General features: G+C 45.9%; 10 protein-coding genes, 1 long non-coding RNA gene, 46 other non-coding genes and 1 pseudogene across 61 annotated transcripts; 48 read left to right on the top strand and 10 right to left on the bottom strand.

Annotated features, from left to right (window-relative positions):
* Nucleotides 1-196,093: 196,093 nt before the first annotated feature.
* TRNAT-AGU (transfer RNA threonine (anticodon AGU)) lies at nt 196,094-196,167 on the bottom strand. Its single transcript has one exon. It is a non-coding gene; the product is annotated as a tRNA-Thr (tRNA).
* Nucleotides 196,168-209,125: 12,958 nt separating this feature from the next.
* TRNAT-AGU (transfer RNA threonine (anticodon AGU)) lies at nt 209,126-209,199 on the bottom strand. The gene has a single exon. It is a non-coding gene; the product is annotated as a tRNA-Thr (tRNA).
* A 9,771-nt stretch (nt 209,200-218,970) lies between these two features.
* On the bottom strand, nt 218,971-219,044 carry TRNAT-AGU (transfer RNA threonine (anticodon AGU)). The gene has a single exon. It is a non-coding gene; the product is annotated as a tRNA-Thr (tRNA).
* An 11,763-nt stretch (nt 219,045-230,807) lies between these two features.
* TRNAT-AGU (transfer RNA threonine (anticodon AGU)) lies at nt 230,808-230,881 on the bottom strand. Its single transcript has one exon. It is a non-coding gene; the product is annotated as a tRNA-Thr (tRNA).
* A 24,645-nt stretch (nt 230,882-255,526) lies between these two features.
* On the bottom strand, nt 255,527-255,600 carry TRNAT-AGU (transfer RNA threonine (anticodon AGU)). Its single transcript has one exon. It is a non-coding gene; the product is annotated as a tRNA-Thr (tRNA).
* A 16,166-nt stretch (nt 255,601-271,766) lies between these two features.
* On the top strand, nt 271,767-271,840 carry TRNAT-AGU (transfer RNA threonine (anticodon AGU)). Its single transcript has one exon. It is a non-coding gene; the product is annotated as a tRNA-Thr (tRNA).
* Nucleotides 271,841-291,967: 20,127 nt separating this feature from the next.
* Nucleotides 291,968-292,041, top strand: TRNAT-AGU (transfer RNA threonine (anticodon AGU)). Its single transcript has one exon. It is a non-coding gene; the product is annotated as a tRNA-Thr (tRNA).
* Nucleotides 292,042-297,102: 5,061 nt separating this feature from the next.
* Nucleotides 297,103-297,176, top strand: TRNAT-AGU (transfer RNA threonine (anticodon AGU)). Its single transcript has one exon. It is a non-coding gene; the product is annotated as a tRNA-Thr (tRNA).
* A 2,346-nt stretch (nt 297,177-299,522) lies between these two features.
* Nucleotides 299,523-299,596, top strand: TRNAT-AGU (transfer RNA threonine (anticodon AGU)). The gene has a single exon. It is a non-coding gene; the product is annotated as a tRNA-Thr (tRNA).
* A 65,269-nt stretch (nt 299,597-364,865) lies between these two features.
* Nucleotides 364,866-584,630, bottom strand: LOC135900540 (uncharacterized). The gene is made up of 4 exons (XR_010563901.2): nt 584,289-584,630; nt 373,520-373,619; nt 371,632-371,758; nt 364,866-365,121 (listed from the first exon to the last, which is right to left on the bottom strand). It is a non-coding gene; the product is annotated as an uncharacterized lncRNA (long non-coding RNA).
* TRNAT-AGU (transfer RNA threonine (anticodon AGU)) lies at nt 373,133-373,206 on the top strand. The gene has a single exon. It is a non-coding gene; the product is annotated as a tRNA-Thr (tRNA).
* Nucleotides 378,214-378,287, top strand: TRNAT-AGU (transfer RNA threonine (anticodon AGU)). The gene has a single exon. It is a non-coding gene; the product is annotated as a tRNA-Thr (tRNA).
* On the top strand, nt 430,960-490,230 carry LOC135900539 (uncharacterized). Of its 3 annotated transcripts, none has more exons than XM_065430016.2 (6): nt 430,960-431,169; nt 443,289-443,428; nt 465,702-465,853; nt 479,549-479,616; nt 481,385-481,468; nt 489,963-490,230. In XM_065430016.2, exons 2-6 carry the CDS (start codon nt 443,333-443,335, stop codon nt 490,091-490,093), a joined length of 531 nt encoding a protein of 176 aa, XP_065286088.1. In that variant the 5' UTR covers nt 430,960-431,169; nt 443,289-443,332; the 3' UTR covers nt 490,094-490,230. The 3 variants fall into 3 exon arrangements, with proteins under 3 accessions (XP_065286088.1, XP_065286090.1, XP_065286089.1); XM_065430018.2 differs by having other exon boundaries at nt 430,964-431,169; nt 443,379-443,428; XM_065430017.2 differs by lacking the exon at nt 443,289-443,428 and having other exon boundaries at nt 430,967-431,169.
* LOC135900476 (uncharacterized) lies at nt 472,710-477,244 on the top strand (annotated as a pseudogene).
* TRNAT-AGU (transfer RNA threonine (anticodon AGU)) lies at nt 514,957-515,030 on the top strand. The gene has a single exon. It is a non-coding gene; the product is annotated as a tRNA-Thr (tRNA).
* On the top strand, nt 515,095-515,168 carry TRNAT-AGU (transfer RNA threonine (anticodon AGU)). The gene has a single exon. It is a non-coding gene; the product is annotated as a tRNA-Thr (tRNA).
* An 892-nt stretch (nt 584,631-585,522) lies between the features above and the next one.
* On the top strand, nt 585,523-603,827 carry LOC139060427 (uncharacterized). Its single transcript, XM_070539560.1, has 5 exons — nt 585,523-585,655; nt 587,835-587,986; nt 592,962-593,029; nt 594,807-594,890; nt 603,647-603,827. The coding sequence occupies exons 2-5, from the start codon at nt 587,868-587,870 to the stop codon at nt 603,775-603,777; spliced, it is 402 nt and encodes a 133-aa protein (XP_070395661.1). The 5' UTR covers nt 585,523-585,655; nt 587,835-587,867; the 3' UTR covers nt 603,778-603,827.
* A 6,863-nt stretch (nt 603,828-610,690) lies between these two features.
* On the bottom strand, nt 610,691-834,132 carry LOC135900500 (uncharacterized). The gene is made up of 3 exons (XM_065429979.2): nt 833,671-834,132; nt 623,465-624,154; nt 610,691-612,063 (listed from the first exon to the last, which is right to left on the bottom strand). The coding sequence occupies exons 1-3, from the start codon at nt 833,860-833,862 to the stop codon at nt 611,860-611,862; spliced, it is 1,086 nt and encodes a 361-aa protein (XP_065286051.2). The 5' UTR covers nt 833,863-834,132; the 3' UTR covers nt 610,691-611,859.
* On the top strand, nt 631,287-631,360 carry TRNAT-AGU (transfer RNA threonine (anticodon AGU)). Its single transcript has one exon. It is a non-coding gene; the product is annotated as a tRNA-Thr (tRNA).
* On the bottom strand, nt 641,361-641,434 carry TRNAT-AGU (transfer RNA threonine (anticodon AGU)). Its single transcript has one exon. It is a non-coding gene; the product is annotated as a tRNA-Thr (tRNA).
* Nucleotides 655,768-655,841, top strand: TRNAT-AGU (transfer RNA threonine (anticodon AGU)). The gene has a single exon. It is a non-coding gene; the product is annotated as a tRNA-Thr (tRNA).
* On the top strand, nt 662,005-662,078 carry TRNAT-AGU (transfer RNA threonine (anticodon AGU)). Its single transcript has one exon. It is a non-coding gene; the product is annotated as a tRNA-Thr (tRNA).
* On the top strand, nt 662,425-662,498 carry TRNAT-AGU (transfer RNA threonine (anticodon AGU)). The gene has a single exon. It is a non-coding gene; the product is annotated as a tRNA-Thr (tRNA).
* On the top strand, nt 667,689-667,762 carry TRNAT-AGU (transfer RNA threonine (anticodon AGU)). Its single transcript has one exon. It is a non-coding gene; the product is annotated as a tRNA-Thr (tRNA).
* On the top strand, nt 672,802-672,875 carry TRNAT-AGU (transfer RNA threonine (anticodon AGU)). The gene has a single exon. It is a non-coding gene; the product is annotated as a tRNA-Thr (tRNA).
* TRNAT-AGU (transfer RNA threonine (anticodon AGU)) lies at nt 672,960-673,033 on the top strand. The gene has a single exon. It is a non-coding gene; the product is annotated as a tRNA-Thr (tRNA).
* Nucleotides 673,118-673,191, top strand: TRNAT-AGU (transfer RNA threonine (anticodon AGU)). The gene has a single exon. It is a non-coding gene; the product is annotated as a tRNA-Thr (tRNA).
* On the top strand, nt 673,276-673,349 carry TRNAT-AGU (transfer RNA threonine (anticodon AGU)). Its single transcript has one exon. It is a non-coding gene; the product is annotated as a tRNA-Thr (tRNA).
* On the top strand, nt 678,309-678,382 carry TRNAT-AGU (transfer RNA threonine (anticodon AGU)). The gene has a single exon. It is a non-coding gene; the product is annotated as a tRNA-Thr (tRNA).
* On the top strand, nt 678,467-678,540 carry TRNAT-AGU (transfer RNA threonine (anticodon AGU)). Its single transcript has one exon. It is a non-coding gene; the product is annotated as a tRNA-Thr (tRNA).
* On the top strand, nt 682,224-682,297 carry TRNAT-AGU (transfer RNA threonine (anticodon AGU)). Its single transcript has one exon. It is a non-coding gene; the product is annotated as a tRNA-Thr (tRNA).
* Nucleotides 682,382-682,455, top strand: TRNAT-AGU (transfer RNA threonine (anticodon AGU)). The gene has a single exon. It is a non-coding gene; the product is annotated as a tRNA-Thr (tRNA).
* TRNAT-AGU (transfer RNA threonine (anticodon AGU)) lies at nt 682,540-682,613 on the top strand. Its single transcript has one exon. It is a non-coding gene; the product is annotated as a tRNA-Thr (tRNA).
* TRNAT-AGU (transfer RNA threonine (anticodon AGU)) lies at nt 682,698-682,771 on the top strand. Its single transcript has one exon. It is a non-coding gene; the product is annotated as a tRNA-Thr (tRNA).
* TRNAT-AGU (transfer RNA threonine (anticodon AGU)) lies at nt 687,816-687,889 on the top strand. The gene has a single exon. It is a non-coding gene; the product is annotated as a tRNA-Thr (tRNA).
* On the top strand, nt 687,974-688,047 carry TRNAT-AGU (transfer RNA threonine (anticodon AGU)). Its single transcript has one exon. It is a non-coding gene; the product is annotated as a tRNA-Thr (tRNA).
* On the top strand, nt 688,403-692,567 carry LOC139060426 (uncharacterized). Its single transcript, XM_070539559.1, has 2 exons — nt 688,403-689,410; nt 692,312-692,567. The coding sequence occupies exon 1, from the start codon at nt 688,449-688,451 to the stop codon at nt 689,388-689,390; it is 942 nt and encodes a 313-aa protein (XP_070395660.1). The 5' UTR covers nt 688,403-688,448; the 3' UTR covers nt 689,391-689,410; nt 692,312-692,567.
* TRNAT-AGU (transfer RNA threonine (anticodon AGU)) lies at nt 693,707-693,780 on the top strand. The gene has a single exon. It is a non-coding gene; the product is annotated as a tRNA-Thr (tRNA).
* Nucleotides 693,865-693,938, top strand: TRNAT-AGU (transfer RNA threonine (anticodon AGU)). The gene has a single exon. It is a non-coding gene; the product is annotated as a tRNA-Thr (tRNA).
* Nucleotides 694,023-694,096, top strand: TRNAT-AGU (transfer RNA threonine (anticodon AGU)). The gene has a single exon. It is a non-coding gene; the product is annotated as a tRNA-Thr (tRNA).
* TRNAT-AGU (transfer RNA threonine (anticodon AGU)) lies at nt 694,181-694,254 on the top strand. Its single transcript has one exon. It is a non-coding gene; the product is annotated as a tRNA-Thr (tRNA).
* On the top strand, nt 694,339-694,412 carry TRNAT-AGU (transfer RNA threonine (anticodon AGU)). Its single transcript has one exon. It is a non-coding gene; the product is annotated as a tRNA-Thr (tRNA).
* On the top strand, nt 694,497-694,570 carry TRNAT-AGU (transfer RNA threonine (anticodon AGU)). The gene has a single exon. It is a non-coding gene; the product is annotated as a tRNA-Thr (tRNA).
* Nucleotides 694,655-694,728, top strand: TRNAT-AGU (transfer RNA threonine (anticodon AGU)). Its single transcript has one exon. It is a non-coding gene; the product is annotated as a tRNA-Thr (tRNA).
* Nucleotides 694,813-694,886, top strand: TRNAT-AGU (transfer RNA threonine (anticodon AGU)). Its single transcript has one exon. It is a non-coding gene; the product is annotated as a tRNA-Thr (tRNA).
* On the top strand, nt 694,971-695,044 carry TRNAT-AGU (transfer RNA threonine (anticodon AGU)). Its single transcript has one exon. It is a non-coding gene; the product is annotated as a tRNA-Thr (tRNA).
* On the top strand, nt 695,129-695,202 carry TRNAT-AGU (transfer RNA threonine (anticodon AGU)). Its single transcript has one exon. It is a non-coding gene; the product is annotated as a tRNA-Thr (tRNA).
* Nucleotides 695,287-695,360, top strand: TRNAT-AGU (transfer RNA threonine (anticodon AGU)). The gene has a single exon. It is a non-coding gene; the product is annotated as a tRNA-Thr (tRNA).
* Nucleotides 695,445-695,518, top strand: TRNAT-AGU (transfer RNA threonine (anticodon AGU)). Its single transcript has one exon. It is a non-coding gene; the product is annotated as a tRNA-Thr (tRNA).
* Nucleotides 695,603-695,676, top strand: TRNAT-AGU (transfer RNA threonine (anticodon AGU)). The gene has a single exon. It is a non-coding gene; the product is annotated as a tRNA-Thr (tRNA).
* On the top strand, nt 703,883-703,956 carry TRNAT-AGU (transfer RNA threonine (anticodon AGU)). The gene has a single exon. It is a non-coding gene; the product is annotated as a tRNA-Thr (tRNA).
* On the top strand, nt 709,050-709,120 carry TRNAT-AGU (transfer RNA threonine (anticodon AGU)). The gene has a single exon. It is a non-coding gene; the product is annotated as a tRNA-Thr (tRNA).
* LOC135900541 (uncharacterized) lies at nt 715,774-763,747 on the top strand. Its single transcript, XM_065430019.2, has 5 exons — nt 715,774-715,922; nt 739,489-739,640; nt 742,632-742,699; nt 756,619-756,702; nt 763,459-763,747. The coding sequence occupies exons 1-5, from the start codon at nt 715,806-715,808 to the stop codon at nt 763,587-763,589; spliced, it is 552 nt and encodes a 183-aa protein (XP_065286091.1). The 5' UTR covers nt 715,774-715,805; the 3' UTR covers nt 763,590-763,747.
* LOC135900501 (piwi-like protein 1) lies at nt 786,212-855,244 on the top strand. Its single transcript, XM_065429981.2, has 7 exons — nt 786,212-786,843; nt 796,786-797,421; nt 815,613-815,825; nt 825,443-825,583; nt 839,237-839,809; nt 848,055-848,438; nt 853,570-855,244. The coding sequence occupies exons 1-7, from the start codon at nt 786,625-786,627 to the stop codon at nt 854,023-854,025; spliced, it is 2,622 nt and encodes an 873-aa protein (XP_065286053.1). The 5' UTR covers nt 786,212-786,624; the 3' UTR covers nt 854,026-855,244.
* Nucleotides 855,245-889,448: 34,204 nt separating this feature from the next.
* LOC135900542 (uncharacterized) lies at nt 889,449-930,021 on the bottom strand. Of its 2 annotated transcripts, none has more exons than XM_065430022.2 (4): nt 929,844-930,021; nt 910,810-910,924; nt 906,805-907,686; nt 889,449-890,285 (listed from the first exon to the last, which is right to left on the bottom strand). In XM_065430022.2, the coding sequence occupies exons 1-4, from the start codon at nt 929,861-929,863 to the stop codon at nt 889,668-889,670; spliced, it is 1,635 nt and encodes a 544-aa protein (XP_065286094.1). In that variant the 5' UTR covers nt 929,864-930,021; the 3' UTR covers nt 889,449-889,667. The 2 variants fall into 2 exon arrangements, with proteins under 2 accessions (XP_065286094.1, XP_065286092.1); XM_065430020.1 differs by lacking the exon at nt 929,844-930,021 and adding an exon at nt 927,383-927,792.
* A 22,760-nt stretch (nt 930,022-952,781) lies between these two features.
* Nucleotides 952,782-1,006,456, top strand: LOC135900502 (pancreatic triacylglycerol lipase-like). Of its 2 annotated transcripts, XM_065429982.2 has the most exons (11): nt 952,782-953,814; nt 971,567-971,756; nt 976,646-976,862; nt 977,699-977,927; nt 979,401-979,625; nt 981,434-981,670; nt 984,307-984,421; nt 989,151-989,327; nt 992,107-992,445; nt 995,868-995,982; nt 1,003,961-1,006,456. In XM_065429982.2, exons 1-9 carry the CDS (start codon nt 953,451-953,453, stop codon nt 992,378-992,380), a joined length of 2,028 nt encoding a protein of 675 aa, XP_065286054.1. In that variant the 5' UTR covers nt 952,782-953,450; the 3' UTR covers nt 992,381-992,445; nt 995,868-995,982; nt 1,003,961-1,006,456. The 2 variants fall into 2 exon arrangements, with proteins under 2 accessions (XP_065286054.1, XP_065286055.1); XM_065429983.2 differs by lacking the exon at nt 995,868-995,982.
* A 28,203-nt stretch (nt 1,006,457-1,034,659) lies between these two features.
* On the bottom strand, nt 1,034,660-1,035,643 carry LOC135900519 (arylamine N-acetyltransferase-like). The gene has a single exon (XM_065430002.1). It carries the CDS (start codon nt 1,035,641-1,035,643, stop codon nt 1,034,660-1,034,662), a length of 984 nt encoding a protein of 327 aa, XP_065286074.1.
* A 49,582-nt stretch (nt 1,035,644-1,085,225) lies between these two features.
* LOC135900520 (arylamine N-acetyltransferase-like) lies at nt 1,085,226-1,086,209 on the top strand. The gene has a single exon (XM_065430003.1). It carries the CDS (start codon nt 1,085,226-1,085,228, stop codon nt 1,086,207-1,086,209), a length of 984 nt encoding a protein of 327 aa, XP_065286075.1.
* The last annotated feature ends 67,224 nt before the right edge of the window (nt 1,086,210-1,153,433 follow it).

Genomic DNA, 1,153,433 nt, shown 5'->3' with positions numbered 1-1,153,433 from the left:
TGCTAGTGTCTTCTGCGAGAAGTTCCTATCGCGTTTTATATGCCCGTACGTAACCGCAGAAAAACATTTCCCTGGAGATATATGGTGTGGTTCTCATTGAAGTTTCTCCTGAGTGGCGTTGCCTTGGTGCCCATACAGTTTGTGGTATGATTCTCAAAGCGTTTGTTCGGCGTTTGTTGCCAGTGAAAGTTGTGGCCGGGCTCGCCCCTTCAGCGGGCGGGTAAAATTGGTGTGAGGGCTCAGCGTACTCTTCACCTTCCTAATCTCCACATACATCATCATCGCCCATTTGTACTGTAGTAGTTGGCAGGGATAAAAATGTTGCCTGCGGCCTAACCTTTGTGTTATATAATAATAAGCAGAGGTTGCTCGACTAGAGAAGCAATAAAAGAAAACAAAACTGCACATGAGTAATGCCCTCCCGGTTACGTACGTAGCCGTTTATTATGTTTGTTTTCTAAACGGGCACGAAAGCTGCCATATTTGCTCTTTTTATTCAAATGATAAAGGTTCTTCCGAAACAAAGGGGTCCCGCTTGTCTGCATACAACTATAACGCCTAAGATTATGGTAGCGCTCAACTAAGGTTCATTACTAGGTTAGACAAAATTGATTCACTGCTTGGAATTACTGAGCAAGAGTAAATTAATGACATCGTAAAATAACCAAAGAGGATTACGATTTCGCGATACAATGTGGCATCGCACCGATCGCCGCACAGAATGACAGAGCCGCGACGTGCGGCGCTAGATAAAGACCGGCCACACATTTCCGGCTTGCCTGCAGCAGCATCTTATGCAGCCGTATCATTTACCGAGAAACGCTTTCGGCAAACATTGTGTGCGAATGTGCGATTTATATCATTCTTTTTTTTTTGTTTCTCCAGAACAGCCAGCGCCACCGCAAGCGTCTGCTCACATCCACGGGGGCATGGACATGAGCACAACCTGGTGGTGCTTCAAGCTGACTTCCTCCACTTTGCTCCTTGCGCTCTCTTCGCTGCGGGCTCTTCTGCTTTTCTCCGTACTATTTCGCCGTACCCTCCTCTTTTTAGACTTTTGCACGCACAAAGACAGGACGTCGAACGAAGACGGGACAAGCAACATGCGCAACATCTCCCTTCTTCGTTCGACGTCCCGTTTTTGTGCGCGCAAAAGTCGAATAAGAACCGTGTACAACCAACTTGCCCTGAACGTAACGCTTTTGTACCCTCCTCCTTGGCTTTCCACCTCGTGCTTTCACCATAGCTTCCTCTCCCGCTTTCCTCCTCGCTCTCTCTTCGCTATCTCCTTCTTTCATTCCCCGTGGCACTCCGCGTTGTTGAGGTTACGCTGGCGCCACCTCCAAACGAACACTTTCCCACATTTATGCAGGCTACACAAAATGTACCAAGACAAATGCAGCAACAAATGCCAGTTTTACAAAGCAACACCGACATTGGAATACATAACATTTCAGTGCGCGTTACGACCGGGCGCTGCCGGCTCGGCGGGCCTGGTCAAGGGTTGCCAGTAAGCTTCCCACTTCCACTTCCGTGAGTAGCGCTTCCCACGACCAGTTACGGAGAGTGTATTCTAGCAGCGGCGAGGTGGGAAGCCAACTGGCAACCCTTGACCAGGCCCCGCGAGCCGTTGTACCCAGTCGGGCCCTGGAAGAGGGACTACACCTGCCGTAACCAAACAACCTCTACTACAATCATCGTTTACTTTCCCTCTCTTTCTCCCTTTTTCGGTTATGCCGACGAGGCACGCCGACGCTCAACAGAAACGGTAGCCTGAAAGCTGCGCTCTAGAAAAAGTTACAGGGGCATTTCACACCGCGAAAGCGCGTTACGCGCCAGTGTATGAATGCTGTAGCGCATAGGAAAGTGTCGTCCTTCAATGCGTATATAGGCATAGGGTGTACGCATCACAAGTCTTTCAAGATACAGCTCGCGTGGCCGCGTTGCTTTGGTGGCATTGCTTTGCCGCGCCCCCCAGCGCGCTCCTTCGTACTCTCTTCGGCGCGCGATTGTCTTTTCACCTTCAGGCGCCTTCCTCCTTGGGCGCTCGCTTCCTTCGCGGCTTCAAAGCAACTTTTGCTGGCTTCCGCGGTGGGCCGCTTATGTTTGGGCTCAAAATGGAGCTGGGCAGGCCATGTAAAGCTTAGAGCAGATAAACTGTAGCCCATTACAGTTCTAAAAAGGGCCAATGGAAGGGAAGGGCAGTCAAGAATAACAGCGATTAAAATGAGGTGAAGAAATTAGGAAATTTGCAGGCGCAAGTTCGCCTCAGCTGGCATAATACAGAGGTAATTAGAGATCGCTGGGAGAGGCCTTCGTCTTGCAGTGTACACAAAAATAGCGTTGTGATTATGAAGAGAAAATCGACTAAGGCGAAGGTCAAGCGCTAGCCCCATGCCCTTCTTTGTTCTCGTCAGCACCATTGATCTGCTCCATAAAATATAATGCTTACACTTGTCTTGCTTTCAACCAGGTTACAAGGTATCTGTGCGTTTTTGGACGCATGTGCTATATCAAGTACGGGCATCTCTACGACGTGGTACGTGTTCTAAAACGCTGCTGCATGAACGCAACTACTACGCTACAACACTACCTACGCAATATGGGCGCTGCCATATTGCGTAGGTAGTGGCACCATCTATGAGTACTTGGCATGCAGGCTTGGGCGAAAGCTTCGTGTTATATACGAAGAATATGCCCGGCGGCAATTTCTGGTGGGTACTTTCGCGGTCGCGGCGCGGTCTATTGAATATGGCGTGGTGTCTTTTAGGGGGCAACAGTTCTGTGAGGCCTACTGATGGGATTTAATTCCGCATGGCTACAGTTTCTGCTGGTTTTGAAGCGGACGGGGCGGCCTACCAAGCTTCCGCGCGTGTTTGAGCTTGCGAATGGCCTCGGACATGGGTTGTGTATTGCTAAAAATGCATTTGATGAATGTGACCTCGCTGCAATTCGAAGATGTGGTTTAGCAGCAATGAGTAGTTAACAAACTAGCGCATCGATTATAATGGCGTGCGTATAACTCTACTGCGGAATACGGTTCTGCTGTTCACTTTGATAAGTGCGAAAACTGTTAACTGCCCGGCTACTTCGTTTCTTGGGCGTGATTTCCGCTCACGAATGAAGCAGTTTGGTTAGTAATAATACAGTTCAGTATGCATCACACACGAGTGGTTGAGGGGTTGGCTGCGATCTGCGCGAGCGTCCGAACCAGCGGTATATTTTGGATTCATTGTAAGCCCTAACATGCGGCTTGACCATGCCTGGTGTTATTGCGGTGTTAGTAAGTAATCTGCCTTTTTTTTTCTGCGCAAACGTTGGCTATAACATCAACCGATATGCTACTCCAGAGAGAAATATAAAACGTATTTATTGAAAAGTCCCTGCTGGTTTAGAAAAGGGAACGGAGTGGCCGGTAGGCTCATCCGGAGAAGCTCCTCTTTTCGCCACACATAGGACAGGCCTTGAACCATAGCGGCGTCCTCCAGCAGCCGGACAGCTCAGAGCTGCATTCGCTGAACAGTATAGCCTCCTACTGCTCAGGGTTTTGATTTCACCATTGTGGTTTATGCTATGTCTGACCTTGTTTGGATTTGATGGACAACATATAATGCGATGGAGATCTACACGTGGTGTGAATGTCTTACACAATGAGTATGCTTATTGGTATATTCGATGCATGAGTAGTGGTGTTGGGAAAGGTGCTTGTTCGTAGAAGCCTCCATGCTGCTCTGTGTTTGTTTATTGATTTGACCGGAGAAGGGTATCTATAGTGAACGTTTTGATAGTGTTCCGGGATTCCTGCGTAAGTAGTCCTTCCTTCATATTGGGAAGCTGTTATTTCTAGATCTGGCGGCCATAGTTGTTCTTGGGTCACTTCGTGGATTTGTTGTCCCGAGAGAAATTTGCGACGCAAGTGACTCTGCTGGTAGATACTTGCTCGGGCAGTGTCGTGCGCACCATCAGCCGTGCATGGCCTGGCATCCAGATTAGTGGAGCAGATCTTTTGCGGCTAGGATTTGTTGCGATGAGAATTTCGTACGTTTGAGGTGATATAAGTGCCTTGGCGAAAATAATTAAGGCTGCTTTTGAATCAGTGAAAATGAAAAATGCAGCGGTCGATGAGTACACTAAAGCTATTGCCGCCATTTCTCCTTCTTCTCGTTGTGTGGTACGTATGGGGCTAGGTGCTGTGATATCCATTTTCCTAGCCACAACTTCCGGGGCCATGGCTGGTAGTGACGGATACATTGCAACTTCAACATAGACCACATGTTTAGATTCTTTGAGAACTTTGTTTAGTCCTTCAGTTCTTGCTTTCGGTCGCTCTCCGTTATGGCTTTGGTGCATGTTCTTGGGGATGGGGCGGATTATGAAGGTGTTCCGGGTGTCCGGGGGAATCATTATTCAAAAGACTAGCGCAAAATAGCAGGGACAAAGACAGAGAAGACAACAGGACGAGCGCTAATTAGCGCTCGTCCTGCCGTCTTCTCTGTCTTTGTCCCAGCTATTTTGCGCTAGTCTTTTGAATAATGATTACACACCAACTAGCCCAGCTTTCTGCCTTGTCCGGGGGAATATCTATATTTTCTTCATTTAGCGTCTGGTATTGCATCGCCAATTTCTTTTATATTGTGCTTCCTGTCTGCGTGTGTGCTAGGTGTTCATAATATAATGTTCTCTGTGCTTCTATAATTACGCCAAATGTATTATGTAATCCTAGACCTCATAGCTTTTCGTATGCTGTACTTGGTGGAAGTGCAGGCAATCCAGAACTTCCCCTCACCAACCTCCCTCCGAACGGGGCGCGAATTTATGGGAATCAGAAAATTTCAGAGGTGCTTCATGACATCATGTGCCCGAGTTATCCAGCCAATTACCGACCTGATAGGTCGCGACTCCGAAAAATCGCCTACCATCAACTGGTCTTCAGAGAATGCATCCCGGAGGACAAAAATTGGAGGATGCTTAAGCTTCGCCTTCAAGAGTTTAACGCGACAGCGTTCCCGTCGACCCGCCAAGGGGCGTAAGACAATGCGGTATGGCGCAGCGATCACTTACGAGGTGCCTCGCATCGGACTTTGCACCCACCAATCACGCGGTGAGCGTAGAGCAACGCAGCGTTCCACGCGGCACCGAAACGTGCGCCTCAGGAAGCGGAACGAACCAAAGAACTCAGTGTCTCAGATGGGGAAACGATGTACGCCAGCCAAACGTCATGACCGGCATGGGCGAAGAGAGATAGACAGATAGTGATCTAAAGAAAGAAAGGACGCTTGATTCTGCAACCCGTGGGGGAGCACGGCGAAGCGTCGTCAGGGGATAGGGAGTCCGAGCCGCGACGCGCGTCGCACCCATCCCCGCACTGCCCCAAGGCGCGCGTGGCGCGCCATCTGTAGGGGCAGCCTTTAGTTTAATTACCTTTAGTTCCACTTCAAATATTAATCACTGTCTTGCTTGAATTTTTTCTAACACACCAACTCAAGGACATGTCAGTATTTAAAGGAGCCCTGGAGGGTTGCTGCTGGAAACTTCACACGACCCTTTTTACAAGGCTACACCCGGTGAGTCTTGAATGTGCCATTACAATGCTAAGCTAAGCTTTAAAACAGTTTAGGGACGAATGTATTGTTGAAAGAAAGCTGCAATACACGTCAAATCAGCGCCACGAATACACTGCAGGCAACACGTTCGATATCCGGACGCAATGGCGCAATTATTATATCGGCTGAGTGCTAATACGATCACGTACTTAGATTTACATGCACATTAAAGGGATATTAATAATAATATCTGGGGTTTTACGTGCCAAAACCACTTTCTGATTATGAGGCACGCCGTAGTGGAGGACTCCGGAAATTTTGACCACCTGGGGTTCTTTAACGTGCACCTAAATCTAAGCACACGGGTGTTTTCGCATTTCGCCCCCATCGAAATGCGGCCGCCGTGGCCGGGATTCGATCCCGCGACCTCGTGCTCAGCAGCCCAACACCATAGCAACTGAGCAACCACGGCGGGTTTAAAGGGATATTAAAAAGGAACACATGAAGATTAGTAATTATAAAGCGCACATTCATAAATCTATTTTCGTCATTTACCGGTAAAAAGTTAACCATTAAACGAGAACTTCAAGGCCAAATTCTCATTGTGTTTAGTGCCGAGAGCCCAGCGGTGGTGCGTTCATTGTGGGTTACCCGATTTTAAGTACTGTTTTGTGTATTTCGGCCATTATGGCTTAGTAAAAAGTTGTTAGAACGTGTTAATACCTTTCCTTTTTACAGCGAATTTGGATATGGCTAAGGTTCCATCCATTTTTGTTGCTGGTGAACAAAAACTATCATCATCAATGGCTCATGCCCCCGTAAGCATTCATGCTCCCGTAAGCAAGCAAAAGATGCAATAGCTCATAGTCCCGTAATGCAGAGGCTACAAGCACTCAGCAAAGTAAGGCGAATAGTGCTTAAATGATTTTTATTCACACATAACAACCTACAGAATAGCATGTCCACAACTGTGATCATCAATGGCTAATATCCTCGTAAGGAAGCAAAAGAAAAAAAAAGCAATGACTCATAGTACCGTAAGGTTCATGGCTACGCAGTTGGCGTGAATTAGCTGCGATGACAGTACCCCTGTTATCGTTGTCCGTGATTTCGACGTGGCTGTGCGGTTACCGAAAAGGGAGCAGTTTACGCATTCCGTATATCCCTTGTGACATATCCAGGCAAGACATCGCAAGACACCTTGCGATGCCACACCGATACTTCCCAACTGATACCCCGCGGCGTACGTGCTTCGATTTGACATTCTCAAAGAGTGTGATTGCAATTGAGAGTGAAATAACGACCACGATAAAGATAATAAATGAGTGTGCGTACCTTTCATCACAATGACCATCCATAACGACAATAAATTACTTCGTACTTTTGTTCAAAAATATGTGTCACCTCCCTGTCCTGTGGCAAACAGCTTCTCTTGTCAACCACCAACGCGCAGTCGAATGGCTCATGATTTCTTAATATATAAGCCCTATAAAGTCCTTCCTCACTGACAACAGGTTAACTATAGACAATCTCAGAAGTCGCTTACAGATCTGTGGAAGCAGCAGGACTCCTCAGCAAATAGAAAGACCGAATACCCTTCGAGATGTGTTCCTCCGCGACGGGCTGTCTGCCCCCAGCCACATAAATTCGCCGTATGCAATGTGCATGCGCAAAGGAACATGTCAGCTATTGCTGTAACATAAACTGTGAAGGGAAACTAAAACCCTAATCCCACCAATTACCAGAGAGCAATTCCCGGAATTATATTCCGTAGGGCAAAGATATTACCTGCGTAGGGGCGCTATAGCGGAAAGCCATTCCATACTTTTCTATTCTCATTCTGCATTGAGCACTCCGCGATTGGTGAAAAACATTTTGGACCACCCCCACTTCGCCTATCTGCCTATCTGTCACGCGACGTCACGAATACCGCGAAAGCTACCCATCTAAAATGAAGTGTACACACTGATTTCGCTTTATAGGACCCAACAAAACAAAAAATTGTTATTTCTCATTTGATGCCTTATCGCCATTAGCCCTCGGCTATTTGTCAAAAGTTTTCGGGCTGCACCCGCTTCACCTGGCTGTCCTGCAACGTCACCAAACGGCGAAAACTCCCCTCGTCACTGTGACGCTTACGCGTTAACAATGGATTAATATATGCCGAACAAACCTGATCTTTTTTTTTTCCGAATAGCCACAGGCTGCCCCGTTCGGCAAGGAATAAAAGTTGGCTGCCGCCGATCGCTCAGCCAGTGGCTAGCCGCACCTGCCGGAAAGCATGGGTTTATTTGCATATAATAAAGCATTCTGTGTGGATCATGTAACATTTCCGAGAACTTTCGGCACGTTTAGGACCCCGCTCTGCCAACTATTGCTTGCGGAGGACCTTAACCTTTCGTTGCACGGCACCGCGATTTTCTGCCCGCCACCGCAAGCTATGGAAGGCAAAGCGGACTACACACCGATGCCGGCACCACTCTTTTCATCCGGTTATCTATTTTCAGGGCACTGGCTCGTCCTCAACGAAACCCTCTCCACTTGAGCGTGCTCCTCGCCTCCTGGCAGGCAATGTTATTCATTGAAAGCAAAAAAAAAGTGACCTCCTATAAACTAGGACAGCATTTGATTGGGTTTTTTCAGACAACTCTGCGGGTCACCACCCGATGGTTGCGTCAGCGGTTACGCAAATTGGACGTCAGGAGATTGGAATTAAAACATATTGGAATCGCTTTACGTTATAAGGCCCTAGGCGTTGTACTTTCGACAGAGCTGCGAACGACTGCCGTCAAAAATTAATGGCGCCATGGGGAGCTGGTGCGGGAACCCTCCATCGAAACCTCCCATGAGCCCGTATCAAGTTCTTGCATATTTTCTTTTTTGCACCAAACCTCCTGTCGCAGTAAAATTGACTTTTATGCTGCTGAAAACTAGGTAATTATTATAGGTGAAACACATTTCTTTTTTCGTTACTGTCGCTTTCACCCGTTGTGTAATTTCTCGGTGTTAAGCCGCACAATTCAAATGCATACGACTTGCCACTGGCGTTAGCTACTTGGGAGTATGTGGTAGATAAAGAGATTTTACTCAAACTGAGGTCTCATCGCTGAAAATCTGTGTAGAATTTTCAGAGATCATATATTTGTCTCTTCTTCTTTTCTTTTCCGAAAAATCCATAGCAGCCTGACGCAAAGGGAAGGGGGAGGAAGGGTTGCAGGTTTTATAGTTTGTTACAAAGCAGATCACTTCGCCTCTGACACTCGGCGACCGCCTTAGATATCTCGTTAGGAGACCATAAATAGTTGTTGAAGGCCGGAATACAATACAAAAAAAAATTCACTCGACATTTTCTGAAAGTAACATTATCTACCTTTTACGAAAACATTCATTTGCTACCATAAGTAGAATGTGTAGTTCATTTTTGGCTGATCGCATCACATTCAAATCCAAGCTGGAGTGAATAATGTGAAATTCGGGGCGGGGAGGGGAGGTAATGTGCTTTTGTAAAAATAGTCGACATGTCCCTTTTATCTGCTGCCGAAATTCTGGTTGAGTGGGCTAGGATACGCGTGAGAAGACACGCGGCCCCAGCCAATCAGCACTTTAGTACCAGACGAAATGAACATGTCCACCCCGTGGACAGTTACAAATTAACCCGGACCACTTATCAACCGCTTGCTGCGGTGGTTTCGATTGTGCATGTGCGTCTGTGCAAGTGTTATGTGTGTGCGTTCACGCGCGCGTTAGCGTGCCTGATATGCCCATTAGCGGGAAACCGACATAATTGATATCGGTTATTTACATGCTATGTTGCAGGAGTTATTGGAATTTTCCGTCGCTGATAATGATTTGATGACCATAGCCCTCATCGTAAGTATAACCAATTTATCCAAGCTCGCTCGCATCATTCTACTTTTTTGTTTCTTTTTAGGCTGTGCACTGGGAACACATCTGGTCTTCACAAAACTTTAAACTTCACTACTTTATTTCAAGGCACTATCCCGTCTTGTGAAAGCTAAATAATTAAGATGAACAATATGAATGAACGAATTGGCCAGTTATTCAGATGATGCCTCATTAGCCGAAGTAGAGAAGAAGGCGGAAGATGTTTTCGATTATGTTTTGGATTTCTTTTTGTTGAACGCAAGTGTATGAAAGCTTTTGAAATCAAGGACTACGTACGGGTGCACTACCCTATTCGAGAGTCTACGTTGATATTTAATTGATTCAAATTTACCGGATTAAGCACACAAACTATCTATTCACAGCTTCAGTCTATTCATCTAACAATTATTATCTATTCAGCCGATAGACTTTTTTGCGTTCCGTGCAGGCAGAGCAGAACAGCTTCAAAACGAGAAGTGGTACAGTGTCAGCATGGGTCGAAGAAGGAGCCAAACCGTTTATTGGATCTTTTGTCGTACTTCGCGTAAATAAGCTGAAGTCAACGCTTCTAACTTGAAGTGTATCACGTCAAATATACCATCCGAAACTGGCACGGTGGCAGTGTCAAAACAAAAACTATGTTAACAGATCCAACGTTTCTGATCCTGCGATCACACCGGGAGTTTGGGAATTCCAGCATTGTGAAGAGACATGATTGGGTAATATGGAAGACCATTTGAACCCGTCCAATATAACATAGCACAAGATAACAATGTGGTGATAACTTGTCAATAATGTTGCTATCTCGCCAACGTATGGTTAAGGATCACCTCAAAGAGCAAGGTAGGGTGACAATAACTGCAACTGCATAAAGGTGACTGTCGCGCGGTTTTATGTCGCAGCGACTTGCGAACTCTGGTAGCATAGGAATGTGTGGCATTCTGTTGTAGGTGATGAAGGAACTGAGACACGGCGAGCATTTCCGTTAGACGGCTGCAGAGCTGCTCACTAAGGCGTTCGTGTTGTGCTGACATTCGGTAGATGGTCTCCGACTTGCAGCTAATGGTCATAGAGGATCGTAAGAAAGTCTTGACAAGAATGAAAGGCTGTGGTCCTTGAACAGCTCATGAGGTTTACCATGAACGTACACGACCATATGAACATCGGCGAAGATGCTGCAGGAGAAGGTTGGTTGGACTGCGGCAAAGCGCAGCTTGTCCCATAATATTAACGATGACAGGCAACTTGTTTTCTACGGAGTCGTCGTCAGTAAAAGACCAAGCAGGCTAACCGCGCTGGGGTAGAAAAATTGAGAAGTCGCGATAGTAAAGGTGAAGCTTGAAGGTATCCGACAGACAGCAGGAGGTTCCTTTTGCGGCGTTAGTAGGTGTCACAAGCAGCCAATAAGCGACTAACCGTGCGGTGCACTCCAGACGAGAACTGACGCCGTGCGCGGAGGCAGCTAATTGTCTGAGATTTCCTTGCCCGTCGTGAAGTTTCTTAAGAAGGACACAGTGCATATTTAGAGAAACGAAGAGCAGAAACCATGGGCCTTCACGGCTTATGAAGCCGTGTGCGGTGCTGTCACACATGACGAACATCCGGGGGATGGCACCGGCGACGCCACAGTGTGCTGTCGGCGAGTAACGCGCAACATGGCAGCTACGATGCACAGCGGTTGGCGTGGCAATAAAAGCAAAGATGATCCAGATTTCGCACCCATTGCAAGTGAAAGTCAAAATCGTCGACATCGAGAAATAGCGGATATTGTGAATACCCCTCAGGCACAGAAGATAACTTCCCCGTCAATTAGGAATTTATATCTAATTTCCTCATCGTAAGTCCAAAGAAGCCAGCCAAACTACAAGTTAAAAGAAAGTATTCTAAAGAAGGCAGTATCGCCGGTGGCCCATTCTTCAACACAGGTTTTTTAAGGGGGCTACAGCGCGACTCCGTTCTAGTCTTGACTTCAAGTAAATTGTCGCTACCAAGCGGTCATGCCGAGAAACCGCCGATCCGAGTTCAAGTTTGAAGTGAAAGAGGGTGTGCTATCACGGCTATCACGGCATGCGCTGAATGCATCGTAATTCTAAAATGCACAAGCCCGAAAATGAAAAAAAGACGGATGTGCAAAGACTTGTGTAATATTATGCGAGTCATCGCGGTGGAAATCTGCAATGTATTATTTCATCGTTTCTGCAAAGAAGGATACGACACTTCACTCGGGTCGACTTCTTAATTCCTGACGAGCAGACCATTGCTTTCTTTTTGTTTATACTAAATATCTTGCTCGCGATTCAAATCACGTGGTGATGGATGGTAGTCACGTACGCTTAAGGTTCCTTTGGTTTCGCTTCGCTCATAGTTTTCCACCCCAGTATTAATGTTACTAATGCTTTAGGTGGCAGGAATATACTCGCTGGTGTACTTTTGTTTTCAGGCATGGCGGCAGGAATGATAACAGCTTCGGAAGGTCTGATGTCGAGCATTACACATGTTTTACCACAAAGCGACACATCGTTTTCATAGCATGCTTTAGCTTAGTGCGACAAGCAGAGAATGCCGTTTTTTCATTCAACGGGGTGATTGTCAGTTTATTTGCTCGTAACAACGCCCCTTCCAGCTTTCGGGCGTTCGACTTGCGTATAACGCCGCTAGTTTGCTTTCCGACGCTGTGTACAAAGGTCAATTCCATTACAACTGGTTCAATTCATGTACAAGTCATGCGCTTACACTAATACAACGGACTTTAGCAAAAAATCATCGCTACATTTTGTAAACCTGTTGGAAGAAACTCAACTTGATCCGATTGGTTGTCTCACTTTTCACGTTTCAATGGATCGGAGATTTCTACCGGTGGCAGGTGTCTGCTGCGTTCCGAATCCCGGGCCCTACCGTGAGCACTGCCTATTGCGAACACAAACAAGCACCAGTCGTTGGACGCAGAAGACCTTATCACACGTGTTAGCTAGCATGAAAAGAAGTTGCACCCTTACTCCCAAGCGGAACTCTCATTTGTTTTTCTAGCAAGACACACTGACCAAGTAACTTTACAGGTTATAGCTTCGGTCTGTTAGTGAAGAATATCCGTATGTAGATTCTCAACCCACGATAGACGTTACTGCCTATATATTTTGAGTTGCTTCATGAGAAACACTGCAGCACGAGTCGCAATGTGGCATCGCCTATGAATGTAAAAGACAGCGATGCATCCTACCCATAGCAGTGAAATCAACTTCGCGAACAAGTGTGTGCACCTTTAGGAGGCCCGCTACGCCCAAATACTTCCTGGTTTCCACCTGGGGCTCGCTTGAAAGGCTCTTTGCCTTTAATAGAAATCTGATGCGGCTCGCTGGGCAGGTTGGACGTCTGCGCCCCAGCGCACTTATTTGCGCGATTTCCTCGCTCAAATAAATCCTTGAGACTCATAAGTATGAGGTGATCGGCCACGAGGACCCCTTCGGCTTCTAGGAAACAAGAATCGACGCCACAAAAGAGACACGTGACTACAGCACCCTGCGAAAGAACTGCCGTGAATCCATGAACATGAATGTCGTAGCCATCTTTGTTGATTTGCACTTTGTTGCCAGCTCAACTAGCGGACCCTCGGTTTGCAAATATTTTAGGCTTCAGGTGACTTAACTAGGTCCTATTACTTAGCTTAATCCTGAAATATTGATTTTACAATAAACGTGGTTAAAACCAGAAGGAAAGCTTAATTTAAGAAATTCAAGATAATTTCCTCTAAAACATCCCGTTAGAAGTGGCGGTATAATAATATTAGTCTCAACTAAAATGTGTCATAAGGCTGAAATTTCATTGACAACTGCTGCTCCACCGTGCAAAATTCCATCTATAAAAACAAACGTACCTAGAGGCAACCTCCTTGGCATTTTAGCTGCATACTTCCCTTCTGGTGTGTAGGACAGCCGCGCCCCTGATAGCGCAATATTCCCTTGCACATACTACTTTAGCGCTTATATTCTGTAGCTAATGTCTAACTGCATCCTCTTGTTAAATTGTTGATAGTGCTAATAAAAGTTATCACTTCCCAATATTTCTAGGAGTCACACGCTCTATGATGTCAAAAAGGGAAAATTAAAAATAGTGCTTACCAACTGTTCTTGTGTTTCTGTCTTATGACTGTGGTGTGCAATAATCATTCACCTTATGGTCCGCTTTGGAATACTTTCGCAAGAAATCTGAGTTTATAGTTAAATTTATTGAAAGTAGTTCGTACAGCCCTTCGTGAATTTCTGAATGCAATCGATAACACAGGGAATGAATGCAGCCTGAAAAAATCAGCCTGATCAATTGAACGAAAATTGAAGCGATTATAACTTTTATGGCGGTATATTTAAATGGACACATGCTACGCCAAAAATAGAATACAAGTGCAAGTACGCTGCTTTCTTGTCAAAATCCATTGTAGTAGAAAAGAGGTTCTGCGACCATGCAGCATTAAGGCGAAAAAATTCACAACGAACTCTCAAAGAGACGAGACAAGCAAAGGGGCTATGTACCGTAACTATTAAGTGCCAACTAGTCCCAACCGAAGTTTTATGGAATGTAATTTTGATTCTGGGGCGCTATAACGTAAAACTATTCCAAACTTTTCTATTCCAATTCTGCTATCAGCCCTCCACGATTGGTCAAAAACGTTTTTCGACCACCCCCCCCCCTTCACCTGTCTGTCCCGCTACTTCACGAAAACCGGGATAGCTGCCCATCTGATATGATGTGTACAGACTGATTATGCATGATTTGACAGAAAAAAAGAAAAACACTTATTTCTGATTCGAACCCTTGTCGCCATTAGCCCTCGGCTATTGGTAAAAAGTTTTCGGGCTGCACCCACTTCACCTGCCTGTCACGCGACGTCACAAAACTGCACAAACTCAGCGCGTCAGAATGACGTGTACGCGACAAAGATGCATTAATATGCCGAACAAAACTGCATTTTCTTCGGAATAGCCGCACGCTGCACCGTTCCGAAAGGAATAAAAGATGGCTGCCACCGATCGCTGAGACGCTGGCTACTCGCACCTGCCAGAGAGCACGGGTGTATTCGCGTATAATAAAACTTCTTGCGTGGCCGTGTAACGTTTTCGAGTACTTTCAGCACGTTTACCACCTCAATCTGCCTACACTTCATTTCTGAGGATCAGTTTTAGTTTCATTCCTAAGCTTCCGTTGCATGCCGCCGCGATTTTCGACCAGCCACCACAAGCTAAGTAAGGAAAAGCCGACCAATCGCAGACGCCGGCACCACCCTCTTCCTCTGGTTATCGATGTTCAGTGCACTGGCTCTGCCCCAGCGGATCCCTCTCCACTTGAGCGTTCTCCTCACCTCTTGTCAGCCAATTAGATACGGTAAGCCGCTCAGCGTAGGCAATGTTATTCATTTTTCAAGCAAACAAAAGTGTCCTCCTATGGACGAGGAGAGCGTTTGATTGGTCTGTACAGACAACCCTGTGGGTGACCACCCGGTGCTTGCGTCGGTGGTTACGCAAATTTGACGTCAGGAGATTGGAATAGAAACATATTTGAATAGTTTTACGTTATAGTGCCCCTGGTTTTAACTTTGGACTAAGTGACGGAATGATTCGAAGAAATTGCGGAGAGATGCGGGGTTGAAGCGGTGCCTTAGTCCTGACGAAAACGCTGCTATAACGCAAGAGGGATGTTATTGTTAATTAGAAGGGATTACTCTCTCGACGTTGTAAACTGAAAGATCTTTAAACTCAACCAGGGGCGCTATAACGTAAAACTATTCCAAACTTTTCTATTCCAATTCTGCTATCAGCCCTCCGCGATTGGTCAAAAACTTTTTTCGACCACCCCCCATTTCACCTGTCTGTCACGCGACGTTACAAAAACCGCAATACCTCCCCATCTGATATGATGTGTGCACACTGATTATGCATGATTTGACAGAAAAATGAAAAACAGTTATTTCTGATTCGACCCCTTTTCGCCATTAGCCCTCGGCTATTGGTAAAAAGTTTTCGAGCTGCACCCAGTTCACCTACCTGTCACGCGACGTCACAAAACCGCTCGAACTCACCGCGTCAATGTGACGTGTACGCGACAAAGATGCATTAATATGCCGAACAAAACTGAATTTTTTTCGGAATAGCCGCAGGCTGCCCCGTTCCGAAAGGAATAAAAGATAGCTGCCGCCGATCGCTGAGACGCTGGCTATTCGCACCTGCCGGAGAGCATGGGTGTATTTCTGTATAATAAAACTTCTTGCGTGACCGTGTAACGTTTTTAAGCACTTTCGACACGTTTACTATTTCATTCTGCCAACTCTTCTTTTCTGAGGGTCAATTTTAGCTTCATTGTTAAGCTTCCGTTGCATGCCGCCGCGATTTTCGACCAGCCACCACAAGCTAAGTAAGGGAAAGCCGACCAATCGCAAACGCCGGCACCACCCTCTTCATCCGGTTATCGGTTTTCAGTGCACTGGCTCTGCCCTAGTGAATCCCTCTCCACTTGAGCGTTCTCCTCGCCTCTTGTCAGCCAATTAGATACAACAAGCCGCTCAGTGTAGGCAATGTTATTCGTTTTTCAAGCAAACAAGAGGTACCTCCTATGAACGAGGAGAGCGTTTGATTGGTCTGTTCAGACAACCCTATGAGTGACCACCCGGTGCTTGCGTCGGTGGTTACGCAAATTTGGCGTCAGGAAATTGGAATAGAAACATATTGGAATAGTTTTACGTTATAGGGCCCCAGCCTTCGGAATTATAAGTTTTTGGAAATTCTGCCCATTGTGTTACATGCGGGCAATGCGGTGCAGTTCTGCAGATCGCAGAAGGAGCAATGTTCAAAATAGCAGGATATGCCCGACCTGCCCACTTGTGTGTTGTCTGTAAAAATATGATGCGCCAGTTCTCTGGAGGGTACCTCGCTTCCCGTCGGAGAAGCAAGAAAAGACGCATAAACACTTTAACGTCAGGTGCGCTGCCTGCATCGCCAGCGTTCACGTTCAGTGACCGACTCCCATTACATAAGCGCCAAAAAAAACAAACAAAAGAAAGGAACACTGACACACAGACAATCGCTGGTTTTTTTAATAAGTTGAATATAAAGGCTGCTTCGCGCATGCGCGTTCAGAGACGAAGACCGCGTACCACCACAACACCCCACAAAGTACATCTTCTTTCTGAGAAAAGGTCACCTTACGAAATATATAACACAATTGACGCATCAATAATGCATTCACTGTCCTTTCTCTCTATATGGAAGGCTTCCAATAGCTCTCGTGCGGTCCTGGGCTTTCCCCCTTCCTATTATCTTCGCCACTCTCAAAGTGTGGCGAACACTTCTTGCAGGAACTGCAGTGCTGTACTAAGCGCATGTCTTCGCTGTTCTGTAAATTTCGTTGGTGCTCCCTCAGCCGATCATTAAGGCATCTGCCTGTTTGGTCTACATAGGCTTTTCCGCAAGACAGTGGTATCTCGTATACCACTCTGATTGACACCGCACATATGGCCTGGTATGCTTTTTTCCACCTCGACCCTTGTGGATTCCTTGCCAGAGATACGAGAGCATAGATATCCAATCTCCGGAGCGGAATAAAACGAGCTGTACCTAACCTGCCCGCAACCTTCTTCAGGTTGTGGGAAATTTTGTATAGGCAGGGTACCACTTTGTGTCGCAGGCTTCTTTCCTTTTCCCTCGTTTTCAGGCCCGTAGTGCGCTTTTTAAATTTTTTCAGGAGGGTCTCGGCAACAGCCGTCACAACCAATTGAGGGTAACCATAAGCTAAAATTTTTTTTCAATTGATGATTAAAGCTGGTTTGCATTTCATATTGATTTCTCCAGTGCTGCGAATGTCCGTGTCTGTCTGTGTTCGTTTCGTTTCTGTGTGTTTTTTGGCACTGCTGTCATGCCTGCAATAAGGTGCCAACTCGCCCAAGAACTCGTTTCAGATGGCTTTATTGCTGCTAGTAGTAGTACCGCGTCGTAAACAAAGAGGATGTGCAGGATGCAGGCCAGCACAAAAGAATGACTTTGTCTTTTCTTTATCGGGCTTGTACCATGGTGTAGTTGGTACAAATAGTCAAGCCGCATCACCCTCTCTCCAGAGCGAGCGTCATCACGCTACTCATCATGTGGTAGTCGTTTGACTTGATAAAGAGCTTATCGGTGTGTGTGTGTGAGAACATTTATTGTAATGAGGTCCGGAGGCTCGGCTTCTTAAGACAAGGCGGGCCGCTCCCACGTTGGCACTGTCAGGCCAAGCCTTTCAGCGACATCATGGGCCCTCAGGACGGCCCTTAGTTGGTCCTGAAACAATGGGCTTTGAATACTTTTCTCTCACTGTGTCCATTCTTCAACGAGGTTGGAGAGAGTCGCGGGACACCAAGCCAGCATATGTCTGATTCTGATGAAGCCATTACAATCGTTGCAGTCTATCTTAATCTCCCTCTCTGGATATATTTTATTAATGGTGTATGGTGTTGGATATGTACCTGTTTGCAATAAGCGCAATGAGACTGCCTGAGCCCTGTTCAGTTTTGAATGTGGCAATGGGAATCGCCTGCGTCCTAAATAGTAGTGTTTGGTAATGTCATTGTATGTTATTATATGCCCACATTATTAATAAAGACAACGCTTCATGCGCACCCCGCGCACTACCTCAAGCACCTGTTGACGGCATTTGCACCAGCATGAACTGTCACCCACGACCTCGTAATTCACGTCGCTAATACCGTGAAGTACACTGTATGGTCCGAATTATCGGCGTAGAAGTTTCTGAAAGGCCTCGGCGCCGTGCCGGATAGCAAACACAGATCTTTTGCCGGTTGAATAAGCGACGAATTGGTGGAGAAGATTGTATGGTCAGATGTGTTCTTGCTGTGCAAGTATTCTGGCGCGCACGATCTGTTGTGCGTCCTCGGCGTGCTCAGTGAGTTCTGTGGCGTCTGCGTCTGAATCACTGCAGTCATGAAGCAGCATAGCATCAAGCATCTTAGTGACTTCTTGACCATGGAATCAAACCAAACAGCGTCATTTTGGTCATTTTCTGGCGTGCCATATTATACGCGAATATGACGTACGCAACATTTTCCCCAGTTGATATGCCCCACATTGACGTACATGCAAAGCAGGTCAGCGACAATCTTGTAGAGGCGCTCTCTGAGCACATTCGTTTGTAGGTGATAGGATATCGTCTTTCATTTCGTTTGTTGGTCATAGGATGTCGTCTTCCTATGCACTGTCCCACTGAGCGTGACCACAATGCGCAAAAGCTGAGCTGTGAATGTGATTCGTTTTTTTTTCAGTTATGACGACCGCCAGAGCACCGTGTCTTAGGACAATGTTCTCGATAAAGTATCGTGTCGCTTCAGCTGCAGAGCGGCTCGGAATCGCCTTGGTTTTCACGTATCGGGGGACACAGTCCGTCGTGACTATAATCCATCTGTTGAAGCTGTTAGACATTGCAAAGGGGCCAAGAAGGTCTATTGTAATTTGAGCAAATGGCGTTTTCGGTACTGCAACGGGCTGCAATAGCCCAGCGGGTTTAGTCAGTGGTACTTTGCGTCACTGGCACTCAAGGAATGTTCTAACGTAATGTTTCACCTCTGCTGCGAGCCTTGGCCAGTAGTAGCTTTCTTTGATTCGTGCCAATGTTCGCAAGTAACCGAAATGGCCCGAGGTGTCTTCATCATGGAAGGCTTGCATGATTTCGTGGAAGAGATTTTGGGGAAGTACTTGCAGATAGCTCTTCGCTGTTCAAGAGAAGTTCTTCCTGTAGAGAATTCCATTACGCAAACAGAATGAAGGTAGACACCTTGAAAATAATCTAGGGCACATTCCTAGGTTGCCATTTCAAGAATTTTATGAGTGAGCTGAGCTCCCGGTAGCCTTCCTGTTGCCGAGAGATCGCGGCCGCATCCGCAACTCTTAAAAAATAACCTGGGTACTCCTGCTCGTCTGCGCTCGGCGGTTCAATCGGTCGTCTCGAGAGGCGCTCAGCATCTAAGTGCTCCTTTCCGATTTGTAGAATATTGTTATGTCCTATTCTTGAAGCCGTAGCCTCCAGCTTCCAAACGTCGAGAAGGATCTTTCATATTGGTCAACCAGCAAAGGGAATGGTGATCGCTTACGACTTGAAAAGCGCCACCGTGAAAGTACGGGGGAACCTTCGTGACTGTTTATACGACAGCAACACATTCCTCCTCCATCGTTGAGTAGTTGCACTTTGCGTGTGACAATGTTCTGCTCGCATAAGCAACTACTTTCTCGGCACAGTCTTGCCACTGAACGAGAACAGCGCCAAGGCCCATGTTGCTTGCAACTGTGTGGATTGGTATCGATGCATCCGCGTCAAAGTTAGCGAGCACATGCGAAGTTTGTAGACGCTTCCGTAACTCGTTGAATGCCGCTTATGGCTCCTGTACCCTTACAAACGCAATGTCTTCTCATGTGAGACGGATGATTGGAGAGGCGAGGTGCGCAAAATCCGCGATAAATTGCCGGTAACAGGCGAAGAGACCCAGGAAGGGTCTGACTGACTTCTGATCCGCAACCCATGGGAACTATGCGACGGCCGCAATTTTATACGGGCGAGACCTAACACCGCCTTAACTAACGAGATGACCCAGGAACTGACGTCTTGACTGGTAACATGACCTAGGAACCGAAGTTCTCCAAACCAAAAGTCACATTTTTCTGGTTTCAGTGTAAGCCCCTCGGACCATATGGCTTGAAGAACTGGAAGCAGCCGTTTTAGATGTTCTTCAATAGTAGCATAAAAACCATCACGTCGTCGAGGTGCACCAGGCAAGTTTTCCACTTTAGATCACATAGGACAGTATTCATGGGATTTTGAAACGTGGCTGCGCCAAGCATAAATCGAAAGACAGAACCTTAAATTGGTAAAGTCCATCACGCGTCACAAAAGCACTCTTCTTTCGATCGCGCAAATCTATTTCCATTTGCCAGTATTCACTTCTAAGGTCCATAGAGGAGAAGTAAAGCGAATGCCGTAGCCTCTCTAAAGAGTCATCGATCCGGTGCAACTGATAACCATCTTTCTCTGTAACGTGATTGAACTTGTGATAATCAGTGGAGAACCTCAACGTACCATCTTTGTTTTCTACAAGCACTACAGTTCATTCCCAAAGGCTCTTTGATGTCTGGGTTACATCATACTGTAGCATCTTCTCAACTTGCTGCTGTACTGCCTCACGGTCTTTCCGAGCCACACGACACAGGTTCTGTCAAATGTGTCTTGCTCTGTCCTGCCTGATGGTGTGGTGGTTTGTCAGCAACGTTTTCCCTACTCGCGACGTAGAGGAGAAGCAGTCGTTAAACTGCTCTAGCAGTTCCATAAGATGGTGCGTTATGTTGGCGTTAAGCCCGGACAAACGTCAACAGCGAGTGTACATGACGTTGTACGAGCCTTGGCTTCTCCTTGCATGGCAAAACAGTCCTGAGCGGGGTAGATTTCATCTAAGTATGAGACAGTAGTGCCTTTATTGATGTGCTGACGTTCGTTTGTGAAACTTGTCACGAGCACCTCCGAACGCCTGTCGACTAAGCTGATGATGCCACGAGCGATGGCGACACCTTCGCGGAATAGAAGGACAGTTGCAGGTTCCGCTATGGCGTCTTCTTTATACTGGGTGCCGCAAGCGACGGCAACAAGTCTGCATGATAGTGGCGGAAGACACACACGTCTTCGTCACTCTCACGGAGAGCTCTGCAATGGGGTTCTGTCCCATGGGTCAAGCATTTATTAGGGAAAATGTTACCATGCGGTCGCTTATGTTGACAACGGCGCTGTATTCTCTTAAGAAGTACATTTCAAATATGAGTCATTGGCAGCATTCCGGTAGAATCGCGAATGTGGCGATAGAACCTGCGTTACTCATGGTGAGTTTTGCAGCACACATATCAGTAGGTATCATTATCCGGCCTCCAGCATTTCGAATGTAAGGGCGCGTTAATTCCATTCTGACTTTCTTGAATCTGTCCCCCTGCTGCTCGCTCATTATGTAAAGGTAAGCGCCGGTGTAGACTAAGGCCGTCACTTTGTACCCTTCTATCGTTACAGCGAGGCCGGCAGTCACAGTTTTGTCGGCGTCTTCCTTTTCCGGCAACAGTGGGAGAATTTTGGTAACTTGAGAACGTTCCCCGAAGAGGTCGCTGCTTTGAGTTTCCCTCGCATGCACTAGGAGACCAACCTCTGGCGACGTCAGGAAAATGTCGGCTGTTCGGCGAGCAAAGGCGTGCTGGAGATGCAGAGCGCAACCATACATTAGAAGGGCTCAATTGCTGGCCAGCTTGGCTGTCGTCGATGTAGGCACGACTTTAATAAAACAGGCGGCGCGAAGCGACATTTCGACTTCCCAGGTAGCCAGCTTGACAATGAGGACAAAAACAATAAATATGCCTTGGCTCTCCAGAACTGAAACACAGTGGTCGCCGATCTGCAGTGCGCCATATATCGATCGGTTTTGCGTAGCTGGGGTCAGCTTACAGGACTCTGTGGCTCCAGGTTATGACGCGAGGCCGTTGATGGTAGTGTGGTACCGATAAGGCAGACAAGGGACACTACAGAGCCTCTGCATAGCTGTATACGTTCGGCTGATATGGTAGCTGCGAAGGCAATGGACGAGTAACCACACCTGCGTAGCTGTAGGAGTTCGGCTGGTATGACAACTCGAGACATGGCTCTGAAGAGAGAAACATCTGTCGGAGTTTCTAGAGCACCACTCCAGTGACGGAGGCAACTGTAAACTCCTGCGGACGTGGCGCCTGTGCACATGGTGCGTGCCTAGCGCTCTCCTTGAGAATTTCCTCGAGCACAGTCTGTCGGATAAGCCGGCGAAAGCAGGCCTCATCGGCCGTGGCGACTGCTGCGGCTCCTGTCGGTGACCTAGCGACCAAACGACCGTACTGCTGGTACCGCTGTTGCTGCGCCCACTCGCCATGGCCGTGCCTCCTTAATAAGCTCGTCCACAGTTGTTGGCGGATTGCGCACAACGTCAGCGAACACGTGCTCTTGGACATCCCACATGAGATAACTCAGCTTCTTTGCATCGGACATGTTGAGACCTGTGCAGCGAAAGAAACACGCCATATCTTAGGCAAATATGGCGGCACCTTCATTTGGCTGTTGGATACGTGACTTAAGCAGGCATTGCGTGTTTTCACGTGAATTTGTGTTCCCGACTGTATTGAGTAACCAACGGGAAAACTCGTCGCACGTCGTCAAACATCCTCCTCTGATTTGAAACCACATCCTTGCACGGCCTTAAAGGTGGAAACAGACGCTGAAAAGCTTCTGGTCTAGCCGCCATTGATTATATCTAGTTACCCGTACACACTGCTCAAGCCAGTCTTCCGCATCTTCGTGCGCGACACCGGAAAAGTGGTAGGGAATCCGAAAGTGTTCGAACGTTAGCAGTGTTGAGCTGCTTGAAAGTGCCATTTCTTGAGTGGGGGTGGCCGTTTACAGAGCTGATTCTTGTGAGAGACCAATTCCTGGGCTCAAGCTTTGCAAGTGGCGGCCCGTGCGGTGTACAGGCGTGTCGACTCGTGATGTGTTGTGGGCCTGGATGCAGGGCTGTTCGAAGGAGTACCAATCATGAGAAAATGGTACCCAGCACCTCCACCAGTGTCGCAGGTAACCAAGCACGGGGGTTTTATTGCAGCGAGTAGCAGTAGCGCGTCATGCTCGAAAAGAGCCTGCCGGATGCGGACCAGCACAAAAGAACGTCTCCGTATTTTCTTTATCGCACTCATACTCTCGAGTTGCCCGGTCGTCGTCTTTGTAGTCGCCATGATGTAGCTGGCACAAATAGGAGAGGGACGCGGCAATATAAGAAACACAAGGAGGTGAGGCTGGTTCACCAATGTGTAACTCGGTCCCTCGGCTCCGGTTTGGGAGAATTCACGGGAGGAATGCCGCTAGAGGACGCTATACTCGGGAACAAACTTCTGCAGCAATGAAGGGAAGGGTGGAGCTTGTGCACATGTTTTACCTCGTCAACTTATGCGGCACAGTTCTACGGCCCTTTCAATTTCTTGGAACAGATTCAGAATCAGTGCAGCTACCACGTGCGACGAGTACGCATTTGGCCAAACAAGGGAGCGAAAAGCAGAGAAAAATTAGGCAAATATTACAGAGTATTGCATTTTGGCTTAATCTTCTGCTCTGAATAAGACGTTCGTTCTCTTTTTTTCCGCATAGACTAACGCAGATGAGGATTTAAAATGTTTTTGATCAGAGCTTTTTATTTCTTGCTGCATGCTTTGCTCCTTGAAATTCCCTTCATTGCCAATTAGAGTTGTCCACGTGTACTGCCGAGGCAAAAAAGCCTCTGTTGGCAGTGAGGCTTGCTTCCTGGCAGCATAGAGGCGTGACATTTCAGTTTTACCTATCTCCTGTAATAACGAACGAAGTTGAAAAAATGTCCTGCGGTAAAACGATCGCCATATGTCACTTTATAGGTTCAGCTTGGTAGCCGAAATTTTCGCTTTCGCCTGATAAAGGGCCCTCTAAGCGAGCATGAGCTAGCCAAATAACGTGTCTTCATGCACCTTCCGCATCGTCCACTGAGTGTAGCAACCGACTTCATTGACAGCTGCTCATTGGCGTAATCCACACTCCGTCCGTGCATACATTGCTTTGTAGCCAGCATTTATTTTGAAGGCATCTCCATGGCTGGCTGCCCTTGCATATGCTTGAAGGTTCCATTTACCTCGCTTCTCACAAGGGCCTTCGATGCTTTCGCCCGTTAATTACTGTATAATTACTAATGCTTTACCCTATCAACACTGACTGCATTAGGAATAAATAAAGGTGTCGCCGTGCACTGTGCTTTAAATATATGAGTGGCAAGCAATTCGAACTACCGCCCGCTAATTTGCTAAATTCATCACCCCACCTAGTCTTCGGCCGTCCCCGACTGCGCTTCTCTTGGCAACCATTCTGTAACCATAACGGTCCGCCGGTTATTTAACCTGCGCGTTGCATGACGTTCCTAGCTCCATTTTTTTTCTTTTAATGTCAATTAGAATATCAGCTATAGCCGTTTGCTCTCTGATCGAAACCGTTCTCTTTGTGTCTCTTAACGTTATGCCTAGCATTCTTGGTTCTATCCCTCTTTGCGTGGTCCTTGACTTGTTTTCAAGCTCCTCTGTCAGTCTCCAAGTTTCCGCTCCATATGTCAGCACCGGTAAAATGCGCTCATTGCACACCTTCCTTTTCAATGATAATGGTAAGCTTCCAGTCAGGAACTGACAATGTCTGCCGTATGCACTCAATCCCATTTTTATCCTTCTGTGAATTTCTTAATTAGGGTTCTTTGCGATTCCCTGTGATCAGGGTTACCTGTGATTCCCTATGATCAGAGTTCCCTGTGATAATCACGCGCCCCATGATTAATTAACGCAGGTAAACGTACTTCTTCACAGACTTCAGAGACTACCTGGTGATCCTGAAGTGATGTTCTCTTGGACGGCTATTGATCGTCATCTTTGTCTTCTGCATATTAATAAAGGGCCCTTCAACCCCACTCTGACGCTCTCTCTATTAACTTGACATGGACACTATTATTAACTTGACATGGACACTAACTATTAACGTGGACACTAAAGCGAAACGACAAATCAGTCTAGACTAATTCAGCTTTGTTTGAGAACCCTGCAGACACTGCAGTCATGTAAAAAAAATAGTTTGATTATTAGATAAGGGATGAAGGTCGAAGTATCAGTATTCGAATTTCGCACCGAAACCCCAGCGCCGGTACGTCAGCGTGACGTCAGGGATTACGAAGTATGTTTTCGCGTTTCGGCCGCGTTGGCTGAATAAAGGTTGCCTAAACTTGCCATGTTTATCATTTGCTTCCTTTAGAACACAATGTAGTGAATCTGTACCACTATATATAATTTGCAGGCCCTAGCAGATGCCATCAAAATACAAGACGTCACAGCCCCCAGGTGCGGGAACTTAAGTAGGCGTCGCCACCCGTATTTCATTCTTACGCTTTTTCTGGCTTACCAAACGTCGTATCGTTGTGAGAGTGGCGTTTTTGGTGTTGTACAACGGTAATTTACTGATGCAGAAGAAATCATTTTTCACTTTAGTGTCCCTTTAAGGACCTCAATCATTTCTTGTAGCTAGTCTGCAGTGTTACTGAATAGAAGAATGTCATCTGCAAACCGAAGGTTGCTAAGATATTCGCAGTCGAGTCTTTCTCCTAAGCCTTCCTAGTTTAATAGCTTCAATACATCTTCCAAGCATCCAGTGAATGGCATAGGAGAGATTGTGTCTCCTTTTTGGAGCCTTTTCTTTATTGGTGTCTTCCTACTTTTCTAGTGTAGAATTAAAGTAGCTGTTGAACTTACAGATACCTTCCAAGATATTTAAGTAAGAAGTCTGTACTCCTTGATTACGTAATACCTCTATGGCTGCTGGAACATCTACTGAATCAAGTGCCTTTTCCTAATCTATGAACGCCTTAATGACAGACTGATTGCACTCTGCGTGTTTCTCGATTACTTGATTAATGACAAGGATGTGATCAATTGTAGAATATCCCTACCTGAAGCCAGCCTGTTCTCTTGGGTGACTGAATTCCAGTGTTGCCCTTGTTCTGTTGGAAATTATCTTGGTGAATATTTTATCTAACACTGGGAGCAAGCTAATAAGCCTATTATTTTTTCATTGTTTATCTTCCGCATTTTTGTGGATGAGTATAATATTTGCATTGTTCCCATTTTTTGGAACCCTTGAAGTCGACAGACAATTCGTATAGAGAGCCGCCAGTTTTGCAAGCATTATGTCTCCTCCATCTTTGAATAAATCGACTGTCATTCCTTCTTCTCCTGTCACTTTTCCCCGATTCAAGGCTTGCAAGGCCTTCCTGACCTCATTGTTAGGTATAGGTGGAGTCGCTGCGACCTGTTCATTAGTGTTTCGAATGGAGGTACCACGGCTCCTCAGGTCAGTATACTCTTATTCCGCTTATTTTGCAGTACCTTCGAGATTGCTCATGATATTAACCTGCTTATCTTTCAGTGCATACCTCTTGGTTTGTCCTATGCCAAGCTTCCTCCTCACTTATTTCAGGCTGCGTCTATTTTTTATGGCTTCTTCAGCCTTTCGCACGTTATATTTACACGTTACAATATCCCTTATTTTGGCCTTGTTGATCAGTTTTGACAGTTCCGGAAATCCTATCTAATCTCTTGAGTTCGCCATTCTCATTCATTGTCATTTCTTTAGTATGTCATTTGTCAGTTGGGAGAGCTCGCGCCTGCTTGCCTTGGTGCCTTGCCTCCCACTTCAATTGCTGCCTCTTAAGCCAGCCTAGTTACGGTTTCATTCATTACCCAATGTCATCTTCATCTCGGTTCCAAGCCAGTATATTTGTTTCCAAGTACCAGCCTGAATTTCTCTGCTTTTACCCTGACTGCCTCAAGGTTGGCCTGTTTCTTCTTGACCAATGTGACTCTTTCTCTGTTGAAATTGAAGAGAATCCTAGCCCTGACTAAGCTATGATCACTGCACGTTTACCCTACCTAACACTTTTACATCTTGTATTATGCTGGAATCAGCAGAAAGCATGAAATAATTTCCATTTATTGTTTCACCAATAGGGCTTTTGCAGGTCCACTTTCTGTTGCTACGCTTCCTGAAAAAGGTGTTACTTATTCGCAGCTCATTCTTTCATGCGAATTCTGCCAGCATCTCACTTGTAGCATTCCTAGAATCGACGCCGTACTTCCGAATTGCTTGTTAGTCAGCCTGCATTTTCTCCACTTTTGTATTGAAGCCACCCATTACGACAGTACACTGTCTTTGCCCATTTCTGATCGCTAATTCGACACCTTCATAGAACTGATCTGCTTCATCATCATCGTGACTGGACGTTCGTGCATAGACTTGTACAACCTTTAATCTGTACCTCTTATTAAGTTTGAGTACCACTTCTGCTGCCCTCTTATTATAGCTGTGTTATCCATCAATGTTGTCCGCTATGTCCTTATGGATTAGGAATCCTACCCCGTATTGCTTCTTATCTGGGAGACCTCTATAGCTGAGGACATGGCCGTTAGTCAGCACTGTGTAAGCCTCACCAGTTCTTCTAATCTCACTAAGGCCGATAATATCCTAACAATGTCTGACAGTTTCTCAAAGAGTACAGCTAAGCTAGCCCCATTCGAAAGAGTTCGGGTCTTAAAGGTCGCCAGGGTCAGTTGCCACTGGCGGCCTGTGCGGGTCCAAATATTTTTTGCAAACTCTGCTGCATTACAGGTCTGACCGCCGCCTTGGTGAGGTGCTCACCAGCCGCTGGGATCTGAGGGTCATGGGTTAATTGTAGGAATCATAAGGGAGGTAGTGGCCGAATACTGCACCAGGGAGACCCATTCCTGTTCTGGTGAGGGAGTGTCTTTGTTGAAGCTTAGTAGGCCTTCTAAATTTGGTTGTACCTGGACTAGTAAAGCTCTACTCACTCTCGGCATCTTTTGCCAGTTTCAGGTGCCACTCCAAACCTGGAGATGTAGTGCACTGGAGGAGGTAAAATCCGAGCTCACCATCCTCAGAATAAAACAAAACGGAAAGAAGAATGAAAAAACTTTTTCATATGAGGATTCGAACTTCCGACTAGTGCAACCGAGCATCGCCATAGTTCAGTCAGATAATCCTGTAGGCGTCGAGGCTACGTTATTACGGAAAATTCGAGCCCAGAGGGCCTTATATGCCGAAGAGATCCACTGATTTATCCGCCATAGGTTGCACGATATATTGCCAATTCTCAGCGGTCCTAACATGGTGGCTCCGGAGATCTCACGTACGCATGCGGCCATGAACGCCTTTTAGGGTATAATCATTTATAATGCACAATGATAATTATTTGTGATGCGCAGTGTATGCTACTCAGTGCAGACAGTGCGCCCTCTGCTATAGATACGGTACCTTTTAAGCTGTGTATGGGTTGTTCAGTATTTACTGTACTCTGACGAAAACGTTTAGTAATTAAGTCTTCCCAAAGTCCATCTTCTCTTTCCTGCGCGTCTATATATATACATATATATATATATATATATATATATATATATATATATATATATATATATATATATATATATATGTATATATATATATATATATATAAACGAAAAATGCCGGCGTTGGTTGCCTCCGGACAGTTCTCGTCCCGTTTTCTTGGTTGCTAACGCTCGCGAGCCAAACTCATCGCTGCAATATTTTCCCTGAAATGTAGTTCCTGCTTTGCCATATGCGATTCAAATAGGCCTGAACACTTCTACTTCTATCTAGATGTTTCGTTTTCTTTCCAGAACTGCACGTCTACTTTCGACTACCCACGTAACGTCGAAGTCTGGTTCGCTGTTCTTCGCTGGCTCCGGGAGTCGTACTTATAAAGTTATAACGCTTGGATGTGAGACAAGCGGCGTTTATTAAATGCCTGGATGTAGCTCAATTAAAGCACGTACTATGGCGCATCCACACGGACATTTCATTTCTGAATTACAACTATACATCACTGAAAAAAAAAACAAGACATCAAGATGCATTTTATAGAGATGTGTCACTGTCTAAATGACCCAAATTCAAGCAAAGCCCATTAGCCTGCTGCAATTTCCTTGCTACTCTATGACGACAGGTTTTTGCACACAGACTGGGGGACGAAAGTAGGTGAGAAGAGAAACACAAGCTCACAATTTCAAGAGAATTTTATTAGCGCGCTGGATGAAGTCAGTATAATGACACAATCTGACAACCCACCGTGGTTGCTCAGTGGCTATGGTGTTAGGCTACTGAGCAGGAGGTCGCGGGATCGAATGCCGGCCACGGCGGCCGCATTTCGATGGAGGTGAAAACACCCGTGTACTTAGATTTAGGTGCACATTAAAGAACCCCAGGTAGTCGAAATTTCCGGAGTCCCCCACTAAGGCGTGCCTCATAATCAGGAAGTGGTTTTGGCACGGAAAACCTTAATTTTAAAAATACTATCATACACATGCCGTTATATTACCCTGAATGCGAAGAAGAAAAATTCTGAAAAAAAAGAAACTTGTCGAGAGTAAGTGAAACTAACAAGCTTGGCTGAAATGAAAAACTATTTATGCTCAGCAGGAGGGAATAGCAAAGGCCAGTTATAGACATAGCCACCATAACAGATGTCTTTTTTCTTTCAACCTTATTAAACCACCGCTTAGGCAGTGGATCAACAGACAAAAAGAAAACTGCACGTTCGCCTGAAAGGTGAAGCATCGATTACGATAGCAAATTATCAGGCAAGTATAATAGGTAACGACAGTATTTTTGTTGGCCCTATAAACTTGGAAACATTCGCTAGCCACCATCTTCCGCTGACCCTTGTACGCTTTCACTCGCACATACAGAATGCAATGTGCGGTGAGGATGTTATCGCCTTAGGATTTAATATGCAACATCACGGCGATGGCGATGGCAGGAATGGGCCTGGAGCGTCCACGTAATTGCTATCGCAATAATATTTTCTGGGGCCTCAATTTCCTCCTTTGTCGCCTGGGTGGAAAGTTTACTCTCAGATATGTCATGATACAGAATTTTATCTTGCTTGAACTGGATTTTTTCAAGGTGCAATAGTATCGCTGCTTTAAAGAAAATGAATACCGTTGTGCGCCGAAAGCAAGCCATTATGTAAGTGATAGCGATAGCGAGCCGTCCAGACAGTGCACTTCTAGACCAGGGGTCTCCAAACTTCCTCGCGAGAAGGCAGTATCGGAAGCCAATGCCGGTGTCAAAGGATGCACAATGTAGGATGAAATTGAGATATGGCAAAATAAATTAAGAAACATCGGTAACGGTACTTTCCGCAGAGTAATATTGTTGTTCTAGATATTGAACACGCATTTTTTTTCAAGGAGAATAAAATTTTATTTGCATTTACTAATTTATTTATTAAACGCATAACCATTTATGCCTTCCTAAGGAGAAAACCGTCAGTCCATCCGTCTTTCAAGTAAGGAGAATTGCTACAAAGAAATTATTGTATCAAATGGAACGTATTGGAAAATTAAAAAAAAAATCACGAGCCATTCCTCTCTGTGAACGTGGATGACCAGCGAAGCGTTTTAGCGCAGGGAACACAGGAAACACAGAACGAACGCGTTTATTGTCCTAATCGGTGGTGATCATGGCGATAGGTAGGCGCACACATTCCCGTGTCACTTTGCTCCTATCACCTCGTTCGTGTGACCGCGAAAGGTTGACACATAGCAGTAAGTGTTGATAAGACTCGGACCGAGTCCGCTTAGGTTGATGATAAGTGACAAGGGTTGTTAAAGGTAGAATCCAGTCCGATAAAGTTGATAGCAAGCGATGACGGTTAGTGGGGGTTTACACTGGCTGGATGAAGTGGCACAGCATTGATAATGACACCATGTTGCGGGGATCAGCAAGTAGCACAGTATTTACGCATACTTGGACAACTTGGGAGCTATGAAAAGAGGGAGGCACCTGGGACGATCAGGTAACAGCAGATTTGTTGAAGGATGGTGGGCACATTGTTCTAGAAGAACTGGCCACCCTGTATACGCAATGCCTCCCGACCTCAAGTGTACCACAATCTTGGAAGAACGCCAACATATTTCTAATACATAAGATAGGGGAAGCCAAAGACTCGAAAAATTATAAGCCGCTCAGCTAACTGTCCGTTGCCTACAAAGTATTTACTAGGGCAATCGCAAATAGAATCAGGAACACCTAAGACTTCTGTCAACCAAGGCACCAGGCAGGATTTCGTAATGGCTACTCAACAATATGCCATATTCACACTATCCATCAGGTGATAGAGAAATGTGCGGAACATAACCAACCCTTATATATAGCTTTCATTGATTACGAGAAAGCGTTGATTCAGTCGAAACCTCAGCAGTCATGGAGGCATTACGAAATCAGGGTGTAGGCGAGCCAGTATGTAAAAATACTGAAATATATATATAGCGGCTCCACAGTCACCGTAGCCCTCAATAAAGAAAGCAACAAAATCCCAATAAAGAAAAGCGTCACGCAGGGAGACACGATCTCTCATATGCTATTCAGAGCGTGCTTACAGGAAATATTCAGATACCCGGATTGGGAAGAATTGTGGATAAGAGTTAATGGAGAATATCTTTGTAACTTGCGATTCGCTGATGACATTGCCTTGCTTAGTAGCTCAGGAGACCAATTGCAATGCATGCTCACTGACCTGGAGAGGCAAAGCAGAAGGGTGGGTCAAAAATTTATCTGCAGGAAACTAAAGTAATATTTAGCAGTCTCGGAAGCGAACAGCAGTTTCTGATAGGTAGAGAGGCACTGGAAGTGGTAAAGGAATACATCTACTTAGGACAGCTAGTGACCGCAGATCCGGAGCATGAGTCTGAAATATTCAAAAGAAAATGAATGGGCTGGGGTGTGTTTCGTAGGCATCAGCAGGTTGCCATTAACCCTCTAAAGAAAAGTGTAAAACAGCTGTTTCTTACCAGTATTCATGAACGGGGCAGAATCCTGGAGGCTTACGAAAAGGGTTCTGCTTAAATTGAGGACGACGAAACGAGCTATGGAAACAAGAATGATAGGTGTAACGTTAAGCGATAAGAAGAGAGCAGGTTGGGTGAGGGAACAAGCGCGAGTTATTGACATTTTAGATGAATTCAAGAAAAAGAAATGGGCATGGGCAGGAGTTGTAATGAGGAGGGAAGATAATCGATGGTTATTAAGGGTTATGGACTGGATTCCAAAAGAAGGGAAGCGTAGCAGGGGGCGGCAGGAAGTTTGGTGGGCGGATGAGATTAAGAAGTTTGCAGGAACAACATGGTCACAATTGGCATATGACCGCGTTAGCTGGGGAAGTGTGGGAGAGGCCTTTGCCTTGCAGTGGGCGTAGCCAGGCCCACTGCAGGGCAACGGCAGCGGCAGTGACAGTGCGGCAGGGCAGCGGCAGCGGCCGCTGCCGCTGCTGCCGCTGCTGCTGCCGCCGCCGCCGCCGCTGCTGCCGCTGCCGCTGCCGCTGCTGCTGCTGCTGCTGCTGATAATGATGATGATGCAACTCCCGGAGAAGTTTCTGTGTGATTTTTTTTATGTAGCTTCAAACGCCATGGAATTGTAGAGGGGAGTAGTTTGCATAACATAACCAGGAAGAATAGCAGAATGAAACACAGTATTTTATACAAGATCAGCGGGAAATCACAAAATATAAAAGAAATATCGAACAAATTGCAGACATCGCAACACACACTAACAGAAGAGAGAGAGAAAAGAAAAGGGGTAGTGGTTTGAATGCATCAAATGATCCCGCAGCATTATCACAGTAAAGATGAGGAGACATAATGTGATACCCTAACCAGGACTGTCTTTTGGAGCAACTATAATAAAAAAAGAAATAAAGAACCAAAATAAAACTGATCACAAATAGAGACAATCGATGCAATCAGTACCGTTAACCTTCTACCATGACGTCCAGAAAAGGTACAAGATAACTATTTAATTTCAAATTCATATATAATGGAAACTACATAACTATTTATCCTAAAATAGGGATCTGTTGATAAATTCTCTTCAAATAATGGCAAATATTGGTGGACAATAACAAGAAAGCTTTTCCACGTTTTCCCATTGCACGCCGGTATTTCTCTTGTTCAGGGATACTGTCTGCTACAACCATATATCTACAAGACGTTGAGACGGTCTGCGAAGTGCGACTGGACTTTGCAAAGCACCCTTTAGTTTGGTATGTGTCGTTACCGAAACTCTGGCATTTCTACAGACTCTTGCTCACATTTCCGTATAATGCTATGCATGACCCAACAAATCTAAGGCACTTGTTGTAGCACTGCCAACAACAAAATAGCAAAACATGTAGGACAGAAAGGAGGCGTGTTTTCTGGTCTTCATCTACGTTCAGTGTATTGCGATACATCATAATAGGTAATGTACAAAATGTAAGGGGAGCAAGGTAGCTCTTATACATTGCATGTATTTTGCAGAATGTTTCTCACCCGTGTTCTCAAGAACTATAAAGGATTGCCCATTCATATTATTATTGTTTGCACAGAATTATGCGCTGGCATCACTGAACTAAAATTTTAGTACTAAGAGCTACTAAGTGCTTTTTGGAAATTTTTTTCTTAGGTTACTAAGGATTTAGTCATTGTTTCTGTATGCAATGATCATGAACAATTATTGTTTCTTGCCAAATGCTATTAGTCTAGCTTAGTGGACCCCAACGCTTCCGGGCTTACCACTCAGTCAAATGTTCTTAGACCTTCCCTTTCTTGAACAATGTGGTATATAGAAAACAAACATTTGTTACAAAGCTGCAAGTAAACTAGCATATATTGACACATTTATATAGTATCCACAAGGATTGAAGTCATCAACGCAGTAAGAGTTCCTTTTTCGCATTAGGCTCCTTAATTTTCGGGCCTCCTGGGTTATCATCTCTCAAGTAAATACGACAATTGCCAATCTCCCTGTGTCACTGCACTGCATGCCGACCTAGACTGAGGCCCAGTGGCATGAGGCGCGCGAATGGCCACTTGAGGCCCTTCACGCGTATTCGCGGCTTCTTTAACCTTCGAAAAGGCCCTTTTATGTAGCCCGTATTGAGCAGCACAAAACTATATCCGGAGCTTTTTCTGTTTCTCTGCAATTCTCTTATTGACACGTTTCATATAATAAAAATATTTGAGAAGTTGATTAGACAATTCAGACTAATTACGCAATTAGGCGGAATGCAAAACATAATCTGGGCTCTTCAAAGCGCCAGGCAGACAGACAGACACACATACAGACAGGCAGACAAATAACTTTATTTAGAAGGTCCTGAGGAGCTTTGCACTAGGGCAGAGCTGCGGGCCACTCCCACGTAGGGAGTGGTACGCCGAGCCTAACCGCCACATCGTGGACTCTCTGGACAGCCCAAAGTTGACTTAAAAGTTGTTAGCTCTGAAGCGACGATAAACAAAATTACGTTGGTTTTGTCCAGCCACGTGCCATTTGCATATTTTTGCAATTTTGGTGCATGATAGTTGCCGGTACCTGTATAGCCACCTTGTGTAGCTGTGACACCAAACACATCCGAACCAGAGCCTTTGCGAAGATCGTAGGGACCTTTCAGTATTTACAGACAACGGAGTCCTGGTACATGGGCCGTCTTTTCCGAGTAGAGACCACCTTTACACAGCCTGCAATCAATTCTCAGACGTGGAGCTCAGGAACAGCTAACATACAAAATCTTCAAACTTCATCCCGACGCCAAAGAGAAATGGCATGAAATTATTTTCGAGTGGCTACCTGCTCATTTCGGGAATAGTGGAAATGATCAAGCAGACAAAGCTGCCCGAGAGTCGTATTAAGGACAACGCATCGTTCCCATTCCTCTTTACAGGACAGACGCTGCAAGGCAGCTTAGTCAACTGGCACGCAAGATCAATTTAACGGAGTTGAACACCCTAAATATAAGGCACACCAGGTTGTACGAAATCGAACCTTCTCTACAACTCCGACCAACACGCAGGCTTCACCAACGTGAGGCATCACTTCTATACCGGCTGTGGTTGGGAATGGCTTTCACGAACGCCTCGTCTAGTTTAATTGGAATGACCAACTGTGATGCATGCGACGTCTGCGGCATGGAAGAGAACCTCTAACATTTATTGTGCCATTGTCATCGATTTCAGTTGGAAAGACAAACATTATCTATCGCATTGCGACGATTGGGCGATCGCCGTTGTCTGTGCAGGTGCTACTTGAAGGCCGTCCCTATTGGTCGTCGGCCCACAAAGCTATGAACGCACCTTTTTTCTTTCTTGAGGGCGACGGGCTTATGTGAATGTCTGTGACTCGTTCAGGCCTTCCACGTGCATTGGCGAGGTCACCGCGGTTTTTTCCGCCTCCCCTACCTCTATCTATCTTATCTTTTTATTCCATCTTTTCCGTCCCACAGAGTAGATTAGATAACCAGACACATTTCTGTATAAATCCCTGCCTTCTCTCTTTATTTCCTCCTCCTCCTTGTTCTCGTCCTTCTACTCTTAAAAAAATTATTGGGTTTTACGTACCAAAACTGTTTTAGTGGAGGACGTAGTGGATGAGTCCGGAAATTTCGGAGAATCTTCCTCAGCCGCACGACAAACATACTAGGCGCGAATGACAGGAGCACACCCAGCGCACATTCTTCACACCGACACGAAAGCAAATGCAAACGGCATGGGTCTAACCAGCGCCGCACCAGCGACGAACCCTCGCAGATTTGATCCTTTCCAACTGAAACAGTTGAAACGTGCACACAAACATATAGCACACTGCACATGACAGCTACAAGTCATATGAAACGAAGTGACGGCGCAGGTATCACCGGCAGGCGCGAAAACCTCACGGAGGGGATTCAAGACAAGGAGTCCCTCTTGACCAAAGTCATATCGTTGAAGTCATGACCGGATGACGGCTCCCTAAGAATAACATAACCGCATATAGAAGGCCGTGCTTTTGCTGGCTGCATTCGGGAGAAGATGTTGAAAATCTGGTTGCGGTGGTGGTTACAGCATATTTCTTGAACATCATGGCTGGATTTCTGGGTGGCCCCTGTTAGGGGTGACTTCTTCGGCCCAACTGGCGATTTTCAGTTGCTACCCGAGCTCTGCAGCCGTCCTAACTAAGGCCTCCCAGGGGAGTTTAGAGGGGCCTGGTATGAGCGTGTTTGGGGGACGTGAATCTCTACATTCCCAGAGGATGTGGTCTTGGGCGCTATAACGTAAAACTATTCCAAACTTTTCTATTCCAATTCTGCTATCAGCCCTCCGCGATTGGTCAAAAACTTTTTTCGACCACCCCCCATTTCACCTGTCTGTCACGCGACGTTACAAAAACCGCAATACCTCCCCATCTGATATGATGTGTGCACACTGATTATGCATGATTTGACAGAAAAAAAGAAAAACAGTTATTTCTGATTCGACCCCTTTTCGCCACTAGCCCTCGGCTATTGGTAAAAAGTTTTCGGGCTGCACCCACTTCACCTGCCTGTCAGGCGACGTCACAAAACCGCACGAACTCACCGCGTCAAAGTGACGTGTACGCGATAAAGATGCATTAATATGCCGAACAAAACTGAATTTTTTTCGGAATAGCCGCAGGCTGCCCCGTTCTGAAAGGAATAAAAGATAGCTACCGCCGATCGCTGAGACGCTGGCTACTCGCACCTGCCGGGGAGCATGGGTGTATTTGCGTATAATAAAACTTCTTGCGTGACCTTGTAACGTTTGTAAGCACTTTCAGCACGTTTACTACCTCATTCTGCCAACCCTTCTTTGCTGAGGGTCAATTTTAGCGTCATTCTTAAGCTTCCGTTGCATGCCGCCGCGATTTTCGACCAGCCACCACAAGCTAAGTAAGGGAAAGCCGACCAATCGCAGACGCCGGCACCACCCTCTTCATCCGGTTATCGGTTTTCAGTGAACTGGCTCTGCCCTAGTGAATCCCTCTCCACTTGAGCGTTCTCCTCGCCTCTTGTCAGCCAATTAGATACAACAAGCCGCTCAGTGTAGGCAATGTTATTCGTTTTTAAAGCAAACAAAAGGGACCTCCTATGAACGAGGAGAGCGTTTGATTGGTCTGTTCAGACAACCCTATGGGTGACCACCCGGTGCTTGCGTCGGTGGTTACGCAAATTTGACGTCAGGAAATTGGAATAGAAACATATTGGAATAGTTTTACGTTAGAGGGCCCCTTGTGTTGCCAATTTGTTCAGGTTACAATTTCGACATATGGGGTTAAATTCCCCATTGGTGATAATCGCTAGTCTATGTAGGCTGAGAAAAGAGTCTGTCTGAAGGTGGCGAAGGACGGTGTCCTGCGCTCTGGTAAGGTTCCGATGACTCACTCGAGAAGTGCACCTCATTTCTTTATACAAGCTTCTGATTTCGTTATATGTGGGTACCGCCGCACCCGGAGAATACGAGTCGGAGTGGCGCGCTTGCCAGCTTATTAGCGCTTGGCCGATGCGGTGCGCCTGCTCTTTCGCAGTATTTTCGGAGTGGGCGCCGACCCATGCTAGATTGATGTGAGGCCGCTTGTGGAAAATTGTAGTGATAATTGTTTAAGATTTGATGTGTAGTTTTGTTAACAGTGCCTTTACTATAATTGAAGATCGTGCTGTCTGAATCACTCATGATTGTATGAACGAGATAATTCGTGAGGGCTAGAGCGATCGCAGTCTCGTTTGCCTCGAGGGCGGTGAAAGTCTCGAACGTGGCCGCGTTTAAAAGGCGGTCGGTCTCGGTCACTATGCTCACAACGTATTTTCGGTTACGCTATGCCGGCCACATTCACATATGCCCGAGTGGTTGTCCTTATACGTATCCCGCAACTGCTTTGCCTTGGCAGTACGACGACTGTCGTACCTTCCAGGGAGCATGTCTTTAGGGATGGGTTTAATTATCAGTTCTCGCGTTGCTATTTACGGCAAGGGGGTTCGTCCCACGGAGGCGATTGTGGCATATAAGCTCAGCTTGTACAGAATGTACCTGCCTTCCAGTGTACCTGACAGAGAGAAACTTTCCACCGTTTTTTACGCCTCAACCAGTTCTTCTGCAGTGTTATGCATTCCTAATCTCAATACTTTGTCCGAATTCGTATAATTGAGTAGCCTCAACGCTGTTTTGTATGCTAGATGGATTAAGGCGTTAAAGTTGTCCCTATCCGCTCACCTTAGTTGGCAGTAAGGGAGGAAGTGCAGTATGCGGCTGATCAGAAAGGCCTGAATGAGCCGACATAGGACCCCATTTTTCGTTCCTGTGGCCTTGATGCAATTCTTTTTATTAATCCGCACACATGTCGGATCACGCATTGTAGCCCAGCTATAGCCTGTGCGTTGCGGGTGTTATCTCGTGTGAGCCTGCCAAGCAACCGCATGATTAGCACAGGAGGGACTGCACCAAATTCTAGCGCAACCCCTATTGTTGGTGCCTGCGATTCGCTCTCTGTTTTAGCTGCCCTGCTATTCATTATTAGTACTTCTGATTTCTGGGAAGAACATGTTAGCCCGTTTACTTTAACGCAGTCTTATATCGTGCCCGTGAGTGTTTGCAGTGCCTCTGACATTTCGCCATCAGAGCTAGTGTTGCGCTGATTGTTACGTCGTCTGCATATACTGAATAGCTAATGGGGAGTATGGCGTCTAGGAGGAGTGGCAGGTTTCTCATCGTAATTTCAAAAAAAAGAAAAGTGAGAGAACCGTTCTTTGCGGGGTCCCTCGTGCTCAGAAGGTGAAGTGCTTGCTCTTGAGTTCGCGCAGATGAATTTCTGCAATTATCCTCCTGACGAAGTTTGATGTATTTACAAACTGCGTTTCCCCAAGTTCATCTGTTTCAGATTAGTCAGGAGTGAACGATGCGTAACACCGCCAAAAGCCTTGCTTATGTCCAGTCCTAATATGGTCCGCGTGGCTCTGATAGGGCCTGGATGCAGGATTTCGTGCTGCAATTGCCACTTTATGTCGCGTGTGGAATTTTTGGGCCTAAAACTCCTCATCGTGTAAGGCAATAGCCCCTCTTGTCTTCGCGTTGTCACTTAGTCTTTTCATTATAACATGCCCCACGTCTTTTCCTAGGGCAGAAGTCAAGAATATTGGTCTTAGGTTTCCTAAGCCAAGCGTATTGCCCGATTTGTTCGTAAAAATGACTTTTGCATGTTTTCAGCTGGGAATGATGGTGCCAGCTTTCGAATAAGTCTTGAAGAACTTTGTAAATTCTGTGATTGAATGGTCATCTAGGTTTCTGAGCATCTTTTTTGTGACCCCGTCTTTACCGGCCACAGCTGTCTTCTTTATGGTATTTGGAAGAGGCAGAACTTCCGCCTCCTCAATGTCTTTATCGAGGCCTTCATTTTCTTGCCCTGTACAAGCATTTGAGATCGGGAAGTCTTTCTCGACGTTGAATTAAGAATTTTCAGTTCAACAATGAGGGTGTCGTCGTCCTCGCGGGAGGAATAATTCTTTGCATATTTCGCGGCCATGCACACCTGGTTTTATTAGGTTCGATTAAGTGTATAAGCATGAACCATCATGTTCTTATTGCCCAACTGTCCGTTCATTCAATCGCAAAGCTGATGCCAGCGTTCCTGAGTCAGGAACTGAGAGTACTGTTCAATTTCCCTTTCTAATTAAACGCGCTTTTTGCGTAGGCTTTTTATGGTTTTGGGACGATAATCGGTTTTCTGTGCTCTTCTGTGCTTCTCATAAGTGAAGTGATGCACACCTTGTTTCGAGTCTCGAGTCCGGAGTGGGGCTGTCACCTTCCATTTCAGTCTGTATGGTTGAATTGTAAGCGCCTTGAAGTATGGTATCGACCCATACTTCGAGGTAAGTGATCGGTGAGGGAGTTCGATGATCGCGACCGTCCCAAAAAGCGCCTCACCTGCTTTGCAGGATAGTAAGTTTACGTTGCTGTAGCCCTTTAGAAAGGCCGTGATAGCAAGAATGCAGTGATCAGTTCCGGCGTTCATTTCAGTATTGTCCTATGCTGTTCTTGCGATGTTCTCGTCGAAGGCTTCGTCGGGCGGCGCATTTCGACTCGCACTGTTTCAGTGCGCGTGGGGCGCTCCGGGTCATATATAAGGGTGAAACCATATACTTGTGCTGTTTCCCAGATCTCGTTGCCTTTATTTTCACCCTTCGCGTGGCGCCAGGCTGTATGGCGGGCGTTAAGATCACCCAGCACTACGTGTGGTGCTTTATCGGCGTGCTTGTAGGCTTTCATAATCAGTGTGGATGCGGATGTAATTTTGTCTTTAGGGAGCTTGTAGTAATTTATAACGAAATGAGGTTGATGGGCCCCCTTTATTAGGTAGAATATCAATGAATGCCTGTGCCACATCCTGACATTCCACATATATTTGAACGGCTGTCAGATTTTTATATACAGAAAGCGACGTGGCCGGACAGCGGCCGCATCGAAGAATTTTCGTGCAGGTTGCATAACCTCTTAATGTGGTTGTAATACCAACCTCTTGGAGTTCCAGGAGGTCGGGTTTTTCTTGCCCATCTTCAATTGTGAATTCAAGGGCTCGACGTCTTTGTTTGAACCCCCTGCAGTTCCACTGCGATATAATTATAGGTGTTCTGGCCATCATTAACGTCTATAAGGATTCAGCCTCGCCAATATTACGCAGTGCGATCTCATTCGTCCCCCGGCTGGATGTCCAGAATCTACCTTTGGCGTCGAAAGTTCAAATGAGTCATTGTACCCCGAAAGGTGCGAGTGATTTGCGAACGGCTTACGCGTCATGTATAGGCATTTTGGGAGGCTAATGAATGCAATGTCGTCCTAAGGATAACAATGCTTTCAGTCTGTTGCTTAATTTGATTGGTTAAACTGCTTATGGCATTTGAAATTTGTTTGATTGCGGTTTCTAGCGGATATACGCGCAGATCTATCCCTTCCGATTTACCTTTCTTATCACTTGTCGATTCTGTTAGGGCAACTCCTTACCGGTTTGCGCTTACAGTTGCCTCACTTTCCATATTTTCTGCCTAACTCGGAGCATAAAGCACCGGTCTGCTTTCACTGAGATTTTGTGAGTTACTCAATTTGGTTGCAATGATTTTGATTTGGTGATTTTTGTCATTAGCAGCAGCCAATTGTTGTCTATTTATATTTTATCTGCTCCGCTAGGTCCTTCGCCTGCTGGTCTTGTTGTTGCCGTTGTAGCTTGCTTTGCTGGTGCCTTGTGGAGTTGTCGTCTTCTCGGGCAGCCTCGATGGTCTTGGAGCCAGAACGTTCTTCTCCTGTCTGCGTCGCTGTCCGTCGGTTTCGTGATTGCTGCTCGAGCGGTGTCCCCAACGAGGTGGTCATATGCAATGTTGTTGGGTAGAAGGGATTGAGTTAACCCCTGCTCCAGGCTGCGTGAATGGCACGTTAGTGCTGCTGGTAGTTGTTGCCTTCGGAGGTGGACTCCTCCTTCCCTCTGCCATGCAGAGGAGGGACTCACCGGAGCGGGCTCGAAGGACGCCTTGGGTTCGCCCTCTTGAGCGGGAACGCCTCGTCTCTCCAGCTGTCTTGGTATGGCCTTTTGATGTTGTTCTCTCGGTCTGTGTTTGTTGTATGAAGCGTTATTTGCAGTTTCGACTGCCCATTGGGTGCTGCCCGTGACAAACGCCGCTGAGCGGAATGCAAGTCGGTTTCTCTCCTTCCGATGGAGGTGCGTGCTCTTCTCCGCACCTTCGGCATCTGGGGATTGCTGGTCGGGGTTCATTACGCAGGTCGGAGCGACGGCCTAATTTGCGACAATTGAAGCAAGCTTCCGGCCTCTCCCTGAAGGGGTGCAATTTAAGGGTGAAACACCGATAACGTATAGAGGGTGGTAAGTCTCTGCCGGTGACGGTGATCCCACAGCGATTTCAAAAACCTTGTCTTCTTGCATTCACAAAAGATAATTGTGGGATCCTTCTCGATATTTCATCTGTAGCGGCTTGGCCTGCGTCGTTAGTAAAGTCTATTTATACCAGTCCCCGTATGAAGTTGTCCGGAGCCGGTACGTACGCCGATACGCTCATGATGATGTTACGCTCTTCGCAGCATAAAAATTCAAGAGTCCGTTAGCCGTACACCCTTGTTCTATCGGGTGTATTAATGATTAGGGCGTTTTTCACCGGGTGGCACCATTACCTAATCGGCTTGCTCGGTTTGCGCCTGGCCGACTTTGTTTGTCACGCAGATCAATTCCAGGAGCTCGATAAATCCATTGTTGGTCAGATTTGCGGCACACTTGGGTCGCAACACAATTTTATAGTCATCCTCGGGAAGTCGAGGCATAGCCTTGCGTCGCGGGAGCTGCGGTAGGCATGGCTTGGTGTTGTAGGGATCTAAAGTCTCGGCAATGCAGTCAGCTCAGTGAGATCAGTTTTCTAGCGAGCGAAGCGCTTTTGGAGGTCTAACGGGCTGGCCGGGCACTTCGGTTGTGGCCACCTACCATTGCTTTCTTAGCTCTCTTATGGTATTTTACGCACTTTCCAGTGGTTATCTACCTATCGAGCTATCCATCCATCTGTCTATTTATCTCTATGTCTACCAAGGCCCAAGTTTTATCTGTTTTCCTTCCTATCTGGGTCACTGGGTAACCAGGGGTGCTATGCAGGATGCGTCGAGTTTGGCGAAACTCGGGATCTTCACGAGCTCTGGCGACACCCCAAGATGAAAGCACGAATCTTACCGAGACACAGTTTATCTTTAGACAAGCCTCCAGTTTCATTGGTTTATCAAGGTGCACTCTGGCTGGCTATCATTCCTTGAGCGTTGCCTTCTGGGCGGTCGACAAACTGGGGCTCACGTGATCATACCGTCGGTGCATGGTCGTGCCTTCTTTCACTTGTTTGTCGTTCCACCGAGTGCATTACATGCAGAAGCAAGTTGTAAAACAAATGCATTTAGTACAATATTATTAGTTACTTTAACGTGGTTTAGAAGCATTTTGAAGCTTACGAGATGTGCACTGAATGCGTCTTAGACTAATTTGTTATTTAGTACGTTTCGCATTATACCACGAGGGAACGCTGTAGTGGCGTCATCACATCCATTCAACGGGCAAGCATGGCGGCTAAGCATCAGAGAGGCCCAGTGTAAACAAACCCGTACAACGAGCTTGCAGTGCGCAACGTACTGATCAGGCTCGACGATGGCCACTATTTCTTGGATAGTTCTGTTCCTCCGTGGGCAATCTTCCCGTGCACCCGGTAAGACTGCCAATAGCTTCGGCGATTTTACAGATCACAACGCGCACCTACTGTTCACGGCGAAGTGCTGAAGAAACAACTTGTCCGGTGCTGCTTCTGCGAGTGTGCCGAGTTCCTCCACTCTGCGTGACTGCGAGCGTCACGAACATTACATAGTGTGGGCAAAAGGCAGACATCCTATATAGCGACGATGCGACAAGGAGGTGGTACCGACGATGGATCTCGCTACCAACACAGTGAAGGAGACATCGACAAACTGCAGGTAAGTATATTTCTACTGTTTCATATTTAGCATAATAAGAGTGCACGGATTAAATCACTTTCGTAGTAACGAACTGAATGTCTAGCAGTTTAAAGAAGGCAGTGAGAACCAATGAGTGTTCGTGCTTTTACATACAAGTGGGTCCGCGAAAATATGGAAAAGATGAAGGTAACCTTCACTAACGTGGTGAGATAACAGAAATTCATGAGTGACATTGGGCCAGCAAAATTTATGGAAGAGTATCTTTATCCAAGTGAAATATCAATAGCAAGTACTGATATAAAGCAGGAAACTTATACAAAAATTTCATGGGTTGAACAGCACATGGAAGTCATTACCGAATCGTGATCGCCACGTGACCGATATCCTTGAAAAAAGTCTAGAATCATTGCATTCTACCTTTTAGCAATATGGGACATAGACCTGGAGGTTAACAAAGAAACTTGAGATGTCAAGGACTGTGCAGAAAGCGAAGTAACAAAAATTGTAGGAGGTAGCAATAAGGCAGGAAGACAGTGGCGTAGTACACCATGGCAACTGATATGCTAGTTGAGATTAAGAAAAAAGAAAGGAATCGGCAGGCAGGCCATGCACGTATTCGATCACTTGTTGCCAATTCATATCAGGTGATTACATAAGCATGACAGAATGGATGTCAAGGAGAGAGAACTACAGCTGAGGATGGTAGAAAATTGCGTAATGGGACAAAAATATGATGTCTGTAGGCATAGGATGCAATCAGCTCGTATATGACGGGATTGTAGGGTGAGGCATTTGTTTTGCAGCGAACAAAAATAGGTTTGTGGTGCTGACAGTGGAGACTCGTGAAGGTGCGGTGCCACCTCAGCTGCTGGCGCACTAATCAACATGACAATTGGCTCTGAAAAAGAAAACCCCAGTTATAAAAAATAAAGCAACGTTGTCCCAACGCATTGTTTTATTATGCATACTACACTAGAGGCTTCCACAGTTAAGGGCACTTAGCACTAATAGTGCAACGAGCATTTTTCTTTGTGAATAATGGTTTGTATGCGGCTGATTCATTCCAATACACTTTTTTGCAGCAAAACATTCTGCTGCTGGAGGCACTCAACTGCCTGGTGGCAGTAGGCGAGCGCCAGGCACGTGCTCTTGAGAGTGTGGCAGAGGTCCAGAGGGCTGCTCTGCAACAGTAGTATCGCTGCCCTCACTGCTCTCCTGTTGAGCCCACAGAAGGCACCTTATAAAGGAGCTTTCAGTTTAATATTTTGTTTATTATTCAAGAACATGAATAAAATTATTACAGTAAACATTCTACTGTGCATATTAGGAGACTTGTAACATGCACTTGGTGTCCCTTCAAAATAGGCAGAAACGTAAGACAACCTGTGCCACTCTTGGACCATGTAAATAAAAAATACACTAATGCAGCATACACGTCATCGTGCTGTTTGTTCTTTCTATGTGCAAGAATACAGTGCGTGTTGATTAGCCACAAGATGAATGGTGTGTGTAATTCACAATGAAGACAGGAAACAGCAGGAGCTTAATAATGCTATCACCTATAGACTGTGCATACGACTGCAACACTCCCCGATTCAAATGTGCCATTACATGCACGTTCGATACCACATATTCTTTAACATTGTCTTATATTTGCATGTACCATATTTCACACATCTTAAGCCCTTGCATAGCACACTTCTGATGTATCCATTTCATACGCCAAGTAATTGTACACTTTGTCCTTTTGTGTTGTATGAAAAGCAGCAGCCTTTACAGTCCTATAAAACTTCAGAAGACAGGAGACGCCCCACCCAGATGACCAAAGGGCAGCAGCCGATTGCTTACACGTCTAAAGAAATAGTCCCTCTCCAACGAGCAGGTATTAGTCTGTCCGGCGGCACGATGTCAGTCTAGAGTGCGTGCCCATTGGTGCAGGCTTGTGTTCACCTGCCTTAAAGTGCAGATTCCGCAGCCTCCTGAAGTTGTATCCGACTATAGAAACACATAATGCCTTGCACCAGTTGCATAGACTTCTGCAACTTGATAGCACACAATGATCAGGAGCAGAAATCTATAAAGGCATCCAAGCAAAGCTGGCTGGCCACACTTCCATTATGAGGGGCTGGAAAAGGTCTCGCCAAATATTCCCATGACATCCTTGAAAAAGAGGTGGTGTTTGGCACTTCTTTAGAATCAAAAACAGATTACACTGAATGTTGTGTAGCACGTCAAAACAAATCGAGCTTGGTTATTTGCACAGCATGTAATGGGAGGTTGTGCTTCACATAGGAAACAAACTGCTCTGTCGAGTACAATTTTGAGGCCGGTATGGCACCTATTATGTCAACAGTGCCTATATACGAATTACACTTTTCACAGGCCATTGATTTCACCATTATTTTTGTATGATGGTTCTTTAAATCAGTGGTTGTATTACATGAGCAGGTGGATTTGAAAGCAAAGCTTTGTTAGGAAACCTTCCGACTTCCATAATTGTGTGGCAAGGCACTGGCATGATGTCGAATAGCTCACACTTTCTCGGTCCTGCACCAAAAAAGCCCAATGCTCTAATTGAAGTTGGATCGCACAACAATTCAACGGCACACAAAGAAGTGTAACACACACAGCAAAGCATTCTGCTGTGTGTATTTCTCTTTGTTTCCGGTCAAATTGCTGTGCGATAAAACTTCAAGCTTCGATACCAATACACCGTCTTCAACCTCACCAATTCTCTAGTTATTAGGCGACAATGGTGCACATCTTTGAAATTTCGCAACACAAATTAGCTCTCCAAAAAATCACAAATGTTAAATTTTGCAGCACAGCTGTATGTATGCACGTGCCATATTCTTTACCACTAAACTCACAGGAATCAAAGAGGCAAGCATTAACCAGCCTTGCTGCTGCCGTTACTATTATCATCATGACACCAATGGAAAGGCAGTGCCACGTTTCAGTAAAGCAAGTGCTGGAGGGAAAGGGGTGACAGCGAGGGCTTACAATAAAAATAACTGTTACGAGACATGTTCAATGCCAATATATGCTGCATGTCACTCAGCCTACTTTGGCATTGCGGCAAGCGTTTACTCGTTTGGGCATAGACACGTTTTGTGTAATCATTGCACTAAAGCTGTACAAATGGTCTATTTGCTCTGCAATTTTTATTTTTAACATGGTGGGTTAAAGACCCACTTTTCATTGGCATCTGCACCACATTTCTGCTGATATGTAATTTTGCCTTGGTGGTTCATGACATCTTCACGTAGAGAGAGTTCTGCAGAGTATCAGATGTGCATTGTTCTACTGGTTAAAAATTAGAGCCCCATTATGAGACGAAAATATACAATTTATCCATCCAGAATAACACTGCCCCCCCCCCCCCCAAAAAAAAGAAGATGCACTGAACCTCTGGCACATGCATCGACAGTGAACAGAGCAAACAATCTGAAGTATTTGCTTCATGCAAGCCAACACACTAAGATCCTCAATGCATTTTCATTTCACCACAAATGCATAGGCACAACCGGCTTGGCGCAACATCCACATCTCGCGCTGCAACAAATTGTGCAATGCCTCGCTGTTTCATAGTGCGGCCGATAGATTACGCATGACCAAAATTCAGCATTGTGCATACTTAGTAACTTCACCAATGAAGAACCCCAAGTTCTTTATGAGATTAGGATTCATAGGTTACTTCACACAATTTGTGATATCCATTTATCTATTTATACTTAAATAACCTCTTTCCCAAGAAAGCCATTTGCCATTTGGAAGGCACCCTGACAGACAATTAGAACAATCGGCAAAAAGTGATCAACCAGCGAAAAAGTCTGTTAATCACAGTAACGCTGACATTGAAGGCGCCTTAATTCCTACGTACGTTCCGTCGACACACCCAATTACGTTCGTAATGTTCCCACGAAGTAGGAAGCATTCTTTTATATATGCCCGCTCCGCCGCAGTATTCTGGAAAGCTAGCCACAGCTTACGCACTGCCGCATCGATAAGCGCGTCAGACACATCTCTGACACAGTTGCTAACAGTAGTTTGATGGCGTCCAATGTAACGCCCGGCGCCGACACTTCCCTGAAAGCTCCCAGTCCCGTAGAAACGGAGGGCACAGATGACTTGCTCTACGACGGTGAGCGAATGAAGCCCGCCACGCTGTCTCCGCAGACGAGAGTCTTCGCCTAGCTCGTCACACAGCCAGCACAGTGATGTCTTCGACAGGCGAAAATGACGCTGAAACTCCCCGTCGGTCATGCAGGTGAACGGGTCCGGACGGTCATACTGACGCTTGCTGCCGCTGGATGCAATGAAACAGGTGGCTGCTGCCGCCGCCATGTTCCCGAGTTGAACTCGGAGGTGGTTTCGCGATGTACGAGTTTAGCACGAGTTCGCCTGTCAATCAAAACCAGAGGTCACGCCCCGCGCGAGGCATGTAACTATTGCGCGCACACCCACTACAGTTGGGCCACGCCCAACTAATATTCCGGCAACAGCGACGCGGCGTCGAGCTGAGAGGCATCAACAATCTTGACCGCCGACACAAAACACGCACAACGCACTGTGAACGGTGATGTACTGAGCACCACTATCAAAAAGAAAGCGCTGACTGTCGCTGGCTTATGCATACTTCTCGGGCTGAGATGGCCGCACAACACGGTTTCATTGCCTGCATTGTGGCGCGTAGCGCACAGTAAATAATTATCGGCACGTCACTGTAGCTGCTTGTAAGGCGTCGATGCGTCGAGGGGGACGACGATGCTGAGGAGTGCGTATTGCAGCAGTCGTTTGAGATGGCTGCTCTGTCATCGGTGATGAAACGGAGCCACAGCGTCGTAAACACGATCAGCGTCCGAGAATCGCTCGCTCTTCTAGACCCACTGCCATGGCATTTCTTCATCACAAGCACTGCGCACTCAACAGTTCCAACACCTCTCTCCGTTCGAAATCTGATTTCATAACTGCACACAAGAGCCCTCACCTGCCAAAATGCGAGTGCTGCGGTGTCGTTACGATATCCATCTGCGATCGCTGCTGGCTCCAGTAGAGGTAATCCGCAAGCACCTTCGACTGCACAACACACTCATATACTGCGCACATGCGCTCAGAGGCGCCTTCACTGGGCAAGCGATGACAAGCGATGAATTCTGTCGCTGGGGCAGCACGCACTTTTCGCAATGTATAGCAGAGGCTTCGCGCACAAAGATAAGCAGGTACATTTTCACCGAACTGCGTCACTACGCACTCTAAAATAACATACCGCCATTTGGCAGCGACAGCTGTTGTGTCGTATTTCGTTGGTAAAGCGGAGGCCTTAATTGCCTAGTGAAGCGCCTGCGATGAACAGCTGTACCGCGGCGCTGCGTTTCTATTCCCCTAATAGAGAAAGAGTGGCCATGACCCTTCATGGATGAAGACCGACTTTATTGCGAATAGCACTGCAGCGCCCCTAGGCGACTTATCACCGTATGAACGCCCTCGTGCGTGCGACCCGCTTCTAAGCTTTCGCCTCCCTGTCGCCACTCGCGGCAAGAAGTGCAAAATTTAATAGTTTGCTCGATCTCCGTTTGTCATCACAAATTTCTAGCGTTGAAAACGAAAAACAGATACCTAAAGAAATAAAAATGTTTGTTATTTTTTGTATTTTAACGTATTCGTTTGAGTGAAAGTGTAGGGGCAAGAATGCGCCGCTTGTACCCTGTCCGCATTCGATGCAGAATAGAAAGACAGTGCCGAAAGATGAGGCACGCCCTTGACGCGCCCGGGAAAGGCGTGGCAAGCGGTTCACGGCAAGTGTGCAGACAGACAGCGGGGCAGTCACGGTATCGCTAAGTTGCGATAATCCGTTGATAACAATACGCGGCGCTGGCGCGTTTCGTTTTGCAGCCTTCTGCGTTTGAAACGTGGAAGCAGCGTGCCGCGCAGGGTGCGCTCACGTTGTCATACGCGGCTTTTTGTCTACATAATTTTTTGCCTGCACCTTCGGCGCGTTCCGCGCTATCGCCGTTCACTGAGTGCCGTCGAGCCAACTCGGGTAAAACTCGGGTGAACGAGAAACTCGGCGCATCCTGCATAGCACCCCAGTAGGCTAATGGACAGCCTATCGGCCTGTTGTGCTGAGATAAAATGGATCGAAACAAACCATCGGAGCGAATTACCTGACTGAGTATGGGGCACTGTGTACATACGTTCCGCACCTCAACGCACTTCTTTCACGCCGATGTGGGTAACTCTATATGCGGTGCTTGGTAGATACCACTATTGGAAAAAACTCTTTGACGCCCTCTTGGAGTACTGTGTATGGGTCACATGATCTCTGCTCATCTCCAATGAATCTCTTTGATAACAACCTGGGTTACTGCGTATCTGCCAGTAGTTGTGTGCCTCTCTTCAGTGGGTATCCTTGACGCCAACTTGGAGTAGTGCTTATGTGCCAATCTGTCTGTACTTGTCTGCAATTAATCTCTTTGATGCAACTTGCTTCACTGGGTATCTGTGACAAGCTGTGTGCCGCACTCCAATGAAGCTGTTTGCCGCCATCTTCAGTAACAAGGAGTGTTCCATTTCTGGCCAACATCAGAGACAGCCTACATAGAAACCTAATGAGACAGCGGAGGCAACTTCGAGACCAAGTAGTGCAACGCTTTCCAAGCCGTCTTAAAGACGTATGACAGACGCAACTGCGGCGCGACGCCACCTCGGGACGACAAGAAAAGTTGCCAAAACCATACAATATTTCTGTATTTCAAGAATTTGCACTTGCCACCCTGTGAACAACAAGATGTGACTTACATTAAGGGAATAAGAAAGCCTTACTACGATTTCCTGGGCCCGAACTACCTTCCTGTCGAGTGTGCAAGCCTTCCGCTCAGCCACAATCTTGTTTGGAAAGGAAAGTAGCCTATATCCTTTTTGACTTCGATGCTGCCCTCGAGAAGCTGCCTACATTGACGTCTTCGTGGGAGCTGGAATGAGACTTAAGATGGCCGCTGTCCGCTTAGCCGTCCACTTTGCCATCAACGACTAGTATTGGAACATAGCCTAGGTATATGGCCCTGGCAATATGCCACTCTACAATGAGAAAGACCCGTTAGGTTTATCCGACGTTGCACGGAATCAAAGCCACGTCACAAGGGTTACTAAAAGAACAGCAACCCGACGCTTCAGTACGCTTAGCCACACATGCATTGAGTATGTACTGCTTTTTAACGAGCGCCTTTTACGCCAATGCTTTATCGAGGTGTGCCATAAATGCCGTGTGTACATGGCGCGTTTCAAAGAACCTCTCGCCAACATTGGACGCTCAGTATCTACCACTGAGTGTGCGGCAAACGAAAGAAAAATTCAGAGCATTCGCACGCACCGGCGTGCCATGGATTTCGATAACCATGCGCAGGTTTCGTGGCGGAGGCACTTGAAAGCATCGAGTGCTATTAGCGAAGTGCGAAATAGTAGTCCCGCTGCACTAAACATCTCATAGGTAACTAGTTTCGGCGGTGGCAATAACTTGTGTCGCAATATAGGCTCAGTGCCAAACGCATTACCGTCGCCAGTCATCGTGAGATGGCTGTATTGCACACCGCCAGTCATCGGGAGTTTCACAGAAGGTACAAAGTTTATGTGCAACAGCCCAGAGGGAACATAGTACGGTTGAAAGAAGAGACATAGAATGAGAAAAGGCAACGCCCTGATGAAATTCCCTAATTGTAACTACTCTTCACTCGTGGCAGCTTCCATACTGTGTGGGACAATGACGTGAGAAGGGAAAGGCGCCATCAGAAAGCATGCTTCAACTGCGGTCTTTTCAGTAAAAGAAACGCTACTACTAGACGTAGCAACAGTCGCGAACAAACTGCAAACATTTTACTTAAATCTATGATACGGCATGTTCCAGCTAATTCTCAAAAATAAACACTGTGGCAGTTTGTACAAGCTCAGAACTGTCACAGGACGTGCAGGCGCATAGCCATACGAAATCACCACTGCGTCAAGACGACAACACGCAAGAGGCTGTCCAACATATCCACATTCAGGCATGATGACGCGATGCACCCGTAAGAGGGAGAGATGGTCAGTGCTAAATTTCGCACAGGCTACGAAACAACAATGCCTCCAGCAATCACGTCTCACCTTGTGTTCTGCGTGCTACGTTGACAAACACGAGTTGTGCACGCAAAATGGCTCTTAATATCACATTACAACTTTCGTTGGCAGTCAACAACCCTTCGCAGTATCGTGAACGAACGCAAACTGTACAGAAAGCTTCGCCTACATCGATTCCCACAGTGTGCTGGACGTGCATAATTTTTTCCTCTGCTTCAGAATAAAGAATCAAGCAAAAGTGCCAAGTAATTGCCCTATCACAAGTCAAACGTAATGTAAATTCTCAGTAATGACATTCCTTGAATCAAAGCGCAAAATAGTACGTAGGACAACAGAAGGGAACGAAGACACAGTGCAGAGCTGAATTTGTTGAGCCTAATGTCATTATCACCGCGTACTGTCATGGTGAAAAATAATTTAATATTGAAGCTATCTCAACGACGGTAGTACAAGACATAAAAACGGGTGAAAATCGTAATTACCTGCCTGCCTGCTAATTATACCTGTATACCTGCCTAATTATTATTATTTTGGATTTATCCTAAATGAACAGAAATCGAGTCATTCCGAAAATTAGGTAGGCAACATAGCAGAGCACCTGTTAGACGAGTTGGCCACGACTGCTCAGGAGGCATGAAAACCGCGAATATGCATGTGGTCGCCGCTCTCATGTACAGTCGACCAAAAAAGTTTACGGACCAAGAGATCTGACAAAAAGCTGAATATCTCCTCACCCTCAAAACGCGGCTTGTTAGTCCCATTTCCAGTCTTTAGTGGTAGGTGCGAACAACATTGTGATGCACGGTTTTATAGGCTGATTTGAGAGGCTGCTCGTATCTTTAGCATTTTCTCAGATCCCGTGGTCCGTAAACTTTTTTGGTCGACTGTACATGAAGGTCAGCCACCGCAACCGGCAAAGACGCTGCGTCCGTGGCCGGTAGGAACAACATCAAATACGGCGTAAACTATGGCCGAAGCCAACGGCGGACATCTAGTCAGATGGATCAAGAAAAGCTTTCTGTAAATATGCATTTTTGATGCGTCTTAACGTCAGTAATGTAATAATTATGTCATAGAAGCGACAGAATAGTAAAAATGCCTTGTAACACCATGAAGAATGCCTGCACAATTTGTGAAATTTAATAGCAGGTTGGTGGGGTCGAGGACACACTTTCGTTCCGGAAAAAAATTGCGAATATATTTTGTGAACTCATTAGGTTGCAAATGTCGTTTTGAACTCGTGCGATTGCACTTTTCCTTGTGACCACAAGGGAATTACATTGTGGGCGAATGTCCTTAATTGGAAATTACATCATATTTCTCGTTGCAAAAGGAGTACAACTAACTTCGGTGAGTTCAATCAATTTTTTCAGGTCTTACATCGTGATGCGCTCTGTAAAGAAAGGATAATGGAAAATAAGAACACTGTCAGGTGCAGGCGTATCTAAGAAAATATTAACTGCAAATTTTACCATCATCCACACGAAAGGTTAGTCGAATCGCCGGTGAGGCCCGCTAACTGTGAGGGAGGTAAAGCAGCAGTTACACTTAGAATTGTTTTGCTTAATCTCACCAAAGTGTCCTTTCGCCGAAAGACACCATTTAGTATTGACAATTAGGCACCATGCGTTCTCAACTGCAAAACTGGTTGCACATAAGGTATCGTCATGAAAAGCGAGAGATCAAGAAAAAATCTCGGTATATTTGTGCAATGTCGTCAAGCTCACTAAGGGATGACAAATTGTGTCAATCATGCAAACGGCTTTAATGTGAACCTTTCATTATCACAAAAAGTACGCAGGATATCCAGCCGTAAATCCAGGACACGTAAAAGACAATGACACATGACTACGATAGGAAGGAGAGATATGGTTCTGCGGGAATGCCATTGGCGTACTTCATTTGTATATTCAGCCAAATATAACTTCAAAAAATGCTTTAGTAGCGCCAATACACAGGTGTGAATTCTAGAGTATTCGGCAGCTAAATTCCATAGGCGTAAACTGTATGTGATTACAATTCTCATTAATTGCCAAACAAAAATTGCTATACTGGGTTATGTTAACGGAGCGCCATAAATTAAGGAAACTTTCTCCTATGTCATATGCCAGCGTTCTGAACCTTCCGGACATGTCAAATACAGCTTCTGCATACATTTAATGGTGTCTGATTGGGCCTGTGGAGCAGGATGCTAAATATATACCCTACGATTGCTCTGCAACGTGACGCCAGACTAATTTTCAACGACCTCAAAGTAGAGAATACACTGAATAAATTTCGATTAAACCTTAATCTTTGAAGTAGTTGTTTAAAGGCATTACATCTTTCAGCGAAACTACAATGCTCGAAAAACAAAGTCATGAAAGTGATTATCATATCTCTAGCAGTTCTTGCTTCCTCAGTATTTCTACCGTGTCTGTATGGTACAGTGAAATAGAGGTATGAAGAATATGTATATATCGATATATATATTCCCAGGTGGGTGAATGTGAGCCAAGTGAGCGTAAATTTTACCGAGTACTAGGCACGGCAATCTTTCAATATCTGTCAGCGCTCATTTTGTGCTCATGTTGATGCACAATTGCTTCACAAGAAATGTACGAGTAAAAAATCGCATGCCTTAAAGCTGGTAATACAAACCCTAACGGCAAGTGACTGCGATGCTGCGCACAGCTGTACCAATCTGAGCAAGCATGATCGTGTCTAACTGAAGTTGATCTGCGCGTTTTCCATCTCGCCGATTAGCGCCGCAGCTGGTATAGCGCTTCGGACACCATTCAATAAATATGCCCCACGCGAGCTACATTTTCGCCATTATTTCTTCGTACCTACGCAAAATCTTCAGTGCCCATTCAGGATGTCTAGCAAAGCCTGCAGTTATATTCTTCTCCTTTTTGTAGCACTGGTCGCTGGACAACGAAATGGAGGGCGCACCATGCACACCGAGAAATTTGACGCTTGTGAAATCAAAAAGAGTAAGTGTTAGTTGTGCCCTAATTGAACGAGGCGCCAATGCATTTGCTATCCTCAAAATGTGCTTTGCTAAAATGCTTCGCCGAAAACGTATGGCTTCATCAGGCTTTGTCCTGCTGGATAACTTACATCTTCCACAATTTCGTAATTATATTTTTCTAGGTAATCAGTACATTATATTTATTGCCGTACCTAAATTTATATTTATCACAAAGCAATAGAATTGACAAACACCATACCAAGCTAAACAGCCTCTGAACCACTCTGATCTAGAAGGCCCTCGAGCATTGTCTCTGCTGCCTTCGCTTCCATCACCGTGGTTGCTCTCTCATCCTCGACACGTACTTCTCTATAACACACGTGGACACAAGATAAGTACTTAATATCAGACGACTAAGAGCCGGCCTGTTACGGCATAACTTCAAAAAAGCCTGGTATTTGTGCTCTCATGAAATCTGGAGTTTTGTGAAATTTTAGCCTGTTCAGCGGAATTTTGTTTTTTCGTGTTGTGACTGGTGATTTTTTATACTCACATGTCAAAAAGATTTGACGACTTTGCAGCGACTTTCAACTTAGTTGCTCCAAAAATGGCTTTCTAAAGCACACTGTAATAATCGATAACTACAATTAAGTGACTGAAATCGGAGGTATCGTGTTTGGTCTTTGTGACCTCAATTAAGCAATGTAGTTTTCATTAGAGAGAGACCATACGCTGCGGTTCTTTTCAGCGTTGAAAATGGACACCACAGTGATTCAGTTAGTTGCCTAATTAGCTGCTGCAGTCGAAATAATACTGAAATGTTATTTTGAATTCGTTTTATATGGATATATATCTATATCACTTATTTATACAGAACATATCTCTGTATGAGGATTTTACTATGGTGGGGCTCCTGTGTCGCACTTCCTTATGATCACTCTTCGCCATTTGGCGGCGGACCCTAGGCCTGACGTCTGAAATGCATGGCGCACTGATGCGTGCGAACACCGAAAATCGCAACATACGCGGCAGGCCGCACTCCTCTCTCGCGCTTTTTTTTTCAAGCACGGTGCGCCACCTCGTGGCGCTGCCGAGAAATCTACAAGAGGCACGCGACACCGGATGCCTAGCGTACTGCTGCATGCAAACTCAGGATTTTTCCTGCGCTCTCCGAACACTCAATGGCTTATACACTGTTAACCAAGCTGACGAGACGTTTATTTAAAGGGTCCCCGAAACGATTCGGACACATTTTCTATACGCGTAGGGTAAACTAAAGTTACTCATTCGCACCACAATTTGTGTGAAGCGTCTCCTATTAAGACAGCTACGAACGATTACAAGTTCCCCTCCTCCGTAGTCATGCATTTTCTCAACTCGTTCGCCGAGGGATAAGGGCTAAACTCCGCCTTCACTGGTTCTGCACTATAATGACACGTCGGGTCGTCGACTTCCGATTCTTTAGGAGCGGGCGCACGAAGCCTCTCAAACCTCTCCGCCAGTTGCTTGGCAGTCGACCCCAAGCGAGAGCTATCGAAAAAGCGTGCGTTGCGAGCAATCTGTCGCAGCGCCGAACGTGTCCGGTATTCCACTAACCACAGGCGAGCTGGGCGTTTCGACCATGGCTGGAGGCATAACTCAATCTGATGAAGGAACTTCAGCGTACACGCATGATGGGCGACCTCATCGGTCTGCACCTCCCAGCCAGCCGTAGGCGCAGAGCTTAACCAGCCAAACATAGCGCTAATATTGTTCTAAGCGAGCGTAAAAGATTTTAAACATTTGCGATAAGAGAGTGTTGATTCTTACACTCCTGTGAAAAATTTACACCAGCAGCAAAGAATAATACATGTCGTTACTGCTACGGTGTGTGCTTGAGCTCAGTGCACAAGGTGGCAGCACCGTGCAGACCATTCACATTTGCGCTTCTGCTCATCCTGTGAAACGGCACAGTCAAACGTCCAGGCCCTGTCTCCTCGCTTGCGTTTACCCAAATAGGGGACTGGCGAAACCCTATTGCGTTAGTAATCCTCCGATGTAAAGTGACAGCGACATACGCGCAAATGCCGGCGCCGATCGGATAGCGGCACTCCGATGCGCTGCAGCCAGTCCGATCATCTGCTGCCTCGTAGAGGGACACGATGTCGCAGCTTAATATATTGCCAGTCGCTATGTTTGTAGCTCACAGCGCAAATAAGTCGAATCATGGTGCTCGCAGACTGAGACCGACTCTGACCGGGGAGCTCTCGTCAAAATGCAAGCCCGTTGTAATACAAGCAGATGGCGCTTGCTGTGTGCCGGAAGTGCTTAAGCGTAGTCAGAAATTGTTCTTGCGCATTCTCTTTCTTTTACTGCCTTTTTTATAGAACCAAATTACCTAGAGCTTCCAACTATTACCAACAACATTTGTTCACCATGAAGTTTGAAAAATTATTAATGTCGCGCCGTGAGCAGCCGTTCGGATAGATCGCCCTGCTAACGTCATTAAGTTATATGATGCCAAATGTGTAGGGGCGTCTTAAAATTCAGCCGAGCGATGTGCTGCGATCGGCAACGACGTACATTTCTAAAACGTTATAATAAAGTACACACTTTACGCGGAGCACTTATGTGCATCAATTAATGATGAGAAGGACCTACTCTAACGACTAGGCACGTTTCTACAAAATCATCAAAATCGTTTCAGGGTCCCTTTGAGAGCGGCAAATACCCAGCGCACATCTGGCGCAATATGCCATAGCATAAGGCTGCTGCATTTCTGGAAGCCGTGTGAAGTGGGTTTGATTCTGCCCAGCACAGGGTCAATTTTAAATGTTTTTTGGCGATCAATTTGGTTAGGACACATCGCTTAATTGGCTGGTCAAAATGCACGAGGTCTTCGCTCCCACCATTTCTACTGCAAAGGATGCGCCACCCAGCGGCACCACCGTAATGGTCTCTCTCGGGGCGCGTTCGATTCCGCCAAATATGGAATAAATAAAAAGCATCTTTTTTTTACTATTGTCACATTCCGTGGCACACTTACCTTGTTGTCGAAGTTGGCATCGAATATATTCATTGAATAGCACCCATCGGTACAAGTTGTTTTCAAGGAAGCTTATCGAAGAGACGCACAGGCTCAGCGGCACGTACACAGTACTCGAAGTCCCTTTCAAATAGATTTATCGCAGAACTGCACATACCCAGGGCCACATACCCAGTCCCCCATCCCCAGTGACTCATGTCGGCGTCAACTAGGTCTATCAAAAGGAGGCACATAGGTACACAGTGCCACGTACTCATGTGCCTAATTGGTTCGACGGCTGGTTTCGAACCCTGTGGCTGAAGCACAGCACCCCAGAACGCTACCTATTCTGCCAAGGAGTACCGACGATCCCGGTTTGCGGGACAATGGTAAGAGACGTTAGTACACATATACAGTGAGCCCTCGGAGAGTGCGTCAAGTACCCTGAGAATAATAGTCACACTAATATATATTTGTACGTCATGCTGTGTTTCACGCTTATGGCTGGGTGGTCCCCGACGACCCTGGCAGTGATAGTAGTCATGCTGGTGAAATTGAGAGAGCAGTGAAGGCGCGCTGCGAAGCGGGAATTCATATGTTACGTGCGACTCAGTGACACGGGACAAACGTAGACGAAGAAAGACGGCCACTTTGCCATTATGGACTCTGTATCAGCCGCTGTAATCCTGTTTCGATGGAAGTGGAGGCCGCGGTTCCAGAGAGCACAACGCCTTGTCTTTTGTAGAACCTAGGTGCCTAACGAAAGGAAGTCTGCACTTCTCCTCCTCCTGTGTTCATCGAGTAACCCTGTAGGCATTATGAAACCGAGTGCGCATGGCTATGTGGACCATGTGTTCAACAGAACAACAGTTTAACATCTCTACTGCAAAGAATTGAAATAAAAACCGATCAAACAATGCCCTAGCAATGTCTAACTAGCTAACTAGCTAACTAGGTGCAAGAAAATGGCTAAATTGGTCCCAGACTGCATGAGTTCGCATGATATTCAATTGTTTCCACAGCCAAACTGTCTGCAATTTCTTTTTTTAGAAGTTGAGAGGTGCTTTTCCTAATCTCCTTAAAAATATGATTATGAGGATTAATGTCTTGCCCGTACACAGTGTTCTACGAACAACGTCTCATTGATTGGTTGTGGAATAGCTAGTGAACGTGTGGTTTTTTAATCCTGCCCCCAAGCAAGACACATGAGCATTTTTACGAAGCCGCCGATAGCGGATTACGGGTGCGTTTTGCGGGAATCAACGCATTCACTTCGTTCTCATGGCCGGAGTGCCATAGCTGCACTGTCACTACGGCAGCCATAAATTTTGTTTTGCATGATCCACAGTGAACTTGGATAGCCCACACCAGCGTTCAAAGCTTGTGGACTCCGGACAAAGCCTAAGTTTTAGCTTGAAACATAGTGGGTCTGTTATGAAATAAAATTTTGTTTGTATGCATTCAAATGCAGTGACCTTTAAAATGCACCTTAGCGTAGTATTACAGTGCTAGCAGCGGATATCCATTCGACGTAAACTTTGTGAAAGGAGTAGAGCGCCCTCCTGCGATTTCTCTTAATTAAGCCAGTCGAGCCAAATTTGAGGCATTTTAGCTGTGCTAAGTGCTAACTCGCACACAATATTTATTGGCCTAAATTCGCTACATATGCTTAGAATGTGGTACCGGAGTAATTTTGACGCAGGCGGAAGGCTGGTAGCATTCTAGTACACGTTTTAGCAGCCCCTAATTAACGCCCAAGGCCACGGCACGAGCACCAGGCATTGGGCGGCAGCTATGGGCCCCTGTGGCGATAGTCACTTACTTTCTTCGCTTTCTAATTTGCTTACTGTCTTCTCCTTTTTCGCCAGGCGTAAGGACAACCGCTCAAGGCACCGTCCTCGCTACGAAATGGGTTGCAAAGTGCGCACACTTGTTCCTCAGTGCCAATTATGACGTCAAGCACCTGCAGAGGGTATAAAATATCTCTCGTGACCCATCCTACGAAAAGTAAAACTGTGATGGACCCGAATGTCGCGCAGAGCTATAGAGCAAGCCGGTGCGGCTTTCTAAGACAGGAGCCTTCAGAGCTCAGAAAAAATTTGTCCTGGTGAGGAATGGGGTTTTTTGTTAGCTTTGTGCTACCTTCGGGCGGATGACAATTTCTTTACTTCATAATGCTTGCTCCACTTTGCGGAATTTCGCCGAATTTATTTTCCAATCACTCTTGCGACAAACTTTTCATAGTCCTGAATTTTTATTAGAGGCATAAAATGGTCGACAGTATTGTGCTAGCCGCACAAAAGGTTATCAAACACGTGATAGCAAAAGACTGCACTTGATTGTAAACGAGACACCAGAAGACTGCAGCTGAATTTTGTTTCCTGCTTTCTTTTTTTCTGTTGGTTCATTTTTTTTTCAGCGGGCCTCGCAGTCCCAGGTTTACCCTTATGAAAATGACTGTTGAAATGTTGTTGGCATATTGTTGACGAACTGTTGACTCAATAGCCTTTCAACAATACCTCAACAATTATTGAAACCACAGAGCACTAATTCAACAGTAAAGTTGTTGGGCAGTTCACAACAAAAAAGTCGTTGACTAAATTCTGTTGGTATAGTGTTGAATAGTATTGAGTATTATTGAGCCATTGTTGAGTAGTTTTCAACAATAAAGTCGTTGACTAAATTCTCTTGATATATTGTTGAATAGTATTGAGTATTATTGAGCCATTGTTGAGTAGTTTCCAACAATAAAGTCGTTGACTATATTCTGTTGATATATTGTTGAATAGTATTGAGTATTATTGAGCTAATGTTGAGTAGTTTTCAACAATAAAGTCGTTGACTAAATTCTCTTGACGTATTGTTGAAAAGTATTGAGTATTGAACCATTGTTGAGTAGTTTCCAACAATAAAGTCGTTGACTAAATGCTGTTAACTTATTGTTGAATAACACTGAGTCACGAGCAATATTGAGTTTCGAAGTACATGTGAAAAACACACGCACATATGTATGTGTGCGTCTTTTGCACATATATGTTGCTTTACTGATCACTTGATCACCATTGCATATATACAGGGTGTTGTTTCACGTTACTTGAACCATAGACGTATATACACGGGTTTCAGCTAACTTTACTCAGAGTTTAAAAATATGGCGATGCACCATAAGACGATGCGACCAAATGCATGTTGCTCACTCTTGTACGTGTCACGCTATTCTTGTATTTTTCCTAAGTAGCTAACTAGTCAAGAAAATTAGCCATTCTGAATGAACAAAGTTAGGCGAAAAATTCCAATTAGAAAGTTCTAGAGCACTTTGCAAAACGTCCGATTAGGCAATTTCTAACTTTCTATCTATTAAGTGTTAGTGTTTTTCAGCTTACTGCGGATGCCCGAGAAATACAAAAAATATCACCTGACATAGCCCCGCTTGCGCGCGTGCGTGCAGCGCTCCCAAACGAGCATACCATCGAGCAGGGTGTGTTGCCGCTTAAAAGGCGACAGGGCAGTGACGAAGGCGTTGGCTGTGGTATTGATCGCCAGCGACGTGCTTCCCTCGCTGCGGTTCATGATGGCGATAAGCAGACGGGTGTTCACACCGGTTAAATGGTATGTTTTCGTTTGTGCGCAGAAGGCTTAGGAGCCGTGCAATCACGACTCGCAGGCGGGCATGTCACGTGGTGCTTTTTGTATTTTGCGAGCATCCGCAGTAAGCTGGAAAACACTAATACTTAACAGATAAAAAGACAGAAACTGTTTATTCGGACGTGTTGCCAACTGCTCTGCAACTTTCTAATTGTAATTTCTTCGCAACTTCCTTGCTTCAGAAGTTGGTTAATTATCCTTGACTAATTAGCCAATTAAGCAATATATAGAAATAGCGCGACACGCTACATACCAAAGGGAGCAACATGCATTTAGTCGCGTTGTCATAGAGGGCATAGAGTTTACACTCGGCCTAAAGTTAGCAGAAACACCCAGCATATATATATATATATATATATATATATATATATATATATATATATATATATATATATATATATATATATATATATATATGTGTATATATATAGTTTGAGAAGACAAACGTCGCTACAAGCAGTGATAAACAACCGATGATTGGACGCATCCTGCATTTCTATCGGCGTCCATTATAAGGGGCCAGTGCCCTGGCTGAGTGTTAGGAAACGGCATTGCATGCCTCCATGTTAAATATGGTCAAGGTGGCGGGGAACGTTAACAAAATTCAAGTCTGGGGTTTGACGGGCCAAAACCACGCTTTGATTATGAGCCGCACCGTAGTAAGCAACTCCATATTTATTTTGACTATCTGGGGTCCTTTAACCTGCACCAAATTTGGTGCAGGTTAAACGCACAGTATACGCGGGCGTTTTTGCATTTCAGCCCCATCGAAATGCAGCCGCCGCCGCCGGCATTAGATTCCAAGCACTCGGGTTAGTAGCGCAACACCTCAGAAGCTATGCCACCACGGCGGGTGCGGCGGAGAAAGGAGTGAACATCGTTTTTACAGAGTAATTTAGCTTAGATGTTACCCGTTAGCGCGCTACAGAACGAAACGAAAAGCTTGGCGGATATGTACAACATGGTGCTCATATTTCACATGGAGGCCAAATTCTTCTCTGTGACCTAGACGGGGTGCTGGCGAATGTGTTGGGAATCTGCTCGGCCACCAAGCACAACCTGCGCTGCTATACGTTCTCGGTGACAACTCGCACAGCGCAGAAGCACACGCACAAATGTTTAAAGAATGGGATGACAGACCGCCTGCAGTTTGCCATGACGTCGAAATAAGAAGCACAAACAGCGACGTTTCTGTACTTTTGTGGTCAATAGTTCAGTTCGCATGGTTGCGGCACGCATTACTTTTTTTTTTTAAATACAAACGACGAAAACTGTGCGCGGAAACATTAGCACGGCGTTTGCGACGTTTGAATTTGGCGCCTTTTCCCGCGCATGCCATTAGCTCCGGCCGGTGCACTGCGTTACTGCGCCAAAGAAAGTAGTTCATCAAAGAAGTGAAGCAAAGAACTTTTATACACTTCCAAAGCGCTACAATTTTTCTGTAATAACATGACATCACAGAATTTGTTATCAAATGGTACAATTTATGATAATATAAGCGTGTATTTGTATGAGTGTACATGTATGATTGCGCGTTTGCGCTGTTGAGGCTTGTAGCATTCCGGCGTGATCGTGCATGGCGGTTGTGTGAAAACTTCCTGCGTTTTCTGCGTTCTTTGTGTGCTTCGCTGTGACATCTTTGGAATGTTCCTGCGTGTTGCTCGCTTTTTATGGGCTTGTTGCCTCGAAGATCGCCATGATCGCCTCCGACTCAGCGACATCAAAGGTGAGTTAGTGTTTCGAATTCCCCTTGTTCGTCCGCGCCGCAGGCGCGGACGAAGGGGAATTTCAGCGCCTGTGCGTGTTTTCCGTGCGCCTCTTTTCTAATTTTCATTCCTAGCACTATCCTTCCGTTGCCAGAATTGGTTGTACCGCACTAGATTCGTGGTATATAACATGGAGCTTTGTCCTGGTTTAACTTTACACTCCGCTTGTGGTGACGTAAGGCAGCTATGTGGTGCCAGTTAAAACAGGGCATGTTGTACATACGCCATGATTTCTGATACGGTATTCGAGCACCGATTGAGTTAGCCTTATTAATGAGCGCAAAACAATGCGACGTGAAACCATCCGATCTGTACTGTAATCGGAAGATATTTCGTTTGCGCCACGCTAGTCAAGACGTGGGAGCGAGCTTGTAGCGGCGTGGGGCGGTGGGATCGGCGAAAGTGTATTCTGTTGCGCTGAATTCCCTTCAGGAACGAGTGACTAGGCTGCTATCTGACACGCCGTGCGGCCGATGTTCGCGCGATCGGAAAACACAGAGGAGGCTGTCGCGCAATAATAATAAAGAATTTGAAGGGTGTACATGTGATTCTATGCGATACGTGAGATACAATAGAGGGGGATGCCACAGAGTGCTGCGAAATCATCGAGTTATACGCCTTGCTAACCGCGTGTGTTTTGTTTTCCACCAGTTCGCGCGCATTCAACTTTCTTTTTTCATCTTCGTTCGACGCCATCGAGTGCTTCGCCCCAAACGGCTTCGCGTAGGCGCTCTTAGCATTCACGGAAAGGCAGATTTCATGTCACTCCAGGTCCTACAACATTCAAAATAACGTAATTTCGTGAAATTGCAGCTTTTCGCACTTCAGTAAGTGATTGATTTAACAAAATTTTAAAATCAGTAGAGGAACGAGATACCTGGCATATCTGCTTTGTCGTCCCACTGGGTTTCGAGGCGGCATGTATACGTTATCGGCAGCATAAACATCAATAATTAGCATTGTTTCTTGTGACCATAGAAGTAGCTAGTTATGTCGAAAAGCTATTTTTGCTTTGAATCCGAGCACTAAATAGTGAACAGATTGAAAGGGGAGCGCATAGTTGTGAACTAAATGACAGCGCTTTGCCACAAGCTTGGAATAATGCATTGTCGAAAGAGCAGTTCTGTGAAATTCTTTCTTTGAGAGTAAGCAAAACTTCAGTAGCATCAGGTAGACGGGGAGTAAAAGAATGCAACACTGTGGTTTTATATGAAGGAGCATCCTTTAATATGTGGCCAAAACAGTTCAGTAGATGCATGGAAATAATTTTTAAAATAATAGACGAATGTGAAATAAATTATTTGACAAGCTCACACTGCCATTGGCAAGAGCGGCCACACTTTAGTGTATTCAATGACTAGTCATTTGTATCCGTCTATTTATGTCAGCCTAATGGTCCATGTAGCTCTTTTGATTGTTGATTTTGCTGCATTGTGGCTTCACATTTTAATACTGACATCTTTTTTCAGATTCAAAATGAGCTGAGAGACACCCAAGCTGGAATGCTAAAGGTGAATTCTTTGGCCATCCATTCTGTAACGTCACCATGATCAAATACACTGATGCCGTGAAAATGTATTGCAGGAAGCAGAAAAAACAACATTGCTGATGCAACTGCAAGGCATGTGCTCCAGTGATCAATTGGTGCAGAGTGCCTTCATTAGGAGACATGGTGCCTTTAAGCACTCAGCTGAAAGACTGCAACTGCACCGGGACTGGGAGTGAATTTCAGTGTCACTTGTGAACATATTAAAGATAGAACGTGCCTTCTTCAGGGTATATGCCTGATATGGGAGGGGTGTTCAGAAACAGTGTGGACATTAGTGGTCTACGTGAGTGCACATATTCCTAGTTTTACCTATGTCATGCAGCAGTGCACTGCTAGAGGTATCAAACCAGAGCAGCAGCACCCTTTGAGAAAGTTGGCTGAAGAACGAGCAGTGATCAAAGCTTTCTGCATTTCAAGGGCCAAATTCCAGAAAGATTGATGCCGAGCTGGACGGTGTGAAGTGCCGGTCACCACATACTGTAGCCAGCATGGCGTGAATCTCCTTGGCATTATGCCTCGTTAGGATACAGAAATTGCATCACTGCTCATAAAAAAAAAATTGGAAATTGGGAGGTTGAGGGGAAGTGGCAGGGCTCCCCTCTGGAGTAGCCAGTGCATGCCTATTGCTATACTGATAATCCTACCTTAATGAGAACCTGTGATGCATGTTAACCTATTACGCAGCTAAGTGCGTTCCTTGTTTTGTATTAAGGGACACTAATGACACCTTAAATGAATTTAAAATAAAGCATCGTTTTAAATATCTACTGTAAATTTCTTGGTAATTGCTTGATTATTAGAGAAAATAAAGCTCAGCGTTCAATTTTCTGAGTATCGCCCCAAAATCTTCGTGCTGACATCTCATTGTCACATCGTGGATTTCAAGTATTTTTACAAATTTGGGTCGTATTGTTTCAGTAAAAGTTCCTGACGGTTCTTATTTGAAGTTTTTGGAATACAATGAAGAACATCTTTATTTGTAAAAAAAAATTGCTGCACCTGAACAGACATCAAAATCCATGACGTCACAGCAAGCGGGTGTGGTAACATCAAGGCAGCACTGCCGCCAATCTTTCCTCTTGCTGCTTTTACAATTTACTCACCCTCTTGTCATGGTACGAGTGAATCTCTTGAATTGTAGGAAGGTCATTTACAGATACATCTAAAATAATTTTTCTCTTTAGTGCTTTCTTGCCATAGTTGCTTAGGGGTGTTGGCACAGCGCTGCTAAGCACGAGGTCACATGATCAAACAACCGCATTTTGATGGAGGTGAAATACAAAACTGCCCATGTACCTTGCAGCCTGATTTGGTAAAAATTAATCCAGAGTTCCCCACTATGGCGTGCTTAAAGCCTGTTTCACATGCAAGCGAAAATGCTTGCAAATCCTGCCGCCGCGCCACAGAAATCAGTTTCAACGGTGGGAGCGGCAAGGTTCGGGCAAGTTGGAATTTCATCGCAGCGGCAGAGCGGCAGCACTGCTTCCGAACGACCCACCTCGACACGTGACCAGCGGAGGATTAGTGCTGGAAAGCCTGCGCATAGGATGATGTTTATTTACTTGGTACACGTGGTACAGGCAACATGCCAAGAGAGCTTTTCAACAAATCGTTAAATTGCTAAGCGCAGGATATGTATTTATAAAATAAAAATTTGAGAGGCAGAGACAAAGCTATGTTTATGTTGGTAGTCGCAAACTACCGAAACTGGCTGAAAGTCCTGTGTTTTATGCCAGCAACATTGCTATTCGCAGCAGCGGAAAATGCGCGGCGGCAATGATGAAACGAAACTTTGCGATAAGCTTTGCAGCGCCGTGTCGCTGTTCGCTCCATTCGCTGAATCGCTTGCATGTGAAACAAGCTTAAACATCAGATTGTCGTTTTGGCACTTAAAACGCCAAAATTTAATTAATTTAATTTTACTTTAGTGCTCCTTTAAGCGGTAGAATTCATGATCTCTGCAAAAACTCATGCTCAAAGTATTTTCCGTAAAGATTAAATAAACAGTAGATATAAGTGTCTATTTATATTTTGAATTCTGTGATACGTGATGACTATTAGTGGTACGAGACAGAATTGTAATACAATGTGTGACGGCACGATGATGCACATCGAGGAAATGACCGAGTCTCCCTAGAGGTCCTTGACATGGACATCAACTGACTGTCCACAAACTTCTGAGTTCACTCCGTGATCTTGTGCAGCCTGTGCTTTGCGAGTAGATTAATTTAATTGAGGTTTAATTTAATTTACTGTCCTTGCGGCTTATGTACATTTCATACAGTGGAGTGGAATCTCGCATTACTTCTGGAGCACAGCAAGCGAACGTGATGTGTAGTGGTAATCTTAGTAATGATCGACAATCATGTCCCACTTCGAGCTCCTAATGCTGCTTGCCAACACAAGCAGCAGCATCTGCTCAAGATAGCGTGAAAGAGATTCATTGAAAAGTGGCATATGCCCAGGGTCACATACCCAGTCACCCAAGCTGTTCCAACGGTTGGTATTGAACTCTTCCCTCAACATAGCAGCCCAATCTCCCCATTAGACCATGGCTACATATTCACACAAATGGATGGGACAATCGAGACAAACATCTGAAAATATGAAGTATCCCAAGAATGGTAATCACAATAAATAGTACTAGATGTGCATTAGCGCAAGCTCTTGGGCCAGTTGGTGCATGATGACCTTGAAAAAGGGGGGTACCAGCAAAACAAAGGACGCGCACACATGGAAAAGGCGTCAGACAGGGACGAACGCTGGTCCGTCCCAATGTCCGTCCATGTCTAATGCCGTTTCCTTGTGTGCGTGTCATTTGTGTTTCGCTGGTGCTCCCCTTTTTCAAGTACTAGATGTTTGGATGCTTTGGTTTATTTTTCTTGTTTGTGCTGGATTGTTTTTCTGAAACATGGGGCATCCAGACAGCATCAGAAGCTTGTAAGAAGTCAATTTTAGCATTTTAGATTTGCAACAGGTACTTTTGTAATTGATTTGCAGTAGGGCTGTTGTGTGAATGTACTTGAAAGGCTTAAAACTGTTTTGCTAACATTTACTTAAACATGCAGGTAAACATACGCTGTAAGAGTGCACATTGAGAAGGTTATCCTGGCCCAGCTTACTATGGCCTGCCATGGTGGACCAGGAAAGTTTGCAAGGGCCTTGCTTCACCATGTGTTCACAGAGGAGGAGCTCATGGGCCATTTGGGCTTTGGAAATAACACCAAGGGGCAACAGAGGCTCTTGACCCCATCAGGGTCAGTGCTGTTATAGGCAAGTACCATATACCCTTTCCGTTTGCATTTTTACATTCACATTTCTTTTCTAAATTTATGAACTTGCCATTGGCATAACAAACGACTTTCATGTAGCCTGTGTGTGCAGTTGTGTGCTACAATAGCCTACCATTTGGAATGACTGTTCATATGATCGTGAGTGCCTAATGCCGCCATACTCAAATGCTTCCAAATTTAAAAGCTGCCTTCACTGCCGAAAGTTTTTAGCATCTCCACCAAATAAAATGAGCTGCATTTGTGCATTAGCAGTGCTACTTGGCTGTCATTGCAAGGAATAGTTGTCTGTGAAGCACGCTCCAAATCTGTTGGCATGGAGGACATGGTTAAGTAGTCTGAAAGTGTTAATACACGAATTGCGGAGAAGCTATGCTCAAGTGTGGTTACTGCTCAGCTCGAGCAGGAGCACGTTCACCAAATTGCAGAAATCAAAACAAAACAGCTCTCCATGTTCTGAGATGTGAAACAGTAGTTTCACCAATTTTAACAGACCACATCAAATCAAAGTTGCTCCTATCTTGAAGCAGGTCCATGTGATCCGAGACAGCAACCTTTCAGCGGAGGGAACCTGAGTGTTGTGGCAATTTTCTTTTGGTAGTTTCAATCAAAGAAACAACAGGGACCGAGTTGCCAGCTTCACAGTCAACAGTACTATGTTTAGTGGATGCTAACCTATGACTCGTATTTATTAACATGCACTGTATCACTTTGTATTCTAAGATAAGAAAAAAATATTTATGTGGCTTTTCCTCATATACTTCAATAAATGGAGAATAGGCTCTTGGGGCCTAATGTATAAAGCTTCTTACAGACCATCGGACATGTCCACTACTCCCATTCTGAAATTGTTAGAATTGTTTCCTGCTTCCTTACTTCACCTACCTGTTAACATGGTTATGAACCATTGCCAAGTAGATTATGGGCTTAAATTTATCAAAAAGATGAATGGGCTTTTCTGTCGCTCTTGTTTAGCCCGTTGAGGATCACATTTTGGGGAGAAATATGCCTCTAATTTAGGAGTTATATATCTTTTGTAGTGTGCACATACTCAAAACTTTCGACTTGAATAGTGTCCTATTCAATTTAGTCTTTGAATGGTCACTATTTGTAAATGTGAGTATTATTCTAATATTTCGAAACACCAATAAAACATGAGATTTGAGCCAAAGTACGGTAAATTTTCACCTCCAATAACATAGTATAGACGTAAAACGTAAGAACTTGTAAGAATAGCAGACCAGGCTACGTTACTAAAGTAGCTGTACTTTAGAGGCTGTACAGCAATCATTCATGCTTACTGAAGAGTCCTGTGCATGTGAAGAAACTTTTTGCTGCTCCATTTGTGCCTTTAATAAACAGCTCTTCATAACATAACAATGACAGGAACTTGCTAATTTTAAGAATACTAGTATGTGAACCACATCTTACAATAATTGTGATATCAGCTGTTCATTATTCAGAAGTTATCCAATATTTGATTTGCTTCTGGCATTATTCGGTTCAGTCTCAAAAATCACTTTTCGCGCATCCTTAATATTGTTATTGCAGATTTAAGTTCTTCAGGGCGACTTTCCGAGAAAATAAACTGGTAAATAATTTTTTAAAATAACAATAAAGTGGAAATACCATTTCAGTATTTGCAGTTTTACATGTTTTATTGTTTTATGCAGGATAAAGCAGCATAATTTTTTCTGTAATGAAACTTACGGAAACTTGTGGCAGCACTCCCAAATTAGTGCAATGACAGACACCAAGGAGCTAAGTGAAAAATCAGTTTGGGAGAAACCCAAGGAGCGACAGCACTATAAGAATATTTTCTAGAAGTCTCAGAAGGTTGCAGCACCTCCAGTGGGAGGCTAGGCAACACTTTGTTCTGAAAAGGCAAATTTTTTCAGAACGTTCCATCACAGTGACAGATGTATGGCAGTGAACCCTAAAAGGGTTAAAGAAGTCAGTCCTATGGCATATGGCTCTTAAAAGACAGCATTTCTTCGGATCTGTCACATTCTGCATGTGTCATGCTAAGCAGTTTGGCGCACAACTACACGGAATCCTCATTGTAACAGTAATTCAGTCGTTGAGGAAGAAAACATACTTCGCTGTAAGCAGTGTCTTCTTTAATGTGGAAAGTCCTAAGTCATTGTAAGGCGAGAAGTACGTTCCGATTGCATGTGAACTCAGGAAACCTAACATCAAATGAAGCTACACTCAATTATAGTGACATGACACTATTGTATTTAAAGCATGGAAAAGCACAGTGAAGTGCTGCACATTTTAATTATGAAATTTACAAGAAATAATTTTAGTTGTCAGTTCAGGTTTATTTATGAACGACATGAATTTTTTTCACCATTTTGTTTATCAGCAAGCAAAGTTCACATCTTTGACATTGAAGATATTCATAAAGTTATATTGCTACAGTGTTTTGTTCCTCTTTGCCCTTTCCTGCATTTGACACTTAGTGGAGTCCTGTGCCACACTAAATAAATTTAAATGGTCATGCTGTAAAGCTGTACCCATGGAAAATTGGAATAAAGCAACACAAATACATAAATCAATTTCATTGTAACAAGGGCATATTGCATGCCATTCTCTTGCATGTGGAAGTTGCTTTTTAAAACTTATTCTGGCTTGTTTTTGCAGGCTTCACGTGTCGCAAATTTCCTGGTACCAACATGCCCTATGTAAAGAACTCTGGCCTCGCTTCTCGCATGGGACCCTGCCCCTGAAGCAACTGCCCCTGCCCCTGAAGCAACTGCCCCTGCCCCTTCACCTCTGAAGAGCCCAAGTTGGACAGCTCAAACCAAAACACAAGTGTTGTGCTTTTGTAACTCTCGACATTTTTATGTTTTATGTTAGTCTCCTGAAGGGCCCAATTTGGATTTCTCAAATGAGCATACAAATGTTGTGCCTTCCTATGCCTTGACATTTTTATGTTAATTTTATTTATGTTAATTATGCTAGTCTCCTGAGAAGCCCACATTGGATTGCTCAATCCAGAATACAAGTGCTGTGCTTTGTTATAGTTCACTACATTTTTATGTTAGTTTTTGATATGGTTCCAGTAAGGATAGTGTTTCCTTATTAATATATTTTTTAAGTAGCTTAAGTCATTTCATGCCAAACCACCCAACAATTTTCTCAAGAACTGTTCCACTATGGCAAACCATTTCAAGTTTGCTTGATTTTGAGTAGGTACAACGAGAAAATTTTTGAGAAAATTTGCTTTCATACATACTCTTAAGTAATTCCAGGGCAACCAACCAGCGTTTTTTTGGCCATCACAGACATAGTTGAAGCTCCGAACTCTTGCTCCCCATTTATTTTCCTTCACAAAAATTTTTTTGAATTTTGGCAAAAATTTATTGTTCTTGCCCAGCTAAGCTAGAAGCCACTGATACACGTTTCTTCTGAAAGGGAAATTGTATGATCCAGATATTCAAGTGGTGTTCATGTCAAGAGACTGAAGTGGTGTGACTGCCAAAATTTGCAGTTTGAATTTTCTTCTAACGTAGGGAAATACAGAAGGCACAAAATGAATATAAAATCAGACTGCTTGACTTGGGATAGCAGCAAAATATTTCAAGCCTTGGAGGTTCAGTTGATCAGCTAAAAAAACTGTAACGTTGAAATTTTTTGCAAGCTTCGTGTTGAAGGTAAAAAATTAGCTTTGGTGGTTGGCACAAAAGTATGTCACCCATCATTACACAGCCGTACATGTCTGCTATGCATGTGACATGAAACAAAACGTGATTATTCTTTAAGTGCGATAAGGTATTTTTTATAATGTTCCTTTGTGGATCACACATACAGCATAAATATAGCATAAATATATGAAGCCATGTCATCTAGCAAGGAAAGGTTGTTAATATATTACCCACAAGAACTACTCAACAAACTGACTTGCCTTTTTTATCATTACGAAGGCAGGTGACGTCAAGCGCTGCTGCTGCAGTCTCAGCTCGTATTTTTTTAACATGAACGCAAAAAGTGGTCGCCAATGGTGTCTGACCACATCAGACTGAACATGGCACATATGACTTTTATAGATGAGCATGTTCCAGCTCTGAAACAGTGGTAGCAAACAACACCACAAGAATTTGTTCATACTCATGTAGGTTTTCAGTCTTAATTATGAAGGTGTTTTCTACTTGCATCATCATTGGGCTTCAGGGAGCAGGGCACAAAGTGTCCTGCTCCCTCTATGTTGCATTGCAATGCGACATGCCCTTTAGGATGCTTTGTATGAACAATATCAGTGCTCTTTATAGATTTACTGTCTACATAATAGCTGATATTTCTTTTTCTAAACTGCATGAAACATATCTTTTAGCACTGCAGGATTCCCTCACATATTTATTACGTACGAGGTCTGTTAGAAAAGTATTCGACCTTTTTTTGCGAACACCTGATGAATATGAAACAAGCGCGTTTTCATCAGCCGCCCTTGAACCTTTGTGTGCATGCATGAATTTTTTCCCACCTGCCAATAGCGTGAATTGCTGGGACGCAGCGTTTGAATGAGGTAGTACGGTGCTCTCGTCGGTTTTTTATCGCAAGGAAAATGGCAGAGCGACTGGAGCAGTGCTACTGCATCAAATTTTGACAGAAACTGGGCGACAGCCAAGTGGAAACCATCTGGAAGATTCAGAGTGCTTTCGGTGACTGTGCTATGAGCAGCACACAGATTATGGAGTGGTACAACCAGTTTACAGACGGCCACACATCGGTGGAGAGCGAGCCACGCTCCAGTCGGCCATCAACATGCCGAAATGACCAGGTCATTGCCGAAGTGAACCCCGTGGTGATGCGGGACCGTCATGTAACTATCCAAGAAATTGCGGAAGAGGTGGGCATCAGCACATTTTATCCACATTCCATTATCACCGAAGATTTGGCCATGAAGAGAGTTGCGCCAAAATTCGTTCACAAGCTGCTCATGGTGGAGCAAAAGCAACTTTGTGTCGCGCAGACATGCTGGATTCCACAAACAGTGACCCCAACTTCATGAACACCATAATCACTTGTGACAAGTCTTGGGTGTATGTTTACGACCTGGAAACCAAATCCCAGTCGTTACAGTGGAAGCATTCCACGTCACCAACCAAAGACTGCTAAGTGTGCAGCAACGTCAAAGTGTTGCTGACTGCTTTCTTTGACTCCCGCAGTGTGGTACACCACGGATACACACCACAGGGTCAAACAATCACTAAAGACTACTACAGGGATGTCCTCCATGGCCTATGTGATGCTGTATGGAGCAAGATACCGAAGTTGTCAACAGGAAATTGGCACATCCTTCAAGACAATGTTTTTCTCGCACTTGATTCAGACTTTTTTGGCGAAAAACCAGACTCCTGTAGTTCGACAGGCTCCTTGCTCTCCTGATATGGCGGCCTGCAACTTCTGGCCGTTTCCCAAAATCAAGGGGCCATTGAAACAAGCATGATTTCAGACAAGAGAAGACATTATGGCTGCAACGACAGCTGAGCTAAAGTCCATTTGGAAAGAAGCCTTCTCGGAATGCTTCTAGCAACGGCAGCACCGCTGGGAGAAGTGGCTGGATTCCCAAGGAGACTACTTTGAGGGTGATTAGGTTTCCAACACTTCAGTTATGCCAGTTTTTTTTTCTTCAGCCAAAGGTCGGATACTCTTCTAACAGACCTCGTATTGATATTTTATGTGCAATGGCTGTATGGTTTACTTGGCCCACACCAAACACAAGCCTCGTTGCATTAGAGCATGTGTCCCTTAGCAATAAAATGCAGACCCTAACACCGCTTATCTCATCTGTGCATACGAAGCCAGCTTTGTCGTCTGCATTCCCGGCCAGCAAGCTGTGCGCACATCAGAAAAAAGTCGGTGCTGACAAAATTTCAAAAAGGAATTTCTCGCTTTTAAAAATGACTTTTTTAACTTCACACATGCATAGCAGACATGTAGAGCTATCCAATAATGTATCACATTTTTTCGCCAACTACGAAAGCTGTTTTTTCCTTGAACATGAAGCTTCTTGCAAAAGATTAGAATTTTTTTTTTTACAGGCGATCAGCTGAACCTTCAGAGCTTCATATATTTTTCTGCTATACTATGTCACTTGGGCTACCATTCTGTATTTAATTTCTGTCCTGTGAATTTTTTCTTACGAAAAAAAAACTAACGGATTGCAATTTGACTCATTTTTGCCGGTGCCAAAAGCAATTGAAGTATGCAAATATTTGAAAAATTGGCTATTTTGGCAGTTGCATCACTTCACCATATTTCCACGCACACCATTTGAAGGCCTCGATCAATACAATGTGCATTTGAAAAAAAAGTATTTGAAGCATTTGAAAAAAAAATGAAAAGCTAGAGGACATTTGATGCCTCTAGCTCAGCTGAACAGGAAAACTAAACTGTCACCTAAAATGCTACAAAATATCTGGCAGAAATAAATAAAAGTGGGTAACAAGCTTTGAACTCTAGTAAACATATGGCAATGTTTCAGATTTATGTGCGGTGTGAAAAAAATGCTTGTCGATTCGGCATGGAATTGCATACCTGCAAGTGCATCTGTGCCATTTCCAGAGTTCAGTAAGAACGGCATTTTACATAACTTTGTAAAAATGGTTTATTGCTATCTAAAATACATGAGTAAAATTAATAGGTATAAGTCGGCTTAAATTTAATATGCAACAAAACATCTCCAGTAATGGCAATGATGTGCCTTTCATGTTTGCATAAAACCATATCTTCTGAATTCTTTCGTTATTTTTTGTGGCAGCGAATAAAATTGAAATGGAACTCGCACAAGGAGTAACTTTGCTGTATTCCAGCACATCACTAATAGCTGTCTTTGTTTCATATGAAAATCTGAAGCACTCAATATGAATAAGTCGCTTGATATGGATTTACCTGCGCAGCAATGTTATCATGGCAGAAAACAGAACTGGATCATGCAACAGCAATGCGGCATAATAAACTGCTCCCATAGGCATCACTTATTGTGATTGCCATGTTTCAAAAGTATGTAAGGTTTACTGAAATTGGCACACACCATTCAACCAACAAATAAGGATTGTACAGTGATCCTTTTTCAGTTTTACAGATATTTAAGTTGTCTGCCAGGTAGCATAATTATTGTTCTTGAGCTGGATTATTCAGAGGTGGACATTACTAGCACAAGAAATGGAAACATTAAACTGATTGTCATAAATTTATTAATTCACTTATAACATCACAGCACATATTTCTGTTTGCAAATTGTAGCCATTGAGTTTGCAAGACATTCACTTGAAATTCATTTCCAGGATGACACCAGTTTCGATATTTTTCCATAAATGTGAGAGAAATACAAGGGCATTCCGGTTACTTTTGTACTTCGATGCATAGCAGTGCATTTCTACAGCCAGTTTGATGGCATGTGTCTCGTTACTAGTGTCATTCTGGAAATTCATTCTAAGTGCATACACCTTGTAAAATTACCGGCTACAATTCGTAAAAACTTCATTAGGAACTGAGTTTTTGTTAATCAGCTGACTATGGTGTCTTGTTTCTCATGCAAGTAATGTTTGGCACTCTGTATCTAGAATTATGTTAGCTGCAACAGTCAGTCTTCAATAAGTTCCATGAAACTTAAAGATAACCACCCTGCATATCAGGTCTCAGTTGAGTGCTGTGGGCACAAGCAAATTGTGCCATGGTTATAGTACCACTGGCTACCTAATAGAGAAAGCAAGTACCTTTTTTGAGTGTTCTTATTTACAGTCATGTCAGTCTGCTTGTACATTTATTTATTTAGGCATTTATTTTTTAAAATTTATTTCTTTTGGGAAATGTGTTTTACTTGAGAGCCACACTGACTACATCTTCAGTATTCAATTTTGTTATGGTGTCAAGCTGCAGGAAGTTTGTACTGTGCGATAGTTTTTAAGAAGTTTCTGATCTCAAACTACAAAGGGTTGTACATTTACAGAGATGTTTGGTTACAAATAAACAGTTCACCTAGAAAAATGGTTTTTGTCTGCATCAGTTCAGCACTCTTGATTTTTCGGAGGACCATTCACTCTGACAATTGAAAAAAGTGGCATAACAGTACTGCTAGCAGTTTTACAATATGGTTTATTACAGGCAATCTAGGAGCATGCTTTTGAGCCCAGGGTGACAGAGGTCTGCGGTACAAAATGCCTGTATTTAAATTTTATCCTTATCCTCTCACAGCAGACATGCCACCGTGACATCAAAGGTAATTATATGCAACATAGCTCAGCAGTATTTTAAGGTAAGTGCAGGTTTAGACTGCTAAATACCCAGTGGGGCATAAAGGGCTTTCAACGTAATTTGTGTTGATGTTCAACAGATCTGCAACAATGCTTCCATGGGCTTTCAATATTGACGAACTACACATTTCAACAATACCTCCATGGGCTTTCAATTTTGAGGCTCAACACATTTGCAACAATGCTTCAATGGGCTGTCAACATTGACAAACAACAGATTTCAACAATACCTCAATGGGCTTTCAATTTTGAGCTTCAACAATGCTTCAATGGGCTTTCAACATTGACAAACTACACATTTCAACAATACCTCAATGGGCTTTCAACATTGACAAACAACACATCTTCAACACTGCTTCAATGGGCTTTCAAGAGTGAAATACACCATAGTTTCAACGATATGCCAACGATCTTTCAAATTGAGAGGCCACAATGATGTTTCGACAAAATGTCGCGGGCCAATTATCAACACTTGTCAACAATTTCCTCAATGATGTTTCAACAATTCGCCAATGATCTTTCAAGGTCATTTGTTGACGTTGACCAATGATATTTCAATAACCTTTCAACAATTTTTTTTGTAAGGGTATCGTTAGCTCAGCGGCAAAGACGTTGGCTGGGCCGACCAGCGTAGAGAATCTCGACAAAGGCGAGGCAAACTTGAACAAAAAGTTGGTATTTAAACACTCTGTTTGGCAGGAAATAGCAGAAAGCCCTAGAAATCTGCTTGAGTGCAAAAGGCGCTTTCGATTGTCTGCGCTTCAGTTATAGTGCCTGTTCCTAAACGCGATGTCGCATCTTGAATAAGTTATTTCAATTTACCAAGAATGTGTACTCATACAGAATAAAAGAAAGTATGCGGAGATGCAGAGTCGGGCTGGTAAAATTGCGCATTACCCAGTGCGGAGCGATACACGCTTGCTGCAGCGATTGATCAAAGCATGTGCATATATTCCGCAATATTCCTGGCCGACGCCTACGCCGTTGCGCCAATATCTCTCCTTCAACCAAATTCTTAAATTTTGTCTCGCTGTCTCATAGCTAGTGCAGTTATTCTTAATGGGGCACGGGCGTGCGTTGTACCTGAAACGCATAAACAAACCACAAAATCCATCTCATGCTGACTGTCGACATTAATCCCATTGAAGCAGCGTAGCGACATGCTGTATTGCCACTGCCCAAAGGTGTCATGAGGTGTGTATGAAGCCAGGCTCCTTTGTCGCGCACTGATGACGACGACGACGAAATTCATTCGCTGCCTTGTTACACGGGACAGTTACAGATAATCAATGAGCCTGCTTGAATTATTCGGCTTTACTATATATACCGCTGTCTAGCTTTTTGGCTATGTGATGTTGATGTAGCCTTCCGTATCTAAAACCTCTATCACTATATTTTACCGTTACCGACGCTTTCAATGACACCGGTTCTGTGAATCTCTTCTTTGGTCTTTTTGGTCGCGTCTGCTGACACGTTTATTCTGCATTCCTATTCGAATTCGAACGCTTTTAAAAGATGTATGCTCGCTACGGGTCTGACTGCGTGAACAGTCGGACATTCCATTGCGATTGTATGCTTGGTACGGGTCTGACTGCGTGAACAGTCTGACATTCCATTACGATTGTTCGAGTCGTTCCAGAACTACTTTCTTTTTTTTTTCTAGCACACACAGGCGTCATGTTGCGGCGCGTGTTTGCTCTTTGCGTGCTTTTGTCCTAAGGCATCCCAACTCGGGCATCAAACAGCCGTTTGCGGTGTTATGCAAACTCTCCCTCCCGCTTTATTTATTGTTGTTCTAAAACTCCATTCACCTTTCTTAGCGTCTTTGTTGCTCTCACTTTTTTTTCAGAATCGTGGTTCTCTATTTCTCCCTTCAATTACCTTCAATGGGTTGCCAGCTTGCCTAATATTTTCCACCCTTCCTTGTCCGCACCCTTGAGCGATATATGATTCTCCGGTTTAGCCGGCAATTTCTTACATTTATGTGCCTTACTCTTTCTTCGAAATAGATTTTGCTCTGGCCTTTTCCGAGTTCTAAAGAAATCCTACTTATGTCACGTTTGGCTGCCCCATTTGAAGTTTTCTTCTGGGGCAAGAAAGCCAATCTTTTATAGTCCTCTGATTATCTCCAACCCAGACAACATTTCTTATTTTAAAAATAAAGCACAAAACTACATTTCTGAACGTTACCGCTCACACCATTACACTTTTTCCAAGTTCATCGCATGACCTATTATATACTGTACCTCGAAATACTCTATGTGTCATTATTGGCGCATTATTCTTCTCTTTTATTGTTATATCTTGGTTGACGCGTGAGTAGACATTTTCTTGGCTTATCTACAGACCAATGCATCTATATTGCTTAACTATGGGTAGGACTCCCTGCTGAACTGATACCCTGTTATTACTCGTCTCTTCAATGTAGATAACATTTCTAGATTTCTCTGTGCTGAACATCAGGCCTATATTTGTCGCTGCACTGCCACTTATATTAGAAAGACTCGGTAAACCCCTTCAATTGTCTGCTGGTATCCCTATGCCATCCGCGTACATTGGCCAGGAGACCTTCTGTTCATCCTTTCGCCCATTACGGATTTATTATAGACCAAACCTAATTGACTGCTTTCCAATTCTATTTCTCTGCCCTTAACATAAAGCGTGAAAATCAATGGCGACAGAGGAATTCCTTGTTGAGGGCGGGGTGATCTTCCCGGAACATCAATGCATTTCTGGCCTTCACATACAGTTCGTGCTCACAATGCCCAACAGAATTTTTACGTCTTTATCTACCTTTCTCAAGTGATCCACCAATGCCTCGTCTATGTCTTCGTGCTTAAGAATAACCCATAGTAATTCCGCCTGTAAGTTGCCGTAAGCTACCTAAGTATCCATAAATGCCATCTTGAAAAGTCTATGCTGAGCTATGGGAATATCTAAGCTCAGCGTTAATTACACAGATATTGTCATGTCGTAGTGACGGAGAAGAACGTCACAGTGTCACAACTGTTAGTGACATATTAACACTTAGTTGGGCCAGCCTATGCCCAGCAACACAATTAACACTCGAGCACAACGATAACGGCGAGGAAAGACGGCGATCGTCGAAAATCTTATCGGAGCGTCAAGCGCATCGTCTTTTATGCGTGACTGATCGAACGTTCCAGCGTAATCGCTTGCTCCCGAGTGCCTTCCAGAAAGTACTAAGCTATCCGTATTAGCACACGATGTGATTACACAGAGTTCGGCGGGAGTATACAACACCGAAGGACTCGCAAATAACATTTGAGTATCTTCTAACCGATGCAGGAGCGTCTTGCGCTGAGCGATAACATTAAGCTCAGACGGAGGAAATGCAGTCTCGGAAAAATGATCAACAAGTACAAATGCCAACACTGTTATCTAAGCGCCTGCTTTCCCATGGTCGCAACCACTTGTGTAGTTCTCCAAGTATTTTTCTACACCCACTGTGACCACTCTAGTTTTATGTCTTCTGTACTTCTGAAGCGAGTAGAGGGGTGGGGAGAGGCACGAACACGTGCATACATGTCTAAGACTGCGTAAATATTCATTCCTGTCAGTCTATGGAAACCATAGGGCTTTTGCTATCGTAAAGCATCCAAAATGTATGTTATGCTTGTGACAATTTTAAGCAACTGGCATCAAGATCTTGTGTAACGCGAGCATTCACCCCAGAATGACAGCTGTACTGCTGTGCAGTGCGACACCTGTAGGGTACATTCTTTCGTGCGACCTGATGTTCCGAAACCAGATACAGAGGTCTGGAAGGTACGACCAGAAAATAAATTCACTAATGCGGATGCCTGATATTCTTCATAGCACCTTGCGGTAGTAGCAACTAATCGGGACAATCTAAAGATGAAGCTTCATTTTAAAGCCTACTCTTGTTTTCCTCCTTCAGCAAGGTGATTGCAGAAAACGTAAATGCGTGGTTAAGCAATCTCTAAGATTATTTTATTAAAACCCATTTTGATTGAAGGAAAACTTCGATAACTTTTTTGGGCTTTACAAATCGCCATAAAATTTCTAGTCGGTGTTGTTTTAACCTCATCGATCGTCAAGGCCAAAATGTATGTGCAAAAAATAAATTTTAAAGTTTATCATATCAGCTTTTACCTGCTGCGGTAGATTCGTAGCTATTGCGTTGTGCTTATGAGCTGGCGTCCTGGATCCGATCCTGGGCAAGACGGCCGCATTTCGATAGCATCTAAATGAAAGCCCGCTGGTATACTAAGATGGGGGTCCCAGTTACTGAACATGGGGAAGCAAAAGTTATTCTGTAGTCCTCATAATGAGATTAGGATTTTGGCACGCAGAACTCGAGATATTTTCGTGTTTAAAAAGCGAAGCTTTTTTACGAACCTCGCAGAGTTGCCTCGCAGAGTTTTCATGACTGTTGGTCCTCATTCTCCCTTCTCTAGCCGAAAAGGCCAACCAGTCACAGTATAGGACACGCGCCACATCACCGCTGGCTTCGTTGCAGCACCACCAGATGGCGCTCGCCTTCGCGCCTCCACGGCAGTGGCGGTGGCATTATTAGCCTCTCTACCGTGCTTTATTCAAGCCTTCTGTGTCACCTTCAGCTTGGCCTCGTTAGTGTTCACTGTATATCATATCGGCCGCTAATAAAGACGTCGTTTTGTGTTCTCTTCCCTGTCTTCGTCTTTATTAGCGGGCAGCATGATATGCAAAAACTCGTATTTCTGCACTTTATGCATCTACACAAAGCTTCTCTCTCTCTCTCTCTCTCTCTCTCTCTCTATATATATATATATATATATATATATATATATATATATATATATATATATATATATATTTATATTGTAAGCATTTATGCGGACTTCATCTTCATCTGTACAAAGTCATCATCACTCATCGGCTCGTGTTCGTTTTTGCGTCGGCGCCATTTTTCCTTCTTGGAATAAAGCGTCGTCTCAACAGTGCTATTTCAAGTGGTGGAGGCGCTTTAAGATCCCTTCGACCTCAATCCACTTCAATATCTCTCCTGGAGCTACGTTCGGGACGCCGCTTACGCCAAGAGGCCGCCATGTCGCAAGACCAGACCGCAGCATCCACCATCTCGGTTCAAGTGCCAGCCACCCCCAATCCCAGCCCTGCCAACAACCGGTATCGCGACCCTGAAATCTTCTCTGGCTTGCCTGGTGAGGACGTTGAAGACTGGCTTGACAACTACGATCGTGTCAGCGAATGCAACAACTGGAACGAGACATCGCGGTTAAAGAACATGCCATTTTACGTCTCTCAAGTAGCCAGGAGACTCATGAGAATCATGAGAGAGACTTCCGTGATTGGTCGTCTTTCAGGGAGCAGCTACGGCGGATTTTCGGCACGCCCACGGTTCGTTCGGAAGTTGCGAAAAAGAGGCTGTCTGAGCGCGTTCAGCATTATGGCGAATCGTATACCTCGTACACTGAGGACATCCTCGCGCTTTGCCGCCGTGTCGATAGTGCCATGCCAGAACCTGATCGCGTGCGACACCTTCTTAAGGGTATCGGATCTACTGCCTTCAACGCACTCGCCGCTCAAAACCCTTAGACGGTGTCGGACGTCTTCTCCGTCTGTCAGCACCTCGACGCCCTGCAGTCAATCCGCTTGCAACCGGACTTTTCCGACAACCCCCTGGCAAACAGTATTGAGCTCCGGTCTATCATTCGAGCCATAATTCGTGAGGAATTGCAAGCGCATGGCTCAACCCCTTGCAGCAGCGCTCACGTCCAACCTGCTTCTACTGACCTGCGCGGTATTATTAAGGAGGAATTGGCCTCCCTGCAGAACGCCCAGCATACCAACGCTTCTCCTTGCCCACAACCGGCTTCTTACGCCCAGATTGCTGCAATGCCAGCCGCGCCGTCTCCAATTACACCGTTTGAGCCTGTTCACGATCACCTGGCACCTTTAGTCACCCGAGCTCCGAACCCGCCTTACTACTCTGCCTGGCGTTCGTCGAGGCCTATCTGCTACTACTGCGGCTTTCGAGGACATATCTCCCGGTTTTGCCGACGCCGCCAGCAGGACGAACGTCGTGGTTACGCGGCCTTTGAACGCGATGAGCCACCTCCTCGCGTTTACCGCGCTTATGACGATAATCCTCCCGTTCGCCGATCTCCATCTCCGGCCGACTTCTCCAACACCGCACTCAACACACGTGCCTCGAGACGCCGCTCCCCATCGCCGCTCCGACGTTCTGCTTCGCCACTTCGACCTGTCTCCCAACTCCATGTCCAGCGACCGGAAAACTAAGCAGTGCAGTTTTTGGAGGGAAAACTGCATCACCGCGAAGTGCTCCAAGTCCTCCTGAACGTCCTTCGAACATGTTATTGGTGTCTGTGGAGGGTGTGCCTTTGTTAGCTCTGATTGACACGGGAGCTACTATATCTGTTATGCGTGCCGACCTGTGCTCTCGTCTGCGGAAAGTGAAGACGCCTTATACTGGACCATCCCTGATTGGGGCTAATGGAGCAATCATTCGACCATCAGCCCAATGTACAGCACGCGTCTTCATTGATGGTATCTGTCATCACATTAAGTTCGCGATTTTATTCCCGTGCGCTCATGAACTAATTTTAGGTTGGGACTTTCTCTCGTCAGCGTCCGCTTTAATCTCTTGCCGTCAACGTGTAGTCCATATGAGCGAGACAGTTCATTGCGGCGGGAGTACCGATGAGCCACGACTGCATTTTTTCACTGCTGCCGATTCTGTACTGCCTCCCGGCCACGAGGAAGTCATAAGTCTCTCTTCTACGGACATCACCAATGGCGACGTGTTCATCACTCCTTACGGTTGCTGTCTTGCCCGTGGGATTGTCTTCGCTTCCTGCATGGTGCGGTTCAAAGAAAGCTCTGCATTAATCATCGCTTTAAATGCGACCACTGAGACAATCCTCCTACCTCAAGGCTCCGCCGTGACCTGTTATGTGGATACCCAACCAGTCTCCCTGCTTCCTCTTGCCGCCTCGCCAGCTCTTCCTCAACAGGACAAATCTGCTTCATCTGCCCTTACTTCCGTGATAAGCCCTGACCTTACTGCTGCTCAACATGAAGCGTTGCTAAAATTGCTTACGAAGCACCAGGCCTCCTTCGATATGGATACTTCGTCCCTCGGACAGACGTCCGTTGCCTTCCATCGTATCGACACCGATGGCCAGACTATTGTACGCCGTCGTCCCTACCGAGTCTCTTTGGCCGAACGCAAAAGCATCGAGGAGAACGTCACCGATATGCTGAAAAGAAACGTCATACGTCCCTCCGCCAGTGCTTGGTCATCACCCGTCGTTTTGGTGCAGAAGAAGGATGGATCGGTACGCTTTTGTGTTGACTACCGTGCGCTAAACAAGATCACCCGTAAGGATGTATATCCGATGCCCCGTCAAACCTCGCCGGTGAACTATCGCGTTACACCTGTTGAGGCCCCAACCGACCGACGCTGTCGCGGAACAGAGATCGTGCACGTTTCTCGCCTGAAGCCCTTTCATATCCGTTCCACTGTCTAATGTGCGGCCAGGCTGTCCGCTTCCGTCCACGGGGGAAATTAGTGTAAGCATTTATGCGGACTTCATCTTCATCTGTACAAAGTCATCATCAATCATCGGTTCGTGTTCGTTTTTGCGTCGGCGCCATTTTTCCTTCTTGGAATAAAGCGTCGTCTCAACCGTGCTATTTCAATATATATATATATATATATATATATATATATATATATATATATATATATATATATATATATATATATATATATTCCAACTGCATTTGATCTGCCGCATATTTATTAGATATACTCCCAACTCGCAGCCGTCAAGGAATCGATTATATGTCCCGGCTACACTAGGCTCGTTGCCATCAGCTCCTACTGAAGTTATCCGTTAAAGAAAGCTCACTTTAGGTGAGTGTTTCGAGCTTGGAAAAAAAAAACCGCCAGGGGGCCGAGGAGCACAGTCATACCGCACATGGGCTCCTGCTTTTCTCGCTTTTTAATTTGGTAACCTCGGATTCCTGAAGTTGCAAGGCATCGTTTGACACCAGCCACGACGCAGTGAGTAGACCTTTACTCGAATAATCGAACCCTGAACATTCTGTGACCGTGCGCTCCAAGATAACCCTAACGCCGCGGCACCCGTGGCACAAACGGGAGACCAGCGGCTCGCGCTTGCAGGCCCGCGGTGCACGAGCCCAGCGCTCTCGCAGTAAAAGTGAATAACGCAGAACCAGCATCTGAGGCGAAGCGCGCCCGCTTTTCTGGAAACAGATGGCGAACGCTTTACAAGACCTGACAATGGCGCGAATGGAGGTGACCGCGGCTAACTCCGACACCACACCACAGTGAACATACGACGCGAACAGCGGCTAAACGACGGGTGAAGCCCACGTCGAGTGAACAGAAGACAATAAATCTGCCGAGGAAAGAGCCACAGAAGTCCTGAAACCAGACCCCAAACCTTAAGCACAAGCTCTGCCGCAGCGTCAACGCATGCTGAGGATACCCTTCCCTACTGATGACTTCAAAATCGTCTTCCGCCCTCAAGCAGGACTGGACCTCTCGAAGCACACACTCATCGCAGTGACACATGCCATCGGAAGATACAGCGGTTTGGTCCAGCAAGACTTTCACGATGACGTCCGTGTACAAGTGCAGAAACTGGAGAACGTGATCATCGCGAGCACGGCAAGTACGGAACGAGCTTCCAAATTGCAGCACATCAACACCATACAACTCGGCGGAACCGTCTATCAAGTAAATCCCCACATTCGACACCGAGACGATGTGTGCCGCGGAGTTGTATGCGGCCTCGAACCGGGTACAAGTCCCGCGGAGATTGCTGCCGGCCTTCGATTGGACTCAAGATACACGGTCCTCGGCGCGTGAATGCTAGGATCTTCAACAGCCGCGGTTATCACCTTCGACGGACAGCACGTCCCTTATTACGTAATGTACTAGAGCAGTGACTACAGATGCAAGCCCTACCGAAAATCCGTCCAATACTGCAGAACCTGCGGCGCCATCGGACACCGACAGGATATCTGTCCTCAGCCGAGAGCCAACTTCTGCTACACATGCGGGCGCGATGGAGTCACGGAAGAACATGATTGTCACCCGAAGTGCAAGATTTGCGGCGGAGACCACGAAACGGCAGGCAAGGAATGTAAGAAGAAGCTCCGTAACAACCCGCCTCCCTACCAAGTAAGGAGACAACAGCTTGTCAACGCTCGCGCCCGAGAGAATCAATGGAGCTCGAGCGCCGAAGACTTCCCCGCACTGGTTACCACCTCGGACAGCTCACGGGGGCCCTCGCCTCGACAAAAATCTGGCCGGAGACGCTCTCGCTCCATCCAAAAATCGGGCTCTGCATCCCGTTCTCGGTCACGGTCTCGGTCACGGTCTCGCTCCGTTAGGCGAATCACTTACGTCGCCGCGGCGAACGGAAGCAGCGCTTCAAATTCCTCACGCAACCTGAGCACTTCGGGCGAGACAGCGACGATACGGACTCTCGAAGATAAAGTACAGGATCTACAGAGGACGATACACCAAGAACCGGTAGCCGAGTGCAACACGCCAGAACTCGAGGAAAAAGTAGCGAAGAGAGTAGAAGAAAGCATACTAAAACAGGTAGAAGATAGAATAATGAAGCGGGTAGACGAACGGCTGCAAGCACATGAAGCGAAGATTCTTGACCTTGTTGAACGACGCCTTCAAGTCTTTGAGGAAACCCTCACTACAAAACGTTTCGCATCAGCAGACAGAACCATACAGACAGTGGTAACTAAAATCATGGAAAAGGTAGAGCCACTAACCCGCACGGTCACCACACTCGACGCCAAACTAGATGGCTTCATGGCACAACAACACAACTTCATGACATATGCTTACAAGAATTTCGTGACCCATGAACATCTGGCGGAGCAGTTAGGAACCAAGCGCAAAGGACAAAAGACAGCACGAGTGGAATCCGTGGAGGATTCTACCTCGGCAACACCAAACCACCTACTCCAGGTGGAGGACAATCACCAACATGGCGGCTTCCAAACGTAGACATACCGAGCCGCTTCCCACCCTCCGCATTTGGCACTGGAATTGCAGATCCTATAGACCCCGCTCGGCCAACCTGTAAGAATGTCTCAAAGCAAACAGTCCGGACATAATTGCGCTACAGGAAACCATCACCAAGAAAATAAAGCTTCCCGGCTACAACACTATGGCAGAGACTGCCCGCACCGCAATTCTTGCCAAGAAGACACTAACCGCACAGCCTCACGAAATTGAAGACACTGAAATTGAACACACCATAGTGGAGGTGTTGCCGACCCGCAAGAATCAACAGAGCCTATACCTGGTCAATCTTTACAGCCCACCGCGGGGGCAGCTACTCCACTACGACCACTTCGTCCGGGACCTTCGCAAGAACGTTAATGGCAACCGGCTTGTTGTGGTAGGGGACTTTAACGCCCCACACGCGGCCTGGGGCTACCCCAATACCACCAAGAAAGGGGCATGGGTTCACGATGCCGCACAGCAGCACGGGCTTACGTTATGGAACTACCTGCTCCAACCCACCCGAGTGGGCAACAGCGTGTCGAGGGACACCAATCCTGATCTCACGTTCACTCGAGACGTGCGAAAGGCCACGTGGACCCGACTCCCGGACACGCTAGGCAGCGATCACCACATAATTCAAATCGAGGTTGAACAATCCCACCGTGCGCCCAAGACAGGAAAGGCACGACTCACCGACTGGAACGCGTATAGGAATGAGCTTGACAACGATTCGGACATCGAAAACATTGAAACTTGGCTGAACGGTATCGTAGGGGCGGCTGATGACCACACCAGGACGATTCAACTAGACGAGGACAATCCGGCGGTTGATAATCACCTGCTGCACTTATGGGAGGCTCGGCGATCGCTCCTGAAACGTTGGCGACGCCAAAAGCTCAACCACAAGCTCCAGCGCCGAATTTCCCTATTAAGCATGCAGGCACAGGAGCACGCTGAACAGCTAGTGAGTCAGAACTGCCGATCCTTCTGCGACCAACTTAAAGGGACCCTCAGCACAAAGGAGACTTGGCAGATACTTCGACCCTGGTCGACGACACCCACGCCAAAACCCGACAAAGGCATACGATTCACCGACTATTCCACAACTATGGCGGCCCAGAGGATCAGCTACTCCAAGAACTTCAGACGAAGCTATACGGCTCAGCTGATCTATCTATCTATCTATCTATCTATCTATCTATCTATCTATCTATCTATCTATCTATCTATCTATCTATCTATCTATCTATCTATCTATCTATCTATCTATCTATCTATCTATCTATCTATCTATCTATCTATCTATCTATCTATCTATCTATCTATCTATCTATCTATCTATCTATCTATCTATCTATCTATCTATCTATCTATCTGTGTACTTGCGCTGAGCCAGTGGCATTAGTTTTCTTACAGCTTCAGCAACTAACTTTAAGCTCGAGACCACGATGCCGTCTGGTTCGTTCCAACGCCGTCCTTTAAGCTTCGTTAACTGACCATTCTCATCGAATCGTCCTCACGCCTTCTACGCAGGTCCAGTGGCACAAATTGTCTAATAGCTTGCGCAGCTGAATATGTGCTTGTGGCCGTCATGACGTCTTGGTCGTTGCGTTGTCGTCATTCCCGGTTTGTCTTCTGACATTCGTCATATCATCGTCGTCAGGCTACCCTCGTTGCGATAGCGTTGTCACACCATCGTCGTCATACACTCTTCACGAACTCTGTCATACCACCTCTTCGTAAGAACGCCGTAGCCCTTTCACCTTCGTCACTAACGCTTCGTCTCATTACTCCTCATGCAACTGTCGCCATGCCTTCCACGCCGTCCGATTGACCCAAGTTCATTTATAGCTTGGGCCACTAGGCATGTAGTCGTGGCCGTAATGCCATCCTTGCCATTCCGTGGTCTTCATTCTAGGTTTGTCATCCGACTCTTGTGATGCCATCGTAGTCGGGCTCGTGATCAAGCAGTCTTCATGCATTCGTTGTGATGCCTTCGTCGTGAGGACGGCTTGGTCCTTTCATCATAGTCACTAAGCTTGCGTCTTCTGACACGTTATAGCATCATCGTCATGCCTTGTACATCACCCTAGCTACCCAAACTAATTAATAGCATGGGTCGTAAATACGTGATCATGATGCCTTCGTTGTAGTGGTCTTGTCCTCGCCCCAGGTTTGTGATCTCACTGTCATCATCTCGCCGTCATTACGCCATCGCCGTCATGCATCATGCAGTCTTGTTGTATTCGTTGTCATACCGTCACCACTCCAGCTTCATCGTCATGCCAGCGTCGCCATACCGACTTCGCAATACAGTCGTAGTGACGCACTCGCTGTCATGCAGATTTGTCATACCATTGCCAGGCCATTAACGTCAGTGCGCCGTCATCATACCGTCTAAGCCATGCATTCATTGCCATATGTTCGTCGTGATACTGTCGTTTTCAATCTATTGTCATCCTAACTTCGTCATCCCAAAGATCTTGTCCTAACATGTTACGACGTTACGTCACGCTGTCCTTTAATAAGCGTTTTTCCATAATCAAAGGTAATCACACTGTCATCATGCCGTAATAGTCATAACGCCTTTGTCTTTCCTTCTTCGTGATTATGTCATAACCTTGTTGTCATCATTCAGTCATGATTGTGCCGGTCTTGTCTTACCATCGTCGTCATTGTGTTGTCATCGGACAGTTGCTGTCATGCATCCGTTGTCATAGTCACATTGTAATAATATCTCGATGATGCCATCGTCATTGTAGATTTGTCATGCGGTTGACGTCATGCCGTTGTCACCATGGTATCGTCTTCCCACACTCGTCGTTATCTATCATCAAGCCATCTTCGTCGCGCTACTGCCATTTTACCGTTTTCGTAATTTCAGAATGTCCACGCCAGCGTCTTCACAACGCATCTGTCATTCCATCGATGTAATTTATTTTTCGTCATTCCATCGTCGTCACGGCGTTGTCCTTGTCATCCTCAGAGGTGACATGGCAAATGCATGCTGTAGCATTATGGGCTGATACAGGAGACGTTGTACGCCACATGAAGCCTAAGCAATGGAAATCTCGGAATGACCACTAAAGATTTTAAATAAACGTCACTTCATCAATACGGTATGTCGCTACATTGCTTGAATGACAATCCATTTCCGTCGACAGTCATCGTGATATTGGTTCTGCTGTAATTTATTATACGCAAACATAGATTCGCCTTCTGTGGAATTGGCCAAATGATGTTTGTCGCCGCGAAGGGAGCGAGTGTCTGAGGAGGAAAGTGCGCTGAGGTGAGAAGAGAATCGCCGCGTTCGGGGCCTTTACGCTTGTGCTTGGACATCGCGGCGCTCGCTGTACATGTTCACGGCATCTCTTTGAATCTGTAGCAATATGCGCTTTCCCTGTGGAACACCAGGCGTCGCACCGTCGAGATAAATGTAGCTTCCGCGACCGCATTTGTGCGAAAGTGCAGAACACGGTCGCGGACGTTACATTTATCACGACGGTGCGACGCTTCGACGCACCGGGCTCGCTGTGCATGTTCAGAGCGTCCATACGCCATCGCGTAAGCCACGTTAACGAAGTTAAACGTCCTTGTAACGTTGAATTTCCGCCTCAACGTTTACAAAAAAAGCAGGACATACTAACACACAGTTTACGACAAATCCACATTGTGCTGATGTGAAATGGAAAACCTCTTATTATTAAGTTTGTGTGCTACTATACACCGTAGAAGCAGAAACACGCCATATGACAGTTACCTAGCAAGTTAGCCTACAGGCGTGGGGAATTTTTTCCTGCATAAGTTCAGCGTGAATAGGATAGAAATAGTCATTGGCAATTTAGCGGTTAATGAGAGAGAAATGTGTCAGCATCACACCACATCTCTTTCACGCTCCAGATGCAGGATTTAAACCGCGTTCACTACCTGCCGAAGTGTTCAGGCGCTCCCTGGAGACAATTCCTAGCTCTTCGAGGAGGAAAGTGCAACGGCCGTTGGTTCATGGACACCACTGTCAGTTGAGCTATGTAGATGCTCACATACAGATATGCACGTTCTTCTAAGCTCTCCCATCCCTTCTATACCTCTACCGCATGACCATACCTTCTATACCTCTACCGCACACTTACCACACATGTACATTTTCCCACTTTGATACTTCTAATGCAAACGGATTAAAAAAAGCAGCCAGTTTCTCTTAAGAAAATCACATGTGCGTGTCTGCCTTGTTCATTAGTGCCTACTCTGGCCTTCTCTAAATAAAATCAACAGTGCGACCAGCAAGTCGCCAGCGCCCTTCTCGTCCGATCCTGTAATTGAAGCGGATCCCGCCTCATTCGAAGCCACCACATCTTCTCATTTTCCTGTTTACTTCGACAACCTCGAAACCTTTCTCTCAACAGATTTTCCATATCGCCTCATTAGCAGCCACTGTGGCACTTTGTACGTTACTGTCACGTACAGGCGCCTCCGGCACCGTGTACACTCCGATATGCACCGGAGGCGACAGCTCACGCAAGTCGTCAACCGCCTCCGCCATGGGCTGGGCTAGTCCTTTCCCTTTCTTGTTTAGGACATCATTTAGCCCACCTGCTACTAAGACAAGTTAGCGCATGTGGGCATTTTCCGCGAGCTTTGCTTTTGCTCGCTCCATGACACAGACCACTGCCCTCCCTGGAAATGTCCCTACCACCACTCTTTTATTGCCTTTCACTCTCTGCACAATGGCTTCTGAGGCCCTAGTCAGATTTGAGTTGCCGGTGATTAACCCCATTTCACTCTCCGCTACTGCCGGGGCCTCACCCTGCTTGCCTTTGTTATCCTTTCCCGCGTGATTCGGACTTCACAAGAGGAATTGACCCGTGCGTTCCTATTTTTTTTTGTTTGTGGCGCTCTTTCCAGCTACCCCCTCCCCACGTTCCACGCATTCCACGTGCTTTGCTGACACTTCCTATCCTGTCACGTCAGGAGACTGTGTTCCAGTGTCCCGACCATTCTTGTTCAGAATGGCGACCCTGTTCAGCTTTTCCTCGGCTATTTGAGGTACTTTTTCCACCACCTTTCCTGCATCACGCTCCATATTTAGCTCATTTTTGAGCTCTTCAATCTGTCTGACAAGCTCATCCTGGAAAGCCTCCATTTTCTCCAGCTTAGCATAAACATCACAGTGTCTGCCGATTGACTCGATTCCCTTTCTATTCTCATCCGTCCCTTCGCCTGCCTTGAGGTACCTCCCGTACACTGCATGCTTTCCCGCCTCCCTTGCCATGTGTTGCACTTAGCTTTTTCTAATACAGATACCGAAGCTTTCAGAGCACGTGTCTTCTAGCAAAGGCCGATACGCACAAAATCTAAAAACTGCTGCTAGGAAATTATCTCCATTGTTTCCGAAGCCATAAATGCCTCAAAGAATTAAGGTATGACACGGGTTCACACGTGTTCAACCACGCGGCCACGCTCTCACTTTCCTACCAAAGTAATATTCCCGATACCAAAGCACACATAGTGAAACCACTAGTAGCTATTATTCTTGCCAGTTCCAAGCTACTGCTGAAAGGATAGAAAGACTTAACGTCCCACCCAGTAGCACTCGATGAAGCACGTGGCGCGAAACGGCGCTGTGGCTATCCTGCAAAAGCAAATATGCACGAAACAAACTCGAGAAAAATAGGAAAAAAAGAGAACTACTCAATTATTATTTTAAAACCAAACATCAATTAATCAAGAACAGAAGCAAGCTCAAAGCATGCACAATCAACTTATAATTTCGTCGCGTCCACGGAGCCCTGGAAAAGCCCGTCCATCCGCCACAAAATCTGTCAGAGCAGTCGGTTGTGTGGTATTGAGCGCCATCTGGTGGTGCTTCAAAGTGGCTTACTCCGCTTTGGTCCTCGCGCTCTCTTCTCTATTGCAGTCTTCTGTATTTCTCCACACCTTTTCGCCATGCCCTCCTCCTCCGCTTTCCTTCTCATGCTTTCACTGTAGCTTCCATTTGCGCTCTCTTGGCTATCGTCATCTTGCATTCCCCGCTGCCCTCAGTTTTCGCCCCGTTACTCTGACGAGGCACGGCGACGCTCAAGGCAGGAACGGGCGCATAAGAGCTACGCTCTAAAAACGTTACAGGGGCATTTCACTTCGTGAGCGCGGGTGACGCGCCAGCGTATTGGCGCTATCGCACATGCGAAGGTATCTTTCTGCAGTGCGCATAGTCGCCTAGGCTATCCGCCTCATAGATCGCTTTCAAGACAGATGTCTCGCGGCCGCGTCGCTTTGGTGGAATTGGTTTACCGCGTGCTCAGCGCGCTCCCTACTTCCCCGGCGCGCGATTCTGTTCTCCACCTCCACGCGCCTTCGTTCTCGGGAGCTCGCTTCCTTCGGGGCTTCAAACTAACTTTCACCTACATCCCTATTGGTCACTTGCGTTTGGGCGTAAAATGGAGCTGTGCAGCCGATGTAATGCGCGGCGCAGGTCACCGGCAGCACATTAGAGTACTACAATAGCTGCCAAGGGAAGCGTAGTCAAGCACAACAAAGATTAAAGTAGGGTGATCGGATAGGCAAATTTTCACTTGCAAGTTCTCATGAGCTATCAGAAGACAAGGGTAATCGCAGATCGCGGGGAGAGGCCTTTGTCCTGCAGGTTACATAAAAATAGATTATTATTATTATTATTATTATTATTATTATTATTATTATTATTATTATTATTATTATTATTATTATTATTATTATAAGAAAACGGACGAAGGCGAAGGGCGAGCGCTGGCGCCATGCCCTTCCTTATTCTCGCCCGCATCATTGATCTGCTCTATACAATAAAGTACTGACACTCCGCTTGCTTTCAACCAGGTGACAAGGTATTTGTGTGTTTTTGTGCGGATGTGCTATTCCAAGTGCCAGCACCTCTACGACGTGGTACGTGTTTCAAAACACTACTGCTTGAACGCCTGTACATCTATACGTATGTTTTTTTTGTTTTTCTTTGGCGGGGGGGGGGGTGTTCTGCCATATATCGTAGGCAGTGGTGCCATGTTTGAGCACTCGGCGGATAGGCTCTGGCGAACGCTTCCTCCTGAATGCCAAGAATATGCTCGGCAGCAATTCCCGGTTGGTGTTCTGGCGGTCGCGACGCGGTCTATAGAATACGGCATGGCTTCTTCTATGGGGGAAACGGTTCTGTGAGGCGTACTGATGGGATTCAAGTCAGCATGTCTTGACTTTTTGCTGACTAAGCAGACGGGGCGCCCAGACCATATGTGCGCACGTGCTTTAGCTTACAATTGGCCTCGGACATCTGTTGTGGATCACTAAAAATGTATTTCATGAATGTGACATCACCTCGACGCCCTCATTCTAATTCTGGCATGTGGTTTAGCAATGATAAGTAGTTAAGAAACTCACGCAACGACTATAAAAGCGTGCAGCATAGCATTCTACTACGGAATGCGGTTCAGCTGTTCACTATTACAAGCGTTCAAATTGCTAGCTGTAGATACATTGTCTGACTACCTCGTTGGTTCGACGTCATTTCCGCTTACAAATAAAACAGTTTGGATTAATCTCAGCAAACTGTTCAGTGTGCATCACACTTGTCAAATCGTTGAGCAGTCGGCTGCGGTCTGCGCGAACGTCTGAAACAATGGTATATGCTGGGTTCATTATAGGCCCGAGCATGCCGCGTGACCATTTGTGGTGTTACTGCTGTGTTAGTAATTTGACTTTCTTTTCTGCGGGAAACGGTGGCAATAAAATCGTTTCATTTCATTTCATTTTATTTCCTTAAAGACGCCGTAGTAGGGGTATTACATAATGGGTGGGAATACAATATGTAAAAACAAGTGTGAAAATGCATTCAATTCTTTAAATAAAATGGTGACACATATTGAAGAAATTGTGAAGGGTAGGTGATGGCAGCGATTTGATAAGGAAGGCCATTACAGTCTTTAGATGCTCGGTAGAAAAATAAGGCTGAAAATCTATTTGTGCGTGAATATGGTTGTGCTACCTGCTGGGCTTTCCCGCGGGTCATGACGCCAATGCGTCGTGACTGGCGCGTTGGGGGAACAATGCATGGTGGTCGAGTGAGCGTCGAATAGTAGAACCTGTGGAAGAGGGAAAGGGTGGCAATGCGGCGATGAAGGGGTTGAAGCGATAAGGAAGATTCTTATTTAAAGATGATATGCTGACGTTGTAAGACTACGTGGAATGAACATACCTGGTGGCTGGATTTCGAACTGCCTCGAGGGCATTGGCGAGATATGCTTGATGCGGATTCCAGATGGCAGGTGCGAATTCGAGTGGCCTTCTTACCAATGATCAATAGGCTAACATTTTTACATGCAATGGAGCGAGGCGAAGGTGACGTCTTAGAAATCCCAATGTTTTGTTAGTCGATGAGATAACATTGGTAACATGCGCATTCCAGGTTAGATCATTAGTCAAGGGGATAGCTAGGTATTTGTAGGATTCCACTGATTCCACGCTGACGTCACCAATCCGACAAGAAATGCGAAGGGGTTGATGACGATGGGTAAACGAGACAAGTTTGCATTTATTAGAGTTGAGTGTCATCAGTCAAGCATCACACCATTATTGTACCCGGATAAGGTTCGATTAAAAGTTATTTGGTCAGTGATGGTATGGACTGCGCGGTAAATAACGCAGTTATCGGCAAACATACGGATATGGCAGGACACATGCAAGGGTTAGTCGTTCATGTAAATTAACAAAAAAAGGGGGCCAAGGACGGACCCCTGTAGTACGCCTGATGTGACGAACGTAATGTTCGAAGCGTGGTTTATGAATGAGACATACTGTGAGCGGATGGTTAAAAATTGCTGAAGTGATTTTAGGATATCAGGATGCAAATGCAAACGAGAAAGTTTTAGTAACAGGCGTTGATGAGCGATTTTGTCAAATGCTTTTGCGCCATTCAAAAATACGGCGTCTGTATTGTATTTTACAGTCAAGGTTGTCAAGGTTACAGTCAACGTCATGAAGATATAGTGCAAGCTGGGTTTCGCAAGAACGGCCTCTGCGGAACCCGTGCTGTGAAGGATAAAAGAAGTTGTTAGCGACTGGAAAGTTCATAATATGAGAGTAGATTACGTGATCTATGACCTTGCAGGGAACACTTGTCAATGAGATGGGGTGGTTACTTCAGGGAGAATTTTTCTTGCCCGATTTGTAGACTGGCGTAACCTTCCCCATCTACTCCTCGGGCATTGTGCCTGTGGAAAGCTTGGTAGCTTGAAAAGCACGTAAATCGGCCGATATGTTGCTCTAAAGAACGAGAGATAAAAACATCTTTATTGAAAAGTCGCTGGTGGGTTCGAAAGGGGAATGGAGAGGCCACAAGACTAGTCCCGCAAAGCTCCCCTTTCCGTCAAACACACGCCAGGCCTTAAGCCGTACCGGCGTCCTCCGCCAGCCGGAGAGCCCATAGCTGGTCTTCTGGGAATTAGCTGTTTAGTATAGCCCCCCCCCCCCCAGTCCTCTGGGGTTTTTATTTCAGCATCGTGGTTTATACTGTGTCTGATATTGTTTGGAGGTGATAGGCATTCCAATATAATGTGATGAAGATATACACGTAATGTATTCCATGTCTTACATTGTTACGAGTATGCTTCTGGGTGCATTGGGTGTATGCCTAATGGTCTAGCGAACATGCGTGTTTGTGAAATCCTTCATGTAGTTACTTGGAGTTTGTTTTATGATGTCAGGAGGAGGGTATACATTATAGCGATCATTTCGATAGTATTCCAGGATTTCTCCGTAAGTAGTCATTTGTTCCTATTGGGAAGCTGTTATTTCTTGATCTAGTTTTCGTTCTGTGGGCCATAGTTCTGTTCGGGTCTCTTGCGGGTTTTGTTGTCCAGAGAGAGTTGGGCGACACAAGTGCCTCTACAGGTTGATACTTGATCGGGAAGTGTCGTGCGCAGCGCTGTTCCCAATTACCCCTGCGTGGCTTGGCGTCCAAACCAGTCGAGAAGTTCTTCGGTGGGTAGGATATGTTCCCATGAGAATCCGGTGTGCTTGAGATGATATAAGCCACGTGGTGGAATTAGGATTGCTTTGGAGTTGATGACAATGCCTAATGCAGTGCTTAATGCATATTATAAAGTTGTTGTAGCCTCTTCTCCTCCTACTGGGTATTTGGTACGTATGGGGCTAGTTGTGATATTCATGTTTGTACCCGTGTTTGGCCATGACTGGTTGTGACAGTTACTTTGCAGCATCAACCTAGGCCACATGTTCAGCATCTTTGAGCACTTTGTTCAGTCTTTGAGCTCTTGCTTTCCGTCGCTTTGTGTTATGGTTTGGGTGCATGCTCCGTGGTGTGGGGGGTGGGGGGATTACGAAGGTGTTCCTGATGTCCGGTGGAATATCTCTTTCTTTCTTCAATTTGCGTCTGCTATTGCATTGCCTAATTGTTTAGGATTGTCCTTCCTGTGTACGTGTGTGTTAGGCGTTGGTAATGCAATGTTCTGTGTGCTTCTGTAATTACGTTAAGTGTATTATGTAATCCTAGACGTAATAGTTTTTCGTTTGCTCTGCTTGGAAAAATGGCTTGGAATGAAGCACTATACGCTATACTGGAGATGATACAAAGTCCTAGCAGTGTAATGAATTACTATCTTTGATTCCCGTGTGTCTGGTAGCATCCCCAAGGGGTGTACGGTAGCGCGAATAGAAGACGGGACAAGCAAAGATAGGCAGGGACACGCAGGACAGCAGTTCTCGAATGAGCCGGCCCACTTGTGCCTTCAATGTCTTTAAGCATTGGATAGTTGTGGTGTTCTTTCGGTCACTTTGTAAGTACAATCCCAGCACCCTTAGGCATGAGACTTGGGGTACGCGTATACATTTTGTTTCCAAGGCAATTCTTTGTTGCTAGGAGGCTTGCAATTTTCTTCAAGATACCGTTATCAATGAGAGCACAAACTTTGCCGGGGGACATCCGAGTCCTCTCGGCTCTACGTATGCCGTTACTGTATTTACTGCTTCCTGTATCGTCTCCTGAATTTCGCCATTGCTGCTATCTGTCCTCCATAGCGTTGTGTCATTCGAATATAAACTGTGCTGTAATATTGGGATATTCTCGAGGCTGCTCGGGAACCTAATGAGTGCGATGCTGAATAACATGGGTGACCACCCGGATCCCTGAGGCGTGTCTTTTTCACCCATATTCACGGTGTTCTACTTGAGTCCTTCGATATTCAGGTTAGCAGTTCTGCCGGCAAAAATCCGCTTTATGTTGGTCTGTCACTGCCCCAATTTAATCAGAAACTTCTGGCAGTATTCCAATACAGCTTACGTAATCAATTGCTTTCTTCAAATTCAGTCCTAGTATGGCTCGCATATCCTGCTTAGGAGCTTGATGCGGATCTATGACTTCATGGTAGAGTTGCAGCAATATGTCTCGCGTTGAGAGTTACGCACTAAATCCTATCAATGTATGTGGCAGTTGCTCATTCTTTTTAGTGTTTGTAGTAAGTCTCCTGAGTATCATGTATTCCATGGTTTTTTCGAAGACATGATGTCAAAGAAATCGGGCGAGTAGGATCAAAAGTAGTGGTATCCACCGCTTTGGAATAAATATAACCTTTTCATGGTTCCTGTTCTGTATTAGCTGCCCAGATTCACATATTCCTTTATGGATTTCAGTAGGATTTTAACGTTTCATCGTCTACATTTCTAAGGATTCGATTTGTGAGGCGGTCTCCTCCAGGGGCAGAATTGGTTTTAAGTACATGTACCGCCTCTTGTAGTTCTTCCATTGTTAACGGACTACCCATGAAACCGTTATCCATTCCTTTGTATTGTGGTTTTGCTGCAGATGTGTGACCTTCTATGTATTTCTTTAACGTAATCGAGTACCAGATCATTAGTTTTTGTGCACTGGTGTAGTAGTTTCTGTGTTTTTTTTCTTGTGTTGTCTTCGTGGTGCTTTCATCTAAGTGCCTTAGAATGCTCCAGGTTGTCGGTACATTTGGCTGCCTCTGCATTTCATTACGGACAATTTGTTATTGCTGATTTATTAATTCTTGTGCATATTGTTCTCTCTCTTGGTGTAGTAGCGCCATTTCCTTCGCCATTTCCGCCTATCCGTTCTGAAGCCCGTACAACGCTTCAAGCGCATATAGACGTTAATTACCTACTTGTTGTAGACCGGATTCTTTAGGCACATCTGTGGTAGCTTTTTGTTCATCGTTGAATACCTCTTTCGTCCCTCTTCTTCCGATCCGTCTGTGGACGTCCATTTTGCTCGGGTTGCTCTAAGTGCGTCCCAGTTTGTGATTGATAAAGGACGCCCTTCTTGTCTTTGCCATGGACCCCCTTCGATGTAAGTTTCGGTGAAGAAATGGTCGCTTCTGAGATGCCTTTCTGTGTTTACCCGTCTACCTTTGTCAATGCGCTTGGCTAGCGTGAGGTGTCGTGTCCCTTGAAACACTATTTTGTGTGCGTGCAGGATGATTGGATTCTGTAAGCAATGACCAAAGAAGTTGGATGTCCCCGTATAGTTGGCGTCAGCATCCTTTCTGTGTATCATGTGGGTAAACCCAGGCAAGCGCCGGTGCACTGAAATCACCCACCACTAGCAAGGGTTCTCTGTGGGAGAGTCAATCCCCTGCCGCCGAACCTTTTCGAAGGCGGTGTTGTTCCCTGGGGCTGCTAGATATTTAGAATAAACAAACTGGATTTGCATCTACTCGCGCTTGAAATAATTTCAAGAATTAGGTCTGGTGGGCTATCCGGAAAAGGGTCATGCTGAATGACCGGGATGTTTCTTCTAAACAGTGTGGTGAGCCATGGCTGTTAATTTGCATTGCATTCCCGAGAGTTAAAAGCGGCATATCCCGCTGGTTTTGCTTCCATCATAGGCTTTTCAAGAGCAATGACATTGGTGAAACCTGAGTTGTAGTTGTTTGCAAGCTTTGTTGTAGAATCCCACGTTTGCTATTGTACCCATGACAATTCTATTGCCAGACAGGGTACCTAACTAACTTCTTATTATTGGATGCCACCGGCATTGTTATACTTATTGTCATCCGCCAGGTTCAGGCAGGCCATAACGCTGACGTAGCTCATTTTTGGTTCCCTAACCTTATCTTCTTGTTCTTCTATATCTGTCATTCGCTTTTCTAGCCTCTTCATTGTCTTGAGTACTAATGTCGCTGATCCGGAATGTTCTTATTCATGTTCTGATGCAAGCGTTTGGGTTACATTTACAATGGCAGATTCTATGGTTCTCGAAATCATTTCCTGCACTTGCTGCAGTGTTGAGGGAGTGTTCTTTATTGTTTCTTTTTCTTGATGTGCTCGAAGTTTCCGATTCACTTGATCACTTCTGCGTTTCAATTCTGTTATTTCTGAGCGTAGGGCTTTGAGCTCTTGCACAATTGCCTTCAACGTTGCGTTTTCTCCCGTATTATCTATTTTGGGGGTTTGTGCTAAGATTGGTGTTGTGTGTTTTGTGTGAGAGTGGGAGGCCGTAGTTGCCCACCTTACTTGGGGAAATCCTATACTGGCTTGTTATGCGTTTGCGTCGCTCCGTGTTTTTGGGTAGTGCCGCTCGTCCTGTTCCTGGAGGTAATTCTAGACTGGTTGCGTGCTTTGGAGCAGCTCCGGAAGGATCGCCTGGATGGCATAACTGCAGGGTCAGGATTTCCTCGAGGTGCCGGACTTCTTTGTGCTGTTTCTGATTGGGTCGGTTTCTCGGTCGGCGTTGGTGCTTGTCTCCACTGGGTGTAGAATCGAGGAGCGTGGTAGCCTTTGGTGCAGCATTTATCCTTGGTGGCATGTCCCAGTCCACAGCGTGTGCATTGTGGCTTGCCATTATGATCCTTATCGGCTTATTTCTTCTAGCTTGTGTTGCATTGGTTGCAGGCTAGATCTGGACACATGTCAGAACGATGTCCCACCACCCCGGTCAGGGTGCAGAATTCGGCTTTATTTTTGCGTATGTAGTACTTCTATTCAGCCGCTCTGTAGTATTGGAATGGCACTTTCTTCCTGTCAAAAATGAGGAGCGCGGAATTCATCATGCCCATTGTTCGTGCTTGAAGTATGTAGTGGTTTCTTTTGTTCACTAAGCTGTTCGTGACATACGCTTCAGGGTCGAAGCTTGGTACTCTTGAGAAGCGTACGTGATTCATGTTCCGCAAGAGAATAAAAACTGATGTTTTCATTTGGTCTTGTTTATCTTGTCCTCTACGACGCAATCACCCTGTATAGCGAGATCGTTTCTGCACAAGTATCCACGGCATTTTTTTAATTGGAACCCTCTATGATATAACTGCTTTACAGCGCAAGGTAAATAGATAAATAAAAACGAAAAAGCAGGCAATGGCGAAGAATAAACCATATATATATATATATTGCGGTGGTTTACCAACCGCAGGGATAGGTACATTGAGCCACGCCATCGAACTCATAAAGGAAGGTAACGTAAGCATACGATAGAGAGTTTAAGTCTGCTAGACTTTATATGCGCGAGAATAATACTGGTTGTTCACGCAAGTATTTTGTAAGGATTGGTGCTTACATGTTTCGGGTTTAGATATGGCTGGCGGTGCACGGGAACTCTTATGTTTTAGTGCCAGCGCAGAGCTATGAGAGAGTGAGGTCCTTCAATTCACGCTGGCAATTTGCGGAAGCCGATGCTCTTTGCCGAGTGGAAACCTATACAGCCACAATAGTTAACAACACTTGCGCAAACACCCATGGACGATGCACGTTACATGTTTACGCCACCTATAGAAACTTCCGCATTCTGTAGTTTACTGCTGCACAGATAGGCTACACAGTGGTTCACCGACTACTTCGTATGAACTGAGATGTAAAGTTCTTGCATAAATTGAACACAAAGTCACTCCGGCTGACACTAGCCAGACGGGAGGCAAAACTAGCGGCTCTTCGATTCCTCCTCGCCTTATAATTTGTCTATAGAAAGCATAGACTTTCGGTTACACTGCACCCTATCACGCTGTATATATATATATATATATATATATATATATATATATATATATATATATATATATATATATATATATATATATATATATATGTGTGTGTGTGTGTGTGTGTGTGGAGCGGATGGGTCTCCGGCAAAAGCTACGTAGAACATAACCTTAGTATTGGTGACAATAAACTCCTGACGTGATAGCCCACGCCAACTGTATAATCTAATATTTAACTACATAGGCAGTTATAGAAATCGCCTAACTTTCATTTCACAACTTCAGTCTATACAGAAAATATAGGCAATTTCTTTATATAGTTAGGTATATGTATGTGATACGTGCTGTTACAGCACCTGCGGTATATGCGGGTTATATTGTCACACTTTCCTTCTACCGCTTAAGTTGCTCGCACATTGTCTTGCATTCTTGACAATGTTGTTCCTTGGAATTTTGTGGGTGACAGCCGACAAACAGATATCATGAAACCCAACGCTGACATCGCATAACTTTTATTGCTTCTCAGATTAAATATTATTACCGCAAAACAATACCAGAAACTTGAAAATTATATTTTTTTTTTGGCGCGGCTATGCATTACATGCAGGAATGGCCGGCGCAACAGGCTGCGCTCCTACCAGAAAGCTCGCTGTTGTGCGTAGTGTTCGCCACGAGAGTTTAGCGGTAAACATTATGGTGACATAAGCTACAGTTGCAGGGACGCGTGAGAAGCAGTCAGGGACCTGTCAGTGCTATCGCGTTCCACTCTGAAAAGAAAGGCTTTAGAGTCCTCCATATGTTTATTTTTTGCAAGAAAACCTTTCTAGTGAATATACTGGGAACACCAATGCTTTATGCCACAAAAATAGGATGTGTATTTTTCGAGGTCCGCACCGCTGACAGCATTTCTTCGAGATCGGCAAATTTCACGTATTGCGTGGCATCAATTTTGAAATAACAATGTGATGTTAATTAGGTCAAGATGTTAATGAAAAAGTAGTTTTTGAATATAAGCGCTCCTAAGTTATACATTTCATTGTAACCACCATAAATACTGTGATGCCTTTTCTTTTATTTTTCATTTAAATAAATGCTGGATACATGGTATATATAAAGAATAAGTTTGATAGATAGGGGCCAGCAGCAAAGGTGCTAGTCGCCGAGCGTCAGTGCAGGCCACTCGCAGAAGTGTTATCCTAAACGTGCGTCGCTTCAACACAGCGATGCATGTCTCCAAAATTTGCGCAAGTGAACCTCACGGCGTTTGCATACAAATGGGTTCTTACAATATGTGCGTTTTAATGCAAGTATTCTTTGGCGAGTACCATAGCAAAACCTGGCGATCACGCGAGAGTGGTAATGCAAATGCGTAATTTGCAAAATTTGCAATGTTTATGTATTTAGTTGTTACAACTTTGGAAGAATTTGAGATTTCTTCTTTGACCTCTGAATCCTTCGTCAGTACCAATGGGCCTTTGTCACCCACTCCTCCGTACTCGACGCCTGCGGACGATATTTCTAAGATGATCGCCCCTGACCTTCCTCCCGAGCAAACAACAGCTCTTCGTCACATCCTGTCACCTTTTCGGGACATCGTTGATATGGACGACCATCCACTTGGCCAGACATCTGCTGTCACGCATCGCATCAACGCCGGTGACACCAGCCCCATTCATAGGCGGCCATATTGTGTCTCCGCCACAGAAAGGGCCATCATACAGAAAGAAGTAGACAGGATGATGGACAAGGACATCATTGAAGCTTCCAGTAGCCCGTGGGCATCACCGGTTGTCTTAGTAAATAAAAAAGACAACTCGCGGCGCTTCTGCGTTGACTACCGTCACCTAAACAGGGTAACAACGAAGGATGTTTATCCCCTGCCGCGGATTGATGATGCTCTTGACTGCCTTCACGGATCCCAATAGTTTTCATCAATTGACCTCCGCTCCGACTATTGGCAGATTAGCGTCGACGAGATGGACCGCGATAAAACCGCCTTCGTCACACCGGACAGTCTGTACCAATTTAAAGTCATGCCGTTTGGATTATGCAATGCGCCAGCTGCATTCGAGCGCATGATGGACTCCCTTTTGCGCGGCTTGAAGTGGTCTACATGCCTCTGTTACCTCGACGATGTGATTGTGTTTTCGCCGAACTTTGAGAGCCACCTGCAGCGCCTCACAACCTTACTCTCCGTGTTTCGCAGGGCTGGCCTTGAGCTAAACTACTCCAAGTGCCATATCGGTCGCCGTGAAATTGACATGCTCGGCCATCTCGTAGACGCTGCCGGAATCCAACCTGATACACAGAAAGTTCACGCCGTGCGACATTTTCCTGTACCTTGTTCAAGAAACGATGTCCGTAGTTTTCTGTGCTTATGCTCTTATTTCCGGCGATTTGTGAAAAATTTTGCCGACCTCGCTCACCCTATCACTGACCTTCTTAAGAAAGACGTCTCTTTCTCTTGGGGGCCACTGCAGGAGAAAGCCTTTTCTACCCTGGTTGAGCGGCTTACAACTACCCCAATTCTGTCACATTTTGACCCTTCTGCGCCCACTGAAGTACGAACTGACGCGAGTGGTCATGGCATCGGTGCTGTCCTCGCTCAGCGTCATCAGGGCCAAGACCGCGTCATCGCTTACGCTAGCCACCTTCTTTCCGTGCCCGAGCGAAATTACTCCATCACTGAGAAAGAATATCTGGCGCTCGTATGGGCGGTCGCGAAATTCCGGCCGTACCTTTTCGGTCGGAGCTTCTGCGTCGTAACCGATCATAACGCCCTCTGCTGGCTCTCCTCTTTGAAGAACCCAACTGGACGACTTGCACGTTGGGCATTGCGTCTACAAGAATATACATTTTCTATTATGTATAAGTCAGGACGCCTGCATAAAGACGCTGACTGCCTGTCCCGCAATCCCGTGGATCAACCGGACGATACTGATGCAGACTCGGACATCAGTGTTCTATCCATCTCCGGCTTCCTCCATATTGGCGACGAGCAGCGCAAAGGTCCTGTTAATCGAACACCTATGGAACGCCTAAGCTCCTCGCCCAATGACCCGTCCCTCCGGATGTTCACCTTGCACGATGGAACTTTATACCGTCGTAGCGTTCATCCTGATGGCCCGGAGATCCTCCTAGTCGTTCCCAAGCATCTCCGACTAGCCGTGCTCCAGCAACTTCACGACGCTCCTACTGCTGGACATCTGGGCATCACTCGTACATACGACCGCCTGCGGCGCTGCTTCTTCTGGCCCGGTATTTATCGCTCTGTGCGCCGTTATGTCGCTTCTTGCGACTTGGGTCAGCGCCGGAAGACGCCTGCTACGCCTCCCGCTGGTTTGCTTCAACCAACTGATATACCCACAGAGCCTTTCTTTCGTGTGGGCCTAGACCTCCTTGGCCCCTTTCCAATTTCCATCAAAGGTAACAAATGGATCGCTGTAGCAACAGATTATGCCACGAGATATGCCATCGCACGAGCGCTACCAACCAGCTGCGCTACAGATGTCACCGACTTCTTACTATACGACGTCATCCTGCAACACGGAGCCCCTCGCCAGCTGCTGACGGATCGCGGCCGCTACTTTTTATCGAAGGTCGTCGATGACCTGCTCCGCTCCTGCTGTACAGAACACCAGATTGCTACCGCGTACCACCCTCAAACGAACGGCCTTACCAAGCGACTCAACCACACGCTAACTGAAATGCTGGCCATGTACATTTCCGACGATCACCTTGACTGGGACGTCGCTTTACCATACATCACATTCGCATAAAACTCATCCCGTCACGACACTGCCGAATTTTCACCATTTTACCTTTTGTATGGCCGCGACCGCAGCTTGCCCTTTGATACGTTGCTACTTTCCGCATTACAATCACCCAGCACTGGTTACGCTCGCGATGCCATTGACTTAGCCGCCCAGGTCCGAGATGTCGCCCGTCATCACCTCACAGTCTCGCAAGCTTCTCAAAAGCGACGCTATGACCTTCGGCACCGAGACTACCATTTTTCACCTGGTTCCCTTGTCCTTCTCTAGACGCCTTCACGTCGCGTCGGCTTGTCGTAAAGACTACTTTTCCGAGATGCTGGTCCGTACCAGATCTTACGCCAACTGTCCGACGTGACATACGAGATCGCCCCAGTCAATCAGCCTTCAGTGCATCGCAAAGTCACCAGCGATGTTGTTCACGTCGCCAGGCTTAAGCCCTATGTCCCCCCATTAAGTGAGGCTCTATAACGTGCACCGGCACGGAGCTGCTCCACCGGGAGGGTGATGTTAGGGTGGAGGGAACGAAGTTGAATTGGACTAGACGAAAACGAAATCTGGCAGTTGCCTGAACGCCATATACGCCAGTTGTAAACATACGTTATTTTACACTCGTGGGCCTGCTTTCTTCCTGCAACAATATTGTAAATTCAGAGCATTTATAAGCGACGAATAGCCAATGACTCCGTTTGATATCACGTGTGCACACTGATTATGCATGATTTGACCGAATAAACGGAAAATAGTTATCTCTGATTAGACGCCTTTTCACTATTACCCCCGTCGAGTGGTCAAATATTTCGGCACTGAACCCACTTCAGCGACCTGTCGCGCGACTTCACAAAACAGCAGGAACTTACCGCGTCAAAGTGACGTGTACGCGTTAAAGATGCATTAATATGCCGAACAAAACTGAATTTTCTTCTGAATAGCCGCAGGCTGCCCCGTTCCGAAAGGAATAAAAGAAGGCTGCCGCCGATCACTCAGGCGCTGGCTACTCGCACCTGCCGGAGAGCAAGGGTTTGTTTGATATTATAATGAAACTTTTTGCTTGGCCATATGTAACGTTTTTGAGCACTTTCGGCACATTTACAACCTCGCTCTGCCAACTTTTCTTTGCTCAGGATTCGTTTTAGCATCGGATCCGTTTTAGCGTTATTCTTTGGCTTCCGTTCCATGCCACCACGATTTTCGACCAGCCACCGCAAGCTAAGTAAGGGAAAGCGCAGCAGTCGCAGACGCCGGCACAACCTCTTCATCAGGTTATCGACTTTCAGTGTAGTGGCTCGGCCCCATCGAATCTCTCTCCACTTGAGTGCACTCCCCGCCTTTTGTCAGCCAGTGACATAAGACAAGCTGCTCAGTGTAAGCAATGTTATTCGTTTTTGAAGCAAACAAAGGTGATCTCTGAACGAGGAAAGCGTTTGAGTGGTCTGTTCCGACAACACTGCGGCTGACCGCCCGATGCTGGCGTCGGCGGTTACGCTAATTTGACGTCAGTAGAGTGGAATAAAAACATATTGGAATAGTTTTACGTCACAGGGCACCAGATAACTTATTTTTCGTCAGTCTTTGCCAGCGAAGTTTATGCAATATCATCAGCACTTAAAACTTTCACCGAGAAGCAGAATAATGCTGTCATTTGTACCGTATTATTGAGCGCCCTCAGAGCTCTGAATTTAAACTCTGTGTGTGAACCGCTCCTTGGTGATATCCTAAACATGGTAGTTTATAAGAAATATGGGAGAACCATACGATTCTGTTGGATCGGAGGCCGTGTTGGGATACCAGGGGATAAAACAGCAGATATATGCGCATCCATGGCAGCGCACAAAGCCATAACTCACACTACGCTTCTATACAAAGACTGTATCCGAGCGATTTGCAAGGCCCAGGCATAAAAGTGGCAACAAGAATGGGACTGTTGCGTCACTATCAAGTTACATGTAACTAAACCCCTGCTTAGGGAGTCTAAGTCTGCCGCTCATAAGCAGCGGTTCTAGCAGGCGATCTTATATCGGCTTCGAATGGGGCACACACATCTTGCACACAATTTTCCACTCCGAAATAAAACCCCGCCAGCTTGCGCGAAGGGCCATGAACCTCTTACAGCAACACTCGCATATTGCGTACACAGACGGACACTTTTACAGAATCTGTATAACTTGCAGATAAACACACATACCACCACACTATTGGGAGATGATGCCCTAGTTCCGTTCATTGACTTTTCCAAATTTTAGGGCGAAGCCAGTTTTCACATAGACTATTACCGTAGGGCAGCTCTCGTTGCCTTAACATTTGATTTATTCATATCCTGAGGCAGCATAGCGTTAGTCGTTTTGGCGGCACTAAACCCGAATGAACTAAAAACCACTAGAGAGATTACCCTTAGGGATACTTAGAGGTCTATACAAAATGCATGGGGAAGCTTATTGTAGGGGTGATACAAATGAAATTTGGGAGTAGGCCAATTTAACATTGAGGGTGGGCCAAGCTGAAATTTGGGGTGGGGGGTGTTCCAAAATGAAGTTTTGTGGTGGGTCAACTTGATATTTGGTGGTCAGCAAACTCAAGTTTGGTGGTGGGCCAACTGGAAATTAGGTAATTGCCAATTAATATTTGTAGGTGAGCCAACACAAACTTATGTTTGAGCCGATTAAAAATTAGCGGTGGGTCAACTTGAAATTTGGGGGTGGGTCACCTTGAAATTTGGGGTTGGGTCAACTTGAAATTTGGAAGTCAGCCAACTTAAACTTGGGGGTGGATCAATTTATATTGGGGGGTGGGCCAACATGAAATTTAGCCGTAGGGCAACGGAAAGTTTGGGATATGCTCACGCATACTTGGACACGGCAGTAAAGTTCTTTCATACTTTTTCTCTCAAAATCTCATAAAAATGATTTTGCGGCTTCTCCTCTCCTCTTCTTAAAGAAATTCTGCAGAGAGATCACGTTTTATATTCCGCATCATTTATTATAACATTTTGCACAGTTGATTTGTTTGTAATAACGAACATTTTTTTTATTTTTAGGAAAGTAAACCCCTTCCAAGACGACGCTAGTATAAACTTGTTTCTCAGCCTGGCGGACGCTGCGGAAAGTAGTCGTTCTGGTATAATTGTCGCATGTTCCAAAGACATGGGAAACTTGCGGCAACCGTCCTGGAACGGCTTCTTTCGAGCCACCCATAGGTGGCGAAACAAGTTTATGCTAGCATTGACTTGGCTCCGGGTACATCCGCGATTCTCTGGCTGAAAACTAGGCAAAAAATGGCTGTGGCTTAGCTAAGGTTAAGCCCAGGATGCGAAGCATACTAGCCTTTATTTTAACGCGACAGCGTTAAGGAGCTCGTGTCGCAGAAAAGCCGGTGTCGTCGGCGTCGGCTCAGGCGTGCGGCGCTTGCTCAGGCGCACATTTCGTTGTCGCGCCGAACGCTGCGTTGCTCGACGCTCACCGCGTCCGATCAAAGCCACCTAGAAAATGTCTAGCAGAGGCAAGCGCAGCTGCTTATATACCGCCGCGACGCTGCGAGCGACGGCGCGAGTTGGAGCCCCGTTTCTCCTCTGTCGTGACGTCACGGTGTCACGTGGTATGGCATGGGGTCAAAGGTCATTGAAGGCAACACCGCCGCGCCTGAGGAGCTGGGTTGTGCTCTCGTAATATGCTTCGCATAATAACGTTTCTAACTTTTGTAATGAACAAACCGGAAGATCAGATTCCATCGTTCTGCAAACTGTCAATGAACGGAGACCAACGGTAAAAGCAAAACAGTTTTTTTGCTATGATTGTAAGAGAAAAGCGTATGTTCCTGTATGAACAGATCCTGATCGGCTAACAGTAACCCCACACGCCTTCCAAGGGTAGCATGATAACCTGTAAGTGTGTTTCCGGCGACAGCCGCAGCATACAACGAGTTTAATACTTGAACAGCAAGCACCGCATCACTCACGAGGCTCACGGGTGCCGATCACTGACGCCCCCATCCTCCTCCAGCGCTGTAACTCACTATGACCACATTGCTGATACATTTACTTCATATCCTCTGCTAAGAGACGGAGAACGAGTTTCCGACATCTGCAGCTTGAAGCAGTCTTCTCGCTCCTTACTGTCATACGTGTGGTTTCAGAGAGCCCGACAGAACTGCACTTTCAAGACTGAAATGACCAAAACGTGGTTTGCGAGTATCTCGGCGTCATTTACTGATGCTGTGCACGCACTGAGAAACTAGTGCGGACAACCGTTGATTCTGTGAAGGCTCATTTCAGTACAATCCAATCCTGTTTGTGGGCATAATGCGCAAAGATTTGTAGGATGCTTAAGCTGCGCCTCTAAGAGTGGAAGGCGATGGTATCCAAAGACCCCTGACTGCTTGTCACGCTTCGCGGCCACTGCAGCTTATGCTACCATAATGTTTACCGCGCTACAGCCGCGGCGAACCCCGTGCACGAAAGAGCTTTCGAATAGAAACGCGGCCTCATGCGTGGGCCGCGGATGCGCGGAGCCGAGCACCCTCGGGATGTTGTTCCAAGGAACCGGGCGCGCCGCTCTGTGAATGGTAGAAACGTTGGTAGAGGGGTTTGTGTCTGAGTTTTTCCATAACAGAATTATGTTTCCTCGTTTAATAAAATTACAGTCTGACACTATCATGTCTGTAGGTTGCGTGTATATAGTAATTTCTAATACTTTCTGTGTAGTGTGTAAGTTGTTTTTCTAACGCATTTTGCTTCGAGGTATTCAATTGGTTTAGTAACGCATCTGCGCTATACGGAGGGCCTGCGTGGTTCGGTATGCGTAGTTCGGTATATTTTCTCGTTCGCAAGGTGGTCGGCGGCGGATGCCGATGCCGGGTTTTCTGCGACACGGGGTCCTTAACGCTACCGCTATAAAAAAACGCGACCACAACTCCGGGGGACATTGGTGGAAGCAATGTCTTACGTTCGTTTGTTTCAGCGAGTGTACCGCTTTACTGAGCTTTTTGGTGCCTCTATCGTCGGACTGCCGCCTCTTTAAGCGCAGTAATATCCTCGGTGCGCTACTTAGTGCCCGTGCCCATCCTGCAGGGTAAACGGTCGTACATTACACAAGCCGTTAGGCTGGATGCACTGAATTCGGCAATCTTTACATGCCCCGTGATCTGCGGCAAGGTGAACCTATCGACTGGCGAATCCAAGGCAAGTACTTGCTCACGTTGTCATTCTTCTTGGTCTATTTCTCACATGTCGCAATAATAAGTGATTTATAAATCTTCAAGTCGTCGCGGATTCTCCGCTTAGGTCGCTTTGAATCAAACAAGCCATAACAGGAGTCTTTATCTCTTATCTATATGCATGGGAAAGGAGAAATCATTTTTCTCCCCAACCACTGCACCAAATTTGATGAGTTTTGTTGCCTTGGAAAGAAAAAGGTTCAATTATAATGACTCTACTGCCAATTTTCAATTTAGGTCGTAAATCTTTTAAGAAATGTTAATGAAAATATGAAATTTTCAGAAAACGAAACTATCATGCTTGCAACTCTGTAACTGAGCAAGGAATAGTGATATCACAAGTCTAAAAATTGCGCGTAATAGAAGACCTGAAGTGCCCAAAATAAATGTATTATGCATGGCTTTCATATAAACGACCAATTTGTGAATACAACTTTCGCAAGAGCCCTGTAAACAATGTAACAAGTCCGCGTAAGCTATAGATTGACCGATGAAATTTGCTCTAATGAATCAAGTTTACAGAACTGCGATACCTTCTATGGGTGCAGGGCTACGGATTTGTATACTTGCTGCTAAAATTTTTCTTCAACCTTACCAATTATTGAAAATTCCATTAGAAATTGTGACCATAAAGCGAAATTCCCCTTTCTAGGTGTCACCAAATTGTGGCTTTTTTATTTCACATGCAACAAATTTTATTAAAATCGGCCCAGTGGTAATCTTCGAAAAGCGTTTCTGCGTTTTACATGTATTTGAACAGCTGGTATCGCAGTTGGTACAGAGCTAAAGCTTCTAATATTCGTACCAACGCGTTTTGTACTTATATCTCAGCGTTGCATTGTTGACGGCAGGTACAGTGCTCAACAATTGCAAGGCGATATTCTGACCGCACGGTGGCCGGCACTTTTTCGCCATTGGAGGACACTGGGTCGTCGCTTGGGGAATGTATTATGCCTGAATTTGTCACAAACGCTCTCTTTCAATGCCAAAGTATTGTGTGTTACATGAGCCAAAACATCTGGCGTTATACGCAATGAGTGGCTTGAAAAAATCACCTTCAACATCATGTATATCTCTATGTAAACATTAATGTTGGAAGAAATTTGGGTAACCTAACTTAAGGTGGAAAAAATGAATTAAGCTGAAGTGAAGGGGTGAATGAAGGGGAATTACGGTGGATGGAGGTATATTAAAGTATCCTAAGGTGTAATAAAGTAGAATAAATTGGGTTATAAAAAAGTAATGTGGATTAAGATGCTATAACGTGGATTAAGGTAGACTAAGATGGATTAGGGTAAATTAACGTGGACTACAGTACATTGAGATGGAATCACGTGGATTAAAGTAGATTAGGGTAGACTAAGGGTGATTAAGGTATATTAAAGTAGGCTAGGTGGATAAAGTTAGATCAACGTGGATTAGGGTGGCTTTCGCATTCAAACCCTTTAAGGATTTAGAGACTCAAATTTTGTCGTATACCACACTGCGCATGCTCAGTGTCCGCTCAGCGGTGGCGCCATAACCACCAGCAGTCTTATGCTCAAGGTATCGCATTTATATCGCTGAGCACTGCACATTGGGTGAAAAAAATAGTCCACTGCTCCGGGCTCCAAAAATCACGATTTGTTTCCGTTGCGGTGGTAAGCTGTAGCTTTTTCCGGAGTCCAAAGTAGTCCTACTTGCTGTTGCTTCATAGCCTCGCTATGTAAATGCATGTAAAATTACAGTTCGCTATTGTGTCAACTTACTTGAGTTGCATTTTGAACATTTTAAACAGAAGAAAGTAATCCTAGCGTTATAAAAGCGTGAGTAATGATATGTCACTATACCCTCAGTCTTTGAGCATGGTATCACTGTTTGAAGCCTATAAACAATGTTTTTAGCTAAATGGGTGGGCAGTAGACTTTACTCTTTTAGTCAAATGAAAAAAAAAATATTCACATCCAACATGCTGCAGTAATTCATTGTAGACAGAAGTATGCAATGTTAACGGTTTGTGCTCGGTAGGTCTGCACACTACTCAGGTGTTGTATATCACTGGCCAGTGCCTTGAATGTGTTCAGCACTAACTGCTGTTTGCTTGTCTGGGCCAGTATAATTTATGCGAATGGCGATCCGAGATACGCAGCTGGGTATATAGACAAAGCTGCGGAAATGAAACTGTTGACCCGACCATAGGTGCATGTGTCATTTACAGATTCTGGAACTCCATTTTGGCCTACACATTGACCTCGCGCCTGTTGATGACGTTCTGGATTAACCAGAGTAACGGGGCTGTCAGCAGACAGCGAACCACTGTAAGGCGAGTCATCAATTTCAGTGGTGATCAGCTGCAATGTGTATTAACATAAGCAATTTTGCTGGCGGCTGTGGTTTCTGTGAGCTTTCATTTTACCTGTTCATGGCTTCTATTCCATCTGGAGCAGTGGTGCTAAAAGACAGGCACGGGTAGATTGCACGGCAATCTTCGCATGTATTTATTTTCGATGATGCCTTTTTCATAATCTTTAAGAAAAATGGAACATCATTAGGCTGTTCGATTAGGCTGTTGGACACTTGGTAGTCCAGGAAAGGTAAAAAAAAAAAACGAAAGACGGGTGGTGTCACCGCTTCAAGTTCCCGCATCATCCCGCCGGGATGTAAACGATTTGACTGCATCTGCTAGCGCCTAGAAAATTATTTAGCAGTAAATATTCACGGCATTGTGTTCTACAAAAGCCATAGACATAATTTGTTAAGTTTGGGGAATTGTTACTAGCCCATCACCGCCAGAATGCGAGAAATAACATTGAAATTTGTGACTACTCACTGACGTACAGGCGCGTTGGTCTCGGCGCGAAATTCAAAAAATGAAACTTGGACCTTCATTTTTTCTTCTTATAATCAGAATATCATTCCGACATTACCGGAAACAGGGTTTTTAAACAATACTTTATTATTCTAGACGGATTTATTCTTACACTGTAGTGTCCCTTTACCGAGTTGCGGGATGTCCCAATTGAAGCGCCTTTGTTCCACTTTCAAAGTTTTGGCGCATATTATAAATAGTGTTTTCTTTACTTTCGTACAATGCTACTACAAGGTCAACAGTGCATTTTGCTAAGCTCTCATTGTTATTGATATCGTGGTAATTTCAAGAGAGTCTCAATTTGTTACCTCAAATTATGACCACTTGTTTAGCAGTAATTAACCCCGCAAACACAAAATTCCTTTCTACATGGCGGCAAAAGGGAACATGAATTTGAAGTAGTACATTCAATTTATACATACAATGAAGCGTTTTTATTAAATACTATAATGCACAATTTTTTGTAATTGCTTTCCTTAACTATGTACAGCTAAAGTACAGCTAAAAAGCTGATCCGGCATGTAAAGGTGCTATTTTGGCACCACAATAAATTTCCCGCGCTTATGTACTTGAATGTGTCAGTGTGAGTGTATCAAAAAGACATGCTTTGCTATGTGAGATTTAGAAAACAACGTAAAGATATAGCTGAATCGAAGGTAAAATTAGAACTATTTGGTTGAAGCTGTTCTTTAGGGTGTAGTTAGCAAGAAAAGACAACAAAGTTGTGGAATTGGCCTACCCGTCTCTGATTATTCAAGCTAACAAAAACTGGCATTTTCAACAGAGATCTCCGCTGTGACAACTCCGAAGAACATTTCCTTAAATGCGATGGCACAAACAGATGTGTTAACTATATGTGTATGAGGCCATAAGTTTATGAAGATTGGTATGAATGGAATCTGTTCTAAACAAAGCTGAAAGTTCTCAAATGGCTTCAATCACGGAAACAAGTTTGCAGCTATACAAACGTGCAGTACGTATTTTTTCGTGTGAACTTAGGTCCAACTGAGTTTGGGCAGTTATTTTTCATGCACTACTGTTGCACTTGATGTGAGGAGCACTTTTTTTCTATATTGCAAAAACGATCTTGCTTGCATTAGGCAGGTTATTGAAATAGTACGGGGTTGTGGTAAGCATATGTAGCCCAAAATGTTTTCAGTTAAGGCTACATCACTACAATATACTTGCTTGCTTCAGCATAGGAACCCCTTTATATTGCGGTGCCACCAAGGCATAAATATACTTCATGATCAGTAAGCCTTCTTTTTTCCTAATGCAGGACAAGAGGGTTCCGATTAGTTCAAAAGCTCAATGATGTTTATGTTATTAAGTAATGTCCACCTATTCGAATAAAGATGGTGATGGTGTAGAATTGGGGGGGGGGGGAGTGCTATCTGCTACGGCCAATTTTAAAACATTTCCGAAAGTGCTCACTGTCACACCCTGTATATTATATCACAATAAAGTGTACTGTAATCCCTTGCATTAGTGTGATCAATTGTACACTACAGTTTAGTGCTGTGATACCTTGTGAATGAGGTTTGCATTTTATGAGTGTCCTAGTATGGCGTGAAACAAAGCTTATTCACATTTTTCTTGCAAATCGTAACCTATGTCTCATTCAGATACTTCACAACTTATTTACGCCTTGAATTTTTTGTATAATGCGGTGCCTATTTTTCATTGCCTTGAGTGAAGCAGATAACATAAATAGCTATATCTTATAAAAGATATCGTTATGGTGGAAAAAGGGACAAGGCCGTCGATGGTAAAGACGACGAAGTGGCAACAGCCGCTCGGGATTCTCGGCTGCTGTTTATGTGTGCCTCGTAAATACATCTTGTAAATAGTTTTATACCCATCACATTTGGTCGACGTACTGGGTAGGTCGGTGACGGCGAGTGGTGAAGCAGGGGCGGACGTGGCTGGAGACGTTGAGGCGAGGGTGAGGGAGCATAGCGGGGTGTCGAGGTAATGGCGTCGTAAGCGTCATAGAAGCGACGGAGTGAGGAACTTCAGGGGGAACTTTAATTCCGGAAGGAGTTTCGAAGAGGGGACGTCCAACGGCTCCAGCAGCGATGGGAAGCGTGACCAATTCGGCCGCAGCTGAAAGAGATCGGCCTGTCGTCAGGTGTACGACAATCCGACGGATTCCTGGTAGCGTACCTGTGGTCCACCTCACAGCGTAACGGACGCTGTGAGGTGGACTGCGATAGGACCGAGGCATAGGAATAGGGCGGGTGTCAGAGCGACTCAATGAGCAAGTGCTGAGAAGACCCATATTAGCTATTTCCTGGTGAACCAGGGACTGGATGAGCAATATTATCTCCGCGGTGTTGTTCCACGACGTATGTTGAGGCGAGGCAGGAAACGCTGCTTCGAGTTCACAGCGTACAATTCGGGTCACGTTTTCGCTTTGTGGTGGAGAGCTAGATTGGTCGGTGGGGTCGGTACAGGAAGAGGTCGCTGCAGTATTTGGAAGCCGTGTAAACTTATTCTATATACGGTGACTCTTCGCCTGCTTGAAGCGGCGGCATTCCTTGAAGTTATGAAATTATGGGGTTTTACGTGCCAAAACCACTTTATGATTATGAGGCACGCCGTAGTGGAGGACTCCGGAAATTTCCACCACCTAGGGTTTTTTAACGTGCCCCTAAATCTAAGCACACGGGAGTTTTCGCATTTAGCCCCCATCGAAATGCGGCCGCCGTGGCCAGGATTCCATCCCGCGACCTCGTGTTCAGCAGCCCAACACCATAGCCACTGAGCAACCAGGGCGGGTGCGGCGGCATTCCTTTACGAGGAATACTCTTGCAGCCGAAAAGCCGATTGTCCTTAAAAATCCCACATGGAGGCTTCGACGATGGGCTTTGCGGCTACAAGAGCATTCCTATTCAGTGGTGTATAGATCTGGTGGCCTACACAAGGACGCCGGCTGCTTGTCCCGGTACCATGTACACACGCCCGCCAACGCCGATATCGACGCTTCCGCAAGCGTTTTTTTTTCTTCATTTCCCAGCTTTTGGACATGGCCAACGAGCCACGCCATGACACTATTTTCAGGATCCTCACTGACCGAATGGAATTAGCTCCTACTGATCCATCCGTGGTTCGTTCTCAACGACGAGATATTGTACCGACACCGATTTCATCCTGATGGTCCTCCCCTTCTCCTTGTCGTTCCTCAACTCCTCCGCTCAACCGTGCTTCAAGAGCTTCATGACGCCCCAACTGCCCTACACCTAGGGTTTGCTCGCACTCACGACCGCGTGCGCCGCCGCTTCTTCTGACCCGGCCTCGCACGCTCCGTACGGCGCTATGTAGCTGCTTGCAAGCCCTGTCAACATCGCAAAAAACCAGCAACGCTTTTTGCCGGTGACTTTCAGCCGATCGACATTCCACGGGAGCCGTTCTTTCGCATGGGTTTGGATCTCCCTGACCCTTCCCCCGAATCTAGCTCCAGCAACAGGTGGATCGCTATTGCTCCTCATTACGCGACGTGCTATGCCATCCCTCGGGTACTTGCCATGAGCTGTGCAACCAGCTTCGCCGATTTCCTGCTCCAGGGATATCATTTTAATACATGACGCCCCACGACAGCTCCTTATTGACCGCGGCCGCACTTTCCTCTCCCTAGTCATCGCAGATATCCTACGCTCATGTTCTACCAAGCACAAAATGGCCACCTACTATCATTCCCAAACCAATGGGCTTACTGAGCGACTTAATCGAACCATTACTGACATGCTATCGAAATACGCTTCACCCGACCACAAGGACTGGGATGTGGCGCTGCTGTACGTCACGTTCGCCTATTATTCATCACGCCACGATACTGCTGGGTATTCCCCCTTTCACTTACTCTTCGGTCGTGACCCAGTATTACCATTGGACGCTTCACTTCCCTTGATACAGGATCCGAGGACCGAGTATGCCCGCAACGCCATCGCCCACGCTCACCATGCGCGCCAGCTTCCCCGTACTCGTCTGTTGGCATCGCAGGAATCTCAGCGGCATGCTTACAATCGCTGCCATCGTGACATATATTTCACCAGGCTCTCTGGTGCTACTATGGTCCCCTTACCGCCGAGTGGGGCTCTCCGAGAAACTCCTTCCGTGCTACGCCACCAAAGGCCCTTATCGTGGTTTCCGTCAAGTGACCAATGTCACGAGATAATCCCCGTGACCTCCGGCATGCCACCCGGTTCCACATCACCTGAAGTCGTACAGGACTCTCAGCTTAAGCCGTACTAGGCCCTTACCGAAGGCCCCGTCTGAAGCACCGGTATGGTGGTTTTTGTGCCGGGGGTCGTTTTACGGTGGAAAAGAAGACAGGTCATCGATGGTAAAGACGACGATGTGGCAACAGCCTCTCGGGATTCTCCGCTGCTGTTTATATGTGCCTCGTAAATACATCTCATTAATAGTTGTATACCAGTGACAATATCATTGGGTCCTGACGAGTAAAAATATAATATTTTCGGTTTATAAATGTGTATATATCGCACATGACCCTGATGCACACAGCGTATGCAGGGTGGTTTTTTTTTTAGCTGCAGCCAATTTTTCTAAAGATTGCCTTGGCAGACAGCACCATTCTAGCCCTTATCTAAATTACTCAATGGAGCGGCCATTGCTTGTACAAGAAAGCAAAATATTCAAATAAATATTTCACGTAAGTACGCTAATTATTTTTAATTGATTAATTTAGGCCTAATGTTTCCATTATAGCAGCTGAGTTAGCATGTTGTGCTTACTTGGAACGAATTCTTTGGACAGCACCAATTTTGAGATACTGATTTTCAAATTGTCCGTCGAAATGCTTTGTGTTTCATCTAAACTCGTGCTTCAATGCACAAAAGAGCAGTTTATTTGAAAAAGTAATTCGAACGCGAATGCATTTCATCGGACACCTTGAAAATGAAAATCTGGGAACTGGTGCTGTGCTGAAAGACTGTTCCAAATAATTGTATACGGCGTGTGAACTCACTGGCAATAATTCGTAGATATAAATATGTGGCATGAATTATTATTTAAAAATGCAATTAATGTATTGCGTTAAATATTCAACTAAACATTTGTATACGCGTACATGTAATGGCCGCCTCATCGAGTAATATACATTAAGGATGAGAATTGCGCTATCTGCCATACGCAATCTGAAGACGCTTGGTGTAGCTGACATAAACAAATACTGTGTGCATATATATATATATATATATATATATATATATTATGATACATCACATGAACCCAACAAGCAGAAACACAAAGGACAACACAGGGGAAATTAATTGTACTTAGTATTTGTATTAGGGACATGATAAATTCATGCAAATGAAAGTGGATGAAATACTAACATGCCACAGATGGGGAACGATCCCACGGCTTCGCATTACGCCTGGAACGCTCTACCAGTTAGGCTACCACGGAGCCCTTTTTCGCATGCACTGTCAAGAGTATTTATGGCCTAATACAGGAACTAACCCGGGAGTGTTAGCCAGAGCCACCATTCGCCGACCTACCTTGGCGGCGGATGTGGAACATCCTTTCTGCCACGGCGTCAGGAGTACGTGACGCCTGCAGCATATATATATATATACATATATATATATATATATATATATATATATATATATATATATATATATATATATATATATATATATATATATAGTCCCATATTAAGAAGGCCACATCGCCATCATAAGGGCATTATTTGTACGTAATAATTGCAATAAAGAAATGCTAATTTAATGGAACCCAAAGTTCATGAACAAGCAACTGTCCGCAGGGAAGGCAAGAACCCAGATTTTCGCATTGAGCTACGTTGTCGCTGTTTTCCCATCCGTTTTCTGAGATATTTAAGCTTATCTGCTAGAACTAAACCGGGGACTGCTAGCCAGCGCCACCATTCACAGCCTTGACGAAGGATGTGGGACATCCTTTCTGCCGCACGCGTCCCGTGTACGTGATCTCATTGGGTAAAGGCAACATGGGTAATAAACCCACACATGCTACCTTGAGGTATCAATAATGCTGGATTCGTGGTCTCGCTACGCAATGAACGAGAACAAACACAACCGAGAGCACAATTTTTATTAGTAATTTAATAAGAGGCCAACAATGAAAGATACCAAAGAAAGCATGGGGGAAATCACTTATACTTATTAATCGCATTAAGGGAATGATAAAACTTGGAAATAAAGTTGATGAAAGAAGTTGTGGAAATTTACGTGCCAATACCACGATTTTATGGTGAGGCACGCCATAGTTGGGGACTTCGGAGCAATTTGGACCTCCTTTGGTTCTTTAACGTGCGCCTAAATCTTAAGTGCACAGCTCTAAGCGCACAATAGAACGAAATGAAAAGTTTCGCCGATATATCTAGGACAGGGCGCTCATATTTTACATGGACGCAAAATTCTTTTTTGTGACATAGATGTGGTTCTTGCCAATGTGCTAGTAATCAGCTTGGCCGCGAAGCACGATCTGGGCTGCTATACCTTTCCGGTGACAAATCATATAGTGCAGAAGCACAAAAAGAAATCTTTAAAGAATGAGATGACAGACGGTCTGCAGTTTACAATGATGTCAAACTAACAAGCATTAACAGCGACAAATCGGTAAGTTTCTGGTCAATGGTTCATTTCACGTGGTGGCATGCATTGCTTATTTTTTTAATCCACACGATGAAAAGTGTGCGCGCACACATGGCCCGGCATTTGCGACGTTTGAATTTTGCGCCATTACGTGCGCACTCCATTAGCTCCGGCCGGTGCACTGATATACAGCGATAAAGAAAGTAGTTCATGAAAGAAGCCAAGCAGCAAACTTCCATAAACTCTAAAATCGCAGCACTTGTTGAACAACAACATTATATTACAAAATGTTTCATTAAATATTACAGTTCATGATGATATAAGCGTGTATTTGTTTGCGTGTACTTTTATGATTGTGCGCTTCCGCTGTTGACGCTTCGGCGCATTGCGGGACTTATTGCACGCGGTTTGCTTGACAGCTTCCCGCTTTTTCTGCGTTCTTTGTGTGCATCGCTGTGACTCCTTTGGAACATTCCTGCGTGTTGCTCGCTTTTTACGGGTTTGTTGCCTCGAAGATCAGCATAATAGCACTCAGCGACATCAAAGGCGAGTGAGTATTTCTAATTCCCCTTGTTCGTCCATTGTGACGCGGTCAACAACATCGCGGAAATACGAACAGCGCCTATGCGTGTCGTCCGCACGACTCTTTTCTAGTTTTCAATTCTAGTACTACTATCCTTCTGTTGCGAGCATTGGTTGTAGAGCAGTATATTTGTAGTATCGAACATGGAGTTTTGTGCTGGTTTAACTTCACACCCGATTTGTGGTGACGTAAGGCAGCTATGCGGTGCCAGCTAAAATAGGGCATGTTGTACGCCACGATTTCTGGCATGGTGTTCGAGCACCCATTGAGTTAACCTTATTAATGAGCTCAAAATAATACTACGTGAAACTATCTCAACTGTACTGCAATGGAAGATAATTCGTTTGCGCCACGCCGTGTCTAGTACATGGCGTGTGAGCGGGATTGTAGCAACGAGGGGTAGTGGGATTGGTGAAAATATATTCTGCTGCGCTCTTCGCTTCAGGATTGAGTGACCCCGCGTCGCTGCAAAGCTACTGAGACGCCGCACGGCCGACGTTTGCCCGATCAGGAAACATATAGGAGGCTATGGCCCGATAATATTAATGAATTTCAAGTATGTACATGCAATCCTCTGTGATAGGTGAGATAAAATAAGGGTGGCGCTACCGAATGCTGCGAAATCGAGTTATGCACCTTGACAACCACGTGTTTTGTTTTCCACCAGTTTGCGCGCATTCAACTTTCTTTTTAATGCTCTCCGTTCGACGCTCCGTTCGAGTGCTTCGCGCAAACGGCTTCGCGTAGCGCTCTTTACATTTACGAAAAAGGCAGATTCCATGAAACTCTACACTCTAAGAACAGTTTACACCCTTTGGAGTGCCTCTTCTGATAACGCGCGTGCCGTTCGTCACTGGAAAGTTCCGGGCTTGCAGCGATAAAGAAAGGAAACGTATCAAGGCAGATGACGATTATTTTTGTGTGGCAGAAGGGGCAAGCCAAAGGGTGTAAACTGTTCTTGAGTGTAGGTCCTTGTTTACTGGGTTCGAACATTCAAAATAATGTAATAGAGCGATATTTCACTTTTTGGCACTTTCGTAACTGTTGATTTAACAAAGTTTGAAAATCAGTAAAGCAACGAGGTCCCTGGGCATATCTGCCGTGTCGTCCCACAGTGTTTCCAGGTGGCATGTATACATCATCGGCAACGTAAATGTCAGTAATTAACACGGTTTCTTGTGACCATAGAAGTAGTTAGCTATGCCAAAAAGCTATTTTTGCTTCGAATTTGTGCACTCTATAGAGAACAGATTGAAAGGGGACCACACCTTTGTGAACTGAATGAGGCTTTGCCACAACCTTGGAACAATGCTTTCTCGGTGAAATAGATCTGTGAAATACTTTCTTTGAGAGTAAGAAAACTTCAGTAGCATGGGGTAGACGGGCATCAAAAAAATGCAACACTGATGTATAGAGGAGCTGGCTTTATGACGTGGCCATAACACTTAAGCATATGAGCAGAATTAATTTTTAATTACCGAAAGAAATTAGAAATAAATTATTTCACCAGCTCACACTGCCATTGGCAAGAGCAGCCACGCTTTAGTGTTCTCAATAAGTCATTTATATCCGCCAACTTAGGTAGACATAAGCGTCCTCGTAGCTCTTTTGGTTGTTGCTTTTGGTGCATCGTGACTTCGCGTTTTACCGACATCTTTCTTCAGATTCAAAATGAGCAGGCATACGCCCCAGCCGGAACGCGAAAAGTGAATTCTTTGGCCCATCATTCTGTAGTGTCATTATGATCAAAGGCAGAGGTGTCGGGAAAATGTATTGCGGGGAGCAGAAAAAAAAACATTGCTGATGTAACTACAAGCATTTCGTCCATGTTGAATTGGTGCACAGTGCTGTCAGTAGCAGACATGATGCCTTTAAGCACTCAGATGAAAGATTTTGAAACTGCACTGGGACTGGAAATGAATTTCAATCTCACTTGTGAACATAATAAACGTAGAATTTGCTTTCTTCAGGGTATATGCCTGATATAAGAGGCGCGTTCGGAAACTTGGTGTGCACATTATTGGTCTACATGAGCGCACGTCTTTCTAGTTTTACTGGAATAAATGGATTATGACCTATGGCATACATCAGTGCTCTGCTAGGGGAATCAAACAAAAACAGCACCAATCATTGAGAAAGTTGGCTGAGGAACAAGCAGTGATCCAGGCTTTCTGTATTTTAAGGGCCAAATTCCAACAGATTGATGCCGAGTTCGACGGTGTGCAGTGCTGGTCACCACAAACTGTAGCCAGCGCGGCATGAATCTCCATGTCATTGTGTCCCTTTAAGATGCAGAAGCCCCATCACTGCTCATGAACAATTGGAAATCGGGAGGTTGAGAGGAGGTGGCAGGGCTCCCATCTGGAGCAAGCAGTGCACGCTCTCTGCTACACTGGCAATCCTACCTTAATGAGAAACAGTGATGCATGTTACCCAATTACGCTGCCAAGTGCATTCCTTTGTTGTTTTAAGGGGACACTAATGACACCCTAAATCAATTGAAAATAAACCGTTGATTTAAATATCTATATTTGTAAATGTTTTGGTAGTTGTTTGACTATTAGAGAAAATAATGCTCGAAGTTCAATTTTCTGAGTATCGTCAAAACATTTTCGTGCTGACACATTGTCCCGTTGTGGATTTCAAGTATTTTTGATATTTGGATCGTTTTGTTTCAGTAAAGGTTCCTGATGCTTGTTAATTTGGGTTTTTGGCTTTTTGAAAACACAATAAAGAGAACCTTTATTTGTAAAAAATAGCTACACCTGAGCAGACACCATCAAAATCCATGACGTCACAGCAAGCTGGTGTGGCTACTTCAAGGCAGCAGTGCCAGCAATCTTTCCTCTTGCGCCTTTAAGAGTTTAATCAGCCTCCTGTCACTGTACGAAGGAATCTCTTGAATTGTAAGAAGGTCATTTTCAGATCTGAAATTATTTTTCTCTTTAGTACTTCCTTGGTCTGGTTGCTTAGTGGCGTTGGCACAGCGCCGCTAAGCACGATGTCACAGGATCAAACATCCGCATTTTGATGGAGGTGAAATGCAAAACTACCCTTGTACCATGCAACCTGAGATGATGAAAATTAATCCGGAGTTTCCCACTATGGTGTGCCTCTAAATCAGAATGCCTTTTGACATGTAAAGACTCTGAATTTAATTATTTAATTTTTCGTTAGTGCTCCTTTAAGCTGTAGCATTCATTACCTCTGCAGAAACTTATGCTCAAAGTATTCTCCATAAAGATTTATAAACAGTAGAGATAAGTGTCTATTTCTATTTTAATTACTAGTGATACATGATGACTATTCTTAGGACAGTGGTGCTAACGAGACTGACAGAATTGTGATACAGTGTGCGAGGGCATGGTGACACACGTCGAAGAAAGAACCGAGTCTCCCTCCACGTCCTTCACGTGGACATCAACTGGCTGTCCACAAACTTCTAAATTCAGTCCATGATCTTGTGCAGCCTGTGCTTTGCGAATCAATAAATTTAATTGATGAGGTCTTGGCTGGCACACACTGTCTTTGTGGCCTATGTACATTTCATACAGCACGGTAGAATCTCGCATATTACTTCTGGAGCACAGCAAACGAATCTTGTGTGTAGTGGTAATCTCAGTATGGACCGACAGACCATGTCTCTCTTCGAGTTCCGAATGCTCCTTGCCAACACAAGCAGCAGCAGGCGCCCACGATGGCGTGCAAGAGATTCATTGAAGAGTGGCACATGCCCAGAGTCCCAAAACCATTGACGCGAGCTGGTCCGACAGTTGTGAACCCGCTTTCCTCAACTTTCCCATTGACCCAAATGAGTGGGAAAATAGAGACGCACACGCGAAAATATGAAGTAACCTAAGGAAGCTAATCGCAATACTTTGGTTTACGTCTCATTTTTCTTTTTTGTGCTGGATAAATTCTTCTTCTTTTAAGACGCATGGCATTCAGACAGCATAAGAAGCTAGTAAGAAGTCATGTAATTGTAGCATTATAGATCTGCAACAGGCACTATTGTTACAATTTATTTGCCGTATGGTTCTTGCATAAAATTTTTTTCTTGCGAGGCTTCAAAATGCTTCGCTAACAGGCAGGTTCACATAGGTTGGAGGACTGCGTATTGAGAAGGTTATCCTGACACAGCTTACCATGGCCTGCCATGGTGGGCCAGCAAAATTTGCGAAAAGCCATGCTTCACCATATGGTAACAGAGGAGGAGCTCATGGGCCATTCACTCTTTCGAACTAACACCAAAGGGCAAGAGATTCTATTCAGCCCGCCAGGGTCAACGCTGTTACAGGCAACTACCATACACCCTTCCAGTTGCATTTTTACATTCGCATTTTGTATCTTAAAATAGCAATTTGCCATTGGCAGGACAAATGACTTTCAAGTAGCCCGTGCATGCAGTTGTGTGCTACAATTGCCTGCCTAGTTGAATGACTATTCAGTGCCTAAGTGCCTAATGCGGCCATACCAGATGTTTCTAAAGTTTAAAAGCTGCATTCACTGCCAGAAGTTTCTCATGGCTCCACCAGATGGAATGCGCTACATTTGCGCATTAGCAATGCTTCTTGGCTGTCATTGTAATGAATAGTTGTCTGTGAAGCATGCTCCAAATCGAGTGACGCGGAGGACATTTTTGAGTAGGCTGAAAGTATTATTCTAATACACAAATTGCGGAGAAGCTACGTTCAATTGTGGTTACTGCTCAACTAGAGAAGTACGTTCACCAAATTTCAGCAATCATAACGGCTTTCCAGGTTCTTTAATGCGCAACAGTGGCTTCACAAATTTTAACGAACCATGTTGAATTAAATTTGCTCCTATCGTGGAGAAGGACCATGGGATGCCAGACAGCAGTCTTTTAGCACAAGGAACATAGGTTGCGCATTCTTCTGCGGTTGTTTCAATCAAACAAACAACAGGGACAGTGTTGTCAGCATCACTGTCAACAATACTATGTTTAATGGGTGGGTATTGATTCTAAACACCTTACCTATTTTTTACGTACCATTCGTTACTTTGTATTCTAAGATATGAAAAAAATAGTTATGCGGCTTTTCCCCTTTTGTTCAAATAACTTTAGCAGCACTGAACAGGCCCTTGGTGACTACTGTCTAAAGCTTCTTACAGACCATTCAACATGTACACTACTCCCATTCTGAAATTGTTAGAATTGGCTCGTGCTTCGTTACTTAACTTGCCTAGTTGCAGGGTTATGAGCCTTGCCAAGTTGCCCATAGCCTTAATTTTATAAAAAAATAATGGACTTTCCCGTCACATTTGTTTAGCCCGTTGAGGATCACATTTTGGGGAAAAATATGTCTCCTCAATTTAGGAATACTCGGAACTTTCTAATCACCAATTGAATGGGCATTTTTCTATTCGGTCTTTCAGTTGTCACTGTTTCTAAATGCGAATATTACTGAATATTTCTAAACACCAATGAAATGTAAAATTTGAGTCAAAGTAGGGTAAATTTTAACTTCCAAGAACATAGTACAGGCATAAAATGTTACGACTAGTACAAATAGCAGACCAGGTTATGTTACATAAGCAGCTTTACGCTCCACTTAAGTCATTCATGCTTACTTACGAGTCCTGTGCATGTGGATGAACTTATTGCTGCTCCATTTGTGCTTTTAATAAACAGCTCTTCATAACATAATATGCAATGATACAAACTTCCTAACTTTAAGAATGCTAGTATGCGAACATCATTTTACAATAATGGTGATATCAGCAGTTCATTATTCAGAAGCTATCCAGTATTCGATTCGCTTCTGGCATTGTTCTGTTCGGTCTCAAAAATCACTATTCGCACATGCCTAATATTCTATTGCAGATTTAGGTTTTTCAGAGTGACAGCATAGCGACAAAACGTTATGTATTTCCAGTTTTACATAATATATTTTTCGATGAGGATAACGTGGTTTAATTTTTTGGGGTAAGGAAACTTACAAAAACTTGTTTGATAGAAAACTAGGTGAAGTTCCAACACTCCTTAACTACAGCAATGACAACCACCAAGGAGCTAAGTGAAAAATCACTTTTGGAGAAACCCAAGCAGCGGCAGCACAAAAAGAATATTTTCTAGAAGTCTCAGAAGATTGCAGCACCCCCAGTGTGAGGCTAGGCAACGCTTGTTCTGATAAGGCGCATCTTTTTTCCAGTATGTTCCGTCGCAGCCACAGATATACGGCAGTGATACCTCAAAGGTTACGAAAATCAGTCCACTGGCGTATGTGTCTTAGAAGACTGAGCATTTCTTCCTGTCTGTCACATTCTCCATGTGTAATTCTAATCAGCTTGGTGCGCAGCTCCAGGAAACCGTCGTTATAACAATCGTTGAGGAAGAAAACACACCTTGCTATAAGCGGTTTTTTCTTTAAAGTAGAGAGTCCTAAGCCATTGTAACACGATAAGTGTGTTCCAGTTGCTTGTGAACTTGTGAAACCTAATTTCAAATGAAGCCACAATTAATTCTAGTGACATGAGCGGATTGTATTTAGAGCATAGAAAAGCATAGTGAAGTGCTGCACATTTTTAATACGAAAGTTACAAGAAATAATTTTAGTTGTCAGTAGTTTGTTTCTTCATGAATACCATGAAGATTTTTTTTCACCATTTTGTTTCTGAGCAAGCAAAATTCACATCTTTGACATTGAGAATATTCATAAAGTTTTTTCGCTACAGTGTGTTGTTCGTCTTTGCCCTTTTCTGCAATGGACACTTAGTGGAGTCCTGTGCCATTGTGAATGAATTGAAATGTTCATGTTGTAAAGCTGTACCAGCGGAAAGTTGGAATAAACAAGACAAATACATCAATTTCGCTATAACGAGGGCATATTGTATGCCACATTCTTGCATGTGGAAGCTGTTTAAAACTTATTCTGGATTTTTCTTGTTTTTGCAGGCTTCACATGTCGCAAACTTTTGGTATTGACATGCTCTATGTAAAGAACCCTCTGGCCTCGCTTGTCGCATGAGACCAAAAGCCTCTGAAGAGTCCAAGTTGGACCGCTCAAACCAAAACACAAGTGTTGTGCTTCCATAACTCTCGATATTTTGATGTTCGTTTGTGTTTCTCAGTCTCTCAAGAGCCCAATAAGGTTTTCTCAAGTGAGCGTACAAATGCTGTGCCTTTGTATGCCTTGATATTTTTATGTTAATTTCGTTCATGTTAATTATGGTAGTCTCCTGATAAGCCCCTGTTGGATGGCTCAATCCAGCATACGATTGTGGTGCTACATTTCCCTATGTTTTTGTTAGTTTTCGATATAGTTCCAGCCAGGATAGTGTTTTTTTAGTATTATATTTTTAAGTATCTTCAGCCATTTTATGCCAAACCAACCTCTTTTGTCAGGAATTGTTCCTTTATGGCAAACCATTTCAAGTTTGCTTGATATTCAAAAGTAAGTGCCATGAGCACATTTTTTAAAAAAAATTTGCTTTCATACATACACCTAAGTCATTCCAGGCTAATCAGCCAGCGTTTTTGACCATCACAGGTATAGTTCAAAAAATGTCGGTATGTTTCTTGAAGCTTCGAACCCTTTCTCCCCATTTTTCTTCGCAAGAATTTTTTTTTATAATTTCTGAAAAAAAATTTATTGTTTTTGCCCAGCTAAGTTAGAAGGCACTGATACACGTTTCTTTTGAAGGAGAAATGGTACGATCTGCATATCCAGATCATATCTTGTCAAGAGATTGAAGTGGTGTGACGGCCAGAATTGCAATGTTTGCATTTTTTTTTCAACATAGGGAAATACAGATGGCACAAAATACATATTGACTCGCGGCCTGGTTTACTTGGGATAGCTGCAAACTATTTGAAGCCTTGGAGGTTCAGTTGATCGCATAAAAGAAACTGTAAAATTCAAATGTCTCGCAAAATGCTTCGTGTTAAAGGTGAAAAAAAAATTTGCTTTGGTGGCCGGCGGAAAAGTATATGTGAGCCATCATTACATAGCCCTACATGTCTGTTATGCATGTCACAAGTTACGAAAAGGTGGTATTCTTTAAGTGCGATAACCTATGTTTTGCAATGATCGCTTCTGAATCACGTATACAGCATAAGTATATGAAGCCTTATGATCTGGCAAGGCAATAATGAAGTTAGCCAGAAAAGCTAGTCAATAAACTGTGACTGCCCTTTTTTATCAGTACGAAGGTAGATGATGTCAAGCGTCGCAGTCTCAACTCATATTGTTTTAACATGAATGCGAAAAGTGGTCGCCAAGTACATCTGACCACGTCAGATTGAACATGGCGTCTGTGACTTTTATAGATGAGCATGTTCCGGCTCTCAAACAGTGGTAACACACAACACCACGAGAATTTGTTCGCACTCGTGTAAGCTTTTAGTTTTTCTACTTGTTTCTTAGTTCTACTTGTATCATCACTGGGTTGCAGGGATCAGGACACTTTGCGCTTTGCTTCTTCTAAGTCGCATTGCATTGCATTGCGACATGTCCTTTGAAATGCTTTGCATGAACAACATCAGTACTTTTTCTGGATTTACTGGCTAAGTAATAGCAAATATTTCTCTTTGTAAAGAGCATTGAACGTATCCTTTAGCACTGCAGGAATCCCTCATGATTGAACTTGTATTGATATTTTATGTGTAATGGCTGTATGGCTTACCCGGCCCACATTAAGCACAAGACTCACTGCATTAGGGCGTGCGTCTCCTCGGAATAAAACCAGACCTTAACACCGATTCCCCGTCATCTGTGTTGCAGAAAAAGCCAGTTTTTTCTTGTGCCATCCCTGGCGGCAAGCTTGTGCACACATCGAAGAAAAGCCAGTCCTACTAAACTTTAAAAAGCAATTTTTCGCATTCAGAGATAATACTTTTTTAATTTCACATATGCATAGCAGACATGTAAGCGATCTAATAATGTGTCACATACATTTTTTGGCCAACCACCAAAGCTGTTTTTACCTGGAACATGAAGCTTCTTGCAAAAGATTAAAATTTTAGTTTCTTTGCAGGCGATGGGCTGAACCTTCAGAGCTTGAGTTATTTTAGGCTATTCTATGTCATCTGGGCTGCCATTCTCTATTTAATTTCTGTCTTCTGATCTTTTTCATTACGAAAAAAAAAGTTATGCACTGCGATTTCACTCACTTTTGTCTGTGCCAAAAGCACTCGAAGTATTCAAATACTTGGAAAATTTGCTATTTTGGCAGTCACATCACTTCACTGAATTTCCATGCACATCATTTGAAGGCCTCGATCCATACAATGCGCATTGGAAAAAAACTGTTGATTGATGACCTCGAGCTCAGCTGAGCAACAAAAATAAGCTGTTAACAAAATGCTATAAATGTTTTGGCGAAAATAAAAAGTGGGGAAAGAGATTTTATTCCAGAGAATATGTGGCAATGTTTTCAGCTATATCTGTGGTGTTCAAAAAACGTTGACCTATACGACATCTAATGACACACCTGCAAGTGCATATGTGCCGTTTTCTATTCAGTAAAAGCTGCATTCTACAGAACTTCGCAAAGATGATTTAATTTTCTATCTAAAATACATGAGTAAGAATTATTTGGTATAAATTGGCTTAAATTTAAAGTTCAACAAATTATTTCCGGTTGTGGCAATAGTGTGCCTTTCATGTTTGCACGAAACCAGATTTTTTTGTGAATGCTTTCGTTATTTTTTGGCACTGAATAAAACTGAAATAGAACTCACAGGAGGAATAATTTTTAGTCCACCGGAAAGTCATTATTAGCTGTTTTTTTTTCAACGAGAAATCTGAAGTAGTCAGTATGAATAAGTCATTGATATGGAATGACCGGCGCAGAGAGGTTATCATGGCAGAAAACACAGCTGTATCATGCAATAAACATTGCAGCATAATAAACTCCTTCCATGTCATGACTTCTTGCGACTGCCATTTATCAAAAGTGGATACTCTTTACTGAAATTGGCACACACCATTTTTTTAAGTTTGCCTGTGTCAGGTAGCATAATTCTCCTTGACCTGGATTATTCAGAGGTTGGCATTACTAGCACAAGACATGGAAACATGCTCAACTGATTCTCACAAATTACTAATTCAGTTATAGCATTACGGCACATATTGCAGTGTACAAGTTGTAGCCAGTTGGTTTGAAAGACGTATTCATTTGAAATTAATTTCCATGATGACACCAATTTCGAGATTTGCCATAAATATTAGACGAAATACATGGGCATTCCAGTTGCTTTTGTGCTTCAATGCATAACAGTGCGTTTTTAATAAAAAAGTAAGTGGAACAGTGCACCTCTACGGCCAGTTTGATGGCAGGTTTCTCGTCACTGGTGTCATCCAGAAACTTTATTCTGAGTGCATACACCTTTCAAAATTACCAGTCACAATTCGTAAAAGTATAATTAGGAAGTCAGCTTTTGTTAATTATCTGAATATTGTTCTTGATTTCTCATGCAATAGTGTCTGGCACTCTGTATGTTGAATTATGTTAGCTGGAACAACCAGTCTTTAATAATGTCCATAAAACCTAAAGATAACCAGCCTGCATATCAGTGCCTCAGTGACTGCTGTAGGCAGAAGCGAATTGTGCCATGGTTATAATACTACTGAACTGGCTACCTAATAAAGCAAGCAAGTACCTTTTTTGAGTGCTCTTATTTACTGTCATGCCAGTGTGCTTGTACATGTATGTATTTATTTTTATTTATTTATTTACTTATTTATATAATAATTATTTATTTATTTTTTAAGGAGATATTTCTTCCGGGAAATCTGATTTCCTTCAAGGCCACCCACACTACATTTGTCAGTATTCAATTTTGTTATGTTGTCAATCTGCAGGAAGTTTTTACTTTGCAATGGTTTTTAAAAAAATATCATGTTCTCAAACTACAAATTATTGTATATTGTCACGTAGAGTGACGTATGAAGAACACAGTAGCAATACTGTGAAAGACAAAACAAACTTTTATTGGGCGTACCTGTGCCCACAAAAACAGGCTGCACTTAAAGAACGGCGACAACGGCGTACACCATCGGCGATCGTCAAAAGCTGATCAGCGGGTCAAGCGGATCGGCTTTTATAGATCAGTCGTCGAATGTTCCAGAGTAATCGCTGGGACCGCATGCCTTCCACAAAGTTCTACGCCATTCGCGTAGCGCATACATGCAATAAGATTGCACAAGGTTCGGCGACAGACAGCGGATGGAACCATCGATAACATTCCAGAAACTTCCGATATATATGCAGGTGTGTCCTGCGCAGAGCAATAACATTTCTTAGACGTTAAAAGCGTCACCTGTAAAAGATAAACGAGCTCACGTGTCAATATTTACACCGATATTTGGTTACAAATGAACACTTCAGCTAGAAAAGCCTTTGTTGTCTGCATCAGTTTCGCCCTCTTGATTTCGTGAAAGACCATTCACTTTGACAATTGAAAAACTGGCATAACAGTACTGCTAGGAGCTTCACAATATTGTTTATTACGAGCAATCTAGGTGCATTATTTTGAGCCTAAGGTGACGAATGCCCGCAATACAGAAGTGCCCGTATTTAAATTTGCCCATATCCTTCCATAGCAAACATCAACGTAATATCAAAAATAATTATATGCAACACAACAAAGCTCAAAATACTTTGGGTGTGGTTTTAAACACTGCTATGTATACACTGGGGGCATAAAGGGTTTTCACCATAATTTGAGTGTTGACGTTCACTACAGCTCCAACAATTATTCACTGTAGTTCCAATGTTGAGACAACACTTCTGCAACACTGCTTCAATTGGCTTTCAATATTGACAAACAATATATATCAATAATACTTCAATGTGCTTTCAATTTCGAGACTCAATACATTTTCAGCAATGCTTCAAAGTGCTTTCAACATTCAACTACATCATAGTTTCAAAAATACACCAATGATTTTTCAAATTGAAAGGCCGCAATGATGTTTCGATAAAACGCCATGGGCCAATTATCAACACTTGTCAACAACTTCCTCAATATAGTTTCAACATTTCCCCAATGTGATTTCAATGCCATTTCGTGACGTCGAAGAATGACATTTCAACAACCCTAAACAATTTGTGTAGGAGAGTCAGCTTTTTAGCTCAAAAGCTTTCGAGAGTTGACAGACGCCTGTTTAGTTTGTGGGCTCTTAATTTGTCGTCTAAGTTTTCACGCTCTAAAGTTCTAGCGTGGAGCTGCTCACGTTTGTTGTATTACGTCGAACTGATTCATTGCCAACACTAAGTCGTCGTTCCGTGCCATTTACCATAATGTGGAAAGTATTGTACAGCATTTCGTCGTGGCAAATGGGGTCATGCTGTGAAAAGATAACGGTGCAAGCCCGCAAGCCCACGGTAAATTATATTTGACATGAACAGGAAGGAGCCAAAGCTTTCTTTCGCATTATCGCTCAGGCTATGTTCGTCGCACTCTAATTATATTGCGCCATCCTTTAAGTTTTCTTTTACTACAAGCGTGCTGTACCCCAATTTAGCATTACACTTAGTGGCCTTATTTTGGCTTCAGCAATAATTTCGGTGCGCACCTTAGTCCTCTGTCATTGTATCGTCTTGTAAACGAGTGCATTTGTGGATGACCCAAGTATTTCTTTCGCAACAGTCATCGCCCACAAGACGCCATCACCTAAAAGTTTATGTAGCATCTATCAGACCCACTGAAGCTGCTTACTTAAACGGTTCAATGTGAGCACCAAAACAAACATGCAATTTTACACGAACAAGGGCGTTCTGTTGGCACCTGAGTTTTATTTCAAGCGGATTGATAGAAATAAAGACAGTCGTTGTTGCCACGCAGGATATTTTGAATGCATATCGGATGCTAGGCTCACCAATCGAATTAAACAGCCTTCTACTGTACGATCCATTTATGCAACAACATTTTAAACACAACAAAAATATTGAAAGTATTGTAAGATTATTAAGGATTGCGTGTATTTATAGTGGATTGAATCATTTACATGCTGTTTATGGCAGTTTCTCGGTTGCTGCTTGCCTTTGTGTTTGTTTCAAGGTTAAAAAACACTATTATTATATTAATATTATAGAGAAGAGGACAATGATGAAGATGCACATTGGAAGCACAATAATCATGCTTGTTTTTACGCCTCTTCTCTACTAATACGTTAGCGAGACATTATCAAATTAATTATGGCATGTACCGGTACAAATATCAACCACTGTGTCTTTTGAATTCTCTCCAACACATCAACTCAAGAGCATGTCAGCATTTAAAGAAGCCCTGGGGCAGTGCTGCATGAAGCTTCACAATACCCTTTTTACAAGACTACACCCGGTGAGTCCTGCTTTATTGTGCCGTTACAATGCTACGTTGAGGTTTAAGGCGGGTAAGGGCCGAAGTTAGTATTGAAGGAAAACAGACATGTGTTATATAAATGTCAGGAACACTCAGAAGGTTACGGCTCCGATTTACTGACGCAGTTGTACCATTGCTTTGCAGGTCGAATGAAGATAAGCTCAAGTACTTAGACATACGTGCGCGTTAAATTAACAGTAAAGAGGCACAGGCACACTGAAAGATGAACACTGATATCGCGCACTTTCATAACTCCATGTTCTATTTGTTATTTAGCCGTGAGAGGTTGATCAATAAACAGAAACTTGAAGGTGAAAGTTGCATTTCATTTCTTGCCGACAACCTTGCGGCGGTAGGTAGGTTCAGTGAGGCGTCACCGATATCAAATACTTTTTGGTTATTTCAGCCATTGTGGATCAATAAAAATTTTAGAACGTGTTAAGTCAGTCTTTCTTTACGTATACGTTATAAAGTCCTTCTTCACTGATAAGCTAACTATACTGAACATCGCAAGTCGTTTGCTGCTCTGCGGAAACTGCAGGACTCCTTAGCCAATAGAAAGACCGAATGTCCATCGAGATGTGTGCATCCACAACCAGTCGTCTGCTCCTCGTCACCGTAATTCGCCGTATACAACGTGCATGAGCATGTGATGAGGAATATACCATGAAACATATTGCCATAACATATCCTGTATAAAGGGAAAAAAAACGACGCCCATGACCATATCCCGTAGCGCAAGCCCTATGTGTAGGTCCCGTTCCTTCAGCAGTGCTGCAATATATATGTGAGATACAGTATAAGTCCAAGAAGTTAAGGAAATCCATGACGTCAAAGGTTGCTGGTGCGAGAGCTTGATGGCTGGCGTCACCGCCTCCCCCTCCGCCCTAACTCCATATTTCGTTCTTGCATCTTTTATTACCTCTCGCAGTACATCCGCTCGCGGTAAAATTGACTTTTGTGGTGCCACTGAAGTGTAATTAAATAATACAGCTGAAACAGTTTTTTTTCTCCTTAGTTTTATTTCACCCATTGTGAAATTTCCTGAATGTTAAGCCCCACAGTTTAATTGCTTACGACTTGCCACTGATTGAAGCTACTTGGCAGTCCGCACTAGACAAATCAACGAAATCTTCAATATCGCTTAAATCTGAGTAGAATTTCATGGCGCATGCCTATTTGTCTTTTCTTGTTTTTTGCTTACAGTACTATAGCACCATGAAGCAAGCAGGAGGGTGCAGGCGGGGGGGGGGGGGGTCTGCAGCTTTTCTTCTTGGTCACAGAGGAGAACACTTCGCCTCGGAAAATCCGTGGCCGCGTTACATGTTGTCTCGTTAAGGGACCATAAAGAGTTATTTAAGGCCAGAAGAGAATAAAAAAAAATTCACTCCATATTTTAAGAAAGCAAATGTTAGCAACTTTTTTTACTGTTCGTTTGCTGCCATACCTTGAATTTGTACTTCCTTTTTTACTGGTCGCATCAAATTCAAGACCACGCTGGAGTACTCATTGTGAAGTCCCTAAGGAACAGGATGTGGAGGGGGTAATCTGTACATTTCCATCTAGTGGACATGTCCCTTTCGTCTGCTGCTGGAGTTGTGTTTGTCTGGCTTGGGATACGCGTGAGGAGACAGGCGGCCCAGCCAATCAGCACCAGCCGAAATGAACATGTCCACCAGGTGGACAGTTACACATTAACCCGCATACCCCCCCCACCCTACTTGCTGCGGTGGTTGCAATTATTAGTATGCGTGCGTGCAAGTGTTGTGTAAGTGTGCGCTCGCTTTCGTGTTAGCGTGCCTGATATGCCAATTGGCGGGAAACCCACGCGAATGATATCTGTAATTTCAATGCTACTTTGCAGGAGTTATTGGAATTTGATGTGACTTGGAATGATTTGAGGACCACAGCTGTCATTGTAAGTATAACCTTCTAGCCAGCATCACTTGCATCGTCCCCACTTTTTATTTTATTTTTTAGGCTCTGCACTATGACCGCATTCTAATTCGACAAAACTCTAAACTTCACTACCTTGTTTCAAGTCACTATCCCGTCCTGTAAAAGCCCAATAGCCAAGATGAACACAATGAATGAACGAATTGTGCAGTTATTGAGAGGCGGCCTAAGTAGCCTAAGTAGAGAAGAAGGTTTGATTAAATTTAAAATTTTTATTTGTTGAAAGCAATGGTATCGAGGCTTTTCAAATCAAAGGCTACAAGCGCACTATGCTGTTGGAACTATACCTTGATATCTAACGGATCGCTCGTCTAACGGATTAAGTTTACAAATTATCTATTCACAACCTATATTGGTCTCTACATTATTACATTATCTATTCATCTGCGGTCAAGATGTCCAACAAAAAATTCGCCAGCCTGGCCGGATGAACTTTCTCTTGTTCCGCACTCTGACCATGTCTTTCATCATTCGGCATGTAGAAACGAGGATTCTGGATTCATTTTGAGCACCTACGGTTCTAATAAATACGCCTTGATTTCACCGTATGCGGGCGTTCTCGCATTTTGTCCCCATCGAAATAACGCCGCCGCAGTCGGGGTGGCATCCTCGACCTCGGGCTTAGGAGCGCAACACTACAGCCCCTAAGCAATGACGGCTGGTAGTTTTATAGCAGAGAAAATAAATTTGCGACGTCTGTTGTCTTGCTAATGCAGCATTTCGATAGGGGCGAAATGCAAAAAACGTCCATGTCTTGTGCGTTGGAGCCACGTTAAAGGTCCCTTAATGGTCCAAATTATTCCGTAATCCCCAGGTACGGCATGCCTCATAATCAAATGGCGGTTTTGCCGCGTAACACCCCAGTAAAGCAGTATTGAATTGTCTTCCTAACGCTGTCGTTTATGAACCAAAATTTTAAAATGTATAACAGACAGCAATTGGCGAGCACCGTGCTACGCGAGACGCAGTCACAGCGCGAGAAAACGCGCGAAAACGAAGCTGTTCTACAGTCGGAGCACAGCACATGAATAAGGTGAGTCCCTCCACTTGCGTCATAGGAGCGCCGTTCGCAGCGCAGCCATCTGTAGCGCACGAGGATAACAAAGTTTGACAAAGAATAATCTTTGATTTGGTAAAGCATAAATTGAGTTGGCGCTAGAGGTGTCTCAAAACATATTTCTTTTTTATTTGAATATACTGCAGGCCTTTCCCGGCCCGTGCAGGAGTGGTACAGAAACGTAATGATCAAAAAGAATACTCACGGTGAAATGTCAATACACTGAGGGCGATTAACGAAAAAGTCACTGTTATTGCAACACGCAATATCGTTAGTTAGCTTATTCCACTGGGAAGTGGCCGACGGAAAAAGGGAATCTTTGTGAACATTAACACGACTTGGGGGAAGATAGATTGTTTCGGAATGATTTAGCCTGGTTAAGTGTTTTGGAGGATCATGCAGGTAATGAGAACGTGTTATCTCTAAACCACCATGGTATAATTGATGGATGAATTTTAGTCGTGAAATTGCCCCTCTCTGCTAGAGGGATTTTAGGCTTGCCCATGTGAGCAGGCCTGAGATACTGGACTGCCTTTTGTAGTCTGAATATACAAACCTAATTGCTAATTTTTGTATGCGTTCAAATTTATTTACAAGGCATTGTTTATGAGGGCTCCAGATTAAATCAGCGTATGATAGGCATGGTCTTCTTAATGTTTTGTACGCATTTAGTTTGAGGTGTGGTAGTGCTGCGCGCAGTTTCCCTTATATAAAGGATAGTTTGCTTACGGCTTTTTGACATATGGTCGAGATATGAGGCTCCCAGTTAGGGTTAGGCGGAAGTTTAATACCTAGGTATTTTACATGGTCGCTTTTGTTGATTATTGCGCTTCCGATCGTATATGTAAAGTTAAGCGGGATTTTCTTATTTGTGAAAGAAATTTAATCTGTTTTTGATGTGTTCAGTTTCATGCCTCAAGTGTTGCACCAAAGTAAATTGTTTGCAGTGAATTGTGAAGTTCTATCTGGTCGTCTGAGTTGTGTACGACTGTGTATACGACGCAGTCATCAGCGAACAGGCGCATCTGAATTGATTTCTTAACGCAAAACTGGATATCGTTAGCGTACATCAAGAACAAGAGTGGTGCCAGAACTGATCCGTCAGGCACTCCGGAGTAGACATCGAGTGGTTCCGAAAGATGATTATCGATTGCAACTCTCTGCTTACAATAGGTTAGAAAACTGTTTATCCAGGATGTTATATTATTACTAATGCCAAAAGCCGATAATTTTGAGAGCAAATCCTGGTGTGGAACTGCGTCAAAAGCTTTAGAATAGTCTCAAATAACTGCACCTATTTGGCCATCATTATTAAGTACGTTAGCTATGTCATGAGTTAATTCAGCTAGTTGGGTTATTGTTGACAGGCTTGATCTGAAACCGTGTTGTCGTTTATATAGGAGTCTCTTTGTTTCTAGGTGAGCTATTTTGGCCTTAAATATTACGTGTTCCATTATTTTGCAGCATGAGCTTGTTGATGCCACTGGGCGGTAGTTATTCAAATCTAATTTCGAGCCCGATTTATGTAATGGAATTATTGCAGCCTTGCGCCAATCGTCTCGTAACACTGACGTTTGAAGAGAAAGAGTGCATATTTTAAATAGATACTTTGATGTCCAGCTTGCTTTTCGACTTAAGAATGAGTTGGAAATCTGATCGGGGCTGGTAGATAAAAAGTTCAAGCTTATGCAATAGAGACCGTATGCCCTCTTCACTTACAGCTAATGCTTCCATTTATATTTCGACATCGTAAGGAGTTAAAGCTGCACTTGTAGCATGTTTTGTAAAAACTGTCTGAAAGAGGTAATTCATCTCATTGGCACTGTATTCCGCATCCTGAACAACATGATTTGATATTTTGATTTGAGTTGTTTTTTCTCCTTCATCTGCAAATATCGCCACAATTTTCGAGGGTCGTGCGCCTTAAACGAAGGCAACGTAGTGTCAAAGAAACTGGCTTTTGATTCCGATATTTTTTTGTTTTAGTGTACCGATCAGGTCATCTAATGTGCACTAAGTTCCCTTTTCCCACCATCGTTTTTTTTATTTTCAGTTGCGTTATTTCACGTGCTATTCACGGGTATTCTCGGTGAATGCTTTTCTTTATATTTGGAATGAAAGTGTCTTCGCAATACTTAACAATATTTCTAAAAGGCGTCTAGAGTTCTACATTTGTTAGTTCACTGAAAGTATGAAACTGGCATTCTAGGAAACCTAGTACAGTAGGATCATTTGCGCGTGTGTAATCCTTAAAGTAAGTGGGTTGTGTTTTTTTTTGTATTTTCGCATGGTTAAAATTGGACAGGTTGGAATAAGCGCTTTATGGTCTGAGATGCCATTCTCGATAGACACTGAAGATTCTTCTAATGTACTACTTGTAAGAACTAAGTCAAGTAAAGATGATGATGTTGAACTGATAAGGGTCTTATCAGTTACCATTTGGTTCAGTGAAAACGCAAATGCCACATCTAGCAGTGATTCTGAACTTGGCAAATCACAGCCGTCAAGTGAGCGGTTGCTCGTCTATTCTAGGAAGGTCGAAATTCCCGGGCAATAATAAGTTCTGATCTAGAATTAGTATATTTTAAAGATAATAATGATTCTGATCGATGAAGTCAAGTGCTGCATGGATGGATGGATTGATGGATGGATGGATGGATGGATGGATGGATGGATGGATGGATGGATGGATGGATGGATGGATGGATGGATGGATGGATGGATGGATGGATGGATGGATGGATGGATGTTATGAGCATCCCTTTTGGAACCGGGGGTGGGTCGCGCCACTAAGCTTTTGCAATTATGCTGCCTAATGTCCTACCTAGGTTAAACAATTAAAAAAGAAAAAAAACACTATAAACTACCCCATCCAAATTTTCTGATACCCTATTTCGAACTGTGCTTTTGTGCGTTCTCCGTTTTTTATTGTTTCTCTACTTTTCTTCCACCAATCCTCCAATCGCCTCTTACTAATGCCTATTGCAGACATGTTTCCTTTTCCAATGCTCTCGCTTAACCCAACTTCGTCAAAGAGGCCAGTGGCACCTAAATCGACCGCTGGGTAGACGTCTTCACATTCTAATAAAACATGCTTTATAATCTCCCTGGCTTTACCGCAGCAAGGGCATGCTTCTTCTTCCGCCTCATATCTCGCTTTATAGGGGCGTGTTCTAAGGCATCACGATCTCGCTTCGAAAAGTAATCAGCTTCCCTTTGAGTTATCATAAATTGTTTCTTTCCTTGTTTCGTTTTTTGCTCTTAAGTAGGTACTCAAGGCAGGTTTCTTGTCCATTGCTGCCACCCATGAAGTTATTTCAGCCTCTCTGACTTTCCGCTTGACCTTCATTGTTGCTGTGTTGCCCACCCTACAGGCCGCATACTTGCTGGTAAGCTTCCTTGTTCTTTTCCTCCACTGTGAGTCAACGTTTTTTCCTGTACAGATACCTGAACACTCTCCCAGCCCAAATACTTTCTTCCAAATTCCTCAGCCGTTCTTCATACTCAATTTTACTGCGAGCTTCCCTCACTTCGAAACCAGCCCAGCCCATATCACCCTGCACAGCTTCCTTTGTAGTCTACCGGTTAGAGCCCAATGCGAGGCGACCCACTGGCCTTTGGTTCCCGTCGAGTCCTGATTGTACCCCTGATTTAAAGCAAACAACCGCATTTCCAAAAGTAATTCCTGGAACCTTTACACCTTTCCACGTACCTCGGAGGACATCGTACCTATTGTATCCCCATAGCGCTCACTGCTTCATTATGGCTGCATTTCTCTTCCCCTTCACAGTTATTGTTTTTTCCTGTGTTTCCATATATCTATTGGCTTCGGTTATCCATATACCTAGATATTTATATTGTGTTACCCGAGGTATTTCTTGGCCTTGTATCTCCACTGTCTTTTCACTGTTTTCATTGAATGCCATAACACCTGATTGTCTAACACTAAATTTCAAACCTAAATTGTTGCCTTCCTGCCCACAGATCTTAGCCAGACGTTGCAAATCACTTTGCTTGTTAGCTAGCAACACAATGTCGTCCGCATGAAATAAACCTGCGAGCTGCTGCTTTATTACTGTACCCGCCAGTTTGTATGAGAGATTAAACCCGATATTACTTCCTTCTAGCGCCCTTTCCATCCTCACCATGTACATCATAAACAGCAGCGGCGATAAAGGGCACCCCTGCCTGAGTCCCTTGTTGATATGAACTTTCTCCTCGCTCCTCATCCCGTCTCATTCAACGCAAACGGTATTTTCTAGGTAAACCTCACCTAAGCAATCATCACCCAAGCCTTCCCCTTCTAGAATATCCCCCAAAATATTGTGGTATACGTTGTCATAGGCTTCTATAATCTCTAAAGAGGCCACATATAACGGTCTTAATTTGAGTAGAACCCTTTTCGTAACCTGGAGGCTTACGAAAAAGGTTCTACTCAAATTAAGGACGACGCAACGAGCTATGGAAAGAATGATAGGTGTAACTTTAAAGGATAAGAAAAGAGCAGATTGGGTGAGGGAACAAACGCGAGTTAATGACATCTTAGTGGAAATCAAGAAAAAGAAATGGGCATGGGCAGGACATGTAATGAGGAGGGAAGATAACCGATGGTCATTAAGGGTTACGGACTGGATTCCAAGGGAAGGGAAGCGTAGCAGGGGGCGGCAGAAAGTTAGGTGGGCGGATGAGATTAAGAAGTTTGCAGGGACGGCATGGCCAAAATTAGGACATGACCGGGGTAGTTGGAGAAGTATAGGAGAGGCCTTTGCCCTGCAGTAGACGTAACCAGGCTGATGATGATGATGATGATAACGGTCTCCTCTCCACATTTGATATTTCAATACACTGAGTAAGAACAAATAAGCTATCATCTAAATGCCTACCTCTTCTGAAGCCATTCTGAAGTTCTTCCAAAATACCATTACTATCTGCCCATGCTTGAAGCTTTAATTTGATTGCCTGCATTGCTACTCTGTATATTACCGATGTAAGGGTCAACGGTCTATACAAGTGAAGTCTATCTTTATTCCCCTTACATTTCTAAATTAAACTCATTCTACTTTGTCGCCAACTGTCTGGTATTTGTCTATCTTTTAAAGTTTTTTTCCACTCCTTTCACCAGAGCTTCTTTACTTTTTGGTCCTAGTTCATTAATCAGCCAACGGGAACCTCGTCTAGCACCGTGGCTGTGCGCTTAGGAATTTTCTCTTCCGCTTTCATCCAGTGGAAAGTTGTCAGCACGAGCTCCTTTTCCACCTGGGTCTCTTTCATGCTCTTTTTAGAGCGCAGCTCTTTGGCGTCCGTTCCTGGGTTTCGCGTCGTCGTCGGCGTTGTCGTCGGCCTCGTAACCAGCTCCGCCCCCCTTTCATCCCCCCAGCGCTAGCAGCGACCGACTGATACCGCTGGATGCCGCTGACGCCGCTAGAGAGTCACGATAACGTAACTGCATAGAACACCGTCGCCGCCATGCAGAAAGAGGAGGAAAGGGTCCCCCCCCCCCTGTTCTTGTGTGGCGGATAGGGTGCTCTTCAGTTGCCGACGCGCCGGTTATTTCACGTAGGCCCCGGCACATCGACGAATACGTGACCACCTTCCCACGGCTAGACCTGGTTCTTAGCGCTGTGGAAGCGAGGGTATCATATTGTTTGTGTCGGCATCAGCGGCGTTGTCCCTGAAACCAACTCCGCAGCTGGGGTTGACTCACTATCGGCGTCAGCGGCATCAGTCAGTCGCTGCTATCTCTTCCCTCCTCCCTTTATCGTGTTGTCCGCTTGCTGCGCGCGCTTCTGCCCCCATCGTTTGCCGCTGGGTGTACACGCCGCCCCCCTCCCCCCTCTTCCTGCGAGTCTCCGGTTGTCAAAGCGCCGGCTCGAACTTAATTCCTTTCTTCGCTCCTCCTCCAATGCAACCCCTGTGCGGTGGCAATCAGAGAGCCAGATCGATGGCGGCGGATCTGTATATGTGCACCGCCCGAGCCGAAATTGCCGCTGCCGTTCGCCCTGTGCGGTGGCAATCAGAGAGCCAGATCGGTGGCGGCGGATCTGTATATGTGCACCGCCTGAGCCGAAATTGCCGCTGCCGTTCGCCACTGCGAAATTATCTGCCAGTTCTTTCTGAGCCATGAGCGAGACGACCGATGGAAGTCCTCCGTCTGCTGCTGCTGCTGCTGCTGCTAAACGAGCTGCCAGAGCAGAGGCCCAGCGCCGTCGCCGTCAGAATCCAGAGGTGCGTGCCGCCGAAGCAGAAGCTTACCGTCGCCGCCGTCGAGATGATCCAGGAGTACGCGTCGCCAAAGCAGAGCTATCGAAAAGGTGAAACAGCTTATTTGCCGCGCTCAAATTTCGCATTAGGAAGTAACGTAATCGTCAGTAATTTTTTTTCTTTTTTTTCGTCAAATACAACCTCGTCAATGGCTTGGAAAGGTTCGGCTGTTATTCTTCGGATGTAATTTATTGCCGCTTCTCCTTCCAGTCTGTTTTCATCTTCGTCTAGGATATCTTGTTGTACTGTTGTTAACTTCCTGCCTAATAGTTCTATGCAGTTCCAAAGTATTCTGGGTGCGGCCGTCTTTTTCTCACTTATTTCAGACAACCAACGTTCACTTTCACCTTTTCATTTTGCTTGCACCAATACCTGAACCATATACTTTCTCTCCCAGTATATGTCCCGTTTACTGGTCACATCATGTTGCGGCTACTGCACCTCCTTTGCCTGCTTGTGCTCTCGAGATGCTTTCTGTCGTTCGGCGATCGCTTCTCGTAACTCCCTGTTCCACCAGCTTTTCGGTTTCTTTCTTCCTTTTCAATGAACATGTTGTTTCTCTTTCCCTATTTCTGTCGCTATTACTCTTAGAAGCTCACCATATTCCCCCTCTTGGCCATTTGTCAAGTTCTTCCTCGACTCTAGTGACTATATTTGCTATTTGTTCAGCGTTCAAGTTTGGACCGGCCATTTTGCGCTCCTTGCTCTCTTTCCCTGCTACATATCGCATCTTCAAAATGATGCGTCTATGGTCACTCCCTATGCTGCTATGCCCTTCCTCATCAATGACCATTCCTCTCAACTTATCATGAATTCCTTCTGTCATCAGACAGTAATCAATGGTCGATTGCCGGTTTCCCACTTCCCACGTGATCTGCGCTTCACACTTAGGCCCCGTTTACACGATAACGAGGTTATGTTGCTCACAAACGTCGAACATTGACTTCCCGTTGCTCTCAGCATAGCCATCTAAATCCTGTATGTCTGCATTCAACACACCTAATAGGACAATTTCAGCACTGTTCCCGAAACCCTTAATGTAAGCGCTTATGCATTCCACTCACTCTTTATTCTTCTCTGTGCAATTATTTCCGGTCCACAAATACGTAACGCCCAGCCAAGCTTTTCTCCCACTCATTGTACCTGATAACTAAATATGCTCTTGATATATTGCATTTAGTCTTTTTCATTTGGCTCCCTGATGGATGAGCATTCCGACTCCCCTCCCTTTCTTTCCGACTTGGTTCTGTTGCACCCTTCCCGAACATAATTCTCAATACCTCGCAGCTCTTCTGAGTCCCTAACCTGCGTTTCTGTAACCGCATACACCCATATCTGTTCTCAGTATAACTGATCTTCAATCTCTGCCCACTTTTCCTTTCTTCTGCCGCTCTCCATGTTTATGTAGCCTATTGCATGACGAGCTCTCTTTCTTGCTGTCCTCCTTTTTCTGTTATCGACGGCGGTGCTCTTCTGAGGTTCCCCTAGGGGACCTTCTTCATTACTATCTACTCTGGCCTCCTGAGCGCCCGCGGGCCCCCTAAAACAGCAACAGCACGACCCCCAAGTCGCCAGCCCACTTCTCGTGCCAGCCTGTAATTGAAGTGGATCCCGTCTCATTTTAAACTACCACAACTTCTCACTTCCCTGTTTACTTCGACAACCTGGAATCCTTTCTCTCGGCTCATTTTCCATATTGCCTCATTAGCAGCCACTACGGCTCTTTGTAAGGGACTGTCACGTACAGGCACCTCCAGCACCGTGCACACCACGATCTGCACCTTAGGGTCGTCCACCCCCTTCGCCAAGTGCTGCGCTAGTCCAATACCTTTCCTGTTTAGTACGTCATTTAGCCTACAAACTACTATGACAAGGTTGCGTACGTGGGCATTTTCTGCGAGCTTTTCTTTTGCTCGCTCCATGACAGGACTCAGTGTCCGCCCTGGAAATGTCTCTACCGCCGCTCTTTTGTCGCCTTTCACCCTCTCCACAATTGCTTTTGAGCACGATTTGAGTCTGCACCTATAATTACCCTTTCACTCTCTCCTACCTCGCCCTGCTTCCCTTTGTACTTATCCGCGTGATTCCGACTCGACAAGTGGCATTGTCCCCTGGGCTCCTGCTTTTTCCGCGTGGCAACCTCAAGGTAGGTGTCGCTCTTTCCAGCTAACCCTTCATCACGCAGCATACATTCCATGTACTTCGCTGACATTCCCTCACCTGTCGCGTCGGGGGTCTGCGCTCCATTGTCACGCACATTCTTGTTCACATTGGCGGCCCTGTGCAGCTTTTCCTCGGCTGCTTCAAGTCTCTTTTCAACTACCTTTCGTGCATCACACTCCCTGTTTAGCTAATTTTTTAGCTCTTGCACCTGTTTGAGAATCTCTTCCTGGAAAGCCTTCATTTTCTGCAGCCTAGTACCGGCATCACATTGTGTGTCGGTTGATTCGATTCCCTCTCCATTCTCTTGCGTCTCCTCACCTGCCTTGAGGGACCCCCCGCGCACTGCTTGCCTTCCCGTCATTCTCGCCATGTACTGCACGGCTTTTTGCAAATACTACGATTCTATTATAATGCTACTGCTGATGCAAGTACTATAATACTATATCAATGCAAAGCGCGTGCCTTTTAGTAAAAACTGATACGCACAGGATCCAAATCCTCAAAATTTCGCAAAGCAACTTTCACCACTGTTTGAAAACCAATCAATGCCGCGGAGACCGAAGGTATGACACGCTCTCACACGCGCTCACCCACGCGGCCACGTTCTCACTTTCCTACCAAAACACGCACACTAAAACCACTAATAGCTATTTGTCTTGCTGCTACTAAGCTACCATTTAATGCCTACAAACACTCAACGTCCCACCCGGCTACACGCGTTGGAGCACGTGGCATGAAAGGACACTCTAATCATCCTGCAAAACCAAATGCACACGAGGCACACCCGCGAACCCGAAATACGAGAGACAACAAAAAATGGAAAGACAAAGAAAACCACCCAATTACTATTTAGAGGCAAAAAATCTGCAAATAACACAGAAGCAAGCTCAAAGCATGCACAAAAACTTTTGATTTCGTCACTGCTATGGAACCCCGAAAAGCCCATCCATTCGCCAGAAAATCCAAACTGGCATGTGGGGGCCGATAAACGCCCCCTACAGTTATGTTTTTGTTACGTTGTTTTGCATTCCCAAACTTTCATGGTCCAGAATGTCATCAAGTTCTCAGGACTTTATATTATTTTTATAGCTATCGCGACACCGCCGCTTGGTGATCCTCTGCCCTTACGGAACAGTTTGCTTGAAGGAGGAACAACTTCGGAATCACGTACACCAGGGTTAAGCCACGTTTCTGTTATTACTAAAATGTGAGGTTGATAAGACAGGAATCTGTTCTCTAATTGATCAAACTTATTTACCACACTTCGTGAATTTAGGGAAAGGACTCGTAGAGTTTTGATGTTGAGCTGTCATTTTGAAACTTTCTTGTTTTTAGAGGGTTTCAGCGAAGTCAAAGTGGAGAGGGACTGTTTTGAAAGACTTGCTTTCTGCGGTAATTCAGTCCTAATATTCTTCACTGGGTCCCAAGTATACATTTTCTCATCGATTCTCAGTTTGTCGAATGTTAGCCTAACTTTCGCTCCGTTTGCCCTTTCATTTACCGCTGAATGCCACATGTGTGTAGGCATTTCCCTTACTCTCTTGGAAAAATGTTTGGAAACAGTTAATGGTATGCCTTTCAGTTTGTAGCAGCAAGATAAGATTTTTGTTTTTTCGGCGCAGTCAAACCGTCTAGGGATGATCGGGCGGTCTCGGTTACTTGTGCGGGTACCTATGTTGTGAATTCTTTCCAGTGTTTTCACTTCAATGCCTGGCATTTCTTCTAAAATGTTTTCTCTTACTATCTTTTCGAGTGAAACTATATCTTGGCCAGGGTTTTCCGTTACGCCGTAAATAATCAAGTTGTTCCGTCGACTTATATCTTCTAAATCGTAAAATTTCGATGTAAGGTTTTCGATTTCATTTTTCGCGGTATCATACCTATTTTCACATTCGGCCAACTTCTCTTCGCAATGCTTCAGTCGTTCCATGTCGTTTTCAATTGCGCCAAGGCTAGTTTCCATGTTATCAACTGTTCGCTGAACCTTTTTCAAGTTAGTCACTAGTTCTTTTAACGTTTTGTTGGTTTTAGATTGTTCTTTCAGAATTTGTTTCAGAAGAACGATTATCCGATTCCGAGCCTGAGGTCGGACCGGAGTTAAGCTCGACATCGCCCGATGTTAGTAGCAATAGCTTAAATACATTATAGCACTCAACAATCAATACAGCGAGAAAGTGTGGACCTGGGAGGACGACGACGAAGTTTCCCTGCTAAGGTGGCTGCTCACCGCTCCTGTGAAAAATCTCGCCTTCCGCGTAAATACGTTCCATACATCAAGAGATTGGACCCCAAGACATCTGAGGACGCCCCGGACGCTCATGCGCAGTCTGGTTTTCTGACATTCAGCGAATGTCACTCCATCGGCCCTGCAGCTGAATTGTACACCGGGACTAGGCCTAGTGCCTCCGGTGACGCGCTGGCGGCGGTAGATTCACCGGCGGCGCTCGTCACGACGGCGTTACCGGCCGCACAATTGACACCTGAGCCTGGATCCCAGCTCCTGGTTCCTGCTCCAAGTCCTTCGGCTACAGCCCACCCATCGCCTTCCCAAAATGCACATCAGACCGTGAGTGATCTGCCCACAGGGCGGAGCCCCGCGATGGCTTCCCAGACACCGATCGGGAATGGGGCTCCAGTTGTTGTGCATGACGAACCGAGTACCCCTATGGACTTGTCTTCTGCGCTACCATCTGTGGCGTCGGCACCCCGTGGTTCTCACAAGCGTCCTTCGGAGCAATCTGTGCCAGATTCGTGTTCGGCCAACAGCGGCTCCCAAGGCAAGCGTTCCTGTCTAACGACTGACCACCCAGTTGTGTCGACACCGGGCTCGGCTTGCTATAAAGCAACCATTAAGGCTCTGGCCCCAACAAGCCTCACGGAGATTCCGAACAGGATTATTCAGGCGAACCTAGACGCTTGTCTTGGCACCACAGGCTTCCGCGGCTTCGCGGCCCGGAAGAAGTCAAATACCATCGCTGTGTGGCTCCCGACATTGGCTGCTGTCGAGCGTTTGCAAACGCTTCAACGTCTCTCGATAACGAGCGAGGTCACCATGCCGGTCCAGGTGTACCTGGTAGAGGGCTCGGATCTACAGCGCTGTGTCGTTTACAACGTTGACGTTGGCGAGGACCAGACTGCTCTCCAGCGTGAGCTCTACTGTCCTACTCACCGTGTCATTCAGGCGCGTTACATGGGAAAGGGGCGCTCTTGCATCGTCACCTTGCAGGGCCCACCAACTCCTCCAGCCCGCCTGTACTACTATGGCTGCATTCTACGACCTCGCCCATATAAACCCAGTGTCGTCTATTGTTACAACTGTTTCCGACCGGGCCACATGCGCCGATCCTGTCCATTTACAGCGCCAGATGAAGCTGTATCAGCTGGCGCAGTGTCCTATCGCTGTGGACTCTGCAAGACCGACGACCACGAGATCACTTCTCCGACTTGTCCCACAAAGCAAAAGGCCACTCAGAAGGTTCGTCGCGGGATCCCTAAGCAATGGCCTCAGCATGCTGCAACACAACCAGTGCCGACATCAAACAGGTTTGCGGCGCTCCAGTGGGATGACGACGACTGGCCAGAGCTTTCCGAGCCCGACCCGCCTGCACCCAATTCCCAACAGACTTACAGTGACAAAGTTCGCAGAGACCGCCGTCGCCCGCTGGTTATACAGAAGCAGAGCGGGCCGGAACATCCGCGTGATGATATGGCAGCAGTTGACAATCAAATTGCCCGCCTTTTAGCGGAGGTATCCAAGCTCCGACAGCACCGTGAGCTACTTGCGCGTCGGCGACGTTCAGTGGATTCTCACACCAATACAAGTATCGATTCCGCTGCATCATCGTCTCTGTCACGCCCTGCTGTATCGGTCGCAGAGTCTACCAGATCTCCAGCTCCGTTGCCGGATAACTCTACAACATCCCTTTTGCGGTTCATGGTCAGCCAGTTATCCAACCTGACATCTGTGATTTTGCAACGCCTGGACTCGTAATCAAATGGCGGGCACAGGTGTTTGTGGCGTGCTTCAGTGGAACTGTAGAGGGCTCTCCACAAAAGTGGGGGAGCTTAAATCCCGTCTACGTATGAACAAGCTGCAGGTGTGGGCCCTGTTACTACAGGAGACCAACGCCTTGCCTGCCATTCCGGGCTTCAGTGGATACGTGTCTCCTTCGATGAGTGACCGTCGCGTGCACACAGCTGCCCCTCCAGGAAAGGCGGCAGTGTATGTTGATACGCGCTATCCTCAGGTCTGCCTTTCTCTTGAAAACTGGTGTAACTCATATCAGGAGGTAGTGGCAGTAGCTGTGAAGTTACCCAAAACAACTGTTGTGGTAGTGTCATACTACATAAGACCAGCCGGTGGCTCTGCTTCAAGAATTAATCTGGGCTGGTTAGTGAATGTCCGTCGCCAATACCCAGCGTGTCCTATTTTAGTTGGTGGTGATTTCAACGCCCCTCACCCAGATTGGGGGTACCCTACTTCTAGCCCTCGAGGTAGGCGTGTGCGGGACGCCTTCGCGGATGCGTTTTTTGTATTACTGAACCATCCCGATTCAGCAACGCGAGCTGTGCCTCAAGCTCGACGTACAGCATACGCACCGGATCTTACGTGGTGGTCGGGTCCCGGCACTCCTACTTGGCACCTGGAGCCCGACTGCTGGGGTAGTGACCACCACCCTATCATCATCGGCCTTCATCCGTCGCAGGCCCGCCGATTGCGCCGCAAGTGTTCTGTGGTCAATTGGGACAAATTTCGCGCCGTTCTCCAAGACACCTCTGTGGACTCGTCATCACTACTTGTTAACCGCATACAAAGCGCGCTCAATGAAGCCACAACCATCAGCTGGGTAGACGTCAATCGACCGGCACCGGATATCGGCCTGCTCAACTTGTGGGCTGCTCGCAGACAAGCTGAGCTGGCAGCATCCCGAGACCCCACTTCTGCACAAGCACGTACAAGACTGAATTTCCTTACTGCTAAAGCCCGCAGATATGAACGCGACCTCTCGCGGAGGCACTGGCATACGTGGTGTGAACGGTTTTCATCCAAGACATCGAATGCTTCTCTCTGGCGAACCTTCCGCGCCATGGAACACGGTGGTAGCCGTCCAGACGCGGCAGCCACAGCCTGCTTCGCTGCTGGTTGTCGCCGGATGATTTCGCCAGAGAAGCAGCCCGGAGGTTCTTCCCGCAGTACGACGTGTTGCCTCAAACAGCCACTGGTGCTTCCTTGGCAGGCCTTCCGACACATATCGACAGGTTACCATCTACGGCAGACTCCGAGGGGATTGCAAGCTCTTTCACCATGCCTGAGTTGCTTGCAGCGATCGATGGTACCAGTCGCAAGACAGCACCAGGTCCAGACTCTATTACTTATGAGGCCTACAAGAACCTGAGCTCCGCTGTGCTGCCTCAACTCCTCGACATCATTAACAAGGTATGGCTAGATGGCGTTGTCCCTCCAGGCTGGAAGTCAGCTATTGTGATCCCGATTCCGAAACCAAGCAAGCCGCCGACTGACCTTGGCAGCTTCCGACCCATTTCCCTAACGTCAACGTTGTGCAAGCTTGCTGAGAAAATGCTTGCCACACGAATGTCGTGGTGGCTAGAGCACCACGGTTTCTACCACCCTGCTCAAATTGGCTTCCGTCCATCCATAGGTACTGAAGATGGCCTGGCTGTCTTGGCATCCTCGGTTTTATCGTCAACTCGTAGCCACAGTGTCCGTACTGTCCTCGCTATGGACGTCGAAAAGGCGTATGATAACATCAGTCATGCTGCCATCTTGGCTTCAATTGACATGCTGCATTTTCCCCCCAGAGTACGGAATTTTGTCAAATCCTTCCTTGAAGACCGACATTTTGCAATTCGCCTCAGTGGTGACGCCGTCGGCTCATTTGTCCCTCTTCGTGGCGTACCCCAGGGATCTGTATTATCACCCACATTATTCAATATTGCTTTCATCCCGCTTGCATGGCGCTTACACGATGTACCCGACATAAAGTTCTTGTTGTACCCTGATGACATCACGGTATGGAGCACTCATCACGACCTGCTGACTCAAGCCGCTGCCCTTCAATCAGCTTTAGATATCACGGCGACTTACGCTTCTTCGGTCGGCCTTAGGCTTTCCGTCAGCAAATCTGCTTACATATCAGTCGCCAATCGCTGGGGCCGGCGTAAACTCTCTGCAACACCCATTCGTCTTCATCTATCCGGAACCCCTCTTCAACAATGTTCCACTATAAAAATTCTGGGTCTGACGGTACACGAGTCGGGAACCGGAACTGCTTGGCTCTCCAGCGCTAAAAAGCAGGCAATTCAAACGTTGGGTCTGATTAGGCGCATTGCTCCTAAAATGGGCGGCGCCAGCTCATATGTTGCTCGACAATTGGTAAAGGCGGTAGTGCAACCACGCCTTATTTATCAAGCCCAATTCCAGCATTTGACGAGGGCACAATGGGATCGCCTTGAGGCTGTTAATCGCGAGGCAATGAGGGTCATCACTTGCCTTCCCCGAATCACCCCGATCGTGGCTCTCCAAGAAAATGCGCAGCTCAACACACTAGATGAGCTGGTGCAGCAGCGGCGTGATGCTCGCAGGCTTAAGGCCAGCCTTTCACACGCAATGAGTGCTCTCAGGGCTTACGCTTTCTCGAACTCGCTTCTACCACCACCATCGCCAGTTCTTCCTCCCTGGAGTTTTGTACAGCTGAGTGACAACAAGCCAACTGATATACATCGCCCGACATCAACTCACGCGGCGGCATCGCTTCCTGACCGAATTGTAGATCAAGATGCCCACCTGCCTCTTGGCTCCATCGTCCTTTACGTTGATGCAAGCATTAAGGGCTGTGAAACAACAACTGCAATTTATTGCCCATGCGCACTTGCCCTTAATAAGACGACCCGGTTTCAAGTCCAAGAACCTCCTTCCTCCTTTTGTGCTGAGCTCCTTGCTGTCCGAGAAGCGTTGTGCTCTGTGGCCGCTTTCCCTTGGTCCCCACGGCCCGCATCGTCATCCGCACTGATGCTCTCCAGGCGACGCGGCTTCTGCGACGCGTCAGTCGCAGCCCTGACATATGCCAACAGATCCATCTTCTGGCGTCACGCATCCCGCAGTCAATATCTGTCGAGTGGATCCCACGCGACCTTCTAAGCTTCCAAAGCCGTGCCGATTCTGCGACCCGTCTAACGACTTCTCCATCGTCACCGCCTCAACTCTTTCACCTAGATGATGCCACCCTCCTTTTAACAAGAAAGGAGCACCTCCGGCGCCGCACACGTGCTCTCATACCTCCGTGTGCGGTAAACCTTCCCCGCGGTCTTACCCGTGCAGAGGAGGTTGCGCTTCGGAGGATCCGAGTCGGGGTTGCCCTTACTCCTGCCGTGACTAGGAAGTGGCCGCACTTTCGCCCGCTATATCCTCGTCCTGAGTGCCCACTATGCAAGTCGCCAAACGTTGAAGCCGACATCCACCACCTGCTGTGGGTTTGCCCTGCTCTGAAACCGACGAGGCTCCGGCACCTCGCAGCAGCGGGACTCTCGCCGCATAATCTAAGTCATTATACTGCTTGGACGCAGGGACCGCATTATCGATCCCTCTTGGACTTCATTAGGTCAGCAAATCTATTTTCATTCATTTAATCATCCTTGTTCACCCCCATCCCATACCCTTGTATGCCCTGAGGCATTTATCCTCGTATTAAAAAAAAAAAGTGTGGACCTGGAAGCACCGCCAGCGTTACATCGTTGTCCCATAAAGTGGGTGCGGAGTAGTTGTAACTGACCTGCAGAAGGAAAAGATCAGGAATAAACATGGTTGTCTGGTCGGGGCCATCGAGTCAACTGAAGCGGCTGGGGTCAAGGGTCGGGTTTATATACTGCCGAGTGCTTGATAAGGTTGACGGGACCGCATCGGTGACGTGGTCGCTGCGTAGTTGAAGGGCGTCGATCGTGATCGGAGTTTGCGCAGATTTGTTGTCCTATGTTCTGTCATCCGAACCCACTGGCATTGTTCCTTTTGCGTACCTATGTATGGCCCATCCAGTGGTGAAGCCGCTTGGCCATAGCGCAATCAGCACAATGAAAAAAAAAGAGCAGGAATGAGCATGGTCATCTGGTAAGTGCCACCAAGTCCACATAAACAATATGTCTTAAAATAGCACTTAGAAATAAGCAAGTTGCATGGCACTAGTAAATTCCTGTACTTTACAGTTAACAAGAAATTAGAATAATAGCAATAGTGAAAGGTCAAGTGCAGCTAAAATATGCAAGAAATTACAATAGGCTTGAGGAAAAGGAAAATTACTCATTTCGAATTTTAACCCGCGTGCTTGTTCCTACAGAGCGAACTAATGTCAATTGGCTGCGATGTTTGGGTGAAACCAATACCTTCTTTTCATGGCCACACCACCAGCATGTGAGAATAGATGTTCAGACGCTATATATTTCCTCGAATCGACAAGGCCTTCATCGCTATGTCAAACACATGCTCCGAGCCGGCGCAAATGCTGTGCGACGCCTTTAATGGACTGGGACTGACTGAAACGCTGGGACTGAAACGACGATCACCGACTGGGTTTCTGTAGTATCCCATGAATTGCAAGGACATTTCAAGCCTCCGGCTACAGGCGGCGTGGTGACGTGCGGAGGAAGAGAGAGGAGGCGCTCTGCTCGTCATCACTCGGGATTCGAAAAAACTGTCGACAGTCGATCTAACACAGCCACGCAATCACAGAACAAGAAGTAACATAGAACAGTAAAACCTGAGGTGTTCGGTTGTACGATGTCTGGTGATCGAACTCCATAGATTCTAAAATGCGATCTTGCACGACGTTTCGTAAGTGTGTTTTTACTTTCCGCTCAACAGCTTGGCTAAAGTTAGCAGGGACACCTATCATATGAAAAAACAAAAGAACAAATGTCATACTCTTCAAGAATTTTAAATATTATAGTTCCAAATACATCTGACGTTTTTGTACAAACCTATAAAACTTCTTCCGTGTATCTTTTTTCTCTTCGTCCAGATTCTGCAGTATCACTTCCTGGTTGTTTCGTAGCAGTGTTCTGTAAATTCTCCAATGAAGCATAGGACCACTTGTTAGTGCACCAATAGTTAAAATAAAGAGTATTTCGGTTTAAACTTCTGATAAGGTCGATGATAACGGTTTTTGAAAAGGCATTCGAGAACAATGTGGATGTATAAGAGAACCACCACATGGGACTTGAGGGCCTGCTAGAACTATTACTGGAAGTCGTACGAGCTATGTACTACATAATTATTGATGCAAAGAGAGCCGGCATAAGAAATTCAAAATGCACTTAGTTATGCTTACGTTGATGATTGCGAAAGCACTGCGGCCACGTCAGCAAGATCACAGTGACCTCCGGTGGCTCCACCGGTGTAGTCATGTAACTCTAGCGGCCATGTAACCAAACGGGCAGCAACGTCGTCGATGGTGATCGTGACAAGATGCGCATAACGCAAGGTCGTGGCTTCGTGTGCCTTGATTTACTCTTGTTTAATTACCTCTGCCTTAATAAACACCAAAGGTCGTGAGTTCGAGTGCAATTATTATCTATATCTTAATTACTTGTGCCATAATTACCTTGGCCTTCAGTGAGACAATAGCTCGTGAGTTAGAGTCTTAATAAACTCTATCCTAATTAAATCTGCCTGAACTACCTTACATTAATTAAGACCAAAGGTCGTGAGTTAGACACCCACCAAACATCGCGGGTTAGAGTGCCTTAAAGAAATACCTTAATTAACTGTAACCGAATTAATTCCGCCTTCAATAACACCAAATGCCGTGGGTTCGAGTGCCTTAATTATCTATATCCCAATTCGTTGTGCGGGTTAGAGTGCTTTATTCATCTTTATATTATTACCAGTGACGAAATTAATTTCGCATTCAGTAACACCAAAGGTCATGGGTTCAACCCCCCCCACCCCCCACCCCCCAGTGGTCAAGGCTTCGACTCCCACCAAAGGTCACGGATTTAGGAGTGCCCTAATAAGCTATATTTTAATTAACAGTGTCTTAAAAATCTTCGCTTTCATTACCACCAAAGCTCATGAGTTCGACATTAACTAGCAATTGCTGGTTAGAGTGCCTCAATTATATTTGTCTTAATTAACTGTACCTGAAACAACTTCCCATTCAATAACACCAAAGCTCGTGGGTTCAACCCCCACCAGTGGTCGTGGCTTTGATTGCCACCAGAGTTCACGAGCTCGAATGCCTGAATTACCTCTATTATAATTACCTCTACGTTAATGAACACCAAATGTACGTCCCACTCCCACCAAGGAATGCAGGTCTGAGTGACACAATTACTTTGTCTTAATTAACTGTACCTGAATATAACTTCCCCTTCAATAACACGAAAGGTGGTGTGTTCAACCCCCACTACTGGCTGTCGCTTCGGTTCCCACTGAGGTATTGGTGTCGAGTGTCTCAATTGACTAAATTCTAATTAACAGTTTCTCAGTTACATGTAATTAATATTTTTTCTGATCGCATGCTTTATAGACCAATGCACTCACCTTCTTATCAAGCGTTGCTTAATATTGCACTGAACGCTGTTATGCACTGGTGCAACAAATGCGGAATGGGGCTTAATAAACAAAAAACGGTTTGTATGCGTCTGACAAGAAAACGCTACTGAAGCCTCTCTACTCCCTCAATAAGAGACGTATTTCTAATGTTCTATCTTACAAATACTTCGTTGTTATTATTACTTCCGTCTTAGTTGGACTGACCAAATTAGTTATATCACGTCGTCTGCGAAACGAAGCCTAGGCCTCTTGAGGCATAACTTAAAAGAGCACCAAGCAGCGTCATGAAATTGGCATATATATCTCTCATCAAGCCGAAATATAGTATGCCGAAATAGTTCAGAGACTATTCAGAACTGGAAAAAGCGCAGGGATGTGCAGCGCTTTTTATTCACAACAAATATCGAAATACTGACTCACCATCTGCACTAATGGTAGCTAACACTAATCAGACCCTCCACATAGGGCTTAAGATTCCTCGATTAGACTTTCTTCATCCACTGCTCCATAGGAAATTTGGAATCTCCCCAGACCCTTGCGTCATGGACTCAGTTACAGCAAAAACGCACCACGGACATAAATACACCTTAGCCCCTTACTTTCCACGGACAAATCAATATGAATATTCAGATTTCCCGCGAACAATCGCGGAAGGTACTTCATCACCAGAAGAACTGTTTGAAAATTGAAACTTCAGAAGTGCTATTGCCAACGTTGTATATTCGTCTCTTGTTCATGTTCTCCATGCTCTGTTCATCTGCTGTTAGTGATCATCCCTGTGTCTTATTGATTTGCGCCACTGTTTCTTGGCGTTCTCAACATTGTATGCTTTAGTTTTGCCCTTCCTGCTTGCGCCACAAGAGGTCTGCAGTACCATGTGACAAATTTAAAATAATAAATAAAGTTTCCATTATAGACTTGCATAGCAATACCAGTGATATCCGACGGCCGACTTTCGAAGCCTCACGTGTTCTGAGAAAGTGGCTAATGCCGTAATGTATCGAATAACCTTTTCGTAAATATACCGAGCATTTCAGAAACCTGTTTTACGCAATGCCTTGCTTCTCCGGCACCAGGTGCAAGCTGTTTTCGAGCTCCAAACAGTGGGCTGCCCTTCGGCACGACTTGGCCTTATGCTTTCGGCCAGCGGCCTCTCGCAGACCTACAGCAGCTTCTGTGCAGTTGTACTGGACAACCCTTGCGTGGAAACTACTACCTGTCAAAAGTGGGGCTGTTAGATCGAGGCGGGACTGTTAGGTTTTTACACAAAGTGAGTGCTTCAGCAAGAGGTTTCTTTTTTTAAGAAGTGCAGTATTTTTATCTGTGTTCAACTTTCATCTAATGCATCAACATGCCTGCCTGCCAAAGAAAAGCCTTTGCATAGGCTCGTGCATGCATGCTGTTCTTAGCAACCTACGCTTAGCCACTTAGATGGGAATATGTCAAAACGCCTAACGAGATCAAATATGCTAAAACATTTTACTTTACTTAGTCATATTGATTCCCAATGGAAAATAGAATTCGGTTCCCTGACGTACAGTTTGTAGTAACTGACAACCTGGCCTGTTCCTCACACAGTCAATGAGTCAACAAACATGTTCCCCCATTTCATTCAGCTCATTCCAAGTTACTGAAGAGTTGCGTAATATACCTCTGTTTTAAAAAAGCAGCAAAGAAATAATGCACACTTTTAGTGAATCCAAGCACAGAGCAGCAAGCCACGCCTCTCAAAGAGATCGGATGTCCTATCCATGTGACAGTAGCGGAAGCTCTTCTCAAGCAGGCAAGCTCAGAATAAACTCCCTCTGCAACAAAAATAGCCGCCCGGCTGAGAAAAAAATTGCTCTGAATTACACCAGGTGTTACAGAGCCTGATGAAGATAAGGCGCCAAGCAAATCTATGGATGACCTCTTAAGCCACAAAGTCCCTTTGAAAAAAGACAAATCAGATAAACACTAGAAAGCCCGTTCGTCATAAGAAGCAAAAGCTTTGAGCTTATCGCATGCACAATCAGGGAAGACAATCGAATTCCGCTGTTGGATACTACGGTTTTACGTGACAAAACAGCGATTTGATTATGACGCATGCTATAGTGGGAACTCCGGATGAATTTTGACCCCAGGGGGATCTTTAATGTGTCCCCAATGCACGGGGCATGAGCGTTCTTGCATTGCACCCCCCATCCAAATGCAGGCGCCGTGGCCGGGATTTGATCCTGCGATATCGTGCTTAGCAGCGCAACACCATAGCCGCTAAGCCACGAAGCTGGGTTGGATTCAGCTATTCTGTGGTGAATACTACGTACGTTAGGTCACCACACGCATTAATGAAAGCTTAAGGGAACACATAAACCAATCGACAAATGTGTCAGGTGACAATCTTCTAGCATTTAATTCACTGCAAGACATGTGCATACAACCCCCATTTAGGAGATACAATTATTGTAGACAGGAGTAATGCTGACACTGAGTTAACCCACTGAAACCGAGATCACCTCCCCCCCCTCCGGCCGCTCAGCAATGCCTCGTCACCCTTTATTCTCATAACCCGCTGAAAAACGTAATTATTTGCGCATGTCTTGACAGGTAACTACATCTGCAAGGTAATAGTCATGTTTTTTTTATTTCTGTTGTTAAAATTCCCTTCAGGCATCTCGCTGTATAAGGTAGAGGTACCGAAATCGTTCTGCAAGTGGTCTTGTTTAGGTATATGTAAAGCCAGTCCCGAAATGAAATTTTGCTGTTAAAAGTCAGCGCTTGGGTCTTGTTCGTTTCTTTTCGTGTTCTTGTTTTGGCTGGCTTGCAATTCTGGCACCATCAACCCACAATCCCACCTCGCCATCCATCTAAACATACCTAAGAATTTTGGATATTCTCGCTTCAGCGTTGTGTCGAACTTCACCGGAATTCACCAGCGTAACTCACTGGTTAGCATTCAGAAAAACAATATTCCATGAGATCAGCCGAATTCAAGTGACATCAAGTTACCAACGTCGTGAGGTTACTCTTCGCTTAAAACGTGCCGATTTTTACGGTTGGTGGTAAGATCCATGCGGCGTTAAGCCAGCGTCTTAGTGCTGACCAAAACGCTTCTATAGCGAATCCTCGTACTTCCTATGGTATTAGAAGAAAGTATGCCCTCAACGTTTTAAACTGAAAGTTCTTGAAATTCGGGCAGTTTTCTGAACTAGGACTTTTTCGAAATTTCGCCCATTGTGTTACATCGGATCAAGGCGGTGAAGTTTTGCAGATCGCCGAAGGAGCATTGTTCGGTGTTACTTCGCTTTGAGCTTCTGGCGTTGAACGTCGCTGTTCCTTGAGCGCAGGAAACAGTCTGTGTTGTCTACAATTCTAAGCACTCGTCGCTTTGTGCATACAAGCGCAAATGCTTCAACCACTACCTAACGTATTCCTTTTGTTTTCGAATATATATGATCAAAGTAAGGAAAGCTTTCGGGGTCCTGCGGTTAAGAAATCTGGCTGCCAACCGAAGCGTTATAATCCCGATTTCTACCCAGGTACATTTTTTGTGTTGGAAAGAGTTATTTTGTGATCACCTTCAGAGCGACAGGAAAGCAGAAAAGCCATAGCTGAGACACGCTTGCGATGCACTCGCTGTTAGAGTTACACATAACCCGTCTGCTTCCACCAATTGAACCCTCTGTATGCTTCTCATTCGCACTGGCAACTTGTTCTGCGGCTTTCTTCTCTTCTTATCAACTGCTTCTTGAATTGTGCGTTTCATTACAATACCTTTTGTTTTCTGGCTCTGTGATTGCAGACATAGCCTATCATCGTTGGACTGAATGGTTCGTTTGGTATACATTCTTTTGTAGCTCTCGTTTGAGCCATTTCCGTCAGTTAGAATACATAATTAGAGAAGCAAACTCTGTGTGCCTTTAGATACACGTTAACCGCATGTTACAGCCCATTTCATTGGGATGAGTGGCAGAGTGCAGAGGCAATGTAGTTGAAAGTACAAGATACTGCTATCGGAACGTCACCATGAGAAACTATAAACTTGGGTGAACTCCACTTCTCAAGGTGATACTGGTGCCACTAAGCCACCCTAATAAAACTAAAGGCAGCGGCATTATTCTATCTTTCCGCAGTTTTGCAGATAAATGATAAATTCTCGATTTTCCATGAGTTTTCATGCATCATACGAGATGTGGCGTCAGCCCAGTATTGCACCTCTGCGGCATGGGCCCACGCTCACCTTTTTACAGTGAAGCTGTATATATATACCGTCCAAGGAAATTGTCCGAGTATTGTGTGTGAAACTACGTTGCGCAGGTGCTTTGCAGGGTACCTCGCTTACTGTATGAGAAGGAAAGAAATACGCATATACACTTCAACATCGGGCGGACTGCCTGCAACGTCATTGATTACGTTCCGTGACCGCGTAAATTTTCCATTGCATAACTTGAAAATCCTCCACTGGAAGTGTGCCTTGCAGATGAAAGTGACTATTAGAAGAAAAGAGGAGGCGGAGTTGGTTCACTTACGTGTGACTCGGAGCAACGGTTCCGGTGAGAGAGTATGCAGGGTAGGAATGTCGCCAGAGGACGCTATACTCGGGAACAAGCTTCACTGAAAGCTGGTCCTCGACAGCACCAGCCCTCCATCCGTGCATGCATTTGGTAGCCAGCGTTTCTCTTCTAGGATAATACGCGGCTGGTTGCCCTTGTATATTCCTGAAGATTTCTACATCCTTGCTCTCAAGACGGGCTTGCATGCTATTGTCCGGTAATTGTCCGCTACTGCTATACCATAGCAATACTGATTGCATTATAAATAAATTAGTGTCGGCGTACAGTATACTTTTTGCAAGAAAAATCTGCGGCTAGCTATAAAAAATCATCCACGCCTGTTTAATAAGTTACCGCACCTCAACGTCACAAGATATATACACGCGTACATGTTCATCTCTTCCGGGTGACCGCTTGTCACCTGCGTAACAAATTTTATCGCACAGCGCAGGACACGCCTGCATGTATCGAACGTTTCTGGAATGTTATCTATGGTGCCATCCACTATCTGTCACCGACTCTTGTGTAATCTGATTACGTGTATGCGCCATGCGAATAGTGTACAACTTTGTGGAATACATGCGGGGCCCAGTGATTATTCTGGAACATTCGATGAATGACGTATAAAAGCCGACGGGCTTGACCCGCTGATCAGATTTTCGACGATCGCCGAGTGTGTTAGCCACTATCGTTGTTTTTTTTTTAGTGTAGCCTGCTTTTGAGGGCACAAGTTCGCCCGATTAACGAAACTAGCGTTTCGTTAATCACACTGTTGCTGCCTTATTTACCGTCACTACTACGTGACATCTGGAGGAGGTGCTTTATGTTCATGTACGGATGCCCCCGAAAAGCCTTAATCCAAGCCCGGGCTGCAAAGACAACACCAACGTCATCCCTGAACATCGAGCAAGCTGCCGGCTACAGCAGCTGCCGTCGGAACAAGGACTACTGCCGGAGACGACCAAGAAGACAGCATCAAGTAGAGTCGCAGCGGGCCCAATAGTTCTACAGCAGCCCAGGGAGCCACCGACGTTCCGCGGTTCCACGCTTGGCAATCCGGAAAGCTGGCTGGTGACGTATGAGACGGTCACTACGTTTAACAGCTGGAAGAGCGACGAGAAGCGGCGACAGGTCTATTTTGCAATGGAAGGTGTGGCCAGGACGTGGTTACAAAATCTAGAAGCCACCATGATGACGTAGGACCTGTTCTTTATCGGCTTCCTGCAAGCATTCACAAGCGTCGTGCGTAAATATCGCTCCCAAGCGCTACTGGAAACCCGAGTACAGCTTCCCAATGAGACCAAAGCGATCTTCACGGAGGATATGGCTGGCCCGTCTTTTCCGGCACGCCAACCCGGAAATGTCGCAGGAGAAAAAAGTCCGCTTCCTGATCTGGGGCGTCAAACAAGAACTTTTCGTCGGACTGCTTCGCAACCCACCGAAGACCGTAGCTGACTTTTCTGCAGAGGCATCAACGATCGAGAAAACTCTGGAAATGCGCAACGGGCAGTATAACCGCGAGGTGCTCACGCCGAAGTGCGCCATCGAAGAACTGCGTTACGACGACCTTCAAGAGACCATCAGAGTCATTGTGCATGAAGAACTGTGCATGGTCTTGCCTTCGTCGCAGCCTCATGTGGCCTCGATCGCCGACATCGTGAAAGATGAGGTTCAGCGACCGCTTAGAGTTCCTGAGGTGCAACATCAATTACCGCAGCCCCAGCCAGAAGCGATGACCTACGCCGCCATCACACGCCCTGAAGATCCCCTTCCGCGACCGCACCAGCGCCCCGTAACGCCATATTTCCGTAGTCCGCCACCGCCAGCACACCCACCCTTCGCCCAGCGCACCTACGCGAGGAAGACAGACATTTGGCAAGCCCCCAACCACCGCCTGCTCTGCTATCACTGCGAAGAAGCCGACCATGTGTACCGTCGAAGCCCATACCGCACTTGGGACTGCGAAGGTTCGCTGTCAACGCGCCGCGTCCACAGCTTGGGAAGTGCCCATGTCACATCATGGGTTACCTAGCCATCAGTTAGTGGAACTCTCGACGACCGTCCCGTTCGCCGTCACCAGGCCACTACCCGCCACGGCAACAACGGCCATACACTGGCCCAGCCTTGGGCCGGTCTCCAAGCCCATATCCGGAAAACTAAAAGCAGCAATCGATGGAGGCACGGTTGCCGTTCGTGGAACTTACGAAGATCCGCCGCCGACGACAAAGACACCGAAGAGACCATCTCGACGGCATAACAACGACGACACACCACCGTTCCGACGAAGCCTGGAACCAAAGATTACGCCGATGAGAAAGGACCTGACGACGCCACTTTCTAGCCACAGGTGAACGCGATGCAACCGTGATCCGACGCCAAGACCTAACAGTAACGCAAGACAAGGAACCACCGACCTCGACGTGCTTCTCGACGGCCACGCAGTCACCGCCTTAGTACACGCAGGAGCCGATTACTCCGTCATGAGTGGACCCATCGTTACCCAGTTGAAGAAAGTTAAGAATGCATGGGAAGGCACTCAAATTCGGACAGCCGGCGGACATCTCATAATGCTGACTGGAATCCTCCCTGCAAGAATCACCGTTCATGAATGGACTTACCCTACCCCTTTCGTTATTCTCGATGTAATTCTCGAAATAGCCTTCCGGGACTAACACGGCGAAGTCATCGACCTGAAGTCGAAATCGATAACGCTGTCGAAAGATAAAGCGTTACCGCCGGAGAGCTTGTGTAGTCACCATGCCTTGAAGATGCTCGAAGATCAAGTGAGCATCACACCGCGCTCCAGCATTATTATTTTCGGAGGCACTGAAACACCTGCTGATGTAGAAGGCGTCATCGAGGGTGACCACGTCTACTACTCGACCGTGAAATTTGTGTCGCAAGAAGGATGGCTGGACTGCATGGAGAAAAAGCGAAGGTGTTGCTGACAAACTTCAGCCAGGAAATCAAGCACGTCAACAAAGGCACGACAACCGCGTACATCGAGGAAATTCTGGAAACCAGCATTGTGTTTGTCCTCTCGTATTCTGTCGCATCTGCCCTGACGACCATAATAGGCGAACCAGACTTCGGCATAAATCCAAGTCTTCCCATGAGTAAGCAGCCACAGATCAGAAGTATTCTGCGAAGGTACAGTGTTTTTCGACGTCATCGATGTTTCCACACACACGAGTTGCGAAGCATCGCATAACTGAAGAGTGCGCTCGACCACTCCGCCAGAGCCCTTACCGAGTTTCTGCGCGAGAATGTGACGCTATTAGGCAACAGGTCGACGAAATGCTGCACGACATCATGCTGCCATCGAAACGCACGTGGGCATCTCCTGTAGTCTTCATGAAGGAACAGGCTGCAACCCTACGTTTCTGCGACGATTATCGTCGACTGAACAATATCACTAAGAAGGGCGTATACACCATGCGCCCTTCTTAGTGATATTGTTCAGTCGACGATAATCGGGCGTATACACCATGCGTTTACAGGAGGTATTCAGAGACCTGGATTGGGAAGAAATGGGGATAAAAGTTAATGGAGAATACCTTAGTAACTTGCGATTCGCTGATGATATTGCCTTGCTTAGTAACTCAGGGGACCAACTGCAATGCATGCTCACTGACCTGGAGAGGCAAAGCAGAAGAGTGGGTCTAAAAATTAATCTGCAGAAAACTAAAGTAATGTTTAACAGTCTCGGAAGAGAACAGCAGATTACAATAGGCAGCGAGGCACTGGAAGTCGTAAAGGAATACATCTACTTAGGGCAGGTAGTGACTGCGGATCCGGATCATGAGACAGAAATAATCAGAAGAATAAGAATGGGCTGGGGTGCGTTTGGCGGGCATTCTCAGATCATGAACAGCAGGTTGCCATTACCCCTCAAGAGAAAAGTGTATAATAGCTGTGTCTTACCAGTACTCACCTACGGGGCAGAAATCTGGAGGCTTACGAAAAGGGTTCTACTCAAATTGAGGACGACGCAACGAGCTATGGAAAGAAGAATGATAGGTGTAACGTTAAGGGATAAGAAAAGAGCAGATTGGGTGAGGGAACAAACGCGAGTTAATGACATCTTAGTTGAAATCAAGAAAAAGAAATGGGCATGGGCAGGACATGTAATGAGGAGGGAAGATAACCGATGGTCATTAAGGGTTACGGACTGGATTCCAAGGGAAGGGAAGCGTAGCAGGGGACGGCAGAAAGTTAGGTGGGCGGATGAGATTAAGAAGTTTGCAGGAACGACATGGCCACAATTAGTACATGACCGGGGTTGTTGGAGAAATATGGGAGAGGCCTTTGCCCTGCAGTGGGCGCAACCAGGCTGATGATGATGATGATACACCATGCTACTGATAGACGACGCATTGGTCGGCTCTGCAATGCTAAATACTCATCAATGGACCTCAAGTATGGCTACTGGCAAATAGAAGTCGACTAGAGATATCGCAGTAAAACCGCCTTCTTCACGCCAGACGGCCTCTACGAGTTCACGGTCATGCCATTCAGACTGTGCTCTGCGCCTGCAACGCTCCAGCACGTCATGGACACGGTAATAGCAGGATTGACGTGGTTCATTTCGATGACGTCGTCGTCTTCATCAAAAAGTTTGACGATCACCATAGGCGACTTTCAACAGTAGTAGAGGCCATCAAGTCATCAGGAATTGCTCTGAAGCCGGAAAAGTGACACTTCGCTTACACTGAGCTTCCTTTTCTAAGGCCACCGGCAGAAGACAGCTGCCATCGCAAAGTTCCCGCAGCCCGTCGACAAGGAGGCAATGCGTAGATTCCTTGTCATGTGTGGCTACTATAGGCGCTTTGTCAAGGACTTTTCACGCATCGCGGAACCCCTAACACATTTTACCAAATGTAATGTTGATTTTAAGTGGGAAACGCCGCTGGCCGAGACATTTCAAGAACTCAAACGACAAGCAGTCGCCGCCGGTACTTGCACACTCCGAGGAAGACGGCGATACCAATATCCCCACTGACACCAGTACCCTAGGCCTCGGTTCCGTTCCAGTTTAGAGAAAACACGAACTTAAACGGGTGATATGCTAGCCGGTCGCTGTCAGAAGCGGAATGCAGTTATTCTACGACTAAAAAGCAATGTCTCGCCATAATTTGGGCTACAGCGAAATTCCGTCCTTACCTATATGGCAGGCCATTCGAAGTCGTCAGCGACCGTCACGCGTTGTGTTGGCTAGCTACCGTAAGGACCCTTCAGGACGGCTGGCGCGGTGGATTCCTAGACTGCCACAATATGACATCACGGTAATCGTGAACTCCGGACGAAAACACTCTGACAACGACTGTCTATCAAGCGCCCCCATTGATTCCCCGCCGCAAGACGACGAGGACGACGACGCCTTCCTTGTAATTATCATTGCAGAAAGCTTCACTAATCGCCAATGAGCAGACCCGGAGCTAAAAGCTCTCGTTGAGTATTTTGAAGGGAAAACCAACGTTGTCCCTAGGCCGTTTAGGCGGGGATTGCCCTCGATCACGCTACAAAACAACCTGCTCGCGAAGAAGAACTTCTCACCAGTCCATGTCAACTACGTTGTTATTCCGTCAGTGCTACGCCCTACACGACGATCCAACCGCTGGGCACCTCGGATTCTCTCGGACGCTGTCGAGGATCTAGGAAAGGTATTACTGGCCGCGTCTGACCACAGACGTCGCCGTTACGCTAAGAAATGCCGAGACTGTCAGCGACGCAAGACACGACTGACACAGCCAGCAGGATCACTACAGCCGATCGAGCCTCCTCGCCGACCATTTCAGCAGATTGGGATGGATTTTTCGGGATCGTTTCCGACGTCAACATCCGGAAATAAATCTATCGTCGTGGAGACAGACTATTTCACTCGCCTCGCTGAAACAAAAGCTCTACCGATAGGCAGCGCAGCCAAAACGGCGAAATTTTTGGTCGATAACATCCTGCTGCTACATGGCGCCGCAGAAGTGCTCATCACCGACAGAGGAAAGGTCTTTACAGCAGAGCTCACCCAAGCCCTTCTGTAGTGCAGCCAGTCAAGCCACAGGAGCACAACTGCCTACCATCCGCAGACGAATGGTCTCACGGAGCACCGGAACAAGACCCTCAACGAGGTGCTAGTAATGTACGTCGACGGTGAGCACAAGACGTGGGACACGGTCCTGCCATATATGACCTTTGCTTACAACACAGCGGTGCAAGAAACAAGGGAAACCACGCAGTTCAAGCTGGTGTACGGCAGGAACCCGATGACGACTCTCGACGCCATGCTGCCGCACATCCCCGACGAAGAGAATCTTGATGTCGCTGCCTATCTCCAGCGCACCGAAGAAGCCCGACAGCTCACCTGTCTACGAATGAAGAACCAGAAGGGTACCGACAGCCGGCACTAGAACATCCAACGACGCTACGTTGAGTACCAGCCCAGTGACCGTGTTTTGGTTTCGACCCCGATACGCTGACGAGGACTCAGTGAGAAACTTTTGCGACACTACTTCGGATCCTACAAGATCGTCAGACGTATTGGCTAACTGGACTATGAGGTCATTCCTGACGGCATTTCGCATTCACAGCGGAGCCGCGCACAATCTGAAGTGGTCCACGTTGTACGTCTTAAGCCCTTTTACGCATGCTGACGAACATCCTTAATTTTTTTCTCTTTCATACGGGTGTTTTTGTTTATTACTTTGGTTTGTTTGCAGCATCGAGTCGATGCTTCTTAAGAGGGGAGTATGGACACATGTACTTGTTTATATTTTCCGGGGGACCGCTTGTCACCGCCTAAGAAATGTTACCGCACAGCGAAGGACGCGCCTGCATGTCTCGGAAGTTTCTGGAATGTTATCGATGGTTCCATCCGCTGTCTGTCTCCGAATCATGTGTAATCTAATTGCATGTATGCGCAACGCGAATAATGTAGAACTTTGTGGAAGACACGCGGGTCCCAGCGATAACTCTGGAACCTTCGACGACTGATGTATGAAAACTGACGCGCTTTACCAGTTGAGCACATTTTCGACGATCGCCGAGTGTGGCCGCCGCTATCATTGTTCTTGGAGTGTAGCCTGCTTTTGAGCAGGGGCGTAGCCAGGGGGGGGATCTTATGGGGCTTCAGCCCCCCCCCCCAGAAATTTTTTCGTGCTGTGACGCATCGCCAAACAAAACAGCCCACGGTGCCGGAAATCTTTCTGGATTTTCTCTAGAATATATTTTTTGCAGCCGAAAAGACATTTCGTCGCGAAGATTGTGAACTCTGGCTGGATTTCGTGGCAACGCCCATGCACATACGGCAAACATCCCCATCCGAGCACAAAGTTTCAAGGGCGCTTTGATGGTGAGCGCGCTCGTCGCGGCATCTCGCAGACGCCGCCGAATCTAAGCTTTAGAGGTATAGAGATCACATAAAGTTTTGATGCTAAATGTGCATTGACATTTCCAAAGTCATGCTTTACATTTTCAATTCCGGTTCTTTGTTGGTTTAATTTTCTTATTACCATTTGATGCCAAAAACTGATGTTTCGGAAGTCGTACATCGGACCATACAATGAGACAAGCCAAATCAATACACTATCAGACAAGTTGGCACAGCAAAGAGCGAAGTCGGATGAGACGAATCGTTGTGATGGTTCATATTTGCCCTCGTGTCACAGAAAACAATATCAACATCTTTTTCACCTGTGCCAAAACATCAATGTCAAGACACTAAAGCCAGCAAAGGTAACTGCGTTCTTATTTATTTTCTCTACTTTGAATTTTATTCGCGAGGAGACATTGAGCCTCTCCATTTTTTTATTCTCGCTACCCGTGGGCTACAAGAGCCAGCCCCAGGCCATGCGTTTTTCCCGTGTTCCCCTGACAACCACGCCGCGCACTGCACTGCGCGTTCGTTTTTATCTGGCCGAGCGGATATTGGCCTCGGAGAGTTTTGGACGATTTCTGGCTAGCAGACGAGAAAAAGAAGCAATGGTCACTCGTCGTCACCACTGTGGGGACTCGACAGATTGCAACGCATTCGCTTGAAGGCATCACGGTCATTTCAATGTTATCACTACGTCTATGAAAAATCTTATCTCGCCAATGTAGGATAATGAGCAGCATGCATATGGTTCTCTGTGGACCAAGCGCCTCACGTTTTCTTGGATATTCCTTAGGATAGTCCTTAGATATTCCTACATTAGGTTCCCCAAGTACGCGTTCGATTGTGGCCGAGATGCTGTCCTCTCCGTTTCTTCATTGCGGTGCCCCCCCACACGCACAAAAAGATATTGTCATGGTGCAGTGAACTGTCGCATGCTGAAAGTTCGATTTTGTTACTACTTTTACGAAAAGTAATGGGCCATGGGACTCTTCCCTTGACGGATACTCTTAATATAATATTGCGATAGCAGTTAGGTGGACACTCAAGGCGCATTCCTGTCGTTTCCGTCATGCTACCCATGACTTCTAAAAGCGATAACATCTTCAGCGCGCGCCGCATGCTCTATGTGCGAGTGAAAGCGTAGAGGCGGGGGGACGGGGGAGCCGACGTTGGTGGGTCAGTCTTGTGTGCGCAACGGAGAAAAGTGGGAAGGAAGCACGCCGCCTTCCGTCGCGCGCCATGGATCGGGGCAGTGGAGGGAGGGAGAAAGGAAGGGGGGGTGCGGGCATTAGGATTCTGCAATCTGTTAATCTGTGAGTGCGCAACATGTTTATTTGCCTTGTTTGACGTAATATGCAGGGCGTTTTAACTAACTTTAGCCAGAGTTTAAAAATATGCCGATGCACTCGAAGACGACGCGACCAAATGCATGTTGCTCACTTTTGTATGCATTGTGTAGCTATTTTTGCATTTTGTTTAATTAGACAATTAGTCAAGATTCATTAGATAACTTCTGAAGCAACGAAGCTAGGAAAGAAAAGCCCAATTGGAAAGCTTTAGAGTGGTTTGCCAAACGTCCGAGTGAACAGTTGTGTCTTTCTATCTATAAAGTATTATTGTTTTTCAGCTCATTTTTGCGGACTCCCGCGAAATACAAAAAACACTACGTGACATGTCCGCTTGCATGTCGTGATTGCGCTGCTCCCAAGCTTTTCGCGCACATACAGCCATAGGGGCACTAGGTGCCACTTAAAAAGCGACAGAGCAGCGGCGCAAGCGTTGGCTGTTCGATTTAATCTTGCAACAGCTTTCTCCTGCGCTGTGTAAAACGACTGACGGACGTGGTTATAGTGGTAGGTGGTTATTCCAGACAGCGATAAACAGACTATCGTGCTTCGGCTGCTAAAGCGCGAGCAATTTCGTGGTGCTTTTTTCCAACGAGGAAAAAGCAAACATGATCTTTGCCCTAGTAGCTGCAGGCAGACAGAGACGGCCGGGTGCAAGAAAAATTTCGAAGCAGGCACCCGGGTACGCGAGTGAACCCGAAGACAATATATAACACCTACGAGTCGCTGAAACAAACAAGCAGCTTCACATGAAAGGGGTAGAGAGCTTCAGTCATAAATAGTGAAGGTCACTCCAGCATTTTGTCTTTCATGGCGGCTAATCCACACGCTAGCACGCACAGCGTGAGCGCACAGCTCGGTGTGTCCCACTCAAGTGCCTGAATGGTTTTGAAAACAGCTGGACTGCGCCCTTATCACCTGCAGTTGCATCAATGCCTGCAGTCAAGGGATCTTCTAAAGAGACTCGACTTTGGCAAGCAGATTTTGATTCTGGAGGAGCAGAATTCTGACTTTCTCACCAAGGTATGCGGACTGACGAGATGAACTTTTCCTGAAATTGCCAAGCAAATATCCACAGCGCCCACTATACAAGTCAGCAAAATCCCCACTGGCTAGGAAGGTCCCGCCACCAATATCAGTGGTCTTTTACCGTATAGTGTGGAATACATAACAGCACAGTCATTGGCCCAGTCTTTTTAACAACACTGTCACCGGCAAGAGGTATGTCAGTTCCTCAAAGGGCAGGTAGAAGACTTCCGCTGCAACATGCCACTAGCCCAGCTTTACGCAATGTGGTTTCAGCACGACGGGGCCTCAGCCCACAGCTGCAGCCAAGCATGCGTAAGCCTTGATGTTACCTTCCCAGGGCAATGGAAAGGGAGAAATGGGCCTATGCTGGGGCCGGCAATGTCACTCGACCTCAACCGTCTTGACTTTTTCTTCTGCGACTATACGAAAGATCATGTATACACGACAAAAATGACGACTCCAGAAGCATTACAGGAGAAGATAATTGAATTCGGCCTCAGAATTTCACCGACAGAGTTCAAGGCAGCGACAGCAAGCGTTATCAGAAGGTCCCAGTGTTGTATCGCTGCCGAAGGTGACCTCTTCGAGTTCTTGCTGTGAAAACGCATGAAAACTAAACATAAATTCAGTGGAAGACTGCGTCTGGTCATTAATTTTACTCTTATTCCACCATTTTCAGCCTTCTGAAAACTGAGTTATATTATTTAGGGATGTTCAATTTGCTTACAACTATCAGGAAATGACGGTCCTGTTGCTTCCGGCAGCACAAGCGATAACCGCTGCATCTGCTTATCGCTATAACGAATATTTGCGAGGGGAGCACATCGCTGGCGTAAACGGCACAGCCGATGCCTACGTGGTTGCACTGTCGCTTTTGAAGTGGTAGCGCGCCTATGGCTGATTGTGCGCGGAACGTTGGGGAGCAGTGCAATCACGACGCGCAAGCGGGCGTGTCACTAGTTTTCTAGTTCGCGCGAATCATCAGTCAGCTGAAATAAACTAATACCTAATATATATATATATATATATATATATATATATATATATATAGAAGGACAGAAACTGTTTATTCGGACGCTTTGCAAACCGCTCTGCAATTTTCTAAATGGATTTTTTTCTAACTTCGTCACTTCAGAAGTTGGTTTATTAACCTTAAGATCTAATTAGGCAAAATACAAAATACGGCGTGACACACTACGTACAAAAGTGACCAACGTGCACTTGGTCGCGTCGTCTTAGAGTGCATCGGCACATTTTTAAACACTGGCTAAAATTAGCTGAAACACTGTGTATAAAGTAACGTTTGCTTAGATGCGTAGCTTTATTCGTTACATATTCGTATATTTAAATATCTTGTTACGAGGTTTTGTTGACTGAACTTTATTTCCAGCAACCCTTTCTTGCTTTTTATCAATCTTTCTCTTCGCATTGTATATTCTATGGTGCTTCGAATTTCTAATGTATATTTTGCAGAACTGCTGCTTTTTATCTCTGATCTCTATTGCGACTACGAAATCGGTTCAATTACAATAGGCAACCGGTGACAGCTGCTCCTGCGCAGTACATTGGACCGAAGGACAGCGTCACTGAGATTTTTCCCTGGCCGTTGCATATGTACAAAAATGTAAACAAGGCTTTCGAATGACAAAGTATCATTAAAATATTTCTCCTGAACTTGTTTATTTCACAGCCTTTATTTACATCTATGATATCAGCGGCATGCACTGCTTTGCTGGCTTCGCACTGATATAGTTCTAAAGTTCGTGTGGTATTTTCTTTCTTAATAAATAGATAAACAACAAGGAAGCATTGCTATCAGTTATTTTTGGCACAATTTTTAGGACATAGGCATACATGCTTTTATGAAAAAATAGCTATTTTACTTGTATTCACAGTGCGTGGCGTTCAAGAATTTGTTTGCAGCATCTTTGGCAATGGCAATGCAATTATTTTTCATGTATTTGATCCCTCGACAAATTCTGTGAGGACGTCAAGCTCCAACATGAGCCCCTTCCCCCCCCCCCCCTCCTGAACGAAATTTCTGGTTACGCCGCTGCTTTTGAGGGCACAAGTTCGCCCAATAAAACGCTGGTTTCGTTAATCGAACTTTTGCTGCCTTCTTCAACGTCACTACTACGTGACAATACTTATTCGCCAATTATCCACATGCGCTACATCCTGCAGATATCATTACGGCTAGGACTCTGTTTACTGTTGATTTCTATTCTCCTTCGCTTTTCTTGGTTGCTAATGTTCTCGACCCAACCTCATCGCCAAGTCATTTTCAGGGGAAATGTGTTGCTGCTTCTATATCTGCGATAAACATGTCCCTGAACACTTCGATATTTATGTAAATGTTTCGTTTTCTTTGCAGAACTGCACGTCTACTCTTGACTACCCACGTAACGTCGAAGTCTGGTTCGCCCTTCTTCGTTGGGTCCGGGAGTCGTACCTGTAAAATGATTTCTCTGCGACGTGAGACAAGCGGCATGCATTGAATGCATCGACGTTGCTCAATGAAATGCTGTACCTATCCGCGTCAACCAGTATATTACCTTTCTGAATTGCAGCTGTACATCAATGCAAATAAATCAAGAGGTCAAGCTGCATTTTATCAAGATGTGTCGCTATCTAAATGCCCCACACTCAGGCAAACCCCATAAGCATCTTCCTACCCCTCAACGACAGGTTTTTGCGCACAGAATGGGGGACAAAGGTAGGTAAGGAGACATAGACAAGCGCACACTTCCAAGAAAATTTTTATAGCAAGCTGAATGAAATCTATGCAAAGACATCTTATGACACACATCCCGATAAGTCACCTAGAGTGAGAAGGGGGAAGAAATACCGAAAAAAAGAAGGTCGAGCGTACATGAAACTGAGATGCCTGGCGCGCAATGCTTATGCTCAGCCCCACGGGCCAGGGAAGGCCAGTTATAAACCCGGCCCCGCAACAGATATTCTCTTTTTTGTTTCAACATCATTAAAGCATCTCTTAGACAGTGGATCAACTGACCAAAAAAAGCATTTGCGCCCGAAAGTCGAAGCACCGATTTCGACAGCAAATTATTAGGATTATATGCGAAGTAAGAACAGTAGTGTTATCGACTGTATACACTTGTAAACATTCGCTTATTAACTAAATTAACAAGCATGGTGTCAGGCGCGGACAAATCAAACATGAACACTGGATGACCGCGCAAGCTCACTGTCAAACCGCTGGAGTGAGGAAGCGTGGCAGCAGCAGTGAGCGAATTGACCATCGTGCTGCCTCTCACTTCAACACGAACTAGGCGCTATGTGAAACACAGCGCGCTCAAAACTGCCAGCACTCGGTCTCTCTATCTCCATCGCAGATCCCTGTCATGATAGGCCCTTTGTCATGATAGGACGCTTTGTAGCCGCCGGAGTTTAACGCCCTCCTCCCTCCATTCGTCCCGGTGCCTTGCGCGCGACGAAAGAGGGTGCGCTTCCTACCCGCCTTTCGTACTTGTCCGCACTACATTCAGCTACCATCATCAGCTGACCATTGCACGCTTTCACTCGCGCATACGAGGAGGAGAAGGGAAAGAGATAAGAAGAAGGCAGGGAGGTTAACCAGAATCCCGTCCGGTTGGCCACCCTACACGTGGGGAATGGGAAAGGGGGGAAACAAAGATAACAGGGAGAGAGAGGAGGGAAGGAAAGAAGGAAATTGCAGTGAGTTCGCTGACGTGTGTGGCCTTACAGAAATTGCATTAATAGCCACAAATCGTCGCACAAGCCCGTCGTCCTTAAGAAGCACAAAAGCGCCTTCACCGCTTCATGGGCCGACGGGCGATGGGGGCGGTGTTCCAGCAGCAACTGCACAGAAAGCGGCCGATTGTCCAGTTTTTGAAAAGCTTTGACAAGTTCTTGTCTCTCGGGGGTGTATCGTGGACAATGACACAGCAGGTGGTCGATGTTTTCTTCCGTGCCAGAGACCTCGCATGCTCCACTGTCAGTCACTCCAATTAATGTAGAGTATGCCTTTGTGAAGGCAACTCCTAACCAAAGGCGACAGAGAAGCGTAGCTTCACGTCGAGGAAGTCCGAGTGGAGGCCGAAGTTGCAGGGAAGGGTTTAGTCGATGCAATCGTGTAAGTCGTATGTTTGGCGAGTTGCACTCGGTCAGTGTGAGACTGCGTGCCAGGTTTCGAAGCTGCCTAGCGGCGTCTGTCCTCGAAAGCGGAATTGGAACGCTCTGCTCTTCATGATACGCTGTACGAGCAGCGTTATCGGCGGAATCATTGCCACTGATTCCACAATGGCCAGGTACCCATTGAAAAACGACCTCGTGACCTTTTTGTTGGACATGATGGTAAAGTTTCGCGATTTCGTATGTCAGTTGGTCATGGCATCCATGTCGGAGAACTGACTGCGTGTACTGTAATGCGGGTTTTGAATCACAGAACACAGCCCATTTTCTAGCTCGTTCAGATTCAATGAATTCCAGTGCTCGACGGAGCGCCGTTAGTTCTGACGCCGTTGAGGTCGTGACATGCGATGTCTTGAAGCGCAGTGTCATTCGTCGCGGTGGTACCACCAAGGCACCACCGGAACAGCACGACGTAGTCGATCCATCGGTATAGATGTGCACGTGATTGCTGTACTTTTCATGCAAATGAAGTAAGGTCAACTGTTTTAGAGCAGAGGCCGGTAGATCTGTCTTATTCTGTAGTCCTGGATTCATTAGATGTACTTGTGGATGGCTCAAACACCATGGAGGAAACGCTGGCTTGGCCGCAGGTGCGTACCCTGAAGTAAACGACGCACGATGCGCACTGACAATGCCGCTAATAGTCGAGCAGGGCCTTGCAGCAGTGAGGCTCGCCAGGTGGTGGGAAGGGGTCCTAGCATAATGTCTGATATGCATACGCATTGTCTCAACGATAATGTGCGTCGTGATTGGGTAATCCTGCGCGAAGGCAATGGTTTCAGCCGTTGATGCACTGCGTGGTAAGCCAAGACATATCTTAAGGGCTTGAGCTTGAATACTCTGTATCGTACGCAAGTTAGACTTGCAGGTGTTGGGTATTGCAGGCAGGCTGTATCGCAGGAATCCAGCGAACAACGCCATGTACAGCTGTAACATAACGTGCACAGATACTCCCCAACTTTTTCCTGCAAGGAACCTGAACAGGTGACAGATAGCAGTCAGCCGCTTTTTCACGTAATTGACGTGCGGAGTCCAAGACAGGTCTCTGTCGATTACGACTCCCAGGAATCTGTTGCTTCTGCTGTATGGTATAAGTTGTCCGTTAATAGATACGCCGTAACCAGACATTGGCTTCCTCGTGAATGCCACGATAGCACACTTTCCGCATGAAATTTCAAGTCCTTGTTCACGAAGGTAGCAAGATGTCATTGTGGCAGCCTTCTGAAGACGAGCGCGAAACTGAAGTCGTGTCACACTTGATGTCCAAATGCAGATGTCGTCCGCATAGATGGAAAGTCGTACGGTGCTTGGCAGGTTGTCAACTAATGCACAGAGGGTGAGATTGAAACGAGTCGGGCTAAGCACTCCGCCTAAGCACTCCGAGGCTACCGTAATGCTCGGATGTCGGGCCATTTTCTGTGTCTACATAGAATGGTCTCCTCTGTAAGTAGCTGCACACCCACATATACATCTTACCACCAAATCCGACGGCTTCTAACGTGCTAAGAATGGCTTCATGGGTGACATTATCATACGCCCCTTTAACGTCTAGAAAAAGGGCAGCAGATAGTCGCTTACAGGCCTTCTGGTGTTGCACAAATGTTATCAAGTCAACAACGTTGTCTGTTGACGAACGGCCACATCTGAATCCGGCCATAGCATCTGGGTAGATTTGATAGTATTCTAAGTACCATTCCAGACGTGTTAAAATCATTATTTCCATTGTTTTTCCGACACAGCTGGCAAGTGCTATCGGACGGTATGAGGAATGTCCAAAGGCGACTTGGCAGCTTTCAGAAGTGGAATGAGGCGAGTTGACTTCCATTCTTGCGGAACCGTACTCGTCTGCCAGGAGTCGTTGTACAGCAGCAAGAGTGCCTTCCGAGCTTGGTCTCCTAGCTCACACATGGCACGGTTTGTGATGCCGTCAGGTCCTGGCGCTGAAGAACGCCTGCACAAAGCCAGCGCAGCATCTAGTTCTTCCATAGAAAAAGGGCATTCCATGCAAGGATTGCGTGAGAACGGTGGGTGGTCGAGCGTTCCTGTACCCGTTGTATCGGAATTTGCTTCGCCAGCAAACTTTCTGCAGAAAGATTCAGCGACATCAATATCTCTACATTGTAGATGGAGGGCCAGAGATTTAAACGGGTGGCGCTGACCAAAGGTTGTGCGAAGGCCACAAAAAGTCCTTCATATAAGCGACAAAGGTTTTCGCGGACCCAGGGACTCGCAAAAGGATACCCATTGTCGCGAAGCCAGCTTGTTCATGTGACGCTGTATTTTCTTTTGTGTTCCTCTAGCCAATTTCAAATCATAATTCGACTTCGTGCGTCTATATCTTCGCTCCGCACGACGGTGAATTGCTCGAAGTCTCGCTAGTTCGATGTCGAAATTGGTGCGGGAAGAACTCTTCGAAAGCAAATGCGTGGTTGTTTGTATGGCATCCTTTATCGCGCCCTGTAGATAATAGGAGCTGCCGTCACGACAACAGTCTTCCATTATTATTTTGTATTTAGGCCAATCGGTGCACTGGACGGTTCTGGAGGACTTGGAGCTAGTCAAACCTTCGATCTTCAAGTAGGTTGGGATGTGGTCGCTACCCCGCGTTGCTAAATCCGAAAACCAGTGCACTCTTCTCGAAAGCGAACGTGAAACGAAGGTAAGGTCCAAGCAGCTACTATACGCTGATCCACGCAGATAAGTAGGGCTTCCATCGGTTGACAGGCAAAATTCCAGTTCATAGGCAAAGGACACCAACGTTCTGCCTCTAGAGTTCACTTTGGAGCTTCCCCATAGGTAATGGTGGGCGTTAAAGGCACCAGTGAGCACGCATGGCTGTGGAGTCGATGTCAAAATTCCCCGTAAGCGCTCACAATCTAGACGGCTTGTTGGAGATAAGTAAGCTCCAAGAATTGTGAACGTGAGCTTTTTCTTCTTCACTGTTAAGCAAACGTATTGATTTGCTTCGTCAGGAGGCACTGTGTGATGTACATAAGTCAAGTCACGGCGTATAAACACAACGACCTTGCTGCACTCTCCGTGGGCAGAGGACATAAAGCACTCATACCCGGACAGTCTGATGGGAGCTGACAGGTTGGGCTCGCAAATCACGATAATGGGGAATTGGTGCGCAAATGCAAACTGTCTGAAGTCGGACGTGCGTGACTTAAGCCCTCTGGCGTTCCACTGAAAGACAGATGCATTCTTGACCTCCTCTTGAAACGATGGCAATTTTAGGGCCGTGGTTTTACCCTAGAGCCGCAAGCACCGGACTCAAGGTGTCCAGCACGTGCAGTGCGCTCTGTGCCGATGGGGTTTTCATGCTGCTCAGTAGAAAGCGCATGGCGTCCATAAGTCTTCAGCATCACCATGACTTGGCGATCCTCAGTCGTCGTCGCATCCTCAGTTCGTGAGGTCATTGAGGGCGGCGCAATTTGATGCGACTCCGATGCAGGTTGTGCTCGTGGAAGTGTTGGCCACTCTTCAGGAGGTGCGAGTCTTGCTCCTTTCTTCGTTTTCGCAGTGTCTGTCTTTGCGGAAGTCGGCGTTGTTATCGTAGCCGCTTTGCCGGAAGATGATGTTGTATATCTTTCAGTAGATGTTACTCTTCGTGATGCTCTTCGATGGCGATGTCGTCGTCGTCTGAGAGTAGCGGCAGCCTCTCTGTGTTTTGAATGGTCCCGTACCATACGTTTGGGCACTGCTCGCTCGTTCCTCACCCACGGGCAATCATTGCATGAGGCCTTATGAGTACCATGGCAGTTAGGGCACTTCAACAGACACCTTCTACACTTCTACACTTCTACAGACACCTTTTACGTGTCCCATCTTGCAGCATTTGTAGCACTGCAGGGGCTTCGGTACATATGGGCGGACTGGGTGGCGGACGTGCCAACTTTGACGTGTGAGGGAAGGCTGTCTCCCTCAAACCACAGCTTCAGGCAACCAAGTCTTGTGATGTGCGTGATAAGAGTGCCTTCTGTAGTTGGCTTTATTAATATAGGTAAGTGGTCGGTTGGTACAGAAATATCAACATCATAAATGACGCCGATAGTCCCATTGCAGCCAGTAGGTATTACGGATCGCACCTGTACTTTGTCGATCTCTTTTACGTGCCGTAGGCTTTGCAGTGCACTACGGTGTAGAACATCTACTGCTAGGACATTCTTCCGTGAGTTTATTCTCACGTCCTTTATCTCGTTTGGCGCGTTTTTATCTCAAGAAACGCAGAAAGGACGTGCCTGTTTAGGAGTGGCAGATTGGACACTGGGTCCACAGGCATGAAGAGCACGGTGTACGGTCAGCGCTGTGGTGTTGTCTTCACGGTGGAGAAACTTGGCGACAATGACCTCCGTAGCAGTCTTCTTTTTGTGGTTCGGCTCATGACAAGTGTGAAATCGTCGTCGGATGAGTCGACGCTGTCCGAGTACAACTCGGTTGCCTCGCTGTCCGTGTCACTTGACCCATTTCCACGTTTCCTGGACGCGACACCACGTAATGGCTTGATTCCAGGAAGGTCTTCGAGGGCTGCTTCATCCATTGCCGCAACAAGGGAGCGGCAGCTCCAAGAGTTTGGAAATAAACAAAGCGAGACAAAGGTACAAGCTTTCTATGAGGCAGTTTGCGGTGATGATGTTCTCTCTCTTGGACTTAATACGTACCGTCACGGTGATGGCAACGGATGTAATGCGTCTGATGGGTCCATGTAACTGCTATCGCAATAATATATTCGATGGCCTGAATTATCTTCTTTGTGCTCTGGATCGAAAGTTTATTATCAGATGTATGCATTGTTCATGTCTTTTGACCGCATTTTGTCGTTCTGGAACTGAATTGCTTCGAGATACAATAGCATCGTGGATTTACATGAGCAGAAAAATTGACAGAACAGGTCAAGAAATAAATACCATTGTTGCGCATATTTGTGAGCCGAAAGGAAGCCAATTTGTATGTGATGATGATAGCGACACGCCGAGACGGTGCTCGCCGAGACCAGGGGTCTCTAATCTTTTTCGCAAGTGGGCCGTGTTTATTTATTTAGTTCGTGTGTCTTCAGGGCCAGGGACATTAAAGAGGGGAGCGGTTACATCAAATACAGAAAAAAAGATACAGTGCAGCAAAATGGTTAATAGTACAGAAATAGATGGCTCTCGGTTATACAATGTTATCTGAGTGTTCATGGAGCTGGTAATTAACATGAAATACGGTGCACGCAGTGCAGTAATACAGTGTTCCTGTAACACAAAAACAGTGACACAAATTGGTAGTACAAAAACATGAATGCAATGCTCCTGTTTATACAATGCTATCTAATACTGCCATGAAGTGCTGATGGTGAACAATAGTAGCGGTTGAGGCGGGCAGGCGATTCCACTCAGCAGATGTACGCGGAAGGAATGAATGAGACATGACATTGGTTTGGCATGATGAAATTCCAACTTTGTTCTTTTGATCTAACCTTGATGAAATCTATTGAGGAGGGGAGATAAGTTCATCACGAAGGGAAGGATGATGAAATATCTTATGGAAAAGTTAAAGCCTAAGGCCTTTACGGCGAGAGGCTAAAGGTTGCAAATCAAGGTTTAATTTCATTACGGAAGTGCTGGCAGTTCGTTTATGATTAGAAAAAGCAGAACGAGCAGAGTGATTTTGTACCATTTCTAATGAGTGAATTAGGTTTTCCTGAAAGTGGTCCCAAACTGCTCCGGCGTACTCAAGCTTTGAGCGGACTAGTGACTTGTATAGCATTAATTTTTGGAAACACGGTGCCTTAGTTAAATTGTATTTTTTGTATCCCAGCATGCGGTTAGTGTTTTTAATTACGTAAGAAGCGTGCACGGACCGCGAGAGGTTTCTAGTAATATGGATGCCAAGATATTTGTAGGATGAAACAGGGTCTAAGGGGAGATTATTAATCCAGTAAGAAGGAAGCTGGTTAGAAGTTATGGGCACACGCATAAATTAGCATTTTTTAATATTTAATTCCATTGACCATGATTGGCACCCAGTAAAAATAAAGTTAAGGTCGGATTGAAGACCAGTATCGAAGGCCAGCTAAGAAATATAATCAACGGTACTTTGCGCTGAATAATATTTTTCTTCTAATTATTCACCGCGCTTTTTTCAAACTAATTTATATATCTATTTATTCAATAATTTATTTATTAGATGCGTAAAAATATCTATGCCTTCCTAACGAGAAGACCCGTCCGTCTGTCACGTAAGGCGAATCGCTATAAAGTAGTTAACGCATAAAATAGAAAACAATTCGAAATTAAAAAATCTTGAGCCATTCCACTCTAGGAAGGTAAATTACAAGCGAAGCTGTTTAGCACACGAAACAGAGGTGACACAAACTTTTGAACGAGTGTAAGAACACGTTTATTCTCTTGATCGGTTGCCATCATGACAATATGTACGCACACACATTCTCGTGCCACGTCTGTTCTATGCCTACCCAAACAGAAATTCGTCCATCGCCTAAGACAACGAATCGCTCATACCCCCTTATACAATCGCTCGTAAGCAAGTAAACAAAAATTACTGGCTACCTGAGAGTCTACCTATCTCGAAAATGGTGCCTATTTATAACTAATCTACTGAAAATGCATATCCAAGTCATGAGATCTAATAAGTTTATGGATAGAAAGAAGATATTTTGGATAAATTCGGGCGCTGAGTTTCTGCACACACAGATTTGTTGAGGGACACTAAAAATCCACGGAACGCTAGTCGTAAACAGCTTCGCTGTTAAAACTTGGGCGGTTGTCGATGAGCAATCGATGAGGTCATATAGATGATAAGGAGTGATCAGAGATTAGATGGGTCTCATCACAGTGTATAATGGTTCAGCAGGGATGGATAGGGTGCTAAAGAGGAAGAAGAGGTCATAATGGTTGCATAGATTGTGATAAGTTTAATAAGCACCAGTAAGGAGGTATGAGGGTCGGATAAAGTACGATATGGTTGAGAACGACCGATAAGAGTCTATAAGGTTCGTATCGCGCAAGATAAGATTCATAAGAAAGGTAAGGGCTGATAAATGCCAGATTACTGCATTATGGTTGATACCGAGCAGTAAATGTTGATAAGACACGGACAGAGTCCGACAAGGTACATGATAAACGATAAGAGTTGGTAAATGTAGAATCCTGTCCGATAAGGTTGATAACGAGGGTTGACGAAGGTTTACACTGGCCGGATGAAGTGTCAGAACATTCATAATGACACCGAGCTGCATGGAGATGAGCAAGTAGCACAATGGTTATGCATACTTAAAGAACTCCCAGAGGAGTTCCTGTGTAATTTTTTTCGATATACCTTCAAACGCTGGGGGCATTGTAGAGGGAAGTGGGTTACATAACTTAACCAGGAATAACAGCGGAATGAAACATGGTATGTTATTCAACATCTGCAGCAAATCTTAAAATACAAAAGAAATATCAAACAAACTGCAGACATCAGAATACACAATAAAAGAAGAGAGAGAACAGAAAAGGGAGAGAGGTTAGCATGCATCAAATGATCCTGCAACATTATCACAGAGAATCTGTGGAGATGTAATGTAATACCCTAAGCAAGACAGCCGTTAGGTGTAACTAAAATAAATAAAAAAATTAAGAACCACAATAAAACTGATCACAAATAGAGACAAATGATACAATTACTTCTTTTGATCCTGTGGCATAACGCCCACAAATGGTGCAGAGTAATTATGTAGTCTAAAAGTAAGATATAATCAAAACTACATAACAATTCATCCTAAAATAGGCATCTGTTGGTAAACCAATTTCATATGCGAGCAAACACTGGTGGACAATAGCAGGTAAGCTTTTCCACGTTTCCCCGTAGCATGCCGTTATTTCTCTTGTTCAGGGACACTGTCTGCGCCAAACAGATATCTCCAAGACGTTGAGACAGTCTGCGAAGTGCAACTGTTCTTTACAAAGGACCCTTTGTTTTGATGTGTGTGGCTAACGAAAATCTGGTATTTCTATGGACCCTTGTTCACATTTCCGCATAGTGGCATATTTCGGCAGTGAATTCTAGGCCACTTGTACCACTGTCAACAATAATATAGCGCAATACGCAAGACAGAAATCACGCGGATTGCTGGTCCTGATCTACGTAGGGTGCACTGCAGTACATTAGCCTTGTCGAAATGGCGAGGTTTAAGGGGAGCAAGGTAGCCTCTATGCAGCAAGTGCATTTTGCACAATGTTTCGGACCCGTTTTTTCAGGTACCATAAAGGATCGCCCAATTATCTTGTTATTGTAGTGTGCAAAATTATACAGTGCTGTTACTGAACTAGAATTTTAATAGTATGCTCTATGAAGCGCTTTTCGTAATTGTATTTATGAGGGTACCAGAGCTTTAGTCATTGTTTCTGTATGCAATAATTAGAAACAATTATATTTGTTGCCAAATGCTCTCAATCTAGCTCAGCAGACTCCAGCTTGTCCGGGCTTGCCACTCAGTAAAACATTCTTAAGCCTTGCCCTTTATGTAATAATGCGGCATATCAAAAAATGTATTTGTTATAAACCTGCAAGTAAAGTAGCATTGACCGGCACATTTTTTTAGGATCCACCAGGATTGTAGTCGTCACCGCAGGTATAGTTCTTTTTTGGCGCCAATCTCCTTGACTTTCGGGCCTCCTTGGTCATCAGCTTTAAAATAAATAAGACGATGGCCAATCTGCCTGAGCAACTGCACTGCATGCCGGCCTAGACGGAGGTGCAGTGGCATGAGTCGTGGGACTGGCCACTCGAGGCACATTGCGCGTATTCGCGGCTTCTTTAACGCTCGGAAAAACCCTTCTTATGTAGCCCGTATTGAGCAACACAAAGCTGTATGGAGAGCTTTGTCTGTTGATCTACAATTTTCTTATTGACGCTCTTCAGCTAATTAAGATATTTAGAAGTTCATTGAATAACTAAGACTAATTATGTAATTACATGGAATACAAAACATAATCTGAGCATCTCAAAGCGATGATGAAGTAAGTTACCTTTGTTCTGTCCAGCTACGTGTCACTTGCATATTTTGAATCTTAGGCATGATAGCTGGGACAACCTCTATAACCACCTTGTTGAGCTGTGCCACTAAGCCCATCCAACCCACAGTCCCTCCGGCGCTCGTAGGACCCTTTCTATATTTACAGGCAATGAGAGACGAATTGAAATCGCACATGTGCCAATGCCCGCATGCGAGATCACAGAAACGAGGCGCACACGCATTATGCGCGAGGTCGGAAAGGAGATTTAATATATCTACGCAGGCTTCAATTTCACGAGTAAGAATTATGATGGTGGCTGGCAACAACATACTATACATGACATGTGCTATCACAATGGCACCAATTGTAACGCATACAGATCTCCACCTAATAAAGCGGAAGGAGCTTATCTTTGCTAATATTTTGTTAGCATCTGACTACTCTTCTTCCCGCGTCTCTACGAGGCTAGGAGCGAACTTCAGCTGCTAAATGACGTTAAACAGGGACACCTGCAAAGTGGCAGAAAGATAACGCTTGCATTTACTCATTATCGCCTGAAAAATCTGAAATGTCTATAAATTTTAAAGTTTACTCCTTATTTGCTGCTTGTAAAAAATAGGCAACTTGTTCCCGATCGACTTCATTGTCGAACATGTCGGTGGCAAGAAATGTTGCCAATGATCGTATTTTTTATGCGGAACAATTTCTGCGGTACATCCGAGCGTTCTAAGCGGTGGCAAGTCGGTTCTTAAGGGACTAAGAATAAGCTACAATACATTGAACTTCATTTTGAGAGTGTGCGAACTCCTATCTGAGTGCGCTGAATGTTCTGGTAAAGTGCATAAATAACTGTACCAGCGATACTGAATGTGTTCTGATTCAAGCGCTAGCACCATTTCGATGTGCGAGTGCATATATTATATCTAAATCTTTGTAAGTAAACAAATATTTTGCGCAATTTGTTTTATTATTTAGATTTTACGTGATTGCGGGTGTAAGGTTGAGCGCAATAGAAGTATTTAGAAGGCAAATGTCTTGCAAATATCTCCCTGCTTGCCTTTTTACATGAGTCACGCAACTAAGTGGCAAAGCTCGCGTGATGGCATACCACGTAGCGTCGTTGGTTGCAACCACAACCTTGTTTTTCCTGAGGTATACGAATTGAATGGGCCGAGCAGGTCAAGACCAACGTGGTGGAATTGTTTAATGGGTATGTCAATTGGCTGCAGAAGGCCTGGAGGCGACGCCTAAAACCATCTACGTTGCGGGCAAAGGGGACAAAGCAACCAATTCCCGATGATCCCTGCCGTAAAAACACTTTTCCTTCGCCTCAGTGACAATGAAGGTTTAACATCGGGTTGTAAGTTGACATGGTGATGCTGCATCCTGAATTTTCGTGTCAATTCACGGTACTTGAAGGGCATTTGGCTCGTGTTTTTCGTCATCTGTGAAAAAAAAATGGTTTAGATCAAAATACTGAAAATTTTCATAAAATGTAATGATAATGATACGCTTAAACCACTTCCACCAAGTTTCGCGTTCATCTATCAATATATCTGGGATAAATGTGCTATTTACTAGTTCCTCTGGTAATATTCAAGAGGGTACAGAAGCAATGTACCCAGTTGGCTCCCAAGCGACTGAGGATGAAACAGTGTACTAAACAAAGCATCAAATTAGTGACCCTTTTCATGCAAGCGCATGTGAAGGTCGAGATCCGAACATTTCTGGCAAAGTTGTATAATTCTATAAAACTTGGTCTGTGTCTCTCTCTTCTCTTGTTCCTCTGTGTTGCCCTGGTCTTTTCGTACTTGTATTGTCCGACTTACGCAGGTAAGTATCGTGTATATGGGGGCGAAATGCGAAAACACCCGTGTACTTGGATTTTTGTGCACGTTAAAGAACCTCACGTAGTCAAAATTTGCGGAGTCCTCCACTACGGCGTGCCTCATAATCATAAAGCAGTTTTGGCACGTAAAACCCCATAATTTTATTTTTAATTAGTTAAGTATCGAATAAGATTATTTTTGCACTAAGGCTATTCAATATAATAAATACTTACATTTTCAACATTTAATATGTTAGTTAATTTGGGTTTAATGGCGCAAAGGCGACTAAGGCCATGCTGCGCCAGCCACAAGATATTAAGAAATCAAATGTTGAAGCCTCGATAGCTGCGTTACCTTAGATTCTGTGCAAAAAAAACGTTTTCTTCTAAAAAGCTCAACAAGTTAGGGAGGGGCACTAGCTGTTCATCTCCGAGTATTAAGGCGTGGTGTAAATGTATGTGTAAGTCGTAGAGATTGTGTAAAAGCTTCCGTCTCTGTGTATCAGTGTTTGGACATGTCATAATAATGTGCATTACTGTGAGTGGCTCATGGCACTTCTCGCAAATTGGCAGGTTTTCGTTTTGAAGTAGAAAATTGTGTGTAAGGTGTGTATGCCCTATTCGAAGTCGACATAGGATCACCTCATGAAGCGTTGGTGGTGACTGCACGACTTCCACTCACCAAGCAGGGGTATTATTGTGTGTAACTTGCTATTTATGCAAGAGTCCCATTCTAGTTGCCACACTGTTGTCAGCGCCTTTTGAATCGCTCGGATACTTTCTTTTTATAGAAGTATTGTTTGCGTTATGACTTTGTGTGCTGCCATGAACGCGCATCCATCTGATGCTTCATTTCCTGGTATCCCAACATGGCTTGGGACCCAGCAGAATCGTAAGGTTCTTCCGTGTTCATTATAGGCCAACATGTTTAGGATATCGCCAAGTAGGAGTTTAGACGCGGAGTTCAGGTTTAGAGGTCTGAGTGCGCTTTACGAATCGGTATATATGATAGCATTCATCTGCTTGTCGCTGGTAATTTTTTAACTACCGTCCGTATCTCTAAAACTTCGGCGGTAAACACAGAAGAAACATTATTTATCCGAATGCTGTTTCGCCACTTTTTCATTGTTATTCCGAAACCTACGTATTCTTGTGTTTTGGAGCCATCAGTGTAAAATTCCGTGTAATTTTCGTATTTTTCTTGAATAGCTCGGAACTCTTGTATTATGTGTTGTGCCATGGGGGCAATCTTGGTGACCTTTTAGCAACCTGCAGGACCTCATGAGGGACTTCATAAGTGTGACAGTATTCTTCGTGTCTTGAAATCAGTGGCCGAATCATGTTCAGTTTGTTTGTATAGTGTATCCGTGATTTGCACTGTGTTACGATGCTGTAGCATATATGTTGTGGTGATGACTGAATTCCCAGTATGTAGGGAAGTGTGAGCAATGCTCTGCGGTGCTGCAAGGACGGCTCATTGCAATCAACGTGTAAACTTTGGGCAGGTGACGTTCTGTAGGCACCGCTCGCACGTCGTAGGCCAAGATTGTGAACTGGATCAAGTCGCTTTATGTAGGACTGCCTAGCTGCACCATAAACTGCACTACCGTAGTCGAGGATGCTACGCACAAGAGGCCGGTATATACGTGAGACATGTTCGGTCAGATCCCCAGTGCTTGTGCAATAAAAACTTGAGGATATTTAGTGCTTTATTTGCTTTTATTTTAATTGCGTTAACGTGGGCAAGGAAATTCAGTTTTGGGCCAAAAGTTACCGCTAAAAATTTTAGTCTTCTTGACCGGCAGCGTTGTACAATACAATGTGAGCACTGGAGTGCCATGTAACCCTCGCTTCTGGGAAAAGAGAACATTAACAGTTTTTTGTGTTGAAAAACGGAAACCATTTTCGTCAGCCCATTGTGTGAGATTATTGATAGTTATTTGTATTTGTCTTTCGCGGGTGGGTAGATTTGAAGTGCGGCAAGCAACTTGCAAGTCGTCGACATATAATGAGTGCATAACAGAGGATGGGACGACCTTATTACAGAATTCGTTTTGACTATGAAACGTGTCGTGCTTAAAAGGCAACCTTGTGGGACGCCATTTTCTTGTGTAAATGTGCGTGAAAATATTGTGCCGAGTCATACTTGAAATCTTCTATTTGACTTGGAATCACATAGACAATGTAGCATTCTGCCGCGAATCCCCAGGTCAGCCAGGTCCCTCAAGATTCCATATCGCCATGTCGTATCATACGCCTTTTCTAAATAGAAGAATACCGTGAGACAGTATTGTTTGTGTAGAAACGCGTCACGTATTTCCTGTTCTAGTCGTCCAAAATGGTCAGTGGTGGAGCAGCCCTTTTTATATCCGCACTGGTGCCTGTCTATTAGGCTTCTTGTTTCAAGGGTGAATGTGAGTCTGATGTTTATGATGCTCTCATAGGATTTGGCTAGACAGCTTGTTAATGCAATGGGCCTGTAGCTGCGAGGGGATGCTGCGGGTTTACCAGATTTTAAAAAAAGCCACTACTATCGCATTTTTCCAATCTGTGGGCATTACGCTAGACTCCCATATCTTATCGAAAAGATGCTTGAGATAGGTGTGCCAGCATTGTGTAGTGAACACGGTCAAGACCTGTTGCCGTTTTTTTTACCGGCACAGAGAACTCCGTTCAATTCATGTATAGTGAGGGGGCTATTATACATTTCAGCTGAAGCCCTAGTGGGGGGCAGTCTCTGTTTCTCCACCGATTCTTTATATTTTAAGAAGGAATTTGAATAGTATGCTGAGCTAGACTTGTTATAGAAGTGTTCACCTAATGAGTTGGCCTGGTCCTGTAGTGTTGTTTGTGTGCCTGGACATGTAAGTAGTGGTATTGTGTAAGATGAGTACCGTCCTCTAAATTTCCTCACCTGGTCCCACTTTCCTTTCGATGTGACGGTACTATTAATTGAAGATATATACTTTTGCCATGATGATTTTTCAGCTTGTCTTCTAATGAATCGTGCTTTGCCTTTGGCTTGTTTGAAGTTTAAGAGGTTGCAATAGCTGGGGTACCTCTATAGGATTCCCCAGACATTATTTTGTTCTTTTTTAGTGTTGGTACACTCGGTCGTCCACCACGGGTTTAGATTTTTGCTTACAATACCCGATGACTGCGGTATCACCTTTTCTGCCGCTGAGATTATTACCTCAGTGAATTTTTTGTTAAGTTCATGAACGCTTAGGTCTGGCGAAAAGACATCTTCCAGTTTCGAATTTTCCGTAAAGAACGGCCAGTTAGCGAGCTTTAGTTTCCATTGGCGTGGCCTTGTGTTTAACGTTGGTGGTGATGATAGGAGCTTAGTGACTGCTGGTAAGTTATCACTACCATATGACGTCTCGAGGGCCTCCCACTTAAGATTATTAAAAAGAGATGGTGAGCAGAAAGCTAAATCTGAACAACTAAAACTGCGGGAAGTTGGTGAAAAGTACGTCGGGGCACCTGAATTTAAAAGGCAGATATCATTCGATAAGATAAAATTTTCAACCAGCTGTCCTCTTTGGTCAGTTTTGACGCTGCCCCAAAGAGTACAATGAGCAATAAAATGCCCTACTAAAACAAATTGTCCCGGTAAGTGATCTTTTAAATTTTCTAATTGTTTAGTAGTGAAGTGGGTGTGAGGTGGAATATAAAGTAAGCAAATGGTGATGGTTTTGTAAGACAGAATGGTGACAGCTACGGCCTCTAAAGATGTATTCAATTGGACGTTCGGGTAGGAGTGCCACCCTGCACGACTATAGCCACTCCGCCTGGCAAACGGCTGGAACATTCACGGGCCCTTCGGACAACGGTGAAACCTTTGAAATTTTGACTGTTTTTTGGACCGAGATTTGTTTCTGTAAGACATACAGCAACTGGTGAAAAGATGTTGATGATGTCTTTATAGTCACTTAGATTGTGTGTGAGACCTCCACAATTCCAATGGATAATAAAAGCCATATTGAATTTGAAAAGTAACAATGGGCACTACGGCAATAAATAAAGGTGAGAAGGCAGGTGACATGGATTTAAAAAAGCGTGTACAAATCAGCGATAACCTTCAGGTTATCGCTTTCTCATTTTGAGTGGTTATTGGGATTTTGTCCCTCTTACCGCGCTCGAGAGAGCGGTTGTCCTTTGGTGTCAATGGCACCGCGCTTTCGCGTCGACCTCCATCGCTCTCTCTGAGGTGGTTGAGGATCGAGAGTTGGGCGCCCAGACACGTGTCTCGGGCCTTGGGGTTCGCTTGATCTTAGGGGCCCTGCGGGACTGGTGTCTGCAGGGCGCTTGAAGAGGATAGAGCATGGTCGGCTGCTTCCATCACGGGGGCGGGAGGGGTCACTGCGGGACCACTGCGCGTAGGCTCGGAGGACTCCTGAGACCTCTCTGACGCTGCCCCCATCTGTGTCACATCTGCGTAACTTCTTCGCGGAAGGTGCGATAGCAGCTTTCTGGCTTCATAGAACGAGATTTTTTCTTTGGCAGTTAGAGCAATTACTTATTTTTTCGTTTTTCGTGGAAGGGCAGGACCGCGAATAAGCTGGATGATCACGCTTGCAGAGAACACAAAGTGGGTAACAAGTGCAATTGTCAGTTTGGTGATCGTGGAAACTGAATTTAGCACAAGTTGTTCGTCCTCGATATGCATGCGACGCATGCCCAAACCTCTGGCTTTTGAAACATCGTCTGGGGTTTGGGATATATGGTCTAACATTTACCTTTACATAGCCTGCATCCAGTGAGGTAGGCATAACACTTGTTCCGAAAGTGAGTATAACATGTTCTGTGGGGATTTCTTGGTCGTTCCTACGGATGACAATTCCTTGGTCTTTAGTAACATTTTGTTCCTGGAAACCTTCCAGTACTTCTTCGTCGCTCAAGCCAATAAAGTCTTCCTGTGATATAACAGCCCTGCTTGTATTAAGTGTTCTGTGCGGTGAAATTGTCACTGTTGCGTTACCAATACTGGTAAATTCTGTGAGCTTTTGCGCTTGTTCTTTGTCATTTAGTTCTAGGAGGAGGTCCCCAATAGACATTTTTGAGGCTTTGTATGAAGATATGATTTTTCTTTTAGGCACTTGAGCACAAGGAATGGAGAGAGCTTTCTCACTGGTACGTTGTTTTCGCTGTGCAGTACATAGAACTTGGGAAATGATTGAGCATTGCTCCGAAAAGAGAACTGGAACGTTGCTTCGGTGCGGCATCTTTTCAGACGCCGATCATAGAGAAAGGAGGATTGCGCTGCCATGAGAAAAATGTGTGTGTTCGGCAACAGCGCCGACCGCCCACCACGGAGCCCAACGTGGGGATGCGGCAGAGCTTGTGTACAAGTCTGCACCCCATCAAATAGGAATATGAAGCCTTTTGGCAGCAGCGGTTGCGGTTGCGGTTGCGAACAAGCCGCTATTCTACTCCTACTTTTGCCACAGGGCAGTATATGCGGAACAATCTACGAGCTGAAGCAAGCAAAGAGCATCACCTCTGCACGCTCACTGCCCAGCTCACCCCTTCATCACGACAGTGATTAGTCGTTTGCGTCCACTGCATGGCGTCTGCCCTCTACCGACCTAGTTCAATTATGTAAACAACCATCGTTGGCGATGTCTGTCACTTTTGGCGGCGCTCCGTGGCAGGGACGAAAGCATAAGTTGTTTCCGTATGCTTTGAGCTTGCTTCTGTTATTGATTTGCAGATTTTTTAGCCCTTCAGTAGTAATTGACTACATTTCTTTCCTTTTTCTTTTTTTCTTTTTTCATTTTTCTTGCGCGTAGGTGTGTTTCGTGCATTGGTTTTGCAAGATAGAGCATCATATCGCGCCACGTGTAGTTAAGCATAGGTAGCGCTGTCTCTCACTTATGGCAGCAGCTGTTGCCTTAGCTAGCAATTCGCTAATCCACTGCTACTTTTGCGACAGGTTCATATTTCTTTTTTTTTTCTTCCCAACCATATTGTTCTCTGTGTATACCGCTGCCGCTGCTGCCAAATCGTGTGCCGACCAATCTTGAGTTGTCAAAATAAATGGACACTTTATGCGCTGAGGTTGCTGCGATGCATGAGTCTGGACATGTTCAGTGATCTGAGCAGCATGGCGACCTCGCTAGTGAAAACAAAGCTCTGAAGGTATCCTGAAAGTATCCACTCATCTGAAAGAATCCACTTGTCACGCAGGGTTCCTGAACTGGAAGAGTATTCCCGACTGAATAACCTACAAATAAAAGGTGTCCTCGCAACGACAGGTGAAAGCTGTCTTGCGGTTGTTCAGTCTATGGATGATGCTATAGGATACAAAATCGCTGCTGATCATGTCGATACCGCACATCGTGCACCAGTGAAATAAGCAAGAAATATTATTGCATGTTCCTGCACCGGAGGAAGAAAACTGAGTTAGTGAAAACGGCACGCAAGGCTCGTTTGACCACTGTGGCCCTTGGGTATTCAAAAAACGATCAGAAGCCCTTATGTGTAAGCGATCATATCACGCAAGAAAGGAAACCGCTGTTCGCACAACTTGAACTGAAAAAGGCAAGGGGTTGAAAACATCTATGAAGAGACCTTGCGTATTCAAGGCCAGAAGCACAGATAACAGCCGCACCTACCGTATCTGTTGTGTCTGTGATCTTGCTGTTTTCACCTAGCTTACTAGTGTCGATGTTTGGGCTGTGTGTCTTAAAGTTCCGTAAAAAAGTTTTATTCCCGGGATCTTAAAAAAAAATAGTAGCCCATGTAATAACTTAGACAGCTTCATTGCATTTCTTTCTGTAAATTATAGCAACGTATTTTTTATCTGTCTGTCCGAGACGTGGTTGCCGCCTGACGATATCAATTTGTATGCGCTACCTGAGTACAATGCAACATACTGCTATCGTGCTATGCTACGTGGAGGCGGAGCTGCCATATTTATTAAATCGTCGTTGCCATAAGAACGCCGCAACAAGCTTTACGTTTGTAGTTTCCTCTGCGAGTCTATATGGTTGGAATATTAGCAGAGGGTTTTTTTTTCTTTCAGTTGACAGCCGGAACACAGTGCATTTATTGTTCACCATCATCGTCATACTCGGAGTTTCCTCTACGCTTTGAAAAGTTGTTGCAAACTGCTACGAATGAAACCAGCAATGTCTTTATCTGCGGAGACATCGACATAAGCATTACGACCCTAATTTCATGGTGTGGTTATCTTTGGTCTTTTTTAGCTATGGCCTTGCGTCTTTAATTACCACTCCAACTGGATGTGAAATGGCACCAGCTAAAAGTTAATTTATCACATATTGAGCAAGTTTACCACAGATAACACACCAGGAGTCATCGAGCAGAGCATAACAGACCACTACCCTATATTCCTGACTTTACGTGGAGAAACTTCTAGATCTACTTGAAACAATTTAAAGTATATTTTCACTCTCAAAAGTTTATTTCTATGATACAATCAGCTGACTGTACCGCCGCACTATACATCTACGTTAATCCTGCGCTGAAAATTCTTATAAATTGTTTCTGGTGGACGTTACGCACTGCAATCATGAATGCACGACTACATTTATCTTAACTCGCTCTTTAGTTCCCCTAGAAAACCTTGGGTCTTGAGCGCGCTATTTCAATGAATTTTGAAGACGAAATGGCTCCACACAAACGTAACTTGTGAGCCATTTACCTGTGAACCTAAACCTCGTTTCAAGAAATGGCTCTTTAGTTCCCCTAGAAAACCTTGGGCCTTGAGCGCACTATTTCAATGAATTTTGAAGAAGAAACGGCTCCACACAAACGTAACTTGTGAGCCATTTACCTGTGAACCTAAAGCTCGTTTCAAGAAATATTTAGCACACTTGCATCCGCGCTTAAGTGTGCAGAACGAGATTACATTCGGAAGAACATTCTGAATAATGTCAATAATACGAGGCGCAGCTCGTAGAATATCAAAGAATTTTTAAATAGTAAATGTCATGAGCACTTACCAAAAATAAGAATGGAGATACCAACATACTGCCACCCAACTGATATCGCGAAGACCTTCAGTTAATGTTTCAGTGGTACTTGCAACTCTCAAGCAGAGCCCCAATTATAGACATTGCGCCGTCATCGTCATTCTTTTTACTTTGGACCCATTAGTGCAGATGAAATTTTTCATGTTACACCTACGCTTAGGACTACAGATCCTGACCCAGACTCTGGTCACGCATCTCGTACCAAGTTAGTTTCTAAAAAACTGTCTCCCATTATACTAGACATTTTATTAAAATGTTAATGTAGGAGCATTTCCTAATTGCCTGAAAGTTAGTAGCATAACAGCTGTTTACCAAAAAAGCGATCGTGAACTTGTCTATAACTAGAGACCTATTTGTATTCTTTCATTTTTCAGTGAACTAATTGAACGACTTGTCCATTCACGTTCAGGAATATAGCGACCCAAGCTTTATCTTCTATTATCTAAACAGTTGGCTCTCAGCCAGGTTATTAAACCAAGCTTGCGCTTCTAACCTTCACAAATAAAATCAAGAAGGCAATCGACCAAGACTTGCTAGTTGAAAGTGTATTTATAGATTTAACAGGAGCTTCTAAAGCCATTCATCACCAAACTCTCATACATAACCCTGAATGTTACGGCATAAGTGGCCCACCACTTCAGTTTATCTCTAACTATCTAACCAATCATACTCAAGTTGCTCAGATTGACGCCAAACTCTCCCCTGCTAAGAATATAAATCAAGGTGTTCCTCGAGGCTTGATCCTTGGCCTGCTGCTTTTTCTACCATTTATTATTGAGCTACCTAAAGTTGTGGCCACAACCGACTGGATCTTGTGTTCAGATGGCACGAATGCTTTCACTTAGGCTAATAATGTCGACGAGCTACAGCGAAAGCTTAATGCTGGTTTGCATAACATAAATTCTTCGTGTTGAAAGAACATGTTGAACATATGTCCGCTAAAACAGCTTTTATGGTTTTTCATTCCTCCCCAACACTAACTTCAAAATCCACATTTATGTTTATTCGCAACAGGTTAATAACTACCCACCATGGTCGCTTAGTGGCTATAGTGTTGGGCTGCTAAGCACGAGGTCGCGGGATCGAATCGCGGCCACGGCAGCCGCATTTCCATGGGGGCGAAATGCGTAAACACCCATTTAGTTAGATTTAGGTGCACGTCAAAGAGCCCCAGGTGGTCGAAATTTCCGGAGTCTCCCACTGCGGCGTGCCTCATAATCAGAAAATGGTTTTGGCACGTAAAACCACATAACCAAAAAAAACCTAATAGCCATATGCGATAGCCCAAAGTTTCTTGTCATAGCTTTAGACGGGCGCCTGAAATTCTATTTTCATTCGCAATCGCTTGTCCGTAAATTTTCTTTTGGAATACGCGCCATAATCAAAACACGCTCATATATTGAGCTGCATATTCTCTATTCCCTTTATCACGCAAACATTCGGAGCCATTCACCTTATTGCGTATCAGCCTTGCGCAGCGAACAATTCATATACCTCAGCCAAAGTCAAAGCCTGCAAAATCAGGCACTTCGTCTCATGACTTTCAGCCATTTCGTATCCAAAACAACGCCAGTTTATTGCAATTTATACATTCATCCTCTTCATCAGGTCTCTGAGTACAAGTTACCAATTGTGATAAATTGCGATTAATTGTGGCCGTCTTTTCCTTTTTTTTCTCTTTTTCCTTTTTTCTGTTTGTGTGCGTACGGCAGCTGGTTGAACATCTGAATACATGCCTTACAGTCTGTATATAGTATCTTGTATTGTATCCGTAGGACACTGTAGTGCATGTGCATATTTCTTTTGTATCTGGCTGTCTTGTATGAACGTATATGTAACATCCCTCCCTGTTATGACCCTCAACTGACGGTTGACAGTATTTCTAAATAAATAAATAAGTTATTTGCCAATATTGTACATATATATCACTTTGTCGTTCAATTTTTTTGTAAATTTTAACATTACTTGGTTCTCTAAACTCTATAATCGCCTTTTACCTCAAGTACACACGAACAATTGTAACTTCACTACCAAATTGGCGGGAATAAAACTGCGGATTTTCGTTCTACATAAAATTAAATCATCACACATGGAGCATGTATTCAAGAACCAAGCTAAGAAATAGTGATGCACCAACTCTCGCCATCCTAACAACTGACTTTTGTGACTGTAATAATAATAATAATAATAATAATAATTGACGCCTTTTGTTATTATATTACGCTAATGTCATTGTATATTTAACAGACATTGCGTGTTTATTGCAGAAGTTTCTTTGCCATTTTGTCTTACTAAACATCTTTAAATTGTGTTGTTTTTAGCACTTCACTTTCTCAAATGCATGTAAGGGTAACGTAACCACTGCTCGGTGTACATCTCGTTCTTTTTTTTCATTTCATTATTGTATTAGAGTCTCCCTGAAAGTTTTAGCCTTGCCCCTCTCTGTGTAGTACTTATTTTGTATACACTGGTATGTGAAAATGTCATCGTTGATGAATAAACTTCAAACTTCAAGTCGTTTCTGCATCGTCAAAAAGCACCTGAAGTAATGTGTTGAGGAGCCGCTGGAAAGCATTACTGAAAATCATATGAGGGCAATGCTGCGAAATACATTCTGTAAAGGGTGCAGCCATAAAGAAAAGGGTTTTGCGCACTGAGGATGCCGAAAGTGGTATGGAGCTAATCAGGGATGGTAACGGCGCTATACCTCGGCACACCACGCACCCCGGTTGGCGCACACCTCTCCATCAAGGGTGGTCTTGTAGAGGCTCGAGGAAAGAATTGAAGACAACCACCTGTGCAATCGGAAAGCTTTCATTACGCTTGCCACTAACCATTGGACGAGGCTTCCTAGCTAACGGTAACATGACCGAGGTTTTCCTCGAAGAGAATAAGATGTAAGGTGAAGGGAGGCTTCCTACTGACAAGCTGAGGTAATTGTGGCCGTGGCGACTACCACAGCCGAAACATGACTGACTAGGCACTTAAGGGAAAACTGGAGCGGTGGTGCAGCCTTTCGCATCCACCCCTTGGTGGGTACCAAAGATGTCGGGTGATTTCAATGGGAATTCGCCTGAGTCGACCGGTGGCACCGATAGCGCTTGCACGCCCGTGCGTAACCCGCGTTGAGGAGGTTTCCACCTTTCCACCAACGTGCTTAGTGAGCAACCCGGCGTTCGCCGCGCGCGAGGCCACCGTGGAACATCGATTTGCACCGTCAAAAGCCGTACAACATAAAACATAGTACCTTCCAGAGGCTGACAACGCGGTGCAAACCTTCTTTTGAGTCACCATTGAAACCCTCTCTCTGATGCAAAAAGCAAAGGGAGATATTTACGTCACCGTACGAATTTGAAGTCCTCACTATTCACAACCATGTTATCAGCGGAGAAAAAAAAGACGTCGTCTGAACAAAAAGTACGGTTAGGCACCGGTGAGATTCGAACTCACGATCTCCTGCTTACTAGACAGGCGCTTTAACCAACTAAGCCACGGCGCATGCACTTTTAGGAATTTGAATCCCGGATCACAAGACCAGCGATATCCGACGACCTAGTTTCAGCGGCGCGCATGTGCTTGCCGTAACCCACCATCTCGACTCAGTATGAGCATCACGTATGAGTACACGGAGTGCTTTAGAAACCCGTTTTACGCATATGATATCCTGTCTTCCTGCACTTACGCCAGCTGCAACATGTCTGTGGGCTCCGCGCAGCCGGCCAGCCTTCGCTACGACTTCTCCCATCCACCCTCGCCGAACTGATGTCGCATACCCGCCGTACGTTTTGTGGAGTTGTCTGTGAACTGCGCTCGTCAAGGCAATGCTACCTGTCTAAAGAGTGGGGCTCCAGAAAAGCCGCCAACTTGACCATCGTCTCGGGATCTGTCATGTGCCCTTGCTGTTAAGGGAGCCCCGTTTCCTGTCAACCAATAGTAGTGGCTCGCATAAATGCATCTGCCTCAGACACACTACTTGTAACGGCTTTTACACATGACTTGAAACACTTCATTCCATGGCCGAGGTTGAAAGGCATCACTGCGAATGTTCTGTAGAGCAATAAAGATTAATAAGAAACATCAAAGTAAGCGGATATCGTGAAGTAAACATGACGTGGTAACTCGGTCGTCTGAATTAACTATTCAAATATTATCATCGGAGCGAAATGGTCAATCAGAAAACTGCAGCCCATCATAAAAACTTCCCCGATCCAGCTTACTGCTTCATCATACGTGCCGCATAAAAAAATTTTACCAAGAGGCAAGCAAGGCCCAAAAAACACAACAAAGTCTACTAGTCGCACTGCACTTTTCGCTTGCTTCCCTGGCCTTCTTACAACCTTGAAAAAAACTTTCATGCCACACTACAGAACAACTGACAGATAGATCGGTAATTTTTCATAGAGGACTACAATTTTCGGATTGAGCATTATGTAAATGTAACATTTAAGAAGTGAATACATGTTGATAATTATTATGTAATTGCGCGAAACACAAAAAATATAGTCGAACTTGCACCAAGCAAGCGCAATCAACAGTAAGTTGGTTGTGTCCAGCTATGTGGCATTCGTATATTTGTTTCAAATTTTGATACAATTTAGAGGCCACACGCTTTCAATATGTACACGTGCGTGCGCGCGCGCGCGCGTGTTTCCGTGTATGTGTGTGTGTGTGCGTGTGTGTGTGTGTGTGTGCGTGCGTGCGTGCGTGCGTGTGTGTGTGTGTGTGTGTGTTTGTGTGTGTGTGTGTGTCGTGTATTTATCCTTTCGAAGATATTCAATAAAACTTCAAATGTGCAGGTGCACATAAAGGAAAGGCCCACAGACATTTAATTGGACGTTTCCTCGGGGACCAACGTTTATCTAGAGAGATTGCAAGCACCCAGAGTTCAAGCTTGGGAACTCTAAAATGGAACAAATATAAAGGGAGTCGAAAGCATGTGTAAATACACGTCCTTGCGTAAGCAACAAACATAGTTTATGTAGCTTGCAAGTAAGTGTATGCTCATTCATTCGGGAAAGCAATAAAATGCTTGGAACATACGTAATCACAATGAATGCGAACACGAGCACATACAGTCCCACCTACATAAACAAAAAAAGAGGCAAGAAAAACATGGAAAACTCAATGGCGGCAGCTTGTGGAATGCCAGGAGGAAGGGATCACACGCTAGCATTGAAGGGGGGCAGGCGCCAGGAAGATGTTTCTCTGTTTTTACTATTTAATGCAAGTAGATTTACTTGTATATTTTCTAGGTCAAATGCAGCTATGGACTTCGACCTCTGTTCTATTGTTTCTTCTTACTCGCCGTAGGGGTTCAGGGGGCATGGTGCTGGGCGGATGAACATGAGGTCGCAGCATCGAATCGCGGCCACGGCGGTCACATTTAGATGGGGGTGAAAACACCCGTGTACTTATATTTAGGTGCACGTTAAAGAACCCCAGGTGGTCGGAATTTCCGGAGTCCTCCACTACGGCGTGCCTCATAATCAGAAAGTGGTTTTGGCCCATTAAACCCAATAATATATATATTGTTTCTTTTCTTTCCAGACTTGCACCTCCAATTTTTCTGCCCACGCGACATAGATATCTGATTGGCCTTTCTTCGCTGGATCCGTGAGGCGTGCCTGTGATATGTATCGTCTTTGGCGAGAGATGAGGAGAACTTAATGAATTATACGATCGCGTTGTGTGATATTTATTACAGATGCTAGGGCACGCACATCTTTAATTTTTTTTCTCTGAAATGGTCGGGTAAGTGAACGCAAATAATAGAAGAGATAAATATATGGCGCATTTTTCTTCCCAAATGTCGCGCAAGCAGAAGCAGCGTGTCGAGTTGCTGCAAGTCTGTCGTTATATCTCATTTTGGGAGCGTCATCGTCATAGAAATAAACCCCTTCCACGCATAGTAGTCTCGTGAGTTCCCGCAAGCAATAATCAACTAAATTCTGGGTTCTTACGTGCAAAAATTACGACCTGGGTTATGAGGCATGGCGTAGTGGGTGATTCCGGATTATTTTTCACCACCTGGTGTTGCTTGACATCCAGACAATGCACGTTACACGACCGCTTTCGCATTTTGGCCGCATTAAAATGCGACCGCCGCGGGCGGTATTTGACGCTGCGCCTTTGTGCTTATTTACCCACACAACGCCCCAGCCACAAAGCCACGGTGGCGGTGGAATTCCACAAGCAGAAACAGCACACGAAAAATGAATGTAAAAAATAGAAACTTTTGTTTGGCGTACATTTGTCCAGAAAACAAAAAAATATAATTGTATAAGTGAAAACAATAGAATCACCGTGCCAAGTATTACAAGCGGATTCACTGCGCTACCTTTGCATACATGAACTTGCAGTCGTGATCATAAGTTTAGGGACCATGGCACCAGCGAAAAATTTTAAGTTCTTCCAGCGCAGCCATACAACCTCTAAGTGTCTCACTGCATTGCATTGGTCAAACAGGGGTGCTAGAAAGGCTGTTTTGTTTGATTTTAGTTTGCATTCCTAGGCTGGGGAAGCAAAAAAAAAGGTAATGGCAGTGGTCTCCAGAATTTTGCTGGCGACTGTATGCTCCCTTGTTGCCGCCGGTGCTTGTGCAGGTTCCAACCTGCACTATAACGGTCGCGCCATACTTAGAATGAACTTCTGAGAGATGGAACTTCCTTTCAATGTGGCGGCGATGTTAAATAAGTTTATGGTGCAGCTAAACGCATCGCGCATGATAAAGACAACGTTGATGATGTAGTCTCAGAGGAACCAATCGTGGGCTGATAGTGAATATGCTGCTGGGCAAGATTATGAAATAAATTAAACAATAGAACGCAAGTGTTGTGCTGTAGACGACATCATAAATGATCCTCCCTGGCTAGAAAAGAAAACGACGGAAAGAAAGACGGGAAAATTTCCGGCGACGCTGAATTTTTAAGGAGCTGAACTATAAATTTAATTGATAATATTTGAAGCGCACACTGTAAAATGTTATCAACACATATTGATTTCGAGAATTCTACGAAATGTTTAATCAAGGCTATACTACCCCATATTCATTTACCTTCGCTTGTGGATTTCCTGTGGATAGTCCACTGGGCAAACCGTGCATCTTCTGCACGGGACAACGTGGTGAATGTGAGCTGATTGAAAACTTCGACAAGATATCTTGATGTTTCCCTCGAGAAGTACAGTAACAGCGAGAAATACTGGGTGAGCTAAAGCGAAGAAACGAAGAAAACAATTATGGGGTTTTACGCGGCGAAACTACGCTCTGATTATGAGGCACGCCGTAGTGGGGGGACTCCGGAATAATTTGGACAACCTGCGGTTTTTAACGTGCTCCCAGATATAAGTACACAGGTGTTTTCGCATTTTGCCCCAGCCCAGCCAATATGCCGCCGCTTTGGCAGAATTCGATCCTGCGACCTCGTGCTTAGCAGCCCAACAGCTTAAAAAATATACCAATAGAAAGGTAGTCACTTGTCTATTTTTTGCAAGGGCGACAGTTCCCAATATATTTTTGATCACCGAGTTATATTACGTCACGCAAGTGTTGTATTGTTCCAGAACAAACGTGCAAAGGCTGTACAGAGGCTTCGTGGTTTTCATCTGGGGCTCAACATCGGAAAGCTGTAACCAAACAAATCTTTTGTTCTACAGCTGGTAAACCAATCTTTCTTTCTTATTATGCGATGTACAGTGCACAGCGATTGAAACGCCACACTTAGACAACATGGTGGCCGGCGCTTTTTGCACTACCGGTGAACGCTGGGTGATTGCTGAGGAGGCGCAGTGCAGTTACGATGCATCCAAAATATTATCGCTGACGTGTGACACAATAATGCATAGTCTCTGCTACCAAATATATTCTTTATAATATGGACTTCGTGATTAAACGTAATTGTTTTAAACCCTATACCAGAATGTCTTTTAGAAGCGTGCCTTGCTAGGTTTTGTTTCCCGCAACGAAGATGCTAAGTAGGCCTCCAGTATGTCTCAGTGCTGGTTAGTAAGTCAATCATGTGTACTCCCTCTAGTACTCTTTCGGGAAATGACATAACGCACACTGCAGAGTCAAGACAATTGCCGTAAGTCCACATGGCTCATGGCCCTAACAAGCTCTGGTAGATCTTTTGAAGTGCTCTCGAGAAGAAAAAAGACTGCACGAGTCTACTGTTCCTTGGTTTATTCCGATTAACGTGAGATAACTTCAGCCTCGACTGAATTTAAATAAACGCATTTGAGTGTCATATATTGCGTAAGAACTAACATATTGTGTCAATCTGGGCTTATACGAAATTATTGGGTATGGCATTTGTGCTGCGCACATAATTTTGTATTTTGCATCTAGTGAACTTGATAGGCTTCGTTCTTTTCAAGATAAAAACAGTTATTTGTACTCGAGTTCGCAATATTTATTGTGTTTAGTTCCGCCTACTCCACAAAATTTCTCATTCAGTTAGCGACAGTATTAAAATTCACTGCTAAATTTTACTTAAATTTAACATACTGAAACAAATTTATGTTTGTTTTGTGCGTCTTTTGAGTCTCCGACAGCTCTTCTATGCACGGGCCAGTGTTGGTCTAAGCTAAAATATTACAATCATGCTTGTTGCTAACTGCACCGCACATTTTGCTAGTGCTTGCATAGAAATTAGTGTGCATGATTCTTAACACATTTTTATGCAACAATACCTTGTTTCGTTCCTTTCGCCAGAGGTAGATATCATGCGAAGTGTCTATCTAAATTCATTCGTAGTGAGGCTAATCCCCCAATGGTGTATGCATTTAAACCGCAATATCCCTATATTTCGCGTAGGTATATCTGTTTCTTCTTTATCGTTATATAGTATACTGTATAACTTATATAAAAGAAAATAGAGTTGCGGAGAACTCCCTAAAGAGGGAGTCCTTATATGTTCAGAGATACCTCTATTTCCCTGAAGAAAATGCTCATTTTCAAAGCTTAATTCAATTCCCTTTTGCAGCGAAACTGTAAAGAACAATCACGCAAGGTTAGTTGTGCTGCGAAGGCCGGCGTGCGATGACGTGGTCCATTTCAATGTCAGTACAGAGCAAGGTGCATCAGCGCCAATAATTTAAGTTGATTTGGACTATAACTATTGATCAATAAAAATAAAACATTCTAGCGTATATTTCATTCTACGAGACCAACCACAACTTCTTTGTGTACTTTTTTTATTCACTAACCCGCTACTGCCGCCGTCTTTCAGCGGCTACACATTGCAGGTTACCTACGAGCTATGAAGGCTCCGGTGGGAAAAGTTGACGGCGTCACGGTGCCGCACATTCTGCGTGGAAACCGTTACGATAAAAACAGCTAGCCACGACCTTGCCCGAACGGAGCAGCTGCTCCTGCGTACTTCAGCGAATACTTGCCATCGCTAGCCCAGAAAACGGCTGCTTCGCGATCTCTTATCAAGCAGGACGCTGTACTTGACTGGACACAAAATCATGACGGAGAGTGGAGAGCCATATACAAATCACTAGAAGAAAAGCCACTACTTAATGTTTTTGATCAAACTAATAAAGGTATTTCTATTACTAATGTTATTTCACTTACTCACGCAAGCAAACATAAATGATGTCAGATGCCTCCCGGAGTGATACCGGATCCGTTCTCCTGTAGAGTTACGAGGATGGCTGGACCAGCGGTTTACGCGTCCATAGCTCTAACAGATACAGATCAACGGTATTCTCAGATAGAAAATGAGGCTCTTGCCCTAGTATTTGGCTGTGAGAAGTTCTCCCTGTTCAGTTATGCTCGTCCGTTGCTACTAGAAGGCGGACACAGTCCTCTCATTCAGATTGTCAAGCAAGCTATTGCCGATATGCAGCCCAGGTTGCGACGTTTTTTGAAGAATTCTGAAGTACGACTACAACCTGCTGTTTGTTCCCGGAAAACACATGGCACTGGCGGACATGCTGTCGAGATCACCGGGCACTGGTGACATCACTGCGGTGGACACCGGCGACGTCGTAGTTCATGCCGTCAGCGTCGTGGCAGCACTCGTGAGTGAAAAGACGATGGCCCGTCTAGCACGGGAGACCACGTGAGATCCACACCTCGAGGTTGTCCCGCAGCACAGTACGGAAGAAAAGCCCGTCACAGGCCAGCTGAAACCCGTGGCTTCTGAGATTGTGGCAAATAACCCAATGTTATTCAACTGCACATAGGTTGTGGTTCTCGAAAGCCTGCAACCAGAAGCTTTAAAACGTGTGCATGACGGTCATCTTGGTACAGCTAAATGCAAATGAAGAGCAAGACAGCTGATATACAGGCCAGGTCTCGACTGTGATATTGAAACTCTGAGCCGAAAATGTGCACTTTGTAAAAACCGTGCATATAGCCTGCCGTCAGAACGAATACGGATCGGTCCAACCCCGACTCTCACATGGTTCCGCATTGGAGTCGATATATTCCTGTACGCAATCCCAGACTGCTACTACCAGCAGGGCCAAAGTTCTATTATGCTCGGACGGCAGAGGACAAGCTCCTACGGCGAAACCCCAAACACTTGCTGAGAATGAAAGTGTACTTCCACGGTGAAACATCAGAGGTTGAATCAAGTGACAACTTCGATGATGGTGCAAGCACATCATCTGAAGCACACCTGTCGTCCACAAATGTACTACTGCCTGCGATAGCATCGATGCCACCGTTGCCAATATCAAGAAGATCCCAGAGGAAAGTTTGGCCACCCGCACGCTTGGGCTGCACGGAAAACTTTGAACAATTAAGCCAGTGACAGCGATAATTTTTCAAGTGAACTATTCATTGAGGAGCGGAATGTATCATATCTGCTTCTGCGCTCATTTATCTTTGCTTCCGAGCGCAAACGTACCCGACGTTTCCTTTCATGATAACCTTCCCTGCCAATGGTGCTTTTCCTTTCACACTAACCCTTTCGCCGAATGTGGCATTATATACGATGCCATAAACGATTGCTGGCATTTGTTCCCTCGACAGGAACTGGTGTCTGTCACTATGTCCGGCCACATCGCTGATATATAGATGAGGAAACATTATTCAATCAAATAACAGACCTCCATTTCCCAAAATATATAATAAAATGGTTTAATGAGTTGCTAATCGACCGAAAATTTTATGTTCTCTCACAGGATGTTCATCAAATAGACGTCGAGAGTCGTGTTAGGTGCCCCCAGAAGACGCGACGTCACCTGTATTATTTACTATATTACTAAGCTCTATTCGTTGTCATAATGGCCTATACATATCTGTATATGAAGCTGACATCGCGTTTTTGCATCAGACAGTGGCATCCACTCTTCATGTAGTCGGTTGCAAACATCGCTGCAAGCCACAGAAACCTGGTTACAATATATTCGCCTCCCCCTTAACATCCTAAAATGGTCAATTATAGTTTTTTTCATTAACCAATCCAATGCGTATAAATCACACCTACCGCCTGCAAAAAACACCTCAGGTGGACTCGATAAATTACCACGGCCTAATGTAGGGCAACCGGCTTAATTGGAGCAAACACATTTAACATATAAATAAAAAAGGAGTGCCAGCGGTTGGAATGCTAAGAAAGCTTTGCAACAGTCCATCGCGGATGTGGAGACACTCTCTTGTGTTGATTTATATAATGTACGGGATTTCGTATATTTCGTACAATTTCGTTGCATGTATTTCGGAATTGGTATGTGTTCTATTTTCAGGTGTGCCGGAATAGAAATTACATCCCCTTGTTCTTCTGCAACCAGAAGCTTCATGCCTATCCCATGGTTTACCAAAGATCGTTGTCAACAATGTATTACTACCGTCTCTGTTGTGCACATTTGGTTTATGACCCATCAAAACGTTCCTAAATATATATGAGTTCCCTATAAAAGTACAAATCATTTTCATTTCTCAGCCAGCAATAATATTTTCGATCTTCCTGGCCTCAGTCCCCCACTGCTGAGGTCGTGTTCGTTCAGGCAATTGTTGGTCCTTCAGATGTACGATTATGTGAGATCCTTCTTATTGCCAGTGAGACATAATCTCCAGATTGTTGCAGATAGTATATACCCAAACATAGCAAAACATCTTTCTTACTATATAATAAATGGGCTACTAAAGAATCACTTCTTGGAGCTAAACATAAATGCTGTCGTAACAATAGATGCATTGCAAACAAAAGAAAGATCCGCAATTGGAATTTTTTCTTTTACTTTAGACCAGTCCAGCGCTTTAGGACTTCCCGACTTCATACCAGTATTTATAGCTGAGTTTCTGGCAGTTACATTGGCCCTACGAGAAGGGAACTGATCAGTCTCAGACATTGTAATAATAAGGGATTCTCTATCTTTATGTACAGCTCTTAATAGAAATAGTGGCTCACATATTTCACGTCCATTTCATTGTTTATTACATTCTCACTTAACACTAATTAGAGGGGTACAGGTTCCTCGTCATGAAGGAATAGCTATCAGTGAATTAGCCGTCAGTTTGGCGGGCTGTCATTAGTGGTCGGATTCTCCCGATCCTAACTGCATCTGCGTTCATAACTGCTGCTACATTCAGAAGACAGGCAATCATGCAAGATTCTTCGAACATACCATTAAAAATTTTAACTGATTACCAACACCTCTTGTTTCGTTGGAACGGAACCATCTGCCGTAATAGAAAGGTTGAATTCCTGTTTACGAACATTCGATGCCGAATACCTGCACTAACCTAAAAATTATTCATCAAGACTTTCGTTCCCTTTTTGCGCTGAGTATATGGATCAGTGAGGGAGGCAATTCGATCTATTAGTCGTGTATGAAAAATTAGAATTAGCAAAATTTACTTGTGGCGCTATATGGGGTTAGTGAATCTTCGTGCTGGTTACTTCCACTTAGTGATGTTATCAGCATTTCGCAAGGTTATGGACTGAGGAATACCATGCTGTGCTTAACATAGAACAGAAAGTGTAGACTGTAAATTTTGCGTGGTCAGTGCAATGATTTCGTTTCGCCAAAATTGATAAAAAAAAGTCGGAGAGTCAGTCTGTTGATGTCATACGTGCTATAAATCTAGAATACTTTCGTTGTACCACTTTTAGTGCTTGCATGTTGCGTTTAGTACAAGTGTTACAAACAATGAACGCGTATTCGAGCTTCGAACTAATAATGAACATACAGCCTAAAATGTTTTGTGGTGCAGATTCGTGTTCTAATTGTGCCTCAGAAGGCCCGATTACCCGAACGCGGACATACAAATGTTAGAAGTTTCTGTTTAAGCTGGGTCTATTATTGTACCACCTAAGACGATGATGTTGATGAGGTTATTGGCATCCCTTTCAAGACATGGCGGGGACCATAAGTCTCCGAGCCTACTTGTTTATAAAAGGCTACCGGGCAATTTGCCGATCGGATATAGACCTTATCTTTTGCGTTTAAATCATCTGTCTGAATATTTTACCATTACACTTGCACCGACTCTGGTTCTATAAACATCTTACTGCATTTTTCCATCAATACTCTAATTGTCTCTTACTTATCACGAGCACTGACCATTTAGTCTTTCAGCTTTGTTTGAATGTCAATGCTACTTGAGGGGGGGACCTCCCTACAGGTCTTGCTGTTTGAATACTATGACATTAAGATCTGCAAAGAAGTTTTCAACTTTTTTGCACCACACGCATGCATCTTCATATGGCACAGTTTTCCCGGTATGTTATGGTGCGCAGGCGACCATCTAGGATGCAAAATAGCCAGTAACTGCCCGTTGCCTAATCACACATACTTTACCTCATCAGTTCTTGCCGTTTTTGTGAATTTCAGTGCAATTTTTTTTATTTCAATCCCTTGCATCCGAGTTAGAGTCCTGCTTTCTCCCTATTTTTCTAATGCCTCCCGGAAGTCTATTCACACTTTCAATTGCTCTGTGCTTGGCTGCCATCTTTCTTGACATCTTCCATTATCATTCCACGCTTTTGAGGTAGCGGTACTTTCGCACTTCATCCAGCCATTTCTTTTCATCCGAGTTGCTTACTCACTTCACGAAACTACTCTTTCTCTGCGCTTCACTCACTCGAAAAAAAAAACGGAACCCATGTCACTTTGCATTGTCTCAGTTATGGTTTGTTCGTGGGCACCTTATGCCATTCTCCTGCCCGGACAAAATTTCGAATTTATAGCCTACAATTGCACTTCCGAAAGTTTACACTTTCACCATTATGTTTTTTTCCCAAATTCTACTTTTCCATTGGCATTTCTACTCGGTAACGGTACTCGGTAGGTAATGCCCCTTTAGGCATTACCTCCCATTTTTCAAAGTTGGCAGCATATGTATGCTGCGAACTCTTCTATTGAGCAAAACTATATCAGCCAGACGTGTTCTTCATTAAAACGCAAGCAGTGATCTCAAAAATAGCTGATTTGAACGTGTTCATCAATTATGTAGTTAGTGAGTCAAATTGCCTTGGAGACTGAAATTGCTACATGTCCTGCATTTTCTTCCTTTCTTTCTTTCTATTTTTCTTTCTATTTCTTGCTCTTCAATTCCAGTAATTTTTCGTTGATATAGGTATGTTCGCGTTTGTATGCCTGCCACTTAGTGCAATGATTTTTCTGTATTTAAAGCTACGTGCTCACCGCGTGCGTTTTTGTGATGATATTTGTAATTGTGTATGTAGTTCTTGTATTGACTACTTTGGCGAGGTGTTCTGTGTGATTACATAGGGTGAATAATTATATTGCTAGTTTCATCCTTTGTTATGTTTTTTGAAGAACACTTCTCTTAGGTTTAAGTAATTGTAGTTACCCTTTACCCAATGCCTCCCTAAATGCCTGTAAGATATGAAAAATTTTATGAATAAACAGGAACAAATAAATCCATGTGAACAGTGGCTGAGATCGATGAAAGACAAGGTCTTCTTGGACGCATAAACGCGCCATAGGGTCTGTTGTTAAGACCACACCACAATTAGGATCGACGCAACTTTCTACGCTTCACTAGCTCCGGAATCGACAAATATTTCTATTTAGAGACGTCAAACTTCTGATATCGGATTTACGCAAGTGCTTTTAGAACGAACGCATTTGAGTGTAGTATGAGCCTTCTTCAGCAATTAATGCGCAAAAATTTATTACTGCTCCCTCCATAGCTCTACATAAATAGGTCGGTATTCTTTGTTCTATGCATAATGATTTTGCTCTTTTGCCTTACTTGCACTAGTAGGCATCAAATCGTTGTATTTTGTCGAAGATGACCAGAAAGGCCAAGTTGGCCTGAAATCTTGAGAAAAGGCATTCTTTCCAGAAAATATTTCAATAGATGTGTCATTATCGTAAACCAAACATAAATATACGCCTACAATGCCCCCTCATATAATCTAAAAAATTTTTTGAAGAGTGGACGTTTAAAATGTACCAAATTGTGCCACAGGCTTGAGGTGTTAACAGAGGTGCTGCCTCCACTTGTTTGAGGTGGAGACAGCAACAAATAAATTAATGTCAACAGTGGCTAAGATTGATGAAAGATAAGGTCTTCTTGCACGCATAAGTGCTCCATAAGCTCTGTTGATTAGACTACATCACAATTAGGATCGACACACATTTCTATGCTTCACGAGCTCCGGAATCGGCAAATATTTCTATTTTGAGAAGTCAAACTTCCGGTACCGGTTTTAAGCAAGCACTCTTAGAACGAACGCATTTTAGTTTGGTTTGACCCTTTTTCTGCAATTTATGCGCAAAAATTTATTACTGCTTCCTCAAGAAGTCTACACAAATAGGTCGGTATTTTTTTGTTCCGCGCACCATTTTGATGCCGTTTTGCCTTACTTGCACTAGTAGGCATGAAATCGCTGTATTTTCACGAACATGATCAGAAAGTGGCAGCCACATAGCCAGAATATATGGACCCCAAGTTAGTTTGAAGGTTTAAGAAATGACATTCTTTCCAGAATATATTTAAATAGATGTGTCATTACCTCAAATCAAATATAAATATGCGCCTACGATGCCCCTCGTCTAATCGAAACAATCTTTTGAAGAGTGGACGTATAAAATGTACCCAATTGTGCCACAGGAATGAGGTGTTAACAGTGATGCTGCCTCCACTTGTTCGTGCATCCGGCTCATGGCATTTCCCTTCTTAAGAAGTAGTGCTTTCTAATTACCCGTAAAGGGTAAGAAAGCCTTTTGTGGTAGATAACATAGGAGTTCTCCATTAAGCGTGGACATAAAACTGATATATTTATCAAACCAGACCATGCTTTTGGGGAACGGTGCTCTAGGAAGCTGCAGCTTCCTTTTTTTTTCTTTGAAAACAGTGGCTTTCTTCTCAGCGTTAAAAACGCCATTGTTAATTCCGGTCACACTGACATTGTAAAAAATAAAGTGAATTTACCTGGTGGCCTAAAGGAATGCAGGTGCAAGTATAATGTTGCGCAGAAGGTAAACGCGCACGTGCTCACGATCAAAAATAAAAGGTCCGCACAGGAAGGCACCGGTGAGATTCGAACTCACGATCTCCTGTTTACTAGACAGGCGCTTTAACCAACTAAGCCACGGCGCCAACTTTTTTTTTCTTTATTACATGGAAAAGAAAACTGAAGGTGTATTACAAAGTGGACACAACCACGGGTAGAGGAAGAACTCGCTACGACGATCAAGTTTCGGTGCCTGGCATAATTGAGTAAGTGTCTATTGGCGTAACCCCCAGCTAGGCTTGTATGGGCATCACGTAGCAATACGGAGTGCCAGAAAACCCGTTTGGGGCTTGTATGTTGTCATGCCATGCCGACCATAACACGAGTACTTTTTCATAGAAGAAGGAGAAGATCTGTTGATTATCTAAATCCACATGTATTTTCTTAATGAGACAGCCGTTAATTGCTTTTAAATTTGATTTCCCCCGTATCTTCCATCGTTCTGTCCATCCGTCTGTACATGTTGTTCCGCTGACAAATGCAGTCGTCATCGACGACGCCCGTTGAAGGGATTCCTCAGTGTCAGGCCACCTTGTCATGTTTGTGTGTGCTGGCACGTGCGGGTGTGCGGGTGCGTGTTTGGCCGTTTGGCTGTGCATGTCAATACACAAACACACACACATACAGGCGCACACGTATATATATATATATATATATATATATATATATATATATATATATATATATATATATATATATATATATATATATATATACGTGTATGTATGTGCGCGCGTGTCTAGCTTTTCGACTTGTTTGAACCGCCATGCTTGGCACAGACAAATTTTAGTTTTAATGACTTATCTGACTACGTTTTCTGACTGTCACCAACCATACGCACATGTCCTGCAACTGTAATGCTTCAGTAGTTGTCTGAACCAGCCTGCACGAAACGCTTCGAGGAGCGCAATTCTTTAAATCGGGCTCACCACTTCGTAAGTCATAAAACAAACAACTGTTTGTAGAGAGGTGCTTTAACCAAAAGAACCCACAAGTTTTGGTTTCCTTAGTATATGATTCGGTAACACTTGATCAAAAAATCCTCATCCTCAGGTAATTACTGCCATAAATGTCAGCTGCAGTGTTACAAAATATACTGTTTATACTATATCATTCGTGCGTTAAGGTACTCGTATAAAACCGTAAACCGGTATGTCTATTAAAAAAAATCCCGAAGACAATCCTTTGTTTTGTTTTACTTCACGCAACGGAGATGCAGAAGTAAATCTCCGATATATATCAGTCCTGGTTGGTAAGTCAATCATGTGTACTCCCTCGGGTAGCAGCTATTAACATAACACACCCCGCACTGTCAACACAAATGGTTTCAGTCCGCATGACCCACCGCCAAAAGAACCGCTGATAGAACATTTGAAGTGCTATCTAAAATAAAAAAGTAGCGTTTTCGCCCAAAACGCGAAGCCTTCACTGCGACTCGAAATTAGTAGACAGCTATAAGAAAGGAGTAAAGTAATGTTACCGGTCGTATCAAGTTGGAAAATTCGCCTACTTACTGAATTAACAGACATAGCGTAAGCGCACACTAGCAAACATGAACAGAACACTTTTGATGAGCGCGGACACTTGTGGCCAAGACGCTGCTGTGAGCAAGAGTGGCAGCGAGCAAAGTAACCTTCGTACGGTGTATTGCTTCAACGCAAGAACGGCGAGAACACAGCGAGCACAATGGTAGGATCCGTCTGCAGATCGCTTTCATGTTACGGCGCGCGCGACTGTGCGGAGCGGCGAAAACTACGTATGCAAGGTGCAAGCGGGATCCCCCCTCCCCTCCCTCCCGCACTCCCTACCCGCTTTCTTCCCTATATGACTCGAGAGATCAACACGCGATCGTGTTCCCCTTGCGCCCGGTCACGAAATGTATACAGTCGCTGCGGCAGCCCAACGATCCCTTGCCTTCCTCCCATCTGCCCACAAATGTTCGCGCGATGGAAGACGGCGTGTTTGCTATCAGCTTCCTTTCTTCGTGCGTGCCAGATTGAGCCGCCAACATCGGCTTCCTTCGCATGATTTCACTGATACATAACTACACCATGCGACGCGTGACGACGGTATTATCGCCCTTGCATTTTATACAAAATATAACGGTGATGGCGTCGGCAAAACCGTGGCCGGAGTGTCCATATAGTTGATCTCGCCATAACGAAAACTGGACGAGTCAACTGTTCCTTGGTTGCTTTCAGGCCACATGAGAAAACTTGATCCAGAAGCGCATTCAAATAAACGCACTTGAGTGGCATATATTTTATTGGAATGTAAGCATACCATAAAACATTACGTGTGGTTTTCATGTTGCATACTGCTTCTAGTGGGCGTACAACGTATTTTCTATCTAGTGAACTTCGTAATTTTTGTCCTTTATATTATGAAAACAGTTATTAAATAACCGTTTTCAGTTCGAGTACGAATTTTGTACTCGAACTTTCAATATATATTGTCAACTTCGCCTACACTGCTTTCTGATTAAATAAGGACGGTTTTATGATTCACTCGTAAATTTTAATTCGAGTGTCACATACTCAAACACATTCATGTTGGTCGTGCGTGCTATACTCTCCGCCAGCTGCTCTATTCACGTGCCCACGTTGTTTTTAACTAAAGTATTATGACCATGGCCGTTATTAATTGAAATATGCACATAATGATATTGCTTCCCTAGAAACTACTTGATAATTTGCATTTACAGCATACTGAAAAGCTTTTTTCCCAACAATACTTTCTTTTGTTTATTTCGTCAGTTTAGGTACCGTGTGAAGTGTCTAAATGCATCCGCAGGCACGCCACTTGTGCAACAATGCACACAGTTGTACCGCAAATCGTTTTATTTTCGTATACGTATATGTGTTCCTTCGTAATCGTTTAACAGTATATGATCTGTAGTAGAAACAATTTTTTACTGAATTTCCTGCAGGAAAAGTCCTCATAGGCACAAGGACACCTGCCCTTCATTAAAGGAAGTTATCATTTTACAGCGAAGTTCGATACTTTTTTATTCATTTTACGTTATCTTATTTTATTTTATTTTTTCAACGACACCATTGAGGAAGGTCGTGCAAGGATTTTTGTGTTGCAAAGGCCGGCGTGCGATGACGTGATCGTGTTGAAATGTCAATGCAACGCAACGTGTGTCGGAGCCCAGAGTTGAAGAAGCTTTGAAACGTAATTATCGATCAATAAAAATAAAAGAGGTCTAACGCATATCTCATTCTAATACACCATGCATTACTTGTTTGCATGTTTTGTTTTTCACCAGCCATCTGAATTTCTGTTTCTGACATCGCGCTTCAACCTCTCCATGTTCGAGGTCATCTACGAGTTTGTAAGTCTGCACTGGCAAAAGGTAACGACGTCGCGTGGCGGCGTTGCCAATGGCGGAGCCATCACTGTCAGAGCTAGGTACGGCCTTGCTAGAACGCAGAAAATGCTCTGAGTAGTAGCATCCAGTATGTTGTGCTTGGTGTCTGTTTCTTGGCTTCTTATCTATCGAGCAATAAATGTCGGTCTGCTCGATTCCCTTTCTTCTATTTAATTATAGTACGAGTTTCTCGAGTCAGGCAACATTTATACCTTCAGGTAGCATGTGTGGGTTTATTGACCAGTTGCCGTCACCGAAATAGCAAATCTACTCGTAACGCCAGCGGTTGAAAGGATGTTCCACATCCGCCGCAGAGGTTTGTGAATGGTGGCGCTTGCGGACATATCCAGGGTTAGTGCGTCGGTTGTTCGTTTCGTGAATCCCGATTAATCAATAATGGTTTCTCCGGGTCGGCATGTCGTTCATTCATCGAATATAATGGGTGAACATGCCCAAGTTCACTGTTGTGGTAACTGCGCCGCCGATAAAGGTACGCTGAGGTCCGTCTGCCGACACGGCTGCCTTGAGTTCGTTGTAGCTGATGTCTGCGATTGCACATCGCTTTTTGTATTCCTTTTACACATTCACTAAACATTTCACATATTCAAGAAGCCTTCGAGCGCAGCGTTACACGTGTGATTTGCCAAAGCGGTGCATTTGTTTACATCTACAGCTTCAGATCGCTGTTAGCTTCGGTTAGTGTAGAAACGGCGCATCGCTGATGTGAAATAATCTCAAAACGTAGCAAAACAGACGAGTAAGCATGAGCGGCCGAGTCCCTTAAACAACTGCAGCTGGGATCCTGACACATATATATTACGGGCTGTTACTACTGATGCTCGCTTTTGTTTCACTTCATCATACTTACAGTTCGCGCGTAGCATAAGGTATTAAAAGAGACAACTGTGCTCGGCATAAGTCCCCACTTATATACCGTGCAGTTCTCTCGCGAAAAGGCGGATGCCATCGCTGACACCGCCGACAACTTAGTGAGTTTATGCTGCTGTATCGAATGCACTGTCTCTTCTTCCCTATTTGACGCAGAGATAAACAATGCTTCTTTGGAATTAAGAAATGGGAGCATAACAACACACACACACAATTTACGGGAATGCAACCGGCAGCGTTCGGGAACGGTGACAAAAGTACAGGATGTTGGCACAGCGCTGTGTTGCCGCTTGCCGCTTACTGTGTACGTGCCGTGCGCAATGAAGAGTAGTTATCAAATCTCTATAGGGCCGCAACCTAACTATAAGAGCGGTTTCCTTACGAAAGTAACTGCTTATTTCTTAAGTACAGCTCCATCGGTATAGCGGGTGCATGAACTCGACGAGGTCAGGCCTAACCCGAACTTCGCTAAATAGGATCAGCATAGACTAAACTTCACGCGCACGGCTCGAGAGTACTGAAGCTCGTGCATTTCGGCTTCGAAGGCATGTAGACAAATTTTGAGCGCGAATAATTACATGTACATGTGAATGAGCTGCAGCTATCGCGTTGTCGCTTCGACGGCTGATCACGTAGGGTTCATTCAAGCTATCACGCTCGGCACGCTGATTTTGTCGGTGCTGTCGACACGAAAGCCCGTCGCGCTATATGACAACTCGCACCGATGAATTGCGTCGTTGTCGGCCTATTACGATCAAATGGTCTCACTGACACAGTGCTGACTAGTCGGCCAATCGTCGGCGTCAGCGTCTTGTCGGTGTCGTATCGACCCAATGTTAGCACGCCTCAAAACAGTACGTGAAGTAAGGCACGCGCTGCCACCACCTACAACAGTGGGCAGACGCTGCGAGGAGGCTGCGTCAGCAACGTGTTTTTGAAGTGTCGCCCAAGTGTAACGCATGGGTTTATTAATAAATTTGGCAACCTTCAATGCAAGGCGTGGTTCACGGTGCAGTTCGGACCAAGCCCTGGCCCTTTTCTGTTTCAAAGTGGAGCTGCAGTCTTACGCACGTTTTCGGCACCGCACCGACGTCGAGCTACCAGAAGAGTTTCAACGCGGTACATGGCACGAGCGTTTTCAACAGCGTGCGTCCAAGCTCTTCTTTTTTTCCGAGTTTCCCCCGATATCTGGCCGCGCGGCCACGCGCGCGTCCCTTCCAAAACGTTTCGCGGCTAAACCGCCAGAGCAGGGCGCATGCGCCATCGCGCCGTGTAAGGTGGATAAGGTGTAAGGTGATAAGGTGTAAGAGGTGGATCGGTACATGACCGGGGTAGTTGGAGAAGTATGGGAGAGGCCTTTGCCCTGCAGTGTGCTTAACCAGGCTGACGATGATGACGAGGATTCTCCTCAGGCAGTCATCTCTGGCCTCAAACAGCAAGTAACCGCCCTCTGCCTTATCACACATATTTTACCTCCTCAATTCTTCATTCCCGTCCTTGTGCATTTTACTAGTAATTTTTTTTTTGTCTCCATCCTTTGCATCCAATTCACAGCCTCCATTTCTCTAACCTTTTCTAATGTCCTCTGGTTGTCTATTCACATATTCAATTGACTTGTGTTTGGTTTGCCAATTTTCTTGACGTCTTAAATTCTCCATCGATGCTTTTCAGATAGAGGTAATTGTGCGTTTTATCGGGCCATTTCTTTTCGTCCGAGTTTCTTAGTCATTCCTCGAAAATACTCTGACTCTGCGCTTCTCTGACTTCAAAAACAAAAAAAAGAACGCGAACCATGTCATCTTGCACTGCCTCATTTATGGTTTAATCGTGGGCATCTTATACCCATTTTCCTGCCCGGACAAAATGTTTGATTTCTAGCACACCATTGCACGTTTGAAAGTTCACTCTTCCACCATTACATTTTTCCTAATTCCAATTTTTATAGGTATTTGTACTCGGTAACCACTGTTAGATAACTGTGATGAAAGCATCTAAAGGAAAACTGAAGTGATGCTCTTTTTTAGTTACTTTCATAAAAAAAGCTTCTTTTGGCATTAACTCACGTTTTTCAAGCTTGGCAGCATATGTATGCTGCGAACTGTAGTATTGAGCAAAACTTCACAAAGAGCACCTCTAATTTCATGAAACTGCAAGCAGTCATCGGCAAAATGTGTAACCTTAAGCTGTCCATCAATTACCTCGATAATTAGTGACTCAAAATAGCTTGGTGACTGAAATTGTTACCTGTCTTGCTTTTTCTTTCTTTCTTTCTTGTTTGCTCTTCCCTTGTAGTAATTTGCCAGTGCATATAGATAACGAGCAATAAAAACAGCGCTAAACGACGGGACGAGTGAAGGGACACAGACAACGGCGCTGACTAACAACCAAAGTGTGTTTATTCCGTCAGTCAGCATATATATGCTCCGCCGCTATCTGAAACCACAGAATCTACAGGATAGGGCATGCGCAGGGGGAATGCAATTAATGTGATAAGAAGGCAATCTCCTTTGGAAGGAGAGAAATGGACGGGAGGCTTACACATGCATCACCACTAACGTGAATGTGGAAGGCTTCGGATATAAGGCGTGCGCGGTCATCACGATATTTTGACAGATAGGTTACACCTTCGAAGGATGGCTTGCAGCCGCATTCATTGCAATGTAGTGACAACTGACCACATTTTGCCTACTGACAACTGACTATCTTTTGGCAGGCGTCAGGTTGCTGTTTACTGCCAAAAATAAGTTAGGTAGCCTGTGCCACCAATTCAATAGGGTAAGCAATAACAACAAGAAAAGTTGTAAAAAACAGCACAGACAGAGGTTTGTTGCTGACTGTTGTGACTGTGTGGTTTACAAGATCCCTCTTTCATGCAAGCGTTTTTATATCGGCCAAACGGGGCGTTGCATCAATGACCGCATGCGCGAGCACTTCAACAAATTTCAGAAACGGGCAAAAGACAGTCAGTTGTCACTACATTGCAATGAATGCGGCTGCAAGCCATCCTTCGAAGGTGTAACCTATCTGTCAAAATATCGTGGTGACCGCGCACGCCTTATATCCGAAGCCTTCCACATTCACGTTAGTGGTGATGCATGTGTAAGCCTCCCGTCCATTTCTCTCCTTCCAAAGGAGATTGCCTTCTTATCACATTAATTGCATTCCCCCTGCGCATGCCCCATCCTGTAGATTCTGTGGTTTCAGATAGCGGCGGAGCATATATATGCTGACTGACGGAATAAACACACTTTGGTTGTTAGTCAGCGCCGTTGTCTGTGTCCCTTCACTCGTCCCGTCGTTTAGCGCTGTTTTTATTGCTCGTAATCATGAACCAACCAGCCCAAATGCGTACTCTTTTGCATATAGATATTTTCGCGTGTGTATGCCTTCGCCATGGTGCAATCATCTTCGTGTACTGTTTACCACCATATACCCTCACGTACTTCTTTGTGATATCAGTTGTAATTGTAATTTTACTTTCTGCTTTGGCTACTTTGGGAAGCTGTTCCATGTCATTGCATTGGGCGAATAAAGATATTGCTAGATTGATCCTTTTTTATATGTTTTGTTCACACTTCTTTAAGGCCTACGTAATTGTTGTTCCTCCTTAACCAAGGCTTTCCTATGTGCATGTAAGGTATTATTAAAAGCTTACTTAATAAAGCCAAAGTGAACAAATAAATCCAAGTTACCAGTGGTTGAGGTCGATGAAAGACAAGGTCTTCTTGGAGGCCATAATGTACCATGTGGTCTGTTCTTTAGACTGCGTCATCATTAGGATCGTCTCGAATGTTTGCGCTTTACTAACTCTGGAATCTGCCAAAATTTCAAATTTTTGAAGGCAAACTTCCGATACCACTTTTAGGCACGCGCTGTTAGAAAGTACGCGATTGAGTTAAGTTTGGACCTTTTTGTGCATTTAGGGAAACATTTTGGGATCTATAACAATAAAACTATTCCAATATGTTTTTACTCCAATCACTTGACATCAAATGTGCATAGCCACCGACGCAAGCATCTGGCGTTGACCCACTGGGTTGGCTGAACAGACCAATCAAACGCTCTCCCGTTTTTGGAGCTTAGTTTTGTTTTGTATTAACAACCAATAGCAATGCCTACGCCGAGCGGCTTGTCTTATCTAATTGGCTGACAAGACGCGAGGAGCACGTTCAAGTGAAGAGGCATTCGGTCGGGCCGAGCCTGGGCACTCCAGTGCCAGTCAGCAAGGGCCAGTGCAATCGATGACCGGATGAAGAGGGTGGTGCCTGCGTCTGCGATTGGTCCGCTTTCTCTTACTTAGCTTGCGGTGGCTGGTAGAAAATGGTTGCGCCATGCAACGGAAGATTAAGAATGACGCTAAAACGGGTCCTCAGCAAAGGAGAGTTTGCAGAGCGAGGTCGTAAACGTGCCAAAAGTGCTAGAAGATATTACAAGGCCACGCAACAAGCTTTATTGTATGCAAATAAACCAATGCTCTAAGACATGTGCGAGTTGCCCGTGCATTAGCGATAGGCAGCAGCCCTAAATTATTCCTTTCGGAACGGGGCAGCCTACGGCGATTCAGAGAAAATTTCAGTTATGTTCGGCATATTTATGCATCTTGAACGCGTACACGTAACCTTGACGTGGTGCGTTCTCGCGCTTTTATGATGTCGCGTGACACGCTGGTGAAGTGGCTGTCGCCCGATAACTATCACCAATAGACAAGGGCTAAAGGCGAAAAGGCTTCGAGTAATAAATAACGATTTTTCTTTTGTTCTTTCCAATCATGTATAATACGTATGTTTACATCATATCAGATGGGGAGCTATCGCGGTTATTGCGACGTCGTGTGACAGTTTTACGTTATAGCGCCCTTTATTTCTAATTATTCCATAGCTTTATACAAATTGGTCTGAATTTTTTCCGAGCATGAATTTTACACCGTTTGTCTTACTTGCAGTAGTAGGCATCAAATCGTCCTATTTCGACAAACATGATCAGAAAGTGGCTGTCAGATGCCCAGATTCTATGGAACCCATGTTGATTATTTTTTTTAAAAAGAGATCTCTCCAAAAAAACAAATAAATAGATGAGTTATTATCGTAAAAGAAATATAAGTGTGGGCCTAGAACGCTTCCTCACCTAATCGAAACAATCTTATTAAGAGTGGACGTTTAAACTATAGCCAAATTGTGCCACAGGCATGAAGTGGTAGCGGTGCTTGTGCCTCAACTTTCTTGTGTATCTGCCTCATTGTCTTTCCCTTCATAAGAGGTAGTGCTTTCCAATAGCCTGTAAAAGATAAGGTAGTCTTCCATGGGGAACAACATCGGAGTGCTTCATAAGGTGCGGAAATCAAGCTGGCATATTTACAACGCCAGACAGACCACGCCTTTGGGGAGCGGTATTTTAGGAAGCTGCAGCTTTGCTTTTTTCTTTCTTCTAGAACAGTGGTTTTTGTTTCAGTGTCAGAAAGGCCATTGTTAATGCCGGTGACCCTCCCATTGCAAAAAATAAAGCCAATTTGTCTGGCGGCCTTAAGGACTGCATGTGCAAGTAGAATGTTGTGCAGAAAGTGAATGGGCACGACAAAAAACCAAAGCCAGGCACAACAAGGCACCGGTGAGATTCGAACTCACGATCTCCTGTTTACTAGACAGGCGCTTTAACCAACTAAGCCACGGCGCCGACGATTTCCTGCGGTGCCCCAGTTTTGGTGCATGGAATAATTGAGCACGTGCCTACTGGCGCAATCCTCCAGCTAGCCTAGTATGAGCGTCACGTAGCAATGCGGAGGGCTCAGGAAACCCGTTTGGCGCATACTTATTGTCATGCGATGCCGAGCATAACATGGGCACCTTTTTTTTTTCAGGGAAGTGGGCATTGATCCGTACCTTCAATCCAGGTAACATCCGTCTTTTTTAAATTCGACAGCCGTTAACGCTCCAAATCCAATTTGCAGTAGGTGACTGCGGAATATTTTTCACCACATGGTGTTGCTTGACGTCCAGACAATGCACTTTACACGACCGCTTTCGCATTTTGGCCGCATTAAAATGCGACTGCCGCGGGTGGTATTTGACGCCGCGACTTTGTGCTTAGTTACCCGCACAACGCCACAGCCACAAAGCCACGATGGCGGTGGAATTCCACAAGCAGAAACAGCAGACGAAAAATGAATGTAAAAACTAGAGACCTGGGTTTGGCGTACATTTGTCCTGAAAACAAAGCAATGTAATTGTATAAGTGAAAACGGTATAGTCACCAAGCCAAATATTAAAGGGGGATTCACTGCGCCACTTATGCATACATGAACTTGCAGTCGTGACCATAAGTTTAGGGACCATGGCACCATCAAAAAATTTTAACTTCTTCCAGCGCAGCCATACAGCCTCTAAGTGTCTCACTGCGTTGCATTGGTAAAACAGGGGTGTTTATAGGCTGTATTGTTTGATTTTGGTCTGCATCCCTAGGCTGCCGAAGCAAAAAAAATAAAAAGTAATCGCAGTTGTCTCCAGAATTTTGCTGGCGACTATATGTTCCCTTGTTGCCGCCGGTGCTTGCGCAGGTTCCAAATTGCACTATAACACTCGCGCCATACTTAGAATCCACTTATGAGAGATGCAACTTCCTTTCAACATGGCGGCGATGTTAAATATGGTTATGGTGCAGCTAAACGCATTACGCATGACAGAAACAACATTAATGATGTACACTCAGAGGAACCAATCGTCGGCTGATAGTGAATATGCTGCTGAGCAAGATTATGAATTAAATTGAACAATAGAACCTAAACCTTGTGCTGTAGAGGACATCATAAATGAACCTGTCTGGCTAGAAAAACAAACGACCACATGAAAGACGCGATAATTTCCGGCAACATTGAATATTTTATGCAGCTCAACTTTCATTGATTATATTTCAAGCGCACACTGTAAAACGTTATCTACATGTATTGATTTCTAAATTTCTAAGAAATCTTTAATTAGGGCTAAACTATCCCATATTCATTTACCTTCGTCTGTGGTTCTCCTGTGGATCGTCCACTGTGGAAACCGTAAATCTTCTGAACTGGACAACATGGTGAACGTGAGCTGATTGAAAACATCGACAAAATATCCTAATGTTTCCCTCGACAAGTACAATAACAGCGAGAAATACTGGAGTTGTCAAAGAGAAGAAACGAAGAAAACTATTATTGGGTTTTACGAGCCAAAACCACGGTCAGATTATGAGGCACGCCATAGCGGTGGACTCCGGAATAGTTTCGATTACCTGTGGTTTTTAACCTGCACCCAAATATAAGTACACAGGTGTTTTCGCATTTCGCCCCAATCGATATGCGGCCGCTTTGGCCGAATTCGATCCCGCAACCTGGTGCTTAGCAGCCCAACACATTAAGAAAATAGACCAATTGAAAATAGGTACTTGCTTATTTTTTGCAAGGGCGACAGTTCACAATGTATTTATTTTTCACCGAGGTATATTACGTCACGCAAGTGTTGTGTTGTTCCAGAGCAAACGTGCAAAGGCTGCACAGAGGCTTCGTGGTTTTTATCTGGGTTTCAACATGGGAAAGCTGTAGCCTAACAAATTGGTTCAGAAGAATCAGGGACCGGGGTGTGGGCTTGGCACATCTTTTGTTCTACAACTGGTAAACAGATTTTTCTTTCTTGTTTTGCGATGTACAATGCACAGGAATTGAAACGCGATACTTAGACGTTACGGTGGCCGGCACTTTTTGGGCTACCAGTGAACGCTGGGTGATCGCTAAGGAGGCCCAATGCCGTTACGATGTATCCAAAAGATTATCGCTGTCGTGTGACACAAAAATGCATAGCATCAGTGTCACCAGTGCGCACCGTCGAGGCAAGAAAGTGTCAGCCGCCATGTTGTCCAATTATCGTGTTGCAGTCGCTGACCACTGTACGTGGTCCTTTTCTGCGCACTGCATGCCAGCTGAGGTTGAGTGCCGTATTGACGGCACATGTTACAACAGAGGGCATGACCGGAAAGCTTCGTGGATATTTTAAGGAAGCGGTCCATAGCGTAAGCTTTCTTTCTGTTCGTTTTTCACGTAATGGTCCTCGTGAAGTGAAAAAAAAAACAGTGCGTAGAGATGTCTGTGCCATGGTTTTACCAATTCCACTATACACAGCCTCGTACAGTGATTGTTAGCTTTACTTGTACGTACCAGTATTTACGCATGTTTGTATTGCCCCAGACCTCTTGTCTAATGCCTTCGTGCCTTCAATGTGATAATAAATGAAATACAGATTGGAGCGCCAAGACATTATGCTCTTAAACTGGTAGAACGCATGTAGGTGCAACCTAGAGTAAATATCCTTACTTAAGCTTCAAACAGGAACACTCTCCAAATGGAGTTTCATGACAGCACGGGGTTGCTTCGTACAACGGGGATCGCACGGCGTCATCTGCAGACAGCCCGAAACCATAGATCACCTTTTTCAACGCTTCTGGGAGGGCGTATACGTCTGGGATGTCTTAAGGCGAGCACTGAAGAAAGAGTAACTGGTGGAACGCCAAAGGATCAGGTATCCGGCAATTAAACGTGACTATAGGGCTTCCTATGACTTGTGTTTATGGCGGCCTCGTTTGGCAGCGTATACATGGGAGCCAGACAGAACGCCCGCGCCTATTTACTTCAAAGAAGGAACTCACAATTTATTGAATTACAGAAAATGTAAGAGCGTGTACCGGATTGGTTTTGTCGAGGTTTTATCATCTGACAGTCATGAAGACATTTTATTGACAACGTCGTTCTGTACGGATGGACGGCTTCATTGTGCGTTTTTTTTTTCTTCTGATGGTTGACGTTTGTGATATGTAAGAGTATGGAAATTTGTATTTTCTGGGCGATGTCCAAGACAGGCAATAAATTCTGAAAAATCGCCGCTATGAGTTCGAATCCCAACGGTGACTGCTTTCAAGGTTCTTTTCTCTGCATCTACACTTTATTGCCCTGCAGGTGCACTATCGACGGTGCTTGGGCATCGCGATTCCTGCAAAGCCATAATACTTACAACGAAAGGCCGAGGCTGTTTTGGACTTTCAAATTTTCATTATGTCACGAAAGCTATTTTGGCGGTGGCTTTCAGGTGTGTCACTGCATTCTACTGTAGAATCAAATTGTTGCTGTGCTGCCAAATATATTATTTATAATATTTACTTCATGATTAAACGTAATTGTTTAAAACCCTAGATCAGAATGTCTTTTGGAAACATAACTTGCTAGGTTTTGTTTCCCACAACAAGGATGCGGAAGTACACCTACGGTATATGTCAGTGCTGGTTAGTAAGTAATTCATGTGTACTCCCTCTGATACTCTTTCGGGAGAAGACATGACGCACACTACAGAGTCAAGATAATTGGCTTCAGTCCGCATGCCTCATCGCCATAGACAGCTCTGGTAGATCTTTTGAAGTGCTCTCGAGAAGAAAAAAGACTGCACGAGTCCGCTGTTCCTTGGTTTATTCCGAGTAACGTGAGATAACTTCAGCTTCAACTGAATTTAAATAAACGCATTTGAGTCTCATATATTGCGCAAGAAGTAATATGTTGTGTCAATCTGAGCATATACGAAATAATTGGGTATGGCATTTGCGCTGCGTGCATCATTTTCTACTTTGCATCTAGTGAACTTGATACGCTTCGTTCGTTCCAAAATAAAACAGTTAATTGTACTCAAGCTCGCAATATTTATTGTGTTTCGTTCCACCAACTCCACTAAATTTCTCATTCAGTTAGTAACAGTTTTATATTTGACTGCTAAATTTTACTTAAATTTAACATACTGAAACAATTTCATGTTTGTCTTGTGTATCCTGTGTGTCTCCGACGGCTGTTCTATGCACGTGCCAGCGTTGGTATAAACTAAAATATTACAATCATGCTAATTACCAACTGAAAGACACATTTAGTTATTGCTTGCCTAGAAATTAGTGTGCACGATTCTTAACACATTTTTATGCAACAATACCTTCTTTCGTTCCTTTCGCCAGAGGTAGATATCATGCGAAGTGTCTATCTAAATTCATTTGTAGTGAGGCTAATTCCCCAACGGTGTATGTATAGAAACCGCAATATCCCTATATTTCGCGTAGGCATATCTGTTTCTTCTTTATCGTTATATAGTATACTGTAGAATTTATATAAAAGAAAATAGAGTTGCGGAGAAGTCCATAAAGAGGGAGTCCGTATATGTACAGAGATACCTTTGCGAAAACACCCGTGTACTTAGATTTAGGTGCACGGCAAAGATCCCCAGGTGGTTTAAATTTCTGGAGTCCTCAACTATGGCGTGCCTCATAACCAGAAAGTGGTTTTGGCACGTAAAAACCCCATATTTAAAAAAAAATAAAGATACTCTTCTTTCTTTGAAGAAAATACTCATTTTCAATGCTAAATTCAGTGCCTTTTGCAGCGAAATTGTTCAGAAGAATCACGCAAGGTTACTTGTGCTGCGAAGGCTGGCATGCGATGACGTGGTCCATGTCAAATGCAGTGCAAAGCAAAATGCATCAGCGCCTAGATTTTAAGTTGCTTTGGGCTATATTTATTCATCAATAAAAATAAAACATTCTAGGGTATATTTCAATCTAAGACACCACCCACTACTTCTTTCTGTACTTTTATTTTATTCACTAACCCACAACTTATTGTTCCTACCGCCGTCTTTCAGCGGCTACACGTTGCAGGTTCTCTACGACCTATCAAGGCCCCGGTAGAAAAAGTTGACGGTGTCACGGCGCAGCACATTCCGCGTGGAAACCGCTACGATGAAAACCGCTAGCCACGACCTTGATCGAACGGAGCAGCTGCTGCTGCGTACTTCAGCAAATACTTGCCATCGCTAGCCCAGAAAACGGCTGCTTCACGATCTCTTATCAAGCGGGACACAGTATTTGACTGGACACACAATCATGACGGAGAGTGGAGAGGTATATGCAAATCGCTCGAAGAAAAACCACTACTTAGAGTTTTTCATCCAACTAATAAAGTTATTTCACTCACTAAAGTTATTTCACTCACTCACACAAGCAAACAAAAGTGACGTCAGATGTTTCCCAAAGCGGTACTGTATCCGCCCTTCTGCAGAGTTACGAGGATGGTTGGACCAGGGGTTTACGCGTCCATAGCTCGGGCAGATACAGAGCAACGATATTCGCAGATAGAAAAAGAGGCTCTTGCCCTAGTATTTGGCTGTGAGAAGTTTTCCCTCTTCATTTATGGTAGTCCGCTGCTACTTGAAAGCGACCACAGTTCTCTCATTCATATCTTCAGGCAAGCTATTGCCGATATGCAGCCCAGGTTGCAGCGTTTTTTGAAGAATTCTGGACTACGACTGCAGCCTGCTGTTTGTTCCCGGAAAACACATGCCGCTGGCGGACATGCTGCCGAGATCACCGGGCACTGGTGACATCACTGCGGTGGACACCGGCGACGTCGTAGTTCATGCCGTCAGCGTCGTGGCAGCACTCGTGAGCGAAAAGACGATGGCCCGTCTAGCACGGGAGACCGCGTCGGATCCATACCTCAAGGTTGTCCCGCAGGACAGTACGGAACAAAAACCCGTCACAGGCCATCTGAGACCCGTGGCTTCTTAGAGTTCGGAAATTACCTGAATATTATTCAACGGGACTAAGGTTGTGGTTCTCGCAAGCATGCAGCCAGAAATCTTAAAATGCGTGCGCTACGGTGATCTCGGCACAGCTAAATGCACATAAAGATCAAGACTGCTGGTATACTGGCCAGGTCTCGACTGTGATAACGAAACTCTGATCCGAAAATGTGCACGTTGTAAAAACCATGCATATAGCCTGCCGTCACAACGACTATGGATGCCTCCAACACCGCCTCTCACATGGTTCCGAATTGGAGTCATTATATTATAGTACGCGATTCCAGACTGCTAATACCAGCAGGTCCAAAGTTCTAATATGCTTAGACGGCAGACGATAAGGTCCTACGTCGAAACACCGAACACACGCTGAGAATGAAAGTGTAATTCCACTGCGAAATAAACGTCGGAGGATGAATCGAGTGACAACTTCGATGATGATGCAAGCACATCGTCTGAAGGACACCTGTCTTCAACAAATGTACCACTGCCTGCGATAGCATCAACGCCACCGTTACCGACATTAAGAAGATCCCAGAAGCAAGTTAGGCCACCCGCAAGTTAGGCCACCCGCACTCTTGGGCTGCACGGGAAACTTTGAACAATTCAGCAAGTGACAGCGAGAATTTTTCAAGTGAACCATTCATTGAGGAGGAGAATGTATCATATCTGCTTGTGCGCGCATTTATCTTTGCTTCCGAGCACAAACGTGCCAAAGGTTTCCTTTTGTGATAACTTTCCCTTGCAGTGGTACTTTTTCATTCACACTAGCGCTCTGGCCCAATGTGGCGTTATATATGATGCAATAAACGATTGCTTGCATTCGTTCCCTCGACACGAACTGGTGCCCGTTACTATTTCCGGCCACATCACTGTGACATAGATTACAAAATTTTATTGAATTGAATAACAGACCTTCATTTCCCAAAATATATAATTAAATGGTTTAATGAGCTTCCAACCTACTGAAAATAATGTGTTATCTCAAAGGATGTTCACCAAATAGACGTCGACAGTCGCGTTTGGTGCCACCACAAGACGCCACGTCGCGTTTATTATTTACTGTGTTACTAAGCTCTATTCCTTGTCATAATGGCATATACACATCTGTATATGAAGATGACATCGCGTTTTTGCGTCAGACAATGGAATCCACTCTTTATGCAGTCGGTTGCGAAAATCGCTGCAAGCCATAGAAGCCTGGTTACAAAATATTCGCCTCTGCCTTAACTTCTTAAGATGGTCAATTATAGTTATTCCGTTAACGAATCCAATGCGTATAAATCGTACCTACCGCCTGCAGAAAATACCTCACGTGGACTCGATAAAATACCTGTGCATAATGTAGGGCAACCGGCTTAATTGACACACACACATTTAACATATGAATAAAAAAGGAGTGCGAGCGTTTGGAATGGTACGAACGCTTTGCAACAGTCCATCGGGGATGTGGAGAGACTCTCTTCTGATGATTTATACAATGTACGTACAGCCAATTTGGGAATTTGTATGTGTTCTAATTTGAGGGGTTCAGGCATAGAAATTACATCGCATTGTTCTTCTAGAATCAGAACCTTTATGCCCGTGCCATGGATTACCAAAGATCATTGCCAACAATGTCTTATTACCATCTCTTTTTGTGCACATTTGAGTTATTACCCAACGAAACGTTCCTAAATATATATGAGTTCCTTATAAAGGTACAAATCATTTTCATTTCTCAGCCTGCAATATTTTTCAATTTTCCTGGCCTCGGTCAAACACTGCTGAGGTCGTGTTCGTTCAGGCAATTGTTGGTTCTTCAGATGTACGATTACGTGAGATCCCTCTTATTGCCAGTGAGACATAATCTCCAGATTGTTGTTGACAGTATATACCCAAACAAAGCAGGACATCTCTCTTACAGTATGATAAATGGGCTATTACAGAATCTCTTTTTTGAGCTAAAAATAACGCTGTCGCAGCGATAGATGCATTGCAAACAAAAGAAAAATCCCCAATTTGAATTTTCTCTTCCACTTGAGACCGCTCCTTGTCATTAGGACTTCCCGACTTCATACCAACCTTTATAGCTGATTTTCTGGCGGTTACATTGGCTCTACGAAAAGCGAACTCAGCAGTCTCGGAAGTTGTAATAATAACGGATTTGCTATCTTTATTTGCAGCTCTCAATGCAAATAGTGGCTCACATATTTCACGTGCATTTCATGGTTTAATACATTCTCGCCTAACACTAATTAGATTAATAGGGGTCCCTCTTTATGAAGGGTTAGCTATGAATGAATTAGCAGTCAGTTTGGCGAGCTGCCATTAGTGGTCCGACTTTCCCTATCCTAACTGTATCCGCTTCCATAACTGCTGGTAGGTTCAGAAGACGGGCAATCATGCAAGATTCTTTGAACCTATAATTGAAAACTTAACTGGTTACCAAAACCTCTTATTTCGTTGGAACAGAAACTTCTGCCGTAGTAGAAAAGTTGAATTCCTGTTGACGAACATTCGATGCCGAATACATGCACTAACTTAAAATTTATCCTCAAGACTTTCGTTCCCTTTTTGCGCTGAGTATACGGATCACGGAGGTAGGCAATTCCATTTATCTGTCATGCGTATGAGAAATAAGAATTAGCAAAATTTACATGTGGCGCTATATGGAGTTAGTGAATCTTGTTGCCGGTTCCGTGCAATTAGTGATGTTATGAGCATTTCACAAGGTTATTGACTGAGGAACAACATACTGTACTTAACAAAGAACAGAAATTGTAGACTGTAAATTTTGCGTGGTCAGTACAATGATTTCGTTTCGCTAAAATTCATAAAAAAGTCGGAGAGTCAGTCTGAGGATGTCATAAGTGCTATAAATCTAGCATACTTTCGCTGTACCATTTTTTGTGCTTGCATGTTGCAATTTGTACAAGTTTCATAAACAATAAACGTGTATTCGAGCTTCTTGGGATGGGAAAAAGAAGCTCGAATACACTAATAATTAACGTACAACCTAAAAATTTTTAGTTGTGCAGATTCATGTTTTATTTGTGCCTCAGAAGGCGCGCTTAACCAAACGCGGACGTGCAAATGTTAGAAGTTTGTGCTCCAGCTGAGTCGGTTATTGTACCACCTAAGACGATGATATTCATTAGGTTAATTGGCATCCCCTTTATAACGGGGCGGGGACCAATGGTCTCCGTGCCTACTTGGTTAAAAGTGGCTCTCGGGCGATTTGCCTATCGGATGTAGACCTCATGTTTTGCATTTAAATCATCTGTCAGAATATTTTACCATTACACTTGCACCGACTCTGGTTCTATAAACCTCTCCCCTGCACCTTTTTCCGCCAATACTCTAATTGTCTCTTAATTATCACGAGCACTGACCAGTTAATCCTCCAGCTTTGTTTGAATGTCAATGCTACTCGAGGGTGGGCCCTTCCTACGGGTCTTGCGGGGTGATTATCTTGACATTAGGATCACCAGAGAACTTTTCAACTTTTTTTCCACCACACGCATGCATCGTCCAATGGCACAGTCTTCCCGGTATGCTATGGTCGGCAGGTGGCCATCTCGGATCTAAAATAGCCAGTAACTGCCTGTTGCCTTATCACACATACTTTACCTCTTCAGTTCTTGCCTTGCCTTTTTCCCTTGCATCTTTTTTAGAGTCTTGCTTCCTCCCACTTTTTCTAATGTCTCCCGGAAGTCTATTCACACTTTCAATTGCTCTGTGCTTGGCTGCCATTTTTCTTGACATCTTCCATTACCATTCCACGCTTTCGAGGTAGCGGTACTTTCGCACTTTATCCGACCATTTCTTTTCATCCGAGTTCGTTACTCACTCCACGAAACTACTCTGTCTCTGCGCTTCACTTACTTGAAAAAAAAAACTGGAACATACGTCGCCTTGCATTCGCTAATTTATGGTTTGTTCCTGCGCATCTTATGCCATTCTCCTGCCCGGAAAAAAATTCTGATTTATAGCACACAATTGCACTTCAGAAAGTTTACACTTGCACCATATTTTTTTCGAAATCCCCCTTTTTCATTGGCATTTGTACTCGGTAACATCTGTTAGAAAGCTAAGATAAAAGGCTCTAGGAACAAGCTAAAATGGTTCTCTTTTTATTTGCTTTCATAAAATCGCTTTTTTTGGCATTACCTCCCGTTTTCCAATATTGACACCATATGTATGCTGCGTACTCTAGTATTGAGACAAACTTGATCAGCCATACGTATTCTTTATTAAAACGTAAGCAGTGGTCTGCAAAATGTCTGATCTGAACCTCTTCATCACTTACCTAGATAATGAGTAAAATTACCTTGGAGACTCAAATTGTTACATGTCCTGCATTTTCTTTCTTTCTTTCTTTCTTTCTTTCTTTCTTTCCTTCTTTCTTTCTTTCTTTCTTTCTTTCTTCCTTTCTTAATTTCTTTCTTTCTTTCTTTTTTTCTTTCTTTCGATTTATTGCTCTTCAATTCCAGTAATTTTCCGTTGATATAGATATGTTCGCGTTTGTATGCCTTCGGCTTGGTGCAATGATTTTTGTGTGCTTTTTAAATCTCTGTGCCCTCCACAGTGCGGCTCTGCGATAATAAATTTAATTATATATGTACTTTTTGTACTGAATACTTTGGGGAGGTGTTCTATGCAATTACATATGGTGAATAATGATATTGCTAGTTTGATCCTTTGTTATGTTTTTTTGAAGAACACTTCCCTTAGGGTTAAGTAAATGTAGTTACCCTTACTCAATGCCTTCCTAAATGCATGTAAGGAATAATAAAATTTTATAAGTCAACAGCAACAAATAAATTAATGTCAACAGTGGCTAAGATTGATGAAAGATAAGGTCGTCTTGCACGCATAAGTGCGCCATAAGGTCTGTTGGTTAGACTACACCACAATTAGGATCGCCGCACATTTCTACGCTTCACTAGCTCAGCAACCGGCAAATATTTCTATTTTGAGAAGTTAAACTTCCGGTACCGGTTTTAGGCAAGCACTCTTAGAACGAACGCATTTTAGTTTTGTTTGATCCTTTTTTCGCAAGTCATGCGCAAAAATTTATTACTGCTTCCTTTAAAAGTCTACACAAATAGGTCGGTATTTTTTTGTTCCGCGCATCATTTTTATGCCGTTTTGCCTTACTTGCACTAGTAGGCAAGAAATCGCTGTATTTTGACGAACATGATCAGAAAGTGGCAGCCACATAGCCAGATTGTATGGACCCCAAGTTGGTCTGAAGTTTAAAGACATGGCATTGTTTCCAGAAAATATTTATATAGATGTGTCATTACCGCAAATCAAATTTAAATATGCGCCTACAATGCCGCCTCGTCTAATCGAAACAATCGTTTGGAGAGTGGACGTTTAAAATTTAGCCAATTGTGCCACAGGCATGAGGTTTTAACAGTGGTGCTGCCTCTACTTGTTCGTGCATCCGACCCTTGGCATTTCCCTTCTTAAGACAAAGTGATTTCCGTATCCTGTAAAAGGTAAGAAAGCCTTCTATTGGAGACAACATAGGAGTGCTCCATTAGGCGGGGAAATAAAACTCATATATTTATCAAACCAGACAGACCATGCCTTTGGGGAGCGGGGCTGTAGGAAGCTGGAGCTTCCTTTTTTCTTTCTTTCAAGACAGTGGTTTTCTTTCCAGTGTGAAAAACGCCATTGTTAATCCCGGTCACACTGACAGTGTAAAAAATAAAGCGAATTTATCTGGCGGCCCAAAGGAATGCAGGAGCAAGTAGAATGTTGCGCAGAATGTAAATACGCACGTGCTCACGATAAAAAATAACAAGTTCGCACAGGAAGGCACCGGTGAGATTCGAACTCACGATCTCCTGTTTACTAGACAGGCGCTTTAACCAACTAAGCCACGGCGCCGACGGCTGCAGCAGGAGGATGAAGTCGCTTCGATGACCAAGTTTCGATGCCTGGCATAATTGAGTAAGTACCTATGGGCGAAATCCCCAAGCAGAGCTAGTATGAGCATCACGTAGCGATGCGGAGTGCCAGAAAACCCGTTTGGGGCTTATATGTTGTCATGCCATGCCGACCATAACACGAGTACTTTTTTCAAGGAAAAAGGAATCGATCTGTTGATTATCTAAATCCACATATAATTTCTTAATGAGACAGCCATTAATTGCTTTTAAATTTGATTTATCCAGTATCTTCCGTCCTTCCGTCCATATGTCTGTACATGTTGTTCCGCTGACAAATGTAGTCGTCATCGACGACTCCTAGTGAAGGAATTTCTCAGTGTCAGGCCACCTTGTCATGCTTGTGTGCGCTGGCACGTGCGGGTGTGCGTGCGCGTGTTTGGCCGTTTGGCTGTGCATGTCAATACACAAACACACACACATACAGGCACACACGTATATATATATATATATATATATATATATATATATATATATATATATATATATATATGTGTGTGTGTGTGTGTGTGTGCGCGCATGCTTGTGTGTGTGTGTGTGTGTGTGTGTGTGTGTGTGTGTGTGTGTGTGTGTGTGTGTGTGTGTGTATGCTTGCGCGCACGCGTGTCTAGCTTTGCGACTTTTTTGAACCACCCTGATTCCTCAAACTGAACCCTTTAACAAGCTCTCCAGGAGCAGACAAGATTCGATTTTAATCGCTTACATAACTACGTTTTCATATTCTCACCTACCATATGCACATGGCGTGCAACTCTATTTCTTTAGCGGGTGTCTGAAGCAACGGGTGCGAAACGCTTCGCGGACCGTAATTCTTTAAATTGGGCTCTCGATATCGCAAGTCCAAAAACGGTCAACTCTTTGCTAGCCAGATGCTTTAACCGAAACAACCCACAAGTTTTCGTTTGCTTAGCATGCGATTCGGTAACACCTGAGCAAAGAATCCTCATCATCAGGTAATTACTGCCAAAATAATAGGCTGCTGTGTTACAAAATATGCCATTTATACTATATCATTCGTGCGTTAAGGTACTTGAATAAAACCGTAGACTAGTATGTCTACTAAAACATACTGAAGACAATCCTTTCTTCGGTTTTACTTCTCGCAACGGAGATGCAGGAGCACATCTGCCATATATATCAGTCCTGGTTGGTAAATCAATCTTGTGTACTCGCTCGGGTAGCAGCTATTAACATGACACACCCCGCACTGTCAACACAAACGGTTTCATTCCGCATGACCCACCGCCAAAAGAAGCGCTGATAGAACATTCGAAGTGCTATCTAGAATAAAAAAGTAGCATTTTCGCCCAAAACGCGAAGCATTCACTGCGACACCAAATTAGTAGACAGCTATAAAAAATGAGTAAAGTAATGTTATCGGTCGTATCAAGTTGAAACATTCGCGTACTTACTGAATTGACAGACATAGCGTAAGCGCACACAAGCAAACATGAACAGAACACTTTTGATGAGCGCGGACACTTGTGGCCAAGACGCTGCTGTCAGCAAGGGCGACAGCGAGCAAAGTAACCTTCGTACGGTGTATTGCTTCAACGCAAGAACGGCGAGAACACAGCGAGCACAATGGTATGATCCGTCAACGGATCGCTTTCATGTTGCGGCGCGCGCGACTGCATGGAGCGGCGAAAACTATGTATGCAAGGTCCAAGCGTGATCCCCCCTACCCTCCCTACCGCAATCCCTACCCGCTTTCTTCCCTATATGACACGAGAGATTAACCCGTGATCACGTTCTCCTCGTGCCCGGTCACGAAATGTACAGTTGCTGCGGGAGCACAACGACCCGCTGCCTTCCTCCCATCCGGCCACAACCTTTCCCGCGGTGGAAGGCGGCGTGTTTGCTATCAGCTTCCTTTCTTCGTGCGTGCCAGATTGAGCCGCCAACATCGGCTTCCCTCACGTGATTTCACTCATACCTACAGCATGCGACGCGTGGCGCCGGTGTCATCACTGTGATGTTATTGGGCCGGATCACTCCAGAAAAGGGAGAAGCAGCACGCCAAAGCAAAAACACACATCAGACATGTATTTACATACATAACACGGATAATGGCACACACGCGTCACAATGTCCCAAAATGCCTCATAGGCGACATGCACTATATGTATCGGTGGATTACGATCGGCCTACAGTTCCGGCGGCAGCTTGTGTCGCCGTGTCTTAGACCTCGTTGAACCGATGCCGGCCAGCGGGGTCGGACAACAGTGTAGGACGGCCGGGTCGGACAGCTGGGTCGGACGGCCGGGACGGTCGGCTGGGTCGGACAGCCGGGTTGGACGGCCGGGTCGGACAGCTGGGTCGGACGGCCGGGACGGTCGGCCGGGTCGGATGGCCGGGTTGGACGGCCGGGTCGGACCGCCTCGCGGCGCTCAGGTAGCCAGCCGCAGTCACCGGGTCGCGTCCACAGCTGGCGGGGTAGCCCTGTGGCCGCTCACCCGAACGCTCGAGTGCCCTGGTTCCGGACCGCCAGCCCTCCTGGACCAGTGCCCAGCGGAAGAGCGGGGCGAGGTAGCCTCCCAGCGGGCGACAGTGTTGCTTCAGGTGTGGCGTATTGGCGCGGTCGGCGATAGCTCCTATGGGCCAGACGCCCAGCGAGGAAGCTGCTTTTCGTCGACCGACGAACCTCGCGGACTGCTCACGCCACGGTCCACGGGCCACCCTCTCGCGCCACGCTTTTTGAGGCGCCACTGCCGGCGCTCCCAAATTGGTGTCGATGATGATGATGGTCCTCTTCGCCACCGCACGGCGCACTGTCTTCATATGTTTAGGCTTCGCACTCCCGCGTACCATATATTATGACAATCACCCTTACGTTTTATGCAAAATATCACGGCGATGGCGTCGGCAAAACCGTGGCCGGAGTGTCGATATATTTGATCTCGCGATAACGAAAACTGGACGAGTGAACTGTTCCTTGGTTGCTTTCAGGCCACATGACAAAACTTGATCCAGAAGCGCATTCAAATAAACGCACTTGAGAGGCATATATTGCACATTGAATAATATTGTGTTGGAATGTAAACATACATTCAAAGATTACGTGTGGTGTTTATGCTGCCTACTGCTTCTAGGGGGCGTATAACGTATTTTCTATATAGTGAACTTCGTATTCTTTGTCCTTTATAGTATGAAAACAGTGATTTGTACTCGAACTTTCAATATTTATTGTCAACTTCGCCTACACTGCTTTCTGTATAAATGAGGACGGTTTTATAATTCACTCGTAAATTTTAATTCGAGTGTCACATACTCAAACACATTCATGTTTGTCGTGTGTGCTGTACTCCCCGCCAGCTGCTTTATTCACGTGCCCGCGCTGTTTTTAACTTAAGTATTATGACAATGGCCGTTATCATTTGAAATATGCACATAATGCTATTGCTTCCATAGGTAAAATACTTTATAATTTGCATTTACAGCATAGTGAAAAGTTTTTTTTTGCAACAATACTTTCTTTTGTTTGTTTCGTCAGGGTAGGTAGCGTGTGAAGTGTCTAAATGCATCCGCATGCACGCCACTTGTGCAACAATGCACACAGTTGTACCGCAAATCACTTTATTTTCGTATACGTATATGTGTTCCTTCGTCATCGTTTAACAGTATATGATCTGTAGTAGAAACAATATTTTGGTGAATTTCCTGCAGGAGAAGTCCTCATAGGCACAACGATACCTGCCTTTTATTAAAGGAAATTATCATTTTGCAGCGAAATTCAATATTTTTTCATTCATTTTACGTTTTCTTGTTTTATTATATTTTTTCAACGACACCATTGAGGATGTTCGTGCAAGGATTTTAGTGCTGCGAAGGCCACCGTGCGATGACGTGATCATGTTGAAATGTCAATGCAACGCAACGTGTGTCGGAGCCCAGAATTGAAGTAACTTTGAAAGGTAATTATCGATCAATAAAAATAAAAGAGACCTAGCGTATATCTCATTCTAATACACCATGCACAACTTGTTTGCATGTTTTGGTTTTCGCCCGCCATCTCAATTTCTGTTTCTGACATCGCGCTTCAACCTCTCCATGTTCGAGGTCATCTTCGAGTTTGTAAGTCTGCACTGGCAAAAGATAACGATGTCGCGTTGCGGTGTTGCCAATGACGGAGCCATCACTGTGCGAGCCAGGTACGGCCTTGCTCGAACGCAGATTGCTCTACAATGCTGGATTCCGAATAAATCATGAGAAATTGCAATTAGGACTTACAGCCGTCTCGTATCTGCGTTACTACATCTCCGAGAAAGAATTTAGGTATCTCTCTGAAACGATACCAACCGTTACAAACTTCCCAACACAAGCGTACATTAAACAGCTACACGTGTTCTTGAGCAGCGCGCCTTACTTGCGGCAGTTTCTCGCTAAGTTCGCATAAACAGTTGTTCCCTTTCTGACCTGCTCCAGAAAGAAGCGTGGTTAAAAGTGGGACAATCGCAGTAATGCGCATTGCAGTTGCCGAAACATCATGTCACCGAGTGCCTTGCACTGAGCAACTTCAGTGAACAGTTAACCACAGGGGTGCCCACAGATATTAGCCAGGTTGGGCTCGGAGCAGTGCTAGTGCAGCGGAACCCACATGGCCAGATGGGGCTGTACATGTCATCGTCTGAGCCATCGTCACTACTACGGCACTACCAAAACGTCACTACCCCGCCAACGAGCTAGAATGCTTTGTCGTTGTATGAAGTGTTGATGAGCTATTTAGACACCATTCATTTTTCGTTGCAAGTTTACGCTTGTAATACGTAATGCAGCAATTTCATGGGTGTTCCCCAAGCAACACCTGAAGCATAGATTCGCGTGCTGGATAATACGACTATAAGTGTCTGACTGCAGCGTCGGACGTCAACCAGGTAGTTTGGACCAAGTGGCTAACATATTGTCGCTAAACACTACTGGGGAATACTCGTCTGGTGCGAAGGAAGCCGGCTTATTTTTTTTTACATACGAGCACATTACCGACTTACAAAGCAGACACACTGATGTAGCGTATCATAGCTTCATTTGCCCACTCGCAATACAGCAGCGAATTGATAAGCGCGCCTCTAACTCTCTGTCCACGTGAATGGAAGAATAACATGCCACATGAAGAATGCCTTCCAGTCAACTCTGCTTCGCTTTGGCCTGGCCTGGCCTGGTCGAAGAGCTGATGCATGTCTTTCGCATTTACGGCAATGTAGCCACAGATTTTTTTCCAGCTTTATTTCCAACTCCAAGGCCACATCCTTCAAAGTGTCGTCGAAGGATTTGTGATCAAAGCAACCTTTTTTGAGTATTTAACACGTCTTATGACAGAAGAGCCCCCTATGCCGCTGGCCAAGATCCGCCTTCGGAGAAAAATATTGCTCCCCACATTCTCGGCATATACACGGACCGAGATCTGGTTTCGAAAGGAAGGGCGTCACCTTACGAACACTACCGATGCAAGGAACGGGAATGCGTCGGTTTTCTGCTGGCCACAGGGCTATCTTTTGAATGAAGGGGTATTTGAGCTTCGGCCAAATACTGAACGTATAGACTGATAATTTTGGTTCTGCATAGTGGGGTTTCACTTGTGCCTCGGAAGGCACGCTTAACGAAAGGCGGACGTGCAAATATTAGAAATTTGAGTTGTGCCTAAGGGTGTTCATTGTTGTGCCACCTATAACTGTGACAATGATGTTTTTAGGCATGTCCTTTAAAACGGGACGGTAATAAATAGTATCCTAGCCCACTTGGCTACAACAGGCTCTCATCCCGTTTGCCTGTCAGATATAGACCTCATCTTTTGTACTTAAATCTTCGGTCAATATATTTTACCATTACACTTGCAATGACTCTGCTTCTATCTGTCTCGCCTTTGCTTTTTTTCCCACAAATACTGTAATCGTATCTTAATTATCTCGAACACTGAGAAGTTAATCATTCAGCTTTCTTTCAATCTCAATGTTACTACACGGTGGGCCCTCCATACGGGTCTCGCTGTGTGAATATCTTGATATTCCATTACGATCTGCCGAATAGTTTCCAACTTTTTTGCACCACACGCATGCCTCATCCTATGCCACATAGTCGTTACGGTGTGTTATTTTACGAAGCATTCTCAGTAATTCTCCTCCTAAGAGAGCTGATATAAGGAAGTATAATATGTATGGAATTGAACATACTCTCAGGAACGGAGGAAGCCTACAAGCAGTGAAGAAGAAACTGGGAATAGGCATGAATCAGATGTATGCATCATGAGGCAGAGCCGGCAGTATCATTACTAATATGGATGAGATAATTCAAGTGACTGAGGAGTTCTATAGAGATTTGTACAGCACCAGTGGCACTCACGACGATAATGAAAGAGAGAATAGTCTAGAGGAACTTGAAATCCCACAAATAACGCCGGAAGAAGTGAAGAAAGCCTTGGGTGCTATGCAAAGGGGGAAGGCAGCTGGGGAAGATCAGGTAACAGCAGATTTATTAAAGAATGGTGGGCAGATTGTTCTAGAAAAACTGGCCATCCTCTACGCGCAATGCCTTATGACTTCGAGCGTACCGGAATCTTGGGAGAACGCAAACATAATCCTAATCCATAAGAAAGGGGATGCCACAGACTCGAAACATTACAGACCGATCAGGTTCCTGTCCATGGCCTACAAAATATTTACTAAGGTAATCGCAAATAGAATCAGGAACACCTTAGACTTCTGTCAACCAAAGGACCAGGCAGGATTCCGTAAAGGCTACTCAACAATAGACCATATTGTCACGAGGTAGTGACGGTGAAGAAAGAACACAGTAGCAGTACTGTGAAAGACAAAACTAGCTTTTATTGGGCGAACCTGTGCCCACAAAACAGGCTACACTTAAAGCACAACGATAGCGGCGAACACAGTCGGCGATCGTCGAAAATCTGATCAGCGGGTCAAGCGCGTCGGCTTTTATAGGGCAGTCGTCGAATGTTGCAGACTAATCGTTCGGACCCACGTGCCTTCCACAAAGTTCTACACCATTCGCGTTACGCGATGAAATCAGATAACACAAGGTTCGGCGACAACAGACAGCCGGGTAGAAGCATCGATAACTTTCCAGAAACATCGGATACAATCAGGCGCGTCCCTCGCTGTGCGATTACAGTTGTTAAGCGGCGAAACGTGGTCGCCCGATAAAGATAAGTACACGTGTCAATACCCCCCTCTTAAAAAGCATCGACCCGATGCTACATACAAGAGAAATAAAAACACCCGTAGCAAAGAAAACAACCACAAAAAAGAAGGAATTTCGTCAGCGTCCGTAAAAGGGTTTAAGGCGCACCACGTGGACCACTTCAGATCGTGCGCAGCGCCGCTGTGAATGCGACATGCCGTCTGGCACGACCTCATAGTCCAGAGCGCCAATGCGTCGGATGACCTTGTGGGGTCCGAAATAGCGTCGGAGTAGTTTCTCACTGAGTCCTCGTCGGCGTATCGGTGTCCAAACCCAAACACGGTCGCCGGGCTGGTACTCAACAAAGCGTCGTCGGAGGTTGTAGTGTCCGCTGTCGGTCCTCTGTTGGTTCTTGATCCGTAGGCGGGCGAGCTGTCGGGCTTCTTCGGCGCGCTGGAGATAGCTAGCGACGTCAACATTCTCTTCGTCAGTGACGTGGGGCAGCATGGCGTCGAGCGTCGTCGTCGGGTTCCTGCCGTAAACCAGCCTAAACGCCGTGATCTGTGTTGTTTCTTGCACCGCCGGGTTGTAAGCGAATGTTACGTACAGCAGGACGGCATCCCAGGTCTTGTGTTCGACGTCGACGTACATCGCTAGCATGTCGGCGAGGGTCTTATTCAGCCGCTCCGTAAGACCATTCGTCTGCGGGTGGTAGGCCGTGGTCCTCCTGTGCCTTGTCTGACTGTATTTCAGAATGGCTTGGGTGAGCTCCACTGTAAAGGCCGTTCCTCTGTCGGTGATGAGGACTTCTGGGGCGCCATGTCGAAGCAGGATGTTTTCGACAAAAAATTTCGCCACTTCGGCTGCGCTACCTTTCGGCAGTGCTTTAGTTTCAGCGAAGCGGGTGAGGTAATCTGTCGCCACGACGATCCACTTATTTCCGGTTGTTGACGTCGGAAAGGGTCCCAGCAAGTCCATCCCGATTTGCTGGAATGGTCGGCAAGGAGGCTTGATTGGCTGTAGTAATCCGGCTGGCCTTGTCGGTGGTGTCTTGCGTCGGTGAGAGTCTCGGCATGTTCTGACATAACGGGCGACGTCGGCGGTCAGGCGCGGCCAATAATACTTTTCTTGTATCCTCGATAGTGTCCGGGAAAATCTGAGGTGTCCAGCGGTCGGATCGTCATGTAGGGCGTGCAATACATGTGGACAAAGTCCTGGCGGGACAACAAGAAGGTAGTTGGCACGGACTGGTGAAAAGTTCTTCACGAGGAGATTGTTTTGAAGCGTGAAGGAAGATAATCCGCGCTTAAATGCCCTGGGGACAACCTCGGTGTGCCCTTCCAAATATTCCACCAGGCCTTTTAGCTCCGGGTCTGCCAGTTGCTGTTCATCGAAGTCTTCCGCGCTTATCATGCCAAGGGAGGCGTCGTCATCTTCGTCATCTTGCGGCGGCGGGTCAGTGGGGGCGCGTGATAGGCAATCGGCTTCGGAATGTTTTCGTCCGGACTTGTAGGTTACAGTGATGTCGTATTCTTGTAGTCTGAGGCTCCACCGCGCCAGTCGTCCTGAAGGATCCTTTATACTCGCTAGCCAACACAACGCGTGATGGTCACTGACGACTTTGAATGGCCTGCCATAAAGATAAGGGCGAAATGTAGCTGTAGCCCAAACGATGGCGAGGCATTCCTTTTCGGTCGTAGAATAGTTGCCTTCCGCTTTTGACAGCGACCGGCTATCGTAAGATATCACCTGTTCGACTCCGTTTTTCCTCTGGACTAGAACGGCACCGAGGCCTAGGCTACTGGCGTCAGTATGGATTTCTGTGTCGGCGTACTCGTCGAAGTGCGCAAGTACCGGCGGCGACTGCATGCGTCGTTTCAGTTCTTCAAATGCGTCGGCCTGCGGCGTTTCCCACTTGAACTCAACATCCCATTTATTTAGACGTGTCAACGCCTCGGCGATGCGGGAAAAGTCCTTGACAAAGCGCCTGTAGTAGGCACACATGCCAAGGAATCTACGCACTGCCTTCTTGTCGGTGGGCTGCGGGAACATTGCGATGGCAGCTGTTTTCTGGGGGTCGGGGCGTACTCCGGATTTACTGATGACGTGGCCTAGGAACAGAAGCTCGTCGTAAGCGAAGCGGCATTTTTCTGGCTTCAGAGTGAGCCCTGATGACTTCATGGCCTCTAGTACTGAGGCAAGCCGCCTAAGGTGATTGTCGAAATCTCCGGTGAATACAACGACGTCATCCAGCTAAACGAGACAGGTCTGCCATTTCAATCCCGCTAAAACCGTGTCCATCACGCGCTGGAACGTTGCAGGCGCCGAGCACAGTCCAAATGGCATAACCTTGAACTCGTAGAGGCCGTCTGGGGTGATGAAGGCGGTCTTTTCGCGATCTCTTTCGTCGACTTCTATTTGCCAATAGCCAGACTTGAGGTCCGTCGAGGAGAAGTACTTAGCGTTGCAGAGCCGATCCAATGCGTCGTCTATTCGTGGAAGGGGGTATACGTCCTTCTTCGTGATCTTGTTCAGACGACGATAATCGACGCAGAAACGTAGGGTTCCGTCCTTTTTCTTCGCCAGGACAACAGGGGAAGCCCACGGGCTTTTCGACGGCTGGATGATGTCGTCGCGCAGCATTTCGTCGACTTGTTCTCTTATAGCTTCGCGTTCTCACGGCGAAACTCGGTAAGGGCTTTGGCGGAGTGGTCGCGCGTACTCCTCGGTGATTATGCGATGCTTGGCGACTGGTGTTTGTCGAATCCTCGATGTCGTCGAAAAGCAGCCTTTGTATCGTCGGAGCAGACTTCTGAGCTGCTGTTGCTTAATCACTGGGAGACTTGGATTAATGTCGTAGTCTGGTTTGGGAACCATGGTCGTCGGGGTAGATGCGGCGGAATCCGAGAGGACAAACGCATTACTGGTTTCCACAATTTCCTCGATGTACACGATCGTCGTGCCCTTGTTGATGTGCTTGAACTCCTGGCTGAAGTTTGTCAGCAACACTTCAGTTTTCCCTCCATGCAGTCGAGCGATCCCTCTTGCGACGCAAATTTCACGGTCTAGCAGGAGACGTTGGTCGCCTTCGATGACACCTTCTAAGTCAGCGGGTATTTCGGTGCCGACCGAAATAACAATGCTGGAGCGGGGCGGGATGCTCACTTGGTCTTCGAGCACACTCAAGGCATGGTGACTACGAGGGCTCTCCGGCGGTATCGCTTTATCTTCCGACAGCGTTATTGACTTCGACTTCAGGTCGATGACTGCGCCGTGTTGGTTCAGGAAGTCCATACCAAGAATGACGTCTCGAGAACACTGTTGGAGGATAACGAAGGTGGCAGGGTAAGTCCGGTCATGAATGGTTATCCTTGCCGTGCAGATTCCAGTCGGCGTAATCAGGTGTCCTCCAGTGGTGCGAATTTGAGGGCCTTCCCATGCAGTCTTAACCTTCTTCAACTGGGCGGCGATGTGTCCACTCATGACGGAGTAATCAGCCCCTGTGTCCACTAAGGCGGTAACTGCGTGGCCGTCGAGAAGCAAATCGAGGTCGGTGGTTCTTTGTCTGGCGTTGCAGTTAGGTCTTGGCGTCGGATCACGGCTGCGTCGTGTTGAAGTGAAGCTGGAACGTCGCGTCGTCAAGTCGACTTTCGTCGGTGTAGTCTTGGCTTCCTGACTTCGTCGGGACGGCGGCGTGTCGTTATTATGTCGTCGAGATGGTCTCTTCATCGTCTTCGTCGGCGGTGGAGGATCTTCGTCAGTTCGACGAACAGCAACCGCACTTCCATCGGTTGCTGCTTTTAGTTTTCTGGATATGGGCTCGCAGAGCGGCCCCGGGCTGGGCCGGTGTATGGTCGGCGCTGCGGTGACAGGTAGCGGCCTGGTGACGGCGAATGGGACGGTCGTCGAGCGCTCCACTGAGTGGCGGCGAGGTAGTCGGCGATATCGCGAGTTCGTTCACCAAGCTGTGGTTGCGGCGCATTAACGGCGAACCCTCGCAGTCCCATTTCCCGGTATGGGCATCGGCGGTAGACGTGACCAGCTTCTCCGCAGTGGTAGCAGAGTGGGCGGTGGTCAGGAGCACGCCAAATGTCCGTCTTCCTCGCGTAGCGGCGCTGGGCGATGGGCGGGCGTGCTGGCGGCGGCGGTGGTGGACGACGGAATTGTGGCGTTAAAGGTCCCTGGCGCGGTCGTGCAGGGGGGCCTTGGCGGCGGGCGATGGCGGCGTAGGTTATCGCTTCGGGCTGAGGCTGCGGTGATTCTGGTTGCATCTCGGGAACTCCAAAGGATCGCTCAAGCTCATCTTTGACGATTTCGGCGATTGAGGCTAGTTGAAGCTGCGACCTAGGGCACATCTTCTGCAACTCTTCCCGTACGACCGCTCTGATAGTCTCGCACAGATCGTCGGTGACCAGCGATTGAATTCCTGCATAATTTGTAGAGTTCGTGCTGCGGTTGAATTGCCGGTTCCGCATTTCGAGTGTCTTCTCAATGCCGGTGGCCTCGCGAAGGAACTCTGCTACAGTCGCCGGTGGGCTTCGTACCATTGCGCCGAAAAGTTCTTCCTTCACACCACGCATGAGTAGGCGAACTTTCTTTTCCTCGGCCATATCCGGGTCGGCATGGCGGAACGGACGGGCCATTTCTTCCGTAAAGATGGCAACGTTCTCGTTTGGTAGCTGCACTCGGGCGTCCAGCATAGCTTCGGCCCTTTCCTTGCGCATGACACTTGTAAAGGTGCGCAGGAAGCCGCTACGGAACAGGTCCCACGTAGTCAAGGTCGACTCCCTGTTCTCAAACCACGTTCTGGCGGTGTCTTCTAAGGCGAAGTAGACATGCCGCAGCTTGTCGTCGGAGTCCCAGTTGCTGAATGTCGCGATTCGCTCGTAGGTCTCCAGCCAGGATTCCGGGTCTTCAGTCGCTGCTCCATGGAAGGTCGGTGGGTCCCGGGGTAGTTGTAGGATAACGGGGGACGCTGGGGCAGCCATTGAGGTTGTCTTGATCACAATCTTCTTTGTCGCCTCAGGTAGAAGTCCGTGCTCTGGGGGCAGTCCTTGCAGTCTGCGGCTAGCACGCTGGTCTTGGGCGGTGTAGGTTTTGTCCTCGGGCTTCGGGCTTGGATCGCGGCTTTGCGGGGGCGTTGGGTACATGAACGCACTAGCACCTCCACCAGATGTCACGTGGTAGTGACGGTGAAGAAAGAACACAGTATCAGTACTGTGAAAGACAAAACTAGCTTTTATTGGGCGAACCTTTGCCCACAAAACAGGCTACACTTAAAGCACAACGATAGCGGCGAACACAGTCGGCGATCGTCGAATATCTGATCAGCAGGTCAAGCGCATCGGCTTTTATAGAGCAGTCGTCAAATGTTCCAGACTAATCGTTCGGACCCGCGTGCCTTCCACAAAGTTCTACACCATTCGCGTTACGCGATGAAATCAGATAACACAAGGTTCGGCGACAACAGACAGCCGGGTAGAAGCATCGATAACTTTCCAGAAACATCGGACACATTCAGGCGCGTCCCTCGCTGTGCGATTACAATTGTTAAGCGGCGAAACGTGGTCGCCCGATAAAGATAAGTACACGTGTCAATATTCACACTACCGACCAGGTTATAGAGAAATGTGCGGAATATAACCAAACCTTATATTTAGCTTCCGTTCATTGCGAGAAAGCGTTTGATTCAGTCGAAACCTCAGCAGTCATGGAGGCATTACGCAATCAGGGTGTAGTTGAACCCTATGTAAATATACTAAAATACATCTACAGCGGCTTCACAGCCACCGTAGTCCTCCATAAAGAAAGCAAGAAAATCCCAATAAAGAAAGGCGTCAGGCAGGGAGATAAGATCTCCGCAATGCTATTCACAACGTGTTCACAGGAGGTATTCAGAGACCTGGTTTGGAAGAATTGGGGATAAAAGGTAATGGAGAATACCTTCTTAACTTGAGATTCGCTGATGATATTGCCTTGCTTAGTAACTCAGGGGACCTATTGCAGTGCAGACTCACTGACCTGGAGAGGCAAAGCTGAAGGGTGGGTCTAAAAATTAATCTGCAGAAAACTAAAGTAATATTTAAGAGTCTCGGAAGGGAATAGCAGTTTACGATAGGTAGCGAGGCGCTGGAAGTGGTAAGGGAGTACATCACAGGTAGTGACCGCAGATCCGGATCATGAGAGTGAAATAATCAGAAGAATAAGAGTGGTCTGGGGTGCGTTTGGCACGCATTGTCTCATCATGAACAGCAGGTTCCCATTATCCCTCAACAGAAAAGTGTATAACAGTTGTGTCTTACCAGGAGCGCTATAACGTAAAACTATTCCAAATTCCACGATTGGTCAAAAACTTTTTCTGACCACCCCCACTTCACCTGTCTGTATCGCGACGTCACGAAACCCGCGATACCTCCCCATCTGATATGATGTGTACACACTGATTATGCATGATTTGACAGAAAAAAGAAAAACAGTTATTTCTGATTCGACCCCTTTCCGTCATTAGCCCTCGGCTATTGGTAAAAAGTTTTCGGGCTGCACCTAATTCCCCTGCCTGTCACGCGACGTCAAAAAACCACAAGAACTCACCGCGTGAAAGTGACGTGTACGCGAAAAAGATGCATTAATATGCCGAACAAAACTGAATTTTCTTCCGAATAGCCACAGGCTGCCCCGTACCAAAAGGATTAGAAGAGGGCTGCCGCCGATCGCTCAGACGCTGGCTACTCGCACCAGCCGGAGAGCATGGGTGTATTTGCGTATAATAAAACTTCTTGCGTGGCCGTGTAACGTTTTCAAACACTTTCGGCACGTTTACCCCCTCATTCTGCCAACTCTTCTTTGCTGAGGGTCCGTTTTAGCGTCATTCTCGAGCTTCCGTTGCATGCCGCCGCGATTTTCGACCAGCCACCGCAAGCTAAGTAAGGGAAAGCCGACCAATCGTAGACGTCGGCACCACCCTCTTCATCCGGTTATCGACTTGCAGTGCAGTGGCTCGGCCCCATCGAATTCCTCTCCAATTGAGCGTTCTCCTCGCCTCTTCTCAGCCAATGAGATATGACAAGCCGACCAGCGTAGGCAATGCTATTCGTTTTTCAAGCAAACAAAAGTGACTTCCTGTGATCGAGGAGGGCGTTTTATTGGTGTGTTCAGACAACCCTGCGGGTGACCGCCCGGTGCTTGCGTTGATGGTTGCGCAAATTTGGCGTCAGGAGATTGGAATAGAAACACAATGGAATAGTTTTACGTTATACGGCCCCAGTACTCACGCACGGGACAGAAACCTGGCGGCTTACAAAAAAGGGGTCTACTTAAATTGTGGATGACGCAACGGGATATGGAAAGAATAATGATGAGTGTAACGTTAAGGGATAAGAAAAGAGCAGATTGGGTGGGGGAAACAATGCTAGTTAATGTTATGTTAGTAGAAATCAAGAAAAATAAATGGGCATTGGTAGGACATGTATTGAGGAGGGAAGACAACCGATGGTTATTAATGGTTACGGACTGGATTCCAAGGGAAGGGAAGCGTAGCAGGGCACGGCCGAAAGTAAGGTGGGTGAAGGAGATGAAGAAGTTTGCAGGGACAACATGGCCACAACCCCCCTCTTTCGTGTTCCTGTGCTGCCCTCTGACGCACGCCGCTGGAAACATTTTGGAAGGGTGTCGGAGATTTCGCCACTGTACCTGCACCCATGTTGAGCGTGCATTGGTTGTTCGTTTCGTGAATCGCGTACAATCAATAATGGTTTCTCCGGGTCAGCACGTCGTTCACTCTCATCGAGTATAATGGATGAACATGCCCAAGTTCACTGTTGTCGTAACAGCGCCGGCGATAAAGGCACGCTGAGGTCCGTCTGCCGACACGGCTGCCTTGAGTTCGTTGTAGCTGATGTCTGCGATTGCACATCGCTTTTTGTATTCCTTTTACACATTCACTAAACATTTAGCATATTCAAGAAGCCTTCGAGTGCAGCCTTACACGTGTGATTTGCGAAAGCGGTGCATTTGTTTACATCTACAGCTTCAGATGGCTGTTAGCTTCGGTTAGTGTAGAAACGGCGCATCGCTGATGTGAAATAATCTCAAAACGTAGCAAAACAGACGAGTCAGCAAGAGCGGCCAAGTCCCTTAAACAACTGCAGCTGGGTTCCTGACACATATATATTACGGGCTGTTACTACTGATTCTCGCTTTTGTTTCACTTCATCATACTTACAGTTTGCGCGTAGCATAAGGTATTACAAGAGACAACTGTGCTCGGCATAAGTCCCCACTTATATACCGTGCAGTTCTCTCGCGAAGAGGCGGATGCCATCGATCACACTGTTGACAACTGAGCCAGTTTATGCTGCTGTATCGAATGCACTGTCTCCTCTACCCTATTTGACGCAGAGGTAAACAATGCTTCTTTGGAATTAAGAAATGTCAGCATAACAACACACACACACAATTTACGGGAATGCAACCGGCAGCGTTTGGGAACGGTGAGAAAAGTACAAGATGTTGGCACAGCGCTGTGTCGCCGCTTGCCGCTTACTGTGTACGTGCCGTGCGAAATGAAGAGTAGTTATCAAATCACTATAGGGCCGCAACCTAATTATCAGAGCGGTTTCTTTACGAAAGAAACTGTTTATTTCTTAAGTCCAGCTCCATCGGTATAGCGGGTGCACGAACTTGACGGGGTCAGACCTAACCGAAACTTCGCTAAATAGGATCAACATAGACTAAACTTCACGCGCACGGCTCGAGAGGACTGAAACTCGTGCATTTCAGCTTCGAAGGCATGTCTACAAATTTTGAGCGCGAATAATTACATGTATAAGTGAATGAGCTGCAGTTATCGCGTTGTCGCTTCGACGGCTGATCATGTAGGGTTCAATCAAGCTATCATGGTCGGCATGCTGATTTTGTAGGTGCTGTCGACACGGAAGCCCGTCGCGCTTTATCACAAGTCGCACCCATCGGTTGCGTCGTTGTCGGCCTATTATGATCAAATGGTCTCACTGACACAGTGCTGACTAGTCGGCCAATCGTCGGCGTCAGCATCTTGTCGGTCTCGTATCGACCCAATGTTAGCACGCCTTAAAATAGTACGTGAAGTAAGGCACGCGCTGCCACCACCTACAAGAGTGGGCCGACGCTGCACGAAGACTGCGTCCACAACGTGTTTCCGAAGTGTCGCCCAAGTGTAACGCACGGGTTTATTGATAAATTTGACAGCCGTCAGGGCAAGGCGTGGTTCAGGGTGCAGTTCGGACCAAGCCCTGGCCCTTTTCTGTTTCAAAGTGGAGCTGCAGTCTTACGCACGTTTTCGGCACCGCACCGACGTCGAGCTACCCGAGCAGAGTTTCAACGCGGTACATGGCACGAGTGTTTGCAACAGCGTGCGTCCAAGCTCTTTCTTTTTTCCGGTGTTCCCCAGATATCTGGCAGTGCGGCCGCGCGCGCGTCCCTTCCAAAACGTTTCGCGACTAAACCGCTAGAGCAGGGCGCATGCCCCATCGCGCCGTGAAAGAGGCGGAATAATATATGGCCGGGGCAGTTGGAGAAGTATGGGAGAGACCTTTGGGCCCGGCAGAGGTCGTAACCAGGCTGACGATGATGACGATGATTCTCCTCAGGCAGTCATCTCTGGCCTCAAATACCAAGTAACCGCCCTTAGCCTTATCACACATATTTTACCTCCTCTGTTCTCCATTCCCATTCTTGTGCACTTTAGTGGTAATTATTTTGGCTCCATCCTTTGCATCCAATTTACAGGCTCCGTTTCTCTTACCTTTTCTAATGTCTTCCGGTTGTCTATTCCAACTTTCTATTGACTTTGTTTGGTTGGCCAATTTTTTTGACGTCTTAAATTCTCGGTCAATGCTTTTTAGGTAGAGGTACTTGTGCGTTTTATCGGGCCATTTCTTTTCATCCGAGTTTCTTAGTCATTCCTCGAAAATACTCTGACTCTGCGCTTCTCTGACTTCGAAAAAAAAACTCGAACCATGTCACCTTGCACTGCCCCATATATGGTTTCATCGTGGGCGCCTTATACCCATTTTCCTGCCCGGGACAACATGTTTGATTTCTAGCACACCATTGTACGTTTGAAAGTTCACTCTTCCACCATTACATTTTTCCTAATTCCACTTTTTTATAGGTATTTGTACTCGGTAACCTTTGTTAGATAACTGTGATGAAAGGCTCTAAGGGAAAACTGAAATGATGCCCATTTTTATTTACTTTCACAAAAAAAAGCTTCTTTTGGCAATAACTCACATTTTTCAAACTTGGCAGCATATGTATGCTGCCAACTCTTGTATTGAGCAAAAATTCACAAAGAGCACCTCTAATTTCATTAAACTGCAAGCAGTCATCGGCAAAATGTGTAACCTTAACCTGTCCATCAATTACCTCGATAGTTAGTGAGTCAAATTAGTTTGGTGACTCAAATTGTCACTTTCTTGCTTTTTCTTTCTTTTTTTTCTTTTTTGCTCTTCCGTTGTAGTAATTTGCCAGTGCATATAGATGTTTTCGCGTTTGTATGCCTTCGCCATGGTGCCATCATCTTCGTGTACTGTTTGACAGTATGTACCCTCGCGTACTTCTTTCTGATATCAGTTGTAATTGTATTTTTACTTTCTGCATTGACTACTTTAGGAAGCTGTTCCATGTCATTGCATTTGGCGAATAAAGATATTTCTAGATCGATTCTTTTTTATATGTCTTCTTCACACGTCTTTAAGGCCTACGTAATTGTTGTTACCCCTTAACCAATGCTTTCCTAAGTGCATGTATGGTATTAATAAATGCCTAATAAATCTAAAGTGAGCAAATGAATCCAAGTTAACAGTGGTTGAGGTCGATGAAAGACAAGGTCTTCTTGGAGGCCATGATGTACCATGTGGTCTGTTGTTTAGACTGCACCGTCATTAGGATCGTCTAGAGTTTTTGCACTTTTCTAGCTCCGGGATCTGCCAATATTTCTAATTTTTGAAGGCTACTACCGATACCAGTTTTAGGCACGCGCTGTTAGAAAGTACGCGCTTGAGTTAAGTTTCGACCTTTTTGTGCATTTAAGCAAACAATGTGGGATCTATGACGATAAAACTATTGCAATATGTTTTTATTCCAATCTCCTAACGTCAAATGGCCGTAACCGCCGATTCAAGCATCTGGCGGGGACCTTCCGGGTTGTCTGACCAGACCAATCAAACGTTCTCCCGTTTTTGGAGCTCAGTTTTGTTTTGTTTTAAAAACAAATAGCAATGCCTATGCTGAGCGGCTTCTCTTATCTAATTAGCTGCCAAGACCCGAGGAGCACGGTCAAGTCAAGAGGCATTCGATGGGGCCGAGCCAGTGCACTCCAGTGCCAGGGCCAGCAGCCAGTCCTCCAGTGCCAGTCAGCCAGCGCCAGTGCAATCGATGACCGGGTGAAGAGGGTGGTGCCTGCGTCTGCGATTTGTCCGCTTTCACTTACTTAGCTTGCGGTGGCTGGTGGAAAATTGTTGCGGCATGCAACGGAAGGATAAGAATGACGCTAAAACGAGTCCTCAGCAAAGAAGAGTTCGCAGAGCGAGGTCGCCAACGTGCCGAAATTGCTTGAAAATGTTACAAGGCCACGCAACAAGCTTTATTGCATGCCAATAAACCCATGCTGTCAGACAGGTGCGAGTAACCTGTCCATTAGCGATAGGCGGCAGCCATCATCTGTTCCTTTCGGAACGGGGCAGCCTGCAGTGGTTCAGAGAAAATTTCCGTTATGGTCGGCGTATTTATGCATCTTTACCGCGTACACGTTGTTTTCGCGTGTTGCATTCTTGCGCTTTTATGACGCCACGAGACACGCTGGTGAAGTGCCTGTCGCCCGAAAACTTCACCAATAGACGAGGGCTTATGGCGAAAAGGCTTCGAGTCTTAAATAACGATTTTCCTTTTGTTTTTTCCAATCATGTAGGTATAATACGTATATTCACGTTATATCATATGGGGAGCTATCGCAGTTATTGTGAGATCACGTGACACACAGGCGAACTGGTGGCGGTCAAAAAAAATTTTCACCAGTCGCGGAAAGGGAAAACGAAAGGGAAGCTGAAAGACTGTACAGGCCAGGACGGGAAGACTGGAGACAGCGGTCGGAATATCGGACAAAGGACGGATCTGGACTAGAAGATTTCCCCAAGCTCCAGGCAAGGGAAAGGGGCCGCTCGACGTCGAATAGAACCAGATCGAGATCGCGGTCCAGATCGAGATCCAGACCCAAGACCAGTAATACCGAATCTACCAGAGCACAGGGGGGAGGAAGATCGCAGAGCCCAAAAGGAAAGAGCAACGTCAACGACGCCGCAGGACCCTTACAGGTGAGCTGGGCGGACGCGGCTTCCGGGGCGCGTGCGGAGGCAGAGGCTGCTTTTCGAAATAGAGTTAAGACGCTAGAGAAAGAATTGGCGCAAATCAGGCAGAGCAATGTTGCGTTCATGGATGAAATTAAAAAACTCAGGCAAGAGAACGACCGTTTGAGGAGCGGGAAAGTGCCACGCAACGAGGAAAGCTCGCGAGTTATAAGGGAGGAAGAAGAGACAGCAATGGAGGAGGATGTAGCCCTCACCGCCATTAAACGTAAGACCGAGAACGCTCCGATTGAAACCGGAGTAAAGAAACCCAAGCCAGCCACGACGCTCCAAGGAAGACAGGAGGAATTTGAACAGAAAATCGAAACCAGCATCAAACAGAACGAAACAAAATTTGAAACTAAACTAGAACAACTGGAAGTGAGGCTTGAGGCGAAGATAGAGGCAAAGATGGAGGCGCTAGGAAAGGCGATACTACAGCAAGTGCAACAAATGATGGCTGACTTCGAAGCCAAACTAGCAATATGGGGACCGCAAACAAGTAGGGGGGGACCGGTTAAGACGGCCATTAAGCCGTACACTAGGCCCCCCGTACCCGCCGAGGGATTGGAGAACCTGTAACGCCGCCATGGACAGACGAACTAGATACACGATTTGGCAATGGAATTGTAGAGGATACGATCGAAAACGATACATTTTGCAACAACACCTTAAAGACAAAGAAAACCCGGATATTATAATGATGCAGGAAACAAATGGGCTGGCAAAATTGTCGGGTTACAAGTCCTTTGGTAGAGCCGAAGGGGAGACGAAGGCGCTAACGACGTTGGTAAAGCGAAATCACTCGGTCGTTCAACACGACACGGAAGTTAAGTCAATCGATCACATTCTATTAGAACTCATACCCATGCGGAAAACGAAGGACAGCCTCTTTGTATTAAATATTTATAGCAGTCCAAAGTGCAGACACCATAAATTTCGATCGCTCTTTAAAAAAACACTAGCCATAGCGGACAACCGAGCGGTAGTGATCGGAGGCGATTTTAACGCCCAACACGCGGCGTGGGGTTACAAAATCGAAACTCAAAAAGGCAGGAACCTATGGCTAGACGCGCAGCAGGAAGGTCTGACCCTCGTGACCGACCCATCTGTTCCCACGAGAATAGGTACCAGCGTTTGCGCGGATACTACGCCAGATCTAACATTCACCAAGAACATACGGGACGCGCAGTGGACAAATACGCAACACGACTTTGGGAGCGACCACAATATACTAGAAATAACGGTAAGGGCAGGGCCGCGCAAGACAAAGGGTAGACCACTTAAGATTGTCGACTGGGACAAATTCAGGAAAATAAGGGAGGAGGCCGACGACACGACACAAGGTATCGAGGAATGGACCGAAAAACTAAAGGGAGATGTGGCGGCAGCTACGAAAATGGTCCCGCCGGAGGCGCATCTAGAGAACGTAGACAGTAAGCTTTTACACATGTGGGAAGCTAAGGAAGGGTTGCAACGGAGATGGAAAAAACAAAAACACAACCGGACGCTTCGTAGAAAGATAGCCAAATTGAACATGGACATAGAAAAGTACGCCCAGCAGCTATGCAAACAACAGTGGGAGGAAAAATGCAACAACATGGACAGTCAGATAGGAATGGCAAAAACGTGGAACATCCTTCGATATTTGTTAGACCCGGACGGGACAAAGTCGGCACATAGGCAAAATATAAATCGGCTAATACAAACGTACCGAGGGACAGAGCAGGACTTCCTCAAGGAAATCGAGAAAAGATACATCTCGCAAGTGCTGCCCGTCGTACACCCTGACTACACAGGGCAGGTAAATGACGAATTAGACAGCAAAATCGGCGAGTCAGAGGTCAGGGCAGCCCTGCAGAAACTCAATACCAAGTCGGCACCCGGACTAGACGGTGTAACGAATAAAACGCTAAGGAACTTGGACGATGAGTCTATAGCTAAGTTAACCGAATATATTAACGAATGCTGGGAGGCAGGGCAGATTCCGCAGCAATGGAAGACGGCACAAATCGTGTTAATACCTAAACCGGGCAAGCGACTGCAAATGGAGAACTTGAGACCCATATCTCTCACTTCTTGCGTGGGGAAACTCATGGAACACGTGGTCCTAGCTAGGATGACCACCTACCTCGAAGACTGCGACGCGCTCCCGCCCACGATGATAGGATTCAGGAGAAACCTCTCAGCGCAGGACGCTCTGTTACAACTAAAACATCAGATCATAGACGATTCGGGCAGATCGACAAAGGCAATTCTCGGGTTGGACCTAAAAAAGGCCTTCGATAACGTAACACATGCAACGATACTGGATAGAGTAGGCGAACTAGGACTGGGAAAACGCACGTACGATTATGTACGCAATTTTCTAACGGGCAGAAAGGCAAAGATCACGATAGCGGACCTAGTTTCGGAGGATATCGAGATAGGCAGCGCAGGTACGCCACAGGGCTCGGTCTTATCACCGATGCTATTCAATCTGGCGCTTATCGGGCTGCCAGCCAAGCTACAAGAAATCGAGGGTCTAAATCATACCTTATACGCAGACGATATTACCCTATGGGTGAGAAACGGAAGTGACGGGCAGATAGAACAAACGCTTCAAACAGCGGTCGAAACAATCGAAAAATATCTAGAGGGGACAGGGCTAACATGCTCGGCAGAGAAATCGGAGCTGTTACTGTACAGACCGACTCGCAGAGGTCGCAAACCAGGCAACTACAGGGAAGAGCTCACTCATAGAGAGGAGATACAGTTAAAGACGGCCGATGGGAAACCCATACCCAAGGTCGATAGGATAAGGGTATTGGGGCTCCTCATTGAAGCCAAGGGCAACAACGGAGAAACCCTCAGAAGACTGGAGGGAACTGTAGCGCAAATCATGAGGCTAATCAGAAGGATAACAAATAAACATAGCGGGATGAAAGAGGAAAACACCATCAGGTTAATACAGGCCTTCGTAATAAGTAGAATAGTGTACGTAGCGCCGTACTTAAAATGGCAGGTCGCGGAAAAGATCAAACTAGAATGCCTCATTCAGGAAATTATACAAACTAGCCATAGGATTACCGATCAGCACCAGCACGGACAAGTTGCTGCAATTAGGCCTACACAACACTATAGACGAGCTCATTGAAGCGCAATGTACGGCACAATATGAACGCCTCTCTAAGACTAGAGCAGGCAGACACATCCTAGAGAGATTAGACATAGGTTACCACACACAGCATGGTGTCAAGGTGGACATCCCGAGAGATACAAAGGAAAGATTGGTAATACCTCCCTTACCAAAGAACATGCACCCAGAACACAATGAGGACAGAAGAAAGAACAGAGCGATGCAAATACAGAAGAAATTCGGCAGCGACAAGGACGCAGTGTTCGTAGACGCGGCTCGATACAGTCGCAGACGGGGATTTACGGCAGCCGTAATCGATAGGGATAAACGGTGCAAGACATGCGCGACGATACGCACCACAAGTAACGAGATAGCTGAAGAAGTAGCCATAGCGCTCGCAGCAGCTCAGACTAACGCAACCGTGATAGTCAGCGACTCTCAGACGGCAATAAGAAACTTTGCCAACGGCCGAATCTCCCCGGAGGCACTACGAATTCTTCTTGCAGGAGGGCAAAATTACAAAAGAAAGATATATATCACCTGGACACCCGCTCACACCCTCGCGGAGGACGGCAACAACGAGGCGGCACATGACGCGGCTCGAGGGCTTACGGACCGAGCCGCAGTCGCAAGTGTCGCCCCGACACCCTCCGGACGTGACGGTGCGGTAAATGAGTGGGAGTGGGAGGACAGAATGACAACATATAATGACATTACGAAACATTATAGGTTACAGAGGTGCATATTCCCGCGACCTCACGCAAAATTGACAACAAAGCAGTCTGTCGCATGGCGGCAGTTACAAACTAGGACGTACCCGAATCCTGCGCTCTCGCACATCATATATCCGGATGTATATCCTACGGACAAATGCAGAACATGTGAATCCAGAGCCACTCTGGAGCATATATTATGGGAATGCCGAGGGCTAAATAGCAATAAAGAAAACGCGGTCTCTAGCAGCAGCCTTCGCACGCGCTGGGAAGCCGCGCTGCTCAGCCCCGCCCTCGAAGATCAATTATGGGCCGTCCAGCGGGCCGAGGATGCCGCCAGGACCCAAGAACTCCTGGCCGTCACCTAGGCGGGCCCTTTGGCCCTCCCCACCAACTCGCAGGGCAAACAATAAAGTTCTTTCCTCCTCCTCCAATCGCGGAGGGCAGATTGAAGAATTCGAATAGCTAAGTTTGGAATAGTTTTACGTTATAGCGCCCTCTCTTTCTGCTTCTTCCATAGCTTTGCACAAGATGGTCTGAATTTTTGGTCTGAGCATGCGTTTTACACCGTTTGTCTTACTTGCACTAGCAGGCATCAAATCATCCTATTTCAACGAACATGATCAGAAAGTGGCTGCCACATGCCCAGACTATATGGAATCCAAGCTGATTTAACTTTTTTTAGCAAAGATGTTGTCTCCCAAAAATAAATAAATAGATGAGTCATTATGGTAAATGAAATATAAGCGTGCGCCTATAACGCTTCCTCACTTAATCGAAACAATCTTATGAAGAGTGGATGCTTAAAATATAGCCAAATTGTGCCACAGGCATGAAGTGGTAGCGGTGCTTCTGCCTCTACTTTCTTGTGCATTTGTCTCATTGTGTTTCCTTTCATAAAATGTAGTGCTTTCCGATTGCTTGTAGAACCTAAGGTATCCTTCTATGGGAGACAACATGGGAGTGCTTTATTAGGCGCCGAAATCAAACTGACATATTCACAACGCCAGACAGACCATGCCTTTGGGGAGCGGTGTTCTAGGAAGCTGCAGCTCTCTTTTTTCTTTCTTTCAAAACAGTGGTTTTAGTTTCCGTGTCAAAGACGCCATTGTTAATCTCGGTGACCTCCCATCGTAAAAAGTAAAGCGAATTTATCTTGCCGCCTATAGGAATGCAGGTGCAAGTGGAATGCTGTGCAGAAAGCAAATGCGCACGACGAAATATAAAAGGTAGGCACAGCAAGGCACCGGTGAGATTCGAACTCACGATCTCCTGTTTACTAGACAGGCGCTTTAACCAACTAAGCCACGGCGCCGACGGTTCGCTACGATGCCCCAGTTTCGGTGACTGGCATAATATGAGTAAGTGCCTATTGGCGTAATCCCCCAAGTAGCCTAGTATGAGCGTCACGTAACAATGCGGAGCGCTCAGAAAACCCGTTTGGTGCATATTTATTGTCATGCAATGCGGAGCATAACACGGGAACCTTTTCTTCGAAGAAGGAGGCATCGATTCCTACCGGGACTCCAGATATTTTTTTTAATCTGACAGCTGTTAAATGCTCCAAATTTGATTTGCCTTTTATCCTTTATCTTTCTGTCCATGCGTCTGTACATGTCATTCCGGTGACAAATCTAGTTGTAATCGACGACTCCTATTGAAGATTTTCGTCAATGTCAGGCCACGTCTCCTGTTAGTGAGCGCGCGCACGTGCGTGTGTGCGCGCTTGTGTTTGTTCGTTTATCTGTGCGTGTATATATATACACACACACACACACATATATATATATATATATGTATGTATGTATATATATATATATATATATATATATATATATATATATATATATATATATATATATATATATACATATATATATATATATATGTGTGTGTGTGTGTGTGTGTGTGTGTGTGCCCTGCGTGCCTCTGCGTGGGCGCGCGTAGCTATTTGTGCGTGTCTGTGTGTGAATCTGTTGCTTTTCGTCTTGTTTGAACCGCCATGCTTCCTCAAACTGAACACTTTACCAAGCTATCAAGGCGCGGACAACTTTCGGTTCCAATCACTTTCCTAATTACGTTTTCAGATTGCGAGGAATCATATGCACACCGCGTGCAACTGTACTGCTTTAGTGGTTGCCTGAACAAGGCAGCGGGAAACGCTTCGAGGAGCGTAATTCTTTTAATCGGGCTCACCATTTTGCAAGTCCTAATATGATCAACTGTTTGCTAGATCGATGCTTTATACGAAAGAACCCGAATGTCTTCCTTTGCCCGCTTTACGATTACATAACACATAAGGAACGGATGATCATCATGAGGCAGTTACTGCCGAATCAAGGTGTTGCTGTGTTACCAAATATATTATTTATAGTATACAATTCCAGCGTTACGGTAGTTGTGTAAAACGGTAGACTTTATGTCTATCGGAATCATACGAAAGACAAGGCTTGGTTCCGTTTTGTCTCCTGCAACGAAGATGCAGGAATACATGTCCGGTATATGTCAGTGTTTGTTCGTAATTCAATCATGTGTACTCCCTCTGGGAACAGTTACTTACATAACGCACACTGCACAGTCAACACAATTGGTTCCAGTCCACATGATTCACCGGCATAAAAAGCGGTGGTAGAACATTTGAAGTGCTATCTAGAATAAAAAGTTGCAGTCTGTCCCAAAACGCGAAGCATCGATTTCAATAGCAGCGAGAGAGAGAGAGAGAGAGAAAGGCAAAGGAAAGACAGGGAGGTTAACCAGAGATTATCTCCGGTTGGCTACCCTGTACAGGGGGAGGGGAAAGGGGATGCAATAGGTGAGAAAGAAAGAAGGATAAAGAAAAGGAAAAAAAAACCTAAGCACACACACGCACGTACACACGAACTATTTCTATGGGCACTGTCACGCAACCCGCAAAGGCATTCCTAGTCTTACGCAGTGTCACCGTACAGTCCTGTGCCACACAGTGTACTGTAACAATTTGTCAGAAAGTCCCGTGTCTTTCAAGTATCGCAGCAGCGCCTTCATAGCGGATCGCGCTGATGTTCGCGTAGGCCAGGTTCCAAGTATCTTGTTTACTGTCATTGGGCGCTTGTCCAGTTTGCCTAAGGTGGCTGAGAGGACAGTTCTTTGTGGGTTAAAACGAGAGCACTGACAAAGAAGATGCTCAATCGTTTTGTTGCACCCGCAAAAGTCACACAGTGGGCTGTTGGCCATTCCGATAAGGAAAGAGTAGGCATTTGAAAATGCTACTCCAAGCCATAGACGGATAAGAAGGGTGCAGTCCCGTCGTGGAAGCTCCGGCAGAATATGGAGCTGTAAATTAGGGTCCAGAGTATGGAGGCGTGCACTTGTGAAATTGGGTGAATTCCACTGGGCTAATGTCAGGTCACGCGCAAGTGCGGCAAGTTTTTTCGCTGAGTCGGCTCTCGAAAGAGGAATGGCAACGCAGTTGACGCCGTCATGGGCAGATCGGGCAGCTGCGTCTGCTCGATCATTGCCATGTATGCCACAGTGACTAGGCAACCACTGATATATTATATCGTGTCCTTCGTCAACTAGTCGATGGTGGACTTCTCTGATCTCTGCGGCGAGCTGCTCATGTGATCCATGGCGCAGTGCTGAGAGTACACTCTGTAGGGCTGCCTTGGAATCACAGAAGATTGACCATGTGTGGGATGGTTCCTCCTTAATAAATTGAAGAGCCGCACGCAGGGCTACCAGTTCAGCAGCTGTCGTTGATGATACATGTGACGTCTTTAGCTGTATCTTGACGGATCTTCTTGGTATCACCACAGCGGCAGCTGCGCTTGCAGATGTGACTGAACCGTCGATGTAAACGTGTACGCGGCCACTGTGCACCTCATGTAAAAGTTCTAACGTGGCCTGCCTAAGGGCAAACGATGGCATGTTGGCTTTCTTCATGATTCCTGGGATGGTGAGGCGTATGTCAGGTCTGTGCAGGCACCATAAAGGTAAGGATGGTCTTGCTGCAGGCATGTAGTTCGATGGCAATGAGGTACGATTGGCATCAAATAAACGACTGAAAGTTGTGTGTGGCCTTGATTTCAATAGCAAATTAGTAGACAGCTATAGGAGGTGAGGACAGTTCTATTACAGGCCCTATTAAGTTGGAAACACTCGATTTATAAATGACGTAACAAGCATGGCGTGAACGCACGCAAGCAAACATGAACACAACACACTTCATTAGTGTGGACACTGGCTATCAAAATACTATAGTGAGCAAACGCGGTAGCAGCCGCGAGCAAAGTGACCTTCGTGCGGTCTACCACTTCAAAGGCAGAGTGGTGAGAACAAAGCGCACACAAAGGTCGTCTACATATCATTTCATGATATAGCGCGCGCAACCGCGCGCGACTTTGAATTGTAATTATCGGTCAATAAAAAATAATAGTTGCCTAGCGTATATATCAGCAGAATAGACCAAGCACAACTTGTCCAGGTATTTTGTCTTTTTTTTAGCCAGGTATCTGAAATTTGTGTTTCTGACGTCGCGTTTCACCGGCTCCATGTTCGAGGTTATCTACGAGTTTGTATGGCTGCGGTTGCAAAAAAAAAAATAATGTCGTTGTGTTGTAGCGCTGCCAATTGTGGAGCCGTCACTATGAGAGCCGGGTGCGGCCTTGCTCGAACGCTAGAAACTGCTCCATGAACTAATTACCCTTATGATGTCCTTGGTGTCTTGACCCGCCGTGGTTGCTCAGTGGCTACGGTGTTAGGCTGCTGAGCACGAGGTCGCGGGATCGAATCCCGGCCACGGCGGCCGCATTTTCGATGGGGGCGAAATGCGAAAACACCCGTGTACTTAGATTTAGGTGCACGTTAAAGAGCCCCAGGTGGTCGAAATTTCCGGAGTCCTCCACTACGGCGTGCCTCATAATCAGAAAGTGGTTTTGGCACGTAAAACCCCATAATTTAATTTTTTTTGGTGTCTTTAATTCATGGCTTCTTATGTCATGATTATTAAACATTAGACTACATGATTCCCTTTCTTCTCGCTCATTACATTACGAGGTTTTCGAATCAGGCAACATTTATGCCTTTGTGGGATTATGGACCACTTGCCATCACCGAAATAGATAATTTGCTCCTGACGCCTGCGGTACAAACGATGTTCCACATCCACCGCATGGCATTGTGGATGGTGGTGCTTGCGAACACATCCAATATTAGTTCTAGTAGCGGGACATAAATACTTGAAAAAGTGGATGGGAAAACAGCGCCACGGTATCTCATTTCAAAACAGCGTCGCACGCTTAATGCGAAGACGTAGGTTCGTATCAAACCTACGGCCAATTGTTTTTCCGTCAACTGTCGATCGTCTACATTGTTTATTATTGGTTTTATTCAATCAGTAAGTAGAAGTTCTTTAAGCTATGTTGTTCTTGGTGTATATTCGGCAATATTTTTATATCAGTAATTATTATCAGGCCCCTCGGCAATATTTTTATATCAGTAATTATTATCAGGCCCCTCATTTCCTTTTCCTTTGGCTCATATATAAATATACATATATAATCTAAGCTCTCCCATGCTCTCTCTATATGTATTGTACATAATTGTGAAGGAAGGCACCGAAGGCCAGACCATGACAACCGCTTCATTCTGCCCTTCGGTTTTCCCCTCTTTTGTCATTGCCCCGTTTTACCGAGTGTATGCTTCTCCGTCAACAGACTCTGCCTCATTTTGGTTTTAAAATCCACGCACAGCAATGTCAGCATGTGTCCTGTTCTTGAGACGGGACAGGTGGGTGGAATATGTTTTTTTCTTCTCCCATCCACGCTTCGCTGGTTATCCACAATTCGAAAAAGTCGAGTGTTCTCTCACAGGCGCTTTCTGATCATAAAAGAACCCTGAAATTCTCACTTTAGTTTCCTGCCCTGCAGCCCGCTATGCCGGTGAAACCATAGCTGATTTCCTATCTGCTACTGTGGTGCGGGACGAGGCCGATGGTCGTAATGATGCTTTTAAACGTTTTTGCTTACGCAGCAGCCTTGCGAGCGTTTTTACTAATATTACGGTCTGCCGTTTGTCATACGACAAGGTGTCCATATCTGATGGGGCCCAAATTTATCACACCATCAGGAAAGTGGACTATGGATCATTTCCTACGGCAATGTCCCCGATTAGCTCTGTAGTCTTCCCTCAGTTAGTAGTAGCCAGGAGTTGTTCTTCCCAGATTTGTACCGGCTTAATATTTCTGCAATAGTACGCCAAAGAAGCTTGAATTGTCTCGATAGTTTTCACCGTTGGACTGTCAGCTTGCCGATGGCACCTAACGGATAGGGTGTTCAGCTCTTGCTTACCGGAGGCAAGTGTGGAGTTCCGAGCACCAAAAATTATTATTTCGCTTGGAAGACGATGCCACAGTTCCAATCGGTCTGAAAACCTATTGAGGCCGTGCCAGAGAAGAAGGCATAGCCACTACCTCCACATATTTGGATATGTAGTCAACAGCAATGAGGATGTAGCGATTGCCAGCTGTTGTCGTTGGTAGGATACCAACATCATCATCATCATCTTCATCATCATCAGCTTGGTTACGCCCACTGCAGGGCAAAGGCCTCTCCCATACTTCTCCAACAACCCCGGTCATGTACTAATTGTGGCCATGCCGTCCCTGCAAACTTCTTTATCTCATCCGCCCACCTAACTTTCTGCCGCCCCCTGCTACGCTTCCCTTCCCTTGGGATCCAGTCCGTAACCCTTAATGACCATCGGTTATCCTCCCTCCTGATTACATGTCCTGCCCATGCCCATTTATTTTTCTTTGTTTCAACTAAGATGTCATTAACTCGCGTTTGTTCCCTCACCCAATCTGCTCTTTTCTTATCCCTTAACATTACACCTATCATTCTTCTTTCCATAGCTCCTTGCGTCGTCCTCAATTTGAGTAGAACCCTTTTCGTAAGCCTCCAGGTTTCTGCCCCGTAGGTGAGTACTGGTAAGACGCAGCTATTATACACTTTCCTCTTGAGGGATAATGGCAACCTGCTGTTCATGATCTGAGAATGCCTGCCAAACGCACCCCAGCCCATTCTTATTCTTCTGATTATTTCTGGCTCATTATCCGCATCTGCCGTCACTACCTGCCCTAAGTAGATGTATTCCCTTACGACTTCCAGTGCCTCGCTGCCTATTGTAAATTGCTGTTCTCTTCCGAGACTGTTAACATTACTTTCGTTTTCTGCAGATTAATTTTTAAACCCACTCTTCTGCTTTGCCTCTCCAGGTCAGTGAGCATGCATTGCAAATGGTCCCCTGAGTTACTAAGCAAGGCAATATCATCAGCGAATCGCAAGTTACTAAGGTATTCTCCATTAACTTTTATCCCCAATTCTTCCCAATCCAGGTCTCTGAATACCTCCTGTAAACACGCGGGGAATGGCATTGGAGAGATCGTATCTCCCTGTCTGACGCCTTTCTTTATTGGAATTTTGTTGCTTTCTTTATGGAGGACTATGGTGGCTGTGGAGCCGCTATAGATATCTTTCAGTATTTTTACATACGGCTCGTCTACACCCTGATTCCGTAATGCCTCCATGACTGCTGAGGTTTCGACAGAATCAAACGCTTTCTCGTAATCAATGAAAGCCATATATAAGGGTTGGTTATATTCCACCCATTTCTCTATCACCTGATTGATAGTGTGAATATGATCTATTGTTGAGTAGCCTTTACGGAATCCTGCCTGGTCCTTTGCTTGACAGAAGTCTAAGGTGTTCCTGATTCTATTTCCGATTACCTTAGTGAATAGTTTGTAGGCAACGGACAGTAAGCTGATCGGTCTATAATTTTTCAAGTCTTTGGCGTCCCCTTTCTTATGGATTAGGATAATGTCAGCGTTCTTCAACGATTCCGGTACGCTCGAGGTCATGAGGCATTGCGCATACAGGGTGGCCAGCTTCTCTAGAACGATCTGCCCACCATCCTTCAACAAATCTGCTGTTACCTGATCCTCCCCTGCTGCCTTCCCCCTTTGCATATCTCCTAAGGCTTTCTTTACTTCTTCCGGAGTTACCTTTGGGATTTCGAATTCCTCTAGACTAATTTCTCTTCCATTATCGTCGTGGGTGCCACTGGTACTGTATAAATCTCTATAGAACTCCTCAGCCACTCTAACTATCTCATCCATTTTAGTTATGATATTGCCGGCTTTGTCTCTTAACGCATACATCTGATTCTTGCCAATTCCTAGTTTTTTCTTCACTGTTTTTAGGCTTCCTCCGTTCCTGAGAGCATGTTCAATTCTATCCATATTATACTTCCTGATGTCAGCTGTCTTACGCTTGTTGGTTAACTTCGAAAGTTCTGCCAGTTCTATTCTAGCTGCAGGGTTAGAGGCTTTCATACATTGGCGTTTCTTGATCAGATCTTTCGTCTCCTGTGATCGTTTACTAGTATCCTGCCTAATGGAGTTGCCACCGACTTCCATTGCACACTCCTTAATGATGCCCACAAGATTGTCGTTCATTGCTTCAACACTAACTTCCTCTTCCCTCGTTAAAGCCGAGTACCTGTTCAGTAGCTTGATCTGGAATTCCTCTATTTTCCCTTTTACCACTAACTCAGGGATTGCCTTCGTATGTACCAGTTTCTTCCGTTCCCTTCTCAGGTCTAGGCTAATTCGAGTTCTTACCATCCTGTGGTCACTGCAGCGCACCTTGCCGAGCACGTCCACATCTTGTACGATGCCAGGGTTAGCGCAGAGTATGAAGTCTATTTCATTTCTAGTCTCGCCGTTCGGGCTCCTCCACGTCCATTTTCGGCTATCCCGCTTGCGGAAGAAGGTATTCATTATCCTCATATTATTCTGTGCCGCAAACTCCACTAATAACTCTCCCCTGTTATTCCTAGTGCCTATGCCATATTCCCCCACTGCTTTGTCTCCAGCCTGCTTCTTGCCTACCTTGGCACTAAAGTCGCCCATTAGTATAGTGTATTTGGTTTTCACTCTACCCATCACCGATTCCACGTCTTCATAGAAGCTTTCGACTTCCTGGTCATCATGACTGGATGTAGGGGCGTAGACCTGTACAATCTTCATTTTGTACCTCTTAGGTTCACAACAAGACCTGCCACCCTCTCGTTAATGCTATAGAATTCCTGTATGTTACCAGCTATATTCTTATTAATCAGGAATCCGACTCCTAGTTCCCTTCTCTCCGGTAAGCCCCGGTAGCACAGGACGTGCCCGCTTTTTAGCACTATATATGCTTCTTTTGGCCTCCTAACTTCACTAAGCCCTATTATATCCCATTTACTGCCCTCTAATTCCTCCAATAGCACTGCGAGACTCGCTTCACTAGATAACGTTCTAGCTTTAAACGGTTGCCAGGTTGATATTCCAATGGCGGCCTGTCCGGAACCAGTGATTCTTAGCACCCTCTGCTGCGTCGCAGGTCTGACCGCTGCCGTGGTCAGTTGCTGCGCAGCTGCTGGGGACTGAGGGCCGGGGTTTGATTGTTGTGTTCATATAGGAGGTTGTGGCCAAGTACTGCACCAGGGTGGCCAATCCTGCTCTGGTGAGGGAGTGCGTTACTGGTTCTGGTCACCGGGATCAGGCCACACTCCAGGCCTGTTTGTGCAATTTTATCAACACGGGGATTTTTTTTTAATCTGGTGGAAAATTGCCGGTACCGTGATTCGAACCACGGACCTCTTGCACGCGAGGCGGGTGTTCTACCTCTACGCCACCGCTGCATTCAATGGATACCAACATGGTCAAAGATAGTAGCACCTCGTGCTACTATCTTTCACACAGTTGATATCGACCATGGATACCAACATGGTCGATATCAACTGTGTGAAAGATAGTAGCACGAGGTGGAATCGGTTTGAGTCGGCAAGGCTGGCTGCCTGGAAGCCGCTTGTGCCACTGGCGTATTTCGCTGCTGGCGACACAATAGCAAAAGTTCTTACCCATATTGGGTAACCAGAAGCGCGTCTATACTTTTCACGCTGTAAGCAGTGTAACATACCAACTTAAAGATCATCCTTGTCTTGTTCACTTGAATGATATGTTAGTTGTGAGCAAAAACGAAGATCGTCTGAACCTAAAAAAGTTCTTGGAAGATTCTACAAAGCAGTATTCCGACTAAACTGTGAGAAATAGAAATTTGGACCTACAGTCGTCTCGTATCTACGTTGCACCATCTTCAAAGAAGCGGTTAGGTCTCTCACTGAAAGGATACCAACCGTTACGAACTTCCCCACACAAACGTACATTAAATAGCTACACGCGTTCTTGGGCAGCGCGCCTTTACCTGCGACAGCTTCTTGCTAATTTCGCGTAAACAGTTGTTCCCTTTCTGACCTGCTCAAGAAATGAGCGCGCTTTAATTTGGACAATCGCAGGAATGTGCACTGCAATTGCCGAAGCATCAGGTGACCGAGTGCCGTGTACTGAGCAACTTCAGTGAAGACTGAACCACAGAGGTGCCCACAGATGTTGGCCAGGTTCGGCTCGGAGAAGAAATCATGCACGCGCGACCCACATGATGCAGGACATGTTGTCGGCTATGCCATCTCCTAAAACTCCCAGCTGCTAAAATATCACTACCATGCCAACAAACAAGAATGCTTAGCCCTTGTACGAGCTATTGATGGGCAATTTAGACACCATGCAGTTTTCGTTGACAGTTTACGCTTGTAATAGATAACGCAGCAATTTCATGGGTGTTTCCCAAGCAACACCTGAAGCATAGACTCGCGTGCTGGATAATACGACTCGAAGAGTGTGAGTGCACCGTCAGATGTAGACCAGGTAGTTTGGACAAAGTGGCTAACATATTGTCGCTAAATACTACTGGGGAATACTTGTCAGGTATGAAGGAAGCCTGCACATTTTTTTTTCATAGCAATACGTTACGGACGTCCAAAGCAAAGGCACTAATGTAGCGTATCGTAGCTTCACTAGCCCACTCGCAATACAGCTGCGAATTTGTGAAGCGTGACTCCAACTGTCTAACCTCGCCATTGGAAGAATAAGATGCCACATGAAGAACGCCTTCCAGTCAACTCTGCTTTCCTTAAGCCTGGTCTTCTTCACACCATACGCGGAAATATAAAGGCTGGCAACGCTAATTTCAGCCAGGCTGTTCAAAGAAAAATGGTTTAAAAACGGGGTGCAATTTAATATTTTATGACCTACGGTGTTCTATCGACCATCCTCTAATGGTCGAACACCGTAGCTGTTATAAATATATCTTCCACGGTGTTCTTCCATTTCTCCCTCTCTCTCTCTCTCTATATATATATATATATATATATATATATATATATATATATATATATATATATATATATATATATATATATATAGTCATATAATGAGAAGCCAACAACACTGACACCAAGTACAACATGTTGTACTTGGTGTCTTGTTGTTGGCTTCTCATTATATGACTAATAAATATCGGGTCCCTCGGTTAACCCCCTTTCCTCTCGTTTATATATATATATATATATATATATATATATATATATATATATATATATATCCAGAGTCTAGATAGACTCTGGATAGACTCTGGATGTCTCCCCGGAAATCCGCAGGGAAGCGTGCTCTCGGACTGCTACTTTTCCTAGTATATATTAAGGACATTACAGCATGCATAGACGATAGTGTTAGTATTAAATTGTTCGCGGACGACTGCCTACCTTACAAAGAGATTAAAGATAGCAATGATGAAGTGATCCTGAATAAAAGTCTTACTGCGATTTCTGACTGGTGCGACACCTGGGAAATGAAACTTAATGAAGAAAAAACTGTTTTAATGCGCATTACCAACAAAAAACACCCTCTTACATATCAATACACTATTAATCAATCCGCCCGCGCTAGCCTGCAATCGTTGTCGTCGTCTTCGTACTGCTCGCCTCTTCGTCATCGGTAATACTATTCCGTAGCACTACCCCCGGCGGCAAAAGCGCCGTCCCGGAGCGACTAAAGGCCGGACTGGGAAACAGTGTAGTAGGCCTTGAGCCTACTGACGTGCACGACATCACTAGGTGCCACAGTAGATGACGAGGTTGAGCTCGCAGGGGCTATTTCGTACGTCACAGGCGTCACCTGGCGCAGCACGCGGTAGGGCCCTGTGTATCGCGAAAGGAGCTTCTCTGAAAGTCCGACGTGACGGGAGGGCGACCAGAGGAGCACGAGCGCACCAGGCGAAAACTGTACGTCACGGTGGCGGGCGTTGTACTGACGCTGCTGAGTGGTTTGCGAGTCCGTCAGTCGAGCACGGGCAAGCTGGCGTGCATGGTCGGCGAGAGCGATGGCGTCGCGCGCATACTCGCTTGTTAAGATCGTAGCAGGAGGAAGTGCCGTGTCAAGGGGCAAGGTCGGTTCGCTACCGTAGAGCAGATAAAAGGGAGAAAATCCGGTGGTGTCGTGCCGGGAAGAATTATAAGCGAATGTGACGTAAGGAAGGGCAATGTCCCAGTCGCGGTGGTCCTTGGAAACGTACTTTGACAGCATATCGGTAAGAGTACGGTTTAACCGCTCTGTCAGGCCATTGGTTTGAGGATGGTATGAGGTAGTCAGCTTGTGTTGAGTGGAGCAGGAACGTACAATGTCGGCGATAACTTTCGAGAGGAAGTTACGACCACGGTCAGTGAGCAGCTGTCGCGGGGCGCCATGAAGTAAGATAATGTCACGCAAGAGAAAGTCCGCGACGTCAGTGGCGCAACTGGTAGGGAGAGCCCGCGTGATAGCGTATCGGGTGGCGTAATCAGTTGCGACGGCTACCCATTTGTTCCCAGAGGATGACGTGGGAAAGGGACCGAGGAGGTCTAATCCAACACGAAAGAACGGTTCCACAGGGACAGTGATCGGCTGGAGATGACCGGCAGGTAGCACCTGAGGTGTTTTCCGACGCTGGCAGGTATCGCAGGCAGCAACATACTGTCGGACGGAGCGAGCGAGACCAGGCCAATAGAAGCGGCGGCGGACGCGGTCGTACGTGCGGGTTACGCCAAGATGTCCTGCAGTAGGTGCGTCATGCATCTCAAAGAGCCCAGTCTGTCGTAGATGTTTTGGCACGACAAGAAGAAGATCAGGTCCGTCAGGAAGGAAGTTCCTTCGGTACAGAATGCCGCCATGGAGGACATATCGGCGAACGGATGCGTCGGTAGGTGTAGAGCGCAGACGCTCGATGAGTACTCGCAGCGATAGGTCTCGGGACTGCTCATCGGCGATGTTAGCGAAAGCAGACACAGAGAAAATGCCGTCGGCGGTACTACTGTCGGCGTCGTCAGGCTCGTCTACCGGGTAGCGAGACAGGCAGTCAGCGTCCTTGTGTAGTAGGCCAGATTTGTAGGTGACAGAGAACGAATATTCTTGGAGGCGTAAGGCCCAGCGACCAAGTCTACGTGAAGGGTCTTTCAATGAGCATAACCAACAAAGCGCGTGATGGTCTGTGATAACGGAAAAGGGTCGGCCATATAAGTATGGGCGGAACTTCGCAACCGCCCAAACTAGGGCCAGACACTCACGCTCAGTGATGGAATAGTTGCGCTCCGCGGGTGAGAGGAGCCTGCTGGCGTAAGCGATAACACGGTCGTTGCCGTGCTGGCGTTGTGCCAGTACTGCGCCAATTCCGTGACCGCTGGCATCAGTACGAACTTCGGTAGGCGCAGAAGGATCGAAATGGGCCAGAACGGGAGGCGTTGTGAGAACGTCGATTAGATGCGAGAATGCAGAGGCCTCGTTATCGCCCCACTGGAAAGGAGCGTCTTTTTTCAAAAGCTCGGTTAGTGGTCGTGCGATGGCCGCGAAATTTTTCAAGAAACGGCGGAAATAGGAACAAATGCCGATGAAGCTGCGCACATCCTTGACACACTTCGGAACAGGAAAGTGCGTAACAGCATGGATCTTGCCTGGGTCCGGTTGCACTCCGTTCGCGTCAACGAGATGCCCAAGGACGGTAATCTGGCGACGGCCGAATTGGCACTTCGATGCGTTCAGTTGCAGACCGGCGCGACGAAAAACGTCCAGGACTGCCGAGAGGCGCTCGAGGTGCGTAGCGAACGTTGGGGAGAATACTATGACGTCGTCCAAGTAGCACAGGCATATGGACCATTTGAAACCGTGAAGAAGAGAGTCCATCATGCGTTCAAAAGTGGCAGGAGCGTTACATAGACCAAACGGCATCACTTTGAATTGATAAAGACCGTCCGGAGTTACAAAAGCAGTCTTCTCACGGTCGAGATCGTCCACAGCAATCTGCCACTAGCCGGAGCGGAGGTCAATAGAAGAGAAGTAGCGAGCACCATGGAGGCAGTCAAGGGCGTCATCGATCCGAGGGAGGGGATACACGTCCTTTTTGGTAACCCTGTTAAGGTGCCGATAATCCACGGAAAAGCGCCATGAGCCATCCTTCTTTTTTACCAGTACAACCGGTGACGCCCATGGACTACATGACGGTTCTATGATGTTATTGGCAAGCATTTTGCTAACTTCAGCGTGAATAACTTGACGCTCAACCGGTGACACTCGATACGGGCGGCGATGAATAGGAGGGGCATCGCCGGTATTAATGCGATGTTTAACAGTTGTAGTTTGGGCCAAAGGACGATCGTGAAAGTCAAAAATATCATTGTAGGAAAACAGAACGCGGTAGAGCTCACGAGCGTGCTCGGACGGCATGTCGGTCGCAATCATTTTCTGTAAGTCGGCGATGGTGCAAGTTGTCGACTGAGATGGTAGAGGAGGATCGGCTGAATGGCTGTCTACCTCAATAGATGCTATTGAGTGATCTTCGAATGAGCAAAGCTGGGCCAGAGACATCCCGTGTGGCAGCACTTGTGTCGTCAAGCCAAAATTGACCACGGGCAGGCAGACGCAATTAGCGGTAATAGATAAAACGGTATGAGGTACCGTGATCCCGTGTGTAAGGAGGACGTCTTGTATAGGAGCCGCGATATAGTGACCGTCGGGCACTGGTGGGGATGACACGAGGGCAACGTAAGTCAGTGCCGTAGGTGGCAAGCGAACAAACTCGACGGAACTGAGGCGACTGGGGTGTGGTTCAGCGGGATCCAGAACAGGCAGGTCAAGGCGGAGAGTACTGGCGGAACAATCAATTAGAGCAGAATGTGCGGAGAGGAAGTCTAAGCCGAGGATGATGTCATGGGGACAGTGGGCGATGACCGTGAATAGCACGACTGTTGAGCGATCGGCGAAGGAGACGCGGGCGGCACACATACCAATTACGGGGGCTGTTCCGCCATCGGCGACACGGACAACAAGCGTCGAGGGGGGCGTGATTATTTTTTGCAGGCGTGTACGAAAGTCCGCGCTCATTACCGACAAATGCGCCCCAGTGTCTATAAGAGCAGATACAGGAACACCGTCGACTTGCACGTCAAGAAGGTTCAGATGAGTGGGCAACGTCAGTGGAGTATTTGGCGGCGTAGGGAGCAATGCAGCGTCACCTCGAGGCGCTGCATCATTCAGTTTTCCGGCTGGGAGCGGCGTCCGAAGGGAGTCGGCGAAAAGGAGCGACGGGGCTGGGGAGAGCGAGATTGTCGTCCTTGGGGCGAAGGTGAACGAGAATAGGGGCGGTTCGGCGCAGGAGAGTCAGTGGCGGCATTATCAGAGCGTGCGGCATAAGGACGAGAAGGGCCACCCGAGGGGCGAGAATAGGCAGTATAAGCAGACCGGGTCGGGGAAGTCCAGCGACTGCGACAGTGCCGAGAAATGTGCCCGATGCGACGGCAGTGAAAACAAATGGGCTTGTCGTCAGCAGTGCGCCATTCAGCTGGGTTGCGGAAACGTGGTGGGTAAGACGATGCGGGACGGGGCGGAATCGAAGAAGCCGGATGGGTATCAGGGTGATGGGCCGAGCAGATGGTGTGAAGGCCCATGTTTTCGAACTCCTGGCGGACAACTGCCTGGATCAGGGAAACCGTGACTGCCGGTGCGTTTGTGGGGCTGGAGTCGAAGGCAGCCGGATAGGCGGCCTCAATCTCACGCCGAACGATCTTGGTAATATCGCCGGTGTTGTTGGGACGAGGAGCGTCGGCACAGGAAGAAGTCGCTGGGGTGTTGGGCAAACGGGCAAACTGCTGATCGATACGTCTGCTTTTAGCGAGTTCCAGGCGGCGGCACTCTTTGATAACAGCATCCACCGTCGCGACGTTGTTGAACACGAGCAAGTTGAAGGCGTCATCGGCAATGCCTTTGAGGATCTGGGATACCTTGTCTGACTCAGGCATGTGTGCATCAACTTTGCGGCACAGAGCCAGGACGTCCTGAATGTACGTGACATAGGGCTCTGTTGACGTCTGCACACGGCCGGAAAGCGCCTTCTGCGCGGCAAGTTCGTGACCGTAGGGGTTGCCGAACAAGTCTCGGAGCTTTTGCTTGAACGAATCCCAACTGGTGAGCTCCTCTTCGTGCGTCCGAAACCAAACTCGAGGTGTGCCACCGAGGTAAAAGACTACGTTGGCGAGCATGATAGTAGAGTCCCACCGGTTATTGCGGCTGACGTGTTCGTACAGGCTGATCCAGTCGTCGACGTCGTCCCCATCTTTGCCCGAGAATACGCCAGGATCACGAGGAGCAGGGAGAGAGATGTAGGTCGTCGAAGTGGCAGGAGGGGTCGGAGGCGGCTGAGTCGAATTGTCATCGCCGGGAGCCATGAAGCTAGGCTCGACGTACCGTCCACTGCGAAGCTCCGTGACGAGGTACAGGGAACGTCCACCTCCACCAGATATGTTACGTAAGAAGACGTAAATGAAAAGCTATATACAAGTATATTTACAACGTAATACGCCGCACTTGGCCAAGAGGCAACAGCCCGCGCTAGCCTGCAATCGTTGTCGTCGTCTTCGTACCGCTCGCCTCTTCGTCATCGGTAATACTATTCCGTAGCAATATATATATATATATATATATATATATATATATATATATATATATATATATATATATATATATATATATATATTAGCTTAAAAACGCCACCAACGTTAGCTGGGGCACACGTTATATACAGGGGATCCTAGCTAATTTCAGCTAGCGTATAAAAAAATGGGAACGCCACGTAGCTGTAAAGAACCAACGTAATGCTGTATGCCGCCACTTAGGGATGCTTAAATTATTTTTTTGAGTATCCCCAAGTGATTTCTGAGTATTTTTTTGAGCGAAATGACATTTATGGAAGGACGGACCAAAAATGGAAGTTACAAGGCAAATTTAATTTTAAAGTATTCAACGGCTGTCGGATACAAAACATTGTCTGGATTCCAGCTACGGATCGATGCCTCCTTCCTTGAAGAAAAGGTGCCGGTGTTATGCTCGGCATTGCATGACAATATATATGCACCAAACTGGTTTTCTGAGTGCTCCACATTGCTACGTGACGCTCATACTAGGCTAGTTGGGGGATTACGCCAATAATCACTTACTGAATCATGCCAGTCACTGAAACAGGGGCATCGCAGCGAATCGTTGGCGCCGTGGCTTAGTTGGTTAAAGCGCCTGTCTAGTAAACAGGAGATCGTGAGTTCGAATCTCACCGGTGCCTAGCTGTGCCTACCTTTTATGTTTTGTCATGCGCATTTGCTTTCTGCACAGCATTCTACTTGCACCTTCATTCCTATAGGCCGCTAGATAAATTCGCTGTATTTTTTACAATGGGAGTGTCACCGAGATTAACAATGGCGTTTGTGACACTGAAAAGAAAACCACTGTTTCGAAGGAAAGAAAAAAGGAAGCTGCAGCTTTCTAGAGCCGCGCTCCCCGAAGGCATGGTCTGTCTGGCGTTGAAAGCATATCAGTTTGATTTCCGCAGCCAATGAAGCACTGCCATGTTGTCTCCCATAGAAGGCTACCTTAGCTTTTGCAGACTATTGCAATCACTAGATTTTATCAAGGGAAAGACAATGAGACAGATACACAAGTGGAGGCAAAAGCACTGCTACAACTTCATGCCTGTAGCAGAATTTGGCTGCATTTTAAACGTCCTCTATTCATATGATTGTTTCGATTAGGCCAGGAAGCGTTCTAGGCGCTCATTTCTATTTCATCTGTGATAATGGCACATCTCTTTAATTATTTCTTGGAGTCAACGGCTTCGCTAGCCTAGACCATATGCTCTGGCGTTGCACCTCGGTGCGAGGCACGGAGCAAATCAATGAGGAGCAGTGGCTCTCCGCTTTCAAGAACCCCGATGCCGGGGCCCCACTGTGAGCTGTCCTGGGCGTGCACGATGTGGCGGTCGGCCATGGCCTGACTGCCCCAACGTGGCAGCGGCCCGCAGCGCGCTCAGTCGCGTACCTCAGGACTTTCAATATAGTTTTGCGTTCATCCGTCCATTGGAGACAAGGTCTCTGCTTAAAATTTCAGATCAACATGGAGCCCATAGAATATGTGTATCTGGCTGCCACTTTCTGAGCATGTTCGTCAAAATACAGCGATTTGATGCCTACTAGTGCTAGTAAGGCAAAATGGCGTCAAAATCATGCTCAGACCAAAAATATGGACCTTTTTGTATAAAGGTATGGACAAAACAGTAATAAATGTTTGCACCTAAATTGCGCAAAAAACACTCAAACTATGCTCATGTGCGTATACGTACTCATATACTCATATTTATTTATTTATTTATTTATTTATTTATTTATTTATTTATTTATTTATTTATTTATTTATTCATACTGTCGATCTTATCAGGGATCATAACAGGAAGGGCATACATAGATATCTTGCAGTGTAACAATAATAATTAGCGCAGTATTATGATTACACGTAATAGACATGCAATTAGCAGAGGCAGATAATGTAGTAGGCCGAGAAGTAACGTTATACACTGTAATAATGTTACGAAAAAAAGAGGTAATCAAAAGGTAGAAAACTCACAAAGGTGAACAAAATGGTAGGCGTAAATTACACAATAACACAGAGCCTTCAATTTAAGAGTAACAGGGTGTAATGAGGTAGTCTCTCAAATACCTGTGGTGGTAAGCACTAATTACAACAGGAAAAGAAGTAAACAATTTGCAAAAATAAACAATAGTACTCAGTAATGGCAAGAAATACAAGTTATAAAAGTGAGGTATACACAAGATGGTAGGAATCCATAAGATACGTTTAAAGTGTCGTTAAAGAAATTGTGATTCTGTACATAATCTAACGAAATAAGATGGCACAAAAATGAATGATGACATAGTTACGTCATAATTGTGAAGCACGCAATTGATTTTCGGCTAATGACAAAAAAGTAGTTAACGATGGGCTGTTTGTAATACTAGGGTCCAGCTTATTCCATTCACGTGTCATTAACGGGAAAAACGAATGTTTATGGCTTTCCGTATGAATTGGGTGTTCGTTTAATGATAGTGAATGTTTATTTAGGGTGAGTCGTGTTTGTGCTAAAGATAAGTATTTGGATGTGTATATTTTCAATTCATTATGAATACGTTGATACACAATTTTCAATCGTGCAAGCTTGGCTCGTTTTTGTAAGGTCAGTATACCGGCCTGATTTAGCAATTCTGTGGGTGAGTCTGTTAACCTATGTTTGTTGTAAATATATCTTAGTGCCTTCCTTTGAATTGCTCCTAGTTTGTTAATGAGTTCTTTGGTGAAAGGAAACCGAACAACGTTAGCATACTCTAATACAGATCTGACAAATGTGTTATAGGCTAGTAGTTTTGTGTTTGGGGGAGCTAGTCTAGACGTCTGTTCAAGAAAAACAATTTTTTTTCTGCGGTCAAGGTAAGGTTGTTAACATGGCGCTCCCATCACGTGTTAATGTTAAGTTAAGGTACTTGTACTCCTTCACTTTGTTAAGTGTGGCGTTATTATGCGAAGCATACTAGCCGCACAACCACGCTCTTCCTTGCTCCGCCGCGTGCGGCCGCGTAGCTACCATATGACATCATAACAGCTGCGAAAGCGGAGGCTCAGTTCGTGAGCTCGCCTGCGGTCGCACAGATGGTACTGCGGCCTAACTCCCGCTCCTCCCGCTAGGGCACTCACGTCACAACAGCTGCAAGCCGGACTCAACTCTTGCAAGATAGGCTGGGTGGGAATCGAACCAGGGTCTCCGGAGTGTGAGATGGAGACGCTACCACTGAGCCACGAGTTTTTTTTTCTTTTTTTTTCTTTATTTCCAAGGTGACAACACAAAACAGAGAAACCAACACAAAAATGTTAAAAGCGCCAACCAGTAGCTTGTTGACGCGACATTGCTAAAAACGTTTTAATGACACTAGGTCATTGAGTACAGGATACCATGTTGGCTGTTCGTCCTGGGACTGGTACACATCTCGGATATAGGCAATGCTTTCAATGAAGTTTTCTCTTACCGATCTTACAATAGGATCTGCATGTCTGACAGCCATTCTTGTTTTCCACATGCTATGCATGCTTAATACCATGAACATGTCATAGGGCACACCCCCATCATTGTTAACCGCAAGAAAGTTAATTCCATATGGTGTGAGGGGCAAATCTTTTTTCAGCGTTCTCTGGAGGACGTCCCAATGAAAAAATTGAATCTAAACAGTCTAGGAATATATGTGTTACTGTTTCTGGCTTGCAGCATAAAATGCAATCAACTGACCAGCGAAGAAAAAAGACTGAGCCACGAGTACGATGCTTCAAAGCGGTACAAAAGCACCTCTAGTGAATGCGGTGTTGCCTTAGAAACGAGCTGTTTCTAAGACTCAGGCGTGCGTCGCTTCCTCAGGCGCACATTTCGTTGCCGCGCCGAATGCTGCGTTGCTCGACGCTCACCGCATCCAATGCGGGGCACGTAGTCGCTGCGCCGTAGCCCATTGTCTTACACCTCTTGGCGGGTCGACGGGAACGCTGTCGCGTTCCACTCTTGAAGGCGAAGCAGAGTAACGCATGAGTTGTTTCTTCATCTAGCCGAACCAAGTATAGCCAAGCAACAGCAGTTCACCAGGCTAAACAGTGGTTCAACAACTAAAATAAAGGCTAGTATGCTTCGCATCCTGGGCTTAACTTTAGCTAAGCGACAGCCATTTTTTATAGTGCAGTTAAACTCTGATGCGAGCTTTTTTCTAGTAATTGATAAAATAGCTCATTTTTTAACATTTAAAGTCATTTGCTTTTCGTTAAACCATTTGTACACAACCGACAAAGCGTCGTTAAAGGCCACATGGTCATTATGAGAATTGATTACCTGATACAGAATACAATCGTCAGCAAAAAGTCTAACGTTGATTGGAATATTAGAAGGCAGATCATTAATGTATATGAGAAATAAAACTGGAGCCAGAACATTTCCTTGAGGAACTCCGGATCTTACGCTAGATTTCATGGAATATTTCTGGTTAACTTCTACAAACTGAGTGCGGTTAGTAAGGGAGTCTTTGATCCAGTTCAGAATAGGGCACTTTCCCAAGGTAAGTTCGAGTTTGTAAATTAATTTCTTACGTGTTATCCGATCGAAAGCTTTTGAAAGATCTAGAAAGGTTAGATCGATTTATTTCTGTTGGTCAATACTTAACGATACGTCGTGGACAAGCTCAATTAGTTGTGTGACTGTGGAAAATCCTTTGCGAAAACCATGCTGACAATCTGTTAGTATTTCTTCCTGTTCAAGGTGTTTGGTTAGGTGGGTTAAGATAATGTGCTCTTGTAGTTTACAAACAGTGCATGTTAGTGAGATTGGTGTGTAGTTAGCGGGTTCTATGTTACTTCCCGATTTATGAATTGGTTTCAGTTTAGCTGTTTTCTAATTCTTAGGGGTGGTACCTGAGGAGATTGATTTGTTAAAAATTATTAATAAGTACTTCGCCATCCACTCAGTGTATCTGCGAAGGAATGCATTTGCAATATTATCAGGTCCTGGTGACTTCTTTGGGTCTAAGTTAAGCGGTAGCTTCAGTATGCCTGTTTCGGTTAGTGTGAGTGGCTCTAGTGGCTTATTTCTAGAGAAGCTTGCTTGTGGAAGTGTGCCGTTGTCCTCAGTGAAAACGGAGCAGAAGTAGTCGTTAAGCAAGTTAGCAGAGTTCCTTTTATCTTCATTTGAGGCTTCGTTGCCGTTATGATTCTTTTGGTTAATGTAGCTCCAGAACATTGTGGGAGCAGTTTTCAAAAAGTTTGTGAGTGCATTAGTAAAGTAGAACTGTTTGGCTGTCTTAATTTTTGATTTCATAAGTTGGATAGCTGCGCTGAGATTTTCGTGCGTAAATTTTAATGGGTTGGTTTTCAGAAATTTTTGCATTCGGCTTACTTTATGTTTCGCATGGATATCGTCACGCGTTATCCATGGATTACGCCTAGTAAGTTTCCTTTTTCTAGTTGGTGTGTAATTGGCTATACAATCAGATATAATGACACTAAATGCGAGCCACAATGTATCGAAGTCTGTATTGCTGTTATGGGAAAGTTGTAAAAACGAGTGGTATTCATTATTCAGGTAATCAAGTATACTAGCGTCGTTAGCTTTACTATAGTCGGGGAAAGCGATGATTTGCTGAGAGGTAACGCTGTCATGAAGGGGAATAGCGCAATAGGTAATTTTGTGATCCGAAATACCATCTAGTAAGCTTTATCTTCTTTCGTCATTTATGAAGTGATTGCTGAGGAATATTAGATCTAGCATGGAACAGTTGGATCCCTGTACACGTGTAGGTTCAGTTACAATTTGTATAAGCTTGAACGATAACATATAGTCAAGTAAAACATCCGCACAGGGTGAATGATGCTGCATTGTTTGCCAATTCACTTCAGGAACGTTAGACTCACCTGCAATTAATAATCTGGACCCTGATGCGTATTGCTCAGTATATTCACGCAATGGGCGTATATTGTGGAGGCCGGAAGGACTGCGATAGAAGCAGCCTGCAACAACAGTACAAGATGCGAAGCGCAGTTTACAAAAGATAGTCTCCAACACCCGCAACATCCAGTAACAATCAAAACGAGATTTCTTTCTTTACTAGAATGGCCGCGCCATGGCCTCGTGTTGTCTGGTCTTTCCGGATGATAGCGAAGTTGTCCGGGGCTATCTCAACATTTTTAATATCAGCTGTTAGGCAGATTTCTGTTGGTGTTAGAAAGTCAGGTTCATATGCAAGAATCAAGGCTTAAGTGAATCCGTTTTTTTTATATGCTACGAGCATTTATGTTCAAGAAGGATAAGTAGGATGTCATGTTCGGCGTGAACGTAGGTTTCGAGGGCCGTGTTGCTAGTTTTTTGGATTAGGATTGACGGAACCTGGTTTCAAAGGAGCTATATTATTATTTTCTTCATCCCAGTACAACATATCGCCGTTGATTTGTAGTTTGTCATAAATTAAATTAATATTATCACCGGGTTCTTTCCTTGGTTTGGCCGAATTCCATAACTTCCTTCTTAAATCTCGTACGCGAGGCGATAAATATTCGGAGATCAAAAAACTTGACCCCTTTAGCTTGAAAATGTTTCTCAAGATTTTAGTTATGTCTCTAAAGTCGAGTAGTTTAAAAATAAATGGTCTTGTTTTAGTGGTATCCGGCCTGCCTAATCTATGGATGCGTTCGATACTTGCAGCTTCGAGCTTCAGAACGTTTTTCACAATTTCTTCATGTACTGTAAGCTGTAATGTGTCTTCATTTTCCTTGTCCTCTTCTGGCACACCATACACAATTAGATTGGATCGTCTGGAGCGGTTTTTAAGGTCGTCTAGTCTTAGCTCCAGCGTTGAAACGACTTTCTCTAGATTAGTTAACTCCGCCGCGCAAGACGAAATCTTTTTGTCTAGGGTTGTAAGTTGCAGTAGTTTCTTGTCTATTGCGGTTAAACGCTGTTCCTTATTTCTTTTAAATCCTTCGGGATTTGGTGTAGTTGCAGCGAAATTTCGGGTGTATCAGGAGCCGGGTTTGTTTCTACATCTCCAGCTTGTAGCAATTATTTGCCGAGATCCACTATGTCAAAGAGTAGTTAGCACCGCAGCCCAGTGCACGGCAGCCCAACTAAACAAAGCTCCTTCGAATGCATGCAATCTTTAAAGTGCTTTCTTACCTGCACAATGAATACAAAAGAGTTATCCATGTGCCCCTGCGGCCAGCAGTCGTGCCCTATGGCCGGCGGAAATGCGTCGCCCCTTCTTATAGCACGAAGCGATTGATGCGCCGCCAACATCGAGTTGAACCCTGAACTGGCGCTCGGAGTGGTCGAAGAAGGATGTCGATAGTGCGGGCTGTTGCTGTGCAATGCCAGCGGGACTGGCTCGGTGGTGTAGCGGTCCGGAAGCGGATGCGCAGCCTGCGTGTTGTCCATCTGTAGGCTTGGATTAGCGGCAGGGTTGCGGCTATCTGCACGATGAACACAAAAGGGTTATCCATGTGCCCCTGCGGCCAGCTGCCGTGCACTGACTGATACTCATAAGCTACCTAATAGGAGTTACTAATTACAAATACGTGTAAAAATGAAATCTTGACCAAATGTAATGGTGCAACCGGAAACTTTCGGAACTGAAATTCCGTGCTGGATATTAGAAATTTGGTCCGGGTGAGAGAATGGGAAGAAGCTGCGCACGATGAAACCATAAATGAGGCATTACAAGCTGACAATGGTTGCATTTCTTTTCTTTCTTCTTTGAAGTCAAGAAACGCAATGTCAGAGTAGTTTCGAAGAATGACTAATGAGCGCGGATGAAAAGAAATGGCTGGAAGAAGTGCGAAAGTATCTCTACCTCAAAAGCTTGGACCGAGAATGACAGAAGTCGTGAAAGTTAACAATGAAGCATAGGAAAACTGAAAGTGTGAATAGGCCACCGGGAAACATTAGAATAAGTGAGAGAAACACAGACGGCAAATTGGAAGCAAACCAAGAAGACCAGCTCGCTGCTGCTCATGCGCTTTCTCACACCAGCGCTTTTGCAGCGAGTGTCCGCGCTCATCAAGTGTGTTATGTTGACGGTTGCTTGTTTGCGCTTACACCACGTTTATTATTTGCGTTAGTGTACGAATGTTTCGATGTTTACAAGGCCGATAATAGTATTTTCCTTTCTTCCTATAGTGGTCTACTAATACGCTATCGCAGTCGATGCTTCGAGTTTTGGGCGAAACCGCGACTTTTTATTTTAGATAGTGGTTATACTGTTCTGCCAGCGCTGTTTACGGTGGTAGGTCTAGCGGACTTGAACCGTGCATCATGTAAATAGCTGCTACCCGAGGGACCATACAAGATTGTCTTACCCAGCGGCAGAGGTATATACCTGAGATGTACTTCGTCGTCGTTGCGGGAAGCAAAACGGTACAAACATTGTCTTTGGTATGAGTTTCATAGGCACACTGGCATACAGTCTTATAGAAATACCTTAAGGCATGAATAATATATTTTAAATAACATATTTGGTAACACAGCCACGCTTTGATTCGGCAGTAATGGCCTGATGATGAAGATGACTCTTTGCTTACATGGTATTGAATCGCATACTAAGCAAACGAAAACATGCGGGTTGTTTCAGTTCAAGCATCTGTCTACAAAAAGTTCATTGCTTTAGTACTTGCAAAATGTTTAGCCCGATTTGAAAAATAACGCTGCCCGCAGCGTTTTACGTAGGCTGCTTCAGACAACCACTAAAGCCCTATGGTTGCAGGACATGTGCGTATGATTTGTGACAATCTGATAACGTAGTCAGATAAGCGATTACCACAGAAACTTGTCTGTGCCTTGACAGCTGGGTAAAGTGTTAGGTTTGGGGAAGCATGTTGGTTCAAAGACGGCGAAAAGTTCGTAGGTCGGTTGGTCGGTCGTCCGGTCGGTCGGTCGGTCGGTCGGTCGATCGGTCGGTCGGTCGGTCGGTCGGTCGGTCGGTCGGTCGGTCGGTCGGTCGGTCGGTCGGTCGGTCGGTCGGTCGGTCGGTCGGTCGGTCGGTCGGTCGGTCGGTCGGTCGGTCGGTCGGTCGGTCGGTTGGTTTTGGTTTAATGGCACAAATGCAACTAATCCCATGCTACGCCAGTTACAGGACAAAATGAAACGCAACCTTAGAGCAGGTAAACCTGCATTACATAATACTTGGTGTAAATAACCAGTTTTTTCTAAAAAGTCGAACAGGTTAGTAAACGGCACTAGGGCGTCATCTGCCAGTAATAGCGCAGGGTGTAATGGTATATGAAAATATTCAGGTTGTTTCAGAACCTTCATCTCTGTGTGCCGTTGTGTGGACATGTTATTAGGATTTGTGTTACTGTAGGAGGTTCATGGCATTTTTCGCATGTTGGCAGGATTTCTTTTTGAAGGAGGAAATTGTGCGTCAGATGTGCGTGTCCAATTCGAAGTCGACACAAGGTCACATCGTAAAACAGTTGCTGGTGACTGCATGATGTACACTCGCCAATTACAAGTTTAGGAGGATGTACCTTGTTGCTTAAGCAATGTTCCCAATCGGGTTGCCATCTGTATGTCACGGCCTTCTCAATCGCATTGATACTGTCTTTATTTAAAAGTGCTGTGTTTTTAATGTTGTTGTATGCTGCCATTATTGCGCCTCTACCCGCTGCTTCGTTACCCCGTATACCAACATGGCTTGGTACCCAAAAAAACCTAATTCATCTGCCATATTTGTTTGACGATAATGCGTTTAATATATCCCCTAACAGTGGTTCACATTAAGATTTCATGTGTAGAGCCTTGAGTACACGTAATGAATCTGCGTATATGACAATGAATGTTTTCAAGTTTGTCAGTGATAGTCATTTGAACTACCGTCCACATGCCGTATACTTCAGCTGTGTAGACAGAGGCAAACTGAGGGAGTCTAATATTTGTTTCCCAATTTTCTTTTAAAGCCCCCACACCCACGTGTTTTTTTTTTTGTTTTAGAGCTATCACTGTAACAGTCCATGTAATTTTTATACTTGTCATGAATAGCGCGGAGTTCTTGTATAATGTGTTCACGTGGTGTGTCTCTTTTCTTTAAACGTGCTGTTGTCCTGCCACATGATGGTGTGAAATGACACCATGGGGACAAACGTTCTGGCTTCCTGGCAACCTGGAGGACTTCCCGAGGAATGTCATAAACCAGACATTATTCCCCGTATCGCAGGATAAGCAGCCTGATCATGTTTGGTTAATTTGCATAATGTAAGCGTGAGCTGCACTGTGTGACGATGTTGTAGCATATTTGTTGTGGTAAGGAGTGGATTCTGAATATGTAAGAAAAAGTTAGTAGCACTCTACGCTGCTGTAAAGGACGCTCATTACGGTCGACGTATAAACTCTGGACAGGTGATCTTCTGTAAGCGCCACTTGCCAGTCGTAGGCCGAGCTTATGAACTGAATCAAGTCGACTGATGTAGGACTGTCTTGAGGAACCATATATGATAGCACCATAGCCTAATAAGCTACATACTGAAGTGCGGTAGATGTGCAGCAGGCATTTACGGTCAGAGCTCCAGCGTTTCCGGGAGAGGATTTTGAGGATCTTAAGTACATTGTTCGCTTTCATTTTAATACTATTTACGTGCGCGAGAAAGTTCAACCTATTATAAAGCAGAACACCAAGAAACGTTTGTTCTTGTTTTACCGGTAGATTGCCTTCCTGTTGCTTAAGCATGGGATGTGGTTGTAGGCCTCTTTTCATGTAAAGACAACACTAATGGGGTTTTCACTTGAGAAGTGAAAGCGTTTTTCAGATGCCCACTGCGTTAAATTGTTTAATGTAATTTGAATTTGCCGTTTGCACGTTGCCATGGTGGATGCACGACACGCAATTTGTAAGTCATCTACATATAATGAATGCATTACGGAGGATGCAATTACATTATTGACCGAATTTCTTTTCACCAGAAACAATGTTGTGCTTAATACGCAGCCCTGATGCACACCGTTTTCCTCAATAAATACGCGGGACCGCACCGTTCCTATACGCCTTGCAATGTTCGGTCGGACATGAAATCGGCTAGACGTATAAGCATTCTACCGCGTATACCTAAATCCGCTAAGTCCCTTAAAATACCAAGCCTCCATGTTGTGTCACATGCCTTTTTGAGATCATAGAAAACCGTGAAAGCATGGTGGTCCAAACAAGATGAAAAGTAAAACACACACACACACAGACACACACACACACATATATATATATATATATATATATATATAGATAGATAGATAGATAGATAGATAGATAGATAGATAGATAGATAGATAGATAGATAGATAGATAGATAGATAGATAGATAGATAGATAGATAGATAGATAGATAGATAGATAGATAGATAGATAGATAGATAGATAGATAGATATACGAATACGGAACTAGCAGCAGCGGTGGCGTAGAGGTCTAACACCCGCCTCGCGTGCCAGCGGTCCGTGGTTCGAATCCGGGTGCCACGCAATTTTCCACCCGACAAAAAAAACAACCTGCGTGTTAATAAAATTGCGCAAACAGGCCAAGAGTGTGGCCTGACCCCGGTGACCAGAACCGGTAACGCACGCCCTCACCAGTGCAGTATTGGCCACCCTGGTGCAGTACTTGGCCACAACCTCCTATATGAACGCAACAATCAAACCCCGGCCCTCACTCCCCAGCAGCTACGAAGCAACTGACCACGGCGGCGGTCAGACCTGCGACGTGACGGAAGAATCCCTGGCTCCGGACAGGCCGCCATTGGAATATGAACCTGGCAACGTTTAACACTAGACCCAGACGGTAAATTCTGTTTGCTCCCGAAGCTTACACGGAGCAAAACATCATTGCTACACAGGATTCGGCTCGGCGTTGCTTTCACCCGTCGCTACGCACACCTCATCGGCCAATCGAACAACCCTGATTGTGTACACTGCCAGATGCCCGAAACACTGCAACACGTACTGTGCGATTGCTCAGCATATATGCTGGAGCGAAGGACGTTCGACAGTTTCCTAGCCAGCGTTGGCAGACAACTACTGTCGGAGGAAGCTATCCTCAGCCCATGGCCTGACGCTGCAATTTCAGTGCGTGCAACAAAAGTATTGTTGAAGTTCCTGCAGGACACCAAGCTCGACGAGCGGCTCTAGCGAGGCAACTGTCTCATGTACATAAGCACTCACCACTTCTCTTATCATCATCACCCATCCCAATACTTTCACTCCCCTTCCCTCTTCCCCAGTGCAGAGTAGCAGACTAGAGCGCACTAGTTCAGGGCGACCTCTCTGTCATTCCTATCAATAAATTCTATTCATTCATATATTCATATATAGAACGTTATCTAGTGAGGCGAGTCTAGCAGTGCGATTGGAGGGATTAGAGAGCAGTAAATGGGATATAATAGGGCTCAGAGAAATTAGAAGGCCAAAAGAAGCATATACAGTGCTAAAAAGCGGCGCGTCCTGCGCTACCGGGGCTTAGCGGAGAGACGAGAACTAGGAGTCGGATTCCTGAATAATAAGAATATACCTGGTAACATACAGGAAATCTTTAGCATTAACGAGAGGGTGCCAAGTCTTGTGAAACTTAATAAGAGGTACAAAACGAAGGTTGTACTGGTCTACATCCAGTCATGATGACCAGGCCGTCGAACGCTTCTGTGAAGACGTGGAATCGGCGAGGGGTAGAGTGAAAACGAAATACACTATAGTGATGAGCGAATTCAATGCCAAGGTAGGCAAGAAGCAGGCTGGAGACAAGGCAGTAGGGGAAAACGGCATAGGCACTAGGAATAGCAGGGGAGAGTTATTAGTACAGTTGGCGGAACAGAATAATATGCAGATAATGAATACCTTCTTCCGCAAGCGGGATAGCGGAAAGTGGACGTGGAGGAGCCCGAACGGCGAGGCTAGAAATGAAATAGACCTCATACTCTGCGCTAACCCTGGCATCATACAAGATGTGGATGCGCTCAGCAAGGTGCAATGCAGTGACCATAGGGTGGTAAGAATTCGAATTAGCCTAGACCTGAGGAGTAAACGGAAGAAACTGGTACATAAGGAGCCGATCAATAAGTTAGCGGTAAGAGGGAAAATCGAGGAATTCCAGATCAAGCTACAGAACAGGTATTCGGCTCTAACTCAGGAAGAGGACCTTAGTGTTGAAGCAATGAACGACACTCTTGTGGGCATCATTAAGGAGTGTGCAATAGAAGTCGGTGGTAACTCCGTTAGATAGGATACCAGTAACCTATCGCAGGAGCCGAAAGACCTGATCAAGAAACGCCGAAGTATGAAAGCCTCTAACCCTACAGCTAAAATAAAACTGGCACAACGTTCGAAGTTAATCAACAAGCGTAAGCCAGCTGACATAAGGAAGTATAATATGGATAGAAGTAAACATGCTCTCAGCAACGGAGCAAGCCTGAAAGCAGTGAAGAAGAAACTAGGAATAGGCAAGAATCAGATATATGCGTTAAGAGACAAAGCCGGCATTATCATTACTAATATGGATGAGATTGTTCAAGTGGCCGAGGAGTTCTATAGAGATTTATACAGTACCAGTGGCGACCACGACGATAATGGAAGAGAAAATACTTTCGAGGAATTCGAAATCTCACAAGTAACGCCGGAAGAAGTGAAGAAAGCCTTGGGAGCTATGCAAAGGGCGAAGGCAGCTGGGGAGGATCGGGTAACAGGAGATTTGTTGAAGGATGGTGGGCAGATCGATCTAGAGAAACTGGCCACCCTGTATACGCAATGACTCATGAATTCGAGCGTACAGGAATCTTGGAAAAACGCTAACATAATCCTAATCCATAAGAAAGGGGACGCCAAAGACTTGAAAAATTATAGGCCGATCAGCTTATTGTCCGTTGCGTACAAACTATTTACTATGGTAATCGCAAATAGAATAAGGAACACCTTAGACTTCCGTCAACCAAAGGACCAGGCAGGATTCCCTAAAGGCTACTCAACAATAGACCATATTCACACTATCAATCAGGTGATAGAGAAATGTGCGGAATATAACCAACTCTTATATACAGCTTTCATTGATTACGAGAAAGCGTTTGATTCAGTCGAAACCTCAGGAGTCATGGCGGCATTGCGGGATCAGGGTGTAGACGAGTCGTATGTAGACGGAATCAGGGTGTAGACGAGCCGTATTCACAGCGAGTTTACAGGAGGTATTCAGAGATCTGTATTGGGAATAATTGGGGATAAGAGGTAATGGGGAATACCTTAGTAACTTGCGATTCGCTGATGATATGCCTCGCTTAGTAACGCAGGGGACCAACTGCAATGCATGCTCACTGACCTGGAGAGGCATAGCCGAAGGGTGGGTCTAAAAGTTATTCCGCAGAAAACTAAAGTAATATTTAACAGTCTCGGAAGGGAACAGCAGTTTACGATAGGTAGTGATGCACTGGAAGTGGTAAGGGGATGCATCTACTTAGGACAGGTAGTTACTGCGGATCCGGATCATGAGAGTGAAATAATCAGAAGAGTAAGAATGGGCTTGGGTGCGTTTGGCAGGCATTCTCAGATCTTGAACAGCAAGTTGCTATTATCCCTGAAGAGAAAAGTATATAACAGCTGTGTCTCACCAGTACTGACGTACGCTGCAGAAACCTGGAGGCTTATGAAAAGGGTTCTACTTAAATTGAGGATGACGCAACGAGCTATGGAAAGAAAAATGGTAGGTGTAGCGTAAAGGGATAAAAAAAGAGCAGATTAGGTGAGGGAACAAACGCGAGTTATTGATATCTTAAACTGAAGAAAAAGAAATGGCCATGGGCAGGACATGTAATGAGAAGGGAAGATAACCAATGGTCATTAAGGGTTATGGACTGGATTCCAAGGGAAGGGAAGCGTAGCAGAGGGTGGCAGAAAGTTAGGTGGGCGCATGAGATTAAGAAGTTTGCAGGGACAACATGGCCACAATTAGTACATGACCGGGGTAGTTGGAGAAGTATGGGCGAGGCCTTTGCCCTGCAGTGGGCGAAACCAGGCTGATGATAACGATGATGATGATGATGATGCTATACGGATTCACACGCACAGACATCGACCAAACACGCACACCCACCCTCACCGGCGCGCACACACACACCTGACGAGCTGGCCTGATATTGACGAAACCCTTCAAGAGGACTCGTCGAAAACGACTACTTTTGTCAGCGGAATGACATTTATGGACGGACGCACAGAAAGAAGCAAGATACAAGGCAAATAGAACTTTAAACCACTAACGGCTGTCGGAATAAAAAGACATCTGTATTCCAGGTAGGGCTCGATGCCTACTTCCTTCAAAAAAAAAAGGTGCCCGTGTTATGCTCGGCATTTCATGACAATACCGATTCACCAAACGGGTTTTATGAGCACTCCGCATTGCTACGTGACGCTCATACTAGGCTAGTTGGGGGATTACGCCAAAAGGCACTTGCTCAGTTATGCCAGTCATCGAAACTGAGACATCGGAGCGATTTTTTGTCATGGGAATGCACAGTTTGTGGAAAACGCGAATGGTGGACCGAAACGCCGAAACGGTTGTACCTACAAGTGCAAATTTCATCCAAATGACACTACACCTAAAGCAGGTTTATGATGGACTCGGTGTGCAACCGCACTGGTACCCTATTTTGGTGAGGTGCTTATCCTTGACACCCTTCTAAAGTGACACGAACGTTTCTACTCACAGCATGAACGCTGCCTTTTCTGTGTGTGACTTTCATTGTGCCCTCCATTCTCTGACTATGCAGAACTTGTGAACGTCTGGTTGAATGCAACTATAATAAACACCGTGGCTTAGTTTGTTAAAGCGCCTGTCTAGTAAACAGAAGATCGTGAGTTCGAATCTTACCGGTGCCTTGGTGAGCCTACCTTTTTGTTTTTTGTCGTGCGCATTTACTTTCTGCAAAACATTCTACTTGCACCTGCATTCCTATAGACAGCCAGATAACTTCCCTTTTCTTTTTACAATGTGAATATCACCGGGATTAACAATGGCGTTTTTGACACTTAAAACAAAACCACTGTTTTGAAAGAAAGAAAAAAAGGAAGCTGCAGCTTCCTAGAGCCTCGCTACCCGAAGGCATGGCCTGTCTGGCGTTGTAAATGATATATGAGTTTGATTTCCGCGCCTAATAAAGCACTCCCATGTTGTCTCCAATAGAAGGCTTCATTTGCTCTTACAGGCAATGGGAAAGCACTACGTTATATCAAAGGAAAGACAATGCGACAGATACACAAGATAGTAGAGGGAGAAGCACCCCTACCACTTCACGCCTGTAGCACAATTTGGCTGCATTTTAAGCGTCCACTATTCATAGGATTGTTTCGATTATACCAGGAAGCGTTCCAGGCGCTCATTTCTATTTGATCTGCGATAATGACACATCATTTAACGTCAACGGAGTCAAGCGCTTCGCTAGCCTAGACCATATGCTCTGGGGTTGCCCCTCGGTGCGAGGCACGGAGCAAATCCATGAGGACCAGTGGCTCTCCGCTATCAAGAACCCCGATGCCGGGGCGCCACTGTGAGCTGTCCAGGGGGCCCACGATGCGGTGGTCGGGCGTGGCCTGACTGTCCCAACGTGGCAGCGGCCCGCAGCGCGCTCAGTCGCGTACCTAGGGACTTTCATTACCGTTCTGCCTCCTTCCATCCGTTGGAAACAAGGTCTCTGCTTAAAATTTCAGATCAACTTGGAGCCCAAAGAATATGTGTATCTGGCTGCCTCTTTCTGATCATGTTCGTCAAAATACAGCAATTTGGTGCCTACTAGTGCAAGTAAGGCAGAAGGGCGTCAAAATCATGCTCGGAGCAAAAATTATGAAACTATTTGTGTAAAGCTAAATATTAGGGGATTTTACGAGCCCAAACACCTTTGTGATTACGAGGCACGCTATAGGGGAAGACTCCGGAAATTTCGACCACCTGGGGTTCTTTATTGTGCACCTGAATCTAAGTACACGGGTGTTTTTCGAAATTGGACCCCATCAAAATGCGGCCGCCGTGGCCGGGATTCGGTCCCGCGACTTTGTGCTCAGCAGCCTAACACCATAGCCATTGAGCAACCACAGCGGGTATTTGCGTAAAGCTATGGACGAAGCTGTAATATATTTTTGCGCATAAATTGCGCAATAAGGCTCAAACTATACGCATATGTGTTTCTTCTGAGAGCGCGTGAATAAAAGTGGCGTCGGAAGTTTGACTTTTCAAAACATATATATTTGGTTATCTTGGAGCTAGAAAAACGTAAAATGGGGGTGGATTCTGATGGTGGCGAAGTGGAAACAACAAGACCACATGGCCCACTAATGCGTCCAAGAAGACCTTGTTTTTCATCAATCTCGCCCAGTGTTGACTTAGATTTATTTGCTCCTTTTTATTTTGGTAAGTTTTTAATAACACCTTACATGCATTTAGGAAGGCATTGGGTAAGGGGGAACTACAATTACCTAAACCTAAAAGAAGTGTTATTCAAAAACATACAAAAAAGGATCGATCAAGGAATATCATTGTTCACCCAATGTAATCACACCGAACACCTCTCTAAGGTAGTCAATACAAAAACTAGATATAAATTTAAACTAATATCGGAAAGAAGTACATGAGGGCACGTACTTGTAGATATAACACAAACATACTTGCGCTAAGGCGAAGGCATAGAAAACCGAACATATCTATATCCACTGAAGATAAGAGCAATGGGATAGCACCAAAATTAAGGAAGACAGATAGAAAGAAAGCAAGACAGGTAACAATTATCAGTCAGTAGGCAATTTGACTGACTAAGTATCTGGGTAATTGATGAACAGGTTGAGATCGTACATTTTTCATATAACTGCTTGCTGTTTAACTGAATTACACGTCTGGTTGATCAAGTTTTGCTGAATACTAAAGTTCTCAGCATACATATGATGCCAAGTTGGGAAAATGGGAGGTAAAGCAAAAAAGATTTTTATGAGTAACTAGAAATAGAACCATTTCAGTTTTCCTCTAGAGCCTTTCCTTAAAACTACCTAACAGAGGTTACCGAGTGCATATACGTATAAGAAAAGGAATTTTGACAAAATGTAATGCTGAAAACGCAAACTTTCGAAAGTGAAATTTTGTGCCGGAAATCAGAATTTTGGTCCGGACAGCAGAAGGGGCATAAGGTGCCCACGATAACACGATAAATGACGCATTACAAGGTGACATTGGTTGCTTTTCTTTTCTTTCTTTTTTGAAATCAAGGAAGCGCAATGTCGGAGTACTTTCGATGAATGATAAATTCACACGGATGAAAAGAAATGGCTGGATAAAGTGCGAAAGTACCTCTACCTCGAAAGCGTGGACAGAGAATGGAGGATGTCAAGAAAGTTAACAACCAAGCACAGGGCAGTTGAAAGTGTGAATAGGCCACCAGAAAACATTAGAATATGTGAGAGAAACAGAGACGGTAAATTGGATGCAAGCCAAGAAGACCAGCTCGCTGCTGCTACCGCGTTTTCTCACACCAGCGTCTTGACAGCGAGTGTGCGTGCTCATCAAGTGTGTTGTGTTCCTGTATGCTTGTGTGCGGTTACACCATGCTTGTAAATTCCGTTAGTATGCGAATGTTTCCAACTTTATACGGCCGATAAAAGTACTATCTTTACTTCCTATAGATGTCTACTAATACGCTATGGCAGTCGATGAAGCGCGTTTTGGGCAAAACCATGACTTTTTATTTTAGATTGCGGTTCAACTCTTCTAGCAGCGCTGTTTACGGTGATGGGTCATGCGGACAGGAACTGTTTGTGTTGACTGTATGGTGTGCGTTATGTAAATAGCTGCTACCCGAGGGATTACACAAGATTGACTTACCAACCGTAAGTCGATCACATACTTATCACATACTAAGCAAACGAAAGCTTCCGGGTTGTTTCAGTCAAAGCATCTGTCTAAAAACAGTTCCTTATTTGAGGACTTGCGAAATGGTTAGGCCGATTTAAAGAATTACGCTGCTATAATCGTTTCACGTAGGCTGCTTCAGACAACCACTAACGCATTACAGTTGCAGGCGTTGTGCGCATGATTGAGGAAAACTCTTGCTTGGGCTAGATGGTTCGTGCTTCAATGTGTAAAGAGCAAGGTGCAAATATCAGGACTGAAGAAGAACGCAAGTGACAGGACAGGCGCAACTCGATCGACACTGGCAAGCTGAGAGGGCGATAAAATTGACGCACAAAATTGAGACCCGTGTTTCAACGAAGCTTTCGCACCGATCCTTGCATTTTGTGCGTCAACTTTTTCACCGTGTCAACTTGCCAGTCTCGAGTGGTGCCGGTCCTGTTGTTTGAATTCTTCTATCCTGATCTTTGCATCCTGCTGTTGACACATTCACGCGTATGACTAGTGAAAACCTGAAAACTTAGTCGGGTAAGCGAATACAACAGTAGCCTGTCTGCGCCTTGAGAGCTGAGTAAAGTGTTCGGTTTGAGGAAGCATAGTGGTTCAAACAAGGCGAAAAAGAAAACACACACAAACAACGCACTGTCATATGTAAGAGGCACGGTGCACAGAAATAAAAAGAAGAGGACGATGTGCGCCGACTGGAAAGAATAGCACGAGCCCTCGAGCCGTGTGAACGAGGTGCGATCGGAGGAGAAGTGGCGCCAAGCTGGGATTGTCGACGTGGCTCTGGGCCAAGAAGTTTGGAGCGCCAGCTTCGTACTGGTGACGGGAGCCATGGAGATTCGGACAGGCCCGTGACGCTGGCGACCCAGGGTGTGGCCGTCAACCCCGGTGACGTTCGAGCGAGGCTCTCTGTACCTGCAGCAGCGCTCCACGGCAGAGCCGGGCACGCCAGGAATTGAATCTCTCTTCTTCGGCAGACCAGCATGGACGACTGTCCCCGGGGCTTCTCGACGGCATTCGGAGTAGTAGCGGCGGAGTCCTGTGTTAGGCCCAGCCAGGTAGGCCTGAGTGTACGTCACCGACATAGCTCGGGACACCGGCATCCGAGACGGAGGAGCTGGCTGGCCGATACCAAAGATACAAAACTTGCGGAGTCGGCGGGAGGACTGACAGTGACCAAGAGCCGACGCCCATCGGACTTGGAGTGACGTGCGACAACGGGAAGTTGTAAGAGCGTTCCTTTTTGCAAACGTGTATCCATAGGCCAGGGTTGCCGGACTTTCGCGAGAAACGGGCTAAGGTCGCACATAGGTGAAGATAAAGACATTGTTTTGGCTAAGCATGTGTGGATGTTTATTTTTGTCAGTTGAGTTTTGAGTTCCATTTTGAGTGTGTTTTATTTTGGGTTTCTCATGAGTAAAGTCTGTTTGCTGTGCGCGCCTGCGTCTCCCGACTCCATGTCTCTCATCATCCACATGGTGCCGAGATCAGTGTGATACACACACGCACCCACACACACACACATATATATGTTTATATATATATATATATATATATGAGCTTGACGAGGTCGCCTAACACTGACGAGACCTTTAAATAGGGGTCGTCGATAACGACTCCATTTTTCAGCGAAATTACATTTATTGACAGACGGACGAAAAGAAGCAAGATACCAGGCAAATAGAATTTTGAAGCATTTAACGCCTGTCGGATAAAAAAAAAACATTATCTGGATTCCCGGTGTGGATCGATCGATGCCGGCCTCCTTGAAGAAAAGGTGCCGGTGTTATGCTCCGCATTGCATGACAATATATATGCACCAAACGGGTTTTCCGAGCGCTCCACATTGCTACGTGACGCGCATACTAGGCTAGTGGAGGGATTATGCCAATAGGAACTTACACAAATTATGCCAGTCACTGAAACAGGGGCATCGCAGCGAATCGTTGGCGCCGTGGCTTAGTTGGTTAAAGCGCCTGTCTAGTAAACAGGAGATCGTGAGTTCGAATCTCACCGGTTCCTTGCTGTGCCTACCTTGTATATTTTGTCGTAGCATTTGCTTTCTGCACAGCATTGTACTTGCACCTGCATTCTTATAGGCCGCAAGGTCAATTCGCTTTATTTTTTTGCAATGTGAGTGTCACCGTGAATAACAATGACGTTTTTCACACCGAAAAGAAAACCACTGTTTTGAAAGAAACATGGAAACAAAGCTGCAGCTTCCCGAAATTCCGCTTCCCGAAGGCATGGTCTGTCTGGCGTTGAAAGCATATCAGTTTATTTCCGCGCCTAATGAAGCGCTTCCATGTTTTCTCCCATAGAAGGCTACTTTAGCTTTTACAGACTTTTGGAAATCACTAGGTTTTATGAAGGGAAAGACAATGAGAAAGATGCATAAGAAAGCACCGGAAGCAGCACCGCTATTCCGTCGTGTTTGTAGGACAAGTGCATTTTAAACGCCCCCTCTTCGTAGGATTGTTTCGATTAAGCCAGGAAGTGTTCTAGGCGCACGTTTCTATTTTATCAGCGATAATGAAAGATATATTTAGATATTTCTTGGAGGCAATGGCTTCGCTAGCCTACACCATATACTCTGGCCTTGCACCTCGTTGCGAAGCACGGAACAAATCAATGAGGACAAGTGGCTCTTCGCTATCAAGAGCCCCGATGACGGGGTGCCATTGTGAGCTATCCAGGGGGCGCACGATGCTGTGGTCGGGCATGGCCTGACAGTGCCAACGTGGCAGCGGCCCGCAGTGCGCTGTGTCGCGTACCTCAGGACTTTCATGAAGTTTTGCGTCCATCCATCTATTGGAGACAACGTCCTTTCTTAATATTTCAGATCATCTTGGCGTCTATAGCATCTGGATATCTGGCTGCCAATTGCTGATCATGCTTGTCAAAATACAGCAATTTGATGCCTAATAGTGCAAGTAAGGCAGAAGGGCTTCAAAATTGTGCTCAGAGCAAAAATATGGACCTGTTTGTGTAAAGCTATGGACAAAACAGAAATAAATATTTGCGCATAAATTGCGCAAAAACGCTCAAACTTTACTCATATGCGTATACGTACTGATATACTCATATACTAATAAGCTACCTAACAGTGGTTACTAAGTACAAATACGTATAAAAAATGAATTTTGACAAAATGTAATGGTGCAACCGCATTCTTTCGGAACTGAAATTGCGTGCTGTAAATCAGAAATTTGGTCCGGGTGAGTGAATGGGAAGGAGGTGCCCACGATGAAACCATAAATGAGGCATAACAAGGTGACATGGGTTGGGTTTATTTCGTTTCTTTTTTGAAGTCACAGAAGCGCAATGTCAGAGTAGTTTTGAAGTATGACTAAAGAACACGGATGAAGAGAAATCGCTGGATGAAGTGCGAAAGTAGGTCTACCTCGAAAGCGCGGGCAGAGAATGGAAGATGTCAAGAAAGTTAACAACAAAGCACAGGGCAATCGAAAGTTTGAATAGGCCGCCAGAAAACATTAGAATAAGTGAGGGAAACAGAGCAGACAAATTGGATGCAAGCCAAGAAGACCAGCTCGATGCTGCTACCACGCTTTCTCCCACCAGCGTTTCCACAGCTAGTGTCCGCGCTCATCAAGTGTGTTATGTTCCTGTATACTTGTGTGCGGTTACACCACGCAGGATTATTCCGTAAGTATGCGAATGCTTCCATCTTTATATGGCCGACAATAGTATTATCCTTACTTCCTATGGCTGTCTATGAATATGCTCTCGCAGTCGATGCTCCGCGTTTTGGAAGAAACCGCGACTTTTTATTTTAGATAGCGGATCAACTGTTCTGACAGCGATCTTTACGGCCGTGGGTCATGCGGACTAGAACAGCTTGTGCTGACTGTGTGGTGTGCGTTACCTAAATAGCTGCTACCCAAGGCAGTACAAAAGATTGTCTTACCAACCACCACTAATATATACCGGAGATGTACTTCACCTTTGTTGTAGGAAACAAAACGGAACAAAGCATTGCCTTTGGTATGCTTTTACTATACATACTGGTAAGCAGTCCTATACAACTACCTTAAGGCACGGGTAATATATTACAAACACCGTATTAGGTACAATAGCCACACTTTGATTCGGCAGTAGTCGCCTGATGATGAAGATGTCTCTTTCTTACGTGTTATTGAATCGCATACTAAGCAAACGTAAACTTGCGGGTTTTTTTCAGTTAAAGCCTCTGTCTGCAAACAGTTCATTGTTTTAGGTCGGTCGGTTGGTCGGTCGGTCGGTCGGTCGGTCGGTCGGTCGGTCGGTCGGTCGGTCGGTCGGTCGGTCGGTCGGTAGGTCGGTCGGTCGGTCGGTCGGTCGGTCGGTCGGTCGGTCGGTCGGTCGGTCAGTCGGTCGGTCAGTCGGTTGGTCGGTCGGTTGGTCGGTCGGTTGGTCGGTCGGTCGGTCGGTCGGTCGGTCGGTCGGTCGGTCGGTCGGTCGGTCGGTCGGTCGGTCGGTCGGTTGGTCGGTCGGTCGGTCGGTCGGTCGGCTTAATGGCACAAATGCAACAAAGACAGTGCTGCGCCAGTCACAAAACAAAATGAAACGCAACGTTAGAGCAGGCAAACCTGCATTACATAAGAGTTGGTGTAAATAACTAGTTTTTTTTCTAAAACGTCGAACAGGATAGTAAATGGCGCTAGTGGGTCATCTGCCAGTAATAGCGCAGGGTGTGATGGTATATGTAAATTATACAGGTTGTTTAAAATCTTCGTCTCTGTGTGTCGTTGTGTGGACATGTTATTAGGATGCGTATGACTGTAGGTGGCTCATGGCATTGTTCACAAGTTGGCAGGTTTTCTTTTCGATGGAGGAAATTGTGCGTAAGATGTGTGTGTCCAATTCGAAGTCGACACAAGAGCACCTCGTAGAAACGTTGCTGGTGACTGCATGATTTCCACTCGCCAATTACAGGTTTAAGAAGATGTACCTTGTTGCTGAAGCAATGGTCCCAATCGTGTTGCCATTTTGACGTGAACGCCTTCCGAATCGCATTGATATTGTCTTTATTTAAAAGTGCTGTATTTTTAATGTTTTTGTATGCATCTATTAATGCGCCTCTATCCGCCGCTTCTTTACGCCGTATCCCAACATGGCTTGGTACCCAAAAAAACTAATTGGCCTGCCGTATTTGTTTGACGATAATGCGTTTAAGATATCCCCTAACAGTGGTTCGCATTGGGATTTCATGTGTATAGCCTTAAGTAGGCTTAATGAATCTGTGTATATGACAATGTTTTCAAGTTTGTCACCGCTAGTTATTTGAACTACCGTCCATATGGCGTATACTTCGGCTGTGCAGACAGAGGCATGCTGAGGCAGTCGAATACTTGTTTCCCAATTTTCTGTTAAGGCCCCCACACATACCTGTTTTTTTTCGTTTTAGAGCAGACAGTATAACAGTCCATGTAATTTCTATACTTGTCTTGAAGAGCGCGGAGTTCTTATATAATGTGTTCACGTGGTGTGTCTCTTTTCTTTAAATGTGTTGTTGTCATGTCACATGACGGTGTGAAATGACACCATGGGGGCAAACCTTTTGGCTTTCTGGCAACCTGGAAGACTTTCGGAGGAATGTGATAATCCCGACAGTATTCGTCGTATCGCAGGATAAGCAGCCTAATCATGTTTGGTTTATTTCCATTATGTAAGCGTGAGCTGCACTGTATGACGATGTTGTAGCATATGTGTTGTGGTAAGGAGCGGAGTTTGAGTATGTAGGAAAGAGTTAGTAGGACTCTCCGCTGTTGTAATCGGACGCTCATTGCAGTCGACGTATAAACGCTGGACAAGTGATGTTCTATAAACACCACTTGCCAGTCGTAGGCGGAGGTCATGAACTGAATCAAGTCGACTGATGTAAGACTGTCTTGCGGAACCATATATGAGCGCCACAGCCTAATATGCGACATACTAATGTGCGGTAGATGTGCAGCAGGCATTTATGGTCAGAGCCCCAGCGTTTCCGGGAGAGGATTTTAAGGATGTTAAGTGCATTCTTAGCTTTCGTTTTAGTACTATTTATGTGTGCGAGAAAGTTCAACTTTTTACCAAGCAGTACAGCAAGAAACTTCTTTTACTGATAGTGTGGCTTCCTATTGCTTAAGGATGGGACCTGACTGTAGGCTTCTTATTCGTATAAAGACAACCCTAATGTTTGTTTGTTTGTTTTTTTTCACTTGAGAAGCGAAAGCCATTTTCAGATCCCCACTGCTTTAGTTTGTTTAATGTAATGTGAATTTCCCGTTCGCAGGGTGCCATGTTCGATGCACGCCACGCAATTTGTAGATCATCCACATGTTATGAATGCATTATGGAGGATGGAATTACATCATTGATCGAGTTCATTTTCAATACAAACAATGTTGTGCTTAATACGCATACATAAGACACACCGTTTTCCTGAATAAATACGCGGGACCATACCGTTACTGAACGCCTTGGCCTGTTCGGTCGGACATGAAATCGGCTAGAAATTTACGCATTGTACCGCGGATTCCTAAATCCGCTAAGTCCCATAAAATACCAAACCTTAATGTTTTGTCACACGCCTTTTCTAGATAAATAAAGGTAAGCAAGATGAAAAGTAACACATACACACACACTCTCTCACCCACACACACACACACGCACAAATATATATACAGGAATTCACACGTACACCCACCCCTGCGCGGCACACGAACCTGACCAGGTGGCCTGACATTGTCGAAACTATTCAATAGGTGTCAGCCATGACTACATTTCTCAGCGGAATGACATTTATGGACGGACGGACAGAAAAAAGGAAGATACAAGGCAAATAGAATTTTAAAGCATATAACGGCTGTCGCATTAAGAAACATTATCTGAATTCCAGGCAGGGATCGATGCCTACTTCCTTGAAGAAAAGGTGCCGGTGTGATGGTCGGCATTGCATGACAATATACATGTACCAAACGGGTTTTCTGAGTGCTCCACAGCGCTACGTGACGCTCATACAAGGCCAGTTGGGGGATTACGCCAATAATCTCTTACTCAATTATGCCAGTCACTGAAACAGGGGCATCGCTGCGAATCGTCGGCGCCGTGGCTTAGTTGGTTAAAGCGCCTGTCTAGTAAACAGGAGATCGTGAGTTCGAATCTCACCGGTGCCTTACTGTGCCTACCTTTTATATTTTGTCATGCGCATTTGCTTTCTGCACAGCATTTTACTTGCGCCTGCATTCCTGTAGGCCGCAAGATAAATTCGCTTTATTTTTCACAATGTGAATGTGACCGGGATTACCAATGGCGGTTTTGGCACTGAAAACAAACCACTCTTTTGAAAGAAAGAAAAGAGTGGAAGCTGCAGCTTGCTTGAGCGGCACTCCGCAAAGTCATGATCTGTCTGGCGTTGTAAATATGTCAGTTTCATTTCCGCGCCTAATGAAGCAATACCATGTTGTCTCCTATAGAAGGCTACTTTAGGTTTTACAGGCTATTGGAAATCAATAGGTTTTATGAAGGGAATGACAATGAGACAGATACACAAGAAAGTAGAGGCAGCAGCATCGCTATTACCTCGTACCTGTGGCACAATTCAGTTACATATTAAACGTTCACTCTTCATAAGGGTGTTTCGAATAGGCCAGGAAGCGTTCTAGGCGCACATTTCTATTGGATCTGCGATAGTGACACATCTATTTAGGTACTTCTTCGAGACAGCAACTTTGCTAGCCTAGACCATATGCTCTGGCGCTGCACCTCGGTGCGAGGCACGGAACAAATCAATGAGGACCAGTGGTTTTCCGCTATGAAGAGCCCCGATGCTGGGGCGCAATTATGGGCTGTCCAGGGGGCCAACGATGCGGCGCTCGGGCATGGCCTGACTGTGCCAACGTGGCAGCGGTACGCAGCGCGCTGGGCCATTGCGTCCGAAGACCCAGAAGACCTTGTCTTCCATCAATCTCACCTACTGTCAACTTGGATTGACTTGTTCCTTCTTAATTTTTTAAAGTTTTTATTAATACCTTACTTGCATTTAGGAAGGCATTGGGTAAGGGGAACTACAATTATCTAAACCTAAAAGAAGTGTTATTCAAAACATAGAAAAAGGATCGAACAAGCAATATCATTATTCACCCAATGTAATCACACCGAACACTTCTCCAAGGTAGTCAATACAAAAACTAGATAAACAATTAAAACTAATATCGGAAGGAAATATGTGAGGGCACGTACTTGTATATATTATGCAATGATACTTCCACTAAGGCGAAGGTATATAAAAGTGAACTTATCTATATAAACTGAAGAGAACTGTAATGGAAGAGCAAACGAAGTAAGAAAGAAAGATAGAAAGAAAGCAGGACAGGTAAGAATTACCAGTCGCTAGATAATTTGACTCACTAACTATCTGGGTAATTGATGAACAGGTTCATATGATAAATTTCGGAGATGACTGCTTGCTGTTTAAAGAAATTTCACGTCTGGTTGATCAAGTTTTGCTGAATACTAAAGTTCTAAGCATACATATGCTGCCAAGTTCGGAAAATGGGAGGTAAAGCCAAAAATATTTTTTTTATGAAAGTAACTTGAAAGAGAACCATTTTAGTTTTACCCTAGAGCTTTTCCTTAAAGCTACCTGACAGAGGTTACCGAGCACAAATACGTTTAAAAAAGGAATTTTTACAAAATGGAATGGTGCAAACGCAAACTTTCGGAAGTGAAATTGTGCGCTGGAAATGGGAAATTTCGCACGGGCAATAGAATGGCCATAAGGTTCCCAAGATGAAACGATAAATGAGGCAGTGCAAGGTGATATGGGTGGCGTTTTTTTTAATCATTGAAGCACAGAACTAGAGAAGTTTTGAGGAATGTCTAATGAGCACGGATGAAAAGAAATGGCCGGATGAAGTGCGAAAGCACGTCTACCTCAAAAGCGTGGACAGAGAATGGATGGTGTCAAGAAAGTTGGCAACCAAGCACACGACAACTGAAAAGTCGGATGGACAATCGGCAGACATTAGAATAAGTGAGAGAATCAGAAGGACTGTAAGTTAGATCGAAGGCAAGGAAACAAGGAATTGCACTGAAATTCACAGAAGACGTCAAAAATAAATGAGGAGGAAAAGTATGGGTGATATTACAAAGGGTAAGTTACTTGCTATTTGAGGCTCGAGATGGGTGTCTGAGGACTATAACACACCGGAATGTCTGTGTGCCATAGTATGAGGCATGCGTGTGGTGCAAAAAAGTTGGAAACTTCACTGCAGATCGTAATGTCAAGGCATTTACCCAGCGAGACACGTAGGGAGGGTCCACCCGCGAGTAGCATTGACATTCAAAGAAAGCTGAAGGATTTTAATAAGACAACGTCATTCCATAGTAGCCGACGGCAACGCATGTGTATAGTACTGTATATTGTTGAATTTTTGTATTCATTCCTGTTTTGTTTTGTCTTTTTGCATCTCTTTTAAGGAATTTTTGTTATGTCGAGGACTGGGAATAAACAAAAAAGAGGCGCCGTGGCTTAGTTGGTTAAAGCGCCTGTCTAGTAAACAGGAGATCGTGAGTTCGAATCTCACCGGTGCCTCAATTCGTTTCTTTCGCCATTTTTCATCGTTCAAATTATATAATACCGGCGATTGCATTGAACGCGCAAAACGCCACTCTTCGACGGCGCCGTGGCTTAGTTGGTTCCCATCAGACGTGTGGAATTAGGGGCCGATCCATTCAAACCAACATGCATATCGCCCGTACTCTCCTTCAATACTGTTACGGTTCTACTGAGCAGCTTGCAATGCTCCAGGTAGACCTTGCTGAAGCTTTTGATCGTGTCAGTCACTCCTATTTATTTACACTTCTGGAGCATGCCAATGTTGGCTCCGTTGTGCTTAAAGGCGTTAAGCTTTGCTATACGTGTTGTACTAGTCGTTTAGATAATAATGGCCAACTCTCTAAACCCGTTTTCATTTTCTCTTCGGTAAAACAAGGATGCCCTATGTCCTCATTACTATTCGCCCTTTATGTGGAACCGCTATGCTTAAGCGTAATTCAGTCGAGTTTCATCCATGGCTTCAATATACTGGGTAATGAAGTAAATGTCTTAGCTTATGCAGATGATTTAGCGTTCTTCTGCACGGATAAGTCCAGTGTTGATTAGGTAGTACCAAAAATAGAGGAATTTGGCAGCGTATCAGGAGCACAAATGAACTCCGCAAAAAGCTTAGGCTTATGGTTTGATTCATGGTGCTATACACCAGAACAGTTTGCAGGCGTTAATTGGACCGGTGTCCCGCCAAAGTATCTCGGCGTGCCACTAGACGCATATAAATTAAGCGCACACTATTGGAAAGAACAAGTTTCGGCCCTGCAAAGTTACGCCCAGACATTCGTTCCACACCGAATTTCTATTTTTGGGAAAGCCGAGGCCTGCAATAAGTTCTTGGCAACAAAAATTTACTATGTATTGCAAGTTACACATTGTGCCAGGCTCTGCATCCAACGCTTTCACCGAATCTTTGCAACCTTCGTATGGTCTTCAAATTTTGAGCCCATGAGGCGAGACAATATTTTCAGGCCCGTTAGTGAAGATGGGCTGGGTTTAGTACATCTTTATGTGCGGCAAATGGTGACTCGTTTCTTTTTTCACGATACATCGCATCCTATACTTCGGTCATTCATGCAAGTCACACTTGTTAATGTGTTACCCGACTTCATCGTTTCTTCGAATTTTTCTTCGCATTTATGCTTGTGGGGGTTCATGCAAGAAGTGTACTTGGCGGTTCGTTTCCCGACAGTTCGGTTTTCCACTGAATACTTGTACTCTGTGTTGCGTAAAACGTTATACAAAGATCTATTGTCCATGCGTTTTCCGCCTCTATTTTAGCGATCACTGTACATTCAATGACCAGGTCACGATGTTCTAAAGCGAGTTCGTAAAATGTATATATCCCCTTGCTGCAAAACATTCTGTTATAAACTTCATAGTGAGGCCATACCGGTTAAAACATGGCTACAGAAAAAGGGTATCTTTGTCTCTTCTGTTAACTGGCGCCTTTGTGACGTGCCAGAGACGATTGAACATGGTTTTATTAGCTGCACCAACGCCATACTGTTTTGGAATGTCCTCCAACGGACATGATAAAAAGACTTTCACATCAGCGCTCATACATTGCGATACCTGCCGCCGACCACTGATAATAGTGCAGCTTTCGGTATGTTTTTTCTCGTCGGAATGCACAGTTTGTGGAAAACGCGAATGATGGACTGAAACGCCGAAACGGCTGTACCTGCAAAAGTGAATTTTATCGAAATGACCCTAACCTAAAGCAGGTTTATGATCGACTTGATACGGAGTCGGACTGGTACCCCATTTTGTTGAGGTGCCTATTCTTACCACCATTCTAAAGTGAAACCACATTTTGACCCACAGTATGAACGATGCCTTTTCTCTGAGTGACTATCATTGTGCTCTCCATTCTCCGACTATGCACAACTGGTGAATATCGGGTTGTTGCTACGGTAGTAAATACCATGAAAGAAAAAAAAGTGGCTTAGTTGGTTAAAGCACCTGTCTAGTAAGCAGGAGATGGTGAGTTCGAATCTCACCGGTGCCTCAATTCGTTTCTCTAGCCATTTTTTATGGTCCAAGGGAAAATACCGGCGATTGCGTTGACCGCGCAAGAGACCACTCTTCGACGGCGCCGTGGCTTAGTTTCCACTTCCGGCCACCGCAGTGAACGGTCGCGGAATGTCTTGCTCCCCCGGAGAGCTTACAGCGGCCCTTGGCCGCGGTTCCCGGTCAACGGAAAAGCCTTATCCGGACTACCAGATGGTTCTACCACCACTTTCTTCAGGTGCTAGTGTTTCGAACACTATTTTTATCCACGGCAAAGTGAAAGCATGGCCTTAGCGTGTTGAGCACTTCAGAGACGCGCTTTCAAGACTGATGCTGCTGTCGGAAGTGGTGGCCCTCAGGGCTTATCAGATGAATCATGTGTGGGCCGTAACTTTTTCGAACGAGGCCACAAAAATAAGATACTTGACGCTGAAGCATTTCTTGTTAAAGAACATCGATGCGTTGTCATTGACCCGTGCAATCAGGGTGTCAGGCTCAAGCTCTTTTGGTTGCTGCACGGTGTCCCTGATGAAGACTTTCGAACAGCATTGGCACCGTTTGGGAGAGTGACCGAAGTGACGAGGGAGAAGTGGAAAGTACAAGGCTGCAACGGCAAAGGAACCACGACGCGGTCTGTGGCCCTGAAACTCAAGCCCGGAATGACAGCGGACGACCTACCACATCAGCTTCGGGTCGCGGAAGACCTGGCTCTCGTCATCGTCCCGGGAGAGCACCCCTCTGCCTCCGGTGCCGTGGCACCGGACACATTAAACGAGAGTGCCGGGTTCCACGCTGTGGGCTGTGTCGTCGCTTCGGCCACGACGCGACCCAGTGCGTGAGAACGTACGCCAACGTTGCTGGTCCAGGCAGGAGTGAAGACACATTGGAGCTCCTCATGGATCAAAACGATGCCGAGGAGGCCGCTGAGAAAGCAGCTGAAGGGGCGGATGCTCAGTCTACATCTCTGGAAATGAAGACCGAGAAGGTGAACTCGGAGGGGACTGATAAGGGCAACATGCCTGATTCTGCGCCTCCACCCGCCGAGGTTCAAGTCAAGGAAAGTGGTGTTGAAGCGAAGAGTGCGTCTTCAGCTATCCAAGCAACCCGAACCACCGCGGTTGACGAGACAGTCAGCATTTCCGAGAGCATGAACATGACTTCCGACGCTAAGGGTTCCGGAAAGTGGTTGCGCGACGATGTTGAGGACCACAGCCGAGACACCGACGGCGCAGGTACCGAAAGACCGTCACAGAAAACCCAGACAGGATGACGGTCGACGTTGAAGGTCAAACCCAACGTGCCGCCAGACAGACGGCTGCCACACGGGCCACCTCCGCCTTAGCGGAGGTAGTGTCCCGGAAAGAACTTCCAAAACACGATCTTTGATCGGGAATGGGCCTGCGACTACGTGGGTTGGCAGTGGTCAGCTCGAAAGGGAGGGCCATGTTCAGCGAGCATCACTGCATATCAGATTCCGTATGCCTCCTAAGAAAAATTGTGTAGGGGTGTGCGATAAATATAACTAAAACAATGGCAGACACCATTAACCTCACCAGTCCGCTTCGTTTGGCGACATTAAACGTCAGAGGGTTATCGCAGAGGCGAAGACAGTGTCAGATAAGTAGCATGTTGCTTGAAAATGACATTGACTTGATGGTTGTCCAAGAAACAAAAATTGAATCTGAAGAAAAAACGGCTCGATTAGTTGAAATTTTCAGAAATAAGTACAATGTATGCGTTTGCCACGCGAGTGGTACTTCTGGGGGCTGCCTTTTCTTTATTAGAATAGCATTGGGATAACAGAGCAACAAGGTACTTCATGTGAGGGGGGTCCTTTGCTTATTTGTGATTTTTCTTTTTCTGGATTGCTGTGGTGGGCGGTTTGTGTATACACCCCTAATAATGCTCGAGAACGTGAATTATTTTTTTCTTTATCTGGGGTCTTTCTTGCGGTGTGAAAGACAGGTTCTAATGCTTGGCGACTTCAATTGTGTGTGCCGGCCGATAGATATCGATCGAAAAAGCAACCTAGCCAAGATAGAAGTGCCGCACTTCTGCATGAAATTTTGTGTTATATTTATCTTGAGGATGTTGGGAGTGTTCTTGTTTCTTGCGGTCATGTGCAATATACGCATTTTCAAGGAGACAGCCACCCAAGGTTAGACCGCATCTATGTTCCTGTTCACTTAGTTCCGCTACTTTTTGAGTATGGTGTAGAATGTATCAGTTTCAGTGATCATTGTTTGGTAATGGTTACATTAGGTGTGAAAAAAAAAACAGAAATGTTATTTACACCTATGGAAACTTAACGACAACCTTTTGCAAGATGAAGCACTTTTTAAAAGAATAAAAGAGAAATTAGACGCTGTTCTCATTCAGGATGCAAAAAATGTTGTAGAAGCTTGGGAGATGTTCAAAGCCGAAGCGAAAACAATTTCTTTAGAGAGAGCCTGCGTGTTGGGGCAGAAACAAAAGCAAGAAGAAAAGCAACTGAAATGCACGTTAGCATACCTGTTGAACATGGAAAGCGGCACGGCTGCTATATTTGCACATGATATCAAAGAACTTAAAGCGAAACTTGAAGTGATTGATGAAGAGAGATATCGTGGCGCGGTTTTAAGAGCACATGCTGAACGAGTATGGCTAGGGGAAACGCCCGCCAAGCGAGCTTTAAGCGAAGAGAAGAGGTACGCTATGACCAAAGAAGTAAAAGAAATCGTTTATCAAGGTCAGCTAACAAATGACGGGGAAATGATAGAACGCGCTTTCGTTGGCTACTATAGCACGCTGCTAAGCAAGAGGACAAGCGATATCTCTGCGTTTAAGAGTGAATATTTACCTCTGATGCCGAAAATTGATGGCGAACTTAAGGATGCCCTTGAGAGGCCGATTTCTGCAGCAGAAATTGAAAAGGCTATAGATGGTATTAGTGCAAGGAAATCGCCTGGACCGGACGGACTTGGGGCAGCGATATATAAAATTTTCAAGGTTGAAATGGCTGAGGCTCTGCGCCGCGTCATAACCAAGTGTTACGAAGAAAACTAGACACCTCCTTCTTTCCGACAGACACATGTAGTACTGATACCTAAATAAACAGACCACATCAAACTTCAATCCGTAGAGGCCTACCGGCCAATAAGCTTAGCAAATATTGATTATAAAGTATTTATGAAGGTGCTCGCCCATCGCCTTCAGAGTGTAGTGAAATCCCTATTAGGTACACATCAGACATGCGGTATAAAATGCAGGACTATATTCACAAATATACATATAGCGCGAAGCATACTTGAATGTTGCGATGCGATGGGAGATCATGTAACCATGCTACAACTAGATTTTGGCACAGCTTTTGACAGGGTGTTGCACAAAATCCTGTTTATGCTTCTTGCTTATGTTGATGTCGGATCATTCATTTTGGACGGGGTGAAAATGATGTATCATGGTTTTACCACAAGCCTAATTATTAACAACAAACTGAGCAGGCAATTTGCAGTAATGTCTAGCATAAAGCAAGGCTGTACGACCTCGGACTTGCTCTTTGCACTTTATTTAGAACCTTTCTGTTTAAAGTTACTACATAGCCTTAATATTCGCGGGTACACATTCCTTGGGAGAGAAATAAAAGTTTTAGCTGATGCCGACGACATAGAAGTGTTCCGTCGTGATAAACAGAGCATTGCAGAAGCTGTGAGAGAAGCCCAAGCTTTTTGCAATGCTTGCGGTAGTGCCATAAGTCGGTCAAAATGTTTAGGGTTTTGGCACGGGAATAGGCCAGATGCACCAGAAGTCTTTTGCAAAATGCAGGGGAGTGTATTAGCCGATACTTATCTTGGGGTTCCGCTCAGAGCCTACCGTGAGCCAATCGAATACTAGACGAGCGAGAGAGACAGAATGAAAGAGCAAACTAACAAATGGGGGGGGCCACAACTTTTCGATGTTTGCTAGGGCTAAAGTATGTAATATCTTTTTAGTAGCTAAAGGGTTCTACGTCCTGCAGGTGCTATGCATGAGCCGATCTTCAATTAAAAAAATACACAGAGTATTTGCAGAGTTTATTTGGGGTTCGGTGTAGGAACGCACGAGCAGAAGTAATTTCTTTCACACGTTGCGCAATGGCGGACTGGGTTTAACGCATTTCTTTTTCAAGCAACTTGTGTCGAGATTTGTTTTCTCTCGCGACTAAAGAGATGGGTTTGCCCGATTTTGTTGTATCGTCACACGAAATCAAACCGATGGCACTAAAGGGCTATCTGCGTGAAGTTTCTATGGCGATACGGCTTCTAAACGTTCGTTTTTCAAAAGACTACTTGGTTGCAGTGTCACGAAAACAATTATATAAGTATCTTGTCGAAATGTCTGTACCTACACCAGTGTATCATTCTATGTATTACTTAGGGCCTGAACGAGATGTTTTGAAACGAGTCAATAATAGGCCTGTACGATCTAACGCAAAATAATTCTTTTTCAAACTGCATACCGGCACACTGCCTGTAAGCGATGGCTAAGTAGCAAGGGCTTGTTTGTCCCATGGTCAGGCAACTGTCTTAAATGTAACAAGGAAGAAACTGTCGAACATATTTTTCTTGACTGCCACGATGCCCGCTTTCTTAGGGACATCCTGCACAGAACTTTAAAAAAAAAGCCTTCTATCACTGCGTTCGGAATAAGGTTTTTCCCATGCGCTGAACCTGACGGTGTGCCGGTAAAAATGTTGATGCTATTGTGTATGCAAAGTGTGTGGCGAACTCGTATGGCTGTACGAAATGCTGACGTTCATGCGAGGTCAGCAATGTATTATCTTATTGAGAGTGTTAATTATACAAGCGAAGTGTTGAAACTGCTAAGTGATCCACCAAATTGGCTTTCGGTGTTGGACAGTTTGGCATCGATGGAGCCATTTTAACATGACACGTCAGTCTTGCTAATGAATAGACGTTTTAACACTCGTTTTTATTTGACAATATCTGTATGTACTTGCCAAGCCGGTAATAAAGGAAAAAAAAGCGCCGTGGCTTAGTTCGTTAAAACGCCGGTATAGTAAACAGGAGATCGTGAGTTCGAATCTCACCGGTGCCTGAAATCGTTTCTTTTGCCATTTTTTATGGTTCATACCAGCAGCTTCATACCTGTTACAAAGAAATAGACAAACAAACGGAACCCATTATGTATCCGCCAGAACATCCACCTTAAGCAAAGGATCAGTCGCGAAAGACAGAGAAAGAAAAGGAAACGTCACAAAACGTCAAGCATGTCAATGATGCTTTGAAACAGGATAGCAGAAGCCAAAAATAAATATCACGCAGAAACTTTAACAAACATCATGAAATCATCCCCGCAACATTTTTGGCGCTACTTATCGGGAAGAAATAGCCAATCTTGCAGCGCAACTGTAAACAATGTGCTTGTGACTGACTCCGCGGTGATTATCGTCATGCTTTATTTCATATTTTCAGTCAGTTTTTACACATTCAGATCAAGTTGATTCATTGTCCCTTCCTAGATATCGTTACCATTGCGCAATAATGCCATACATAACAGTAATTCTCATTCATTCTCAGTATCCGGACACACAGAGGCCACAAATTTTGTCAATTTCTGCCTTAACTTTAACCTTTCCCAGCTAGTAACTGAACCAACTCGGATTTTGCAGCAAACTGCTAACGTCCTCGATCTCATACTAACCGACCACCCTGACAGCCCTTCATCCATTTCTTATTTGCCTGAGATCAGTGATCACAAAGTCATCCATGCCACTTTTTCGTTCAATTTGTTGACACTGGATACCTTTAAGAAAACAATATGTCTATAAGACAAAGGAAATTATGGAGCTATAACTGAAGCTATGAATACATTCTTTCCTGTATTCGAATCAACTTTTCAAGACCGCACCGTTAACAGCAATTGGACGCGCTTGAAAACAAACTAAGGGGTCTTGCAAATAAATTTATTCCTAAAGTCACCTTTCGTTCTTATCAGCAAAAACCATGGTTCACAAAGGCCTTAAAACGCCTAGAAAACAAAAAAACGTCTGTATCGCGGCGCCAAATTGAGAGGACGCCCATGCGCATGGGATAAATATTATGAAGCCGAGCAGAGCTACGTCGACGCACTGCGTCACGCTAAACACTCCTTTTATCACAATAATCTACAACCTATTAATAAATAACACGAGGCAATATCGGAGAGTTATAAATGATAGCGAAACGCGCACTATTAAGATAACTAACGAATCGAACGAAATTATTAATGATTACGATTGCGCCGACGTGTTTAATTCGGCCTTTGCTTCTGTGTTCACAAACGAATCTAATGAGCCTCCCGTTTCGTCATCGCTTAGTATAAACTCGTCAATGCCAGTCATTGCTTTCAATGCGGACGGTACTTCCGCAATCATTCACAAAATCAAATGTTCTTAATCTTCCGGCATAGACGAGATTAAACCAAAAATTTAAGAAAAATGCTAAGCTTTTTTCTGCAGCATATTTGTATTTGATATTTGCCCAGTCTCTTTCCTCAGGTTTCATTCCAGATGACTGGAAAATTGGAAAGGTCGTTTCGTTCTAGTCCACAAATCAGGTGACAGAAACTCGCCTCTTAAATACCGCCCCATCTCCCTAACAAGCGTCCCCTGCAAAATCGTGGAACATGTCATCTACTCTCTTATCATGAATTTTCTTGACTTCAATCAATTTTTCCATCCCGCCCAGCACGGATTCCGCAAAGGTTTCACCTGTGAAACACAGCTGGCCATGTTCCTGCACGATGTTCACACTAACCTTGAGAGTAACATACAGACTGAGGCAATTTTCCTGGATTTCTCTAAGGCCTTTGATAATCTTCCTCATCAACGTCTAATATTGAAACTTACAAGACTTAATTTGCATCCTGATGTTTTGAATTGGATCATTCAATTTCTTAGCAACCGCTCCCAATCTGTCATTATATATAATCACCTATCTAACCCTGTGCCAGTAACATCAGGCGTCCCTCAAGGATCGGTTCTTGGCTCTCTATTATCTTTAATATATATTAATGGCTTACCTTGCCATGTGTCCTGTTAATATACGAATATTCGCCGATGATTGTGTCATTTACCGCACAGTACGTCACACCTGCAATCAAACAGCCCGGCAGAAAGACCTCGCCAACATACTAACATGGTGTGGCGATTGGTTATGGAAACTTAATGTACAAAAATGTAAAGATATGTCTTTCACTCGTAGCAGTAATCCCCTGGTATTTCCCTACGAAATTAGAAGCATGCCTCTCGAACAAGCAGAGTCCTATAAATAGCTAGGTGTCACTGTAGGCAATGATCTGTCTTGGCATAAACATATTTCTAACATCATATCATCTGCTAATAAAACACCAGGTTTTTTTTTAAAACGTAATCTCCGCCAGGCACCTTAAAACGTAAAACTGCTTACCTACAAGTCCCTCGTTCGGGCAAAACTTGAATATGCATCTGCCATCTGGAGCCCGCACCAAACATATCTTATCACCTCACTTGAATCTGTTTAGAACCGTGCTACTAGGTTCATTCACTCACAATATTCCTATGATGTCAATATTTCCGCACTTAAAACACAATCCGGACTAACACTACTATCTAAACGCCGACGCATTGTACTCTTGAGCTCTATCACAAGTTCGTTTTCAGTACCCTTCGTCATGCGCCATACATAGTTCCTGCGGCACCCATCTCTCACCGCACCTGTCATCCGCAGCAAGTCGCACGTCCGCGCGCCCCAACCACTCATTTTTCCGCCTCGTTCATTCCTCGAGCAGCTAAAGACTGGAATGGCCTTCCTGCTGACATTGTTACCATCCTTTGCCTGTCTTCATTCCTACAGCGTGCGATTGACCACTTTGAATATAACTAATGATGTGTACCAAATGTGGAGCTTAGGTTAAACCCACCCCTTATGTAACACCCCCTCCCGGGCTTTTTAAGGACAATAAACTGAACTGAACTGAACGGAACCTGCAGAGGAATTCTGTCTCTTATTTTAAACATGGATGAAAAAGAATTTGTTGGCCCGGATAAAATACCGAACGCATTTTTACGATAGCATGCGAAAACGGTAGCACCCACTACGTGGAAATAATATTTACTGCATCAGTCACTCAAATGCAACTTCCGGACGATTGGCTAATGAAAAGACTAATCCCAATACATAAAACAGGCGACAAGCAACAACTTGAAAATTATCGTCCCATATCATCTTTGACCTGTGTTTGCTGCAAGCTACTCGACCATATTATCTCGCAATCCATATACACTTATCTTGAACAAAAAAAAAACCTTTGTTTTTTCAAATCAACACGGGTTTAGGCAAGGCATTTCTACCACCAGGCAGGTAATGAAAACCATCAACGACTCTTCTAGCGCAGTTAACAACAAAAAATAACTTGACTCGATTTGTTTAGGCTTCTCTAAAGCCTTTGACAAAGTCTTGCACTCTCTATTAATCAGTAAGTTGGCAAAAAAGGAAATTATTTGCAGTTTGGTTCAATCTATCCACGCATATCTGCCCGGTAGAACGCAGTATATGGAAGAGAATTGCATAAAATCGACCACCCTACCGGTGAGCTCAGGCGTATCGTAGGTGTCTGTTTTAGGTCCTGGTTTATTTTTGGGATACATTATTGATATCACTTCCGTTATTAGTGAAAACATCACGATATGTTTGTACGCAGACGATTGTCTGATCAAAAATCAAAATTGATGATCAAAAATCGCTGAGTGACGCACTTGCTAACATTGAAATGCGGTGCGAAAAGTGGAAAATGAATATAAATGAACAAAAGACCGTTGTATTCGGGGTATCTAACGAACTAAAGAATGCCCTAGATCACAAATACTTTGTGAACTCCCGAAAACCCACTACAGCTGATACACTCAAATACCTAGGCATAACTGTTACTATGAACCTAAGCTGGAAACCGCATATCATGCACACATACCACGAGTCCTGCAGAAAAAGAACTTTGGTTTCTGCGCAGGAAGTTGAAGCTTGCGCCTCAATTGTGTCAAACTAACCGCGCTTGATGCCTATGTGAGGCCAGCGTTAGAGTACGCAAGCATCATATAGACCCTTTCCATGTGGGTCTTATCAACAAACTCGAAAAGGTATGAAGAAGGGTTGCATGGTTTATTTTGATCAAGTATTCCTCCGCAGACTCGGTAAAAGAGATATTAAACCTGCTTCTACCACCTCTACCCCAGCGACGCCTAATGCCAAGGTTAAAATTCCTTTCTTGCTTTCTAAACAACATTTTAACTTTCATATTGCAGATTACTCAGCTCCCAAAAAAAAGCACATTCTCAAGAAAAAGCGTTGCTGAAATGTGCGTCTTGCCACCAATACATATAGACGCATAGCACATTCGTTCCTCTCTCGAACTATAAGAGACTGGAATGCCCTGCCATCATCAGTTGTGCAATGCACCTCAGCTGAAACCTTCGAACACTGCATAATGACGTCATTACAAGCCTGAAAATTCGTTGGCTTCCATTACATATATATATATATATATATATATATATATATATATATATATATATATATATATATATATATATATATATATATCCGTTCGTGACAGGGCTTCAGGCCCTGCCACGAACGGCGAAATTCACAGTTGAAAGCAAGCGCTGACAGCAGCAGTCGACTAGTTCGACGCTCTGAAGCCAGCCAACAAAACGATAAATTTCGAATGCAAGCCATATATTTTGATGTACAGTGTTTCCGGCACATGTAAAGCTCTCGCAGAGATATTTCACTTCATAGCCACATACATTCAGCGGCACACGTGCGCAAATAAAAAAAAACATTCAAGGGCATATGACCGCCAGCACACACTTTGTCCCTGGTGCGCCTTCCGCCTTCATTGCCAAATAACTAAGGGTTAACATAGGAGCGCAAAACTATTTTCTGCTCATCATCGTCGCGCCAACAGCACAGAAGTACTCTAAAGTCTCATCGACGCATAAAAATCCTTCGATTGGATGCATCGCGGTGTGGGGAAGGATGAAGCCACGCCAACCACTTACACTATCTGCGTATGAATGAGACGGCCGGAGCAAAACCTCCCACACAGCGCAATCTCGGGGACAATGCCATGAGCATCAATGTCTTCGCTGCTTCTAGGAAGCGACAAACTGAAAACTGTCAAATGCTACCTTCTTTCTTCGCTACAGACTACAAGAATGGAGTTTGAATCTGTCGAAAACAATGTGAATTGGCACTGTTTTCAACTCCACAGATCACATGCAAAAGCTCTTTCACTACTTGAACTGTAGTAAACCCGTGAAGCAAAAGCAAAACTAAGCGACTCTGTTCTTGTCAAAGTATACGCCTGTAGAAGTTACGCATGACTTCCGCCGACGCAAGGATTTTCACTAATTGATAATAATAATATTTGGAGTTTTACGTGCCAAAACCACTTTCTGATTATGAGGCACGCCGTAGTGGAGGACTCCGGAAATTTTGACCACCTGGGGTTCTTTAACGTGCACCTAAATCTAAGCACACGGGTGTTTTTCGCATTTCGACCCATCGAAATGCGGCCGCCGTGGCCGGAATTCGATCCCGCGACCTCGTGCTCAGCAGCCCAACACCATAGCCACTGAGCAACCACGGCGGGTATTCACTAATTGACTCTGTATCTAGATGTGCATGAAATTTTCCCCATATCTGTCTCATTTCTTCGTAAACTACAGATTACCCCTCAAAACGCTTCCGCTTATAGCCTCGGCTGCTTTCCAATGTCTCCTTATCGAAAAAAGTCATGGCTGAAATTTTGGCGACGGCTTCAACGCGAGACGTTTGCACGAGTGGTACGCACCGTCCTTAGAAATAAGACACCCGGCACCAAACCACGCGGCAGACAATAGCGTTAATGGCAACACAACGCACAACTTTCGTGCTGCACCTCCAACATCATTGCAACTCCCTCCCACTCCACCCGCTACGCCAGCTTGACGAAAGCCCCTCTAGTGTTAGCCGATTCAGCCCAAAGTAAACGAGCACCGGCATGCAAGTAGCCGCTGCTCAGTCTAGACTTCACAGCGCAACAGCGCGACACGCTTCCATCCCCCCTGGCTGTTTTTCGAGTGCATCTCGTTTTCCTCTTTAAACAGCGTTCATTCCTAAATAATAAACGAATAAACAAAAACGTTATCAGAAGCGCAACACAGTTTCATCGACTCAACACGTGCTACTTCTCACGCATGCATCGAAACAATGCCGGTACACGCGGTTGCACGCATTGGTATTGTGTAGTGGAAGACCTCCTATGCATTGTACACGAAGCCCACATCAAAAAAAAAAATTACGGGGCTCAAGTACACAGATGCACATACTCATACATGACGCAATGCTGCGTCACGTGTAATTTAGTTCGTGGTGTTCTCGAGTTCTGCACAAGTGAATTGTTATTAACTGGCCCATACGACATCTGCAATTGATAGAAGTTAGTGAAGGAGTGTTGTGAACACGCGTACCGAATTGCATTTCGCAATAAAAATGTTTATTCTCTCTCTCTCGCATGTCAAATGAAAGAGCGAGCGCACAGTCATCGGAAACAGACCGCATGGCGGAAGATCTACGTGCTTGTTATTGCTCCGGTACTTGTGTATTTCGATTTTAACAGTTATTGATGCAGCTGAGAATAGCGCAGAGGTGTACCTTTTCCACTTGAGTAACCTAGAGCCACATTAATCACGCAAGTAACCTGTCGCCGTGCACAACGCGGTTCATCGCACCACAGCATACTCAACACGAGGTCAGGAGCACTATATTTCAAATCGCTTCGGCGCAAACAGAACTGTAAATTTATTTCCTTCAACAGGATTTCTCAGCTGGGCTCGTTCGCTCGGTGCAAACGACATCAGCGGTAGGCTAGGGCTGATTATGCAGACTAAGGACTTCGGAAGCATGCTTTCATTCGTTTCGATCACAACAAAACAAGCAACAAGCACAGGAGAAGCGAAAATCATGATTAGGCACGTCGTTTTCGAAGAAGATCGCATTGAGACCGGCCGAACGATAGTCGGCAAGTTGAATTTTCGCGCGTCGTTCGAACTCGGAACGAATTATTCTCGGACATCATGGCAGCACCCACGCTCGTCTGTCGTGTCGTTGTCAAATTGCGTTTGTCGCTTTACTTACGTCAAACCGAAGTACGTTTGAGGGACGTTATGGTGCGCGTCCCTTCAAAAATAGGCACGTTTATTGGAAGTACGTAACAAGCCTGCGTACGCTGAAAGGCTGCAGGAGAGACGTGGGCATGCGCAGAGCAAAAGGCATCTATTTCATGAATGCGTGCGTAAGCCCGTAACAATATGCGCCGTGCATAACGCATGGCTTGCTGCGCGACGCTCTCGTGAGACTTCAAACAAACGAGAGTGCATGATGGCAAAAATGGTGTCCGATGCAATCAGCAACAGCAGACTCCGTGCAAATCACGTCTTTACTTTGAAAGACGATATTACCATGCTAGAGGAGGTTCAAACAAGCAGCTTCACTTCTATGCATGTGGCCATTAACATGACGTCCGCGATCGCCCGGTGCACCGATCACAGAGGCCCCACATTTAGAAAACTTAGGATGCTTCTGACGTTTGGTGGCGCTGAGAAACATCCAAAAACGCTAACACTTGATATATGACCTGTTCAGTTTAGGAAAATGTATTGCGGCACGTTAAACTAATAGTGCTGTGACGCGCTTCCTGCCCAGCGTACCCAACGCAGCAGCGTACGCATATTGTGGATTATGCGTACGAATGCACTGCGTACGCCCAACTAAAAGTGTCTAACGTGTTTACGGCTCCCAAAATCGCATCTGGCCCATTCAACCAGCAAAACCGCATTTTAATGCAGAGGAAGCCAACCTATGGGACGTGAATTTGAATACCACTTATCAATATTTCTTTGCGTTCGTAAGCATTACGTGTGTGAGACTCGCCAAATAACATGCGTTACCACAGCGCAGGTAAACCGCTGAAACTAAACAACGTACGGCACATACGCAGTGAAGACAACGCCATTTCTCTGCGTACGTAATGCATTTACGCTTGGTTGCAAATACTATTCGAGAGCTTTCTACTGTCGCTCGCCTCGCGTGTCCGGAGATCTCGGAACATCGATGGCGTCGGTGTCATTGCATCAACGGCCATCATAAGCATAGCAACCTGATATGTCGTTGCGGCCTTGGATTGGTAGACGCCGGCGACGTGTCGCATGATAGTATAGCGTGGTTAGAAGTGCGCGTCACAGCACGCCTTGACGCGTCACCCTGTTCGCGACCAACGCTTTTGACGCGTAGGTGCGCGCTTACGCGTGCGGACGCATGCTGGTGGTTGGGTTTTTACCCGTCTGCCGCAATTCGGCCATCAGTGCTATCGGCCACGCACCTATGCGGTGCACCGGACAGCAGCAGAGGCAATGGGAAAGTTGAAGAGGCAAGACAACTTTGCTTTAAAAAACTAAGAGAATATTTATCGGGAATGATGGCTCGAGGCCTCTTCAGGAAATAGAAAGGGCAGCGGTAAGGGGCTATGTGCCTCTTTCGCTGCCCAAGGGGCTCTACGAAAACGCCGGTGAACGCAAATCCCACCTAGCATGTGTTACTGTTCCGTGTAGAACAATAACTTGATGAATTGAATAAACTTGTTCGGATTGTGACTCTGAATACCCGGTCATCCGTTAATGAATGCGTTAATTGTATGCGCCCAGCTATGCTGTGCTGCAGTGAAAATTTCGGAGCGCTTTGTGCATCGTAAAATTTGTGGCATGCACTGTAGATCCCAAGACAATGAAGACGACGGGTCGACTGCACAGCTGATACACGGTAGGATAAACACATTACAACATGTTCGCTAATCAAGCACCTTGGCCTCCCGACACAATATGGCCAAAAGCGCAACCATGGGGCAACAAATTAAGAGACCGGACGACGCTAAGGGTACTGTATTGGCACAGCGCCCCTGTTGCGCATTTCCTTAACAAATAGTTTTAGCGTTTCTGTAATTGCGTTACCGTCTGCAGCATACCGGGTACCAGCAAGATTTATTGTTGCCCACTTTTAAAGGGGCGGTGAACAACAGTCCCTCCGATGAGTGTAATGCATGAAACCAAGTGGCGTGGATGGTCAGATCAAGAAAGGACAGCGATGAATCCGCGCGCAAGTGTGAATGCCATGCTAGGCAAAAAAAGGCGACGTTGAAGAACTTCAAGCAAGAGAACACTTTTCGTCTCACCATGTACGGCACTTGGTTTCACGCAGTACATTCATGACACAATTTGTGATGCAAGTTCATTTTCAAAGTTTTCGAATGAATTCTTCCGGCAGAACCCCAATGTATCCAATCAAAGACAAAGCCACTGATTCAGGAAAACACACAATACAGGTAATGTAACCTGGATGAAAAAGTTAATAATGAACACCTAATAAACCACCCATCACAAGTATCACGCAAAAACAATTCTGGGAGTTCTCGAAATATGTGTGAGCATTGTGCCACACGCTTATTTCCATGCAGCCCGGTGTCATCATGAATTCCAGCAAAACCTTTTGTTGGGCTAGTTGGTGCACTACTGAAGTACTATAGCGCCAAACAGACGACAGAGGAAGAAGAAACACGCGCTCGTCCGTGTCTCTTCTTCCTGTGTCGTTTGTTTGGCGATAGTACTTCAGTCATCATCAATGTTATGAAACTTCATCCGATCACTATATACGACAGCGCTGCGGTGACACGAACTGCTGCGGACGACGGCGCAAGCTGCATCGACGACAAAAGCATGAAACAGCAGGGGGCAACGCCAGGCGCACTAATGACGTTCCGAGCATTATAAGCCCTTATGGATCTTTCGCACCTTATCCATCTGAGTCGAACCATTATGAAAAGAGGGCATGATCGGAGATCGTTGTTCGGAACGCATGTTCAGTTTGCGTTCAGTTTCGCCTCATGTGATTGACCTATGACCGCATCGAGTCGGCGCGGCACAGTACATTGCTATCAGGAACATGCGGTTTCGTCAAAGGTTCATCTGTGATTCACGGTGGGTGAGGCAATGAAGCAGGCCTGGTTCTCACCAAGGCAATGGTGGTGCTAAGTGACGGGTTGCTGATAAGTGGCCGGTCGAGCGACGGGTTGGAGATGATGGACACGCAGTTGTGCCCAGCTGCCGCGGGAGATGCAGCTGCCGCAGCGGGAACATTCGGGAGAAGGATGCAGGAGACCGGGATGTTCTGGTACACGAACTAGGGCGCGTTGCCTGACCCCTCAAGCTCTGCCAACGGGCACAGACGTCCACAGGCCACGGGTAGAAAAGCGCGGTGTGAAAAATTCATGACGCGCTGGAACAGGTTGGCAGGATTCCCAGTCACGTGAAGCCATGATGACCCGGGTCCGGAACATGAGCCACCACATCATCATCTCGAGTTCTGGTGGCCGACTTCTACTCGTGGTTTACCTGCGACTCTCCTTCCAACACCGCACTTCGCTTTTTCGTCTGCTCTGGCCCTTGTGTCTTTCCAGGTGTGGTGATCTTCGGAGCTCCGTGTATTCCTATGACGGGTTCTCGGGAGCTTTGTGTTTGGAATGTGCTTCATTTTTCCTTTACTTGTTACTTGCGTTACGTGTTTTCATGCTTGACGCTCTTCGATGACACTTTCCTTTGCTTAGCACGGGATTCACGTCTGCACGCACTTTTTCAGGTCGTCATTTTATCTCACCATCAACAGAAATTGGTTTAGCACACTATACTCCTCTCAGCCACCTAGCCGGCTTGAGTTACTGAAGTATGCTATACATACTTTTCATTCTAACAATTTGTATACGTCCCATAAATCTTTAATTCAAGTTCCTCAAAACTTATCGATGTACTTTGTACAACTACCTATGCGTGTAAGGAATCCTGCCATATCAATGACTTCCCTGCTTTTTTACACGAATACCCTAAGCGTCTCTCGCTTATCGCTAATGGTGAACGGATGATGCTTTTATTCAATTTAAATCCAAGCACTTCGAGAAGGTGTACGTTGCTTACGTGTCGCACTGGGTGAATCTCCGCATGCCGTTAGGATGTGCTCAGTAGTCTCCGGATATTTGCTGCAGCGTACACATACGTCATCTTATTGCAAATGTTTACTCCAGTAGGATTTTGTCCTTAGTGAATCAGCTGGAGCAGCAGCGGCAGAAGAAGCATTTTCACCGGTTGCGTCGGCCATTCCTCAAAAAGATAACGCGAACAAGGGAACGCCTGTCTAATGCGAGGCCCATTCTCTATTGGCGACAGCGCCACATGCAAAGTAGCGCATGCGCAGCGTGTCCAAAACAGGCCAGTGCTTTGTTTCTGCGCTGGAAGCATGCATGGTGGTGCCGGCACTGCGCTTTCCTACCCACCCTTCTCCCCCTACCTTGTTACGCGTCCCGCCTTCTGGTTACATTGCGCCCTCCTCTCCGCTTTGCTCCTTGCGTCCTTCATCCTCCCGCTCCGCGTTCGCTTTCCTTTTTTGCTGTGCTCGTTCGCTCGTTTACGCTGACGCCGAGGCTGATGCTCGTCGCAGGAAAGGGCGCCTAAGAGCTGCGCTCTAAACATTTCTATGCCAAATTCTGATCTCAGGCTTCTCTGTTGCTGCTGGATCTGTTTGAGTCATAACTGCGCTTTCTTTTGTACCGGAGTTATACCTAATGACATCTCCTATGTAGCGTCGCGCATCGTCTCTTTAGAAGATTTTACCATCTTCATCCCTTATAACCATATGGAATATTTAGTTGGAGCTCCGAGTGCTCTCACATAGTTCCAGAATCTTAGCAGTAAGCTTTTGTCTCTTTTGCGAATGTTATGCGCCTAACGTTCATTTGTGTGTTTATTTTTCGCTTGCACGAGCTTACTCGCCGCCAGTTTCATTTTTCGGTATGTGTGCAATCTAAGAACACATCATCTTCGCTTAATCCGAACTTTGATGATCCCTGGACGCTTGCTTACGCTCTTCTATAGCTTGAAATATTTCCTTGTGCCACTGCAGACGTCGTTTTCACTTTTCCAATCCATTTCTATTTTCTTTTTTTTTTGCCGTCTGTCCTATATCCCGACGCACAACGTTCACCAGTTCCTTAAAGGGAAGCTGAAGAGTCTGTCGAATTCAATAAGACGTTCATATACGGATGCGGGAACCTTATAAACCATGTAGGTAAAATTTGGGGGTTTTTTTTCAATTAGGAGCGACGTAATCGTCGGTTGAAATTGCGCTGTAGCTCCGCCCCCCTTTGAGTGAGCGAGGGGAGCGGAGACCGGAAACCGCGGTGTTGTGACGTCAACTCTGCTTCGTTCCTTCGCAGCGTCCGCGACCGTGCCTGACCGCGCTTGTTTCTGCGTGCGTGCCATCGTAATCTGCTTCGATCGACCCTGCATTCCTTTTTTGGTGCGTCTGCGTGTATGTAGAGTGGTATTCAACGTGCGTGGTAGTCAACGTGAGTGGTAATCAACGTTAGTGGTAGTCAACGTGAGTGGTAGTCAACAGATGAAGGTCACTACACGTACTGCATGAACCGGGAAGCTTTTCACGCGTTTAAACCGTCTTTGTAGATTGCCGACAGCTTTGGACAGCGCACAAATGCCGATGATCGCATCCCCGCTTACGTTCCACGAGGAGGCATGCAGGAACACAACACGACAGTTGTTTGACCGGAAACTAGCTCACTAGATCGGCGAAAGATCGGCGAGATCACTAGATCGCTTTGCAAAAAACATACTCACCAAAGGGCATTTCCAACACGAGGAGATCCCAAGACTTTGCTTTCGTTCGCGTCGAAAGCACTGCTCGCACCAGCATCGTTTGCTTCTTCGAGAGGCCGGCGCTTCGCAATCGGCTCGTACATGTATGGAGTAACGCCGAACTCCTCAGAAAAACACAGTCTCTCTAAATTTTCCATTACCGTCTCAGAAAAACAGCACCAAACTACCTGGCACCGCGCTTCATGTGTAGCGGCAGCGGTCGGCAGCGGCAGAGTTGACGTCATGAGGCGCACCGGCCAATCACAGGCGGAAAGGAGACGCGCGAGCTGGGCGTGTCCGCTGCTGCACTTTTCGTCGAAATAAAATATATTTGCGTTTTCTTTCGCTCAATTTCGATACGATATTCGAATTCGGAGGGTTGAAAACCATTATGTACAGATGTTCACTCATTTTTTCTGGAAAACCTTTCAGCTTCCCTTTAAATGCTCAGACTGTTTGATGAAATGCCTCCATTTTCTTATATATGTCTCTGGCAGTCTCTGTTATTTGTTTTCCATTCACTTTTTAATTCAGATGCTATTGGGTCATGCTTTGCGTTGGTAGGTCTCCAAACAATTAAGGCTAAACGGTTAGGATCGCCCCTAGGCTATCATTTCCATGTTCAGCTATTATCATTTGGTCTAGTCGTATGTAGAGAGTGTTTGGGACTAAGCCGTAATCGGTACATTGCTATCTATTCTATCATTGCAAAGTTACCTGTCCATGATACCTATTCTCGGTGTTAACTACTTTAAGGTTCTCTTCATCGCACACAACCAACACTAAAGAACCATTTGGATCAGCATACCCATCTAAATGCTTCATGTGCGCATTCCTATCTCCCTCTAATATGACCTCACTCGACTTCCTGACCTCATTATTAAAGCTTTAAATACACCTGATGAATTCTTCATTTTCATCTCTGCTAAGACTGCCTACCCTCAGGTAAAAGTAAGGATTCATGGTTGTTCTTCCTGCCTGTCGAGGGTAGAGGTAATACTTGCCAACTTGAGCATCCGAGGCACACCACCGGAGATGGTCTACGCAAGTGAAGCTTGCTGCCGCTAAGGATAGCGGCGGTAGGTTCGCTGGATGCTTCAGATGAATGCAAGCAAGCAGGCACAGGAGAAGCTCGCAGACAATTTGTACTTGTAGCTTTTTTACAATACGTCACACATAGGAATGAAAGATAGAACTACAACACCTACAATGCGACCCTGTATCGGCAGTGCGTATGGTGCATAGCACCTCAAGATGAGTCAAGAACGCCTGGCCGGGGTAACAGGTCCAAGTTTTCGATTCTTTGGTGCCCCGGCCGAAATACTTGGTTTTCGTGTTGGTCCGTCCGCCCACTAGTCACGAATCCTTTACAAGGATCTTCTTGTCAGTGGTCCTCCAGCTCTTCAAGCATTCAGCCTCGTTTTATTTTACCACGGTTGAAGGAATTTGCTCATCTTCTTAATAACAACAAAAACATGCAACAAGGGAGAGGGTTACGAACGCAAAGCAATCGTACGCCACGCAAACCAACAGAGCCCGACGCTATAAGCGCAAAAAAGCACTAGTAAGCATGAAGCACCAGCTATCCAAGGCGGCAGGGTCATTGACATAGGCTGTGTCGCGCCGTGCCACGCTAGTACCTGCGTACAACCTTCGGACAAAGCTATGGCGTAATAATTGCGCGCCATACGTCAACGAAAGCTATCAATGCGGCGTTTTGGAGTCGCATGCACTTGTCGAGTAAACATTCACTCAGAAAAGGGTTCCGACACCAGTGACAATGGGCACGGTTCGCGCAGTGAATAATGCCTGCGGCGTTAAGGTGTTGTGTGCCGACGAGATACCCGATTCACGTACGTGAGGAGCACGTTGTGGCCACGGAAATCGTAGCTGTCGACGAGCGCACCAGGTGGACGAGGCGAAGCGCCAATTGCTACTCTTGAGGTCGGCTTGGTGCACTAATGGGTGCGAATCGCGTCGTCATCCACGCCGCGAGTTAGCGCCAGTGCCAGCCGGTTCGCAGGTACATCTGGTTAAGTCCGATCCACACGACGGACCAAGTCTGCGGGCCGCTCGGTCACGTGATGCAACGTCGCGGCCCGCCGTGACCCGGTCCGGCGCAGAGCACATCCACACGGCGGACCGCCATAGCAGATGGTAGAGCAGACCAACCAGCTACACTCTCGGCCAGGCTGTTATGATTGTTATCATTCCGGCTCGAGTCCCACAAAGCCGGAAACTGCTCAACGAGGTATACAAAATCAAAAAAACCTCCTCGTAACTCCAAGAGGACAGGGTGTTTAAAAAATATATGTTCTGCACGCACGTGTAGGCGGAACGGCGGACATGAAAGGACTGGCTTGACTGGCTTTTGCTGAGGCGAAAACTAGATTGGATTTGGCTGAAGACACTCCGTTGCCGGACAACATTCGTTGGCTAGGCCAAAATCGCTGCGGTTTGCATGCGGTCCGTCGCCAAAACGGAAGCGGGAAAAGCCTCGGCGATTTGTTGGACCGCGAGGGCCGCGGTCTTGCGCGGGCCAACGGTGGTACGCACGAACTGGTCACGTCCTATCACGTGATGCGCGGACCGTGGTCCAAAAGAGCAATTTGGCCCGTCGTGTGGATCGGCCTTTACCGGCAATCGCCTTCGTCCCGTTATGCACCCCGCGCAAACGCGTCGCCGAAAGAGCTTCGCGAACGCACACTAGGATGACAAGTTTCGCTGACGCGTCACGAATTGCTGGCTCTGATCACCACCACGCGTGTCGTGTGTAATTGGCCAGTGCCATGAGCCGCAAACCTGTCTCATCTCGGTGTCGTCACCGCGACAGGCATGCGCCTCAGGCAACCATTTATTCTATTGTTTTTCATCCGTTAAGCAAGGGTAGTCGGCCACATATATACCACAAGCCAACTCTTCCTACTTTTTTTGCAGCCGTTCCCTTCGACAGGACCAGAAGTGAAGGAAACTCTGAACTCAAGCTTCTCAAGCTAACATTAACGAAATAAATGTCGCTTCATTAGCGGCATGCTTACAGTAAGCTCCTCGAAGCCACGCCTTTATGCCTTCCTATATGCAGCAGATGTATAAATTCTGCATATATATATATATATATATATATATATATATATATATATATATATATATATATATATATATATATTGCCCTTTGCCACTTCATGCCTCGCCTGATTAGCATGCCTACGCTTCATGCATCTGCTTCATATCTCGCGGATGCGTTTCGGTCAAGGTGCACACGCCAATAGCTAAATCATTCAGCTGCGTTCATATTTGCACTTATTTTCCTACTTGGTAACATCCTGCATGTTTACGTCACAAATTTTACCGTGTCTGTTCTTATCCTTAGGGCGCGTTTTCTTACTCCTTGTGGTCTAAATAGGCTCACGGCGTGTGTGCCCCTAGAGTTAATACCTGATCTTCCTCCCTGAGTACCTGGCCTCACCCAAAATTGTCACTGCCCGTGCCGCCAATCGACGGCCAACAGTTGTTTCTACACTATCACTAAAATGCATCCCGTCGCGGACAAGCGCTTTCGTGGCCTGCTCGGTGCACTTCTGGGTTGATGTCACTGACCGAAAAATTCATTGTTTAGCTAGCGTCGACATTTTCCTGTTTGCTGCGAGCACTGCCCTTCAGTTGCATACATCTGCCTTTCAACATATGGCACCGTTCAAACTGCAATTTGCACTTCCTTTTAAACATACAGAGTTCTATAACCCCTTTAGGTATTTGCTTCGGGATCCCTGTTCGCCTTCCTTGCAGTACATCGTTCGCTCTGCCTGTTATCACCACTAGATGCCTCTCCTCCTTTGTTCCACATATGTGTCACTTGGCGTTCGCCATCACTTCCTTAATCGGTTGCCCCGGAAGTGAGCTAATATTGACTCGCTCACATGCACCTACCTTCTGTATTATCACCGGTTTGACTTAACGCATGCTTGGGGAGCTATACAGTAATACTATTCCAAACTTTTCTATTTCAAGTTTGCAATCAGCCCACTGCGATTGGTCAAAAACTTTTTTGGACCCCCCCCCCTTCCCCTGCCTGTCACGCGGCGTCACGAAAACCACGATAGCTCCCCATGGGATATGATGTGTACACACTGATTATACATGATTTGACAGAACAAAACAAAAATAGTTATTTCTGATTCGATGCCTTTTTGACATTAGCCCTCGATTATTGGCCAAAAGTTTTCGGGCTGCACTCACATCACCTGCCTCTCAAGCTACGTCACAAAACCGCAAAACTTGCCACGTCAATGGGACGCGTACGCGTTAAACATGCATTAATATGTCGAACAAAACTGAATTTTCTTCTGAATAGCCGCAGGCTGCCCCGTACCGAAAAGAATAAAAGATGGCTGCCGCCGATCGCTTCGGCACTGGCTACTCGCCCCTGCCGGAGAGCATGGGTTTACTTGCGCGTAAAAAAAATTTTTTGAGTGGCCGTGTAACGTTTTCGAGAACTTTCGGCACGTTTGCGACCTCGTTCTGCCATCTCTTCTGAGCTGAGGATCCGTTTTAGCATCATTCTTAAGTTTCCGCTGCATGCCGCCGCGATTGTCGACGAGCCACTTTAAGCATATTAAGAGAAAGCAGACCAATCGCAGACGCCTTCCCACCCTCTTCATCCGGTTATCGGTATTCAGTGCAGTGGCTCAGCCCCATCGAATCCCTCTCAACTTGAGCATGCTCCTTGCCTCTTGTGAGCCAATGAGATAAGACAAGTAGCTCAATGCAGGCAATGTTATTCGTTTCTTCAAGGAAACAAAGGTGACCTCCTATGAACGGGGAGAGCATTTGATTGGTTTGTTCATACAACCCTGCGGGCGACCGCCAGATGCTAGAGTCGGTGGTTACGCAAATTTTACGTCACGAGATTGGAATAGAAACATATTGCAATAGTTTTACGCTACACGGCCCTTCAACTTCCAACAGACCAACTAGACGCTTTTCCTGCTGGCGCAGAAAGCTGCTCCTGGTCCGCTATGCCCTTCCCCTGTCTCATGCTCCTCTTTCCTTCCTTCCCTGCCGGGGCCAGCAAGTCGGCGGTAGACCCTTCGTTATCATCACAGCCACTGCTTTACCAGTCCGCCACCATTACCATTCCGCCACTGCTTTCCAACGTGGTAGTTTCGCCTTCTTTGCCTGCTCGGGCTTCAGAGCCAGCCCTTTTCACCGTACTTGCATCGAAGCGTTCACCATTGTTTTGCGGCATAGCTGCCTTGACCTTCATTTCCACGTTGGCTAGCTTATTTTCTACCACTTTCCTCTGCTTCTGTTTGTTCTTGAGGTCCTTCTGTAGATTTCGAACCCGCTCAGTTACCTCATCCTTACGATGCTCTAGACGGTCTAATCGCTACCTTAGCACACGCAGCCTACAGATTAAGAGGGCCCCGTTTGCTTCGCGTTCTGTCTCAGACCGCGTTTGTCCCAATGCGTTGTAACGCTCACACTCAGACGAACGCACGCGTGGGTTCCTCCTGGGATCGACCGCCATCTTGTAGCAACAAGGCGTAGTCAAAAAATATTCCCGCTTCTAGAAAAAGAAATGTGTTTATTCGTTACCTAGTTATATTTACCCAAAATGATCAAGAAACTGAAAGGTATGAAAAATATTATATATAAATTGCTCAGGTAAACGAGCACATCTAACAACCAAATGAGCAATAAATCAAGTAAGCTTACCGCTTTGGCGCGGCGCCTGCTGCACAGAGAAGGCACCTACAAACGGCACGACTGTTCCCTTCGCAGTCACTCGAGTCGCTGCCAGCACCAACAATGCTGGTAGCAACATTCTGTGACGCGGAGTTTAACCGGAGGACAGATAAATCAAATAGTGCCGTAACTAACCGGAACCTACCTATTTGGATCTGCAAAGTACTGGTGGCAACATAATCGCTAACATGCTATCCTTCGTGATTTCCTTCGCCGAGAACACACACGCAGCTCAAGAGCTGTAAGGTAGAGTAGAATGAAGACATAAGAGGATAGTTCTGAGAAATTAAAGAAGAAGGGTCGGCATGACTTGACTCATCGAAACGAGCAGGAGAAGACAGAACTTGGGTCGCCAACTGAGGGCTCAGGTCTGGTGGTATGACGGAGTATCGGGTGGTTTTATCGAGTTTTGTGCTTCCTTATGTGTTCTCCCTTTAGTATTGCCTAATTCAGCCTTGGCTGATGTACAAGAACTCCCCGCCGAGGGGTTTTTATCCTTCGACGACGTTTCTTCCCACTCATGAGACACCTTCACATTTCTTCCTACGCAGTTGTGCCACCAGTATCCCCGCGGCACTTGTTCCTTCGGATGGAGGCTCTATCAGATTACTTAACCTTTAATTTATCCAACAGGCTCTTCATGTTGCTACTTCATCTTACCAGAACTTCTCGGACGTAACGAAGTTTGGCCGCGGCAGCATTGTTTGTAGGTCGCCCGACATAACATCTGTTGGGAATTTACGCATGAGCACATATTTCACAGCTACTCGAGTTAGTGCATTTATCCCTACTCCCTTCGACGCGCTGACTCGGGTCTACCGAACATCGCATATGGCTGATACTTCCTGCTCGTCAGAGATGTAGGTATGGCGCCAGCTATTCGGAGCAGAGCGACTTCTGCCGCGTATGCTCCAATGTCGCAATTGTTGGCAAGTTGGCCATAATATTGGTGAGTGCAAATCAAACCAACGGTGCATCACATGCGCGGAAAGTCCCACTTCAAGGGATTGTAATTCCCAAAACTAGTGAGGTTGCCTTTGTGATGTAAACTTTCTGGCTGATTACTTGAATTGTTCTGTGCGGGCCCAAGAAGTGCAGGTATACGAAGATATGGACAAAAGACGTTGCTCCACAAGAGAAGCAATAAGCATTGTAGAGGAAGGATAACTTCTCGATGCTGAAGTTGCAGCTAAGGCAAATAGAGAACCATTGTTATCTCCTACTACAGCCATAGGAAATACTGTTCAAAAGGTAGTAGCCAGGGCAACAGATGTTGGTGAACCTAGGTGAAAGCATCGCACAAGCTATTTCTTTGCAAATAAATACGGTTTTTCAAGCTACTCGTCTATGCTCTGGAGCAAATCAGCTCATAGGATCGCTACAATGGTGTAGTGATGAAAAGAGGTACACCACTATCTCTGGAGATGGTACAACGTCTAATAGTTCCCCACCCGCTCATTCTGCTCCTTACAATCAGACTGCGCTAGATTCAGAAATCAATGACGTAGAAAATAATGCTCAGGCTCAAATAAAGGAGCTATGTAGACTGTCAGTTAGGATTGTTCCTCATTTCCCTATACGAAATCTAAGAAATTCGAGTCGAAGTTTTAAAAAAGAAATGTGTGAAAAAATTCCCATTCGACTGCAGCCCGTATTCATCATAGGATTGTCGAAGGTGCGTCAGTGGAACTGCCGCTCAATGTTATAAGCTTCTGCAGATCGGTTGTTTCTTACTTACAAACTGAATTCATATAATAATTCGGCCTCATACAGCGACATTTTCGCCATCCGTGATCGATCCCTGGGCCCGACTAAGATTGTCATCCACCGCATCAACACTGGTGACTCTTTGTTCCTTCACCGTCGGCCTTACCGTGTCCACATCGGATCACGAAGTCATTCACAAAGTAGCCAAAATGCTTTCGAAGGACATTGTCGAACCGTCATCTAGTCCTAGGTCCTTCCCCGTAGTCTTAGTAAATGAGAAAGACGGCTCCCGGCTTTTCTGCATTCATAATCGGCTCGTCAGCAAAATCACCAAGGACGTGTACCCTTTTCACCGCGTTGACTACGCACTCGACTGCCTCCGTGGTGGCACTTCCTTTCATCTCTAGACCTTCCCGCAGCCTACTGGCAAATTGCTGTAGACGATATGGATCACGAGAAGACCTCCATCGTCATCCCTTACGGTATTTACTAATTCAAAGCCATGCTTACGGTGTCTGCAACGCGCCAGCTACCTTTGACATAACGATGGACACGCTGCTTCAAGGATTTAAATGGTTGACGTGTTTATGTTACCTAGTCGACATGATGATCTTCTACCCTGTTGTATATGCTGCCATCTAGTGAAAACGGGAAGACATAGTAGCCCGTGACTGCGCGTGGTCGGCGATCTGGCAGCGCATGCTCCTCTTCTTCTTAATATAGAAAACGTCTGAGGGACCACTACACGTGTGCGTATGTGACTCCTCGTCTGGCTGTCATGCTCTTCTTTCCTGGCTACAACATGGTGTCAGAAGAACAGGTTCTGCCACCCTATATCGGCTCTTAGTCCTTCTCCGTCCGAAGTACGATGCCAGTGATGAAACGCCGGTGAGCTGCTCCTTATAGGCACTTCTCAGTAGTCAAGCTCAGGTACGCGAAGTGCCGTTTCTGCGTTACAAAGTGATCGCTGAAGGAGTTCAACCGATGTCCAAACAGGTTGAGGCAATAACGAGTGCGCCAGAACCAACAAACAAGTTGGAGCTACAAGTATGTGGGTTAATTAGCCTCTCACTGCGCCCTATTCTCCAAGCACAACAAACAACACAAGCATGCACAAGCACTGCCAAAGTCAGCGTGTGTTAATTAGTTTACCTTTCTCTGTGTCATATTCGCCAATCACGACAAACGAGACAAGCATGACGCAAAATGAACGCGTCGTATTCAGTCAACCACTCACTGCGTCCAATACTCCAGGTGCGACAAAAGACACAAGCATGACGCATGCAATGGCATAGCGAAAGTGTGTTAATAAGTTAACAATTCACAGCGTCCTATTTCCAAGCATGACAAACGACACAAGCATGACACAAACACGGGCAAAGTGAACGTGCGTTATTTAGTTAACCTCGCACTGCCCCTACTCTCCCGGATGGCAAACAGGTCAACCGAGTCGAGTTTATTTTGCGTAGGCATTGTGGTTTCACTGCCAGGTTGCACAGAAAAGGATACGCTAGCCGTACGAATCGAAAACAAATCATGAACCCTTCCACTATGTGAAGGTGGTTGACCAGCGAAGCTATTTAGCACACGACACGGAGGTGTCGTGTGCTAAATTTTTAATGATGATTTGTGCTAATGCTAATACGAAATATTTTGATCCTTTTTGTGCTAAATTTTTTAACAAAGGTACGAACTCATTTATTGTTCTGATCGGTGGTCATCGTGACGAAAGGTACACACACTAATGTTTTGCACTGATCCGTGCTCATCATTTTACTCGCAACTGCAATCACATATTTTGATAATTTGAAATCGATGCACGTGTGCCGCTCGGTGGTCAGTTGTGCCGGACCGGTGGGACATCGTCTGCAACACGGGACGCATAAACCGCTCCCTTTTTGGTAGCGACGCATCCACATTGAAATCACCGACAACGACAACAGGGGTAGTGTCATCGCAGCTAATTCACGCAAAGTGAATAGCCATGATCCTTACGGGACTATGTGTCATTGCATATATTGCTTGCCTACGGGGATATGGGCCATAGCTCACGGGGGTATGAGCCACTGATGATGACAGTTTTCGACATTCTGTTCTGTATGTTATATGCTAGACTAGAAAGATTTAAGCTCTATTCGCTTCACTTTGCTGGGTGCTCATAGCCTCTGGCTTACGGGCTGTGAGCCAATGCATTTTTGCTTACTTACGGGAGCATGAATGCTTATGGGGGTATGAGGAATTGATGATGAAAGTTTTTCTTCATGGAGAAGAAAAACGCATGGAATTTTAGCCATATACAGCTTCGCTGTAGAAAAATTTGCCACTAATTTAGGTTCAGTGGACAATTCGAGCAGGAAAGCCTCCATGAAGCAAAGAAAAACAAACGCAACCGAGAAAAGTGACTGACTGGTTCCCTTGACACTCATTTCCGAATACAAAAACATTCATTACACCCTCTGAACCGGTCGCTATAACTATAAAAAATGTTTCTTTCTCTCTTCCAAGTGACGTCGGAGGTTTATTTGCTGTTCCTCTCTCCTGAGTGTAAAACAGCATCTACAATTTTTTAATCGTCATGAATAGCAATACAAATTGACGTGGTCGGATATTGCTTGGGGATATAAAATCTCAGGTTGGACGGCAGCCGGGACATACGGTGCTCTTCAACTGAACATAATGCACTCCCTTTTGGCCCCCGTCGCCATTGGCATCGAGCTTCTTTTTCTGATCATCGCTGCGGAAGGTTCCCGGGGACCAAACAAGCTCCAGCGAGACGTCCCGGATGCCTTCAAGGTGAGCAGATTTATTCTATACTGGGTGTTTCATGAAATGTGCCCGAACGTTCTTTACAAACAAGCGAAATGAGATTATTACTTCCTACCTTCAGCATTAGTTTTCCTGTGGCGGCGAACACCTTAATATGAGTAGAGAACTTAATTAAGGCAGTAATTGTAAAAATCAAAATGATTACCTTTTTGAGCAGAGGATGCAGATGGCGGGTCTAATGGGAGGATTGAAATCATTCCTGCGGAGAGCCCATAGCTGCTTGAAGCTTTCCAGAAAGCGGCTTTGCGGAGTCATCAAATTCGTCCAATTTGAGCGGTGAAACCGAACCACCGAAGAGTGCAATTGCCGCACAAGACCGGAATGACGGCATTAGAGAGTTAGAGCTGAGCGAGTTTACAGGTCAGCGGGCCCAGACGGCAGTGGAGCGCCACACGAAGGGAGGAGTTTAACTCAACGATCCCTCATTCGGTCTGGCGGAGCGCTTTTGTGCGCAACATGTCGAACAAGGTTGGAGTTACCGTCAAAAAGATCAGTACGGTTGCTTCATTTGTTCACTCGTAAATCTTTATTGGCAACAAGGATCAAAAGGTCCCTAAGCGGCCAGGAGCCCACAGGCATTGGTGGCCTCCTCAGCCCACTGGACGGCCCGGTGTTGTTAGCCCGAGTCCGAGCTGAGCAGAGCAGCCTCCCAATCCTCGGTATTTAAAATTGCAAGCCCTCGTGGCGGGCGGCTGGCCGGGCAGGCACATATGATAGAACTAATGTCCGGTTGTCAGTCACCGCAGCCGGTGCATATTTTAGAGTATTCGCCAGGGTAAATTGTGGAATAAACTTTTAAGTTGGTGAAGGTGCCCGTTTTCAATCTCCGCCAAGTGCCCTCTTCCCCCTTAGAGAGAGACTTGTCGCCTGTAGGGCATAGTTTCCTTCTAAAGCGTTAGTGGGTGGTGCTCTCCTGGAAAAAGACCATCCGACCCTTCACCGATGCCAGGTCATCGTGGCCAATAGCGCGGTTGGTAAAATCTTGCGCAGTGATGTGGGTCGCTTCGTTACCGGGCAATGAGGAATGCGCCGGCGCCCAGATAATCATGACGGTAGGCAGATATGAGTTTTGTGGCAGGATGTTATATGCTTCGTGGCAGGTACGCTCTTTAGAGCAATTACGAACACCTGACTTCGAGTCATTTATTATAATCCTGCATTTGGCAGAAGCGATGGCCAGCCAGACGGCTGCCTCCTCCGCAAACTCACTGCGGTCGTTTAAGGTTCTCGATCACGGCCATCCACTTGAAATCGTTACCAAACGCCCTCGTTGCTGAAACCTGCAGGGGAGCCAGCGCCACGTTTGAAGAGGACGCCCTACGACATGCCGCTATTCGGGCTGGTGGTCACCACGCTTGGTTCGCAAAAACGCTGGTCCGCTGCAGGCGCTCCGCTAGGGAAAGGATAGCAGCGAGCGAGTGGCCCGTTCCGTAAACACGCTGGCAGCCCCAGCGTACCGCACTTGGGTACTGGCGTCCACTCGCCCGGAGAGCCCACTGGCTCGGAAACGCGCTGGGCTACAACTCTCTACTGTTTCCCTCATATATCTCGGCGGGGATGGGCGAGCGTCGTTATGAAGCGCCAATTTACGTCTCTCTGTGGGAAGGCTTTCACGGCAGCATGCTCGATTGACGCGGGAGTTGCGAGTCATTGTAAGCATTTTCATTATGATTACAATGCAGTACTATCTGCACATGAGCGTTAAGTAACACAAATTTGCATAGAAGAAAATTGAACGAAACACTACACCACTATTGGTTCGAATACTGTGGACGGCTACTTATTACAGTAGATCCAAAGCATAACTTAGGTTAAGAAAAGCATTACTAAGCCCATTGTTTTGCTTGTAACTAAAATGTTGATTTCTGTAGCAGCCATTCCCGTAGGAGAAGTGCAGTTACATTGTACTAATTAAGGCTTACTAAATCAAACCGACGAAATGCTTTGTGTTATCGTCGGTCTATGACCTGCTGTTGTCAGCGCTGTTCTTGTTACCACTGCGTTAAGTTACACGAGGAAAATAATGCAAATGAAATGCAGTAAATTTTGCCAAAATGTCCCTAATCCCTTGCTCAACGACCATATACTTGGCACTTTGGGATATTTTGTCCTGAATATTTAGCACTTGCGTATTCAGTGAGGCAGCACATAAATCTGCTTCTTATTTATTTCATCATCAATGGTTACTGGTGCATGAGCGTAACTTAAGGGCTTACAAATATGGTGCAACACCATGCTGCACGAAAGAAAAAGAATGCTTACAGTAACTGCTAAAACTGCTTTCATTCCACACAAATTGATATTTGTGCACGATGCTGCACTTCTCGCACACAACTTAAAACCAGAGTATTGGCAAGTGTAGTATTTCTGTGCTTCAGTTCATCAAGACCAGCGGGCTGGCATACCTCATCCTTTACACACCGGCATAGGAAGAAATCCAGCGGGAAAAAATTTGGCGACCTGGCTGGCCAAGCAGTTGGGGCTATCCTATCTGATCCACTGGTTAAGGAAGTTGTTCAAAAGAAATGAAGCGGCACTTTTAGTTGCATGCAGTGAGGCTCCGCCTTTTTCAAATCACATCTTCACGCGCGTGTTCAGAGACATTTCCCAAATTCTCATAAGACACAGTTTAGTACGAGCTCAATATAATTTCTCGGCTGTCAGTATTCCCTCGGTTAAGGACCAACTATGCGGCCATCAAAAATACGACACCAAGGGCCCTACAACGTAATACAATTCCAATATTTTTTATCTCAATCTTCTGACGTCAAATTTGAGTAACCGTGGACGCAAGCATCGAGCTGTCCACCGCAGGGTTGTCTCAACTGACCATTCAAACGGTGTCCTTGTTCAAAGCAGTTCACTTTTGTTTGCTTGAAAAACAAATAACATTGCCTACACTGAGCGGCTTGTCTTATCTAACTGGCTCAGAAGAGGCGAGAACCACGCTCAAGTGGAGAAGGATTCTATGGGGCCAGCCACTGCACTGAAAATCGATAACCGGATGAAGCGGGTGGTTGCGACGTCTGCGATTTGTCAGCTTTCTCTTACATGGCTTGCGGTGGCTCGTCGACAACCGCGGCAGCATGGAACGGAAGCTTGAGAATTACGCTAAAACGGATCTTCAGCGAAAAATAGTTGGCAGAACGAGGACATAAATGTGCCGAAACTGCTTGAAAACATTACACGGCCACGCAAGAAGCTTTATTACACGCAAATCAACCCATACTCTGCGGCAGGTGCGAGTAGCCAGTGCCTGAGCGATTGGCGGCAGCCATCTTTTATTCCTTTCGCAACAGGGCAGCCTGCGACTATTGAGAAGAAAATTTTGTTTTGTTCGACATATTAATGCGTCTTCAACGCGTTCACGCCTCCTTGACGCGGTGAGTTTTTGCGGTTTGGTGATGTCGCGTGACAGGCAGGTGAAGTAGGTGCAGCCGGAAAACTCTTGGCCATTCGCCGAGGGCTAAGAGCGAAAAGGCGTGGAATCAAAAATAACAATGTTTCTTTTGTCCGGTTGAATCATGCATAATCAATATGTTCACGTCATGTGATATGGGGAACTATCGCGGTTTCCATGACGTCACGGGACAAAGAGGTGAAATTCGGTTGGTCCAAAAAACATTTTGACCAATCGCGGGGGACTGATTGCAGAAATGGATTGGAAAGGTTTGGAATGGCTTTACGTTATTGCGCCCCAAAAGTTTCCTGACTACCGCACCTGAAGTTTCTGCACAAGTAGCCAGTGGCGATTCCTATCACAACAGTAATGGGCCTCATGCAAGCTAATGTTCCCATTTTGCCAGAATTTTGTTTCGTCTGTCCAGAGAACATTGATCAGTAACTCGGTGTTTCCGTCGCCCTAAATGCTGCACCAGTTGCAAAAGTCCCGACACCGCCGGGTATCGTGTTTGGACTCGTATTGATTCTGCGAAATAGAGAATGGGTGATAGCTGTGGCTTAAATGGTGTCCTCCAAGGTTTTGACTCGGTCACTCCGGTTGCTTGTGCCGTTTCCGGGACGCTGGTCGCAGGCTTTAATGAGATGAAGGCGAGGAGGCCACCGTCGCACTCTTTAATAACTTCACTGCAATCTTTCTTTCTATCTGGATGTACGCTGACAGATCCGGTTGAATAGAAACGCGTGTGTACTGGTGAATGTCTTGTGCGATGGCACGTGACTGTTTGGACGTCGAGCAAAGTACAAGCTTGCAGCTAAGTGCGTCTCAGCTTGGGCTTGTGCAAAAGCTGGGAACGTGTCGACGCATTCAGTCGTGCAATATACGCCATGCGTCGCCACTGCCATCCTCTAAATAAGGCAGAAGTGTACCAACGATTGATGTTTCATCATTCTTCTGCGTTAGTTAACCTTCGCGTGCCAAGTGTGTTTTATCACTGCAAGTGCAGCCCGCACATCCACGAAGCAAAATAGATCGATGGTTGGTAACGAAATCGACGCATCCCCACCGGGCAATTGGAGGGAAACAGCTTCGTCATTCTGGGCGTCTCGGAAGATAGTGGCACTTGCGCTCTTCGGTACTCCAGTTTCGGTTCCGCTTCTGAAATTCGTCGGGTTTCATGGCTACTAAATAATTACCTGCGGCCGATTTTAAGATATCTTAATGCATCTACGGGCTCTTCGCAGGAAGTAGTTTGTCTAATTTAACATGTCTGTCTGTCTCCTCTGCTGAAACCCGCATTTATCTAAGTTTTTATAACTACAGCAGTAATTAATGTGAACTTATTTTAAGGGCAGATGGTACTGAAAAAAAATAATATAATTATTTGCAGCAGAGGGTTGAAAATTGAGCCAGTGGGAGAGTTCTTCAAGCAGATTTCGAATATGTCAATAATTATTGTTAAAATGAAATCATGAGATCATACGGGCCGAAAGCAATATCTGATTAGGCAGCACGCCTTAGTGAGGGGATCCTGACTAGTTTTCAGCACCTGCGGATCTTTAACGTGCCCCTTAATCTAACCACACAGGTGTTTTCGCGTTTCTCCGCGATCGAAATGCGGCCGCCGTGGCTCGTATATGACCAAACGAATTCGTGCCTACAGCAGCGCAACACCAAAACAGCGAAGCAACCACGGCGGCTATTAGTTTTTGTCAAGCTGCTACATTTCTTCAGTTATGTCCTATCCTACGGCAAAATATCGCGATCCTTGCGGGCACTTTCTTGTGCACTAAATTTAAAAAAAAGCATCGCCCTTTATGTTATTTACCTCTTTGTAGACTGCAAAGTATCGATATCTATCCAAACAACATGTATATTTGGCGAACTATGCAAAAGAAGATTAGCACTCCTCAACCTATTTCTTTCACAATCCCATGAAAATAACTTTGTGCACTATAATTACCTTATACAAACGAAATTTGCCATAGCTACTCTTCAAAATATTCGGAATGCTAATATCAACTTGAAGTATCAATGTGTCCAGGCAGTAGTTGCGAGAAAGTACAAGAATATATTCCATGGAATAGTGAGAAAAGTCAGTTAAAATGTCCTAATTATTTTTTGTACGTTAAATAATGTATTATTCATTTTATTTTACATTTAGCAGCGCCAAAACCCACACAAACAAGGAAGAGCACAGGACCAGCTCTGACTGCCTAGATGCTTGTTAAAGCTTGCACAAATAAATACTATTCGCAACGGGTTGAAAGAGGGAAAGGAAGAAAGGAATGTCGAGTTATCGTCAATAAACTCTTGCTGCGCATGCGTCACAAACGCAAAACTATACAAATGTAAAATACATGATATGAACATAATCTGCAACGATTAACTTTTAAGAAATTTAAGTTCCTTATAGCAAAGAAGTATAAAATGGGTGATTACGCAGGTGATTTCTAATTGACAAATTGAAAAGGCCCAAAGGTTTCCCTGGACATCTGATCGCTGTACCTTGTTAGCCCACATTTGTCTTCTAGGTCGGGTGAACAGCCACATTTTGCAAAATGAACAGTTAGATTACTACCAGTCTTAATTTTGACACTGCTCATGCTCACGTTAACGTTCATTAAGGCAGCGTCCCGTTTGCCCTATGTAAGTACAGCTGCAAGAGGTAAGAGTGTCATGAGCTATATTGGTTTTGCAATGCACAGACTTGGCGCAATATCGCTTACTACAGAGTGCAGGCGTTTGCCGGCAATCGTCGTCCAAAAAAGGAAACAATTGGCATCCATCCGAGCTGCAGCACGAATCTACAAAGGAAACTCATACGGGTTTCTCAGAAACAAAGCCTTGCCGTTGATGAGTAATTCGTCGTGGTCCTGAGTCAAGAGGAATTTTTCATTTTCATGTACTGTTTTCTACCTTGCGAGCATGCGCAGAACTGGTATGCCATATCGTTAACTTTCTTGTACAACCTAACGTACTTGTTAGGTGCGGAAAACACCGCCTTAACACCGGCTCGGCCCATCCGGCGGCAATCTTGGTGATCATATTTGTGCAGTTTTGTCATTGTCAAAGTGATTACGCTAATAGACGTGTTCACTGATTCGCGAGGCAGACGGCCTATCTAAAGCATAATACCCTGAAAAAAGAAAGAAGCATATCGTTAGAAATTAGCGAAGTACCTGTGCGTCTACGTGTATTCTTGTATTTTTTTTTCTGTACGGTCTACTATAATAATGCAAGATGCCATAACAAGCCCGCACTTCACCGTTACTTGACGTCACAGTTGGCCAAGACTTTGCACTTTAAGAAAACTATTGCAACTTGGGGTCGAGGATGAGAGACAGGCTCTTGGAGCAGAGAACATGGGACGAAAAGCGTTATGCTTTAAATAATTTTGGTGCGTCCAGTATTTCGGCAAGCGCGGAGGGTTTGCCAGTTGATCGGCGGCGCATACGTAACCGGCCACGTTGATGGCGCCAGCTGGTGGTGCGAAGCTCAACACCATCAAAACAGAGCCAATTACTATTGGCGGCGAGGAGTTACGGAGTCCCCATCTATCGGAAACGCCTCCCTTGCTTAGTATGAAGGATCACACGGCGAGCTCCTCATAGGTTCTGCTTACGGCGTTCAATAAAAACACCACGCGGCAGCCCTCCTGGACATTTATGAAAGTACTCACAAATCGATGGACGTTTTTGACTGTCGATATAATATTCTTGGGCAAACCAAAAGCACAGAATCGTTCCACACGCTATCCCTTTATCGAATACGTACAGTGAATGCCACTGCGCGCGGTCGCCGCGATGGAGTCTCCCGAACCGGCTTCTTGCGTGAAAGGTAGGCAAACGCTGAGAGTAAACTATGTTAAATATATTCTTATAGTGGGTTGTCTGTAAAACTAAATCAATCATAACAGAGTGAAGCCTCAATGCAGCGATCGCACGGGTTCGCAGCGCCCGACTGCGAGTCTGCATGCATGTTCGCGCACAATGTTTTGCTTTCGCTGTGAGCGCGTTTTCGCACCGTGCGTGCGTTTAGGCCGCCGTGGACGCTATCAACACTGTTTAAAATAATGTCGTTATAGGGACTTCGACGCGTATATACGGCGACTGTGATGTGCCGTTGCGACGATTCAATCTTTTTTTGTCTCCTAAATTCATGGACTTTTCAATATTATTTCTCAAGTTGCGTCACACTGTATGTTTATCGCTCTTCTCAGCGCGCGATTTCCCTCTGCTTCTTTTTCGTAAGCCAGTCCATTAGTTCATAACACAAACATGACCATATGCCATGCCTTTCTTTATTCTGCGCCTTACAGCTCCCTTTCCGTTCCAGTGAACTTGCCAGTATCTAGCATCAACAAGTTCATAGACCAAACCACCATGACGTCAGCCGGGCAGCGGGCGCGGGCGAACGTCTGAGTGTGCGTTTTCTGCTACTCACCGAACATCGCAGGACCGGCGCCATATGAGAAATCTTCCTCGCGGCTGTGCTTGCTGCATAACCGAGTTGCAGCCGATGGCTGTCTGCCGGTTCTAAATTTCGCGAACCAAGCTTCACGCAGCTCGTTATACTGCGGCTACATATGAATGAGGCTGACACCGGGCTCCGTTCCGTAAGTCCGGCACTTCGGCACCGAGCAGTAGCCTACCATGCTGCACGCCTCCAAAGGCAGGCACTACCTATTATAGTACTTTCAAATGTTCTCAACCACACACCCGAGGCGGTAAAGCCTTACCAATTAATGAGAACCACAATGCAGCTGATACTTTAAATTTTCGTTTTCAGCTCAGTTCGGTGCTGCCGAAGCATCCGACGCGGCCGCTGTGTCAACGTGATCGCTCATTGCACGTCACGCCGACGGTGGCGCCAGCTTTTCCAGTCGTGGAGCTCGCCCCCAATATACCTCTTAACTACTGGTGTAAATTTCCGACAGCAGCGTAATCGTCTTCACAATTACGCCACTGCCGAAAATTTGCACCAGCCGTCAAGCAGAGCAAAGTAGGTTACTGTAATTTTAGCTCTGTGTTTGTCTGGTTGAGCTCTACTCCACCAGATGGCTACACCGCTCTGTCCATACGCCCCCGACCGTACGCCTAAACCACCCCCGTTTGCCGGAATAGCGGTAAATGTCTGTATTCTGAACAGGAATAGCAGGTAATAGAGAGTTTTAGCTTCTCCGCTAATCCAATAAACGCAGGCGGACAAGGTGGTTGGGCCGTTGGGGTGGAGGTGTAAACGGGAGCAGAGTAGTGTTCCGGTATATGATCCCGCAGGGAGCAGAGTTGCTCAGAGACCCGCCGTTGTGTTCCAGCTCTGCAGTGAAGCAACTCCTCGCGCGCGCAGGATCAAGGCAAATGGCCCGCGGTGTTCCATTTGCTTTTTTGTCTGCTGGTCGCGAGCTACATGCGGCAATTGTTCGCAAGCGCTGAGCATGATGACACTTTTTAATGCAGACTACGCTCGAACGATTAGCGTAGCCGGAGTGGTGCCAACCCCCGGAATTACTAAAAAGATTAAATTAAGGTGTTTAACGTGCCAAAACCACTTTCTGATTATGAGGCACGCCGTAGGGGAGGACTCCGGACATTTCGACCACCTGGGGTTCTTTAACGTGCACCTAAATCTAAGTACACGGGTGTTTTCGCATTTCGCCCCCATCGAAATGCTGCCGCCATGGCCGGGATTCGATCCCGCAACCTCGCGCTCAGCAGCCCAACACCATAGCCACTGAGCTACCACGGCGAGTCCCGGAATTACTAGTTTGTATGTTTATAAATTTTTGTTTGTATGTCGTATAGTATATTTCCCGCGCTCAAGACTGCTAACGAATGCTATGAATGTATTGGTCTTCAGTGCATGAACACCTTGATTTCGCTTGTGTACCACCCGCCATCTGGATCCACGTGTATGTTTTTAGAATTTGCTGAAAAACGATTAGAACTCAGCATTGAACTTAAACTCGAAACAATATTAGTGAACGATATTAATATAGATGCTTGACCAGACAACCTAGAATATACGCATTTTCAGGAAACTTTTGAATCATATGGGCGTTCAAATGTCATCAACGTGCCTAAACGCATTACACCGACAAGCCAGACAACACTTGACCTCTGTATGACGAGTCTTTCTGCTTAATATGTAAGAGCAGGAGTCCTGATGTGTGATCTTAGTGATCACTTCCCTATATACTGTCTGCTACCTCATAAACAGCCATCGAATATATGCCCTGAAAGCTTAAAAAGAATTTGTCAAGAGCTACTCTTCGTTTCGGCGTCAGTTTGTTAAAATAGACTGTGGTTCTTCAAAACATCTTTACATTAAACTACGTGTCCCGCAAGGTTCGATATTAGGCCCGTTACTTTTCCTCTTATATGTGAATGACATTGCGGAACTACAAAGAACACCCACAATAACCATGTTTGCAGATGACCCTAGCTTATTCTTTACAAGTACAACACTGCATGACATTGAACATTCGGCCAGTCTGTATTTAAATGATTTATCCACATGGTTGCAACAAAACAAACTTCAGTTGAATGCAGTAAAGACAAAGTACATGATATTTAAGCCAATCAATAAGCATAAAAATGATTAACTTGCAGTACATAGGGCATAACTTAGAACAAGTAAGAGTGCAAAAGTTCCTTGGGGTATGCTTTAGTGAAGAGTTGTCTTGGACCCCTCATGTCAATCATCGGCTCTCCGAACTCGTGAAGTCTGTTGGATGTATTAGAAAAATAGCTCCTCTTCTACCTCTTTGGCTAAAGCAATCACTATATTACTCCCTCCTCTATTCTAAACTTTTGTATGGCATTCTGGTATGGGGGACAACGACAAAAGGGAACTACGATAGGCTACAACTGCTGCAAAAACGTGTCCTCCGGATTTCTGTGAACCACACCGGCCCTATTTGTTTGTTGCCGACGCAACCACTTTTTCCTAGATTTGATGTTTTACCTGTAAATAATGTCTATTTATGGATACCGGCACAGCGATTTATAAACCGAAACTCCACAGTATTTACACACCTGTATTGGCGCAATATGATATCCGTAACCCCAAACGCAGAAGTAAGAATGTCAGAACAAATTCTGGAAAACAAGATCTGGAATATCAGGTAATAGACATGTTAAATAACTGTGCTTCTACTATGGACTTCTGCCTACCCAGAAAAGCGTTCAAACGTGAACTGCGGTCAGTCTTGTTTTGCGTCGATTTTGTTTTCCGTTGAAATTGTTATGTTACATTGATAAATGTAAACTTCAAATTCAGTTGTTGACTTTCTTTTAAGTATTTTTGTGATATGAGTCAGTCTTCAATGTGATTTTTAAAATAAACTGTCCATAGTGCTTAAGAATACCCCTATTGTATCGCGTGTGTGATGTATGTATGGTGTAGGCTACGTGTACTACGTAGCCTACACCATACGTGTACATACACCATACGTGTATACGTGTACTATTTGTAACGCCGCTTCTCTTTTGTTACCAGCTGTCTGCTGTACTGCTGTAGACTCCTCCTTTTGTTACGGGGGCAGAGACCTCGTCAGGCAATCATGCCTTTAGTCTCTGCCACCCGTAGGATGATGTGATTGTCCTACAAATAAAAACTGACTGACTGACTGACTTCTCAATGTAAAGAAATGCCATATTTTTGAAAAAATATTATACATATATTTACGACACTTTAATCCAAATAACGAGCTGAACAGCCCACTCACTCAAAGATAACTTTGCGGCTCGGGAGGTACAGTTGGCGATATCTTTTTTTCCGCAGACAATGGAAGCCTTTGACCACCCAATTGCGCTCATGGACGCCAACAACGACAGTATCTTGGAGTGCCTCTCTGCGCGCAGAGTAGATATTGATCCGAGGACAAAAACTGCTACATACATTTGGTCACTGGCCGGAGATGACGGGAAAGGGAGGTACGTAATACCAGGTTCCTTAAACACTTTACTAGCCAAGAAACTTTCGCGTAACTGTTTGGGAGCGGTTGACTTTACGCCTAAAGCGGGCGCTGGTTGGAGGGCAGTCTATCCGGACAGATGCCGCTGCAGCTAGCGCCGCGGCAGACGAAATTTCAACTGATGTTGAGCTCGAATAGAGCAAGAGGAAGCCAGGCGCCTCAAAGAGTAACGGAAGTGTTACGTTAAGTGCCCCTGGTCATATGCCATGTGCACGGATTCACCCGTCCTCGTGAAAATTCATTGCTGGTAGACGCAACTTTAAGTGGTTTCCACAGTTCTGAGAAAAATCGGTCCCATTTTCCGCTTAGTAAAGCAGGGGGCGCCTTAAGTACTCGTTTAATGAAGGGTACATACAATTTTAATAATAAGATTCTGCGATGAAAAACAAAGAAGAAACACAGAGAAAATAAACAACCGATTATACAATTCCTTGGTTGCAGTTCTGTAGTTTGGCCAAACTAACCGTTACTTGGGCATGTGGGGGAAAGAGCTTTAATTATTCCTTAACCCTTCAGAAAGCACGCACTTGCTCGCCCCTTTGCGTCAGAAAAGCTGCAGTCCCATCCCGCCTATCTCTTTATTCTTTTTCCGAGGGATCATGAGAACGCCTTCGTGCAAATAGGTTTTCAGATGTGACGCCGAAACACGCTTCTAGAGCTCACTGTCTCGACGTGTGATATGAACGCCAGAAATGTTCATGGTTATTTACAAGAAGTTGGAACCTCTTTTAGCATTTTAGAAAGGAAGGTATTTCTAATTCCAACGCCTAGCGTGCCTGAATAGTGGGCGCCTGTGTAAGGGTCTCATTGATGTACTATTACCAACGCCGGTGTACAAGGCTCTTAACTGTGAAAGTCTAGCGCACCATGTTTATAATAAAAGTAGAAACGACGAAAAACGGAGGCGTACAAAAGCACAGTTCGCAATGGGGGATCCGAAAATTTAGTTGTGGGAGTTCATAGTGTTTATTTTCTCTCTCTTTATTGTTTAACCAGGGTAGGACATTAAGTGGTATGATAGCAAGAGCTTGGTGGCGCAACCCACCGCCCCGTTCCAAAGGGGATGCTCATAACATCCATCCATCCATCCATCCATCCACCATCTGTTCACTTCTTTACGTTTCCTCGGTTACTGCTTTTCAAAGGCTAACGAATGTTAAGCGTTCTTCGACGAAGCACGACGTGCCTGCCTGTATCAGAAGCGACTCGAATGTAATCGATAGTTCTATATGTTTGCTGCAGTCACCAAGTATGTTTGTAATGTGATTGTATGTGCGACGTTAATGGTGTACTGCTTTCTGGAAGCCACGCGTGCACCAGCGACTAAACTGCAGGGAGTCTTCGACGAGCCATGTGTAAAAGCCGAAGCGCTTGACCCAGGAATCAGATTTTCGACCATCACATACTCTGCGCGCCGATGTTCTTGTGCTTGAGTTTTACTTGTTTCGCTGGGCAAAAGTTCACCCAATAAATTTGTAACTCCTAATTTCGACAAGAGAGAGAGAGAATAAACTTGATGCAAAAAAAGCACACGTGCGTATGTGACTGCAATGGGTGGATATGTGTTTGAAGTTTCCTATATATTACGGCTTCCTCGTGAAAGCCTTCTGCGTTACAGGATGTGCGTGCAGGTTGACAGTATCACAGTTTCGACAATGTGTCGTTCTTCGCGGTTACTACCACGTGACAATATAAATCATACTACAAAGACAGTTCTTTCCGAACAATGAGCGGCGCAACCGGTGGAAATGCTTTGTGTGCAGCAGAGACTCAGCCACGCCGCCGTGAGGACCCTATGCTTCCCAACCAAATTTTTTGCCATAATATGTTGCAAATTCGAAACACAAAAGCTAGCACGCCGAAACTCCCATTAGCGTGTATCATAATATTCGGTGGATTATTATTCTTTTTGGCTTCTTCGTTCAAATTTCCCACTGCTGGTGCTGCCCCTTCTCTCTGGCACGGTGCTTCGCAAGGCAGTTGAGAGCAAGTAATAACGAGCACAAAAGAAATTCCTTAGATTATTCAACAAGAACCTACTCAAATAGCGATTGCGTAGCAAACATCCGCTATGGCCACAACAACATAATGTCTTATAGTTGAAGCGCAGAATTTTTAGGCAAAGACGAAATACACAAACTCAAACGAACGTGCGCTAATTTCCAGCCGACCCTAAACGCCAGACACTTCGAGCAAATGAATGGAATAACGCAAAGAAAATGAGAATCGAACGAATCAACTTGTGCAGATAACGCATGTGGAAATTATGCCCTATGAAACTAAGAGTTACTTATTGCCAACCAGCCCGATCGAAGCTTTGCTCATATAAAGCTATCAGGCGACGAAGCCAAGAGAACCTTAAGGGTTATTAATTGTTGGATTTTTTCGATACCTTGAAGCGACAAAGGAAAGCGAAATGAAAGTGGACGAATACAACTGCCGCAGGTGACAGCCGAGCCGAGATGTCCCGCACCATTAATGCGCTGCTCTGGCATTGAGCAATCGCTGCAACTCTCCGCTCTTTTGATCTCACTCTCTCTCCTCGCGTCCACTTGCTTAGGATGTTTGTGTGTGAGCACAAAGGTTAGAAGCCCTGGTAGTTTTAGCGAGCACCACTCTAGGCGAAGTCAACACATACGTTACTATATCAGACTCAGTGATCGAGGCACTCATGCAGGAGCTCCCAATGATACACAGAGCCCACACAGACAACATTCACAGAAACCTGTGTATGATCGACCCAAAGGTTTTTCCCCACAGGTTACGCGCAGCAAACCCGTATTGCTACGAAAGGTTCGGCTGGTCGTTGCTTCCACCCCCGCTACGCACAGCTCATCGGTCACTATACTCGAAAAAACCTGATTGTGACCGCTTTCGGACGCCTGAAACGACCGAATACGCTATAAATGATTTTCCAGCATAAATGCTGGAAAGACGCACACTGGATAATTCCCTAGCCAACTCTGGGAAGCAACCACCGTCGGATGATACTATTTTTCGCCCCATGGCCGAATACTGCAACTGCAATGCGTAAAGGAAAGAGCTGTTTAAGCTCCTGTGTGACAAAAAAAAACAAAAAACTAGACGAGCGGCTCTAGTAGGACCACCGTCTAATGTACATAGGCACTCAACACGTCTTTTATCATCAACAATCATCCCAATACTTTCACTCCCCTTCCCTCTTCCCCAGTTTAGAGTAGCCGGCTAGAGCACACAAGCTCTTTTCAACCTGTGTCTTGCCTGTCAATAAGATATCCCTCTAGGAGCAGACAAAACTGGCCAGCGACCCCTCGTATATATGTTACCTGAATGTATTAACGCTGCCATCGTTAAGGCTATCGCTCAGGTCTCTGTGATGATTTCACGTAGAGCCTGTACAAGTAATTATTCATTCATTCACTCATTCATTCCATTCATTCATTCATTCATTGAGTGTTTTAGACGCTCCCGAAGGGGTAATACCTAAGGGCTGGGTTTTCACTGAAGAGGGATGACTGTCACAATTATTCAATGTAAAAGATTATTTGTTAGGTTTTGCATGAACCTTGATGGGAAACTGATAATAGCAATGTTGAAGGAAAGGTGTTTAAAGTCTGGCTGTGATGGCGAAATAAAGCTCATAATGGCTTAGTATGATCCCGTAGGTGAGTAACTTCTAGTGCATGGTCAGTGAAATTAGATATATGAGCTGCATGGATAATGTGAGGCGCGCGATGAAGTGGAGAGCAAACGCACTTTTGAAAGAGAGACACAGTTCCAACGCGCCGACCAAAAGAGAAAAGTTATAATTCAAACTTGGATTTCATGGATGAAACGTCATAGGAATCTGACGAAATAATGATTTCACCAAAATTTCTAGCCTTTGGGTAATTGGTACTTCTTAATTCCGCCATAGGACACGGCTTCTTTTTTCTTCTCTTCTTTCCTTCTTTCATTCTTTTCTCTCTTTTTTTGGAGGGGGGGGGGGTGAGCTCGGGACGAGATGAGGCAGGAGCCTACAATGAATTCAATAATTTAAGACTACCGTAAACAAAAAGACGCGAAAGAATATGCCTGTATACTTTCGAGAATTGGATAACGAAGAGCACTCAGTGAGCAGAAGTTAACTGAGCTGGAAATTGAGAATAAAGTTGAGTCCTTTCACTAAATGTTACAGCATATATTTACGAAAGAAGTGGTACCCTGACAGCTAGCAAATATACTTCAACTGGAGGATTTTACCGAAAACATTTAATCTAAACCTTGCGAGTTGACGGTACATCAATGGAAAATACTTTCCTGAAACGATTTACTACGATTTTCCTCATCCCTCATTTAACCTCTAAGGACTCCAATTCTGGTATTACATTAAAACAGAGCTCTTGAAAAAAAATTAAGAGGAATATTTCTTTTTGAACAAAAAAATATTGCGCCGGTAAAAATGTGGAGCAATACACACGCAAACACCAGCAACATCACCATTCCCACCATCGCTTTCCATAGTAATACATTTAAAAATTGTGGAAGCATAATGAAGTAGACAGAATACTGCGTAATATTATTAGCGAGCTTATTTGTGTAATTACGCCGTAATAGGTAAAAATTTTGTTTTTAGACACATTACCACAATTGTTTGTTGAAGTACGGGTAATGGCGGATCTCTCGCAATATGTATACTTCACAATTTCAACCATTCGACTAATCAACCTTTTTTTGCTGCGCTTGTCGCTATAGGCCGCAGAGATTCAGTGTTTCTGGAGTTCCCAGAGATTCTCAATGCTCACTTGATGGCTGAAGCTTCGCACGCTACCGTTATAGAAGACATCAGTTGTGCGGGCTGTCTAAGGAGCCACGTGGCAACTACGGAAAATGGAGGCACATTTGACATTCGAAAATAAAGCGGGAATTTCCAAATCGGAGCTCTGTACTTTGTTTCAAGCTTCATTGTCTGCCGGGCAATAACGATATTTCTTTGCCTTTACAGAAAGAAAGTGCCTTTTTACCACATGCCTGGTGATTCACCGGACGTTACTCTATACACCGTCGGATCAAGTAAGCGCAGCCGCAATAATTACATTTGGTTTTATATGCATACTGTAAGCAAAACTTGAACAAATGAGGGAAACAGTAGAGCAGATGGCACGTGAAAGGTCTCTCAACAAAGTATGAACAGCGCAACGTGGCTATCTCAGGCAAACGATAGATTGCCATTGCAGCGGTGTTCCTCAAATCTTTAGAGCATAAATGTGGCGAGGATTAAGCGTGACGCAAAGAACACGGCCGATCTTCAGCAGTGGAATCAAGCAATGCGTAATAACCAATGTGGATGCAGCAGAAGAGCCAGCTTTTGCAGGCAGTATAATTTAGTAAAAAAAATATATCTGCTTAAGTATATCCGATGCTCTCCACAGGTGCGAGGAGTCTGCCAATGAAGGACATTCCATATTTTGCTAATTCCTGAAGGTATAGTCAGTTGCCTAAACAAACAATCCTTGTAATCTAGTCTCTTTCACACAGACAATTACCGACTCGAATGAACTTCATCACGAAGCCGTCAGCCAATACACGCTGTAATCCTTCGTGAGCCAGTCCTGTGCAAGTTACTGAAACAAATAGCCGATTACAAATACAATTTTTTTCCTTAGTATGCAAGTTGTTACCGTAGATTATTGCTCCATAAAAGTAAGCGGCGAACTATTAAAAAGTAATGGATTACTTTTTCATTACTTTCCTGCCTACATTTACTAACATTGCACAATTATGGTAAGTATAGCCGAGCACCTCAATAAGAACACCACCTCTTTAACGAAAGATTAATTCTGTTCCAATTGTATTGTGGACTGTGCCTTGCTCGACCTTTACAGCAAAGTGACCTGTATACCAGACTATTTCGGAGGCCCCAAGAACTTTATAATAAAGGTGTCCGTTCGGCTGCGTAGAGCCAGCGGATCTGGGGCTTCCAGTCCGTCTTCTCGAATACTTCACGGGTTAAGATGCTGGAAAATTCACTATGGCTCCAAAAGGCCAAGTTGCCATCAAGGTGATGAAAGATGACTAAATTATAAGACTTTATCCCTGTGTTATCAACACTGTCACCAGTGTTAATCGGTAGTAGCATAATTAAGATCATATTAAAAAGCTCGAGGACACCTAAGGACTGCTTATGATCGTAAGGTGCGAATGCGAAACTTTACTGTCCATTTGATCGCTGCTGAACAGTCGTTCGAGTTATGAACTCCTCGCTGGCAAGCGACCGCGTTGAGACGCTTGGCCAGTAAGAGACGCGGCTTCTGAGCGTGGCGTCGCAGGCTCTAAACTCACTTCAGCCAAAGCCACTCCTTTCGAATTTATTTTGTTTTGAATATATCTGCATTAATTTCTCTACAACGATTACCGAGACGCAGTCAGAACGCATGCGAGGGCTTGCGTGGACCAGGAACGCGCGGATAGTACAGGCTTGCGAGAGGGAAGGTGACGTGGTGTTGCCTTCCCCTCACGCACCACATGGCACGCTACTTGGGCAGTCCGCTCTGCTCCGTCGAGGCGAGCACATGACGTCGCGTCACAGCCAATGGAAATTGAGGTGCCGTTTTTCGCTAGTCCGGAAGACCGATGCCGGCCCTCACACTCAGTGGGCCGTTTGATGCTTTCGCGTCGTTAAATTCATAGCATTGGTGCACCACATGCATCCGCCTAATCAACAAGTGCGGCTATTCTGACATGTATCGCTGCAACAATCCATGAGACACTTCCTATGGCGGTGCAGAAATTAGAGAAGATTTAACGTGACTACCTTATATGTGATTTTCAGAAAACAGTCCCGTTGAATCTGGTCGCATCCTCTACACGGACTACAAGAATTGCGGTATTGCAGAATTTTCTCACTTCGGAGACCGTAAGTACAATGCATTTTTTTGGCTGTGCTTGTATAAAAAAATATTTTTTCATAATATTAGAAGTTCTTACGAACACCTCCCGCATTTAGACATCACAGCTCTATTTATTGTATCCGGTCATTTATTCTTATTTTTTAAGCCAAAAATCCGTATTTTTTACTTGTCATATTCCATTTTACCGGCTCCTGTTCTGAGGTGAAGCAGAAGTTCGCACGGTGCGGGCGGTGAAAGGAGAAGGGGCGGAGTCGCATGGTTCAATGTCCCCAGCTGTGCGATGGCGTCATACTCCCACAGAAGCAAACGTTTAGGCGGCTGTGTATAGTGCGTGGAAGTCTAAACGTGTCTCTCTGACAAGCACGTTAGTGATGATTCGTCACGAAGATCACCCATCAAACTTTTATCTAGCATTGTCGAAGATGATCAACACACTTAAAAGTGAATAATGCTCTAAATCGGTCTGTATCTTCAGCTCTTATACAATAACGGTGTAATTCAATCTATAACCCATACGCTTACAGTCTTAAAGGCTGTAAGGGCGGGAATTAAAGACAGATATACACTTTTATTGTGTAAAGGTGTGAGTTACAGACTGAGTTACACCAGTGTTGAATTTTAAGGGTGTAGATGATATTACGGGGTGCTTCCCATGAAAGATGTGAAAATGAACTTAATACAGCTACGCTGTCTTTGATGTGTCGATTTTGCTCGGACTAGCAGGTATATGCGAAAGATTTTCGCTTTTATTTTTGTAGACTGCGCCAGAAAACTGGCGATTCACACTTTTTACCCCTCTAATGAAGGTTGCTCGCTCGCTAGGAACGTTAACTGCTACAAACTCCACACAAAAGTCTACGGCATAATGTGCATTCTGTTTCTTCAGCTACCCTGTCTCAGTACGAGGTCGCGGGACCGAATCGCGACCACGGCGGCCGCATTTCGGTGGAGGCTAAATGTGAAAACACACATGTACTTAGATTTAAGTGCCCGGTAAGGAACCCCAGGTGGTCGAAATTTCCGGAGTCCTCTACCACGGCGTGCCTCATAATCAGAAAGTGGTTTGGGCACATAAAACTCCATAATTTAATATTTTAATTTTTACCTAGGCGTCACTGCCTCGCCTTTCGGTTGAAACTATACTTTTCGATGATTGCGAAGTTACTGTCGATACCTCTACCAAAAGGTGAGGAACCATAGCAAAGGCCCCGTCGTGCATGTTTACGAGCTCAGACCCTGCTATCAACGTGCTTCTTACACGCCTCAGAATGAACTAGCCGGGTAACGTTGTAAAAAATGGCGTGGTAAATCCTTTCCATATGTCGTTTATGTACAAAAAAAATGAATTTGATTGGCTTCGTGCCAAAGAGAGAAAAAGAAAGAAATGAAAGCATGAGCGTTTTACATTTTTCAGTTAAATCAACTGCCACACACAGTGGCGTAGGCAGAGTCGAGAGTGTCTCAGGAATGCAAACTTTCTTCCCATTCCCCCCTCCCTTGCGGCTCCTCCTCACAGATCAAAATTATTAGCGTGGCGGGCTGTTAGAGCCGAGAGACACTAAGATAATTAAGTGGAAATTTGGGGTATTCGGTGAGTGATCATCATACCTTGTGGTGAAGCAGCGCACTGACACGGACACATTGAAGACAAACAGGAAAGACGACACTCGCTGCGGCGAGTGTCGTCTTTTCCTTTTTGTCTTCACTGTGTCCGTGTCAGTGCGCTGCTTAACCAGCAAGATATGATGAACACTAAGACATGATTAAAAGGGAAACGCCAAACGTCAAAGTTAGTCGGGGGCCAGTGGCGCTCTCAAATAGGAGTGGGAGGGAATGAGCACAATCCCTCCCATACCCCTACGCTCCAAAGATCTTCGGCCCCGCGGGAAAAACAAAGGACCATTGGCAGGGCGTCGACAGAAGCGGATGCAGTAAAAAGGGAACACAATAGGTGAAAATTTGCAGTGAGGAAATGAGCGAAAAATGAACTTTATCTGAAGAGCCGACGACGATGGTCGTCCTCATGTGTGCCGCTTCAGTTCAAGACACCATGGTCCCTCGCCGCCCGCCGCGCTCTGTCCACAAGTCGAAATTGGTCCTCAGAGTACGAGCTGGTCAGCTGGTCATCCCACTTCTTCGCAATAGGGGTTGGGGGATAAATGGCAGGGTCATGCTGTGCGCACACTGGCATACCATATGGTCTACCATATGGTATGAGGGTGCATGGCGCTGAGCATTTCGTGCAGGCGTAGTCATCGCATAGTAGATACATCATGTAGGAGAGTATGCTGTGCAGAAAGTTCTTTCCATGTAGCCTTCTTCATATTACAGCGTCCACTCTCGTTAGCTTGGTGTGCGGTAGAGGAGGATGCCTTCTCCTGCCGAGTCTGTAATGCGCAACGGTTGATTGTGTCCTCTGAGCCCACCTTCGTCAGAGTCTTCCGTGACGTGGCACAGCGCCCTGGCGGGCTAGCCCCAAGAGTATTCATGGGCTGTCTTGCATGCCGTCGTGTTCCCCAAGAAAAACTCATGGCCCAGAGTCAAGGCTATGTATATGTCCGAGAGGTCCTTGGTCTATTTAAATGCGTCTGAAGCAGGAGCACTTATCCTTTCAAGTCCGTACTGCCTACACGCCGCTTGCGGGTCCGTTATCACCATTACTTGTTTCTTCCCCATCGCGGCTCCCACCGGGAATACGATCGCGTCTCCTCGGCCGAGTCCGCGGCCCGGGTGGCAACCGACGCGGCCGCGAGTTGTTGTCCTCTCATGTTCGTCGCACTGACTGCGCGCGCTTTCATCCCTCTGTACTTCGTGGCATGCCCGTAGCAGAAATACTCGTCATGTCCGTACGCCTTTCTGAGCATCTTTATTCTCGCCGTTCTTCTTCCCTTATGATGCTCGCGATGCATGTAGGGTGGCAGTGCCGGGACTTTACAGTCGTTTCGTAGCTGCAGTGAAATCCTTTCCCGCCTTTCCCGCCTTCTCCATGGTAGCATATACTTCTCAAGATCTCTTGTCGTCTTCCTAAGCTTTAGTCTCTCGAGTTCACTCATTCTCAGGCCATCCGCCAGCTCTTGCCAAGTGTTGTGGAAAACCAAGCTTAGTAGGTTTCCAGCCAACGCCATCTGAGGTAGCGCCAACGACATCTTGTACGCCTTTCCTATCAGAGCATCCAGCTTGCCAAGGCCACTGTTTTAGAGCGCAACTCTTAGGTGCCCGTCGCTGCAAGGGGCTTCGGCGTAGCCGAACGAACGAGCGCAGCAAAGGATGAAGGCGAAGGTGGAGCGCAGCGACAGATGAAGACGCAATAGCAAAGAGAACGCGAGGAGGGTGTACCCGTACCATGAGGTGGAAAGCGGAGGAGGAGGGTATGGCGAAAGCGTGTGAAGAAAAGCGTAGTGCCGCGCAAGACGAGCTCACCGGCTCCTCTTCCTCTTCACAACCACATACACACACTCTCTTTGCGGCAACGTTGCCTACGAGATGGCGCCAGAGTAGCCGCGTCGTCTGGGAGGTCCATCTGCGGCAGCTGCTATCGCGCCACACTCGCTCCGCTTCAGGCGTGCCGCACGAGACAGATTGTCTGCGCCAGTCAATATATCTCGAAATGAAGACACATATACAGCTGTGCTCAAATTTCGGAATAGGGAGTGTAGTACTCGTCGATGAAATTATCGAGCCCCAGGTAAAGCGTGGTGTACGTTTCAAAACTCTTGACCAGGGCGTCCACTATCCTAAGCCTATCCTGCTCCTTACAGCCGTGTCGCTGGTTCGCAAGCCACTTTATGATTTGGAGGACCCGCGTGGCGGTCTTCTTGAGTTGGTTGATTGTAGCCATTCCCGCCGCCATCCTTCTACAGGATGAGCCCCAGGGAGTGCTGAGCAGTATCGAAGATAGATGTATCTTAGATAGTGTCTGGAATACTCTTTGGGTATCTTGTATCTGTACCACTATACGTACGGTAAAATGTGTATCAGTGGGCCCTATAACGTAAAACTATTACAATCTGCTGTCGTCAAATTTCCGCAACAGCCGACGCAAGCACAGGGGGATCACCCGCGGGGTTTTCCGAACCGAACAGTCAAACGCTCTTCTCGCTCATAGGAGGAAACATTTGTTTGCTTGGAAAACAACTAACACTGCCTACACTGAGCGGCTTGTCTTATCTAATTAGCAGGCAACAGGCGAGGAACACGCTCAATTGGAGAGGGATTCGATGGGGCCGAGTCACTGCACTGAAAATCAATAACCGGATGAAGAGGGTGGTGCCAGTGCCTACGATTGGTCCGCTTTCCCTTGCTTAGCTTGGGGTGGCTGGTCGAAAATCGCGGCGGCATGCGTCGAAAGCTTATGAATGGCGCTAAAACGGTTCCTCAGCAAACAAGAGCTGGCAGAGCGAGGTCGTAAACGTGCCGAATCTGCTCGAAAACGTTACACGGCCACGCAATATGTTTTATTATGCGCAAATAAGCCCTTGCTCTTCGGCAAGTGCGATGTAGCCAGTACATGAGCGATCGGCAGCAGTCATCTTTGTTTCATTTCGGAACTGGGCAATCTGCGGTAATTCAGGAGAAAATTCAGTTTTGTTCGGCATATTATTGCATCTTTAATGCGCACACGTCACTTTGACGCAGTGAGTTATTGCGGTTTTCCGACGTCGCGTGACAGGCAGGTGAAATGGGTGCAGCCCGAAAACTTTCCACCAATAGCCGAGAAGGCGTCGAATCAGAAAAAGTTATCATGTTTTCTTCGGTAAAATCATGCATAATCAATGTGTACACGTGATATCAGACGGAGAGCTAAAGCGGATTTCATCACGTCGCGTAACCGACAGCTGAAGTGCGGGTGGTCCAAAAGAGTTTTCGACCAATGGCGGTGGGGTGATTGCAGAATGGGAATACAAAAAGTTGGGAATAGTTTTTACGTTATTGCGCCCAGTGGCTGTATTTCCGATACATGAACGAATGCATCGTGTATATGGTACTGCCCATCGCAACGCCACCGTGCAAAACTGTAAACGTTGGCTGAACTACACTTCTGAAGATGATGGTCTTGCCACGAAGCCCCCTGAATAAAACTAAAGGCAGCGACACTCTTTATTCTTTCCGCCAGAACCCTCCAGCGAGGGCACGCGTCAAGGTCTGCGCGTCCCTATTGGTGGAGTAGAGACGCGTGGTCGCGCTCAACAGTGGCGTTTCTCTAAAACTCCACAGTGGTATTTGCGTCATCGTGCAGAGGCTTCTTATTGACATTGTTTTAATTAGATGGAGACCCGCTAGTCGGTGATTGCACGACCGGAACCCATTCTTTCCTAAACGCGTCCCTATCCATGATCTTGGCTTGGCCCGTCCTCAGGGATCCTCTGCTGTTGTATCATTGTGTGAAGAATGCGGTGATCACTCCATGAGGTTTCGTCCAACCTCTTACACTGGACCTGCTGTTTGCCGATGGAAAGAATGAGGTCGGGGCTGGTGTATCTAGAAGTACTGTTTTCCACTCTGATGGGGAGTTACGGTTCGTTCCACAATGTCAAGCAGTTTTGTTGAGCCACGGCAGGAATATTGTTGCCTTCTTGTAGGTGACATGATTACTCCAGGTGACGTGTGGTGCGTTGAAGTCTTCCCACACGATTACTTTATTTCCTTTAGTGATCTTCTTGACGGCCTTGAGGAGTCTATGCAAGAGATTCACTGTTGAGAAGGCAGAATGTGCGCGTATAGTATGAAGAGAGGCAGGGGTGTGTTCATTCTCGGTAATGCTTCTACGAGGGTGTGTTTCTTTCTGTGATTCATATAGTGATGTTTCGCTGTGTGCTCTTTCTTCGTGAGAGTCGCTGTCCATATCCCTTCGACTTAGTGGGTCCCATAGCCACGGAGTAGGAGTTCGTGGGTTTCTGATTCCTGTGGGGCGGTGACGTTCTGTTGATGAATGTAGGTGAATTGTAGAATATTCCACTTTTTATGATGCATCGATTGACAATGCCATTGCCACATTTTGAGCATTGAGTCGCTTCTCTTCTTACTTTCAATTTTGTGGCATAGATGTCGTTCCTACGTTGCTCTGATTCGGTTTGTGCTTCATTCTTAGTTAGTCTCGTTCTTATTGAAGGGTGAGGAGGCGCCCATCATTCGCATCACCCTTGGTGGTTAAGCTATCGGTCGCGTTGGTGAGGGCGTCGATATTCTCGCCTTCCTTGAGGATCGTCGCGCTTAACTTTCCGAAATTCTCCGTCATCGATTTCGTCCTGTGGGTAACATTTTGCTCCAAAAACTATTACAGCTGCTAAAGCCTTTATGCAGTTTTCTGATGGATCATCCGCCTAAGTTTCTGCTCGATTATTTGGATTATGCATTCCGCGAGGCCTGAAGGTACCGAGTTCAGCGTGGATTGCTGCAGCCACTTCTAGCAGTCTGCCAGACGTTGTCCTCGCGTTGCTGGTTTGCTGCCGGTTTCATTTTCGCGTTTTCCTGGTCATTCTTATTGCTGCTCTCTGGCTTCTCGCTTTCCTTTATTTGGCTCCCATTCTTGTTTTCTTCTAGGGTTTCTGCTTGGTTGCTTGCTTCTATGGGTATTCTGGGGTCAGCGTCTTCTCGCTGCATTCGTCGCAGAACATGCTCGGTTCGTTCGGCGCTCTTTTCACGCTCATCCTGCTCGTTCTCCGATTCAATACCATATCGCCTCACTGAGTGTTCTCTATCTACTTTCGCGCGGGAATTCTTGTTTAAGCCAAAGTTGGTCGATCCTCCATCAGACCAGTCAAGTCAAGATGATGCCAGTCCGCGCTCGTCGTTAGGCATAGCACTTCGCACAACGAGTCGAACTTTCAATAGCGAAACAGTTGTTGAAAAATTAGCCTGCCGTTGAGATGTTAGCATACTCGTGTTCCACTTCTCAAGTTCAACGACACCATTCTGGGGAACATTGTACGTAATAACTATTCGGTAATAACTCTGCACATACTTTGGAGGCCACGTGAGGCACTTCCGTGTCCTTTGGTCACCTGGTGGCGAGCCTGAGCAAAGAGATATAAAATATATTTAAAGAAAAAATGTTTTCGACATTTATAGCATTTAGAATAGCAAGTATTAGTGTAATTTTTTCGGACATATCGAAATCCCCAAGGGGAACATCAGGAGTGCATACCTGCCTGAGGGCATTAAGAATGCGCAGATAAAAGCGCCTCTTTCTAGATGCTCAAGCCGGCGGCCAATTGCGGCCGAGTGAGCTTTTCGAAATTTGCGGTGTGTACCTTTGCTGATGAAACAATGTGGAATCGTTTCTGAAGCGAACACTTAGCTTCGCGCGCTTTGCCCCTCGCCTCTGGTGCGTAGGCCGATATCTCATTTAAAAACAATGAGATGCAGGAGATGCATAGTGACAGTTGTGCGCCGATTACGGAAGAAACAGAAAGAAATTATTGGATGAAGTCAGAAAGAAACTTAAATTCTGGTGCTTTGCATGCAAAATAAATATTTCATTGTGAGGCCCGCCGTAGTGCGGGACTCCGGAATAATTTTGACCATCTGGGGCTCTTTAATGTGCATCCATTGCCCGCGGCATGGCAGCTTTTGCGTTTCCTCCCCTTCGAAATGCAGCCACCGCGACCGTGATTTAAGAGTGTGGGTGGACGGGGGGGGGGGGGGGGGGAATGTTTAGTCTGTTTTTATGTACATAGGGTGTGTTTATGCGGATCGGGACGACATGGCCACAGTTACTACATGACCGGGGTAGTTGGAGAAGCATGGGAGAGGCCTTTGCCCTGCAGTGGGCGGAACCAGGATGATGATAATGATGACGACGATGATGATGATTGGACACTCACCGATTTTGTGTCGGTGCAAGCGCAGGCTCTCGAGCATCCGATTCGCGTGACGCGTTCACCCCCAAACGACTATTACAGCTCTCGGACACGCACTTTCTGGATTACTAGAGGTTTGGAGCCTTTGCAGGTTTGAATGCCATCACGAAGCGCTCGGGAAGGACAATCGTCCTCTCCTTCACTGCCCTCTACCTCTATAAAGGCTGCGGGAAAAGAGGATTGCTGTCGCTTTCCACGGCGGCCAACTCCATCTTTGTAGACTAGGCACCTATGACAAATCGGCTTTTGCATACACACTTCTCTTAGCGCTATACAAGCGATCGTTAGCGGCTCTCTTCTTTAATTCATTACGCAGTGAAACAATAATGTGTACATGAATATTCTCACTGGAACATATATATATATATATATGCCTTCAAGCGCTTAATTAATAAATCATATAACCTTGTTCAGCTACTCGCCTAGATTGACGATAACTGGCGGTGGTTTCTATACATTTTTTATTCGCTTGCAGAATGCACACTTTGGGTCCCATATGAGGCGCGAGACTCCATTCCCACAGCCTGTCGGGAACAATATTCTGACATATGTGGTGAAGCTGTCTCAGTTAACGACATCAAAGCATGCGAGGATGCCTACGACTAGGCTCAGGTGCACCGTGGCCGAAGCGACGACGGACAGACGCGACATAGCGACTCTTCAACGGCCGAATGCTACAGATACTCGTGTGAGACACGTACAACGTTCCGCACTCCCAAACGCCCAGTTGCAGCAAGGTTTCACCATGTTAATAAACAAAATTTTCATGGAGATCACGTGTTTTGCTGATTTATCTCGATTTGCTCAGTTATTGATTCACACAAATCCCTGCGAAAAAGAAAACTCTGTGGCTGTTCAAAGTTTGTCAGGAACGTGGTGTAATAGAAAGAGGTGCTGCATTTGCAGTGGTGGACATTCAATAGTGATGTATCTTTTATAGCGTCCCATAGGATATTTTGTGTGTCAAGTTTCCCTGCACAACATTCACAGGCCTTCAGCGCCATCTTGGAAAAGATCCGGAAACTGGTGGGCAACCCTCAGAATAATTACTCGCAATCTGAAGCATTTTTTTCGGCGCGTCAAATCCCAGAATTCTTTAAAGGACGGTTACGTTTGCACACGGCAACAGTCACGTGATGTCCGCAACGACATCAGACCTTCAGATCAGCGGCGTGAGCAGAGCATGTGAAACAGGCCCGTTTGATAAATCGCTGCGTCAGTTGGTCTTTACTGAGTGCGGTCTGAATGTTTGAATTTTCCCCTCACTGCACCTACACGACTCGAAAGGGGAATGAAAACGTGGCATATTTTCGCCTGACTGTGACTCTAGTCCCCCTTATCAAATCGACACATTATTGCAGTAATCGGTGCGGCACTAAAATTTTTACAGCGAGGCTGTCTATGGGTACGAATCAGGATATCTTGTTGGCGTAACGTTGACAGAAAACTGCCATCACCAATCGCTTGTGCCTTCAAACGCATGGCTTTACCTCGGTAAGGCAGAGGCTACAAGCAATCAGAGAATTGAAACGAATAGTAAATAAATTCCTTGGAAATACGCATACAACATAAGGAACAGCATATGTTTCAATAAAGAACAAGCTCAAAACAAGCATCTGAACCACGTAATTGATGACAAAGTGCTCCTGTGGTTACATGCAATGCGAAGCACGTAGCGCTTCCCGCATACATTGCTCGGTAAAGATCACTCTACCCGCCGCGGTTGGTCAGTGGCTATGATGTTGGGCTGCTGAGCCCGAGGTCGCGGGATCAAATCCCGGCCACGGCTGCCGCGTTTCGGTGGAGGCGAAATGCGAAAACACCTGTGTACTTAGATTTAGGTGCACGTGAAAGAACCCCTGGTGGTCTCAATCCCCGGAGTCCTCCACTACGGCGTGTCTCATAATCAGCAAGTGGTTTCGGCATGAAAAACGCGGTAATTTAATTTTTATAGATTGCTGTTCCGGAAGCTGCCGCGTCGACGGCAGCTTGCAATGGGAGGTGTGACGTGCCAAGCTTTTCGCATATGGAATAACCAGCCTATGAACTAATTTCAAGGTTGTTGAAGTACCGCTATGGGCGGCTACGTGCTTTCAAAGTTGCCATTACGCAGATTACTACCATTACTCTAGAATACCATTAGTGATTTAATCTAAAGCCATATAGCATTGCGTACCCACCTCAGCAGTTTTCCTGGTGGATTTCAACTGCTTCCCTGGACATCCGCTTTCACAGGACCAGGATGACGAGTCAGCTTTTTTTAACTATATTATTATCGTGGCGTAAAACGCTCATCTTTTCAGGGTGTGATCTGACGCGTTGTCCTAGATATCTATTACGTGTTTACGTTGTAGGAAGACTGATAATCCTTTTTATTAATGTGTCATTCTTTCTGGCGCTCAACGAACAAAGTGCTGAAGCATGTTACACTCTCTGTAAAACATGATGGCGAAAGCATGCTTCGTAATGCATTAAGTTATTCAATCGGGGACCACATTTTTGCAAGACATAACGAGCCGCAGTGTGAAGCACGCGTGAGGCGGTTGTAGGTCAACCTCAACGACACATGCGGGCACTTAATGCACTACCTCAGGATGGAGCATGCTAATCGCACGTAACTGTTACAAATGTGTAACACAAGCACAACACAATTTCATTGCGCCCTTTCAGCAGTGGAAAACAGCACTCGTGGTCGAAGGCCTTGCTCCCGTGATTTCTTTTTGCTCCCGCCTCTTCACAACCCGCACCTCGTTTCTCGCTTGGTAAGACTCTTGGGCCGTAGCGTACTTCCGAGGCATACCGCGCAATCGGCTATGTCACTGGCCAGCGTCTTCCATCACCGGCTGTCTCGCTTCGCAGTTGACTGTTGCCACAACCGCCCTTCCGCCACTGCATGACGACAGCGACGCAACACAATTCGCGAGCGCCGTCCTTTCCCTATCCACACGCCACTCGCAAGCTGGAGGTCAGGTGGATTTTTGTGCCACATTTTACACTTGACGTGCTTTCGTCATGGCCATCGCGCAACGAATCACGTAAGGCTTCCGCCTTAAAATGTTTTAGAAGCGCCATTTTACCTGATCTCGGCTGAGTTAATCACCCCAGACATACTCTGCGAGCAGGACGACAGTTCATATAAAGTCACAAAAGGATCGACAGAGCGCGTCGCTAGTCTGCTCCTCGATTGATCACTGTTATAGGGACGTTTCCACTGCCGTTGACAAATTTCTATTTGTTTCAAGTTTGTAAACATGCAGCCGACATCGTCGACAGATGCGTTCGTAATACCCGAGAAGAAACTGCAGGTCATACGATAGCATGGTTCCCGGCCCACATGGACGAAGCAACTAACCGAGCGGGTTGCAACCATAACGAGCGGGCCAACTGCCTGGAGCATGAATTCACCAACCGCGCCCGAGCTAGCGGTCCGGCTCTCCCGCAGGATTGCCCCTTAACAGATAAACTTACAACCTTTCACGAAATTGCGTCACATTACAGACGCAGCAGAAGGAAATTCTCTCCCCCCCCCCCCCTCCCCAGCCCGAAACTGAACAGGGCTCAGGCCCTGTTCAGTTTCACTTTCAGGCTTTTAAAGACGAGATCCTACATCACCCCGAGAGCGCTTAGTTGGATAGACCCGAACGTCCCGCACTCGTACTCCATATGCGATCACGCGTGCGGCTCCTTCGACCACATGCTCTGGCTGTGCCCGTACAACGCGGGCTCCAACTTTCATAACAAGTCCAAGTGGGACACCTTGCTGAAGAGCTCGGATTTCACAAACCAACTACAGGCTGTTCCGGCAGAGGGCCCGCGACGTCGCGGAGAGTCACCACCTCTTTGTCCCGTCCTGGGCAGAGCCACCATCTTGATCGGGGAGCCTTCGGTTCCCCCCAATCGAGTTCCTCAGGACACTCTAATAAAGTTCTTGTCACTGCCGGTTTCAAGACTGTTTCCGTGCTAAATATTTCCTTCACTAGGTTATTTTCAGTTCCCCTCAGTACTCTCCGCGAGCCATCCGACTGGTGGCCAATCCCTAGCCCAAAAATACGATCACACTGGTCACACAACGCCTTAGATAAACACCTATGGCCCATACATGCACAAAAAATAACAATTCTAAAGAAAAGAGCTTCTCCCAAATATAAGAGGCAAACGCACCATGCCCCCTCCGAGGTCCACCCAGGGGTGCGATTTTGCAGGAATTCTATTACTTTTTATGTCTTTTGCCGCCATCAGCCCACTGCCATTGGCCCAAAAAGAACGCGCCGCGCCCATTGTGCCTGTCAGTCAGGTGACGTCAGGAACCCGCAAAAACTCGAAACATCAAAGTGACCTTTACACACTCATTACGCAGAATATAAGGTATACATTTTTGGCGCGGCCAGAAGCAGGGTCGTTAGGCATAATAAATGGTGCCTCCTCTCATGGATAAGGCGGTGGCTTCTCGCATCGCCGACGGGGACACGCTGAGCCAGACGACGTGTGTGCCAGGCCAGATGAGCGTTTCCCGCGGCATTTTCCACTCTCTAAGGAAACGGTGGGGAAGCTGCCGGGGGAACTAAAGTTTACACCCCATGAGCGCGATTTTGTGCGCGGCAGCGACGAGCGACGGCTTCGAGCGACGGATCGGGCCGTCGCCTAAACAGATCGCTCAGTCTTGTCGCGCGATCACTCAGTTCTGCAAATCTAGAATTCGTTGCTCGTCGCCCAGAAGTGCTATGAGTGACTAGCCAATAGCGCGAAGCCGAGACTGGATGTACATAACTCAAGAACTTCCGATTGTCGCACGGAACGAACATATGATTGAATTTTCATACATGCAAGACTTTCAGAAATATTTATGCTGCTTTTTATAGTCAGACAAATCAACTTAAGTTAATAAAGCACGCGTCACGCTAGTTTCGGCGTCTACATTGCTGCCCTCATACCGGCAACACTGGGGCGACGTCGCTCGAAGTCATCGCTAGCATGGGGTACGGCTTGTAGGCGACGAGCAAACGCGACCACCATCTCTATCGCGTCGCTTGTCGCTGTCGCGCGCAAGATCGCTTGCATGGGGTTTATACTTAATAGCGGAGCGAGGGACGGGACTGTCGGTGCGGCTGTAGGTGGCGTGTTAGCTGCGCTTCTTCGCCACCGGGAACTTCCAAGCGTCCGTTGGGAGCGAGGAGACGATCTGTGCGTTGAAGTCGACCGTCAGCGAATGTATGCAACATGTGGCGAGGCTGTCGTAAACGGAAGGGCCGGCAATAAGTGGTTCCATTTTGCGAAGACAGCCGACGAAAGCGCAGCCGTGAAGGAGGGTTTCCTTCGGCGCGCTGCTTTTCCTGGCGTCATCAGATGCGTGGACGACAGTTTCATTGCTATTTTGCAACGAAGGGTCAGCGCAGGGCCGCATTTGTGGGCCGCAAGGGATACTACGCCCTCAAGTGCACGTTCGTAGATATAGGTCATGTTTTCCAGTGCCGTTTCTCTCTCTCTCTCTCTCTCTTTTGTCGCTTACGTTGCACATGTCAAGGGAGACTTTCTCCGTTCACATTTTCCTCATATTTGCGACACGGACATAAGGATTCTGGCCGTGAATCCTATGCGACCGGGGTCGGACCACGAGTCATTTGTTTAGCGGACGAGATCACTTCGCCGACGGTTTCAAGTGGAGCACAACGCCACTACTAGGGAATACCTGTTCGGTGAGACTACATTTTTCGACGCAGTCACGCTTCAGTAGCGAATAGAACGCAATGTCCGCCCCTATGCAAACTTTCGACTGAGTTGGAAACACATGACTAATTACCTGCCTGGAGTAGGAAAAATAAACCAATTAGTGTTCCCATAGACAATGTTATAAATTTCAACTAAGTTGCAAGCATGATAGGAAGTGCTTGCCAGGAGCAGAATGAAGCAATACGTATGTTAGTGCTATTATTCAACCCAGTGCCTGCAAGAAGTAGAAGAAATGAGCGAACATTAGTGCTACTACAGAGTCATTGGTAGTACCATTTATTGTTTATTTCTTCAGCTTCTGACTGGCACTGAGTAGTGCGCTTGTAATTTGGTTAGTGGTATGTTTCGGGGCGGACATGCCCAACTCATGCTTTTATTTGGACTCACAAAAGTAACCTCTAGAGTCTTCAACCTCTGAACTCTACAAGTGTTGAATGATTCTAGAGCTTTGCTCAGTCACTACCTTGCCTCTCGTCAGAGAAGTACTCAATGCACTTTCATCTTCCATCTTCATGCACGTGACAGCGGCTGCCCCATGGAGCCGTGGCAGCTGACACTGGGACCTGGCCCTCCTCCAATGCAATAGCCGAGGGAAGTACAACACAGCACATGCGGTCAGGCGTTCCGTGGTGCAGAGGTGTATTGAGCTCTTAAATAGCCGTTTCTGCTGTCTCCAGCAGTACCGCGCCCCTTTTCTATGAGCCGGAACTTGCGGCCAGCATTGTCGCATCAGGTGCTGTGTTTCGCAATCTTTGGCTTACTGTACGCGACACAGAATATGAGGATGAAACTGATGACTACAGCAGGAGCAGCAGTAGTAGCAGACATGCCAATAATGGCGACCCCATTCCACACGTTCTGTCCCTAAACAAGAGGTCTCGAATTAATTAATTGAGAGTGCGGGCTGTCCAAAACACAGTTATTGGTATGTTCGACATAACCGGTACTCAACATATGCGTTACTTAAGCAATGTGCGGCGGCAGTTGCGACGTCAACAGCAGCGTGAGCACTGCTAGGTGCGTACAAGCTGTTGTGGTGACAGCAAGATGTGGTGGTCAAAGAGATGCCAAACAATTTCATGCTGGTAAATTGCTGGCAGAATATTTTCCCTACTCAATTGCAGTTGATGTCTAGCTAATGAAAATTATTTATGATTTGTCGACGAATGTAAAATTGTTTATTGAAGAGTTCTGTAGAGTTTATGTTTATGGTAAGTAAAACAAAATATTTAGTAACAACATTTAAGATGGAAAGATTAAAATTAAATTCTGTGGTTTTTAAAAGGGCACTTGCCATGATTTCTTTGCTGCTCCCCTCTTCATCTAGATGCCCTGTGTGCCATGAATGTAGCTTGCAGTTTTCTTTTGTAGCTTTTTTTCTTAATGGTGTTCCTGACAGTTCTCTAGCCCCCTTGTGCAATGAAGGACATAAGAGTTTGTCCCCTCCCTTTCTTCTCAGGCAGGGAAGCACGCAGAAGCAAAAATGCACTGCGCACATCAGACCTTCTGCTCCGTCGAACGTGCTGTCGTATGTGCACCTCCTAGGTCGTCCACCACTTTGTCTTAATACAACCGCAACGTTTCCTCCGAGTAATGAAAATGCTATCAACTGATCATCCAACATGTCAAACGCTGTGGTTCCCCTTAAGTGTATTCGTGCATGAGCAGTTCATAGGTATGAACAAACAGCCCTGACTTGTATATAGCAGAACTGAGTAACCGAAATATTGCACAATTAAATTTTTGCCGTGCGTGGGCCAGCACTGCAAATGTAGTAGTGATGCGTATATACAAGCATTAAACAAAACTGCGGCTTTCTTTATTATTTAAATTTTCAACATACAGCTCTTTTTTAAAGTAAAACATGTTTATCTACATATCATGTGCAAGAGCCTCTACATTAAAGAAGTGTGAGAATTATCAGGAGTGCTGCAATAGTAGAGACATGCTACGTATTACAGAGACATGTCACATCAACCATCGCATCACCTTCTGCGCTCATCAAAAAAGTATCACAAATTAATGCACCATAAGATATCACAGGTTGCCGTACGGACTGTTTAAGAAAACTTGTGTACTCCGCAGTTACACGGAAATAGCATCCGGTGTAAATCATAACACAATCTGTGCAAGTTCATAGATCATGACGCTGCAACAGAATAATATTTATTATAGTCTAAAGTACAGGTACTTCACTTCATGTGAAAGGAACAAGTCGTTGTGGAGTTACACACTTAGAGAAAAAAAAAGCCATAATATCATACTTCGATGTTAATAAAGCGAATCTGCTTCATAAATGTTGCCAACGAACTGCACTGCAAGGGCTACACGTTCACTCGAGCCTGCACTCAAACAACAGTGAATGGAAACGAATATTATGGCAATGCGGGAGGTGCACAGGGAACGACAGTAGACGTTCAAGCTCAGTAATGCCGGGATAAGAAATTGTATAAAAGTGCAAACATATATATATATATATATATATATATATATATATATATATATATATATATATATATATATATATATATATATATATATATATATATATATATATATATATTCGGACATTTCTTGCTTATGCTCCTACATTTCATTTGTGTATATATATATATATATATATATATATATATATGTACAATACAAATGAAATGTAAGGGCATAAGCAAGGAATGTTCGTAAATTCTATTCTGAGTGTGTTCATAGGTTGCTTGCGATGTTTTATAAAGCTCAGAATGCCTCCACCCCTCAGCAAGTGATTGTCCCTATTTGATGACACAAGACCACTTTGAAAAACAATTACAGTGCCGCATCGTGTTCATGACGTGCCAATAATAATAATATTTGGGGTTTTACGTGCCAAAACCACTCTCTTGATTATGAGGCACGCCGTAGTGGAGGGCTCCGGAAATTTTGACCACCTGGGGTTCTTTAACGTGCACCTAAATCTAAGCACACGGGTGTTTTCGCATTTCGCCCCCATCGAAATGCGGCCGCCGTGGCCGGGATTCGATCCCGCGACCTCGTGCTCAGCAGCCCAACACCATAGCCACTGAGCAACCACGGCGGGTATGACGTGCCAACAAGCAAGTGCCTGGAAATTTCAGTGTCACAGTCAGAATGACCAAACCACCAGGATTTCTGGTACATGTGCAAGTGAGCCTGAAGGCGCGGACAATCCCATTGCTGAAGTATCAATTCAAGCACAAACTCATGCTGCATCTCCTGTGCTATTTGTGGTTGCATTAAAGCGTGACGTAAGCAATTATTTGTTGTAAGTCAGCAAGAATCGGGCTTCGTATCATCGTTACTACATCAGCAAATTTGTTAAAGTAAATAAAAAGAAAAAACGTGACATCAAATTCCTTGCTTATGCTTCTTTACTTCTCACGGGAGAACTGACATGGGCGAGGGGCCTGGCTGGCGCCATAAACAAGTGCAGCCAGCAGCTGCTGAAGCAGGCGTTGGTTGGTATCGTGCGACCGGCGCTCCAGTTCGAGGCGCTGCGGCTCGACTTCCCGCAAACCCCACACACCTTGAACCAGCTGCTCCCTTAGTTCCTTAGTTGGGTCAGGCTCTCCATGTGCGCCTCGTGGTGCTGTATGCAGAAAAAGAAAAACATGTAAAGTTAATTTATTTACAGAAGCTCAGTAACAAGACCTTGGAATGTTATTTAATCGTCCACATTTGCAGGCTTTCGATTTTCTGCAATAGTAAGTACTGTCACGCTGTATTGAGACACCAAAAATATATTTCCGACCAATCAAATCTGTGCCGTGACATTTTGTCTTCCTTTCTAAACTTGGAAATTTCAGCCAGTCCGCAACGCAGCAACAACGCTTTAGGCAAATATTTGTCTAAGCTTGAAGCCCGCATGAAATGCTCACTTCGATTTTGGTCCTTCATGGTTTACTTTTTTATACCGTTTACGTAAAGAAAGTAAAGTCGCTGCTCACATTCACCGCTTTAACAGCTTCTTGTCGGAGCGTTACCGTCAGCGCAGGGACACTTGACCGAGGAAGGGTTACCGTCGCTGCGATCACTTTGGCCAAGCTTCTGCCGTGGCGGTGACCTATTGAAAGTGGCTAAGTGCCTTGTCGGTTCTCGAGCCACTACGCTCCAAATTTTTGTTTTCGGGCGTTATGAATATTTCTTGTTGGCCCTTCTTAACAAAAAGGATCACACATCGTCAAACAAAGGCAGCAAAATTAAAACAACGCATTCCCTACACGAGCAATATTTACTCACATCACTCTTGTATTTCACGGCTCCCGGAAGAAGCGTCTGAAATTCTGCGCCGAAGAAATTACGCTGTTGTGGATCGCAGTTTCATGCGCTGCAATACAAACTAGCATTCACGCTGGGGGACCAGCTGATCGGTTTTGCAGAGGTTGCCATTTTTCCTGCGCTCAACGACATGGGTTGGATGAAGATTCGACAAATATGTGGCTGTGGCTTCAAAAATGTGAGCACTTCAGTTTGCTTTTTTTAAGGTGCGGCAGCGTTTGCGTTGGGAGGTTGTAAAACAATTTTTTTTTTACGCAGAAGGGATGTCACCTTATAATAAATGTCCTTTTACAAAATAAGTTTCTTTTACAGCCCCAGAAAAGGATAACACGAAAGAAATATCTGGCCAAAGAAGGCAGCTTTTGATTGGACTATCCAAAAAACGTGGTGCATACGCACCGACCATTTCGAAAAGCGTTGACGTCATGCGATAATGCATTGGCATGAAAAAAGGCATTTCTACAAAATTTAACCCCAGAATACTAAACGGAACCGAGCGCAGAACCCGTCTACTCGGCACAATAAACTACAAGCTGTATTTCTCCTAGTGATCCATTCAACTCGAGTCAAACTTCAAAAATATGCTATTGTGCCGCAGCTGAACAAAATCAAAGTAATGTTGTTTGCTGCCACTTGGAATTACTCAGATATTTCTTTCCTTTCGCCTACTTACGTAATTAGTTCTAATTATATTAGCAACATCTCGAACATTATAATCACTTCAATAGAGTCCAATAGAACATTGCAGAGCAGCATGAAAAACTCCCGGTACAGCTCTCCGCTCCTGAATATGTGCTACATAAAAAAAGCTTTTCCAAGCTTGAAAGCAGCCCGTAAATAGGCGAAAATTTTGCGTGAGACTGGCTGCTCGAGACACAAGGGCAACCTCAGCCCCCCCTCCCCCTTTTTTTTCCACGTGTACGCTTTAGCGGAGTGTCGCTAAACTTTTTCGTGTGCCAGTCTGAAAATGCCACAAACGGCAAAGCACACTGGTTTAGCGTGACTAAATTTGCCTGTCTGATAACGGTATATTGCATAGGCGTCCTCAACAATGACGGTTGGTATACGACAGTGAAACGCAGCAATTGCCATACAAGATTTCTACTGAAAGCCGCGTAGTAAACTTAAGTCAAAATACAACACTGAGGGTTCCGATTGCAAACTTTAGGGTGAGAAGCTCTCCACGAAGATTGTCAACAGTCTTGTCTTGTGCCTTCCGGCGTTGGACACTGCTGTTCGAACGCGACGCTTATTTTTTTAGAGCGCAGCTCTTTGGCGTCCGTTCCTGGGTTTCGCGTCGGCGTTGTCGTCGGCCTCGTAACCAGCTCCGCCCCCCTTTCATCCCCCCAGCGCTAGCAGCGACCGACTGATACCGCTGGATGCCGCTGACGCCGCTAGAGATTCAAGATAACGTGAGTGCATAGAACACCGTCGCCGCCATGCAGAAAGAGGACGAAAGGGACCCCCCCCCCCCCCCCTGTTCTTGTGTGGCGGATAGGGGTTGAGTCACTATCGGCGTCAGCGGCATCAGTCAGTCGCTGCTATCTCTTCCCGCCTCCCTTTATCGTGTTGTCCGCTTGCTGCGCGCGCTTCTGCCCCCATCGTTTGCCGCTGGGTGTACACGCCGCCCCCCTCCCCCCTCTTCCTGCGAGTCTCGGGTTGTGGGAGAATGCGGGAGAACATCCCGTTCCTCTCGCTCGTAACGCGTCCCACGGCTGTGACAACCTCGCGAGGCACTTGTATAGATCTCGTCTTTGAGAATCAAGCATTGGTGTACCAAGTCGAACATATATCAGCCTATTTCTCCGACCACAAAGCTTCCTTCATGACTGTCAAGAACTGTTAGTGGAGTCTTTGTTAAAGGAATACGTGTGAAAAATAAAAAAAAAATTCTGTGATAGCGCATACATGTGTTGCTCGATTTCTTTGCCTCAATCTATCGAAAAGGTGAAACAGCTTATTTGCTGCGCTCAAATTTCGCATTAGGAAGTAACGTAATCGTCGGTAATTTTTTTTTTCAAACTTTTCATTCGTGACCGTTTTTGCCGCCCAGAAACGCTGCCAGAAACGTACTGCTGCACATTTCTAAAAGTAAATTGTTGCGAATACAAGGTACACGAGAGGCGCTCAGGGCAAAAAGCAAAAGCGCTCTAGAGAGGAGTGCTGCTGCCGCAATCGCGACACGTCGTATTCTTTTAGTCGGACCCTCGGGAGCTGCTTTCATGACGCCGGGCTCCGTTTTTGTTTTTTTCCAAGTGCATGTGTCAACGCAATGTTATTTAGCGTCGATAGGAGACGCTCGCGGTTGGGAGCAATGCCATGGCTGCTGGATCCCATTACAGCCCGTCTGAAGGCTGTTTCACATGACGCGATGGGGACGAAAAAGAAAATTTCTGCCGCGCACATCGCAGAGCTATTTTCGCTGGCAGCTTTCACATGCGTTTGCGGCAGCGCGATTTCCGTTGCAGCGATGCGCAAGGTGCCCCCTGCTCATGCCCCCTGCCCCCTGCTCATGCCCCCGATGCCCCTGCTCACGAAGTATCCACGCCAGCATCGTTAAATAAAAACAACATGCAAACTACTCAAATATTCAAATTTCCCTGTTTTTATTCGATAATAGAATAGGTACGCCATTTTTTAACGTTTAAAAGCATTGAGACTTTACGACAGCTTGCAGGAACGGTGAGTGACGCGCTGCTCAACACCGCAAGTATGAGCGTGCGGCTCTGCCGCGTCGGTGGGGTGGTTCCGGTTAGTACACTCTAGATCCGCTGTTACTATGGAAGCAACAACTTTTTTTTTCGGAATGAGTATTTGCTTTTGCAGAAAAACAAGCTACGATTGCGTGTGCATGTACGAGCAGCTGGCGCAATTTGTACCGATGACGAGGTTGACGACGTTGGCGATAAGTGGGTACGTGCCTTATGTGGAAGCGGTGTCCTTTTCCCGACCTGGATAGCGTGCAGCTTCTCCTTTTAAACGAATTGTGTAAGCGGAAGGAAAAAAAATCTTTATGAAGCTTCTAAGCCACAAACGCTGGTGTGTACGCCCTAAACATAGCTAAATCTAGCACGCGACATTGCTCTACACGGCTACCAACGCGCGGTAAAACAGGAAACCGCCATAATTTGACAGCGCTTTGTTCCGTCACACACATTGCCCCTCCCACATCGCGCCATTCACTGCGACTGAGCGACGGCGCGACCAACTTGTTGGAATCCAGTCGCGGAGGGCACACAACGTCGCGGTGGTCGCTGAGCGGCTGCGCGACGGAATCCGCTGTGTTGCTGACTGAAAATTGCGCCATGTCAAACAGCCTTGATGCGGCAGGCCGTATATGTATATATACATATATATACGTCTATGTATATATGTATAGACACATTGAGAGGGGAAACAACGACATTGCTGGGAACATGGTGCTAACATCGGGTCTCAACTTTGTCGTACAAGCTCTGCTGCTCTCATCCGCCGGATCGTTCCTTTCAAGCGCCACCAGTGCCATTTCACGCAGCAAAAGTTTCAACTAAGGCTATCCGAATATACAGGGGGTCCCACGTTATTTGAGCCAAACATTACGAATACGCAAATGCCACCTAGCTGGACAAAATCAAGCTACTGTTTTTTGCCGTCACTTAGAGATACTGAGATTTTTTTCAGTATGTCTAATTAGATAACTAGTCTTAATTATGCAACTTCTCAAATATCACATTACATGAAAACTGTCAATGAGAAAATTGTAGAGCAACATGAAAAAGCTGCCGTGACAGCTTTCTATTGCCCGATACGATCAAGATGAACTTGTATTCGAAGCATGAAAGAAGCCCGCGAACGCACACATGTTGCCGCGCGACTGGCTACTCGACTCACCTTGCGTGTATTCCCGGGCTTCTTTCACGCTCGGAAAAACACCTTTATCTCACGCTCAATGTAGTCAATGTTACTCGCTCTGAATGTAAAATTAAGTGACCCCGGAGAGCGTTTGATTAGACTTTTCAAACAACGCCACCGTTTATCCCCTGATGCTTGCGTCGGCGACTGCGTAAGTTCGACGTCAGGAGACTGGAATAAAAACATACTGGAATAGTTTTATGTTATAAGGCCCCACATTGCGCGCATTGTTGAACGCTCCGTTACCCACAGAAAAAGGCTAATGACCAATTTGTATGTCATGACCCACAGTTTGAGAAACACTGCACCACTCAATAGTTCGTAATTGTCTCGCATTTCGCCACAACACGAAGTCGAAGTGTTAGTGTACATTGTTAATTAAACCCTGTTTACATTCATCTGCAGCAAGCATGCCTGTGGTGAATAGTACTCGTAGAACTAGGGTCATTCTTTAGCTTTTTAATACACCACTCTCTCTGCGGCGCCATATTGCTCCATGTGTCACATTGGGCCTTACCTCCTCGCTGGTCAGAAACCGCACCTTATTATCCTCTTTGCCTCAGAAACAAAGCACCAGGGGAGCAGCCGCATTACACTCACTCTTACTATCACGTGTTCTAATGCACCTTGGCGCTGCTGAAAGGTAAGTTCCTCTATACAGACTGCGTCACAGAATTCTGCACCCCATTAGGTCAATGAGTCGTCATATCTGAATATTTTGCTACACCACAGGCCCTCCCATCAACCAGCCTCCTCCGTTCGCGTCCCTTATGTAAGTGAGAGTGCTGACAGTAGAAAAAGTATCGGACATCATATTTTGTCGAACTGTGTACTTCTGAGTATTAGCAATCCGTCAGAAAAGTCATAACCGAGAAAAGGTTGATAGTAACAAGAAAATGTAATTGATAAGAACTTATCTCCCTTTAAACAGCATGAAAACCTACGAGTAGCATAGATTAAATATTGGCTAGCCATGAATATCGGGCCGCAAAGCGCTAGCTCATTCAAAAATAAGCGACAGAAAGCATTTTTAGCATCGGAATAGAAATAAGGGATTCTGGTGAAATTGCCCTTGAACTAGAGCAAGGACATTAGAAGACGCCAAGAACGCAGGATCGCGTAAATAATTTTATTGGCATAAAGAACCGCTGAAAAACTAATGAATATTGCGACGTAAGATTCAGTTGGCTGCAACTTGTCGCTGTCGTCAGTGTGTGTCGTGTACTTTGCGTGATGTCGCTTTTTTGCTCTACGAAAGAAATATACAGCTGTCGCTCACTACTACCTGAAGGTCTCTTCTCTGCCGTCACTCGCGGTAAAATCTCTAAACGCCGACGCCAAGGCACCCCGATGCACGACAACGTAAGAAAAGACGGCCCACTTCCCTTCATATTTTCACCTGCACTTATGCTCTAACCCTTAAAACACCAGCGTCATTCTCTCGTACTTTCTGCGTATTCCTGTTTAAGATACACTGGCCATTTTCACGCTTATAGGGGAATCAGTTATCAGATGAGCTTTCTTCGTTATTGTACTTCAATTCGCTGCTCGTCGCTTCTACGTAGCTCAAATCTCCTCGCTCAATAAAAAATGATCAATGCCCACTCTGGTTCCATTGTGACCGTTGTTCCTGTTGCCTTTCACAGTAAAACGACTTTTGTTCACTTCTTCCTGCAGGCTCGGCTGCTACTGTTGCTAACTTATTCCTTTCAGCACTGCTCATATTTTTGATTTCAGCTCAGTGAATTCTTAGTTTCCCTGTCATCCTCCGCTCCTCACTAAATGTGCGCCACGGTGTTTTTCTATTCATTGCACTCGTTTTGAAACTAGGCTGCTTTTGTTGTGATCTTAGTCGCTTATCCCTAGGCGGCTTCTATGTCTGTTGACGACTTGTTCACCTCTCGCTTGGCTTGTGTATTCGAGCACTTACTCAGAGTCGGCGTTCCCATTCCAGGAGGCTGATCAAGATTTTTCACCACGTGCCCCGTCACACACACTCACTTGAACATAGAAAGTGATCGAAGTTGCATAATCGGCAAGGCAGCCGCAGCCAGCACCTGCAGAGTTGAAGAAAATGTGGACAAGAAAACTTTGTGGTAAGAACACCTGCTAAAAAGGTTGCTCTCTGAGTGACAATACGAAGTTGCGGAGACAGTACAAATGCGAAAATGTGATGCATAAAAAAGCCAGCACCGAACACCAACAAAAAAAGACCTGACAGGCAATAAATTTAGTGACTGAAGGAGCCCTCATGCAATCGTCTGTATAGCCTTCGTTTAGATTTCAAGACCTGTTTTGATCTGTATAAGCATGCGCTAGTTTGCCCAAGGATTATTGCTTTGTAAAGCTGTTGCAAAATCACCACACATATCTTGTTACACCAGATCAACTTCATGACGTCTGCATATATAATTTCTTGTGGCACCATTGCCTTCAGCTTTTAATTTAAATCCCAGATATTGTCGATGTCATTATTGTTCAGAATCTGTCCAATATTATCAACTCGTCACTTAATTACCTTTGGAAACTAGTGCAGTGGCGCACCATTAGATTTTGCCGCTATTTCATGTCCTTCACCTCGGCGTACAACACCCCTTATTGAGAATAAATGTATTGCTGTAACTGAAGCAGCAGACATTTCTAATAAATAATTTTCTGTTTAATAGAATGAGTACTACTCGTAATTTCAGCTTCCGCACTGCTCTTCCGAGTTTGGTGCCTGGTTCACGAGTGAAACGTAGGCAGGTAATATGAATTTTGCACTAACTAGTCGAAGCACGTCGCACATTGTCTATAATGAGGACGACCATCGTTTATCTACACACCAGCAAATACTTGTGGGATAAAGCATTATCGCAAGGGCGGCTAAAAGGGCATGTTGGTGATGTTGCATCTTTGGCTATAGCAACGTGACGATCCACATAAAAAGTGAAGAAGGTAGCAGGAAAGAGCACTGTGAGCTCTTTCGTACATTTTTTTTTCACTTTTAATCGTCGCGCTCCTAACGAAAGTACAACACCTTGTTACCGGAGTTAGGGCAATATACATTTGAACGAATGCGACAAAATCTCGATTTTGCTCAATTTGTGCGTCCTTCAAGTCCTTGGTTTTATCTCGTTGATCGAGCAGGTTAAGCAAAATATAAGCGATAATGTAACGGTAAGTTTTACTTTAACAAAAAGCCAGTAACTGGCCTGCCACAATGCTCTCCCTCTGACGCCACCTTTTGTATAAGCATTCGTATAGCCTGCTGGCAGCTACGGCTTTTTATCTATAGGCACTTTTTTAAAACTTCAAGCCACCCGTGAGATCCGGTATTGCGACCTGCAAGGAGCCGCCGTCGTCGTGAGCTGAAAGCCAATGAGACGAATAAATTGGGTCGATCGGCTGTCTACGAGCCTACAATGAGACGCAGTCACACTTCCTCCGCCGGCGCCGTGGCTTAGTTGGTTAAAGCGCCTGTCTAGTAATCAGGAGATCGTGAGTTCGAATCTCACCGGTGCCTCAACTCATTTCTTTTGCCGTTTTTCTGTGGTTCACAGGACTATACCGCCGATTGCGTTGAACGCGCAAAAGAGGGCACTTCGATGGCGCCGTGGCTTCGAAATGCGCTCTTTTGCACGTTCAACTCAATCGCCGTTATTGTCCTGTGAACCTGAGAAAACGGCAAAAGGAATGAATCAAGGCACCGGTGAGATTCCGAATGGTCGCTTTTTCATGTTCTCCACTTCAAAGGATTTATCGGCCCCTGGCCGAGGTGCTGCTTAGGCTTCAGCCAGCAGCAATGACTACCGTGCTGTGCTACCCCTTCTTCCTACCGGTAAGCTGGTTGTCGACTCCGTTTTCCTCCATGATGACTTAAGTGGTCGACCGTACAGAGCCCAAGACTTCAGAGACGCCCTTCGGAACGTTATTGACCTGAAGGAAATAAGTTCCAGCGGTCAATTTCAGATGTAGCACCTGTGGATGGTGACGTGAAAATCATCAATTGCAAAATCAAAGCAAGCCACGTGTGGATAATTATCCGTAAAAGGTTGACGATGCGTCGTTATTGACCCCGAGCGCACGGAAGTAAAAATGAAGCTTTTATGTCTTCCTGAGCGTTTGGAAGACGATTAAGTTCGAGATGGCCTCAAGGCTTACGGAAAAGTGAAGTCCATATCAGCAGAAAGCTGGAGAGTATCGGAAATGGAGCAAATGCGTACCCTAAATTGTGACGTGGCGTTGACTCTTGGCGATGGAGTCGGCGTGGGCGACGCTCCACATCGGCTAAACGTTTGTGGAGTGCAGAGCCTTGTATTGATTCCAGGCTGGCCCCCACTTTGTCTCCGCTGTAACAAGCTTGAACCCATTCGTCGAAACTGCAGAACCCCACGTCGTGAAGCCTGCCGACGCTTTGGCCACACAGATGAAGAATGTGTTGTGACATGCGCCGACAAGTTCCGACACAGGACAAGGCCTTCGGAAGAAAGCTTGCAGGAACACATAAGTGATGTTACTGAGGTTCTCGATGCAACGGCAGACGTTCCCTCTTCCGCGGATACCAGCTGTGCCAGTAACGCCCCTCTACATGTTAAAGATAATGACATCGCAGAACTGCCCGTGGAAAAGGAAAGTAGCGAAGAGAAACAAGCGCCCTCTACCACGCAGCCAGTTGCCTCCCTGCCAGCGAATGAGGCAGCCGCTGATGACTCATCTGCTACACCGAAGCATCTCAGCACGTGCGCTATGCTCGCAGAGGACAGACGAAGTAGCGCGTATACGTCAATTCCGAAGCGCCGTGCGACTAACAGACCCGAATCAAGCACGGACAGCGAGACGACCAGCACCACAAGAAAAGCACGTCGCCGCAAAACATCGAAACACGCAGGAAAGAACCGACGATCACGGTCCAGAAGGCCTGGTGGGGGTTCGGAGGGAGCCTCACCATTGCCCTCTAGGACCGATCACATAGATCATTAGGTCCAAATAGTTGGTAGTCACCATGGCCCTGTCCCAGCAACTTCTTTTCGCAACCTTGAACGTACGAAGCCTTAGGTCTTTGCAGAAACAGGCACAGCTTCGGCGGCTTTTGTCTAGGAAGCGCCTCGGCTTCGTCACCGTGCAGGAGACGAAGATTGAGAATGATGACGAGAGAGAAAGGGCTTGATGACCTTTTCTGTCTGAGTATAATGTTTGCGTTTCACACGCTCTTGGTTGATCCGCGGGCTGTTTCCTGTTTCTGAAAAAGAGCCTACTTTGTTCAGCCTTTAGTTACCATGTCGACACTGAAGGTCGATATATATGTTGTGATATCGTGTAGCAGGGTGTGCCATGGCGAGTAGTCAAGGTCTATGCATTTAATGACACTGCAAAACGAACTCCTTTATTTGATACTGTGTCTAGTCTATTGGACTGTGATCGCTGCATTGTTTAATGGGAGATTTCAATTGTGTATGTGATCTGAACGATCGATGCGGCATTAACATTCAGTGGGACAGGAGTGGTGAACTTTTATCTAACAATAGAAAATGCAGGGCTCGTTGATATAGGAGCGTCGGTACAGGGAACTCGCTCTTATACAAGAATTGAAGCTCATTCCTACGCCCGCCTTGATCGGATTTATGTTTCTTCATCACTCCTCTCTCGAAGACTATCCTGTAATACTATCCTAGTTTCATTCTCTGATCATTGTATGGTTATTGCAAACATCGGTGAAAAATCTGTAACTAATTTCTGACCACAGTGGGCACTCTGGAAGCTTAACTCGGAGCTCCTAAACGAGCAGGAATTTATTATTCGCGTTCGCATGGCCCTAACCAATTCTCTTCCTACTGACTTGCCATTATTTCCTACATGGGAACTCTTGAAACAAGAGGTACGTACAGTGGCTATAGAAATTGGCTCGCTGAAATCATTCTATAGAAAGAATGAAGAAAAATGCTTCTTAAGAGCCTATGTAGCCTTTATGAGGTTGAATGCGAAATGCCAGGCATTTACATTGTTGACATAGAAAACATTAAATGTGAGTTACAAAAGTATGAGGCACTGCGTTACAGAGGTGCTCGAATTCGATTTTGAAATAGGCGTGCTCTGCAGTCTGAACAGCCAACACGTCAAGCTTTACTTGATGAGTGACGTCACGGTATTTCCAAAGTAATTCCGGAAATATACTCCGAAGGTAGTCTTCTCACATATACTAATGACATAATTTCTCAGTTCGAAACTTTCTACACTATGTTTTTTAGTGCCCCTCCGGACGATCACGATGCAAAAGTTTTAGAGAGTTTCGTATCTTTTGTAAAATGGTTACAGGATGATGACTGTGCAGTCATGAGTGGTAGCCTTACGATTCAACAAATTGAGCTAGCTATTGATTAGCTGCCTTTGTCGAAAACACTCGGCCCCGATGCACTTTCAAGGGAATTTTACAAAGCTTTCAAATCAGTTATCAGCCCCATTTTATTCGATATTTTTATTACAAGTTTAGAGGTTGACGCCTTTCCGCAGTCTTTTTGCAAAACCCACACAGTTTTAATTCCCAAAAGTTCAGATAAAGAGAAACTGCGTTCTGTTGAAGGCTACCGACCAATCACATTGTCAAACGTGGATTACAAAATTTTTCCGAACGTTCTATCTAATAGATTGGAATTAGCGATGTCAATTCTAATTGATTCTCATAAGACGTGTGGAATCAGGGGCCGATCAATTGAAACCAACACACATTTCGCCGTACACTTCTTCAATACTGTTATGGTTCCACTGAGTAGCTTGCAATGCTCCAGGTAGACCTTGCTAAAGCTTTTCATCGTGTCAGTCACTCCTATTTATTTGCTCTTCTGGAGCATGTCAATGTTGGCTCCATTGTGCTTAAAGGCGTTAGGCTTTGCTACACCTGTTGCACTACTCGTTTAGTTATTAATGGCCAACTCTCCGAACCCATTTATATTTGCTCATCAGTAAAACAAGGATGCCCGATGTCCCCACTACTAGTCGCGCTTTACCTGGAACCGCTATGCTTAAGCGTAATTCTGTCGACTCACATCCATGACTTTAATATACTGGGTAATGAAGTAAACGTCTTAGCTTATGCAGACGATCTAGCGTTCTTCTGCACGGATAAGCCCAGTGTTGAAAAGGTAGTATCGATAATAGAAGAATATGGCAGCGTATCAGGAGCACGATTGAACTCCTCAAAAAGTTTAGGCTTATGGTTTGGCTCATGGTGCTATACACCAGAACAGTTTGCAGGCGTTCAATGGACTGATGTCCCGCCAAAGTATCTTGGCGTGCCGCTAGACGCACATAAATTAAGCGCACACTATTGGAAAGAACGGGTTTCAGCCCTGCAAAGTTACGCCCAGACATTCGTTCCACAACGACTTTCTATTTTTGGGAAAGCCGCAGCCTGCAATAAGCTCTTGGCAACAAAACTTTTCTATGTATTGCAAGTTATTCATTGTGCTAGGCTATACATCCAACGCTTTCACCGTATCTTTGCAACTTTCGTATGGTCTTCAACTTTTGAGCCCATGAGGCGAGAGAATATTTTGAGGCCTGCTAGTGAAGGTGGCCTGGGCTTAGTACATCTTTATGTGCGGCAAATAATGTCTCGTTTCTTCTTTTTTCGCGATACTTCTTATCCTATAATTCGGTCATACAAGCAAATCGCACTTGTTAATGCGTTACCTGATTTAATTGTCTCTTCAAATTTTTCTTCGCGCTAATGCTTGTGGGGGTTCATGCAAGAAGTTTACGTGGCGGTTCGTTTCCCGACAGTTCATTTTTCCACTGAATACTTGTATTCTGTGTCGCGCTAAACATTGCACAAAGACTTACTGTCCATGCTGTTTCCACCTCCACTATACCAGTCAATATACAGTAAACGGCCAGGCCACGCTGTACTAAAGCGAGTTCGCAAAATGTATTGATCTCCTTGCTGCAAAACATTCTTTTATATAGTTCGTAGTGAAACCATGCCGGTTAAAACGTGGCTACAAAAAAAGCGTGTCTTTGTCTCTTCTGTTAACTGTCGTCTTTGTGATGTACCAGAGACAATTGAACATTGTTTTATTAGCTGCACTGACGCCATCCTATTTTTAGATGTACTCCAACGGACTTCAAAGAAAGACTTTGAGATTAACGCTCATACTGTGCGATACCTGCTGCCACCCTCTGCTAATAGTGCACCTTTCGATATGTTTTTTGTCATGGCAATGCACAGTTTGTGGAAAACGCGAATGATTGACGAAACGCCAAAACGGTGGTACCTACAAGGATACATTTTATCCAAATGACCCTACACCTAAAACATGTTTATGATGGACTCGGCGTACAACCGGACTGGTACCCTATTTTGGTGAGGTGCTTATCCTTGCCACCCTTCTAAAGTGAAACGAACGTTTCTACTCACAGTAGGAACGCTGCCTTTTCTGTGTGTGACTTTCATTGTGCCCTCCATTCTCCGACGACGCAGAACTGGTGAACGCCTGGTTGAATGCTACTCCAATAAATACCAAGAAGGAAAAAAAATGGCGCCGTGGCTTAGTTGGTTAAACCGCCTGTCTAGTAAACAAGAGATCGTGAGTTCGAATCTCACCGGTGCCTTGATTAATTTCTTTTGTCTATGGTTCACCGGACAATACCGGCGATTGCGTTGAACGCTCAAAAAAGCGAACATCCATGGCGCCGTGGCTTAGTTGATTCCACTTCCGCCTACCACAGCCGATGGTCTCGGAATGTGTGCGCCGTAGGGGCGGTTCATGCGGCCCAGCTGGGCCGTGGTATCAGGCTTACGGAAACGTCCTTACAGGATTATCAGCTTGTTTTGCCGCATCTGTCATCAGGTATGACCGTGTGTAATACCGTGTTTTTGCACGCTGATTTGAAGGCCAGGCTCTATCGAGTCTAACATTTTCGCGATGCGCTTGACCATCATAAGCTGTTGCCGGAGGTGGTGGCCCTCCGGGCCTATCAGATGAACCATGTCTGGGCTATAACATTCAAGGACGAAGGCGAAAGAAAGAAGCTGCTGTCGGCGAAGGCCTTTAGTGTGAAGCAACACCGCCGCGTCGCCATTGACCCCTGTAACCAGGATATCAGAATGAAGCTGTTCTGGCTGCTTCACACGACCCCTGGCGAGGACGTCAGAGCAGCATTGGCGCCATTCGGTACGGTGGCCGAAATTTCCTGGGAGCGGTGGCGAGTACGAGGGTGCGGCGACAAAGGTTCTCCCACGCGGCTGGTATGTCTACGGTTGAAGGCTGGCATGACCATGGAAGACATCCCGCATCAGCTAGGAGTATCAGATGACCATGCACTTGTGATCGTGCCAGGCAGCGCTCCACTCTGCCTCCGATGCCTCGGCACCGGCCATATACGGCGTGAGTGCCGTGTGCCACGCTGTGGGCTCTGTTGTCGTTTCGGCCACGACGAGACCGAGTGCGTGAGACGCTACCCTAACGCGACCGGGTCTGTCCCGAGCGACGTATTAGACGAGCACTTGGATCAAGCGCATGCGGAAGAGACTGCTGGAGCAGGCGGAGACCACGGGGCACACAAGAGAAGCCAGTGGTCATGGCAAGCGTCAAGTGCCAGCCAAGCAAGGGCATTAGCGAGGCCGAGGCCAAGAATGAAGTGCAAGGTGAACCGTCTGCAGAAAATTCTACGGTGTGTGAAAGTGGGGGTGACGCGGCGGCTACCGAGCGCGTTCTGGGACAGGGCAACTCTGGCGCTGCCTTCATCAAAGAATCGTGCCAGAAAATGGACCAGGCCAGAGCTGTTTCAAAGAGACCTCACGAAATCCCCGATCAAGATGGCAGGCTTGAGGAAGACGACGCTGTCAGCAGCGAAGGGCCCCCCACGAAGGCTTCCTCTTTCCTGTGGTCTACGCTCAAGCCCAAGCCGAACGTTCCGCTTGAGAGGAGTCCGACGTGAGAAGTTCCACCTGAGGGGCGGCAGACGCCGACCAATCCACCAGACGGGCGACAGACGCCGACTGTCCCACCGGATAAGCGGACAACACCGGCAGTTCCCCCGCGGTAGCGGGGTGCTGTTCGGCAGAACGCTTACCAGGGATTAGATGCAGTGGAACCTTTCAAGTGAATGATGAGTAGCGAAGTGGAAAACGTCATGGCTTCGCCGTATGAGACGGAGCTTATGATAGTGCAGAATTTTTTTTGTAAAATTTCACGGACTTTGATTTCAGAAATGTATTATAGTTTGTGCTTGCTTTTTTGTTTCAATGGCCGATAATCATGGATTAACAATACGTATTGGCACGCTTAACGTACGCGGGTTAACGGCTAGATGCGATAAGCACAATTAGACGCCTGATGCTGGAAAACGACATATACATTCTTGCTGTTCAAGAAACCAAAATTGAAAGCGAAGAGAAAACGGACAAAATGGGTCAGGTTTTTAAATCGCGTTACAACATTTGTGGTTGCCATGGAGAAGGTAAGGCCGGTGACTGTCTTTTTTTTGAGTAATTCAACAGGTATTCTTGCGCAAAGTGTGATTTCCGCCCAAGACGGGCGATCGGTCCTATATGATTTCTTTTTGAATGATGTTGATTGGCGAATCATCTGTGTGTACGCTCCAAACAAAATTGGTGAAATTAAAATATTTCTTTAACTATGTTGAGTCACACCTGGCGTGTGAAAGCAATGTTGTTCGTCTTGGAGACTTCGATTCTGTTTGCATGTCCAAAGATAGGGTGCCCTGTAACATAATACGCGACGCAAGTGCGTATCAACTCTGCGCAATCGTGGCAGAATATGATTGAGTAGACGTTGGAAGTATTTTAGGCGGCAACAGTGTTCTCTTTACTCATTTTTAAGGGCAGAGTTACGCTCGACTTGATCGTTTGTACGTATCAACAAACCTTGCGCGAACGGTCAATAGTTACGCAGTAAAGCACGTGAGCTTCAGTGACCACAGCCTGGTAATGTGTACATTGAGCATGAAGCATAGAGGGTCTAACTTTAACTGGGAACTGTGTAAAATGAACGAAACCATCTTAAGTGATGAATGGTTTGTAAAAACTGTAAAAGTAAACACTTCCGTAATGCAAATATATGCTAATACATCAAACTGGGCTGAGCTGTGGGAGCAGTTGAAAATTGAAGTGAAAATGAGCGTGATCGAGAGGGCTTGTGTGATACGTCATAAACTAAACAAAGAGAGAAAGAACTGCAAAGCATGCTCGATTACTTTCCAAACGCGGAGTGCACAATACCGGGATTGTTTTCGAAACATATTAGAGAAATTAAACGCGAACTTGAAAGGGAGGACGCTGAAATATATCCAGGAGCTGGGATAAGAGAACGAGTCGAGAGACTGTGGCTGGGAGAGGCGCAAACTTAGCGTGCGCTCATTCACGAAAAGGGTCATGCCTCCAAGAACATAATAAAGAAATTTGTTTTAGCAACACAATTTCAAGAGACCCTGAAGTAAATGAAAAAGCTTTCGTTGAACGCTACCGAGCGTTGCTCGGTAGGCAGGTGTCCGTAACAGACGAGTTTGTAAACACCTTTCCAACGCTCCTGCCAAAATTACAAGATGAAATAAAAAAGGGACTCGGAGACCAATCTCTGCGAAAGAAATTAAAGAAGCCATAGAAGACTTGGGTAAAGCAAAGGCGCCTGGACCAGACGCCCTAGGATCAGCTTTATATAAAACTTTGAAGGCAGAAATAAGTGAGATACTGCTTTGTATAATATCAGAAGCTCATGAAACTAAGCACTTGCCTTTATCATTCAGGAAAAGTCATGTCGTGCTTATACCGAAAGCCACCGATACGGTAAAGCTGAAATTTGTCACTGGATGCAGGTCCATAAGTCTCACTAATGTGGATTATAAAATCTACATGAAGGGGTTAGCAAAAAGGCTGAAGTCTGTCATTAAGTCCATAGTAGGCGCCCACCAAACATGCGGTATCAAAAAGAGAGCAATATTTTCGAATATTCCCGTCGCTAGAAGCATATTGGGATGGTGTGACGCAAACCTCGAATGTGCATTGAGTATTGAGTTGGCCTACAGCACACTAGTAGGATATTGTGTAATTCACGCCGTGCTGTTATCGCTTGCGATTCAGCTTCGATTGTGTTTTAGCCCCTTTTATCCCACCTGACTGGTATTTCATTATTTTAAGAGGAGCTTTGGGTCCAATATGCGGCCGAATCCGATTTTGTTCGGCGCGCCAGAATGCTAGCAACATCTTTCGCTGCTTCTAAAGCTTTGTCCTTGTTATAGTTTCTGTAGTTGGTCATCAGGTACCGCATATACCATCTATAACTGACTAGTGGATACTGCGCTCGTGAGTCGTAAATCCCCTTGGCATCAAATATCCTGTTACGCCAGGAAGCCCCTATATTTGGCTGTTTGGGACTAGTGCTGGTCTCCGCGCTGCGCGGCTTCGAACTTGGCAGACGCCGAGTTTGTGCGTGTGCCATGTGTACGCGCGGAGTTTCGGAAGCGCTCGCATGGCTTTTACGATTTGTGTCTTGTTCGTACACTTCGTGCAACAGAGCATCCGCTGTTCTTCGTCCTTGTGCAACAAATTTTCCAAGCGTACGTCAAACGGAGGAACCTCTTAGGCATTTAGGGAAGACGGTTCATTAAATAGGTTCATGGGTAAAAATACATAGCACTTGCTGCTGAGAGTTCATTTAATATCGCCATGTAATGCCACCGAGAGCTCTCCACATGCCAGTTACGAGCTCTGTCGTTAGTGCGCTGGTTTTTGGCTTGGAGAGCGTGCTCTGCCTTCTCTCGCCGATCGGTGCTGGCACAGGTGGCAACCAACTGTCTCAGAAATTCTTCCCGTGTAGATAGCGCCACTTCATGATCCACGTACCATGTCCTCGCTGACTTTGCTAACGCGAAGTACACGTTGCGAAGCTTCCTTGCCGTGTCCCAGCCATTGAAATCTGCTACTCGCTCGAAGTGTTCGCACCAGTCTTCCACATCTTCGAACGTGTCACCGTGGAGGGGCTCGGGCGTGCGTGGTGGGTGCACGATGAGCTAAGACGATGCCACCGGGCTGGTCATGGTTGCACCGTCGCTGGCAACTCTTGCCTGCACTCCTGCTGCAACAGGCAATCCGAACTGCCACTGCCTCCTCAGAGGCAGCGGCTTGTGCGCTGGTGTACTGCAGTCAGTTCTCTGGATTGCAATCGCTGAGCATCGGTGCTTCGTTTTCCTATGAACTGGGGACTCAAAATCATACCCCGCACCTCCACCGGAAATGTAGCACTCTTCAAAGAAGCACACTAAACCAACTGGTTCATTGTGGGTGACAGGCACGTACCCAGGATTTTTTTTCGGGGGGGGGGGGGGGCCCACCACCTCCATCATCATCATCATCATCATCATCATCATCATGTTTTACGTGCACTGCAGGACGAAGGCCTCTCCCTGCGATCTCCATTTACCCCTGTCCTGCGCCAACCGATTCCAACTAGCGCCCGTGATTTTCCTGATTTCATTGGTCCACTTAATGTTTTGTCGTCCTCGATTGCGCTTTCCTTCTCCGACGCATTACATGACCTGCCCAGCTACATTTTTTCCTCTTGATGTCATTAGAATATCGTCTATTCCCGTTCGCTCTCTGATCCAAACCGCTTTCTTTCTCTCTCTTAACGTTATGTCTAGCAATCTTCGTTCGATCGCTCTTTGTGCGGTCCTTAACTTGTTCTCAAGTCTCTGCCCCATACGTCAGCACTGGCAAAATGCACTGATTGCACACCTTACTTTTCAATAATAATGGTACGCTTCCAGTCAGGAGCTGGCAATGTCTGCCGTATGCGATCCCAACTATTTTTATTCTTCTGTGAATTTCCTTCTCATGATCAGGGTTCCCTGTGATTAATAGACCTAGTTAAACGTACTCCTTCACAGTCTCTAGTGGCCGACTGGCGATCCTGATCTCTTGTTCCTTTTCCCGGCTATTTATCATTATCTTCATCTTCTGCATATTAATATTCAACCCCACTCTTACACTCTCTCTGTTAAGGTCTCCAATCATATGTTGTAACTCGTCTGCATTGTTGTTGAATGGAACAACGTCATCGGCAAACCGAAGGTTGCTGAGATATTTGCCGTCGATCTTTACTCCTAAGCCTTCCCAGTTTAATAGCTTGAATTCTTCTAAGCACGCAGTGAATAGCTTTGGAGAAATTGTGTCTTCCTATCTGACCCCTTTCTCTATAGGTATGTCCCTGCTTTTCTTATGTAGAATTAAGGTAGCTGTAGAACCTCTGTAGATATTCTTACGCGAAGTACGAGTCAGTAAGACGAGAAACTATATACAGATTATATTTACAACAGCGGTTGCAGCGCAGACCGGTTAGATTCACAGCGCGAGCCCAGTTCGTTCTTCCTCCTCTTTTCTGGAGTGATGGCGCCCACGTACCTCATTCAAACAAACAAATCCCACACGCATGTAGCAATATTTTTCAAGCTTTTTACGTAAGCGTTTTGTAGTCCTTGATTACGTAGTGCTTCTATGACTACTGGTATCTCTACTGAATCAAATGCATTTTCGTTATCTATATAAGCCACATACAGAGGCTTATTGTATTCTGCAGATTTCGCAATAATCTGATTGATGACATGGATGTGATCCATTGTAAGGTATCTCTTCCTGAAGCAAGCCTGTTCCCTTGGTTGACAAAATCCAGTGCTGCCCTTATTTTATTGGAGATTATTTCGGTAAATATTTTATATAATACTGGGAGCAAGCTAATGGTCCTATAATTTTTCGATTCTTTGACGTCTCCTTTTTTGTGAATTAGTATAATGTCTGCATTCTTCCAGTTTTCTGGGACCCTCGCAGTCGATAGACACTTCGTATAAAGAGCCGCCAGTTTTCCAAACATTATGTCTCCTCCATCTTTGAATAAATCGACTGTTATCAGTGGCGTAGCAACAGGGGGGGCAGGGGGGCCGTGGGCCCCGGGTGCAAGGGGCCAATGAGGGGGTGGGGGGGGGCGGGTGTCATATACGTCTTAAGACACCCTTCTTACTGCCGGCTACACCCCGGGAGGGGGGGGGGGGTGACAGAAGACTTACGGGCCCCAGGTGCCAGACGACCTAGCTACGCCACTGACTGTTATTCCACCTTCTCCTCTCGCTCTTCATCGTTTCATGTCTTGCAGGGCCCTTCTGACCTCATCGCTTGTTATAGGAGAGTTTCTGTATCCTGTTCATTACTGTTTCTAAGTAAGGTATCGTGACTCCTCCGGGTAGTGTATACAGGTAAGCTTAGAATTTTTCCGCTGCTTTTACTATATCTTCGAGATTGCTTATGATATTATCCTTCTTATATTTTAGTGAATACATCATGGTTTGTCCTATGCCAGGCTTCTTATTTACTGATTTCAGGCTGCGTTCATTTTTTATGGGTTCTTCAGTCTTTCTCATGTTATAGTTTCGAATATGAGTTATTTTCGCCTTGTGGATCAGTTTTGACAGTTCCGCAAATTGCGTAACGCTGTGCGGCCGCCAGTCCCATACAACTGCGTAGAGCGCAGGACTCTGCAATTCTGGACGTACTGCGCTCACCGCGAAAGGTTACAAAAACACCCACATAAGCACAGCAGAGAAGTGGCTACGTGAGGCGGTTCGACCGATAACTGTAGAAGCGTCATTCAAAACAAGTAATTGCTCTCCACTTCCGGCGGCGTTTTCTCTACTTACTTTTTAAATAAAAAGTTGTTGATCCATAAATATTCTCACAAACAACGGTTAACTTTTTTATTATTCGCTTTTGCTTGCAGTTTGGTTGTTGCCTTGGTTCTCTCCCTTAGTAGATCGCTTAATTTCTCAACTCCTTGCGATTTTGGTTTCCAGTTGCCAATTTTGCACGAAAAGTGCTATACAATTAGGGAAAAACAGACAAGGTGACGGGCGACAGTCATCTTGCTTAAGGGTTTAAGGTTTATTGCAGGGTTTCATGATAAACGCTCTTTCACATTATTTTATTTCCCGCCTTATCTAACCCATATCACGTGTATATGGTTCCGGGCATCTGCCAGCGTCGCGGCGAGCCGTAATTCAAGGAAATAATGAAGCAAAGGCAAAAGTTAAACGCAATTGGCGTTTTCTCCAGCCGCAACTCGTTCCATGAGAGTACAGGCCAGCTGAGTAACAGTCGCATCCCTCTCCTGGTCCCAGGGTCAGCCTAAACAAAGAAGGTTGAACTAACAAAAGCAACAGCTATGCGCGTGACGGTTGAATAGATGGTGACAACTGAACGCATCTCGAGTTAATCGCGTGTGTGCGGAATCTATGAGAAAACATTCCTTCACATTACAAGAGATGCCGATAACTACCGCCATCTAAAAGGAGTGAAAAAGGCAGCATAATGCTGACCGATGAAGAGATGCCAAGTCTCAACATTGATCTGGCGGCGTTTCAGGAATGTGAGAGGAGTGGTGGCGTGGGTGGGGAGGGGGGGGGGGGTGTATACCACATGATTTCGGGGGGGGGGCCGGGCCCCCCTGGGCCCCCCCCTGGGTACGTGCCTGGTGGGTGAACTTGTGCACGGAGACTCAAGCCTAAAGCACTTTCATGCCATTTGAAACCTGAGTTGGCAGAAGCCTATCAAAAGTGTGCCGCGTCTCCACACCGATGACACTTGCACGCGCCCCGAAGACCAGGAGCCATGCCATGACTTCTCATTGGACGGGGGCGCTGATGTGTGCGCTTGCACGAGAGACACGCGCTGTCTCGCCATCCGGGAGTCGTTGTTGGCGCTCTTCCAATGGCGATGCGATGTTTAATCGCTAGGGTCATTAGCAATGAGGCGCTTGGAAGTATACTTCACGAGAGTGCTCGTAACTGGCCTTAGGAGGGCTGTCTGCGGCACTATGGTTATTTGCACAGCAATTTTAGCCTTGTATTGCAGAATGTATTCGTGTATAATTAATTTCATATATTGGTCCCTACCTGGAAGTCTTAGTTGAACATGTGATTACAAGGCGGCAGTGTGCCAATTAATGTAGCACTATTGGACTAACTCCTGGTAACTTAGCGTGGTGTCTTGAATGGTAGTAAGCAGATGACAGGTAGCATAAAATCCACTGGCATCAACCAGGAACGTACCCAGGGGGGGGCCCCGGGGGGGCCCGGGCCCCCCCCCCCGAAATCATGTGGCATACACCCCCCCCCCCTCCCCACCCACGCCACCACTCCTCTCACATTCCTGAAGCGGCGCCAGATCAATGTTGAGACTTGGCATCTCTTCATCGGTCAGCATTATGCTGCCTTTTTCACTCCTTTTAGATGGCGGTAGTTATCGGCATCTCTTGTAATGTGAAGGAATGTTTTCTCATAGATTCCGCACACACGCGATTAACTCGAGATGCGTTCAGTTGTCACCATCTATTCAACCGTCACGCGCATAGCTGTTGCTTTTGTTAGTTCAACCTTCTTTGTTTAGGCTGACCCTGGGACCAGGAGAGGGATGCGACTGTTACTCAGCTGGCCTGTACTCTCATGGAACGAGTTGCGGCTGGAGAAAACGCCAATTGCGTTTAACGTTTGCCTTTGCTTCATTATTTCCTTGAATTACGGCTCGCCGCGACGCTGGCAGATGCCCGGAACCGTTAGATAAGGTGGGAAATAAAATAATGTGAAAGAGCGTCCATCATGAAACCCTGCAATAACCCTTAAACCCTTAAGCAAGATGACTGTCGCCCGTTACCTTGTCTGTTTTTCCCTAATTGTATAGCACTTTTCGTGCAAAATTGGCAACTGGAAACCAAAGTCGCAAGGAGTTGAGAAATTAAGCGATCTACTAAGGGAGAGAACCAAGGGAACAACCAAACTGCAAGCAAAAGCGAATAATAAAAAAGTTAACCGTTGTTTATGAGAATATTTATGGATCAACATCTTTTTATTTAAAAAGTAAGTAGAGAAAACGCCGCCGGAAGTGGAGAGCAATTACATGTTTTGAATGACGCTTCTACAGTTATCGGTCGAACCGCCTCACGTAGCCACTTCTCTGCTGTGCTTATGTGGGTGTTTTTCTAACCTTTCGCGGTGAGCGCAGTACGTCCAGAATTGCAGAGTCCTGCGCTCTACGCAGTTGTATGGGACTGGCGGCCGCACAGCGTTACGCAATTTGCGGAACTGTCAAAACTGATCCACAAGGCAAAAATAACTCATATTCGAAACTATAACATGAGAAAGACTGAAGAAGCCATAAAAAATGAACGCAGCCTGAAATCAGTAAATAAGAAGCCTCGCATAGGACAAACCATGATGTATTCACTAAAATATAAGAAGGATAATATCATAAGCAATCTCGAAGATATAGTAAAAGCAGCGGAAAAATTCTAAGCTTACCTGTATACACTACCCGGAGGAGTCACGATACCTTACTTAGAAACAGTAATGAACAGGATACAGAAACTCTCCTATAACTAGCGATGAGGTCAGAAGGGCCCTGCAAGACATGAAACGATGAAGAGCGTGAGGAGAATGTGGAATAACAGTCAGTGGCGTAGCTAGGTCGTCTGGCACCTGGGGCCCGTAAGTCTTCTGTCACCCCCCCCCCCTCCCGGGGTGTAGCCGGCAGTAAGAAGGGTGTCTTAAGACGTATATGACACCCGCCCCCCCCACCCCCTCATTGGCCCCTTGCACCCGGGGCCCACGGCCCCCCTGCCCCCCCTGTTGCTACGCCACTGATAACAGTCGATTTAATCAAAGAAGGAGGAGACATAATGTTTGGAAAACTGGCGGCTCTTTATACGAAGTGTCTATCGACTGCGAGGGTCCCAGAAAACTGGAAGAATGCAGACATTATACTAATTCACAAAAAAGGAGACGTCAAAGAATTGAAAAATTATAGGACCATTAGCTTGCTCCCAGTATTATATAAAATATTTACCGAAATAATCTCCAATAAAATAAGGGCAGCACTGGATTTTGTCAACCAAGGGAACAGGCTTGCTTCAGGAAGAGATACCTTACAATGGATCACATCCATGTCATCAATCAGATTATTGCAAAATCTGCAGAATACAATAAGCCTCTGTGTGTGGCTTATATAGATAACGAAAATGCATTTGATTCAGTAGAGATACCAGTAGTCATAGAAGCACTACGTAATCAAGGACTACAAAACGCTTACGTAAAAAGCTTGAAAAATATTGCTACATGCGTGTGGGATTTGTTTGTTTGAATGAGGTACGTGGGCGCCATCACTCCAGAAAAGAGGAGGAAGAACGAACTGGGCTCGCGCTGTGAATCTAACCGGTCTGCGCTGCAACCGCTGTTGTAAATATAATCTGTATATAGTTTCTCGTCTTACTGACTCGTCCTTCGCGTAAGAATATCTACAGAGGTTCTAGAGCTACCTTAATTCTACATAAGAAAAGCAGGGACATACCTATAGAGAAAGGGGTCAGATAGGAAGACACAATTTCTCCAAAGCTATTCACTGCGTGCTTAGAAGAATTCAAGCTATTAAACTGGGAAGGCTTAGGAGTAAAGATCGACGGCAAATATCTCAGCAACCTTCGGTTTGCCGATGACGTTGTTCCATTCAACAACAATGCAGACGAGTTACAACATATGATTGGAGACCTTAACAGAGAGAGTGTAAGAGTGGGGTTGAATATTAATATGCAGAAGATGAAGATAATGATAAATAGCCGGGAAAAGGAACAAGAGATCAGGATCGCCAGTCGGCCACTAGAGACTGTGAAGGAGTACGTTTACCTAGGTCTATTAATCACAGGGAACCCTGATCATGAGAAGTAAATTCACAGAAGAATAAAAATAGTTTGGATCGCATACGGCAGACATTGCCAGCTCCTGACTGGAAGCGTACCATTATTATTGAAAAGTAAGGTGTGCAATCAGTGCATTTTGCCAGTGCTGACGTATGGGGCAGAGACTTGAGAACAAGTTAAGGACCGCGCAAAGAGCGATCGAACGAAGATTGCTAGACATAACGTTAAGAGAGAGAAAGAAAGCGGTTTGGATCAAAGAGCGAACGGGTATAGACGATATTCTAATGACATCAAGAGGAAAAAATGTAGCTGGGCAGGTCATGTAATGCGTCGGAGAAGGAAAGCGCAATCGAGGACGACAAAACACTAAGTGGACCAATGAAATCAGGAAAATCACGGGCGCTAGTTGGAATCGGTTGGCACAGGACAGGGGTAAATGGAGATCGCAGGGAGAGGCCTTCGTCCTGCAGTGCACGTAAAACATGATGATGATGATGATGATGTTGATGGAGGTGGTGGGCCCCCCCCCGAAAAAAAATCCTGGGTACGTGCCTGGCATCAACACAGTGTCCCCTGGTAAAAGGGCGGGAGAATATGTGGATACACATCGAGGCATCTTCCCTCATCTGCTTTAAGGACGCCCTCCAAATCGTTTAAGAAATGCAGGCAATCAGATTGCTAGCACAGGAAAGGCGAGTGAGCGCAATTTAGATTGTCATTACATAGTTAAAATGCTTACTACACTTAATACGGAACCTACGTATGTGCCCAATTCATTGAATGTTCATTGTTATGATCTGGATACAGTGTTGTAGTTGCATATTTTGTGCTCATGCCACGCACATAAGTCAAATTTAGCATATCTTTCACATTGTAGCTTTAGCGTGCTGCTATATGTTTCATTAGAAGCTGCAAATATTTGAGTGTGATTCAAATACGATGACAATATTTCACAAGGACTATTCTTATTCGTATTCATAGTGGAACTATTCGGTATTTTAGAATATCAGAAAATTACCACACTATCCGCAACAAGGTAGCGTTAAAGTGTTGCTGCTGTGTTTGTCGGCTAAAGAAAGTATTGCGAAACGCGAGAAACGAAACAAGAATATTTTTGGGCAATGCAGAAACGAAATGGCCAATGCAAGCCTTGCTTTCGCATTTGCGCCGGAAGCCTACATAACAAAGTTTCATTTGTGCTTGTATTCTGGCATGCGGTGTTTTCGCTGGCCTACTTACGTGGCTGCTTTATTTTTTATGCAGAAACCATATGCGTTTTCCTCTTTTTTTCAACAAACATGTAGTTGTCGCTTTTGAAAAGCAAATAATATACCAGACTTTTTTCTCGGAGTGTGTTTCCAACTTGGCTCTAAAATCTCGTGGGAGGATAATTTCTACAGCTTCTCAATGACGAATTGGCAACCTTGTTTGGTACAGCGATAAATAAGGCTAGTTGGTACAAATTCATTATCGGGTTGCGCTGAGTTTTGTCACTACGAGGACGAGGGCAACACAATCATACCACTTCGAAAAATGGGATCGCACGTACACTTCTAACGTGCCAACGACAACTGTCTTGCCAGTTAACGACTGGACTTTGAGATGATCTCCGCGTGAGTCATAATGATTAGCATGGGTGCGCAAGCACGCATGCGCTTGTTTTTTTTTTTTGCGCGAATGACGCAGGGATGAAAGGGGCAAATTTATCACATCTCATTAACCGTTTTGCATCAGCTGCGATTCACATATATTTTTCGATGTGCCCTGTATCTCCAAATTTATTTACTTCGTCTGTTAATTAAATGTGGTAGCGGTTCGCATTAAGCGTCATGCCTGCCACTCCTCGATTAGTCAAACAGTACTTAGTAAAAAAAATCATTACAAGGCAAACAAACAAAACTGATAAAGAGACAGACACAGTGCCTAACATGTTCAAGAATTCTGGTCATTCTCCTTCGGAACTTCCCGGCAATGCACAAGTGTAACTCAGTGGGAAAATAATTGATATATTCAAACCTCATTGATATAGCGTTTTCCGATGACTTAAAGCAAATAGTTCAGCACCGCAGGCACAGCGGAATCTGTCCTATATTAAATATTTCTCGACGAGCGCCTCAATAACTATGAAATAACAGTTGACAAGGGAATATCGCACCACGAATTAGTATTCGTTCAAATAAATCACGGCACTCTGCGTACTTAACTTGAACAACACGCCGTACATGTGCCTAATTTCTCGATAACTGATGACACTAGTATTATTGATTATCTCTCATAATGCTTAGATCATTTCAGCACTGAGTCTGACGACAAGGTCATGGGAGGTCAATTTAAAGCTATTTTTTTTTCTAATATAGTGACAGCTTCATACCTGCTATAAAGAAACACACAAACAAACGGAACCCATAATATATCCGCGACAACTTCCACCTTAGGCAAAGTATCAGTTGCGAAAGACAGAGAAAGAAAAGGAACCGTCACAAAACGTCAAGCATGTCAATGATGCTTTGAAACAGGATAGCAGAAGCCAAAGATAAATATCACGCAGAAACTGTAACAAACTTCATGAAATCATCCCCGCAACATTTTTGGCGCTACCTAAAGGGAAGTAATAGCAAATCTTGCAGCGCCACCGTAAACAATGCCCTTGTGACTGACCCCGCGGTGATTATCGCCATGCTTTATTTCATATTTTCAGTCAGTTTTTACCCATTCAGATCAAGTTGATTTATGGTCCCTTCCTCGATATCATTACCATTGCGCAATATTGTCCTACATAGCAGTAATTCTCAATCATTCTCGGTATCCGGCACACAGAGGCCAAAAATTTTGTCGATTTCTGCCTTAACTTTAACCTTTCCCAGCTAGTAACTGAACCAACCCCAGATTTTGCAGCAGACTGCTAACGTCCTCGATCTCATACTAACCGGCCACCCTGACAGCCTTTAATCCATTTCTTATTTGCCTGGGATCAGTGATAACAAACTCATCCATGCCACTTTTTCGTTCATTTTGTTGACACGGGATACCTTTAAGAAAACAATATGTCTATACGACAAATGCAATTGCGGAGCTATAACTGAAGCTATGGATACATTCTTTCCTGTATTCGAATCAACTTTTCAAAACCATTCCGTTAACAGCAATTGGACGCGCTTCAAAAACAAACTAAGTGGTCTTGCAAATAAATTTATTCCTAAAGTCACCTTTCGTTCTTATCAGCGTAAACAATGGTTCACAAAGGGATTAAAACGCCTAGAAAACAAAAAAATTGGAGGCTTATCAAGGTCAAGCCCAGTAGATGCGAAGCATGTTAAAGCGTTTGGAGGTATGTTGACCGCATACACGCCCGGCGCAAAGACGCTGGCGCGGTTGCGGGCACAGAGACTGACGCGACGGCGGGTGCGCGCGGCTTCATCCCTCGCGTGACGTCACATATCACGTGATTCAGCGATGGTGGCGACGCGGCGGCGCGAACCGAAGCGTGGAGGCCTCCGCCGGGCGACGTCCGACGGCGCGATATGAGGCCCCATCTGCAGCCGGTGTGACGTCATCACGTGACGTCATGTCACGTGACCTACTTGAAGGTCAATGGTGGCCACCGCCGGGAGGCGACCGACGGCGCGATATGAGGCCCCATCTGCAGCCTGTGTGACGTAATCACGTGACGTCATGTCTCGTGATCCCACTTCAGGGTCAATGGTGGCCACCGCCGGGCGTAGAGCGAAGGCCCGAAACCTACGTTAATATGCTTCGCATAAAAACGTCTGTATCGCGCCGCCAAACATAGAGGACGGCCATGCGCATGGGATAAATATTATGAAGCTGAACAGAGCTATGTCGACGCACTGCGTCACGCTAAACACTCCTTTTATCACAATAATCTACCAAACCTATTAATCAATAACGCGAGGCAATTTTGGAGAGTTATAAATGATGGCGAAATGCGCACTAATAAGATAACTAACGAATCGAATGAAATTATTAATGATTTCCGTTGCGCCGAAGTGTTTCATTGGGCCTTTGCTTCTGTGTTCACAAACGAATCTAATGAGCCTCCCGTTTCGTCATCGCTTAGTATAAGCTCGTCAATGCCAGCCATTGCTTTCGATGCAGACGGTATTTCTGCGATCATTCACAAAATCAAATGTTCATCAGCTCCCGGTAGACGAGATTAACCCAAAAATTAAAAAAAAACACTAAGCTTATTTCTGCAGCATTTTTGTCTTTGATATTTGCCCAGTCTCTTTCTTCAGGTTTCATTCCAAATGACTGGAAAATTGGAAAGGTCGTTCCAGTCCACAAATCAGGTAACAGAAACTCGCCTCTTAACTACCGCCCCATCTCCCTAACAAGCGTCTCCTGCAATGGAGGTTCCGGCCCATGGGGGGAAGAAGAAGAAGCTCGAGGCGTGCAGACGTGCTTTGCATAGGCTCCATGATTCCAAAGTTTCCAAGCGCCCAAAATCACCTGGTACCACTGGGATCAGCGAAATATTTGTCAACATCAAGGGGATTCAACGGAACCGAACTTCGGTGAGCCCCACTTTTAAGACCAACGAGAGCCGTATTCGTTCGGCCACGCCGACGGTAGGGTTAGCCCTAACACCGAACGCTGGCGCGCGGGAGCTCGGTGACCCGCAAGCAGCCACCGTGTCTACGGTTAGCTGTGGGGACGACCCAGCCCGGAACGCTACGATCGCGGGGAACCCAGGCACCATTGCCCACCAACCTACCAATACCGAAACCATGGAAGTTGTATCCGAGAGTCACCCGAGACCCCTGCCTGACGAGGCCTTGCCCGGGCCATCTCCCGTCCTCTCGGGGCAGCTCCACAATCAAGAATCCCAGTGGCAAACGGTCGTTTCCCTTCATCGGAAACGCCGCCTGCAAAAACAACAATCCACTGGTGAGCAAGATCCAGTCGGGCAAAGCACGCCATCGAAAACCACACCGTTAGGGCTAGCTCTAACCCAGGAGCCAGCCGGCGCCGCGAACGCCACGTCGCGAGCTACCTGTGAAGAGCGCGGAGCCAGAACACCTATTTCTGAAGATGCGGCTGCAAGGAGCAGGCCTCACCGACGCGCGCCTCCACTCCCGCGCACTGACATGAAGATCATTATACGCCCTGCCCCGGGCCTCATCGTTCGAAAACTACAGAGCCACCAAGTGGCCAAGGCGATCGTGCAAGCCACCGGAGGTGCGCCGACCAGCAAGGGGGACGACTTCATCGTCCGCCTGCGACACGGCTCGAACATCATCATCGTGAGCACACCTCACGAGGCCACGGCGGCCACCCTCATGCAAATTATAAGCCTCACCTTTCACGGACGATCACACCCTGTGAAGGTGTATCTATCAACACCCGAGGGCCTGCTCAAAGGTGTCGTACACGACATCGACGCAGGCACCGGCGAAGAAGAGCTTATGGCGAATCTTCGGGTCCGCACACATGGAGTCCGCACCGTGCGGGCCCGTATGCTCGGAAACTCCCATACAGCCCTACTCCACTTCGAGGGACCACAGGTGCCTAGATTTGTGTACTACTATGGAGGGGAGATGCCCTGCCGAGACTACCAGCCGACAAGGCAGTTCTGCTCCATCTGTAGAATCACCGGACACCGACCAGACGTCTGCCCCAACCCAACGGTTCGTGCGTGCAACGTTTGTAACTACATTAACCCAGACGCCGGACACACTTGTGTTCCGAAGTGCGCCCTGTGCGGAGGGGCCCATCTCACCGCCGCAACAGAGTGCAACAACAAGCTCAAACGCATTCCACCCAGATGGAAGCCTGCCTCCACCACCACATCCAAAACCCAACGACAGCCCCGCCCGGTCATTCACTCGACCAAGGCGGCTGACCTTCGCCCGCGATGGTTCAGCTCCGAGTGGGAAGGCTCCGACTTCGACTACTCGGAGTCTCCGAGCATCTACGGATCCCGGTCCGGTTCCAACCCGAGGTCCAGGTCCGGCTCCTGCTCTCGCCCAGGGTCTCACTTTCGGTCGCCCAGACGGCGATCTCGGTCGACGCCCAAGCAAGGACAGCAGGCAGCACCAGCCATCGTGGTACTCAAAGACAAGGGGCCCCAGCAACACCACCGAAAGGCCAAGGAAGCCTCAGTCAAGGGGACTACCACCAAAGAACATAAGGTAAGCTGGGCAGCAGTAGCCTCCCCCTCGTATAAAAAACCACAGACGCCACCATCGGTTAAATTGGAACAGGAACTCGCCACCATGCGCGCACAGATACAGACACTCACACAAGAAAACAGACAACTCAAACAAAGAGTGACACAGCCCACACAAATACCACAAGCGGCGGCTCCACACAAGGACATCATTGACCTACAAACCCATGTCGATGCCATCCGCACCCAGATGCAAGCCTTTATGGACGCTACACGCGCCCAGTTGGAACAAATAAAACAGACTGCAATACAACGGACAGATGCAGCAATAAAACATATGGAAGCCACTGTAGACAGCAAGCTTAAGAACCAGCTTCACTCCATAAAACTACGAAAGACACCACGACAGAACCTTTACAAGGCCACGCCTGTAACAGCACCAAACCAAATCGCAACATCACCGACCACAACGTCCAACAATGCCTAGACCATACAGGCAAGTCAAAGAAAACTTAGAAATTTGGCAGTGGGACGGCCGTGGGTACCGCAGGAAGAAAGGGCTGCTGACACAATTGATCGCTCATTCCTCAAAACCACCAGGGGTCATTGCCCTACAAGAGCCGGGTACCCGACCAACACTACATGGCTACGACGAATACCACACAAGTCAAGACGACAAGTGGAAGGTAGCCACACTAGTAGACACAAACATCACAACCATACCACACAAACCCATAGACGACGTGGACGTACTACATGTACTTCTCGAAATAATATACAAAGGCAACCAGAAACAGAGCGCCTTCGTACTCAAAATTTATTGCCCCCCTAGCCAAAGGCGGGCAAACATAGGAAAACTCTTTGGGAACACCCTCCGCCTCGCTAAAGACAGTCCCCTGGTAATCATGGGCGACTTCAACGCTCAGAACACCCTGTGGGGGTACCAGAGGCAGGATTGGAAGGGTCTCCAGCTACAAACACTAATTTAACAGTGTCACCTCACACTCATCACAGACCCGAACATACTGACGAGGGAAGGGAACAGCGTAACACGCGACACCACTCCCGACCTCGCCTTCATCACTCAAACCACTCGAGCCGAATGGCTCAACACACTCGAAAACCTAGGCAGCGATCACTTCATATTAAACATAACACTACAGACTGGACGCCTACGCAGGCAGATCGGCACAGCTAAACTCACTGACTGGCGAAAAATCAGGGAAGCCCAAGAACAGGACGCCGACACAATCACGAATCTTAAAGATTGGTGCGACAACATCCGTCGACATAAACAACGCCACACAAAGGAAATCGAACGGAAGAGACCCCAGAGGTGGATCCCCACTTACTACACCTGTGGGATGCGAAACGGGGCCTTACCCGCCGCTGGAAAAAACAGAAACATAACAGGAAACTGAAGACGCGAATAGCACAAATAACAACGGAAGCAGAGGAATATGCCATGCAACTCGCTTCCGCGAACTAGTATAGATTCTGTGACTCCTTAGGTGGCACGCTGGACACGGCCAAGACGTGGCACATCCTCAAAGCCATCCTGGACCCTACCAAAACCAAAGGAGAAGGACACAGGGCTCTGGAACGGTTACTACACACCTACCCAGGCAGCAACAAGACCTCATCGATGCCATCAAGACCAAGTGCTATGGAGATCCCACTCCCACAGAACCATGTAGAACACCCTACACAGGACAACCCAACCCGCTAATGGACGAACCTATCGCCGAAAATGAAATGAGAGCCGTCATCGCAGCCACCACCCGTAACACAGCGGCGGGTACGGACCAGATCACAAATTCGATGATCAGAAACCTGAGCGACAAGTCTATCTCCGTGCTCACGGCCTTTCTCAACAAACACTGGGAACAAGGTACGGTACCGGCTATGTGGAAACACGCACGAATAATCATGATCCCCAAACCGGGCAAGAAATTGGCAATTGAAAACCTCAGACCCATATCGCTCACGTCCTGCCTCGGCAAGGTATCCCAAAAAATTATAAACACGACACTACAGAGACACTTGGAAGATAACAAACACCTGCCGGACACCATGTTCGGTTTCCGCGCAGGCCTGTCCACACAAGATGTGCTACTCCAAATCAAGGAAGAAGTCCTCAGCAACGTTTCCCGCTGCGGTGAACACGTCCTCCTTGCAATCGACATCAATGGGGCTTTCGACAACGTCAGCCACCAAGGAATCCTGGAAGGGCTGGCCAACAGCAAGTGCGGCGAGCGAACGTATAAATATGTTCAGAGCTTCCTGAGCCACCACACGGAGGAGCTGAAGATGGGAGAGATCCAGACCCCAGTGTACCACCCTCCCAACAAGGGAACACCACAAGGTGCTGTCATCTCTCCCACGCTGTTCAACGTCGCCATGATCGGCCTCGCAAGCAAACTGCAGGACGTAGCAGGTCTGCGGCACGCAATCTACGCAGACGATATAACACTCTGGACAACAACAGGGTACCTCGCTGGAAAAGAAGAACGCCTGCAAACTGCAGCAAATTTAATCCAAGAATACGTCAGCCAACGGGGACTACAATGCTCGCCCAAAAAAATCTGAGCTCCTACGAGTCTGGCGAGGCCGGGGTAACCACGCAGTCCACAGACCCAACAAGAAGACTCGAGGTACGCCTCAACGGAGGCCTCATACCAGAGAAGCCATTGCTGAGGGTGCTGGGCATGTGGTTGCAGTGCAACCAGCGCGCTACACACACCCTTACACTCCTCAAAACCAGTGTCAAGGCGATATCACGCATGATCTCCCGCGTAACATCCAAGAACAGAGGAATGAAGGAAAGGGACACCCTCCGATTGGTCAGTAGTCTGGTGGTGAGCAGACTCACATACAGCCTGCCTTACTACCACCTCACACAGTCCGAGACGAAGCAGGCCGACACACTTTTGAGGATGGCGTTCAAGACCGCTCTCCGCCTGCCGATGAGTACATCGACTGAAAAATTGTTGGCGCTAGGGTTGCACAACACCCTCAGCGAACTGACAGAAGCGCATTACGTCTCGCAACAACAGAGACTAGCGCGGACTCACACGGGCCGGCAGGTCCTACAAACCTTGGGGTTCCCAGCAATAACGACACGAACCCAAGAAACCTGCTTAATACCTCGTCACGTCCAGGACAGGTTTCACGTTGCCCCGATACCACGCAACATGGACCCTAACCTACACTCCGGCAGGAGGAGAGCAAGGGCCCAGTACATGGAGAAAGCGTTCAGGTTCAATACCACGGCCCGTTTTACGGACGCCGCCATGTATGGGACGAACAACAAGGGCGCAGTGGCAGTGGCATGCGACCACCGAGGCCACGTTACCTCCGCTGCATCGACCCGCCCCTGCACGATCACGGAAGCCGAAGAGATGGCCATCGCGTTAGCTATCCGCGAGGGCCTACACGCAAACAAACCACTGACGATCCTCACGGATTCCCAGCAGGCCTGCCGCAACTTCCTACAGGGAAGAATTGGAAGACCTGCTGCACAAATCCTAGCCCGAATACTTAAGGAGGACCCTGAGGACTTCACCACCCAAACCATCATCTGGATACCGGGCCACACTGGCATCACGGGCAACCTGCAGGCCGACAGAGCAGCTCGAGGATTCGTACATAACCGAGCACTCATCACGCCGGCTGCAGAACACCCGGACCCTGTCGACCTCGAGTATTCAGCCATCGTTAACTACCACAGAGGGCGTCGCTTGCGATATCCACCACCCCATCGAAATCTAAAGACAGAAGATGCCGCTGCCTGGCGTAGGCTCCAGACAGGCACTTACACGAACCTACACATATTACATCGGATACACCCCACAGCCTACAGGGACGAATGCCCATGGTGTGGGGCCACGCCAACCCTATACCACATTACGTGGGAGTGCACACTACAAAACATAGAACACCTAGACACGAACACCACGAGGGAGCAATGGGAGGCACTGCTGTCCAGCTCGGCCCTCGACGACCAGCTCAAGCTGATAAAGAGAGCTGAGAAGATGGCAAGAGCCAGCGGAGCCCTGGACTAAGGGCCCCGACCATTAGCGGTTTTCTGATTATTCTTTTTATAAAGTTTATCTATCTATCTATCCTGCAATGGAACATCATCATGGAATCATGGAACATGTCATCTACTCTCTTATCATGAATATTCTTGACTTGAATCAATTTTTCCATCCCGCCCAGCACGGATTCCGCAAAGGTTTCTCCTCTGAAACACAGCGGGCCATTTTCCTGCGCGAGGTTCACACTAACCTTGACAGTAACATACACACTGACGCAATTTTCCAGGATTTCTCTAAGGCCTTTGATAACGTTCCTCATCAACGTCTAATATTGAAACTTACAAGACTTCATTTGCATCCTGATGTTTTGAATTGCATCATTCAATTTCTTAGCAACCGCTCCCAGTCTGTCATTATATATAATCACCTATCTAACCCTGTGTCAGTAACATCAGGCGTCCTTCAAGGATTGGTTCTTGCCTCTCTATTATCTTTAATATATATTATTGGCTTACCTTCCAATCTGTCCTGTTATTATACGAATATTCACCGATGATTGTGTCATTTATCGCACAGTACGTAACGCCTGCAATCAAACAGCCCGGCAGAAAGACCTCGCCAACATACTAGCGTGGTGTGACGATTGGTTAATGAAACTTATTGTACAAAAATGTAAAGTTATGTCTTTCACTAGTAGCAGTAATCCTCTGGTATTTCACTACCAAATTAGAAGCATGCCTCTCGAACTAGCAGAGTGCTATAAATACCTAGGTGTCACTGCATGCAATAATCTGTCATGGCATAAACATATTTCTAACATCATATCATCTGCTAAAAAAACACTACGTTTTTTTAAAGCGTAATCTCCGCCAGGCACCTCAAAACGTAAAACTGCTTGCCCACAAGTCCTTGTTCGGGCAAGAATATGCATCTGCCATCTGTAGCCCGCACCTAACATATCCCCTCACTTGAATGTGTTCAGAACCGCGCTACTAGGTTCATTCACTCACAATATTCATATAATGTCTGTATTTCCGCACTTAAAACACAATCCGGACTAACACTACTATATAATCGCCGACGCATTGCTACTCTTGAGCTCTATGACAAATTTGTTTTCAGCACCCTTCGTCACGCGCCATACATAGTTCCTGTGGCACGCATCTCTCACTGCACCCGTCATCCGCAGCAAGTCGCACGCCCGCGTGCCCCAACCACTCATTTTTCCGCCTCGTTCATTCCTCGAGCAGCTAAAGACTGGAACGGCCTTCCTGCTGACATTGTTAGCATCACTTGTCTGTCTTCATTCCTACAGCGTGTGATTGATCACTTTGAATATAACTAATGAAGCGTACCAAATGTGGAACTTAGGTTAAACCCACCCATTATGTAATACCCCCTATGGTGGTCTTTAAGGACAATAAACTGAACTGAACTGATCGGAACCTGGGAAGCAATTTTGTCTCTTATTTCAAACATGGATGAAAAAAAGTTTGTTGACCCGGATGAAATACTGAACGCATGTTTACGATGACATGCGAAAAGGGTAGCACCCACTGCGTGGAAATAATATTTACTGCATCAATCACTCAAATGCAACTGCCGGACCATTGGCTAATGAGAAGATAAATTAATTAATTTATTTATTTATGTATTTGTACATACTGCAGCCCCTATATGGGGCTATTGCAGGAGTGGGTTAGACAAAAAAGAAGTCATACAAAAAACCAAGTAAACAATAACATTAAATATTCACAAGAAATAAGGCAGATGACACAAATGAAACTCAACATAGCCGCAACACTGAAAATCAGTACAAAAACTGGAATGAGTAAATACACTGTAACAACAAGAAAATACATAAAATCAGGTGTGGTTAATTTTTAACAGGAAATTGTTTAATGGCAGTGACCTAATTGTACCGGGAATTAGGTTCCAGAATTCAATAGTACGTGGGAAAAAGCTGTATTTCAATTTATTAGATCCAGCAAAGTAAGGCTTAATATTAAGGTTATGGTGACTCCAACTTGACCGAGGAATGTCTGAAGGAATATACATGGGATGTGAGACACCATAAGAAAAATTGGCGATGCCATGCAGAAACTTCAATGACTCAATGTGACGGCGTATGCATAAAGGGGTTAGGTTCAAAAAAGATAAGGCACGATAAGGCACGAGTTTTATTATGTATTCAATCCGAATACATAAAACAGGCCACAAGCAGCAACATGAAAATTATTGTCCCATATGTTTGACCTGTGTTTGCTGCAAGCTACTAAACCTTATTATCTCACAATCCATATACACTTATCTAGAACAAAAAAAATACTTTTTTTTAAATCAACACGGGTTTAGGCAACGAATTTCTACCACTACGCAGCTAATAGAAACCATCAACTAGTTTTCTAGCACAGTTAACGACAAAAAACTACTTGACTCGATTTGTTTAGGCTTCTCTAAAGCCTTTGACAGAGTCTTGCACTCTCTATTAATAAGTAAGTTGGCACAAAAGGAAATTAATTGCAGTTTGGTTGAATCTATCCACGCACATCTGTCCGGTAGAACGCAGTATATGGAAGAGAATTGCATAAAATCGACCACCCTACCTGTGTGCTCAGGCATACCGTAGATGTGCGTTTGAGGTCCTGTTTTATTTTTGGCATACATTATTGATATCACTTCCGTTATTAATGAAAACATCACGATACGTTTGTATGCAGATGATTGTCTACTTACCGGGAAATTATTGACGTCCATAATCAAAAATCGCTGAGTGACGCTCTTGCTACCATTGAAATGTGGTGCGAAAAGTGGAAAATGAATATAAATGAACAAAAGACAGTTGTTTTCGGGGTATCTAACAAACTAAAGAATGCCCTAGATCACAAATACTTTGTGAACTCCCGAAAACTCACTACAGCTGATACACTCAAATACCTAGGCATGACCGTTACAAAAAACCTAAGCTTGAAAACGCATATCATGCACAAATACCACGAGTCCTGCCGAAAAAAAACTGGTTTCTGCGCAGGAAGGTGAAGCTTGCGGCTCAATTGTGTCAAACTAACCGCGCTTGTTGCCAATGTGAGGCCACAGTTAGAGTACGGAAGCATCATATGGACCCTTTCCATGTGGGTCTTATCAACAAACTCGAAAGGGTACGAAGAAGGGCTGCATGGCATATTTTGACCAAGTGTTCCTCTACAGACTCGGTAACAGAGATATTAAACCTGCTTCTACCAGTTCTATCACAGCGGCGCCTAGTGCCAAGCTTAAAATTTTTCTCTTGCTTTATAAACAACATTGTAACATTCATATTGCAGATTACTTAGCTCCCCAAAAAAAGCAAATTCACAAGAAAACGTGTAACTCAAATGTTCGTTGGGCCACCAATACATATAGACGCATAGCGTATTCGCTCCTACCTCTAACTATAGGAGACTGGAATGCCCTGCAATCAACAGTTATGCAATACACCTAAGCTGAAACCTTCGAAAACTGCATAAAGACAGCATTACAGGCACGAAAATTTCTTTGCTGCGACTATATATATATATACACATATATATATATATATATATATATATATATATATATATATATATATATATATATATATATATACATGTGTGTGTGTGTATGTTGCCTTCTGATCTAATAAAAATCGGGCCGCTCGGTTCATCCCTTCTCATTTATATATATGTATTATCAACTAGTACATATACCACATATCGTCTGCTTCAGTAATGTGAGTGTTTTTCGTGACTAATAAGAGCGATTGCCAAAGTGTTAATGTAAAAATTATTAGTTTATCTGTTTTCTATCAATGTCACGTTATTGATGTAATTTCGCAATTATTTGCTGGAGTGTTATACTACGGTACAAATTCCGTCTGTTTTCTATGGCTGACACTTCGATGATGTGATTCGCTGTTGCAATACTCAGTTTGTATTTTAACCTAGTTTAAATTATGACTTTTACCCGCTTTCTCCGAAAGACACTCAATTGATGTAATTTACTTTTATAACACCCAGCTTCTATGCTTGACAAATTAGTATTGTTGTAATGCCCGATTTTATATTTGAGATGCCTTAATTCCCTCTCTGCAAGGCTCTTACGGCTAACATTATGCAGGAAGAAGCATATTCACAGGAAGAATCGGAAGACCAGCGGGAGGCTCTGCTGATGACGCAAGACCCTGACAACGAGCCACAGTTTGTGAACAGGGCTCGAGCGTTGGCAGCGAGTCATGGCTATATGAACTGAGGAAGCCACCCACCTTTGGGCTCAAGAAGCCTCGTCTAGCAATAAAGTTTATTTATCTCTCTCTTCAGCTCTTACAGGAGCATGTTTAATAAAGAGATATTTGTTTAGCTACACAATCTCAAAGACGGGCTTCAAGCTACTCATTCGCTTTAGACACCAAAAATAAATTATTTAAGAGTTAATTAAAATGGCTGCATGAATTGTGCACACAACTGCTCACCTTGCTCCGTATCTGGCGGTTACCATCTGAACACTCGAATGATAACAATAATGTCACGAAGGTTTACATATGACCATTTCATAAAATTTTGTACCGTCAAAAATCGGGCCTGCGTATTGATGGCGCAAGTAGGCTTCAACAGGTGCGAATGCTTGGACAGGTTTTCATGACGCAATTCAAGTTGATGAACTTAAAAGCCACGCGCCCCACCGTGCACATTTGCTTTACAATGTGTTGTCCTAAATTATACAAGAAACACGTCAAGGAAACGGTACATTACAAAGCGGGTACGGGAACATTGTCTGATCTCCCGATTTGATTTATCAGCGTTCGTGGCCTCAGGTTTTGGGGTTTGGTTTAATGGCGTCATAAAATATGAAAGCAGCACATACATAGTGGCCAAAGCCTGTTGACTAGTTCGGCCACTGGTAGGGCGTAACAAGATTAGATAGATAGATAGATAGATAGATAGATAGATAGATAGATAGATAGATAGATAGATAGATAGATAGATAGATAGATAGATAGATAGATAGATAGATAGATAGATAGATAGATAGATAGATAGATAGATAGATAGATAGATAGATAGACAGACAGACAGACAGACAGACAGACAGACAGACAGACAGACAGACAGACAGACAGACAGACAGACAGACAGACAGACAGACAGACAGACAGATAGATAGATAGATAGATAGATAGATAGATAGATAGATAGATAGATAGATAGATAGATAGATAGATAGATAGATAGATAGATAGATAGATAGATAGATAGATAGATAGATAGATAGATAGATAGATAGATAGATAGATAGATAGATAGATAGAAGTGTAGGCAAATAATGCTATTTACCCTACAACGAGATTACTCAACACTACTATCTCCGCCGTAGAACCTACTTTGTTCCTCATCCGCAGCTCAATATAGTTCAAGCATTAATGCTCCGTCTACTACAAACGAATAAATATCCCAATCCGTCGCTCTTACATAAAATCTATGCGGGTACTTACACCAATGCTACCTGCCACAATTGTGGAGAAATAGCCACGTTATACCACATGCTCCGGTGGTGTGCCCGGCCACGCTCTATCATCGATAACAGCTCGCCCAGATGGGAGGCGGTTCTCCGCATCCCTCTTCTGGCTGACCAACTCTGGGCTGTCGAGCAGGCCCACGATGCGGCCGATAGGCTCGACCTTCCGGTTCCCACGTGGGAGCGGCCCGCTTCGTGAAGACTCACGATGTGCAGGACTGCCTTAAAGTTTTGCCATACCATACCATATCATACCATACCCTAATGCCAACTGTCTGAGTGAAAGCATTCGATGAGTTTTTTTCGCTAATGCGCAACAGATGTGGCATTGCGGAGCCAATTAGATTTAGGTAAGGACGGAAAATATCAAAATTTTAGGATGATGGCTTGGCTGGAAATAGATTCGTCATTTAAGGTGAACTTTAATAATTCCTTCAGTTTTACCAGCTAAAACCACAATATAGTCAGAGGCACATCGTAGTAGGGGTTCCCTATAATTTTGACCTCCTTCGAGACCTTGTAAGCAGTCTATGCGTCGGATCGAAATAGTGACAACCCGAGGGAAGCTTCTGTGTCTTCAATGCTGCTGTGGTTTAAAAATTGGGTTGCCCAGTCGACCAAAGCGATATATTGCTTCATTATATTGAGGAGGGCTTGGACCACCGGACACTAATTCCGGCTCCAGTAGATGTTTTAAAACCTCTGAAAGAGTTATGCATGCACTCGTCATTTCAGACGGTGGATGATGATGCAAGTAAAATTAGTCGAGTGACGTTAGAGCCAGCTCTGAAGTCACTCATCACGGAAAAAGAAGGCAAAGTTATTTAACATTGAGTTATTTCTGGCACTTCGAATTCTTAATTTCATTCTGGCACTTCAGAGTTACTTCTGGCACTTCAAGTCGAATAACTGAGCTTATGTGGAAGTTCAACTCACAACCTTTGTTGTTAAGGAGAAGGTAATTAGGACACAAATAATATTAAGTTAATTAAGGCACTCCAACCTCCGACATTTGATGGGAGTCGTACCCTCGAGCTTTAGAGGGAGTCGAACGAATGACCTTTGGTGTTATATTCAAGACACAATTAATTAAGGTAGCGTCAGATAGGGCACTCTAGCCCACGACCTTTGGTGGGATGAAACAAGTAATAAGAAGTTACAAGGCATTCGAAGAAGAATGCCAAGTAATTTAAATAATGTCTCTTCAGCGCACAAACTTTCGCCTTCAACCTGTTTGACTTATTCTAAAGTGACTGTCAATTTTTTTTTAGCCTTGCATGCTTTGCAGTGATTCAGCAAGTGATATGCCTATTGTCGCATTTTTACGCCTTCCCTGTAGTATAGCGTCTCGAGGGGTAGGTGTGCCGATTGAGCGTAGTTCACCACTCCTCCGCGTCATGAGGGAAAAGTGGCCCTAAAATTAGTAGAACAGTTCTCCTGCGCTCGTCGTCGTCCGAACGCAGAAAGGAATGCGTGTACGCAAGGAAGACAGAGTGTATTTAAAGATATCGCTGCCGCTGATTTCAGCCATGATGGGAGCTTCAAGTACAATATTGTAAAGCGCATACAATGATGTATGGGTAATTGTGCTATTCTCAGAAATCATGAAGTGCCCGAACTATTTTGTAGCTTCCATTCAGAACCTAGCATTAAAGCTTTAGAAGTATCGAACGATTGCGGAATTATTTTGAAGTTTGAGCTTGTGAACTAGTGAGTGGTGTTTTTCGTAGATTTGTGCTTCCTATCGTTTTGAACAAATCAATTGTGAAGTTCACCGTCTAGAAGCAAAGAGGCTAGCTATGAGAGACGCGTCAAACGTTTTGCACCTCCTGAGAGTCGTTAACGCGGAGCTAAATCTACGCACACAATGTTTTGTATTCTGAATCAATCACAGCGCGGCCGCTACGAGAGATAAGGAAATCCAAGGCCTTATCATCAGCAACACAATGATCCCCACAAAACCATCCCTCGGGTAAGAACTCCGTTTGGAGCAAGAATTCTACACTTGGTGCCTAATTTATAGCTCCCGTGTAATTAGGTCTTGTTGTCGTCCGACTTTCCCAAAGCTTAGCACTGTATCCTTACAACCGCTTAAGTTCTAGCTGGCAATAATTCCTATATTTCCAGACCAACCGAACTGTAGAGCAATGGGGTGCAGCCATCGACTCCTTCTACAGAAATTTACACGCTTCCAAACGAACATTATTGAGCGTGATGTTAAAGAAGTCAGTTTCGCCCGAAAGGCAAATCATTGATTGCGATAGAAAATTAGCAGACAGCTATACGAAGTAAGGATAGTACTTTTATCGGCCGCATGAACTTGTACACAATCGCTTGCTAACTAAATTAACAAGGATGGTGTTCGCGTGAGCAGCAGACATGAACACATCCCACTGGATGACCCAGCACATGCACTGTCACAACGCTGGCGTGAGGAAACGCGGCAGCAGCAGCGAGCGAAGTGACCTTCGGGCTATGTATCGCTTCAACGCAAAGTGAGCGCCGAGAACACACAGCACGTACAACTGTACGAGCCGCCGACACACCTAGACTCTGCCCCCAACGCAGATCGTTCTCAGAGATACCGGGGCGCGGCCACCACATGCGCAGTTGCAGCCAGAGTAGAGCGCTGCCCTTCCTCCTCCCCGCTACACCGGGTCCCTATAACGTAAACCTATTCCAATATGTTTTTATTCGAGGAATCTCCTGGCATGAAATTTGAGTAGCCGCCGACACAAACATCCGGCGGTCACCCTCAGGGTTGTTTCAACAGACCAATCAAACGCTCTCCTCGTTCACAGGAGCTCACTTTGTTTGCTAGAAAAACGAACAACATTGCCTACACTGAGCGGCTTGTCTTATCTAATTAGCTGACAAGCGGCGAGGAGCACGCTCAAGTGGAAAGGGATTCGATGGGGCCGAGCCACTGCACAAAAAATTGATAATTTATGAAGAGGATGATGCGGCGTCTGCGATCGGTCCGCTTTCCCTTACTTAGCTTGCAATGGCTGGTCGAAAATTGCTGCGGCATCCAACAGAAGCTTAACGATAACGCTAAAGTGGATCCTCAGCAAGGAAGAGTTTCTAAACGAGGTCGTAAACGTGCCGAAAGTGCTGGAAAACATTAAATGGCCACTCAAAAAATGTTTATTATACGCAAATAAACCCATGCTCTCCGGCAGGTGCGAGTAGCCAGTGCCTCAGTGATCGAAGACAGCCATCTTTTATTCCTTTCAGAACGGAGCAGCCAGTGGCTATTCAGAAGAAAATTTAATTTTGTTCGGCTTATTAATGTATCTTTAAAGGGAAGCTGAAATGTTTTCCAGAAAAAATGAGCGAACATCTGTACATAATGGTTTTGAACCCTCCGAATTCGAATTTCGTATCGAAATTGAGCGAAAGAAAGCACTAATATATTTTATTTCGACGAAACGTGCAGCAGCGGACACGCCCAGCTGGCGCGTCTCGTTTCCGCCTGTGATTGGTCGGACGCCTCGTAACCTCAATTCTAGTAACCGACCGCTGCCGCTACACATAAAGCGTGGAGCCAGGTAGTTTGGTTCTGTTTTTCTGAGACGGTAATGGAAAATTTAGAGAGACTGCATTTTTCTTTTTGTGAGGAGTCCGGCGTTACTCCCTACATGCACGAGCCGATTGCGAAGAGCCGGCCTCTCGAAGAAGCAAACGATGCTGGTGCGAGAAGTGCTTTCGACGCGAACGAAAGCAAAGTCTTGGGATCTCCTCGTGTTGGAAATGCCCTTTGGTGAGTATGTTTTTTGCAAAGCGGGTGATCTCGCCGATGTTTCGCCGATCTAGTGAGCACGTTTCCGGTCAAACAACTGTAGTGTTGTGTTCCTGCATGCCTCCTCGTGGAACGTAAGCGGGGAGGCGGTCGTCGGCATTTTTGCGCTGTCCAAAGCTGTCGGCAATCTACAAAGACGGGTTAAACGCGTGAAAAGCTTCCCGGTTCATGCAGTACGTGTAGCAACCTTCATCTGTTGACAACCACGTTGACTACCACTCACGTTGATTACCACTCACGTTGACTACCACGCACATTGACTACCACTCTACATGCACGTAGACGCACCACCAAAGGAATGCAGGGTTGATCGAAGCAGATTACGATGGCATGCACGCAGAAAAAAGCGTGGTTAGGCACGGTCGCGGACGCTGCGAAGGAACGAAACACTAGAGTTGACGTCACAACACCGCGGTTTCCGGTCTCCGCTCGCATCGTCAGCGTCAGCAGCAGCGCGCGGCATTCGACGGGGGGCGGAGCTACAGCGCAATTTCAACCTACGATTACGTCGCTCCTAATTGAAAAAAGAACCCCAAATTTTACCTACATGAATTATAAGGTTCATGCATCCGTATATGAGCGTCTTATTGAATTCGACAGACTCTTCAGCTTCCTTGTAACTAGTATACGTCACTTTCACGCTGTGAGTTATTGCGGTTTTGCGACGTCGCGTGACAGGCACGTGAAGTGGGTGCAGCCCAAAAACTTTTTACCAATAACCGAGGGCTAATGGCAAAAACGCATCGAATAAGAAATGATAATTTCTCTTTTGTTCGGTCAAATCATAATCAGTCTGTACACGTAATATCAGATGGGGAGCTGTCGCGGTTTTCATGGCGTGGCGTGACATACAGGTGAAGTGGGGGAGGTCCGAAAAAGTTTTTGACCAATGGTGGAGGACTGATTGCAGAATTGGAATAGAAAATTTTGGAATAGTTTTACGTTATAGCGCCATTGGTTTCTGCCAGTAAATGGGGTTCAGAGATTTCAGAATCAAATAGCAAGGTCACTCCATTGCAGTTGCGGACTTAACCTGATGAATCATCACTATGACGACTGCGCCAAACTAATGATAATGATAACAAATTCTGGGGCGCACGTTCGAAATATACAACATGATTAAGACGCGCGCCATAGTGGGGGACTCCGGGTTAATTTCGAACACCTAAGTTTCCTTAACATGCACCTAAGTCTAAGAAACACGAGCGAATGCAACATGTTTCCATGGGTGTTTCATGCAGCGTCTCGCTTCAGGCCCTGTCACGAATGGCGAAATGCACAGTTGAAAGCAAGCGCTGACAAGCAGCAGTCGACTAGTTCGAAGCTCTGAAACCAGCCAACAAAACGATAAACTTTGAATACAAGCCATATATTTTGATGTACAGTGTTTCCGGCACATGTCGAGCTCTTGCAGAGATATTTCACTTCATAACCACATGCATTAGGCGGCAGACGGCTGCAAATGAAAAAAAAAACATGTAAGGGTATATGACCGCCAGCACACACTTTGTCCCTCGTGTACCTTCCGCCCTCATTGCCATATCACTAAGGGTTATTATAAGAGCGCATAACTATTTCTGTTCACCTCATCACCATCGCCCCAACAGCACCAAAGTGCTCTAAAGTCTCCTCCACACATGAAAATACTTCGATTGAATGCATCGCGGTGCGGGGAGGGATGAGGTCACGCCAACCACTGAACTTACACTCTCTGCGTACGAATGAGACGGCGGGAGCAAAACCTTCCAGCCAGTGCAATCTCGGAGACCATGCCATGTGCATCAATGTCTTCGCTGCTTATAGAAAGCGACAAACAGGAAACTGTCAAATGCTACCTTTTTTCTTCGCTAGACTACAAGGATGGAGTTCGAATCTGTAAAAGAATGTGGATTGGCACTGTTTTCAACTCCACAGATCACATGCCATTGCTTTCTCACTACTTGAACTGCAGTAACTCCGTGAAGCAAACGCAAAATTACATGACTCTGTTCTTGTCAAAGTAACGCCTGTAGAAGCTACGCACGACTTACGCCGACGCAAGGATTTTCACTAATTGACTCTGTATTGAGACGTGCGTGAAATTTTCCCCATATCTGCCTCATTTGTTCGTAAATTACAGATTACCGTTCAAAACGTTTCCGCTTATAGCCTCGGCTGCTTTACAATGTCTTCTTATAGAAAAAAGCCATGGCTGAAATTTTGGCGGCGGCTTCAACGCGAGACGCTTGCACAATAGGTACGCACCATTCTTAGAATTAAAAGATACCCTGCGTGAAACTACGCGGCAGACAATAGCGTTAATGGCATCACAACGCTCAACTTTCGTGCTGCACCTTAAAGCTCATTGCAACTCCCTCCCGCTCCACCCCCTATGCCAGCTTGACGAAAGCCCCAGTAATGTTAGCCGAATCAGCCAAAAGTAATCGCAGCACCGGCATGCAAGTAGGCGCTGCTCAGTCTAGACTTCACAGCGCAACAGCGCGACACGCTTCCATCCCCCCTGGCTGTTTTTCGAGTGCTTCTCGTTTTCCTCTTTAAACGGCGTTCATTCCTAAATAATAAACGAATAAACAAAAATAAGTAATCAGAAGCCCAGCACAGTTTCATCAACTCAACACGTGCTACTTCTCACGCATGCATCGAAACAATGCTGGAACACGTGGTTGCAAGCATTGGTATTGTGTAGTGGAAGACCTCCTATGCATAGTACACGAAGCCCACATCACCAAAAAAGAAATTTTTTTACAGTGCTCAAGTACACAGATGCACAGACTCATACATGAAGCAACGCTGCGTGACGTGTAATTTAGTTCGTGGTGTTCTCGAGTTCTGCACAAGCGATTTGTTATTAACTGACCCATACGACATCTGCACTTGATAGAAGTTAGTGAAGGAGTACGGTGAACCCTCATACTGAATTGCATTTCGCATGTCAAATCGAGGAGCGAGCGAACTGTTGTCGGAAACGGACCACATGGCGGAAGATCTACGTGCTTGTCATTGCTCCGCTGCTTGTGTATATCGATTTAATAGTTATGCATGCAGCTGAAAACAGCACTGAGGTGTCCCTTTTCCACTTGAGTAACCTAGCGCCACATAATTCACGCAAATAACCTGTCGTCGTGCACAACGCGGTTCATCGCACCACACCACACTCAACACGAGGTCAGGAGCACTATATTTCAAATCGCTTCGGCGCAAACAGAGCAGTAAATTTATTTCCTTCAAGAGGATTGCTCAGCTGGGCTCGTTCGCTCGGTATTCACGAAGTCAGTGAACGCGCTAAGTCAACGCTTAATACAAATGACATCGGCGGTAGGCTAGTGCTGATTATGCAGACTTAGGACTTCGGAAGCATGCTTTCATACTTTTCGAGCACAATAAAACAAGCAACAAGCATAGGAGCAGCGGAAATCAAGATTACGCACGTCGTTTTATAAGACGTTCCCATTGAGACCGGCCGAACAATAGTCGGCAAGTTGAATTTGTGGCCGTCGTTCGAACTCGGTACGAATTATTCTCGGACATCATGACACCATCTACGCTCTTCTGCCGTGTCGTTGTCAACCTAGTATGACATCAGTGTCATGAAGGAACACAGGACAGATTTCAAATAGCGTTTGTCGCTTTACTTACGTAAAACCGAAGTGCCTTTTAGGGACGTTACGGTGCGCGTCCCTTCAAGAATAGGCACGTTTATTGGATGTACGTAACAAGCCTGCGTATGCTGAAAGGCTGCGGCAGAGACGTGGGCATGCGCAGAGCGAAACGAATCTGTTCCATGAATGCCTGCGTAAGCTCGTAACAATATGCTCCATGCATAACGCAAGGCTTGCTGCGCGACGCTTTCGTGAGACCTCGAACAAACGACAGTGCATGATGGCGGAAATGGCGTCCGATGCGAACAGCAACAGCAAACTCCGTGCAAATCACGTCTACCTTACTTCGATAGACGATGTTACCATGCCAGAGGAGGTTCAAACAAGCAGCTTGGCTTCTATACATGTAGCCATTAGCATGGCGTCCGCGATCGTCCGGTGCGCCGATCGCAGAGGCCCCACATTTAGACAACATAGTATGCTTCTGGCTTTTGCTGGCGCTGAGAAACATCCAAAAACGCTTACACCTTATATATGACATGTCCAGTTTAGGGAATGGTTTTGCGGCACGTTAAACTAATAGTGTTGTGAAGCGCTTCCTTTCAAGCGTACCCAACGCAGCAGCGTACGTATGTTGTGGATTATACCTAAGAATGCACTGCGTACGCCCAACTAAAAGTATCTAAACTTAGTGTAACGTACTCGAACGCAAACCTCAAAAATATGAAGTGTCCAAAATTTGACGTCTATGACGTGTTTATGGATCCCAAAATCGCATCCGGCCCATTCAACCAGCAAAACCTCATTTAAACCCAGAGGGCGGCAGCCTATGGGACGTGAATTTGAATACCACTTATCAATATTTCTTTCCGTTTGTAAGCATTACGCTCGCTCTACACGCCAAATAACATGCGTTACCTCAGCGCCAGTAAACCGCAGAAACTAAACAACGTACGGAACATACGCAATGAAGACAACGCTATTTCTCTGCGTCTGTTGTGCGTTTACATTTGGTTGCAAATGCTATTCTAGAATTCTCTATTGTCGCTCGCCTCTTGTATCCGGAGAACTCGGACCATCGATGGTGTCGGTGTCATTGCATCAACGGCCGTCATAAGCATAGCAACCAGAGATGTCGTTGCGGCCTTTGATTGGTTGACGTCGGCGACGCGTCGCATGATAGTATAGCGTGGTTAGAAGTGCGCGTCACAGCGCGCCTCGACGCATCACCCTGTTCGCGACCAACGCTTTTGACGCGTAGGCGCGCGCTTACACGTGTGGAAGCGTGTTAGTGGTTGGGGTTTTACCCGTCTGTCGCACTTCGGCCATCAGTGCTCTCGGCCACGCACATATGCGGTGCGCCTGACAGCATGCAGCGGCTATGGGAAAGTTGAAGAGGCAAGAAAACTTTGCTTTAAAAAACTAAGAGAATATTTATCGGGAATGACGGCTCGAGGCCTCTTGAGGAAATAGAAAGGGCAGCGGTAAGGGGCTATGTGCCTCTTTCGCTGCCCAAGGGGCTCTACGAAAACGCCGGTGAACGCAAACCACACCTGGCATGTGTTACTGTTCCGCTTAGAGCAATAACTTGATGAACTGAATAAATTTGTGCGGATTGCGATTCTTAATACCCGATCATCCGTTAATGAATGCGTGGCCCACATTGTGTGCGCCGAGCTGAGCTGTGCTGCAGTGAAAATTTCAGAGAACTTTGTGCATCGTAAAATTTGTGGCATGCACTGTAGATTTCAAGACAAGGAAGATGACGGGTCGACTACACAGCTGATACACGGTAGGCCAAACATATTACAATATATTCGCTAACCGAGCTTCTTTGCCTGACGACACAATATGGCCAAAAGCGCAACCATGGGGTAACAAATTAAGAGACCGGATGACGATAAGTGTACTGTATTGGCACAGCGCCTCTGTTGCACATTTCCTTAACAGATAGTTTTAGCGTTTCTTTAATTACGTTACCGTCTGCAGCATACCGGGCACCAGCAAGATTTATTGTTGCCCCCTTTTAAAATGGCGGTGAACCATAGTCACTCTGATGAGTGTAGGGAATGAAACCAAGTGACGTGGAAGGTCAGATCAAGAAAGGATAGCAAAGAATCCGCGCGCAAGTGTGAATGCCGTGCTAGGCGAAACAAGGCGACGTTCAAGAACTTCAAGCAAGAGAATACTTTTCGTCCCACCATCTACGGCACTTTGTTGCGCTCAGTACATTCATACCACAATTTGTGATGCAAGTTCATTTTTAAGTTTTCGAACGGGTTCATGCGGCAGAACCCCAATGTATCCAATCAAAGACAAAGCTGCTGATTCAGGAAAACACACAATACAGTTAATGTAACCTGGATGAAAAAGTTATTAATGAACACCTAATGAAACACCCATCAAGCCTGTCACGTCCAAACTATTCTGGTAGTTGTCGAAATATGTGTAAGCATTGTGCCACTTGCTTATTTCCATGCAGCTCGGTGTCATCAAGAATGATATGAAACTTGATCCGACCAGTATAAACGACAACGCTGCGGTGACAGGAACTGCTGAGGACGACGGCGCAAGCTGCATCGACGCCAAAGCATGATACAGCAGGGGGAACGCCAGGCGCACTAATGACGTTCCGAGCATTATAAGCCGTTATGAGTCTTTCGCACCTTATCCATCTGAGTCGAACCATTATTAACAAAGGGCATGATCGGAAATCATTGTTCTAAACGCACGCTCAGTTTGCGTCCAGTTTCGCCTCATGTGATTGACCTATGACCGCGTCGAGTCGGCGCGGCACAGAACATTGCTATCAGGATCATGCGGTTTCGTCAAAGGTTCATCTGTGATTGACGGCGGGTGAGGGATTGAAATAGACGTGGTTCTCACCAAGGCAATGGTGGTGCTAAGTGACGGGTTGCTGATAAGCGGCTGGTCCAGCGACGGGTCGGAGATGATTGACGCGCACTTGTGCCCAGCCGCCGCAGGAGATGCAGGTGCCGCAGCGGGAACCTGCAGGAGAAGGATGCAGGAGACCGGGACTTCCTGGCCAGGCAGCTGTACACGAATTGCGGCGCATTGCCTGACCCCTCAAGCTCTGCCAACGGGCACAGGCGTCCACAGGTCACGGATGGAAGTGCGCGGTGTGGAAAATTTATGAAGCGTAGGAGCAGGTTGGCAGGATCCCCAGTCAGGTGAAGCCGTGATGGCCCGGGTCCGGAACACGAGTCACCACATCATCATCTCGCATTCTGGTGGCCGACGTCTTCTCGTGGTTTTCCTGCAACTCTCCTTCCAACACGGGATTTCGCTTTTTCGTCTGCTCTGGCACCTTCTGTCTTTCCAGGAGTGGTGATCTTCGGAGCTCCGTGTATTCCTATCACGGGTTCTTGGGAGCTTCATTTTTCCTTTACTTGTTACTTGCGTTACGTGTTTCCATGCTTGACGCTCTTCGACGTCACTTTCTTTTGCTTAGCACGGGATTCACGTCGGCGCGCAGTCCTTCAGGTCTACATTTCGTCTCACGATCAACAGCAATTGGTTTAGCCCACTATACTCGTCACAGTCACCTAGCCGGCTAGAGTTACTGAAGTATGCTATGTATATATTCTTTCTAACAGTTTTGTATACATCCCTTCAATCTTTCATTCAAATTTTTCAAAACTTATCGATCTACTTTGTACAACTACCTATGCGTGTAAGGAATGCTGTCATATCAATCTCTTCCTTGCTTTTTACACGAATGCCCTAAACGTCTCTCACTTATCTCTAATGCTGAACGGATGATGTTTTATTCATTTTGAATCCAAGGCCTTCGGGAAGGTGTACGTTGTCTACGTGCCACACTTACCTGACTACATCCCCAAGATGACAGCCCACGAAGTCCGCGTGGCGATCTACGCCGATGACATTGCACTGTTCGCGTGCGGGCCCACGGACCTCGGCTTCCAAGTGCGAGAAACCCTGCAGTCGGCGATCAACGCCGTCGATGAATATCTCGCCAGCATAGGGCTCCAGCTCTCGGCGTCAAAAACTGAGGCGTTGTTAGTACACCCCCGTTCTCGTGCGCGCTTCGAAATGCCTTGTCTCACGCTGCGCGGAAGCCCCCTCCCGTGGCAGAGAAAAGTGCGCTATCTCGGACTTGACATCGACTGCCGGGACAACTTTAACGCCACCGTCTCCCAGCTCTGCAAGAATTCTAAGAAGGTGGCTGGCGCCGCACGCTCCCTGCTCGCCCGTGGTCGTGGTTGGTACACCGCAATTTGCGCTTCGAGTTTACAACTCTGTCGCAACAACGCGAGCACTCTATGCGCTTCCCCTCACGAACCCCAGAGCCACCAACTGCAACGCCATCGACATGGAGCACCGGACCGTAATTCGCCAACTTTACGGGCTTCCTCGCAACTCGCAAGTAGGAGCAACTGTCGCCGAAGCGGGAGACAGGCCGCCCTCACTTCGCGCACGGAAGCAAGCGATGAACCACATCGAGTGCCTTCAACGTTCGCCACAGGGACAACGCCTCGTTTGTCGCCTCCCCACCCTCGAGGGCTCGGGCATGGGCCAGCGGGCCACCGAGTTCAGCGCACTCGTCGCGTCGACGCCGCAACTCCTACCTCTGCCGATATCGCCGGACGCCTCCGCGCTACTCGATGTAAACACCACGGTGCCAGACGTCAAGTCCAAGCGTCAAACAGCTGTTTGTGCTATGCAGCAGGAAACGGCCGCACTGCTACACGAGCGCCTAGGGGGCCGGCTGCTCGCTTACACCGACGGCTCCGTGGCGAGTGATGGTTCTGGTGCTGCAGCGCGCACGGCGCCGGATATTTGCGCTACACGGCAGTGCCGCCTTCGTGCTGTGTGGTCGTTGACGGTGGCCGAGCTTGCTGCGATCGACCTAGCAGCTGATCTCCTGCTTCAACAGCGCAGTGTTGTTTCTGCCGCGATCCTTTCGGACTCGCGCGCGGCACTGTGCATGCTGGTGAAGAATTACCTTGGACCTCCGTTGGTGCAGCGCGTCGGCACAAAGCTCCGCCATCTCGTCAGCCAGGGCTGCGATTTGGCATTGCAATGGGTTCCAGCGCACATCGGCCTGCAAGGGAACGAAGCCGCGGACGCTCTCGCAAAGAAGGCTCACTCCCTGCGCTTCCCCCTCGCTACCTCGGTCGGCGGCTTCGACGTGGCCAAAGCAACCATTCTGCGAACGCTCCGTGCGCAGCACCCGGACCAGCGCATCGCCGCGGGTGCGTTACTTCGACTGCTCCCCCGCGTGGGCTTCTCCCGGGCGGAGCGCTCTTTCCTGCTTCGCCTGTGCGTCGGCTGCTACAGGACGGCTGCTAGAACGCACAGGCTGGAGGGAATTGGCGACCCCGCGTGCAGCAACTGCGCCGATTTGGAGACGCTCGATCACTTGCTACTTCGCTGCCCTGCCTTCGATGTGGAGCGCACGGACTTATGTACAGTCTATCGGCGACTGGGACTGACTTACGATACGGCGACCGCACTGCTATTCCCTGCAGCCCACTCGTCCATCGTGAAGCACGCTCTTTCGGCACTGCTAGACTACTGCAGTGCGACGCACTTGAGAGCGCGGCTCTGAGCCCCGCTCTCACATATTTTCCCCCTTGCCACGTTAGTCCTGTCTTTCTCTCCTTCATCTTTTTTTTCCCATTCGCCCTTCCCCGTGCAGTGCTGTTTAGGTGTCCTCCTGTGAGAACCAGTTACGGCGCTGCACTCATCTCTTCCGTTTCCTTTCCAAAAATCACTTCACACAAACGTGCCACACTGGGTGAATCTCCGCATTCCGTTAGAAAGTGCTCAGTAGTCCCCGGATTTTCGCTGCAGCTTATACATACTTCATCTTATTGCAAATGTTTACTCCGGTAGCATTTTGTCCTTAGTGAACCAGCTCTAGCAGCAGTGGCAGACGAAGCATTTCCACCGATTGCGCCAGCCATTCCTCAAAAAGATAGCGTGAACAAGGCAACGCCTGTCTCATGCGAGGCCCATTCTCTATTGGCGAAAGCGCCGCATGCGAAGTAGCGCATGCGTAGTGTGTCCGAAACACGCCAGCGCTTTGTTTCTGCGCTGGAAGCTTGCCTGGTGGCGCCGGCACTCCGCTTTCCTTCCCATCCTTTTCCCCCTACCTTCTTACGCGTTCCGCCTTCAGGTTGCACTGCGCCCTCCTCTCCGTTGTGCTCCTTGCGTCCTTCATCCTCCCGATCCGCGTTCGCTTTCCTGTTTTGCTGTGCTCGTTCCCTCCGTTACGCAGACGCCGAGGCCAACGCTCGGCGCAGGAACGGGCGCCTGACAGCTGCACTCGAAAAATTTCTACGCCAAATTCTGATCTCAGGCTTCTCTGTTGCTGCTGGATCTATTTGAGTCATAACTACGGCTTCTTTAGCTCCGGAGTTATCCCTAATGACATCTCTTATGTAGCGTAGCACGTCGTCTCGTTAGAAGATGTTACCATCTTCATCTCTTATACCCATTTAAGCTGTAGCGGCAGCAGCATCGGCGTCGCACGAGAGATGACGTAGATGCTCGCGTCTACACGAGGCTCGAGCGGCTGTGGTGGCGACGACCATGGACCAGACCGATACTACGAGAGCTCAAGGCCAGAACCCTTCCGAGGAACGCGGTGAGCCCTCCTATTCCGCCATCGCTGTCCGCCTCCCACGGTACTGGGACCAGCACCCTTCTGCATGGTTTCTTCAGGCCGAAGCGCAATTTCAAGTCGCTGGTATCCGCTCTCAAGCATCGAAATTCCATTACGCCGTCTCAGCGCGCTCGCCGGCCGCCATTGACGAGGTAGCAGATTTGTTGAACTCCCCATCGTCTACCGCCGGCTATGACGATCTCAAGGCAGTACTGCTACAGCGCACAGCAGCTTCACAGCGTTCTTGCATCCAGCAGCTTCTGTCCGCTGAAGAACTCGGCGACCGACGCCCTAGTCAACTTCTTCACCGAGTGAGCCAGCTGCTCGGAAAAAACGCGAGATCCATCGTCGACACGCTGTTGCGCGAATTGTTTTTGCAATGACTCCCGGCTATCGTGCAGATGGTCCTGGCAACAGCCTCTGCCATGGACCTTACCGGACTTGCCGCTTTGGCCGACAAAGTCATGGAAGTAGCCACCCAAACCATCGCTGCCACGTCACCGTCTCCGAGTGACAATACAACCACTCTGCAAACTCTTCCCTCCTCTTCCGCAGCACGATCTCCGCTCGCCTCCTTGTGTGAGCGCTTGGAACGTATCATCTGTGGAGCGGAACATCGCCGCACGTCTCGTCGTCCACACAGCCATAGTTCCGTCATGCTAAACCTTGGACTTCGACGAGCACTCCGCTGGATTTTCCTGGTTGCAGACGTCCGTCATGCAGTCATTGAAGCAGGCTTCTTGCATAACTACGGACTCCTTGTGGACATCCAACAACGCCGTCTCATCGACTCCATGACCCAGCTATCCGTTCCCGGCGTCCCATCATCAGGCACATAGTCCATAGCGCCTACCTCTGCCATGTTGGACGAACCTTTCGCCACGCTTCTACGCGAGTTTCCTACTCTGACGCGCCTGCCGGACTGGACGCAATCGGTGCAACATGACCTGTGCCATCACATCGTCACCTCCGGCCCACCGGTCTATTTCCGACCCCGGCGATTGTTCCCGGAGAAACTCAAGATCGCTCGCGCGGATTTCGAACACATGCTGCAACGTGGCTTCATCCGCCCTTCCTCCAGTAACCGGGCATCACCACTTCACATGGTGCCTAAGAAGATGGGAGACTGGCGCCCATGCGGTGATTACAGGGCACTAAACAACGTGACAGTTCCTGATCGCTACCCTCTCCCGAACATTCAGGACTTCAGGGTAGCGTTGCACGGTGCGACGATCTTTTCTAAGATCGATCTCGTTCGCACCTACCATCAACTACCGGTCACGAAAGAAGACATTCCCAAGACCACCATCAGAACACCCTTCGGACTTTTCGAATTTCTCCGCATGCCTTTCGGTTTACGGAACGCGGGCCAATCCTTTCAACGTTTCATCGATTCCGTCAGCCGAGGTTTGCCTTTCGTTTTTGCATACAATGACGACCTCCTCGTCGCATGCTCTTCGGCAGAAGAACATCTTCACCACTTGCGGTTGCTGTTGTCACGCCTTGCCTATAAAGAAATTGTCATCAACGCCGCAGAGAGTGAATTCGGTCAACCCGAACTCCAGTTCCTTGGTCATATCGTCGACGCTAACGGCATTCGACATCTGCCGTCCAAGAATCGCATCATCGAAAACCTTACCCGACCGACCACACTCACCAAGCTTCGCCAATTTCTCGGATTTATCAATGTCTACCGCCGATTCATTCCCAAGTGGGCACGTCTTATGGCTCCGCTAGACGCTCTCCTGGTAAACAAACGCAAACAAGTGCTTCAGTGGACTGAAAAGGCCACCGACGCTTTCTCAAGGGTCAAGTCTGCCCTCGCCGACGCCACGCTGCTTAGACACCAAAAGCCAGACGCACCTACTGCCATCTTGAACGGCGCTTCAAACGCCACCATTGGTGCCGTTCTGCAGCAATTCATTGACAATGCGTGGCATCCCCTCGCCTTTTTCTCCAAGAAACTGATGCCTGCGCAGTCCCGCTACAGCGTGTTCGGCCGTGAATTACTCGCTGTTTACCTGGCTATCAAGCATTTTCGCCATTTCCTCGAAGGCCATGCATTCACTGTCTTGACTCACCACAAGCGCCTTGTGTACGCAACGAATCGTTTGGCGTCCTGTTACTCGCCCCGCGAGGTTCGACACCTTTCCTACATCTCCGAGTTTACAACAACGTTCCGCCACATCAAGGGCACCGACAACGTTCCAGCCGACGTTCTGATTCGTGTCGATGTCGTTTCCACGTTGACATCGGAACCTTTCATCATCGAGGCCGACTTACTCGCCAGTCAACAGCGTGACGACACTGAACTTCGTACACTCCGGAATTCGTCAACGTCCCTGAAATTGGAAGACGTCGTTGGGACCCCAGATGGTACGTCCGTCGTCTGCGACACTTCTAACGACACACCTAGACCATACCTTCCGGCATCCGTTCGCAGACGTGTATTCGAAACCGTGCACAACCTGTCACACCCTGGCATACGCGCGACACAGAAGCTTCTTTCCAGTCGTTTCGTTTTGCCTCGGCCAAACGCGCAAGTTCGCGATTGGGTTCGCTGCTGTTTGTCGTGTCAACGTTCGACGATCCAACGTCACCCCATTCCGCCTGCAAAGTGTTTTCTTCAACCAGATGCTCGTTTTGACACCGTACACCTGGACCTCGACGGCCCTCTCCCGCCTTCGAAAGGGTACTGCTACATACTTACATGCATCGACCATTATACCACGTGGCCAGAAGCTACACCTATATCTGACATCTCAGCGCTCACTGTTGCAGCAGCTTTCGTGTCTACGTGGATCGCAAGGTTTGGCTGCCCATCCACAATTATCACAGATCGTGGTCAGCAGTTTGACTCAGCACTCTTCAACGAGCTACTCAAACTACTCGGAACGACACGTTTTCGCACAACTGCCTACCACCCACAGTCCAATGGACTAGTTGAACGTTTTCACCTGCAGCTCAAGGCCTCCCTTATGGCACATGAATTGCCAGAGAAGTGGGTCCTGCATTTGCCCCTCGTCTTACATGGCATCAGAGCCGCACTCAAGAGCGACCTAGGTTGCTCCTGTGCTGAGCAAGTTTACGGCACTCACCTACGCCTTCCATGCGATTTCTTTGTCGCCACCCCCAAAGCGCCTATGCCATCACCTGCCGAATACGTTGCCGAACGGCAAGCCTACTTGAGCCAGATACGCCCCGTGCCTACACATTCACAAGAAGCAAGGTCCCCGTACGTCTCTCCCGCACTCACCTCTGCTACCCACGTTCTCGTGCGTAACTGTGCCGTGCGGAAGCCTTTGCAACCACACTACTCTGGACCATATTGTGTTCTAGAGCGTCGTCCGACGTCTTTTGTTGTGAACGTCAACGGCCGATCAGACACGATTGCCCTGGAACGTCTCAAACCCGTCTACATCGAAGCACCCGTGCCATCAGATCCACAAATATGCGAGGCCACCCTGCTGCATCCTTCGCCGGCGCCTGCGCCCGTGACACCCGATACCATCGCCAAGACACGCCGTGTCACGTGGACATTCCACCGTTCGTCGAACTTTCCTCATCTATAGGGGGGGGGGGGGGGGGGGAGGGGCCCTCTGTAGCGGCAGCAGCATCGGCGTCGCACGAGAGATGACGTAGACGCTCGCGTCTACACGAGCCTCGAGCGGCTCGCACGCCCCGGCACGGGATGGCGTTCCGAAGGAGATCATTAAAAAGAATGCTACGCTAAGCGATCGAGCATCGGTTCTTCCTCTCCTTCGAGAGCCCGATACTTTAGCGGTCTACGTGGTCGCTTGTCGCCACAAGACTTTTAACGCGACAGCGTTAAGGAGCTCGTGTCGCAGAAAAGCCGGTGTCGTCGGCGTCGGCGTCGTCGGCGTTGGCCATGAGCGATAAATCCCAGCAGGCACTTCATGAATAAAAACAACTTGCAAGATGGGTTGGGTGGGAATCGAACCAGGGTCTCCGGAGTGTGAGGCGGAGGCGCTACCATTCAGCCACGAGTTTTTTTTTCTTTATTACCGGCCACTCAGCCACGAGTTCGATGCTTCAAAGCGGTACAAAAGCGTCTCTAGTGAATGCGGTGTTGCCTTAGAAACTATCTGTTTCTAAGGCTCAGGCGTGCGTCGCTTGCTCAGGCGCACATTTCGTTGCCGCGGCGAACGTGGCGCTGCTCGACGCTCACCGCGTCCGATGCGGGGCGCGTAGTTGCTGCGCCGTAGCCCACTGCCTCACACCCCTTGGCGGGTCGACGGGAACGCTGTCGCGTTCCACTCTTGAAGGCGAAGCTTAAGCGTCCTCCAATTTTTTAGTTGGAGCTCCGAGTGCTCTTACATAGTTCCAGAATCTTTCTAGTGGGCCTTTGTCTCTTTTGCCAATGTTATGCGCCTAACGTTCACTTGTGTGTTTATTTTTCGCTTGCACAAGCTTACTCGCCGCCAGTTTCATTTTTCGGTATGTGTTGCAAACTAAGAACACCACATCTTCCCTTAATCCGACCTTCGATGATCCCTGGACGCCTGCTCACGCTCTTCTATAGCTTGAATTATTTCCTTGTTCCACTCCAGACGGCGTTTTCGCTTCTCCAATCCAATTCATTTTTTTTGCCGTGTATGTCTTATATCCCGACGCATACCGTTCACCAGTTTCTTACATGACCAGACTGTCTGATGAAATGCCTCCATTTTCTTATATATGCCTTTGGTGGTCTCTGTCATTTGTTTTCCGTTCACTTTTTAACTCAGATGCTATTGGGTCATGTTTCGCGTTGGTAGCTCTCCAAACTATTAAGGCTAAACGGTTAGGATCGCCCCTAGGCTATCATTTTCATGTTCGTCTATTATCATTTTGTCCAGTCGTATGTAGAGTGTTTCGGACTAAGGCGCAATCAATACATGACTGTCTATTTGGGCATTGCCAAGTTACCTGTCCATGATACCTATTCTCGGTGTTAACTACTATAAAGTTCTCGTCATTGCACACACCCAGCACTAAAGAACCATTTTGATCAGCACACCCATCTAAATCTTTCATGTGCGCATTTAACTCCCGCTAATATGACCTGGCTCGATATCCTTACCTCATTATTATAGATTTAAATGCACCTGATGAATTCTTTATTTTCATCTCTGCTAAGACTGCCTGTCCACAGGTAAGAGTAAGGATCCACGGTTGTTCTTCCTCTCTGTAGAGGACAGTGGTAATACTTGCCAACTTGGGCATCCGAGGCACACTACCAAAGATGGCCTACGCAAGTGAAGATTGCTGCCGCTAAGGATAGCGCCGGTAGGTTCGCTGAATGCTTCAGGTGAATGCAAGCAAGCAGGCACAGGAGAAGCTGCCAGACAATTTGTATTTGTAACTTTTTTACAATAGTTCACAGGTAGGAATGCACGATAGAACTGTAACACCTACAGGGTGACCCTATATCATCATCATAATCATCGTCATCATCATAATCATCGTCATCCTGGTTACGCCCAATGCAGGGCAAATGCCTCTCCCATACTTCTGTATGGCCCTGACCCTTCTGTATGACCCTGTATCGGCAATGCCTATTTTGCATAGCACCACAAGCTGAGTCAATGACGCCTGGCCGGGGCAACAGGTCCTAATTTTCGATTCTTTGGTGCCCCGACCGAAACACTTGGTTTTCGATTTGGTCCGTCCGCCCACTAGTCTCGAATCCTTTACAAGGATCTTCTTGTGAGTAGTCCTCCAGCTATTCAATCATTCAGCCTCATCTTTATTCTAGTATGGTTAAAGGTGTTTGATCAGCTTCTTAATAACAACATAACCATGCAACGAGGGAGAGGGTTACGAATGCGAAGCAATCATACACGGCGCAAACCAACAGAGCCCGACACTATAAGCGCAATAAAGCACTAATAAGCAGTAAGCACCAACGAACTAAGCCGGCCGGGTCATTGACATAGGCTGTGTCGCGCCATGCCACGCTGGTACCTGCGTACAACCTTCGGACAAAGCTGTGGCGTAATAATTACGCGCCATACGTCAACGAAAGTTATCAATGTGGCGTTTTGGGGTCGCATACAGTTGTCGAGCAAACAATCGCACAGAAAAGGGTTCCGACACCAGTGACAATGGGCACGGTTTGCGCAGTGAATAATGCCTGCGGCGTTAACGTGTTGCGTGCCGACGAGATAACCGATTCGCGTACGTGAGGAGCACACGGTGGCCACGGACATTGTAGCTGTCATCGAGCGCACCAGGTGGACGAGAAAAAGCACCAATTGTTACTCTTCTTGAGGTCGGCTTTGTGCACTGATGGGTGCGAATCGCGTCGTCATCCACCCCGCGAGTTTGCGCCAGTGCCAGCCGGCTCGCAGGTACGTCTGCTTACCAGCAGTCGCCTTTGCCCGTTACGCACCACGCGGAAACGCGTCGCCGAAAGAGCTTCGCGTACGTGCACTACGATGACAAGTTTCGTTGACGCGTCACGAATTACTGGCTCTGATCGCCACCACGCGTGTCGGGTGTACTTGGCCAGTGCCATGAGGCGCGCCTGTCTCATATCGGTGTCGTCACCGCGACACCCATGCGCCTCAGACAAGCATTTATTCCATTGTTTTTCACTCGTTAAGCAAAGGTCGTCGGCCACGTACCGCAAGCCACCTCTTTCCACTTTTTTTGCAGCTGATCCCTTCGACCAGACAAGAAGTGAGGGAAACGCTGAACTCAAACTTCTCAAGCTAACATTAACGAAATAAATGTGGCTTTATTAGCGGCAGGCTTGAGTAAGCTCCTCTAAGTCACGTCTTTGTGCCTTCTCATATGCAGCAGATTTATAAATTCTGCTTATATATATATTTTGCCCTTTGCCACTTCATGCCTCACCTGATTAGCATGCCTACACTTCCGGCATCTGCTTCATATCTCGTAGATGCGTTTTGGTCAAGGCGTACACGCCACTAGCTAAATCATTCAGCTACGTTCATATTTGCATTTTTTCTGCTTGTACCACACTGCATGTTTATGTACCAAATTTTACCGTCTCTGTTCTATTCCTTAGGGCGCGTTTTCTTACTCCTTGTGGTCTAAATAGACCCACGGCGTGCGTGCCCCTAGAGTTATTACCTAATCTTCGTTCCTGCGTACCTGGCCCCACCCAAAATAGTCACTGCCCGTGCCGTGAATCGACGGCCAACACGTGTTTCTACCCTATCACTAATATGCATCCTGTCGCGGACAAGTGCATTCGTGGCCTGCTCGGTGCACTTCTCGGTGGATGTCACTGACCGAAAAATTCATTGCTTAGCTAGCGTCGACATTTTCCTGTTTGCTGCGAGCACTGCCCTTCAGTTCCATACATCTGCCTTTCAACCTATGGCACCATTCAAACTGCGATTTGCACTTCCTTAGAAACATTCAGAGTTCTCTAACCCCTTTAGGTATTTGCTTCGTGATCCCTGTTCGCCTACCTTGCAGTGCGTCATTCACTCGGCCTGTTATCACCACTAGATGCCTCTCCTCCTTTGTTCCACAGATGTGTTACTTGGCTTTCGCTATCACTTCCTTAATAGGTTGCCCCGGAAGTGAGCTAATATTGACTCGCTCGCATGCACCTACCTTCTGTATTATCACCAGCTTGACTTAACGCATGCTTGGGACGCTATAACGTAAAACTATTAAAACTTTTCTATTCCAAGTTTGCAATCAGCCCACTGCGATTAGTCAAAAACATTTTTGGACCACCCCCCTTCACCTGTCTGCCACGCGGCGTCACGGAAACCACAATAGCTCCCCATCGGATATGATGTGTACACACTGATTATGCATAATTTGACCGAACAAAACAAAAATACTTATTTCTGATTCGACGCCTTTTTGCCATTAGCCCTCGACTATTGGTCAAAAGTATTCGGGCTGCACTCACTTCAACTGCCTCTCAAGCTACGTCCAAAACCGCAAAAGCTTACTACGTCAATGTGACGCGTACGCGTTAAACATGCATTAATATGCCGAACAAAACTGAATTTCTTCTGAATAGCCGCAGGCTGCCCCGTTCCGAAAAGAATAAAAGATGCCTGCCGCCGATCTCTTAGGCACTGGCTGCTCACCCCTGCCGGAGAGCATGGGTTTACTTGCGTGTAATAAAATTTTTGCGCCACCATGTAACGTTTTTGAGAACTTTCGGCACGTTTACTACCTCGTTCTGCCAACTCTTCTGTACTGAGGATCGGTTTTAGCGTCATTATTAGGTTTCCGTTGCATGTCGCCGTGATTGTCGATGAGCCACCGCAAGCATATTAAGAGAAAGCAGACCAATTGCAGACGATTGCACCACCCTCTTCATCCGGTTATCGATATTCAGTGCAGTGGTTCGGCCCCATCGAATCCCTGTCCACTTGAGCATGCTCCTCGCCTCTTGTGAGCCAATTAAATAAGAAAAGCAGCTCAGTGCAGGCAATGTTATTCGTTTTTCAAGAAAGCAAAAGTGACCTCTTATGAACGGGGAAAGCATTTGATTGGTTTGTTCATACAACCCTGCGGGTGACCGCCACATGCTTGCGTCGGTGGTTACGCAAATTTGACGCCAGGAGATTGGAATAAAAACATATTGGAATTGTGCTACGTTACACGGCCCTTGAACTTGCAACAGACCAACTAGACGCTTTTCCTGCTCCCTGGCGCAGAAAGCTGCTCCTGGTCTTCTATGCCTTTCCCCTGTCTCATCCTCACTCTTTCCTTTCTTCCCTGCCGGGGCCAGCAAGTCGGTGGTAGACCCTTCATTATCATCACAGCCACTGCTTTACCAGTCCGCCACCATTACCATTCCGCCACTGCTTTCCAACGTGGTAGTTTCGCCTGCTTTGCCTCCTCGGGCTTCGGATCCAGCCCTTTTCACCGTACTTGCATCGAAGCGTTCACCATTGTTTTGCGGGATAGCTGCCTTGACCTTCATTTCTACGTTGGCTAGCGCATCTTCTACCACTTTCCTCTGCTTCTGTTTGTTCTGGAGATCCTTCTGCAGATTTCCAACCCGCTTAGTTACCTCACCCTTCCCCTGCTCTAGACGCAGCCGACAGGAGCCTCTGGACGCAGCCTACAGATAAAGAGGGCCCCGTTTGCATCGCGTATTGGCTCAAACCGCGTTTGTCCCAACGCGTAAGAACGCTCACACTCAGAAAAACGCATGCGTGGTTTTCTCCTAGGATCGACCGCCGTCTTGTAGTAACAAGGCGTGTAGTCAAAAAATATTCCCGTTTCTAGAAAAAGAAATATGTTTATTCGTTACCTAGATATATATACCCAAAATGATCAAGATACTGAAAGCTATGAAAAATGATATATATAATTTGCTCAAGTAAGCGAGCACATCTAACAATCAAATGATCAAAAAATCAAGTAAGCTTACCGCTTTCGCGCGACGCCTACTGCACTGAGAAGGCACTTACAAACGGCACGGCTGTTCCCATCGCACTCACTCGAGTCACTGCCAGCAGCAACAATGCTGGTAGCAACATTCTGTGACGCGGAGTTTACCCGGAGGACGGAGAAATCAAATAGTGCCGTAGCTAACCGGAACCTACCTATTTGGATTTGTAAAGCGCTGGTAGCAACATAATCGCTAAAGTGCTATCCTTCGTGATTTCCTTCACCGAGAACACACACGCAGCACAAAAGTTGTAAGGTAGAGTAGAATTAAGACATAAGGGGGCAGTTCTGAAAAATTAAAGAAGTAGGGTCGGCAGGACTTGATTGATCGAAACGAGCAGGAGAAGACAGAACGTGGGTCGCCGACTGAGGGCTCAGGTCTGGTGGTATGGCGTAGTATCGGGTGGTTTTATCAAGTTTTGTGCTTCCTTACGTGTTCTCGCTTTAGTATGGCCCATTTTAACCTAGGCTGATGTACAAGAACTCCCCGCCGAGGAATTTTTATCCTTCGACGAAGTTTTTTTCCCACTCATGAGACACCTTCGCATTTGTTCCTACGCAATTGCGCCGCCAGTATCCCCGCTGCGCTTGTTCCTTGGGATGGAGGCTCTATCAGATTACCTACCCTTTATTTATCAAAGAGGCTCTTCATGTTGCTACTCCATTTTACCAGAACATCTCGGACGTAACGCAGTTTCGCCTTGGCACATTGTTCGTAGGTCGCCAGACAAAACATCAGTTTGGGATTCACCCTTGAGCACATCTTTCGGAGCCACTGGATTTAACGCATTTATTCCTACTCCCTTCGACAATGCTGACTTCGATCTACAGAACATCGCATATGGCTGGTGCTTCCTGCTCGTATTTTTCTGTCACTTTCTGCTTGTCAGAGACGTAGGTATGGCGCCGGGTATTGAGAGTAGAGCTATTTTTGCCGCGTATGCTTCGATGTCACAATTGCTGGAAAGTTGGCCATAATATTGGAGAGTGTAAATGAAACCAACGGTGCATCACATGCGTGGAAAATCCCGGTTCAAGTGATTGTAATTCCCAAAACTAGTGACCCTGCCTCTGTGATACCCTACCCAAGAATTTCAGGTACTCAAATATATGGATAAAAGACACTGATCCACAAGAAAAGCAATAAGGATTGCAAAGGAAGGATCACTTCTCGATGCTGAAGTTGCAGCTAAGGAACATAGAGAACCATTCTTATCTCTCACTACAGCCATAGGAAATACTGTTCAAAAAGTAGTAGCCAGGGCAACAGACGTTGGTGAACCTAGACAAAAAGCATCGCACAAGCTATTTCTTTGCAAATAAATACGGTTTTTCAAGCTACTCGTCTATGGTCTGGAGCAAATCAGCTCATAGGATCGCGTCAGTGGTCTAGTGATGGAAAGAGGTACACCACAATCTCTGTAGATGGTACAACGTCTACTAGTTCCCCACCCGCTCACTCTGCTTCTGACAACCAGACTGCACTAGATTCAGAAATGAAAGACGCAGAAAATAATGCTCGGGCTATAAAAAAAGAGCTATGTAGACTTTCAGTCAGGATTGTTCCTCATTTCCCCATAAGAAATCTTCGAAATTTTAGTCGGAGTTTGAAGCAAAATGCATGAAAGAATTCCCATTCCACTGCAGCGCGTCGTCTTCATCATAGCATTGTCGATAGTGCGTCAGGGGAACTGCCGCTCACTATTATCAGCTTCTGCAGATCTGTTCTTTCTTTCTAACAAACTCAATCCACATATTATTTTGGCCTCATACAGGGACATTTTAGACATCCGGGATCAATCCCTGGGCCAGACTAAGATTGTCATCCACCGCATCAACACTGGTGTCTCTTTGCCCCTTCACCGTCGGCCTTACCGTGTGTCCACATTGGAGCGCGATGTGATTCACAAAGTAGCCAAAATGCTTTCGAGGGACATTATCGAACCATCATCTAGTCCTAGGTCCTTCCTCGTAGTCTTGGTAAATGAGAAAGACGGCTCCTGGCTTTTCTGCATTGATAATCGGCCCGTCAGCAAAATCACCGAGGACGCGTACCCTTTTCCCCGTGATGACAACGCACTCGATTGCCTACATGGTGACACTATTTTTTCATCTCTGGACCTTCGCCTAGCCTACTCGCAAACTGCTGTAGACGATATGGATCGCGAGAAGACCGCCATCGTGATCCCTGACGGGCTTTTCCAATTCAAGGTCATGCTTGCAGTCTCTGCAACGCGCCACCTACCTTTAACATAATGATGGACAAACTGCTTCAATGATTTAAATGGATGACGTGTTTATGTTACCTAGTCGACGTGCTCATCTTCTCACCTGTTGTATAGGCTGCCACCTAGTGAAAGCGGGTAGACATAGTACTCGTGACTGCGTGTGGTCAGCGATCTGGCAGCGCGTGCTCTTCTTCTTTTTAATATAGAACACGTCTGAGGGACCATTACCGTGTGCGTATGTGACTGGCCGTCTTGCTCTTCTTTCCTGGCTACAACATGGTGTCAGAAGAAAAGGTTCTGCCAGCGGACAACGGCTCCTAGTCCTTTTCCATCCGAAGGACGATGCCAGCAACGAAACACCGGTGAGCTGCTCCTTATAGGCACATCTTAGTAGTCAAGCTCAGGTACGCGAATTCAGTGCCGTTCCTGGGTTACAAAGTGATGACTAAAAGAGTTCAGCCGATGTCTAAAAAGGTTCAGGCAATAACGAGTGCGCCAGAACCAACAAACAAGTTGGAGCTACAAGTATGTGGGTTCATTAGCCTCTCACTGGACCCTATTCTCCAAGCGCAACAAAAAACACAAGCATGCACAAGTACTGCGAAAGTCAACGTGTGTTAATTAGTTTTCCTTTCCATGTGTCATATTCGCCAGGCACGACAAACGAGACAAGCATGACGCAAGCACTGGTAAAGTGAATGCGTGTGATTTAGTTAACCACTCACTGCGTCCAATACTCCAGGTGCGACAAAAGACACAAGCATGACGCAAGCAATGGCACAGCGAAGGTGTGTTAATAAAACAATTCACAGCGTCCTATTTCCAGGCATGACAAACGACACAAGCATGACACAAACACGGGCAAAGCGAACGAGCGTTATTTAGTTAACCTCTCACTGTACCCTATTCTCCAGGATGGCAAACAGGTCAACCGAGTCGAGTTTATTTTGCGTAGGCATTGTGATTTCACTGCCAGGTTGCACAGAATAGGGGACAATCGCCGTACGAATCGAAAAAAAAAATCATGAAACCTTCCACTATGTGAAGGTGGTTGACCAGCGAAGCTATTTAGCACACGACACGGACGTGTCGTATGCTAAATTTTTAATGCTAATTTGCGCTAATGCTAATACTATACTTTTTAAACCTTCTTGTGCTAAATTTTTAACAAAGGTACGAACTCATTTATTGTTCTGATCGGTGGTCATCGTGACGAAAGGTACACACACTCATTTAGGCAGCAGTGGTTGCAGCAGGCAGCAGCACTCACTTAGGCAGCAGTGGTTGCGGCTTGCGAACCACTTCTAACCATTCTCTGCATATTTGTGCAGATTTCGTGTGCATCTGATTCCCGGCGCCGTCTGTGTAACAACGATCCTATCAAGACCCACACGTGTAAAGCCGGCGACCCCAGCACCGTCATCACTGCATCGCATGCAGCGCCGCCAACAGAGGGATCCTGCCTTATAAGCGACTGCCCTGGAACGGCGATCATCACTTAGGCAGCAGTGGTTGCGGCTTGCGAACCACTTCTAACCATTCTCTGCATATTTGTGCAGATTTCGTGTGCATCTGATTCCCGGCGCCGTCTGTGTAACAACGATCCTATCAAGACCCACACGTGTAAAGCCGGCGACCCCAGCACCGTCATCACTGCATCGCATGCAGCGCCGCCAACAGAGGGATCCTGCCTTATAAGCGACTGCCCTGGAACGGCGATCATCACTTAGGCAGCAGTGGTTGCGGCTTGCGAACCACTTCTAACCATTCTCTGCATATTTGTGCAGGTTAGTGTTTCTGAAATTTTCCTCGTAGCCCATAAGTTTCCGCCACCACCACTGCTGCTGCTCTTTGCTTTTTGTGTATATCTGCGTAATTCTACGAGATGCCCACTAATTCCGAGTTAGCGAAAGAACTTGAGATTCTCCGTTCTGAAGTCGCAGAAATGCGTCAAAGTCTCAGTGGGTTTAATGAATTGTACGAATCTGTGAAGGCAAAAAATGACAACCTTCTCCAAGAAAACAAATCCTTGAGAGACGATAACAAGTCTTTGATTGATAGTAACAAAAGCCTTTCACAACGAGTAGCTGACCTTGAGCAGTATTCCAGGGAAAATAACGTAGAAATTAAAGGTATTCCAAAGACTGAAGGAGAAAGCTGCCTAACAATTATCCAGGCTTTGGGTGACAAGATTGGGTGCCCTGTCACTGCTGGTGACATTGACATTGTTCACCGCGTGCCTGCCAAACAAGGAACCAACATTATCGCGCGGTTCTGCTCACGAACAAAGAAGGCTGACTTTGCTTCCAAAGCGCGTAAAGCAAGACTCACAACAACTACAGTAGGGCTATCACATAAACCACCCACTTCCATTTTTGTTAATGATCACCTCACACCCGATAATAAGCGTCTTTTTGCGCAGGCGCTAGAGCTCAAGAAGTCTAAAGGATGGAAATTTCTATGGACCGATAACTGTGCCATTAAGGCAAGAAAGTCGGAGAACAGCCGTGTTCATCGCATATGTAGTGTAAATGATCTGTCAATCTTCAAATAAGTTCTTCCTTGCTTACACTAACGTCTAATTCATCATGGCTGACTCAGTTTTTACTCTTGACGAAGCGAAAGCTCTCATTGAGGAAAAACAACCCACTTTATCCTTAATACATTGGAACATCCGCAGTATTCGTAGGCATCACGATGATCTCATCGCTCTTCTTTGCAGTCTTGATCATGCATTCTCTTTCGTATGCTTATCTGAAACGTGGTTATCATCTCATGACGGGAATCTATACGGTCTTTCAGGCTACACTCCTGAATATTGTCATCGTGAAGGTTATCGTAGTGGCGGTTCGGCCATTTTAGTAAAATCTTCATTGTCATATAAACGTCGCCATGATCTTTTTTTCGTCATTGCCTCTGTGAATCAGTATGGCTAGAAGTAGAGAGTAATAACCTGCAGCTGCCTACCAAACGTAACATCATAATTGCATGCATTTATCGCTCACCTTCTTCCTCTTACATCGAATTTTGTAAAGAATTTGAGCAGTTACTAAACACAGTCACTGATGAAAACAAGGATATTGTGATATGTGGCGACATTAACATCAACATTATCAGCCCTGACAGTCAATGTTGCTCCGAGTACTTACGTACTTATCTTAGCTGCGGTCTCTCCTCACATATTACAGCTCCAACGAGGTGTGAAATAGGCGGACGTAATACTTTAATTGACCATGTACTGTCTAGCATACCTACTGATCTTAGCACAGCTGGAATAGTGGAATATGCCGTAACAGACCATTACCCTATATTTTTTTGCATAGGTTCCGTAACGCCTTCTCAACCAGCAAAATATGTCAGGACTTTCTTTGATTCTAATAAATTCACTGGTATGATTCGTGCAATTGACTGGGCTGACGTGCTTGAAGAGCAATGTGGCGAAAGGGCTTTTGAATCTTTTTTCGCAAAAATATCTGAATGCTCTAACTTATGCACAAGTAACACTACGGTGACGCGTTGGTTTAGCTCACCAAGAAAGCCTTGGATTAGTGATTCTTTATTGCGGTCCATTAAAAAAAGAGATAATCTTCGTAAGAAACTTAAAGTCCAGCCATTCAATATTGCGTTGCGATTGCGCTTCCACACATATTCAAATGTTCTAACAGCCACTTTAAAAAATGTCAAGCGTAATTACTACGAAAATAAAATTAGAAAAAATGGAAGTGATACCAGACGAAACTGGCAGGTTATTAAAGAATTCTTAAACATCAGTACAACTAAAAATCGCATATCGTGTATGAACCACAATTCTGCTAATATTACTGACCCTCAAGACATAGCTAACGTTTTCAGTGACCATTTTAGTATTGCAGACGGTAGTCAGCCTGATTCAACGTTGCTTAGTTTTCCGCGCTGTTCTCATTCATTTTACCTGTTCCCCACAACATCTCTGGAAGTATGTAACACTATTAATTCTCTTAAAACAACCGGTCCGGGCCTCGACTTGATACGTCCCTCTAGCATTAAGCTTGTGTCTAACGAAATCTCACCTGCGTTAGCACATATAGTAAATAGACTATTTATAGATGGCATCTTTCCTAACCGCCTCAAGACAGGTAAAATAATCCCAGTATTTAAAAAAGGTGACCATAAATGCACAAGTAATTATCGTCCTATCTGCATTTTGTCTTTCTTTAGTAAGGTCATCGAAAAACTTATACATAATCGCTTAACTAAATACTTATCCAAATTTAATCTTTTAACTTTTAATTTCTTTTAATTTGGTTTTCGTGACAATTTTTCAACTGAATTAGCGCTTATTACATTTACTGAGAGGGTCAAATTAGCCATCGATCAAGGCCTCTTAGTTGGTGCTCTCTTTATTGATTTCACGAAGGCGTTTGATACAATTAACCATCGTATTCTTTTAAGTAAACTTGAATCATATGGCATTTCTGGACCGCCTTTACAAATAATTCGGAACTACCTAATTAACCGACAATATATAGTCGAATTTAATGGTGTCTTGTCCTCTTCAAAAACTGTAAATACAGGTGTCCCCCAGGGATCAATACTTGGGCCACTTTTATTTCTCATATTCATTAATGACTTGCCAGACATATTAACACATGCGCACTGCCTTCTTTACGCTGATGACACTACCATTTTCGCATCTGATAAAAATTTATTTGCATTGCAGGATAAACTTAACGCTGACCTAACGAATGTTCATTCATGGTGTGTAAAAAACAAGCTAACCATTAACCCATCTAAGACAACATTTATGGTATTCCATTCTTCAAAATCTTTGCACATTGATTCTATTGTAGTGTCTCTAAATAATAATGTATTTGCAAGATCCACGTCTACTAAATTTCTTGGTGTAGTACTAGATGAAAACCTAAAGTTCCAGTGTCATATTCAATCACTTATTCAAAAAATCTCATTTGGTATTCACATCATAATAAAATCTCGCTCTTTTTTCCAGCAAACCATTCTCATGTCTTTATATTACGCGTATATACACAGTCATCTCTCATACTGCCTGTCATCTTGGGGTAATACATATACCACACATCTTCATCAGTTAGAAGTTTTGCAAAAGCAGGCATTACGATTAATTGCATTCCAATCGCATACATCTCCCTCTGCTCCAATATTCCGTTCCCTAAATGTTTTACCTTTACGCATGTTATTCAATCATAAGCTGTCGCTACTTATGTTTCGTCTTATAAATACCCAGTTTAATATTCCAGGTTTTAGTCGCTCTAGCCTCATCAATTATAACAACACAAGATTTTCAGCTCAACTCAATCTTCTTCTTCCAAAAGCAAAAACTAACTATGGGAAATTTACCGTCGCGTTTTCAGGCGTTTCTGTTTGGAATTCTATACCATCTGACATGAAGACATCTACATTATTATCATTCAAACGTAGAACGAAGGAGCATTTCTTGAACACTTTATCTGACGCGTAGCATAATTTAACAAACATAGAATTAATTAGTATGTTGTTCACTTTACCATTACGCAATATACTTTTCAATTACCGAGTTACTAAATTTTGCCTTAATTGATACTTCTCCTCGTTGTTAGTTTTACGTGCCATTTATCCTCGTTTTAATTGTTGCATGTTATTTTTAAGATTTCTTCAATTATTTTTTCTTTTTAACTCTGTGAATATACCTGTGATATTGTTAACAGATTTTTTTTCTATCTTATCGTTTATTTCCGATCTAGAAACTGTATAATATATGACATGACTCACTGTTTGCCACGATCCTACTATCCCCTTTTCATGTTTTGTGAGGAGGTCCCCCCGACAGTTGTTACTTCGGGACCTCCGGAGGAAAGACGACGAAGTCGAAGATTGCGGACGTGCTTCGCATGGGCTCCCATTTTGAAACCGTTTTTCGGTGGAACTCCCTGTGCTGTGGACTTGCTTTTGGTGGGATTGTCCACAGGAAGTTGCCCTCTCCCTGCGGACACCTAATTTCGGCAAGTTTGCCCCACTTTTTAGGGGTTTTTCCACGCTTTTCGTGCTCAACCACCGCGCGGCAAAGTTAGGCCTCATCATTAGGCCGAGCCGCCGCCGACGGCACCGGGCTCCGGGGCGGTGACTTGTGGTTGTGGGCCTCTGTGAGGCTGAAGACCATGGAGTACTCCGTTGCGGGAGAGACTATAACGCCCGAAGAGTTCGAGGCGGGAAAATGGGCCTGGGTTTTGCGGGCTCAAGATAGATTCAAGAAATCTGTATACGGGAACCATCCCGAGAGTAAGCCTAGCGAGAAGCAGGCAGGCAGCGACGGGCGCCAGACGCACGGAGCAGAAGAAGTCAAGCGCGGGAAAGCGCCGGTGTGGAAGAAACGGGGACCGTTTCTGAAGATGCCAGCGAAGGACTTCAAGGTTGTGTGCCGACCCAAGAATTGGGACTTGAGCATGGTAACGTCGAGGGAACTCGGATATGCCTTGAGAGCGGCAGCGGAGCTGACGAATGCGACTGCGGTGGAGAAAGACCTGGTGCGGGTCAACGAGACCAATAACACGATGACGGTGAGCACGCCGTGTATGCATCGCTGTGGGGCATATGCGAATGTGAAGACGCTCAAGCTGGGTGTTCATGACCTTGAGATTTCGGCGTACGTGGCGGCGCCGGAGAACTCTGTGCGCGGAGTCATTTACAACGCGTACAACGGATGCCCACTGGCAGAAGTTCGGGCGGGATTCCTGAAGAGGAATGACGGCATAGAAATTTTGGATGCCCGACCTTTGGGGAAGTCGAAGGCGATTCTGATAACGTTCGGGGGGAAGCATGTTCCCTGGCAGGTTATTTACTGGAACTGCTTGTACGCGGTGATTCCGTACAGAGAGTTAGTCGAGACCTGCTATAACTGCAGACGAGTGGGACATCAGGCGGACGTTTGTTATCGTCCGAAGACTAATCTGTGTCGCCGTTGCGGAAAGGATCATCCTGCACCACCGGAAGGAGAGCCGCTGACCTGCACTCCAGACTGCATCGTGTGCCATGGGGCGCACAACACGGGGAGCCGGAACTGCAAGTTTCGTCTAGCCCGTAAGCAGCTGACGGGCCTGCAGCAGGGCAGTGAGGACAACGGCCTAACTGACAAGGAGGAGCGGCGCTCGAGGCCCAGGAAGCGGTCATCCAGCGGTGCGAGAGACGATAACAAGAGCAGGGACCGGTCCACTTCCTTCCCACCACTGCCCGGACCCGAGCGTGGCAAAGGAGAACAGGGTTCCAGTCATGGAAGAAGTCCCAGTGCCACGAGAAAAAAGGTGAGCTGGCCCTACGTGGCCTCCCAGAGTGAGACTGCTCGAGAGAAGGAGCTACAAAGGCAGGTGCAGCAGCAGGCTGAGACGATTAAAAAGATGGAAGTCAGGATGGCAGAGATGGAACGCGCGCTTAAAAGCGACAAAGGACAAAAGGTACAGACGCCGGTGGTCCAGGCCCCACTGAAAGCGGCACAGGCGACTGCTTCTCGCGAGAACGAGAGCACAGCTATGGAGGTGGAGAATCGGGGGAAGCTTAAGAGGCCGCCATCGGCGGATGAGGGTGCTAATGCAAAAAGAGTGGCAGAAACTTCAACGGCGGACACGCCGCAGCCAGTCGTTAAAGTCACTAGTCTTAGGGGGGAAATGTCTGCCCTTGCGGACAGAATAGGAAAACTGGAGGAAAGACAGGATAGGTTGGAAGCTCGGGTCGACAGGATCGAAGCCAGACTAGACAAGATTGAGGAGCGTCTTGACGCCTTCACCAATGACATGCGGGCTTTCCAAACACAGGTTATGGGCATGTTTCAACAGCTCAATGCTACGCTACAGGCTAGATTGCCTCCCGTAGTCGGCCAAGCGCCGACGTTAGTAAACCTAGTGCCTAATCATGGCCCCTCGCCAGCAAATTGAGGTTTGGCAGTGGAATTGCAGGGGCTTCCGTCGCAAGCGGGGCAACCTGCAATTGCACATACAAAATCTGGACAGTAAGCCTGACATTATAGCTTTGCAAGAGGCTAGTGGCTGGGTGAAATTACCGGGATTTAAGGCGTTTACACCGCCAGAGATTGATCGGGGGGGTGTATCGAGCGTCTTCACGGCCGTGCTAGTGCATCGCAACGCCACGGCGATTCAGCATACCATAGATAGCAGCAGAGAGGACTACGTCCTGCTAGAGGTTCTGCCCAAAAGAAAGGACGATAAGAGTCTCTTTGTACTTAATGTATATTCTTCTCCTAAAGATAAAGGGCTGGGCTTGCCAGACCTCTTGATAAAGACGCAACGGCTAGCGGCTGGGGCTCAACTCATCGTGGTTGGAGATTTCAACGCGCCTCATCCGGAGTGGGGCTACATCCGAGCCACTCCAAAGGGAAATAGGCTTTGGCGGGTAGCTCAGGACCTACAATGGACAACCTTGAACAACCCGCTAGATCATACGAGGATAGGCAAACGCGTTAGCACAGACACCTCTCCGGACCTCACATTTGTTAAAGGTATTAGGGATGCAAAGTGGGTAAACACGGGACAGCCACTGGGCAGTGATCACTATATCCTTTCCACGGTATTTAGTGCTGCTAAGCACAAAGACAGGGTAAACGGAACTAGAGTGACGGATTGGGACAGATTTCGGAAAGTCAGGAAAGACACAGTGAGCGGGGAAATCGAGGACTTGGGAGCCTGGGTTGAGGCGCTCAAGCAGGACGTGAAGGGTACCACAGCAGAGGTTCCGACGGTGGAGGAAGGTTTTACGGCAGACTCTAGACTGTTACACATGTGGGAAGCGCATGCGAGTCTCCTTCGGAGATGGAAGAAACAAAAGCATAATGGGGTCCTCCGTAGGAAGGTGGCCAAGCTAGAACGAGAAATCGAAACCTACACGTTGGACTTGCAGTGCAAACAATGGGGTCAGATTTGTGACAGGATGAATGGGCAATTCGGATGCAAAAAAACATGGCAGTTGTTGAGGCACCTTTTAGATCCGGCGGCAACCAAATCGGCGCAGAAGGGTCAAATGGCTAGGTTAGTTCATCAGTATCAAGGCACGACTGGGGAGTTCATTCAAGAACTCCGAAGTCGTTACATAAACGGCGAGGTGAGCGGTTTCTTGCCGGATTACTCGGGAGAGGAAAACCTCGAATTAGATGCGGACTTTACGGTGGCGGAGGTTGAGTTTGCAATGGGGCAGCTTCGTACTACGTCGGCAGCGGGTCCAGATGGGGTTACTAATAAAATGCTGAGGAACCTGGATTTCAAGTCAGTGGGGGCGCTCACGGACTTGATGAACAAATATTGGGCGGCCGGAGAGATCCCGGCAGAGTGGAAGCATGCTAGGATTACATTTATTCCTAAACCAGGAAAGAAGATCTGTATTGAGAATCTTCGACCCATCTCGCTGACGTCCTGCTTGGCCAAATTGATGGAGCATGTGGTCCTCAACAGGCTTCAGGGTTATGTGGAGGACAAGGAGTTGATACCTAAAACGATGATTGGCTTCAGGGCTAATTTATCAACGCAGGACGTCATGATACAGCTCAAAAAGGACGTGGTTGATCCTGGGTACGGCACGGGCACGAAGGCTATCTTGGGGCTCGACCTCACAAAGGCCTTTGACAATGTCACCCAGGAGGCAATATTAAGGAACCTATCGGACATAGGACCGGGGGGTAGAACCTTCCGATACATCAGATCATTTCTGGAGGATAGGACTGCGGAGATTGTAGTCGGAGAATTTAAATCGGATCCTTTCCCGTTGGGGGGCAGGGGGACACCACAAGGGTCGGTTTTATCGCCGTTCTTGTTTAATCTCGCCTTGATCAAGATACCGCCCAGGCTGGCAATGATATCGGGACTTAAACATACATTTTATGCGGATGACATTACTCTATGGGTAACAAAGGGAAGCGACGCACAATTGGAGGAAACTTTACAACAGGCAGTGGATATCGTGGAGGAGCTAGCCGGGGAGGCAGGACTCTCGTGCTCTCAGCCCAAGTCCGAGCTTTTTGTGCTTAGGGATAAACCAAGAGGGATACATGCGAGGCACTATGTGCCGCCACCACCGCTGAAGGTGAAAGTGGGGGGTGCACCGGTCGCTGAGGTCCAAACGATCAGGATCCTGGGGCTGTATTTGCAGACTAACAGGAAGAATAGGGAGGCCTTGGAAAGGCTCAAAAATACTGTCAATGCTACCGTGAGACTTATCAGGAGAATCGCCAATCGTAAACAAGGCGTCAAGGAAAAGGACTTGTGTAAGCTGGTACAGGCGTTTGTGCTCAGCAGAATAGTGTATGCGACGCCTTATATGAAGATGGACGCGACGGAGAAAGGCAAGGTGGAGGCTATGATTAGACAGGCGTATAAGGCGGCCCTTGGGTTGCCTAACAATACTTCCACCGAAAGGCTGCTGGGATTAGGGGTGCACAACACCTTGGAAGAACTGCGGGAGGCACACTTGGCGATGCAACTCAGTAGACTTTCCAAAACGATAGTAGGGAGGGATATATTGGAAGGGATCGGCATTGGAGTTGATCCTCCAGCTGGGGACATGAAAATTCAGGTCAAGCGAGAAATGCACAAGGGCTTGTACATAAAACCTTTACCTAAAAATATGCACCCGATACATCACGAGAACCGTAGGAAGGCAAGAGCCAGAGCTTTACATGCTAAGTACGGGAAGTACAACGGGGCAGTCTACGTAGATGTCGCCGAGTATAAGAACAAGGACGCATCCGCAGTTGTGGTGGTGGATGGGCGCGGACGCTTAGTCACCTCTGGATCAGTCAAAACCCGCTCCTCAGAAACTGCAGAGGAGGCGGCGATAGCGCTAGCTATAGGTAATACTGAAGCTGACCTGATTTTCAGCGACTCTAAAACAGCCATCCGAAATTTGGCGAGGGGCAGAATCTCTGTCACAGCGGCAGGATTACTAAATCGGGCCACGGGGCGAGGGACTACGGAGGTGGAAATTGTCTGGGTACCGGCCCACTCTGGGAACCCTGGGAACGAGGCGGCTCACATGAATGCTCGAGGTTTCGTCAGCCGAGCAGGTGAGCCGGACGTTCCAGGGAGGTCCACGAGAGATGGGCTGGTGTCCTTTCACGACATTACTAACCATTACAAACTTGAGCGGAGAATTTACCCTCCACCGGACAAGCAATTGGTGAAGGCGCAGGAAAGCGTCTGGCGAAGATTGCAGACGAGATCTTTCTATAACCCATACGTGTTAAACAAAATCTACCCGGACGTTCAGCCGGAATGCAAATGGTGCCAGGAACTGGCCACCTATGACCACATATTATGGAGCTGTAGCATAGTGCCGCCACCGGCGGATATTATGCGTGATCCTTCTCTCGAGCAGTGGGAGGCCGTGTTGGCCAGCTCAGACCCGGTCGTCCAGACCAGGGCCGTGGAGTGGGCCACCCAGGTCGCCGTCAGCCATGAGCTGATGGCCATCTAGCACGGAATCGTCCGCACATGCGTTCTGACGAAAATAAAGTTTTTCCATCCATCCATCCATCGGGACCTCCGAATGTGTACTTATACCCATCTTGTATTTCTTTTGTCAAAAATAAATATTGATTGATTGATTGATTTATTGTACTGATCCGTGGTCATTATTTTACTCGCAATTGCAATCACATATTTTGATACTTTGAAATCGATGCACGTGTGCCGCTCGGTGGTCAGTTGGGCCGGACCGGTGGGACAACGTCCGCAACACGGGACGCGTAAACCGCTCCCTTTTTGGTAGCGACGCATACGCATTGAAATCACGGACAACGACAACAGGGGTAGTGTCATCGCAGCTAATTCACGCAAAGCGAATAGCCATGGGCCTTACGGGACTATGTGTCATTGCATTTTTTGCTTGCGTACGGGGACATGGGCCATAGCTCACGGGGGTATGAGCCATTGATGATGACAGTTTTCGACATGCTGTTCTGTATGGTATATGCTAGACTAGAAAGATTTAAGCTCTATTCGCTTCACTTTGCTGGGTGCTTGTAGCCTCTGGCTTACGGGCTATGAGCCATTGCATTTTTGCTTACTTACGGGAGCATGAATGCTTATGGGGGTATGAGCCATTGATGATGAAAGCTTTTCTTCACGGAGAATGAAAACGCATGGAATCCTAGCCATATACAGCTTCGCTATCGAAAAATTTGCCATTATTTAGGTTCAGTGGACTATTCGAGCGAGACAACCTTCATCAAGCAAAGAAAAACAAACGCAACTGAGAGAAGTGACTGACTCGTTTCCATGACACCTGTTTCCGAATACAAAAACATTCATTATACGCTCTGAACCGGTCGCTATAACTATAAAATTTTTCTTTCTCTCTTCCAAGTGACGTTGGCGATTTATTGTTTTTCCTCTCTCCTGAGTGTAAAACAGCATCAACAATTTTTTTAATCGTCATAAATGGCAAAAAAATTTGACGTGGTTCGATATTTCTTGGGGATATAAAATCACAGGGTGGACGGCAGCCGTGACATACGGTGCTCTTCAACTGAACATAATGCACTGCCATTTGACTCTTCTTTGTCTGATCGTCGCTGCGGAAGGTTCCTGGGGACCAAACAAGCTCCAGCGAGATGTGCCGGATGCCTTCAAGGTAAACAGACTGATTCTATACGGGTTGTTTCATGAAATGTGTCCGAAGATTCTCAAAAACAAGGGAAATGAGATTATTACTTCCTACCTTCAGCATTAGTTTTGCTGTGGCGGCAAACACCTTAAGATGAGTAGAGAACTTATTACGGTAGCAAATGTAGAAATCAAAATGATTACATTTTTGAGCCGAGCAAGCAGATGGTCGGGTCTAATGCGGGGATTGAAGCCATTCCTGCAAAGAGCCCATAGCTGCTTGAAAGTTTCCAGAAAGCGGCTTTGCGGAGTGATCAAATCCGACCAATTTCAGCGGTGAAACCGAAGCGCCGAAGAGTGCAATTGCCACACAAGACCGGAATGACGGTGTTAGAGAGTTACAGTTGAGCGAGTTTACAGGCCAGCGGGAGCGCGCCCAGTGGGCGAGCGGTGCGGCAGCGGAGCGCCACACGAAAGGAGGAGTTTAACTGAACGATCCCTCATTCGATCCAGCGGAGCTCTTTTGTGCGCCACATGTCGAACAAGCTTGGAGTTACCGTTAAAAGATCGGTACAGTTGCTTTATTTGTTCATTCGTAAATCTTTATTGGCAACAAGGATGAAACGGTCCCTAAGCAGCCAGGAGCCCACAGGCATTGGTGGCGTCCTCAGCCCACAGGACGACCCGGTGGTGTTAGTCCGAGTCCGAGCTGAGCAGAACAGCCTCCCGATCCCTGGTATTTAAAATTGCAAGCCCTCATGGCGGGCGGTTGGCCGGGCAGGCCCATATCATAGGATTAATGTGCGGTCGTCTATCGCGGCAGCCGGGGCCTGAAGTATGCTTCAGAGTATTCGCCAGGGTGAATTCTGGAATAAACTTTCAAGTTGGCGAAGGTGCCCGTTTGCAATCTCCGCCAAGGGACCTCCTCCCCTAAGATAAAGATTTGTCGCCTGGTGGGCATAGCTTCCTGCCCAAGCGTTAGTGAGTGGTGATCTCCTGGAAAGAGACCATACGACCCTTCACCGATGCCAGGTCATCGTGGCCAATAGCGCGGTTGGTAAAATCTTACGCAGTGGTGTGGGTCACTTCGTTACCATGCAATGAGGAATGCGCCGGTGCCCAGATAATCATGACGGTGGGCCCATATGAGATTTGCTTCAGGATGTTATATGCTTCGTGGCAGGTACGCTCTTTAGAGCAATTACGAACACCTGACTTCGAGTCATTGATTATAGTCCTGCAGTTGGCAGAAGCCATTCGAACGCTCTCCGTGTTCAAAGGAGCTCACTTTTGTTTGCTTGAAAAAAGAATAACATCGCCTACAGTAAGCGGCTCGTCTTATCTAATTGGCTCAGAAGAAGCGAGAAGCACGCTCAAGTGGAGAAGGATTCTATGGGGCCAGCCACTGCACTGAAGATCGATAACCGGATGAAGAGGGTGGTTGCGGCGTCTGCGATTTGTTAGCTTTCTCTTACATGGCTTGCGGTGGCTCGTCGACAATCGCGGCAGCATGGAACGGAAGCTTGAGAATTACGCTAAAACGGATCTTCAGCGAAAAATAGTTGGCAGAACGAGGACATAAATGTGCTGAAACTGCTTGAAAACGTTACACGGCCACGCAAAAAGCTTTATTACACGCAAATCAACCCATACTCTGCGGCAGGTGCGAGTAGCCAGTGCCTGAGCGATCGGCGGCAGACAGCTTTTATTCCTTTCGCAACGGGGCAGCCTGCGACTATTCGGAAGAAAATTTAGTTTTGTTCGACATATTGGTACATCTTTAACGCGTACACGTCTCCTTGACGCGGTGCGTTTTTGCAGTTTTGTGATGTCGCATGACAGGCAGGTGGAGTGGGTGCAGCCGGAAAACTCTTGACCATTAGCCGACGGCTAAGAGCGAAAAGGCGTGGAATCAGAAATAACAATGTTTCTTTTGTCCGGTCGAATCATGCATAATGAATGTGTACACGTCATGCGATATGGGGAACTATCGTGGTTTTCGGGACGTCGCGTGACAAACAGGTGAAATGGGGGTGGTCCAAAAAAGATTTTGACCAATCGCGGAGGGCTGATTGCTGAATTGGATTAGAAAGGTTTGCAATAGCTTTACGTTATTCCGCCCCAAAAGTTTGCTGACTACCGCACCTGAAGTTTCTGCTCAAGTAGCCAGTGGCGATTCCTACCACAACAGTAATGGGCCTCATGCAAGCTAATGTTCCCATTTTGGCAGAATTTTGTTTCGTCTGTCCAGAGAACATTGATGAGTATCTCGTTGTTTCCGTCGCCCTAAATGCTGCACCAGTTGCAAAAGTCCCGACACCTCCGGGTAACGTGTTTGGACTGGTATTGATTCTGCGAAATAGAGAACGGGTGATAGCTGTGCCTTAAATGGTGTCCTCCAAGTTTTTGACTAGGTCACTCCGGTTGCTTGTGCCATTTCCGGGACGCTGGTCGCAGGCTTTAATGAGATGAAGGCGAGGAGGCCAACGTCGCACTTTTAATAATTTAATAACTTTACTGCAATCTTTCTTTCTACCTGGATGTACGCTGACAGATCCAGTTGAATGGAAACGCGTGTGTTCTGATGAATGTCTTGTGCGATGGTACGTGACGGTTTGGACGTCGAGCAAAGTACAAGCTTGCAGCTAAGTGCGTCTCAGCTTGGGCTTGTGCAAAAGCTGGGATCATGTCGACGCATTCAGCCGTGCAATATACGCCAAGCGTCGCCACTGCCATCCTCGAAATAAGGCAGAACTGTACCAACGATTGATGTTTCATCATTCTTCTGTGTTAGTTAACCTTCGCGCGCCAAGTGTGTTTTATCACTGCAAGTGCAGCCCGCATATCCACGAAGCAAAATAGATCGATGGTTGGTAACGACATCAACTCCTCCCCACCCGGCAATTGGAGGGAAACAACTTCGTCATTCTGGGCGTCTCTGAAGATAGTGGCAGTTGCACTCTGCGGTACTTCAGTTTCAGTTTCGCTGCTGAAATTCGTCGGGTTTCATGACTACTAAATAATTACCTGCGGCCGATTTTAAGATATCTTAATGCATCTACGGGCTCTTCGCAGGAAGTAGTTTGTCTAATTTAACATGTCTGTCTGTCTCCTATGTTTAAACCAGCAATTATTTAAGGTTTTATAACTATAGCAGTAATTAATGTGAACTTATGTTAAGGGCAGATGGTACTGAAAAAATAATATAATTATTTGCAGCAGAGGGTTGAAAATTGAGCCAGTTGGAGAGTTCTTCAAGCAGATTTCGAATATGTCATTAATTATTGTTAAAATGAAATCGTGAGATCATACGGGCGGAAACCAATATCTGATTAGGCGACACGCCTTAGTGAGGGGATCCGTACTAGTTTTGAGCACCTGCGTATCGTGAACGTGCCCCTTAAGCTAACCACACGGGTGTTTTCGCATTTCTCCTCGATCGAAATGCAGCCGCCGTGGCCCGTATATGACCCAACGGATTCTTGCCTATAGCAGCGCAACACCAAAACAGCGAAGCAACCACGGCGGCTATTAGTTTTTGTCAAGCTGCTACATTTCTTTTGTTATGTCCTATCCTACGGCAAAATATCGCGATCCTTGCGGGCAATTTCTTGTGCAATAAATTTTTAAAAGAGCATCGCGCTTTATGTTATTTATCTCTTTGTAGACTGCAAATTATCCATATCTATCCAAACAACATGTATATTTGTAGAACAATGCGAAAGAAGATTGGCACTCTTCAACCTATTTTTCTTCACAATCCCATGAAAATAACTTTGTGCACTATAATTACCTTATACAAGCGAAATTTGCCATACCTACTCTTCAAAATATTCGGAATGCTAATATCAATTTGAAGTATCAATATGTCTAGGCAGTAGCTGCGAGAAAGTACAAGAATATATATCATGGCATAGTGAAAAAAGTAGGTAAAATGTCCTACTTATTTTTGGTACGTTAAATAATGTATTATTCATTTTATTTTATTTTTAGCAGCACCAAAACACAGACAAACAGGGAAGAGCACAGGACCAGCTCTGACTGCAAAGATGTTTGTTAAAGCTTGCACAAATATATACTACTCGCAACGGGTTGAAAGAGGGAAAGGAAGAAAGGAATGTCGAGTTATCGTCAATAAGCTCTTGCTGCGCATGCGTCACAAACGTAAAACTATACAAATGTAAAATACATGATATGGACATAATCTGAAAGATTAACTTTTAAAAATTTAAGTTCCTTATAGCAAAGAGGTATAAAATTGGCGCTTACGCAGGTGATTTCTAATTGACAAATTGAAAAGGCCCAAAGATTTCCCTGGAGATCTGATCGCTGTACGTTGTTAGCCCACATTTGTCTTCTAGGTCGGGTGAACAGCCACATTTTGCAAAATGAACAGTTAGATTACCACCAGTCTTAATTTTGACACTGCTCATGCTCACGTGAACGTTTATTAAGGCAGCGTCCCGTTTGCCCTATGTAAGTAGAGATGCAAGAGGTAAGAGTGTCATGAGCTATATTGGTTTTGCAATGCACAAACTTGGCGCAATATCGCTTACTACAGAGTGCAGGCGTTTGCCGGCAATCGTTGTCCAAAAAAGGAAACAATTGGCATACATCCGAGCTGCAGGAAGCATCTACAAAGGAAACTCATACGGGTTTCTCAGAAACAAAGCCTTGCCGTTGATGAGTAATTCGTCGTGGTCCTGAATTAAGACGAATTTTTCCTTTTCATGTACTGTTTTCTACCTTGCGAGCATGCGCAGAACTGATATGCCATATCGTTAACTTTCGTTTACAACCTAACCTACTTGTTAGGTGCGGAAAACACCGCCTTAACACCGGCTCGGCCCATCCGGCGGCAATCTTGGCGATCATATTTGTGCAGTTTTGTCATTGTCTAAGTGATTACGCTAATAGACGTGTTCACTGATTCGCGAGGCAGACGGCCTATCTAAAGCATAATACCCTGAAAAAAGAAAGAAGGATAGTGTTAGAACTTAGCGAAGTACCTGTGCGTCTACGTGTATTCTTGTATTTTTTTTCTGTACGGGCTACATTAACCCTTTGAGGGTCGAATTGTTTTGAAGAAAACTTTCCCAGGGGGTCAAATTATTTTATTGCGGATCTTCAATGTCCAAGATGTATAAAGTCGGGAATAAATAGTAAAAAAAAAATTAGGAACAGTATTTTGGTGTCGGCATCACTCAGAACTGCAAAATGTTCAATAGTATTTCAGAGTGTGGTATCCTTGAAACACGAGTCCCCGAACAGCCGCAGAGAGCGAGAATACCTCATGAGCGGCGGTGATAAACGAGCTAAGAGCAGTGCCAATCAAGATAGAAATCAACTTCCGCCGCCCCTGCGATAGCGTGCCGACAAAGATAAATATCACGTTTCGCGGGCCTCCGTTGCAGCGGAACCGAAACCGCGTTGCCGCTGAAAGCGAGAATACATCGCGAGCGGCGTTATAAACAAGCTAAGAGCAGCGCCAATCAAGATAGAAATCAACTTCCACAGCATCTGCAAGAGCGTGCCGACAAAGAGAAAAATTACGTTTCGCGCGCCTCCGTTGCGATCACGCGGCGAAACCGAAACCGCAAAAGGGGTGTTGCCGCAGTCTGTGCGACGACGCGCTGAAGCTAGAAGTCAGTTATGTTTATCTCCCCAAGAAGGTAGCACGAATTTCAAACGCTTCTTGTAAGTCCTAAGAGGTGGCAGCACCTCCCAGTGAGCGTGCATCGTCATTATGGCGCGAAATTTCAAACGGAGGGTCGAAACCGTACCCGTACGGCGAAGACCTTGCGGGACAGAAAACCGCCGACGTACTACATGTACGGCAAAAACCTTCAAAGGGTTAATAATACAAGATGCCATAACAAGCCCGAACTTCGCCGTTACTTGACTCCACAGTTGGCCAAGACTTTGCACTTTAAGAAAACTATTGCAACTTGGGGTCGAGGACGAGAGACAGGCTCTTGGAGCAGAGAACATGGGTCGAAAAGCGTTATGCTCTAAAGAATTTTGGTGCGTCCAGTATTCCGGCAAGCGCAGAGGATTTGCCAGTTGAGTGGCGGTGCATACGTTACCGGCCACATTGATGGCGCCAGCTGGTGGTACGAAGCTCAACCCCATAAAAACAGAGCCAATTACTATTGGCGGCGAGGAGTTACGGAGCCCCCATCTATCGGAAGCGCCTCCCTTGCTTAGTGTGAAGGATCACACGGCGCGCTCCTCATAGGTTTTGCTTACGGCGGTCAATAAAAACACCACGCGGCAACCCTCCTGGACATTCATGTAAGTACTACCGAATCGAGGGACGTTTTTGACTGTCGATATAATAATCTTGGGCAAACCGAAAGCACAGAATCGTTACAGACGCTATCCCTTTATCGAATACGTACAGTGAATGCCACTGCGCGCGGTCGCGGCGATGGAGTCTCCCGAACCAGCTTCTTGCGTGAAAGGTAGGCACACGCTGAGAGTAAACTATGGTAAATATATTCTTATAGTGGGTTTTCTGTATAACTAAATGAAGCATAACAGAGTGAAGCCTCAATGCAGCGATCGCACGGGTTCGCAGCACCCGACTGCGAGTCTGCATGCATGTTCGCGCACAATGTTTTGCTTTCGCTGTGAGCGCGTTTTCGCACCGTGCGGTGCGTTTAGGCCGCCGTGGATGCTATCGAAACTGTCCAAAATAATTTCGTTATAGGGACTTCGACGCGTATATGCGGCGACTGTGATGTGCCGTTGCGACGATTCAATTTTTTTTTTGTCTCCTAAATTCATGGACATTTCACTATTATTTCTCACGTTGCGTCGCACTGTATGTTTATCGCTCTTCTCAGCGCGCGATTTCTCTCTGCTTCTTTTTCGTAAGGCAGTCCATTAATTCATAACACAAACATGACCATATGCCATGTCTTTCTTTCATCTGCGTCTAACAGCTCCCTTTCCGTTCCAGTGAACTTGCCAGTATATAGCATCAACAAGTTCATAGACCAAACCGTCATGACATCAGCCGGGCAGCGGGCGCGGGCGAGCGTCTGAGTACGCGTTTTCTGCCACTCACCGAACATCGCAGTACCGGCGCCATATGAGAAATTTTTCTCGCGACTGTGCTTGCTGCATAACCGAGTTGCAGCCCATGGCTGTCTGCCGGTTCTAAATTTCGCGAGCCAAGCTTCACGTAGCTCGTTATCCTGCGGCTACGTATGAATAAGGCTGACACCGGGTTCTGTTCCGTAAGTCCGGCACTTCGGCACCGAGCAGTAGCCTACCATATGCTGCACGCCTCCAAAGGCAGGCACTACCTATTAAAGTAATGCGATGAGGTTTATTCTCGTTCACGACGTTGTGGAACGCTAGGCAAAACAAGGCACTGCAAGGGCTGTCCGAAGCACGGGGTCGCTCGAGATCACGGCACGGCCCTTCGTCTTCTTCTTCAGACGGCACATACACAGGGGCGCGTCTGCTTCATTACAATGCCCCGGGAGCTAAGCGTAGCCATCCTGGCGACTCAGGGCGCGGAGAAGATGAGCGGGTCGTAGTACGGTTTCAGGCGGTTGACATGTACTGTCTCTCGCCCACGACGACGCAGGTCTGGTGACACGGTGAGCGGCTCGACGATGTAGTTGACCGGTGAAGTGGCCTCGATTATACGGTATGGACCGTGATAACGCGCCAGGAGTTTGGAAGAAAGGCCAGGAATGTTGGCTGGTATCCAAAGCCACACAAGTGAACCAGGAACAAAGTTGGGCGGTGGTTGATGAGCACGGTCATGTCTTGTCTTTTGACGTTCTTGAGTCTCACTAGTGAGGGCACGTGCCAGCTGACGGCAATCTTCAGCATATTTGGCGACTTCGGAAAGCGGAGTATACTCTGTAGCGTCAGGTTGGTACGGCAGTATGGTGTCCAAAGGGCATGATGGCTCACGGCCATACACAAGGAAAAAGGGGGAAAAGCCGGTGGTCGCTTGCGTCGCGGTGTTGTACGCGAACGTAACAAAGGGGAGTACGGTGTCCCAGTTGGAGTGGTCGGATGAAATATACATCCGCAACATGTCGCCAAGTGTGCGATTGAAGCGCTCGGTAAGACCGTTGGTTTGGGGATGGTACGCGGTCGATTTGCGATGAATTATCCTGCACTCAGCGAGGAGGGCTTGGATGCCCTCCGACAGGAAGACACGGCCCCTATCACTCAGTAATTCTCGGGGAGCACCGTGGCGAAGGACAAAATTGCGAAGGATGAAAAAACCAACGTCACGGGCGGTCGCTGCTGGCAGTGCTGCAGTCTCAGCGTAGCGAGTAAGGTGATCTACGCCGACAATAATCCACCGATTTCCACGCCCGCTGCATGGAAACGGGCCGTAGAGGTCGATGCCGACGCGGTCGAACGGACGAGACGGGCATGGCAGCGGCTGCAACGGTCCTGTGAAACGCTGTGTAGGTGTTTTGCTTTGTTGGCATGTAGTGCAAGACTGAATGTACTTTTGCACAAAGTTGTACATGCCTCTCCAATAATAGCGCTGACGCAACCTTGTGTAAGTTTTGAGGACGCCGGCATGAGCGCTTAGGGGGTCAGCGTGAAAAGACGCGCAGACGTCAGAGCGCATATGACGAGGTATAGCGAGGAGCCATTTGCGTCCATCGGGCATGTAGTTTCGGCGATATAGAATGTTGTCCCGCACTGAGAAGTGGGTTGCTTGGCGACGCAGTGCTCGTGTCGAAGGGACATCAGACGGAGCAGCAAGGTAGTCGAGTAACATTGCAAGGGATGGGTCCTTGCGCTGCTCTGTGAGCATGTCAGGGATGGTGAACGGTGACAGGGTGGACGAGGAAGCTGACAACGACGCCAAATCAGGCGTCAGTGGGGAGCGAGAGAGCGCATCAGCGTCGGAGTGCTTGCGACCAGAGCGGTACATGACGGGGATGTCGTACTCTTGCAAGCGAAGCGCCCAACGTCCCAAGCGTCCAGACGGGTCTTTCAAGGAAGAAAGCCAACAAAGGGCATGGTGGTCAGTAACAACGGCGAAAGAACGGCCGTAAAGGTATGGGCGAAACTTGCTTAATGCCCAGATGATCGCTAGACACTCCTTTTCTGTGACGGAGTAATTTAATTCTGCTTTCTTTAGAGTACGGCTCGCATAAGCGACGACGTATTCATCATAGCCAGCTTTCCGTTGCGCTAAGACCGCGCCAAGGCCAACTCCGCTGGCGTCAGTATGGACTTCCGTGGGAGCATCAGGGTCGTAGTGGCGAAGAATCGGTGGTGAGGTCAACAAGTGGCGCAATTGCTGAAATGCTGCATCACATTCAGGTGACCATGCTGCTATGCCGTTACTGGCGGAAAGTAAACTTGTCAAAGGCGCCATGATGGATGCGAAATTGCGCACGAAGCGACGAAAATAAGAACATAAGCCAATAAAACTTCGGAGGGTTTTGATAGACGTGGGCCTTGGGAACTCTGCAACAGCGCGGAGCTTGTCTGGATCCGGGAGGACGCCGTCTTTTGAGATAACGTGACCCAATATGGTTAGCTTGCTTGCAGCAAAGCGGCACTTTTTGAGGTTAAGCTGTAGACCGGCAGAGGCGAGACAGGTCAGAATGTCATGCAGGCGAGCGAGGTGCGTCGGAAAATCGGTTGAGAAGACGACGATGTCGTCGAGGTAACATAAACAGGTCTTCCATTTGTGGCCACGAAGGATGGTGTCGATCATACGCTCAAAAGTAGCAGGCGCGTTGCACAACCCGAAGGGCATGACGTTAAATTCGTAGAGGCCATCGGGTGTAACGAATGCGGTTTTCGGACGGTCAGGCTTGGACATGGGAACTTGCCAGTACCCGGAGCGCAGATCCAAGGAACTGAAGTATTCTGCGCCTTGTAAACAGTCGAGAGCGTCATCGATTCGAGGCAGAGGATAAACGTCTTTCCTCGTTATCTTGTTTAGGCGTCTGTAGTCGACACAAAAGCGAATGGAGCCATCTTTTTTCCTCACCAATACGACAGGTGAAGACCAAGGACTTTGAGAGGGACGGATGACTTTACGTTGGAGCATGTCGTCCACGTGCTCCGTGATGATTCGGCGCTCTTCGGCAGAGACACGATACGGGCGCTGTCGCAAGGGGGAGTGGGAACCAGTGTCGATGATGTGAGAAACACCGGTGGCACGGCCCAGTGACGTCTGATGACAGTCGAAAGAAGAGACAAACTTGTGAAGGAGAGCGAGAAGTTGGCGGCGATGAGATGGGGAAAGTGCAGGGTCGATGGCCTTGTCAAAACCCACTGAAGGGGATGAGCCGGAGACCGAAGCGATGGCGTCAAGGTGACGGAGGGAGGCGGCAGGAACATCGAAGTCGTCGACGTAGTCGACCGCTTGAAAGTATCCTACCGTCTCTCCACGCAGTAGGCTGATCGGGTACTGGTAGTAGTTGGTGACCAGCATCACAGTTGAGCCAGAGGTTACAGTAAGCACGGCAAACGGAAGAACAATGCCCTTGCGTTGAGCAAACACATCGGACGGCGTGAACACTACGGTGGCGTCAGATGCGGAATCAGACGACAAGACAACAGCCATCGACGACTCAGGAGGTACGGTTGTGTCGGCATCAACAGTGAGTTTGTCGGCAAAGTGAGGAGAGCTGGTCGGCAGTGATTCACATAGTGGTAAAAGCGACACTTCTGCACGTGAACAGTCAATGACAGCATGATGACGTGACAGGAAATCCCAACCAATGATGAGGTCGTGAGAGCACGATGGTAGCACGAAACACTCGATTATGTACAGAACGTCGTTGATGACGACACGGGCCGTGCATACAGCTGAAGGGTGGATTCGCTGCGCGCTGGCAGTGGCGAGCACCAGGCCAGAGCGAGCTGTAGTCACTTTTCGTAGCTTGCGGCAAAGGCCCTCGTGAATGACGGAAACGGCTGCTCCGGTATCGACTAGTGCCACTGCTGGTACTCCCTCTACAAAAACGGTAATTACATTTTGCGGCGAAGATTGAGGTCTTGAGAAAATCGACGTATTTGCAGTTCTTGCCTCAGGAACTGCAGCAGTCAGTTTCCCTCTTCAGTGGGAACTCGACGACGCAGGGGCGAAATCGAACGCCGACGAGGGGAAGGGGAACGCCGAGTTTCCAACCGGCGATCAGTGTCGAGACGTCGCGGTGATAATGGAGGCGTGGCGGCGTATTGTGGTGCGTAGCGGGGCCTGTCAAAGCTGGTACACGCAGTTGAGGCGCGGCGGCGACAGAAGCGTGCCACATGGCCAGCAATGCCGCAGGCGAAGCAGATAGGCCGGTTGTCTTGAGTGCGCCACGTCTCGGTGGGACGAAAAAAGTGTGGTGACGGTCGGGCAACTTGAAATGAAGGCGGATTCATGGGCGATGGAAAGGAAGCGGTCTGCGCAGGTGGCCGTGCAACCACGGCTGCATAACTGAGCGGCAGCGACGTAGGGTGGTTGGCAAAGTTGGTATGGGCCAGCGGCACACTCATAGGGTTGGTTGGGGGGGTTGTAGGAGCTGCAGGAAGCGCTTCAGATATGTGATTTCGGATGGCTTCCTGCAGCGTTGGAGGCAAAGCTGCCGTAGGTGCGTCACTGTGAGGCAGCAGCGAGAGCTGCCTGGCCACCTCTTCACGGATAAAATCTTTGATATGCTGCGAGAGGGTCGAGTTGGTGAATTCGGTAGAAACCGCGATGCTGGAGACGGAATCGGCGTGCTGGATGTTCTGGCGGGCGATGGAACGTTGGCGGCGCAGCTCGTCAAAGCTCTGGCAGAGGTTAATGAGGACGGATACGCTAGTTGGGCCTTTGGCCAGCAACATCTGGAATGCGCTGTCCTCGATGCCCTTGAGGATGTGTTTGATCTTGTCATCCTCTGACATGCTGGGATTGACCCGCTTGCACAAATCGAGAACATCCTCGATGTAGCTGGGGAATGTTTCTCCAGGCTGCTGTGCGCGCTGGCGTAGACGCTGTTCAGCGCGTAGCGTACGCACAGCTGGGCGATCAAACACTTCTGCAAACAGAGTCTTAAAGGCGGACCAGCTTGTAAAGTCTGATTCGTGGTTGAAGAACCAAAGTTTGGCTACGTCGGCGAGGTAGAACGGCACGTTGGTCAGCTTAGACTGGTCATCCCATCGGTTATGGGCACTTACACGTTCGTACGATGAGAGCCAGTCTTCCACGTCGTGTTCGGCGGTCCCACTGAAAATGGGTGGGTCGCGCTGACGAGGGACGCCGGCGCAGATGACAGTGGCAGCCGGTGGGGCGGGCAACGAGGTGGCGGGATCAGGCATAGTGCAAGGCGATCTTGTTGGCAGGGTTCGAGTGCGGAGCTCCAGGACGAGGCGAAGGATCTCAGCAACCTCCACCAAATGCGATGAGGTTTATTCTCGTTCACGACGTTGTGGAACGCTACGCAAAACAAGGCACTGCAAGGGCTGTCCGAAGCACGGGGTCGCTCGAGATCACGGCACGGCCCTTCGTCTTCTTCTTCAGACGGCACATACACAGGGGCGCGTCTGCTTCATTACAGTACTTTCAAATGTTCTAAACCAGACACCCTAGGCGGTAAAGCCTCACAAATTAATGAGAACCGCAACGCAGCTAAGACTTTAAATTTTCGTTTTCAGCTCAGTTCGGCGCTTCCGAAGCATCCGACGCGGCCGCTGTGTCAACAGGATGGCTCATTGCACGTCACGCCGACGGTGGCGCCAGCTTTTCCAGTGGTGGCGCTCGCCCCCAATATACCTCTTAACTACTGGTGTAAATTTCCGACAGCAGCGTAATCGTCTTCACAATTACGCCACTGCCGAAAATTTGCACCAGCCGTCAAGCAGAGCAAAGTAGGTTACTGTAATTTTAGCTCTGTGTTTGTCTGGTTGAGCTCTACTCCACCAGATGGCTACACCGCTCTGTCCGTACGCCCCCGACCGTACGCCTAAACCACCCCCGGTTGCCGGAATAGCTGTAAATGTCTCTATTCTGTACAGGAATAGTAGGTAATAGAGAGTTTTAGCTTCTCCGCTAATCCAATAAACGCAGGCGGGCAAGTTGGTTGGGGCGTTGGGTAGGAGGTGTAAACGGGAGCAGAGTAGTGTTCCGGTATGTGATCCCGCATGGAGCAGAGTTGCGCATAAGCCCGCCGTTGTGTTCCAGCTCAGCAGTGAAGCAACTTCTCGCGCGCGCAGGATCGAGGCAAATGGCGTGCGATGATCCATTTGCTTTTTTGTCTGCTGGTCGCGAGCTACATGCAGCACTTGTTCGCAAGCGCTGAGCAGGATGACACTTTTTAATGCAGACTACGCTCGAACGATTGGCGTAGCCGGAGGGGTGCCAACCCCCGGAATTACTAAAAACATTGAATTAAGGGGTTTAACGTGCCAAAACCACTTTCTGATTATGAGGCATGCCGTAGGGGAGGACTCCGGAAATTTCGACCTCCTGGGCTTCTTTAGCGTGCACCTAAACCTAAGTACACGGGTGTTTTCGCATTTTGCCCCATCGAAATGCGGCCGCCGTGGCCGGGATTCGATCCCGCAACCTCGTGCTCAGCAGCCCAACACCATAGCCACTGAGCAACCACGGCGGGTCCCGGAATTACTAGTTTGTATGTTTGTAAATTTTTATTTGTATGTCGAATAGTATAATTCCCGCGCTCAAGACTGCTAACGAATGCTATGAATGTATTGGTCTTCAGTGCATGAACACCTTGATTTCGCTTGTGTGCCACCCGCCATCTGGATCCTCGTGTATGTTTTTAGAATTTGCTGGAAAACGATTAGAACTCAGCATTGAACTTATACTCGAAATAATATTAATGAACGATGTTAATATAGATGCTTTACAAGACAACCCAGAATATACGCATTTTCAGGAACCTTTTGAATCATATAGGGTGTTCAAATGTCATCAACGTGCCTACGTGCATTACACCGACAAGCCAGAGAACACTTGACCGCTGTATGACGAGTCTTTCTGCTTAATATGTAAGAGCAGGAGTCCTGATGTGCGATCTCAGTGATCACTTCCCTATATACTGTCTGCTAAGCACCTCATAAACAGCCATCGAATATATGCCCTGAAAGCTTAAAAAAAGTTTGTTCAGAACAAAATCTTAAGAAATTTGCTGAATTTATTTCTGGTTATTGGTGGGACAAAGTGACTGCGGAAACTGATGTATACAATGCTTACAATGTTTTTATATCCATGTTCGCGTTCTTATACAACAGATGTTCTCGACTTAAAAAGTTTAAGAAACACAAAAAAGCTAGAAAGCCGTGGATACCTCGGGACCTCTAACAGGATAAAATGTCGTAACAAACTCTTCCCATTTTTTCTGAGTAGCAGATGTGAGGATGACTTTCGGTTTTTCAAATATAAGTGTAACAAAAATAAATCCTGATATTAAACGCTCTAAACAAGAATATTACGCGAACAAGTTTTTTGCTATCAAGGGAAATTCAAATCTCATGCAGAAAGCGATCAATGAAGTAATGAACAAAGGCTCAATTGCAAAATGGTTCAATTTCAACATTGTGAATTCTCAGGTATTGAGTTTGCAAATACTTTTAATTCACAGTTTATTGATGCTGGTGCGTCCTCACAAAATGATGCACGGTCCCTTGCACGGAATATATACTGAATCGATGTTCTTCTACTGTGTTCTTGGCACCTACTGAACAGCATGAGATACAGACCATAATCTTATCGTTGAAGGACAGTTGTGCTTCTGGTGAAGACCACATAAAAGTGAAGTCATTGAAAGCTTTCAGCGAAATTGTAAGCACGCCTCGTGCAGATATCTCTAACCTAATTCTTTCTAATGGTATGTTTCCAGATAAGATGAAGCTATCTCGGGTGACTGTCATTCATAAAAGTGGCCCAGTTAATGACATGAAACTACAGGCCAATATCTGTTCTTTCTGTCATGGCGAAAATTGCTAAATAAATAGAAAATAAATAGAAGACTGAGTTTCTAAACACATATAACCTAATAGCTCAGGAGCAATCTGGTTTCTGCAAGACCAAATCTTCAGAAACCGCTTTACTTGAAATAAAAGCACAAATCCTTTACAACATATAAAACCGAATGGAAACTCGAGGTATCTTTCTCGATTTTAGGAAGATCTTCGATTGTGTGCAACATGATGTCCTTTTGAAAAAGCTACTTCTTTACGGAATTCGTGGTGTCACATTACCCTTAACAAAAAGCTATCTCACCTCAAGAACACAGTACACAACATTAAATGTAGTTGGTTTCGAAATTCAGCACATTAAGTACGGAGTGCCGCAAGGATGCGTCTTAGAGCCTGTTTTATTTTTACTGTATATTAATGATATTGGCAATATTCAAGGCCTCCAATATTATATTATACGCGGATGATACTAACGTGTTCTTCTCAGGGAGAGAAACAGGAAATCTTTTGGAGCAAGCTAACATCTGGTTACAGCACCTAAGTTTATGGCTAAATGCAAATAAACTCCAATCAAACATTACTAAACCTAAGTATGTAGTGTTTAAATCGAAAGGAACAATAATCGGCCCTCAGCTACCACTCCGATTTCAGAAGGTCGACATTGAACAGGCACCAGCAGCCAGATTTTTGGGAATTATATTCCATGAAAATACGTCCTGGTAACTACACGTAGATGTTCTTAGAAAAAAATATCGCTCGTGCTATCACTGTGCCAAACAATTTGCGATATTTGCTACCAATCAATTTGAAGCGTAATATTCACAACGCGCTTATACATTCTCGATTAACTTAATATTTCCTGGTTTGGTCAACCACTACACAAACTAACTTAAGATCAATTCGAACCCCCCAAACCACGCACTGCGCGCGATAGGTAACTTAGAACGTACTGGTACCACTAAACCATACAATAATAAATATAAGATATTAACAGCATCCAAACTTCACACTTACAAATTATTCCTTGAAATTTCACGGCAATTACGGGACGACAAGTGTACCTTCCAAAGCAAATATCATGGCAGAATGACAAGCTATAACCTCAGAAAAACTCCGATAGGAAAACCACGCTGCAGAACAAGGTACGGTGATCAAAAACTAGCAGTTAAACTTCCTAACCTTCTAAACGACTAACCCTTGGTAGTGGACCTGCCAATTTCAGGGATTTCAAAGCAAAGCTATGAGACGGTAAAAGAATTGCTACTATCCGAAGACTAATAGAAATGCTCCACTACAAGTATAAAAAAAATACGTACATGTTTTTGTTTTTGTGCTTCAAATGCTTAGTAAACTGTGTAAGATTTAACCTTTTTCTTTCTTTGAATTATGTACTCAAGTGTTGGAAAATGTGTGCTGCTTTAATTTCATGTGTGCTCTCCTGAAAGCCTTCCACTGCCATTTAGCAGCCAATGTACGGGTGGCCCGGCCTTGTCAGGCAAATGTTTGCCTGTAGCCGTGTCCCATGAGACAATATATGTATTGTCTTAAATAAATCAATAAAGAAAGAAAGACATATATAGAGGCACATATACAAACATGCGCACGAGCGCACACGTAAGGAGTAGGACTCCCCCCCCCCCCACACACACACCGAAATTAAATCCTGTTACGCCCGTGGCTCGAACAGCTCAAAAGTTCGTGTGCATACGCGCATTACCTTGCAACAAAAATCACTGACATGTTTTTCAGCATACATATAAAGTTTTCTCGCGGAGGCTGGAACGAAAGAAATGTTTTAATGGGTGTTTCCAGAAAACTTCCCACACGTGTGGTAGACACTTATGCGAGCAAACTTTGGCTGCCGAAACTTGACGTATAATAATCCCTGCTTCAGAATAATAATCGTCACCAAGAGAACTATCGTGCCTCCAGTTATGTCAGTGACCGTTAACCGTGACCGTCGTTCACAGCTGCTGCACGTTTTCAATATATGCGGTACAGAAACGTAGATTTAAAGGCATTTCAGATGTTCACTTGCGCACATGTTACGCAAAGATTATTTTAACGATTCATACTGCAAACTTAACGGCTGCTTCGTAGCAGCAAATTTACAAGGGTAGTGAGATTCAAGATGCACGAGCTACTAGATCAAATTTATTTCCTACATGGGTATGGATGAGCAATGGCTGGTGGCAGCAGGGGATGAGTGATGGTTGTTGGAGCCTTGGGGCGCAGAATTCAAAGCCACTAGAAAGGCAACACGTTATTAAGGGTAACAAGAGGCCATTTTTATTGCACTAATTACGTAAGATGGCACATTGCTTAGTATAATATGACAACACATTTCTGTTTATCTCTTCATACTACTCAGGTTAATTTACTATAACACAGCGTTTATTAAACTTACAAAAAGAATTTACATTCCTCATGTCGACTAAGGCAGATCGAACAAGCAAGATATTGCGGGTGGTAAATGCTGAAGCTATCACAGCTGTCTTATCAGCAGGAGCGCACGATGTTTTCGCTAACTACAAAACAATGAACACCAGTACATCAATCGACTTTACATGAAAAATCAGAACGCCGACAAAAAACTAGAAAGAAACAGAGAGGAGAAAAGCCAGGGTGCAGTGGGCAAATTGCACCTGCTAGTATTTACTCTGTTTTGAACACACTGTTCCAGAGCCGCATAGTCGGAATAATCGTACAAGCAACACAGCGAATTGAGCGAGTTGGTAAGTTTACATTTTTGGCGTAAATATGCAGCGTGAGGGAGGAGCAGCCATTGTTTCGATGATAGACACGCAGTTTGGTACAATAAGGCCAAAGATTTATTATATTTCGCTTGGCTCTGGTGCAATAAGGTTTCATACCTACATGCTGATCACTTGCTGAGCCAAGTAAAAAAAAAAGAAGCTGTCATCTGAAGATGTGGGATATAAGGGCACAGGCATCACTACCATTTACGTGAATGAGCACTTAACACGACAAATCAAGCAACTTCTTGGTGCTGCCCTTGCAGAAAAGAAAAAGGCCGGATGGAAATACGTCTGGGTCAGCTCGGGTAAAATTTTGGCACGGAAAGATGAACAGACCGATGCCATTCGAATTGCAAACAAAGAAGATATCGCCCGCATCAAATAATCTTAGACGTCGTTGTGTTGGTTTGGGCTTTTCTTTTAATTAGTATGATGCTCAACTCAGCCTCTTTCATTACTGAATCGTCCACACTAAAATCAAATCTTCGATATTTACACCCATGTTTTTCCTTATTACACCTAAATGTCCGTAGCATAAGGAACAAACAAGATGAGCTGGACATTTGGCTAAAGTCCCTGCAAATTAAGTTTGACGCTTTCATGTTCGCAGAAACATGGTTAAGCAAAGATGAGCCTTCTCCTTGTTTTACTGTTTACATGCCAATACGATTAGACAGAACTGGTAGAGGTGGTGGCCTGATTATTTATCTACGTCGAAAGTATGCATATCATATTGTTGATGAGTGCACAGTTATGAATAGGGATATAGAATGCCTAACGGTGGAAACCCGCCGTGGTTGCTCGGTGGCTATGGTCTTGGGCTGCTGAGCACGAGGTCACGGGATCGAATCCCGGCCACGGCGGCCGCATTTCGATGGGGGCGAAATGCGAAAACACCCGTGTGCTTAGATTTAGGTGCACGTTAAAGAACCCCAGGTGGTCAAAATTTCCGGAGTCCTCCACTACGGCGTGCCTCATAATCAGAAAGTGGTTTTGGCACGTAAAACCCCAAATATTATTATTATTATTAACGGTGGAAACCAGCACGTTTTTAATTGCTGATCTGTACAGACCACCGACTGGATACAAGCGGCATTTCATACAGCATTTAGAAAATGTAATAATCTATTGTATTAATACTAATAAGCAGTTCTTTCTCTTGGGAGATGTCAACATTGACACGTTGGCCGACGACTCTTCTGCGCGCAACTTGATGAGTCCTCTTATCCTCTTATGGGTGCGAAAATGCAATTTCTATGCCAACCCGAATTACTTCACAAAGTTCTACTTCTATAGATATATGTGTTTCAAACCTGAATGCATTAGATTTCAAAGCAGGGGCATTATCGTGCGACATCAGTGACCATCTGCCTATATTCTTTGCCACACAACACACCCTAACCACGAACTATAAACGCAGCAGGCTTGAACATAGGGTGGTGAATGACTCCTAGTTAAGCTGTTCGTTAAGCTGTTCGTTACGCTGTTGAGCGGGCTGACTGGTCAAATGTGTACTTACAGCAGGATGCAAGTTCTGCGTATGACGTTTTTCTTCGGGTCTTTCTTAGTTGCTACAGTGATGCATTTCCACTGAGAGAGTATAAGAAATGCAATCGGAAATTAAAAAGCCCTGGATTGACACCGCCCTACTAAAATGCATCAAGAAGAAAAATAATATGTTCCACAAATTCATAAAATGCAAGGACGGTGACTTGTTCAAAGAATTTTTAAAATATCGCAATGAATTAAACGCTGATATAAAGAAAGTCAAACTTGCATATTATGAAGCAATGTTCGCTAAAATAAGAACGGATCTGGCAAAGATCTGGAGACAGGTAAATTACCTTACTGGCAGAAACCCATCACCCGTTAAGGCTGACCAAATAGTAATCAATGACTCTATAGGCGGCACGACGCTAGCAGATGAAATTAACGAGTATTTCATTATTGCAGCTGTACCCAAGCCATCTATTCAACAAGGTGGGCTCTACTGGCCTTCTCGGCGAGTAAACTCATTTGTTTTGGATGCCGTTACCGGAAGAGAAATCAATGGTCTTATAATACGCTTAAAAAATAATGTCGCAAGTGGGTATGATGCAATTAAAGTTGAACCTGTACAGCGAGTGTCATTAATTATCAGCCCTGTCCTAGCCTATCTCATTAGTCTCACATTTTCTACTGGAGTCTTCCCAGATAAATTAAATCTGGCCAAAGTAATTCCAACACACAAAGGAGGTAGAATTGACGATATTACGAATTACCGGCCAATCTCAGTGCTACCGGTGTTTTCAAAGATTTACGAATCGTCAATCAATAACAGGCTGTCAAAATATCTAACCAAGTATCATATTATATCACCCTCACAGTATGGTTTTCAGAAAAATAAGACAACTCAGGACGCTCTTCTTGCCGTCAAGCAGCAAATAATCAGAAATTTTGAAGATCAGCTCTTTACATTAGGAGTGTTTCTCGATCTGCGCAAAGCTTTTGATTCCGTTGACCACGACATCTTAGCTATAAAATTAGATTGCTATGGAATTCGTGGTATCACATTGGACTTTAGCAAGAGCTACTTATCGTTTCGGCGTCTGTTTGTTAAAATAGACTGTGGTTCTTCAAAACATCTTTACATTAAACTACGTGTCCCGCAAGGTTCGATATTAGGCCCGTTACTTTTCCTCTTATATGTGAATGACATTGCGGAACTACAAGGAACACCCACAATAACCATGTTTGCAGATGACACTAGCTTATTCTTTACAAGTACAACACTGCATGACATTGAACAATCGGCCAATCTGTATTTAAATGATTCATCCACATGGTTGCAACAAAACAAACTTCAGTTGAATGCAGTAAAAACAAAGTACGTGATATTTAAGCCAATCAATAAGCATAAGAAAACGATTAACTTACAGTACAGAGGGCATAACTTAGAACAAGTAAGAGTGCAAAAGTTCCTTGGGGTATGGTTTAGTGACCCCCCTTGGACTCCTCATGTCAATCATCTGCTCTCCGAACTCGCTAAGTCTGTTGGATGTATTAGAAGAACAGCTCCTCTTTTACCTCTTTGGCTAAAGCAATCACTATATTACTCCCTCCTCTATTCTAAACTTTTGTATGGCATTCTGGTTAGGAGGACAACGACAAAAGGGAACTACGATAGGCTACAACTGCTGCAAAAACGTGTCCTCCGAATTTCTGTGAACCACACCGGCCCTATTTGTTTGTTGCCGACGCAACCACTTTTTCCTAGATTTGATGTTTTACCTGCAAATAAAGTCTATTTATGGATACTGGCACAGCGAATGTATAAACAGAAACTCCACAGTATTTACACACCTGTCTTGGCGCAATATGATATCCGTAACCCAGAACGCAGAAATAAAAAAGTCAGAACAAATTATGGAAAACAAGATTTGGAATATCAGGTAATAGACATGTTAAATAACTGTGCTTTTATTTTGGATTTCTGCCTACCCAGAAAAACGTTCAAACGTGAACTGCGGGCAGTCTTGTTTTCTGTCGATTTTGTTTTCCGGTGAAATTGTTATGTTACAATGACAAATGTAAACTTCCGTTTCAGTTGTTGACTTTCTTTTAAGTAATTTATTCGAAGCATATTACTAGAGCTCAACCCAGCTCCTCAGGTGCGGTGGTGTCACCTTCAATACCACGTGACACCGTGACGTCACGGCAGAGGAGAAACGGGGCTCCAACTCACGCCGTCGCTCGCGGCGTCGCCTTCAAGGCTGACCACGTGACACCGTGACGTCACGACAGAGGAGAAACGGGGCTCCAACTCGCGCCGTCGCTCGCGGCGTCGCGGCGGTATATAAGCAGCTGCGCTTGCCTCTGCTAGACACTCACGAGGTGAGATGCCTCCTGGAGACAGAGCTGCTCGTTGGAATGAGAAGTGAAGGGTGCGGCGTGCTACAGAGACTGTTTCTAGGTGGCTTTGCTACGGCGCAGCGACTACGCGCGCCGCATCGGACGCGGTGAGCGTCGAGCAACGCAGCGTTCGGCGCGACAACGAAATGTGCGCCTGAGCAATCACCGCACGCCTGAGCCGACGCTGACGACACCGGCTTTTCTGCGACACGAGCTCCTTAACGCTGTCGCGTTAAAATAAAGGCTAGTATGCTACGCATCCTGGGCTTACCCTTAGCTAAGCCACAGCCAGTTTTTTTCTGATATGAGTTAATCTTCAATGTGATTTTTAAAATAAACTGTCCATAGTGCTTAAGAACACCCTATTGTATAGGGTGTATGATGTATGTATGGTGTAGGCTGTATGCGTGTACTATTTGTAACGCCGCTTCTCTTTTGTTACCAGCTCTCTGCTGTAGTGCTGTAGACTGCTCCTTTTGTTACGGGGGCAGAGACCTCGTCAGGCAATCATGCCTTTAGTCTCTGCCACCCGCAGGATGATGTAATTTTCCTACAAATAAAAACTGACTGACTGACTGACTTCTCAGTGTAAAGAGATGCCATTTTTTTGAAAAATTATTAGACATCTTTTTCCAACACTGTAATCTAAATAACGAGCTGAACAGCCCAATCACTGGACGATAACTTTGCGGCTCGGGAGGTACAGTTGGCGATATCTTTTTTCCGCAGACAATTGAAGCCTTTGACCACCCCATTGCGGTCATGGACGCCAACAACGACAGTATCTTGGAGTGCCTCTCTGCGCGCAGAGTAGATATTGATCCGAGGAAGAAAACTGCTACATACATTTGGTCACTGGCCGGAGATGACGGGAAAGGAAGGTATGTAATATCAGGTTCCTTAAACACTTTACTTGCCAAGAAACTTTCGCATAACTCTTTGGGAGTGGTTGGCTTTACGCCTAAAGCAGGCGCTGGTTGAAGGGCAGCCTATTCGCACAGCTGCCACTGGAGCTAGAGCAGCGGCAGACGCAATTTGAAATGATACTGAGCTCGAATATAGCAAGAGGAAGCGAGGTGTCTGAAAGAGCAACGGAACTGTTACGTAAAAACCTCCTGACGATATGCCATGTGCGCGGATTCACCCGTTCTCGAAAAAAAATCAGTGCTAGTAGACGCTAGTATCAGTAGTTTCCACAGTTCAGAGAAAAATCGGCGCCATTTTCCGCTTAGTAAAGCAGGCGGCGCCTAAGTACTGCTTTCATGAAGGGTACTTGCAATTTTAATAATAAGATTGTGCGATGACAAACGAAGAAAAAACACAGAGAAAATAAACAACCGATTATGCATTTCCTTGGTTGCAGTTGTGTAGATTGGCCAAACTAACCGTTACCTCGGTATGTGGGGGAAAGAGTATTTATCATTCCTTAACTCTTCAGAAAGCGCGCACTTACCCGCCCCTTTAGGTCAGAAAAGCTGCAGTCTCATCCCGCCTATCTCTTTATTCTTTTGTGAGGGATCACGACAACGCCAACGTCAAGCAAAGGACCAGGCAGGATTCCGTAAACGCTACTCAACCATAAACCATATTCACACTATCAATCAGGTGGTAGAGAAATGTGCGGAATATAACCAAGCCTTCTATACAGCTTTCATTGATTACGAGAGAGCGTTTGATTCAGTCGAGAACTCAGCAGTCATGGAGGCATTGCGGAACCAGGGTGTAGATGAGCCGTATGTAAAAATACTGAAATATATATTGCGGCTCCACAGGCACCGTAGTCCACCATAAAGAAAGCAACAAAATCCCAATAAAGAAAGGCGTCAGGCAGGGAGATACGATCTCTCCAATGCTACTCACAGCGTGTTTACAGGAGGTATTCAGAAACCTGGATTAGGAAGAATTGGGGATAAAAGTTCATGGAGAATACCTTAGTAACTTGCGATTCGCTGATGATATTGCCTTGCTGAGTAACTCAGCGGACCAATTGCAATGCATGCTCACTGACCTGGATAGGCAAAGCAGAAGAGTGGGTCTAAACATTATTCTGCAGAAAACTAAAGTAATGTCTAACAGTCTCGGAAGAGAACAGCAGTTTACGATAGGTAGTGAGGCACTGGAAGTGGTAAGGGAATACATCTACTTAGGGCAGGTAGTGACGGCAGATCCGGATCATGGGAACGAAATAATCAGAAGAATAAGAATGGGCTGGGGTGTGTTTGGCAGGCATTCTCATATCATGAACAGCAGGTTGCCATTATCCCGCAAGAGAAAAGTGTATAATAGCTGTGTCTCACCAGCACTCACCTACGTGGCAGAAACCTGGAGGCTTACGAAAAGGGTTGTACTCAAAGTGAGGACGACGCAACGAGCTATGGAAAGAAGAATGATAGGTGTAACGTTAAGGGATAAGAAAAGAGTAGATTGGGTGAGGGAACAAACGCTAGTTAATGACATCTTAGTTGAAATCAAGAAAAAGAAATAGGCATGGGCAGGACATGTAATGAGGAGAAAAGATGACCGATGGTCATTAAAGGTTACGGACTGGATTCCAAGGGAAGGGAAGCGTAGCAGGGGGCGGCAGAACGTTAGGCGGGCGGATGAGATTAAGAAGTTTGCAGGCACGGCATGGCCACCATTAGTACATGACCGGGGTTGTTGGAGAAGTATGGCAGAGCCCTTTGCCCTGCAGTGGGCGTAACCAGGTTGATGATGATGATGATGATGATGATGATGATGACGACGACGACGACGACAACAACGCCTTCGTGCGAATAGTTATTCAGATGCGACACCCAAACACGCTGCCAGAGCACACTGTATCGTCGTGTGATATGAACGCCAGAAATGTCCATGGATATTTACAAGAAACTGGAACCTATTTTAGCATTTTAGAAAGGAAGGTACTTCTAATTGCAACGCCTAGCGCGCGTGAATAGTGGGCGCCTGCGTAAGGATCTCGTTGATGTACTATTACCAACGCCGGTGTACAAGGCTCTTTACTGTGAAAGTCTAGCACGCCATGTTTATAATAAACGTAGGGAAACGACAAAAAATGGAGACGTACAAAAGCACAGTTCGCAATAGGGGATCCGAAAATTTAGTTGTGGGAGTTCATAGTGTTTTTCTTCTCTCTTTTTATTGTTTAACCAGGGTAGGACATTAAGTGTTATGATAGCAAGAGCTTGGTGGCACAACCCACCGCCCCGTTCCAAAGGGGATGCTCATAACATCCATCCAACCATCCACCGTCTGTTCACTTCTTGATGTTTCCTCGGTTACTGCTTTTCACAGGCTAACGAATGTTAAGCGTTCTCTGACGAAGCACGACGCGCCTGCCTGTATCAGAAGCTACTCGAACGTTATCGATAGTTCTATATGTTCGCTGCAGACACCAAGTATGTTTGTAATGTTATTGTATGTGCGACGCCAATCGTGTTCTGCTTTCTGGAAGCCACGCCCGCACCAGCGATTACACTGCAGGGATCCTTCGACGAGTCATGTGTAAAAGCCGAAGCGCTTGGCCCACAAATCTGATTTTCGACGATTACAGACTCGGCTCGCCGATGTGGTGGTGCTTGAGTGTTACTTGTTTCGCTGAGCACAAGTTGGCCCAATAAGTTTGTAACTTTTAATTTCGACAAGAGAGAGAGAGAATAAACTTGATGCAAAAAAAGCACACCTGCGTAGGGGACTCTTCCATTCTGCAAGGGGTGGATATGTGTTTGAAGTTTTCAATATATTACGGTTTCCTCGTGAAAGTCTTCTGCGTTACAGGATGTGCTTGCAGGTTGACAGTATCAAAGTTTCGACAATGTGTCGTTCTTCGCAGTTACTACCACGTGACAGTATAAATCGTACTACAAAGCCAATTCTTTCTGAACAATCAGCGGCGCAACCGGTGGAAGTGCTTTGTGTGCAGCAGAGACTCAGCCACACCGCCGTGAGCACCCTATAATTCCCAACAAAATTTTTTGCCGTATTATGTTGCGAATTCAAAACACTTAAGCTAGCACGCCAAAACTCCCATTAGGGTGTATCATAATAGTCGGTGAATTATTAATATTATTTCCTTCTTCGTTGAAGTTTCCCACTGCTGCTGCTGCAGCTTCTCTCTGGCACGCTGCTTTGCAAGGCAGTAGAGAGCATGTAATAACGAGCACAAAAGAAATTCATTAGATTTTTCAACCTGAACCTACTCAAATAGCGATAGCGTAGCAAACATCCGCTATGGCCAGAACAACATAAGGGCCAGACAATGAAATCTTCCTTACCTCAGTAAGGAAGCCTTCATTGCAGTGAGGCTACCTTATGTCACTCTGAAAGGTTCCTTACTGAGGCGCCCTCGGTGAAGGCTTCCTTGGTGCTTCCTTGGTACTTCCTCAGCATAAGAAGCCAAACAATGAAACCTTCCTTACCTCACTAAGGAAGCCTTCATTGGGGTGAGGCTACCTTATGTCACTCTGAAAGCTTCTTTACTGAGGGGCCCTCGGTGAAGGCTTCCTTGGTGCTTCCTCAGCATAAGGTAGCTCCAAAGCTACCTTCATGCGTCCTTACGCTGCTCCTGGCCCTGAACGAGCGCTTCACCTCACTGCTTAACCACATGGCATTCGCTTGCGCATGCGCACTGTCGCCCACCTGCGGAGAAGCGCGAGCACGGTACGTCTTGCCAGGCATGTTCGTTTCAGTCACGCGTGCGGCATGCAAGCATTGCTAGGCGTTGCTAGGCGTTGCAAGACGCCGGCGTGCCAGCGTTGCTGGAGCACATCAAGTTTTGCACTGTAATGCGCAACTTTTTTTTAACTTTAGTAAACGAAACTAGAAGAAAGCGTCCACGCTTCTCTATATTAGCTATTCAATTTAAAGATTGTGCGACGATACAACATTTTTTAATAGAATAATGGTATTCGCGGAAAGATTTGAAGAGATAATCTCGAACCCAGGCACGCGGCAACCGCTCCTTAGGTGAGGACGGGTGAAGGGAGCTTTCAGAGTATGCTTGCTTCCTCCATCGGTCCTTCGCTCTAAGGAGGCCTCACGTATGGTTAGGAAGCGCTCGAAGGAAAGGAACTAGGGGTGTGCGAATATTCGGAATTTCGAATACGAATCGAATATTTTCCATATTCGAAGCGTATTCCATTCGAGAAATGCATGTTCGGAAATTCACGAATATCCGAGGACGGCCGAATAACGGTGGAAACGGCGAATATTCGGATAGACTGCGAATAATTGACCAATTAACCAATTGTATGCTTGCTCCGCATTCTCCTAAGAACATGTTTATTAACTGAGAATTTCGCATGATCCGCTCATTATCTGTATGCTCTGTTTCAGTCTATCTGCTTCAGGCATTTGAGACATGATCAGTTTCGGTTTCTTTTTCACCAAGCTTTATAATTCCAATTATTTTTGGAATGCCCCATTGCCTTGAAGGTTGCAAAGGCAACTCAGGGTTTGCTAACATTGATTCAAAATGTATCAAGGCTCTTTGTGCGGAGTGGAAATTTGATGAAGTGGCCAGCCTAGGCATGTTTCTTGATCCGCGCTTTATGGCCACAGTTCATCAGGCATCTGTTCAGATTATCTGGCTGAAAAACCTTGTGACAAGGGAGCTCCAGGAAGCCGTCGTGGAACACCGTGGGGACACCGCCATGCCATCGTCGACTTCGTGTCCACTGGTGGCATCGAGTGTATGGAATGCTTTTGACGATCTAGTGATGAACAAAGAGAAGACACATTTGGCATCTGCCCCTGAGGGGGAAGTTACAGACTACGCGCAAAAGCCTCTTCTGGAAAGGGGCATGAATCCTTGTGAGTGGTGGCAGCCCATTGGCCGCTTCAGGTACCCGCTTTTAAGTGCACTCGCCCGGAAGTACTTGGCGATCCCTGCCACTTCAGTTCCTAGTGAGTCTTTTCTACCGGTAGAAATGTGACAGTGCATAGAGAGCGTTTATTTTCTAGCCATATTGAGCAGTTAATTTTCCTTCACTACAATCTGTAACAAGCGTTTTACCTGACTGAGGGCATTACCTGAGTCCATTATCTATAATTGAGTACCTCTTTAATTTGAAGCAACCTTGTAGAATGCAATCTTATTTTTAAAAGGGTAATAAAGCTATTGTTACCTCTCTTGCAATTTTTTAATACTACACATGTATTCGATATTCGATTCGATATTCGAAGAGAGTTCTTCGCCTTATTCGTATTCGATTCGTAATCGAAAATTTCAATATTCGCACACACCTAAAAGGAACGTTTTATTGTTTGGACCAAACTACCTTCATGCGTCCTTACGCCGCTCCTGGCCCTGAACGAGCGCTTCGCCTCACTGCTTAACCACGTGACGTTTGCTTGCGCGTGCGTGCTGTCGCCCACCTTCGGAGAAGCGCGAGCACGGTACGTTTTGCCAGGCACGTTCGTTTCAGTCACGCGTGCTGCATGGAAGCGTTGCTAGGCGTTGCACGACGCCGGCGTACCAGCGTTGCTGGATCAAATCAAGTTTTGCACCGTAATACGCTACTTCTTTAGGTTTAATAAACAAAACTAGAAAATAGCGTCCACGCTTCTCTATATTAGCTCATCAACTTAAAGATTGTGTGACGATACAACCTTTTTTATTGAATAGTGGTGTTCTGGTGTTCGCCTAAAGCTTTTAAGAGATAATCTCGAACCCAGGCATGGCGGCAACCGCTCCTTACGTGAGGACGGGTGAAGGGAGCTTTCAGAGTATGCTTGCTTCCTCCATCGGTCCTTCGCTGTAAGGAGGCCTCACGTAAGGTTAGGAAGCGCTCGAAGGAAAGGAACGTTTCATTGTTTGGGCCTAAGTGTCTCATAGTTGAAGCGCAGAATTTTCGGACAAAGACGAAATACACAAACTGAAACGAAGGTGCGCTAATTTCCAGCCGATCCTAACTGCCAGACACTTTGAGCAAATGAATGGAATAACGCAAAGAAAATTAGAATCAAACCAATCAAATTGCGGAGATAACGCATGTGCAAATTCTGCGCTGTGAAACTAAGAGTTACTTACTGCCAACCAGCCCGATCGAAGCTTTGCTCATATAAAGCTATCAGGCGACGAAGCGAAGAGATGTTTAAGGATTATTAATTGTTAGATTTGTTTGATACCTGGAAGCGACAAAGGAAAGCGAAATGAAAGTGGACGAATACAACTGCCGCAGCTGACAGCCGAGCCGAGATGTCCCGCACTATTCGTGCTTTGCTCTGGCATTGAGCAATCGCAGCAACTCTCTCCTCTTTTGATCTCCCTCTCTCTCCTCGCGTCCACTTGTTTAGGATGTTTGTGTGTGAGCACAAAGATTAGAAGCCCTGGTAGTTTTAGCGAGCGCCACTCTAGGCGAAGTCATCACAGACATTATAGTAGACTCACGGATCGAAGCACTCATGCAGGACCTGCCAATCATACACGGAGCCCACACAGACAACATCCACAGATACCTGTATATGATCGACCCAACCGTTTTATCCACAGGTTACCCGCAGCAAACCCGTATTGCTACGAAGCGTTCGGCTGGTCGTTGTTTCCACCGTCGCTACGCACAACTCATCGGCCACTATACTCGAAAATCTCTGATTGTGACCGCTGTCGAGCACCTGAAATGACGGAATACGCATTAAATGATTTTCCAGCATAAATGCTGGAAAGACGCACACTGGATAATTCCCTAGCCAACTCTGGGAAGCAACCACTGTCGGATGATGCTATTTTTTTGGCCCATGGCCGGATACTGCAACTGCAATGCGTATAAGGAGAGAGCTGTTTAAGCTACTGCGTGACAAAAAAAAACTAGACGAACGGCTCTAGTAGCACCACCGTCTAATGTACATACATAGGCACTCAACACGTCTTTTGTCATCGACATTCATCCCAATACTATCACTCCCCTTCCCTCTTCCCCAGTGCAGAGTAGCAGGCTAGAGCACACAAGTTCTGTTCAACCTGTGTCTTGTCTGTCAATAAAATATCCCTCTAGGAGCAGACAAAACTGGCCAGCGACCCCTCGTATATGTTACCTGAATGTATTAACGCTGCCATCGTTAAGGCTATCGCTCAGGTCTCCTTGATGATTTCACGTATAGCCTGTACAAGTATTAATTCATTCATTCACTCGTTCATTCCATTCATTCATTCATTCGTTCATTCCATTCATTCATTCATTCATTCATTCATTCATTCATTCAGTATTTTAGACGCTCCCGAAGGGGTATTACGTAAGGGCTGGGTTTTCGCTGAAGAGGGATAACTGTCACAATTATTCAATGTAAAAGATTGTTTGTTAGTTTTTGCATAAACGTTGACGGGAAACTGATTATAGCAATGTTGAAGGAAGTGTGTTTAAAGTCTGGCTGCGAAGGGGAAAAATAAAGCTGATAATGGCTTAGTCTGATCCCGTAGGTGAGTTACTTCTAGTGCATGGCGAGTGAAATTAGATGTATGAGCTGCATGGATAATGTGAGGCGCGCGATTAAGCGGAGAGCAAACGCACTTTTGAAAGAGAGACACAGTTCCAACGCGCCGACCAAAAGAGAAAAGTTATAAGCCAAACTTGGATTTCATGGATGAAACGTCATAGGAATGTGACGAAATAATGACTTAAGCAACATTTGTTAGCCTTTGTGTAATTGGTATTTCTTAATTCCGCCATAGAACACGGCTTCTATTCTCTTCTCTTCTTTCCTTCTTTCATTCTTTTCTCTCTTTTCTTGGGAAGGGAGGGGGCTGAGCTCGGGACGAGATGAGGCACAAGCCTACAACGAATTAAATAATGTAAGAGTATCGTAAACAAAAAGACGCGAAGGAATATGCCTGTATCTTGTTATATTCAGTTTTGTTATTCATTTCAGTTCTTTATTCCCTAGGGGGCGTTTCTGTTCATTATATATTTGGTTGTACATGCTAAATAAACGGCTTTTTACTTCGGGACGGCTGGAGTCTGGCTTCCACCTTTGCTAAACACCACATTGGCGACGAGGATTTCGTGAAGGTACCCCCAGCCCCGCTGCGCCGTCCGTATCCGCCCACCGTGAGCTTCACCGGGCTTGCTCCGCCACCGTTTTTCCTTCCGACGCCCGGCCGTCCGTCATTGCCATGGGAGCAGTGGGAGCAGATGTTCAACGTGTACTTGCTGGCATCCGGAGCCGCCGCATTCAAGCCGGAGCAACGCAAGGCTATTCTTTTGCATTGTTTGGGGGCGGAAGGCCAGCGTATTTATCAGACGCTACATGCAAGGACCAGCGCCGCAGCACCGGCCGTGCCAAGTGCCGCAGCACTCGCCGATGACAAGTCTGTCGTGGCCCCTCCTGACGAATACGACTCTGCACTCGCCGCATTACGGAACCAATTTTCGACGTCGCGCAACGTTATCATCGATCGTCATCGCTTTCACCGCCGCAGCCAACACACAGGCGAGTCCGTTCATGACTTTGTTGCCGCTCTACGGGAGCTAGCGTCACATTGTTCGCTTGCCTCGCAAGATGATGCTCTGCGGGACTAAATCGTTACCGGCGTAGCTTCCATTCGCGTACGTGAGCGGTTACTGCTCGAGGGTTCCACACTTTCATTCGAGAATTCTGTTCGAATTGCACTTCAGTTTGAGCAGGCGGCTGAAGAGCTAAAGGAGCTCTTTGCTTCGGTCGAAGCAATTTCACTGCGGCAGCGTCGAAACCCATCGTCGCATTCTTCGAAAAAAAGGAATTCACAACCAGCAGTCACCTTAGAGCAGAATTTAACGAGGAGCGCGGGCGGCTCACGTGCGCCGCAGCGGAACCGCCCCCCTCAGTGGAACCGAGAACAGAGTAGCCGCTCCGGCTCGCCACTTTGTTTCCGATGCGGCTCGCGGAACAACATCGCGTCAGCGCCACAGTACCCAGCGCATGGCAAGACTTGTTCGTTTTGCGGTCGCAAGGGCCACTTTCAAAGGGTATGCAACCGCAAGCTAACCCAAATGCAAGGTCGAGTCCGTGAACTTGAATTTCATGAAGATGTTTCGTCATGCAGCAGTGCTGAGGAAGTTTTGACTGTGCAACGTTCCGCGCGTAGCGGAATTCATATTCAAGTGCAAGTCGCGAATGTTACTTTGACATTCCTTGTTGATTCAGGGTCGTCTGTTTCAATCCTGTCGGAGCAAGAATTCAGTCGATATTTTCAGAGCGTTCCGCTTCTGCCTGCTCCACATGTTACTCTGTTTGACTACTCTCAACGGCCGATTCCAGTGCTAGGTTGTTTCAAGGCAGACGTTCGATTTAAAGGCCGCACAGCACCGCTACGTTTTTATGTTGTTCACCGAGGCACTTCTCTGATCGGTCTTGACGGCATCAAAGCCTTGGATCTTCGCATTGAGGGTTCTGCTCTCAAGTGCTTATACACGTCCATTGCTCCGCAGCCGACTCTTGTTTACCCGCTATCCTGTTCTATTTCCACACCGTCAAGCGTGCAGCCCCATAACAAAGCTCTTCCGCCAGCCTTAGAACATGAGTTCAGTTCACTTTTCAGTCCCGAGTTGGGTCTTGCTAAGGAGTTCACGCATCGCATCAAGACACGGCAAGGCGTGCAGCCTGCAACTTCGAAGCTTCACCGTCTGCCGTATTCTCTCCGGTCACCAGTATCAAATGAGCTTCAGAGGTTGCTGAGCCTTGATATCATCGAGCAGATCGATGCTTCTGAATGGGCGTCCCCCATTGTTGTTGTTAACAAGAAAGATGGTAGCATCAGGATCTGTGTAGACCTTCGAGAGCCGAACAAAGCTTATTGTTCCAGACAGTTTCCCATTGCCCCATACAGAGGAGCTGTTTCACGCTTTGGTAGGCGCTACACACTTCTCCAAACTTGACTTGGCTTCTGCTTACCACCAGGTTCTCTTGCACCCTGACAGCAGGGATCTGACAGCTTTCATCACCCATGATGGCCTTTTCCGTTTTAAAAGAGTTTGATATGGGTTGGTTTCTGCCCCAGCGGCATTTCAGAAGATGATGGCGAAAATCCTTGACCGCTGCCCTGGCGTGTTGTTCTACATTGATGATATCATTATTTTTGGCAAGACCGCAGAACAACACCTTTCAAACTTGAAGACCGTGCTGCAAAAGATGAAGAACGCAGGTCTGAAACTGAACAACAAATGCCTTTCTAGGGCAGAAGGTCACTGCACGTGGTATCTCGCCACTTCCAGAGAAAGTAGACTCCATAGTTAACACACCAGTGCCAACTGATGTGGCCGCCCTTCGTTCGTTCCTGGGCCTCGTAGAATACTACTCCAAGTTTGTTCCACACTTGGCACAAGTGGTTGAGCCTATCAGAGTCTTACTGCGTAAAAAATGAGTCATTCATCTGGTCTGCCGAAGCAGATAGCAGTTTCCGGAGGGTCAAGGAAATGCTTTCGTCGAGTACAGTCCTCCAAATGTTCGATCCGTCATTGCCAGTAATTGTGTCGACCGACGCGTCCGACTGTGGGCTGGGAGGAGTCCTGCAGCAACAAAGTGTCCACGAGCTCCGCACAGTCGCTTTCGCATCTCGTACACTCTCACCTGAAGAGAGAAAATATTCAGTCGGTGAACGAGAAGCTCTTGCGTGCATTTGGGCGTGTGAGCGATGGCACACGTACCTGTGGGGTCGCCGTTTCACAATTCGAACAGACCACCAGGCACTGGTGTCCTTGCTGTCGTCACAAGGACATGGAAGACGCCCACTCCAAATTGCACGATGGAATGCACGACTCCTTTGGTACAATTTCACTGTTGAATACCGCAAAGGGTCCACAAACATTGTAGCAGATGCACTTTCTCAGCTACCAGCACCTACCTCGGAGGCAGAGATTGCTAAGGAGGAAGAAATTGTCTTGTTCATTGAGCCAGCCTGCGTGACAAAGGAGGAGTTCAGGCAGGCCGCCCTCGACGACAGTTGCCTGGAAACTGTGAAGTCATTCGTGCTGAGTTCCTGGCCGCCAAAGAAGTTCATACCAGAAGAGGCGAAACCATTCTACGCCATTCGGGAAGAACTTTCTGTTGTCGATGACCTGCTTCTGCGTGGAGAGCGCCTCGTTGTTCCGTCCTCCCTCACGGCTCAGATCATCGGCACCGCGCACGAGACACATCCGGGTATCACGCGCACGAAGGCGCGACTGCGTGAGCGGTTCTGGTGGCCACGAATGGATCAGCAAGTGGAAACGGCAGTAAAAAACTGCCATATCTGCCTGGAGGCAGATACGTCCACCAGAACATCACGAGCACCGTTGCAACCTGTTGAATGGCCTGAGTGACCGTGGCAAAAGCTTGGCCTAGACATTGTTGGTCCTTTGGAGCATGCAGCTTACAACAGCATATTTGCTATAACGCTTGTTGACTACCATTCTAAGTGTCCAGAGGTGTATTTTTGCAGCGAAGTGTCCACGAGCACCGTGAAAGACTTTTTAAGAAGTGTTTTTGCCCGTGAAGGCTACCCGGAAGAGATTGTTTGTGACAATGGACCTCAGTTCACTTCGCGTGAGTCCATAACTTTCCTGCAAAGCAGAGGCATCAGTCTTTCACATTCTTCGGTATACTACCCCCAAGCCAATGGGCGAATAGAACGTTTCAATCGCACATTGAAAAACTTGATTCAAGTCTCACTCCTCGAAAGACAACCACTCCGAAGAGCTGTCACAGAATACCTTGCCGTTTACCGCTGTACTCCGCACGCCACCACCGGGGTCGCCCCAACAGTACTGCTGCATGGTAGAATGCCCCGAACCAGGCTGGATATCGTGGGTTTCTCGGCACCAGTATTTGCGGAAGATTCAGCCAAGGAGTTGGCGCGACTTCGTCAAAGGGTTCGGCGTCAGCAGCAAAGCAGCAAACACTACACGGACAAAAGGAGAGCCGACGAGAAGACGAAGATAGTCGTAGGCGATTTTGTCCGCATCAAAAAACCGTCCGTTCGGTTCAAGGGAGACTGCGCCTTTTCTTCACCAACTGAGGTGATCAAGAGGAGGGGACCAGCCTCTTTCCGACTTGGAGACGGCCGTACGTGGAATGCCTCCAAGCTTTCCAGGGTTCCGGAGAGGGGCATCTGGGGACCAGGCCCACCTGTCATGCCGCAGCCGCGGTCTCCTGATGCGCTGCAGCCCTCCACGTCGCAGCTTCCTGATGCGCTGCAGCCCTCCACGTCGCAGCTTCCTGATGCGCTGCAGCCTGCCACGCCGCAGCCGCTGTCTCCCGATGTGCTGCAGCCTGCCATGCTACAGCCTCCTTCTCCCAGGACGCAGGCACTGTCTCCTGGCATACCACAGCAGCAGTCCACGAGCCCGTCGCCTGTGCGACGTCCAAAGCGGCCGACCCGAGAGCACCGGCCACCGGCCTGGCTCCAAGACTATCAGACCAATTAGTTCGCGGTCTGACATTGTGTTGTAAATATGTGTTCTGCCATTGTGTACGTAGGATGTAAATATGTGTAAATGAGTACAGTGTGCATGCTTTGGGGTTTTCGTTACTAATACTTACCAACTACCAACCACTAAAAATAAGGGAGGGAGTATGTTATATTCAGTTTCGTTATTCATTTCAGTTCTTTATTCCCCAGGGGGTGTTTCTGTTCATTATATATTTGGTTGTATATGCTAAATAAACGGCTTTTTACTTCGGGACGGCAGGAGTCTGGCTTCCACCTTCGCTAAACACCACATATCCTTTCGAGAGTGAGACAACGGAGAGCACTCAGTGTGCAGAAGTTAACTGAGCTGGAAATTGAGATTAAAGTTGAGTCCTTTCACTAAAAGGTGTAGCATATTTACGAAAGAAGTGGTACCCTGACAGCTAGCAAATACACTTCAACTGAGAGGATTTTACAGAAAACATTTAATCTAAACCTTGCGGGTTGACGGCACATCAATGGAAAATAGTTTCCTGAAACGATTTACTACGATTTTCCCCGTCCCTCATTTCACACCTAAGGACTCAAACTCTCGTATTACATTAAAACAGAGCTGTTAAAAAAAATTAGGAGGAATATTTCTTTTTGAACAAAAAAATAATGCACCGTTAAAAATGTGGAGCAATACAGACGCAAACACCAGCAACATCAGCATTCCGACCATCGCTTTCCATAGTACTACATTTAAAAATAGTGGAAGCGTAATGTACATAGAATATTGTGTAATATTATGGGCGAGCTTAATTGTATAATTATGCCACAATAGGTCAAAATTTTGCTTTTAGTGACATTACCAATATTGTTGCTTGAAGTACGGGTAATGGCGGATCTCTCGCAATCTCTATACTTCACAATTTCAACCATTCGACCAATCAACCTTTTTATGCTGCTCTTGTCGCTATAGGCCACGGAGATTCAGTGTTTGTGTAGTTCCCAGAGCTTCTCAATGCTCACTTGATGACTGAAGCTTCGCACGCTACCGTTATTGAAGACATCAGTTGTGCGGGCTGTCTTAGGAGCCACGTTGCAAGTACGCAAAATGGAGGCACATTTGATATTCGAAAATAAAGCGGGAATTTCCATATCAGAGCTCTCTGTACTTTGCTTCAAGCTTCATGGTCTGCCGGGCAATAACGATATTTCTTTACCTTTACAGAAAGAAAGTGCCTTTCTACTTCATGGCAGGTGATTCGCCGGATGTCACTCTATACACCGTCGAATCAAGTAAGCGCAGCCGCAATAATTACATTTGGTTTTATTTACATAGTCTAAGCACAACTACAACAAATGAGGGAAACAGTAGAGCAGGTGGCACGTGAAAGGTCTCTCAACTAAGTACCAACAGCGCAACGTGGCTTCCTCCATTGTCATTGCAGCGGTGTTCCTCAAATCTTTAGGTCATAATTGTGGCGAGGATTACGCGTGACGTCAAGAACACTGCCCATCCTCAACAGTGGAATCAAGCAATGCGTAATAATCAGTGTGCACGCAGCAGCAGAGCCAGCTTTTACAGGCAGTACAATTTAGTAAAAAAATATACCTGCTTAACTACATCCGATGCTCTCCACTTTCCACACAGGTGCGATGAGTCTGCCAACGAAGGAGATTCCCTATTTTGCTAATTGCTGAAGTTATAGTCAGTTGCCTAAACAAGCAATCATTGTGAACTAGTCTCTTTCGCACGAACTATCACCGACTCGAATGAACTGCATCACGAAGCCGTCAGCCAATACACGCTGTAATCTTTCGTGAGCCAGTCCTGTGCAAGTTACAGAAACAAATAGCCGATTACAAATACAATTTTTTTTCCTTAGTTTGCAATTTATTACCCTAGATTACTGCTCAATAAAAGTAAGCGGTGAACTATTAAAAAGTAATGGATTACTTTTTCATTACTTTCCTGCCTACATTTACTAACATTGAACAATTATGGGAAGTATAGCCGAGCACCTCAATAAGAACATCACCTGTTTAACGAAAGATAAATTCTGTTCCAATTCTATTGTGAACTGTGCCTTGCTCGACCTTTACAGCAAATTGACCTGTATACCAGAATATTTCGGAGGCCCCAAGAACTTTATAATAAAGGTGTCCGTTCGGGTGTATACAGCCAGTGGATCTGGAGCTTCCGGTCCGTGCTCTCGAATACTTCACGGGTTCAGATGCTGTAAAATTCACTGCCGCTCCAAGAGGCTAAGCTGTCATCAAGGTGATGAAAGATGACGAAATTATAAGACATTATCCCTGTATTATCAACACTGTCACCAGTGTCAGTCGGTAGTAGCATAATTCAGATCGTATTAAAAAAAGCCCGAGGACACCTAAGGACTACTTATGGTCGTAGGTTTCGAATGCGAAACTTTAGTGTCCGTTTGATCGCCGCTGAACAGTTGTTCGAGTTATGAACTCCTCGCGGGCAAGTAACCGCTCTGAGACGCTTGGCCAGTAAGACGCGCGGCTTCTGAGCGCGGCGTCGCAGGTTCTAAATTCACTTCAGCCAAAGCCGCTCCTTTCGAATTTATTTTGTTTTTTAATAGATCTGCATTAATTTCTCTACAACGTTTACCGAGACGCAATTAGAACGCAGGCGAGGGCTTGCGTGGACAAGGAACGCACGGTTAGTACAGGCTTGCGAGAGGGAAGGTGACGTGGCGTTGCGGCTATGCTCCTTCCCCTCACGCACCACATGGCACGCTACTGGGGCAGTCCGCTCTGCACCATAGAGGCGAGCACGTGACGTCGCGTCACAGCCAATAGGAATTGAGGTGCCGTTTTTCGCCAGTCCGGAAGACAGATGCCGGCCTCACACTCGGTGGGCCGTTTGATGCTTTCGCGGCGTTAAATTCTTATCATTGGTGCACCACACGCATCCACATAATTAACAAGTGCGGCTATTCTGGCACGTATCGCTGCAATAATCTGTAAGATTCTTCCTATAGCGGTGCAGAAATTAGAGAAGATTTAACGTGACTACATTATATGTGATTTTCAGAAAACAGTCCCGTTGAATCGGCTCGCACCCTCTACACGGACTACAAGAATTGCGCCATTGCAGAATTTTCTCACTTCGGAGAACGTAAGTACAATGCATTTTTAGCGTGTCTTGTCTTGAAAAATCTTTTTTCCTAAAAATGGAAGTTCTTACGAACACCTCCCGCAACTAGACATCACATCCCTATTTATTGTATTCCGTCATTTATTCTTATTTTTAAGCCAATCACCTGTAATTTTTACTTCACACATTCCATTTTACCGGCTCCTGTTTTGAGGTGAAGCAGAAGTTCGTACGGTGCCGGCAGTGAAAGGAGAAGGGGCAGAGTCGCATGGTTCAATCTCCCCAGCTGTACGAAAGCGTCATACGCACACACAAGCAAACGCTTAGGCGGCCGTGTATAGTGCGAGGAAGTCTAAAAGTGTCTCTATGACCCGGACGTTAGTGATGACTCGTCACGAAGAACACCCATCAAACCTTTATCTAGCATTGTCCAAGATGATCGACACACTTAAGAGTGAATAATGCTCTAAATCGGTCTGTATCTTGAGCTCTTATACAAAAACGGTGTAATTCAATCTATAACCCATAGGCTGACAGTCTTAAAGGCTGTAAGGGCGGGAATTAAATACAGATTTACACTTTTATTGTGTAAAGGTGTGATTTATAGACTGCGTTACATCAGTGTTGAATTTTAAGTGTGTAGATTGTATTACGGGGTACTTCCCATGAAAGATGTGAAAATTAACTTTTTACAGCTACGCTGTCTTTGATGTGTCAATTTTGCTCGGACTCGCTGATATCTCCAAAATATTTTCCCTTTTATTTTTGTAGACTGCGCCAGACAACTGGGGATTCACACTTTTTGCCCCTCGAATGAAGGTTGCTCGCTTGCCACAAAAGTTAACTGCTACAAACACCGTACAAAGGTCTTTTCCATAATGTGCATTCTATTTCTTCAGCTACCCTGTCTCAGCACGACGTCGCGGGATCGAATCCCGACCACGGCGGCCGCATTTCGATGGAGGCTAAATGCGAAAACACACGTGTACTTGGATTTAGGTGCCCGTTAAGGAACCCCAGGTGGTTGAAATTTCCGAAGCCCTTTACTACGGCGTGCCTCACAATCAGAAATTGGTTTTGGTACATCCAACCCATAATTTAATATTTTAATTTTTAGCTATCGCGCCACTGCCTCGCCTTTCGGTTGAAACTATACATTTCGATGATGGTAAAGTTACTGTCGATACTTCTACCAAAAGGTGAGGAACCAAAGCGAAGACCCCGTCGTGTATGTTTAAGAGCTCAGACCCTGCTATCAACGTGCTTGTTACACACCTCAGAATGAATGCGCCGGGTAACGTACCTGAAAATGGCGTGGTAAATCCTTTCTATATATTCTTTCTGTGCAAAAAAAAATGAATTTGGTTAGCTTCGTGCCAAAGAGACAAAAAAATAAATATTGGACAAACAGGAGCATGAGCGTTTTACATTTTTCAGATAAATCAACTGCCACACACACTGGCGTAGGCAGAGTGGAGAGTGTCTCAGGAATGCAAACTCCCTTCCGCCCCCTCTGCTGCTCCTCCTCACAGATCAAAATGATTCGTGTGGCGGGCTGTTAGAGTGGAGAGACACTAAGACATGATTGAAAGGGAAATGCCAAACGCCAAAGTAACTCGGGGGCCAGTGGCGCTCTCAAATAGGAGTGGGAGGCAGTGAGGACAATCCCACCCATACCCTGCACTCCAAACATCTTTGACCCCGAGCAACAAACAAATGGGTCATTGGCAGGGCGTTGACAAACCCGGGTGCAGTAAAAAGGGAACACACTAGAAGAAAATATGCAGCGAGGAAATGAGCGAAAACTGAACTTCATCTGAAGAGCCGACGACAATGGCCGTCCTCGAGTGTGCCGCTTCACTTCAGAACACCATGGTCCCTCGCCGCCCGCCGCGCTTTGTCCACAAGTCGAAATCGGTCCTCAAAGCACGAGCTGGTCAGCTGGTCATCCCACTTCTTCGCAATAGGGGTTGGAGGATAAATGGCAGGGTCATACTATGCGCACACTTGCACACCATATGCTCTACCATAGGGTATGAGGGTGCATGGCGCTGAACATTTCTTGCAGACCTAGTCATAGCATGGTAGATACATCGTGTGGGAGAGTATCATGTGCAGAAAGTTGTTTGTACGTAGCCTTCTTCATATTACGGCATCCCCTCTCGTTAGCTTGAGGTGCAGTGGAGGAAGCCTTCTCCTGCCGAGTCTGTAATGCGTCACGTTTGATAGTGTCGACTGAGTCCACCTTCGTCAGAGTCTCCCGTGGCGTAGCACAGCGCCCTGGCGGGTTAGCCCGAAGAGTATTCATGGACTGTCTTGCGTGCCGTCGTGTTCCCCAAGAAAGCCTCATGGCCCAGAGTCAAGACTATGTATATGTCCGAAAGGTCCTTGGTCCATTTGAGTGCGTCTAAAGCAGGAGCACTTATTCTTTCAAGTCCGTACTGCCTACACGCCGCTTGCGGGTCCGCTATCACCATTACTTGTTTGTTTCCCATCGCGGCTCCCACCGCGAAGACGATCGCGTCTCCTCGGCCGAGTCCGCGGCCCAGGTGGCAACCGACGCGGCGCGAGCTGTTGTCCTCTCATGTTGATCGCGCTGACTGCGCGCGCTTTCATCCCTCTGTACTTCGTGGCATCCCCGTAGCGGACATCCTCGTCGTGTTCGTACGCCTTTCTGAGCATCTTTATTCTGGCCGTTCTTCTTCTCTTATGATGCTCGGGATGCATGCAGGGCGGCAGTGCCGGGACATTTCAGTCGTTTCGGTGCTCCAGCGAAATTCTTTTCCTGCCTTTGTCGCCTTCTCCGCGGTATGCTTCTCAAAGTCTCTTGCCGTCTTCCTAAGCTTTAGTCTCTCGGGTTCACTCGTTCTCTGGGCGTCCACCAGCTCTTGCCAAGTGATGTGGAAAACCAAGCTCAGTAGGTTTCCAGCCAACGCCGTCTGAGGTAGCCCCAACGACATCTTGTACGCCTTTCCTATCAGAGCATCCAGCTTGCCAAGGCAGCTGTTTTAGAGCGCAACTCTTAGGCGCCCGCCACTGCAAGGGGCTTCGGCGTAGCCGAGCGAACGAGCGCAGCGAAGGATGAAGGCGAAGGCGGAGCGCAGCGGCAGATGAAGACGCAATTGCAAAGAGAACACGAGGACGGTGTAGCCGTACCATGAGGTGGAAAGCGGAGGAGGAGGGTATGGCAAAAGCGTGTGAAGAAAAGCGTAGTGCCGCGAAAGACGAGCTCGCCGGCTCCTCTTCCTCTTCCCAACCACATACACACACTCTCTTTGCGGCAACGTTGGCTACGAGATGGCGCCAGAGTAGCCGCGTCATCTGGGAGGTCCATCTACGGCAGCTGCTATCGCGCCACACTGGCTCTGCTTCAGACGTGCCGCACGAGACAGATTGTCTGCTCCAGCCAATATATCTCGAAATGAAGACACATATGGAGCTGTGCTCAAATTTCGGATTAGGGAGTGTAGTATTCGTCGATGAAATTTTCGATCCCCAGGTAAAGCGCACCGTACGTTACAAAACTGGTGACCAGGGCCTCCACTATCCTAAGCCTATCCTGCTCCTTACGGCGGTGTCACCGGTTCGCAACCCTCTATGATTTGGACGACCCGCGTGGCGGTCTTCTTGAGTTGGTTGATTGTAGCCATTCCCGCCGCCATCCTTCTACAGGATGAGCCCCAGGCAGTGCTGAGCAGTATCGAAGATAGATGTATCTTAGATACTGTGTGAAATACTCTTTCGGTATCTTGTATCTGTACCTCTATACGTTCAGTAAAATGTGTATCAGTGATTCCTATAACGTAAAACTATTCCAACATGTTCTTATTCCAATCTGCTGACGTCAAATTTCAGCAACCGCCGACCCAAGCATCGGGGGATCACGAGCGAGGTTTTCTGAGCCGACCACTAAACGCTGTTCTCGCTCTTAGGAGGTCACTTTTGTTTGCTTGGAAAACGTATAACATTGCCTACACAGAGCGTCTTGTCTTACCTAATTGGCAGACAACAGGCGAGGAACACGCTCACTTGGAGAGGGATTCGATGGGGCGGAGTCACTGCACTGAAAATCGACAACCGGATGAAGAGGGTGGTGCCAGTGTCTGCAATTGGTCCGCTTTCCCTTACTTAGCTTACGGTGGCTGGTCGAAAATCGCGGTGGCATGCGACGGAAGCTTAAGAACGGCGATAAAACGGTTCTTCAGCAAATAAGAGCTGGCAGAGCGAGGTCGTAAATGTGCCGAATCTGCTCGAAAACGTTGCACGGCCACGCAAACTTTTTTATGCGCAAATAAACCCATGCTCTTCGGCAGGTGCGATGTAGCCAGTACATGAGTGATCGGCGGCAGCCATCTTTTATTCATTTTGGAACGGGGCAATCTGCGGTTATTCAGAAGAAAATTCAGTTTTGTTCGGCATAATAATGCATCTTTAACGCGTACACGTCACTTTGACGCCGTGAGTTCTTGCGCTCCAGCGCTCCAGCAAGGGCACGCGACGAGGTCTGCGCGTCCCTATTGGTGGAGTAGAGTAACGTAGTCGCGCTCGACAGCGATGTTTCTCTAAAACTCCACAGTGGTATTTGCGTCATCGTGCAGAGTCTTCTTATTGACGTCCTGTTAATTAGATGGAGACCCACTAGTTGGCCGGCAGAGAAAGTAACGACAGCCATCAATTACAAAAGCGGCAAGCAAGAACAGCTGCCAGCACAGTGTATAAAGAACTTCGACTTTAAGCATTTAATGCAACCCAAATGAATTGTTTTATAATGAAAATATTATAGTGTGAGCAAGAAAAACAAATTTTGAGATGCTAGCAGATATTTCATTCAAATCAAACAAGGTTGGTCAGAGTTGCAAAATTTCCAAGTAAACATTTTTAGGTATACGCGTTTGCTGCTACACTATATAGATCTATAATAAAGAATTCATATGTATCGAAGTATCAAAGGTACAAATTGAAAGTATCGTACCGGAAATAATTACGGTAGTAACTAGCATCTGTATCTCAAATATTCGTTGTCAAAATACCTTTTCTCACATCTTTGCCTAGTCCTGACCCCAAGACTTGTAGCTTGGTCACCTTGGGCATTCCGATGTCGTTAATTGTCAGATTGAGATAAGGCGTCTCCGGTAGAGGGCGCCCAGTCATACTCCCCCTCAACACCAGCAGTGCAGAGCTCTACGGGGTGCACGCGAGGTCGAAGTCACGCACGTAACTCTCGGTCATGTCAACCACCTTCTGCAGCGCGTCTTGCTGCTCTCCGGGGCAAAGGTCTTGCTTGGTTCAGATAGTTATGTCTGCGTATAACGCATGCTTGATGCCCCAGAGTTCTCTCAGGAATAATAAAGGGAAAATGAGAAATAACTGAGGAAAATTTGTGCTCTCTGAGAAATGAATAATAATTATGAGGAATAAATAAACGAGGAATGAGGAATCATTATGTTCTCTCATGAATTACGGCAAGCGCATCATCGCCAGAGTGAATAGCAGAGACGAGCTCTAAAAGGTTCCTTACTGCGGGACTCTGAACCTCTTCATTCTAAAGTGGGCCAGTCCTACCGGGGCCCTTCGGTCTGTCAGGAAGTCTTGAACGCATTTCTAAATTTTCTAGCCACAGTCTGCCTTCTCCGGGCTGTAAAGCACAGCACAGTGGAAGAGGTTGTCGAATACTCCCTTGACGTCCAAGGCCAGGATCGCGCCCTTTTGTTTCGTGGTCCCGCTATCACGCGTTCCTTTAGTTGTAGGATGACATCCTGTGTCGACAGGTGGGGTCGAAAGCCGTGTATGAGGCTTGCCAGGAATACCTCTTCATCCTGGTACAGGGCAATTCGGTTGGTAAACACGTGTTTGACTGAATCACCTCCGCACGTCGTGAGAAAGATCAGGTGCACCATTTGTAGATTGATGGGCTTGTTAGTTTTTCATAACGGGGTACCCTCCACATGTTTCCACGCCGCAGGGATATTGCCGCTTTCCCTGCATTCGTTTATGTATTTAGGAGGTGTTTTGTGGCCTCGACGTCCATGTTGCAGAGCGCCTTATGATATATTCTGTCTCTCACTGGTGTCGTGCTACTCTTCAATTTCCTTGGCGGAGGAAAATGCGGTCCACCTCCCGCTTTCATTGGTCCGTGTACCCTGCAAGGGTGATTCCGCGGGCTGTTGGTGTTTTGTGCCCAGGTACTTTTCGAAGATGGCTTTCAGGACGTCTTCCTCCATCCCCTGGAAGTTGTGAATCAATCACTAGATGTGTCCCTCCGCGACGGTCTTCCATTCCGTTTTGGCTAGCCCCATCTTTATGATTGCCAACGTCCGACAGTTGCTCAAGCTGCCCTCGATCGGGTCGTGCACCTCGTTCCCGAGGGCCAGCTCCTAGGCGTACTCCTCCACTTGCCTCGTGACGGTGGCAATGCAAAGCTTGAGTTTGGCATTTCTTTTTTGGTTTTTTCCATCGCGTGAGCAGGCCCTGCCTCCCTTCCCGCAGGTGGAGCAAGCGGGGGACCACCACAAAGTTGTCGATGCTTAGTTGGAAGGTTTTGGTGTACTTGTACCCATTTATATGAGTCGATTCGTCCAGTCTTGGATGTATTGCACGTGCGGAACCCCTTGTTTCCATAACGCGGGCCTGTCCATGCTATTGGCCTGGCCCATCCTCAGGGGTCTTCTGGTATTGTATGATTGTCTGAAGGATGCAGTGATCCCTCCATAAGGTTTCGTCCAACCTCTTCCACTGGACCTGCTGTTTGCCGATGGAAAGGATGAGGTCGGTGCTCGTGGGAAAACAGCATCCTAGAGACGCTGTGTTCCACTCTGATGGGGAGTTACGGGTCGTTCCACAATGTCAAGCAGTTTTGTTGAGCCACGTCATTTATATTGTTGCCTTCTTGTAGGTGGCATGATTACCCCAGGTGACGTGGGGCGCGTTGAAGTCTTCCCATACGATTAATTTATTTCCTTTAGTGATCTTCTTGACGGCCTTGAGGAGTCTATCCAAAAGATTTAGTGTTGAGACGGCAGAATGTGCGCGTATAGTGTAAAGAGGGACTGGAGTGTGTTCATTCTCGGTAATGCTTCTACGAGGGTGTGTTCCTTCCTGTGATTCATATAGTGATGTTGCGCCGTGTGCTGTTTCTTCGTGAGAATGGCCGTCCATATCCCCTGGACTGTGTGGGTTCCATAGCCACGGAGTATAAGTTCGTCGGTTTCTGATTCCTGTGGGGCAGTGACGTTCCGTTGATGATTGTAGGAGAATAGTAGAGTATTCCACTTTTTATGATGCATCGATTGACAATGCCATTGCCACATTTTGAGTATTTAGTCTTTTCTCTTCTTACTGTCGTTTTTGAGGCACAGAAGTCGTTCGTACGTTGCTCTGATTCGGTTTGTGCTTCATTCTTAGTTATTCTCGTTCTTATTAAAGGGTGAGGAGGCGCCCATCATTCGCATCACCCTTGATGGTTAAGCTATTGATCGCGTTGATGGGCGTGTCGATATTCTCGCCCTCCTTGAGGATCCTCGCGCTTAACCTTCCGAAATTCTCCGTCATCGATTTCGTCATTTGGGTAACACTTTGCTCGAAAAACTGTAACAGCTGCTGAAGCCTTTATGCAGTTTTCTGATCGATCATCCACCTAAGTTTCTGCTCGATTATTCGGATTATGCGTTCCACGAGGTATGATGGTACCGAACTCAGCGTGGATTGCTGCAGCCGCTTCTAGCAGTCTGCCAGATGTCGTCGCGTTGCTGGCTTGCTGCCGGTTTTATTTGCGCGCTTTCCTGGTCACTCTTATTGTTGCTGTCTGGCTTCTCGCTTTCCTTTTTCTGGCTCCCACCCTTGTTTTCTTCTGGGGTTTCTTCTTGAGTTCGTGCTTCTAATTAGCCTACTTAGTACATGACCGGGGTAGTTGGAGAAGTATGGGCGAAGCCTTTGCCATGCAGTGGGTGTAACCGAGCTGATGATGATGATGATGATGATGATGATGATGATGATGTAGCTCAGACATTCACCGATCTGGTGTCGGTGCAAGCGCAGACTCTCACGCATCCGATTTGTGCGACGCGTTCACCCCGAAACGACAACTATTACAGCTCTCGGACACGCACTTTCTGGAGTACCAGAGGTTTTGAGCCTTTGCAGGTTTGAATGCCATGACGGAGCGCTCGGGAAGGACTATCGTCCTCTCCTGCCAGGGCCCTTTCCCTTTATAAAAGCTGCGGGAGAGGAGGATGGCTGTCGCGTTCCATGGCGGCCCACTCCATCTTTGTAGACTAGGCACCTATGACAAATCGGCTTATACATACACACTTCACTTAGCGCTACACAAGCGCTCGTTAACGGCTCTCTTCTTTAATTCATTCCGCAGTGAAACAACAAGGTGCGCATGAATATTCTCACTGGAACAAATATATGCCTTGAAGCGCATAATAACTTAAGCGTATAACCTTGTTCAGCTACTCGCCTAGATTACCGATAACTGTCGGCGGTTTCTATACATTTTTTTTTTCGCTTGCAGAATGCACACTTTGGGTCGCATATGATCTGCGAGACTCCATTCCGACAGCCTGTGTGGAACAATATTCTGACATATGTGGTGAAGCTGTCTCAGTTACCGACATCAAAGCATGCCAGGATGCCTACGACTAGGCGCCGACGGACAGACGCGACGTAGCGACTCTTCATCGACCGAATGCTACGGTTACTCGTGTGAAAGACGTACTACGTTCCGCACTCCGAAACGCCCAGTCGCACCAATATTTGGCGATGTCAATAAACAAAATGTTCAAGGAGATAGCGTACTTGGTTGATTTATTTCGATTTACTCAGTCATTGATTCACACAAATCCCTGTGAAAAAGAAAACACTGTGGTTGTTCAAAGTTTGTCATGAACGTGGTATAATAGAAAGACGTGCTGCATTTGCAGTGGTGGCCGTTCAATAGTGATGTATCTTTTATAGCGTCCCATAGGATACTGAGTCTGTCAAGTTTCCCTGGACAACATTCACAGGCCTTCAGCGCCATCAGGAAAAGATCCGGAAACTGCTAGGCAACCCTCAGAACGATCATTCGCAATCTGAAGCATTTTTTACGGCCCGTCAAATCCCAGAATTCTTTAAAGGACCATTACGTTTGCACGCGGCAACAGACACGTGATGTCCGCAACGACATCAGGCCTTCAGATCAGCGGCGAGAGCAGTGCATGTGAAGCAGGCCCGGTTGATATATTGCTGCGTCAGTTGGCCCTTACTGAATGCGGTCTGAATGTTTGAATTTTCTCCTCACTGGACCTATACGACACGCAAGGGGAATGAAAACGTGGCATATTTCCGTATGACTGTGACTCTAGTCCGCCTTATCAAATCGACACATTCATGCAGCAATCGGTGTGGTACTAAAATATTTACAGTGGGGCTGTCTATGGGTACGAATAGGGATATTTTTTTTTTTTGAGTAACGTTGACAGAGAACTGCCATCATCAATCGCTTGTGCCTTCAAGCGCAATGCTTTATCCCGGTAAGGCAGAGGCTACAAGCAATCAGAGAATTGGAATGAATAGCAGATAAATTCCTTGGAATTACGCATACAACATACGCAAAAACAATTACAATTACGCAAGAACAAGCTCAAAACAAGCATCTGAACCGCGTAATTGATGACAAAGTGCTCCAGTGATTACATGCAATGCGAAGCACGTAGCGCTCCCCGCCTACATTACTCAGTAAAGATTACTGTACCCGCCGTGGTTGTTCAGTGGCTGTGATGTTGGGCTGCTGAGCACGAGGTCGCGGGATTGAATCCCGGCCATGGCGACCACATTTCGGTGGGGGCGAAATGCGAAAATACCCTTGTACTTAGATTTAGGTGCACGTTAAAGAACCCCTGGTGGTCCAAATCTCCGGAGTCCTCCACTACGGCATGCCTCATAATCAGCAAGTGGTTGTGGCGCGTAAAACCACATAATTTAATTTTTAAAGATTACTGTTCCGGAAGCTGCCGCGTCGACGGCAGTTTGCAATGTGAAGTGTGACGTGCCTACCTTTTCGTATATGAAATAACCAGCCTATGAACTAATTACAATGTTGTTGTAGTGCCGCTATGGGCGGCTTCGTGCTTTCAAGGTTGCCATTACGCCGATTACTACCATTACTCAAAAATAGCATTAGTGATGTTACTCTAAAACCATAAAGCATTGCGTACCGCCCTCAGCAGTTTTCCTGGTGGTTTTCAACTGCTTCCCTGGACATCCCCTTTCACAGGACCAGGATGACGAGTCAACTTTTTAAACTATATTATTCTCAGGGCGTAAAACGCTTATCTTTTCAGGGTGTGATCTGACGCGTTCTCCTAGATATCTATTACGTGCAGACGTTGTAGGGAGACTGATAATCCTTTTTATTATTGTGTCATTGTTACTGGCACTCAAGGAAGAAAATTCTGACGGACGTTACACTCTCTGTAAAACATGAAGGCGAAAGCATGCTTGGTATTGCATGAAGTTATTCAATCGGGGACCACACTTTTTGCGAGACATAACGATCCGCAGTGTGAAGCACACGTGAGGCGGTTGTAGGTCGACCTCAACGACAAATGCGAGCACTTAATGCACTACCTCAGGATGCAGCAAGCTAATGGCCAGTAAGTGTTACAAATGTGTAATACAAGCACAACACACTTTCAGTGCGTCCTTTCAGCAGGGCAAAACAGCACTCGTGGTCGAAGGCCTTGCTCCCATGATTTCTTTTTGCTCCCGCCTCTTCGCACCCCGCATCTCGTTTCTCGCTTGGTAAGCCTCCTCGGCCGTAGCGTACTTGCGAGGCATACCGCGCAATCGGCTATATCACTGGCCAGCGTCTTCCATCACCGACTGTCTCGCTTCGCAGTTGACTGTTGCCACAACCGCCCCCGCAGCCGCTGCGTGACGTCAGCGACGCAACACATTTCGCGGGCGCCGTCCTTTCCCTCTCCACACGCCACTCGCAAGCTGAAGGCCAGGTGGATTTTTGTGCCACATTTTACCCCCGGCGTGCTTCGGTCATAGTCATCGCGCAATGAACCACATAAGGCTTCCGCCTTAAAATGTTTTACAAGCGCCATTTCACCTGACCTCGGCTGAGTTATTCACCCGAGAAATTCTCTGCGAGCAGGACGACAGTTCAATTAAAGTCACGGAAGGATCGACAGAGCGCGTCGCCAGTCTGCTCCTCGATTGATCACTGTTATAGGGACGTTTCCACTGCCGTTGACAAATTTCTATCTGTTTCAAGTTTGTAAACACGCAGCCCGCGTCATCAATAGATCATTTCGTACTACTACGCGAGAAGGCACTGGAGGTCATACCATAGCGTGGTTCCCGGCGCACGTGAACGATCTAACTAACCAAGCTGGTTGCAACCCTAATGAGCGGGGCAACTGCTTAGCGCGTGGATTCACGAACCGCGCCCGAGCTAACGGTCCGGCTCTCCCGCAGCATTGCCCCTTCAAAGGTAATCTTACGACCTTTCAAGAAAAACGTCACATTACAGACGCAGCAGAAGGAAATTCCCTCCCCCCAGCCCGAAACTCAACAGGGCGCTTGTAATTTGGTTAGCAGTATGTGTCGGGGTGGACATGCCCAACTCATTCTTTTATTTAGACTCACTAAAGTATTCTCTAGAGTCTTCAACCTCCGAACTCTACAATTGTTGAATGATTCTATAGCTTTGCTCAGTCACCAACTTGCCTCTCGTCAGAGAAGTACTCAATGCACTTTCATCTTCCATCTTCATGCGCGTGACAGTGGCTACCCCATGGAGCCGTGGCACCTGACACTGGGACCTGGCCATCCTCTAATGCACACAACCGAGGGAAGTACAACACAGCACATGCCGCCAGGCGTTTCGTGGTGCAGAGGTGTATTGAGCTCTTGAATAGCCATGTCTGCTGTCTGCATCGGTACCGCACCCCTTTTCTATGAGCCGGAACCTGCGGCCAGCATTGTCGCATCAGCTGCTGTGTTTCGCAAACTTTGGCTTACTGTACGCGACAGAGAATATGAGGATGAAAGTGATGACTACAGCAGGAGCAGCAGTAGTAGCGGACATGCCATTAATGGCGACCCCATACCACTCGTTCTGCCCCTAAACAAGAGGTCCCGAATTCACTAATTGAGAGTGCGGGCTGTCCGAGACATGGTTATTGGTATGTTCGACATAACCGGTACTCAACACATGCGTTACTTAAGCAATGTGTGGCGGCAGTTGCGACGTCAACAGCAGCGTGAGCACTGCTAGGTGCGTAGAAGCTGTTGTGGTGACAGCAAGGTGTGGTGGTCTAAGAGATGCCAAAAAATTTCATGCTGTTAAATTGCTGACAGAGTATTTTCCGTACTCAATTGCAGTTGATGTCTAGGTAATGAAAGTCATTTATGATTTGTCGACGAATGTAAAATTGTGAATTGAAGAGTTCTGTAGAGTTTATGTTTATAGTAAGTAAAACGAAATATTTAGTAACAAGATTTAAGATGGAAAGTGAAATAAAATTCTGCGGTTTTTAAAAGGGCCTTTGCCAAGATTTGCTTGCTGCTTCTGTCTTCGTCTGATGTCCTGTGTGCCATGAATGTAGCTTGCAATGTTGTTTTGTGGCTTTCTTTCTTAATGGTGTTCCTGACAGTTCTCTTGCCCCCTTGTGCAATGAAGGACATAAGAGTTTGTCCCCTCCCTTTCTGCTCAGGCAGAAAAGCGCGCAAAAGCCAAAATGCACTGCGCGCGTCACACTTTCTGTTCCGTCGAACGTGCTGTCGCATGTTCACATCCTAGGTTGTCCACCATTTTGTCTTAAAACAACCACAACGTTTCTTCAGAGTAATGAGAATGCTATCAACTGATCATCCAACATGTCAAACGCTGTGGTTCCCGCTAAGTGTATTCGCGTATGAGTAGTTCATAGGTTTCAACAAAGAGCCCTGATTTGTAAATAGCAGAACTGAGTAACCGAAATATTGCACAATTAAACTTTTGCACTGCAAGCCAGCACTACAAATATAGTAGTGATGTGTAAATACAAGCATTAAACAAAACTGCGGCTTTCTTTATTATTTCAATTTTCAACATACAGCCCTTTTTCACAGTAAAACTTGTTTATCTACATATGACTGGGCACGGTGGCACCGAAAGAATGCGGTTAAACCCTCTGCTGTTCTTTGTGCAGTTCTGCCTCCTGCTCACTGCGTACTGCCTGGAGTACAACGTGGTCACGGCGGCTACGTACGAGCACGGCGATCTCATCTACCATCAACCTGCTGATCAGCTTCTGTTGCCTCCCATCAGACCACCTCCTCACACGCCAGCAAGCACAGAGGGCGCCACGCAGCTTCTGCATGTGGCGACACCGTGCGGATACAGTATAAAGGGCCACCCATTGGAATACGCAGCCGCTGGGCACGGTGGCACCGAAAGAATGTGGTTAAACCCTCTGCTGTTCTTTGTGCAGGTGAGAAAGGATTACGGCAAGTGTTACCGTTCAAGCAATCCGTTTCTCCTAGTGCTGCTGTGCCCATGGCTGTGTTTCTTGCTTGATGTTTTTTGCCTCCGCAATTTACTGCTTTTAGGAGGGGACATTGAAACTAACCCCCGGCCCGAAGTTTCTCAAATCTTGAAACAACTTAAGGAAATCGCAGCTGATATCAATGATATCAAAGAAAACCGCCTGGTAGAAACTGAAAAAAAGATAGAAGCTTTATCAAAACTTGAAGGCAACGTCACTTTATGCCAAAATCGTCTTTCACATATTAACGAAGTTGTTCTGACCCTTGAAAAGAAAACAGACAAATTGGAGAACCACAGTAGAAGACGTAATTTGTATATTTTTGGCCTAACAGAACCAGAGAGTGAAAACAGTGAATCATTGGAAACAGCCGTAAATAAAGGTATCTTCCAAGAACTTCTCAAACTGAACCCGATAGCTATTGAACGAATACATAGATTAGGTCGTCCGTCCACATATAAGTAACGACCTGTCATCCTGAGATTGTTCGATACAAGAGACAAAGAGTTGATTTTTAAGCAATGCCAAAAGCTGAAGAACACTACTATATCAATAAGTGAAGGCTATTCGCGAAACGTTCGAGAAGTGAGGAGGAAGCTGTGGGCAAGTGCGAAAGAAAACCGCGAGAAGGGTGATAAATTTCCTTAGCTTTTGACAAATTATACATCAATAGGACAGCTTATATTTGGAGTGAGGAAACAAATGAAAGAATTCCTGTTCTAAAAAACGACGCAGAAACACCATACCGCCCCACGACCCGTCGTCACGCGCAAGCGCAGAAATAGGCACGAGAGTCGCCAATGATCCAGACAATGCATCAGAACTTTCGTGTTGAAAAACTACGAACCTGCCATCCACAGAAATTCAGTTTCAGCCAAGGATAAACATCGGCGTATCGTGAATTTTAATGCTCGTAGCATGGTGAACAAGATAGATTCCCTCGAAATTCACTTGCTACAACACGATCCGCACATCGCAGTCATAACGCAAACCTGGTTGCGCAGCGATATAACAAATGAACTCGTTTTTCCACCCCATTACAAAGTATTTCGTAACGATAGATTGCGCAGAGGGGGAGGCATAGCGGTTCTAGTGAAAGATCAAATCGGAGCCATGCTTATCGGTGATACTCCTGAACTAGAGTACCTGTGCGTCAGTTTATCATGCTGGGGTCAATGCTTTGTGCTGTTCGCATTTTATACACCACCTGATTCTACACCAGAATACTTGAATAAACCTAAAGAGCACATGTCTCTCTACCAAAATAAAAAAAAAAATTCTGATCGGCGATCTTAACTTGCCTCGTATCAATTGGGAGCTCCTCAAAACAAACAATAAGGCCGATGCAAATGCTAACATTATTTTTGACATTATGCTAACACAGGATCTTATTCAAGTGGTTAATAAACCCACGCGTGTGCAAGGGTCATCATGTTCTATATTAGATGGTATTTTCTTAAACCGAACTTTTTCCGAGCATACCGTGTCAATTGAGGATGGCTTATCTGACCATTACCTTATTGCACTTTCCTTGCCCATTGTCAAAACTACTGTTCCTAAAACTTCCAATACCAAATCTTTTAACGATTACGCCAGAGCGGATGACGCCAGCATAGTCGACTACATGGAAACTTGTTTTACGCGCTTTGCAGACAGTAGTAGTGATGTGTCTGCACTTTAGACCGCATTTACTACAATGTGCAGGCATTGCATAGATACATTCATACCCACTAAAACTAAGAAAGTCAATAAAAACACGCCTTGGATGACGCGTGGAATAATACAACTAAAGCGCAAAATCAAACGAATAAAAAAGAAGCATCCACGCGCAGTCGTTATCACGGAACTCCAAAAACAGCTGTCATGCGCCGTGCGCGATTCAAAAGATTCTTATTTTTCCACAACATCGCCAAACTTTATAAAAAACGCACCGGATAATTTTTGGGGATACCTTGGCAATAGCAAGAAGGCTATTACAGAAATTGCAGTTAATGCAACCATTCTTAACGACTTGATTGCCATCGCACAACATTTTAACACTTATTTTCATAGCGTATTCTCCCGTGCACGGTCAGGACCACCTTTGAGTTCTGCAGTATTTGAAGAGCATGAGGCGAACTTTATATCTTACCAAGGCATAGTGTCTATGTTACTCAACTTAAAAACCAAAACAACCCTTGGCCCTGACAACCTTCCGAATGAGTTTCTTAGGCGATACGCCGGAACTGTTGCCAAATTCTTAGTTGTATTATTCAGAGCATCTTTGTTAAGCGCGAAAGTGCCTGAAGATTGGAAGTTGGCTCGAGTTGTTCCGGTCTTTAAGAAAGGCGATCGATTATTGTTCGAGAATTACCGCCCCATATCGTTAACGTCATCGTGCTGCTAACTTTTCGAGCACATAATTCCAACTCGCATTAATGAATTTTTAGATGAACATTCCATACTAACAAGTGCTCAACATGGCTTCAGAAAAGGTTGTTCCACTACCACACAATTAGTAACAATAATTGAATCAATGGCCAAAGCTTTGGATGCCAACGGTCAAATTGACACAGTGTTTTTGGACTACAGTAAAGCAGTCGATAGGATAATTCACAGAAAGCTAATTTTAAAATTAAGGAACATTAATCTTCCGGACATCATAATTACCTGGATTACAGACTATCTGGATAATCGCCAACAGTATGTTTCAGTTGACGATCACAACCCGGGATATCTACCAGTCACTTCAGGTGTTCCCCAGGGCTGTGTCCTGGGTCCATTGCTCTTTCTTTTATATATTAATGGCATTGTTACCATCGTCAAACCAGGAACACAAATAAGGCTGTTTGCACATGACTGCGTTGTATTTCGTGCTATTAAGTCCGTGGATGATCAGAAGGAACTTAACTCTAGCTTGAATAATATATTTTTGGGGTGCGAAGAATGGGGCATGGCTGCAAACATAGATAATCTGTCTCTCTTCGCATAACGCATAAAAAGAATCCCCTGGAATGTACGTATCAAATGGGATCTGCTTCATTAAAGCAAGTTGAGAGTTACAAGTACCTTGGCGTAACATTCACTAATAAATGTTCCTGGAACCTTCACATTGACAACACATGTTCTTCCGCATTTCGAAAGCTAAGCTATCTGCGACCCAAACTAAGAAATGCCCCTTCAAAGGTTAAGCTACTCACTTACCTAACCTATATCCGGCCAAAACTTGAATATGCTTGGGATGCATGGGATCCCTATACTAAAGTCAATGTTAACAAACTTGAGAGAATACAGCGAACATCTGTTCGTTTTATATATTCTAAGTTAAAAAGTTCGAATTCCCCATCCGAGCTAATGTTGGCTACTGATATTCCTTCGCTTGAACAAAGAAGACAAAAACACAGGCTAGACTTCTTACATAATCTAATTAATCACAAATTGGCATTGGACCCTTCACTATACGTAAGTCATCTACGTATACACGACACCATCGTCTGGATACACTAACACCTATCTATGCTAGGACAGACAGCTATAAGTTCTTCTTTCCCCGAACTATCTCTGAATGCAATTCGCTGCTCTCCCCTTACAATATGTGACTGTGTTTTATGTGAGTTTTTATTGTCTTTTTTTCTGTATAGAATGTGTTCTTCCTGTTGATCGAGCGGGGCCGGTCCTCGGCTCTCAAATTCCCTTGCCTTTCATGTGCAATGCGACGTGCCTTTGATGTGCGATTCCCATGCCTTTTTTTTATATATCGTTCTGTTTGCACGAATAATTAATTTAGGTATTGTGTTTTGATCTTTTTCACTAAATGTTTCTGTGAGCAATATATCATTGTAAAGTCTATATATTTTATGAATGTATACGAATGTATCTTGTATGTGCCTTGTACTCAATGTCTGCCCGTCCTGCAAGGACCACAATGTGGTCTGCAGTATGTACTAAATAAATAAATAAATAAATATCATGTGCAAAAGCCTCTACGGTAAAGAAGTGTGAGAATCATCAGGAGTGCTGCAGTAGTAGAGACATGCTACGTATTACAGAGACATGTCACATTAATTATCGCATCACCTTCTGCGCGCATCAAAAAAGTATCAGAAATTAATGCACCGTAAGATATCGTAGGTGGCGGTACGGACTGTTTAAAAAAACTTGTGTACTCCGCAGTGACACGGAAATAGCATCCGGTTTAAATTATACCACAATATGTGCAACTTCATAGATCATCCCGCTGCAACAGAACAATATTTATGATAGTCTAAAGTACAGATAGGTCATTTCATGTGAAAAGAACAAGTCGTTGTGGAGTTACACACCTAAAAAAAGCCATAATATCATACTTCTATGTTAACAAAGCGACTCTGCTTCATAAATATTGCCAATGAACTGCACTGCAAGGGCCACACATTCACAAGTACCTGCACCCAAAGAACAGTGCATGAAAACAAATATTATGACACTGCAAGAGTTGCACAAGAAAGGATAGTAGGCGTTCACGCTCAGTAATGCCGGGATAAGAAATTGTACAAAAATGCATATATATATATATATATATAGACGAGAAGAAAGGGGGTTAACCGAGGGACCCGATATTTATTAGTCATTTAATGAGAAGCCAACAAACACTGACACCAAGTACAACATAGGAGAAATTGCATGTGCCTAATAAATGAAATAAAGTAATGATTAATTAATGGAAATTAAAGTGGATGAAAAAACAACTTGCCGCAGGTGGGAACCGAACCCACAACCTTCGCATGTCGCGTGCGATGCTCTACCAATTGAGCTACCGCGGCGGCGTTTCCCCATCCACTTTCTTGGGTATTTATGTGTACTAGTAGAACCCTGGGAGTGTTAGCCAGCGCCCCCACTCACAGACCTTGGCAGCGGACGTGGAACGTCTTTTTTGCCGCAGGCGTCACGAGAACGTGATCTTTTCGGGTGAAGGCAACTGGTCAATAAACCCACATATGCTACCTGAAGGCATCAATGTTGCCGGATTCGAGACCAACGTTATGTAATAGACGAGAAGAAAGGGGGTTAACCGAGGGACCCGATATTTATTAGTCATATAATGAGAAGCCAACAAACACTGACACCAAGTACAACATAGGGGAAATTGCATGTGCTTAATAAATGAAATAAAGTAATGACTAATTAATGGAAATTAAAGTGGATGAAAAAACAACTTGCCGCAGGTGGGAACCGAACCCACAACCTTCGCATGTCGCGTGCGATGCTCTACCAATTGAGCTACCGCGGCGGCGTTTCCCCATCCACTTTCTTGGGTATTTATGTGTACTAGTAGAACCCTGGGAGTGTTAGCCAGCGCCCCACTCACAGACCTTGGCAGCGGACGTGGAACGTCTTTTTTGCCGCAGGCGTCACGAGAACGTGATCTTTTCGGGTGAAGGCAACTGGTCAATAAACCCACATATGCTACCTGAAGGCATCAATGTTGCCGGATTCGAGACCCTCGTTATGTAATAGACGAGAAGAAAGGGGGTTAACCGAGGGACCCGATATTTATTAGTCATAGAATGAGAAGCCAACAAACACTGACACCAAGTACAACATAGGGGAAATTGCATGTGCTTAATAAATGAAATAAAGTAATGATTAATTAATGGAAATTAAAGTGGATGAAAAAACAACTTGCCGCAGGTGGGAACCGAACCCACAACCTTCGCATGTCGCGTGCGATGCTCTACCAATTGAGCTACCGCGGCGGCGTTTCCCCATCCACTTTCTTGGGTATTTATGTGTACTAGTAGAACCCTGGGAGTGTTAGCCAGCGCCCCCACTCACAGACCTTGGCGGCGGACGTGGAACGTCTTTTTTGCCGCAGGCGTCACGAGAACGTGATCTTTTCGGGTGAAGGCAACTGGTCAATAAACCCACATATGCTACCTGAAGGCATCAATGTTGCCGGATTCGAGACCCTCGTTATGTAATAGACGAGAAGAAAGGGGGTTAACCGAGGGACCCGATATTTATTAGTCATATAATGAGAAGCCAACAAACACTGACACCAAGTACAACATAGGGGAAATTGCATGTGCTTAATAAATGAAATAAAGTAATGATTAATTAATGGAAATTAAAGTGGATGAAAAAACAACTTGCCGCAGGTGGGAACCGAACCCACAACCTTCGCATGTCGCGTGCGATGCTCTACCAATTGAGCTACCGCGGCGGCGTTTCCCCATCCACTTTCTTGGGTATTTATGTGTACTAGTAGAACCCTGGGAGTGTTAGCCAGCGCCCCCACTCACAGACCTTGGCGGCGGACGTGGAACGTCTTTTTTGCCGCAGGCGTCACGAGAACGTGATCTTTTCGGGTGAAGGCAACTGGTCAATAAACCCACATATGCTACCTGAAGGCATCAATGTTGCCGGATTCGAGACCCTCGTTATGTAATAGACGAGAAGAAAGGGGGTTAACCGGGGGACCCGATATTTATTAGTCATATAATGAGAAGCCAACAAACACTGACACCAAGTGCTTGTGTATAGACTTGTGTATAACGAACCATTTAAGCGATGAAATGGTCTCGGGCATAATATCTAGCGGCATCAGTGACCATTTACCAATCTTTTGCATTATACCGCGCTCTACTCATCGTAGTGTTTCGCGGAATGGGAAAGAAGCCAGAGCAAGTAGAAAAATAAGTGACAATAACATTATGAAGTTCCAAGAGCTTGTAACTAACACCGATTGGAGTGTAATAGAGAGAGAAAAAAATGTTGACCAGGCTTACAGTAAGTTTATAGCACTCTTTAAAGAAATTTATGACACTTGTTTCCCACTAGAAATGCGCAAAACGCACCGAAAAATTAGAAAGCCTTGGGTCTCCTATGAACTATATAAAGAAATTGAACGCCGTAAAAAGTTATTTGAAACATTCATTAAATCGAAAGATCCACACGTCCTGCAAGCATACAAGCAGCTTCGAAATAAAACAAACTCTAAAATGAAGGCTAAACGTGAGTACTATCAGAATAAGTTTACTGCGGCTGCAAACAATCCTTCACTGCTTTGGAGAACATTTCGAGAATTATTGGCGGGCAACAAAGCGAACTGTCCTCAGTCAATAGTTATCGACGGGATACCATTATCAGGGGAATGCCTAGCCAACAAATTTAACTCGCATTTCCAGGTTTCTGCTGCGCAGTGTAGCGATGCTCCTGTAGGCCGATGTGAAGCATACAAAGGATGTTCTGATATGCCCACCATATTCCTGTACCCAACAAGCCCAGCCGAGATAGCAGACGTCATATCTACACTAAACAATAACTGCGCATGCGGAGCGGACGAAATAAGTACAAAGCCTATAAAGAGTGTAGCGCAAGTTATATGTCACCCGCTTTCGCATATCTGCAACCTCGTCTTATCGACTGGTGAATTTCCCGCGCTCATGAAAATTGCGAGAGTAGTGGCACTGCATAAGGGGGGTGCGTTAGATAACCTCAATAATTTCAGACCCATTTCAGTTCTTCCTATCTTTTCTAAAATCCCTGAACGCATTTTAAATAAAAGAATAGTTGGGCACTTGACAAAAAACAAAGCAATAGTACCAGCACAATTCGGGTTTCAGAAACAAAAGTCTACTGAGCAAGCGCTTTTGCATGCGAAAGACCACTTAATTAAGAACTTTGAAAAACAGACTTACACTATTGGAGTATTTTTAGATTTCCGAAAGGCTTTTGACTCTATTAATCACGATATTTTGCTCCGAAAGTTACCCTGGTATGGCATAAGAGGTGTAGCATATACTTTAATCAAGAACTATCTCAGCTCCCGTAAGCAGTTTGTTTGCATAAATGATTCTAAGTCCCAACTTCTTGATCTAAACTGCGGTGTTCCTCAGGGCTCAATCCTAGGCCCAACTTTGTTTCTTCTCTATATCAATGATATTGTCAACATCCCAAATACACAGTGCATAACTTTGTATGCAGATGACACCAGCGTTTTCTTCTCTGATCACAACATTCAAGAAGCATTTACCGCAGCCAATAGATGGATGGGGGACCTCAACTGTTGGCTAAATTCAAATAAAATACAACTGAACTGCGAAAAAACAAAGTACGTCATATTTAGACCTAAAGGAAAGCAGCTGACGGGTCACTACGAGTTAAATTTTGGGGGCGCATTATAGAAAATACGAAGTGCGTAAAATTTTTAGGCGTATGGTTTAACGAAAACCTGTATTGGTCCATTCATGTGGAGACCCTCAGAGCGGACATTCGTAGAGCGACGGGAATGATTAACATGTTAAAGCATCTTATTCCAATGAATTTAAAGAAACAGCTATATTACACACTAATACACTCTCGTCTACACTATTCCCTTCTGGTCTGGGGAACTACTACCAAAACTAACCTTATGTCACTATATAGGCTGCAAAAAAGAGCCGTAAGGGCAGTTTGTAACCTACCTGTTCTTGCACACACTAAACCGTTTTTTGATAAGCTTGGCATACTCGATATAGATCGCCTATTTTTGCACAAGCTATCGCTCGAGGCGTTCCGTCTCCGTCAAGTTGATCACATACAATTTAATCAGACCTTCGCCACCAAGGAAACACCGTATAATCTCAGACATGACTCAATCTCTATACCGCTTACTCGCACGAACTACGGGAAACAGGCATTACACTTTCAAATATCAACCTTACTAAACAATAACCCCACAATACTGGAACAATTACAAACCTTGACTTCAAGCTTGAGGTTCAAGAAATCTGTTAAAACGTATTTTCTTCACTACTTTATTGTATAACTTCCTTATGTACCACAATATCATTGTTTTGTTATCCTTGTTAACATGTACTGATTGAGATTCGAATTGTTAATCGCTTTTGATATGTTATCATATTTCGAAAATTGTAACTTGTTGTGCTGTTGTTTGCTTCAGAGTGTCAACATGCTTTGGGTGCTGCAGCCTTTGTCAGGCAAGAATACTGCCTTTTGCTGCAACACCTGAGACAGCTGTATGTCTCAAACAACAAATAAATGAAATGAAAATGAAAAAGTACAACATAGGGGAAATTGCATGTGCTTAATAAATGAAATAAAGTAATGATTAATTAATGGAAATTAAAGTGGATGAAAAAACAACTTGCCGCAGGTGGGAACCGAACCCACAACCTTCGCATGTCGCGTGCGATGCTCTACCAATTGAACTACCGCGGCGGCGTTTCCCCATCCACTTTCTTGGGTATTTATGTGTACTAGTAGAACCCTGGGAGTGTTAGCCAGCGCCCGCACTCACAGACCTTGGCTGTGACCTTGGCCAAGGTCTGTGAGTGGGGGCGCTGGCTAACACTCCCAGGGTTCTACTAGTACACATAAATACCCAAGAAAGTGGATGGGGAAACGCCGCCGCGGTAGCTCAATTGGTAGAGCATCGCACGCGACATGCGAAGGTTGTGGGTTCGGTTCCCACCTGCGGCAAGTTGTTTTTTCATCCACTTTAATTTCCATTAATTATTCATTACTTTATTTCATTTATTAAGCACATGCAATTTCCCCTATGTTGTACTTGGTGTCAGTGTTTGTTGGCTTCTCATTCTATGACTAATAAATATCGGGTCCCTCGGTTAACCCCCTTTCTTCTCGTCTATTACATAACGAGGGTCTCGAATCCGGCAACATTGATGCCTTCAGGTAGCATATGTGGGTTTATTGACCAGTTGCCTTCACCCGAAAAGATCACGTTCTCGTGACGCCTGCGGCAAAAAAGACGTTCCACGTCCGCTGCCAAGGTCTGTGAGTGGGGGCGCTGGCTAACACTCCCAGGGTTCTACTAGTACACATAAATACCCAAGAAAGTGGATGGGGAAACGCCGCCGCGGTAGCTCAATTGGTAGAGCATCGCACGCGACATGCGAAGGTTGTGGGTTCGGTTCCCACCTGCGGCAAGTTGTTTTTTCATCCACTTTAATTTCCATTAATTAATCATTACTTTATTTCATTTATTAAGCACATGCAATTTCCCCTATGTTGTACTTGGTGTCAGTGTTTGTTGGCTTCTCATTATATGACTAATAAATATCGGGTCCCTCGGTTAACCCCCTTTCTTCTAGTCTATTACATAACGAGGGTCTCGAATCCGGCAACATTGATGCCTTCAGGTAGCATATGTGGGTTTATTAACCAGTTGCCTTCACCCGAAAAGATCACGTTCTCGTGACGCCTGCGGCAAAAAAGACGTTCCACGTCCGCTGCCAAGGTCTGTGAGTGGGGGCGCTGGCTAACACTCCCAGGGTTCAACTAGTACACATAAATACCCAAGAAAGTGGATGGGGAAACGCCGCCGGGGTAGCTCAATTGGTAGAGCATCGCACGCGACATGCGAAGGTTGTGGGTTCGGTTCCCACCTGCGGCAAGTTGTTTTTTCATCCACTTTAATTTCCATTAATTAATCATTACTTTATTTCATTTATTAAGCACATGCAATTTCCCCTATGTTGTACTTGGTGTCAGTGTTTGTTGGCTTCTCATTATATGACTAATAAATATCGGGTCCCTCGGTTAACCCCCTTTCTTCTAGTCTATTACATAACGAGGGTCTCGAATCCGGCAACATTGATGCCTTCAGGTAGCATATGTGGGTTTATTAACCAGTTGCCTTCACCCGAAAAGATCACGTTCTCGTGACGCCTGCGGCAAAAAAGACGTTCCACGTCCGCTGCCAAGGTCTGTGAGTGGGGGCGCTGGCTAACACTCCCAGGGTTCAACTAGTACACATAAATACCCAAGAAAGTGGATGGGGAAACGCCGCCGCGGTAGCTCAATTGGTAGAGCATCGCACGCGACATGCGAAGGTTGTGGGTTCGGTTCCCACCTGCGGCAAGTTGTTTTTTCATCCACTTTAATTTCCATTAATTAATCATTACTTTATTTCATTTATTAAGCACATGCAATTTCCCCTATGTTGTACTTGGTGTCAGTGTTTGTTGGCTTCTCATTATATGACTATATATATATATATATATATATATATATATATATATATATATATATATATATATATATATATATGAAATGTAGGAGCATAAGCAAGGAATGTTCGTAACTTCTATTCTGAGTGTGTTCATAGGTTGCTTGCGATGTTATCTTAAGGACAGAATTCCTGCACCCCTCAGCTAGTGATTGTCCCTATTTGATGAGACAAGACCTATTTGACGAACCAGGATTTCTGGTACTTGTGCAGGTGAGCCTGATGGCGTAGACAATCCCATTGCTGCAGTATCACTTCAAGCACAAACTCATGCTGCATCTCCTGTGCGATTTGTGGTTGCATTAAAGCTTGACATAGGCAATTATTTGTTGTAACTCAGCAATAATCGGGCTTCGTATCATCATTACTACATCAGCAAATTTGTTAAACTAAAGAAGAAGAAAAAATGTTACGTCAGATTCCTTGCTTATGCTCCTTTACTTCTCACGAGAGAACTGACAGAGGCGAGGGGCCTGGTTGGCGCCATAGACAAGGGCAGCCAGCAGCTGTTGAAGCAGGCGTTGGTTGGTCTCGTGCGACCGGCGCTCTAGTTCGAGGCTATGCGGCTCGACTTCCCGCAAACCCCACACACCTTGAACCAGCTGCTCCCTTAGTTCCTTAGTTGGGCCAGGCTCTCCATGTGCGCCTCGTGGTGCTGTGTGCAGAAAAAGAAAAACATGTAAAGTTAATTTATTTACAGAAGCTCAGTATCAAGACCTTGGAATGTTATTTAATCGTTCGCATTTGCAAGCTTTCGATTTTCTGCAATAATAAGTACTGTGCCCTAAATTGAGACACCAAAAATATATTTACGACCCATAAATCTGTGCCGTGACATTTTGCCTTCCTTTCTAAACTTGGGAATTTCAGCCAGTCCGCAACACAGCAACAACGTTAGAGGCAAACATTTGTCTAAGCTTGAAGCCCGCATGAAATCCTCACTTCGATTTTGGTCCTTCATGGTTCACTTTTTTATACCGTTTACGTAAAGAAAGTGAAAGTCGCTGCTCATAGTTACCGCTTTAACAGCTTCTTCTCGGAGCGGTACCGTCAGTGCAGACGCACTTAACCAAGGAATGGTTACCGTCTCTGGAACTCTTAACCAAGGTTACCGTCTCTTAACCAAGGAATGGTTACAGGAGGTCTCTGAATACCTCCTGTAAACACGCTGTGAATATCATTGGACAGATCGTATCTCCCTGCCTGATGCCTTTCAAAATCCCAATAAAGAAAGGCGTCAGGCAGGGAGATACGATCTCTCCAATGCTATTCACAGCATGTTTACAGGAGGTATTCAGAGACCTGGATTGGGAAGAAATGGGGATAAAAGTTAATGGAGAATACCTTAGTAACTTGCGATTCGCTGATGATATTGCCTTGCTTAGTAACTCAGGGGACCAACTGCAATGCATGCTCACTGACCTGGAGAGGCAAAGCAGAAGAGTGGGTCTAAAAATTAATCTGCAGAAAACTAAAGTAATGTTTAACAGTCTCGGAAGAGAACAGCAGTTTACAATAGGCAACGAGGCACTGGAAGTCGTAAGGGAATACATCTACTTAGGGCAGGTAGTGACTGCGGATCCGGATCATGAGACAGAAATAATCAGAAGAATAAGAATGGGCTGGGGTGCGTTTGGCAGGCATTCTCAGATCATGAACAGCAGGTTGCCATTATCCCTCAAGAGAAAAGTGTATAATAGCTGTGTCTTACCAGTACTCACCTACGGGGCAGAAACCTGGAGGCTTACGAAAAGGGTTCTACTCAAATTGAGGACGACGCAACGAGCTATGGAACGAAGAATCATAGGCGTAACCTTAAGGGACAAGAAAAGAGCAGATTGGGTGAGGGAACAAACGCGAGTTAATGACATCTTAGTTGAAATCAAGAAAAAGAAATGGGCATGGGCAGAACATGTAATGAGGAGGGAAGATAACCGATGGTCATTAAGGGTTACGGACTGGATTCCAAGGGAAGGGAAGCGTAGCAGGGGACGGCAGAAATTTAGGTGGGCGGATGAGATTAAGAAGTTTGCAGGGACGGCATGGCCACAATTAGTACATGACCGGGGTTGTTGGAGAAATATGGGAGAGGCCTTTGCCCTGCAGTGGGCGTAACCAGGCTGCTGCTGCTGCTGCTGCTGGTTACCGTCACTGCGATTACTTTAGCCAAGCTTCTGTCGTGGCGGTGACCTATTGAAAGGTGCTCACTGCCTTGTCGGTTCTCGAGCTACTACTTTCCAAATCTTGTTTTCGGGCCTTATGAATAATTATTGCTGGCTCTTCCTAAAAAAAAAGAACCACACATCATGAAACACAGGCCGCGTGTAGGCAACACAGGCAACTCGTGTAGTGCTTGCACGCAGTGCAAGCACTACACGAGCAATACTTACCCGCCTCACTCTTGCATTTCACGGCTCCCGGGAGAAGCGTCTGAAATTCTTCGCCGAAGAAATTACACTGCTGTGGATCGCAGTTTCATGCGCTGCAATACGAGCTAGCATAGACGCTTGGAGACCACCTGTTGGGTTTCAACAGAGGTTGCCATTTTTCCTTCAAAAATGTGAGCACTTGCGTTTGTTTCTTTTTAAAGTGTTGCAGCTTTTGCGTTGGGAGACTGTAAAACAATTTTTTTTTACGTAGATCGGATGTCACCTTACAATAAATGTCCTTTTACAAAATAAGTTTGCTTTACAGCCCCAGAAAAAGAGAAGAGAACACGTAAGAAACATCTGGCCAGAGAAGGGAGCTTTTGATTGGACTATCCGAAAAACCTGCTGCATACGCACCCACGATTTCGAAAAGCGTTGACGTCATGCGAAAAGACATTGGCATGAAAAAAGGCATTTCTACAAAATTGAACCCCAGAATACTAAACGGAACCGAACGCAGAACGCGTGTACTCGGCACAATAAACTACAAGCTGTATTTCTCCTAGTATCCCATTCAACTCGAGTCAAACTTCTAAAATATGCAAATGCGCCGCAGCTGAATGAAATCAAAGTAATGTTGTTTGCTGCCGCTTGGAATTACTCAGGTATTTGTTTCATTCGCCTAATTACGTAATTAGTCCTAAATATTTTAGCAACATCTCGAATAACCTAATTACTTCAAAAGGGTCGAATAGAACATTGTAGAGCAGCATGAAAAACTGCCGGTACAGCACTCCATGCCTGAATATGTGCTACATAAAAATAGCTTTTCCAAGCTTGAAAGCAGCCCGCGGATATGCGAATATTTTGCGTGAGACTGGCTCCTCGAAACACAATGTTACCCTCAACGCCCCCCACCCCCCCCCCCCACCCTTTTTGGCCACGGGTACGGTGTAGCGCGAGTGTCGCAAAACTTTCTCGTGTGCCAGTCTGAAAATGCCACAAACGGCAAAGCGCACTCGTTTAGCGTGACAACATTTACCTGTCTGACAACGTTATGTTGCATAGGCTTCCGCAAAAATGACAGTTGTTCTACAACAGTGAAACGCAGCAATTGCCAGACAAGATTTATACTGAAAGCGCCGTAGTAAACATAAGTCGAAATACAACACTGAAGGTTCCCATTGCAAACTTTAGGGTGAGAAGCTCTTAACGAAGATTGTCAGGAGTCTTGTCTTGCGCCTTCCCGCGTGGGACACCACTGTTCGAACGTGACGGTTTCTTTTTTTTTACTTTTCCTTCGTGACCCTTTTGCCGCGCAGAAACGCTGCCAGAAACGTACTGCTGCACATTTCTAAATGTAAATTGTTGCGAGTACGAGGTACACGAGAGGCGCTCACGGAAAAAAGCAACAGCGCTCTAGAGAGGAGTGCTGCTGTCGAAATCGCGACACGTCGTGTTATTTCAGTCAGACCCTCGGGAGCTGCTTTCATGACGCCGGGCTTCGTTTTTTTTTTTATTTTACCAAGTCCATGCTTCAATGCAATGTTATTTAGCGTCGACATGCGATGTTAGAGGTTGGGAGCCATGCCATAGCTGCTGGATCCCATTACAGCCCGTCTGAAGGCTGTTTCACATGGTGCGATTGGGGCGAAAAAAAAAATATTTCTGCCGCGAACATCGCAGAGCTATTTTCGCTGGCAGCTTTCACATGCGTTTGAGGCAGCGCGATTTCCGTTGCAGCGATGCGCAAGGTTGCCTCCTGCTCACGAAGTATCCATGCCAGCATCGTTAAATAAAAACAACATAGAAACTAGTCAAGTATTCAAACTTACCTATTATTATTCGATAATAGAATAAGTACACCACCTCTTAACGTTTAAAAGCATTGAGGCTTTACGACAGCTTGCAGATACAGTGAGTGAGGCGCTGCTCAACACTGCAAGTATGAGCGTGCGGCTTCTGCAGCGTCGGTGGGGTGGTTCCGTTTAGTACACTCTAGTTCCGTTGTTACTATGGAAGCCACAACTTTTTTCCTGGATCAGTATTTGCTTTTGCAGAAGAACAAGCAACTATTGAGTGTGCGTGTATAAGCAGCTGGCGCCATTTGCAGCGATGGAGAGGTTGACGACGGTGGTGATCAAGTGGGTACATGCTTTATGTTAAAGCGGCGTCCTTCTTCCGACCTGGATAGGGTACAGCTTCTCCTTTTAAACGAGTTGTTTAAGCGGAAGAAAAGAAAAATCTTCAGGAAGCTTCTAAGCCGATAACGCTGGTGGGTATGCACTAAACATAGCAAAAGCTGGCGCGCGACATTGCTCCACAGAACTACGAACGCGCGTTAAAAGAGGAAACAGCCTATTTTGACGGCGCTTTGTTTCGTCACAAACATTGCCCCTCCCACATCGCGCCGTTCACTGCGACTAAGCGACGGCGCGACCAACTTGTTGGAATCCAGTAGCGGAAGGCACTCAACGTCGCGGAGGTCGCTGAGCGAACGAATTGGCTGCGTCGCTGACTGAAAATCGCGCAATGTCAAACAGCCTTGACGCGGCAGGCCGTGTATATATATATATATATATATATATATATATATATATATATATATATATATATATATATATATATATATATATGTATGTATGTATATACGTCTATGTATGCATGTATGTATAGAGACATTGAGAGGGGAAACACCGACATTGCTGGGAACATGGTGCTAACATCGGGTCTCTACTTTGTCGTACAAGCCCTGCTGCTCTCATCCGCCGGATCGTTCCTTTCAAGCGCCACCAGTGCCATTTCACGCAGCAAAAGTTTCAACTAAGGCTATCGGCATATACAGGGGGTCCCACGTCACTTGAGCCAAACATTACGAATACGCAAAGCTGGACAAAATCAAGCCAATGTTGTTAGCCGTCACTTAGAGATACTGAGATTTTTTCAGTATGTCTAATTAGATAACTAGTCTTAGTTAATTATTCAACTTCTCAAATATCATATTACATGAAAACTGTCAATGCGAAAATTGTAGAGCAACATGAGAAAGCTGCCATGACAGCTTTCTATTGCTCGATACGATCAAGATGAAACTGTATTTCGAAGCATGAAAGAAGCCCGCGACGCACACAAATTGCCCTGTGACTTGCCACTCGACGCACTTTGCGAGTATTTGCGGGCTTCTTTCACGCTCTGAAAAACACATTTGTCTCACGCTCAATGTAATCAATGCTACTCGCTCTGAATGTAAAATAAAGTGACTCGGAGAGCGTTTAATAAGGCTTTTTCAACAACGCGACCGGTTACCGCCCGATGCTCGCGTCGGCGACTGCGTAAGTTCGACGTCAGGAGGCAGGAATAAAAACAGACTGGAATAGTTTTATGTTATAAGGCCCCACATTGCACGCATAGTTGAACGCTCCATTACCCACAGAAAAAGGCTAATGACCGATTTGCATGTCATGACCCACAGTTTGAGAAACACTGCACCACTCAATCGTTCGTAATTGTCTCGCATTGTCTCGTAATTGTCTCGCCACAACACAAAGTGTTAGTGTACCTTGGTAATTAAACCCTGTTTACATTCATCTGCAGCAAGCATGCCAGTGGTGAATAGTACTCGTAGAACTAGGGTCATTCTTTAGCTTTTTTATTACACCACTCTCTCTGCGGCGCCATATTGCTCCACGTGTCACATTGGGCCTTACCTCCTCGCTGGTCAGAAACTGCACCTTATTATCCTCTTTGCCTCAGAAACAAACCACCAGAGTAGCAGCCGCATTACACTCACTCTTACTACCACGTGTTGTAATGCACCTTGGCCCTGCTGAGAGGTAAGTTCCTCTATACTGACAGCGTCACAGAATTCTGCACACCATTACGCCAATGCATCGCCATGTCTAAATATTTTGCTGCACTACAGGCACTCACATCAACCAGCCTCCTCTGTTCATGTCCCTAATGTAAGCGAGAGTGCTGACAGTAGAAAAGGTATCGGACATCATATTTCGTCGAACTGTCTAATTTTGAGTATTAGCAATCCGTCAGAAAAGCCATAACCGAGAAACGGTTGATAGTAACACGAAAATGTAATTGATAAGAACTTATCTCCCTTTAAAGAGCAGGAAAACCTACGCGTAGCAAAAATAAATATTGGCTAGCCGTGAATATCGGGCCGCAAAGCGCTAGCTCATTCAAAAATAAGCGACAGAAAGCATTTTTAGCATCGCAATAGAAATAAGGGATTCTGGTGAAATTGCCCTTGAACTAGAGCAAGGACATTAGAAGACGCCAAGAACGCAGGATCGCGTAAATAATTTTATTGGCATAAAGAACCGCTGATAAACTTAAGAATATTGCGACGTAAGATTCAGTTGGCTGCAACTTGTCGCTGTCGTCAGTGTGTGTCGTGTACTTTGCGTGATGTCGCTTTTTTGCTCCACAAAAGAAATATACAGCTGTCGCTCACTACTACCGGAAGGTCTCTTCCCTGCTGTCACTCGCGGTAAAATCTCTAAAAGCCGACGCCAAGGCACCCCGATGCGCGATAACGTAAGAAAAGGCGGCCCACTTCCCTTCATATTTTCACCTGCACTTATGCTCTAACCCTTAAAACACCATCGTCATTCTCTCGTGCTTTCTGCGTATTCCTGTTTAAGATATACTGGCCATTTTCATGCTTATAGGGGAATCAGTTATCAGATGAGCTTTCTTCGTTACTGTACTTCAATTCGCTGCTCTTCGCTTCTATGTAGCTCAACTCTCCTCGCTCAATAAAAAATGATCAATGCCCGCTCTGGTTCCATTGTGGCCGTTGTTCCTGTTGCCTTTCACAATAAAACGACTTTTGTTCACTTCTTTCTGCACGCTCGGCTGCTACTGTTGCTAAGTTATTCCTTTCAGCACTGCTAATGTTTTTGATTTCAGCTCAGTGAATTCTTAGTTTTTCTGTCACCCTCCGCTTCTCGCTAAATGTGCGCCACGGTGTTTTTCTATTCATTGCACTCGTTTGTGCAACCTAGGCTGCTTTTGTTGTGATCTTAGTCGCTTATCCCTAGCTGACTTCTATGTCTGTTGGCGACGTGTTCACCTCTTGCGTGGTTTGTGTATTCGAGCACTTACTCAAAGTCGACGTTCCCATTCCGGGTGGCTGACCAACATTTTTCACCACGTGCCCAGTCACACACACTCACTTCAACATAGAAAGTGGTCGAAGTTGCATAATCGGCAAGGTAGCCGCATCTAGCACCTGCAGAGTTGAAGAAAATGTGGACAAGAAAGCTTTGTGGTAAGAACACCTGCTAAAAAGGTTGCTCTCTGAGTGACAATACGAAGTTGCGGAGACAGTACAAATGCGAAAATGTGATGCGCAAAAAAGCCAGCACCGAACATCAAAAAAAAGAAGATCCGACAGGCAATAAATTTAGTGACTGAAGGAGCCCTCATGCAATCGTCTGTGTAGCCTTCGTTTAGGTTTCAAGGCCTGTTTTCATCTGTATAAGCATGCGCTAATTTGTCCAAGGAATATTGCTTTGTAAGGCTGTTATAAAATCACCACACATATCTTGTTACACAAGATTAACTTCATGACGTCTGCATATATAATTTCTTGTGCCACCATTGCCTTCAGCTTTTAATTTAAATCCCAGATATTGTCGATGCTATTATTATCCAGATTATTATTATCCAATATTATCAACTCATCACTTCATTACCTTTGGAAACTAGTGCAGAGGCGCACCGTTAGATTTTGCCGCTATTTCATGTCCTTCACCTCGGCGCACAAACACCCCTTATTGAGAATAAATGTATTGCTGTAACTGAAGCAGCAGACATTTCTAATAAATAATTTTCTGTTAAATAGAATGAGTACTACTCGTAATTTCAGCTTCCGCACTGCTCTTCCGAGTTTGGTGCCTGGTTCACGAGCGAAACATAGGCAGGTAATATGAATTCTGCACTAACTAGCCGAAGCACTTCGCACATTGTCCATAATGAGGACGACCATCGTTTATCTAAACACCAGCAAATGCTTGTGGGATAACGCATTTTCGCAAGGGCGGCTAAAAGGGCATGTTGGTGATGTTGCATCTTTGGCTATAGCAGCGTGACGATCCACATGAAACGTGAAGAAAGTAGCAGGAAAGAGCGCTGTGAGCTCTTTCGTACATTTTACTTCACTTTTAATTGTCGCGCTCCTAACGAAAGTACAACACCTTGTTACCGGAGTTAGGGCAACATACATTTGAACGAATGTGACAAAATCTCGATTTTGCTGAATTTGTGCGTCCTTCAAGTCCTTGATTTTATCTCGTTGATCGAGCAGGCTAAGCAAAATATTAGCGATAATGTAACGGTAAATTTTACTTTAACAAAAAGCCATTACCTGGCCTGCCACAATGCTCTCCCTGTGACGCCACCTTTTGTATAAGCATTCGTATAGCCTGCTGGCAGCTACGGCTTTTTATCTATAGGCACTTTTTTAAACCTTGAAGCCGCCCGCGAGATCCGGTATTGCGACCTGCAAGGAGCCGCCGTCGTCGTGAGCTGAAAGCCAATGAGACGAATAAATTTGGTCAATCGGCTATCTACGAGCCTACAATGACACGCAGTCACACTTCCTCCGCAGGCGCCGTGGCTTAGTTGGTTAAAGCGCCTGTCTAGTAAACAGGAGATCGTGAGTTCGAATCTCACCGGTGCCTCGACTAATTTCTTTTGCCCTTTTTATATGGTTCACAGGACAATACCGCCGATTGCGTTGAACGTGGCGCCGTGGCTTAGTTGGTTAAAGCGCCTGTCTAGTAAACAGGAGATCGTGAGTTCGAATCTCACCGGTGCCTTGATTCATTCCTTTTGCCGTTTTAATGGGGTTCACAGGAAAATAACGGCGATTGAGTTTAACGTGCAAAAGAGCGCACTTCGATGGCGCCATGGCTTCGAAGTGCGCTCTTTTGCACGTTCAACTCAATCACCGTTATTGTCCTGTGAACCTTAGAAAAACGGCAAAAGGAATGAGTCAAGGCACCGGTGCTCACCGTGCTGTTATCGCTTGCGATTCAGCTTCGATTGTGTTTTGGCACCTTTTATCCCGCCTGAGTGGTATTTCATTGTTTTAAGAGGAGGTTTGTGTTCAATATGCGGCCGAATCCGATTTTGTTCGGTGCGTCGGAATGCTAGCAACATCTTTCGCTGCTTCTAAAGCTTTGTCCTTGTTATAGTTTCTGTAGTTGGTGATCAGGTACCGCATATACTATCTATAACTCACTAGTGGATACTGCGCTCGTGAGTCGTAAATCCCCTTTGCATAAATTATCCTGTTACGCCAGGAAGCCCCTATTTTTTGCTGTTTGGGACTAGTGCCGGTCTCCGCGCTGCGCGGCTTCGAACTTGGCAGACGCCGAGTTTGTGCGTGTGCCATGTGTACGCACGCAGTTTCGGAAGCGCTCGCATGGTTTTTATGATTTGTGCGTTGTTCGTACACTTCGTGCAACAGGGCATGCGCTGTTCTTGGTGCTGGTGCAACAAATTTTCCAAGCGTACGTCAAACGGAGGAACCTGTTAGGCATTTAGGAAAGACGATTCATTAAATAAGTTCATGGGTAAAAATACATAGCACTTGCTGCTGAGAGTTCATTTAATATTGCCATGTGATGCCGCCGAGAGCTCTTCACATGACAGTTACGAGCTCCCTCGTTAGTGCGCTGGTTTTTGGCTTGGAGAGCGTGCTCTGCCCTAATCTCGCCGATCGGTGCTGGCACAGGTGGCAAGAAACTGCCTCAGAAATTCTTCCCGTGTAGATAGCGCCGCTTCATGGTTCACGTACCATGTCCTCGCTGACTTTGCTAACGAGAAGTACACGTTGCGAAGCTTCCTTGCCGTGTCCCAGCCATTGAAATCTGCTACTCGCTCGAAGTGTTCACACCAGTCTTCCACATCTTCGAACGTATTACCGCGGACAGGCTCGAGCGTGCGTGGTGGGTACACGATGAGCTGAGACGATGCCACCAGGCTGGTCATGGTTGCACCGTCGCTGGTAACTGTTGCCTGCACTGCTGCCGCAACAGGCAGTCCGAACTGCCGCTGCCTCCTCGGAGGCAGCGGCTTGTGCGCTGGGGTACTGCAGTTAGTTCTCTGGATTCCAATCACTGAGCGTCGCTGTTTCGTTTTCTTACGAACTGGGGACTCAAAATCATACCCCGCACCTCCACCGGAAATGTAGCACTCTTTAAAGAAGCACACTAAACCAACTGGTTCATTGTGGGTGAACTTGTGCGCGGAGACTCAAGCCTAAAGCACTTTCACGCCATTTGAAAGCTGAGTTGCCAGGAGCCTAACAAAACTGTGCCGCGTCTCCACACCGAAGGCACTTTCACGCGCCCCGAAGACCAGGAGCCATGCCATGACTTCTCATTGGACGGGGACGCTGCTGTGTGAGCTTGCACGAGAGACACGCGCTGTCTCGCCATCCGGGAGCCGTTGTTGGCGCTCTTCCAATGGCGATGCGATGTTTAATCGCTAGGGTCTTTAGCGATGAGGCGCTTGGAAGGATACTTCACGAGAGTGCTCGTAACTGGCCTTAGGAGGGCTGTCTGCGGCACTATGGTTATTTGCACAGCAATTTTAGCCTTGTATTGCAGAATGCATTCGTGTATAATTAATTGCATATATTGGTCCCTACCTGGAAGTCTTAGTTGAACATGTGATTACAAGGCGGCAGTGTTCCAATAAATGCAGCACTATTGGACTAACGCCTGGTGACTTAGCGTGGTGTCTTGAATGGTAGTAAGCAGATGACAGGTGGCATAAAATCCACTGGCATCAACACAGTGTCCCCTGGTAAAAGGGCGGGAGAATACGTGGATACACATCGAGGCATCTTCCCTCATCTGCTTTAAGGACGCCCTCCTAATCGTTTAAGAAATGCAGGCAATCAGATTGCTAGCAGAGGAAAGGCGAGTGAACGCAATTTACATTGTCATTACATAGTTAAAATGCTTACTACACTTAATACGGAACCTACGTATGTGCCCAATTCATTGAACAGTTTTTTCAAAACAATTTCCGCAATACATCTTTGGTATTGGTTATGTTCATTGTTACGATCAGGATACAGTGTTGTAGTTGCATATTTTGTGCTCATGCCACTCACATAAGTCAAATTTAGCATATCTTTCACATTGTAGCTTAAGCGTGCTGCTATATGTTTGATTAGAAGCTGCAAAAATTTGAGTGTGATTCAAATACGATGACAATATTTCACAATGGCTATTCTTATTTCTATTCATAGTGGAACTATTCGGTATTTTAGAATATCAGAAAATTACCACACTATCCGCAACAAGGTAGCGTTAAAGTGTTGTAGGTGTGTTTGTCGCCTAAAGAAAGTATTGCGAAACGCGAGAAACGAAACAAGAATGTTTTTGGGCAATGCAGAAACGAAATGGCCAATGCAAGCCTTGCTTTAGGATTTGCGCCGGAAGCCTACATAACAGAGTTTCATTTGTGCTTGTATTCTCGCATGCGGTGTTTTCGCTGGTCTACTTACGTAGCTGCTTTATTTTTTATGCAAGAACCATATGCGTTTTCCTCTTTTTTTCAACAAACATATAGTTGTTACTTTTGAAATGCAATTTATATACCAGACTTTTTTTTCAGAGTTTGTTTCCAACTTGGCTCTAAAATCTCGTGGGAGGATAATTTCTACCGCTTCTCAATGACGACTTGGTGACCTTGTTTGGTACAGCTCTAAATAAGGCTAGTTGGTTCACATTCATCATCGGGTTGCGCTGAGTTTGTTACTGGGAGGACGAGGGCAACACAATCATACCACTTCGAAAAATACGATCGCACGTGCACTTCTAACGTGCCAATGACAACTTTCTTGCCAATTAACGACTGGCCTTTGGGATGATCGCCGAGTGAGTCATAATGATTAGCATGGGTGCGCAAGCGCGCATGCACTTGTTTTTTTTTGTTTTTTGAGCGAAAGACGCAGGGATGAAAGGGGCAAATTTATCACATCTCATTAACCGTTTTCCAGAAGCTGCGATTCACATATATTTTGTGATGTGCCCTGTATCTGCAAATTTATTTACTTCGTCTGTTAATTAAATGTGGTAGCGGTTGGCATTAGGCGTCATGCCTGCTACTCCTCTATTAGGCAAACAGTACTTAGTTAAACAAGAAGCATTACAAGCAAAACAAACAAAACTGAAGAAGAGACAGACACAGTTCCTAACATGTTCAAGAATTCTGGACATTCTCCTTCGGAACTTCACGGCAATGCACAAGTGTACCTCAGTGGGAAAATTATTTGATATATAGAACACTGATTGATATAGCCTTTTCCCATGACTTAGGGCAAATAGTTCAGGGAAGCACACGCACCACAGGCACAGCGGAATCTGTCCTATATTAAGTATTTCTCGACGAGCGCCTCGATAACTACGAAATAACAGTTGACAAGGGAATATCGGACCACGAATTAGTATTCGTTCAAATAAATCACAGCACTCTGCGTACTTAACTTGAACAAATAGCCGTATACGTGTCTAGTTTCTCGATAACTGATGACACTAGTATAATTCATTACCTCTCATAATGCTTAGATCATTAAAAGCACTGAGTCTGACGTCAAGGTAATGTAAGCTCAATTTAAAGCTTTTTTTTCTATTATAGTGACAGCTTCATACCAGTTACAAAGAATCAGCCAAACAAACGGAACCCATAAAATATCCGCGGGAACATCCACCTTAAGCAAAGAATCAGTCGCGAAGGACAGAGAAGGAAAAGGAACCGTCACAGAACGTCAAGCATGTCAATGATTCTTTGAAACAGGATAGAAGAAGCCAAAGATAAATATTCCGCAGAAACTTTAACAAACTTCATGAAATCATCCCCGCAACATTTTTGGCGCTACTTAACGGGAAGTAATAGCAAATCTTGCAGTGCCACCGTAAACAATGCCCTTGTGACTGACCCCGCGGTGATTATCATCATGCTTTATTTCATATATTCAGTCACTTTTTACACATTCAGATCAAGTTGATTCATTTTCCCTTCCTCGATATCATTACCATAGCGCAATAATGCCCTACATAGCAGTAATTCTCAATCATTCTCGGTATCCGGACACACAAACGCCAAAAATTTTGTCGATTTCTGCCTTAACTTTAACCTTTCCCAGCTAGTAACTGAACCAACCCCGGATTTAGCAGCAGACTGCTAACGTCCTCGATCTCACACTAACCGATCACCCTGACAGCCTTTCATCCATTTCTTATTTGCCTGAGATCAGTGATCACAAAGTCATCCATGCCACTTTTTCGTTCAATTTGTTGACACGGGATACCTTTGAGGAAACAATATGTCTATACGACAAAGGAAATTACGGAGCTATAACTGAAGCTATGAATACATTCTTTCCTGTATTCGAATCAACTTTTCAAGACCATTCCGTTAACAGCAATTGCACGCGCTTCAAAAACAAACTAAGTGGTCTTGAAAAAAAATTTATTCCTAAAGTCACCTTTCGTTCTTATCAGCGAAAACCATGCTTCACAAAGGCCTTAAAACACCTAGAAAACAAAAAAAAGTGTTTGTATCGCGCCGCCAAACAGAGAGGACGCCCATGCGCATGGGATAAATATTATGAAGCAAAACAGAGCTATGTCGACGCACTGCGTCACGCTAAACACTCCTTTTATCACAATAATCTACCAAACCTTTTAATCGATAACCCGAGGCACTTTTGGAGAGTTATAAATGATAGCGAAATGCGCACTATTATGATAACTAGCGAATCGAACACAATTATTATAGATTTCAATTGCGCCGACGTGTTTAATTCGGCCTTTGCTTCTGTGTTCACAAACGAATCTAATGAGCCTCCCGTTTCGTCATCGCTTAGTATAAACTCGTCAAAGCCAGCCATTGCTTTCCATGCAGACGGTATTTCTGCGATCATTAACAAAATAAATGTTCATAATCTTCCAGCATAGACGAGATTAACCCAAAAATTTTAAAAAAACACTAAGCTTATTTCTGCAGCGTATTTGTCTTTGATATTTGCCCAGTCTCTTCCTTCAGGTTTCATTCCAAATGACTGGAAAATTGGAAAGGTCGTTCCAGTCCACAAATCAGGTAACAGAAACTCGCCTCTTACCTACCGCCCCATCTTCCTAACAAGCGTCCCCTGCAAAATCATGGAACATGTCATCTACTCTCTTATCATGAATTTCCTTGACTTGAATCACTTTTTCCATCCCGCCCAGCACGGATTCCGCAAAAGTTTCTCCTGTGAAACACAGCTGGTCATTTTCCTGCACGATGTTCACACTAACCTTGACAGTAACATACACACTGACGCAATTTTCCTGGATTTCTCTAAGGCGTTTGATAATGTTCCTCATCAACGTCTAATATTGAAACTTACAAGACTTAATTTGCATCCTGATGTTTTGAATTGGATCATTCAATTTCTTAGCAACCGCTGCCAATCAGTCATTATATATAATCACCTATCTAACCCTGTGTCAGTAATATCAGGCGTCCCTCAAGAATCGGTTCTTGGCTCTCTATTATCTTTAATATATATTAATGACCTGCCTTCACATGTGTCCTGTAATATCCGAATATTCGCCGATGATTGTGTCATTTATCACACTGTACGTAACACCTGCAATCAAACAGCCCGGCAGAAAGACCTCGCCAACATACTAACATGGTGTGGCGATTGGTTAATGAAACTTAATCTACAAAAATGTAAAGTTATGTCTTTCACTAGTATCAGTAATCCCCTGGTATTTAACTACCAAATTAGAAGCATGCCTCTCGAACTAGCAGAGTCCTATAAATACCCAGGTGTTACTGCATGCAATAATCTGTCATGGCAGAAACATACTTCTAACATCATATCATCTGCTAATAAACAAACTAGGTTTTTTTTAAAACGTAATCTCCGCCAGGCACCTCCAAACGTAAAACTGCTTGCCTACAAGTGCTTGTTCGGGCAAAACTTGAATATGCATCTGCCATCTGGAGCCCGCACCAAACATATCTTCTCACCTCACTTGAATGTGTTCAGAACCGCGCTACTAGGTTCATTCACTCACAATATTCATATGATGTCAGTATTTCCGCACTTAAAACACAATCCGGACTAAAGCTACTATATAATCGCCGACGCATTGCTACTCTTGAGCTCTATCACAAATTCGTTTTCAGTACCCTTCGTCATGCGCCATCCATAGTTCCTGCAGCACGCATCTCTCACCGCACCAGTCATCCGCAGCAAGTCGCACGTCCGCGCGCCCCAACCACTCATTTTTCCGCCTCGTTCATTTCTCGAGCAGCTAAAGACTGGAACGGCCTTCCTGCTGACATTGTTAGCATCACTTGTCTGTCTTCATTCCAACAGCATGTGATTGAATATAACTAATGAATTGTACCAAATGTGGAACTTGGGTTAAACCCACCCCTTATGCAATAACCCCCCAGGGGTTTTAAGGACAATAAGCTGACCTGAACTGAACGGAACCTGCGAAGGAATTCTGTCTCTTATGTAAAAAATGGATGAAAAAGAATTTGTTGGCCCGGATAAAATACCGAACGCATATTTACGATGACATGCGACAAGGGTAGCAACCACTACGTGGAAATAATATTTACTGCATCAGTCACTCAAATGCAACTGCCGGACGATTGGCTAATAAGAAGACTAATCCCAATACATAAGACAGGCGACAAGCAGCAACTTGAAAATTAGTGTTCCATATCTTTAACCTGTGTTTGCTGCAAGCTACTCAACCATATTATCTCACAATCCATATACACTTATCAAGAACAAAAAAACTTTTTTTTTCAAATCAACACGGGTTTAGGCAACACCCTTCTACCACCACGCAGCTAATGGACACTATCAACGAGTTTTCTAGTGCAGTTAACAACAAAAAACTACTTAACTCGATTTGTTTAGGCTTCTCTAAAGCCTTTGACAGAGTCTTGCACTCTCTATTAATCAGTAAGTTGGCACAAATAGAAATTAATTGCAGTTTGGTTGAATCTATCCATGCATATCTGTCCGGTAGAACGCAGCATATGGAAGATAACTGCATAAAATCGACCACCCTACCTGTGAGTTCAGGCGTACCGTACATGTCTCTTTGAGGTCCTTTTATATTTTTGGCATACATTATTGATATCACTTCCGTTACTAGTGAAAACATCAAGATACGTTTGTACGCAGATGATTGTCTACTTACCGGGAAATTATTGACGTCAATGACCAAAAATTGCTGAGTGACGCTCTTGCTACCATTGAAATGTGGTGCGAAAAGTGGAAAATGAATTTAAATGAACAAAAGACAGTTGTTTTCGGGGTATATAAGAAACTAAAGAATGCCCTAGATCACATATACTTTGTGAACTCCCAAAAACTCACTACAGCCGCTACCCTCAAATACCTAGGCATAACTGTTACAAAGAGCCTAAGCTGGAAAACGCATATCATGCACAAATACCACGAGTCCTGCCGAAAAAAAACTTTGGTTTCTGCGCAGGAAGTTGAAGCTTGCGCCTCAATCATGTCAAACTAACCGCGCTTGTTGCCTATGTGAGGCCAGGGTTAGAGTACGCAAACATCATATGGACCCTTTCCATGTGGATCTTATCAACAAACCCGAAAGGGTACGAATAAGGGCTGCACGGTTTATTTTGACCAAGTATTCCTCCGCAGACTCGGTAACAGAGATATTAAACCTGCTTCTACCACCTCTATCCCAGCGGCGCCTAGTGCCATGGTTAAAATTCCTTTCTTGCGTTCTAAACAACATTTTACATTACCCGCCGTGGTTGCTCAGTGGCTATGGTGTTGGGCTGCTGAGCACGAGGTCGCGGGATCGAATCCCGGCAACGGCGGCCGCATTTCGATGGGGGCGAAATGCGAAAACACCCGTGTACTTAGATTTAGGTGCACGTTAAAGAACCCCAGGTGGTCAAAATTTCCGGAGTCCCCCACTACGGCGTGCCTCATAATCAGAAAGTGGTTTTGGCACGTAAAACCCCATATATTATTATTATATATTATTATATAACATTTTACATTCATACTGGAGATTACTTAGTTCCCAAAAAAAGCAAATTCTCAAGAAAATCGTTGCTCAAATATTCGTCTTGCCACCAATACATATAGACGCATAGCGTATTTGTTCCTATCTCGAACTATAAGCGACTGGAATGCCCTGCCATCATTAGTTATGATATGCACCTCAGCTTAAACCTTCGAAAACTGCATAGTGACCTCATTACAAGCACGAAAATTTGTTTGCTGCGTATATCCATATATATATATATATATCTATCTATCTCTCTCTCTCTCTCTCTATATATATATATATATATATATATATATATATATATATATATATTTATATATATATATATATATATTGTAGCGAGATATAAGCTATTCTTTGTGATCTGTACATGATCATCATGTGGGGCTCATATGGGGTTCTTCTTCATCATCGCTTGTGGGGCTGGCTCTCGAGTGTGCTCCTTGCTGTTGTGGGCGTGGTCGGTTCGCCTAACCTTTTGACGCGGAATAAAAGCCGTGATTACTGCTGCGTCACAAGTGGTGGAGTGTGCTCTTCGGTCCCCCGTCCTCTGACTCCCCGCTCAACCTCCTGGAGCTTCGATCGGGTCGCCGATTGTGCCAGCTGTCCGCCAACATGTCGCAGGACGAGCCCACAGGCACTTCTACTTCCACCATCTCGGCCTCGACTACCCCAGCCGCTCCGTATTGGGTTGTCAGTGGGCACCAGCGTGATCCCCATCTGTTTGCTGGACTTCGCGGTGAAGACGTCGAGGATTGGCTGGACGACTATGACCGAGTGAGTTCGGCTAACCGTTGGGACGATGCGTCCAAGCTCCGTCATGTCGCCTTTTATCTGACAGGCGTAGCGAAGACTTGGTTTTTCAACCATGAGGTTGATTTCACGAACTGGGGTGCTTTCAAACAGCAGCTCCGCCAAATCTTCGGCACACCGGCTGTTCGTTCTGCCCTCGCAAAAGAGACGCTCGACACTCGCAAGCAACAACCCGGTGAATCTTATACGTCGTACATCGAGGATGTGCTTGCTCTTTGTCGACGCGTGCACACGGCCATGACCGAATCAGACAGGGTTCGCCACATCCTCAAAGGCATCGGCGCTATTGCTTTCAATGCTTTAGCCATCCAGAACCCCACTACCGTCGCTGATATCGTCGCTACTTGCCAGCGCCTTGACGAACTAGAATCAGTACGGTTGCAGCCGGACACCACTGCAAACACTAGCGCCAACGACCCTACGTTACGAGCAATGATACGCGCAATAATTCGAGAAGAGCTCCAGTATCTTGGCTTAGCAGCAGGACCTATGCCTTCTCATGCCTCCGATACCAATCTGCGAGATGTCATCAAGGAGGAATTGGCATCCATGGCTGGTGCAGCGTACACGGACCCTCTAACACCTAGGGCCCCATCGACGTACGCACAAGTAGCCGCTGCTACTCCAGTAATCGTCCCTCCGATGCCTCCAAAACCAACACCGGCTCACATCGCTTCTATGACTACCAGCGCACCTACCCAAACCAGCTATCCGCAGTGGCGTCCCCCTCGTCCCATCTGCTACTACTGCGGCTATCGCGGCCACATAGCGCGTTTTTGCCGCAAGCGCCAGCAAGACGAGCGTCGCGGCTATGACGTATACGAACGGGATGACGTTTCGCCCGGAGCTACTTTCCAACGTCTAGGGAGCTTCCATGACCAACGCCGTCCTTATGGTCCACCGCGCGGACGCTCTCCATCGCCTACTGTAGCATCCGAGACGGCTTACCGTCCTGCGAGACGCCGCTCGCCGTCACCCCTTCGCCGCTCTACGTCCCCACTGAGACCTGCTTCTCAATTCGCCGAGCGTCGTCCGGAAAACTAAATTATGCAGCTTTTGGAGGAAAAGCTGCATCGAACGACAGGACAGAAATTCCTCCATCGCGTCCGTACAATGTGATATTGGTTGTAGTAGAAGGTGTACAAGTAGAAGCTTTAATAGACACTGGTGCTAGTGTTTCAGTCATTCACCGTGATTTGTGTTCGCGACTTCGGAAAGTTACGACCCCCTATGAAGGACCTACGCTACTCGCTGCTCAAGGGGCCTCCATTCGACCTATCGCCATGTGCACAGCTCGTATTTCCATCGATGGACTTCTACATCACGTACAATTTGCAGTGCTAAGTTCGTGTGCCCAGCAGCTCATATTGGGATGGGATTTTCTTTCTATGGCCTCCGCCTCCATCTGCTGTGGACAACGCGTTCTCCATATGACCGACACGACCTATTCACTTCATGCAGATGACACACCCCTTCACTTCCTTGCTGCAGAAGATACCGCGTTACCTCCTCGCCATCAAAGCATCGTTACTATCACGTCTGATGTGATTGACTGCGGCGACGTGCTCGTCTTACCATCTGCACGCTGTCTTGCAAGAGGGATAGCCTTTGCATCAGGGCTCGTTAGGTTTGATGATGGCTCTGCACTTCTCTACGCTACAAACCCGACATCCGAAAAGATTCTCATCCCTAAAGGCACTACATTGGCTTGCGCCACTGCATCAGAGTCTATATCTGTTATTTCCTTTAAACCAGCTTCCTCGGAAGGTCCTTGTACCGGCCGGGCCGCATCTCCTTCAGCTCTTGCAGCTGCCATCAGTTCCGACCTGACACCTTCGCAGTCACAACAATTGCTTGCTTTGCTCCAAAAACATGAAGCTTCCTTTGACGCGCATTCATCTTCGTTGGGAAAGACTTCGATTACGACGCATCGGATAGAGACAGATGGTACATCCATCGTGCGCCGTAGACCATATCGCGTATCGCTAGCCGAGAGGAAAGTCATTGACGAGAACGTCACCGACATGCTCCAACGCAACATAATACGCCCCTCTGCTAGCCCTTGGTCTTCCCCCGTTGTTTTGGTTCGCAAAAAAGACGGCTCTGTTCGATTTTGTGTCGACTACCGAGCACTTAACAAGATCACACGCAAGGATGTATACCCTATGCCGCGAATAGACGATGCCTTGGATTCCCTGCAGGGTGCCGAGTACTTCTCCAGCATCGATCTGCGTTCCGGCTACTGGCAGATACCTATGCATGAGGATGATAAGGAGAAAACAGCGTTTTCAACACCAGATGGGCTCTACGAGTTTAATGTCATGCCATTCGGCCTTTGCAATGCACCCGCAACGTTCGAGCGCATGATTGACACCGTTCTTCGTGGCCTAAAGTGGAAGACTTGCCTGTGCTATCTCGACGATATTGTTGTTTTCTCGTCAACCTTCTCTCAGCACCTGCAACGTCTGGATGAAGTTCTCACGTGCCTTGCCAACGCTGGACTTCAGCTAAACACCAAGAAATGCCATTTTGCGAGCAAGACGATCAAAGTTCTAGGTCACATTGTGAGCAAAGATGGCATTCGTCCTGATCCTGACAAGGTTTCCGCAGTTCAGCACTTCCCTCGTCCCGAAAAGACCAAAGATTTGCGTAGTTTCTTAGGCCTCGCTTCCTATTTTCGGCGATTCATACGGGGCTTCGCCTCAATAGCGTCACCTCTGCACAAATTACTGGGTTCTAATGTTCCCTTTGTGTGGTCTCCCGAATGTGAATCTGCGTTCACCCATCTGAAGCAAGCTCTTACATCTGAACCAGTACTACGCCATTTTGATGAAGCTGCTCCTACCCTCCTGCATACGGATGCTAGTGGTCACGGAATTGGTGGCATTCTCCTACAGCGAGACGACACTTTAGGTGAGAGGGTCGTCGCATACGCAAGTCGCGTTCTGACAAACGCCGAAAAGAATTACACCATCACGGAGCAGGAATGTCTAGCTATCATTTGGTCTGTGCAGAAGTTTCGACCTTATCTTCACGGCCGCCACTTTACGGTCGTTACAGACCATCATGCATTATGCTGGCTTTCGACGCTGAAGACCTTGTCTGGACGACTTGGTCGGTGGATTCTTCGTTTGCAAGAATACGACTTTACCATTACCTACAAGTGCGGGAAAAAACACCAAGATGCAGACGCGCTTTCTCGCTGTCCGCTTCCTACGACACCATGCAATGGAGCTCCAACTACCATCCGTGACAAGCTTTCGCTCAATTCCTCCTCCGATGCTTTCTTGTTGGCCACTGTCGACGAGATGCCTCCACACGACAACAAATCCTTCCAATTTCATCAACTTGCCGACTCTTACTGTCGGCGCATCATTGACCACCTTCAAGGAGCTTCGCGCCCGCCTAACGCCCGCCTTCGTCGGCAGCTGACGCAATTTAAGATTGACAACCGCGTCCTATACCGTCATGTCTATCACCCTGACGGTCAACGCTGGGTTCCTGTTCTGCCACGCTCTCTACGTGCTCATGCCCTGCGGGCTTCTCACGACGACATGTCTGCTGGTCACCTTGGTTTCCAGAAAACCTATGACCGCATCAAAGGGCGCTTCTACTGGCCTGGATTGTCCGCCAGTGTAGCGAGGTATGTCGCTTCCTGCGCTCTATGTCAGCGTCGAAAGCTCCCTACATCAGCTCCAAGCGGACAACTGCAACCGGTTCCATGTCCGTCGCAACCATTTGAGGTCGTTCGAGTTGACCTATATGGCCCTCTTCCTGTGACTCTCACCGGTAAACGATGGATTGTGACAGCCGTTGATCACTTGACACGCTACGCCGAAACAACTTGTGTGAGTTCTGCCTCAGCCTGTGAAGTTGCTGCATTCGTACTTCAATCCTTAATACTGCGTCACGGTGCGCCTCGCGTCCTCCTGAGCGACCGTGGAAAAGCATTCCTCTCGCAACTACTAGACGAAGTACTCAGAGCCTCCGGAACCACCCACAAGACTACCTCCAGTTACCATCCGCAAAGCAACGGCCTCACAGAGCGATTTCATCGCACGCTGTCAGACATGTTAGCCATGTACATTGACCCGGATCACAGAAACTGGGACGCAATTTTACCATTCGTGACCTTTGCATATAATACCGCCGTTCAACGCACGACCGGTTACTCGCCATTCTACCTTGTCTATGGTCGTTCGCCCTCTTCCTGTCTTGACGTCTCTTTCTTCGCGCCAACTGTCCATCAATGTCCTTCCTCCTGCGAAGAATATGTGTCCCGCATTCTGCGTTGTCGCCAGCTCGCCCGCATCAACACCGAAGCACGGCAACAGGACCGCAAGCAGCATTACGACGCCTCTCATCGCGTCGTGTGCTTCCGCCCTGGCGAGGAAGTGCTACTCCGGACACCAGTTCGTACTCCTGGCTTGTGTGACAAGTTTCAGCTTCGGTTCATCGGCCCCTACAAAGTCATGGAGCAGACTTCTCCAGTGAACTATCGCGTGGAACCAGTTATTGTTCCAAATGACCGCCGCTGCCGCGCCGCTGAGATTGTCCACGTTTCCCGTATGAAACCTTTCACGAGACGTTCACCGCCCCTTTGAGTTGCGGCCAGGATGGCCGCTCTCGCGCGAGGGGACATTAGTGTAGCGAGATATAAGCTATTCTTTGTCATCTGTACATGATCATCATCATGTGGGGCTCATATGGGGTTCTTCTTCATCATCGCTTGTGGGGCTGGCTCTCGAGTGTGCTCCTTGCTGTTGTGGGCGTGGTCGGTTCGCCTAACCTTTTGACGCGGAATAAAAGCCGTGATTACTGCTGCGTCACAATATATATATATATATATATATATATATATATATATATATATATATATATATATATATATATATATATATATATATATATATATATATATATATATATATATATATATATATGTATATGTTTGTGTGTGTGTGCTGCCTTCTTCTGATCGGACTACTCAAAATCGGGCCGCTTGGTTCATCCCCTCTCTTCTCATTTATATATATGTATTATCAACTAGTACATATACCACATATCATCTGATTCATTAATGTGAGTGTTTTTCGTGACTAATAAGAGCGATTGCCAAAGTGTTAATGCGAAAATTATTAGTTTATCTGTTTTCTATAAATGTCACGTTATTGCTGTAATTACGCAATTAATTGCTGGAGTGTTATACTGCGGTACAAATTCCGTCTGTTTTCTATGGCTGACACTTCGATGATGGGATTGGCTGTTGTAATACTCAGTTTTTATTTTTAACTAATGTTTAAATTATGACTTTTACCCGCTTTCTATGATAGACACTTAATCGATGTAATTTACTTTTAGAACACCCAGTTTCTATGCTTGACAAATTAGTATTGTTGTAATGCCCGATTTTATATTTGTGATGCCTTAAATCCCTCTCTGCAAGGGTCTTACGGCCAACAGTATGCAGGAAGAAGCATATTCACAGGAAGAATCGGAAGACCAGCAGGACGCTCTGCTGATGACGCAAGACGCTGAAAACCAGCTACAGTTCGTTAACAGGGCTCGAGCGTTGGCAGTGAGTCATGGCGATATGAACTGAGGAAGCCACCCACCTTTGGGCTCAAGAAGCCCGGTCTATTTCTCTCTCTCTCCAGCTCTTACAGGAGCATGTTTAATAAACAAATATTTGTTTAGCTCACAATCTCGAAGACGGGCTTCAAGCTACTCATTCGCTTTAGACACCAAAAATAAATTATTTAAAAGTTAACTAAAATGGCTGCATGAATTGTGCACACAACTGCTCACCTTGCTCCGTATCCGGCGGTTACCATCTGAGCACTCGAATGATAACAATAATGTCACGAAGGTTTACATTTGACCATTTCATAAAATTTTTTGCCGTCAAAAATTGGGCCTGCGTACTGATGGCGCAGTAGGCTTCAACAGGTGCGAATGCTTGGAGAGGTTTTCTTGACGCAATTTAAGTTGATGAACTTAAACGCCACGCGCCCCACCGTGCACATTTGTCTTTACAATGTGTTCTCCTAAATTATACAGGAAACACGTCAAGGCAACGGTACATTACAAAATGTGTACGGGAACATTGTCTGCTCTCCCAATTAGATTTATCAGCGTACGGGGCCTCAGGTATGGTTTCCTGGCGTCATAAAATATGAAAGCAGCACATACATAGTGGCCCAAGCCTGTTGACTAGTTCGCCCACTGGTTCCGCGTAACAAGATTAGATAGATAGATAGATAGATAGATAGATAGATAGATAGATAGATAGATAGATAGATAGATAGATAGATAGATAGATAGATAGATAGATAGATAGATAGATAGATAGATAGATAGATAGATAGATAGATAGATAGATAGATAGATAGATAGATAGATAGATAGATAGATAGATAGATAGATAGATAGATAGATAGATAGATAGATAGATAGATAGATAGATAGATAGATAGATAGATAGATAGATAGATAGATAGATAGATAGATAGATAGATAGATAGAAGTGTAGGCAAATAATGCTATTTACCCGACAACGAGATTACTCAACACTACTATCTCCGCCTTAGAACCTACTTTTTTTCCTCATCAGCAGCACAATAGAGTTCAAGCATTGACGCTCCGTCTACTACAAACGAATACATATCCCAATCCGTCGCTCTTACATAAAATCTATGCGGGTACTTACACCAATGCTACCTGCCACAATTGTGGAGAAATAGCCACGTTAGACCACATGCTCCGGCGGTGTGCCCGGCCACGCTCTATCATCGATAACAGCTCGCCCAGATGGGAGGCGGTTCTCCGCATCCCTCTTCTGGCTGACCAACTCTGGGCTGTCTAGGAGGCCCACGATGCGGCCGATAGGCTCGGCCTTCCGGTTCCCACGTGGGGGCGGCCCGCTTCGTGAAGACTCACGATCTGCAGGACTGCATTAAAGTTTTGCCATACCATACCATACCATACCATTCCCTAATGCCAACTGTGTGAGTGAAAGCACTCGATGAGTTTTTTTCGCGAATGCGGAACAGATGTGGCATTGCGGAGCCATTTAGATTTAGGTAAGGGTGCAAAATATGAAAATTTTAGGATCATTGCTTTGCTGTAAATAGATTGGTCGTCTATGGTGAACTTTATAATTCTTCAGTTTTACCAGCTCAAACCACAATAGACTCAGAGGCACATCGTAGTAGGGGTTCCCTATAATTTTGACCTCCTTTGAGACCTTGTAAGGAGCCCATGCGTCGGATCAAAATATTGACAACCCGAGGGAAGCTTCTGTGCCTTCAATGCTGCTGTGGTTTAAAAATTGGGTTGCCCAGTTCACCAAAGCGATATATTGCTTCATTATATTGAAGAAGGGCTTGAAGCACCGGACTATAATTCCGACTCCAGTGGATGTCTTAAAACCTCTGAAAGAGTTAAGCATGCACTCGTCATTTCAGACGATGGATGATGATGCAAGTAAAATTAGTCGAGTGACGTTGGAGCCAGCTCTGAAGTCACTCATCACGGAAAAAAAAGGCAAAATTATTTAAGATTGAGTTATTTCTGGCACTTCGAATCCCTAATTTCATTCTGGCACTTCAGAGTTAATTATGGCACTTCAAGACGAATCCTTGAGCTTATGTAAAAGTTCAACTCACAACCTTTGTTGTTAAGGAGAAGGTAATTAGGAAACAATAATTATTAAGTTAATTAGGGCACTCCAACCGCTGACGTTTGCTGGGAGTCGTACCCTCGAGCTTTTGTGGGAGTTGAACGGATGACCTTTGGTGTTATATTCAAGACACAATTAATAAAGGTAGCGTCAGATAGGGCACTCTAGCCCACAGCCTTTGGTGGGATAAAACAAGTAATAAGAAGTTACAAGGCATTCGAATAAGAATGCCAAGTAATTTAAATAATGTCTCTTCAGAGCATAAACTTTCGCCTTCAACCTGTTTGACGTATTCTAAAGAGACTGTCAATTTTTTTCTTTTTGGCCTTGCACGCTTTGCAGTGATTCAGCGAGTGATATGCCTATTGTTGCATTTCTACGCCTTCCCTGTAGTATAGCGGCTCGAGGGGTAGGCCTGCCGACTGAGCGTAGTTCACCACATCTCCGCGCCATGGCGGGAAAGTGGCCCTAAAATCAGTAGAACGGTTCTCCTGCGCTCGTCGTCGTCCGTACGCAGAAAGGAATGCGTGTACGCAAGGAAGACAGAGTGTATTTAAAGATATCGCTGCCGCTGATTTCAGCCATGATGTGTGCTTCAAGTACAATTTTGTGAAGCGCATACAATGATGTATGGGCAATTGTGCTATTCTCAAAAAACATGAAGTGCCCGAACTATTTTGTAGCTTCCATTCAGAGCATAGCATTACAGCTTTAGAAGTATCGAACGCTCGCTTCTAGAGTAGAGTATCGCTTCTCAATGACGACTTGGTGACCTTGTTTGGTACAGCTCTAAATAAGGCTAGTTGGTTCACATTCATCATCGGGTTGCGCTGAGTTTGTTACTGGGAGGACGAGGGCAACACAATCATACCACTTCGAAAAATACGATCGCACGTGCACTTCTAACGTGCCAATGACAACTTTCTTGCCAATTAACGACTGGCCTTTGGGATGATCGCCGAGTGAGTCATAATGATTAGCATGGGTGCGCAAGCGCGCATGCACTTGTTTTTTTTGTTTTTTGAGCGAAAGACGCAGGGATGAAAGGGGCAAATTTATCACATCTCATTAACCGTTTCCCAGAAGCTGCGATTCACATATATTTTGTGATGTGCCCTGTATCTGCAAATTTATTTACTTCGTCTGTTAATTAAATGTGGTAGCGGTTGGCATTAGGCGTCATGCCTGCTACTCCTCTATTAGGCAAACAGTACTTAGTTAAACAAGAAGCATTACAAGCAAAACAAACAAAACTGAAGAAGAGACAGACACAGTTCCTAACATGTTCAAGAATTCTGGACATTCTCCTTCGGAACTTCACGGCAATGCACAAGTGTACCTCAGTGGGAAAATTATTTGATATATAGAAAACTGATTGATATAGCCTTTTCCCATGACTTAGGGCAAATAGTTCAGGGAAGCACACGCACCACAGGCACAGCGGAATCTGTCCTATATTAAGTATTTCTCGACGAGCGCCTCGATAACTACGAAATAACAGTTGACAAGGGAATATCGGACCACGAATTAGTATTCGTTCAAATAAATCACAGCACTCTGCGTACTTAACTTGAACAAATAGCCGTATACGTGTCTAGTTTCTCGATAACTGATGACACTAGTATAATTTATTACCTCTCATAATGCTTAGATCATTAAAAGCACTGAGTCTGACGTCAAGGTAATGTAAGCTCAATTTAAAGCTTTTTTTTCTATTATAGTGACAGCTTCATACCAGTTACAAAGAATCAGCCAAACAAACGGAACCCATAAAATATCCGCGGGAACATCCACCTTAAGCAAAGAATCAGTCGCGAAGGACAGAGAAGGAAAAGGAACCGTCACAGAACGTCAAGCATGTCAATGATTCTTTGAAACAGGATAGAAGAAGCCAAAGATAAATATTCCGCAGAAACTTTAACAAACTTCATGAAATCATCCCCGCAACATTTTTGGCGCTACTTAACGGGAAGTAATAGCAAATCTTGCAGTGCCACCGTAAACAATGCCCTTGTGACTGACCCCGCGGTGATTATCATCATGCTTTATTTCATATATTCAGTCACTTTTTACACATTCAGATCAAGTTGATTCATTTTCCCTTCCTCGATATCATTACCATAGCGCAATAATGCCCTACATAGCAGTAATTCTCAATCATTCTCGGTATCCGGACACACAAACGCCAAAAATTTTGTCGATTTCTGCCTTAACTTTAACCTTTCCCAGCTAGTAACTGAACCAACCCCGGATTTAGCAGCAGACTGCTAACGTCCTCGATCTCACACTAACCGATCACCCTGACAGCCTTTCATCCATTTCTTATTTGCCTGAGATCAGTGATCACAAAGTCATCCATGCCACTTTTTCGTTCAATTTGTTGACACGGGATACCTTTGAGGAAACAATATGTCTATACGACAAAGGAAATTACGGAGCTATAACTGAAGCTATGAATACATTCTTTCCTGTATTCGAATCAACTTTTCAAGACCATTCCGTTAACAGCAATTGCACGCGCTTCAAAAACAAACTAAGTGGTCTTGAAAAAAAATTTATTCCTAAAGTCACCTTTCGTTCTTATCAGCGAAAACCATGCTTCACAAAGGCCTTAAAACACCTAGAAAACAAAAAAAAGTGTTTGTATCGCGCCGCCAAACAGAGAGGACGCCCATGCGCATGGGATAAATATTATGAAGCAAAACAGAGCTATGTCGACGCACTGCGTCACGCTAAACACTCCTTTTATCACAATAATCTACCAAACCTTTTAATCGATAACCCGAGGCACTTTTGGAGAGTTATAAATGATAGCGAAATGCGCACTATTATGATAACTAGCGAATCGAACACAATTATTATAGATTTCAATTGCGCCGACGTGTTTAATTCGGCCTTTGCTTCTGTGTTCACAAACGAATCTAATGAGCCTCCCGTTTCGTCATCGCTTAGTATAAACTCGTCAAAGCCAGCCATTGCTTTCCATGCAGACGGTATTTCTGCGATCATTAACAAAATAAATGTTCATAATCTTCCAGCATAGACGAGATTAACCCAAAAATTTTAAAAAAACACTAAGCTTATTTCTGCAGCGTATTTGTCTTTGATATTTGCCCAGTCTCTTCCTTCAGGTTTCATTCCAAATGACTGGAAAATTGGAAAGGTCGTTCCAGTCCACAAATCAGGTAACAGAAACTCGCCTCTTACCTACCGCCCCATCTTCCTAACAAGCGTCCCCTGCAAAATCATGGAACATGTCATCTACTCTCTTATCATGAATTTCCTTGACTTGAATCACTTTTTCCATCCCGCCCAGCACGGATTCCGCAAAAGTTTCTCCTGTGAAACACAGCTGGTCATTTTCCTGCACGATGTTCACACTAACCTTGACAGTAACATACACACTGACGCAATTTTCCTGGATTTCTCTAAGGCGTTTGATAATGTTCCTCATCAACGTCTAATATTGAAACTTACAAGACTTAATTTGCATCCTGATGTTTTGAATTGGATCATTCAATTTCTTAGCAACCGCTGCCAATCAGTCATTATATATAATCACCTATCTAACCCTGTGTCAGTAATATCAGGCGTCCCTCAAGAATCGGTTCTTGGCTCTCTATTATCTTTAATATATATTAATGACCTGCCTTCACATGTGTCCTGTAATATCCGAATATTCGCCGATGATTGTGTCATTTATCACACTGTACGTAACACCTGCAATCAAACAGCCCGGCAGAAAGACCTCGCCAACATACTAACATGGTGTGGCGATTGGTTAATGAAACTTAATCTACAAAAATGTAAAGTTATGTCTTTCACTAGTATCAGTAATCCCCTGGTATTTAACTACCAAATTAGAAGCATGCCTCTCGAACTAGCAGAGTCCTATAAATACCCAGGTGTTACTGCATGCAATAATCTGTCATGGCAGAAACATACTTCTAACATCATATCATCTGCTAATAAACAAACTAGGTTTTTTTTAAAACGTAATCTCCGCCAGGCACCTCCAAACGTAAAACTGCTTGCCTACAAGTGCTTGTTCGGGCAAAACTTGAATATGCATCTGCCATCTGGAGCCCGCACCAAACATATCTTCTCACCTCACTTGAATGTGTTCAGAACCGCGCTACTAGGTTCATTCACTCACAATATTCATATGATGTCAGTATTTCCGCACTTAAAACACAATCCGGACTAAAGCTACTATATAATCGCCGACGCATTGCTACTCTTGAGCTCTATCACAAATTCGTTTTCAGTACCCTTCGTCATGCGCCATCCATAGTTCCTGCAGCACGCATCTCTCACCGCACCAGTCATCCGCAGCTGAACTGAACGGAACTGAACGGAACCTGCGAAGGAATTCTGTCTCTTATGTAAAAAATGGATGAAAAAGAATTTGTTGGCCCGGATAAAATACCGAACGCATATTTACGATGACATGCGACAAGGGTAGCAACCACTACGTGGAAATAATATTTACTGCATCAGTCACTCAAATGCAACTGCCGGACGATTGGCTAATAAGAAGACTAATCCCAATACATAAGACAGGCGACAAGCAGCAACTTGAAAATTAGTGTTCCATATCTTTAACCTGTGTTTGCTGCAAGCTACTCAACCATATTATCTCACAATCCATATACACTTATCAAGAACAAAAAAACTTTTTTTTTCAAATCAACACGGGTTTAGGCAACACCCTTCTACCACCACGCAGCTAATGGACACTATCAACGAGTTTTCTAGTGCAGTTAACAACAAAAAACTACTTAACTCGATTTGTTTAGGCTTCTCTAAAGCCTTTGACAGAGTCTTGCACTCTCTATTAATCAGTAAGTTGGCACAAATAGAAATTAATTGCAGTTTGGTTGAATCTATCCATGCATATCTGTCCGGTAGAACGCAGCATATGGAAGATAACTGCATAAAATCGACCACCCTACCTGTGAGTTCAGGCGTACCGTACATGTCTCTTTGAGGTCCTTTTATATTTTTGGCATACATTATTGATATCACTTCCGTTACTAGTGAAAACATCAAGATACGTTTGTACGCAGATGATTGTCTACTTACCGGGAAATTATTGACGTCAATGACCAAAAATTGCTGAGTGACGCTCTTGCTACCATTGAAATGTGGTGCGAAAAGTGGAAAATGAATTTAAATGAACAAAAGACAGTTGTTTTCGGGGTATATAAGAAACTAAAGAATGCCCTAGATCACATATACTTTGTGAACTCCCAAAAACTCACTACAGCCGCTACCCTCAAATACCTAGGCATAACTGTTACAAAGAGCCTAAGCTGGAAAACGCATATCATGCACAAATACCACGAGTCCTGCCGAAAAAAAACTTTGGTTTCTGCGCAGGAAGTTGAAGCTTGCGCCTCAATCATGTCAAACTAACCGCGCTTGTTGCCTATGTGAGGCCAGGGTTAGAGTACGCAAACATCATATGGACCCTTTCCATGTGGATCTTATCAACAAACCCGAAAGGGTACGAATAAGGGCTGCACGGTTTATTTTGACCAAGTATTCCTCCGCAGACTCGGTAACAGAGATATTAAACCTGCTTCTACCACCTCTATCCCAGCGGCGCCTAGTGCCATGGTTAAAATTCCTTTCTTGCGTTCTAAACAACATTTTACATTACCCGCCGTGGTTGCTCAGTGGCTATGGTGTTGGGCTCCTGAGCACGAGGTCGCGGGATCGAATCCCGGCAACGGCGGCCGCATTTCGATGGGGGCGAAATGCGAAAACACCCGTGTACTTAGATTTAGGTGCACGTTAAAGAACCCCAGGTGGTCAAAATTTCCGGAGTCCCCCACTACGGCGTGCCTCATAATCAGAAAGTGGTTTTGGCACGTAAAACCCCATATATTATTATTATATATTATTATATAACATTTTACATTCATACTGGAGATTACTTAGTTCCCAAAAAAAGCAAATTCTCAAGAAAATCGTTGCTCAAATATTCGTCTTGCCACCAATACATATAGACGCATAGCGTATTTGTTCCTATCTCGAACTATAAGCGACTGGAATGCCCTGCCATCATTAGTTATGATATGCACCTCAGCTTAAACCTTCGAAAACTGCATAGTGACCTCATTACAAGCACGAAAATTTGTTTGCTGCGTATATCCATATATATATATATATCTATCTATATCTCTCTCTCTCTCTCTCTCTCTCTCTCTATATATATATATATATATATATATATATATATATATATATATATATATATATATATATATATATATATATATATATATATATATATATTGTAGCGAGATATAAGCTATTCTTTGTGATCTGTACATGATCATCATGTGGGGCTCATATGGGGTTCTTCTTCATCATCGCTTGTGGGGCTGGCTCTCGAGTGTGCTCCTTGCTGTTGTGGGCGTGGTCGGTTCGCCTAACCTTTTGACGCGGAATAAAAGCCGTGATTACTGCTGCGTCACAAGTGGTGGAGTGTGCTCTTCGGTCCCCCGTCCTCTGACTCCCCGCTCAACCTCCTGGAGCTTCGATCGGGTCGCCGATTGTGCCAGCTGTCCGCCAACATGTCGCAGGACGAGCCCACAGGCACTTCTACTTCCACCATCTCGGCCTCGACTACCCCAGCCGCTCCGTATTGGGTTGTCAGTGGGCACCAGCGTGATCCCCATCTGTTTGCTGGACTTCGCGGTGAAGACGTCGAGGATTGGCTGGACGACTATGACCGAGTGAGTTCGGCTAACCGTTGGGACGATGCGTCCAAGCTCCGTCATGTCGCCTTTTATCTGACAGGCGTAGCGAAGACTTGGTTTTTCAACCATGAGGTTGATTTCACGAACTGGGGTGCTTTCAAACAGCAGCTCCGCCAAATCTTCGGCACACCGGCTGTTCGTTCTGCCCTCGCAAAAGAGACGCTCGACACTCGCAAGCAACAACCCGGTGAATCTTATACGTCGTACATCGAGGATGTGCTTGCTCTTTGTCGACGCGTGCACACGGCCATGACCGAATCAGACAGGGTTCGCCACATCCTCAAAGGCATCGGCGCTATTGCTTTCAATGCTTTAGCCATCCAGAACCCCACTACCGTCGCTGATATCGTCGCTACTTGCCAGCGCCTTGACGAACTAGAATCAGTACGGTTGCAGCCGGACACCACTGCAAACACTAGCGCCAACGACCCTACGTTACGAGCAATGATACGCGCAATAATTCGAGAAGAGCTCCAGTATCTTGGCTTAGCAGCAGGACCTATGCCTTCTCATGCCTCCGATACCAATCTGCGAGATGTCATCAAGGAGGAATTGGCATCCATGGCTGGTGCAGCGTACACGGACCCTCTAACACCTAGGGCCCCATCGACGTACGCACAAGTAGCCGCTGCTACTCCAGTAATCGTCCCTCCGATGCCTCCAAAACCAACACCGGCTCACATCGCTTCTATGACTACCAGCGCACCTACCCAAACCAGCTATCCGCAGTGGCGTCCCCCTCGTCCCATCTGCTACTACTGCGGCTATCGCGGCCACATAGCGCGTTTTTGCCGCAAGCGCCAGCAAGACGAGCGTCGCGGCTATGACGTATACGAACGGGATGACGTTTCGCCCGGAGCTACTTTCCAACGTCTAGGGAGCTTCCATGACCAACGCCGTCCTTATGGTCCACCGCGCGGACGCTCTCCATCGCCTACTGTAGCATCCGAGACGGCTTACCGTCCTGCGAGACGCCGCTCGCCGTCACCCCTTCGCCGCTCTACGTCCCCACTGAGACCTGCTTCTCAATTCGCCGAGCGTCGTCCGGAAAACTAAATTATGCAGCTTTTGGAGGAAAAGCTGCATCGAACGACAGGACAGAAATTCCTCCATCGCGTCCGTACAATGTGATATTGGTTGTAGTAGAAGGTGTACAAGTAGAAGCTTTAATAGACACTGGTGCTAGTGTTTCAGTCATTCACCGTGATTTGTGTTCGCGACTTCGGAAAGTTACGACCCCCTATGAAGGACCTACGCTACTCGCTGCTCAAGGGGCCTCCATTCGACCTATCGCCATGTGCACAGCTCGTATTTCCATCGATGGACTTCTACATCACGTACAATTTGCAGTGCTAAGTTCGTGTGCCCAGCAGCTCATATTGGGATGGGATTTTCTTTCTATGGCCTCCGCCTCCATCTGCTGTGGACAACGCGTTCTCCATATGACCGACACGACCTATTCACTTCATGCAGATGACACACCCCTTCACTTCCTTGCTGCAGAAGATACCGCGTTACCTCCTCGCCATCAAAGCATCGTTACTATCACGTCTGATGTGATTGACTGCGGCGACGTGCTCGTCTTACCATCTGCACGCTGTCTTGCAAGAGGGATAGCCTTTGCATCAGGGCTCGTTAGGTTTGATGATGGCTCTGCACTTCTCTACGCTACAAACCCGACATCCGAAAAGATTCTCATCCCTAAAGGCACTACATTGGCTTGCGCCACTGCATCAGAGTCTATATCTGTTATTTCCTTTAAACCAGCTTCCTCGGAAGGTCCTTGTACCGGCCGGGCCGCATCTCCTTCAGCTCTTGCAGCTGCCATCAGTTCCGACCTGACACCTTCGCAGTCACAACAATTGCTTGCTTTGCTCCAAAAACATGAAGCTTCCTTTGACGCGCATTCATCTTCGTTGGGAAAGACTTCGATTACGACGCATCGGATAGAGACAGATGGTACATCCATCGTGCGCCGTAGACCATATCGCGTATCGCTAGCCGAGAGGAAAGTCATTGACGAGAACGTCACCGACATGCTCCAACGCAACATAATACGCCCCTCTGCTAGCCCTTGGTCTTCCCCCGTTGTTTTGGTTCGCAAAAAAGACGGCTCTGTTCGATTTTGTGTCGACTACCGAGCACTTAACAAGATCACACGCAAGGATGTATACCCTATGCCGCGAATAGACGATGCCTTGGATTCCCTGCAGGGTGCCGAGTACTTCTCCAGCATCGATCTGCGTTCCGGCTACTGGCAGATACCTATGCATGAGGATGATAAGAAGAAAACAGCGTTTTCAACACCAGATGGGCTCTACGAGTTTAATGTCATGCCATTCGGCCTTTGCAATGCACCCGCAACGTTCGAGCGCATGATTGACACCGTTCTTCGTGGCCTAAAGTGGAAGACTTGCCTGTGCTATCTCGACGATATTGTTGTTTTCTCGTCAACCTTCTCTCAGCACCTGCAACGTCTGGATGAAGTTCTCACGTGCCTTGCCAACGCTGGACTTCAGCTAAACACCAAGAAATGCCATTTTGCGAGCAAGACGATCAAAGTTCTAGGTCACATTGTGAGCAAAGATGGCATTCGTCCTGATCCTGACAAGGTTTCCGCAGTTCAGCACTTCCCTCGTCCCGAAAAGACCAAAGATTTGCGTAGTTTCTTAGGCCTCGCTTCCTATTTTCGGCGATTCATACGGGGCTTCGCCTCAATAGCGTCACCTCTGCACAAATTACTGGGTTCTAATGTTCCCTTTGTGTGGTCTCCCGAATGTGAATCTGCGTTCACCCATCTGAAGCAAGCTCTTACATCTGAACCAGTACTACGCCATTTTGATGAAGCTGCTCCTACCCTCCTGCATACGGATGCTAGTGGTCACGGAATTGGTGGCATTCTCCTACAGCGAGACGACACTTTAGGTGAGAGGGTCGTCGCATACGCAAGTCGCGTTCTGACAAACGCCGAAAAGAATTACACCATCACGGAGCAGGAATGTCTAGCTATCATTTGGTCTGTGCAGAAGTTTCGACCTTATCTTCACGGCCGCCACTTTACGGTCGTTACAGACCATCATGCATTATGCTGGCTTTCGACGCTGAAGACCTTGTCTGGACGACTTGGTCGGTGGATTCTTCGTTTGCAAGAATACGACTTTACCATTACCTACAAGTGCGGGAAAAAACACCAAGATGCAGACGCGCTTTCTCGCTGTCCGCTTCCTACGACACCATGCAATGGAGCTCCAACTACCATCCGTGACAAGCTTTCGCTCAATTCCTCCTCCGATGCTTTCTTGTTGGCCACTGTCGACGAGATGCCTCCACACGACAACAAATCCTTCCAATTTCATCAACTTGCCGACTCTTACTGTCGGCGCATCATTGACCACCTTCAAGGAGCTTCGCGCCCGCCTAACGCCCGCCTTCGTCGGCAGCTGACGCAATTTAAGATTGACAACCGCGTCCTATACCGTCATGTCTATCACCCTGACGGTCAACGCTGGGTTCCTGTTCTGCCACGCTCTCTACGTGCTCATGCCCTGCGGGCTTCTCACGACGACATGTCTGCTGGTCACCTTGGTTTCCAGAAAACCTATGACCGCATCAAAGGGCGCTTCTACTGGCCTGGATTGTCCGCCAGTGTAGCGAGGTATGTCGCTTCCTGCGCTCTATGTCAGCGTCGAAAGCTCCCTACATCAGCTCCAAGCGGACAACTGCAACCGGTTCCATGTCCGTCGCAACCATTTGAGGTCGTTCGAGTTGACCTATATGGCCCTCTTCCTGTGACTCTCACCGGTAAACGATGGATTGTGACAGCCGTTGATCACTTGACACGCTACGCCGAAACAACTTGTGTGAGTTCTGCCTCAGCCTGTGAAGTTGCTGCATTCGTACTTCAATCCTTAATACTGCGTCACGGTGCGCCTCGCGTCCTCCTGAGCGACCGTGGAAAAGCATTCCTCTCGCAACTACTAGACGAAGTACTCAGAGCCTCCGGAACCACCCACAAGACTACCTCCAGTTACCATCCGCAAAGCAACGGCCTCACAGAGCGATTTCATCGCACGCTGTCAGACATGTTAGCCATGTACATTGACCCGGATCACAGAAACTGGGACGCAATTTTACCATTCGTGACCTTTGCATATAATACCGCCGTTCAACGCACGACCGGTTACTCGCCATTCTACCTTGTCTATGGTCGTTCGCCCTCTTCCTGTCTTGACGTCTCTTTCTTCGCGCCAACTGTCCATCAATGTCCTTCCTCCTGCGAAGAATATGTGTCCCGCATTCTGCGTTGTCGCCAGCTCGCCCGCATCAACACCGAAGCACGGCAACAGGACCGCAAGCAGCATTACGACGCCTCTCATCGCGTCGTGTGCTTCCGCCCTGGCGAGGAAGTGCTACTCCGGACACCAGTTCGTACTCCTGGCTTGTGTGACAAGTTTCAGCTTCGGTTCATCGGCCCCTACAAAGTCATGGAGCAGACTTCTCCAGTGAACTATCGCGTGGAACCAGTTATTGTTCCAAATGACCGCCGCTGCCGCGCCGCTGAGATTGTCCACGTTTCCCGTATGAAACCTTTCACGAGACGTTCACCGCCCCTTTGAGTTGCGGCCAGGATGGCCGCTCTCGCGCGAGGGGACATTAGTGTAGCGAGATATAAGCTATTCTTTGTCATCTGTACATGATCATCATCATGTGGGGCTCATATGGGGTTCTTCTTCATCATCGCTTGTGGGGCTGGCTCTCGAGTGTGCTCCTTGCTGTTGTGGGCGTGGTCGGTTCGCCTAACCTTTTGACGCGGAATAAAAGCCGTGATTACTGCTGCGTCACAATATATATATATATATATATATATATATATATATATATATATATATATATATATATATATATATATATATATGTATATGTTTGTGTGTGTGTGCTGCCTTCTTCTGATCGGACTACTCAAAATCGGGCCGCTTGGTTCATCCCCTCTCTTCTCATTTATATATATGTATTATCAACTAGTACATATACCACATATCATCTGATTCATTAATGTGAGTGTTTTTCGTGACTAATAAGAGCGATTGCCAAAGTGTTAATGCGAAAATTATTAGTTTATCTGTTTTCTATAAATGTCACGTTATTGCTGTAATTACGCAATTAATTGCTGGAGTGTTATACTGCGGTACAAATTCCGTCTGTTTTCTATGGCTGACACTTCGATGATGGGATTGGCTGTTGTAATACTCAGTTTTTATTTTTAACTAATGTTTAAATTATGACTTTTACCCGCTTTCTATGATAGACACTTAATCGATGTAATTTACTTTTAGAACACCCAGTTTCTATGCTTGACAAATTAGTATTGTTGTAATGCCCGATTTTATATTTGTGATGCCTTAAATCCCTCTCTGCAAGGGTCTTACGGCCAACAGTATGCAGGAAGAAGCATATTCACAGGAAGAATCGGAAGACCAGCAGGACGCTCTGCTGATGACGCAAGACGCTGAAAACCAGCTACAGTTCGTTAACAGGGCTCGAGCGTTGGCAGTGAGTCATGGCGATATGAACTGAGGAAGCCACCCACCTTTGGGCTCAAGAAGCCCGGTCTATTTCTCTCTCTCTCCAGCTCTTACAGGAGCATGTTTAATAAACAAATATTTGTTTAGCTCACAATCTCGAAGACGGGCTTCAAGCTACTCATTCGCTTTAGACACCAAAAATAAATTATTTAAAAGTTAACTAAAATGGCTGCATGAATTGTGCACACAACTGCTCACCTTGCTCCGTATCCGGCGGTTACCATCTGAGCACTCGAATGATAACAATAATGTCACGAAGGTTTACATTTGACCATTTCATAAAATTTTTTGCCGTCAAAAATTGGGCCTGCGTACTGATGGCGCAGTAGGCTTCAACAGGTGCGAATGCTTGGAGAGGTTTTCTTGACGCAATTTAAGTTGATGAACTTAAACGCCACGCGCCCCACCGTGCACATTTGTCTTTACAATGTGTTCTCCTAAATTATACAGGAAACACGTCAAGGCAACGGTACATTACAAAATGTGTACGGGAACATTGTCTGCTCTCCCAATTAGATTTATCAGCGTACGGGGCCTCAGGTATGGTTTCCTGGCGTCATAAAATATGAAAGCAGCACATACATAGTGGCCCAAGCCTGTTGACTAGTTCGCCCACTGGTTCCGCGTAACAAGATTAGATAGATAGATAGATAGATAGATAGATAGATAGATAGATAGATAGATAGATAGATAGATAGATAGATAGATAGATAGATAGATAGATAGATAGATAGATAGATAGATAGATAGATAGATAGATAGATAGATAGATAGATAGATAGATAGATAGGTAGATAGATAGATAGATAGATAGATAGATAGATAGATAGATAGATAGATAGATAGATAGATAGATAGATAGATAGATAGATAGATAGATAGATAGATAGATAGATAGATAGATAGATAGATAGATAGATAGATAGAAGTGTAGGCAAATAATGCTATTTACCCGACAACGAGATTACTCAACACTACTATCTCCGCCTTAGAACCTACTTTTTTTCCTCATCAGCAGCACAATAGAGTTCAAGCATTGACGCTCCGTCTACTACAAACGAATACATATCCCAATCCGTCGCTCTTACATAAAATCTATGCGGGTACTTACACCAATGCTACCTGCCACAATTGTGGAGAAATAGCCACGTTAGACCACATGCTCCGGCGGTGTGCCCGGCCACGCTCTATCATCGATAACAGCTCGCCCAGATGGGAGGCGGTTCTCCGCATCCCTCTTCTGGCTGACCAACTCTGGGCTGTCTAGGAGGCCCACGATGCGGCCGATAGGCTCGGCCTTCCGGTTCCCACGTGGGGGCGGCCCGCTTCGTGAAGACTCACGATTTGCAGGACTGCATTAAAGTTTTGCCATACCATACCATACCATACCATTCCCTAATGCCAACTGTGTGAGTGAAAGCACTCGATGAGTTTTTTTCGCGAATGCGGAACAGATGTGGCATTGCGGAGCCATTTAGATTTAGGTAAGGGTGCAAAATATGAAAATTTTAGGATCATTGCTTTGCTGTAAATAGATTGGTCGTCTATGGTGAACTTTATAATTCTTCAGTTTTACCAGCTCAAACCACAATAGACTCAGAGGCACATCGTAGTAGGGGTTCCCTATAATTTTGACCTCCTTTGAGACCTTGTAAGGAGCCCATGCGTCGGATCAAAATATTGACAACCCGAGGGAAGCTTCTGTGCCTTCAATGCTGCTGTGGTTTAAAAATTGGGTTGCCCAGTTCACCAAAGCGATATATTGCTTCATTATATTGAAGAAGGGCTTGAAGCACCGGACTATAATTCCGACTCCAGTGGATGTCTTAAAACCTCTGAAAGAGTTAAGCATGCACTCGTCATTTCAGACGGTGGATGATGATGCAAGTAAAATTAGTCGAGTGACGTTGGAGCCAGCTCTGAAGTCACTCATCACGGAAAAAAAAGGCAAAATTATTTAAGATTGAGTTATTTCTGGCACTTCGAATCCCTAATTTCATTCTGGCACTTCAGAGTTAATTATGGCACTTCAAGACGAATCCTTGAGCTTATGTAAAAGTTCAACTCACAACCTTTGTTGTTAAGGAGAAGGTAATTAGGAAACAATAATTATTAAGTTAATTAGGGCACTCCAACCTCTGACGTTTGGTGGGAGTCGTACCCTCGAGCTTTTGTGGGAGTTGAACGGATGACCTTTGGTGTTATATTCAAGACACAATTAATAAAGGTAGCGTCAGATAGGGCACTCTAGCCCACAGCCTTTGGTGGGATAAAACAAGTAATAAGAAGTTACAAGGCATTCGAATAAGAATGCCAAGTAATTTAAATAATGTCTCTTCAGAGCATAAACTTTCGCCTTCAACCTGTTTGACGTATTCTAAAGAGACTGTCAATTTTTTTCTTTTTGGCCTTGCACGCTTTGCAGTGATTCAGCGAGTGATATGCCTATTGTTGCATTTCTACGCCTTCCCTGTAGTATAGCGGCTCGAGGGGTAGGCCTGCCGACTGAGCGTAGTTCACCACATCTCCGCGCCATGGCGGGAAAGTGGCCCTAAAATCAGTAGAACGGTTCTCCTGCGCTCGTCGTCGTCCGTACGCAGAAAGGAATGCGTGTACGCAAGGAAGACAGAGTGTATTTAAAGATATCGCTGCCGCTGATTTCAGCCATGATGTGTGCTTCAAGTACAATTTTGTGAAGCGCATACAATGATGTATGGGCAATTGTGCTATTCTCAAAAAACATGAAGTGCCCGAACTATTTTGTAGCTTCCATTCAGAGCATAGCATTACAGCTTTAGAAGTATCGAACGATTGCGGAAATATTTTGAAGTTTGAGCTTGGGAACTAGTGAGTGGTGTTTTTCGTAGATTTCTGCTTCCTATCGTTTTAAACAAATAACTTGTGAAGTTCAACATCTAGAAGCATAGAGGCTAGCTATGAGAGGTGCGTCAACTTTTTTGCGCCTCCTGAGAGTCGTTAACGCGGAAGTAAATCTACGCACACGATGTTTTGTATTCTGAATCAATCACAGCGCGGCCGCTACGAGAGACAAGGAAATTCGAGGCCTTATCACCAGCAGCAGAATGATCACCACAAAACCATCACTCGGGTAAGAACTCCATTTCGAGCAAGAACGCTACAATTGGTGCCTAATTTATAGCTCCCGTGTAATTAAGCCTTGTTGTCCGCCTTTCCTAAAGCTTAGCACTGTATCCTTACAACCGTTTACGTTGTAGCTGGCAATGTTTCGTATATTTCAAGAGCAAACGAACTTACGTTTCCTGTAGAGCAACGGGGTGCAGCCGTCGGTTCCTTGCACAGAAATTTACACGCTTCTAAACGAACATTATTGATTGTGATGTTAAAGAACTCAGTTTCGCCCGAAAGGCAAATCATTGATTGCGATAGAAAATTAGCAGACAGCTATACGAAGTAAGCATAGTACTTTTATCGGCCGCATGAACTTGTACACAATCGCTTGCTAACTAAATGAACAAGGATGGTGTCCGTGTGAGCAGCAGACATGAACACATCACACTGGATGACCGAGCACATGCACTGTCAGAACGCTGGCGTGAGGATACGCGGTAGCAGCAGCGAGCGAAGTGATCTTCGGGCTATGTATCGCTTCAACGCAAAGTGAGCGCCGAGAACACACAGCACGTACAACTGTACGAGTCGTCGACGAACCTAGACTCTGCCCACACATGCGCAGTTGCAGCCAGAGAAGAGCGCTGCCCCTCCTCCTCCCCGCTACACCGGGTCCCTATAAAGTAAACCTACTTCAATACGTTTTTATTCGAGAAATCTCCTGGCGTGAAATCTGAGTAGCCGCCGACGCAAACATCCGGTGGTCACCCTTAGGGTTGTTTCAACAGACCAATCAAACGCTCTCCTCGTTCACAGGAGCTCACTTTTGTTTGCTAGAAAAGCGAACAACATTGCCTACACTGAGCGGCTTGTCTTATCTAATTAGCTGACAAGAGGTGAGGAGCAAGGTCAAGTGGAAAGGGAAAGACAGACAGACAAAGAACTTTATTAATGGTCCTGAGGAACCGGCGTTAGGGTACCTCCCTTTTCAGGGAGTCCCCGTAGCCGTCGCGGGCCGCACCCACGTCGGGGTCGGAAGATCGTGGTCCTCCGCCCTGTCGCAGGCCCCCTGGACAGCCCGTAGTTGCTCTGAGAGGTCGCCGCTCTTAAGGGCTGCCTCCCAATCGGTTAGAGTGGTTAGCGATGAGCTGCGTAACGCAGGGCATTGCCAGAGCATATGGGACAAGGAGCAGTACGCCTCCCCACAGTCTGGACAGTAGGGTTCTACATTAGGCGCGAAGTGACTGAATCTGCCCCTGGAGGGAAATGACCCCGTTTGAAGCATGCGAAACGCCGACGATTGTGGTCTATTAAGTTTAGGGTGTGGTAGCGGAAAGGCCCGCCGAGCAAGTTGATAATGTGTCAAAATTTCATGGAAGGTGAGAAGCGAATCCCTGTACAGCCCTAAGTCGCCGCCCGTGAGTCCACCTGAACCGCCGCGGTGTGTAAGACCTCGCGCACAGTCATGGGCCAACTCATTGGCGTTAACAAGCTCAGAGTGTACATTGATTCCCATATGGACCGGGAACCATTTGATGCTATGAAAACCAGCAGCCCCCTCGCTGCCGAGGATGGCCGCCGCCTCCTTTGAGATCGAGCCGGAGGCGAAAGCTCGGGCTGCCGATCTGGAGTCTGTAAAGATATTGGAACGTAGAGGGTCCTTCAGTGCTATAGCTATAGCAACCTGCTCGGCTACTGTTGAAGAAACCTTCTGCACGGATGCTTAATTAATGAGAGTGCCATTAGAGTCAACCGAAACTACGGCATAGTGATCAGAGCACTCGTACTGGGCGGCATCAACGAAACATGCCAGATTCGGAGTGGAAAGGGATTCGATGGGGCCGAGCCACTGCACGAAAAATTGATAACTTATGAAGAGGATGATGTGGCGTCTGCGATTGGTCCGCTTTCCCTTACTTAGCTTGCTATGGCTGGTCGAAAATTGCTGCGGCATCCAACAGAAGCTTAACAATAACGCTACAGCGGATCCTCAGCAAGGAAGAGTTGATAAGCGAGGTCGTAAACGTGCCGAAAGCGCTGTAAAACATTAAATGGCCACGCAAAAAAGTTTTATTATACGCAAATAAACCCATGCTCTCCGGCAGGTGCGAGTAGCCAGTGCGTGAGTGATCGGAGGCAGCCATCTTTTACTCCTTTCAGAACGGAGCAGCCAGCGGCTATTCAGAAGAAAATTGACTTTTGTTCGGCATCATAATGCATCTTTAACACGTATACGTCACTTTCACGCTGTGAGTTATTGCGGTTTTGCGACGTCGCGTGACAGGCACGTGAAGTGGGTGCAACCCGCAAACTTTTTACCAATAACCGAGGCCTAATGGCGAAAACGCTTCGAATCAGAAATAACCATTTCTCTTTTGTTCGGTCAAATTATGCATAATCAGTCTTTAGACGTAATATCAAATGGGGAGCTGTCGCGGTTTTCGTGGCGTTGCGTGACATACAGGTGAAGTGGGGGAGGTCCTAAAAAGTTTTTCACCAATCGCGGAGGACTGATTGCAGAATTGGAATAGAAAAGTTTGGAATAGTTTTACGTTATAGCACCCCTGGGTTCTGCCAGTAAATGGCGTTCAGATATTTCAGAATCAAATAGCAAGGTCATTCCATTGCAGTTGCGGACTTAAATTGACGAATCATCACTATGACGACTGCGCCAAACTAATGATCATGAAAACAAATTCTGGGGCGCACGTGCCAAAAATACATGATTAAGAAGCGCGCCGTAGTGGCGGACTCCGGGTTAATTTCGAACACCTAAGTTTCCTTAACATGCACCTAAATCTAAGAAACACGAGCGAATGCAACATGTTTCCATGGGATGCAGCGTCTTGCTTCAGGCCCCGTCACGAACGGCGAAATGCACAGTTGAAAGCAAGCGCTGACAAGCAGCAGTCGACTAGTTCGAAGCTCTGAAACCAGCCAACAAAACGATAAACTTTGGAAACAAGCCATATATTTTGATGTTCAGTGTTTCCGGCACATGTCGAGCTCTTGCAGACATATTTCACTTCATAACCACATGCATCAAGCGGCACACGTGCTCAAATAAAAAAAAACATTTAAGGGCATATGACCGCCAGCACACACTTTGTCCCTCGTGCACCTTCCGCCCTCAACGCCAAATCACTAAGGGTTAATATAGGAGCGCATAACTATTTTCTGCTCACCTCATCACCATCGCGCCAACAGCACCAAAGTGCTCTAATGTCTCCTCAACGCATGAAAATACTTCGATTGAATGCATCGCGGTGCGGGGAGAGATGAGGCCACGCCAACCACTGAACTTACACCCTCTGCGTACGAATGAGACGGCCGGAGCAAAACCTTCCAGCCGGCGCAATCTCGGAGACCATGCCATGAGCATCAATGTCTTCGCTGCTTATAGAAAGCGACAAACAGGAAACTGTCAAAGGCTACCTTCTTTCTTCGCTACAGACTACAAGAATGGAGTTCCAATCTGTCGAAAGCAATGTGGATTGGCACTCCGTGAAGCGAAAGCAAAATTAGGCGACTCTGTTCTTGTTAAAGTAACTCCTGTAGAAGTTACGCACGACTAACGCCGACGCAAGGATTTTCACTAATTGACTCTGTATTTAGACGTACGTGAAATTTTCCCCATATCTGCCTCATTTGTTCGTAAACTACAGATTACCACTCAAAACGCTTCCTCTTATAGCCTCGGCTGCTTTACAACGTCTTCTTATCGAAAAAAGCCATGACTGAAATTTTGGCGACGGCTTCAACGCGAGACGCTTGCACAAGCGGTACGCACCATTCTTAGAAATAAAGGATACCCTGCGCGAAACCACGCGGCAGACAATAGCGTTAATGGCATCACAACGCTCGACTTTCGTGCTGCACCTTCAACCTCATTGCAACTGCCTCCCGCTCCACGCGCTAAGCCAGCTTGACGAAAGCCCCGGCGAGTCAGCCAAAAGTAATCGGAGCACCGGCATGCAAGTAGCCGCTGCTCAGTATAGACTTGACAGCGCAACAGCGCGACACGCTTCCATCCCCCCTGGTTGTTTTTCGAGTGCTTCTCGTTTTCCTCTTTAAACGGCGTTCATTCCTAAATAATAAACGAATAATCAAAAATAAGTAATCAGAAGCCCTGCACAATTTCATCAACTGAACACGTGCTACTTCTCACGCATGCATCGAGACAATGCTGGTACACGCGGTTGCACGCACTGGTATTCTGTAGTGGAAGACCGCCTATGCATTGTACACGAAGCCCACATCACCAAAAAAGAAATTTTTTTACAGTGCTGAAGTACACAGATGCACAGACTCATACATGACGCAACGCTGCATCACGTGTAATTTAGTTCGTGGTGTTCTCGAGTTCTGCACAAGCGATTTGTTATTAACTGGCCCATACGACATCTGCAGTTGATAGAAGTTAGTGAAGGAGTGCTGTGAACACGCACACTGAATTGCATTTCGCATGTCAAATCGAAGAGCGAGCGCACTGTCATCGGACACGGACTGCATGGCGGAAGATCTACGTGCTTGTCATTGCTCCGCTGCTTGTGTATTTCGATTTTAATAGTTACGCATGCAACTGAAAATAGCGCTGAGGTGTCCGTTTTGCACTTGAGTAAACTAGAGCCACATTAATCACGCAAGTAACCTGTCGCCGTGCACAACGCGGTTCATCGCACCACACCACACTCAACACGAGGTCAGGAGCACTATATTTCAAATCGCGTCGGCGCAAACAGAACTGTAAATTTATTTCCTTCAACAGGATTTCTCAGCTGGGCTCGTTCACTCTGTATTCACGAAGTCAGTGAACGCGCTAAGTCAACGCTTAATACAAATGACATCGGCGGTAGGCTAGTGCTGATTATGCAGACTTAGGACTTCGGAAGCATGATTTCATTCCTTTCGAGCACAACAAAACAACCAACGAACACAGGAGCAGCGGAAATCATGATCAGGCACGTCGTTTTAGAAGACGTTCCCATTGAGACCGGCCGAACGATAGTCGGCAAGTTGAATTTGTGGGCGTCGTTTGAACTCGGTACAAATTATTCTCGGACATCATGGCACCGTCTACGCTCTTATATCGTGTGGTTGTCAACCTAGTATGACATCAGTGCCATGCAGGAACACAAGACAGATTTAAAATAGCTTTTGTCGCTTTACTTACGTCAAACCGAAGTACCTTTGAGGGACGTTATGGTGCGCGACCCTTCAATAATAGGCACGTCTATTGGATGTACGTAACAAGCCTGCGTATGCTGAAAGGCTGCGGCAGCGGCGTGCGCATGCACAGAGCGATACGAATCTGTTCCATGAATGCCTGCGTAAGCCCGTAACAATATGCTCCGTGCATAACGCAAGGCTTGCTGCGCGACGCTTTCGTGAGTCCTCGAACAAACGACAGTGCATGATGGCAGAAATGGCGTCCGATGCGAACAGCAACAGCAAACTCCGTGCAAATCACGTCTACTTTACTTTGATAGACGATGTTACCATGCTTGAGGAGGTTCAAACAAGCTGCTTAACTTCTATGCATGTAGCCATTAACATGGCGTCCGCGATCGTCCGGTGCACCGATCACAGAGGCCCCACATTTAGAAAACTTAGTATGCTTCTGACGTTTGCTGGCGCTGAGAAACATCCAAAATCGCTTACACCTTATATATGACATGTCCAGTTTAGGAAATTGTTTCGCGGCACGTTAAACTAGTAGTGTTGTGAAGCGCTTCCTTTCCAGCGTACGCAACGCAGCAGCGTACGTATATTGTGTATTATACGTACGAATGCACTGCGTACGCCCAACTAAAAGTATCTAAAGTTACTGTAATGTACTCGAACGCAAACATAAACATTATGAAGTGTCCAAAACTTGACGTCTATGACGTGTTTACGGATCCCAAAATCACATCCGGCCCATTCAGCCAGCAAAACCTAATTTAAATGCAGAGGGCGGCAGCCTACGGGACGTGAATTTGAATACCACTTATCAATATTTATTTCCGCTCGTAAGCATTACGTGCGCTATACTCGCCAAATAACATGCGTTACCACAGCGCAGGTAAACCGCAGAAACTAAACAACGTACGGAACATACGCCGTGAAGACAACGCTATTTCTCTGCGTATGTAATGCGTTTACGTTTGGCTGCAAATGCTATTCTATAACTCTCCATTATCGCTCGCCTCGTGTATCCGGAGAACTCGGACCATCGATGGCGTCGGTGTCATTGCATCAACGGCCATCATACGCATAGCAACCGGAGATGTCATTGCGGCCTTTGATTGGTAAACGCCGGCGACGCGTCGCATGATAGTATAGCGTGGTTAGAAGTGCGCGTCACAGCGCGCCTCGATGCGTCACCCTGTTCGCGACCAACGCTTTTGACGCGTAGGCGCGCGCTTACACGTGTGGACGCGTGCTAGTGGTTTGGTTTTACCCGTTTGTCGCCCTTCGGCCATCTGTGCTCTCGGCCACGCACTTATGCGGTGCGCCTGACAGCATGCAGCGGCTATGGGAAAGTTGAAGAGGCAAGAAAACTTTCCTTTAAAAAACTAAGAGAATATTTATCGGGAATGACGGCTCGAGGCCTCTTGAGGAAATAGAAAGGGCAGCGGTAAGGGGCTATGTGCCTCTTTCGCTGCCCAAGGGGCTCTACGAAAACGCCGGTGAACGAAACCCCACCTTGCATGTGTTACTGTTCCGCGTAGAGCAATAACTTGATGAATTGAATAAATTTGTTCGGGTTGTGGTTCTGAATACCCGGTCATCCGTTAATGAATGCGTGGCCCACATTGTGTGCGCCGAGCTGAGCTGTGCTGTAGTGCAAATTTCGGAGAACTTTCTGCATCGTAAAATTTGTGGCATGCACTGTAGATTCCCAGACAAGGAAGGTGACGGGTCGACTACGCAGCTGATACACGGTAGGTCAAACACATTACAATACATTCGCTAACCGAGCTTCTTGGCCTGACGACAAAATATGGCCAACAGCGCAACCATGGGGCAACAAATTAAGAGACCGGATGACGATAAGTGTACTGTATTGGCACAGCGCCCCTGTTGAGCATTTCCTTAATAGATAGTTTTAGCGTTTCTGTAATTGCGTTACCGTCTGCAGCATACCGGACACCAGCAATATTTAATGTTGCCCCCTTTTAAAAGGGCGGTGAACCATAGTTCACTCTGATGAGTGTAGTGAATGAAGCCAAGTGGCGTGGACGGTCCGATCAAGAAAGGACAACAAAGAATCCACGCGCAAGTGTGATTGCCGTGCTAGGCAAAACAAGGCGACGTTGAAGAATTCTAAGCAAGTGAACACTTTTCGTCCCACCATCTACGGCACTTTGTTGCGCGCAGTACATTCATCCCACAATTCGTGATGCAAGTTCATTTTTTAAGTTTTCGAACGTGTTCATGCGGCAGAACCCCAATGTATCCAATCAAAGACAAAGCCGCTGATTCAGGAAAACACACAATACAGTAAATGTAACCTGGATGAAAAAGTTATTAATGAACACCTAATGAAACACCCATCAAGCCTGTCACGTACAAACTATTCTCGGAGTTGTCGATATATGTGCCCTCCTCTCCGCTTTACTCCTTGCGTCCTTCATCCTCCCGCTCCGCGTTCGCTTTCCTGTTTTGCTGTGCTCGTTCGCTCGGTTACGCAGACGCTGAGGCCGACGCTTGCCGCAGGAACGCGCGCCTGGGAGCTGCACCATAGAGAAAGAAATTCAACAAGAGGGGACACTCTTCAAAAACTGGCAGCAGGAAACACGTCACGCCTAGTTTCAACAACATCCGTTAGTTGACGCGAGCATCAGAAAAAAAGAATGTGAACTAAACTTCCAGACAACGTTTTATTTTTTTTTTATTCCTTCCCACTTAAAGTGAAAAAGTTTTGCGTGTAAATGAACTTATACTTTGAAACTTTTTGTTGCGTTGCCTAGCAACAAGCTAGCGGCACGCCAGACGCGCGTGCTTACGTCATGCGACAGACAAGCCGCAGGAGTGAGCGAGGACGGTCGTACGTGCGAAGCTCGCGTGCTCGGCGACCCGTCTGTTTTGGATATAGCCCATTTTATTGGGCTCCCGGCCTTGTCTATGCTTCTCTTGCGTGTCGTCTGCATTTCCACACGGCACCACTGCACTACTGGACTACGGCAAAGGTGAGAAATTGTGTTTGACAGTGTGCGGCGCATTTTAATCACATTTAGGCTTAGTTCGAGTGGCGCAGTTAGCGAAAAACAGCACCGCCGTCCTGGCGCAGTTAATTTGAGTTAATGCGTCGTCCTGGGAGATGTTTGCGACGCTTTCCATTAGCCTCAACATTACTGTAACTTATTGCGGTAATATTTGGGCACGCTTGCCGCGCCCGGCTTATTGACGCAGTAAGCGAAAACCGGCTCGGCCGTGTGACGCATTTGCCCGTGTGCATGCGTGTACTACGTCGTAGCGCCTGATACAGACAAGTTTTCGCGCATTCTGTGGCCCCCAACATTATAGTAACTAACGTCGTTATATTTGGCGTAGTTTAGAAGCACGGTTGCCGCGCCCGGCTTATTGACGCAGTTAGCGAAAAGCAGCTCGACTGTGTGCTGCAGTTAGTTTCGCGTGTACTGAATCTTACCGGTAGAAGTTCGTGACGCATTCTCTGACCCGAAAAAAGTATTGTAAATTATTTGGTAACTTTTTGGGATACCTTGAGGCTTGCTCGCCGCGCCTGGGGTTGTGAAGCTGTTAGCAAAAAAAGCAAGCCGGCCACAGTGAGTTAGTTTTGCGTGTACTGAATTTTAGTGGGACAAGTTTGTGACGCATTTTATAGCCCTGCAACAACATATACATTATTGCGGTACTCACGCTTCTCGAAAACGCGACGAGCGATTGCCGAGAGTGATAACACGGCAGTGTTGCATGCGCCGGCAGGACGCGTAAAAGATAACACGGAGGAGCTCAAGAACATGACATTTACGTATTCTGAGCGACTGAAAACAGGCTTTGCACCCACGAGTCTGACTTTAGTGCGATTAGAAGGCATTCTGCGAGCGTGTAACATGGTCTGGCTGAGCCTGTGTTGTAGCCACTTTTGTGTACTTGGCGTACCATCGTGTCGACTGACGCCAAGTTGTTTTGGAAACGCGCAGTCACCCGTGTATTTGTGCGCTTGAAGTGCAGGAAATAATGCCCGGGAAAGGAGGGGTGCTTGAAAATCGGATGTTCAGATTTTATGGTATTGCTTGGGAGGAGTCTTTGCTGCGAAATGTACGTAAAAGTGAATTTATCTGTAATGCCGCTCATTCACCACTTACGCACGTTTCGCCTTGACACGAAATACTACTGTTAGGTCAATATACGAAAATGATACATGCTTGTAGTTTACTTTCTTTCAGCTGATGGCAGCCGGTGGAGCATCGTACGGCAACAACTGCTGTTTACCTGGTGCCACAACTTTGGATGAATGCAGAAGAAGTTCGGAACGAGCATTTATATAGAGCAAAATAAACATTTCATCATTTCAGAAGACGTCTTTCGTTTTCTTTATGAAATTGCACCTGACAGATTCGGTGCAGTCTTGTAAAGGTCAATCGCAATCATTTCTACTTAATAATGAAACGATTCCACGCCAAGGCCACGCGAGGTTCAGCAGAAGCGAAAAAAAAAAAACTAGCTGTGGCTTAGCTAAGGTTAAGCCCAGGATACGAAGCATACTAGCCTTTATTTTAGCGCAACAGCGTTAATGAGGTCGTGTCGCAGAAAAACCGGTGTCGTCGGCGTCGGCTCAGGTGTGCGGCGCTTGCTCAGGCGCACATTTCGTTGTCACGCCGAACGCTGCGTTGCTCGACGCTCACCGCGTCCGATGCGGGGCGCGTAGTCGCTGCGCCGTAGCAAAGCCACCTAGAAACAGTCTCTGTAGCACGCCGCAACCTTCGCTTCTCATTCCAACGAGCAGCTCTCTCTCCAGGAGGCATCTCACCTCGTGAGTGTCTAGCAGAGGCAAGCGCAGCTGCTTATATACCGCCGCGACGCCGCGAGCGACGGCGCGAGTTGGAGCCCCGTTTCTCCTCTGTCGTGACGTCACGGTGTCACGTGGTATTGAAGGCGACACCGCCGCGCCTGAGGAGCTGGGTTGAGCTCTAGTAATATGCTTCGCATAAAAATGAATGCCGCGCCGAGCAGCGGAGCCGGCGCGGCGTGTACCAACTTCAAAACGCGCGCGCCCCAAAACCGAAACCGGAAGAAGTCAACAACATCCACTTGGTGTGCTACAGTCAATTCGGCCGCTGGGCTCTATGGGAGTGTCCGCTCTTGTTGAAATTTATTTCCCTATGGCTGCACTCTAAAAATTTCTACCCCAAATTCTGATCTCAGGCTTTTCTGTTGCTGCTGGATCTGTTCGAGTCATAACTACGGCTTCTTTAGCGCCGCAGTCATCCCTAATGACATCTCTTATGTAGCGTAGCGCATCGTCTCTTTAGAAGATGTTAGCATCTTCATCTCTTATAACCATTTAAACTGTAGCGGCAACAGCATCGGCGTCGCACGAGAGATGACGCAGACGCTCGCGTCTACACGAGGCTCGAGTGGCTGGCACGCCCCGGCACGGGCTAGCGTGCCGAAGGAGATCATTAAAAAGAATGCTACGATAAGCGGTCGAGTGTCGGTTCTTCCTCTCCTGCGAGAGCCCAATATTTTACCGCTCTACGTGGTCGCTCGTCGCCAGAGTTTGGTGACTCCGGACTTGATACTGCCATACGCTCCTGTTGTGGAGACGACCATGGACCTGACCGACGCTACGAGAGCTCAAGGCCAGAACCCTTCCGAGGAACGCGGTGAGCCCTCCTGTTCCACCATCGCTGTCCGTTTCCCACAGTACTGGGATCAGCGCCCCTCGGCATGGTTTCTTCAGGCCGAAGCGCAATTTCAAGTCGCTGGTATCCGCTCTCAAGCCTCGAAATTCCATTACACCCTCTCAGTGCGCTCGCCCGCCGCAATTGACGAGGTTGCAGATTTGTTGAACTCCCCATTGTCTGCCACCGGCTATGATGATCTCAAGGCAGCACTGCTACAGCGCACAGCAGCTTCAAAGCGTTCTCGCATCCAGGAGCTTCTGTCCGCTTAAGAACTCGGCGACCGACAACCAAGTCAACTTCTTCGCCGAATGAGCCAGCTGCTCGGAAACAACACGCGATCCATCGACGACAAGCTGTTGCGTGAATCGTTTTTGCAAAGACTCCCGGCTATCGTGCAGATGGTCCTGGCGACAGCCTCAGCCATGGACCTTACCGGACTTGCCGCTTTGGCCGACAAAGTCATGGAAGTAGCCACCCCAACCATCGCTGCCAAGTCCCCGTCTCCGAGTGACAATACAACCACCCTGCAAACTCTTCCCTACTCTTCCGCAGTACAATCTCCGCTCGACTCTTTGTGTGAGCGCCTGGAACGCATCATCTGTTGAGCGGAACATCGCCGCACGTCTCGTCGTCCACGCAGCCGTAGTTCCGTCATGCTAAACCTTGGACTTCGAAGAGCACTCCACTGGATTTTCCTGGTTGCAGACGTCCGTCATGGAGTCATTGAAGCAGGCTTCTTGCATAACTACGGACTCCTTGTGGACATCCAACAACGCCGCCTCATCGACTCTGTGACCCATCTATCCGTTCCCGGCGTCCCATCATCAGGCACATCGCCCATAGCGCCTACCTCTGCCATGTTGGACAAACCTTTCGCCGCGCTTCTACGCGAGTTTCCTACTTTGACGCACCTGCCGAACTGGACGCAATCGGTGCAACATGACGTGTGCCATCACATCGTCACCTCCGGCCCACCGGTCTATTTCCGACCCCGGCGATTGTCCCCAGAGAAACTCAAGATGGAGAAACTCCCCGCAGAAACTCAACGAACACCTGCTGCAACTTGGCATCATCCGCCCTTCCTCCAGTAACTGGGCATCACCACTTCACATGGTGCCTAGGAAGATGGGAGACTGGCGCCCACGCGGTGATTACCGGGCACTGAACAACGCCACAGTTCCTGATCGCTACCCTCTCCCGAACATTCAGGACTTCGCGGCAGCGTTGCACGGTGCGACGATCTTTTCTAAGATCGATCTCGTTCGCGCCTACCATCAACTACCGGTCACTGAAGAAGACATTCCCAAGACCGCCACCAGCACACCCTTCGGTCTTTTCGAATTTCTCCGCATGCCTTTCGGTTTACGGAACGCGGGCCAATCCTTTCAACGTTTCATCGATTCCGCCACCTGAGGTTTGCCTTTCGTTTTTGCATACAATGACGCCCTTCTCGTCGCAAGCTCTTCGGCAGAAGAACATCTTCACCAATTGCGGTTGCTGTTTTCACGCCTTGCCTGTAAAGGAATTGTCATCAACGCCGCAGAGAGTGAATTCGGTCAACTCGAACTCGAGTTCCTCGGTCATATCGTCGAGGCTAGCGGCATTCGACATCTGCCGCCCAAAAATCGCGTCATCGAAAACCTTACCCGACCGACCACACTCACCAAGCTTCGCCAATTTCTCGGATTTATCAATTTCTACCGCCGATTCATTCCCAAGTGCGCACGACTTATGGCTCCGCTAGACGCTCTCCTGGTAAACAAACGCAAACAAGTGCTTCAGTGGAGTGAAGAGGCCACCGACGCTTTTACAAGAGCCAAGTCTGCCCTCGCCGACGCCACGCTGCTTAGACACCAAAAGCCAGACGCACCTACTGCCATCATGAACGACGCTTCAAACACCGCCGTTGGTGCCGTTCTGCAGCAATTCATTGACAATGCGTGGCATCCGCTCGCCTTTTTCTCCAAGAAACTGATGCCTGCGCAATCCCGCTACAGTGTGTTCAGCCGTGAATTACTCGCTGTTTACCTGGCTATCAAGCATTTTCGCCATTTCCTCGAAGGCCGTGCTTTCATTGTATAGACTCACCACAAGCGCCTTGTGCACGCAACGAATCGTTCGGCCTCCTGTTATTCGCCCCGCGAGGTCCGACCCCTTTCCTACATCTCCGAGTTTACAACAACGTTCCGCCACATCAAGGGCACCGACAATGTTCCAGCCGACGTTCTGAGTCGTGTCAATGTCGATTCCACGTTCACATAGGAACCTTTCATCATCGAGGCCGACTTACTCGCCAGTCAACAGCGTGACGACACTGAACTTCGTACACTGCGGAATTCGTCAACGTCCCTGAAATTGGAAAACGTCGTTGAGACCCCAGAAGGTACGTCCGTCGTCTGCGACACTTCTAACGACACACCTAGACCATACGTTCCGGCATCCCTTCGCAGACGTGTATTCGAAACCGTGCACAACCTGTCACACCCTGGCATACGCGCGAAACGGAAGCTTCTTTCCAGTCGTTTCGTTTGGCCTCGGCCAAACGCGCAAGTTCGCGATTGGATCCAGCGTAACCCCATTCCGCCTGCAAAGTGTTTTCTTCCAACGGATGCTCGTTTTGACACCGCACACCTGGACCTCGTCGGCCCTCTCCCGCCGTCGAAAGGGTACTCCTACATACTGACATGCATCGACCGTTATACACGGTGCCCAGAAGCTACACCTATATCTGACATCTTAGCGCCCACTGTTGCAGCAGCTTTCGTGTCTACGTGGATCGCAAGGTTCCGCTGCCCATCCACAATAATCACAGATCGCGGTCGGCAGTTTCACTCAGCACTCTTCAACGAGCTACTCAAATTACTCGGAACGACACGTTTTCGCACAACTGCCTACCACCCACAGTGCAATGGAATAGTTGAACGTTTTTACCAGCATCTCAAGGCCTCGCTTATGGCACATGAATCGCCGGAGTAGTGGGTCCTGCATTTGCCCCTCGTCTTACATGGCCTCAGAGCCGCACTCAAGAGCGGCCTAGGTTGCTCCTGTGCTGAGCAAGTTTACGGCACTCACCTACGCCTTCCATGCGATTTCTTTGTCGCCACCCCCAAAGCGCTTATGCCATCACCTGCCGAATACGCTGCCGAACTGCAAGCCTACTTCAGCCAGATACGCCCCGTGCCTGCACGTTCACAAGAAGCAAGGTCCCCGTACGTTTCTCCCGCACTCACCTCTGCTACCCACGTTTTCGTGCGTAACTGTGCCGTGCGGAAGCCTTTGCAACCACACTACTCCGGGCCATATTGTGCTCTAGAGCGTAGTTCGACGTCTTTTGTTGTGAATGTCAATGGCCGATCAGACACGATTGCCCTGCAACGTCTCAAATCCGCCTACATCGAAGCACCCGCGCCATCAGCTACACCAATATGCGAGGCCACCCTGCTGCATCCTTCGCCGCCGCCTGCGCCCGTGACACCCAAGACCGACGCCAAGACACGCCGCCTCACGTGGACTTTCCATCGTTCGTCGAACATTCCTCCTCTCTATGGGGGAGCCCTCTGCAGCGGCAGCAGCATCGGCGTCGCACGAGGGATGACGTAGACGCTCGCGTCTACACGAGGCTCGAGCGGCTGGCACGCTCCGGCACGGGCTGGCGTTCCGAAGGAGATCATTAAAAAGAATGCTACGCTAAGCGATCGAGCGTCGGTTCTTCCTCTCCTGCGAGAGAGCCCGATACTTTACCGGTGTACGTGGTCGCGTGTCGCCACTAGACTTTTTAGTTGGAGCTCCGAGTGTTCTTACATAGTTTCAGAATCTTTCTAGTGGGCCTTTGTCTCTTTTGCCAATGTTATGCGCCTAACGTTCACTTGTGTGTTTATTTTTCGCTTGCACAAGCTTACTCGCCACAAGTTTCATTTTTCGGTATGTGTTGCAAACTAAGAACACCGCATCTTCGCTTAATCCGACCTTCGATGATCCCTGGACGCCTGCTTACGCTCTTCTATAGCTTGAATTATTTCCTTGTTCCACTCTAGACGACGTTTTCGCTTTTCCAATCCAATTCATTTTTTTTGCCGTGTATGTCTCATATCCCGACGCATACCGTTCACCAGTTTCGTACATGCCCAGACTGTTTGATGAAATGCCTCCATTTTCTTATATATGCCTTTGGTGTTCTCTGTCATTTGTTTTCCGTTCACTTTTTAATTCAGATGCTATTGGATCATGTTTTGCGTTGGTAGCTCTCCAAACTATTAAGGCTTAACGGTTAGGATCGCCCCTAGGCTATCACTTTCATGTTCGTCTAATATCATTTGGTCCAGTCGTATGTAGAGTGTTTCGGACTAAGGCGCAATCAATACATGACAGTCTATTTGGACATTGCCAAGTTACCTGTCCATGACACCTATTCTCGGTGTTAACTACTATAAAGTTCTCTTCATTGCACACACCCAGCACTAAAGAACCATTTTGATCAGCACACCCATCAAAATCCTTAATGTGCGCATTTATCTCTCCCACTAATATGACCTGGCTCGATATCCTTACCTCATTATTATAGCTTTAAATGCACCAGATGAATTCTTTATTTTCATCTCTGCTAAGACTGCCTGTCTACAGACAGGTAAGAGTAAGGATCCACGGTTGTTCTTCCTCTCTGTCGAGGGCATAGGTAATACTTGCCAACTTGGGCATCCGAGGCACACTACCAGAGATGGCCTACGCAAGTGAAGATTGCTGCCGCTAAGGATAGCGCCGGTAGGTTCGCTGGATGCTTCAGGTGAATGCAAGCAAGCAGGCACAGGAGAAGCTCCCAGACAATTTGTATTTGTAACTTTTTTACAATAGTTCACAGATAGGAATGCAAGATAGGACTATAACACCTACAGGGTGACCCTAAATCATCATCATCATCATCATCATCATCATCAGGCTGGTTACGCCCACTGCAGGGCAAAGGCCTCTCCCATACTTCTGTATGGCCCTGACCCTTCTGTATGACCCTGTATCGGCAATGCCTATATTGCATAGTACCTCAAGTTGAGTCAAGGATGCCTGGCCGGGGCAACAGGTCCAAGTTTTCGATTCTTTGGTGCCCCGACAGAAACACTTGGTTTTCGATTTGGTCCGTCCGCCCACTAGTCTCGAAGCCTTTACAAGGATCTTCTTGTGAGTAGTCCTCCAGCTATTCAAGCATTCAGCCTCATCTTTATTTTAGTATGGTTAAAAGAGTTAGATCATATTCTTAATAACAACATGAACATGCAACAAGGGGGAGGGTTACGAATGCAAAGCAATCGTACACCGCGCAAACCAAAAGAGCCTGACACTATAAGCGCAATAAAGCACTAATAAGCAGGAAGCACCAACGAACTAAGGCGGCCGGGTCATCGACATAGGCTGTGTCGCGCCGTGCCACGCTAGGACCTGCGTACAACCTTCGGACAAAGCTGTGGCGTAATAATTGCGCGCCATACGTCAACGAAAGCTATCAATGTGGGGTTTTGGGGTCGCATACAGTTGTCGAGTAAACATTCGCACAGAAAAGGGTTCCGACACCAGTGACAATGGGCACGGTTTGCGCAGTGAATAATGCCTGTGGCGTTAACGTGTTACGTGCCGACGAGATAACCGATTCGCGTACGTGAGGAGCACGCGGTGGCCAAGGACATCGTAGCTGTCGTCGAGCGCACCAGGTGGACGAGGCAAAGCACCAATTGTTACTCTTCTTGAGGTCGGCTTTGTGCACTGATGGGTGCGAATCGCGTCGTCATCCACCCCGCGAGTTTGCGCCAGTGCCAGCCGGCTCGCAGGTACGTCTGCTTACCAGCAGTCGTCTTTGCCCGTTATGCACCACGCGGAAACGCGTCGCCGAAAGAGCTTCGCGTACGTGCACTACGATGACAAGTTTCGTTGACGCGTCACGAATTACTGGCTCTGATCGCCACCACGCGTGTCGGGTGTACTTGACCAGTGCCATGAGGCGCGCCTGTCTCATATCGGTGTCGTCACCGCGATACCCATACGCCTCAGACAACCATTTATTCCATTGTTTTTCACTCGTTAAGCAAAGGTCGTCGGCCACGTAGCGCAAGCTAGCTCTTTCCACTTTTTTTGCAGCTGATCCCTTCGACCGGACCAGAAGTGAGGGAAACGCTGAACTCTTCTCAAGCTAACTTTACCGAAATAAATGTCGCTTTATTAGCGCCAGGCTTACAGTAAGCTCCTCTAAGTCACGTCTTTGTGCCTTCTCATATGCAGCAGATTTATAAATTGTGCTTATATATATATTTTGCCCTTAGCCACTTCATGCCTCGCCTGATTAGCATGCCTACACTTCCGGCATCTGCTTCATATCTCCTAGATGCGTTTTGGTCAAGGCGTACACGCCAGTAGCTAAATCATTCAGCTACGTTCATATTTGCATTTTTTCTGCTTGTACCACACTGCATGTTTATGTACCAAATTTTACCGTCTCTGTTCTATTCCTTAGGGCGCGTTTTCTTACTCCTTGTGGTCTAAATAGACCCACGGCGTGCGTGCCCCTAGAGTTATTACCTAATCTTCGTTCCTGCGTACCTGGCCCCACCCAAAATAGTCACTGCCCGTGCCGTGAATCGACGGCCAACACGTGTTTCTACCCTATCACTAATATGCATCCTGTCGCGGACAAGTGCATTCGTGGCCTGCTCGGTGCACTTCTCGGTGGATGTCACTGACCGAAAAATTCATTGCTTAGCTAGCGTCGACATTTTCCTGTTTGCTGCGAGCACTGCCCTTCAGTTGCATACATCTGCCTTTCAACCTATGGCACGGTTCAAACTGCGATTTGCACTTCCTTTGAAACATTCAGAGTTCTCTAACCCCTTTAGGTATTTGCTTCGTGATCCCTGTTCGCCTACTTTGCAGTGCGTCATTCGCTCTGCCTGTTATCACCACTAGATGCCTCTCTTCCTTTGTTCCACAGATGTGTTACTTGGCTTTCGCTATCACTTCCTGAATCGGTTGCCCCGGAAATGAGCTAATATTGACTCGCTTGCATGCACCTACCTTCTGTATTATCACTAGCTTGACTTAACGCATGCTTGGGGCCAGGCACGTACCCAGGATTTTTTTTCGGGGGGGGCCCACCACCTCCATCATCATCATCATTACTATCATCATCATCATCAGCCAGTTCTATGTCAACTGCAGGACGAAGGCGTCTCCCTGCGATCTCCAATTACGCTTGTCCTGCGCCAACCGATTGCAACTAGCGCCCGCGAATTTCCTAATTTCATCGCTCCACCTAGTGTTTTGTCGTCCTCGATTGCGTTTCCCTTCTCTTGGTACCCATTCTGTAACCCTAATGGTCCAATGGTTATCTAACCGGCGCATTACATGACCTACAGCGACATTTTTTCGTCTTGATGTCAATTAGAATATCGTCTATACCCGTTCGCTCTCTGATACAAACCGCTCTCTTTCTCTCTTAACGTTATGCCTAGCAATCTTAGTTCGATCGCTCTTTGCGCTGTCCTTAACTTGCTCTCAAGTCTCTGCCCCATATTTCAGCACTGGCAAAATGCACTGATTGCACACATTACTTTTCAATAATAATGGTAAGCTTCCAGTCAGGAGCTGGCAATGTCTGCCGTATGCGATCCAACCTATTTTTATTCTTCTGTGAATTTCCTTCTCATGATCAGGGTTCCCTGTGATTAATTGACCTAGGTAAACGTACTCCTTCACAGTCTCTAGAGGCCGACTGGCGATCCTGATCTCTTGTTCCTTTGCCCGGCTATTTGTCATTATCTTCATCTTCTGCTTATTAATATTCAACCCCACTCTTACACTCTCTGTTAAGGTCTCCAAGCATTTGTTGTAACTCGTCTGCATTGTTGTTGAATAGAACAATGTCATCGGCAAACCGAAGGTTGCTGAGATATTTGCCGTCGTTCTTTACTCCTAAGCCTTTCCAGTTTAATAGCTTGAATTAACCCGCCGTGGTTGCTCAGTGGCTATGGTGTTGGGCTGCTGAGCACGAGATCGCGGGATCGAATCCCGGCCACGGCGGCCGCATTTCGATGGGGGCGAAATGCGAAAACACCCGTGTGCTTAGATTTAGGTGCACGTTAAAGAACCCCAGGTGGTCAAAATTTCCGGAGTCCTCCACTACGGCGTGCCTCATAATCAGAAAGTGGTTTTGGCACGTAAAACTCCAAATATTATTATTATTATAGCTTGAATTCTTCTAAGCACGCAGTGAATAGCTTTGGAGAAATTGTGTCTCCCTGTCTGACCCCTTTCTCTATAGGTATCTCCCTGCTTTTCTTGCGTAGAATTAGGGTAGCTGTAGAACCTCTGTAGATATTCTCACGCGAAGGACGAGTCAGTAAGACGAGAAACTATTTACAGATTATATTTACAACAACGGTTCCAGCGCTGACCGGTTAGATTCACAGCGCAAGCCCAGTTCGTTCTTCCTCCTCTTTTCTGGACTGACGGCGCCTAAGCGCCTCGTTCAAACAAACAAATACCACACGTATGTAGCAACACTTTCCAAGCTTTTTACGTAAGCGTTCTGTACTCCTTGATTACGTAGTGCCTCTACGATTGCTGGTATCTCTGCTGAATCAAATGCCTTTTCGTAATCTATATAAGCCACATAGAGAGGCTTATTGTACTCTGCAGATTCCACGATAACCTTATTGATGACATGGATGTGATCTATTTTAGAGTATCCCTTCCTGAAGCCAGCCTGTTCCCTTGGTTGACTAAAGTCCAGTGTTTGGAGATTATTTTGGTAAACATTTTATATAATACTGGGAGTAAACTAATGGTCCCATAATTTTTCAGTTCTTTAAGGTCTCCTTTTTTGTGGATTCGTATAATGTCTGCATTCTTTCAGATTTCTGGGACCCTTGCAGTCGATAGACACTTCGCATAAAGAGCCGCCAGTTTTCCAAGCATTATGTCTCCTCCATCTTTGATTAAATCAACTGTTATTCCACCTTCTCCTCCCGCTCTTCATCCTTTCATGTCTTGCAGGGCCCTTCTGACCTCATCGCTAGTTATAGGAGAGTTTCTGTATCCTGTTCAATACTGTTTCTAAGTGAGGTATCGTGGCTCCTCTGGGTACTGTGTACAGGTCAGCTTAGAATTTTTCCGCTGCTTTTAATATATCTTCGAGATTGCTGATGATATTATCCTTCTTATCTTTTAGTTCATCATGGTTTGTCTTATGCCAGGTTTCTTTTTTACTGATTTCAGGCTGCGTTCTGTTTTTTACGGCTTCTTCAGTCTTTCTCATGTTATAGTTTCGAATATCAGTTATTTTCGCCTTGTTGCTAAGTTTTGACAGTTCCGCGAATTGCGTAACGCTGTGCGGCCGCCAGTCCCATACAACCGCGTAGAGCGCAGGACTCTGCGATTCTAGACGTACTGCGCTCACCGCGAAAGGTTAGAAAAACACCCACATAAGCACAGCAGAGAAGTGGATACGTGAGGCGGTTCGACCGATAACTGTAGAAGCGTCATTCAAAACAAGTAATTGTTCTTCACTTCCGGCGGCGTTTTCTCTACTTCCTTTTTAAATAAAAAGATGTTGATCCATAAATATTCCCATAAACAACTGTTAACTTTTTTATTATTCGCTGTTGCTTGCAGTTTGGTTGTTGCCTTGGCTCTCTACCTTAGTAGATCGCTTAATTTCTCAACTCCTTGCGATTTTTGTTTCCAGTTGCCAATTTTGCACGAAAAGTGCTATACAATTAGGGAAAAACAGACGAGGTAACGGGCGACAGTCATCTTGCTTATGGGTTTAAGGGTTATTGCAGGGTCTCATGATGGACGCTCTTTCACATTAATTTATTTCCCACCTTATCTAACCCATATCACGTGTATATGGTTCCGGGCATCTGCCAGCGTCGCGGCGAGCCGTAACTCAAGGAAATAATGAAGCAAAGGAATAAGTTAAACGCAATTGGCGTTTTCTCCGGCCGCAACTCGTTCCATGAGAGTACAGACCAGCTGAGTAACAGCCGCATCCCTCTCCTTGTCCCAGGATCAGCCTAAACAAAGAAGGTTGAACTAACAAAAGCAACAGTTATGCGCGTGACGGTTGAATAGATGGTGACAACTGAACGCATCTCGAGTTAATCGCGCGGGTGCGGAATCTATGAGAAAACTGTCCTTAACATTACAAGAGATGCCGATAACTACCGCCATCTAAAAGGAGTGAAAAAGGCAGCATAATGCTGACCGATGAACAGCTGCCAAGTCTCAACATTCATCTGGCGGCGCTTTAGGAATGTGGGAGGAGTAGTGGCGTGGGGGGGGGGGGGTATGCCACTTGATTTCGGGGGGGGCCCGGGCCCCCCCGGGCCCCCCCTTGGGTACGTGCCTGCTTGGGGCGCTATAACGTAAAACTATTCCAAACTTTTTCTATTCCATGTTTGCAATCAGCCCACTGTGATTAGTCAAAAACATTTTTGGACCACCCCCCCCTTCACCTGTCTGTCACGCGGCGTCACGGAAACCACAACTGCTCCCCATCGGATATGATGTGTTCACACTGATTATGCATAATTTGACCGAACAAAACAAAAATACTTATTTCTGATTCGACGCCTTTTTGCCATTAGCCCTCCACTATCGGTCAAAAGTTTTCGGGCTGGACTCACTTCAACTGCCTCTCAAGCTACGTCCAAAACCGCAAAAACTTACCACGTCAGTGTGACGCGTACGCGTTAAACATCCATTAATATGCCGAACGAAACTGAATTTTCTTCTGAATAGCCGCAGGCTGCCCCGTTCCGAAAGGAATGAAAGATGGCTGCCGCCGATCGCTTCGGCACCGGCTGCTCGCCCCTGCCGGAGAGCATGAGTTTTCTTACGTGTAATAAAAATTTTTGCGCGGCCCGGCCGTGTAACGTTTTCGAGAACATTCAGCACGTTTACGACCTCGTTCTGCCATCTCTTCTGTACTGAGGATCCCTTTTAGCGTCATTATTAGGTTCCGTTGCTTGTCACCGCGATTGTCGACGAGCCACCGCAAGCATATTAAGAGAAAGCAGACCAATTGCAGACGACGGCACCACCCTCTTCATCCGGTTATCGATATTCAGTGCAGTGGCTCGGCCCCATCGACTCCCTGTCCACTTGAGCATGCTCCTCCCCTCTTGTGAGCCAATTAGATAAGACAAGCAGCTCAGTGCAGGCAATGTTATTTGTTTTTCAAGAAAGCAAAAGTGACCTCTTATGAACGGGGACAGCATTTGATTGGTTTCTTCATACATCCCTGCAGGTGACCGCCACATGCTTGCATCGGCGGTTACGCAAATTTGACGTCAGGGGATTGGAATAAAAACATATTTGAATAGTTTTACGTTATACGGCCCTTGAACTTGCAACAGACCAACTAGACGCTTTTCCTGCTCCCTGGCGCAGAAAGCTGCTCCTGGTCCGCTATGCCCTTCCCCTGTCTCATCCTCACTCTTTCCTTTCTTCCCTGCCGGGGCCAGCACGTCGGTGGTAGACCCTTCGTTATCATCACAGCTACTGCTTTACCAGTCTGCCACCATTACCATTCCGCCACTGCTTTGCAACGTGGTAGTTTCGCCTTCTTTGCCTGCTCGGGCTTCGGAGCCAGCCCTTTTCACCGTACTTGCATCGAAGCGTTCACCTTTGTTTTGCGGCATAGCTGCCTTGACCTTCATTTCTACGTTGGCTAGCTTATCTTCTACCACTTTCCTCTGCTTCTGTTTGTTCTGGAGATCCTTCTGCAGATTTCCAACCCGCTTAGTTACCTCACCCTTCCGCTGCTCTAGAAGGTCTAATCGCTACCTTAGCTCACGCATCCTACAAATAAAGAGGGTCCCGTTTGCATCGAGTATTGGCTCAAACCGCGTTTGTCCCAATGCGTTGGAACGCTTACACTCAGAGGAACGCAAGCGTGGGTTCCTCCTGGGATCGACCGTCATCTTGTAGTAACAAGGCGCAGTCAAAAAATATTCCCGCTTCTAGAAAAAGAAACAGGTTTATTCGTTTCCTAGTTATATTTACACAAAATGATCAAGAAACTGAAAGCTATGAAAAATGATATATATAATTTGCTCGAGTAAACGAGCACATCTTAAAATCAAATGAGCAAAATATCAAGTAAGCTTACCGCTTTGGCGCGACACCTGCTCCACCGAGAAGGCACCTACAAACGCCACAGCTGTTCCCATCGCAGTCACTCGAGTCGCTGCCAGCTGCAACAATGCTGGTAGCAACATTCTGTGACGCGGAGTTTACCCGGAGGAGGGAGAAATCAAATTGTGCCGCAACTAACCGGAACCCACCCGTTTGGATCTGCAAAGCGCTGGTAGCAACATAATCGCTAACGTGCTATCCTTCGTGATTTCCTTCATCGAGAACACACACGCAGCACAAAAGCTGTAAGGTAGAGTAGAATGAAGACATAAGGGGACAGTTCTGAAAAATTAAAGAAGGGTCGGCAGGACTTGACTGATCAAAACGAGCAGGAGATGAAGACAGAACGTGGGTCGCCGACTGAGGGCTCAGGTCTGGTGGTACGGCGTAGCATCGGGTGGTTTTATCAAGTTTTGTGCTTCCTTACGTGTTCTCGCTTTAGTATTGCCCATTTCAGCCTAGGCTGATGTACAAGAACTCCCCGCCGAGGGGTTTTTATCCTTCGACGACGTTTTTTCCCACTCATGAGACACCTTCACCTTTGTTCCTACGCAGTTGTGCCACCAGTGTCCCCGCGGCACTTGTTCCTTCGGATGGAGGCTCTACCAGATTACCTAACCTTTAATTTATCCAAGAGGCTCTTCATGTTGCTACTCCATTTTACCAGAACATCTCGGACGTAACGCAGTTTGACCTTAGCGGCATAGTTTGTAGGTCGCCAGACAAAACATCAGTTGGGGATTCACGCTTGAGCACATATTTCGGAGCCACTCGAGTTAATGCATTTTTCCCTACTCCCTTCGACGTGCTGACTCGGGTCTACCGAACATTGCTTATGGCTGGTACATCCTGCTCGTAATTTGCTATCACTTTCTGCTTGTCAGAGACGTAGGTATGGCGCCGGGTATTGAGGGTAGAGCTATTTCTGCCGCGTATGCTTCGATGTAAAACTACGTCAGCATTAACCGCCCTTCAAGAACAGCTGGTTACTAAATTGAAGCTTGCGCGTAGTAAATTTTATGGCCAAACTCTTACAGCTTTCTTGAAGGAATCTCCTGAGAAATTCTGGCGCTACTTGTCAGGTTCCCAACCGCGCGTAAATTATCTAAAGATTAATGGTAACATGTGTACAAATCTTACTCTTGTTGTAAATGAATTTAACACTACTTTTCATCAAGCGTTTACAAGACCAAATGCTCAACATTTACGAACGCAATACTCTGACCCACCGCCCGTTGTAAACTCAATGCCCGACCTAGTTCTTGGTAGCGAAGGAATACCTTCTCTACTTTTAAATATAAAAGTGAAAAAGTTAAGTGGTGCTGACGGCATACCGAATGCCTTCCTTGTACGGTACTCAGAGATTGTGTCCCACTACCTTTATATTCTGTTTAACGCATCACTCAACCAATGCTCCTTACCCGCAGATTGGCTCACGGCAAGAGTAGTTCCCATATTTAAATCGGGAGACAGGCTAGAAGCTCGTAACTACAGACCAATTTCTCTAATAAGCACATGCTGTAAATTGCTGGAGCATGTAATAGCTCACCATATATCTCAGTACCTTGAATCAAAAAAATTCTTCGTTGAGTATCAGCATGGTTTCCGGAGGACTGTCTCAACAACTACACAACTAATTTCAGTTATACATGATTTTGCTTCAGCTCTAGATAATTGTTGGCAGATAGATGCGGTTTTTCTTGACATGTCAAAAGCCTTTGATCGTGTGCCACACACTTTACTCATTGACAGATTAAGGGATGCCGGGCTTCCTGAGAGATTGATATTATGTTTGCAGGCTTATCTGAGTAATCGATCACAGTTTGTGGAGTGTGCGGGTGTTAGGTCTGCTGATCTGCCGGTATTGTCTGGAGTTCCACAAGGTTCAGTGCTTGGTCCTCTGTTGTTTTTAATTTATATAAACGGCATTGCTTCTAACATCGATAACTCTGTTACAATAAAATTGTTCGCTGATGACTGCGTGATGTATAGTGTTGTCAAGAGCTCCTCTTGCCAAATACTACTGAACAATAGCCTCTGTACACTCGCGGACTGGTGCGAACGAAACGGTATGCAAATAAATTTTGATAAAACCGTTGCCATGACAATAACCACAAAGAAAAATCCACTGTCTCATACGTACCACATTGCTAATAAAGCTATTCAATCGGTAACGTCTGCCAAATATTTATGACTAACCATCACAAGCAACTTAAAATGGGACAAACATTTGAAGAACGTTTGTACAACAGCGTTCAATAAACTTTGCTTTTTGCGCAGGAAGCTAAAAGACTCGCCGTCAAGTGTTAAACTCGAGGCATATTGCACTTTGGTTCGACCAGTCCTTGAGTACGCTTCCGCAGTATGGGACCCATACTACGTTAAAGATATCGCACAAGTAGAACGAATTCAGCGCCTGGCTGCTCGATTTATTGTGTCTGACTATCGATCTACATCATCTGTTACTGACATGTTGCAGCGACTGAATCTGGAACCCCTCTGTGTACGCCGAAAGATTGCGAGACTAAAGATGCTTTATTTGGTATATCAAAACAAAATCGGTCTCCCGCGCGAAACTTATCTTTCCCGCTCACAACACAGATCTTCTAGAATTAATCACTCGAATGTTATCCGCCCGTACTTTGCGAGGACGAAAATGTTTCAGAAGTCTTTTTTTCCGCTCACAATTGAAGAGTGGAATTGTCTGCCAGAGTCTGTTGTTGATTGTGCCAATGTAGATTCCTTTGTGAAATCTTTGTCATTGCACTTGATGTAACCCTCTCCTGCTAAGGCAGCATTGCTGCCTGCAGTATTTTGAAATAAATAAATAAATAAATGTCGCAATAGCTGGAAATTTGGCCATAATATTGGAGAGCGTAAATGAAACCAACGGTGCATCACATGCGTGGAAAGTCCCGGTTCAAGTGATTATAATTTCCAAAAGTAGTGACCCTGCCTCTGTGATGTAAACTATCTGGCTGATTACTTTAATTGTTCTGTGAGGGCCCAAGAAGTGCAGGTACTCAAAGATATGGATAAAAGACGCTGCTCCACAAGAAAAGCAATAAGTATTGTAGAGGAAGGATCACTTCTCGATGCTGAAGTTGCAGCTAAGGAACATAGAAAACCATTCTTATCTCTTACTACAGCCATAGGAAATACTGTTCAAAGGGTAGTAACCAAGGCAACAGATGTTGGTGAACCTAGGTGAAAGCATCGCACAAGTTTTTTTTTCCAAATAAATAAAAATAATACGGTTTTTCAGGCTACTCGTCTGTGCCCAGGAGCAAATCAGCTCATAGGATCATGACGATAGGCTAGTTATGGAAAGAGGTACACCACTATCTCTGGAGATGGTACAACGTCTACTAGTTCCCCTCCTGCTCACTCTGCTTCTGACAAAAAGACTGCGCAAGATTCGAAAATGAAACACGCAGAAAATAATGCTCGGGCTACACATAGGAGCTACGTAGACTTTCAGTCAGGGTTGTTCCCCATTTCCCCATTAGAAATCTAAGAAATTCCAGTCGGAGTTTGAAGTAAAATGCATGAAAGAATTCCCATTCCACTGCAGCCCGTACTTCATCATAGGATTGTCGAAAGTGCGTCAGTGGAACTGCCGCTCACTATTATCAGCTTCTGCAGATCTGTTGTTTGTTGCTAACAAACTCAATCCACATAATATTTTGGCCTCATAGTGTGACTTTTTGGACATCCGGGATGAATCCCTGTGCCCGACTAAGATTGTCATCCACCGCATCAACACTGGTGTGTCTTTGCCCCTTCACCGTCGGCCTTACCGTGTGTCCACATTGGAGCGCGAAGTGATTCACAAAGTAGCCAAAATGCTTTTGAGTGACATTATCGAACCATCATCTACTCCTAGGTCCTTCCTCGTAGTCTTAGTAAATGAGAAAGACGGCTCCTGGCTTTTCTGCATTGATAATCGGCCCGTCAGCAAAATCACCAAGGACGCGTGCCCATTTCCCCGTGTTGACAACGCACTCGACTGCCTACATGGTGACAGTTTTTTTTTTCATCTCTGGACCTTCGCCTAGCCTACTTTCAAACTGCTGTAGACGATAAGGATCGCGAGAAGACCGCTATCGTGATCCCTGACGGGCTTTTCCAATCCAAGGTCATGCTCGCAGTCTCTGAAACGCGCCAGCTACTTTTAACTTAATGATGGACAAACTGCTTCAATGATTTAAATGGTTGATGTGTTTATGTTACCTAGTCGACGTCATCATTTTCTCACCTGTTGTATAGGCTGCCACCTAGTGAAAGCGGGTAGACATAGTACCCGTGACTGCGTGTGGTGAACGATCTGGCAGCGCGTGCTCTTCTTCTTTTTAATATAGAACACGTCTGAGGCACTATTAACGTGTCCGTATGTGACTCCTCGTCTGGCCGTTTTGCTCTTCTTTCCTGGCTACAACATGGTGTCAGAAGAAGTGGTTCTGGCAGCGGACAACGGTTCCTAGTCCTTCTCCATCCTCTCGGACGATGCCAGCAACGAAACGCCGGTGACCTGCTCCTTATGGGCACATCTCAGTAGTCAAGCTCAGGTACGCGAATTCAGTGCTGTTCCTGGGTTACAAAGTGATGACTACAAGAGTTCAGCCAATGTCTAAAAAGGTTGAGGCAATGGCGAGTGCGCGAGAACCAACAAACAAGTTGGAGCTACAAGTATGTGGGTTAATCAGCCTCTCACTGGACCTTATTCTCCAAGCGCAAGAAAAAACACAAGCATGCACAAGCACTGCGAAAGTCAACGTGTGTTAATTAGTTTTCCTTTCTATGTGTCATATTCGCCAGGCACGACAAACGAGACAAGCATGACGCAAGCACTGGTAAAGTGAATACGTGTGATTTAGTTAACCACTCACTGCGTCCAACACTCCAGGTGCGACAAAAGACACAAGCATGACGCAAGCAATGGCACAGCGAAGGTGTGTTAATAAAACAATTCACAGCGTCCTATTTCCACGCATGACAAACGACACAAGCATGACACAAACACAGGCAAAGCGAAAGAGCGTTATTTAGTTAACCTCTCACTGTACCCTATTCTCCAGGATGGCAAACAGGTCAACCTCGTCGAGTTTATTTTGCGTAGGCATTGCGATTTCACTGTCAGGTTGCACAGAAAAGGGGACGATAGCCGAACGAATGGAAAAAAATCGTGAACCCTTCCACTATGTAAAGGTGGTTGACCAGCGAAGCTATTTAGCACACGACAGGGAGGTGTAGTGTGCTAAACTTTTAATGCTAATTTGCGCTAATGCTAATACTAACTTTTTAAACCATTTTGCGCTAAATTTTTTAACAAAGGTACGAACTCATTTATTGTTCTGATCGGTGGTCATCGTGACAAAATGTACGCACACTCATTTATTGTACTGATCCATGGTCATCATTTTACTCGCAATTGCAATCAGATATTTTGATACTTTGAAATCGATGCACGTGTGCCGCTCGGTGGTCAGTGTGATCGGACCGGTGGGACATCGTCTGCAACAAGGGACGCGTAAACCGCTCCCTTTTTGGTAGTGACGCATCCGCATTGAAATCACGGACAATGAAAACAGGGGTAGTGTCATCGCAGCTAATTCACGCAAAGCGAATAGCCATGAGCCTTACGGGACTGTTTGTCATTGCATTTTTTGCTTGCGTAAGGGGACATGGGCCATAGCTCACTGGCGTATGAGCCAATGATGATGACAGTTTTCAGCATGCTGTTCTGCATGTCATATGCTAGACTAGAAAGATTTAAGCTCTATTCGCTTCACTTTGCTGGGTGCTTGTAGCCTCTGGCTTACGGGCTATGAGCCATTGCATCTTCTCTTACTTCATCATCATCATCAGGAGCAGCCTGGTTACGCCCACTGCAGGGCAAAGGCCTCTCCCACATTTCTCCAACAACCCCGGTCATGTAATAATTGTGGCCATGCCGTCCCTGTAAACTTGCTAATCTCATCCCCCCACCTAACTTTCTGCCGTCCCCTGCTACGCTTCCCTTCCCTTGGAATCCAGTCCGTAACCCTTAACGACCATCGGTTATCTTCCCTCCTCATTACATGTCCTGCCCATGCCCATTTCTTTTTCGTGATTTCAACTAAGATGTCATAACCTCGCGTTTGTTCCCTCACCCAATCTGCTCTTTTCTTATCCCTTAACGTTACACCTATGATACTTCTTTCCATAGCTCGTTGCGTCGTCCTCAATTTGAGTAGAACCCTTTTCGTAAGCCTCCAGGTTTCTGCCCCGTAGGTGAGTACTGGTAAAACACAGCTATTATACACTTTTCTCTTGAGGGATAATGGCAACCTGCTGTTCATGATCTGAGAATGCCTGCCAAACGCACCCCAGCCCATTCTTATTCTTCTGATTATTTCCGACTCGTGATCCGGATCCGCAGTCACTACCTGCCCTAAGTAGATGTATTCCCTTACGACTTCCAGTGCCTCGCTGCATATTGTAAATTGCTGTTCTCTTCCGAGACTGTTAAACATTACTTTAGTTTTCTGCAGATTAATTTTTAGACCCACTCTTCTGCTTTGCCTCTCCAGGTCAGTGAGCATGCATTGCAGTTGGTCCCCTGAGTTACTAAGCAAGGCAATATCGTCAGCAAATCGCAAGTTACTAAGGTATTCTCCATTACCTTTTATCCTTATTTCTTCCCAATCCAGGTCTCTGAATACCTCCTGTAAACACGCTGTGAATACCATTGGAGAGATCGTATCTCCCTGCCTGACCTCTTTCTTTATTGGGATTTTGTCGCTTTCTTTATGGAGGACTATGGTGGCTGTGGAGCCGTTATAGATATCTTTCAGTATTTTTACATACGGTTTGTCTACCCCCTGATTCCGTAATGCCTCCATGACTGCTGAGGTTTCGACAGAATCAAATGCTTTCTCGTAATCATCATCATCATCATCATCATCATCATCAACCAAGTTACGCCCACTGCAGGGCAAAGGCCTCTCCCATACTTCTCCAACTACCCCGGTCATGTACTAATTGTGGCCATGTTGTCCCTGCAAACGTCTTAATGTCATCCGCCCACCTAACTTTCTGCCGCCCCCTGCTACGCTTCCCTTCCCTTGGAATCCAGATCGTAACCCTAAGTGACCATCGGTTATCTTCCCTCCTCATTACATGTCCGGCGCATGCCCATTTCTTTTTCTTGATTTCAACTAAGATGTCGTTTACCCGCGTTTGTTGCCTCACCCAATCTGCTCTTTTCTTATCCCTTAACGCTACACCCAACATTCTTCTTTCCATAGCGCGTTGCGTCGTCCTCAATTTGAGTAGAACCCTTTTCGTAAGCCTCCAGGTTTCTGCCGCATATGTGAGTATTGGTAACACACAGCTGTTATACACTTTCCTTTTGAGGGATAGTGGCAACCTGCGGTTCATGACTCTCGTAATCAATGAAAGCTATATATCAGGGTTGGTTATATTCCACAAATTTCTCTATCACCTGATTGATAATGTGAATATGATCGATTGTTGAGTAGCCTTTACGGAATCCTGCCTGATCTTTTGCTTGACAAAAGTCTAAGGTGTTCCTGATTCTATTTGCGATTACCTTGGTAAATAGTTTGTAGGCAGGGGACAGTAAGCTGATCGGTCTATAATTTTTCAAGTCTTTGGCGTCCCCTTTCTTATGGATTAGGAATATGTTAACGTTTTTCCAAGATTCCGGTACGTTCGATGTTATGAGGCATTGCGTATACAAGGTGGCCAGTTTCTCTAGAACATTCTGCCCACCATCCTTCAACAAATCTGCTGTTACCTGATCCTCCCCAGCTGCCCTGCCCATTTGCATATCTCCCAAGGCTTTCTTTACTTCTTCCGGCGTTACCTGTGGGATATCGAATTCCTCTAGACTATTTTCTTTTCCATTATCATCGTGGGTTCCACTGCTACTGTATAAATCTCCGTAGAACTCCTCAGCACCTGAACTATCTCATCCATATTAGTAATGATATTGCCGGCTTTGTCTCTTAACGCATACATCTGATTCTTGCCAATTCCTAGTTTCTTGTTCACTGTTTTTAGGCTTCCTCCGTTCCTGAGAGTATGTTCAATTCTATACATCTTATACTTCCTTATGTCAGCTGTCTTACGCTTGTTGATTAACTTCGAAAGTTCTGCCAGTTCTATTCTAGCTGTAGGGTTAGAGGCTTTCATACATTGGCGTTTCTTGATCAGATCTTTCGCCTCCTGCGATAGTTTACTAGTATCCTGCCTAACGGAGTTACCACCGACTTCCATTGCACACTCCTTAATGATGCCCACAAGTTTGTCGTTCATTGCTTCAACACTAAGGTCCTCTTCCTGAGTTAAAGCCGAATACCTGTTCTGTAGCTTGATCTGGAATTCCTTTATTTTCCCTCTTACCGCTAACTCACTGATCGGCTACCTATGTACCAGTTTCTTCCGTTCCCTTCTCAGGTCTAGGCTAATTCGAGCTCTTACCATCCTGTGGTCACTGCAGCGCACCTTGCCGAGCACGTCCACATCTTGTATGATGCCAGGGTCTGCGCAGAGTATGAAGTCTATTTCATTTCTAGTCGCGTCGTTCGAGCTTCTCCACGTCCACTTTCGGCTATCCCGCTTGCAGAAGAAGGTATTCATGATCCTCATAATATTCTGTTCCGCGAATTCTACTAATAACTCCCCCCTGATATTCCTAGTGCCTAGGCCATATTCTCCCACTGCCTTGACTCCAGCCTGCTTCTTGCCTACCTTGGCATTAAAGTCGCCCATTAGTATAGCGTATTTAGTTTTCACTCTACCCATCGCCGATTCCACGTCTTCATAGAAGCTTTCGACTTCCTGGTCATCATGACTTGATGTAGGAGCATGAATGCTCATGGATGTATGAGCCATTGATGGTGAAAGTTTTCCTTCACGGAGAATGAAAACGCATGGAATCCTAGCCATATACAGCTTCGTTGTCGAAAAATTTGGCATTATTCAGGTTCAGCGGACAATTCGAGCAAGAAATCCTTCATCAAGCAAAGAAAAACAAACGCAACTGAGAGAAGTGACTGACTTGTTTCCTTGACACTTGTTTCCGAATACAAAAACATTCATTATACCCTCTGAACCGGTCGCTATAACTATAAAAATTTTTCTTTCTCTCTTCCAAGTGACGTTGGCGATTTATTGTTTTTCCTCTCTCCTGAGTGTAAAACAGCATCAACAATTTTTTAATCGTCATAAATAGCAAAACAGTTTGACGTGGTCGGATATTTCTTGGGGATATAAAATCTCAGGTTGGACGGCAGCCGTGACATACGGTGCTCTTCAACTGAACATAATGCACTGCCTTTTGGCTCTTCTTTTTCTGATCGTCGCTGCGGAAGGTTCCCGGGGACCAAACAAGCTCCAGCGAGATGTCCCGGACGCTTTCAAGGTAAACAGACTGATTCTATACTGGGTGTTTCATGAAATGTGTCCGAAGATTCTCAAAAACGAGGGAAATTAGATTATTACTTCCTATCTTCAGCATTAGATTTCCTGTGGCGGCAAACACCTTAAGATGCGCAGAGAACTTAATTACGGTAGTAATTGTAGAAATCAATATGATTACATTTTTGAGCAGAGGAAGCAGATGGTCGGGTCTAATGGGGGGATTGAAGGCATTCCTGCGAAGAGCCCATAGCTGCTTGAAGGTTTCCAGAAAGCCTTTGCGCAGTGACCAAATCCGACCTATTTCAGCGGTGAAACCGAAGCGCTGAAGAGTGCAATTGCCACACAAGACCGGAATGACGGTATTAGAAAGTTACAGTTGAGCGAGTTTACATACCAGCGGGAGTGGGCGCAGTGAGTGAGCGGTGACGGCAGCGGAGCGCCACATGAAAGGAGGAGTTTAACTGAACGATCCCTCATTCGATCCAGCGGAGCGCTTTTGTGTGCCACATGTCGAGCAAGGTTGGAGTTTATTTATTTTTATTTATTTATTTCAAGTACCTGCAGCGCCCGAAGGCATTATTGCAGGGGGGGAATATACAGTGTACATAAGCTCGACAAAATACAGAACTGGTCAAACAAAAATAACACAACAATAGAAAAAATTCACGCCACTATATGCTCAGCAGAAATGCTCTGAATGATGCTTCAGTGTGACAATCAGCAATTTCCTGCGGTAGCTGATTCCACTGTGATATTGTGTGTGGAAAAAAAGAATGCTTGAACACGTTTGTTCTACAAATAAGTTCTCTTATTTTTAAATAGTGGTCACTTCTGTGAGACAAGAAATGAGGAGGTAAAAGGTAAGTTTCTCTATCTATTTTAACCAGGCCGAAATAAATTTTAAAAAGCATTTCCAACCTCATGTTTTGTCTGCGTGTGCTTAATAATTCCCCCCCCCCCCCAAGTTATCCTTAAGTGCTGAAATACTAGAAGTAAAGTCATAGTTATTACAGACAAAACGGGCTGCGCGGTTTTGTACATGCTCGAGCATATTAGACAGAGTTTTGGTTTGCGGGTCCCAGGCCATACAGGCCTACTCTAATATGGGTCTTACGTTCGAAAAATAAAGTAGTTCTTTAATTTTTGGAGGAGCTAGCCGGAAGTTGCGTTTAACAAAATTTAGCATTTTACAGGCTTTCGCTGTAACATATTCAGCGTGCTTAGTTCAAGTTAAATTCGATGAAAAATAAACACCAAGATACTTATACTGAGTTACTCGCAATAGCTGGACATTGTCTAATGTATAATGAAATAGATGTGGATTTTGTTTACGTGTAAAGGACACGTACTGACACTTACTGGGGTTTAAAGACATTTGCCACCTAATGCACCAGCGTGTTATACAGTCCAAATTGCGTTGCAGATACTCGTGGTCAGTGGCAGACCTAATGGAGTGATAAATCACACAATCATCCGCATACAGACGCACTTTGCATGACACAACCTGAGCAATGTCATTAATGTAGACCAAAAACAGCAATGGCCCTAAAACAGATCCCTGAGGAACTCCCGATGTAACATCAACATAATCAGATTGTGAGCCATTAACTACAACACGTTGCTTGCGTTCTTGTAGATAACATTTAATCCAATCAAGCAATGAAGGAGAGATACCGAAGGATGATAGCTTATACAACAGTAAAACATGGGGAACAGAATCAAATGCCTTTCTAAAATCTAGAAATATACAGTCAGTCTGTACACCGAGATCGAATGAATGAAAAAGATCGTGGCTGAATTCTAGGTGGGTCGAACAAGAACGACCAGACCTAAAACCATGCTGATATTTGCTAAAAAAATTATTGTTTTCTAGATGTTTTATTCGGGAACTGTATACAATGTGCTCCAGTGTTTTACTACACACACTAGTTAGAGAAATTGGCCTGTAGTTGGAGACAATATTTTTTGGACCACTTTTATGTATTGGTACCACGTTTGCAACTTTCCACTCCTTAGGTAAACAAGAAGTACTTAGTGATTTCTCAAAAATAATAACCAGATAGTGGGCAATTGTGTGAGAACAAGCCTTTAACACATGAGAAGGTATACCATCAGGACCACTTGCAGAAGAAACATTTATATTGTCAAGCAACTTAAGTATACCACCATGTGTCACGACCAGTTCTGGCATAGGTTCAAACACATTGTCGGGAATAGGCGGTAATTCATTCTGGCAGGGAGTTGAGAAAGATGATTGGAAATAAAGATTGAAGCAGGAAGCTTTATCGACATCATTAGTAAGAAGTACACTACCGTTCTTTAAGTTCGGGATGCCAATTGATTCTTTGCTAATCGTTTTTAAATACTTCCACATTTCTTTCGGGTTATTTTGTAACTTTGGGCCCAATGCTAAGAAGTATTTTTCCTTAGCAACCTTGTTTTTTACTTTTATATCTTTTCCGAAGGGTTTTTAGCATTACAAATACAGATGGGTTACGCTGCTTTCTATAAGCATTCAGAAGGCGATGTCTTTTATTAATCAATTGCTTGACTTCCCGAGTTACCCAAGGCTTATCACTACGATTTTTTGCAGACAAATGTTTCCATGGAACATGTGTGTCAACCAGATGCTTTAGTGTGGAGCAAAATGTATCCCATAGGTTATTGCAATCTGCGGACTGCGCTAAATGACTGAATTCCTGCAGGAATATAGCAAGATCATTAGACAATGAAACATAATAGCCTTTCTCAAAAAAGTATACCTTCCTTGGGTGGTCATGTGCACATGAGAAGGGGACAATCTGCACATGCGCCACAATGCAGTCATGGTCACTAATACCGGGAATTACGGCGTTATCAGACACAAGCAATGGCTGGTTTGAAAAAAGCAGATCTAAGATAGAAGAGCTATTCGGACCATACCTAGTAGGTTCAGTAACAAACTGATAAATGTCATTGGTAACTATTGCCTCGCGGAATGCTATAGACAGAGCGGAAGAATTGGCAAGGACAGGCTTATAGTGAACCCACTTCACGTCAGGCATGTTGAAATCACCGCCAATAATATAGTCATTATTTATTGTAGAAAGAAACTCGGATAGGGTTGTGAAGGTCTCAGGCGATGTGGAAGCGGGGGAACGGTAAAAGGAGCCAACTGTCAGTAATTGCCCAGTTTCAAATCGAATATTGCACCAAACTGACTCGGGACAATCAGTTCGGATTAACACGGGAGATGATTGCAAGCACGAGTCAACAAGTAGAAAGACACCACCGCCATGCGCATTGCGATCGGAACGGTAGACGTGATAACCAGGCGGAAATACTTCGGAACTACCAACAGCTTCGTCGAGCCAAGACTCGGTTCCTATAATCACGTGGGGTTTTACTGAAGAGGTCAGAGTAGCAAATTCATCAGTTTTGTTTTTTACACTTCTGCAGTTCACGACTAAAATGGTAAGCTCTGAAATTGGATGAGCGGAACGTCCCGTGCGCACACATTGCTTTGAGGACTCATTGTTCGGGTACCGCCCCTTCTGCTACTTTTTCAATTCAACAACAATATCCTGAGTTCCATCATAAACGTAGCACTTCTTATCAATGAGTAGCTTATCGTATCGAAGTTTGAAAGAGCAATTCAATGTTTTTGCATAACTTACAAGTTTAGATCGCGCAAGTCTGACGTCAGGGCTGAGATCCTCACGGATCGCAAAGTTAGTACCCTTGAGCCTGAAACCACGAGATAGGATACGTTCCTTATCCTTGAAGTTAACAAACTTTATAATGATAGGTCTGTTTTTGCTTCCGTGGGATTTACCAATCCGGTGAGCACGCTCTACGCTTTCTGGGGTAATCCGTTCATTCAGTTGCGTTTCGAAGAAAGACCGTACTTTTTCCTCCGATACAGACCATGTCTCATCGGTTGAATCATCCAGGCCAAAAATAATGAGGTTGTTTCTTCTGGATCTGTTGCTCTCGCTATCAAGTGACGCCCTAAGCTTCACCATATCATCACGAAGGGCGTCGAGAGCGCACGGAGCTGAGGCTGCATTGAGCGTATCAATCTGTTTGAGAGAACGCACATCAGTTTCCAGAAGATTCACCCTGCTAACAAGGGCTTGGACTGACGTATTCAGCACATTTTGCTGTTCTTTAACAACTTGTATTTCTTGAAGAAACCTCACCTGATTCGTTTCCAAGCCTTTAACAACTTCAAAAATTTCCGTGATTTTGGCACTGTCAGAACCTGTAGGTGCAGCATTGGTTCTGGGGCGAGGGTTACTCTCGATATCTCCCGAGAGCATTTACAGAACACGCGATACAGCATCAAAAGCAGAAACCAACCCTACAAGGCACTTTCGCAAAACATATAGAAAGTTGGTGGGGCACGACACGACTACTGTACAGCGGTTAGAACTACGATAACATTTAGCAGCTTGTAAGTAACTGACCTGTGCGTAGAACGGGTGTGAGAACATGGCCAGAGCGGTGTCGTGCCCCGGACGCTCAGCTGACAAGTGCTGCTTATATATCCGCCCCTCGGATCGCGTGACGCTGGAAGGCTTTGGTTGCCAGGTGAGAGCAGATGTCGCAGTCAGTCTTGGATGCTGGCAAGGAATTGGCTGGGAGCGGCGAAACTCAGCCAGCACATCGTCATCGATGAAACTCGTCGAAGGCCGCACCAGTGGCAAGGGAATGCCCGGCGTAGCGAAGCCCCCGAAGGAAGCTTTCAGGAGGGACAGCGCCAAGACCTGTGCGTAGAACGGGTGTGAGAACATGGCCAGAGCAGTGTCGTGCCCCGCACGACACTGCTCTGGCCACTGCGGAGTTACCGTTAAAAGATCGGTACAGTTGCTTTATTTGTTCATTCGTAAATCTTTATTTGCAACAAGAATGAAAAGGTCCCTAAGCAACAAGGAGCCCACAGGCATTGGTGGCCTCCTCAGCCCACTGGATGACCCGGTGTTGTTAGTCCGAGTCCGAGCTGAGCAGAGCAGCCTCCCAATCCCTGGTATTTAAAATTACAAGCCCTCGTGGCGGGCGGTTGGCCCGGCAGGCCCATATCATAGGATTAATGTGCAGTCGTCTGTCCCGGCAGCCGGGGCCTGAAGCATGCTTCAGAGTATTCGCCAGGGTAAATTCTGGAATAAACTTTCAAGTTGGCGAAGGTGCCCGTTTGCAATCTCCGCCAAGTGACCTCCTCCCCCTAAGATAGAGATTTGTCGCCTGGTGGTGATAGAGCTTCCTGCTCAAGCGTTAGTGGGTGGTGATCTCCTGGAAATAGACCATCCGACCCTTCAGGGATGTCAGGTTATTGTGGCCAATAGCGCGGTTGGTAAAATCTTGCGCAATGGTGTGGGTCACTTCATTACCGTGCAATGAGGAATGCGCCGGTGCCCAGATAATCATGACGGTGGACCGATATGAGTTTTGCTTCAGGATGTTATATGCTTCGTGGCAGGTACGCTCTTTAGAGCAATTAGGAACACCTGACTTCGAGTCATTGATTATAATCCTGCAGTTGGCAGAAGCGATGGCCAGCCAGACGGCTGCCTCCTTCGCACACTCATTGCGGTCGCTTAAGGTTCTCGATCACGGGCCATCCACTTGAAATCGTTACCAAACGCGCTCGTTGCTGAAACCTGCAGGGGAGCCACCGCCACGTTTGAAGAGGACGCCGCCGAAATGCCGCTATTCGCGCGGGTGGTCCCCACGTTTGTTGGTCCGCTGGTCCGCTGCAGGCGCTCCGCTAGGGAAAGGATACCAGCGAGCGATTGGCCCGTTCCGTAAACACGCTGGCAGCCCCAGCGTACCGCACGTGCGTACTGACGTGTCCACTCGCCCGGAAAGCCCACTGGCTCGGAAACGCGCTGGGCTACAACTGTCTATTGTTTCCCTCATATTTTTAAGCGAGGGTGGGCGAGCATCGTTATGAAGCGCCAATTTACGTCTCTCCATGGGAAGGCTTTTACGGCAGCATGTTCGATTGACGCGGGAGTTGCGAGTCAATGTAAGCGCTTTCATTATAATTCCAATGCAGTACTAGTTGCACATGAGCGTTCAGATACACGAATTATAATAGAAGAAAATTAAACAAAACACTACACCTATATTGGTTCGAATACTGTGGAAGGCTAATAATTACAGTAGATCGAAAGCATAACTTAGGTTAAGAAAAGCTTTACTAAGCCCATTGTTTTGCTTGCAACTGAAATGTTGATTTCTGTAGCAGCCAATGCCGTTGGCGAAGTACAGTTACATTGTACTAATTAGGACTAACTAAATAAAACGGACGAAATGCTTTGTGTTATGGTTGGTCTATGACCTGCTGTTGTCAGCGCTATTCTTGTTACCACTACGTTAAGTTACACGAGGAAAATAATGCGAATGAAAGGGAGTAACTTCTGCCAAAATGTCCTGAATCCTTCACTCAACAACGGTATACTTGGCACTTTGGAATATTTTGTCGTGAATGTTTTGCACTTGCGTATTCAGTGAGGCAACAGATAAATCCGCTGCTTATTTATTTCATCATCAATGGTTACGGGTGCATGAGCGTAACTTTCTGGGAATTCTGGGAAGACAAATGTTCCTTCCAAAGCAAATACCATGGCAGAATGACAAGCTATAACCTCAGCATAACACTCATAGGAAAACCACGTTGCAGAACAAGATACAGAGATCAAAAACTATCAGTTCAACTTCCTAACCTTCTAAACGGCTACCCCTTGGTATTGGACGTGCTAAATTCTGGGATTTCAAAGCAGAGCTTTAAGACGGTAAAAAAATAGTCACTATCCGAAGACGAATAGAAATCCTCAACTACAAGTATAAAAAAAATACGTACATATTTTTGTTTTTGTGCTTCAAATGCTTAGAAAACTGTGTAAAATTTAACCTTCTTTCTTTCTTTGAATTGTGTACTCAAGTGTTGGCAAATGTGTGCTGCTTTAATTTCATGTGTGCTCTCCTGAAAACCTGCCACTGCTATTTTGCTGCCTATGTACGGGTGGCCCGGCCTTGTCAGGCAAATGTTTGCCTTTTGCCGTGTCCCATGAGACAATATATGCATTGTCCTAAATAAATCAAGAAAGAAAGAAAGACATATATACAGGCACATATACAAACATGCGCACGAGCGCACACATAAGGAGTAGGACCCCCCGCGAAATGAAATCCTGACTACGCCCGTGGCTCCAACAGCTCAAAAGTTCGTGTGCAAACGCGCATTACCTTGCAACAAAAAGCGCTACCATGTTTTTCAGCATACATATAAAGTTTCCTCGCGGAGGCCGGATGGAAAGAAATGTTTGAAACGGTGTTTACAGAAAACATCACACACGTGTGGTGGACCATTATGTGAGCATAGTTTGGCTGCCGAAACCAGATGAATAATAACCTCTGCTTCAGAATAATAACCGTCGCCTAGAGAACTATCATGCCTGCAGTTATATCAGTGACCGTTAACCGTGACCGTCGTTCACAGCTGCTGCACGTTTTCAATATATGCGGTATTGACACGTAGATTTGAATGCATTTCAAATGTTCACTTGCGTATATTTTACGCAATGCTTATTTTTACGATTCATACCGCAAACTTAACATCTGCTTCGTAGCAGTGAATTTGCAAGGGGAATGAGATTCAAGATGCACGAGCTTCTAGATCAAATTTATTTCCTTCCTCGGTATGGATGAGCAATGGCTGGTGGCAGCAGGGGATGAGTGATTAGAGGGAGGAGCAGGCGTTGCCTCGATGATAGGCACGCAGTTTCGTACAATAAGGCCAAACATTTATTATATTTCGCTTGGCTATGGTGCAATAAGGTTTCATGCCTATATGCTCATCACATCTCAATGCAAAGAGATGCCATTTTCTTGAAAAATTATTAGACATCTTTTTACGACGCTGTAATCCAAATAACGAGCTGAACAGCCCAATCACTGGAAGATAACTTTGCGGCTCGGGAGGTACAGTTGGCGATATCTTTTTTCCGCAGACATTTGAAGCCTTTGACCACCCCAATGCGGTCATGGACGCCAACAACGACAGTATTTTGGAGTGCCTCTCTGCGCGCAGAGTAGCTATTGATCCGAGGACAAAAACTGCCACATACATTTGGTCACTGGCCGGAGATGACGGGAAAGGGAGGTAGGTAATATCAAGTTCCTTAAGCACTTTACTTGCCAATAACTTTCGCGCACCTCTTTGGGAGTGGTTGGCTTTACGCCTAAAGCAGGCGCTGGTTGACGGGCAGCCTATCCGGACAGCTGCTGCTGGAGCTAGCGCAGCGGCAGACGCAATTTGAAATGATGTTGAGCTCGAATAGAGCAAGAGGAAGCAAGGTGTCTGAAAGAGCAACGGAACTGTTACGTAAAAGCCTCCTGACGATATGCCATGTACACGGATTCACCCGTTCTCGAAAAAAAAGTGTTGCTAGTAGACGCAATCTTTAGGGGTTTCCACAATTCTGAGAAAAATCGGTCCCATTTTCCTCTTAGTAAAGCAGGGTGCGCCTTAAGTACTGGTTTCATGAAGGGTACTTGCAATTTTAATTATAAGATTGTGCGATAAAACAAAGAAAAAGACAGAGAAAATAAACAACCGATAACACATTTCCTTGGTTGCAGTTGTGCGGATTGGCCAAACTGACCGTTACCTGGGTATGTGGGGGAAAGAGTATTTATTATTCCTTAACCCTTCACGAAGCGCGCACTTGCCCGCCCCTTTACGTCAGAAAAGCTGCAGTCCCATCCCGCCTATCTCTTTATTCTTTTGTGAGGGATCACGACAATGCCTTCGTGCGAATAGTTATTCAGATGCGACGCCAAAATACGCTGCCAAAGCTCACTCACTGTCTCGACGTGTGATACGAACGGCAGAAATGTCCATGGATATTTACAAGAAGTTGGAACCTCTTTTAGCATTTTAGAAACGGAGGTACTTCTAATTGCAACGCCTAGCGCGCGTGAATAGTGGGCGCCTGTGTAAGGATCTCGTTGATGTAAGCGATCCTATTACCAACGCCCGTGTACAAGGCTCTTAACTGTGAAAGTCTAGAACACCATGTTTATAATAAACGCAGGGAAACAACGAAAAACGGTGACGTACAAAAGCACAGTTCACAATAGGGGATCCGAAAATTTAGTTCTGGGAGATCATAGCGTTTTTTTTCTCTCTTTTTATTGTTTAACCAGCGTAGGACAATAAGCGGTATAATAGCAAGAGCTTGGTGGCACAACCCACCGCCCCGTTCCAAAGGGGATGTTCGTAACATCCATCCATCCATCCACCGTCTGTTCCTTTCTTGGTGTTTCCTCGGTTACTGCTTTTCACAGGCTAACAAATTTTAAGCGTTCTCCGACGAAGCACGATGCGCTTGCCTGTATCAGAAGCTTCTCGGATGTTATCGTTTGTTCTATATGTTCGCTGCAGACACCAAGTATGTTTTTAATGTTACTGCATGTGCGACGCGAATGGTGTTCTGCTTTCTGGAAGCCACGCCCTCACCAGCGATTACACTGCAGGGATCCTTCGACCAGTCATGTGTAAAAGCCGAAACCCTTGACCCAGAAATCATATTTTCGACGATCACAGACTCTGCTCGCCGATGTCTTTGTGCTTGAGTGTTACTTGTTTCGCTGAGCACAAGTGCGCCCAATAAATTCGTAACTCATAAGTTCGACAAGAGAGAGAGAGAATAAACTTGATGCAAAAAAGCACACGTGCGTAGGGGACTATTCCGCTCTGGAGTGGGCGGATATGTGTTTGTTTTCTATATATTATGCCTTCCTCGTGAAAGCCTTCAGCGTTACAGGATATGCGTGCAGGTTGACAGTATCACAGTTTCGACAATGTGTCGTTCTTCGCGGTTACTACCACGCGACAATATAAATCATACTACAAAGCCAGTTCTTTCCGAACAATGAGCGGCGCAACCGGTGGAAGTGCTTTGTGTGCAGCAGAGACTCAGCCACGCCGCCTTGAGGACCCTATGCTTCCCAACCAAATGTTTTGCCATAATATGTTGCGAATTCAAAACACTTAAGCTAGTACGCCAAAACTCCCATTACGGTGTATCCTAATAGTCGGTGAAGTATTATTATTTCTTGCTTCTTCGTTCAAGTTTTCCACTGCTGCTGCTGCAGCTTCTCTCTGGCGCGCTGCTTCGCAAGGCAGTTGAGAGCATGTAATAACAAGCACAAAAGAGATTCGTTAGGTGTTTCAACATGAACCTACTCAAATAGCGATACCATAGCAAACATCCGCTATGGCCACAACAACATAAGTGTCTTATAGTTGAAGCGCACAATTTTTAGCCAAATACGAAATAGACAAACAAAACCGAACGTGCGCTAATTTCCAGCCGATCCTAACTGCCAGACACTTTGAGCAAATGAATGGAATAAAGCAAAGAAAATGAGAATCAAACCAATCAACTTGCGGAGATAACGCATGTGAAAATTCTGCGCTATGAAACTAAGAGTTACTTAGTGCCAACCAGCCCGATCGAAGCTTTGCTCATATAAAGCAATCAGGCGACGAAGCCAAGAGAAGCTTAAGGATTATTCATTGTTAGATTTGTTTGATACCTGGAAGCGACAAAGGAAAGCGAAATGAAAGTGGACGAATACAACTGCCGTACCTGACAGCAGAGCCGAGATGTCCCGCACTATTCGTGCCGTGCTCTGGCATTGAGCAATCGCAGCAACTCTCCCCTCTTTTGATCTCTCTCTATCTCCTCGCGTCCACTTGTTTAGGATGTTTGTGTGTGAGCACAAAGATTAGAAGCCCTGGTAGTTTTAGCGAACGCCACTCTAGGCGAAGTCATCACATACGTTATACTAGAATCAGTGATCGAGGCACTCATGCAGGACCTCCCAATTATACACAGAGCCCACACAGACAACATTCACAGACACCTGTATATGATCGACCCAAACGTTTTTCCCCACAGGTTACGCGCATCAAACCCGTATTGCTACGAACAGTTTGGCTGGTCGTTGCTTCCATTGCCGCTAGACGCAACTCATCGGCCACTATGCTCGAAAAACCCTGATTGTGACCGCTGTCAGACGCCTGAAACGACGGAATGCGCATAAATGATTTTCCAGCATAAATGCTGGAAAGACGCACACTGTATAATTCCCTAACCAACTCTGGGAAGCAACCACCGTCGGATGATGTTATTTTTCGGCCCATGGCCGGATACTGCAACTGCAATGCGTAAAGGAAAGAGCTGCTTAAGCTCCTGTGTGACAAAAAGAAAAAACTAGACGAGAGGCTCTAGTACGACCACCGTCTAATGTACATAGGCACTCAACACGTCTTTTATCATCAACAGTCATCCCAATACTATCACTCCCCTTCCCTCTTCCCCAGTGCAGAGTAGCGGGCCAGAGCACACAAGCTTTGTTCAACCTGTGTCTTGCCTGTCAATAAGATATCCCTCTAGGAGCAGACAAAACTGGCCAGCGACCCCTAGTATATGTTACCTGAATGTATTAACGCTGCCATCGTTAAGGCTATCGCTCAGGTCTCCTTGATGATTTCACGTATAGCCTGTACGAGTATTAATTAAATCATTCATCCATTCAGTATTTTACACGCTCCCGAAGGGGTATTACGTAAGGGCTGGGCTTTCGTTGAAGAGGGATAACTGTCACAATTATTCAATCTAAAACATTCTTTGTAAGTCTTTGCATAAACCTTAACGGGAAACTGATAATATCAATGCTGAAGGAAAGGTGTTTAAAGTCTGGCTGCGATGGGGAAATAAAGCTGATGATGGCTTAGTGTGATCCCGTAGGTGAGTAACTTCTAGTGCATGGTCAGTGAAATTATATGTATGAGCTCTATGGATAATGTGAGGAGCGCGATTAAGTGGAGAGCAAACGCACTTTTGAAAGAGAGACACACTTCCAACGCGCCGACCAAAAGAGAAAAGTTATAAGTCAAAATTGGATTTAATGGATGAAACGTCATAGGAATCTGACGAAATAATGATTTCACCAACATGTGTTAGCCTTTGGGTAATTGGTATTTCTTAAATTCCGCCATATGACACGGCTTCTTTTCTCTTCTCTTTTTTCCTTCTTTCATTCTTTTCTCTTATTTTTGGGAGGGGGGGGATGAGCTCGGGACAAGATGAGGCAGGAGCCTACAACGAATTCAATAATTTAAGAGTACCGTAAACAAATAGGCGCGAAAGAATATGCCTGTATACTTTCGAGAGTGAGACAACGGAGAGCACTCAGTGAGCAGAAGTTAACTGAGCTGGAAATTGAGAATAAAGTTGAGTCCTTTCACTAAAAGGTGTAGCATATTTACGAAATAAGTGGTACCGTGGCAGCTAGCAAATACACTTCAACTGAGAGGATTTTACAGAAAACATTTAATCTAAACCTTGCAAGTTGACGGCACATCCATGGAAAATACTTTCCTGAAACGATTTACTACGATTTTCCTCGTCCCTCATTTAACCTCTAAGGACTCAAACTCTGGTATTACATTAAAACAGAGCTGTTGAAAAAAATTAGGAGGAATATTTCTTTTTAAACAAAAAACTAATGCGCCGTTAAAAATGTGGAGCAATACAGACGCAAACACCAGCAACTTCAGCATTCCGACCATCGCTTTCCATAGTAGTACGTTTAAATATAGTGGAAGCATAATGAAGTACACAGAATATTGCGTAATATTATGGGCGAACTTATTTGTATAATTACGCAGCAATAGGTCAAAATTTTGCTTTTAGACACATTACCACCATTGTTGCTTGAAGTACGGGTAATGGCGAATCTCTCGCAATCTCTATACTTCACAATGTCAACCATTCGACCAATCAACCTTTTTATGCTGCTCTTGTCGCTATAGGCCGCGGAGATTGTGTTTGTGTACTTCCCAGAGCTTCTCTATGCTCACTTGATGACTGAAGTTTCGCACGCGACCGTCATTGAAGACATCAGTTGTGCGGGCTGTCTTAGGAGCCACGTTGCAAGTACGGAAAATGGAGGCACATTTGATATTCTAAAATAAAGCGGGAATTTTGATGTCGGAGCTCTCTGTACTTTGTTTCAAGCTTCATGGTCTGCCGGGCAATAACGATATTTATTTGCCTTTACAGAAAGAAAGTGCCTTTTTACCACATTCCAGGCGATTCACCGGATGTCACTCTATACACCGTAGGATCAAGTAAGTGCAGCCGCAATGATTACATTTGGTTTTATTTACATAGTGTAAGCACAACTACAACAAATGAGGGAAACAGTAGAGCAGATGGCACGTGAGCGGTCTCTCAACAAAGTATCAACAGCGCAACGTGGCTACCTCAGGCAAACGGTCGATTGCCATTGCAGCGGTGTTCCTCCAGTCTTTAGGTCTTAAATGTGGCGAGGATTACGCGTGACGTCAAGAACACTGCCAATCTTCAGCAGTGGAATCAAGCAATGCGTAATAACCAGTGTGGACGCAGCAGCAGAGCCAGCTTTTGCAGGCAGTATAATTTAGTAACAAAAAAATATATCTGCTTAAGTATATCCGATGCTCCCCACTTTCCACACAGGTGCGATGAGTCTGCCAACGAAGGACATTCCCTATTTTGCTAATTCCTGAAATCATAGTTAGTTGCCTAAACAGACAATCGTTGTAAACTAGTCTCTTTCGCACGGACTATCACCGACTCGAATGAACTTCATCACGAAGCCGTCAGCCAATACACGCTGTAATCCTTCTTGAGCTAGTCCTGTGCAAGTTACAGAAACAAATAGCCGATTACAAATACAATTTTTTTCCTTAGTATGCAATTTATTACCGTAGATTACTGTTCCATAAACGTAAGCGGCGAACTATTAAAAAGTAATGGATTACTTTTTCATTACTTTCCTGCCTACATTTACTAACATTGCACAATTATGGTAAGTATAGCCAAGCACATCAATAAGAACATCACCTGTTTAACGAAACATTAATTATGTTCGAATTGTATTGCGAATTGTGCCTTGCTCGACCTTTACAGCAAATTGACCTGTATACCAGAATATTTCGGAGGCCCCAAGAACATTATAATAAAGGTGTCCGTTCGGCTGTATAGAGCCAGTGGATCTGGGGCTTCCAGTCCGCCCTCTCGAATACTTCACGGGTTCAGATGGTGGAACATTCACTATGGCTCCGAAAGGCTAAGTTGTCATCAAGGTGATGAAAGATGACTCAATTATTAGGCTTTATCCCTGTGTTATCAACACGGTCACCAGTGTCAGTCGGTAGTAGCATAATTCAGATCGTATTAAAAAAGCCCGAGGACACCTAAGGACTGCTTACGATCGTAGGTTGTGAATGCGAAACTTTAGTGTCCGTTTGATCGCCGCTGAACAGTCGTTCGAGTTATGAACTCCTCACGGGCAAGCGACCACGTTGAGAGGCTTGGCCAGTAAGAGACGCGGCTTCTAAGCGTGGCGTCGCAGGTTCTAAACTCACTTCAGCCAAATCCGCTACTTTCGAATTTATTTTGTTTTTAATATATCTGCATATATTTCTCTACGATTACCGAGACGTAGTTAGAACGCAGGTGAGGGCTTGTCTGGACAAGGTACGCGCGGATAGTACAGGCTTGTGAGAGGGAAGGTGACGTGGCGCGTCGGCTATGCTCCTTCCCCTCACGCACCACATGGCGCGCTTCTGGGGCAGTCCACTCTGCAAAGTCCAGGCGAGCACATGACGTCGCGTCACAGCCAATGGAAATTGAGGTGCCGTTATTCGCTGGTCCGGAAGACCGATGCCGCCCCCACACTCAGTGGGCCGTTTGATGCTTTCGCACCGTCAAATTCATATCATTCGTGCACCACACGCATCCGCATAATTAACAAGTGCGGCTATTCTGACACGTATCGCTGCAATTATCCGTAAGACTCTTCCTATAGCGATGCAGAAATTAGAGAAGATTTAATGTGACTACATTCTATGTGATTTTCAGAAAACAGCCCTGTTGAAGCTGGTCGCTTCCTCTACACGGACTACAAGAATTGCGCTATTGCAGAATTTTCTCACTTCGGAGACCGTAAGTACAATGCATTTTTTGCGTGCGCTTGTCTTAAAAAATCTTTTTTCATAAAAATAGAAGTTTAATAGTAGAATATTGGACAGACGGGAGCATGACCATTTTACATTTTTCAGTTAAATCAACTGCCACACACCGTGGCGTAGGCAGAGTGGAGAGTGCCTCAGGAAAGCAAACTCCCTTCCCCCCCTTCGCTGCTCCTCCTCACAGATCAATATGATTCGTGTAGCGGGCTGTTAGAGCGGAGAAACACTAAAGGGAAATGCCAAATGTCAAAGTGAGTCACAGGCCAGTGGCGCTCTCAAATAGGAGTGGGAGGGAATGGGGACAATCCCTTCTATACCCCTACACTCCGAACATCTTTGACCCCGCGCAACAAACAAATGCGCCATTGGCAAGGCGTCGACGAAAGCGGGTGCTTTAAAAAGGGAACAAAATGGGACAAAATATTCAGCGAGGAAATGAGCGAAAAATGAAATCAAACGTCCTTAAAGGTGCCGCTTCACTTTAAGACATCATGGTCCCTTCCGCCCGCCGCGCTCTGTCCACAAGTCGAAATCGGTCCTCAGAGCACGAGCTGGTCAGCTGGTCATCCCACTTCTTCGCAGTAGGGGTTGGGGGATAAATGGCAAGGTCATACTGTGCGCATACTGGCATACCATATGGTCTACCATATGGTATGAGGGTGCATGGCGCTGAGCAATTCTTGCAGGCGTAGTCATCGCATGGAAGATACATCGTGTGGGAGAGTATCCTGTGCTGAAAGCTCTTTGCATGTAGCCTTCTTCATATTACGGCGTCCCCTCTCGTTAGCTTGGGTTGCGGTGGAGGAGGATGCCTTCACCTGCCGAGTCTGTAATGCGCCACGTTTGACTGTGTCGTCTGAGTCCATGTTCGTCAGAGTCTCCCGTGGCGTGGCACAGCGGCTTGGCGGGTTAGCCCGAAGAGTATTCATGGGCTGTCTTGAGTGCCGTCGTGTTCCCTAAGAAAGACTCATGGCCCAGAGTCAAGACTATGTATATGTCCGAGAGGTCCTTGGTCCATTTGGCTGCGTCTGAAGCAGGAGAACTTATCCTTTCAAGTCCGTACTGCTTACACGCCGCTTGCGGGTCCGTTATCACCATTACTTGTTTCTTTCTCATCGCGGCTCCCACCGCGAAGACGATCGCGTCCCCTCGGCCGAGTCCGCGGTCCGGGTGGCAACCGACGCGGCCACGAGCTGCTGTCCTCTCATGTTCGTCGCGCTGACAGCGCGCGCTTTCATCCCTCTGTACTTCGTGGCATCCCCTTAGCGGACATCCTCGTCGGGTTCATACGCCTTTCTGAGCATCTTTATTCTCGCCGTCCTTCTTCCCTTATGATGCTCGGGATGCCTGTAGTGCGGCAGTGCTATGAATTTCATTCGTTTCGTAGCTGCTGCGAAATTCTTTTCCTGCCTTTGTCGCTTTCTCCTCGGTAACATATGCTTCTCAAAGTCTCTTCTCGTCTTCCTAAACTTTATTATCTCGAGTTCACTCGTTCTCAAGACGTCCACCAGCTCTTGCCAAGTGATGTAGAAAACCAAAAAAGTAGGTTTCCAGCCAACGCCATCTGAGGTAGCCCCAACGACATCTTGTACGCCTTTCCTATCAGAGCATCCAGCTTGCCAAGGCCACTGTTTTAGAGTGAAACTCTTAGGTGCCCGTCGCTGCAAGGGGCTTCGGCGTAGGCGAATGAACGAGCGCAGCAAAGGTGAAGGAGGAGCGCAGCGGCAGATGAAGACGCAATAGCAAAGAGAACGCGAGGAGGGTGTAGCCATACCATTAGGTGGAAAGCGGAGGAAGAGAGCATGACGAAAGCTTGTGAAGAAAAGCGTAGTGCCACGCAAGACCAGCTCGCCGGCTCCTCTTCCTCTTCACAACCACATACACACACTCTCTTTGCGGCAACGTTGACTACGAGATGGCGCCAGAGTAGCCGCGTCGTCTGGGAGGTCCATTTGCGGCAGCTGCTATCGCGCCACACTCGCTCTGCTTCAGACGTGCCGCGCGAGATAGATTGTCCACTCCAGCCAATATATCTAGAAATGAAGACACATATGTCGCTCTGCTCAAATTTCGGATTAGGGAGTGTAGTATTCGTCGATGAAATTTTCGAGCCCCAGGTAAAGCATGCCGTACGTTACCAAACTGGTGGCCAGGGCCTGCACTATCCTAAACCTATCCTGCTCCTTACGGCGGTGTCGCCGGTTCGCAACCCTCTTTATGATTTGGACGACCCGCATGGCGGTCTCCTTGAGTTGGTTGATTGTAGCCATTCCCGCCGCCATCCTTCTACAGGGTGAGCCCCAGGCAGTGCTGAGCAGTATCGAAGATAGATGTATCTTAGATACTGTCTGAAACACTCTTTGGGAATCTTGTATCTGTACCACTATACGTCCGGTAAGATGTGTATCAGTGGGCGCTATAACGTAAACCTATTCCAATATGTTTTTATTCCAATTTGCTGACGTCAAATTTCCGTAATAGCTGACGCAAGCATCGGGGGACCACCCGCGGGGTTTTCTGAACCGACCAGTCAAACGCTCTTTGAGCTCTTAGGAGGTCACTTTTGTTTGCTTGCAAAGCGAATAACATTGCCTACACTGAGCGGCTTGCCTTATCTAATTGGCAGACAACAGGCGAGGAACATGCTCACTTGGAGAGGGACTCGATGGGGCCGAGTCACTGCACTGAAAATCGATAACCGGATGAAAAGGGTAGTGACAGTGTCTGCAATTGGTCCGCTTTCCCTTACTCAGCTTGCGGTGGCTGGTCGAAAATCGTGGCGGCATGCGACGGAAGCTTAAGAATGGCGCTAAAAGGGTTCCTCAGCGAACAAGAGCTGGCAGAGCGAGATCGTAAGCGTGCCCAATCTGCTCTAAAACGTTACACGGCCAAGCAAAATGTTTTATTATGCGCAAATAAACCCATGCTCTTCGGCAGGTGCGATGTAGCCAGTATATGAGCGATCGGCAGCAGCCATCTTTTATTCATTTCGGAAAGGTGCAATCTGTGGTTATTCAGAAGAAAATTCAGTTTTGTTCAGCATATTAATGCTTCTTAAACGCGTACATGTCACTTTGACGCAGTGAGTTTTTCGGTTTTGCGACGTCGCGTGGCAGGCAGGTGCAGTGGGTGCAGCCCGAAGACTTTCAACCCATAGGTGAGAAGGCGCCGAATCAGAAATGGCTATTAACTTTAGTTCGGTCAAATCATGCATAATCAGTGTGTTCACGTCATATCAGATGGGGAGCTAAAGCGGTTTTCGTCACGCCGCGTGACAGACAGGTGAAGTGGGGGTGGTCCGAAAAAGCTTTCGACCAATCGCGGTGGGCTGATTGCAGCATGGGAATAGAAAAAGTTGGGAATATTTTTTACGGTATTGCGCCCAGTACCTGTATTTCCGATACATGAATGAATGCATCATGTATATCAATATACGTGGTACTGGTCATCGCAACGACACCTTGCAAAACTATTAACGTTGGCTGAACTACGCTTCTGAATATGATGCTCTCGCCACGAAGCCCTCTGAATAAAGCTAAAGGCAGCGACACGCTTTATTCTTTCCGCCAGTGCGCTCCAGCGAGGGCACGCGACGAGGTCTGCGCGTCCCTATTGGTGGAATAGAGTAACGTGGTCTCGCTCGACAGCGGTGTTTCTCTAAAACTCCACAGTGGTATTTGCGTCATCGTGCGCAGGCTTTTTATTTACGTTCTTTTAATTACATGGAGACCCACTAGTTGGGCGGCAGAGAACGTAACGACTACCATCAATTACAAAAGCGGCAAGCAAAAACAGCTGCCAGCGCAGTGTATAAATAATTTTCACTTTAAGCAGTTAAAGCAACCCAAATAAATTGTTTTATAACGAAAATATTATACTTTGAGCAAGAAAAACAAACATTTTGAGATGCTAACAGACATTTCATTCAAATCAAACAAGGTTGGTCAGAGTTGCGAAATTTCTAAGTAAACATTTTAGGCATACGCGTTTGCTGCTACATTATATAGATCTATAATTAAAAAATTCATATGCACCGAAGTATCAAAGGTGCAAATTGTAAGTATCATACCGGATATAATCATTGCGGTAGTATCTTGTATCTGTATCTTAAATATTCGTTGTCAAAATATATTTTATCACATCTTTGCCTAGTCCTGGCCCCAAGACTTTATCTTGGTCACCTTGGGCATTCTGATGTCGTTCATTGTTAGTTTGGGGTAAGGCGTCTCCGGTAGAGGGCGCCCTGTCATACTCCCCCTCAACAGCAGCAGTGCAGAGCTCTACGGGATGCACGCGAGGTCGTAGTCGCGCAGGTTTCTCTCGGTCATGTCGACCACCACCTGCAGCGGGTCTTGCTGCTCTCCGGGGCAAAGGCCTTGCCTAGTTCAGATAGTTATGTCTGCGTATAACGCATGCTTGATGCCCCTGAGTTCTCTCAGGAGTAATAAGGGGAAAATGAGGAATGACTCAGGAATGATTAGGTTCTCTGAGGAATGAGGAATAATTATGAGCAATAAATAAACGAGCAATGACGAATAATTATGTTCTCTCTGGAATAACAGCAAGCGCATCATCGCAAGAATGAATAGCAGCGACGAGCTCTGAAAGGCTCCTTATTGCGGGGCTTTGAACTTTTTCGTTCTGAGGTGGGCTAGTCCTACCGGGGCCCTTCAGTCTTGAACGCAGTTCTAAATATTCTAGCCGCAGTCTGCCTTCTGCAGGCTGTAAAGCACAGCACAGTTGAAGAGGTTGTCGAATACTCCCTTGACGTCCAAGGCCAGGATCCCGCCAATTTATTTCGTGATCCCGCTGTCACGCGTTCCTTTAGTTGTAGGATGACATCCTGCCTCGACAGGTGGGGTCGAAAGCTGCACATGAGGCTTGCCAGGAATACCGCTTCCTCCTGGTACAGGGCAAGTCGGTTGTGAAACACGTGTTTGACTGACTCGCCTCCGCACGCCATGAGAAAGATCAGGTGCACGATTTGTAGATTGATGGGCTTGTTAGTTTTCCATATCGGGGCACACTCCACATGTTTCCATGCCGCAGGGATATTGCCGTTTTCCCTGCATTCGTTTTTTTACTTTAGGAAGTGTTTCGTGGCCTCGATGTCCAGGTTGTGGAGCGCCTTATGATATATTCTGTCTCCCACTGGTGTCGTGTTCCTCTTCGATTTCCTCGGCGGGGGAAAATGCGATCCACCTCCTGCTTTCATTGGTCCGTGTACCCTGCTAGGGTGATACCGCGGGCTGTTGGTGTTGAGTACCCAGGTACTCTTCGGTGATGGCTTTCAGGACCTCTTCCTGCATCGCCTGGAAGTTGTGAATCAAACAATAGATGTGACCCTCCGCGACGGTCTTCCATTCCGTCTTGGCTAGCCCCGTCTTTATGATTGCCAGCGTCACGCCGTTGCTCAAGCTGCCCTGGAGCGGGTCGTACACTTCGTTCCAGCGGGCCAACTCCTAGACGCACTCCTCCACTTGCCTCATGACGGTGGCGATGCAAACTTGAGTTTGCTATTTCTTTTTTGCCCTTTTCCATCACGTGAGCAGGCCCTGCCTTCCTTCCCGCAGGTGGATGAAGTGGGGACCGACACAAAGTTGTCGATGCTAAGTTGGACGGTCTTGGTGTACTTGTCCCCATTTATATGATTCGATTCATCCAGTCTTGTATGTATTGCACGTCCGGAACCCCTTGTTTCCTAAGCGCGGCCCTGCCCATGATCTTGGCCTGGCCAGTCTTCAGGGGTCTTCTGGTGTTGTATCGTTGTGTGAAGGATGCGGTGATCACTCCCTAAGGTTTTGTCCAACCTCTTCCACTGGACCTGCGGTTTGCCTATGGAAAGGATGAGGTTGGGGCTGGTGTTCCTAGAGGTGCTGTTTCTCACTCTGATTGGGAGTTACGGTTCGCTCCACAATGTAGAGCAGTTTTGTTGAGCCACGTCATGAATATTGCTGCCTTCTTGTAGGTGACATCATTACTCCAGGTGACGTGGGGCGCGTTGAAGTCTTCCCACACGAATAATTTCTTTCCATTAGTGATCTTCTTGACCGCCTTGAGGAGTCTATCCAAGAGATTTAGTGTTGAGACGGCAGATTGTGCGCGTATAAGATGAAGAAAGACAGGGGTGTGTTCATTCTCGGTAATGCTTCTACGAGGGTGTGTTCCTTCCTGTGATTCATACAGTGATGTTTCGCCGTGTGCTGTTTCTTCGTGAGAATGGCCGTCCATATCCCCTGGACTGTGTGTGTTCCATAGCCACGGAGTATAAGTTCATCGGTTTCTGATTCCTGTGGGGCAGTGACGTTCAGTTGATTAATGAAGTTGAATAGTAGAGTATTCCACTTTTTATGATGCATCGATTGACAATGCCATTGCCACATTTTGAGTATTTAGTCTTTTCTCTTCTTACTGTCGTTTTTGAGGCACAGAAGTCGTTCGTACCTTGCTCTGATTCGGTTTGTGCTTCATTCTTAGTTATTTTCGTTCTTATTGAAGGGTGAGGAGGCGCCCAGCAGTCGCATCACCCTTGATGGTTAAGCTATTGATCGCGTTGGTGAGGGTGTCGATATTCTCGCCTTCCTTGAGGATCGTCCCGCGTAACTTTTCGAAATTCTCCGTCATCGATTTCGTCATTTGAGTAACACTTTGCTCCAAAAACTGTTACCGCTGCTGAAGCCTTTATGCAGTTTTCTGATCGATCATCCGCCTAAGTTTCTGCTCGATAATTCGGATTATGCGTTCCACGAGGTACCGAGCTCAGCGTGGATTGCTGCAGCCGCTTCAAGCAGTCTGCCAGACGTTGTCCTCGCGTTGCTGGCTTGCTGCCGGTTTCATTTGCGCGTTTTTCTGGTCACTCTTATTGTTGCTGTCTGGCTTCTCGCTTTCCTTTATCTGGCTCCCATTCTTGTTTTCTTCTGGGGTTTCTTCTTGGTTGCTTGCCTCTACGGGTATTCTGGGGTCAGCGTCTTTTCGCTGCATTCGTCGCAGGACGTACTCGGTTCGTTCAGCGCTCTTTTCACGCTCATCCTGCTCGTTCTCCGACTCAATACCATATCGCCTCACTGAGTGTTCTCTTCTCTATCTACTTTCGCGCGGGAATTCTTGTTTGAGCCTAAGTTGGTCTAACCCCCATCGGACCAGTGAAGTCAAGATGACGCCAGTCCATTCTCGTCTTTAAGCATAGCCCTTCGCACAACGAGTTCAACTTTCAATAGCGAAGCAGTTGTTGAAAAATTAACCTGCCGTCGAGATGTTTGCATGCTCGTGTTCAACGACCCCATTCTGGGGAACATTGTACGCAACGACTATCCGGTACTAACTCTCCAAATACTTTGGAGGCCACGTGAGGCACTTCCGTCTCATTTGGTCACCTGGTGGTGAGTCTGAGCAAATAGATAAAAATGTATTAAAGAAAAAAATATTTTCAGCATTTATAGTATTTAGAATAGCAAGTATTAGCGTAATTTTTTCGGACATATCCAAATCCTCAAGGGGAACATCAGGAGTGCATACCTGCCTGAGGGCATTAAGAATGCGCACATAAAAGCGCCTATTACTAGATGCTCAAGCCGGCGGCCAATCGCGACCGAGCGAGCTTTCCGAAATTTGCGGTGTGTATCTTTGTTCATGAAACAATATGGAATCGTTTCTGAAGCGAACACTTAGCTTCGCGCGCTTTACCCCACGCCTCTGGTGCGTAGGCCGATATCTCACTTAAAAACAATGACATACAGGAGATGCATAGTGGCAGTTGTGTGCCGATTACGGACGAAACAGAAAGAAATTATTCGATTAAGTCAGCAAAGAAAATGAAATTGTGCTGTTTTACATGCAAAATAAAGATATCATTATGAGGCCAGCCGCAGTGCGGGACTCCAGAATAATTTTGACCACTTGGGGCTCTTTAAAGTGCATCCACTGCCCGCTGCATGGCCGCTTTTACGTTTCCTCCCCTTCGAAATGCGGCCACCGCGACCGTGATTTCAGTGTGTGGGTGGGCGTGGGGGGGGGGGATGTTTAGTCTGTTTTAATGAAGATAGGGGTTTTTTATGCGGATCACTACGACATGGCAACAGTTAGTACATGACCGCGGTAGTTGGAGAAGTATGGGAGAGGCCTTTGCCCTGCAGTGGCCATAACCAGGCTGATGAAGATGATGATGTTGACGATGATGATGATGCTGATGATGATAATGATGATGATGACGACGACGATTATGATGATGATGATGATGATGATGATGATGATGATCGGACCCTCACCGATCGTGTGTCGGTGCAAGCGCAGGCTCTCGAGCATCCTATTTGCGTGACGCGTTCGCCCCCAAACGACTATTACAGCGCTCGGACACGCACTTTCTGGAGTACTAGAGGTTTTGAGCCTTTGCAGGTTTGAATGTCATGACGGAGTGCTCTGGAAGGACAATCGTCCTCTCCTTCACTGCCCTCTTCGCTTTCCATGGCGGCCAACTCCATCTTTGTAGACTAGGCACCTATGACAAATCGGCTTAGGCATACACACTTCTCTTAGCGCTATACAAGCGATCGTTAACGGCTCTCTTCTTTAATTCATTACGCATTGAAACAACGATGTGTACATGAATATTCTCACTGGAACATATATATATGCCTTCAAGCGCATAATTACTAAAGCGTACACCCTGTTCAGCTACACGTCTAGACTGACGATAGTGTCAGTGGTATCTATACATTTTTTTTTCGCTTGCAGAATGCACACTTTGGGTCGCATATGAGGTGCGAGACTCCATTCCCACAGCCTGTCTGGAACAATTTTCTGACATATGTGGTGAAGCTGTCTCAGTTAACGACATCGATGCATGCCAGGATGCCTACGACTAGGCGCAGGTGCACCGTGGCCGAAGCGACGACGGAGAGACGCGACGTAGCGACTCTTCATCGATCGAATGCTACGGTTACTCGTGTGAGACACGTACAACGTTCCGCACTCCCAAACGCCCAGTCGCACCAAGGTTTGGCGATGTTAATAAACAAAATGTTTATGGAGATCGCGTACTTGGTTGATTTATTTCGATTTACTCAGTCATTGATTTACTCAAATCCCTGTTAAAAAGAAAACTCTGTGGCTCTTCAGAGTTTGTCATGAACGTGGTATAATTGAAAGACCTGCTGCATTTGCAGTGGTGGACATTCAATAGTGATGTATCTTTTGTAGCATCCCATAGGATACTTAGTCTGTCAAGTTTCCCTGGACAACATTCACAGACCTTCAGCGCCATCAGGATAAGATCAGGAAACTGCTAGGCAACCCTCAGAACGATCATTCGCAATCTGAAGCATTTTTTACGGCACGTAAATCCAAAAATTCTTTAAAGGACCGTTACTTTTGCACGCGGCAACAGACACGTGATGTCCGCAGCGACATCAGGCCTTCAGGTCAGCGGCGAGTGCAGAGCATGTGAAGGAGGCCCGGTTGATATATCGCTGCGTCAGTTGGTCTTTACTGAGTGCGGTCTGAATTTTTGAATTTTTTCCTCACTGGACGTGCACGACTCGCAAGGAGAATGAAAACGTGGCATATTTCCGCGTGACTCTAGTCCCCCTTATCAAATCAACACATTCATGCAGCAATCGGTGCGGTACTGAAATTTTTGCAGTGAGGTTGTCTATGGGTACGAATAGGGATATTTTTTTGGCGTAACGTTGACAGAAAACTGCCATCATCAATCGCTTGTGCCTTCAAACGCAATGCTTTACCCCGGTAAGGCAGAGGCTACAAGCAATCAGAGAATTGAAACGAATAGCATATAAATTGCTTGGAATTACGCATACAACATAAGGAACAGCTTATGTTTCAATAGAGAACAAGCTCAAAACAAGCATCTGAACCACATAAATGATGACAAAGTGCTCCTGGGGTTACATGCAATGCGAAGCACGTAGCGCTCCCCGCATACATTGCTCGGTAAAGGTTACTGTACCCGCCGTGGTTGTTAAGTGGCTATGATGTTGGGCTGCTGAGCACGAGGTCGCGGGATGAAATCCCGGCCACGGCGGCTGCATTTCGGTGGGGGCACAATGCGAAAACACCCGTGCACTAAGATTTAGGTGCACGTTAAAGAACCCCCTGGTGGTCCAAATCTCCGGAGTCCTCCACTACAGCGTGCCTCATAATCAGCAAGTGGTTTTGGCACGTAAGACCTCACAATTTAATTTTTAAAGATTACTGTTCCGGAAGCTGCCGCGTCGATGGCAGCTTGTAATGTGAGGTGTGACGTGCCTAGCTTTTCGTATACAAAATAACCAGCCTATGAACAAATTTCAGTGTTGTTGCAGTGCCGCTATGGGCGGCTTCGTGCTTTCAAAGTTGTCATTACGCGAATTACTTCCATTACTCTAACATATCATTAGTGATATGACTCTAAAGCCATAAAGCATTGCGTACCCCCCTCAGCAGTTTTCCTGGTGGTTTTCAACTGCTTCCCTGGACATCCCCTTTCACAGGACCAGGATGACGAGCCAACATTTTAAACTATATTATTCTCATCGCGTAACACGCTTATCTTGACAGGGTGTGATCTGACGCGTTTTCCTAGATATCTATTACGTGTTGACGTTGTAGGGAGACTGATAATCCTTTTTATTAATGTGTCATTGTTACTGGCACTCAAGGAACAAAGTTCTGAAGCATGCTACACTCTCTGTAAAACATGAAGGCGAAAGCATGCATGGTAATGCATTAAGTTATTCAATCGGGGACCACACTTTTTGCAAGACATAACGAGCCGCAGTGTGAAGCACACGTGAAGCGGTTGTAGGTCGACCTCAACGACACATGCGAGCACTTAATGCACTACCTCAGTATGCAGCATGCTAATTGCCAGTAAGTCTTACAAATGTGTCACACAAGCACAACACAATTTCAGTGCGTCCTTTCAGCAGGGGAAAACAGCACTCGTGGTCGAAGGCCTTGCTCCCGTGATTTCTTTTTGCTCCCGCCTCTTCACAACCCGCACCTCGTTTCTCGCTTGGTAAGACTCTTGGGCCGTAGCGTACTTCCGAGGCATACCGCGCAAGGGGCTATGTCACTGGCCAGCGTCTTCCATCACCTGCTGTCTCGCTTCGCAGTTGACCGTTGCCACAACTGCCCCCGTCGCTGCTGCGTGACGTCAGCGACGCAACACATTTCGCGGGCGCCGTCCTTTCCCTTTTCACACGCCACTTGCAAGCTGAAGGTCAGGTTGATTTTTGTGCCACATTTTACACCTGACGTGCTTTCGTCATGGTCATCGCGCAGCGAACCACGTAAGGCTTCCACCTTAAAATGTTTTGGAAGCGCCATTTCACCTGGTCTCGGCCGAGTTAATCACCCCAGACATACTATGCGAGCAGGACGACAGTTCATATAAAGTCACAGAAGGATCGACAGAGCGCGTCGCTAGTCTGCTCCTCGATTGATCACTGTTAATGGGACGTTTCCACTGCCGTTGACAAATTTCTGCTTGTTTCAAGTTTGTAAACATGCAGCCGACATCGTCAACAGATCATTTCGTACTACTACGCGAGAAGGCACTGGAAGTCATACCATAGCGTGGTTCCCGGCGCACGTGAACGATGTAACTAACCAAGCGGGTTGCAACTCTAACGAGCGGGCCAACTGCCTGGCGCGCGAATTCACATCCCGCGCCCGAGCTACCGGACTGGCTCTCCCGCAGGATCGCCCCTTCAAAGATAATCTTACAACCTTTCACGAAATTACGTCACATTACAGACACAGCAGAAGGAAATTCCCTCCCCCGATCCCGAAACTGAACAGGGCTCAGGCTGTTACTTTCAGGCTTTTACAGACGGGATCCTCCCTCACGCCGAGAGCGCTTAGTTGGATAGACCCGAACTTCCCGCAATCGTGTTCCAAATGTGGTCACGCGTGCTGCTTCTTCGACCACATGCTCTAACTGTGCCTGTACAACGCGGGCTCCGACTTTCATAACAAGTCTAAGTGAGACACCTTGCCGAAGAGCTCGGATTTCACAAACCAACTACAGGCCGTCCAGAGGGCCCGCGTCGTCGCGGAGAGTCACCACGTCCCTGTCCCGTCGTGGGCGGAGCCACCAACTTTATCGGGGAGCCTTGGGTTCCCCCCGTTCGAGTTCCTCAGGACACTCTAATAAAGTTCTTGTCACTGTCTGTTTCAAGACTGTTTCCGTGCTAAATAATTCCTTCGCTAGGTTATTTTCAGTTCCTCTCAATACTCTCCGCGAGCCACCCGACTGATGGCCAATCCCTAGCCCAAAAATACGATCACCTTGGTTACACAGCGCCTTAGCTAAACACCTATGGCCCATACATGCACATAAAATAACAACTCTCAAAAACAAAAGCGCTTCTCCCAAATCTAAGAGGCAAACGCACCATGTCCCCTCCGAAGACCGGCCAGGGGTGCGATATTGTAGGAATTCTATTACATTTTATGCCTTTTGCCGCCATCAGCCCACTGCCATTGGCCCAAAAAGAACGGGCCGCGCCCATTATGTCTTTCAGTAAGGTGACGTCAGGAACCCGCAAAAACCCGAAACATCAAAGTTACCTTCACACACTCATTACGCGGAACATAAGGCATACATTTTTGGCTCGGCCAGAGGCAGGATCGTTAGGCATAATAAAGGGTTGCTCCTCTCTTGGCTAAGGCGGCGGCTCCTCGCATCGCCGACGGGGACACGCAGAGCCAGAAAGACGCGTTTGCCAGGCCAGATGAGCGTTTCCCGCGGCATTTTCCACTCTCGAAGGAAACGGTGCACTTATTGTGCCAGTAACTGCCGGGGGAACTAAAGATTAAGCCCCATGAGCGCGATTTGGTGTGCGACAGCGACGAGCGACGGCTTCGAGCGACGGATCGGGCCGTCGCCTAAACAGGTCGCTCAGTCTTGTCGCGCGATCACTCGGCTCTGCATATCTAGAATTCGTCGCTCGTCGCCCGGAAGGGCTATGAGCGACTAGCCAATAGCGCGACGCCGCAACTGGATGTATGTAACTCATATACTTCCGATTGTCGCACGGAACGAGCAAGTGATTGATTTTTTATACGTGCAAGAATAAGAACCTACTGCAAGACTTTCAGAAATATTTATGCTGCTTTTTACAGTAAGATACGTCAACTTAAACTAATAAAGCACGCGTCACGCTAGTTTCGGCGTCTATATTACTGCCCTCATACCGGCAATACTGGGGCGACGTCGCTCGAAGTCATCGCTCGTATGGGGCACGACTTGTAGGCGACGAGCAAATGCGACCGCCATCTCCATCGCGTCGCTTGTCGCTGTCGCGCGCAAGATCGCTTGCACGGGGTTTATACTTAAAAGCGGAGCGAGGGACGGGACTGTGGGTGCGGCTGTAGGTGGTGTGCTAGCTGCGCTTCTTTGCCACCGGGAACTTCCAAGCGTCCGCTGGGAGCGAGGAGACGATCTTTGCGTCGAAGTCGACCGTCAGCGAATGTATACAACATGTGGCGAGGCTGTTCTAAATGGAGGGGCCGGCAACAAGTGGGTACATGTTGCAAAGACAGCCGACGAAAGCGCAGCCGTGAAGGAGGGTTTCCTTCTGCGCGCTGCTTTTCCCGGCGTCATCGGATGCGTGGACGGCAGCTTCATTGCAATTTTCGCAACCAAGGGTGAGCGCAAGGCCACATTCATGTGCCGCAAGGGAGACTACGCCCACAATTGCACGGTCGTAGGTATAGGTCATGTTTTCTAGTGCCGTTTCTCTGCTTCTTTTTTCGCTTATGTTGCACTTGTCAAGGGAGACTTTCTGCGTTCACATTTTCCTCATATTTGCGACACGCACATAAGGATCCTGGCCGTGGATCCTATGCGACCGGGGTCGGACCCCGAGTCGTTGGTCTAGCGGACGCGATCACTTCGCCGATGGTTTCAAGCGGAGCACATCGCCAATACCAGGGAATACCTGTTCGGTGAGACAATACATTTTTCGACGCAGTCACGCTTCAGTAGCGAATAGAACGAAATGTCCGCCCCAATGCAAACTTTCGACTGAGTTGCAAACACATGACTAATTACCTGCCTGGAGTAGGAAAAATCAAACCAATTAGTGTTCCCATAGACAATGTTACAACTGTTAACGAGTTGCAAGCATGATACCAAGTGCTTGCCAGGAGCAGAATAAAGCAACACGAATATTAGTGCTACTAATCTACCCAGTGCCTGCAAGAAGTAGAAGAAATGAGCAAACATTAGTGCTACTACGGGGAAATTGGTAGTACTTTTTATTGTTTATTTCTTCAGCTTCTGACTGGCACTGAGTAGTGCACTTGTAATTTGGTTAGCAGTATGTGTCGGGGTGGACATGCCCAACTCATGCTTTTATTTGGACTTACAAAAGTAATCTCTAGAGTCTTCAGCCTCCGAACTCTACAATTGTTGAATGATTCTATAGCTTTGCTCAGTCACCAACTTGCCTCTCGTCAGAGAAGTACTCAATGCTCTTTCATCGTCCATCTTCATGCACGTGACAGTGGCTACCTCATGGAGCCGTGGCACCTGACACTGGGACCTGGCCATCCTCCAATGCAAACAACCGAGGGAAGTACAACACAGCACATGCCGCCGGGCGTTCTGTGGTGCAGAGGTGTATTGAGCTCTTGAATAGCCGTTCCTGCTGTCTGCCGCGGTACCGCACCCCTTTTCTATGAGCCAGAACCTGCGGCCAGCATTGTCGCATCAGGTGCTGTGTTTCGCAATCTTCAGCTTACTGTACGCGACACAGTATATGAGGATAAAAGTGATGACTGCAGCAGGAGCAGCAGTAGTAGCGGACATGTCATTAATGGCGACCCCATACCACACGTTCTGCCCCTAAACAAGAGGTCCCTAATTAATTAATTGAGATTGCGGGCTGTCCGAGACACGGTTATTGGTATGTTCGACATAACCGGTACTCAACACATGCGTTACTTAAGCAATGTTTGGTGGCAGTTGCGACGTCAACAGTAGCGTGAGCACTGCTAGGTGCGTGAAAGCTGTTGTGGTGACAGCAAGATGTGGTGGTATAAGAGATGCCAAATAATTTCGTGCTGTTAAATTGCTGACAAAATAGTTTCCGTATTCAGTTGCAGTTCATGTCTACATAACGCAAATCATTTACGATTTGCCGAGGAATGTAAAAGTTGCGTCGTGAAGGGATATGTAGAGTTTATTTCTGTAGTAAGTAAAACAGAATATTTAGTAAGAATATTTAAGATGGAAAGCAAAATAAACTTCTGTGGTTTTTAAAGGGGCCTTTGCCACGATTTGCTTGCAGCTGCGGTCTTCATCTTGATGCCCTGTGTGCCATGGATGCAGCCTGCAGTTTTGTTTTGTAGACTTTTTCCTAATGATGTTGCTGACAGTTCCCTTGTGCACTGAAGGACATAAGAGTTTGTCCACTCTCTTTCTACTCAGGCAGAAAAGCTAACAGAAGCCAAAATTCCCAGCGCACGTCACGTCACTGCTTCTGCTTCATCGAACGTGCTGTTACATGCGCACCTCCTAGGTTGTCCACCATTTTTTCTCACAACAACCGCGACGTTTCTTCCGAGTAGTGAAAATGCTATCAACTGGTCATTCAACATGTCAAACGCTGTGGCTCGCGTCAAGTCTATTCACGCATTAGCAGTTCATAGGATTCAAAAAAGTGCCCTCACTTGCAAAAAGCAGTACTGAGTAACCGAAATATAGCAGAATTTAAGTTTTGCAGTGCAAGCCAGCACTGCAAATGTAGTAGTGATGTGTAAATGCAAGAATAAACAGAACTCTGCCTTTCTTTATTATTTCAACCTTCAACATACAGCCCTTTTTTTTTAAGTAAAACGTGTATATATACATATCATGTGCAACAGCCTCTTCGTTAAAGAAGTGTGAGAATCATCAGGAGTGCTGCATTAGTAAAGACATATGCTACGTATCGCAGAGACAAGTCACAATAAATATTGCATCACCTTCTGCGCGCATCTAAAGAAATCACAGATAAATGCACCAAAAAATCTCGCAGATAACGGCACGGACTGTTTAAGAACACTTGCGTACTCCGCAGTTACACGGAAATAGTATCTGGTTTAAATCATACCACAAGATGTGTGAATGCATAAATCATCGCGCTGCAACAAAGCAATATTTATTATAGCCTAATGTACAGATGCGTCTCTACATGTGAAAAGAATATGTCACGTCATGTAGAATTACACACTTATAGAAAAAAAGCCATAATATCCTAATTTGACGTTAACAAAGCGAATCTGCTTCGTAAATATTGCCAATGAACTGCAGTGCAAGGGCTACACATTCACCAGAACCTGCACCTAAACAACAGTGAATGAAAACAAAAATTGTGGCAATGCAAGAGTTCCACAAGAAAGGACAGTAGACGTTCCAGCTCTGTTAAGCCGTGATAAGAAATTGCATAAAAATGCAAAAACAAAAATATATATACACAATGCAAATGAAATGTTGGAGCATCGGCAAGGAATGTTCGTAACTTTTTTTCTGAGTGCTTTCATATGTTGCTTGCGACGTTATATTAAAGTCAGAATTCCTCCGCCCCTCAACAAGTGATTGCCGCCATTTGACGACGTACTTGAAGAACAATTACAGTGCCGCCTCGTGTTCATAATAACATGCCAACAAGCAGGTGCATGGAAATTTTAGTGTCACGGACAGAATGCCCGTACCACCAGGACTTCTGGTACTTGTGCAGGTGAGACTGATTGTGGACATTCCTATTGCTGCAGTATCACTTGAAGCACAAAGTCATGCTGCATCTCCTGTGCTATTTGTGGTTGCATTAAAGCGTGAAATAAGCAATTATTTGTTCTAAGTAAGCAATATACGGGCTTTGTATCATCATTACTACATCAGCAAATTTGTTAGAGCAAAGGAGAAAGAATGGGACATGAAATTCCTTGCTTATGCTTCTTTACTTCTCATGACGGAACTGACAGGGCATAGAGGCCTGGCTGGCGCCATAAACAAGTGCAGCCAGCAGCTGCTGAAGCAGGTGTTTGTTGGTCTCGTGCGACCGGCGCTCCAGTTCCAGGCTCTGCTGCTCGACTTCCCGCAAACCACACACACCTTGAAGAAGCTCCTCTATTAGTTGCACCAGGCTCTCCATGGGCGCCTCCTGGTGATGTACGTATGCAAAAAAATGCAACGTTTGTTTATTTACAGAAGCTCAGTAACAAGACCTTGGAATGCTAATTATTCCTCCGATTTGAAGGTTTTCGATTTCCTGCAATAATAAGTACTGTCATTGTATACTGAGACATCAAAAACATATTGCCGACCTATCAAAACTGTACCATGACATTTTGACTTCCTTTCTAAACTCGGTAATCTCAGCCAGTCCGCAACGCAACAAGAACGTTAGAGGCAAACATTTGTCTAAGATTGAAGCCCACACGAAATGCTCACTTCATTTTGGTCCTTCATGGTTTACCTTTCTATACCGTTTACGAACGAAAGTTAACGTCAGCATTCACATTTCCTGTTGTAACACCTTCATCTCGAAACGGAACCGTCAGTACAGGGGCACTTGACCGAGGAAAGGTTGCCGTCGCTGCGGTCGCTTTGACCACGCTTTTGTCGTGGCGGTACCCTATTCAAAGGTGCTCAGTGCCTTACGTTCTCGAGCCACTGTGTTCCAAATTTTGTTTTCGGGCCCTCGGGCATTATGAATATTTTTCGTTGTCCCTTCTTTAAAAAAATCATCACACATCGTGAAACACAGGCAGCGAAATGCACACAATGCAAGCATTACACGAGCAATACTTACTCACATCACTCTTGCATTTCACGGCTCCCGGAAGCAGCGTCTGAAATTTTTCACCGAAGAAAGTACACTGCTGTGGATCGCAGTTTCATGCGCTGCCTTACAAACTAGCGTACACGCTCGAGGATCAGCTTTGTGGTTTCAAAAGAGGTCGCCATTTTTTTTTGCGCTCAAGGACATGGGTTGGATGCAGATTCGACAAATATGAGGCTATGGCTAGAAACATTTGAGCACTTGTGTTTGCTTTTGTTTTTAAGGTGCGGCAGCTTTTTTTTTTGCGTTGGGAGGTTGTAAAGCACTTTTTTTTTACGCAGAATGGATGCACCTTACAATAAATGTCCTTTTACAAAATAAGTTTGCTTTACAGCCCCAGAAAAAGAGAAGAGAACACGTAAGAAACATCTGGCCAAAGAAGGGAGCTTTTGATAGGACTATCCAAAAAACGTGCTGCATACGCACCCACGATTTCGAAAAGCGTTTACGTCATGCGAAAAGGCATTGGCATGAAAAAAAGCGTTTTTACAAAAATTAAGCCCACAATACTAATAGGAACGAAACCCAGAACTCGTGTACTCAGCACAATAAACTACACGCTGCATTTCTCCCAGTGTCCCATTCAACTTGAGTCAAACTTTAAAAATATGCAGATGCGCCGCAGCTGAACAAAACCTAAGTAGTGTTGCTTGCTGCCGCTTGGAGATACTCAGGTAATTTCTTTCATTCGCCTAATTACACCGCTGTTCGAACGTGACGGTTTATCTTTTTTTTAACTTTTCATTCGTGACCGTTTTTGCCATCCAGAAACGCTGCCAGAAACACACACAGTTCTAAAAGTATATTGTTGCGAATACGAGGTACACGAGGGGCGCTCACGACAAAAAGCACCAACGCTCGAGCGCGAGGAGTGCTGCTGTGGCAATCGCGACACGTCGTATTCTTTGAGTCGGACCTTTGGGAGCTGCTGTCATGACAGCGGGCTTTTTTTTTAACCAAGTCCATGTGTCAACGCAGTGTTATTTGGCGTCGACATGAGACGCTCGAGGTTGGGGGCCATGCCATGGCCGCTGGATCACGTTACAGCCCGTCTGAAGGCTGTTTCACATGGTGCGATTGGGGCGAAAGAAATTGTTCTGCCGTGCACGCCGCAGAGTGATTTTCGCCGAGAGCTTTCACATGCCTTTGCGGCAGCGCGATTTCCGTCGCAGAGATGCGCAAGGTTGCCTCCTGCTCACGAAGTGTCAATGCCAGCATCGTTAAATAAAAACAACATAGCAACTAGTCTAATATTCGAATTTTCCTATTTTTATTCGATAATACAATAGTACACCATTTCTTAACGTTTAAAAGCATTGAGGCTTTACGACAGCTTGCAGATACTGTGAGTGAGGCGCTGCTCAACACCGCAAGTATGAGCGTGCGCTTTCTGCGCCGTCGGTGGGGTGGTTCCATTTAGTATACTCTAGTTTCGTTGTTACTATGGAAGCCACAACTTTTTTCCTGGATGAGTACTTGCTTTTGCAGAAGAACAAGCAACTATTGAGTGTGCATGTATAAGGAGCTCGCGCAATTTGCAGCGATGAAGAGGTTGACGACGGGGATGATCAAGTGGGTACATGCTTTATGTTAAAGGGACACTAAAGCGAAACAATAAATCAGTTTAGACTAATGAAGGATTGTTTCAGAACCCTGCAGGCAGTCATTTAAAAAAAATAGTTTGATTATTAGATGAGAAAATGAAGGGCCAAGTATCAGTATTTGAATTTCGCGCCGAAACCTCAGCGCCGGAACGTCAGCGTGACGTCAGGGATTCCAAAGTATGTTTTCGCATTTGGCCCGCGTTGGCCGAGTAAAGATTCCCGAAACTTGCCATGTTTAATATCTGGTTTCTTTAGAACACAATGTAGTCAATCTGTTCAGCTATATATAATTAATAGGCCCTAGAAGGTGCCATAAAAACGCATGACGTCACAGCCACCAAGTGCGGGAACTCAAGTAGGCGTCGCCACCCGTATTTCGTTTTTGAGCTTTTTCTGGCTTACCAAACGTCTTATCGCTGTAAGAGTGGTGTTTTTGGTGTTGTAGAAAGGTAATTTACTGATGCAGAAGAAATCATTTTTCACTTTAGTGTCCCTTTAAAGCAGCGTCCTTCATCCGACCTGGATAGGGTACAGCTCCCAGTTGAAAATGACAACAGAGGTTGTGTTCAGTACTACAGAAATTTCTGTTGTACAACAGGATTTTTCTGTAGTAATTACAGATTCCTGATGGAGCGACAGACTTTTCTGATGTACATCAGACATTTCTTGTTGTGACTACAGAAGTACAGTCCGTCGTGTGTCTGTTGTTACAACAGAAAGCTGAAGCTCTACAACAGATTTTTGTAGTACTACAGAAAAATTTGTCATCACTACAGACACCCTGTTGTCCCAACAGAAATGTTCCTGAAGTTGCCCGAAAAACTTCTGTAGTGCTAGAGAGAGCTGTTGAAATACTACAGAAACCTATTGTGGCAACAGGCCCCCAATTGTCACAACAGAAGTGTTCCTGAAGTAATGCGACCAACTTCTGTTGTACGACAGAAACCTATCATTGCAACAGGCTCCCAGTCGTCATAACAGAAGTGTTCCTGAAGTAATGGACAAACTTCTGTTGCACTACAGAGAACTGTTCCACAACGGAAACTTATCGTCGCAACATGTACCCAATGATGACAACAGAAATGCACTGAAATTGTGCGATGCGACAAGCTTCTGTAGTGCCCAGTTGAAAAAGACAAGAGGAATTCCTGTCGCAACTAGAGAAATTCTGTTGTACGACAGAAGTTCTTGACATTTCTTAATTGAGTGACATTTCTGACGTTACGACAGAAATTCTGATGTCGCAACAGAAGCATTCTGTCGCGAAGGCCAATAGTTACGAAGTCGAAACAGAGACGTTCTGTCGCGACAACAAGAGTTCTGAAGTCGGAACAACAGCTTTGTATCCTGACAGCGACTCCGACGTTACGACACCAATTCTGACGTCGCAGCAGAAACATTCGGTCGCGACGGCCAAGAGTTCCGAAGTCGCAACAGAAGCGCTTTCCGTCGCGGCCCTTTAAAATTGTATGTTAGTTTCGCATCGGTGGTGTACACTGTACTTTTCTCTTGCGCGGTATTCAATCGCGCTTCTCTGAAGCCGGCAATGCTGATGGCACCAACACCGGTATTAAAGTCGACGTGGCGAATAGTTATAATTGTGCCGTGACGACGCGGCACCAGCAACGCCCTACCGGCCTCCTCAAGATCGGCCGCTGATCAAAATCATACCATCTGCGGGAATGGCTGCGTATCTGTTTTATTATTTTTTTGGTAAGATGTGGCACACGGGCCTGTGGACTTACATGTGCTGTTACACTGACACATTAGTTAATTTCCCAGGAATATTTCACAAGCTTATGCGAAGCGGAAAAGAAGATTTGGGTTGTTCCACAAAGTTGCGTGAAAAGCTGTCTCGCTCGGGTCTCATTAATCTGGTACAGTGCTGCCGTGAGAAGCCAGTATGCTGTCAGAAAGAACTCTCATCCACGAATGTTTATGTAGCTATTTTGCATTGAACACACGAATTATATGCGCGCTCAAAAGTGTAAAGAACGAGAGACAACTGTCGAAACTAGCAGTAATAACCCTAACAGTCAGCGTTGTCTATTTCTGAATGGCTTATTTAATATGGATATCGTACATCAAAATCGATGTTCTAGCTCTCCACGATGTACCTGTCGATGGTACGAACACTCTTGCTCTTCTAGAGATGCGGCACTTGACGCGGTGGAGTGATAGCGGATCTTGGCTCTTAAAATGCAAATGTAAACATCAGCGCATTAGCACGTCGTACTATTGACATGGCCAAAATGTACACTCGGAAAGCATATTAGGAATAGGAAAGCATATTAGGAGTATTAGGAAAGCATATTAGAAGAAGCCGTGTGGAACGGCTGTGCTCCAAAATGCTCTCTGCTGGAAACAGCGTATCGGCCCCAGGCCGAGGATCGTCGACCCCGTTTTTGAACGAAGATGCAAGCTACAAAGTTGTCCTCCCGCGTCTACCAACCGGTAACGATGTTTTGAATTCTATTTTCCTTCATGCGGACTTGAGTGGCAGACCATACCGTGCTCCCGACTTCCGAGACGCTCTGCTTGAGGTAGTGAATACTTCAGATATTGTTGGTGTCGGACAGTATCAAATGAGCCATGTATGGATGGTTACTTGCGCTAGTAGTGCGGCAAAACAGACTCTCGTCGCCTGTGGTGAGCTACGTGTCAAAGGGCTGAAGTGCATGGTGATAGATCCGGAGACTAAAAACATCAAGCTTAAATTACTATGGCTTCCACCTCACCTTGAACCATGACGCGTTGAAGAGGCGTTCCAGGCCTATGGTCAGGTGAAGTCGGTGGAGAGAGAAGTATGGAGATGCACTGGCATGGAACAGTGGGTGACAACAAACCGGGAGGTTTCCTTGGTGCTCAAGGACACTATCACAGTAACCTCAATACCGCACATTATGTCCATTTATGGACACCAGTGCCTCGTACTTATCCCCGGTAGGCCTCCGCTGTGCCTTCGTTGCAAGCGCGTGGGACACGTTCGACGACAATGCAGAACACCGAGATGCCTACAGTGCCACCGATTTGGTCACTCAGCGGACGCCTGCGTGTCCACCTACGCCAATAAGCTTCGTTCTGGGCAACCTAGCGCAGACGAGCCACAACTGGACCATCTCATGGATTCTACAGAGGTAGTAGATGCCACCGGAGAGACTACAGGTGGCATTAGGGACGAGGACCAGGAGTCCTTGAAGCCAACGCCAACCAGTCAAAGCAACTCAAGTAATGCTAGCGAAGCTACCGGCGAGGATGACTCAGTTTGCCCACCTGGCCTAGCAAGCCTAAAAGAAAAGCCCCCTGATGACAAGGCAGAAGAGGAAGAGGCGATGGACATAAGTCAGGCAAGGAAACGTACGGCACCATGCAACGACGAAGCAACAGAAAGTGCACTACAGGCGCCCGAGAAAGTGTCTGCTAGTGCTCAGCGAACTCCCTCTCCTGGCGATAATGTGCCACGCCGGTTTTATCATCGTAGTAAGGAGAGTGCCACAAAGAAGTCCAAAGGGAGCAAGACCACAGATTTACCTGTGGCCAAGGGCGGTGAAACACAAAAGCTTTAGGTGAGCAAAATGGCTACCGCCTTCACCCTCCCCTTATGTGTAGCGACACTCAACGTACGTGGGCTGAGGCATATAAGGCGTCAGCAGCAGTTACTACACGTGCTTAGGCAGCATGAAATTGATGTTGGTGCAGTGCAAGAGACAAAGATATCGTCTACTGGTGATGTCAACCTTGCGCTGCAAACTTTTCAACCTTATTACGAGGTGTGTACTAGCCAAGCATGTGGTGCTTCCGCTGGATGCTTTTTGTTAGTCAGCAAGCAGTTAAATCATTCTTCATTGTCGCTGCGTGTTGATGGGGAAGGCCGCCTTATATGCTGTGACCTCTCTTTTCGTTCCCGTAATTGGCGATTTATTTGCGTTTATGCTCCCTCAAAAGTGAGTGACAGGAAGGCTTTCTTCCTCTCACTTGCTCCGCTCCTAGATACTGACAGAGATTTGGTACTGTTGGGAGACTTCAACTGTGTTTGTCATTCCAGAGACCACTCATACCTAACTAATCGTTATGATGCAAGTGCTACTTTCTTGCATCAGTTAACAGAAGATCACAATCTAATAGACGTGGGCGCCTACACACCATCTTCGGTGCGGTTCACGCACTTTCAAGGCGTCTCCCATGCTCGACTTGATCGTGTTTATGTTTCGACAAATCTCTGGTCTAACATTCACAACTACGCCGTGAAGCCTGTATTTTTTACAGACCACTGTTTAGTAGCTGTTTCATGGGGTCCCCGAAAATTTCGCAGATTTGCTCCAAACTGGGAACTGTGGAAACTTAATACACAACTTTTGCGAGAGGAAAGTTTTGTAAACAAAGTGAAAGAATTATGGCTAGAAATAACACAATGTCAACAGCTTTCTTTGTTCGCTCAATGGGAAATGTTCAAAAATAGAGTAAAAAATGAGGCGATTGCCATTTCATGTGAGCTGTCTCAAAGAAAAAAAGCTGAAAAGCATTACCTTCATGATCTACTTCACAAGCTGCACGCTTTCGAAAGCCAGGAACCAGGGTTGTATAGCGATGAAATAAACACAGTTCGCGCACAAATACAGAAATATGAGACGGAAGTGTACAAAGGAGCAATGGTGCGTTCACGCACAACTCGCTTCACAGAGGAACAGCCCACAAAAAGGGCTCTCGGTGATGAGAAGCGATACGCGCTTTCCAAGCAAATATTAGAAATTGAGTCTGGCGGGTCTATATACACAGACACGTCCCAAATAATAAGCCTATTTGAAGCTCACTATAAAGATCTTTTCGCTGCAGTTAAGACTCAAAATGGATACGAAGAAAACGCTGATCAGCTTATTTTCTTATGCCACACTTAGAAGAAGGGGATCGACTCAGCGTTGATGGGCCAATAACTCGTGAAGAAATTAATTTTGCCGTCGAAACGCTGCAGAAGAACAAGACGCCTGGTCCTGATGGCCTTAGTGCTGAATTTTATATAAAATTTCAGAAATTCCTGTGTCCTTTTCTGGAGCAGCTTTTCGAAGAAGCCTATCAATATTTATTTATTTATTTATTTATTTATTTATACATACTGCAGCGCAATTTGCGCTATAGCAGGAGTGGGTTAAGAAAATGTACAGAAAATGCATGGGAATATACAGCGGTAAACACAAGTGAACACTATTAAAGAGCACAGATGAAAAGGAAAATACACAAAAATACAAGTGAACACTTTTACAAAAGAGCACTGGTGAAGAATACACAAGTTATACAAATGTTATACAAATGCTGCCAGGCATACCCATGCCTGATTATGCCCATACCCATACTCATAATTATGCATCTGGGATGGCGGTTGCAAAAATTTGGGATGAACATGAGCGAATGGATCCAGGTAATGAATTCCAGTCTTCGATTGAGCGGGGAAAGAAGCTGAATTTGAACATGTTAGTACGTGCGTAGTAGGGTATTAAGTTTAGGTCATGATGTCTTCTTGTTGATGATCCCGGCGTGAAGTTAATGTAATTATCATTTGAGAGCCTAACTGAGGAATTGACAATGGAGTGCAAGAATTTTAATGAGTCGACACGGCGACGCGAAGAGAGCGTGTTTAGGTTCAAGGAAGAAAGTGCTAAAGAGGGCGAAAAGTCTCGATCGTAACGATGACATATAAATCGCACAGCTTTTTTCTGTATAGCCTCTAGTTTATTAATTTCTAACTGCTTATGCGGGCTCCAAACTACAGATGCATAGTCAAGAACAGGGCGGATTAGAGATTTATACATTAGTACCTTTGTGTCTTTAGGAGATCGGGTTAGCGTTCGTCTTAAGTAACCTAATTTTTTTAGTGCTTTACAGCATATGTAGTCAATGTGTTTGGACCATGACATGTTATCCGTAAAAATGACACCAAGATACTTAAACTCAGAAACCTTATCTACTGTACGGCCGTTGGACGAGTAACTGAATAGGGAGGGGGAAGATTTGTTGCAGAAAGACATCAGAACGGTTTTATTGAAATTAATGTTCATTTGCCAAGTGTTACACCAATCGCAAAACCTAGAAAACGACTCTTGAAGGCGATAATGATCATTAGAAGATTTAATCACTTCATATAAAACGCAGTCATCAGCATAGAGACGGATGTTAGAAGAGCAGTGAAGTGGCAAATCGTTTATGTATAATAAAAAAAGAAGTGGCCCAAGGACGGAGCCTTGGGGCACACCTGATGTCACATCAACAGTAGCGGAGTCAGTCGAACTGTAAGAGACGAACTGGGAGCGAAATGAGAGAAAGCTTAAAATCCAGTTAACCAAATGAGGGTTATTCAGTACAGCATTAAGTTTAGCAGTAAGTTTAGAATGTAAAACGGTGTCAAATGCCTTCGAGAAATCTATAAAAATTGCATCGACCTGGTTGCCTACGTCAAGGTTAAATGAAATGTCATGCGTGAACTCAACTAGCTGCGTTAGCGTACTAAAACCGCGCCTAAACCCATGTTGCTTGTTAGACAATAAATTATTTGATTCCAGAAAGAGCGTGATGTGCTTATGAATGATGTGTTCCAACATTTTGCATGACTGTGACGTCAGTGAAATTGGTCTGTAATTCGACAAGCACTGCTTATCTCCAGATTTATAAAGAAGGAGCACTTTGGCTAACTTCCATGAAGAAGGTACAGTAGAGGATGATAAGGACTTTCTGAATATGATGGACAGATATTTTGATGACCACAACGAATAACGAACAAGGAACGCATTGTGTATCCCGTCCGGACCGGTGCATTTCTTAACATCCAGGTTTAATATAAGGTTGAGGACGCCTTCGCAATTTATCTCAACGTCACTGATTGCTTCAGAAGAAACTATAGTGGTAAGTGTCGGGATGAAGTTGTTATCGCAAACAAACACGGATTGGAAATACTTGTTGAATGCATCGGATATCACCGCCGGGTCGTTGGTGACGTCATTATCTATTCTGAAAGAAGTGGATGAAGAATCGCGAGGTAAAATAGAAGACCAAAATTTTCGTGGGTTAGTTCTTAACAAATTGTGCAGGCGAACGCGAAAAAAGAAATCCTTTGCATTTCGCAACATAAGATTCAGTTCTTGCTTTGCCTTAACATATCTATCCAATGCCATGGGATCAGTGCCTCTTCTGGAACGCCTTAACCTTCGAACGCGACGGGACAAATGCAAGATATCGCGAGTCATCCAAGGAATGTTAGAATTTCTTTTTTTAGTCTTAATGGGCACAAAACGTTCGACACATGATTTGACGAGACGCTCAAAGTAATTAGCAAGGCAGTTGACGTCCTGGTTGTCTGCAAGTGCACTAAACGTATCGAAATGATGAGATAAGGCATCAGTAATGGAGTTGTCATCCGCACAAGTGAAATCAGGGAAACTAGTAAACGTGTAGGGGGATTTAGAAATTAGACAGGAGAGTGACACTAAGACGCCTTTATGGTCTGAAATACCATCAATTACGTCGCAAGAAAAGTCACGTTCGGCTAGGTTAGCGCTTAAAAAAACTAAGTCAAGGACGGAATTTAATCTGGTTGCACTAGGAACAACCTGGGTGAGACCAAAGGACAAGGAGATGTTGATTAGTTCTTTACAAATAGCTGTGTCGCGACCGACTGCAGACAATGACGGCCAGTGGATGCCAGGGGCGTTGAAGTCGCCCATACAGATAAAACTCGACGACGCAATGTTGATCTCGCTCATGAAGTTTGAAACAGCATGAAGAACATCAAGAGTAGAGCCGGGGGGACGATATATAACAGTAATCACAATACACCGATTATGAAGGTAAATTTTACACCACACGGATTCTGTTTCTGGAGGAGAAGGCAAGACTGAGAATCGTATATCCGACCGGATAAGCAGTGCCACGCCACCACCAGTACCGCTAACTCTGTCTAAGCGCACGGCAACAAAACCGGGTGGAGTGAACTCAGATTCATAGATACCATTGTGCAGCCAAGTCTCTGTGATGCCGATAACATGGGGGGAATGAATAGATATAAGGGACAATAAATCAGGAAATTTTTTAACAATACTACGAGCGTTTATATTCAAGACAACAAGGTTCTCAAAACGACCAGGATGAATTCAAGAAGTGGATGGCACAGAAGTCAAATGGACAGACTCAGAAGAAACACGTTGAGCGGGTGCCATTACTAATGAGTTTGAACTGTCATCCCAGTTATAACGAACCCTATTAATGAAAGCATGATCGTATCTCAACTTCACAACCGAACCGCTGTCCCGAAAAGAGGCTGATGCATCCCAGATTTTTTTCCGAATTGACCGAACCCTAGAAGAGAAGTCTTCTTTAATCACGAAGTTTGAGCCCTTGAGTTTTGAAACGTTCCTAAGAACCTCGGTTTTGTCGCTGAAGTTAGAAAGTTTAAGAATGACGGGACGAATGTAACCAGTGCGTGCTCTACCGAGCCTGTGGCAGCGCTCAATACGAGGGCAGCTAGTATGCAGGTGCTGAGTAAACACAGATGAAACTGTAGTCATCAGGGTGGTAGCGTTTTCATCCATTACTTCAGAAATACCGTGTATTATCAGATTGTTTCTACGAGAATGGTTTTCAAGGCTATCATTTTTTAAGACCAAGTCCGTTACCTTAGTAGTCAAGGCATTTATTTCAGCACGTAAATCACGCAGTAAACTAGAGTCTTTGGACATAGGAGTGGATTCTAGTGCATGAACACGTGACTCTAAAACATCAAAGCGACGCGCGACTGACTGCTGAAATGACTTAATTTCCGCAACATCTCGTGCCAACTGAGTCTGCCCCTCCAATAATTTAGAGAACATATCGGATACCGAAGGGTCGTTTTTATCGCGGCTATCAAAGGAAGGGCGAGCATCGTCATTCTCATCGGGAGCAGAACCGGATGCACGCCTACACTTAGACCGAGGGCCCGGGCCAGGGTTGATTTCCACATCACCGCTTAAGAGGAGACAACTTGCGCAATACAATGCATGCGAACAGCAGGATACAAGACGTTGTGGGCAAGGGAGCAGCAGCAGAAAGCGATCATCAGATCGGATACACTCGGTATCGGAATAGTAACATACCTGCATGAAGAGCAAGCAGCGATTAAACATCGTGCCGGTGCCGCTGCAGCCTAGCCCACTGAAGAGTCGATCCACGCGCTGGACATTTATACCGTCGGCTGCTGACGTCACAGACCGAGAGTTGTCGATGATTGGCTGATCATAGGACAGGGCTTTGGGGTGACTGGCATGCTGTAGCTTGAAGTGGGACGCACCGAGGTAATCGCGTATGGCAGCGATAGCGCAGTTCTTGGGCAAGCACTCGATGACGTCCACGTGCTCGACCGCCAAGGGAGCCAAGTCAGACGAAGCAGTTCCAAGCCATGTGACGCCGCAAATGGGGGGTACAGCAAGGAAGCCGAAGAGCTGCATGAAGAGCAAGCAGCGATTAAACATCGTGCCGGTGCCGCTGCAGCCTAGCCCACTGAAGAGTCGATCCACGCGCTGGACATTTATACCGTCGGCTGCTGACGTCACAGACCGAGAGTTGTCGATGATTGGCTGATCATAGGACAGGGCTTTGGGGTGACTGGCATGCTGTAGCTTGAAGTGGGACGCACCGAGGTAATCGCGTATGGCAGCGATAGCGCAGTTCTTGGGCAAGCACTCGATGACGTCCACGTGCTCGACCGCCAAGGGAGCCAAGTCAGACGAAGCAGTTCCAAGCCATGTGACGCCGCAAATGGGGGGTACAGCAAGGAAGCCGAAGAGCTGCATGAAGAGCAAGCAGCGATTAAACATCGTGCCGGTGCCGCTGCAGCCTAGCCCACCTATATGGGGAGCTTCCTCCATCCTTCTATCAGGGCCACACAACCTTAATACCAAAAAGCACTGATGATGAAACAATAAAGAGAGTAAACGGATATAGGCCGATATCATTATGTAACGTGGATTACAAAATATTTGCAAAAATACTGACAAATAGATTGCAGACAGTCATTACTAAATTAGTAGGTGATCATCAAACATGCGGAATTCGAGGCCGCTCTATACAGACAAATGTTCATATTGCACGTTCAGTCCTTGAATGCATAGAGGGTAGTACGGATCAAGTAGCTCTTCTCCAGATTGACCTCGCCAAAGCCTTTGATAAGGTTCAACACGAATTTTTGTTCCAACTACTGCGACATCTTCAATTAGGGGATGTATTATACAATGGTGTAGCACTTTGTTATAAACATTGCACCACAAAGTTAATTGTGAACCGTACCCTCTCAGATATAATACAAGTACAGTCATCCGTTCGTCAAGGTTGTCCGCTCTCGCCTTTACTCTTCGCCATGTACTTATAACCGCTTTGCTTAAGCGTGCTTTGCGACTCTAGCATTAAAGGATACATATATGCCGATGAGGAAATTAAAGTGCTAGCTTATGCAGATGACATTGCCTTCTTTTGCGTCGATAAGCCAAGCATTACTAAGGCAATAAACGCTACCCTGCGTTTCTGTGAGACTGCAGGAGCTACTGTAAATTTTGACAAAAGTAGAGGCTTTTGGCTAGGCATGTGGGCACTCAATCCCTCTGTATTCGCGAATATTCATTGGAATCAGTCTCCGTTGCGATATCTTGGAGTACCTCTCGATAACTTCCGTAATAGTGGACCTCATTGGACGTCCACGATAACCACTATCCGTCGAAAGGTGACAACCTGGCAAGGCCGTGATCTCTCCATTTTTGCGAGAGCTAAGGCATGCAATACATTTCTCGCTACTAGGCTTCTTTATATTCTGCAGGTCTTGCACTGCTCACGTGTCCATGTCCAGGCATTCCATAGAATATTTGCATGTTTTATTTGGCATTCATCATGGGAAGCCATGAGAAGGGACAACCTTTTTCTCCCGCTTGAAAAGGGAGGCCTGGGTCTTGTGCATTTATTTGTGCGACAATTGGTCATGCGCTTATTTTACCTTAAAAATGTCCGTCATCCATTCCTTCTCGCAGTTAATCGAGCACGTCTTGCGTCACACCTCCCTTTTCTTTTTGTCACGACAAACGTTGCCCAAGAACTACCGTTGTGGGGCTTCTTAAAGGAACTTGTCGACACTATTTCATTCTTAAAAACCAGATTCAACCTTGAATATTTGTTTACCATTAATCGCACGTCGCTAAATGTAGCACTTATAGATAACCTTTTCCCTGAACCTCTGTACCGAAAGCCGTATCTGTCTCTACTTGGTCAAGATGTTCTTTGCCGTGTCCGTAGAATGTGCATTGCGCCAGCAGCGAAAACGTTTTTCTTCAAGCTGCACACTTCCACACTGCCAGTTAAAACGTGGCTTCAGGAAAAAGGACTGTGTGTTCCCTGGAATACAAATTGTAGGCTTTGCAATCAACCCGAGACAATAGAACATTGCTTTATACTTTGTCGTGACGCATTTCTTTTTTGGGACATTTTACAAAGAACTATCAAAAAAGACTTTCCTCTCACATGTTATGGTATCCGGTTCCTTCCTTTCAAAAATACAGCCAGTAATACACCATATGATTTGTTTATGTTATTAGGACTTTATTCATTATGGAGAAGAAGAATGATCGACAGACATGCCGAGCCACCTCGCTCGACAAGGTCTATCTTCCATGAAGAGACTGCTCAAGTCCGAAGTGTGGTGGCTACATATGATCCCGTCCCTGAATGGATTTCACGTCTGGACGCTTGTGTTTGTTTGCCAGAATTTTGAACTGACATTGGACTGTATACTATCTGTGAATTTGTTTCTCTTGTATGTTCATATATAATGTAACTGCGTTGGTCTGACAGTACCGATAATTCCATGCAATAAAGAAAAAAAAAATTAGGAGTGGTGTAGTGGTGAGATGCCGGGCTCGGAATCGTGAGGTCGCAAGTTCGAATCCTAGGCGGAGACGTTATTTCTTTACTTAGATTTTTCTTTTTTGTACTAACAAATTTACATAGCCTTAAGGAGGTCTCTGTCAATTTTTAATTAAATATTGATCAAGAACTACAGAACTTTCTACTACAGGACGTCACGCTACAAACAACAGAACTACAGGCAACAGAACTACAGAAACAACGTCCCAAAATACAACAGAATCTGAAAATTTCCTGTTGTGTTTTTCAACTGGGCTTCTCCTTTTAAACGAGTTGTTTAGGCGGAAGAAAAGAAAAAAATCTTCGTGAAGCTCCTAAGCAGATAACGCTCGTGGGTACGCACTAAACATAGCTAAAGCTGGCGCGCGTTGCTCCACAGAGCTACGAACGCGAGGTAAAAGAGGAAACAGCCTATTTTAACGGCGCTTTGTTTCGTCACAAACACTGCCCCTCCCACATCGCGCCGTTCGCTGCGACTGAATGACAGCACGACCAACTTGTTGGAATCCAGTAGCGGAAGGCACTCAACGTCGCGGAGGTCGCTGAGCGAACGAATTGGCTGTGTCGCTGACTGAGAATCGCGCCATGTGAAACAGCCTTGATGCGGGCGGCCGCGCTTTCTTCTTATATATATATATATATATATATATATATATATATATATATATATATATATATATATATATATATATATATAGCGGTCGTGCCTGTGTATATCATCATCATGGGGAGATTGAGAGTGGGAACAAAGATATTGCTGGGAACATGGTGCTATCAACGAGTCTTTACTTTGTCGTACAAGCTCTGTTGCTGCCATCGGCCGGATCGTGCCTTTCAAGCGCCACCAGTGCCATTTCACGCAGCAAGAGTTTCAACTAAAGCTATCATCATATACAGGCTGTCCCATGTCACTTGAGCCAAACATTAAGAATACGCAAATGCCACCTAGCTGCACAAAATCAAGCTAATGTTGTTTGCTACCCCTTGGAGATACTCCGATTTTTTCAGTATGTCTAATTAGACAACTAGTCTTAATTAATTAATCAGCTTCTCAAATATCATATTACATGAAAACTATAAAGAGAATACTGTAGAGCGACATGAAAAAGCTGCCGTGCCAGCTTTCTATTGCTTGATACGTTCTACATAAAATGGTATTTCGAAGCATGAAAGAAGCCCGCGACGCACACAAATTGCCGTGTGACTGGCCACTCGACGCACTTTGCGTGTTTTCGCGGGCTTCTTTCCCGCTCAGAAAAACATATTTTTCTCACGCTCGATGTAATCAATGCTACTCGCTCTGAATGTAAAATAAAGTGACTTCGGAAAGTGTTTAATTAGGCTTTTTCAACAACGCGGCCGGTTACCGCCCGATGCTTGCGCCGGCGACTGCGTAAGTTCGACGTCAGGAGACTGGAATAAAAACAGTCTGGAATAGTTTTATGTTATAAGGCCCCACATTGCACGCATAGTTGAACGCTCCGTGACCCACATAAAATGCTCATGGCCAATTTGTATGTCATAACCCACACTTTGAGAAACACTGCACCACTCAATGGTTCGTAATTGTCTCGCATTTCACCACAACACAAAGTGTTAGTGTACATTGTTAATTAAACCCTGTTTACATGAATCTGCAGCAAGCATGCCAATGGTGAATAGCACTCGTAGAACTAGGGTCATTCTTTAGCTTTTCAATACACCGCTCACTCTGCGGCGCCATATTGCTCCATGTGTCACATTGCGCCCTATCTCCTCGCTGCTCAGAATCCGGACCTTAGCCTCTTAGCCTCGGAGCCATATCACCAGAAGAGCAGCCGCGTTGCTCTCACTGTTAATACCACGTATTGTAATGCACGTTGGCGCAGCTGAAAGGTAAGTCCCTCTATACAGACTACGTCACTAAATTCTGCCCAACATTACGACAATGAATCGTTATATCTTAATATTTTGCTGCATTGCAGGCATTCACATCAACCAGCCTGTACGCGTCCCTAATATAAGCGAGGGTGCCGACAGTAGAAAAGGTATCCGACATCATATTTCGTCGAATTATCTACTTTTGAGTATTAGCAATCCTTCAGAAAAGCCATAACAGAGATAAGGTTGATAGTAACAAAAAAAATTGTAATTTATAAGAACTTATCTCCCCTTAAACAGCATGAAAACCTACGCGTAGCATAAATTAAATATTGGCTAGCCATGAATATCCGGCCGCAAAGCGCTAGCTCATTGATAAATAAGTGACATAAAACATTTTTTAGCATCAGTACAGAAATAAGTGATTGTGATGAAATTGCCCTCGGAAGAATTAGAGCAAGGACATTCCACGTGGGAGTGACCCGCTTCGTGAAGACAAGCTCTGCTGCTGTCATCGGCCGGATCGTTCCTTTCAAGCGCCACCAGTGCCCTTTCACGCAGCAAGTTTCAACTAAAACTATCATCATATACCAGGTGTCCCATGTCACTTGAGCCAAACGTTAAGAATACGCAAACGCCACCTAGCTGGACAAAATCAAGCTAATGTTGTTGGCCGCCACTTGGAGATACTCCGATTTTTTCAGTATGTCTAATGAGACAACTAGTCTTAGTTAATAATCAACTTCTCAAATATCATATTACATGAAAACTGCCAAAGAGAATACTGTATCTGCAGGACATCATTATTGTATTACCATACCATACCATTAGAAGACATCAAGAATGCAGGATCACGTAAATAATTTTTTGGCATAAAGAAACGCTGCAGGTGCTTTAAATAAAAAAAAGAATATTGTGACGTAAGATTCAGTTGGCTCCAACTTCTCGCTGTCGTCTGTGTGTGCCGTGCACTTTGCGTGATGTCTGTTTTTCACGCCACGAAAGAAATATAGAGCTGTGGCTCGCTCCGACTGGAAAGTCTCTTCTCTGCTGTCACTCGAGGTAAAATGCCGACGCCAAGGTGCCGCGATGCGCGGTAACGTAAGGAAAGGTGGCCCACTCCCTTCACATTTTCACCTTCACTTGTGCTCTACCCCCTAGAATGTCGTCGTCGTTCTCTCGTGCTTTCTGCGTAGTCTTGTTTAAAATATACTAGCCATTTTCACGCTTATAGGGGAATCAGTTATCAGAGAAGCTTTCTTCGATGTTGTACATCAATTCCCTTCTATGTAGCTCAACTCTCCTCGCTCCATGAAAAATGCTCAATGCCCGCTCCAGTTCCGTTGTGGCCGTTGTTCTTGTTGCCTTTCACAATAAAACTGATTTTGTTCACATCTTTTTGCACACTCCGCTGCTACGGTTGCTAAGTTATGCCCTTCTGTGCAGCTAATATTTTTGATTTCCGGTCAGTGAATTCTTCATTTCCCTGTCACCCTCCGCTCCTTGCTCAATGCGCGCCACGGTGTTTTTCCATTCATTTCACTTGTTTGTGCAAACTCGGCTGCTTTTGTTGTAAACTTAGTCACTCATCCCTAGCCGACTTCTATGTCTGTTGCCGACTGGTTCACATCTTGCTCGGCTTGTGTATTCGAGCACTTACTCAGAGTCGACGTCCCTATTCTGGGAGATTGACCAAGATTTTCACCACGTACCCATTCACACAAACTCACTTGAACTTAAAAAGTGGTCGGTGTTGCATAATCGGTAAGGCAGCAGCAGCCAGTAGCCAGCAGCTGCAGAGTTGAGGGGGAAGCGGACAAGAAAACTTTGTGGTAAGAACACCTCCTAAAAAGGCTGCTCCCTGAGTGACAATGCTAAGTTGCAGAGACAGTACATATGTGAAAATTTGATGCATAAAAAAGCCAGCAAAAACAACAAAAAAGGACCTGACCAACACTAAATTTAGTGACTGAAGGAGCCCTCAAGCAATCGTCTGTCTAGCCTTCGTTTAGATTTCAGGACCTCTTTTGCTCTGTATAAGCAAGCACTAATTTGCTCAACGATTCTTGCTTTGTAAAGCTGTTATAAAATCACCACACGTATGTTGTTACACCTGATAAAATTCCTGACGTCTGCATGTTTAATTTTATGTACCGCCATTGCCTTCAGCATTTCGCTTATATCCCAGATATTGTCGATATCATTATTATCGACACTCTGTCCAATAATATCAACTCATCAGTTAATTATTCTTGGAAACTAATGCAAAGGCGTATCGTTAGATTTTACTGCTATTACACGTCCTTCCCCTCGGCTTACAAACACCCCTTATTGAGAATAAACGTATTGGTGTAACTGAACCAGCAGACATTTCAAGTAAATAATTCTCTGTTAAATAGAATGCTAATTCAGCTTCCGGACTGCTCTTTCGAGTTTGGTGCCTGGTTCACGAACGAAACATAAGCAGGTAATATGAATTTTGCACTATCTAGTCGAAGCACGTCGCACATTGTCTGTAATGAGGACGACCATCGTTTATCTAAACACAAGCAAATACTTGTGGGATAAAGCATTTTTGCAAGGGCGGCTAAAAGGGCATGTTGGTGATGTTGCATCTTTGGCTATAGCAGCGTGACGATCCACATGAAAAGAGAAGAAAATAGCAGGAAAGAGCGCTGTGAGCTCTTTCGTACTTTTTACTTCACTTTTAATCGTCGCGCTCCTAGCGAAAGTAAAGCACCTTGTTACCGAAGTTACGGCAATCTACTTTTGAACGAATGCGACAAAATCTCGATTTTGCTGAATTTGTGCGTCCATCAAGTCCTTAATTTCATCTCGTTGATCGAGCAAATTAAGCAAAATATTAGCAATAATGTAACGGTAAATTTTAATTCTAACAAAAAGCCATCAACTGGCCTGCCACAATGCTCTCCCTGTGACGCCTGCTTTTGTATAAGCATACGTATAGCCTGCTTGCAACTACGGTTTTTTATCTATAGGCACTTCGTCAAACCTTGAAGGCGCCCGCGAGATCCGGTATTGCGACCTGCAAAGAGCCGCCGTCGTCGTGAGCTGAAAGCCAATGAGACGAATAAATTGGTTCAATCGGCTATCTACGAGCCTACAATAACACGCATTCGCACTTCCACCGCCGGCGCCGTGGCTTAGTTGGTTAAAGCGCCTGTCTAGTAAACAGGAGATCGTGAGTTCGAATCTCACCGGTGCCTCAACTCAATTCTTTTGCCCTTTTTCTATGGTTAACAGGACAATACCTGCGCTTGCGTTGAACACGCAAAAGAGCGCACTGCAACAGCGACGTGGCTTAGTTGATTCCGCTTCCGGCCACCGAGCGTGACGACCATCTATGTCACGGGCTCCATAGGAGCGGCTTCAGCGGCCCAGACGGGCCGCGGTAGAAGGATTTCTGACTCAGACAACAAGTACATATTTGTCTTGCCTAGTATGCCAACAGGGCGTTTTGTTTTGAATACTGTTTTCTTACACTGTGATATCAGAGCTCGCCCCTACCGGGTGGAAGATTTTAGCGATGCGCTCGCTCAGTTATCGCTCCTGCCGGAAGTGGCTGCTCTCGGGGCCTATATGTGTGAGTCATGTGTGGGCCTTGACCTTCAAGGACAGCGACGTAGGGAAAAAGATCGTTAGCGTTGGAGAGCTGCAGGCAAAGAAGGGCCGGTGTCTCGTCATTGACCCCGCCAACCAGGACGTACACCTGAAAGTGCATAGGCCGCTGCACAGCGTTCCTGATGAAGACGTACGTCCTGCGTTCGCGCCGCTTGGAAAGGTCACGGACGTCGTCCGCGAGCGCAGGCGGGTTCACGGCGTGGCTGATAAGAACTCAACAACAAGGCTGGTTACGCTGAAGTTGAAGCCGGGCGTAAAGCTCGACGACCTTCCGCATCAGGTCAGCGTCGCCGGGGAACTGGCCCTCGTGGTTGTGCCGGGCAGGGATCCTCTCTGCCTGCACTGCCGCGGCATGGGCCACAGCAGTCGCGAGTGCCGTATTCCAAGGGATGGTGCCTGCCGACGCTTCCGTCATGACGACAGTCAGTGCGAGCGCACGTACGCTAGCGTGACCGGACTCGTGGGCGACGAGGAAAACTCTGCCCTACTCATGGACGAGGTGGACATGGAAGAGATGTCACCTGCGGCGGGTGAAACAGCTGACGTCGTTGCATAGTCGGCGGTACGGCTTGAACAGGAGGAGAAACAATCGCAAACAAGTTTAATGCCACCAAACTTGTGGCATTAAAGGCCGCAGTATCATTACAAATGTAGATGTGACTCGAAGTGTGCTTGAGTGTTGCGATGCGATCGGCGATCACGTCGCGATGATGCAGATCGATTTGGCAAAAGCTTTCGACCACGTTTCGCACAAGGCTTTGTTCTGCATACTTGAACATGCGAACGTTGGCAACGTCATAACGCAAGGCGTCATGATGGCGTACAGGGAATACTTAACGAGCATCATTTTTAATGGGGAGCTCACCGATAGCTGTCGCGTGCTCTCGTCGGTGCGGCAAAGATGCGCGCTGTCGCCCCTTCTATTAGCTACGCATCTAGAACCACTCTGTTTGGCGATTGAAAATGACGAGTGCATAGCAGGCTATGGGCTGCAGGCTGCGCACGTTGAAATTTTGGCATATTCTGACGATATCGCGAGTTTCTGCGCAAACAAAGTAAGCATTAAAGAGGCAACGACTGTTGCTGAAAGGTTTTGCAATTCAACTGGCGCCCAGATAAACTAGGGTAAGAGTTACGGCTTCTGGCATGGTAGTTGGAAAGACACGCCGAAGACCTTTTATAGACTGAAGCGGTAGACGTTACCAACGCAATACTTGGGTGTGCCTCTCGGAAGTTACCGTGAAAATGGATCGTACTGGCCCCATCACATCTCGAAAGCAAAGGAAAAGGCTGGCGGGTGGAGAGGAAAGTAATTGTCAATGTTTTCTAGAGCCACTGCTTGCAATATTTTTTGAGTTTCTAAGATATGGAAAGCTATCAACGTGTTGTGTGCTGCGAGGGTAAGCGTACAAAAAGTTCACCGAGTTCTCGCTATATTCATTTGGGCCTCTACCTGCGAGAGGATGAGTCGAACGAACTTGTTCCTCCCCCGTCAAGAGAGGTGGGCTTGGTCTAGCTCATTTGTTTCTGCGACAAGTCGCGTCACGTTTTCTGTTTTTACTGGATCAAAACGATCCTTTTCTCGGAACGGTGATACAGGTACGGCTGTGTAGACAAATTCCAGGATTCATTGCGTCGACTGTTCACAATATGCCAGGAGCCTAGACTGGTTACCTGCGTGAAGTGGTATGTTCATATAGGATGTTGAATGTACGTTCCTCACAGCAATACCTGTCAACCGTTACAAAGAAAAAAACTATACAGAGGTCGCTCACGGCAAATGGTTGCGGTAAAAGAAGGCAAAAGAAGAAAGATTTAGCTGACAGCCGTACTGGCATTTTTTTCACTCTCTTTGGAACGTCTTGTCTTAGGCATCCACGGTGTGGAAGACGGTACAAAGGTGCACGGAAGATTGTGTCCACGAGATCTCTTACCACGGTCTCTTACCCGCACAGTCTGAGTGATTTACATTTAAATCAACACTCTCTCTGCCTCGACTGGCGGACAGCTCAACCGACTCTGGAACAATGCAGCAGGCTTTACTCGAGTTAGACAACTCGCACTCTTGCGAACTACCCTCTACTACATTGCCCAGCTCACGCTGTGCATCGACACACAGCCCGTCGGTATCGATCGCTGTCTCACGCGCCCAGTCCGAATGATTAATAACTGAATCATCCCTATCCAGGCTATCTAGGCTGGCGGAGAGCCGCACCGATCCCTGGACAATGCAGTTGTTCTCTCATGAACTACGGCGCTCGCCATCCCGAGAACTACTCTCAACTGCATCGTCCAGTTCGCACTTCACTTCTGCACGCAGATCTGGCTCTACATGGGTGCTCGCGTCTGTCGAGTCAGCAGTACCCTTTTCTTCGCTAGCAACCTCGCTAACATTACAAGCGACGCACACGCGCGGTAACTGTGCCAATTTGTTCGCAGCTGGTCTAGCTGTCTCTACAGTCATCTGTTGGCACAGCACCTCGTCGCTCTCCTTGCGGCCTTTAACGGCCTCTGTTGCCACTAAGGCATCGTTAGTAGCTAGCCTTTTCCCTTCACTTATGAATCTGCAGCCAATCTCACAGGGACTACTCTTCTCGTCGGCTTTTGGCGAAAATCCGCTCGATGCTGCCTCATTCATTCGCTCTGTACTACCTACAGAATTATCAGACAGCCGTTGTCTCTGTGCCATTAACTGATCACAATACTGTATCTCTTTGATCAGTGCTGCCTTCTCTCTCTGATACATTTGCTTGCGCTCACGCTTACGTTCCTGATACTCACGTTCGCGTTCATTCAGACGTTCGTGACGCTCACACTTAAAAATAAGTTCTTGAAGCTCATGCTTCCGTTCATTCTCGCGTTCTTCACGCTTACGCTCACTCTCACGTTCACGACGCTTACGGACACGTTCACGACACTCACGCTCCCGTGGCTCCTGTATCACCTCCCAAGCGAGCTCAATGCTTTTGTCATCATTGCCACTATCGTTAATCGCCTTTATGATAGCTGGCGTTTTCATCCGTTCGTCCGCCTCAACTCCCAAATCGTCGCACGCCTACAAGTCTAACCTCGTCAACCTTCTAAGATCCATGGCAGCTGCCCCGACAGGTGGTTAGAACTGTTTTCCTTAATTAATTTGTGCAAACACACAATGCAACAAACTTCCGATTCCCAGAACTATCAAAATGAGCACACAACATTTGAGTCCGGCGAATAAAAAAAAAACCACGCGCTCACTTACGGTTGCAGCACCCTGCCATCCGGTTCATTTGTCCGCTGTTCCCGGTTCCTCCGGACTCTAGGGGTCGAAGGCTCGCTCTGCTTCGCTACTCCCAGTTTCTTCGGACCTCTTTCGACGAAGGCTCTCTCTTCTTCGCTCTTCCCGGTTCCTTAGGATCTCTCTCGACGAAGGTTCATCCGTAGCGCTGCCACCAGCTGATGCATTAGGAAGCGATCTCACCGCTGCCAACAAGATGTAGGGGTTGAAGGAGGGACTTCGGGATGAAAACAAATTTGGGAGGGTTTATTTTACAATATATAGAGACGTGAGAGTCAAGTAACAGTCGTACAGTCATTACGGGCCGGCAGCAACTCGGACGCTGCGGCCCGTGGCAAGAAGTTCGAGAGAGGTGAATCAGGGAATGCTCTGGTATCTCTGGAATGCTTCTTTTAAACCCTTCGAGAACTGGAAGTCGCGTCATGTTCGGCCAATGGGAGAGTCCACTCAGATGACGCCATTTTTGGCCAATGGTTGGCGCCCGTGCCGCGGTGCCACACCAGGCTGCTCACTGCGGTCTTGCCTTGCTGACTTGCAATGCTACGTCAGCCAAGAGGGCAGGGGGTGACGGCGGACGAAGGCGGACACGCTCAATTACAGCCGTCATGTTGTCACGACGCATTACAGCCGTCTTGGTTCGAGACCCCCTTTCCTTCGCAACAGTGTCGGGCTATCCCTTCGCTTTCTGGAAAAGTCAAGCATTGAATAGTTCCCCGGCGGCACACGATCTGGGGGCCGCCAACTTGTTTGCACGTGTCCTGCCTCAGGAATGTGGCATCCCTGCTTCTGCATTCCTCAATTAGCGGTGCTGCGATTCGATGTGGTCTGGGGAACTCGAAGTAGGCGCAGGAAACAGCTCCATATCTAACAGCCTGCAGCTCTCCAACGCTGATGATCTTTTTCACCGCGTCGCTGTCCTTGTAGGTCCCGGCCCACACATGGCTCATACGTATAGGCCGCGAGAGCAGCCACTTTCGGCAGGAGCGATAACTGAGCGAGCGCATCGTGAAAATCGTCCACCCAGTAGGGGTGAGCTCTGATATCACAGTGTAGGAAAACCGTATTCAAAACTAAACGCCCTGTTGGCAGACTAGGCAAGACAAATATGTACTTGTTGTCTGAGTCAGAAATCCTTTTATCGCGGCCCGTCTGGGCCGCTGAAGCAGCTCCTATGGAGCCCATGACATAGATGTTCGTCACGCTCGGTGGCCGGAAGCGGAATCAACTAAGCCATGGCGCCATCGCAGTGCGCTCTTTTGCGTGTTCACCGCAAGCGCTGTTATTGTCCTGTGACCCATACAAAAAGGGCAAAATCAACGAATCAAGGCACCAGTGAAATTCAAACTCACGATCTCCTGTTTACTAGACAGGCGCTTTAACCAACCAAGCCACGGCGCTGGTTGCTTTCTTTTTTTTTCTTTAATGGTATTTATTATAGTAGCAACAACCCGATATTCACCAGTTGTGCATAGTCAGAGAATGGAGAGCACAATGATACTCACTCAGAGAAAAGGCACCGTTCATAATGTGGGTAGAAATGTGGTTTCTCTTTAGAAGGGGGGTAAGGATAGGCACCTCACCAAAATGGGGTACCAGTCCGCTTGGGTATCAAGTCTACCATAAACCTGCTTTAGGTGTAGGGCCATATGGATGAAATTCACCCTTGTAGGTGCAACCGTTTCGGCGTTTCGGTCCATCATTCGCGTTTTCCACAAACTATGCACTCCAATGCGAAAAAACATATCGAAAAGTGCACTATTATCAGCGGTCGGCAGCAGGTATCGCACAGCGCTGATGTCAAAGTCTTTTTTTTTTAAAGTCCATTGGAGGACATCCCAAAATAGTATGGCGTCGCTGCAGCTTATAAAACAATTTTCAATCATCTCTGGCACGTCACAAAGGCGATAGTTAACAGAAGAGACAAAGATACCCTTTTTCTATAGCCATATTTTAACCGGTATGGTTTCACTATGAAGTTTATAAAACAAAGTTTTGCAGCAAGGGGATATATACATTTTACGAACTCGCTTTAGAACATCGTGACCGGGCCATTGATTGTATAGTTATCGGTAAAATGGAGGCGGAAAAAGCATGGACAATAGATTTTTGTATAACGTTTTACGCGACACAGAGTACAAGTATTCAGTGGAAAACCGAACTGTCAGGAAACGGACTGCCAAGTAAGCTTCATGCATGAACCCCCACAAGCATAAACGCGAATAAAAATTCGAAGAAACGATTAAGTCGGGTAACGCATTAACAAGTGTGACTTGCATGAATGACCGAAGTATAGGATGCGATGTATCACGAAAAAAGAAGAAACGAGACACTATTTGCCGCGCATAAAGATGTACTAAACCCAGCCCACCTTCACTAACGGGCCTGAAAATATTGCCTCGCCTCATGGGCTCAAAATTTGAAGACCATACAAAGGTTGCAAAGATTCGGTGAAAGCGTTGGATGTAGAGCCTGGCACAATGTATAACTTGCAATACATAGTAAATATTTGTTCCCAAAAACTCATTGCAGGCCTCGGCTTTCCCAAAAGTAGAAAGTCGGTGTGGAACGAATGTCTGGGCGTAGCTTTGCCGGGCCGAAAGTTGTTCTTTCCAATAGTGTGCGCTTAATTTATATGCGTCTAGCGGCACGCCGAGATACATGGGCGGGACACCGGTCCAATTAACGCCTGCAAACTGTTCTGGTGTATAGCACCATGAGCCAAACCATAAGCCTAAGCTTTTTGCGGAGTTCATTCGTGCTCCTGATACGCTACCAAATTCCTCTATTGTTGATACTAACTTTTCAACACTGGACTTATCCGTGCAGAAGAACGCTAAATCATCTCCATAAGCAAAGGCATTGACTTGATTACCCAGTATATTGAAGCCATGGATGTAACTTGTCTGAATTACGCTCAAGCATAGCGGTTACAGATAAAGGGCCAAGAGTAATGGGGACATAGGGCATCCTTGTTTTACCGAAGAGCAAATGGAAACGGGTTCAGAGAGTTGGCCATTAATAACTAAACGAGTAGTACAACACGTATAGCAAAGCTTAACACCTTTAAGCACTACGGAGCCAACATTGGCATGCTCCAGAAGTGTAAATCGGAGTGACTGACACGATCAAGAGCTTTAGCAAGGTCTGTCTGGAGAATTGCAAGCTGTTCAGTGGAACCGTAACGGTATTGAAGGAGTGTATGGGCGATATGTATGTTGGTTTGAATGGATCGGCCCCTAATTCCACTCGTCTGATGGAAACCAATTAGAATTGACATCGCAAATTTTAATCTATTCGATAAAACGTTTGCAAAAATTTTGTAATTCACGTTTGACAATGTGATTGGTCTGTAGCCTTCAACGCAACGCAGTATCTCTTTATCGGAACTTTCTGAAATTAAATCTGTGTGGGTTTTGCAAAAAAATTGCGGAAGGGCGTCTACCTCTAAACTTATATGGGATTTATAATTAATTTGAAAGCTTTGTAAAATTCACAGGAAAGTCCATCAGGGCCGGGTGTTTTCGACAAAGGCAGCTGATCAATAGCTAGCTCAATTTCTTGTATCGTAAGAGTATCGCTAATGAATGCACAGCCATCACCCTGTAAAGGTTTTACAAGAGACACAAAACTCTCTAAAACGTTTGCATCGTGATCATCGGGCCGAGCACTAAACAACACACTGTAGTAAGTTTCGAACTTAGAAATTATGTCATTCGTATTTGTTAGAAGACTACCTTCGGAGTGTATTTCCGGAATTACTTTGGAAATAGCGTGACGTCACTCGTCAAGTAAAGCTTGACGTGTTGGTTGCTCAGACTGCAGAGCACGCCTATTTCGAGACCGAACTCGCACACCTCTGTAACGCAATGCATCATACTTTTGCAACTCACATTTATTATTTTCTATGTCAACAATGTAAGTGCCTGGCATTTCGCATTCCATCTGATAAAGGTTGTGTAGGCTTTTAAGAAGTATAGTTTCTTCATTCTTTCTATAGAATGCTTTCAGCGATCCAATATCTATAGCCACTGTACGAACCTCTTCTTTAAAGAGTTCGCAAGCAGCAAATAATGGCAAGTCAGTAGAAAGAGAAATTTTTAGGGTCATGCGCGCGCGATTAATAATTTCCTGATCATTTAGGAGCTCAGAGTTAAGCTTCCAGAGTGCTCACTGTGGTCGAAAATTGGTTACAGATTTTTCACCAATGTTTGCGATAACCATACAATGATCAGAGAACGAAACTGGGATAGTAGTGCAGGACAGTTCCCGGGAGAGGAGGAATGAAGAAACATAAATCCGATCAAGGCGGACATAAGAGCGACCTTGAATTCCGGTATAAGAGCGAGCTCCCTGTCCCGACACTTCTATATCAATGAGCCCTGCATTTTCTATTAGATTAGATAAAACTTCACCACTCCTGTCCCGCTGAGTGTTAATGCCGCTTCGATCGCACGGATCACATACACAATTGAAATCTCCTTTAACACAATGCAATGATCACAGTTTATTAAACTACGCACAGTATCAAATAAGACAATTCATTTTGCAGCGTCAATAAATGCATAGATGTTGACTAATCGCCATGACACACTCTGCAACACAAGATCAAAATAAATAACCGACCTTCAGTGTCTACATGGTAACTAAGTGCTGAACACAGTAGGCTCTTTTCCAGAAACAGGAAACAGCCCGCGGATAAACCAAGAGCGTGTGAAACGCAGACATTATATTTAGACAGAAAGGTCGCAAAGCCCTTTCTGTCTCGACATCACTCTCAATCTTCGTCTCCTGCACGTCGACGAAGTCGAGGCGCTTCCTAGACAAAAGCCGGCGAAGCTGCGCCTGTTTCTGCAAATACCTAAGGCCTCGTACGTTCAAAGTTGCGAAAAGAAGTTCCTGGGACAGCGCCATGGTGACTACCCACTATTTAGACTTAATTCTCTATGCGATTGGTCCTAGAGGGTAACGGTGAGGCTCCCTCCGAGCCCTCACCAGGCATTCTGGACCGTGATCGCCAGCACTTTCCTGATTGTGTCGATGTTTTGCGGTGACGCATTTTTCTTGTGGTACTGGCCGTCTCGCTGTCCGTGCTTGATTCTGATCTGTTAGTCGCACGGCGCTTCGGAATTGACGTATCCGCGCTACTTCGTTTGTCCTCTGCCATCATAGCGCACGTGCTGAGATGCTTTTGTGAAGCAGATGAGTCATCAGCGGCTGTCTCATTCGCTGGCTGGGCGGCAACTGGCTGCGTGGTAGCAGGCGCTTGTTTCTCTTCGCTGCTTTCCTTTTCCACGGGCAGTTCTGCGATGTCATTATCTTTAACATGTAGAGGGGCCTTACTGGCACAGTTTGTATCCGCGGAAGAGGGAACGTCTCCCGTTGCATCGAGAAGCTCAGTAACATATATTATGTGTTCCTGCAAGCTTTCTTCCGGAGGCCTTGTCCTGTGTCGTAACTTGTCGGCGTATGCCACAACTCATTCTTCATCTGTGTGGCCAAAGCGTCGGCAGGCTTCATAAAGTGGAGTTCTGCAGTTTCGACGAATGGGTCCAACCTTGTTACAGCGTAGACAAAGCGTAGTCGGCCTGGAATCAATACAAGGCTCTGTACTCCACAAACATTTAGCAGATGTGGAGCGTCGCCCACGCTGACTCCATCGGCTAGAGTCAACACCACGTTACGATTTAGGGTACGCATTTGCTCTATTTCCGATACTCTCCAGCTTTATGCTGATATGGACTTCACTTTCCCATAAGCCTGGAGGGCATCTCGAACGTAATCGTCTTCCAAACGTTCAGGAAGCCATAAAAGCTTCATTTTTACTTCCGTGGGCTCGGGGTCAATAACGAGGCAGCGTCTACCTTTTACGGATAATTCTCCGCTCGTGACTAGCTTTAATTTTGTAATTGATGATTTGCACGTCGCCATCCACACGTGCGACATCTGAAATTGACCGATGGAACTTATTTCTTTCACGTCAATAACGTTCCGAAGGCAGTCTCTGAAGTCTTGCGCTCTGTACGGCCGACCACTTGAGTCAGCATGCAGGAAAACAGAGTCCACAACCAGCTTAACGGTAGGAAGACGAGGTGTCACAACACGGTAGTCATTACTGCTGGCTGACGCCTGAGCAGCACCTCGACTAGGCGCCGATAAATCCTTTGAAGCGGAGAACATGAAAAAAGCGAGTGTTCGCGAAGCCGTCTTTTCAGCCATGGCGCTGTTTCGAAGTGCGCTCTTTTGCGCGTTCCACGCAATCGGCGGTATTGTCCTGTGAACCATAGAAAAAGGGCAAAAGAAATGAGTCGAGGCACCGGTGAGATTCGAACTCACGATCTCCTGTTTACTAGACAGGCGCTTTAACCAACTAAGCCACGGCGCCGGCGGTGGAAGTGCGAATGCGTGTCATTGTAGGCTCGTAGATAGCCGATTGAACCAATTTATTCGTCTCATTGGCTTTCAGCTCGCGACGACGGCGGCTCTTTGCAGGTCGCAATACCGGATCTCGCGGGCGCCTTCAAGGTTTGCAGAAGTGCCTATAGATAAAAAGCCATAGCTGCCAGCAGGCTATACGTACCCTTATACAAAAGGCGGCGTCACAGGGAGAGCATTGTGGCAGGCCAGTTGATGGCTTTTTCTAAGAATTAAAATCTACCGTTACATTATTGCTAATATTTTGCTTAATTTTCTCGATCAACGAGATGAAATCAAGGACTTGAAGGACGCACAAATTCAGCAAAATCGAGACTTTGTCGCATTCGTTCAAAAGTAGATTGCCGTAAATTCGGTAACAAGGTCCTTTACTTTCGCTAGGAGCGCGACAATTAAAAGTGAAGTAAAATGTACGAAAGAGCTCACAGCGCTCTTTCCTGCTACTTTCTTCACTTTTCATGTGGATCGTCGCGCCGCTATAGGAAAAGATGCAACATCACCAACATGCCCTTTTAGCCGCCCTTGCGAATGTGCTTTACCCCACAAGTATTTGCTTGTGTTTAGATAAACGATGGTCGTCCTCATTATAGACAATGTGCGACGTGGTTCATCTAGTTAGTGCAAAATTCATATTACCTGCCTATGTTTCGTTCGTGAACCAGGCACCAAACTCGATAGAGCAGTCCGGAAGCTGAAATTACTTATAGTACTCATTCTATTTAACAGAGAATTATTTACTTGACATGTCTGCTGCTTCAGTTAAACCAATACGTTTATTCTCAATAAGGAGTGTTTGTAAGCCGAGGGGAAGGACGTGTAATAGCTGTAAAATCTAACCATACGCCTTTGCATTAGTTTCCAAGAGTAACTAAGTGATGAGTTGATACTATTGGACAGAGTCTCGATAATAATGGTATCGACAATATCTGGGATATAAATTAAAAGCTGAAGGCAATGGTGGTACATGGAATTATACATGCAGACGTCAGGAAGTTTATCTGGTGTAACAAAATATGTATGGTGATTCTATAACAGCTTTACAAAGCAAGAATCGTTGAACAAATTAGTGCTTGCTTATACAGAGCAAAAGAGGTCCTTAAATCTAAACGAAGGCTAGACAGACGATTGATTGAGGGCTCCTTCAGTCACTAAATTTATTGTTGGTCAGATCCTTTTTTGTTGTTGTTTTTTGCTGGCTTTTTTATGCATCAAAGTTTCACACACTGTAAACGAAAATAAGCCCAGCTGAGAGTTTTTAGGAGCTGATGTGCCCTAAAACCTCCCCTCCTCAAATATTTGCTCCGATGTATGGGATCAAAACAGCGCCATTCCCTCGTTTCACTCCGCTGGCTAGCTGCGGGAGTATTAAGGCGACAGGACGCGATTTTACTCCGCTTAAAAATCTTGTTCTCCCGTGAAACTCCGACAGGGAGTTTTAAAAAACTCCCCTCCGCCGATACAGGTTGGTCACGTGGCGCTTCCCATGAGGCTGGGCGCCTCGCCAGCGACCGGGCGCGTTCGGTGGAGCGGGCAGTGCTCATGGCTGACGGTTTGTTTACGTCTGTGAAGTGTCGTTCCGTGACAGTGTTTCGTCATTTTGTTTCCCGTATCTCCTTCCAGAAAGTGCTATAGGCATGCCTGAAGCTCACTGTATCTCAGCTTCAAGTACATTAGCTGTGATCACTTTGCTGACAACGATGATTGCAAGAGCCACGTTTTCAAGTGCGGAAAAAGGCTTAGGTATACCTTGAAGCTTCTCACTGGCTCGTGATGTCAGCTCACGTTCTGGCTGTGTTTTCGTGCTGCGTCACCCTGTCTTGTGTTCTTCAGTACGGGAAATGTGACTTCTCTGTCCTTTTGAGTACATGCTTACAACGTCCATTGTAGTGTTTGAAAGTACCGCGTAGCAATGGCAACAGCAGCCACTGTTCGAGCGACGACATCCGTGCTACTCGCGCATGAATGGCGTAACCCAAGTTCATTGAGGTGCTGTGTTGCCAGTGAGAAAGACCGGAGTGCAAGCAACTGTTTTTATTTATCTGTGAACAGATATCCTCGCCCGAAGAAAAACGGTAGAACATATGTATGCGTGTTGAAAATAAAGCTTCTTATTGAGCGATGTGAATCGAATTGTTATCGCGCATATAGGTTTTGGTCACGTCGTTGCTTCCGATATTGCATTAGCATTACGCTCTATGCGAGACATTGATTTAGACGCATGCCTGCTGGCTCCGAGTTTAGGGATTCACTCCACAGATCAGCGATGTAGCTCCTTTTCGCAACCGAGACAGATTTCTTGGACGCAGAACAAGTAGTGCGGTGTATAAAATGTATGTCTGTGCATTTTTCGGTGTTACGTCGGCTGCTGCGGGTCATGCTCACACGTAATAATTTCTTGCTACGCTACCACCATATCGCAAAAATTTAATTTTTCTATGCAGCACATGCACTTACATTTTCCTTACTGTAACTAACGCACTACTTTTTGGCCGCGAACGCCGGCAGTGTGCGAAGTCGCTTCAGCACTCACAGAATGGCATGCCAATTTTGAAAAATTACACCATTAACTTTTTTTCTCTCACTATTTTGAATTAGCAGTTTTGTGTTGATTAAGGTATTCTGTTAATTTCAAAGAGGCAGATCTCGTATGAACGAGCATGTGAGTTGTAATTCGGAAAACAGCACAGCTGCTCCCTAGGCGGTTTCGAGGCACACAGTATCGTGGCTATATATACTGGCACCGTTGCTTCATGAGTATCGCGTGTACGTGGGATGTCTGTCAAATTTCTGTATTGGGCGTTTCTGGAATATTTGTGCATGTCATGACATATGTTCTTTCATTGACTTGTTTCGTCGAATTTGACGCGGTCTCGTGTGCATATTTCGAAATTTGACCAGCAGCCTCTGCATGTAAACATGTTCGCGCCAGCTCACGCGATGCCTCTTTTTATACTCCCGTTGCACCTAGAAAAAACTCCGTCAATTGCAAAGAAAAAAATAAAGAAAAGACAGAAAAAAACTCCCATAATTCCACGCAGAAATTCCGCTCCTACGGAGTAAAAATTCTACTCCGATCATACGGAGCATAATAAACTCCGAACCGAGGGGTCGCTAGAGGACAAGCAGTATACTCCGACCTTGGAGTTATTTCCGTTTACAGTGCATATGTACTGTCTCTGCAACTCAGCATTGTCACTCAGGGAGCAACTTTTTTAGGAGGTCTTCTTACCACAAAGTTTTCTTGTCCGCTTCCCCCTCAACTCTGCAGCTGCTGGCTACTGGCTGCTGCTGCCTTACCGATTATGCAACACCGACCACTCTTTAAGTTCAAGTGAGTTAGTGTGAATGGGTACGTGGTGAAAATCTTGGTCAATTTCCCGGAATGGGGACGTCGACTCTGAGTAAGTGCTCAAATACACAAGCCGAGCAAGATGTGAACCAGTCGGCAACAGACATAGAAGTCGGCTAGGGATAAGTGACTAAGTTTACAAGAAAAGCAGCCGAGTTTGCACAAACAAGTGAAATGAATGGAAAAACACCGTGGCGCGCATTGAGAAAGGAGCGGAGGGTGACAGGGAAACGAAGAATTCACTGACCGGAAATCAAGAATATTAGCTGCACAGAAGGGAATAACTTAGCAACAGTAGCAGCCGAGTGTGCAAAAAGATGTGAACAAAATCAGTTTTATTGTGAAAGGCAACAAGAACAACGGCCACAACGGAACTGGAGCGGGCATTGAGCATTTTTCATGGAGCGAGGAGAGTCGAGCTACATAGAAGGGAATTGAAGTACAACATCAAAAAAAGCTTCTCTGATAACTGATTCCCCTATAAGCGTGAAAATGGCCAGTGTATTTTAAACAGGACTACGCAGAAAGCACGAGAGAACGACGATGACATTCTAGGGGGTAGAGCACAAGTGAAGGTGAAAATGTGAAGGGAGTGGGCCACCTTTCCTTACGTTACCGCGCATCGCGGCACCTTGGCGTCGGCATTTAGAGATTTAGAGACCCACAACCTTCGCATTTCGCGAAGGTTGTGGGTTCGGTTCCCACCTACGGCAAGTTGTTTCTTCATCCACTTTAATTTCCATTAATTTACCGTTTCTTTATTTCATTTATTAAGCACAAGGTATTTCCCCTATGTTGTCCTTGGTGTCAGTGTTTGTTGGCTTCTTATGATAGGACTATATATATATATATATATATATATATATATATATATATATATATATATATATATATATATATATATATATATATATATATATATATATATATATATATATATATATATATATATATATATATATATATATATATATGTATATATACATATATATATATATATATTGAAAACAGAAGAAAGTGCAGCCTGCCGCGTCAAGGCTGTTTCACATGGCGCGATTTTGAGTCAGCGACAGCGAATTCCAGCGACCACCGCGATGATGTGCGCCCTCCGCTACTGGATTCCTACAAGATGGTCGCGCCGTCGCTTAGTCGCATTAAACGGCGCGATGTGGGAGGGGCAATGTGTGTGACGAAACAAACCGCCGTAAAAATAGGCTGTTTCCTGCTTTACCGTGCGTTGGTACATCTGTGGAGCAATGTCGCGCGCCAGCTTTAGCTATGTTTAGGGCCTACTCACCATCGTTTGCGGCTTAGGAGCTTCATGAAGATTTTTCGATTCTTCCGCTAACACAATTCGTTTAAAAGGAGAAGCTGCACCCTATCCAGGTCGAAAGAAGGACGCCGCTTCAACATAAAGCACGTACCCACTTGATCACCACCGTCGTCAACCTCGTCATGGCTACAAATTGCGCCAGCGGCTTATACATGCATACTCAATAGTAGCTTGTTCTTCTGCAAAAGCAGTACTCATCCAGGAAAAAAAGTTGTGGCTTCCATAGTAACAACGAAACTAGAGTGTACTAAACGGAAGCACCCCTCCGACGCCGATGGAGCAGCTGCCGACTGCTTCACCTCCATCTGAGAATCGCTCATGCACGGCAAATGGTTGCGGTTATACCATATGTGCAGCAGGTTGCGCACAATCTCAAAAAGGTTGTCAGCAGGGCAGGCGTCCGGTTGCTGTTCACTGCCAAAAATGTTAGGTAGCCTGTGCCATCAAATAATTCGGGTAACCAAGAACAACAAAAAAAGTTCTAAAAAGCAGCACAGACAGAGGTTTGTTGGTGACTGTTGTGACTGTGTGGTTTATAAGATTCCCCTTTCATGCAAACGTTTTTATATTGGCCAAACGGGGTGGTGTATCAATGACCGCATGCGCGAGAACTCAAACAAATTTCAAAAACGAGCACAAGATAGTCAGTTGTCACTGAATTGCAATGAATGCGGCTGCAAGCCATCTTTCGAAGGTGTGACCTACTTGTCAAAATACTGCGATGACAGCGCATGCCTTATTTCCGAAGCTTTCCACATTCACATCAGCGGCGAAGCATGTGTAAGCCTTCCGTCTATTTCTCTCCTTCCGAAGGAGATTGCCTTCCTATCGCATTAATTGCAATCCCCTTGCGCATGCCCAATTCTGTTGATTCTGGGCTTTCAGATAGCGGCAGAGCATATATATGCTGACTGAAAGAATAAAGACACTTTGGTTGTTAGTCAGCGCTGTTGTGGGTGACCCTTCACTCGTCCTGTCGTTTAGTGCTGTTTTTATTGCTCGTAATCGTGAACCAACCAGCCCAAATGCGTAGTCTTCTGCAGAACATTTCCGAGATGCTGTCGTCTGCAGCTCATGCCGGAAGTGGTGGCCCTAGGGGCGTATCAAATGAATCACGTCTGGGCGATAGCATTCAAAGACGGAAATGCCAAGCAGAAGATTTTGACAGCCCCAGCCTTCAGTGTTAAGGAGCAGCGGTGTGTTGTGATAGACCCCTGCAACCAAGACATCAGGATGAAGCTGTATTGGCTTCTGCGCACCACACCTGACGAAGACGTGAGAACTGCCCTGGCGCCTTACGGCACTATTAGCGATATATCGAGGGAGAAGTGGTGTGTTGCAGGCTGTACACCGTGGAAGACCTGCCACACCAGCTCCGCGTCTTCACCGACGCGGAGCTGGTGTGGCACGTACCACACCAGCTCGTACGTACCAGGGAGATCGCCGCTCTGCCTTCAGTGCCACGGCACGGCTCACATACGGCACGAGTGCCGAGTTCCACGCTGTGTTACTTGGTGACTTCTACTGCGGTTGCATACCTGAAGACACGGTTAGTAATAATCCAGTTCGTGACAAAAGTGCACTACAGCTTCGAGCTTTAACAGAGGACTGTGACCTTGTGGACGTTGGTGATGTTCTTCGCGGAAATCATGCGCAGTTCACACATTTTCAGCTTCAAAGCCACTCTGGATTAGATCGCGTGAACATTTCCCAAGGTATCTTGGCTTTTTGTAGCAACTACATAATGAAACACGTTAGCTTTAGTGTCCATAGTCTTGTAATGTTCCAAGTAGGTAATAAAAGAAAAACAAGTGCGTTTAATTAGGACCTCTGGAAGTTAAATGAAAACCTTTTGAAAGACGAAGCGTTTTTTAAACTGGTGAGAGAAAAGTGCAAAGAAGTTCTGTATAATGATACCACAAGCTTTACCGCGGTTTGGGATAATATAAAACTGAAGTAAAAATGCTCGCAATTGAGAGGTCAAACATCTCACGATACAAAGAAAAACAAAAAGAAAACGAGCTACGAGCCACACTGGACTATCTTTTAAATGCCGATAGCACGATACCCGGATTGTTCAGAAAAGAAATTAAAGAAGTGAAAAGATAGATGGAATGCATTGCTGAGGAAAGATATAAAGGCGCCGTGGTAAGGGCACGTGCGGTACGGTTTTTGGTTGGAGAAACACCCACCAAACGCCCGCTAACTGAAGAAAAGAGGTATGCTACCAAAAATGAGATAAAAGAAATACGCTATTGTGGCACGGTTTCGTCGGACCAGAAGATTACGAAATAGCTTTCCTTGAACGGTATCGGACCTTGTTGGACAGCGAAGGAGAAGTGCAAGATGCTTTCGTAAAAGATTTTCTGTCACTTATGCCGAAACTGGATGAGACAATTAAAATTGGCCTTCAAAGGCCAATAGCAATAGTAGTAGTTCAGAAAGTGATTGATTACCTCAGCAACGGCAAGACATCTGGACCAGATGGCATCGGGGCTGCCCTTTATAATTTTTTCAAAACAGAAATTTCAGAAATGCTTCACCGACCTATAACGGAGGCATATGACGTTAAACAAATGCCCATGTCTATTAGGAAAAGCCATATCATACTTATACCGAAAACAGAAGATCCTGAAAGATTGCAGTGGGTAGAAAATTATAGGCCCATAAGTCGCAAAAATGTGGATTACAAAGTGTATATGAAGGTTATTGCAAAAAGAAGACTTCGAACAGTAATTACCGATATTGATGGTGGCCACCAAACGTGTGGAATAAGAGAAAGAAGTGTCTAAGAATATTCATACGCTAAGAGCAATTTTAGAGTGCTCTGATGCGTCATGTGGCCGTATAGCCATAATTCAGTTAGATTTGGAAAAAGCATTTGACAGTGTGTGTCATAACATACTTTTTGCGTTGCTGGATTACGTCAATGTAGGAGCGGTAATAAGAGACGGTGTGAAATGGCATACAATAATTGCCAGGCTAAAATTGTAATTAACAGGAAACACAGCGACGATATAGCCGTGCGTTCTAGTGTTCGTCAAGGATGGCCCGCCTCAGCCTTGTTGTTTGCAATTTATTTAGTGCCCTTTTGTTGAAGAGTGTTGAGCAATGAAAAAATGAAGGGTTACCAGTTTTTATCGCATGAAATAAATGTATTGGCCTATGCAGACGACATCGCGATTTTTTGTTAAAATAAAGAGAGCATACAAGACGCAGTCAGTGACGCAAGGGCCCTCTGTACACTTACTGGAAGTGCCATTAGTTGAAAAAGGTGCCTACAGTTTTGACATGGGGAGCGGGATTCTAGGCCAGAACAGCTTGAGGGGATCATTTTTACCACTTCTTCGTCCAGGTATCTTGGCGCACCTTTAGGGTGTTATCAGGAAAATACCGAGCAGTGGACTGATCAAGTGGAACACGTAGGAACACAGACAACAAAGTGGGGCGGATGTGACCTGTCGATATTTGCACGCGGAATAGTTTGCAATATGTTTCTCGTGGCGAAAGGTCTTTATATGCTACAGGTTCTATGCATATCGCGAACGTGTGTGCAAAAGATCCATATATTTTTGCTATCTTTATCTGGAGGTCCACTTGGGAGAGGACCGGCAGAATAAATCTGTTTCATTCTGTCAATAAAGGCGGGCTTGGTCTTTCGCATTTTTTCCTTAAGCAACTGGTTTCGCGATATTTTTTCTTGCGTTAGCAAAGTTATGGCTTTCTACTTACGGTCATGCAAGTGCGCCTGTGTGATGCACTACCGCAGTACATTTTATCATCATTTTGTGCACCACATGTAGCGGCAAAAGGATTTTTAAAAGAAGTTCTTTATGCTGCTGCTCGTTTTCTTAAAGGGCATTTTTCTATAGATTATTTGTCATCAGTAATAAAAAAACAATTGTATAGGGCTTTAGTTGATGTGCTATGCCCTGTACCTTTATATCATGCAAAGTATGCATAAGGACCCGAACGGGATGTTCTTAAACGTGGTAAAAAATGCCTATTAGAGCGTCAACTAAAACATTTTTCTTCTTACTGCACAGTGGCACGCTCCCTGTTAAACCATGGTTAAAAGAAACAGGTATCTATCTGCCTTGGGGTGTAAATTGTGTGATATGTAACAAGCCAGAAACAATTGAAGATATTTTCTTAGATTGCTCTGATTCAATTTTCTTGTGGGACGTCCTACAGGGGAGGATTAAATAGGATTTTCCGCTTACGCCATTCGGAATTCGGTTTTTGCCATTTGCACAAACAGGGGACGTGCCATACTATGTCATGATGATGGTTACAATGCACAGTGTCTGCAAAACAAGCATGGATTTCCGACACGAGCATATGGATCCCAAGCTAGGCCAAGACATATTTTGCTGAAATTATTTCATATGTTAGAGATGTGTTAAAGGCTCTGAACGAGCCACCAGTATGGTTGCCCGTAATCGAAAATGTATTGGAGCTAAAACCTCACTCACCAACTCACCAAGCTACACGGGATGAGCTGAAAGTCCCGTTTTTAGTATGTATTGACTTGTGTCCATTAATTTTGAATTCAGAGATACGAATTCTTGTGTGACGTATAACTGATGAAATCCGGAAATAACGAAAGAAAACCTTCGTTGGTTAAAGCGCCTCTCCAGTAAACAGGAGATCGTGAGTTCAAATCTCACCAGTGCCTCGATTCGTTCATTTTGCCCTTTTTCTATTGTGCACAGGACAATACCGGTGATAGCGTTGAACGCGAAAAAGAGCGCACTGCGACGGCGCCGTGGCTTACATTCTGCTTCTGGCTCCCGAGCTGAACGGATCGCGGGATCATGGGCTCCAATGGAGCGGCAGATGCGGCTGTTAGCCGCGGCAACAGGCTTTTGACGGAAGATAAGGATTACTAGATAATTTTGCCTCGGCTACCTACAGGACGTATAGTTTTAAACACAGTTTTTTTGCACGGCGACGCTCATGTTCGCCAGTTTCGTGTAGAAGATTTGCGAGACGCACTTCAAGCTGTTGGTATGCTCTCTGCCGTCGTCGCCCTTGGAGCATAACAAATCAACCATGTATGGGCGGTGAGGATGAAGACAGCCGAGGCTGCCTAAAAGCTGGCGGCGCTGAAGGAGTTGCAGGTGAAGGGGCGTCACTGCCTGGTCATCGACCCCAAGGAGCAGCAGGTGAAGCTTCGTATCCACTGGCTCCTGCATGGGGTGGACGACGAAGACGTCAAGACTGCGCTGGCCTCCTTGGGCAAAGTGACGGAAGTGACCCGGGAGCGCTGGCGAGTGCATGGCGTTTCCGACAAGGGCTCGACGACCCGAGCAGTGCTGCTGCAGCTTAAGGCTGGAATGAAAGTCTACGACTTGCCTCACCTGATCCGCGTCGCCGGCGAGCTTGCGCTGGTGGTAGCCCCAGGACGTCCCATGCAGTGCCTGCGCTGCCGGGGCTCTGGCCACGTTCGTCGTAAATGCAAGGTTCCCCGTTGCTCACGGTGCAGGCTTTTTGGACACAACGACACGGACTGTGTGCGTTCATACGCAGTAGCCGCCGGTTCGGCGGAAAGCAAGCCGTCGACGTTAGACCACGTGATGGACGTGACCGAGGCGAAGGAAGCGGCCATGGGAGCTGGAAGCGGCAAAGTGGCGGCAGAAACCGGCGCGATGACCAAACAGGCCGAAGCAGGAAGGAATAATATCCCTGCCCCTAAGGAACCAGCAGCTACAGTCGAGAGCGTGAAGACGGCCTCGCAAGAAAATGAGTCACCAGCCAGCTACGGATGCAACGCAGGCAGAGGCGGACGACAACGCGACCCCTGCTAGCACCCACGTCGAATCCGTCTCGGCACCGGTCAAGAGATCCCTGCAGCACGAGGAGAAAGTCGACGGAAAGGCCGGTGGTGACTCCGAGCCACCGCCCGCTAAGACGCTTCCAGGAAGACGCTCCACCCTCAAGCCTAACCCGAAACTGGAGGCTGACCGTAGGCTCACCCCGAAGCCGACCAAAGACGAAATCGGACGACGGCCACCGGATGGCCACGGAGGCGTCTAGCGGTCAGCTAGACGTTAAGGTGAGCATCATGCTCCGGGCCTTCTCCCCTCCGGTTTTCATCAATAATGGCTACCAACCCATCGCTTAGCCTCGGCACGCTAAACGTTCGAGGTCTGGCCGCCAAAAGGAAACAGTCAGGTTTATAGACTGCTAGTGGACCACGACCTCGACGTTTTAGCAGTGCAAGAAACCAAGGTAGACGGCGAGGAGGAGACCGGGAGCATGGTGCAAAGGTTCACGTACAACTACTATACGGTAGTGAGCCACGCCTTAGGGACTTCGGCGGGGTGTGTGTTGTTCGTGAGGAAGCTTCCAGGACTGGTCATAGACGGTTACTTCTCGTGCACTTCCGCTCGACTTGTCGTTTGTGATTTCAGTTATTGCGATGTCCAATGGCGCATGTTTTGCATTTATGCACCTAATACAGTGCAAGAGAGGGCAGCTTTCTTTTTGAACTTAAACCATCACTTCTCTGTGCAGAAAACGATAGCCTGTGTTGGGGATTTCAATTGCGTATTGAACGCCGAGGATAGGTCTACGCGACGCGTAATTTACGACAAAAGCAGCGATATCATGGCGCAGATCGTACGCGAATTTGAATTAGAGGATATCGCTCAGTGTTTCGGGGCTGACCGAGAAGTGAGGTACACCCACTTCCAGGGAATAAGTCGTGTACGATTAGACCGTATCTATCTATCATATCATTCAGTAGAAAAATGCCAGTGCTATGCAGTTAGTGCCGTATCCTTTTCTGACCACTGCCTGGTAAAATGCAGGGTGGGCCGCAAAAAAGAACGAAAAGAATTCGTCTGGCAACTGTGGAAAATGAATGCTGAGCTTCTACGGGATGATACTTTTAACGAAACGGTAGTGAATGCTCTGAATTCTTTTGGAAAAGACGGTTCTATGAAGTTGGGCGAGGAATGGGAGCTGTTGAAACAAAGTATTAAAATCAAGGCAATTGAAAGAAGTAGCGTACTACGATATGAAGAGAAGGCAAGAAAAGGGGATTTAAAAACATTACTGGAAAAATTTTTGACGCTCGAATGCAATCAACCCGGCGCTTATCAAGAAGATATGCGTGCTATTAACAAAAAGCTCGAGGTTTTCGATGAAGAGCGTTATCGAGGCGCGCTCATGCGTGCGAGAGCAGAAAGACTAGCATGCAGGGAAATGCCTTCGAAAAGAGCACTGGGATTAGAAAAAAAGCACTCCAGACGCAAACAGATTGAACTTCTTTGAACATTTCCAAAAGCTTTTCGCATTCAGGCCCGTCAACATGCAAAGTTTCAAGCACTTATTTTTGCAGCGAATGCCACAGCTGTCGAGTGACGTTAAAGAAACGTTGGAAGGACGAATAACTGAACAAGAAGTGATAAAGGCCATCGAAGACCTGAACCCTGGCAAGTCACCAGGTCCAGACGGTCTTTGTGCCGCTTGGTACAAATCGTTCAAAAACCACCTAGCTCCTATCTTGACCGCAGTTTTCAATGAAGCATACGAAATGAAAATACTTCCACCATCCTTCGGCCAGTGCCATACAGTACTGATACTTAAAACAGAAGAGACCCACAAGCTCAAGCAACTTTCCTCCTATAGACCCATAGCGCTTGCTAACTGCGACTACAAAATACTGATGAAGGTGCTGGCACGGCGTATGCAGTCAGTCATTAAGGAAGTAGTCGGCCCACACCAGACGTGTGGCATTCGCGGAAGAACCATCTTCACTAACATTCGTAATTGAAGTGTGTGCTGGAGTGTTGTGATGCCATGTGTGATGCAGTTGCGATCCTCCAGCTTGACTTGGAGAAAGCATTTGATTGCGTTTCTCACGAGATAGTGCTCACCATCCTTAAACATGTTAATTTCGGCCACATAATCACAGAGGGGGTGACTATGGCGTATCGGAGCTGCTATACGAGACTTATAATTAATCAAATGGTAGGGGCCCACATTAACGTGAAGTGCTCCGTTCGCCAGGGTTGACCACTCAACCAGCTCCTGTTTTGTGTTTACATATAAACGCTATGTCAGGCCATCATAGAAAATGAATACATTAAGGGATTTCGCCTCCAAGCAGCAGAGGTGAAGTTATTGGCATATGCTGATGATGTGGCTGTATGTTGTAAAGATACTCAAAGTGTATTGAACGCTGTGAGTATCGTCAGACAGTTTGGTAATGCCACTAATAGCTTCGTGAACTGCCAAAAATGTTTGGGGTTTTGGCACGGGGGATTGGCGTCCACACCAGAAAACTTTTCGAACGTCACCTGGGTCACGATGCCAGTTAAGTACCTTGGCGCACCCCTTGATGCCTACAAGGACAGTAGCGAGTACTGGAAGGAGCGGACAAAAGAAATAAAAGAAAAAGCTGACCGATGGAACGCCGGTCACCTGTCAATGTTCGCGAAAGCAACAGCGTGCAACATGTTTCTCGTAACAAAATCTGGTACGTAATGCAGGTCCTACAGTGCTCTCGGATTGTTGTGCAGAAACTGCACCGTGTGTTCGCTGTTTTCGTGTGGGCATCGAGCTGGGAGCGATGTAGCCGAGATAATCTCTTCCGGCGCGTGAAGGATGGTGGTCTGGGGTGGACGCACCTCTTCTTGCATCTACTAGTAAACAGGTTCTTCTTTTTCGAGACACAAATGACCCATTTCTACGCACCGTTATCCTAATGAGGTTGTCAAGATCACTTCCCGAATTCGTTGTAGGCACCGAAATAATGCCAGGACCAGTTCGTGGTTTCTTTAGGGAAATAATTCAGAGTGTCTCCTTTTTGCGTGTTCGTTTTTCTAGTGCATATTTGTGGAGTGTAAAACGGAAAAAGTTATATCGTGATTTATGTGACAGTGTTTTGCTGGTACCCATGTACAGAGCCCCGTACAGTGGAGGCCCAGGCCTAGATGTATTGAAAAGGGTGAAGAAAATGCCAGTTGAAGCAGCCACAAAATCGTTCTTCTTTGAATTACACACCGGTACTCTACCTGTTAAAATCTTTCTTGAACAACGTGGGTTCTACATGCCATAGGGAACCCACTGCCTTATATGTAAAAAAACAGAAAGCATAGATCATGTCTTCATCCACTGTTGGGAAGGGGTCTTCTTCTGGGACGTGTTACAAAGGACTCTAAAAAAGGAGCTACCTATAGATCCCCACGGAATCAGGTTTCTGCCAGTATATGACGACGAAGGTTTCCCGTACGACCTGATCATGCTTACGGGCCTCCACTGTTTATGGCGCGCAAGAATGTCGGCTTACCATTGTGACCCCGATGCCCGACCGGCGCGTCTATACTTTTGTGAATGCATGCAATGGTATCTCGAAGTGCAGAAGTTGCAACAGCCTGTTCCTGAGTGGCTGTCGAGGGTTGAACCCCTGACAGCACTAAAGGAATTTGAATCCGACAACGTCGTGCCACAGTAGCGGACGGCAACGAATGTAGATATTACTGTTCTGTGCTCCGTTTGTGTATTCATTCCTGGTTGCTTCTTTGGTCTTTGTTTATATCATTTAGGAATTTGTGTTGTGATATGTCGAGGACTGGCAATAAAGAAAAAAGGTGCCGTGGCTTAGTTGTTTAAAGCGCCTGTCTAGTAAACGGGTGCTCGTGAGTTCGAGTCTCACCGGTGCCTAGATTTATTTATTTTGCCCTTTTTCTATGGTGCAGAGGACAATACCGGCATTTGCGTTGAACGCGCAAAAGAGCGCACTGCGACGGCGCCGTGGCTATTCTACTTCCGGCCGTGATAGCAAACGGACGTGTGTGGAATGTGCTCCGCCGGAGCGGTATCAGCGGCCCAGTCGGGCTGCGGAAACAGGTTTTTTGCTGATGAAGCCCTGGACTATCCAGTTATTCTGCCGTCGCTGCCAACAGGTGCGTCCATAGCGAATACTGGTTTTCTTCACAGGGATTTGAAAGCCAGGCCTTACAGTGTAGAAGACTTCGGGACACGTTGGTTCATCTCGGAGTGCTTCCTGAAGTGATAGCTTTGGGGGCGTTCCAGATGAACCATGTTTGGGCCATCACTTTTAAAAGTGATGAAGCTACGAAGAAGATGGTAGGAAATGGGGAAGTTCTAGTCAAGGAGAAACGGTGCCTTGTGGTTGACCCCGAAAATCAAGAAGTGCGCATCAAGCTTTACTGGGTGCTACATAATGTTCCGGATGAAGAAGTGCGCTCTGCTCTAGCACCATACGGGAAAACAAGCGATATCTACAAGGAGCGCTGGCGAGTGCACGGAATAGCTGACAAAGGCTCGTCTACGCGCACGGTTGGTCTAAAGCTCAAGCCTGGTGTAACTCTAGAATATTTACCCCATCAGTTGCGGGTTGCAGAAATCATGGCTCTACTCGGTGCGCCGGGACGCCTACCGCTATGCTTGAGGTGCCATGCCACAGGCCATATCAGGCGCGACTGCCGGGTACCGCGTTGTGCCAAATGTCGGCGATATGGCCACGATGAAAGCGTCTGCGTGCGAACCTACGCAAACGTGGCCGGAGTCAAAGCAAGCGATGAACTGTCGACGGAACATCTAATGGACGAGGCAGACGTGGCCGAAACAACCCCCGAGGCAGACAGCTGGCGAACTATTGGTGCAGCAAACGTGTCACATGTGAAGCAAAAGGCTGCAGTCATTATTGCGGAAGACACAGCCATCGCTTCAACAGAGGCTGTAGAGACACTGGCGATGGGCGCTCCAACGAGCCAACACATTGCACCTGACGCGAGTCTCGAGCAAAGCCCTGAGACTACGGACGTCATTATGGCAAGTACCAGCAGCCCTGCACCAAAACGACTCCATTAGGATGGCAAGGAAGGGCACAAGACCAACCAGAATGCAACGGATGAGCCGCCTGTGAAAACGACACCCCATCGAAGGACTACATTTAAACCCGCACCGAAAATACCGCTCGAGCCACGGCCCGAGCGGAAACCGCCGGCCCCGCCGGCGACGTGACAAGGTGTCGACCCTTCTTTTTTTCCAACCGGACACTATCAGCAGAAGGGACCGGAAAGACAGTGCGTTGACGTCGTCACGGCGAGGTCTAAATTCTAATCGAAATGGCTGGAACGACTGAGATTTTCTATAAAAATGTGAGTGTTTTGCCGTCTTGTTATGGGCAAGGGATACTATGTGGTTTGTGTTTACAAAAAAAAATGGCTGTTACTCTCCAAACGCCTCTTTATGTAGGCACTCTTAACGTGCGGGGCCTGTCGACACGGAGAAAACAATACCAGCTGAGTCGACTTTTTATGGAAAATGAATTGGACGTAATTGCCATACAGGAAACGAAGATCGAAAGTCAGGAAGGAACAAACCGCATGGTTGAACCTTTTAGGGCGTACTACAATGTATGCGCTGCGCATGCAGTAGGTACAGCCGGTGGTTGTGCGCTGTTCCTGAGGCACACCACAGGCATATCTGTTGATAGTGTGTACGTGTGTGACACTGGACGGCTTATTGTATGCGACATAACGTTGCAAGCCCGGAAGTTCCGAATAGTTTGTTTACATGCCCCAAATGCATCAAGTGAGTGCCGATTGTTTTTCGAAAGTGTTGAACATTATCTGAATTGTGACAGGGCAATTATAATGATGGGGGACTTTAATTGCGTAGCCAGAGTAGAAGACAGGACAAGAGATGCACCGATACGAGATGCGAGTGTGCCAGTACTAAATGCGCTGACTGAAGGTCACCTGTTAGAAGATGTAGGGTGCTTCCTGTCAAATGGCACATTGCCTCGGTTTACCCACTACCAGGGGGACAGCCACGCTAGATTAGATCGTATTTATGTTTCGGCAGATTTGGCACCCGTCTGCAATAAGTATGACATTAAACACGTTTTCTTTAGCGACCATAGTTTGGTTGTGTGTGCGCTCGGTCCGAGGAAACCGGCGAAATTTAACTGGCAGCTGTGGAAATTCAATGTTAAACTCCTCAATGATGAGGTATACATGAAGGAAACAAAAGGAAAAATTGGAGACCTACTAGCAAATGAACCGGAGTGTTATGCGGAGGCATGGGAACATTTTAAGGAAAACGCAAAAATCTCTGCATTAGTAAGATCTTGATGAGGGCTAGTTGGTTCATACTTAGAACTGAGGTGAAACAGCGCGACAAAGACGAGGACACAAGGAAACACTTAAGTTCACGCATGAATTGCCAATTAACAACCGTATTCAGTTTCTAAATATTAACCTCTGTTTTTGTTTGGACGAGCACGTATGCTGGGGATATCATCCCAGATCTAAGAAAACTTTGTTGCGTTACGACAGCGCACACTCTAAATTGATTAAGAGAGGCATAGCGACAACGTGCATTAAGGCAGCACTTAGTAAGTCATGTGAGCATGAGTGCGATCATAGTTTTTTAAATCAGCTATCGCGACTACAGAACGCAGGCTTTCCCAGTTCTGTGATCACTTCATTATGCGAAGCCATTTTGCAGAAAGAGAAAAGCAGTTCCGATGCTTCCCAAGAAAAAAACAAAGACAAAAGACTAGCGCACGTGGTGCCATACCTACACAAGCTGTCTCACAATCTGAAGAAAGTTTCGAATAGACATAATATTAATTTGGTTTTCAGTGCCCCGTGGAAGTTGTCCTCGATATGCAATCGCATGAACAAGCGCGAAAGGCACTTGTGCACCTCTAATCATAAAACAGGTTTCACTGAGTGCAGGCGCAATGTCATCTATCAAATACCTCTAAGCTGTGGGAAATCTTATATAGGTCAAACGGGACAGTGCTTCAATGAAAGAGCTCGTCAGCACAGCACTAACCTAAAGAATGGCTATGGGAGCCATTTAGCTGGACACTGTAACAAGTGTCAATGCACCCCCATATTTGAAAAGACTAAATTCATAGGGAAAGGAAAGAGCAAGAAGGAAAGGGAGATAATAGAGGCCTTTCATATAAGAAAGGAAGGCGATAAATGTGTGAGCACTCCCTCTCTTGCCTTGTCGGGAAAAGAAATAACATTTTTGGAAGAAAGATTAAAATGATGATTTGCAGATGTTCTTGTGAATGATGTGCGCATGCCTATGCTGATGAAGCTATAAATGTCCGGTGATTTTCAAATAAACTTCCAGTTGGCAGTCAGCGCTTGTCTGTGGTTTTTGTTTCCTTGTGTCCTCGGCTTTTTCGCGCTGTTTCACCTCAGTTCTGAGCAAAAATCTCCGCCATCGAAAGATCCGGGGCATTGCGGAGGAAGCAAAACAAAGAAGAAACTGAGCTCCAAAGCCAGCTTGATTTTTATTTAAATGCAGAAGCTACAGCTCCGGGTAACTTTGCCAGAGAAATAAAAGAAATTAAAAACAAACTAGAAATTATTGATACAGAAAAGTACAGGGGCGTAGTTGTACGAGCGCGTGCAGAAAAAAAATATATATGGGTGAAACTCCGACCAAACGCGCTCTATGAGATGAAAAAAGCTATGCGTCGCGCAACGAAATAAAAGCGACAATGTACAGAGATGAAGTTGTGGTAGACGAGGAACTGATACGTCGCGCATTTGTTGATTATTATCGTGATTTAGTAGGCCACGAACCATAGATTGCGGAAGGTTTTCAAAGCGATTTCTTGAGACACATGCCAAAACTTGAAGCAGAAGTTAAAACGAATCTCGAAGCACCAATCAGCGTTGCAGAACTTGAGGCGGCAATCGATGAATTGAGTACTGGGAAATCGCCAGGCCCTGATGGTTTTGGCTCAGAATTCTACAAGGCTTTTAAAACGGAGATAGCAGTTGTCCTGCATAACGTAATAAAGGAGGCATACAGAACAAAGAAGTTGCCTCCTTCTTTCAGGCAGAGCCATGTTGTACTTTTTCCAAAAACAGAGGATCCAGCTGCCTTGCTCTCTGTACGAGCGTATCGACCGATAACCCTAACGAACACGGACTACAAGATATTCGCTAAAGTTTTGGGCAGGAGACTGCAAAGTGTTATAACCAGGCTTGTGGGGCCGCATCAGACTTGCGGCATAAAAGGAAGGTCCATTGTAACAAACATACACGTGGCTAGAACCGTCCTGGAGTGCTGTGATGCGTACTGCGGGAAGGTCGCCATAGTACAACTGGATTTAGAGAAGGCATTCGACAGAGTTGTGCATAAAGTCCTTTTCAACATTCTAGAATACATCAATGTCGGGAACGTCCTATCAGAAGGTATAGAAATGTGTTACGCAGACATTTCTAGCAGGATTAAAATTAATAAATCATTAACTGCCAGTTTCCAGATAAAGTCCTCTGTTAGGCAAGGATGCCCTTTGTCTCCTTTACTGTTCGCGCTGTACCTGGAGCCTTTCTGTTTGAAAATCATGTCATCGAGTGCAATAAAAGGTTTTAGGTTGAGCACAAGCGAGGTTAAGCTACGTACGTACGCTGACGATATTGCAGTTTTCTGTTCTGACCAAGACAGTGTCAGGAATGCCATCAGTGTGGCGAAGAATTTTTGTAAAGTGACCGGAAGCGTCATCAACAGGAGCAAATCTTTGGGCTTTTGGCATGGGGATTGGGACGATACCCCGGACGTCTTTGAAAGCATGCAGTGGACGGTTTCGCCAATGAAATACCTCGGGGTTCCTTTAAATCACTACAAAGACACTAGTGATTATTGGAGAAATGAAGCGGAACAAATAAAAGAAAAATCGACCAAATTTGGAGGGAGAGACTTATCTATATTTGCAAGGTCAACAGTATGTAACCTTTTTCTTGTAGCCAAGATTTGGTACGTTCTGCAAGTACTGTGCGCGACGAGAGCAAGCATTCAAAGACTCCACAGAGTGCTAGCAGTGTATATATGGGGATCAACTTGGGAACGTACAAGCCGCACAAATTTATTCCGGTCACTGAAAAGTGGCGGACTGGGCTTGGCGCATTTGTTTCTAAAACAGGTAGTGTCCAGATTTCTCTTTATGCGAGAGCAAAGCAATGCTTTCCTACGTACTGTGATTCAAATGCGATTGTGTGACGTTATGCCAGCGTTTATTGTGTCGTCTGATCGGATTGATGGGCCGAGAGTACGAGGCTTCCTGCGAGAAGTCGTCTGGTCTTACGAGTTCCTCGCAGCACGGTTCTCATTACAGTATCTAAGCAATGTCACACGAAAGAAACTGTACAAAGATGCTGTTGATGTATGTATGCCAGAACCACTGTATCGCACCATGTTGTCAACAGGAACAGGCAAAGACGTACTGGAAAGGGTGAAGCGGATGCCGGTACGGTCCACGGTGAAAACGTTCTTCATTTACTTGCACACCGGAACTTGCCCGTTAAACCGTGGTTAGAGCAGAAGGGTATCTTCGTGCCTTGGACGATAAACTGCTTATTGTACAAGCAACCAGAAACTATCGACTATATTTTTCTTGATTGCGTAGATGCCACCTTCTTATGGGACATACTGCAACGTACTTTAAAAAAAGAGTTACCGATTACCCCATATGGCATCCGCTTCCTCCCAAGCGATAATGACGAAGGAGTGCCGCATGACATGTTTATGGCTTTATGTCTTCACAGTATCTGGAAAATGAGAATGGCAGTGTATCATGCAGATATGAACGCACAGCCAGCCAGAGAGTACTTCAAAGAAAGTATTGCGTTTATTCGTAAGATGTATAAAGCACAGATTGATCCACCAGCATGGATACCTGTATTAGATGCTCTTGTAAACCTGAAGCGCTTTTAATTACCCACGCTTACCCAAAGCGGGCAAGCGTTTTTAATTACCTTATGTAGTGTGGATTTGTGCTTGTATCACTTTGTTTCATTCCTGAGAAAGGTAATATAAGAAAAACAGCGCCGTGGCTTAGTTGGTTAAAGCGCCTGTCTAGTAAACAGGAGATCGTGAGTTCGAATCTCATCGATGCCTTGATTTCTTTATTTTGCCCTTTTTCTGTGGTGCACAGGACAATACCGGCAATTGCGTTTAACGCGCAAAAGAGCGCACTGCGACGGCGCCGTGGCTTATGTATATAATGCTCTCAACAAAATAGTGTCTTGCTGAGTGAGCCTGTATATGACAATGCGACTTGTTCAGAGCACTATGTGAATCCCCAGAATGGCTTCCTATACTAGACCAATCGGCTTCTGTAAAGCCCTTTTAAACACCTTACACTGGCCGAGCTGTGGCTGGTGTTTTTAGAATATATACATGTCGTGTATTCGATCTTTTTGTTTGCGTTTGTGAAAACGCAATAAAGAAAAAAAAGAAAGACGGTGTCGTGGCTTAGTTGGCTAAAGCGCCTGTCTAGTAAACGGGGGATCGTGAGTTCGAGTCTCACCGGTGCCTAGATTTACTTATTTTGCCCTTTTTCTATGGTGCAGAGGACAATACCGGCTATTGCGTTGAACGCGCAAAAGAGCGCACTGCGACATCGCCGTCGCTTAGTTCATTCCATTTCCGGCCACCACAGCGGACGGTCACGGAATGTTGTGCTCCGTAGGGGCGGTTCATGCGGCCCAGCCGGGCCGCGGTATCAGGCTTACGGAAACGTCTTCACAGGATTACCAGCTTGTTTTGCCGCATCTGCCATCAGGTATGACCATGGGTAATACCGTGTTTTTGCACGGTGATTTGAATGCCAGGCCCTATCGAGTCGAACATTTTCGCGATGCGCTTGACCGTCATAAGCTGTTGCCGGAGGTGGTGGCCCTCGGGGCCTACCAGATGAACCATGTCTGGGCTATAACATTCAAGGACGAAGTCGGAAAAAAGAAGCTGCTGTCAGCGAAGGCCTTTAGTGTCAAAGAACACCGCTGCGTCGCCATTGACCCTTGCAACCAGGATATTAGAATGAAGCTGTTCTGGCTGCTTCACACGACTCCCGACGAGGACGTCAGAGCAGCCTTCGCGCCGTTCGGAACGGTGACCGAAATTTCCAGGGAGCGGTGGCGAGTACCAGGGTGCGGCGACAAAGGTTCTCACACGCGTCTGGTATCGTTACGGCTGAAGGCTGGTATGACCATGGAAGACATCCCGCATCAGCTACGAGTATCAGAGGACCATGCGCTCGTGATCGTTCCAGGCAGAGCTCTGCTCTGCCTCCGATGCCTCGGCACCGGCCATATACGGCGCGAGTGCCGTGTGCCACGCTGTGGACTCTGTCGTCGTTTCGGCCACGACGAGACCCAGTGCGTGAGAAGCTACGCTAACGTGACCGGGTCTGGCCGGAGCGACGCGTTAGACGAGCACTTGATGGATCAAGCGGACGCGGAAGAGACTGCTGGAGTGGGCGGAGACCCACGAGGCACGTAAGAGAAGCCAGTGGTCATGGCAAGCGTCAAGTGCCAACCCAGAAAGGGCAGTAGCGAGGCAGTGGCCAAGAATGAAGTGCAAAGGGAACCGTGTGCTACGGTGCGTGAAAGTGAGGGGGACGCGGAGGCTGCTGAGGCCGTTCTGCGACAGGGCAACTCTGGCGCTGCCTTCATCGAAGAATCCGGCGAGAAAATGGACCAGGCCAGCGCCGTTTCAAAGAGACCTCGCGAGATACCCGATCAAGATGTCAGGCTTGAGCAAGACGACGGTGTCAGCAGCGAAGGGCCATCCACGAAGGCTTCCTCTTTCCGGCGGTCTACACTCAAGCCCAAGCCGAACGTTCCGCTCGAGAGGAGGCCGACGCGAGAACATCCACCTGAGGGGCGCCAGACGCCGACCAATCCGCCAGGTGGTCGGCAGACGCCGACCGTCCCACCAGACGGGCGACAGATGCCGACTGTCCCACCAGATAAGCGGACAACGCCGACAGTTCCCCCGCGGTAGCGGGGTGCTGTTCGGTAGAAGGCTCAGTAAGGACTAGGTGCTGCGGAACCTCTAAGGGAATGATGCGTAGCGCATTTGGTAACGTCATGCCTTCGCCGTATGAGACGGAGCTTATGATGGAGCAGGGTTTTGTTTTTTGTAAGTTTGGCGGTCTTTGATTTCCGAAATGTATTGTAGTTTGTGCTTGCTCTTCTCTTTCAATGGCAAATAATCATGGAATAGCAACACGTATTGGCACGCTTAACGTACGAGGGTTAACGGCTAGACGGCGACAAGCACAATTAAGTAGCCTGATGCTGGAAAACGACATAGATATTCTTGCTGTTCAAGAAACTAAAATTGAAAGCGAAGAGCAAACGGACAAAATGGTTCAGGTTTTTAAATCCCGTTACAACACTTGTGTTTGTCATGGAGTAGGTAAGGCCGGTGGCTGTCTTTTATTTTTGCGTAATTCAATAGGTATTGTTGCGCAGAGTGTAATGTTGGCCCAAGATGGGCGATTGGTCCTATGTGATTTCTCTTTCAATTATATTGATTGGCGAATTGTCTGTGTGTACGCTCCAAACAAAATTAGTCATAGGAAATTTTTTTTTAACTTTGTTGAGTCACACCTGACGTGTGAAAGAAATGTTGTTCTTCTTGGTGACTTCAATTGTGTTTGCATGTCCGAAGATAGGGCGCCCAGTAAAATAATACGGGATACAAGTGCGCATCAACTCTGCGCAATCGTGGCAGACTATGATTTAGTAGACGTTGGAAGCATATTAAGCGGTAACAGTGTTGTTTTTACTCATTTCCAAGGGCAGAGTCACGCTCGACTAGATCGTTTGTACGTATCAGCAAACCTTGCGCGAACGGTCACTAGCTACGCAGTAAAGCACGTGAGCTTCAATGATCACAGCCTAGTAATGTGTACATTGGGCACGAAACATAGAGGGTCTCACTTTAACTGGGAACTGTGGAAAATGAACGAAACGATTTTAAGTGATGAATGGTTTGTCAAAACGGTAAAAGGAAAAATTGACGTAATGCAAATAGATGCTACAACAAATTGGGCTGAGCTGTGGGAGCAGTTTAAAATTGAAGTGAAAATGAGTGCGATCGAGAGGGCTTGTGTGATGCGTCATTAAGCTAAACAGAGAGAGAAAGAACCTCAAAGCATGCTCGATTATTTTTTAAACGCGGAGTGCACAATACCGGGATTGTTTTCGAAACAGATTAGAGAAATTAAACGCGAACTTGAAAGAATGGACGCTCAAATTTACCAAGGAGCCGCGATAAGAGACGATCCGAGAGGCTGTGGCTGGGAGAGGCGCCAACTAAGCGCGCCCTCAGTGACGAAAAGGGTTACGCATCCAAAAACATAATAAAAGAAATTTGTTTTAACAACACAATGTCAAAAGACCCAGAAGTAATTGAAAAAGCTTTCGTTGAACACTACCGAGCGTTGCTCGGTAGGCAGGTGCCCGTAACAGAAGAGTTTGTGAACACCTTTCTAACACTTCTGCCAAAATTACAAGACGAAATAAAGGAGGGACTCGAGAGACCGATCTCTGCGAAAGAAATTACAGAAGCCATAGAAGACTTGGGTATAGGAAAGGCGCCTGGACCAGACGGCCTAGGAGCAGCTTTCTATAAAACTTTCAAGGCCGAAATAAGCGAGATACTGCACTGTGTAATATCAGAAGCTCATGAAACTAAGCACTTGCCGCCATCATTCAGAAAAAGTCATGTTGTGCTTATACCGAAAACCACCGATACGGTAAAGCTGAAATCTGTCGCTGGATACAGGCCCATAAGTCTTACGAATTCGGATTATAAAATCTACATGAAGGTGCTCGGAAAAAGGATGCAGTCAGTTATTAAATCCATAGTAGGCCCACACCAAACATGCGGTATCAGGAATAGAACAATATTGTCGAATATTCACATCGCTAGGAGTATATTGGAATGCTGTGATGCGATCCTCGAATGTGTATCAATGGTTCAGTTAGACCTAGAAAAAGCATTTGACAGGGTTGCTCATAGCATACTTCTTGCCCTGCTAAAACACATTAATGTAGGCGAAGTGATTCAGGACGGAGTAGCCATGGCTTATGAGAACTGTTCCGCTCACCTAATAATCAATAAAAGACTCAGCGAAAATATACCAGTATTATCCAGTGTGCGCCAGGGGTGCCCTTTGTCGCCCTTACTTTTTGCGATTTTTCTTGAACCTTTCTGTTTGAAGGTACGAGAAAACGAAAACATTCGCGGCTACCGTCTTTTAACTCAGGAAGTAAAAATACTAGCTTACGCAGATGACATCGCCCTTTTTTGCATTGACCAAGAGAGCATTCGGGAGGCAGTCAAGGATGCAAGAAAGTTTTGCAGTCTAACGGGGAGTGCCATAAGCTGGCAAAAAAGCTTAGGCTTCTGGCACGGTGAATTCGACAGCCGGCCTGCAGCGTTAGAAACAGTACCGTTCACAGATACGCCAACCAGTTATCTTGGTGCTCCTTTGGAATACTATCGCGATACCACGACGCAATGGACTGAACAAACTGAGCGGGCTAAAGCACAAACAACGAAGTGGGGAGGCAAGAATCTGTCAATATTCACGAGAGCCACTGTCTGCAATTTATTTCTTGTCGCTAAAGTGTTTTATATGTTGCAAGTTTTATGTATATCCCGAGTGTGTGTACAAAAGTTGCACAGGGTTTTTGCTATGTTCGTGTGGGGATCAGGATGGGAGCGCACGAGTCGTCTGAATCTGTTTCACGCTGTGCAGAAAGGAGGGTTGGGTTTGTCGCATTTATTTTTGAAACAAGTTGTGTCGCGCTTCATGTTCTTGCGCGACGAAAGCGATTGTTTTTTGCGGTGCGTTATCCAGACGCGATTAGGTGACGCACTGCCAGAATATGTTGTGACGTCGTATGGCATACGTCAAGTGGTTGTCCGAGGTTTTTTGTTTGAAGTGATAAGCTCCTTCCGTTTTCTAAAAGTGCACTTTTCTTTGGAATACCTGAACACAGTCGCAAGAAAGCGATTATACCGAGATTTAGTTAATATCATGTGTCCAGTACCAATATACCGTGCAGTATATGCACTGGGGCGTGAGCAGAATGTCTTAAAAAGAGTTAAGAAAATGCCTGTAAGAGCAACAACAAAAACTTTTTTTTTCATGCTACACACTGGCACGCTTCCTGTCAAGCCATGGCTCCAGGAGAAGGGGATCTTGGTACCCTGGAGTGTGAATTGCCAGATATGTCAGAAACCGGAGACAATGGAGCATATTTTTCTGGAGTGCAGGGACTCAGTCTTCCTTTGGGACATTCTACAAAGGACAGTAAAAAAAGAATTTCCTTTAACACCTTTTGGAATCCGTTTTTTACCGTTTGAAGAGACAGAAGGCGTGCCATGTGATATGGTGATGTTACTCTGCATGCACAGCGTGTGGAAAACACGAATGGCGGTGCGTAATGAGGATGTTGACGCAAAACCGGCCAAAGAATACTTTGCTGAAAATGTATTGTACATTCGCGAAGCGTTTAAAGCGCACAGCGAACCACCTGAGTGGTTAACAGCAGTTGAACAGCTTGCAAACATTCAGCCTTTTTAAACCAAAATTAAACGACAAGGTACACCCGCACATTGAACTGTCTTTTTTGTTTTGTAATCGCAGCGGAGAATAGCTGTGAATCGTGTATTTGTTATAAAACAGGCAATAAGGAAAAAAAAATCGCCGTGGCTTAGTTGGTCAAAGCGCCTGTCTAGTAAACAGGAGATCGTGAGTTCGAGTCTCACCGGTGCCTAGATTTATTTATTTTCCCCTTTTTCTATGGTGCACAGGACAATACCGGCTATTGCGTTGAACGCGCAAAAGAGCGCACTGCGACGGCGCCGTGGCTTGGAGAACACTTCCGGCCGCGAAAGCCTACGGACATGTATTTCATGTGCTCCAACGGGGCGGTGTTAGCGGCCCAGTTTAGCCGCGGAAATAGGGACGACATGGAAGACAGCCAGGACTACCAAGTGCTCCTGCCTCGTTTGCCAAAAGGTCGTATTGTTTTGAATACACTTTTTTGGCACGGTGACCTACGAGCAAGGCCGTACAGAGTTGAAGACTACTGGGATGCCCTTGGACGGTTGGAACTGCTGCCTGAGGTTGACGCCTTAGGAGCATTTCAGATGAATCATGTGTGGGCTGTTGCGTTCAAGAGCCATGAAAGCATGAAGAAGTTGTTGGCCTCGGGGAATATTACTGTGAAAGGTAGAAAATGTCTGGTAGTAGACCCGAACAACCAAGATGTCCGAGTGAAAATCCACTGGGTACTCCCTAACGTGACGAACGACGACATAAGTGTGGCCTTTGAGCCATACGGCGAGGTTATGGAAACGACAAAGGAGCGTTGGCGTGTCCTTGGCATTTCTGAAAAAGGTGCGACAACGCGCGTGCTGATTCTCAAGCTGAAGGCTGGGGTCACGACTGAAGATATTCCATATCAAGTACGTGTCGCTGGGGAGCCTGCTCTCGTAGCTATTCCAGGCAAGGCGCCACTTTGCTTGCGCTGCCAGGGTAGAGGGCATATCCGCCGCGACTGCCGGATCCCGAGATGCTCACGGTGCCGACGCTTCGTCCATGACGAAAGTGAGTGCGTGCCCACGTACGCAAATATAACGGGCCACAGAAAGGACGCCGACACATTGGATAATATCATGGACGATGCTGAAGCTGAAGAAGCAGCTGCCACGGTTACTAAAGAGCAAAAGCCTGTGGAAACGCCTCCGGCAGCCGTACAACAACGTGAGCCAGCTATTGAAACAATAACGTGTGAAAAAAATCTGGCCGGTGCAAACAGTGACGAGGCGCACAACAAAATAAATGGAAAATGTCAGCAAGGGAAATCTTCTAGTGAAGCTATGGTGACGTCGCCAAATGAAACACCGACAGTGCAGTGTCAAACAATGGAAGGTGTTGTAGAGGCGTAAGCAAAGTGCATGCACAGCGACAGTGTCGGCGAACCGGACCATCTGGGTGGTGCAAGGTGGCGGGGGGCCGCCTTTGAAAACGGCGTTCATGAGACGAACGTCGTTAAAGCCGAAACGGAACATTCCTCGTGATAGACGCCTGGTGGATAAACCGCCAAAATAAAGGCGGGGATCCGCTTCCCTTGGTGACTTGGTGAGTGAGCAAGATGGCACCGAATAAGCGACGCCGCCTAGACGATGCTGTCCCGTCCAGCTACCGAACTTCGGTTGAGGAAGCAGGTGACGGTCAGCGAGTTCATCCTGCCACACTACTGCCACAACTGAGTGCAGACTCCACTGCATCCTTTACTTCTGGGGTAAACACTGTTCGATCCAAGTGCTCTTCACAAATTAAGGACAAAAAGCTCCCTCTTCCCTTACGTTTTGCCACTTTGAATGTACGGGGATTGGCGACTAAGAAACGGCAAAATCAACTTAACCGACTTTTTCTGGAAAATGACTGCAAGAAACGCCGTGCAAGAAACAAAGATAGAAAGTGAGGAGCAGACGGATCGAATGGTGGGAACTTTTCAAAGGCACTTCAATGTTTGTGTTAGCCATGCGATAGGCACTTCTGGTGGTTGTGCACCTTATATAAGGAACAACGTGGGCATTGAAGATGAAAAAGTAGTTGCGTCAGAGGCGGGACGGTTGCTTGTTGTACTGCGCAAGGCAATGGCGTGTTATCTGTATATATGCGCCAAACATCGATTGTGAGCGTGTTGTTTTGTTTGAAGACTTAGAACAATTTTTAAAAAGTGATAAATACCTAATTGTGCTTGGTGATTTTAATTGTGTATGTTTGGCTGAAGATCGAGCCAAGAACACCCCTGTACGAGATAAAAGTTCGCGAGTGCTTGTTTCATTGCTCCAGGAATATTATTTAGAAGACCTCGGTTATTTATTGTTAAGAGGAAGTAGCCCTATCTATACCCATTACCAGCGCGGAGGCTGTGCTAGGCTGGATAGAATCTATGTCACAGTTGACCTTGCAAGAGATTGTGGCCACTATGAAGTCAAACATGTGTCTTTCAGCGACCATAGCCTTGTCATGACTACACTAGGAAACAACCTCAGAAAAGCCGCTTTAATTGGGCTTTGTGGAAGTTCAACTTGAAACTTTTGCAAGATGAAAACTTTATGGAGTGTGTAACAAAAAGACTTAAACAAATGGCATCCAAAGAGCCACATGGGTGGGCAGCTGAGTGGGAAAACTTTAAGAACGACGTCAAGATTATTGCGATTGAAAGGGGAACCATTATTAGCCAAAAGCAAAAGTGTAATGAAAAAGAACTCCAGCGCCAACTCGATTTTCTTATATGTATGGAAAGCGGCAATCCCGGCATGTATATAAAAGCAATTCGCGAAGTGAAAAGCAAACTAGACGTAATTGAAACCGAAAAGCACAGAGCAGCAGTGATAAGGGCGCGAGCCGAAAAGCTATGGTTGGGTGAAACGCCCAACAAGCGAGTGATGTCTGACGAAAGAAAATGCACGGCTCAAAACGAAATACGACAGATCAACTACCGTAACGAACAGACATCAGACAGGAGTAAAATTGAACAGGCATTTGTCGAACATTACAGCGAATTATTTGCGAATAAAAAAGGCGATAGAACTGGGCTGAGAACCGAGCTTATTAATCTAATGCCTAAGCTCGATGAATAATGTAAGATGCGATTAGAACAACCAATAAGTATAGAGGAAGTGAAAAGTGCCATAAAAGAATGAACTCCAGGAAAAACACCTGGGCCTGACGGAATAGGAGCAGCCTTTTACAAAATATTCATTGAAGAAATCAGCCCAATTTTGCATAACGTTATTAGCAAAGCCTATGAGGAAAAACGGTTACCGCCTTTCTTCCGCGCTGCCCATATTGTTTTGATACCGAAGACAGATGATCCAACTAGACTGTTATCAGTAGGGGCCTATCGCCCAATAACTCTTACAAATGTGGACTATAAGATCTATACCCAAATTTTAGCTAAACGTTTGCAAAGCGTTATTATGCTTCTCGTTGGACCGCACTAGACATGTGGAATAAAAGGACGTTTGATATATACAAATGTGCATGTAGCCCGCAGCGTTCTAGAATGTTGTGATGCAATCTCTGGACGAGTTGCTATGTTACAACTCGATCTCGCCAAGGCTTTCGACCGTGTCGCACACGATGTTCTTTTCTCTGTGCTTGAACATGTGAATATTGGCAAAGTGTTATTAGAAGGTTTAAACATGGCTTATAATGATTGTACTGTGCGCATCATAGTTAACAAGAACCTCACCCAGAGTATTGACGTCCGGTCATCTATAAAACAAGGATGTGCGTTGTCATCGCTGCTTTTCGCTCTTTATCTTGAACCCTTCCACCTCAGTCTTATTATTAATGAAAAAGTACATGGTTTCAGGCTTCAGACGCATCATGTGAAAATCCTTGCCTACACTGATGATGTAGGAATCTTTGCACTGACCGCAATAGCATAGAAGAAGCCATAAGCGTCACCGAAGATTTTTGCAAACAGACAGGTTCCGCGATAAACTGGGAAAAAAGTGTCGGTTTCTGGCACGGAATATGGGACTTTAAACCAGAAATATTTGCGACCATCACGTTGGCAAGAAGTCCTTCTTCGTATTTAGGCGTGCCTCTCGAGCAATACAAACCAACTCCAGATTACTGGGATGACCTGACGCAAAGAAGTGAAGGAAAAAGTTGGAAGGTGGCAAGGCCGCGAATTATCGATGTTTGCTAGGGCCAGTGCGTGCAATGTTTTTTGATTGCCAAAGTGTGGTATGTGTTGCAGTTTATGTCAATGTCACGCGTCAACGTGCAGAAACTGCACCGAATATTTGTGGTTTTTTGGGGGGGCTCCAGTTGGGAGAGAATCAGCCGCACTAATCTGTTTCGCCCAGTGAAAGATGGAGGCCTCGGCCTTTCTCATCTGTTCATCCGACAAATTGTGTCGCGTTTTATGTTCCTGCGGGACACGAGAGACCCCTTTTTCAAAGCGATGATGCAAATGCGCCTTAAGAATGTATTGCCCGAATTTGTTGTGTCTAGTGCGGCTGCAATCGACTGTGGTGTAAAAGGTTACTTCAGGGAATTAGTCACGTCGTTTAGGATACTTAAAACACGCTTCTCATTCGAGTACCTGAGCCTTGTACCGAGAAAGAAACTATATAAAGATTTAATCGATGTAATGATGCCAGTACCATTATACAGATCGCCAAACATTGCAGGCTCAGTGAAAGATGTATGAAAAAAAATTCGAAAAATGACTGTTAGAGGAGCTGTTAAAACATTCTTTTTCAGATTACACACAAACACACTCCCTGTAAAAACATGGCTCGATGAAAAGGGAATATTTGTGCCATGGACAACAAACTGCCTCCTGTGCAAGAAACCAGAAACAATCGAACGCACGTTCATATATTGTTTGGATCCAGTCTTTTTTGGGGATGTTTTGCAACGAACCCTGAAGAAAGAGTTACCGATAACACCACACGGAATTCGATATTTGTCAGTACAGAATGAAAGCAGCTTCTCCTATGTCACGATCATGATACTGGGGCTACATAGCCTGTGGATCACAAGAATGGGAGTCAGGCACGCAGACCCCAAAGCAAAGTCAGCCAGAAAAAATTTTATAGGGAGCATAACCTACATGCGCGAGGTATATCGTACTTTAACCGAGCCACCAGATTGGATTTTGGTACTGGATGAGTTGGTACGAATGAAAAATTTTTAATCAACCACACTGGTCAAGCAGACCAAGGTGGGTTTTATGTATGTACATGCCTTTTCTGAATAAAAGTTACTAAAAAAAACGGCGCAGTGGCTTAGATGGTTAAAGCGCCTGTATAGTAAACAGGAGATCGTGAGTTCGAATCTCACCGGTGCCTCGATTTATTTATTTTGCCCTTTTTCTATGGTGCACAGGACAATACCGGCTATTGCGTTGAACGCGCAAAAGAGCGCACTGCGACGGCGCCGTGGCTTAGTTGGTTAAAGTGCCTGACTAGTAAACAGGAGATCGTGAGTTCGAATCTCACCGGTGCCTCGATTTATTTATTTTGCCCTTTTCCTATGGTGCACAGGACAATACCGTCTATTGCGTTGAACGCGCAAAAGAGCGCCCTGCGACGGCGCCGTGGCTTAGTTGGTTAAAGCGCCTGTCTAGTAAACAGGAGATCGTAGGTTCGAATCTCACCGGTGCCTCGATTTATTTATTTTGCCCTTTTCCTATGGTGCACAGGACAATACCGGCTATTGCGTTGAACGCGCAAAAGAGCGCACTGCGACGGCGCCGTGGCTTAGTTGGTTAAAGCGCCTGTCTAGTAAACAGGAGATCGTAGGTTCGAATCTCACCGGTGCCTCGATTTATTTATTTTGCCCTTTTCCTATGGTGCACAGGACAATACCGGCTATTGCGTTGAACGCGCAAAAGAGCGCACTGCGATGGCGCCGTGGCTTGGATTCCACTTCCGGCCACCGCAGTGAACGGACGCGGAATGCCTTGCTCCGTAGGGGCGGTTACAGCGGCTCTTGGCCGTGGCACCAGGTGTACGGATAAGCCTTACCCGGATTATCAAGTTGTTTTGCCTCATCTGCCTTCAGGTACATCAGTTTTGCATACAGTATTTTTGCACGCGGATGTTAAAACCAGGCCGTATCGGGTCGAGCACTTTCGAGATGCGCTCGAGCGTCTTGCACTGCTTCCGGAAGTGGTGGCCCTTGGCGCCTTCCAAATGAACCATGTATGGGCGGTGACCTTCCGTGATGAAGCTTCCAAGAAAAAGATGCTTGCGGCAGAAACATTCAACGTGAAAGACCAGCCCTGTGTCGTTTATGATCCCTGCAACCAAGGCATCAGACTGAAGCTTTATTGGCTGTTGCATTTCGTTCACGACGACGAGGTTTGAGCAGCGTTAGCCCCTTACGGAAAGGTTACAGATATCGCCCGCGAAAAGTGGCGAGTACAGGGATGTAATGATAAAGGGTCCACCACCCGTTTGGTGACACTCTTACCAAAGCCTGGAATTACATTTGAAGACTTACCTCATCAGGTGCGCGTCGCGGAAAACTTAGCGCTCGTGCATGTACCAGGAAGGCCCCCGTTATGCCTCCGGTGCAATGGAACTGGACACATCAGGCGCGAGTGTCGCATACCACGCTGTGCACTCTGCCGAAGATTCGGCCATGAAGAACAAGACTGTGTGCGATCCTATGCAGCGATAACAAGTCCAGTTAAAGGCGACGAGATGGCTGAACACATAATGGACCATGCTGATGCCGATGCAGCATCCCGAGCAACGACCGAAGAACCGGCGGCAGACAGCACACCCTCTGACGCGTCTCCACTTCAGGAAAACTCCACTGGGCCCGGCGAGCCGACTAACGACCAAAACGTCAATGAAAGAAAGGACGCGATTTTAGTAAGCGCATCAGTGGCTACCGCGAAAGACGAGACCGAAGGCATTGAGGATGTTGAAATGACAGCAGCTGCTAAAGCTGCTGCAAAGAGGCCTCGCGAGGCCACTGACGGATCTCAAGCCTCACCCGAACCATCGAGCAGCGGCGAGCCGTCGCCGAAGACCGCTATAACGAGACGAATGGGCCTCAAACCGAAGCCGAAGATACCGCCTGATAGGCGGACGGCTTCAACATTGACCCCGACTTAGGGGCGCGAAGTGTGTTCAGCCAGCCTGTCCTCAGTATAAGACGTTACATAGCGGACAAGTAGAATGTGACCTGTGCTGGTTTTTGCTATCACTGCCTGTCCAGATGTGAGTACCGTTCCGTCTGCCTGCTAATCCAAAAAAATGGCTGTTAATCTGACATTTCCCCTTTGTGTAGCTACGTTGAATGTGAGGGGTTTGGCATCCCGCAGGAGGCAGTGCCAGGTAAGCCGCCTCTTGTTGGAAAATGACATTGACATAATGGCAGTGCAGGAAACCAAAGTAGAAAGCGAAGAGCAAACGCACAGAATGGTCGAACCATTCAGGGATAGGTATAATGTATGTGTGTCTCATGCTAGAGGCACTTCAGCGGGTTGCATGATACTCGTTCGAAAACGCACCGATATTGTAGCGCAATCTGTAAAATCCAGTGATGATGGCAGGCTACTATTCATCGACTTTGGCATTTGTGGACTCCTTTGGCGTGCAATATGTGTGTATGCTCCGAATAACATTAACGAACGTGTAGAATACATAGAAAACCTGAGAACATGCATGACGTACGAAAGGAACATAATTTTATTTGGAGACTTTAATTGTGTGTGCAGGCCGCAAGACAGAGTCAACAGATTGACTTACCGCGATAGAAGTGCGACACTATTAAACGCACTTGTAAACGAGCTTGAGCTGGACGACGTTGGTTGTATTTTTGACGGCGGCGAGCACGTACAGTATACGCACTACCAAGGTGTAAGTCATGCTAGACTAGATCGCATATATGTTCCGGCAGTTGTGATACCACACATTACTGCATACAAAGTAAAGAACGTCACATTTAGTGATCACTGCTTGGTGATAGCGACACTAGGAACCAAGACAAAAGTGTCAAAGTTTAGTTGGAACTTGTGGAAATTAAACGATACACTGTTGGATGATGAAATTTTTGTTAAAAAAGTAAAGGAAAGGATAGATGAAATATGTTCGGTTGAATCTTCCAATTCCACAGCGCTTTGGGAGCAATTTAAAAATGAAGTAAATATTGCGGCGATTGAACGAGCTTGCGTGCGGCGCAGCATTGAAAAACAGCAAGAGAAAGAACTTAGGAGCACGCTAGATTATATGATTGCGGTTGAGAGTGCTAACCCTGGACACTTTAGCAAGGAACTACGTGACCTTAAAAGTAAGCTCGAAGTTATAGATGAAAAGAAATATCGTGGAGCGATCGTCAGAGCACGGGCTGAAAGACTATGGCTAGGGGAAACGCCTACTAAGCGGGCACTCGGGGAAGAAAAAAGGCAAGCAGTAAAAAAAGAGATAAAAGAAATAAGATATAAAAACGTTGTGACGCGCGACAAGGAACTGATAGAGAAAGCGTTTGTTGAATGCTATCGAAAACTACTAAACCCAAAAATAAAAGATACAGAAGCCTTTCGAAACGAATTTTTGTCGCTCATGCCAAGGCTAGGCGATGAAGTAACACAAACGCTTGAACGGCCAATTAGTCTGAATGAAGTAAAACAGGCCATTGATGAACCAAGCACTGGCAAAGCACCTGGGCCTGATGGACTAGGGGCTGCCATTTACAAATGCTTCAAGGAAGAACTGGCACAAGTGTTACATCGCGTGATAAATTAGTGCTATGAACAAAAAAGAGCACCTTTATCTTTTAGAAAATGTCATGTAGTACTCATTCCAAAATCGGATGATCCCAGGAAATTGTTGGATGTTGAGGCCTATCGACCTATAAGTCTTACAAATGTAGACTACAAAATATTTACGAAGGTGCTAGCCAAGAGATTGCAGAGCGTTATCACACACCTCGTATTACCTCACCAGACATGTGGCATCAAAGGAAGGACAATCTACACAAATATACACACCGCTAGAACTATCCTAGAATGCTGTGACATGACTCAAGCTAACATAGCTATGATACAACTGGATATTCAGAAAGCATATGATAGAGTTAATTATGACATACTACAGTTATTACTAGAACATTGTAATGTAGGTAGCGTTATCAAGGAGGGCATCAAGATGGTGTATGAAGAGTGTGCAGTAAACCTTATAATTAACAACACCGTAAGTGAAAACATTCCAGTACTGTCAGGTATAAAACAAGGGTGTGCGTGTTCGTCTCTTCTTTTTGCACTTTATTTGGAACCCTTATGTTTAAAAATTCGCCTAAATAGAATGGTGCATGGTTACTCCTTTTATGCTACTTAAGTAAAGATACTGGCATATGCCGATGATATAGCCATATTCTGCAAAGACAAAGACAGTATTAAAGAAGCTGTTAAAGAAGCTACATCATTCTGTAATGCTACAGGAAGTGCCATTAGCTGGGATAAATCTCTGGGCATTTGGCATGGAAATTGGGGGCAAACGCCGGAGGCGTATGCAAACATGAGATGGACAACTATTCCTGCTAGATACTTGGGGGTTCCTCTCCAACATTATGGAAATACTGCAGAATACTGGGCAGGAGAGAAAGAAAGGCTCAAGGATCAGTCTGAAAAATGGGGAGGGCATAACTTTTCTATGTTTTCCCGCGCTACAGTCTGTAATGTGTTTTTTGCTGCAAAAGTGTTTTATGTACTTCAAGTGTTCAGTATGAGCAGAACTTGTGTCCAAAAATTACACAGAGTGTTTGCCACCTATATATGGAATTCTACCTGGGAACGCACCAGTCGGTTAATTGTTCCTTTCGGTACGACACGGAGGGCTTGGTCTGTGTCATTTATTTTTGAAACAAATAGTTTCAAGGTTTTTCTTTCTGAGATACCAAAGCGATGTTTTCTTGCGTACTGTTATACACATGAGGCTGTGTAATCATATCCCGGATTATATTGTCTCATCAAATGTAGATACGCGTGGAACACTGAGCAGTTTTTGGCGCGAAATAGTGTGTGCATATCAAGTACTGAAGCCACGGTTTTCCTTAGAATATTTGAGCGCAGTGGCACGTAAACAATTGTACAAAGATCTAATTGATGTGTTTTTACCACTACCGTTGTACCGCTCCATCTATCAACTAGGACCAGAAAGAGACGTATTAAAACGAGTTCGAAAAATGCCAGTACGAGCGTCATCTAAATCATTCTTTTTCCAACTGCACACGGGCACGCTCGCTGTAAAACCATGGCTTCAAAGCAAAGCTATCTTCGCCCCATGGGGATTACACTGCCTGATATGTCCAAAGGAGGAAACGATAGAACACATCTTTTTGGACTGTCACGATGCTGTTTTCTTGTGGGACATCCTTAAACGGACACTTCAGAAAGATTTGCCAGTAACATCCTTTGGTATCCGATTCTTGCCATGTGAAGAGCCAGATGAAATGCCATGCGACATGTTCATGTTACTGTGTTTGCATAGTGTGTGGAAAACGAGAATGGCGGTCAGAAATGCGAATGTCGACGCAAGATCGGCCATGCAAAACTTCAGTGAAAACTGTGTGTACATACGAGATATTCTCAAAATCCAGAGGAACCCACCGGATTGGATACCTGTGCTTGATAAGCTGGCTTCTCTGAAGCCATTTTAGCTTCACACTCCAGCCATGAAAAGGCTCACGCGTCTTTTATTGTACTTGTAAAATTGTGTTTATGAGTTCTGTGTTTGGAAGTTCCAAACCGGTAATACAGAAAAAAAAACGGCGCCGTGGCTTAGTTGGTTAAAGCGACTGTGTAGTAAACAGGAGATCATGAGTTCGAATCTCACCGGTGCCTCGATTTATTTATTTTGCCCTTTTCCTATGGTGCACAGGACAATACCGGCTATTGCGTTGAACGCGCAAAAGAGCGCACTGCGACGGCGCCGTGGCTTAGTTGGTTAAAGCGCCTGTCTAGTAAACAGGAGATCGTGAGTTCGAATCTCACCGGTGCCTCGATTTATTTATTTTGCCCTTTTCCTATGGTGCACAGGACAATACCGGCTATTGCGTTGAACGCGAAAAAGAGCGCCCTGCGACGGCGCCGTGGCTTCATTCTGCTTCCGGCAGCCGAGCTGAGCGGTCAGCAGAATCATGGGCTCCAGTGGAGCAGCGACAGCGGCCACTTCTGGCCGCGGATCCAGGCTAAACGACGATAAGGATTATGCCTTTATTTTGCCGCAACTGCCTAAAGGACAAGTTGTTATTAACACCGTCTTTTTGCACGGTGATGTACGTGCCAGACCCTATAAGGTGGAAGATTTCCGAGACGCCCTTCTGCCGACGGGCCTGCTGCCTGATGTGGTATGCATAGGGGCGTACCAGATCAACCACATCTGGGCAGTGGCCCTCAGCGATGCGACTGCCACAAAGAGGCTTCTGGACCTTAAGGAACTTCAAGTTAAGGGACGACGGTGCGTAATCGTTGACCCGCAGGATCAGCAGGTGAAGCTAAGACTTCATTGCCTGCTGTACGGCGTTGCCGACGAGGACGTTCGGACGGCATTCGCGGCTTTCGGCAAGGTGGAGGAGGTGAGCCGGGAGCGGTGGCGCGTCGAGGGCATGGCAACGAAGACCTCAACCACCAGGACCGTCATTCTCAAATTGAAAAGCGGCATGAAAGTGGAGGACCTGCCACATCAGATACGCGTCGGCGGCGAGTTGGCCTTGGTCGTCGTACCCGGTCGACCGATGCAGTGCCTGCGCTGCCACGGCACGGGACACGTCCGCCGTGAGTGCAGAGTCCCCCGCTGTACGTTATGCAGACGTTTCGGCCACGTCGACGCTGACTGCGTAAGGTCTTATGCCACCGTAACAGGCCCAGTAGCTAGCGACGTTGCGGCAGAGCACGTCATGGACGTGGCCGAAGCGGAGGACGCTGCTAAAGGAACGCTAGACGCGGTCTCGACAGCGACAGCCAGTGGGACGACGAGTTCGGCCGTAGACAGCAAGGTGGCTGAGCCTGCCCTGAAGCCGAGTGGGACGGCACAGGTCGCGACCGCTATGGGCCCGTCTACGCGGAGCAGGAGTGAAGACTCGCTCGACAACGGCACGACGGCGATGCAGCAGGACGGGGCCGTCCTTGACGGCGACCGGACTTCGACTCCTGGTGCCCCAGTCAAGCGCCCCCATGACCAGACTAAGGACCGCAACGACAGTGGGACCAGCACCAGCGAAGGGCCGCCGACAAAGACACCACTTGGGAGGCGGACGAGCTTGAAACCGAAGCCGAATGTCCCACCTGAGAGAAAGCCTGCGGACAAAGTGCCGTCCACAAGCAACGGCGGGAAACCGGGAGGTCCCGGAGGCGGCTAGCCGAGGGCTAGTCGTGAACGGTAAGCACCATGCTCCGGGCCTACTTTTCTCTTTAGCTCAACATGGCTCAGATACCGTGCCTTAACATTGCCACTTTAAACGTGAGAGGGTTGGCGGCTAGTCGTAGGCAAAGTCAGGTCCTACGGTTGGTCACTGACCACGATGTCGACGTACTAGCCGTCCAGGAAACTAAGGTTGACGGGGAGGAGGAGACCGGGAGCATGGTGCGCCGTTTCACGACTAGGTATTTTGCGGTGGTAAGCCATGCGTTAGGCACGGCTGGTGGGTGCATTCTTTTTGTGAAGAAACTGCCTGGACTGGAAATTCAAAGTACCTTTTCTTGTCAGTCCGGAAGGATTGTTTTTTGCGATATTGTTTTGTGCGAATTTCAGTTCCGCATCATATGCGTATATGCACCCAATTCAGTGGAAGAGCGTGCCCGTTTCTTTTCGAACCTTTCGCAGCATGTTCGATGCGATAAGCGCGTTATGCTGTTAGGCGACTTCAATTGTGTAATGAGCGCTAGAGACAGAGCCAATAATGCCGGTGTGCGTGACAGAAGCAGTGAAGTCTTGTCAAAACTAATCAGTGAAAATGAACTCGATGACGTTTTTGAGTGTCTGGAAGGGGGGCGTGACGTGACTTTTACACGTTTTCAGGGCAGTAGCCATGCACGGTTGGACCGAATCTACATTTCGCTGGATACAATTCCAAGCTGCCACGGTTTTTCTGTAGTGCCCGTATCGTTCTCAGATCATTGTCTCGTAATATGTAATGTCGGTATAGGGAAACGCAAACATGAGTTTAATTGGGAGATGTGGAAAATGAATGCCTTGTTATTAAATGATGAATCTTTTGTAAAGGCAGTACGGGATGCCATTAATGGAATACGAGAAGATGCAGCTGAAACAATAGCTGAAAAGTGGGAATGTTTTAAACAAGAAGTTAAAATGAAAGCCTTAGAAAGGTCAAGCTGCCTCAAATTTGAGAGGGAATATAAAGAAAAGGGTTTGCGAACACTACTTCAGCAGCTGATAACTCTTGAGTGCAGAGAGCCTGGTCTGTACAAAGACGATGTGCGGAGCGTCAAGGAAAAGCTGGAACAGTTCGATAAAGAACGCTATCAAGGTGCCATCGTGCGAGCACGAGCAGATGCATTAGCGGCGGGGGAGACGCCCACAAAAAGGGCGCTTGGACTCGAGAAGGCGCACGGACGGCGAAACCATGTCGATAAGATTTTAATGAACGGGGTTGTTGTCGACGACAACGAAAGCATAGGACGCGCCTTCTTTCAGTATTACCAGTCGCTCTTTGCATTTCAGGCAGCGAATGTAGAGAGTTTCAAAGCCGATTTTCTTCAGCGGATGCCGAGACTGGGAGATGACGCTAAAGAACGATTGGAAGGCAACATTACCGAGCACGAAGTTGAAAAGGCAATCGACGATTTGAACTCAGGCAAGTCGCCCGGGCCTGATGGACTCTGTGCGGGGTTATATAAGGCTTTCAAAAGAGAACTGGCCCCATTGTTAGCCGATGTGTTTAATGAAGCGTACGAGAAGAAATTATTGCCCCCATCTTTTGGTAATTACCTTTGCGAAGTGAAAAGGAAAAGATTGTATAGAGATGTGTGTGATATTGTTTTTCCAGTGCCGTTATACAGAGCCATTTACAGTGGAGGGCCAGGACTTGATGTACTTAAACGGGTAAAACGCATGGAGGTGCCACCAGGAGTAAAAACCTTTTTTTTTTAAGCTTCACACCGGAACGCTCTCCGTGAAGACTTTCATGGAAGAGCGAGGATGTATCGTACCACGGGGAAGCCCTTGCTTGATCTGCAAAAAGCAGGAAACCATAGATCGTTTTCTTAGAATGTTGGGAGGGCTTTTTTTCTGGGACGTCTTAAAGCGAACCCTGAAAAAAGAGTTACCGGTGGACCCCCAAGGGATAAGGTATCTGACAATTAAGGATGATGATGGGGTTCCATATGATTTTATTATGTTAAACGCTCTCCACTGTATATGGCGGGCTCGTATGGCAGGGTACTACTGTGATCCTGACGCTAGGCCCGCTCGCGCTTATTTCAGAGAATGTATGACACGATTTATAGAAATACAGAAAATGCAACAATGTGTTCCGGAATGGCTGTGGAGGCTAGAACCTCTGACAGCCATGAAGGAATTTTAAGTTGACAACGCCTGTCCAATAGGGACAGACGGCTTTTGTTGTACGATTTGACTCTTTCCTTTCTTTCTTTTTTTTTGTTTGTATTGCAATTGTAATACTGTAATATGTTGAAACTGCACGTGGCAATAAAAAAAAAAGACGACGCCGTGGCTTAGTTGGTTAAAGTGCCTGTCTAGTAAACAGGAGATCGTGAGTTCGAATCTCACCGGTGCCTCGTTTTATTTATTTTGCCCTTTTTCTATGGTGCACAGGACAATACCGGCTATTGCGTTGAACGCGAAAAAGAGCGCCCTGCGACGGCGCCGTGGCTTAGTTGGTTAAAGCGCCCGTCTAGTAAACAGGAGATCGTGAGTTCGAATCTCACCGGTGCCTCGATTTATTTATTTTGCCCTTTTTCTATGGTGCACAGGACAATACCGGCTATTGCGTTGAACGCGAAAAAGAGCGCCCTGCGACGGCGCCGTGGCTTAGTTGGTTAAAGCGCCCGTCTAGTAAACAGGAGATCGTGAGTTCGAATCTCACCGGTGCCTCGATTTATTTATTTTGCCCTTTTTCTATGGTGCACAGGACAATACCGGCTATTGCGTTGAACGCGAAAAAGAGCGCCCTGCGACGGCGCCGTGGCTTAGTTGGTTAAAGCGCCCGTCTAGTAAACAGGAGATCGTGAGTTCGAATCTCACCGGTGCCTCGATTTATTTATTTTGCCCTTTTTCTATGGTGCACAGGACAATACCGGCTATTGCGTTGAACGCGCAAAAGAGCGCACTGCGACGGCGCCGTGGCTTAGTTGATTCTACTTCCGGCCGTGATAGCAAACGGACGTGTGTGGAATGTGCTCCGCCGGAGCGGTATCAGCGGCCCAGTCGGGCCGCGGAAACACGTTTTTTGCTGATGAAGCCCTGGACTATCAAGTTATTCTGCCGTCGCTGCCAACAGGTGCGTCTGCAGCGAATACTGTTTTTCTTCACGGGGATTTCAAAGCCAGGCCTTACCGTGTAGAAGACTTTCGCGACACGTTGGTTCATCTCGGAGTGCTTCCTGAAGTGATAGCTTTGGGGGCGTTCCAGATGAACCATGTTTGGGCCGTCACATTTAAAAGTGCAGAAGCTACGAAGAAGATGGTAGGAATTGGGGAAGTTCTGGTCAAGGAGAAACGGTGCCTTGTGGTTGACCCCGAAAATCAAGAAGTGCGCATCAAGCTTTACTGGGTGCTACATAATGTTCCGGACGAAGAAGTGCGCTCTGCTCTAGCACCGTACGGGAAAACAAGCGATATCTACAAGGAGCGCTGGCGAGTGCACGGAATAGCTGACAAAGGCTCGTCTACGCGCACGGTTGGTCTAAAGCTCAAGCCTGGTGTAACTCTAGAAGATTTACCCCATCAGTTGCGGGTTGCAGGAATCATGGCTCTACTCGTTGCACCGGGACGCCCACCGCTATGCTTGAGGTGCCATGCCACAGGCCATATCAGGCGCGACTGCCGGGTACCGCGTTGTGCCAAATGTCGGCGATATGGCCACGATGAAAGCGTCTGCGTGCGAACCTACGCAAACGTGGCCGGAGTCAAAGCAAGCGATGAACTGTCGACGGAACATCTAATGGACGAGGCAGACGCGGCCGAAACTACCACCGAGGCTAGCTCGCGAACTATTGGTGCAGCAAACGTGTCACATGTGAAGCAAAAGGCTGCAGTCATTATTGCGGAAGAAACAGCCATCGCTTCAACAGAGGCTGTAGAGACACTGGCGATGGGCTCTCCAACGAGCCAACACATTGCACCTGACGCGAGTGTCGAGCAAAGCCCTGAGACTACGGACGTCATTATGGCAAGTACCAGCAGCCCTGCACCAAAACGACTCCATGAGGATGGCAAGGAAGGGCACAAGACCAACCAGAATGCAACGGATGAGCCGCCTGTGAAAACGACACCCCATCGAAGGACTACATTTAAACCCGCACCGAAAATACCGCTCGAGCCACGGCCCGAGCGGAAACCGCCGGCCCCGCCGGCGACGTGACAAGGTGTCGAGCCTTCTTTTTTTCCAACCGGACACTATCAGCAGAAGGGACCGGAAAGACAGTGCGTTGACGTCGTCACGGCGAGGTCTAAATTCTAATCGAAATGGCTGGAACGACTGGGATTTTCTATAAAAATGTGAGTGTTTTGCCGTCTTGTGATAAGCAAGGGATACTATGCGGTTTGTGTTTATAAAAAAAAATGGCTGTTACTCTCCAAACGCCTCTTTATGTAGGCACTCTTAACGTGCGGGGCCTGTCGACACGGAGAAAACAATACCAGCTGAGTCGACTTTTTATGGAAAATGAATTGGACGTAATTGCCATACAGGAAACGAAGATCGAAAGTCAGGAAGGAACAAACCGCATGGTTGAACCTTATAGGGCGTACTACAATGTATGCGTTGCGCATGCAGTAGGTACAGCCGGTGGTTGTGCGCTGTTCCTGAGGCACACCACAGGCATATCTGTTGATAGTGTGTACGCGTGTGACACTGGACGACTTATTGTATGCGACATAACGTTGCAAGCCTAGAAGTTCCGAATAGGTTGTTTACATGCCCCAAATGCATCAAGTGAACGCCGATTGTTTTTCGAAAGTGTTGAACATTATCTAAATTGTGACAGGGCAATTATAATGATGGGGGACTTTAATTGCGTAACCAGAGTAGAAGACAGGACAAGAGATACACCGATACGAGATGCGAGTGTGTGGGTTCTAAATGCGCTGACTGAAGGTCACCTGTTAGAAGATGTATGGTGCTTCCTGTCAAATGGCACATTGCCTCGGTTTACCCACTACCAGGGGGACAGCCACGCTAGATTAGATCGTATTTATGTTTCGGCAGATTTGGCACCCGTCTGCAATAAGTATGACATTAAACACGTTTTCTTTAGCGACCATAGTTTGGTTGTGTGTGCGCTCGGTCCGAGGAAACCGGCGAAATTTAACTGGCAGCTGTGGAAATTCAATGTTAAACTCCTCAATGATGAGGTATATATGAAGGAAACAAAAGGAAAAATTGGAGACCTACTAGCAAATGAACCGGAGTGTTATGCGGAGGCATGGGAACATTTTAAGGAAAACGCAAAAATCTCAGCCATCGAAAGAGCCGGGGCATTGCGGAGGAAGCAAAACAAAGAAGAAACTGAGCTCCAAAGCCAGCTTGATTTTTATTTAAATGCAGAAGCTACAGCTCCGGGTAACTTTGCCAGAGAAATAAAAGAAATTAAAAACAAACTAGAAATTATTGATACAGAAAAGTACAGGGGCGCAGTTGTACGAGCGCGTGCGGAAAAAATGTATATGGGTGAAGCCCCGACCAAACGCGCTCTATGAGATGAAAAAAGCTATGCGTCGCGCAACGAAATAAAAGCGACAATGTACAGAGATGAAGTTGTGGTAGACGAGGAACTGATACGTCGGGCATTTGTTGATTATTATCGTGATTTAGTAGGTCACGAACCACAGATTGCGGAAGGTTTTCAAAGCGATTTCTTGAGACACATGCCAAAACTTGAAGCAGAAGTTAAAACGAATCTCGAAGCACCAATCAGCGTTGCAGAACTTGAGGCGGCAATCGATGAATTGAGTACAGGGAAATCGCCAGGCCCTGATGGTTTTGGCTCAGAATTCTACAAGGCTTTTAAAACGGAGATAGCAGTTGTCCCGCATAACGTAATAAAGGAGGCATACAGAACAAAGAAGTTGCCTCCTTCTTTCAGGCAGAGCCATGTTGTACTTTTTCCAAACACAGAGGATCCAGCTGCCTTGCTTTCTGTACGAGCGTATCGACCGATAACCCTAACGAACACGGACTACAAGATATTAGCCAAAGTTTTGGGTAGGAGACTGCAAAGTGTTATAACCAGGCTTGTGGGGCCGCATCAGACTTGCGGCATAAAAGGAAGGTCCATTGTAACAAACGTACACGTGGCTAGAACCGTCCTGGAGTGCTGTGATGCGTACTGCGGGAAGGTCGCCATGGTACAACTGGATTTAGAGAAGGCATTCGACAGAGTTGTGCATAAAGTCCTTTTAAACATTCTAGAACACATCAATGTCGGTAAGGTCCTATCTGAAGGTATAGAAATGTGTTACGCAGACATTTCTAGCAGGATTAAAATTAATAAATCATTAACTGCCAGTTTCCAGATAAAGTCCTCTGTTAGGCAAGGATGCCCTTTGTCTCCTTTACTGTTCGCGCTGTACCTGGAGCCTTTCTGTTTGAAAATCATGTCATCGAGTGCAATAAAACGTTTTAGGTTGAGCACAAGCGAGGTTAAGCTACTTACGTACGCTGACGATATTGCAGTTTTCTGTTCTGGCCAAGACAATGTCAGGAAAGCCATCAGTGTGGCGAACAGTTTTTGTAAAGTGACCGGAAGCGTTATCAACTGGAGCAAATCTTTGGGCTTTTGGCATGGGGATTGGGACGATACCCCGAACGTCTTTGAAAGCATGCAGTGGACGGTTTCGCCAACGAAATACCTCGGGGTTCCTTTAAATTACTACAAAGACACTAGTGATTATTGGAGAAATGAAGCGGAACAAATAAAAGAAAAATCGACCAAATTTGGAGGGAGAGACTTATCTATATTTGCAAGGTCAACAGTATGTAACCTTTTTCTTGTAGCCAAGATTTGGTACGTTCTGCAAGTTCTGTGTGCGACGAGAGCAAGCATTCAAAGACTCCACAGAGTGCTAGCAGTGTATATATGGGGATCAACTTGGGAACGTACAAGCCGCACAAATTTATTCCGGTCAGTGAAAAGTGGCGGACTGGGCTTGGCGCATTTGTTTCTAAAACAGGTAGTGTCCAGATTTCTCTTTATGCGAGAGCAAAGCAATGCTTTGTTACGTACTGTGATTCAAATGCGATTGTGTGACGTTATGCCAGCGTTTATTGTGTCGTCTGATCGGGTTGATGGGCCGAAAGTACGAGGCTTCCTGCGAGGAGTCGTCTGGTCTTACGAGTTCCTCGCAGCACGGTTCTCATTACAGTATCTAAGCAATGTCACACGAAAGAAACTGTACAAAGATGTTGTTGATGTATGTATGCCAGAACCACTGTATCGCACCATGTTGTCAACAGGAGCAGGCAAAGACGTACTGAAAAGGGTGAAGCGGATGCCAGTACGGTCCACAGTGAAAACGTTCTTCTTTTACTTGCACACCGGAACTCTGCCCGTTAAACCGAGGTTAGAGAAGAAGGGTATCTTCGTGCCTTGGACGATAAACTGCTTATTGTGCAAGCAACCAGAAACTATCGACCATAATTTTCTTGATTGTGTAGATGCCACCTTCTTATGGGACATACTGCAACGTACTTTAAAAAAAGAGTTACCGATTACCCCATATGGCATCCGCTTCCTCCCAACCGATAATGACGAAGGAGTGCCGCATGACATGTTTATGGCTTTATGTCTTCACAGCATCTGGAAAACGAGAATGGCAGTGTATCATGCAGATATGAACGCACAGCCAGCCAGAGAGTACTTCAAAGAAAGTATTGCGTTTATTCGTGAGATGTATAAAGCACAGATTGATCCACCAGCATGGATACCTGTATTAGATGCTCTTGTAAACCTGAAGCGCTCTTAAATACCCACGCTTACCCAAAGCGGGCAAGCGTTTTTAATTACCTTATGTAGTGTGGATTTGTGATTGTATCGCTTTGTTTCATTCCTGAGAAAGGTAATAATATAAAAAAAAAGGCGCCGTGGCTTAGTTGGTTAAAGCGCCTGTCTAGTAAACGGGAGATCGTGAGTTCGAATCTCACCGGTGCCTCGATTTATTTATTTTGCCCTTTTTCTATGGTGCACAGGACAATACCGGCTATTGCGTTGAACGCGCAAAAGAGCGCACTGCGACGGCGCCGTGGCTTAGTTGGTTAAAGTGCCTGTCTAGTAAACAGGAGATCATGAGTTCGAATCACACCGGTGCCTCGATTTATTTATTTTGCCCTTTTCCTATGGTACACAGGACAATACCGGCTATTGCGTTGAACGCGAAAAAGAGCGTCCTGCGACGGCGCCGTGGCTTAGTTGGTTACATTCTACTTCCGGCCACCGAGCGTGACGGACGCTGAATCATGAGCTCCGTTGGAGCGGCGATTGCGGCCCTTGCTAGCCGCGGTAACAGGAACCAAGAAGGAGAAGATTACCCTTTTGTTTTGCCACAACTGCCAACAGGACGCATCGTCACCAATACGGTATTCCTGCATGGCGACGTGCGAGCACGGCCTTACAGAGTCGAAGATTTCAGGGACGCTCTTGCTCTGGCCGGTATGCTGTCGGAAGTTGTTGCACTCGGTGCCTACCAGATTAACCACGTCTGGGCGGTTACCATGTCCAATGCAGACGCTACCAAGAAGCTACTAGCCTTGAAGGAAATGACAGTAAAGGGGCGTCGCTGCGTCGTAGTGGACCCACAGGATCGGCAAGTGAAGTTACGCCTTCATTGGCTTATTCATGGTGTAGCTGATGATGACGTGCGTACAGCGCTTGCCGCTTTTGGAAAGGTGGAAGACGTGCAGCGTGAGCGTTGGCGCGTTCCGGGAGTCCACGACAAGAACTCGACCACCCGGACGGTGCTGTTGAAGTTGAAAACTGGGTTGAAGTTGAAGGACCTACCCCACCAGGTACGGTTCGCTGGAGAACTTGCACTAGTGGTTGCTCCGGGTCGCCCAATGCAGTGCCTTCGCTGTCAGGGCTCTGGACATGTCCGGCGAGACTGCAAAGTACCCCGGTGCACGATATGTCGGCGATATGGACACGAAGACGGTCAGTGCACGCGGTCCTACGCCACAGCTACTGGGCAAGGTGTCAACCAGTACACCGAGAAGCATCTGATGGATGTGAGCGAAGCCGAGGAGGCAGCGAAAGGATGCGGAGACCTGGAAGCCCATAAGGAGCAGACCAGCGAAAAGACACCGGAAGGCAAGCAAAGCCAGTCGACAACGGAGGCTCCAGCCAAGCAGCCAGCAGCAGAGACCGGTCCCGCAACATCACCTGCGCCCGCGGACGAGGACACAATGGAAAGCATTCAAACAGAAGGCTTCGACGCTGAGTCAACTAAGACGGGTATGCCAAACAGCCAGGCCTCCAACCCCAGAATTAGCCCGGCCGTCAAACGGCCGCTTGAAGGAACGGCCAACCAGCAGCCGCCCACGGGGAGACGCCCCAGCCTTAAACCACGGCCAAATGTCAAAACGGAGAGGAAGGCCACTCCCGAGCTGCCGAAGCAGCACCAAGACACTGGGCAACCGGGCGGATCCGAAGGCGTCTAGCGGTACGCTAGACGTGCGAGGTAAGCGTCATGCTTCGGGTCCTATAACCTCGATTGAAAAAACATGGCACACAAGCTGTCGTTTAGTTTGGCAACGTTAAATGTTCGAGGCCTGGCCGCAAAGAAAAAGCAGAACCAAGTGTATAGATTGTTGGCGGACCACGACCTCGACATTTTGGCCGTGCAAGAAACAAAAGTTGAAGGGGAGGAGGAGACCCGAAGCATGATGCTTCGCTTTACGTCTCGTTATTATGTGGCAGTGAGTCATGCGGTGGGCAAGTCAGCGGGATGCCTACTATTTTTGAAAACGTTAGCGGGCCTTGTGGTAGATAATGTTCATTCATGCCAAAGTGGCAGATTGGTCGTCGTTGATTTTCATTATAGTGAGGTCAATTGGAGGGTAATATGTGTTTACACGCCGAACGGTACAGAAGAGAGGCACAGATTTTTTCTTGGCATTGCGCAGTATCTGAGTAAAGACAAACATGTTCTTATGCTGGGAGATTTTAACTGCGTTTTGAACACTCGAGACCGAAGCAACGAGCGCGGGTATAAAGATAAAAGCAGCCAGCTATTGTCACGGTTAATTGCAGAACATGATGTAGATGATGTAGCAGAATGCCTTGAGGGAGCGAGAGAAGTGCAGTTTACGCATTTTCAAGGACTGAGTCACGCTCGCCTTGACCGTATTTATGTGTCGATCGAGATACTACCATTGTGCAACCAGTATCATGTAGAACCCGTGTCGTTCTCGGACCACTGTCTAGTTAAATGTCTGATGGGAAGCAAGGAAAAACAAAACACATTTTCATGGGATTTGTGGAAAATAAACGTAAAGCTCCTGAGCGACGAATGTTTTATTCAAGCTGTGAAAGAGGCGATAGACGATATGAAAACAGAACGGATGCCCAGTGTTGGCGCACAATGGGACTTATTAAAGCAACATGTCAAAATGAAAGCCATAGAGCGATCTAGCTGCCTTAAGTATGACGAAAAAGTCCAAGAAAGAAATTTAAGAACGATGCTCGAAAGGCACGTTAAGCTTGAGGGTCGAGAGCCGGGCAAGTTTAAAGACGACATCCGTAGCATAAAACAGAAACTCGAAGTGATGGACGAAGAACGCTATCGGGGAGCGCTCGTGCGGGCCAGAGCCGAGGCTTGGGCTGCCGGGGAGACGCCCACAAAGCGAGCGCTGGGAATCGAAAAGGCCCATGCTCGCCGCAAGCACATCGACGTGATAGAGGAAAACGGTGTTGAGATTACCGATACAGAGGACATAGGCGAAGCGTTTTTTCGATTCTATGAAAGGCTGTTTGCCCATAAATCAGTAGATGTGGAAGGTTTTAAAACAACATTCTTAGAACGCATGCCGCGGCTGTCAGAAGAAAGAAAAGCAGTTCTCGAAGCACCGATATCAATAGCAGAAATAGAAAAGGCGATAGATGATCTTAACCCTGGCAAGTCGCCCGGGCCGGATGGTCTGAGCGCGGCATTTTACAAAGCATTCAAACAAGACCTTTCCTCTGAGTTGAAAGATGTCTTTGATGAGGCATTTGAGTTGGGAGCGTTGCCTCTGTCATTCTCCCAAGCACATACTGTGCTCATTCCAAAAACAGAGAAAAAGGATAAGCTAAGACTTGTGACCTCATACAGACCAATTTCACTAACTAACTGTGATTATAAAATATTTATGAAAATATTGGCTGGCAGACTTCAGACAGTTATAACGCAGATTGTAGGATCCCATCAAACCTGTGGTATTAAGGGTCGCTCTATCTTTACTAATATTCATTCTATGAGGTGTGTACTTGAGTGTTGTGATGCCTATCGGTCGGCTGTCGCAATCCTTCAGCTTGACCTAGAAAAGGCATTCGATTGTGTACCTCATGCCATTTTGTTTGCCATACTTGAACATGTTAATTTAGGCTCAATCATCACAGACGGTATATCCATAGCGTATCGAAACTGCAAAACGCGCCTCATAGTCAGCAACAGATTGGGGGGCCCAGTTGAGGTCCAGCGGAGTGTGCGTCAAGGGTGCCCAGCGAGTCCGCTCTTATTTTGTATTTATATTGAAACGTTATGTCTAGCAATTATTGAAAATGACCGGGTTCATGGTTTCTGATTACATGCGTCGGAGGTAAAGCTCTTGGCGTATGCTGATGATATAGCTGTGTGTTGTACGGAAAAAGAGAGTCTTCTGGAGGCTGTTGCGGTAGTAAGAAGGTTTGGGGAAGTGACGGGGAGCCTTGTGAATTGGGAAAAGTGCCTGGGGTTCTGGCATGGCGAGTGGCCGTCAGCCCCCAACATATTTGCTAACGTGAAATGGGTTGAAACACCAGTAAAGTACCTCGGTGTTCCACTTGAAAATTATAAGAAAACAGATGATTTATGGTTAGAAAACGTGAAAGAAACACGAGAAAAGGCGGAGAGGTGGAAAGGGGCTCATCTCTCAATTTTCGCCAGAGCGACAGTGTGCAATTTATTTTTTGTTAGTAAAGTATGGTATATTATGCAAGTGTTGTATTGTTCGCGAGTGTATGTGCAGAAGTTCCATGGAGTTTTTGCTGTCTTTATTTGGGCGTCCAGCTGGGAACGATGCAACCGTACGAATCTTTTTCGGCGAGTGAAAGATGGGGGCTTGGGTCTGGTACACCTTTTCGTGCGACAGCTTGTAAATAGATTTTGTTTCTTTCGTGACGTCAACGACCCGTTCTTAAGAGCGGTGTGTCAAGTGCGACTTTGTAATGCGTTACCAGAGTTTGTTATCAGCAGTCAAATAATGCCTGGTACTCTATTCGGTTTTTTTTAAAGAGATAGTAGCGAGTGTCCGCTTTTTGACAGTACGGTTCTCGAATGACTATCTGTTCAGTGTAAAAAGAAAGAAATTGTACAGTGACCTGTGTGATGTTATTTTTCCAGTGCCTATGTACAGATCCATATACAGTGGAGGTCAAGGTAACAATGTTTTAAAACGCGTAAAAAGAATGGATGTGCAGCCAGGAGTGAAATCTTTTTTCTTCAAGCTTCACACGGGCACTCTGACAGTGAGAACGTTTTTGGAAGAACGCGGTTTTTACATGCCGTGGGGTTCCAACTGCCTGATTTGCAAAAAACCAGAAACAGTAGACCATGTGTTCCTGCATTGTTGGGCGGGGGTGTTTTTTTGGGATGTCCTCCAAAGAACCATTAAGAAAGATTTTCCGTTGGATCCGTACGGCATCAGATTTCTGCCATTAGATAATGAGGACGGCGTCCCATTTGACCTCATCATGCTCACAGGCCTCTACTGTATATGGCGAGCCCGAATGGAGGGCTTCTATTGTGACCCAGACGCACGGCCTGCGCGCCTGCATTTCCGTGAACACATGTCACGCTTTATTGAAGTAAAAAAAGGCGAAGTTGTTGTACCTGACTGGCTACCGAGGATTGAAGCATTGGCATTCCTCAAAGAATTTTAATAGACAAAGTCAGCCAAGTTGTGCTGGTCGCTTTATTACAGAATGTTTCATTTTCTACATGGAGCGTGGAATATTTTATTTATTTTGTTTGTTTTGGTTGTGTTGCTCATAAGATGTACGAGTATGTGAAAGCGTTGAGAACTGGCAATAAAGAAAAAAAAGGCTTAGTTGGTTAAAGCGCCTGTCTAGTAAACAGGAGATCGTGAGTTCGAATCTCACCGGTGCCTCGATTTATTTATTTTGCCCTTTTTCTATGGTGCACAGGACAATACCGGCTATTGCGTTGAACGCGCAAAAGAGCGCACTACGACGGCGCCGTGGCTTAGTTCATGGCTGCAGGAGAAGGGGATCTTTGTATCCTGGAGTGTGAATTGCCAGATATGTAAGAAACCGGAGACAATGGAGCATATTTTTCTGGAGTGCAGGGACTCAGTCTTCCTTTGGGACATTCTACAAAGGACACTAAAAAAAGAATTTCCTTTAACACCTTTTGGAATCCGTTTTTTACCGTTTGAAGAGACAGAAGGCGTGCCATGTGATATGGTGATGTTACTCTGCATGCACAGCGTGTGGAAAACACGAATGGCGGTGCGTAATGATGATGTTGACGCAAAACCGGCCAAAGAATATTTTGCTGAAAATGTATTGTACATTCGCGAAGCGTTTAAAGCGCTCAGCGAACCACCTGAGTGGTTAACAGCATTTGAACAGCTTGCAAACATTCAGCCTTTTTAAACCAAAATTAAACGACAAGGTACACCCGCACATTGAACCGTCTTTTTTGTTTTGTAATCGCAGCGGAGAATAGCTGTGAATCGTGTATTTGTTATAAAACAGGCAATAAAGAAAAAAAAAAGGCGCCGTGGCTTAGTTGGTTAAAGTGCCTGTCTAGTAAACAGGAGATCGTGAGTTCGAATCTCACCGGTGCCTCGATTTATTTATTTTGCCCTTTTCCTATGGTGTACAGGACAATACCGGCTATTGCGTTGAACGCGAAAAAGAGCGTCCTGCGACGGCGCCGTGGCTTAGTTGGTTAAAGTGCCTGTCTAGTAAACAGGAGATCGTGAGTTCGAATTTCACCGGTGCCTCGATTTATTTATTTTGCCCTTTTTCTATGGTGCACAGGACAATACCGGCTATTGCGTTGAACGCGAAAAAGAGCGCCCTGCGACGGTGTCGTGGCTTAGTTGGTTAAAGCGCCTGTCTAGTAAACAGGAGATCGTGAGTTCGAATTTCACCGGTGCCTCGATTTATTTATTTTGCCCTTTTTCTATGGTGCACAGGACAATACCGGCTATTGCGTTGAACGCGAAAAAGAGCGTCCTGCGACGGCGCCGTGGCTTAGTTGGTTAAAGTGCCTGTCTAGTAAACAGGAGATCGTGAGTTCGAATTTCACCGGTGCCTCGATTTATTTATTTTGCCCTTTTTCTATGGTGCACAGGACAATACGGGCTATTGCGTTGAACGCGAAAAAGAGCGCCCTGCGACGGTGCCGTGGCTTAGTTGGTTAAAGCGCCTGTCTAGTAAACAGGAGATCGTGAGTTCGAATTTCACCGGTGCCTCGATTTATTTATTTTGCCCTTTTTCTATGGTGCACAGGACAATACCGGCTATTGCGTTGAACGCTAAAAAGAGCGTCCTGCGACGGCGCCGTGGCTTAGTTGGTTAAAGTGCCTGTCTAGTAAACAGGAGATCGTGAGTTCGAATTTCACCGGTGCCTCGATTTATTTATTTTGCCCTTTTTCTATGGTGCACAGGACAATACCGGCTATTGCGTTGAACGCGAAAAAGAGCGCCCTGCGACGGTGCCGTGGCTTAGTTGGTTAAAGCGCCTGTCTAGTAAACAGGAGATCGTGAGTTCGAATTTCACCGGTGCCTCGATTTATTTATTTTGCCCTTTTTCTATGCTGCACAGGACAATACCGGCTATTGCGTTGAACGCGAAAAAGAGCGTCCTGCGACGGCGCCGTGGCTTAGTTGGTTAAAGTGCCTGTCTAGTAAACAGGAGATCGTGAGTTCGAATTTCACCGGTGCCTCGATTTATTTATTTTGCCCTTTTTCTATGGTGCACAGGACAATACCGGCTATTGCGTTGAACGCGAAAAAGAGCGCCTTGCGACGGTGCCGTGGCTTAGTTGGTTAAAGCGCCTGTCTAGTAAACAGGAGATCGTGAGTTCGAATCTCACCGGTGCCTCGATTTATTTATTTTGCCCTTTTTCTATGGTGCACAGGACAATACCGGCTATTGCGTTGAACGCGAAAAAGAGCGCCCTGCGACGGTGCCGTGGCTTAGTTGGTTAAAGCGCCTGTCTAGTAAACAGGAGATCGTGAGTTCGAATTTCACCGGTGCCTCGATTTATTTATTTTGCCCTTTTTCTATGGTGCACAGGACAATACCGGCTATTGCGTTGAACGCGAAAAAGAGCGCCTTGCGACGGTGCCGTGGCTTAGTTGGTTAAAGCGCCTGTCTAGTAAACAGGAGATCGTGAGTTCGAATCTCACCGGTGCCTCGATTTATTTATTTTGCCCTTTTTCTATGGTGCACAGGACAATACCGGCTATTGCGTTGAACGCGAAAAAGAGCGCCCTGCGACGGTGCCGTGGCTTAGTTGGTTAAAGCGCCTGTCTAGTAAACAGGAGATCGTGAGTTCGAATTTCACCGGTGCCTCGATTTATTTATTTTGCCCTTTTTCTATGGTGCACAGGACAATACCGGCTATTGCGTTGAACGCGAAAAAGAGCGCCCTGCGACGGTGCCGTGGCTTAGTTGGTTAAAGCGCCTGTCTAGTAAACAGGAGATCGTGAGTTCGAATCTCACCGGTGCCTCGATTTATTTATTTTGCCCTTTTCCTATGGTGCACAGGACAATACCGGCGATTACGTTGAACGCGCGAAAGAGCGCACTGCGACGGCGCTATGGCTTAATTCATTCCACTTCCGGCCACCGTTGTGTTCGAACGTGGGTAACATGGGCTCCCAAGGAGCGGATTCAGCGGCCCCTTCAAACCGCGGAAACAGGTCTTTTGCTTCAGTCGACCAGGACTACCAAGTTGTATTGCCTCAACTTCCGACAGGTTAGGTTGTTACGGATACCATTTTTCTTCATGCGGACTTACGTGCGCGCCCATACCGAGTGGAAGATTTTCGCGATGCCTTGGAAAATCGTGGAGCGCTTCCCGACGTTATCGCTTTGGGGGCGTACAGGATGAATCACGTTTGGGCCGTGACATTCAAGAGCGCTGAAGCAACGAAGAAAATGTTGCCAAACGGGGAATTCCGAGGGAAGAGTCGCCGGTGCCTGGTTGTTAACCCCAACGACCAAGGCTTACGAATGAAACTGCACTGGCTTCTTTACGGGGTCAGGGATGATGAAGTGCGTGCGGCCATGGCTCCGTATGGTAAGGTTACGGAAGTAACGAACGAAAAATGGCACGTACATGGTATCACGGAAAGAGCATCGACAACCGGCCTAGTGGCCATGAAATTGGGAACCGGAGTCACTATCGACGACCTACCCCACCAGTTTCGTCTAGGAAGCAAACTCGCCCTAGCTGTTGTGCCGAACCGAGCACCATTATGCCTCCGTTGCAACACCACCAGCCACATTCGACGTGACTGCCGTGTGCCTCGCTGTTCCCAGTGTAGGCGCTTCGGCCACACCGACCTAAACTGCGTGACCACATATGCGAGCATCACCGGAAAAGCAACGAAGGACGCGGATGCAGAGCTCATGATGGATGAAACAGACGCCGAAGACGCCGCTGGTGGGCGAAAGCAGGCCGACACAAAGAGCGCAAATAAAGAAGTTGCCCCTACCGACGCGTGGAAAGGTGTTTTTGCTGATAACACCACACCCTAGAGAAACGGAGTCCCTGTGTTGGGGGAAACACAAGAGGCGGACAAAGTCAAACCCGTAGAAGCAGAGTTGGGTGAGGAAGCAGAAGCCGACGCACAGCCCATGGAACTTGAGCCTGGTGCTTCAACCAAGAGACTGCGCGATGATGCAGGCAACGAAATGGGCAAGCCCAGTGCAAGTAGCGGAGAAGAACCGCCCACCAAGACAGTCGTGAAGACTGGCCTTCAATTGGGCAGACGACCCAGCTTCAAACCGAAACCTAACCTCCCTCCTGACCGGAAAGCTGAGTGAAATAGGCCCTCGTAACAACGAGGGTCAACGCATAGAGCAGCGATTCCACCACTTACGAACACCGAGCACCTATCATGGCGTTAACCCCCTAGCAACAGAACCACAGTGGCATCGACCCGAGAACTGCTGGCTGGACGCGACGTTGCCCGTCGCCGGAAAGAATGAGCCGTGTGACAACATAAAAGACCGAGGTAAACTCCATGCGGTCCACCTGTTTCGGATTAACCATGACACTTAACCTTAAGAAGCCCCTTTGTCTAGGCACTTTAAATGTTCGCGGTTTGGCAAGCAGGAGACACCAGTACCAATTAAGTCGGCTTTTTCAAGAAAATGATTTAGATATTGTCGCCGTGCAAGAGACAAAGGTGGAAGACCAGGAAAAGACAGACCGGGTGCTGCAACCATTTAGAGCAATGTATAACGTCTGCGTGTGTCATGCGGTTGGAACTTCTGGAGGCTGCGCACTCTTTATTCGTAACAGTGCTGGTATTGTAGAGGAACAAATTATTATATGTGGAACTGGCCGATTTGTCATAATTGATTTTTCGTTTTCTGGCTTTAAGTGGCGCATTTTGTGCGTGTATGCTCCAAATGATGAATGTGCACGTAGAATTTTTTTTCAACAGCTAGAAGAATACCTGAAGTGCGAGCGATACCTTATATTGATGGGGAATTTCAACTGTGTTTGCAGAGCACAAGACCGAGCTGAACAAATGAAACGAAGGGATACGAGCGCACAGTTTTCGAACGTACTTGTGAATGATTATGAATTGGAAGATGTCGGTATTCTGTTATCGACAGGCAAAGATTCCGTTTATACGCACTATCAAGGTAAAAGTCATGCGCGATTAGACCGAGCTTATATTGCAATGCAGCTCGTGCCATTGTGTCAAAGTTACGAGATTAAATATGTATCGTTTTCTGATCACAGTCTACTGACGTTTGATTTAGGGAAAAAACGAAAAGAAACGAAATTTAAATGGAATCTTTGGAAGTTTAATACCAAACTGCTCGATGATGAAAGCTTTATCAGAGATATAAGTGAAATGATTAATTCCTCTATGACAGCGCAAACTAATCATTGTATTAAAACATGGGAAACTCTGAAAACTGATGTTAAGGTAAAAGCGATAGGAAAAGCAACTGCGCTGCGCCGCAAGGAAAAACAAGAAGAAAAAGAATTAACTAACGAACTAGAATTTCTCATGTCTACAGAATGTCAGAACGCTGGATCTTGCATGAAGCAGATAAAAGAAACAAAAAGTAAGCTCGAACTTACGGACCAAGAATGATACAAGGGAGCCATGGTACGAGCGCGAGCGGAACGGTTGTGGAATGGGGAAACGCCTACGAAATGGGCGCTAAGTGACGAAAAGAGATACGGGACAAAAAATGAAATACAAACAATAATATATCAAAACGAGGAAACGTCCGAACCCACAGTGATAGAGCGAGCATTCGTAGATTATTATCGTGAACTGCTTGGGAGCAAGAAAAAAATACTAGAAGGGTTTGAGCGAGATTTTCATCTTACGCCACGTCTAGAAGATGACATTAAAGCAAGCCTGGAATTTACAATCACATTGCGAGAAATTGAAGACGCTATAGATGGACTTGGCGCAGGAAAGGCTCCCGGGTCTGATGGTTTAGGTGCGCCCTTTTACAAGGCTTTCAAATGTCAGCTCAGGCAATTATTGCATAATGTCTTCAAGGAAATGTATGCGACACAGCGAATGCCGCCATCGTTCCGAACCGCTCATACAGTGCTAATCCCTAAGTGCGAGGATCCGGTTAAACTGTTGTCAGTAAAGTCTTATCGAGCAATAAGCCTCACGAACTGTGATTACAAAATATTCACGAAAGTGTTAGCATACAGACTTCAACTTCAAAGCGTTGTAACGCGACTAGTGGGACCGCATCAAACATGTGGAATCAAGGGCAGAACAATTTCCACCAATACACATGTAGCTCGCTGTGTTCTTGTGTGCTGTGATGCTCTCTCATGTCGGGTTGCAGTGTTGCAACTAGAGTTGGAGAAAGCGTTTGACAATGTGTCACATGAAGTACTATTTTCAATATTCGAATATGTTAATGTCACCGGACTGATATCATCATCATCATCATCATTAGCCTGGTTACGCCCACTGCAGGGCAAAGGCCTCTCCCATACTTCTCCAACTACCCCAGTGATGTACTAATTGTGCCCATGCCGTGCCTCCAAACTTCTTAATCTCATCCGCCCACCTAACTCTCTGCCGCCCCCTACTACGCATCCCTTCTCTTGGTATCCAGTCCGTAACCCTTAATGACCATCGGTTATCTTCCCTCCTCATTACATGTCCTGCCCATGCCCATTTCTTTTTCTTGATTTCAACTAAGATGTCATTAACTCGCGTTTGTTCCCTCACCCAATGTTCTCTTTTCTTATCCCTTAACGTTACACCTATCATTCTTCTTTCCATAGCTCGTTGCGTCGTCCTCAATTTGAGTAGAACCCTTTTCGTAAGCCTCCAGGTTTCTGCCCCGTAGGTGAGTACTGGTAAGACACAGCTATTATATACTTTTCTCGTGGAGGTTAATGGCAACCTGCTGTTCATGATCTGAGAATGCCTGCCAAATGCCCCCCAGCCCATTCTTATTCTTCTGATTACTTCCGTCTCATGATCCGCATCCGCCGTCACAACCTGCCCTAAGTAGATGTATTCCCTGACGACTTCCAGTGCCTAGCTGCCTATTGTAAATTGCTGTTCTCTCCCGAGATTGTTAAGCATCACTTTAGTTTTCTGCAGATGAATTTTTAGGCCAACTCTTCTGCTTTGCCTCTCCAGGTCAGTGAGCATGCATTGCAATTGGTCCCCTGAGTTACTAAGCAAGGCAATATCATCAGCGAATCGAAAGTTACTAAGGTATTCTCCATTGACTTTTATCCCCAATTCTTCCCAATCCAGATCTCTGAATACCTCCTGTAAAGACGCTGTGAATAGCATTGGAGAAATCGTATCTCCCTGCCTGACGCCTTTCTTTATTGGGATTTTGTTGCTTGCTTTATGGAGAACTATGGTGGCTGTGGAGCCGCTATAGATATATTCTAGTATTTTTACATACGGCTCGTCTACACCCTGATTCCGTAATGCCTCCATGACTGCTGAGGTTTCGACAGAATCAAACGCTTTCTCGTAATCAATGAAAGCTATATATAAGGGTTGGTTATATTCCGCACATTTCTCTATCACCTGATTGATAGTGTGAATATGATCTATTGTTGAGTAGCCTTTACGGAATCCTGCCTGGTCTTTTGCTTGACAGAAGTCTAAGGTGCTCCCGATTCTATTTGCGATTACCTTAGTAAATAGTTTGTAGGCAACGGACAGTAAGCTGATCGGTCTACAATTTTTCAGGTCTTTGGCGTCCCCTTTCTTATGGATTAGGATTATGTTAGCGTTCTTGCAAGATTCCAGTACGCTCGAGGTCATGAGGCATTGCGTATACAGGGTGGCCAGTTTCTCAAGAACAATCTGCCCACCATCCTTCAGTAAATCTGCTGTTACCTGATCCTCACCAGCTGCCTTCCCCCTTTGCATATCTCCCAAGGCTTTCTTTACTTCTTCCGGCGTTACCTGTGGGATTTCGAATTCCTCTAGACTATTTTCTCTTTCATTATTGTCGTGGTGGCACTGGTACTGTATAAATCTCTATAGAACTCCTCAGCCACTTGAACTATCTCATCCACATTTGTAATGATATTGCCGGCTTTGTCTCTTAACGTATACATCTGATTCTTGCCAATTCATAGTTTCTTCTTCACTGTTTTTAGGCTTCCTCCGTTCCTGAGAGCATGTTCAATTCTATCCATGTTATAATTCCTTATGTCAGCTATCTTACGGTTGTTGATTAACTTCGAAAGTTCTGCCAGTTCTATTCTAGCTGTAGGGTTAGATGCTTTCATACATTGGCGTTTCTTGATCAGATCTTTCGTTTCCTGCGATAGTTTGCTGGTATCCTGCCTAACGGAGTTACCACCGACTTTCATTGCACACTCCTTAATGATGCCCACAAGATTGTCGTTCATTGCTTCAACACTAAGGTCCCCTTCCTGAGTTAAAGCCGAATACCTGTTCTGTAGCTTGATCTGGAATTCCTCTATTTTCCCTCTTACCGCTAACTAATTAATCGGCTTCTTATGTACCAGTTTCTTCCGTTCCCTCCTCAGGTCTAGGCTAATTCGAGTTCTTACCATCCTGTGGTCACTGCAGCGCACCTTGCCGAGCACGTCCACATCTTGTATGATGCCACGCTTGGCGCAGAATATGTAGTCTATTTCATTTCTAGTCTCGCCATTCCGGCTCCTCCACGTCCACTTTCGGCTATCCCGCTTGCGGAAGAAAGTATTCATTATCCTCATATTATTCTGTTCCGCAAACTCTACTAATAACTCTCCCCTGATATTCCTAGTGCCTATGCCATATTCCCCCACTGCCTTGTCTCCAGCCTGCCTCTTGCCTACCTTAGCATTGAAGTCGTCCATTAGTATAGTGCATTTATTTTTCACTCTACCCATCGCCGATTCCACGTCTTCATAGAAGCTTTCGACTTCCTGGTCATCATGACTGGATGTAGGGGCGTATGCCTGTACAATCTTCATTTTGTACCTCTTATTAAGTTTAACAACAAGACCTGCCACCCTCTCGTTAATGCTATAGAATTCCTGTATGTTACCAGCTATATTTTTATTAATCAGGAATCCGACTCCTAGTTCTCTTCTCTCCGCCAAGCCCCGGTAGCACAGGACGTGCCCGCTTTTTAGCACAGTATAAGCTTCTTTTGGCCTCCTAACTTCACTGAGCCCTATTATATCCCATTTACTGCCCTCTAATTCCTCCAATAGCACTGCTAGACTCGCCTCACTAGATAATGTTCTAGCGTTAAACGTTGCCAGGTTCATATTCCAATGGCGGCCTGTCCGGAGCCAGTGACTCTTAGCACCCTCTGATGCGTTGCAGGTCTGACCACCGCCGTGGTCAGTTGCTCCGCAGCTGCTGGGGACTTAGGGTCGGGGTTTGATTCTTGTGTTCATATAGGAGGTTCTGGCCAAGTACTACACCAGGGTGGCCAATCCTGCTCTGGTGAGGGAGTGCGTTACCGGTTGTGGTCACCGGGATCAGGCCACACTCCAGGCCTGTTTGTGCAATTTTATCAACACGCGGAATTTTTTTTTTAATCCGGTGGAAAATTGCCGGCACCGGGATTCGAACCACGGACCTCTTGCACGCGAGGCGGGTATTCTACTTCTACTACGCCACCACTTATATTAGAAGGAGTAAAAATGGCCTATTCAGAGTGCAGCACACGCATCGTTATAAACCAGAAGTTAGGGGAACCAATCCAGCTTCTCTCCAGTGTGAGGCAGGGATGCGCAATTTCATCATTACTTTTTTATATTTACTTAGAACCTTTATGCTTGAGTTTATTTTATAGTCAAAGTGTACGCGGTTTTATGCTTGAAACGACGGAAGTCAAGGTCCTCGCATACGCTTATGACATTGCTGTCTTTTGCAAAGATGCCGAAAGTATCAAAGAGGTGGTTAGGTTGACTGGCGAGTTTTGCAAGGAAGGTGGCTGCAAGATCAATTGGGAGAAGACCGTAGGTTTCTGGCATGGAGAGTGGAGCGAGAAGCCTGAATTATTTGCTGGCATCAAATGGACAACAATGCCAACAACGTACTTAGGTGTCCCATTACAATGTTATGAAGACACCGAACTGTATTGGAACGAGGAAACAGAACGCTTGAAAGAGAAGACGCAGGGATGGCAAGGTCGAAATTTGTCAATGTTTGCCCGTGCAACTACTTGCAATCTATTCTTAGTAGCCAAGTTATGGTATGTTATGCAAGTATTGTTTATGTCGCGTACTAATCTACAAAAAATTAACAGAGTCTTTCCAGTGTTTATTTGGGGATGAAGTTGGGAACGAACGAGTCGAACTAATCTGTTTTTGTCCGTCAGAAAAGGTGGTCTTGGTCTGTGGCACCTGTTTATCAGACAGATTGTGTCGCGTTTTATATTTTTAAGCGTTCAGTGTGACCCATTTCTGCGTACAGTTATGCAAGTTTGTTTACACAATGCACTACCTGAATTAATCGTCTCTACAAATAAGACTGCGATTCACCGTATAAAAGGTTATTGGCGCGAGGTTGTTGTAGCCTTTCGCATGCTTAAAGTATGGTTTTCCATAGAATATTTGAGCACGGTAAAAAAGAAAAAGCTCTACAAGGATTTAATGGATGTTATGTTGCCTCTGCCAATGTACAGAAGCATATACACTGGAGGCTGTGGTCAAGACGCCTTAAAACGGGTTAAAGGAATGCCGATACGACCGCATGTAAAATCCTTTTTCTTCAAGCTTCATACAAACACTGTACCTGTAAAAACGTGGGGACAAGATAAAGGAATGATTGTACCGTGGACAGTCAACTGCATACTGTGCCAAAAACCAGAGACAATAGAACATGTATTTATTGAATGCTGGGATCCCATATTTCACTGGTACATACTTCAGCGAACTATCAAAAAGGACTTACCTATTACACCACATGGAATCCGATACTTACCAGTTGAGAATCACGGTGACATTCCCTACGACATGATAATTATACTCAGCCTCCATAGTATATGGAAAACTCGAATGTCGGTAAGACATGCCGACACTAACGCTCAGCCTGTGGGGGAAAATTTTATTGAACATGTAGCACATATGCGAGAGCTGTACCGAGCCCAGCCAGAAACACCTGATTGGGTTACACTGTTTGATGAGTTGATCAATTACAAAAGTTTTTGAGATCCTTCTCTTGTTTTCTGTATTATGTAAACAGGCAATAAATAAAAAAAGGCGCCGTGGCTTAGTTGGTTAAAGTGCCTGTCTAGTAAACAGTACATCGCGAGTTCGAATCTCACCGGTGCCTCGATTCATTTATTTTGCCCTTTTTCTAAGGTGCACAGGACAATACCGGCGATTGCGTTGAACGCGCAAAAGAGCGCACTACGACGGCATTCTGCTTCCGACAGCCGAGCTGATCGGATCGTTGAATCATGGCCTCAAGCGGGGCGGCGACAGCGGTCACTTTGAGCCGCGGAAACAGGTTCAGCAACGACGACGAAAGGGACTACCAGTTTATTTTGCCCCAACTGCCAAAAGGACGAATTGTTCTCAACACCGTCTTTTTACACGGTGAAGTAAGAGCGAGGCCGTACAAGGTCGAGGATTTTCGGGATGCGCTTACGCCCACAAGCCTGCTGCCGGAAGTTGTGTGCCTCGGGGCCTACCAGGTCAATCACGTCTGGGCCGTGACCCTCAGTGACGCAGCTGCAACAAAACGCCTGTTGGCCCTGAAAGAGCTTCAGGTGAAAGGGCGTCGATGTGTCATCGTCGACCCGCAGGACCAGCAGGTGAAACTCCGGCTTCACTGGCTGCTGTACGGCGTTTCCGACGAGGACGTCCGGGCGGCATTCACAACCTTCGGCAAGGTAGAAGAGGTGAGCAGGGAGCGTTGGCGCGTCCAAGGCATGGGAGACAAGACCTCGACCACCCGGACCGTGCTACTGAAGCTGAGAAGCGGCATTAAAGTGGAAGACCTGCCTCACCAGGTCCGCGTCGGCGGAGAGCTGGCATTGGTGGTCGTACCTGGGCGGCCCATGCAGTGCCTGCGCTGCCAAGGAACAGGACACGTACGCCGTGATTGCAAAGTCCCCCGTTGTTCGAGATGCAGACGGTTCGGCCACGTCGACGCTGACTGCGTTAAATCTTACGCGGCCGTGACAGGACCAGCAGCGAGTTATGTTGCTGCAGAGCACGTCATGGACGCAGTCGAGACAGAAGAAGCTGCTAAGGGAGCCGGTGTGCACGTGCCTTCATTGACGACAAATGCCACGACGGTACCGGAGGTCGCTCAAGCCAAGGTAGTCGAGGGTGATGAGCAGGTGACTGGGCCTGCACGTGTCGAGAGGGACGAAGACCCTGTGAAGGCAAGTGCTAATGAAGGCGAACGCGAGGAGACTGAGTCAGCGATGCAACAGGGCGAGGATGCAAACGACGGGGACCGGGCGGCTAGTCTCGGTGCCACCTCCAAGCGCCCCCGTGACGAGGGCGGAGACAAGGACAGCGCGGCATCCAGCACAAGTGACGGGCCACCAGCGAAGACGCCTCTTGGGAGGCGGTCGGTCTTCAAGCCGAAGCCAAATGTTCCGCCCGAGAGAAAGCCTGGTGACAAAGCACAGCAAAAGAATAACGCCGGGAAGACGGGCGGGCCCGGAGGCGGCTAGCCGAGGGCTGGTGGTGGGAGGTAAGCGCCATGCTCCGGGTCTATCTCATACTTTAGTTCATAATGGCTCCTAATCCGTCGCTCACAATTGCCACACTAAACGTGAGAGGGTTGGCGGCCAAGCGTAGGCAAAGCCAAGTCCTACGGTTGGCCACTGACCAAGACCTAGACGTTCTAGCTGTCCAGGAGACAAAGGTTGACGGAGAGGAGGAGACCGGGAGCATGGTGCGGCGTTTCACGACTAGATATTATGCGGTCGTGAGCCATGCGGTAGGGACGTCCGCCGGTTGTGTACTGTTTGTTAAGAAGCTGCCTGGCCTTGTTGTTAAAAATGTATTTTCATGTCAAACCGGAAGGATCGTTTTTTGTGATTTTGTTTTTCGTGAATTGGAATTCAGAGTCATGTGCATATATGCACCGAATGCTGTGGAAGAACGCGCCTCTTTTTTCGCGAACCTTTTTTAGTATATTAGCAATGATAAGTGCATGGTTTTGTTGGGGGATTTCAATTGTGTTTTGAGGGCTCGGGATAGAGTCAATAATGCTGGTATTCGCGATAAAAGCAGTAGTGTGCTGACTAAGCTAATTAGTGATAATGAACTGGACGATGTCTGTGAGTGCCTGGAGGGGGAGCGGGAAGTCATGTACACACGATTCCAAGGTAGTAGTCATGCGCGGTTAGACCGCATATACGTATCGCAAGACATAATTCCAAAGTGCCATAGTTATTTGGTGGCACCAGTATCGTTTTCAGATCACTGCATTGTGAAATGTCATATAGGCACGGAGAGGAAGAAACAAGATTTTAATTGGGAACTATGGAAAATGAATGCCTTACTACTAAAAGACGAGCCATTTGTAGAGGCAGTACGTGAGGCAGTCAGGAAAGTAAGTGAAGAAAACAGTGAAACAATAGCAGAGAAATGGGAATACTTCAAACAAAACGTAAAAATGAAAGCTTTAGAAAGATCGAGCTGCTTACGATTTGAGAAGGAAATGAAAGAAAGGGGCTTACGAAAGACACTTAAGCAGCTGATAGCGCTGGAATGCGAAGAGCCTGGGACGTATGAGCAAGATGTAGGAGCCATTAAAGAAAAAATCGAGCAGCTTGACAAGGAACGGTATCAAGGTGCGATTGTGCGAGCAAGAGCAAATGCATTAGTAGCTGGAGAGACGCCCACTAAACGGGCGCTGGGACTCTAAAAAGCGCAAGCTTGACGGAATCATGTCGACAGAATTTTATGGAACGGCACAGTTGCCGACGATAGCAAGAGCATAGGCCGAGCGTTTCTAAAGTATTACCAGTCGCTCTTTGCGTTTCAAGAAGTGAATATAGAGGAGTTCAGAAACGCCTTTCTATCTCGCATGCCACGATTGAGTGACGATACGAAAGAACCATTGGAATGGAAAATAACAGAACATGAAGTTGAAAAAGCGATTGATGATTTGAACCGAGGCAAATCACCTGGACCTGACGGTCTGGGTGCGTGTTTATATAAAGCTTTTCAGAAAGAACTGTCGCCATTGCTAACAGAGCTGTTTAATGATGCGTATGATAACAAAACTTTGCCCCCTTCTTTTGGAAAAGCTCATACAATACTCATCCCTAAGAGTGATTAAGTGGAGAAACTTAGACTAGTAACATCTTACAGGCCAATATCTTTAACCAATGTTGATTATAAGATTTTTATGAAAGTTTTGGCTGCCAGACTTTAAAGCGTCATAAATGACATAGTCGCACATCACGAAACGTGTGGTATGAAAGAAAGGTCCATTTTTTTCGAATATTCACACGATGCGGTGCGTGCTGGGTGCTGTGACGTCACGTCGGGCGGAATCACGGTGCTGTAGCTGGACCTCGAGAAACCGTTTGATTGTGTCTCTCATGATATTTTGTTTGCCATTTTGGATTACGTTAATGTTGGTTCCATCATCACTGGGGGAGTGGCGTTGGCGTACCAGAACTGCACAACACGCTTAATTGTGAATAAATCATTGGGGGCCCCCAATAACGTCATGCGTTCTGTGCGTCAGGGCTGCCCTCTCAGTCCTCTTTTGTTTGACATTTACATAGAAACTATGTGTTTGGCAATAACTGATAATGAGCAAATACGCGAGTATAGATTGAGAGTCACACAAATCAAGTTCTTGGCATATGCAGATGACATAGCGGTTTGTTGTACAAGCAAAGAAAGTGTGACGGAAACAATAAGGGTAGCGAAAAACTTTTTGGGATGTGACGGGCAGTAAAGCGAACTGAGGAAAGTCCCTCGGTTTGTGGCGTGGAGAGTGGTCTTCCGCCCCGGACAATATTGCAAATGTGAGCTGGATGAAACCCCCACCAAGTATCTAGGTGTCCCCTTGGACAGTGACAAAAATAGCGACGAATACTGGACGAACCAAGCGAAAGAAACAACAGAAAAAGCAGACATGTGGAAAGGCATCAACTTGTCGATTTTCGCAAAAGCAACTGTGTGTAATATGTTTTTTATTACGAAGTTGTGTTATGTCATGCAAACGTTGTACTGTTCAAGGGTAAACGTGCAAATGTTGCACAGAGTGTTCGCGGTTTTTATCTGGGGCTCTACCTGGGAAAGGTGTAGCCGAACCAATCTGTTCCGCCACGTGAAGAAAGGGGGGCTGGGCTTGTCGCATCTTTTTGTACGCCAGCTTGTCAACAGATATTTGTTTTTTTGGGATGTGCGTGATCCGTTTCTGCGTACTGTATGTCAGCTCAGGTTGACAAACGCTTTGCCGGCACTTATTGTTAGTACAGATAGTATGCCCGGAACGCTTCGCGGCTATCTTAAAGAAGTTGCAAATAGTGTGCGCTTTCTTTCTGTGCGTTTTTCTTTTGAGTATTTATGTGACGTTAAAAGGAAAACACTGTATAAAGATGTTTGCGACATTGTATTTACAGTGCCATTGTGCAGAGCGCTATACAGTGGAAGATCAGGACTGGATGTCCTTAAGCGAGTGAAAAATATGCAGGTGCCTACTGGAGTAAGGACACTCTTTTTTAAATTACACACAGAAACGCTCTCAGTGAAGAGATTCATGGAAGAACGTGGCTTCCTTGTACCCTGGGGCTCGCACTGATTGATTTGCAAGCAACCTGAAACAATAGACCATGTCTATTTGCATTGCTGGGCCGGGGTGTTCTTCTGGGATGTCCTACAAAGAACAATGAAGAAGCAGTTACCGTTAAATCCGCATGGGATAAGGTACTTAGCGGTAAGAAATGACGACGGAGTTCCCTTCGACCTAATAATGCTCAAAGGCCTTCATAGTTTATGGCGTGCAAGGATGCCTGGGTACTACTGCAACCCGGACGCTAGGCCTGCGCGTATTTATTTCAGAAAAAGCATGTCTAGTTTTTAATTTAATTTTAGTTTTAATTTTAATTTAAGTCTAGAATTTTAATTCGACAACGCCAGTCCTTATAGCACTGATGGCATGTATATCCTTTCAAAAGGTTTTGTATTTGTTGATTGTAAAGATTGATTGTAATTGATTGATTGATTGATTGATTGATTGATTGATTGATTGATTGATTGATTGATTGATTGATTGATTGATTGATTGATTGATTGATTGATTGATTGATTGATTGATTGATGATTGATTGTAAAGATTGATTGTAAGATTGATTGTATTGTAATTTTGTTCTGTATTATGTGCTCTGTACAATGTCGAAGAGCGGAAATAAATTTAAAAAAAAAGCGCACTGCGATTGCGCCGTGGCTTAGTTGGTTGAAGCGCCTGTCTAGTAAACAGGAGATCGTGAGTTCGAGTCTCACCGGAGGCTCGATTCATTTATTTTGCCCTTTTTTTTTATGATGCACAGGACAATACCGGCTATTGCGTTGAACGCGCATAAGAGCGCACTGCGACGGCGCCGGGGCTTAGTTGAGCCGAGAAGATTTGGATGGGGGAAATTCCTAATAAGCGCGCATTGTGTGACGAAAGGAGATACGCAACAAAAAAGGAAATTTGAGAAATTACGTATCAGAACACTACAACCAGCGACTTTAAAGAAATTGAACGTGCACTTAATAGGTGTGAAAATAAGTGGGAGCATTCCGCTGGCACAGGATACCCTTGATTTAATGACACGGTTAGATGTTGATACTCGAGCCCTTTTGAAGAAACCCATTAGCGTAGACGAAATAAAACAGACGATAACTGAACTAACGCTGGGAAAGACACCTGGGCCAGACGGTCTCGGTGCCGCATTCTACAAAGCTTATGCCGATGAACTGGCGCCCATTTTACACGCACTCATCACGGAGGCGTACGAAACGAAAGAAATGCCGCTCTCTTTCCGTGATGCTCACGTGGTGCTGATTCCTAAAACTGACGACCATGCTACGCTGCTATCTGTGGGTGCGTACCGTCCGATAACGCTCACGAACACCGACTACAAAGTTTATACGAAAGTGCTGGCAAGACGACTGCAGACCGTCATCAAATTTCTAGTCGGACCACACCAAACATGTGGCGTAAAAGGTCGCTCTATCTCTACAAATGTGCATGTAGCCCATAGTATTCTTGAGTGCTGTGACATTTTTCGCGGGCGGGTCGCTATGTTGCAGCTGGACTTAGCAAAGGCCTTTGATCATGTATGGCATGAAGCTCTTTTTTGTATCCTTGAACACGTTAACATAGGCACAATTATACTCGATGGTTTAAAAATGATATACAATGACTGCATGGTAATCATCGTGCTGAAGAAGACACTAACTGAGAAAATTAAACTCAGATCATCAGTGATGCAAGGTTGTCCATTGTCACCGCTGCTCTTTGCAATTTATTTAGAGCCTTTCTGTTTATCTCTAATAAGTAATGAAAAAATCAATGGTTGTAAGCTTGAATCGTCCCATGTTAAAGTACTTGCATATGCTGATGACGTCGCAATCTTTTGTACAGATCGCCAAAGTGTACTGGAGACGATAAGCGATGCTAAAAGATATTGCAAGGCACACCGGGCGCGAGATCAATTGGGACAAGAGCATCGGTTTTTGGCATGGAAGCTGGGACATCACACCGTCTGTCTTTGCAAATTTACAATGGACAGTGTCTCCTTCGAAATATTTGGTGGTGCCGCTTGAGAACTACGAGAGTACTACGCAATACTGGGAGGATGAGACGTCGCGTGTAAAAGAGAAAACCGGAGGAAGGAAAGGTCGTGATTTATCAATGTTTGCAAAGGCAACTGTTTGTAATTTATTTTTCATTGCCAAAGTGTGGAATGTCCTCCAATTTTGTCGATGACCCGTGAGAATGTACAGAAAATGCACAGAGTATTTGCTGTTTTTATCTGGGGTTCCACTTTGGAAAGGGTCAGCCGAACCAACTTGTTTCGTCCTGTTCGAGATGGTGGTCTTGGATTGTCGCATTTGTTCTTACGACTGATTGCTTCTCGTTTTGTCTTCTTACGAGATCAAAGTGATTCATTCTTGCGTACGATGATCCAGGTCCGTCTCAAAAGCGATTTGCCTGAATTAATTGTGTCTACTGCACAGCCTGTAAACTATCGGCTTAAAGGCTACTTGCGAGAAGTAGTCGACTCCCTTCGAATACTAAAAGCTCGGTTTTCCCTTCAGTACCTGAGCACAGTAACAAGAAATTAAACTTTACAAGGATTTAGTTGAAGGTATGATACCAGTGCTATGGTACCGAATGAAATACTATGGAGGCCCAGGACAAGATGTTTTAAAAAGAGTTAAAAGGGTGCCAGTGAGAACAAGCGTAAAGTCGTTCTTTAAATTGCACACATCTACCCTTCCGGTCAAAACATGTATAGCCGACAAAGGAATATTTGTACCATGGACGACAAACTGTGCGCTATGTAACAAGCCGGAGACCATTGAGCACGCCTTCATTGAGTGCTGGGATGCAATTTTTTATTGGGACGTCTTGCAAAGAACTCTTAAAAAGGAACTGCCGATAACAGCACAGGGTATACGTTTCCTTCCGGTAGACAGCCATCAGGGCTTCCCGTACGACATGATAATGCTCCTGGGCCTCCATAGTCTTTGGAAGACACGGATGGCAGTAACGCACGCTCATGTGAATGCGCGCTCAGTACGAGAAAATTTTGTTGAGAGCATTATTTTCATACGTAAGATATATCGTGTACAGGAAGATCCGCCTGCCTGGTTGGGTATTCTAGATGAATTGGTGAGTTTCAAAAAAATTTAGCTTGTCACGTTGGTCCAAGTAAGCCAACGTGTTTTTATGTATGTATGTCATTTTCTTAATAAATAAAAAACAGCGCCGTGACTTAGTTGGTTAGAGCGCCTGTGTAGTAAACAGGAGATCGTCAGTTCGAATCTCAGCGGTGCCTCGATTCATTTATTTTGCCCTCTTTCTATGGTGCACAGGACAATACCGGCGATTGCGTTGAACGCGTTGAGCTCACTGCGACGGTGCCATGGCTTAGTTGGGGATTCTACTTCCGGCTACCGTATGGTGCGGTCGCAGAATGTCTTGCTCTGTTGGGGCGGTTGAAGCGGCTCAGCAGGGCCGTGGAATCAGGTTTACGGATACGACTAAAGATTAGCAGGGCAAAGCCATATCAGCAATTTTGAAGATTAGTTTAGCGGCTAAGGAACTCTATACTGAACTGTACAGCATTCAGGGCAACCGCGCATCATTAATTAGAAATAGCAACGACAGGCATCTGAAAGTTTCATCTGTAACTAGCGAAGGGGTTAGAGTGGTTTTGCAAGACATCTCGATGGTAAAAGCGCTAGAGGAAGGAGGAATAAGTCAATGTGACCCGATAGGGACCAGATTTTTTACTTCAAATGCTTGCGGCTCCTCATTCCTAATGCCTCGAGATTTCAGGTGGACTGGAGAGCTTGAAGAGTGCCAACGTCATATTAATCCGTAAAAAGGGAGATGCTAAACAAATGAATAATTACAGGCCCACTGGCTCACAGAACATTGCCCGAGTAATTTACTATAGTATGATGGCAACGCTTGTCTTCAATCAGCTCAGAGAAAAGGCTTACTTCAGGAAGGGATCTTCAGCAATGGATCACATCCATGTCATCAATCAGGTAATTGAGAAATCGGCGAATACGACCAACCTCTCTATAAGGCTTTCACAGATTATGGAAACAAGGTGAACAAGGCTTCCGTACACAAGCCGAAGCATCTTTAAATTTTTCAATTTTTTTTTCATTTTTGGTCGACGTTTTCGTCTTTTGCCTTTCTATTATGCCTCCTCCCGACCAGACGAATTATCGCTGAACCATCGATTTTATCAATCTACGACAGCCGTTCAGCCAATCGTTGGAAGGTGAACAAGGCTACCGTAGGAAGCTGAAACGTCTTGAAGTTTATTAAACCTTTCCTTTTTATTTTCGGTCTCTCTTTCTGTGTTCTACCTCTTCATTATGCCTCCTCCTGAACAGATGAATTGCGGTCGAACCAACGATCTTATTACGAAAAGGCACTGAATACAGTAGAAATACAAGCATTCGTTGGTGCACTTTGTAATCAAGGAGCGCATGAAGCATACATGGCCATCTTGGCAAATAACTACCAACTGCACCGCTACCTTAGTTCACCATAAGCAACGCGGGAAGATATCGATCGAGAAAGAAGTGATGTAAGGAGACAAAGTCTATGTAATACTATTCATCCCGTGATTAAAACTCTTCAACTCCTTCGATTGGGAACCAGTAGGAGAAAGTTCAAACGGGGGCATCTCATCAACTTGAGATTTGATGATGACATTCTCCTGTTCATATCATAAGAAGCCAACAAACACTGACACCAAACACGACATAGGGGAAAATACTTGTGCCTAATAAATGAAATAAAGAAACGATAAATTAACTCAAATGAAAGTGGATGAAAAAAAACAACTGGCTGCAGGTTGGGAACCATCCCACAACCTTCGCATTTCGCGTGCGATGCTCTACCAATTGAGCTACCGCGGCGCCGTTTCCCCATTCACTTTCTTGGGTATTTTATGTTTCCTAGTGGAACCCTGGGAGGGTTCGCCAGCGCCACCACTCGCAGACCTTGGCGGCGGATGTGGAAGATCCTTTCGGCCGCAGGCGTCACGGGAACGTGATCTTTTTAGGTGAAGACAACCGGTCAATAAACCCACACATGCTACCTGAAGGCATCAATGTTGCCGGATTCGAGACCCTCGTTACCTAATAAAGGAGGAGAAAAAGGGTTAACCGAGGGGCCTGATTTTTTTATAAGTCATATCATAAGAAGTCAACAAACAACAAGGACAACACAGGGGAAATTACTTGTGCTTATTAAATGAAATGAAGAAACGACAAATTAATGTAAATGAAAGTGGAAGAAAAACAACTTGCCGCAAGTGGGGAACGATCCCACAACCTTTTCATCCCCACCTCGTTCCCTATCGTTCCCCACCTGCGGCAAGTTGTTTTTTCTTCCACTTTCATTTACGTTAATTTATCGTTTTTTTTTCATTTCATTTATTGAGCACAAGTAATTTCCCCTATGTTGCCCTTGGTGTCAGTGTTTGCTGGCTTCTTGTGATATGACTAATAAAAATCGGGCCCCTCGGTTTCTTTCGTTTCTTCTCATTTATTCTCGTGTTCAGTAATAGTGAAGACGACTTACAAAAAAATGATTTGATACATAGCCTACAATATATAACAGTAGAGCTGATGATTATTATGCAGAAGGCAAATCTAATGTTCAATAGGCTGGAAAATGAATGAGAATTCGTTGTAGGCAGTGAGCCCCTAGAATCTGTGCAACAGTAGATTTAAGTAGAGATCAATTAGGCACAAGGGACGCTGATCATCAAATGGAAATTTACAGAAGAATAAATTGATTTGGAGCGAATAATTAAGCTTTACCAAGTCATTCCTGCGAGCTTACTGCTTTCCTTGAAAATTGTAATATGATTGCATTCTACCAGTATTAATATATGACGCAGAATCTGGGAGATTAAAAGATAGGTTTGTGAAAAAGTTCAGGATCGCCAAAAAAATTTAATGAGAAATAAATGCACAACAATATGACACAGGAAAAAAACAGTGTGGATTAGAGAGCAAATGGGGGTAGCCGATAATCTAGTTAACAATAGGAGAAGTAAGTGAGGTATAGCACGTCAAGCAATGCGTGGTGGTCAATTACATTTACGGGAATGAGTGCTAAAAAAAGGAAGTACATTCCGTGACAGCTCACAATTGGATACTTTTATGAAATTAGGAATTCTGCAGGCTTACTATGGTGTCAGGTGGCACAAACAGGGGTAATTCGATATCACTGGGAGAACTTCTCTGTCGCGCAAGTTCCAGGCGCAAATGCCCATTCGCGATGCCTCCGCAAGAAATACGTCAAGAATTTTAGCGAGGTACAATGCAGCCAAAACTTTTAGGACTGATTAGGCGTACCGACAGACAGAAGTATCATTCTGGCGAGCTCTGCAGTTTCTGTTATTTACAAAAATGATCGTCGAAGGAATGGTGCATGTCAAAGCAAGCTTTAGCCGTCAGCCCTTGCATTCGTAGAGGCCTACAAGGAAACTCTAGAAGTCTTACGCACACGCATGCATGGACCGCAACTTTCTGAACGTGGAAGGCACGAAAAAAATGCAAATTTGCTCCGAAGTTCAATCGTCCCGTGTGAAGGTTATGTGTTAAAGCATGTCCATGATACTTCAATTTGAGAGCAAACCCACCTGTGTCCTGGAACTTTCTGTGGTCAGGGGTGCAGAAGTGCGGAAGAAATCAATATAGACTAATAATTTTCACAGGAAACCAGCTTTAATTAAGCAAAAAGCACTAGTATATCGTATAGTTACCCAATAAACGTGAGTTTCCTATTGTGCACGGGAGTTTTCCTTTAAAAAAATAGAGGAGGTTGTTCGCACAAGCAACACCTGCGCACAGGGTATGAACAGGTGCAAAAAACAATTACGTAGGCTGTTTACTTTATCTCTTACATGGCAATTGTTCTTCTCATTCCCGTGCTCGGCTTCATTTGTCCAATTAGAGCAAGTAGGTCCAGAATTATTATTTTTTGTAAGTGAGCAGCTGCAAGCAGCAGGATACGCTTTTATTTTCATCCTCAGCAGAACTTTCATTTCCTGCGTAGAGCAAAGTATGTGCAGTACACGGGGGCGCACAGAAAGGGCACAAGCACGGCAAAAGCACTCGCAAAGCGAACATACATCTCCATATTCGCCTCGCGCAGCGTCCTGTCCACTAGTCGCGACAGCATGTCAACCGAGCCGAGCTCATCCTGCGCTGGCAATGTGATTGCGTCGTGCAGTGGGACACTAACGAGGCACAATAATAAGATACATGGAATGAAATTTTGTCCATGAGTAAAATGAGTGGCCGAGTTGAGACAGCCCAAACCAATTTATTTTTAATTTCGACGAATCGCGTCACAGTTGGAGGTGATGGGATATTCCTTGGGGACATATAATCGCTGGCTGGACGGGATTCGTGGCACACGGTTTTCGTAATCCGGACATAATGCACTGCCATTTGAGTCCCAACGCCATAGGCATCAAGCTGCTGTTCCTAATCATCGCTGCGGAAGCTACCCGGGGACCGAACAAGCTCCAACGGGACGTCCCGGACACTTTCAAGGTGAAATGAATGTAGCTATTTATTTGACCCGTTATTGCACCCACGCCTGCATTTCCATGTATGTGACAGAAAGGCTTTGCAGCGCGAGCGGTGTTGCACTTTTGCTCTGCGTTCGCTCTTTCATCCTTCGCTGTGCTCGTTCACTTGGTTACGGGGCATGCCGACGCCGAAACTCGCCGCAGCAAAGGACGCCTAAGAGCTGTACTCTAACACATGTACCTGGGTTACCTTATACGTGCGTAGAGCACCCATTAGCTATGCCTTTCAATCAACTCAACATGCTAGACTTGTCCATTTGCACTTCTCTCTTGAAAGTCCCACTGCTCAGCATTTAGTGCTGTAATAAATCTCTCTCCTTGAAGCGCTTTTAAGCTGCCTTCATACGTAGCAAGAGCGGCTTGTCAATTGTTCTTTGCTTTTTTCTATTTATTTAAATATACTGCAGTATGAGACCATAGCAGAGTGGTACATTTTCATAGGAACGGTACATTTGGGCAAAGGAGAAAAGACAATAGTATTCAGTATTAGCAGGATACAGAACACTTCAAATGAAATGCTCTTCAACGAATACGAAACATTTTTTGGGTTACAGCTTCCTTAGAGAGGCTATGCCAATCGTTTGTTGTACGAGGAAAAAAATATATAAATGAATTGACTATTTGCCTTAGAGGCGTAATTGTTTTCGAGTGTCGGTTTCTAATTGCGCAACCTGCAGATGAAGTCAAGATATGTGATGTGTTAATTTTGTAGTGACCATTTACCAATTGATAAAAGAAATTGAGTCAATAAGCACGGTTTCTATATAATAACTGGTTGGATATTACCCGTTTTTAATTATTTGCTAATAGAGCTGCGACCATGTGAGTTGTCAGTGTATCTTAGTCTTTTTCTCTATTGTTTCTAATTTTTCAATGTTGGATTTAGTAAGAAGGTCCCTTATTATCACGTGATTATCTAACGCAGGACGGATAATTGATGTAGTAGGCAAGACTACGCATTTCGGGGGTAGCGCACTACAGTGTACGCCTTAATAAGAACACCTTTTTTAAGGCATCGGCTACATAATTACCTATGTGTGTATTCCAAGAGAGTTCGTTAGTAATCAGTAATCCTAAATACTTATAGTGCTCACGTTTAGAAAGAACTCGATCAGCAGTAGAATAACTAAAGGGCAGGTGCTCCTTATTGCAAGTGATAGGGCAGGTGCTCCTTATTGCAAGTGATTCTCATAAAGTTTTTTTTTTCACAACTGATGGGCATTTGCCACTGCTCGCATGATAAAATGACCATGGCCAAATAGTCGTTTAACTCCGTTTGATTCTTTACAGAGCTTACTGATTTGTACAAAACGTAACATCAGCGTACAACCTGATATTCGTAGAGATGTTTTTAACATTGTAATTTATGAACACCAGAAGAAGCAAAGGCCTGAGCACCGACCCTTTGGGGACGCCAGAATCAATTGCCACACCTCGGGAGGAAATCCTACTGAGCCCCACATAATGACAGCGATTAGAAAGATGGGCCCTGATCCAGTTTAATATATCTTCGTTTTTTACTATATAGCTTAATTTATGAATTAATGTTTTCTGCAATACTATATCAAAAGCTTTTTTTTTAAATCCATGAAAATTTGGGCCACCTGCTTCCCTTTACTCAAAGCCCTGTATGACTGCATTCTACGACTTCTCCGATATGGAGAGAAGCTCTTGACCGTTAAACTTACATGTTATATATCTGTGTGATATATACTTGACTCACATAATATTGTATTAGTGTACTATTGTAACACATGAGCTCCGGGTGGAGTAATATGCCGCTTTACATCGGATTGCACCGTACAATCTGCCACTTTTTCTGTCACCCTTCACAACCAGTTCTTTCATTCTAAATGGCTGACGGGTGAAGGGGGCCGGAAGGTGGTCCACCAGATATGTCTGCCGAGAAATATAAACGGGGCTTCTATGGCACGACAGTGATAGCGACGTCGTACGTTCATGTTAGAGAATCAACAATGAAATTTTTTTTCAGTTTTGCAGTGTCCTCACAGGGAGTACATTCCTCGTAACTATAGCAACAACGAAGCGCTGCGCTTCATATACAGGACCCAAACCCGAGCATCGTGGCATTTCGTAACGGCTATCGTGTGCGCAAGCTGTTGATCCGTTATAGCACAGCACTTCTCTCCAGCGCGCACATGAAGCGAGTTTCGCAGCGAAGCTGTTCACCTCTAGCAATCGTATGCATCCCCCTCATGCGTTCCTAGGGAGAGGAGGAGGGGGAGGGGTTACCTGCAACGGCTTACATCCGTATCAGGGACACGGCGCCTGCACAGGAAGGGAGACGGGTAGTTGAGAGGAAGAAAGAGTGGGGCGACGACGCCTCTGCCGCAATGGAGGCGGGTAGGGTGAGAAGGGGAAGAGTGTGGCGACGATGCCTCCGCACTTGGCGTGTGCGTCTGTGGTAATGACGTCACGCACGTCGCAGGTGCCGGTGCGGCCGCAGCAGCGGTTCCCGCAGATTAGTGTACTAGACAATGGTGGAGTGAACCGGACGGCACTCTCCTGCTGCGGCGCGCGTGTGCAAAAACTGTGCTAGGGCGCTGCGAGCGAACTAGAACGCGCTTCGCGGCATATTCAACGTAATTTCGCTGCAGGCGCTGAGACCGATTGCGCGCGTGCGATCTGCGATCTTATAATGGCTTTCTTTCAACTGCAAATTTATATTGACACCTTCTTGCTACGTGTACATATTTGAGGCATCAGTTGTACAACATGACGTCTTCAATTTTGCTGTCGTTGTCAAGTGCGTCGTGTGCTAGCGAGCGCGCGTTCGTTGCGCGGACGCCCGGTTTCTCTCGCAGAAAATCTGTGCAGTAACATTTTAACGCGATAGCGTTAAGGAGCTCGTGTCGCAGAAAAGCCGGTGTCGTCGGCGTCGGCGTCGGGTGTCGGCGTCGGCGGCGTTGACCGTGAGCGATAAATCACGGCAGGCGCTTCATAAATAAAAAGCAACTTCCAAGATTGGCCCGGTGGGAATCGAACCCGGGTCTCCGGAGTGTGAGACGGAGACGCTACCACTCAGCCACGAGTTCGATGCTTCCAAGCGGTGCAAACGCGCCTCTAGTGAATGCGGTGTTGCCTTCGAAACGAGCCGTGGAAAGTTATACTGCGGTGTATATCGGTAATTATGAACATGTAACGTACAGAAGTCACAATTACACGAGTTGCGAAGTGCGTTTCCTCTGCATTTCTTCTGCGCTTTCCGCACACGCAGAGCCATCTTGCGGCAAACACAGAAGACCCCCTCCTCTCAATGTACGGCGCTGCCCCGACAGGAGGCGCGCCGCGCGCGCATTGGGACCGCTGCCAGGCGCGTCGCGGGACTCCCTCTCCCCTGACGACGCTTCGCCGTGCTCCCGGTTTAGATCACTATCTATCTCTCTGCCCGTGCCGATCACGACGTTTAGCTGGCGTAGATCGTTTCCCCTCCGAGACACCGAGTTCTTTGGTTCGTTCCGTTCGCTCAGGCGCACGTTTCGTTGCCGCGCCGAACGCTGCGTTGCTCGACGCTCACCGCGTGATAGGTGGGCGCTAAGTCCGATGCGGGGCGCATCGTAAGTGATCGCTGTGCCGTAGCGCATTGTCTTATACCCCTTGGCGGGTCGACGGGAACGCTGTCGCGTCCCACTCTTGAAGGCGAAGCTTAAGCGTCCTCCAATTTTTTTATGGTTTTACGTGCTTTGATGCGCTCGTAGGTTTAGCCAGGTGAACTGCTATATTTAACATTATTTTCTAAAAGTAACACGTCATTTTTCCCACAAAGCCGCATATATGCAACGTGAAGCTACGCAAAAAAAAAATTTCTTGCTATCGTGTCATTGTGCGCACGCTTCATGTTGGTGGAATATCGATCAGCGACAGTAAGGGAAGAAAACAATAATATAGCGAAATAAACCAGGTTCATTAACTGCGTGTCGAGAAGAGATGCAGATTACGGATGCACTTCTATGTAAATCTACGGATAGTACGTAGACATATACATCTATGACATATATACAGCACAAAAAATGTTCAGATATTCTAAACACACTCATGGGAAAAGTGCAAACTTCCGACCGGAATGAGCGTGTTTACTTCAAAAGCTGCACCAGCCCCAGGTGAACCAATAGACTTTCGGACAAAAGGAATCAAGGCAATTATTGGATGCTAATATGAACAACAGCGTTAGGCAAAATATATTGCCTATGTTCTAGGACCGAATCGGGAAGACCGGGAAGTCTTTACAAATGTAATCTCCGTGGCTTGTCTGGAGATCTCCAACGTGTCAGCAGGCAAAATGAAGTAGAAACATATACTCTAATCGAATGGTATTTGCTATTCAGATCGTATTCGCCTTCAGAATTCACTATTAAAAATGATTGAATAGCCGTTTCCGTTTGAATGTAACACAGAACAGCACTTTTGCAGTCTCAAAGGTGTGGGGCCGATGCAAGTGAGGACTCTTATTCCGAATGATTGTGCTGCTGGAGAGTCGTGGCTTTTGCGGAGAGGCATGCCAGTTCCTGAGCGAATTACCGCGCGGGTGCTAACCGGTTCTGCTGAACTTCGCAGCTTTCATTCAAAATAAACGCCCAGTTTTGGGGAAGCCTGTAAATCGGCTTTCTTGATTCAGGCAAGGAAAACATTTTTTTTTACAGTCTCGCAATGTCTGCAACTCGTTAAAACTAGAAAGAAGTTTAATGACACGAAATGCCGAGAGGTCGGATCGTTAAAACTAGGTGTCCAATGTGGTAACACGCTTATCTTCTTATCCCAGCAAGCATAAAAACAAAGGCGGACAAATGAAGCGTGCTCAGGCAATTGAAGAAGAACACAAGACAGAATTCGCACAAACGGGGCTGGGAGGAAGAGGGGAATAAAAAAAGTTGGAAACGGCAACATCTAGAGTACTCTGTCTGTTTATTATATGCGGGCTTGATACACTTAATAGAAGGCGCACGAAACAGTTCAGCTAAAGGGAAAAAAATGACTATCAACCAAGCGACACACACCAGTGGAACTTACAAGAAGAAATCTACGAGTTGTTTTTTTTATTACAGACTAATATAGGAGCAACGATCTAAACCAGCAGTTACATACAGAGTAACAAGTTTTTCTGCCACCAATAAAGATTGCTGGCTCTCCCGTCATCGAGAGTAGATGCACGCATGAAATGGCGACCCGCCAAGCAGATTGGTTGGAGATTATACTGGCCACAATCTTAAAATGGGCGTAGTGCACGTTCTCGACGGCACGCCTCAGCACACCACACCACACCACGCCATACTGTGCACTGGTCCATATGGACGCTGGCCTGCTAAAAGAAGAAAACCGGCTAAAGGTCGCACGACAGGCAGCCAAAGACGCCAGGCAGACAGAGCGCACGGCCCAGCTAGAAAATCAATTCAATTCTGGGGTTTTATCTACCAAATCCACGAATTGATTATGACCCTCGCCGTAGTGGGGGACTTCGGATTAATTTCCACCACCAGGAGATCTTTAACTGGCCCCCAATGCACGAGACACGGGCGTTTCTGCATTTCGCCTCCACCGAAATGCAGGCACCGCAGTCGGGACTTGCTCCCGCAACCTCGTGTTTAGCAGCGCAACATTATAACCACTAAGCCACCGCGGCGCCAGAAGGAGGCGCCACGCGGCATGGTGCCATATTTCGAGGCCACGCGAAACCCGCGCCGCCGAACTCACGGACCGTTGGCGTTCAAAACAGTGCTCAACACCAAGAGATGACAATTAAAGTATTTGGTGCCCTGTGTCTGCCTGTTGAACGTCGCTAATCGATATGACGAATAAAACTTCAGGGTACTAGAAGTTACAGCTTGAGTGACATTGTGAAAAAACATTAGGAAGAACTCGAAAGCAATATTTTTTGCAACTTGTTTGGTCAGGGTATTAGCGTATGTTGTACGGTCCTGTACAAAGTGTTGGGCGCCAGAGACTGTATTTTCTTAAGTTTTGACTGCTTGCCCGGATGACCTCCTTTTGTTCTCGCAACTTGTCCGGATGTTCTCTTTGGAGTGCCCGGATAACCGCTCTGGCTTTTGACTCAAGGTCACTTGAAGGTCACCGACAATAGGAGCAAAAAGCATTTCAAGTTTAAAATACGATCAGTAACACATAGTGTAACATGTAGTTGATTGCAAGTGATTTTATTGTACATTGATACGATCTCGACCGGGTGAGGTGGGTCTTCACGGCAAGAATCAGGAAACGACGATAAAGCCGGGCATCGTGATGAAGAAAAAAAGTTGAAAAGATTGTATTCACTTCATTGGTACATGGTGGTGACTCTTACCCGAGCCTCAAGCGGTTCTGACTAACACGGGGACCAGGACGGCCTTAAATAACCCCTTCCGGTCTTGTGGTAGTCGCTGCCTTCTTGGGCAGCCTGTGGAAGTATTAGTGCTTTCGTCAGGTTCTGTCATCGGTGACCTCCTGCCCTTCGGGTTTTCTTCTCTTCGTCTTTACCTTCGTGTCAGGTCCGGGAATAAAATCGGTGACGCTGTTTCGAAGAAGAGGGCAATTATGTTGACACGAGAACGCCCGCTTGAATGCTTCTCACACTTGGCAGGTCCATGTCAAGGCTTATCGTAACAGCCTTTTCTGGGATTCGGCAAATCGTCTTGTCATGCGAACGTACGCCTGAATGTCTCTCACACTTGACAGGTCGATCATAATAACATGTATGCAACGGATGACGTTTCATCAGTTGAAACTCAAGGAGACAAAAAGCTTTTGTTTCCATTAGGAGAATAATAATAATAATAATATATGGGGTTTTACGTGCCAAAACCACTTTCTGATTATGAGGCACGCCGTAGTGGGGGACTCCGGAAATTTTGACCACCTGGGGTTCTTTAACGTGCACCTAAATCTAAGTACATGGGTGTTTTCGCATTTCGCCGCCATTGAAATGCGGGCGCCGTGGCCGGGATTCGATCCCGCGACCTCGTGCTCAGCAGCCTAACACCATAGTCACTGAGCAACCACGGCGGGTGCCATTAGGAGAAGTCCAATTCCTCTGAAGCTTCATAAAATATAGCCCGAGACACAACTATGAGGTCAATGCACGTATGACACGTATGGGTCTTGTTCCAACAGCTGCACGACTGAAACAGGCACGTTGACTGATATGTGCCCAAGCAAGTTGTTATTGCAGCGACCGCATCAGTCACGTCCTAATGCTGTGACATACGTCAGAATGCACGCAGTACTTAACCCTCTCATGCATATGGGCCTCATATGAGGACACATATTTATCCTGCTATAAAAGTCGTCCAGTTGCTTGCAGTGAGTCACTAGCCGCATGGTGTCCTCATTTGAGGACATGCCAAGGTTTCTAAACTGTTACACAGATGGCGCTTGCTGTCTTGCTGTCCATGTTTTTTGAAGCGCCAGTCTCTAAAGGAGAATAGGCTTGTTCTAGGTCACTGAATGTTCGTAGAAAAAAAAATGATTGCTCGACAGGCTATGGTGCTCTTGGAGTGTAAAAAATATCTGTGCAAAGAGCAACTTTGGACCCATATTATCTGCTTTTGTTGCCGTTTTTTTTTCTTGGCTATGGGCTCAGTACAGGGAAAAGAACAGGTGTCCTCAATTGGAGACATTATGCATGAAAAGTGTAACTTTACCTGCAGCGCCACCAAACAAAAATGTACCCGCAGAAAGCCAGACCTAGGCTGAAAGCCCGTGTATTTTCCCGCGCTTTTCGTGCGCGGTTGAGGCAGCTTTTGCGGGAGTTCTTGGGTGTGTATAAATTCCGCATATCCGTAGAACGTGGGAAAAACGATACTTTTCCAAGATGTCTTCAAAGCGAGGACTGTCCAGAGAGGAAATTGATGCTCTTTTGGACCTCTCATCTGACTCTGATGACGATTCCATGGCGGATTATTTGGAGCAACTACTCGCCGACTTTGACACTTCAAGCAGCTCAGAAGAGAGTGATGACCGTGAGCCTGTGCGTGCTAACGGCGCTTCAACAAGCTCTGCTGCAAGGGCCCCCTCGAAGATATCTGCCGCGAGAACGGACAGCACAGTGTGGATCGCCGACAAAGACAACGACTATGCAGGAAAGCCTCCCGATTTTCTTGGTGAGCATAGGGTCAACGTGCACGGCACACTTCCGATTGACTGCTTCCTCGCCGAATTTCCAGACTCATTGCTGGAGCACATTGTTTTTCAAACAAATTTGTATGCAGCGCAAAAAGGCGAAGCTAAACTATGGTTCACTTTGCCAGAGCTAAAAGTCTTTCTTGTCATGTGCTTGGTAATAACTTACATCAAATACCCAAGAATCAGGAATTAATGGTCCACAGAATCCGGCCTTAGAATGGACATTGTCGCCGATTCAATGCCTGTAAACCGTTTTGAGGAGATTTGAAGATTCCTTCACTTCAAAGATAGGACCGACACTCTAAGCTACCAGAATGACCGCTTGGCTGGGATGAGGCTGGTCACTGATGCACTCAACGTAGCATTTTGCTTGGCAGTCGATTCTGAGGAATACCAATCCGTGGATGAGATGGTGATTCCATTCAAGGGGCGCTCCTCCACAAAGTAATACCTCCCAAGTAAGCCGAAGCGCTGGGGCTTCAAGGTGTGGATGAGAGCAGGAGTGTCTTGCTACATTTATCGCTTTGAGGTATACCAAGAGGTAACTGGTGGGCTAGCCAAAGTTTCAAGCGAATTTGGTATGGCCGGAAACGTTGTCATCAGGTTTTCCGAGGGACTTGAAGGGAAAAATCATAAACTTTATGCCGATAACTTGTTCACATCTATGGTTCTCGTCCGAAAAACTCAGAGAGGATGGAATAATGTTTGTTGGGGCATGCCGTGCAAACCGTCTGCAAGGAGCGGATAAAAAGCTAAAGCCCTTGAAGGAGCTCAAAGCGGACGGAAGGGGAAGCACATCAATTTGCACCTCAGCAGACAACATCACAGTGACAATGTGGCTGGACAACTCCCTTGTTCATGTTGTTTCCAGCTATGCAGGACGGCAGCCCGAAGGCACTACCAGAAGGTACAATAGAAAAGCGAGCAAAGTAATGGATGTCACCAGGCCGTACTCCGTTGAAGATTACAGCAAACAGATGGGTTGTGTCGACCTCATGGATTCCTTGATTGCAAGGTACAGGAATGACGTCCTGAACAAAAGGGGCTACTTGAGAATGTTCTTCCACCTGCTAAATGCAGCAGTTGTGAACGCCTGGATTGTGTGGTGGTGGGACAAAGGTTCGGAGCATTATATGGACCAACTTGAGTTCCGAAGTCGCGTTGCCAAGGCACTCATATTCCACGGCGAAGCAGCACAGAGCTCGAAGCGACGATGCCGGCCATCCAACGATTCTTCGCCAGCGCCTATAAGAAAGAGAGTGCTCTACCATTTGTCCCTGGAAAAGAGGTTGGACCAGTGGCGTAGCTAGGTCGTCTGGCACCCGGGGCCCTTAGCTCTTCTGTCACCCCCCCCCCTCCCCGGGTGTAGTCGAGGAAGGCGAGGATATCGACAATTTTCGGGTGTCTTCAGACGTATATGACACCCCCCCCCCCCCCCTACTGGCCCCGTGCACCCGGGGCCCACGGCCCCCCGGCCCCCCCTGTTGCTACGCCACTGGGTTGGACGGCGGGAGCCATTTCCCAAAGAAGAGCGACAAAAAGTACGCCAGCCGCTGTCGAAGTCTCGCCTGCCGCAGAAAGACAAGGTCCCTCTGCGGTCGCTGCAACGTCCCTCTTTGTCCTGAGTTCTTCGAGTCCTTCCTCAGTGCATAAGTGGAATGTGAAGACCGATCGTCAGCATTTCAACTTGAATTAAAATTGTTTCAGTGTTCTAGTATGAACGCTCAATAAGCTTTAGTTAGATATATTTATTGTGTACTTAAATCGAGACTTATGTCGGCTGACAGCATGTTGTCCTCATTTGGGGAAAGATCGGAAATGTGATACAGAAACTCCTGATTACTCGCAATAAAATTTTATCCTAATCTTTGTGGCCTCTCGTAACACTTTTAAGCAAAAAATATTTTTTTTATCCTCAGGATTTAATTCATGCATGAGAGGGTTAATATCAAACAAAAGCATAATGGACAACTTAAGCCCTATAGCTTTCGTGTCATCTTCCCCAGTGCAAAGTAGCAGGCCAGAGCAAGGAATAGCTCAGGCCTACTTCTCTGCCTTTATGTAAATAAATTTCTCTCTATCTCTTTCTGTCGGTAGTCAACTTTTAGCCATACAACCGAACGCCTACACAACAATATAGTATCTTTCATGTGTTGTGTGAGTGCCTCTACAGCGGAAGCCACTACGACGAATCCACCTCTACAATGACTGATACTAGTGGTACCACCGCCACTGCCCTTTGCAGTCGCCCCTGAGCTGCAGTCAGCTCTATAACTAGCAACAAGATTGACTTTCGTGCCAATAATAGCGAGTATTTTACTACTGCTACATAACTGCGTGAATCGCTTAAATCACACGCAGCTTGTTGCAATACAGAATCGGATATGACGACTGACGAATGCTTCGAGGCTCACGACGTTGTAAGTCACTCGGAACTGACGGCTGATGACGTCATCGAAGCCATTAAGGACTGGAAAGAGGTGAAAGTCGATGAAGGCAGCAGTAATCAAAGACCTGAGGACGAACAAAAAAACATTTACGACACCTATGGCAATGGCAGCATTCGACGCTCGGCAGCCCTGCCTTGCATCGCTCCTAGGTTTGGCGCGGAGCATGCTTGAAGTTTGGTGACCTAAGGTCGACCGCACTTGAACACTCCTTCGGAGGAAGTGTGCTCAAGAAAATTATAGTGACATGTCTTGCTAAGTACCTCTTTAATTTACGGTAAATAAATATTTTATTTTGCTACCCCAGACCGGCACAGTGTCTGATCGATACTACAAAGTGGCCTGTATAACGAAGAACCTTGGAGATCCCGATCGCTTGGTTTTAAAGGCGTTTAACGGCATTCATTCGGCACGCAAGAAAGTCTATAATAACCTCAAAATTTTAGATTACTTCTAAGTAGTTGCATTTTCTACTTATGACAGTTTAAATTCTAGGACGTCTATAATGTAGCTGCACGTGCAGTCATGCATTACAAAGCACGAAACAGTTATAATTCACCGCGGCACCTATCTTAACTCAAGCAACAGTGAAGGCCTCAAATGCCCTAGAAGACTTTTCAAGTCAGCGTTTTTCTATTGCAGGTTGCGCACTAGAGATAAATGCAACCACAACGGCAGCGATGGGGTACGCAGTCCGAAGTTATTCTGCGGAGAAATTTCAAAACACAACGAAATTATGGCAGAGCTCACCTCCCGATAACTGTCGACGGTAATCCGATTAGCAATCGAGCTATGAAGCGACACACCATATTTCTAAGATATCGTTTATTTAGCATTTGTCGCTGGTCATTCTGAGGCTTCCGTTGGTACGGCTATATGCGATATACTCCGGTATCGACCCACCTTGCTATAGCTCTCATTCGCCAAGATCGCTCATGACAATGGTGGGTGACGACGTCCGCATGACGCCGACGTAGTTACGATGGTGGAATGATGAAGTGACATTGATGGACGACTATGAAGTGACGGTTCCTACGTGGTGACGAGGGTATCGTGAAAGCAGCGTGACGACGACGAGATGAATACGCTGGTATGGCGGCCAGCACATGAAGACGATGGTCATGACGACGAATAGATGACGAACATAAAACGAAGATGATAAAACGACCACGATGGCATGACGATGACGTATGACAACGGCAGCATAATCACGATTCAATGACAACAGCATTTTATTTATTTATTCATTTATTCAGTATACCTACATCGCCTGTACGGCATTATTGTAGGGGGGTTAAAATACAGGTGGTCATAATGGAAACATATTCAGCAACATCAAAAGAGTACATCAGTAAATACAACATTGTTTAAGCACTGAAATTCGCAAAAGCGGAAGACAAACTAACAAAGTACCAAACAAAGTAAGTAACAAAGTAACTAACAATAACATGATTGCGACGGAATGAATAATGAGGAAGGGCGTCGATGGATAGACGAACACTGTATGACGACGATGGCATGCCGACATGGGATTACATTGATGGTAAAGCAACAGCATGGACACGAGACATAAATACAATGGTGTGCCAACTGTGTTAACGGCGTGACGACGATAGCGTGACAAGCATTTGAGGTCCAAGTTAGACTGACAACGACGGAATGACCGATACGACATCACGACGACCGTCTGGCATTAACGGTTTGACGACGACTGTGTGCCGACGAAGGTGTGACCACAACGGCATGACAAGAGTTGGGTGGTGAAGTTAGGGTCACAAGAAAAGAATGACCGTGGTGGAATTAAGACGACGCCATGGCAATGAATGCCTGATGACGACTCAATGTCGACGCTGACATGACAACGGTATGAGGATAATAGGACAATAGCAATAAGCGACAGCAAAGCTCATACGTCCTGGTCGTCGGTGCCACTGAAGAACGCGGAATCGCGCTGGTGCAGCACGTTGGACACTATGATCAACGGAGATTCAAGCTATGATTCGGAGTTCCAAGCTTGAAGGGTATTCCGCACCTGCACCTCTTCTATAAGGATATTTATTGATGGAAAACGGCTGGCAAAAAAAAAACGGTACAGCATCAACAAACACCAGTCTAGGCGCGAACAGCTCATGATCTCCGCTCGCGCCCTATGTCGATGAGAGCGCCTCGCTGCTACTTGCTTATGTCTTTTCTTCGCTAAATATATAATGAAGCCATACGCAGTGCTCCATAAAGTGTACTAAATAAGTTACGTACATGACCGTAGGGAATAGGCACCTTGCACTCAAGGTTTGTTGTGCATTTCGCGCCATCTAGCAGCGGCGGCGAACAACCGTGACTACTCCCTCACCATTTCTCATTTGTCCGTACTCAGTCAACGAGTCTGCTGCCTGAAGTCCTGCTTTTTTTAAATTTTCGATGGATTCGCCGAGGACCTATTGGCAGCTCGTCCACCAGAAGCGCCAAGAACAAGAATGAGCGCATACACACTGCTGCGTCAAGGATTACCACAACCCAAAAGGGACGTTGCCCTCAGTATCTACTGATGCACTTTAAGACGGTGCAAAGGAAACCGGTGGCAGATATGAATTGGCGCGACTCAGCGCGTCAAGTGCAGGTTTTGCTAAAATCTGTCAAATGAATTAGGACGCATGCAAGAAAGTAAAGCAGCAGACAGCAGCCGCGAAAACGTGACATAAAGTGACATGTGCATGAAATAGCGTGAACCAATTCCAACGATTTCGCTGGTCTATACATAAAAGGTATGACTTTAGGAATTTTAATATGGTTTAGATAAAGGTTGTTTAGCACGTCTCACTCTGAAAGTAGTAGTAATTCGTTATGTATTTTAAAATAAATAATGAAAAGGAAAGTAAGGAAGGTACAAAATAATTCTACCGACGCCGCTAACTGCTGCACATATGTTGACGCTCCAAGTACTTTGAATGAACGGGATGATGGCCATTTACCGAAGTAAAGTTCTTGAGAGTCTGGCCTCACAACTCATCAGCGCAAAATGTCATTCTAGCTTTTCCACAGTACCTGAAGGCGACAGACTTGAGTGCCCGAAGGTAAATATCCTGCAGTTGGCTTAATGCAAATGAAAGTGCAGTCAAGACTCGTGCCTTATCGCTCTATGTTTCTTTCACTCCCCCATCCCCCTCCCCATGTGTAGGGCAGCAAACTGTTCGAAGTCTAGTTAACCACTCTGCCTTTCCTTCTTTCTTTCTCTCTCTGACGCCTGAACCTTAGTCAGCAGTGGGATTGTGTGGAACAGGGAGAGACGATAGCCTTTGACGAACGTAACAGGGGCCCTATCACGTAAAACTATTCCAATATGTTTCTATTGAAGTCTCCTGACGTCAAATTTGCGTAACCATCGACGCAAGCACCGGGCGGTCACCCACAGGGTTGTTTGTACAGACCAATCAAACACTCTCCTCGTCCATAGGAGGTCACTTTTGTTTGCTTGAAAAACGAAACATTGCCTACACTGAGCGGCTTGTCGCATCTAATTGGCTGACAAGAGGCGAGGAGAACGCTCAAGTGGAGAGGGATCAGCTGGGGCAGAGCCAGTGCAGTGAAAACCGATAACCGGATGAAGAGGGTGGTGCCGGCGTCTGCGATTGGTCGGCTTTCCCTTACTTAGCTTGCGGTGCCTGGTCGAAAATCGTGGCGGCATGCAAAGGAAGCTTAAAAATGACGCTAAAACTGACCCTCAGCAAATAAGAGTTGGCAGAATGAGGTGATAAACGTGCCGAAAGTGCTCGAAAGCGTTACACGGCCACGCAAGAAGCTTCATTATACGCAAATACACGCATGCTCTCCGGCAGGTGCGAGTAGCCAGCGTCTCAGCAATCGGCAGAAGCCATCTTTTATTCCTTTCGGAATGGGGCAGCCTGCGGCTATTCCGAAGAAAATTCATTTTTGTTCGGCATATTAATGCATCTTTATCGCGTACACGTCCCTTTGACGCGGTGAATTTGTGCGGTTTTGTGACGTCGCCTGACAGGCTGGTGAAGTGGGTGCAGCCCGAAAGCTTTTTACCAATAGCCGAGGACTAATGGCGAAAAGGGGTAGAATCAGAAATAACTGTTGTTCTTTTTTCTGTCAAATCAAGCATAATCAGTCTGTACACATCATATCAGATGGGGAGCTATCGCGGTTTTCGTGACGTCGCGTGACAGACAGGTGAAGTGGGGGTGGTCGAAAAACTTTTTGACCAATCGTGGAGGGCTGATAGCAGAATTGGAATAGAAAAGTTTAGAATAGTTTTACATTATAGCGCCCAGTTTACATAATGTGCAATGTGGTAAACATATTACTTTATAAAAAATGAATATTAAAGTACGTGCGACTATATGTCAACAAAAAAATTCGTGGTTTGCTTATTCTGCAACTACGGCGAAGTGTTTGTAAAGGCGGTACTGCACACCGGCACTGTCCAGTTCGCGGAAGAAAGAAACCCACGACGAATGTTCTACGGAAAATCTAGTTTCGCCGTCCAATAAATCATCATCATCATCATCATCATCATCATCATCAGCCTGGTTACGCCCACTGCAGGGGAAAGGCCTCTCCCACATTTCTCCAACAACCCCGGTCATGTACTAATTGTGGCCATGCCGTCCCTGCAAATTTCTTAATCTCATCCGCCCACCTATAACTTTCAGCCGTCCCCTGCTACGCTTCCCTTCCCTTGGAATCCAGTCCGTAACCCTTAATGACCATCGGTTATCTTCCCTCCTCATTACATGTCCTGCCCATGCCCATTTCTTTTTCTTGATTTCAACTAAGATGTCATTAACTCGCGTCTGTTCCCTCACCCAATCTGCTCTTTTCTTATCCCTTAACGTTACACCTATCATTCGTCTTTCCATAGCTCGTTGCTTCGTCCGCAATTTGAGTAGAACCCTTTTCGTAAGCCTCCAGGTTTCTGCCCCGTAGGTGAGTACTGGTAAGACACAGCTATTATACACTTTTCTTTTGAGGGATAATGGCAACCTGCTGTTCATGATCTGAGAATGCCTGCCAAACGTACCCCAGCCCATTCTTATTCTTCTGATTATTTATTTCTCATGATCCGGATCCGCAGTCACTACCTGCCCTAAGTAGATGTATTCCCTTACGACTTCCAGTGCCTCGCTGCCTATTGCAAACATCTGTTCTCTTCCGAGACTGTTAAACATTACTTTAGTTTTCTGCAGATTAATTTTTAGACCCACTCTTCTGCTTTGCCTCTCCAGGTCAGTGAGCATGCATTGCAGTTGGTCCCCTGTGTTACTAAGCAAGGCAATATCATCAGCGAATCGCAAGTTACTAAGGTATTCTCCATTAACGTTTATCCCCATTTCTTCCCAATCAAGGTCTCTGAATACCTCCTGTAAACACGCTGTGAATAGCACTGGAGAGATCGTATCTCCCTGCCTGACGCCTTTCTTTATAGGGATATTGTTGCTTTCTTTATGGAGGACTACGGTGGCTGTGGAGCCGCTATAGATATTTTTCAGTATTTTTACATATGGCTCGTCTACACACTGATTCCGTAATGCCTCCATGACTGCTGAGGTTTCGACAGAATCAAATGCTTTCTCGTAATCAATGAAGGCTATATATAAGGGTTGGTTGTATTCCGCACATTTCTCTATCACCTGATTGATAGTGTGAATATGATCTATTGTTGAGTAGCCTTTACGGAATCGTGCCTGGTCCTTTGCTTGACAGAACTCTAAGGTGTTCCTGATTCTATTTGCGATTACCTTAATAAATAGTTTGTAGGCAACGGACAGTAAGCTGATCGGTCTATAATTTTTCAAGTCTTTGGCGTCCCCTTTCTTATGGATTAGGATTATGTTAGCGTTTTTCCAAGATTCCGGTACGCTCGACGTTATGAGGCATTGCGTACACAGGGTGGCCAGTTTCTCTAGGACAATCTGCCCACCATCCTTCAGTAAATCTGCTGTTATCTGATCCTCCCCAGCTGCCTTCCCACTTTGCATATCTCCCAAGGCTTTCTTTACTTCTTCCGGCGTTACCTGTGGGATTTGGAATTCCTCTAGACTATTTTCTCTTTCATTATTGTCGTGGGTGACACTGGTACTGTATAAATCTCTATAGAACTCCTCAGCCACTTGTACTATCTCATCCATATTAGTAATGAGCTTGCCGGCTTTGTCTCTTAACGCATACATCTGATTCTTGCCAATTCCTAGTTTCTTCTTCACTGTTTTTAGGCTTCCTCCGTTCCTGAGAGCATGTTCAATTCTATCCATATTATACTTCCTTATGTCAGCTGTCTTACGCTTGTTGATTAACTTCGAAAGTTCTGCCAGTTCTATTCTAGCTGTAGGGTTAGAGGCTTTCATACATTGGCGTTTCTTGATGAGATCTTTCGTATCCTGCGATAGTTTACTGGTATCCTGCCTAACAGAGTTACCACCGACTTCCATTGCACACTCCTTAATGATGTCCACAAGATTGTCGTTCATTGCTTCAACACTAAGGTCCTCTTCCTGAGTTAAAGCCGAATACCTGTTCTGAAGCTTGATCTGGAATTCCTCTATTTTCCCTCTTACCGCTAACTCATTGATCGGCTTCTTATGTACCAGTTTCTTCCGTTCCCTTCTCAGGTCTAGGCTAATTCGAGTTCTTACCATCCTGTGGTCACTGCAGCGCACCTTGCCGAGCACGTCCACATCTTGTATGATGCCAGGGTTAGCGCAGAGTATGAAGTCTATTTCATTTCTAGTCTCGCCGTTCGGGCCCCTCCACGTCCACTTTCGGCTATCCCGCTTGCGGAAGAAGGTATTCATTATCCTCATATTATTCTGTTCCGCAAACTCTACTAATAACTCCCCCCTGATATTCCTAGTGCCTATGCCATATTCCCCCACTGCCTTGTCTCCAGCCTGCTTTTTGCCTACCTTCGCATTAAAGTCACCCATTAGTATAGTGTATTTAGTTTTCACTCTACCCATCGCCGATTCCACGTCTTCATAGAAGCTTTCGACTTCCTGGTCATCATGACTGGATGTAGGGGCGTAGACCTGTACAATCTTCATTTTGTACCTCTTATTAAGTTTCACAACAAGACCTGCCACCATCTCGTTAATGCTATAGAATTCCTGTATGTTACCAGCTATATTCTTACTAATCAGGAATCCGACGCCTAGTTCCCTTCTCTCTGCTAAGCCCCGGTAGCACAGGACGTGCCCGCTTTTTAGCACTGTATATGCTTCTTTTGGCCTCCTAACTTCACTGAGCCCTATTATATCCCATTTACTGCCCTCTAATTCCTCCAATAGCACTGTTAGACTCGCCTCACTAGATAACGTTCTAGCGTTAAACGTTGCCAGGTTCATGTCCAATGCCAGGTTCAGGTCCAATAAATACTCCATGTTGAAACGTTGTACAGGCTGTGCTTTTTCTTGTACGTTGCAAACTTGCGGTTGCTTTGTGTACCAAGACTAAGATGCGGCTTCGGGAAACGAGCTGATTTGCGTTGACTTACTTGACATGCGGGATGGAGCAACATTCCTCCTTCATGCCGATCGCTTCTTGCGCTCATTACGTGAGAACTAATGGAATGCACAACGACATTGAAACGTATCAAACCACAACTCGAGTAGTAAGCACTTCTCCTGCGCACATTAGCGCACATTTGCTCACACTATTCACATTATTCAGTGTCAGCTGATTGCTCCCTATTATGTTTGAGTGGTGATGACTTCGCGCAGTGGAGCCCAAACGTAAACGCGAGAATATACTCGAAGTAACTGGTTAGCGAAGACAAGAGTACGGTCGAGACTCATCTGGGCTACCTGCCTGTAACATTTTCACCCGTGTACAAGAAGCCATTGTCAGCTCCAGCGTGTGCAGTGGCAGTCTGCGTCATGATCCGGCTTCGCCCACGGCATTCCCTGTGGGTCACACGCACACGACACGTCCATGCGTAAACCATGTCAACTGCGCATTGTTTTCAGTAACCGAGGGCAGCGCATGGACAAGTGCGTCTCTCACGCAGAATTTTTCGAGGTGTGATGGACAGCTGTGCAAAAATTACCCAGAAGGTGTAAGAAAAATAAGATTGAGGCGTTACGTGTCCTTGCACACGTCAATCGCGAGCGAACATCCAACATGAAGGAGAGCTGGGAAAGTGTCTCGTGCATCGGTCCGAACACGAGGTGCAAGTTGGCTTTATACACGCAGGGGCAAGAAAAAGGCCAAAAGTACAAAAAAAAGCGAAACGCGAGAGACAGACTCCGACATCTCCTTTTTCTTGCTTTTTCTTGATTGTGTGCTACGTATACGGAGTCGAGATGTACAAACTCAGCAAAGTCGTTACCTGTGCGAAGTTCAAGTCTCAGTGCGAGTAAGAAAACTATTACTGAAAGTTGAAAAAAATCTGCGAGAGTACTAGCGCGCGTAAGTGGACTGAATAAGTTATTTCTTAAATCACTTGGAGTTTGACGTAATAAAAAAAATCTCACAGTTTCGCCACACGAGCGAAACAACCATTGCGATAGCAACACGGTAGAATTTTACCAGAAGTGTAAGGCTGGCAGGTGTAGTGTTCGGACAGAATGAAGTGAAGTAACCGTACGCTGACTAAATAAAATGAAGCTGTTGTGCTAGGGGTCCTCTGTTCGAATCCTGCCAGCGGACAATTTCATTTACGTGTAAAAATTAAAGCAAACGTCTTTCTTAGCGACTTTGCCAGCACTTCTCCGTGCCGGGTATATTTCAAACCTATTGCCTGGGCTGACCCCACGCGTAGTGCGCAGCAGCTCCAATAAAGAGACACCATTTTCAGGTTTGAGCTCTGTTATTGTTTCGCACTTTTAGCATTGAAGTCTCAGTAGATTTAACATAAAAGGCATGCTCGGTCGGTGATCTGTTTCATGACATTTGTTTGTGGGCTGCCATTGTCAAACTTCTGAGCAATAATTCTGTCAAGAATGTAAGACCTGGTATCAGCAACTTTAGCGATTGGACCGTGTGGCAATATAACCCGCATATACCACCTGCGGTGATGACTTCTCGCAGTGGAGCCCAAACGTCAACACGAGAATACGCTCGAAGTAACTGGCTAGCGAAGACCAGACAACGGTCATGACTCAACTGGGTTGACATGGCACATTGTGTACATATACTTGAATACAAACAGAAACTCACGGCAGCACCGACGGCGAAGATTCGCTTTCAGTGCCTATATAACTGATATCTCAATAAAATGGTTGGTTCACTGTGGCAAGCAGTTGAGTGCAGTGTACGTGCTGTCCCCTGTTAGGGTGGGCGTCTGACACCACGTGGCGACAGGAACTTCGCCCGACCTTCTACCAGAATTCGTCGAAATGAGGGTTGACTTCTCCTGCGAGGGTTAACGTCAGGCACCTTGCGCACAAAGGGCCTTCTATTAGGATTCCTCGAAATGAGGGTTGACTTCTCCTGCGATGGTTAACGTCAGGCGCATTGCGCACAAAAGGCCTTCTACCAGGATTCGTCGAAATGAGGGTTGACTTCTCCTTTCCTTGCTCGGTAATGCAGGAGGAGGGGCACTCTCTCTGTGCCTGTCACGTGACATCGACGGAAGCAAGATCCCACCCACATTTGTAGAGAGCCTATTTAAAGGGCTCCGAAATTTACTTTTACATACTTCATGCTTTTCTTCCTTTATTTCAACTACCTTTGAATAAACCGTGCAAGTTTCGCACTAGCGAATCGTCTCGCCCTTGCTCGGTCGCCATGGTCTACCGGATGCCTGCAGCCCGCCGACAACGCCACGCTACCCAATAAGTAATGTCAGTCGAGCTTCGATAGGCAGGCGTCGCTACTTTTCGGCAGCAGTACGGTACGCTACCCTGGAGTACGCAACACCACTTGTTTAACACCATATGCGCAGTCGTTGTCCTAAAGGGTGAAAAATGAGCATCAACGTTTGCGATTGCTAGAAAGTCGCAATGTAAAACCCCAGACATGGATCGAACCAGCTTCCAACCCGCTCCACCCAAGCACGGCGTCGTGTAAGCGGCTGCCTCCATGTTTCGCGGAACTGCAGTGGCGCCGCTTGCGGCCGAGCCATCGCTGCGCCGCTTGACCGCAGCAGGTTGTGTACAGGCCCTTTGGGACGGCTCTTTATGTTGGTCACAAGTTTAACGATACTCGCTAAAACTCAAGTAGATTATCTAGCGCGAAACAAACTTTCAACGTTTACATCTACAACCATCATAAGGTAAAGAAGCAAGCTAAATACAGTTACAAGCCCCGTCTGGGTGTAATTTGAACACGGCATTGCGGCTCCTTTCAATGTGGTAAATGAGAACAACTTCTGTGGAAATAGCCTCGGCCCTTGCTTCCCGATGTCCTCGCGACTGCCTTGCAGGGCGGAAACGAATGCGTGACAATAATGGCGGAGCCCTGATAAGAATTCGACCACTCCGATTGGCTTGGATAGGTCATAATATTCCCTTTAGATAAACAGAAAAGACGACGGCTTTGGAAATACTTCTCGAGTTTACTTCAGACAGTTGTCAGTTTAACTTCCTACTTTCGGCGACATGTAAATAATCATCATCATCATCAGCATCATCAGCAGCAGCAGCTGCCTGGCTACGCCCACTGCAGGACAAAGGCCTCTCCCATACTTCTCCAACTACCCCCGTCATGTGCTAATTGGGGCCATGTTGTCCCTGCAAACTTCTTAATCTCATCCGCCCACCTAACTTTCTGCCGCGCCCCCCTTCGCTTCCCTTCTCTTGGAATCCAGTCCGTAACCCCTAATGACCATCGGTTATCTTCCCTCCTCATTACATGCCCTGCCCATGCCCATTTCTTTTTCTTGATTTCAACTAAGATGTCACTAACTCGCGTTTGTTCTTTCACCCAATCTGCTCTCTTCTTATCCCCTTAATATTACACCCATAATTCTTCTTTCCATAGCTTGTTGCGTCGTCCTCAATTTAAGTAGAACCCTTGTCGTAAGCCTCCTGGTTCCTGCCCCGTAGGTGGGTGCTGGTAAGACATAGCTGTTATACACTTTTCTCTTGAGGGATAATGACAACCTGTTGTTCTTGATCTGAGAATGCCTGCCAAATGCACCCCATCCCATTCTTATTCTTCCGATTATTTCAGTCTCATGATCCGTATCCGCGGTCACTACCTGCCCTAAGAATATGTATTCCTTCACCACTTCCAGTGCCTCGCTACCTATCGTAAACTGCTGTTCTCTTCCGAGACTGTTAAACATTACTTTAGTTTTCTGCAGATTAATTTTCAGACCCACCCTTCTGCTTTTCCTGTCCAGGTTAGTGAGCATGCATTGCAATTGGTCCACTGAGTTACTAAGCAAGGCAATATCATCAGCGAATCGCAATTTAATAAAGTATTCTCCATTAACTATTATGCCCACTTCTTCCCAATCCAGTAGTCTGAATACCTCCTCTAAACACGCTGTGAATAGCATTGGAGAGATCGTATCTCCCAGCCTGACGGCCTTCTGTATTTGGATTTTGTTGCTTTCTTTATGGAGGACTACGGCGGCTGTGAAGCCACTATAGATATCTTTCAGTATTTTTATATACGGCTCGTCTACACCCTGATTCCGTAATGCCTTCATCACTGCTGAGGTTTCGACTGAATCAAACGGTTTTTCGTAATCAATGAAAGCTACATATAAGGGTTGGTTATATTCCGCAGATTTCTCTATCACCTGACTGATAGTGTGAATATGGTCTATTGTTGTATAGCCTTTACGAAATACTGCCTGGTCCTTTGGTTGACAGAAGGCTAAGGTGTTCCTGATTCTATTTGCGATTACCTTAGCAAATACTTTGTAGGCAACAGACAGCTAGCTGATCGGTATATAATTTTTCAAGTCTTTGGCGACCCCTTTCTTATGGATTAAGATTATGTTGGCGTTCTTCCAAGATTCCGGTATGCTTGAGGTCATGAGGCATTGCGTATACAGGATAACCAGTTTTAACGCGACAGCGTTTTTCTAGAACATTCTGCCCATCATCCTTGAACAAATCTGCTGTTACCTGATCCTCCCCTGCTGCCTTCCCCCTTTGCACAGCTCCCAAGGGTTTCTTTGCTTTCTCCGGCGTTACTTGTGGGATGTCTAATTCCTCTAGCTATTCCCTCTTTCAACTAGATGTAAATAAACCTCTATAAACCTCTTCTTCTTCGCTCCTTCTTTGGGACATCATCATCCACATGCGTGGAAGGTTGCGGGCCTTACCCCGACATTGAGTCACAATACCGTAAGGCCCGCGCAAAACAAGCCTCTAGGAGTGGCCACACCTCTTGTATCCGGCAGTCAAGCAGCTTTCGCTTGCAACGTCTACGGAGCAATATCTTGGGTATCTATCTACTGCTGTCACATAGTAAGGAAGAAGAAAGAAAAGCACAATTTAAATAAATTCTAGGGTTTTGCATGCTGAAATCCCGATATGATCCTGAGGTATGCCCGAAGTGAGGAACTCAGGAGTAATTCGGCAACCTGGGTTCAGGTTACGTGCACCCAGCTCACGGTACACGGGCGATATCGAATTGCGCCCCATCGAAATGCGGCCGCCGCGGTGGGGATTCCAAGCCGCGCGCTCTGACACACGAAATTGTTCAGTTGGACGGGAGTGCTTACTTTAATAAGGCCGATCAGTTATTAGCTTTCTTGACGTCTGACGCAATACAATTTGATTATTACATGTTAATCGTTTCTCATTGCAGACGCGTGCGGGCATTTTTTTCAGACCAAGCATGAAAGAAAATGGCGAGACGTTTGAGGGCAGAAAAATAACAAGTTTGCTTGAATTCCAAAATTTCTTTAAAAATATAGGTACAGAAAACTACTTACCGTATGCCAATACCAATAGCTTGCTGAACAATTCAACCTCTACAAAAAATAACTATTTTGCTCGTGCTCTACTGTTGACGCCATTTCATTCGCAGATATTCCAAGCCTTCGCCAATCCAATTGCGGCAATAGACATCGACAACGACACTATTCTCGATTGCCTCTCCGCGCGCAGAGCAGAGATTGATCCTGAGACACAGACTGCTACTTACGTTTGGTCACTGGCCGGAGACGACGGCAAAGAGAGGTAGGTGGCATCAAGAACAACTGGCACTCGGCGACTTGGTGATAATTCACTGTGGGAAATGGCCCGCTACAGAAAAACATTCAGTGGCGATTTAGTGGTAAGGGCGAGGGAAATGTGTTGACAATACGTGGCACCTCTTTGAGATCCCTGATCCATGAATTAAACCACGTTCACTACATCACTAAGTGTTCTTCGGGAGCTCGCTCGACAGCCGTCCTGCCTCTTCGAGGAGCGAAGTCCAACTGATGGTGGTCCGGAGCAGACCCCAGTGACAGTTGCAGTATGCCCGAGCGCACCAACTCGAGCGTATAGCTGGCGTCTTACCTCAGATGTGACAGCGGTGAACTTTTATCAGAAAGGGCAGTCCAGAAGAAAGATTCTGAAAGCCTTACTTAATGAATGAAAAGAACGCTCGTGCCTCAACAGCCATTATTGTGCAACTTGTTTCAAGAAAACTGCAGCTTAGTATTATCCGGGCCAGTCGATACATAGTCTCGCCGAATACACTCCAATATTCCGTGTTGAATTCCTGGCGATAATGCTGGTGGTCCGAAAATTAGGTGTACATAAATCTAAAGTAACAGTGATCGCAGACGCGCTTTCAGTTTGTAAACATTTAACAATTAATAATCGGTCACACTTGTTGAGTACATTTTCGACTCTTGTTCCAGACAATTCGTCTGAAGTACGCTTTGTCTGGGTCCCTGGAGATAATGGAATCCTTTTAAATGAATCCGCTGACTCGCTGGCATCATCATCCCTAAATGGTCCGGTCTTAAATGTTCGTCCTGATTTATCTTTGTCTTTTATTACAGGAGCTAGATTCAAGCGTTTCTTATTGTTGACTTGTAATGAATATCCATACTTTCCGCAGATGATTTTTCACATCTAAAATTTCGGTGGAACAAGAGCAAATGCCTTTCACGCCAATGTGAGGTGACATTAGCCAGTTTCTGCTGTAGAGTTCCCAGTCTAAATTTTTACCTTCATAGACCTGGTTAATCCATAAATATAGCCTCTGATCTTTTTGTAATGAACCAAAAGCTATTAACCATTTATTTCTTCCTAGCCCCCGCTTCTCCTCCCGCAAAATGTTCGTCATATTTACAACTAGTAAACTAGGTTTATCACTTCCGACGTCAAACATTTTCTCTTCGGCGCCTGTCAATTAGGCACAAGCCATGGTTCGATCATTATTGCTCTGTACAAGTTAATTGAAGCATCCGAAAGATTACGCTGCTGGGGTGCCGACACGTGGGACATTTTATTTTATTATTATTACTTTCTTTAGTATTTCCGTGTATTTATTTATTTATTTATTTACTTATTTATTTGGTGTACAAGTACTCTCAAAATCTGTGTTATCAGTTAATTGTCAATTGATTCGTTCTAAATTTTCACGTTTAACCCTTTCGGCGTGCTGTTTGGTGTACGTTTCAATCTGTCTAGTGTGGCCAATCCCCCTCGTGGGTACAAGCCATGTTTTCAGGTTACCGCAACAACAACAACAACAACAAGCACGATACGGCTGATATTTACATTACGGAGCTAGACGCCTTGGCATACTGTGTCGTTCCTACAACCTAAAGCCACCTCGCGTGGAGTCTTCAATTTATTTCCGTCTGATTGTAATGCTCCCACTATCACTCTCACTGCTCTCGAAATAAAGGGCTGACTGTAGTTCATTTTCTTTGACCCGCACTGTGTCTTTTTCTTTCATAATAGCATTTTTTTATGAACAGTAACGTTTTTGTTTATTATTTTAGTCACTCTTTATTGCGCTCTTGTTTAGAGGATACTCGCGTTTCTTCGTGAATACAGTCACAAATGAAGATGCACGCATGTTCACAGTATCGTTATTTTTGTGCCTCAAACGTATTATTTCGCCTCGTACTATCATCTCCTTAACCGCTATATAGTCTGCCCATCGTGAGCCGTACAAATACGCATAAATACATAGGCAAATGTTATAGCCAAATGCTATACCCAAAGGGTATTTGGCTGTATCATACTATAGCCATGTGTTTGGCAGCATTATGTACAAATAAATAAAATATAAATATTAAAGCTTAATGATGCGCTCCAGCAGAATAATTAGTACCGAACAAAAACGAAAAAAAAAGATAATTTTGCAGCATGAAAAGAACGCCGAATAAAAGAGACGCGAAGGACCGCGAAGACAACGGAAAGCAATAACTTAGCTCAAGTAAATTGAATTCTAAAGACTAAAAAGTAATGAATGAAAGCAGGCCCTGGCCAGGGAGAGGCACACTGGGCACGTGACCCGCATGTCCCTTTACCAGGATAACCCAGCAAAAAACAACGTGCATCAACACTCGACCGCCCCCTCCCTCCCTGAAAAACATGTTTGGCTTCGCCACTGAAATTAACGATATTTTTTGTAGCAAAGTTTTATATGCAGATGACAGGATCCCGAAAGCCAACTAAAGTCACCTCAGTAGCGGACATTGAAGATGTCTAAGCTTAACTTTGTGAGCGTGTGAAGGACCTCAATGGGGCAAGCTTCTGTAGAGCACCTAGAAAATATACGGCAATGACTTTAGAATACAAGTTCGCAAATGTTCGTACTGTAGAATTTTAGCCGTTTTTCATAGCCATTTCTTAGATACATGCATGTTACATGAAACAGCGTAACTGCTTTTAATTAAAAAGTGCAGTACGGAGGAAGCTTCGCAATCGATATACCTCACAACCTCGACTTTTTGACCGATCATAGTGTTGCCTTCCTGATTTTATCTGCCGTGATGTGTTCACTGTTTGTATAACCCAGAATTTGTGAACCTTCAGATGTCGATTGAAACTCCTCACAATAGTATTAGTGAGGACCTCAAGGAGCGCAGGCTTCCTTTGGCGCCACGAATAAAGGTATCAAAACTGCAGTGCAAGTTAAACAAGATGTAAGCGTATCGAACCCTTCGTACTTTTTTGCAAGCTCAGCCGGGTAATAGCGATACCTCTTCTTATTTACAGAAAGCACGTTCCTTTTTACCACATGCCAGGAGATACACCCGATGTCACGCTGTTCACCGTCGGCTCAAGTAAGCATAGCAAGAATATTTTTTACATATTTCATAGCGTAATAATGCACATATTTAATAATTGAGTAAACAAACAGAGCAACCAGGGGGTGTAAAAAGCAAACAGCTAGCCGTATAACAAACTACAAACACCACAGCTGACCTATTTTCATTAAACCGTAGATCACCGTTGCAATTACGTTATTGAAATCTCTAAATTATAGATCTGACAAGAAATGATATTGGCGCAAATAGCACTGCCGATTCGCCGCAGTGTGGAAAAGGAATAAAGAACTCGAGTAAGCAACTTAGGATCTGCTCGAGCCCTCCGTATTCAAATACCCGTGATGCGTCTCAATGCTGACAATTTTAAACTGTCGACACGATGTGAATGGCATTTCAGTTGCAGTAAAGCGGAAGCAATGAATTCCACTTACTGCTGCGACAATTTTTTCTATTAGAGCACTAAACTTTTCTACAGATACTATGGCCCAAGTCATTTTTTTTTCTAAAGCTTGGAGAATCAGTTTCCAAATTATAGGGCTAATATAAAACAAACACCACTTTTTTGTAGACTGCATCAATAACAAGACCAAAAACGAATAAAGCCAGTGGATACATCACATCCAACAGAGCAGGAAATGGACATTCTACGTTCCACACACTTTTATGTTTTAGGGATATTACAAACCATGCAAGATACGCTTGATTATGATGTAAAAGGTAACCTCGGATACTCCATGTTCATGTAAAATGCGGTACCCTTATTATTTCTCAAAGGCTACACCATTATGATTGAAGTGTACTACCGCTATTTCGTTTAATTTCTGGTGACTTGGTGACGTACAGCCTTCCTCTATTAGGCCTATAGAAGTTCTGCGAAGATTGAGGAAAATGACAGAAATTGACAACTTTCAAGGGTCGTTTACAGCTCGAAAAACAGCCACAACAGCTGCGTAAACTACATTGAATAAGACTTGAAAGTGGGTGATCCATATATCAAACATTTCCCCACAACTGCGGCCTAAAACTCATATCACGCTTCAGGACTCGGTGTCCTGCAAAGCATCAGGAAGGCCGCACTGAGTCCTGTCCAGGAATGCGAGCGATCGGCTACGGCTTTGGAATTAAAGAACGATTGAAAGTGACTTGAACGGGTGTAGCTTACGTATGCCACTCTTTCTGCCACCCCCAGCAAGAAAGCTACACTAAAAAAGCACTGCTAAGGTGAGCTGAATCGGAATGCCAATGACACCAGCCACATGGTGAACGGCATTTTGGTGAGCTAGAAAATATCTTAAGAACGAAAGAGGCTTCGAGCTTCCACGCCAGTGCAGCACAACCTCCACAGTAATTACCAGCTTATCTATAAGTAATGACTAATGTGCACTGAACAGTAGAAAAAGGCTCAACCTAAATTTTTTGGGTATATTTCCTCACTGAGGCTGAAACATGCGAGAGTGCTATGAAACTCGTGATGCAATACTGTTGTACCGACACGGCTGTTCAGAAGTTCGGCTTCTCGAAAGCGGCGATATCGGCCTTAATTTTATCCTTGATTAGTTAACCTCACTCTCCTAACTGAATGCAAATGGCATGTTAAGAAATACTTCTCAAAACTTAACTTTATTGTACATCTATGTCATCAATACAAGCCACGCGGGACGCACATTTGAGACTTCAGTGCTGAAATATCAGAAGAGCTGAAAAAATTCACCGACAATCACGGTACTCCCTATTGCGAAATTTGAGCGCAGCTTTAAGTGTGTTTTTATTCTCCATGTTAATATCTCGTATTATGATTATAAAGGGTATCCCAACAATCATGCACCAAGATTTAAATATAGGCAGATGCCACGCAGCTGGACAAACTCAAGGTAATGTTGTTTTCCATCGCTTGACGGTACTGGGATTCTATTCGACCTAATTACATAATTTTTCTTAATAATTATTCAACTGAAATATTATGATTAAATGAAAAGTGTCAATAAGGAAACTGTAGACCAACATAAACATCTCCCGATACAGCTTTCTGTTGCTCAATATGTGCCACATAAAAGTGTTTTTCCGAGCGTGATAGAAGCCCGCGAATACATGCAAGGTGTCTAGAGTGGCCAGTCGCGCGGCAATTTTGCGTGTTTTCGGGGGCTTCTTTCTGGCTGGGGAAAAAATTGATGTAGCGCGTATTGAGCAACACAATGCTGTATTGGGAGTTTTTCATGTTGCTCTACAACTTTCTCGTTGACACTTTTCATCTAGTTATAATATTTAGAAGTTGATTAATTAATTAAGGCTAAATATGTAATTAAGCGGAATGAAAAAAATAGAATCTGAGTATCTCCAAGCGACGGCAAACAGCATTACCTTGGTTCTCTCTACTTACTTGGCATTTGCATCTCTTTATATCTTGGTGCAAGATAGCTGGGACAGCCTGCTTAAATATACGGTTTATATTAGAAAGAAAACGCTGTGAGCAGCGTAGCAGGCGCGAACAATCTGTCTCCTGCGGCGTGTGTGGTACGAGTGTGACACAATTTCCTCGCTAATCGGGAAACCGCGAGAGGCAGCGCGTAGGTGACGCGTGGATGCGATTCACAGCTGCCGCCACAGACGGACGTGAGCTCATGCAGCGCTTTGCCTCCATATAGGACATCGGTAGATGCTCTGGCTGGATGCCTTAACGGGTGCATAAGAGCTGCGCTCTGAAATAAAAGGAACCGATCGTATTAAAATAACCAATTAAAGTTTAATATGTATATCGACAAGGGGAGCCTTGCACTTCATTTCGTGTGTTCGATGGTTTGGCGAAAATCAGACAGCGCAAACCGCAGGTATTACCTTAGCAATGAATTTGTGCATTCTTGAAAAAAATATTCAGTCAAGTAGACGAAAAATTGTTTCCCGTAAAGTTCTGGCTAAAACATCTGACTCATTGCTTTAGGCGTTCTTACGTTAATGCTACATCTGTTATTCGTGCATGTATGAAGGACGAGGGCATGGGGACGTTGTGTTGCAATTTCATTAATACGAAGCATTTTTTTGCTTCACTCCAGACACTTTGTGGCGCGTAGGAAAGTGCCGGCTTCGCTTGTACGGCTAAGAGGAAAGGTTATCGCGAGGTCAAGTCTAATTGCCCTATACAAATGCATTCAAAATTCAATGCTCTCATGAGACAACTACGTGCTGGGCCAATCTGAATCAAACTGATGGCACTTTGAAGATATAGGTAACTTGTAACAACTGTAGGAAGAAGAATATCGATTAACACTCATAACATCAGCAATTTCGAAGATATACTAAAAGCAGCCGAAGAATTCTATACTAACCTTTACAGTACCCAGAGCAGCCACAATACCTTCATTGGAAGAAATAACGAACAAGTTACAGAGGCTCCTTCTATAACTACCGATGAAGTTACCAAGGCCTAAAAAGACATGAAACGGAGAAAAGCAGCAGGACAAAATGGAAGCTTATTATTATTTGTCTAGCAAGTTTACATGACGTTAACTTTGCCCTAAGATACCAGAGGTACTTTAAGTATAACAATGAAGCGTTCTTGGGGTTGTGCAACCTAACAGAACCATCAGATATATCCTATAACATTAGGGAAAGAAAGAGATGGCAGCTACTACTCCCCCGTACAAACTATGGATGAAATCGTTAATCCAGTCGCGTCGCATCCTTATTAAATAAACTTCATCAAAACGGTGTCCAGATAACTGGCATTACTAGGAATACCATACGAGACTTCCTAATTAAAACTGAGTAATTAATTTTAAACGTTCCTTTGGCTAGGGGAAGTCAATACTTACTTCCTTCAATTAAATGGTTTTACGGTTTGATGCCATTTTCGCATAAAGGACTGCAAGACATTTATGCAAACCTTCATTTGATATCTATGTTGTTGTATGTTAAAGAACATTTTATGATAAATTTTTCAGCATTTGAAAATAATTATGTATTTCTGTTATAGGCTTTATGTTCGTATATGTCATTTGTACTGACTAACCACACTGCTTTGTATCACTGATTGTACATAATGCTGTATATTCATATATGCCATTTGTACTGATTAACACACTGCTTTGTATTACTGATTGTACATTTCACCATACACGTTTTTACTTATACATTTGTACATTGCACACACTTAAGTGTACAGACAATATTTTCTTGTGTCCCCGTTGTCATGAATACGGGCAAGAACCTTGTCAAGCTGCAAAAAAGCAGCTTTCAGTTCTTGTCCCAGCGTTCATTTGTTTTGTAAATGAATGAATGTGAAATAAAGATTTATTGAATACCAGCAGATTTAATCAAAGATGGTGGGGCTATAATGCTTGAATAGCTGGCGGCCCTATATACGAACTCTCTCACTACTTCAAAGGTCCCAGAGAACTGGAAAAACGCCAACATTATACTAATCCACAAAAAAGGAGAAGTTAAAGGATTGAAAAATTATAGGCCCATAAATTTACTTCCAGTATTGTATAAAATATTCACCAAGATAACTTCTAATTGAATAAAGGCAATACTGTACTTCAGTCAACCAAGAGAACAGACCAGCCTTAGGAAGGGATGCTCTACAATGGATCACATCCATGTCATTAATCAGGTAATCTAGGAATCTAGAGTACAATCAGCCTCCCTATAAGGCTTTTATAGACAACAAAAATGCAGTTGATTCAGCAGAAATACCAGCAGTCATGCAGGCGTTAGGTAATCAAAGACCACAGGACGCTTACGTAAAAATCTTGGAAACTATCTACAGACTCCACAGTTACCATACTTCTCCACAATAAAGGTAGAAAGATACCTATAAAGAAAAGCGTCACACAAGGAGACACAATCTCTCCCATGTTATTCAGTACATGCCTGGAAGAAGTATTCAAGCTACTAAACTGGGAAGGCTCAGGAGTTAGGATCAATGACGAATATCTCAGCAACCTTTGGTTTTCAGAAGCATTGTTCTGTTCAGCAACAGTGGGGACATCATTATCATTATCAGTCTGCTTACTCCCACTGCAGGGCAAAGGCATCTTCCATACTTCTCCAACTACCGCAGTCATGTACCAATTGCGGCCACGTTGTCCGTGCGAATTTCTTAATCTCATACGCCCACCTAACTTTCTACCGCCCTCTGCTACACTTCCCTTCCCTTGTAATCCAGTCCGTAACCCTTAATGATTATCAATTATCTTCCCTCTTCATTACATGTCCTGCCCATGCCGCCATTTCTTTTTCTTGATTTCAACTAATATATCATTAACTCGTGTTTGTTCCCTCACCCAATCTGCTCTTTTCTTATCCCTTGACGTTACACCTATCATTCTTCTTTCCATAGCTCGTTGCGTCGTCATCAATTTAAGTAGAACCCTTTAAGTAAGCCTCCAGCTTTCGGCCCCGTACGTGAGTACTGGCAAAACACAGCTGTTATATACTTTTCTCTTGAGGGATAATGGCAACCTGCTGTTCATGATCTGAGTATGCCTGCCAAACGCACCCCAGCCCATTCTTATTCCTCTGATTATTTCCGTCTCATGATCCGGATCCGCGGTCGCTACCTGCCTAAGTAGTTGTATTCCCTTACCACTTCCAGTGCCTCGCTGCCTATTGTAAATTGCTGTTCTCTTCCGAGACTGTTAAACATTACTTTAGTTTTCTGCAGATTAATTTTTAGACCCACCCTTCTGCTTTGCCTCTCCAGGTCAGTGAGCATGCAGTGCAATTTATCCCCTGAGTTACTAAGCAAGGCAATATCATCAGCGAATCGGAAGTTACTAAGGTATTCTCCATTAACTCTTATCCCCACTTCTTCCCAATCCAGTAGTCTGAATACCTCCTCTAAACACACTGTGAATAGCATTGGAGAGATCGTGTCTCCCTGCCTGACGCCTTCCTTTATTGCGATTTTGTTGCTTTCTTTATGGAGGACTACGGTAGCTGTGGAGCCGCTAAAGATATCTTTCAGTATTTTTACACACGGCTCCTCTACAGCTTGATTCCGCAATGCCTCCATGACTGCTGAGGTTTCGACTGAATCAAACGCTTTCTCGTAATCAATGAAAGCTATCTATAAGGGTTGGTTATATTCCGCACATTTCTCTATCACCGGATTGATAGTGTGAATGTGGTCTATTGTTGAGTAGCCCTTACGGGATCCTGCCTGGTCCTTTGGTTGACGGAAATCTAATGTGTTCCTGATTGTATTTGCAATTACCTTAGAAAATAATTTTTAGGCAACGGACAGTAAGCTGATCGGTCTATCATTTTTCAAGTCTTTGTCGTCCCCTTTCTTATGGATTAGGATTATGTTAGCGTTTTTCCAAGATTCCGGTACGCTCGAAGTGATGAGGCATTGCGTATACAGGGTGGCCAGTTTTTCTAGAACCATCTACCCACCATCCTTCAACAAATCTGCTGTTACCAGATCCTCCCCAACTGCCTTCCCCCTTTCCATAGCTCCCAAGGCTTTCTTTACTTCTCCCGGCGTTACTTGCGCGATTTAAAATTCCTCTATACTACTCTCTCTTCCATTATCGTCGTGGGTGCCACTGGTACTGTATAAATCTCTATAGAACTCCTCAGCCACTTGAACGATCTCATCCATATTAGTAATGACATTGCCGGCTTTGTCTCTTGACGCATACTACTGATTTTTGCCTATTCCTAGTTTCTTCTTCACTGCTTTTAGGCTTCCTCCGTTCCTGTGAGCATGTTCGATTCTCTCCATATTATACTTCCTTCTGTCAGCTGTCTTACGCTTGTTGATTAACTTGGAAAGTTCTGCCTGTTCTATTCTAGCTGTAGGGTGAGGGGCTTTCATACATTGACGTTTCTTGATCAGATCTTTCGTCTCCTGCGTTAACTTACTGGTATCCTGTCTAACGGAGTTGCCACCGACATTTATTGCGGACTCCTTATTGATGCCCAAAAGAGTGTCGTTCATTGCTTCAGCACTACGGTCCTCTTTCTGTGTTAGAGCCGAATACCAGTTCTGTAGCTTGATCTGAAATTCCTCTATTTTCCCTCTTACCGCTAACTGATTGATCGGCATCTTATGTACCAGTTTCTGCCGTTCCCTCCTCAAGTCTAGGCTAATTCGAGTTCTTACCATACTATGGTCACTGCAGCGCACCTTGCCGAGCACGTCCACATCTTGTATGATGCCAGGGTTAGCGCAGAGTATAAAGTCTATTTCATTTCTAGTCTCGTCATTCGGGCTTTTCCACGTCCACTTTCGGCTATCCCGCTTGCGGAAGAAGGTATTCATTATCCGCATGTTATTCTGTTCTGCAAGGTCTGCTAAGAACCCTCCCCTGCTCTTCCTAGTGCCTATGCCATATTTCCCCACTGCCTTGTCTCCAGCCTGCTTCTTGCCTACCTTGGCATTCAAGTCGCCCATCAGTACAGTGTATTTTGTTTTGACCTTACCCATCGCCGATTCCACGTCTTCATAGAAGCTTTCGACTTCCTGGTCATCATGACTGGATGTAGGGGCGTACACCTGTACGACCTTCAATTTGTACCTCTTGTTAAGGTTCACAACAAGACCTGCCACCTTCTCGTTAATGCTATAGAATTCCTGTATGTTACCAGCTATATTCTTATTAATCAGGAATCCGACTCCTGGTTCTCGCCTCTCCGCTAAGACTCGGTAGCAAAGGACGTGCCCGCTTTTTAGCAGTGTATATGCTTCATTTGTCCTGCTGACTTCACTGAGCCCTATTATATCCCATTTACTGCCCTCTAATTCCTCCAATATCACTGCTAGGCTCGCCTCACTAGATAACGTTTTAGCGTTAAACGTTGCCAGGTTCAGATTCCAATGGCGGCCTGTCCGGACCCAGTGATTCTTAGCACCCTCTGCTGCGTCGCAGATCTGACCGCCGCCGTGGTCAGTTGCTTCGCAGCTGCTGGGGACTGAGGGCCGGGATTTGATTTTTGTGTTCATATGGGAGGTTGTGGCCAAATACTGCACCAGGGTGGCCAACCCTGCTCTGATGAGGGAGTGCGTTACCGGTTCTGGTCACCGGGATCAGGCCGCACTCCATGCCTGTTTGTACAATTTTATCAACACGCGGATTTTTTTTTTAATCCGGTGGAAAATTGCGCGACACCGGGATTCGAAACACGGTCCTCTTGCACGCGATGCGCATGCTCTACCTCTACGCCACCGCAGCACGTTGACACAGTGGCGACGAGTTACAACAAATGATTGAGGATCTTAACAGGGAGAGGGTAAGAGTGGGGTTGAAGATAGATATGCAGAAGACAAAGACAATGATCAATAGCCGGGCAAGAGAACAAGAGTTCGGGATTGCCAGTCAGCCTCTAGAGTCTGTGAAGGAGTACACTTTTAGACAAAGGTACACCCTTTGGAGTGTATATCTGCCACACAACAATAATCGTCATCTGCCTTGCTTGCGTTTCGTTTCTTGAAAACACCGCGCCCGCGGCTTTCTAGTCTGGAATACTATGTCATGCTGATAACGCGCATGCAGTTCATTACAGGGTACTACCGGGCTTGCAGCGGTAAAGAAAGGAGATGCGAACAAGATAGACGACGTTTATTGTTGTGTGACAAGATACGACTCAAAGGGTGTAATTTTGTTTTAGAGTGTACGCTTACCTGTGTCATTTATTTACAGGCAATTTTGATCATGAGAATGAAGTACATAGAAGAATAAAAATGGGTTGGATCGCACACGGTCGACATTGTCAGCTCCTGACTGGAAGCTTACCATTATCATTGAAAAGGGCGATGCACAATCATTGCATTTTACTGGTGCTGACATATGGGCCAGAGACTTGGAGACTGACAAAGAAGCTCGAGAACAAGTGAAGGACCGCGCAGAAGCGGTGGAATGAAGAATGCTAGGCATAACTTTGAGACGTAAAGAGAGCGGTTTGGATCAGAGAGTAAACGAGTATGGCCGGTATTCTAATTCACATTAAGAGAACAAATGAAGCTGAGCAGGTCATGTAGTGCTCAGGTTATATAATCGTTGGGCCATTAGGGTTACCGAATGGGTACCAAGAGAACGGAAGCGCAATCGAAGGCGGCAGAAGAGTAGGTGGGGCGATGAAATTAGGATATTCGCGGGTGCTAGTTGGAATCGGTTGGCGCGCGACAGGGGTAATTGGAGATCGCAGGGGAGAGGCGTTCTTCTTGGAGTGGACATAAAGATAGGTAGATGATGACGATGATGCTTTCTTTATTTAAAAAGGAAATAAATAAAATGCCCCCGGAAGTGGAGAATGACGTTTTAGCGGTTAAGCACTAACGTTCAACACAATAACGTTAGCGTTCCAATACAATAGCGTCCAGCAATGCCGCTGTCTTCAAGATAAATTTCTAAAGCTATTAAGCGCACTTTTAACACATACTTTTATTGCCTTTGTTAATCAGCGCTTGTTTTCAAGAAATTTGCTCACCGCTGAAATAATGCCGGTTTTTAGATCAGCGAATGAGTTGTTTGGCAGAGGTAACTAGCCTATATCACTGATAAGCACTTGTTGAAAGTTACTAGAGATTATTCTACCTAACGACATATCGACCTTTCTAGAATACAGTAATCATTTGTTCCTTGTCATCACTTTTTTGTTCGATGGTGTGAACAACCGGACTAATTACTGTGATTCATGACTTTTCTTCTGCATTAGACAAGTGCATTCAAATAGATGATTTTAGAGCGCAGGTATGAAGCACCCGTTCCCGCATTCCGCGTCAGCGTCGGCCCTCGCCGTAACCGAGCGAACGAGCACTGCGAAGGATTAAAGAACGAACGCGGAGTGCATCGGAAGATTAAACGCGGTGATAGCGAAGAGAGTGCGAGGAGCAAAGTGTAGCGGCACGGTATAGCCCAAGTGTGAGAAGAAAAGCGTAGCGCCGCGCAACACGGGCTCCGCGGTGGCAACCGTTACGAGATGGCGCCAGAGTAGCGCGCCGTCGTCTGTTCACCGACGGCATGAGGCGAGCGGGTCCGCCGATACCATATGTGAAAACAAAGCGCTGCATAAGCGGATGTCTGTCTGCGGCGGCTGGTGTGAATCGCGTCCATGCGTCACACACGTCCGGACACGCGCTACCTGCCGATTAGCGAGGCAGTCGCACCACACTTCGCTCCGTTTGCAACGTGCCGCACGAGAATAGATTGTCCGCGTCAGCCAATAAAGGGCGTTTTTTTTTTAGCTGCACCAAATTCTTTAAAAATTCCCTATGGCAGATAGCACAATTCTAACCCTTCATATAAATTACTCGATGAGGCGGCCATTGCTTCTACGAGAAATCAAAATGTTCAATTGAATAATTAACGTAATTACGCTAAATAATCTTTCTTAATGGCTTTACGCTACATATTTCAATCTACGAAATAGAGCCGCTGAGTTCGCACGGCGTCTCCATTTGGTACCAATTTTCTGGACATTACTAGTTCCCAGATATTAATTTTCAAAATCTCCGTCGAAATGCTTTGGTGTTCCAGTTGCTTTTGAGCTTCAATGCATAAACAGCTGGTTCTGTATAAAACACATTAAAAATAAAGTAGCGAAGAATGGCCAGTCTCCACTAGCACCCTAAACAAATAGCAAATATAATCGCAAGAATCTAGAAAGAATTTGCCAGAGCACTAAGCGAAGAGTGGCAATATAGTGAGCTTCCATGCATAATAACGAGAAAAAATTAGGGAAAAGAAGCAACACATTTGTTGGAAGGGGTACAGAAAACCAAAAAGCTGATGCAACAAGGTGATGCTGGAAGCGATCGATGAACCACAGAAAGCATCATGAAAGCATAGGCTGGCAACCAAAGCGCAGTTGCCGCAGGATGAAGTAGATTGAAAATGGAATATATACCGGGTGAAAAGATATATGGTTCAAATACTGGTCCAAGGCAAGATTAAAGGTAAAAATGGCCGTTGGTTGTCAGAAATACGTGAGAAAAAGAAGATATCAGCTAGCACGTTTTAGAACCACATTAGCTTCTAGGCAGTAAGTCTTGGACAATACAACAACATATCCTAGACGAAAAGGGAAATACACTAAAAGGTGACGCTGCAATAAATTGCATCCTAAAAGTAACAGCCAAATCACTTTTTTTAATGCAAGGATAAATCCCTCAGGGCATACAAGGGTATGGGATGGGGGTGAATAAGGATGATTAAATGAATGAAAAAAGATCACTTAAACGCAATGACGGAGGGGAATCTCAGATAAAAAAAGATCATGAACGAGAACCTGATGGAGAAGGAGCTGGTGCTGAGAAATTTAAATTAAAACTTCTTTCTGGACGAGTTGGTGCATACTTGACATAAAATCTGTTACGGCGAAAACACATGCAACCACAAGCCACAAACCACAGCGCTTGTGTCCTGTCCTTCATACGTTGTGGTTGCATGTGTTTAAGCTGTAACAGAGAAATTTCAACAGGAAGATAGCTGAAGAGAAAATTTCTCAACACACAACCACAGTGTTAGAAGAGGTTCCCGTTAGGGTGATTAAAGAACTGGGACGAAAAAGTAAGGAAGCTTTGTTAAAAGCAGTGGAAGAAAACCTACAAGATAGGCGAATCCCTAATACTTGGCGACAAAGTAGAATTAATTTATGGAGGTAAGGGGGAAATATATAAGTTACTCTTATAGACCGTTAACCACTACATCAATAATATACAGGTTAGCGCCGCAGGCGATTAAATTAAAATTGCAAGCATGGGCACAACAAAATCGCAGATTGGGAGAGCTTCAGAATGGCTTCGCAATCGGCAGCGCCTGGAGAATAACTTATTTTGTCTTACTAATTGTGTTGAAATATTCAAAGAAGAAAGAAGACCGCTATGAGTGGCTTTGTTAGACATTACCGGAGCGTATGACAGCGTAGGCCGCAACATTTTGTGCCATATTCTTGGAGGGGAAGGCTTAGGCAACGATTGTATACTGGGTTTGAGGGAGATTTACCTAAAGAATACTGTTTCTGTGCAGCGAGGAGGAAGTTGATATCAACAAGGAACTGAGACAGGGCTGTCCTTTATCCCATCCACTGTTTATGATGTACATGGTAAGGATGAAGAGGGCGCTAGAATTAATTGATATTGGATTTAATCTCTCATTCTCTCATACTTACAGGCGCGCACAATTGTAGAGCAGCAGTATCCACATGTGTTTTATGCGGACGACATTGTGTTGCTTGTTCACAAAAAGTGATATGCAATGTCTGGCTTATATCTGTGGACAGGAACGTGAGAATTTAGTATTCACATCTAGCGTTAGAAAATCAGATCTTAAAGTATTCAATGAGAACAGTGACCTGGCATTGTCAACACAGGGCCAAGAAATGCCTCGTGTAAAAAATACACATGTATCTGTGTTTGGATAAAATATGGCAATTGATAAATGGCAACACTGAAAAAAAAACTATAATTGCGAGGAGGAAAAGAAACCAGGCAGTATAGAAAGACACCGCTATGGGGATACAATAGGCACAAGATTTCCCGGGGTATGTGGAAAGATCTAGTTGTGCCAGGTCTGACATTGGGAAATGCGGTTGTTTGCATGAAGTCAAGGGTCTGTCGTTATATTGGTGGATTGCTATTCGCTTTACCATCGATAGTCATCGTGAGATGACTTCTGCTATAATTTGTTCTAGAGGAAAAGTATTGACACACGATTGAGTAAAAGAGCTAGACCGCTAGCCAACAAGTATGCGACTGCTATAGTATGCAACATGGCAATAGAGAACGTTAAGCGCAAAGTCAGAGAGGCGGAGACAATCTCCTGCGTGGCGGCAATGGAAAAGAAACCGGCTTCGTTAAGCGGTAAAAGCGAAATCAACAAAGAAACTACGCGCATTTATCACAACTCAAAGGGAAGCGCTTCACTTTTCCAAGCGAGATCACTATGCCTGAGAATACATAGTTATAAAGCGAGGTACACCAAGGAAGAACAAGCCTGTGCTTGCTGCGGTAAAGCTATGGAAACAAGGGAACATGTTTTTATTATTTTGTGAACATGTCCACCCTGCTGTCGGTTTACGCTCCGCTGGCTTCCTTGAAGCCCATGGGTTCCGGAATAGCAGGAGAAGAGGAAACATGTGCCTTTCAGAAATCAGTAAAAGGTGTTTGGAGGTTTGGTGACAAAGAAAGTAGGGGCATCACGAACAACGGATGCGTATAAAAAACAACGTTTCCAACAATGGCTCAGAAAGTTTTGTGTTCGTTATTTTTTATCTGTAAAAAAAAATTATGGGGCTTTAGGTGCCAAAACCACTTTCTGATTATGAGGCACGCCGTAGTGGAGGACTCCGGAAATTTCGACCCCCTGGGGTTCTTTAACGTGCACCTAAATCTAAGTAAACGGGTGTTTTCGCCCCCATCAAAATGCGGCGGCCGTGGCCAGGATTCGATCCCGCGACCTCGTGCTCAGCAACCCAATACCATAGCCACTGAGCAACCACGGAGGGTCTTATCTGTAAAAAAAAAGCAAAACAAGATACGTAATAGCATCGGCAAAATATTGAGAAGAGCTTGGTGGCCCAACCTACCACCCCATTTCAAAGGAGACGCTCATAGCATTCATGCATCTATTAGGTGTCATTTGTACACCGTACTTGAGCGAGGACCACAGGTAGGCGCAATGGAGGCCGCTACTCCGCGCATAGTGCAGTGAGTCACTATTGCTTGTGATAAAAATGCAGGTATGTTTATTCTATCTTGTTTAACATTTGCCGCATTGCTCAGAATGGGACACACGCCCGCTTGCCTGTGTTCATCGGCAGTATTGAAATTCACACGAGGCTAAATCAAATCAGTATACTTTGTGCCCTATCACGCTTCCGCCATCTCAGCTATGGCTGTTGTAGGGACACATCCATTACATAGGTGCGTGAGGTCTTCCGATGTAGTGGTGCGGAGAAAAACCTTCATGAGTGTACTTTGTTTCAACTTGCAGAAAGCGCTCCCGTTGAAGTCGGTCACTTCCTCTACACGGACTACAAGGACTGCGCAGTCTTAGAAGTTCCTCACTTCGGAGACCGTAAGTAATGTGCATTGGTGCGTGCCTCTGTGCGAAGTGTGTGTGCCCCGGCCTGTATGTTTTTATGCGCTTTACGCCCCGCTTTCTCACTCATTGGCACATATTCTGCAGCTTCCAGAGCGCTGAATACACAAGCACCACTGCGACAGTCGTCGTGATTCCAGTGGAAGAAAAACGAGCATCTGTTTTTAGAAGAAAGCAATATATGAGAACTTGCTCAAATTTTAATGCAACAGCGATTATATACTTATCTTGCAATACTCGTGTAAATAGTATTTGACTCAGGCTTGCTTAACATTCGTCACGAAGCATGTAGCCAAAACTTTGGCAAACGCCGCCGGTGACGTTTTACGAAGCGTCCACCAGATGGAAACAGTCGTGGCCGTATATTGATTGTGTACATAGATTCTGTCTCACACCGTTGGTCCGTCTACATTCAGACTGCGCGACGATCTCGCTGCAATTCCGGCCGTAACCTTCACCAGCAGGTAATAGACCTTGTCATATTGTCGCAAGCGGCCCTAGCGACAGCCCACCGAGGAGTTCGAATGAAAGCGCGCCGTATTCCCTGTCGTCTACTGCCGCCATGCCTTTCCATGGTCCTTGTGGCCGGACCAGGGGCGCTATAACGTAAAGCTATTCCAAACTTTTTCTATTCCAATTCTGCAATTAGCCCTCCGCAATTGGTCAAAAACGTTTTTGGGTCACCCCCAATTCGTGTGTCAGTCACGCGACGTCACGTAAACCGCGATAGCTCCCCATCTCATATGAAGTGTACGCTCTGATTATGCACGACTGAACTGAAGAAAAATAGTTGTTTCTGATTCGACGCCTTTTCATCCTTAGCTCTCCGTTATTGGTCAAAAGTTTTCGGGCTACGCCCACTTCACTCGCCTCTCACGCGACGTCACAAAACCGCGAAAACTCACCGCGTCAATGTGACGTGTAGGCATTAAAGATGCGTTCATATGCCGAACGAGACTGAATTTTTCTCTGAATAGCCGCAGGCTGCCAGGTTCCGAAAGAAATAAAAGATGGCTGCCGCCTATCGCTCAGGCACTGGCTATTCGCAGCTGCCGGAGAGCATGGTTTTCTTTGCGTAACATAAATCTTTTTGCGTGGCCGTGTAACCTTTTCGAGCACTTTCGGCACGTTTACGACTTCGCTCTGCCAAGTCTTCTTTGTCGGGGATCTGTTTTAGCCGCATTCTTAACGTTCCGTTCCATGCCGCCGAAATTTTCGACTAAACACCGCAAGCCAATTAAGGGAAAAGGGACCAATCGCAGACGCCGGCACCACCTTATCATCCGGTTATAGATTTTCAGTGCAGTGTTTCGGCCCCATCGAAACCCTCACCACTTTAGCGTGCTCCTCGCCTCGTATCAGCAAATTAGACAAGACAAGCAGCTCAGTGTAGGCAATGTTGTTCGTTTTTAAAGCACACAAAATTGACCTCTGTAAAAAGAGAGAGAGAGATAGAGATTCGTATTTGTGGAAGAAAAAATTGGGGTAAAGTGCAGCGCAGTAACTGTCTCTCAGATGAGGACACCTCAACCGCGCTGCACAGGGGGGAAGGGATAGCAAAGAGTGGCGGAAGAGGGAAGGAGCAGCAGCGGTCGAACCGCCGTAGGCGTGGGGGGGGCTCAGAGGCGATCAGCTAGGGCGACGACCTCTGTAAAGGAGGAGACCGTTTGATTGGTCTGTTTAGACAACCTGCATGCGGGTCACCGCCCGATGCTTGCGTCGGCAGTTACGCAAATTTTACGTCAGAAGATTGGAATAAAAACATATTGGAATAGTTTTACGTCATAAGGCGGCAACTCATCGAGTTCATATACTTGTCAAGGAGACACCGCTATCTTCCAGCATGTCATCGCAGCTTGGTACATATCACGTCCGCGCGCGGACTTTATTCTAAATGAAATTAAACTCTGCTTTTCCTTTTTTTCCCTAAAACGACAATCTGATTGGTAGGCACACTGCAATGGGAGCACTAGAATAATTTTGACTACTGGGTGTCATTTAACGTACCCCGAAATATGAATACAAGAGTGTTTTTGCATATCACCCGCAACGAAACGCGGCCGCCGCGGCCGGGATTGCGACCACCCAATTTCTTCTTCCGCGGCATGCTTATAATGTGGCGAAATGCTTTTCTGAAGATTCTGTAGCATGCGCACTTCCTGCGAGCAACCGACAACAGCGAAAAATAAGTAAAACCTTCTAGAAGAGATGAAAAATTCACAGTTGCGTAGACTGCCCGGCGTAACCTCTCGACAAACGACGCCACGAGGGAGAAACGCGGCACGTTTCTGAAATTCAGGGACCAAAGCGAAAACATCATGGTAATCCTGAAGACCCTGAGAGCAAAAAGGCTGTTGTGTAGTGCGAAATGAAAGTGGTAAGTGCTTAGCAGTTACGCGACACATGTGCTTACCGCTATGCAACGAAAAGAATTACTCAGCTTCATTATCTATTTGAAAAGGAGGAAGAGTACGGCCAGATACACATGACCGTAAGTTTTTTATATTTTTTTATTTCAGAATACTGCAGGCCATTGCTTGGCCCAAGCAGGAATGAATATGCATTGTTACATAACCAAGAGAATAAAATTTATGCAATGTTAGCAGCACACATATATCAAAAGAATAAACCAAAATAATAAAATTGTACAATATTAGCAGCATACGGATACCAAAAGAATGAAATTATACAATATTAGTAGCACAAGGATACAAAACATACATATTAGGTAAGTAGACGATGTAACGCATCAGAAAAATTTTTCTGAGGAAAAAACAGATGCCGGTAACGAATTCCAATCTTGTACTGTTCTAGGGAAAAAACTGTACCCAAAGCTGTTTGTTTTGGCGAAGATGGGAGCAAGTGAATGCTCATGAACGCTCCGTGTCCTTCTCACTAGAGGACGCTTAATGCACTCTGGAAGCTGGAGCTTATTTTTTCCTGTTAAACTATTGTTCAAGAATATCAATCTATTAATCTTTCTGCGGGTTCCTAGTGTATAAATGTTATTTGAGATCATTAACTGCGAAGGAGAGTCTTCCCTTTTGTATTTTCCGTATATAAATCTAACCGCTTTCCTATTGACTTTTTCAAGGATCATTATATCTTTTTTTGTGTGTATGGGTCCCACACTGCTGAAGCATATTCAAGTAAAGACCACACACAGGTTTCGTAAGCCAATTTTTTTATGTGTGCAGGGGCAGTTTCTAGCTTTCTTCGTAAAACCCATAGCTTTCTAAATGCAGATGTAGAAATATTAGTAATGTGGGCCAACCATTTTAACTTATTGTAGAGTGTTATGCCTAAATATTTATATTTGTCAACTTCCAAAATCATGTTGCCGCGAAGAAAGTAAGGAAGCAAAATGGGAGACTTTTTTCTAGTTATACGTAGGAGAACAGTTTTTTCACTATTAAGTTCCATAGCCCATTTCAGACACCATTCTTCAATTGCAAAAACTGCTTTTTGAACAGAGATGTGGTCATATTCAGATGAAATTTGTTTAAACACAACACAGTCGTCTGCAAACAACTTAACAGAGACATCTTTAGGAACAACCGCAACTAAATCATTTACATATATTAAAAACAACAAAGGTCTCAGCACACTTCCCTGAGGAACTCCTGAATGAACATTAACAACACTAGAAGCGGTTTTATTAATTTCCACATATTGCCGTCTTTCTGTAACGTAGTCTTGAATCCATCGAATAATAAAAAATGGTATACCCATACATTCCATTTTATAGAGAAGTTTGCCATGTGGCACCTTATCGAAGGCCTTGCTAAAATCAAAGAAAACCACGTCCGTTTGCCCGGACATATCAAGCACCCGCGCAAATTCATGTACAGACAAAACAGTCTGAGTAACTGTGGATAACCCCTGCCGAAACCCGTGCTGATTATCCGACAAAAGATCATGATCGCTCAGGAACTTTCGCAGGTAACCGGCTACAATATGCTCCAACATCTGACAGCAACTGGATGTTATGGAAACAGGCCGATAATTTGAAACAGACAATCGATCACTTTTTTTTATATACGGGAACCACCCGTGCTATTTTCCATTGTGAAGGAATTTTTCCGTTTGCTAATGAGAGTTTTAAAGATGTCTGTGAGGCAGCCTGATATTTGTTCTGCGTAACGCCTCAAAAATACATTCGGAAGACCATCGGGTCCCGCGGATTTTTTAGTGTCCAGTTTCAAGAGCATCGCCAGAACACCCTCACGAGTTACTTCAATGCCATCCTCTGGTGCAGCCACTGCTTTTATTTCATATTCATCTAATTCTGAAAACACCTCGTAGAAATACTGATTAAAATTCTCAGCTATTTCGGCAGCATCAGTGATAATCTTGTCCCTAACATTTATTTTAGTAAGTGCATCTTTGGGTTTACTCAAATGCTGCCAAAATTTCTGCGGATCAGTCTTTAGAAACTCTGATAATGTGTGTGTAAAATATTTAGCCCTGGAGCAGCTCACCTTTGATAATGGGTCACGTTTGATTTCTATAAACAGTGGCGTTGACGTCCCCTGCTTCTTACGATATCTCTTAAGTCTACGCTTAATGTGTATAATTTCACGAGTAATCCATGGATGTTCCCGCTTTTTAAGAATTTTTCTGTTTGGAACGTAGTTTTTAATGCAATGCCTAAGCACATTAGCGAACCTTTGCCAAGAGCTTTCCACATCATCACATGTAATCCCAACATTTTCTTCAATATAGTCAATAATCGCCACATCGTCAGCTTTACTAAATTCCTTAACTTTAGCGACATCAAGCGCACGTGTTTTTGATTTTTCGACCTTCCAGGAAAAAGAAATTAACTTATGGTCAGATATGCCGGGTTCAATTGTAACAGTTCCTTGTCTAAATCCTTCACTAATGAACAGCAAGTCAAGAATTGATGTTCCGCGAGTACATTCAGAGACTATTTGGTCAAGACCAAGAGCAAGCATAACATCAAGGATTCTATCGCTCGTGTGCGATAATCCAAAAGACAGATTGTTCCAATTTAATAAAGGCAAATTAAAGTCACCCGTTACAATAACATTCTTATTTCGTAACAACAAGAAACGGTCATACAATTTACTCAAAAAGCTCTCATCAGTGTCTGGAGCACGATAAACTGCACGCAAATAAAACGCCGTTTCCTTCACTTTGATTTTCAAAAAAACGCTTTCATGCTCAGCAATCTGGCTTTCTACGTCAACATCGACAAATGATTTAACAACCACAGCAACACCACCCCCTCTAGATCCTCGGTCCCGCCGATATAACTGATAAAGGCCGATCCACACGACGGACCAAGTCCGCGGGCCGATCGGTCACATGATGCGACGTCGCGGCCCGCCGCGGTCCGGTCCGGCGCAGAGCACATCCACAAGGCGGACCGCCATAGCAGACGGCAGAGCGGACCAACCAGCTACACTCTCGGACAGAGTGTTATCATTGTTATCATTCCGGCTCGAGTCCCACAAAGCCGGGAACTGCTCAACGAGGCATACAAGATGAAAAAAACTTCCTCGTCACTCCAAGAGGACACGGTGTTTAAGAAATATATCTGCTGCACGCACGTGTAGGCGGAACGGCGGACATGAAACGACTGGCTTGACTGGCTTTTGCTGAGCCGAAAACTATATTGGATTTGGCTGAAGACACTCTGTTGCTGGACAACATTAGTTGGCTAAGCCAAAATCGCTGCGGTTTGCATGCGGTCCGCCGCCAATACAGAAACGGGAAAAGCCTCGGCGATTTGTTGGACCGCGAGGGCAGCGGTCTTGCGCGGGCCAACGGCGGTACGCACGAACTGGTGACGTCCTATAACGTGATGCGCGGACCGCGGTCCAAAAGAGCAATTTGGTCCGTCGTGTGGATCGGCCTTAACCTGGTGGGACTATGTCATCGTCACTTATTTGGTCGTGTAGCCAGGTTTCAGTTATGACACACACGTGCGGATCCAAAGAGTGCAAAGAATCTTCCAGTTTATCTTTTTTGTTCACAATGCTTCTTGCATTGAAAGAAACTAACCGCACATCGGACGTATCTGGCCGTTAGCTTTCAAATAAGGATCTGGTGTTGCGCTCTATCAATGTTCAAGAGTTTAGAGCAGCATCCCATTTATCGTACCACCCATCGATCTTCAAGTTGTCATAAACCAAGAAAATGTTACTTCCAGCCTTTTTTTCAAGTTTTGCACTTTGCCAAAGATGCTTTCGTTTGCACAACGTTTCCGCGCAGTAGTCATTATCGATTCTAATGTTTTTTTTCCCTTTAGTTTAGATACATTGCTCCAGACCGCTTGCTTTTCTCTATAGTCCTGAAAGTACATTATGACAGGGCGATTAGAAGAGCTTTTCCCCAGTCAATGGATTCGAGCCACAGATGAACACTGCACTCCCGATTTAGCAGAAAAGAGATCATCGATAACTTTAAACAGGCAACCTTTCGACAAACGGGTAAGTGTTGTAGAAGGCATGACATAAGCACCAAAAATTGCCTTTGCGTTTGCTAGACGCTTCAATAATGCGAAACATAGTTTGTGCCACAGGCTCTCTTAATAGTAAACCAACTTGAAATAACTTACTCGAGAGTATTCGGCTGTTACTCGTATATTTCACGTGGCCTACTCAACCATTTGTGATGCCCTCTATGCTGTTGCCCGAGCTGTTCTCGAGTCCCTCGAAGTTGAACGAAAACACTGCTGGCATGTTTCTATTCATTTATTTTCAGAATGCACACTTTGGGTCTCAGAAGCCGTGTTGAACTCCATTCCCGCCGGCTGTCTGGAGCAGTACGCCGACATATGTGGCGAAGGAGCCTCAGTTTACGACATGGATGTATGCAAGGACGCCTACAACTAGGTAGAGGTGCCTAGTGGCCGTTGCGACAACGGGCGTGCGCAAAAAGGCGGCTCTTCAATGCACCCATTGGATGAACTCCGCGCACCCGCATCAGCCCTAGTACGATACCCCATGCCAGTAGATACAGAAACCTTTGGCTACGCCAATAAACACAATATAACGGCGATCGCTTACTTGGCTGACTAATTTCGGTTTACCCAGTGATTCATTTACCCCAATATTACACAATAAAAAATTCAGGCGTGAATGAGCTTTAAGGAAAGAAATGGTACATTCCCTGTCATAAGGGTGAATAAAAATGCTTTCGTAGACTTCAACGTGACAGAGAGTCCCAGGCATTTCAGGCGAACGCTGGGAACACTGCAGTAGCCTCTGAAAAGGCTTTTGAGAACTACTCGACAACGTTCAAAGGCAACTCCGCAATCTGAATAAGCGTTCAGTTTTCCTGTTCTTTGCAGCTTCAGCCATTTGCAAACAAGACATCCGAGACTCCATGCTGTGCCGCTTACTGAGTGATAAATACTAATGGTATACAAATACTGGCCTAGTCCACTCATTAACTAACGGATTTGCAACAGTCCAATTGAGGTCACTAAATCATGGTAAATGACTTTCGATTTCGCCTTAAGAAGAAGCTTTAGCTCGGGCCCAACTCCGACGCAGTCGATTCAAATACATGTAAAACACAAAAACGCTTTTCTGAAATAACCCCAGAACCGATTTCAATAAAATTTGTTCTATTTGAGAAAGAAAGCTAAATTCTAGTGAATGTTGGTAGCGGAATTTCGATTTAGGGCTCGAATTCTCTGAAAAGGATTTTCAAAAATTTGAAAGTTTGAGAAGAATAGGCGCAAGAAGTTTATAAATTGATAGTTCTGCATCAAAAACAGATATCGCGGTTCTGTATACGGCATCCATTAGATCATTCAAAGCGGACAAATTCAATATGCCGCTTTATATCTTGCGTGAATTGGTTACGTTGTGTCAAGGGTTCCGCAAAAGCCATATTTCCATATTAGAAATTTTTTTAGATTCAAGTGTAACATGTCAATTTTGTCCGCTTTAGATTTACTTTAAATGTAGTTCACAGAATGGGGTTACTATTTTTCATTGCTGAGTTACAGAGTTGTAAACTTGATAGTTTCGTTTTCTGAAATTGTCGATTTTTTCCAATTTTTAATAAAGCATTGATGATCTGAACCGAAAATTTAGAACCAACAGTCACTATATCTTCAGTTTTTCTTTTAAATGCAATAAACCTCGTCAAATTAGGTACACTGGTTGCCGAGAAAAATGAATTCTCCGTTTACATGTATTTATATAGGAGCACCAGAGCTAAAGCTTCATCTTAAGAGGAAGCTTGAGCTTGGGTGCCCCTATCTAAAGGCATATAAAAGGAGAATGTAAAAGGAGAGCTTGAAAATAAAGGCGCTAGGACGAAGCCGGTGTGTGGGCCTCCCCTGCGTGAACAGCACAAGCGCCAAACAAAATCGTTATAGCATATAAAGAGCTGCGATAAGCGGCTCCAGCACGGCGAGCACTTGTAGGGCACTTTTAGCGGCCGGATTCTCGAGACCACCGAGAATCACGCGCGTTGCCTCTACCAGGTGCTTCAGCATTTTTTGTACACTCTCCTTCTCATTGCGTTCATCTCCTTGCTTGCCCGTAGTGTCACTGATTTCATTGGCCCTATAATTATTGGCTTCATGGCGCAGAGGACCACTAGGGCCTGCTGACATGGCCGTGGACCTAGAGAGCAGCAAAAGCCATTCCGTGTCTGTATCAGCCGGTGGAAGTGAATGTTTGCCGCGTGCTCTCGTCGACCTTGAAATATAAGTAGACGCCGTTACCGTCCTCGATGCACGCACAGGCAGAGGTGGTCGTGGTACCTGTGCCACCCTAGGTAGTTCTCCTGAAATGGTTTTGTGATGCTTCTGTCACGAGCGTTGGTCACTTTGATGAACAGATTGAGCAGCCTCTTTACGTGAAGATTGGACTCTTGCCATTTTTCGAAGAATATGAACCTCTTGTTTCATCTTCGGGCATTCCTTCGAAATCGCTTCGTGAGAGCCAGTACAGTTGGGACGTTTAAATGAGGACGCCTCACACTCGGTGGTATCGTGCTCTCTGCCGCAATGCGAGCAGGCGGCTTTGCTTCTACAAACAGCGCTCACGTGTCCCACCTTGAGACATTTCCGGCACTGAACAGGCCTCGGAACGGTCGTACTCGGTGTATCACGTAGCCCACTTTGACAGACGCTGGTAATGTCGAAGAAGCAAATATTAGCTTGATGCATCGGAAGTTCCCCCAAGCGGTGAATCTGAAGAATGCGCACCGATGACCTCAAAAGACTCTTGAGGTCCGCATGCTTGATTTCAAGCTCCACGTCGGAAATCACTGCACTTGTTGCCTCCTTCCCGTAAGTAATAAAGGAGCGGGCGGGGATAGCACTTAACTGTTTAATGGTCTTTAACTTCTCAAGTATTGCGGAATTTTTCACATCTATTGTTAGAATGTTCTTGGTAGCGTTGATCCTGATCTCGTTGATTTACCCAGGGGCCACACTTTCAAAATATTCGGTTAGAAACAGCCTGCTGAGGGAATTCATGCTGCGTGACGTCGAGAGCGGCACGTAAGAAACCATGAAGGATTCCTGCTCACTCTGATTCGATGAAGTCGCCTCAGTCAACATACGGCGCATCTTCTTCATACGGCGGCCCATGAGTATACGGTGTACTCGCTGTCAGAGTCCACGGCTTCTGGCGTTGAGCACTCCCAGGAATCGAGCTGGTCTGAGCTTCCAAAGGCACGTTGTCCGGAAATGAGCGATGAAGTAGACGACTGACCTTGTTCAGGTAGTCGCGGGAACATCTTCTTGCACATCCTTGATGAAATGACTCTCACGAAAATGGCAAGAACGTAAAAAAAATGCATAACAGCAAGAGGCCCAGAGCACCAGTGAGCTCTGGGCACTTCTTTCTTTTCCTCCTTCCCAGAAAATATAAGCCCGTTGTACCTATAGCTGTCAGGACACGGAGAAGCATAGCTGATAGCGGCCATATCATGCGCTCTAAGACTTGAATAAGAAATTTTTTACAAAGGCTGTGTGTCACAAAGTGCGTGTGCTCCTCGGCGTCACCACACCGCCGCCAAGAGATCCCGCCGCGGCGTGCCCGGCGCGGGGAGCGCTGTCCCTAGATCCCGCCGGCATCCAGACCGGTTCCTCACATGACAGCCGGCACTCGGCGGGAGAGAGAGGAGAGAGAGCGAGCATGGGGTGAACCGCGGCAGTGGGCAGAGTTGTTGAACCGGCAAGGCAAGCGGCACGTGGATGGGACGTCAGGCAGCGCGTGGACGGCGGCCTGAGTTCTCGTAGCCGGAGAGTCTGTAGACGCGGCTCCGAGTCCGTTCCGATCTTAGGCAGCGACGTGCGGTGACGACGGACCTAGCAGCAAGGCGCCTCCCCAGCTCGGACGTCCTACTCGACACTCCGCAGATAAGCCTACGCTACATGTTCAGCAGCTCTCGGAACTTTCCTCCGGACTCTTTTTTTTTAATCACGTTTCATCTTTTGTTTAATTATTCATCGCGCGTTAATACTTGTATGTTCTGTTAGTGTAGTGTTTGCCGCGTTTATTGTCGCCTGTATTTTTTGCATTTGTGTCGCGTATTTTTTCGTTATTTCGCGAGTGTTAGTAGTTCACACGTGGTGGGCTTTGTGTCGCGCGTCGCGTCAGAGTTGGTGTTGTATGTGACCCGCACGCCTTCCACGAAGCTTGGCCCCACCTGCTTGCAGTTTGTATATTCTTTTTTCCGATTATGTCTCGAGCATAATTTTATTTTATTAAACTGAGTGTTTGTCTTAAGCCGCCTCCCATCTAATGCCTCTGTTTCACGCTCGATCAGGCGTGGACCTTATCGCCGGTCAGCAATCGAACGATCAATAAACGCACGCGGGTTGGGTTTGTTGTCGCCCCATTCCCTCCGGTTCAGACAGTACGAATAGCTTACCCCAATCTTTGACAGTCACAAAAAAATGGCGTTCATTTTCTTCAAAATACGAAATATCTGCTGTTTTGCCTTCTGCCGGGAAAGACGAAATAGTGTAGCTCTTATTTAGAAACAGCCTGAAAATGAAATTGTCAAAACTCAGAAGTAACATGTGCCTTTAGAAAAAAATTCAAGTCAGTCTTCTATTGGTATTGAAATGGCTCTTTACGTTAGACCAAGGTCATTTTGCAGGAGCATATTTATGCTAAGTCGTGATAACACAGTGGAATTCGACAGTTATACCTGTAAGAGGTTGATTAGATTTTTGATGATGATAAGATACTCAGATTGCCACGCTATGTAGGCTGTCTCTGAACAAAGATAAATTGTTCCAGCACTTGATAATCCAATGATTTCGTGCCGTAAGGCACACAATTGTTGGCAGCTGCTGATTATAATGTTTTATCCTTACCTCAGACTCACCCGCAGTTTAAATATAGCGAGCTTATTCAGACATGGATATAGCGTTCAAAATACTGGTCTTGATGCACGTTGCGCAAGCTGACATTTCTAATGGCGGGAACTGCCCAGCGCCAGTCGTTCTCCGTAATGCGAGCGTTTAGGGTGAATCTCGCGCGTCGTCCGCTACAGGGCGTCCCGAGAAGGCACAAAAGGCAATCCTCGCTGCGCAAGCAGAGGAAGAGTAGTAAAGAAAAGCATTACTTATGTGGTAACTCTGCCTTTCCCTTATGACTTCTCTCTTTCTCTATTAAGAACGAAAATTTAGCTTCAGCTGTACTTTTGTTGGACTTTCCAGCATGCAGCCGAAATTGGCCACTTTCAAAAGTGGGGGGGGGGGGGGCAAATGACATACTTTGTCCCCTACTTAGGCGAGGGGGAGTCTAAGTACCCCCCTTGACCCCCCCCCCCCCCGGTAGATACGCCTTTGAACACAATGGTGAGTTGGCTACCGAAGCATTTGCATCATGACCACGCCATCAATGTGCACATCAAGCGGCACGTGGTACACAAGTCATCATACTTGACCGAAATCGGGAAAAAAGCCATCGTCATGGTTTTGCTATGATGCCTGCACACAATGCCTCTCTATTAGAAATACCGGGTGGTCATCGACCCACACTTCTTGACTGATACCGATGATGCGATCAATGAACATTCCGCGGATGTCACTGAATGCTGAGAGGACGACGCTTCTGACTTATGCATGATGGTCGCCCAACAGCACGCCATGCTGTGGAACGAGGACAAGTACCTAAGCTCGTGTCGGGGTGCCAACGAAGTGCCTGTCAGTCTTTGACGAACAAGCCGAAGGACTTTCCCGCAATCTACCTCGGCCAGCCAAAAACATTCACAGTGGACGGTGTGACTACTTTCATGATGGCATCCAGCGAAATCAGGCGCAAAGATCACCGTGGAGCCACGCCCCACCACATCTTGTACAAGAATGAAGGCGCATTGCATTCGCATACGAGACGGAATGCAAGTGATCTTCAAGAACACACGTGGCACAGCCGGTATGACAAAGCGCATGAGTGAAGACATTCACTTCGCGAAGAAAAGCGTCAACAACAATCATAAAAAAAGTTTACACCCTTTGGGACTAAATCTTGTCCCACAAAAATAATCGTCGTCTGCCTAGATTGCGTTTCCTATCTTGAAAACTCCGCGCTCGCTACTTTCCTGTTGAGAATGCTGTGTCACGCTGATAACGCGGAAGTATAGTTCGTGACCTGGAAGTACCGGGCTCGTAGCGTTAAAGAAAGGAAATGCGGGTAACACAGATGACGATTATCGTTGTGGGACAAGATACGACCCAAAAGGCGTAAACGTTTTTAAATATGAACAGCCTCTCATTTCTCCGGACGATCCTGAACCACACTCTTAAGCAAAATTACGCCCTTTCGCCACACAACGATAATCGTCATCTGTCTTGTCCGCATTTCCTTTCTTTAACGCGGCGAGCCCGGTACTTCCCATTAACGAACGGCATGCACGTTATCAGCATGACATAGCATTCCCGACTGGAAAGTAGTAGGCGCGGCGTTTTCAAGAAAGGAAACGCAAGCAAGGCAGATGACGATTATCGTTGTGTGGCAGATATACACCACAAAAAGTGTACCTTTGTCTAAGAGTGCATTATCCTACACTCTAAAGAAAGTTCACACTTTTGGGCTTATCTTGTCCCCAAACAATAATCGTCATCTGCCTTGCTTGCGTTTCCTCTCTTGAAAACTCGTCGCTCGCTACTTTCTTGTCGAGAATGCTGTGTCAAGCTGATAATGCGCAAGCCAATCGCGACTAGGAAGCACCGGGCTCGCGGCGTTAGAGAAAGGAAATGCGGGTAAGACAGATGACGATTATTGTTTGTGGACAAAATACAACCCAAAGGGAGTAAACTTTTTTAGACTGTGGTGGTTACACTCTTAAAACGGTTGCACCCTTTGGGGTGTATATTTGTCCCACAACTATAATCGTCATCTGCCTTCCTTGCGTTTCCTTTCTTGAAAACTCAGCGCTCTCTACTTTCCTGTCAAGAACGCTGCGTCACACTGATAACGCGCATGCCGTTCGTGACTGGGAAGTACCGGGCTCGCAGCGTTAAAGAAAGGAAACGCGGGCAAGACAGATGACGATTATTGTTGTGGGACAAGATACGCCCCAAAGGGTGTAAATTTTTCTAAGAGTGTACACTCTTAGAAATCTTTACACCCTTTCGGGCTTATCTTGTCCCACAACAATAATCGTCATTTGTCTTGCCCGAGTTTCCTTTCTTGAAAGCTCGGCGCTCGCTACTTTCCTTTCAAGAAGCTGCGTCACACTGATAACGCGCATGCCGTTCGTGATTGGGAAGTACCGGGCTCGCAGCGTTAAAGAAATTTTTTTTTATTATTTGGGGTTTTACGTGCCAAAACCACTTTCTGATTATGAGGCACGCCGTAGTGGAGGACTCCGGAGATTTTGACCACCTGGGGTTCTTTAACGTGCACCTAAATCTAAGCACACGGGTGTTTTCGCATTTCGCCCCCATCGAAATGCGGCCGCCGTGGCCGGGATTTGATCCCGCGACCTCGCGCTCAGCAGCCCAACACCATAGCCACTGAGCAACCAGGACGGGTAGCGTTAAAGAGAGGAAACGCAGGCAACACGAATGACGATTATTGTTGTGGGACAAGATACGCCCCAAAGGGTGTAAATTTTTCTACGGGTGTAGCTAGAAACAACGACGTTTTCTCAATTATGAGACCACTCGGTAAGCCGACCGCTTTCTTCACGCTCAGCTCCTCAGAGTTACCCTGGCCCGATCTCCTTCGCCTACTGTACCACCTATGAAATGACGAATCGTGCTTTCACAGCGACACGCTATGTGACATGACAGCTCTACAACGCACGGAGCTGGTGAACGAAGACCCTGTGACATGCGTGCTCTACTTCAGTAAGTTCGTGGGTGTTTTCCTCGCCTCACCATCTTAAAACATCGTACGGCATCTCCATTTGGGCAGTACAGGGCGGTGGACTCCTTCAAATGAATAGAATTCCAATACACGCTTACATTCTCTTGTGGCTGAACAATGATCCCAACGAGGAGATCAGTGAGCACATGAACTTGTTATCTCATCGACGCGCTGGTCAGCTTGGAACACAAAGACATCCTTCCAAGGCCGAGCAATCAACGCCACTCCCATACGTTCACCGGCTTTAAATGCGCACTTTTGCCGCCTGGTTACTCAATATTAAGGAATTACAGGACTCTTGGTAGCGGTGGTGGCGTAGCGCTTTTTATTTCTAAAGATATTAAATACGTCTTGCTACCGGAGCCTCTTCACAGCAAATCGGTTTGGTACAAGATTGACTTTGGTGGCTTTACTATTGTGATGGGCGCTGTATACCAACCGCCGAATGATGTCAACTCAATCCACGTTGTTACGGATTATATTGTAGTAAGCAGGCTACAAAAAAATAAAACAATAGTGTGCGTTGATTTCGATGGCCCTTACACTGACTGGCGTTCTCTTTTTTCTACTGGATATGATCGAGCCATCTGGGACGCTCTAATCAATCTTGCTGTGTCATATGATTTAACACAGGTCGTTAGCTCATGCACCCGAGAATGAGCTATTTTGGATTTGGTCTTACTGAGTGATGGGCTCCTGTGTATCGAATGTGACGTTGTCGAGGGCATCTCCAATCACAAGGCGGTAATTGCCCATCTAGATGTTGCTCTAGAGCCCAAAAAATCAACATATAGTACTGTCCATGGCTTTTCTCGAGCTGACGACAATTCTATGGTCACCTCGCTTACATCTCACTTTGACAATCTTTATGTTTTCGAGTGATGCCTCAGTTGTTGACTCGTTAGTTGAAATGTTTCACAACATTGTCAAAAAGTGTATAGCTAATTTCGTACCAAAAAAGTGTGTAAAGTGAAACCCGAAGCACTCATGGTATACTTGAGAGATTATACAGTTGATTCGCCGGATATCGCGCTTTTGCCGTGGCTCTCGCACTCAGAATGTCCGAGAAAGCTCAATGCTAACCTAACTTATAAAAATCTTTGAGACTAAAATGCAGCATGCTAGAGACTACTACTATAACAACACTCTGAAGACATTACTAAAAGATAACCCATCCAAACTGTGGACGCCGGTGTTCCTCCTACTCAACTCTTACGGTCATTAATGGACAGTCGTGTTCTAATGCTGTCATGATCTCTGAAGCGTTCAATACATATTTTTGTTGAAGATAATGACATTATCCCTACTGTTCACAGTGGTAGTGCTTCAGCAGGTTTTTCAAAACTTCAGATAACGTTCAGCAAAGTTCGAAGCCTCTTGTTAAGTATTGATACTAGTAAAAGTGCAGGACCGGGATAACATTCCAAACATGTTTTTAGAGAGATACTCGGAATACTGAGCGCGTTATCTGACTATCATCTTTCAAAGATCTGTCGAATCACAAACTGTTCCCAGCGTCTGGAAGGTTGCTCAAGTTGTACCAATACACAAATTTGGCAATAGGCAAACAATTTCCAATTAGAGACCCATCTAGTTATTATCTACTTGTTGTGAACTACTCGAACACATAATTCATAAGCCTAATAAAGAGTACCTCCACGTAACAACATTCTTTCACATCAGCATGGTTCTAGATCGGGTTTCTCCACGGTTACACCACTAATTGAATTCACTCACGACGTTGGCACTACACTTAATAATCGTGGCCAGATTGACGCCATTTTTGTTGACTGCTCCAAAGCGTTTGACAAGGTATGTCATGCTAGGTTACTTATGAAACTTCACACTATTTTCAGATGTATATAAGGCAATCACTTGCTTGGCTGGATAAGAGACTAATTGCATCTGCGGTCCAAGTTTGTCTCATTTAATCAGGAGCACTCATCTTCAGTTGGTATTTAGGACCACTTTTATTCATTATTTACATTAATGATGTCGAGAGCGTTGTTACTAGCACTGCTGTGAAGCTCCGTTTGTATGCAGACGATTGTGTCTTGTACTCTAACACCACCAGTGTCAATGCCCAGGAGATGCTGAATAACACGTTCAGTGCCTTCTGCAACGGGAGCAAGACCTGGCAAATAAAAATTAACTTCGATAAAACAGTATCTATGACCTTTTCGAACAAAAACGAACCCCTGAAATTTGCCTAGAGTAATGATGAGAAGATTTTGACTTATGTCACCGAGTTCTGATATCATGGTGTAACTTTTTCTTCCAACTTAATTTAGCACAAACACGTAAACTTCATTTGTTCCAGGGCACTAAAGCGACTTCGATATTTAAAAAGAACACTAAAAACAGCAACCAAGGAATGCAAACTAGCAACTTATAGATCCTTCGTGAGGCCCACTCTAGAATATGCATCTGTTGTCTGGTCATTTCACTGCGTATCTGATGTATCAAAGCTTGAGGCTGTGCAGAAGAAAGCTGTTAGATTTATTTGTAATCGATACGATCGCAATTTCTCCCCTTCTCTGCACGCTGGCCTGCTATAGCTTGAGCCGTTTGCACACAGGCGCACGTGTGAAAGGATTACAATGTTGCACAAAATTGTACATGCTTCTGTCACTATCGACGTACCTGTGACATTTATTAACTCCTCGGCACTGGTAACACGAAGAGCCAATGCTCTGAATATTGTCCCCTTTCGAGCTCACTTAGACAGCTTCAAATTTTCTTTCTTGTCATTTACCATTGAATTTTTGAATAACCTACATACTCATCTCCGAGAATTGCCACATGAGCGCTTTGTAGACGAAGTTCGTTTACATGTGACATGTTCATTGTATGTTGTCTTGATGTACTTACCCACTCCTGCTGTCTCAAATCTGAGACAGCAGTATTTGTAAATAAATAAATGTGTAGGTTCGATGCCGCTGTCCGGCCAATGACACAAACGCGTGTGTTGCTCCCCATGACCACTGAAGATGCGCGCTGCAAGCTGCACTAGGAAATCTTTAACGACAGGCACGGCCTCTCGAAACACGCACTCACTATAGCCTCGAAGCATTCCTAGCGGCACACAGCCTCAATAGGGCTCCATAGTTGGATATCATCCGGGCTGGCAACAAGCGACCGTTTCGAAAAAAAAAAAACGCATCGATCAGATTTGTGTTCCCGGCCACTGTGGCCGCATTTCGGTGGGGACAAAATGCGAAAACACCCGTATGCTCAGATTTAGGTGCATGTTAAAGAATCCCAGGTGATGCAAATTATTCCGGACTCCCCCACTGCGGCGTACTTCGTAATTAGGTGGCGGTCTGGCACGTAATACCCCATATTTGAATAATTATATAATAATAATAATAATAATAATAATAATAATAACCAGATTTGGGTGATCGCTTTTAACCCCTACAGACATGTTGGGCCCAGGGACTTCGACGCCAGCTTCAGTAGAGTTACGAAAACCCTGGCCAAACATCAGCGATAGGGCATGATTCTCAACTTATGCATGGATACCCCAGCACCCTTGAGCAACAACACGCGAAATGCAGGCAGTCGCAATAATTAACACATGCACTCCAACGACCCGAACCAGATTCATATACTTTCCTGTAACCAAGCCGCCGCACGGAAATTCGCAAACGGACCGCCAGCTCATAACGAAACCGCCCTCAAAGACCACACGAATTTAAAGACCAAGGGCGCTATAACGTAAAAATATTCCAAACTATTCTATTCTAGTTCTGTAATCAGCCCTCCGCGAGTGATCAAAAACTTTTTTGGACCACCCCCACTTCACCTGTCTGTATAGCTCCCCATCTGATATGAAGTGTGCACACTGATTATGCATGATTTCACCGAAAAAAAAAGAAAAATAGGTATTTCTGATTCCACGCCTTTTCGTCATTAGCCACCGGCTTTCGGGCTGCACCCAGGTTTTCGGGCTGCACCCACGGCACCTGCTTGTCACGCGACGGCACAAAACGGCGAAAACTCACCACGTCAAAGTGAAGTGTACGCATTGAAGATGCATTATTATGCCGAACAAGACCTAATTTTCTTCTGAATAGCCTCAGGCTGCCCCATTCCAAAATGAATAAAAGATGGCTGCGGCCGATCGCTCAGGCGCTAGGTACTCGCACCTGCCGGAGAGCATGGGTTTATTTGCGTATAATAAAACATCTTGCGTGACCGTGTAATTTTTTTGAGCACTTTCGGCACCTTTACGACCTCGTTCTGCCAACTCTTCTTTGCTGAGGATCCGTTTTAGCGTCATCCTTAAGCTTCCTTTGCATATCGCGGCGATTTTCGACCAGCCACTGCAAGCTAAGTAAAGCGGACCAATGGCAGATGCCAGCACGGCCTTCTTCATCCGGTTATCAATATTTAATGCAGTGGCTCGGCCCCATCGAGTCCCTCTCCACTTGAGTGTGCTCATCACCTCTTGTGAGCCAATTAGATAAGACAAGCCATTCAGTGTAGGCAATGTTATTCTTTTTTCAAGCAAACAAAAGTGACGTCCTATTAACGAGGAGAGCGTTCGATTGGTCTGTTCAGACAACCATGCGGGTGACCGTCCGGTGCTTGCGTCGGCGGTTACGCAAACTTGACTTCAGGAGATTGGAATAAAAACATATTGGAATAGGTGCCCTATAACGTAAAACTATTCCAAAATGTTTATTCCAATCTCCTGACGTCAAATTTGCGTAACCGCCGACGCAATCATCGGGCGGTCACGCGCAGGGTTGTCTGAACAGACCAGTCAAACGGTCTCCTTGTTCATGGGAGGTCACTTTTGTTTGCTTCAAAAAACGAATAACATTACCTACGCTGAGCGACTTATCTAATTGGCTGACAAAAGGTGAGGAACACGGTCAAGTAGAGAGGAATTTGATGGGGCCTAGCCACTGCCCTGAAAATTGATAACCGGACGAAGAGGGTGGTGCCGGCGTCTGCGATTGGTGCGCTTTCCCTTATTTAATTCGCGGTGGCTGGTCGCTATTCGCGGCGGCATGAAACGGAAGCTTAAGAGAGAGAGAGAGGGGGAGGGAAGGGGAAAGGCAGGGAGGTTAACCAGAGGGGAAGATCCGGTTTGCTACCCTACGCTGGGGAAAGAGGGGAGGGGCAGGTAAAGTGATAACATAGTAGAGATAAAGAAAGGAAGGAGCATAGACACACAATCACAATCGGTCACTGTCACCGCATACTGTCACCGCACAGCACGGTAACACTTGCAGCACTATCAACTTTTGTTCAGGCTACAGCCGCTTGTCCATTTCTGTTGCCCTTATAAAAAGCTTAAGAATAACGCTCAAATGGATCCTCAGCAAAGAAGAGTTGGCAGAACGAGGTCGTAAACGTGCCGAAAGTGCTCGAAAACGTTACGCGGCCACGCGAAAGGTTTTATTATACGCAAATAAACCCTTGCTTTCCGGTAGGTGCGAGTAGCCAGTGCCTCGGCGATCGGCGGCAGCCATCTTTTATTCCTTTCAGAACGGGTCAGCCGGCGGCTATTCAGGAGAAAAGTCAGTTTTGTTCGGCATATTAATGCATCTTTAACGCGTACACGTCACTTTGACGCGGTGATTCTCTGTGGTTTTGTGACATCGCGTGACAGGCAGGAGAAGTGGGTGTAGCCCGAAAGCCCTTGACCAATAGCCGAGGGCTAATGGCGAAAAGGTGTCGAATCAGAAATAACTATTTTGCTTTTGTTCGGTAAAATGCATAATCAGTGTGCACACGTCATATCAGATGGGGAGCTATCGCGGTTTTCATGACGTCCCATGACAGCCACGCGAAATGGTGGTGGTCCCAAAAAGTTTTTAACCAATCGCGTAGGGCCGATTGCAGAGTTGGAATATAAAAGTTTGGAATAGTTTTACGTTATAGGGCCTCAAGCCCAACGGTTTATACCAAATTGAGTGCCTGACCATCAGAGAATCGAGGGAAACGTCAAAGTGCTCTAGCCTCGCAACCAGTAGCGTCATTCGGCCGACCACCCAATACCATACCTACACAAGAAAGGATTACACCTGGATGGAAAGGCGGTTCTTCAAAGATGTACGAGAGAACACCACCAACCTCTCACGTTCATCCACTACACTAAGCGATGCCAAGCAGTAATAATGGAATGCGCAAATCGGCCCATTCCGCCCAAAAATCGACAAGCTCTATTTGTCACTCGCATGCACTCGCATGCTTCTTCATAAAGAATGCGAAGCACGCACAAGTAACGTGCACACATTCTGAGAATGCCTAGCCGCGCAACACATAAGAGAACTACGACCGAAATACTCCCCCCCCCCCCGCTCTAACAAAACTTTCGAGAAAAGGTGGGTCGCTACCTGACAAGGTGCCGAGCCACAGTTCTAGAAATCATTGGACATGTAGCTTCTTCAGGTTCCAGCAGTGTCAATTGAGGCTGCATCGTTTAAATGAACATTGCAGAGTAAAATCAAACGATACCACATTGAATATGTAGAGTGTGCGACGGGGGACATTCCAATTTTAGTTGTGGACGCAAATTTCTGACAAAGGTAATCAGAAGTGTCGTTTTGCCATAGGGTTTTGCGCCTTTCCGCGTTGCATCAACGCTCTTGGAACGCGGCCGCTCTTTTCTGAACCTTTATTTGTGGGAGTTCGTGCGCGAGGCAGGATTGACCGGCAGGTTATGAGAGTGTAGTTTCTATTACATTTCTTTCTTTATTTTATGATCCCCATCATAGACAGTCTCACTCGATCCTGCTAAGGCGACTGGGCCATCCTTTTGATAAAGGTACATTCTCTGGCTCTTTTGTGAGCGTTCTCGGCAGTAAATTCATACAGACACGCTGACAAAAACACAAGGCTGCCCAATTCAGTAAAAGGGAAAAAAAAACGGAAGACACTTTGTCGACTAAAGTGTGACACGGCGGAAGCCTGACACCATTGCCAATGGGGATTTGTTGCGTCGGAAACACCACGGAGGCACACAACTCGTACACTGTTGTGTGAATGTTTGTTTGTTTATTAAATGTCTGCAACGTCGTTTTGGACAAAGTGTCTGTTAAAGTACTTTGTGACCGCCTGGAACTGTTGCAGCGCCGTTTGTGGATCAGGAGGAGACGCGTCTTCCATGGCGGTGTCGGGGTGTAGTTGGGCATCCTCATCATCCACTTCGCTCGATTGACTTGTACTTGCTGGGCTTGCCGCGGCAAGATGGCGGTCATGGCGCTTCCGAGCTTCATTTGCCTTGGTACCCGGAGATGCAGCGAGTCGCTTCAAACGCATTCCCTTGCTTGCGTTAACTCGTCGCGTCCCTGGACTCTGTGGTGTCGGACGCGCCTCGTCGCTGTTAAGAATGACGAGCTACAAGGCGAAATTGCCACCCAATTACGACTGGGGGACAAGACGCCCATCCCCCACTCTCCATCGCTGCAGCTAGGAGGCGTTCGAAGAAGCGGCCTTTGTGCTGAAAACCGCCTCCATCCACCAGCCCCATCGCCGTTGTGATGAAACGAGTTCGGTGGGCGAACTATGGTGCCGGAGCTCTCCAGCGCGGACCTGATCTGCTACGCATGAGCAAGCTGCCGCGGGAAAGCCGTTTTTTTTTGTTGCTTCCCATGCCTCGACCAGACGCAAGACAACGAGCTACCCACCATTGGCTCCGATACTTCCCGGAACGGCACCCCTCCGACGCCGGCGTCGGGCATCGGAATGTGTGTGCCTTTGTGTACGTAAACTGTTCTGCGGGGCGGCGGCAAGTTGACGATGAGTAAACGAACATTCGCCGCCTTGTATCGCCAGCGGACCGAGTGTATAAAAACTGCTGTTGTGCGGATGCTCGATACACTTCTCTTGAGCAGTCATGTTAGACTGACGCACTTCTCTTGAGCAGTCATGTTAGACTGATACACTTCTCTTGAGCAGTCATGTTAGACTGATACACTTTTCTCGTGCGGTCATGTTGGACTGACACTCTTTTTTTTCAAGCAGTCATGTTAGACCGATTTAAATACTGTAAATAAACCCATATTCCTCGTTCTCGATGAGAAGCAGTTCTTCCCCAGGCAGCACACCAGCATTGGTCCAACCATGGCCCAATGCTGGCAGAAATTGGTACCAATGTTGGACCAATGTTGGCATATTGGCAAAGTGCAACCCAATCCAATGTTGGCCCAGCGTTCAAGCCAAGATTGGACCAATGTTATGCCAATGCAGCAGCCATTGTGCTGCCAGCGTAGGACCAGCGTTAAAGCCAAGATTGGACCAATGTTATGCCAATGCAGCAGCCATCGTAGGACCAGCGTTAAAGCCAAGATTGGGCCAATGTTATGCCAATGCAGCAGCCATCGTGCTGCCAGCGTAGGACCAGCCTTAAAGCCAAGATTGGACCAATGTTATGCCAATGCAGCAGCCATCGTAGGACCAGCGTTAAAGCCAAGATTGGGCCAATGTTATGCCAATGCAGCAGCCATCGTGCTGCCAGCGTAGGACCAGTGTTGAGCCATATCGTTACCAATATTAATGCCAGCTTTGAGCCAATGCCCTTTGCATGACGAATATTCTAGATATTTGAATTAGGAAGGAACAGCTCCAACTAAGACGATCACAAGAGGGGAGAATGAACGAACGTCCTGTGTCGTTCTCCCCTCTTGTGTTCGTCTTAGTTGGCGCTGTTCCTTCCTTATTCAAGTATGCACCATCTAGCCCAAATGAATGTTCTCCTGAACTATTCTAGATATGCTGGCTTTAGAGCACGCACATATTCTTACCGCAAACATTTTGCTAGCGGCATTTTTTGTAGCAATTGTCCCCTTACTCTCTTCCTCAATAGTAGCTAGAAAAGCTCGACAAAAAGATGTCAAGAAGCAGAAATCATATATGACTGCAAATAATAATAAAAGAATACTGGAATTGACGTTTATGACAGTTTATTTGCGAATAAATTTTCACAAACAGGCATTTTCCGTGGATATAGATGGGTGACGCTCGGTTATCTTCAAACAGTTTATTTACAGGCACTGCCCTCAGGATAGGAATTGGGCAAGGTGCCGAGGACGGTGGGCTGGCCAGGGGCTTCAGGGCATGGAGCTGACGTCGGTAGGCAGGTTTGTCAGTGCTTGGATGACAGCAGGCTTATCAGGCCCCCGAGGACCACGATAACGCGGTGGTTTCGTTGATATTGCCACCATATCCGATAGCGACTTCACCATTACTTGGAGGAAATGTTTGCACTGTAAAATGAAAAGAAACAATGTCAGAGATGTTGGTATGACAAATCTATGATGGAGAGTTTTCATTTGAAAAATCGCCATACTGCAACAATATTATAAGTATGAGCAGAGAGTTTGAAGGGGTGAATCAAGAAACTTTCTTGCAAGAGATTTGTCAAGTAACACTTCCTAATATTTTGACATATATGGCATACCTTGTACAACATGTAACGTAACACTTAGAACAGACATAAAATGCGCAGTCCGCTTTGTTTACAGCTCACACTTAGTCAGCGTAGCACTTTAAAATTAAAAATTGCAGCAAAACCTGCTGCAGCACAAAAAGCCTAGTATCAGACAGTGTAGACACAATGCGGCCTTCGTGCGAAATTTTTAATGTGGAAACCGAGAAGTTCCGTCAAGAAACACTAGTAAAAGAAGCATTTATTCGAAAAGAAAGAAATACTGTCAGCTGGAAATGATGCTTGACCTATACCAGTGAGAAGAAGCGTGGTTCATCGGTATCACTAGCAGGATCAGGCCGCACGCGTGGCTTGATAAAATCTTAGTCCTAGAATTTGGGTGAAATTCACAGAGATTTACACGTGGTTCTACTCCAGGCACTATTCAAAGGCTGCAAAAAAAGAGCTATTTAATTACAGGCATTCTACATTAGCCAGGCCTGTTTCAGTAATATATATACCGCGTGATATTGCTTGGGTGATATAGCTTGGCTGATATTACTTCTGATAAAACTTATACCATGCGCAAAACAAATGCACTCACCATTGTATGATCCATGCTTCTTTGTATCTGAGTTCATCCCACATCGAAGACGGTGCCCACGAGCGCCGACTTCTTTTCTAATTGTTGTGTCGCCTATATTAATTCTAACACTCACAAAAATTCGTGGCCACATTGCTGCGTATTTCAAGATGTAGGCTTCTCAGTAGGAATGACGACAGCAAGCGAGCATGTTTCACGAGAGGAGTGCGCTGGCAAGAACGGACGGCAAGCACTCAGGTGGTGTTGCACCCAGTCGGCGTGCTAGCGACACGTAGAAAGAAAGAGTGAAAGGAAAGGGTGAACGAAGAATACGGCGTAAACGCCACTTTCCCCCGCTGGACCTAGCCCGAACGGGTTTTGGGGTGGCAGCGATGGAGGGCGACAAGGAGGACAATAGTGACCCCGCCGCTTTCCCCCATGCTTCCGAGAGCACCCAATTCGACACAGCAGCTTATGGCTGTCTGAACGCTTGACTGACAGCATTGACCAGGCTCACCTGGGTGCGTGAAGGAGAGGCAAGGGGGGGCTGAAGGACGGAAAGCTAGGCCGAAAAAAAAAATCCGGAATGCGCCGTGCCTACTAAAGGCAAAGACAAGAGGTTGTTGACACGCAAATACCAAAACGTGCAATTAATTTTTTTTTCTGTCAGAAGCATTCATACAAGAAGCTTACTACGCATGCATGAACAAACAAATATATTAGAATAGGAGCATGATGTCGCCGCAACATGCCATGCATGCTAAACAAACAAACAATAGTTTCACTAATGCATATGCGCTCCATCTCGATCCAATATAAAACGGTTCCATCAGCTCTGAGGCACTGTAATTCTCGATTCTCCTCAGAATCCTGACCCACTAAAGCCGCGGAGCGTACATGCATAAAATACAGTGCGCAGGCAAATTCGCAATACCGTTGCTTCTTATGGAAAGCTCAAGTTCTTATTCACGATCAATAAAGCAGTGGCTAAATTTATGCGACTTCCCCTGCTTGCTACGTGGTACACTGGCTTTTCTCTTTAGGGGACACATTTCGGTAAAGGAGAAGTGCAATAATGGCGGTGTACCATTCATGGAGTTGACATGGGAGAACATATTTTTGGTTCCTGCGCAGTGTGCCTGTGATCAGTGCGTTAGTTTTCAAAACACGTTGTTCAATCTCAGCAAGTCGTAGAGCACTAAAAGCCGACAAGGCGAAAATTAGCTTATTACGGGCCAATGTCCTCCAAAGAAAGCCAACTACTAACCCATATTGGCAAATCCATACCAAAGTCGGTCCAATAATTCCCGCCTTGTTGAACGGCAGTGCCAATATTGTTTACTGACTGTGTAAAGTGGACCAACATTGGATCTCTATCAGAATGGCACAGCCAATATTGTTTACTTACTGTGTAAAGTGGGCCAACATTGGATCTCTATCAGAATGGCACAGCCAATATTGTTTACTGACTGTGTAAAGTGGGCCAACATTGGATCTCTATCGGAATGGCACAGCCAATATTGTTTACTTACTGTGTAAAATGGGCCAACATTGGATCTCTATCAGAATGGCACAGCCAATATTGGCGCCACGCTGTTAACCTTAGGCCAACATTGGGCCAGGAACCAGAATGGCACTGCCAATATTGGAACCACGCTGTTAATCTTGGGCCATCATTGGGCCAAGAAGTGCCAATATGTTTCCAACGTTGGCCCAACCTGACGTGCCGCCTGGGTCCCTTCATCAACGTCCTCAGCGTGTATAAGTTGGACGACGGCATGGGCCAGCTACCTTCGAATTCATGCCGGACTCCAATCTTGACAAAGGACCACGAGCGATGGGATTGAGCCCCCAATCCTGACACCGCCCTGATGCATGCGACGTATACGCTCAGCCTCTCTTGAGCGCCGCTTGCGTTTAGCTGCTGCCGCATGCCGCGTGTTGGGAGACACTGGTTTGGCGAGACGAGGCGTCCTTCCCACACGATACCGCAAAGTAAACTGCCGCCACCACCGCCGCCACACCACACCCAAGCAAACGGTCGCCACACGCGCCTCGCGACAGTGACGTCAGGGCGCACCGTTGAACACACGGCCGCCACGCGTGCCGATGTGATGAGTCATCCCGCGCGGCGCCGAACCACCCCGACACCCGCACTTGACGATGGTGACGTCACGCACGCGAGCCAATCAGGAGGCGCACACCTGCACCTAGCGACAGTGACGTCATGACACAGAGGAGACCAATTAGGAGGCCGGAAAGCTGTGATAGTTTCTGCTAACGACATATGACCTTGACAATGAGCCATTAAAGGCTTCCGCCTTAAAAATATACATAGCTGTGAACAGGCGCGCGTGAGGCGCTCTAACTAAGAACGCTAAGAAGGCTCGATAGCTAGTAGCGCTACTGTCGATGTTGCGACTTCTTCCAAATTGCGTCTTTCACCAAGCCGGGGTTTTTTGCTAATTTCGAATTCGGCAAATCGCACCGTCGCGCACTGGGGAGCGCTGGGGCGGCGATGATTGGATGAAACGGGGCACTGGGGCTGCCCGTTGCGCACCGGTACGATTTGCCGAATTCGCCATAAATGACTGTGTCAGTGTAAGTTATTGGCGTCGATATGATACGCTCGAAGTCGTCCATATTAATGTGAGGCGAGTTCGTATCAGCGTCATCGAGTGATTGAAGACTTCTTTTTTTTAATGAACACACATGGCTGGACCTCTGAAGCACTGCATCGACACGACGCCCTAGAATCAAGAAACTTCACAATGTAACAAAAGCTATGTCTGTAAGTGTACAATCGCGTGCACTGTGAGCTGAAACACGGTGCACTTGTTGAAGATGACCCCAAGACTGCACGGCAACACCGACTAACGAAAAATTGATACAATAAAAACCAGTAATTGTAATGGTGTTTTGTTATCCAATTAGTGGGATGTCGGCGGCCGCCGTGCAGCCTTGGGGCCCTTTTTAACCTGGGTACCGTGTTTCAGCTCATATTGCACGCGACGTACGTGTTCGTCCTTAGAACCACAAGACTGAGGTGGTGGGCCAGCCAAGTTGCAGCATTGCAGCTTTTTCCTCACTGTTCTTATTACAACTCATGTGTAATTTTTGACATGTAACGACATGGAGAAATAAACTTCAGACTTCACAAATGAATGCCACATCGCACATAACGAGGCGGGTATTCGCGAGACGACATGAACGAGAAGCCTGAGCGGCGTTCACTAGCCATGCATATGAGGGGCGGTAAGGTGTTGACCTGTGTGGCTGATTTCTCTGGGTGCTCTTCTTTTCGTCGCGACGATATATATGAATTTTACAGCGAAGCTGTGTATGGCTAGCCGATTCGTCCGTCTGTCGCCTGTACACCGAAAACTCCTCCGGTTTAACCCCATGCGCATGCGCGAAAAAATAAAGAAACAGAGGTGCCCGATTCGCTGCGCCAGTAGTGACGTCGTTGCACTCCGTCGCAGTCGAGTGTGCGCGCAGCAGTTCCTCTCTCCGGCTCCGAAACAGCTAGGCCGCGCGTCATGCGTACTCCTGAGAAGAAGGCAGCTTTCGGGCACCAAAGCAACGAGTAGAACTGAGAACGAGGTCATCTACGCCGTGCTGGTGCTGCAGCTCGGGCCCAAGAACAGCCCCGTGCAGCGAGCGCAAGCAGCAACTGCGTACCGAGGATCCGGCTGCCTACCAAGCCGCCGTTTAATGAACCATCGGGAATAAGCCATGTGATAAACACCGGGGCCGCACGTTTCGGCTTCGCAACCATCTGTACGGAGTGCTTGGGCGGTGATTTCTTTACAAGCACTGTTCTAGGAGGGCACATATAGTATGTAACCGGCAAACGGAGGCCTCAGGAGAGCATGCCTGAGATTATAACAAAGCAAGTGATGCAGAATGTCAGGGTCACCCAAAGGGCCTCGCGGTAATCTAATTAAGCTGGAAACAGGACCGCATATGTACGTGGATTGGAGCTTCGGCGAGCCCCAACCCACGGATCAGTGCGGGTTCCAGCTTTGATGTGGTGTAGGCGCCGCTAATAATACGAGATATTCACACATTGGCACAACAAGAAAGAGAAAAAACGATTGTAAAATACGATCACGCCTAGCCACCAACTTCTGCAGCGCTAAGTTCAGCGCTGCCGTGGCACGCGACATCTGCAACATCGTCAGAACATTGCACATAAGAGGCAGTGGAAAAATATGACAGAAGCCACGAAGGCGGCGCTCTTCGAGACAGCCGTCGCAGAGCAGCTATAGCCTCTATTCGTACAAACATCCGCACATTCGCAGCGATGCACTGCGATCTTCACTAGTATGTGTTGACGGTACAACTCGAAGCCCCTCTAATGACAGAGACCGGCCAGCAAACGTTTATTCGGTTTCAATGTAAGTACAATACATTGTACACTTACGTACTACGTAACGCGTAACGACGCCGACGTACCGCACGCTCCGACTTTCCTAACCGCTTACGCGTTCTCGCTGAGGCCGTGCTGCTGCTACATCTGCGGTTACAAACGATACAGAAATCGTAAACGCTGTATGGCGTCTACTACGACAAAAGCAGAACAGCCCCAACAGCGCGCGATATATGCTGACGTAGTTGTTGTTGCGTGGCTTCAGAAGTGCGAGACAGTGCATAAAGACAGCTCTGTTTGTACGCACATTGCAGCGCTGCCTCGCACTTCCAAGGTAAACGGACTGATCAGTCAGTGCTGTGAGGAGGGTCGCGCTCGCCTTCAAGGCACGACTTCCTCCGCAATGCTGCGCTCGCTACGCCAGCGCCGCAAAGCATTGTCCTATCTGAGCGATTTGAACTAGAACCGCAACGTCCGCTTTTCCATACTATGCATGTCAATACTACGCGGTGCGGGCAACGCCGCCGCTACAAACTATTTATAAGACCATAAATAAATACGTGGTGCACGCATGGGCCATCATCGCGGACAACTTTCTGTGGAAGTGAGTGAAAGGCTACGGGCGCGTCGTTGCTGCACATGTGTTACGGCGCCACGTAGTCCGCCAACGTTTGACAGTGCTTTTGGTTGCCTGGAACAGACGCAGCTTCACGTGCAACGGTTTCGCGTTTGCCAAGGCACGGAAGAGAAAAGCCGCAAAATAAGTAGACTTCTACATTCAGTGGTTTGTTTTATGTTATTTAACTGTTGCTAATAAGGTGTTTACGTTTTATCTTCTCCAGCCTAAACTAACGTGTGTTTAAACACGGGACTCTATTAAGAAGCGCTCTCACTTGTGCGCGCTTTGGCTCCATAGCTTTCCCTTTCCCTACGGCTTTCCCTTCATTGCCGCAGCGTAATTGAGCAAACGGTCCCTAGCGCGTGCGTGACACTTTCGCCGTCTACCCTCCGCTACTCTCCGCAGCATTTCGTCATTTCTGCCTTAGTTTCTGCTCACTCCTTCGCCATCCTCCTCGTCACTTTCATGCTCGACTTCGGTGAGGTTGGTTGGGCGTGCGTCGGTGGTTGAAGCGCATTACCGCGACGGTGTTGGCAGCGTCAGCGCTACGTGGCTTTAATGAGACCCCTTCAGGTTGTCGTTAGCGACTATAAGTAGCACAGGAGCAGTACAATGGACGGCAGCGGTGATGGACCGCCTCTAGGCAGAGCTAGGGGCCGCTCTCGCGGGCGACTGCAAGCCACGGCACCGCAGCCTCCTGCAACAAGCGTGTTCTCGCGGCCTTCACCTACGCCGACGCTGCTGTCCCCGATGTCGACCATGACTGACGTCAGCAGCCTCACAGCATCCGTGGATAGGATGACCATCACGGGAGCGGCGCAGGATGTAGCGGTAAGAAAATGAGTACTAACCACGCTTTGGGATCGGTCGTCGTAGATAATTGGCGCGTCCACGCTGTGCTGACGGAGCGTTTGGACTGAACAATTTGTGACGATATCTGTTAGCCAGGGTTGCAAAAACTCAGGTTGCGTCTAACAGCGATTGCGCCTGTTTGCATAGAGTTTCACCCCATAATTGTTGAAAACTCCTAATTCCTTTCTGAGGCGCGTCGAGATCCATCGGTGCGTTTGCGGAACGTGCGGACGCGCTCGGCGTACGCACTGGTACGCACATACGAATTTCGACGCGTCTCGGAAACGGGCCCTTGCGCTTTGTCGTTCGGTACTTTGTGTAAAACCTACTGGAATAGCACCGTAACGTTTCTTTAATGTGTGTTGGGTACATCGGAGTTATCAACATATGTGATCCTCAGGACTTTCTTTTTTTTTTTTTCGCAACCGAGCCACGAGACCCACCAGAATTGAGCGCGCGTCGCAAAAGGCGCGCAAGTCGCAGCTTTTGGCTTCTCCCGTTGTTGTATTCTTATCAGGGGCGGTTCTTGGAGCACCTCTTCCTCTCACACACACTTGCATAGGCGTATTTTATGGCGAATTAGGCAAATCGCACCGGCGCGCACCGGGGCCCGCCCTGGGGCGACCATGATTGGATGATTGGTGCGCACCGGAGCGATTTGCCTAATTCGCCATCACTTCGGTGTCGCTGTTGCTGTGTTCCGGTGCGTCGGGATAAAATGCTGCTGGCGTCGCGCTTGCTCTGTAGACGCTGGTTGTACGGCGTTCTTAGCGACTTCATCAAATGCAACGCTGTTGGTGTTCCCACTGGCAAAGTTCTGACTGGTGTGTCAGAAGTCGCTTTTTTCGTTGCGACGATAGATTGGATGTTTTTACAGGTACTGTTCCATGAGGGCAAATGTAACCGGCAAACGGAGAGCTCGGGAGAGCACGTGAGATTCCCACTTGCATCACTGGTGTATGTTGGAGAAGTGCTTCCTAGTGGAGTATACATCGCACATGCCTTTCGTCTTCCATTGGACTCCGCGGCTGTACAAAAGAAATCTCGGAATTCGAAGCGCATCAACATAAAAAATATTACAAAATCACCGAAGATTACAATGCTTCATGTTCGTTTTCATTTCGCGTGTTAGTGTTTTCTCTTATTATTACACAGGGTGTCCTTTTTTTAGTTGCATAAATTTTTTTAAAGATTACCTATGGCAGATAGCGCAACTCTAACCCTTGATCTAATTACTCGATAAGGCGGCTACGAGAAATTGAAATGTTCAATTGAATTATTAGCGTAATTACGCTAATTAACTTTTTTAATTCGTTACATTACGCCACATGTTTAAATCTACGAATTACATCCGCTGAGTTGACACGGGATATCCACTTGGGACGAATTCTCTGGTCATGCATCAGTTACAAGATATTTTCTGGTCCGTCGAAATCCATTGGTGTTGCAGTTACTTTTGTGCTTCAGTGCATTATATCAGGTTCTTAAAAAATTAACTGGAACGCCACTGCATTTCGTCGGACACCTTGAAAATGTCTATTTCGGAACTGGTTGTTGCGGCCCGAGGTGGCGGTAGGGCAAGGAATCCACCAAGTTCATCGACGAATACGTCCAGTATTAGGAATGAAGGAAAAATGGTTTATTTGGCATTTGTTACACGGCTCCAGTTACGGAAGCCCACTCCATGCACGAGCATGTTAAACGTCCGAGTTCACAACACTTCGGCCACTGCAGGAAAAGTCTCCGCTTTTAATGCCCTCATCTACCCTTGGCGACTCGACTTGGGAATCTGATGATTAATCATCAAATCGGTTGCGCTAGCACACGGCCATGCAATCGCAACGCTCGTCAGCATCCCCTTCTCCGAAGCCTCCGCATCTCCGAAGCATGGAACAGGGGACAGGATAGCAACCTGGGAATCCGCAGTCGTCGCCGTTCTTCGGTAGCATTAGACGTTGGCCCTTTTCATCATTCAGGTTGTCGGGTAATGTTGGGGAAGGGGGGTGCCTTGCGCCGATGGAGGGGCGGGGTTTGCCTCGTGGCGAACCTCTGATTAACGCCTGTGGCCGTAGTGACGCGTAACATGGCGTTGTCCAGAGAATTCGTACCGAGTGAATACGTCCTGCGAACTCGGCGGCTATAATTCGTAGATTGAAATAAGTGGCGTAAGATGATCAATGAAAAGTTAACGTAAAAACATTAATTATTCAATTGAAGATTTGATGTCTCGTAGAAGTAATGGCCGCCTGCCGCATCGAATGATTTAGATCAAGGGTTAGAAGTGTGCTATCTGCCATAGGCAATCTTTTATGCGTGTCGCCTTCGCCGCACGCCACTGTGTTGCTCCGTATGCTGCGAGGTGAGGACTGCTCAAGCTGTTTGTATAGCTTTTTACCTGCCCTCCTTGCAACATTTCCTTGTTGCGTAATGCATTTCAATTTCAATTTAGAAAGTTTGGTGCAGCAAAAATAGAAGAATTAACTTTTCCCCTAGAGGAAAAGGGGGTAAGCGAAATGGGGAAGGCGAAAATGCGTGCATTGACCTTCGTCACGGTTAAGTAACCAATATGTAACGGCGCTGGATTGTTTCGGCCTCCCGCTCCCTCAGCAGGGGATCCTCTCGTTACTGTCAATCGGATTGCCTGGCCTCGGGTGGCGTTTTTATAGTCTGACGTTATCGGCGCGCGTACGAGCGTCGTTAGACGTTCGGAGCCCGTCGGCCGCGTCTGGTTACGATAGCGGCGCCATTGCGTCAAACCATCGGCCGAACTATTGGCCTCGAGCTCCACCACTGGAAAAGCTGGCGCCACCGTCGGCGTGACGTGCTAGGAGGGATCACGTGGACATAGCGGCCACGTCGGCTGCTTCGGGCGCGCCGAAGCGAGCTGAAAACGAGTTTAAATTCCCTCGTATGCTGCGGTCCTCATTTAGTGGCGAAATTTCCCCGCTTCGAGTGTCTCCTTCACAACGCTTCAAAGCAATACAATAGGTAGTGGCTGCCTTTGAAGGCGCGCAACATGGTCGGCTACTGCTCGGTGCCGCAGGGCCGGACGCACGTAACGGAGGCCGGTGTCAGCCTTATTCACACGTAGCCGCAGGACAAGACGCTGCGTGAAGCGTGGCTCGCGAAACAAAACCGGCAAACAGTCATCGGCTACAACTCGGGTATGCAGCAAGCACAGACGCGAGGAAGATTTCTGCTACGGCGCCCGGTCTGCGATGTTCTGAAAACGCGCACTGAGACGCTCGCCCGAGTCCGCTGCCCGACTAATGTCATGACGGTTTGGTCTATGAACTTGTCGATGTTATAGATACTGGCAAGTTCAGTGGAGTGGAAAGGCAGCGGTTAGAAGCACATTTAAAAAAAGCATGGCATATGGTCATGTTTGTGTTATGAATTAATGCACTGGATTACAAAAAAGGAGCAGCGGGAAATTGCACGCTGAGAACACCGATAAACATACAGTGCGACGCAACTCGAGGAATAATATTGAAAGGTCAAAGAATTTAGAAGAAAGAAAGATTGAATCGTCGCGACGACATATTACAGTCCCCGTAGGCGTCGAAGTCTCTACAATGAAATTATTTTTGAACAGCTCTGATAGCGCCAACGCAACAATGGTTGCTTGTATACTGTCAAATGCTCATATTCTGCGGCGTAAAGCTCATGGCACGGTGAGAAAAGGCGCGCGAAAACAGTGCGCGGACAAGCATGCTGACGCGCAGTCGGTCGCTGCGAATCTGCGCGATCGCTGCATTGAGGCTTCGTTCTATTACGCTCCATTTAGTCATAGAAACACTATAAGAACGTATTTCACATAGTTTGGTCTCGGCGTTTACCTACCTTTCACGCAAGAAGCCGGTTCGGGAGACTCCATCGCGGCAACCGCGCGCAGTGGCATTCACTGTACGTATTCGGTAAAGAGATAGCGTCTGTAAACGATTGTGTGCTTTCAGTTTACCCAAGATTATTATTTAGACACTCAGAAACTTCTCTCGTTTCGAAAGTACTTACAGAAATGTCCGGGAGAGCTCGCGCGTGGTGATTTCAGTGACCGCTGACAGCAAAACCTATGAGGAGCGTGCCACGTGATCCCTCATACTACGCCAGCGAGGCGCTTCCGATAGATAGCGACTCCGTAACTCCTCGCCGCCAATAGACGCTGTTGTTCACGCCAACGTGACCTAACGTGTGCGCGCGGTCACGCTACGTCGGACTATATTTAGGCCTTAACGGCTGGATGGGCGCACCGACAGCGAGCCCTTTCACTGGCGAGTTCTCGCCGCCGCTCCTCGATGGCTGCCAGTTCCTCTGGGTAAAGCCCCTCCATACGCGTTTCCGCCGACCAGGTTAAGTACGAGTGTACGTTGTCTCCCGTGGCACAACCCGTCGCAGGTTGACGTGAAGCAGCGAACACGACCAGATCGCTGATTACAATAGGCGGTGGTTCTTGGATGGAATCGAATTCACAGTTTAAACCACAACTAGTGCAATTAAAGCCTCTCCATCGACGCGAAAGTCAACAACGCTAAATAACATAGCGTCACTTCCACTCGGAACCGGAAGCTGCAGCTACGTAAGTTCCGCTTAATGCCGGAAGCTAAAGGGGTGAGTGGGAGAGGAGTGTGGACGGTACTCACGGAGGAAGGAAACTACACTCTTAAAACGGTTGCACCCCTTGGGGTGTATATTTGTCCCACAACAATAATCGTCATCTGCATTGCTTGCGTTTCCTTTCCTGAAAACTCGGCGCTCGCTACTTTCCTGTCGAGAATGCTGCGTCACACTGATAAGGCGCATGTCGTTCGTGACTGGAAAGTACCGGGCTCGCAGCGTTAACGAAAGGAAACGCGGGCAGCACGGATGACGATTATTTTTGTGGGACAAGATACGCCCCAAAGGGTGTAAATTTTTCTAAGAGTGTAAGGAGAGGCCTTGACGTCACTGTTTGTGAAGGTAAAGTGAAGCCGGAAGTTGGCGTTGCTCCGCCTATCGGGCCAGCTCACCTCTCTTGTTTACATTTCTCGCGAAACCACGTCGCGCCGCGCGCAACCGTGCTGCTCGGACCCGCGCGCTCCGCAGCAATACTAAGCAATCGTTAGCACGTTAGCATGATTCCGTCAAAGAGGGCAAAATTTCTCGCGGATATTCCTTCGTCCGTAGCCATTGCTGTGGCGCGGTACATTGCGCACAGCGTTGCATGCGCGTTCATTTCACGAACTTTAGTTCCTCCTGTCTCACCTGGCCACAGCAACATCCGGTAGAGCACGGTCCAGATAACGCAGCGCGACAAAACACGGAGACCAACGCAAACCTGCCCGCATGGCGCCTTTGCCACGGTAAGAAACCTACGGAGCAACACGTGTGAGCGCGCAAAACCATAGCAAAGCCGCCATTGTGGCCCGAAAGGCGTGGCCGCTACAGCAAAGAAATTAAAAAAAAACAGCAAAAAAGAACCTACCACGTCATTTCCTCCACACTTTTCTCCTAGCGCGCGGAGGGGGTAGGGCCTCTCCCACGGAGGAAGGAAACTAAGGAGAGGCCCTACCCCCTCCGCGCGCTAGGAGAAAAGTGTGGCGGAAATGACGTATAGGTTCTCATTTTTTTGCTGCTTTTCAATTTTTTTTGCTGCATGGCCACGCCTTTTGGGCCTCAATGGCGGCGTTGTTCTGATTTTTTGAGCGCTCACACGTGTTGCTCTGGTAGGTTTCGTGCCGTGGCAAAGGCGCTGTGTGGGCGGGTTTGCGTTAGTCACCGCGTCTTGTTGCGCTGTGTTACCTGCACCGTGCTCTGACGGATGTTGCGCGAGCGTGCGCGCTCCGCGCGCGATACCACGCGCAGCGCGGCGTGGTTTCGCGAAAGATGTAAACAAGAGAGGAGGGTGGCACAAAAGGCGGAGCATCGCCATGAGCAACGCCAACTTCCGGCTTCACTTTTGCTTCACAAAGGGTGACGTCAGGGCCTCTCCTTAGTTTCCTTCCTCCGTGGCGTCTCCTCAGTTTCCTTCCTCCATGGTGAGTACTGTCCACGCTCCTCTCCCACTCACCCCTTTAGCTTCCTGCATCAAGCCGAACTTACGTAGCTGCAGCTTCCGGTTCCGAGTGGAAGTGACGCTATGTTATTTAGCGTTGTTGACTTTCGCGTCGATGGAGAGGCTTTAATTGCACTAGCTGCGGTTTAAACTGTGAATGCGATTCCATCGAAGAACCACCGCCTATTGTAATCAGCGATCTGGTCGTGTTCGCTGCTTCGCGTCAACCTGCGACGGGTTGTGCCACGGGAGACAACGTACACTCGCTCACAAAATATTGCGGGGCGCGCGAGCGCGTGGCGGAACGATCCTCCTCCCCTGCTAGCGGGAAACCCTGGTGTCGAGACCGAAGCCTGAACGCATGCGCGTCCCTCCGAGACGACAAGCGTGCATGTTTCCGCGCTTCTTCCTTGCGCGCTGGCGATATCCGAATGTAGCCGCGAGGTTGCTCTCTTGCGATCGGCGCTGTGGCGGCGTCGGCGGGCACAACTACGTGAAGCGTGTCTAGAAGCGTGAGCTTGCGCGCGCCGCTGCGGCCGCATTTTGTCCAGTCATAATCGCTGACGCATAGGTGGTGAACGCAACAAGTCTTTTTTTTTTCTACGCTGCACCTTTTCGTGGCCAATCTTCGTTGTTTATTTCTTGTTACGAACGGGGCGTTCTCCTGCAGAAGAGCGTGGCAGGAAAGGCGCTCTATAGAAGTAGACAGGCAAGACGAAAATGAGCTCTTGATTTCCGTTGTATAAACGAAGTTTTGCCCGTCAAAGCCGCCACAGCGCCAAACGCAAGAAGGGCACCTCGCGGCTGCATTCGGATATCGCCGGCGCGCAAGGAGGAAGCGCGGAAACATGCGCTCTTGCAGTCATGGAGGGACGCGCATGCGTGCAGGCGCCGGTCTCAACACCAGGGGTTCCCCGCTAGCAGGGGAGGAGGGTCGTTTCGCCACGCGCTCGCGCGCCCCGCAATATTTTGTGGGCGAGTGTACAGTGGAATGTAGTGCCTGGGCGCTTGGAGACCACTGCCGTTTTTCGTGCATTTGGGAAACAGCGACCGCGAACTACTACTTCAGCGGAATACAACAGCTTGTCCCCTTTGCATTCTTCTTATGGTGACAGCCACAGCTCTGCTAAGCCCGCGCTGGCGTCTCACCATCGTCTAACAGCAGTCAAAGCGGAAATTCCCGCAGCGCAACTCCAGGAAGCGGAAACGCCTGAACCGGAAACGCCGGAACCGGATTTTGTGTGAGGGGAAAAGGCGGCGCACAACAAAGGTTGTCGCTACTTGAGAAAGCGGCGGTGGTGCGTGGATGGAGGGGCTTTACCTCTGGGGAACGCACAACGCGTGGCCGTCCCATTCGTTTTCCGAGAATGAACTGAACGGAAACGAAGGCGGCGCAGCGCGCGCTAAACCCTTTCCTGCCCTTTCCCTCCCCTGCGGAAGTGAAGCGGCTCCGACTGGTTGCACGCGGGGCGTGAGCGCGCGCGCCTATTCAGCTGGAATCTTTGCTAACAACACACGCCAGCGCTACTGTCAACTCATCATACCGCCCTTTCTTGCAGCTGTTGTGGTAGCAACTTAGTTTATGGATCACTATATCGCCACTGAAGCAATCGCTGAAATGTGTTTTTAGGCACTGATAAGTTGTCTCACAGATACCCAATAGTGTTCCTGCATAGGCTTCTAAAAGAAGCCTACAAGTGTATTGTTAGCTGTCACTACACTTTTTTTAGAAGCTTGTAGGGTAAATGACTACCTACTTGTCTAGACTACTACAAGGCCCTCTGTGTTTTCGTGCAAAGACATCTTCTAGACCGCTATAAGAAATCTTTTGTGTTGCATGGGTAGTCTCTTTTTATACTTTAATTCCCCCCTTTTCCTTAACAAATATAAACTTCATCCATTCAAATTGGTACTTCAACGCTCATATGCCTACCTTCCAAGCTTCACGAATCTTTTGTAAACTGCACATGTGCGCCTGTTGTACATTCTTATTAAGGCTGAATCGTGTATAGCAGAAAACAAATTCAGTTTTGTAAACGATGAGTTCGGGCTTTTTCTGCGTTGGTATTAATGTCACATCATGCGTTGCAGAAACTAAATTCAGTTCGCGAAAATCTTTTAAAGGTTTTGAAAGATGGGCTGGTGCGGGACTGTAAGAAATGCTTCCAAAAATGGAATTGTGATGGTATTCACGTTGACTTTTTGTTGCAGTGCAAGGCACTATATGGGGTGATAATTTTCAACATATTCAGATTAGTTAAAGATCACCCGGTGGCAGATAGCATAATTCTTGTCCTTGGACGAGATTATATGATGAGGCAGTCATTACTAGCATGAGAAATCAAACCACATAGTCAGTAGATTAACAGAAATGGACTAATTACCCTCTTAATTACCTTGGCTGCAATTTATGAATTGTAGCTGGTGCATTTGCAAGAAGTATCCACTTGAACTGAATTTGCAGGATTACACCAGTTTTGAGATATTTCTCAAAGTGTGGGTTCAAATACGCAGGGGTTCCATTTATTTTTGTGCTTCACTGCAGAAAAGCGGTAGACTGGCGGCAGCTACAAACAAAGACCTTCCCCAACCCTGTCCATCTCAGGAGGATATATCCGGACGTCTACTCAGATGATAAATGCAAGCTATGCAGCAGGGCTCACGCAACTCTTAGACACATTCTCTGGGAATGTGACGTTATATGCAAAGACAATGCAGTTTCCCCAGATGAAGCTGCGGCGCGATGGACGGCCGCGTTGTGCAGCTCAAACCTCGAAAATCAACTATGGGCCATCCAGCAAGCCCGTGAGGCGGCGAGGAGACAGGATCTCCGGACCTCCTCGGGGGCGGCCTAGGCCCAGGCCACGAATTTGCCGGATTATTAATAAAGTTGTTACCACCACCACCACTGCAGAAAAGAATGTTTTGTTAAAAAAGGTGTGGGAACAACTGAATTTTCACGACGAGCTTGATGGAACATATCTCCAAACTGGTGTCAGTCTTTAAGTTCCTTCCAAGTGGATGTCTTCCAAACTCGCCGAATACAATTCCTAAATGGCAATATGTGCCTTAAAGTAATTAATTAGCGAGGTAATTAGTCAATTTATTTAATAAGTCTATATGCGTTTCGTTTTCTCGTGCAAGTCATGTCCGCCTCCCTGCATAATCCAGGCCAAGTATTAGAATTAGGTTATCATGCAGCAACAGGCGATCTTTAAAAATTATGGAAAACTTATAAATGATCAGCCCATATACCAGAAGGCTACTGGTTCGAGCCAGTTTATTCGGAATAGTTTGTAAAGTGGTGAAACCTGCATCAGCAAAGTCACTGAAAAAGTTGCTTTCAATCTCTACTGTGTCAAGTTTACTACTGCGTGAATGCTGCAGTGAAGCTAAATCATTGTTAATAAAATGCATATTTCACTAGAGCTGAAATTCAGGCTAGTTGGTTATTCACAGGGATCAAATACTAGCACGCGTGTATGCCACAGAAGGTGTGTGCTTGGGGCAAAGTTCTTTCAAATGCGTGAGGGATATTTACGAATTTTAACCTTCACAGGTTGGCTGAAGGCTCCATGCACACATTTAGTTATACACAATTTGGGACACAGTTTCTTGCCCCTATGCTTACCTTTTCTTCATTTTGTATTTGTTCTAAATGTACTAGTTTTTACATGACTTCAGCCATTGAGCTACTGCAGCAAGTAGAATCCCAAAAGATTACCAGATCATTTAAAGTGCTGAAGTGATACAGCAAAACAGCTCAGTTCCATATTGACGTGCTTTGCAACGACATGACTTCAGCCATTTTGACTAATAAGAAACGAATCTATGCATCTGGAAATTTAATATCTCACACACAACTTGAGACAACCATTTCCTCTTGACAGAACTTCACGGGCATGACTAGTCCACAGGCCCAGGCGGCTGCCTCCCAGGCGGGCCATGGCACCCAGTGCAGCCAGCGCAACGAGTTGGCCATTCTTGCCACGCGGCCCCAGCACTTGACCGACAAGTGCGGCAACACGGGTAACCCCGTCCAGCTGCTGGCCAACTACTTCCGGCTGGTGTCACTGCCCCAGTGGTGCGTGCACCAGTACCACGTCGACTTCCTGCCACTGGTCGAGTCAAGCCGCGTGCGGCGCACCCTGATAAACGATTTCCGCGAGCGATTCGGCCGCTGCTTCGTGTTCGACGGCATGTCGGACCTTAAGACGCCCACGCTGCTCAGGCCCGACCCGCTGGAGCTGCAGGCCTATCGGCCCACTGACGGCGCGCCTATCATGATCCGCATCAAGTGGGCCCAGCAGCTGGCGCCCAACAACCCCGAGGTGCTGCGACTGCTTAACACGCAGATGCGCCGGAACCTCGAGCACCTGGGCTTCGTGCAGATAAACCGGCACTTCTTTGACAAGCGGGCAGTGTCTGCCATCCCACAGCACGGGCTCGAGCTTTGGCAGGGACTGGTCACCGCGATCGGGCAGCATGAGACTGGCGTCATGATGGTCACGGACACGTTGCACAAGGTGGGTGGTTGCCAGCAGCTTTGAGAGTTCGTCTTTTGGTGGTGGCCTATAACGCACAAACAAGCCATATAAGTCGAGCCCACTAATAACCGTCTGAGTTATAACAAGTGCTCAGTTATCACAAACAACTGACTGTCATAATTTTCATGCGGCGTGTGGTAGCACATCTTAGGACGAAAGTGTCGCGGCTCTGAGCTCCCTTAGAGCGAACATAGTACAGTACAGCTGTGGAAATGATGAGGGCAACTTGGAGGGAGGTTACTGTGCATTGCATGACGTGTCGTGTGATGCATCCACGTTTTGGACACCACACTGTTGCCCTGTTCACAGCTGCTACAGTACCACACTTCAGTGGACATATTTCACTGTGCTTGTAGTGCACTAACAAAGCAACGTCAAGCAGGCTGTGCAGGCATGTTGGCTACTGTGTTTAGCTCTAGGTTTTGCAAATGTCACGGTTTTCTGCTTGTCGACACTGCATTCAAGGGGGGAATGTCTAGCTAGACAAGGCGAGCGAGAGGATTAGTTAGGCAGCATGCTGAGTGCCAAGTCTAGTGGGAAACAAACTGCCTTGCACTGCATATGATATTGACCACAAATAAAGACGGGGAAGAGGAAGAATAGGACGAGGGGGAAGAAGCACTGGAAGAGAACACAAAAACAACATGGGCAGTAACTTTCAGCTTGGCGTCGGTGATGTCGATACGGGGATTCCGTATACAGCAGCAAGTGTGCTCAGTCACTCATGGAGCGAACACCAATGTGCTTTGCATCAGCTACATCGACGTGGGAATTGCATGCTTGTAAATTAACAAAATCATTACTAATGTTTGGGAACACTCCAGTTTACAGAGCAGTTATAGATCTTTCATGATTCAAATTATTGGAAGGATGCCTGCAACATGCAAATTACCATCCAGCCAAGTGCAAACAGAGCTAGAGGTACGCTGCCATATACCCTCTTGGCTGGCATCACATGGTCCCTATTGATATGTAGAAATTCCTATATCATATGCCAGAGTTTTGGTGAAGGCCTCAGTCATTGTGGAAAAAAGAACTTAAGAAATGGGAAGGCTTGCTCAAAGCGTCTGACTGGAATTTCTGTTTGTGTTCGGGCACTATACTTCCGCGATAAGCAGCAGGCGGAAAGGGGAACTTTGCTCAAGATAACCACCTTGCACCTTTATGAGCGCGAACAGATGGTGTCTCGATCCACGCCCCAGTAAATTACACTACGCTACACTCGCTGCCTTCTACATAAAGTTCCATATCTTGAATATCTTAAATATCTTAAATACTTTAAACCATGGCCTCCGAGATATGCATGCGCCGGCTGGTTTTTCTCCTGCCATGCCTATCGCATGGAGAGAGCATAACGTCGGAGGCGGGCATGGCTGGCTCCTCCTCTGCACTGTAGCGCTCGCAACCGAGGCATTGGGGAGGCTTTCGGGCGCTCTGGTACTGTTGCTGCGGCTTGGATGAGGCGAGGAAAGAATGTTCTTGCGCTGCTTTATGCTTTTTCACGGATTGGGGGCTCAAGGTGTGGACAAGGGTCAAAGTGCATGTTGGAGTGTAGATTTTCTCAAATGCTTAATTTTTTTCTGCAGACATACACTCGCTACATTCAAGTGAGAACGTAGAAGCGGAATGTCCTTGTAACAGATTGTCATGTGCTGGAAATGCGTGATCTACTTCGAAATTGATGGATTATATAATGTTTATCATTTTCTGGCTGGCTCACCAAAGCAGCTTGTTTCGAAGCAATTCCGCCTGCTGGTATTGCTGCTTGCTTTCGACTGTGCATTTCGGCCTTGTGATAAGGCGTGAAGCAAGACGTAGCACGACGTGCCCACAGAAACTTACCACAATTGCCAGTGTACTTAGATTGATGTGCACGTGAGAGAAGCATGAGTGGCCGAAATTATTTTGGAGCTCCGTCCTACAGCATGCCTCTTAATCATATTGTTTCTTTTTTTTTGCTCATACACCCAGAATTTTGTATTGCAATTGTGATTAATATACAGACACTCCAGGCGGTGACATTGGCATTTTGTCTAAGTTACACTGAACGCATTTGCACAAGGCATCAGTGCAAACACTCAGTTTAAGCAGCATGCGTGCAGTACAAAGAAATTAGGTCGAGCGCACATTCATGCTAACTGAACTGACCAAACTTGGCACTCGGCATCGAATATGCTTGCTTCTCGCAATGTTGCCGTCGCCGCCAGGTCTGGCGATGCGTGACCTCATTTTCACCTCATCTTTGTGAGGACGGTCAGTTATCGCCAGATCCTGTGGCGCCAGTGGTGGAAGCGAAAGCTATGCTTGCATTGCGTACAATGCTTGGCGTTTCCCTGCGAGATTTTCCACCTTTCCCTTCCAAACTCACGCCGTAGTACCGCGGAGGAGCGAAATGTGGACAAATACATTTACGAGCAAGACAAGAAGCACCAGGCAGTGAGGGCAGTGGAAGTGGTTGTACGTCTAGTCTGAGCATTGTTGCTGCTGTGATGGCTTCAGACTGGAGCTACAGGAACGTACGTAAAGCTCGTATGTGTGTGTACGTGCATGTTTGTGTGAAGGAATGGGGAAGTTCAGCGTATATGTGCGACCATTGAGCTGCCGATAACATGGCGGTCGTGCAGTCCTGTGATGGGTCCTTTTCTCTCGATACAGTCGTTTGGAGTATGGTGCGCGCCGCTAGGATAAACGTTTGATGTTGCCGCCTTCGCAACAATTTAACGATGCCTTTTTCCAATTCACCATATAGTCAGAAAATAATCAGATCTATTTTTTTACTTAGGTCCCACTCGGACTCACCAGACTTCTACTCGGCCAGCCCCACACTCGTGGCTCAGTGTAAGTTTGAGTGAGTCTAAGTGAGTTGACTCACGAGTGAGTTTGCTGACCTATGCCATACCCGCTTTCCATTCCCCTTTGAGCTCAGCACTACTGTTCGCAAAGTCACGGTGACAATATATCCAAATGAAGATAAGGCATCCTCTGCAGAATTCCTATCTCGAGATGGCATTGAACCAGCTGGCTGGTCTGACCAGTTTTTCTATGAAATTTTTTCCTACATTAATTGGGATTGTAACCAGTGGGCTCGTTCCCGTACCATCTAGCCTGACCATTGGCGTAGCCAGGGACGGGTGGGTGGTTTGGGGATCGAAATCCTTTCCCCCCCCCACCCAGAAATTTTCTGATGGAGCCCCCCTTTTCCCCTTCCCCAAGGAACAAAAAGTATCAGGAGTGGGGCTTTGAAAGAACTACAGGGATGTAAAGAAAAGCTTGAATCTGAAAGCAATAGTCGGGCACAACTTTAGAACACAGAGAATGCCCCGCCCAGATGACCGAAGCACGACATCCCATTGCCTCCATGACCAAAATAGTCCCGCTCAAAACACCGTGCTTCTAAAACACATAGTTCTCGGTATAAATAAAAACTGTATTTGGATGACTGGTTTGGTAGAGATCTTGTGATTGGAATGCTACAGCATGTGCTGGATCACGTGAGAAAAATAGCTCCGTGCCTTCTGCAATGCTGCGCATCGTCTGCATTTTAGCTTCATTGCAAGTGACAAAAGAAGAAAGAGCAGTTCTTCTACCTGGCTTTTGTGCTGGTGTACATGTACACCGCACATTTACTACTTGTTTTCTGAGCTTTAAAATGAATCAGTTGGCATTTAACAAGCACTTATAAAAAACAATGCATTTATTGAAACCATTACAAACCTGGGGCGAGAAGACAATCGAGGCAGGAAAGATGCAAAAAGATTTCATTGAATGAAATGTTTTGCATCTTGCATTGAAAACATTTCAATTGAATGAGTTAACTATTGTGTGCATATTTGGAGTAATGATGCTGTTGATTTCCATCTTACGGATTGGACTGTCTGGCTTAGCAAGGTAACGCCAAATTTTTTCGGTTGCTTTGTCATGAAATCTATTAAAGTGTGTGAAAAAAAGTTATTTCTTGCTTGCCATAACAAGCTTTTAAATTCGTGGTAATATTTAGTTACTACTGTTGGATCGCATTTACGCGTCCGGATTTTCAGTCTCCGTTTCATATGAATAATTTCTTGCGTTATCCAAGGATTTCTTCGCCTTGTCCTCTTACGTCTCGTAGGTACATAAGTTTTTTCACAGTGAAAAATTGCCGCTTTAAATTTTAGCCATAAGTTCTCGACATCATCGGAAGGTTCAGCGTAAAAATCATCTATGTTCATTTCCAGGTAATCAATCGTTTGCCTTGCAATAATCTTTAATAACTATATGTGAATTTTCAGTGTTACTTTTTGCCAGGCTAAGATTAGGAAAATGAATTAGAATCAATTTATGGTCAGATATTCCATCTTCCACCTTAACTTCACTGTCTACTGTGCACGAAATCAAAGCAAGGTCTAAAATAATAGAAACAAGCTCTTGGATGCGTGTTGGTTGCATTACGCATTGGGATAAAGAAAAACTTAACATGGTATCAAAAAGTCGTTCGCAGCTGTTTGCTTCCCTATTGCTGACGGTCAGGTTATCCCAGTCACTTCCTGCCAAGTTGAAGTCGTCAACAAGTACTAGCTTCGTCCGATCATGCATTTTCTCAAGGAGGTAGTTGTGTAATTCCGTAAGGCAAGTTTCAGGTGCCCCAGGTTGTCTGCATACACCACCTATTAGTAGAGGTGTGGTTTGAAATGTGACTGTGCACCAGAGACTCTCGTGGTTATGTATACCTTGTTCCTCTTGGAACTTTAGACCATTCTTTATAGCGATGGCCACTCCGCCTCCACAGCTATCACAATCTCTGCGAATTAGGCTATAGTTTTCTGGAATTATTTCTGAGTCGTGGATAGAGGGATGAAGCTACGTCTCTGTAATCACTAGAACGTCAGGTTCGTAAGCCAATAAAATCTCCTCTAGTTTATCTCTTTTGTTCACTATGCTTTGAGCGTTGAAACACAATAAAGAAAACGACGGTGTTCTTTCTTGGCATCATCCATTTGAACTATTACCCTCGTGACCAGTCATCTCGGAACGCGCTTGTTTAAGAGGTATCCTTTTTTCCACGTGCTTATCCTATGCGTACAGCGTGTCATTTATTTTCAGCTTATCGAAAAGAAGCACAACTTTATCACCGCATGCTCGGTTTGGTTTTGAGGACTCCCATAACTTCCTGCGCGTTTCACAAACTGCAAACGAAAAATCCTCCGACACCGACAAGTCTGTGCCTTTGAGCTTTGAACAGTTGCACAGAACTGTCATTTTTTCGGCAAAATAAAAAAACCGCAATGTGACGGGTCGATGTCGATTAGCTAATCTTTTGCCAACTCGATGGACGCGCTCCACAGTCTTTACTTTTACTTTCAGCAAATTGTTGAAGATTTCGTTCTCGACATTTTTCTTCAAAGATGCGAGGCCTTCATCACTACTTTCTGAAATACCATATATCACAGTATTGTTCCGGTGGCTTCTGTTCTCTAAGTCGGCCATTTTACTGTATAAATGTGCGACTTACTTTTGAACCGCACTAACAGTTGTTTCACACTTTTCAACTTTTTCTTTGCAGTCTTTGAGTGTTGCAAGCGTGTTTTCAATGAGAGACAGCCGTGTTAGGACGCCCTGCATACCAATTTGAAGTTCAGTTTGGGAAGCCTTAATTTCTGTGATGGTATGTAAAATCTGTTGCAGAACATCAGAATCAGGATCAAGATTACCCTTTACATCAGAATCAGGACCTGGGTTTTCCTCTATGTCGCCACACATAATTAGGAATAAGTGAACCACGCGAGACACATTCATACAACATGACCACAAACAGGCAGGGCTCGGCAACACCACCAGGCATGTACAGCTGGTTCTAAAACACTTCGTAAGACGATATTTTTCACCAACCTGTACATAGTAGAGCACGAAAGTTAGCATCGTGTGCCTTGCGGTGCCACCAAGCCCACTAAAGGGTGGTAGCAGGCATTGTCCCAATTTATGCAGTTCCTCGGAGGTCGCTGGATTGCCGAAACATTTATCAAGATGGATCACGTTGGGCGTTGCCGAGTCAAACCACAAGAGTGATATGGTCGCAACAGGGGCCAGGCCAACTTGATACGATGCTGTCGATGTCACCAACGCAGTGTGTCCGAAGGGAGCCGGAAAGGAGGCATCACCGCGCAAACCGGGTCCCAGGAATGCCTGTACATAGTAGAGCACGAAAGTTAGCATCGTGCGCCTTGCGGTGCCACCGAGCCCACTCAGTGGATCTTCAATCGGACCTCGATATAATATCTAACTGGTGCAATTTATGGCTAATGGAATTAAATGTTAACAAGTATAGAGCTATGCATGTACCTAGGACACCTAATGTCTCTCTGGTATACTATATAAATTACCTTCCTTTAGAACAGGTAACTTCGTACAAGTACTTAGGAATTCATATTACATACGACCTTACCTGGGCAACTCACATTACTAATATAGTGAACAATGCTAACCATGCTCTTGGTTACTTAAGGCAAAACGTTTTTAAGGCTTTACACTCTTTGAAATTATCGCTTTATAAAACATTAATATGCCTGAAATTAGAATACGCTGCATCAGTCTGGGAGTCTAATAACCTCAACTTAATTAACGCATTAGAATTAGTTCAGAATAATGCTGCTCGTCTTATTCTTTAGAATTATAACAGAACTGCCAGCATAACAGCCATGAAAACTAGCCTTTCTCTTCTATCTCTTGCAGCTCGACGTAAAGTTTCCCATTTATCAATATTTCACAAAATTTTTCACCACACAACACTACGTGATGTACTCATCCATACCCCACACTACGTATCTCGTTGTATCGATGATTCTTACAAGGTTCACATCCCTTGCAGCACAAATACATTTTCCCAGTCATTCGTATTTCGGACATCACTAGAGTGGAACCACCTTCCCACAAACATTGTGTCCATCAGTGATAGCCTTTTGTTTCGTGATGCCTTGACCAGCATTACTTGCTAGAATGCAGTTTAATGTGCTTGTATATCTTGTCCTTTTTTTGTAATAGCTTTTGTAATTGCTCATTGTATTCCTACTGAATCATTTGTCAAATTGTACTTTTATGTTGTATATTTCTCTATTGTAAGACTTACTGTTTGAATTTACCTGTAGCCCACTCCCCTCTGTAAAGCCTTCACAGGCCTTGAGGGTATAATAAATGAATATGAAAATATAGCATAAGGATGATAGCATAATTTCATGTGAAGTGACTGCACACCTTAGCAGTGAAAAACTTTTGTTGGAAGTTAAGCAAAGTTTTGTTTCAGCAACATGAAAATGTGCGTCCTTGCTTAAGCATTCTTGTTTGGGGAGTGCTAAGAGTTTGTCTGTGTGGCGTACAACCTCCACATATCCAGTGCCTCGTATCAAAGACACTTTGGATACTTTACAAGGTGCCGAGTAGTTTTCAAGCCTTGACTTGTGTTCTAGATATCGGCAGATTCCGATGCGTGACCCTGATAAAGAGAAGTCTGTGTTTGCCGCACCTGATGGCCTTTTCTAGTTTAATAACATGATGCCTTTTGGACTGTACAATGCGCCAAGCTACGTTTGAACGTATAATAGATACAGTACTTCGTGACTTAAAATGGAAGACCTGCCTTTGTTACTTGGAAGACATTGTCATCTTTTCATTGAGTTTCTCCCAGCACCTACAACGTCTAGATGAAGTTCTCACGTGTCTAGCAAAGGCTGGTCTTCAACTGAATACTAAAAATGTTGATTTGCAAGCCAAAGCATTAAAGTACTGGGCCACATCGTCAATAAGCATGGAATTCAGCCTGATCCTGATAAGAATTTGCTGCAGTGTTGCAATGTCCGCTAGCGTCCTACTTCCACTGCTTTGTTCGTGACTTCGCCACATTGCCTCTTCACAAACTTCCGACTTGGAGCGCATCTTTTGTGTGGTTGGACGACTGTGAAGCCGCCTGCCAGACGCTCAAGTAATGTCGAAGTCAGGCCCAGTGTTCCGTCATGTTGATGCAACCACCTCTACTATTTTACTCACTGATGCATGTGGGCATGGAATTGACGCGGTCCTGCTGCAGCGGAATCAGAGGTCTGAAGAGCAAGTCGTTGCTTATGCAAGTCATACTCTTTCTCCGACCGAGGGCAACTACACCATGACAAAACAGGAATGCTACGCCATCGTGTGGTCAATACAAAAATTTCTGCCCTATCTCCAAGGCCGCCATGGCACAATTGTGACAGACCACCATGCTTTCTGTTAGTTGTCGACCCTAAAAAACTTGTCTGGACGCCTCGGCCATTGGTTGCTGCGCTTGCAGGAGTATGACCTCATTGTCATGTATAGGTCCGGCAAATCTTAAGATGCTGAGATTTTGTTGCGTTGCCCACTGTCGCCAAATGCCCATGCTTCACCTTCAGTTTGCCCGCCACCATCTAACCGAACGTCCAAGCATACGCCAAGTAGCCCGGTACACTCGGTTGCCTCAGTTGACATTCTTCCGTCTACTGACCTCGTCTAGCTCCACCGTACTGATCCATAGTGCTGCACACTGACCGACCGACTCGCTGGCTTAACACGTCCCCCAATAGTCGCTTAAGATCATAACTTCTATGTTTTAGACTTCTAGATGGCGCATTATTTTGACCGTCCTTCCGGTAACCGATGGGTCCCAGTCATACCGCGCTGACTTTGACTCCAAGCTTTAGAAGCATTTCACAACGATGCAATGGCTGGCCATTTGGGTTTTCTGAAGAACTACAACTGTATCAAAACGCGCTGTTTCTGGCTGGTCTTTTCCATCTATGCCGCCAAATACCGTATAAACCCGCGTATAGTACACAACCCGCATATAGTACGAGGGGAAATTTTTGGGACGCGAAATGGAAAAAAAAAGTTTTATCTGCATATAATACGAGTTAGAAAAACTCAAGGAAAACATTTATTTAAATTGCACTCCGGACTTCTATCACTGTCTTCCTCAGCTGTGCTCTCTTCGGATAGTTTTTTGTCGACATATCTTCCCAGGGGTACTGTCACAGTCACAGGGTAGTAAACACGACACAAGGAATGTTTGAGTCAGAAAAAGCCTTTATGGGGCCTGAGCAAAAGAAAATACATATATCCAGAAAGCATGCGTTGTCAACCCAATGGCAAAACCCTAACCTACGACCAACTACAAACAAAGCTAGTTAATCGAAAGTATTGTTTTAAGTCCTCGCACACGACGTATTATGTAGCCGAAAATATTTACATATAAAGTCTATCAACGGGGCCACGTCACCTAGCTCATCGTCGCTGCTCCCAACGAGACGTCGTTGGGCCTGCCGATGTGTCTTAGACTCGACATCGCTGTGTCCGATGTTCGGTCCACGGTTAGCTTGGTCAGGGGGTCAGGAGCGTTGAATGACCTAGGTGCCTAGATCGCCCGGTCAACTCCGCAAGCTGCGGATTGTAGCCACAGGGAATCCAGGAAGTGGTGCCATCAGCCTGTAGCTGTAGCTTCCGATGGGAGGCCCTCTCAGCACACGGGTCGTGGCCGCGGCAGCTGCAGAACTGCTTCCGCTGGGTTGCTGCCGTCTCCGCGATCCACCTGTTCTGTTCGACCTCCAGCGTCTTCTCCTCACCTTCGTCCCATAGCGTACCTGGGCCGCACACATCGGTTACGTGTTCCTTCTCCCATTGGCCATGTAGCTGCGCGTGCGCTTTTGTGCTTCTTCTGCTTTCATATCATATTGTTTTTATTTGTACGCTTTAATTTTCTTTCTTCTTTTTTTCTTTATTTCTGCTACCGAGTCCTCGTGTATTCTTGTTTTCTTCTCATCTGCTTTTTCTTCTTTCTTCCTTTATTGCCTCATCACAGGTACTTATCCTCTCTGCCATCGAGCACATTCGAGATGCCGCACTTCTTGAATGTGTGATGCACAAGGTCCTCTGGTATGCTGGCCCAGGCGTCCACAATCCACTCGCATAGCGTGGCTGGTGAAGCCCGCTTCACCTGTCTGGTCGGCGTCACTGCAGGCTCACTTGAGCGCATCCAATCTGCGTAACACCGATTGACCGCGTCCTTGAAGGGCTTGTTCACGCAAACATTTAAAGGCTGCAGCTGAGACGTCATCCCACCCGGGATAACGACGAGTTCAGTGCCGGATTCGCGCAACAGCCTCTTCACTGAGTAGGCCAAATGGCAACGAAATGCATCCAGCACGAGGATGGATGGCAACGACAACAGTGCGCCGGGCCACCTACACCAGGCGAACTTTATCCAGTCGAGCACAAGATTCTCATTCATCCAGCCTTTCTTGTGGCGTCTCAGGACCACATTTTTTGGCAGCTCCTCACCTTTAGGCACTGCCTTGCGCTTGAAGATGACATAGGGCGGACGACATGACAGTAACTTGCATTTTCTTGTTCCCAGTAGACCAGACATAAACTTGTCTAGAGCCCTTTTCGTGCACGGTGAGAGGCATGTCCAGATAAACTGGCACTTGGTCAGCATTGCCAATTTGCCCTAGCTGGAAGTTCTCGGACTTGCGTAGCGAAATGATGTGGCGCCGGAAAGCCACAAGCAGTTCTTCGAATGATTCGGGCAGCTTTTGCGAAATCGAAGTTTGGCGGCATAAGGAAGAACCAGCACGTTACATGTAGCGATAAATCCAGTGTTTGCTCGCTTTGAAGGTGAAGCTCGGAAGCCCTTTTCCTCTTGCAAGCTCCTTAGCTTTTGCCTGCATAAGCTTCATGCTCACAGCTAGATGCGCGGCTCGCTGTTGGCGTACAAACTCTGTCAGGGTGAGTTTGATTTCTGGGAATGTTTCACTCTTTGAGCCACAAAAGCTTCTTCGCGTTCCGTTGCACGCGAAAAAGGCTTCCTTCTGTCGACACCATCCGTGAATGCTTCCCTCATTGACACCAAACTACCTCCCGGCCGCACTGTTGCCGATGTCCTGTGCGGCTAAAATAATGTTTCTTTTGAAAGCAGCCGAGAACTGTTGTCATGGCCTGGATATCTTGGTTCTTCAGTGCAGAATAATATAGATGCACTTCGCGAAGCGTGGTTTGCACGTGTGCTGCCAAGGTGAACACTCAACAATAAAGAAACGATGCTGTAGTCACGCAGCAATAACAAAACCAAGCCGTAGCCACGCAGCATTAAGGAAGCCAAGCCGTAGCCACGCAGAAACAATGAAGTCAAGCCATAGCCACGCAGCAATAACAAAACCAAAACTTCTGGCCCAAATTTCTGACTGAAATTTTCGTTCGGATCCGCACATAGTATGAGGCGAAAATTTGGGACGCTAATAATGGGAAAAAAAACTCGTATTGTATGCGGGCTTTTACGGTATGTTGGCTCCTGCATGTCATGCCAACACAGAAAACGCTTGACATCCCATGCAGCCATTCCTCTGCAGCCTGTACCATGCCTGTCTACCCCTTACGAATTTGTCAGCATAGACTTATACAGACCCCTCCTACTCACGCCCGCTGGTCACCACTGGCTCTTTACCTAAGTGGACCATCTGACATGCTGTGCCGAGACAGCAGCTCTTCGCTCTGGTACTGCCTCTGAATTCGTAGAGTTTTTCGTACACGGCATTGTTTTAAGCCACGGTGCAGCTCGTGTCCTCCTGAGTGACTGTGGCAGGACATTCCTTTTGTATGTGCTTCGTGAAGACCTCCAGGCCTCTGACACTGCCCATAAGACCACATCAGTGTACCATCCGAATACAAATGGTCTTACAGAGTATTTTTATCGAACTTTGTCCGACATGCTGTCTATATGTGTTCAACTCAATCACACAAACTGGGACACCATTCTGTCTTCTGTGACGTTTGCTTATAATACTACCGTCCAATGCACAACCGATTACAGTCCCTTCTTCCTCGTGTACTGACGTGCACCGTCTTTCGTCTTGGACACTACATTCCTTTCAGCACGTGCTGCACCATTCGTGACCTTTCCAGAAAAATTTGGTGCTCGCGTCACCCGCTGCCCTGAAATTGCCCGTGCCAACACTGCTACCATTCAGGACAAAAGGAAAGTTCGCTATGATGTGACGCGTCATGCTGCTTCGTTCTACCCAGGCGACAACATTCTTTTGTGGACACCTGTTCGTACACCAGGGCTCTGTGAAAAATTTCTTCAGTGATATCTCGGCCCATACGCAGTTTCGCTAAGAACTTCAACCATTAACTTTCACGTCACTCCTGTCGGCTCAACTACTGACCGCCGCCGCCCTACATCGCTCACGTCTCTCGCCTGAAACCGTACATTCGCCGTACCTACCTTTTCTAGCTTGCGATCTTGCTCACTGCTTTTGTGAAGGGGGGGAAGTTAGTTTGAGTGCTGTTTGTGCATAACATCATTGCCATCTGTACATGTGACGGATTGTCATCTTTTGGCTCGTGGGGTGCTTTGGCTCTGTGTCAGGCAGCTGCTCTGAAATACAAGCGTCACATTGGTCGACGTCTCACAATATATTGTCACGTGGTAGTGACGGTGAAGAGAGAACACAGTAGCAGTACTGTGAAAGACAAAACTAGCTTTTATTGGCCGAACCTGTGCCCACAAAACAGGCTACACTTAAACACAACGATAGCGGCGAACACAGTCGGCGATCGTCGAAAATCTGATCAGCGGGTCAAGCGCGTCGGCTTTTATAGAGCAGTCGTCGAATGTTCCAGATTAATCATTCGGACCCGTGTGCCTTCCACAAAGTTCTACACCATTTGCGTTACGCGATGAAATCAGATAACACAAGGTTCGGCGACAACAGACAGCCGGGTAGAAGCATCGATAACTTTCCAGAAACATCGGATACATTCAGGCGCGTCCCTCGCTGTGCGATTACAGTTGTCAAGCGGCGAAACGTGGTCGCCCCATAAAGATAAGTACACGTGTCAATACCCCCCTCTTAAAAAGCATCGACCCGATGCTACATACAAGCAAAATAAAAACACCCGTAGCAAAGAAAACAACAACAAAAAATAAAGAAGTTCGTCAGCGTCCGTAAAAGGGTTTAAGGCGCACCACGTGGACCACTTCAGATCGTGCGCGGCGCCGCTGTGAATGCGAAATGCCGTCTGGCACGACCTCATAGTCCAGAGCGCCAATACGTCGGATGACCTTGTAGGGTCCGAAATAGCGTCGGAGTAGTTTTTCACTGAGTCCTCGTCGGTGTATCGGTGTCCAAACCCAAACACGGTCGCCGGGCTGGTACTCAACAATGCGTCGTCGGAGGTTGTAGTGTCGGTGTGGTCCTCTGTTGGTTCTTGATCCGTAGGCGGGCGAGCTGTCGGGCTTCTTCGGCGCGCTGGAGGTAGCTAGCGACGTCAACATTCTCTTCGTCAGTGACGTGGGGCAGCATGGCGTCGAACGTCGTCGTCGGGTTGCTGCCGTAAACCAGCTTAAACGGCGTGATCTGTGTTGTTTCTTGCACCGCCGTGTTGTAAGCAAATGTCACGTACGGCAGGACGGCATCCCAGGTCTTGTGTTCGACGTCGACGTACATCGCTAGCATGTCGGCGAGGGTCTTATTCAGCCGCTCCGTAAGACCATTCGTCTGCGGGTGGTAGGCCGTGGTCCTCCTGTGCCTTGTCTGACTGTATTTCAGAATGGCTTGGGTGAGCTCCGCTGTAAAGGCCGTTCCTCTGTCGGTGATGAGGACTTCTATGGCGCCATGTCGAAGCAGGATGTTTTCGACAAAAAATTTCGCCACTTCGGCTGCGCTACCTTTCGGCAGTGCTTTAGTTTCAGTGAAGCGGGTGAGGTAGTCTGTCGCCACGACGATCCACTTATTTCCGGTTGTTGACGTCGGAAAGGGTCCCAGCAAGTCCATCCCGATCTGCTGGAATGGTCGGCAAGGAGGCTCGATTGGCTGTAATAATCCGGCTGGCCTTGTCGGCGGTGTCTTACGTCGCTGACAGTCTCGGCATGTTCTGACATAATGGGCAACGTCGGCGGTCAGGCGCGGCCAATAATACTTTTGTTGTATCCTCGAGAGTGTGCGGGAAAAACCGAGGTGTCCAGCGGTCGGATCGTCATGTAGGGCGTGCAGTACTTCTGGACGAAGTCCTGACGGGACAACAAGAAGGTAGTTGGCGCGGACTGGTGAAAAGTTCTTCTTCACGAGGAGACTGTTTTGAAGCGTGAAGGAAGATAGTCCGCGCTTAAATGCCCTGGGGACAACGTCGGTGTGCCCTTCCAAATATTCCACCAGGCCTTTTAGCTCCGGGTCTGCTCGTTGCTGTTCAGCGAAGTCTTCCGCGCTTATCATGCCAAGGAAGGCATCGTCATCTTCGTCATCTTGCGGCGGCGGGTCAATGGGGGCGCGCGATAGGCAATCTGCATCGGAGTGTTTTCGTCCGGACTTGTAGGTTACAGTGATGTCGTATTCTTGTAGTCTGAGGCTCCACCGCACCAGTCGTCCTGAAGGATCCTTTATACTCGCTAGCCAACACAAAGCGTGATGGTCACTGACGACTTTTAATGGCCTGCCATAAAGATAAGGGCGAAATTTAGCTGTAGCCCAAACGATGGCGAGGCATTCCTTTTCGGTCATAGAATAGTTGCCTTCCGCTTTTTACAGCGACCGGCTAGCGTAGGATATCACCTATTCGACTCCGTTTTTCCTCTGGACTAGAACGGCACCGAGGCCTAGGCTACTGGCGTCATTATGGATTTCTGTATCGGCGTACTCGTCGAAGTGCGCAAGTACCGGCGGCGACTGCATGCGTCGTTTAAGTTCTTCAAATGCGTCGGCCTGCGGCGTTTCCCACTTGAACTCAACATCACATTTAGTTAGACGTGTCAACGGCTCGGCGATGCGTGAAAAGTCCTTGACAAAGCGCCTGTAGTAGGCACACATGCCAAGGAATCTACGCACTGCCTTCTTGTCGGTGTGCTGCGGGAACTTTGCGATGGCAGCTGTTTTCTGCGGGTCGGGGCGTACTCCGGATTTACTGATGACGTGGCCTAGGAACAGAAGCTCGTCGTAAGCGAAGCGGCATTTTTCTGGCTTCAGAGTGAGCCCTGATGACTTGATGGCCTCTAGTACTGTGGCAAGCCGCCTAAGGTGATCGTCGAAATTTCTGGCGAAGACGACGACGTCATCCAAGGAAACGAGACAGGTCTGCCACTTCAGTCCTGCTAATACTGTGTCCATGACGCGCTGGAACGTTGCAGGCGCCGAACACAGTCCGAATGGCATAACCGTGAACTCGTAGAGGCCGTCTGGCGTGATGAAGGCGGTCTTTTCGCGATCCCTTTCGTCGACTTCTATTTGCCAGTAGCCAGACTTCAGGTCCATCGATGAGAAGTATTTAGCATTGCAGAGCCGATCCAATGCGTCGTCTATCCGTGGGAGGGGGTATACGTCTTTCTTCGTGATTTTGCTCAATCGACGATAATCGACGCAGAAACGTAGGGTTCCGTCCTTTTTCTTCACTAAAACAACTGGAGACGCCCACGGGCTTTTCGACGGCTGGATGATGTCGTCGCGCAGCATTTCGTCGACTTGGTGTCTTATAGCTTCGCGTTCTCGCGTCGAAACTCGGTAAGGGCTCTGGCGGAGTGGTCGAGCGCACTCTTCGGTTGAACATGAACGCACTAGCACCTCCACCAGATGTCACGTGGTAGTGACGGTGAAGAGAGAACACAGTAGCAGTACTGTGAAAGACAAAACTAGCTTTTATTGGGCGAACCTGTGCCCACAAAACAGGCTACACTTAAACACAACGATAGCGGCGAAACACAGTCGGCGATCGTCGAAAATCTGGTCAGCGGGTCAAGCGCGTCGGCTTTTATAGAGCAGTCGTCGAATGTTCCAGATTAATCATTCGGACCCGTGTGCCTTCCACAAAGTTCTACACCATTCGCGTTACGCGATGAAATCAGATAACACAAGGTTCGGCGACAACAGGCAGCCTGGTAGAAGCATCGATAACTTTCCAGAAACATCGGATACATTCAGGCGCGTCCCTCGCTGTGCGATTACAGTTGTCAAGCGGCGAAACGTGGTCGCCCCATAAAGATAAGTGCACGTGTCAATATATATAAACGAGAAGAAAGGTAACCGAGGGGCAGTGGCGTAGCTAGGTCGTCTGGCACCCGGGGCCCTTAGCTCTTCTGTCAAAGAAGGATGCCAGAATAGCCCTTTTGTTTCCCTCATCGGAATATTTTACACTGCAAAGGAACAGACAGGAATAAAATAATGTTATACTAACACAGACTAAAAGGTATATTCTTACATTGGTCTAATTTTGGGAAACTGAGCAGTTACTGTGTTTTCCTTCATAAATTAGGCCAAAATGTATGCGTTCGCAAGATCTGGGCACTGCTCCTTCCCCTTGGCTGTCAAAATGCCCTGCAAAAGGCGAAAAAAGAGCCAATGCAGCACGCTGAGATCTCAAGTGGTCAGCCTTCTACCACAGCCTCTTCTGGTGCCATATGCCTCGGCTAACAGTGCCCTCTCGGGGTACCTGGGTGCGCATGGTCGCATTACACTTTTCTGCTGCGGAGTGCGGCAGATAGGATGGACAAAAAACACCAGCCGGTGTGTGCAAACCTGGGAGGCCCTGCTTTCGAAGGCTGTGCTTGTGTGCTGGTTGCATGCCGTCGGTGGAAGCGAATGCCAGAGTTGGAAACATCCTAGACGTCGGGTTTTGGGCACCACCTATACCGAGAGTATTTTTTTTTTTTTTAAATTTTAGATGTCTGGTGCAATGACGGGACCTAAAATGCTATACGATTTATCCGTTAGCTTGAACTATAGACGCAGGAGTTATAGGGACTTCACTGTACTAGGTAAATAACAGAAAGCGGGAACAATGTGGCAGTCTTTTGCACACCGTGAAATCAGATCTACGACACCAGCAGTCAGAGCAAAAGTGAAGGACTTGAGTAAAAACTGCTATCACCTATTTCTTTGTCTTGCTCCATGTTTGGAGTACTCTGCTCTAAATAAGCTGCTCCAAGTTTAAAATTTGGTGCCGCAGATATGTTTCTTTACCCGTTGAGCTGCTCCAAAACCAAGATTTTTCTACTCCAAAAATTCCTTTAGAATATATTCCAGCTGTCTCGCCCTGCTCTATTCTTACGAAACATGGTTGCAGCTCTAGGAAGGATGAAAACATAAGCATGAACGGCATGGGACAAGCACCAGACCGTGCAGTTCTTGATTCTCTTCGCCTTCCATGGTACTGTAAACACGTTTCATAACTGTATCGGGAACCAACCAGCCCAGCATTCTGTATCTTGGTTCAGTTTGCATTTCTTACATTATAAAGATGTCAGAGGAATTCTACCGTAGCTTCTCTGATACACAGTGCTTCGAATGCTAATTGAGGATCTGCATCAGCGTAAAATGCAATTGCACAAGAAAGCAAACTATTGTGGAGGAATATTCACGCAGTGCACTAAATGCAGCAACGTTCACCTTTGGGACAGCTTATATAACCATTTTTTTTTTTTATTTGAGGGGCACACGGCAATAGTGGTGAGGCAAAGAGACACCACAAATGCTAACACAAGGCACACACAAGTACTCTCGGCTGGCAAAAGTGACTTGAAATGCCCGTGAACACTGTGTGTCCCAATATCGAGGCAAGAAAGAGCTCTGCATTTTGTGGCGAGTTGGATCCAAAGCGACTAGAACTCGCTCTGGAGCGACCAGCAGCATCAAATTCTGCAGTGCAGAGTGAAAAGAAAGATAAACTGACAGAACTGTCTACTTGTGGCACCCCGCGTTTTCTCTCTTACCTTCAATGTGTAGCTTGCTATCCTTTCATGATGGTAAGATGTGTTTTGCCTAATTATTATTTTGTTAAATTCATATGCCAGGATCCTGTGTGTGTTATATTTATACTGTTTGCATCTGTGCACAGTCTTGAGTTTACTACTATGTACTTGTTGTGTTACTGTATTAGTTATATCATATAATATATATATATACAACTATGTTATATTAATTGTTGTGTTACTATATTTCTTTAAAAAAAATCCTGAGATTAAGTGCAATGACTAACTTATATTCTTACAAATATTTTTTTGTGTGTGCATTGTCTGTTAAGAGTAATCGTGCTTGCGGCTCCGTTAAGCAAGCTCTCACTTCTGTCAGGGCTCCTGCATCATGTTAATTGTTACTTGGCGTCAGCAAAGTTCAAAGTGCAACATTATTCACTCATGTTTCTGTATATCTCAGGTGCTCCGACGAGACAGTGTGCTCGACCTTCTGTCTCACCTGTCACACTTGCCAGACTACAGGAACGAGGCTATGAGGCGCGTGGCCGGCTGCATCGTGATGACCCCGTACAACAACAAGACGTACCGTGTCGACGACATTGACTGGGACAAATGTCCACTCAGCACATTCGAGACCAAGGAAGGGACGAAGACGTACATGGACTACTACCAGGTGTGTACACTGGCTGATGCGTTTCTCGTTTAAAGACTCGGAATTAGCTGCAGAAGGACGGAAACGCAGTTGTTGACACACATTAACGCTAACAGATAAATAGTTCGTTGTCACTGTACAAATAGCTCAGCTCTAGAATGAGTACACTGGAAACGGAGTTGATGATGTGAGCACTTTTATTGTCTTGCCCTTGCCATTCTTTGCATACTTGTTCTGGAGTTGTGTTTTCCAGAAATTATGTATTTAGCGTAACCGTCAAAAAATTTTACATGAAGGAACTTTGGGCTTGTTGGTATTTCGTATTCACCAAGTAATGTAGAAAGAAGAAAGAAAAGGAATGCAAATAGACGCATAGCACTTAGTCTCTGTCTGCTGTACTGTCTTTTTGTTTTTTTCGTGTGCCAGTCAGCTAATATGCCACTGAATGCAAGGAATGCATGGAGGAACTGACAATTCTGTCACTGTAGCTGGCAGTGGCACATTTTGCTTGCACTAGCGATGAGGGGCTAAACGTAGGAAGCTGGCAGTAATAGGCTGGCAGGTAGATGTGAAGCTACTGCCCTTGTGTGCTACTGATAATTAATAGATTGCTTACTCGTCAGAGAACAGCGTACCTGTAGTGCGTGGGGTATGTGGGTTCATGTCCCCAAAGGTGGCTTGTTCCCTTCTTACAAATTCTCTTCCATCATCAATAATGGAAAGTAAAATTAATCACTTCGACAAGTGGAAGGAGAGAAAGAAAGAAGTCCTTGCCCCAGGCGCTCTGCAGATTCAGTGACCGCATTTCTTAAAGTGTGCCACCCTGTCAGTTCTATTCATTAGCCAACTAATATACCACGGGTCCCACGTAACTTGCTTGTACCAAAACTTAATATGAAACTGCCACACATCTGGACGGAACCAAGGCAGTGTTTGCTGTCGCTTGGAGCAAGTCGGACTAGTTTTTGCATTTTGTCTCACTACATAATTAGTTATTAGTATTTAATAATATTCTCCAATGTTACATTCAGAGCAAAAATGTCAATGAGAGAATTGTAGACCATCCTCAAAAATTTCCGATGCAGCTTTTTGTTGCTCAATGCATGCTGCATAAATGTTTGTTCCAGGCCTGAAAGGACGTCGCGTGACACCTTTTCTGTCATGCTTAGAAAAATGTTTGTGTAACATCTATTGAGCAACAAAAAGCTAGATGCCCGCATTGATCATCCCTGTTTAACCGGTTTTAGGTGGTGTGTTTGTTGGTTGTGTTCAGTTTTGTAATAACCGATGTGGACGCAGCAGCAGCTTTTGCAAGATTCCTTTATTGCACAAAAAACAAGGGTTTATGTAGGCACGGTGCATCGCTTATCGGCACACGTGCGATGGGTTTAAACACGCAAGACATGCGCACAAGATAGCCAACTCAGTCACGTCGCTCTGTTATCACAAGTTCAGTATAAAGTATAGGTGAACTATAGATTGCTGTAGGAGGCTATATATTGTCTATCGAATCATAGCCATGCTATTTATGAGCTGTACAGCGAAGCAGAATAAATAATATTTTTATGCAGGATATCAATGTGAAAGGCTTGTACTATCAAATGAATGTTTTGTTTTACAGTCATTCTTAGTAAAGGCAGGGCTGTAACTAGACATCCTCGAAGCAGCGCTATGTGAATCTTTATTTTCTTTAAGGTTAAAAAATTCAATAAACATATTACGCAGGGCACACGAGCACCAAGTTGTGAGAGGTATGGATTTTCGCAGTGGCGCCGTAAGAAAATCTTGTGTAAAAATAAGCACACAATCGACTGAAGTATGATGAAAGCTGCTGCTGGAACTAAGGTCATTTTGAAGCTAGCTTTGGTGCTTAATGTCTCAGGAGCGCAAGGGCTCTAGCTTGCCTCCTTAAAGGGACACTAAAGCGAAACAATAAATCAGTTTAGACTAATAAAGCATTGTTTGAGAACCCTGCAGGCAGTCATTTCAACATAATAGTTTCATTATTATATGAGAAAATGAAGGTCGAAGTACGAGCATTTGAATTTTGTGCCAAAACCCCGACGCGGTGATGTCAGGGATACCAAGGTATGTTTTTGCATTTGGGCCGCGTTGACTGAGTAAAGGTTCCCGAAACTTGCTATGTTTAATATTTGGTTCCCTTAGAACACAATGGAGTCAATCTCTACTGCTGTATAAGTAAGTAGGTTCTAGAAGATGCCATTAAAATCCAAGACATCACAGCCCCTAGGTGCGTCAACTTAAGTAGGCGTCGCCACCCGCCTTTCGTTCTTGCACTTTTTCTGGCTTGCCAAGCATTATATTGTGGTAAGAGTGGTGTGTTTAGTGTCATAGAAAAGGTAATTTACAGGTGCAGAAGAAATCATTTTTCTCTTTAGTGTCCCTTTAAGAGTGTTGGTGACATGCATGGCTGGATGGATGTTATGAGTGTCCCCTTTGGAATGGGGCGGTGGGCGCGACCAAGCTCTTGTTATTATACTGCCTAATGTCCTACCCAGGTTAAAAAAGAAGAAAAGAAAAAGAGAAAAAAAAACCTGTATTCCCATAACCAAATTTTCTGACCCCCTATTGTGAACTTTGTTTTTGTACATCTCCGTTTTTTGGCGTTTCCCTACTTCCACCAATCTTCCAGTCCCCTCTACTAACCTCTGTTGCGGACTTGTTTACTTTCCCCCTGCTCTCGCTGAACCCAAGGGCTTCAAGGAGTCCATTGGTGCCTAAATCGACCGCTGGGCAGATATCTTCACATTCTAATAAAACTCTCGCTTTACCCTCGTTTCCCTCGCTTTACCGCATCAAGCACATGCTTCTTCTTCCGTCTTATATATTGCTTCATAAGCGCGTGTTCTAAGGTATCCTGATCTCATTTCGAAAAGTACTGCAGTACTTTTCGATGCTCATGTTTGAAGCTAAGTACTACGATGTTCAAAGAGATGCTCATGAGCATCCCTTTGAATTATCATAAATTGTTTCTTTCCTGATTTCATTTTTTCCTCTTAACTAGCTACTCGTGGCCGGTTTCTTTTCCATTGCCGCCACCCATGTGATTATTTCGGCCTCTCTGACTTTCCGCTTGACCTTCTTTGTTGCTGTGTTGCTCACCCTACAGGCAGCATACTTTCTGCTAAGCTTCCTAGTTCTTTTCCTCCACTGTGAATCAATGTATTTCCTTTACAAATACCTCAACACTCTCCCAGACAACTGCAAGCTTACAGTGACATCTGTAGCCTAAGACACGTTTTCTCACCACTTCAATATTAGCTGTCACCACAAATCTCTTTAAAGCTTTTCTTGCTTAACTGCTATACCTGAACAACCATATACCTACTCACCACTGTTAAATGTGCAAGGGTAAATAAAGTATGCTATTTGCCCCCCACTTTCAAAAGTGGGCACTCTTGGCTGCACGCTGGGGAATTAAACAAAACGACACCTGAGGCAAAGTTTTGTTTCTTGATATATTGCCAGTGTAACTAGCGGTTTTCTTTATCCTTAACACTTTATCTTTTCTCTATTTCTTTAACGAGGATTGTCTTTTGTGCCTCGCCGTGATGTGCCCGTAGCAGTTCTTACCATAAAAAATTTCATCTGGCGCTTCTTGTATCATACGCAGCTTTTCGGCCCGTATAATCATATATGAAAACCCAAAATCACGTTGCTCTATTTGACCTAAGGGCAAGCGGTGGGGTCTGGGTGAAGTGTTATAATCAGCTGCACCCAACAATTGCACTCCTTATGGCACATGAAATCATCGGATAATCAGATAGTACCGGAACCTTTGAATCTCTGTCCAGAGATTGTTGACACAGTGTAGCACGCTCTGTCTCTTTTCACCACCAAAAAAAAGAAAAATTAAAATTTATGGTTGTGACCGTCAATGTTCGTCGTGTATTCACGAGTTATCCTAGATACGGCGGTGAAAATGGCCTTGTTGATAATGTGCAAAGCCATTGCAATATACCGTCACAGCACCAAGCTGAATTTTTTTTCTATCAGCACCTGTCACTTCTGATGTCTGTCCATTTCATATCCAGGCTGTTTATACATAAGAATTCACTAGCTCATGCTCTCTGCAGGAGAATATTAGCAGAGATATAATATCTTTTTAAAAATGGCACGAGATACAACTGCATGAGATATGAACTTCGAATTCTTTGTGAAACTTTCACATTCCTGCTTTAAGTGAAAGCGTTGCAAATTATTACTGAACCCTCGCTTTTCCTATTTTTGTGCATTGCACGAGGCTCATAGTTTGTTTCTTCGATGCCTTTGGGGGTCTCTAAATTGGACACCCTGTTCATATTTGGGGAAAAATAGGGGCATAATATTGGTAATGTACATGTAGGCAACGTCCTAAGCAGGGGAGTTAAATGCGCTTTTCTTCAATAGATTACATATTCAAGTTGTACGAAGAGTAATCAGCATGTTTTATGAGTGCCATTAAACATGCCGCTGCCCTGTCATAATTACAGCGACAACAGAGGTAAAATTTTGCGAACATAGGGGAACGCTGCACATGATTGTGTGTGTTGTCTAATGTGTGTCGATCGAATACAGCTTTTGCAAAAAAAAGAGAGGTTCTTAAGCAAGTGTTCCAAAGGGTCGATTTGCTGTTATCATCTGTGTTTCCCGAATCCTTAAGAGAATTCTGCGTTTCACAAAGTTTACGCTTGGAAGAAATGGCCGCATCTTAAAGGAAATGTGTTGTGATGTTTTATATTTACAGGGCATTACATATAGTTAGTGAACCCTCACTTTGCTTTTCTTTTTGTTGCATGATATATTTGGTACACCTGGTGTCCTCGGTGAACTAAACTAGGCAGCATCTTCCATGTTTGGTGGCGGTAAAGACAAGGTAGTAATAGGTGATACGTGTGGGAAAGTCAGTAATGGGTGGGTAATTGGTGCTTTGCCAGTAAATTGCATATGCAAATGATCTAGAGCATTTCAAGTGTCTGATGAGAGGGCAGAATTTATCCCGTGCCCCTGGCAGGGCTACGAAAGTTACTAAGATCAAATTTAGCGAAATCAGGATGAACACTATGAGCGTGACATCGTGACTTAATATGTGTGTTGATGAATTGGCTGGCTGTTTCAAAATTTCTCACAAGTGCTGGAAAGCATTACATGCGGGCAAGATTTCAAACGGAGCAGTCATGTACAGGCAACTTTTCAAAGGACGTGATATAATTATAAGGAAACTGACTCTTGTTGCAACTATGCAAAAGAAACAGCAGCTTTGCTGGAAATTTAGTTGTAATTCTGTAAGGTTGCGCACATCTGCAATAATTCTTTATTGCAGCCAACATTGCAAGTGTTTTATGATGACTGTACTTTGTTGTGTATAACCTTGACAGTACTATTCCCTTAACTAGCAATAAATTTGTTCTAATAGATGTAAACACCAAGTACTATATTTTGTTTAAATGTTAAATTTGTTGCAAAGGTGTATTTTTGTATGCACTGTACTGCTGCTGTTGTGCAGGGTCAGAGACTTCTGTCAGGCACACATTGCCATTTGTCCCTGCATGATCTTGAGATTTCATACGATTTCAATGTATAAATTCAAATTCAGATCATTTTTTTGCCTTTCGTAGATTACCATATGTGTGATCCATAATCAGGTCCGTGTTAACGTTAAAATTACTGGTAAATGCTCTCTCTCTCTTTCTATATATATATATATATATATATATATATTTTCTTGTTGCATCCTGCCTAATTAAATAATTTTGTCTTAATTGATGAACTTCTAAAATATTATATTTAAATGAAAAGTGTCAATGACAAAATTGTAGAGCAGCATGAAAAACTCTTGATAAAGCTTTCTGTTGGTCAATACGTGCTACATAAAAGTGTTTTTCCAAGTGTGAAAGAAGCCCGCAAATACATGTAAAGTGCCTCAAGCGTCCAGTCGCGTGGCACCTATGGCACCAATATATATATATATATATAGGGGTTTTCTTCAAAGTTCAGCACGCAGGACCCGACGTAGCATACGCAGGAAAGAGACGACAAACTTTTTGGAAGCCTTCTTTTACGTAACGTTTTCGGCTGGTGGACGAAGGCTGGTCCACCAGCCGAAAACGTTAAGTAAAAGAAGGCTTCCAAAAAGTTCGTCGTCTCTTTCCTGCGTATATATATATATATATATATATATATATACCGTATTTACTCGCGTATAACCCGCCCTTGCATATAACCCGCACCCCTAACTTTGAACCCCATGAAATAAAAAAAAATATCCTCGCGTATAACCCGCACACTTACCTGAAAAAATGAGGACTAGGAAGTTACAACTGAGCAAACAGTCACCATTTTAGTTTTCAAAACAAATATATTTGAAAACGACTGCCGCAACGTTGTCAGTGCTGTCGTTCAATTGTCAATCGTCGCCACTCTCACTGCTGCCGTCTGAGGCTTCATCGCCGCTCTCAAAGACGTAATCATCTTCGGTACCATCTAGGCTGTTGCTTATGGCACACTTCTTGAAACTCTTGCGTACCATGTCGGCCGGGATCATCCCCCATGCATCTACGATCCACTGGCACAGCAGTGCAATATCTGGCCTTTGCACGCGTCCCGTCGGCGTAAGGGCGTAAAGGCCATCGGCCATCCACTGGGCATATAGCCGCTTCACGTGAGCCTTGAAAGGCTTATTGATGCACACGTCGAGTGGTTGGAGCATGGAAGTCATGCCGCCAGGTATTACGACAAGGTCTGTGCCGTTGTCAGCGAGGCGAGCTTTCACCGCGTCAGTGCAGTGGCCTCGGAACGAATCCAGCACCAGCATCGAACGGCGTGCCAACAAGGCACCTGGTCTTTTTTCCCAGATTGCTTGAATCCAGTCAATGACGAGGTCACTGTTCATCCACGAGTTATCTTCCACTCGCACAACAATTCCTGGGGGAAGTGGTGTACTCGGTAGAGTCTTGCGCTTGAATATTACATACGGGCGCAGTTTGGTGCCGTCGGCCAAAGCACACAACATCACTGTGCAGCGCAGCTTGGTGTTGCCGCCAGTCAGCACACTAACAGATTTTGCGCCCTTTTTTTCCAGGGTCGTGTCCATAGGCATCTCGAAATATACTGGCGTTTGGTCAGCATTTCCCAGCTGAGATAGCAAGTAGTTGCGCTCTTTCCTCAGTCCGATGACGTAACGTTGAAAGTTGAGCAGCTTCTCCTCATAAGCGTCGGGAAGCCGCTGGCACATGGTAGTTCGCCGCCGCATCGAAAATCCATGCCTGGCCATAAAGCGCTGCAGCCATCCGCGGCTCGCATGAAACTCGCGTGGAATGTGCATTTCCCGGGCCAGCTTCAGGGCTTGCATCTGCGCCATCTCTGTAGACACAGCGTGGCCACGACTCCTCTGCTCCTCGATGAATTTTGCAAGCTGCGTCTCGAGGTACGCGCCAGTCTTCGGTCCGCGAAACGCTCGCCTGTCCTTGTTCGCAGCTTCGAGAGAGTCTTTTTTCTTCCGCCAGTAGATTCGTCGACATCGTTCTTTCTCGCAGCAGCTCTGTTGCCGATTTGTTCAGCAGCGGCGACGATCCTGAGTTTCTCCTTCGCCGTGAATGATTGCCGCCGAGACACACTTATGATGCCTAGACAAGGCTGGCGAACTGTGCAAACTGGGCGTACAAGAAACGGCACCTTACTCAAGGCCCATCAACGTCTGAACAAAGCGTATGCAAAGCATGCGAAACGCGTGGCTGGCGTGGGACTAAACAGACTATGGATGTGGATCTGGCTGTGACCTGCGTTGGCCTCTTGTTGGCTGGATGGATGGATCATAGTGGCTTAGCCCTTTGTAACGGTGGTGGCTTGCGCCCCCTAGCCTAGGATTCCCCCCTTTTTTTTCCCCCGTAATTTTGTTCGTATTGTGAACTGTAATTTGTCCCTCTTTTATAGACTCACTCGTCCCTAGCCCCTTTTGCACCAATCTTCCAATCTACTCTTTGTCACCACTACCCTTCTCTCATCCACACGTCCGTCCTCCCCTGCAAATCCCAGGGCACCCTCTATATCTATCGCCGCGTCTTCGGCAATGTCCGGACGAAGTGTTCTGCACCGCAAAACGATATGCTCCATGTTCTCCGCTTCCACGTGGTCTTCTTTCAGTCCATACTGGCCTTCGGTGGTCAAAAGGTTGGTGCAATATTAATATGCACTGCAACACACGTTGATGTCGATGGGGATGCGGACTCTGCACGGCAGGCCGCGCGTTGCCGTGAAGCCGACCCGCCGAGCCCCCCTTCTCCGGAATATTCGCGTATTACCCGCATCCCCACTTTTTAAACACATTTTTTCAATTTTTGGTGCGGGTTATATGCGAGTAAATACGGTATATATATATATATATATTCCATATTGTTGTTTTTCGTTGGTGCATCGACATACATTTGCTGTTTTTCATGTGTGTATGTAGATATAGTAGAGGGGGGTCAGATGGTCTGCCCCCCCCCCCCCCTCGCAAGAAATATTTGGTACGCCACTGTGAGCAATCATAGCCATGGTGGTCATGCTGTTACACACAGTGAATGCGGCTGTGAATGCCTGGCTCCTGAATTGCTTGTCAGTGAGCACAAATCATAACGTAGAGTGTCTTTGTGAATGTAGGCCCAGAGGAGTTGTGTGTAGCTCCCCATGCTACGTGTCCTAGCGTGCACACTGGTCGGTATATTTTCTTGTGTGCTGCATTGCCCTACTCGCCATTTGTGTTCTGTGCTGACCTGCTCCTTATGCACTTCTCGGCCCTACATTGTGACTATCACTTTTAGAAGTCCCTGAAGGCTGGGAGCCTTTGAGAAATTATTATGATCACTGAGTAGCCATATTTGACCTCCATTTCTCTGTCTTAGCCTTGTTTTCTTCTGTGACAGCCTTGGTATCCTTCTTGATATCTTCATCTGCTTCCTCACCTAACCCTGGAATCTTATATCAATCAATCAATCAATCAATCAATCAATCAATCAATCAATCAATAATTGAATTTTATTTCAGTTAGTTCCAAATAGAACTAGGGGGCTGAAGGAAAAAAGCAGTTTAAATGACCACTTGACTAAGCTAGCTTTCCTTGTAGTAGATACCTGTTGTCCTATGCACTACTTCTGTTGATTCTGTTGATCATGTATTGGGCTAGACTGTCTCCTGTGTTGTATTACCCGCATATTCACAAACGTGCCTTAACTTGAAGCCTATGCTTGACTTGATCCAGATGACAATGCCAGCTGGTGTAAACGTACCAAAAGCCCTCATTGTGTTTCGTTTGGCGGGTTCATGTCGGACATTATTTTCACCAAGTTGAGCTTGGGCTTCAAGTTAAGATGCATTTCTAAATGTGGGAGTTACGTTTGCCCTATGTTATCGTGCTTTTATTCTGTGTTATCCTACACCCTGTCTGAATAGTTGCTTTGTTCTAACTTGTAGTGATGGGTGTTCCCACCTGGGGCAGGCATCGTCACGGTATTCTAGAATGAGTGGTGTGCTCTAGACTTCGCAATCATGTTGTGTCACACCTCCCCCTGCCAAGCTATGCGTATCGCATTTTTTTCTGCTGCTTCGTTGCACGTTGTCCAACATCCAGTTGACATGGATGCCCCTTGTCCTACTTGCAGGAACAATACGAGAAGCGTATTTCTGACGGGAGGCAGCCACTGCTAGTGTGCCGTCCTAAGGAGAAGGACCTGCGCGCTGGCAGGAACGACAACATCTACCTCATACCCGAGCTGTGCGTGCTCACCGGACTCACCGACGAGGCATGTGCTATAGGGGCTATCTGTGATGCCTTCTGCTTGTTTAAGCTGGTGCTTACAGGGTTGAATTTTTTGCTTTCTGATTTAGACTACTTGCGTAGATGGTCAGTTTCCACCCCTGTTGTGCAGTTATTTTCATTGAAAAACAGAAATTCAACCTTTGTTTACAACGGAACGAGCATGTTCTTTTTTTTTTGTACAGTAGAATCTCGTTCATACGTTATAGGAAAGAAAATGCGAGAAAAAAAAACATACTAACCAGAAAAATGCATGATCCAAGGTTACTAAAACATTTGACAGACTCAGTAGTTGACATCTACGTAAAGGGAAGCACATGTTGCACGAATCCTTGCAGCACGAGACGCAGACACTCGCCAAGCTGGTGAGCGGCCCGAGACGCTCGTCATTTTTCCGGCTTCGACAAGCTTAAGTTTGCGCTCCTCGAATCAGGCCTGAGTCAGCAGCTTCCTTGGGCAGGGCATTTTGGCTGTAAGTCTAGATGCGCTCACTAGATGTGCCCACAGTGATGCTGAGACAACATAGGGCGGAAGCTTGCATCCGTCTGCCGTGCATGACAACATGACGGTAACTTGCGTTTTCTTGATGCCAGTGGACCAGACGTAAACTTGTTTAGAGCCCTTTTCATTCATGGTGAGGGGTGATGGCATGTCCAGATAAACCGGCGTTTGGTCAGCATTGCCGATTTGCGCCAGCTGGAATTTCTTGGACTTGCGCAGCGAAATAATGTGGCGCTGGAAAGCCACAAGCAGTTCTTCAAGCAATTCAGGCAGCTTTTGTGAAATCGAAGTTTGGCAGCGTAACGAAAAACCAGCACGGCACACGTAGCGATAAATGCAGTGCTTGCTTGCTTTGAAGGCGGAGAGCTCGGTAGCCCTTTTCCCCTTGCAAGCTCCTTAGCTTTTGCCTGCATAAGCTTCATGCTCACAGCTAAAAGCGTGGCTCGCTGGTAAGGTACGAACTCTGTCAGGGCGAGTTTGATTTCCGGGAATGTCCCACTCTTCGAGGCACAAAAGCTTCTTCGCGTTCTGCTGCATGCAAAAAGGGCTTCCTTCTACGACGCCATCCGCGAATGCTTGCCTCGTTGACGCCAAACTTCCTCCCGGCAGCACTGTTGCCAAAGTCCTGTGTGGCTAAAATAACCTTTCTCTTGAAAGCAGCCGAGTACTGTTTTCATGGTCCGGACATCTTGGTCCTTCAATGCGGAATAAAAAACGTGTACTTCGCGAAGCGTGGTTTGCACGTGTGCTGCCAAGGTGCGCACTCAACAATAAAGAAACGATGCTGTACTCACGCAGCAATAACAAAACCAAGCCATAGTCACGCAGCAAAAAGGAAGCCAAGCCGCAGCCATGCAGCAATAACGAAGTCAAGCCATATATAGCTACGCAGCAATAACGAAACCAAAACTTCTAGCCCTAATTTCTGATTAAAATTTTTGTTTGGATCCGCATATAGTACGAAGCGAAAATTTGAGATGCTAATAGTAGGAAGAAACCTCGTGTTATATGCAGGTTTTTACAGTATTTTTGTTTGATGCTGCGGTGGCCTAGCAGCGACTACAGCGGCCTCGAACTTGCTGAAGCTGCGAGCCAGCTTTTCAGCCTGACCCCTCTTCTTGGCAAACATTCGCATGGCAGATTCCTCGTTGGGGTTGCATATTCTCCGTGCACGGGCACGGCAGCGTTGCAGAAGTCGCGGAGCGCCTTTTTCATTGCGGGGTGCGTTCTTGTCGCGACGATTGCATCCGTGAGTCTGACGTAATGCGAAGCTTCTGCCACTGTCGGGCCTGAATCGCCGGTGCTGTCACTTTCCGCGTCGTCCTCATCACTGTCGCTAGGTGATACTTCGGCAACAACAGAGGCAACGATAGCGAAAAGTCGAACCTCGTAGCCGATATGGCATCTCTTTGCGGTCGCAGCAGCGCTGCGGAGCAATTTCTTCGTGCTCCAAATGGCATACACCGTAGTCAACAGTAGACCCCTGTCGCATGCCAGCGCCGACTTCTTCGTGTCACGTTCAGTCGAATAAACGATGTCTAATTTTTCTTCGGTGCTGAGCACCCGGGGTCTTTTTATCCGAGCTTCGGCATGACGCGAGTCCTTGCCCACACGACGCACAATGCTCTCTGGCACGGCGCCGAAATCATGTTGTTGATGTGCCTTCGCGCGCAAACACACAGGATGCTTGAAGGCCATTATTCTGATCTCTGAGGCTTGTTGTTCTGCCGGGCTGCCTGATGGAGATGACACACCGACGTGTTTGTGCGACAAAAAGTGGAAACACTACGTGTTAACCGATACGTACACAATAAGCTGGCACGGCTTATAGATGCAAAACACATTATGTTCAGTGGCTGTTGAGTCGGGGATTTGTCTTTACTACTTTTAAAACGAAACTACTGTTTAAGCGGGTACAGTTTAACGAGGTTTTACTGTACCAAAGCCTTACTCAGCCTAGACCTTCACAAAGCCTTTGATAACGCATAAGGACTCTGCCATAGTAAACAGCTTGGCTGAGTTGCAATTGGGAGAACACACATACAATTACATATGTGCCTTTCTATCCAACCATATCGTCGAACTCTCGGTGGGTGACCTACTCTCTGAACCTATCAGCCTTGGAGTTTGCGGCACTCCTCAGGGAGCCGTTCTGTCGTCTTTCCTATTTAACCTTGCAGTGAAGTCGCTACCACCCAAAGCCTGCAACACACTCTCTATAGCAACGACATTATGCTATGGGTGACCATGGGATCCGATGGACAAGTCAGAGGCCCTTCGGAAGGCAGCCAACACGGTCGTCCAGTACGGGACTAATGTGGGCTTAAGTGCTCACAGAGTAAATCAGGGGTACTAATACTTCGCAGATATGCAGGGAACTCAGGAAATGAGGTGGCCCGCCAATGTGCCCATGGATTCGTCAACCAAGCGGTGGGTCCCGCCTCCGAGTCAGGGGATCTGGTCAGTGAGCCAGTGTCTGCATACCACGAGATAGCTCAACGCTACCATCTCCCAAAGCAGGCAGAACCCCAACCACATCCCAAGCTCTCCAAGAGACAAGAAGTCACCTGGCACCGACTCCAAACCCACCCCTTTCCCAACCCACAAATATACACACACTTTTACCCTCACTTGATAGACTCACCCTGCTCACTGTGTAGGTCCGCAGCCTCTTTAAATCATATGCTCGGGGACTGCAGTAATATACACAAGTATAATGAGAACCATGTGCTGAATGCAACCGTAGCCGGCATGTAATAAATATGCCATGCAGTCCAGTTAAGTGATTCAAACCCATGTGGCATCACCAGCGTGTTTCTGGGAAAAAAGTTTGCTTGGTGCTTGAGGTACTTGGGGAAAACAGTGACAACTCTAGGGTGTCGTCTTTTGGACAGCTCACTGTTATCTCAGTTGAAATAACGTTAATTTCGTTCAGACATCAGCGTACTATGGCATGATAGCTGGCAAATGGCAAAGCAATGATGCTATGTGGGTATTTGTATTTACATACTACAAAAATCCATGTACGACTTTAGTGACCTAGTAATTGGCCTCGTGCGCATAGAGCTCGACACCGTACTGGTTCTGCTACCTGGCACCGCTTGGCAATAGCCACCATTGACTATCCAATGTTGTCATTCATGATAGCCTGCAGCTGCTGGGCAAGGTCAGCCTTCCAGATGGCGTGCGATTACTTGCAGTGCCTCTTATGCACATTGCCACAGGTCAGTTAAACAGTAGGAGATGTTTTCTGGCATGAAAAGAATGACCTTGTCACGTCCAGAAATGTGCCTATCTTCAAGCTATGACTTGCAGTACTGTGACCAAGGTTGCACACATGTTCCATCTGTTGTGTCGACACCAATATATCGCCGCATCTCTTCTATGTTGATGACAAAGACAACGATGGGAGCTTTAGTAGGCCTACTAAAGCTCCCATCATTGTCTTTGTCGTTGACAATACACTATATATATACATATATATATATTGTTAGTATGCAGGGTGACCAGATCTTTTGGGATCGCGGATTGAGTGGATTTGGCACGAAGCCAGCGAAACGACACACAACTGTTAAGCTGCCATTTTGTTTGATACCACAGAGAAAACGAGAGGGAGAAAACAAGAGTGGCTTTGAAAAAGGTGTAACAGCGATGGCGCACCACTGGATACATGGCGCCATCTCGTGACTGCCCATTACACTACTGACACTCCCCCCTTAATGGACTGTCATTGTGCCCTCGCTTTTGATGCCCAAACATTCACAGTGCATGAGAGTCATTCTTCCATTTAAGGCCTTAGTGAAGAGGTCGGCGCAGTTGTTAGACGATTCAACGTACTGGAGTTGTAACTTTCCCTCTTCGGCCTTTTCTCTCAGGAAATAATACTTGAGGTCATTGTGTTTGCTTCTATCTAAAGTAACTTGGCTTTTCGCACGCGCAATTGCACCCTGGTTGCCAGCCATTAAAACCTGTGGTTCGTGCATGAATTCGTGCGCATTAAGTTCCTTCATAAAATTTTGGAGCCACATTACTTCCTTTGTAGCATGACACATTGCTACATATTCTGCTTTGACTGCTGACAATGCAGTGCTTTATTGCTTCTTACTACTCCGGCAAAACGTAGCACCAGCTAGCATGAACACATACCCGCTAAATGACTTCCTGTCATGAGAGTGGCTTGTTGGGCTAGTTGGTACATGGTTATGCTAGGAGAATGCCAGCAAACTTTAGAGCAGGAAAAAATCGAGAGGCAGACATAGACAAAGAGACAGGAAAGGCAGCCACCTTCCTGTCTCTTTGTCTATGTCTGCCTATCGATTTTTTCCTGCTCTAAAGTTTGCTGGCATTCTCCTAGCATGACTTCCTGTCAGACTTGTCACTAGCCCAGTCTGCGTTGCAAAAGGCTTGTATGCACTTCCTTGTTCTCTGGTAGACTAGTGCACATAGCGAAGAATGTGCCTTGTGCCATTCCAATGTTCTTCTGTGGGATGTTCATTGAACTGGCTCAGGTGAGTAGTCGCAAAAGCCAAGTCCGGCCTCATGCCTCCGACGAGGTAAAGGATTACACCAATTGCTTGTCTGTACTTGCAGGGCAGGTCCTCACTTGATGGCTTATTTTTGTCTCCTCTTTGGTACTTACTTCGAGGATCTAAAGGAGATGACGGTGCCTTTGCATCTGACATGCCAAACGTCTCCAGTATGTCGTTAGCATAGGCTGTCTGGTCGAGTGTTAGTTTTCCATCTTTTTCTTTCAGTCATATGGAAAGAATGTGGCTAGCTTCACCCAAGTCTCTTGTATCAAATTCTTGACCCAAGCGGCTCTTGAAGTCGGCAATCTATTTCTCATCTTCTGCGATGATCAGCAAGTCATCAACATAGACTCCAACGATGAGGTTCTTCTTCTTGCTGACATAAACACAGGGTTCTACTTATGATCTTGTGATCCCTTCTGACTTGAGAATTTTGTCCAAAGCAAGGTTCCACTCCCTTCCAGACTGTCATAGCCCATAAAGGCTCTTTTTCAGAAGGCAGACTTCATCCTTCTTATAGTCAGTTAAAGGCTGCGGTTGTTCCATGTAGACGGTCTCCTTCAGAATACCATTTAAGTATGCTGCCGTGATGTCCATCTGGTGGATCTTCCAATTCCTCTCAACCACTATGGCCAGCAGTGTCCTGACGGACTTCAGCTTCACTACAGGAGAGAAGGTTTCCTTGTAATCGGTACCTTTCACTTGTGAGTGTCCGCATGCAACCAGCCGTGCCTTGTGTCGCTCTAAGTCACCATTTTCGTCGTACTTCTTGGGGAACACCCACTTGCATTTTACGACTTGTCTGTCTTTTGGTCGTGGCGCTATCTCCCATGTATTGGAAGCTTCAAGGCTGTCCAGTTCACTCTGTATAGCTGCTTTTCCATTCCTCCTTGTCAGGTGCAGATAAGGCTTCAAGTAGAGTTTCTGGATCTCTTTGGCTGTTTTGCCTGGCTACGTAGTAGCCGTGACATTCTGTTTGACGTGGTTCCTTGTTTGCTAGTCTTTCCGACCGTCTTAGTGCCTGTGTACCACAATCTGTCACGCTGGACAGTCGCTGCGTAGGTCTTTTGTCCTGTGTAGTTGCCTCGTCTTCATCATCTGATGAGTGACTTCTTCAGCATAGTTGTATTCAGTATGATTGCGATCTGAACTACCAACATCACGTGGCTCGCTCAAGCTGTCTTCCACTTGTAACGTGATTGTGAAATAATTGTCGCTATGTGCTTGTCTTGCTGCTTGCAACTTGGGTAAGCCTACATGGGAAGGACTCTTCTTCAAAGGTAACGTCCCGGCTTACAAAGAAACGATCTTCCTTCTGGTTCCACAGCTTGTACCCCTTCACTCCTTCTGGGTAGCCAACCAGTATGCACTCTTCTGCTTTCGGGTCCAACTTGCTCCCCTTGCAACTTCTGTTTCGCACACTCCATGCTCTGCGCCCAGACACTCTTATGTGGTCCAGTTTCACTTCTCCCTCTGTCCACAGAGCTTCTGGTGATTCCCCAACAACCACCTTCGATGGACACTTGTTTCTGATGCGACTTGCAGTGACAACAACGTCAGCCCAGAGCCTTTTGGTGACACCTGATTCCATGAGAAGGCACCTCGTCATGTGAAGCAATACTTGGTTCATTCTCTCTGCGACTCCATTCTGCTCAGGCGTGCCAGTAATGGTCAGCTGGTGCCTTATGCCATGCTTGGCCAGGTACTCCCCAAGTAACCACGAATATCCGGGCGACGTCCGACGGACGTCCTTTCTGGATATTCGGGATGTCCGTGGGATATCCATGAATGTCCGACGTACGTCCGAGGGACGTCCCTGGGAAATCCAAAGGTAATCGCTTTGGCATCCGTAGTACGTCCGACGCGGACATCCAGCATGGACATTCAGGGGACGTTCAGGATATATATATATGTGTGTGTGTGTGTGTGTGTGTGTGTGTGTGTGTGTGTGTGTGTGTGTGTGTGTGTGTGTGTGTGTGTGTGTGTGTGTGTGTGTGTGTGTGTGTGTGTGTGTGTCTTCCCGGGGATATTCCAGATATACACATGCCTTGAAGCGACAATAGTGGCCGGGACACATTCAAGCACCGGACCATTATATATATTACATTGGTCTAATGCTTGAATGCATTTTTGTTTTAAATAAACGAGAAATGAACTTACACCAACTTCCACATACAATTAAACGTTTATTGTCACCTTATACATATACATAAAAAGACCAATAAGCAGATATATGCGTACTGTTCAAAGAACAAATAAATACACGGATAAAGAAGAAAACTTGCAATTTCAATAGCACAACACAAGGTAGAGAACAGCAGAACAAAAATACTTATTGCCCACCCTGCTTTGACATTTGAGTTTGCAGCATGGAATAAAAAGAAAGAGCAAAAATACATCAATTAGCATTATTAAGCAGCGAAAGCAACAGAAATGACAAGGAATTAATCTTGACTACATCACTTCACTAGCACTCTGCGACACGGGCACAAAAAATGACATTAACTGGCTAATGCCTTAAACTTTAATGTCATTCGCGGGGTGCCACACGGACATGCTTAATGGTATTGCAGCTTAAATGTTATTCGCGACGTAGTGCGTTCTCGTAAGTCAACTTGCCGTCAAATGCGTACTCTCGTTCCCAATGTCTCCACATTCTGACGTGGCTAAACGAACTATTAGTGAAGAACAATCAATATATTCTTCACTTTCTTTAAACAATAGCTCTTTCTCGTGGCGTAGTGCGTTCTTACAATTATTAAAACTCACTTGGCCATCGAATGCGTACTCTCGTTTACAATGTCCCCGCCGTGGCCGTAGTGACCATATTCTCACGATATTAAACAAACTTGTAGATAAAAACAACTAATATATTCTTCAATTTTTTAAAAGGAGCTTTTTATGTTCGTAGAGATCAGCAGGCGATCTTGCCGCTACTGACGGCTACAGCTCTGATCATGAGCGCATTAGCCAGGAGAAGCTGTTTGCCAGGAGAATCAAAGGGCGCCGATGAAGCAAATGTTGACTCCGGGGTCCTGCTTACCAGAAAACCCGCATTGACTTGTGCGTACACCTCTCCTAAGGGATCCTGTTCCGTTCTCACAGCGAAGTGAACCATCCGAAGCGTCATGTAGAGTATATCCATCAGGGAAGCAAGGCACATTGTCCTTAGTGCGCGTAGTCTCACAACCACCGTCCTGAACTTCCGATGTCGCCTCGGTGCAGCGACCAGCATCACAAGGCGTACAAATGTTTGCAGGGACAGCCCGACCGCACATGTTAATGCATGCGTGCGGGGTATACGCGCCACTGCACAGTTCTAGACTTGCGAATTCTCGAGCTGTTGACTGCTGGCTGCCGGTGCGAGATCCGAAGTCCTCGAATATCGTCTTTGTTTCCAGCGACGCTCGTTTTCGCGCGTGCGGCTTCTCCCGCAGTCTAGGCATCCTGGCACCTGTGAAGAAAACACATTTCAATACCCAAACGAATTAAAAAAGAAATCGATGTAGCTGTCATACCTTGGTAGCTGATTAGGAGACTTCAGCAGGCACGGAAGGTGACAAACGCTGCTCCGCTGCCCTTAAAACGATCGCAGAATGAAAAATGGCGTGGCGACGATGGCTAGAGCTTGGATTGGATTGGATGAGTGCAGCGTTCTGCTTTGCCAAGGTTCTAACACTTCCACGTGCATCTACGCAAACATAAATAGGTTTTTAAAATATTCTATTATTACACAGTGAAATATTTACTTATTCTGGGAATATTCGGTATCTGATTTTCGAGTTTTTAGTTTCTGCTAAGCTGTCGGCGCCAGAAAAACATAGCCTTTGAGATTACTGTCAATGCATGGCGGCTCTGACGCATTATAGCTTTCGTAATCGCTTTCAACGCACGCAGCCACCAAAAGCGTAGCCTTTGAGATTTGTTTGTGTTACCTATAATGATATTATTGTATGCACAATTGAACACTGCAGACAACTTCCTGTTTTAAGAAACCAGCCAAAAACAGGCGCACACAGGAAACATACGAGAAGACAGAAAAGAGGCTGGAAGGGGCCTGTCTTGTGTATGTTTCCTGTGTCCGCCTTTTTTTTTTTTTGCTGGTTTTTTCTTAATACAATGCACCAACTAGCCGAACAACGTGTTTTACTTCCTGTTTCAATGATAAACCTGAACCTACATAGCCTAAGTCCAAGTTACATGTTCGGAGGTCAGGACCAAAACTCTATGATCAGGAACTTTTCATATGGCGTTTTTCACTGGTCGATTCGGAGCAGGATTTTTTGCTCCGCGGCAACGAATCCGAATTTCACTGGTCGATCTGGAGCGGGTTCACGCGTTCCACTGGTCGTTTCGGATCAACTCGCTCCGCGCCGGATCGCTCTCACTTGCTCCGCCGCCGAGACGCGGATTCGGGCGGAAATAGAACGCGTCACAAGGCGTCACTTCCGTCTTCAAGCGAAATCGGTACCCGGTCGGTACGCACAACATTGTGTTGGGCATAGTTTGCGGAACCGGTTTGTGTCACGTGCACGCAGACTTCCTGTGTGATCTCCCGCGGAGCGTTCGTGCGCTCCACTGGCAGACTCAGATTGGTGAAAGCCGAGCGCTCGCTCGAGGATTCAGGCGGCTGCTCCAGATCGACCAGTGAAAAACGCCATTAATGAGGGGTAACTTGAGTGCTTGGCTCTAGGTCGAATAAGTGGCTTCAAATGGGCGCTTATATATTCTGCTAGTCATCCACAAGTATTTTTTTAAAGCAAACTACAAATTGTTTGTATGACCCACCGATAGAAAAAAAAAATTGTATTTTAATACTGCGATGTTAAAGTGGGCAGAATATATATCAAGTTGGAAATATATTTATTTTGCTTAGAAAAAAGAATGAACTGTGTCCGATAGAGAACAAAAATAAACAAATATAATATGAAAAAACTAAAATTTCCGGCAATATATTTATGCTAGTTTGTATATAACTCACTAGTGTATATCCTGGGCACGCCTATTTATGGACAGCCAGCGGACGTTCAAAATGGGATGTCCCATGGACATCCCGGTGGGATGTCCTTCGGACATCCAAACAGGATATGGACTTCTCCTGTACGTCCCACGGACGTCCATGTTGGATATCCGGATGGATGGACGTTGGGACTTATGGTGGACGTCCCACGGATATCCGTGGTTACTTGGGTCGTTGAACTCTTTGCTTGTGTACTCTCCTCCACTGTCACTACGCAAGGTCTTCACCTTCGTGTTGTGCAGATTTTCCTCCATGCGTCTGTACTTGCCAAACTTCTGAAGCACTTTGCTTTTGGCCTTCATGGAGTAAACTACAGTTATATCTTAAATAGTCGTCTGTGAAGGTTACAAAGTAACTGGAGCTCCCTCTGGTCGTTGGTGTGATCTTTCCAACGTTCCACATCTGAATGCACCAGCTCCAGTGGAATTTTAGCCTGTGTTGCCTCACCCTTGGGGAAATTGCTTCGCTTTAGCTTTCCCAGACAACATGTGTCACATTTGTCCTTCACAGGGTCTTCACTAGCTCCACAGAGGCATTGAACAGCATCCTGGTGAAGGTAGCCTAGTCGTCTGTGCCACAAAGCTGTGTCTTTTGTCTTTGCCATCTTCGTCGACGTCTTTGACAGAGTACAGTCTTCCTTCTCGAGTTGCAGTGAGGATCAGCTCACCAGTGTCCTTCGTAACTTTGGCTTTGCCCTCGGCGAACGTCACGTGCAAACCTCGCTCTTCAATTATTGCAACTGATAGTAGGTTGTCGTTCAAGTCGGCAACATAAAGGACATCTTCTAGCGTGATGAAATACCCACAGCACTCTTCAGATAGTTGAATCTGAACTCTTACTTTCCCCATGTCACTCATGGATTATTTCTTTGCAGTTTCTACTCCTGACTCTCATGGCTTGAAGTCAGTGACCTTCGCCTTGTGCAATGTCATGTGATCTGCAGCACCGCTATCAAGATGCCACACATGAGAAAGCGCTGTTCTCACATTTTAGCACATAAAGCCATCTGTGCTGCAATCTTTGTCTGTGATGAGTTTCTCTTCTTCTGGTGATACCCTTCATCTTGAAACTGATCACGATCTCTGGCTATATGACCAATTTTCCCACAAGCAAAGCATCGCACCGTCTTCTTTTGCATACTTGATGTGCATTGACAAAACTTCTCGTCCTTCTTGCCAGTGAGTGGACGATGCATCGTCTCATTGGGTTGCTTGCTCTCAGTCCTTAATCGAGCTTTGGAGATCAGGGCCCCTGTCTGACTCTCTTCTTCGCTTAACCGATCTTCGTCAATACGCAGCTTTCTCTTTTCTTCGATCAGCAGCCTTGTCTTCAGTGCTTTGGTCTGGAGGTTTTGTTAGTCTTGCTCCAAATTCAGAGTGAGCGGTTCAAATGTGTCGGAAAGCCCCATTATCGCTACTAATGCAACCTCTCTGTCTGTAAATGCATAGCCTGCATTTGACAACTTCCTATGCAGCACCATCAATCTCCCTAATCTTGCATTGACTCGTCTCTTCATTTTTACGTTGAAAAAGTTGTGCATCAGCTGGAGTATATGCAAGAGTCCGATTTTCAGTGCCTTTCCTACAGCGTATTCCAGGCTTCTTTTGCAGTTCTGCAACTCCCGATGTCATCCAGGTAGTTGTTCTCGACGATAAGGAGCAGAAAGGGCATCCCTTCTGTACGATCGAGAGCTGCTCTTGCCCTTATCAACCATGTGTGATAATTATCTGATGATAACTTCGGCAGTCTAAACTCGTCTAATGCCGACATGTTCGCTTATCCTCGAATGCAAGAGAAACAACGCACTTCTTTTTCGGAGCTGTTTCTCAACTAGTGTACGCGAAAAGATTTTGTTAGTAACTTCTTCCTGACAGTTTTGCCGTAGTCACGCCGGACGTGTCAGCGTCTTCTGTACACACCCAACATGGAGCCTGCAGCAACGCCGGTGCCGCGTGACGCTCTGTACGTCTGACGAAAAAAATGCGCACTTGTCACTTTTATTCATGGGCACACACTGCTTGTCAGTCACTTCTTCCCGACAGTTTCACGATACTCACAACTGTCTAAACTTCTCAAGACATCAGCATGACGTAGTGAAGGCGGTGTAGCTTGACGTTTTCTGCTTCAACATGGTCGCACTTTTTCATCACTCAACTGAGGCCATCCATGCAAAATATGGTCAATTCGTTGTCCTGGGCCCATAGTCTGTTGGTTTTGTTGAGCACGCAATGTGACCAGATCTTTTGGGGTCGCGGATTGAGTAGATTTGGCACGAAGCCAATGAAACGACGCACAACTGTCAAGCTGCCGTTTTGTTTAATAGCAAAAAAAAAACAAAAAAAATACGAGTGGCATTGAAAAGGTGAAACGCTGACGGTGCACCAACGCATACATGGCGCCATCTCGTGACTGGCTGACACACACAAACACATAAATAAAATACTGTACAGATTTTATCTGCGTTGCAGAGCCACTTTTCTGGTTGCGTAACACTGTCAAGCTCTTCGAGTGACAGTTGGGAATAGTATAATATCCCCTGTTGTTAAACGTACAGTTCAAGATATTTTAGAGGGCTAAGAATACATGGTGCAGAGACCAACTTAGTAACTTCCACACCTTAATAACAAAAAAAGTTATACCTTTGATCGCACAGGGACTGATTATGAGATGATCAGGTACAGTAGGCTTTTGATAAATTGACTCCGTTAATTCAATTTTTCAGTTAATTTGATCCTAACTGAAGGTCCCAGGCAGCGCTCATGCATTTCTGTGGGCCCAAACGTCCGTTATTTCGTTCCTAAAATTGACCTTCACCATATAATTCGAACTTTATTAACCCTTATGGTGACCCCGATAGTGACTTCTTTGCGGCAGCGTCTGTCTCAGAGGAGCTTGTTGACGGTGAAGGTGTCTGGAGGCACGTTGTCTCCTGTTGGAAGCGCTTATTTTCGGCCTGCCCTACTAAGTTTTTGAAGCAATAAGTGCAGCTGGCCATGTGTGATTACAGTACTTACCTGATTTTAACGTGCCTGCTTTTTTTTTGCTTTTTTTAGAAATTGAGCCCGAGCTGCCTGTGTGGTGCAGTCGGACGTGAAACTATAACAGCCTTCGCAGTGTTTGTATGCATTGCTGCCTAACAGAAGTGTATTGCTGAAAAGCAAAATTTAAAGAAAGAAAGAAAGAAAGGGGACAATGCTTACTTTAGGAAACCGGCTGCCATGGTGCAACAGATGAACCCTTGCCAATCTTTTTTTTTGCTAAACCATCAACTGCGTGTTACATTTCTACCATTTTATTTCTATGTTGGTTTTGTGCTTCTTACACACAAGAAGTGGGTGTGCGCTTGATTTAGGGCGTGTTCGTATCGGGCAAATACTACCAAATAAATTGGTGGTGTATTCTTGCATTTTTTTTTAGTTCGACCTGCCAGATAAATAAATCAATTTCGACAATCCCATCAAGGCCGAATTTACGGAAGCTGACTGCTAAGCTCTGCCTACTGTATCACTTTCCTCATGACTATACTGCCTAGTGAAGCAGTGAAGTACTTCTCACTCACCATTATCTCTTCCCCCCCCCCCCTTCACAGATGCGGGCCAACGTGTCCGTGATGCGTGACTTGGCCCAGCACACGCGCATCGAGCCATCAAAGCGCATCCGCAATCTGCTCGAGTTCATCGGCCGCATCAACGGCGAAGAGGCGATCCGCCGGGAGATGGACGAGTGGGGCCTCAAGTTTGACGATGCACTGGTCAATGTTAAGGGCCGCGTGCTGCCGGTCGAGCGTGTGAGGCAGGGCGACCGCAGTCACGGCTACAACTCTCAGACGGCCGATTTCTCGCGTGAGACGCGCGACCAGCGCTTGCACGTGGCGGTCAACATCGAGTCGTGGCTGGTGGTATGCCCCCGGCGGGTGGAGAACGACACCACCGAGTTCGTGCGCACCTTGCTGAGCGTGAGCCCACCGATGGGGCTGGGCTTGGGCCAGCCGCAGATGCTGCAGCTGGACGACGACCGAGCGGGCAACTACGTGCGCGCCCTGCACGAGGTCGGGAGCGGCGGGAACCTCCAGCTCGCCATCGTGGTGCTGCCCAACAACCGCAAGGACCGCTACGACATGATCAAGAAGCAGGCCTGCGTCGATCTCGGACTCCACACCCAGGTTAGCTGTCGATCATCTTTTTTTGTACTTGCCAATGCCCCCAAACTTTTCGTGTGAAGCTTACAAATTCTGTCATTTGTTCAGTTAACGTTCTTTTCTTTTTGTCTCTGTACTACCTTGCAGTGTGCGATTGTTGCTTTGAGTTAATCTTCCATGTTCTTGTACGGGAGGCCCCGATACAGTCTTTGACTGTGGGATCTCCTTCTGCATGCTGTGTAACTGCAATATGACCAAACTTTTAATAATAAATTCTGATCCTAATGTCTTATGATTATCGTATGAAGTTTTATGAAAAAAAAGATGCAGTTCGTGAGAACTTTTTAAGCTGTTGAAAGACGGAGCAGTGCAAGATTGCGCCGAAGAAAAATGTGCATAAGAAAGCGATTTTGATCATACCAGCACCGCTCTTTGGCAGCACAAGGCACCGCATAAGAGAGGGCTGCTTGGTTTGAACAAGTTCATTCAGACAAGTTCCCGCAGGCGAAATCGGCAATGGCAGAGTCACTGCAAAAATTGCTGCGCTTGAAAAACATTGTGTTGCTTGTCAGTCTCTGCTGTGCCTAGTTTACTGAATGCTTCACCACTTACTTTGTGCGCTGCATCTAAAAGTAAATGATCAGTTTAATAAAGTGCATCCCACAAATGGTTCGCTGAGGGCAAACTTTTAAAAAGTGTGTTCTGTCCCTCTCCCTTCACCCTTCCTTATCACTTTGCACGATTTAAAACATTTTAATGTTCACAGGTTGGCAGCAATGTCTGTTTGTTAAAGGATAGTTAGCGTAGAGTTGAACATGCCATGATCAACCATTCTCTTGGTTGATCGGTTCCTGCAAGGCCGTCCCATTTGCATGACGTAGCTTCTAGTGCAGCACCCCATTGAAGCGACGTGGGCATCCTGCCCGCAGGCTTACACAGTAAGTGCATGTTGAAAGCGAAGTCCCCAAAAGTCATTCACCCAGAGCATGACTGCAGAGCCTCTTAACAAGACTCGTATATATTATTACGCTATCATCGAGCGATGCTCAAGAGACGAGCCGCCGCGAGAACGACGAAGAAGTTGGTCGGTGCCCTTGGCACGAGCGAGTGTCAGCCTGGCTGCCTGGCTCCAGTGTAAATAGCGTGTAAATAGCATCTTTCGTCTATTATCGTCCTACTGGCCTACCTATTATCGTCCTACCGCAATATTTTCGACTTCAACGATCGCCCTTTAGGCCAGACGCTCGCGGTCAAGCATCGGATTCTTACTGGCGATGCTGCGCCTATTCACCGACGACCGTATCAAGTTTCTGCGTCGGAACGCCCAGTAATTCAAAATGAACTGAACAAGATGCTCGATAAAAACATCATTGAGCCTTCATCGAGTCCCTGGGCGTCACCTGTGGTGTTGGTTAAGAAGAAGGACGGCTTGTGGCGCTTCTGTGAACTCTAGTCATTTGAACAGCATTACAAAGAAGGACGTCTACCCGATCCCACGTATAGACGACGCCCTTGACTGCCTGCACGGTTCCAGCTATTTCTCGTCTATTGATCTTCGTTCGGGATATTTGCATATTGCTGTTGACGATATGGACAGAGAAAAAACCGTGTTCATGACACCTGATGGCCTATACCAAGGGGTCCACTGGGCAGAGTGGGCTGGTGGCAGCTGGGGGTCACGAATGCAGCACTATGTCCGGTCGGTTGGCATAACACATCACCGTACGTCGGCACACGACGAACTGGTGGTGGTGGTTCATGATGCACAGGCTAGCATCCTCACATCGTGGCTGCAGAATGGCGTGCCGAATTTCATCCCAAATGACGGCGGCAAGAGTTGAAACTGTCGGCTTGGGTTCCGGTAGATGCAGCTTTTAAAGCTCCTCCTTTACGATTGATCAGATCAGTTTCCTTAGCATTTCGGTGTTACTGCCTAAGCCTGCTGATAGGAGATTGGCTGGTGCACAGGCGACATCGCAATTGTAGTGATGGGCTCACTGCTGCAGCACCTTCTCTGTGATCATCGCTTCGGTGCGAAACTCGGAAACAGTGTGCGGTGGGTGGCGGACGAGTCCTGCGAACAGCTCCTGCTTAACGCCACGCATCAGATGGCGTAATTTCTTCTCTTGGGTCATGTTTGGATCAGCGCGCTGGAAGAGACGGGACATGTCTTCGATATACATGCCAATACACTCCTTAGTGTGCTGGTTTCTGGCTTGTAGAGTGTGCCCTGCCTTCTTCCGCCGATCAGTGCCGGCATACGTGGCAAGCAGCTGTCACCGCAATTCTTCCCATGAAGATAGCGCTGCTTCATGATTGATGTACCGTGTCCTCGCTGCCTCTTCTAACGCGAAGTACATGTTGTGAAGCTTCCGTGCCTCGTCCCAGCCGTTGAAATCTGCAACTCGCTCGATGTGCTCTAACCAGTCTTCCACATCTTCGAACGTATCGCCGTGGAAGGACTTGGGCGTTCGCCGTGGGCACACGATGAGCTGGAGACAATGCCACTGGGCTGGTCATGGTTGCACTGTCGCTGGTAACTGTTGCCTGCACTGCTCCAGCAACAGGAAGCGGTCCGAACTCAGGCAGGTCTCCTCGGATGCGGTGGCTTGGGGGCTGGTGTACTGGAATCAGTTCTCTGGGTTCCAATCGCTGAGGGTCGGGGCTCCGTTCTGTTACGAACTGGGGACTTCCAATCATACCCCGCACCTCCATCAGAAATGTAGCACTCCTCAATGAAGTACACTAAACAAACTGGTTTATTGTGGGCGAACTCGTGCCTGGAAACTCAATACTAAGCACTCGCACAATTTACTAGAAGAGTTAGGAGCCTCATCAACAGTCAACCGCGTCTCCATGCCGAGCACACTTTTAACGTGCCCCGAAGGCCAGGAGTCACGTCGCTGTATCGCCACGGAACCACGCCGCTGTATCGACGCGCTGTATCGCCATGCGCGAGGCGTTGCTGGCGCTCTTGTAATAGCGATGCTATGAGTAACGGGCTTTAGCGATGAGGCGCTTAAAAGGGTACCTCACGAGAGTGCTCATAACTGGCATGTGGAGAGCTCACTGCAGCAATGTATTGGCGCTCTGGCTGTCTCGCGTGTCCATGTGACTGGCTACGGAGCAGCATGGCACAGTCAACACTCAGTGAGGCAGATTTGTGTCATGCGAGAATGTGCTTTTTCTTTGCTTTTTTCCGCTTATTGAACGGCTCCTAAAGTAAAACACTTGTGTTTATCAGTATTTCAACCTTTTGAAGCATTCTCAATAACATAGTATGAGATGATGTCTGTTAAAACATCTGTGAGTGAGCCAAGCAGGCGTGCCCTGGCGTGTGTTTCTTGTAGATGCAGACCGCTATTCCTAGCGGGGTGCAGCAAACACAGGGCGTGCAAACATAAGCCTGTGTGCGTCGGTGAGCATACTTGTGGTCTGGGCTTTTTTTCCTGGGGTTTCCTTTCTGTCTGTGGGTTCCCCTATGCTTCCCTTCATTGCGACAGAAAGTTGTCTGTAACTCCCGCATTCAGAAATGCATCTTAACTTGAAGACCATGCTTGACTGAATCCAAATGACGCCTGTTGTGGACGCACTGAAGAAAATGCATTTAGAGTCCTGGGGACACGTTAACGTGCGGTGTCATTTAGATCAAGTCAAGCATGAGCTTCATTTTTGGACGCATTTCAGAATACAGGGGCAGGTACAGTATAACGATGCTATAAACTGCATTTTCAGAATTCAATAAGGCATTGGGATGAGAGAGAGAAAAGAAGGGCAGTTAAGTCGTCCAGGTGGCACCTGGTTTGCTACCCTATACTGGGGAGACGGGGAAGCGCGAAAAAGAGAAGGAAAGGAAGGACGATTGATGCACGTGCGTGCATATTATAGTGTCCACCAAACAATCACAGGCGGTTGCAGAGCTTAGTCTGTCATCTTGAAAAATTGTGGCAGTGCTTTTGTGGCCAAAAGCGCATACAATAGTCAAGGCCATGGTGAGCAGAACTGATGTTTGTTTGTTTGCTTATTTGTTTATTTATTTATTTATTTATTTATTTATTTATTTATTTACTTATTCAACATACATTACTGGTCCATTCTAAGGCAGTGAGTAAGCGGGGTAATATGTACAGAGTGAAAAAAGAAGTTAACATCATACAAGGGTAACATGTAGTACACAAAAAGGTAACAAGTGGAGTTATACGCCATGCGCAGTGCCTATAGAGGCGCCACTAAAAGCTGTGTAGCGGTGGCTGTTGGAAACGCAGGCGGGCCTCGTGCCAGACACCCCTGCTTCCATTGAAGGCATGACTGAAGTGTGTGCGTGCGATTTGCCGCTTGTGCGTGTCCCAGATAGTTACTTCTGCAGCGCCAGTGTGCGCAGGGAAATCGCACTGTAAATAGCGGACATGTGTCTGACTTCACAGCTGTCTAGGACAACAGTGTCTCCGTACGTGACAAGTTTTTGCTGCAAATGAGCATCGACAAGCTTGCCTGTGAAGTGGAGCTCATCGCCAATTTGCCACTTTCATTACAACGCCCCGGCCTCTATCGGCTTCTTTGTTGGCCTGTGAACCAACGTTTTTTATTGTCATCATCATCATGCATACACTTGCTTCGTTTACATGCCGTGTATTTTTATAGTAGGTTGAGAGAGAGCCATTGCGCCTGCGAATGCATGGTTCATACAGGCTTGGCCACGTGAAAAGCCAGCGACGCTAAAGCTTGCAAACCAGCATGATTAGCTTGAGCAAAATAGCACATATAGGACTCCGGCAATAAATAAGGGTTGATTGTTTTTATGCTTCGTTTTTACCGCTGACAGGATGAATTTCACATGTTCCATCGCTAAACAAGCAGAGCATTCCTATGATTTTGCAGGAGCACGCAAGTGAGATATCAGAAGATGCCATAGCTGAAGATTTGCCTGCCTGGTCAGTCAAGAGCATATTGCTTTTATATATTATGTTATTTTTTAGTGTCACCACCATTTTTACTAGTATCACCCTCGCACCCAAATACAGAAGTAAACCGCATGTTGTATCGCCTGTTGTAGTGCCCCGAGTCTGAATAGCCAATGCAGCGCTTTTTAATTAGTTACAAGAATATGTTGACTCAATATTAACAGTTTGAAAGCAAATACAAAGCATGGCATTAAATAATTCTTGTAAACCATGTGCGACATTGAAATCATCTTCGAAGCAGAGGCAACTACAGTGAAGCAACATGAACATATATTGACTCATTTCATGCAAAAGAAGAAAAAAAGTACAAGCACTTGCAAGCACCACTAGTAAATGAAGGAAGCAAAAAAAAAAGAAACGTGAAGGTTTCAGAATTGACCACAATGCATGACATAGCCGGGGTAAAGTGAATCTGCGTTAGTTGCAAACATCAGGGCTTCGAAGTTTAGGCATTTCCCATTACCGCAAACTGATATTAAGCATTCAGAACGCGGTTCAATGCACTGTCAAAAGTTTTTAATGCTCACAGACACCAGGTTGTACAGTCAACATGTAGATAGCTGAGGTGAGCATACACCGAACGTTCTTAGCTACAGGTCGCATTTCAGTGCCATCGATAAGTAGAGCAACAGCTGATTCCATGCAATGCATTAAAGATTGCGTGACGCTTTTTTGAAGGTGCTGTCACTTGCTTTTTATTACTGAGCCCTTTATTCAATGCGTTTAAACACAATGAGCGCTTCGCCGTGTTCGCCATTCGTCATGTTCTATGCCAGTGCCCGCAGCGCAGTGTGCAGAAACAATCACCTTCCGTTGTGCTGAACCAGTTCAGTGACCAGCCTATGTCGGAAGAAAGAATTTTACATCTAAGCAACTACTGCGCTTCTCTCGAGATCGACTGGCCGTGTGAAGGCCTGTGATTGGAACGCTTTTTTCTGTTACAGGACACCCTTGTTAAACCGTACCTGCTTAAACAGTAGTTTCGTTTTAAAAGTAGTAAAGTCAAATTCCGGACTCAGTGGCCATTGAACATAATGTGCTTTGTATCCGCATAAACCGTACCTGCTTATTGCGTACGTATCGGTTAACATGTAGTGTTTACACTTTTCGTCGCACAAACACAATGGTGTGTTGTCTCCATCAGGCGGCCTGGCAGAACAACAAGCCTCAGAGATTAGCACAACAGCCTTCAAGCACCCTGTGCATTTGCATGTGAAGCCACATCAACATCAACATAATTTCGGCGCCATGCCAGAGCGTTGGGCGTTGTGCAAGCAAGAACTCGCATCGTGCCGAAACTCAGATAAAAAAGACACCGGGTGCTTAGCATAGAAGAAAAATTAGACATTGTTTGTGCTATCGACTGTGATGCAAAAAGTAGGTGCTGACACGTGACATGGGTCTACTGTTGACTACGATGTGTGGCATTTGGAATGCGAAGAAGTTGCTCGGCAGCGCTGCTGCGACCGCAAAGAGATGCAATGTCGGCTACAAGGTTCGACTTTTCGCCGTCGTTGCCTCTGTTGTTGCCGAAGTGTCACCTAGAGACAGTGATGAGGACGATGCGGAAAGTGGCAGCACCGGCGATTCAGGCCCGACAGTGGCAGAAGCTGCGCGTTACGTCAGCCTCATGAATCATCGCAACGAGAACAGCACCCCGCAATGAAAAGGTGCCTCGTGACTTCTGCAATGCTACCGCGCCTCTGCACGGAGAATATACAATGCCAACGCGGAATCTGCCATGCGAGTGTTTGCTGAGATGAAAAGCTGGCTCACAACTTCAGCAAGTTTGAGGTCGCTGCTAGGCCGCTGCGGCATCAAACAAAAATAACACGTTTGTTGCACGAAGTAAATGAATACTGCATGTTCTTTCCCCTTTCATCGCACTCTCTCCGAGTTCCGTTTTTGACAGGTAAGTGGGCGATCTTGTGCTATTTCGGTTAAGCAGTACTACCGTTTAGTACGTACTTTTTCCATGCTCCGGCTAACTACGGTTTAACAAGGTTTCAGTGTACCTGTTTTCTTTCTTTTTTTTTAACTTTTTTTCCTTGCTCCTGTCACTTTTTGTCGTTTTTATAAACCCTATGTGCCCCACCCCAGTGCAGGGTAGAATAATGGAAACTCGCCTCTGGTTAACCTCCCTGTCTTTCCTTTCCTTCACTCGCTCTCTCTCTCCACAGCTTCGCTCTGCGCTGTCTGTCTTAGCTTTTCACATCTTTTCTTCTTTATGTTTAAAGTGGGCATCCGGTCTCATCAGTAACAGCAGCCTCATGTTTATTCTATCTTCTGTACTGTAGATGAGGCAACTAAGTTGAAATGACCCGCCGTGGTTGCTTAGTGCCTACAGTGTTTGGCTGTTACGCACGAGGTTGCGGGATCAAATCCTGGCCACGGTGGCCACATTTCGCTGCGTGCAAAATGCTAAGGCCCCTGTGTACTTAGATTTAGGTGCACCCTGAACGCCCCAGGTGGTCCAAATTTTCACCGTCCCCAAGTACGGCGTGTCTCATAATCAGATCGTGGTTTTGGTACGTAAAACCCCATACTCTAATAACCTAATCTAAGTTCGAATGTGGAAACATTCACTAAAGGCACAATGACATCAAGCAAAAAATAAAAACATAAAAATCACTCTAAACTGTAGTAAACAAAGCGCGATTGCTTATCTTCGTTGAACAGCCGCGATCCACCGCCGACGTCATTCTTGCTAGTGAAGCAGCACTGGCAACTAAGTGAGTGCCTGGTGATTTTTGGTACGTTTTAAAGCAACGAACTATGCAAAGTTGTTTCAAGACATCGCTGAAGGCTGACAGAAGCGTTAAATCACTGTCAAGAACGCAAACATGTCAGCGCGCGCATAGGCGCAGACGGAACAGTGCTCGTCTGAGCCGCCTACGCTTCGCAGCCTTGGCGACAGGCGACGTTGTCAGTGCTTTGCGCATGGCGTATAGTACTCTAAAACATAAATTATACAATATTAAGAGTGCAGCACATTCAGGTCATTGCGAAATGTTTCGCGGTTCAATATGGATGCTGTGGGGCCTAGACGACAGTTCCAATGTGCAACAGCTGGTGGCAATGCAGACAACCTAAATGCTTGTGCCTGACCGTTCAAATGCATGAAACTGAGCGCATTGTGAAGATAGTGTGACATACAGTCTGGTGACTGAAGTGGCAGACTGTGCGACTCATTGATTTAGATGCACCTGTGAAATAGAAATAGAAGAACAGTAGCACTTTTCTTGATGGCGATTTATTGGCAGACATGACGGCTGAGGCCAGCAATGCTAAACTGCATCATTCTGCAGGTGATCCTGGCACGAACAATCAGCAACCGCCGTAATATGCGCTCGGTGGCCACCAAGGTGGCCATTCAGCTGAACTGCAAGCTCGGTGGCGAAGCATGGTGCCTGGACATCCCTCTGGTCAACACCATGGTGGTTGGCTATGACACATACCACGATTCGAGCTCACGCAGGCTCTCGGCCGGTGCCTTCGTGGCCAGCATGAACCGCTTGCTGACACGCTGGTACTCTCGGGTTGCCTTCCACGCCACGCACCAGGAGCTGGGCAGCTCTCTGGGCCTTCTGCTGCAGGATGCACTGCACAAGTACATGCAGGTGAACTCTGGCTCAGCACCAGACAGGATCATCTTCTTCAGGGACGGGGTCTCTGACGGCCAGATACCACAGGTGAGCGGCTCTGTGACGCTCGTAGCAGACTTCTCTTCAAGCAGGCCAGCACCCACGCAGAAAAGAGATAACGGAATAAGCAGACACGATGGTGCTTCAGCCACAGTTCAACATTTTTTGTTGGATGCCATTCACCAACTACAGACTCGTCAACACACCAACATTCACCAACTAGCCAGACTCGCCATGTTGTTGCACTAGACTCTCTTGTGGTCATTTCTCTTTCATTTTGCATATATATACATCGGCATCATGCCTGCAGAGATAATAAAGACTAATTATGGCCATCAAACAATGTTGTGAAATGATACGTTTTCAAAACAATAACAAATGCCTAAAGGAACTGATAAGAGATTGTGAATCTTAGCAGTATGAAAAGAAAAAAAAATTCATGCCAAAATAATTTTCTGCATTACACTAGTGAATGCTCTTGGCTTGCGTATTTTCAACTTTTTTTTTAAATTATTATGTATGCACGTGTAACAGCTACAGTATATCATATTTTTTTTATGTGTGTGTTTATATTATGTGCCCTCTAAAATGGGAAATCTGTTGAAATTATGTGCCCTTGAAATGCGTTGCAAACGCACTGCCTGGTTATATGGGGGATAGGGCCTGGTCAGGTAGTGTTGCTTTTTCCCTTTTCCCAAGTGCGTGAACTGTCACACTTGAATAAACTTCAACTTGATACTCGACCATATGGACTAGGCTAGCATAGGGGAAATGCAGTTTATAAATATTCACGCAGAAACTTCTCTGAGAGTTGTCGTAACTATCAGTGTTGACGAGTTACCACTCCGGAATCGGAATGACTCCGGAATCATTCCACATTTTCGTGACCCCAGAATGGAATGGGAATAGAATTAAGCACTTTTTGTTCAGAATGGAATGGGAATCGAGTTACATCTCTTTCAGAAAATAGAGTGTTTTTTCCTGCTGCGCACAACTTTTTTTGTCAAAATATGCTGAAGAACCTACTACAATTCCTACTACACCTACTACACCTACTACAATGCTGTCCTTGTAGACCGAGTTGCTCCGAAGTTTATCTCTGCTCTTCGCGTAACCGTGGCTCTATGCCATTGGTATCCGTCATGCGGAACTACGGCGGCGGCATACTGCCCCCCCCCCCCCCCTTACGCCTTGTGATTTTCTTTTACCTTGGCTGCGCCTTCGCCCCGGCCGCCTGCTGTGTCCCTACCCGTCACTTTTGTTTTTTCTTCCATCACCACCATTGGCGACTCGGATGCATATTCGAAAAAGTGCTTCTCTAAGTTGTGACACGTATTGACGCAGGCACGATGCTTGCGTTCACTGCAAGCTTTCGCATACCAGCTTGCGTTTACACACACGATGCAGGCCTCGTTCAATAATCAGATTAAGCGACTTAAAGCAGCACGGTTCCCTAACTCGTTGGTGACCTCAGTCACCGAAAGCCTTTTACGGAAGGTTAAAGGTACCAGTGCCACAAGGGAGGAAAAAAGAGCCAGAACCGTAAGACCTGCAGTGATTCCTGATGTTCATAAGGTCTCCCATAATCTCAAGAAGGTGGCAGGTCGGTATGGTGTACCCATTGCCTTTTCTGCCCCCGTCAAACTGGATCGACTCTGTTCGAGAACCACTCGCGAGGAGACCGGTTCGCAAGGCTGTGGCGAGGCTTCGTCCTACGGGAGATGCGCTACGGGTGTGGTGTATGAAATTCCCCTTGAGTGCGGCAAGTCCTATATAGGACAGACTGGACGCTGCATAATTGAACGAGCCAGGAAACACGAACTAAATCTAATCAAAGGTGGCATGGCACATATGCCTGCGCAGTGCAAGGCCTGCATGTGCAAACCACGTTTTTCTGAGATTAGGATTCTTGGCAGAAGTAGATTTCAAATGGCATGTGAGCTAAATGGGAGCTTACTATATAAAAAAGAAACGTACAAACTGCATCATCGATACATCTATCATGCTCTACAAATCGGAAACTAGATTGTTTGACTGCTGGATAGCGTAGATTTGTGAACAGCCAGCGCATTATTCATGGGTTACTGCCCAAATTAAACCAGTTGGCAGTTCCACCTGTGTTGTCTTTATGTGTCTTCCTTTTCTGTGTGTTAAATTGTGGCAAAAGACATGTATTTTAGCAAGTACCAACTAGGCCAACAAGCAGTTCTGTTGCAACGAAATTCAACTGCCTGGCCATTCCCTGAGCAAGAATGAGCTTAGTTTTTTCATACCGAAGAATTGAGTGGAATGGGCATTGTGGCAAGTTGTAATTCCACAACACTGGTAAGCACTGTGCCAGCTGCTCGTCTCTATGCAACCCAGTCTCATTATCAGTGTTGTGAAACTTTATTTGACCAGTGTAAACGACAGTGCTGCAGCGACACGAACTGCTGCAAATGGTGGCACAAGGTGAATTGATGACACAACCAAACGACTGCAAGTGAGAGCGCCTGCTGCGCTGATGAAATCCCGGTCATTATAAGCCATTATCGCTCTTTAGCGCCTTGTGCATCCACTAAGAACAATTTTCAACCATGATCAACTGTACTTTGGCACCGGCTGCATATGGTGTGGCCACACGGACTCTATATTGAAATTGATCGATGATTGAAACACAGTGCGACGAATGCTGATAGCGTCATGTGCACTGTGTTCTCACTGCTTAGTTTGCATGGAAGCAATGAAGCTCAATTTGCTTGCTATTGTGGACCCTATCTTGAAAGTGATTGTCATATGTGACAGGCGCACAAACAGGTTTTATTGTTGGGTGGAAAGCTGCCGTTGCAGCTTTGACTGTTGAAAAAAGAAGCATACGTATGTACATACTAAGAGAAATAAAAAGTATTTAATATAAACTTATTTATATACGCTTCCTTTTTAATGGTTCATAAGTTTTCTGAAAACATGATCTTTCGGCACCAATTGACGTTCTGTATGTTGCTAAAATGTTATCGTATGATGCATTTTCGAGCCCCTAGATCCCAAGAAACTGCGCGAGGACCACGCGATGGAGAAAAGTAGCTGCCCGCTGCACCAGCCTCCTCGCAATATTTGCCCAGCTGCCTCACATGAAAACGCTGGCACGTACTCGGTTTCCCATTCCAGTACCAGCAAATCATCTTCCGAGTCATCGCATACCATACTCGCAGCTGTGGCCACCAACCCTATTGGGCTAAGCATCTTCACCTCTCGGGTTTCACAGCACATGGGGCGTAGCACCGTTGTAAGCGCACTGCATGCTTTTAATAGGCAATAACCCAAATGCGTTGGCGTTTTACAGTGCAAGCGACATCGTGTTTCGTTTTTGTGGCATCGTAGCCATCATACTCCGGCGTCACCCACGAGCTCGATTTAGTTTTGGTTTATCGTCACCTTGAAATACTCTGCAGTAAGAAAATGCGGCGTCTTTTGTTGAGCATCTTTTGTTAGGTCACTCGTGCCCCACCATCTCGAAGGGCCTCAGTGTTTTGTGCCGCGATGATTTGCGCTGAGTGGGCATGTCAAAACTAACTTCCAAAATGCTCCACTCGAAGAAGCTGCTGACCCAGGTTGAATTCACGGAACGTGAACGTAAGCTTGCTGAAGCCATGAAAAAGACCGCACGCGTCTCGGGTGGCTTGGGCTCCACCAGCCCAGCATGCGTCTCTGGTTACAACTGTTTACGCAATGCTTTGCCTGGCATAGAGGTCGACTACAGTTGAATCGTTCACGTTTTAATGATACAGAAACTGAGTAATGTTTGTTATTCTGAAAAGTTTGGTATTCTGAAGTTGTAGTACCGAAATATTCTTGCATTGAAATTGCAAGCATTCAGCAGATTTCCAAAGAGTTTGTTATTCTGAAAAGTTTGTTGATGGGGTGTTTGTAAGCGAGGTTTCACTGTATACTACATGCTGATAACAAATATTGGATAAAGCAAAAGTACTTTAGTATAAAATGTGACCTTGTTATAATAGTGCCATGTTCCAGCTTGGTATGGACCATTGCATATGCCCTCCTTCTTCCGTCGTGCAAACACTATGATGTCTGTTTAAGAGTTGAAGCATTTTTCAAAGATCACCTGTACCAGTTAGCACAGTTCTAGTCCTTAAGCTGGTCCACTCGAAGAGGCTGGCTGACATTACTTGCATGAGAAATAGGAATGCATTGTTGAACTTATCCACAAAAATTCACGAACTTGTTTTTATTGCAATAGCAATAAAAACAGGCGGATTTCTGCCGTTGACGTTGCCATCGCCATGACGTTCTGTATAAGTGAAAGCATGTGAGGGCGAGCCAGCGAACACGGTTCAATCCAGTTACCCAGTTACTTTTGTGCTTCAATGCATAAAATGGCATTTTTCTAAAAAAAAATAGGGCGTAAATGGAACAAGAGTGCATTTTACTGCAAGTTTAATGGCAAAGAAATAAAAAAATGCTTTCATCCACAGAATTGTTTTCAGGTGGACTTGCCTTGCACTCTTGTGGGCTACAATTTATGAATTAAATTATGGGGCTTTACCTGCCAAAACCACTTTCTGATTATGAGGCCCGCCATAGTGGAGGACTCCGGAAACTTCGACCATCTGGGGTTCTTTAATGTGCACCTAAATCTAAGCACACGGGTGTTTTCGCATGTTGCCCCCATCGATATGTGGCTTCCGTGACCAGGATTCGATCCCGCGACCTCGTGCTCAGCAGCTGAACACCATAGCGAGCAACCACGGCGGGTTACAACTTATGAATTGCAATATGTGCCATATAGTAATTACTTAAAAAAAAAAGCTTAGTGATTTTTTGTTAGTCGAATCTGCATTTTGATTTCTCATGCAAGTAAAGTCAGTGTCTTCGAGTGGACCACCTCAAGCACTAGAATTGTGCTTTCTTCCATTGGCAATTTTTAAAGATTACTTTATTCTTTGCAGGAAGACCTGGTATATAAGACAAGGGGGCACATTTCCACTATCTTCATTGCTTATTAAAATAGGAACCCTATCTATATATATTCCACTATTTACGTACATGCTTCTAACAAATATTTAATATAAAAGAGCTACTTTCGTTCAAGAAGCTGCTTTTTTTTGTAATAATGTAATGTTGGAGCTTTCCGTCCCCTCTCTTTCCTACATCATGTTGTCCTCTGTCCCATTGCACGCAGGTGCGGGAGTGGGAAATCGAACAGATTGTCAGCTCACTGGATGCGCTCTTCCCGGGCGTGGACCACAAGCTAGCCTTCGTGGTGGTCACCAAGCGCATCAGCACGCGCTTCTTCTCGCACCTGCCGAGCGGGGGTTACGGCAACCCTTCGCCTGGCACCGTAGTCGACACCGAGGTGACGCGCCCTGAGCGCTACGACTACTTCCTGGTGTCGCAGAGCGTCCGCCAGGGCACCGTGGCCCCGACCCACTACAACGTCATCTACGACACGACGGGCCTCAAGCCGGACCACATGCAGCGGCTGTCGTACAAGTTGACCCACCTGTACTTCAACTGGCCCGGCACCATCCGAGTGCCGGCCCCGTGCCAGTACGCGCACAAGCTGGCCTTCCTGGCCGGCCAGTCGCTACATGCCGAGCATAGCCCTCGCCTGGCGTCCAGCCTGTTCTACCTGTAGCGGGCTCCGACCGCTCCCCGAGACGACTGCTCCCCGAGTGAAGTCATGTCGAGATGGATGGACGGACTCACACTTTATTTGTATTTTTTTAAAGCAAGCATTCCATTTTTTTCTTTTTTCTTGTGCACAGGATTTACTATAATTGAGCTAAGTTATTGTTAGATGCTTTAACGACTCTGTTCTATGTTCAGTACAAACTTCATTTCACAGCAGCTTAGTTCTTACCAGATTTAATAAATACTATCTTCATCTTTTTCATGTAGTGGGTTCATCTTTTTTTTTAAAGCAGTTAAAAACTATTTGTCTTTCCGAATTTACAAAAACATTTTGCATGAATGCATTAAATGGAATGTGTATGCATTGTTCTGCTCTTGTTTTGGGTGTTTTTAAGTAAACACTTTTCGTGAGGGCGAGATCAAATTATTTAAGGGCTAGGGTACTTTTGTTACACGTGTGAATCATGTGTGAAAGCTTTGAGTACCATCTATGTAAGAGTAAAGTCAATGTGGGGACTTTGCCAACCGTCCATTCATCTTGCCTGGATTTTTACATTGTTTTGTGCATTTTCATTCAATTTTGTGTTTTTTTTTTTGGGGGGGGGGGGGGCGTGTGTTTATCATGCCTGGTATAAAAGTTGCTCTTCTTTAAGGGAAGAAGTGAAGTCTCCTAATGCAGTCATTTGCGGCACCATCAAGTTTTAAGAGAGGCCGTTATGTTGTGATATGAAAAATTTTTCATCAGGTATTACTGCGTGGTGGTATTTTATTGTATAGTCCAGTTACAAGGTTATTATTTTAATTATTTGCTCTCATAGTAAAAAAGTCTTTATGATTGTCTTGTTTTGGCACATTCTTTCTTTTTCTCACATGTACCTGTTCTAAACAAGCAAAATAAAAAGAGAAGTGTAGCAAATGGACAGCACTGGTGTAAAAAAAAAAAGGGAAAAAATGTCCAGGCAGAAGGATGTCAATATATATGTATATATATCCTCCAAATCTGGGAATAAACTAAATATAATGGAGGGTTATTTCATCATGTTTACCTGTTTAAGTAAACTACAGGAAAAAAACCAAAGAAGAACATTTTTTCTCATCCATATGCACATACAGTGGAAGGGTTTATGAAATGTTTTTCTGTAAATGTGATGTTTGTCAGTTATTTTGCTTTGGTTTGCTGTGATATTTGAAAATTACATGAATAAAATAGTTTGTATTTAGTTCTCGCTTCGTGTACGAATTCTTTCTCTGTATATCATATTAAGGGTCTCCCCCACAAATTGCACTATTTTCTCCCATTTACCGTTTGCATTGTTCTGCTTTGTATAGTCAATGAAGCATACATTTGAACTTTCGATCAGTGGATTTTGTTTTGGCATATAGGTTTTTGTGTCCTGCCCAACTGGGCAGCAGCATGCCTGAGCAAGCAGTGCTTGATGCCGGCAACATTAAAAAGGTGTTTCGATCATAGTTTCCTACAAAAAAAATTTACTAGGATTTCTCACGCTGCCGTACATTGCTGACCTTTGGAATGATGGTTAGTACACTATACATGGAATTGTCTCGAACTTCATGCTTGTGGCTTGAGACATCCTTGTGGCTTAATTTAGCAAACTCTATTTTCCTTTGTTAGCCCAAATTTTCGAAGCACTCCTATTTTTCTAAATATAGAAGGCAATAACACTGCAAACATGCATCACCAATGTTGCATTGATAATGCAGTATTTTGTTGAAAATGATCACTTTGCAAGGCTTCAAAGTGAGAAGGACAAGTTGAAGTTTAAAGCAAATGTACAAACCAGCGCTGAAGTGCAATGCTTGCAGCACCCGTAGACACTAGCAGCACAGTTCCCCCTAGAAGTGAATATTGTAAGAAACGCTATGATTTCAGTGTCAGCTAGCACACGGATACTAATGAGGAGTGCTGACATGTTCTCAAAGCCATAGAAACTGAACCGCATGTTTCGGGAATGTAAATTGTACTTGGGAATCCCGAGTGAAAGTAGAGGAATGCAAGGGATATTTTGCTAACAAAGTTTTCCGAAATGCCAGCCCACCGGCATAGACAGTATCGTGGCGTGACAAATAGAGAAAGAAAATAATTGGAAGAAAGCATTACTGCACCATGATTGAAGCCAAACGTCGTGCAGGAATGCGCAATAGGTTTCAGTGCTCCCAGGCTGCAGGTCTGCCAAACAAGTGCACGTTGATTATAAAAAGAATATTGGGAACCAAACGTTGTTGACCAATATGCCGAGTTTTAGGGGTGACGTGCTGGGCTGGTACTGCGAGGGAAAAAGCAAAGGGGATGACTTCTCGGAGAGTTCGTCTGCCAAGGCTGGCTGCTTGATGTGATATGTACCCACCACTGGGGATTGACCAACATTCAGATGGTATTGTGGGGGCAAGTTATTGCTGAAGTAAACAGAAATTTGCGGGAAGAAATGAATGCAAAATAATGTACAAATAACTGAACAAGAAAGTTGCTCTGAAGCAACTCCATTTCTCTTCCAGTACTTCAACCACTTTGGGCTAATTATTGTGGCATCCTACATAACTTGCATCACAAAGTTTGCGAGTTTCTGTGACCTTTTCTCCTTTGTCGTACACTTCTGTTGAGTTATTATTGTATGTCGGCCTCAGTCAGAAACCTGCGGTGCAAAAAGCTGGTTCATTGTTTTCAACTACTACTTTCCGAGTCTTTATTACGGAAGTGAATGTTGTGGTGTTTAAAGTCAGTCGTAATTATTTCATACCGACGTGCTGCGTGCTAAGACATAGTTTTACAATCCGATTTGGCCTGAATTCAAAAAGTGCTTTTTCACTGTGCTATGCAGGCTTGGTAAGGTTATGTTTAATTGTGCAAAAGCGAAAGGCTATGCTGAGCCAACCACAAGTTCTTTTTAAAACATAAAAGATGGAGGAGACAAGGCTTGATAAACAGGCGGCTCTTTGTACAAAGTGCCTATTGACTGCAAGGGTCCCAGGAAACTGGAAGAATGCAAACATACCAATCCACGAAATGGGAGACGTTAAAGAATTGAAAAATTATAGGCCGATTAGTTTACTCCCAGTATTATGTAAAATATTTACCAAAATCATCTCCACTAGATTAAGGGCAACACTAGACTATAGTCAACCAAGGGAAGAGGCTGGCTTCAGGAAGGGATACTCTACAATGAATCACATCCATGTCATTAATCAGGTTATAGAGAAATCCGCACAGCATAATAAGCCTCTCTATATGGCTTTCATAGATTATGGAAAGGCATTTGATTCAGCTAGTAGAGATACCAACAGTCATAGTGGGATTACGTAATTACAGAATGCTTACGTAAATACCTTAGAAGATATCTACAGAGGTTCTACAGCTATGTTAATTCTACACAAGAAAAGCAGGAAGATACCTATAAATAGGTAAGACAGGGAGACAATCTCTCCAATGCTATTCACTGCATGCTTGGAAGAAGTATTCAAGCTATAAACTGGGAAGGTTTAGGAGTAAAGATTGATGGCGAATATCTCGGCAACCTTCGGTTTGCCGATGACATTGTTCTATTAGCAACAATGCAGACGAGTTACAATAAGTGATTGAGGACCTTAACAGAGAGAGTGTAAGAGTGGGATTGAAGATTAATACGCAGAAGACAAAGAATGTTCAATAGCCTGGCAAGGGAACAAGAGTTTAGGATCGCCAATCAGCCTGTAGAGTCTGAAAAAGTATGCTTCTCTAGATCAGTTACTTACAGGGAACCGTGATCGTGAGAAGGAAACTTGCAGAACAATAAAAGTGGGTTGGATCGCATACGGCGGACATTGCAAGCTCCTGACTGGAAGCTTACCATTATCATTGAAAAGGAGGCAAAGGGCTATGCTGAGCCAACCACAAGGTGTTTAAATATGAACAGCAAAAGCAGCACAAGCTGCATTTTCTTAAAAGCTGATTCAGAAGGCCATTTGGGCACGTCAGTCAGGGTCACAAGTGGATTTTCCCATACAATTAAAATTGGGTGCAGTGATATTCTTAAGTTGTACAATTCACAGAAGTATTTCTGTCTGCTTATCGATTGTAGGAGGACAAGCCATTAAGGTGCCTATTACTGTTAATGGTTGCTGGTGTTGGAAGGAAATGTTACACGGTGAAGCCTTTCCAATTAGTAGAAATCATAGGCCTTCTCACAAAAACGTGGCTCCAGGACCCACGATGAGCTCTTGATGGTAGGCCAGCCACAGTTCAGTGATAATTCCAATTGGTAACTTTTGAAAGCACCACAAATCAAGATTTCTTTTGTGTGTGTTCGTTGTAAGAACGGTATAGATTTTACAGCCTTGATTTAGGCAAAGTAGTTCTTTTTAAAACTTTACTGGAAAGATTAGTTCAAGAGAGCGTTGTGAATGCACCTTTACTACCTTTTAAGCTTACAATATGCCATCCAAGTCTCGGCTTGTCCTTTGGGCTGTTTACATTATTTGAAAATTCATGTGTACTACATTTAGTCGTGCTCTTAAAAAATGCAAATTGGTCCCTGCACCCATTTTATAAGCATTTTAATTACCATTTTTAACTATGACTTTTATTTTTAGGTGCATTGTTAATGAAGGTTTCTATGTATACCCTGTAAAGAAGTTGCATTTACTATTCATGGCCACTATACATCACTTTTGTAATTATGAAATAAACTGCATTTTTTTATTGCTCCTTTAAGCAGCAATGATCCAGCTGGCATGCATAGTACAGTGATTCAAAACTGTCCCTAAACAATGATCTTTCCGGCTCTGAAAATGCTGAACAATTTACAGGCATGGTCTTGAACGTTAAGAATCGCTGAACAAAAAGTGGATTGCAATGTATCAAGTACACTGGGTGCCATGCTTAGGCTGAACTGCAACACCTGTTTAAGCTGTGTCTTAAATTCTTTAAAATGAAGGGGCGTGATGAAAAGTTGCTTTTTCTGCCACATGTGCATAACAGTGGATGCAAAACTTTGTATGGAAACCACCAATAATATTTCATTACCAACTTTGGTGCCCATTAAAGTTGGTGAGTGTTGGCACCATTTGATCTCGAAATGCATATGTTAATGCAAGCTTAGGCAAAAACTTGTCTGGCAGTTTAATTGGGAGGTACAGGAGAACCATATATAAAGCACAAATGCATTTCTTTGTGAGCTTTGGGGTAACTCAACTATTTCAGTGTTGGCGCTATCTAATTGAAAAAAAGAATATTTTGCTGACTGTCTTTATTCGTTGATTACGATTGTGGTGTTTTTGCAATAGTACAGTAGTGTGAAATCAAGGACTTAAAGGTACACTAAAGGTTACTATTAAGTCAATGTGGACTGCTGAAATACCATCCCAGAAATCTCGAAATGCTTGTTTCGTGCGAAGAAGGGACTTATTTTAAGAGAGAATGCGTTCTGAAGCGTCCGCGTACCTCTAGCGCAGTTCGAATCGCCCGCCCTCCGATCGAGGAATGGTGACGTCATGGTTTCATAGTGACGTTGCGCCGTCGGTGAGTAAAACGGCGCCCGCAGACGGCGCTACGGCTTTTCTGCTCAAAATGCAAACGCGCGGCCAGAAACGGCCAAGACAGAGCCGACAGCAGCGCGAAAGCGGAACTATGGTGGCTAGCGGAAGGGAAAGCGCGCAAAGATAATCTGGTTCTTCAGTTTATGACGCCAACTTCGACGCTCGTTGCAATGGACGGCCCTGACAACGACATATTGGCTCGCGGTGCTGTGCTTGACTTCAGCCATTTTGAGCACTGATGAGCGTGACTTGCTGCTGAGGTCTCGCGCTGCCGGCGTCGTTGAAGCGCAAAAGACAACGAGGACTCCAGTGGTGCGAACTTGGGCGACGAAGACCGTCTGGACACGCCGTCGCGAGCAAGTTTCGCGAGCCAGCAGAACCAGCGCAGCACGACGCAATAACGAAACAACTGAAACTCCAAAGCGCGCGCGGCGCAGAGTCGAGCGAAAACGAAACCTTTCGACCACCCATACTACTGAAGTGTAACGTCAAAATGTTATTTTCTTCCGTCTTATAACCTAATGAAATGGTCTTTTTAGTACGAGTAGTTGAGTACTATAGTGACATAAATTATGAGGAGTGCCTTCGTCATTGGGCTAGTACCGGCCGGAATGTCGCTGGGGGGTCTCAAATCGTGTCATGCATTTGCCTCAATTTCTCGGTTACTAAAGCTCTATTCGCGATTATATTGACGCCTTAGACGTTCTAGAGCATTGCTTTATCACTTTAACTTGACTTCATAGTAACCTTTAGTGTCCCTTTAGCAGCTTATCTGGTTTGAAATTGACACAAGAAAGGAACTGACCACAGTCAAAGTGAAATTCCTCTGTGGTCGTTGCCTTTCTTGTGATCTTGCAGTGACATGTAAAATAAGAATTCAACCTTCCAGGATCGTAAACATCGGAAGTAAACTATAGCACCTGCAAGCTGGAACAAGCCAGACATTGAATGTCGACGCCGCAACTACAGCAGTGCTTCCCAAAGTGGCTACTAGTGAGGGAGGGAGCATTATATGTACACAGGCACGTACCCAGGGGGGGGGCCCGGGGGGGCCCGGGCCCCCCCCCGAAATCAGATGGCATTTGGTGGGAAATAAAATAATGTGAAACAGCGTCCATCACAAAAACCTGCAATAACCCTCAAACCCATAATCAAGATGACTGTCGCCCGTTACCTCGTCTGGTTTTTCCCTAATTGTATAGCACGTTTCGTGCAAAATTGGCAACTGGAAACAAAAATCGCAAGGAGTTGAGAAATCAAGCGATCTACTAAGGGAGAGAGCCAAGGCAACAACCAAACTGCAAGGAAAAGTGAATTTAACAACTAATCTAACAAATATAACCGTTGCTTCATAAAATATTTATGGATCAACATATCTTTATTTAAATAGGAAGTAGAGAAAACGCCGTTGGAAGCGGAGAACAATTACGTGTTTTGAATGACGCTTCTACAGTTATCGGTCGAACCGCCTCACGTAGCCACTTCTCTATTGTGCTTATGTGGGTGCTTTTCTAACCTTTCGCGGTGGGCGCAGTACGTCTACAATCGCAGTATCCTGCGCTCTACACGGTTGTATGGGACTGGCGGCCACTCAGCGGTACGCAACTTCCCAAATAACAACACGAGTCGTTTTCGCACTTGGAGCAGTAAACGAGGAATCCAAAAGAACTGTGATTGTTCCGCACAGGCACGTACCCAGGAGGGGGCCCGGGGGGGCCCGGGCCCCCCCCGAAATCGAGTGGCATACCCCCCCTCTCCCCTCCCCAACCACGCCACCACTCCTCACACACTCCTAAAGCGCCGCCAGATCAATGTTGAGACTCGGCAGCTGTTCATCGGTCAGCATTATGCTGCCTTTTTCACTCCTTTTATATGGTGGTAGTTATCGGCATCTCTTGTAATGTGAAGGACAGTTTTCTCATAGATTCTGCGCCGGCGCGATTAACTTGAGATGCGTTCAGTTGTCACCATCTGTTCAACCGTCACGCGCATAGCTGTTGCTTTTGTTAGTTCAACCTTTTTTGTCTAGGCTGATCCTGGGACCAGGAGAGGGATGCGGCTGTTACTCAGCTGGTCTGTACTCTCATGGAACGAGTTGCGGCCGGAGAAAACGCCAATTCCGTTTAACTTATCCCTTTGCTTCATTGTTTCCTTGAGTTACGGCACGCCGCGACGCTGGCAGATGCCCGGAATCATATAGACGTGATATGGGTTAGGTAAGGTGGGAAGTAAAAAAAATGTGAAAGAGCGTCCATCATGAAACCCTGCAATAACCCTTAAACCCATAAGCAAGATGGCTGTCGCCCGTTACCTCATCTGTTTTTCCCTAATTGTATAGCACTTTTCGTGCAAAATTGGCAACTGGAAACAAAGATCGCAAGGAGTTGAGAAATTAAGCGATCTACTAAGGGAGAGAGCCAAGGCAACAACCAAACTGCAAGCAAAAGCGAATAATAAAAAAGTTATCCATTGTTTATGAGAATATTTATGGATCAACATCTTTTTATTTAAAAAGGAAGTAGAGAAAAGGCCGCCGGAAGTGGAGAACAATTACTTGCTTTGGATGACGCTTCTATAGTTATCGGTGGAACCGCCTCACGTAGCCACTTCTCTGCTTTGCTTATGTGGGTGTTTTTCTAACCTTTCGTGGTGAGCGCAGTGCGTCTAGAATCGCAGAGTCCTGCGCTCTACGCGGTTGTATGGGACTGGCGGCCGCACAGCGTTACGCTATTCGCGGAACTGTCAAAACTGATCAACAAGGCGAAAATAACTGATATTCGAAACTATAACATGAGAAAGACTGAAGAAGCCGTAAGAAACGAACGCAGCCTGAAATCAGTAGAAAAGAAACCAGGCACAGGACAAACCGTGATGTATGCACTAAAAGATAAGAAGGATAATATCATCAGCAATCTCGAAGATATAGTAAAAGCAGGGGAAACATTCTAAGCGGACCTGTATACAGTACCCAGAGGAGTCACGATACCTCACTTAGAAACAGTAGTGAACAGGATACAGAAACTCTCCTATAACTAGCGATGAGGTCAGAAGGGCCCTGCAAGACATGAAACGATGAAGAGCGGGAGGAGAAGGTGGAATAACAATTGATTTAATCAAAGATGGAGAAGACATAATGCTTGGAAAACTGGCGGATCTTTATACGAAGTGTCTATCGACTGCAAAGGTCCCAGTACACTGGAAGAATGCAGACATTATACTAATCCACAAAAGAGGAGACGTTAAAGAACTGAAAAATTATGGGGCCATTAGCTTGCTCCCAGTATTTTATAAAATATTTACCAGAACAACATCCAATAGAATGAGGGCAACACTAGATTTTGACAACCAAGGGAACAGGCTGGCTTCAGGAAGATACTTTATAATGGATCACATCCATGTCATCAATCAGGTTATCGCGAAATCTGCAGAGTACAATAAGCCTCTCTATGTGGCTTATATAGATTACGAAAAGGCATTTGATTCAGTAGAGATACCAGCAATCATAGAGGAACTACGTAATCAAGGAGTATAGAACGCTTACGTAAAAAGCTTGGAAAATATTGCTACATGCGTGTGGTATTTGTTTGAACGAGGCGCGTAGGCGCCATCACTCCAGAAAAGAGGAGGAAGAACGAACTGGGCTCGCGCTGTGAATCTAACCGGTCAGCGCTGCAACCGTTGTTGTAAATTTATTCTGTAAATAGTTTCTCGTCTTACTGACTCGTCCTTCGCGTAAGAATATCTACAGAGGTTCTACAGCTACCTTAATTCTACACAAGAAAAGCAGGGAGATACCTACAGAGAAAGGGGTCAGACAGGGAGACACAATTTCTCCAAAGCTATTCACTGCGTACTTAGAAGAATTCAAGCTATTAAGCTGGAGAGGCTTAGGAGTAAAGATCGACGGCAGATATCTCAGCAACCTTCGGTTTGCCGATGGCGTTGTTCTATTCAACAACAATGCAGACGAGTTACAACAAATGATTGGAGACCTAACAGAGAGAGTGTAAGAGTGGGGTTGAATATTACTATGCAGAAGATGAAGATAATGATAAATAGCCGGGCAAAGAAACAAGAGATCAGGATCGCCAGTCGGCCACTAGAGACTGTGAAGGAATACGGTTACCTAGGTCAATTAATCACAGGGAACCCTGATCATCAGAAGGAAATTCGCAGAAGAATAAAAATAGGTTGGATCGCATACGGCAGACATTGCCAGCTCCTGACTGGAAGCTTACCATTATTATTGAAAAGTAAGGTGTGCAATCAGTACATTTTGCCAGTGCTGACATATGGGGAAGAGACTTGAGAGCAAGTTAAGGACCGCGCAAGGAGCGATCGAACGAAGATTGCTAGGCACAACGTTATGAGAGAGAAAGAGAGCGGTTTGGATCAGAGAGCGAACGGGTATAGACGATATTCTAATTGACATCAAGAGGAAAAAATGTAGCTGGGCAGGTCATGTAATGCGCCGGTTAGATAACCGTTGGACCATTAGGGTTACAGAATGTGTGCCAAGGGGAGGTGTAGGGTAGCCAACCGGACGTACCAAGAGAAGGGAAACGCAATCGAGGACGACAAAACATTAGGTGGAGCGATGAAATTAGGAAATTCATGGGCGCTAGTTGGAATCGGTTGGCGCAGGACAGGGGTAATTGGAAATCGCAGGGAGAGGCCTTCGTCCTACAGTGGACACAAAACAGGCTGATGATGATGATGATGATGATGGAGGTGGTGGGCCCCCCCCGAAAAAAAATCCTGGGTACGTGCCTGCGAAACGTTGTGATGGTTCATTTGTGCCATCATGTTACAGAAAAGAATAACATCTTTTCCACCTATGCCAAAGCATCCATGTCAAGACACTAACGCCAGCAAAGGTAACTGCGTTCTTATTTATTTGTTCTACATTTAATCATAATCGCGAGGCCACATTGAGCCTCTTCAATTTTTTTTTCTTCTCGCTACCCGCGGGCTACCAGAGCCAGCCAGAGGTCATGCGTTTTTCACGTGTTGCCCTGAGAACCGCGCGGCGCATGGCGGTGCGCGTTTATTTTTCTCTGGCCGAGTGGATTTTGGCCTCAGAGAGTTTTGGACGCTTTCTGGCTAGCAGAAGAGAAAAACAAGCAATGGTCGCTCGCCGTCACCATTGTGGGGACTCGACATATTGCAACGTGTTCGCTTGAGGGCATCACCATCGTTTTGGCGTTATCGTAACGTCTACGGGAAGCCTTTTATCTCGCCTGTGTAGAATAACGAGCAGCATGCATACGATTCTCTGTGGACCAAGCGTCTCACGTTTTCTTGGATATTCCCTAGGCAGCTACATTAGGCGCCCCAAGTAGACATTCGATTGTGGCCTACATGCTTTCCTTTGCGTTTCTTCATTTCGCACACACACGCACACTTCACACACACACGCACAAAAAGACATTGTTGCAGCGCAGCGAATTGTCGCATGCTGAAATTACGATTTTGTTACTACTTTTGCGAAAAGTAATGGGCCACGGGACTCTTCACTTGCCGGATCATCTTAATATTATTGCGATAGCAATTAGATGGACACTGAAGGCGCATTCCTGCCGTCGCCGTCAAGTTCCGTATGAAGTCCAAGGGCGATAACATCGTCAGCGCGCGCCGCATGCTGTATGTGTGAGTGAAAGCGTAGCGAGGGGCGGAGGTGAGCCTATGATGGTGGGTCAGTCTTTGTGTGCAACTGAGAAAAGCCGGAAGGAAGCGCGCCGCCTTCCGTCGCGCGCGATGCATTGAGAGAGTGGAGGGAGGGGTGGGGGGGGGGGGCTTAGGATTCTGTGATCTGGGAATCTGTGATTGCGGAACATGTTTATTTGCCTTGATTTTGGCTTCTAGCGCGAAGTGAAACACAGGCACAGAGAGGAGCAGACAGGACGAGCGCTGTGTCCGTGTTTCACTTCGCGCTAGAAGCCAAAATCATGTTACCGTACCAACTCGCCCAACTGTTTATCCTTATTTGCCTTATTTGACGCATTATAAAGGGTGTTTTAGCTAACTTTAGGCAGAGCTTAAAAATATGCCGATGCACTCTAAGACGACGCGACCAAATGCATGTTGCTCACTTTTGTAGGCATTGGGTCACGCTATATCTGCATTTTGTTTAATTAGATAATTAGTCAAGACTAATTAACTAACTTCTGAAGCAACGATGCTAGTAAATAAATTCCAATTAGAAAGTTGCAGAGTGGTTTGCGAAACCTCCGAGTAAACAGTTTGTCTTTTTATCTATTAAGTATTCGTGTTTTTAAGCTCACTGCAGATTCCCGCAAAATACAAAAAAAGACAACGTGACATGCTCATGCCCGCTCGCGCATCGTGATTGCACTGCTCCCCAGCTTTCCGCGCACAGACAGCCGTAGGTGCGCTGTGACATAGGTGCGCTGTGAAGAAGCGACACGGCAGCGACGCAAGCGTTGGCTGTTAGATTTAAGCTAGCAACCATTATCTCCTGCGCTGCGTAAAGCGACTCACGGACGTGGTGGTGGTGGTAGGTGGTACTTCCAGATAGCGATAAACAGACTATCGTGCATCGGCTGTTAAAGTGCGAGCAATTTCGGGAAGCCTTTTTCCAACGAGGAAAAAGTAGACATGATCCTTGCCCTAGGAGCTGCAGGCAGACAGAGACGGCAGGCTGCAAGAATATTTCAAAGCTGGCATCCGGGTGTGCGAACGAGCCTGATGACAATGTTCAACACCTAGGAGTCGCTGAAGCAAACCGGCAGCTTCACAAGAAAGAGGCAGAGAGCTTCAGTCATAAAGAATGAGGTTCGCTCCAACGTTTTCTCTCTCATGGCGGCAAATCTACTCGCTAGCACGCGCAGCGTCAGCGCACATCTCGGTGTGTCCCACTCATATGCCTGGATGATTTTGAAAACAGCTGGACTGCACTCTTATCACCTGCAGTTGCATCAATCCATGGAGTCAAGGGATCTTCAATAGAGACACGACTTTGCGAATTGGATTTTGATTCAGGAGGAGCAGGATTCTGAGTTTCTCACCAAGGTATCCGGACTGACGAGGTTAACTTTTTCCGGAACTGCCAAGTGACTATCCACAACGCCTACTATAGAAGTGAGCAAAATCCCCACTGGCTAGGAAGATCCCGCCACCAATATTAGTGGTCTTTTAACGTTTGGTGCGGAATATATGATAGCACAGTCATTGGCCCAGTGATTTTTAACCACACTCTGACCGGCAAGAGGTATGTGAGTTCCTCAAGGGGCCGGTTGAAGACTTCTACTGCAACATGCCACTATCCCAGCTTGACCCAATGTGGTGTCAGCACGAAGGGGCCCCAGCCCACAGTTGTAATCAAGCACGAGCAAGCCTTGATGTTACCTTCCAAGGGTGTGACATGGATAGGGAGAAATGGGCCTGTGCTGTGGCCGGCAATGTCACCCAACCTCAGTCCTCGTGACTTTTTCTTCTGGGGCTATATTAAGGATCACGTATACACGGCGGAAGCGATGACTCCAGAAGCCTTGCAGGAGAAGATAACTGGAGTCTGTCACATCATTTTACCGACGGTGCTCAAGGCAGCGACAGCAAGCGTTCTTGGAAGATCCCGGCGTTGTATAGCTGCAGAAGCGGACCCCTTCGAGCGCTTGCTGTGAAAGCGCATGAAAAATAAACTTAAATTCAATGAAAGACTGCATCTGACCATTAATGATGTTCTTATTCCACCATATTCAGCCTTCTGAAAACTGAGCTTTTTTATTTAGGGATGTTCAATTTGCTTACAGCTATCGCGAAATGACGGACCTGTTGCTTACGGCAGTACAAGCGATGCCCACTGCGTCTGCTTATCGCTATAACGAACTTTCGCGAGGGGTGCACATCGCTGGCGTAAACGGCACAGTCAACGCCTACGTCGCTTCCCTGTCACGTTTTAAACTGCAGCGCGCCTATAGCTGTTTGCGCGTGGAACGCTTGGAAGCAGTGCAGTCACGACACGCAAGCGGGCATGTAGTTTGTTTTGTATTTCGCGGGCATCATCAGTAAGCTTAAATACATATATAGAAAGAAATAAACTGTTCATTCGGACGCTTTGCGAACCACTCTGCAATTTTCCAAATGGAATTTTTTCCCTAGGTTTGTTACTTCAGAAGTTGATATATTAATCATGACTAAATATCTAATTAAGCAAAATACAAAATATAGCGTGACCCACTACGTACAAAAGTGAGCAACATGCACTTGGTCGCGTCGTGTTAAAGTGCATCGGTATATTTTCAAACTATGGCTAAAATTAGCGGCAACATCCTGCACAAAGTGACTTTTGCTTAGACACGTAGATTTCTTGTATACTTAATACGCATATTTAAATATCTTGTTGCGAGGTTTTGTGGAAACATGCTGTGAACTTTGTTTCCAGAGGCACTTTTCTTGCCTTGTATCATGTTCTATCTTCGCATTTGTGTATTCCATTGTGCTTCGAATTTCTTATGTATATTTTGCAGAACTGCTGTTTTTATATGTGATCTCTGTTGCGACTACGATTTCGATGCAATTACAATACGCAACCGGTGGCAGCTACTCCTGCGCAGTACATTGGAACGAAGGACAGCGTCATTGAGATTTTTCCCTGGCCGTTGCATATGTACAAAAATGTATACAAGGCTCTCGAATGACAAAGAATCATTTACATATTTGTACTCAACTTGTTAATTTCACGGCCTTTACATTTATCATATCAGCGGCATGTACTGCTTTGCTGGTTTCCCAATGATATAGTTTTAAAGATCGTGTGATATTTTGTTTCTTATTAAATAGACAAACAACATGGAAGCATTGATATCAGTTATATCTGGCACAATTTCTGGTACATAAGAATATATTCCTTTAATAAAAAAATGTACATTTCACTTGTCTTGACAGTGCGTAGCGTTCACGAATTCGTTTTCAGCATCTTTGGCGATGGCAATGCAGCTATTATTGATGTCTATGATCCCTCGACAAATTCTGTGAAGAGGCCAAGCTCCAACCTGAGCCTCCCCCCCCCCCCCGAACGAAATTTCTGGCTACGCCACTGGGCAGATGGCCCATTAAATTGCTTCATTTTAAGCAAATCGTGATGGAGTACTCCCTAGATGCATAGCTGATACCAAGATTCTTAGAATATTTAGATACATTGATGGAATATCTGGTTCTTACTAAGTGCAATAATATGGCAAGTTCAGTATTGACTATAGGTGTTTAACCAACCTTTGATGCTCCTTGCCCTCACTCGTGAACTGCCTTCTGCACAGGACACACTAAGGTACCTTGATATTGTGCTTACTTTTTACTGTGACCAAACGAGCTGGCAGTACTCACCATGTGGGAACAAACAGCTGTTACCCTTTAACACATCTTACTCCAAGTTCGTTAAGAGGAGCAGTGCTAGTCAGTGCTTTTACAAGTCCCTTAGGAAATGTTGTGAACATTGCATGATGGAAAACTTCATTTGTCGAGCTACTCTCCTGTCAGGAGCCGGGTACTCCCTACACGTTCTAATGTATGTAGCTCAGTCCCTAAAGTTTCCAAATCTGCGTGTCACCTAAGGTGAATGTAAAAGATTTGCTGTTGTACCATACCTACGCAAGATTTCACACAACTTGAAAAAGCTCGCACAACAAGCCAATGTCGAAGGTACCTTTTCTGCTCCCTGTAAATTAGATATTAACTATGTAAAATCAGTAACCCCGCTGCGGACTGAGGGGCACACTGCGGCAAGTGTCATAGAATGTGCCTTCTAAACTGCAAAGAATCTGTTCGGGTATCGGATTGCACTTTCATGCGTTAAGTTCTATGTTGGCCACATGGAACGCTGTCTAAATAACAGATTAAGAGAGCACAACTGTGTGAAGAAAGGATGCGATGGTTAGTTCTGCATTGCAGTGCATGTGGTAGTGAGGCGTTGTTTCAAAATTGCTTAGTCGTGTGGAGACAGAGATGATATCGCTTGGCTGATTACTTTTCGAGGCAACAAAAATAGCAAGCCTAAATGAAAAGTGTTGAAAAGTGTAGTGTAGGAGCATGCCTTAATTCAATTGCTTTGTCAAGCAAAGAACTGTCTTTTTTGAAGGTGACTGAGTGTGCACACAGCCCCATTGGACCACCCGCGTCCTACAGATGCCGACCAGATGTCCAATAGGGGACATTCGAACGTCCCTAGGACATATGTAAAAAGCCTTTAGAGCATTCCTGGATGTCCTTGGGATTGTCTCACACACGCGAACTGACATTCATAGAAACGTTCATTGAAGTAAGTCATGCTTTGTTGAAATGCCGAATGGCTTAACTGACGACAAGCTCTTCCATACTATCCTTCTGCACAAACATGACACCCATTCCATCGCTGCGGGAGTTTGTGTGAATTTCGGTCCAGGTAGGTGAGTACTGAACAACCGAAGGACCGGGCAGCTTTTCCCCATGAAACACAGCATCGTGAGAATGTCTTGAAATGGCTGCAAACGGCTGTAGACATGTTGGTTTACGATGAGAAAACGAAAGATGGATGTTCCTTAAACATTGCCTAAAGGTCTCAAATATGCTAATATATACCATCTACCATAACAACCCACCCCTGAAGGGACATTTTGGTGAACGCATTCTCGTCTAACTCGGGATGGTTTACGTGTTCTTGGCTAAAAGTGCACCAAATGCCAAATAGCATGTTGAAAATTGGTGACTGTTGGGTAAAGGGACACTAAAGGCAAAGAAGTCAACGTGGACTGTTTAAATACCATTCCAGAAACCATGCAACGCTTGTTTCGGGCCAAGAACGGACTTCGTTTACGAGAAAATTGCACCTGAAAGGTCCAATACCTTTTTCAAAATTCAAATCTCCCGCCACCCATCCGGCGGCGTGATGACGTTGCATACACCATCGCCGCCCATTGCTGCCATCTGTGAGTAAAACGGGGCCCGACAGACGGCGGCACCGAGCGAAGACAGAGCGGTGGATTCGCCGCTGCAGCTGCTTTTTGGTCGAGTGGCGTAGACCGCTCGGGTATCCCGCTGCATAATGTGGAAGTTGAACTCCCTGCTACTTGCAGTTTGTGCGAGTTTCACGAGCGAGCGAAACCAGCGCGGCACTATGTGATCAGGAAAGTACTGAAACGCGATATCGTGGGCGGCGCAGAGTCGAGCGAAAACGGAACATTTCGACCGCCCGCGTCGTTGTCAAGGGCAAGTTCAATTAGTTTTTTTTTCTAACCCGCCGTGGTTGCTCAGTGGCCATGGTGTTGGACTGCTGAGCACGAGGTCGCGGAATCGAATCCCGGCCACGGCAGCCGCATTTCGATGGGGGCGGAATGCGAAAACACCCGTGTACTTAGATTTAGGTGCACGTTAAAGAACCCCAGGTGGTCAAAATTTCCGGAGTCCTCCACTACGGCGTGTCTCATAATCAGAAAGTGGTTTTCGCAGGTAAAACCCCGTAATTTAATTTTAAATTAGTTTTTTTCTAAATATGAAATAGAACTGAATAAGTAACATTTTATTTCGTCTTCATATACAATACAATGATGTTTTTTTAGTGACAGTATGGGGCTCCTGCATTGCCCAGGGGGTGCTACGAAAATGGTGATAAAAAGCGTCCTCTGTCATAAACTGGGTAGTACCAAGCTCGGTCGTCTGCTTCGGAAAGCACGTTTACAATATGGACCTGCCACTTTCGGTTTTGTTGTACCACGGCTTGCAGCGAATATTGGGCGCCGAAGTTATTTTCTAGGGTGGCACGCTGCGTGACGGCAATAAATTATGCAAGGCCGAATACGTGTACGCCGTTCAAGAAATAAGCGGTGAAGTTTTAGCGCGGTGTCAATCGCAAGTGAAGCGAGCCGCGTACGAAGTTGAGCTTCAGGTAAGGTTTGCACGCTGCTAGATTCAGGCGCACAAACGCGAGGAAATGCTTGCTATAAATGAATTCACAGCAGCGATAAGCAGACATCATGTGTAAAGAACTGCTGGAGCGCACGATCGTACGCGCCGCGACGGCAGCGGTCTTTCAGCATGCCGCGAAACGGCGGCCCTCCTGCAATCTTTGTTGACTGCATGCCGCTAGACAAGTAGTTATATGCCTGCACTGTAGTAGCGGCCATCTGGGCCTTTAGAAACTGCTCGCAGTAACTTACGTGCGAATCGCGCTGCAGCGCGAACTCGTGCGCTGCTCGCTTAATGTAGCTTTTAATGACAGCGCTAGAACATCGATGTGCTGCAATCAATACTACCTTGCTGCACTGCCTCAACGTGCTGCCTTGAGGTCAAGGATCAGCACATTTAACTCTCTAACCTGTGGTGCTCGTAGTGGGGTAGTGAATTGTCACCGAATCAGCCCGACCGTTTGTGGTCATTTGCACACATTTGGTTACTTCACCACTTCGTGTCAGTCGAATTGTTAATTGTCGCTGTAGCCGGGTCTCGAATCGTGAATCACCAGCCATGCCTGCTGCTATGTCGGTCTGCCGTCGGGACTGTAGGTGCAAAGGACCGAATTTTAGGATAATCAAGCAAGCTTCAAGACAGGCGAAGCAGTCAGCATGGCGTGAAGTTTTGCTTATACCCAGCGCGACGGACTGCAGCTATCCAGCGCGCCCGACGCTCCGCTTCGTGAGGCCTTGAAGGAAAACGGTAGAATCTGATGTTGGGATTCAGGCCTTCTTGTTCATGGCAGCCCACGACGCAGAAGTAACGACGGGGACGCTTTTTCGAGGCTGAGTTAGGTCTCTCCGGATCAGCGTCGCTGATTCCTTCTGCTTCCAGCATTACGTCTCACGGAGAGTCCGTTTTCCTTAAACTATAGACTGTGGCTAGCTCGCAGCGTGGTCGGCGTGGTCTGTGAGAAGTGATGAGCCTTTTCGCACTCGAAACAGGACAGAATTAAATGCGAATTGACGCAAAACTCGGGCTAGAAACGTGCTTCGCCACAGCCAGGGCTCAATTCTACCCAAGCCGATACTACCCAGATAAATTTTCGCGTTAAACTCCAAAACTCCTCAAACTCCAGTGCAAGACGCCCATTTACCTGAGGAGGGCTTTCGTCATCGGGCAAGTGCTTGAATGTCCCACACTCTAAGAAAAGTTTACACCCTTTGGAGTGTATATTTTCCACACAACAATAATCGTCATTTGCCTTGCCTGCATTTCCTTTCTTGAAAACGCTGCGCTCGTTACTTTCCTGTCGGGAATGCTATGTCATGCTGATAACGCGCATGTCGTCGTTACTGGAAAGTGCCGGGCTCACCGCGTTAAAGAAAGGAAATGCGGACAAGACAGATGACGATTATCGTTGTATAGCAAATGTACACCCCAAAGGGTGCGACTGTTTTTAGAGTGCCGGGAAGTCTCTACACTCTAAAACATGTTTATTCCCTTTGGGGTGTATATATATATCATCTGGCTTGCTTGCGTTCCCTTTCTTGAAAACGCCGCTCCCGCTACTTCCCTGTCGGCAATGCTATGCTATACTGATAACGCGCATGCCGTTCGTTACTGGGAAGTACCGGGCTCGCAGCGTTAAAGAAAGGAAATGTGGACAAGACAGATGACGTTTATCGTTGTGTGGGAAGATACGACTCAAAGGTTGTAAATTTTTTTTAGAGTGTAATCAGGTCCTGCATTTACCTGTTTCTTGATTACTAAGGCCCTGTTCGCTATATTATTGACGCCTTAGAGAGTACCAAGCACTAATCTATGACTTTAGCTTGACCTAATATTTGCCTTTAGTGTCCCTTTAATGAACAAAAGACGCCACAAACAAAACGATCTGATAAGAAGACACAGTAAGCTGGCGCAATAGCCTTTCAATGCATTACAATCAGGAACGTAACTGTATCTATCATGCCAGATTTCCCATACTGCTCCTATTATTGTTTTCAAACCGGGGCGCGCACACGACGCCTCGCAACCATTGTTTCATGCTCGCGCAGCGAGTCTGACAGCAGGAGGAAAACGCCGGCGGCAGAATGCTGCTGTTAGCTTCGGCGGTAGTCATGCTGGCAACACTGGGGAGGCAGGAAGTTCGAAAAATGAAAATAACGGCCGCTGGGGTGCACGCAATGTCTAGAGGCGCGGTCGTGGGTTCGGGGAAATGCTATTGGTACATAGCTGTGTGCCGTTCTCAGCTGTTCTGTACATTTATTGCGTCATTTAACTGCGCTGATGTTTGCCAAGTGTCTTGCATAAGCGATTCGTGAAATCGGCTGATAGATAGATAGATAGATAAACTTTATAAAAAGAATAATCAGAAAGCCGCTAATGGTCGGGGCCCTTATTCCAGGGCTCCGCTGGCTCTTGCCATCTTCTCAGCTCTCTTTATCAGCTTGAGCTGGTCGTCGAGGGCCGAGCTGGACAGCAGTGCCTCCCATTGCTCCCTCGTGGTGTTCGTGTCTAGGTGTTCTATGTTTTGTAGTGTGCACTCCCACGTAATGTGGTATAGGGTTGGCGTGGCCCCACACCATGGGCATTCGTCCCTGTAGGCTGTGGGGTGTATCCGATGTAATATGTGTAGGTTCGTGTAAGTGCCTGTCTGGAGCCTACGCCAGGCAGCGGCATCTTCTGTCTTTAGATTTCGATGGGGTGGTGGATATCGCAAGCGACGCCCTCTGTGGTAGTTAACGATGGCTGAATACTCGAGGTCGACAGGGTCCGGGTCTTCCGTGATGAGTGCTCGGTTATGTACGAATCCTCGAGCTGAAATCGGCTGTATTGTGCTTTCGCGGATGGCTCACTGCAACAATGGCGAGATCTGCGCTTGCCACCTTCGTTGTGTACTCGGTGCCTCTTTGTAGGTCGCAAGTTAGAATAACACCTTTTCCGCTAGGTGAGCCGGTTTGCACTCACTTTTCGCCAGTAATGTCCGAATTTTTAGAGCGCATCTCCTAGGCGCCCGTTCCTGGGTTTAATCGTCGGCGTCCGCCGGCGTAAACGTGCTCGTGACGCTGCTCGCGCGTTCGTCGTCGTCGTCGTCTTCTACAGTTGGCTCCGATGCCACTCGTCATGCCAGAGTTCCCATACTGCTGCTCCTCCCTCTGCGAAGGCGCTTGACGGTACTTCCCCACTGCCAGGCGGTGATTTCGGACTCTATTTCTCGGCCTCAGTATGTCGCGAAATGAAAACACGTATACAGGTGCGCTAAAATTTAGCATGAGGGAGTATTGTAATCGTCGGACATTGTTTTTCTGTTGCATAATTCAAACGCCAATCGTGACAACAACGGCGGTCGGGCATCTTCTGCCCTGCAGGTTCTCGCCGTCATTATTTTTTTGTACGAGGATTCCGCTTGTTTATATGATTGCCGTCGCACGACACAACCGGACGCAGTGCAACTGCAAGTCGGCCTAGTTAGAACAGATTCATAAAAAACAAAACTTTTTGTGCGCAAACAAACAGGGACGAAGAAGAGGAGCAACACAAGGACGAGTGCTTTCTAACAACTGGTTTTATTTTCGAAGAACCACCTGCTGAAATACTCGCAGATATGCGCGACCTAGTCAATAGAGCACGCCTATAGCGCATATAACACCTGTGATAAAATGCCCTGGACCAAAGCCACCCGGTCAACATAAAAACCGCAAGGCGCATGAAACAAGCACTTACGACGAAAATGTGTTAAAGATGTGATGAGAGAAGCGAATTTTCTTTATCCAACATTGAAACAAAGGATGGTTGATGCATTTTCACTTTTGTTTTTCAATCCACTGCGCTTCCACAATTTCCCTCGTGGTTTGATTTGTATGGCTATACAAAATGTCGGTGCTACTAAGACAAGGTGAGCAATCATGTTCTTGACAATGCATTGCCAAATGCGTACCAGGGCGACCTTTCAGGCTAGATAAGTGTTCACTTGGTCGTGTTAATGCATCTCAAAGTCTGCCCTGCGTACACATGACCACACGTCACAGGAATCTGATAAACAGCGTTCTTCGCGCAATCAAAAAATTACGCGGATGTTTAACGCTACATTTTTTCTTTGCATCATCCTTTCTTTCGAACTTATTTTTAACCTTAGAACATACACTACCTATTTTGTTTTTTGCCGAAAACACGACTTTTACTTCGTAACTCCCAGACACCTTTTTAAGTCTGTGTGAAAGGCCGTGAACATTCGAAGTCACTGGAACCTTGGAAGCTAAATACTTCTGCATTTGATTCCTTGTGCATTGTTCTTTATCCTGTTCAAGTTTTTTTCATGCGTCTAGCGCATGACGCCAGCATCACAGTGAGCGGGTACCCAGCCTTTCTCAACCGATCAACTTGCTCAAGAAATGCAATGTTGTGGTGAAATGACTTCATCAACGAAGACCGAAAACACGAAATGACTATCCCATTCTTCACAAGGCTGCAATGGTGTGAGGCATAGTTCATTAGCTCATGCGCCTTGCGCTACTGATGTTGACCGGGTGGCTTTAGTTCAAGGCATTTTATCACGGGTGTTACATATGCGCTATAAGCGTGCTCTGTGGACTTGATCGCGCAGATCTGCGGGTATTTAAGCAGGTGGTTCGTCGAAAACAAAACCAGTTGTAAGAAAGCGCTCGTCCTTGTGTTGCTCCTCTTCTTCGTACCTGTTTGTTTGCGCACAAAAAGTTTTTTTTTTGTTTTTAAGCGGACGCAGTGAATGCAAAGAGGACGCGCTGGCCATAGACGTCAACCCGGAAATCGCCCTTTCGCCCTCTGTACTGGAATGCTTCTTTGAGTGGTACGACGTCAAATACAATCAGGTGGTGACGTAAAACATACGCTGGTGCTAAGTCACAAGTAAGTTGCGACACTTCCAGCAGGTGCCTTATCAGTAAGCGCAATCGCGAACGAATGCCTGTTTTCCTTAATTTGTCATTGCAAATCTGCATTTAAACTGACTCGATGCTATTTCATTTCGTCCTTTTCACTGTATAGAAAAGGACGAAAAGGACTTTCAGCCAGGTGTATTCACCTGGCTGAAAGGAAATCATCCTTATGGTCATCGTTGGCCAATGTATTCCCACAAAGCATTCAGCTAGCTAGTAGACGTCTACCTTCCAGCTTGACCTAGCTGAGGCCACAGCTAGTAGCCGTCTTTTGTGAGCTGTACTCTAGACCCAGACTTATACAAGCCAGCTGGCAGCTCAGCTAATTCTCCCTCCACTTACGGCTAGTAGCCACCTTGCGAAGCATATTGCTTTAGCTACTGTGCAGACAAAACTGTGTAAACAAGCCTGGACATTCAATGTCCAGGCTTGTTTCAGCTTCGCAAGTGTTATAGTTAGCTCTACTTACCATGTTTACGATCCTGGAAGGTTGAATTCTTATTTTACATGACGCTGTAAAAGCACAATAAAGGCAATGACTACAGTTAAATTTTCATTTTGACTTAGGTCAGTGTCCTTCTTGTGCTAAGATAATTCTCAACAAGATGAGCAGCTGTCAAGCCCTTGATTTCATGCTACTGTAATATTGCACAAATGCCAAATTGATAATCATTTAAAGAAGTAACAAATACAGTGCACCAAAATACGTTTTTCAATACCAGTACCGAAATATTTATCCCAACATTCACAAAGAAATGTATTTGAGCTATGTGTATTGTTCTCCCACTCCCCGTAAACTGCTCCTTGTAAAGTGCAACACAACACTTTTTGGCTAAGCTCGTGCAAATGAAGGCCACGGGGGGTCCGCAAGCCACGACCAGCACGGCGAAGAACCAGTGGTGCAAGGAACAGAAACCACATTAATTTATGATTTGACGCGGCACTCAAACAATCACCGCAGTCTCGCGGCCGATAGCAGCTGGAAAGAACAAAGCGAAGAAGCAAGCACCGGGAGGGCGATGCAACCAAGTGTACCGGCAAAGGGCAGCGACGAAAGAACAGCTGCAGCAGACAATCAAACACCACAATCTTGCGTCGATAACAACACGTAAGGCAGAAATGCAGGCGCCAAACCGGGCAGGCAAATGCAGTCGTAAAGGCGAAAAACAAAAACTTTTGTTTACGCTAACACTGTGCAAACGTTTTTTTCTCGCTCTGCAGCACGGTCGGAAAGGGAGGAACAGGAAAGGGAAAGGGTGGAAAGGAAAGGGAGAAAGTGAGAAGGAAGGGCGAAGATTGGAGAGGAAGACAGGAAAAGGCAACTACCGATTTCCCCTGGGTGAGTCAGTCCGGGGGTGCCGTCTACGTGAAGCCGAGGCCAAAGAGGTGTGTTGCCACCGCCGAGGGGCCGTAAAGGTCCAAACACCCGACATTGGCTCAACCCCCAGGATCCCCTTTGCCCCGGACACAGCTAAGCCACGCACGGTTAAACCCGGGATGGTCCAATTCATGTGCGCGGGTACGTGGTGCCGCAGCACACCAAAAGCCTGCTGACGCAGACGGCCCTGCGGGGAGGCAGAAGGGCGGCGGAGGCTGAAGATAGCGCTGCAACGTCGATATACCTTAGTATTTGACGAGTGCAGGGACCGTCATAGCACGCAAGACGCGAAGCGGACCTGATCTGTTGACTAATGATGTCGCGTATGTCGGTCGGTGAAGAAGGGACGGTATTTTCCGGTGCGCAGGAAGAGCACCGCCCGTGAAGCTCTTCACGAACGATGTCGCGGATCAGCTTGCGCAAGTCCATGGTCGAAGGGAGACGAATATCCATGGTATCGGTGCAAAGCCCAAAAGCCTGCTGACGCAGACGGCCCTGCGGGGAGGCAGAAGGGCGGCGGAGGCTGAAGATAGCGCTGCAACGTCGATATACCTTAGTATTTGACGAGTGCAGGGAGCGTCATAGCACGCAAGACGCGAAGCGGACCTGATCTATTGACTAATGATGTCGCGTATGTCGGTCGGTGAAGAAGGGACGGTATTTTCCGGTGCGCAGGAAGAGCGCCGCCCGTGAAGCTCTTCACGAACGATGTCGCGGATCAGCTTGCGCAAGTCCATGGTCGAAGGGAGACGAATATCCATGGTATCGGTGCAAAGCCCAAAAGCCTGCTGACGCAGACGGCCCTGCGGGGAGGCAGAAGGGCGGCGGAGGCTGAAGATAGCGCTGCAACGTCGATATACCTTAGTATTTGACGAGTGCAGGGACCGTCATAGCACGCAAGACGCGAAGCGGACCTGATCTATTGACTAATGATGTCGCGTATGTCGGTCGGTGAAGAAGGGACGGTATTTTCCGGTGCGCAGGAAGAGCACCGCCCGTGAAGCTCTTCACGAACGATGTCGCCGATCAGCTTGCGCAAGTCCATGGTCGAAGGGAGACGAATATCCATGGTATCGGTGCAAAGCCCAAAAGCCTGCTGACGCAGACGGCCCTGCGGGGAGGCAGAAGGGCGGCGGAGGCTGAAGATAGCGCTGCAACGTCGATATACCTTAGTATTTGACGAGTGCAGGGACCGTCATAGCACGCAAGACGCGAAGCGGACCTGATCTATTGACTAATGATGTCGCGTATGTCGGTCGGTGAAGAAGGGACGGTATTTTCCGGTGCGCAGGAAGAGCACCGCCCGTGAAGCTCTTCACGAACGATGTCTCCGATCAGCTTGCGCAAGTCCATGGTCGAAGGGAGACGAATATCCATGGTATCGGTGCAAAGCCCAAGGGACTGGAGTTCCTCAAGACGCTGGCAAGTAGTGATCACATCCTGGATGGCAGGATGATTTTGCGTACCAAGGTCGTTGAAGGCTAGGCTGTTTCTGCCTTTAATAATGTGGCGTATTCTGTCGCTCTGCAACATATTGGCGTTCACACGCTTGCACAATAAAAGCACATTCTCAATGTGTGTTCACACGCTTTCTTTCCGTCGACAGGTTGCCACCCTCTCTCTCTTCCACTCATTTTTTTTCCAGCTCCCTAAATCACCCACCGTACATCACGCACCCCTTCATACATATCTCATCGCACCGGTCATCCGCTTCGAGTTGCACGCGCACCTGCCCGGACCACCACTTTTCAAGCATCATTTTTTATTCGAGCATCAAGGGACTGGAACGGCCTTCCACACGCCATCGCAGCTGTTACGAGCCCATCTGCCTTTACTGAAGCTGTTGTCACCCATATCTCAAAATGGACGCCTGTTTCTAATGTTTATTTTATTAACCATCCCTTATGTAATACCCCTCTAATGAGGTTTTTAAGGTAATAAAGTGAAGTGAAGTGAAGTGAAGTGAAGTATGATGTGTACGATTCCCCAGGAAATTGGATGCGCTCACCCAGCTGCTTATTTACGACTTCAGCGCGAGCAGCGGCAGCGCCGAAACACTGCCGAAGCTATTGCGTGAACGTCGCCCAGTCAGGAAGAACTGGCTCATGGTTCCAAAACCAAGTTTTCGCTACAACGAACAGGAAGAAAGGGACTTTTCGCAGCTTCTGTGGGCTGTTGAAGTCGCCTACAAGGCGGTAGTTTTGGAGCCAGTCTTCATCGCGGCTGTTGATGGTCACGACTGATCGCGAAGGCTGCAGTGGAGCGGAGGCATCGGACACGCCTAAATTCGCTAGAGCGAGCATGGCCGGTGGTTTTATGCGGCGACCAGCTGCAGTGAGGACGTCCGAGAGGTATTGGGGAACGAAAAGCACCTTCCATCACTTACAAGGAAGCGCTTTTTTCCAGCCGAGCTTGTGCTGCCAGACAATGAAGCTTTGCAGCTGATGATGATATATACAAATGAGGAAGATGTACAACATGCGCTGACATGTAGAGATGATGGAGCTTAAAGTCAGGCATATGTAGCACTCACCCATATATATATATATATATATATATATATATATATAGAGAGAGAGAGAGAGAGAGAGAGAGAGAGAGAAAAGCATCATCAGCCTATTAAGGATGAAATGCCTTTAGCTCCCGTTGTATGCGACCTTGAGGCAAACGCCAGAACCGTTATCCGGGCAAGTTGCGAGAACAAAACGAGGACATTCGGGCGATCAGCATAGAGAAAGCGATCAGTCCAAATTTAAGAGAACGCGATCTCTGGCCCCGAACCCTTTGTACAGGACCGTGTTAGACACGCTAGTTACTGCACTAACAAGTTGCAAAAAAATATTGCTCTCAATTTCTTCCTAAAGTTTGCTGACGCTATCAGTCAAGCTGAAACGTCTAGTTCGCTGAATTCTAATAGCGACGTTGAAAAAACAGATACAGGGCACCATACACTTCATTGTCATCTTTTAGCGCTGAGACAGGGTTGCCTGTGCTCCTTGAACGCCAGCAGACCGTGAGTGCCGCAGCGCGGGTTTTGCGTCGCCTCGAGAGATGGCGCCGCGCTGCGTGGCGCCTCTTTTAGGCGCTTTTGTTCTAGCTGCGCAGTGCGCTCGGTCTTCCTTGCGTCTTTCGCGGCCTGTCATGGCGCCTTCAGCCGGTTTTCTTCTAGCTGGCCAGCGTCCATATGGACCAGTGTACAGTTTGGCGTGGTGCAGTGTGTTGCGGCGTGCTGTTGCGAACATGCACTACACCCATTTTAAGATTGCGGCTAGTATCATTCCCAACCAATCTGCTTTGCCGGTTGCCCTTTCATGCTTACATCTACTCTCGATTACGGGATTTGGATTGGGCGAACTTTAATAAAGGTGATGCAGGACGCATGTCAGCGCGATTATGCCCGTGGTATTTCCTCTTAATTTCAATTATCCCTACTCCCGTTTGCTTTCTGATCCACACCCCTCTCTTCCGGCCTCATAACGTTAGGCCTGACATTTCTCGTTCCAGCACTTGTTTGAGCGGCCATTAACTTGTTCTCAGGCTTCATTGTTAAAGGAGTACCGACACAAAAACTTTCGATCTTGTTTTTTCTGATGCAAGAAGTAGCTGGTGACTCAGTGATCATGGCACGAAACAGCATTTGCTTCAGACCGCGACAGGTAATTATTTGGAGTCTTGCTTTGAGCGACCAGTCCAAGTTTCGGTTGCAGAGAGCAACGAGATAGGCCAAAGAAGGAATGTAAACACAGCTGGGCACGTGATCGCACAAAACTGTGACGTGCGCATGCCAGCGCGAGAGCTTCGTGTTTCTATAGTTCGTCTGCCACGCCTGCACGAGCTGTGCGATGTCCTTGACATCATCGTCCTCCTCATTTTCGTCGTCCAGCGTCGACAACTTCCTGCAGGTGGGAGTCGCCACCGTATTAGACGTGGCCAACCACTTTTGATTCAATCCATTACGAAGCAGCGACAAAGTGCGGCCAGTGACAGCTGTCAATCATCATATCAGTGACAGCTATCAAGCACATTCCGGAGCAGGACACAAGGTGGGGTAAAGGTTGGCACAGCATCAGGCTTGGGGTTACGCACGTGGTCCAAGTGGAAGATCATTGGACTGCTCTAAGCTCGGCGGATTTTGTTTATACCAGACACGCTCGAAATGAAACGAGCAAATGTGGCTGCTCTTCAGCGGAGTCCATTCTAAGCATCCAGCGGCGCGCACGAACTCGGACCACTTCTGCCGCTTATCAACGCCGACGGTAGCGAGCGAGCAAGCCAGGCGAACTGGCGATCACTGGGAAACGGCATAGGCCTATAGCTCGCTGGCCGTCCGGATCCGAGGCTGACGGTCCTTGCGATCCATCCGCACTTCGTAATAAAACACCTATAACCGTCAACACGATCAACGTCTGCACATTTATGTCGCTCTTAAGTGGCAATACAATTAGTTTTCCCGACGCCGTTTGTAGTGATGAGAAAACACGTTAGCCAGGCGAGCCGCTTCGTAGAGACGATTGCTGCTGTGGCTGCGCTGACTGCTTGCGAGTCAAATTTACGCCAACGATTTACTATTTCGCGCGACGCTTTATAATATGCAGACTTTTAGACTTTTAAGGTCACTTTACTCTGAGTTATTTCGTGGCAGAAACAAATTTTCGCAGATTTTTGTGCTGCCCTCAGTGGTGAAAAAAAAAATAAGGACACCGGTACGCTCGGAGCGGCCACAAACTTGCTCGATGGGCCCGCCCCGACGGCAGCGCAAGCACGTGACGTAGCGTTTTCTCGGTTTTGTTTACAATCCTTCCTTGATGTCAATGTCGCGTGGTGCTGCGATGTGCTGTTGGCTGCGCGCACGTACTTTAAAATTGATTTTAAATATGTTCTATGGTATATTCGCCGTTGATATTTTGCGGACGATGTGTGTATGTGTCCACATCAATTGATCTCACAATGTTAAGTCGACTTCAAAATTTTGTGCCAGTAATCCTTTAACCTACAAGTTTCGGCCCCATGTGATAGTACTTGAGGAATGGAATAATCGTACACTTTTCTTTTCAACAACAGCTGTGAGCTGTCGGTCACGATTTCTTAATGCCTGCCTTGTGCGCTCCGACCCATTTTCATTCTTCTGATAATCAGGGTTCTCTGAATAATTGTCCTAGATAAACTTATTCTTTCACCCAATCTAAAATTAATTAAATTATGGGGTTTCACGTGCCAAAACCACTTTCAGATTATGAGGCGGAGGACTCATAATCAGTAGTGGACTCATAATCAGTAGTGGACTCATAATTGAGTAGTGGAGGACTCGGGAAATTTCGACCACCTGGGGTTCTTTAACGTGCACCTAAATCTGAGTACACGGGAGTTTTCGCATTTCGCCCCCATTGAAATGCGGCCGCAGAGGGCGGGATTCGGTCCCGCGACCTCGTGCTCAGCAGCCCAACACCATAGCCACTGAGCAGCCACGGCGGATTCACGCAATCTAGAAGCTTACTGTTGATCATGAATTCTTGTTCGCTTGACAGGTCATTCAACATTAGCTTCGTCTTGTGCATAATAATCTTCAACCTTCTCTTAGACTTTCTCGGTTGAGATCAATGCCATCCGCTGAAGGTTGTTGAGAAATTCACTTTTTATCGTAGCTAGCAATGAGTCTAACAACTTAAATATTTCTTGTAAGCATGCAGTGAATATCACTGGAGAAATTGTGTTTGCTCGCCTGACCGCTTTCTCGATAAGTATTTATCCTCTTTTCTTGCGGATAATTAAAACATGTCAAACCGGAACTATTACTGAAGTAGAGGCCAAGCCCGTTGAGTTGCGGAGATGTGCGCTGTGGCGGAACGTAAATATGGAAGTTATGTATAAATGCAATAATTTTTTAGTTGCCAGCCGAAAGCTGCAAGCGCCATGGCCTTTCATGTGAAGTTCGTTCAGTCCTTCAGTACTATCGATACGATATGCGCTTACTCCTATAATGAGGCTTAAATGTGGTACTTTCAACCGAACACGCGGAATTAAGTGATCGAACTGCGCGTGCCGGATGACGACATAAGACAGCATTATTCGAGCGACGGAAACACTGATCTCGCTGATACGACGCGTTTTAATGACGGCGCTTAGCATAGTGCACGCTTGAGATTGTTCACGAAAGCAGTCCACTCTGGCCGACATTTCTTGCCGTCACGTTGACCTGATTACTGCGCAGCAGGTGCGGAGCAGCGTAAGACCACGGCCGGCTGGAGGAAAGTTTTTGCACTGAAGGCACAAGTGCCTGTGAATGGTTTCTCAAGCGAGAGTAGGAAGAGATAGAACATCGCACGAAGCGACTGAAAGACTCAAGTGTCGTCATTTTGCCCTGGACTGAAGCTAGTCTCTGGTTCTTAATAAGAATCTCCAGCCAATAATAAGACGACGATTGCTGCCGTTTGCTGTGGCTTTTCTTTGTGATATAGGATCTTCCCATGACCTGGTGCCTGTTACTGGCTTTTCGATGCAAAACAAGAACGCAGTGGCGTCTTTATGAGAGTTATGCAGCGTGCTCTTTTTACCGAAAACGAAGTGTCTCCAGTGCGTTCATGCATGGGAGGACTCATGCGGTAATTATACGCAGATTTTATGTGTGCATTTTATTTCACAGCATCACTTTTGTTCGAGAATTCCTCACGGTTTTCTTCACGATGGTGATACGTGACGTTATTCACCACTTTTTTATGACACCGTCTTGGCGTCCCACTTCATCTCATAGACAGGATGGCCGTCTATCCTACGCATACGTTCCCTAACACCGTAGGCCGCCGTATGAGCAAAGGCGTGGGTACAGAAACATGTCGTTTTTACTTCATGCTGAATTGAAACTGTGAGCAATATAATAGAAGGCTGAGGTTAACAGCACCGAAGACGACGGCGAATTGTACAACGGCAACAAGTTTTCATAATTAGAAACGTTTAGGCGTTTTTTCGTTCTTTCATGTCGCATGGAGATATATAGCGTAAAAGGTGCCCGGAAAAATAATCATCCGCTGCTTCATGAGCGACGGAAAGCTTAAACTAGAAAAAGAAAGAGAGAAGAGCTCAATAGACCACAATTACGAATTTGGCAGCTGTCAGGGACGGACACTAAGCTTCTATTTGCTACCACTCCGTAGAGTATCATTACGGGTATGGGTATGTGTGATAAGATGTGCTTTTTTATGCGCTCTATAGCCTCATTTTTATCACACAAGCGGAAGTTTGCAGCATAGCATTAAGGTTACTGTCTTCTGCAGCAGTGCACGCACACTACAATTATGCGCTAAAACAGCTCGGTGCACTCCGAGATCAAAAATCAGAGCGCTGCGTACAGATATAAGCACTGTTGCATCTGGAGGGCAATCCCAATTGCTGTCCCCCAGATTTTCGACCTTGCCGTTGGGTGCGGGAGTTGGCCGAGGTTGAGGAGGACTTTGAGATGAAAACTGGAGGTTTATTTACAGTATTTACAGTGAGCGTGCAAAGAAATGAACAGTCATAAAGTCATTACGGGCCGGCAGCAACTAGGACGCTGTGGCCCGTGGCAAGAAGCTCGAAAGAGATGAAGCAATGCTCCGTTGGCACCCGGTCTCTGGCTTTTAACCCTTTCGGTGTCTCGAAGTCACGTCACGTTCGGCCAATCGGCGAGCCCGCTCAGGTGGTGTCATTTTCGGCCAATGGTAGGCGCCCGTGCGATTGTGTCACACCCGGCGCACAGGGTCGCTCCTTGGGCCCCAATTGTCCGAAGGCGTACTTCTTTCTGCGGTATTGCCTTCCCGGTCTGCAACTGCCTTCACAAAGGCGGATGGCGGGATTGCTGCCAGGGCTTCATGGTGCATTACAGCCGTCTTGCCTCGGGACCCACGTTACCTGGAACAGTGCCAGGCTCTCGCTACACTTTCGTGAAGAGTCAAGCAGTGAATAGTTCCACCTGCGGCGCACTCTTTTGCACGTGCCGTGCCTCAGGAATGGGGTAGATCTGCTTCTGCGTTTCTTGCTTAGGTGTGGCGCGAGTCGATGTGGTCTGATGAACTCGAAGGAGGCTCAGGAAAAGGTCCCGTATCTAACAGGACGCGCCGTTCTCGGCTATCAGTTGTGGCCTCCGGCCAATAGCGTTCCAACGAAACAGCGTTCCGACGCTTACCCGTATCAGTTCGTGTGGCGTAGAAAGACATAATTAGGTTCGTAAGACTGCTCCCCTTCTATCGTAGAAATGCAGTTTTACGTCGGCAGCTGCATTGACTGTTTAGGTTTTGCGAACCTACTTACACTTGCTATTGACGCAAGTACTGAATGAAGTTGGCACCTGTGCTACCATTCCATACCCGCCTTTTTTCGATGACAGCGCTCGCCTTTGCAGTGGCGGGCATCGCAAGCTTGCTGATGTTACGAACAGATTTATCTTTATGAATACGCTTTCACGCGGGAGCGTTAAAGGCCCCGTGCCGTAGAAAATACGGTGTCGGTGCTGCGGAGTTGTTCTTGAGCGAAAATTTACGTATATATTTACATAGATGTATATACCACGCCTTGCTATATGACATGCGGTATATGCGGGTTATATTGCCCCACAATTCTATCACTAAAGCTGCTCGTACCTTGCCGCATGCCTTTCATGTTAAATCTTCTCAGAGCTAAATGTTAAAAGTGCGAAACAACAGCAGAAGCTTGAAAATTACCAACATTTTTTTGGCGCGATTGTGCACTACTTCGAGGATCGGCCCACGCAAGAGACCGCGTTTCTTGCAGAAAGCTCACCTTCGTGCATAGAGTTCGCTGCCAGCGTTTGCCGGTAAACATTTCGGTTACATAAGCTGCAGTTGCCGGAAAGCGTTAGAAGCAGGGACATTCCACAGCAAATGAACCAGTGTTTTTTCGACCATCACAGATATAGGAAAAAAATAGTTCCACATGTTCTTTGGAGGTAAACAGTCGTCCTCCACGTTTATTCTTCTTGCCAAAAATTTTGTAGTATTTTGGCAACAATTTGGCTTTCTTGCCCAGCTGAGTTAGAAGGCATCATTCAACATTTTGTTCACATTGTATGATTCAGTCCTTGAAACGGTGTGTATTACAAGATAATGAAATGACGTGGCTGCCAAAACTGCCAATTTTATTAAAACATTCGAATACTTCCAATGCTTCTGGCACCGGCAAAGCAGGTGAAATTGAAAAGCTCGAATTTTTTTCTTCACACTTAGAAAAATTTAGGAGACACAAATAAAATATATATTGCTAGCCCACTCGCCAAAATATAGTTGAAAGATATTGAAAGTGTCCAGGATACAGCAGATCACATGGAAAAAAAAATCGTAAAATGCCATTTTTGGCAAAAAGCCCCATATCGAAGGTAAAAAAAAGTTGCTTTGGTGGTTGGCCTAAAAATAAATGCATTACATCATTACATAGCCTTACGTGTCTACTATGAATGTGGGAAGTTAGAAAAAGTATTTATTTCTAAACGTGAAAATCTATTTTTCTAATTTTCAGTGCATGGATCACGTAGACAGTGTTGTGTTGAAGCCTTGCCGTCCTGCAAAGACACATTGGCCACAAAGTGAGCCTGAGGAACTATTCAGCAAAGATTTCCTGCCTTTCTTATTGTATGAAAACCAAGAGAAGGGATTTGCAGCGTCACATTGTTGACTGATTTTATTTTTTTTTATTTCCATGGCTACGAAAAGTGGATCTCAACGGCGTTTGAACACATGAGCCTGAACATGGCCCGTGCCAATTTTCTAGCCGAGCAAGTGCAGGTTGTCGAACAGCAGTAACACTTGTCCTCAAGGAAGACGTGAATACCACTTTTGGTTGAAAAAGTGACATCGGCTGAAAATAATGCAACGACCTGGTTCTATTATTACGCCAGCGTTCACACACCTGGTCGACAGTTCTTTCTCCCGCTTCGATATTGCACTCTGCGGCACCCAAATTGGTTTTATATATTAAAAAAATGTCATGTGCCGAATCGTAAACCAATTTTTTTTTCCTGTACATATGCCTGAAAACTCTCTCAGCCTGTTTACTTTCTTCCATATTCCTCAGTCGTTCTTCATATTTAATTCCTCTGACCTTCCCTCACTTCAAAACTTATCCAGCTCATATCGCCCTGCAAAGCTTCATTTGTAGACTTCCCGTGTGCGCCCAATACGAGGCGTCCCACTGACCTTTGGTTGCCATTGAGTCCTGATGGTAACCCTGATTTCAAGCAAACAACCGCGATTCGAAATATAAGTCCTGGAACTATTACAGCTTTCCACATACTCCGGAGAACCCCGTACCTATTGTATTGCCATAGCGCCCTGCATTTCAATATGGGCGCAGTTCTCTTCCCCTTTGCTGTTATTGTTATTTTCCTGTTTCCTTATACCTATTACATCGTTTATCCATATACCAAGGTATTTATATTATTTTACCCCAGGTGTTTCCTGGCCCGGTAGTGACACTGTGTGTTCACTGTTATTATTGAATAACATAACACCGGATTTTTAAATGCTAAATTTCACACCTAAATTCTCGCCCTCCTCTCCACATACATCAGCCATACGTTGAAAATCGCTTTTCTTGTTAGCTTGCAACACAGTGTCGTTCGCATAAAACTTGGAAGTCGCTGCTCTACTATGGTACCCACCTGTTTGTATGAGATATTGCACCCTATATTGCTTCCCTATAGCGCCCTTTCCATTTTTCACATGTACATCTAGACAGCAGCGGGGCTAGAGTGCACCCCTGTTTCAGCCCCTTCTTGATATCAACTTTCTCCTCGCTCTTCACTTCTTCCCATTCAAGGCAAACTTTATTGTCAAGATAAATATCTTTCAAAAGGTGTCTACAGTCGTTGCCTATGCCTTCCCCTTGCAAAATATCCGACAATATGTTGTGGTTTAAGTTGTCATACACTCGGATAATGTCTAAAAAAGCCACATATAGCGGTCTCCTTGCTTCTCTGGATATTTGAATACGCTTAGTAAGGACAAATATGTCAGCACCCAGACGCCTACCGATGCTGAAAGAATTCTGAAGTTCTCGAAATAGGTGTAATCCACACCCCTCAGATTACAGAGGCGCGCGTGTCCCATTGTACTTTTTGGCTGGGCACCGCGGCGAATGGCACGGCCGGAGCAAAACCAGCCGGCGCACGCATATCTCGGAAGCCATGGCTCACCCAAACCAGCATGCCGACTGCCCATAGATGGCACCGCTGCCTACGCAATATGGCTGCGCCCACGAAGAAACGGTCTATACGGAGCGTTCGATCAGAACCAGCAGGCAGCCGTTATCCCAAGATGAGAGAGTGCGTTGACGCACTTACGGATCCTCATCAAACATGTTCCGGTTGCAACGTGTTCTAGTGCACTGGGGTCCAGTGTGAACCAGCTGCGGCATATGTATCTCGCATCCGACAGTGGTAGTATGAGGTCCCTGCCTACTGGCTACTACGTTGAGCAGATCTGGAAAACGCGCCCAAACGAAGACATCGCGCCCACTAAATATAATGCCACGTTTAGAAGAGAAATGAGAATAAAACTTGAAGTCCGGATGTTAATGGTTGTATTGCTTGCTGAAGAATATATATCTATATATTAAAGAAAACCCCTATATATATATATATATATATATATATATATATACGGGTTTTCTTCAAAGTTCAGCACGCAGGACCCGACTTGACATACGCAGGAAAGACACGACGAGCTTTTTGGAAGACTTCTTTTACTTAACGTTTTAGGCTGGTGGACCAGCCTTCGTCAGAGTACAGTAAATATATATATATATATATATATCAAAGGGAGAGTTGTAATATCGAATGTCTCCAAACATACCGTGCCATTTCACTTTGTAACAAAGGTTAACCGAAAGATGTTGAACACCATGCTGTCCGTTTCTATTGTTGCCTGCGCCGCATTTTGCAAACTTCAAGAATATTCACGGGCAACGTCCGATACTGAAAACGGGAACGGGCCCACATCGAAAGGCTGCACTGAAGTCCGCCATCTGGCGCACGAGAGGCGCGGCCCGCGACGAAGACGAGTCGGCGTCGTCCTGAGTACCACCGGACCAGCCGACGCACGCTCGGGTCAGGAAGACCAGCACGAAGAACACCTGGCTCGGCGACAGATTCCACTCGCTGACCAGAGCCAGCGACTGGGTGTGCCAGTCCGCATGCGCGGCAACCCTCACGGCCGACCGAACCGAGAGGAGCGGTAAAGACAGATCGCCGAAACCAGAGCCTCCGTGGGTGCTGGCACGTGGGCTGGGGCTGTGGCAAGACCGGTGCTCGTCTATGCGCCGCTGGAGTGCTGCAGACCAGTCGCGTCGCTCGAACAGGGCGGCCCACAAGAGGTCGGCCAGGGTGACACCCAGCGTGGCCGCGTTGAGCTCGCAGGGACGGCCATCGCCACCGCCGTTCTGGACGCACAGCATCGAGTAGGCCCCGGGCGCGACGATCACTACGTTTCCGACGCGGGATGCGATGCCCTCAAGATCGTTCGCGTGGTTCGCGGAGACACCATTGACACCATGCTTGGCATCCAGGATGCGGGCCTGAAACGGCAAAGTTAAATGAGCGTGTGAGTAAACTAAGAAGCGCAGCATTGCTCATATTTGAATAGTTAGTGAACAGCGCAATTCTGTGCGCTGCTTATTCTTACTGCCGTCATTCATTTAGTTAACAAGTTAATCGCCTCAACTGAGAAGAAGGTGGGACATGATTTTGACTTTGTTGTTTGCGTTGCTTAACGAATAACATTAATAGAGGGTATTTACTGGTACGGACAAGTAAATGTAAATGCCTGATTAAGAGCGCCAATGTAAGGCGCCTCCGCTAACATGTACTTTATATTACTGGCGTCACTAGGGTCAGCGGCATCCATCTTTATCCGTTTGGAGCCAGCCTTCCCTTGCTTTGTCTTATCTTGCCTTGACTTTCTTCTTACGCCGACCTAGTGACCCAAGTTGTCTTGGGCCATGGGATGTGACTCTGGGTAGGCCGCTATCGTCACGCCTTTACGCTGGCGTATAGTGACCTAAGATGACTAAAAGCTTGGGCCACTAGACATGTGTCTGCGGTCGTGATGCCGTCGTGGTCGTTGCATCGTCGTCATTCCAGCTTTGTCAACCGACTCTCGTCACGCCGTCGTCTTCAGGTCATTGTTGGCATACAGGCTTCGCGATACAATCGTCGTCATGTATACCTTGTGTCACTGTCGTTGTGATGTCATCGCGGTCGCTAAATCGTCGTCGTTCTAACTTCGCTATCTGTCTCTCGTCATACTTTCGTCGTCATACCATGCCAGGTCGTCACGCTCTCATTTTACCATCGTCATCACTTCAGTAACGGCAACCCATCGATGCCGTCGTTGTAATACTGCCTTCGTCGTTCCATCGACGTCAGTTCTTCATTATATCGTGCTGTCGCCATTAAATCGTGATTAGGTCGCCGTTGTCATGCCATCGTTGTCATTGTGTCTTTTTCAGGCAGTCGGCATCCCGCATCCGTCGTGAGACGATCGTCGTCATGTCGCCGTGGTCGTGCCATCAACGTTACTCCAGCTTCGTCATCCAAATTTCGTCATGCCATCGTCCTCATGTTTCGTGCAGCGGTCGTCATGCCGCCATGATCAGGGTTGACGTTGGCAAGCGAGTGCCATAAAAGACAAAATAAGAAAAACAGGACGATGCCGGAGTATGTCGCACATTGACACGTGTACTTGTTTATCTTTCTCGTGTGACCGGTTTTCGCCGGCTAACAAATATTAAACGTTACCGCTAAGCGCGAGAAATGTCTACATGTATCGGAAGTTTCTCGAATTAATCATCGATGGTTGTACCCGTTGTCTGTTGTCACTGAGTCTTGTGTAATCTGGTTGTATGCGCGACGCGAATGTTGTTGTACTTAGTGAAAGACGCGGGCACCAGCAGTTACGCTGGAACGTTCGACCAGTCATGTATAAAAGCCGACGCGCTTGACCCGCAGGTCAGAATTTCGACAATCACCGACTCCGCTAGCCGCAGTCGTTGTAATTGAGTGTTACTTGTTTTGGCGTGTACAATTTTGCCCAATAAAGAGCTAAATTGGTAACTTAGTTTTGACACAGTGTCGTTCTTCATCGTCACTACCACGTGACAGCTTGCATAGCCAAAGCAGCGGAAGTTTCAGATTGGTCACTGCAGATGCTAAATAAACGGGGCATAAGAGACACATGTGCCGCTACACTGCCTGTATGCGAACAGCATTGTGACTGACAGTCATGGTGAGAGAGTGCTGCTGCAATTTTTTTATTAAAAAAACGTCTAAATATAAACCAAATAAATAGTTTTCGTCAGATGAATGCCAAGATTAACATAAATGTGCGCATAAAGATAAACATGCGTATAAAACACAAGAAATGCAAACTTTGAAAGGTGGAGAGAGAGAGGCTACTTATTAGAAAGCATATTTTTGCGGGCTTGTATTGAACCGGCGGCATTCTACTCTTTGTAGGGAGGAGGAAAGGGAGTAAAAGTTTCCGGCGGAGAGTGAAAAAAGAAAGAAAGAATAAATATCAATATGAAATCCGCGAGTGACTCTGCTAATAATATTGACAGGTGGGACGGTTGGAAAATTCAGGTTTTTCTATACTACATAGCGAATCCTTAACGCTTTCCGAGAAAGCCCATTTCTGATAGATATTGGAGCAATAAATCGAACTCCCATCGCTCTTTCGAAGGGCGGGGCATTGAACCTATGATGCTGGGTAAGATTAGCGGACCATGTCAAATCGTCTCCATTTGGCGCTAAAAGTAATGTCTCTAGAATGTACGCTGGTCATTCAAGCAAGAGGTGTTACACTAGCCTCTAAACTGCCACAGTCATCACAGTAGGGATGAGAAGTACGCTCTATGCATCAGAGACGATTGTTTCTGGATGCTACGTTCAGTCGAAGGCGATGATAATGTATCTAAGCTTAGAGGAAGTGGTTTTAATATGCTTGATCCTAGTCCAGGGTCTATCGATCGCGAAAAATTACCTTAGTGAAGAGGCATATTTCAGAGGCGATTGTTTTTTTACATAAGCACAGTTGTTTTGCTATGTTCGAAACGTCGTCTTCTGTAAAAAAGCGTCATCACCATTACGAGCCTACATTTAGGTTCATCGCATAAGGAAGGCCTCTCCCAGCGACCTCCAATTACTCCTCTCTTGTGCTAGCCGATTCCAACCTACACCTGAAAATTTCGTAAATTCATCAGGCCACTTAATCTTCTGCCGTCCTCGACTGCGCTTCCTTGCCTTGTCATCCACTCTGTAACTCTAATGGTCCACCGTTTTCTGTCCTACGCATTACATGGCCTGCCACTTCCACCTTTCTATCTTAATGCGAGCTAGAATATCGTCTACAAGAGGGATCAACGTTGGGCTAGATGGTGTTGCATATTTGAACTGGGTAAACAGCGCGTAAGACGAGGACACGTGAAAGAACAATTCAGTGCTTGTGTTACGCGCTGTTTACCCCGTCCAAATATCGTCTACCCTTGTTTTCTTTCCGATCCTTACTGTTCCTTTCCTGTCTCTTAACGATACGTAACATCTAACATTTTACGTTCTATCGCGCTTTGCGTGGTTGTTAACTTGTTCTTGTTCTTCTTTGTTAACCTTCAAGTTTCTACCCCATATGTTAACAGCGGTAGAATGCAATGATTGTACACTTTCATTTTCAACGTCAGTGGTAAGCTCTCAGTCACAATTTGATAATGCGTGGCGTTTCAAATTCGAACCTATTTTTGGTCTTGTGTAAATTTCCTTCTCATGATCAGGATCTCCTGTGAGCACTTGACCTAGATAAGCATACTTCTGCACATACTCTAGAGGCTGACTGGCGATCATGAGTTCTTGTTCCCTTGCAAGTCTATTGAACATTACGTTTGTCTTCGGCATACGTGACCCTCACTCCTAATCCTTCGCAGTCTAACAGCCTGAATACTTCTGAGCATGCACTGAACAGCATTAGAAAAATTGTGTCTTCTTGTCTGACCCCTTTCTTTATAGAAATTTTTCTACTTCTCTTGTAGAGAAGCAAGGTAGCTGTGGAATATTTGTAGATATCTCCTAAGATATTCATGTGTGCTTCTTGTACTCCTTGATTACGCAATGCCTCAATGAGTGCTGGTACGTCTACTAAATCATATGCCCTTTCGTAATCTATGAAAGCCATATCGAGATGTCGATGGTACTCCGCTGATTTCTCATTTACTTGATTGATGACATGGACGTGAAACATTTCTGAATTCCTTGGTGAAACCAGCCTGTTGTCTTAGTTGATTGAATCAAGTATTGCCCTGATTATGTTGGAAATTGGTGAATATCTTATATCATACTGAAAGCAAGCTAATGGGCATATTATTCTTCAATTCTTTAACATCTTCCTTCGTATCGATCAGTATAATATTGGCATTCTTCCAGCTCTCTGGTACACTTGAAGTGGTGAGCCTCTGCGTATATAGGGCCGCGAGCTTTTAACGCATAACATCTCCTTTATTCTTGATTAAATCGGGTGTTATTCCATCTTCTCCTGGCAATTTTTCCTGAGACACGCCTTGCAAGGCTCTTCTAACTTCATCAGAAGTGTTATAAGGAGCCTCTGTGTCCTGTTAATCACTATTTCAAATGAAGGTTATAAACAGGGATAAGTTGCGGCAAAAAGGCTGGCCAACGTTTCGACAGGCGGACCTATCTTCGCCAAAGGCGGCCTCGGCAAACTCGGCAGGTCAGTTTTAACGGCTTAACAGAGTGACGTTACGTGCGGTCGTTGTCGGTGGCGGCTGACTGTAAAGGGAGAGACTGAAAAGAAAAGTGAGCGCTGTCGTTTGACATCTTTAGACGTGGTTACCAAGACGAGTGGACAAGAGTGGGAGAGTGGGAAAGCGGCAATAAAAAAAAAGAAAAAGAAAACAATTACATATAAGAGTGCGGTATTGGGGGAGGGAGCGGTTAGGGAGCCTTCAGAGATGTAGTAGGCGGCGTGCGGCGGGGTGAAAAAGTCACGATACTGTTTTCTGTTGCTCAACACGTGTTACGTAAAAATGTTTTACCAATCAAGGCACTTGGCGTGTATTCGCGGGCTCCTTTCAGGCTCGAAAAAAACAAAAACACACACACCTTTATGCGTATTGAGCAACAGAAAACTGTATCGGGAGTTTTTCATGTTGCTCTACAATTTTATCATTGATGCTTTTGACGTAAGTACAATATTTGGGAAGTTGATTAATTATTTATTGCTAATTATTCAATTAGACAGTGCATAAAAATGAATCTGAGTATCTCCAAGCGACGCGAACAACATTGCCTTGATTCTGTCGAGATACATGGAATTTGAATATTTTAAAACCTTGCTGCATGATAGTTGGGTCACCCTGTATATGAATGAATGAATGAATGAATGTTTATTTCATCTTGAATACACTTTCAAGAAAGGTGCAGGGGCAAAAGGCGCACAGCGCCTGACAGGGGCCCCTGTACCCCGAATATAAGTTGTTATTATACATTATTTAGTGGTAATTCATTGGCAGTGAGCGGACACACACAATGTTACATATTGTAACACATTATGCACACAAACTGAGCAACAGTAATAACATAAATTTTTGGTTTACAGTTTGTTTACTAATATAGATAATATAGATAATAATATATAGTTCACAGTCAATAACCTAAAGGGTATACAGGTAAATTACTATAGTACACTAAAGTGCAGCATATAGCCATGAACATGTACGTATCCACGTAAAACAGAAAAACAGGAAAAAAACAGAAAAAAAAACAGGGAAAAAAAGCGGGTTATAATATATTTATGTAGCAATAATCACTCTCTCAAACACTGTGTTAGTAAAAATTCCTTCACATGGCTTTTGAAGGCGTTTCTTGTCATACTGAAATCAATGGTATCTTCTAGCTTATTTAGGATTGTTAGTACTTGGTACCTGCTTGTTTGTTTACCATAGTTGGTCCTTGTGTTTAGGGTCCGTTTTCTTTTTAGTCTCATATCGTAAGGAGCTTCGTTATTGTTTTCGTGTATATAGAGTGCATTTTTATATATATACTGCAGTAGTTTAAAATCGTAGACGTCGTTAGCTTTAAGCATTCGGTATTTAAGAATAATGGTAATGTGTAATGTGTATATTCCAGAGCAGTCGATGGGTCGCTGCATGAGGTACTTTTTTGCACTGGTTTCAGGGATATTTGGCACGATTTACAGTGATGACCGTGTCCAGGGTGGTATGTTTTGTTGCATAATCGGTGACACTTGAAGCAGGGATCGAGAAAGCTCTGCTTCCGACAACCTGCCCAAAGCTAGACGTATCACTGGTTCTAAAAATATTATTTCACAAATTGCCGCCGACAAGCAACACAAAACTTCAGCCGGTAAGAAAGAACTGTCTTCAAGTACGTCTGAGGCTTCGGAAGGGCTCGTCCCGCTTAGCAACTTAGCAGAAGCTGGATGCCTGCCTTTTCGCGTACTATCTTCGCAGGAGACACTTCGGATTCATCTCAGCACGCAAACTTGGAGCGCGCAGAAAGGCCTGTAGCTACATGTGCCTGCATGTGGTAAGCACAGTGTATTCACAGTGTATACAATACCCCGTACGGTGCTAATTGTATACGTAGCCGCGTAGGTACATACAATAATACATTGTGCACTTGTTTTTTAGGTGAAGTTGAAATAAGCTGCTAGGAAGGAGCAAATTTAAACCAGAGAAAAAGGAAGATGACCCAGAAACAGAAAGCGACTAGCAAAGAATACAGTCTCAGTAGATGGTGCGGTACTTTAAAGGAGCCTTCATAGGAAAATTAAAGCACAAATGTATTGTAATCTAGCACTATCCGCTGACGCAGTCGGCCTCAGTGAGAAAGTATTTCTACAGCAGTTGCGACGAGCACTACACGGGTGCGTCTGCGAAACAATAGCGTGCGTACCTATCAAGGGCGACGTCTCTAAGCTATATTACACGTACTACTGGGCTATTCTACATGGCCCTAAGTCATTAAGATTTGCTGAGAGCACCCTCCTACAAATTTTGATTAGTTTTTTTCTTTCCTGTAGTCAGCGCATAGTGCTCCTGTTCAGTAAGTTCTTTGCCACTTCTCTCCCCTTACACTGCCCAGGTGCACCATTCTGACCTCTGCACCCACCCAGGGCAACCCACCCCCACCCCCCTCCACCCGAGTAACGCTATTGCTGCATATGCTAGTACACTGTACATAATGTATGTACAATTAAGTAAGAAAAGTTTGGTGATATGAATCCCGATATTTGCTTGCGCAGCGTTGCCGAATACGCTCAAGTTTACTACACTTGGATTCAGAACGCTTATCTCTTACGTTATTAAAACGAAATATCAGTTTTCTTGTGGGGAAAGCAAGATACGCAAGAAAGCCAAAACAACTTTGAAGAGTCTTTCACTAGGGGCTGAGAGGACAAGCTTTTCTTTCGCAAGAACATTACGATTGCCCGGCGCTAGTTCTTACGAAGCCCACAAGCGTATGGAGGGCTTTGTGCATGGAGGCCTAGGCTTGTAAACCGACATTGCAAACCAAAAAGCGTGGTGCGCAGATGTACGCTAAGAAAATAGGTAAAAAAGAAACGAAGACAAACGAAGGTATAGCCCCGCGACTAGGAACTCCACTTCCCTCCATCATCTTCACTTCTCTATGAATTGTGCGCTAAATAAGGTTTTCCTCGACGAAAGAACGGACTCCATTTCCTGCGGCTGAGTGCGGTGACTACGAGCGCTAGCTGGGTCGCGTTCCGCGGCGGTGGGTTGCGCAACCGCCTAAAGTCCGTTTCTCCAGTTTTCTAGTTGTTTGCAATTTACCAGTTGCCTTTACCCAAAAAGATCACCCACACGTGGCGACAAAAAAAAAAGAAAGTTCCACAACCGCCACCAAAGCTTGTGAGTGGTGTCACTGGCTAACACTCCCAGGGGTAGTTCTAGTAGTAACACAACAATACCCCAGAAAGTGGCTGGGAGAACGGCGCCGCGATAGCTCAGTTGATGAGAGCATTACACTCGCTGCCGAGTGCCTTCTGCAGCGAATTTTACTAAGCGTTCCCTTGTGACAGACTTCGAATGACAACAGCGGCGAATTGCACTCGCTCTGAATTACGCTAAATTTGTCTGCGTTACCCGGGTATAACACGCGTTTCGACATGCATGCGGGAGGACGTGTTCCCTGCGTCCGCAAACGCTTGAAACCTAAACAATTAAAACAAACATTTTCGCAGTGAGGGTTGCTGCGTTTCGCCTCCGACGTGCGGTATAGCCGGCGCGGATGCCATGGACGCCGGGGCTTCGTTCACAGCGGCGGACATTTTGGCCAGTTCAGCGCTGTCCCAACGCCTCCTGCTAAGCGCGTCCAGGCATGTTTCAATGCCACGTGTCTTCGTTTGTGTGTGTGCATGTTGGTGCCCACGCTTGTCAAAGCGCGGCAGCCGGGGAGAGGAGCTCCCCAACTGTGAAGCGAGGAGGTCTGACCAGCGCCGGCCCGGCGGAAACGTCACTTCTTGTCTCAACGTGTCCGTGCGCCGCCGTCACGTGCGCCTCTTCGGAGCCGTTCCTCCTTGCCCTCGACTCCGAGAGTATAAAAGCAGCTGCCCCCGGACGCCAGGAGAGAAGCTTCGATTTATTCAGTCGAGTAACGTGGTCTCCCGTTTCTCCACTTCGGTCGACCTGACCGTCCGCTCTTTTGCGATGCTATAATAAACAAGTTGTTCTGTTAGCAGTCGACTCATGCTTTGCCAGGACCTTCGGATGCTTCCAGCTGTGCCCCAGGCCGCCAGGCCAACGCTACCCTTGGGGCTTGCGACCCATTTGCAACAACGGCAGCGTCGAGAACTCGCTTTGTCGGAGTAATTCGCGTTGCAGAATTTCAGCAGGTGAAACAGACTTTACACTGAACTTGACGGTCTGTCCTATGTGCTGTGGTTCAGTTACACGCCTTATGTTCGTTGAGGAGGGTTGTTAGGTCTCAACATAGCAAAGGTGTTAATTGGATGATTGCCACGTGTCAAAACCACCACCCCTCCTATCCAGACGTCAATGCAGCGTCGCCACCGACCGTTGAATGGTCCTACGAAGGGCGCTAAGCAAACCTGAGCAAATAATGAAAAGGAGGGAACCACGACAACGAATTGAGAGGCGTGGTTATTTGGACACTTACGACGGGTCCAACCACCACCGCTTCTATCCTGACGTCAACCCAGCGCAGACACCGACTGAAAGGGTTCAACGAAAGGCCTTCACTCCGTCCTTTACCTGGCAGTCTGAACGATGGAAAAAAAGAGGGGAACAGCGTCGACGACTTGAGAGGCGCAGGTTGCTTCCTTGCTACATATTCCAAACCAGTCTCTTGGGAGCCAGAGTGACTGTAGGTTATTGCGAGCATGGGCGTGGTATCGCAACAAAGTCGACGATGGTGATTTGCTGCTGGACAGCTTTGAAATTCGCTAGCCGACTGGCGTAGGGAAGACGACGGTATTAAAAGCCGAGACTTTTCAAGAGTGAGCACAGAGGGTCCCGTGTGAACTGAGACGTTTAACTTGCTCCGTAACTGGAGCCGTCTCACTAAGGTAAATAAACCCCCTTTCCTTCATTTTTTACAACCTGACGTAGTAGTCGATGTCATGGATTCCGTCAGGTGGATTCCATGCCCTGAACACCACCATAGGCGCAACAACTGCTTGGCAGCGGTGAGATCAAGAAGGCAGTCCTCACGATCTGGGATCGGCGGACCTGTGTACGTGGCTCCGGGAGGCACGAACTTTGCAAGATCGAGAGAAACTATGGATGGCAGGGCGACTTCTGCAAATCCGGGATCAGCAGACCCCTCTTCGTCGCTCAGGCAGGCACAAACGTCGCAGTAACTGAAGGCCTGGAGTGCTGGATGACTCGAGGAATCTGGAAGGAAGAGCAGCAGAAGGCAGTTACACCATCTGTGATCGGCGTACCTGGGAACGCGGCTCCGGGAGACACGACCTTCGCAATCTCTAGTTTGGGCGAGTGCTTGAGCGACTACGTTTGGCCGGATAATAAGGACAGGATTCTATTGGGAAATTAGCGGTGAGTGATCGCCACCGGGTGCGCGGGCAATACAGGGGAAGTTGTAGTCAGCTCTCAAAAAGCATGGATATTACAGTGTTAAAGAGTAGCTGTTGCTCTAGGCAGCAGAGCTCGGTATGAACATAACCATAGCTTGAGGAAGCCTGTAATTCATACTGCGATTGACCAAATGTGTTTCGATGAGGACAAGCTCACAGATGCCTGGGAAAAGATATGTCGCGAGAGAGAAGGAACGTGAGAAGAAAGAGCGGAAAGGAAGGAACGCGAGAGAGTGGAGAAGGAGCGCGAGAGGACATAAAGAACAAAAAAAAAAAGAAAAGGAGCGCGAGGTGAAAGAAAGACCAGAAGAGAAGGAGTGACCGGAAGAGAAGAGGCAGCATGAAATGGAGCTCACGGAAATAAGACTAGACATCGCGAGATTCAGGCGTAGGGTGCCGCCACAGACAGAAAGCGTGATAATGACGAGTTTGCTTCAGCCGTGCGAAACCGGCGATGACATCGGTCTCTACCTGACTAATTTCAAACGGATTGGTGAGAAGTGATCATTTCTCCAGGACACACAGCCGGAGCGGTTGTTTGAGTTTATGCCGGGAGAGGTTGCGCAGATCGTAGTCCGACTAAGCGCAGGCGAGGCAGGCAGGTACAGTTTAGTAAAGGCGGGTTTGCTTGCTAATTTCAAGCTCTCCGCAGAGGAATGTCGGGAGAAGCCAATTCTCTCGACTCAAATTGAGTAATAAGGTCTGACGCTGTGTTAGACGCGGAACACAATGCAAAGAAAGAGGATCAAACCGCAAGCTCGGGAGGCGTAGTTAAGCCACAAAAGGAAATTCTTACGATTTCCTCGACAGAAATTCAGAAAGAGGAGCAAGCGCTGTGTTGCGACGCAGAACACAGTGCAGAGAAGGAAGCTAAAGTAACTAGCTTGGAAGACGTAATTCAGCTGGAGCAGGAAATCTTGGCGATTTTCCCTTCCGAAATTCGGGAAGAGAGTCCGGCGCTGAATTACGATGAAATATACTCAGTGCGAAGAAAGAGAAGAAAGCGGCTAGCTCGGGATGTATATAGTTAAGCTGGAGCAGGAAATCTTTCCGATTTCGCCGGCAGAAATTCAGGAAGTTGGTCAGGCTGAGGGACCACCAACTGGAATAAAAAAAGTCACTCGGAAATGAGCACCAACAGTGCTAAGAGAAAGAGGCGTCGCAAATGCAGAAAAGCGGCAAAGAGCGCAACGCGTCCAATAAATCAAAAGCCACTAAAAGCGGTGCGGCGCGCAGAGAAAGATTAAAAAAAGGTGCGTTTGTCGTTTGAAAAGTTTCGAGGCAGAGCGCCTACGAGTTACCAGACGGGGTTGAGAAGAAAGCTGTGTTAGACGCGGAGGAGGACAAAACCCAGGGGTCAATTCCGTTCCCCTCGTTTAGTTCTTTTCGAGGAGTAGCCTGTCTGACAGGGGAGAACGCGGCATTAAGCCGACGCGACGTAGTCATACCAGGCAGTACATTTCGAGGGCAATGCCAGAAAGGCAGCGGGACAGTACGAAAGGCATCGGGGCTCTGCAGCGAGGGGAATGACATACGTGCCATTTGTATTCCCGGGTTGACAAGTGTGACAGGAGCTTTCAGATAGAGCCCACCTCGAGTACGATTTAAGGCGATGGTTTTGGCGCTCGTAAAGTTTGGAAAGATTGTTTTTTTTTATATGTCCTTTTTTGTTTAGCAGATAGGATTGATCTTTTTTATACGCTTGCACCACCAAGTCTACACTCTAAGAAAAAAAAGGACTAAAAGGGGTAGGGAGGTTAGTCCTTTTGGGGACCAACTGATTTGCCACAACCATTAGTCCTTTTGGGGACTAACTGACATGAGATGAACTGTTACTCCCCATGCGCTTACTCCTTCGAGGACTAACAGTTGCCCTTTTCTGATGCTCCTCAAGGGAGTAACGGTGATTCGTTCCAATGCTCCGCAAATGTGGAATTAATGAAATTGGGCATTTATACCCTAATAAAAAATTAGTGAGCTGAAAAAAAATTTAAAAAAAGCTTGCCCGAAAGTAGCATTCAAACTCACGTCCTTTCGCTCACAAGTCAGGCACTCTGACCCCTTCACCACTCTTTTATTTTCTTTATTAAATGGAAAACAAAACTGAAAGTGTATTAAAACGTTGACAGAACTACACACTTAAAACTCAGGCAAACAAACACATACATGCAACAAGTGCATCCAGTGTGGCGGGGGGTCCTGCACAGCGTACACACTTCTTACATAGGCAGCACTTTCACGAAAGAGGATTTTGTAGATCGCGGGCTTTTGGCATGGCGAACACACAGTCTACTTCTCCACAAGCTATATAAGCCAAGTATTATGAACATGTCATAGGGAGGACCACCCGTAACCTTAAACGGCAGAAACCTAATTAAATATGGAGTTATGTCAATGTCTTTTTTAAGCGTCCGTTGGAGAATGTCCCCCCCTCCCAAAAAAAAAAAAAATACAGCGTCCCAACAGTCTATGAAGCAGTTATCTATGGTTTCGGCGCGTGGACAGAGCCGACAGTTTGTTGACCCCGGCACAAAGCAACCCCTCGAGTTTAACCAAGTTTTACCAGGAAGTGTTTCTGAATGTAATTTAAAGAAAAATGTTTTGCTCCAGGAGGTACACACATTTGCCGGACGCGCTTAAGTACATCCTGATAACGCCGGCTTAAATAAGGTGCACGATACAAAGCATTTGGGAAAATAGAGTCCACCAGTGCCGCAGAAATTGCTTTTCGACTGGCAGTGAACACGTACTCCAGGCCTAAATCTAACTTTCAAGAAAAGAAATGTGTCAACAACCTCCTTGAGAAAGCCCCAAGGAGCCTGTGGGACATCTTAGACATTTGATAACACTACTATATTAGGAACATAATGAAATAAACGCAGTTGCAACATTTCACGCAAAAACGGATAGTCACTGCCTCGAAAGACAAACAGGCGAGAAACAATTTGCCTGACAAAGAGGTGTACTAATCCTAGACTACCACGTTCAAGGGGGAGCAGAAGATTGTCACGCCGCATCGATTCACAGCTCGAACGCCAAATAAATGCTGCAAATACGCGACGCAGTGCCTGAAGGCGAAGTCGTGAGCAGTGCAGTATATTTGCAGCACATACATAACACGGGAAGCTAAGAACACGTTGCACGCTTCAGCACGAATGAACATTGACATAATCCGCCCTCTCCATGAATTCACTTTACGTTGAAGTTTTCCAACTACTTCCGACCAATGAGCGTTACTATTTCTATACTGTGAGAGAGGCACACCTAAATAACGCAGATCCTCTTTCCAATGAATGCCTGCGTAATGTCACGATGCTCGGTTGGCAGGTATGTGTATTTAGACGAAGTTAAGCATCTGAACGCCAGTGCGGCGATATAAAAGCGACTTGCATTTTGTGCTTGCTATTTAGTGAGAGTCTAACGTTGAGTGCACTTGCAACCATAAGCGACTGCGAAAAGAAATCAGCCCGAGTATTCTTAGGGTGATTTAAACTGAGGCATAACGCGATGTATACGTGTAGCGTGCTCAAACGGGGCAGCCAAGACGACAGAGAAGGCCACTTTCTCTCTCGCTTAGCGTGTCCCGTTTGAACTACACATCGTTTCCGTTTGCAACCTCCTTGGAACGGAAGGAACTTGGGTACTGTGGACCAAGAAAATCTAGCTGTCTATCAATGACTTGCACTTTTAATGTGTATAGCTCACTCATGGTGTGCGCACGAAGGGCATGGCTCTCACGAAGAGGCAAGGTGCTGCTATGCATGTAGTTCAATAGACAGTGCACGGACTTCGAATTATTCACGATTTATAGACAATAGCGCTTTCGCCGCATCTCTCCATGACACGGACGAAAACAGCGAAGCGCCTGGGGAGTAACTGTTGTCGTTCGTCCTCCCGTTGCTCTCTTTCAGACCAGGGACTAAACACTTACTCTCCGAAATTTGCACACGGCACGCGCATTCATACAGTTAGTCCTTTGATGGACGAAAGCGCCCTTTTTAGGACTAACGGCCCAGTTACGCCCGTTTTCCCCACGATTTTTCTTGGAGTGTAGGGTAGTTGTTTATACCTGTAATGGCTCGCTTGTGTATCAGTTCACTTTTCGGAAGTCGTCGCAAGATTTTTTCTTTGCGAGAGAGACGAGTATTCTAGAGGAGACGTTGTTTAACCGCATAATTTATGTAGTGTTAGTACTGTCCCTTTGAAGCGTGTCATGCTCGGACACAAAGAAGCAAAGCATTGGTGCGTGTCTCGCACGTGTATTCATCAGACAGCAGCGTTTTAGAATCGCTTGGAGCGTGCGTAGGTAGTAATTAGAAGGAAGCTCAAATCTTCGTGTAAATTCAAATGCGTAAGTTACGGAACAAATTTTGATTCTTTCATTAGTGCGGGCCCTTAGTGGACAAGAGAAAGAAAATGTTAGTGCGTGTGTCACACGAAAGTTCGAAAGCTTATTCGAAAAAGGGGATTGCTCGAGAAGGGAGCTTTGTCTTCACGACCTGTACTTGTCTCGCCAGACTTCTGCAGATAATGCATTCTCTGGTGTGACGCCAGCAACCGTGATAAAGGTGTCCACCTTGCCAAAATTAACGAAAGTGGTGAAGCGCATCCTGTGCGGTACCTCAGGGGAAAACTGACACCGCGAGAAGTGGCGTTTAGCACCTGGGAGAAAGAATGTTTTTGCATGGAATGGGCAATCCAAAAGCTAGGATGCGATATACAAGGCGCCAAATTCATGGTCGAGAGCGACCATGGCCCTCTTGTATGGCTGAAGCAAATGTCAGAAAGAAACGGGAGACGAATGACACGAAATGAAATTTGGCCGGAATCAGAATGCAGACGAGCTGTGCCGGGGCCACGAGCTCAAAATTTTTTTTAGAAACGTATTTTGCACCTATCGCTACTGAAGTTATGAAGTTAGCCACCTATTTCTCTCTAGTCGAGAGCTGACCATGACTAAAGACGAGAGAGACTGAGGGAGGTGTAAAACATTGTAAACAATATAGGGATCATAGCGTCGGGTAGGCGTGTGGCTCGGGCACGCCAACGAGTTTGCGTGTGTGTGCCTGTGTATTCCCAGCGAGGTGGACACTACGAAGCGAGGGGCCGGGCCCCCCAGCTGCTGTGTGAGTTTGGCCATCACAACTAGAATGATCCCCGAGGCCGCGACCGAACATCGACGATTCGGGAAACCTGGCACGTTGTCGCCCTCAGGTCGGATCTCTTGAAGGAGGGGGCGTTTTTTACGACTCAACACCACAAATGCGTTAATTGGGCAAGTGCTACGTGTCAAAACCGCTACCCCTCATATCCAGACGTCAACGTAGTGGGGACACCGACCGTTGAAAGGTCCTACGAAGGGCACTCACCCAAACATTACCTAAAAACGTGAGCAAAGAATGAAAAGGAGGAAACCACGACAATAAATTGAGAGGCGTAGGTAATTAGGCGTTTACGATGAGTCCAACCACCACCACTACTGTCCAGACGTCAACGCAGCGTGGACACCGACTGAAAGGGTTCGACGAGAGGCCTTCACCCCGGCCTTTAACTGGCAGCCCGAACGAAGGAAAAAAAAAGGGGGGAACAGCGTCGACGACTTAAGAGGCGCAGGTTGCTTCCTTGCCACATATTCCAAACGGGTCTCTTCGGAGCCAAAGTGACTGCAGGTTATTTCGAGCATGGGCATGGTACCGCAACAAAGTCGACGATAGTCATTTGCTGCTGGACAGTCTTGAAATTCTCTAGTCGACTCGCCTAGGGAAGACGAAGGTCTTAAATGCAGACACTTTTCGAGAGTGAGGACAGAGGGTCCTGATGTGCACTGAGACGTTGAACTTGCTCCTGCATAAAGTGCGCTTCCGTAACTGGAGCCGTGTAACTAAGATAAATAAACCCCTTTTCCTTCATTTTCTACAACTTGACGTAGTAGTCGATGGACTTGGTGGATTCCATGCCCTGAACGCCACCCTAGCCGCAAAAATGTGCTCTCCGTGGACTCCCTGTTCAACAAACGCCACTATCGGAATGGGCCTTCCGGATAATATTGCGGCTGGTACTACAGTTGGACCGATGATATATGGAGCCTGCTGTGCGCAGTTAGCATGTCGAATTTGGGGATTTTAGTGAAACCACACAGCTTACAAGACAGCCTCTGAAGACGCACCACGCCGCAAGAAAAAAATCATGAAAAACAGAAAACGAAGAGGCGTATATCGCGACACAAATGTCACGTGTGCCAAGATGTGGGGCACTGACTCTGATGTGGGAGTAGGTTGGAGACTAAGGTCGATTGCCGGGGCTGGTGGAGAAAGATGGGGGAGAATTTCTGCTGAAGTGAGGGCAGCTCGCCTTCTCGCACGATAGTCTCGTCAGATTTCATTTGCTTCTATTGCGGCTACTAAACGCAGTTCTAAGCTCGTGAGGTGGAAGACTTCCTGGACGGCGCTTTACGAGCTGGACCTTATAGCCAAAATTTCTGACGATGGTTGCTGAGGAGAATGTTAAGGAATGCTTAATTTCTCTCGACAGCGCTTGGAATCTTTTAGCACATACAGCTATAAAGTTAGCAGCTGGGGTATAGAAAGCGGTAACTGTTGCTTTCTCTTTCCTCGAACGTGGAATCGGCATTGTAGTTATGAAAGAACTTCCTTCGGTCTACAAGAATGGTATATGAAGATAGGTTAAGCGTATGCAACTTTCCAACAGTTGGATTGAAGAGCGACTATATAAACTTTGGAGTTACTTGCAGGCAAAGTGATAGCGGTTTTAAACCCGTAGAAAGCTCGTAGTGTCGAATATCTGATTTACTTATTTACATTCAGGGCTGGAGCATTACAGAGGGGAGTGGGTAGACAATGCCGAAAGGACAGAAAAAAAAGCGGCCACAATTATCGTTGGATTTCGAATTTGCACGAGAATGCAGTGCTCACCCTGTACAGGAATCCGCGGAGCGCGAACTTGTTCTCGACATAGCGACCACTCAGGTTGGGCGCAAACGGAGCGTACTCTCGGGCGATGTCTTGCGGCAGTAGCAGTTTATGTTCGGCGAGTACTTGGCGCGCCTTTCTTGCGTCCGAAGCGTCGCCGAACAGAGCATCTGCGTCGGAGGCAACGGCATCCAATGTGGCGGCGTACATCGTTCGCACCACCGTGTCCTTTTCGTCGGAAGTGAGGACGCTCGTTGAAGACACGAGCCACAGGGGCGCAGCTCTGAGCACCGCCTCGTCGCAGAAGGCGGCGCGCCAAGTCAATCCTCCGGCGGTGTCGGCCCGCGCAATCTCCTCGGAGAACGTAGAAATAGCCGCCGATACCACAAAATAGGCGACGAGTGCCTCATGCCTCGTCGCGCCATCTGTTAGGACGTTTAGCACATTCCGCATGGAGGAGAGGCTTTGGATTTTCAGTTTGCATGAAACGCAGCACTCGAGGATTATCTCACGCCACGAGCTCAGGTCGAAGTGCGGAAACCGCTGTTGAAGGAGGCTCGCGTCTTCCTCGAGTACGGTGTCGCCTGAGCTCTGTACAGAGTCCCGAAGCCGAATGCTCGCCTTTAGGACGTCGCCGCGGAGGTCCACTGCGACGGTTGGTTTGCCTGCAGCCGCTGTTTGTTGCAGCAAGTGTGATTGGATGGACGCGAGCATTCTGGTCTCCACGTGCTCGGAGTTGGAGGAATCCAACACCCGTGGCGCTACGGTGGGAGAGATCCTGAGGCTGTAGCGACCGGTGGCGCCTCTTTGCGTGGTGTCTTCGAACGAGAAACGCGCCGACAGTACCACGGCCACGTCGTACCGCAGGAATAGCAGCCCGAGTACCTTCACAAGAGAGCGCAGCAACAGAAGTATAATAAGAGGCAAAATAGTAATAGTATAAACAGTTCTATAAGAATCTGAGTCGTATTCACAAAAAGTTCATTTCGTACAATTGTTCATTAGAAAAAATTTCCACCAATCACGGGGCTGAAATCAAGAATATTTTTGTTCTCAAGTGGTACTTGTCATTGGCCGGCTGCCTACGCCTTGACCTGAAGGTCACGGCTGGAAGAGCCTCGAAGTCCCTACTGGGGAAAAGTCTCAAAAGCTGGGTCAAATCCCTGATCATCGGGTTCTTCGTAGCTTTCGTCAGAACTACTCCTTGCCTCTGCAGAGAAGGCCCAGCATCCTCTGAAGCCTGCGACCCCTGTGCAGATCGCGAAGCCTTGGGCCACACCCTTGTCTCTTGCACTGCATTCACCGCGCAATCCACAACGCTACTGCAGCAACGCCACCACATCGGCCTTGCTGCACGCTATGAAGATATCTTCTCCGGGCGACCTCCCATCCCTACACCGACTCGTGCAGTTTATCGACTCCACAAACCTGGCCAGACTCGCCTAAAAAGAATGGCAGCTCCTTCAGCCATAAACCAGAGCTCCTCTAAGGTCCAGGAACATGCACAACGAAGCCGCCATCACCTTTCGGCAGTCTACTTTCTTTTACTAGACCCTCCTACTTTCTTCTCCCTCTATCGCTTCTCCTTGTAAAGCTAATCAAAAGTGGCGATGAAGGCGCCTGGAGCAATTGTAATCTCAAGCGCCATCTCTACTGCTTGTCATACACAATGTTAACTAGTTAGAATCTACGTTGAGCCAACTCTTCCGGAATGGTTGAAAATAGATGCTGTGGAAAAGCACATGACGCGTGAAATTGTATATTTCCATCTCATATCTAATTGTTCTTTGCATCTTCTACCAAAATGCTAACCGAAGTCCACATGTCGTTAAAGGTATGAGACGTAGTGCAGCGATGACTAGCAGGCAAATTTTCGAGTGGTGAAGGAAACACTGCGAGTGCACGAGTACGCACAGAAAGATATGAAACATAGCGATGCATGTTTAAAAGTTCAACGCACCTGATGAATACGTGATCAATAAACAACACCGCATGGCCGCGGAGACCTCCAGCTGAGTCTATACCCGGCGAGACGCTATCGTTTTGGAAAGGCCTTCATAAATGTTCTCTGCGGGCCACAGCTGTGTGGTAGGTATCCCAAAACTTCACGAGACAATGTAAGCCATGACCTGTTTACCCAAACTCGCGCTATCCGACCTCCGTTGCGCACTCCGTTTTGATGCTCCGCTTTGCCTTGCGGATAACTGTCCGGCTGTCTTGATCAAAATTCGATTTGCTCAAAGCGAAGCGGTCACGCTAGACCTAAGCTACAGCTGAGTAAAAAAAAAGTATATTTTTTCTCGTTATTGTGATATTTACTAGAGTTATGCAACACCCATGGAGACAGTCATCGAAGGCAGCAAGCCGGTGTACTCTTCCAGACCTCATCGGCGCGTGCTATCACCGACAGAAACAGACGGAACACACAGGAAGTTTACGCGGATGTCGGAAGAAATGTTTGGAGCCGTCGGCTTCTTGATTTATTGTGCGTGTTTCGCGTGTCATTTGCAAACTAGAAATCCATCACATACACGTGCAGTGTAAGTACGACACGTGTTCAGGGCTTGGCAAAATGATAAATGTCCGATTGGCGCACCCAGCGTACGCGACTTGAATGAGTTCTGTGTATTGAGTCCGTTGCCGCGAACGCCAGTACTTTACAGCTTTCAGGAGGGATGACACGATCAGTAGCAATGAGTTTTATTGACTCGTTACCGCTGTCATTCATCATGTGATATACTGCGTCTGAACCGTTTTGCCGGCTGCGAGTGCCGTGGCATCCGCGACGTGCAAGCCGGGTTCTTGGTTTCACGGAGTGTGTTCGCAAGATACAAGTTGTCACATGTGTGCGATGTGTCGCAGGGCTTCTAGGCGTAAAAGTACTTGTTTTGTGTGATGCCTGTCTGCTCAGAAGTGAACTCTGCATAAGGGTTGCCGATCACAGTCATCGTGAGATAGGCTCCCCAGTTTGCTTCTAATTCGTGATAGGACTGAAGGTGCACTAACGTAAACGTGCGGGCAAGTGTAGACTTCCTGAAGCGTTCAGCAAATACACATACCCTTTCCACCACTTATTTAGCTAACGGCCAGTTTGGCCGATGTACACAGTGTCGACAGACAGAGGAAATCTATAACCTGCTGTTCGTTTGTTAACGGTGATGTTTCTACGGTAGTCATTCGCTAAAAAAATATTACTTGAAGATTACTGCCATTGTGGGCTTCTTGCTTTGCTCATTGGGTGTAAGGGCTGAAGCGGTAAAACAGATCTCCTTGGTTTGACTTCCAGACCAGATGACATGCTTTGGCTGTCCAGATTTTTTTTTTACTTCTCACAGGGCTGGAGCCACACCGAGAGTATTTCAGGCATATTTTCGGCGTGGCGACACCAACGTTCATTTCACGGGGTGCGATTATGGCGGTGTTATCACAGACTATATGCGTAATGAGATGTAGTCGTTTTCACAGGCCCAAAGTGACTGGTTTGAAAATGCGCTCACAGAGCATCGTCCGCGAAATCGACGCGACAAGGCCGCGATGCATTGCGCAGAGCTTGCGCGGGAATTTTGAAAGTGCTCGTTTATGGGTGGCTTCCGCCCTGTATATTTACAGTGCACATATTATACCGCACTGGGAGCAAGCTGAGCATGTATATATATATATATATATATATATATATATATATATATATATATATATATATATATATAAACGAGAAGAAAGGGGGTTAACCGAGGGTCCCGATTTCATTTGTCATATCATAAGAAGCCAACAAACATTGACACCAAGGACAACATAGGGGAAATAACACACTAATTTCCCCTATGTTGTCCTTGGTGTCAATGTTTCTTGGCTTCTTATGATATCATATGATATAATATGCTGAGCTTGCTCCCAGCTTGCTATATATATATATATATATATATATATATATATATATATATATATATATATATATATATATATATATATATATATATATATATATATATATGCCTGCGTTAGACCGACCTTGAGCAAGTCCAGCTGGCGGCTGCCAGGCGCCCACCCTTGAAACACGGAAAGCACGCCGATCGCAGCCTTCTCGGGAGTCAGCTCGTGTTCCATGAAGGCTACCAGGCAGCTCCTACGAAGAACAATCATTTATACGCATAGTAAAATCTGACGCGCTGTGACAGTGCGTTGTTAGAAAGCACGGACGCTGACGGAATTGCGCGGTCTGCCTATCCACCTACTCGTACGCATAGAAGCCGTTGTAAGTACTACCTAGTAAATATATTTTATTCCAGTTTACTCCACGTAACGTTTGGGTGGAGGGACGGGCTCTTCTGCACACGAAAAGGGGTTATGCTGCATTCGCTTCACTCAAGATGACAATTTTTTTTGCGAAACTTCAACTACCACATTAGAGTCATTATATGGCACTAGGGTCACTAGAGTGACTACATGGCACAGCAGCGAGACCCAGGCACAGATGCAGATTCTAAGTGGCACTCCCTTTGAGTTAGTAAGCGTTAATTTTTCACAGATATCGCTCACATAAATGTAACGCGTTTTACGCAAAACGTATACAATCATCGGATACGTGGAGTAGCGTTGCATGTATTGCAAGAGTAACTACCGTGATTCTTTCATTTCTAGCTTGGAACTAACTGACCAGATGAGCCAATATTCTTTGACTTTAGTAAGGTGTTCGACATCGTCCGTCACGATAAACTCTTTTTAAAGCTTAGGTTACTTGGCGTTCCAGAAATGTTTGCAATGTGTATAGTGAGTAAAACGAGTTCTTGGGCGAGTTCGTCAGTTATTGCAGGCATAACCAAGGTAGATGTACTGGTAGCGAAGGCTCCATAGACGCCCATTGGTCCAAAAAATGGCGGGTCGTGGGCACTCCAGCGCCCCCTGGATTTTGGGGGGCAAACTACGCAAACGTGACGTAGAATGACGTCACGCATACGTATGCTTTTGGCGCGAATTATAAAGTGGTCTTTCTGTAGAATCCGCGCTTTCGAGCCCGTACCTCTCGAAGGTTGCTGCCTTTCAGCGCGCCCCAACCTTTGCCAGTCAAATGTGCTCGAGTTCCTGCTAGTTATGGCCTTGTTAATGTGCAATTGGGAACGCAATGAAAGTGACTGGTAAAGGAGGGGCAGCATAGAAAGGCAGCAACACTTCCAGACACTGGCGAAGCATGCATGATTCGTAGTGCAAATACTGGTGCTAGTACTTTTGAGAGCTTTTGAGTACAGCAAGGTATGATACACAAAGCACTGGCTCAAGTGCGCAGTTCGCAATAGAGTGTACGGCAAGTATGGTTTTCATAGTTTCATATTCATTGTTTATTGCAGCAACCAAACAAATAGTCACAAAGCACACCCTTGGCACACAAACAAAAAATACATGTCACAGGCAGCACAAGCAGTATTGTTTAAGTTGGCTAATCATCTCAATAGTCACAGTGCAGATAGGAAAAAGCCCTGAAGTGCCACGAACGTTGTCAGTTAGGAAATTGAAAAGTATAGAAAACAATGCTACGACAGCTTCAATTGAAGCAAACATGACATAAGTAGGCGCATCAACACAGACCATAGAGCACACTGGGATTATTCTTCACATTTAATTTCTTCAGCTGAAAGAACATAGAAGGTGCGTTTACATCTGCAAGGCAATGTTAAAGCCAGCTTTAGCACCCTCAAACGTGCTCAACGTAGGAGCAAATACCATACATTGAGCCGGCGTACCATCTCCAGAGTACTTCTAGTCGTTAGCCGGATCAATTTGAAGTAATTTTACGTCAACAAAAGTACACATGAAGTACAGCGTACAGTGAAGTGCAAGGACATTCGCGGGGCAGTAAAGCATGTAATCAGTGTACTGTACGCTACAATATAGCCAGATAAAAGTCCAGCGCTGTTCTGTTCGTTGCGCTGACAACGATCCTACTAAAAACTCTGAGATGCAACTAGCCTGCTAAAAGGTGGCCTGGTAGCCAGTGGTGCCGAGTGGTAGTTATGATGACAATGGTTGATTTCATTATACCTGCCAGCACCGAACTGCAGGGGGGGCGAGCAGGTGGAAAAATTAATCCCAGCGCCACGGAAACTAGGTTAATCCATTGCCTAGAAAGTCTCCTTTCAGAGGCATTCGTTTATCGGTATGGCGTTTTATCTGACAATATTGCACAAGTACATAGGTGACACTTGAACAGGCTGTACATGGCATAAAAGTACCCTAAAAGAGTGACATAGTGGAATGAACGATGAAAGATGCTACATTGTTAAACCATTGCCACTGTGAGCAACCACGTCGCATCCTAGCAAATCAAAATACACAAGTAAAAAATAAAAGAATAAAACCAGGCTGTGAACCAGAAAAAAACCCTTTGCAACCGTTAAACTAATAATAATAATAATATTTGGGGTTTTACGTGCCAAAACCACTTTCTGATTATGAGGCACGCCGTAGTGGAGGACTCCGGAAATTTTGACCACCTGGGGTTCTTTAACGTGCACCTAAATCTAAGCACACGGGTGTTTTCGCATTTCGCCCCCATCGAAATGCTGCCGCCGTGGCCGGGATTCGATCCCGCGACCTCGTGCTCAGCAGCCCAACACCATAGCCACTGAGCAACCACGGCGGGTAACCGTTAAACTAGACTAAGCTGATTTGTTGCACAGGCTGCATAATAGCCTGCAACTTCACAAAATATTCAGCCAACAGCTTGGGAATTGCATCCTTTTCATTTGCTTAGCCTCAGTGCTTGCTTCGTGGCTTTCCGTTTAGTAGTTTGACTGTGCAGTTCAAGATTTTTTCTACGTGCAAGCCAATGCAGCCTCACCCTGACGAACAGGGCAAACAAACCATCATAAACGTCATCACCACACACAGTCAGCGATTTTTCTACCTTGGCATGAAGCAACATGCACAGATCATGCCCTACTTGTTCTTTTCCCACAATATTGGAACTAGATGCGACATAAACCTGCTCGCAAGCATTGATGAAAGCTACAAACGAGGGTGTAGGAACTGACAGGCTCCCACAGTCACCTTCTCCAGGATTTTTGACACTTAAGTACAAGAGAACTTGGCTCTGATCGGCAAAGGCGGCATCCACGCTGTCGCAGTGTACCACGGAGCATCGTTTCTTCACATGCTGCAAGCTCATCTTGAAATGAAGCGCTAAGCGCTTCAAAAGAAGAGCGCGAAGCGTGCAAAGACGGGAAAAGACTTCGCACTGGCCGCACGCCGAAGGAAACGACAAAACCGAGAAAACTGCCGCAGCGGTGCAGCGGGCTGCAAATCTTACCGAACGGTGACAAAGAAGCGACTGCAAGGACGATGAAAACTTCGCAAAAGGAGCTTTTTGAGACCGGCGAGCTAAATTCATAGGCTTTACCAGGGGGAGAGAGAGAGAAACAACTTTATTGAGCCGAGCTCGACATCTTCTTAGACGCCGTCGATGGAAGTGCTTCCCTCTTCACGGGACCCATATGCTTCCCTAGCCGCCTGGCCCCTGGAGATCAGGACGAGCTGGTCTTCCAGGGCGGTGCTGGTTAGCAAGGTCTCCCATCGCTCGGTAAGGGTGGATGAGGCATGGGGTAGGGTAGTGGGGCAGTTAAGAGGTGGGGGGATCGCCTTGATGAAATTGCATACTCCAATGACGTGTTGGAGCGTGCCTAAATGAGTTTTGCAGAAGTTACAATCCTTCTCGTACCTTTCCGGGTACATCTTGTTTTGAAGGTAAGGGTGCGGGAAGGATCCTGCCTGTATTTGCCTGTAGATCGCTTGCTGTTCTCTGCTAAGCGATTTGTGAGGATCGGGGTAACGGCGCCTTTCCGTCTTATAATGGTTCGTAATGTCTCTGTAAGTAAATATGGACTGTGGCTCATCTTCCTCAACCCGGTGTTTCATCTCTCGGGCGAACTGGTGGGCAAGTTCGTTGCCCTCCAGCCCAGAGTGAGCCGGTGTCCATATTAACTCAACTTTCCTTTCAGGTACGTCGCGTTTCCTTTGGAGAATATCTAGTGCCGCAAGAGACACCCACCCCTTCCTGTAGTTGTTATACGCCTTTTGCGAGTCGGTGACAATTCTTCCCACCTTGGGCTGCGCGAGTGCTAGCGCTATAGCGGCCTCTTCTGCCACCTCTGGAAAAGACGTCTTGATGGAGGCGCAGGTTACGAGCACATCCCGCGTCGTAACTGCCAGCGTTGCTTTCGATGAAAACTTGGGTAGTGAAGCGTCTGTGAAGAGAGTGACCCCCTCTTCCTCTTCTATTATTTGATCCAAAGTCTCCGTCAAGGCCGCTATACGAGCTGCTCTGCCGCCATCGCAGACAGCTGGCGATAAGAAATCGCTTCGTAAGCTCCCGCCACTGTGGCCGGGTTAGCCGGGTATCGAAACAAGGCCTGCAAAGACGCGCAGTAATGCACCGCACACTCATGAATAGGGGGCAGGTCAAGAGTGTTGCAAAAATACAAAATTTGCCAGGTTTTCATAAAATCACTTACCTCTTTCATAAAACAAGGTGCTAATATATTTTTTCTTTTCTATTGGCAGATTACATTCCAATTTTGTAGCTTTATTATTTCTTTATATGAGTGTTTTGCCCCCCATCCTCTGGTTGTGCTGCAGTCGCGCTAAACCACTTTTCGGCCCAGCCTTCGCCACCACTTTAAATCCGCCTTGGCATAACAGCAGCGCCAAAATAACACGCACGAAAGAAAGGAACGCTGACAGACATGGACAATTGCTGCACTCACAACTGATTTTAGGCCATGAAAAGAAGTTGAATGAAGTTGAACGCACATGCTGCTTCGCGCATGTGTGTTCGGAGATAAAGAACGCGTGCCACCTCAACACCTCACGAAGTACATCTTATCTTCTTGCAGAACAAATGTCACATGCCGAACTTATAACACAATTGACGTATCACTAATGCAATCACTGCCCTTTCTCTTTATATGGAAGGCTTCCAGTAGCTCTGGTGCTCTCTGGTCTATGCCCCTACCTAATATCTTCGCACTCTGAAAATGCGGCGAATACTTCTTGCAGGAACTGCAGTGCTGTACTAAGCGCACGTCTTCGCTGTTCTTGAAATTTCGTTGGTGCTCCCTCAGTCGATCTTTCAGGCATCTGCCAGTTTGGCCTACATAGGCTTTTCAGCAGGACAGCGCTGTCTCGTATACCACTCCTGATTGGCACCGCACATATGGCCGGGTATGCTTTTTTCCAGATCCACCTTTTACGGATTTCTTGCCGGAGATGCGAGGGCATAGCTTGGATAGCTTTTCTGGAGCGGGAAAAACGAGCTGCACCCCAAGCCTGCCCACAACCTTCTTCAGGTTGCGCGAAAGATTGTGTAGGTGGGGTACTTCTTCCGGTCTTAAGCTATAGTGACTGGCGAAAAAGAGCGAATAATTCGTTGAAGCGAGGAACTACACTATAAGACGGCCATGCGTATGTGCGTGCGCATGCTATTTTGCGTGGACTTCACGTCATTTCTTTCGAATGAAGGGTGAAGCATTGATAGCAATGGCAAGGTTTAGCGCGGCGCTTGTACTCACCGGACGTCGTTTTAACCGCACGTGCCGCGCCATAATGGCGTGAATCAGCACGTAGGCTAGACCGCTCTCTTCGCAGAAGATACATCGCCCTACATTTACCAGGTGTCTCACAACGCTGGAGTGATGAGGCGCGGTGCCAATCAATTGTGTTGCAAGTGTCACAAGTCGATAGTACAGGAGACCGATGGGAAACCGTAGCGTTGCTTAGCGCGTAATGAAATATAATTCAATGAATGAATGAATGAATGAATGAATGAATGAATGAATGAATGAATGAATGAACGAATGAATGAATGAATGAATGAATGAATGCATCAATCAAGCAAGCAAGCGAGCAATAAATCAATCACTCATTATTTCGTGTTCATTAACTTACAAAAACTAACGCTGGGACAAGAAATAACATTTACTGTTCGTTCTGCTCAGACCAGTGTTAGTATGATGATGATGCTGATGATAATGATGATGGTTTATTGGCATTCCCTTTGGAACACGGCACCCGCCGTGGTTGCTCAGTGGCTATGGTGTTGGGCTGCTGAGCACGAGGTCGCGGGATCGAATCCCGGCAACGGCGGCCGCATCTCGATGGGGGCGAAATGCGAAAACACTTGTGTACTTAGATTTAGGTGCACGTTAAAGAACCCCATGTGGTCAAAATTTCCGGAGTCCTCCGCTACGGCGTGCCTCATAATCAGAAAGTGGTTTTGGCGCGTAAAACCCCAAATATTATTGAAACATGGTGTCGAGAAATGGTAACCTAGCCTCTTTGAGTTAATCTGGTATGCTAAACGTGCTTTTTATTCCAGCGTTTTTTTTTTCTGTTCCTGACACATCTACCTTGTACCACTGCCTATGCTTGCAATGGATCCGGTCGTATCATTCTCTTTCCTGCTTACTTTTTTTCACCGATACTCTAAACTTCTCTCGCGCTAAATATCTCGATAGTAGCGTCACTAAAGTTGCTTAGTTGAGCATCATTACGATCCGCTCCTTTCCGAGTTGCCCCGCTAAGCCACAGCGGAGCGGCGGGCGATTTTCACGTTTTAGTTATACGTGTAACGTAGCCGAGCGGACGGATGGATGAATGGATGTTATGAGTGTATCGGGCCTGGCAACCAGGGTCCTCAAGATTGGCAACCATGCTGTGTACGCATGTCAGCCGGGAGGCTGATAAAAAGGCGCATGCGTCCAATAGAGAATTGTTACTCTTCACCCCAAGCTCGAGAGTTGTCTGCGTCGGCATGCTATCTTGATCGACACGTGATGTCAGAAGTTTCTTATCACTCTCATTTCCGCTTAGACTAAGCCAGTTCCATGGAAGTACTTCCGCCCCCTGATCCCCTAGTGCTTTCTGAGGCGGCGGCCGAAAACTGGCAGAAATTCAGCCAGGGAATGGACCTGTACTTCAAGGCAACTTCGTATACGAGTGAACGCTCGAGCGGTCAGAAGGCTGCAGTCTTCCTCCACGTAGCAGGTCAGGAAGCAACTGGTATATTCAACACGTTCAAACTGTCACCCGAGGAGCGTAAGGACTACAGCGTTATTGTGAAGAAGTTTGAAGAATATTGCACGCGAAAGCGAAACGAGACCCATGAGCGCTACATCTTCAGAACTCTGCATCAGCGAGACGGGGAACCGTTCGAACAGTTCCTACGCGATGCCCAGCTTAAATACTTCAAGGAATCAATGGTTCGAGACCAGCTGGTGTGCGGAACGGCAGACAAGAAGCTCCGGACGCGGCTTCTACGGGAGAATGATCTCACCCTGGATAAGACAATAGAACCCTGCAAAGCGGTTGAGTTAGCTGCTAGCCAAAACCAAGCGTGGGAAAAGGACGAGGTCAAGCTAAATGCCGTACGAAAAAAGCAAGCCCAGCAGGAAAGCGCCGCAAACAAATATATTCGCCAGTGCCCGTATTGCAACCAAAGTCACGAGCCGAGAAAACGCCCAGCGTGGGGAAGAACGTGCGGCATATGTCAGGAAAGAAACCACGTCGCAGTGTGCTGCACAACAAAGAAAAGCATTCAAGAAGTTCACTGTCCACCGCAGACTGAAGCGGAATCGGACGACGAATTCCAGATTTTGGCCGTGAGCATAAACGATGTTACGAGGGACTAACACTGGATAATCCCGACAGCACTGTCTAATCACTCAATACGCATGAAAATTTACACGGGTGCACAAGCCAACTTGCTTCCTCACGCCCTTTTTCTCAAGGTGACTGAAGGAAGGCGTCTTACACCATCTTCCACGCTGCTGAAGAGCTACGGGGGCGGACTAATAAAGCACTTTGGAACTGTTACGCTGTCATTTCGCATCGGCAAAATTGAAGAATTGACTGATTTCTTTGTGGTCAAGGAAAGCAAGCGCTACTGGGCCTTCAGGCTTGCGAACGTTTCAGAGTAGTTTCAAGGGTAGAAACGATTCAAAGGCCTGCTGATTTGAAGACACAAGTTTTCGGTGAGTTTCTGCAGCTGTTCCAAGGCCTAGGATGCATAAAGGAACAGCCTCGAGCTGAATGAAGGAGAAAGCCCAGTATCGCTGCCCTCACGCCGAATTCCGCATGCGCTTCGTGAGCCACTGCGCCAAGAGCTGACCCTCATGGAACGTCAAGGAATCATCCGAAAAATGCAAGAAGCCGCTGAGTGGGTAAGCCTCCTTGCCATCGCCGGAAAAAAAGACGGCCCTTTGCGTGTTTGCATGAACCCCAGGCACATAAACCAGTGCGTGAAGAGCGATCATTATGAGCTGCCGTCCAGAGAAGAAATCGAGTCCGAGCTTGCAAGTGCAAAGGCATTCAGCAAGCTTGATGCTAACTGTGGTTTTCATCAAATCCCCTTCGATAAAAAAACTTCAAAAATTTGCACTTTTGCCACGCCGTTCGTAAAGTACCGCTTTTTAAGGCTGCCCTTCGGGATATGCACAGCGAGCGAAGTGTTCCAGAAAGCGATCGGCAACATTTTTGACGGTACCCGCGTCTGTATCGACGACATACTCGTGTGGAGCACAGCACAACAGGAACATGATAAGCGCCTACGAGCAGCACCACTGGCAACAAAATCGGCAGGATTAACGCTCAATCGTGAAAAGTGTGTCTTCGGCACGGATGAAGTAAAGTCCTGATCTTGCTTCGAAAAGTAATGACCTGCCCTTTGAGTTACCATACATTGTCTTTTTCCTGATTTCGTTTTTTTCTTAAGTAGTTACTCATGGCAGGTTTCTTTTCCATTGCCGCCACCCATGAGAGTGTTTCAGCCTCTCTGACTTTCCGCTTGACGTTCTTTGTTGCTGTGTTGCTCACCTTACAGGCCGCATGCTTGCTGGTAAGCTTCCTACTTCTCTTCCTCAACAGTGAATCAATGTCTTTCCTGTACAGATACCTCCAAACTCTCCCAACCGATTTACTTTCTTCCATATTCATCAGTAGTTCTTCATAATCAATTTTTCTGTGAGCTTACCTCACTTCAAAACTAGTCCAGCCCATATCACCCTGCACAGCTTCATTTGTAGTCTTCCCGTGAGCGCCCAATGCGAGGCGACCCACTGACCTTTGGTTACCATTGAGTCTTGCTTGTACCCCTGATTTCAAGCAAACAACCGCATTTCTAAAAGTAAGTACAGCAACCATTACACCTTTCCACATACCCCGGAGCACCTCGTACGTATTGTATCCCGATAGCACTCTGTGCTTCATTATGGCTGCATTTCTCTTCCCCTTTATTGTTATTGTTTTTTTTCCCGTGTTTCCATATATCTGTTGTCTTCGTTTACCCATATACCAAGACATAAAGTATATATATTCTTTTACCCGAAGTATTTCCTGGCCTTGTATTGCCACTGTCTGTTCACTGTTTTCATTGAATGTTGTTGCTGAATACCATTGTTCACCAGCGCGACTTGAATGCTAAGAAGAATAACGAATAAGCATGGCGTGAGCAATTGGGCATGCCTTATCAATGTTGACATAGGCGCTTACCTTCACATAACACGCGAAACAATTTTCTGCTATCGTATACAAGGTACTGAACTTTAAATATTTGAGTGTAACAATAACCTGTCTAATATGTATTGGAACGCGCATATAAGCGACAAGTGCTGCTGCGCTTTCAGTAAGGTATATTTTTTACGTGACAAGCCGTAAAACGCTCCCGTTAATCTTAAAGACCTTTTCTATTTTACATTAATTAGGCCTAATCTCTGATGTGCTTCCAAGGTGCGAGACTTTTATTTTAAATACAGGCACAAAAACCTAGCAACAGTCCGAAAGCTCAAGTGATCCCAAGGATTCATTCCAAGTCTTGCAAGCTCACCTGCCACAATTCGTATATTGCAATATGAGCTCGAAAAAATCAGAAGTTTGTTAATGTTTCTAAATTAGCTGAATATGTGTTTCTAATTCGTATGCTAGTAGTGTCCGCCTCCTCGGATAATTCAGCTCAAGGTCAAGGATTGTACACTCTTCCACAGGCGATTTTTAAAGAATAGCGGAAAACTCAAGAAATAATCAGCCGTACTCTGCTTGGATCACTTTTGGCAAGACTCAGTCTGGTTAACCTCCATGCCTTTTATTCCTCCGCTATCTCTCTCCCTTTTACAAGAATAGATACATGGACGCTGTCTCTTCTCCCGTGAACAATAGCGGATGGGAATAAACTGGGCGAAGAAGCATAAGACGACCTATAGCAAAGTTATGTTCATCCTTTGTGTAGTGCTTTATTCAATACTTATCTATCATGTGTATTTCGCTGTGGTCTCCATGCTTTAACATCGTGTGCACGTAGATTAAAATTAAATTAGTAAGTAAATAAATGAGTAAATAAAGAAATAAGTTATTAACAAGTGATTAAAAATTTAGAGATAAACATTCTAATAAATATATAGAAATTATGCAGATACAATGCACATATTCGAATCTATGTGATACGAAGCTTCGTGAAGTGTTAAACGCTAATATTTTGGCCATTTCTTTCCCGCCTCTTTGACGTGAAGGCGCGTTCGCGTGTGCTCTCGTGCACCCGTGCTACGCAATGGGACAACTCGTATACGGGCGTGTATTCCTTATTGATTTCAAATGAATCAGCCGCTACTTCGCCAGTCTCCCGCTGTAGGTATGTGCCGTGGTACGAAAATTATCATAACACATGATATGGTATGGTATCGAAAATTTTATTCAGGTCCTTCAGGTCGGGCAAGATTCCTAGCCCGAAGTTGGCCGCTCCGATGTCGGGACAGAAAGGCCTCTCGGCCGTATCGCGGGCCCGATGGACTGTCTCTTCTAGTTCCGGGCTACGGAGAGGCGCGTCCCAGTGCTCTTTGGTGTTGTCCTTGTCGCTGCGTTACGCGGAGCACCGCCAGAGAGTATGTTCTTAGTCTGCTACGCTACCACATCGAGTGCCAGTAGATGAAGCCAAGGCTTCGGGAAATATTTTGCTTATTAAAAGGGGATTCGCATAAGTTCCCGTCTGCAAGAGCCTGAGGGTGAGAGCTTGGGGTAGGTTTAGCTTTATGTGCGGAGGTGGATATGATTTGTGCGTCAAGTAAAAGTGTTTCGTGAGTTCCTTGTATGAGAGAAGATGGTCCCTGCAGCACGTAACCTCCAAGCCTGGCTGCCTTAGCGCCACCAGCTCTGTAAGCTCTCGCGCCGCGTCGTGAGCCGACTCGTTGAGATTAGTCGGAGCTCCGTCAATTTCTCCCACGTGTGCGGGAAACCAAATGACCGCATGCGGGTTAACGTCCTTGCTGCAGACGGTCGCCAGGGCCTGTCCGGAAACGGTGCCCTTGGCAAAGGCTCTCACTGCCGCTCTCGAGCCACTGTGTATTCCGGTTCTCTTGACATCCAGGAGTGCCAGGGCGATGGCTACCTGTTTGGCCGTCTCTGAATCTGCTGTATATAGCGACGCGGAATTCGTGACGTTTCTCCTACCATCCAGGCAGACCGCGGTGAACGCTCGCCTGCTGTGTTCGAACGCCGCATCGACAAAAAGTGCGTTCGTCTGCTAGTTCCCTGGCTTTCTCGAGCAGGACGTTGGGCTCGCCTTCTGCCCACGTTGTGTACTAGGTGCACGTTCCTCGGAACGGTCAAGACCATGATACAGCCCCCCCCCCCCCCCCAAGTTCCTCTGCATCTCCCAATACTTATCTTCAACCGTGGCGGGCGAGATGCCTACCCTGTTCAAGATTTGTCTTCCAGACTGAGTGGTGTAGAGTATCATGTATTGAGTTTTCTATTACGCCTCGGCAATCTCTTTTAGAGCGTTGTGCATGCCCAGCTGCATGAGCCTCTTGACCTTCGCATATAAGGGTAATCCCAGGGCTCCCTTATTCACCTTTCTCAGGAGCGCGTTGAGTTTGTTCCTCTCCACCCTCTGTCATTCGTGCATTGCAGCGGCATAGGCAAAGTGACAAAGAACGAAGGCGTGCACCAACCTTACGACGTTGTTTTAGCGTAGGCCTTGCTGTCGGTTGGTGGCTCTCTTGATGAGTCTAATGGCTTTGTCCGCCTTCTTGGTGCGACGGACGATCGTTTGGTTGTCGGAAACGTTGGCTTCGGTCGTCATCCCGAGGACACGGATAGAATCTACCCTCGGGATGATTTTGCCGTCGCTCGTACGCAGAGTGGTGCCGGTTTCTTCCTGGTGTTTCCAGCCCTTGGGTTTGTGTCCCATTCTTTTTGGCCTGTACGGTAAGAGTTCGGATTTCCTAATTGAGCTCGTGAGTCCCATGGGGACGAGGTATTCCTCCGTGACGTTGATCGCCTCCTGCAGTCCTTGCTCTATGTTACCATCGTTGCCGCCTGTGCACATCGTCCGCGTAAATCGTGTGCTCGACTCCGTCATCTCAAATAGCTGGTTGGCGTTGGCATGATTCAAGTATGCGTGTGATCGTGGCCTGTTCAAAGCATAGAGTAGTTGTGCTGGCAGGGGGGGGGGGCGATGTTCAAGACTGGCATGGTATTCATTCTTTTTACTCGAAACGCGTTTTAAGTCGTTGTAATGAGACAGCTGGCTGAGAGAACATGTAACGAAGCCATTTAGAACTGAGGTTCAACAGCGCGAATAAAACAAGGACACGAGGAAACAAATACCACATACAAGCGCTGTGGCAGCACTTGTCTGTGGTATTTGTTTCCTCGTGTCCTTGTTTTATTCGCGCTGTTGAACCTCAGTTCTAAATATGAACCAACTAGCCCTCATCAAGATCCTACTAACGAAATCATGTTATAGCATTATCGCTTATAGATTCGAAAACGTACAATCCACTTTCCTTTCTTTGGTATCGTCCATGGCGGATCCAAGGGGAGGGGGAGGGGGCGGTTGGGCGATCGCGCCGCTCCCAAACCCATTAAGTTATGCCCCCCCTCGCTTCCACCACCCTCGAAAGCGATTTTTCGCCACGTGGAATTTTCGAAGCCGCAGAGATGACTATCGCTGCCCGCGGCGAGCACTTCTACCTTTTGTTAGGCGCGAAACTGGCTAACGCAACGACCGCATTTGTTGAAAACAAGCCAGTAACTTCCTCCCCAACACCAATTTTGCCACTTTATAAACTAGAAGGTTGTTTAAATAAGTTGGCTATCAGCGCGGCAGCGAGGAGGGAGCTTTCCCTTCTCTCTCTCCTTTACCCAGAAACACACGCTCCCTTACTCCGCACAAGTATGTTAGGAGTCCGTACTGGTACGAGTCAACTATCAGTACCAATAGATCTGGAAACCGTTCAGTGGCATTCAAACTCGCGATTGTCGTCGCACACAGCGTGCCTTACGCTCCAAAAGAGGACAGTACAAGTCACCTTCAGCGGCGGATATAAAACACACAAACTGGCGGCAAAAAACTCGCGAAGCGCGCGGCGACCAACGCTGTAGGCTTTTCCACTTCTCGCAATTAATACTTCTTGTATATGGAATACGGCGGGTGAAATCTATAGCATTGTCCTTCGTGACTCCTTTAAAAAAGTTCCAAGGCATTGAAATCCAAAAGTCGCATTTATCAGACGTGTACAAAGCGCGTCCACGTTTGCGGGCAGAAGTTGTGAACGTAGAGCTCTCGGTGCACCGTTTGTGGACATAAGTTGTGAGTGTGTAGATTTGGTGTGTCCTTTTCCATGTTTTGCCCCACGTTATCTCGCGGATTTTGTTTCAACCTCCTCAGATGGGTTAGACGACAGACCTCCAGGGCTAGTTCGCCGTGCGGCTGAATCCGTGCTCCACGCAGAGACGCCAACTACAGCTGCACGTAATCACGGTTTCATAGGTAGTGGGTCGGTGTTGCGTCGCGTCGGTCGAATACTGTCGCGACGCAACATTTTGCACTTAGGACAAAAACAGGTGTGTTCTCTCCTGTTTTTCAAGCAGGACGCGAGGCCAAAAAATTAACCGGAACTAACCGAAATCGAAATGGTAGCAGGGAACAAAGGTACAAAAGTAGACCAGCAGCTGCAGACCAGACCAGCCTAGCTGTCTGACGGTGACACGAGAAAATGGTTTCGACAACTTTCCAGAATTTTGCAAAATTGAAAATGCAATGCTATGCAGGAACAAAGATTGCAAAACAAAGTTCGGAGTTTTGGGCATGAAGGGTAAAATTGTTCATCTTATTTTTACCATGCTGACAACTAATGTCCATGTTTATGGACACTCATTCGTATCGTTTGAAAATAGAATAATAAAAAAAACATTTCTCAATTTTTTCTTTCTCTGTACTTCTGAAACCACTTCAAATGAAATGTGAAAATGTTTGTTTTCTTGCTTGCATTCTTCTCAGTAATGAAGAAGTGAAGTGTCAGTTGTACTTCACTTATTTGTCTCCTCACAGTATTTAGTTTTTAGTGCCGTTACGAGGTATTGCCATGCCAACCGGTGTGAACAACTTGTTTTCAAACTGGTCACATGGTCGTCTGCAAGGTGTCGATGAAAAAGGCACTAAGGGATGCAATTGAGTACAAATCATGACAACTTTATTACAGAGGTGTGCTTAGTTGCGCAACCCCCTCTTCCCAATAGCATTAAGGAACCGGCCCCTCCCCCCTTCCCCAAAGTAGGCACCTGGATGCGCCGCTGGGTATCGTTGTATAGAGGAAAAAAGTGATTACACGAACAGCATGTGTCTCACGCACAGATGGCGCCATTATCACACCACGGATGGCGCAATGGGGGCTAAATTTAGCCTCCAGCTTGGCCTTCGCAGTATATGTGTCGATAGGAGCGGGAGTGGTCACGTCGAGAGAGAGAGAGCTCACTCATAGTAGACGTAATCCATCAAATTCAAACTAGTACTAGGTACGAGTTATGAGGTCTACACGTATGCTTTTTTTCGTCAGGAATTTCAAACCTGTTCGGTTGTGGCCCCCCTGAGTTCGACACGTACTATCCAGAAATGGTGTGAAAAGATTGTAGCTGCAAGACGGAGGAATAGCTAACACATTTGATCCCGGTGGAACGTGTCCGTCTCTATACGAAGCGCGAGCGCAGGAGCTCCACCCATTTAGGTGGGCTGCATGCTCGAGCGTTGTATGAGGTAATGTTACTAGACAAAAAAAAAAATAGGAGTGCAAGGTACCGACATTTATTATTCTTGCAACCAGGCAACGTCGGACTCAGCAGACCGCGGTGCAGAGAGCAGCATAAACCGCAACTCGCCGTCGACGCCTGGCGGGCAGTTCAGATCGTTCTAGTGAAAACAACGCAAAGAGACTTCGCCGCGAAAACACTTTACTGTGCAGTGCCGAAAATTGAGCTCTCATGGAGCCGCTCCTCCCACTTACACTGTGACTGTGCCGCGTGTGCCTCGCAGGCCTGTGACTTTTTTTTAGGCGCACCTGCGCACAGTAAGAACAAATGGTGTACAGTTCAAGCGCAACGAAAAAAAAAACCTTCCTATCACTGTCAGTGCTTCTCTATTCGAGCGAAACTCCCATTTACTTGGATTTTTTTTAGCAATCTTGCGCCGCCATATCGCAGAAGAATGGATAGTCGCGCCAGCTGGTGTTGAATTTTCGGCAACAACCTAGAGCGCAGGTACATCGAGACAAGGACGAGGTGACATACAACGCAAAAGTGCTCTACACGGCCGCCTGTGTGTGTGTGCGCGTGTGTGCGTGTAGGCGTGCGCGTGTGTGTGTGTGTGTGTGTGCGTTTGCGTGCGTGCGTGCGTGTGGCGTGGGTGTGTGCGCGTGTGTGTGACCCTCTTTTTTTATGGCTCGTCCTTTGCTGCGCACTAGGCTTTTTTGCGAGGCAGTGCATCATGAGACAGCTTTAAAACGAATAAAGCTTAGTTTTTAAAAACTCAATGCGGCACTAGCAAAAGCGCAGAATGAGGCGAAGTTCGCAAAATTTGCGAAAGATTTGGGAGAGATAAACAAGTATGGAAAACGCACTGCCCCACCAACTCTGTTGCTCGCTCGTCGAATCACTTCTCATGTATGAACTTTAGAGCTACAAGAACACTGCAAATGCGGTTAAGGTGGAAGTCATTCGTGCGCTGCAGCTACCATAATGCGATTTCTAATTTGGGCAATAACTAAAGATCTTTAAAAGGACGTAATTTAAAATCAATAATCGTATCGAGGGCAATGAACTAGTGAAATCGCGAAATTGGTCACTATCAGAGCGTATCAAAGCAGTTTTTAGTGTATTTTTTCTTTGGTGGTAATAAAGTTCGTTTTTGTTGAAACAAAAAGAATTAAGACTTTATTTTTGAAGATTCAAGCAAAATATATGTAGAATAGTTTTTTTATTTTGTTTGTTAAGATAAGTAGGTGTTAGTGTTTAGAACGTGCCACTTGAGCTTCACGCATAATGGCTTGCAACTATGCAGAGTGCCCACCTGTGCGCTAAAGCCCGTGCTAGTCGAGGCTTCCGTGAACGGCAAATCTGAGGCCTGCTCAGGCCCACCAGAAATTGCTTTGTCCTAGGCTTTCGGTTAAGCCAGGGCTCGTGCGCTGCTCTAAGATAAAGCTCCACGTCCTCCTGCTGATCAATCGATATCACTACTGCGACAAAAGCACTGCGGTGCCTCGAGGCGTCATACCTGTGGTGACTGCGCAAGGAATCGGCAGCGGGATTGCGGAGACGGCCCTGCATTGTCGGGTAAATGACCGAGAGCTTGACCGCGTTCCTGCCCAGCGGCCGTTCGTCGAGTGTTTTGCCGTGGTAGCAGGCGAAGGCCGCGAAGTCTGAGCACGGGTCGACGCTTCGGTTGCAGAAGGACAGTAGTGTCCTTGCGACGTCCGAGCAGCACAACGACCTCTTCTGGCGGTGGTCGGCCAGGACGAAGTAGAGCAGCACGCAGAAGGCGCCTACAGTCGCTGCCAGTGCAGCGAATGGCGCGGCACGCGCGATAAAAGCGGCAGGTACGCTGGTCGCCTTACTCGGGTTTGGAGGTGTCCTCATAACTTCAGTCGTGACAGCGATGATATCACTTCTTCCATGGAAGGATGACTTTAACGACAACGACGACGACAATATCTTAAATATGACACAAACCCACTGCAATGGAGATGCCAAGGACCGAAATATTGTTATTAAGGCACACAATAATCTCTATTTCCAAACTAAATTTTGGAGTGCAAATATTTTGTCTTCTCTGGCAATTCACAGATCCGAAAACTGAGCTTTCCGTAGAAATAATAATTTGAGATAGAGACATGGTCATGTTTGTAGCACAACAATTAGTATTATACCGAACATATTCAGGGTATTCTTGGCTTGCCCATAGGGTCGCAAAGTTTGGGTATGAAGGAAAAAGGACAGACAAGTGACAGGATGATCTCTAAGTTCCGACAGGTTTTATTCCACGACCCTGTTGCGCTTTATATAGCCCGCTCAAAGCGCACGTGAGAAAACAATGGAATCAACAACCTTACAAGACGCACACGACTGCAGTTCACAGAACTCGTGCCGGCCGTCTAAGAAAGTCAAGCTCGTTGCCTTATAACGATAAGGAGGGTGTACCCGCGCACAGCATAACGCGTTTTAAAATGGCATCAGCCTCATGATCTCGCGCATCAGTGGGTTGTGACATGCATTCTGTGATGATGCAATACTGGTTTGCATACACCAGTCTTGCAGCGCATAGCTTCGCTGGCCATCCACCTTCACCGAGTGGAATGTCTCATAATTTTTGTGGCTTCGTTTATTACGTTTTATGCGGGCCTAAATTAGCCTCAATTTCAGAGCAATTTACACTTTTTTTCATAGCCGCTGTTACTGGGTAGGTGGTACTCCTTCTGCGTCGCTCTTCCTAAAACGCTTTCACCGGAACTTGGATCATTGGGTATGTGAAAGTAGGTAGTTTGCACCGCTTCAGTGGACCTCTGTGGTCTCAGTTTCGTTCACTGGGTATGTGCAACTGGGCGTGGTGCCAATCTCCACTAAACATCTTTCACGATAACTTTCACTAGCTATGTATAATTTGATACCTGCCACTCCTCAAAGATAATCTTTGACGCCGACTTGGGTACTGGGTACGTGCCGCTCTTCAATGACAAAAAATATTTAAATTTCTCTGATGCAGGGTGGAGTAAAACCTGCGTCGTACATTTTCTGGCAATCTCGTCTGAGCATATCTTTTCGCACATGCGCCACGTGGAGACCTCGCCGCGGCGGTGCTATATGGCTCAGCGTGGCCAGCGGGAAGCGTGACAGAGCAGGCCGGCTGCGCACACTCCTTAAATATTTCGGCGGTGACAGTACGGTGCATAAATGCACTGCTTCAGTGCTTATCACATTACCGTCGTCATTCATCCTGAGATAGGTTCTGTCGAATGTTCTTTTTTTGACATATTCAAGCATGGGCTTAAAGTTAAGGCGTATTTCGGAATACGAGGCTAGGACTATAGGCACGGGAGGCGTATGTAGGCGCCTTCGTGTCACCGACGCAAGAAAGAAAGAAAAAGAAAAAACGGGAAATGATTTGGGCTTTTTATTAATTAATTTATTCATTTACAGATAGCTCGCAAGCTCCGTGCAGGAGTAATATGTGAGGGGGACTATACAATAATTTTTTAACAAGAACACAAAAACAAACAAAATAAATTCAAGAACCAGCTATTATACAATCGTAAAATTTAGTAGATTTGGTTTGATATTGTAATAATATTATACTTAGTAGGCACTATACAAAATTCAGTGGGTCTACATGAGGTTCTTATAAAATCTATAAACATGTCTTCAAGTGACCATATGGTTAGCAGGAACAGTCACAGATGGTTAGTATTTTATCTCTTAACTGCCACATGGTCATGAATACAGATGACATTATCAGGGGGGTCATTACATTGATCGGTCGCACGTGGAAGCGTAGATGCGCTAAAGGCTTGGGTGCGGCCGAAAAGCCGCACCCATTGGCAGCAGCAGTGGCCACGGAACCTACGCACTAAAAACCACTACTGTACTTTTACAGAGCTACTCTGCGCACGGAGGGATCTACGCTACGACAGGTGGGGGTTTCGCGCGTGTTCCATCGGCACAACTGAGCTGCTGCATCCTACCTGGTGTTGCTGGCTTCCATGACATGGTCAGCTTGCGTGGACGGCACGTGTGACACCTTGCCGCATCACCGCTCGTGGATACACCCCCTGTTTGCTGGCGCTGCAGTCAGCGGCTATACATTGGCGTCATCGGGCTGCGCAGGGCATATTGGCAGCAGCAGTGGCCACGGAACCTATGCTCTAAAAACCACTACTGTGCCTTTACAGGTTTGTGCTTCATCTTGCGCGTTCTATTTTGATTTCCTGATGATGATGATGATGATGATGATGTGTGGTGTTTTATGGCGCAAGGGTCAGGTATGGCCAAAGAGCGCCATGACAAGTGGTAATGTTGACGGTGTATTATGGAAGATGTGACTTGCCTGTAAAGTGGCCTAAAATAGTCGCTGTAAAGTGCGTAAAATCTACGTGCTATAATATTATGGCGATGACTAATGACGAATACTATGAACATTAAAATCCATCGTAGAAGAATGATGCAAAATAGAAAATATATAAGAAGGTAAAATTACTTGGAGCACTGCTGCCTCGCCAGAGCCCTTGAAACACAAGGGCCTAGAGGCATGTGCTGTATGAAAGAGCTATCACAGCGGCCTCCTCTGAAGAGAGGAGACGCTACGAACATGTGGGGCTAACAACATGCAACACAACATCTTTAAGAAAACTTAGGACTGCGTTGGTTTCAAATAGCGGTTCTGGGCCGAGTAACATTGCAGGATGAAGGGGGTTCTGCTGCCGGTATGCTAGGGGGAAATGTATCTTTCTCTCAGATTCGGCTGCCCGACACTCCAGGAGGCCGTGGAGGACGGTCAGCCTCTCCTCGCATCTACCGCGGGTTCGATGATAATTTTCAGTGAGTAAGAAGTTATGTGTGCCAAATGTGTGTCCTATTCTGAGGCGACAGAATAGGACATCTGTTCGCTGTGATTTTGTTACGGAGGGCCAAGAACCTAACTGTGGCTTTGTCACGTGCAGTTTATTATTTACTTCTGCGTCCCACTTACGTTGCCAGTGGTTTCGCAGTTTCCTCCTTAAAAAGGGCTTCAGGTCTGTGACAGGGACTGAAGCAGTAGGATTAACTGTATGCAATGGAATTGATGTGGCCATCTGGTCTGCTAGAACGTTACCCTCGATGCCCCTATGTCCAGGCACCCAGCATATAATGACATGCTGGTTAGACATATACGCTCTACAGAGAATGAAATAGAGCTGAGTAATTACGGGGTTTTTGTGTTTACAGTGTGACTTCAAGGCTTTTACGACGCTCAAGGAGTCTGTAAATAAAACTGTTTTTGAATATTTGATTTTCTGATATGTTTCACAGCCGACAATAGCGCATGGGCCTCAGCCGTAAATATGCTTGTTTCAGGGTGCAGTACTCCGGATTCCGAGAAGGATGGACCAATGGCTGCGTAGGACACCCCGGCATGAGACTTAGAAGCGTCTGTGTAAAACTCTGTGCACGAGAACTTGTACTGGAGCTCCAAGAAGTGCATATTGAGATGTGTCTCTGGCGCATGTTTAGTGATCTCTACAAAGGATGTGTCGCACTCTATCAGTTGCCACTCCCAGGGCGGTACTAGCTTAGCTGGAGGAATTAGGCGTTGTTAGAGAACTGGGGCATCCATTTCCGTGCTAAGTTCTCTTGCACGCAGTGAGAAAGGAAGTCTCATAGAGGGTCTGTTGTGAAAAAGTGTTTCACACGTCAAGTCGTTAGCAGTTGCGAAACACGGATGTTCCTTATTAGAGCGAACCTTGAGAAAATACGTTAAGCTGATGTTTGTTCTCTGAAGATGGAGTGGCCACTCATCTGACTCTACATATAGACTTTCAACAGGGCTTGTTCTAAATGCGCCAGTGGCCAGACGGATACCAAGATGGTGAACGGGGTCTAACATCTTAAGCGCGCTCGGTGCGGCAGAGTGATATACTACGGCACCATAATCTAACCGCGATCGAACTAGGCTCTTGCAAATATTCAATAAACACTGTCTGTCGCTACCCCACGTTGTCTGGGATAGGATTTTAAGTAAGTTCATTGTTCTAAGACATTTTTCTTTAAGATGTTTTATGTGAGGACTGAAAGTGAGCCTGGAGTCAAGAATAAAACCTAGGAATTTGTGTTCTTTGTTGACAGGAATTTGTTGCCGTCCAGTTGTACACAAGGATCTGGGACCAGGCCTCTCTTTCTTGTGAAGAGAACAGAACTTTTGTGGGGGTTGACCTTAAATTCGTTTTGGTCTGCCCATTTGGACACATTGTTGAAGCCCTGCTGTACCTGTCTTTTCCACACTGTGAGGTCGCAGGACTTGAAGCCTATTTGTATATCGTCTACGTATACGGAATAAAAAATGGCAGCTGGTAGTGAAGCACGTAGTGTGTTCATCTTAACGATAAAGAGAGTGCAGCTGAGCACGCCTCCCTGGGGTACACCAGTTTCCTGGGTAAAGGGACGTGACAGTGCATTGCTGACTTTTACACGGAAGGTACGATTGGACAAATAGCTTTCAATTATTTTCAACATATTTCCACAGATGCCCATTCCCGACAAATCTCGCAAGATCCCGTAGCGCCATGTTGTGTCATATGCCTTCTCCATATCGAGGAATATGGAGAGGAAATACTGCTTGTGCACAAAGGCATCGCGAATATATCCTTCAATGCGCACAAGATGATCTGTTGTTGACCGCCCTTGTCTGAAGCCACACTGATAGGGATCGAGTATATTGTTGAATTCAAGGAAGTGTATGAGTCTGTGATAAATCATTTTTTCAAAGAGCTTACACAGACAATTCGTAAAAGCTATCGGACGATAACTTGCTGCCAAGGAGGGGTCTTTTCCCTGCTTCAGGACAGGAACCACAATCGCCTCTTTCCATGCAGATGAGAGGTATCCTGCAGCTAAAATAGTGTTGTAAAGTGTGAGTAGTGTAACTTGTGTATCAGTATGTAAGTTTCTGATCATATCATACATGACTCTGTCAGGTCCCGGTGCAGTGCTTTTGCATGTGTTCAAGACAGCTTTCAACTCGGCAATACTGAAAGGCTGGTTATAGGGTTCATTCTGTCTGGATTTTGTAAATATTGGCTTACATTCTTCTATTTGTTTATATTTGAGAAAGGACTGACAATAATGGGTTGAGCTTGACACGCTCTCAAAGTGCTCCCCCAGTGAGTCTGCCTGATCTTGCAGGGTATCGCCTTGTGTGTTTACCAGAGGGTGTGAATATGTTTGGCGCCCACTAATCCCATAACCCTGTTCCAGGCTTTGGCCTCGTCTCTAAACGAGTTAATACTCGATAAAAACTTCAGCCAACTCTCTCTTCTGGCCTGTCGGGGCGTTCTCCTGCCTTCGGATTTTGCTTTTTTAAATTTAATAAGATTCTCCGCAGTGGGAGAGGCGCGTAGCAACCCCCACGCTTTGTTTTGTTTCTTACGAGTGGTCCTACATTCGTCGTTCCACCACGGGACGCGCTATTTGCATGCTAAACCACTCACTTTGGATATGCATTTTGATGCGGCATCTATTATGAATGTTGTAAGATACTCCGCCGCAGCATCAATTTCTAAACAAGACATGTCAGCCCATGAGATGCTAGTGAGAGTTCGAAATTTCTCCCAATCAGCTCTCTCAATCTTCCACCTAGGAGCTTGTGGATTATATTCGTTTTCTTTAGGTGACCTTAGTAGTATAGGGATGTTGTCACTGCCGTAAGGGTTGTCGGCAACTTCCCATTCAAGTTCAGACAGTACAGACGGGGAGACTATGCTAAGATCTATTGAAGAATAGGTTCCGTTTGCAAGATAGTAATATGTGTGTTCCTTCTTATTCAACAGGCACGCACCAGAAGAAAAAAGGAACTGTTAAATAAGACGTCCTCGCGCATCTGTACGAGGGTCGCCCGACAGGCAGTTATGTGCATTGAAATCGCCAAGAACAACGTATGGTTCTGGCAATTCATCTATAAATGACTGAAATTCATGTTTGCGTAGTTTGTAGTGTGGGGGTATATAAAGCGAGCAAATAGTGATAAGTTTGTTTAGCAGAACACCTCGAACCGCCCCTGCCTCAAGAGTCGTTCGTAGTTGTAAAGGTTGACAGGCTATGCTTTTTTGAATTACAATTGCAACACCGCCCGATGATGCGACAGCATCATCGCGATCTTTGCGAAACGTGACATACTGTCGAAGAAAATCTGTGTATTTAGATTTTAAGTGTGTTTCCTGTAAACACTGCACTTTTGGATTGTGTTTATGGATAAGTTCTTGCACATCATCGAGATTCGTAAGAAGACCTCTGACATTCCATTGAATGATTTGTGTATCCATATTTAAAGAAAAATTGGTGCTGTGTTTACGGAAACGGAGGTGATGCCTTAGTTTACAGAGCTCTTTCGAGGCCCTTTAACGGGGGTTCTGCCCTTTCTGGAGCGTTCGAGGGAGCCTCGCCGCTCCTTAGGCGCTTGATGCGCCTTGAGAATAGGTGTAGTGTCCATTGCCTCTTGTGAGGCGCCGGACACGTGCTCTTGCGAGCGAGATGTTTCCCGAGAGAGTCCCGCCTTGGAGGGCAAGACCCCTGTGCCCACCAGCCCGGAGGTCGATGGGGCTCCCTAAGGGATTTGGCTGCGCCGGCTGTTGCCAGCGCTGGAAGGGGCCCGGGAGGTTGGGGCAATCACGGCTGCGCCCACCTTCGGGGTTGGTAGTCCCTTCTGCTCAGTTGGTGGAGCAGCGCTAGCTGCGACCACCGTGGGGGAGATGGCGTGACTGCCGACTCACTATTTGTGGGTCGGACAGTCGCCGGAGGCCGTTGTGACGCTGCCCCCTGACGCGCCACTTCGGTAAAGCTTTTCTTCGGCAGGTATGCTACCCGCCTTCGTGACTCTTCGAACGATATATTCTCTTTTACTTTTATAGTTGCCATTTCTTTTTCCTTCTTCCATGAGGGGCACCACCGCGAGTACGCGGCGTGATCCCCGTCGCAGTTTACACAGTGGAGAGAGTTATTACAGGCTTCAGTGGCGTGTTCAAGGGCACTACATTTCGCACATGTTTGGCGGCCTCGGCAGCTCTGCGAGCTGTGGCCGAAATGCTGGCATTTGAAACAGCTTAGGGGATTCGGCACATATGGTCTGACACGCAGCTTGATGTACCCGGCCTCTACAGACTCGGGCAGAATACTTGAACTGAATGTGAGTATTAGGTGCTTCGTTTGAATTTTTGCCCATCCCTTCTTATCTTAATTCTTCTGACATTGACAACGTTCTGCTCACTGAAGCCCTCCAAGAGCTCAGCTTCTGTCAGCTGGAGCAAATCGTCATCAGACACAACGCCGCGGGTGGTGTTCAGAGTGCGGTGAGGAGTTACTGTCAATGGAACATCCCCAAATGACACTAGACCGGGCAACTTTTCGTATTGTTTCTGATCATGCAGTTCTAACAGGAGATCACCACTTGCCAGCCTTGATTCCTTGTAGCCTGGACCAAGGACATCAGTTAAGGACTTGTAAACTAGAAAAGGGGAGATATTTCGTACTTGTTTATCGGATTTTTCAGAGTGGATGACATGGTACCGTGGGAAGTTCGGTCTTTGACGACCAAAGAACTGGAATACATCTTCGGTGCGCCCTCTTTTTTGAGGGCGTTCAGGAATTGGAGGAAAGCAACTTGCCATAGAAAAATGTAGTTTTCGGCAATAACGCCAGCCACCCACCATGGAGCCCTACGAGGGGACGCTACAGGGACTGTATGAACAGGTCCTGTAAACGCCAGCTGTACGTCATCACTATAAACAAATATGAATAACCTAGGTTGGCTATTCACACAAGGTTAACCCTTGCTGCCTGGAAACTTGGAAGTAAGGGAAGCTAGGAGAAGACAGGAAACATGGAAAGTGAGAAAAAGACGAAGGTTGGAGGGAGAGAGAGACAGGAAAAGGCAACAACCGATTACCCCTGGGTGGGTCAGTCCGGGGGTGCCGTCTACGTGAAGCCGAGGCCAAAGGGGTGTGTTGCCCCCTCCGAGGGGCCGTAAAGGTCCAAACACCCGCCAACGGCTCAACCCCCAGGATCCCCTTTTCCCCGGACACGGTTAAGCCACGCACGGTTAAACGCGGGAGGATCCAACCCTCGTGTGCTCGGGTACGTGGTGTCGCAACACACCGAACGCCTGCTGACGCGGACGCCCCTGCGGGGTATTTTGATTTCCTCTTGTTGCTACTGCTGCTGCCAAAGTTTGTTATGTTTGATGTCACGAAGTGCTCCAACTGCGAAGAGCAGTTGGATAAGACCAGTGATACCGTATCCTGTAGTGTATGCGAGGGTGTATACCATGCTGGCAACTGTGCAGGTGTTTCTGAGGTGACATTGAGATCGAAGGGCGAGGTATACCGCAGCAACTGGGAGTGTCAACAATGTAGAGCAAGAAAATCCCGCACAGAAAAACTTGAAAAAACGGATGTGCCTAACCTACAGGCTGTGTGGTCTATGCTTACAAACATGAATGCAAAACTTGATGACTTATTGCCACTAAAAGAGACAGCAGACGGCATTGATGCTGCAGTTCAGTTCATGTCTGATAAGATGACTGAGTTGTTATCCCGTACGGAGCAGAATGAACGTGACATCAAAAATTTGAGGATAAGAATCGTAAAACTTGAGACAGAAGACCGAAAGCTGGAAAGTCTTACACTTCAGCTCGATGACCTCGAATGTTGAAATAGACGACAAAATCTTGAATTTTATGGCATTGAGAAAACAAACAACGAAAACTTGTTAGATAAAATGAATGAACTAGCCGCCAAAAATGAGCTGCCACCGGTATCCGAGAACTATGTGTGCATTGTTCATCGACTGTCGTCAAGGAAGGATAGGATTCCTGGTATCATCTGCCGATTCACGAGTCAAAAGATCAAGGATCTGTGGTAGTCCAAAAGGCGTCTACACAGCAGTACCAATGGAGAAATACGGATCTTTCAAAACTTGACAAAGCGAAACCGCGAACTTTTGAGCGACGTGAAGGAATGGGCGAAGAGTGCAGGGTATAAGTACGTCTGGCACAACAGTGGCAAAATTCTTATCAGAAAGACTGACGGCGCGACCGCAACTGTTGTATCTAAGGCAGTGAGCTTGCTAGGCTTGTTTGAGTCATTTTTCGTTTTTAGTTCCTACCCTTTAGCTAGCAATGGTTTCCGTCTCAGATACATATGTTATCCCTAGTGACTTTACTTGGCAAAGTCACCTTGGCACAGCCGTTCTAAAGTCTTTCAAACGCCTCCATCTCAATGCTCAGTCAATTAGAAACAATATACCTAGTTTAATTAACCTGCTACAACAATTAGACGTGGCATTCAATGTCATTATGTTAACAGAAACCTGGGCTACGGATGATTCAGAAGTTCCAAGGTTTCCTAACTATCAAACATCCTTCCTAAATCGTGATACAGGTCGTGGTGGTGGCGTCTGTTTGTTAATAAAGAGTGAACATGAACCTGAGCTCTTACTACAGTTTTCTCGGAGCGCAGCAGATTATGAAGTTTTATCAGTACTTGCAGAAAACTCTCTTTTCGTTGTCTGTTATCGTCCTCCTCAGCGTTGCAATCCTATTTTTTCGACTTTCTTGAATCGTTGTTTTCTTTTGTCTCCAACAAAAACCTTACACTTCTCTGTGGTGGAGATATGAACATAAATATGTGTGCTCATGACAGTTAGAAGAAAAGTTTTGACATATTACAAAAGGATCGATAGCGGGCTTTCTAACATGATTCAGCTACCAACGCGCATAACAGCTAGATCATCGTCCCTTATAGATCTGTTCATAACAAATGTTGCCAATAAGTTATCTAAATGTGGTGTAATTATCTCAGACATCAGTGATCATCTGCCGACAGTCTTGTGTTTAAAAGGAAAGCTCAAAAATAGAGACAAACAAACACTCTCTTATCAAGCGATCACGGAGGAAAGCCTTCTCGCTTTTAGACAGCGTGCATCTGAAGCTAACTGGGATGCTGTTCTTTCGGAACGTGACGCAAACCTGGCTAATCAGGACTTCCTTGCTATTCTGAAATAAATTTACGCTGATTGCTTTCCCATAAAGACATTAGGCGATATAAAAAAAACCCCGCAAACCATGGCTCAGACCTGATCTTCTGCTTAAGATAGAAAAAAAGAATAAACTCTACCATAAGTTTATCAGAACGAAGGAAATGGGCAACTTGCATATCTTGAAAACCTATCGTAACCGCCTGAACAAGATACTTAAGAAAGTTAGGAATGAATATTTCATGAATGATTTCGAATTAACTAAATTGTGTAGTGATCTTGTTTGGAAAAAACTAAACAGCCTGATAACTAATGATACAAATCCTAGAGCATTTACATCACTGATATTAAATGGGACACAGGTGTCTGACCGAAATCTAGCGGACGAGTTTAATAAATATTTCCTTGGTCTTTCTTGTGACAGAGACGTTGATAATGACTTAAATGACGCCCCACTCTTGAACAAAACGATATACCTTAAACCTGTGATTGAAGTTGAAGTAGTGACTATTTTCATAGAGCTCAAAAATAGAATCTCACTTGATATAGATGTACTACAAATGTGGCCCATAAAATCAATGCTGGATATTATTTTGCCCTACATCAGTCACATTTATCTCTGTATTGCAAATGCTGTATTCCCTCATGGAATGCAAGTTGCCCGCTGTTCTGTACTTTTCAAGAAGGGAGATTGGAACCACTTAGGCAATTACCACCCAATAGCCATACTTCCAATGTTCTCAGAGATATTAGAAAAAGCTCTTCACAAACAGTTTACAGAATTTGAATCCAGACATCATATACTCACCAAATCCCAATATGGGTTTAGAAAGCACCTTTCAACAGAATTCACACTCTTAGAACAGAAGGAATATATGCTAAAACAATTTGAACAGAACAGTATAGTCTTGGGTATTTTCATTGATTTTACAAAAGCATTTGACCTTATAAATGATGAATTAATTCTCCGGAAGCTTGAACGATACGGTTATCGCGGGCACACAGCATCCATAGTCAAAATGTATCTTTAATATTGCCGACAAGCTGCAAGTGTAAATGGCTTCATCTCACAAACTCTCCCTGTCCGCTGCGGCGTTCCGCAAGGAAGTATACTCGGTCCATTTATCTTCAGTCTTTATATTAATGACATCGTCAGCGTATTTCCCCTCGCAAAATTTATCATATACGCAGATGATACGAGCACATTCTTATACGGTAAAAATGCCAATGATGTAACAGATTCAGCAAACTGCATGCTCAAACGCCTAGACAAATGGACACAAAAAATGCATTGCAAATTAATGTGAGCAAAACAAAAGCAGTTGTTTTTTGGGCCAAGAATAAACAAGTTACTCTGATAAAACAAATATACTTTAGATCTGGTCCGCTAGAATTAGTACCACAGTTTAAAACTCTGGGCGTTGTGTTTAACCAGCAGATCTCCTGGGACGATCATGTGGCTCACATTACTTCCAAATTACCACAAATAATTGGTCTGCTCTATCGCAACCGTGAAATCTTACCCTCTTGTGTTATGATGTTAGTTTATTACTCTTTATTTAATTCTCGCCTTAACTATTGTAGCCTTATCTGGGGAACTACAACACAGGCAAACCTGAACAAATTACTTGTATTGCAAAAAAAAAAGCAATGCGGATTGTTAAGAAATTACCGAAGTTGTATCATAGAAGAGAAATATTTTAAGAACACAAAATAGTTCCAGTAACAAAAATCTATGACTATCGCCTCAGCCGAACACTTAAACAAGAACATTTAAATAAAACATCTTTTATTCAAACTCTTTCAGGCCTGAGAAGGCGTGAACAAAACCACAGCACAAGAAATAAGGATATGTGGGAAAATAAAACATTTCGAACAACATATGGGCTACAAACGTTAGAACACCGTCTTTCACAACTTCTTAATGACCTATTGAGACAGGATATGACACCTCAATATGTCACATTTCGTACACTCTTGGCTTACTATTTTTCCTAAACTTTTTCTTGTTATTTCTTTATGCAATTAAAGCCAAATCGCTTTACAGAATTTTGCTCGGTGTTATTTCTGTTTTTTCTGTTAAAGTGCCTTTGACATGTCATTGCATTTTGTCAACCATTAAAAGCCTTCATTTTAATTTTTTTCCCATGTGTGTATGGCTGTATTCTTTGTTTAAAGTTATGTGCGAGATGCAGCCCTTATGTAATGTGTTTATATATTGTTCTGTAGTGTAATGTTACCGCCATGAGCAGTGTTTCTTTTTGTGTATCTTCTTTTTTTGTGTCTTTGTATGCTACTGCCAAATAAGCGTTGCTCTGTCAAGCTATTGAAAGACAGCTTTTACTTCGGTCCCCTTGCATCATCATGTATGACGTGATGGTCGAAATAAACTTACTTACTATTAAGACGAGTAAAACGATGTTGATTATGAAGCCTGTTAAATGCGCGATGTGGTTTAGATAGGGGCAAGGTGTTTGAGTGGGCGCTGTTAAATATTTTATGCAATAAACAGAGAGTGACTCTCTTCTTACGTGATTCCAAGGATGATAGCGATAATGAAGTCTTCATGTAAGTCACATTGGAGTGTCGGTTATAGTGTCGAGGGACGAAATGTGCAGCGTGGTTTTGCAAAGATTCCAGTAAATTGCTTAAATAGACTTAGTGAGGTGACCAGACGGACGTTACACATTCATGTTGGGGACGAAAAATTGTCTGGCATGATAGTTTGCGTGTTATCGAAGGTGCCGCATGAAGATTGCGTTTCAGGTATCTTAGTGTGTGTGATGCCGTGACAGTAATTTTTTAAACGTGTGTTGACCAGGAAAGAGCAGAAGTGAAGTTAATGCCAAGGTACCTGTAGTTGGGTCTACACCAAAACCACGATTGTATTATGAGGCACAGCGTAGCTGGGGATCTGGCAATAATTTTGATCACCTTGGATTGTTTAACGTGCACCTAAAGTGCAGAAGGACGTTTTCGCAGTCCGCTTCAGCGAAATGCTACCGCTGCGGCCAGTATGGTCATAGTCACAAAGCAACGTCATAGCAACTAAGCCACTGATGCGTATAACGCACAGAGAAGGAAAGTGCTGCTTCTTAGCCAACGCAGTATCGCAGTGGCGATTGCGTTGCGTTGCTGAGCTCGAGGTAAAGGGTTCGACTGCTGCCCTGGTGGTCGTACTTTAATAGGATGGAAATGCAACAAGCGCGTGTTCCTGCATGCTTCATATGCACGTTAGGGGACACCTAAGGGGAGACTTATTTCACTTGTATTGGTAAATTACCTATCTACAATAGCAAGAACACCACTGTTACCGGAACAAGACGCTTGGTAAGCCAAGAGAAAGCTGTCGAGCGCATAAGACGGATGGCGACGCCACTTTGAAGCTCCCGCACTAGGTCGGCGTGACGTTATAGATTTTGAGGTCGTCTGCTAGGTTCTAGTTTATTTTTTATGGGTAAAATTGAAGTACATTGTGTTCTAAAGAAGCCAAGCACTAAACATACCATATTTCGGGAAATTTTACTAAGGCGATGCAGTCCTAATACGAAAGAATAGTTTGAAATCCATGACGTCACCTTGGCGCACCGGCTTTGAGGTTGATAGTCGGCGTTCGTGTTGTCCACTTCTCTACTCTTGTGTCCTGTCTGCACGCCTCACCTCTTTTTCGCATAATGAATCTATACCAACTAGCTCAGCTTTTTTGTCGTTGTAGGCTATGAGGTGGCGCAAAATTTAAAAAAAATGGAACTTGACCTTCATTTTCTGTTTTGATATTCAACGTATTATCACGAAGTTAATGAAAAAGCAGTTCTAAAAATAGTTTACTAGTCTCAACAGATTTACTGGCTCGCTTTACTTTCGCTTTAATGAACCCCAGGTAATCAAAATTATTTCGGAATTGCTTACAATGTCACTCCTCATAATCAGATTGTGGCTTTGACACGTAAAACTTCAGCATTTTATTTCAATTTTTTAGCGCTGGAACTTATTGAGAGACAGTGGATACAAGGAGGAACAGTACTCAGCGGGTGTGCAAGAGGTCTTCACAGTACCGGGGATGCAACGATATGCCCATCCGATTGCCGAATATATATGTTAAACACTAACTATCTTTTCACATCGTTTTTCAATTACTCAGTCACTCCAAAACAAAGGTATAACTTTGCCAAATATTTGATAAATAGCACCAGAAGGAACTGCTTCATGGTTTTTGGGTTGGTGACCACAAATCAGAGTGAGTCATGTCATCAGACAAAAAAAAAAATGCAGTAGCAACTGTGATGATTGTAGTCGAGGTCCTTTGCCAGAATTTCGCGCGCATAACTCACCAAGACTTCTTAGGATTTCATCATTTACATGCATTACACTGCACGCCACATTATACCTACTTATGTGTCTTTTTATGAACGTTTTGATGCTTCAGTGGAAATAATTTCACTAATGTTGGTATGAACAGATGACGGTTCTTTGGGTTGTGAAATTTGACGTCGCATTTATGGCAGCGGATCATGTGACGGAGGATTTCCCATTCCTTACAATGGCCAAAGTTTCGAGCTGTGTGGATGCTCCGCAACAGAAAGATGAGCAGCCTGCCTTTGCCACAAGGACTCGCACGCTCGTTGATGAGAGGCAGTACAACGAACGAATACAAAAAACGCCGTTTATTAGCCCTACTGTACATTTTCTCCATAGTTGATTAAGAGATCCCCAAAGTTCCCTGAAGGCATTTACAAGTTGCCAACCATTAGTTACCAGGCGTGTTTGGTTCTGTAGGCTGGTTTTTGAAGACACCTTGGTATTGTTCAAACATAAGATAAGGTATTGAGGAAAGTCATGGATATTTCCCATATCAGAAATAAGGGTTCCACTAGCGTTCGCCAGCCATCATTCTCAATGCTTAAGTGTGAAGTATCTCTGCTAGATTTTGGTTGATGGCACGCACGTGTTCAGTTAGTTTTATTCCGGTGGTGTACCTACTAATCTGCAATCGTCATTACCATGTGCCTGGCTTGCGTAAATTTTGCCGGCCTTACCTCTTGTTGTCCCGAACTTTGGAGTTCAGCGCCCGGTTTGTCTCGCTCTTCGCGCCTTCATCCCTGGCACATTCCCCCAAAATAAATCATAACCAACTAGCCCAATTCGCATCTCTTATAAGCAAAACTTCTGCATCGTGAGCCTACAAGTGCATACTTCTGTTACTGCTACCCTCGGTCATGCTAGTTCATTCTAATTAATTTTTTATGAACACGAGGCGAACAAATTCATTCTTTGGTACATTGTACACAGTACTGCACAAACCATTAGCAGTGGCCTCCATTTGGCAGCAGTGGCAGTGTTAGAAGGCCATCCTCCTAATCTTCTGTTGTCCTGTACTGCTGGTAAGTTTCGGAAGATACTATTGTGCGTTGCCATTTTTCACGTAACACTGATTTCGTTGCCACCACTTGTTGATGCTTTACTTATGTCGACTGCTTGTGCACTATGTCGAAAACAACGGGTGTATGCAACGAGATAACCGCAGTGAAAATCGTTACTTCCGGACAGAAACTCGGGATTTTAGAGGTGGAATGGAGTTTATAAATCAGAAACTTGAATAACTCAAACGTGACCTCGAGCCTGTTCATTCAGATAATAGAGAGTTGAAGAAAGAAAACGAATTTGTGTGGTATGGATGCCTAGAGCACGATAACAACAACAATGACCTTGACAACAAACTCATTGTGAGCAATACTCGAGCCGCTTCAACCTGGAAAGCAAAGGGGTGGCACAAAACAAAAATGAGGATGTTGTCGCACTCATGTCCAAATTGGGTGACGCTTTGCCAGAACCTGTATCACCCACAGATATTAAAGCGTGTCATCGTGTGCGTGCACGGAATGAACGTAAAAAACAGCATAATTTTTCGTTTCAAGAGTCGTCAAAAGCGGGACCATGTCCTTGAAAAGGCGAAGAAACGAATAAGCAATAAGTGCCTAGCAATGCTCTGCACGGATGTTGAAGCTGCGGACAGCGCTTCTAACAGTCAAGGCAAACTACTAATATGTTTCAGTGAGCATCTATGTTCTAGTTTGAAGCGACCACTTTTTTCTACTGTCGTATCTATTTACGAAACGTCAGTCCAAGTGGGTTTGTCTGGACGCGTAATGGTCGAATATTGTACGTAAGGCTGATGGTAGTGGCGCCATTTGGATATCTTCTGACGATGTCCTCCCTAAAATAACTCTTTATAAGGGATATTAGGTAGTTTTATTTGGAAACAACATGATTTGCCAGGAATTCGTCAAGCCTGAACGCATCAAGATCTCCAGCCCATACGCTCAGAACACTATTACGAAGCTACACTCAAATGCGCGTTCACTGAAGGGGAAACATGAGGAATTCACGTCATCGCTTTCAAGTTTTCATTTTAGATTCAGTATAATAATGGTGACTGAGAGGTAGTGCTATGCACTTAACAGCGCACCCACATTAAATGACTGTAGACAACGTTCACTTAGCAGAACAGATATACGCGGCGGAGGAGTGGCTATATATGCTCGCAATACAGATAGCTACGCGACATTAAACGAGTTCACCATACTCACATTAGATTATGTGGTTCTGAGCTTTCAAGGAGACAGTACTGCTTTTTTTTCTTTAATTTGTCACTCTCCACCGGCAAATGTCGCAAATATTTTAGCTTTTATTGATGCTCTTTTGGAATATGCATGGTTTAACAGATACCGCCTTGTTATTGGAGGCGATTTCAATGTTAACATCTCCCCGGAAAACAAAACATCGGATGATCTCTCGAATAAAATAGCTTCGCGTGGTTTCTTTAATATAATTACAATGCCCGCTAGAGTATCGCAACAAGTGAAACTATATTGGACATCCTAATCGCTAACATGCGCGCGTCACCTCTGCAGGTACAATCAGCTGCGATATAAGTGATCACTGCTCGATATTGTTGGCCTACGTAAGTTGCGTAAAAGCAAAGAAAGCTGCTTGCAGCCGAACATTTGTCTACCAGGCTGGGACACAGTCATCAGTGGATATGTTTCGATACAACATTGAAGATGCTGACTGAGAGTATGTTTTCAGCGAAACGACTGCAGAAGCCGCGTATACCATGCGTTCATAAAGCTCTTCAGTGACAATCACAGCAGCTGCTTTCCGATAGAATCATTTACGGCGGGAAAGCGCACACGGACGCCTTGGACTAATCTGTAACTGAAAGGTATGATCACAGAAAAGCGTAAAATTCATGATTACTTTACAAGAATGCTTGACGTCAATACTTTGGCGACCTTTGAAAAGCTGCGAAACCGTTTAAATGCTTTACTAAAGAAAGTATAAAAGCTATGAGAACCTTTTACAAACAGGATTGAATTGCCCACCAGGTCGCATGTGAAAAGTAAGAAATTCTGTACTGGGAACAAGCTCACTTGCAAAGAAAATACACGAACTTCTCATTAATAACAAATCACTGTCAGGACGCCTCTATCAGAACATTGCAGCGTATATTACGGGCCAGCAGCAATCAGCCGTACACCTCCACATACATATTGTAGATACTTGAACCCAATGTTCGGGAAACGAATTTTTTTCAACGAAGAGATTATTCCGAGGTATATAAAAGCTTCACTTCATTCAAAAATAGTGCAGATAACACTCGAAAAATATGCGCTCGACATTATCTGCCCGTGCTTGGTCCATACGTTTAATCTTGCAATTAGTTGAATTTTGCACCTCGCTCGAGGGCACCCTGATTACTGCGCAGACGTGAGCCATCCTGCGTTACCTGACCAAGAACGACAAGGCCAAATTGTAAACCAGTGAGACGCTTTAAGAACTTGCTCACACATTCTCCGGGAACGACCAGGACCTGATTGACAGCTTAAAAACCAGATACCTGGGTAGCGACCCCGTGTGACCCGCTTCCTAAGATACCAAGGGAAACCCAGACCAGAACTGGACGCTCCGATCAGGGACGATGAAGTGTACGCCGTGGCCGGAGCCTTGCAGCCTAACGCCGTTTCCGGGGTCGACAAAATTACCAACGCCATGATTAGAAGCCTGAGTCCGATGCACATCCTAGACTTTACCAAATACCTCAACGAAGAATTCTGGAGCAACGGCCGCATACCGAACGAGTAGAAATACGCGGAAATTGTGACGATTCCAAGCCGGCAAGAAGCCCACGATCGATGCCCTGCGTCCCATCTCGCTGACCCCTTGCCTCGGCAACCTGCAGAAGAGGGTCATCGAAGTGCGCCTCCAACACTACATAGAGGAGTGCCACCTTTTCCCACACACCATGATGGGCTTCAGGCCGGGAATCTCTGCTCAAGACACCTTCCTAATACTAAGAAGTCGTCAAGGACGTCCAGAAGGGAGGAGAACACCTCCTGGTCGCGCTCGAATTGAAAGGCGCCTTCGATAACATCTTTTACGAGGCCATCCTCGATGGGCTGATGGACATCAGCTACGGGAAGCACATCTTTAATTACGTCAAATCGTTCCAAACGGGCAGCACGGCGACCATCGGTGTAGGTCTGACTCGATCGAATAAGACCGACGTGCCGAACAAAAGAAAGCCGCATGGGGCGATTGCCTCTCCGATTCTCTTCAACATTGCGATGATAGCGCTGACCAAAGAGCTGCAGAAGATCCTGGACCTGGGTTACGCCCTGCACACAACGACATCACGCTCTGGGCCACCAAGGGCCCTCTCGCGCATAAAGAGGCGACTCTTCAGAAGGCCACGACGGCTGTCTAGGGATTTGCTGCTGCGAGTGGTATGCGTTCTTCGCGCGCGCGGAAAGGCCGAGGATATCCACGTGCACGGAGGAGGAATCTACAAGTCGCCCGGCTACATCGACCCCTAGCTAGAGGCCCAGAAAATCATGAAGAGCAATAAGAACAGGATTTAGGGCTTGTGGCTCCCCAGAAACCTGAGAGTCTCCCACACCATCCAAAGCCTAAAGTCCACTACCAACGAGATCTCATGGATTACCAAAAGAAAAACAAAAAGGCACAAGGCATGCGAGAAGGGGAGATGCTTCGCCTCGTCCAGGCCCTGATGACCAGCAGAGTGACGTATAGCATGCCGTATCACTACCACTCACTAAATAAACGGGACCAAGAACAAGTCTATGCAATTATGAGAGTTAATTATCTCAAACGAAAAGTTAGGGGCTCTCGGCATCTAGAACGCCTTCCGCATGCTGTGGGACGTAGTTATGGTTTCGTAAAAAGCCATAGTACAAAACACGGCGGTGGGCAGAGCCATCCTCCATGGGACCGGAACGGCGACGGAGTTACGTGTCCTCGATGGGAAGCGATCAATCCCGCCTGCGGACTGAAGCAGAATCAACGCGAGCCCCATTCCGATGCACATGAGTCATGAACTCCACGAAGCACGACGCAAGGCTGGCCTCGACCGACAGCGCCAACAATTCAAGGGGCCACGTACGAAATGTACGTGGACGTGGTGGGTGCACCACATGGTACCCGCCGTGAGCGGCAACAACTCCTTGACCCTCATGGCCTCCGTCAGCGAAGAGACACCAGCTGCGGTTGAGGACATAGCCGCGGTGCTAGTAATAAAGCAACAAGACAGGGTGGGTAGGGAAGTTCACGTCGTTACGGACTTGCAACAGGCCTACCGTAGCTTTACCAACGGACGAACAGTGCTGCTGGAGGCTCAGATTCTAGGCCCGAGGCTGGAAGAATCCCATCCAATCACGGGGACGCCGCGACACGCGGGGCTGGAGGGGAACGAAAGTGCGAACGCCTTAGCTCGAGCACTAACCAACCGAGGGGGGTAAAAGAAATCGTCCCATCAATCACCCCCCCTTTACTTCGTAACCATATCATCCCATTACGGGGAACGCCTCGAGATCCAGCGGATGAACGGCAAGATTTATCCTCCCCTTTACAAGAAGCTCAGTACTAAAGAGGCAGTAGCTGTCAGACTTATACAAACACATTCCCAAGCCTACACAGATACAGCAAAATGTATCAACTAATATCAACTAAGTGCGGCGACACACGCCCTATGCTCTTCCACATCTCGTAGGGGTGCGGAAGCAAACGGCTACACTCAGACGCCTAGCACGGCACTTGAGCGGCGGGAGGTAGAGATGACCGGCGATACCCTGGCGGGCCAAGAAGCGCTTGTCCAGCAAATTCGTCGAGCAGTGGAGTCAGTGGAGTCCTGGAATGAGGGCACCGCACACTCGACCTCAAGAGCAGCGACCTCGATGGCTCAAATAAATGTTTCTCTTTCTCTTTCTTTCTCTCTCTCAGGGACGTTTCCTAATAACATTAAACTAGCCAAAGTGCTGGTTATATTCATAGGGGGAAGGTGGACAGAAACCACTTCAAAACTAGAGACCATTATCTGTTTTGCCTATATTTTTCAAGAGCCTTGAAAATATAACTTTATGTCGACTACATAAATTTTTTTAAAGCACGAAATTATGCCTGAATGCCAACACAGTTTCACAAAGGGCACATCGACTGAGTCTGCACTCCTGGTACAAAAAGAAGTTATTCTCAACATCATTCCAGCGGGAAAGTCAACTCCTCGAGTCTTGATTGATTAATCGCTTTTAACGGCGCAAGGGCCAGTTCTGGAGAAAGAGGGTCAAACTCATCGCAATAATTATGCATTATGCAATTATGCATTAACGATGACAAAGGATGTAACACGGCTGTAACGGGGCCTAAAATAAGTCTGTCAATTGCTTAAACGATACATATATTAAAATAATGGCAATCATTAGTGATTTGCGCTATAGTGATGAAATCTTGGCAATGAAATAGGACTAAACGAGGCGTACGAGGTACGGTAGAACGAGTGCCTCAGCAGAAGCCTTGGATGCAAGGGCCCAGAGGCATGTACGTACAAATATTCTTGCAAGCGGAGGTAGTGCAAGTGGAGGTAGTGCTGCAAATAACCTGTCCAAAAGATTTCTAAGGTGTCATTTTCTGCTAAAAAGTTTAAGACTGTGCTGAAATTGAAAAGCGGTTTATTGCGGAGAAAAAACCCTGGGTGGACAGGTACGTGCTCAGGATAGAGGGAGAGGAAGCACTTTTTCCTCTATGCTTCTATTTCATGGCACTGAAGAAGAACGTGGGTAACTGTAAGGCTGTCGCCACGTATACTTCATGTTGAAGGGTCACTTCCAGTCAGCAGGTGAGAGTGAGTGCCCTAGGTATGACCTATACTTATTCTGCAAAGAAACACTTGTGTCATTCTGTCTTTTCAATTATCCGGTTCCCTAATTTTGGCTTTACGATGGGCAGATTATTTGGTACTTCAGTATCCCACTGGCTTTACGAATACTTCCTCAACCGATGCCATATGAAGGGTTTGAGGTCTGCGGCAGCTATGAGTATGTTTACTTCTGTATCGCTGAATGCTACTGACGTAGCATTTCCCTAAGCAACTACATACATTGCCTTCTACGCCTCTGTGGCCTGGTACCCAGCAAAGAACAGTGACTTGGTTGCACACGCACTCTGCGCATAGCAGTGAGTAGAGTTTGTTAAATATATGGTTCTTATGTTTTTGTAAGATCATTAGGGGTCTAACGACGCTCAATAAGTCCGTGAACACAATAGCGCTCGTGAAATTTGTCTGCTTTACATATTTGATGGCCGTGAGTATCGCGTATGCTTCTGCAGTGAATATCCTCGTGTGTGGAATTTATTTTTTGATTATTAATTAATTAATTTAGCCATACTGCAGACCACTTCTTTGACCCTAGCAGGAGGGACATTTCCAGAATGACAAACAGTAAATAACAGCAATAAATTCGCAAACAGCAAAAGGGGCAAAAGCAACAGCGCTAACACAGTGAAGCAATTTTAAAAATGAAAACAAAACAAAACAGACAGAACAGAACTAAACCAGCAGCAAATACCTACATTTATACAATTGCAAGTATCTATTGCTCACAAAAGAAACGTTCCAGCTCTGCCGAAAAGTCTTAGGCCTTGGTAACACTTGGCGGCAACTCATTCCTCTCTTTATCTGTTCTTGGGAAAAAAAAACTGTACTTGTAGAAATTAGTTTTCGCAAAAGTAGGTCTCAGTGAATGTTCTGCTGTGTGCCTTGTTTTTCTAGTAGGAGCAGGTTGAACATAACTTGATTCAGATAGGGCGATTTTTCCGGACATAAAGCTGTGAAGCAACAAAGGTCTGTTTATTTTTCTACGTATCTCCAAAGTTGTAATGTTATTACGCTACATCAGAGACGATGGTTAATCCGTTCTTCTATATTTTCCGAATACAAACCGTACAGCCTTTCTTTGAAGACTCTCAAGTTTAATTATATCCTTCTTAACATGTGGATCCCACAGCGCAGACGCGTACTCAAACTTCGACCTAATCCATGCGTTTTAAGCTAGAAGCCGAACACTTACTTATATAACGTTCTCGATGTTGAAAACGACGCTCCCACAGCTGCATCGCACGCTCCAGTCCCCGTGCAACGCGAGGATCTGAAAGATGGATGATAAAGCGGCATCGATCAAATTACATTATACAAACCATGAGCTTCGGCATAGCCGCGAATATAAATCAACAGCAGAAGTTCGTAAATAGAGATACGGTCCTATCGCATTCACAATTGCGTGATATCTTCCTGTTCGATAAATTTCACCTGCCTGTCTGAAACTTCCAAATTTCGTTTGCATTCATGCCTGCTGAGAATTTACTCATCACATGTATATTCATTTCTTGAAGGTTGCAAGCGCACATTCTTTAATGTTGATTTTAACTGCTCTTATTACTGTTCATTTTAACTGTCTAACAGAATATATTTCCCTGGCTCTTATGTTATTTTCTGTTTAAATTCGGTCGCTATGCATGTATATGTATGTGGATGTATTTATGCCCAGGGATGTACATATATACCGCGTGTTGTATTAACGAAGCCACCATTGCGAAAAGTTTAGTGTCTGTACAGTGAACTTCAAGGGACCCGAGAATGATTTAACTTTCGCTTAACTGAAAGTTCACTGAACCAAATATTCATTATGATATGGAACAACATCGGGAAACATCATATATCAAGTCACAAGAGTGAAATGCAATTTATGGAGTTATGTACATCGATATATACGAAGTGCACGAGAGTTAGGTTGCTGCCTATCTCTTTTTTTTTTGGGAAAAGGTCTGCAATGCTCTTTTTCACCGCTGCTCTTAAAGCGCAACTAGTAGCAAAGCTGTTTAGATATTCTATGTTTTTTTGTACTTCCTCTGGCGCAGCTTGTTGCTGAGACACGAAGTGTCGCAACTTTCGATGGCATCCTACAGTTTCGGCTAGAGTAAAGGATTTGAATTTGCCTCTGTCATTGCAGTTGTCTCCCAGCACTATGCTTATTCGGGATGTACACTGGAAACAATTTCGCAATCTGATAGTTCAGCACCGGTAACGAGCTCACTGTAGCACTGCACACAGTCTTCAAGCGAAGTGTTGCCAGGGTCCACTGATCAAGTTCGTTCAACTGAAATATTCGTTATTCAGAAATTCATTCAAGTGAAATATTTTCAAATAGACTGCACAGAAAAACCGCCGGGGATTTTCTAAATGTTCGTCATTCTGAAATATTCGTTCTACTGGCATTGGTACAAATGAGTATTTACTCTACTTCGGATGTGTGCGTTGCTGTTGTTGCCTGCTGGTAGACTCTTGGCATCGTCAAGCTATATGCTTACAGCTTTCTTGCGAGGGTGGCCTTCAACAGTGTACTTCGTGCACTGTTTGATTGATAAATCTGATTGATTGATTGATACCAGTTGCTTTAAACTTGTCTCTTGCTGCCGATTCTCTGCGAAGGCAGAAATAGGTTTCTCAAAGTGATCTTCTCAAACATTCTTCGAAGAAAGGATTTGAACTTTCAGAGCAGATTTTAGGAAACGTTGGCATTTGGCCAAGCCACTCTGTTGTTTAGCATGCAAAAAAAAAAAACGAACGATGTCATAGTTTTAGCCGGCAAGCAGAGAACTATGAATATGATAATATTCTAGTAACATCGCTGCTTGTTCTTAGCAGGAAGCAACATTTATGTGAACAGCTTGTTGCTTTGATGGAGTCGGCCACAAGGAACGTACAACCTCCTTAGACGGCTTTTAGTGGATTAGTCGCTTTCAAGAAGTATATTATTTTGTGTACATACCACAAAAACAAGTAAACATATAATTTTCGAGTGTGCTTAGCTTTCACTTAACTGAAAGTTCCCTGAACCAAATATTCACTATGATATGGAATAGCATGGGGAAAAATCATATATCAAGTTACAAAAGTGAAATAAAATTTACGGAGTGATGTACATGAATATATACGAAGTGCGTGACAGTTACGTTAGGTCCAAGAAAAAAAAAATGATACAAGCACAACCTAACGCGGCAAGAAACGCAACCGTCAGTACAAAGATAAGAACCCTTATCTTGAGCACAGTGCGGTCGCCTCACGTGAGACGCGAGGTCGTGGGCTCACTTCTTAATTATTTTGTATTTTGCGTCCAAGCTATTAAAACCAGAAAGAAATTTGTAAAAAATGTGCCGACCTTTATGTGGCGTTGGTGATCATGGTGTTTTGAAACGCAATGCACAATTTCACACGTGAACGTACGCCATTTGATAAGTATTTAGTAATATGGCTGAATAATTTCTGCTAACCTCCCATCTAAGGATATAAGAAGAAAGATTCCCGCCTGTGGAAAGCGTCTGCTAGCCGAATATAGTCAATCTTTGTTATCGTTTACCTTATTCTTTAAATATGTTGGTCCTTACTATCTGGGACACCCAGTGCATCTAGAGAGTTAGAATGGTCTGTGTGCGCGGAAGCCCTGCATTTTCAGCACGGACTTGTGCGTCAATTTACTAATGTCGTCGTTAAAACAATGGCACCAGTACCAGACCGAGCTGTTTAAAAATCCTTTCCACATTCTTTTGCTGTTCTTGTTAGTGACCCTCACATAAAAGGTCTCGAAACAGTGCTGTCTATGCAATATCACCTGTTCCTCTAGAAACGTTCCGCGCACGAAGGGGGCGGGGGAGGTAGGATATGAAAGGGTGAGGGAATGACACTAACCGAAATTTCGCGAATGAGGAGGCGCGGAATTTTCCTCCGTAACGAGCGCGGGGCGCGATATGCACCGCTACGCTCTCGCCGCGCGGCCCCGTAAAGGGGTTTCCTCATTGAACACTCAAGAAAAGCGTTCGGGGCCAACGGGCGCACGTTTCCGGCGTCGCCTGCTGCTCCGGTGCCGCGGCGACCGTCGACAGCACTAATGGTTATGACGAGAGTCTGGCCTCGGGGGCGATTGCAAGCGCACGCGCAGGGCACCGGGCAAACCACGCATCGCGTCGCGACGCTTCGCTCGTCCGCTGCTCGTCCACCCCTCTCTCTCTCGTATGGACACAGGGACTCCTCAAAGACGACGTCCCTCGCAGCGGGAGCCGTCCGGCCAGCCAGCCAGCCAAGCAGGCAGGCAGCCATCCGAAGCGAGGCGGCCTGACCCGAAAATACCCAGAGAGAAAAGAGCGAGCAAGGGGGCCCGGTTCGGTCGATGCTCTGGCAGAACCTCCCCTCGCCGCTCGCCTTGCCCTTGCCGGGGCTGCCGCGCTCGCCCGCGACCAGGCCGAAGACGAGTCCGGTCTCGCCCCGCGACGCCCGGCGACCAGCGCTGTCTTGGCACGCGCCGCCGAGAAGGCCCTCGGAGAAGCAGCGCGCGCGCCCAGGGCCCGGAGCCGCCGTCGGACTCCGCTCGCCCCATGAGCGCCCGTCGATGGTCACCGCCTCGTCCACCTTCCGCTCGGGAGGCTGGCCGTCCGTGCCCTTGCTGCTCCTGCTGCTGGCGGCCGCTGCTGGTCTGGCCTGCTGCTGGTGGATCGCGGTCTCGTCGGCGCCGGTGGCTGCGCCAGCAGCGTCGGGTGAGTCGGTGGTGGAGGCGGGGTGGTCGCATGCGCGCACCTCTTGACCCCTCACCCTTGTATGCGACTAGAAACCGGTTGCGCTGTGGTTGGGGAGGTACTTCGGGGGTCTAAGGTCGCGCAGTGCGGCTGCCCCCACTGATAACATCGGCCGAGGGGTCGTTGCTCGAGGCGGTCGGGCATACGTGGCCGCGCCGCGACTGAAGGGAACATTTGTCTTCGCGGAGGCAGGCGATGACGCGATAAGTGTCTGGGCGCTCCCGAGTTTAGCACACGGTTCTTGGCGGGGGGCGGATTTTAAGGCGTTCGAAGGCGTGTTCACGCAGGTAATTTGTCGTCGTTGAGACCGGTGGACTTTGTATTGGTTCTCAGCGTTTGTTGGCGGAAGCTTGTGTGCGTGGCGGTTTATTTCCGTGCTTGTGATCAAAGAAGACACTTGCTTTTGCTGAAGCTTGTTACATTGTACTGTTCTTCTCATGGCTTCTTCTTCCGCTTCAGTTAATTGGTGCTATTAGACTGCCTGCAACTTCAGAACTCCCGGAGCAGTTGTTCACCAATTAATGAAGTTGTTCATTTTTCATAATAATCTTTCTTGCTTTGTTTTGTTTGTCTTCATTTGCTCTCAAGTTAATAGTCTGATTTGCGACACGCTCGTCACACAGTAAAGAGAAGGGGAAATTATTCTCCTTTAGCCTCCTTGCATGCACTAAAGGGCGATGAATGAGCCTGCAACAGCAAAGCCTTCGCGAATTTTGTGCGCGCGTTTAGCATCCTTGGCGTTTTAGCGTACACAGTGCGTTTCAAACCTTTGATGCTTGTAGAACGCACTGGGGCCTATCTTTGTCTGAGGCACTAAATCTATGCAGACGTCAATCAGATATTTGACTCTCGCTGAACAACTGCGTGAAATGTATAGAGAAGGCCGAAAAAGAAGTAAGACACAGCGCACACGACATTTCATTTCGCAGCATATTATTTCATCAAGATGCACCAACTAAGTATATCTTTTATGTGTTTTCTTAACTTTGAGTTCGCCTCACGCGTGTGTTCCGGTTCCTCGGATGCCACGCGCGTCTAACACGTGATATCTGCCTCCGTTGCGGTATCTTCATGGCAACCGCGGATCGAGAGCGGCCCGCTTTCGTCGTTCTAGCGATTTTCTTTTATCCCTACAACAGCTAATAATCTTCTCAGAACTGCCTCCGCAAGCAGTAGCCCGGCATCGGATGCTTTCTCTCCATTTCAAAAATTGCCCTAATTTGCTTTCACTTCTCGAACCGCCACAATGGTGCAACATCACAACGCATCGCTGCCGTTGTTTTACGCTGTACTAGAACCAGATGCGCCTATAAGAGGTTCACTGGGGGACTTATGGGGTGTGTTTTCTGACTGAGAGCTTAGATATTCGGCTTAAGTCTGCCCAGATGCACGACATTCATGAAGCCACGCAAACATTCGGAACTTCTTGAGAGAAAGTTTTAGTTCGGGAACTCCTATACAAATACATAAAAAAAAGGAGAAATTGGTTTTTCTCGGCAACTAGTGCACCAAATTTGATGAAGGTTATTGCATTTAAAAGTAAAAGTTAAAATCTAGTGCTTATTGGTTGCAAATATTTGATCATGCCGTTTCTTAATAAAAATTAGCAAAAATAAAATTTTTAGAAAACAACACTATTATGTTTACAACTCTGGAGCTCAGCAATGACTATCAATATCACAATTATGTAAATTGCGCCTAATAATACATCTAAAGCGGGCAAAATTGATATATTATACATGGCTCTGAATGAAACTACTAATGTGCTAGTAGACGTTTTTGCAAATCCCTTATAGACCCTATAACAGATTCACGTATGATGTAAAGTGACATTTCAAATTTGTCCGTTTTAGATGCTCTAAGGAACGTATTTTACAAACCTGCGACGCCTGTTTTTTATGGAGAGCTACGAATTTGTAAACATTGTGCTTCTATTATTTTTAGCTTACCCATTTTTATAAGTTCCTTAAAAAAATTCAAGCCCTAAATCGAAATTATGCTTTCAACACTCACTAGAGCTAAACTTCATCTCTCATATGCAACAAATTTCATTATATCGTACTAGTGATCATTTAATCAAAGCGTTTCTGCGTTCTACATGCATTTGAATAGGCGGCATTGGAGTTCGACCCGAGCTAAAGTTTCCTCTTAAAAGAAAAACAAAAGATTTTGATTCGAGCAAGATCGAGATACTTTATTGACAGCAAAGACAGAGAGGTCGACCTGAGCTGGTGTGGTCTACTCTGTACTGCGCATTGGGGAAGAGGGAAGGGGAGTGAAAGTAATGGAATAGATGATGATGATTACAGAAGGAGTGGTGCAAGTTGCTTGATAGCTTACAATAAGAACGCAGCTGTAGAATGACAGTGAGTACTAAAAAAAATTGATGGTGTTTATTTCCAAAAGCTGCGCTATGGGCGATTAGGAACGGCGTTGCAATATGTTGCAGAATGTTTTGAGTGACATGTTGTGCTTTGCCATTCAGCTAAACATGTGTATTTTGAATTCTATCATTATCGAAAAACGGTCGCTGAGGCCTTGATTTGCAGCCGTGACATCGGAATAAACAGACAGAACACCATAGCCACTCAGCCATTGTGGCGTGTGTGCAAGGGCTTATCGGATGTGTGAAAGGTCAATGGACACTCTGTCGCCCGTAGGAAAGTCTCGTGCTCACCGAACTGAAGACGCCCTGGCCACGCGGTCATCCGTAAACTCAGTTGTTGAACTCTGAAGATGCGTAAGCCTCCTGAACCATGAAGCTTGTCTAGGGCTTTGATTTGCTGGAATGCCTTTGTGAATACTGGAATGCGTTTTTTTTTACTTAGCCGAGGCCAGTGTTTCGATATTTGGTGTTTCTTGTGGATGTCGCTGTGGTTTCACCCGGCAATTATCGAATCGGTCTGATTCCGTGCGAAGAGAAGCTCTTGCAGACACGGAATAATGCATTAAACTTGCATCGGCGAAGACTACGAGCACTGCATTCTCGAGAATAACCTTTTAGTTGCGCAGTGCTTGCGAAAAAGAACGTCTGGCACATGTGTATTTCATTGCCAAGCATTTAAGTTAGGAACAACCATATGTTGGGCGAGGGTTCTGCTGGAGCATTATGTGGTCTGCATTTCTGACAGACCTGTTAACTCAGCTTCTAAATTTGGCACTGCTGATTTTATTTGTGACTATAAGAATAAGGTACAACTGATCTAACGTAGGATCAACAACAGTATCATGAGTGCTGTTTGCGTTAAATCCAACTCGGAAAATAATTTTTTGTCTATAGATGATTTCGTGATTCTCGAAGCCGATCGGTGCCTCAGTGCTTGCCCGAAGAAGTAGAGCATAAATTGTTTTCGAAGGACCAGTTCCAATCTACTAAAATTTGTGTGTAGGTTTAGCTGAATGATAATAGAATCAAGACATCTCGAACAGTGCAGAAAGATTCTGGACAATAATTATAATGGTCAGGTATTACAGCCCAAAATCAGTGCTTTTTCTTCTTTAACAACTACAACATGCGAAAGAGAACAAGGTATAATGCTCACTGATCATAGAGCTTAAAGCAGACGCAGTTGTGCAAACAGCGTAAGTATATAATGAGAGCCAAAACAAGCTTTGAAAACAATGCACATTTTATTGAAGTTTTGCACACATCGAGTCTGCTTAGATAAGCTCGCCTAATGTTGTTTGAATTCTTTCGCTCAGGAGACGTATAGATGTCTATCCGTATCTTAAAGCTCACTTTTGGTTTAACATAAGCGCTGATGTTAATGTTTATGGTAATGTTGAAATAAAACTTTCCTTAAAACAAGAAAATATCAAACTCGCACAAAGGTTTGAACGGAACCCAACCCTGCGACTCGTGCTCGTACTACAAATACTTTGCAGTGCTAGTACTAGATGAGTAAGTTCGTTACTGAGGGCCGCTCATTAACTCCATGTATACTCTCCAACTTGCTCTTCACAATGCTTTCCGTTGAACATACCGTTACCGATTGGTCTTAGTGAAGTTTTGGTTCCATTGGCAGTTGATTTATGTGACGTATGTATAATGTACAATCGTGCCAAAGGACGCACTTCGAGAGCGTCCTTTTAAAGTGCTTAGTAGATAACGTTCACGACAAGATGTTAAAGCACATGACCGGCTTTCATATGAAGCTCGAAAAATTCTGGCAGCTAGCCGTGAGACTCACAGCCGCCTCTTAACTGGGAACGCCGACGTTCTAATGTGCGATGGCCGTGAGAGCTGTTCGGAGTGAACGCGTACGATAACACCGGAGACTTAAGTGATTGCGTGCACCAGTCGAATGTCCAGTCATGTTTCCTTGCCAAGCGGAGCGAAGGATGCGCCTGGCTGATAGAGACGTGTCAGAGTACACGTAGCCTTACCTGTGAACGTTGACGTTTATTTTACAAATACGATATTGTCAATGAAGTTGCGACAATTGAACATTTAAACAACATGAAGCCAACAAACAATAAAGAACAATGCCATGTCTGTTGGCTTCATATGATTGTGACCAACCAAAATTGATCCCGTTGGTTCCCACTTTTCTAATTCCATCGAACGAAAGACGTTTGTTTCCAAATAAACATTGGCTCCCTATTCTTGTAACTAAACTTGCCGTTTGCTTTCGTTCCTACCGCATGTGCTTTTCTCGGTATAAGAGAGAGAGAGAGGGAGAGATCATGTTCTGTAATGAAATTTTTGGGCAAGTTACAGTACCATCTTCTTGTTTCTAGCACCTAGAGGCTGAGAACATGGAATGAGCAGGTATTGCCTGTGTGAGAACACGTGTTCCACGTGTTCCGGGCACGCAGGTTTTGTTAGGGCAAGTGGCAGGTGAGCCTGTGTGCAGTTATGACACTGAATTGTAGGCTGTAAAATTTGGTGTATAGCATCTAACTGAGATTCACAGACTGAGCATAGTCTATTCTGCCTGTTGTGTAAAAACAAAAAACAAAAAAAAAACACTTCTGCCAGTGTGAGCTCAGAACTAATCAGTGTTTTATAAAGCGCTCTATTTAGACTAGAAGTAATTGAATAACGCCGCGTGACTTACTGCACAATAGCTCTGCTCTGCTATGCACTGTTCCCATGCTGGCAAACAGCGAGTAGCGCTTTAGATTCTACAGAATATTATAGGCTTTTGTAGCAGCTCGCGACACTGAGCTGTTTTAAGAAATTAGTCTTGTCACAAGGCCTTCGAAATACTTTCGATTCGGACATGCGCAGAAGGATCGTAAGCTCGGTTTTCGCGCTCTCGTTCTTGTCGGCGGTCGAGGCTAAACCGGTGCTCGCGTGGAAAGTGCCCGATTCGAATTGTGCGTGCTTTGGAGCGAACCGTGCCAACTGTTCCGTGGCGAATGTTCACGCGGCCTCGCAGTCTTGTCTCAAGGTCAACGTTTGCTCGCCCGCTGAATCGTATGGCTACGGAGCTGCTTTCTACAGCACTCTTTGCGTGCCGAACGAGGAGTTCTCAGAGCTGCATTTCTAGCGTTTTCGCCCAGCTAGCGAAAGATAGTTTTTCTCCGCTTCATTCCCGCAGCGCTTGCAATGTACTACTTCTTTTTTTTGTACGACCGAAATAAATAGATAATGAGACGTTCCGCCATCCTTCGAGGCCACGTGGATTATACGCACTCACTGTTTTGAACCCTGCCGTTCATCCGTGGCGGAAGGGTTTCGCGAGGCAGTTTCTGGCAGTGATTTAATTTGCTAACATGCTTAAACAGAAGAGGATGCAATAGGCTGAGAAAAATTCAGTTTTGAGATAACAATGCTTATTCACGTCGTTGGTGGTAGTTTTTTAAAAGGCATTAGTAATACATCGGAAGTGTTTGATACTCCAGGGACAGACACTGGGAGCTCAACCAAAGCCACTTGGCACGCACTGAATATTTTTGAAAAGTAACAAATAGCTGTTTCAAGGTAATTCAAATCTTTTCCATGGTGGGAAGGGCTTTTGACCCATCGATGGGCGCTAATTTGCCTTTTCGTCAGTATCCTTGACAACTGCGTATTCGTTGTTTAAGTAAACTTCTATTTTATTGTGCATTCTCTTCAGATCACTACCCAACAGAAGCGGTCAGTAAAGGAAACGGCAAAGTGAGTAGGTACTATAATAGTGGTCTGCTAATGAGTACGAGAGGACAAGTCTCACTTCACCTCAGTCGTTATGCTGACGCCAAGACAGAGAAGTACATGGCAATGGGTGTTGCCAGGCTAACCACCTACGCTGACTATTACGGAAGACACGTGCGGTTTTTTTGACAGTAGGACGATAGCTTCCTGCTTGGCCAGATCTCTAGTTGGGTGAAGTACGGAGGCACCCGCAGCATTTCCGTTCCTTGAATGCAGCAGGGGTTGAAGGGGAGAAATGCTTCTCGCCGCACATAGCCCTGGAACACCAGTGAAACAGGCAGTGCACAGGCCTCACTCATGGAGTGTCTTCGGTAATCTTTACACAAACTGTAAATATCCGTAGCGTTGGCATCGCTTTGACTTGGGATGAAGCTGATATTTATTAACAGAAAGCTTGATCTAACTTTTGGGCGTTCAAAAGAAGAAATTTTCATAATTTCTTTGTTAGGAAACTTTCGCTGAATTTTCACTGAAATCGACCAAGAGGATACATGCCCTTAACTGCTATGAAGAAAACCAGCTTAATGCATCCAAAGAACACGAACAACCTTAGAAAAAGCTTTAAGCAAGCTTTGAGAATGAGGTGAAGCAATCTAAGAAAAGTGAAATGATATAATTGGGGCACTATAAGTGACCCTTTTATCGGGATCACAGAAGATGTGTCTCGTGACCTACGTTTCTGTCCATGGTGGTATAATTTGCTTTGTTAAGCTTTTCTAATATCCCCTGCAGTACCTTACAGAATACTTAAAGATTTGTCGTAATCTGAGCGTAGTGAACTTTTGCATCCTGAGTAAGCACTACAAACATTTCAAACAAACCCGTCATTCTAAGATTCTCAAAACATTATTTCTGAACAGAGTCGATATCGTCACATGAAAGATCCCATCTTGTGGTCAGCCTAATGATGTTTCATTCCGTCTCTATCCGCATTCCCTCCGCCATCGTAAAAAAAAGGAAAAAAAAAACTTTTGATGATTTGTTCCAGGTTCTTTGATTAAGTTTTTTGGAGCGTTTCACTCCTTTGTAGCCAGAAAACAGCAGCCTTCCACTGTAAAGCTTTCTCTGAAGACATTGGGGCTTGTACGTATTTCCGCAGAATTGCTGTTCACAGTGGAGCATGAGGTTGTTGAACTTTCCTCTTAACGCCACAAACAATCTTGCATGACCCGCCGTGGTTGCTCAGTGGCTCTGGTGTTGGGCTGCTGAGCACGAGGCCGCGGGATTGAATCCCCGGCAATGGCGGCCGCATTGCGATGGGAGCGAAATCCGAAAACACCCATGTACTTAGATTTAGGTGCACGTTAAAGAACCCCAGGGGGCCGAAATTTCCCGAGTCCTCCACTACGGCGTCCCTCATAATCAGAAAGTGGTTTTGGCACGCAAAAGCCCATAATAAAAGTTTTGTATTCTGCAGGAAAAATGATATCGAGGGAACGCTGTTCTTTTGCATACGTATATTAACGCTCAGAACTTTTAAATATTTATGTGTTCGCGTTAGCTGAGGAGTGTATGTAGTGTTTATTTCCTAATGTCCGCATCAAATTATGCGTAAGGCAAAAAAAATTTCGTCATGCGGGTTTCTGACAATAGGAAAGAAGATGGCACGACCAAGCCGGTCTAATGTTTTCAATGCTCGATTCCTTTTTTTCTTCTGAGGGAACATATAAAGTGATGACTGTTCACCTCGAAACCAGCTCACCTATTTCGAACAACTCTATTAGCAATACGAGAGAATAGAGCAGCTTAGGAAAAAGTATTGATGTGACACGTGAGCCATCGCGAGCACCTTTACCGCCTACTAAAGGGTTGCGGCACTTTTCTGCTTCTGAGTGCAATGCGAAAACTAGGAACCGTGACTGGAATTAGTTCAGCTTTGTGTGAGCATCGACAGCGCACTGTTGCATTCGCAGTAAAAACAGCGTAAACAGGGCAATCGAAACGCGTTCGAGAGCTCACCGCAAGTGCCACGGACGGCTGGTTTATCGAACTTCATCTACGCCCATTTCGAAACCTAAGCCGCATCCTGAAACAGCTCTATCCGGCATCGTTGCTGACCACTGTCTTGTTGCGGATGCTCCCAGAATCTATTTTTATACCCTTTAAGCGCAGCCGTCCTTGTTTTGGCACGTTGCAAGCCTTGGCTGACATGCGCGGCAATACGCTCTCGCATAAATCCAGGACAGGAGGTCAAAGAGGCGAGGAAAGAAGACAGCAGACAGCGTTGCGTAGCGAAAAGAAAATAATTAAAATAAAGAAACTATAACGTCACAAAAATTACGAGCTGGATCCGTGCCCAGGAAAAGTAAGCCTGCAACTTGTCGGCAATCCTGGTGCTCGAAAGAAAACATTTCGCACTAGCACACAAAACAGACAAGCTTAGCTTTTCACCCCTTGGTGAAATCTGAAGGTAACAAAACTGAACCTCTAAGCTGCCGAGTGCACCTGGAAGAAAACGTACCCCGCTCTGGCTGCACGTTGTAATTCTTACGTCAAACCATATGATCTTCAAAAAAAAAATAACCCCGCAAAAGGCTATAGTTTGAGCTTTGCCTCAATCTGCACCGTTTCCTCGGGTGAGAGATGCTGCTACGGCGCCGCTTTTTATGCCTACTAAGCAGCAGCGCAGCGAGTGGTCTTACTTCACGCGTCCTTGCCCGCGCTCTCAATGCGAGTTGGCCACCACGTGGACTGCCGCTTTGCTTGCCCGGTTGTTGAGACAAGACATCGCCTTTTGTTTGCCTGCTACGCAGAGGTTATGCGAATAAACTTTGAAGCTTGCTTTCACAGGAGACAAATTGCACACATTGTAGTGTATAGTACGCTGTTTGGAAGGCGTATTATGTATTCTGGGAGTGGAGGCGACTTGACCAATACGTTTTGCGAGTCAATTCATTGAGCTGAAGAGACAGAAACTACGAAAATCTTATTGTGCCTTTTTATGTATTTGTGCTATGCGCGGCGGTATTTACATTCTACGCACGCAGGTTAACAATAGAAAGATCTAGCTGCAACAAATGTTATGTCAAAAAATATGGCACGAACGGGTGGCTAAAACAATGTCCGCAAATGAAAGTTAGAGAGCATGACTATTGAGTGCTTTGGTCAGTCTTTATCAAGTATTTTCATTTTATTTCACCGTGAGCATAAGAGACAGAATGGGACTGTCCATTTATATTTTATCCCTGCGAACAAGCAACTGATTAATCTATGGAGTAAGTATGCCAAGAAGCAAGCGAGCAACCAAGCATCCAAGCAAGCTGAAGTTAGTTTTTTTAGCTGCCTGTGCGGGGTGGGAGATGAACCTAGTATTTGTCCGTGCTTTGAGAAATGTTTGGCAAAATAATCCGAAGAAACCTACCGAGTACTTCCGCGTCACTGTTAGGCAAGCATAAAATACTTTCGGCAATGATCACCCGACGATTACGCAGAAACAGTGATGTCGATAATAAGTGTCTGGTACAGGAATTACAGTTCTATCGTTCGACTTTTCAGTTTTACTTTTGTGTTTGGTATTAGTCGCAATTATTTACTGCGGACAGAAGAGTCACCTCTCCTAGGAGGGGAAGGGGTCATAACTTTTTGGACGACGGGCTTCCAGTCCAGCCTTAGGAACGAGTGTTTCCCGCTCTTTCGGGAAAAAAGGTTGTCCAATTCCTACATGTAATGATCTAATTAGTACACTGACCGATATGAGTAATATGCCGCTCTAAAAAAAATGAAGCCCATGGAAATCAGTAAACTTGTTCAGCTTTTATTTTCAACTAGGAACATATCTTCTGCGACACTCCGTACAGAACCATGCGAAAGTTTAACGGCTCCCAGCTTTTCTTGCTAGGCACAACCAACATCTAGCGAAATGAGCCGATCACCGCACGTAAGATGTCAGGCTTCATCAATGATAACACGACAATCGGCACGAATGCAGAGGAGAGTCGACTGTCTAAAGAAACATCTTTGACGCGTGTCACAATGGGCCATTGTTTGTGAAGAAATTCGGCAGAACAAATCTCACGATTACTGTCGACGGAGGCGTTTAGCATTGAATAAATATAGCCCCACATCGTATTGGCACCGTCGAAACGAGTTACGTATAAGCCGTGTACTACAGCGGGACTGCTCTTTCTCGCTGCCCTAAGAAAATTCGGGGCCATCTAGTGCCGCCGGCGCGAAGCCTGCGCGTGCCCTCCGAAATGCATGGCGAGCCATGGTGTGTTCGAATAGCACGGGGCTCGGCACAAGTGTTCAAAGAGACATGAACCCCGACTTAACCCTCACCAGAAGTATCCCCCAAGCTTGCTGGACCAATCTGGAGGAGTACCTAGGCAGCGACCACGCGGTGCTAGCCACCACTCTCCATGAACTCGAATACAAAGCCAGGATAGGCATGGCTCGCCTCACGGATTGGACCAAGCTGCGGGAGATAAGAGAAGAAAGAGCTGCGAACAAACAGAGCCAACAGCTTCATTCAATTAAGGACTGGACCACTCAGCTTCACCAGGATGTGAAGGTGCACACCAAAATGCTTGAAACATCCACCACCACTCCAAGCATCGACGCTCGCTTGCTCCACATGTGGGAAGCCCGGCGTAGCCTGCTGAAGCGTTGGAAACAGCAAAGATTAAATCGCAAGCTCAAGAGGCGAATAGCACTACTCACACAAGAGGCTGCGGAATACGCTACCACGCTATGCCGAGAGAATTGGCTATCCCTCTGCGACAGCTTGAGAGGAAGACTGAGTACTTCCAAGACGTGGAAGGTATTGAGGTATTTAGTCAACCCGGCCAGCAGCAAAACGGAATCCCACCACAATATGGCCCGAGTAATTCACCAATTTCCTGGAAACGAGGCGGACCTCCTTTTGACTCTCAAAGCCCAGTACTTCCCCACACAGACATCGGAGCCTCTGCCACCCTACACCGGCACCCCTAATGAGCTCCTAGATGAGGACATTCATCTACATGAGGTAACAGCGGCGATAATGGGCTTGAGACGCCACACAGCCCCGGGAATGGACCAAACTACCAATAAGGCACTTGTAAATCTTTACAGCCCCTCGCTAGTAGAGCTTACCGCTCATCTTAACGAAGTATGGGGGAAAGGAAACCTTCCCGAGGACTGGAAAATAGCCGAGGTTCGTCTGATACCGAAGCCAGGCAAGCCACCAGCCATTGAGAACCTACGACCGATCTCCCTCACTTCGTGTGTAGGAAAGCTCCTAGAGCACATCGTTCTCAACCGGTTACAACAATTCCTGGAGAATTCGGGGAAACTTCCAACAACGATGATAGGATTCCGTCTACACCTCTCAACTCAAGACATCCTACTTCAGCTGAAAGAGGAGGTGATTGTACCAGCGACACGCAATTCCCCCACGGCTATCCTCGCCTTAGATCTTAAAGGGGCGTTCGATAACGTCAAGCACACAGCAATCTTACAGAGGCTAAACGCGCTGGGCTGTGGGGCCAGGACGTACTCCTATATCAGAGGTTTCCTCTCAGATAGAAAAGCCATCCTAAAGGTCGGGGACAAAGCCACAAACCCCTTCTTACTGGGCGGGCGCGGCACACCACAGGGCGCAGTGTTATCCCCTCTCCTTTTCAATATCGCCCTAATAGGCCTACCGCCGCTCCTCGATAACATCCCAGGGATCCGGCATGGCCTATATGCCGACGACATTACCATCTGGTCGTCCACAGGATCCATCGGGGAAATGGAGAACCGCTTGCAGGAAGCTGCAGACGTGGTGAGCGACTATGCTAAGTCATGCGGGCTCAGCTGCGCCCCCCAAAAGTCGGAGCTACTCCTGGTCTCACCGCGAAAGAAGCACACATCCGACTCGCCCACTATCAACATACAATTGGAGGGACACACCATCGTTCCGTCTCAGAGCGTAAATATATTGGGAATTGTTTTCCAGTCGGATCGCACCAATACAAGATTATTTCAAAAGCTTAAGAATACAACAGCCCAAGTTACGCACATGATCTGGCGAATAACTACCAAGACAAGAGGCATGGGGGAGGCGGACACGCTTCGGCTTGTCCAAGCCTTCGTCATGTCTCGAATAACTTACGCTATTCCATACGCACTACTCAACGAGACGGAACTGAAGAAAATCAACACAATGATCAGAAAGGCATATAAGCAGGCAATGGGCCTGCCAACCAGTACGTCCACAGGACGCCTATTACGACTAGGTGTGCACAACATGGCCGAGGAGCTGATCGGGGCACATTTATCCAGTCAGCGAACAAGGCTGGCGGTTACGGAAGCAGGGAGGTCCATTCTCTTACGCCTGGGGCTCTCTGCCCCTCTGAGCCATCCGCCGCCTCAGACTGTGAGCTTACCCCATGCCATCCGGAGAAACATCACCGAACGTCCTATACCTCGCAATATGCACCCAGTGCACCACGCAGAGCGAACGGAGGCCCGCGCCCTGGCCATACACAAGCGATACGGGACTTTACTCTCTACAGCCTACACGGACGCGGCTTCTTACTCCAGACGCGCAGCCACAACAGCCACCGTAGTCGTCAACACAGAACATCGGAGCAGCATTTCGCTCACACGAAACAATCCCCTCCAAGCCGAGGAATTGGCCATTGCCCTCGCGCTCTCCCAAACAGAGGTTGAAGTCATAGTGACCGACTCCCAACAGGCGTGCCGCAACTTTGCTAGCGGCAGAATTCATACCACTACGCTCCGGATCATCAATCAAAAACCGCCAACGAGATCAGTCATAATCATCTATCTGGGCGCCAGCTCATCAAGGCATTCCTGGCAACGAGGTCACCAACCACGTGGCTCGAGATCTGACCCACCGAGCCGGCGCCGGGAATCTGAACCCGAGCCCATGCACCCTCTAGTCTCTTACCAAGACATCACACAGCACTACAAGCTAACCTGCAGAACATATGCACCCCCACACAAGTCACTACCTAGAGAGCAGGAGCGATTCCTCCGAGCTCTACAGGTTAATACATTCCCGCACCCAACCAGAAATCACCTCATAGACCCTACGAAATTCTCTCCGCAATGCCGCTTCTGCGCAGAGCCGAGGTCCCTCAGGCACATAGTAGGGGGTTGCAAAGCGGCACCATTAAGTCCTTCGAACCCTTACCCCACTAACGAGCTTTGGGAGAGAGCCTTGGCCAGCTCCGATCTCGAGGATCAGCAACGGCTAATTGCTAGGGCCCAGGACGCGGCCCGAGCTCAAGGCACTCTGGATTGAGGACGCCTCTCCAAAGCTTAATTCACCGAATAAAAATGTTTATTGTCTCTCTCTCTCGAAACCTGAGAAACGCGTCATGCGGCTACCGCGATCCTCTTGCACGCTTCTTTCTGGACTTGCTACACTATCTAGTGGCGCTGCCGAGAAGTCTTCTCGGCAGCTAAGGCATATCTATGCCGGCCGTCTCACGCGAGCCTACGACATGACGAATATTGGGTTCTACATGAGTCGTTTCGAGAAGAAGAGAGAGAAACACGGATTGCGTCGTTATCAGCAACTACGTGTTATGCAATCGTAGCTATATCTGGCTAAAACATGTGGTGTACATGATAACAATGATGACATTTGAACTCCGGTGAAGAAATCTTGAAACATGATTAACTTTGTTGATCGTGAAGTTTGCAGAACGTCGAACACGCAAAGAGAGAGAAAGAGAGAGAGAGAGAGAGAGAGAGAGAGAGAGGGGAAAGGCAGGGAGGTGAACCAAAGGCGAGTTGCCGGTTCGCTACCCTGCACTGGGGTGAGGGATATAGGGGTAGTAAGGACGACAAATAGTGAGAAGACAACAACAAGAAAAAAAGAAAAGAAAGAAAAATATCTTCAGTGCTAATCCATTCACTGAAAGTGGAGGACCTCCCGCCGTGGTTGCTGAGTGGCTATGGTGTTGAGCTGCTAAACACGAGGTCGTCGGATCGAATCCTGGCCGCGGCGACCGTTTGAGGAGTTTTTTTTTTCGAAATGAGCCAAATCCACAAACCGAAACTAGGTCAGACAAAACGGTAATGACAAGAAAAACTAGGCAACTTTCTCATAGAAAACACGTTGCAACGAAATGGGTCAAATAACGCCAGGCAAACGTGTTCGCAGATCGTATTTCGTATCGAAATTGAGCCAGATCCAGCTGTTGCACGGATCAAAATGAGCCAAATCCATTTGCCCAATAGGAGAGTGCTTTTGGCGTGACGTCATGTAGCCATGGCAGCCTCCTTGTCAGTTCCCGCCAAGGAGTTGGTTCCCGCCTGACAGTTCAGAGTGTTTCGTTCGTGTTTTCGCGAGTTCTTCGCTTTTCTGATATCGTTGTTCATGGATTCGGATGGCAATGAAGAGATCGGCGAAAATCTATTCCTAGACGTCGACGACGAAGTGAAAAGAAGCCGCATCACCACCGTAAAAGCAAGAATGCGCCGTTGCCAAAATGCAAAATGCAGTGCCCTGCTGCCAATGTTATTATAGCTTTTCTGTCAAGATTACATGATGCCATTCTCGAAAGCCAATTTTAATAAAGTTTTCATAGCAATAACGCCTAAAATCCAGCGTTTCAATTCAATACGAGCCAAATCCAAAGTTCTCACCCTAATATTGGGCATATTTGCCGCATAATTTTTCATTACTTGTGGTCGTAAACTTGCCCTAGCTGATATGTAAAGCATATCATATAATAGCTTTGATAGCGTTGCATTTAGCTCCGGTAACAAATTTTTGCTTTTTGCTCAACTTCTGTTTACGTGGATTTGACCCATTTCGAAAAAAACTCCTCGTTTTTCGATGGGGGCGAAATGCGAAAACACCCGTGTACTTAGATTTAGGTATACGCGTTAAAGAACCTTAGGCGGTCGGAATTTCCGGAGTCCTCCACTACGGCGTGCCTCATAATCAAAAAGTGGTTTTGGCACGTTAAAGGCCATAATTTAATCTTTTAAAGGTGGATGACCAACGAAGCGGTGTATAGTGATAACTATATTGATTTATTTTATGGTGATTACTATATTGAATGAACAAAGACACATACACGTCACTTCTTCATTCTACTGTCTTTTATTTTATTTTGTTACCATAGTGATCTCCGCTTTATGGTTGCTATTGCAGACGGCCATGGGCTGAACAACGATGCTGGAAAAATTTTTAGCAAACGTCATGTCTATACATGACCGATGACGCGTAGTTGGTACATTGACTAGTCTATAGTATTGAATACCGAACCTGTCCTCCTCGCGGTATTCGGGGTGCCGAAGGGCATCGCGCATACGCTTGGCGTTGGCGGCCCGCTCATCGTCGGTGGTCTCCTTCCGCCGCTGTCGTGCCCATTCCCGTTTCTGTTCGCGACGGCGATCTTCACGGGCGCGCCCTGCCGTTCCTCGTAGGACGGAAAGCGGCTACGCGACGGTCCGGGCCCGTCGACCGACGCGCGCTCGGCGTTAGCGGCTTCCCGCTGCCTTCGTGCCCATTACCGCTTCTGTTCACGCCGTCGCTCTTGGAGGGCACGCTGTTTTTTCTCGGTGCGTACAATACGCGTCCTACCCATAGCACGACCAGAACGCAACTGCCGATAACGTTGCTAGGCGATGTTGACGCCACAGTAAAGAGGCCGACGCATAATGTTGGGCTATAAACAAGCTTTAACCGTTTATGGTCCGGCGTACCTCTCCTACGCACGGAGAGAAACCTACCCATATACAGCTTCGCTGTAAAAAGAAAAACAGGTAACGCAACAGCGTTCCATTGACACGCGTTCACACAGGCCGGTCGATCTCAAGAAGCGCAGTAGCGCTTGTACGGCTTTCTAACGTGATGCTAAGTCGCATCGATGTTTGAAAATTCTTTCTTCTGACAAAGCCTGGTCGTCCAACTGGTTCAGCATGACTGAAAGCGATTGTGTCTACACACTGCACTGCCGGCACCAGCAAAGAACACGACAAATCGTTTCTCCGTCGCAGTAATCGCCACATGCTGCAGTGTCGGCCATCCCTATGCGCCACGTGTAGGCATTGGTAAAAGGGTCGCGTCTCTTCGGGGAAATCTTGGCGGAAGTCGGAGGCCTAAGGTTGGATCCAGAGTGTATAATGAGGCCTGCATAAAATGTGGTTCTTTCCATTTTGATGTAGTGGATTGGCGTGCAAGTACGTGAAACATCCTTGCGGCATGTCTCCTAGACAGCGGCATCGATATGTGCTTGTCTTTTACATAAACTGAACAAGCAGCTCATGTCGCACAGTTTCTACTTTGCATAAACTGTTACGAGGAAATTTCTAGAGAAAGTGGGCGAGTTTCGAAGATTGTGCTGTCTAACACTTCGCCTCAAACGCGAGGTCTCACAAGCAGAGACGACGAGAAAGTTGCACGTGGCGCATGCGCCGGGTGTTTCAAAAACCTGGTTGCCTGGTGTCATGTATGGTGTCATCGTGGTCTAGTAGTTAGAGCATCTCAAGCATCAATCAAGCATCTGCCCTATGGCAGATGCTTGATTCCGCTCCAGTCACGCATTATCTTTTTTTTATTAAAGCTAGGCGAGACAATAACCTACCTACCAACTGCCATGTGCAAATAATGAGGCAAAGAATGCTTCGCATTAAGTAGCAGCTGAACCCTAATTCTCCGGGTTGAGGCATTCGAGGTAACAATTAAGAGTGGAATGCAAAAGTTTTATGTACAGTGCTTTAAGAGCATATTCAGAAATCTCCATTCAAACTTAATCCCAAACCTCCTTCTATGGTCAGCATCATAAGCCAGTGTGTTACTTTGAGAAGTTAAACTGCATCAATGATCTGCACCTTGAATAATGTGTCCGGTTTGCTGGGACTCCAGTATCTATAACGGACCGACGTCATATGATCGATAATTACAATGCTTGTCAATGTTATTGTTTCCAAAAGAAGTTTGACATCAGCGTCGTAGTTATAAAGCTTTTGTCCGGTGAAACATTGACTCCTGTGCTTGCTTGTAGGAGTTCTGATATTGCGCAAGAATGATGCTTCATAGGTACATTCTTTTGTGACCACTCGTAACGTGCAATATTTTGCTCACCTTTGGCGGCGGTGTTTGCATGTAATAAGGGAAAGGAAAGACTCATGCAGTAGCTGTGGAGCATTATGCGGCGTCCTACAGGCCCAACGAAAACGCGGCCTCAGAATGTCTTGGGACCCCGGAAGACGTTTGTTTTTGTAAGGCTGTTCCCTTCACTTCATGCAATTTACAGTGCGACTTAACATATACTTAATGTGTCACCCGTAAAATGGCACTTCTTTCGGTGATTCTTTCAGCTGCGACATGGGGCGAGATTTTATGCGCCTTGTATTTGATTTCGTGTAGAAACTATTGGGAACTATCGGCAATTCGTGGTGTGCATGTTCGTTGCGATGCTCGGCAACGCTGGGATGACTTCAATGAAAGATTTGGAGTGTATAGGCGAGAGTCAACTGAATCTTCAGAACAACTGAAAAGCAAGCTTATGCAATAGTAGAGGCTTTCTTGTGCCGCTATATCTACGTGAGATTCTCTTTCTTTTTGGCTACTTTCGTTATCCTCGTGCCCACTGGAACTGCGTGTATCGGTTTGCGCAGGCAGCAGCGACGCAGTTTCCAAGCCAGCTCAGTTGCTGTTCGACGATGAGCCGAGTACGCAAGAGATCTGGTCCGCGGTGGCGACATCCATCGCGCAATGGCAGCGTGCGCACAGTGGACGCCACCGCAGAAGCGCCGACGTGGCCACAGCGGACAGGGGCGTGTGCTACGGATCACTCGGCTGCTTCAGGTACTTGTCCGGCTACTATAGCAATGTGTACAGTATGCGTGAGCAATGCGAGTTCCCTCAGAATTCCTCCTCGAAGATCATGCGCATCCACTGCAATGTCAGAATCCAAATGACATGAAGCTTCGAGTTAGCGAGGTAGCAGCATTAGCCCAGCACAGCGTCGTCGCCTGTAGCTGCTTGCCGTCTGCATCATCAGGACGAAGGCGATGTACGATGCTTATCGAGGGAAGAATGTTGATGGGAAGTGTGCGCACATATATAATTACATTTATGCTTCGTAGCCCTTGCGTCACAGTGGCACACCCATTGTAGGTGATTAGCCAATAATGAATATATACCCCGTGGTATATAGCTGGTGGGAGGCCAAGTGGCCGACAACAACTGAAGAAAGGTTGTTTACTGGGTCGCACAGCAGTCAGTACATACCCAGTGGCCTAACGTATATATTTGAGTTCCCCAATACGAAACTTTTTGATTTTCATGCGCTTCCACAATTGCGTACGCATTGCGATATATAAGCAATCGACATGCTGGCATAGGCGAGTGCTCCGAGTTGTACGCCCGGTGCACGCTCGGCGCCAGTTTCTGCTGGTTGTTTTCGTCCTCACACTGGTCTGTTTACTATGACGTGGATACGTCTACGTAGGAAATAGTTCTGTGAGACGTAATAAAGAGACTTAGGTCAGCTTGACCGCAATTCCTGCTGGCATGGAGGCGGACAGAACAGCCAGGGCGATAGGTGAACGCTTGTTGGAGCCTGCAATCAGCCTGGAAGACCAGTTGTGATTTAGAGAAATTCGTTTCACAGATGGGACCTTACTGCAACATTCTGTATATAATTCTAAGCTGCCGTTTAGCAGAGATGAGCAGTTAAGATACATACGCGACGATGGTAACAGTGTGGGTACCAATATGTTTCTGAATTTCTGAATAAGTTCTGCTGTTTACTTAATTGGTAAGGGCGCAATCTGTAGGTACATTGCAACTACCTGGTTTGTTCGACGTGGTTTTCGCCCAGGAATAACTTCGCTTAGAAATAACTGCACACCGTACAATGGGAGCTGCCACATTGTAAATAGTGGCGCGGCCGGCGGTGGGTGACGTGAACGTCCGAGGAAGTGGCAGATGATGCGTTATAAAGTTGTCTACCTGCTTGGGCCACTGGGTACTTGCTCCTGCTCGTAATGGCGTCATGGTCGTTTCATTGTTGTCGTTAAAGCGTCATTATCTGACTCAATGCTGTCATCGTCACGCCTTCTTATGCGACACCGTGATCCACGTTATCTAACGGCTTGGTCCAGTAGGTATGCTTTCGGAGTCGTGATGCAATCGTGGTTGTTGCATCGTTGAATTCTGGATTTTTACGTAATAAAACCACGTCTTGATTATGAGGCGCGGCGTAGTGAGTGACTCTGGATTAATTTTAACCACCAGGGGAACCCCCTAATCCTCTGGTGATGAACGTTTTGGCATTGAGCTTTGATCGAAATGCGGCCGCCGCGGCCAGGATTTGATCCCGCGGCCTCGTGAGTAGCAGCGCAACACCATAGCCGCTAAGCCACCGCGGCGGGTATACTGCATCGTAGTCATCCCAGATTTGTCATGCCACTCTCATCATGCCATCGTAATATGCCATCATTGTCACACAGTCGCCATCATGCCGTCGTTTAAAATAAATGTCAGCACTTGATTGCCGCGTTACCCGTTGTAACCATGCAATCCTTGTCGTAGCTCCTTCGTCGTTCTAGCGATGTTGACCTTTTTCCGCCGTATTGTAATCATACCGTCGCCACGCAATCGTGATTAAACTGCCCTTGTCATATCGTGAACGTCAGACAGTCGTTATCGTGCCTCCGTTTTCAGACCGTCATAATAATGCCATTATGGTCGCAAACTCGTCGTCACGGCAACTCCGTCATCTGACTCTCATAATTCCGCAGTCGTCACGCCATCGTCGTCATACAGGTTACGTGATACAGTCATCGTCATCACATTGTCACCATACACTCATCGTTATTCCATTGTCCTCATGCTTTCGTCATAACTGCATCATCGTCTTACAGTCGTCGTTATGCATACAAAAGCGGGATGCCGTTGTAGTCATTTCATCGCCATAGCTGTACCTTCGATATCAGATTAGTCATACCGTTATCTTGGTACTGCTTTCGTCATTCTGTCGTCATCATGCTGTCGTTTCACCACCGTTGTCACTTTGGTATCGTCATCGCATTGCCGTCATGCCGGTGTCGTCATACCACCTTCGTCGATCCAATGAAGTCATTCCTTGTTCGGCATTCTATCGTAATCATGCTTTCGTCATTCAAGATTGATTATGCCGTCGTTCTAATTGCGTCGTCGTCACACAGGCGCATCGTTCATCCACTCTCATTCCGTCGTCGTCATGCAGTCTTGGTCGTGTCACTTTCGTCATTCTCGCGTCGTCATCCGGTTTTCGTCACACTGTCGTCGTCGCGACATCGCCATCTCATTGTTCTCATGTTTTCGTCGTCACGTTGTCGTCATTGTACCCTCGCGATTGGTCATTTTACCATTGAGTGGTCACTCAATCGTAATTATGCAGCTCTTGTCATGGCATCGTCGTCATTGCGTCGTCGTGGTCGTCACACAAACGACATCATGCATTCATGGTCATGCCGTGATGTGAATGTCCTCATTTCGTATTCGTCACGTTGTCGTCGTCATAGCATCGTCATAATTTAGGAATGAACTTTTGCTTGTCGTCATGCCTTCATTGTTACATATGCCACTGACGTTCGATCGATATCATTCTTTTCTCTTCATTTGATCATCACTGCGTCGGCTTCGTACAGTCGTCACCCTACTTTCATGCTCATAGGCGCCTTGGCAGGTGAGTGCAACGGCAAAGTGGAATGATATTGAATTATGTGCATATAGCTGAAGCACCGAGTTTCGAAATTACCACTGCACGTGTTAAACAAGCGGGACTTGAGGAATACGGTCTGTCGCTAGATTGCTCGATTGCTATGCGAATTGCCATGGACATGCATCGTGAGAGAAGTTGTGGCGTAATTTTTGGCATTTCGCATGTGCGTTACTTATGCAGCCACGCATGTGTCACTATGACGTAGGGATTGCAGCATTGCCAACAGTTTCGTTTACGTGCGAACACTCCTTTTCGGAAATTTTACGTTTAAAACGCATAAAACGAAATAGTAACGCCTGATCTGTTAATTCTAGCTAGCCTAATGCTTTGAAGATGCGATATTATCATGGTGCATTTTTGTCGAGGAAATCAGAAATTCTGTTCCAGCAGTCAGCCCGAAATTTCGGCCATTACATAAGATTTATTTTTCGTAAGTAGATGTAAACGCTATGTTTCTTTGGTTATGCAAGTAGCGTGGCCATGTGCATGCAAAAAAGATAATGTGGCTATTCTTAATCAGAGAAGGTAGAATATCGTGTTTTTAGGTTATTAGTCTTCTCGTCAAGCTTATTAACTTCAAGAGTATCAGAACATAAAGTTACTTCATTTGGATTTTGTAACATTCGCCTGTCGTCCAATTTACGTAACTGCCAACGCAAGCACATGTAGTCACAAAGAGGCTTGTTTCAATAATCTAAACAAATGATCTCCGCGATTATAGGAGGCCCCATTTGTTTGCTTTGAACGCAGATAGCATTATCTGCCTTTACAAGTTTTTCTTATCTAATTGGCTGAGGTGAGGCAAGTAGAGCGCAGAAGAGACGAGGGTTTTGGTGGGGCCGGTCTTGCGCAGTGTAGTAGATAACCTGGTGTGAAGAGTTTTGCCGGCGTCTCTGACTGGCACGCTTCACCTTACTTAGCTTGCGGTAGCTCGCCGACTAGTATTGGGCGGTGTGCTACGGTGCGTAAAACATGTCGCCAAAATGGATGCCGAGTACAAAATTTCGCATAACGATGTTATATACCTGACGAAAATGCTCGACAGCGTTGCGCTGCCATGGGAAAACATACACAAAAGAAAGAAAGAAATTCTCGCTGGCAGATCCGAGTACACACCACCGGAGCGATCAGGTGATAGCCATCTTCTATTTCTTTCGGAACGGGCATTCTCCGGCTATTCAAAAAAGAAAGTTGTTTTGTTCGACTTATCAATGCACCTGTACTGGTTACCCGTCCCTTTGAGGTGGTGACTTTCTGCAGTTTCGTGACGACGCATGACAGACCGTCGAATTAGGCGTCGCCTGAAAAGCATTGTCCCCAATTGCAGATGACTAACGACGACCAAGGCGCAGAATCGGAAAGGAACGTTTTTCTACAATGCGGCCTAACATGGTACAATCTGTGAATCCACGTCGTGTAGAGATGGGGGAACTGTAGTGCTTTTTTTTTGTAAAGTGACGCGACTGGCTTGCGAAGTTGTCCTTGCCCAAAAAATGTTTGACCGGTGACGGACGGCTAACGAATGAAATGAATCAGAAACATAATCTAATAGCTTTACGTTAAAGCGCCCCAAGGGTAGGCTACCTAAGCCAAGTGAAACATTTAACCATGATCCCCGTATAAAGCATGTTCTAAAGAGCAGTGTATAAGGTGGATTAATACGCAATGAAATTTCCTTGTATTGGGCTAGCTTCCTGTACCACGAATCGATGTAGATGGCACTTATTGCTTTCAGTCGTTACCCACTGCGGTGCATTGCACTCTCAATTATGTACCTACGCCTATTTTTTGTTTCCTAGCACTTCATGTCAGCTAGTATTGCTACTCCTACTCGTACTCCATCCTACTCTGAATTTCTACACTTTCATGTCTTCTAAGATTCACTGCTCTCTCTCCCTTTCGTGCATGCGGGAAAGAAAGGTCACGTCGTTTCCCAGCGCATCTTTGTGCATATCTCTCTGTTTCTCTCTCTTTTTGCGTGCAGGGAGGACAGCGCCTCGGGACAGCCGAACGCCTTGCCCGAGGAACCCGGCAGCATCGGGACTCGCTTCTACCTGAGCTCGCGTCGCAGCCGAGAGCCACGGCTTCTAGGTGACTCGGCCTTCAACGCCTCCAAGCCGGTCAAGCTCATTATTCACGGCTTCGGCAGCAGCGGCAAGCGCTCCTGGGTGCACCGCATGGTGGACTCGTTGCTCGCCGCTGTAAGTGTGCCTCAACACGATCATTTCTCATTTACAAGTAAGGCAAATTAGCAGAACTTGGAGAAACCACTGTATATCGATGTTGCAATACCTTTTCATCTACCTGAACTCTGGGCTTTCGTGACTGTCGAAGGTGAACCACATACAAGCGCTGTTACATGAAATCAGAAACCACACTTCTTCGACAAATCATACCATCATCTTATCTGGTCTTATCGAGCTCAAGCATTCGATCATTATTTAAGAATGTTTCCTTCACGGGTCGTATTCCTACGAGAGCCTGGCCCGTACAAGATTCGTAAAGTCAAGGTTAGGATTGTAAATCAGGTCAAAGAAAAGCCCTTTTTTTTGGTGAAACGCATACTACTATAATTATCTGTTCGACAAAGGAACTTGTCCCCGTCTTCGCCTTGACGGAAACCGAAAGCCCTTGAAGAAACTTAGTTTCGAGGCTTATGCTTCTTTTTCTCACCCGCTTTTGAAAGCCATAGCGTAACGTACTTTAAATCGCCCCGATTGCCACTGAGAGAAACACGGTGACAATATTAGGCGATTTTCGGCGTAACGGAGAGTCTTTTTGTCGTCCACATCGTCGTAATCGTCGTGCCACAGTAGTAGTAACAGCCGTTTCATCGTCGTCATCATTATGCCGCTATTGTGATGTTCCACTTATTTGTTGTGCCACCATCATCTTCAGGCTGCCGTCGTCGCCTCTCCACCGTCGTGTTTTTCCCTGGCATCGTGTGGTCGTGTTTGTGGCTGGCAAGGGTACTGAGACAGTACCGTTTTGTCCTTCGGGACCCATTCTTTCTCACTGCAGCGCGTATCATGCGCAGGGCGACGTGAACGTCCTGGTGGTGGACTGGGAGAAAGGCGCCACACTGCCCAACTACGTCCAGGCTGCCGCCAACGCACGCCTCGTTGGGCGCCAGGTGGCGCAGGCGGTGCGGCGCCTCCTCCGGCTGGGCGCGCAGCCGCGTGACTTCCACCTGGTGGGGTTCTCTCTTGGGGCTCACGTGGCTGGCTTCGCGGGCGCCGAGCTGAGGAACCTTTCGCGCATCACTGGTGGGTACTGGTGGTTCACAGATTGGCACTTCCCAATGCAGCACTGGGGCCAATGAGAAGCTTGACGCAAGCTCGGGTACTTTATTGTGTACTCGGCATTCGAGAGCGCTTTTTTAAGATAACGATCGTATCAGACTGCGGTCACCACTGCAGGAAATAAACACCAGAAGGTAACAGTAGTCGCCAATGAATTGAAATAAATGTTGAGTGATTTAGGTGTAATCGTGCATTGCGCTCTGTATGTGGTGTCATTTAATATGTCGCAATTTGCCCATATGTGATAATAGTAGGTGGTAAGAAAGTTCTTGAATTTCATTGTTTTACGTGCTCGATGACCTGTCGCTTAGCGTACAAGCTTGATGTAATTTCAATATCAAATGTAAAAGGTTTTAGCTATTCTAAATGATCAAGCAATTGTATAATATTATGACCACAATGCCCGTACATATAATTTCTCTGTGTTTTGTTTGTGCTTCATTGCTGACGGTAGTTCTGTATAGAAATTGTCATTGTACAATTTGCCAGGTATCTAAATTTCCTTTTCCTTTGTATTTAATTTTTTTTTATCACTCACCGTAAGCCGTTAGTGAGTGAGTGAGTGTGTCGTACATTAATAAACAACCTTTCAGTGATCGCCGACTTCTAAACCCCTTAATGTAATAATGTAACCACCTAACAAATGTTATCGCACAGTGCAGGACGCGCCTGCATGTAAAAGATATTTCTGGAATAGTATCGATGGTTCCATCCTCTGCTTTCCCCGCAACTTGTGTAATCTGATTGCATGTATGCGCGACGCGAATAGTGTAGAGCTTTGTGGAAGACACGCGGGTACCAGCGGTTACTCTGGAACATTCAACGACTGATCTATAAAAGCCGACGCGCTTGACCCGCAGATCAGATTTTCGATGATCGCCGACTGTGTTCGCCGCTATCATTTTGCTTTAAGTGCAGCCTGTCTTTGTGGCACAGGTTCGCCCAATAAAAGCTAGTTTTGTCTTTCACAGTATTGCTACTGTGTTCTTTAACGTCCCTACCAAGTGACATTATTATAGTATTGCAATATCAGTAGTGTTAGTTTCATGTAAGTGGTGTACTGTTAGCACATTTGACTGATATTTTACCGAAAAATTTACGAAAAGTCATTGTACCTTTGGGCCTATTGTACTAAGCCCGTTGCAATCACTCCTCTTTCTATCGGAGGTAGAGTCCTCAAGAAGCCTCCCATTATCTTTTAGACTGTTCTTCAAGCATTATGTGAAATAAAATGAATGAATTAACAAATAAATGAATGAGTGACTGAATGAATGAATCAATTAGGCATTCGACATCTCTGAAATACCATATAACTTCAAGCAATAATAACAATAATTGCGCCATATTAGGAAGTATCGATCACTTAATCGCTGTGATCAGGATTAAAACGCAACTTATACCGGCGTTTCTAATGTACGTTTTCTTCTCCTTTTACAGGGCTGGACCCGGCGGCGCCATTGTTCGAAGGCTACGATCACACTTCCAGGCTGGACCCTACGGACGCAAAATTGGTAGACGTGATCCACTCCAATGGCGACAGCTTTCTGCGAGGTGGCCTGGGTGCATTTGAACCTCTGGGACACGTCGACTATTATCCTAATGGAGGCAAGGCACAACTGGGCTGCAACAGCGTCTTTGTGGGTGCCCTGAGTGATATCTTTTGTAAGTACCCTCGGGCGCTGGAGATCCTAAATTCCTGTCACGCCAGCTGGCACGCCATCAGCTAATGCTCTTAGCGCAAAATCCGCCTACGCCGAATAGTATCACAAGACTGCTTTGAAAGAAATATAAATGATAAAACCTCGGATTTCTGTATAAAATATCACATTAGGTAAATTCTTCGAAGCCACTGTGGTTCATCTAGTACAAAAATATGAGCTCAAAGTTCAGGTCAATTCAAGGAACATACTTTGCAGTAAAGCTTCCTTTTTCCGTAATGTAAGTGGTAATCTAAACAGCTGAGGCTTGCTGCTGATCATTCACTTTAATTATATTTACAGCCTAGCGTCAACTTGGTGAAGCCTTGTTTGCCCGAAAAATTAACATGACTTGAAACAATCGTGTTTTCTGTGGGAGTGTAGGCAGAAGAATCTCACAGAAAAGATTTTACGCCCTTGACCGGCACAAGACTGATAAGCGGTATGTTTTGTTTTTCTTTTGTGACTGGAAATTTGTTCCATTTGGTATACGAAGTATACGAAGTTTGAAGAATGTGAGTCTTTGGAAGGGCTGTCGGAATTGGCAAGTATATTTTAGGCAGATCAATAACAATAGTGACAATTGGAATGTTCAAGTTTCAATTTATGTGAGTTCATATGTCATATTACTGATGTGAAGAAACTGTTTAGACCCCTAGTTTATTGCTAGTGTAGGGTCCAGAAAGAAAGTACTGTAGAACCTGTGACGGGTCCAAAAAATATTAACAAAACAAAGAAGAACAAAACAGACCTCTTGACCATTCTTCAAGTGCTCCGAAAACGAATCCAGAGCCTGTGCGCGAAAACGGTAATGTCGGTGTTCCCGTAGCAATACCTCAAGATGGAGTGCGTCAGACGTCTTTATTTAATTTTAAAGAAGGCTAATTGTGTAATTATGATGCAATGCCTGCCTAATTAACTGAGACTAGAGCTTGTATTGCAGATTTCGTTAAAGTGATTTGGACAGAATGAATGGTGCTAAGGGGCGACAACGTGTGCTATATGTGTAAACGAATTTATCCATATATACGTCTAATTAGGATTTTGTACGACGTTATTTACATTTCATTTCTGCTCTTTCTATACCGACGATTCCTCTAAAAATTGTCTAGTCCGCCAGGCGTCAGCAGAAGTACCAGAAGGCAAATCGTGACTGGTTATTCTTGTGAGAGTTTTTAGGAGATTATTTGCGCTTTGACGAATCGGCGCAAAAATTGTCATGTATTCCTTTTGTCTTAGCTGAAATATAGCCACAGTTTACACGAACCCCGCACTTTCTAGAAATAAGGTAGCTATCGTTTTGAGTTTCGCACCTTCACTCGGGACAATACTGACAGAAACATGTCCTTGTAGAGCTCCCTGGTTAATCTGAATGTTTGCTGGACATAACAATGGAAGTGAAGATCACCATTTTGTGAGCAGTCTTGGCCACTTAAATGCTGCTAGTTTACGCTGAAGTCAGTAGTAGCTATAGCTTACACATGCATGAAAATGCTTTCCTTCTGCGGGAAGAGAGAGCGCACGCGTGATGAGTGATTACCTACTTCGCTCGGTATATTATGGAGTTGTAAAAGTTTGCGTGGTAAGCATTTATCCCATCAACTTTGTCGTTTCGCAAGTATGGAGTTTCCAGGTATTAGCGGTGTTTATAAAAAAAAGTTTTTTCCCGAGTTGAGAGTGATGGCACAATTTTAGACGACGTAGTTGTGAAGATGTCAAGTGGCGCTCAAAGAAATCCTGACCCTCCCACTGCCTCCTCGTTACCACCTGCAGGGGGCCACTGGCAGAGCCTGTGCCACCATCGTCGCGCGCTTCAACTGTTCACAGAGTCTGCGAACCCGCAGTGTCCGTTTCCGGCGTTCACGTGCGCCAGCTACGAGCACTTCCAGCGTGGCGAGTGCTTTCCGTGCGAGCGGCCGACAGACTGCAGCTACATGGGGTACTTCGCGGACCGGTCCCGGGCCCGCGGGCGAATGTTCCTGATGACCCGCCAGGAGCCGCCCTTCTGTGGTCAGTGCTCGGAAAAAAGACGCGAGAAAACAAGGGGAAGGAAGTTAGACAGAGAATTAGACAAGGAACTATCTACACCTGCGATGCGCATAGGTGTTCTGCGCCCACGCGTCAAACACGGCGCTAAAGCAGATAGTTGAGCCAGTGTTGGTATGCGTCTATACTGAATAATGAGCAAAGAAGTGCGCAAGAGCAGAACACGAAGTAGAAAAAGCAGCGTTGTGTCATCTCTTTGTCGTTGTTTGTATTCTGTATTAGGGCAGGTAGTGACTGCGGATCCGGATCATGAGACAGAAATAATCAGAAGAATAAGAATGGGCTGGGGTGTGTTTGGCAGGCATTCTCAGATCATAAACAGCACGCTGCCATTATCCCTCAAGAGAAAAGTGTATAATAGCTGCGTCTTACCAGTACTCACCTACGGGGCAGAAACCTGGAGGCTTACGAAAAGGGTTCTACTCAAATTGAGGACGACGCAACGAGCTATGGAAAGAAGAATGATAGGTGTAACGTTAAGGGATAAGAAAAGAGCAGATTGGGTGAGGGAACAAACGCGAGTTAAGGACATCTTAGTTGAAATCAAGAAAAAGAAATGGGCATGGGCAGGACATGTAATGAGGAGGGAAGGTAACCGATGGTCATTAACGGTTACGGACTGGATTCCAAGGGAAGGGAAGCGTAGCAGGGGACGGCAGAAAGTTAGGTGGGCGGATGAGATTAAGAAGTTTGCAGGGACGACATGGCCACAATTAGTACATGACCGGGGTTGTTGGAGAAATATGGGAGAGGCATTTGCCCTGCAGTGGGCGTAACCAGGCTGATGATGATGATGATGATGATGATGTATTCTGTCATCGTGCGCGGCTCCCTCCGCCCCTCCCACCCACCTCAGTATTCGGTATGGAGTCATCTACGTCACAACGCGCAGATGTCTCATGTAGTTCTAGAACCCGGCAGTGAGGCCGCGTTTTGTTTACGATGTCAAGAGCGCATTTTATGCTCGAAGTGTGCTTTGGCTGCTATTTCATAGCACCAGGATCTGCTGCTCCGATAGGGGTCTGTGGTCCCAATCAGAAAATGTGACGTTGTCTGACGTTCTGTTATATACGTTAATCTGGAAAGTCGCAGAAGATGTGTCCAGTGCTCATAAAGGGAAACATGAAAGTCAGCAGATGCAACAAATGAAAATATACGTCTGATTATGTATGATGTTTGTTTACGCGTCTTGAGTACACGATTGTCCACTACGGGTGGAACAGAAATTCACGTGAGAAGCAGAAACTTTTATTAAGCTTTATAGCGGAGTGAGACGAGTTTTTTGTCGGAAAAGCAAAGACAGAAGGAGTGCCGGTGACATAATTGGCTGATCATGTACATTGAAAGTCATTCCAATGTCTCGGCCCACTTACAACACTGCTTTCTTCATCTAATTAAGAAAAGCCTTATTGATAATCTGGCAGTTTTCGCTAAGCACTTCACTCATTTGAGAAAGTAATGCAATTTGAGCATGTGCGCAGTGACGCAACAATGCACAAGGGGGGGGGGGGGGGGCATTCTCCAAAATTCAAGACCGTAACACACATACAAGAATCATTTGGAACGGAAAAAATTTGTGCATAATATTCGACACTAAATTTTCGAGAAACAAAAAACCGTTTACACTGATATAATTCCTTCTTTAGAAAATTTAATCAAGGCTAAGGTAAATTCGAAACAGCAATAAGTATCGCTGTGCAGCTCAGGACTATATGCCGTTTTGGCCACTGTCAGATGGTGTTTGTGTTCTTCTTTTTTATGGAAGGTTATTTGTTTTCATCTCGAGGATGAGAGTGTAAGCTTCGCTGGAAATGTGACCTCTCTCACGTAAGAAGAATCAGAGCCCACATGATCCATAAAATAACAAGTACATAGAGAGCACGCTTCCCGAACATCATGGTGACTAAAAGTATATTAGCAAGATGTGAATGCTAAAGAGCAAGACTGAAAAAAAAATGTGCAGCAAATCATAGTATACATGAAACTGTTTCACCCAATACAATTGTAACAATATGTATGTACGGCTGCCTATACAGAAACTACAATACACAATGAAAGTTTCCGCATCGCCAAAATCAACATTGCATTTTCCTTTACAATAACAGTGCTTCATTAATCTCACGAAGGCTACATCGCAATTTTTTGAGTAATGTATTTATTAACGAAGGTTCAATGAAGAAATGCTTCGAAAGAATTAAAATTTAGCAGAATGCTGAAATCATAGCGCAGACTTTAAAGGAAAAGCTACAGTTGATTAAGGAAAGAGACACAGTTGATAAATCATATGAATGCCCATCTGTATTGATTGCACAATAATCTTTTCATGTTTCCTACTGCTTTTTAACACTGTCTCAGTGCAAGTTACGCCGCTCAAATATTTCTATGTTTGCATAAGGTTCGATCACAAATGCCAATGATTGCCTGAAATACAATAAATTTCGTTTCATAAGTAGAAAATCTTCGAGCTTATAAATTCGTACAACGGCCTCAATTCCTTAGAAATGCCTGATCGACAGTATAACAACTCCTCAGTGAGATAGCAATACTAGTCGGAAGCGTGATAAGTATTGCGATGTTTTGTTATTTCCTCTTCTTTTCAGCGAGTCAGTACAAACTGGTTGTTAACAGCTCTGCTGGCCAAGAACCTTCGTGGGGCAAGATTGAGCTGGAACTCTTCGCCGAATCAGGCGCCAACGAGACGTTCAGCGTGACAACGTGAGTACTGCTTGCGACGTAGACTTTCACCGGCCACTGGAATAGAAGCTAGTAGAGAATATCTGCCAAGGTGAAACAGAATGCCCTTCTTTACTGCATTTATTTTTCTTGAATGAAGCGCTTTTTACTAATACGGGCAGAGAATAGTGTCAGGATGCCTTCCGTACAGTTAACAGAGGCAGAAATTTCAATCACGCAGTATGCGTCATGGCTGCTTGTCATCTTTATGACTGGCCTTTGTGAGCATCATCGACTTTCAGTGTGTTCTTTTTGTTTTTCTTTGAACTTATTCTCGTACGGAACATTTCTTTCAGCACCCTTTATATTCATTTATATTCATATATGTCACAACGTTTTAAGTTTGCGCATCATCCGTTTGTCTGTATGTTTCTGTTCCGGTGTTTTTGGTCGCAGTGTCCTAGATAGGGTAAGCAGCAAAAATAGAACCAGCCAACTAGCTGCTTTCATTGTCTCTGTGAATCGCACAAACGTACAAAAGTAACGACAGTAAATCAGGCGCGCTGAAAGTGCAGGCGCGGTGAAAGTTCCGGGTCCTTCGAGAACGATCGTCTTTGAGAAAGAGAGCTTACACTCTTTTTTAGGTACTTATTTCTTGATAAAGCATCAAAAAAGCTTCATTCTTGAGGATTATTTATTAGGGACAAGCATCGAAAGTAGGACAGCTAGTTTTGCACCACAGGGTCGTGATGTCAACTGTGCCCTGTCTGCCGACATAGCAAATCCTTTCTGCCACCAGCCCTGCACGAATACAATTTATTTCTTTGCCTAAACATGCTAACATGCTATGATCATCCAGGTATGGTGGCTACACAATCTGAGCGCTACGTCTCCAAGAAACAGGTCCCTAAATTATTGAGATGCTACCTCGTTATGACTCTTTGTTCTTTGCAGGAAAAGGTGTACAAAGAAATGAGGGGTATCTGTAAGTCTAAGGTGTAGCTACTTTTCCTTGCAAAAGAATGTACTTCATTTTGACCGGCCTACTTCAGCAACAACTTTGAAGTGAAGGTATTGCGATAGTTAGCAATTGCTTTGCTCTTCTTCCTAGGACAACATGCAGAATTATGACAAAGGTCGTGGTCGATAAAGCACTTGTCCAGTTCGTTTCTTTTTGCAGTCCAATGATTATCATTTTACGTTTTCATGACGTTTCAGCCATTGGTCCAGAACATCCCTGATGAATGCTCGTACCATCTGTTACAGAGCATGCCCCGCTGGTGTTTATTTTCTCACCATGATACGGTGTAAGAGTAATCAGTAGTTCTGTGGTATAACAATACCAATTTGCATGAATGCATTACGGAATGCGAAATGATTTCACTTGCATATGTAAGCGCTGGGAAAGTTTCACTCTACACGTGTGCCTGATAAACCTTGCTTTATATGTGTAAATCCCGAAGCAAGAACTCCCTAACTGCGATTCTTGTGAAACACTCCCCCTTCACAGATGAAACTCGACTCCGTCATGCTGGTGATGATAACAATGATATGAACACCTGTTTTGAAACTAGCGTTTGCTGCATGCCATCCGAGGGGAGCACAAAGCGGAAGTTGTAGATAACACCCATAGACTAAGCCTTCCACTAGGTATTCCTTGAGAAACGCACCTTCAGTACAAAATTTGTGCAAAGGCGACGAGTAGCTGTCTGTAAAAATTTTCTCCGGTATGTCCACCGGGCGTCATGCAAGCGCAGTGACTGTTTCAGTCGAGATATATAGCTGATTCATGACCTACTTTATAGTAACCAAGGTAGACAGAGGGACAGACAGACAACCAACTTTCTTTGAACCTGAGGAGCTACTGTAAACAAGGAACGCGTAGGTTTTTCTAACATGGCGACTGCATAGTCATCCACTAGTGATTCATTTGTGATCACAAAACCTTAGAATTTCTGCATCATTTTCAAGAAACCGCATTACCACATTTAATACGCAACTTAGACTGTAAGTTACAGAATTGTTGAAATTGCGGCGATAATTTGTTGACACCCTTTATTCTGATTTTCACAGTTGGCGTACCTTGCGCGTGGCATCAAGTGGCAATGTGGGTTTTCTCAAATTAACCTAACTTTCAGGTGCCGCAATTACTTTTCTAGAAGTCGTTATGTGGTATTTCGCTCCCTAGAAATTCGCCTCTTAAATGCAAGCGTGCCACTCGCCACATGAGTTCCCCAGCTACACAAGTGATAGGGACGGTACTGCTGTTTCTAGCACTAGTTTTCTTTATCAAAGCACAAAACTGTCTACCTGGCCCTAAGCGCATCTGCCTGGATACATTTGCAGTAGGGTACATTTACAGCATTGCAGCATTTACAGCGTCTCCTTCCATTTATTGATTACTGCAGGTGACACATGTAAAAATGACAGCAACATAAGTCAAGGAAAGGCTTGAAGAACAAGTTAGGGCGAAGAACGAAAACATCGCACGAAACGGGACAAGGAAGCATCATGTACAAAGTAGTCCACCTTCGCTCCTCTCCTACCTAAATACGAATCGTATTAGTCTAAACTCATGTTCGCGTTTACATATGCATGACAACCTGCATATGCATGACAACCTGCAAAGTGTTCGATGGACTGTAGGAGGTTTTAACCTTGAATAAATAAGTGTATTTTTTTCAATACTGCTTCTACATAATGCTATATAGGTGCTGGAGAAATGTGTCAGCGTGGCCTATGCGTTTGTTTAAAACAAGAGTGAGTTTAACATAAAGACAGAAGCTTGAAGCGCTGAGCAGTGGTTGAACAAGAAATGTCGTGGAACCAACGCTTGGACAACGGGACTCGTCTTTGTCAGAACCATGGTCACTGTTTCTTTGTATGGTTTCTTAAAAGGTTACTCGTACACATTCATTTTGAGCGTATTTTTACCATGTGTTAACTTTCCATATTTTAATGAACATTTCCTGCACTTTAAGCCCACTGATTGTTTTTCCACGACTAGGTGTGACAGCATCATGCTATGTTTTCGGCGTTCTATATTTTTTCGGTTCTTCAAGGTAGCTTCTTTCGCCTGAGTGCCTACAAGTACGCTGTTATTCAAGAATGCAGTTTAACTTTATGCTGTTTATCCGGATGTGCACATGCAGGCGCGCCGTGCTGGGAAATGTCGCAGTAGCAAAAACTGGGGTAAGGGCAAGCCGTGTCTCTAAAACGTAGGCCGTATGATACATTGTATAAATTCCACACAGGAAACACGTTTACAGTATGGAGAAATTCCCTAATAGTTTTGTTGGCTCTGCATTACATGTGTGGATGCCAGTCTCTATTTCGGAAGGGTGGTGCAATTTGTAATGAAATGTAGCAACCTCCCGGCTCTGATGCAGTAAGGAAGAAAATAAAATATTTCATGTGTCGGGACACGAACATAGTCATAAAAAGTGATTATTGAACCTGTCATAATGCTAAAGTTTTGAAGGTACACGTCTCTGTATAGGCTACACACTGAAAAAAGCACAGTCGTCTGCCTTGTACCCGCCTTTCCTGAACGAAAAGATTTCCCGAACGCTCATGTACTTTTCGGTGAAGGTATGCAACATAACTGAACTTCCATAATAGATAGATCGGGTCCTGGGTTCCTCTATGTATACAGAAAGAAACTGTTATTCCTGTATAAGTTTCAGAGTGCGCACAGTATCTTGCTTCTTCAGGAGTGTCGTCTGCTTTGTGTGCTATGTGTTCAGGATCAGCTTCAAGTACATATTATTTGGACACGCAGCCTAAAAGACATCAACACACAATTTTTGTGGCAGCAAATGTGACGATTTAACATACAGTACTTACGAGATGGAATCATTATGTAAATATAATAAGTAGCTTCCTAATTAGGGTGTGTGGAGGAGATTTTGTTGTTAATAAGATATTCCAGTCAGAGGGTAGAGCATGCAAGTCCACTTGATATAAATTCGGTGGCAAGCAGTAAGTAGTTCCTAGAAGCCTTTCTTCAGCGTCGATGTTCCAGCGTCGAGTTCCAGTTGACGTTTGGCATTCCGTGGAAAAATGCTGTTCGGAAAGAATGACTGGGAGAACATTTATTTGTTTCACCCTACATTTTCAGGGGAGATTTCTTGTATCTAGTGAAAACCAGATGATGTCTAGTAAATTTGTAGGCTGTGCTTTCTTACTGGCTAAGATTTAGCTAGTAAGCCACCAAAATTATTGTTTATAAATTATTAGTGAATTCCACTTCATTATTCCATTTACTAGCAACTATGACGCAAGTCTCTGCATCAACCACAGCACACAGTGTGTTGCCTGAAACCTTGTGCCTTCACCTTCATGTGCTATTTTTCATGTTATAGTAAGCTCAATTCGACTGACCACTACTAAAACCCACGTTAGGGCACAACAGACAAGACGCTCTGTCATTCTTGCCTCGTGTGTCCTATTGTGTGTATTAATTATATTCAATGCAACTCGAAGTCAATAGGATGCACAAGATAAAGACGACAGCGCACCGTATGTGGTGTGCCCTACCCTGGCTATTACTTAACTCAGTTGCACCCAGCGAATTACGAGATGAACGAGCAGCGACGAGCCCAATTTCTTGCTTTTCGGTTTTCTGTGCCACTTAACATTTTCTAAAACACGTGATGCCTTGCCGCCCCATTTTAGATGGAGGCACTCATTGACGTTAAGGCTTGTTTGCGTTCACTCGTATTTCACTGTCTTTTGGCGGCGCTTGAAGGGGCAAACTTCTCTGTTCCAGTGATTCGCAGGAGCTGCGAGGTGGCCAAGGTGAGAAGGTGCTTGTCGCCGCTCACCCTGCTGTCGTGAACATCACGAGAATAGTCATCAAATACACCAAATACCGCGGATGGATTTATGGAGGGAAGGACTCATGGTTCATCGACAAAGTTGCCATCCTCGACAGCTTCGGCTACACGTGAGTGCGGCTTATTGTTTTCAATTCTTCAAGCGTTCAGAAATTTACTGTGTTTCGCCGTACTTCTTGAGCGAGCATAGCTTTTGTAAGAAATTCCACGCTCTTTTGCTTACTTTGTGATTTCTGCCTACAGCTGAAGTTTGGATATTCATTTGTTGTGGTGCATCCGCGTCCATGAAATATGAATTATATTATTACGAATTGCTATAACGCACACTGAGACATAGGCTGTATTGTGAGTTTCTGGCCTATTGTTCAAACAATGACGAATACCGTCTTTATAGCGAAATACTTGTTAACTTTGTGAAGCTGGAGATTAAAGAAACGAAAACTAAGCAGCCATGGCACTTTAAGATTGCCAGCTTAAATGCTGCTTCACAGGTTCAACCGTACACGTGCGACAGCAAGCTGGCAAAGTTTGAGAGCATTTTGCGCTTTAGGAAATTCGCATTTGAATGTTGTTATATCGCATTTGAAACATACAGCCTTTGGAACCGTAGAGCCGCCTGGCGACACTGAACTCGCATGAACTCCCGTGAGCTCGAATTCCAAGAAACGGCTCTCCTGTAGAAACGGAACCACACTCCAAAAGACGTTGTTATGCTTGCTGCAAGCACTGGAAGCGATTGCAAGAGCGTGAAATACGTCGTGGCCACCATGCGTCATTTCGTTTTCGCATATTCGTCTCGTTGGTATGCTGCTGCTTTTTTAAACCATCTTAACAAAAACTTGCGCGTGAAAGGCGTGAACGCGCAAAGAAGCAATAAAAACGGGGCTTTTTTATTCCACAATTGAAGGAACTGCGAGCATAGTTCAACGGCGATGTCTCTGCTTTGCCGTTGGGTGCTAGAGCGCGCGGAGTGAAGCGTCCGATGTGGTCTCGAACTGCTTCGAAGTAACGGCGTAATGGAGACCCCGTATGTCCTGGCCATACTAGAATGACATTTCCTGCAGGACCTTTTGAAATTGAAATTCCTAGTTAAAATGTGTGCTGAGAGCATAGTTTCTTTTTATGTACAACGGTGTTAGGTCCTCTACTCGCAGTTAGAAAAATTAAGGGAAAATAGTCGCACGACCGTTTATGGCCCCTTTAAGCCAGACGGTGGGCTTGGGAGGTGGGTATCACTGATCGGTAGATTACGGCCATAGAGGGCTCAGTGTAATAATGCACAGGAGTAGCCGGCTTGCACTTCGTTTGAAGGAGCTCTCGCAAAGGCCATGAGGAAGCAATACAAGACAAAGAAGGGAATGCTGCCTTAAGGGGCAATAAAATGTGCGTATTTTAAGTAGAGCTGGAGGGTGCGCGGGGTAATAAAAAATGCGCCTATTTGAAGGAGAGGTGGAGGGTGCACGGGGTAATAAAAACATGTGTATTCGAAGAAGAGGTGGAGGGTGCGCTGGATAATAATGCGAAGGTTGTGGTATCGTTCCCCACTTGCGGCAAGTTGTTTTTTCATAAACTTTATTTTCCAATAATTTATCGTTTCTTTATTTCGTTTATTAAGCACAAGTAATTTACCTTATGTTGTCTTTGGTGTCAGTGTTTGTTGGCTTCTTATGTTATCACTAATAAAGATCGGGCCCCTTGGTTAAATCCCTTCCTTCTCGTTATTGAGAAGGGGGCCTTTTCAGCTATCACTGGCCAAAATCACGTTTGAAGCCTTCCCACGACTACAAAGACCTAAAAGAAGAATTTACCAATGGATTTTCGTGAGTGCGAAGGCATAGCCCGTATTTCACTCTTCGACTGTTTTCGGCGTACAATTTGCAACCCAAGCTGTTGCCTTCGACTCAGTGGTGCAGTCTAGAGAAGTTGCTCACTCATATCCACGCTACGACGTAGTCATGCGCTTTCTCTTTCTTTTACATTTGCAATTTCCGGCTCTACTACTCTTAATGGGCTCTTAAGTCATCGGCAGTATTCAACGTATGGAAGATTAGACATAAGTTTCCTTAGCAGACGAAGGCAGCCAATTTTTACCGATGGTGGCAGTCCGTTGAGTACCTATATCAGAATTTACATGGTGCCTGTTTGATGACAAGCGTTTTACGTTTTGTTATTGTTTTTCTAAGCTTAATGATTTACACTGTCATGGCAAGTTCTTATTGAACGCCTACGTGAGCACTTCCCATATACAGGCAGTTTTTTGTATACCAATTCTGCATTTCCCTATTGTTATCTTTTATTCTTAGTTTCTGCTTGCTTCTAGTGATTAAGAAACATCTTACGTTCAAGAATACTGTTTTGCGGGTGCCGGAGAATGCCTACGCAATATCATATCAGTATATTTGTGTTTGCATGTGAGATTCCGTTCTTTACAAGTTGCACTGCGTTTATCGAGTTCATATTGTGCATATCGTAAAGGGCTGAGCGAACTATACAACAAAATAGGCTTTAGTACCTATCCCCGCTTGATTTGATTGGAAGGCAATGAAATTTCGTTTGTTGCGGAGAAGCCAGCGTTGGCAAATGCTTTCGGCTGCGTATGTGAAGACCCTATCGAAACGGTGGCATGGGTGTTATAAACCGGAACTAGCCTACAGGATGTGGCACATATATGGGTGGAAGTTCCTATTTTGAAGGAGTTGAACAGATGCGCAGAAATAGAAACCTCCTCGAATATAAGCCAGTAGGATTGTCTTGTGAGAGTCCTCAACCTTCAGGTGAGGGCTTCAGAATTTGGGGGCCTACCCAAATAGGTCCGGCAAAATAGATTTCCGACAGCGTCTACGTTTACTACAGCAACATTTCTATATCGAATACGTTGGTTACTTCCAGGGTCTCCTACTGCGGCCTGCGGACGCGACTGTTGGACGGGCGACCTCTCAAGCTCCGTGTGCGACCGGAGGATTGCCAACCATCCTCGCCACAGCGCGTGGCGCGCCTGGTGTGGCAAGTGCTCAGTGACCCCGTCGCCGGCAGCGAGCCGAGGCCTCCGCGGCTCGTCTGGACGCTGAGGCTGGAAGATGCGGAAAGCGCGTCCGCGGTGGTCGCTGCGGCGCCGCTCGAACCCCGCCCGCCAGCGGCGCTTGCACCGGCGAGAAACCGATAGACTCCAGCAAAGCGTCAGATTTCAAGTCACGCTTGTCTGCAAAAGGAGACTGGATTACAACCGCGGTACGTGAAAGCGTGCGCAGCTGTAACAATGTTTTACCGCGTTTGTATGTTTGAGCACGCGAGCGATAGAGAGAGAGAGAGAGAGAGAAGCTTTATTTTTGCAGACGGGTCATTATCTAAGCCGTCGTTGGTGACAACACAGTTATGTGACGGTTTGAGGTTGTGAAATTCTCACTATGTGTAGAACGTGCTGAAAGTGTCTCGCAAGCGTGAGGTGCAGGTGTTTAAGGGAAGTAGTCGAGCTCACCTATGCGTAGACAAGAGATGACGGCAGAGGGGAGAGATTGAGAAAATACGGTGAGTATTTAGCGCGAGACCTGTGCAGGGTGGTTGACTGGCCTCCACACACCTAGTAAGGTGTGTGATTGCGTCTGTTCTTTACAAGCTTTTTTACCGCATCAACATTCGTCAGTGTGAGCTTTTAGGCTAGGCGGATCAGTGAAGCATCGCGGAGATCCGCTCTTCTATTCACCTTCCAGTTAAGCACTCTTCCTATTTCTTTGTACATTACTGCGTCATTTTTTTCCTGATTTCCTTTATGTCTGATGGTATTCCTCTACGTAAAATATTTATTGGCACCAAGATACGACATAGCAGAAGATGTGGATAAAAGGTAACATTGACCTTGACATGGCTGAACGCCTCATTCAGTTCCCACGGCGCGTCACTGATCCGCTACAGAAGAATCTCTCCGAATCTGCACAATTTGAGCGACACGCGGAGAAACTGAAATCCACTCCGGAAAGTAGAAAATATTGCCCACAAGGAGTTGCTTTCATCACTTGTTTTCTCTCACCAAAGGTCGTGGTTTCGCGCGCGTTAATTATATGTAACTTAACAAACTGTGCCCTAATTAACATCGCCCTAATTATTACAAAAGGTAGCGGGCGCAAGTCTCACCAAAGGCCGTTAGTTCGAGTACCCTAATTAACTTATCTTAATTAACACTGGCTTAATCAAACTTGCCTTAATTATCCAAAGGTTGTGGGTTCGTCTCTCGACATCACCCGATGTGAATCGGAATCCAACTTGGAGGTATGGCCGGTTCCCCCATATGTCCATGTTGGGTCATGCGTTCGAGCGCCCTAGTTAAATTCGTTTTAGTGAGCACCAACAGTATTGGCTTCGACTGCCACCAAAGGTCGTGGGTTCGGCTATCGACCTTTACGATGTCAACTGGAATCCAACTTGTAGACATGGCCGGTTCGCCGATTTCTCTAAATGGGGCCGACTCCCACCAGAGGTAGAGGGCATGACTTCCGTTAAACATCATGGGTTCGAGTGCCTTAATTAACTATATCTCAGTTAAGCTTGCAATAATTCACTTCGCCTTAATTAACACCGAGGGAGTGGGTTGGACTTTCTAACTCCACGATGTCAATTGGAATCCAACTAGGAGATGCCAGTTCGCCTATATCTCCGTGTTGGGTCCATGTTGCCTAATTAGCTTTTACTTAATTAACACCAAAGGCTGTGGGTTCCACTCACGACCTTTACGATATGAAATGGAATCCAACTGGGAGATATCCGCCTTAATAAACAGAAATTTGAGAGATTTATTAGTCAGAGCGAGGGCACAGAAGCCCAACGTGTCCAAGGGTTGTCAACCATCTTGCAGCCATCACTGCAAGTTTTGCTCTCATATAAGAACAGCCATAGCTAAGGTATCGAATTCGGCCTTTGTATATAAAATTAACAAAAATCTTGACTGTTATTCCAGTAACGACATGTACAGAATTCAAAGCGAGGTGTGTAAGCATGAATAAACCGGACAACCAGAGATTCCATTTAGCCTGCGGTTTAACAACCACGGCCCATGTGAAATGACTCCCGAATTTACCCATCTCCAGGCACGTTCGACTGCTCGGTTACTCCTTTGAACGCGTGAGCGTCGTTTTGTTGCGATCTGGTCTTGAACACACCCGTGCATGCGAGCAGAGAGAATTTTTTTTTCACCCGTAAGTTTGAACGTGTGCTAAATCAATTAATGAGACCGAGGCGCCTGACGTGCCTCCGGGATATGCAGTGAAAGGGTGAGCGTGGATGCTTGCTCTCTCTTCAAAAAATTGAGGCGCTGCTAACCACTTGCAGTTGCCTCCACGTGTGCCTCAGGGGGCCATTGGAAAACTAATAAATGTAGCTCAGTTGTCATTCTGAGCGGCTCATTGCCTCTGCTAGGAGTCCGCGTGAGCTGAAGTTGTGTCAGTTGTACGGTAAACGTTAGAAAATAGCGCTCTTGTGGAGGCTTCCTAACTAGGCTCGCTAACGTTCTAAGGTCAGGGAACTTTGGAACCCACCTCAACTTGACCACAATGATGCCTGAATGTGCCGTGTCTCTTACGTGTTTATTGTTACACTGTGATCATTTCCACAAGTTGCTGAATTTTCGTGTCCCTCCAGGGCGCCTTCTTTATTCTGCCCGAGACTGCCCTACTCAACTTGCCCTATCTCCCACTACAGCAGTGACACGTGCACTGCTGCTGCTCAGCGATCGTTTTCACCTTCTCTGCCTCGTGTCAAAGCAACTTGAAATCAAATGAACTCTTGGGGTTTACGCGTCAAAACCACAATTTGACTATGAGGCACGTCGTAGTGGGGGACTACAGATTTATTTCGATCACCAGCGCTGGGATCTTTAACGTGCATGCAATGCACGGTGCACGGACATTTTTGCATTTCGCCCCCCCCCCCCCCTACCTCCGCATATATATGCAGCCGCCGCGACCGGGATTTGATCGCGCGACCTCTCGTGCTTAGCAGCGCAACACCATAGCCACCAAGCCACCGCAGCGGGTATGTGAACGAAAATTCAGCTGCCGCTACTCTCCGCCCATCGGCCCCTCTCGGACTTATGTATTTTATTATTTCTTCTTATTCATCGCCCCCTGTCTATTTCTTCTACCACTGTCCTCCTTGCCATACAAACATGGAACTCCGCCTTCCTCTTTCCATGCATCGTTGCCGATGAGGCTGATGTAAATCTCTCAAAGCACCTAGCAGTAGTCAATCACTGCCACCACTGTCCCTTTCGGTTCGAAATCTTGCTCGGATGATTTTTTTTTTAAGAATGGTCAAGCACAATGTCCGCTCTCCACTATCAGTGCCGAAATGCCAACGTTTGTAAACCCTGATGAACACCGGTCCACAGGTAGAAATTCTTGAAATTAAATACTTGTTCCGTTAACCTTGTGGCATGCCTCAAGTTTGATTACGTATACATAAACAATCAGGTTTTCCGATCTGGCCTAAAGACCGTATTTGCAGCATGCTGCCTCCGCGTCACCCTCGCCTGCAGGACTGATATTGGTTTGGTTGAGGCACGAGGTACTTAGCAGCAGATTAAGCGCGGTGAAACTATAACAGCGCCAAATAGGTGCAGTGTAGAGAAACCCTGACAGATCGTTTTCTGGCATTTTTTTCAGAATGGTGATCTTTCCGACAAGCAGGCAGAATTAAAAAAAAGTCTCCTGGTTATATGTGCAATGTAAACATCATGAAATTTCCGCAGACGCTGAAGACGTTGAAGAAACCTTTCAGGTTAGTTCACTGTTTCATTTTAAGGCATTTTCTGCGAAGCGTCGTTTGTGGTTCGAAAAAACCAATCAAATGGTCGTACAAAAATCAAATCAGAGCGGTAAACAACGGCTTATGGCACCTCCCGACAATTCCTAGTCTGGTGCTGACGAGTTGCTAAATAACATACACCGAAAAAAAATAATATCACGATGCTACCACACTTGCGTATATTGACGCAGAATACAATGCAAAAGATGTAAGCATTTCCCGACTGCCGAATGAATGGAGCGCAGGTCAATGACGAATTTTCAGTTATTGATGATAATATTCAGTGCCAAGCTGCTTCAATTACTCAGAAGCCTGTAGTACAGAATGGTGTATCGTTATATCTTTGGTTTTTGCGATGCTGAACACGATGACTCACATCGCATTTAACGTGTTCAGCGTTTTTTAACATGCGTAATTGAGCGTTGGCGGGCAAAAAAGTGTGCCTATACTTGTGTTGGGAAAATGTCATATTTATTGATTTGGTATTAAAGGATTGGTTTATTAGCTCTGAGAAAGAAGGAAAAAGATTCCCGTCTTTCATTTCATGCCCAAAGAACAGCACTGATATGGTACTATGACGTCACTAACTAACTGATTGTTAAGTTGATATTGTCACAGCGCCTATGCACTCCAACTCTTAGATTTCTTTCAAACGCAATGTCATTCTCATTTATTGGTAAAACAGTCCCGAGAAAATTGTGTCCGAATCGCACGAAAGCATGTGGAGCCGGGTAGCACGAGTTTACGGAGGAGCAAGGAGGGAAATGTCACGATGGCTCCTGAAGCCCGTTTTTTGTTTTACCCTCTGTAAGTGCCCATGGGAAATCTAGCAGTGGTAAGGATGGGGCTTATGGTTCAAGGCAAACTATATTAAACCTAAGCCCGAGTAGGACACGCATTTGTTGACCCTTTAAGCGAGTCTGATTACCGATCCTTTAGGCGTGTCTGATTAATGATAGGTGTGTTTGAACCATAGGTTCGCCCAGTAATACATTCCGATTATTTACCGATATGGCCGCAGAAACACGCGTACGTTATTTGTCGTAGCATCGACTGTTTCGTTGAGACTATTTGAGCTTGCGCTACTGTGCAACGCAGTGATCCGCTTGGTAAAACGGAATCACATGTTTCCATTCTGCCACAGACGCAGAACGGAACGCGCTAACAATATAGCGAATGCTATGTCCGTCTTCCGCGTGCGTCACGTCCCAATTCTACAAATTGCTTATTAAAGTGACAGCGCACCAGTTGCCGCGGGCTTGAGTGCCCCAACGGATCGCTGATTTTCAGGAATTCTTTCCCCGTAGCATTTTGCGGTCGTAGAAGCATTTCTTATGTCGTACATTTGCAGTGCTGCACAGGGCACTTGGCGGCTATAAATACTGTTCGCAACTGTGTAAATTACGCGACATCGTTGACGTTTTCGTCGTTGTTTTCCGCGAGCAGGTTTTATTCTCGGCGAATCCTCTGTTTTGGGTACGTGCCATGTTCTATGTTTATTGTCATCATTGCCATGTACGCCTCCTTGGTGCCGCCGCCGACGTAGTTTTCACGAGCATGACAGCGAAGAACTACACGAAAAGACGCTGCTACATATATACATTGTTAAGAACCATGTTAATGCGATGAGTATGATGTAATAATATTCCACTATGTCTTTATTTAAATTCTTACATTTCGTTGATACATTCTTTTTCATGACAGCACCCCTCCCCCCATGAAATCACCCTGTAACTAGGACCGCTATATTGTAGCGACGCCTTATGCCTTATTCTACGCTATTCTTATCATCCACCACACATCGCCGCCTGATCCCGTTCATAATGCGGGCAGACCGTCGCTCTGACCACTGGCCAAGCGCGAAAAGCCTGAAAAAGCATAGAATCGAAAAGGCATCGCTACAAAATACCGGCCCAGGGCCCCATAACGTAAAGTTATTCCAATATGTTTTTATTCCAATCTGCTGACGTCGAACTTGCATAGCCACGGACGCAAGCATCGGGCAGTCACCTGCAGGGCTGTCTGAACAGACCAATCAAACGCTCTCCTCGTTCATAAGAGATCACTTTTGTTTGCTTGAAAAATGAATAACATTGCCTACACTGAGCGGCTTGTCTTATCTAATTCGCAGACAAGAGGTGAGGAGCACGCTCCATTGGAGAGGGATTCGATGGGGCGGAGCTACTGCACTGAAAATCGATAACCGGATGAAGAGGGTAGTGCCGGCGTCTGTGAATGGTCCGCTTTTCCTTACTTAGCTTGCCGTGGCTGGTCGAAAATCACGGCGGCATGCAACGGAACGTTAAGAATGCCGCTAAAACGGATCTCCCCAAAGAAGAGTTTGCAGAGCGAGGTCGTAAACGTGCTTAACGTGCTCGAAAACGTCACACGGCCACGCAAAAAGGTTTATTATACGCAAATAAACCCATTCTCTTCGGTAGAAGCAAGCAGCCAGTGCCTGAGCAATCGGCGGCAAGCATCTTTTTTCCCTTTCGGAACGGGGCAGCCTGCGGCTATTGAGGAGGAAATTCAATTTTGTTTGGCATAATAATGCATCTCTAAGGCATACTCGTCACTTTTACGCGGTGAGTTCTTGCGGTTTTGTGACGTTGAGTGACTGGCAGGAGAAGTGGGTGAAGCACGAAAACTTTTGACCAATATCCGAGGGCTAATGCAGAAAAGGCGCCGAATCACAAATAGAATTTTTTTTGTTCGGTCAAATCATGCACAATCAGTGTGCTCACGTCATATCAGATGGGGAGCTATCGCGGTTTTCGTGACTTCGCGTGACAGACAGGTGAACTGGGAGTGGCCCCAAAAATTTTGACCAATCACGGTAGGCTGATTGAAGAATTAGAATAGAAATATTTGGAATGCTTTTACGTCATTGCGTCCGAGTCCCGGTTACCGTGCACAGATTACTCTCAGGTTCCCCGTAGTGAGCGAACGCAATAAAATATTATAGACCCTTTTCACAGCCATCCCTTGGGCGCACCATAAATGATCACGTGCTGGCCCGACCATTGCTTGCCTCAGCTGCTTCCGTAATTACAATGGATGTCATGACGGCCGGTGTGCCTCAGCATGCCGCTGTTTCAGCGAATATCGTAGACGGTGATTGGGTGAACGACACGATGCTTTGGCCCTAGCTTCAGAAGACATGGAAGCGTTTTCAGAACTCGTTACGGCATGTCCAAACGGTGCGAGGTGCGTATAGAGTGACTGTACTAAAAGCGGCTACAAATCTATTACGAACTGTCGAACGTTTGCGCTTGTGAATTAAATCAGGATCCGTGTGTCTTGCTTTCCATTGTTTATTTGGCAAACACTTTGAAGCAGCGCCTTGTCATGATTCTGACTCGGTAACATTCCTTGGTACGGTCCGTATTAGATAGTTTCTTTCTAGCTTAATTGCTCACGGGTGGTCTCAGTTCCGGTAGAGTTGCTCTGGCTGCACACAAGGCTTGGAACGTAGACGTACTATGCTTTGTGATTGCTTGTAGCAAATGCGAATTATCGCTAGACACTCGCTTACTCTCTTGACCTTCACGAAACGTTCAGCTAGGAACATTCGTGTGTTATCAGTAAAGTCACCGTCACTTATGCTTCGGCACAGTGATACTTGAAACGGCTACTTATTCTAGGGGGCATGTCTTTGGCGTGTGTGTCGGGATGGATGTGTGAAGAAAACGTGTGAGGACGGTATCTGCACAGATCCATGCCAGGACGTGATGCTACTTGCTTTGTCACCAATTAGGGAGTAGTACTCACTCTTGCAGACATTACGGGGTTGGAGTCCTCTTTTTTTTGAGGTTAGCGATAGAAGGCTGGCGGATGAGTGCATTTTTCATGCACGGGGAAAGCCTCGGAGCACACATGCAGTTCTTGTGTAGTAGTCGTCAATGGAATTGGTCACACAGATTCATTCCATTCCTCTTGCAGGCAACTACTGGAAACGTCGTACATCTGCCCTTCCATATTTTGCAGCATGAATGGAGCGCAGTGTGCCGGCGAACAGCCAGCTGCTTTTTCGAAAGCTTATTGCACAATAGCAGGGCAAAAGCGGTAATGGTTTAGCATTCGTGCGCTTTCGCTGAGGCAACGTGCGGCGCGACGCCGAAAGCGCCGTCTCGTTTCTCTAGAGCAAACTGCTCCGCAAATAGGGTCAATAGTTATGTGCCAGTGATGCCCACATAACGTAATTGTGTTCCGTTAAAGTATCGATCGTTCTGGTCTGCGAAATCCTTGCCCAGACACCATTACTCCCACAGTTTTGTGGAAACCAAAGCCTTGCACTAGCTACTCAGAACTGCTAGCTCAAAAAAAAAAAACTGCAAGAAATGCAAAAAATTCCGAAAGCTTAGTTGCTAGCGCACTCGGCTTCCAAGGGAACATTGATGCACTGGGATGAGTTCAAATAAAAAAAATGAAGTAATCTTCTTTTTCTTCACGCTGTGGCAATGACGAAGCTGGGGACGACGAGGTGACCTATTGACAACAATAGTTGTCGTTGTGTTTCGTGAGCGCGATGGGATGAACGGGCAAGGCAGATAGATAGATAGAATAAACTTTAATGTCCAACGGAAAAAGGTGATCTGCCCACCCCCCGACGCACAGGTCAGGGGGCGAGTGCCGCCGCCTCAGATGCAGGCTGGGAGGTCTTGGGTCCCAGCAGCCTCTTCGGCCAGTTGGACGAGCCGGAGCTGGAGCTCAGGGTCCGAGCTGCGCAGCAGGGTCTCCCAGGTGTCTCTACTATCTATTTTGTGCGTTCCCCCGGGAGAGTACGGACATTCCCATATTATGTGGTCGAAGGTCCCTCTCGCCCCACAAAGATTACACTTATCGCTCCTGGCCTCGGGGAACATGTGGTTCGCCATAACCGGGTGCGGATATGTATAAGTTTGTAGTCGTCTCCACGCGACTGCTTGTCTGTTGTTTAATTTTGGGTCTGGCGGGGATACCAGTCTACGAGCCAATCTATAATGCTGCGTGATCTCCCCATATTTTAGCATGCGCTCTCCGCTCCCTCGGTCATCGAGGGGCCCCGTAGCGGCTCGGCGGTAGAGATCTCGAGCCAGCTCGTGGGCCGCCTCGTTGCCGGGGACGGCTTCATGCGCCGGAGTCCAAATTATTTGAATTTTTCTATCTAGCTTTCTCTGGCCTAGGATTCTGGCCGCTAAGGGTGAGATCCTTCCCTTGTTAAAATTTTGTATGGCAGTTTTGCTGTCACTGATCACAAATTTCGCGTCCGTTCCAGCGCAAGCTAATGCGATCGCAATTTCCTCGGCAACTTCTATGTTGCGCCCACGCAGAGTGACAGCAGACACGGGAATACCCCGGCCGCTGACGGCCGTTGCCACCGTAAAACTGCCGCTACCTCCCGCCGCGTCTACATAGGCCACCTCATGCTCCGAGATATTACCGAATCTAATTTTTAATGCTTCGGCTCGTTTATGCCTCCTGTCTTTGTTATGTTCCGGGTGCATGTTTTTTGGCAGAGGGGGGATAATCAGATTTTTTCTAATTTCCCTATCTACTTCCACCTTTTGGGTGGGGCCTCTGTCCGGGTTTATTCCAACTTTGGCCAATATGGCTCTTCCTGTCTTCGTGGTGCTAAGTCTCTCAATTTGAGAGGTTCGCACCGCTTCCGCCAGTTCTGCCCATGAGGTGCAAACGGGCAAGGCAAACTAAATTTCCAACACCTAACCGCTGTTGCAGTAAAATTAGCATAAGCCTTCGGCCAAACAGCTGTGATCACCAAGTTACATGAAGCTATAAATTTGACAAGTTCAGTCTACTGAGACATCGGGTGTCTGAGAGACATTTGTTTCTTGCCAGTTCGAAAATATACATTGATATGCAATGCAAGCGCACCAAGCGAGCGAAAAACTTATGACGTCTCCCCCCCTCCCCCTCCTTCCCTTCCCCCGGCGTCCTAAGCCAGCAACTCTAAAACTGATGTTCTCCGCTAGTTGGCTAGCGCAATTATTTGAAGAAAAACCATGCTAGCAAGAACAACATCCTTGTCTTCGCTGTCGGATAATACTGCGGTAACAGTGCATCGGTTCTGAGCCTGAAAAATTTCTGAAGGCTGTGTTCTACTTTCTATTCTGTGCTGCAAATAGGGTCTGAAAACTTAAGGACGCTTTCAAATCCTTCCAAAACCATCGGTAATGAGGGCGGATGAAAGGGGTGGAGTTATGTGCTTATGAGATACAGCTCTTTGGAAGGGTGCACTAGTTCGATCTTTTTCTGCAACGTTGTTTCATGGCGCACTAGATCGTCATCGATCGAACTTTATTATTTCACCTGGACAGTTGGTCAGAATATGAAGTGAGAAGCTTGCCCTAGCCACACAACTCTTGAGAGTGCCGCCAATACTACAGCAAGTACTTTCACTATGCGAAGTCACAAAAGAAATAAAATTCTTCAGGAATACTGTAGTCATGTTCATCGTACAGAGGTGTCAGAAATGTCTCGTATTGTTGTCTTGGAACTAATTTCCATCAAGAAAGTATCGTAGTTCTCCGATTCCGGGAAGATGTTGCTTGCAAATATTGAGAATTTCAGCTTGGAAAGCTGAGACACATTGCGTGACATGTTCTAGACATTCTGTAGTCATGACAAATGATTTAACGGGGATGTCACCACTGCTTTCATCCCAATAGAATTGAGTAACTTTTGTATGGATGGTGACCGTTTCATTTAATCTAATCAATAAATAGGGAGCATTCTGAACAAGGAAGTGATAATTTTATTCAAAACCCAAAAAGACTATGGTCTCGCCTTTCATAACAATAACGTCAGACACCCGAGGTTATTTTGCTTGTTTGGTCGTAAAATGATAAACTTTCAAACAACGAATTACTTTCTGTTAATCGATAGAGGACTTTAAAGTAGCTAAATAAATGGGGTCACAGCAGTCTCAAGCTCTTCTGCAACGCTCTCCCGAGCAAAAAAACATTTTCAGTACATAATGCTTCTGCCACGCCAAGGCATGCACTGGAGCGAATATTTCCTGCTAATCGGAGAAGCTGTAAGGAGTTTGGACAAAATTCCTCTTTCTTCTCGTCTAAGAGAAAAAAGATGGCGTGCGATATACCGAAGAAATTTATAGAAGTCATTATATCAAACGCGCAAACATTCACATTTTTAGGTTGACCGGCTCTATCAAGAATTTACCGATTAAAATGTGAAAAACATCAAACTCCACAACTTTTTCATCATTTTTCCAAAAATATATAGCGGATGTCGCATGGAAAAATGTGGAAAATAATAAGCTTTAATAGTTTAGTCAACAACACAGCTGTTATAACTTTAATGTTCTTCAAAAATTGCAGAAATGCATCAAATTAGGGTTTTCCCCGCTTGATGAGTCAATCAAAAATAAAGTTGAGCGCTAAAAATGAGAGTTTATAGCAAAGCACGATGTTTCTAAGCAAATAAGACGAGATTGGTTGATGATTTCACTTATTTTGCAATATTTTCGGTGATATCAGGTATTGCTTTTGAAGGTAGAATTCAAGTTTTCTGAAAAAAAATGACATTTTGGGAAGAGATTTCCGTTGAAATTATGAAACACCCAAAAGAAAAAAAAATGGAGGAATTGAAGTTTTCGGCTGGTCCGCTTGGCATCGAGTGAACCAAATGTGTTTTCGAATCATATGCCACTGACTATCGAAGCACTGTGATCACAGTTCTGCACAGCGCTGCGCCGTACAGCACTGAATTGCACAGCACTGAACTATATCAGCATGGCTGCTATTTTGTTGTCCCTGTTCCACCTGGAATGCACCCAGTGCGAATTTGTTTAATGTTGGTCATGGTCAATGTATTGCAATATTTCTAGCGAGATAATTCTTTGTAGCCGAGTGCGTATTTAAGTGGAAATGTTTTGTGATAAGCTTCTGATATTTGGGCTTAACAAAAAAAATGGTTTTTTTTCTTACAGCCGACATTCGGGAGGTCCTGACTGCTGACTCCGCTTTGAAAACCATCCCGGAGATGAATGTCAGAAGCAGAATTAATGTAGTCGTGGTTTCAATGCACTTATAATTTATTGAAAACAGGGTAACAAATTGCTGAAGAACTGAATATTTATTTCACAGTCACTGTCTACAATATCGCAGAGAATGTCTCGAAGAAAGCTTTTCTTTGTATGTCAATTTGCTTCTCGGCTGTTTACCATGACTCGTGTTCCTTTTCAATTTCTGACTAGCATTGAACACTGTACGTCTCACTTCCTTGTTTTATTGTATTGACCTGTACATGGGACAATGATGAACTTCGCTATTAATGTGAGTGCGGAGAGTTCACGTTCGATGTTATCTTGATTCACCCTCCTCTCTGAGAAAGCAAACAAAACCACATATTTTTGAATTTGTCATCTACCAAACGCACATGCACTGATGCACATCCTCTTAATTAGCATGTGGTCACAGGAAGGACATGGTAGCCAAGGGTGTCACCACTGGTGATGAACCGTCAGTGGAGTTAAAGCCATGACGACCTTGTTTTGAAGAGCTCGTATACCTTTGTCGTGCCGTTGGCTCGAGGAATAGTTGCTCGAGCCAATGGAAGTCGTCTAAATCTCCTGCTATGCACTCGTCTTCGTCGTTCGCTGAGACAAAAATAAGGCATTACAGCATCAAGATCTCGAAGCACCTACTAATGTCATGTAACGTAAAGCTATATCATTGTGATTTTATTCCACAAACCTGACGTAAAGCTTACGTAACCACAGATGCAAGCATCAGGCGGTGGCCCGCAGCGTTGCTTGAATAGCCCAACGAAACGCTGTCCTCGATTATGGGAGGCCACTTTGCTTTGAAAGTCAGTAGCAGTGTCTACCTTCACATATTTTCTGCTCCGATTGGCTGAAAAGAGGCGAGGAGTGCGAAAAAAGTGGGGAGGGGGTCGGCATCTGCGTTTGTTGCACTTGCCCTTGCTTTGCTTACAGTGGCTGGTAGAAGTTCGCGGTGGTGTGCAACGGGAAGCTAGACGTGCCGGTAAAACGGGCCCTCAGCGAAGAAGAGCTTGCAGAGCAATGTCGTACGCGCGGACGATAGGGGCTCGACAGCGCTATGCTGCCACGTAAAAATATTTATTAGAGAGGTTTAGCATGTCCGGTATTCCGGTAAACGCAGGCGGACAGGGTAGTTGGGGCATTGGGGTGGAAGTGTAAACAGGAGCAGCGTGCATGGTGCAGCCACCTGGTGGCGCCGAGATCAAGCTGACAAAAGCAGCCAATGTTACAGTAACGGAGTGTATTTTACATTGCTGCGCGTGCAAATTTTCGGCAGCAACACGATTACATCAGTGCCGAAAATTTACAACAGCAGCGAAATCGAATACGCTTAGTTAAGACGATATTAACTGTTTTTGTCCCTTTTAGCTCTGCGCCACGAGGTGGCTGCACCATGCAGGTCACTCACGTTTACGCCTCCACCCCAACGCCCCACTTGCGTTTACCCCCGAATGCCGGACAAGCTAAACCTGTCCGTTATTCGCTAAGAAATGTACTTATGCTTGCAGCTCCCAGTAGCCAGTGCCAGAGTGGTCCGCGGGCAACCATCTTCTGTTCCTTTTGTAACGGGCCAGCCTCCGGCTATTCTGCTGAGCGTTCAGTTTTGTCGAGCACAATATTGAATCTTTAGTGCGCACAAGCCATTATGAGGTGGCAAGTTTTCGCGGTTCTGTGACGTCTCGTGATATAAAAGCAAAATGGGCTTTACTCGAACATTTTGGACTGGTCGGGAAGGGCTTGTGGTATAAATTGAACAGAAACAAATTAGAATAGCGTTACGGCATAGCGCTCCTCGTGTAATCTTCGAGGCAGTGGTAGGAAAGGCGCAGCTGCCGATATGTTATCCATAATAAATGCGCATTGCGGGGCTTATCCAGGATTACAGGTTAGAGGGGAAAATCTCCACTCTTTTCATTTAAAATTCCAGCTTACGCGTATGAAAGCCAGACGAATTCACTGGAAGATGGTGACATGACCAGAAGAACAGTGGGCGGAAAAGGAGAGCCTTCAACAGGAAGTCCAGAATGCGAAGAAAAGTGCCTTGTTGATACGTTCGTTAGCTGTCTAGGCTCCCTTTGTTCATGAATTATTTTTTCTGTTTCCATTTGTGTGCTGTTTGTGAACTCAGTGTTAAGGAAAAACAATTTTTTGTTTGATCGCGATCTTGTGTGCAGTAAAAGTTGTAAGATTTACGCGACGTGGTTGAAGCTGCTGGCGGCTTTGTAAATAGTATGTGTACAGTGCACCAAAAATCCGGTGAAATATCATTCGGAGGCTGTTACCCAGACCGGCCTTCGTGTTCCTGAGCTATTTGAGGAAAAATAGCAGGTAGTTTTATTTATAGTATAGTGTTACAACTGTTCGCGCGTGTATCTTAAGAGATATTATGGAGAAAAAAAATAAACAGTGAAAAAAGCTTGACCAGCCTTCCTTGTGTTACTTTTGAGCTAATGCATCACTGTTATCTGATTGTTTTTTTATTTTCGAAAAGGCACATACCACGACAAACAGTCCCAGAAAGGATGGAGGGACACTTATGCTTGTGGCTTTCTTCGCCTTTTACTTCGTCTTACGCGATTCTCCTCAGTTGAACTGGTGTCAACTCGCCCACTTCGCAGTTATTCTCAGCTGTTTGCCTGCTGTGAAAAGGGGGATGGTGAGACCAGTGCTCGAAGAAACGACCAATTAATGCGAAGAGGCAAAACAAAGCGTGCGGCCACTGCCAAATATCGCCAACCAATTAGCACCTTCACGTTGAGCAAGTGCCCCAAGTAATGTTTCATTTTCAATTTTATGAGTGTAGTGCGACGGCATTGAACCTCTTTTTATAATCCCGCGCAATCACCTCTGGTCTCATCGGCCAAGGCTTGTCGAGTTCGCAATATTTGGAAGGAGCAAGAAAAGCGCGTCATTTGAACTTGTCACGCCATGTCACCCAGACTTCGATGACTACTTAGGCACTGTTGTTTCACTAAATAACGGTAAACGACTTTGTGTATACTTGTGTTGCACAATATATTGAAATTCATTGGTAAGATTAACGAAATCCACGAATCTTGAAACTTGGGTAAGCGGGACCCACGTAATGTCGTCCGTACATTAATACATAAAAAACAAAGAAAATAAAATTCTTTTTGATGACAGTGAGGTCCGGAACCTGACGCAAAAGTGGATGGGGTAATGCCTGAGATGCCATTCTAGCGCCTGTGTGGTGTGCCCCATTTCTAGGTCCCGTCTTTTTGCGCTGTTCGCTGAAGTAAGCGTTCGTACCAACAAGCCTGCTAGCAATCATTCTGAAGTTCTAGTTTGATCGCTTGCGAGTCGAGTACTAGCAGGTACTTGAGAAGGAAAAACCAGCAGGAAGCACCTATAGCGCCAACAGCTGACACTATAAATCGTGCAATGCGGGTCACGCTACGGGCTGTTCAAGACCTAATTTTTAGGGAGAAAGAATGTGTATCAACAACACTGTGAAGACCTAAAGCCGTCATTGTAAACCTCACCATTCGTTCCAATTGCATATCCCTTGGAAACTAATCGACCGCATTTTGTAAGTTGCAATAGGTGCAGTAAAGAAATTAGGTTAGAAATGCTAGGCCTGAACTTAGTGCTGGAAACTCTCTCAGTCTGGCATGGCATGCTTAAAACGTGAATAATTCAGATTGGTAAACGCTACAGAAAAAAGTGTAACCGAGTACAATTAGTTAATTCAAAAGTGCAATTGATTACATTTACCAATTACTGTTCTACTAAAGTAATTAAGGTATTACACGACAGTAATGGATTACTTCTGCGTAACTTTTTTCCGAGTTTTTATTAACATCGCAGAGATGCAGTAAACACAACGAGTTTGCTTGACACTTTATGTGCGTCCTCTACAGCCTTTTATACATTACTTATATGTACTAACAAGTACTCTTAAAAAGATTGGTCGGTCTTCGTCCCTCTTTTTTGTTGTGAAGGCTTCAGCAATGACACCGAAAACGCTCTTGAAATGGAAAAAGAAAAGAAATAAAGACAGGGTTCTTAGCCACTTCACTCGATGTGGGCACTAGGAGGTTGGGCGGTGTCGTAACTCATGTGGATCTTGTGTGCAAGATCGTGGTTGCTCCGAATCCGGGTGCTATATGAAACGTAGTGCTTCATTGTTGCTGGGATTTGGAGACGAGTCTTCCAGTTGAGCCAATGAAAAGGATTACTGATCGTCCGTATGGGATCTGTTGGCTATCTACTTATTTGAAATACTGCAAGACAATGATTTGGCTCGAACAGGAGGGACTTCATGCACAATACTAAGGTACATAACGAAACAACGCAAGGCATGAACACAGGAAGCAGATACATATTACAAAGAGGAAAAAATAAGTGTCATGAAATTCGTTTACCAATTGCGCTCATAAAAGAGAAAAGCACAATACGCATGTAGTCGGAATTCCTAACAATATCACCAGAAGCATAAAATAACTAGTGAGGCTAGGAATTCAAAACATGGCACTGCATTTCACTAACAAAGTCATCAATTGTAAAATTGCTAGGCGGCAAAGAATTCCTCTACGCGACTGTGCGCGCTTGTGCGAGTGAAGATTGGTTCTAAAGAGTGCTCATGACTGTGTCGCGTTGTTTTCCTACTAAGACGCCTAACAGATTTTGGGAGAGCTAAGCTAAGTTTTGCGGAAAGGCATTTGTGGAAAAATGATGGGCGACTAACTTTTCTATGGGCTTCCAAGGTCGGTATATAATTGAGTTTCTTTTAATCTGAAGGAGGATCTAGGCGTTTTTACTTTCCAAAAATAAATCTATTCGCTTTCCTTTGAATTTTCTCAAGTTCTATATTTTTTTGTAATGCGGATTCAATACGACGGAAGCATACTCCAGTTATGGCCTTATGCAAGCATTGTAAGCTAGAAGTTTAGCACTAATTTGTGCATTATTGAAGTTTTCTTTTGAGGAAACATACTTTTGTGAGGCCGGCTACACAGATATCCGATATATGTTCTGGCCACGCGAACTTGTTTGTTAGCGTCACGCCAATATACTTAAACATGTCAACTTCTGAAAGTGTATTGTTAAGAATTGAATATGTAATTGCGCTAAGTAGCTTTTTCCTAGTAACACGGAGTAGTACTGCTCTTTCTGTCTTTAAAGCCATTCCACAACGATTGCACCAATCTCCAATTGCACAGATACCTTTTGTTGCAAGATGTCATCATTAGCAGAGGATATATCGTTGAATACGACACAATAATCGCAAAACAACCGCATAGATACTGTACCGGGAACTACCTCAACCAAATATTTTGCATAAAAAAATGGCAGTGGCTTAGCTCGGTTATGCCAATATATACGTAGCGAAAACTAAGGCATAGCATGGTTAGCCTTGGTTAATTTTAATTGCAAGTCCAGGTTAGTCTGGTTGTCTTGCTATGTTGCGGCGTTTAGCGAGTCGTTCGGCGCGCTGTTCGTCTCTTTCCTGGTTGATTCGTTTCCTCTTCATCTCGTTCCGATGCCAATTCCAGGCTTCCTCCTGCTTATCAGAATTGTCGCCGTCCATACTGCCGCCTCAACTGTGGTTAGGGCACACGCGAGCTCTCCTTTTCAATTCCCCGACATATTATCATGCACGCAACGCAGCTGGCGAAGCGAGTGGAGGTGAGCGCAAAGACGAGGAACGCCGTGTGACGAGGAACGCAGTGTGACGTCATGTGCCTCCTCGGAGCATGGCCAAGGCGAAATCGCAAGTTCACGGCCAGTAAAGCTTTCGCTTTAAAAAAAGAAGCAACAAAGGGCCTAAAACGCTGCCCCGTGGTACTCCCGAGGTAACAGTGAGCACAGAATATGTGTATTTTTTATTTCTACAGATTGTCTTCTATTGGAAAGATATGCACTAATCCATCGGACAATGAACGTAGGAAGGCCGAGGCATTCTAACTTATACAATAGCTTACCATGTGGCACTTTGTCCAAGGCCTTCGAAAACTCAAGGAACAGAATATCAATCTGTCCAGCGATATCAAGTAGAAGAAAGCGCTTATGTACAGCTGAAACCAGCTGAGCGACTGTGCACCTTGCTTTTCTGAAGCCCTGCTGATGTGATGACAGCACTTTACGCTCGGCAAGAAACTCTTGAATGTAACATGCAACAGCGTGTTTCAGCAACTTCCAACAAGTACGTATGACCGAGACAGGGCAGTAATTATTTACAGGGAGCCGGTAACCTTTTTTGTTGATGGGTGTAACAGGGGCAATGCGCTAATCATTTGGGATGGCACTTGTAGCTACTGACAGGTTAAACATGATGGTCGAAAATCCAGAAATCTGCTCAGCGTAGCGTCTAAGAAATGAGTTTGCAATGACGTCAGAGCTTACTGACTTTTTATATTCAGATTACGAAGCATAACAGTGACACCTTCACGAGTAATTATTAGTATTTTTCGGTTATCACCAGAGATCCTTGGTAATCGTATTCGTCTAGCTCCAAAAATAGTCTAAAAATACCGATTAACAATTTCTGCGATTTCCCTTGGTTCATACATACATAGGTCATTTACATTTATGTATCTCTTCATTAGTTTCACTGACGCGGTGCTAAACTTTTGGGTGGTCAGACGTAATAAATTGCGCCAGTCTTGCGGAAGAAATTCTTTCTTGCATGTCAAACTTATTTCATTAAGTCATAGTTTATTTTGATGAACGGAGACGTAGAAGTGTTGTGCTGTTTGCTGAGGCGTTTTATTTGCCGTTTCGTCTGTACTATAGCTATACTGATTCAAAGATTTCTGCTACGTTTGTAAATTTATAAATGGTGCGTTTGTAAATGGTGTAGCGGAATCGCGGGGGGGGGGGGGGGGCGCTCAGGTGGAGCGGGCTAGCGTGTTCGATTACCGCGCTACCTGAGCCCATCTTTTTTGCCTGCTTGGGAGGCGACAGTCGTGCCGCTACAATGTCGGACCCCTGGTTTGCCACTGTGCATATATAGTCATGTGCCGAGCCACTAGTGCAATTTCTCGCTTACAACCTTTCTTGTTTCTAAAGTCAGCGCCTACTTTCAGGTGACGGTGACCGACGAGGGCATGCGTACCAATTATTAGTTTTGTGCAGACGCTTGTCGTTCCAAGGATCATCATTCCGTCTGTATGCATTGATTAATGAAACACACAGCCTCTTTAATGCAATGGCGTTTGACGTTCTTAAATGTTTTATGTTCCAACTTTCAAGTTTTCGGCCTCACGAAACCAAACCACTGTAGGTGCTTGAAGGACGACGCATGTGCCAACGCCATCACACGAAGCTGCTGTCTCGCAGATACACACAACCAATTTTCTCTACAGCTACCCAGTTCACCTCCGACTTAGATAAGCTACTTTCTAGTTGTATGAAATTTCTTCTAATTTCATAAGCGAATTGGGCCACCGTACGTGCGGCAGGATGATATCTCTATTTGGAACAACACATAAAAGCACGGAGTTGCCTTTCTCTTAACAGTACAATATCTTACTTATAGAGACTATAAGCACAAATCCAATGCGACATTTCAGCCCTGTACAGCAATGCGAACTAGTGAAAAAACACTCAGCGCACTGATCCCGCTGGCAGGCTTGCATGCCGGAAACAGATCGATTTTCCATCCCATTGTGCGGAAAACTGCGGCGAAAGTGGATCCAAAACGGACTTAAAATTTCGCACGTTAACGTGAAGACATCTGTACCTCGTATCCAAATGAGAGCAGTCTTCTGCATGAAATACATATGACAAGATTAAGCAACACGCTTTGTAGACGTAGTTGAGGTGGTTGTCATAGGCTTCCCTAAAATATTACCCTGAAATTAAACTTTCGTCTTACTTCGGGGTAATAACTATGCGGCGCCTACTATCGTGATACTTTAGGGGAGTGCAGTGTACTCCATCTATTCCTGCGACGTTTATGACACAGCTCGTGCTCGTCGGCATAAAATGACTTGGAAAAAACAGAATGATATTATCCTATAAAAGTTTCCACGGACAAAATCTAGCCCAAAGCCAATGCACCCGAACCGGATATGGTGACGGCTTCACGAAATGTCCTTTTCATTCGCAAATAAAGCGACAGTTGTACAGAATGTTTCTACACAGGAGGTACAAAAAAACGGGAAATGCTCGTTTCAGATGCGCCTCTTCCTTTATTTATTTGGTACATACTGCTAGCCTTAACGAAGGCTTTGGCAGGAAAGGATACATTCATAAAAGGAAAAATACATCATTCACAAAGGGTTCAACGATAATCGTTTACGAGAGGCCTTGGCTTTGGTTTAAAAACAAGCTTATACATACTCACGTACAGCGATTTAGACAATGCACATTCATGGGGACAATGGAACATAATGTAAAAACCACATTTCATCATGTAGCAACAAAGATATGGTTAGACAGCTTAGACAAAAGAGAATCGTGGGTTGTACAATCGACAACTTCTTGTGGTAACATATTCCATTCTCTGATAGCTTGTGGGAAGTATGAATATCTGAAGGTGTCATTGTGAAACCTACACTCAGTTAATTGTTTATTGTGTTTCGTTCTTGAAATTCTAGCGTTAGAGTGTACTAAAAATTTATTTTTGTCTATTTTTAAGGCATTGCTCTGGAGAATAAACATGAATTTTAGTCGGAGATATCTAGCCCGATCGCTAATTGTTACAAGTCCGGCTAAGCGTAGAAGTTCAGTTGGGGAATCATGACGACGGTATTTATTATAAATGAATCTTACTGCTTTTCTTTGTACGTTCTCTAACTTCGCTATGGCACATTTAGTGTATCGAAACCAGCATATGGCGCCGTATTCTATAACGGAGCGAATGAGTGACGTGTACGCGAGTAGTTTGGTGTTGGGTGAAGCGTATCTGAGGGACCGTTTGAGGGAAAAAAAGCACTGAGAGTGATTTTGTTGCCACGTATGACATGTGCTTGTTCCATTTTAGATCGGAACAAATAATTATACCTAAATGCTCGTATTCGTCTACCCTATGTAGTTCTCTTTGCTTAATTTCATATGGAAAGGTTAGTGGTTCTTTCTGTCTCGTTACTGTCATGCAGACAGTTTTTTCTGCATTTAGCGTCATCTGCCAGTCCTGACACCATTTTGCTATTTTTTAATCGTGTCATTCAGAACAACCTGATCATCCTTGGTCTGTATTGGTTCATGAATAATGCAGTCATCTGCGAACATGCGTACCGTTGCGTCAATGCCATTCGCGATGTCGTTAATAAAAAGAAGGAAGAGAATGGGAGCTAATACTGTGCCCTGAGGCACACCGGATAAAACTTCAACGTAGTCTTAGGATTGGCCTTCGAAATGAACAAATTGTTGACGTCCTGGCAAATATTCTTTTAAGCATTTTGTAAGAATACCGTCTCCCAGAATTCCTTGCAGCTTATGGATTAGTTTTGGATGCGATACCCGATAAAAAGCTTTTATTTTATTTTATTTATTTTTTTATTTTCAAAATGCTGCAGGCCAACAGGTATGGCCCATGCAGGAGGGGCTATACAAGGCACGTAAATACACTGTGACATAAAAAAAAGAAAAAGAAAGAACGGGAATTGGAAAGAACAGGAAAGAACGGGAAATTGGAAAGAACGGGAAAGAACAGATTGCCGCTAATAGACAAGCAGAAAAATATATATACACATGTACATATTCATATATATATGCGCATACACACATATACAGCACCCATTCACGCAAACAAGTGCTCTTCTAGAGCTTTAACAAAATTAGGGGACTGGAAAATGGCCGCTGGAAGACAGTTCCAGTCGGAAACGGTCCTCGGGAAAAAACTGTGTTTGAATGTTTCAGTTCTTGCAAAAATGGGTTCCAGTAAATGACTTCCTGTGTGGTGTGTTCGTCTAGACGATAACTGTTTAAGTTCTGTGGGATGCGAAATGTTTATGTGCTAAAAGGTTAAGCAGGAACAGCAAACGGGACATTTTCCTTCGTACTTGAAGTAGTTCGATGTTATTTGTTTTCATCAGTGTCGTAGGTGAATCAAGCCTTCTGTATTTGTCATAAATAAGCCTAATCGCTTTCCTTTGCACCATCTCAAGCTGGTAAATGTCCTTCTTTATGAACGGGTCCCATTAGACCGACGCGTACTCTAATTTTGATCTGATGAATGTTATGTAAGCAAGAGGTTTAAGCTTACTTGGAGCACCTCTAAGCTTCCGCGTCAGAAAGCACAGCTTGGAAAATGATGAGGAACAAATGTCTGCAATATGCGCAGACCAGGTTAAATCGTTTGTTATTGTAGCCCCTAAGTATTTATGATGTGTGACCTCCATAATAGAATGATTTAGAAGGCTGTAAGAGAAAAGAGACACCTGTTTTTTGCGCGAAATTCGCAAGAGGACAGTTTTATCTAGGTTAAGTTGCATATTCCATTTAAGGCACCATTGATGAACAGCTAATAGTGAGTTTTGTAAGAGGTATTGATCATTACGCTCGTTTACGCTCTTGAATAATAATAATAATATATGGGGTTTTACGTGCCAAAACCACTTTCTGATTATGAGGCACGCCGTAGTGGGGGACTCCGGAAATTTCGACCACCTGGGGTTCTTTAACGTGCACCTAAATCTAAGTACACGGGTGTTTTCGCATTTCGCCCCCATCGAAATGCGGCCGCCGTGGCCGGGATTCGATCCCGCGACCTCGTGCTCAGCAGCCTAACACCATAGCCACTGAGCAACCGCGGCGGGTTTTACGCTCTTGAAGAGAATGCAGACATCTGCAAAAAGCTTGACAGAGACATTTTCGGAAATAGCAGCCGGCAAATCGTTAATGTAAATTAAGAAGAGCAGCGGGCCTAAAACGCTTCCTTGGGGTACACCTGACGTAACTGGAAGCACTTCAGATTTACAACCATTAACCTCTACGTACTGTGTCCTGTCTTTTAAATAAGCAATAATCCAATTAACAAGGTAAGTAGGGACGCCAATACTTTACAGTTTTTAAGTAAGTTTACTGTGGGGAACTGTGTCAAATGCCTTGCGGAAATCTAAAATAAGTAAATCAATCTGCCCTGATTTATCAAGCACAACAGAAAAATCATGAATTGTTGTAACTAACTCTGTCACAGTGGACATTTCTTTCCGAAAGCCATGTTGTGCAGGTGATAAAATGTTATTTTCCGCAAGAAAGGAGTTAAGATAACCCGATACTATGTGTTCAAGCAGCTTGCAAAAAGAGGAAGTGATTGAGATTGATCGATAATTAGAAGTGGTTAGCTTGTCCCCTTTTATTAGAATTCGCACAACGCGGGCCACCCTCCAGTCCTCCGGCACATCTCCCGAAAGTAACGAGACTTGAAAGATCCTCGTTAAGAAAACAGATACCTGTGCTGCAAAACGCTTCAGAAAGGCATTTGGAAGCCCATCGGGACCCGCGGATTTTTTATCTGCGAGTTTACGCAGCATAGACACAACACCGTGCACAGAGATAGTTAGTACGTCATCAGGATCTTCAACTAGAATTCTCGCTGTGGTTGCCCGTTCCATAAGGAACACGCTTTAGAAATACGAGTTAAAACCTTGCGCTATGATCGTGGAGTCGGTTACAACGCTGTTATTAACTCGAATTTTGGTCAAGTGGTCAGTCCTGCGACCTAGAAAATTCCAACATTTTTGGGGATCCCTTCTGAGAAATTCGGGGAGCGTCGTGTCAAAATAACGGGACTTTGCTAGTTTTAACTTATAGGCAACTTCCTCTTTTAGAACCTGGGACTGTTGCGGACAAAGTATTTTTTTCTTCCTACAGCGCCTTACTTTACGTTTCATTTGAATAATTTCACGACTTATCCAAGGATTGCGGCGATTAATACAAACCTTTCTAAGGGGAACAAAATGTTCAATAGTATGCTGTACTGTATTCTTAAAGTACTGCCATAAACTATGAAGGTCATTGCTGCAAGGGTTATCTAACTGTGATTGTAAAGAGTCGATGATTGCGTTATCGTCAGCGCGTGCGTAGTCCTTGATCATTTTAACCGGTCGCATCCCGGAAACAACTGACCAAACACAACAGGAGAACAGCAGACGATGGTCCGAGATTCCAGCTTCAACACTAAGCACTCCATCAAAAAGGTTTGACTAACAAAGAAAAGGTCTAAGACAGATGTCCCTCTGGTGTATGCATGGACGGTTTGCTTAAGGTTTAAAGAAAACATCAGATCAAGAATAATATCACATGAGGCAGACAGGCCATAATACGGTTTATCCCAATCAATAGCGGGGAAATTAAAATCACCGGTAATAATTAAGTTCCGGTTTTGGTAAGGCAGTAAGCGGTCAAATAAACTATACATGAAAGAATCCGCTGCATCAGGTGCACGATACACAGCACAAAGAAAAAAGTGAGACTATGCACAGTAACGTGCAACAACAAACTTTCATGCTGATCAATTTGTTCAAGCAGCGTTGCGCTTACTGCACGTTTCGCAATCACAGCAACGCCTCCACCACGTGAGCCGCGATCGCGTCTGTATATGACGTAGTCCGGTGGCACGATTTCTTCATCAAGAATACCGCTATGTAACCATGTCTTGGAAATCACCAGTAGGTGAGGATCGTAAGAAATGAGCAGAACTTCAAGGCTCTCTATTTTGTTTACAATGCTTCTAGCATTCAGGGATATCACACGTAACTGGCACATATCTGGTGATGGGGTCATCTTGACGTCACGACAACTACCGGCATTAATGTTAATCGATGGCGGTTTATGCTTCACTTGACGCGAAGAACTATGGGCGTAAAAAAAATACAGTGATTCTGAACCTGTGGCTTGTCATGTACTAGAAGCATTGGCGCGTTCCCTTCGCGGACGACCTGCATTTTTCCCCGGTTGTGAGGCTTTCGTTACACCGCTCTCATAGCTGTGATCAATACCGCGTGAAGCGGCTTCAGGTACCTTAAACCTTTGATTTTTCCTTTCGTCCCACGCGTAGACCTCTTTGCTAATTATTAATTTATCATACTTAAGGTACACTTTATCCTCAGGCGCCTTATCTTTAGCAGTAGCCCAGAGAAGCTTTCTAATTGTTCTTAGCCTAGGTGAGAAGTCTTCCGAAATGTACGTTTGAGTTCCCGTCAGCTTCGAAGCATTCCTGAGAAGTTCCGCTTTTTCAGTGAAGTCGAAAAACCATATAATCACCGGACGCGTTCTCCCTACCGCTTTTATTCCTAGGTGGTGTAAACTTTCTAGGCTAGAAAAATGATAGGTCTAGAAAAAGTTTGTCTACCTGTCCTCGCTTATCGATTGTTAAGGCTAGGTCAGGGATAGTCTCTATTAATTGAGTTGTTGCAGACAAACCACTCCTAAATCCATGTTGGTTAGGGTTAATTAGAGAATGACATTCAACAAAAGTTACGATGTGTTTTAATAATAAATGCTCAAAAATTTTCCCTGCTGTCAAGTGAGTGAAATAGGACGAAAGTTGGAAGGATTTGTAGCGTCACCTGATTTATGTATCGGAATAATTTTTGCAGTTTTCCATTCTTGAGGAACCTCAGAACTTTTCAACAATTTTGTAAAAATTAACAATAAGTATTTGGAAACCCATTCAGCGTACCTTCTGAGAAAAGTATTTGGAATGTTATCTGGGCCGCTGGATGTTTTTATATCAAGATTAAGTAATAAAGAAAGAATTCCCGTTTCCGTTATATTTAGCTCACATAGTACTTCACCTATGTCACTTGTCTGTGCGATCTTGTCTGGGATAGTGTTATTGTCTACTGTGAAAACTAATTGGAAAAATTGAATAAATTGGGTAGCCTTGGTTGAGGCTTCTGTTGGCAATAATTTGCTCTTCTTCGGAACCCTAGATTTGAGATAGTGCCAAAATTCATGAGGGGATTTTTAATGAAGTTATTTAAGGTTTTATCTAAGTACTTTGGTTTAGCAGTTTTCGCTGCTATTTTCAACGCGTGAGAAAGTTCGCTAATTTTTCTTGTACAATTGATGAAAGAAGTTCGTTTGTTTCTATGTTTTCTGAGCCTTGCAGTTCTGCGTTTTAAATGTATAATCTCTCTTGATATCCATGGGTTGGTTTTGCGTTCGGTTTTTATTTTCTTAGGAATGAATTTTGCGAGACAGTGATCAACATTGGCCCTGAAAAGCACCCATAGGTTATCAGTTGGCATGCTTCCATCGTGGAAACACCGAAGGAATTCTGGGTAAGATTCTTCTAGGAAGTCAAGAACACTAACATCATAAGTCATAAGTCGACTTATGACGTCATAACGTTTTAAGTCGTATATTTGAGTCTTTTTGAACATATGGTTGAACATATGGTTGCTTTGTGATCTGCAATGCCATTGACTGTTTTCCAAGAGATTGCGTTATCGGGATTATTGTCGCTTAAGAAGGTGAGGTCTAATATATTGCTGGTTTTCATGGTTACACGTGCTGGTGCATGTATATTCTGCTTGAGGCTAAAGTTAAAGGCAATTTACAGCAGCGCTTCCGCGCAGGACGGATCGGCAGTCTCACCCTCGAGCGTTGCCCAGTCTATTGAGGGTAGGTTATAGTCACCCGTGAGTATACTTGTATGAGTATCCTGAAGATGACGTTGCATGTAATCAGACAGTGCGTGAAGTATACTGCAATCGGCGTTTGGGGGCCGGTACATAGTTCCGACGAAGAATACAAATTGACCGACAGTAATCTTACACCGCAGTGCTTCTATACCATGTACGTCAGGCATGGGCATCGTTGGAATGTCGTCTCTCACCAAAATTGCAACACCACCCCCCTGGGTGCATCTATCTTTACGCAGGACAATATAGCCGGGTGGAAAGATACCGCTGCTCCGAATTCGTGACGACAGCCATGTTTCACTGATTGTGACTATTTGCGGAGAGTGCTCCAGAAGAAATGTTTCTAATTATTCAGTTTTGTTTACAACGCTGTTGGAATTAATGTTCACTATAGTTAGCTTTTCTTGTTGGTCAGGCTGTTCCCGTTTTTTGCTACGTTCTGCTTTTTTCTGTTTAATGGTACTTTGTCACCACTTTCTTCGTCCCAAATGAACACGTCATCATTAACCTTATATTTAATCAAAAATCAATTTGACTTTATCCTTATTTTCGCGATTGGTCTTGCAGCTATCCCATAGTTGTTTCCTAATATTACGCACCCTTCACGAGAAATCTTCCCTGACTGATATGGTGGTACCTTTTGGTTTGGTGCAGTTCTTAAATATTTTAGTTTTATCTCTGGAATCAAGCAGCTTAAAAATGACAGGACGTGTCTTGTTTTCTTTTTTGACCCCAAGGTGGTGAATCCTCTCTATTCCAGAAATAGTGACACCAAGTTTATTTTGAATGAGTTTCACACATATTTCATTTTCAAGGCGCTCGACAGTCTCCTCTTGGTCTTCCTTAATTCCGTAAACGATTAGGTTCGATCGCCTACTTCTGTTTTCGAGGTCGTCAACCTGCCGTGCTAGGTTAGTCACGGATAGTTCCAATCGTATAATTTTGTCTTCTACGTCACCTACCTACCCTCGATGTGCGACAGTCCATCCAGTTTGGCGTGAATGGTTGCTAAGCATTCAGAAGCCGCCTTGTTCTCGCTTTTCATGTCGTTAAGATCTGCAGCCATTTTGCGTATTTCGTTCATGACTTCTTGCATAGTAGGACCAGGATTACTTTCTATGTCTCCAAACAAGAGTAATAAATTTATTAAGGAAACACCATACTCGGCAACAAGTGAACACACTTGCCATGGGCACGGCAGCACCACAAGAAACACATTGTTACTACGAAAACATTTCCCGTAATCCTTCCTCACCTGGACGAGAAAGATGAAGTGGTTCGTGAGCGCCATGCTCACTGCGGTGTGGCCGTGCCCAATGCCGACGATCGACAAGTTGCTCCACTTATACGCCATTGGTATCACTGCCATCTCAGTTGTAGACGTGAAGCGGTAGGGTGCGCTCTCCCGTCAGTCCATCTCGTCGATGGCTGCGCCGGACAGGGTGCGCATCCGCTGTGTTCCATGGATTTCGGAGAACGGAAGATAAGCAGCGAAGCCGGGCCGTGAGCCTGTTTGCAGACGTTGTGGGGCAACAAAAAACCAAGGACCTGGACGAGAAAGATGAAGTGGTTCGAGAGCAATTTCAAAATTGTTTGATTTCAATTGTTTTCAATTTTTTCGATTACAAATTGTTTGATTGTTTGATTTCAAAACCATACTGTGCAACTGTAAGCGATGCGCTACAATCCATCCGTCTGAGCTTTCACATAAATTTCTGCATACAGTGTGCCCTATAAAGCAAAACAACGCTGTATTCAGAAAAAAAAAGGCGACCAAACACTTTTTTAACAATTGCGTCGCTGGCTTAGTTCTTTGGCTCGGCCCAAGTTTTCGGAAACATGGATGCAATCCTTCTGTCCACCCACGCGTGAGCTCCCCAGCCTTGGGCAAGAACAGCGGATTAAAAATTAAATTATGGGGTTTAACATGCCAAAACCATTTTCTCATAACGAGGCACGCCGTAGGGGAGGACTCCGGAAATTTCGACCACCTGGAGATCTTTAACGTGCTTCTTGGCCTTTTGGCTAAGATCAAAGTGTAGAACAGCGGATGACAATCGGCAAATTTCGCAAGATGTCATCATTTTGCATCATCAGTCGCGTGACTCGTACCGCTTGCAGTGAGACGCACAAGAAGCGCGTGAGACTGAGTGGCCTTCTTTCCTCCTGTTAAATCATTGTGGGCTGGGGTGCGTTCAGCAGGCATTCTCAGATCCTGAACAGCAGGTTGCCATTATCTCTCAGAAGAAAAGTGTATAACAGCTGTGTCTTACCAGTACTCAACTACGGGGCAGAAACCTGGAGGCTTATGAAAAGGGTTCTACTCAAATTGAGGACAACACAACGAGCTATGGAAAGAAGGATGGGTGTAACCTTAAGCGATCAGAAGAGAGCAGATTGGGTGAGGGAAAAAAACGCGAGTTAATGAAATCTTAGTTGAAATCAAGAAAAACAAATGGGCATTGGCAGGACATGTAATGAGGAGGGAAGATAACCGATGGTCATTAAGGGTTACGGACTGGATTCCACGAGAAGGGAAGCATAGCAGGGGGCGGCAGAAAGTTAGGTGGGTGGAAGAGATTAAGAAGCTTGCAGGGACAACATGGCCACAATCAGCACATAACCGAGGTAGTTGGAGAAGTATGAGAGAGACCATTGTTCGGCAGTAGGCGTAACCAGGCTGCTCTTGTTGCTGGTGCTGCTGATGATGATGGGCTTTGAGTGAAGAAAAATTCTATTTCCAGAGGACATAGTACCTTCTTCCTACTAGGAATGACGGAGAATGCGAATTACAGCCCATTTGGCCCAGGAGAAGACATTAAACGACTCGTGTGTGACTGTCCATCGTGCGACGATCTTGTGCTTCGGTCCGTTTAATGGAAATTAAATGAGAGGCCTTTAGCAGAAATGAACATTCTGAGAGCGTGGCCTCGTGCATCTGTGATTGGCGAAGGCACAGAAGCACTGCTCGGATCCTTTAGATGGCCAATCTGTATGGCTGCTTGGGATGAGCTGAACGCCTCATCGAATGTGTGTCTGAGCGAAGTGTGGGCTTTTCTTTCCCTTTTCAGCTTTCAGTATCCTTACCCCGTTTATGGATAGCACTGGAAAGGAAGAGCACGGCTAAGTGCCCAGTTTTTCGCTGAGCCTTTCTGTTTCCTCTCTCTATTGTGTGTCCTGTGGTCTTTAGATGGAGGGAGCAACATCTAAATACAGCAAAATGAAGGTAGCAACATGGCGCAATAGTGTTGTGACATATTCAAATGAGCAGTAATTCACAATACTTTTGATATTTATGGTGTGGACGTGAGTGGATGCCAATATTGCACTCACGCTTGCGAACATGCAGGTTATGTTGTAGCTTCATTTCTTGTGGTACAGAATTCCTGCACAGACAAAGATGTGTTCTACGCAATCGCAGTTTCTTCCATTAACATTGAATGCTGTTGTTCACAGGCATATTCCTTCGACAGCGGAGCTGTATACGGCAAGGGCACCATAAAATTTTCCTGTCCGCGCAAAAAGATATCATCATCAATGGTTCACACCCCCCAAGCACGCCTACCTCCGTAAACAAGCAAAAAAAAATATGCAATGGCCAACGTAAGGCAGAGGCTACAAGCACTCAGCAAAGTGAAACGAAGTGTGCTTAATTTCTTTCTAATCAGGCATGAAACATACAGAACAGCAAGTCGAAAACTGTCGTCAATGGCGCATACCCTCGTGGGCAAGCATGCAATGCAATGGCTCACTGACCCGCAAGGTTCATGGCTACTCCCTTCGCGTGGCTTAACTGCGGACACTACCCCTGTTGTCGTTGTCGGCGATATCAGCGTGGACGTGTAGAGACCGAAGAGGCAGTGGTTTACGCGTTTCGTGTTGTTGACATATCGCTTGTGATGCCACACCGATCTGGCCGAACCGACAACCCAGCGGCGTACGTGCATCAATTTTAGATTATCAGAGAATGTGTGTGCAGTTGCGAGTATGTCGATTAGTGAACAACTAAGCGTCGCAAAATTCAAAGTGACCCTCGTTGCTAAGCGACAATGAGCGACGTAATGAACATTTTACCACGTGTTTTCTCACCTCGATGTGTGCAGCTCCGCTGGTCATCCACGTTCGCAGGGCGGAATGGCCTTCAATTTTTTTCATTAGTCATGCATGGAATATACGTATTTTAATTTCAGCCTTTTTAATGTTCTACCAGAAGGTATCAGGGGATTTTTGGATGTTCGCTATTCTGTAAGAAAGAAGACGCTCTGCGCCACACAAAAAGTATTTACTAAACCATGTCAAGCAGCACACAAAAGCATAAACAGGTCACGGGACCTAATAATTCCAAAGCATAATAAACATGAAAGTAGCATATAATCAGTGATTGCTCGTTGCAAGTCTTGACACATTGAAGTAAGTATATGCTGTATATCATGCATAGGCAGGACTGGTGTGAAGCGCGTCTGTCGCATTTGGTATACTGCATGTTAAACGGTAACAATGGGTGGTGGACGCTGAGTGTGATTCGAGAGGCTGCCATTGTTAGTGTGTTAAGGGCCCCATGTCGTAGAAAATCCGGTGTTGGCGTCGGCGTATGGCGCCGGCGTCCTCGTGAGCGAAAATGTCCCTATATTTTTGAGTATATGTATGTGCCACGCCTTGCTCTATGACATGCGGGATATACGGGTTGTATCGGCACACAATTCTATCACTAAAGTTGCTCATACGTTGTCGTATTCATTCTTCACTAAGTAATTTCTCGGAATCTTGAGAATGATAACTCACAAATGTCATGCGTATGCGTGACATGTATGCAATCCACAAAGCGTATGCGTTTCAAGTTAAATTTTCTTAGACTGAGCTATTAAAGGGACCAACCAATAACAAATCCCAGAAAATGATTTAATTTGTTATTGGCATCGCTCTGTACTGGCTCCGTGATCGGTCCACGCAAGAGGCCGAGTTTCTACCAGAAAGCTCGCCTTTGTGCATAGCGCTCGCGCCCAGTGTTTCCCGGTTAACATTACGGTTCCAAAGCTGCAGTTGCCAGGAAGCGCGAGAAGCAGTCAGGGATCCTTGAATGCTAACGCGTTCCACTCTCAGAGTCAAGGCTCAAATGTCCTCCAGATTTTTTACTATACCTGCGTGCTGCGCGCATAGAGGCGTGATCTTGTGTAAAAATTTCGTTTGATGCTATATGCGTGATTTGGTATTTTGATGCTCGCGCCATGGAGAATTTTCGTTGCGTGTTCCGTCGCGGTCTGTAATTGCTGACAAAGATGTTTGGCGGCATCCATTCCACGAGTATCCCCCTTACTTGACCCTGCTAAAGTGGTGAATGCAAATACATACAGCAAGTGTGTTGTCTACGACGCCTCTCCTTCCTCGGCTGTACGCACTCACTACTTCAAACAGGGACACTACTCAAAAGTCTTCAAGTTATGAAAGGTTGTTCGCAGAGCTGTTCGGAGACTCTTTTCTAGGTATTCATCGGGCAAGGTGTAATGCCATGCGAAGGCCAGAAAAAATAAAGTAAAACCCTTTACACATGCCGTAGCAGAACGGTGGTGTCTACATAAATCTAAAGAATTCTTTCCGAGTGATATTCCATGTACATAGTCCCAGCAAGTGCAATTGATGGGAGTTAACAAATATCGACGGCGGTCGCATATTCCGCGCATGGTGTTACACGGCTTATAACGACCGTATGCCGCTTTCGTAAACGATGTGTTCGTGCTGCAATGAAAACAAGGAGACTCCAGGAATTACTAGCGGCATTAACAGGCGGGCCCATGCGCTATGTAAGCAACACACAACAGTGCGCTGTTGAGGCGTGGATAACGTACCCAAACGGGGGCAGCAAACCGACCTCATTTCACTCGAACCACTTTAAAAAACCATCAGACGCCTTTGTGCGTGCTACACCTGAAAAGTACACCTACCTAACCTCATCTGACAGGAGTTTCTGCTGGCCTTGCTTCTCAACTAAGGACAAGATTTTTTTCAACATGAAGAAATAATCATGACTCGTAAAGGTGTGCTGCAGGTACCGGGGGCTGTAAGGGTGGGTGTTGTTGAACTGTCCTGTTTGCCTCTGTGTTGGCTAGGATTCTCAGTCTTCTCGAAAAATAACGGTGTTGTTGAACACTGCTTCTCTGATGTTTCGATGCCTTTTGTTTTGTGCTTCAATACGTTCTGCGGTAGGCCCGCAGTATGCTTGCTCGTTTGTTCTAAAACCTTAAAATGAAAGCATCAACTTCTTACCACGCACTGTCAAACTAAACAAACGGGGAAGCAATGAAGCCAATTGTACAATGCAAGATTTGGCAGATTTTAGGCATTGGTGCCTCTTCATCCAGGAGGTGGTCGGGGCAGCAGCAAAATTGTCCCCGTTGGCTGTATGGATATCTCACAACCCTGGCTCAAAATCGCAGGTTCGAGCCCGGCCGGGGCGGCGGCATTCTATTGGAAGCGGAATGCGAAAACGCTTGCGTGCCTTGCATTGGACGCAATTACAAAAAAAAACCCAGGTGGCCAAAATTATCCGCAGCCACATAGCTTTCTATTCACAAGAAGGCTTTGCACGTAAAACCCTTCGAATTTAATTTTTATTTTAATCACACTTAGTAGCACTCACATTATATTAACTTGGCCCACAGGGCCTTTTTTACAGTGCTATATAGGTTATCTTGTTTTCGCTCCACTTGACACGCGCCTACTGTATTCAAGCTGACTTGGATGTTGCCACTCCTTATAAACCGTATGTTTTGTTTAAAATACGAGGCATTTCTAGGTGAACATTTGCCACTTTGACAATATCTATCGAGTCGCCTACGTCTTTGTGCTCTCATGGTAGTTTCGTTAACTTCCTATGTATCAAAATTGGCATAGTATGACAAGGGTGTATGACGAACATAAATAATCGGTAATAAGATGAATATGAGGCGTAGGTCATGTAGGTCATGAAACAGCCGCCTAAGTCTTGATAGTCTATGGTCCTTTCGTTAACTTGGTAAGTACAAAAATTGGCATAGTATAAGAAAGGTGTATGAAGAAATGAATGATAGGTCATGACATGAGTATTATGAGATGTGTGTCATGTACGTCATAAAACAGCGGGCTCCCATAGTCGTTTCGTTAAGTTGATATGTACCAAAATTGGCATAATGTGAAAAGAGTGTATCACGAACGTCAATGATGGGTGATGGCATCCATGTCATGTAGATAATCAAAACAGCCGCCTACTCATGAAGCTCACATGGCCTTTTCGTTAAAGCGACAGACAACCTCTCACAACATGAATCTAGATAACTCCGCTGATGGAATTATCCCGTATTGTAGTGGCTAAAATGAGTCATGTTTTGCTCATTAAACTCGGATTTATATTTTTGATTCATCACTAAAGTCGCGAAATGTGACGTTCGGCGTCCCACGCGGCAAAAATATTATAAAGGAGATTGATTGGGGTTCGTAGCGACCACCGGTCCTAGGATGCACCGAGCAGTTCCCGAGCTCGAGCCTCTGCTGCGCGCTTGATGCTGCCGATGCTGCTGACTCTGTGGGCACGTTCATTCTCTTCCTTACAATGGCCCCGCAGAAATAAAGGAGCCATCCTGGTGACTTAGTTTTCTGGAAGGACGGTAGAATGGTGATACGGCTTGAGACGCTGAACGTGAACGACTTAGCGGCTACGACGTCGCATGTCGGACGGCGGCGTTAGCGGCTCAACCAGGTAATTAACGGGTGATGTTCTGTGGAGAATGCGGTATTGCCCGTCGTACTTCGGAATGACTTTGAAGCGAGCCCAGGCGTGCGGTGTAGCACTAACAACCAGACGAGAGTGCCCTGGAGAAAAGTGGGAGTTGAGTTCTGGGCATCGTGAACGGCTTTTTGACGGTTCAGGTCGTCCGAGGTGAATCGGCGGGCCAGCTGGCGACATTCCTCGGCGTGTCTGGCGGCTTCCGAGATCGGCAGGCATTCGGATTGGTCCGGCCAGTAGGGCAGAATGGCGACGATTGTGTGCGAAGGATGACGGCCCTAAAGAAGGTAAAAGGGTGAGAATCCGGTAGTGGCCTGAGTCGCGGTGTTGTAGGCGTAGGTGACTAACAGAAGAACTAGGTCCCAATTAGAGTGATCAGATGAGACGTACATGGCGAGCATGTCACCAAGAGTTCGAATAAAGCGTTCTGTGGTACCGTTAGTCTGCGGGTGATATGCAGTGCATTTACGATGAACAATAGGGCATTCAGCAAGCAGTTGTTCGATGACTTCAGATAAGAAGGCGCGGCCTCTGTCGCTTAAAAGTTCGCGTGGACCTCCATGACGAAGGAGAAAACGGCGAAGAATGAAATTGGCCATCTCCTGTGCTGTAGCATTTGGTAGAGCAGCAGTCTCCGCATAAAGGGTTAAGTGGTCTACCGCAGCGATTATCAACAGCTCGGGATGGGCGTTGTAAAGGCTGGAGTTCACCGGCGGGGTTGTGCGGTGGCGCTTTGCGGCGTCGGCACTCATGACAAGAGCGCCAACGCCCCGCCTGTAATAGCGGCGTCGAAGTCTTTCGTAGGTCTTGAAGACTCCCACTTGGCCACACTGAGGGTCAACGTGGAACGAGGAGCAGAGTTCTGACCGCAAGATTCTCGGAATGACGAGAAACCAGGTGCGTCGCTCTGGGGCATAGTTGCGTCGATATAGTAGCTGGTCTCGAATCGCAAAATGAGGAATTTGGCAGCGAAGCGTACGTGACGCCGGAACTTTCAACGTATCCGAGAGAAGGTCGAGCAGAGATGCAGTCCAGGGATCATTACGCTGTGCAGCAGCGATAATCTTAACGTCCAGAGAGGATAATGTGCACTCGCAGGAGGAGTCGTGACTGGCTTTCGGGAGAAGCGGCGATGGGCATAGCGCGTTAGCGTCGGAGTGCTTTCGCCCGACAGGGAAAAACCACGCGGATGTCACATTCTTCGATTTGCAATACCCAGTGGGCAAGGTGGCCCGATGGATCTTTGAGCGTCGACAGCCAACAGTGCGTGGTGGTCGGTCACTACGTCAAATGATCGGCGGTATAAATAGGCAAAACTTGCCAAGCGCCCACACAATGGCCAAACACTCTGTAACTATAATTGGTCTCCGCCTTGGTTATCCTGCGACTCGCGTATGCGACGACGTATTTTGTGTGGCCAGGTTGACGCTGTGCCAACACAGCGCCAAGGCCTACACCACTTGCATCAGTATGAGTTTCGGTTGGCGCTTGAGGGTCAAAATAGCGAAGAATGGGTGCCGTCGCGAGAAGACGGCGCAAGATTGTGAAGGTGTCGTCACACGCTGGAGACCATGGTGAGAGATCTCTGGCGCCACCAAGGAGCTGCGTGAGAGGCAATATAATTGACGCAAAGTTTCGAACGAATCGCCGGAAGTAAGAGCAGAGGCCCATAAAACTGCGTAGCGCTTTCATAGTGGTAGGTTTTGGCAACGTCGTAACAGCACGTAGCTTCTCGGCATCCGGGCGAATGCCCTCCTCTGACACGACATGGCCTGAAATTGCGAGCTGACGAACGGCAAGTCGATACTTCAGGTTAAGTTGAGACCTGGTGTTTGTCAAGCAAGTGAGTACGTGCTGGAGGCGGAGCAGGTGCGTTGCGAAATTAGGGGTGAACACCACAATTTCGTCAAGATAGCAAAGACAGATTTTCCATTTGAGGCCACGCAGAACATAATTCATCATTCTTTCGAACGTAGCAGGTGCGTTGCAGCGACCGTAGCATAAGAGACTGGTGTAGTCACGACATCCTGCTGGTTAACAGCCGGCGGCGCTTCCGCGACCTCTTCATGGATCACGTTACGGAGATGAGACGGCAAAGTTCTGGCAGACTCCTGAGTGACGGACACCAGAGATAGCTGTCGTGCGACTTCTTCACGCACGAAGTGCTTGATTTGGGTTATCATGGAGGCTTGTTCTGTACCGGTGGTCAGGCTGCCGAGTGACACTGTATTTGGTGTGGGATGTTGCCTTGTCACAGCTCGCTACTTGCGTAATTCATCATCGCTCTGGCACAAGCTGATGACGTCGTCAACAGTGCGCGGGTCCTTGGCCAGAAGCATCTGGAACACGTCATCATCGATTCCCTTGACGTGCTTGATATTTTCCGCTTCCGTAATGACAGCGTTCAAGCGCCTGCACAAATCTAGAACGTCTCCTGTATAGCTGGTGAATGTCTCACCCGTGTCCTTTGCGCGTGTGTGCAAACGCTGCTCGGCTTGGAGTTTCATGACGGCGGGTTGGTCAAATACTTCTGTAATCGACGTCTTGAACGCCGACCATGTTCGGATATCCCGCTCATGATATCTGAACCAGAGACTGGCCACGCCCGCGAGGTCGAATGATACGTAAGCCAGTTTGTCCGAGTCATTCCATTTGTTGTGAACGCTCACCCGTTACTAAAACGACAGACACTCTTCAACGTCGTTGTCGTCGGTTCCGCTGAAAATAGGAGGCTCCCGCTGACTAACGGTGCCAGCGCAAGGGATGGGTGGCGTTGGAAGAGTCTGCTGGTCGGCGTCCGCCATGCCGGAACGGAGTTCCAGGATGGCAGAATGGAACGTTACCCCGCACCTCCACCATTTATAAAGGAGATTTATTTGGGTTCGTTGTGACCGCCGGTTCTAGGATGCACCAAGCAGTTGCCGAGCTCGACCCCCTGCTGCGCGGTTGATGCTGCCGATGCCGCTGACTCTATGCGCACGTTCGTTCTCTTCCTTACAATTGCCACGTGACCTACTTGTGAAGGCGGTTCCTGGTATTTCTGTTAGTACTAAAAGGCAGTGTACTTTCTATTATTATAGGTTTTTCCCTACTTAAAATGCGCAGATGCGCCTTCTTTTGTAGCGAGCAGAAAAGTGGCGCTGTGTTCGCCTTCCTTTTCAGTGAGTTGACTCTGCTCGTCTATCGACAGAAGAACGACGGTGGAAGCCCGCGAGCCATGAGGTGTGCTTTGGGAAAAAATCGGTACAAATATAAAAAATATCTGTAAAAGAACTCGAACTTATTCTACCAACTTTTTCTTTCCAAAAGTGGTTGAAAAGTTTGAAATGTAGGTGGCTAACCACAATTACACTGCCTCATTTGAAAGGAGAACGATGGTAAGTTTTCACAATTTGCGAGGCGGGCTATCGACGTCGCTCTAACTTCTCAGGGTTGCTGGAGGAGGCACTCTTACTTTTTTAGAGAGTGCTCAAATCGGAAAACTTTGCTTACTAAATATTCACGTGCTTTTGCAAGTAACGCTGAAGATGTCAACATTACCGAGGGTCATCTTTGCGTTTTGCGGTAAAAAAGCTAGGTACATCAAAATCAGTTGCCAGTCGCTTTAACTTGGTAGGCGGCCCGCAAAATGCTTCGCATGACGTCGATTCCCATGGAGCTGGGAATTTCCATTTTATACTCACGCACAAATGCTTAAAGCAAGCGCGCTTATTGCTGATCGAAGCCACATCTGTCGGTGCGGTCACAATAATAAAGATATATATTCTTGTCCACAGAGTAAGATATACAGCCAAGCCGACTGACGTCATAACAACGTTTCTTTCTCGAAGCGGCGAGGGGCATTTGAAAATGCTATTGTAGAGATGGAGACAGTCAGTACTCCTTCCCCGCCACCATATTTGGCTCGCTCCTTTCGCTGCTGTGTTGCCAACCGCAGTAGCCATGTCCATTTGAACTTTTGTCGTCTGCTCAAGCTCAGTAATGACAGTGTGAACTCACGTACGAGGTACTGTTGAATGATGGGTCTTCTTCGTTATTCCCGGGATCGTCAGGCGTACTTGTGGTTGTCGTAGGAAGCAGAGGGGTAACAGTGGTCTTGATGTTCGTGCAAAGCCCGATAGAAGGTAGGCTTGATGTGTCGCCAAAAGTCTAGAAAATGTGACTTGATGTCTTTGTGCTACCAAAGCAGCAATATAGCGATTGGGTACGCGACACAGATGTGGAATGTGTGCTCTAAGGCTGTCAATCGTTATATACGTTGCAAACAAGTAGTCTCTAGCAATCATGAGGCATATGAACAAAAATGCACATTTTACACCGACGGATATGTATCAGCCACCAGCTCCACAGCCGCTGTTATCATTCCGGCCTTACAAGTTACAATTACTTTTAAAGTGTCCCATATAACAACCTCTACAGCAACAGAACTAGCCGCAAGACGTGCCGCTAGCAATTACATACCACAAGCGAAACATCGAAAGTGGGTCGTTAATTTTGACTACAGGGCAGCCCTTGAAAGTCTGCAGTCGGCCTTATGAGGCAAAACCCAATAACAACTAATGTTTGAGACCAGAGATGTTCTCTATCAATCCCTCGTAAACGGACATGAAATCATCTTCCAATTGCTTCCGGTGCACTGTGGCATCTTCGGAAATGACCTTGCTGATGATGCCGCTCAGTCAGCCCATAAAGAAAACCTGAAACTTCCTATACTGTTATCAAGGACTGATGCTGCGAGGGATCTTTGTTCATTTGCTCAAACGAAGACTGAAGCTTTGTGAAACTACCCGAGTTTTTCCATTTGCCGTCTTCACCGGTTCGATCCTACATTGAAGCTGCAGATTTTTTCGAACTTCTCCAGCCGTGATGATACTTCACTGTGCCGCCTGTGGTTGGGGGTGGCTTTTATGAAAGCCTACTCATTCCTAATTATTATGTCCGACGCACCGATCTGTGATTCAGGCAACTGTGAAGAGACGATTGAGTACGTATTGTGTTTTTGTGATATTTATGACAGCGATCGCGACGTTCTTCGGAGGCTGTTAAACCGATCAGATAACAGGCCATTTTCAGAGACTAACATTCTTGAACCATGGCCCCACGCGTCGCAGGCTTACAAGGCGACGCGGGCACTGCTACGCCTCCGTGACCGACTATATGCGTAAAGTTATGGACATTCGCACGTATTCGCACGGATAGAACCTTCTTCCTTCTTCTCTTCCCTTCCTTTTTTTCTTTTCTTCCCTTAAAACCCCTTCCACTGTTTATGCTAGCAGAACTGATACTCAAGGCATAATCAAAGCAGGATATATCGGCAACAGCAGTCATAGATAAAAGTTAGAATGAATCCGCGCAGCGCGCAGCCAAATCTAAAATTTACTGAAAAATAATAGGAAAATGATCCTATTCACGAACCTGTAAAGTGCACAAATGAACCTTTGGACCAGTCCTTTCTGTACCTCTGCTTCTTCCCAAGTGAAGGCAGCGTCATTGAATCCTCTTTTTATAAGCTGCTCGACGCGGCAGGGCGGGGGGGGGGGGGGGGGTAGGCTGTCGTCGTCATCACGTGATGAGTCCTCTGCGCAAGGCTTACTGACCGGGAAGCTAGGCAACATGGTGGCACATGTAGATAAGCAACACAGAAATTAGTGATCACAGTTGAAGCGGAATGAGAGTCTCACGTAACGTATTCCGCAGGCAGTTCCAGGATACCATTTCGCACATGTCGTACAAGGTGTTCATGCTTGCCAGACAAGCAGCACTGTGTAACATGCTGAAATGAGCTTTAAGGCGAGTCCTTTCTGTGCCTCTGCTTCTAACCCTTGCGTTGCCTTGAATGGAAATGCGAAGCTGAACAAAAGAAAACAGTATGACGGCATGCTTTTGTTTTAAGCCGCTGTGGGGGCTTAGTGGTTATGGCGTTGCTCGGCTAAGCACAAGATCGGGAGAAGGAATCATGGCCTTGGCGGCCGTAGTTCGATGTGGGCGAATTGCAAAAACAATCGTGCACCTTGCATTGGGCGCTCGTCAAAGAAACCCAGATGGTAAAAATTGACGTGGCGCCACTCGTTACCGTGTGCCTCATAATGAGGTCATAGTTTCGGCACGTAAAAGCTACAATTTATGTTTTTCGTATTGGCTTAGGGGATCACTACTTTTGTTAGTTCGTTCCTGATCATACTACTTATGAATCAGGCGCCGACGTTATGCAAATAAATATGTGAGGTTCTTTTAGTGCATCTGTGTAAAGGACAGGATGGACTTACGAGAGCAAGAGCTAAGACATATTGTTTATCTTCACCCACATAAACCAGATGTGAGGAATCATGTGAAATGATAGAAAATTTGTGTTTTATCAGCTGAAAATTGAATTTCCATTTGACATGATCTACAGGGGATTCCGAAGCATTTCGCGCTTAATGATGGTCGTCGTGATCACAGGCACAAAACTGATGTCGAAGAGACAAGATTTGCAATGAAGCCCTCAACAAATTTGGGATACATGAAACGCGACCAACTGCATATGGCGTTACACTATTGTGTGTGCGGAGGCGGGTTAGTACCCAGACGTGATGATCGAATATAGATGGGCGCGGGATACCAAAATACTCGTGCACTTAAATTTTTGCGCCCGTTAGGGAATCTCAGGAAGCCAAAGTATTATGGGGGTCCCAAGTAAAGCGTCCCTCATAATCAGATCAATATATTGGAATTGAACGCCCCATAATTGTTCTTTTAAACTGCGAAGATGCCACTTCTTTTTGCAATTACTTCATCGTACATTCCAAAAAACGTTTTGTTCTAAATGCTCATACAGTGCGATGTCAAGTGCCACGAATTTGTGACGACGTACCATATGATATATTTTTCCCTGTAGGATTGCACAGCCTTGGAAAGCACACGTGAAAGAATGAAAACCGAAAGTGTACTTTCTAGCGCAACCCATTTTATTCAAATGATCGACCACTAATGCGCGTATGACATCTGGACTAGTTTCACCCAAGCGGTTATTTTGCGTCCATAACAAATTTGTCAATGAGACCACTGTAATGATTATCGCAAAGCTTGCTCTTTGACAAAGAAGATTTCCTCAGGGATCAATAGGAATTCTGCCGTATTCTATGCATGTTTCTGCGCCACCGTTCCAACAGAACAGAGTGATTTGTTCGTTTGTTTATTAGCCGCAAAGAGCAAATAGTGCCCTGAAAGAAATTCCAGGACAGAAAGAAAAAAAAAGCGTAGTTGAGAGGTAAAACATTCTACAAGCAATATGCCGGTACTTAGTTAGAAGGCTTCACTGGGCCACTCGAGGATAATTTCTTTTCGATGTTGTCGCTAATATTATGGTTTCTTGACAAGCATCCTTCGAACCATGTTGACGTCCCTGCTGCGATCACCGCTGCTCATGAGAACGACTAGAGCAGTAAGCCCATAACGCAGGGTCCATAGCTCTATACAACTAAATCGAACACTCTACGAAACCTTCGTCATGTCTAAGCTCGAGTACACCTCGTGTATCTCGGACCACCCATCAGCTGTGCTCATTTCTCCTATTTTGCCCATACAAAAGCGCTAAGAACGTTTTATACTGTTTTCAAATATTCTTATATTTCCAGCGTGCCTGTGATGAATTCCTCCCTTGATCTTGGTGATTCCTGTTGCAGAAAAATTACCCATCTCTGTCTTTTTTTAAAGTCCTTTTCTCTAATCATTATCTTAAGAACGGTCTTTCTGCTGCGCCATCCTACATGTCATAATGTGTAGACCATTGCTTGAAAGCTCAAGTGCCAAGCAGCCTCACCAACTTCTACTTTCATTGATTTGTGCCAAGGACGTTATTGGAATGAAGTCGCCTCTCCGTCTCCATCGCCAGCAAGCTCGATAAATATTGGTTTAAGACTTGCATCTCCAATAATTTCCGACAAATATACTACTCTGTAATGCCAACATGGCATTGAGGGCATCTTGTATAAATAAAAATAAAGATAAATAAATAATTTAATAATAAACAAATAAACACCTATCTGTAATATTTGAATGGCAATGCACGCAGTAATTATCGTGAGGGCATGGACATTCAAGGTTTTCCTATGTTGAGCGTCTACAAGAGACAAGCAGAACTAAGAAAAGACGACAACGTATGGTTGTTGAACCAACTAGTCGAAGTCAGCACTCCGTGCAGTATATTTATTCCACACCGGGCAATGTTACATGTAAGTTTCACGACAGGTATTTGCTCAATGTTGCGGAAAACACGCTGGAGATAAAATAAAACATTCAATCGCCAATTTCTCTCCTGCTGAATTTTTAAATAACGCTCCTAATCCTTGACTTTAGGAAATCTACGTCGACGTCGGGATTCAGCTTTAAAGCAAACTCGGTGTCGAAGAGGCGAAGAACTTCTTCCACGTCCTTGATGTGACGCCGCTCCACCTGCCCGATGGTTGAGCGGCGAGAGGAGCGACCGTCCACTAGCATCAGCCACGAATCGTCATCGAAGCGCCCCACTATGAGCGTGTGATGGAAAAGTGATCGCGGGTGCAGCTTGTAGTACCAGTGCATTGGGACGATGTCGATCCAATGTTGCGGTTGAGGAAACACGTCGTACAGGGGACGCCAAGTCGGCGATGCGCCATCGCGTCGCGTCCACTTGATGGCCACCTCGATGTTACCTTCTTCATCGAGTCTGCGCGCACGGTAAGGCTCAGCCTCGCCTTCTACAGGAAGCGCTTTGAACGGGTTGGGCCCACCGCCGAAGCCCAAGTCTGCGAAGTACTCGCCTTCCTCGTCTAGGTCGATGCATAAGAGCATGTGTATTAGGGGAGTGAGTGACGAGTCCATTGGGCAGCTCCAGCGGACCCGGGAAGCCCGAATGTGGAACTTGAAGCCCAGTGTCAGCAGAAGCCTGCCGAAGATGTTATTGAGCTCCAAGCAGCAGCCACCGCGACGTTGTTCAATCACCTTGCAGAACACCGATTCGTCATCAAGCGGTGGCTGATGGCCGACGAACACGTCTATATCTTGGAAAGGAATCCTTTCAACGTGGGCCTTGATGAGAGTGTTCAAGGTGGCCAGGTCCTTTACTCTCAGGGCACTGGGCTCTAGCTTCAGGACATCAAGGCAAAGCAGCAATTCCTTCGGGTTAAGTGGTCCCATGCGGTAGCCACCAAAATCTATCTTTCGCTTTGCCATTGCGGCGAAGAGCTCTGGGTCTGGATGCTCGAATGACTCACCATTTTGGGAGCCGCAGTCGAGGTTTTGTGGCGGGGAAAGGAGCACTGGACTCGTCATGTCTCTTACTCGGAGTTTACTCTGTCAAACTAGCACAAACTCAGCACTTCGCGTCCACACTTTTGCATGAGCAACACCATGTGTGTCTCATGTATATATACCGTGACTGGTAATATTATGTTTGGCTTTGTTTTCCATTCCCCTCTGCTCATCCTAGAGCATTTCTACCGCTCCCCCCTATCTATAAACAGAGTAGCACGTAAATACGTACATAAACGCAGGGGAAATTTTCTCCTTTTTAACAAATAAATTTATGCCTCTCTCTCAAGCGAACCTGCTTCTATTGTTGCGTTGAAATTGTACCACGGGCACCGAACATCTGTTTCCGAACAACCAACGTTCCATGACTTTCCCTGCTCGCAGGAAATGTGAATCGGATGCTAGCAGAGCTTTCTTATGTGCAGGCTGCAGTCCCCCCTTTATCTAAAATGTTTGCGTCAAAATGCTGCAGCACCGCGCGTATAGTATACGATCGGGCCCTGTATCGCTGACTTCCTCTTTTTTTCTTTTTCGTGGGTTACACTGGACAACCTCGCAAAACTAGCAACAAAATATACGACTATCGGCTACACTACGAAAATGACTGCGAACTTGAAACAGCATAAAAAAAAACAGAAGCAAACATTGACTAAGTGACAACGACTCAAAAGGAAGATGGGCAACTGCCTCCCCGACACTTTATCTAGGTTTGCGTTTCATGGTTTTGATGTTTCAACTTGGCTGGCACCCTTAGCATAACCACGTAACTAGCCCAAGAAGCCACTATTTTGAACCGCTATGGGTCTAATTGAGTTCACTCGTAAGTTCTGTTGCGGCATCAGTAATTTTTTTAGTAGTAATGGGTTGGTTAGGTACCAAAGATTTTCAAGCAATGTTCAAATATTGAACTGGGTGCATGATATTCTGTAAAAGAATAGTATCGCAATAATAAATGTAGTCCAATGATTCAGTGAATAGAAACTTGTTTATTTAGGCATCTCTGGGTTAGACAGGTCCTAAGTAGACAAAGTATACTTTCTCGACATTGAAGGACGGATTTATGATCACCGTAGATCTTATAATCGTATACATTACCATTATGTTTTTATCAGCTTGGCTAGATTTCTGCCGGGTAGCCGGGAACTTGACTACCAGCAACCACTGACTCAAGTTTCTTCTAGCACAGCAGGCTCGCACTAATATCGTCGAAGGTGTCTTCTTGGTGAACCAGCTCGGTGAGGAGCTGCGTCCTCTGACGTATCGCGTGGCTCCAACACTGCCGGTAGGGCAGGGGTCTCTCCTAAGCTTTCTTTCCTCCAAAGAGGGCGGTTACTCGCGGCAGGGAATATTAGACGCTTACGTCGTCATCGTGCCATAATGGAGAATTTTCGCGATGAGAAGCTACGTCTGTGACTGCACGTGCAAGCTATCTATTCATAAAAAGCTCAGTCAGCTAAAACTAGGTAAAATCACTGTCAACAGAATCGTGAACTCTAGCGCCACTTCGTTCTTAATTACATGCCCCGTGCTTTGCACATAGGCCAAAGTGTGGAGGTTACACGGAACCGTATTCGAAATATAGGAAAGAATGGCGCCCGACCTGACTTGCAGAGTGTAACAGTGTACAAACAGCGCCACTTCACAACTTCTTTGTAAAAGATACGAAGAAATATTTCATACTGTGTACTGATGTAGCCTCACTAAATTACGCGCTTACGTATCAATCAGAGAGCAACGCACGAAGACAAGAAGTTAATTTCCATCTCTTCTCACAAGAAAAGCAACACCACCCGCATGAACCACTGGGACGATATCAAAGGTTGTCATGCCCTTGAGCGGTTCTCTGGTATGTAGTCCATACGTGTGCCTAGTTGGCTGTTTAGCGCCACGACCACATTGTCGTGCAGGGTGCTAGGTGTACGAGTCCGGCCACACCCAGATTTCCCTCGCTGGTTTGTTTCGTGTCCTAGCATACGCGTGGTTTACAGGTTACAGACAAATGTTTACTCCAGAGTGTGCATACATCGGCACCCCAGCTAGAAATACGAAGAGTAAAATCGCGGTGGCCGTACTCTGTTGAAGGACCTAGCGCATGCAGATCCTGTCGTTTTTCGGGCAACAATGTGTTCACTGCTCTATTATATATTAAATATTATTTACTCGCAGGCTCATGTAAAGGCAGCTTGCGGTGACTGAAATCAAAGCACGCCGTATTGTCAGCAGTTTCGACATTTTAATGTCCTATGAATCAAGCTTCACCTATTTCCCTAAACAAGGTTGAAGATTCCTACATCTAGGGAAATTTTCTTAAATTTGGCAGCGCTGCTTCCTGCATGTGCTGGCGCATACTGAGACAGAAGTCAGTTTATCAATGCGGGTCATGGAAGATTGACGGACGCATAACCAGTCTATTTATTCACAGGCTGACTTGGTGTATAGTTCATATCTTTTTGTCCTAATGCTTATTAAGAACAGTAGTTTTGCCCTACATTCGGATACATCCATAAGATGGAAAGTAGGTAGCCAAGTTCGAGTACCTATCTTTGCTTCCTGCATTCCTCTGGCGTTCATTTACCCTAATAATGTCTCGCCAATAAAAGGCCGATTGAAGCTGCGCAGCCCATATCCGTCTTGTGCTCGCCTTTAAAATGTTCACACCAAATAGCAATTTTATTTTGGAGCGCAGCTATTAGAAGCCTGTGACTCCAGAGAGCGTCGGCGTTCTACCTCGTAACCGAGTGAACGAACATGGAGAAAGATCAGAACGAACGCAGAGTGCAGCGGGAGAGGAAAGACAAGGTTAGCGAAGGCAGTGCGAGGAGAAAAGCCCAGGAGGAGGGTGCTGTGGAGCCATGAGGCGGAAAGAGGAGGACAATGGTATGGCGAAAGCGTGAGAAGAAAAGGGTAGTGCCGTACATGACCAGCTTTGTGGCGACGATAGCTACGAGGTGGCTCCAGAATAGCGCTTGTCATCTGTACGGAAACAAAGCGCTGCATCAGTGGAGATTTGTCTGCAGCGGCTGCTGTGAATTGCGCCAAAGCGTCAGTATTAACAAGGCATTCGTGGGAAGGCACTTCGCTACGTTTCTAACGTGATAAAAATTGCCCGCGCCAGCCAATATATCGCGAAATGAAAACACCTACACGGCTGTGTTCAAATTTTGCCTTAGGGAGCATCGTAATCGTCGGTAAATTTTTCTAGTATTCGCTTCGATTGTGCCGCGATTTCAGTTGAACATAAAATCCTATGGAAGCGCGCAGGCCAGTTTCATGTACATTCAATAAATAAGGAATAGTTTTTCCAAGATTGTTCCATATAAACCCAATGGGATCTGTAACGAAGTTGCACAAGGGAATCTCCATGTATTGAGCAAACTGTTGGGCAATTTTCTTCACGCTGATTTTAATGCATTCTTTTCCAACAAAATTTATCGTTAGACACGGGCAGCTTGCATCACAGCAACAGTAGACGCCATCAATTATACTTTGCGTGTTGTACCAAAAGTACAAATTTTCAGGAGCCACGCGTTCTCGTGAAAAATCAAACTGCACTCCCGCTGTGAAAGCTGCAAGCAGACGAAACAGCCTTCAGGAAGCATGGCTCAATCGTGCACGTAGGTTGTTGCGTGCGCGAAGCGAGCTAGCATGTGCGGCTGCCCCACGCACCGCATGTCTCTTGAGACCTAGCTCCCAATACTCCTATCGCTGGCCTTGCTGGCATTCTCGAACGCAGGACAGCGCGACAATGCCGACGCTAACCGTAATGGCGCGAGTTCTCTTCAGGCGTCCCTATTATTGCTTTGGAAGAAAAATTTCGCTCCCCGGCTACCTTCAGACTTGTCGTTTGTACAATCACCGCATCAGACTTGCTAACCTTAACGATGTTCTGTCCCGATAGCTTGGTAACTGGGAGGTGACTATAACTAAACTCCACGCTAGGAACCCTTCTCTCCCTTTCCAAATGAGATGGCAGAAACCAGCAGAGTTAATACTGTCATGCCACAGTGTAGATCTTTTATTCGCTATCTTGGCCAAGGTACTAATCTGCGTGCTTCGTCCATAGATGACAAGACATGACAAGAACTTTTTTTGAGTCCTGAGGAACTCAGATCTTGGGGAGCTAAAACCGAAGGCTCCCGAAGATCAAGTCGGTTATCCGTTGATAACCGGAGTTTCATCTCCGCAGCATTAGTTATCTACCCGTAACACACTTCTTCGACGTCATCTCGGCTCTCTCTTCCTACGTGTCCGATAAATAATGGATATTCAAACTGCACAGTAATATGGCAACACTGGCCTGGTTGCACCGGTTGCAAGCCAGCTGTATAGTGCGAGCCTCGAGGTTCGAGTGCTTAATAGGCCAGCGCGCGACCTATTAAGGTCCCTAAAATAAAACAATAGCCATCATCATCCAGTTATTAATAAATAGCAACATCGCTGCTCTTACACGTATCGACAAAGCCAAACTAGCTAGTGCGAAAACATAGCCTATCGCCGAAAATTTCGTTGTGGCCACGTGTGTTTCAAACCGAAGCTGATTGCTTTAAATATGGATTGTTCGCTCTTAGCGTTGTACGTCAAATCTCTAACACAACTTTGCATTGCAGTGCAACGCTCCAGATACGCTTCTTCCTGCACGACAGGCGTCGCATGTGAAAACTTGAAGTGCATGTATGATTGCACTTTGTTGAAATTGACAGTAAGACTAAGACAGCAAGTAATAAGAACTGGGGTTCCTCCTTTCCATTTGGATTCTCGCATCGAGTGTGCGAAAGGGAATTTGTGCAAATCAGTTCAAACACACGCCCAGAAAACAAAGAATAAAGTCTTCGTTTTGCCTGAAAGGCAGACCATCGATTGCGATAGCAAATTGGTAGACAGCTATACCAAGTAAGGACCGCAGTTTCATCAGCCGTATAAACTGGTAAACGTTCGCTTACTGGCAAAACTGACAAGTATGGTGACGCGCACACAGAAGCCAACATGAACACGTCTCACTCGATGACCGCGGAAACGTACTGTCAAAACGCAGGAGATGGCATGTGAGGTGGAGCGCGATAATTCACCTTTGTGCTGCCTGTCGCCCTGACGCGAACTTAGCGTCAAAAATCCAGCGCACACAAAGCTTTGAGCCCTCCGCGCACCTATACTCTATCTCATAAGCTGGTGGCAGCATTGTGGAACTTAGAGAAATTCTTAGCCAATAGGAAGGCCGGATACAATACGAGATGTGCTCATCGCTCCGCGTCGTCTACTCAGCCTTCGCTTCCCATCCTGTTATATGCTCCAGAGCTGGTGAATTGACGTAAAAAGCGTTTCGACTCCGTAATCATAAGCTGCATTTACATGCATGCGATGGCAAGGCTTCGCTTTACCTGTACGCTTTCCATCTAGTTACGCTGAAGCTCCCTTAGCAAGTATTACGGACGAATGCCCTTACAGATGTTCACCTTCTCCACAACATCTGCTCAGCGTCTAGTTGACATTTGCACGCTATCGTTATCAAGTAGGTTGTTAGAGCGGGGTAGTAAATTAATTATGTAGTGAACAATGAGGATTTTATATCGTTCCTCATCGACAACTCATCAACAATACTCACGCTGCGGCGCCATCTGTCAATGAGAAATGAAACCAGTTTCATGACTAGGTGCCATGGCTGTAGTCCTAGCAGCGTGAAAGCAAGCTGCCAATCTGAATATTTACGACATAGCATACCTAATGCTTTGACTTCAGCTTGAGTTGAGACAACAATGACTGATTTTGCAGCTCGTTTCTTGCTGGCAGGGCGGAGAGACAGCAACAAGCGCGAACTGGGATCGAAGCTGGGTGGCCATGTAAGCAGAGTTAGGATGGCTATAACGATCGCAGGCGGTAACTGTCACAATAATTAGCGTTATAGATACCTTGTTCGTGACGTCACGAATGCAGCCTTCTGCCATGCTGCGTCACAAATATGGCACCTAGGATGATGTCAGTCCAAGCCATCTATATAGATAACTTGCACATGACGTCAGGGACGTAGTTTTCACCGCGCTTGGTCACAAACATTGTTCCAAGAATGATGTCAGTTGAAGCTAGCTCTAAGACGTGCATCCAGAAAGATCCTAATATGTCGTGTACCGCTGTACCGTGTCATGTAGCAAAGGAAAATAAAACTCTCTAGCCCGGACAACAATCAGCCAGTTACGCCGCGAAGTATATACCGCTGCGCAAGTATTGCCTTTGCACGTTTCCTACCTTCGGCAGTACTGCAACCAGTCTGTGAGATGGAGTGTAGACTCTACTCGTCGCAGATCACTTTCAAGGTGGGGCCAGCGTGGCCGCGCCATACGCTGCAGCCGCTGCAATAAGCTAACCCCTCTCCCCCCTCCCCTCCCGGTCCTCCCTCCTCTCCCTGTGATGCCTTGCGCGCGAAGGAAGACAGTGCCCTTCCTCCCTGCTTTCCTCCCTTGCGCGCCCGAGATTGAGCCGTGATTGCCGGCTCATCATTGCGCAGTTTCCCACGCACATATACAGCGCACAGCGACGGTTTTTGAATACGCGATTCGAGAAGGCACTGCACATTGTGCCTTATGGTACTACAAGGGAATGTCTAGCATCCGGGTACGGAAGACACCCCAGGTGGTCAGACTCCCTTCCCGGTTCACAAATCACGTTAGCACACTATCTTGAAGGGTAAAATAAACATTAGACGGGTTTTGTTGGGAGCCCCAGTCAATATACTGGCGACGCACTCGAACTGGTCCAACCAATCTTGGACATCTTCAAAAGCGTTACCATGGAAATACAATGGAATCATAGGATCCTGAAGCACGACCTGCGATGTAGTTGCCGTGGCCCTGGCGGAAGGAGGTAGAGGCGCTTATGTGGGATCCTCCAGCAGCCTGAATCCTGGCGTTAGGCCTAGCAGGTAGTGACACTATCAGTAAACAAGGTTTGCGATGAATGGAAGTGATTCCGAGTTCATATATGTCCCCGCAAAGGAGTGCCAAGCATGAGGCAATCTTACCCAGCACATCCAAAAGCGTCACGATGTAGTAGGAGACGAGAAAGCCAGTGTACGTCACAGATGAGAGCACTTTAGATGAACGGTCAACGTGACGTCGTTGTCTCTGTTTTCTTATCCGCGTGCTTCTTCAGCGTTGATTTCATGATCTTGAACATACACGCGGTGACGGTATTATGATCATTATTAGCCTATGTTATGTCCACTGGAGGGCGAGGGCGTCTCCTTGCAATTTCCAATTACACTGTCCTTCACCAACTGACTCCAGCTTGCACCTGCGAATTCCCTAACTTCATCGCCCCGCCTAGTTTTCTGCTGTCATGGACTGCGTTTCCGTTCTTTGGCACCCGTTCTGCAACTCTGTGACGTTAAAGGATGTCGCAATATATTCATGGAACACGAATAGTTGGAGAGACGCATTGGAGTGGTGCAGCGTTGATGATGGATGATGGCCCACAAGCTCGCATCGCTAAGGTGTTGATTGCGTATATCACTCAAGTCGGAGATGGCGAAGATGCAGGTGTCTGAATCATGGGCAGTGAAGTCGGCACGGACTACGGAATGACGTTAGAGGCAGACGGCGCCCTAATGCATGGCGCCAGACTTTTTAACGACATCAAACCTCATCATCTGACATCATCTTTTTGGACTAATGAAGAAACACGATGGAGGGGGCTAAGCTGATAGTGTTATGAAGGACGGAGATGGAAACTATGCTGCCTCCCGTCGGATATTGCTTTCGCACTTGGCGGCCGCATGTTCGTTTACGATTTTTTTCTTTCTTAAAAGCGCACGTACCACTTCTCGCTTAACGTCCGTCGCAGCCACCGACAGCTTTTCAATTGATCTCTGTGCACGGAGGAGTCTTTGCTAATACGTTAAACTTACATTCGAGGGCACCCAAAGTTCCGCCCATTAGCTGGCAGTCCCGTGGTATTTTTAGATTTCACGCACTTTAAAGAAAGCATGGAAAATAAATAAACAGGGCAGTTAGCATAGATGAAATATTTCCACGTTTCTGCACAAGTGCTAGAACTTCTGGATTGAAGATATTTTGCTAGGTTTATAATTTAAAATGTCAATCAAGCAATCTTTGTTGATCACCCAGCTTGGCGGATTGGCCAAAATACGACGTGTTCCATAGGATTCAGAACAATCCTGCGCCGATTAGACACGTGTAGCGCCTATGTTTTTTTTAAATACTTTGCACAAGTTAGCTGTAACACCCTGTAAAGATTAGCTATAGACTGGTCTACAGCAACTTTCTATACGCAACCTGTATGCCACAGTCTACCGAAAGTGTCAGGCCACAAGTGCATAGACAGACTGCAGTCATATATTTGAAAAGTCAGGCAGTCTATAGACATAACTGTAAACATTCCATTTTATGGTAAATTGTGGGGTTTTACGCTCCAAAATCATGATCTGATTATGAGGCACGCCGTAGTTGAAGACTCCGGAAATTTTGACCCCTTGGGTTTCTTTAACGAGCACCTAAATCTAAGCGCACAGATGTTTTCGCATTTTGACCCCTTTGAAATGGGGCCGGCACTGCCGCGATTCGATCCCGCGGCCTAGTGCTTAGCTGTCCAACAGCATAGCCACTAAGCAACTACGGCGGGTAAACATTCCATAGGCTTCAGCTGCAAAAGTAGAATGTATAAGCCTATATGGATGGAAACAACTTTATTTTGTATCCGGCAGATTTGACTACCCGGGCTCAGGTCTCCCATGAGGGGACTTCGAGGCCTTGCCTCGTCGCCGCCTCTCGGGCTTGCTAGACTGCCCACTCTTGTGTCTTGAGGTTGTAGCTGCGCAGAGCGGCGGCTACTGCCAGCCACTGCAATTGTAGTAGATGTAACCCGACACTCCCACAACATGTGTGAACGCGTCGCTCTAGTTTCCTGACACAATTTGCATAGAGAAGTCGGGTATTGCGCGGAAAAATGTGCGGCAATCGCACCGGACTGGGAAATGTTTGTGTTTGCGATTGTCGCCAGATGACTGCCTGGCGACGTTTCAGCATGGTTTGAGGTGGGGGCAGCAACCGCCTGCCTAGCTGGTAGTGCTTGGTGATGTCATTGTACCTGACCAGGCGTCCTCGCGTCTTTTGAACCAGGAGTTCAGAACTCGAAGAGGTGGTCTACGACTCTGCGCGGCGGGTCAATTATCGCGCAGAGCGGTGTGCTACCTCATTCAAGTTAATGAGGCCCTCATCGGTGGGGGCCTCATTAAAAGTGTATAAGCCTATAAAATTTTGTCTTTAGACATTGCGCAGGCATTTGTATACAAACTTGAGTTTTCATTAATCCCTAGACAGTCTATAAAGTCTATAGCCTCAGACGTCTTATAGACTAGTCTCCAACTATATTAAGGCCACATGTCTAGAGACAGCCTATAGCCTTTCTTCATGACTGTTTTAGGCTTGTAGCGCAGCTCGGAAGAGCAAAAAAGGAATAAGGTAGGGGTAATCAAAGGGAACGGGAAACAGAGTGAGCGCTAACTTCCAACTGACAGTTTATTTCGTGACACGAGACTACTTATACACTCGGCAAACCATATGACATCAGGAGATAACAAAGACATGAAGCAACAAAACCGATAGTAACCAAGTGGTAACATTCAGAAAGCCTGTGGCTGCAGTCGGAGATACGCCAATTCATTGTTTGATAATGATAATGAAGGTGAGCTTACACATGCATGGCCCAGACCAATGATAGCCTTTGCTTCGATGATTTCTCTTGTGAGCTGATTACGACTGCGACCAAGAATGACGCATTCCTCTAAGATAGGTTCGCAACCACACGTTTTGCAGTGCTGCGCCAGAAACCCCCCAGCTGTAATACAATTCTTGGCATTGTAACGATGTTCGCGCAGCCTGTCATTCAGACATCGGCCAGTCTGACCAACGTAACGTTTTCCGCACTTGAGTGGAAAACAATAAACGACACAATGTGTGCAATTAACAAACTTATTTTTGTGGTTCTTATCACAGGAAAGAGGAGCTACCTTATTGGGATTAGTGAGTTTGCAAATCCTCATTAGCTTGTTAGGGGCAGAAAACACTACACGAACATTCGCTCGCTGTGCGATTTTCTTAAGATTATGCGAGACGGTGTGAATATAAGGGATGACGCTAGTCCTACCCCTAGTAGTTACAGGATTATCTGCGTGCTGGTTGTCTTTTCTACGCTCTCTTAGAATTCGTTCTGCTATTGATACTTGTAGGGAAACGGGATAACCAGCCTGCGAAAGCCGATCGCACTGAGAGGCAAAACTAGACGACACAGTATGGTGGCACGACTTTTTCAAAGCATTATTAAGGCAAAGGTTAGCAATGCCTCTCTTGATCAACTTGGAATGGGCAGAATGAAACGGGAGAAGTGGTTTGTTAGCACGCGGTTCATAGGACCAACACGTATGAATATCCGAACAAGCTAAGCGCAAATCCAAAAACCGGATCTCATGATCCTGTGGGAGCTCGTAGGTAACGTCAAGGGGCGCTAGGCATTCTTGGACTATTGGCACTACCAAGGCGACCTCAGTCTCAAGGTCAGCCGGAGAACACTGAACACAAAACAAAAAATCGTCCACGTAACGAAATATTTTAAAAATGTTAGTCTGACAAAGGTTGACTGACATGGCGACGTCTAGGCGAGCTAAAAACAAATCACTGAGGAGCGGGGCAATGCACGAACCAATGCACACTCCGTTTTTTTGCAAATAGATGGTGTCATTCCATGTAATGAACGTAGATGACAAATAAAAGCTCAAAAGTTCTAAAAAGTGATCACTAGACATCCCAGCATTATTTTGAAAACGGGTGACGCCAAATTCATCAATTGTCTGCGATATAGCTGACAGCAGGTCATTGTGAGGAATAGAATAGTAGAGGTCCTTCACATCGACGGAGAAGAGTTGAAAGCCTCGATCAGAGTTGTCCTTTAAAAATTCAATTACTTCATCGGAGTTGCGTATTAACAATGGGTCATTCACGGGTAAAATGGCTAGCTTGGCCTGCAGAAACAGTGCGACAGACTTCTGCCACGTGTCTTTTTCTGAAACAATAACCCTCAACGGGACGTCAGGTTTGTGCGTTTTCGCGCTAAAGAACACCTTTAGGTGATCTCGCTTGCTGCTGGCAATACCTATTCTACCTACCTATTCCCTACCTTATTCCTTTTTTGCTCTTCCGAGCTGCGCTACAAGCCTAAAACAGTCATGACATACCAACTCGCCCAAACTGCCACGCTTTTGAGCCTTTCTTCAAAAATTTTTGTAAAGGTTAGTTTGACGGTTCTGGGCATACGGTGCATGAGGAGGTCATGACCAGCGCTTGCCATAACGGGGTACGTGACCTCTACGAAGGCACCTGAAGCAAATAGGCGCGTCTTTGGCATTCATTCGGCCGGTGTCTGACAGCGTAGCGGGAGCTTCGGGCCTTGAGCAGCTTCGGACGAACGATGACTTGGACAAGTGGTGTCACCGGGGACGTAGACTCAAAAGCGCGGGAGCACGTTTAAGCGTTAGACAGACCCTCGATTTCCCACTGAAGAAGCTTTCTCATATGCTCCCCAGCTACCGGCACCTGTAATGCAGGGACGTTTAGCACGACAATGTTGCTGTCGTGTTGGGCTGCCGCACGCACGATTGACGGTGTGACGGCTTTCGGCGTTCTCAAAACGCTTGCACTCCCGTATGATGGAGCCGACAGGGTTGCAGTCCTTGCAAATGAGTAGACTGAATGCATCACGTGATTTTCCATTAAAACATGTTCCAGTTAAGTACTAACAGCTGGGCGACATGGTATTGATTATGTAACTGCGCAACCAAACGGAGACAAAGATGGAATGGACGACAAATTCGCCACTCTCGACTAGTTCATTTCAGGAGAAAAGGAGCAAGGACAGCTCAGTGTGTGGTTCAAGAAAGCTTTCTGTTCTCCCGTACGTTCACAAACTTTCCCATGGACTGAAGAAAGCGGAAGCAAGATACAACCTTACGACACTTTTCACAGAACATAAGTTGTCGCAATTGAGTCCGCGAGTTCGGAAAAAAGTAAAAGCTCCCGATATGCATAGTGATGGCGGTTGCCAGATAAAACACATACTGCCAGAGGTCATGCAAGACCGCTATGGTTTACCAAGCGTCGTTAATTTGCGTCAAGTCATACACCAGTCAAAGTGGTTGCTGCATTAGCACTATACACGGGGAGCATGAGTTGGCCCTCAGCTACTTATGCCGCACCCATTTAGTTTAGCATTGTAGTTGGTTGTAGACTGCTAACAATAAATTAGGAGGGCAGTCATAAAGACGTTTTATATCAGAAATATAGGGGACGAATTTTTCAGTCAACGCTGCATCAGAGTGTCACATAAACAATTTGATTCTTTTGGACGAGATGTCGCGACCCTCATTGAAGTTCATAACAAACTTTGCTACTTTGGCCTTTTGAATGGTTGATATTATTTCTTTTCCGTTTAGTTTTTCCTTGTTTACTGTTTCCTTGTCACACCAACACCATCAAGGTGGTGTTGTGAAGATGAAGTACTTAAATGCGAATTTTTCCTGAAACAAATTTGTGGGGCCCACATCTGCTGCGATGCCAGGGGCTATCAACGCAAAGAGAACGAAAGAAATAAACATGTACGCCATATTCGGGCATAGACTCCGGTATCAGCTCTGGAACTTACGTGCGGGTCATCTTATTTCGATAGCAATTATATGGACACTCAGGCGCATTTCTGCCGTCGGCGTCGCCGTGGCCGTGAGGTTCCGTATAACATGTCAGGTCGATAATATCGTTGCCGCACGCGGTATGCTGTATGTGCAAGCAAAAGCGTGCGAATGTGAACCAGTGATCACGGCTCGGCCTCGCGCACGTAACGGTCAAAAGCGGGGTGGAAGTCCGCCGCGTTCCGTCATGCAAAAGGCTGCGGGTGAAGAGCAGGGTAAGGCGGGCGTTATAGTACAGGCCCGGGAGGCCGCGCGCTCGGCTGGACTGCTGTGTCTTGAAATCCATCAGACACGGGTAGAGTCCACACTGCTCTGTGTTTACGCGACTGAGTTCGCGTTGGTGCGAGCGTCTGCACAAATATCGATTCGCTCGCTGCTACTGCCACGCTTCCTGACTGCAGCGTTTTGCAGCGAGTTTCCACGGTAAACGAGAGAAATGTGTTCTTCTTTGCTTCTGCGCGCGTAACATCATGATTGTTAATTTAGTTAGTATGTCTATGTTCACAAATAAACGTCCGATTAAAACTGATATCCTGACTTCGTATAAGTAGCTGTTCGCTAGGTATAACAACGGAGTGTTCGCATTTCGTGATAAACTTTGGCTTTTTTATTTCCTTTCGCGCTCTACAATTGTGACATAGAACTAAAGCATGACCGAACCTGGCAACATTGCTGCACATCAAGTGCTCGACTTGTGAAGCCCACCAGCCGCGTCAAGCCCTCACCCCTTGATATCCCAGTGATACGATTTCAGCTGCTGACCTTCTGGGGAAAAAAAATCCCAAGGTGTGGTTACATCAGGCTGAGGTGCAATCCTAACTGCACCGGATAATTTCGCAGACGATGCAGTAGTGCAACGTGATCAAGGCACTCTCACCCGAGGTAGTCAACGACCTCATTGATGTCCTCACCCAGCCTTTGGGCGAACACCCGAATGATCGTCTGAAGGCGAAGTTCCTGACGCGTACCGTCCTTCAGAACGCACTCGCTCGCAAGAAATCTTCACCAGCGAAGAAGTTGGTGATTCACGCTCGTCGCAAATGCTGTACCGGATGCGGCAGGTCTTGCGCGAAGGTATGCTGCCTGCGTTTCCTGCAAAGGCTTCCCCAGCATTTTCTCCGGTTCGTTGTCGCCGCCGATGACAACACAATATTCCGACTGGTTGAGCTCGCCGATAATCGGGCCATTATTGCTTTTCGGTTTGTGTCATCGCGATTACCCTTGAGCTCCCCTCGGTCACCAAGTTCGAATCGTGAATTGGCGACATCACGGCTGCCATTGCTTCACTTCACGAGCCCAGGCAACGCCAGTGCTCCTCAAGCCGTGTGCTTCGTCGCCTTCTCACGGCAAGCGAGCAAGGACCCCTTTGTTTCACAGAGCCTGCTGGTATCACTTGCGTTTTTCACATCGGGCTAGGAAATGCACTCCACCTAGTACCTAATCGGGAACCGACTGGAGGGAACCCTGATGGTCGCAAATGAACCCTCCCCTTGAGCTGGCCGCCTGCTCATCATTGTGGACAAAACTGCGATCATGCGTGTCATTATCGACACTGGCGCCGACCTTAGTGTAGTGCCCCCCATCCAGAAATTGTTGCCATTCGAATCCTCGCAGACAGTCACTCCGCGCGACTAACGCCTCTTTAATAGCGACATGCTGGCTTCGTTCAGTTACCATGGACGTCGGATTACGACGCATGTTCCGCTGGATTTTAGTCGTCGTTACGTCGTCCCCAGAGATTCTTAGTACCTCTGGGTCCGGACAGGCCGCCCATGGAAACTTACCCTTGGAAGGTTTAACACCTGTACCCTCTCAAGTGAGGCTAGCTTAGCAGGACTCTTTGAGGAACTATCAGACTGTTTGGAATATCATCGCCCTTAGTGAGATTAGAAGAACTTGTGAGGCTTATACATTGCTGAATAACGGACATGTCCTCTGCTACAGAGGTCTCCTATATAAGAAGCAACACGGGGTAGGATTACTAATCCATAAGGACATAGCGGGCTACATTGAATTCTACAGCATTAATCAGAGGGTAGCTGTAGTCCTAATCAAACTTAATGAGAGGTATGGATTAAAGGTAGCACAATCCTACGCTCCAACATCCAGTGACGATGATGAGGAAGTACATCAGTATTATGAAGGTGTTGGATTCGCAATGAGAAAAGTGCAAACTCAGTATACTGTAGTAATCGGCGACTTCAATGGAAAGTGGGGAAAAGCAACCTGGTGAATAAGCAACTGGCAACTACGGCGCCGATTCTAGGAATGCTAGAGGAGAGATGCTGGTGGAATTCGCAGAAAGGAATACGCTTCGAATAATGAACACCTTTTTCAGGAAGCGCAGCAACAGAAAGTGTACCTGGAAAAGCTCTAATGGTGAAACAAGAAATGAAACTGACTTCATATCTTGTGCTGATCCGAGCATAGTGGAGGATGTAGAAGTGATACCTAGGGTAAGTGAAGTGATCATAGATTAGTGAGGGCTACGATTCACCTGAATTTGAAAAGAGAAAAGTAAAATTGGTCAAGAAGAAACAGGTCAACTTAGAGGCAGTACGGGTAAAAGCAGGCATATTAAGGCTGGTACTTGCAAACAAATATGCATCCTTAGAACAGAGAGATGATGATGCGATAGAACTAATGAATGAAACCGTAACTAGGCTGGCTTCAGAGGCAGCAATCGAAGTGGAAGGCAAGGCATGAAGACTACTAGTAGGCAAGGTCTCCCATGTAACAAAGGACCTAACAAAGCAACGACAAAAAATGAAACTGTCCAATTCAAGAGATAACATAGAATTCGGGGAACTGTCAAAACTGATCACCAAGGAGAAAAAAGTGGTATTCGAAACTATAATCTGAGAAAGGCCCAGAAGCTGCAAAAAACGGACGCAGGCTGAAATCAGTGAGAAAAAATCTTGGCGTAGGACAAACTAAGAAAGGTAAGCAGGGTAATATCATCAGCAATCTCGAAGATATAGTAAAAAAAAAGCGGAAAAATTTCATACTGACCTGTACAATATCCAGATTAGTCAGGATACCTGCATTAGAAACAGTATTGAACAGGATACAGAAACTGATTCTGTACCTAGCGATGAGGTGAGAAGGGCCTTGCAAGACATGAAACGAGGAAGGGCGGTAGGAGAAGATGGAATAACAGTCGATTTAAGCAAAGATGGAGCAGACCTAATGCTAGGAAAACTGGCGGGTCTTTATATGAAGGGCCTATCGACTGCAAGGGTCCCAGAAAAGGGAAAGAATGCAAGCAGTATTCTAATCCACGAAAAGAGAGACGTTAAAGAATTGGAATATGATAGGCCCATTAGCTTACTGGGAGTAAGCTAATGGGCTTAATATTTTCTAGGGATTATTACTATTATCATATATTTAAATATATTCTTACTATTATTATATTATGTATTAAATTTTATTATGTTATTATTACTATTATTCCAATTATACAAGATATTCAGGGAAATAATCTCCAATAAAATAAGGGCAACACTGAACTTTAGTCAACCAAGGGAACCGGCCGGCTTCAGGAAGGGATACTCTACAATGGATCGCATCGTTGTCATTAATCAGGTTATCGATAAATCTGCAGAGTGAAATAATCCTCTCTATATGGCTTCTATAGATTACGAAAAGTCATTTGATTCAGTAGAAATACCAGCACTCGAAGAAGCATTACGTTAAAAGGAGTAAAGAACGCTTACGTAAATACCTTAGAAAGTACCTACAGAGCTTCTACAGCTGCCTCAATTCTACACAAGAAAAGCTGGAAGATACCTTTAAAGAAAAGGGTCAGACAGGGAGACAATCTCTTTAATGCTATTGACTCCAAATCACTGCTTAATTGGAACAAGTATTCAAACTATTAAACTGGGAGGGCCTAGGAGTAAGAATCGACAGCGAATATCTCAATAACCTTCGGTTCGCCGTTGACATAGTTCTACTCAGCAACAATGCAGACGCATTGCAAGAAATGATTGAGGACCTTACCAGAGAGAGTGTAAGAGTGGCGTTAAAGAATAATATGCAGAAGAACGAATATAACCATGAGTAGCCGGGCAAAGGAACAGGAGTTCAGCATCACAAGTCAGACTACAGTCTGTGAAGGAGCACGTTTACCCAGATCAATTATTCGCAGGGAACTCTAATAATGAGAAGGAAATTCTCGGAAGAGTAAAAATTGGTTGGAACGCACACGTCAGACATTGTCAGCTCCTGACTGGAAGCTTACCATTATCATTGAAAGGCAGGTACACAATCAATGATATTTACCAGAGCTGGAATATGGGGCAGACTTGGAGACTGACAAAGAAGCTTGCGAACAAGTTAAGGACCGCGCAAAGCGCGGTAGAACGAAGATTGCTAGGCAAAACTTGAGGAGACAGAAAAAGACCGGTTTGGATCATAGAGCAAAGGGGTATAGCCGATGTTCTAATCAATAACAAGAGAAAAAAATGGAGCTGGGCGGGTCATGTAATGCGCCAGTTAAATAACCGTCGGACCCTTAGGGTTTCAGAATGGCTACAAAAAGGAGAGAAACGGAGTCGTGGGCGGCAGAAGACTAGGTGAAGCGATGAAATTACGAAATTCCCGAGGGCTAGTTGGAATCAGTTGGCGCAGGACATGGGTAATTGGACATTGCAGAAAGAGGCCTTCGCCTTGCAGTGGACATAAAACAGGCTGATAATCATGATGACTACGTCGTCCATGCTACCATCTGTTCGGATTTCCTCTCTTTCTACGAACAACCTTGGCGTAAGCATGTGAAACCAACGGCTAATCGATGGTACTACTCGTCTGCTGATTGCTGGAGTTCTATCGAAAGTTGATTGCCCCACTGTTATTCACTCACTTGCAACTGAAGTCTTTATCAGAAAACCTTTGCTGTGTTCCCTGAGGCCACAAAAACATAATTTGAACAAGCCTGCTGGCCCCATGATCACTCAGCACATCATCACGCCTGGTCCCCCAGTTCCCTTCGCGTCCTCGCTCCTTGTTCGGTGAGCGTCTGGTGATTGCTAAACGGGAGTTCGCGCACATGCTGCAACTAGGCATCATTCGTCCTTCATCTAGTGTTTAGGCTTGGACGCTGCACTTGCTACCAAAGAGTGATGTGAATGATTGGCGTCCGTATGGAGACTGCCAACGAAACACGCCAGCAGCTATTTGATGTCCAAAAGATGTCTTGAACGGCGAATTCAAAAGTGTATTAGCTGTCTTGATCAATATATTTTGTAGCCATGGACGTCTAGAAGTAGTTCAGTAAGTCCTGCTAACGTTACGCTAAAGGTTGGCTAATGGAGAGCTTGACAAGAACAACTGAAGACTTCGTTTGGACATAACGTAAAATTTTTGCGGCAGCTGTTACAGTAACACGAGGTTTGCCTACAGTTACAATTTACTTTAAATGAGGCACGGACAACAGAAAAAAAGTTTATATTGTCGGATAGAGTGATGCACAGGTAGTTTTTCCAGTTTTGAAACATAAGAATAGTGTAGTACTGCCTCAATGATCAATTAGTGTTTTCAATTCAATCGATTGAATGCCGCCTGTAAGAATTATTTTGCAAATAAAACAAGATCTGTATTATACGCTGATATGCCAGTGTTCTGCCTATTCACCGGAACAAGAACACCTCTGCATGAAACACGGTATTTACAAAACTTCGCTTTGCCGGGTCTCCATCAAATTTAAGTAGTTTCTAGCTGGGAAACATTTTGTCAGTGGTGCTGCAGTTTAGGTAAAAATTACATGGTTTCAGCTACAGTCGTGAAATGCGGTAGTGCTGAACTGCTGATGACAAGCGGAACCCTCGTATAAAATAAAGATGACGAAAACTCACAGAGCAGAAGCGCCCATCTATCAAAAATTGTCGTGAGTAACACCTAAAAATATTCACATTGTTGACGAAAAACGAAGTGCAATGTATTTCACTTCCCGGAAAAAGTGCTATCCGAACGTGCGACGTACAAAGACGCACCGAGGCACGAAGGCGGCGAACACAGATCCCTCCATTGTGGTAGTAAGCCATCGGCGAAAACACGCAATACAGCCGATGTCACGAAGCACTGGTGCGAAACACACGGCAAACAGTATCAGCACAGCTAAATGACTCCACTGTTTTTAGGCTTCGTCCGTTCCTGAGAGCATGTTCAATTCTATCCATATTATACTTCCTTATGTCAGCTGTCTTACGCTTGTTCATTAACTTCGAAAGTTCTGCCAGTTCTATTCTAGCTGTAGGGTTAGAGGCTTTCATACATTGGCGTTTCTTGATCAGATCTTTCGTCTCCTGCGAAGAAGAAACTAGGAATCGGCAAGAATCAGATGTATGCGTTAAGAGACAAAGCCGGCAATATCATTACTATTATGGATGAGATAGTTCAAGTGGCTGAGGAGTTCTATAGAGATTTATACAGTACCAGTGGCACCCACGACGATAATGGAAGGGAAAATAGCATAGAGGAATTCGAAGTCCCAAAAGTAACGCCGGAAGAAGTAAAGAAAGCCTTGGGAGATATGCAAAGGGGGAAGGCAGCTGAGGAGGATCAGGTAACAGCAGATTTGTTGAAGGATAGTGGGCAGATTGTTCTAGAGAAAGTGGCCACCCTGTATACGCAATGCCTCATGACCTCGAGCGTACCGGAATCTTGGAAAAACGCTAACATAATCCTAATTCATAAGAAGGGAGACGCCAAAGACTTGAAAAATTATAGACCGATCAGCTTACTGTTCGTTGCCAATAAACTATTTACTAAGGTAATCGCAAAAAGAATCAGGAACACCTTAGACTTCTGTCAAGCAAAGGACCAGGCAGGATTCCGTAAAGGCTACTCAACAATAGGTCATATTCACACTATCAATCAGGTAATAGAGAAATGTGCGGAATATAACCAACCCTTATATATAGCTTTCATTGATTACGAGAAAGCGTTTGATTTTGTCGGAACCTCAGCCGTCATGGAGGCATTACGGAATCAGGGTGTAGACGAGCCGTATGTAAAAATACTGAAAGATATCTATAGCGGCTCCACAGCCACCATAGTCCTCCATAAAGCAAGCAACAAAATCCCAATAAAGAAAGGCGTCAGGCAGGGAGATACGATCTCTCCAATGCTATTCACAGCGTGTTTACAGGAGGTATTCAGAGACCTGGATTGGGAAGAATTGGGGATAAAAGTTAATGGCGAGTACCTTAGTAACTTGCGATTCGCTGATGATATTGCCTTGCTTAGTAACTCAGGGGACCAATTGCAATGCATGCTCCCTGACCTGGAGAGGCAAAGCAGAAGAGTGGGTGTAAAAATTATCTGCAGAAAACTAAAGTAATGTTTAACAGTCTCGGAAGACAACAGCAATTTACAATAGGCAGCGAGGCACTGGAAGTCGTAAGAGAATACAACTACTTGGGGGAGGTAGTGACGGCGGATCCGGATCATGAGACGGAAATAATTAGGAGAATAAGAATGGGCTGGGGTGGGTTTGGCAGGCATTCTCAGATCATGAACAGCAGGTTGCCATTATCCCTCAAGAGAAAAGTGTATAACAGCTGTGTCTTACCAGTACTCACCTACGGGGCAGAAACCTGGAGGCTTACGAAAAGAGTTCTACACAAATTGAGGGCGACGCAACGAGCTATGGAAAGACCAATGATAGGTGTAACGTTAAGGGATAAGAAAAGAGCAGATTGGGTCAGGGAACAAACGCGAGTTAATGACATCTTAGTTGAAATCAAGAAAAAGAAATGGGCATGGGCAGGACATGTAATGAGGAGGGAAGATAACCGATGGTCATTAAGGGTTACGGACTGGATCCCAAGGGAAGGGAAGCGTAGCAGGGGGCGGCAGAAAGTTAGGTGGGCGGATGAGATTAAGAAGTTTGCAGGGACGGCGTGGCCACAATTAGTACATGACCGGGGTTGCTGGAGAAATATGGGAGAGGCCTTTGCCCTGCAGTGGGCGTAACCAAGCTGATGATGATGATGATGATGAAATGACTCCAGTCAATATGCAGTATAAATTTGCATAACGGCTTAGAATGAAGCACAACTTGCATAACGAACCCACGACAGAGACATCGCGGGCGGCAGTGGCCGTTTTTTCAAGCTTCCTGCCTCCCAGTACTTGCAGCACGGAATGAGATGTCTGACAAATTTGGAGCTTGCCTGAACTGCCGCCGAAGTGATCGCAGTGCAGTGGCTCTGTGACACCGTGTGATTACTGCAACACCGGCGTTTCGCTGCTGCTGCTGTCAGTACCTGTGCGAGCATAGAATGGTTTCCAGGCGTAGTGTGCGTACCCCGTATGAAAAACAATGACACGCTCTTGATTGTAGAAGTTATGGTGCGAAATAATGTAACATTAAAACCAACTTATTATGTTGCTTTCAATGAGTTCGATTTGTATGTGGCGTCTTTTATTACCTAACGCCGACGGCCGACGGTAACCGCACTTTCAACACGTCGTTTGGCATTTTATGCATTTTTAGACAAAAAGATCTAAAAAAGTTCTTGAGTTAGACGTTCTCAATGTGTTCACCAAAAAAGACTGTAGTGACACCAGTAATGGGTTTTGTCGCAGATAGAATATATACAAGCATATTCCAAGTGTTGGTGTTATGCTTAGAAGAAATTCTATTTTCACTTTTATCATAGACCAAGACGTCTGTAGGGGTTAGTAGCCGTTGCAAGAAGTTTTTAAGAGGTTCTGTGTTTCGTGGGTGCCGTGTTCTCAATGCTCAAATGGTGCATGACAGCTACCCATTTCCCCATAATAAAGATTCAAATGTAATTTGCATGATTGCAACATAATAAGCAAAACGAACTTGGTTAAGGTGTACCACCAGTTGAACCTGGCGATATTCCGAACACTACCATCATGACACCCTTCGGATCACTCGAGTTTGTGCGCATGCTTTTGTATTGCGCAATACCGGACAAACATTTCAGTGCTTTATCGCTGAAAGGGCACGAGATTTGCCTGCAGTATTCGCGTATGTCGATGACAGAACCCCAATCCGAAACATCAAGATCGTCTTCTGCGTATACTTTAAAACGTCTTCGACAGTATGGCCTCAGCGTGAACCCACAGAAAGGCGTTCTTGGAAGCTGCGAGCTAGATTTCATGGGCCATTGCGTTTCCGCACTGGGCATCTTTCTCGTGCAACAGCACAACCAGGCTTTCAAGTATTTTCTGGTGCCCAAAAGCCTTCGACAGCTTTGCGCATTCCTGGACCTAACAATTTTCCCCACCGTTTTATTTCACACTGCCTAGCCTTACTGCAACCAATCCCCGACGCACTGAAAGAGCCGCGGAGCCCGTATTCGACAATATCATGCTCGCCTCATGTTCATGCTGCCTTTATGGCTGCTAAGCAAGCCGCCATCGATGCAACTCTGGTGGTACGTCTCCGTTTTGTCGCACGCACTATAATAATGGTAGAGGCTACCAGAGTGGTTGCTGGAGCGGTGTTAAAACAATATATTGGCTCTAAATGACGCCTGCTGGGTTATTTTTCTCAGAAGCTGCCATGCACGGTGAAACGCAACAGTATCTTCGGTCACGAGCTGTTGCCATCTGCGTCACCATTGAACACTTCCAGCCACTTAGTGGAAGGACGGAGTTCCACGTGGTGACTGATCATGAGCCTCTGACTTATGTGTTCAGCACCAATTGCTCAAAGTAAGTCGCGCGGGAGATACGGCATCTTGAATGCATATTAGAGGACACCACAGATATACGACATGTCAAGGCAGCCGTCCACGCAACAGCCGATGCCCTCCCATAATGTTGCGCGATCGGCTGCACTTGTATTACTGTCGACTGGCTGTGCTATCGGACACCTAGAGTAATGGCCCTGAAGTACAACCGTCCCGGCAACGCCCCTCCTCCGTTCGCCTGGAGTTTGCCCATCCATCCACGTCGTGTTCAGTGTGGTGTGCATGTCTGGGCCTCTCCGCGCCTTTCCTTCCGACGGCGTTCCGCCGGGCCATTTTTTCAGTCTCTGAATGGCATTGCCTATCCTGGCATGCGGGCCTTTCAACACCTCGTCACGCTACGCTTTTCGTGCGCTCTTGTCAACGCAGATGTTAGCACATGGTTCCGTTCCTGCTTTTCGTGCCAAACAACCAAGATGACCCGTCACACTATTGCGCAACACTACTGGTTCCTGGCTTCCAACGAGCGCCTCGACGCAGTTTGTTCATTTCCTCGTCGGCGCCGTCACCATTACATTAAGACTTTAGCGGACCGTTTCACATAGTGGTCCCAGGTGATATCCAACGTCTACATCACCGCAGAGACAGTGGCAGGCGCTTTCGTGTCTTCATGCGTTTCACGTCTCCGATGCGCCGCCAGTCTAACCGCAGGCCGGGGACCGCAGTTTGCATCCGCATATTTGCGGCACTTGCCCGAGCTCTGGTTGTGAAGCACTGCCGTGCTTCGGCATAACATTTCTCCCCTAACGGCCTAATTAAGCGTCTTCGTCGCCAAATCAAGACGGCCGCCACCGCGTGCCGTGATCCCGAGCAGTAGACTAACCCCATGCCCTCGGTAACGTTTCGCCAAATGAAATAAATCAATTTTATTGTCCAGTTTACTGGTCTTCGGGCTGTCCTCCATGGGGACCTTGGGTGCGTTACAGCCGAACTGGTTTATAGCACGCTTCTATGTCTTTTAGGTGACCTTTTTAACCACAGAAAAGACGTAAATATAGCAGAAGTATATTTCAAACATGCTGACTAATGTGTAGCAATGTAAAATAGTAAGATCGTCACACTTCAATTGTGCCACTTGTATGATACAACACACACGCCACCTCAAATATCAAGTATCACCTTAAATAAAATATAGCTCACTAGTTTACCTTTGTAGGTATTTAAAGTAAATGCTCATATTGCAAATAGAAAAACACGGCCACTGTGTTTGATCACGTTGTTATATACATTTCTATTGCTGGCACCACAAGTATTCACTCTCAAAGTCTTTTCTAAAGCACGATAATATTGTAAAACAGGCTATCATCTAAGCATGACAAATGCTTTTCGCTGTGTTTTACTGCGATAATGTATGAGGTTCAAAGAAGGCAATGTGACACTAACAGGACACCTATGGCATCTATAGACGCTATGTACGTTTGTACGCGGACATTTGGGAGCTCAAGGTTGCTCTCTTTGTTTTTCTTCACGGCCATGAAGCAATAATGAATAAAACCTTCGAGCACAGCGCTGTGTGGTAGAACACATTTATTGCTACAGCAGCACCAGGAATGATGTGAATAGACATAAATGTTGAAGGTTCCTGTACAATATGTCTACACAGAAATACCTCAAAGTTTATGCTATCATAAGGAAGACGGTCTCAGCCCCGTTCAGAGCACAATCATGTCAGTTTGTGGCTAGTATGTCAGTTGTTAATTCCCCGATCTCCAATGAAGACTACAAGAACAGAATATAAATCTTAAACTCGTAGACTTACTTGCTTGAGTCGCACTGCAAACAGCTATCAACATGTAATGAAAGAGGCATAAATTAACTAAAACAGATAAAATGTTACGACAGAACATATAAATAAACACGCAAAATTTAAGTATGTTCTATAAAGGACATTTCGGTAACAACAAGAATTCAAGGTTAAATGTTTAAAAAACAATCGATTCAAACTAATCATGCAAATTAATTTCCAAGTGAGTCAGTCAGTTCCTCTTCAGTAAAAAAAAAGCGAAAGAATCTGACAGTTTAACAGTAAAACGCGATATCAAGTGATTACGAAATGAACTACTGCAAATATTATTCGTTAATTAAGCACCGTTTACAATGCATTTGTAAACAAGTGACCATATCAGCACACAACACCAGTTCTCTGCTTGAGGTCTAGTTTTATGCTTACGCACAACGGTGGAACAGGTATTCGAGCTTCAAGAATAATCAACACGGTGACTGATAGAGATTAAAAAGAAAAAAATAAACGTGTTTATGAAGCGAGCGAGCAGTGCGGTTCAATAAAACTCAGTAGCGTAAGCATGAGAATGAATTGACGCTGAAATATACGAGACACACACACACACAAGCAAATAAATAATTGAACAAGAAGTATTGCTTACCTGGGCCATATTTATTGCTTTCTTCAGTATTCGTTACAGCAGTCACAACATTAGCGATGCTCACCACTGTCGCGTAAGCGAAGAACTTTCACCGTATTCCATCGGCAATGCGGCTCCTTGCAGCGGCCAGTAGCACGCAAAGCGCCAATATGTCGCTGCTCGACGGCGGCAGTGCTTTTTTCAGCAGCTCGCGCACCTTTAGGAGTCTTTTTGGTAACTGTACCACGCGTCACGAGCGACTCAGACACACAACACGCTTGGTAAGCGCACATCACGAAATCGGAGAACGTTTAAACGTGGTTAGAGCGATGAAACAAAGCGCGACATGACCGTTACAAAAAGTCCGCTTTGGCTATACTCTTCCGGGCATGTTTCTTGAGAGCTACAGAACGCAGAGAAAATATGACTGCGCTCGGGTTTGGCTGAAGCTGAAGCGCGTTTGATTATGGTGTCCATCTACAGAGCTAAAAATAAACAATACCCACCTACAGTTCCGCCAAAGTGTCACCTAACAGTATATCAAGATTCTAATATTCTGTAGTTTAAAGATGTTGCTGTTCGTTTGTATTTGTAGATTTTCTCTCTACTCATTTGGCCGGCCGCCATTGTGGCCTCATACCGTGAGGGCTCGTTCATTGAAGCCTGACTGAGCCTCACTAGAGCGGCTGTGACCCACTTTAATGTGAATTTAGCGGCGTCATTATCGCGTGTTAGCGAGCGAGCAAAAGCGGTGCATGTCTGGCGTTCTCTATAAGGAACCCGACATTTGCTGCAATTTAGGAACCACCACCTATTACGCGTTAGAAAGGAAAAAAATAAAAGGAACACAGTGGCATATTACATTCTGTTGCAGTATACGAAATATTTTTCTCACCTACAGAATAGGTATTGGGCCTGCTCGACGCTTTCATTCTGTCGCTCTTCGAGCTTTTACAGTATTCCAGCGTGCACCGGCGTGCACCATTCAATGTGCGTCCTGCTGTCCAAGGGAGTCGTGATTCAGGAGAAGATTCCAAACGCGACTAAAGGAAGCGTTCATGCTCAAATCACAAAAACAAAATTATTGGGTACAAATGTATATTCAATCACAATAATGGAGCTGCGTCTTAGTTTTTCTGCTGGCAGGTTTTATACCACAGCACAAAATGCCTGCAGTGGTAGCGGTAGGCTTTCCACCACACTGAACCGTAGCTACAATTTATGCCACAGCCTCGTTCGCCACAATATTCTCCGGTGTATGTTAAATGTTCCGATGGCTTGCTTTTACACTATAATGACACGTATGCAGTATATAAATTGGGCCACTGAATTGCTGCTGGTTGACTTGAGCATCCGCTGGACATACTGTATGACGTGGAAGAGGTATTGGAAGTGTTTATGATAGGCTTGGTGTTGAGGATTGTCTTTTCTGTGGTTAAAAAAGTCACCTAAAAGACATAGAAGCGTGCTATAAAGCAGTTCGGCTGTAGAGCACCCAAGGTCGCGATGGAGGACAGCCCGAAGACCAGTAAACTGGACAACAAAGTTGATTTGATTTCATTTGGCCAAACGTTACCGAGGGCATGGGGTTAGTCTACTGCTCAGGATCACGGTACGCGGTGGCGGCCGTCTTGATTTGGCGACGAAGACGCTTAATTAGGCCATTAGGGGAGAAATGTTATGCCGAAGCACGGCAGTGCTTCACAGCCAGAACGCGGGCAAGTGCCGCAAATATGCAGATGCAAACTGCAGTCCCCGGCCTGCGGTTAGACTGGCGGCGCATCGGAGACGTGAAACGCATGAAGACACGAAAGCGCATGCCACTGTCTCTGCGGTGATGTAGACGTTGGAGATCACCTGGGACCACTATGTGAAAAGGTCCACTAAAGTCTTAATGTAATGGTGAAGGCGCCAAAGCGGAAATGAACAAACTGCGTCGAGGCGCTCGTTGGAAGCCAGGAACCAGTAGTGTTGCGCAATAGTGTGACGGGTCATCTTGGTTGTTTGACACGAAAAGCAGGAACGGAACCGCGAGCTAACATCTGCGTTGACACGAGCGCACGAAAAGCATAGCGTGACGAGGTGTTGAAAGGCCCGCATGCCAGGATAGGCAATTGGCATTCAGAGAGTGAAAAAATGGCCCGCCGGAACGCTGTCGGAAGGAAAGGCGCGGAGAGGCCCAGACATGCACACCACACTGAACACGACGTGGATGGATGGGCAAACTCCAGGCGAACGGAGGAGGGGCGTTGCCGTGACGGTTGTACTTCAGGGCCATTACTCTAGGTGTCCGATAGCACAGCCAGTCGACAGTAATACAAGTGCAGCCGATCGCGCAACATTATGGGAGGGCATCGGCTGTTGCGTGGACGGCTGCCTTGACATGTCGTATATCTGTGGTGTCCTCTAATATGCATTCAAGATGCCGTATCTCCCGCGCGACTTACTTTGAGCAATTGGTGCTGAACACATAAGTCAGAGGCTCATGATCAGTCACCACGTGGAACTCCGTCCTTCCACTAAATGGCAGAGGTGTTCAATGGTGATGCAGATGGCAACAGCTCGTGACCGAAGATACTGTAGCCTTTCACCGTGCATGGCAGCTTGTGAGAAAAATAGCCTAGCAGGCGTCATTTAGAGCCAATATATTGTTTGAACACCGCTCCAGTAACCACTCTGGAGGCCTCTACCATTATTATAGTGCGTGCGACAAAACAGAGACGTACCACCAGAGTTGCTTCGATGGCGGCTTGCTTAGCAGCCATAAAGGTAGCATGAACATGAGGTGAGTATGATATTGTCGAATACGGGCTCCGCGGCTCTTTCAGTGCGTCGGGGATTGGTAGCAGTAAGGCTAGGCAGTGTGAAATAACATGGTGGGGAAAATTGTTGAGGCCCAAGAATGCGCAAAGCTGTCTAAAACCTTTGGGCACCAGAAATTACTTGAAAGCCTGGGTGTGCTGTCGCAAGAGAAAGATGCCCAGTGCCGAAACGCAATGGCCCATGAAATCTAGCTCGCAGCTTCCAAGAACGCCTTTCTGTGGGTTCACGCTGAGGCCATACTGTCGAAGACGTTTTAAAGTATACGCAGAAGACGCTCGTGATGTTTCGGATTGGGGTTATGTCATCGACATACGCGAATACTGCAGGCAAATCTCGTGCCCTTTCAGCGATAAAGCACTGAAATGTTTGTCCGGTATTGCGCAATACAAAAGCATGCGCACAAACTCGAGTGATCCGAAGGGTGTCATGATGGTAGTGTTCGGAATATCGCCGGGTTCAACTGGTGGTACACCTTAACCAAGTTCGTTTTGCTTGTTATGTTGCAATCATGCAAATTACATTTGAATCTTTATTATGGGGAAATGGGTAGCTGTCATGCACCATTTGAGCATTGAGAACGTGGCACCCACGAAACACAGAACCTCTTAAAAACTTCTTGAAGCGGCTACTAACGCCTACAGACGTCTTGGTCTATGATAAAACTGAAAATAGAATTTCTTCTAAGCATAACACCAACACTTGGAATATGCTTGTATATATTCTATCTGCGACAAAACCCATTACTGGTGTCACTACAGTCTTTTTTGGTAAACACATTGAGAACGTCTAACTCAATAACTTTTTTAGATCTTTTTGTCTAAAAATGCATAAAATGCCAAACGACGTGTTGAAAGTGCGGTTACCGTCGGCCGTCGGCGTTAGCGAATAAAAGACGCCACATACAAATCGAGCTCGTTGAAAGCAACATAATAGGTTGGCTTTAATGTTACATAATTTCGCACCATAACTTCAACAATCAAGGGCGCGTTATTGTTTTCCATACGGGGCACGCACACGACGCCTGGAAACCGTTCTATGCTCGCACAGGTACTGACAGCAGCAGGAGCGAAACGCCGGTGTTGCAGTAACCACACGGTCTCACAGAGCCACTGCGCTGCGATCACTTCGGTGGCAGTTCAGGCAAGGTCCAAATTTCTCAGACATCTCATTCCATGCTGCAAGCGCTGGGAGGCAGGAAGCTTGAAAAAACGGCCACTGCCACCCGCGATGTCTCGGTCGTGGGTTCGTTATGCCAGTTGTGCGTCATTCTAAGCCGTTATGTACATTTGTACTGAACATTGACTGGAGTCATTTAGCTGTACTGATACTGTTTGCCGTGTGTTTCGCATCAGTGCTTCGTGACATCGGCTGTATTGCGTGTTTTCACCGACGGCTTACTACCACAATGTAGGGATCTGCGTTCGCCGCCTTCGTGCCTCGGTGCGTCGCTGTACGTCGCACGTTCGGATAACACTTTTAACAAGCTGCCACTATAATAACCAATTTCTCAGTGCCAGTGTACTTACACAGTTCTACTAATAATTAGTTTCCCTAAGCCTTACAAAATTTACCTGTGGGTAGCTACTGCTATGTAAGAATTCACAAATCAACTCTCCTGTGTCATATGAGTATTCCATATATGAGTAAAACTTTGCTACAACAGTGTACATTACACCTTGCTTCCCTAACCGACGAATGCATTCAACCATGATGTGGTCAGTTCTGTATTGTAAATGTTTTCTGTATGATTTAGTTTCTTTACAGGAATTCACTGTACAGCATCAGCAAGCAGTCTAATTCGAGATTTTTGTGTGCTGTAAAAGGTATGCTTTGCCGCTACACTTGATGTGCGTGTAGAACAGGCATGATGCTGAGCGTTCCAGCAGTTTGCAGAGGTGCTTTTAAAATTTTGTCATAAGTGTAATTTTTCCTGTCCTATTTTTTGTGACCTATTTCAACATCATTCGAGGTAATATCAGAATTTAGCGATTTATTTGCCCTGGCCCATTAGCCTGGCACATTTCACTTTTCACTCGGTGGGCAATTATTCAGCATTGACCATTGCTTTAATACACCTTCTTGTGTGCAGTAGCTTCTCAAATGCGGGTCAACGTAGGTGCTCAGAATTACCTGAGGCTATAGATGCACTGATGAGTTTGCTACCTATACAAATATTCTTGCACTTTCTCCCGCAAACAGCATGTTAACACTTCCAAGACAATGGGCAATGTTATCGTTTGATGACATCATGAGATACTTTCAACATTGCATGCTGCATCATCCAAGATAATACATCATTTATGTGAGGGATTGCGCTAAGCCAATTAGAGCCCCATGAAAATATGCCAACAAAAGTGACTGATGCAGCTAGGAGTGTTGCATTGGAACACTACTTTCTCACCAGACCTCCTTTGCAGGCTACCTGCTTACTCTGTACTGTGTCATGTTTCAGTTTGAAAAAAGGCAACAGCTAGGCCGCGCAAAATGCCAAACTTGCTTTTAGTTTACCAATATAAAACGCTATTTAACTTTTTAGTTAAGTTGGTACATCATTTACCTGCAGAGTGTATTACTATTTTAAACTGACTATAGTTTGCAGGAAGCTTCTCAGACTTGTTTGACAAGTTGATAAGTAGCTTTTTAGCCACAAAACACCATATAATAATCTCAAGGCTGACTTTGACTTTGCTCTGCAGTTTTTTAGTAACTATAATCCGTGAAATATACTAGTCATTTTAAACATCATCACACACATACCTTAAGATACCCGTAATTTAAAAGAAAGGAGTGCTTAACCTTATATTTAACGTGAGACAAACTTCTTACTTAGCACATATTGCTAATTGAAGTTCCAATTTCAACATTCCCATTTCCTCCCTCACCTTTTTTCCCTCTTCTGTGAAGGTGTTGCTTGCCTATGTCTACAAGAACTTTCACGCGTGGCCTTTGACAGCAAGTTTTTCTGGGCCCCCAGGGCTCACCTACGAAGGCTGGCCGGCTCTGGCAGTGGCGACAACCATCTTCAAGATTTATCCATGCTCACCTTTGCTGATATTTGTCACTCTTGTTAATTACACTTTCTGCATCTTTTCTAATTTATTAGGTAATAAAGTATCACTATGTGACATGGTGTGAAGTAGATGTCTTGCTGCATTTTCGCTTGCTATCATCTTTTATGCATGAAAAAGTCATCGTACAGTGTACGAAAAAATAACAGCATATAATGATTTATCTTTCAGTTCCGGTAAAACGCAACGTGCAAGGCATTCGCTAATAGATGGTGTATTGAAGAGCTGGCCCTTATTTCTGTGTGATGTACAAGCATGTGGCGTTACCTTACAAAGGGCACTCACAAACTAAGTTACAATTTACTTTTAAATGAAGCTTGGACATCAGAAAAAAATTTATTTATATTGCCAGTTAGAGTGGCTCGCAGAGTATTTTACCAGATCTGTACTCTCCTTTATTTTTTAACATATAGTTGCAGCAGAGAGTTCTGTTTCGTATACTGATGGCAGGCTATTGTACACCCTGTAGCTGAAACCATGTAATGTTTACCTAAACTGCAGCACCACTGACAAAATGTTTCCTAGCTAGAAACTACTTAAATTTGGTGGAGACCTGGCAAAGCGAAGTTTTGTAAATAACGTGTTTCATGCAGAGGTGTTCTCTTTCCGGTCAATGGGCAGAACACTGGCATATCAGCTTATAATACAGATCTTGTTTTATTTGCAAAATAATTCTGATAGGCGGCACTCAACTGATTGAATTGAAAACACTAATTGATCATTGAGGCAGTACTACACTCTTCCTATATTTCAAAACTAAAAAAAACTACCTGTGCGTCGCGCTATCCGACAATATAAACTTTTTTCTCTGTTGTCCGTGCCAAATTTAAAATAAATTGTAACTGTGGCCAAACCTCGTGTTACTGTAACAGCTGCCGCAATAATTTGAGAGTATGTCCAAACGAAGTCTTGAGTTGTTCTTGTCAAGCTGTCCATTAGCCAACCTTTAGCGTAACGTTAGCAGGACTTACTGAAGAACTTCTAGACGTCCATCGCTAAAAAAATTTGTTGATCAAGACAGCTAATACACTTTTGAATTAGCCGTTCAAGACATCTTTTGGACATCAAATAGCTGCTTGCGTGTTTCGTTGGCAGTGTCCATACGGACGCCAATCATTCGCATCACTCTTTGGTAGCAAATGCAGCGTCCAAGCCCAAGCACTAGATGAAGGACGAATGATGCCTAGTTGTAGCATGTGCGCGAACTCCCGTTTAGCAATCACGAGACGCTCACCGAACAAGAGTGAGGATACGAAGGGAACTGGGGGACCAGGCGCGATGATGTGCTGAGTGATCATGGGGCCAGGAGGCTTGTTCAAATTACACGTTTTTGTGGCCTCAGGAAACACAGCAAAGATTTTCTGATAAAGACTTCTGTTACAAGTGAGCGAATGCCAGTGGGGCAATCAACTGTCGATAGAACTCCAGCGATCGACAGACGAGTAGAACCATCGATTTGCCTTTGGTTCCGCATGCTTACGTCAAGGTTGTTCGTGGAAAGAGAGGAAATCCGAGCAGATGGTAGCATGGACGACGTAATCATCATGATCATTAGCCTGTTTTATGTCCACTGCAAGGCGAAGGCCTCTCCCTGCAGTCTCCAATTACCCATGTCCTGCCCCAACCAATTCCAACTAGCGCTCGCGAATTTCCTAATTTCATCGCTTCACCTAGTCTTCTGCCGTCCACGACTGCGTTTCGCTCCTTTCGGTAGCCATTCTGAAACCCTAAGGGTCCAACGGTTATTTAACTGGCGCATTACATGACCCCCCCAGCTCCATTTTTTTCTCTTGTTATCGATTAGAACATTGGCTAAACCCCTTTGCTCTCGGATCCAAACCACTCTTTTTCTGTCTCCTAAAGTTATGCCTAGCAATCTTCGTTCTATCGCACTTTGCGCGGCCCTTAACTTATTCGCAAGCTTCTTTGTCAGTCTCGAAGTCTGCGTCATTTTCCAGCTCTGGTAAAATTCATTGATTGTGCACCTCACTTTTCAATGATAATGGTAAGCTTCCAGTTAGGAGCTGACAGTGTCTGCCGTATGCGTTCCAACCCATTTTTTACTATCCGAGGATTTCTTTCTCATGATTAGAGTTCCCTGCGAATAATTTATCTGGGTAAACGTGCTCCGTCACAGACTGTAGGGTCTGACTTGTGATCCTGAACTCTTGTTCCTTTGCCCGGCTACTCATCATTTTATTTGTCCTTCTGCATAATAATCTTTAACCCCACTCTTACACTCTCTCTGGTAAGGTCTTCAATCATTTTTTCCAACTCGTCTGGATTGTTGCTGAGTAGAACTATGTCATAGGCGAACCGGAGGCTATTGAGATATTCGCTGTCGATCCTTACTCCTAGGCCCTCCCAGTTTAATAGTATGAATACTTATTCCAAGTACGCAGTGATTTCGAGTGAATATCATTGAAGAGATTGTCTCCCTGTCTGACCCTTTTCTTTATAGGTATCATCCAGCTTTTCTTGTGTAGAATTGAGGCAGCTGTAAAAGTTCTGTGGGTATTTTCTAAGGTATTTACGTAAGCGTTCTTTACTCCTTGATAACGTAATGCCTCTATTAGTGCTGGTATTTCTACTGAATGAAATGACTTTTCGTAATCTATGAAAGCCATACAAAGAGGATTATTTTACTCTGCAGATTTCTCGATACCCTGATTAATGACAACGATGCGATCCATTGTAGAGTATCCCTTCCTGAAGCCGGCCGGTTCCCTTGGTTGACTAAACTTCAGTGTTGCCCTTATTTTATTGGAGATTATTTTCCTGAATATCTTATATAATTGGAATAGTAATATTAGCATAATACATATTTATAATAACTGTAAGAATATTATTAAATTTTAATAATATTAATAATACCTGGAAAATATTAAGCCCATTAGCTTACTCCCAGTAAGCTGATGGGCCTATCATTTTCCAATTCTTTAACCTCTCCCTTTTCGTGGATTAGAATAATGCTTGCATTCTTCCGCTTTTCTGGGACCCTTGCAGTCGATAGGTACTTCATATAATGAGCCGCCAGTTTTCCGAGCATTATGTCTGCTCCATCTTTGCTTAAATCGACTGTTATTCCATCTTCTCCTACCAGCCTTCCTCGTTTCATGTCTTGCAAGGCCCTTATCACCTCATCGCTAGGTACAGAAGCAGTTTCTGTATCCTGTTCAATATTGTTTCTAATGCAGGTATCCTGACTCATCTGGGTATTGTACAGGTCAGTATAAAAATTTTCTGCTTTTTTTTACTATATCTTCGAGATTACTGATGATATTAGCCTGCTTATCTTTCAGTGCATACATCTTAGTTTATCCCACGCCAACATTTCTTTTCACTGATTTCAACCTGCGTCCATTTTTATGCGAAGCATATTACGAGGGCTCAACCCAGCTCCTGAGGCGCGGCGGTGTCGCCTTGAATACCACGTGACACCGTGACGTCACGACAGAGGAGAAGTGGCTTTGGCTCAACTCTTGCAAGATGGGCTGGGTGGGAATCGAACCAGGGTCTCCGGAGGGTGAGACGGAGACGCTGCCACTGAGCCACGAGTACGATGCTTCAAAGCGGTACAAAAGCGCCTCTAGTGAATGCGGTGTTGCCTTAGGCTCAGGCGTGCGTCGCTTGCTCAGGCGCACATTTCGTTGCCGCGCCGAACGCTGCGTTGCTCGACGCTCACCGCCCCCAATGCGGGGCGTCCAAGGCGAAGCAGAGTAACGCATGAGTTGTTTCTTCGTCTAGCCGAAACAAATATAGCCAAGCAACAGCAGTTCACCAAGCTAAACAGTGGTTCAACAACTAAAATAAAGGCTAGTATGCTTCGCATCCTGGGCTTAACCTTACCTAAGCCACAGCCATTTTTTTTACAGCTTCTGGGTCTTTCTCACGTTATAGTTTCGAATACCAATTATTTGCTCCTTGGAGAGCAGCTTTGAAAGTTTCCGGAATTCTATCTTATCTCTTCAATTGGACACTTTCATTTTTTGTCTTTGCTTTGTTAGGTACTTTGTTACTTGGGAGACCTTGCCTACTAGTTGTCTTGGTGCCTTGCCTTCCACTTCGATTGCTGCCTTTGAAGCCAGTCTATTTACGGTTTCATTCATTAGTTCTAGGTCATCATCATCTCTCTGTTCTAAGGCTGCATATTTGTTTGCAAGCACGAGCCTTATTATGTCTGCTTTTACCCATACTGCCTCTACGTTGACCTGTTTCTTCTTGACCAATTTTACTTTTCTCTCTTCAAATTCAGGTGAATCTTAGCCCTCACTGAAATATGATCACTGCACTTTAGCCTACCTATCACTTCTACATCCTCCACTCTGCTGGGATCAGCACAAGATATGAAGTCAGTTTCATTTCTTGTTTCACCGTTTGAGCTTTTCCAGGTCCACTTTCTGTTGCTGCGCTTCCTGAAAAAGGTGTTGATTATTCGAAGCGTATTCCTTTCTGCGAATTCCACCAGCATCTCTCCTCTATTGTACATAGAATCGGCGCCCTAGTTGCCAGTTGCTTGTTCACCAGGCTGCTTTCCTCCACTTTCCATTGAAGTCGCCGATTACTACAGTATACTGAGTTTGCACTTTTCTCATTGCTAATCCGACACCTTCATAATACTGATGTACTTCCTCATCATCGTGACTGGATGTTGGAGCGTAGGATTGTGCTACCTTTAATCCATTCCTCTCATTAAGTTTGATTAGGAGTACAGCTACCCTCTGATTAATGCTGTAGAATTCAATGTAGCCCGCTATGTCCTTATGGATTAGTAATCCTACCCCGTGTTGCTTCTTATATAGGAGACCTCTGTAGCAGAGGACATGTCCGTTATTCAGCAATGTATAAGCCTCACAAGTTCTTCTAATCTCACTAAGGGCGATGATATTCCAAACAGTCTGATAGTACCTCAAAGAGGCCTGGTAAGCTAGCCTCACTTGAGAGGGTACAGGTGTTAAACCTTCCAAGGGTAAGTTTCCATGGGCGGCCTGTCCGGACCCAGAGGTACTAAGAATCTCTGGGGACGACGTAACGACGACTAAAATCCAGCGGAACATGCGTCGTAATCCGACGTCCATGGTAACTGAACGAAGCCAGCATGTCGCTATTAAAGAGGCGTTAGTCGCGCGGAGTGACTGTCTGCGAGGATTCGAATGGCAACAATTTCTGGATGGGGGGCACTACACTAAGGTCGGCGCCCGTGTCGATAATGACACGCATGATCGCAGTTTTGTCCACAATGATGAGCAGGCGGCCAGCTCAAGGGGAGGGTTCATTTGCGACCATCAGGGTTCCCTCCAGTCGGTTCCCGATTAGGTACTAGGTGGAGTGCATTTCCTAGCCCGATGTGAAAAACGCAAGTGATACCAGCAGGCTCTGTGAAACAAAGGGGTCCTTGCTCGCTTGCCGTGAGAAGGCGACGAAGCACACGGCTTGAGGAGCACTGGCGTTGCCTGGGCTCGTGAAGTGAAGCAATGGCAGCCGTGATGTCGCCAATTCACGATTCGAACTTGGTGACCGAGGGGAGCTCAAGGGTAATCGCGATGACACAAACCGAAAAGCAATAATGGCCCGATTATCGGCGAGCTCAACCAGTCGGTCTACTGTGTTGTCATCAGCTGCGACAACGGCCCGGAGAAAATGCTGGGGAAGCCTCTGCAGGAAAAGATTCTTGCGCAGGGAGCATACCTTCGCCCAAGACCTGCCGCATCCGGTACAGAATTTGCGACGCGCGTGAATAACCAACTTCTTCTCTGGTGAACATTTCTTGCGAGCGAGTGCGTTCTGAAGGACGGTATGCGTCAGGAACTTCGCCTTCAGGCGATCATTCGGGTGTTCGCCCAAAGGCTGGGCGAGGACGTCAATGAGGTCGTTGACTACCACGGGTGAGAGTGCCGAGATCACGTTGCACTACTGCATCGTCTGCGAAATTATCCGGTGCAGTTAGGATTGCACCTCGGCCTGTAGTAACCACACCTTGGGATTTTTTTTTCTCCAGAAGGTCAGCAGCTGAAATCGTATCTCTGCGATATCGGGTATGAGGGCTTGATACGGCTGGTGGGCTTCACGAGTCGAGCACTTGATGTGCAGCACTGTTGCTAGGTTCTTTCATGCTTTAGTTCTAGGTCACAACTGTTTAGCGCGAAAGGAAATAAAAAAGCCAAAGTTTATCACGGAATGCGAACACTCCAATGGGATAGCTAGCGAACAGCTACTTATACGAAGTCAGGATGTCAGTTTTAATCGGACGTTTAATTGTGAACATAGACATACTAACTAAATTAACAATCATGATGTTACCCGCGCACAAGCAAAGAACACATCTCTCTCGGTTACCGTGGAAACACGCTGTAAAACCCTGCAGCGAGGAAGCGTGGCAGTAGCAGCAAGCGAATCGATATTTGTGCAGACGCTCGCACCAACGCGAACTCAGTCGCGTAAACACAGACCAGTGTGGACTCTCTGCCCGTCGCTGATGGATTTAAAGACACAGAGGCCTGGCCGGGTGCGCGGCCTCCCGGGCCTGTACTATAACGCGCCCCTTACCCTGCTATTCACCCGAAGCCTTGTGCACGACCGAACGCGGCGCACTTCCACCCCGCTTTTGTCCGTTGCGTGCGTGAGGCCGAGCCGTGATCAGTGGTTCACATTCACACGCTTTTGCTTGCGCACACAGCATACCACGTGCGGCAACGATTTTATCGCCCTTACACGTTATACGGAACCTCACGGCAACGGCGACGCCGACGGCAGAATGCGCCTGAGTGTCCATACAATTGATATCGCAATAACATGACCATCCAATATTGAAGATGTCATCGCAGCAACTTTACGTGACACAACAAAACACCTCAGTGCACCTTCACCTAGATCATCTATTGATGACCAGTACGAGCGACTTCGCGCGATACGGCGTCGAGCAGAACGGAAATACAGAAGGACCAAATCACCATTAGACGTCTCTGCATCACGCCGGGCTCAGCGGCAAGTCCTGCGCCACCTTGACAAGCTTGACAAACAACGCTGGAGATCATTCTGTGGCTCTCTGGATCCGAGAAAACCTCTCTCTAGAATTTGGCAAATTGTACGAAGCCTTCGCTCGCCTCCACAACAGGTTCACCAGTTCAGCGCTGTGGCCATACGGCAAGGCCGGCGTGAAGTTGAGGTCACCGATGACTTTTGCAAATTACTCGTGAGCTCCTCGAACGATATACCAACCTATTCAAGACTGACTTTCCCGTCATCTAGTGATCACCGTCTGGACGCGCCTTTTACTATGCACGAGCTCGACGCTGCGATATCTTCTTCCCGCCGATCCACTTGTCCAGGACCAGACGGAATTACATACTCCGCGATTTGTCATCTTGGAGTAGAAGCTCGAGAAATTTTCCTGGCGCTCTACAACTCTACGTGGGACACAGCAACTGTGCCTAATCACTGGAAGTGCAGTCGTCTTGTGGCTTTGCTAAAACCTGGGAAATGCCCGCATGATCTCTCACATTACGGCCAATAGCCTTGGCAAGCTGTGTAAAGTAATGATGAGTAAGTAAAGCTGTGTAAAGTAAAGTGATGGAGCGGATGGTACTGAGCAGACTGGAATGGCTACTCGAGAAAAGTGGTGGATTTCCTGATTTCATCAATGGATTCAGAAGAGGCCGATCATCCATTGACGGTGTGATCGACCTAGTATCTTCTGTTCAACAGGAAAAGAGACGCCGTCGTCTGGTATGCGCAATATTTCTGGACATCAAAAGTGCCTACGACAACGTCTTCCACCATTCGATTCTTCAGGCGCTTGAGGATATTGGTGTTGGTGGCCGGATGTATGCATGGTTGCAGAGTTACCTCAGTGGCCGCACCATTTTCATGTCCACTTCGGATGGCGAGACTGATAGACATGAAGTTCGCAGGGGTGTTCCGCTGGGTGGTGTCCTTAGCCCAGTATTGTTCAATATGATACTGGTGGGCCTTGCAGGCGTGATACCTGAAACAGCGCGTATCAGTACGTACGCGGATGATATATGTATTTGGTCATCTGGGGTCACACGCCCACAAGTGCGTGCAAGGCTTCAATGTGCGGTTACCATAACGACGAAGTACTTGCGCCGTAGAGGCCTGCAACTCTCAGCTACTAAGTGTGCAGTCATGGCATTTACGCGCAAATCGATGTGAAATTATCCAGTCGTTGTCGACGGAACGGCGCTCCCTTTAGTCACCCACCACAGATTTCTTGGCGTGATAATAGACCGCAGTCTTTCTTGGACCAAACATGTTACTGCGCTTAGGGCTAAACTGACCAACTTCATACACGTTCTTCGTTTAATATCAGGACTGAGATGGGGCCCCTCTGAGCGAAGTTTGCTCCACGTGTACCAGGCACTTTTTTTTGGCTACATACGCTACAGCATGCCTGTGTTATCTAACATGGGGTCGTCTTGTATACGCACGCTGGAGAGCCTTCAGGCTCAAGAACTACGGATATGTCTTGGCATGCCACGCTGCACGTCAACTAAGGGCACAATAGCGGAAGCACGGGCTTGTCCTATCGACATATACAGGTCTTGTGAACCTGTGCGAACCTATCTTCGCCTGCTAACCAGACACTCACACCATCCACTGTCAACGCTTCCAAGCATCAATCTTGACTGTGCTTTTTCTAAAGCTATTGCATGTCACGCAAGCATTGTACCTGCAAGATTCCAGGCAAGCGACATCCCCGCGACACCTCCATGGACATTGCCAAGACCACTAGTGAGGCTTCAGATACCCGGAATTAGGAAGAAATCTCACGTTTCCTCGATTAGCTTGAAGCAGCTCACCCTGTCCCAAATATTTACTCTACATAGTGGGACTGTACAAGTATATACCGGTGGTTCGGTCACACCATCTGCCACAACGGCCGCATTTGTCGTCCCACAACTTGGAATTACTCAACGATTTCGATTAGACCACAAATCGACATCTACGGCTGCGGAACTTGCGGGAATACGGGAGGCTGTCCGTTTTATGAGAACGCAGACACCCCATAAATGTACAATATTGTGTGATGCCAAATCAGCGCTACAGGCGCTAAAATACTTTTTAAACAAAGGACCATGCTATCTGCCAAGCTCGACGAGCGGCTCTAGCGAGGCAACTGTCTCATGTACATAAGCACTCACCACTTCTCTTATCATCATCATCCATCCCAATACTTTGATTCCTCTTCCCTCTTCTCCAGTACAGAGTAGCAGACTAGAGCGCGCTAGCTCAGGTCGACCTCTCTGTATTTCCTATCAATAAATTCTATTCATTCATTCAACATGACCCGCACGTAAGCCGCAGAGCTGATACCGGAGTCTACGCACAAATATGGCGTACATATTTATTTCCTTCGTTGTCCTTGCGCTGAGAGCCCCTGGCATCGCAGCAGATGCGGGCCCCACAAGTTTGTTTCAGGAAAAATTGACATTTAAGTACTTCATCGTCAAAACACCACCTTGATAGTGGTGGTATGACAAGGAAAAAGTAAACAAGGAAAAACTAAACGGAAAAGAAATAATATCAACCATCGAATAGGCCAAAGTTGCAAAATTTGTTATGATCTCCAATGGGGGTCGCGACATCTCGTCCAAAAGAAGACAAATTGTTTATCTGACACTCTGATGCAGCGTTAACTGACACATGCGTCCCCTATGTTTCTGATATAAAACGTCTTTATGACTGCCCTCTTGCTTTATTGTTGGCAGTCTACAAACAACTACAATGATAAAATAAATGGGTGCGGCATAAGTTGCAGAGGGCCAACTCATGCTCCCCGTGTATAGTGCTAATACAGCAACCACTTTTGCTGGTGTATGACTTGACGCAAATTAACGACGCTTGGTAGACCATAGCCGTCTTGCATGACCTGTGGCAATATGTGTTTGATCTGGCATCCATCATCACTGTGCATATCGGTGGTGGTGGTGGTGGTGGTGGTAACAACTTTATTAACAATCCGGCAAATTCGTGGCCTGGGCCTAGGCCGCCCCCGAGGAGGTCCGGTGATCCTGCCTCCTCGCCGCCTCACGGGCTTGCTGGATGGCCCATAGTTGATTTTCGAGGTTTGAGCTGCGCAACGCGGCCGTCCATCGCGCCGCAGCTTCATCTGGGCAAACTGCATGTTCTTTGCATATAATTTCACATTCCCAGAGAATGTGTCTAAGAGATGCGTGAGCCCTGCTGCATAATTTGCAGTTATCATCTGAGTAGATGTCCGGATATATACTTCTGAGATGGACGGGGTTGGGTAAGGTCTTTGTTTGTAGCTGCCTCCAGTCTACCGCTTGGGCCCTGTCGAGTTTGAGGTTAGGGGGCGGATAAACCCGCCTTGAGTTTTGATAAAATTTTGTGCAAACAACTACAATGATAAACTAAATGGGTGTGGCATAAGTTTCAGTGGGCCAACTCATGCTCCCCGTGTATAGTGTTAATGCTGCAACCACTTTGGCCGGTGTATGACTTGACGCAAATTAACGACGCTTGGTAGACCATAGCCGTCCTGCATGAACTGTGGCAATATGTGTTTGATCTGGCAACCGTCATCACTGTGCATATCAGGAGGTTTTACTTTTTTCCGAACTCGCGGACTCAATTGTGACAATTTATGTGCAGTAAAAATGTGTTGTAAGGTCGTATCTTGCTTCCGCATTCTTCAGTCCATGGGAAACTTTGTGAACGTACGGGAAAACAGAAAGCTTTCATGAACCACAGACAGAGCTGTCGTTGCTACTTTTCTCCTGGAATAAACTAGTCGAGAGTGGCGAATTTGTCGTCCACTCCATCTTTGTCTCCGTTTTGTTGCGCAGTGAAATAATCAATACCATGTCGCCCAGCTGTCAGTACTAAACTGGAACATGTTTTAAAGGAATAGCGCGTGATGCATTCAGTCTACTCATTTACAAGGACTGCAACACTGTCGGCTCCATCATACGGGAGTGCAAGCGTTTTGAGAACGCCGAAAGCCGTCGCATCGTCAATCGTGCGTGCGGCATCCCAACACGACAGCAACATTGTCGTGCTAAACGTCCCTGCATTACAGGTGCCGGTAGCTGGGTAGCATATGAGAAAGCTTCTCCGGTGGGAAAGCAAGGGTATGTCTAATGCTTACATGTGTTCCCGCGCTTTTGAGTCTACGTCCCCGATGATACTACTTGTCTAAGCCATCGTTCGTCCGAAGATGCTCAAGGCCCTAAGCTCCCGCTACGCCGTCAGACGCCGGCCGAATGAAGGAATGCCAAAGACCCGCCTATTTGCTTCAGGTGCCATCGTAGAGGTCACGTCCCCCGTTATTGGAACCGCTGGTCATGACCTCCTCATGCACCGTATGCCCAGAAACTTATACCTAACCTTTACAAAAATTTTCGTAGAATGTTTATAGGCTGTCTATGGACATAGTATCATGAAGTTTTCTATTAATATTTTTAGACCAGCCTACAGACCGTCTATGGACGTGTGGCCTTAAACTAGTTGTAGGCTAGTCTATAAGATATCTGAGGCTATAGACTTTATAGACTGTCTAGAGAATAATGAAAACTCACGTTTGTAGACAAATGTCTGCGCAATGTCTGAAGACAAAAGTGTATAGGCTTATACACTTTTAATGAAGCCCCCACCGATGAGGGCCTCATTAACTTGAACGAGGTAGCACACCACTATGCGCGAGAACTGACCCGCCGCGCAGAATCGGTGACCGCCTCTTCGAGTTCGGAACTCCTTGTTCAAAACACACGAAAACGCCTGATCAGGTACAATGACATCACCAAACACTACCAGCTAGACAGGCGGTAGCCAGGCAGTCATCTGGCGACAATTGCAAACACAAACATTCCCCAGTCCGGTGTGATTGCAGCACATTTTCCTCGCGCAATACCCGACTTCTCTTTGCAAATTGTGTCAGAAAACTAGAGCGACGCTGTCACACATGTTGTGGGAATGTCGGGTTACATCAGCTACAATAGCAGTAGCTGGCAGTAGCCGCCGCTGTGCGCAGCTCCAACCTCAAGACACAAGAGTGGGCTGTCCAGCATGCCCGAGAGGCGGCGACGAGTCAAGGCCTCGAAGTCCCCTCATGGGAGACCTGAGCCAGGGTAATCAAATCTGCCGGATACAAAATAAGGTTGTTTCCATCCATATAGGCTTATACATTCTACTTTTGCAGCGTGAAGCCTATGGAATGTGTACCCGCCGTGGTTGCTTAGTAGCTATGGTGTTGGACAGCTAAGCACTAGGCCGAGGGATCGAATCACGGCCGTGCCGGCCGAATTTCAATGGGGCCAAAATGCGAAACCATCCGTGCGCTTAGATTTAGGCGCACGTTAAAGAAGCCCCAGGAGCCAAAATTTCCGGAGTCTTCAACTACGGCGTGCCTCATAATCAGATCGTGGTTTTGGAGCGTAAAACCCCATAATTTAACAAAAAATGGAATGTTTACAGTTATGTCTATAGACTGCCTGACTTTTCCTATATATCAGTGTAGTCTGTCTATGTACTTGTGACCTGACACTTTCTGTATATTGTGGTATAGAGGCTGCGTATAGAAAGTTGCTGTAGACCTGTCTATAGCTAATCTTTACAGGGTGTTTCAGCTAACTCGAGCAAAGTATTTAAAAAAAAACATAGGCGCTACACGTGTCGAATTGGCGCAGGATTGTTCTGAATCATATGGATGACGTCGTATTTTGGCCAATCCGCCAAGCTGGGTGATTAACAAAGATTACTTGATTAACATTTTAAATAATAAACCTAGCAAAATATCTTCAATCCAGAAGTTCTAGCACTTGTGCAGAAACGTATAAATATTTCATCTCTGCTAACTGCCCTGTTTAATTATTTTCCAGGCTTTCTTTAAAGTGCGTGAAATCTAAAAATACCACATGACTGCCAGCTAATGCGTGGCACTTTGGGTGTCCTCAAATGTAAGTTTAACGTAATAGCATAGACTGCTGCGTGCACAGAGATCAATCGAAAAGCTGTCGGTGGCTGCGACGGACGTTAAGCGTCAAAAGGTACGTGCGCTTTTAAGAAAGAAAAAAATCGTAAACGAACATGCGGCCACCAAGTGCGAATGCAATATGCGACCGGAGGCAGCATAGTTTCCATCTCCGTCCTTCATCACACTATCAGCCTCGCCCCCTCCATCTTGTTTCTTCATTAGTCCAAAAAGATGATGTCAGATGATGAGTTTTGATGTCGTTTACAAGTCTGGCACCATGCATTAGGGCGCCGTCTGCTTCTGACGTCATTCCGTAGTCCGTACCAACTTTACTGCCCATAATTCAGACACCTGCATCTTCGCCATCTCCGACTTGAGTGATATACGCAATCAACATCTTAGCGATGCGAGCTTGTGGGCCATCATCCATCATCAACGCTGCAACCACTCCAATCTGTCTCTCCAACTATTCGTGTTCCATGAATATATTGCGACATGCTTTACCGTCACAGAGTTGCAGAATGGGTGCCATAGAAGGGAAACGCAGTCTATGACAGCAGAAAACTAGGTGGGGAGATGAAGTTACGGAATTCGCAGGTGCAAGCTGGAGTCAGTTGGTGAAGGACAGTGTAATTAGAAATTGCAGGGAGAGGCCCTCGCCCTCCAGTGGACACAAAATAGGCTAATAATGATCATAATACCGTCGCCGCGTGTATGTTCAAGATCATGAAAACAACGCTTAAGTAGCGCGCGGGTAAGAAAACAGAGACAACGACGTCACCTTGACTGTTCATCTAAAGTGCTCTTATCTGTTTGGTACACTGGCTTTCCCGTCTCCTACTACATCGTGATGCTGTTGGATGTGGTGGGTAAGATTGCCTCATGCTTGTCCCTGCTTCGCGGGGACATACATGAACGCGGAATCACTTCCATTCATCGCAAACCTTGTTCACTGATACTGTCACTGCCTGCTAGGCGTAAAGCCAGGATTCAGGGTGCTGGAGGATCCCACATAAGCGCCTCTACCTACTTCCGCCATGGCCACGGCCACTACATCGCAGGTCGCGCTTCAGAATCCTATGATTCCATTGTATTTCCATGGTAACGCTTTTGAAGATGTCCAAGATTAGTTGGACCAGTTCGAGTGAGTCGCCAGTATATTGACTGGGGCTCCCAACAAAACCCGTCTGATTTTTATTTTTCCCTTCAAGATAGTGTGCTAACGTGGTTTGTGAACCGGGAAGGGAGTCTGACCACATGGCGTGTCTTCCGTACCCGGATGCTAGACATTCACATGTAGCGCCAGAAGGCACAATGTGCAGTGCCTTCTCGAATCCCATATTCAAAAACTGTCGCTGCGCGCTGTATGTATGCGAGGGAAACTGTGCGATGATGAGCCGGCAATCACGGCTCAATCTCGGGCGCGCAAGGGAGGAAAGCAGGGAGGAAGGGCACTGTCTTCCTTCGCGCGCAAGGCATCACAGGGAGAGGAGGGAGGACCCGGGTGGGGGGGGGGGGGTGTAAACTTATTGCGACGGCAACAGCGTATGGCGCGGCCACGCTGGCCCCACCTTGAAAGCGTTCTGCGATGAGTAGAGTCTATACTCCGCCTCACAGACTGGTTGCAGTACTGCCGAAGGTAGGAGGCGTACAAAGGCAATACTTGCGCAGTGGTATATACTTCGCGGCGTAAATGGCTGATTGTTGGCTGGGCAAGGGAGTTTTATTTTCCTTTGCTACATAACACGGTACAGCGTTACGCGACATGTTAGGATCTTTCTGGATGCACGTCGTATAGATATCTTCAACCGACATCATTCTTGGAACAATGTTTGCGACCAAGCGCGGTGAAAACTGCGTCCCTGACGTCATGTGCAAGTTATCTATATAGATGGCTTGGACTGACATCATCCTAGGTGCCATATTTCTGACGCAGCACGGTAGAAGGCTGCGTTCCTGACGTCATGAGCAAGCAATCTATACCGCTAAATATTGTGACAGTTGCCACCTGCGATCGTTATAGCCAACCTAATCATGGTTACATGGCCACCCAGCTTCGATCCGAGTTCGCGCTTGTTGCTGTCTCTCCGTCCTGTCAGCAAGAAACGAGCTGCAAAATCAGTCATTGTTGTCTCACCTCAAGCTGAAGTCAAAGCATTAGGTATGTTTTGTCGTAATTATTCAGATTGGCTGCTTGCTTTCATGCTGCTAGGACTACAGCCACGGCACCGAGTGATGAAACTGGTTTCATTTCTGATTGGCAGATGGTGCCGCAGCGTGAGCATTGGGCATGCGTTGTCGATGAGGAACGATATAAAATCCTCCTTGTTCACTGCATAATTAATTTACTACCCCGCTCTAGCAACCTACGTGATAACGGTAGCGAGCAAATTTCAACCAGACGCTGAGCAGATGTTGTGGAGAAGGTGAACATTTGTAAGGGCATTCGCCCGTAATACTTGCTAAGGGGGCTGCAGGGTAACTGGATGAAAAGCGCACAGGAAAAGCGAAGCCATGCCATCGCATGCATGTAAATGCAGCTTATGATTACGGAGCCAAAATGCTGTTTACGTCAATTCACCAACTCTGGAGCATGTAACAGGATGGGAAGCGAAGGCTGAGTAGACGACGCGGAGCGATGAGCACATCTCGTAGGGAATCCGGCCTCTGTATTGGCTAAGAATTCCACAATGCTTCCACTAGCTTGTGAGATAGAGTATAGTTGCGCGGAGGGCTCAAAGCTTCGTGTGCGCTGGATTCTTGACGCTAAGTTCGCGTCAGGGCGACAGGCAGCACAAAGATGAATTCTCGCGCACCTGTTCACATGCCGTCTCCTGCGTTTTGACAGTCCCTTTCCGCGGTCATTGAATGAGACGTGTTCATGTTGGCTTCTGCGCGCGCGTCACCATACTTGTCAGTTTGGCCAGTAAGCGAACGTTTACCAGTTTGTGCGGCTGATAACACTGCGGTCCTTACTTGGTATAGCTGTCTACAAATTTGCTATCGCAATCGATGGTCTGCCCTTCAGGCAAAACGAAGACTTTATTCGTTGTTTTCTAGGCGTGTGTTTGACCTGATTAGCACAAATTCCAGTTCGCACACTCGATGCGAGAATGCAACTGGAAAGGAGGAACCCCAGTTCTCTTTACTTGCTGACATAGAGTCTCACTGTCAATTTCAACAAAGTGCACTGTTACATGCACTTCAAGTTTTCACATGCGACGCCTGTCGTGCAGGAAGTAGCGTATCTGGAGCGTTGCACTGCAATGCAAAGTTGTGTTAAAGGTTTGACGTACAACGCTAAGAGCGAACAATCCATATTTAAAGCAATCAGCTTTGGTTTGAACACACGTGGCCGCAACAAAATTTTCGGCGATAGGCTTTGTTTTCACACTAGCTAGTTTGGCTTCGGCTTTCAACTTGGCTACCTGCTTTCCATCTTGTGGATGTATCCCAATGTAGGGCAAAACTACTGCTCTTAATGAGCATTAAGACAAAAAGATATGAACTATACGCTAAGTCAGCCTATGAATAAATAGAGCGGTTATGCGTCCGCCAATCTTCTATGACCCGCATTGATAAACTGACTTCTGTCTCAGTATGCACCAGCACATATAAAAAGCAGCGCTGCCAACTTTAGGAAAATTTTCCTAGATTTAGGAATCTTCACCCTTGTTTAGGGAAATAGGTGAAGCTTGATTCATAGGACATTAAAATGGTGAAACTGCTGAGAATACGGTGTGCTTTGATTTCAGTCGCCGCAAGCTGCCTCCGCATTAGCCTGCGAATTATTAAATTTAATATATAATAGTGCAGTGAACGCATTGTTGCCACACAAACGACAGGATCTGCATTTGCTAGGTCCTTTAACAGAGTACTGCCACCGCGATTTTACTCTTCGTATTCCTAGCTGGGCTGCCGATGTATGCACACTCTGGAGTAGACATTTGTCTGTAACCTACAAACTACAAGTTTGCTAGGGCACGAAGCAAATCAGCAAGGGAAAATCTGGGTGTGGCAGGATTCGTACACCTAGCACCCTGCACGACTATGTGGTCGTGGTGCTAAACAGCCAACTAGGCACGCGTATGCATTACTTAACAGAGAACCGCTCAAGGGCACGGTAACCTTTGATATCGTCTCAGTGGTTCATGCGGGTGGTGTTGCTTTTCTTGTGAGAAGAGATAGAAATTAACTTCGTGTCTTCGCGCCTTGCTCTCTGATTGATACGTAAGCGCGTAATTTAGTGAGGCTACGTCAGTACACAGTATGAAATATTTATTCACATCCTTTACAAAGAAGTTGTGAAGTGGCGCAGTTTGTACACTGTTAAACTCTGCAAGTCAGGTCGGGCGCCATTCTTCCCTATATTTCGTATAAGGTTCCGTGTAACCTCCACACCTTGGCCTATGTGCAAAACGCAAATCGTGTAATTAAGAACGAAGTGGCGCTAGAGTTCATGATTCTGTTGACAGTGTTTTTACCTAATTTTAGTCCACTGAGCTTTTTATGAATAGATAGCTTGCACGTGCAGTCATAGACGTAGCTTCTCATCGCGAAAATTCTCCATTATGGTGCGATGACGACGTAAGCGTATAATATTCCCTGCTGCGAGTAACCGCCTTCTTTGGAGGAAAGAAAGCTTAGGAGAGACCCTGGCCCTACCGACAGTGTTGGAGCCACGCGATACGTCAGCGGACGCAGCTGCTCACCGAGCTGGTTCACCAAGAAGACACCTCCGATGATGCTAGGGCGAGCCTTCTATGCTAGAAGAAACCTGATTCAGTGGTTGCAAGTAGTCAAGTACCGGGCTATCCGGCAGAAATCTAACAATGCTGATAAAAACATAATGGTAATGTATGCGATTATAAGATCTGTGGTGATCATAAATCTGTCCTTCAATGTCAAGAATGCATATCTTGTGTACTTAGGACCTGTCTAACCCGATATACCTAAATAAACAAGTTTCTATTAGCTGAAAATTGGACTACATTTATTATTGCGATACCATCCTTTTACAGAATATCATGCTCCCAGTTCAAAATTTGAAAATAGTTTAAAAATCTCTGCTCCCTAACCAACCAATTACTACTACAAAAATTACTGATGGCACAACAGAACTAACGAGTGAACTCAGCTGGTCCCATAGCCGTTCAAAATAGTGGCTTGTTGGGCTAGTTACATGGTTATGCTAAGAGTGCCACCCAAGTTGAAACAGGAAAAGCATGAAATGCAAACGTAGTTAAGTGACGGGGAGGCAGCTGCCCATCTTCCTTTTCAGTCGTTGTCACGTAGTCAATGTTTGCTTCTGTTTTTTTTATCCTGTTTCAAGGTAGCTGTCATTTCCATAGTGTAGGCGATAGTGATATATTGTGTTGCTTGTTTTGTGAGGGTGTCCAGTGTAACCCGCAAAAAAGAAAGAAAGAGGAAGTCAGCGATACAGGGCCCGATCGTATACTATACGCGCGGTGCTGCAGCATTTTCATGCAAACATTTTAGATAAAGGGGCGACTGCAGCCTGTGCATAAGGAAGTTCAGCTAGCATCCGATTCACATTTCCTGTGAGCAGGGAGAGTCATGGAACGTTCGCTGTTCGGAAACAGTTGTTCGGTGCCCACAGTACAACTTCAGCGCAACAATTGAAGCAGGTTCGCCTGAGAGAGAGAGACATAAATTTATTGCTTAAAAAGGAGAAAATTTCGCCTGCGTGTATGTACGTATTTAGGTGTTACTCTGTTTATAGATAGGGGGCAGTGGCAGAAATGATCTAGGATGGGCAGAGGGGAACGAAAAACAAAGCCAAACATAATATTACCAGTCACGGTATATATACATGAGACACACATGGTGTTGCTCATACAAAAGTGTGGACGCGAAGTGCTGAGTTTGTGCTAGTTTGACAGAGTAAACTCCGAGTAAGAGACATGACAAGTCCAGTGCACTTTTCACCGCCACAAAACCTCTACTGCGGCTCCCAAAATGGTGAGTCATTCGAGCATCCAGACCAAGGGCTCCTCGCCGCAACGGCAAAGCGAAAGATAGACTTTGGTGGCTACCGCATGGGACCACTTAACCCGAGGGAACTGCTGCTTTGCCTTGATGTCCTCAAGGTAGAGCCCAGTGCCCTGAGAGTAAAGGACCTGGCCACCTTGAACACTCTCATCAAGGCCCACGTTGAAAGGATCCCTTTCCAAGAAATAGACGTGTTCGTCGGCCATCAGCCACCGCTTGATGACGACTCGGTGTTCTGCAAGGTGATTGAACAACGTCGCGGTGGTTGCTGCATGGAGCTCAATGACATCTTCGGCAGGCTTCTGCTGACACTGGGCTTCAAGTTCCACATTCGGGCTTCCCGGGTCCGCTGGGGCCGTCCAATGGACTCGTCACTCGCTCCCCTAATACACATGCTCTTACGCATCGACCTAAACGAGGAAGGCGAGTACTTCGCTGACATGGGCTTCGGTGGTGGGGCCAACCCGTTCAAAGCGCTCCCTGTAGAAGGCGAGGCTGAGCCCTACCGTGCGCGCAGACTCGATGAAGAAGGTAACATCGAGGTGGCCATCAAGTGGATGGGACGCGATGGCGCATCGCCGACTTGGCGTCCCCTGTACGACGTGTTTCCTCAACCGCAACATTGGATCGACATCGTCCCAATGCACTGGTACTACAAGCTGCACCCGCGATCACTTTTCCATCACATGCTCGTTGTGGGGCGCTTCGATGACGATTCGTGGCTGACGCTAGTGAACGGTTGCTTCACTCGCCGCTCGACCATCGGGCAAGTGGAACAGCGTCACATCAAGGACGTGGAAGAAATTCTTCGCCTCTTCGACACCGAGTTTGCTTTGAAGCTGAATCCCTACGTCGACCTAGATTTCCTAAAGTCAAGGATTAAGAGCGTTATTTAAAAATTCAGCAGGAGAGAAATTGGTGATTGAATGTTTTATTTTATCTCCAGCGTGTTTTCCGCAACATTGAGCAAGAAACTGTCGTGAAACATACATGTACTATTGCCCGGTGTAGAATAAATATACTGCACGGAGTGCTGACTTCGACTAGTTGGTTCAACAACAATACGTTGTCGTCTTTTCTTAGTTCTGTTTGTCTCTTGTAGACGCTCAACATATGAAAAACTTGAATGTCCATGCACTCAAGATAAATACTGCGTGCATTGCTATTCAAATATTACAGATAGGTGTTTATTTGTTTATTAATTTATTTATCTTTATTCTTTCTTTATACAAGATGCCCTCAGTGCCATGTTGGTGTTACAGAGTGGTATATTTGCTGAACATTGCTGGCGATGCAAGTCTTAAACATATATTTATCGAGCTTGCTGGCGATGGAGGTGGAGTGGCGACTTAATTCCGATGACGTCCTTGGCACAAATCTATGAAAGTAGAAGTTGGTGCGGCTGCTTGGCACTTGAACTTTAAAGCAAAGGTCTACACATTATGACATGTAGAATTGCGCAGCAAAAAGACCGTTCTTAAGATAATGATTAGAGAAAAGGTCCTAAAAAAGACAGAGATGGGTAATTTTTCTGCAAGAGAAATCACCAAGATCAAGGGAGTAATTCATCACAGGCACACTGGAAATATAAGAATATTTGAAAACAATATAAAACGTTCTGAGCGCTTCTGTATGAGCAAAAGAGGAGAAATGAGCACAGCTAATGGGTGGTCCCAGATACACGAGGTGTACTCGAGCTTGGACATGACGAAGGTTTCGTAAAGTATTAGCTTTAGTTGAATAGGGCTATGGACCCTGCGTTATGGGCTTACTACTCTAGTCGTTCTCATGTGCAGCGGTGATCGCAGCAGAGACGTCAACATGCTTCGAAGGATGCTTATCAAGAAACCATAATATCAGAAACAACATCGAAACGAAATTATCCTCGAGTGGCCCCGTGAAGCCTTCTAAGTACCGGCATATTGCTTGTAGAATGTTTTACCTCTCAACTACGCTGGTATTTTTCTTTCTGCCCTGGAATTTTTTTCAGGGGACTAATTGCTCTTTGCACCTAATAAACAAACGAACAAATCACTCTGTTCTATTGGAACGGTGGCGCAAAATCATGCATAGAGTACCGCAGAATTCCTATTCATCTCTGAGGAAAGCTTCTTTGTCAAAGGGCAAGCTTTGCGATAATCATTACAGTGGTCTCATGGACAAATTTATTACGGACGAAAAACAACCGCTTGGGTGAAACTAGTCCGGATGTCATACGCGCATTAGTGGTCGATCATTTGAATAAAATGGGTTGCGCCAGAAAGTATCCTTTCGTTTTTCTTTCTTTCACATGTGCTTTCCAAGGCTGTACAATCCTACAGGGAAAAATATATTATATGGTACGTCGTCACAAATTCGTCGCACTTGACATCGCAGTGAATGAGCATTTAGAACAAAACGTTTTTGGAATGCACGCTGAAGTACTTGCAAAAAGAAGTGGTCTCTTCGCAGTTTAAAGCTACAATTATGGGGCGTTCAATGCCAATATATTGATCTGATTATGAGGGACGCTTTACTTGGGACCCCCGTAATACCCTGGCCTCCTGAGATTCCTTAACGGGCGCAAACATTTAAGTGCTCGAGTATTTTGGGATCCCGCGCCCATCTAAATTCGATCATCACGTCCGGGTACTAACCCGCCTCCGCACACACAATAGTGTAACGTAGTCCAGCGTTCGACGAAAATTCGTCTGGCGAGGAAACCTAATTGTGCCAAAAAACGTGCACTCGCCAAGAATGAAATAAAAATAAAAATAAAAAGAAAGAGCCGACGTTTCGGGCCCCGTACGGGTCCCTTGATTACAATGAAGATGCAAGCATGGGCGTGCGGCTATTTATGGGTGAGGTGGCGCAGTGTTAGGGTGTATATCTCGGGAAGATTACCCCGCGTCCTGTTTATCGTGTGTCTAGTTGCTTGGATGTGAAATGATTCTAAAAGCAAACGGGCAGATATGCAACCATTCAATAGAGCAGTCGTCGAGGTTTCTGAGGGCCCCGTTGGGGATGCCATGAGGACCAGGGGCGGACCTGCCATTTAGATTCTGTAGAGCTTCCCTTACATAAAAAAAATAAATTATTGGGTTTTACGTGCGAAAACCACTTTCTCATTATGAGGCACGATGTAGTGGAGGACTCCAGAAATGTTGAGCGCCTGGGGTCCTTTATCGTGCCCCTAAATCTAAGTACACTGGTGTTTTCGCATATCGCCCCCATCGAAATGCGGCCGCCGTGGCCGCGATTCACTTCCACGACTCGTGCTCAGCACTAGTCACTGAGCCACAGTCACTGAGTAACCACAGTGGGTGCTTCCATACTTCGCACGCCTTGAAGGGGTTATTTAGTTCGGGGCAAGATGAGCAGCAGCAGCAGCAGCATGAGAGAGCACACGGGGTTCAACGATACTCAAGTTGAGATTAGGAGAAAAAGAAAGGGAGCTGGGTGCACCATTTATAGCGTAGGTCAAATAGCCGGTGGACCATTACAGTTATTGAATCATCATCACCAGCTTTGTTACGCCCACTGCAGGGCAAAGGCCTCTCCCCTACTTCTCCAATTAGCCCGGTCATGTACTAATTGTGACCATGTTGTCCCTGCAAATTTCTTAGTCTCACCCACCCAACTAATTTTCTACACTTCCCCTCCCTTGGCATCTATTCTGTAACCCTTAAAGACCATCGGTTATGTTCTTCCTCATTACATGTCCTGCCTATGCCCATTTCTTTCTTTATTTTAACTAAGATGTCAATAACTCGCGTTTGCTCCCTCACACAATCTGCTCCTTCTTTATCATTTAATGTTACAACCATCCTTCTTCTTTCCATAGCTCGTTGCGTCGTCCTCAATTTAATTTGAATCCTTTTCGTAAGCCTCCAGGTTTCTGCCCCGTACGTGAGCACTGTTAAGACACAGCTGTTATACACTTTTCGCTTGAGGGATAATGACAACCTGCTGTTCGTGATCTGAGCATGCCTTCCAAACGCACTCCAGCCTATTCTTATTCGTTTGATTATTTCAGATTCATGACCCGGATCTGCGGTCACTACCTGGCCTAAGTAGATGTATTCCCTTACCCCTTCCAGTGCCCCGCTACCTATCGTAAACTGCTGTTCTCTTCCGAGACTGTTAAAATTACTTTAGTTTTCTGGAGATTAATTTTAGACCAACCCTTCTGCTTTGCCTCTCCATGTCAGTGAGCATGCATTGCAATTGGTACGCTGAGGTACAATGCAAGGTAATACCATCAGCGAATTGTAAGGTACAAAGGCATTCTCCATGACCTCTTATATTTTAATTTATAAATATACTGGTCTTGAACTGACCGCTGGACATGATTTCAGAGAGCGAGTGTTCAACTTTATTGAATTCAAGATTCAGATCGCGGGCTATGAACGCACATTTCTTGTTTTTTAATGTGGTGACGCCCCTCTTCCCATCGCCATAGTGCGTATACAACTTATAGCCCGGTAGGGTGATCGTATCCGTGAGCGTTTCTTGCAATAGCATGAGATGTGGCTTTTCCGCGTGGGTCCGAATGAAGTGTTGGAGGACATTCCTTTTACGATGGAATCCCTTACAGTTCCACTACCAGATATTAATATTACCAGATATTACCAGATAATATTGTGCCAATGTTGTGGCACGTAAGAGTTAGCTTGTATTATAAGATGCTGCGGAGTGCAGCGGTTGCCGACATTTCAGTGCCGCTACGGGGATCTTAATGGGCGTTTCTGCCACAGGGGCCTCATGGGGTTGAACACACTCTCCCTTGCCTGCTTTTTTGAGTTCTGCAATTTCTGCTGTGAGCTGCTCCATTGCGTACTTTAACAAAGAGTTTTCTTTTTCCAATTGTGCTATTCTATTGTGCTCAGCGATTGACCCTCCATTATCTTTTCCGGTCATTCCTTGACCCGGTCAGCCCATGTCGTACCAGGATCAGCAGGCTCTTTGATCTGAACTCCTGGTTCCCTGGAACGAGAGTGACCCCTGGAGCGGGAGCGGGTCCTAGGGGCCTTGCGGCCTCTGGAAGACGGGCGTTCCGTCGAGTGACCCCTAGAAGGGTCATGGTTCTGGTAGCTGTCATCCTCGCCGCCAGGGGTCTCGGGATCGGCTCCTGGATCTGTGCGAGCTGCTGAGGGCCGGCTTTAGAGGGGTTGGTGACCCAATTGGTTGGTTGAATTGTTCGATATTGCACCATTTTCTTCTCTGTTGTCTAATAACAAACAGAATTTGGAACCCTTGCTTGGAGGTTCAATCAGCCGTGGGATGAGGACGTCCGCAGAGGGTGCACTTCGGTGTACATTCGGGCTTGTCGTCCAGGTCGCTCGCGCCACAGCCGCGCAGATTGCATTTACAGGGGTTGGGTAAACGTCACCTCTGTGGCCAAGACTTCCACATGCATAGCAAATGTCAGTTCATTTGCAATAGAGCGAGCATTTGATGAAACTGGGACCGCATTTTACGTAGTCCGGGACATTGAGTCCATCAAACAGATGACTACCATGCTAGTGTTCTTGATTCTTCTCACCTCGAGGGCGCTTGGATTCTCGGGTTGAATGATGAGGCGTTAGAGGTCCTCTCGATCAATGGTGGGATCAATGTCGCGAATAACTCCCTTGCAGGAGTTTTCGGGGCCGCGATATATGCACTAATTTCATAGCCTGCTTGTCCAATAAGTATCGCTTTCACGTCGGCGTAGGCCATGGCGTTGCGCTTTGATGGTGTGCTTGCCACCAATATGTTTTGCACCACGTTAGGACATATATCCTTCGCCGTATCCGTGTCCGTAAGTCTGCCAGTGGCAGTGAGGGCTTGTGCAACTCTGAAGTGGCCCACCTTCTTGATGCCCAGCTCTCCATGGGGACGTATTATCATTCGAATATGCCCGTCCGGTAGTCGAGGCAATCTCGAAGCAGTGGTTAGCCTTGTCTTGACATTTGCCGGAGCCTGGCTTTTATTCCCGCCACGTTGCGTGTCGGTGACTCAGCCGCCCTGACCGAGCGGGTCCTGCGAGACGGGTTTTCGCTTGTGTAATGCTGTGGTCCACCCAGCGCTTTTACCGATTTCGTTGCGAGAGATATCCTCACCGTCAATGGTGATTTCCATAGCCGCAAACATCGTGCCTTGAGCGTGCGGAACCGCGCTGAGCTGGCCCGCCGGGCCTCTTCCGGGGAAAGGTCGCACAGAAAAGTCCACGATCTATTGGGAAAATACCAGCCCACCATTGAAACCTCGGTATCGGCGTAATCCTTGCAACATTAGACGTCGATGGTTGCCGTTATCTTCAAGATTGAAGCAAATTTTCGACCGTAATCATGTAGAAAAGTAGAAGAAGCAGATATTGACACGCGTTCTCGTTTCTTCTTTTTCCTCCCTCCTCAAGTATGCCTGCAGAAAGATAAGATAAACGCCTTTGAGAATAAATAGGCTCGAACATTTAGTTTGCCCCTCATGCACGTTGAACCCGCATTTACAAGCAATTTGCATATTGCATAGCAGCGCACTGTCATTCTATTCTCGCCTCATACGAGCCTTAGCCACAGTATCAGAGTGCCCGGAAGCGTCTTGGAATATGGCAGAAGGAAAACTCGTAAGAGGCCCTACTCCGTCCGCGCGCTAGGAGAAAAGGATGGACGAAATGATGTAGCAGGTGCCCCTTTCCTTTCCCGTTTTTGCTTTTGCTGTAGCAGCCATGCTTTCGTGCCACAACGGCGACTTTCTTATGGTTCTGTAGGCTCACACGTGTAGCTCCGTAGGTTTCGTACCTTGGCGAAGGCGCTGTGTGGGAGGGTTTGCGTTAGTCTCCTTATTTTTTGCTGTGGCCAAGTGGTACTGGGCGAACTAAAGCTCGAGAAATGAAAATGCATGTAACGCTGTACGCAATGTGCCGCGTGAAGGCAATGGCTATGGACGAAGGAATATCCGCGGGAAATTTTGCCCTCTTCGGAGGAATCATGCTAACCTTCCATCGCAGGCCTATACCGATGTGTTTCGGAATCTGTACAATGAACGCCTTACAGTTCAGTCGTTCCTGCTTTTGAAAGCGCATGATGAATTTACGGCACGTAGAACGTACGCTATGTAAGAATTATAGTCCTGGTTTTAGAACATTCATGCTCATTAACAAGTTGTTGCTTGTTAAATACATTAAATACATGTTGCTTAACTGTTGGTTGTTTATCGCAGTACTCGCGACAGCACGACGTCTTTTAAGCAGAGCGCATTCGAGGTTCATGCACGCCTGCACAGGTGTACCACAATAGACCTGCTTATAGAGCGTTACGCAGAATACGTGTTTGCTGTCCTCGGCACCTTGCGCCCTGCCGGTCGAAGCTTCGTCCAGAATGATGGGAAAGAAGCGGCTGCCTCCACTTAAGGAACGAATCCTCCATACCGCACGCTTATCTTATTTGTGCGCGCGAGAAGCGCAGGGAAGTGAAGTTTAGTGAATGCGCTGCAAGAGTGAGCAAGGCTCCGCAGAACGTACGCCTGCGAACACATCAAACGGCGGTTGCATGGTGGCCCGTTGGCCTGTTCTACGCGCGTACTGTTCTGCACCGTGCGCCGGCTATCGCAAAACTTTGGTTCCGCGAAGCTTCGCTTACCGTGTGAAGAAGACACCTCAAGCCACAGTCAATGAATCTAAGCGCGGAGTCAGAAATGACATTCTGCTTCCTCGCCTGCAAGCTGCCGCAGTGATGCATGGCGACCGGAAATTTGTTCCAGAAAACACGAAGATTCCTCAAGCCACAGCGAGAATATCTGTTTGTGCTCATAAACTCCAACTGGATCGCAAATGGGTCGGTGTGTTGTACGTGTCTCCAGTGCGTTCTTGCAGTGTAGTCAGAATGCGTATATTTTTTTTTTTCGTATCGCCAGACGTCTAGCTCACAAGCCCGTCTGAGATCCCTGGGAGGCCAAAGCATAGAAAACCTAGTTGAAGGAAGCGATAAGATGACCGTTTTTAAAGAAAACACGCAAGCACTGGGCAGCGGCTGGTACGTGCGGTTGATGAGAACAGTTCAGTTAGCTGACTTTATAAAGCATGTTTATTTTCCTATGAGCCGACAAAATCAGCAGATTCGACCTCGCATCCCAATTCACGAAGTTTATTATGAACTTCTTTCAACATGACCTCGGCTGCGGTAATGCAATGAGACATCGCGATTTCCCCCCAGGGGTGAATATCGGCATGACTGCCATTGGCTGTTTTCGAGCAGACCCTATCTCGACGCTAGCGCCAATGTCCCCTAGCATCAGGGCAATACTTTCGCAAAATGGCGGCGCACACGATTGTTTAAGTCGTCATGGCAACAGAAACAGCAGGCGCGTGGCACCTCCTTATCCTAGCGGTCTGTTTGTTCGTTATTTTTATTATTACGACCCAGTCTGCTCCCTCTGGACCCCTCTGCATGCCCCGCGCGCCTTTACTTTTGCTTTCTTTTTGCCTATCCGCGGCGTTTTTTTTTTTTTGTTGAGCGCGTGCGCTACCCCAGACATTGCGTTTCTTCGATTTTCCACTTCTGGCTACCCGCGGGCTGCCAGAGCCAGCCAGAGCGTCTTCGTTTTTTCTCGGGGTGCTCCGCCCACCGCGCTACGCACTTCCGCCGGGCGTTCGTTTTGCTCGCGCTGGACGGTTCTGGCTACCCGCGGGCTGCCAGAACCTGCCAGGACGATTTTGGTCTGGCTGCTCCCTGGAAGTTTTCTGGCTAGCAGACGACTAAAAGAGGCGATGGGCGCTCGCCGCCATCTTTATGGGGACTTCACGGATTGCAACGCGGGCGCTTGAGGACCTAAATTTACCTCGCTCAGCCAACTGTCTACGGTCATCTTCGGATTTCCTTACTTCTAGCGTTATCTTGTTAGGTGCTGACGCTCCATGCCGCATCGCGAAGCGGTGTGATACGAGCCGTGGTGCACCGTTTGAAGCTTTTGTGTGTGCATATATGTGTGTGTCCCCTGATTGCTTCTTCGCGGCGGTGAACAGCGCGCCGCACTCTCATGCGTGCATGAATGAATGAATGAATGAATGAATTCATGTTATCTGCATCGTGTTCCACGCAAGTAGTAGACGCTCATCCACACATTGCGGTACATTTTGGGTTCGTATATCTCTGCTGGCGTTCCTTTTGACATATCTCGCGTATGTATATCTCTCCTTTCTCTGCAGTTAGCGAAGGCTTTGCAGTTAGCCCGTGTTCGCTCCATCTCTCTGTCGTGTGCTTAGGTGGCAGCTCGAAACCGATATGTGTTTGAACTGCAGGCAGTTGATCTAAGAATACACTGATTGCACTCGGTACATTTAGATACACGTACATTGGCTTATTGCTCTCATGATTGCGACCAATGTTGTTTTTCGTGTGGAACGTTTCGCTGGTCACAGGCGACGTGCATTTTCACGCGCCAGCCGCGTCCCTAGCTCCTTAAAGGAGACGCACCATCAGCCGCAACAAACTCTGAAATCGAAGCCCAAGCAGGTCGGCGCGAAATTTTATGCGTATGAGACGCACCCGATAACCTGCTTTTTCATGCCTTGTGATGACACAACGCTAAGTCATCAATGTCGCCGGTGGTCGATGTGATCGCTGCGAGCAGGGATCCTCCAGCCATCGCTTTCGAGTATACAATCACGATTTCGCGTCTTCTCATCCGCCGCGTCGGAGGCCATCTGTTGCGCTGCGCAAGGCGAGATTGGCCGAGTACGCGTCCTGCGCCGAGTCGCGCGAAAGTGATCGTATCCCTGAATGCAACTATATATTTTCAAGCTGGCAACGCATAAATGGGCCGATTACGCCGAGGGCGCACCGGCCTCACCGGGAGCTCCCATGCTGGTAGCATGTTTACATTTGGCCAGCTGTACCGGCGTTCGATTTTGCAAACTTCGGGCAGGTTCGAGTTGTCTTGGAATCCCAGCCCACGTGACTTCCTGTCAGAACCGGAACTAGCCGGCTGCCATCTGGCTGCCAGCGTACGGCCAGAACTCCGAAAATCGAAGAGGCCCATTGTTTGTGAACTGGAGCGTGGTGCGCCGTGGGTTCTTTATGCGTTAGCACGCATGCAGTCTTTTCCATATTTTGAGAATGCCAGCATATGCCAGAAGATATATAAATTCCACTTCCAACACAAAAAATCTTTGACCTCGGTTTATTGACTTTCGTTCGGGAAAACAAATATTTTCGCATAACTTAGTATGATACATGCTCAGAAAATGAACAAAAGTGAAAAAAAGCCCGACATGTACATGATTACTTAACAACACAAAATTTCAGAGAGAGTGAAATAACAAAAAGATATACAAAACTAGGAGAAACGCCAAGGCCGTTTCACCTACCCACATAATAGATTTTTATATAATGTCCTAAAGACCAAAGTGTAGAAGAGCTTCTGATATACGCACTGAGAGCTTCTGATATACTCACTGAGATATTGCACAAAACTGGACGACGCGTATGGCATAGTCATGACAACTACAGAAAGGGAAAATTCACTGGTAGTGGCAAAAACAATTACATTCAAAATACTTAAAAAATAAAATGAAATCCTAAGATTGTTTGATTGACAGCCATATCAAAAAGAGCTTACTTACAAATTTGCACAAAGGTATATGAAATGCGTGACATGTTCATTACTACTGAGAAAATGAAAAAGACATGGTAGAACAAGAATAACATTGCACTAAGAACTGAAATACGCATTATCACATTATTTCGCTCTTCACCACAATTTGAGTAATGGTGACGAGGGGGAACAGAAGGTAGTCAGCATTTGCAGCAGCACATAGAAAACATTCGCATAAAGTCTATTACTCATTCAAAGACCAGGTAAAATAAGTCAACACGACTTTTCTTTCACCCCGAATACAATGCTTAGCAGTAAAATTACGTCACTTAAGCCACAAAGTCGTATCTACTGGGAACTCCTTCGCATAATAAAGAATAATAAACACAAACTGCAAAAATCTGCATAAATCTGCATTTAGGACACTTGCAATGCTCACGCTTTCCAGAAGAAAAAAAAAGCGTATCATGCCTACACATGAAGGTTCTTCGCGCGGTTTTCCAATCAGGGATTACTGGGATAATACACAAATGCGAACAGCAATTTTGAGCTGTTAGTACATTTGTAGAACGTGACACACAGAAAAAGCACTGAGGGAGGAATGGAAAGCTAAGTTACTGAAGTTGCAGAATAAGACTTGGCACAGAAAAGCACAAGTCATAAAGCAGGTCACAATGAGGAGGAACATCTATTTTTCAGCCTTTTCTACCGGTAAGAGAAAATCGTAGCACAAACAAGGCGCAACCACGTCCGGACGCTCATGTAGCCCACACATGCACAGGGCTGTATTCGTGTATATACGCACCCGCCGTGGTTGCTCAGTGGCTATGGTGTTAGGCTGCTGAGCACGAGGTCGCGGGATCGAATCCCGGCCACGGCGGCCGCATTTCGATGGGGGCGAAATGCGAAAACACCCGTATACTTAGATTTAGGTGCACGTTAAAGAACGCCAGGTGGTCAAAATTTCCGGAGTCCCCCACTACGGCGTGCCTCATAATCAGAAAGTGGTTTTGGCACGTAAAACCCCACATATTATTATTATTCGTGTATATACGCCTTCTGATGCATTTGCGTCTGGACGCTCACCTGCTGTCTGAGGCGTCCAGAACAAACTTGCAGGGCTTGTTTTTGAGGTATTCGTGCACTACTGCACGATGCACGAGCGGTGCGAGTCGCGAAACGGGTGAACTATCGCGAAGCGCAAACACACAGCTATCGAGTACCACGAAAGTGATGAAACTACCTAAGCTGGTGAACGCACAGCAGTGCACGGTTCCCGATAACAGCAGGTAGCGAAACGTGAAACGTCATCCAGTGGGCTAAGCTGGCGGCATGCCACCGGGCTAACGCGGAGACAGTCGAAGGTGAGGGAGTTACGGCCAACTGGATCAGCGCGCGGGCTCACGACGATCTACCAGGCTATGCAAAGGAAACGGATTTTTGGCTTCGCCCTCCTCATAGATGGCGCCAATTACCTCTGCCACCTAAAGTCCCTTGATAATTTGAAAGTACCGCCACTATTTGTCCCCTGCCACCACCGCGCGACCTCTCGCCTCCTCCTCCGCGCTTGTGCGTGCCCCCCGCGGCAACCACTTTTGCCCCCGTTTTCCTGCATGACGATTGGTCTCCCTGCCGTTGCCCTTGGAAACGCGTGGGTCGTGCGTTTTGCTTATTTTTCTTTTTAATTAGCACCATTTTTCTGCTCATCTCGGCTGGCTCGGCGCTCTAGCTCGGTATAGCCAACGTTGTACGCTGTCTTTCGTGCTCTATGCGCTAGCGCTATGCCGTGCTAGGCATATAACTGCAGCAAGAAGAAGTCAAAGAATAGCGTTGTTTGCGAGGCGAGGCGTCTTTTTTATTGCTCGTAGCAAAGCAAGCCGTAATTCTGCGTTTTTTCATTCTTACGGCCTGATCACAAGCATTTTTGTTGCGGCAGTTTGTAGTTGCATTAAAATGTGGTCGTCAGTATGCATAATATTCTGCATCAGCTCGATCACCTCACAAGTCACCGGTTGAGCTTATTCAGTCCAAAACGCAGCACTATAGATTGTGTTTTCCGCTGTAAACAATTATATACGAAGATACAGCCTCTGGATCGCACTTTTCGCGATCGTTAGAATCCGTTCCCTGTTTTAGTGAACATTGAAATAGCGGCTTGTAGAGGTGCGAATATTTCTAGTTTACGACAATATTTGCGTCAGTCAAATTCAATGAATGCAAGCCCTGAAAAAGTTAATGGCAAGAATACCCGAACTATTGCAGGTTATTAGCGCTAGCTAATCACCTGCAGCTAATCACCCTTTTTTTTCGTTTTCTTGTTTTAAGGCGAAAGCTTTTAGATCTCCATGTTTCATGGTTGGGTTGTGAACATAAACTATTACGTGACCCAAGGAAACCCAGAGGAAACCCAAAGCATGTCGACCCCTGTATAAGAGAATGATTAGCCAAGTTAATTAGTGATTCATTAGTGATTGAATTAGGCTGGATTAGAGTGCATTAAGGAAGATTAAGGTGCATGAATAAGGATTAAGGTGGATGAAGGAGGATTAAGGTGAATTAGGATTGATGAAGGAGTATTAAGACCGATTAAGGTGGATCAGGGTGCATGAAGGAGGATTACGGAGAGTTAAGGAGGGTGCAGGAGAATTAAAGTCGATTAAGGCAGATTAGGGTTGATAAAGGAAGATTAGGACCGATTTGGATGGATTAGGGTACATTAAGGTGCATTATATTGTATTAAGGAGGATTAGCGTGTATTTAAGCAGCATTAACGTGCATGAATAAAAATTAGGGCGTATGAAAGAGGATTAGCTTGTATGAACAAGTATTAAGGAGGATTAAGGCGAATGAGGCACGAATAAGGTTGCAGTTTACTGTAATAAGCCTTAATCCATACTAATCCTTCATCCACCTTAATCCTCTTTAATGTACCTCAATTCATCTTAATTCACCATAATCCACCTTCGAACTTCTTCATCGAGCTTAATACACCCTAATCCTCAATGCACCTTAATCCTACTTAGTCCACCCTAATACTCAATGTAACTTAATCCTACTTAATCCACTCTAATACTCAATGCATCTTGATTCTGTTAATACACTGTAATTTTCATTCATTCACTTGAAACCACCATAATCCACGATAATCCTCCTAAAAGGCACCCTATTAAACATTCATCTCCTTTAACCCAGCCTAATCCTCCTTAATCTACCGTGATCCTCATTCATTCTTTATTCCACCCTAGTCCACCATATTCCTCTTTAATCCACGTTGATCCATCCGAATCCTCTTTAACACATAACCCTCCTTAATCCAGTCTAATCCTTCATAATTCACTTTGATCCAGCATAATCCTCCACATTGCGCCTTATAACACCTGCATTCACCCTAATCCAAATTTATCGACTTTAATCCACTTTACTTCTCCTTAATACTGCATCATTCTTCTTAATACAATCACTAATCAATCATTATTTTGCTAATCAGTAATCCGGCTGCACATGCTAATGTGCAGCCGTGTATATGGTTTCACTTCCGGCCTTCCCTCGACCACGTGATATTTTCTGCAGCTCACAACGCGACATTGAAACAGAGACCAAAGGCTTTTGCTTAATAAGCCACACACAAGAAGACGTGCAACAAGCAATACTAGATAGACGCACAAATTAAAGCATCTCATAATGTGGCATAAAAATTTTCTGGAGTATAGAACTCGCCTCAAAGCTGCTTTTACATCCCTATACCTCGTTCACATAGCTTTAAGAAAAACCAGCCTCCTTACAAACGTTGCCTTCAGCATTATCGATGCTGTTATCAACATTTCTCAAGATTTTCGACGCCACTAGGGAGCGCAACTGGCCCTAAATAACACGACCCCATAGAATGCTGCGGCCCATCCGTGGTAGCCCAGGAGAAAAAGCGTGCCGTGCGCAGCCGACGTTTGAGGAGAATCGAGGAGGAAAGCACCGCGAGGTGGAGAGTGTCGCTACTTTCAAATTGTCAAGGGGTTTTACTCCCACCAAAGCCTGGGAGTTTCCCAGGCCGGCCGACGCCTTGCCGGGCACAGCCGCCTGAGCGGGGGTCCACACGGGGTTTTTCCAGCCGTTTAGGGGGCGCTGCGTGAGAACACGCCACAAAAAGTGGAGGACGCTTAAGCTTCGCCTTCAAGAGTGGAACGCGACAGCATTCCCGTCGACCCGCCAAGGGGTGTAAGACAATGGGCTAGAGGGCAGCCATCACTTACAAGGCGCCCCGCATCGGACGCGGTGAGCGTCGAGCCATATGATCGAGCGACGCGGCGTTCGGCGCAGCAACGAAACGTGCGCCTGAGCAAGCGGAACGAACCAAAGAACTCGGTATCTCGGAGGGGGAAATGATGCACGCCAGCCTAACGTCGTGATCGGCACGGGCAGAGACAGACAGATAGTGATCTAAAGAAAGGAAGGACGCTTGATTCTGCGGAGGGAGCAAGGCGAAGCGTTGTCAGGGGAGAGAGAGTCCGGGCAACGACACCCCTCACACCGGTCCTTCCACAGCTCCAATGCGCGCGTGGCGCGCCATCTGTCGAGGCAGCGCCCTACATGGAAAGAAGGGGGTCTTTTCTGTGTTTGCCGCAAGATGGCTCTGCGTGTGCGGAAAGCGCAGAAGAAATGCCGCGGAAGCGCACTTCGCTACTCGTGTAATTGCGACTTCTGTAAGTTACATGTTCATAATTACCGATATACACTGCAGTATAACTTTCCACGGCTCGTTTCGAAGGCAACACCGCATTCACTAGAGGCGCGTTTGTACCGCTTGGAAGCATCAAACTCGTGGCTGAGTGGTAGCGTCTCCGTCTCACACTCCAGCGACCCTGGTTCGATTCCCACCGAGCCCATCTTGGAAGTTGCTTTTTATTTATGAAGTGCCTGCCGTGATTTATCGCTCACGGTCAACGCCGCAGACGCCGATGCCGACACCCGACGCCGACGACACCCGCTTTTCTGCGACACGAGATCCTTAACGCTATCGCGTTAAAACTGACGATACTGCCCATGCCGGTCAACACACAGCAGGGCTCGCTTCCCGATAACAGCAGATAACGAAAGATGAAACATCATGCAGTGGACTAAGCTTGCGTTGGGCCGGCGGTCGCCTGCGCTGACATTGAAGGTGAGGGCGTTGGTAGAGAAGGAACGGGGAGGCGAGTTGAGAGGAGGGGCGAAAGGGCACGGATTCCCGCGCGCGCCCATCCAGCAGGTAGTACAGGGGAAGCGAATTTGCATTCGCGCCCTCCTGATGGTTGACGCCAATCACCTCTGACACCGTAGCGGCATAGAGAAAAATTATACAAGAGCCGACACTCTCATAGAGCCCAGCGGCCGAATTGACTGCAAAGCACCAAGCCGTCGGCGTCAATACCTAAACCACACTTTCGGTTCCGGTTTTGGGCGCGCGCGTTTTGCACGTTAGCTGGTACGCGTACGCAGGCAACGCTGATCGACGCCCCTTTTTTTTCATTTTTGCTTCTACAGCTGAAGCACGCGCGCTTTTTGTGCAAAAGCGCTTTGCTATTAAGTATAAATGATTGTGAACGATCTTTACAAGCCTGAAATTTCATAAAGACGCAATGCGCCTTGGGAAGTGCGGAAATGTTTAATTTGTGCTATATAAATGGTGGTTGCAGGTTTTTGTGCGTTCATCCAACGTTGTGGCACTAGGTAAGCAGCAGTAGTTCCCGTACGAAGCTCTACAGGATGGCGTCAGTGGAAGAAAGTAAATTACAAGCATGTGTGATTTTGGTAACAATTAACAATAATGCGTGTAGAGGCGAAATGTGCGAAAGCGGTGAATGGGTGGCTTTACAAACAAAAGCAGTTCACTTTGACTTACATGGCGTAAAAATACCAGCCTCATTCCAAACAATACCGCACGTACCACCAAGACATCTTACTTCCAAGCATTCTCTTTCTCCCGGTACTAATTTCCTGTACTTTAAAAGCTTGAATACACGGGCTACTGCGCATTTCTAAAAGAACTTCGCTACAACCGATGCGAAAGCACGCTACTAATACACAGATGTGACCACAACACAGGCCCACAGCCAGACCATGCTGGACGCTCGAGGAATTCCTTGTACGCGCTCTCAAGACAAATGCATAGGTACAAAGCCCAGTGTTCAGTCATTCAGAGACAGAATTTTCGATTTACAAGTTCCTAGTGTTTGAGCTCCTTGGCGTTATCTTTTGTACGTTCTTCCGGCGCAAGCGACACGCTCCCGTGCTATCACTCTTGGCAATTGCTCGTTGCGTTTTCGACAAGCGTGATACAGAAAGAAGGCTTAAGTTCTTGGAGGGCCGTAAAAATTGGTACAAACAATGCCGCAGTAAAATTCACTACACGCCAAACTATCTTTGCCACCATGGCCGAGCTGCTTTTCGTTGCTTCATGACAGGCGCAGCGAGTGCGCCTCAATATTATCCAGAAATGTAACGAACTCAATTACAATCATGTTGGGGATCAGAGAAAACGTGAGGAACTTTTCCAGCAAGAATCAGTACACGCGAAACAACTTCGCCACACAGCCATGCTGCTTTTCGCTAACTGCGTCACAAGGCCAGGCGCGGCGAGTGTGCCTCATAAGTAAAACTGTGTACAGGAATTAATTTTCAACGATGTTGGCCGTCAAAGCAAGGGCCACAAACTTGTCAGTGCATTAAAGGACAAAACTTGCCTGGGTATTAGGGCCGAGCTAATTGCCGGTAACCGCGTGACAACGCCAGGCACGGCCACAGCATTTGGAAAGTACCCCAAATAGTAACGGAATTAGTCACAAGAATGTTCGGGGTTAAAGAAAGCGCCAGATCTTCTCCCAGTAAGATTCAGTACACGCGAAACTGCGTTACAGCGCCCTGTGCTATGAGCGTGTCCGGAAACAACCGGAATGAGTTAAAATAATGTTGGGCTCATAGAAAGCGTCGCAAACATCTCCTAGTACGAGTCAATAATTCAACTTGACATTGCCACGACGGCCCAGCTGTTTTTCGCTAAATGCGTCACAATTTTCACTAATTGCCATTACTGAAACTTGGTTATCTGACGGCGACAAAAATTTGCATTGCTTCCCTAGCTATAAATCGGAATAATGCAATAGATTAACGACCAGTAACGGTGGTGCGGCCATATATGTTTCTACTAATATTTGCTTATCGAAGAAGACACGACCTATCCTTAACCATCACTAATTGCGATTCTGTTTCGATTGAATTCAATAACGGCTTTCTTGCTCAGGACAGCAAGAATATTATATTGGGCTCATTTTACTGTGGTCCTTCATCGTCAGTTAATGATATCTGTAGCCATCTTGATCATGTTTCCTACAATGCATTACTAGAAAATAAGAATGTTGTTATAATGGGTGATATAAATATTAATTTACTCGATGAAACATCCCCCATCTGTATTCACTATACTAGTTTGTTCAATGCCTACGGATGCGATGGTTTAATTGACGTTCTCACACGCCCCCGGAGAGGCGTCTGCGTCAGCAGGCGTTTGGTGTGTTGCGACAACACGTACCCGAGCACACGAGGGTTGGACCCTCACGCGTGTAGCCGTGCGCGGCTTAGCCTTATCTGGGGAAAAGGGGATACTGGATGCAACACACCTCTTTATCCACTGCTTCACATAGACGGCACCCCCGGGCTGACCCAACCAGCGGAAATCGGCAGTCGCCTTTTCCTGTCTCTCTCTACTCAAATCTTCGTCTTTCTCAGTCAATTTGACCTTTCGTGTCTCCTATTTACTTCATTTCATTTTCACGTTTTCGGGCGGCTAGGGTTAACCATGTGGGCGTGGCCTTCCTTGATCATGGTTACAAGTTACAGCAGTTATGTATGGCTAGGGTTTTTAAAAACACTCCCGTGTTGGGCTCCATGGTGGGCGGCGAGCTTAGCTGCCGAACTTATATGTAATTTCATGGACAGAACCCCCTCTTCAACAAAACCTGATCGGAGGCCGAACAGGCACCGGACCGAGGTACTGAACTTCAATAACCCTAGTGATAGCGTCACAAAATTTTTTGTCATCACGTCTGAAACTGAACAATAAATTCAAGACATGCCCCCCTTCCTCATCGCCATAGCACTTAACAAGTGTATTGGTGAGACCTAAGAAGCCGAGAAAATGAATTCTGGAGACCTCTTGCTCGAAGTTATGACGGCTGAGCATAGCAGGCAGATTAAGAAACTTGAGAAGATCGGTGGGAACAGTGTGTCTGTCTCACCACATCAGACACTCAACTGCGCGCAGGGTGTGATTTCAGATAAAGAAATCCCTAAGTGCACAGACGAGGAAATCGAAGAAGCTTTGAGAGATCAGGGTGTTCTATGTGCAAGACGAATGAAATTTAGAAAAAATAACATTGAAACTCCGACCAAACACATTGTGCTGACCTTCAACTCCTTAAGGCTTCCAAGTGCCGTTAAGGCCGCTTGCCTGTACCTTAGAGTAAGACAATATTTGCCCAATCTCCGCCGGTGCTTTCGGTGTCAGAAATATGGGGACGGATCCCAGTCATGTCGCAGAAGAGCAACCTGTGCTAAATGCGGTCAACCAGACCATGGTGATGAAACATGCAGAAACGAGCTGTGCTGCGCAAATTGCGTGGGTCAGCACGCGGCATTTTCCAGATCTTGTCCTCAGTGGAAAAAAGAAAAAGAAGTGATTGCATTGAAGGCACGGGAGAACGTATCATACATTGAAGCCAAAAAGAGTCGCGTTTGCCGATAGAGGTACTTACGCACAGGCTGTGCACAGAGGGCGTGCGCCGCCGATGGTGTCAATTGGAATCCAGGTGGAGCTACTGGACAAGGTTTCAGCTCTCCGGCTCTCCTCACCCAGTGAAATAACAGACGCTCGTCGCAAACCTCTCCCAAGAGGCCCAGAGGCTTCTGTTGAGGCTGACGGCAGTCAGTACGCGGTAGAGGCCACAAAGGTCTCAACGGGGGTGCTGAAGGACCGCTTTCTTACCAAGAAGATGGCACCTACACCAAGCACCATCAACGATGAGCGCCCAAAGGGCGATGATATGATGGAAGTGTGTCCGCCGGACACGAACCAAACAAAAGAGCCTATATCTGGTAAGCAAACCAAAAAGTCCGGTATTCGCCCTAGAAAACACAAAGGGGATAGACTTCTCGTCATTCCCCCTGCCAAAGAGAAGTGACCTACAAAGCATTTTAGCAAGTTTCTTGCTCGTTCACATATGTCATCTTTGTGACCCCTTACATAGAATCTCTTCGGGAAGCACTTGATAATCCACATCATCAAATATGGCTACTATTGTGCAGTGGAACTGCCGTGGTTTAAAAACGAATATTGATGACATTTACGATCTTTTCGAGGATGCTGAAACTTCTGTTATGTGTTTGCAAGAAGCAAATTTGAAAGGTTGCCATAAACAACCTCTGCGTCGATATAGCATCTTTTGCAAAGATAGGGAACTGGCGTCAGTCGCACCTGGAGGAGTCGCTATAGTGGTCGCTCAAGGAGTCCCAGTACGCGAAGTGAAGCTTAACACCAACTTAGAAGCTATTGCAGTAAAGGTTCAGATAGGGAAAACGATAACAGTATGCTCCCTGTACTTACCAACAGGTAAGAAGATCACAGTAAAAGAATTAGAAAATCTCGTGAAAGAACTTCCAGAACCTTTCCTTTTATTGGGTGATTTTAATGCTCATAATAACAGCTGGGGCAGTAGCCACACTGACGCAAGGGGAAAAATGGTAGAAGAATTTTTAGAGAACTGCAATCTGTACCTTTTTAATGATGGAAAGCCAACATATTTTATAGCTAAATCACAATCTAATTCAAGCATTGACCTCTCCTGTGGCATGCCGTCACTTGCTGGGTTTTTTACTTGGGACGTGAGGGAAAACCCACGTGGCAGCGACCACTACGCTATAGTACTCAAGCCGATCGACGTGCCTCCAACAATGCCAGCACGAAGACAGAGATGGAAGCTGGGTAAAGCAGACTGGTCAGTTTTTTTGGAAAGCTCCGAAATAAGGATTGACGATGTCATCGCACTCAATATTGACCACTTATGTGATGCGATAACGAAACAAACTTTAGATGCAGCTGAAAGTTCCATACCACTTCCACAAGGGAAACTTCCACGTAGAACAAAACCGTGGTGGAATGATGCATGTGATAAAGCTCGTAGGAAACAAAACTGTGCATGGTCTCGACTAGACAGGTACCCAACTTTCGAAAATTTATTGTTTTTGAAACAAAAGCGCAGTGACGCTACAAGAGAAAGACGGATAGCAAAAAGAACATCATGGGTGAAATATGTGAGCTCGATAAACAGTCAAACAACAAGTTATTCTGGGAGAAAGTGAAAAAAATAGACGGTGTTCATACAGACTACACACTCCCTATATTTGATGAAGAAGCGAATCTTAAAGGGCAAGCATGCATACTTGGAGAGCACTTTGCTGGAACTTCGAGTGACGCTCATTGCACTCCCGAGTTTCTTAATATAAAGGTCACGGCAGAAAAGAAAGATCTTCGGATATCACTGAATAGTACTGGGCCATATAACTTTCCTTTTACAAAAACTGAACTCTTCGATGCCATATACTTAGGGAAGAGCCATTCAGCAGGCCCGGACTACATACACTACGAAATGCTGGGACACCTACACATGAACACGTACGACACAATCCTTCACCTCTTCAACAGGTTGTGGGCGAAAGGCTATTTTCCAAAAGCATGGAAGAAGGCGATAGATCTACCACTTCTAAAACCTGGAAAGGCACACTATAATCCTAACAGTTATCGCGCCATTGCCTTAACCAGTTGTTTAGGAAAAGCATTCGAAAGAATGGTTAACAAACGGCTTGTACACCTTTCGGAAAGTACCGGGTTACTTGATCAGTACCAGTGTGGCTTTAGAGCCAATCGCAGCACAATCGACCAATTAGTCCGGTTAGAAACAAAAATCCGTGAATGTTTCGTCCAAAGGCAATATTGCGTCTCCGTTTTCTTTGACATATGAAAAGCGTACGATACGACGTGGAGACATGTCATATTAATGGACTTGTACAGATACGGAATGCACATATGAACGGCACATGCTTCGTATAATCGAAAGCTATCTTGAGGACCGAACATTTCAGGTGATGTTTGGACCAACTTTCTCCAGCTGCTCTATACAGAAGAATGTAGTGCCGCAAGGTGCAGTATTGAGCGTTACACTTTTTTTTAGTGAAGCTCAATTCAATAACTACAGTTATGCCTTCTTCCTTAATGTATTCTTTATATGTCGATGATATTAAACTATGTTTCTCTTCTTGTAATATGGCTACTTGCGAACGCGAAATCCAGTTGGGTGTGAACTCTATAGGGGGATGGGCAAACGAAAATGGTTTTAGATTTTGCGCAGAAAAAACAGTATGCGTACCTTTCAATCGAAACCGAAGGCTCACACCGGACCCAACATTAAATATTAAAGGAGAGAAAATCACATTAAAGAACGAACACAAATTTGTTGGTATGATCTTTGACAAGAAACTCAACTTCAAAGCGCACATCGCTTATGCAAAACAGAAATATCTGAAATCCATAAATTTAATAAAGCTCCTATCCCACCGATCATGGGGTTCAGATCGAATATGTCTGCTTCGCATATACAATGGAGTTGTCCGGTCACAATCAGACTACGGATGTTTTGTGTACGGCTCAGCTCGAAAGTCAGCATTAGAGGTTCTTGATCCGGTACATCACCTCGGACTACGCCTGTCTTCCGGCGCCTTTCGTACGTCTCCTGTACAAAGCTTGCATGCAGAAACCAACCACCTGTATTTGGAACAGAGAAGACTATTTCTGGGAAACATGTACATAATGAGAGTACTGTCCTGTTCAACGCATCTTTGTAGACTACTATTTACAAGGCCGCGCTTTGAAATACATTTTAGCAACAAACCGGCAATCATTCCTTCCTTTTTCATCAGGTACCAAAAGCTGAATGCAGACCTATGTTTCGACGTAAGAAATAAACTCTTGCAAGATGAACCTTCTTTTGCTCCTTGGGAGATGAAACATGCGCAATAAGACTTTAGGTTAACAAAAAGCAGAAAACAATTTTCACCAAGAGACGCGTTACTAAGCGAATATTTAGTAATAGCATCAGAATATAGTTTTTCCGTGAAATACTTTACAGATGGATCAAAAAGAAATGCAATGTAGGCGCTGCAGTGATATCAAATCAATTTGAAAAGCAAATGAGACTTCCAAGTCAGGCTACTCTCTCTACTGCAGAACTTCATGCCATTTCGTTAGCTCTTGAAGACATCCTGAAAAGAGGAAATAACCAATCTATTATATTAAGCGACTCCTTGAGCTCTCTTCAAGCTCTCGCATCTAGGTTACCATCTAGAAATAATCTACTGAAGAAAATTAAAAAAAAACAATACACAACATGTTACAAGAGAGCGGTAAATGTCACTTTCTGCTGGATTCCTAGTCATGTAGGAATTCCCGGTAATAAGAAAGCAGATTTTATGGCAGTCCGTACCAAAGATTTGGAGCTACATGATGTTGACTTACCTTGGCAAGATTATAAAGCCACTTCAAAAATAGCTTAAGAATTGGTCACACAAGGCTGACGCATAGTTACGTAATTAATAACAAACCACAACCAACATGCCAACACTGCGGTGAAATTCTAACTGCGCTACATATTTAAATAACATGTCCTGGCTTAGAAAAATGGAGGGAAAGATATTTTAGGATTTTTTACGAAAAAAGAATCCCTATCCATCCTATCTTCTTATTGAGCGATGAACCACTGGTCCCATATGGAGATACATTTAACTTTTAAAAGCCACACGAATCCTACAAGAACTGTAGCACATTTCATGTTTTATATTTTTACATGGAAATTTACACCATTTTACAACACTTAAACAAATAAGCAAACACGAAAAACATTTTCTTGGTGCATTATAGTCTGCACGGCTGCTGCGCCATAAAAATACCAAATCATCATCAACTTCTCACACGCGAAGTTTCTAACTTCATTCACCAGAGGCCAAAGTTTTGCACATCGACATCACTCATCATTACACCCTGCTTTTACGCTTCGATTCCAACGCACGACCTTGCCCACCTTCAGATACTAAAAGTGTTCTGGACAAAGTTGGCTTCATAACTGCTGTTTCTGATAAATGAAGTTAAATCACTAAACGACCCAGAGAAACCGTTTTCCAGATTTGTTTTACGTGTTGTCTAATACATAGCTTAGTTCACCTCCAAATAGACATGTAAAACAAACTGTAGCATTTTCTCACAATCCATGGATCTCGCAGCGGTTATTAACAGCATTGCGCAAACCGGATAACTAATAGAGGGAAACCAAAAGGCAACCGTTTAACGTGAACTTACGTGCCCGATATCAAAACTTCTGTAACACTCTTACCCCGAACGTAAAATCAGCTAAACGATTGTGTTTCAAGTAAAAAAATTTACAGGCGGCTAATCATACAAAAAATGAGCCATTGTCAATTGCTTCTTAAACAGGAACACACGACAAAACCAAATATAGAAAATAATAAATGACGGAGTAGAGCTCGATTGCTCTGCCGATATAGCCTAGGCGTTCAGCAGTTTTTCTTTCTTAACAATTTACCTTCTCCTACACAGATCATAAGCATGAACCGTCTACATAATATATTCCTTTGATTTCGTACAACGCCAGAAAAAATAACTGCTGTTATAAACAATAATTTCATTTCATTTATTAATACTTTTAGCCCATTTTTGGGCCGTTACAGGGTGGGAAAATATTTGTTGCAATGCAGAAAATGCATTGGCAATCACAGCCATGTAGATATGAAGATACGTAGACAGACATGTAGATAGGTATATGTAGATAATGTGCAAAACCTCCGGCTCACAACAAAATACAAATGCGGTAATAGAAGCACACAAAGCAACATCGATATTTCCAAGTAGGTGAAATTTGCTAGAAACGAGCTGTCGTGGTTAATTTGGCAGGTCAAGGTAAAGGTGTATAGATTTTTTAAACGAACTGAAAGCGGCTGTTTGCGTTATTTGCTGTGGCAGCGAGTTCCTTTCTTCAATCGTTCGTGGGAAGAATGAATATTTGAATGCGTTGATCCGAGCTTGGGGGGTGTGTAAGTTGCTGGTTGTGACAGTTCCTCAATGTTTGGGCCGAGCGCTGCGTTATGTACAGTCCGGTATTTATTTTAAAGAAGTTACCACGCAAAAGATGGAAGAACATAAGTCTAGCAACTATTCTCCGCTCTAGCATTTGAGGTAATTTAAGTTCTGACAAAATCCCCAAGACTGAGTCCGTGTACATATATATCTACAGAACAAATATAGCCACCTTTCTTTGGAATTTTTTAATCCTTGCTATCTGGTTTTTCGTATAAGGGTCCCACACGATACAGCCATATTCTAAAGTTGGTCTTACAAGTGACAAATAGGCGGTTGGTTTCGCTGTCGTGGTTGCCTGCCCTAATTTACGGCGCAAAGCCCACATTTTTCTGTCGGCTGCACTAAATAAGCTTTGAATATTCCTATCTCAGTTTAAAAATTTCACTTATCGTTATCCCTAGATACTTGAAGTAGCTTACTTGTTGTAATTTGTGTCCTTCAATTTCGTTATAAAACGGAAGACTACCTTTAATTTTGTTTGTTATTCTTATAAATGACATCTTGCTATGATTTATTTTCATTTTCCATTTTGCGCGCCAGTCATGGACGCTGCTTAATGCCGTGCTTAACGTGATTTGATCGTCTTTGGATGTTATTGGTGAGTAAAGAAGGCAATCGTCTGCGACTAACCGAACCTCAACATCTGACGAAACTGTCTCTGCAATATCGTGGATCTAACAGAGAAATAAGGCGGGACGGAGCACGGAGCTCTCGGGAACACCTGATGAAACACTCAGAATGCCTGATTTCTTGCTTTTAATTTCCACGTACTGCGTTCTATTTATAAAATACGATTTAATCCAAGAGACAATAGTACTATTAATTCCAAAATCCTTTAGTTTGCTTATAAGTTCTATGTGTGGAACCAGGTCGAACGCTTTCAACAGATCAAGACAAATTTCATCTACCCGATTTTTCGCATTGATTGCTTTGTGAACTCCTGGACTGTTTCTACGGGCTGGGTGATCGTTGACAATTCGCGTCTAAAACCATTGATTACGATTAAGCAGATTTTGGCCTTCAAGGTAATCAAATAAACTGCCGATATTATATGTTCTAGTATTTTGAAGTATGTGGACGTGATTGAAATCGGTCTGTGATTTTCTACACAATGTTTGTTTCCGGTTTTCTGGACAGGTATAACTTTCGCTCTTAACCAGTCGGAGCGCAATTTTCACTTATCCAGGGACAAGCTGCAAATAATGTTTAAATATTATTACACCCATTCTGCATAACGTTTTATAAACTCATTTGGGGCGTTGTCAAGACCAACAGACTATTTGTCTCAATATCTTTCAAAAGCGATAATATTCCTTTCTCAGATATAGTGATATCTGGCATGCCTTCCTTATCCTGGACACTTTCTGCGCGGAGGCCTGCGCTTTCAACTTCAGAAGGCACGAATACAGAGTGAAAGAACTGTTAAACTTTCAGCAATTTCTGCTTGATCGGTTATGATGTGGTTTTCGAAATCTATGTAATGAATGCCGTCTCTCGTCGGAGTGGTGTGACGCCAGTAACGTTGTGCTGAACATTTTATAAAAGAGGGTAAGGTCTCAGAAAAATATTTTCTTTTGCTGAAAAAAAATTGCACTTCGGCAGAGATGACACTTGTGAAATGTCTTCTTTTCTTACGTTGTTTTTCTTTCATGCGTATAAATTTGCCTTTTAACTGAATTATTTCCCAATTAACGCATGGATTACGCTTTCTGACTGTTTTTTTTCTGTTGAGGCTCAAATGGTTCCACACAATAATTGGTTATTACTTTAAATTCCGTTCACAAAATATCGATGTCATTCGATCCGTCGAAAGTGTAGAGTTGCTTTTCTAAGTAGTCTGAAATGCTGACGTCATCAGCCTTGTTTAAATCTCTAACGAAGATTTGTTTCCTTTTCTTATTTTTACATGGCAGACCATTTTTTATGCAAGGTATAACCTGGCTGTGGTATGAAAGTCTTTTTTAATGTTCACCTGATATGTATTTTTTTTATTTACGAACACCAAGTCTAACAATGGTTCTCTCGTGGGTCCACTTCTAGTTATCTCATTCACAACTTGTGTTAAGTATTGAATAAATGGAATGTCCAACACAGTGTCACAGTTTGTTACGTCGGAAGAACCACTTTCGAGACTGTCCCATTGTATACCCGGAAGATTAAGGTCTCCCGCAACTATCAAACGTGTGCTGGCAGGTACATTACAGCAGAGATATTCTTGGATTGATTTCAAAAATCTTAGAGGGGTATTTGGGTGTCTATATACTGCTCAAAGTACGCCGCAAATGCCGTTGAGTTTAAGCTTGCACCAAATACTTTTGGTTTCAGGACACTCTTTCAATCTTACGACGTCAGTTCCTTCGTTAAATATTAGAGCCATACCGCCGCCCCACGTGTCACGATCTTTGCGTCTAACCCTATAACCAGGTGGGACTATTTCGGAATCCGCAATTTCTGCGCACAACGACGTCGCCGTGACGACGACAACATGTGGATTGTGCTGCATAAGAACGTGCTCAAGCTCAGCTGGTTATTTGCTAGGCTTCGCGAAATAACATTGATCAGGATGAAATTATCTGTGTCTGCTTTTTAACGTCGCGCAGACTCGTCTTCACTCTCATGCTGCCGGCCAAGTTTCAATCTGCACCCTCTCTCATTGTCCCATGCAAAAGCCTCGTTATGAATAAAAACCCTATCGTGCCCGAGCCGTATACGTTTACCCCCTTTTTCTCTTTCCATTTTTGTGCTCGCCCACTGGTTCCTGCATTTTTGCGACGTTGCCTGTGAGTAATCATTCGATACAGAAATTTTGGTTCCCTTCAGCTTCTTGCAATTATTTAGTACTGACATCGTTTATTTACAGTAAAAGAATATATTATCACTGCACGTGTTCTGTTCCTGTTCTTCTTGCTGAGTCTGTGGATTCTTTCCACAGAGCTAATCTTCACATCGAGTCACACTTCGAAAAATTCACACAAACCATTCTGTTTAAGTTCATCTGAAGTCTCGCTCGCGCTTGCCGTGATTCCAAATACGACTAAATTGTTGCGGCGTCGTCGGTCATCCAAGTCAATTGTTTTTTGTTGCTGCTGCTGAATCTTTTATTTCATCTCCTGCGCCATTTCTTGAACTTCTGTTCTACTTTCCTGCACGTTCATTATACTATTGAGCAGCTGCTCGATTTATAGCTTGACAGTACCTAGTTTCTCCTGAAACGTAGATTTCTTTGCATTAATTTGACTCGCATTTTTCTGAGATCTTTCTTGCCTTTCAATAGTCCTTTGAGCATTTCCTCGACGCGATCCGGCCCGGGGGACACTCCACGTCACTGGACTGCATTAACAGCACCTGAACACATATAAGAGGATTTTGAACACAAGCCGTTGGGCACGGCAGAACAATAATGAATCGATTGTCAGTTTGGAAGCACTTTCCCTGCTTACTAACCTGTAAAAACAGGGTGTGCATTTCAGGCTTCATTGCTTTTCGCCTGCCGTGCCCACGGATGAGTTCGTCGCTGACTGGGCTTATTAGGGCTGCGCGCTCCGTTGTCACTGCTGCGGTTCGCCGTCCATGCGCATGCGTTGAGCCACCCCACGTAGCGGCGGGCAACTTAGGTAGGCGTAGCTGGTGGACTTCGATGCTTGATACAAGGAAGCATGGGCCCCGAGTCAGCGCCAGGGCAGACGCACGGCAAAGGAAAATCTGTAAAAACAGGATGTGCATTTCAGGCTTCATTCCTTTTGTCCTGCCGTCTAAGTCCTGCTTGTCCTAAAATTGGCAAGCACTGGAGTTGATAAGGTCCACCATATTAACATTAAAATATTTGTGCAACTAATTTCAGACATACTTTCTTTTATTGTTAATGTATTATTAAAGACAGGTTTATGTCCTTCTGAACTGAAGCGTGGTAATATCATCCCAGTGCTCAAAAAGGCGATAGCTCATTATCAAAACACTACAGACGTATTTCCATTCTACTAACCTTTGGAAAAGGTATTGAGAAGCTAATTGAAATACGGAGAACGAATTACCTTTATAAATTTAATATCCTCAATTCAGGTGAGTTTCGTTTTCGCCATGGATATTCCATAGAGTTGGCAGTCATTCATCTTACTGGCCAACTAAAAAAAATTCATTGACGAAGAATCTCTCGCCGCCTCATTTTTATCGACCTAACGCAAGCATTTGATAGCAAAAATCATAATATCCTTTTCTCTTAGCTCGATGCAATTGGCATTTGTGGGCCTGCTCTTTCACTATTAAAAAGCTACTTATATAACCGAGGCAATGTTGTTTCTATTTCCAATGCTTATTCGCGATAGGGCATTAGTACCATTGGTGTGCCCCAGGGCTCACTCCTAGGGCCACTTCTGTTTTTGGTTTATAATAATGACTTACCTATCTGTTTTTCTTCCACAAGATGCATTCTGTACGCAGATGACACCACTATATCAGCTTTCATAATGATATCTCATCTCTCGTTAAGTTAAACACTGACTTAGAAAATATCTTAAGGTGGTGTAATGTTAAGATGACTTTTATTGCAACTCAGACTAAATTTGATGTATTTTCTTCACATCAGCGAAACATACCGTCCATTCCACATATCACATTTGATCCTCACCGCCGTCTTCCAAGTTCATGTTCATCTTTCCTTGGTATTCTACTTGATTTTAATTTAAGATATCACAATCATATTGCTACATAAAAAAAGTAAATTGCTCAAAGTATACGCATCTTAGTTAAAACACGCCCTTACTTCACATGTATCACACTACTTTCACTTTATTACTCTTTTGTTCACTACCACATTACTCATGGCATCATATGCGGGGGAAACACCCATATTACTCTTATTCCGTATGTCGACGCAGTTCAGAACCGAGCCATAAGGATAATTACTTGCAGTCCACGCTTTTGTAATGCCAATTCCCTACACCACGAGAATAACATCGATCTTACCATTTCTGGACTCACTAAATAAAACCCAAGTATTCTTTTTCTACAGATTTGTGAATAACGAGCAACAATCGATCACATTTTCACCATCTAACCTGATGATTCATAGTAGCACCACATTTGCGTTGAATACAATTTAGTTTTACCAAGAATCCGCACTAATGGGACGTTCACACTGAGGAATCCGGCGTCTACAGCGAATGGAATTCTCCTGCCGCCGAAAATCGCGTAGTTCACACTGCTTGCGGACCGCGCCGCCGGAAAGACATACAGCGCCATCTGCCCCATAAAATGCTAACCTCCAATCAAGCGCCGGATGTCCCGGATGTTCGCGCGGCTCGAAATTGCGCAGCAGTTGTCTCCGCTCGCGTCGAGTTCGTGTGTTTATGTTGCGCGTCTCCACCATTGCTTGGAAGGACAATGATGAACCCCGAGCAAGAAGAGGCAGTACTGCTCGGCCTGTTGACAAGAACCTTTCTGGCGATGCATGACGCGCAGAAGCATTCGCCGAAGAGACGGCGGCAGCGGCGTTGGTGGGTTCGCCCACCAATCTCGCGACCGATGTTGTGCCACAAGTCGTCCTTCTGCACGTTGTCTTTGTGCTTCAAGTGGCGCTTATCGTAGAGGACTGGGTGGTTGCGCACCAGTTCGATCAGCATTTCGGATGTAGGTGTCGCGGCGGACTTTGATGACTGCGACATGACGTGAGACTCGGCCGCCATCTTTGGAAGCTCTGTTTCGCGCTCCCCGATTGGTCAGCGCCGCGCGGCGGCGAGGCAATCCGGCGGCAGCTGCCGCAAAAATCGGTGCGGGAGCGATCGGCGCGGAAGGGGCTTTTCCGGCGGATCTCGCCGCCGCCGAACTGGGTTCCGCCGAACTGGGCGCCGCTCCGGACGCCGAATGTCTCAGTGTGAACGGGGCATGACTGTGGTAAACAAACTGTACAATTCGCTTCCATATCAATATGGAACAATGTTCCTCGGATAACGAAAACCGCAAGATCTTTATCACAATTTAAGAGAGAACTGAAAATGCATTTATTATTGACAGATTAACGACAAGGATTACTGTATTCGCTCTTTGTTTGCTCTTTCTTCGTTTGTCTCTACTTTTTCCTTTGTTGTTCTAAATAAATTGTTGGTATTTTGTTCGCGCACAATTTTTTCTGCTATCATGAGAGATGCTAAACCTTGTTACTAGTTATAATAAATTCTGCATTTTGTTCGGTAACCGTTCTTTTCTTGTTGCTTGTATACTTCCTTAGTATATGCCACTCTTGCTTGGAGATGTTAACTATAATAACTGTTCTTGTAGAGCAGGTTCCGATACAGTCTTGGACTAGGGGACCTCCTTCTGCATACTGAAGACATGTAGTGTGACCCAGCTTCTAAGAATGAATACTCATCCTGATTCTGAAATCTACGTTCCGTGCCTAATAGGCCTTAGTAAGATCTTGATGAGGGCTAGATGGTTCATACTTCAAACTGAGGTGAAACAGCGCGAAAAAGACGAGGACACAAGGAAACAAATACCACAGACAAGCGCTGACTGCCAACTGGAAGTTTACTTGAAATTCACCGGACAATTATACCTTTTTCAGCACAGGCATACGCACATCAGTCGGAAAAACATCTGCAAATCAACAACATTTCAATCTTTCTTCCAAAAATGCGATTTCTTTTCCCGACAAGGCAAGAGAGGGAGCGCTTACACGTTTATCTCCTTCTTTTCTTATACGAAAGGCCTCTACTAATCCTCTTTCCTTCTTACCTTTTCCTTTCCCTATGAATTTTGTCTGTTCAAATATGGGGGTGCATTGACACTTGTTACAGTGTCCAGCTAAATGAGTCCCATAGCCATTCTACGCAGGGAAAAAATGGCTATGGGAGTCATTTAGCTGGACACTGTAACAAGTGTCAATGCACCCCCAAATTTGAACAGACAAAATTCATACGGAAAGGAAAGGGTAAGATGGAAAGAGAATTCAGCACACTGACAACGCGCTATCTCAAGACATTGAGAACAAAGTCATCTCGACGCCTCTGGCAGGACGGAGCGGGAGCCACAACAGTCTAGAGCGGCACATGCACTTGCGCCAGTTCTCCGCAGGCTTCCTTATGTCGATATCCCTAGGTAGGCCCTGAACACTGAGCGGTGTTTTTGGTTAGCCTAACTACTGAGCCTGAGAATCAGTGGTGTAATATTTACTATGCCACCTAGGAAACTATACGGCTATTCGCGTTGCGTCGTTCTGGGTGGCGTGTTTTTGTCGCCCTTCAGCTGCCCTCAATGAGCACGCCAGGTACACTGTACAAGCAGCAATTGAGATCACGAGATATCTGCCACCAAGGCGGACTACCTCAGCACGATGATGACAACATCGTGAGTGGTATGCTCGCATGTATCTCTGGCGTAACGGAATAAAGCAAAGATGCATTTACAGGATTTTGTTGTTTCACCTGCATTTCTCAGGGCACAGTATGACGCTGCATGTGCAACTGCAGCCGCATGTGCAAATGCAATTGCAACTGCTGTGCCGCTGTATGCTTTCACTCGTGACACCTGGAAAATGTTTGCGGACATATGATAAACTTAAGTTTCATGGGGAGAGTTACTCTTTACTTGTGGTGCACATCGTCGTAAAAAAAAAAAATTAAACCACGATTCCCAATACATCCTGTGCTTCGGTTTCTTCCGGTTAATGCATATAGAAACACATTTTTGGAACTCATGCTCAGTTAAGATTGATATATGGTGTCTCTCGTACGGCGCATCGGTTTTTTCGGAGACGTTAGCGCATAAAGGTGGGCAGTCGCTACGTATTTAGGCTATTGTCTGGAACCGGTGCGCAACGTATCGCGGTGAGTCTGCTCACCAGTCTTGTAGCTGTGTAAAGGTCTGCGAGAGATCGTACACCTTGTAGACGCCGTTTGGGATTGCCATGGGGAAAGACAGAGTACATAATTGAAGGCGGTAGTAAAAGGTGAACCATTTAGTTCTAATTAAAGATGATGATCGCCCACACAAGCGGGGAGGTGGAGTAGATGGGCTGTAGTTTTGCAGCAGTACTGTTTCCCGTGATATCCCCTTCCGAGATTTTCGCGAGATGCTGGACCTGGCTTATCAACGGGAGAAGCCGGTCGTCAACGGTGTACTGGCATAGAAGTGAACGGACGGCATTAGTCTACAAAGATGTGTACCACTGAGAGTCTGCTTCAAGGGGGGAGCTAACGAGCGGTACTGATGTCGCTACGCTAACACTCGCGCTGCACGGTAACACAATTATATTTCTTTGTCAGTCGCGGGAAGACCAACCAGTGGCGGGGTGGTTATATGCATATGAGCTATAATGCCACACATTATTTGTCATCTTGGCAAACATTGTACGCGGTAGGTTCCAGTTGCATCTGATTTTGGCCACTTCAATAAAGAACGAAATTTTAACAGAGGTGGGATTGGAACCAGCATCATTTAGCTTACTTTTCCGATTGAGTTGCAAACGCACACTTCGATATACCTAATAATGCTAAATGTTATGCTTGGCGCAGCACGCCATAATGATCGGCCAAAGATGAACAGAAGAAAAATTTATAGCTATACCATTAAGAAACAGAAAGGGAGCGACATGGATGAGAGAACAAATGGGGACCACCGATACTCAAGTTGTGATTAGGAGAAAGAAATGGGACTGGGTGCGCCATGTATTGCGTAGGGCAAAGAGCCGGTGGATCATTACAGTTACAGAATCATCATCATCCTTACCAGCCTGGTTACGCCCACTGCAGGGCAAAGGCCTCTCCCATACTTCTCCAACTACCCCGGTCATGTACTAATTGTGGTCGTGTTGTCCCTGCAATGGTCTTAATCACAACCGCCCACCTAACTTTCTGCCGCCCCCTGCTACCCTTCCCTTCCCTTGGAATTCAGTCCGTAACCTTTAATGACCATCGGTTACCTTCCCTCCTCATTAGATGTCCTGGCCATGCCCATTTGTTTTTCTTGATTTTAACTAACATGTCATTAACTCGCGTTTATTCCCTCACCCAATCGGCTCTTTTCTTATCCATTAACGTTACACCCATCATTCTTCTTTCCATAGCTCGTTGCGTCGTCCTCAATTTGAGTAGAATCCTTTTCGTAAGCCTCCAGGTTTCTGCCCCGTAGGTGAGTACTGGTAAGATACAGCTTTATATACTTTTCTCTTGAGGGATCATGACAACCTGCTGTTCATTATCTCAGAATGCCGGCCAAACGCACTCCAGCGCATTCTCATTCTTCTGATTATTTCAGTCTCATGATCCGTATCCGCAGTCACTACCTGTCCTAAGTAGATGTAATCCCTCACCCCTTCCAGTGCCTCGCTACCTTTCGTAAACTGCTGTTCTTTTCCGAGACTGTTAAACATTACTTTAGCTTTGCGCAAATTTTTTTTAGACCCACCCTAACAGAATGTGTGAGAAGAAAAGGGAAGCGCACTCGAGGAAGGAAAAGAATTAGGTGTGATGGAATTGTTAAATTTAGAGATGCAAGTAGGAATCAGGTAGCACAACAAGTGGGTAATTGGAGATCGATAGGAGATGCCGTCTTTGCGCAGTGGATACAAAAATAGGCTGCTACTGTTGCTGATAATTACGATTCTCCCTGTCAGTGAGATCGGCACAATTTTCTCTCGTTTTGTTGGTAACGCCTTTTCGTAGAAAATACGATACAATGAAGCAATGATAAACGCAGCCCATCAACTCTTAGGCATTCTTCAAACCATAATTGCTTTAGTTATTACGAGCAATTCGGCGCTACTCGCTCGTCAGAAAAGTTTGCCGGCATCGCGAATATGGAAGTGAAGGGTTCGTACACGAATAATGCGAGAATTTTCCTTGTACTTCTACCGTCGCTGAGACAAGTGAAGCGAAGATAATGGGTGCAGAAGTGCAATTTAGTGTTCCCCCTAATAATATCATTGTTTGACTCTTGCCCTTTGCGATTTTATAATAGGTTTGCGAATACGTGAGCCTACTCATGGGTCGTAGCTTATTCAACGCAGTTCATGTTGGAATGCTCTTTCTTTAGACGCGCGTTCCTTTTTCATTATTGATCACGTAACGCTGCATATCAAAGATTTATCAGACGAATGAAGCAGTCAATTGCCGAAGCAAACGAACCTCAAATATTCCCAGTAGGTGATCGTTTTTTTCCGGCTTGAAGCTGACCAATGTCGTTTTCTCCATGACTTCTGCTATACAGCTCATAAAAAGGAGGAATGGGCAAGTTTCCTTGTAAAAAGAAAAGTAATGTTACAGGCAGCATTTCATTTATTAGCTATTATTATAGCTTATTGGTCTACCGTGTGACATTATTAAACGTTCTTAACACGCCACTTGTGTTCAGAACCAGTGACGTGGCTGCATGTTCTCAGCAGCATCTGAGTTTCGGTTTCGCAGGGATATATAGGCATTCGACGTGCTAGAAAGGAGAGAGAAACTGCCCTAATCGTAATCTAAAGTGTCATGTAACACCTGCAGATAGGTCCCTTCAATTTAGTTATGGCGATCCGCTGCGCAAGTCTATTAGTTATATATTTATTCACGTGGCTTTACTTTCTTATCCCTATAATTACGACGATTTTTACTACCACTGATGTCATCCACCACAAGCACTATGGTTCTGAAGGAGCGACAGCATAACTAGGGGAAAGCGTGGCGGCAAACTGTGGAGAGTGACGGTAATCGTGTTCTGATAGGAAAAGTTTTTTGTGTAAGATCCGAGACGGCCAAAGCTGGTATCATTTCTCGAGGTTAAATTTCCTTATAAGCGCCAGTGGACGGAGACTAACCTCAAGCCAATCACCTTGATATCAGTAAGGTTTAAAGCGCCACATTTATTTACATGGAAAACAAGTCAAACATTGCGCGTGAGATGGCAAGAACATATTTTGACTGAATACACGATAAAAAAATTAAACCCGACATTCAGGCTTGCAATAGCAAAGTTCTGAAGAGTGGTCCTATACTGTTCCGTTGACTTCTTACACGTGATAATAATGTTCAGGTTTTCCGGAATTTCAAAAATTACTTGTAGCAGAGAGCATATTTTTGGTTCTTTGATTATTCTTTATATATTATCTTTATATATACCTTCTAATTATTTACTCTACGACGCATATTGCAATCTAAGCAATGTAGATGGTGAATTGAATCCGTTCCTACAGAACTATGAAATGGCTTAGGTAGACTCATTAGGTAATCAAGCGCGTATTTGGTATTCGGGCGTATTAGGTAACCAAGGCAATATGCACAAGCTTTGCGAAATCGACAGAGTAAAATGGCCTAGTAAATTGAAAAAAAAATTTTAAAGGGATCGCACGTTATGACAAAAGACTAAAGAAGACAATGAGGCTAGATGGATGGCTTTTTGAAGCTGCACCTTATCTCATATGCGGCGAGGTAACGACGCACACAATAGTATATGCCAAACCAAAAACGATCACCTTGGTCATGCGTGCGTGATATGCTTTGGTCGACGAGGGAGGCCATATGGGCTTATTGGTCGGTCATCATTGAGAGGTATCTGTATAGCTCAACAAAATACCGACACAAGAAGAACCGATGACGAAGACAAGCGTTTGTCTTCCTCGTCTCTTCTGGTGTCCTTCTTTTATTGCACTATACAGATACGCTGTGGTCGTCGGCTACCACTGCAAGGTGGAGTTGCTCGATTATGGTTTAACGTGAGTGCTCGAGGTTAAAATTTAGGAGATCATTGACATCAGGGGTGTGCTTCCGCAGTACCCGCTTACCCACTGGAAACAGTGACCTTGCGAATAGAGGCATCAGAAGATTCATAACTATGGCTCTTGTTGATTTTCAGGTTGACGCATCCGTTTAGTACACATCTGATTTTAAGGAGATGACTTCAAGATTTGTTTGTTCGCATCGCAACGGCAGCGTGTACAGGCAAAAAGTATGCGCATATAACTTCAGGGTGCCCTTGTGATATCAACATTACAACATTATACAACGAATGCAAATCCAAAACAAACTCACTAATTAGTATAGCGCAGTAACAAAAAGCGCTTCGTAGTATGGTTGTTGAGAGCGCAAAAAATGAACAGGCTAAAAAAAATACGCAGACCTATAGGTGTGCAGTGAAATCAATGAACCATTGGTGCCTCGCCTACAGGGTAAGGTTACTGCGGAAGGCACAGAGTCGAGTGGTGCCGTGGGCTAGCTGAGTATTGCAGTGATGAAACCCTCGAAAGGACGCGATGACACATGACGGCAGGTGACTGTTTGTTAACAAATAATAGCGATGTGTTGAGACTGCTTATTTGAATGCTTAAGAAGCGCCCTCAATAATGGAGTTGTGTCGTTCGAAGTGAAAAAAGATGGTGGTCGTTTCCATGATAAAGTTAACGTTAAACATCTTCGATTCCATGGCCGCTGCATCAAGGCAGACTTCCGCGGTAGCGTTGTTGTCTAAACGGTATATATTGAGTTCAACAGGCTGCTGAATGGAAAGAAGGCATAAGCTTGGATAAGGCCTCATGAAAATAATACGACTTTTTGAATAGCATGGTTAGGGGGCATGTTATGGTTACAACGTATATAAAAAATCTGAATATATATGAACAGAGGCTGACAAAAAGACAAACATCATGGGAGATGTGAAACCAGTGGAAATCTCAGGGCGGCGCTAACTATGGCGTCGCAAAAAATAAAAAAAACATAATGTTGACAGGTTGGTCGAGTTTGCGTATAAAAGAATTGTCTGTAGAAGGAGTTCAGCTGAAGGCCGATGTTGCGAATAAGGTGAGAATGTTGGCAGGCGTTGCCACAGACCCCAGTCAGCCCTGTGGCTGACGATTGCCCTCGGTAACTGTCGTGCGACAACCTATAAAATCTAGGTGCCTGGTCTTCAGTGGGGACAGGAAGAGTTGGGGCTAAAATTTTTGACGCGGAATCAATCGTATCAGAGGCAAACACTTCATGGTGCTATTGTTCGATGGCTGTTTTGCGAGCAACAATCTTCGCGGAATAAGGATATGAACAAATTGTGCCATGTGCGAACTCTCGCCTTCCTCGAGCTGCCAACATTCCTTAATTATGTCTATCACAGCCGCAAAAGTCGAATAGAAACAAATGTGAGGAGTTGTGCGCGATGCCTCTAAGTATGAGAGCATCATTTCCGCCTTTTGATAACTGCTAATCTACATTGCGGCACATATTATTAATGCAGAACAGTAGCTTGGCAGACACAGCTGAGAACAGACAAATCTCGCATGAATTACTGCACATTCATCTTAAATAGCGGTCTTCCATCACGAACATAGATAACAGGGACGTGACCGTATTTTGACAACTCACTTCCAGTAATTTAGAGTATATCCCACCCAAAGGTGTACGCGGCCCAGTGGCCAGTAAATGTGATGCACTAATGTGAGACGCTTCGACCATAGCGTGCTAACAGACGATGGCAGAAAGACTTTGCAATGCTCATGTGTCGGGGCCTATGCCTGAAGGTGAAAAACTAACTTGCTTACGTGTCAATCCTAATACTTTAGCACATATTACCTTGATTTTTATCTGCTGCGGTAGTCCATGAGTGCGGAGAGGAAAATTACTTAATTACTAGGAAATTATTGGGAACATCTCAACAAAAAGGATAGGACAAAATCCAGAGCCGCCCACAACGACGTCTCTCGTAGCCACTCTGCGACTTTAGGACGCTAGGTCTCATGAACATATACGCAATTTGTTTAGACTAAAGAAAGCCTCTCGCGGAGCGCTTCCGACAATTTTCCTAGTGTATTGACTTTGTAGCGCTAAAATAAAAGCTTAAGCATAACCGTGGCTGCCTTTCGGCAAGCCTTAGAAAAGCCCGGAATCAATCATCGCTGTGCTTGTCGTGTCCCGGTTCAACGCACTAACGATTGTAAGTCATATCGCAAGAAGCCACCAAACAGACACCAATTACGACATCAAGGAAATTATATCTACGTATTATTGAATTAAACGAATGATGAATTAATGGAAATGAAAATGGATGAACATAGAACTGGCCGTAGGTGGGGCACAAACTCGCATCTTCGCATTGCGCGTGCGATCCTCTTAACAATTAGGCCACCGCGGCGCCGATTATCGCATCCAATACCTGGGGTATTTTTGTTTCTCTACTAGAACTAAAACTGGAAACGTTTGTCAGCTCAGCGACAAACCTCATGTCATTGACGGCGGATATGAAACATCTTTTTTATTTTGTCGCAGGCGCCACGTGTACGCGTTCCTTTTGGGCGAAGGCACCTCGTTAATAAACTCGCACACGCTAAGTCAAAGCATAAGTCATTCGAGGCCTTGCTATGTAATTACGCCGTTACTCTGTGACCATGGGAAGTATGAAAAGCATAAAGCTGATACGCCACGCGAAGGCACCGATGCGAACTGAACCCTAATGTACACAAAAACTGGATGAGAATTTCATGTGAAAAATATTTTCTTTGTATACTATTTCTTCAAATTTAATAGTGTGTCCGCGGACGAGGAGTCATAATCTTGCCTCGCTAAGTACTTTTGGTGATTATTACCTGTCCTCGAATAAAATATTTGAAGAAAAAAGTTTCATCGAAGCTTTTACCGTCATTCTTTCAGTGTTTTCTACGCAAGCATATCATTGTGTGTGTTAAAATTTCTACTTCGGTTTCCCATAAAACCCAAAAGTACCATTCCACATTAGGTACATTTCTGTGCGGTACCATTTGAGTTAGCAGCGAAAAAATTATCCAGATTGCCTGCCTTTCCTGTAACATGGTACTCATCATCATCATCGCCATCATCATCCTGGTTACGCCCACTGCAGGGCAAAGGCCTCTCCCATACTTCTCCAACTACCCCGATCATGTACTAATTGTGTCCATGTTGTTCCTGCAAACTTCTTAATCTCATCTGCGCACCTAACTTTCTGCTGCCCCCTTCTACGCTTGCCTTCCCTTGGAATCCAGTCCGTAACCATTAATGACCAACGGTTAATTTAACACCTCATTACATGCCCTGCCCATGCCCATTTCTTCTTGATTTCAATTAAGATGTCATAACCCGCGTTTGTTCCCTCACCCTATCTGCTCTTTTCTCATCCCTTGACGTTACGCCCATCATTATTCTTTCCATAGCTGTTTGCGTCGTCCTCCATTTGTGTAGAACCCTTTTCGTAAGCCTCCAGGTGTCTGCCCCATACGACAGTACGGGTAAGACACAGCTGTTGTACATTTTTTTTCTTGGGGGATAATGGCAACCTGCTTTTCATGATCTGAGCATCCCTGCCAAACATGGTCCTTTTGCACCATCCTCTTGGTACGAAATGCTAGGCAATAATTCATTACTGTGCAATTTCTGAACAATCTGCAAATTAGGATAGTATGGTTTATTAATTTCCCAAGCTTGCCATTCAAAGCTTTAAATTGAAAGTGGAATGGGCCCACAATGGTCTGGACTCTTCCACAGTATTCACCTTATGAATTAAGAAGTTAGAAATGGTAGCTTCTAGACTCTAAATTTTCGTGTATTTTCAGAAATATATATGACACTTTTCATGCAAGACAGCTTCTCGAGAACAACGGCTTCGCATAGAAAGGAATGCATATTTTAGACAACAGCCAACAAATTCTTGTTTGTCCTAGACGAGCTGAAACCGGGAAGCCAACATGCAAAAAAACGCCAATTATGCCACTTTGCAGAATTCCGCAATTGCAAGTCCTTTTATCATCTTCCAGACATTTCTAGAGAAGAGCCAAGCTCAACAATATTTGGTGGTCTACTTCTTCAATGCACATCCGAAGGTGAACGTTATGGTTCTTTTATTTATGCCGCAGCAGTTTTGATGTTCTTGTAGCAAGCACACACCAGGCGCGGGTAGTCAACAATGACGACTGAAGGAAACCGAAGTAGGCAAGCGGGACAAGCAAAATTGTTAATACTGATTCAACGATTCTGGAGTGCATAATCTTGTATTAGCTGCAAACATAGCCCCAGCGCGGCCGCAGCCATGACCTTTAGTAACAACCTGAACAGGCCACTCACACGCTGTCAGGCTGCCCAATGAACTGTGTCAGGACCTTAAAGTCAAACTTGGCCACATTGGCTACCGAACATGAACCGCTATTATTTCATTGCCTTTACGATTTTCCCGAAGCACATCAGTGGAAGAAAGGATATTTAGCTTATTCACAAAAAAAATTGAAGTATGTGTTGATGTTTAGGTTCTTCAGACCAAGCTCTAGCTCATAAAAGAGGAACTATTGGACTTGTGCTCTGAATGTCAAATCATAGATGAAAAGAAGCCAAAAGGCATAAATACTGCTCTTAAATAGCGGGACACCATCGGTAATTAAAGTCAGCGCAACGTCATTCGGTTGGAACTTGAAGCTTGATGTAATGTCATTGGGTCGAAGTGGAAGTTTGCTGCTGTAGCCTGCATGACGGACTGATTCTTGAAATGAGCAAATCTTCTGCTTGTATTGGTTTTGCTGAATTACTCACTGCAGTATTGGGAGCTGTCACTTCTTGCATTATGGTATATAGTGCTGGTTTTACTGGTAAAACAAGCAAGCAATAAAAGCATCACTGCACACGTCGTTTGCATTGGTAGCGCTAGCTCTACAATACCAGATTTCGGGGATGATTACCATAATTGGGAGCTGTCGCTTCTTGCATCATAGTATATAGGGCTGGTTTTACTGATAAAACAAGCAAGGAATAAAAGCATCACTGCACACGTTGTTTGGGTTGGTAACGCTCGCTCTACAATACCAGATTTCGGGGATGATTAGCTTCCACCGTAGGGGAAGTTTGGCCCCTTCCAGGATCATGTGAGATTGATTGGTCAGTGTGTTTCAGAATTGAACTTAGGATCTTCCTGCAGCTGTTTTATTGAAATAAATACTAGATTTTGGATGAGATTCTCAAAGACTTAAGAGCCTGCAGAACTTTGTTCTGTAGCTTTGGTCCTGTTAGTTTGCAGGACCAAAGCTGTAGTTTGCATGTCTATATGTCTTGATTTAATGCAGTTAAGTCCTGTCTTGTGGTACTTCAGCTTTTGCATGACAAATATTTGGTCGCCTTATTGTACCACAGGGTTGAATATTCGAAAACCACGCAGTTCCTTTTCATGATTGCTCCACAAGCAAACACAAAACCAGGCCAAGCTTTGTTAGTGGATTGTAAAATGCAGGAGGTCTGCTGCATTGTCCGGGCCTATATGAGGAACGTCCCTACTACGTTAATTTGTAATCAATATGGAAGTCCTGTGCATATTCTCAATCCACGAGCAAATGTCCCACAAACATCCTTTGGACGATGGGTAGCAAAATACCCCAGAAGCGTCCTATATCCTGCCAAATATGGCGTTAGAGCGTACTCAAGATTATGCAATCAGAAAAAACCACATTGAAAGATTTCTTGGACGTCCCGAAATCCTATTATGACGTTCGTGAGAAATTTCTATGAATGCAAATTCGCGTGCATGGGGCGATCCCAGGGACATCTAATTATGATCCACAGGCTCCTTACATATGTCTAGGGGCGTTCGAATGTCCCGTTTAGAATCCCTGCTAGATATTTGTAGGACGTTGGTAGTCCAATCAATGAGTCAATCAATCAATCAATCAATCAATCAATCAATCAATCAATCAATCAATCAATCAATCAATCAATCAAGCTTTATCATTAAATAAAATACTTTACTGACAGAGGCAGTATACACAAGGAGGCACCATAGTAAAAAAGTGAATTCGGGCCATACGTGCGGCAGGAGCAGCTATTTCCAACAATTAAAACACCAAAGTTGCCTTTTGTAACAGTTGAATATTTCACTTACAAAGGCTACAAGCACAAATGCAATGCTACAATTGAGCACTGCAGAACAATGCGAACGAGTGAAGAAACGTTTCGCGCTTGAAAACAGATCAATTTTCCCGTCCTATTGTGCGGAGAACTGCGGTGAATGTGTATCCAAAGTGGACTTCATGCTCCGCAGTATTAACATGCACACATCTGGAGCTCTATATAAACAAGAACACACTTCTGCATGAAATGCCTACGACACCATCAGGCAACATGCTTTATGGACGTAGTTGAGGTGGTTGTCTTGGGCTAGTTGAACTCTTTCTTTGAAATTAAACTACCATCTTTCTTCAGGGCAATGAACATGCTGCGCGTATTTGTAGTGACAGCTTTAGATCAAGCGAAAAGTTCGTGAGTCCAAACCGCACCATCTATACCTGCGACATTTATGGTACAACAGATGCTGATCGGCGTAAAATGACTGCGGAAAAAATAGAGAGGAATGATCCCATAAAAGCTTGACCGGGTAATATATACCCTCAAGCCAATGCACCCGAACCGGATATGTTTATGGCTTCAGGAAATGTTTTCATCTGAAAATTAAGCGACAGTTCTGAAGAATATTTCTACAGAGGAGGTACAAAAAGACAGAAAACGTTAGTTTCAGATGCGCCTTTTTTTATTCTCTGATTTCAGAACCACACTATGCAACTGTAAGCGAATGGCAACAATCGATCCTTTCGACATTTCACATAAAACTCTGCATGCAGTAGGCCGTCATAAAGCGAAACAACGCTATATTCCTAAAAGAAATGAGTCAATAATTTTTGCTGACAATTGCCGATGCTGCCTTAGTTTTTCGGCTCGGCACAAGTTTTCGACAAATCTTAATGCAATATTTCCGTCCCCCCACACGTGAGCTGCCCAGCCTTGCACTAGAACAGCGGTTGACACTCGGCAAACTTTGCAATAAGTCATAATTTTGCACTATCAGGCGCGTGACTTGTTCCACCGCTTGCAGTGAGCCGCACAAGTACGTGAGGCTGAGTATCCCTGTTTCCTGCGTTTAAATCCATGAGGGTTTTGAGTAAAAAAATTCTAGTAGCCGAGGATATAGTACTATCTTCCAATTTCCAATGACTGAGAGTGCCACTTGCAGAGCATTTGGCCCAGTAGAATACTTGAAACGACTTATGTGTGAGTGTCCATCGCGCGAGCAAGAACCTTGTACTTCGGAAAGCTTAAGGGAAATGAGATGACTAGCCTTTTGCAGAAGCGAACATTCTGAGAGCGTGGCCTCGTGTATGGGGGAAGCCACAAATGCACAACTCAGCTTCGTTAGATTCGCCAATTTGGATGACAGCTTGTGTTGAACGGAATGCCTTATCAAGTTCGTGCCAGGGGAAAGTGTGGACTTATTGTTCCTTTTTAACTTTCAGTATCATTCGCCACTTCCCGGTTGATGAACATCACTGGAAAGGGAGAGCGTGGTTAACTGCCCAGCTCTTCCCTGAGCACTTCTGTTCCACTCTCTGTATTGTGCGTCCTGTGGTCATCAGGCGCCGAAAGGAAGATGTTCAAATAGAAAGAAAGGAGATACCCACATGACGCAACAGTGTCATGATATAATCGAATGAGCAATGATTCAAAATAATTTTCGTATTTATGGTGCAGATATGAGTGGATGTCAATGTTTCTGTCACGCCTGCGAACAGGCAGATCATGATGTAGTTTCATATGTTATAGTACCTAATTCTTGCCGACACAAAGATGTGTTCGACGTATTCATGGTTTTCCGCCGTAACATTGAATGTTGCATTTACCTGATATATCACTTTCACACCGCAGCTGTATATGGCTATCGTATCAAGGAATCGTCGGGTCCGCACAGGAGATCTGTCATCTTGAATGGCTCATAGCCATTATAGCTATTCATAACACCGTAAGCAAGCAAAAAAAAACGCAATGGCCAACGTAAGGCAGAGGCTACAAGCACTCAGGAAAGTGAAGCGAACAGTGCCCAAAATCTTTGTAATCACGTATTATGCATGGAGAACAGCGATCGAAACCTGTCATCAATGGCGAACACCCTCGTAACCAATGCCTCATACCCCCATAAGCAAGCAAAAAATGCAATGATGTATAGACCCGTAATGTTAATGGCTACTCACTTTGGGTGGCTTAGCTGTGAACCCCACGCCTGTGGTCGTTGTCGGTGATATCAATGTGGATGTGCGGAGATCAAATACGTAGTGGGTTACGCATTTCATGTTGAAGACATATCGCTTGCCATGCCAGACCGATCCGGCCAAACTGACAACCCAGCGGCGTGCGTGTACCTCTTTGACATCATGAAAGAATGTGTTTGCTGTCGCGACTATTTCGATCAGTGCATATTATAGTGACCACAAAGTCATAGTGGCCCTCGTTTTTGATGTGTTTCGATGATGCCACCACGGATAAATTGTTGCGAGTTACGTTGCATTACGAAACTCCCCAGAAAAATATTTGCAGGCATCCCATTTTACGAGTATCCCCCTTGTCTGATCCTGTTAAAAGGGTGACGGCAAATATATTAAGAAAGTTTGTTGTCTACGACGACTCGACTTCCTCGGATGTACGCTATCACCACTTCAGACAGGGAGACTACTCAAAAGTCCACAAGTTAAGGAAGGTTGTTCGCAGAGTTGTTCGGGCACTTGGTACGAGGTATGCATTGAGCAAGGCATACCGTTCAAAGCCCATAACAATAAAGCAGAACCGCTTCTACATGCGGCAGGAAAACAATGGTGCCTACATAAACCTGACGAATTCTTTCCGTTTGATATTCCGTGTACATAGTACCAACAATCACAAATGATGGGAGTTAATACAGGCTGACGCCGGCCGCATTTACGGCGCTTTGTGTTACACGGCTTATGACCACCGCGGGTCGCTGTCAACTACCAAGTGTCAGTACTGCAGCGAAAACAACTAAACTGCAAGAATAAATAGCGGCAATAACAGCCGGGCGCATACACGACGTGAATAACGCAAAACAGTGCGCGATTGAGGCGAGGATATGCACCCCAACGGGGCCAGCAGCTGACATCATGTCACTTGAGAAACATTGAAAAATTATAACACAACTTTGTGCATGCTACAGCTGAAAAATATACTTACCGAACCTCACCAGACTGGATTTTTGAGCTGCCCTTGCCTGTCCATATAGGCCAGAGATTTACCTCAACATGAAGAAAGAATCTTGGTCAAAGGTGTACTGCAGGCCCCATAGGCTGTAAAGGTAGGTGTTGGTGTACTGTCCTCTATGCCACCGTGTTGGCTAGGAGTCTCATTTAAAAAAAAAATAGACGCATTCTTGATCGTGGCTCTTGAGCATGCGTAAGTTGCTCCTGGTATTGTGATTAGTATTGAAAGGCAGCGTTTTTATTATTATCTTAAATTTCTCCTGACTTTCAAATGTGCAGATAAGCCTTCGTTTGTAAAGAACAGAAAAGTGATGCTGCCTTCGCTTTTGCTTTCGATGAGTTGGGTCGGCCCGTCTATTGACGAAACAACGACGACGGGGGCCAGCCAACCATGACGTAGGTGTGCATTTGGGGAAAAACGCTGTATAAATATTAGAAATGTCTGTACAAGAACGCCAATTTATTGCTCCAGCTTTTTCATTTCAAAAAAGGTGTGGGCATTTATTGTGAACTTCTTCATCATCTGCATAATATCAGTATGATGTGTGTGCCCTTCGTCATCGTGCGGGTTCTCGCATCATCTCAGTGGACTGTGTCGAGGGTCCTTCGCCGCGTCTGAAGAGCTCAAAAAGGTGGGCCCGTACTGTGCCGTCAAAAGTTGTGGAGGAGCATCTTGATCTACTGTACTCTGCATGCCTGGCATACTTCCTGGAGCTTCGTTGAGGTCGTCACTTGTGCCAACTGTCCGCCTCTATGTCGCAGAACGAGCAGGATGGCGTTTCTACCGCAACCATCTCGACACTGAAGGCCGAACTTTCTGTGATCATCAGTGGCCTGCAGGAAGGGAAGTGAGATATCCATAATGCCAACGGGGACAATTTTTTCTGTTGTCACGAGCGCCTCCTGCAGAATGCAGAGGCACGAATGCCTGAAGGCTGCGAAGTCGTATATTTCACATTTCGTTTCATTAATTACTTTCTAATAATAGTTCATTTAGTTCCACAGTGCTTAGTATGAAGTTAATGCTTTCGTTTTCAGGTTTTAATTTAGATGAATAAGTGTTCTCCAGGCATAGCCCAAAAGATACTGAGCCGCTAAACAAAAGATCATCGAACTGTGAGAGCAGCCATGTTCAACAATGCGTTTATTTAGAAAAAATGAGACTCCTAGCCAACAAGGTGGCATAGAGGAAAGTACACCAACACCTACCTTTACAGCCTATAGTGCTTGCAGTACACCTTTGACCAAGATTCTTTCTTCATGTTGAGGTAAATCTCTGGCCTATGTGGACAGGCAAGGGCAGGTCAAAAATCCAGTTTGGTGAGGGTCGGTAAGTATATTTTTCAGCTGTAGCATGCACAAAGGCGTGTTATAATTTTTCAATGTTTCTCAAGTGACATGATGTCAGCTACTGGCCCCATTGGGGTGCGTATCCGCGCGTCAATCGCGCACTGCTGTGCGTTGTTTACGTCGTGTATGCGCCCGGCTGTTATTGCCGCTATTTATTCTTGCAGTTTAGTTGTTTTCACTGCAGTACTAGCACTTGGTAGTTGACAGCGACCCGCGGTGGTTATAAGCCGTGTAACACCAAGCGCGGTAGCTGTGGCCGGCGTCAGCCTGTATTAACTCCCATCATTTGTGATTGTTGGTACTATGTACACGGAATATCACTCGGAAAGAATTCATCAGGTTTATGTAGGCACCATCCTTTTCCTGTCGCATGTGGAAGCGCTTCTGCTTTATTGTTATGGGCTTTGAACGGCATACCTTGCTAAATGCATACCTCGTAAGAAGCGCCCGAACAGCTCTGCGAACCACCGTCGTTAACTTCCGGACTTCTGAGTAGTCTCCCTGTTTGAAGTGGTGATAGCGTACAGCCGAGGAAGTCGAGTCGTTGTAGACAACAAACTTTCTTAATATATTTGCCGTCACGCTTTTAACAGGATCAGATAAGGGAGATACTCGTAAAATGGGATGCCTGCAAATATTTTTCGGGGGAGTTTCGTAATGCAACGTAACTCGCAACAATTTATCCGTGGTGGCATCATCAAAACACGTCAAAAACGAGGGCCACTATGGCTTTGTGGTCACTATAATATGCACTGATCGAAATACTCGCAACAGCAAACACATTCTTTCATGATGTCAAAGAGGTACACGCACGCCGCTGGGTTGTCAGTTGCGCCGGATCGGTCTGGCATGGCAAGCGATATGTCTTCAACATGAAATGCGTAAATCATTACGTATTTGATCTCCACACATCCACATTGATATCACCGATAACGACCACAGACGTAAGCCTCACAGCCAAGCCACCCAAAGTTAGTAGCCATTAACCTTACGGGCCTATAAACCATTGCATTTTTATGCGAAGCATATTACGAGGGCTCAACCCAGCTCCTCAGGCGCGGCGGTGACCATGAAATCACGTGACACCGTGACGTCACGACAGAGGAGAAGTGGCTTTGGCTCAACTCTTGCAAGACGGGCTGGGTGGGAATCGAACCAGGGTCTCCGGAGTGTGGGACGGAGACGCTACCACTGAGCCACGAGTACAACGCTTCAAAGCGGTACAAAAGCGCCTCTAGTGAATGCGGTGTTGCCTTAGAAACGCGCTGTTTCTAAGGCGTGCGTCTCTTGCTCAGGCGCACATTTCGTTGCCGCGCCGAACGCTGCTTTGCTCGACGCTCACCGCGTCCAATGCGGGGCGCGTAGTCGCTGCCCTGTAGCCCATTGTCTTACACCCCTTGGCGGGTCGACGGGAACGCTGTCGCGTTCCACTCTTGAAGGCGAAGAAGTAATGCATGAGTTGTTTCTTCGTCTAGCCGAACCAAATATAGCCAAGCAACAGCAGTTCACCAGGCTAAACAGTGGTTCAACAACTAAAATAAAGGCTAGTATGCTTCGCATCCTGGGCTTAACCTTACCTAAGCCACAGCCATTTTTTTTGCTTGCTCATGGGGGTATGGGACATTGCTTACTAGGGTGGTCGCCATTGATGACAGGTTTCGATCGCTGTTCTGCATGCATAATGCGTGATTACAAAGATTTTGGGCACTGTTCGCTTCACTTTCCTGAGTGCTTGTAGCCTCTGCCTTACGTTGGCCATTGCGTTTCTTTTTTGCTTGCTTACGGTGTTATGAATACCTATAATGGGTATTAGCCATTGAAGAAGACAGCTCTCGTGTGCGGACCCGACGATCCCTTGATACGATAGCCATATACAGCTGCGGTGTGAAAGTGATATATCAGGTAAATACAACATTCAGTGTTACGGCGGAAAATCATGAATACGTCGAACACATCTTTGTGTGTGCAAGAATTAGATACTATAACATATGAAACAACATCATGATCTGCCTGTTCGCAGGCGTGACAGAAATATTCACATCCACTCATCCACATTGATATCACCGACAACGACCACAGGCGTAGGGTTCACAGCTAAGCCACCCAAAGTGAGTAGCCATTAACCTTACGGGTCTATAAACCATTGCATTTTTTGCTTGCTCATGGGGGTACGAGACATTGCTTACTAGGGTGTTCGCCATTGATGACAGGTTTCGATCGCTGTCCTGCATGCATAATGCGTGATTACAAAGATTTTAAGCACTGTTCGCTTCACTTTCCTGAGTGCTTGTAGCCTCTGCCTTACGTTGGCCATTGCGTTTTTTTTCTGCTTGCTTACGGTGGTATGAATACCTATAATGGGTATGAGCCATTGAAGATGACAGCTCTCGTGTGCGGACCCAACGATTCCTTGATACGATAGCTATATACAGCTGCGGTGTGAAAGTGATATATCAGGTAAATACAACATTCAGTGTTACGGTGGAAAACCATGAGTACGTCGAAGACATCTTTGTGTGTGCAAGAATTAGGTACCATAACATATGAAACTACATCATGATCTGCCTGTTCGCAGGCGTGACAGAAACATTGACATCCACTCATATCTGCACCATAAATACGAAAATTATTTTGAATCATTGCTCATTCGATTATATCATGACACTGTTGCGTCATGTGGGTATCTCCTTTCTTTCTGTTTGAACATCTTCCTTTCGGCGCCTGATGACCACAGGACGCACAATACAGAGAGTGGAACAGAAGTGCTCAGGGAAGAGCTGGGCAGTTAACCACGCTCTCCCTTTCCAGTGATGTTCATCAACCGGGAAGTGGCGAATGATACTGAAAGTTGAAAAGGGAACAATAGGTCCATACTTTCCCCTGGCACGAACTTGATAAGGCATTCCGTTCAACACAAGCTGTCATCCAAATTGGCGAACCTAAGAAGCTGAGTTGTGCATTTGTTGCTTTGCCCATACACGAGGCCACGCTCTCAGAATGTTCGCTTCTGCAAAAGGCTAGTCATCTCATTTCCCTTAAGCTTTCCGAAGTACAAGCTTCTTCATCGCACGATGGACACTCCCACATAAGTCGTTCCAAGTATTCTACTGGGTCAAATGCTCTGCAAGTGGCAGTCTCTGTCATTGCAAATTGGAAGAAGGTACTATGTCCTCTGCTAATAGAATTTTTTTTACTTGAAGCCCACAAGGATTTAAAAGGAGGAAACAGGGACACTCAGCCTCACGTACTTGTGCGGCTCACTGAAAGCGGTGGAACAAGTCACGCGACTGACAATGCAAAATTATGACTTGTTGCAAAGTTTGCCGAGTGTCAACCGCTGTTCTAGTCCAAGGGTGGGCAGCTCACGTGTGGGGGGACGGAAAGATTGCATTAAGATTTTCGAAAACTTGTGGCGAGCCGAAAAACTAAGTCAGCATCTGCAATTGTCAACAAAAATTATTGTCTCCTTTCTTTTAGGAATATAGCGTTGTTTCGCTTTATGACGGCCTACTGCATGCAGAGTTTTATGTGAAATATCGAAAGGATCGATTGTTGCCATCCGCTTACAGTTGCATAGTGTGGTTCTGAAATCAGAGAATAAAGGAAAAGGGGCATCTGAAACTAACGTTTTCTGTCTTTGTGTACCTCCTCTGTAGAAATATTCTTCACAACTGTCGCTTTATTTTCTAATGAAAACAACATTTCCTGAAGCCATAAACGTATCCGGTTCGGGTGCATTGGCTTGAGAGTATATATCACCCGTTCAAGCTTTTGTGGGATCATTTCACTCTATTTTTTCCGCAGTCATTTTACGCCGATCAGCATCTGTTGTACCATAAATGTCGCAGGTATAGATGGTGCGGTTTGGACACACGAACTTTTCGCTTGATCTAAAGCTGTCACAACAAATACGCGCAGCATGTTCATTACCCTGAAGAAAGATGGCAGTTTAATTTCAAAGAAAGAGTACAACTAGCCCAAGACAACCACCTCAACTACGTCCATAAAGCATGTTGCCTGATGGTGTCGTAGGCATTTCATGCAGAAGTGTGTTCTTGTTTATATAGAGCTCCAGATGCGTGCATGTTAATACTGCGGAGCATGAAGTCCACTTTGGATACACATTCACCCAGTTCTCCGCGCAATAGGACGGGAAAATTGATCTGTTTTCAAGCGCGAAACGTTTCTTCACTTGTTCGCCCTGTTCTGCAGCGCTCAACTGTAGCATGGCAGTTCTGCTTCTAGCCTTTGTAAGTGAAATATTCTACTGTTAAAAAGGCAACTCTAGTGTTTTAATTGTTGTTGGAAACAGCTGCTCCTGCCGCACGTGTGGCCCGAATTGAGTTTCGACTATGGTCCCTCCTTGTGTATACTGCCTCTATCAGTAAAGTATTTTATGTATTGATAAAGTTTGATTGATTGATTAATTGGAGTACCAACGTCCTACAAATGTCTAGCAGACATCCTAAACGGGACATTCGAACGTCCCTAGGACATATGTAAGAAGCCTGTGGATCATAATTAGATATCCATGGGGTCGTCCCAAGCACGCTAATTAACATTCATAGAAATTCCTCACGATGGTCATAATAGGATATCGGGACGTCCAAGAAATCTTTGAATTTGGATTGTTCTGATTGCATATTCTTGAGTACGCTCTAACGCCCTATTTGGCAGGATATAGGACGCTTCTGGGACATTTTTCTACCCATCGTCCAAAGGATGTTTGTGGGACATTTGGTTGTGGATTGAGAATATACACAGGACGTCCATACTGATTACAAATTAACGTAATAGGGACGTTACTCATATAGGCCCTAGCAGTGCAGCAGACCTCCTGCATCTTACAATCCACTAACAAAGCTTGGCCTGGTTTTGTGTTTGCTTGTGGAGCAATCATGAAAAGGAACTGCGTGGTTTTTGAATATTCAACCCAGCGGTACAATAAGGCGACCAAATATTTGTCATAGAAAAGCTGAAGTGCCACAAGACAGGACTTAACTGCATTAAATCAAGACATATAGACATGCAAACTACGCTTTTTCGTGCTAACAGGACCGAAGCTACAGAACTAAGTTCTGCAGGCTGCTAAATCATTTGAGAATCTCATCCAAAATCTAGCATTTATTTCAATAAAACAGCTGCATGAGGATCCAAGTTCAATTCTGAAACACACTCACCAATCAATCTCACATGATCCTGGAAGTGGCCAAACTTCTCCTACGGTGGAAGGTAATAATCCCCGAAATCTGGTATTGTAGAGCGAGCGCTACCAACCCAAACGACGTGTGCAGTGATGCTGTTATTGCTTGCTTGTTATATCAGTAAAACCAGCACTATATACCGTGATGCAAGAAGCGACAGCTCCCAATACTGCAGTGAGTAATTCAGCAAAACCAATACAATCGGAAGATTTGGTCATTTTAAAAATCAGTCCGTCGTGCAGGGTACAGCAGCAAACTTCCACTTGGACCCAATGACATTACTGCAAGCTTCAAGTTCCAACCGAATGACGTTGCGCTGACTTTAATTACCGATGGTGTCCCGCTATTTGAGAGCAGTATTTATGCCTTTTGGCTTGTTTTCATGAATGATTTGACATTCAGAGCACAAGTGCAATGGATCCTCTTTTATGGGGTAAAGCTTGGTCTGAAGAACCTAAACATCAACACATACTTCAATTTTTTTTTGTGACTAAGCTAAATATCCTTTCTTCCACTGATGTGCTTCGGGAAAATCGTAAAGGCAGTGAAATAACAGCGGTTCATGTTCGGTAGACAATGTGGCCAAGTGTGACTTTAAGGGCCTGACACAGTTCATTGGGCCAGGGACAGCGTATAGGGGGACAGCGTATAGTGTGAGTGGCCTGTTCAGGTTGTTACTAAAGGTCATGGCTGCTGTCGCGCTGGGGCTATGTTTGAAGCTAATACAAGACTATGCACTCCAGAATCGTTGAATCAGTATGCCAACAAGCCAAGAAGAAAGGCTAGTAACATAGGCTGCGGAGTGAAATTAACAATTGCGCTTGTCCCACTTACCTACTTCGGTTTCCTTCAGTCGTCATTGTTGACTACCAGCGCCCGGTGTGTGCTCGCTACAAGAAAATCACAACTGCTGCGGCATAAATAAAAGTGCCACAACGTTCACCTTTGGATGTGCATTGAAGAAGTAGACCAAATGTTGTTCAGCTTGGCTCTTCTCTAGAAATCTCTGGAAGATGATAAAAGGACTCGCAATTGCGGAAGTCAGCAAAGAGGCATAATTGGCGTTTTTTTTTTGTTGGCTTCCCGGTTTCAGCTCGTCTAGGAAATACAAGAATTTGTTGGCTTTTTTCTAAAATAAGCATTCCTTTCTATGCGAAGCAGTTTTTTTCGAGAAGCTCTCTTGTATGAAAAGTGTCATATATATTTCTGAAAATGTACGAAACTCTAGAGTCTAGAAGCTAACATTTTTCACTTCTTGTTTCTTAAGCTTGATACTGTGGAAGACTCCAGACCATTGTGGGCCTATTCCACTTTCAATTTAAAGCTGTGAATGGCAAGCTTGGGAAATGAATAAACCATACTATCCTAATTTGCAGATTGTTCAGAAATTGCATAGTAATGAATTATTGCCTAGCATTTCGTACCAAGAGGATGGTGCAAAAGGACCATGTTTTGCAGGGATGCTCAGATCATGAAAAGCAGGTTGCCATTATCCCCCAAGAAAAAAAGTGTACAACAGCTGTGTCTTACCCGTAGTGTCGTATGGGGCAGACACCTGGAGGCTTACGAAAAGGGTTCTACACAAATGGAGGACGACGCAAACAGCTACGGAAAGAAGAATGATGGGCGTAACGTCAAGGGATGAGAAAAGAGCAGATGGGGTGAGGGAACAAACGCGAGTTAATGACATCTTAGTTGAAATCAAGAAAAAGAAATGGGCATGGGCAGGACATGTAATGAGGAGGGAGGATAACCGATGGTCATTAAGGGTTACGGACTGGATCCCAAGGGAAGGGAAGCGTAGCAGGAGGCGGCAGAAAGTTAGGTGGGCGGATGAGATTAAGAAGTTTGCAGGGACTGCATGGCCACAATTAGTACATGACCGGGGTTGTTGGAGAAGTGTGGGAGAGGCCTTTGCCCTGCAGTGGGCGTAACCAGGCTGATGATGATGATGATGATGATGATATTATCCAGAAATTTGTGCTCTTTGTTGACAGGTATTTGGTGTCCACGCAGTTCTAAGGAAGGATCCGGAAACAGGCCTCTCTTTCTTGTAAAAAGAACACAAGAGCTTTTGTAGGGGTTGATTATAAATCCGTTTTTGTCTGCCCACTTGGAAATCTTGTTCAAGCCCTGCTGCACCTGTCTCTCGCAAACTGAGAGGTTACAGGATTTGAAGCCGGTTTGAATGTCGTCAACGTAGACAGAATAAAGAATGGCAGGTGGTAGCGAAGCACGAAGCGAGTTCATCTTCACGATGAAGAGCGTACAACTCAGCACGCCTCCCTGTGGTACACCTGTTTCTTGTGTGAAAGGTCGCGACAATACGTTGCCGATTTTCACTCGGAAGATTCGATTCAACAAATAGCTTTCAATTATTTTCAGCATATTGCCACAGATGCCCATTTCCAACATGTCTCGCAAGGTGCCGTAACGCCATGTTGTGTCATATGCCTTCTCCATGTCAAGGAATATTGACATGAAAAACTGCTTATGTACAAATGCGTCCCGAATATATCCTTCAATGCGTACAAGGTGATCTGTTGTCGACCGGCCTTCTCTGACGCCACAGTGATAGTGATCAAGTATATTGTTGAGTTCAAGGAAGTGCATGAGTCTGCGATTAATCATTTTTTCAAAAACCTTACACAGGCAGCTTGTAAGAGCTATTGGGCGATAGCTTGCCGCCATGGATGGGTCTTTCCCCTGCTTCAAAACAGGGCTTACAATTGCTTCTTTCCATGCAGTTGGAAAGTATCCCGCAGCCCAAATAGTGTTGAAAATTGTGAGTAGTGTAGCTTGGGTGTCATTGTGTAGGTTTTTGATCATTTCATACATGATTCTGTCAGAGCCTGGTGCGGAGCTCTTGCATGATCTCAAGGCAGCTCTGAACTCCGCAATACTGAACGGACAGTTGTATGGTTCATTTTTTCGAAATTTCCTTATGAGTGGCTTACATTCTTCTATTTGTTTGTGTTTGAGAAAGGATTCTGAATAATTTGTTGGACTTGATACTCTCTCAAAGTGCTCCCCAAGTGAGTCTGCCTGATCTTGCAGTGTATCGCCCTGTGTATTTACCAGAGGGAGTGAGTACGTTGGTCGGCCTCTAATTCTATTTACCCTGTTCCATACTTTGGCCTCGTCTGTAAACGAGTTAATACTCGATAGAAAGTTCTGCCAACTTTCTCTTCTGGCCTGCCTGCGGGTTCTCCTGCCTTGAGATTTTACTTTCTTAAGGTTAATGAGATTCTCTGCAGTGGGGGAAGCACGTAGCACCCCCCACGCTTTGTTCTGTTTCTTACGAGCAATCCTACATTCCTCGTTCCACCACGGGACACGCCGTCTGCATGCCATGCCACTTCCTTCAGATATGCATTTAGATGCGGCATCTATTATGAACGCTGTAAAATACTCCACAGCGGCATCAATTTCTAGAGAAGACATATCAGCCCATGAGATGTTAGATAGTGTTCGAAATTTCGCCCAGTCGGCTGTATCTATTTTCCACCTAGGAGCTTGTGGAGGAAATTCATTTTCTTTGGATGTTCTTAGCAGTACGGGGAAGTGATCGCTCCCGTAAGGATTGCTCGTAACTTCCCATTCGAGTTCGGGCAGTATAGACGCGGAAACTATACTAAGATCTATTGACGAAAAGGTTCTGTTTGCAAGAGAGTAACATGTGGGTTCTTTCTTATTTAGAAGGCACGCTCCAGAAGAAAAAAGGAACTGTTCAACGAGACGACCTCGCGCATCGATACCAGAGTCTCCCCACAACGTGTTCTGTGCATTGAAATCGCTAAGAACAACATAAGGTTCTGGCAATTCATCTATGAAGGACTGAAATTCAGGTTTGTTTAGCTTGTTATGTGGGGGTATGTAAAATGAACAAATAGTGATGAGCTTGTTTAGCAGGACAACTCGAACCGCCACTGCTTCGAGGGCCGTTCGTAGCTGCAAACGTTGACACGCTATGCTTTTTTGAATTACAATGGCAACACCACCCGATGATGCGACAGCATCATCGCGGTCTTTGCGAAAAGTAACTTGTCGAAGAAAATCTGTGTTTTGGTTTTAAGTGTGTTTCCTGTAAACACAGCACTTTTGGATTGTGTTGGTGGATGAGTTCTTGTAGATCACCAAGATTCCTAAGAAGACCTCTGACATTCCATTGAATGATTTTGGTATCCATATTGAAGAAAAAATTGGTGCTGTGTTTACGGAAACGGAGGTCATGCCTTAGGTTACAGAGCTCTTTCGAGGCCCTGTAACGGGGGTTCTACCCTTTCTGGAGCGTTCGAGGGAGCCTCGCCGCTCCTTAGGCGCTTGGTGCACCTTGAGAATAGGTGTAGTGTCCATTGCCTCTTGTAAGGCGCTGGACACGTGCTCTTGCGAGCGAGATGTTTCCCGAGAGAGTCCCGCCTTGGAAGGCAGGACCCCTGCGCCCACTAGCCCGGAGGTCGATGGGGCTCCCTGGGGGATTTGGCTGCGCCGGCTGTTGCCAGCGCTGGAAGAGGCCGGGGACGTTGGGGCAGTCTCGGCTGCGCCCACCTTCGGGGTTGGTAGTCCCTTCTGCTCGGTTGGTGGAACAGCGCTAGCTGCGACCACCGTGGGGGCAGATGGCGTGACTGCCGACTCACTATTTGTGGGTCGGACAGTTGCCGGAGGCCATTGTGGCGCTGCCCCCTGACGCGCCACTTCGGCAAAGCTTTTCTTTGGCAGGTATGCTACCCGCCTTCGTGCCTCTTTGAACGATATATTCTCTTTTACTTTTATCGTGACAATTTCTTTTTTCTTCTTCCAGGAGGGGCACGACCGCGAGTACGCGGCGTGATCCCCGTCACAGTTTACACAGTGAAAAGAGTTATTACAAGCTTCAGTGGCGTGTTCAAGGGCACTACATTTCGCACATGTTTGGCGGCCCCGGCAGCTCTGCGAACTGTGGCAGAAACGCTGGCATTTGAAACATCTTAGGGGATTCGGCACATATGGTCGGACACGGAGCTTGATGTACCCCGCCTCTACAGACTCGGGCAGAATACTTGAAGCAAATGTGAGTATTAGGTGCTTTGTTTGAATTTCTTTTCCATCTCTTCTCATCTTAATTCTTCTCACGTTGACAACATTCTGATCACTGAAGCCCTCCAGGAGCTCAGCTTCTGTCAGCTGAAGCAAATCGTCATCCGAGACAACGCCGCGGGTGGTGTTGAGAGTGCGGTGTGGAGTCACTGTTAGTGGAACATCTCCAAATGATACTAGACTGGGCAACTTTTCGTGCTGTTTGTGATCATGGAGCTCTAACAGGAGATCACCACTTGCCAGCCTTGATACCTTGTAGCCTGGACCAAGGACATCAGTTAAGGACCTAGAAACTAGAAAAGGGGAAATGTTTCGTATTTGTTTATTGAATTTTTCTGACTGGATGACACGGTAACGTGGGAAGGGAAGTTTGGTCTTTGACGTCCAAGGAACTGGAAAACTTCATCGGTGCGCCCTCTTTTGTGAGGGCGATCAGGAAGCGGAGGGAAAGAGGTTGCCATAAAGAGATTGAATTTTCGGCAATAACGCCAGCCACCCACCGTGGAGTCCTACGAGGGGACGCTACAGGGACTGTAAGAACACGTCCTTTAAACGCCAGCTGTGCGTTATCGCTATAACCAAATATGAAATAACCTAGGTTGGTTAATCACACAAGGTTAACCCTTGCTGCCTGGAAAATTTGGAAGTAAGCGGAAGGAGGGAGAAGACAGGAAAGATGAAAAGTGAGAGAAAGACGAAGGCTGGAGGGAGAGAGAGACAGGAAAAGGCAACTACCGATTTCCCCCGGCTGGGTCATTCCAGGGGTGCCGTCTATGTGAAGCAGAGGCCAAAGGGGTGTGTTGCCTCCGCCGGGGGGCCTTAAAGGTCCAAACACCCAGCATCAGCTCAACCCCCAGGATCCCCCTTTCCCCAGACACGGCTAAGCCGCGCACGGCTACACGCGGGAGGGTCCAACCCTCGTGTGCTCGGGTACGTGGTGTCGCAACACACCAAACGCCTGCTTGCGCAGACGCCCCTGCGGGGTGCCATAGAGGTAAGGCCGGGGACGTTGGGTTAGTCTCGGCTGCGCCCACCTTCGGGGTTGGTAGTCCCTTCTGCTCGGTTGGTGGAACAGCGCTAGCTGCGACCACCGTGGGGTCGCAGCTAGCGCCAAGGAATCTGCGCACTGCCTTCTTGTCGGTTGGCTGCGGGAACTTTGCGATGGCAGCTGTCTTCTGTGGGTCGGGGCGTACTCCCGATTTGCTGATGACGTGGCCTAGCAACAAAAGCTCATCGTAGGCGAAGCGACACTTTTCCGGTTTCAGAGTGAGCCCTGATGAATTGACGGCTTCTAATACTGTCGCAAGCCGCCTAAGGTGATCGTCGAAATTTCCGGCGAAGACAATGACGTCATCCAAGTAAACAAGACACGTCTGCCACTTCAATCCTGCTAAAACCGTGTCCATCCCGCGCTGGAACGTTGCAGGCGCCGAGCACAGTCCAAATGACATGACCTTGAACTCGTAGAGGCCGTCTGGCGTGATGAAGGCGGACTTTTCGCGGTCCCTTTCGTCGACTTCTATTTGCCAGTAGCCATACTTGAGGTCCATCGATGAGAAGTATTTAGCATTGCAGAGCCGATCCAATGCGTCGTCTATCCGTTGGAGGGGGTATAAGTCTTTCTTCGTGATTTTGTTCAGTCGACGATAATCGACTCAGAAACGTAGGGTTCCGTCCTTTTTCTTCACTAAAACAACTGGAGACGCCCAGGGGCTTTTCGATGGCCGGATGATGTCGTCGCGCAGCATTCCGTCGACTTGTTGACTTATAGCTTCGCGCTCTCGCGTCGAAACTCGGTAAGGACTCTGGCGGAGTGGTCGAGCGCACTCTTCGTTTACTATGCGATGCTTTGCGACTGGTGTTTGTCGAATCCTCGATGACGTCGAAAAGCAGTCTTTGTATCGTCGAAGCAGACTTCTGAGCTGTTGCTGCTTAATCACGGGGAGACTTGGATTTATGTCGAAGTCTGGCTCGGGAACTATGGTCGTCGAGGTAGATACGAAAGAATCCGAGAGGACAAACGCATCGCTGGTTTCCTGTATTTCCTCGATGAATGCGATCGTCGTGCCCTTGTTGATGTGCTTGAACTCCTGGCTGATGTTTGTCAGCAACACTCTCGTGTTTCCTCCGTGCAGTCGAGCGATCCCTCTTGCGACGCAAATTTCACGGTCGAGTAGTAGACGTTGGTCGCCTTCGATGACGCCTTCTACGTCAGCGGGTGTTTCGGTGCCGACCGAAATAACGATGCTGGAGCGAGGCGGGATGCTCACTTGATCTTCGAGCACACTCAACGCGTGGTGACTACAAGGACTCTCCGATGGTATCGCTTGATCTTCCGACAGCGTTATTGACAGGGACTAAAGGTCGAAGATTGCGCCGTGTTGGTTCAGGAAGTCCATGCCGAGAATGACGTCTCGTGAACACTGCTGCAGGATAACGAAGGTGGCAGGGTAAGTCCGGTCATGAATGGTAATTCTTGCCGTGCAGATTCCAGTGGGCGTAATGATGTGCCCTCCAGCGGTCCGAATTTTGGGGCCCTCCCATGCAGTCTTAACATTCTTCAACTGGGCGGCAATGTGTCCATTACGGAGTAATCGGCCCCTGTATCGACTAAGGCAGTGACTGCGTGGCCGCTAAGAAGCACGTCAAGGTCGGTGGTTCTTTGTCTGGCGTTGCAGTTAGGCCGTGGCGTCGGATCACGGCTGCATCGTGTTGAACTGAAGCTGGAACGTCGCTTCGTCAAGTCGTCTTTCGTCGGTGTAGTCTTGGCTTGCTGACTTCGTCGGGACGGCGGCGTGTCGTCATTAGGTCGTCGAGATGGTTTCTTCGTCGTCTTCGTCGGCGGCGGAGGATCTTCGTCAGTTCGACGAACAGCAACCGCACCTCCATCGGTTGCTGCTTTTAGTTTTCCGGATATGGGCTCGCAGAGCGGCCCCGGGCTGGGCCGGTGTATGGTCGGCGCTGCGGCGACAGGTAGCGGCCTGCTGACGGCGAACGGGACGGTCGTCGAGGGCTCCACTGAGTAGCGGCGAGGTAGTCGGCGATGTCACGAGGGCGTTCACCTTCCCTCGGGCGCTGTGCGTTACGGTGGTACACATCGGCGGTACACATGGCCGGCTTCGCTGCAGTGGTAGCAGAGCGGGCGGTGGTCGGGGGCCGCCAAATGTCCGTCTTCCTCGCGTAGGTGCGCTGGGCGACGGGTGGGCGTGCTGGCGGCGGTGGCGGTGGACGACGGAATTGCGGCGTTACAGGGCCCTGGCGTTGTCGCGGAGGGGGAGCTTGACGGCGTGCGACGGCGGCGTAAATCATTGCTTGTGGCTGGGGCTGCGGTAATTGTGGTTGCACCTCAGGAACTCCTAGCGATCGGTGCACCTCTTCTTTCACGATGTCGGCGATCGAGGCCACTTGAGGCGGCGACGATGGCAAGACCTTGTGCAGTTCTTCGCGCACAATGGCCCTTATGGTCTCGCATAGATCGTCCGTGGCCAGTAATTGAATTCCGGAGTAGCTTGTTGGCTTGGTGCGTCGGTCACATTGCCGGTTCCACAATTCCAGTGTCTTCTCGATGCTCGTCGCCTCACGAAGAAACTCGTCGACGGTCTTCGGTGGGCTTCTTACCATACCGGCGAAAAGTTCCCCCTTTACACCACGTATCAGTAGCCCTACTTTCTTCTCCTCGGACATTTCTGGGTCGGCGTAGCGGAACAGACGGCTCATTTCCTCAGTGAAGATCGCGATCGTCTCATTCGGCAGCTGCGCTCTTGTCTCCAGTAGAGCTTGGGCTCGCTCTTTTCGCACGACGCTTTGAAATGTTTGCAGGAAGCCGCTTCGGAAGAGCTCCCACGTCGTCAAGGTGGCTTCTCGATTTTCGAACCACGTCCTGGCGGCGTCCTCCAATGCGAAATAGACATGTCGTAGCTTGTCGTCGCTTGCCCAGTTGTTAAACGTGGCGACCCTCTCATACGTTTCCAGCCAGGTTTCCGGGTCCTCAAATGTGGAACCGCGGAACGTCGGTGGTTCCCTGGGCTGCTGCAGCACGATGGGGGAGGCTGGGGCTGCCATTGGGGTTGCCTTGGCCACAATCTTCTTGGTCTCAGGTAAAATTCCGTGCTCCGGGGGCAGCTGTTGAAGACGGCGGCTTGCTCGGTGGTCCGGGACTACGTTGGTGTTCTGTTTGCGGTCTGGGCTGGGATGACGGCTTGTCGGGGGCGTCCTGTACATGGACGAAAAACACCTCCACCAGATGTCACGTGGTAGTGACGGTGAAGAAAGAAGCAATACGGTGGAATACAAAACTAGCTTTTATTGGGCGAACCTGTGCCCACAAAAACAGGCTACACTTATAGCACAACGATAGCGGCGAACACGGTCGGCGATCGTCGGAAATCTGATCAGCGGGTCAAGCACGTCGGCTTTTATAGAGCAGTCATCGAATGTTCCAGAGTAATCGTTCGGACCCGCGTGCCTTCCACAAAGTTCTACACCATTCGCTTCAGGTGATGAAATCAGATAACATAACGTTCGGCGACAACAGACAGCGCATAGAAGCATCGATAACGTTCCAGAAACTTCGGATACATACAGGCGCGTCCCACGCTGTGCGATTAGATTTGTTAGGCTGCGAAACGTGGTTGCCCGATAAAGATAAGTATACGTGTCAATATTATCGCTTTTGAAAGATATTGAGACAAATAGTCTGTTGGTCTTGACAACGCCTCAAATGAGTTTTTAAAACGTTATGCAGAATTGTTGTATAAATATTTAAACATTATTTGCAGCTTGTCCCTGGATAAGTGAAAATTGCTCTCCGACTGGTTAAGAGCGAAAGTTATACCTGTCCAGAAAGCCGGAAACAAACATTGTGTATAAAATTACAGGCCGATTTCAATCACGTCCACATGCTTCAAAATACTAGAACATATAATAGCGGCAGTTTATTTGATTACCTTGAGGGCCAAAATCTGCTTAATCCTAATCAACATGGTTTTAGACACAAATTGTCAACGATCGGCCAGCTCGTAGAAACAGTCCAGGAGTTCACAAAGGCAATCAACTATAAAAATCAGGTAGATGCACTTTGTCTTGATATGTTGAAAGCGTTCGACCTGGTTCCACACTTAGTACTTATAAGCTAACCAAAGAATTTTGGGATTAATAGTTCTATTGTCGCTTGGAATAAATCGTATTTTAAAAATAGAACGCAGTACGTGGAAATCAAATGCACGAAATCAGGCATTCTGAGTGTTTCATCAAGTGTTCCCGAGGGCTCCGTGCTCGGTCCCGTCTTATTTCTCTGTTAGATCAACGATATTGCAGAGTCAGTTTCGTCAGATGTTGAGGTTCGGTTAGTTGCAGACGATTGCCTTTTTTACTCACATATAACATCCAAAGAACATCAAATTACGTTAAGCACGGCATTAAGCAGTGTCCATGACTGGTGCACAAAATGGAAAATGAAAATAAATCATAGCAAAACGTCATTTATAAGAATAACAAGCAAAATAAAGATAGTCTTCCGTTTTAATACGAAATTGAAGGACACAAATTACAACAAGTAAGCTACTTCATGTATCTAGGCGTAACGATAAGTGAAAATATTAAATTGAGATAGGCACATTCAAAGCTTATTTAGTACAGCCGAGAGAAAAACGTGGACTTTGTGCCTTAAACTAGGGTAGGCAACCACGACAGCGAAACCAACCGCCTATTTGTCACTTGTAAGACCAACCTTGGAATATGGCTGTATCCTGTGGGATCCCTATACGAAAAACCAGATAGCAAGGATTAAAATATTCCGAAGAAAGGCGCCTATATTTATTCTGTAGATATAAGTCCACGGACTCAGTCCCGGGGATTTTGTCAGAACTTAAATTACCTCAAATCCTAGAGCGGAGAAGAGTTGCTAGACGTAAGTTCTTCTATCTTTTGCGGGGTAACTTCTTTAAAACAAATACCGGACTGTACATAACGCAGCGCTCGGCGCAAACATTGAGGAACAGTCACAACCAGCAACCTACACCCCCCCCCCCAAGCTCGGAACAACACATTCAAATAGTCATTCTTCCCACGAACGATTGAAGAAACGAACTCGCTGCCACAGCACATAACGCAAACAGCCTCTCTCAGTTCGTTTGAAAAATCTATAAACCTTTACCTTGACCTGCCAAATTAACCACGACACTCGTTTCTAGCAAATTTCACCTACTTGGAAATATCGATGTTGCTTTGTGTGCTTCTACTACCCCATTTGTATTTTGTTGTGAGCCGCAGGTTGTGCACATTATATTTTTTTGTATCTACATATCTATATGGCTGCGAGTGCCAATGCATTTTCTGCATTGCAACAAATATTGTCCCACCCTGTAACGGCCCAAAAATGGGCTAAAAGCATTAATAAATGAAATGAAATTATTGTTTATCAAAAGAATAAATTATGTAGACGGTTCATGCTGATGATCTGTGTAGGAGAAGGTAAATTCTAAAGAAAAAAAACTGCTGAAAGCCTCAGCTATATCCGCAGAGCAATTGAGTTCTACTCCGTCATTTATTATTATCTATACTTGATTTAGTCGTGTGTTCCTGTTTAAGAAGCAATTGACAATGGCTCATTTTTTGTATGATTAGCCGCCTGTAAAATTTTTTACTCGAAACACAATCGTTTAGTTGATTTCACTTTCGGGGTAAGGGTGTTACAGAAGTTTTGATATCGGGCACGTAAGTTCATGTTAAACGGTTGCCTTTTGGTTTCCCTATATAAGTTATCCGGTTTGCGCAATGCTGTTAATAACCCCTGCGAGATCCATGGATTGTGAGAAAATGCTACAGTTTGTTTTACATGTCTATTTGGAGGTGGTCTGTGCTAAGTATGAGATAGCACGTAAAAAAATCTGGAAAACGCTTTCTCTGGGTCGTTTAGTGATTTAACTTCATTTATCAGCAACAGACTCCTGCGGGACGCGCCGTGGTTGCTCAGTGGTTATGGTGCTAAACTGCTGAGCGCGAGGTCGCAGGATCGGATCCCGGCCACGGAGGCCGCATTTCGATGGGGGCGAAATGCGAAAACACCCGTGTACTTAGAATTAGGTGCACGTTAAAGAACACCAGGTGGTCCAAATTTCCGGAGTCCTCCACTACGGCGTGCCTCATAATCAGAAAGTGGTTTTGTCACGTAAAACCCCATACTTTAATTATTTTTTTATTTAACTCCTGCGGAGACGGTACAGTATCCGCCTCCCATGCAAGAGGACCGTGGCTCAAACCCCGGTGCCGGAAAATACAAGAAAAAAAACGTGTGTTGAGAAAATTGCACAAACAGGCCTGGTGTGCAGCCTGATCCCGGTGGCCCGAACCGGTAACGCACTCTCTCACCAGAGCAGGATTGACCACCCTGGTGCAGTACTTGGCCACAACCCCCTATGTGAATACAACAATCAAACCCCGGCCCTCAGTCCCCAGCAGCCGCGAAGCAAATGACCATGGTGGCGGTCAGATCTGTGACGCTGCAGAGGGTGCTAAGAATACCTGGCTCCGGACAGGCCACCATTGGAATCTGAACCTGGCAACGTTTAACGTTAGAACGTTATCTAGTGAGGCGAGTCTAGCAGTGTTATTGGAGGAATTAGAGGATAGTAAATGGGATATAATAGGGCTCAGTGAGGTTAGGAGGACAAAAGAAGCATATACAGTGCTAAAAAGCGGGCACGTACTGTGCCACCGGGGCTTAGCGGAGAAACGAGAACTAGCAGTCGGATTCCTGATTAATAAGGAAATAGCTGGTAACATGCAGGAATTCTATAGCATTAACGAGAGGGTGGCAGGTCTTGTTGTGAAACTTAATAAGAGGTACAAATTGAAGGTGGTACAACTCTATGCCCCTACATGCAGTCATGATGGCCAGGAAGTCGAAAGCTTTTATGAAGTCGTGGAATCGGCGATGGGTAAAGTCAATACATAATACACTATACTGATGGGCGACTTGAATGCCAGGGTAGGCAAGAAGCGGGCTGGAGACAAGTCAGTGGGGGGATATGGCATAGGCTCTAGGAATAGCAGAGGAGAGTTATTAGTGGAGTTTTCAGAACAGAATAATATGCGGATAATGAATACCTTTTTCCGCAAGCGGGTTAGTCGAAAGTGGACGTGGAGGATCCCGAATGGTGGGACTAGAAATGAAATCGACTTCATACTCTGCGCGAACCCTGGCATCACACAAGATGTAGACGTGCTCGGCAAGTTATGCTGCAGTGACCATAGGAAGGTAAGAACTTGAATTAGCCTAGACTTGAGGAGGGAACGGAAGAAACTGATACACAAGAAGCCAATCAATGAGTTAGTGGTACGGGGGAAACTAGAGGAATTCCGGATCAACCTACAGAACAGGTATTCGGCTTTAACTCAGGAAGAGGACCTTAGTGTTGAAGCAATGAACGACAGTCTCATGGGCATCATTAACGAGTGCGCAATAGAAGTCGGTGGTAACGCCGTTAGATAGGAAACTAGTAAGCTATCGCAGGAGAGCAAAGATCTCATCAAGAAACGCCGATGTATGAAAGCCTCTAACCCTACAGCTAGAATAGAACTGGCAGAACTTTCCAAGGTAATCAACAAGCGTAAGACAGGGGACATCAGGAACTATAATATGGATAGAATTGAACAGGCTCTCAGGAACGGAGGAAGCCTAAAAGCAGTGAAGAAGAAACTATGAATAGGCAAGAATCAGATGTACGCGTTAAGAGACAAAGCCGGCAATATCCTTACTAATATGGATCAGATAGTTCAAGTGGCTGAGGAGTTCTATAGAGATTTATACAACACCAGTAACACCCACGACGATAGTGGAAGAGAGAATAGCCTAGAGGAATTCGAAATCCCACAGGTAACGCCAGAAGAAGTAAAGAAAGCCTTACGAGCTATGCAAAGGGGGAAGGCAGCTGGGGAGGATCAGGTAACAGCAGATTTGTTGAAGGATGGTGGTCAGAGTGTTCTAGAGAAACTGGCCACCCTGTATACGCAATGCCTCATAACCTCGAGCGTACCAGAATCTTGGAAGAACGCTAACATAATCCTAATCCATAAGAAAGGTGACGCCAAAGACTTGAAAAAATTATAGACCGATCAGCTTACTGTCCATTGCCTACAAAGTATTTACCAAGGTAATCGCAAATAGAATCAGGAACACCTTAGGCTTCTGTCAAGCAAAGGACCAAGCAGGATTCCGTAAAGGCTACTCAACAATAGACCATATTCACACTGTCAATCAAGTGATAGAGAAATGGGCAGAATATAACCAACCCTTATATACAGCTTTCATTGATTACGAGAAAGCGTTTGATTCAGTCGAAACCTCAGCAGTCATAGAGGCATTACGGAATCAGGGTGTAGATGAGCCATATATAAAAATACTGGAAGATATCTATAGCGGCTCCACAGCCACCGTAGTCCTCCACAAAGAAAGCAACAAAATCCCAATAAAGAAAGGCGTCAGACAGGGAGATACGATCTCTCCAATGCTATTCACAGCATGTTTACAGGAGGTATTCAGAGACCTGCAGTGGGAAGAATGGGGGATAAAAGTTGATGGAGAATACCTTAGCAACTTGCGATTTGCTGATGAGTTGCCTTGCTTAGTAACTCAGGAGACCAATTGCAATGCATGGTCACTGACCTGGATAGGCAAAGCAGAAGGGTGGGTCTGAAAATTAATCTGCAGAAAACTAAAGTAATGTTTAACAGTCTCGGAAGAGAACAGCAGTTTACGATAGGTAGCGAGGCACTGGAAGTGGTAAGGCAATACATATACTTAGGGCAGGCAGTAGGATCCGGATCATGAGACTGAAATAACCAGAAGAATAAGAATGGGCTGGGGTGCGTTTGGCAGGCATTCTCAAATCAGGAACAGCAGGCGGCCACTATCCCTAAAAGAAAAGTGTATAACAGCTGTGTGTTACCAGTACTCACATATGGGGCAGAAACCTGGAGGCTTACGAAAATGCTTCTGCTGAAATTGAGGACGACGCAACGAGCTATGGAAAGAAGAATTATCGGTGTAACGTTAAGGGATAAGAAAAGAGCAGATTGGGTGAGGCAACAAATGCGGGTAAATGACATCTTAGTTGAAATCAAGAAAAAGAAATGGGCATGGGCCGGACATGTAATGAGGAGGGAAGATAACCGATGGTTATTAAGGGTTACGGACTGGATTCGAAGGAAAGGGAAGCGTAGTAGGGGGCGGCAGAAAGTTAGGTGAGCGGATGACATTAAGACGTTTGCAGGGACAACATGGCCACAATTAGTACATGACCGGGGTAGTTGGAGAAGTATGGGAGAGGCCTTTGCCCTGCAGTGGGCGTAACTAGGCTAATGATGATGATGATGATGATCAGCAACAGCAGGTATGAAGCCAACTTCGTCCAGAACACTTTTAGTATATGAAGGTGGGCAAGGTCGTGCGTTGGAATCGAAGCGTAAGAGCAGGGCGTAATGATGAGTGATGTTGATGTGCAACACTTTCGCCTCTGGTGAATGAAGTTAGGAACTTCGCGTGTGAGAAGTTGATGATGATTTTGGATTTCTATGGCGCAGCAGCCGTGCAGACTATAATGCGCCAAGAAAATGTTTTTTCTATTAGCTTATTTGTTTAGATGCTGTAAAATGGTGTAAATTGCCAAGTAAAAATATAAAACATGAAATGTGCTACAGTTCTTGTAGGATTCGTGTGGTTTTAAAAAGCTAAAAG

The sequence above is a fragment of the Dermacentor albipictus genome, chromosome 5, assembly GCF_038994185.2.
Source record: "Dermacentor albipictus isolate Rhodes 1998 colony chromosome 5, USDA_Dalb.pri_finalv2, whole genome shotgun sequence".
In the NCBI taxonomy this organism is placed as follows: Eukaryota; Metazoa; Arthropoda; class Arachnida; order Ixodida; family Ixodidae; genus Dermacentor; species Dermacentor albipictus.
Note: the sequence above shows the minus strand (reverse complement) of the source record. Positions and strands in the feature narration are given on the sequence as shown.

Coding starts and splice junctions, on each gene's coding strand:
- LOC135900539 (XM_065430016.2), top strand. CDS start 443,333: ATGCACTGCCATTTGACTCTTCTTTGTCTGATCGTCGCTGCGGAAGGT. Junction 443,429..465,701: donor ATGTGCCGGATGCCTTCAAG/GTAAACAGACTG, acceptor TTTTTTCCGCAG/ACAATTGAAGCCTTTGACCA. Junction 479,617..481,384: donor TCTATACACCGTCGAATCAA/GTAAGCGCAGCC, acceptor TGTGATTTTCAG/AAAACAGTCCCGTTGAATCG.
- LOC139060427 (XM_070539560.1), top strand. CDS start 587,868: ATGGACGCCAACAACGACAGTATTTTGGAGTGCCTCTCTGCGCGCAGA. Junction 593,030..594,806: donor TCTATACACCGTAGGATCAA/GTAAGTGCAGCC, acceptor TGTGATTTTCAG/AAAACAGCCCTGTTGAAGCT. Junction 594,891..603,646: donor ATTTTCTCACTTCGGAGACC/GTAAGTACAATG, acceptor TTTCGCTTGCAG/AATGCACACTTTGGGTCGCA.
- LOC139060426 (XM_070539559.1), top strand. CDS start 688,449: ATGTCCAATGCAGACGCTACCAAGAAGCTACTAGCCTTGAAGGAAATG.
- LOC135900541 (XM_065430019.2), top strand. CDS start 715,806: ATGCACTGCCATTTGAGTCCCAACGCCATAGGCATCAAGCTGCTGTTC. Junction 742,700..756,618: donor GCTGTTCACCGTCGGCTCAA/GTAAGCATAGCA, acceptor TTCAACTTGCAG/AAAGCGCTCCCGTTGAAGTC. Junction 756,703..763,458: donor AGTTCCTCACTTCGGAGACC/GTAAGTAATGTG, acceptor ATTTATTTTCAG/AATGCACACTTTGGGTCTCA.
- LOC135900501 (XM_065429981.2), top strand. CDS start 786,625: ATGGACGGCAGCGGTGATGGACCGCCTCTAGGCAGAGCTAGGGGCCGC. Junction 797,422..815,612: donor TCACGGACACGTTGCACAAG/GTGGGTGGTTGC, acceptor TGTATATCTCAG/GTGCTCCGACGAGACAGTGT. Junction 848,439..853,569: donor CTGACGGCCAGATACCACAG/GTGAGCGGCTCT, acceptor CATTGCACGCAG/GTGCGGGAGTGGGAAATCGA.
- LOC135900500 (XM_065429979.2), bottom strand. CDS start 833,862: ATGCTGGTCGCTGCACCGAGGCGACATCGGAAGTTCAGGACGGTGGTT. Junction 624,155..833,670: donor AAGTCAATGCGGGTTTTCTG/GTAAGCAGGACC, acceptor CTCTTCATGCAG/CTCTTCGGCTTCCTTGCTGT. Junction 612,064..623,464: donor GCTGCTTGCTCTTCATGCAG/GTATGTTACTAT, acceptor GTACATCACCAG/GAGGCGCCCATGGAGAGCCT.
- LOC135900542 (XM_065430020.1), bottom strand. CDS start 927,744: ATGAGGACACCTCCAAACCCGAGTAAGGCGACCAGCGTACCTGCCGCT. Junction 910,925..927,382: donor TCCTTGCGCAGTCACCACAG/GTATGACGCCTC, acceptor TGTTCTTCGTAG/GAGCTGCCTGGTAGCCTTCA. Junction 907,687..910,809: donor GCCAGCTGGACTTGCTCAAG/GTCGGTCTAACG, acceptor TCTCTTGTGAAG/GTACTCGGGCTGCTATTCCT.
- LOC135900502 (XM_065429983.2), top strand. CDS start 953,451: ATGCTCTGGCAGAACCTCCCCTCGCCGCTCGCCTTGCCCTTGCCGGGG. Junction 971,757..976,645: donor GGATCACTCGGCTGCTTCAG/GTACTTGTCCGG, acceptor TTTTGCGTGCAG/GGAGGACAGCGCCTCGGGAC. Junction 976,863..977,698: donor TGGACTCGTTGCTCGCCGCT/GTAAGTGTGCCT, acceptor TATCATGCGCAG/GGCGACGTGAACGTCCTGGT.
- LOC135900519 (XM_065430002.1), bottom strand. CDS start 1,035,643: ATGACGAGTCCAGTGCTCCTTTCCCCGCCACAAAACCTCGACTGCGGC.
- LOC135900520 (XM_065430003.1), top strand. CDS start 1,085,226: ATGACAAGTCCAGTGCACTTTTCACCGCCACAAAACCTCTACTGCGGC.